This window comes from Camelus bactrianus, chromosome 7, assembly GCF_048773025.1.
Source record: "Camelus bactrianus isolate YW-2024 breed Bactrian camel chromosome 7, ASM4877302v1, whole genome shotgun sequence".
Classification (NCBI taxonomy): Eukaryota; Metazoa; Chordata; class Mammalia; order Artiodactyla; family Camelidae; genus Camelus; species Camelus bactrianus.
The window spans coordinates 46,446,120-47,599,552 of record NC_133545.1 but is presented as its reverse complement, the minus strand read 5'-3'; the positions used below and the strand labels follow the sequence as shown (position 1 = coordinate 47,599,552).

At 39.9% G+C, this 1,153,433-nt stretch overlaps 6 protein-coding genes, 2 long non-coding RNA genes, 2 other non-coding genes and 1 pseudogene across 29 annotated transcripts; 7 read left to right on the top strand and 4 right to left on the bottom strand.

Moving 5' to 3' along the window:
* Nucleotides 1-99,483: 99,483 nt before the first annotated feature.
* Nucleotides 99,484-159,844, top strand: SP4 (Sp4 transcription factor). Its single transcript, XM_010967186.3, has 6 exons — nucleotides 99,484-100,165; nucleotides 100,574-100,689; nucleotides 101,188-102,742; nucleotides 134,528-134,756; nucleotides 142,499-142,698; nucleotides 156,516-159,844. Exons 1-6 carry the CDS (start codon nucleotides 100,159-100,161, stop codon nucleotides 156,761-156,763), a joined length of 2,355 nt encoding a protein of 784 aa, XP_010965488.1. The 5' UTR covers nucleotides 99,484-100,158; the 3' UTR covers nucleotides 156,764-159,844.
* Nucleotides 159,845-170,966: 11,122 nt separating this feature from the next.
* Nucleotides 170,967-451,695, top strand: DNAH11 (dynein axonemal heavy chain 11). Of its 8 annotated transcripts, none has more exons than XM_074367350.1 (82): nucleotides 171,098-171,719; nucleotides 173,299-173,442; nucleotides 179,315-179,511; nucleotides 180,184-180,373; nucleotides 181,140-181,239; nucleotides 183,904-184,115; nucleotides 191,341-191,574; nucleotides 192,874-193,041; nucleotides 208,029-208,145; nucleotides 213,715-213,852; nucleotides 214,168-214,292; nucleotides 214,841-215,036; nucleotides 217,335-217,439; nucleotides 217,586-217,978; nucleotides 219,927-220,259; nucleotides 220,463-220,717; nucleotides 220,801-220,970; nucleotides 221,448-221,670; nucleotides 225,912-226,028; nucleotides 226,134-226,220; nucleotides 231,789-231,947; nucleotides 232,878-232,961; nucleotides 234,404-234,562; nucleotides 237,231-237,353; nucleotides 238,092-238,214; nucleotides 241,693-241,917; nucleotides 243,007-243,098; nucleotides 244,291-244,417; nucleotides 257,078-257,227; nucleotides 260,022-260,255; nucleotides 277,342-277,473; nucleotides 279,322-279,482; nucleotides 281,803-281,959; nucleotides 282,076-282,221; nucleotides 285,378-285,494; nucleotides 289,409-289,547; nucleotides 292,690-292,782; nucleotides 294,054-294,248; nucleotides 295,111-295,188; nucleotides 297,318-297,450; nucleotides 299,474-299,601; nucleotides 300,618-300,766; nucleotides 307,916-308,066; nucleotides 311,163-311,294; nucleotides 314,448-314,621; nucleotides 318,948-319,152; nucleotides 321,883-322,048; nucleotides 322,706-322,775; nucleotides 324,115-324,354; nucleotides 325,919-326,080; nucleotides 326,360-326,553; nucleotides 330,454-330,616; nucleotides 331,544-331,667; nucleotides 332,055-332,197; nucleotides 347,232-347,393; nucleotides 354,067-354,300; nucleotides 357,350-357,496; nucleotides 361,660-361,773; nucleotides 363,823-363,966; nucleotides 364,599-364,781; nucleotides 366,294-366,395; nucleotides 370,401-370,535; nucleotides 375,575-375,745; nucleotides 387,386-387,621; nucleotides 388,811-388,933; nucleotides 404,141-404,345; nucleotides 409,910-410,074; nucleotides 411,756-411,896; nucleotides 416,667-416,837; nucleotides 419,837-419,959; nucleotides 421,185-421,378; nucleotides 422,575-422,723; nucleotides 424,194-424,321; nucleotides 428,391-428,618; nucleotides 433,437-433,628; nucleotides 436,325-436,444; nucleotides 442,325-442,567; nucleotides 443,785-443,967; nucleotides 444,046-444,161; nucleotides 449,332-449,444; nucleotides 449,771-449,911; nucleotides 450,845-451,695. In XM_074367350.1, the coding sequence occupies exons 1-82, from the start codon at nucleotides 171,354-171,356 to the stop codon at nucleotides 451,090-451,092; spliced, it is 13,509 nt and encodes a 4,502-aa protein (XP_074223451.1). In that variant the 5' UTR covers nucleotides 171,098-171,353; the 3' UTR covers nucleotides 451,093-451,695. The 8 variants fall into 8 exon arrangements, with proteins under 8 accessions (XP_074223457.1, XP_074223455.1, XP_074223454.1 ...); XM_074367349.1 differs by having other exon boundaries at nucleotides 322,706-322,808; XM_074367353.1 differs by lacking the exon at nucleotides 416,667-416,837 and having other exon boundaries at nucleotides 171,097-171,719; nucleotides 322,706-322,808.
* Nucleotides 253,512-253,655, top strand: LOC123611911 (U4 spliceosomal RNA). The gene has a single exon (XR_006719010.1). It is a non-coding gene; the product is annotated as a U4 spliceosomal RNA (small nuclear RNA).
* LOC141578157 (uncharacterized) lies at nucleotides 371,213-385,620 on the bottom strand. 2 transcript variants are annotated; one of them, XR_012508174.1, is made up of 3 exons: nucleotides 385,421-385,620; nucleotides 385,028-385,185; nucleotides 371,213-376,481 (listed from the first exon to the last, which is right to left on the bottom strand). It is a non-coding gene; the product is annotated as an uncharacterized LOC141578157 (long non-coding RNA). The 2 variants fall into 2 exon arrangements; XR_012508175.1 differs by having other exon boundaries at nucleotides 371,213-372,158.
* Nucleotides 450,751-489,076, bottom strand: CDCA7L (cell division cycle associated 7 like). Of its 4 annotated transcripts, none has more exons than XM_074367365.1 (10): nucleotides 488,829-489,076; nucleotides 464,712-464,852; nucleotides 461,321-461,458; nucleotides 458,135-458,503; nucleotides 456,733-456,804; nucleotides 456,448-456,618; nucleotides 455,596-455,721; nucleotides 453,851-454,000; nucleotides 452,769-452,905; nucleotides 450,751-452,226 (listed from the first exon to the last, which is right to left on the bottom strand). In XM_074367365.1, the coding sequence occupies exons 1-10, from the start codon at nucleotides 488,850-488,852 to the stop codon at nucleotides 452,196-452,198; spliced, it is 1,359 nt and encodes a 452-aa protein (XP_074223466.1). In that variant the 5' UTR covers nucleotides 488,853-489,076; the 3' UTR covers nucleotides 450,751-452,195. The 4 variants fall into 4 exon arrangements, with proteins under 4 accessions (XP_074223466.1, XP_074223467.1, XP_010966908.1 ...); XM_074367366.1 differs by lacking the exon at nucleotides 488,829-489,076 and adding an exon at nucleotides 488,535-488,660; XM_010968606.3 differs by lacking the exon at nucleotides 488,829-489,076 and adding an exon at nucleotides 488,392-488,502.
* Nucleotides 489,077-617,856: 128,780 nt separating this feature from the next.
* RAPGEF5 (Rap guanine nucleotide exchange factor 5) lies at nucleotides 617,857-859,421 on the bottom strand. Of its 6 annotated transcripts, none has more exons than XM_074367361.1 (26): nucleotides 859,338-859,421; nucleotides 800,432-800,482; nucleotides 798,665-798,771; nucleotides 793,393-793,514; nucleotides 791,700-791,868; nucleotides 777,846-777,912; nucleotides 760,249-760,297; nucleotides 729,982-730,055; nucleotides 719,844-719,969; nucleotides 693,062-693,180; nucleotides 692,515-692,603; nucleotides 671,035-671,113; nucleotides 667,161-667,302; nucleotides 665,884-665,981; nucleotides 664,111-664,141; nucleotides 662,894-662,972; nucleotides 660,500-660,649; nucleotides 656,870-656,967; nucleotides 646,157-646,279; nucleotides 644,308-644,486; nucleotides 638,950-639,040; nucleotides 635,942-635,992; nucleotides 635,059-635,146; nucleotides 630,251-630,315; nucleotides 624,708-624,762; nucleotides 617,857-621,992 (listed from the first exon to the last, which is right to left on the bottom strand). In XM_074367361.1, the coding sequence occupies exons 1-26, from the start codon at nucleotides 859,392-859,394 to the stop codon at nucleotides 621,874-621,876; spliced, it is 2,478 nt and encodes an 825-aa protein (XP_074223462.1). In that variant the 5' UTR covers nucleotides 859,395-859,421; the 3' UTR covers nucleotides 617,857-621,873. The 6 variants fall into 6 exon arrangements, with proteins under 6 accessions (XP_074223462.1, XP_074223459.1, XP_074223461.1 ...); XM_074367358.1 differs by lacking the exon at nucleotides 859,338-859,421 and adding an exon at nucleotides 834,445-834,830; XM_074367360.1 differs by lacking the exon at nucleotides 859,338-859,421 and adding an exon at nucleotides 834,445-834,830 and having other exon boundaries at nucleotides 729,982-730,052.
* TOMM7 (translocase of outer mitochondrial membrane 7) lies at nucleotides 859,381-1,146,797 on the bottom strand. 4 transcript variants are annotated; one of them, XM_074367368.1, is made up of 4 exons: nucleotides 1,146,610-1,146,794; nucleotides 1,143,679-1,143,727; nucleotides 973,216-973,316; nucleotides 859,381-859,436 (listed from the first exon to the last, which is right to left on the bottom strand). In XM_074367368.1, the coding sequence occupies exons 1-4, from the start codon at nucleotides 1,146,710-1,146,712 to the stop codon at nucleotides 859,396-859,398; spliced, it is 294 nt and encodes a 97-aa protein (XP_074223469.1). In that variant the 5' UTR covers nucleotides 1,146,713-1,146,794; the 3' UTR covers nucleotides 859,381-859,395. The 4 variants fall into 4 exon arrangements, with proteins under 4 accessions (XP_074223469.1, XP_074223471.1, XP_074223470.1 ...); XM_074367370.1 differs by lacking the exon at nucleotides 859,381-859,436 and adding an exon at nucleotides 900,449-900,468 and having other exon boundaries at nucleotides 1,146,610-1,146,792; XM_074367369.1 differs by lacking the exon at nucleotides 859,381-859,436 and adding an exon at nucleotides 966,307-966,350.
* Nucleotides 893,732-894,821, top strand: LOC105079800 (Y-box-binding protein 1 pseudogene; annotated as a pseudogene).
* LOC141578158 (uncharacterized) lies at nucleotides 969,285-974,453 on the top strand. Its single transcript, XR_012508176.1, has 3 exons — nucleotides 969,285-969,911; nucleotides 972,394-972,492; nucleotides 973,979-974,453. It is a non-coding gene; the product is annotated as an uncharacterized LOC141578158 (long non-coding RNA).
* On the top strand, nucleotides 1,089,770-1,094,688 carry IL6 (interleukin 6). Its single transcript, XM_010968610.3, has 5 exons — nucleotides 1,089,770-1,090,203; nucleotides 1,090,370-1,090,557; nucleotides 1,091,618-1,091,731; nucleotides 1,092,669-1,092,815; nucleotides 1,094,087-1,094,688. The coding sequence occupies exons 1-5, from the start codon at nucleotides 1,090,098-1,090,100 to the stop codon at nucleotides 1,094,252-1,094,254; spliced, it is 723 nt and encodes a 240-aa protein (XP_010966912.3). The 5' UTR covers nucleotides 1,089,770-1,090,097; the 3' UTR covers nucleotides 1,094,255-1,094,688.
* Nucleotides 1,146,798-1,149,458: 2,661 nt separating the features above from the next.
* LOC123612410 (U6 spliceosomal RNA) lies at nucleotides 1,149,459-1,149,565 on the top strand. The gene has a single exon (XR_006719637.1). It is a non-coding gene; the product is annotated as a U6 spliceosomal RNA (small nuclear RNA).
* The last annotated feature ends 3,868 nt before the right edge of the window (nucleotides 1,149,566-1,153,433 follow it).

The window sequence follows — 1,153,433 nt, the reverse complement described above, 5'->3', positions numbered from 1 at the left end:
TAGACTCAAACAGTTAGAGCCATGGACATGGTGTGGAAAAGATTTTGGAGATCTTAGAAGAGAGAAGGGGGAGATTTTGGATTTGGGGATAGTTAGCATACGTCGGAGCTATTTAGAAAGAAAGAAACAGGGACAGAGGATTTTAAGAAGTTCTATACTGCATTAATAAAAGAAACTTCAGGAAAGATTTTAGTCGCTTTTAACTTTATCTCCCTGTTTATTTGCTTGCTTTCACCATTGTATCTTTGAATGTGACTCCTCATTGAGCCTGAAACCTGTGATGCCCCAGCTTGACACGAATTATACCTGCATATCTTTCTATTCAGAAATTCAGACCCAAGAGGAAAACCAGATTCCTTTGGCACCTGAGAAAGTGTTGAAGGTTCAATTAATGGATCAGTTATGACAGACCTTCTGGAAACTCAGTGGCTTAAATCTACAAATAGTTATTATTTGACATGATTCTGTGAGTTGAGTGGGAATTTATTCTAGTCTGGGTTAGCTTGGCTTGGCTGAGTTCGCATAAGCAGAACATTTCCCAACACCCTCTGCTTGAATTCTAGTTGCTCTTTCCCATTGGCCAAACCAAGTCACCTGGCCAAGCTCAGAGTTAATATGGGACAGAATCCCCCTGTTGATGGGAGTTGCTGCAAATCCCTTTGCAAAGGGTCCTAGATAGACAGAGGGGAATGATATGAGATTTGTGTAATCTGCCTTTTTTAGTGAGAGGATATGTTAGTAAGGCTATTTGAAAGTTTAGTAATTCAGAGATTTTCATACTTAAACTAAAAACCAGTTAACTGAAGAGCTAGAACTCCCAGCACTGCGTATGTGTAGAAAAACTGGTGACTCAGGAGATGAGGTTTAGGGAGGTACCCAACCAGAAAGTGGGGGATTTTTTTTCTGTAGGTCTTTGTTTTATCTCATTGTGGCAATAAACACCAATCACCTTTACGATCTGTGAAATGGAATTTAATAGGGCATATCTATTAATCTCCTAGTGTTTCTGGAACAAATGAGCACACATTTAGTGAGATAAAGCAACACAAATTTATTCTCTCACAGTTCTAGAGGTCAGAAGTCTAAATGAGTAGGCAGGTTTGTGTTCCTTCCGGAGGCTCCAGGGAGAATCAATTTCCTTGCCTTTTCTGGCTTCTGGATGCTGTCCATATTCCTCAGCTCCTGACCCCATGTCACTGGAATCTCTGCTTCTGTCCCATCTCCTTCTCTGACTCTAGTCTTTCTGCCTTGCTCTTGTCGGGTCTGTCAGATAATGCAGAATGATCTCCTCATCTCAAGATCCTTAACTTAATCACACTTGCCAAGTCCCTAAGGTAACAGTCACATGCTTGGAGATGAGAACGTGGACGTCTTTGGGGGGCCATAGTCCAATCTGCTACAGTGTATTTATTAAATTAACTGATTTTAAAGCCCCTCAGGGAATCAGATTGAGCCAGGCTAAGGAACCCTTGTCCTCAGGTATTTGTCTGAGAATAGCCACAATTTTCTGTGCTCAAATAATTTTTCCGCTCAGAAATTGATAGATGGCTGCAATTTTTCTAAGGAGTCCACTGGGAAATGATGCCACAGAGACATAGCCATTGCCATTGTTTGTTTCTGGGGAGTTTATTTCTTACCTCTTCATACATGACTATAATTATCTTTTCAGGTGTCCATACCTGTCTTCTCAGAAAATCTTCCCACAGCCTGTATATTATCAGGCCTTAATGTCCATCCATGTATTACCACAAGAACCTCCAGGAAGCTGCACACCTAGACAAATTATGTTTAAATTGGTCCTGATGGGGTTTTTCTTCTCCATTAAGGGGCTGATTGTGCTGTTTCTTTAGAGTAACTAGACTTGATTGAACTTGACCTTGTGAGGGAGACTGTATAGAAGCCAGACCATATCTGTGGATGGCCCACCTCCAGACAGCCGGGGATCTGGTAAAGAGAAATAAACTTCATGTTTGGTTCACTATTATTATCTAAGCACAGCTGCAGTTCCCTTCTGACTGACCAGTAGTACATCATGTAAGTTTTCCCACAAATAGTTGGTGGCACTCTTGTGTGCTTACCGGGTACATGGCAGTAGCCAAACCCTTTGTGTAGAGAAGTCTGAAGGTATTATATTCTGGAAATGTGGACTTTGGGATTTTAGTGGAACAAACATAAAGGCTAGCAATTCCAGAAATCAGTGGATGGCCTTGAAATTCCATTTTCCTGTTTCCAAGGCTGAGACAGATTCACGAACCACTATGAGTGCTCACCTCCTAAGGGGTAACCATGACCGTCCATGTCTGTCTCCTGCAGAAAGTACAAAATTTCAGACTGAGAAGGTGGAATTTTCCTGGTCTGCAATTCAAAACACTTTAATTGAAAAAAATTAAATCTATATAAATTATTCATAACTTAAACTGTGATGAAAATCAGCTTTAGTATTAGCACTTACTTCCACTGACTTTAAACATAACCTCTTTCTCTCAGGAAAAGGGATCTTTTCTTGTGTATTGTGATTGTATTTCTCTGGTTTCTAATGTTGGCAATGTTAATAAGATAATAATCAGGGAAAATACACCAGATCTGCTGATACTTCAATCTTGAACTTCCCAGCCTCCAGAACCATGAGAAATGTTTGTTATTTAAGCTACCCAGTTTATGGTATTTTGTTACAGCAGCCCAACCTGACTAAAACAATCCTCATAGTTCCTTAGAGACTTTGCTTTAGATGGTCACTCTGCCTAGAATCCCCTCTCTCTGATCTATGCATGACTGGGTCTTGCTCAATATTTAGATCTCTGTTTAAATATCACTTCCTGAGATAGGCCTTCATTGATATCATCCAATCTAGAGAAACTGTCAAGACACACTCTAACTGACACACTCTAACTTTCCCTAACTCAACTGTCTTCATATTACCTGTTACTTTTTGACACTTTCATTTCTCAGATGTATACATTTATTTTTGTTGTCTTTCATGCCCAATTATAATATAAATCCAAGAGAGCAAGGAGTGATTTTGTATATTTGGTTTACTACTATATCTGCAATGCCTAGAAAAATGCTCAGAACTTTTGAGCACTCTGGAATACTTTTTTAATAAATGAAGAAAGCCAGAATATCAAGCCAACATTCCAAGGTAGCCAGCTATTGTGTCCTCTTTTCCATTTTGGAACATCTTCTCTAAAGGTATAGGTTGAGGGCTTTTCAATAATCCATGGAAATCTGAAGTAGCAAGTGATCTCTTTTCTTCAACCTTGCATTCACTCTGGTACTAGGATTCTCAAGACTGCATGATTCAGATGTCCTCAAGCATTTGAATTACTGCCTGAATTTGACATCCCCACCTTATCTTTGCCTGTACAGCATCTAATATTGCCTCCCAAATGGCTTAATTGGTTCAGTGAAATATAGAGCAAAGTTTTGATACTAGGGTCCAAATCTTCCAACCAAAGACTTCCAGGAACAAAGCTCAAGTTAAACCAGTTGGGTCTGTGTTATTTGCAGTAGGGGAGAATGCTCACTGTAAGGACCTGGGAGGAATCTCAACCAGGCAGTGTTGGAAAGGACTTTGTATGGAACTTGAGCTGGTGTGGGGTGATTTGGGGGAGGGCTCAAGGAAGCAGGACTTTGCTCTGGATTGGATGCTGTCAAGAAGTGGGAGTAATTGTGTGATTGGGTGTCTTGAGTCGTAAGTAGAATAAGGGAAGACTAGATGAGGCTGAGGCTGTCACTGTCACAGAAGCAGCAGTCACTCATATTAGCTGGGAGAGGAGGCAGGTGATATTTTGTGGTTTATGCAGTAACCTTGTTTTTGTCTGTGCTTAGATCAGATTATGAGGTTTGTCTTGCTTTGTTTGGTATCATTTTATCACAAAGAGTGACCCTATCAGTTAGAATTCTGGGAGTTTCTGAGAACATCATGGCCTAACTCTGAATGCCGGGTCAGCTGCTAACCACACAGAGACCCAGCTGTTAGAGCCAGGCCAGTTCCCCAAGTCAGGGGCTGCTGTACTTGTTTGTACCAGCTCCCTTGGGGATGACTGCTCCCTTCCCCCAGCTCCCTGTGTCCAGCCCCCATATGGTTATGTTTAGCTTTTTTTGATTGCAGATCAATCACGTAGCATGGCAGCTTCTACCCCACAAATGCTGCACAAGCCAGTGTTAGCCCAGGAAGACCTAAGCCTCTCTCCCCCAGATGTGGCTGTAGGTATGGTGGTTCCTTGCGGTTTCCCGGACCCCTCCACACACAGGGACAGAGAAGGTTGAGGTTGCCCCAGGGCAGGAGGGTAAGAGCCTGAGCTAAGACAGTGAGAGTGTGGATGTGGAGAAACTGGGCTCAGAGAGTAACTTTCATAAGATCATCAGAGAGAGGAACCGAGGATAATACGGACATCGCATGCTTAGGAGACTGAGTGTTAGTGTTATTAACCAAAATGGAGCTTATAGGTCCACAGCAGGTTTCTGGGGAGGTGATTATTCATGTTGGGGACCTACCCAAATTGACCAAGGTAGAGATGGCCTGGAGGGAGTGGAGGGTAGGAAAGGGTTTAACGCTGGGACTCCTCAGCATGACGAAGGGAGGCGAGCACCTTGGATAACAAGGGAGAGAAGAGGTTGGGAAAGGAAGTGGCTCCAGAACAGACTCAAATAAGCAATGAGCAGAAAAGAGAAACAAAATATGAGGAGCTGATCCAAAGTCACAATCAAAGTTAAGAAAGGGCTAATAAATATGAGCATTTAAAAAAAATCAAAGGCATCTGGGAAATCAGAGACTATGAAGACCCAATCAATAGTGGCCATTTTCATTCATTCACTTATTCAAGAAATATTTACTTATCATTCAGTACCAAGGCCTGTTTAGACCCTGGAAGTAAAATAATGGAGGAAAAAAAGGAAACAGGCAAAAACCCCTCCCCTCATAGGGCTTACATTATAGTGGAGAAAACAAAAGATAAATAAAATAAGCAACTAAACAAAATGAGATTAGAAGGTAATAGGTATTTTGAAAAACAATAAGAGAAGGAGGTGTTTTGAGCTGGAGGTGTGGGAGGGAGGTTTTTCATTTTAGACAGAGTGTTCCTCGACAATGGAGTGGCCTTTGAAGAAAGATTTGAAGTAGATGAGGGATTGAGTGATACCGTTATCTGGTCAGATGATTCTGGACCGCAAGATAGTTCTCACTGCTGACGTTGCTAGACCAACAAGAGAACAGCCCTGCCTGTGCCTTACACATAGTAGGTACTGTGTGTAGACCCTCCATCAGTATATAAACATGACAATAGATTGATTTGGAAACAATGTTTAGCCAATTAGGAATACCTTTTTGGTAAAATAAAATACATACTTAAGGGTTGCAACTTAATAACTTTAAAGATCTTTGAGATATCTTCTGTTCGCTTTCTTTTTTCTGAGAGTAGGTATCAAAGAGATAACTCATGCAATAGATATTTGAAGGATTAGAATGTGAGTGCTTGGTTTAAGCAGTTTGGGTATTTTAGGGGGTAATATTTTGTTCTCTTTTGCTTCAGTCCATTGTTTCATTAAAAAAAACCTATATAAAGATTACAGTCTTAGTCTGATTGACAAACACACAAGGATTTCTTATGGCTGAAGTATCTAATATAAAACACATCTGTAATCTGTATACACATGTACATACACAGTTTATAACAAGACTGTGTTAAAAGTTAAATGTGCCTTGATTTTTGAGAACTGAAATACTTTTCTGCCAGTGCCATGGAGAGTTCATAAATGATGAAAGTACTTTGGCTTTCAGGGAGATGCTGTTTCTTTGCTATTCTACCTCTTTGGGGAACAAACATGAAAAATAAAACATGTCATTTTACATGATACAGAGTCTTTTTATTGTCACTTTCCTGGCTTTAAAAGTGAATGGGACAAATCATAAAAAGACATATTGTAGGTACAGGTTCTACCTTAAATTTAGATATTCTAATGGCATGTACAATTCAGTGAGTCTTTTCTGTGTCACTTATATTTCCCATTCCTTATCCATGGGCAGAGTGACCTGGTAATAAAGCACTGAACTGTGAATAGGATGATTTATTTTTGGCTGACAGTCTTTCTCAGCTTATAGCTCTTGGAGAGGATGATTTTTCCTAACAACTTACTCCGTAGGAGTGTGATTAAAATACATCAGATTGAGCCCTGGGAATTTAATAGAAGTGGATGAGTACACAGATGGCTCTAAGGACTATTTGCTAAGTTTTCAGAGATCAGAGTCATGGTGATCAATTTATTTAAACATATATATATATATATATATATATATATATATATATATATATATATATATGTGTATACATACACACACATACATTTAATTGATCTACATTTATTGCAGACTTAGAAACTGATACTTAAAAAGATTAATGGAACCACACTGGGATGACTACATACCAACTAGGATGGCTGTAGTAAAAAAGACAAACAATAACAAGTCTTGGTGAGAATGTGGAGAAATTGGAGCCCTTATAGATTGTAGCTGAGAATATAAAATGTTATCCTGTAATAAACAGTCTGACAGTTACTCAAAAAGTTAAACATAGTGTTACTGTTTGACCCAGCAATTCCATGCCAATGTATAAACCCAAAAGATCTGAGAACATACGTCTACACAAAACTCATACACAAATGTTCATAGCATTTATTCATTACTCAGCATCATTCATAATAGTCCAACAGTAGAAACCACTCAAATGTCTATCAACAGATGAGTGGATAAATAAAATGTGGTGTATCTATACAATGGGATAATATTCAACCACAAAAAGAAATGAAGTACTGATATATGTTATACCATGGATGAGCCTGGAAAACATGCTGAATGAAAGAAGACAGATAGAAAAGGCCAGATATTACATGATTTTATTTATATGAAATGTGCAGAATAAGGAATTCGTTAGAGATGAAAAATACATATTACTGTTTGCCTAGAACTAGGGAGTTTTGGGGTAAATGGGAAGTCACTGCTTATGGGTGTGGGATGTTCCTTTTAGGGGTGATAAAAATGTACTGAAATTATATGGTAGTGGTGATTGTACAACTCTGTAAATACACTAAAAAAGCATTGATTTTACATTTCAAAGGATAAATTTTATGGTATGTGAATTATACCCTGTTACTGGATTTTTATCACACAGACATGGGGGTCATGGACTCTAAATCGTAGATTAGTGCTTAACCTTGAGAAAATGACATAGCTGATGCAAGACTTAGTTTTCTGTGAAGCAGAGATTGTTATTAGGATTGAAAACTCCCAGGGCAATTATGAAAGTGAGTAGGCAATTGACAGATGGTAGATGGTAGTTGGTGGTGTTGGCGGACCAGGGAGTTGGAGGAGGCGGTGGTTAACTTTATTACACTGATTTAACACTTTTCTTTTCCAATTTTAGCATGAAATTAGGGTGCATCTATAAATCATATTTAGGATGCACATCATAGTTTAATTAGAAATATTTTCTTTCTTAGTCTACATAAAATAAAGAAGCAGCTTATACTCAAATAGCTACTTAGACTTTATGAAATAACAGTATTGAGTACTATTCCCACTGCTTTTACTGTAGAGACGTAGGTGGATTTGTTTTCTATCCTTTTAGCCAAATATTCCTTCTGATACAAAGAACAGCAATTTATTTCTTCTGTCTTCTCTCCTTTCCCCATTTCTAGTATCTTCTGGTCCTTTATCCTTCCTTGATTGGATAATTATAGTCAGTGTGACTAAAGGCAATGAATTTCTACTTCATAAAAGGTAAATATGTGAGGTGATAGATGTGTTAATTAACTTGGTGGGGGAATCCTCCTTTCACAATGTTCATATATACAAACGATCATGCTTTTGTACTTTAAATATCTTATTTCATTTGTCAATTATATCTCAATAAAGCTGGGAAGAAGTATGCTTAAAAACCGTAATAAATAAATATTAACTAAACTTAAAAAAATCTTTTAGCAAAGAGGCCATAACTTGAAAAATTGTTCTCAAAAATGACATTTATATAGGAAATTTTAAATGTGTAAGACAGTCTTTATTTTCAGAGAGAAAAGAAAGAAGGCAAGATATATAATTCACATAGAACCCTTCCACTTAAAAATAAAAACAAAAACAAAAACAAAACCCAACATATTCCATCTTGGAATCTGTAAAATGAGGATAAGACTAGTTCTACCAATACTAACAGTGTTCTGGGCACTGAGAATATAGCAGTTAACTATAGAGACAGAGTATTTACCCCCAGGGAGCTTACATTCTAGGGGAGTGGGCAATAAACTGATAAACATTTGCTATGTCAGGTAGTTAGTTATATGTGCTATAAAAATAATAAAGTTGAATTAAGGTGTTACAGTGTAGTGGGTTGCTTTTTTACATAGGGTGTTCAGGGAAGCCTTCTCTGGTTAGATGATATTTGAGTAAAAGTAGGAAGACAAATAATTATTATGAAAATGTGGTAGTCCTTTTTTCTCCAAGGAGTATAAGTTCCAAGACCCCCATGGATGCCCAAAACCTCAGATATTACTGAATCTTACACATACTATGTTTTTTCCTACACATACATACCTATAGTAAAGTTTAATTCATGAATTAGGGACAGTAAGAGATTAACAACAATAACTAATAATAAAATGGAATAATTATAAAAATTAGTGAATGTGGTCTCTATCTCTCAAAGTATCTTTTTATACAAATTTAATTTCTTTTCCACCTTAGCTAAGTACTTACCATACACTGAGGCCATAACTTTTGCAATCTGAGGTATGAAAGCAAAACTAGCATGAATTTCTTTTTCCTTTTTCACAATTTCATGGGTGAACTGGGTTAATTCTTACTGTTGCTCTTGCAACCTCAGCATATGATTTTTTTTTTCCTTTCCTTAAGTCAAGAACTTTCACCTTTTCACTTACAGGAAGCACTTTGTGGCTTCTCTTTGGCAGATCCAAATTGCCAGCATCTCTACTCTTGCACTTCGGGGCCATTGTTACCTAACATAAGGGTGACTTGACCACAAGCACTGTGGTACCTCCAGTTGATCTTATAACTAAGATGGCTGCTAAGTGACTAACAGCATATGCTGGACAAAGGGATGTTCACATCCTGGGTGGGATGGTGCAGGATTTCATAACACTGACTTAGAACGTTACACAATTTAAAACTTATGAATTGTTTATTTCTGGAGTTTTCTGCGTAATGATTTCAGACCTCGGATGACTGCAGGACTGAAACCACAGAAAGTGAAACCACAGCTTAGGGGAGGGACTACTGTACCCTGTAAACTATAAAGGTAGAGAAATGTTTTCTCTCATCATGCTATAAAATCACTGTGTTCTGCTTGAGGCCCGAAAGAAAAAGACTTAAGCCAATCTCTCTGTTGTTCTGAAGTTCATGGGCTTGTCTGAGAGGCAAGAAGAAACAAGAATCGCCATGTAGTGTACTAACTATGCATACAGAAAAATCTAACACTTCTGTGGGAGTATTTAGGAAGCAGGCCATAACAGGAGACTTTATGGGTGGAACACCACTTGAGTAGAATCTTTAAAAATATCTTCTTAATTAAAAATATGTTTTTAGAGAAAATTCACATAACACAGAAAAGCACACAGGAAAGAAAATACCTCCACCACAGATTGTTAGTTTTGTTTTTTCCTTTGACATGTGCAAATAAGAAATAAAGGTCCCTCCTTCCTTACTGCTAGAGTTTGGCTAACTATCTGTAAAGGGTGAGACAGTAAATATTTTAGACTTTGTGGGCCAAATGAACCCTGTCACAGTCACTCAACAGTGCCAGTATAGCACAAAAGCAGCCACAGACAATACACAAATGAATGAGAGTGTGGCTGCAGCCCAGTAAATTTTTATTCACAAAAATAGGCAGCCAGCTGGACTTGGCTATAGTTTGTCAACTCCTGCCTTATCCCAAACCCTAGAGATCTGTAATAAAAAGTGTGGTACATGTCCAATTTTTTTTTTCGACTTTCTATTTTAAAACTTAAGGATGAATAAGAATTTTTCAGAATGGCTCAAGGGAGGAATGGTACACTCAGGAAAGATTGCAAATCATATGCCAAGTTACAGTCATGAAAAAAAATTAACAAAAAATTCCTGACTATTCAGAGAACTGAGCCAACCATAATTAATATTGTTAGACTTGATATTTCGCAAGCTAAATCACACAGCTCCTGTGTAATAATAAATTAATTACATCTTAATTTTACTAGAGGGGAGATAGGATGAAAAGAAATGACTAGAGATTATCTCAATTTCAACTTTTCCCTTCACCATGCTTTTTGAGTCTGTTACCTGTGGGATGAAGAAGTACTTTTAGTTACAGTCATTTCTTAGTTAGATGTGAATAAAACAAATGTAAAGACTTTAACATCTTAATTTCCCTCTTGGCTCCAAGGACATTTCCAAAGATCTTTTCAGATCCTACCATAGGCTTTTAACTCCACCATATTTATTCATGAGTCTTAATACCCATTAGCTTTTCTGGCACCTGTTTTTTGTTTGTTTGTTTTACACTTGAGCAAAATGATCTGGAACCTTCTGAGTGACTCCTGTTGCCCTACATATGTGCTAAGACTTTCCTCCCAACCACCCCTAAATATCTCTTCTGTTCCCAGCATGGCAGATTATGTAAACAAAGCCAAGTAACGATATACACCACTTACTAAGAAAATCTCAGTAGGAAAATTAAATCAAGAAGCTAAGTGTTCCCAGGACCTTTTAGAACTGGCCTGATGTCTCCGGGCAGACGTGTGTATTATCTCTTGAAGCTCTGCCCCGATGTGGTGATAGTTCAGGCAGCAGAAACTGACATAGGTTTCAGTTCTAACCACTTAACAGCTGTGGTAAGTTGAGCAAATCACTACACTTCTTGGTGCCTCATCTGTAAAATTTAATTACTTCATAGGGTTGTGATACCAAAAAACAACTTGGGTGAAAGCTAGGACTGATAGCCAGCAGGTCAATATTAAGCTCTTTCATCCCATTCATATTTAATAAATATGTCATCTATTTGCAAGTTTAAATATAGCTTCACACATCAAAACATGGAAAATTAGTTTGCATCCACAAGTGTAGAATGATTTAATGCTGAAAGTAACTTAAATAGTTTGGGTTTTTGAAAGTTAAAATAGCATTTAAATCATCTTGAGAAAGAAAGAAGAAAAGGGGGAGAGGACGAAGGAGAAATTAAAATAACATTTCTACTCTAGCTTCTTTTGATTTAGTATTTCATTTTAAGTCTTAGCATGCTCATAATTTTTAGCAATATACTATTTATTCCTAGCCCAACTTTGTCCTCGTTTTTGTTTGTCTCTCTTCTTTCATTCTACCTTTAACTCATGTTACTTGTATTTTATGTTTATCTGTAAGCTCCTGGAAATCCTGTCTGGAACACAGTGGAGTATAAATAAAATAAAATATTATGCGTTGGAGGTAGCAACTTCAGAAAGCGAGCCCATGGAAATCAATAATGCTTAACAAGGACCAAAACATTATGATCCCAGCCCTTAACCTGGGGCCCATTGGGCAACAAAACTAGAAGTTTGCCCTTTCTGAACCTGTTTTACTAATTTAAAAAGTTAAAATTGTTAACGTTTGCCAAGCACTTAGTATGTGCTGAATATTGGTCCAAGAGATTTTACCTGTGTTTATTCATTCAATTTCTCTCACAATTCTAAGTGACAGGTACCACTTATTATCCCCAATGTACAACTGGGGAAATGGGTAACAAAGAAATTAAGTTTTTTAAGGTAGCAGACCTGCTAAGTGTCAAGCTAGGGTCCCACTGGACGTAACCCAATTTCAAACCCCTTGCCCTCAGCCACTATATAATATGACTCATAGAGGATTTATAAGGGCTTGAAAAGGACTTAGAAATCCTTTTTCAATTCCTTTCTTTATTTGGTTTAGTCTCATGGATATTTATAAATCATAGACCATTCTCTTATAAATCAATTTCTGCCCTTAAAGTTGTTTTTTCTTAAACCCTTCAATATATATATTTTTTAAATTCAGTATAGACATTTCACAGCTAAGAAAGAGAGAGAGAGAAAGAGTTGTGAAAACAGCCTGCCCTTTTAAATGGTCACATCAGTTCAACAAAATATTCCTAGAGACATCACTGTATCAGACACATACTGGATCCCAAGGTTGCCCGGTGCTGGGTTCTTTGGCTTCATGGTGTCTGGTCTAGTGGGGAATCCAAATGTGAAACATGAAGTGATAATATTGTAGGAGCAAGAAGATGGTGGTAGCACATGATGCTCTGAGAACATGGCTGTGAGTACCATTCCTAGATGAATCACTTAGGGAAGCCTTCCCCCAGAAAAACTGCCTCAGGTGAGGTCTTTTGAAAGATGAGATGAGGGGAGCAGTGGGAGTGTTCAGGGTCGGAACTGAACCGTAGACCAAGTGGCTGAAGCACCGGAAGTTTATTTTTCACAGTTCTGGAGGTGGAGAGGTCCAAGATCAAGTTGCTAGCCAACTTAGTTTCAGGTGAGAGCTTTCTTCCTCATGTGTAGACAGCTGCCTTCTTGCTGTGTTCCCACATAGGGGTGGGAACGGAGGGGGAAACAGAGAAAGGGGTGGGTCATCAGAAGCCCTCTGGTGTCTCTTCTTATAAGGACACTAATCCTATCAGATAAGAATCCCACTTGTATGACTTCATTTAACCTTAATTACCTCCTAAAATCCCTCTCCATATACAGTCACACTGGGGGTTGAAGCTTCAACATATGAATTTGTGAGGGGCCACAGACATTCAGTCCATAACATACAATTATGGGGAGAGGGAGAATTGAGTTTGAGCATGGAGAGTGTTTCAGGAAGACAAACGTAGAACTGCGAGCTGGTTGCTTCTCAGGATCTGAACATAATTCAATAATTAGGGTGTTTGGATACTAGAGATAGGGAGGGTACCAAGGGAAGCTGGCACCCTTTATCCAAAGAGCAATTAGCAGTGATAGACCCTTGAAAGACTTTCTCCACAGAAGAAATATGATGAGACTGAATTCTTGAAAGACCCTATTGTAGTAGGAAGAATACACTGAAGAGGAGCAGGACAGAAAGCTGACAATAGGGGAGACTATAGTTTTAGGGTAGTGACAATGAGGACAGAAAGGAGTGAAGAGATTAGAGAGAGATAATTAGGGGGTAGAAATAGCAGGATTTTGAGGTAGATTGAACTCTGTAGAAGAGGGATAGAGATGTCAAAGATGGTGCGCACATTGCTGGCTTGGGCTTCTCCGGCACTTGGCATTGGAGGAGACAGGAGCTGCTTGCAGGACACAAAGAGAGAACTGTCACTGTGCCCCAGGCAGGGCAATGAGAAAACTCTCCCCTTCTTGCTAACTGCCCCAAGCACAGATGGGGTCTCTGACCACCAGTGATTCCTGTCACTGAGCCTGCCTTTTAGAGCCACCTCTAAGCCTTAAAATTTAAAGGCTAGTAATACCTGACTGGTGTTTGTTTATCAGCTTTTACCAATTTCCACATAGGCTGGTGTTCTGAGTTTTTCCTTTAATCTTTGGTTCATTTTCTTAAGGTACATGGGGGTTCTACAGGTACGAGAAACAGACCTCTGTGATCTTGTCCATGTGTATAGATTGGCTGAGATATCTTGAAGCCAAAAGATCTTAGATTTCTTTTCTGAAAGATATCTAGATGAAGAAAAAGCAGTTAAATATTGTAATAACAGTAAGATTAATGTTATTGAGCATTACCAGGTGCCAAATACTGGGCTAAAACATAAATATGTATCAAATTTAATCCTAACAGCCACCCTCTGAGGTTGGTACTATTATCTCATCTTATATATAAAGGCACTGGGATTTGAGGTTTAAATGACTTGCTGGTAAACCACCGAGCTCAGAGGTCAGACAGACAGATTGGCTCATGATACTCCTTTCCTGATTTTGTCTCTCCAGTTTTCTCCATGATGGTATAACGACTGAGATGGAATTTTAAGCACTTTATTTCTCTGTTAAATTGTTAGAATTTGCACTGTGATTTAAAATAACTTTCTTGTTATTATAATAAGGTGCCTTATTGCAAGGAACTTGATAAATATAAAGAAAATAAAAATAATCCATAATCTTACCACCTGGCAATAACCATTATTACATTTTGATGAATTTCATGCCAGTGTTTTTCAGTATTTTTAATAGTTGAGATCAGTGTTTATACATTTTAATCATGATTCTTCCATTTAAATAATAAATATAACGCTGTCTCCATTCTCCATGCTATTAAACATGATTTACAAATGTTATTTTCAGTGACTGCAAAATATTTCATTATGTGGGCATATTATAATTGATGTAACCATTCAAGCATTTTTGAACACTTAGTTTTTTCTCATTTTTCACTATAAATAATACATTTGGTATTTCAAGTTATTTCCTTTAAAAATATCACCAGAGGTGTAATTATTGCTTTAAAAAGAATGGGCACGTTTTTAAGGCTCTTACTGCTTTCAAAAAGCAATGGAAGAATAGACATTTCTTTCCGAAGGAAATGAGAACCTCAGCCTCATCATACCCTTATCAGCACTGTGTATTATCACTTTATTGATAATTTAAATCTTTTAGTAATTTTATTTTAATTTCTATTTATTTGGTTACAAATAACATATAACATTGTTATACACCTTTGGGGTTGTTTATAGCTTTAATTTTTTTCTTTTCCTGTCCCTTAGTTCATTCATTTAACAAACATTTATTGAGCAATTATTACACACCAAACCCTGTGTGAAACTCTGAAATACAGCAGTAAACAATTTGGACAAGTCTGTGCTCTCATGGTGCTAATGGTCTAAGGAAAAGGCACACAATAAATGGGTTAAAAAATTAGAAAAGCATCTGGTGGTAAAGGGCTATGCATACTACTATTGAAAAGGAGTAAAATGATGAAGCAGAAGATCCAAGTTCTTAAAGTTTTTGGTCTCAGGAACCCTTTACATTCTTTTTTTTTTTTAAGCGTGTGATCCAGTGGTTTTTGATATATTCATGGGGCTGTGCAAACATCACCACTGTGGATTTTAGAACATTCTCATCACCTCAAAAAGAAACCCCAAGCCCCTTAACAGTCCCTCCCCAGACCCCGACCCCCACTGTCTACTTTCTGTCTCTGTACTCTGACTCCTCTAGGGACCTCCTCTGAGAGGAATCACACAGTTATTTGTCCTTCTGTGTCTGGCTTCTCTACTGAGCATCATGTTCTCTGTGGAATCCTTTACATTCTTAAAAATTAAGGATCCCAGTGTAGGTTATGTCTATTGATATTTAATGTATTAGAAATAAAAAATTAAAAATTTTAAAACACAGGAACACTCAAGCACACAATCCATTAGCAGCCATCAGAGAGATGTAATCACCCATCATGTAGCCCCTGGAAGACTCCACTGTACACTCCACTCGTAAGGGAATGAGAATGAAAAAAACGAAAGCATGATTTAGTATTATTATAAAACAGTTTTGACCTCATAGACCCCTTGCAAGATCTGGAGGACCCCTGGAATCCCCAGACCATACTTTGAGAACCACTCTGACGGAAAATGATATTTTGAATTGAGTGGGTAGAGGAAGTCTCTCTGAGGATTAGATTTAACTCAGGATACAAGAGATGAGAAAGAATAATACAGTAGTATGAGTGTCAAAGAAAGAGCATTCAGTTTGTGAAAATTTATCATCATGTATACATAGTTTATCCATATCCATATATACAACCATCCCTAAAAAAGGTGTGATTTTTTAAAAATTATGTGGACAGTAAAGACATCAAACCCAGTTAAAATTTCAGGATGTTTTTTTGATGCTTTCAGAAGCATTAGAAAATTCCAAAGTTAGTATTCCCATAAACAGGATCTCCATTTTGGTAAGAAGAAACAAATGGAAATTTATTCAAAACAATAATATAAATAATTGCTGATTCTGAATCCAGTTAATTTTAAAACAAAAAGTAAAAGAAAAATCTGACCGATTACAACCAATGGGACAAATTTCCACAAGGCATCTGAAATTTAATCTCCTTTACCTTTCCTTGTTTGCTTCCCCTCACTTTCCTCAGAAAGTCCTAATTTTAGTTGTCAGAAAAAAAAAAAAAGTGCTATGCAGCTATAGCAAATCAAATACTTTTTTATTGGAGACAGACTCTAGGGAGAATGGAGCTCACTAAAAAATTAGGTGAAATTTAATTTTTAATTCAGAAATGTATCCTTAACAGGAGTCCTTTAAATAGCAGATACCATTTTTTATTGTGAATGTGGATGTCACCTCCGGGAAGAGCTTTGCAATTCCTTCAGCAAGATAAAGCCTCCGTCTTCACAGCTGACCCACAGGGCATTTGCTGAGTTAAAAGAGTTGAGAAAGATACCAATTTTTATATCCTGTAGGGCCAGAGGGGCTACGGAGAGGGAAGAAGAATACAAATTATCTGGCTTTCTTCTTCTTTTTTTAAAATCTGTAATTGATTTAAATAGTTTAATATGCAGATGTAAGTAGAGTATTTCTTTTCAGACATATTGGTGTACCTTCATCTGGTGGTTAAGAGCCTCTGAAATAAGAAGAAAAGGTGACCAATTCTAAGGTTGAAAATGCCAGTATTATAAATCAGGTTTATGTTTATTTAGGTAGGAATTAGAAATTTCACTAAAACAGAGTAAAGTTTATCAAATTCTTTAATTCAGTTAGGGAGAGTAAGCACCTTCATGATTAAATCAATAATGTGGTTCTGAACCAATCTGAATATTTCATTCAATTTGCTTATATGATCTCCTAGATAAAAGGGAAAAAAAAGAGGAATCAGCAAAGGAACTGCCCTCTCTTCCTCTCTGCTTCCGACCTTTGAACAGTATGAGGTTGAATCACATTTCTAACCAACTTTTAGTTCCAGCAGTAGAAACTAGTAATTTCATATGGTTCAAGCTTCATGTTACTTTTTTCAAATCATGAAACTTCAGAATATCTGAACTAAGATGCTTTCCATAGTGTATATGGAAAATACCAGGTGTTTACATAACCAGGTGTCCCCTCTATGTAAAGACTATGATGTCAACTGGAATGTTTTAGGCTGTGGGCTTTGTGAAGAGCCATATATGCTCTTGGAAATATGTACGTGGAAATGTACTTCCAGTTAAAAGAACGTACCATTGTCTTGCTTTGCTGGTGCAACGACAAATCGCTGTAACATATGAATAAGTGAGGAGTCAAGTGACATATCAAGATACAAAATGATTCTCCACATTTCTTTTCAAATGCTTTCCTAAATATTCTGGCTTCTTATATGGCAGGCTGGAAGCAACAGGCAACCAGGGCTCAGTCTTGCCCTTTCTCACTTGTGTCTCCGTGAATCTTAGGGAATGTGCTTTTAGTCGTAGCATATCAAAGGGAAGGATCAAGCTCTGGTATCACTGTGAAATGTAATTTGCACACCACTTTATATGTTAGTAGAATATGACAGTGTGAAGTTCAACAATTTGAGCCTTCTCTGAGGAATGCTCTCAGGGAGATGCCAAGCCCTCACTTACACACAGATGTTTTCAGTTGTTAGTGATTTATTTTGCTGATCCTTTCCATTTGTCAACCATTTGAGAATAGACTCTCAGTCTTCAGGATTCTAATGCCAATCGCATGGCTAAAATTAGAGCTCCTAAACATATGCTAAATGCCTTTAATTTCTGTGACTCTAGAAAATAAAAGGAGTCCAGGAGTAATAGGAGGGAGGATAGAAACCTCCTTACTGATTAGATTGTCCCCACCTAATCTTTTAAGGTTTCTGCTTCTAGAAACTAGAATAGCCTGGTCATTTATTTATCCTCTGATTCTGCCACTTGGGTGGAAATCCAAGTCACTCTTAATTTGTCTTATTTTAGAAACATATAATCTGGCTAATTTGTTCCTCAAGAATTAAATTCCAAGTCAAACATCTCCCTTAAAGCATACGTTCATGTTATGTCCAAACATCCAGATAAGTTGGAGGAGGGCTAGAAAATCTATCAAATATCTGGATGATTTAGCTCAGAAAGCACAACATCTAAGCAGGGGGAAACAATGCATGAATCAGAAGCACTAATCTGCATACTCATGGACCATTTATCTGCATTTCATTTTCCTTGGGGAAAAAGTCTTTTGAGTGCAATATGCATATCTGTTAATATTTAAAGAAAAGAGCTGCACATATACAGGTATTCACATCCCTAAGCTGCATAATTCTTTTCTGTTTCAAAATAGAAAGCTGTCAGCTAAATGACTCACACAAGGTATTTCCAAACACTCATTTGATAAAGTGATTAATACACTACAAATATCTATTCAAGTCTTTTCATAAACTGATGGATTTTGCTAAACATTAAATGGCAGAAGGAATCCAAAAGTTCAAGTTGTATAAAATTCAGAGTTGCATTATTTCAAGGACATAAGTGGGCAAGCCTGCCTGCATAGCTGGTCCAGTTTTGCAGTGGTTCAGCTGCATGAATCAACATTGTTCTGGTCTCAGCTATAATTTTGTGCCATTAACTTGCTGGCAATGGTCTAATCTGGCTTCAATATCAATGGCAACAATTTTGGCTCCTGTGGCTGCCTGGGTCTTCCAGGACTCAAGCATCATTCCAAGGATCTCCCCCATCGGCTAACGCCTGTTCATTTGTATGATCAGGGAGATATGGCAAAAAAAATTTTGGGGGGTGAAAGGATCTCCTTTTTCCTGCCATTTCCCAAGGCTGAGTTGCCTGCATTATCTGTACCAATCTGACAATACAAGCTGGGCAGATAATGAAAGCCAGTCACCAATTGTGTGATACAGTAATTCACGTGGTCACAGAATTTTACTCTGTTATTATTAACAGTACTGTTTTACCAGCTTTTAAAGTCTTTGGGCATCAGACTTGTACTCAAAAGTACATCCTCACCTTCATGTCTTTTTTTTTTTTTTTGGTAGGCCAACAGCCACTCAACACCCAGTTTTAGAAAAATAGCTAACACATTTTGTTGTTTGGGTGGATTACTTCAATCCTATAAGATAGGTAGACTTGTTATTCCTACTTTAAAAGTTAGAAAATTGAGGCAGAGAGAGTAACTAAATTGATCAAGGTTGCTGTATCGGTTTCCTAGGTTTGCTGTACCACAGTACCACAAGCATGGTGGCTTAAGACAAGAAAAATGTATTGTCTTATAGTTCTGGAGGCTGAAAGACTGAAATCAGGGTTAGTAGGACCAGGCTTCGTCTGAAACCTGTAAGGGGATTCTTCCTTGTCATACACTAGCTCCTGGTAACCGCAGTGTTCCTTGCTTTGTAGATGCATGACTACAATCCTCTTTTCAACCCAGTATTGGCATGTAACCTTCTCCCTGTGTGTCTGTGTGTCTTCACATGGCTATCTTCTTTTAGGGATAATAGTCTTATTGGATTAGGAGCCCAGGCTACTCCAGCATGACCTTAACTAATTACATCTGCAATGACCATATTTCCAAGTTAGGTCATGTTTTGAGGAACTGAGAGTTAGGACTTTGAAGTATCTTTTTGGGGGGAACACAGTTCAGTCCATAACAGTCACATAACTAGCAAGTAGTATAGCAAGGGTTAGAATGCTTGCACTCTTAACAATAATGCTGCCTGAAATTTCAGGCTATGGCTGGGGTTAGGTATGGCAGAATGTTAAATCACAGCACATGCAATATTTGAAAGATTTTGAATGGTGCTTTTCTTGATTGAAAACCACTTGTTGAACAACCTTCCTCTGCCTTAATCTCTGAAAGCAAATACTTTATTGTTGGGTCAGTGACTTAGGTCAATTCCATAACATTCTAATGTATTTCTTTTTATACCTTTGAGAATAAGAAGGGACAATAACATAAAAATTACATAAGAGAAATGAAAAAAGCCATACAAATTAACACATGGAATGATAATAATGATCCTCCAAACACTAATGCATAATTTTGTTTTCTTACTTTAATGATAATAACTAATCTTTATCTAGTATTTACTGAATGCAGGCATTTTATTAAATACTCTAAAATCTTTGGACCATTTGGTCATCACAATAAACTCATGAGGCAGGAAACATTTTTGCTACCATTTTGTAGGTATAGACTCTGAGAGTTAGAGAAACCAGTTGACTTGCCCAAGTTCATAAAACTGGGTTCTAGACAGCCTCCAGAACCCAGACTCTTAAAGACCCTCATCCTTGCCTCTCTGTTCTCAAGGTTAAAAAACACTGGTGACAGTGTTAATCAGTATGCCCTAAATAGTTGGGAAAAAAAAGGATCCAGGAATCCAATACCCCAGCATTTCGTTGGAGTTGAAATGAAATCTCATTTTATCAAGATTTTAAAAATATTCGTCTAACTCACCCTAATAAAGTTACTCCCAGTAGAGAAGTTCTATGTACTGTCTTATCTAAGCTCTGTCTAATCACAAGAGTGATGAATTCTTTCATACAGACCCTTAAAGTTCTAATAAAATAATTTATAAGAACCTTGAATGAACCATGCACTGTTATACTACAGGCACGTGTAATATGGAAGGATAGTGAGGTTAGATTTAACTCCCTCCCCAACACATTGGCTCAGCTCTTAGCCATGAGTAAGAAATTCAGGTAACATTTATCCTAGTCTTAGTCTTTTCCCTTTTCCTATTGCACTGTCTTCCTCTGTATCATAATATGGCCTCCTCCTGATAGTCTAATTGATAATTTTCTTCTGTATCATTACTAAAATACTAGCAGCAACAAATATTTATTCTCTCTGCAGGTTTTCAAATTCCACTGATGAAATGTATGGACATTCTGCCTTAATTATGAGCTCATCTGTAGCTAGTAATCTTTCTTACCTATTTATAGCACTACTGCTGTTCCAGCTGCATTGATGATGTACATTCCCCTTTTGCCCTCTGTGCATTAAAATGTCCTCCAAAGATACTCTGTCCTTTTGATCATTACTATTAAAAGGAAAACTTTGATTTGGCCACATAACTACCGTGGCCAAATCCTACTCTTCTAAATGACTTAGTCTTCCAATTGTCCCAAGTTAATATGTGATAAAATATAAAAATTATATATAAAAATTTATATAAAATTAGTTTCATTGGTTCTTTGATCAATGCTTGATGAACTCAAATGGAATAGACCAAAATCCCATTATATACGAGCCCCATTTATAAACTTGATCAATTAAATTAGTTAAATATTTTAAACTGTATTGAACATTTTCTTTTTAAGTACAGCAAATATCTAAGACAAACTTAAAACTTACGGATATCTTCCTCTTCTAAATAAGTTAAATTTACAAAAAGATTTCAAGTTGTGTCAAACATTCTGATAATATTTATATCCTTAGTAAAATTCTCTTACACCTTTTTGCTTCAAGTGGGTAAGAGTTTTTAAACATCTTCAAATTGTAACAACCCAGATTCTTTTTACTTTAATACAAAGATGTCAGACTATATTCTATTTATACTTGTTTCTTTATCTTCCCTGTATGGAAGTTCATTTAATTAAGAAAACAGATTTGCCATAAACATGGAGAAGGTTAGTTATGATTACTCAGCAGGAAGAGATTTAAGACTGAAACATGGGATCAAGGATTCAATGTAGGGTGCTTTTATCTGAGTCACATGACTGCAGTGATCTTCTTTTAAAGGTCATTGCACCAACAGGAGAGTCCAAGTCTAGACCAGCTGAAATTGAGTTTAATAACCTATGCCTCCTGAATTTTTGCACCATTCATAATTCATTCATATCTATTAACAGAATTCTATACTTCCATTTAGTTTGCTGATGATTTCCTGCAGTCCTTATTTGGATTATATGATATTCTTCACTGCCTGATTGGAGTCTGTATTCTGATCATGCTATTTTTGTCCTGGATAGCTCTTGGCCACAACTCTGTGTTCATCCTTTTTATTTTTAACATCTTTATTGAGATATAATTTACATATCATAGAAGTCACACATTTTAAGTAAACAATTCAATGATTTTTAGTATGTTCCTAGAAATGTGCAGCTATCACCACAGCTTTTAAATATTTTCCCACCTCAAAAAAGAAACCCGTGTCCTTCAACTATCACTCCACACACCTCTCCATACTAACCCCCTCCCAACCCTAAGCAACATATATTTTATATGTCTTTAGGTTTCCCTATTCTGTACTTTCATATAAATGGAATCACATAATATCTTTTGTAACTGATTTGGTTGGGAAGAATGCAAAGTCACGAGCCTGGGGCAGGGAGCTTTTCTTCCAGAGAGGGGTGGACTTAATTTGGAGTGAAAGACAAAAGCATCATTTTCCAGCTAAAAGTGGTGGTATGGGATGTGAATGGACAGGGAAAACCCCACAACTTTACTAGACCAAGATTGCATTCCTAGCTGGGAAAACTAGGTCACAAAGGAAGTAAAATGTCCAATAAAAAATATTTGGTTAACATTTTGTTTAACATAAGGGAGTAAAGGAAGAACAGAGAAACAAAAAGTCATAAGATATATTAAACAGTAGTAAAATTGCAGGTATAAATCTGGCCACATCAAATAATTACATTAAATTTGAATGGGCTAAATATTTCAATCAAAAGGCAGAGATTGTAGATGGATTAAAAAGAGAGATTCAACTATGTGCTATTTATAAAAGACACTTCAGTAGATTGAAAAATACAAGTAGGTTGAAAATAAAAGAATGAAAAAACTTATACTATGCAAACAGTAATCATTAAAAAAAAACAGAAGTAGCTTTAATGTTATAAAAATAGACTTTAAGAGAAGTAATATGATTAGAGACAAAGAGGGACATTTCACAATGATAAACAGTTAATAATCTCAGAAAAATATAAAAATTATAAATGTAAATGAGCCCTAAAGTACATAAAGAAAAAATTTAAAAATTCGAAGGAGAGCTAGGTAATTTAACAACTGTAGTTGGAGATTTCAGTAGTCATCTCCAGTAATTGAGAGAACAACTAGAAATAAAATCAGTGAAAATATGAAAGACATAAATAACACTATCAAACAACTTAATTTACTGCTATGTATAGAACATGCCATGCAACAATACAATACACCTTCTTTTCAGGTACATTTGGAACATTGTCTAGGATAGATAGACCATGTGCCATGCTATTAAAAAAAAAGGCTCAATACTTTTAAAACAGTTGAAATCATACAAAGTATGCTATCCAGCCACAATGGAATTAAATTAGGAATCAGCAGCAGAACGACATTTCCATAATTGAAAATTAAACAATACACTTCTGAATAACTCATGGGTTAAAAAAGAAATCACAAGGGAAGTTAGAAAATATCTTAAACTAGATGAAAATAAAAACACAGAATGCCAAAATTTATGGACTACATCATTGGCAGTGGCTAATGACTCAGATGAATAGCCAGAGACCTAGAGAAAACACAAATGGAGAACTGGTGATAGGAATGATGGGCATAATATAAGAATATTTGTGTCACATGTGATTCTAGCTGCATAGAATATGGTCATTAATCAGATAATCAGGTAGATATGACTCACTCTATGATACCAACTTCTTTTCCTAGCAACCCTCTTCTTACAAAGAGTATTATTAAACAAATTTACCTGGTTGGATCAGTGGAGATAATCATGAGTTCATATTTATATATTCTTCTTCCCCCTCCCAATTAATTATTTGCTTTTAAGTTTACTTATGGCATCTTCTGATATGAAAGAGGTGTAAGATTTTATGTTGCTATATCATTAGTGTTTTCCTTTGGGGTTTCTTCCTTTGCACTTATGTTTATATAGCCTTTTCCACCCTCAAGTTCATGAAGATAATCAAATATTCACTTAATTTTACTTCAAATTTTATCATAGCTTCATCAAAAGATTACTTTATGCTTACCTTCAACTTTAAATATTGTGTCCTATGGTACTATTGGGTAAAACATAGTTTATTATTACATGGGCTCAAATAAGAACCCAGTCTTATTACCATGAAACTGTTATGCATAATTTTAAAGCTTAAATTAGAACAACTTGTCACGTCTTCTAATGTCAAAATTTTTTATAGCTTGTAATTTACCACAACATATTAGGTCACAATTGTTTTTACATTGCTCTTTTTTCACCTTTTCTTCATATACTTGTCATATGCCAGATTAACCCCTAAATAGTGTTTCTTCTGTATTTAATCTTTATACCTCATCATTGCTGATTTAGATAAGTACAAATAATTCACCAGACTGAAGACTTAGTCTACAATTCATATGTGCTTGAGAAACCTGTTCCTAAATGTATTTTGTGACTGTATTTCCACATATATATATCAGATTCTCCACATGTATATCAGATTTCTTCTGCCTACAGTCTGTCCCTATGATGAAAAAAAGTATCATCTCAGACAATGATCTGAGAGTTGTACTCTTCTCTAAGTATAGTACTCTCCCCCACCTCCCAATTTTTTTTTCTGGAAAATTCCAAAACATTCATCTAATATTTCTTAAATCTCAGAAAAAAGCAAAAATCTTCCACAGGCAGTTTGACATCTTTTGGAATTTCTAACAGCTTCAAATTCATGCTGATTTTATTTTGTATCCAGGTGCTATTGAGTATCTTTCCTTATTAAAGTTAAGGATTGTGGGGAAAAACAGAGATAAATGAGAATGTACTTTTTTTTTTAATCACTTGTGATTATATCTCAAGGGACCAAGAAAAGAGAAAATAGCTCCCAGAGTGCCACTTAATTGTTATGCAAATGTCTATTTTCAGACAGAAACTATAATTATATACAATATATGATAAGTATATACCGTATCTTCTACCATACATTACAGTGATAATTATGAAACTGCAGGACTTTTCTTTGCCAGATCTACAAGAAAAATATCTAGCTAATATACTGTTATCCTTTGAAGAAAACTTAGTCTTATGGAAGAATGAAATATAAGAAGAAACATGTATAAATATTGCCAGTATGTATATTTTCCTTTGCAGAAGCTTTCCTCTCACTCCATTTTCAGAGAAGAAAAATATTTACCTCTTATTTTTGGTAATGGCAATTGTCATGGTCCTCCTCCTCCTCACTGACCACAGACTTGCCTTTCTTGTAATCCTTCCATCATTAGGGAAACTTCTTCAGGATCCTTTACTAGCCAACGAGAAAGTGTGGCAGTATCAGTACCACCACTGACACAGACAAGAAAATCATTTAAAAGTTAGTTTCTCAGCCCACATACAATCAAATTTGAATTACCTGATTTATAATGGAAGAACTGACACTGTCTATAAACCTTCTTTTCTTCTGTTTTCTTTAATACTCTTTCCAGACACATTTTTGAGAATGGATGGATATATGTATTTCCTCATGTTCTTCAACTATAAATAGTTTTCATTCTAAATTGTAATCTATAAAGCAAGAACATTATCAGATCATTGGTAGAAAAAATCTGGTTATTCCCAAATTCCCAAATGAATTTACATAATTTTAAATTCTATTTTGCTTTTCCCAAAAGTTAAAATCATGTCTTTGGAGTTAGCTATACACATTGAAAATTGAAGTCTTCCACTGATAACATCTTCAAGATTTGTACTATAGGGAATGGTTTCTGAGAAATCAGACCAGTCAGTGACATACTTCTGTGATCTTTAATTGCGTGTCTGACAGTGTTTGCCAGTAAGACTTTATTGTAGTCTTGGCTTAATGATGTATTTTCCTATCCTACCTAACTTAGGGGCACATTGATAGGATGCATATGGAAACAGTGAAATTTGAATCAAAGTAATTACATTTTAAAGATTTGGGATCTTTATTACAATTACAAAAAGCCAATAATATAGTTTATTATTCTCCTATTTCAAGCCTTTGACTTGTAATCCTGTAGGTTGTGGTACTGATTTATTCCACAGATTGCTTTAAAAAGGGGAGCATCGGTAATATTCATTTACAAATTACTGCGTCTTGTTGTCAGTATCTTCTAAAATATTATTCTCAGCATATGTGATTCATGAAGACAGCCAGATGGTAAATTTCCCTTTGGCAAAATACATAAAACTCTTTCATTCTGTCATCCTTTTGCAAGTTCTTACTGTTATAAGCTCTTACTGTTAACAAATTGGGTGAGATAATGCTCTTAGGAGTCTGACACTTTGAAGAGAGAGGATAAATTTTTTTCTCTTGGTTGCAGTTCAGTTATGTTCACAGCAGTCATGTATCACTAAAATGTTAAAGGTCACATGAATACCAGCTTGTAGCCTATGCTCTCTTAATTTGTTCTACACAGCTACAGTTATGCATTTAGCTGGCAAGTTAAATCACGCCCTTTTCTGTTAGGTCACTAATAGCATTCCAAGGAAGAAAGCCCCTCTGAGTATCACCATTAGAAACCATTTCACAGACAACAGAACCAGAGACCAAAATCATCTGGGAGTCAAAACTAAATGATGGGAAGGCAGTATAGTCACCACATGAAAAGTTTTAGGAAATAAGCAGTATAAACCTTAACAATAAAAAGAAGCCTGAAAGCCCCACATTTCTCTTTAGAAATGTACTCGGAAACCAGTATTTCTTTGTTACATTCCTGATTTTATGTTGGCTAATGATATAGAAGGTTAAGAATGTACATCCTTATGAATTTTTATCACTTACTCTGTCTCAGAGCCCAGAAGCTTTCTCTGGTGACTCCCTAGACTTCATTCAGACTTCAACAAAACCAACATAGAAGGCTAAATGGCTTTCCATCGAAAGAAGATATGGGCTCCCAGCAGTCTTTGTTAATATTTCTGTTTGGTTCTAGATCAGTTTCCTTAAAGCCATTAACAGGTGACTGATTTACCAATATTAAGTTTGAAGAATTTTTCCAAATAATAATTAGTGAAAAATAGTTTCATAAGGATCCCTCATATTCCATCAGTAAGCCCCTCTGCCTCCCCTGTCTCTGCCCTATCTCCTTTTTCATTTCCCTTCAGTTTCCAGCTACTTTAAGAAGCTGGAGCAGAACAAAATGAACATCCCTCAAAAGCCAATTAGGAGTTTTGTACAGAAAGAACTACAGTTGTTATGACAATGAAGACCAGTCAGCTGAAACTAAATAATTAATGGAAACAAGTAAATTAGCTAACATGGCTTTCAGAGAATCAGATAGACTGCTTTCTCTGTGTTCTTATCAATCCTCATAGGATGCAGCTATGTGTTCAGGGACAGAACTGGGTGAAATCTGTACCTGATAGCAACTTTCAGTCACAGCCATGAGACAGAAGCTCCCCACAGACAGTACAATCAGCAAACACCCAGCAGTATCAGATGTTGACGAGATTTCATAGTGTGAGTAAAATGCAGTGAACCACACAGCCTGCAAACTAGAATCTTATGGCCAAGGGACCCCAGAAACAGGTGCACTGCCAAATGTGTAGCTCCAGCTCCTGCTGGGAAATTCCTCCTTGGGTCTAATCCTTCATTTTGTGTCTCTCCTTGTGTTATCTTTTTGGCATTTGTGCTTCTTGGTATGTAAAGTGCTCTCTCATGTGCTGTGTCTTCTAAGCCTCAGAAGAATCCTTTGAGTTAGGTGTTATGTTATCCCCAGAGGTGGAAGGGAAGCTCAGTCAAGTTTGGTGATGTGCTTGGTTTCAACACCCAGTGATTAACGGGCCAGGGACTTGAACGTAGATTTTTGAATCTATATCTTCTGTCATGTCGACCACATCACACCACCTATTACTTACATTGGTGGAGACACAAATAGATTAACCGCCATCCACTACGCAGTATCTACAAAGCATCAAGGAAACATCTGGTCAAATAAAGGGTGGAAAATGCTTTAAACTAACTTACTTTAGGACACTTGCTGTGTGTCATAGCTGATTTAAAGTTCTGAGGCACCCTGAAGAAAAGGAACTCTGTTTTGCCTTGCTTTTTCTAGCATTTCCCTCGGTTTTTAGTCTCTAGAACAATTTTTCCACTTAATATGCATCAACATTTCAGAGCTAAGTGTTCTATAAAAGACATCTCGGATAGCACTACCAAGTAAAATACACGTCTCTCTGCTGAATTTAAATTTCAGATTTAAAAAAAAATTAAGAGTTTAAATATGTCCCAAATACTGTGTGAGGCATACTTAAGCAGAACAATTATTTGGCTTTTTATCTGAAGTTTAGATTTAACTGGTGTTCTGTATTTTTATCTGCAAAATCTGGCAACCATACCCTTCGTCATTACTGGTTACTATCTTTCCTTTTCTGTAAGTACTCAATGAATAATAAACCATAAGAAGAGAATTTCTAAAGCATAAATTTTATATATTCTATTGTACCAGATAACTATTAACAGGAAATATGATTATTATGCAATAATGAGGAAAACAGATTATCCATAATATCAGAACCATAGGAAAATTAACTAAGCTTTTGAGATGTAAGTTGGAATTATAATAATGGCTTCTTTTCCCAAAAATATCCTTTGACCCTTTTGAATCCTATAATAGAGTTATGGAGCAGGCACACAGCAAAATCAAGCAAGCCAGCTAAAAAATGGGAAGCTGTGTGACTTGAGGCTATAACGTGTCCACGGCATCATCTTCAGTGCCTCCTGATTATTTACAGATGAATGATCTGCCAGCACCTCAGTCCTGCAGTTACTACGCTGTTAGTACCATCATTTAGAAACTGCTGCTGTTTGGGGCTCAGTTTTCTCCTTAACCCCACCTATTTAATCATTTTCTAAGTCTCCATCAATCCTACCTCCAAAATAACTTGTGTCTGTCCCCTCAGTGGTAAGGCCATCTATACTGCCTGTTTGCAGATCCTGTTTGCAAATCTTTTGCCTATGCCTCCAGTATCTCCTGATGGGTCTTCGTGCCTCCATTCCTCCCTTCTGTAATCCCTCCTTTATACTTTATACTACTGTCAGAGTTACCTTAAAATCATAGCAATATTATTAGTCTCTTAAAACAAAAGAAATAAAAGCAAAAATAAACGAATGGGACCTAATTAAACTTAAAAGCTTTTGCACAGCAAAAGGAACCAACAAAATGAAAAGAAAACTAGTGAATGAGAGAAAATATTTGGAAATGATATTACTGATATGACTGATAAGGGACTAATACCCATTATATATAACAGCTCAAATTACTCAACATCAAAAAAAAAAAAAATCCAACTGAATAATGGGTAGAAGAACTGAATAGACATTTTTCCAAAGAGGAAATGCAGATTACCAACAGGTGTTTGAAAAGGTGCTCAACATCACTAATCACCAGAGAAATGCACATCAAAACCACAATGAAATATTACATCATACCTGTCAGAATGGCTGTCATTAAAAAGAACACAAATAACAAATGTTGGCGAGGATGTGGAGAATAGAGAACTCATACACTGTTGGTGGGAATGTAAACTGGTGCAGCCACTGTGGAAAACAGTATGGAGGTTTCTCAAAAAACTGAAAGTAGAACTATTATATGACCCCAAAATTCTGCTGCTTGGTATAGATTCCAGGAAAACCAAAAACACTTAATTTGAAAAAACACGTGCACCCCAGTGTTCATAGTAGCATTATTTGCAATTGTCAAGATATGAAAGCAACCCAATTATTCATCACCAGTTGAATAGATTTAAAAAATGTACTAAATATACAGTAGAATACTACTCAGTCATAAAAAGGAATAAAATTTTTCCATTTGCAGCAACAAGGATGCATTTGAAGGGCATTATGCTGAGTGAAATAAGTCAGACAGAGAACAATACTATATGCTATCACTTATATGTGGAATCTAAAAAGTACAACAGATTAGTGAATATAACAAAAAAGAAGCAGACTCACAGATACAGAAAACAAACTAGTGGTTACTAGTGGGGAGAGGTAAGGGGGAGGGGCAACATAGGAGGAAGGGATTAAGGGATACAAACCATTAGGTATAAAATAAACTACAAAGATACATTGTACAACTCAGGAAATATAGCAAATATTTGTAATAACTCTAAATGGATATAACCTTTAAAACTTGTGAATCACTATATTGTATACCAAAACATACAATACTGTATAGCAACTATACTTCAATAAAAAATTTTAAAAAAATTCAGTTTAAAAATCCACAGTTTAAATGTCTCTATTCTGCTCAGAAACATACAGTGATTCCCACTGCCCATATTTGTTTGCTGATGTTTGCTGATGGCCTCTTGGCCAAAGCAAGTCAAGTGACAAAGCACAAATTCACATGTCAGAAAAATAGGCACCATCTATATTGGAAGGAGCTGCAAAAAGGACATTGCAATATGTGTGCGATATATATGCATATATAGAGACAGAAAGAATTTATGGCCATTTGTGCTATCTACCACATATAGACCCTTGTCTAAAAGGTATAGCTCGGACTTTGCCATTCAACTTTCACAGTTATCCCATCATGCTACAGTGCCACTTCAAGATGAAGCACCTCAAAATATTAATCATTTAAGTCCTTTATGAGGCCGCAAGAATACCACTAAGGTAGCTTTTGACATAGGCCTTTCATTCCTCATATCTTTCTCTCTTTGGTCTCTGCTGCTGTTCTGACTTCTGTTTTAGTCAGCACGTTGGTGTCTAGCTGTTACTTGGACTCTGGGACCTGCGTTTCCCTCAGCTACCTGTGAACTTATTGAAGGCCACAAGTTAAAATTTCATCCCCATAAAAATTGTTTTCTTAAAAAAATGCCACCAACACCCCAATTTATAAGTGTATAAAGAGCATAATTTGTGAAGAAGCTTCAACTAGTTAATATATGGAAAAATGTTCAATTTCACTAATAATTATAAAATTTAAATTAAATCAATGAGATACAGTTGCCCCCCCCCAACACCCTATTTTACTCTCAATGCTTTGGTTTGTTCCTTGGGGTTATTAATCAAGAAACTTGGTACTTCAAGGGGAGTGTAATTTAGAATATTTGTTTTAGAAGGCTTTTAGCTAATTTTAATCAAGAGATTCCACTAATTACTATTCTGTGAATCTCTCCTAAAAAAGAACCTAAATATGAAAAATAGCTACATGCACAAAGATGTTTGTTATTACAATTATTTATAGTGCCATAAATCTGAAAACAACCCAGTTTGGTAATAGTAGGGGAATAACTTAAACCATTGGATGCTAACTGAGCATATTATGCACTCATAAAATTTTATGAAATTGTATAAAAATAAAAAACAATATGCTTATAAAAGTAAAGGAAAGAAATAGCTCGTAGAATTCCCATGTACTTATTTCTACATATAAAAACAAAATAATTATAAACTACCTGTAGAATGAATACTGGAATGAAACATATACAGAGTTAACTGTAGCTGGCTCTGTACTTTCTGTATTATCATTATTAAACTGTTTCATTTTTAAATTATATAAGTTTTGAATTAACCTTATATAGTAAGATTTTCTCTTTATCTGTTCCCTTTTATTTTTAATACGAATACTCATATCTAACCTTTATCAGCTTTATAAATTACTTAATAAATATTGATCACATATTATATTTTTCCATGTTTGCTTTCCAAATTCAATCAGAAATTAGGAATCTAGATGGCTCTAGTTTTACAGTGATCTACTAATACCAGAATATTTAGAATTTAGAGTCTTCAGACTATTAAGTATCAATATCAACCCTGTAGTGTATATCCCAATTTATGTATAATTTCCCTTATAGGCAGTGCCGTGATTTATGATAAACAATATTAAACAATGCTATTTAAAGAGAATATTTTTGTGAGAAGGGATTTTTAAATTATGTTTTGATTTTGGAACCTGAAGGATATATTTGAATGTTTTGAATTTTTCTTTTCATGTAGGCACTTCCTTACCCTTTAGAGTTGGAGGATTTGAGTGTATATGTTTCACTGTCTCCAGTTTGTAGTAAAGTAATTGCTGCTTTTCTACAGAAGCATTTGTCTAAAAATGATTCTATCTTTAACCTTTAGTTCCCTGAACTATGTCCCTAATAATTGATTTCAGAGTAAAGTACAAAAATAATACCAAAACCTACGTACTTCACTCTGAAAGAGAGAAACACACTTCACTAAACTTGATGCCCAGATGTATATTAAGCTTATCACCTTGACAGTCTTGGTTATCCAATAATAGTTGTCAAGGTTCTGAATGGATAACAGGTTAGACCCAGGTGACATACTGAGTAATGGCAAGTGTAATGAACTAGATCTCAGTTGTGGATAACAGAATCCCTTCCCTTTTAGTTTCAATAACGGGATTTATTCTAACATATAGGTAGACTATAAAATCACTGGAGGAGTTCTAGAAAAAGACTAGAGATTCATGTTGAGGAATAATACCCAGAGCCACATCCCAAAACAAGCCTCCCTAAGATATGGCTGCCGCACTCAGGAAACCACTGAATCCAAATGATGAGCCACCATGGATGCCAGCTCAGGAGTTATGTTCCCTCTGCCAGTCTGTGCCAGCTAAATGGTTGTTTTGCCTGGTGCTACTTTCCCCACACATGCAAAAATTGTTTCTGGATCAATGTCCTGTGAGGCCATGTGAATCTAAATCACAAGGCTGTATTGGCACTTATTATTTATTCATAGAAACATTGATTTAAATTAGGAGTAAAGGGCTGAAATATACTCTTTGGTAGGAAAGATCATGACTTCACATTTACCTTGCTGTTTCTGAGTCTCCTCTCTCCCCAGAGATGTGAAGCAGGGTCCTTGGTCTTCTTGCATGTTGATTAAGACAGATTTGCATCTCTACTAAGAGTTACTTCTCTGTCTACCATAGTAGTGCTTTTTATTCTTGGCAGTCATCTCATTAAGTAGGCATATTTTACTTACTACCATTTCTCTATATTTATGTAAGTGAGAGATGAACATCAGTACTTCAGGTGACATTATCTCAGAAGCTAACTTGTGTTGGTTTTGTCCCTGTGACAGTGACAGCTTTGTGCAGACTATCATATGGTTGTTTGTATCATCTGTAATGCATCTCTACTGAAACTGTATTCCAAAGCTGGTGTGATCAGTTGTGTTTCTGTGTTCCTTTCCAAAGATCCCCATACACATTTGAGGACACATTTGTACTTCTTGATAACCTACAGAATAGGACGTCTGATTATTGTTGTTTAAGTCTTAAAGGGAAAAGTGACCTCTAAAGTCTGGAAAATCTGAAGTCACTTGGGGTTTCAATTTTTTGTTTGTTTGTTTGTTGTTTTGTTACAATTTTTAAAACAATTCAGGAGACATACACTACAGTTAATATAACTGGTTGTTATTAACATCCACGTAACTAACCTGGCTTTAGATATATCTTGTGCTGCATCCAGTGATAGTAACTTCCAAAACTGACTTTATTATCTCTGGGTGGAATGGGGCATGGAGTTAGTATTTTACCAGTAGCTTCAAAGGTACTTCAAATAGATGATACTCAGATGTTCAGTGCAGTAAGTTATAAATGAAATATGTAGTTCTATATAAGGCTGGGTTTAAAATCTGCAAATTGAAAAACTCTACAGCAATAGCGACACTGAAATTCTGTGGTTTAAGTTGTTTGTAGATTAGTATGTTGGTTGTAGATTAGCAATACTCAGATGATGCAGAAGAACTTTCCTTGCTACGGAAGCATTCACTCTCGACAGTTATCTGCCTTCTTGGCCAGTTCATTGAAGCATTCAGTCATGAATGACTAGTCTTATCTGCCAATTTAAGGCTGTTTTCAGAGGCTGGGTCAATTTCTACACAAATAGAAAATAGAAAAATACGATTTCAAAAAACCAAGAGATTTCAAAAAGAGTAGCATACCTTACACTCATGTTGGGATAGTCAAAAAGAGTCCAACTCTTAAAAAGGTTGAAAGATACTCCCTATAAAGGAAGACATTGTTTTATATTCTAAAACCTAATGATCTAAAAACTAATTATCTTTAATGGAACTAGTGCAGAACTTGGCCAATAGCAGATTTTCCTCATAAACTCCACCTTGAAATTATTGTGTTGAAATAGGCATTCTTACAAGGCTTATAGCATGAGATTCCAATGTGCATATGAAAGCCAGTGTTAATTCTGAAATATCTCTAAATAACTTAGAAAATGTTACATCCTGTGAATTCTCTTGTGTAATGCCATAATTTGTTTTGTTTTTTTTCTTTTGTAAATGAAAGATGACCTGTTTTCCATGCAGAGAATGAATTTAGAGCACCCTCTAAACAGACATATTTTTAAAAAATTAACCAACTCACTAGACTTTCAGTAATGGTGATGGTGGGAACATTCTCACATTAAAAAAATTTTTTTAACTGGATTTTTAAAAAATTACGATACTGGAAAGCATCCCAAAGCAGATAGAAGCCACCGAATAATTTATTTTTGAAAAATTGCTTTTGGGAAATATAACAGTTCTCAGTTTGTGGCTTTCTGGCCTGTAGGCACTTGCTAACCCCCAGAGCTATAATTGTGGAAACCAGAAGCAGTAGAAATTACAGTCATACCAGCTCACAGTGTCAGAGATCAAAGTTCAGAGCTAAAGAAAACAGGTGGAATTTTAAGGGAGAAATCCAAGCAGCAAGAGAACTACAAAAGGACAGAGGCCCAAATTCTGATTATGAACTGCCAAAATCCCTGGCTGACAGCTTAATTATGCATTATGAGAGTGTCTCAGGTGGCCTGGAGTGGGAGTGGGAGGGGTTGGGGGAGGAGAGTACAAAAATCAGAGATCAGAGAACTGACTTCTGCAAAAATAGATCCACACAGGTCTTTATCTGTAGAGTCTGCTGCTTTTTTTTTTCCAACTGAACAGAGCTCAGGCAGTAGAAAGCAGAAACCTTATAGAATTGAAGTATAGCCTCCAGACTTGAAGTGTCAGAGGACAGAACTCAAGACCAGAACAACAACTTGAAATTCTTTGCCTAGAAGCAAGGAAACCACAGTGAGAGTAAGCCCATCTTTGATCATTCTTGGCTGACTACCAAATTATGGAGACACAGGAAGAGGATCTATGCAGCCAGGCTGAAAAGGCAGTGGTGGAAAACCAAAAGGACAGGGTAGAGATATCACTTGCTATGTACCACAGAGGAGACAAGGCTTGCAATTTGTGTGTAGGCAAGTTAACTGCTTACTAAAGCAAAACACAACAGTCTTTAGAAAAATATGGGAGAATTAAGTGTTGCTACAACACATCATCTACAATGTCTACTTTTCAACCAAAAAATACCAGTCATGCAAACAGCAATGTAAGACCTATAGTTAAGAAAAAAGCAGTTAATAGAAAGTGACTTTAAGTAAGCCCAGGTGTTGAATTTAGCAGTTAAAGGTTTATAAGCAGTGTCTACATTTATATATTCAAAAAATTAAAGTATAATATGTTAAAAGAATTAAAGAAAAATATAATAGCAGTGAATAACAGATAGGAATTTTAACAGAATAAATTCTACAGCTGAAAATTATAACAAATGAAAAAAAATTTATTACCTGGGATCAATAGTATATTAAAAATTAAATACAGTAAAAAAGTAGATTAACAAAATATAGAATTCATTTACTGAAGTTAATAAAAATTATCTAATTTGAAGAAGAGAGAGAAAAGAAATCAAAGAAAACTGAACAAAGCCTTAGAACTTATGAAACAACAGCAAGTGCAGCAACATATGAGTTATTGGAATTACATAGGGAGAAGAAAGAAAAAATATTTGAAGAAATAATGGCTGAAAACTTCCCAAATTGGATAGAAAACAATAGAAAACACTAACTCATTAGTAAAAGAAGTTCAACCAGAGCATGAAAAACATAGAACCACTCCTAAAAACATTATAGTTAAACTTTCAAAAGCCAAGCATAAAAGAAAATCTTGAAAGAAGTCAGAGTAAAACAACATATTCCATCAGGGAAATAACAGATTAGATTCAGTTAGATAGATTAATGGCTCACATATCATCGGAAGCCATTTAAGACAGAAAACAGTAGAATGATATATTCAAAGTGCTGAAGGAAAATACTTTCCACTAAGAATTGTACATCCAGGAAAAAAAATCCTTCCATAATGAAGATATTGTCAGATAAACAGAAACTGAATTCATCACCAGGAGATCTGCATTTTAAAAATGCTAACGCAAATTTTCATGCTAAAGGGAAATGACACAGGATGGCCCCACATTAGGGAAGACAATCTACTACACTCAGTCTACTGATTTAAAAGATCCTCACAAAAACATCTGCCATAATATTTGACCAACTATTGTGCACCCCATGTTCCAGTCAAGTTGACATATAAAATTAATCAGCACAAGTCTGCCCCTTGTCAGTTTGGCACCCATATGCATTTCCTTAACCATACTTAATCTCCAAAAAAATACAGTGACAAGGTCATGCTTCTGCCTAACATGTTACAACTCTCCTGTATATAATCAAAAACATGCTAATGTCTTCCCCAGAAGAGGAGGCAAAGTCCCTGAATGATGTCTTCCCCATGATATCATGCAACTTAAATACCATGATGTAAATACAGTTAATCATATTTAAACACTATTATATGAAGTTAATACATCTTATGTTTCATGATAAAGGGGTAAGAGAAGGAAGAAATCAAATACACAAATATATTCATAACAAATAAGGAAGAAATACTCATGACAATCAGAGCCTTTGTTTCTGGTATCTGATCATGTGGTTGTAGCTGGTATTTATAATAGTCTTCTCTTACTACCTATTCTGTATTTCCTCTGCCTTCAGCAAGCATCTCAGCTATTTACAGTTCTTTACATAGTGGGGTGACCCAAACCTTTATTCCTGAAAGGTTGGGGCCATTAATAGTGCTGTCTAGATTGGATTGTTGCAGTTTTCTATGATTCTTTGTCAAAGGGCTTGGTAGTACTAAGAGAATCCCTAGAGAGAGATCTCTATATTCTAGACATACTTTTCTTTACCTCCATTGTGGAGTAGTAGTACAATTTCCCTCAGTAGTCAGGATCAGTTGCCCCTACCAGCATAGAAACTCTCTTAATTTCCTATTGATTTGCAGGGTTGAGGAACCCAAAGTGGCAGGATAGCAGTCTTAACTTCCAGTTCAATGGAATCATTATATGTGTCCTGGTGAAAACAATCTTCCCTTTAGAATTAAGACCTCTAGGCCAGCAGCACATGAGATCACAGGGACAGGAAACAAGTTTTGCTGCTGGGTCACTAGGAGTAATAGCTCATGCATCAGTGTCTAATTACATGCCTGGCCGTTTCTCCTTCCAAGCAAAGTGAACAACCAGGTGCACTACTTGAAGTTCTGGCCCATGGGCGGATTTCCTTTCACCACTGCCTTTCCAGGATGTCCCAGAAAGGGGCTGTGTTACTGCACCACTTCTAGATGATGCCTGCATATCATGCAGAGCCACTGTAAATGAGGACTGAATTTTCTCTTCCTCTGTCAACTGATTATAGGGAACTTCTCATGAGGCTATAGATGCAGGCTGGGAGAGAGAAGCTAATATAGCAGGAGTGGGGACCATGAGCATTTGGGCTACTTCTTCGTGTAACTTGTGCCTTCAGAGCCTGCTTGGGCTCAGTCACTTATATACCACTTCCATTTGATGATGGAATGTTGCTGTGCATAGCTAACTTTAGTGAGAGAAAGGGAAAGGAGGGAAGGGAGGGAGAGAAAGTTTGTGGAGAGTAGCAGGGCTTTTGTCCAAAATCCCACAAGTCTGTGCTGCAATTCACTTACAGGGCCTGCCTGCCCAAGACTCAAAACAGCATCCCTGCCTACCGTGGATGCTTCAGGCACCACTGGGTGTGCTGGATCCTGTGGCCCAAACAGTAACCTGGACCTTCTGCAGAGCCTTCTCTTGTTCTGGGCCACACTCAAAACTGGCAGCCTTTTGGGTTACTCAGTAAGTGTGGGCCACAGCAACACACCCAAATGAGGAATATGTTGCCTCTAAAATCCAAAGAATTGCACTAGGCATTGTGGCCCCAAGACCCCTTTCTTGATTGTAGGAGGGGCCAGATATAACAACTTATTCTTCACGTTAGAAGGGATGTCTCGACATGCCCCACACTGTATCAGTACAAATTTCACTGGGGTGGAAGGTTTTTGAATTTTAGTCAGATCTGTTTCCTACACTCTGGTACACAAATGTTTTACCAATATGTCTGGAGTGGTTGCTACTTCTTGCTCAGGAGGTCCAATGTGCATGTTACCAATGTGGTGAACCAATGTGATGCTCTGTGGAAGGGAAAGGCAACCAATATATCTGTGAACTAAATCGTGACATTTTCCTGCTGGACAGGAGGCTGGAGAGTCTCTGGGTATTGACTCCACTCTGTCCATGTGATCCTTTCAAAATCCTGGCTCCATCCCAGGGTCAGTTCACTTTGTCACTCCTCTCTCCTTCCCACTCCTACCAACTGAAAAATTCATGTTGTCTTCATGTAGCAAGGACCATAAAATAAGAACTCGACCTGCCATGTAGATTTTTGAACTTTTTAAAACATTTCACACCTTAACCTTGCTTTTGAAATTCAATAACTAAGAGTTTGATTACTTTTCTTCTTAGTTCCTCTGTGACAGCACACCATGAAGCAATGGGTCACCTCAAACAGAGCTCTCACTAGGGATGGTCACTCACCAAAATGACTAGAAAAATGACATCTGTTTGTAGACCAAAATAATATCTTACTAAAATAAGGAAACAAGCCAAAGTTAGAGTCCTGGGAAACATCAGTATTTAAATAAAGGTCTGGTGAAGAAGGGGTAGAGAAGGAATGAGAATGGGTTCTTGAACACCAGAGGGGGAATATTTTCAGGAACAAGATCAGCAGTGTCTGTTCCATAAAGAAGTAAGTATGACAAAGATTTTTGAATTCCCATTGGCCTTATGAAGTCCCTATCAAGATTTGTATCTGGACAGGCAGCACAGAATATGGAATCAGAGAGACATGAATTTCAGTCTTAGCTCTGCTCCCTTCCCAGTATATGTGTGACCTTGGATGAGTGACTCAGCCTCGTATCCACCAATTCCTCTCTATGATGATGTTTAAGATGCTTCAGTGATTGTCTAAGTGCAGTTTCAAGGACAGCAGTACCAGCATCACCAGGAAACCTATTAGAAATGCAAATTGTTGAGCCCTAGCCCAGATCTATGGAATCAGAAACTCTGGGGGTGGGCCCAGCAATCTGTCCTACCACGCCTCCCCAGGGGCTGTGGTAACACCACAGTTCCAAAAACATGGCTCTACCGAACTGGTGCAACGAGGAGAAGAGAGAAGAGATACAAATATAAAGAACTGAGGATGGTGCTGTTAACACATGGTGGATCTTGAGTAGATTGTGCTTGTCCTATTCCTTTATACTTTTGTACCTTCATTCCTACCTTCACTCGGGCCTTCCTGAGCTAACCTGCTAACCCTTTCCCTTGTTTCTCAGCAATCTTCTCCCTCCTTCTTGTCCCCACTCCATCACAAAGGAACACTCCAACAGACTTGCATAACTCTCCTGGGGCAATTACTGATAATGTGGTCCACATGGTGATGAAAGAGCCAATTAGTCCAAATGCATTTTCTTTTTCCTGAACAAAAAAAGAGCTAACTGGCTCTTTAAAGTCATGTAGGAACCTCCGCACACAAAGCCCAATTATTTGGCTGAATTTTTCACTTTCCAATTGCTTATATTGGTGCTGTGTAGACAAAACCTAAACTAATTACTCTGTAGGTTTCTGGCTTTAACAGTATCAACAGAATGTGGAAGTCACATATTTGAAGATTCAGCCAAATGGGGTTCCTGGGAAGAGGAAATAAGCAATGGCTTTTCCCTAAATTTGGGTCTGTATTTATTTCTAGTAAAAGCTCATAATGAAAATTGCTATGTGCACTTGCTGACAAACACACTGAAAGGAACAGGGCGTCATTACTTGGCACAGTACAGTTTTTGCTCCATGGTTCTTATTTGTACAGCATTTTCATCCTTTACCAGAACTTTGTTTTTCTAATCATTAAAATGATAGAAGTGAATGTGGAGTGTCAGGAAGAAAGAGAAAGCTTGAAAACAAATAGCCAAGTGTTGCATTTTTATCATTCCCATTGCTTAGTTGACAATCAGTTCATTTTCATTCAGTTTAATACCAGTTGTTGTGATTTAGCTGTGCAGAAGAAAGCTCTCCTTTTCAGCTACTCGAGGTACTAGAAATAACTTTAAACTGGCACCATTTAAACAGATTTTATCAGGCAGATTATGTCCAATCAAGTATCCATTCTATTTGGGCAATTGCCAAGGAGTCTCAAAAATATTGTCGGGAAAGTGTTGTACTGTGATACATGGAATAGTTTTATTCCTGTCAATGCCTCTCTGGTTTAAAATGTCTTTAGCAGTGATGGACTTATCCATCTTTGTGTCATTTCTCTTAGATCTGTCTTCCAACTCCTGTCAGTGGCACTGACTCCCCTCCCTGTAGGGTCGGTGACTGTATGCCCTCTGTCCTTCTTGACTCAAGGCTAAGAGGATTTAAACAGCCTTGCATCCCATTACTGATTTCTGGGCCCTTGTGGTTCTCTTGAATTAAATTCAAGCTATGGGGAAATAGGAGAGGCCTTTTCCTTAAATCTGGGCCCATATTTTTTAACTCAGGCCTTGGGCTCCTTATAAATTTGCTGCTTCTCCTCCATTTTCCTCTTATTGTTATTATTGTGACCATTGTACATTTAACAAAGGTTTGCAGTGTTTCAGGCACCACTGAGTAAATCCCCACCATGAGATTATAAGAGGGATCCCCAAAATTCAACCATATAAAATGCATGTTTCTTTATTATGAAGTTGATGAAATGATCTGAGTCAGCCTGCATCATAGCCAAGCGACTGGAGTTCCAGGGCCCAGGAGACAGTGCCAATTGCATTCCATCTGAAATTTGCATTATTATGGGGCTTACTTATAGTTTTACATACCTTGTCATCTCACTTAATTTTCACAAAACCCTATGGGAAAAATATGACTGTTATTCCCATATGACAGATGAAAATGTTGCAATTTAAAGAGGTTAGGTACTTTGCCCATGGGCACAGATCACTGTCATTTTTATCTCTAGCCCAGATGTGGCTCACTGAAGTACCCAGGCTTTTATCCACCCTGTTAAAATTTCCTGCCTTTGTCACTCGCCTTAAAGGCTGAAAGCCTTACCCTAAACCCCAGTCTCGTACAAAGTGAAGACAGCCTTTCCTGATAACACTGTTGGCCTAAAGACTCCAGAACACCGCCTGTCCCTCTACCCTACTGTCAGGGTCTGTCTACCTGGTTGAGACCACACAGCCACTCCCAGGAACAGCCTTCCCTCCCATGCTGAGTGTGGTTTGAGTCACACTGGGTGGTGCTGGCACTTAAACCATGAGACCTTAGCTGAGTAACTTGGCCTCTCTGACCTCAGCTTCCTCTTCTGCAAAATGGATATAGTGATAATGGTCATGCACTTTTGTCATGTAGATGATAGAGAATGTATGTGTAAAACCGCTGCCCTAGTACCTAGGTTCTCCATCAATAAATGGTACCATCCTTTCTCTTGCCAGTGTAGCTACCAGCTTCTTGTCCATGGTTCACTGGGCTTATCTGCCAGCTGTCAGTTGCCAAGTATCATGCCTGCCCTGAGCTTTTTCCTTGACTGTGTTTATTCTCTGCTACTAGGAAAAAACATCACCCAAGTTCCAAAACCCTGAGATACAATAGGAGGTCATTGTTAAGACTGGTTTTCATTCTCTATCATAAAATTAACTTTTAAAAATTATTCTGGTGGTTTTTTAGGGGGAGAGGGGAGGTGAAGATTTTATGAAAAACTTCTTGACAGCTTGAATGTGTGACATAAAATTTAGCAAATTCTTCAACTGTTGCACTGACAAGAAAGCCTTCTCTCTTCCCCTCCCACTTTACACACCTCTCTGGTTTCCTCTTTGTCTTTGTTGTTGTGGTATATCTGACTCAGTTTGGACTTCCCAGACTCAAATGGGGTAGGAAGATGCTAGGGAATCAATTCTCTCTCATGTCTGAAAAGGTCCATTTGATCCCCTATGGATCAAAGCCATGACTCTTTATTTCAAAGAGATGTAGTATTAAAGTTCTTTAATGGGTCTTAATCTTACAGAGATGCTAGTATAGTGATATGAATGAGCAGATGTTTCTCTGTAATTCCAAGGAGCCCCAGAAAGTCTTCACCTTCCAGAATGCATTTCTCCAAGCTCAGAAACAGAGAACTGACTGTCTGTAGAGAGCTGGCCCCAGTCTTCTGAGGGAGAGAACACTGGACTGGAAGTCGGGGGTCCTGGGATCCAATCTCAGCTCACTATCTACCTGCATCCCCCAGATTGAACCTCATTTTTCTCACTTGCATTGTGGAACATTTGAGACAGAATTTTTCTAAGATCCTCTAAATCCATCATAGTTTGTTATTCTATGACTTCAGTCCCTCTGGGGGAGGAGGGAAAAGAGGCTCAGGAAAAGGGAGTTGGGAGTCCAGAATCAGAGGAGTTGATACGGAGAGAGTACGTATACCTAGCAGTCAGTTATTGGAACATTGCCCCAAGGCAAGACCTGTGTCCTTAAAGCAAGGCAGTGTGGTGTATTAGAAAGAGGCTGTGAAGTCAGACAAACCCAAGTGAAATCCTATTTGTACCCGAAATTTGCTTTTAGCCTTGAGTAAGCTGCTTAGCCTATCTGACTTGGGATACTAGTGCTTACCTCCCAGGGCTGTTGTGAGAATCACAGGAGAAACTCATGTAAAATGTTTATCAGATGGACTTCTAGGGTTCAAAACACATGTAGCCCCTTCCTTTCCCTCACTCCTAGTCATAAGAAGTAAGTATAAGACAAATTGAAAGAGCATCCAGTGTCCAAAGCCGGAACAATTTTAGCAACAAGATGAATAACTAGAGCATTGGCTCATAACCCCTAGAATAAAACAAATACTCATAAGTCTGTCCCAACACGAATAAATAATTGGATGTATAAATAAAATTAATAATGGCAGCACTTCTTTACAGAAGCATTCCAATGAATAACATGGAATAATTGTTATGGATAAGATCCTCCAATGAGTACCAAAATTAGTAAGCAAAATTTAAGGAGTAACAAGATACTTGTGTGGTCATAAAATATCTCCTCCAAGAAATTTATTAATTATAGAGGGAAAAATAGTAACTTTATAGTGAAGGCGCCCAGCAGACACTACCTTAACCAAGTAATTAAGGAAAATGGCACCAGGATTAAGAAATATTAACATGATGTGCTCCCTGATGTGCACTGAGAAGGGACACCTTCTGTTGAATCCTTCCCCAAACAACAGAAGCCCAATCTAATCATGAGAAAACTCAGATAAACTCAAGTTGAGGGACATTCTACAAAATCACTGACCAGTAGTCTTTAAAAGTGTCCAGATTATAAAAAACAAAGAAATACTGAGAAACTATCATAGACTGGAGGAGATTGAGGAGACATGACAGTGAAATTCAATATGGGATCCTCAGGTGGATCCAGGACAGACAAAGAATGTTAAATGAAAAACCAGGAAAATTTAAATAAAGTCTGTAGTTTTCTTAATAGAATTAGAGCAATGTTAATTTCTTAGTTAATATTGTTCAAATGTCCATACTACCCAAAGCAATCTACAGATTCAATGCAATCTCTATCAAATTTCCAGTGGCATTTTTCACAGAACTAGAACAAATAATTCTGAAATTTGTATGGAGCCACAAAAGATCTCAAATAGCCAAAACAACCTTGAGAAAGAAGAACAAATCTGGGTGTATTACACAACCTGATTTCAAACTATATTACAAAGGTATGGTAATCAAAACAGAATGGTACTGGCACAAAAACAGGCACATAGCTCAGTGGAACATAATAGAGAGCCCAGAAAGAAATCCATGCTTATATGGTCAATTAATCTACAATAAAGGAGGCAAGACTACATGATGGGGAAGAGTCAGTCTTTTCGGTGTTGGGAAAACTGGACACCCATATATAAAAGAATAAAATTAGACTGTCTTACACCTAGATAAAAATAAACTCAAAATGGATTAAAGACCCAAATGCATGTAAGACCCAAAACCATAAAATTCCTAGAAGAAAACATAGGTGCTGAACTCCTTGACATCAGTCTTAGCAATGTTTTTGTGCATCTGACTCCAAAGGCAAGGAAAACAAAAGCAAAAAGAAACAAATGGGACTATGTCAAACTAAAAAGCTTCTGCATAGCAAAGGAAACCATTATTAAAGTGAAAAGACAGCCTACTGGATGGGAGAAGATATTTGCAAATCATGTATCTGATAAGGAATTAATATCCAAAATATATAAAGAACAGATACAACTTAACAACAACAAAAAACCCCAAACAACTCAGTTAAAAAATAGAGGATCTGAATAGACACCTTCCAAAGAAGACATGCAGATGAACAACAGGTATGTGAAAATGCTCAACATTACAAATCATTAGGGAAATGCAAATAAAAACCACAACAAGGTATTACCTCACAGTTATTGTAGTGGCTTTTATCAAGAGGACAAGAAGAACAAGTGTTGGCAAGGATGTGGAAAAAAGGAAACTTTTGTGCACTGTTGGTGAGAATGTAAATTGGTGCAGCCATGATGGATAACACTATGGAGATTCCTCAAAAAATGAAGAGCAAAGCTACCATATGACCCAGCAATTTCACTTCTGGATATTTATCCAAATAATACAAAAACAGTAATTCGAAAAGATATATAAACCCCTCTCACCACATTATTTACAATAGCCAAGATATGGAAGTAACCTAAGTGTCCATGGATAGTTGAATGGATAAAGATATGGTGTACACACACACACACACACACACACACAGAGGAATATTACTTGGCCTTAAAAATGAAATCTTGCCATTTGTGACAACATGAATAGACCTTGAAGGTATTACATTAATTGAAATAAATCAGAGAAGGGAAATACCCTGTGGTTTCACCCATATGTGGAATCTGAAAGCAAAACAAAATAAAACAAATGAACAAAACAAACTCATAGATACAGAGAACAGATAGGTGGTTACCAGAGGGGAAGGAGATTGAGGGGTGGGTGAAATGAGTGAAGGAGGTCAGTTGTGTGGGAGTGGATGGTAACTATAGACTTTTGGTGGTGATTACTTTTTAATGTATACAGATCTTAAATTATATTGTTATATATCTGAAACTTATATAATGTTATATACCAATTTTAGTTCAATAAAAAAACATTGGAGTCAAACCCAAATCTAGAACTGTTCATTTTGTTTTAAAAATCTTATTCTAGCACTTAATTCTTGACAAGATGTAACTATATTTCAACTCAGAATACAGCAGTCAAATTGGACTTTGAAAGTCCAGCTTCATCAGAACAGCACGTTTCTAGTTTTGAAAATACTTGTTCATTATTGAAGGGCAGTGATTCAGCTGTTGTATTCTTAGAAGTAACAATAAAATTTTATCATTGCTCTCCCCTCTTCCTCCTTTTTCTCCTCTTCCACCTTTGCTGTAGAAGTGCTGAAAGCGTATGACATGTAACATCAGTGTGAAATAGGAACTCTGCTCTCTGCTATAAAGAAATGCTGCTGTAAAGAAATGAAGCCAAGTATTGATTAATCCCACCAATCCAAATAGACCTCAGATTAGTTATACTGTAGAAGTTGAGATTCACCTGCATGTAACATTTTTCTTTCCCCTCTTCTTCTGGTGAAAGAACCTCTCTTTCCTATGGAGAACAGAGGAACAATCTCCCTGTCCAGGGATAAGAAGATCATCTAACTTTGGCCAATCAGAGTCATTCCTAGGACTTGTGCTGCGTCTTTTGTCTCTGAAATTGTAGGCCGTAAAGAATAATAATATATCCCTGGAGCGGTGTAGGATACTATCTATTTTGGCAGAAAAATAAATTTCCAGAGAATAAAGCTGACACAGGAAAAGGCAGATTTGAGACATGGAAAGAGAAAAGGTGGGGGGGGGGGAGGGGGGAGGGGGAAGAGAGAAGAGAGGAGAGGAGATTGGGTAGGCTGGGAGTAGATAAAGAATGAAAGAAGAGAGAAAGAGACAGTGAGGAAGAAAGAGAGCAGGACATAGAGGTCAAGGTTTCTGTGAACATTTGACATAAGAATCCTACATCTCTGAAGTCTGCACTCTTCTGTACTCTTCAGTTACGAGCCCAGAGATACTCCTATTTTTCTTCACCCAGATGAGGTTGTCATTCTGACACAGTGAAAAATGAGCATCTACTTTGTCAATTATACCTCAGTAAAGCTGGGGGAAATATGATTTAGAATTTTTAATAAGGAAATAAAAGAATAGCATTAGTGGTTAAAAAAAACTTTTTCAAATAAACATCTTGATGAGCATAATCACTTTATGTGTCTAATCACATAAAGGAAGCAACTAAGCTCTATGGTAACCTTCCTTGCCTTGATATTTCAACATGCCTTTGACCATGCAGTAGATCAGGTTGTGAAATCTAAATTGGAACTCAATCACAATCTGTCAACAAGGTTTCAGTATAGAGAATTCTAAAAAAGTAAAGTTGCCCTTTGATGTTTCTCTTCAGTGTTCCCCCAAACAGATTCTCATTCCTTTTATAGAAAGGAAAGAAAAATAATCTGATACATTTACTAATATTTAAAGATTAATGAACTTGTATTTCATTCCTCCTTGCAATATGACTGTATCACATAGGATTAACATCAGTGTTTAATATAAGGGAATGAATGGCTAATGGTGAAATTACAAGAGATGTAGTATGTGGATGAGGAAGATACTTTGTGTTAAGGAAATTATCCTCCTTTTTACATCAGGAGCTGTAAAAATGACATTTTAGATATCAGAAACTTGGGCATTTCTTTACATATTCAAAAGCCAGATGTGTGGTCACACGGGGGATTAATTCATCCTTTGTTTCTTAGAATAGAACAAGGCATATAATTTTGCAAAAATAATTTGCAAGTATTTATGCCAAGTTCCTTCAAAATCCAGACACATTAAAGTCCCAATTCCGCTTGACTTACTGCCCTAGGGGCCTTTTGCCCGCAGGTCATTCTTTACCATCTGGGTGCATGAGAGATCAGAAAATGAATGCTCAAGGCTTAAATCAGAACTGTTCTTAATTAAAATAAAATCATGTTTATGATTTCTGTTCATTCAAGTCACAAGATGTCCCAACAGGACACTAAATAAATGGTTGATTTGCACAATTAAATAATCAGAACATCTAGGAAAAATAAAAAGAGCATTGACTAGTCTGAATTTCTGGAGAAGATGAAGGATAATCCAGATATATTTTGGACACATTTCCATCATGCACTGTTCAGTGGAGCCTGCCTTTCAGATGCTCTCCCCTACTCTTGATCTCTCCCTTTTTTCTTCCTTCCCCTCCATTTTTCCTTCCTTTTCCTTCCATCCTCTCCCTGCTCCCCCTCTGTCAATCATTTTATTTGGTTAGTATTTACTGGGAGGTTAATCAGTTCCAGACACTGGGCTAACCACTGAGAATTAAACATGAAAAGGCAGAGAGCCTGCTGCAGTAATTTTCTACTGCTCAGTAACAAATTACCAGAAATTTAGTGGCTTAACCTAACACACATTTATTAACTCCCCACTCTGTATGTCAGAAGTCTAGCATGGCATGGCAGGAATCTCTGCCAAGGGTCTCACATCACCTAAATCAAGGTGTCAGCCGGGAAGGAATCTCAGGTATTGTTCTGAGGACCAGTCCATTTCCAAGTTCATTCATGTTGGGAGAATTTCGTTCTTTGCAGAATTTATAGAACTGAGGTCCCAGTTTCTTTCATGTCTGTCATCCAGGGCCTCTCTCAGCTCTTAAAGGCACCCATGTTTCTTTTCATATGACCCCTCCAACCTTTCGAGCCAGCGGCAGTGTGTTGAATACCCCTCATGCTTTGTCTCTCTGCCTTCCTCTTCAGTCACCAGCCGGAGCAAACTCTCTGTTTTGAATGGGCATCCCTGCTTATTCCAGATTAGTGTTCCTGTATAACAAACCATAATCTCAGAAGTGATAACCCATCATATTCACAGACCTCAGGGACTCAGGCAGGACATTTGTGGGGAGCCAATGTAGAAATTCTATCTACTGCATCTGCCATAAAGGTGCTCACAATCTAGTGGGAAGAGACAAATAATAGTGTTACAGTAACTAGAAAAGAATGAGCTAAACAAATGAGGTCTGTACATACAATGAACCACTATTCAGTCATAAAAAGGAAAAAATTTTTGATACATGCTACAACATGGATGAACCTTGAAGACATAATGAAAGTGGTGAAACAAAAGAACAAATATGATTCCACTTACATGAGGTACCTAGAATAGGCAAATTCATAAAGACAGAAAGTAGAATAGAGGTTACCAGGGGCTAAGGGAAGGGGGAAACAGGAGAGTATTGTTTAATGAGTTTCTGAATAGAATGATGAAAACATTCTGGAAATGCACATCATTGTTAATGTACTTAGTAGCACTGACTTGTACACTTAAAAATGGTTTTAATGATAAATTTCATGTTATGTGTATTATACCACAATAAAAGAAAATTAAAATGTTGAAAAAATAGAGTGGGGACATAGGGAAAAAACAGCATTAGCTGCCTCCTGAAAGATCAGAGTGTCAGATTGGACAGGGGATAAGATCACTAGAGTGTGGGTGAGGAGAAGGGTGTGGACTATGCGGTAGAGAGGGGTAGTATCATAATTTCAGTTCTCTTTTTGATCATCTCAGCTTAGAGTAACATGTTGTTTTTGTCCAGATATGGCCTTCCTTTCTCATACAGTGTCTGGAAAGCAAGCCTTACCTAGCAATCATTGATAGTCCGAGAACCTTGAGTGTTGGTGGTAGAGGTGTGAATTGAGTTAGCTGCTATTTGTTAAATGTCACTTTGTGACCCCACGTTTACCTTGTTTCTAGGAAATAAAGAATCAAACACTGAAGCTGAACACTACTTTAGGCTGGCCCCTGTGCTTCCTCACAGAGCATCAGTACCTCATAATAACTCTGCCAGTTGAGTACTATGATCCCCTGTTTTACCAGTAAAATAATTGAGGTTTTGAGAGTTAGACAATTTCCCCCATGTCTGGTGAAGCACCTTCCCATGTCAGGTTCTTGTAATATCTGGTTCCATCTACCTTGATTGTCTGTCTGCTTTCTCAGCACTTTTACAACCCTTCACCCCCATGCACATCATGCTTCATCTAATTCCTACCCATTATTAGACAGGACTACCATATTCAGCTTTATAGGTTGTACTCTGCAAAAGACCCAGGAGTACCATTCACATAGATTACAGTGTCAGAGATGTGCCGTGGTGTTGTACAGTTCTCAAGTTGCACAAACACACATGGCAAACCTCTCTTCAGGTTTTGGCTTTGACCTTATTCCCCAGGGACGGGAGGTGGTTCCCTGCTTATGTTGCACCTGTATGTTCCTTCAGAGCATTTCTTATAAGCCTACTACACTAGTTACTTATGTAATTAATGTTTGGTATCTGACTTGCCTGCTAAACTGTTAAGTTCATTAAAGGGGGGAATTTCATCTGCCTGAAATATTTTTGAACAAATATATGAGACAGAACTAGATTTATGTGAGTTCAAAGAGGCTCTTTTACTTGTAACTTAGGAGTGGTGCCTGTGACTGAAGCATGGAAGGATGTGGAACTCAAAGAGTCGTATTCCTGCTCTCTAAACCTTAACTCTTGCATGATTCTTTTTTTTTTTTTCTATAGCAGGTTAGATTAAGGACATTCTTGGCAATTTTACTATATATATTGATCATAACGCTTAATATGCCTATATTATCCACTGAAGGGCTACTCTTAGAGTCACATTTTGTACTAGATGACTGTACTGAATTGAATATTGTCTCCCCAAATATTCATATCCACCTGGAAACTCAGAATGTGACTTTATTTGGGAACAGGATCTTTTTAGGTATAATTAGTTAAGATGAGGTCATAGTGGATTAAAGTAGGCCCCCAAACTCAATAGCTGGTGTCTTTATAAGGGAAAGGGGAGAGAGATTCAGACACAGAGACAGAGTAGACATATGAGGACAGAAGCCATTGATAACAGAGGCAGAGATGATGGATGGCTGAGGATGGCTAACCACCTCCAGAAGTAGGAAGAGGTAAGGAAGGATTCTTCCCTAGAGTCTTTGGAAGCAGAATGGCCCTGCAGATCCCTGGATTTCAGACTTCTAGACTCCACAACTATCAGTGAATAAATTTCTCTTGTTTTAAACCATCCAGGTTATGGTGTTATGTTATGTGGCACTCTTAGGAAACTAATGTAATAACCTTTTCTATAATTACTTAGGGCAAGATAGTGCTAAGTGCTGTGACAACTAAACCTCAAAATTTTAGTAGCTCATTAATAGAAGTCTGAGACTCAGTAGTTGTAGTCTACTGCAGATGTTCCAGGTATATTGGTGGCTGTCCTCCACAGAGTGATTCAGTGACCTAGGCTCTTTTTATCTTGTGTCTCCACTATTGTCTGCAGAAAAGGAAAGAGTTTAGAACACATATATACTTTTTAATTGGCTTAAGTGACAGAAATTTCTGCTCACAATCCATTGGCAAGAACATGGCTGTACCAGATAAAAGAGTAAACATAGATGCTTTGAATGACAATTCTATGTTGTGGAAAGGAAGTACAGATTTTGCTGGACAGTTTGCCATGTTTGCTCCGTTGACCTCTCAACCTCAGTAGATGTGGCCAGTCCGAGCTGTGACCTCATACTTAGCATAAAACAATGAGCTTGATTAATTAGATTCTCATTCTTAGGAATTGTGGTTTAGACCACAGAAAGAATCAAGCACTTAGAAGAGGAGCTAATGCTGAAAGGATATACTCAGAAAGCTGTAGGTAGGGTCATGGCCATGAATAATTATGAGAAGCCCAAGTTATGAGGAAGCAGAGCTATGAATAATCAGGAACCTTGATGAATGTGCAATTCAGCAAGAAGAGGATAACTAACTAGCAGACATCCAAGAGTAGATAGGTCATGTTAATAGCAGAGCGAAAGAATGACTCTTTAAAATCCTTCTGCTAGGGCCCCTAAAGCAGCTGTGGATCAAGTGTTCACTCCTCTAAGACTCAACTTGACTATATTTCCTATTTCTGGAATCCTCTGACATTTCAGCTGCCATTTTTACTGATGTATGCTTACAATATCCTCCCCTATGCCATCCACCTCCTGGGACTTGGATAATTTGAGTAGTTGTTTCTTGCAGTCCAAAGAATATTACAAAAATAGTCTTCCTCTATTTATTTCTTATCAACTGCAAGAATTAGGGAGAAAGAAAGCAAATTAACTTGTGGAAGATTTATAGCAAGTACACAATATAACTGACTCAGCAGCCCATTTTTTGTTTGCTGGGCCATTCTGCTCCCATGGAAAAGCTCCATGGTCAGCTAGAGCTCATGCTATATCATTCAGAGTTCTCAGTTGCAGACAACAGGAATCATTCTAGCTACTATATGCAGGAAAAGATTTATTACAGGGTCTTGGGTAGTGAACAGAACTTTCCTCCAATATAGGAGAAAAACTACATTTGGTTGCAACCAGGAGAAATGGTCAACCACTCAGTAAGGCTGTTCTAGCAAAACCCATAGATGCTTAGCACCTATGTTGCTCGGCTGGAGAGAGAGCTGTTCACAGCAGTTGTCTCAGAAGAACCAAACTCCTCTGCCATAGTGCTTGTCTGAAGATCCAATTTCCGCCACAGGTGGCTTGCCTCCTCACATTGTTTGTTCTGCTTTCACGATTTATCTCAGCAGAAACTAAGATCACAAACAGAAACCTAGTTGCAAGGGAGTGTGAGAAATGAAGTTTTTAAGCCTTCCAATCTTTTTAGTACAGGTGGGCAATTGGAACTGTGTTTGAAAGCGTGTTGAATATGCCAATCTCTAATATACATACCAACTCCTTGAAACCGACCTGTGAGAAGAGAACTCTTATTATATACCCCCAGCCAGAGTGTGTAGTAGAAGTGCTGCTCCGTGTGGTTTGAGAGCACACACTCCATGCTTCCTTCCTCTATGAAGACAGTGACTGAGTGAAAGAACAGACCATGTCTCCTGAGCTTTGTGGAGCCACTGGTCTGAAGGACTTTGACAGTAATATCACTCTACTCACCATCCTTTACTATTAAGTGGAGGACAGTGGTTACCAGCACTGATTATCAGGTTTCTAGAAGTCATTGTAAAAGTTTTAAAATAACTTGATACTTAATTCCAGATGGCCTGTGAGTGTCAGGAAGCAGTATACAAAATCAAAGAATAGTCAGATACTCAACTCAAAACAATTTGCTCACTGATAATTCTAAGAATAAAAAAGGAGGGAGGGCAGGCATTAAAATGAAAGGAAACCTTATGAAATCTCTTAAGAACGAAAAATTGGAGTGATAAATGTGAATTGCTATTTATGAGTGGTATGGTCAACTCTGATTCTTTATAAAGCCTGGAGGAAGAGTGTTAAATTGGAAAACAAAAATAGCAGATAGTTACCTCAGGGCCTCCTCTAACATGTTCATCTCAAAGACAGAGGAATTCACCCTACATGCTGCTACCAAATTAATCTTCCTAACACTTTTCTTTAATTATCGCTCTCTAGTTCAGAAACCTCAGCCATTTTCCATTGTCTAAAAAATAGCAGAATTATAACAGTTGGTGCCCTCTACATCCTGGAACCAAGCTAGGCTTTCAGTTTACATAGATTTCCTATTTTGTGGTCAAGCTGGTCTCTTGCTTGTCCCCCAAAATGCATGGCAATTGCCCACCTGTGTATGTTTATTTGTGTTCCTTTCTCTGCTGAAATCATCTCTGACCCTCAAAGTTACACTTTTCCTTCAGGGTCCATACCAGGCTTCTCACCAACTTCTGCAAGCTTTCCTGCACCACCCTAGCCAGGACTAAGGTCTCCACCCTGACAACCTCAAAAGTTCTATTACAGCACTTACCACAGGCTCTCTTATGTTATAGTTTGGGGTGTATATGGTTTTTAGCTCTTGCTTCAGCCTTCTGCTAAGCTCTTGAGGCAAGAACTATATCTAAGTTATTTTTATACCCTGCAAATTTCCTTGTCAGTGAGTTACACATAGTAGGGATTTAATACATATTTGTTGTATGCATGCCCAAATGTATGAATGAATTAGGAAGCATTAAGGGTAGAGCATTATGGTGCCTCTACTTTGAATGTAAGTAATCAAATTGGCCACTCTCAACTGTAGTTTAAATTTAGTTATTTAGTTATTGATCGTGAGGTTTATACAGTGACATTTCTTCATTTGCAAAGAAATCACTCATCTGATCCTAATTTTCAATGTTTTGATGTTCTCTGCTTTCAAAAGTGTAAGAATATGTGATAGAGGAAGTGATGACTCTTTAGTTACTTGAAACTTACCTAGGATTTTGCACAATGGTTTGCCATTTGTCAATGCTAACATGCTCCTCAGCAAAAAAAGCCACATCAGATGAATTATGGTTTCCTTCTTGCCCTCAGAGCAGCAGTAACCCATGGCCGTATCTAGTTAGAACACAGAGTCGTTAACCACTGTTACAAGAGACTCAGCTGTGACGTGGAAACGCTGCCACAGCTCTTTGGAGGAGGGTTGAAATATCTGGGTTAGCCAATGTCAAATCCATTTTGTGCACTTCTGTGAGACCGCTTGAAGCAAAGTGAGGTTATTGGGGTCTTCAGGGTATAGTAAGTTGACTCCTAGAAAAAATCCAATGTCAGACAACTGGATATGTGTGCTATGAAATTTTTTAAATACATGTGTAGATATGGTTGTAAATCAAAATGTACTCTTAGCTAGACTGAAGTCTGCTCATAGATCTGCTCTTTTCCCCACAAAAGATATTGAGCTTTGTTTTACTCCCCTGAGGAGCAGGACCTTATGATGTCTCATAATTCCAGGAGAGATCAGAAAGTAATCTCCTCTTTTCCCTTGTGAGTTTCAGGAGCTTACCCCTAGGGGAAAGGGAAGAATTTTCTGATTTATCAGCTGCCTTGTTTAAACACTTCACAAGTGAATTATTGCAATCTGCATGCAGTGCTCAAAATAACTACCCTCTCTAAACACTAACCATCATTCAGTCACTGAAAAGGAGGACAGAGAAATATGACCAGAGAAAAATGGCAGTCCTTTTCTTGAAGTCAAGAAGAGATTCATAAAATCATTAAGTTCTGTGACAAGTTACTCTGTTGAAAGTGAAAAACTTGATCAAAGAAGGGACACAGTTAAATAGAAGCAACTGACTTGTATCTTTTGACCAGTAGGATTGAAAAATTTCAATAGGATTTGATGGTTGAAATGTCTTATAGTCAGGAGGTCTCTCTGAACAGGGAAAAGAAAATTTTCAGTTGTCATTCTTAGATAATTTTTGTCACTGCCTTTACATTTTATATTCAAGATGAACCTAAAGGACAGTTTAATTTAGTGGAACAAGACCAGTTGTCTATTATTTTATTCCAGGTAGAAGAAGTAAAATTTGCTCCTATCTGCCCAGTAGAAATAAACTGAAAATAAAAACGATAAAATCCAATCTACTTTTATTGCCACCAGAAGAAGGAAGAAGAAAAAAGATAGCGAAAGAACTGTAAAATGCACTCATGATTAAGTTGTCTTAGAAATATCACCTTGTACTCAGTGAAGAAAGATATGTGGAAAATGATTGATTCCTAGGAGAGAAAATAGTACATTCAAACAAGACAAGAATGAGTTTTGTAGTGATAATGGGGGTCTTTAGAGACTTCTAAAGGCAGCATGACTTATTGAGTATTACGTATATATCAAACACTCCCCTGGATGCTTTCTACAAATTATCACTAGTAATAACCAAATAAGAATATTACTATATTGCTATTTTCATTTTACAGAAGAAGAAACTGTTTCCCAGTGAAGATCAGAAATGAATCCACAGTATCACAGCTAGCGATTTGTGGTGCTAGCTTGAGGTCCAGATCTGTGATACTAAACCGTGTGATATCTCCTTCTTCTTTACAGTAATTCCCAACACACTGGTGCCTCAGCACCAGAGAAATAACCTAGAGTGTATCTTAGCTATATTGCACAGACCTAGATGGTGTGTGAAGGAAATTTCTGGATGTAGTCTCTAGCTTCATACAGAGTTCAGAGTTTAAGAACCACCCTGATATAAGTAAAATGAAAGACATCTTTGGGTAATTGACTTTATATACAAATTAAATTAATAAAAAGGCAAGTGTCACCAGTCAGAAGGCTTCCTGTCATTATACCACCCCCATGGAGACACAAACTTTTTCTTTTCAGAATGTCCTTTATTTTCCTATGTTAGCATTAATCTACTGGTTTGCAGTAGATCACAGATTCTCTCATTGCTGGTGTCCAGGTATCTGGGGCATAAATTATATGTATTCAATTTAAAAAGGTACAGTCTCACTTGACTGCCCTTCTTCTTGCAGCTTTACCCACCTCCCATTATTTTACATTTTATTCCTTTTTCTCTTCCTTTTGTCCACTGGTGACTCTGCTAACCCTGAAATTTGAGTAACTTTCAGAATTTCTCACAGAACCCTGGACCCATTCTATCATCTAAGCCAAAATGGTTTTCTTCTAAAATGTAGAGGCTCTGCATTTGAAGTCTTTTTGTCTTCCTGGATTACTTGGAGTTTTTTAAGCTATGTTCTCCCTTCCAGCTGACTTGTCCTTTGTTGGCAGATGAACACGTTTTTGGCTGCATTCTGTCTCGTCTAACCCTTACTCATATCACAATGCATTCTGGTTCCCTGATCTTGAAAATTATTATTGCATACCTCTCTCCACCATCTTGGTCTTCTTTTTTCTATGGACTCTCTATCCATCTATTCCATTATCTGCCTGCCCACATGTACTTCTATCTCTGCCAGACAGAAGTACCCTCATAGCTGCATCCAATTTGGAGAGAACGTTTTTTGCCATATTAATGTGGTACCATGAAGAAATTCCCAAGCAGCCCAATGAAAAGTCCACAGACTTCTTTTTTTTTTTTTTTTTTTAATCCAGAGCCTTTGCTAGAAGAATCCCTGGTGTTGAATCTGATGAAATATCACGACTCCACCAGCCACCACTTTGGCTTCGTGGCTGGGTGGCATTCTGTGTATCTGTCAGCTGAAGCATCCTCTTCCAACTACATCTAACCAAGTTGGCTTATTTCATTAAAAGGCCCCTGATAAGGATGAAAATCTAAGTGGTCTTCTCTCTCCTGCCACTTTCCTCCTCCCTCCTTTGCTTACGTTATATACACAATTTGTCTGATCCACAAAACATCTGACATTTACTCTGTTGCAGTATGTCTCATTTCATGTGTCATTTTTATATCTCAACTAGACTCAACTTCGTTAGGGAAGGAGCCTAGTTCTATAATCTTTACACCCCCAACAATACCTAGCATGATAAACAACAGATACTTGAAAACTATTCTTTCATTTCAATTTGCTCTGAAGGTAGACCTGAGTTATTTATAGCATTATTAGGTATTTTTGACCATTTGAAGATGAGGAGATTTTGCACAATGCTAAAAGCCTTTCTTCAGAGAATGGAATTTATTTTAAGGGGAAAAAAAAAAAAGCAAAGACATGTCTGAAAACTTTAGATCAGAGAAAATGGCATTTCAATTTCATCTGTTGGCCCCAGGATTGGCATCAAGTTAATATTTAGTTTCTGGAACATTTCACTTCCCTTGGGTTCCAATTACTCTCTCACCAAAAATATGGATTTCCTTGTAGGATCATGCAGAATAGACACTTAATATTTACTCTTTATTTTTCTAGTTGATTTCCCAAGCAAAAGTCACCATAGTTGAAAATTGTCATTTCCATGTCTTAGGAAACAAAGATCATATGGAACCAAAATTATATAAACATCAAAGTGACCACAAATGCAAATTTTATGTACATGCAATAGATTTAACGAATACTAAGGGCTTTGATCTAAATATTTATGTCCCCCTAAAATTCGTATGTGGGAATCCTTATGCCCACTGTGGTAGAGTTAAAAGGTGAGGCCCCTGGGAGGTGATTAGGTGGTGAGGGTGGTGCCCTCATGAAGGGAATTAGTGCTTTTATAAAAGAGATCCCAGAGAGCTCCCTAGCCCGCCCCCTTCTACCATGTGAGGAAGTGAGAGGTCTGCAGCCCTGAAAAGAATTGTCACCTGAAGGTGCTGGCACCTTGATCTCGGATTTCCAGCCTCCAGAAATGTGAGAGAGAAATTTCTGTTGTTTATAAGCCACCTGGTCTGTGGTATTTTGTTACAGTAGCCCGAATGGACTAAGAATAGACTTTGTTGTCAATATTAATCTCTGATGACCAGATTTAAACATACTCACCAAATAATTCACGCACCTCAACAATATAATCTCAAGATAACTAAAATCTATAAAATTAAACAGCTAGGTTTTATTTTGTATTTTTTAAAAATTTAAATGCATTCTCTTTAGTAATTTATTTTCACTAGCTATCCCACACTCTATTATTAAGAGTCAAGATTATTATAAAATTTCCATATTTACACCATGGAGTGTATGTCCCTTTGCACATAAAGGAAGGTAATATTCTTATACAGCCTTGAAATAATGGTTTTCAAAAACAAAAAACTTTCTTTCTCCCCTCTTCTGTCATACTTTGTTGCTCAACTCAACCAAAGATAATGGTTATAACATGGGAAACATCCTTGCAGTTTTCCTATACTCAGAAGTTTTCTATATTTAATGCCTCAAGAGCCCCTTTAAAATAGGTATATTGTGGGCTTATTTTCTGGAGATACAGATAGATATAAATAGGTAGGTAGATGGGTAGGTAGGTAGATAGATTGATAGGTTGATAGATAGATTGATAGATCCTGCATCAAGTATTCAGTTTGTTAACAACTTTTTTCTGACTTTTTCAACACAGATGGACCTTGCAATCAGTATTTAAAGCACATTATATCTAGCCTCTCTCAGTGTATTAATTTGGTCTGTAAAATTTCATATCTTAAATTCCAGTAAGTCTTCATTTTAAGTTCTTTAATACCTTTAGTTCACAGTATTGAGCAAGTTTTTCCCAGCATGTTTAATCCCAGTATTACACCCTGAGAATATTAGTTTCTTATAGATGAATGAATCCATCATACTAACTGATTAACATTCATCCCATTTGTTTACTCAGCTAATAATAACTGAGCACCACTATGGGCCAGGTACTGTGCTAGGTACTGAGCACAGAAAGGCTCAAAAAGACAAGAGGCAGACAGCAATCTGTTAAGTGCCACAAAAACAATAACCTCAGGCAGTAAATACAAATGGCGCCTTACCTAACCGTGGGGGATGGCGGAGGATGGGGAGGAGTAGGGTGTTGGTTAAGAGAACATTCCTAGAGGAAAGGAAAAAACAAAAAACAAAAAACAAAGCTGAAACCTGGAGATTGAACAGGAATTATCCTGGGAAGTGGAGGGAGGAGGTAATGGTAGTTAACACTGACAATGCCTCCTCTGGGTAGGTACTATTCTTTAAATATAGTAACTCATTTAATCCTCAAAATGCCCTGGATATGCAGGTCTATGAGAACATATAGACGAGGAAACTGTAGTACACTGAGGTTAAATAACTTGCTTTAGGTCACACAGCTGGTAAACACAGTCAGATATCAAGTCCAAGCATCTGAGCCCGGTTTGTGCTGTCTTTTCTAGCAGAGATAACACAGCCCTGGGGCAACAGTAAGCAGAACAGACCTTACATTTGGTGATCATTTAGCAAGTCCCCAGCATGGGTGACTTCATTTATCTCTCCTATTAGCCTATGATTAAGAGCTGTTATTTGCCTCCTCATTACAGATATCAATTCAGAGGCTTAAAAAAAATTTGAGTCAACACATGAGATACTACTTCACACCCACTAGGATAGCTATAACAAATTAAAAAAAAAAAAAAAAAAGAACATTCCAAGTGTTGGTGAGACTATGGAGAAACTGGAACCCTCCTACCTTGTTGGTAGCAAGGTAAAATGCTACAAGCACCATGGAAAACAGTTTGGTGGATCCTCAGTAAGTTAAACAGGATTACCATATGACCCAGCAGTTTTACTCTTGGGTACATGCCCGAAAGAACTGAAAACAAGTGTCCAAACAAAAACTTGCTGCACATGACTATTAATAACAGCACTATTCACAATAGCTAAAAGGTGAAACCCAAGTGTCTATCACCTGAACAGATAAATAAAATGTGGTACATTCATACAGCAGAACATTATTCAGCCATAAAAAGGAATGGAGTACTGATACGTGCTACAACATGGATGAACCCTGAAAACGTTATGCTAAGAGAAGCCAGCCACAGAAGGCCGCATGTTATATGATTCCATTTATGTGACATAGCCAGAGTTGGCAAATCTATAGAGACAGAAGGCATATTAGTGGTTGCCAGGGCCTTCAGGTAGGGCAAATGAGAAACAATTGCTTAATGGGTATGGAGGGGCTTTTTTTTGTGGTGATGAAAATGTCTGGAACTAGTGTGGGGATGGTTGTATAGCATTATGAATTAACTAAATATCACTAATGATAAATTTTGTTATGTGTATTTTACCAATATATTTTTTAAAAGGGAGAGAAAAGACGGTAGAAAAAGAAGGCTGAGTAACTTGCTTTGGGCCACATAGCACCTCATTGTTGGGGATGGTTTTGAAATCATGTAGGAAAGACACATTTCAGGAGCTCCAGGTTGTTTGATGTGAGTGCATTGGGTTGTATGTGTTGGGGAAGGGAAAGAAGGGCAAAGATTGAGGCCAGAGGAGGAATCAGTGTCCATTATGAAGATGCCTTGTAAGGTGATGGCAACGACCCTAGAGGCCCAGACACAGGAATGGGGGTGCTCAGGGAGGGGGAAGTGGTATCACTTTAATGGTATCGTCCCCCATTACGTGCCCCTCCCCAGGAAGAACTGTGTCCTCTGGGTTTCCGGATAGAGAAAGAATCTGTTAAAACAGAATAAACATAGCAAGCAGTCAGTTGATATCCATCCCCTACTCCAACCAAACAGTAAAACTAGAAATATTCATTTCTATACCTCAAATACCTTATCTGTAAAACAGAGAAAATAAAAGTGGTTCCCATTGACACGTTTGCCTAAGGATCAAATGAGTTCATACACACAAAAACCTAAGAATAGCACCCGGCATACACCATATAAATATTTGCTATTAGTACATTAATTGTTTCCATAAAGTGTCCCTCAGATCTTTCCATTTTTATTATATATGGTAAAGCCAGGTGCTAACGCATCTGAAATGTTTGCCCAAGCACAATACATTTTTAACCTGGGACTGATGATCAAAATGTGACCTCATGGGAAATAGAAATAGCATTATCTACCATTTCATTTGTGTTTTACAACTACAAGATAAATTTCCTTCCTGGTTACTTTGATAACAGAAAAAAAAAATGTTCTCCTCAGGTTAGCCTGTACTTGTCAACATATAATTTAGTGGCACTAATTAGGAAGACTCCCGAGAAATTTTAATATAATACAATAAAGTAATGAACTCCACCAGACAGTTCAGGTGGAAGATGATTTTTCAGAGTTCCAAGCAAAAACATTCTTTTTATCAATACACATTGCATAAACATTGTAATCCTTCATTCCGATTCACAATTAAAGAGGACAAAAGCAAGGAAATATTAAGCATTTTAGAGCCTGCAACTGTCCATCACACTTTAGAACTTTCTGCACACCATTCCCTAATCAGCTCTCTCTCACACAGCCTCATTATGTAAAATGTGTATCAGTAAAATGTGAAAATGAGCCCTCCTCACTGTAACTGGGCCCCAGGAAAGAAGAATTTTAAATCTTGATATTTGAGGCTGTTTATTAATGACAACAGTGTGATAAATAGTTCATTAATCGTATTTATCAGACTGTGAAATAAGCGAAAGTTGCCATTAACAAGAAACAATATAAATGGGCTTTTAAACACCAAGGAGGTGTTTACGATTCTTTAATCTAAACCCGAGGCTTAGACTTTTTCTGTAAAGGGCCAGATAGTAAACATCATAGCCCTTGCAGGCCACACAGTCTCCGTCACAACTACTCAACTCTGCCGCTGGAATGTGAATGTGGCTGTGGATCATATGTAAATAAGTGGGCCTGCCTGCCTTCCAGTAGAGCCTTATTTGCATGTGCTGCAATGTGGATGAAACGCGAAAACATTATGGTAAATTAGATAAGCTAGACACAAAAGAACAAATACTGTATGAGTCCACTGATATGAGGTGTCTAAGAATACGCAACTTCAGAGAGACAGAAGTAGGAGAGTGACTACCAGGGGCTCTGGGGAGGGAGAAACAGGAAATTTGGGCTTACTGGGTACAGAGTTTAAGTTTGGGTTGATGAGAAAGTTCTGGAAATGGATAGTGCTAATGACTGTACAACACTGTGCATGTATTTAATGCCACTGAATGGTACGTTTAAAAGTGGTTAAATGGCAAATTTTATGTACATTTTAACACGATTTAAAAAAACTTTATTTTACAAAAACGGGCAGGCATTTGGCCCTCGGGCCATAGTTCGCTGACCCTGCAGACCCCTGATCTAAACTCTCCTTTGTCCTGCTGACTGTGCTTTCTTTGCTTTATACATCTTTGCTCTTGTTTCCGCTGCTGCTGCAGCTGGTCTTTATTTCATTCCTTGACTCAGCTGTGCAGTCAAATGTTGTCTTATGTGCAAGGGAAAAGAAAACCATTTGCATTCATTAGGGATAGTTCTTTCTAGAGGTAGTCCATTCTGAAGCCCACAGCTTTAGTAGATGCAGATCTAAAACTATAAATATGAGTGTGCTGTTCTATGCATATGAAAATGACCATAGCAGCCCCCTAAACATTAGGGGGTAAACTTTGGCTGGTTTCCATTTTCACTGGTGGAATCTACGAATCTTTCACTTTCTTTTCCCTAGTTTCTCAGTGCCCAGCAGCATAGATTAGGATCCCAGTGTTAGGATACCCAGGCTATGACTGTCAGTAAAGCTATTCTTTAAATTAAGATTATTGGCTTGTGCACAAGTTGAACCGTTGGCCTTGACTTATCACACCTGTGGAACCAATTATGTCAATTGACCTTGAGTTAATCATTTTTGGAGAACGATGAGTCTTTACCCTCTGTGAACAAACCTGGTTCCTCAAAATAGAAACTCAGGCAAACAGAAAGCAAAGATTTTAAAAGGGAACCTATTTGAAAATATACATTATTATTGGAAGATAACTTTAAGTGGACGAACTCAGTCTGTTGAGAACTCTTAAGGATCAGAATCCCTAATTTACTTCAGAGTCTAGTCCAACAAAATTGATGACCCAAGAGTTGACCAAAGGGAAGCTTACCTTTCACAGAGCCACAACGGTAAGAATAATAAATTCTCTATCTTTAACTAATAAAATGAAAATTGTTTTACTGATCTGAGAGAAGTCTCTTGATTTCAAAAGGATTTTTATATAAAGAAAAGGAAAAATCATTACTTTTGTTATGTTACTAATCATGTTACATTTTTAAAGCACCCTTAGTATTTGCTTAAAAGACTAAAATCATGGGACTTGCACACTTCAATAATTCTTAGTGTTTTTAATTTTTCCCTAATTTCTGTAATGAATCTTTACATGTCAATATAGAAAAGACCTCGAATTTAGAAGTTTCAAAAATGCAGACACCAGATAATCTCAGTAGTATCATTTGATACCAAAATATATTATTTAAAAATTGTAATGCCATTTCACTTTTTTTTTTCAACACTTGGCCCTGCCAGAAATAAGACACTAATTGATTGAAAACAACTTACGAGACTTTGTAAGGATAAACATTGTTTGCAAATAAAAAAGAAATATATTTGTATTTTAAACTCCATTTCTTTAAATCCCTTAAATATGCATATAATAAAAATTGTGTTAAAGTATTTAATAAGATCAAAGCACAAAAGCATCACTTTTTGATAGTCTGCTGTAGCTGTAAACTTATACATTGTGCAGATTCTCAGATATAAGGGGGAAAACAGGGAGCAATAATGTCTGAAAATTTATAGTCACCAAAATGATTAGTTTACAACATTCATTTCTAAGCACATGAAGTATTTACAGATCATTTGAAAAATCACTCTTGTTTCTGGGGTGTTACCTATTGACCTCTGAAAGTGGAAGCAGGTGAATTTAGCCATCAGTATCCTTCTTTCATTTTGAAGTTTAATATAGAGTCATTGGTTCTCCAATATCCACAGTGCCAATTTCCTGCTGATGTCTTATATCTTGGGTTTCTTTTCCTCTCTTAGAAAAGCGTGGTGATGAAATAGGTGAGGGAACTTTGATCACAGAAAACCCAGGTAATTACATCGTGTTTCCAGCATAATCCACAATGTTCTGACGCTGGATATCAGTAGATAAGTAAGAGCAAGAAGCTTGTCAGGAAGTTTGGCAATGAGTGCAGCCCCAGGTAAAGTACAAGAGAGTTTCTAAGCAAAAGTGGTGCCTGTGAATCCTTGGAAATCAGAATGTAAATGTGGAGAACCAGTTGGCTTCTCCTGACCATTTCTAGATCTTTTTGTGAGCCTCATTTCTCTTTAAGACAGAATGTCCCATACATACAGTGAAATGTTTCTTTTCTGAGAAGAAACATTCATAGAAAAGGTTCTTTTCAGCCAAAATAGGATGTGGACAACTGTTAGCTTCTTCTTAAAAACTGACATAATTCTGCAATTTGATAAAATTTGACTGGCTCTACTAATTGGACTCACAAATCCACCTTCCAGTTTCCCTATTGAAAATTGAAGGCTACCTGTTGGTATTTTCCCTTCATAACAGTTACTCTCCTGGGTAATTTCCAGGTTTATTCCAGGTAATAAACGTTTGTTTGCTGAGCTTTTCCAAAGTACCTGTTTTTGTCCTTGTAAATTATTTGTCTCTGCATAAAATCAGTTAGAGCAAATACTTTTATATAAATTCTGGTGTTACCACCCTGCCTAACCTTTTTGCTTTGGTTTGTGTCTTGATTTTGAATTTCTTACCATGAGTGAGCTTGTGTTCTCCCTGGGTAGCTATTACAGCACACTCTCAAATCTGCTGGCAGTCACACCCAACAGTTCTAGCTCGTACGTGGATTGAGAGAACAAAAAAATCTTTCCATGTCTCTGGCATTCCTTAGCCATAGAGGCACCTCAGATCACAAATTACCACCACCCACCAAAAAAACTACTTAAACCAATCTGTAGGAGTTGAATCATAAAAATAACTATTCCTGTTGAGTATCAGATGCTGCCTTCTATACTTTAGATATATAGATACTTCATTTCTCCAAAAAGTGAAGCAGGTATGTATTATCATGTCCACTTCACAGGTATGGAGGGACGTTGAGAAACTTGTCTGAGGTCTTCCTGGCTAGTAAACACTGAAATCAGGATTTAACCTCTTTTCTAACACTAGATTCCATGTTCCCTCCATTACACAGCATCGAATGTCCGCAAAGCCTCTTGGTTCTGTCTTCTTGGTATATAAAATCTGCAAACATCATCTTAGTAAAAAGTTAAAATTTTGAAAGCAACATGTCAAAAAACACATGTACAGGATGTATGGTAGGTTGCTAGTTTAATTAATGCTTAAGATATATAAAAAGACTGAGAGCTAATACACCAAAATATTAGCAGTGGTTATCTTTTTGGCCAATCACTGGTAATGTTTATTTTTTTCTTATACTTTTCTTTATCTTACAAATTTTTATAATAAATATGACACTTTTAAATGTAATATTTATAAAAATGGTTAAAAAACATCACTGCTTAAATGCAAATGGTATAATGGACTGGGCTTTCAGAGTGACTTACACATTTGTCATGTTGTCATGTTCAGTTGACAGTTATCACTGGGCTTCGCATGTCAGTGAATATTTTAATGTCCAAGGGAGGGCTTTTATATGCAAAACCACTTAGAACTGTCTAAATATGCACTTTGTAATAGTAGTTAATTAAAAGACTGAATTTTTCTTAGACGTCTAAATTCAACTTGTAATTCCTGCTAGTTGATTTATGAATTAAATAATTTTATTAAAAATAAATACAATAACTTTTACTCATTGTTTGATTGATTTAAACAAACTAGTATATAGATGACCTCATACCATTATTAAAACCCACTCAAAAACTTATTTCACTAAATTCCCTTAAACATTTTAACTTTGCAGATTTAATTTTTTCTCAAGTACATGATATTCCTAATAAAACCAGCTTACAAACTAAAGCAATCTTTATAAGTTCTTAAGCAGCTTTTAAAAACACAACAAATTGAATTTATAACATTAGTAAGCATTCAAACACTGTTTATAACCTTTATTAATTGCATTCTGTAATGCATGTCAAATTTAAGTCACAAATATCAATCAGGTATTTCTAATTAAAAGAACAGGGCAGGTAATTAGATTCTCTAACATGTCAGACATTCTCTAACGTGGCATCCCTTGGACATTTCACAACTGCTTATAAGAAACAAATTATCATTCTGACTTAAAATCTAGTCCACATAAACTGACTATTGCAGTGTTAATACTTCCTATAGATTTATTACCTTTATGCTTATGTCTTCAACGTTCTAGGTTTGTCAAGTCATTTATCCAAGTAAAGAGTAGAAATTATCTCCAGCAGTGCCAGGTTCCTTGGGTAAAGATTCAAAACTAAGATACAGCTGCAGATCTGGGTAACTGATCTGAATTTAGGGACTAGAATGTGAGATAAGATCTATGCTTCTTTTTCCAATCCTGTGCTGCTTGCCATATCAGCAGGGAAACCCAAAAGCATGCTTTTAGCTGCCATGTGGTTTATAGCCCCTAAGACATATTCTCTGGTATGTCAAATTTCACCTTTAAGCAAATTTTTCCAACTTTTGACTGATTTAGGTGGAATTCTGCACCACTCACATGATCCCATTAATTGCCTTCTACTAGAGTTAATTTAAGTTTTGTACCCCTTTCATGGTTATACTACCTTTTTATGTGTCACTTATTATCTATCTCCTTGACCACTATTTGATAGTCATTCTATTAACAGTCGTTTACTTATTGATTATGTAGATGTATGCAAAAATGTCTATAAATTGCTTTAGATCTGAACTCCAACACAGGCAAACATTGTTTTGCTATTAATTTATTAAAATTATATTAGGTCACAGTTTAGGGGCAGTTAGTTTGTCTGGCCACCAACCCTTAAGACCAGCCATAGCCCACTTAAAATAATCATCCAATAACAATTTCTTCCACATAAGCATGAAGTATTACTCATAATAAATGTTGGATTTTGTAAACCCACTGCAGTGTATCAATTTAACCTTATTTTTATTTATTTCAGAAAGTCTAAGTTAGACACATAATAGAAATTATGATCAACCAAGTCTGCATAATAGTATTTAATTTACCATTGGCTATTACGATAACTGAAGTTGTTTCCAATTTTTAATATTATAAATAAAATCACAGTGCATGTGTATTTGATCATGAACATAGTTTTACTGTTCTGTTGGATTATTTCCTTAGAATAAATTCCCAATAGTAATATTACCCAGTAAGAAGATGGACTTAGTTTTAGATATTGAAGGTATTGTCTTTAATGTCTTCCAAAAAGCATGTTTAATTACAACTGTGTCAGTATTCTACTTATTTGTTTTGTTTGGATGTTCTTTAATTTGGGCAATTACATAGATGTTAAATGGTACTAAAATGTCACTTTGATTACTAGGAACAATAGATTTTTTAAATATTTGTGTGCTATTTGCATTTTTACTTGCGTGGTTTATCTGTTTATAGTCTTGTTCATTTACTACTAGGGCTTGATGTATATCTTGTAAATTCATATTAATTCTTTATAAATTATAATATTTACCTAGTGGTACTCATATTTTATACAACCTGTTTTCCTATTAAGTTTTATTTTCTGCTAATACTAAAATTATTTATTTTAACTTCTGTGGCAATGAATCTAGCAATCTTTGAATATTTCTCTAGCTTTCTTGTAAGAAATGGAGTCTATTTTAAAACACATGTTTGCTCTGTGAAGACAAAGACCATGCCTATTTTATTCACAGGAATTTTCATAATCTAACAAAAAGCCTGGCGCATAATGAGTACCCATAAATTTTTCTTTTTTTCTATTTAAATATGGAGCATTCCCCAAAGAGCTCGGCAATTAAAGAAATTTTGGAAACACTGAAAATTACAGTCCACTTCATGAGATTTACAGTGCACGTTAGCATATTAAAGGCTCTGAGTTGTCTGGTTACTTAAAAAAAACAAAAACAAAAACCGTTTAACTTTCTTTAACCCAAAAGTGTAATCAATTTATTTAACCATAGAAGGTTCATTGAGTAGCTTCACAGAACAAGCGTCCAATAGAATAGACTTCAGAAATTATGTACTTATGTCATGAAACATTCACGTACCCAATTTATTTATCAATAAAAATATATTCAACAAAGATATTCATATAGAAAGTACTGCAATGGACTCTAGTGGAGAAAAAAGCTTAATGAAACAGCTATGAGTGATGCTAGAGAGTTCTCTTATTATTATGAAGTATTTTTTACATACTTTCGTAATTTATATTGACAGTTTCTATTGGTATGTGATTTGCAGATATTTATTTGAAAACCAGACTAATACAGATAAAATACTATGATCAGATCAGTCAGATTATGGACAATAGAAACTATATTTGCTTCTAAAGTGTTATTTGGTAATATTTTTCATAGAAATCTTAAAAAATAATTATAATTAATAAATCTTTAGTTTTTTCTTTAGAAATACATCAAGAATTAAATTTATAGCACTCTTTAAAACTCAACACTTTTTATTGAAGTATAGTTGATTTACAAAGTTGTGTTAATTTTAGGTGTACAGCAAAGTGATTCAGTTATATATATATATATATGTATATACATATGTTATTTTGCAGATTCTTTTCCATTATAGGTTATTACAAGATATTGAATATAGTTCCCTGTGCTATACAGTAGGTCCTTGTTTATCTAATTTACATAAAAATAGATAACTTTATTATCTGTATGTATCTGTTAATCCCAAATTCCTAAGTTATTCCTCCCCACCTTTCCCCGTTGGTAACCATAAGTTCGTGAGTCTATTTATTTCTGTTTTGTAAATAAGTTCATTTGTATCATATTTTAGATTTCACATATAAGTGATACCATAAGATATTTGTCTTTCTCTTCCTGACTTACTTCACTTAGTTTGATAATGTCTAGGTCCATCCATATTGCTGCAAAAGGCATTATTTCATTCTCTTTTATGGCTGAGTAGTAAGTATTTCATTGTATATATATAGACCACATCTTCTTTATCCAGTCATCTGTCGATGGACATTTAGGTGGTTTCCATGTCTTAGCTATTATAAATAGTGCTGCTATGAACACTGGAGTGCATGTATCTATTCAAATTAGAGTTTTCATATTTTCCGTAGAGTTTTCATCTTTTCCATATATATGCCCTGGAGTGGGGTTGTTGGATCATACGATAAGTCTATTTTTAGTTTTTTAAGGAACCTCTGTAGTGTTCTCCATAGTTGCTGCACCAATTTACATTCCTACCAGCAACGTTGGAGGGTCCTCTTTTCTCCACACCCTCTCAAGCATTTATTATTTGTAGACATTTTGATGATGGCCATTCTGACCAGTATGAGGTGATATATACCTCATTGTAGTTTTGACATGCATTTCTCTAATAATTAGTGATGTCGAGCATCTGTTCACGTGCCTACTGGCCATCTGTATGTCTTCCTTGAGGAAATGCCTATTTAGGTATTCTGTCCATTTTTTGATTGGGCTGTTTGGTTTTTTGATATTGAGCTGTATGAGCTGTTTGTATATTTTGGAAATTAATCCCTTGTTGGTCATATGGTATGCAAATATTTTTTCCCATTCCATAGGTTGTCTTTTCATTTGTTATGGTTTCCTTTTGTTGAGGTTATTTGCGTCTATGTTCATCAGTGACATTGGCCTGTAATTTTCTTATTTTGTGATATCTTTGTCTGGTTTTGGTATCAGGGTGATACTGGCCTCACAGAATGAGTTTATAAGCATTCCTTCCTCTGTAATTTTTTGGCATAGTTTGAGAAGGATAGGTGTTAACTCTTTTCTAAATGTTTCTTAGAATTCACCTGGGAAGCCATCTGGTCCTAGACTTTCGTGTATTGGGAGTTTTGTTTTGTTCTGTTTTTAATTACTGATTTGGTTTCATTAGTAGTCATTGGTATGTTGGTATTTTCTATCTTCCTGGTTCAGTTTTGGGAGATTGTAAATTTTTAAGAATTTGTTCATTTCTTCTAGGTTGTCCCTTTTATTGGCATATAGTTATTCATAGTAGTCTCAAGATACATTATATTTCTGTGATATCAGTTATAACTTCTTTTTCATTTATGATTTTATCCATTGGGGCCTTCTCTTTTTCTTGATGAGTCTGGCTAAATTCTGTTTATCTTTTCAAAGAAGCTGCTCTTAGTTTCATTTACCTTTTCCTTTTTTTTTTTTTTTTTAGTCTCTATTTCATTTATTTCTACCCTGGTCTTAATGATTTCTTTCCTTCTACTAACTTTGGGTTTTCTGTGTTCTTTCTCTAGTTGCTTTGTGTGTAACGTTAGGTTGTTTGAGATTTTTCTTGTTTCTTGTATCACTATAAACTTTCCTCTTAACACTGCTTTTGCTGATTCCCATAGATTTTGGATTGTTGTGTTTTCATTTTCATTTGTCTCCAGGTATTTTTTATTTTCTCTTTGATTCCTTCAGTGATCTATTTGTTGTTTAGTAACATTGTTTAGCCTCCAAATGCTTGTATACTTTACAGTTTTTTTTCTTGTAGTTGATTTCTAATCTCGTAGCCTTGTCATAGGAAAAAATGTTTGATATCATTCTCATTTTCTTAAATTTACTGAGGCATGTTTTTGGCCTAGCATTTTATTTGTCCTGGAGAATGTTCCATGTGCACATGAAAAAAAACATGTATTCTGCCACTTTCAGATGGAATGCTCTATAAATTTCAATTAAGTACCCCTGGTCTAATGTTATTTAAGGCCTGTGTTTCCTTATTGATTTTCTGTCTGGATTATCTGTCATTGCTGTAAGTGGGGTGTTAAAGTACCTAGTATTATTGAGTTACTCTTGATTTTTGCTTTTATGTCTATTAAAAGTTGCCTTATACATTGAGGTGCTCCTACGTTGGGTGCATATATAAATAAGTGTAATTATTATATCTTCTTCTTGGATTGATCCCTTGATCATTATGTAGTGTCCTCTTTATCTCCTGTAACAGTCTTCATTTTAAAGTCTATTTTGTCTGATATAAGTATTGCTACTCTGGCTTTCTTTTGATTTCCACTGGTGTGAAATACCTTTGCCATCTCCTCATTTTCTGTCTGTGTGTATCTTTAGATCTAAAGTAAATACCTTGTAGGTTGCATATGGGGCGTAAAATTTTGAAGCGCACTATCATTTGGTGAAGTAGCCAGCTACAGTATTCAAAGTATTTAACTGATAAGGCACAGACACCAACCAATCAGAACAAATGCCTGCTGTAAGCAAATGGTATAGGACGACTGATGTGTGTTAGCTTCCATCCTGACAGATATTTTGCTTGTCATATGTGTAGAGTATCAGTTTTTGATAATTATCTGCTATGTATATGAAAATGTGCTTGAGAAATTTTTTGTTGTTGTTGTTTATCATTGAATGTCTTGGGTGTTCCATTCAGAATTTTTGGTCCAAGATTAGTCTGGACACTCTTCTCCTTATCAGGCCTAATTAACCAATAGCTAGGTAGGTGAATGATCCAGAATTTTAAGAGATAGACATTGTCAAAGGGTAGTTCAAAGTAACCTTTTTTCTACTCAAAATAATTTTAAGTTATTAGTCACTTTTTACCGACCTTGGCTTCTCAGCTGTCTGTTCTGAGTTCCCTTAATTTGGATTTTCATTTTCCTGGCAGTAGAGTTGCCCTTTCTTAGGAGGAGAAGACAGTATTTTGTATCAAGCTTCATGAACTTAATTAGATCATCTTCACTGAATTTAGTGACTTGCACCTCCCTCTTTTATATCTGAGATGATTAAAAAAGATGACAACAAATTACAACCATTACAAGTTTTTCTTTCTTATTAGGGGCACTGAGAGACAGTTTCTCTATGTTCTTTCATAGAAATACTACAAAGCATTTAGTATGAAAATTTCTCTTAATATAGAGAAAGTTATAAGCCTGAAGAACACCTCATACTTTTGTTCTATCCTCTTGTTGTAACATACATAAATTATCTCTTAGCAAGGAAATGACCCAACTCTTATGGTTCCTCCTTTTACTGGCAGGGTTTGTCAGGTTCATCTTGTTCCAGAAGAAAGGATTATTCAATGGATGGCAAGTGGTCATTGCAAGGCAGAAGTACCCAAAGACTCCCCAGATCATAATGCTATTGGGGACGAGATCTTTGTTTTGTTTCTTTGAAAACCATAATATGGACTGGAAAATGTATAACAGGCACCCATAACATGCAACAGGAAAGGACATCAGCACATAAATAGGGGTTTACCCAAGTACTAATCCCCAGTCTCCTTTATCAATAATGTGCAGAAGAGAGGTAAAAATATGTCTGCAGATCTTAATTCACAGTTAAAGAAAAATAGTGAAAATTATGAATGAGATCAAAGTTTAGCCTTTTTCAGCATGCTGATCATAGAGATGGGGAGCAAGTTCAAGGTTCTTCTTTTTCACATTTAAGTACAATAGCTTTCAAGGGGACGTGAGAGATGAGATAGTAACCTTTCCTCATGACTTGAAAAAACAAGTTATGCTCATTTCTGTGATTTTTAAAAATTTTGTTCAAGTAGTATGTCTCTGCAACTTACTCTCAAATTTTTCATCAGTAATATACATTTACTATTATTATAATTATTATTAATTAGAGAAAGACAGCATAGTAACATATTAACAATTGGTAAATCTAGGTGAAGGATAAATGGTCATCCATTGTACTTTACTTGTGACTTTCACATACTTTTTAATTTTTTAGATTAAAATGTTGAAGGAAAAGAACTTATGAGCCTAAAACAATTGGTATCCCTTAAACATCACTAATCAAAGTTCTGTGATGCTTTATCCTCTAATGTAATCATATTTCCATTGAGGGCAAATTGTATATTAGAACAGGCTCTTTTGGTGCACTTCGGGGTTGGGGCGTACTGTAGAATGGAGCAGGAGCCCCTTACAGTAGCCTGAATTTTATTTAAGAATAGATCCAGATTTTAACAAGAAATCCCAGTTGAGCTTATATTAGCACAAAAATTGTAGATAATTTTTACCGTTTTTTCAGAACACACAAAATTTCGAGTATAATGCACACAACTAAGTCAAATATGAGCAAATCCAGAAAAAAATACACGTAACTTTCTTATTGTGTAAATAAAAATCATCCAAATGTACAAAATAAAAATCATCCAAATGTACAAAAAATGTATAAATAGAATACCCATGGAAGGGTAAAAAGAAGTTGGTATTGGTGTTGCCTCTAGAGAGGGAAATTAAGTAGCTGTTACACACTCTCATCTCCTTGATACTTCTGTGTTATGTGAGTATAAGGAATTATACAAATAATTAAAAACAAAGGGAAAATAGTAGATCACCACTAGGTCAGAGGCCCACAAAATCATGCTAAACTAGAAGCAGCTTTTGTGAGGCTTACATAATTTGGGGAGAGGAGAGAGGCACTTCAAGAATAAGATTCCAGATTTAGGAATGAATGTGAGTATTTAGGATGAAAAATTATAAAATATTACAAATTTTGTGATCTAAAAGATAACACAGTATTTCTCAATCTGGAAGTATTATAATGTTTTAATTAAGTACTGGTCTTAGTCCATTTGGGCTTTTTCCATAACAAAAATATCAGAGACTGTGTACCATATAAACAACAGAAATCTATTTCTCATAGTTCTACAGGCTGGGAAGTCCAAGATCCAGATCCCAGCATGGTGGACTTCTGGTGAGAACCCTCTCACTGGTCCATAGATAGTGCTTTCTGGCTATGTCCTCACATGGTCGAAAGGGCTAGGGAACTCTGTAGGGTCTCTTTTATAAGAATACTAATCCATCCACCAGGGCTCCACCCTCATGACATACCTCTTAATACCATCACGCCGGGCATGAGGACTTCAACATATGAATTTAGAGGGGATGCAAATATTCAGACCATCACATTGCCTCATACATCTCTAACTAACCTAACTATACGTGGAAGTAATTGTCAACTTCCTAAATATGTAACCCATTAAAAACACCAAACTCAACTTCCTTTTAGCTGGTTCCCTAAAAATGCCCACGATCACTCCAAAAATACCCAATAAAACAGGAAGTGTGAAGGAGAGAACTCTGAACGGAAAGAGACAGACATATTTACCGATCATAATTAAAATAATTCCTAGAAATTTGTATAAATGGATTGTTTGGAGCAAGTGAATGCCAATGGTTATTTCAATGATAATTCATTCCCAAAGAGAATTCTTCAGTGGAAGTAGAGTGGAAATATGAATTCAAAGAGAATAAAGAACAATGTAAAATTTCTGGCTACTGAAGAAAATCTTGTTTGTGTATTTTAAATGGTAATAATGGTATCAAATCTATATAGTATTTAAAATATATTTTATACTTTTTAAATTTGCTGTAAAAGTTTCAATTTTACAGTGTCATAGTTAAAGTATGTCAAAAATTACATGCTTTTAATTCTTTATACTTCTCATGGAAATTTTTAGATATTAAATTCTAAATGTTCAAGGGGCATATAGTTTTTCAATGTTACTTTAGGGTGTATATGAACAAAAATTTCTAAAGACCAATGCCCTAGTTTCTCTAAGCTTTTTGCCTTTACAAAGCAATTCATTGGTAATCTGTCAACCTGTATGATAATAGTTCCCTAAAGAAATTTCATGGAACCAGAAGTTAATATTTTATGCACTTCATTACTGGGATTAAAATTTTAGTGGGATAAAATTGTCCTCCCTTGAAAAAAAAGACTTCTGATTGTCTTTTATTATGCCAGTCAAGATCCCTGTGGCATATATACCCCCCAAAGTACAAGGTAGGAAAGTTCATTCGTCTTGATACACAGGTATAATCCATAACACATCACAGGTCCATTTTCCATTGGATGCCCAAAAATGGAGAGTCAAATTTAGCACTGAATTTAAATAGTTTCCATTAGTCTAGGTTTCCTAGCACCTAGTTATTCCTTGGCCATCTCAGTTGTTACTTGCATTGCTCTTACTTGCCTTAATGGTTTTATGGTTTGATTATACCTATGAGTGAATGTGAGTGGATTGCTTTTTTTCTTTGAACTTTACTCACCCATTTGTTAAACAAATAATACATAAACTAGCTTGGATAAATTTAGTTAAACTAAACAAATCATCAATCTGAAATGAAGAGAATTAAAATATTCAGATTAGATTATGTTATTATTTGACGCCTGGATATGGTCATAAGAGTACCAAATTAGCAATATATTTATTAAATAGAAATTTAAATGACTAAAATTACTACATTTTCTTCTAATTTAGAATCCAAGTAATTTAATTTAGAATCCAAGTAATTATTCTTGTTTTGTGACCAGAAATTAAGGGGTTAGAATTGAGGCAAGTGGGAAAATTACAGATGTTATCAAAAAGAAAATAGTAGCCACTGATATTTGAATTTATGAATTTTTAAAAAACTTAATCCTACTACCACTAATAATAATAATAAGACAAAATTATAGTTAACAGCCCAGTTTTAGTAAATGCAAGAAATCACCCAGGAAGTAACTATATTACAAAATACCAAATGGTACTAAGTTCTAAATATTTTGCAGTTCGTTAAAATAATTAAATACAATCAATGTTATATTTACAAAACATTATGGAGGCTCTTTCAAATGAATACATTTGTGATAAGTCCTTTAAAGGTAATATTTCATATAATGAATTCATTTGCTTTATTTAAATTATTTTTAATATGTATGTGTGAGAGGAAAAGTGGCTCTATTGAAAAATTTAATAAAGGAAGAAAGTAAGTTGAGGGACTGTACTTGTGGCATACCTGTAATGATTTCACATAGAAATTATAGTCCCATCTTTAGTTTACTTGAGAACTTCAATAAGGTCTTATCGATTCTTTAAAACCACAATACAAACAACAAAACACCCCATTAGCTACTCTTGTATACCATCACTATGGCAGAATGCAGGTCAAAATCTTATTTTTCCTGGAAGATTTAATTTCATCTAGGTCTTAGGTAACTCTCAATCCAGTATGCCAGCTATTTTAAACAGATCAAGGCATTTCCTAACCTGCTGTAGGGAATGTCTCTCATCAGGAATGCTTATGAAAAGGTTCCTCTTCAAGATGATGAATATTCCATCTGCTCTTTTGTTTTTGACAAAGAACTGACTATGAAAAATGTTAAGCCTTCCTTATTCCCTTGCAAAAATAATTTAAAATGTATGTTGAAAGAGGAATTCCTCATACCTTATTTTAGACTATCTCTTTTTAAGTTTTTCTCCTATAATTTCAACATGTGTACCATGTCTCCCCTATAGCAGTGGTATGCCTTATTTTTCTCATCTATTGCTGGTAAAGTGCTTTCATAGGCAAACTTTCATACTCCAAAATCACTTGTCTTCCCATTGTCCTAGGTAGGTCAATGGAATCTTATTTCAAAATATGCTGCCACCCTCAATTAATTAGACCAGGACATTGTAAAACAAAGAATGTTGCCCACTGTCCAGTTCTACAAGGGTCAAGTCATTAGCTACTGCTATTGTTGACCTGCAATACACCCTGAAAGGAATTCAGAATAAAGAACAGGATGAGGTATTCTGTGCCTTGGGAAAACAGGAAAAACAGGCCATTAGATTACTATATCTATCTCAGGAAAAATCTTTATGATCCCAGATTCTTACATCTTACCATACTAAGCACTAAAATCATTAACTGAGATGTCTGTTTCTCACGACTAGCAGTAACCTTCTATTGAGATGTATGCTGGATTGCATGTACTGCTTAATAAAAATCACATACATGCTGAACTCACCTCCTACCTCTTCAGAGCAATTCCTCAGAGCTATCTGAGAGACTGTCTCTCAGGCTGTAGTCCTCAGTGAGGTCCCTAAATAAAATGAAACTTACAGCAATCACATTGTGTGTTTTTAAATCTCAGTTGACACTGTAATTACAGATTCTAGGGCCAAAGAATGAACAAAATTTATTTGATGTTTTGTTCTTGACCTCCTTGGTATAAATTCTTAATGATTGGAAAGTTTAATTAGAGTTTTTTTGATGACTTTATACCTGTCAAGTAAAGAAAAAGGGAAGTCTTCCTCCATAGTAATAGTTGAAGCTGAGCCCTTTACTCACTACCACTCAAGCCAGCACAATGCCTTTGTGAATGAGACATATTGCATAAGGTTGAGAGAAGAGAGGAATGCTCAGTACTCCAAGATCTAACCACTATTGTAGTTGACTTTCCTTTCTGAGGGGCTCCATGTATAATGCTTATATTCACAAATTCTCCTTGACTTGAAAACTAGAGATAGTTTTCTCATCAGGCTTACAACATGGACCAGAGATAATAAGTTCTTGATTCATTTTATGAATGGAGAGAGAGAAATGTGAAAGTGTTGTGGCTGTCATTTACTGTTAAATATCTTATCATCAAAGAAAACAGATACAAGATTATTTTTCCTTACTTTTTCACCTAATGTCTAAATGTTGACAGTTGACTCTATACAAACAGTTGAATTGATTTGTTCACTATGTGGGTATATAAGATTGAATTTTGGCAATTCATGAAAGGGTACTTTGAAAAGTCAAAATCAAGGGTAAATGCTATTACCAGTCTCAAATGAACCATCTGTAGCCACCAATTGGTTGTTGCAACGTTCTAAGGAGCTTAACTTTTTTATAATTTCTTCAGAATATAGTTAAGCATTTAACTATTATGAAGAGAAATATAAATATACAGTGACCCTCCCATGAATAATATGAATTTGAGTTGATTAAACAGTGGAATGTAAATTTGAGAGCTCTGTGGGGATATACAGTTTTTTTAATTATAAAGAATTCCATGTTAAACACCATCTTGGGTTATTCATTGTTAATGGTATATTAGGAAAATCATATTAATTTTATCCTAACAGTAAATCAGTGACCCCTCTGACATATTTTTGTTCTTCTTCACGCCTCTTGGCCACCATGGTCAAACTACTTAGATTTCTTTAAAAGTTTTTTAGTAGTAGTAGTAGTAAGTCTCAAAATATCGTGATGTAGTGGAGGAGAATTTGCCACCGTAAAATATGTCTCTTTGGCATAGTAATTATTTTAAGCTGATTGTTTTCTTAGAAGCAGAAGATTTGGGAAGGGCTCTGAAAACCAAGCAGGAGTTGGCCTTTTGTAAGAAACATTTACATTTGTAAGGGAAATCTCCATTTGTAGGTGTCTCCCTTTCTGAACCTGGAAGAGGAGAATGACCAAACTATAGAAATTCTTATCAATGGGGAAGATAATGACTTAAATCTGCATCACAATCACCCTTGTTTACTGTGCTTTTCCTGGTAACCACTCAGATCTGACTCTCCCTACCCACAACATTCTCTTTTGTCTTTAGCTGAGGATAGTATTTAAGGTGAGGGTTTTGACCATTTTGACAAGTTACTAGGTTTTCCTCTCTCCCATGTATGCATGTTATTAAAATTTTGTTTGATTTTCTCCTGGTGATCTTTCTCATGTCCAATTAATTTTTAGGCCAGACAGAAGAACCTAGACGGGTAGAGGAAAATTTATTTCTCCCAATATATGAAGACTATGAAAGTAATCTAGTTGTATTTTATGTACATAATTTAACCATTTTTAGTAAAAAGTTATCTTTGATTAGTAGCTGTGGTATTATAATTTATAATAAGAAATATATCATTCCTGGCACAGAGCTCCTGAAACCCATGGAACTTCTTCAGCAGTTAGAGCAATAGGAGCATCTTGTGTTTTAATATTTGGTCTTTTGTCCTTAAATAGCTCCAGTTCCTGAAATAGCTCCAGGTGAAAGTGAAAGGTGAAAGTGTCTTTTATTACTCTTAACAAGCCCCTTTCAACCACACCTAAGTTTATGTTAGTGAGGTAACTTTTGTTTCCAATTGAATTCTTTTTTTTTTTTTTTTTTATTTCTTACCTGATTGCTGTGGCTAGGACTCCCAAAACTATGTTGAATAAAAGTGGCAAGATTGTTCAGCCTTGTCTTGTTCCCTAATCTTAGAGGAAATGCTTTCAGCTTTTTACTGTTGAGTATGATATTAGCTGTGGGTTTGTCATATGTCACCTTTATTATGTTGAAGTATGTTCCCTCTGTGCCCACTTTCTGAAGAGTTTTTAATCATAAATGGATATTGAATTTTGTCAAAACTTTTTTTTTGTATCTATTGAGATGATCATATGACTTTTATTCAGTTTTTTAATGTGGTGTGTCACATTGATTGATTTGCAGATATTGAGAAATCCTTGTATCCCTGAGATAAATCTCACTTGATCACGTTGTATGATGCTTTTAATGTATTGTTGGATTTCGTTTGCTAATATTTTGTTGAGGATTTTTGCATCTATGTTTATCAGTGATACTGGCCTGTAATTTTCTTTTTTGTGATATCCTTGTCTGGTTTTGGTATTAGGGTGATAGTGGCCTCATAGAATAAGTTTGGAAACATTCCTTCTTTGCAATTTTTGGGATAGTTTGAGAAGAATAGGTGTTAACTCTTTTCTAAATGTTTCTTAGAATTCATTTGTGAAGCCAACCTGATTCTGAACTTTTGTTTATTGGGAGGTTGTTGTTGTTGTTGTTATTATTATTATTATATTACTGTCAGTTTCATTACTAGTAGTTGGTATGTTCATATTTTCTCTTTCTTCCTGGCTCAGTCTTGGGAGATTATACCTTCCTAAGAATTTGTCCATTTCTTCTCGGTTGTCCAATTTATTGGCATATAGTTGTTCATAGTAGTCTCTTATGATCTATTGCATTTCTGTGGTAGTGGTTGTAACTTCTTTTCATTTCTGGTTATATCGATTTGGGCCTTCTCTCTTTTTTTTCTTGATGAATCTGGCTAAGGGTTTATCAATTTTGTTTATCTTTTCAAAGAACCAGCTAAGTTTCATTGATCTTTTTCATTTTTTTTTTTTTTAGTCTCTATTTCATTTATTTCTGCTCTGGTCTTTATGATTTCTTTCCTCCTACTAACTTTGGTTTTGTGTGTTCTTCTTTCTCTAGCTGCTTTAGGTGTAAGGTTAGGTTTTTATTTGAGATTTTTCTTGTTTCTTGAGGTAAGCTTGTATTGCTATGAACCTCCCCTTCAGAACTGCCTGTGCCCCATAGATTTTAGATCATTGTTTTCATTTTCCTCCAGATATTTTTGATTTTTCTCTTTGATTTCTGCAGGGACCCACTGGTTGTTTAGTAGTGTATTGTTTAGCCTCTGTGTGTTTGTGTTTTTTGAAGTTTTTTTTTCTTGTAGTCTCAACACTGGTAGGAAAAAATGCTTGATACAATTTCAATTTTCTTAAATTTACTGAAGCTTGTTTTGTGGCCTAGCATGTCATCTATCCTGGAGAATGTTCCATGTGCACATGAAAAGAATGTGTATTCTCCTACTTTCTGACAGAATGTTCTGTTTATGTATTAAGCCCCCTATCTGGTCTAATGTATCATTTAAGGTCTGTTTTCTTACTGATTTTCCTGTCTGAATGGTCTGTCCATTGATGTAAATGGGGTGTTAAAGTCCCCTATTATTATTGTGTTACTGTGATTTTCTCCCTTTATATTCTGAAAGGCCTCTCAAACTCGCCTTTAGAACAGCAACTTCTCCTCCCTTGATACTGTCTCTAGGAAGCGTACTAAGAAAGTTGAAAAAAGTGTTGTGGGAAAGTCTCTTCAACATTAGGCCTTGTGCACCAAAACTTATACAAATGTTCCATTCTGGGAAACTAATATGTGTGGAAAACTTACTTCGTCTGCACTGTTGGGAACAGAGTTTCTGTGTTTGGGAAAGATGCCTATATCCATTAGTATTTGCCTTATATAGTTAGATGCTCCTATGTTGGGTACATATATATTTGTAATTAATATCTCTTCATCTTGGATTGATCCCTTGATCATTATTTAGTGTCCTTTTTCATCTCTTGTAACAGAAGTAAAACTGTCATTATTTGTAGTTGATGTGATTCTATACATAGAAAATTTTAAAGATGCCACCAGAAAATCACTAGAGCCCATCAATGAATTTGATAAAATTGCAGGATACGAAATTAATATATAGAAATCTGTTGCATTTCTATATACTAACAATGAACTATCAGAAAGAGAAATTAAGGAAATAATCCCATTTACCATCACATCAAAAAGAATAAAATACCTAGGAATAAACCTACCTAAGGAGGTAAAAGAGCTGTACTCCAAAAACTATAAGACAGTAATGAAAGAAATTGAAGAGGACACAAACAGATGGAAAGATATATCACATTCATGGATTGGAAGAATTAATTTTGTTAAAATGACCATAATACCCAAGATTCAGTGAAATCCCTATCAAAATACCAACAGTATTTTTCAAAGAATCAGAACAAAAATTTTTTTAATTTGTATGGAAACATAAAAAACTCTGAATAGTTAAAACAATCTTGAGAAAGAAGAACGGAGCTAGAGGAATCACACTTTCCTAACTTCAGACTATACTGTGAGGCTATAGTCATCAAAACAGTATGGTACTGGCACATAAACAGACATGTAGATCAATGGAATAGGATACAGATTCCAGAAATAAACCTATGCACTTATGATCAATTAATCTATGACAGAGGAGGCCAGAGTATACAATGGAGAAAAGACAGTCTCTTCAGTAAGTAATGCTGGGACAACTGGACAGCTATATGTAAAAGAATGAAATTAGAACATTTTCTAACATCACATACAAAAATAAACTCAAAGTGGATTAATGGATTAAAGACCTAAATGTAAGACCAGAAACCATAAAACTCTTAGAAGAAAACACAGGCAGCACACTCTTTGACATAAGTCATAGCAGTAATTTTTTGGATCTGTCTCCTAAAGCAAAGGAAATAAAAGCAAAAATAAACAGATGGAGCTTAATTAAACTGAAAAGCTTTTTTACAGGAAAGGAAATTATTTTAAAAAAGGATTATATTTGTCAGGAAAGTTTTTTTTTTTTTTAATGGGATAACTTTTGGAAATCCCCTTCTAAGGATGGGATATCATTGCCAGCAGAATCAACCATGTGATTAGGGGGCTGTATCCTTTAGCCCCACCCTCTCACCTTTGGGAGGCAGAAGATGAATTAATCTTCAATGGCCAAGATTTAACCTATCATGCCTTTGTAAAGAAACTTTCATAAAAATGCAGAAGGGATGCTGAACACATGGAAGGTGTTGGGAGGGTGGTATGCCTAGAGAGGCCATGGGAGCTCTGCAGTCTGTTAAAGAAACTCAGAGCCAGACAATAAGTTAAAGTAATAAGAAATTTTATTAAAAAAACTATTGTAGTAGGGGAAAAGAAACCCCAGTTTAGATCTGGGCCAAGTTCCACGTATAACCCAAACAAGTGAAGATTTATAACCAAGGAGCAAACTTAGAGGTCAAGCTTTGGTAGATGGAAAATTACTAAGGGAGATATCAATTCTGGGGGATTCTGTCTGAAATGGTCTAACAGGATTCTTGACAAAGGCAAGCCAGGGTGATCAGTAATCACTTGGCGGGGGGGATGGTAGGGAAGAAAAGTCTGATAGGGTGTTAAAGGTGGAGAATACTCATTAAACTTATTTAGCACTATTCTTGCTAAAACTGGATTCTACAAGGAAGTACAAGGATGGGCCTTTATGGAGACAGGATTTAGGGAAGCCTGACTAAAGTTTGGTCAGATAAAGAACTCTTTTCAATCCCTTCCCATATACTTTGCCCTACATATCTCTTGCAACAGAATGTTCATCTGATATCTTTTGTAAAAATAGGCAGTAGTAAGTAAAGTGTTTCACTGAGTTCTGTGAGCCATTCTAGGAAATAATTGAACCTGAGGAGGGGGTTGTGGAAAATAATTTATAGCCAGTCAGAAGTTCACAAGTTCAAATAACAACCTAGACTTGTGTTTGGCATCTGAAGTGGGATTAAAGAACAGTCTCATAGGGCTGAATCTATAATCTGTGTGATCTGATGCTAACTTTAGGTAGGTAATGTTAGAGTTAAACTGTAGGGCACCAAGCTTGGATCTGGAGAATCAGAGAATTGCTTGGTATAGTAGAAAAATCCCTACAGATTTGGTGACCAGAAGGGTCAGAAGTAAAGTATTCTGTGAATAAAGTGTTGTGTAGAGAGTAGAGAAGAAACACAGGAGTGTTTTCTTCCCTGTACAGGAACAATGTAGTCAGGACTTTTTAACAGTGTTAGAAACCCAAGTTAAACTAGCTCACTTAAAATAGAAATTTTTTGGCTGAAATAATTCTTAAAGACAAGGGTATTTCTGTTATCAGGCATACAATCCAGGTTCAAAGAATATTGTCAAGTTCCCTTCTCTTGCTTCTTTTTCTCTTTGTATGTTGGCATTGTCTTCATGTTGCAGAATTAATGGTTAATGGTGGCCCCAGATTTATACATTTCCACATTGTGCATCCATATGAAGGATAAAATTGCCCCATGAATTTTTGCTTGGGGTGGTTTTATTCCAGTCCCAAAGAATGACTAAGGGAATTACCCAATCATCAAGCTCTGTTGGCAGAAAAAATAAAACCAACTACTGAAGAAGAGGAAAGGAAGAAAAACTTCCTAGTCAGCGAAAAATGTTAGTATGAGAGGGACCAGAAAGCAAGTTATAATTATCATAAAACTTACTGAAATGGTTGTGAATTTAGAAGTGCATGTAATAGACCTGTAATGTTACAAAGGAATAACTGGGCAGAGGTGGGATGCTGAAAACATTACAAGGTCTGTTCTGCTTAGGAGAATTAAGTCAAAACAAAATCAACTGGACCAAGCATGTAATTAGTTAGGCTGCAGGATAACTCTATGGTCTAGACTGGGGAGTCAGCTGAGCCTCCAAGGGCCTGAAGCTTTCCTAGAAATTTAAAAAGTGCTGTCCCCTGAATTTTTCAAATATTCTCATCTGTGTCTAGAAGTCCAAACAATTTGTGAGATGTTTGGAGTTCCATGGATCTTCTGTGGAGCTCCAGTAGATTTGATGGCATTTGGCAGACGCATGAAATTTCCTGGATGCTGGCCAACTTAGAAATGTAGACTAGATATCCTCAATGAGCGTTACTGTGTACTAGAGCAATGGGTCTCAAAGTGTGGACCCCAACCAGCAGCATCAGAGACATCTGGAAACTTAATAGAAATGTAGACCCACTCCATGACTACTGAAGCTGAAACTCCCTGGGGTGGGTCCCAGCATCTGTGTTTTGAGAATCTCCTGGTAATTCTGATGCAACTAAAGTTTGACAACTACTAATCCAGAGCAGACTGGAAATAAAGTTCACTAGCCAGATTCTTGAAACACTCCTTATGATGGTCACATTATTGATAATCAGAAGAAAATGGAGTTTTTACTCAGAGTAACTCCCAAAAAAACTTTGGATAAGTCTCTACCAAGTTCATGAAGAATTATCATGGCTTTAATGTAGGTTACACTGTTAGCTGGTCATTTATTCCATAAATAAATAGACTGTATAATTACATGGAAAAAATGTTTGGGTGGACTTTTTTCTTTTTCATGTAGTCTATATAAATAGGCTGTTGTTATTATCCAAATTAATAGTTGTAATACATTCTGATTTAGGTAATGCAATGTAAAATTGCCATAATTACATTTTGTGAAAAACACAGCTTATATGGTAATGCTAAAATGACCAATATAATGTGACATCCGGTATAACAAATATAGGAATGCACCCAAAAGTTAGATCTTGGAAACTGTTAATCACAGTTTTAGATAACAGAATGTGCATTAAACAATACAATTGTGATTATATATTATTAGCAATAAAAACTTGAAAGTCAATTACACCCTTGCTCTGATATAGAAGTGAAGGAAAAAACACAGAGATGTTTAAGATGCAGATGAGGAAATACTGAGAAGCTACAGTTGGTGGTTTTTAACAACTAACATTTATAGAGCACTTATATGTGCCAGATATTGTGTTAGGAATTTTAACAAAAACTCATTGGAGCCTAAAAACTTTCCTGTCTAGCAGGTTGCTTTTACTAACTCACTCCACTTCAGAGAAGGGGAACAAGGCTTAGAAAAGTTAAGTACAATTTGCCTAAGGTTAGACATCTAGTGTGGCTGTATTTGGAGATAGGGCATTCAAGGATGTAACTAAGGTTAAATGAAGTCATAAGGGTGAGAACCTGAACCTACAGGATTAGTGTCCTTGTAAGAAGAGACCTGAAAACTACCCCACATCTTCCTCCCTCCCTTTCTCTGTCTCTCCCTTTCTCTCTCTCTGTCCCTCTCCTTCCCTTCCTCTATCCCTCCCTCCCTCTCTCTCCTCCCTCCTACCTCAGAAGGCCATGTGAATACAAAGCAGTAATATGCAAGGCAAGAGGAGAGCTCTAACCAGAAACTAAATCCTGCCAGAATATTGATCCTGCACTTTTCAGGCTCCAGACCTGTGAGAAAATTAATTTATATTGTTTAAGCCACCTAGTCTATGGTATTCTTTTATGGCAGCATAAGACTAATATACCACCCAGTAATAAAAAAAAAAGACAAATAATCCAATTTAAAAAATGAGCAAAGGATCTGAATTGACATTTTTCCAAAGAAAATACACAAATGGCCAACAAAGACATGAAAGAGATTCAGTGTCATTAGTCATCTGAGAAATCAAAACTACAGTGAGATACAACACCACGTATCCTAGAATGTCCAAAATCAAAAAGAGAAAATAAAGGTTGGCAAGGATGTAGAGAACTGGAACCCTCATACCCTACACTGTTGGTGAGAATTTAAGATGGGGCAGTCATTTTGACAGTCTGGCATTTCCTCAAACAATTAAATATAGAGTCACCATATAATCTAGCAATTCCACATTTAGGTATATACCCAAGAGAAATAAAAGATAAATCCACACAAAAACGTATACACAAATGTTCATAGCAGCATTAGGCACACTGACAAAGGGTAGAAACACTCAAATGTCTATCAACTGATGAATGGATTTAAAAATGCAAAGACAGTGATGGGGCAAATAGGAGGGTAGATCGTTTACAAAGTATAAAGAATGTTTGAAATAACCATAGTGACTGTAGCAGGATTGAGTGGACAGCAAAGGAACTGGTATTTTCCATGAATATGGGGACCAGCTAAACTAGGGGTAAATAAGTTAGAAAACTGCAAAGATAAGAGATTAGAATTTAAGAAAGAAATGTGCTATTTTATGATTTCAGAAGCAGATAGATCCCAGGTGATGATAAGATCAAGATCTAGCCATGGGACTGAGTGGGTAATAGGGAGAATGATGTGAAGGTAATTTTTACATTCAAATTGAGGGGGTCCATGAACTGAGAAGCCAATGAGTTGAATAGACCATCCAAGTATGCACTTAATTTCCCTAGTTGATGGCAAGTCTTACGGAGAAGATGACTGGAAGAAGGGCTAAAGTCTTCGCGGAATGATGGGGAGGAAGTAGAGTTATGAAGGTGATGGTTAGATGGAGAGGATGCTGTAACTGGATGACATGACCATTAAAGATGCAGAATTTCTTCTAAAGAATAGAAGATCATTCCAGAACCGATCACCCTGCTTCCATTGTCTATTCTTCCTACAGCTGTTGGGTTAATTTTTTTAAAATGTATATCTGATCATGTTATTCTATTCTGAACCACCCCATGGCTTCCCACCTCCCTCTGAGTGACTCCAGTATCTTTACCACAACCTTCACTATCTGGTCTGCCTACCTTTCCTCTCTGACTTCATCTCTTAACCACTTTCCTACCTGGTCCAGCAACACTGGCTACTTTGCTACCCACAGTATGATAAAACTTGTCCCCATTTCTGGGCCTTTGCTGTGCCTAGAAAGTTCTTTCTGCAGTGGCCAGCTCCTTTGTCTCCTTCAGATCTCTGCTTAACTGTCACCTGCTCAGCAAGGCTTTCTTCATCTTCTCCTGTGCCCATTCCTAGAAGAAGTTCCCAGTCTACCACTCTGCTTCATGTCCTACACTGCACTCATCGCCATCTAACTTTCCATATGTTTACTTTTTTTTCCCCTATCAACTCTCTCCCCAGAATATAAGCTACTTGAAGACAGAACTTTTGGTCACTGCTCACTGCTATATCCTGTAGGAGGCATAAAGAAATGTGTTGTTGCAGGAAGGCAGTAGCACTAGCAGTGAGTTAGGAGAAAGACCTTGGCCCTAACCATGTGAAGTTTGTGAGAGAACTGCAAGGAAAGACAGAGAGGGAAGAGCATAAGTGTGTTGGAAAGTTGTTGTCATGCAGTGACATTCCAGTGGAAACTCTGGGAAGTGTTGGTAGAGCTGTGGGTATAAGTCATTGATAAAAAGCCCAGAGTAGTATGGGGACACAAAGATAGCAAAAGAGGGTGATTGAAGGAGCTTACTTTTCAGGAAGTCTTTAATGTTTCCAAAAGACTGAGAGCCAGCATCCCTTGTATTATGTTTCTGGATTGATTAGACCTCTGAAGGAATCCGCATGAGAGACAATAGCAGTCACTGGGGTGTGGGAGAAACAGATTTGTTGGAAAGGGTTGCCCATGCTGTGGACGGATGTGTTATCAAAGTCTCCTCGGCAGGCAGAGCACAGGTGGGTCATTAGATATGGGTTAGTACTGGAGCACTTGACCAAGAGTACTCCATGGCAGCAGCCCTGAAGGGTGTGGGGCTGGCACTGAAGTAATGTCAGGTCCTGTCAGGCTTCATGTTTACTGTCCCCACCTCAAATGTGCTCTTCCAGAATTTTCTTGCCTCCACAACTAGGCTCACATGTTCTGTGTGGAACACTCTTCCCCTCCCCTAGAACTGTTCACATTTTTGTCATTCTTTAAGATCCAGCTGTATCAACGACAGTGTTTTCCTTTATAACCCCAGCTTGGAGGGACTGGTCCTTGCCTTGAATGATAGCAATACTAGAGCAATTATTGACTGTAGAATTCACTTAGCCATTAATCACCTACTGCCCTATTCAATGATTGCATTGAGCTCTTATTTATACCTTCTGGGTTGTATAACTTCGGTGTGTGTTGGTGCCTTGCTGTCTCTCTAGCTGCCCTGTAGGCTTCTTGAAGGCAGGGGCAGGCTTTGTTGCCTTTGGAGCCTCTGCACTACCTTACACAGAAAAGGTATTCAGAGCATAAAGACTGATATGGTTTAATTTATAAACCATTAATATTCCATGCTGACACCCAGATGGTAGTTCTGTTTACTTTCAAATGATTAACATAATGAGAATACTGTAATCTTTTTTCTTACCATAAACATATTGTGTACTTTCCCTTTTCCACACACAGATTCTTCCAAGCACTGATGCTGTTGGGTTCTCTGTTGAACAATTCCATCTTCATTTTTCAGCAGAGGCCAGAGAGGTTGGTGGGTAAAAGAACAGCTTCTGGAATTGGAAGTCCAGGTTTGAATACAAGCTCTGCCACTTCCTAGAAAGGTAAGCTATGTAATGTCTCCATACCTCAGTTTCTTCATCTGCAAAATGGGGGTTATAATAACATGCTTCTCATTGATTTGTTGTGGGGATTAAAGGAATTGTACCATGTGACATTCTTAGATCGGCATTTGGTACATGATAAAGCTCTTAATGCTTGCTAGCTGCTATTTCTGGGCGACTAGAAATTTCCAGATACAAAGTTTGAGGTTCTTTTAACTCTTTTCACCCTTCTTTTACCACTAAGGAACAGAGAGCAGGCAGGAAGCCTGTGGTGCTCTGGTCTTGGCTTCAGGAGTCCAGGCTGTAGCCTAATATTCTTCCACTTAAGTTTAGGTGTTATTTTAGGTAAGACACTCAACCTCTTTGGGGCGCTGGAAAGATCAGGGAGTAAATATCTATCAAGGTTCTTAGTCAATAGTGTGCTTGCTTTACCCAAAGCAAGGAACTGTGGTTGAGAACAGGAAACAAATGTAATTGGCTCTGGTTTGAAAATCTCACCCTTAGAAAATTCACTTCAGTAAAAGAGTAACTCTTTGTCTCACTTTGATTGGATTGTCCTGATGAGCTTATGTGGCCTTCATTTTTATTTTATTTATTTTTAACTCCTAGTGCTGCAGGAAGTCTTCCTTGAGCCCATGATGTGCTTGCTCCCTTTTCTCATTTGTAAATCTGGTTGGTCTACTAAACAAACAACTGCAGTCAGACACATCTTTGTGGCTTAGAATCTGTTGCTGTGCTTTGACAAAAGAAGCTCTGTAGGGATCGGTAATGCGATTAGGACAGTAACTGGCTGGGGGAGTGAGAACACCCAAACCAGACTCATACCCCACCCTCCAGGGTTCCCAAGAGAAATGTGTCAGAGACAAATTACAAGCAAGGTCTCTGGTGGGAGCTGCCTGAGTTCGAACCCCAGCTCTACCACTTATTTTCTGGGCAATCTTACATATTACTTAACCTCGGAGTGCTGCTGGTTCCACATCTGTAAAATGAGAATAGCTATAGTACCTACTCTATAGGATTACTGGGAGATTAAATGAGTTGATATGTGTAAAGTGCTTATATGTAGCATAGAGATTGCTAATTAAATACTTACTATTAGTATATGCATAGAGTCAGTGGCAGCAAAGGCACCACCTTCAGTACTAGAGAAGCCTTCCTAAATGCCATTGCACCCCTGGGAGGCTGTACTGGGACAGACGGAGGACTCGTCTTGGCTTGAGGTTTAGAAGTAATACAGATTTCTCCTCCTCCTTCCCCTTTTCTGTAAGGCCACAGTCAAGGCTAGGAAAAATAGATACAGAACACATCAGTTAGACAGAAGAAAATACAGAGTGAGTCCCAGCAGGAGTTGGGCCTGCCACCCAGGTCTTCCTAGTGCCAGAGGAGTCATTCCCATAGAATTTTCCCTCTGGTTTATTTTGCCTGCTGATAGAAGAGAGGGTGGGGAGGGGAGAAGGGAAAGGGGAGGGAGAGGGGAAGGAAAAGAAAAATGGGAAGGAAGGAAGTGGTTTAGAGAAACTGGGCCTCTCTCTGGAGTGGGAGCCAAGCCCTGGTCTTTTTTCTTCCACCTCTTAGAAAAAAATTGTAGTAGCCAGAGAAAGCTGGTTGAACCTTCTGCCAAGTTTAACTTGCCATCTCAAGTTGGAACTTGTCCTATCTCATGAGTTACCTGAAAGGAAAAGTATCCAAAGAATGAAAGATCAGTAAGTATCTGGTGGAATGGGCCTTCTCTCGAGGAAGAGCAGGGCCAACCCTCCACTCCTTCCTACGTTTCTAACCTCATAAAAGAAAGTGCTCTAGAGCCCAGAGGAGGGGACCTCAACGGCACAGTACCAGGTGGGAAAGCCAGTTACACTGTAGTCTGATCAGAATTTCTCAAGCTTTGCTGGGTCTCAAATGACCCAGTGATCTTGTTAAAATACAAGGGCAGGCCTGAGATTCTGCATTTCTAACAAGCTGATGTCATAGCTGCTGGCTGAGGACCTCTTCTAGAGTAGCAAGAGTCTTCTGGACGAGTAGTGACCTAGAGCTGTGAGACACACAACTGGTTCGGTTACTACCCTCTAGAAGATGTGGACCATCTGTGCATATTTGAACTTGGACAACCTATGTCTTGGAAATGGAGTGACAAGAAATGTCCCAGTCCTTGATTCTAACCTCAAGCTTTGAAAGAGTAAAGAGGGGTAAGGAGGACAAAGATGTTTTCTTGGTCATTCAGTTCTGTGAGTGATTTTTCTAATCTGTTCACAAGGTAGATTTGTCTGAAATAAGTCTAATGTGAATATTGCACCTTGGTGACATTTCATGAACTGTTGGCTTATGCCTTAAATTGAGGGATGTGGAAGAATGTCATTCATTATCTTTGGGGTGATCGATGATAACTCCAAATGCCTTTTTAAAAAAACTTATCCTTATGGCTACTCAAATCTTACTAGTCCTTCAATTTTGCTGTCTTTAATTACGCATCTTCTTTATACCAGTGCTTTATATACACAATTTAATTTAGTTTTTCCCAGACAATATTTCAAGATAGAGATCATCACCTCCATTTCATTGTTGAAGGAATTGAGGCTCAGAGAGTTTAAATAATTTGCCCAGGGCTACCCAGCTATGAAAACACAAATGCTGGCTATGAACCAGGTGAGTCTAATTTCACTTCTTCCCTCTTTCTACCCTCCATGCTGTCCCATTGATAACAGAATGATTATTTTAAAATTAGAAAAATTATTCATTATTTAAAAACAAATTCAAACCTCACATTTATTTCATATCAACTAACTCCCTTGACACGAATTTACAACAAAGCTAATGAAGCTTAAGTTTCGAGGATTGCTCACTTATAAAAGTGCCCTTCCAGAGGCGCTCTAATTTTTACTTAAAATTTTGTATCCTTTGTTCTTAAAAAGAGCTCCCCAAATCTGAAAACTCTGGGCTTCACAAAATCTGAATCTGCTTCTGTTGCTGTCAGATACACAAATCCTCTTTTACAACATCACCACTAAGAAGTAGTTCAGTCTGTGCTTGAAAATCTCCAATTAAGAGGAGCTCACCACCCCACAGGGAGTTTGTCTCATTTTGGATGGTTCTAATTCTCAGCAGTTCTTTTTATACTGTGCCAAAATCTACCTCCTGACAACATCCACTTACTGATCTTAGTTCAGCCCTCTGAAACTACATAAAGTAAACCTAATCCCTTTCCATCTAATAGATCTGAAAGTATTTGAAGGCTGTTACAGGACCCTTTCCCAAGTCATCCTCAGTGCTTACAGCCACTCCTCAGCTCTTACCTTGCTGGCCTGCCTTTTCCTCCAGTCGTTGATGTCCTTCTTAAAGAGCATTCCAGGTTTGGCTTGACTGATAGAGAGCAAAGCAACCTCCTCACTCTGTTTATTTGCTGAAGACTGATTTATTTATTTTTGCATTTATCACTGTGGAAAATTATCATCGCTATTATATTTGGCTCACTGTTGCAGCCTGCCCAAGTATGTTGTGCCCGTGGTTTGTTTCCTGCCCCAGACTTCAGTGTCCTGAGAGATGCTTCCTATTTTTCTCATGGTGATGTCTTTCACATCCTATGATCTGTCAGAAGTTGGATGTGGCAGGATTTAGCAAGAAGGCTTCCTGGCACGTTCCAGATGCATGCTATAGGAAGACAGTACACTTACAACTGTCCTTGTATATAATACCACCACGTCTATACCTCTCAGCGGGAGTTACCCCCTCCATGATCACTCTCTTAATCTAGGTTTATTCAAGCCACTTACCACACTTGGGGGAAAAAAACCTTTATAGGAAAGTCTCATTGAACAGAATAATTTTTTTTCCGTTTTTTGTCACATTTGCCATTTTCTTTTCTACACGATTTCCTCTTGCCTCTTTTGCCTTCTGGGTGGGTGGTGGGTTGGTTGGTTGGTTGGTTTTTAGTATCCCCTCTGTCCTATCTAGAAGCTCATCATCTTCTCTGGTGGTGTAGGGTTCAGAAGCTCCGCAAGCACAGGCATCTTCTACACTGAGTGAGCAACATCCTCCCTTGGAGGGAAGCCAGACAGCGTATTCCCTGCAGCTTTCAGCTATGTTACTCTCCGGCCTTACCTCTCCCTCTTCTCTCCTTCTGCATCGCCTTAAGTCTACCAGAGTCCCTCCCATCTCCTTTATGCCTTTTCCTTTGGTTGGATAAATTCCTCACCCAGTCTTTTAGGTAGAGACCTTAGTAAACTTCAGAGTTCAGATTCTTTTGGTGATAAGTGGAAACTTTTCTCCCCATTAAATTTTAATTAAATTGTTTTCTGTAATCTTAATAACAAATTGCTGTCAGAAATTGAGTACAGATGCCGAGACCCAAAAGGGCCACTGATGACTCCAGAAGCTATTATTTGCTCATGGAAAGCACCTTTCACTCACTTAGATTGCTCGCTCCCTTTAGAGCTAGGAGCACAGCAAAATGGAGATTTCATTTTCATGAAAGATAATAAAAACACGGCAAACCAGAGAGGAAAGAAATCCAAACTCATCATCATCACCTGCCGTGGCGATTACCTCCTGTAATCTTCCTACAAACCTATATGGTAGGAATTATTATGAAGATTTTACATAAAGATTAGGAAACTCAGAGCAATTAAGTAACTTGCCTGGGAGGTAAGATGGAAGTATTCGCTTGCCAGGCTCCGAAGCAGCCAACGCTCATCCTACCTGACCTGGCTCACTCTAGAAGGGCTCTCAGCTTAGCTGCATGAACTCTGTTACTGATGTTCTTCATAAATCTGCATTTTCAAAGCCCCACAAGAATCTGGGTAGACAGAAGGAGTAGTGGCTTGACAAGCAAGAAAACAGCCCTAAACAGTTAAAACAAATTCTGGGTTTCACATCCCTCCTCTCTTCTTTACACCGTATCTTTAAACTTTGAATTCACTCTTAGATAAACTGGCTTTTTGTTCCACTGGGACCTGTTTGGCCAATATGCTTAGACTAAGGATTTGGTGTTACCATAAAACAGAGTAGCCTTAGTAGATGATTGCTCCTGATATTAGAAAGAAGGACTACTGAAACTAAAATCTAAAACCTAAATCTTTGGCATTGATAGAAATTCTTAGATATCTACCTTTGTGTTGATTAATTTAGTTATCCTAGGGGGTGTTAGTGTGAATGCTTTAAATGTCCAAAGGAGCCTTTGAACTGTTTAGAACAATAAATTTATAGGTTTTTGGCATTTAAATTAACATTCAATTAAGTAAAGTCATTGTTTTTTCTCAAGCCTTCAAGTCCAATTTTCAGATCTTCTTGGTCAATTTTTAAGTGTAGAAGTATTTGCATGAAATAAGAAAATTACTTTAACCAGACCTTTAATGCTCAATTAATCTCAAAATACATAAAAATTTTTTAAATAATCTCATATAGGAAATTAATTTAAATTCATTAAATATTTCAAACCACATTCTTAAATTTAAAGTAATTAATTCTTCCAAACATTTTAAATGTGTGAAATGGCAAATTTACAGTCCTAACGTGCAAGTGGCATTTACAAAATAGCTGTTCATCTTTGGAGCTAGGAAGAGCTTTGTTTTCTCTGAGAAAGTGGCATTTTTTTTCCTTTCTGATAATGAGAACTGTAGTACTAGTGATGTTTCTTTATTTGCTCTGCCTGCTAGGAAGCTCAGAGTCAAAATTAAAGCTCAGATAAAACAATCTGTTGACACTACTGTTGGTCACATTTGTATTCTCTTTTCCATTGATCCTGACTTTTTATTTCAACTTAAATTTCAGTATTTTATTATACATGATTCAAGTCCTTGTGAAAAGAAAAACGTTACTAATTAAAATAAATGGGGAAATAGACCTGAGTATTATTACTAGCTGCCCTCAGGATAGTTGAGAGAATCCATAACTATCATTAAAAATCAATGCCAGTATACCAGAAATTAACACATGGTAAACTGACTATATTTAAAAAAAATATATTAATGCCTGCAGCTGCTAAGCAGGACAACTTCTTATCATATTGATGGTACTTCCTTGGGTATACAAGCTTCTACACACTCCTAGTGAATTTGACAGTCTAAATTTTAATTTAGATTGTCCCAAATATCTTCCAAATTAGATTTAAAAAATTATTCCAGCCATTTCACTGTGACAGGGTAACTTTATTTGTATAGATCATGTACTGAAACTTTAAAATTCATTGACTCAATAAATATGAATTCAGTGCTTACCATGGTCCAGGCACTCTTCTAGGCATTTAGGATTATGTGCGTAAGGGACAACAGAGAAGTTGGCGGTGGATGGGGAAGTAATAGTCTATTCCCATTCTAGTGGAGAAAACAATTCTACCTATATAGTGCAAAAGTTACCTTATTCCTGTATATAGCCATATTTTAATGAACTATGAAAAGCATTCATTCAGGTTGATATTATCCTTTCTGAAATAGGGTTCAGAGTATATTATACAGAATACATAGAAAAATACCAAAGATAATGGATTGGAAAAAATATATTAGCAATACAAATGACAAATGCTTAATATTATCCATTCAGCTCCTAGATTGATAAGAGAAAGACAAACAATACTACAGGAAATTAGAGGCAAGGGTAGCAGTGGACAATTTTCTGCAGTAGAAATAACATGGCCACTAAACATATGCAAAGAGGCTCAATCTAGCAGTCAGGTGAATACACTCTTCACCTGTCAAATCTGCAATAATTTACAAGGCCAGGAATAATCAGTGTTGGTGTAATTATAAGGAAATGAGCACTCTCATTCTTACCGGCAAATATGTGAAATAAAATACTTTTTTGTAAACTTACTGTATGTATTAAAATTTTAAATTTGCATGTATTGTGCGACAGCAATCCCATTGCTGGAAATCTTTCTACTAACATAAAAATACTAACATAAAATAATACCTTTGCAAGTACCAGTACAAGTAAGTTTATTGAAAATTATGGTAGGGTGAAACAGTAAAAACTTGAGTGGCTATTGATAGAGATATTTTTATTAAATAAAATATATTAATACAATGGAGGAGTAAATTCAGTGAAAATAGCACTTTTGATTTATATTTTTTGATCTGGAGATATGGCTGTTATATATTAATGTTAAAAAAAAGCAAGTTTGCATATATACATCCATATGTTAGAGTGTGTGCAAAATTTTGCCTTAAAAATCATACATGCATCATCTATATTTTATACTAAATGTGTATATATATATATATATATATATATATATATATATATATATATATATATAAATTTGTATAAGCCAGGTAACAGTGAGAAAGAATTCACCATTCAGTTATTATTAATGAATTTAGTGTTTGGAATAGAGGTGGGTAAAAAGAGAATTTTTACTTATTTATATACCTCTGGTTTGGCTTGTTGCAATTAATACATCTTAGTAATAATATTAATAATAATGATAAAAATCATAGGTAACATTTGAGAGTTTACCACGTGCCAGAGACTATCCTAAGAACTTTTAATCTCATTTGATTTTTGACACAGCCCTTTATAGATGAAGGAATGAGGTTCAGAGGGGTTAAAATCACTTGCCCAAAGATACACTTTTAGTAACAGGCAGACCAGAATTTAAATCCAAGTAGTTGGATTCCATTGCTTATATTCTTTAAATAAAAATCCAGTGAAAGGTTCCTTTATTAATAAAAAATATAATAAATTGGGCATATGGAATTGGCATACTTTGGAAAGTTACAGTTGCAAACACACCAGGCATTTGTGCTATATATAGAAATATGTTTCATTATGAATTTTATGTATTAAGAAAATTAATTTATCTATGTCTCAGCTTCCACACTAACCAGTGTGGAATGACAGTGAATGTCATTATCTTCCTTTACACATATAAATTGGTACAAAATGTTGAATAGATATTTATACTATGCCCCATTAACTGCCACTACCTATTAATTATGTTCTGTGAATTAACAATAAATGTAACTGGGTTAAAATCATAAAACTACATACATTAAAAATTGTGAATTAAATCTGAAGTTGTACTTGAACAATCCACGAAAGAGCTAAGTGCATATGCTGAACAGCAATGCCATCAACTCCTGCTGGAAAAACATAAGCAGTCTAACAATCTGTCTTTATTTACTATTTGACAGTGACAGGTACAAACATCATTTATAACTCTTAATAGGCCTACATGTGTACAGTTACCTCTTTTAACCTGTTTCTATATAAATACCTTATATCTGGGTCCCAATTACATTACAATTAAGTTTCTAAAACTTTCTCTACTTCTTAAAAACAATTATTGTTGGTACTTAAGGAATATTTTTTTAATGTAATTTTGTCAACTACCAGGGTTTTAATATGATAGGAACTATGCATGGTCTCCCAGATGTATAAATGAAACTACTGTTCTAAACAACAAATGCTCACTGAGCTTGCATCTAATTCCTGGTTGGCTATACTCGCAGTTAATACACTCCGGAGCAGAATTGGATTTTAAACTTTGACATTTTTCTGGTTTGTGGCCTCTCCATACCATTTGCTTTCTGATTCCAAAAGACAAAATGAAGCAGTTTAACAATTATTTCAACAAGTAGCTTTATCATGGAGACACCAAAATTGGTCCTTTTCTTTCTTTCAAGTCACAGGTCATGTCTAGACCTAGTTTCTTCTCCTGTAAAATTAAGTATCCTCTGGAGCTTCTTCTATCATATTCATCCATAAACATATTATTAAAGTCTTACTAAATGTATCTTTAGCATTGTGGGGGATTAAAAGCCCTAGACTTTGCCCTGAAGGAGCTAAAGGGTTGTACTGTGGGGAGGTTTGGTAGTTTTAGTATGATCACATGAGCTTTCAGGACTTGTTGATCAAATGAATGACTGGTCAATTGAAAATGCCAGGTCCTAGAAAGAGAGGACCAGCAGAGATTTTCTGCCTGAAAGAAATCTGTAAAAAATTCCAGCGGCATTTTTCCAGATGTAGACTGAGAGTTGATATAGGTATGCAGAGCAATGCACAGGAAATCTACTTAGATTCTAGACTTGTTCTACAGTGTGATTAGAAATATGAAATTTCTGCTCCACATAGGTGGGAGGGAGAAAAAAAAATCCCAAACTGAGTTGCTACTACAATTTTTTTTTTTTAAGGGAGTAAAGAGGGAAGAGTAAGAAGACCATTTATTCTTGAAGCTTTGTATCAATTAATATCATTGATTGATATTCAACTAATACATAGTGATATGACTCTAAAAGCTGTTACCCCTGGACAGATAATGTCTGAGTCCCCTCCCTACCTTCATCATTATTTCCTCACCTTCTGGAATTCTCCTCAGCATCTACAAAAGCAGAGTGGGGCAGAGGGCCCCTAGGATACTGTTGAAGCATCAAAGCAGAATTTGATCAGTGGTCACTTCTCAATGTTGTTAAATATTTTGAATAGAAATGCTCATTTCCTCTTGTGTGTATATATACATATCAGGTCATGATATAAAATATATTCCTGTGAATTATAATTTTTAAAAGTCTGAAGGGCACTGTTCTATGGCCAATATTAGTATAGGAAGGAATTCTCTGGGAAAAAACCATCCTAAGGCTGAGGATTTTGTTGAATTTATACTTACCTCTGTGGCAAATAATACTGGCTTTCTACTTACCATGGTGATATCAACTTCTTAAATTAATTACATTAAAAGTAAATTGGTTTAAAGAAAAACATTAAACCATAGTATAGATGGTATATAGCTTACATTAGGAAAGTGGGGTAAGAAAGACTGTAATTTTGGAATTACCTAGCTAAACCTTTTAATATGTAGGTAAAATGTTCCTGCCTGAGAAGTGATTAATTTAGGTCACCTGCTCCAGGTTTCTTCAACCAGGAAAGTAACTCTTATCACAGGGACTAGAAGTCTACATTTCCCACAAACTATTTTGCTATGGGCCCACTCATCTTTCCTAAAAATTATTTATTCTCCCCTAAGAGGTCTACATCCCCTCACCCCTTTCTCTACTCAGATAACATTTATGTCTGATTTCTAAGCCGCTTTGGGAAGTTATTCATTTTTCCCTGGGTATCTCACATGTATACTTGGGGCATACATGTTAAAAAAAATTGTTTGTTTTTCTCTTGTTAATTTGTGTTTTATTGGCGAGGGGTGTCCAGCTAAGAACTCAGAAGGATAGACGAAAAATTATTTTTCTTTCCCTACACTATGTGTTGTGAATTACCAGTATTAGCACTTACCTATAGGACACAATATTTAGGACACTTTGTAGATCCATTCTGAATGGATAAACATTCTTTCTTTAACCCATGGTTCAGAGCCAGTGACACTGCCCCTCTGAAGCAGGTTTTGTAAGGTAAGAAAAACTACAAAGAATGCCCCAATTCATAAGACTGCAAAAATGTCTTCCTTCATTCATCGTAGTGAATTGGGAGAAAAAAGACTGGGGGAGGGACAGTATCTATTTCAAAAGACGCACTTTTGGACTTCCTATATTGTATATGGTGGAGTAGAAAGGCGGCTTATTTAAGGATCTTAGGCTCATTTTTAAAGAAGGGGAAGATAATACTGTTTCATTCTTATTCGAATTGCTTTGTCTTGATGCACTGCTCGCCTTGTCATCAGCCCAATGTTGCAGTTACTTTAACAAGCAAAGGAAATGCCATTCAAGCGCAGCACCTGGGATTTCCTCACCCTTGCAACATGTCAGGCCTCAAGCAGGAGACAAAAAATGCTCAAGGCTGTGTGTGGAGCCCAGGTGAAAAAGGAGTTGGTGGCTGTGAACCTGGGTGTGTAACGGCACCTACTCCCCAGAGCCAATGTTTACATTAGCGATTGACTTCTACCTTTGGTACGTTTAATCAGGCGCTTATTATATTGCATGGCATCATCCTGATTTCAGGACTTAGCAGGAAAGCTGGGGTCAGGAGACTGCTCAAGTGCATTTGACAATTAAATGCTTTGTGCAGCCAGATGTGAATTCCACCTGCCCAGGAGCTTATTCTGTGACTAGGCCTGACCCAAATGAAGCTAGGCTTTCCTTCACCTCCAGAATCTTGTGAGCCCCAGAGAGTGAGAAATCCGACAACCACGCAGGCTATTCGGCAAAACCCCAACGCAACCTTTGAGGGCGGGTCACTGCTCTTCTCCAGCCAGCTAGAGACAACAAATAAAATGGAAGATCCTTCTCTGTGGGAAAGCAGGCCTCAGATTTGAAATGAGAGGCCTGAGGGAGGGAGGTGAGCAAAGAAAGGAAAGGTGAAGGCGCTGCTCCAAGAAGCCGGGTTCATTCAAACCCGGAGGACAGCAAACCCCGCCTCCACACGCCTCCGCCCGCTCAATCGCCGAGCGCTCCGGGTGTGAGCTCGCCCCGCGGGGAGCGGCTTGGAGCGGAGGAGGCGGTGGCAGAGGTGGTTTGGGCATCCCTGAGCGGCGGATAGGCCCAGGCAAACAACACCCATTCCCCCTCCCCCTCGCTCAGTTCAACTCCCACTCGGCCCCGGCCACGCCCTGAACGCCACCGCCCCCTCGGGCAGCTTTCCGCTCGGCAGCCGGGCCTCGGTCGGGGGCGGGAGGGAAGGCGTGCCTTGAAGAGGACGCCGCGGCCACCGGAAACTACAAGGGCCGACAGGCTTTGCGGCAGCGCCCCGCCTCCTTTCTCCCACCACTCAGCGCGCGTCACCCAGGGCCTCAACCAATAGGGAGCGAGCCAGGGAAAAAGGGCGCCCGGGTCCGGATGCGCCTCAGGAAAGCCATGCTCCCTGCGCGGGGCCAGCGGGCAGTTCACTGGGTGCGCCGAGTCGTCGGTAGCTCGCTCATCCTCTCGTCCGCTCCTCTCGCTTCCCTTCAACAATAGCCCTACATTTTTCTTTAGTGGCAGTTCTGAGGGATGTTGGAGCCGGCTTTTGAGGGGAGGGCTCTGGGAAATGAGTAGGGGGCGGGATATCCTGGGACAACAAGTTTGGCTGTATGGAGGGCCTACCGGCAGCGCGCCTGAGCTAGAACGCTGAGAGAAAGAGCGCCGGAGGAGCCACGGGAGGAAAAGAAAAGCTGCTGAAAGAATAACCCCGAGAAAGGGGGTGGAGAGGAGGCGGCCCCAGCGCCCCGGCCCCCGGCAGGTCGGCGGCCAATCCGCTGGGGGAAGGGGTGGAGAGTCGGCGGCTCCGACAGAGAGAGGCCGAGGGGGGTGGGGAGTCGGCCAAGCTCGCGCCGCCCTGGCCCCGCCCCCGGCCCGCGCCGCCGCCCTCGCCGCGCGCCGCCGCTGTCAATCAAGGGCGAGTCAGCAGGGCTCGGGCGGAGAGAGGAGCTGCTACGCCACAGCCCAGCGGCGGCCATTCGCGGAAAAAGAGGCAGAGCCTGTGCCAGCTACAGCCTCCTCCGAGCCACCGCGGGCGGGCGGGACCGGCCTCTCCTCCCGCCTCGCCCCCACCCCCACCCACCTCTATCCCAGTGTCTCCGTCTGAGGGTTTGTCCTGTTAATGCGGGATGAGCGGTACGTATTCTCCACCCCCCTTGGTCTCCTTCACCGCCTCCCTCCCTCCTCCCTCCCCAGACCCTGCTCGGTTCTACCCCCTCCCCCGGGGCCGCTGAGATGCTTTAAGGGGAGGAGGAGAGGGAGGGAGGGAACCAAGGGGAGGGAAGGAGGGTTGTGTTTTGTCTTAATGTCTGAGAGAGAACAACCTTCTGGGTGTTGCTCTGGAGCCGATGGGTCGGGTTTCAAACCACGTTTTGTGATATCCCCCTCCTCCCTTCGCTCCATCTCCCCCACCCCCTGCCGGTGTGCGTGGATCGCGGGTTTATGGAGATTAATGTTCTGGGGGAGGGAAGGAAGAGGAGAGGGTGAAGATGAATAATAATAATCCTAATAACCTGTTGTCGTGTGGTGGGGGGGTTGTTGCAGATCAGAAGAAGGAGGAGGAGGAGGAGGCGGCGGCGGCAGCGGCGATGGCTACAGAAGGAGGGAAAACCTCTGAGCCAGAGAATAACAATAAAAAACCCAAAACCTCAGGCTCCCAGGTAAAAGCAAACATATATATATATAATATAAAATTCATCGCGAAACGTTAGGGGAAAGAGGGAGTTATGCCCTTTAAATGCCCAGAAGTGAATAACAGGATAAAAATGTTTATCCACTCAAAGCATCTTTCTGAGAGTGAGGAAGTAAATTGTAAATTCATAAAGATTTCACATGTTTGGGATATCGTTGTTTAAAATTACACCAGGAACTCAGACTATAAGAAAAAGGTGTGTATTTTTCCAAGGGCGTTTTGAGTTTAGGAAAATAACACATCAGGAAAGTTTGTTAGAAATTACCTTTTATTGAAACTTTCTATTACAGGATCTGCTTCCTTATTCCTATATCTTGCTGCTTTTGTTAATATTTATTTTGATTTCTGCCACTTCCTGAGTAAGTTCTGAAATGATGTCTAAATAAACCCCTCCCAAGTACTGGCTTTCACTAAATCCACCCACTTTTTTTTCCCCCCCTCTCCTTTACCATCCCATTTTGGGTAGGACTCTCAGCCCTCTCCTCTGGCTTTACTGGCAGCTACTTGCAGCAAAATAGGGACTCCTGGAGAAAATCAAGCAACTGGACAACAACAAATTATTATAGATCCAAGCCAAGGATTGGTGCAACTTCAAAATCAACCACAACAGTTAGAACTGGTAACAACACAGCTTGCTGGAAACGCTTGGCAACTTGTTGCCTCCACTCCTCCTGCTTCAAAAGAAAATAACGTTTCTCAACCAGCTTCTAGTTCATCTAGTTCTTCCAGCAGTAATAACGGGAGTGCATCTCCCACAAAAACTAAATCAGGTAATTCTTCCTCCCCTGGTCAATTTCAAGTCATCCAAGTACAAAATCCAAGTGGTAGTGTACAATACCAAGTGATTCCACAACTTCAGACAGTGGAAGGCCAGCAAATTCAAATCAATCCAACTAATAGTTCATCTCTACAGGATTTGCAGGGTCAAATTCAGCTCATTTCTGCAGGTAATAATCAAGCTATACTCACGGCTGCTAACAGGACAGCTTCTGGGAATATTCTTGCTCAAAATCTGGCAAATCAAACAGTTCCAGTCCAAATTAGACCTGGTGTTTCAATACCACTGCAATTACAGACCCTTCCTGGTACTCAGGCTCAAGTTGTAACAACCCTACCAATTAACATTGGAGGAGTGACGTTAGCTTTGCCAGTGATAAACAATGTGGCTGCTGGAGGAGGGACTGGACAGGTTGGCCAGCCCGCTACTACTACTGAGAGTGGGACTTCCAATGGGAGTCAGTTAGTTTCCACACCCACCACCACCACTGCTTCTGTCAGTACAATGCCGGAATCTCCCTCCTCCTCCACTACCTGCACAACCACTGCTTCAACATCTCTGACCAGCAGTGACACATTAGTGAGCTCAGCAGATACGGGCCAGTACGCAAGCACATCAGCCAGTAGTTCTGAACGCACTATTGAAGAATCTCAAACACCTGCTGCTGCTGAGTCTGAAGCCCAGAGCTCCAGTCAGCTTCAGTCTAATGGAATACAGAACACACAGGAGCAATCAAATTCTCTTCAGCAGGTGCAGATTGTAGGCCAGCCTATCTTGCAACAGATCCAGATCCAACAGCCTCAGCAACAGATTATTCAGGCTATTCCACCACAGTCGTTTCAACTCCAGTCAGGGCAGACGATCCAGACCATCCAGCAGCAGCCTTTGCAGAATGTTCAACTTCAAGCAGTAAATCCGACTCAGGTGCTTATCAGGGCTCCAACTTTAACACCTTCAGGGCAAATCAGTTGGCAAACTGTACAGGTTCAGAATATTCAGAGTCTTTCAAATTTGCAAGTTCAGAATGCTGGGTTATCCCAACAATTAACCATCACCCCAGTGTCTTCAAGTGGTGGCACGACTCTTGCGCAGATTGCTCCTGTGGCTGTTGCTGGTGCCCCAATAACTTTGAATACTGCCCAGCTTGCATCAGTGCCTAACCTTCAGACAGTGAGTGTTGCCAACCTGGGTGCTGCGGGCGTTCAAGTGCAAGGAGTTCCAGTTACAATCACTAGTGTTGCAGGTAAGTCACTACAATCTTTTCTCTTTAAAGATCCTCTTACACAGGTTTTGATAACCATTGGTTATTGTTTTTCTTTGCTAACTCTTCGATTTGGCATAAACCTTTGAAGTAAACATAATCATAGGGAAGCTAAAATACACAGGAATATTATGCTAACTACCCTAACTCTATAATCATCAGTGTGACCATTCACAGTCATATTTTTTAGCATTAGGTTTCATATGTTAAATTTGTTATGGTTTTATCAGACTATTTTGTGAAGCAGAGCCTGATTAGAATCATAATTTTTTTTTGTAATTTGGAGATCATATTTGAGTATACTGGAACTTTTCCGAAAGAACACTGGTCAGAATGCTAGTTTATGTCTTCTTTAAGGGAAAGTAGGTTTAAAGTTGAAGTAGTGTACAGTTATGAGTCTGTTGAAGTTATAATTCGACTTGGTAATAAAGCTTTTTCTTAAATTGAGTTACTTCTCAACATTTCTGCATCTTGTTGCCCAAACTTCTGCATTTTACTCTACAGTGTTGTTTTAAACTAGCTATTGATGCAATTGAGAGTAATAATTTTACGTTGCAGACTGTTTCATTAATTTTTAAATCTGCTTTTCTGCTAACACCAGAATTTGCTCAAGGTTTTGAGTGAACAGTCCTTCACTTATAAAATTATATTTAAGTAAAATCTGTTGTGGTTATGGTATTTTTAGGTGTTTTTAGTGTGAAGTTGGTGGAAAGCAATGAAAAATGAAGACAGTAAAGTGTCACAAATTTGAATTCATTTTAAAACTAGTTTATATAGCAGTCATTTGTTATGTGGGAAAATAGATATTTCTGAAGTATTTGGAAATCTAGTCTTACTAAGTATTTTAATCTTTCTGGACCAGTCTTATTTTACCTAATGCCTTTTGTTTTCTAGTAATTAAACACTTTTCATTGATTATGATTTGGTGAAAACCTAGTTGTGGTTTTAGTGTCTTTGATGCTTTCAGACCTCTTTCATTAAATTATTGCTATTTTGATAATCTAAAATGAATAAGCATATCACTTTGGAACGATCTTTCTTGTAACAAGTTTCAGATAAATTATGCTAGGGTTCTTGTTTCACAGTTAATACCTAAAGGTGATGTATATATTTAAAATTGGAAGTTGCCAGATAGAGAGAGCTCTCTGATTCAGGAGAACAGATTATGTGTTTTATTTAGACACCCATTAACTCTAAACCAGAGCTGTCCAACAGAATTTTCTGTGATGATGGAAATGTTCTGTATGTGTTCTATCCAATATGATAACCACTAGCCATATGTGTTTATTGAGCACTTAAACTGTGGCCAGTGCAACTGAGGAACTGAATTTTTAATTAGACTTTATTTTATTTAAATTTAAACTAAATAGCCACATCTGTATTGACAGCATAGAAACCTAGTGAAAGTATTTCAAGTGTGGTACATCTTCCCATAAAACTGTTACAGCACAATTATATGTATGTTTTTCTGGATTACAATCCTTAGCTTGCTTTGTTCCTGCTCTTTCTAAACACTGACAATAAATTAAGTATTTTAGAAAAATGTCTATTTTGAGTGGGTTGAATGTATTTATATTGTCAAGACAAAAGTTATTTCACTTATATTTCATATTACTTATTAAGAATTAGTAAATTACGATTAATTAAGAGAACTGAATAATTTATAATTGAGGTTAGAAATAGTTCTGTTCTCTAATTGTTATCAGTTAAATCTCAGAGTTTTTCCTTTGCCTGTTGTGAGGGTAAGTTAATGTAACTAACTGAGAGTATGATCTTCTGACCGCCTTAGATGCATTTGAATGATAAATTACTATAACTGCAGGATCCAATTTCTGGAACTATAATTTTTTGGTATGTTTGCTTTTCAAACAAACTTTCCAGGTGGAGTGATTATAAATCTCATATAAGTTTGAGAACCAAGGGTGAAGTTGTAAGCAATGAACTAACTGTAAGGCAAAATATGGAAGGGATGGATTTTGAGCCTAGTTCATAAGTGCCTCAGAGAGTGGATTTCTATGCCAGGTACAATTTATAGTTTTTATTCTACAAACATATATTGACCAGCTTTGTGTTGAGCACTCCCAATAGGTGTGTTTAGTCTTGCATTTTCAGGGATAATTTTTTCATTTAAAGAGTTTATACAAGGGGAGGGTATAGCTCAGCGGTAGAGTGTGTGCTTAGCATACACGAGGTCCTGGGTTCCATCCCCAGTACCTCCATTTTAAAAAATAAATAATTAAATAAGTCTAAGTTACACCCTCCCCAACCGCAAAAAATTTTTTATATGATTTGGGGGACAGTTATGTGTGTGAGGAAATTTGAACTTGATGTAGTTGGATTTTTTCCTTCTGAAACCAAAGATTTAAAATTTTGTTGGTCTAATAGACATGTTCTATCATTTTAAGAAGATAGCTATGTTACAAAGACCAGAAATGTACCCTGATCTGAGTAGTTAATCTGGGCCTACTTGTTTGCAGATTTTACTTTATTTCCTAATTTCCTAGCATAGTTGGTGCTTGACAAATGTTTGCTGGATTAAGGTATAAATGGTGATGGAGAGGCACAGTTCAGAATTGGGAGCAGCACCCTGGAGTGGTCTTGATGAAGCTAATGATGGCTCTTTTCATTAATTTCTTTTGGCTTTGCACTTTTAAGACGTTAGGAGTGGTACACCAAGTACCTTCCTCTCTCTAGAAGGGAGAGAATGAGCAACAAGTGCCTATGTATTATCCCTTTTATAAATGTGCCCTGGAAGTTCAGATCTTTTACTCTGTGTCCTCATTCACTTTTTCGTGCTTTTTGATTGTTTCATTTCTGCCCCTCCCCCCCACAAATGGTATTGTTTAATTTATGGGAAATTTTTGGCTCTAAATATTCCAGCAACTATTTCCAGGGTTTGAAAACATTATTAATAGTTAGCTTTGTCAGAATGTAATGTCTAGCTCAAGAACAAGAGGCCAGAAGTTCTCTACCATCCAGCCTCATGTTACTCTTCAGAAAGTGTAGGAAGTATTCTGGAGGATATGGACAGAAAGAAAAAAATCATACAAAGTAAAGTGAATGAAACCAGTTTTTGAAGCTGGGAGCTTCATACTTGATTTTATGAAATGGGAATGTTAATGACAACCTAGGGGAACCTCTTTCCTTGATAATGTATTTAGCATAATGTGTTTCTGTGGTTTAGTCTCAACTCAAAATCCTGATAACAGGTTGAGCATCTAGCATTTAATTAGAATTGTAGTAGGAACTAAATGCAGGTACTCCCACTACATATTTATTGTTTGTTTTTTTTGTTGGGGTTCTGAGTTTGACTTTGAAGAAAAAGCAAAAATCCTATTTTCAGTTAAGAGCAAAGGTAACAGCTAATCATGCTGCTGGCTTAAGAACATCCTTTGTTTTAACTAAGTGAGGAAAGTGAATGATGTTTTCCTCAAAAACAACTACCTGTTTTCACAATGTATTCTAGTAGCCAGAGCCCTAGATAAAATGAACTTTAGGAATTGTTCCTCTTTAAAGAACTTAGAACATGTAGGGACTATTGGTTTCTAAATTTGTAATCAACTTGCACTGGTCAGCAATTTGGCTAATTTTTGGCCTTCATCACATACAGTAACAGATCATGCTTTTTGCTTGATGGATGGAATTTCTTTGTCAGTTTTAGCGGAAATGAACATTTGTATACAAATTCCTACACATAGGAAGTTCAGACTTGAGAATAAGATGTTGCTGCTGGCTCTTCAAGAACTAACTTTCTTACCTTTACTTCTTTGGGAATTTAAAGTATAAATCCTGGGGATTAGCAGAACCAGGACTAGGAGGGCTGGTTTTTCACTATTAGTGAAAATAGAGACTAAAGGAAATAAATGACACGTCTATTTAATTTGAAAACCTAACTTCACTCAGTAGAATCAACCTCTTATACCAGACTTTTTTCCAGAGCTACTAAAAGTAGAAAATTGACTTGAAATTTAATACAAATATGGTTTTCCTTTGCCATATGTTGTATTAATTTGGATTTCCCTATTAGGCATCTTAAGATAACATATACACATATGTTATACACATATACACACATATGTATGTGTACATATATAAATGTATACACATTTATCTATGTGTATACATATGCCTCTTGTGTTTGCTTATTTCTTTTTTTTCAGAGAAGTCAGTGTTTACTCCTGTAATTTTATTTCTCTTAACGTTTTCTAATACTGTTTGTTATAGGTTGGAATTCATTGTAATGAAGGAACTTAAATCTTATGTCCTATACAAGTGATTTGGGTTCTGAACTACCAAGTTGGTTTTACCCATTAGAAGATGTATAAGCATGATCTTTAAGATTTGTTGATGATGATGATATATCAATATCATTGCTTATTTTTAAGTTTTTCAGAGAAGATAAAGAAAGTACTCAGTGTAGACCCACATTAATTGTTTAATAGGGCATCGTTTGGGAGGTATTTCAGGATAGTGGAACAAGGGAAAATAGAGTGTTAATCATCAGCTTTTCATATCTGAATCAGAGAGTATATAACAAGTAATACTTAAGGAATATTGGAGCAGGCATAAAAGCAAGTTGAAGAGGAAGAAAGGACGCTTGATTGAGAAGAGAGGAAAAAGGTGCTATACATAGATCTTAGAGAAATAACACGAATTTACAGAATGATGGAATTTTAGTTTCAGGTCTTTGAGATTATTGCTCACCAATTGTAGCCTTTTGTTATTGCTGCTAAAGTTTATTTATAAAGGAATTTTGTGTTTTTACTATTATAAGTGAAAGCAGAAATATGTCAGGTTCTGCAGTATACTTGGGGATGGCATATTAAGGATTGACCATAAAGGGGGAACCTGGCCTGATATCAGAGTGTATATATATATATAGGCTCTGCTGTACTCTTCTGATCTAGGTATAGGGTAAGATTAAATGTTCATAATGCTTGTCATTTTGCTACCTAGTGAATGAGCAAATTGTGGCAAAGGAAACCTTTTAAACCAGATTGCTTATGTAAGTATGTATGGTGAGATAAAGGCTAAATGAAATTGTTGTTAACTAAGGTAACTTAAAAATAATTGAACATCTTTCCCCCTCCCTCATTCCTTAGTGGTATTTTAGAACTGAAGAAATTGAAGCCCAGAAAGCTTGAATGACTTTCTTGTACTTTGTGGCAAAATGAGGACTAGAATCTTGACTTCTGTCACGTTGTCTTTCTGCTGTATTTCTGCCTTTGTTATCCAAATCTTTTGCTAATTAATGAACTTGATAATCATCCTTAGCAAAGTCCTTGAATGAATTATGGAGTAGTGGACTCGCATTTAAAAGAATTTAGGGATCATTGGGAGCAAGTATGGGTTCCCTAAGAAACCAGGTTCATGTATTCTTTCTTTAGTGTTTCCAGATGAGGATAAAAGGAAATAACATTGGTGCAATGTATCTTGATTTCAGTGTTGATAATTGTGCTTTCTTTAAAAGCTTGTGCTGGTTTCTCTGTTAGGTGAAAAATGTTGACTATCTACCTCAATAGAGGCCTCTGATATTGTGGTGTATGGGTCTATCCTCAATGACAGTCCTGTTGAACATTTTTTTCAAATTTCACACTGAAGGATGGCCTATTTACTGAATTCAAAGATGAGGCAAAGTTGGAAGATACTGCTAATAATATAATAGGGCATGGAATTGAGATTCGGACTAATGTTAATAGGCTGGAAAGCAGGACCAGAATTAGCAACATAAATAAAACAGGTAAGATCCTCTATTTATGGGTGGGGGTAGGGATTGTATACCTGCAAGGTGAAAAACATGGCTTGGCAGCAGGACATGTAGAGATGATTTGGGATTTATTGGCTATATGTGAACTAAGAGTAAAGCTCCTGTACTTCGTGCTTGTCAGACCATTTCTGCAATATTGTGTACATTACGTGTGGCACATTTTAAATGGGACAGTGACAAACTGGCAAACATATCAGAAAGGATTCCCAGGATGAAGAGTGTGGAAAACATTTCATACTACAATAATCAAAGAGCTGGGGGGTTGTATTATTAAAAGAGAACAAAAGAAAGTGTGATAGCTTCTTTGGATATATGGAGAGCTGTTTTTTGTCCTTGTCTTTTAATTAATAAAGTTGTGGTATGTTTTGGTCCTGGGAAATCAGTAGAATAAGTGTATGTACACACAGATTGACCAGTGCTGTACAATAATAGATTGGCTTGTTTCATGAAGGAGTAATCTTCCTATTGTCAAAGTCTTCGTGTCTGTCTACTAGAGACACTAGAATGTGAAAGAATTTCTTGTATGGAAGGTTTGGTTAGATAATCTGTGAGTCTTCTAATTCTAAAATTTAGGACTCTATGAATATTTGAGTACATACTTCTATTCTGGGTACGTCCATCCATTTGATGAGTGTTCTGTGGAAGTCTTGTTAAACTTACATGCTTGACTAAGTACTCAGGGATTTGGTGGTGCACTGATAGGGGGTCACATGGTAACAGTAACAGAGTGGGAGAATGAGTAGTTTAAGATACGGATATTAGCTTGAGGTAAACATCAGAGTAAATGAGAGAGCTATATAAAAGGATTATCAGAAAGCTCTGGTGAAGTGCAGCTAAGGATCTGGGGAGAGGTATACCCACAGGTGGAAAAGAGGCGTTATGTTTCAGTGTGGTAAGAACCAAGTGACTGATGGGCAGTGTCTGTTTAGGCTGTGAAGGTACCTGTCTTGAAAGGATACTTCGATTGGGGAGATAAGGCTTACATAAATCAAACAATTATGTGGCAGCTGCATTTGCATGTGAGAGTTAATACTTAAGTAAGGGGTTTTGAGGTATGGAAAATGACTAGGAGAGCTCAGAGACTAGTGAGATCAGTGGTTTGCAGTAAACAGGGAAGGCTTTCTGTGGTGAAGGTTGGTTTGGGAAGTGGGCATTTGAAACTTTGAGGGTAGTGAGGTGAAGAGAGAGGATGTCTTGAGCCAAGCAGCTGAACTTGGAATGAAAAGCATAAAGCCCTCACATGGAAGCTTCCAGCTAACACAAGGAGTGGTGTTTTCTCTTTTCTGTGTTCCATAGAGGCATAGTGGTCTCACAGAGTAGCTCAGGATACGCCCAGTGGACTACCTGCCACCCCTGCTTCAGCCAGAGAACTTGTGTGTTTATTGGACTGTTTGCAAACATTTTGTTTTAAGGAGAGATTCTGCCAGAATAACAAAAATAGGTTTGCAAAATACAAATCTAGTGGATGGAAGGGATTGAATGGTAAGTTTTGCAAATGATATTATTGGAGCATTTCTCTGTAGATAAATGTACGGAGAAGTTAGAAATCAGAAGCCCAGTAAGAGTAATATTGTTGGAATAATTTAGCTTTGAATTCACAGTGGCCTTGAGAAAGCCTATGGTAGTGAAGTTGCTTAATACAAAAGACAGGTTGTTGAACTTCTCTTTAGTACACAGAATAGTGACATGAAATAAATGTTAAGGGATTTGGTAAAAATATTAGGTTTGCTGGTACCTTTCCTTTACTCTATATGAAGTATGGTAACAGGTATTGAGAAACTAAAGATAAAATGAGACACATTTGCCTGTCTCACAGAATATATTATCTATTGCAGAGATAAACAGTATTCCTTTACATCTAAGACATACTTTAAAAAAAATTGTTACATATTTGAAATTGGAATACACCTTATAATCAAAGGCATGTCATAGTCTAATTAGCAGAATTTTTCCTTATGATCACTTGCATCTTAACTCAGTGGAATATGATGAATATATAGTTAAAGTACAACGTGACATTTAGTTTATAAAGGCTATAAATGAGGCGTTATGAAAGCCCAGAGGAAAGAGAAACTAGTTCTGCTTGAAGAGTTCTGGGAATATTTTTGTGGAGAGGGTGATCCTGAGCCAGGCCTTAAAGGATGACTAAAAGTTTCCCAGGTAAGGATGAGGAGGGCCATTTCAAGTTATGTTGAATTTTCCATGCAGTTTGGAAATTCAGTTAAGGAATCTTCTGTAAACAATGCAAAATTCAGGCTTGGATCATGGAATGTCAGTATACTTTAAAGTTGAATTGTAAACCTCTGGTGGACAGGGGTTGAATCTTATATGTGTATTTTTTTTTTTTTCTGTTTCACACATCGATGAACATTGCTCAGTACATATAATCCTGATACTGAGTTAGGGGAAGGGACACAGGTGGAGAGCTTTGGTTTCGTAAGAGAATGGGATGGATAGATCCTTGGGGGTAGATTCAAGATGCGTACTTGAAAAGGAAAGAGAGTTTATGATTATAAAAGGAAAAGTGATTAATAAAATGAAATAAAAGGAACTTACATCTGATTGTTTCATATGTTTTGGGAGACAGTTGCAGGTGAGAATCTTAGCATTGAGGGGAGTTCTGAGGATAAATCAAAGATATTTAAAGTTTCTTGTCCCTCAGAAGTTATTATGTAGGTGCCTCGTAACATGGCCAGTCAGAGAGTGGTTAGTACAGTTCTGTAAATAATGAGTCAAGTCACCACAGCTTTTTGTTCACAGAAGCGGAGCTGCTTTTGCACAGGAGTATAGGAACCAGATAGTGATCTGTGCTGTGGTAAGTGGGTACCTGTGCGTGGGGTGGGGTTGGGGGAGCGGGTGGAAAATCCTTGATCAGTTGTAGTTGAGGTGTCTAGGCCAGGGACTTGAGGGAGAAGAGGGAAGAGGGAAAGATTAGATTCATATGATGACCAACACTATCTGTATTTATATACAATAAATAATTATACTTAAAGTGGTTTGTGCGTCCTACACACTTTCCTTTGTATTTAAATCTATATATGAACCAGTTTAAGACATTAGCATTTGACAGACATTTGTCATAAATACTACAAACTTTGACAGTATGCGTGTTGAAGCAGTCATTTGATCATTTGTGATTTTATTAATAGCTTTTATTTATAATGTTAAAGCACATTGCATTTTTATTTCTAGAATTTCTCTCACCTTTTGTCCTCTTTGATAGGATGTCAGTACCTATATTGATTTTAATGATAGAGCAGGTCAGTGGTTTTAGTAACCGCTTGATAGACTTTGATCCATTTCATGGACTCCCAGCTAGCAGACTGAATCCATAAATTCAGTCAGCAAGTAGGTTCTCAGAATCTGTATTGTGAGGCTTGATATCTTCCTTACGAGGTTGAATAACATGGGTCTGAACTCCCATTTCCGTAATTTTCTAATAGGGAAATAAATCATTATTTTTCATGAACGAAACAAGAAGTAAATGTGTTCTTGAGCCCTTAATGTTTGTTTTATATTATGGCTTACATTTACTGCATGTTTATATTATGCCATGTACTGTATGCAATACTTGATATACTAAACTCATTTACTCTTCAGAACACCCTATAAAGTTTAAGTATTGTCAGGTGCAAACACTAAGGCCTGGAGTAGTAAATACTTTGTTCAAGGTCACCTGGTCCAAACATTCTGTCTCTAGAACCCTGGCACTGTAAACATTACCACTTATGGTCTCTCACCACATTCTCCCTAAGTACTGCATTGTGTGCTTCCTGTGATCAGTTGTGGAAACAATTCATTGTCTGTCTCTCATATGTCAGACGCTGTGCTTTACCACTTTATATATATATTAACTCATTTAATTTTTGCAGTCTTATGAAGAAGGTAATGATGGTGACCTCAGCTTTTACAACAGGAAACCAAGGCTGTCAGTGATTAGTATCTTGGCCAAGGGCATACAGGTAGTATATTAGGCAGCTGGTAGGTGAAAATACTTTGTAAGGCTGGTGTAGCTGAAAAGTACTATCTTTACAACTAAGCAATGTGATTTTAAGTATCTTACTGTAATTATTGTAGTATAATCAATGCTTCCTATATCTTTAGTTGAGTGCTCTACTCTTCTATGTCCCTTTGGGTCACAGGGCATATATGCCACAGAGACAATTAGAATTTTAAAAAGTTTTATTACTTTGTGGTATTCTACATTGATAGGAAATTTGAGGCCAATGAGAATATTTCCTTTGTTAAATATGTCTCCCATAATCCAATTTTAAATTAATTTTAAAAACTAATTCTAAGAATATAAGCTATAGAGGAGTCATATATTTCATTTTCATTAATATTTATAAAATATTAATATTTAATTTAACTATATTAAGCTTTATTAAATATAAACAGCATATATTGATAATGTTATATTAATTTATACATACTGATACTCACATTAAGATTAATAAAATTATCAAGTATACCAAAAAAAGTGTGTACTTTATGAGGCCTGTATTTCATGACTTGCTTCTTGATCAGGATGTGACATGTCAGTATAGATATAAATTTACATACTTTCTGAAGGAAATATCATTAAGAAATGACTTCAAGAGAATCCAAAGATCATAAGAATTGTATGTATAGAATTTGTATTCTTCAGATAACCCTGCATGCCATTTTTTATGTAGCATTAACTTGCTTGATGGGGATGGTGCTGTAACTATTATTGCTGTCTAATGGATAAATAATAAACAAGATACATTTGAGTATCTGCCACTATATACCAGACATTGTTCTTAGTGCTGGGGAAACAAAAGAGACATGTTCTTTGCTCATGGGGCCTATATACTTTGCTCTAGGTGAGTTTTGTTTTATAACAACCTTTGATTATTGTTATTTTTAATACATGAGAAAAATCAAGGCTCAGAAATGTTAAATAATTTGCCCAGTGTTACAGAATTAATACATGGGGATGTTGGGGAAAAAACTCAGATTACGTCTAGCTTCAAAATTATTGTTGGCTGTTTCATCATGAGTCCTTGGGGCCAAGGAAGTACTTTCTATGAAAAGTTTTTAAAGTTTTTTTTCCCTCAATTTTTAAGTAACAAAATAACAAAGAAAATTGAAGACCAATTTCATTTTATAAGAATGATACATTGGAGTAAATTTATAATATATGAGAATGGAGTAAATTTAGTTTAGTCTATATTTTCAAAAAATGTGGTTGAGTTCATTTTGTCCATCTGTAAGTGTGTGTGTGTCTGTGTGTGTGTGTGTACATTTACACATGTAAACTTACACACCATAACATATTGAGTAGAAACTTGAGGGGATTGTATTCTGTATCTGTGGACCTATTTATATCACTTTCCTTGTGCTCCCAACCCTACCCTGTGATTAAGGATACCAGCCCATTTTGGAGTAATTCTAAAAAATTAGCACAACTTCTCACACTCCCACCCCCACCCCAAATCACAAAGAAAACTTCATTGTTTAAATCAAAGTATTCCGACAGCTCTCAGTGCTTTTAAAAGGATTCTCTGGCAGCTCTCTGAGCTGGCAGTGATAACTATGTATAATTTTCAGACTGGAAGGCAAACATGTTTCATTCCATAAGCAATTGATGATGAGCAGAGGTAACTATGACATATTTAAAAAAAGAGCTCTGTGCTGGGTAGTATGTTCTCTGCCATTAAATAGTTGTCTTACCTTTGGGAATGAAGGTCTTGGTTTTTTCCTGCAGCAAAATATTTGTATATGTTATATGTGTTTTGTAAAATGAAATATTTGAGATATTTTTGTTTGGTTAAAATTCTGTAATTTTGCACACAAACATGTGGAAACCAAATTGAGCTTCAATTTTATTTTGGTGAGCCAAGAGGAAAACTCAGGAAAAAATATCATTTAACAATATTTTTAGTTTTTAAATCAAATTGATTACTTTTTGGAGTAAAACTGAATGAAATGTATCAGTATTTCTAAAAATGTAGTATGTTTTGGCAAATCTTTGAAGCCAAATCTAATATTGAATCTAATGCTATTACCCTTTAAGGAAGGTCACTCATCTAGGTTTGAGTCATTACTAAGGATTCGCAGAATTTTTTAGATGATTCGCCACCATCTTTTTAAACTAGGCACATGCCCAGCCATCAGCAACAGTGAAGATGAAGGCCAGGAACCTAAACCCTTGGGAATTCACATCGCCATCTGGGACCTCATCTGACTAGTCAGAATACCCTTGCCATTGGATGTAGACATTGAGATGCCTGGTCAGAGACCAGCTGCACTTTAAGCCAGGGACTTAGGCTTGCTCAGGCCTGAGCTTCTCTTCCTAACAAGCAGCATCAATAGCCCTGTGAGAATAAATACTACCGCAGTGTCTTTGCAGAGAATTCTCTTACATGGTGTTACCTCCTAACCTTTCCAAAAGCTAGTTCCTTATCTTCAGACCAAAGATTTTACTGTAATCCTTGTGGCCTTCCTGCTTACCAGTTTTGCAGTAACCATCCCAATCCACCTAAGCACTTTATTACCTTAGTACTTAATGACTTAAACTTCTAGTCAGCCTGCCCCAGGGATGATGGTGTAAAATATACAAATTTAGAAGTAGAAGAGTTAAATAGATCTTTCTAGCTCAGTTTCAAAGGAGAAAATGTTTTACTTCTTATTCTAGAAGATGAGGAATATGACAGCTGATTTGTTGTCCAAAAAAGTCTCATAAAAGCAATAGTATTTTCATCTGCTGGAACTTTAGAATTTTCTGCTTGAGATATTAAAGCAGGGAGAACACCATTTTCAGCCTCACAACTGCTGGCACAAATGGAGTTTAATATAGATTCCAGCTGTACCTTGGGGAGGAAGTACTTTAAATTCTGGATTGCACTAAAGTCAAGAAGCATTTGTAGAATGACTTCTGTGAAGAAGTTTTTTAAATTAAATAATGATAAAACAATTTTTTTTAAACAAATGTGTTTCAAAAGTAATTTTAATATGATACTTACTTGGATTTCATTTGGTAGATTAAATTTATAGAAACACTTTTAAAAGTATGTATTTAATTACCCATGATAACTGAGAAACAAAAGAGTTGTTTTAGAAGTCATGTCTTAGAAAAGTTATGTATAGCACTCAACTAGTATACAAAAGTAAAACAAAAAGAAAACCACATAAAGAAACTTGTGCCTTCAAATGCCGCTTAAAAGCACCCCTAGTAAAGGACTTACTTTTTTTATGTTATTAAGAATTCTACATGCTTTTCAATATATTAACCCTCTTGTTACAGTAAAGGCCAGTGAGCAATCAATTCTTACTGGTTAGGAATAGCTAACTATTTCTTTCTACATAATAATACTATATAGATTTAACTTAAAATGAAGGAGACATTGTGGTGCTTGTGAAATAGAGATGGACCACATTGAGACCTGACTTCAGTTCCCTGGTCTGCCAGTTACTGTCTGTGATGTGGAGATGTCCTTTAGCTTTTTGAGCCTTAGTTGTAAAATGAAAATAACAAAATACTTACCGAACAGGTTTTTTTCCGAGGATTAAATGGAATAATATGTGAAAATGTTTTGTAAAAGCCAAAGCACTAAATGGATGTAAACTATTATTAATTACTATAAATTTACCCTTAATCCTTTCTTCTAAATTAATTACGTGTATGTGTTTAGCATTTTGCAGTCTCATTTTCTATTACATGGTCATTTTTGTATCTGCAGCATGTAGTACAATGCTGGTAATTTAGTAAACATTCAATAAATATCAAGCAAAAAGAAATGAGACTTTTCCATTACTTAGCTTAATTAAGTGTGTTAAGTACGAGTTTTGTTTTCTGTATTTGCTTTGACATCTGGACCCTTGCTGATCCTGGAGGGACTGCCCCTTTCAGGGTTAACAAGTTGCTAGAGATAGTGAACAACTCCACCTGGAGTGTGCTTTTCAAATACAAACCAATCCAGAGCCCGCAAGCACATCCTTTATGACCTTCTTACTTCAACCCACTATCTACCTGCTCTAATCAACCCAGGGCTGGGTACCAGACAACTGGGGTGCCGGTTATACCCCATAGCCCTTTGAAATTATTCAAACTGGCCAATCCTAAACCTGCTTCCCCTGCCTCGCCTTTTCCTTTCTGTGGAACAGCAATAAAGGCTTTTGCCCACAATTCCTCCCCCTCCCTCTGCCTTCTGACCTACCCAGGTTCTTCCCTTTGTGACCCCTGGTGGCATGGTGTGCCCCCTCCTCTTGGTAACTGAATAACAAACCTGTCTTTGGCAATGTTCTCATCTTACTATACCTCAGAATTTCTATGAATACATTGTATTTTAAAACAGTGGCCTACTGGTTTATTTTTTTAATTAATTTTTTTTCTCTTTTTTAAAAAAATTGAAGTGTAGTCAGTTTACAATGTTGTGTCAATTTCTGGTATACAGCACAATGTCCCAGTCATGCATATACATACATAGATTCCTTTTCATATTCTTTTTCATTATAGTTTACTATAAGATACTGAATATAGTTCCCTGTGCTATACAGTATGAACTTGTTTATCTATTTTACATATAGTAGTTAGCATCTGCAGACGTCAAACTCCCAATTTATCCCTTTCGCCCTGTTTCCCCCCTGGTAATCATAAGTTTGTTTTCTATGTCTGTGAGTCTGTTTCTGTTTTGTAAATAAGTTCATTTGTGTCTTGTTTTTAGATTCCCCATATGAATGATAATCATGTGGAGTTTTTCTTCCTCTTTCTGGCTTCATTTAGAATGCTGATCTCTGGGTCCATCCATGTTGCTGCAAATGGCATTATTTTATTCTATTTTATGGCTGAGTAGTATTCCATTGTTTAAATATACCATGACTTCTTTATCCAGTTGTCTGTCAGTTGACATTTGGGTTGTTTCCATGTCTTGGCTATTGTAAATAGTACTGCTGTGAATATTTTTTAATCCTTATGGCAAAGAGTCTTATTAAGAAATAGTAGTAAACATTGTTAATTTAAGGTTTCTTCAGAAGTAATTAGAGATTCACAATGCTGTTGAGATATGTATGTGTGTAGGTTCTTATGTTCATGTGTATGTGTGTGTACATATAGAAAAATTTTTTTAACCTCATTGGAAGATGACAAAAATTCTGATCTGCAAGGGTAGCTATTGGTTCAGCTATTTTTGTTTGTAAATGAAAAAACTAAGGCTCAAAGTGGATATGTAGTTTACCCAAATCACATCTTTAGTTGTTGGCAAAGTCAGGATAATCTAGGTCTAAGTCCCTGAGGCTTAAATAGACATGCAAGTGTCATAAGCTTTTTTATTAGGAAGCAAATAATAGGCAAATTTTTCTTGCTTCTTTCCTTTCTCAAAGGAATAAGGTCTGAAAGTTAATTTTGTTTTCACCTGTCCCAAGTGGCAGTGGTTTTGTTGCTAAGTAATTATTCCAATTGATACAGTTTTTTCATCTAGCAAAACTAAAATGTAGTTATTTAAATTTTATTTCTTAAACTATTTTTGACACTAGAATCCAGATATTTTGTGTCCAGAATTCACCCATTTTATATCTTGGCTCTTTTATTAATTTTTTTCTTAATTTTGTTTTTGGTGTTAGATTTACAAACTTAGGAACTTGTAGCAGCCTTTATGCTAGGTACTTTGTTGTAAACATTTTTCAATATTTATACCGTTATGATAAATTTAACTGGGCCAAATAATCAATTTGTGAACTGAGATAATATGGAGAGAAATTGTTGAGAGATTAGTTAAACTATAGTGAACGAAAACAATGAGTTTAGGAATTTTAGTGGGTTTTCCTAATGGGTTTTTTGGTTTGGTTTTTTATTTTTTGATAGACATAATTTTAAGAGGTAGACATATAGGTGAAATAGCATTCTGCAGTGTCTGTATCACTGTCTTTATATAAATATTGGCTCAAGTTTGGTGTTTCTACATTTGAAGAAATAGAAAGAACAGGTGGTTTTAACTTGATCCTCAATTCAGATGCTAGTGATAGTTCTCCATTTCCTCAGAAAACTGAACAAAATGTGGTGTAATTATGTTGGAGGAGAAATTTAGGTTAAATTAAAGCAATACATTCTTAATTGTGTAAGTAATTAAACAGGGCATAACTTATTGAGGGACGATGTTAAATCTCTGCCCTTGGAAATCTTTTATATACTAACTACCTCCTAGATTGTTCTAGAATTGCATGCCAGCTGCTCCTCAGGCATCTTCTAATTTTCTAAATATGAGAAATTATATTTTTTGATTATAGAATAAAGCACTTAGCAACTTCTTTATAGTGCAACCTTTAATCATGGAGGAATGATACTGAATAATGATCTGGTTTGTTTTAGAACTCATAGATTAAAAAAATTTTTTTACATTTCCTGCCAGGTTTCGCATTTGCCCTTTTCTTGCCAGGTCTTATTCCTGGTCTACTGGAGGCCCTGACGTGCTCTTATTGCCACAGAGTTCAGCTTTTGTAACTGAAAATAAACACTATAAATGGGAACTAAGTATTGGTCCACTATGCTACTTCTAATAGTAATCTGATTATCTTGGCTTCCTCCAGTGTGTGTAGACAATGCCTTGCATATAGTTGGTGCTTAATAAATATTTGACCTAGTAAATATAGCCCTATTGAAAAAAAATTTCGTATTTAATTGTTTGATTCCATTTTCCTTAAGTATATAGTCATTTCTCAAAACTTGTCAATTATTCCAAGGACTATAATAGTCATTTCAGCTGTAGTAATAATATGCATACAGAATGTTTGGATTTCCCTTTTTGCCTTTTTTATTAATTCAATAAAATATGATCATTTTATTAATCCTATAATAACATTAAAATCTCAGTATTTTGTATTATTATAAAATCTGATTTTATTTAATGACATATATCAGTTCTGTATTGTCTTTGTGTTTTGTAATGCTAATAAAAGTTAGATAAAACAAAAAAGTTTTTTCTTGTGTTTTAACATTATGTATAACATTCCTTAATTCCTTTTCATACTGAAATGTTACTCACTGGACAACTGTAAGTCCAGATAATGTAAATCTGGCCAAATTTCATACTTTTTTATTTAGGATTTTAAAATCATTCACAGTTCTTTACTAATTAAAACAAAAATTTTTATGTGATACGAATCTACTAGTGGCCTTTGGAAGTAATTAAGTTAGTAACTTTTTAGGCTTCCTTAGAAATAACTAAATGTAGTTTTGCTTTGTTTTCAAGCTCTGTATAGAGGATTTACTAGGTCTAGAAATAAGAACACTTGCATGTTGCTTTCCTTTTCAAAATCATCGAGGGTAAGCAGGAAAGAGTATTCTTTGATAATGACTAGATTGTTGTCTGCCCAAGCTGATAAAGCACATTGAATATTTCTGAGGGACAGCAAAATCAAAACAGAAAATAATAATTAAACTCCCTATTGTGACAGAGGGGAAAGGGATATGAATGTGATCCACTGTTTTTTTAATTAGCTCTTTTACTTTATATGATTTATTTCCCAGCTATTGCCATGTACCATGGTTAAATGTACATATGTGGAAGTAATCTTGAGATATCTTAGCTGTGAGCAATTAATGAAATAAACAACTAGTTTTTAAAATAGTTAATATAGGTGTATTGTAAATCCATGAATGGTCTTTTGAAGCTTTAGAGTGATGAAGAAATTAAAAGGATGGAACAGTTAAACTTAAGAGTTCTTAGGACTATTTTCAAGAGGAAATGTAGAGATCATTTGTTAAGAGTTAGGCTTTTATTATAATTTTACAGTGAAGTTCATTCATCACCTTGCCTGCACATATCTTTAAATTATTTAAGTTAGTCTTTTCTGTCAAATGTACAAACTTCTATCTGTCTGTCTTTTAAGGTTTATTTCTGTAAATGAGTTTTTTTTAATTAGTTAGACTCTGAACTCATGTATGTGAACAGAATCTTTACTTTGCCTGTGTTCTAATCTCCCCCATATGCCACATATTATTTCTGTTTAAGAAAGTCAATGTAATTTTAGATATAACTCCCCCTCCAAAAAAAAAAGATGTGTTCATACTCTTCTCATCTTGAATGAAAGTGAATAGAGATGACTAGAATTGAATTCCCAACAACTGAAGGTGGGTCTGGATTGCATGGTAGAGGGTGTAGGATAGTTCTTACATGAGTAGAATGATCCCCTCTGTGGTTTTAGAGAAAAATTTGTGGCTAGTTCATCTACACTTGAAAGTGGAAAGCTAGTATTTTCCTGGTCGCTCAATTTGCTGTTTAGAGGTGTAGCTTAAAATAGCCATCTATGGGGTTAGACTGATTTGTGACAGCCTAACAGTGTTGGCCCAACTTCCCTTGGCCCTGAACTGCACAACTATTTTAAGCTGTGACCCTAAGAACTGACAGGGCATACTGTACCTTCATAGCACTGAGTGCCAGTTCTGTGTTTCCAGGTCAGGTCAGTTGTAAACTTCTGTGCAGTTAAGGCTATCATTCTAATGTTTTAGGAATCCTCATACACACTGGCACAAACTAGGTTGCCATAATAAATCAGATTTCATTAAAATAAATGCCATTTTAGGGGAAGAAAAGAATTAAAACACAAACCCTATGTTTTACCTATTTAATTTGAACATTGTTTGTTTGGGTGAACTGCCTGTAAAACAGAAAAATCCCATCATTTGGTGATCATTGTTACAAGATTTTGCCCCTTTTGGATGCCAGTATACTAATGCCTGATTCTGTGATTGCCTTTGCCCATGTTCTCTGCTCTCATGTCAGATTGCTTTTTTCTCCTCTGTTATTTTGTATCGAGGTGTTAGTGTTCCTGGTTGCCAGTTTTCTCTTTTTCTTATTACTTACAACCTCTCAACTACATACCTTTTTTGTGTGTGATTATTCCTTAAGTTCCTACTAAGTGTAGGCACAGGGCTGAATTCCTAGAACATAAAGATGGTATTAGACATAGTCCTTGCCTTCAGAAAAGCTTCTGTTCTATGAGAAGACAGAATACTCATTAAAATTAAAGATAGTACATGGAAATAATACACAATGGCATATACTGAGAGCAAGCAAACTGAATGATAAAAGTAATATTGAAATTAAAAACAGGAAGATGCCACTTTTAACCAGGACAGAAATGAAACGCTTCCTGAAGCCTAGGAGGCTTGAACTGATTCTTGAAGGAAGGGAAAGCCTCTCCCCCAACCCCAAGAAAAAACAAACATTAACAAAGAAGGAAAACATTATTGGCCGAAGAAACAACAGATACAAAAGAGAGCTGGCATGTGCTTTACATATTTCAGAAAGAATTGGTACATCATTTAAGTTAATGGAGACTTTGAGAGAAATGGTAGAAGTTGGCTATAGACTGCAAGTGCGTATATTTTTGGAGGTATAGAGGAAGGGAAGTTTCATTTATAAAGTGGTGTTTTAGTTTTATTATATAGGAGAAACAGGAAAGCCAGTTTTAGGACTGTAGAGTTAATTCAGATATCAGTGATGGAAAATCTGAACTTGGGTGTAAAGTGTGTTTCAGGAAGATGTTAAGACGATAAGATTTGATACATGAATTTAGAAGGGAAAGAGTGACTTAAAGGTAATTCTTAAGAGTTTGAGCCCAGATGACCATGAGAATGATTGCACCATGAAAAGAAATGATATTGAGAAAACGAAAATGATGAACCTGAGTTCTGATACTTGTTAAGTTTGAGTTAATAATAAAACATTATTTTGGAGATGCCCCATTTGTATTTGGAGATTGGATCTGAGAAGAGGGATCAGAGTTGGCATTCTAGATTTGGAAGTCTTCTGCATAGAGATGATGGTTGGAATTATGGCAGTATGTGAGATTAATGAGGGAGACAGTTTTGAGTTTGAAGTGCAAAAGAATGAGAACTAGCTTTAGGGTTACACTCGAATCTTTGGGAGATGAAAGGAGAAAGTTGAGTCAAGAAAAATGAGAGGAAGTCAGAACGATAGAAAGAGAACTGGATTCAAAAGCTAAGAGAAATCTCAGTGTTGAATGTTGAAAAGATGACTTGGAGAGTGAATGCTGAGAGAAGTTTATTGGAGTTTGTGTTTGAGTCATTTGGTAAGACCTGAGAACTGTGCTGTTTAATATGAAAGCCACTAGCCACATGTGACTATTTACGGTAGAACTGATGAAAATTACAAATTTCCTCTGTTGGACTACGCACATTTCAGTAGCTGATAGCCACATGTGTCTAGAGGCTGCCATATTGGACAGCCCTAATACAGACTATTTTCATTATTGTGGAAAGTTCTGTAGGACGGTACTTTATAAAGCTTAGGGAATGCTACAGCCTAAACTGAAAACATTTAAATGGATGAGTGAGTAGTGAAAATATTGCCCTAGCAAATACAGGATATACTTTGCAAAAGTTGGATGGAAACAGGACACTGTCTTGGGGGCTAGTAGAGGAAGGCTTTTTTTAAGACTGATTATGTTCATTCTTTTAGTAAATATTTATTGAGGTCCTATTAGTTGCTAAGTACTGTGCTAGGTTCAGATACCACCATGCTAGAGAAGACATTTAAAAGTATATAAATATATAATTGGAGCAGGGATGTTGGGGATTAGAAATTAGTTATGATGTAGTGTGATAATGCTTTAAATAGAAGGACCCATCTTCTATGGGTACATGAAAGTACAGTTGTCCCGCCCTCCTTATCTGCATGTGTCACATCTGTGGGTTCAACCAAGTGCAGAACACAAACATAGCACACACAGACACTTCTGCAGTTGATTAAATCCACATTTGGTTGAATCTCTGGATGCAGAACCTAGGGATTTGGGGGGCCAACTGTGAAACTTGAGCATTGGCAGATTTTGGTAAACACAGCAGGTCCTGGAACCAATCCTCTGCCCATACTGTACTGTATAATCACATGAGGAAATTTGCAAAGAAGATTTCTCAAGGAGGTGTGATACAGGATAGCTCAGGTAGGATGACACAAATTAGCCAGGTTGGCAGAGAAAGAATATTCCAGGCAAAAGGTCAGAGTCACAAAATAGCATAATGTGATCAGAGAACTACAGATAGTTTCCTGAGTTCAGATCAGGAGTTTATGTGCTATAGTCATGGTGGCAATGCCAGGTCATAGAGATACGTCTCTTGCCATGACAAGGAATTTACGCAGTATCCTGAAGGCTATGGGGGCCCTTCGAGGGACCTTAAGAAGTGCAATATCATGGTCAGATTAACATTTTAGGTTGCATAATGTGGACATGGATGAGAGGGGGCTTGAAACTAGATTGTTTCAAGGAAAGTAGTTCAGTAGGAACATAGAATTAATGGAGAGGGAAAGACTGGAAAGAAAACTGAACATGTTTTCTGAGGCAGTAGCAGGAGATGAAATCAGATTCTTTTCTGAGGTGCTTCTGAGGAGAATTACCATTCGATGTGGCAGAAGTTCAGAGAGGCAGGGTATTAGTGAGGGATGCCAGACGAAGTCAGAAAAGATTGCTGTATTGAGAATGTGTCCAGTCAGATAACTGGAGAACAAGGTGAGGATGAGGACGAAGTTCAAGTTTTGGGAGTGAGAATGGCAGAAGGTTAAGTGACTGCTCAGAGAAGAGGCACATGGAGCTTGACTTCTTAGAGGTGGAGCAGTTCTGACTGATGACAGAGTTGGAGTTGGGATTCTGCTTGGAGGTGACATCTTGAGCATGGAACTGATTTTCCTTTCCAAACCTGCTTCTCTCCTGGGTTCCTTTAGTCCCAGTTAATGGGCTCATTCTCCTCCTTGTGACCCAGACCAGAATTCTTAGAGACTGACTTCATCTTCATAACAGTGATTTTAACCAGAGTTTGTAGTTTTATGCCTGGACCCTGATTCAGGTCTTGATTTTACCACTTAAATCTTTTATCAGGTGCTTCTCAAGATACGAGCATCCTCATCTGTAAAATGGCAATAGTCATGTTACTTTAGTGGCATAATATATATAAGGTGCTTTGCACAGTGCTTAGAACACAGAAGAGTTTTCACTAAGTTCTAGCAATCATTTTTTATTATAATTTTTTTTCTTATATTGAGTTCTTCCTTTCTGTTGTCATTGTTTGTTCCAGGGCCTCATCATCTAGAAGGTAAAATAGCTTCTTAGCTGGCTTCTCTGCCTCTAACTTTTCTGTCACATACTTGACATTCCAGTTTTCTTAAAACCCAGATTTGATTATGCACTCCTTTTCCCTTCCTCAGGGCCTTCCTTCATAGGTTTCCAACTGCAGACTTTTCAAGTTCAACTTTAAAGTTCAAGTAAAACTTTATTACATTTCATTTTCAAGAAGTATGAGAGCCTATTGTGGGATAAAGTTTGTGATTGCTATCCTGTCAGTTCAGGACTACCTATAGTGACTCTGTTTACCTCTGAAGAACTGAAACAAGCTTTAAATATTTAAAAACTATTAAAATGCTCTGTAGAAGTAGTCAGGTTTTACTTTTATTTTTTTTTCACCACCCTCTTAAAGTATGTATGGTTCAATTAAAAAATAAATGAAGGAAAATAAGAAGTTTTTGAAAAATAGTGCAATTCTGTTTAAAGGAAATACTCAGATCCTTCTGGGATCAATTGTTTGCCTACTGGGCAGGGGTGCTACAATGTAAACTTTTCCCTAGACAGACAGAGTTGAGAAGAGTTGCCCCTTAATCTGGATAAAGGCTAGAATAAATAGAAATAACTAGGAGCTGAAGAGAAATGTGTGTCTTTGTTTTGACTGAGCATTTTCCCCCAACTCCTTTATTCATTTGTGTATTCCTGACCCATGGGAGGCTCTCAATAAATGATTACTATGGTAAATAGAACTGAATATATGAACTGGAGCCACTCTGTACATTAGATTATTTGTCAGCCTTCTAAATTAGGAGGAGGAAAAATACATACAAATTGAGTCCTTTTATTTGTGTGCCAGTTATTAATTTGTAACCCTGAGAACTGCCTAATAATATTCTATAACCAAATAATTTTGGAGGAAAATGTGAACTTCTATTATAGACTAATAGGAGATACTTTCATCATTAGAAAGTCATTATTCCAGTGGTAGAGTGTAGGAACAGTACTTCTGCAAGTTAAGCATAAGAAAATAGACAAGCTTTTCAGCGGAACATGGGCTCTGGAAAATGAGTAGGACACACTTAAATACTTAAACTTATTTAAGAGCCAGTGCCATATTTTTTAAACTAAGCATTTGTGGAGATGTTAACTTTTTCATGACACTAGAATATTGCCAGTCTCTAGGGCATTAATTTGAAGGTCTCTACCAATGTTTTTCCAAAGTTCTTAACTACAGGCACATTTAATCATTATGATTCAATGTGTATTTTGTGTGTTTTTGCATAATTTGCAAACTATATTTGCTTATTAAGCTCTGAAAGTTGTCACCCTGCTTTTAAGTTTTATCAAATTATACTTAAGATTTATCAAATTATAACCACCTCAGACCATATCAATACAGTGGGTTTTGAGCAGACTTAGCTATGAGCTTTTAGCCATTTCCATGGCCAAACTTTGCCAGTGTGTGTAGGTGGGTTTTTGTTTGTTTTTTAATACTTCTGTGTTTATGTCTTACTCATGTTGTGCTGAAAGGCATTGATCTCCAAAACAGAAAGAAGAAAATGTTAGAGTTTATCTTTCTAATCAAACAATTTAAAATATCTACTTCTTTTGTATGTTTTATAATATATGCATTGGTATGCATTTATTTTGTATGTATAAATTATAAATATATTGGGTTGTGAAGTCAAGGTATTTTTACTGATAGGGTTATATAGTAAAGAAAATCAGTATTCTCTCAATTCTGCTTAGATGTCCCTCCTAAGAGTAGTCATTCTGTAGGAATGGGTTAGTTCTTCCTCACACTTTGTTGATTTTGGGTATTAGATCATTCATGAAGTTCAGGGTACATTTTTTTTAAATGTTGCCCAAATCTGCTCTTTATGGTAAACATTTGCTTTTCATGAATAATGACATCCCCTTTGGGACTTAAAGCAGAGGGAAAAACTTAATTCACCTACTATGCCTCATCAATAGCAGGTCCTAAGTGATTGGAGTTGCCTTTCCTTCCTAGTTCAAGGAGATTCAAAAGAGCAACACCTTTAAGCATCAGAACTGGTAGGTAGGCTTTACTTGTGTATACCGCTGAGATAGCTGCTTTTGAAATGCAGTCTAGTGCCTGCTAAGCATTGTGGAATTTCTGATCCATTTTAAGAGATGTTTAGCCTGTAAACCAAACTTGACCTAGTTGTGTGTGTATGTGTGTGTGTTTTGTTTTTAATAAATGGTAATGAAAACCCGAATTTTAAATTGATACATGGTTTTGGTCAAAGTAGTTTTCCGATCTAATCTGAGTAAAGGTCATGTTACAACACTGATAAAATCATGTTCGTAAGGTAATATGGAGGATAAAATGATGGACCTTCTCCAGGTCTTGTTTAGAAATTATGAATAGAACTTACACACTCAGTTCCATTGGTTGTTTGGCACTTTAGTATCTAAAATGTGACCTTAAACCCATTAATTTCCTGCTTAAAACCATTTATAACTCTGTTGCCTCCAAAGCCCAAATAACATTCCTGGTTCCCAGGGAGATACCATAGCTAGACTGGACAAGAGCACAGGGCTCTAGATTCAGGCTGAACTAGGTTCACATCTTGGCTTTATAGCTTGATAGCAGCTATGTAACACTGAGAGGGTATTAGTGTAAGTGTAAGTGCAAAGTAGTTGATTTTAGTTCTGGCCATTTAATAAATCCAGTAAATGTAGGTGATTATTATATGGAAGCTATTCTCTGGATTAGAGAAAGGAGAGATGGGCATGATTCTTTAACAAGGACCCATCCCTACCCCTACCCCTACCGCAGAAAGTCAGTTCTTTAAGGAATTGAATAAGGCTCTTCTTGACATATCCCTCCAACACTATCTTTAGCCCCTCACTTCCTTGAACTTTAATCTCCAGCAATAATCTGTCTCACATATGCCTTCAAATGTACCTGTCTCATTGCTTTCCTGTTTAGTGGTTTCATCTCCTCCATGAAACTTTCATTGTTTCTCCTTGACAGTAAGTCACTTTCCTCTGTACTACGTCAGCATTATGTATGTTTTTGTTGTTGCACATATTATAATTATTTGTCTGAACTTGTCTTCTCCACAGGTCAGACTTTTATTTATCTCTATTTCTCCAGAAGTGGTAAGCAGGTAGCAGGTACTCAGGAAATGTTTGTTGAATGAATAAGTCTCACTTGAACACTAGGTTCTCATCCAAAGATCTGAAACTTAAAGAAATCTGAATGACTGTTATTAAGTATTTGTACTTAGTAAATTATGCACTTTCAGATGTACTAGAGTTAACATTCCTCTTGAGTGTTTGTCATATTCCAGACATTGTGCTAAATGTTACGTGCATTATTTCAATTAATTCTTGCCACTCAGAGGAAAAAACTGTAGATTTAGAACTCAAAGACAGATCTGCCTGGCTCCAAAGATCTATTTAATCTATAGATACTACTAAACTATTTTATTGTGTCTACTCAGGAATTCAGCATAAGGTTATAGATTGTACATGACCCATGGTAGGCAAATAGTCCTGGAAATCATTGGCTAATATAGTTCACCCTAATTTAGTAAGTGCAGAGAGGACTCAGTTATTTCTTAATATTCTCAGGTTATAGTTTTGCAGAAAAACGCATAGTTAAAAGCTTGTGAATAAGATAAAGAAGTATTTTGTAATTTATAAGCATAATTTTCAAACTCAAGGTATTATTCTTTTTACTACCACTGTACTATGGAACTTAGCCAAGTCATGTATCTGTCAAAGCTGTCAAAGTCTATTCTCTAACGTATGTTACTCTCTTTATAAAGGCTTTAATTCAGAGTCATGTAGTGGTTTTTCTTTTTTGAGACACATGTGGTTTATAGTTTTTCCAGGTATACAAATGTACCATGTTTTAATATTTCATATATTTGATTTTGATTCTGGTTGTTTATACTGGTATGAATAAATGAGAGCCATGAAAACTAGTTATTTGAAAGCTCAGTTTAAGTAAGATTTCTTAACCTCAGAACTATTGACATTTTAGGCCAGATAACTCTTTGTTGTGGGGGCCTGTCCTGTGCACTGTAAGATGTTTAGCAGCATCCCTGGTCTCTGTCCACTAGATATGTGTACTATCTTCTAAGTTGTGACAACCAAAACTGTCTTCAGACATTGCTAAATATCCCCTGAAATGCAAAAATACCTCTAGTTGAGAACCATTAGTTCAAAGAGACTAAGAACCAACAAAAGTAGAATTTTTCTTTTCTAGCTAACTTTTTTTAAAAAATAGCTTTACTGAAGTGTGAGTCATTTACCATACAATACAGCCATTTAAAATTTACATTCAGTGGCTTTTAGTATATTTGCAGAATTGTACATCCATTACCATGATCTAATTTTAGGACATTTCATAACCTCATAAATCCCAGACACATTAGCAGTTGCTTCCCATTTCTTCTCACCTTCCCTCCAGCCCTAGACATATCTGATTATCTTTTTATGTTTAGGTATATACAGCCTTCTTGCCTGTTTTAAGTCAGATTATAAAGCAACCAAATCCTGTTTCAGAGTATAGTAATTGAAAATTACTTACAATGTAAGGAGACATATATTCTTTCCTGTGTATACCTTCAGAGGCCTTTATTTGTTTAGACAGATTCCATGTTTCATCTGTAGAAGAACTAAATAAACCTAAATAGGCTGATTTAAGAATCATTTTAATATTATTTAGAACAGTAAGAGGTCCCTCTAGCCCTCCATGGCAAGTTTTATGTTACAGAAATCAGCAGTTCTTGTTTTTCCTTACCAATTCTAGTAAATAACCTTATATCCTAGGCTGTATATAAAAAACACAATTATGAAACATATAACTAAAATAGTATTTTGAACCTGCTGCTTCACTATAGGTCATAATTTTTAGTGAATTGGTAGTTGGGTTGATTTTTTTAACAGATAAATAGTTGGTTTTGTTTTGTTTTTCAAATGTATGGGTCTGTTTTACTTACACAGTAATGTTACCTGTCACTCAGTATAGGAAAAAAAAAACTTGCAAATTATTGTTTTTCCATAAGAAGAAATAACAATTGGGGTATATTCTCTTATTTATTAAACAAAAATATTAACTGTCCTTACCTCAAAAAATTGGTGTGAAATCCTGAAAGAATCAAATCACTAACAGTCTAAGGGAATGGACGATAAGGTTGTATCTTCATCTTTTTTTTATTTCTGCTTTCCCCCTTGTGTTCCTGTTGTGTTTAAATGTTATGAAGGTGTCAGACTTTTTAAAAATGTCATTTATAGCTGAATTTACAGTTGACCAAGCCATATTTCCTTTGGTTATAAAATGTATGGTTAAAACTTACACATCATATAAAATATTTTAAAGAAGTCCTTAATAAATAGAGCTACACAAAAGAAAAGACCTGAGCTCCAGTAGATAAATGTTGAAGGACATGAACACACAATTCAGAAAGAGTATTCAAATAGCCCATATATATTTGAAAAACATGTTCAATTACATTAGGAATCAAATAAATGCAGATAAAAGCAATGATGAACTACCAGGTCTGTAAATTACCAGCATTTTTTTTTCTTTTAAAATTAGTCTTTAAAATGCTAGTAATACATGAAGACATTTTCCTTGTTAAAAAAAAATAGGTGCAGCTAGTACAAGTAAGGCTAAAGCTCCTGCTGACTACACTCCAATCTCAGACCCCCCTTTTAGAAGTAAGCACTCTTAATCAGTTTGCCATATGTCCTTTCAGACTTTTTTTCCCGATTTGTTACATGTGAATATCACTGTAGGAAATACATAGTGCCTGTAGTATATATCATAATGTAAACATCAGTAACTTTGTCTCATTCAACCATGTTTTAGAGGTTTATTTGGTTAGTAGATAAAGATTTCTTTTGTTGCTTTCAACTATTACAGAATAATCCTATTCTATAACTGTTATGCAGTTATGATTCTTCTGGGAACTATGTTAAGAATGAACTTATAGAGTAGGTCAGTGGTGGCAGGGAGACCAGTTAGGAAGGTATTGTAGTAATTAGGCAAAAGAAAGTGGTAACTTGGATTACCATTTTCGTGAGATGACCTGTGTGATTCCTGGACAAATCGCTTATGAAAAATCTTGGTGGAAATGTTCTCTGGCAGGTGACAAGAAGAGTATGGCACTCATAAGAGGTATTTGAGAATGTACAGATTTGGGAGATAACAGATAAATGTAGTAGTGGATGAGATAACCCGAGGAGCGAATGAGAAGTGAGAATTCTGGAGAGTAGCCTAAGGAAAGACATGTATGTGGGAGTGGTTAGAGGAGTAGGAGGAACAACAGTGGTGAGTAGCATCAGAGAAGCACAAGGAGGAGCGCGTTTCAAAAGCAGGATGGGATTGGCAGCTCCAGGTGCTCCAGAGAGGTGAAATAAGATCAAAGGGAAGAGTGTCTTTGGGTTTACCATCAACGAAATTGTTAGCTCTGTCATCATTTTAGCAGAGTGATGGGTTGGACACTTAATTTCAGTAGTTTAAGGAGAGAATGGGAAATGAGGAGTAAAGGCAACCAGTGTAAATAACTCTTTTAAGAACATGATGTCAGTTTAGAGTTAAGTGCTAATAGGGAAGCTAACAGAGGGGAAGGATTTCTAAGAATGTGGGGAATTAGCTCTGACAGTCAAGTTTTAAGGACAGAGTGGTCAGTGGTGTAACATGCAGCAGTATGGTCTCATTAATGTGCATTGAAAAAATGTACATTGTATTTGGCCATAAGGAGGAAATCTGTGAGTCAGGAGCTGAGTCCTTGTGGTGGAGTCCTCTGACTACTAGGCCTTGGTCAATGGGGAACAAATGAAATTATTGAACATGGAAGTGATATGATCAGAACAGTGTTTAAAAAAAATTTTTTTTTAATCTGGTAGCAGTTTGGAAGATAAGATAGAAGAGATAGGTCCCATTTAGGATAGTGTAGAGCACAAAGTAATGGACCTGGACCAGGGTGGTGGTCCTGGCAACAGAAAGATAAGGTAGATGCAAAAGCTACTATGCTATTATGTACCTTTTATGTAATCAAATAGCAATCAAATGGATTTAATTAATGGATAAAGGAGAAGTAACCTGAATGTTGATTTTTTTAAGGTTTTGAGTGTGGTAATAAGGAGAATGGTAGAATTTACTGAAACAGAAATACTAGTAGAAGCAAGATTTGAAAATGAATTCATTTTTAAACTTTCCTTTATTAAGCTTATGTTATGGAGTAGCTACCATGTGTTGGGCTCTGTTCCACATCTGGAAATACAGCAGTGAACATAACAGGCAAGATCTCTGTTCTCTTGGCACTTAACATTCAGAAGTGAGGCAAAGACAGAAATAATAAAAGAACAAGATAATTTAAGGCAAGTAAGACAAAACTTGGTGATAATACAGAAGCAAACTAAAGGGAACCATTTTAGATGATGTGGTCAGGAATGGCATTTCTGAAGAGGAGAGATTTGAACTGAGATCAGATTATTACTAAAGAGTCAGCTGTGCAAAGATCTGAGTGCACATGCATCGTCGCCCAGACTAGAGAGTGTGTGCAAAGATACTAAGATGGGAATGAGCTTGATTTGTTTGAGAGCCACAAAAACCCAGTGTGTTAGGAGCAGAGTGAGCAAGGGAGAGACTAATACATGATGAGGTAGGTCTGAGATAGGTGGAGTTAAACTTGAGCAGGGCATTGGAGGCCTTGGTAAGGAGTTTGGTGACTTGTACTTGATGGGTAGCAGTGGAAATGAAAGAAAAAGTAGTATTGAGCTATTGTTGAACTTTAACTGTCTGAGACATCTAGGTGAAGAAGTCAAGAGAGTTGTCAGGCTTAAATATGTAAGTTCAAATATGATTTGCTTTGTAGTATTCATTGAAATAACTTCTCAATTGTTTAGGTACTGAACAAATAAATGCACTCATGGAAGTTTGAGGAGCCTATCGAGGAAATGGTCAAGGGCTCTGAGGGTGAATGATCAGCCAGTGATCAGGGATCCCTCACAGTTCTTTGATACAATAAAGAATGTCTTAAATAAATATCATTGCAACCTGAAAGGAATAACCAACTGTTGTATAAAGAGTGGCTGGAAAAATTATGGCCAGAAATATTTCATGATTTCAGGGGATATAAAGAATACTTGCCAACTTAAAATCCCTGCATTTCCATAGGGACCGAGCTATAAAGACTTCGTGTAGGGCTGGTTTGGTTAGAACTCCCATTTCTAGAAATGCCTTTTTTTTGTTTGTTTTTTCCTCTGGTAAACAGGAAGTATGTATATCACTGTGTTTCTTCATATTCAAGTAGTTTGAATAGTTGCTTAGCCAAGGTCATCCTTAAGGAGTCTGGTTTTACTGAACATGTAAAACTTACGTGTGTTCAAAAGCTACATTGAGGCATAATAATTATATTTTACATATTGCTTTACAGTTTACAAAGCCTTTACCCATTAGGAAATCAACTTTCTTCATAAACAACTCTTAAAAGTAGATAAGGGACAGGAATTTTAGGGAGGTCTGCATTAGTAGAGGGAGGAAACTGAGGCTCTCCAAGTGCGTAGTCATTGAATGAGAAATGAATTCACAACTTGTGACTTTACTTGCATTTCTTTACCTATCATACCATGTTAAAAATTTTCAAATATTTAAACTTAAGTGGAAGAACTAAAATATGTATCCTTACTAAAGCAGTGACAAAATATATTTTTTATTTGTATTAAATTATTGGTGCTACCAAAGGTTTCAGAGTGGTGTGAATACACAGAGGAGGTTAAGATTAACTTTGGCTGGCAGAGTTAGAGGCTTAATTTTGTTTCAGACATATATGCTATATTCTCATTTGCTAATTTGTATTGTCTTTTCTTAGTTGCTCTGCATGTTTAAAGTGCTGCATATGCAGCTTTGAAATAAACCATTTTATTTTATATCTAGTACTCACATGTTTGTTTCTGTATCCATATTTTATTCTTGTATTGCCAACCAACTCAGTGGAGATGAGTATTAATAATAGCTAACATGCAGTGATCAATTCTGAGCCAGGTTCTGGGATAAGGAGTTGGTAAAAATTAGCTTACTTAATCCTAACATCAACTCTGAGGTGGGAGCATTCCTTCTTTTCTGTCCGTTCACATACTTACTATTTTGAAAGAAAGAAAAATTATAAGGCATATTTAGGGTCACTCAGGATCAATTTAAGCCATGTAAATAGACATTTCTTGTCATATTATGTATTTATCAGATTTTTTCCCTAAGTACAAAAGTTGTTGGTTTATGTTCTGACCTGAGAGGTGAAATCTAAGCTATATAATGTGAATTAATAAAGTAATATCCTAAATGTCTGTTTTATGATTTTAGTGATAGTGTGTAATAATCATGCATGGTTTTTCATTTTTAAAAACTATTTAACTCAATGTGTATACTTAAAAAATGACTCATTAATAAAGAGATGTTTGCTTAAAGTATTTAGGAATAAGAAATGTCCATAAAACTTAATCCTTTTACTTTTCATTCCTGTGTTTTCATGGAGTGAATGAGATATGTTGCTCACTGTGGAAATGGTAATAATAATGCTCTGCATTTATATAGTATCTTTTATCTGAGGATCTCAAAGTGCTTTTCAAATAATATTTCATGAATCCTTACAGCACTTCAGTGAGATAGGTAGGTAGGTGGCAAGGATTATTAATCTTCATTTTACGAATGGAGAAATTAAGCCACAAGAGGGTTAAATGATTTATGTATAGTCCCACCAACCACTTACAGAGGCAGCCTGAGCTACTAAATTGAGAATATATTTTAAGAGGATTGGCATACTACAAACTGTTAACCCATTTGCTTCTGTACTTTACACAGATTGTCTGTTAGAACAAATGTGGTAGCTTTAAAATGTCCATATGGAAATTTTTTAAAATTGTTTCTTCAGGTATAGAAAACATTGTAATACTCTTTTTTACCCCTGTCTCATTTTTAGGTCAGCAGCAAGGACAAGATGGAGTAAAAGTCCAACAAGCTACGATAGCTCCTGTAACGGTAGCAGTTGGAGGGATTGCTAATGCAACGATAGGTGCTGTTAGTCCTGACCAACTCACACAAGTGCATTTGCAGCAAGGCCAGCAGGCTTCTGATCAAGAGGTGCAGCCTGGCAAGAGGCTTCGAAGAGTTGCCTGTTCCTGTCCTAATTGTAGGGAAGGAGAAGGAAGGTAAATGCTCTGTTGCCATCCAACTCAGTGGAGACTAGTAGTAATAATGGCTATCATGTAATGAAGGCACATGGAATAGTAGTTAAAACCAAGCGATTGGCTGAGGACTTTGATCATTAGAACATCACTAGTAAGCCCAAAAGTTAAGATACACTGTTGTTATGAGGGAGGTTAAATCAACCTGTTCTAGGAATGGGATTTCAGTTGCCCTGTACCTTGAACCTTATACTTTCTTTTAATGTTTTTTTTTCATTATTATGTAAAATTTTAAAATAACTCTATTGTTATAAAACTCACATACCACACAGTTTACTCATTTAAAGTGCACATTTCAGTGGGTTTTTTTTTAAAATATAGTCACCATAGTCGTGCATCCATCACCACAGTCAATTTTAAAACATTTTTGTTCGCCCCAAAACAAACCTTGTATTTTTTAGCCATTACTCCCTCATCCCTCCCAGCTCTGGGCAGCCACTAAACTAATTTCTATCTATAGATTTGCCTATTCTGGATATTTCATATAAATGGAATCACACAATATGTGGTTTTTTTGGTGACTTTCATTCACTTAGCATAATATTTTCAAGGTTTATCCAATATTATAGCATGTGTCAATACTTCATTCTTTTTAATGAACAAAATAATATTCCATTGTATCAAGTAGTATTTTACTTACCCATTCATCAGTTGACGGACATTTGGAATTCTTCCACCTGTTGCTGCTGTAAATATTCTTATGCAAGTTTCTGTTTTTGATTTGCATCTCCTTGATGACTAATGATGTAGAGTATGTTTTCTAATGTGCTTATGGTTGGCCATTTGTATCTTCTTTAGAGAAATGTCTATTAAGATCTTTTACCCATTTTCATTAGATTATTTGTCTTTTATTATTGTATTATAATGCTGCTTTAAATATTCTAGATACAGGTCCCTTATCAGATACCTGATTTGAAATATTTTCTCCCAATCTGCAAGTTGTCTGTTCACTTTCTTAATAGTATCCTTTGAAGCACTAAAGTTTTTTATTTTGAAGTCCAGTCTTTTCTTTGGGTGCTTCTGCTTTTGGTGTCATTTCTAAGAATCCATTGCCAAATCTGAAGTCACAAAGATTGTCAGTTTTCTTGTTAGAGTTTTATGGTTTTTGCTCTCTTATGTCTTTGATCAACTTGGGGTTAATTTTTGTGTATGGTGTGAGGTAAGATTTTATTCAATACCTTTTGTTGAAAAGTCCATCCCTTCCCCATTCATTGAATGGTTTTGGCACCCTTTTCAAAAATCAGTTGATCATAGACACATAGGTTAATTTCTGGGCTCTCAGTTCTGATCAGTATGTCTGTCTCTATGCCAGTACCTTACTGTCTTGATTACTTTGGCTTTGTAACTTTTGATGTTGGGGAGTATGAGTCTTCTGACTCACTCTACATGAGTTTGTGTCAGATGCTTTTCTGAATCTGTTGAGATGATCATGTAGTTTTGTGTTTTATTCTATCAGTATGGTGCATTACACTAATTAATTGTCAGGTGTTAAAGAACTTTTGTGTTCCTGGGATAGATACCATTTGGTCGTGCTATGTAATTGCTGGATTTGGTTTTCTACTATTTTGTTGAGGATTTTTGCATCTATCTTCATGAGAGATATTGGTCTGTAGTTTTGTTTTGTTTTGCTTTGTTTTGTTTTTCTTACACTGTCTTTGTCTGCTTTTGGTAAGGGTAATACTGGCCTCATAGAATGAGTTGGAAAGTCTTCCTTCTAGTTTTTTGGTTTTTTTTTTTTTTTGAAAGAGTTTGTGAAGAACTGGTGTTAATTTTTTAAATGTTTTGTAAACTATGAAGCTATCTGGTCCTGGGCTTTTCTTGTGAGTATTTTTTTGACTACCAATTCAACCTCTTGTTTTGAGTTTTATATTGTTCTTGAGTCAGTTTTGGTACTTTGTATCTTTTTAGGAATTTGTTCATCTTATGTAAGTTATTTAACTCATTGGCATACAGTTATTCTGGGTATTCCTTTATAATCCTTTTATTTTCATATGGTTGGTAGTGATGTCCCCACTTTCATTTCTGATTCTAGTAATTTGAGCCTTCTCTTTTTTTCTTGGTTAGTCTACCTAAAGGCTTGTTAGTTTTGTTGTCCTTTTCAAAGAATCAGCTCTTTTTGTTTCACTGATTTTTCTCTATTGTTTTTGTGTTCTCTATTTGATTAGTTTCTGCTCTATATTATTTCTTCTGCTTGTTTTATTTTAGATTTAATTTTCTCTTTTTTTCATTGTCTTAAGATGGAAAGTTAGGTTATTGATTTAAGATCTTTTTTCTTCCAGTTTTATTGAGATGCAAATGATATAAATTCAAGGTGTACAGCATAATGATTTGACTTAACATACGTCATGAAATGATTATCACAAGTTTAGTGAACATCTATCATCTCATATGGATATAAAATTAAAGAAATAGAAAAAAATGTTTTCCTTGTGATGAGGACTCTTAGCATTAACTCTCCTAACAACTTTCATATTTAACATACTTCAGTGTTAATTATATTCATCATGTTGTACATTATATCCCTAGTACTTATTTATCCTGGAACTGGAATTTTGACTGCCTTTATTCATTTCTCCCTTCTCTGGTAACCACAGTCTGATCTCTTTTTGAGTTTGTTTATGAGGTATGATTGACCTATAGTACCACATGTTAGTTCCTGTTACACAGTATAGTGATTCAGTATTTCTATACATTTCAAAATGCTCATAGTAAGTCTAGTTATGATATGTCACTGTACAAAATTGTTACATGGTTATTGACTATATATATTCCCTATCCTGTACATTTCACTTCCTTGACTCATTTTTTAACTGGTAGTTTGTACCTCTCAGTCTTTCTCACCTAATTCTTCCCTCTGCCTACACCCCTCTCCTCTGACAACTACCTTTGCTCTCTCTATATATAACTTTTTCTTTTTTATGTTCATTTATTTTGTTTTTTAGATTCCATATATAAGTGAAATCATGGTGTTTGTCTTTCTCTTTCTATTTCACTTAGCATAATACCCTCTAGGTTTATCCATGTTGTCACAAATGGCAAGATTTCATTCTTTTTGTGGCTGAATAATATTCCATTTGTGTGTGTGTGTGTGTGTACGTACACGCGCGTGTGTGCATGTGTGCACTCCATCTATTGATAGGTATCTAGATTGCGTCCATATTTTGACTGTAGTAAATAATGATGCAGTGAGCATAAGGGTGCATGTATCTTTTCAAAATAGTATTTTCATTTTCTTTGGATAAATACCCAGGAGTAGATTCCTGGGTCTTACGGTAGTTCTATTTAGTTTTTTAAGGAACCTCCATACTGTTTCCCATAATGGCTGCATCAATTTACATTCCCACAGCAGTGTACGAAGGTTCCCTTTTCGTCACATCCTTACGAACATTTATTGTCTTTTGGATAATATCTATTCTGACAGGTTTTTAAGGTAAGATCTTTTGAAATACAGGTGTTTACAGCTTTAAGCTTTCCTCTAAGCATTGCTTTATGTGCATGTATGCGATGTTTTAGTATTGTTGATATGTTGTGTCTTTATTTTCATTCATCTCAGAGTTTTTTTCCAGTTCCCCTTTTGATTTCTTCTTTGGCCCACTGATTATTTAGGAGTATATTGTTTAATTTCTAGATATTTGTGAATTTCCCAGTTTCCTCCTACAACTGATTTCTAGTTTTATTCCATTGTGGTTAAAAAAAACTTTGTGTTATTTCTGTCATTTTAAATTTACTAATATTTGTTTCACGGCCTAGCATATGATCTGTCCTAGAGAACATTGCGTGTGCACTTGAGAAGATTGCTGTTGTTGGGTAGAGTGTTCTATGGATGTCTCTTAGGTCTAGTTCATCTATAGTGTTATTCAAGTCTTCTGCTTCTTTGTTGATCTTCTGCCTAGTTTTATGAGAATGCCACTGAAGATAGAGAATTTAAATCTCCAGCTATTATCATTGTATTGTCTATTTCTTTGATTCTGTTAGTTTTTACTTCTGTTTTGGTACTCTGTTACTCCTGTTTAAGTGCATTAATGTTTGTAATTATTATACCTTCCTGATGGATTGACCCATATATTCTTGTCAGATTTCCCTCTCCATTTCTAATAACATCATTTGTTTTAAAGTTTATTTTGTCTAATATTAGTATAGTCATTCCAGCTTTCTTGTGTTTGTTGTTTGCATGATACCTTCTTTCATCTTTTTATTTTCAATTTCTTTGTATTTTTGTATCTTTGAATATAAAATGTATCACCTATAGACAGAGTATAGTTGGATCTTGTTTCATTTTAAATCTAATCTGACAAAAGTCTACCTTTTGATTGGTTTGTATAATCCATTGTCATTTGATGTTATTATCAATATAGTTGAATTTATTTCTACCATTTTACTTTGTTTACTATGTCTCATGCTTCTTTTTGTTCCCCATCCTTTCCTACTGCTTTCTTTTGAATTAAGTCAATATATTATTTTAATTTGTCATGTAGCATTTTAATTTTGTTAATAATTTTTTTCACCTTATGGAGTTATTTCTTTAGTGGTTGCCGTAGGCCTTATCATATATATCTTAATTTATCATAATCAGTGTAAGACTTATAGTAACTTAATTCCAGTGAGTTATAGAAATGTTACCCCATATAGGTATGTTATCTTGTGCCCCTTTTAATGATATTATTGTTGAGTGTTATAAACCCAACAATACATTGTTATAATTATTACTTTATATGATTTTATGTCTTTTAAAGAAGTGAGAAAAGGTGAACAAGTATATATTAGCTTTTGCTATGTTAACTTTATCACTTACAGTTTTCTATATTTATTCCCATCGATTTGAATTCCCATCTAGGGTCATTTCCTTAGCTCCATACGGCTTTGCTCTTACCCACCTCCTATGTGCTGTTCTAGGCAAATAAATTACATATGTTGTACTTCTATAATGTTTAGGCTTAACAATACATTTTATACATATTGTTTTATAAAGTTGCTTTTTAAATTAGTTAAGAAGAAATATATACTTATGTTGTCCTTTATAATTAAAAAATTACTTTTGCTGGTGCTCTTGATTGTTTCTTTGTATGTGTTTGAATTACTTTCTGGTTTCACTTGCCCTCAGCTTAAAGAACTTCCTTTAGTATTTCTTACAAACCAAATCTAGTCTCCACACATTTTCTTAGTTTTTGTTTATCTGAGAATATCTTTATTTTATCTTCATTTTTGAAAGATAGCTTTGCTGGATATAGAATTCTTGTTTGAGTTTTTTCCTTTGAGTACTTTGAATATGTTTTCTCACTGCCTTCTGACCTCCATTGTTTATACTGAGAAGTCAGCATTTAATACTACTGGGGTTCTCTTGTAAGTGATGAGTCCTTTTTTTCTTGCTGCTTTCAAGATTTTGTCCTTGTCTTTGGGTTACAGGATTTTTAGTGTAAAGTGTCTATTTGTGGATCTCTATATTTATCCTACTTGGAGTTTGTTGAGCTTCCTGAAAGTATAGATTAATGTTTAATGTAATAAGTTTTCAGCTATTTTATCTTTGAATATTTCTTCTGCTTTGTCCCCCACCCCCTTTTCCTCCTGTCTCTTCTCCTCCTGGTTTTTTTTATTCATATGTTGGCATCCCATGTTTGTCTGACATTCTGTTTATTCTTCTTCGTTCTGTTTCTTGTCTGGTTTTTGGATTGCATAATCTCTATTGATCTACCTTCAGTTTCGCTTTCTTCTTTCACTTGAGTCCCTCGTGAATTTTTCACTTCAGTTGGACTTTTTATCTCAAGAATTTCCAATTGGTTCTTTTAAAAATTATTTCTAGCTCTTTATTGATATTCTGTTTGGTATGACATTGTCATTATACCTTGCTTACCTTTTTTAATCATGTTGTCCTTTAGTTCTTCGAATATATTTATAATGGCTACTTTGCAGTCTTGTTAAATTTGGTTGTTCTTACAGGCAGTTTCTCTTGCCTACTTTTTTCCTAATGTAAAGGTTATACTTTCTTTTATTGCTTGCTTGTTTTTTGCTTGTCTCATAATTTTTTGTTGAAAACTGGAGAATTGAAATAATACATTGTAGCAACTCTTAAGTTGTCCTCCTCCCACCTCTGGCTTGTTATTGTTGTTTGCTTGTTTATTTAGTGACTAGCTGGATTATTTTAGTGAGACTCTCTGCCCCCTCTCCCCCACCCCCATTGATGCATGTGGCTCCCCAGTGACCGTGGGATGGCAGTGGTTTTGGTAGGGATCTTTTTGGCTCTTTTCCCGACCACACCCAGCTGTTGAACTCCACTAATTGCCAACTGATTGCTCTATTGTTTTCAACAATTCCCTGAAGTGCATATTCCTCCACAGACTGATCCAATCAGGTTTTTAAAGGGCCAGGACTGGGAATTAGGTCTGTGATTGAGATTTATTCTGATTCTGTAGAGCTCCTGCCAGCTGCCTCTTTCCTCAGTTCTCTCTGGTATCCCAGCCAGTCAGTCTGCAGTTTAGTCTGTTACTGCAATGAGTGTGTTAGTCTCCTCCCAATTGCCTTTTACAGCAGTCTCCACTGTTTTCTAAGAGCAAACCTCTCCACACTCTGTTGCAAATGAAGTCAGTTTCTTTGGGGGAAGAGAACTGGAGCTTTCTGTTTTACAGTGTGCTCTCCCTCTGGCCAAAATCTCTGTACTATGGCTCTTGAACTGGGGGGTTGGGACAATGGCACATTTCTCCCTAGGCATTCCTGCTGTAGGAGCTGAGCACTTGTGGGGAATGGAGCAGCAGTAGCCTCAGGTTTTACTAGCTTGTCTCCCCAGGCTTGGAATCTCTGATTTATGAACTGCAAATGAGCTGGGTCATGGATAATCTGGACCCCAATGTTTTCATCATGCCTCATCCAAGGTAGAGCCTGTGTCTCAGGGATTGGGATTGGGTGGAAGAAAGGAGTTCCTAATCTGTCAGCCACACTTACCTGGAACTTAGTCTCAGCAACAGATAATTAAGGATAGATTGAGAAATGATGATGCCCTGCCCCTCCTGAGAAAATACCCTCCAACTGGAAGGTGAGAGAAAAGGGAACCCTGTTCTCCGTTGCACCAGTCTATAGTGTTTCTATGTCAGAGAGGTGGAAGGAGGAAGGAGAACGGGAGTGAGTCTTTCTTCAAATACCGTAGACTCTTCACTGTTTAGCAAGTTCTATTTGATTTTCATGAATAAATGTTTCTTTATTTGCTGTATACTCATAGGGCCATTTCCAGAGATTGTAAATGGTATTTGCTTTTTTGTTTTTTAATCATTTTTGCCGGTTTCACTGGGGAGTGTAGATCCATGAAGCTCCTCATGCTGTTTTTTCTGGAAGTGAAACTCTGAACCTTATTCTTTTAAATGAGGATTATCATCTTTTGGTATTTGAGAGAAGAATGTTCAAGTGCTTTGAAGAGGTTGAAGAGATGTTTCTCCCAAGGGAGGAGCCTACTAGGAAAGGAACATGAATCCCATGGCAGAACATAAACTCTCTAAGATTAAGGTGTTTTCATAGTACTTCTGAGTTTACTACACAGCTTGGGTTTTTAAAAACATTTTTAATTGAAATTTTTCTTATTTGTAACTACGGTTGTAGCATCATGATTTTAAAAACCCATTTAGAATAACATCATTTAATTACCTTGATTTCCTCTTATTTTTCCTTAATTATAAGCTTGATGTTTGGGAGTGTAATTAACATTTGGTTTTTGTTTTTGTTAGAGGCAGTAATGAACCAGGAAAAAAGAAACAACATATCTGTCATATTGAAGGATGTGGAAAAGTTTATGGCAAAACATCTCACCTACGAGCACATCTTCGCTGGCATACTGGAGAAAGACCTTTTATATGCAACTGGATGTTTTGTGGGAAAAGATTTACAAGGAGTGATGAGCTTCAGAGACATAGAAGAACCCATACAGGTTAGTTGGTTTATTTTAGGACCTGTATTTTTACTTCTTTTTTCATTGCTTAGATGAAAATTTTAGTGATAATTAGCTATCAAATTGGAAATACGCAAATTAAGGAGAATTCAGTGTCGTGATTATATGAAAGATGTTTAAGATCAAAATTTTTTACCTCATTTCTGAGATATATTTTATTCTACTTTTTATAAGCTTTATTGGCATAATTACATGACTTTGAATTTTTTCCATTTGCTTATCTTGTATTCTTAGCATGTTGAACTCACATACATTACTTTTTGTCAGTATTTAAATAGATGAAAAGAAAGTTGAATTATTTTATTGGTGACTATTACTAGTTTTTGTGTTTTCACAATCTGGACAATTGACTGAAGCATCAAGAGCATCAAATATATTCTTCTCATTGTCTTTTAAGGTTTTTGTTTTTGTTTTTTTTTTTGTTTTTTGTTTTTTTGTTTTTTTGTTTTTGGTAAGTTTGGTGTTTTATCAGTCTAGAATTTTTTTGATGATGGCCTGGAAGGAAATACAATTTTATTTTTCTTTCATGTGGAAAGCCATTTCTTGAGTAGCCCATTTCTTTCTCCACTGGTTTGTAATGAAACTTCTCTCATGTATTAATGTCTCCTTTAAGAATGGCTCAGTTTCTGGGTCCTCTGGTTTGAAGCTTTTATCTATTTGTCAGTTCCTACACCAATACTGTATACTATTGTAATTACCAGAGGCTTATATTAAGTCTTGATATCTGTTAGGGCAATGGGGCAGTTTTCTTTTCTTTTTTTTTTTTGCATGTAACACCGACTTTCTCTGTTTAGAACACTATATATATGTATATATATACACACACACATATATAGACACAATATTTAATTATTGAATAAATTAATAATTTTAGTAGATTTTTTAATTGGACATTAAACTTTTATCTTGTATCAAGGTACATGTAGGGCAAAATGGCAGCTAGAACTAACATTTATTGCTCAGCTACCATTTATCAGATGTTTCAAATATATTATCTCATTTGATTCTAACAGCAGCACTGTGAGCTAGAAATTGGCTCCATTTTACAGATTAGAAAGTAGTCTCAGGTAAGAAAAAGTGGTTGTTAAATCTATTTAAAGTGATAACTAAAAATTATTTAGTTTGATATGCATGTAGATTAGTAATACAGATGAGTCTTAGTATAATGGCTCAATCACTGAGTTAATATTTTGCTAAAACCAAGAATTTTAATGTAAAAGAAGTTTTAAAAACTTTGTGTATATTACCTGGGAGTTTCTAATGCCATCTCATCTTACATATTGGCAAATCTGTTGTGATTAAAAATTAAGCCCATAACAATATTGATGTCTGTTTTAGAAAAATACTGTGCTATTTATGTCAGTATGTAGTAATTCCACCCTACATTAGCAGTGGGACAGATTAGGGATGCCAAGAAAATTTGGAACCTCTCACATGGTTTCATCATTTTCTTTGAGAAATAATGAATTTCTAAGGTTAATTTCTATTGCACATCCACACTCATATAGATAATACAAATTTATTGAAGGATTTATATAAATACATGTTTCAAAACCAAAGGTTAATGATTTGAAAGCATAATTTCTTCCTTTTTAAATGGTCCACACCATTATCATCTTTTAATAACATGAATAATTCAGAATTTAACATACGTTAAGCTTACTTTCAGTGTTTCAAACATATTGAATACATCATATACATAATTGTTTAATTAAACATGGTATTCTGAAAAATGTTTAGCTTTTATATCAGCATATACTTTTAAAGACATAATATAGTAACTTCCAATGTTTATTAAAGTTGCTGAAAAGAATATGAAATAGTATCTTTTGAAATAAATAAGTATTGATTAAGCATTTAAAACCTTGGTTATTCATGGGAAGAACAATGTTTTATCTAATACCCAACCAATGCACTGCAGGAAAACTCAGTCAGCACCTTACTATGAATGAATAAATGAGTTATTTTTATTCACTGATGAAAATAGTGCAGATTTTTTTGCTTTTGGTAAAATAAATATTAAAAAAGTTTTCAGATGACACATGCATGTTGTATTTAAAAATCAAAATCATATTGAAGACCTTGGATTGTTAAGGAGACTCTTTGCCCTACCCCCTATTTTGCTCCCCAGAGAAAACCATATTTAATCTCTAAACTATTTTTACATTTGAATTCATCCTGTGATGGCTGCCATATATCTAAATAGTATGCTTATACTGTTATTTATTGATACATCAATATTAAACACTCTATTGACTTCTTGCATTGAGTTGAGAATTTACCTCACTTTGGGCATGCAGTTGGCCAACAGGAACCTGAAAAAGTGCTCAGCACTGCTAATCATTAGGGAAATGCAAATCAAAACCACAATGAGATATTGCCTCACACCTGTCAGAATGGCTGTCATCAAAAAGACCACAAATAACAAGTGTTGGGAAGGATGTGGAGAGAATGGAACCCTTGTGAATTGTTGGTGGGAATGTAAATTGGTGCAGCTGTTACGGAAACAGTATGGAGGTTTCTCAAAAAAACTAAAAATAGAACTGCCATATGACACAGCAATTCCACTCCTAGGTATATATCTGAAAAAAATGAAAACTAATTTGAAATGATTTAGGCACCCCAATGTTCATAGCAGCATTATATACAATTGCCAAGATACATAAGCAGCCTAAGTGTCCACCAGCAGATGAATGGGTAAAAAAGAAGTGGTAGATCAATACAGTGGAATACTACTCAGCCATAAAAAGAATGAATTTTTGCCATTGGCAGCAACTTGGAGGGTATTATGCTAAGTGAGATAAGTCAGACAGAGAAGGACAAATACTTCATGATACCACTGAAAAGTGGAATCTAAAAAATAAAACACACTAGTGAATATAACAAAAAAGGAACAGACTCACAGAGAGAACAAACTAGTGAGAGTTTCACCTCCCTATTTTTCTCTCCTGTGTGTTTTTTGTTTTTCTCCGAAGTTTCAAATTGCCTTCTTTCCCCTTGCGTTGATTAACTTTATCACCTCCTCTTGTTATTTTAACTTTTCAAGGAAAGTATCAGCTCCATCCAGTTTCTTCTTATTCCTAGAGATCTCCAGCTTTCTAATCAAACACTGATTGATTCCTCTCTAGGGCTACTGCGTTTGTAATATTGACTCTTTTTTTCCCCTGCTCTTTTGGTTTTGATCTAGTGTTCTCAAGATCTCACACCTTCAGTTTTCTGTTTATTTCCTTGGTTTCTGGAAAACATTCTGAAATGCTTCCTACAAAAAGGCATAGGGAAGTAACCTAATTTTGAAATGTCTTTGTTTTGCTTTTCCACTTACGTGATGGTTTGGTTAGTACAGAATCCTAAGTTGCAAATTATATTCATTCAAAATATTAATGGCTCTGCCCTATATTCTCCTTGCATCCGTTTTACTAATAAGAAGTTCATTGTTACTCTTTTCTTGTTTTGTGTAGATGACCTAATCTTTTCCTTTTAGCTTTTAAGAGCTTGTTAATTTTATTTATTTATAATTTCTTAAATTATGAAGTAATTTTAATTTACAGAAGAGTTATGAAATGAAGCTCTTTTATACTTTCGAAAGAGTTGCAAAGATAGTATAGAAAGTTCTCATAAACCCTTCACCCAGCTTCCTCTGTTGCAAACCTCTTTTATAACACAATGTTAAGAAATTAACATTGGTAGAATACTATTAATTAAACTATAGACTTTCCCACAGATAATCCTTTTTTCCATTCCAGAGTTCAGTCTAGAATACCACACTGCATTTATTTGTCATGGCTCTAGTCTTCTGCAGTCTGTGAAATTTCCTCATTCTTTCCTGGTCTTTTCTTACCTTCACACTGGAAGATTAGGTGCCCTATAGAATATCCCTCAATTTGGGTTTGTCTTTTTTTTTTTTCATGATTAGATTGAGGTTACAAATTGTTGCTGGGAAGAATATCACAGACATTATTGCTCTTCTGATTCTGTCTTATAAGACAGTACATAGATGAGAGTTTGGTTCTTCTCAACCCTTTCCTGGGTAGGCTCACAACCCTAAGCTTCCATATAGTCTTCTACATTACAAGGAGTATGTCAGAGCTTTTCAAAGCCCCTATGGATATTTGTATCTCCCAGCTTTTTATTTTAAGTTTTTTGTTTAGCCTTTTTATTGTTTGGCCCAAGTGTTGTTCATTGCCCTGGACATCCATGAAGTTTAAACACATGGCTATAATTGTTTTAGACAACACGTGCCATTTTCTACTTCCAGAGGAAGGTTTTTGCATTGGGCTACTTCCAAGGAAAGTGAAGTACAACAGTATTTTATGCGTCCTCCAAAGAAACAATGGTGATTCTTTGGGAAAAGAGTTTTGAAAGCTCCAGCTCTGTTCTGCTCCCTCTGGTGGCTGCCAGGCTGCTGGAGAGTAGAAAGTGGAACTAGGCAAATTAAAGCATCGCAAAACTTGCTGTTCTTACCAAGAAAGAGCTATTTTTTTAAAAAATTAAACAGCCCCTGAGTTACTGCAAGCCTTGATTAATTTCCAGAGTTTGAAAGGGTTGACTTGTTTTTTTCTCAATTTTCTGATTCCTTTCATAGAGCAGTGATTTTTTTTTTTGGTCACCATCTTTACTGACGTTACCTCTTTTGTGTTTTTTTGTTTTTTTCCCCTTTATTTCTGAAGAATTACAAGGATTAGAGAGTTGTTGAGTTCTGTTTGTGACGTGTTGAATGATGTGTTCTATGGCATGGTAGGAAAAGTCACATTCATAGTTGAGTTTAGAAATTGGGATCTTGACGTCACCGTCCATTTGTAGATGATAGTTAAAACCATTGCAGTAGATCAGAGATTGTCTTTTGAAAAAGAATAATAAAATGGCCAAAGGGCTTCTATATTTGAGTAGATAATTGCTAAAGGAAGAAGTGAAAAATTACTCAGTATACAAATTTATGTTCCTGCAAGTTCAGGGTCTCAAATCTCATCCAGTCTCTCAGAATATCCTATAAGTCTTACTCTTTTTTTTTTTTTAACTTCCTCATTACCTTAGTAATTATCTGAACCTTAAGTCTTATTTCCCTTTTGTCACTCCCACTTAACCTCCCCTTACTCTCAGTCTTCTACTTATAAGAAAATTTAAGCCACACGAGTTCTCTCAAATTATCATTCCTCCCCCTTTTAATTTACTTGTATCCACAGGTGATGATAGAGGAGAATTGAGTGTACTTATAAAAAGTTCAGATATTCCAGGCTGGGTAGGTAAGAAGCATTGTCCAGGAGGTTCTGATAGATTCCTCTTGATAGGCATTGTAGGGGTCCAGGGACTACAGATTTCTCAGTTTGAATAATTCGATTTCTTAGAACAAATCAAAATATGGTTTCTGTAATGTGAGTTATATATAAAAGTCTGGTAAGGAATTAAACATATGCTACAAATGGACATTTAGTGAAAGTTATTCAGTGAACAAAGTGTATGTTTTTTATTTGTGATTACAATGCCGGGCATTTTTAAATGTCCCTATAATGGGTTGAATTGCGTCTCCCAGAAAGATATGTTCAAGTCCTAATCCCCGTTATCTGTGAATGTGACCTTATTCGGAAATAGGTTCTTTGCATGTGAGATGAATTAGGATGAAGTCATACTGTGCTCAGTGCCTAGGATTTAGGACCTACTGGACCCTAAATCCAATGACTGGCATCTGTATAAGAAGGGGAGAAGACAAAGAGACACAGGGGAAAAGGCCTTGTGAAGACAGAGCTTGAAGAACTGCAGCTGTAAGCCAGCCAATGTCAGGATTATCAGAAGTGACCAGAAGCTAGGAGGAAGCAAGGAAGGCTCTTCTCTAGAGCCTTTGATGGGAGTTTTGTAGTACTGACACCTTGATTTTGGACATCTAGCCTCCATAACTGAGAGAACAAATACCTGCTGTTTTTATGCCAACCACTTTGTGGGTTTTTTTCTGTTTTTTGTTTTTTTTTTTAAACAGAAGCCCTAGAAAACTGATATAGTCCCTTAGTTCACTCCTGAAATTATTTTGGTTTATAAATATGGAGGTATGTGGTTTATAAATATGGAGGTATGTCATGTTATCAAATGATAAAATTAGAAATAATATTAATAATTCATAAAGTATGCTTTATACACTATTTTAGCTTAGGTTTGAAAATGAGATTATAGGCAGAACTATTGACAGCTAGGTAATTGGCCCTTGATGACTACTCTAGATAAACTTAAAAGGTCTGATTTGTTCCATATATCCTTTCAAATCTGATTCCATTTGAAAATCTCAGCAGATTTTTTTTCTGAGAGAAATTACCGTTAATATATTAGGAAATAATCTACTGTAGTTTCTAAATATGAATATTTTACTTAAATCCTTTAAAATACTACAGTATTTTAATAATCATGTAATAGAGCATGGCAATCTTGTTAATAGTTTGAGTAAAAGAAGCTTTTTTTCCCCTATACTCAGTTTATTAAACCAAAATCATTTTGGTTACATTCTTGAGATTTTCTTAGAGAGATAAAATTTATTCTTGACATGCTTTTGATACTTGTAATGAAGATGTTTCATAGATCCTGAACCATATAATCAGTAATAATTCATTTTTATTAGGCTTTAATTTTTTCAGGATTATGTCTTACGTAACTGGTTTTCTATTACTGCCACAACAGACTACCACAAAGTTAAGAGCTTAAAACAACGCACATTTTCTTAATACCACAGTTTCTTTAAGTAAAAAGTCATAGTAGGCTCAGCCTGGGTCCTCTGCTTAGCATCTCACAAAGTTGAAAACAAGGTGTTGGCTGGATAGTGTTCCTTACTAAAGGCTCTGGGGAAGAACCTGCTTCCAAACTCATTCACGCTGTTAGCCAAATTTCAGTGTTTCCTGTTGTAGGATGTAGGTTCCTGTTTTCCTGTTGGCTGTCAGCAGGGGGCTGGTGTTTGCTCCTGGAGAAGGCCCACATTCCTTCTCATACTTTGCATGCTCCAGCAACAGTAGATCAGGTCTCTCTTCTAATTTCTCTGATTTCTCCTGTTGCATCTGACTTCAGCTGAAAGAAAGTTCTGCGCTTTTAAGAACATGTGTGATTAGATTGGGCCACCTAGATAATCCAGAATAATCCCCCTGTGGTAACCTTTATAATCTTAGTTATGTCCCTTTTGCCATGTAATAAAACATATTTACAAGTTCCAGGGATTAGTGCTTGGATATCTTTGGTAGGGGAGGGGAAATTTTGCCTACCATAAGTGACTAATAATGAAGTTTTGGTAATTAGTTGCATTAATTATGAAAAACGTTAACTCTACTAAGGGTAATTGTAAAAATAATTAAAATAATTGTAAATATAAATACAAAAAATATAATTGCCATATACATAGTGTAAGAAATCTACCTCCTTGTATCTGTATATTATAAATTTTAATGATAATATTTGCTAAGAGAAGGAAATTCAAAAATTGTCTGACATCACAGAAAACACACTTCTGTGTGGAAAAGGTTATTAATAAACTGAAATGTCATTCCCCTAATGATAGTTTAATTGTACAACATAATTTTTTTTCAAATATCAGTTAACTATATTTGTGTCTATTTCTGGGCTCTCTATTCTGTTCCATGTACAACATAATTTGCTTATTTTGAGATTCTAGCCAGTTTTCATTGCTTGAAATTAATTGGACACCCACACCACTTAGGAGTAGACAAAGTCCGCACACAAACTGTGTGACCACCATTTCTCATTTATCTTACAGTTTGCTACTGAGTAGCTAGGGACTTAAATTTCTTTCTTAATTGCTGCTAGTAACTCTTTCTAACTCGTAAGGTGGTTGTAGATGACTATCTCAAGATAATGGAAGCTGCTTAAAGTCAGAGACTCTTAATTTGTTCATTTTTATATCACTAGTGCCTGGCACATTATAGATGTTCCATAAATATTTGTTGAAAAATGACTGAGTTTATGAACATCACAGCTAACAAATATTTATTAAACAGCCAGTGTGTACAGGCTGATGACCCAGTTGATTGTGTGCTTACTTTGCCTTCAGGCTGTCACCACCCGATTTCTTTGATTATTCTTGGCCATTGTTGCCATAAAAGAATAGACATCTCTAATTGCATCTGGTGATAAAGTATAGAAAGCCTAAACTAGAAATCAGGTGCCTTGAACCCCTGCTCTGATATCAGTAAGTTGTATGATTCCCAAGCAAATTAATTTTTGAGCCTCAACTTACTCATCTGTAAAATGAAAATGTAAAATAAGATCTTCAAGATTTCTTCCAGTTTTAAAATTCGTAAACTGAGAATTTTTATTTTGAAATAAAATGGGAAATTTGAGAGATAAAGAAGTTCAAGATTGGTCCTTAAACAGAAATCGTCACTTAATTGTTTTTCGCCCTTGTCTCAGTGTCAGCATTCATAAAAAGCAAGTCATTTTCCGTAAGACTTAACTGCCTTTATATTTAATTTCTCTGAGGATTTTGTCTAAAGCATTTATTTATCCTTTCGTTTCATTTTTCAACACTGAAAGAGAAACAAAATTTCAATTAGAAATTGCAGGTGCAATTTAAAAAAAATAAAAGCACACACATAAAGAGGGGCTAATATCTGATATGACAAGCTTGAACGTATGGATTTTCTATTGGTAAGTCAGAAGTGGGGCCAGGTAAAAGAAGTCAGCTAAACTGAATTTTCTTATTATCCAAATTCCACTATCCGACAGGAAAATATTACTTCTTTCCCTTAAGTAACACTTTTAAAGGGAAGGACTAAAGCTAAAGGGTGGTCCATTGTGAACATGATGATATATCAGTTAACCACATTTTTATGTCCACTATCCAGTATACAGTAAAACGAAATGACTTTTTTCTAAAATACGGGAGTAGTTAGTTCCAGTAGAACTGTCTTATCTTTTTTAAAAAACACACTTACTGTGATAATGGTTCCTGTACAGTGAACTACACAGATTTCAGATGTACAGTTTGATGAATTTTGATAGCTGTATACACCCATGAAACGACCACCACAATCAGGATAGCTAACATTTCCGTCACTTCCCAAAGGGTGCAATTTTTGAATTTCCAGTTTATCCCTTCCCACCCCCTTTACCCTCTGGAAACTATTAAGTTTGTTCTCTAAGCCTGGGAGTCTGTTTCCGGTTTGTAGATAAGTTCACTTGTGTTCTTTTTTTTTTTAGATTCCACATATAAGTGATATCATATGACATTTTTCTTTCTCTTTCTGGCTTACTTCACTTAGAATGACGATCTTCAAATCCATCCATGTTGCTGCAAATGGCATTATTTCATTCTTTTTATAGCTGAGTAGTATTCCATTGTGTGTGTGCCTGTGCGTGTGTGTATGTATGCATGGGCACACACACACACACACACACATACACATATCTTCCTTATCCAGTCATCTGTCGATGGACATTTGGGTTGTTTCCATGTCTTGGCTATTGTAAATAGTGCTGCTGTGAACACTAGGGTGCATCTGTCTTTTTGAATTATATTTTTCTCCATATATATGCCCAGAAATGCGATTGCTGGATCATATGTCTATGTTTAGTTTTTTAAGTAACCTCCATGCTGTCCTCCTTAGTGGCTGCACCAATTTACATTCCTACCAGCAGTGTAGGAAGGTTCCTTTTTCTCCACACCCTCTCCAGCATTTATTGTTTGTAGACTTTTTAATGATGGCCATTCTGACTGATGTGAAGTGATATCTCGTAGTTTTGATTTGCATTTCTCTGATAATTAATGATGTTGAGCATCTTTTCATGTGCTTGTTGGCCATTTGTATGTCATCTTTGGAGAGATGGCTGTTTAGGTCTTTGGCCCATTTTTTGATTGGGTTGATTGTTTTTTGATATTAAGGTGTATGAGCTGTTTGTATATTTTGGAAATCAGTCCCTTGTCAGTTGCATCATTTGCAAATATTTTCTCCCATTCTGTAGGCTGTCTTTTTATTTTGTTGATGGTATTCTTAGCAGTGCAAAAGCTTTTAAGTTTAATTAGATCCCATTTGTTTATTTTTGCTTTTATTTCCATTATTCTTGGAGCTGGTTTAAAAAATATATTGCCATGATTTGTGTCCAAAAGTATTCTGGCCTATGTTTTCCTCTAGGAGTTTTATAGTATCTGGTCTTACATTTAGGTCTTTAATCCATTTTGAGTTTATTTCTGTGTATGGTGTTAGAGAATGTTCTAATTTTGTTCTCTTACATATATCTGTCCAGTTTTCCCTTCACCATTTATTGAAGAGTCTGTCTTTTCTCCATTGTATAGTCTTATCTCCTTTGTCATAGATTGATGGACTGTAAGCGCATGGGTTTATTTCTGGACTTTCTATCGTGTTTCATTGATCTGTGTATCTGTTTTTGTGCCAATACCATACTGTTTTGATTACTGTAGTTTTATAGTATATTCTGAAGTCAAGGAGTGTGATTCTCTCAGCTCCATTCTTCTTTTTTAAGATTGTTTTGGCTATTGGGGTCTTTTGTGTTTCCATGCAAATTTTAACATTTTTTTGTTTCAGCTTTGTAAAAAATGTCATTGGGATAGCACTGAATCTGTATATTGCTTTGGGTAGTATGGCCATTTTAACAATATCGATCCTTCCAATCCAAGAACATGGTATATCTTTCCATTTGTTTACGTTGTCTTTAGTTTCTTTCATCAGTGTCTTATAGTTTTCAGAGTACGGGTCTTTTGTCTCTTTGGGTAGGTTTATTCCTAGATATTCTATTCTTTTTGGTGAGATGATAAATGGCATTGTTTCCTTAATTTCTTTTTTCTGCTATTTCATTGTTAGTGTATAGAAATGCAACTTATTTCTGTATATTGATTTTTGTACCCTGCTACTTTACCAAATTCATTGATGAGTTCTGGTAGTTTTCTGGTTACTTGTTTAGGGTTTTCTGTGTATGGTATCATGTCATCTGTAAACAGTGACAGTTTTACTTCTTTGTTTCCAGTTTGGATTCCTTTTATTTCTTTCTCTCCTCTGATTGCTATGGCCAGAACTTCCAAAACTATGTTGAATAAAAGTGGCAAGAGTGGGCATCCTTGTCTTGTTCCTGATCTTAGAGGAATGCTTTCAGCTTTTCCCCGCTAAGTATAATGTTAGCTGTGGGTTTGTCATATATGGCCTTTATTATGTTATGTCCCATCTATTCCCACTTTCTGGATAATTTTCATCATAAGTGGATGTTGCATTTTATCAAAAGCTTTCTCTGCATCCAGTGAGATGATCATATGGTTTTTATTCTTCAATTTGTTAATGTGGTGTATCACATTGATTGATTTGTGGATGTTGAAAAATCGTTGCATCTCTGGGATAAATCCCACTTGATCATGATGTATGATCATTTTAATGCATTGCTGGAGTTGATTTGCTAGTATTTTGTTGAGGATTTTCATATCTATAGTCATAAGTGATACTGACCTGTAATTTCCTTTTTTTTGTGATATCCTTGTCTGGCTTTGGTATAAGGGTGATTTGATGATAGCCTCATAGAATGAGTCCCTTTGAAAGTGTTTCTTCCTCTGCAGTTTTTTGGAATAGTTTCAGAAGGATAGGTGTTAACTCTTCCCTAAATGTTTGGTAGAATTCGCCTGTGAAGCCATCTGGCCCCAGACTTTTGTTTGTTGGGAGTTTTTAAATTGTTGGTTCAATTTCAGTACTGGTAATTGGTCTATTTATATTTTCTATTTCTTCTTGGTTCAGTCTTGGCAAATTGTACCTTTCTAGGAAACTGTCCATCTCTTCTAAGTTGTCCTTTTTGTTGGTGTATAAGTTGCTCATAGTAGCCTCTTATGATCCCTTGTATTTCTGTGGTGACAGTTGTAACTCCTTTTTCATTTCTGATTTTATTAATTGGGCCATCTCCCTTTTTTTTCTTGATGAGTCTGACTAAAAGTTTATCAGTTTTGTTTATTTATTTTTTCAAAGAACCAGCTTTTAGTTTCATTCATCTTTTCTGTTTTTTTAGTTTCTATTTCATGTATTTCTGCTCTAATCTTTATGATTCCTTTTCTTCTACTAATTTTGAGTTTTGTTTATTCTTATTTGTCTAGCTGCTTTAAGTGTAAGGTTAGGTTGTTTACTTGAGATTTTTCTTGTTTCCTGAGGTAGGCTTGTATCGCTATAAACTTCCCTCTTGGAACTGCTTTTGCTGTATCCCAGAGGTTTGGATCATTATGTTTTCATTTTCATTTGTCTCAAAGTATTTTTTTATTTCCTCTTTGATTTCTTCAGTGGTCCACTGGTTGTTTAGTAGTATATTGTTTAGCCTCCACATGTTTGCAGTTTTTTTCTTGTAGTTGATTCCTAACATCATAGTGTTGTGGTCGGAAAAGATGCGTGGTACAATTCCAGTTTTCTTAAATTTATTGAGGCTTGCTTTATGGGCCAACATGTAGTCGATTCTGGAGAATGTTCCATGTACACTTGAGGAGAATATGTATTCTGTTGCTTTTGGATGGAATGCTCTATAGATATCAGTTAAGTCCATCTGGTCTAATTTAGGGCCTTTATTTCCTTACCGATTTTCTTTCTGGCTGATATGTGCCTTCATGTAAGTGGGGTGTTAAAGTCCCTCATTATTATTGTGTTTTTTCCAATTTCTCCTTTATGTCTTTTAACAAGTTCCTTATACATTGAGGTGCTTGTATGTTGGGTAGGTATATATTTACAATTGTTATATCTTCTTGGATTGATCCCTTGAGCATTATGTTGTGTCCTTCTTTGTCTCTTGTAACAATATTTTAAAATATATTTTTTTCTGATATAAATATTGCTACTCCAGCTTTCTTTTGATTTCCATTTGTGTGGAATATCTTTTTCCATCCCGTTTCAGCCTGCATGTGTCTCTAGATGTGAAGTGGATCTCTTATAGACAGTGTATATATAGGTCTTGTTTTTGTATCCATTTAGCCAGTCTATGTCTTTTGGTTGGAGTGTTTAATCCATTTACATTTAAGGTAATTATCGATAGTGTGTTTTTATTGCCATTTTGTTAATTGTTTTGGGTTTGTTTTTGTAAGTCTTCTTTTTCTCTTTTCTTGTGGTTTGATAACTACAGAAGTTCCTTTAACATTTGTTGTAAAGCTGGTTTGGTGGTGCTGAATTCTTTTAGCTTGTGTTTGTGAAGCTTTTGAATTCTCCATCAAATCTGAACAAGAGCCTAGAATTGTCTTACATATTAGAAAGAGAATATATAAGGATCATTTTGTATATCAGAACCAAACAGTCTTATTCTTTAAGTCTTAAAAACTCTTTTAAATTTGAAGTTTAGTATTTGCCCAACTCTCATGTTTGCCTTGTAAGAAGCTCAATGCACTATTAAATTATTAACTGATTTTATTTGAAATAGTTCTAAGATATTTCATCCCTCTAGGCATTCTATCCAAAACCCAGACAGCAGTTTTTAAGGAAGAGTGGACGTGAGCTTTTAACATTATGTATTGTTATACCTGAAAGATTTTCTAGATCATTTTTAGAAACCCTCTTATTCCGTAAACGGAGAAATTAAGCCCCAGAACAGTTATTTTATTTACTTACTCCTGCCTTTATTTTCAGTAGTTAGCAGAATCAAGACTTTAACCCAGATCTTTTATTCCCAGTCACATGCTTTTTCTCCTGTACTGCACTGCTTGTTTGGTAGCATTTTAAAATAAAAATGTTAAGTGTTTTGCAACTAGTCAAAAGTTAAACAAAAGTATACAATGACCACAAGAGAAATTATTTTAAATTGTAACTTCATTTAAATAAAGTGAATTACTACTCATTTAATATTTTTCTGTTTAGGAGAAAAGAGATTTGAATGTCCAGAATGTTCTAAAAGGTTTATGCGGAGTGATCATCTCTCCAAACATGTCAAAACGCACCAGAATAAGAAAGGTGGTGGGACAGCTCTTGCCATTGTTACCTCCGGAGAACTGGACTCATCTGTTACAGAGGTGCTTGGCTCCCCAAGAATTGTCACAGTTGCAGCCATTTCTCAAGATTCAAACCCAGCAACTCCCAATGTTTCAACCAATATGGAAGAATTCTGAAAAGTTATTTATAACAGAGACCTCTAGTGCTGCACTTAAGTTTACACACCTTTGAAAATCTGGAAATGGGCTGGTCAAGTGGATTACAGAGTAGGAAATCATGTTTTCATTCTTGGCTTCTTTAAGTATTCTAAGATTCTGGGTCAGCACATGAAGTGTTGAAATTTTAGAAATACAAAAAGCAAACTGATATACTGGAAACAGAAAAGTATTTCCTCCATGTTATATGTTGTGGTTATTTGCAGATATATCACATAATCTTTAAATTGAATCCTCCCATCTCTTAACATCATGTGTTAACATGTTTAAAAAGACACACCTCAGTAGTTTGCAGGCTGGACCTTAATTGGACTTGTTTTTTTTGAAAGTACTTTGTTAAAAATTCAGTCAGTAATAATTTATGTGGATTTTTTTCCTCCAATAGCACAGAAAACAAATGGTTAACTGATGATAGAGTTAAAACTTCATTTCCTTAGCTTGATTTTTGGAAAATCAACTGAAAACCGTTTTGGCCATCTTTTCTGAATGATAGAAATTCTTCAACAGTTGAATTAGGTAAGTTCCAAAAAAGTAATCTGAGGTGCATCTCAGATCTTTATTACCACTACATTATAGTAGTGCGTATGCAGACAATCAGTGAAGTCCAATTACTTTCTCCATTTGGAGACACCAGAGGAACTTAGAGCTAAACCTTAGGTTAAATTTTAGATTGAAACCTTAGGAAAATCCTGGGGGGAAAATGGTTAAAACAAAACTCATAATAGCTTCAGAAAAATAAAATGAGGCAACTTAACATGTAAGGTTTTGAGGTTAGGATTGATTATATTCCTAACCTTAGGTTGAGCCACAAAGTTCATTTTAAATGTTTATATTGGAAATATTTGCATAGAATTTAAATTGTTCTGTAGTTTCATATTCTGTAAATATGAGTTATGTTGATGATGTGCAAAATTCTTTATGCTTTGACTTGGTAGCCAAAGAAAGAATTATCACACTTTTTTTAAGTCCAGCAGAAGATTATCTTTTAACTACATTACAATTTCTGTTTTCGTTTCTACTAAAAATTAGCCGATCTCATTTTATTTCTAGCACTGTGTTAGAAGGCTGATTAAGAATTTATAACACAGTAATGTCTTTATGTAACTGAATTTTCCCTAAGAATACAACCTAACAAATATATAACATATCTGATACTATGAAACAAAAACTATTTTTTAAAAATCAGAATAATTTCAGTTAAGTAAGTGACTAAAGAATAAAATGTATTTCATTGTTTATGCAAGGGTCTCACAGGAAAGATTATAATGGAATTGGAATTGACCATTTGAAAATGAAAGTTTTTAGCTGCTTGGTTTACTAACACCTTTAGTTTGGGGCCTGTTTTGAGTATAGGTTTATGTTTTCTTGTGCATTCTCTGTTATTTCAGGAAAAGTACTACTCATGCAAATTCTCTTCCAAAATTGTGATGTTTCTTGTATTTTTGATGAAGGAGAAATACTGTAATGATCACTGTTTACACTATGTACACTTTAGGCCAGCCCTTTGTAGCGTTATATAAAACTGAAGGTCTTTTGTGCTTTCAGTTTGTATAAAAAAGCTTTGAGATTAAAGGAAAAAAAATTTTTACACTGTGGTTATAAATTTCAAGTTTCTTAAAGCTTTTGTAGACTTGTAACAAAGTCTTTAAATTTTAGTTGGATTTTGTAAATTGTTTTGTATATTTTATTTAATGTACTCTAACAACTGATGTATCTGGCTTTAAAACATCAGAATCAGTTTGTTGTTTTGTTTGGTACAGAGGAGCATTTGGTAGTGTTAATTTTAATTTTATTATATAGGAGCTGAAACATCAAATATATATTTTATCTATCATTATGCTACACAATCAGTGCTATAAATTTTTTTATGCAAAGAAACTTTCCTAATGTTTGAATCATGTTTCCTCAGAGTGACACTTTCTGTTGTTGTTGATACCAAGTATGAGCTCTCTGCACCATTATTCCATGAACCAGTTCTAATGCATACCTATGTATGCTCATCAGAAATGAAATTTATTTTTGAATCAACAATGAGGCCTATTATAAATTTAACAAACTGAATCTGGATAGCTTTATAGCATATAAAACATATTAATTTGTGTTAGCAGGTGCACATTTCACCACTGAAATTAGAAATATTTTGACAGTCTGTTCTGCATACCATTCTGAATCCACTTTTCTGTCTTATAAGAATCGTAAATTTCAGTGTCCTTTATTTGACTCAGTGGGATATAGCTGTTATAAGTAATAGGGCACAGATGTGCAGTAGAGTCTTGTTTAATGGCATTTCACTGTTCATTCCCTTTGCCACTGTTATAAAACTTTTCTTTATTGTAATTATCAGTGCAAAGCTATGTATTTATCATGGTAGAACTCCAGTGTTAGAATAGTTTTTTCTTACAGTATACTTTCTTTGGTTAGGTTTGTGTATGTGTTGCTGATTACATTAGAACTTGATGTTAAGTCATTATTTATCACTCTCATGAGAGCAGTAATAAAAGTGTGTAATCTAGGAGAAAAAGTTAATTTGTCAAACTTAGATAAGCATGATGTTTAGGTCCTATTTTTCAATTTTATAACTGTTTTATTGCAACAATATTTGTATTTAAGTCTTCATTTTAATGCCTTGTGGTGTTTTTTTATGCATGTCACTAAGTTGTCATCCCACATAAATTGATGTGCAGCATAGGGTATTAAATCTACATAATGATTTTAAAACAGAAATAGTTGATGGTAAAATGTAAATGTTTTGCAAAAATTCCTTATAAAAACTTTTGTAGTAACATTTCACTTGTAAATTTTTTTTGTAAAAAAAAAAAGAAAATGGAAAAAAAAAAGATGAATTCAGAAAAAACCTGTTTCCCATATCCTAGAATTTAGACAATTATTCTGCCAGCAAAGCCTCTGGGGCTGTAATTGACATTTTTACAGTGCTGATTTGTATAAAATTTGTTTTTTGTGGATTTGGAAATAAAATCATGTATAAGTTGTTGCCTGCAATAACAATTGCAAGTAACCTATTAAAAATTCCCTCGAGTTTAACATGCTTCTTCGTTTAATTATGTATACTATAAAGCAGCAATAAATTGTTTGAACTATCAACCTTCTTATCACGATGAACACTGGAAAGTAAATGCTTCTCACTAGAAAACGTATTGGCAACTCTTCATAATTCCTGATATTAAGATCTGGTCACCATTTCTCTAAACATACTGCCAAAGAACACCAATTCAAATTTCATGTTAATTTGTAGCCGTTGCTCTAGACATTTATGGAAATTAAAATTTGATTTAGAGACTTTTTTACTTAAATATTTTAAGCAATAAATGTTAGGAAATTGTAGGAAGAGCCAAAAATGAAAACATAATTAAAATATTATTTAAACTCGCAGAAGGACTAAGAAGCAGTGTATGCCATGTAGATGCCACAAAGTCTGTAAGCAAAAGCTGTCTTTTCCTCCTGGGAGAGCCCTGCAAATCTCATGAAGAACCGTAACTGTCTTAACAAATACCTTACTCTGACAACTTCAGTTACCAGATTTCCAACCCAAGCCAGGTTAGATACAGCCAAGTGAGGGACAGGGGATGTTAAGCAGCAGGGAAGTACACTGGTCCACTGAGGGGAGACTGCAAAGATTCTTTTTAAATCTCTGGTAATCAGAACCTATGTAGTGTATGGATATATTATCGTGTGTATTAAAGCTCTAAGGCAAAGACATAGTTATGTTACAGCTTTGTGTAATAATATGTGTTCATAACAATGACTGAGTCAAGAAACAGTTAAATTTATCCTACTCTGCCAAACAAGACCTGTAAGGGATAAATTTTTGAAAAGATTTGTATCAAACTAAAAATGTTTATTTCAGTTACCTTAAAAATTCACATTTGGAAGCATCAGGATGATATTGTATAAGAAGGGTTAATGCAATTGGTAAATTAATTTTTTTTTTTTTTAATTTTTAATGTGGTAGTACCAGTTTGAGTCTTGGTCTTCTAGGAACTTCAACCACATAATCATGAACAGGACTGAATCAGAGAAAATGGCAAAAAAAAAAAAAAAGTAATGCTTTTTATTTTGTTGACATAAAACCATTGGTGTAATAAGTTAGGAAAGTTGAAGCAGTGCTCAGAGCAATACTGTAATGTAATATGATATGGTTTACAATGCTGTTCATGATAATTTCCAAGATACCAGGGAAAAAAAGTATAGCTTGTTTATTTTTATTTACATGTTCAGATGCTTAAAGAGTGCAATGACTTCAGGTATGTGCAAGAAATACAAAATACTTTATTCTTCAGTACATCTGAGTCACATATTACTGTATTTATTGTCCAAGCAATAATGTCTGGTACAACCAACTGGTAATTGTATATCAGGATTTTTAAGGCTTGTATTCCATTCTTCTCTAAGAGTTGCTAATTTGTGTAGGTCTTAGGCTGTGTTCTTCTTAGTTGCAGGTGGCAATGAAATTATTTTTGGATATCTGAGAGTGATCTCAAGTGCAAATAAAAAGAAAGAAGGGAAGGAGGAAGGAAGTTGTACAGACCTTTATTTTTGTCTAAGGTAATAGTTTCGCAAATGCTAGGACAATTTCTCATGGAAGAAAATGTTCCAACTAATAGGGTTACTAGATTTCAGAATGTTAATAATAATGAAGTTTTCATGTATAAAAAGAAAAAATCAGTGTGCTATTTATAATACTTTGGCCCAAAAAAGCAGTTTATGTATGCAAGTATATATATAACAGCTCTTTACAATAAGGATTTGATTTAGCAAATGAGTTGGCAAATTACATATATTGTATTAGACTGTACTGACATAAAATCTATTCTCTTTAAATAGAAAAGGTATTTTCATGATAGATCACTATGTTGCCCACAGCTAAATACAGATACTCAAGCTTTAAGTATACTATACATTCCCTAGTGAAGTCAACTGGGCAACTTGGGTGACAGTCAAGCAGAATTTTCACATGAGCTTATGATACTTGAAATGCTTCATAAAAACAAAATATTTTACCACAGAATTTTTTCAATGAAACAGTAGCTGTGTTTCCAATTAACAGTAATCCCTTTGCATAATTGTGTTACTGTTTAAACATTTGTTCAATGGAAACATAATCCTTAGGGTTTTTTGTTCCTTATATGTATTTTAACAAAATTAAGCACATGTATATAGATAATATATATGCCATGTGTAACATTTTAGATACATATCAATATAACATTTGGGTTGATTTAGGAAGTTCAAACTTCAACATAAAACTATTTTGTTTTTAAAGCTGCTTAAAGAAAAGCAAGAAACACAGGTAAGTCTGAATGTACTCACATGGCCTAAAATCTGTGTAAAAAATTTGTACCAATAGTTTCCATCAAACTACATTTTTACCTAGCCCTGCTACTTCTGGACTTTAATTTGCATCAGGATTTAATGACAGCAATGACTGATAAGCTTGTATTTTGAGTCTTCATTCATTGGACAAATACTGAGTGTCTGTTTTATACCAGGCACTAATCCAGTTTTCAGAGGTAGACCAAGAACAAGACAAAAGCCCCATCACCTGCCCTCAGAGTTCACACATACTTGAAAATGGTCAGTTGCATCATTTGCAAATATTTTCTCTCATTCTGTAGGTTGTCTTTTTGTTTTACTTATGGTTTCCTTTGCTGTGCAAAAGCTTACAAGTTTAATTAGGTCCCATTTGTCTATGTTTGCTATTATTTCTATTGCCTGGGTAGGCTGTCCTAGGAAACCATTGTTAAGATTTATGTCAGAGAATGTTTTGCCTGTGTTTTCTGCTAGGAAGCTTTATCATGTCTTGTCTTATATTTAAGTTTTTAAGCCATTGTGAGTTTATTTTTGTGTATGGTGTGAGGGAGTGTTCTATCTTCATTGATTTACATGCTGTGCTAGTTCTGTGAAAAATGTCCTGGGTAACGTGATAGGGATTGCATTAAATCTGTAGATTGCCTTGGGTAATATGGCCATTTTAACGATACTGATTCTTCCCAATCCAAGAGCATGGGATATCTTTCCATTTCTTTTAAGTCAAATTTAATTTCCTTAATCAGTGTTTTGTAGTTCTCCATGTATAAGTCTTTCACCTCCTTGGTCAGGTTTATTCCTAAGTATTTTTTATTGTTATTGGATGCAATTTTAAAAGGGATTGTTTCTTTACTTTCTTTTCCTGCTATTTCATTGTTAGTGTAAAGAAATGTAACTGATTTTTGTATGTTAATCTTATATCCTGCTACCATGCCGAATTCTTTTATCAGCTCTAACAGTTTTTGTGTGGAGCTTTTAGGGTTTTCTATATATAGTATCATGTCATCCACATATGATAATTTTACAGTTTTAACTTCCAGAATATATAAACAGCTCATACAACTTAACAACAACAAAAAACCCTGTCTAAAAATGGGCAAGAAGACCTAAACAAGCAATTCTCCAGTGAAGACATACAAATGGCCAATAGGCAGATGAAAAAATGCTCAATATCACTAATTCTCAGAGAAATGCAAATCAAAACTGCAATGAGGTATCACCTCACACCAGTCAGAATGGCCACCATGTATGTACTTTTTAAGTACACCAATGATAAATGCTGGAGAGGGTGTAGAAAAAAGGGAACCCTCCTACACGACTGGTGGGAATGTAGTTTGGTGCAACCATTATGGAAAACAGTATGGAGATTCCTCAAAAAATTAAAAACAGACTTACCCTATGATCCAGCAATCCCACTCCTGAGCACATATTGGAGGAAACTAATTTAAAAAGATACATGCACCCTAATGTTCATAGCAGCACTGTACACAATAGCCAAGACATGGAAGCAACCTAACCTAAATGTCTGTCAACAGATGACTGGAAAAAAGGTGTGGTATATTTATATAATGGAATACTACTCAGCCATAAAAAATAATGCCATTTGCAGCAACTTGGATGGACCTGGATATTGTCATTCTAAGTGAAATATGCCAGAAAGAGAAAGAAAAATACCATATATCACTCATATGTATGATCTTAAAAAAGAAGAAGAAAAGAAGAAGGAGGACACTAATGAACTCATCTACAAAACAGAAACAGATGCAGACCTAGTAAACAATCTCATGGTTACCAGCAGGAAAGCAGGTGGGAAGGGATAAATTGGGGAGTTTGAAATTAGCAAATGTTAGCCACTATATATAAAAATAGATTAAAAATTCTCTTCTCTATAGCACAGGGAACTATATTCAGTATCTTGTAATAACTTTTAATAAAAAAGAATATGAAAAGAAATAATAGTACATGCATGAATGGACATTGTGCTGTACACCAGAAATTGACACATTGTAACTGACTATACTTGGACTTAAAAAATAAATATACATTAAAAAAAATGGTAAGGAAAAGGGGCACCATTAGGCTAATGCTGAGGAGTGCTGGGGCTGCAATGGTAATTAGGGGAGTCAGGAAGCCTCCCTAGAGTAATGTCGGAGCAAAACTTGACATGAGGAAGCAAGCCTTGCTGATCAGTATCCCAGAGGAAGCTGGCAAAGGGGGATCCAGAGAAAGGGGTGAGCCCTCTGAATGGACCATGGCTGAAGCCCCATCATCTAAAGGGGCCAAAAATGAGCACAGCAGGAAAGAGGTAAGAGGTGGCATACAGCAGCATCCAGTGGGCCTGTGATCCTTGCCATTGGGGTCTAAAGGCCTGCTTACAATCAGAGGGTCGAGCACTCTGGTAAAAGCAGAGCTGTGTGACACAGTGGTCACCAACTGGGAGGCAGAGGAGTGTGGGCTTGATTCCTGGTTGGGCCACTAACTATACAACCTTGGCAAGTTATCTACCCTTTCTGCTACCTCTTTTCCTCATTTGCAGAAGAGGGTATACCTCAAGTATGTTAAGAGGATCGAATAAGAGAACTCTCAAGCCCCTGACATGATAGTATTCAACAGATAGAAGGTATTGTTGTTATAAGTTAACTCAAAAGGGGTGGGGTGAAGGGCGGGAGATGGAATAGTTCCCTTTTGGACCAATGTTTTGGGCTCCAATATGTTGAAAAGTTAATTCTCAATGTCTCATAAAGGAAAAAGGGAGAAATTTCAGTGAGAATTTCTTGATTTCAACTGTATATTTTTCTCAAACTATCTGCTTATGAGTTCTTTTGGTGTGCTCTGTCTCAGAATTATGTGATGATCATCTTTTCCCAGTGCTAAGCAAAAGTAAAGTGTCAAATCTTAGTTATTTTCTAATTTTGAAATATTAATTTCAATTACTTGCCCACCTAATTGGTGGCAGACAACCAAACGAGTGAAGAAGCAAGACAATTAGTGAAAAACCAAAATAGCTGCTCACGTCTTGTTCAATAACTTTTTTTTTGTAGACGTGCGTGAATAATTTTCTATATTTAAAATCATTCCATATGTTTAGATACATTTATTAAATAAACAAAATAAGCCTGAGCTTACAGGGCAAAAGCGCTGTGTTTTCAGCTCCCTATCAAATTGCAGCCATGAAAAGAAAATGTGCACTTTGGTGTCTGAAGGTTTTTTTTTTAACCTAGACAACTTCCTCTCAGACTTAGTTCAGAAAAGAATAGGATGCTCTACATTCATGAGCTCTAAGCTACTATCACTTACCTTTTTAGAGTCTTTGTGGAATAAGATAGGATATAAACAAATATAAATTGTCCAAGCAGGCTCAGAGGCTCCTCAATGAGCTCTGGCTCTCCACTTCCAGCACCTCACCAATTTAACTGTCTTGACTTCAGATCCTGTTCTTAACTCTGACTTGCCCCTTTCATTCCCAAGCTCACCTTTAGAGATGCTTTTTTCCAATCAGCCAGTACATTTATTGAGCACCTGTTGTGTGCTGGGTTCAGGCATAAGGGATGCTGCCGTTCCTCTTTTCTGTACTAACTCTTGCTTCCCTCCCTCAGCTACATGTCTAGAGCACCTCAAGATCCCTTTGCCCCATTCCTAGGGACGGGCTGGCCAGCACTTGCAGAGACGGAAGTGCAGTAAGCCCATATCTACAGGGAGGAGCCAAGGCTCAGATCACGTTGGACCAGGTTAAGGTGAACAGGTTTCAAGTCAGAGAACTATGAAGTCAGACCCCGGAGCTAAGATCAGACAAAAGCAAATTACAGGGAAGAGGAGGAAATTGAGCAGTTGGCTCACACACTCAATTGTCTTCTAATCATACCTTTCTAGATGGTTGGTTGGTTCAAATTGTGTTATTTATTATCCTGCTGTGAAATGTGGTTTAATAAATATTTTATTGATAGTAGTAGTATTTTTGAGATGTGGAAGCCATAATCGAGTTATATTTTTCTGCTAGTAAAGTCATTCCTAGCTTGTATAATTTTATGTTGGAATTAAATACATCAGTAATTCATGGTGCTATGTAAAGGGCATCATGGCTTCCAAGTGTTTGATCACATTAACAAGTTTGGAAAACCACTGTTCAGAATAGTGTAAAGGCAAAGAGGAAACTAACTGAAAAAAGATTCTAATTCAATTCAGTAAAATTGTAAGTGGGTGCCACTTTGATTTAACCATTTTAAGCTTTTGAAGCTCTTCTTTATGTTGGCTTATTCTTTGTATTTATTATTTATATATGTATATGTGAAATAAGTGTGCATGTGTGTTTGGTGAAGCATCATATATATATTTGAAATTGCAGTTCATAAGCTAGAATTTATAAGTCACTGTAGCTTCCTTCTTAGTTGTTCTCTTGGACTGTTGACTTGAGGAGAAGCCTGGGTTGTCGTAAGCAACCCTGTGGAGAGGCTCATGTGGAAAGGAACTAAGACCTCTGGAAAGTGGTCACCTAAGTGAGCTTGATGGGGATCGTCCAGCCCAGTAAAGCATTCAGAGGAGTGCAGCTCCAGCCACCATCTTAACTACAACCTCTCAAGAGACTGAGCCAGAACACCAGCTAAGCTCCTCCCAGATCCTTAACCAATGGAAACTGTAAGCTAATGTTTGCTCCGAGCTACTGTATTTGGGGGTAGTTTGTTAGGCAGCAACAGATAATTAACATACCAGGAGCCATCAGTTTCCAACCAATATCATTTGTGCCATTAAGAGTAAATATAATGCAGCATTTTGTAAAAGAATGCTCCACTGTTATTTCCAGGCATTTCTTCTATGCTGATATTACATTTTGCAAATCTTGTTGCAGATGAATGGGCAATAATAACAATGGCAGACATACCTCTTGGCTGATCACAAATGTAAGACAGACCCCAATTGCAGAGATGTTAAAATGTGAAAAAAGATGCATCATAGAATAATGAAATCACTATCAGGTATGTTCATTTCCTTTCTGCTTCCATCAATCCTGTCTCTGCCCTAAGACCTTGATCTTGCCAGTTGTGGTTTTGTTGACCATTTCAGAACCAAACTACTTGAGTTCACAGGGCGTTGCTGTATTTGCATCCTCTGTTTACACAGGGAGTGAAGAGTTTGGGGAGTGAAGAACTCTTGGTGTGCACTGAAAGAATGCTTATTCTAACCTTTCCCAGCCCAAGCAACCTAGCTTCACAACCTTGTGTGTCACAAAGAGTGCTGTCTTTTTAAAGGGCTGGAATTGCTGGGGAAGCGGTGGGGCTTCTTGGTGCTGGTGGAATTTGGGCATTACATTAAGGCATGCTAATCCTTGAAGATTAGGGAATATTACGGGTGCATGTGATACTCTATATACTGGAATAATTCACTACCAGCATAATAGGAATATAAACATATATTTAGGGAGAAAAGCAGGAATGCAAACAATGCCAACTGGTTTAGGAAGAACATTCAGCAGTGTTACAACGGATATATCGGCAGTGTTAATATAAAAGAAAAAGGAGACTTACCTGATACAAGCACACTGCCTTCCTCCTCAAATCTCTCTTCACTAAATAAGGTATCACCTGTGCAAGGCCTTTGTAAACTGTTGAGCAGCAGACAAATGTAAGACTTAATTACACATTTGCATGCTGCCTCCACACTAGGAGGGATCACTAATCCTCACTGAATTCCCACCTGGGCTCAACTCTGGGCACTTGAGCTTTTTCCTTGCTTCTGATTTCCAGGAAAGCTTTAACAAACAGGAATAGAAATAATAATGTGTTTTATTACAATTTAGGAGATACTCAGAAATGATTGTGCTTATACCCGTACAACTTAACTCCCTTTCATATTCTTGTGTTGAATGTATTTAACCTCTAAATCTTCTGCATCTCCAACTAGCACTCCTAACATAAAACTTCTTTCCTGTTCTGATCACCTGTAGTTGAATTAATCTCTTTTTACAGATTTCTTTTTCCCCTCTCCCGTCAGAAGTTTTAACTCTTTTCCTGACTCAAATGTCTTGGGTCACAGAAGTCCTCCCCTTTCTGGAATTTTTTTTTTTTTTTGAGTGCTTATTTCAATTCAACAAATATTTGAACTGTAGTATTGCTAGAGGGTCTATGCCAGATGCTGCATGGGATAAAAATAACTGAATAACTGAAGAAATAAATGGCATAGTCCCTGATAGTGTCTGCCTTCAAAGGGCTTAGTTACTAATAAGGAAAAATAAAAAAGCAGCCCAATGCCTGTAATGCAAGGTAGAGTGCAATCTATATAGGTCTAGGAAGAGATTAGATTGAGGGCTGGTGAGGATTTCCTCTCCTGAGTCTTGTGGTAGCTGGTTGCTTGCTTGCTTCTGTCAGCCATTTCCAGTGCACCTCAGAATTTTCTTCCTAAATGTTACACAATTATTCTTTCCTGCAAACCCTCTTTAACTCCTAAATTAATGCGTCTACTCTGCAAAGAGGCTGTAGGTGTTTTTATTAAAACCAGCAGTGCTAAGAAACTATAATTTGACTGTTGTTTTGTATCCACTTTGAATGGGTTTGACCTCCTGAATTGCCATTTCTGCCTGTGATCTGCATGTCTCCTCACTTGGTATTTGTAACCCTTTTCTGTCCCCACCCTTTACATGGCACATACCTGTTGGCAACAGCAGCTCCCCAGTATGTTTGTCCTTCACCCACTTGTTTCTGTCTTGATATCTCTGAAAATCCAGATAGTAAAATTCCTCAAACCACACAGTTTTCTCAGTTTTACCGTTTTTTCTTCTTCCAAAATCTCAAGTTGACCTTAGTCAAGGGCTTCTTCAAGAATAAAGTTCTTTTAATGTTTAGCCACACTTTAAAAAAAAAAAAAGTCTTCATAATTTTCGGAAATTGTGTTAGTGTAAAGTGATACTTCCCATGATATTATATGTATATGGGGCATCTGAGAAAAAAACACACATTCATATCCCTCTTGATTGACTAACAAATGGACTTTTGTTCCCCTTTTCTTCACTAGCAGAACCCAGATTTTGCTCAGGCTCCTCCTAGTGGACATACTCTTAAGAGGAGGCTGGGAATGGATATTGATCTAATTTCCCTTGATGAATGCAAGGTTTAGACACATGCATGAGATGTAATACTGGCCAATTAGATGAAAGGGAAAATCTTCTGGAGGGCTTTGGCAAGTTTTCTTTACTCAAAAATGAAGATGCTCTGTCTTCTTGCCTCTGGACATTGTCACCTACATGGAATGCTAGAAAGCATGGTTGCCAGTTAGCATCAGTGGTAGGAAAATCACTGACCCATTGGAGATCACAGGAAAGAAAGATGAACAACAGCCTAACCCCAGAGTCATTGTGGTAATCGACCCACGACTCCTCTACAACCAGACTTCTTGGGTGAGATGATAAATGTTCTTATTATATGCCACTATTACTTGTTTAACTGCAGGTTTTTGTTTCTTACACATGTAAATTATTTCTAAAACACAGAAGTTTCTTTTTTAAGACCCCAGAACAAAAGTCAAGATTGTATTGCCCTATAGGACATTAAGGAATGTTGTATCTAACCTAGCAACTTTATTTCTAGTCTTTCTCCTCTGCCTGTCAATCTTTCTCTAATTCTTCTGAAATCATCTTCATTTTGTTGATTTCCTCATTAATGAGTTGAATAAATCTTGGCATGTCTTCATTCTACATTTTGAGTTACATATATAACTTTTTAAAAATTGTACTTTAATATTAGCAGTATGATTTAATTTTTTCTGCTGAATTTGAAAATGGTTTTCCCTTTTAATTTAATTCCACTTATTTACAGAATTCCTGTTTCTCTGAGGTAGTGGATGCAAAGGTCAAATATAGGGGTGAGAGGAGAGACTAAGAAAGAAGCATTGTTAAGGTGCTTGCGGTGATATCTAGGCTGGTTTAGTAGCCACTGGGAGCCCCCAAAACTGCCCTGGACCATGCAGAGCAGCCTTGACAGCCTGAAGTCATCTTTCCAAATGCCTGTGGTCATTCAAAATTCTGATCCTATAACTAGAAAAACAGGTGGTTATCAGACACAACATCCTGAAAAGAAAAATTATTGAGGCTCCACATCTTTCTGGAAACAACCTATTTATCAATAATCAGTTATTATAATGGCTTATTGAGGGCAACACTCCTTCGTAGTTCTTATGAGGGACACGGGGTTTGAAGTTTTTATTTTGAAATTAACAGTTTACAAAGGGAAAGGACTAAAAATTTTAGTTCGAAGACTGTCCCCTCAAATTTCAGTCAACAGAATTGCCTTGAGTCTCAACAAATGTCATTAATAGACCACACTGAAATCCCATTTCAGTATCATAGAGACTGTTGTTAAACTGGAACTTTCCTCCCTAGCTCTTTTATTCCTGGACTGAATAATAATTCTACATATTTTTAGAGCAGTTTGGCGTTTACAAAGAGCGTTATGCATTCTTTCATTGGGTGTATTAAATTCAAGCAAGTGGCAGATGAGATTCGGAATCAGGATTTCAAATACTCAGATCTTGGTTTCACACAACTAGGAAAGTTGAATTGCAGAGTTGGTTCTTTCCTGGAAACATTTGGACAACTATGGGCAAGGTGAATAAAGCCCTCGGCGCGGGGTCCTGAATGCCGATTCCACCATCTCCTTGTTGCTTAGCCGCTTTGTGACTTAGTTTCCTTGCTTATAAAATAAACTGACCAGCTGGAGCCCTGCCTTTCTGGAGATTAAAGGAAATAAACAAGCTGAAGGATTTAGTGTGGAGCTTGGCACAAGACAGCACTGCTCAAACCACATACTCCCTCCCCGGGAGCCCCACAGAGATGTCCATCGCTCCAGAGAGCCGAGGGGCAGCGGAGGGGGCCAGCGAGCGACTCACACAGGCTGAGGGCCCGCCCCACTTGGTTCGGGGTCCAGAGCCCGAAGGCCGCTCCCCTCAGCGCTCACTCCGCCCCCAGCGGGCCGAGGCGGGGACACCGTTCCCCGGGAAACGGGACGCGCCGCTCAACCCCCGCCAGCGCCCTCGCCAGCTGAGCTCGCACGGCGCACGGCGCACGGACTCCGGCAGCCAAGTGGTAACAGGTGGGAGACGAGCGACCGCGCTCACGGTGATTGCGGGAGGAGGTGGGCTCCTCCCCCCGGCGTGCGTGCGGAGGGCAGCCTCGCCCGCGCGGGGCTGGGCGGGAGAGCGCGCGAGTAGCCGGCCCGAGCCCGCGTCTCCTCCGACGTGCCCCATGGCGGCCCCGGTGACCGCTCGCGAGGCCCCAGGCCTCCGGGAAGCCCCGAACCTTCGTCTAACCCCAGAGGCCGGCCTCGAGGCGGCGGGCATGGTGGAGCTGGAGGGAGAGGACGAAGAGGAGGAGGAGGAGGAGGAGGCGGTGGCGGCGGCCAGGAGAGCTCGGACTTTTGCCCAGGATACGCGGGTGCGCTTCGTCGGCGGCCGTGTGGAGCAGATGCTGGGACTCCGGGAGGAGAAATGGAGCCAGTATCTGGAAAGCGAGGGCGGCCGGCAAGTCCTGAGGGAGTTTCTGGAGAGCCCCAGCCCTGCCTGCCTTGTGTTCAGCGTCGCCGGCGCGGGGCGGCTCGCGGCCTCCCAGCAGGTAAGGGGCGAGGGGGCCCTGCCGCGCCTCATCGCGCGCCCCGCGGGATGGACACCCGGGCGGGACGGGCCAGTCGCACCTCCTTGGGTTCCCGCGGGGCACGCATTCGGGCGCTTTAAGACACTTCAATCAAGTTCCTGCCCGGGAGTCCGCAGAGTCCCCCACGTGCGCCCGCTCTGCTGTTAAGGGGCTGTTGGTTAGTTTTCTAGTAGGTCAGCCTTGAGCCTGCTCCACTCGGGTGAAGCAGGGAAAGCTGCGCGTCCTTTAGCTGTTTGGACGTTAGGCGCAAGGTGAGTGTGGGTTCTCTGTGCCAGATAACTTTCCTAAGTCGCTCTTGGGTCACTCTGGAGCCAAATATCATGTTTGGCAAAGCCCAAATAACTCGTCGTGGCTCAGTCTGTCTGTCAACCCTTCATCCCAGGGAATACTACTTAGTCCTTAAAAAAAAAAAAGATGACCCGGCAATCTGCGCTCACATGGTGCTTACCAGACTCTAGAGAGGCAGTCCTTTTTCTTCCTTCCTCCCATCCCTCCTTCTCTCCCTTCCTCCCTCCCTGTCTCTTTCCCTCCTTCTCTCTCCCTTCTTCCCCCCCTTTCTCTACCCTCCTCTCTCCCCTCCCCCCTTCTTCCCCCTCTCTCCCCTCCCTCTCCCCTCCCCCTTCCTCTCCCCTCCCTCCCTCCCTCTCCCCTCCCTCCCTCTCCCCTCCCTCCCTCCCTCTCCCCTCCCTCCCTCTCCCCTCCCTCTCCCCTCCCTCTCTCTCCCTTTTCTCTTAAAAAAAAAGTCCTCTTCAATTTAGACTGCTGGGCCACTTGAAGCTTAATGAGTACAAGGTTAACACCTGCAAGCACAGCATTTGTACTTGTAGTTTATTGAGTTTGGAGCAAGCTTCACAGTCTTTAAGGCCTCAGTGTAATGTATCTTCACTAAAAGTGGTCATTATAATGCGGGGAAGGAAGATCCCAGAGAAGAATGGGAATAACAGGAGTTTGCCTTTTGTGAGTTGTGAATTTTTTTGTTTTGCTACTCTCCTAATATAATTTTTAAAAGTTTGTCATAGTGGACAAGGAGACAGAAAACTTTAGTATACTGTTAAATAGTCATGATACCTGAAGAAATGACTCGATAGTTGTAGAAATGTTAGAATACCTTGATTAAACACTTATATGCTTGGAGGATGGAAATGCAATTCAAATGCCTAGTCTTTATTGCAGTTGGGCTTATTTCTAGACAAGAAGAGTTATACAAAAGAATAACCTTTGCTAAGACGGAAACATTCTAATTTCCCCTTGTATTTGTTTCTAATTATGAGATTTTGTGGTATATGATGATCTGGTATAACTGACATGCTTTTGAAAGATGATGTTCCACACCATTAATACTGTGAAATTAGCATTATAAAAGAACAAAGAAAACTGTATACTCTTTACAGAAGAGTAGTGGAACAATCTTATTTATAAAGGTAGGCAAGATGCCAAGTTTTATTTCTTCTGCTAGCAATCCAGCTAAAAGCTACAGCAAATCCTGCTTGTTAACATGGAAGCTATATAATGGACTTTAATTATATTGCTCTTATTTCAGATTCCAAGAGATGCAAAACACAAAATTGTTTATATTGCCAAGAAGATTACTGAAAGCATTGGAGTAAATGAGTTCCCTCAAACAGTTTTATTTGGAGAGTTACCTGCCTCATCTCTTGGACATGTAGCTGCTTTCCTAGATGAGGTACTGGTCTATCCTTAATATTTCAGTCTTTCATTTATGACACTTGGAGTTAATCAGGACAGCTCTGCCTATTAAAAAAAATGTAGAGGCCAGTGATCTCATTAGCCAGGTGGATGGAAAATGATAGCATCTAGACTGTTCCAGACATGAGCTGATAGTGATGCTAACATTCAACAGGTAGTAATTTGTAAGACCATCCTTTTCCTCTTTCTTTCTAAATAATGCAAGTAAATTAAAAAGCAGCTTGACTTGAATAGGCTCTTGTACTTAGCTATAGGTGTTAAGCTTCATGTTGATTAGAGATAAATTGACACTTTAGAAAGAGGTATTATTAGTTTTTCAGATTCCTGTTAGTTTCGAAGTGCACTCATGTCAGATAATGGGAGAACATAATGGAAATAGTGTTAGAAGTATTTGTCTTAAAATTCCTTTCTCTCCCCTTAAAGAAACAGTCTCTAAATATTCATGTTGCTGGCACACTAATGTGCATCAGAACCACTTGGGGATCTTGTTAAAGCAGACTGATGAAGTAGGTCTGGGGTGGGACCCATATTCTGCATTTCTAGCCTGGTATGGACGCTATTTTTTCACAGACAAGCTTTGAGGAACAAAGTTCCAAATGACTAGGTTTCAGAGAACCAAAGCAGGGGTTCTCAAACTTTGCTGAACATTAGAATCACCTGGGGAACTAACAGGTCTCTGCCCAGGTCACACCTCATACCAATTAAATCATGTTGAGGACTGGCACCAGTCTGCAGTAGTTAAAGATCCCCAGGTGATTCTAATATGCCCCAAACTTTGGGAGATGCTGGGTTAGTATTAGTGAAGCAGATCTCAGTAGTCAGGGCTGTCTTGCCAAGGCCAGTACTTAAGGTAGGAACTTGGAGTAGCCTGAAGATGGCATGAAAATACCTCTAAGTCAGTCCAGACTTTTTTCTTTGTCTCAGACTTTATATCCATTCTGTGAGGACATCATGCAAGTTCCACCTGCAAACCTAGCCAGAATCAGTTCCCGTCTCCCCTATGTTGCTGCCACCCCGGTCCAGTTCACCATTCTCTCACCTGCGTTAGGCATTAATTGTTCTCCATGCCTCTGTGGGGCTCCCATTTAGAACCTCTTCCCAACACAGCAGTTAGAGCAATCCTTGTTGAAACATGAGGAAAAAAAGATACTGCTTTCTGCCCAGACCCTGCACTCGTTCCCCTTTTACTCAGAATAAGAGCACAACAGCTTACAGCAGTTTAGACTTTGTGTTGTTGCCCTTGTGGGTCAGTAGTACCCGCATCAGCTGGAAACCTGCTCGAACGATGGAACCTCAGGCCCTGCCCCAGAGCTGCAGAGTCAGGCCCAGGAAGCACCGGTGATTCTTCCGCTCGTTAAAGGATGGCAGCAGTGATGCAGACTCGCTGCTCTGTCCTCCCCATGACCTCTCTAAACTCATCTCACTTGCCAAATCATGTCTTCTCGCGTGTTCCTTAATTGTCTCAGGCACACTGTTAACCCCAGGGCCTTTACTCTTGCTGTTTCTTCGTCTTCCCCAGAATCCGCTCAGCCAACTCCTTCATGTCCTTGAAGCGATTTTTCTCAAATATCTCTTCTTAGGGAAGACACCCTCCAGGATAGCAGGGATCTTTGAAGGGCAGGGACTTAGGGTCAGACAAGTGAGGCGCCCACTTCCAGAACAAAACTTACATGGGGAGGGGGGGAGAAACAAAAATAACCTGGTCGTCAAGATGAGTAATGTATTAATGCAGTATTTAAAAAATAGAAGTTAATGCGAAAAATCAACACTTCAAATAAAAAGATCACTAACAGTGCCGTGCCAAGTCATGTTGGAGCCTGAGGCAAAGAGTAATACTGATCCTGTCTTTATTAAAAAATGTTGATATTTTGTTCATCATGAAATTTGGGGGTTTATTCTTATTTTAAAATATTTTAAAATCTTACTCATCTTAATTATTGAGGGTTTTTTTTTTTTTTTTTTTTTTGGTGTCTACTTATATTTTGTTCTCAAAGTGAGTGCCTCACTGGCCTTACCCTAGTGCCGGCTCTTAATCTTTGTTTTGCTCTCTTATGAGTCCCAAACACCCACGACACTGGCTGACACATGGTAGGAACTCAAAGTCCTTGTTAATGAAGGTTAAATAAGGGCTAGTTGATAATTCTGTTCACATCAAAGACAGAACACTGAAGCTACAAGATACTTCTTTAGAGAAAAAGCGTTTGGTGTATGATCTCTGCTACCTCCATCTGAATTATTTGACATTGATGTAGAAAGGGCAGTTTGGAAATTGTATGCTAACAAGCCCACAGTTGCGTTTGTTCATTTTATTAATATTTATTGAATACCTACTTGGTGCCAGTGACTGGACACACTTGACAATTAGTGATGACATTTCTGCCCTCAGAAAGGATGCAATCTAATTAGAGAGGCAGACAGCTAAGCCAGCAGTGTTAGGACACGGTGCGCAGGGCTACTGCAGTGGTCTCAGCAGGATGCTGTGATAGCCTGGTAGCAGCATGCTGTGGCCTCTAGAGGGTTGGCAGGGAAGGAGGGGAGTCTTGAATAGGCTCATCAGAGAGGTCTTGGTTTGCTTGGGGCAGCTCCAGTTTCCACATGTTACAGATCAGTTAACATCTGCTAATCATTTTTATTGCTCATTTTTACTCTGAAAAGCATCCACAGTTGTATGTTAAATAATTTGGTCCCCATAGTGTTAAAGGACAAGGAGTGATAATGAGATGGAGGAAGAGAGAAGCCCTGCAAAGACACAGAGGTGAGGAAGTGCAGATAGCATTTTTAGAAATGGAGTAGATGAGTGTAGCTAGCATGGGGAAGGAGAGCTAGACGGTGCTGAGGAACAGGGCTGGAGAGGCTGATTAGAAAATACTCTTGTCACTTTTTCATTCAGATGGTTGCCACCAAAGCCAGTTGTCAAACCCAAAGCCATGTATTTATTGGAAGATAGTAATGGTGATGTATGTTCTATGAAGATTTTTCTCAGGGCTGACTTCATTGGAACGTTTTAAAGTCAGATGATCATCTATGACTTGCATTCCAGGCTAATCAGTGTCTACCTTTCTGGGTGCTTTGTACACTAAGAAGAACATTTAATGCAAGAATTGGTGAATTGGTGACTCCAGGAGCAAAGGAGGGACTGTGTTACTGAGGTAGTGATTGGATTGAAAATTATTGAGGACATTTTCTGGTGTTACAGTTTTTATTTTTTATAATTTTTATTTAGTTTAGCTTTTTGCTAAGTTTTTTTAGAGGGGTAGGTAATTAGGTTCACTTATTTATTTTTCAATGGAGGTGCTGGGGATAGAACCCAGGACCTCATGTGTACTAAGCTGAGCTATACTCTCCCCTCATCCAACGTTACAGTTTTTAGATGGGATAGAATAAGAAAAGGATGGACCAAAGTGTTTAAACAGAAGATGAAGAAGGTCATTTATGACTTCATGTTTCTTTCTTTCTCATTTAAATAATCTAATATACTCTCACTTATATTCAGTGTTGTTCAATCTTTGGAGTTTGATTCAGATATACGCTGATTAACAGTGATTTAGGCTGATGTGCTGGGGCCTGCCAGACTTCTCTCTCCAGCCTCCATCTCCCTCCTGGACTCCAAGCTTAGGCCTCCACCTCCATTCTGGCCATGGCACTTGTTGTGTAATGGACATCCAAAATCTAACGTGTCCAAAATTTTACTCCCGGTCTACTGCTCACCATTATTCTGTGTCCCCATGCGTTGTTATTTGTAATATACTATATTTAATTATACTTGCCCAAAGCATTTAAAATATCATGTAGTTACTTCTTTTAGTATTAGGTTGACCCACACCTTGAAACAAACAATAATTGTAAATGCTTATCAGGCCAGAGTGAAAGTATGATTTGGTTTTTGTAGTCAGTGTCTGGGCCCCATTCTTGGATATTCTGATTCAAGAAGTCTGGCAGGGGCCCAGGTTCCTGTATTTTGAAAGTGTCTCCCAGGTAATAGTCTCCACTGATTGAAGAACAGCTGTAAAAAGTAACACCCTAGTTTTTAAAAATGGATAATAGGAGGTAAGTAGAGGAAACCATAGTAAAGGCACCACAGCTCTTATGGGTGGTTGTATATCTCCTCAGTAAACATGTCCAAATTATTTTGGTTCAGAGAAAGTTTGGGGATTTTTCTTATATTTTCTATTTCTTATGTATTTAAACAAACAAACAAAAAAATTCCAGCTAGCATAGAGCTTGTTGATAACAAGATGTATTGTCATTAAAAAGCACATCCGAGGTCTGTTTGCTCTAAATGACGTCTGTAGAGATACCCTAGTTGTTTGCCTAATTGCTCTACAAAGCACGTGGCTCAGCATTTCCTGACATTTTCATCTACAGCTTGTGACACAAATATTTAATTTTGAAAGAAGTTGGTCTCATCACAGAATAGTAAAGTGTGAAAAGTTGAAAAGTACCCAATAAATTAGAAATGTCAGAGAACCGGAATTATCCTCGCCCCTGACTTTTAGGAAAAACTGTTGCTACTGGGAGTTGAATCTAGAAAGCAGTTTTCCCATGGGTCAGGGCGGCATGTTCAGCCCAACAAGCCTAACGTCTTTAGTCTGGTTTCCAGAACTGTTCAAGAACCTTCCCTGTCTTTCTCACAGCCACCGCTGTTAAGGAGGCTGGCTCTGCTTTGAGGCAGGCGAGACTAGAACTTTTCCAGAAGCACCATATTTCTGGAGCCCTCAGTGATTTTGCATATCAGTGTTCAGGTTTCTGCCTGCCCTGCTCCTTCATCTTACAGATGTAAAACTAATTAGCAGCTTTTCTGGCAAGCCTTCCCTAGTACGTCTTCAGCCAGAGACAGGTGTTTCTCCTGTGTTTCCACATGACCCGAAAATGTGCCTTCATGGCACTTCTGACATCAGGGGACCTAACCCACAGAGCTCAGAGAAGACAGAAGCCATTTCTTATTCATTTTCTATCTCCACATGTAGTAGGTCCTAAGCAGGAAAATGTAATAATAATACAACTTGGAAAGACTGCTTTCCCCATTGGAAAACAAAAGTGAATTTTCAGTTTTGTTTTCAGTTTACTCGAAGATGGTGTTGTCAAAATAAACTTTAAAAAGGTGGAATGACTATTTTCTAAGCACTTTTTAGCTAGTGGAAATTTTATGGTTAGTACTGATAATCTGGACAGATTTATATGAGAAAAATGTTTAAAATTGGTACCTGTTGGACAGGGGTGAGAAAGCAAGGAGGGACCAACTTCATTAACTCAGTAAACACTTATTAATTACTTAACATATGCTGCAGTATAGGAACACATACAATTTTGGAGAGTTTTTTACATACATAGTTTTGTTGATATTCCCCACTTAATGGTGAAAGGAGTTCTGGAAAAGGTCCATATGATTTAGTAAACATCTTTCTGACTATCAAACTTTAATCCACTGTGATGTTACCCAGGGCTGGAGAACATTAATTTACTCTTGCCTCCATGTGATTCAAGATTTTTTTCCATTGATATGGCTTCCAATGTGTTCAATTTGCATTAAGAAAAGGGTTTACTTAGTTGACATGATCTTGTGTATTTCATGCAGCGTTTGAGTTACTGGGAGACTCCATAAATGTTTGATAAATGGGTAAATGAATGAACAAGCAGTATAGTATTTCCACTTTGAAAGAATTTATGTCTAATTGATTAAGTCTAAATGGGTCAGTGACTTTGTCCTGTCTGTAGATTTGGTATTGTAGGAGGATATTTATGAAATTGAGCGGTTTTGTTGCTGATTCTGTGTGACAGGAAAATCTTTGAAGGAACACATTGTCTGTAAATTAATTTGACTACTTTTTTAAATGTTTCTCTTTCTCTAGATTTTAGTGCCCATTCTTTCCAATAAGAACAACCATAAATCCTGGTCCTATTTTATTTCACAAGACATGGAACGTCACATAGAAGTCATGAGAAGTAAAATGCATGTTTTTAGAGGCAAAATGTTGAGAAGAACTCTTCTACCAATTCCCACTATTGCAGGAAACATTGACCTGGATCAGAAATATTCAGAGACCAAGTACGTAATGATACGGTTTACACAGGATATCAAAATGGAGAGCCAATGTACCGATTTGATATCACACCTCCAGCAAACTTAGCAAAACAGCAAGATTTTTATAACTACAGCATATTTTCAAAATAATGTGCATCAATACCATGTATATGACTTCCTTTCAAAGTATATTTATTGACATATAGTACATTTATGTGTTAATTTCTGGTGTACAGCATAGTGATTCATTTCTACATATATAGACACATTCCTTTTCATATTTTTTCATTATAGGCCATTACAAGGTATTGAATATAGTTCCCTGTACTATACAGTAGGACCTTCTTGTTTATCTATTTTATATATAGTAGTTAGTATCTAAATTCCAAAAGCAGACTGTACAAAAAGCAAGCTGTAACAATTGCCATAATGTCAACAATATTCTTTAGTACAATGGTTTTGAGAACATGATGACTCTTTGTTTCACAGCTTTTTAAATATTAGAGACAAGCCAATGTCAGAGTAACAATATCACAACTCAAATTGAGGCTATGAAAATAATGGATCTGATTTTGAAGTAGTTATATTTAGAACTAGTTTATAGATTCATAAAATGCCTAATAAATCCAAGTCCTATCCTTATTTGAATGAAATGACTTGTTTTTAAGTTGTTATTAATAGTTTCAATGTTTGCAGGGTAGAGTCAAATGAACGGACAATTCTCCATGCAATTGAATCAGTGGTTATTAAATGGTCACATCAAATCCAAAAAATTGTAGAACAAGATTCAGTGCAGCCTTTGCTGAATTGTCTTCGCTCAGATCCTCAAACTGAACTGGATTTCTGGACGATGAGGAGAGAGAATCTGTCATGCATTTATGATCAAGTAAGTAGAGAGCCCTAGAAATTGCTTCTATGTAGAGTTACAAAGTCAATTGTAGAATGTAGTCTCCAGAGCAGTGATTTCCAGTGACTTTAACGGTTTAACATACTGTCTTTGAATGACTTAATTGTCTGCCCTCTTTTTTTATTCCAAACTTCTGTGTGGTATTCACTCTGAAAATTAATGGGGATTAAAAGTAATTTTGCCTTCTGAGAATATTTTGACAGCACTTGAGATAATTGGAAACACTTTGTGGCATAGAAAGAGAGTAGTTCCCCAGGGAAACCATGATGATCATAAGATTTAATTAATCTAGTTGATTTAATTGATTTGGGAAAGGAGTAGGGTCTTACTGAGTGGAGAGACATAACTTTGGAAGAACTAACTTTGGTTCCTCTGCGGGTGTTTTCCTTACAAGTTACTTGATGTTATGTTCTAAAAACGAAGATACTCGTTTACATGTTCACCTGTATCTTAAAGATTTTCTGAAACACAGCAAGAAATTTTTATGGAGAATTAAATATTTTACATATATATTTAAATATAAATTAACAGACTTTGAAAATTCAAATTAAGAACTATAAATGTAAAATAAAATACACTAAGAGAAAAATTTTATTTTAAATATTTTCAGCTTGAAACCAGGTATGTCTTTGAGCATGAAATACTGTGTGTATTGTGCATGAGTGGAATATAATTTAAATATTTCATTGCCAAATGCATTTATTTAGTCATTAATGTAGCTTGCATTTTTTTTTTTTCAACTTAGCTCCGGGCTCCCATCGTCCTCAAAATGGTTAAGATCCTGAAAAATAAGCAAAGCAGCTATTTTCCAACTGTGAAGGACATCTTTATGGCTGTGAAACATGGTGAGACTCTTACTCCTTGGCCTGGCATCAGCGGTCACTCATGACTTGACTCCTGCCTGTCTGCTCAGCCTCCTCTAACCTTCCACCCTTAGCATGTTCAGGAAATGATTACACTTGGCCCTCCTAATGATAAAACCATTTTAACCATCTGTACGTCATTCTCCAGCTATACTCAGCTATTTTTAGGGTTGAAGTAAGTACCTATGAAAGAGGCTGTAGATGGAACTTGCAGTGACAATGCAGGTGTAGAGGGGAAAGCCTTTGGTGTTTAGTGGGCCATCCCTGAAAGCCCAGCTTAGAGGTTTTCTAACCCATGGTTGGGCTATGATTAGTTACTCACCAGTAAAATCTCTGAATGTGCTTAACATCCACCACTGGTTTAGCTTGTAAGAGCTCTGAGTCACCATTGAAGTTTTGGTGAAGATTGAGGATGAGACACAACAAGAAAGGTTTGTTTGAATTTTGAACAGGTAATATATGTATCTTGTTAAAAACCAGAAATTGTAAGAAGGTATTTTTGATGTAAAAAAGGAAATTGTAAAAGTGAAGTCTCCTTATCTTCTCAGTATCCAGTGTCACCATCACCCAGGGGAACAACTCTCCCTAGTTTCCTGATTTTTGTTCGTGTTTCTTTAAGCATGTTTAAGCAAATGTGGATTGATCCATGATGCTGAAGTTTGACATGATAAAATACGGACAAAGATCTTGTTTTGGTTTGTTTCTAACATCAGATAATTACTTTAAAAAAAATTTCCTATGTAACATGTAGAAGGTTAGGAAGTTCTTAAAATCCACTTTGAAAATGTTTTGATAACTCTTCAGGGTTTTCTCCATGAACTCTGTTTGAAAAGAGTCCTTAAGGTAAGGGGGAATACATGGGCTAGGATTGAGGGGTTCTGTCAGATCTGGATTTCTGTCCCAGATCCACTCAGTACATCTTTAATTTGCTGAGTCTCTGGCTTTCGTTGACCAGGTTGGCATATTAACACTGTCCCTGCAGAATTGTTGTGGGAATTAGAGCACGATTTCTCAACCTTGTCACCACTGACATTTTGGGAAGGGGAATTCTTTGTTGGGGGAAGCGTCCTGTGCATGGCAGGATGTTTAGCAGCGTCCCTAGCCTCTGCCCACTGCCTGCAATTAAAAATGTCTCGAGACGTTGCCAAATGACCCCTGGGTGCAAAACCTCCCCTGGCTAAGAGCCACTCAATTGAAGATAGACAGTGTACAGAGTGCTAGGCTCACAGTAAGTTTGCCCTTAGTAAATCAGAGCTTCTCCCATTTTTTCTGCTAATAAGATTAACATTTTCTTTGGATAAAGCTTCTACAGGAATTCTAAGATCCTCAGAGCCTTGTAAGCATATGATCCAGAGATTCAGAAAAAAACACTTTCAACAGAACAAGTGGCGTAAAGCCATTGTCAGTTAGAGGTGGAAGGCCCTCCCAAAGGCCTCCTTGGGGCTCTGTAAAATCACCAGATGTGCTTATCACATTTTAAGGGCACTTAACCTTTAAGCTGCATTTATTTAATTTTGAAATTAGTGTCTTGAGTAATGTTAATTTCAAAACATGAGCGCATCTGGGGAAGAAAACAGTTCCTGGACCCTGGCTTCCTTCCCCGATCTTCAGTGTTCGATGGACAGATTGTGGTTACGTGTCGAGTAGAGTGACATGGGCAGGGGTACACCTAACTCTGGCAGCCATAAAAAGAAGTTTGGCAGGGTTTTTTGTTTTTTTCTAACAGGAGTCTTTTAGGTTAACACCAGAGAATAAAAATTCACTTTCCTTCATTTCCTACTTTCATAAATAAAGCCTATTTTCAGTTCTTCAAAGGTATATAGTCTCAGGAGTGAAATGGAATCTGATGGGGATCTGTTCAGGGTACATTAAAAGGACCAATTTTAATCAAGAGAAAATTTGGAATAGGTTAAGCAGTAATTAATAATAGTTGACTATTTAAGTGTTTTCCTCACATATAGTGTCTTTTAAAAGTAACCCCTTATTTTTACCATGCTTAACTGTTTTTTAAATTGAGGCAATACATAGCATAAAAATAACCATTTTAAAGTATACAGGTGAGTGGCATTTAATGTAGTCACAAAATCCTACAACGATAACCTCTATCTAGTTCCAAAATGTTTTTATCACCCATGCTTAACAACTTTCATAGTTATATTTTGAATAATAACATAATGGAAAGTGTCCCAGTCATTGTGTGAGTTAGTCTCTTAGGACCCTGGAATGAGACAGTTAACAGTTAAACTGTGCTAGGACCAAGTGCCTGGAGGGAATTAACATTCTGATAATGAAGCTTGTGATCCGAACTGGAAAGTGACAACAAGTTCGCAGAGATGTTTCACTCCCACAAGTTCCATTGGGTTCACTACATTTCTTTAGACTCTAAAGGTTCTTTCCCCTGAGTCTTGGGTCATGATTTACTTGTGCTGAGTGAGTAACTGTGCCCGGGTTCTCCTGAAGGGTTGTTACAGACAGACAGTGTGCCAAGCCTTCCTAACCCGTCCTGTGTCAACTGCAGGATAATTGACATGATAAGTGACACTTTCTTTTAAGTGCAGTCATATTGTTTTACATTGTTCTCCTGAACTTGTAAAGTGTATTGAGGCAAAACAGTGTATCATCACATTAACGGTGGTTTCCTTTCAGCTCTGCTCGAAGCCCGAGATGTGGAACTTCACCTGAGACCCCTGAGGAGACACATTCAGTGTCTCCAGGAGACTGAATTCCCACAGATCCGTGTATTAATTGCCCCATTATTTCATACCATCTGTCTGATCTGGAGCCATTCCAAGTTTTATAATACCCCTGCTCGGGTTATAGTTTTATTGCAAGAGTTTTGTAATCTCTTCATTGACCAGGTATGTAGCATTTAAAAAAATAGGAATGATAAGAATTACTGCCATGTGGTTGGTTTCATTAGGTCAGTGAAGAAGGAGTAAGTCTTGTCTACAGAACACCTTTTTCCTCTTTTTTCATAGAGGAGTTTTATGGTAACAAAGGCCTGGTGACTTGTTACTCAAAGTGGCAAAGGCTCTCTGGAAATAAGTCAGTTATATTCAAAGGACAGGTTGTTACTGGATTCTGTTTGTTTAATATCCTACCTTCCTTTGAAGAGAGTTAAGGCAGCTTCTCATAAAAGGCACATATGGGTAGCACTTTTCTTTGTATTTTCCCTTTGGTTACTGCAGGAACACTGGCTGCTGGAAGAGTTTGGGAAAGCTAAGTTAAGAGAATCTTGCAGGAAAAAAAAATCCTAAAAAAAATAGTAGCATTGTATTAAAAGAATTCTGATTTGCTGTTGATCTTAAAAAATTTCATTTATAATTGTTTCTCTTCACTTAACTTTCAAAATGTTAAAAAAAAATTGGACTGCTTCCTCACCCTGTGGGAACTTTTAATTCTTGTGTTTATCATATCAGAGAATATTACATAATTTGAGAGCTGAGAGATACTTGCTGGGCACATCATCTTGTGGTTGTTATTTAGGGATGGGCAGAGTGTCTCAGTCTGCGTGAATTGCCATAACAAGATACCACGGACTAGGTGGCTTTATTTTCAGAAACGATTGTCTCACTGTTTTGGAGGCTGTGAGCCCTGATCCAGGTGCCAGCGTGGTTGTGTTCTGGTGAGAGCTTGCTTTCTGTCTTGCAGATGGTTTCCCTCTCTCTGTCCTCACACGATGGAGGGGAAGAGATTTCTCTCTTTCTCTTCTTATAAAACCACAGTCCTATCAGATAAGGCTCCCACCCATACGACCTCATTTAACCTTAATTAACCTTCTAAAGACTCTGTCTCCAGATTGTCACATTGGTGGTTAGGGCTTCAACATACACATTTTTAATTTTTTTTTGTTTGGAGTGGGAGGAGGACACGATTCAGTCCAAGTTCAGGGTCTGTATCAGGGTGTGTGTCTGGACCCCTGACGAGTTTTTGTAGAACGGATGTCAGAGAATCAGAATCAGTTCATATGGCTTAGCCTTCATCGAGTTGTTAATGCTTCCTAAGAGAGTTGGACTGCTTCCAGCTGCAACTGGCAAACTGAAGCAGAAAAAGAGAAGTGTCTAAGTTCATGTGAACTGGAAAGTCTCAGAGTGCAAAAGCTGCAGGATCAGCTTGTTCCAGGGGACTCCGATGATCATTTCAAAGCTCCATTTTGCTCATTTGTTTGACTTGATTCTCAGGCTCTCACCACAAGAGGTGGTGAGAAAGTCAGGTGGATTTTGGTAGATGTTGATCCTTCTAGTAGAGGAACTTCCCTGGAAAGAGTTTTTAGTTCTGGATCAATTTTTTTATTGAAATATAGTTGATTTATAATGTATGTTAGTTTCTGGTACACAACATAGTAATTCAATTATACATATATAGAGTTTTTTTCATTATATATTATTACAAGCTATTGAATATAGTTCCTGGTGCTATACAGTAGGACCTTGTTGTTTATCTATTTTATGTGTAGTATTTTGTATCTGCAAATTCCAAACCTGTAATTTAACCGCCCTCCTCCTCTTCCCTTTGGTAACCATAAGTTTGCTTTTTATGTATATGAGTTTGTTTCTGTTTTGTAAATAAATTCATTTGTGTCATTTTTTAAGATTCCACATGTAAGTGATATCATGAAATATTTGTTTGATTTATTTCACTTAGTATGATAATTTCTAGGTCCCTCAATGTTGCTGCAAATGACATTTCATTCTTTTTTATGACTGAGTAATAGTCCATTGTGTGTATATATGTATATCTATACACACCACATCTTCTTTATTCAGTCTTCTGTCAATGGACATTGAGGTTCCTTCCATGTCTTGGCTACTGTAAATAGTGCTGTTGTGAATATGGACCATTTGGTTTTATTTCCATTCCTGGAACAATCCTGTGGCTGGGGAGTTGGGATACTTTGGACAGGCCTGGATCGCTTGCTAAGAGGAGGTGGACAGCTGAGATTGACCTAAATCTCTAATCTAGTCTAATGTTTCTCAGTGTTTTTCACCTCATGACTCACATAGAAAGTTCAAAATTTTTATTGCACAGTGGGGTCAATTGATATGTATTTGAAACCCTAAAATCTGCTCACAGACAAGGCAAACTGCATGGAGCTTCTGCTGCCCCAGGCCCTGGAACCTTGCTGTTCTAAGCAGTAAAGAGAACAATGTTGTGGGAGGAAATAGTTGGGGACTGTGTTCCTATCCAATCCCTGATACTTTGTCAGATGGATTAACTGAGACTTGAAAGATACCGTGTGTTCAGTTTTCCTGAGAATTTAGGGGGAAATTCAAATTAAAGTACAGTCTCCTGACTTGCAGTTTAGAGTTTCTGAAGTATGAGACTGAAGTAGGGGTGTGTGTGTGTGTGTGTGTGTGTTTTCCTCTCTGCTTCTGAAGAGGTAGAATGGTGTTGGAAAGGACTTTGGACCCAGGCCAATCAGCGTTCAAATCTAATTGAACCACTTAAGGAGAGTTCAGTTATATCTCTGGGCCTCAGTTTCCATACTTGTAAATGCCTAGTTCATGGGCTGTTGTAAGGACCAAAACAGAGAACATAAATGACATGCTCAGTGTGTCATTTAATAGAGACTCAATGAAAGTTGGTTCCGAACTGTTGACTGACTAACTGTAGCTATTGCTAGGAGATAACAGGTCAGTGTCTGCTGTTTTTGTGTCCTCTCCTCTGGCTTCATTCTATTTCTCTGCTGTGCAGACAAGTTTGCTCTGTTGCTAACCAAATGTACTGGATCCTAATGGCTCCATGTGAAAGACCTAAATCCCTACTGCAGGGTTAACAGCTGCAACCACCACTCCTCCCAAACCCCTTTTGAAGTCTCCTCATCTAATCTTGAGAAAGATCAAAACTTTTACTACAAAGCCTTGTTAGTGTAGAAACCCTGAAGGTTGTCATTCATTGCTGCAGGTGACTCAAAGGAGTCCTGGTTCCCTGTAAGCCTATAAACCTATTATTCCTGGAGCCTATTTTGTATTGAGGTCCAGAATTTGCCAAGCTTCTGAGGAAATAATGTCGTTTCCCTTGTTTCTTAGTTACCGTTCCTGGCTTATGTCCAAAAGTTCTGTTGACCTGATTTCTTAGATTCTCCAAGTGGACTTTGTAGTATATCTGCCCCAACACGTTAGGAATCAAAAATAGGCAGTGAGTCAACCTTCATACCTGGATTGTCTGAAGAGCTAAACTCTGCACCACCGCCCACTACCCTCAGTCATTTGCTAATTTATTTTTAATATTTATTGAACAAGCACTGTATAGTGCCTGTTACTTCCCAGGATTCTTCTAAGCCCTTTGCAAAAATCTACAAATTTAATCCTCTAGCAACACTATGATACAGGTACTATCAGATCCATTTTATAGTAAAAAAGACAAAAACCCTGAAGTCCACAGGGGATAAATAGTGTTTTCAAGATCACCCAGCTTGTAGCTTACAGAGTTCTTACTCATTATGCTGTGCTCCATATTTTAAAATAAGCTTTTATTTCTAATTACTATGATAATTATAAAATATTGACAAAATTTATAACCATGGAAATAGTCTTGAAGTTCTATCACCCTAAAATTCATCATTCAAAATTTTTTTTCTCCAAAACTTGCACATATTTATGCACTTGATACATAATTTTTTTTACTAGCTTCTTGAAAAATGATTTTGTTATTGTTGGATATTTAGTTTGCTTCCAGCCTCTTGTATTATAAACAACATATAGAAAACAACTTTATACAGAAATCTTTTTTCCTTAACTTGGTTAATTGGCCTAATATAAATTCCTGATGTTGGCCAAGGGTTACAGTCTTTTCACAGCTCCTGAACAATACTTGATATTTATAAATTCTTTTTAAAATACTACATTAATTACATTGCTGTTATTAATTACATTGCTGTTATTAATTACATTGTTATTATCAATGTATAAAAAGTTTTACTATAATTTATCAGCTTTGAGTATTACCATTTTAAAAAAATTGCAATGATTCATTGGGTATATAATTACCATATTGTTTCTTAATTTTGTACCTTGCACTATTTGTGTGGTTACACATTTTATATATATTTTAAATAATTTCCTCGTGTAGTTTTCCTGTACTTTGTTTCTAGGACTCTATTGACTTCAGTTGGTTTATGAAACATTTGGACCCTTGCTGTGTTATACATCAGAGGTCATAAGCTGGCATTCTGTCAGCTATGTCTGGCCAATAGACCAGTGCAGTGTTTTTATTTTGTGTAGTATTTTGAATTTTTTTTAAAGTTGCTAATGCTTAAATTGAATAGGTCTCATTTAAATTCCAGCATCCCAGCCTCCACTGAAAAGTCATATCTTGCTACATTGGCTCTGCCATCTCTGTTGTCACGATCAGTTGGCTAGAGCTTTGGGTACCCCTCTAGGTGGGTCACGTGCTATGCTATCCCGGTGACCACAGTCTCCACGGTTCCCTCTTGTTCCTGATCTGCTTCACCCATTTTCACTACCTGCCTGATCTTCCTAGGTGTTCCAGTCGTGGTCAGACACCCTTTGTTGCTTTTAGAAGCAAATGTGCTTCTCATTTGTTTTCTGACAGTGACAATGAACATAGTCATTTAGGCCAGACTTGACAAAAGGCAGCACCTGACCACCTTGGACGATGGCGCATTGAGCTTTGTTCATGGCCTATTTTTTTTTTTTTTAACATCTTGCTTCTCTTCTCTGGTGTCTGGACTCTGCTGCCTGTTCAAGGTGCGTCATTATCACTCTGGGCCCTCCACTCTGTCAGTTCTGTGCCTTGGTTCCCTCTCATGGATATTCTTATTCCTAAGACCGTGGGTAAGGAAGAGTTTAAGTCTGAGAAGTTGATCTGGGAGAAGAGGTGGTAGGATTGAGCAAAAGCAGAAACCCATAAACGTGCAAAAATAAAAGCAAAGCTGAGAGGCCTCAAACCAACATCCTGTCATTGATAAATTGCTTAATTGATAATTGATTCATTGGCTTCTTGATAAACTGGTTAGTGCTGTTTTACTTTATAAGGCCTCTGAAGTGGAACTAGTTTATCCTAAATCCAGTGGCTTTTTATTGGTTTGTGCTGATACACTTGAGTATGGGAGACTAGCAGGAGCTGGTGTGGTTGGGTGTGCTCCAGAGAGCTACTCTAGGAGGCAGGAAAGAATTCAGAGCGTAGGCGCTGAAAAGAATCTTGAGGTTCACTTAAGGCAACTGAGATCCTCTGAGACAACTTAGCTCATGTCGCAAATGCAGTTAGTGGCCCCTGACTGGGTCACAGCCAGGCCTCCTGTCCCTGCTGATGGTTTTTTCACTCACATAACCTGCTGCCCAGTGAAAGGATATAGACTGGGTGCTCTGATCTAGGGTACTCCGTTCTCTAACCTTGTTCTGGGAGGGCTTATTCATCAGTGAGCTCTAAGAGCAGAAGGTTGGTTACTGTGCTTGACGCATCAATGTGAGGGTGGGACAGGAAGCACAGATGTGAATAGAAGGAGGGCTTGCCCAGAGGAAGTTACTTCACACGTAGGTAGTTAGGTCATAGGGCGCTGCTAAGACAGACGGTAATGAAGTCATCTCTAAAGGTTTTCTAGCTTCCTAAGAGGACATGTTTATTAACAAGAATACATATAGACACAAAGGCCTATGGAATCTCTAGCCCATACCAATGTGTAAACTGTTATACAACTCACATTGCTAAGGGATTACTGGTAGGTCTCTTCCCTGTTCTGTGTGAGATGTTAGCAGCCTTCAGGTAGAGGTTAATTTCCCATCCAGCCTGAGTGAGAAATGGGAGCACAGGTTGTGAGTCTAGAGCTAGAACTTGAAGGAACTAATCGGTAGGGTTTTAGACACTAAAGGGATTTTTTTTTTGTTACTTTCCAAATTTATAGCACAGAGTCTTATTGCATGTAAAACTGTAGCCATTAATGGGAGAAGGGATATTATGTCTACACTGAGAAAACAGTTTCTTTCATCTGCTCAGTTGAACTCAAGTGGCTTTCCTGACTTTTCCACTGATTTGTAACAATTTTCCTTTTTTTTTTTTTAACATTTTTTATTGAGTTATAGTCAGTTTACAATGTTGTATCAATTTCCAGTGTAGAGCACAATTTTTTAGTTATACATGAACATACATATATTCATTGTCACATTCTTTTTCTCTGTGAGCTCCCACAAGATCTTGTATCTATTTCCCTGTGCTATACAGTATAATCTTGTTTATCTATTCTACATATGCCTGTCAGTATCTACAAATTTCAAACTCCCAGTCTGCCCTTCCCACCCCTTCTCTGTAACAATATTCTAAGAAACTGAAAAAGGCATTTAATTTAAACCTGTAATTTAGATGAGGTTAAGATGTATCAGGATTAGAACTTACAGGTTCTTGAGGTCCCTAAACAGGGAAGTTCTGAGAGTTCACAACAAATATGGAGAGGAAAGGACTGGAAGGAACCTCTGTGATGGTCCTGTGAAAGTGAGGCCAGTGCTACACAGATCTGCTGGGTTTTCTTTCAATAGTCTCTCCTTTGCATTTCCTCTGTTCATAACTAGTTCATAGGTTATATCTCAGCTAGATTTTATGTCTTATAATGAGCTTAAGCTCCCCAAAAAGAAATTTACTAGCCTGAAAGAATTGCCCGTGGCATATACTCACCTATTACAGCAGCTCTTTCTCACCTTTGCAAGCGGTCCTGTGCTGTCAGGTAAGGTGACCATATTTTTAAAATACATGGTGTGATAGATGTCCCCTTCTTTTTTATATGAAAAAACAGTTGTGCAGAATATTTGCTGCCAGGAATAGCCAATGCAAATTCTGATGACACAGTTGTTGTAACTATGAAGATTAGGAAAAATTTAGTCACGGCTAGAATGTATAATTGCAGAAATTGTAGCATCTCCTGTAGATTTCTCTAGTGTCTACAAGTATGTCATTGAAACCTCCATGCCTGAATTTGTAGAATTTGTTTTCTGTCTCACGGCACTGCTGGCCCAATTGTAGACATTGTTATTTGAAAATGGCTCGTTGAAAAAATAAATAAAATGATGCATTGAAACAGACTAAGAAACTGTGAAACATATTTTCTTATTGTTTCCTTCCATTAAATCCTAGGCAATAGCTTACCTTTCACCTGAAGAGCTTTTGAAAGGAGAAATTGAAGACTCTCTGGAAAAGGTGCAGGTGGCCGTGAACATCTTAAAGACTTTCAGAAATTCTTTTTTCAACTATAGAAAAGGATTGGCAAGCTATTTTGTGGGCAGTAAGGAGCTGAAACCATGGGATTTCCAGTCTCATCTGGTGTTTTGTAGATTTGACAAATTTCTTGACCGTGTCATGAAAATAGAGGTATTCATTCATTATTTGACTTGTTATTTATTCATACTCTAGGTTGATTCAGGAAAACTTGTAGCGTTTTGTATGAGTCAGGGGAACAATTTATTCTGTTTGGATGGGAGGTAGGACATCTCCTTTCTTGGTCATTCTCAGGCACTTAAAGGCCAGTGCTGTCAAGATACAGTACAAGCTTTCATTTGTTTAGTTTCAAAGCTTTGTTTGGTTTTAAAGCTTTGGCTTCTTTTTAAAAAATCATTTATTATTATTTTATTATACTGAGTGTAAGTGAACCTCTTTATGTACCCGGGACCCTTGATTTACAACTTACTAAGTTCCTGGAAGACAACTGTAAATCAGAAAGCTATAAAATAATCCCTTTTTAAAGGGATATATTAGCAAACACACACACAAAAAAATGGTTTGGAAAATTAAGTTCAGGAGCTTAATTAAAGCTTTAAAAAAAAAAAAAGTCGTTTTATTTCCTTTGACGTGTTTGATGTTTTTTATTGGGATTCCATACCTGAAAATCTATTTGATAATCCAAAATGTCACTTTACCTTTTAGTGTATAAATATATACACTATACTGTTAAAATAGTAAAATCATTCATGAAAATAGATGAAAAGAGCACAAAAACATGTGCTCTGTATCCATGTTTTAAATACCAGAAAACCAAACACTGAGTACACACACATAAACACACTGACACACCAATTTGTACAGAGTCAACTGGCTAAGGTTTTTTAGTTTGAACTGCCTTCTTTTCTTGATAAAACTCTTTCTGGCAACTTTGTGCTTTTTTGTTGCTAGATTTGTTGAATTTCATTCAAAATGAGAACTTTATGTTTTGAAAATTCCCATCACTTAAGCAACCTGAATGCCTCTTAAAATTTGGATGCTAACTGCCTAGCTCAGAGCAACTTACATAGCCGTTTCATAACCATCTCTTTCAATAAGCGTCTCCTTTTCAATACTGGAGCCTGGCAATGTTGGTGGCTGAAAATGAGTTTTGGATCTCACCTGGGCACCTGACTTATGATTAGAAGGGTATGAAATTAGGGAGTCAAGTGTTTAGCTATGGTAAGTTAGCTGTTTCCTGTTTGATAATTTTTAGGGCCTGTGAAATGGGAGTGTGACATTTAAAGTAGGCAGTTACTTTGGTTAAATCATTAATATTTCTTTTCTGTTGTGTAATGTCCATTGACTCCCTAGTTTTGAATGTTGGAGAAAGTTCTTTCTTTGAAACTTGAAAATACTCTTTTCCTGCTCAAGAGGGTGGAAAGATCTTTACTGTACTTTGTTTTTACATAGGATATATTTGTCACCATGTTGGAATTTGAGAAGCTGGACAGACTTGAATTTGGTGGTACCAAGGGAGCAATTTTAAATGGACAAATCCATGAGATGAGTGAAGAATTTATGGAACTCTGTAAACTTTTTAAACAGAGCGCCTATGACGCATGTGATGACAATAACATGGTAATATTGTATGTTTGCATTTTCATTTCATAGCATCTTATGGTTTTACAGCTGGGAGGGACAATATGTCACAGTGATACTAGGTACCCTCTGGACCAACCTCTCAAGGATAAAAAGGGTGAAATGACTTGCCTGGAGTCTCTCATCTACTTAGTGTGGTAAATAAGGGACCAGAAGTTAGGCCTTTGCGTTTTCAGTTTAGAATATTTATAACTTTTTCTAATAAAATAGTGGACCTCCAGCTGGATTTGTTTTTCGTTTATGTATATTGAAAAAGAACTTTCCTTATTAACTTACTTTGATCTGATCATTATGTAACTTGTGTTTTATTTTAGCCTTTTTTCAAAAATCACTAGGTAAATTTTTCATCTAACTGAGCATTTGGTTTCATCTTATTCATTACATGGATTATTAACATGTGTGTTGTCTCTTTTTTATTATTTAAAGCTATTTATAATTTCATATTTTCAATCTCAGTATAAGAGGGAAGCTTTCAGATTTAAGCTGCTTCTGTTTTCTGGCACTGCCAGCATGTTAGGAGCCAGGGAGTTACCTGTGAGCATCTCTGCAGATTGAGGATAAAGTCTTTCTTTTAGTGGTCTGCTGTGACACAGCCCAGGTACAAAAAGATGATGCGCTCTCATCCTCCTTGTTTTCTAGGGAATGTGAATTTATTCTCTATTATGTTTATAGTTGGCCAAATAGTCAACTCTTTAAAATGTGTAAGGACAGTATGTTAGCTTTGTAAGGACCAGGTCAGCAAACTTAGTCCCTGTAAGCTATTGTCAGCTTTGGGGAAATGGAATTAATGGTCAGAAAGACATGGCCATCGTGTGTCCTGCTGATTTGTGGAGGAGTAGGAGAAACCTAGATCTGTGGTGACGAATAGCCTGAGCTCATCCCCAGAGCCTGGTAAGATGTCTGGCACCTGGCGAGCATTCAGTGAACGTGGACCAAATGGGAATCTTCGTTGGAGCTTGGATTAGATTCTGAACAACTGAGTGGATCAGTGTGAGACCCAGCATGAATAGGACCCTTGAGTGCTGAGCGGATCAGTGTGAGACCCAGCATGAATAAGACCCTTGAGTGCATTTGAGTTACAGGAGAGTTTTGATATGCTGACGATTACAAATCCTGGCAGGTTGTCAGTGCCAGAGTCAGAGAGCATGGCCAGGTTTAGCTGATGCTGCTCCCCTGGCAATGCCAAAGATGCTGAATTTATCCCTGCGTCTGCCCCAAAGCTGCACAGTCACAAACATGGAATAACAAACTCATTTGCTCTAGATATACCTGTCTGCTTGGTATTTATGTTTAGTGTTTTGGAGCCTTGTTTATTTTGCAAATAAAATGGACAAGGCTTACTTCTGATCTCCAGGTCTGGGTGGGAGAAATCAATAACCTGCCCTTGAATTTCCCCTTCATCCTCCTATCTGATCGTGTTACCTTAGAGTATAATCTCGAAGCTCTTTGTCTGTTTTCTGAAATCAAAATGTGAATTAACTAAAAGTTCACTTTATTGATGTGCTTATGGCATGTTGCTCAAAATATTGCAATGATGATACTTTTTTTTTTTTTTTTGCTTTATAAGCTGTTCATTTGCGGGCCTTTGAGCTGAGTTCATTGTGTCCTGGTTTTTATGATGAGATCGGCTGGTAATTTTTAGGAGACATAATTTTAGCAAACTACTTCCAAACTTGTGTATTCATACAGGTGTATCCACATGATGCACACCCACTCCTGTGCCCTTGCCATCCCTCTGTGTACACCCTTGTGTGTCCCCAACCCCCCCTTGAAAGTGCTAGTAGTGACAGTTGTGTGTATCATGATCAGCCTTCCTGTACTTTGGTATAGGAATGGTTTAAATATGTTGCAGGCAATTAAAGAAGCAATGACTGATAATTTGCTTTTGGAAATGCTATTATTTATTTCTCTCTTTGTTAATCTCAAGCTTATCAATCAGGCTGTTAGCCTTTACTGGTGTGAGCCTTTACTGCCACTGTGGTCCAGTTACAGAAGGTATTGATTTTCGCAGGTGTGTCTATAAAAAAGTTCTTGGATTTCTCTGTTATTAATACTGAATAGAAAGATGACTTTAGGTACTTGATTTGACATCTTCCTGTGGGACTGTTTGAGATCTAGAAAATTGTGGGGAGAGACTTGCTTTCTTATTTATTTAATTGTAACATGTAACATTGCGCATATTTAAGGTGTACAACATGTTAAATTGACATGTTTATATATTTTAATAGCCACTGTGGTGATAATTAGCACCTCTGTCACATTGCATAGTTATCCTTTCTTTTTAGTGATTGGAATCATTAAGTTCTAGTCTCTTAGCAAGTTTGCCATAATGAATATAGACAACAGTGTTGGATGATAATACCGAACTTGGTAAGAGACTTGCTCTCTTCATTGTTTGTGTTTAACCGCTGGGCAGGCGATGTGAGGCTCAGCAGCTTGGCTTTTGCTGACATTTTGAGATGCTGCTTGGTTAAATGAAGTTCCCCAGACACCTGAGCAAGGATGGTGGCTATTCTCGAGAGTAACTCTTTGGCTCTACTTAGTCTCTGTTAATCAAGAGAGTCCATTATGTTTACTGAGCAAGCGCTGAGTACCAGGCATCGTGTCAAACCTTTATATGCATTCTTGCTTAATTCTTGGTATAACCCTGGGAGTGACTGCCCAGGCAAGTGAGGTTCAGTAAATTACCTGAGGTGACACAGTTCCCAGGGAGGAACAGCGATTCCAACCCAGAACTCTCAACCTAGCACTCTTGTCGCTTTTAAGTGTTTGTCTCCCTCCTTGCGTCCTCACTGAAATTAAGGGAGTAAGTTCATCGGGGGCGACTGGAGGAACTCACCTGAGGACCTGTGCCCTGAGGTCGCATGGTCCAAGGTGCTGTGTCTATTTTCCTTGTTGCTCCTAGTTTTCAGTAGGCAGGTTGATCCAGGCACTTAGCCTGCCATTACTCCAGGATTTAAAATTCATTTTCAAAGTAGTTATTTAGCCAGTCTATACTAGCTTATATTCCAGTTCCTACAATTAGTCCTCTGTTCTGTTGTAGTCTACTGAACTATTTATTAATTCTTTGGCTACTACTGTATGTAGCATTTTAAAATTTTAGCTATATAAATTTCTTATTAGTCATCTGCAGGATTTTTCATGTCTTCCCTGCTTATTTTTCAGGGTAAAATTTATTATTTAAAAACATTACTTTTTTATTCTTTTGGAAAGGTAACATACGCAAAAATGCAAAAATTTGGTCCCCTTCTCCTCACGCCACTGGTTTTTCCTAGTCTTCCATCTTCCCTCCTAAAAGGCATCTACCATTATGAGTTTCTTGTATAATGTTAGAGATGTTTGGCACATGTACTAGCACTTACATGTGTGTGTTCTGTTTTTGTACAGATTGCCTCCTCTACAGATTATTTAAATGTATTTTGGCAGTCATTGTCACTAAATATATTTTGGCAGTCATCTCTATCACTGCAATAGTAGTATCTACTTCTTAAAAAGAATTGTGTATTATTCCACTGAATTTATGTACTATTTATTTTAAAATGTTATTTAAAATAGTAGATATCATTGTTTAAGAATTTACTTAGGAACTTCTGCTTCTGGGAGGATGGAGTAGATGTATTTTTTCCTATTCCTCTCACTAAGTACAACTACAACACTGGTCACTATGTATAAAACAAATATAAGAAGACTCTGAGAGTTGTGAAAAGAAGACAGATCGGCTAGGGACCTTGAAACCCATGTGACCACATGGTGATGAGTTCTCTGGGTTTTCTTGTTGCTTGAAAGAGTCCAGACCTGGAGCTTGAAGACACTGGCAACCTAGAAACACCAGTGGACACAGATATTAAAAGCCCCAATTAAAGTCTGATCCCTCTCAAGAGAGGGACAGCCAAGTAAGACAGAAAGATAAACCATAATCTCTCTAGTCCAGCCGCACATCACAGAAGAAACTGTTCCCTAGCCCCACCCGTGCCAGCAGACTGTATGAGGAACTAGACTTCCATCCAGTCTGTAACAAGATGCCCCACCCAGTGCCCATACCCACGATGGCCAAGTAGGGAGTTGAGCTTTTCATCCTTGCTGGGCTGTCATGAGTTTATTCTCTGTGACGTTGGTGAAGAATACATTGGAACCCTGAATTTCTTCCCTCACCCAGCAGCATCCTTTACTCCCTAGGGTAGTGTCAGAAGAAGCGTAGTGGAAAGTCAGTACTTTCACCCTGGCCAGCTTGTGGCCAGGTCACCAGCACTGTGACATCTGTGGACACCACATGGAGAACTGGAACACCCAACCATAACAGAACTCTCTGCCCTTTGGTGTTAATGTATGTCTCCACCTGACATTAGTGAGACCAGAGCAGTGTCAGAGAAAACCAGCAAAAACTTATGGTTTGAATAAGATCCAAAGCGTCATAATATGAAACGTAATATGAAAATATCCATTTCAGTAGGAAATCATTTATACCAAGAACCAGGAAGATCTCAACTGAACAAAAAGAGATTACTAATAGATACCAACATTGGGATAACAGATGTTAGAATTACCTGAGAAAGGTTTTAAAGAGCTCTGTTAAAAATGCTTCAATAAGCAATTAGGAACATATTTTAAACAAGTGAAAAATAGCCTCAGTGAAGAAATAAGAATTCTCAGCAAGTAAATAAAAGATATAAAAAATAGGAATTTTAGGCCTGAGAAAAATAACAGTACAAAGCACAGTGATTGTGTTCAGTGGCAGAAGGGAGTGATACAGAAAAGAACTGGTGAACTGGAAGATGGGGCACTATAAAGCACTCATTCTGAACAACGGAGAACACAGACTGAAATAAAATGAACAGAGCCTCGGAGACTTTGAGACTGTAACAGATCTAGTGTTTGTGTCATCAAAGTTGCAGAACGAGAAGAGAAAGATCATGAAGCTGAAAGTCTCAAAGAAATAGCTGGAAACTTCCTAAATTTAGCAAGAGACATAAATCTACATATTCAAGAGGAAATTAGAAATCAGTAGCAGAAAACTAAGCCCAGAGGAATCTACGCCAAGACACAGTATAATTAAACTTCGGAAAACTGAAGGTAAAAAATCTTGAAAGTGGTGAGAGAGAAAGGACAACTTACCTAAGGAGAAAATGATTTGAATGACAGTGGATTTCTTATCAGAAATCATGAAGGCCAGAAAGAAATGACGAAATATTTTTCAAGTGTTGAAAGTGAAGAACTGTTAACTTGGAGTTCTTTACCCAGTGAAAAGTGCCTTTCAAGAATAAAGGGGAAATCAAATTCTCAGATGAAATATAACTAAGAGAATTTGTTGCCAGTAGACTGACCCTAAAAGAATGGCTAAAGGAAGTTCTCAGTACAGAAAGGAAATAATAAAAGAAGGAACCTTGAAGCACCATGAAGAATTTGGTAAGCAAAAATAGGTATAAATGCAATAGACTGCTTCTCCTCTTGAGTTCTCTAAATTGTTTGATGGTAGAAGCAAAAATTACAACATTGCAGTTCTAAATGTATGTACAGAAAATAGTTAAGGCCATTACATTATAAATGGAAGAGAGTAGAGGGGCCAAAGTGTAGGTAAGGTTTTTTTTCTTTTAAAAAAACTGTGATAAAATATATTTTACGTAAAATTTAGCATTTAAACCATTTGTAAGTGTACAGTTCAGTGGCATTAAGTATATTCACAATATTGCACAACCATCACTGTCCACTTCCAGAATTTTTTTATCATCCCAAACCAAAACACGGTGCCTATTGAATGATTACTCTCCCTCTCTCCAGTAACCTCTATTCTTCTTTCTCTCTGAATTTGTTTATTTTAGGTGCCTCATTTAAGTGGACTCAAGCAACATTTATCTTTTGTGTGTGGCTTACTTCATTTAGCATAATGTCTTTAAGGTTCATCCATACTGTAACATATGTCAGAATTTCATTCTTTTTTAAGGTTAAATAATCTAGTACATGTGTGTATACTGTGTTTTATTTATTCATTTATTGATGGATGCATGGGTTGTTTCCACCTTTTGGCTATTATGAATAATGATGCTGTGAATATCAATGTACAGATATCACTTTGAGTCCCTGCTGTCAATTTTTGGGGGTACATACCTAGGATTAGACTTGCTGGATCATATAGCAATTCTATGTTTAAGGAATAACAGAATTGCTAAACTGTTTTCCATAGTGGTTGAGGAATTTCTAAACTGTTTTCCATGGTGGTTGAACCATTTTGTCTTCCCCCAGCAACGAAGAACAATTCCCATGTCACCACACCCTCATTAACACTTGTTATTTTTCATTATTTTGAGTAACAGCCATACTAATGTCTGTGAAGTAATGTTTCATTGTGGTTTGATTTGCATTTCCCTAATGATTAGTGATGTTGATCATCTTTTCATGTGTTTATTGCCCATTTTTGTCTTTAGAGAAATGTCTGTTCGAGTCTTCTGGTCATTTTTTTTTTTTTTAACATTTTTTATTGATTTATAATCATTTTACAATGTGTCAAATTCCAGTGTTCAGCACAATTTTTCAGTCATTCATGGACATATACACACTCATTGTCACATTTTTTTCTCAGTGGGTTATCATAACATTTTGTGTGTATTTCCCTGTGCTATACAGTGTAATCTTGTTTATCTGTTCTACAATTTTGAAATCCCAGGCTATCCCTTCCCACCCTCCACCCCCCGGTAACCACAAGTCTGTATTCTCTGTCTGAGTCTATTTCTGTCCTGTATTTACGCTTTGTTTTTGTTTGTTTGTTTTTGTTTTTGTTTTTTAGATTCCACATATGAGCGATCTCATATGGTATTTTTCTTTCTCTTTCTGGCTTACTTCACTTAGAATGACATTCTCCAGGAGCATCCATGTTGCTGCAAATGGCATTATGTTGTTGGTTTTTTATGGCTGAGTAGTAGTCCATTGTATAAATATACCACATCTTCTTTATCCAGTCACCTGTTGATGGACATTTAGGCTGTTTCCATGTTTTGGCTATTGTAAATAGTGCTGCTATGAACATTGGGGTGCAGGTGTCATCCTGAAGTAGATTTCCTTCTGGATACAAGCCCAGGAGTGGGATTCCTGGGTCATATGGTAAGTCTATTCCTAGTCTTTTGAGGAATCTCCACACTGTTTTCCATAGTGGCTGCACCAAACTGCATTCCCACCAGCAGTGTAGGAGGGTTCCCCTTTCTCCACAGCCTCTCCAGCATTTGTCATTTGTGGATTTTTGAATGACGGCCATTCTGACTGGTGTGAGGTGATACCTCATTGTAGTTTTGATTTGCATTTCTCTGATAATTAGTGATATGGAGCATTTTTTCATGTGCTTTTTGATCATTTGTATGTCTTCCTTGGAGAATTGCTTGTTTAGGTCTTCTGCCCATTTTTGGATTGGGGTGTTTATTTTTTTCTTATTGAGTCGTATGAGCTGCTTATATATTCTGGAGATCAAGCCTTTGTCGGTTTCACTTGCAAAAATTTTCTCCCATGCCATAGGTTTTCTTCTTGTTTTACTTCTGGTTTCCTTTGCTGTGCAGAAGCTTGTAAGTTTCATTAGGTCCCATTTGTTTATTCTTGCTTTTATTTCTTCTAGGAGAAAATTTTTGAAATATATGTCAGATAATGTTTTGCCTATGTTTTCCTCTAGGAGGTTTATTGTATCTTGTCTTATGTTTAAGTCTTTAATCCATTTTGAGTTGATTTTTGTCTATGGTGTAAGGGAGTGTTCTAGCTTCATTGTTTTACATGCTGCTGTCCAGTTTTCCCAACACCGTGTGCTGAAGAGACTGTCTTTATTCCATTGTATATTCTTGCCTCCTTTGTTGAAGATGAGTTGACCAAAAGTTTGTGGGTTCATTTCTGGGCTCTCTATTCTGTTCCATTGGTCTATATGTCTGTTTTGGTACCAATACCATGCTGTCTTGATGACTGTAGCTCTATAGTATTGTCTGAAGTCTGGGAGAGTTATTCCTCCAGCCTCTTTCTTTCTCTTCAGTAATGCTTTGGCAATTCTAGGTCTTTGATGGTTCCATATGAATTTTATTATGATTTGTTCTAATTCTGTGAAATATGTCCTGGGTAATTGGATAGGGATTGCATTAAATCTGTAGATTGCCTTGGGCAGTGTGACCATTTTAACAATATTGATTCTTCCAATCCAAGAGCATGGAATATCTTTCCATTTTTTAAAGTCTTTACTTTCCTTCATCAATGGTTTATAGTTTTCTGTGTATAATTCTTTCACCTCCTTGGTTAGATTTATTCCCAGATATTTTATTACTTTGGGTGCTATTTTAAAGGGGATTGTTTCTTTACTTTCTTCTTCTGTTGATTTATCGTTAGTGTAAAGAAATGCAACTGATTTTTGAACGTTAATTTTGTAACCTGCTACCTTGCTGAATTCTTCAATCAGCTCTAGTAGCTTTTGTGTGGACCTTTTAGGGTTTTCTATATATAGTAACACGTCATCAGCATATAATGACACTTTTACCTCTTCTTTTCCAATTTGGATCCCTTTTATTTCTTTCTCTTGCCTGACTGCTGTGGCTAGGACTTCCAGGACTATGTTGAATAGGAGTGGTGATAGTGGGCATCCTTGTCTTGTCCCAGATTTTAGTGGGAAGCTTTTGAGTTTTTCACTGTTGAGTACTATGCTGGCTGTAGGTTTGTCATATACAGCTTTTATTATGTTGAGATATATTCCCTCTATACCCACTTTGGCGAGAGTTTTTATCATAAATGGGTGTTGAATTTTATCAAATGCTTTTTCTGCATCGATTGAGATGATCATGTGGTTTTTGTCCTTTCTCTTGTTGATGTGATGTATTACACTGATTGATTTGCGTATGTTGAACCAGCCTTGTATCCCTGGGATGAACCCCACTTGGTCATGATGTATAATCTTTTTTATGTGTTGTTGGATTCTGTTTGCTAAAATTTTGGTGAGGATTTTGGCGTCTATGTTCATCAGTGATATTGGCCTATAATTCTCTTTTTTTGTAGTGTCTTTGCCTGGTTTTGGTATCAGGGTGATGGTGGCTTCATAGAATGAGTTTGGGAGTATTCCCTCCTTTTCAATCGTCTGGAAGAGTTTGAGAAGGACTGGTATGAGTTCTTCTTTGTATGTTTGGTAGAATTCCCCGGTGAAGCCGTCCAGTCCTGGACTTTTATTTGTAGGGAGGTTTTTAATTGCTATTTCTATTTCCTTTCTAGTGATCGGATTGTTCAAGTGTTCAGATTCTTCTTGATTCAGTTTTGGTGGACAGTATGTTTCCAGAAACTTGTCCATCTCCTCTAGGTTATCCAGTTTGGTTCCATATAGTTTTTCATAATATTCTCGTATGATATTCTGTATTTCTATTTTGTTTGTTGTAATTTCTCCATTTTCCTTTCTTATTTTGCTAATTTGTGCTCTCTCTTTTTTCTTCTTTGTGAGTTTGGCCAGAGGTTTGTCGATTTTATTTACTTTTTTGAAAAACCATCTTTTGGTTTGGTTGATTTTTTCTATGGTCTTGTTAATCTCTATTGTATTTAATTCCCCTCTGATCTTTATTATTTCCTTCCTTCTGCTGCTTTTTGGGGCTTTTTGTTCTTTTTCTAATTCATTCAGGTGGTGGGCTAAATTGTTTATTTGAGATTGTTCTTTTTTGAGGAAGGTCTGTATCGCTATAAACTTCCCTCTTAGCACTGCCTTTGCTGTGTCCCATAGGTTTTGAGTGGTTGTGCTTTCATTATCATTTGTCTCAATGTATTTTTTAATTTCAGCTTTGATTTCCTCATTGATCCATTGTTTTTTCAATAACATATTGTTTAATCTCCATGCTTTCCTTTTTTTCTCCTTTGTTTCTCTGTTGTTGATTTCCAGTTTCATGGCATTGTGGTCAGTAAAGATGCTTGAGATAATTTCTATCTTCTTAAAATTGTTGAGGTTTCTTTTGTGCCCAAGTACACGATCGATCCTGGAAAATGTTCCATGTGCACTTGAAAAGAATGTATATCCTATTTTTTGGGGGTGTAATGCTCTGAAAATATCCACCAAATCTAGTTTTTCTATTGTAGTATTTAATTTCTCTGTTGCCTTGTTTATTTTCTGTCTGGAAGATCTGTCTAGTGATGTTAATGCAGTGTTAAAATCTCCAACTATGATTGTATTCCCATCAATATCCCCCTTTATCTGTGTTAGTAATTCTTGTATGTACTTAGGTGCTCCTATATTGGGTGCATATATATTCACGAGTGTAATATCCTCACCTTGTATCACTCCTTTAATCATTATAAAATGTCCTTCTTTATCTTTCTTTATGGCCTTTGTTTTAAAGTCTATTTTGTCTGAAATCAGTACTGCAACACCTGCTTTTTTGGCTTTTCCATTTGCATGGAATATCCTTTTCCATCCTTTCACTCTCAATCTATATGTGTCCTTCTCCTTAAAGTGGGTCTCTTGTATGCAGCATATTGAAGGTTCTTGCTTTATTATCCAGTCTGCCACTCTATGTCTTTTGACTGGAGCATTTAGTCCATTAACATTTACAGTAATTAATGATAGATGTGTGTTTATTGCCATTTTGAACTTATCTTTGCAGTTGAATTGGTATATCCTCTTTGTTCCTTTCTTCTTCCTTTTGTGGTTTGGTAATTTTCCTTTGTATTTTCATGGATTTTATTTATTCTGGTCATTTTTGAATTGAGTTCTTTTGTTATTGAGTTGTAGGAATTCCTTATATATTGTGGACATCAATTGCTTATCAGATATATGATTTGAAAATACCTTCTTCCATTCTGTGGGGTTTTTTTTTTTCTTCACTCTAGGGGTAGTGTCCTTTGATACCCAAAAGTTTCTAATTTTGAGGAACTCTTTACTTTTGTTGCCTGTACTTTCAGTGTCATGTCTAAGAAATGATTGCCAAATCCAGTGTCATGAAGATTTCTCCAGTATTTTCTTCTAAGAGTTTTTTTTTTTTTTAATACTTTTAACTCTTAGATTTAGGTCTTTCATACATTTTGAGTTAATTTTTGTTTATTTTGTAAGGTGAGGATCCAGTGTTTTTCTGATTTTTTTGCATGTTGATTTTGAGCCTGCAACTTTGACCTCTAATAATTTTTTCGTGCAGAATCTTTAGGGTTTTATATATATAAATCATGTCATCTATTAATAGAGATAATTTTACTTCTTCCTTTCCAATTTGGATGAGTTCTGTTTCTTTTTCTCATGTCATTAATCTGCCTGGTGCTTCCAACGTTGTGTTGAATAAAAGTGGTGACAGTGGGACATGCTTGTTTTTTTCCTGATCTTCGGGGAAGAATTTTAGTCTTTGACCATTGAGTATGATGCTAACTGTGGTTTTTTCATAGATGGCCTTTATCATGTTGAGGACGTTTCCTTCTATTCCTAGTTTATTGACTATTTTTTTTTTTTATCATTAAAGGGTGTTCAATTTTTTCCTTTTTTCCCTGCATCAGTTGAGATGATCACATGGTCTTTTTCCTTCATTCTATTAATGTAGTCTATTAGCTGTGCTTACATTCTGGGAATAAATCTACTTGGTCATGGGATATAATCTTTTTAATATACTGCTGGATTCTGTTTGCTAGTTTCTGTTGAGAGTGTTTATAAGGAATACTGGTCTGTGGTTTTCTTGTAATGCCTTTGTCTGGCTTTGCCTCATAGGATGTTAGGAAGTATTTTGTCTTCAATTTTTAGAAGAGTTTGAGAAGGGTTGGTGTTAATTCTTCTTTAAATGTTTGGTGGCATTCATCAGTAAGCCATCTGGTCTTAGGCTTTTTTGTTATTGTTAGAAGGTTTTTGACAACTTATTCAATCTCCTTGCTAGTTATAGGCCTATTCAGTTTTTCTGTTTCTTCATTATTCAGTCATGGTAGGTTGTGTGTTTCTACGAATTTGTCCATATCATCTGTGTTACACAGTTTGGTGCACTGTTGCTGATAGTACACTTTTATAATCCTTTTTATTTCTGTAAAATTGGTAGTAATGTCCCAGCTTTCATTTCAGGAATCTGAGTTTCTTTTTTCCTTAGTCAATCTAGCTAAATGTCAGTTTCTTTTTTTTTTTTTTCTTTTCAAAGAACAAACTTTTGGCTTGTTAATTTTCTCTTTTGTTTTCCTTTTGTCTCTTCTATATATCTCCACTCTAATCTTGATTTTTTTTTCCCATCCATCTGCTAGCTTTGGAATTTGTTTGCTCTTTTTCAACTCCTCTAGGGTGTCAAGTTAGGTTATTCATTTGAGATCCTTCCTTTTTTAATGCATGTGTTTACAGTGATAAATTTTCCCTCTCAATACGGCTTCCGTGGCATTTCTTAAGTTTGGATATGTTGAAGATTTTTCCAGTTGTCTCAAGTTATTCTTATTTTCTCAGGTAATTTCTTCCTTGACTCATTGGTTGTGGGAGGCAAAACTTTATACTTCTCTTGAACTGGTGAAAGATGGCAACATTAGACAGTGATAACTGATGTATATATAATGAAATAATATAATATCTAGAGCAATATAAATAAGTACATTAAATGTCATTCTTTTAAAAAGTTCACATAAAACTGTTTTTTTCTACTTCTATGAAAAATACAATTGGTATTTTGATAGGAATTGCATCGAATCTGTAGATCACCTTGGGTAGTATGGTCATCTTAATATTCTCCCAATCCATGAACACAAAACAAAAGATGGTTTATCTTTCCACCTGTTGTGTCATCTTCAGTTTCTTTCATCAGTGTCTTGAAGGTTTCCCAGAACTGGGTGATTGCATTTGCTCCTAAGTTGCTCCCTCTGCCATTGTCTTGGCTCTGTTAGGGTCTATTCTTCACACAGCAGCTTGTGTACCTTTTAGGAGCTAAGTTAAACCACAGCATTTATCTAGTTAAAACTGCAGTGCTTTCTTATGTCACTAATAAGGGCAATTTTACAGTTTTTAGTATGTTGAAAAACTTTAATGATTTATGTATAATACTAGTATATTATTTATTCTTCAGTAAAATTTATTGAAAATAGCTATGTTCTGGGAACCCCATTAAATGTTGCTTATGTCACTGTGGAAAAAAATAAACATAGGTATTAAACTCATAGGTCAAAATCCTGGGGAGAAAACAGGGAGGCATTTATACAGTGTGCTCAGTGCTAGGTTAGGAAAAGTACCGAGTGCTATGGGAGCATTTGTGTGAAGCCTCTTCTCAGAGTGCTGGAAAGGAAATTGAGAAAATAACTGAAAGATGAATAGAACTGAAAAGAGAATAGAAAGGAAGCAGGTGAAGAGTAGGCAAAAAGAAAGGAATTATCAAAAAATTGTATTGAGAGGGAAAAGGGAGAGGTAATGGTGATTCTGATCAGGGTGATACCTGGAGAGAAGGAAATCAGGTCATTAGAAGAAAAGATGGATAGCACTTGACCAAGAGAGGAAGAAGTAAGGAGATTACCATAGTTTCTGTTGGGTTTTAAGAAAGAGGAGTGGCTTTATAGAGAAGGTGGCTAGTCCAGATTTGTACACGATGAATTTGAGTTTCTGCAGGACTTCCTAGGGGAGAGGTACTGTCAGCAGCTTGGAATTCAGGTTGAGTGACAGAAAAGAGAGTTTGGTAGAGGTACAGTTATGGAAATTAGCCTTTGTTCCCTCTCTGGTTTGTTACTTACTTGCTAGTTGTTCAAACAGTGTTTGGGAATCTGAAGTTGTATGTTCTTTGTTGCCGCACTGGGAGGAGGGGTAAGCTAGGCTTGTTACAACTTGTTGGGAAGTTGTGTTTACTTTTAAAAGTCAGTAATCCTTGAATGAAGAGAATGTTTGGCTCTGATTCAGAAGCAGAGACTTTCTCTTGATAGTAATTAGGGCATTTCAGTATATAACAGAGTGCTCTAGAATTTCTGCCGTTATGCTCCATTTCTCATTTTGTGTTAAATCAGGATAAGGTGCATTCCTTCATCATAACATGGAAGCATCGTGGACACATACAAAATCGTGGTTGGAGTGTGACCTCTGGAGCCAAGTTACCGAGATTTAAATTCTGACCCTGCATTAACTAGGGGTATGACTGTGGGCATTAATTTGACTTCTCTGAGTTTATTTTGTCACCTACAAAATGGAAAAAAAAAAAAAAAAGTACCTACATCAAATGTTGTTAGAATTGAGTTGATGAGGTAAAGTATTTAGAACAGGATTGAATACATGTTAGCGGTTGTTATTGTTATTATTACTGCATTATGATTAATAGTTGGAGGCTCAGTTCATGGAGGTAACAAAGGGCTTCATTAGGTTATATGTGTGGCACATACTCCAGGGGCGGTATGACTGGGAAGCCCAAAGTGTTTGTGAATTTCTGGGACTTCTGTGTGTTGTAATGCTATGCAGATGACAGTTACTCTTTCACTGTTTCATTCTTTCTAATTATGGGAGTGGGTGGCTATGTATTTGGAGGAAACTGGGGGTTGTTAACTGTGTATTAATAAGAAACTGGGAAAATGTGAAGAGTAGTGTGTTTTGTCTGTATCGCTAATGATGCTTTAATACAGACCTGTGGGTTTTAGTTCGCACTTGTCTTCTGGTAGGTTTTCTGCTCCCTGAAAACCAAAACAAAAAACATCCTATTTAAACTGATAGAGATACTAAAGTTATAATAAGACTGGGTTATTTTTTCCCTTTTTCTTTTATGAAGAGGTTTGCTTTTTAATTTATAATCAAAGTAGAATGGAGAAGGATGGAGTGAGGCCAGAGTACTGATGTTGGAGTCTGAGGCAGGGAGACCTGTGGGAACACGAGTTGATGTGCTGATTATTCGGTGCTCCGGTAAGGCTGCCACTTGAACGGTCACTCAGGTACAGCTCTTTCTTGGTCTTTCCTGGAATCCTGCTTTGAAAAATAAGTTCACTCAGAGAGACAGAAAGAGGTGTCACACCTATGTGATTGATATTTTCGCTCCTGGATTCTGTCCCGTCAACTAATATTTTTACCTTGAATTTCATAGGAATTTGAAAGTGATTATGTCATCTTCAAGTCCAAAACTTTGGATTTTGACAGAAGGCTCGGGACAATTCTTTGTGAAGCTTTCGTTAACTGCAATGGTTTAGAAGCTGCATTTAAGGTTAGTTCTGAAGAAGCTGTCAGAAAAGTGTTCTACTAGTGAATGATTTAGACTGTGAGATGAGAGGAGTGAACACATTCCTTTCTGATCCAGGTGAACTATTAACTAGTCATATTCTCTTCATATCCAGCTCACTGAACCATAAACTTTGAATAGTGCACTACTGAGTAATGAAGTTTACTTTGGACAAGGTCAGTTTTAGGACATTGAACCATTGATCTTTTCTTGAATTCAGTGTTTTAGCTTTTGTTACCATTAGAGCAAGTTTGGCAGAGGCTGTGAAATGTTGATTCAAAATTAAACCACAATGAAAAGTGGAAAATATCTGTTAATTCAAGTGTATCTTTTCTTTGCCACTGTCTTCATATGTTGGGCTCACCTGCCCACTTTGACTCTGACTGAAACAAATAGGAATTAATACACTGTATTTCATCAAGCATGACACCATTGATTATCAGGCACACCACTGTTTATCAATAAAGGAAAATACTGCCCCCAAATTTACGACGCCATTGATTATATCACATACTTCCATTTCAGAGGTGTTAAGACATGAAAGAATGTTTGTCATAGAATTGATGAAATACAATGTGTCTGTATGAATAGTTGCATATAAGAAAAGCATCTTGACAGTCCTCCCACGTGGAAAACTGATAACGTGGGGAATTGACTTCCTTGTCAAAGAAGAGATTGCAAGTTGAGTGTAAACTTAGATGACATCCCCGAAGAGGAGAGAGCCCTTGGTTTCTGAAAAACACAGCTAGAGAATCACGGGCACTGAAGATGGCAGTGCAAAATAAAGACTTTATCCAAGATACTTGTTTGATTTTGACCTTAAAATTCAGATGAATTGATCAAATGGTGGTGAAGCCTCCAGTGTCTTCTGCCCCTGTCAAGGGTTTTTAGCACAAAGAAATCCCGAGGGTCAAATAGTTCTCTTTTAAGAATCTTGGGATGAAATCGAGTTGCTGCCAGCTGAGTTGGATAGCCTGTATACACCACCTGTAATCCCGTCTCTCGGAAATTGCTCTTGTATTTAATATTGCTGCTCCTTTTCTTTGACTGGATTTGCATGCGTATTTCTCTTTGAGGAAAATGACATATTCTGATCCTTGTCATTTTTTTGTAACCTTTTCGCATAGCAGTGAATCGTATTTTTCTGGTTTCTGTAACAGAATTCAGCAATGTTATTTTTAATGGCTACATAGTAGTCTGTCATATTCTCTGTTACTGGACCTACTTCCACGCTTTTAGAAATAACTGCAAGAATGAGTGTGGAGTGAAATCTCAGTTACAGGGGCCCTTTTCTAATTCAAATCTCCTTTCCCTCCTCATAGCCATTAATAGGGATTTGATACATGCCAGTTACTTTTTTCTAAACGGTTTTATCTTTTTATTGTTAACTATTTTTTTCCTTAACTTCCCACATATTTATACCTGGTCTGCTGAAAAATATAACAAGAGATGCAGCCCTTGTTAGTTCTCCAGAGGCAAGACATCATCTTAAGAGTCATCGTTATATTTAGATCACCTTCCACAGTGCCTTATATGAAACAGGCTCTTAATAACTGCTCGACATTAGGACTGACTGGTGGTCAACATACTGAGAGGACACACAGATGAAGAATAAATGCAGCAAGAATTGTGGCAGAAGGGAAAATTACTGGGTTGTGTATTTAGGGAAAAGATGATTTCTACCATAGGTATAGGATCATGAACTTTAACCATTTACTGTTGTGTCCCTGAGAATACGTACTTGCAGATGCTTCTTTGAAGACTGCAATTCAGTATCTGTTCTTGCAAAGACCTGACCAGGAAGGGCACTGGAACCCAACAGAGTAAAACTGTGCTTCCGATCCTAGAGGGTTGGCTCTTGATAAAATTTAAAGCAAAACAAAATACTAACGAATGGCTTTCTAAAATTTACCATGTCTCTACATGAAGGTAGACTGACGTGTGTAAGATAAACTTTTTGAAAAATCTTCAGATGATATAGTTGAAAATTATAAGATTGTTAATGTATGTGGTTAGGGTGGCAGCAGATGGAAACAGTCTTTGAAAGAGACAAACCTAGGAAGGATAAAAATACGTACTACTTTGAGCAGTGGCAACAGCATTTTGAGAAGCCCTATTATATAAGGAAACTGAGGCGTAGAAGACAATCAAGGTAAACCTTACAGATCTCAAACGGGATATTTAGGAAAGAAGCACATAGTGGGAGTCAGTGAAGGACAGTGCCTGATATGAAGGACAGTGTCTATACTCTTCATAAAATAGCTCTTAATTCCATTATGACAAGGAAACCAGAAGTTCAAATGACCTTTATTCTCATCCTGGAGGGTAATTTTATTTTTTTATATCTGTGATGTCAGAAAATTAGGGTAATGTATACTGCTTAAAAGGTTAAGACTTTTCTTACTACTACTTTCTGGCTTTACAGCCTCCACAAAGAATATTTTCTCTCTGTCTTTCCTCATTGACACTGGGGGTTCAGTCCCACTAAGCATATCAGGTAGGCAAGTTGAGATGGAACCAGGAAACTCCTGGTACCATTTCCGTTGTGGACAACGTGATAAGTGTGTGAAAGAGAATGTTGTGAAATGTGTTTCCCTACTGTAGTTGCAGGCCATGTCTTTGTGAAATCGATGAGGAAGTGTTTAGAATGTTAAAATCAAGTACAAACTTGACAAAACAGGGGCTGTAAGAAGAGAGTTAGCAATTTGCATTTCATTCGGCAGCAGCTAACCAAGCAGATCAAAAAACACTTAGTAGTTTCTGCGGTAGGTATAATGGGTGTTACCAGAAAAAAAGCCAGCATGTGTTTGTCTAAACTGGCCTCTAAGATAGGGTTAGATTTACATTTTAGTTTGTATGATTCTTTCACTGTGTTGATTTTTTTTTTCCCATTGAATGTGGTTTATGGAAATGCTGACAATGAAGCTGTTCTTTAAAGAACAAATTTGGGGGAACACCTTTGAGTTCCCTAAAAGAAGAGCAGAGCTCCATCTCTGCTGTGTCACACTGCTAACAAGGCACAAACCTGGGTGTGTGGTTTTCTGCCACCTTGGTGGTTGTTATTTTGAGGACATGCCTCCTTTTATTTCAAAGAAAATATAACAGTCCTAGTAACTCACTTTTTTTGGAGGCCCACACAGAGTAGGTAAATAACCAAGTAACAGTTTTAAGTGGCCCCTTGCCTGGTGAGAGTTCACACAGGGGGGCAGGGACTCGGGTGCCAGATTGCCCAGGGTCAAGGTCAAATGCCAACTCTGCCCCCAGCTGTGAAAACTGGCTCAAGTTATCCACTCCTCGTAACTGAGTTTCCTTATCTGAAGCATGTGAGAATGACAGCATTTTTAACGCCCTTAATATATAGTACCTGGCACCAGGCAGCACTCTGTATAAACTGCTTATACAAAATGTGTATTTTAATTACATTATTTTGCTTGCAAAGAAAGGCATCTCACACTGACCCACAGAAGAAATTCATCAGGAGGGCAGGAGACAGGACAGGAGGCTAGTAGAAATCCGAGGTTCGGCTCACCGGGCAGCTAAGCTTAGTGAGACTGAAATCTCGGGGTTCCCTGATCCAGCACGAGGGCTTGTGAACCTGGGTGCTCCTGCTTGCTGGTCACATGATCCTGCTTCAGGTCACATGTCTACTTTTTCTGTTCCCCTACTCGTTCACTTCCTCTGCTTGCTGGTACAGTTGACCCTTGAACAATGCAGGGGTTAGGGGCCCTAACCCCCTGTGTAGTTGAAAATCAGTATATGACTTTTGGTTCCCCAAAACTTCACTAGTAGCCTATTGTTACCCATCACTTAATTCATGTAACATACAAAATATGTGTTATGTAATGTCTTCTTAAGAGAAAAATAAGCCAGAGAAAAGGAAATTTTATTAGGAAAATCATAAGGAAGAGAAAATACACATTTACAGTACTGTCTTCTATTTATCAATCCTGTAAGTGTATGTCATCTGTTTACAGGATGAATCATCCGTCAGCACCTACAGTATTGTCTTACATTTAACATCTACAGTGGCCTGTATCATGTATTATGAACACGAGACATAAAATAATGAAAAGATACTGTGAAAAAGAAATTCATATTTATTTACAGGTGTAACGACTCATGCATTGATAAAAAGTAGCAGCAGTACAGTTGCTTCCCAGGAGCCTGTTGTAAGTGATATGATTGTTTCATGGCAGCCTAGCCTATCCACTAAGGAATGAATTATAAATATTTTTTGGCATATAGTATTACAATCATATTCATAACATAGTATTGGAAACAGTGTTACATCTTTTAAAAAACCACTTGCCTGTGACTATAGGCTGATATGCAGTTTCTCCAACTGAGACGTATACTGTATGGTAATGTAATTTTTTGAAAGCAAAGTTATAAAATAATAAAATGAAAACATTTTATATTAGATATCACTCACCTTGTGTCTATGTAAGGTCAGACTCATATGTACGTATATTTTAGGCGTTCATGACATACTTTTTCTCAAGTTTTTTGGTATTTCTAGGCTATGTGGGTCTTCTGAGAGTCTTTAAATTGTAGCAGGTCTCTGGGGGAGGGTATAGCTCAAATGGTAGAGAGCGTGCTTAGCATGCATGAGGTCCTGGGTTCAATCCCTAGTACCTCCCTTATCTAAGAATGAATGAATAAATAAATGTAATTAACTCCCCCAATAAAAAAAAAATTGGCTTTGAGACAACAAATTGTAGCAGATATCCAAAAAATTTTCCAATATATTTATTGAAAAAAAATTTATGTAAAAGTAGACCTGCAAAGTTCAAGCCCATGTTGTTGAAGGGCCAACTATTGTTTCTTTTCACTCATAATTTTACCAGCATAGGTTCAGCCTGCCCTGCCCTAATTCTTTTTCTGAGAATCTAATTATCTCAAGGCATTGGTTTCAACCAGGACTTTCACGTTAAAGGAGCTGTATGCCGGTGGAGTGACTGTCTTTGGTCAACAGGTCACCACTGCTGGCCCAACTGCTGTGTGTTGGGTGGGGGTGGTTGGGTCCTGTGGTACAAAACCTGGGTGGCCACGGACAGGACAGTCACAGTGGCTGATACTTCTGGTATAATTATTCATTTGTGACCTAGAGGTCTTCGATATGGATATTCTTATTCTAAAGAATGTATGTGTGGAGGGGAAAAACAAATAACAAGTACACAATCTTACTTCTTGATTCTGTTCTTATACCTGCAAAGAAAGCATCTTCTAAAACGTTTCCTGGTGCCCCACAGGAAGCAGTCGTGCTGGCTGTCATCAGGATTGTCGATAGACAGTGCCTCATTTCTGACTCTTTATTTTCTGCTGGGGAAGGGAAACTGCTTTACATGTAGAATTTGCTTTATTGGGTATATAGAAGTTTTAGCGACATGCTAAAGTATGTTTCAGATTTTGAGACATGGCAGGATACTTGCAGGGATCTAGATTTGGGCTCTTTGTCTAGGCAGGTAGGAGGTTTAATGGGGGAAATAGTGAACTGAGTATTTGTATTAAGAAGTCATAGTTGTTAACCTTTCTTTCACTTTGATTTTTATAGCTTTTAACCGTATTTGGGAATTTTCTTGAGAAACCAGTTGTCATGGAAATTTTCAGCCCACATTACAGCACACTCGTGCACATGCTCAATGCAGAGCTGGATGTGTGTAAGCAGTTGTATAATGAACACATGAAGCAGGTGAGTGGGGGATAAAGTCGAGCACATCCACAGTGTCGTGTTGTGGGTCAGAGTATCAAGTAGAACTACATTTAATGATACCTAAAGATCAGATGGAGGCACTGAAGTTTTTATGCTTTTCTTTAATTGGTTTCCTTCATGGGTCTGAGGAACCTACTTGAGGACCATAACTCTTCTACTAATCAAGCTAGTTAGCACATATGCTCTATGTATTCGTACTGTAAAAGTACCAAAATGAACAATTGCTTACAAGGTTGGAATACACTCTGATTAAATGTTCCCTTTCTTTCTCTTCATCACAATATCAATTTGCAGATTGAACAGGGAAATGTAGTTCTTAACAAGAATATGCCATTTATCTCAGGAAATATCAAATGGGCTGAAGAGGTCCTTGATCGACTTCACATGTTTTGGTCAAACTTTGCATCTCTCCGTTACCTGTAAGTAGTTAGGCTTTTATGCAGAAATTATCCCTGTGACACATGTAATTTTTATGTAGAGTAGTGAGCTGTTCATTTTAGTGTGTAAAGAGTCATTGTTCTTTTCATTGGCTGGGCTCATTGAGAGGGATTTATCCTGTCGTTTTGCAGTATGTTTAATAGGACTTGTAACTTCCTATATTTCCATGTCTTTTTTTTTCTTTTCACTTTTCCATTTCACTCACAATAGGTTTGTAGGTTTTTGTTACTGTTTTTCCTTTCTCTAGTAATTAGCACTCCTTTTATTTTAAAGACTTTTGTACCTTTGTTTTCTTTGTAAGAATTGATAACTTGTTGATGTTTGCATTGAACTGAATCTTTGGAGTTCCATTTATTTCATAACTATGTCTTTTAAGGCAAAGACTACTCGTAAGCATTATTTGGCTTTTATTGGTTTTTGTCCTATTTTATAGTGTATTTTGTTACATTTTCTATTGTGTACTATGGTAAAGCAATTAAGCTGAAATCTGTTGAATAAATAGGAAAGTAGCAAAACTGTATTCCTGCAGATTCTTGGAAAGTCCTGATGATGCCTTGGTTTATCAGAAATATGTTGAAATGACAACTTTACTAGACCAGTTTGAAAATCGCATCTATAACGAATGGAAAAGTAATGTGGATGAAATCTGTGAATTCAACTTAAATCAACCGTTAGTTAAATTCAGTGCCGTAAATGGTCTCCTCAGTGTCAACTTTGACCCAAAGGTAGGGGTTTGATGTTTATAAGATGTTTTATAGGTGCCCTTTGTATTATAAGGATATTCCTGATGCCTCCAGTCATTTATATTTTACTTTGGAAAAATGTCAGGGCTTTGAGGAATGAAACTAAAAACAACTTCAAATAGGGTTTGTTTTAACGAATTGTTTACCAGATTTTATATTATTATTATTTTGTCTGGTAATTATTTATTTGCCACTCCCACTTTACTGGATAATGAGTTACTTGGAAGTAGGGTTCATTTCGTCTTTGTGTTTTGTGTGTCTAGCATAGTGTCTGGCACCTGGCAATGCTACCTTAATACCTACCTGTCAGTTCAATTGAATAGAATCGTTAGTCTTTGGTCACATGTTTTCTGGCTTATGTCTTCTTGCCCTGTCTTACAGCAGTCCAGCTGTATGCCTAAGAAGTGGGCAAGTTAGCCTCACTGAGTTTAATGGTCACAGTCTCTACCCAAATTCTTGACTGTTTTCCTACAATATTACAAAGAATAGCATCACTTAATTTTTCTTATTAACCTCAGCACACACACACAAGTAAATGACCTTGAGAACTGAGGATTTGCTCTACCAATTGATTTCATAAAACCAATTTATGGAAACTGAATTCCTGAGATGTTTTAGGAAGAATCCCTATGATTCTACCAGAGGGGATTATACGCACAAAAAATATATTGTACTAGTTAGCCTATGGAGTGGCAACATAAAGTCAACTCGTTTACTTTTTAAGCATGTTATGTGGTCTTTTCCTCTGAACGTGTGATTTAGGGCTACAGTCAGTTCTGCTACAACATGACATACACATTCCTAAAAATTACTGGACTATGAAAGATTGCACAATAGAAAGTACAGGGCTTATGGGGAAAATGAGGGTTAGGATACAGCACTCAAAAACTTTGTCAGTGATACATTTAGAAAATGTCAGAGAGAGACAAATACTGTATGATGTCACTTATCTGTGGAATCTAAAAAATACAACAAAATGGTGAATATAACAAAAAGCAGACTCAAATATTAATTACTGTATATAAAAATAAATTAAAAAATTTCTTCTGTATAGCACAGGGAACTGTGTTTGGTATCTTGTAATAACCTTTAATAAAAAATAATATGAAAACAAATATATGTATATAATGCATAACTGGGACATTATGCTGTACACCAGAGATTGGCGCATAGTAACCGATGACACTTCAATTTAAAAAAAGAAGAAGAAAAAAGCATACTCACAGAGAACAAACCAGTGGTTACCAGTGGGCAGAGGGAAGGGTGGAGGGGCAATACAGGGGTGAGGGGGTAAGAGGTACAAACTATGAGGTATAAAATAAGCTATAAGGATATATTGTACAAAACAGGGGATATGGCCAGTATTTTGCAATAATGATAAGTGATTTGGAGTAAAACCTTTAAAAATTGTGAATCACTTTATTATACACCTGTAACTTATATGTTGTATAGTCACTACTAACAAAGTAACAATAAAAACAGGAGAAAAAAAAAGGAACCCAGGAAAAACAGGAGCATGGTTTACACATTTTAAATGGTTAAATGGTTATACATAAATACTACAATGAACATGACACTTTCCCTTGACAAAGTCCTAAATTTTGCGCATGGAGGTGGATGTTGGCGGGTTGGAGCTGGTGCATTAATGGGAAGTGGAGGAAAGGAGGGTTATCTGAAACCACACAAAAGGTTGTATCACTGGAAGTGGATGGGCATGGCGCATCACACCTGGGAGCGGAGGTACCTGGTGGATGTTCACGATGTGTGCATATGAGCATTTTGCTTATTTTTAAGCCTTTACGCTGAGTTGGGTGTGATTTTTAGTGTTTAGTGTTTCTTGCTGATGAAACTACAGATAAGCAAAGACAAAACTAGTGGTATGCTCAGATTGCTCCCTAGTACGTAATCAAGTTAGAACAAATTTGTTTTCAAAACAAGCTTTGTAATGGAGGTAACTGTTCTGGGCACTGGAAAAAGATGTAGGTCCATTTATAGCCTTCCATTTCCAATCTTGGTGTGCATATGTTGCTGTGTCTTGCTTGAATTATTCCGCTGACACTGAGCCACAGTCAATGATTTATGCCTTTATTATTTATATTTCTGTATCATATGGAATGTATGAGTGTTTTTAAAAAGTACATGAAACAGAAGCTCTTTACCTTGACAATTTGAAAATATGGTAATCTTTGGATGAAATATTAAGTGTTCTGATTTTAACTTGTGTTAAAAATAGAATGATATTCTTAAAATATGTAATAATCCTCACTTTTCTTTTAATAGTTAGTGGCTGTATTAAGAGATGTGAAATACCTTTTGATGTTGAAGAAATCAGACATACCGGATTCAGCCTTAGCCATCTTCGAAAAAAGAAACACTATTTTAAAGGTCTGTATTTTCAGATATTAGGGCATGTTATGAATAGAAATATTTTGAACTTTAATTATTATGTAGACCTATGATACTTTTATGCCTCTGAGATAGAAGCTTTAACATATTTGGCATTTTTTGTTTTGGGGTTTTCTTTCTCTCAGTACATTGGGAATCTTGAACTTCTTGTGCAAGGATACAATAAACTGAAGCAGACTCTTCTGGAAGTTGAATACCCCCTGATTGAAGATGAGCTGAGGGCAGTGGATGAGGAGCTGTGGGCAGCTGCCACATCGCTGACGTGGCAGGACGACTGCTGGGGAGACATCGAGAGGGTGAAGGTGTCCACCTCTGAGTTGGAACGGAGAGTGGAGCGTGCGCAGAGCAATGTTAAAGTGATTCAGCAGATGATGAGGGCGTGGGCCGAGTGCACGCTCCTTCCCAGGAGAGAGCACAGACGGGAGACGGCCTTTACTTGGGAAGACAAGGGTGATTTGTTTGCTAAAAAATACAAGCTGATCCAAGACGATGGCTGCAAGATACACAATTTGGTGGAGGTATTTGCTTTTAAGGTTTTGAAATTGATAGCAGATCCTATTATTTAGCTTAGAAAGGAGCAAACATATGTAACCTAATGATGTAAGACTCTTACTGGGCCTGAAAGAGCTTTGTATATGGTTTTGTTAAGAGTTGAAAGTGGAAGATTTCAAGCTTCTTTCCTTAACTTCCCTCACTGTTGTCATTTCTGAGAGAAGAGATAGGAATGTGAGATCTGTTGATGAAACAGAAAGGCTAGAGATGAGATCCTTTTGTTGGTCATAGTTATCTCCTATTTTGGATGCTGTCAGTAGCTACCACTGTTTGTTGAATGGCTCTGTGTGCATCCACTTTGTTTACGTCATCCCATATAACCCTCTCAGCCATCTCCTAAGGATGGCAACAATAGTTAATCTCTTTGTAACAAATATTTGAGTTTTTAAAACAATAATAGGCACCATTCCAGGGTTATCAATTGAAGAAAAGATAAGAAATGAAACAGCAACAAAAACAAAAAACAGAAGGCAGAGAAATAAAAGTGGAAAACAAAAAAGTCTCTTGGACCTTAAATCCTAGTCAGGGAAGACAGAAAGAGAAACACAAATATATAGTGTCTCAATTGGTCATGGGAGCAAAAAAGCAGAGATGGTGGGAAGAGAATCAGCGGGGTTGGGGTAGAGATTTTACATGAAGTGGATAGAAAGGCCTCTTTACTAAGGTAGTGTTTCTGCAGAGAACTGAAAGGGAATGAGCCATGTGGAAAGCGGAAGAAGGCCATTCTGCATCTCAAAGTACAAAAGCTTTGAGGTAAGAGCCTGGAAAGGTCTACTACCTAAGGATGAGTTAGAGAGCCAGGATGCCTGATGAGTTAGAGAGCCAGGATGCCTGAAGCAGAATTTGCAAGGGGAATGAATAGTCGTAGGGGATGAAGTTTGAAAGGGACTAAGGGCACATCGCATGGGACCAACAGGCCATTTTGAGAGCTTTGGGTTTTACCCTGAGGGGAAATAGCAGAAAGAGACTGGCTGCTCAAAGACTTTCCCTGTTGAGTGTAAACCACACAGAGAAACCATTAAGGGGTGTGTCTATAAACCAGGTGATGATGGCTTAGGTCTGGGTGGTAGTGATAAAAGCAGTTGTTTGCTGGATGTATTTTGAAGGCAGAGCCAAGAGGACTTGCTGTGATAAGTCAGAGGAGAGAGAAGTCAAGGATAACTTGGAGGTGTTTAGTCTGGGAAGCTGGAAGAATGGAGTTTCCCTTTACTGATGTGAGGAGGACTGTTGGGGCAGATTTTGTAAGGAAAAGACAGGATTTGTCTTCAGGAATGTTAGAGATGCCTGCTCAAGGGGAGATCCTGGGCTGGCATTGCAGTTGTGAGTCTGGAGTTCAGGGGAGAAATCCAGGCAAGTGACATAGAATTGAGTCAGAAGCATATATATCTATGGAAAGCCAGGGACTTAGGTGGCTTCATGCAGGGATTAATTATGGATAGAGAAGACGTCTAAGGATTGATCTTGAGGTTGTCCCCGAGGCCAGGGAGAAGAGGAGGACTGAGCACAGGATCCTGCAAAAGAAGCCAGTGAAGTAGGAGGAAAATCAAGGGAGGTGAAGTCCTGGGAACCAAGGCAAGAAGGGATTTCAAGAAGGAAGAAGTTTTCAACTCTGTCCTGATTTAGGTCCAGCACATGAGGACTGAGATGAAACATCCAGTGTGGCATACATCCAATATGGCAACATTTAAATATCCTTCAAAGAGTGACTCTTGAATGCATTTTATAAATAAACTAAATGTTACAAAGTCCTGCTTAGATCTTTACCATCTAGCCTGAGATTCTGCAACCTAGCCTTTGAATGTTCCTGTGTTGTGCCCCCAAATGCAGCCCTTTTCACAAACCATCTAAATGGACAGTTTCATTTTTATACTCACTATCATTTATACTCATCTATTACTACTTGTCTGTTTGTAGGAAAATAGGAAGCTCTTCAAAGCTGATCCTTCTCTGGACACCTGGAAGATTTATGTAGAATTCATTGATGACATCGTGGTGGAAGGCTTTTTTCAAGCTATAATGCATGACTTAGACTTCTTTCTGATGAACACGGAGAAACGATTGAAACCTGCGCCATTTTTTCAAGCACAAATGATCTTAATGCCCCCCGAGATTCTGTTTAAACCTTCTTTAGAAAGAGAGGCTGGGGATGGCTTCTATGATCTGGTGGAAGAAATGCTATGCAATAGTTTCAGAATGTCTGCCCAGATGAAGCGAGTTGCAGCACATCTGGAAATGGCAAATTATCAGGTATTTTATGTGCTAATGGGTAGTTGCTTTTATGTTAATGATTGACAAGTAAATTGTGGTGACAGGGAGCATGGGGAAAGGAGGAGAAGTTGGAAAAGGCAGCATGATTTTTGATTTGACCAACTCTTCTTTGAATAATTGCCTAAGATAATGTTATTTTGTTAGATTGGTTTTAATAACTGCTTGGCTTCCGTCTCATTTAGAATGATATGGACAACATGTTAGGCCTGACGGCAGGCAGGCAGGAAATAATGAAGAGAGTGGCAGATGTTATCAACAAAGTCTTGGACTTCAGAAACACCCTGGATGCATACGCTTACCTCTGGGTGGATGACCGAGCCGAATTCCTGAAGCACTTCCTCCTGTACGGCCACACTGCATCATCTGAGGATGGGGATCTGCATGCAGATGAAGATGGTCCTGAACAACCACCAACTCTTGAGCAGTTCAAAGAGCAGGCAAGGAAAACCTTTAGTGTTTAATGTAGTTACTGTCTTTGGATTGAGTTGTTCTGGTCATTATTATTTTTTTCTAATTATAGATTGACATTTATGAGGCTCTGTATGTTCAGATGAGCAAGTTTGATGACTTCCGAGTGTTTGACAGTTGGTTCAAGGTGGATATGAAACCTTTCAAAGTGACCTTGCTCAACATGATTCGGAAGTGGAGCTGGATGTTTCAGGAGCATCTTTTGAGATTTGTCATCGACAGGTGGGCTTTCATGCTTTGATATTTGGGATTACAACTTGTCACACTTGACTGCTTTCTAAAATGAGATGGTATTTTTTTTTTTAATTGAAGTGTAGTCAGTTACAGTGTGTCCATTTCTGGTGTACAGCACAACGTCCCAGTCGTGTGTATGTGTGTGTGTGTGGGTGTGTATATATATATATATATACACACCCACACACATACATATTCATTTTCATTAAGGGTTATTACAAGATATTGAATATAGTTCCGTGTGCTATACAGAAGACATTTTTTGAATCTATTTTTGTGTATAGTGGAGATAGTAATTGTAAGAACATTAAAATGATCAGTTTTATAATAAAGTAGTATTTAATCAGGTAAATAGTGAAAATAAGAGTCAGAAGCCTTATACTTGGAAATATTTTAATGAGCTTAATTTGTGTTAGTATGTGTGTATATATGTATGGCTACGTGTGTGTGTGTATGTTTTTATAGTCTGAATGAGCTACAAGAATTTATAAAGGAGACAGATGCTGGACTTCAGAGAGAATTAAGAGAAGGCGACCATGATGGTTTGGTTGATATCATGGGGCATCTTCTGGCTGTAAGAAGCCGACAGAGAGCTACTGATGAACTCTTTGAACCACTGAAAGAAACTATCACGCTGTTGGAAAGCTATGGCCGGAAGATGCCTGAGCAAGTCTATATGCAGCTAGAGGTCAGTGCACTGGTAAAATAATCATGATTGCCATAAATTGAACATCTCCTTTAGCAAAGTTCTTTCCATGCACACTCTAATGACATCCTCATAACAGCCTTTACTGTAGACATTTGTGTTTTCATTTTACTGCTTAGGAATCTGAAGCTTAAATGGTTTTAATAACTTCCTTAAGGTCACACAAGTAGTAAAGCCAGCCCACACAAATCGAGGGGTCTCATGCCAGTCCTCAGTCTTCACCACTGTGCTCCACTGCCTGCTTGTTAGCAGGTATTTAGGTAATAGAGAACCTCTCAGTTATTTTTTGAGTTGCACTTTTATCATCAGTTTCACACATGAAATAAATCCCAGCTCTCTCTCATCTAAAATTGCCTATCAGTTGAGGTGTGTCCTAGTCTTTGGAAACATGTTGTGAACGTGTTAATAAAGAATAAAGCTCAATTTGGATAGAGGAATCACTGATTTCTAAACGAGATTTCTATGTCATTCTCCTGTTCCCGTGCTCTGGAGTGACTTGAAGGCTGCTGTGTGCCAGACAATGAACGAAGTCTTTGTAATTATAACTGAAACCATGAATAAAAATCTCACAGTCCAGGCTCTATTCCCAGGCCCACGGTGAGCTTCTGTAGATAGTTTATATATTTACATCATCCACCAGCTTCCAGGATGGGCTTACATTTAGCGTCACAAATGTGGTCAGTGGATACATTAACTAAAAAATGTTACTGAATTCTATCTAGTTCAGTGACTAGAGCATGGAACTAAAACTGAGACTTGATTTCTGTGAGTCTGCCTCATCTGCTTGTTTCAGAGCATGCTTCCTCTTGAATAAAATACCCCTCGAGAGCCCACATTTAAAAAAAATTGAACTGTTTCCAGTTTTCTACTTCCGAATTGTGTGTTTTTTTAAATTCAGGTGAAATTCAGAGTTAAAACAGCATAGTAAGTTACTGTTTCCAAGTATGTGGCATTTTAGTACATTGACCGTGTTGTGTAACCATTCCCTCTATCTAGTTTCAAAACTCTCTCATCACCTCTGAAAAAACCTCCTTGTCCATGAGCTGTCATTCCCCCTGCTCCCTCCACCACCAATCTGTGGCTACCATCAATCTTTTCGTCTCAGTGGGTTTATTTATTCTAGATGCTTTATATAAATGGAATCATACAGCATGCAATCTTTTGTGTACATCTTTCACTGGGCATAATACTTCTGAGGTTCATGCATGTTGTAGCGTATATCACTATGTCATTCCCTTTTATGGCTGAATAATACTCAATTGTATATATATATACACACCACAGTTTGTTTAGCTTACCTGTTGACAGACATTTTGGCTGTTTCCATCTTTTGGCTATTGTGAATAAAGACGCTGTCAACATTGGTGCAGTATTTATGTACCTGTTTTCAGTTCCTTTTGGAGAACACTTAGGAGTGGAATTGCTGGGTCATGCAGTAATTCTAACTTTAACTTTTGGAGAAACCACCAAAATGTTTTTCACAGCAGCTGCTGCATTTTATATCCCTCATTTTGTTTTGTGAAGATTAAATGCAACAGTGTAATTGTAAGTCTTTCTTGACTGCAACAAATTACTATATCTGAGCTATTAAGTTTTATTTAAGTATAAAACTGTCCTTAGAACTGGAAATCCATATATCTGTGGAGTGAGAGCAGATATGGATAGATAGATACATAGCAAGAGTGAGAGATGAAATAGTTACAGTAGAACACACTACAAATGTTAGTTTTTGGAAAGATTTGGATATTCTTTGATCTCAGATCTCAAACGTTAAAATACATCATATAGAGAAACCAGTCAGAAGATAAGTGATTGATAGGGAGATTTTGGCCGTGGCCTCCAGAATTTGTATTATAGAAGTTGGGCTCATACATCACTAAAGCTAGGGCCCAGTAATTTTGTTTTCCATTTTTAAGACTGACAAATTCCTGATGCATAGAACACGTTATGTTGTGCATAGTTCACTAGTGAGCTAGTGAGGAGAGTGGAGGTGGAGACACGTTCCATCAGGTCACTTGGTTCTGACTCTTGTCTTAGCTTACCCGTTTATAAAAGCGGGGGGTCACGTCTATTTAATTTCTGTGCTGTGGTCAGGTGGGACATTTAAAAATCTTTAACGCGTTGTCTTAGTTTACACACTTTCTAATGGACTTGTACATTTCCAACATGAATCAAAAAGCAAATGTAGTATTGTGATTTTTTTTTTCTGTAAATATAAAATAAAAGTTTGGCTCACTACGTAAGGTTTGGCTGTATTGAAAATATTAGGCTTCCCAGGATTTCAAAAGTGGGCCACACTTCTAGTTGTGTATGTGTCTTGATACCAGTAATTCAGGGTGGCCAGGAGGAAAAACAAGGTTTATAGTCAGCATGAGTTGCTTGTGGAGGATAACAATGCCCCAGATCTGTTTTAATTACAGCAACTTGTGACAGTTACTGTTTCTCCATCATCCTGAGCAGTCATAATATTTCTCAAAACCTGCCTTAACTTTCTCTGATAAAAGCCCCTAATATGGCTGTGTCCTCACACCCAATCCACTGTACATTCTGAAGCTCCATGAAACTTCTGATCCACAGATTTTATCAAGTCCCTTCCCCACTAAGGAACCTTTATTGACTACCTGTAGCCTCGGAATCCTGTTCAGGTTCCAAAGAGCCCGCACTGTCGCTCCATCCTGGATGGTGATCTTACCTCAAGCATGCTGAGGAATCTCACCCTCATCTCTGCCAGTTGAAACCAGTGATTCCTTTGAGCCTCAGATTCACTGTTACCCCCTTGAGTGGATGAGTATCAGAGAGACTTTGGAGGCCATCTGATCTTTTGGTTTTCAATGAAAATTTATTCTTTATCAAGTGGAAGCTTCTTTGGAATTCCTGAATACAATGCAGGTAACAGCAGGTGCAGTGTAGGTAAAGGTTAAGGGGCTTGGGCCCACTGATGTGACCTCTCTGTGTCTTCCATCCCACAGCCCCGAAGGGACTCCGTGTGACATATGGGTTCCATAGGGTCACTTGGAAATGCAAGGGGAGGCTGCAGAGTTTTGATGAGAAGAAGAAGAGAAGCTGAAGGACAGGAAGCTTTAGAGTCCAGGTCCCGTGGTCGGTGGCCTGGTTGGGTATTCCTGTCATGATACCATGTTTCCTCCCAGGCATTTTAATTCTGTAATACATCACCCTTCTGATGGAAGTTAACACATCTGTCATGTCAAATAGTGATTTTGGGTGCCTCTCATTCACTCTTACAGATGATACAACAATTTTAAGTTGAAGAAGGTGATTTGTCTTTGCTGCCCTCTGCCACCACACAGATACAATTTCTACTTAGCACAGTGCACACTGCATAATTGGCAGTTAGTGAATCATTCATCAAATATTTATTGAGGGTTACAAAATACTCTTTGGAACCTTTGGTTTTTCTCCTTCCGTGGTGCAAGTAGGATTCCATCACTGTGGGTGGTTCTGTGTGACAGAACAACTTCGGTGTTCTGGGAGATGACCCAGAGAAACAGTGCTTTCATAGATAGTCTGGACACCAGGAATGCTTTTCAGCAGCAATTACACACAAGGGCTCTTCAAAGAAAGTTGCCGTTGTCCTGTTTGCATTGTAGTCAGGGACAGCCGTGTGCAGTTGCTACCTGAACAGTTCATTGCTGCTTGTGATCTACATCTAGTAGGAATTAGCCTTCCCTTAGCCTTGTCTTACTTCAGAAATCCATGAACCCAGATGTTCAAATTCTCCATCAAGACCGGATACACACACAGCTTTGGCAGCCAGATGGAAAACAAAGGATAAGATTGATTTACATTTTCATCTCTGCCCCACCAGATTCCAAGCATCTTTTTTCACTTGCTAAACATGACTCCATGTCTAGTTGTTCGATCGGCAAAGTCATTTCCGGAGCACTTTAATTTTGTTCTCTTAACAGCAGAACAATTTGGAAATTTGTGCTTCTTTTGAGAAGATTTTAGTTTGTTCTGAGGTAAATCTGACACTGAAGGACAACTCTGTTTTATGCTTGGAAGCTGTGACTACAGAGGTGCCAGTGGGTCAGCCTGGCTCTGAGCCTTTTAGTCACTTTAATCCTGGGGGGGATAAACTCTTCTTACACAAGAATGAAAGGCTGTCATGGGTTAGTATAAAGAGATTAGAGTAATTTAATCCTATGGAGTTGATTTGTTTCAGGGATTGAAATAATCTTCCATTTGCACCTTTGTTTTTGTAGGAATTACCTGAAAGATGGGAAACTACGAAAAAGATTGCAGCAACTGTCCGACATGAAGTTTCACCTCTCCAGAATGCAGAGGTCACTCTTATAAGGAAAAAATGTATTTTGTTCGATGTAAGCTAGCTAACAAGTTTTTGTTTTTATTTCTTTCTTAAAGGTTTTCTAAAGATAATTGAAGCTGTTTGAGATTAACATTTGGTTTTTTTCTGCCTTGATCAGGAGAAGCAGGCAGACTTCACAGAGAGATTCAGACTCTACGCTCCTCTTGGTTTTAATGCAGAAAGTCCATACACAGTGCTCGATAAGGTAACACTGATCTCAGTTATCGTGTGTGTTACAGTAGCAATTTTAGAACATAAATTTGGTTACAGAGATACTGCCATATTTTGCCTTAGTTTTACAATTAGTTATGAGTTGAGGATTAACTATTTAAAACCGACTTTACTGTATATGTCAAGAACTTTAAGCATATTGCCTATATTATTTCTTTCAGTTCTTGTATTATCCCTATGATGTAGTTTCTATTCTCCTTTTTTCAGATAAAGAGGCAATCATGTATAATGACTTGTTGGAGATTACACAATTAGTGACGGAACTAGTATTAAAGTTCCAGCTGTCTCTTTTTTGAAAATGATTATTAACCATTATACTATTTCCCAAAGACATTTTGTATGTGTAGTTATATATATTTTCTGGGGGGTGGGGTGGATAATTAGGTTTATTTATTTATTTTGATGGAGGTACTGGGGATTGAACCCAGGACCATATGCATGCTAAGCACAGATTCTACCACTGAGCTATACCCTCCCTCCATAACTTTTAATCGTGGTAAGGAAAGCCCATAACTTTTTTTTCCTCTCTGATTTATGTTTATTACCTCATCTATACTTTCTTACTCTGATTCCACACCCTCTCCCACACCCCTGACTACACATTGTATCTGCACCCTCCCAGTCCGCAAGTATGCGTTGTATGGTTTCCTGGAGGTGGAGAGTGTTTCAGGGAGTTTCAAATGAACGCTTATAACTTGTTCTTAATTCTATACACATGTATTCTTGAGTCCTTCAATCCTAGTTTATAATGAATTGCTTTTTTATAATTGACTATAAGAAAGAATATAATGAGCAAATAATCAAAAATGGTGAGTAATTCATGAGGCTTGAAAAAATGTTTTAACCTTTTATTAGAAAAATAATATCTTTGTTTGTCAAAGAATTCTTAACCTAGCAGCCAAAATGAAAAAATGACTTTGAAGTTGAGATTCAGGGGCTGGGAATATTTCTGAGCTCTTCATCTAAGCTGCCATCCCGCTTTTACTTCATGCTGGAGATAGTCCTTACTCCTTAGGATGCTGTAAAACTTGGAGCTGACATCATTTTCACTTCTCTTTCCGAATTTTGAGTTGAATTCAGTTTTAACTGCTTTAAACCATTCAGAAAACACCATTCTATAACATAAGGTCTTCTCTTTCATTTGGCTGAGGAAAAGTGGTTAATATATTCACTGGAAAGGGAGTAGTTTAGAATATGCTAATAGAGTGTGTGGGTTTTTTTTTTTTTTCCCCAAGATTATATCTAAATTGCAGGTGGCCTGAACAGATTGTAGATGGGAAGACATTTCTACTTGACTAACCAATGTGCTCTGTGTAAACATTTACTGCAGTTATCATTTATTGAATCCTATCATTGGCATCCTGGACTATAACACCAGACAGTTACATGTTTGAAAGTCAGATATTTATCTTTATACCTACAGAATGTGTTGGGGGATGTTTTGAATATAGTTGGACTAGGTTACCTTTATCTTAGTCATTTTCCTGTGTGTGTGTTCAGCAAGCATATCTAATGTTCATCTAACTTGCTGCAACCAAAGTCATGTATGTGCTTGTTTTGGGCTGGCACGGTAGGTCTTAGCATCAAGGCACCTCACTCCTCCAAGCATGAGGGGGAGTTTAATGGTGAATCTCTCCTTTTGTAACTGATTCCTTGGTAAAGTTATATTTTGTACTGTTGTTTCTTGATAGCCAAAGATACCATGAACAGTTGAATTAAATAAGTGGCTATATATTCCTAGGAATAATTGAATTAGTATAAATAATAGGGAAATAATTTAAAATAAATGAAAGGACTGTTGACTCTGGGGAGTATGGTAGACTAGTCCTTTTGAAAATCCCTCTTTTTTAAAACAGATGTGACACATGTTCACAAGTAGGTAATTTTAAATCGATTGCTGAGCTCCCTAGAGAACAAGAGAAATCTCTAAAGAGCAGGGAAATGGAGTAGCTGAACCCAGGATGGAAAGCAGGGCAGATATAGAAGTCTATTGCTGTCAGGGCAAATAAAAGTACCAGAAATCTAGAGCTTTGTGATTAACCCTTTTAGGGGGAAAGAGATGCCTCTAGAGGTTATACCCTTAGTAAAAGGGTTGATCTGCAGCCTGCAAAGGGAGCCTCTGGGAATATCTGTTAGTCCTTGATAAGGCTCTGTGTAAGGTGATAAAGGGAGAAAATGATCCTCCAGGGATTTGTATAAAGCCCATAATCACAAAGGTTATGGTTCAATTTTATACTAGCCCTGTGATTAAGGAATTTCCAGACCAGCAAATAGAAATGGTTCCAAGTAGCTCTTCTTAGCACCTAGTAGAAGCAAATCCAGATCTTCCCTGGGTAAAAGGTGCTCTTATTCTAGTCTCCTCAGGGGTCCAGCAGGTTAAATTCAGTCACATACGAGCTTACAATAAAACAGTAAACACACCATCATGCATAATGGCCAGCAGAAGGAGCAAACCGCAGATACAGACCCATATAAAACATCAGATATTAGAAGACATTAAGGAAACACAGATGAAAAATGAGCAAAATCTCAGTTTTGAAACTATCAAAAATGATCAGCTCAATTTGAAAAAGGGCCAGGAACTTACAGAAAAGAAAAATACAATTATTTTAACAAATACAACTCAGCAGATGAGTTAAAGAACTAGTTGAGCTGAAAAGAGGATTAGTGAAACACAAATGATATGGGAGGAAATCACTTAGAAGGTAGCACGTAGGTGAAAGGAGATGGAAAATACAGAAGAGATTAGGAGACAGAGTAAGAAGTTAGAATGATGTCTAACACTTCTACTCAGACTTCTTAGAAGAAAGAATAAACAGAATATTAGACAGACAGTAGTCAGAGATATAGTAGCTGAGATTTTTCTAGGACTGGTCAAAGTATGACTCAATGGAATGAAGAAATTCATTGAATCCCAACCAGGATAAATACAAAGTCAAGATCTAGACACATGACAGTGAAATATAGAAAAGAATTTACTGTGTACAAAGGCAAAATGAAGATCTGTAAAGCAACCAGACAGAAAAGACAGACCACCTGTTACGACATGATGACTGGGCTAGGAACATATTTGTCATCAGCAACAGTGGAAGCCAGAAAGTAGTGGATTCTCCTGTTTAAAATTATATTTCAATGACAAGAGTAAAATAAAGGTGTTTCAGATAAACAAAAAAAGAATGTGTTAACCACCATCAGTCATCAATGAAACAACTTCCAGTGTGTGTATTTCAAGAAAAGAGAGAACAAAGCCAAATTTGATTCTCAGAGAAGACTAATTAAATTGACAAATCTCTGGTAGAATAAACAAGGGAAAAAAGAAAAATCAACAGTCTTAGGAATAAATAGGGGATGATAGTACAGAAAGGGCAGAAATTCAAAAGACAATAGAATACAGTTAATAAGATACTTAAATTTTAAACAAAATGGGTATATATTTAGAAAAAATAAATCTACTAAAACTATGTAAGAATAAGTAAGATAAGTAAGATATAGCATACCCGAATACTCCTCTAACTATTAAAAATTAACCAGTAGGAAAATAAAAAGAAAAGGTTAACCAGCAGTTTTAAAAAATATCTTCCAGCTGAGAGAATAAAGGTCTTGACGGCATTACAGGTGATTTCCAAGAAGCTGTCAAGAAACAGATCTCATTCAAAAGATTCCAGACACCAGAATAAGAATGAACACTCAAAAATTATGACACGTCTTATTTTCAAAAAAAAAGGCAGTATGAGAAACGAAAAATTATAAGCCAGTCTTTATTTTGTACATATAGGTGCAAACAAGCTAAAAAAAAGCATAATCAAATAATACGAATTTATAAACAGGTTGGGTTCATTCCAGGAAAATGTTTAACATTGGGAAACTAATATAATTCATCATATTAACAGGTTAAGAATAGAAAAACCATATGATAATCTTAAGAAATGCCAGAAAATCTTTAGGTATCATTCAATATTTATTCATGACAGAAACTCATGGAAGACATTTTTAACCCATTAAAGAATAACAAAAACTCTATGTAAAACATTTATACCAGGGGGCATGTAAATTCCTAGTAGCATGAATGCTCAAATATAAATATAGGAAATACAGGGAAAATATAGGAAAATCCTAAGTGATCATTAGCGATAGAATAAATTCTAGTATATTCATACCAGGTAGTACTATACAGTAGTAGAATTGAATGAACTTCATACACATCCTCATGAATATGTAGGTGAACCTCAAAAAATATTAATTGAAATGTCTTAATATATAGTATAAAACTATTTATACAAATTTCAAAACATAAATCTCAACAGTTTAGCATTTAGCAGTACACACGTATGTAGTGAAAATATAAAATCAGGAATATTAAATAAAAATTCAATGGTTAAATTTACAGTGGGAAGGAGAGGGATAAAATTGGGAAGGTTGTTAAAAGCTATTAGTAACGTAGCATTTCCTAAGTTGGATGGTGTATGCTCACACCCATATCCTTTTATGTGTATGGAATTTTTAATAGTAAAACATTTGTGAAACCAAGAATTGCAGTTAATGTTTATAGTTAATGTATAACTTGTAAAAATGAAATATGCAACTTGTACAATGAAAGAATGTGAGTGCTAATATTATATAAAAGGAAACTAGGAGTTGATTAAATGTAAAATGATTAACTGGGTATTTAAAGTTAAATGAATCAAAAGGACTAAAGTAATATAATAGTTGCATAGTGAGAGGCGTTTGAGAGAAAATGTAAAGTGGAAAAACAAAGTTAAATCCTCCTTTTGCAAAGCTGCTGGCTGAGTGTAATGTCTACACTTGATAAATCAAGAAGCAGTGGCTTGTGCACAGAATTTCAGGTTAGAGAAACAGCCCCCAGAAGAATTAGAGAGCAAGCTTAGATTTCCAGCTTTTCCTGCATTACAAGCTCTTCTGTACTGCTTGCATTCGACCATATTTTAATGTATGACTATATTAATAAAAACTAAAATCGAGTCAGGCTTATCAAGAAGGAAAAAAATGTCAGCTGATATTTGATGTAAAATATGAACTGTTCTACATGGGTTGAAATGGTAGGGGAGCCTTGGTGGAATTTCTCATACTGTATTGGGTTTTGTGTACTGATCATCTCTAGAGTATTTTTTTAAATCTGAAAGTTCTTTTTTTAAAGAAGTGATTTGTTCTTAAGTGGAAGCTTTTAGCGCCTCATCTTTTGCTCCCCAGCAAAGTCCCCAGCTGTTCAATGAAAATCAAGAGAAAAAACTGTATTCATAGACATCTGATGCCAGAGCAAATTTTGCTGAAATGCATATAGGGAGGATACTGATAACGTTCCTGTGCTAATAGTCTACTCTTTGAGTAGCTGTAAGTTTCTTCATCTGAAGCCTTCTACAGTTTACCAGTGATCATACAGCAGATTTCTTTTTATTTTCTTTCTGAAATCAAAGCTGTGCATGTTGACATAGCCACAGTTACAGAACTGTGTGGCTTTTCTTTCTCAGGTGGTGCATTGGATGCAGCGTGTGTTCGTGTGCACGTGTGTGTGTTTTCTCCTCAGGCAAATCAAGAGCTGGAGGCATTAGAAGAAGAAATGTTTCAGATGCAGGAATCTACCCATCTTTTTGAAGTGGCTCCTCCAGACTGCAAACAAATGAAGCAGTGTCGCAAAGAGATGAAGTTGCTCAAGGGACTCTGGGATGTCATTATTTATGTTAGAGTAAGACACTGCTTTTTGAAGGCATGCTTTTTTCCCTTTAGTATTTGTTTTGTATAAATGTGCCATTTTTAGTGTCTATATCATTCTATTTAGGTTTTATAATGTCTTAAAATATGTGGACATGAGATTTTTTTTTTCCCCCAGAGTTTGAGTTCATCTATCTCTGTTGGTAGAAGATTCTTCTCTGAATTATCAGTGGTTTTTGTTTTCAGTTCTCAATGAAACTTTGTATAATGGGTTGACTGCTTCAAATCCTTTATCGGGTTATGTAGGATATAGATGAAAATTAATGTACATTCCACACATACAGTCACCTGTGGATACAAACTATTGTATACATCCATGCTTATACGTACATATATAAACGGGCCTGACTGAACATAAGGTTAATTTGTATATTGTTAATTAAGTTACAAACTTAAGTGTAAAAATAAGTCCTAGGGAACTTGGCGTATTGCAATATGCATTATATGTTATTTTTTTTGAAGTTAGTTGAAAGCTATATGAAATGTATTAAATAAGACATAGAATATGGTCAGGAAGTTAATGAGTTTTGTCTATAATGAATGAAAGTTGTCTTTTGAAAGTTTATCTTATATGTAGAATCATAAAAATACAGCATTTAATCATAATATTATTTATCAGTTCATTAAATATTCAGGATTAAATGACAATGATGGCATACGTATGGAATTTGTCATTGCTACTAGAAATTAATATATCACAATGTTTTAGCCTCAAGTTTGACATGTTCTGACGACCTTTTTGTTTCGGGGATAGGGAAGTTTTGACAGGCGCAGTTAATACTTAAATAATTGACTTTTCTGCTGGATGATAGAGTCACTGTGCATCATCAGTTTGTATATTTTGCTGCGGAGACTTGCTTTCACCAAATGTTGTTGACATCTTTATCTGCTTGTGCATTTCCAGAGAAGCATTGATAATTGGACTAAAACCCAGTGGAGACAGATTAATGTAGAACAGATGGATGTGGAACTCAGAAGGTTTGCCAAGGCAAGTTCCATAACTGTCTGTTACGACGATTTATCTTTCTCAGCACCACCTCCTTCCATCTTCCCTAACCTGGTATCTGCTGTGTTGGGCTGTGTATCCTTATATACTTCAAACAGAAGACTGGATTTTTTTTTTCCCCCACTCTCAGCCAGTTGCACTTCTCATCAAGCCTGCCTTTCTGGGAGTGAGTGGATAAAAGACACTAGGGCTAATAAATTGATGAGTAGCGACTCTAATTGGGAGCTTCCCTTGGTGTCTAGAATGGAGGAGGGAAGGTTGGAGCATCAGGGCTGAGGGATTAGGCTTACGAAAGCTTTTGAATTCTTTCCTTAGCCACCATAAGCATATTGTATCTTAAAAGGCACCTTTAGGTTGTGGAATTTGGGGCAATTAATTAGAGTTAACTTGTGGATTTATATGGAATAGTATGATCTTGTTATTGCCTCCTGTAATATCCCATGGGGGCTCAATATAACAGAATGGAGCTTTTTGGAATTTCCGGCTTTGATATCTAATCCCCACAGCCCAATGCTCTCTGAAGAGAGTGGAGCCTCTTTGGATAAAGGCAAATGCATAGCAGTGGAAGGTGGTTAAATGTGGCTGGGCCTTTTGCTCTCCCTAAAACATCCTTGCTCCGACTCAGTCCTGGGCTCTGCTCCTACCAGCTCTTCCCAGTTTTTTCCCCAATTTTATCCTGGTTCCAAGGACCCTAACTAAAACATGCCATCCTCCTTCTGGATGTCATTGGGTCACTGTGCCCCTTCCCTGTGCTCAGACCTGCTTCTCTCTCTTCCACCATTGGCCTATCTCACTTAAGAGTGACAGTTTGACCTCCACTCTTAGTTGAAGCTCTTTGTTTTCTTCCAAACAAGTAACACTGTCCTTGCCTTTGTGCTGAGATGGTTGTTTCATTATGGGTTTTCTCATTCACAATTGCTGATTTCATTCCCTGAGCCGAGAAGACAGCCAAGCCAGGGGCCCTATTTGACACATCTTAAAATCACAAAATACTTGAGTTCCAAGGAGCAAATACTCAAAGTTAACCAACACTTCAGGGCTGCCATTTAAACAACTCAAGTTTTCAGAGGAAGACTTGAATTTTCTGCTTATGTATGTTTCTAGAGGAAGCACTCTTCACTGCATATGTTCTGTAAACTCTGTTCCTTCCCTACATTTAGTGATCCATGGGTTTCCTCGTGGGACCTCCAGTTAGAGCCTGTCAGTAAGAAAACAATGTATCCAAGTGGCTTGTACGTAATGGACTTGCACTAAACGAATGAGTGGATACTTTTCTATTTTTCTGGTTTTAGTCCTCGACCTGGGGGCTTAAATGCTTCTTCTCTTTTCCTAATCCAGGGGAATGTACATTTATTCTTCCAAGGGTGGCAAATTATTAAATACTGCATCTGGGGAGGTGGTTAATTTTTTTCACTTCTCTCTAGGAAATCTGGTCACTAGATAAGGAAGTGCGTGTGTGGGAGGCTTACTCAGGCCTGGAAGGCACAGTGAAGGATACAGTGACCGCCCTGAGAGCCATTGCGGAGTTACAGAGCCCTGCCCTCAGAGACAGGCATTGGCACCAGCTGATGAAGGCTGTTGGGGTCAGTTTCCTGGATCTCACTGAGTGTTTTTGTGACTGTGAAGCGTTATTCTTGGGTTTACATTGTTCATCTGGGATGAGGTGGGATTTGGGGAAAGGGCTCTGGTTAGATGTGAAAGAGGTCAAGAGGTCTTTGAGACATGACCAAGGACTGGATGTGCAGAGATCCTAGTTTTAGCCCCTGCTATGGACTAAATGTGTCACCACCACCCCACCCCATGCCACCCACTGCCCCATTCATACGTTGATGCCTGAATCCGCAATGTGATGGTATTTGGAGATGGGGCCTTTGGGAGCTAATAAGATTGTGAGGGTAGAGCTCTCAGGAATGGGGTCAGTGCCCTTGTAGGGCGATGAAGACCCCAGAACTTTCTTCTCTCTGCCATATGAGGATACAGCAAGGAGACAGACATCTGTAAACCAAGAAGGGGGCCTTCACCAAGAATCTGGCTATACCCTGATCTTGGACTTCCAGCTTCTAGAACTGTGAGAGATAAATGTTTGTGGTTTCACCCCCCAGTCTTTGTGTTTTGTTATAGCATATCCACCAAAGTGACCAAGACACCCCCTTTCATCTCTTACTGGCTGTGGGACCTCAAACAAGACACTTAACGTTTCTATTTTGAATTTTGTTTTTTTTATTCATAAAACAAGAGGGATGCTCTCTGCTCTCATACAGCAGAAGAATCTTACAAGGATCCAGTGAGATACTGTGAAGGCATTTTATAGAGCATGATGTGGCTGCAAAGAATCTTAGATTTTGTGGAAAGGATCAGAAAGTGTAGAAGTGAGTTTGGGGGAGAGAGAATTCTGAAATATTGATTCCTTGCCCTCCCCCCCCCAGTTCATTTAATAATGATCTTTTTTGATGGTCTTTTGATGGTTTTGATTTTATTGCAAAATATAAAATCCTTTCTCTTGTGTCCAGGGACTTGGGGTTATATTTCCTTGCCTTTCTGCATCTACTTCAGAGCAGATATACCAAGCTTACACTGTATTTTTCAGCAAAGGTGACCTTCATGTCTTTAAAATACATAAAGGCAGCCTGATGTGCCTGTTTTCTGTTAGGCACGTGTTGTGAAGAAGGGCTTTAATGACTTGAAGACAAAGTTTGCACAGTGGGGAGACTGAGGAAAGGGACAGCCTGGTGAAGTGGGGACAGCCTAGGCTTTAGTGATCCAACCCTAACACTTAGTACCTCTGGGCTCTTTCACGAGTGACTTGCTCTCTTGGTTCTATAAAATACAGGTAATGCTATAATGCATTTGGTGAACAAACTGGAGATGAGGTTATATGTAGACCTAGCATGTAGCAAGCCTTCAAAAAGTGGTCCCTGAAGCTATTATGATTGTAATACTTTCCATAGAGTTTTTCAGACATTGCATATTTAGACTTTATAGTTGATTGATGACTTTATTTTTTCAGAAAATCTTATATTGAGTCTCCCAACATGGAAGGTAGACTGTGTGCCCCACTCCCTGCCCCCTCTTCACGTCTCCTCCAGTAGGTGTCTCCTCACCATAGTCTCTTGCCTGTATTATGCCTTTCTGCAAGCTAGAAAAAGATACCTTCTCTGGCAGACAGTCTAGAAAAGGCATCTTCCTCCAGGCTGTCCCAGGATATCAGAGCAGTGGCTAGACTGAACCTCCAGTTGTCCCTTGGGCTGGGTGTCCATATTCAGTGCACAAACTATGCGTCTTTCTGGGGGGCCCTGCTACACATACCTGCTCATTCCTTCCCTAAGACAGATCTGGGTCCCTGGCTCCCATCAGCTCTGAAGTAAGGTCAAAAGTGATGCAGATATAGGGTTTGCTCACCTGGTTTGCTCAGGACTTTCTAGGATTTAGCCTGGAAAAACCCCTGGTCCCGGGCGCACAGGGACATTGAGTCATCCTGTGCAGACAGGCAGATGGTGATGAGCAACTTTCTAGATTGGGGAGAGCCAGGGAGGACTGCAGCTCCTGAGAAGCAGGGACTGGGTATTCTTAGCCGGAGCAGGAAAGGAAATGGCTTTCTGACAACTGCAGTGGAGTCTGCTCTCCATCTGTGAGGGGCGTGGGCACCTAGGAGGGTTGGGCACTGAGGAAGAGCTGAGAGCTTCTTAGCAAATCCTGGGGTGGGGGAGGTGAGGAGTCAATAAGATAATGAGGATATGTGAATGATTTTGTCACATGGTAAATATGAGTAAAGATGGCATGAGTAAGAGTATTTTTTGTGCCAAGGAACTGAGATTAAATCAGCAATAAAACTAGGTTAAATCATGGAAGCAACTGGAATTCCTGTTCAGTGAATAGCATACTTAAGGAAGAGAAGACAAATGAGCTACTACCTGATTATTGGGATTTCAACTAGATTATAATAAATGAACAAGGTGGTTCTCTTTAAAAATGGGTTCTGTGAGCAAAGGAGATAAGAAATGAGCTGACAAGGGAGGGTTCAGGAACAAAAGAAAGTAGTGCTATGTGAACACAGTCTAAAGCTCAGCCCTTGCTGCCTCAGTAATTGGGAGTTGAAAAGCAATGTCTCTGATTGCCCCACGTTTCAGAACTACAGATGTACTCAGCAGCTGACTTGAGTATATTTAGCTGTGATTCATCCCTCTGGCCACTGGGTAGAAGGAACCATTCACATACGTGGAATATAAACTGCCTTTTTTTCTTCCTAATCAGGTCAAGTTTTCAATAAATGAAGCCACAACTATGGCAGATTTGTTAGCCTTGCAGTTACACCAAGTGGAAGATCATGTCCGAAGCATTGTGGACAAAGCAGTGAAAGAACTGGGGACTGAAAAGGTAGCATCCTGGAGCTATTTCTGTTTACACCAGGGGAATTCTGTGCCCTGGCATATGAGCAGACTCGGGGAGAAGTCCTCACACTATGGGTGGGAAGGGGCGTGAGTCCCAGTCTGTTCTCTGCTGCTTGTCAGTATGCACTTGGGCAGGAAAAGAATCCTTCCAAGTTGGAGTAAATGTGTAAAACAGGAGGGTTGGCCTCATTAATGAAGATGATGGCAAAAAACACTCCTGTATCATTGACTTTGTAGCAAGTGCTGCTCTCAGCACTTTATTTATATTAATTCATTTAATCTTCTAAGGTAGGTAATATTATCCCTATTTTACAGATGAGGAAACTGAGTTATAGAGGTAATTAACTTACCCAGGTTCAACAAGGGAGCTAGGATTCACATCCTGGCATTCAGAGCACTACCAATTGTGTGCTGGCTAATTTGAAAATAATATCTTTCAAACTGTTGAGGTAACCTTTTAAGTCCCTTCCTGCTTTAGTGTTCAGTGAAGGATGTGAAACTCAGATCCAGTAGAAATTTGATATTGGTGTGATGTTCCTTTCATGTGATGGAAAACCTCTGCACCATAGATAATGTGGAGGGAAAAAAATTGAGGCCAATAATATTTGAAGTCACTCTGTTTTTTGAAACTGTAGAAAAAAATTTTTTTAATTCCAGATGATAGCCTCAATATTAGCCCTAATTTAAACTTCTGTGCACATAACTTAGTACTGTTTATGTCTAGGTTATTACTGAGATCACTCAGACCTGGGCAACCATGGAGTTCTCTTATGAAGTTCACTATCGGACAGGCATTCCATTACTGAAGTCTGATGAACAATTGTTTGAAACTCTAGAGCATAACCAAGTAAGATGGATATATATGTATTACATATTTTTTCTTTTAAATTATGATTTTAGACTTTTCCCAAGTTCCAATACTCCGTGTTTATTCATTCATTCATTGGGCATCTACTTGTATGTCAGGCTGGCACAGTACCATTTGGGATCAAAAAGGATGAACACTTGTTCTCAAGGAACTTGCACTTGAATAGGAAGATAGACAGAAGGGCTCCAAAAGGTCAGAAAAGTCAGAGAGACTGATGGGGAGAGTAGAAGACTTGGGGAGAGTCTTAAAAGGCAGTGGTGCTTATACTGATCCTTGAAGGGTGGACTGGTATTCAACAAAGAATGGCAATAGTAAAGATGTTATAGGGAAAGGGGACGTGTTAGTAACATCTTGGAAAGCCAGAAAGTACTTGCCATTCAGAGATAATTTTAAGAGTCTGGTTTCCTCAGAATATAGATTTTCTTTGTAGGAGTAATAAAAAGAGAGACTGGAGAGACTGGACTGGAGAGACAGTCCAGAGCACAGCTATGTGGTTTTGAATTCTAAGGTTATGGCATCTCCTTGGACATGAGAGATAAGAAAAGTAAAAAGACCCAAACTATTCAGTAGAAATAATAACAGTGGTGTGTTTATTATTAGACATGAGATATTTTTGAAGGAACCCGGTCTAAAGATTGAGTCTGTATTATTTTTGGAGTATTTAAAATGAGGGACATTGATGTAAAGCTGAAAGTCAGACCCAGAGCTTGGCACAGAGGTTCAGTCAAGAACTGTAGGTTTGGAGGTCATTGCTGGTATCTTGAGAATTGATGAGCTTCATATGAAAGGTGAGTAAAATAAGCTAGCTGAAAATAAAGCTTTGGAAAAGACTGCAAATGGAGGAGACATAAAGGGAGAAAGTGGTCAGAGAAATCATGGGAAAAGATAATGCAATATCATAGCAACCACAGGAGAAATTTTCCCCCCAAAGAAGAGTCAGATGCCTATTGCAATGCCAATGCCAATGCCAATGTCCATTGATAAATTTTCCCCCCAAAGAAGAGTCAGATGCCTATTGCAATACCAATGCCAATGTCCATTGATAAATGATAAATAAAGAGAATGTGGTATATATACAATGGAATATTATTTAGTCATAAAAAAGAAGACCCTGCCACTAGTAACATGAATGGATCTTGAGGATACTATGCTAAGTGAGCTAATTCAGTCAGAAAAGGCAAATACTGTTATGTTTCTGCTTATATAAGGAATCTAAAAAAAGACACTATAAACCTCCTAGAAGAAAACAGAAGCAAAATGTTTTCTGACATAAATCTATCTCAGCAGTGTTCTCCTGGGGAAGTCTACCAAGGCAATAGAAATAAAAGCAAAAATAAACAAATGGGACCTGATTAAACTTATAAGCTTTTGTACAGCAAAGGAAACCATAAGCAAACAAAATGACAGCCTACAGAATGTTAGAAAATATTTGCAAATTATGTAACTGACAAGGGCTTAATTTCCAGAATATATAAACAACTCGTATAACTTAATAACAAAACAAACAAACAAAAAAACCCCAATCCAAAAATGGGCAGAAGGCCTAAACAAACAACTCTCCAATAAAGACATATAAATGGCCAATAGGCACATGAAAAAATGTTCAGTATTGCTAATTATCAGAGAAATGCTGATCAAAACTACAATGAGGTATCAACTCACACCAGTCAAAATGGCCATCATTCAAAAGTCCATGGATGATAAATGCTGGAAACGGTGCAGAGAAAAGGGAACCCTTCTACACTATTGGTGGGAATGAGTTTGGTGCAGCCATTATGGAAAACAGTATAGAGATTCCTCAAAAAAACTGAAAGTAGACTTACCATATGATCCAGCAATTTCACTCCTGGGCATATGTCCAGAGGGAACTCTTAATTCAAAAACATACATGCACCCCAGTGTTCATAGCAGTGCTATTTACAGCCAAGACGTGGAAACAAACTAAACGTACATCAACAGATGACTGGATAAAGTTGTGGTATATTTATACAATGGAATACTACTCAGACATAAAAAATGATAAAACAATGCCATTTGCAGCAACATGGATGGACTTGGAGATCGTCATTCTAAGTGAAGTAAGCCAGAAAGAAAGAAAAATACCACATGGTATCATTCATATGTGGAATCTAAAAAAAGGAAAAAGAAGACCCTAATAAACTCATATACAAAACAGAAATAAACTAACAGACATAGAAAACAAACTTATGCTTACCAGGGAGAAAGTGGGTGGGAAGGGATAAGCTAGGAGTTCAAAATTTGCAGATACTAACTACTATATATAAAATAGATAAACAATAAGTTTATACTGTATAGCACAGGGAACTCTTTGATATCTTGCAGTTACCTATATTGAATATGAAAAGGAATATATGTATATGTATGACTGAAACATTATGCTGTACACCAGGAATTGACATATTGTAAACTGACTGTACTTCAATTTTAAAAATTAATTAATTAATTAAAAAGCTGAACTTAAAGAAGCAGAGTAGAGTGATGGTTACCAGAGGCCGGGCCTTTGGGGAAGTGGAGAGAAATTGGTCAAAGGGTACAGACCTCCAGGTATCAGATGAATAAGTTCTGGGCATCTAATGTACACCACAGTGAGTGTATTATACTTGAAAGTTGTTAAGAGAGTAGATCTTAAATGTTATCAAGACACACACACACAACACAAAAGGTAATTATGTGGGAGGATGGAGGTGTTAACTTATGTTATTGTGGTAACCGTTTAACAATATATACATGTATCAGATCATCACATTGTACACTTTAAACTTAAACAACGTTACATGTCAATAATAGTTAAGGCTGGGGGAAGAAAAAGAAAGTCAAATGTATGAAATACTTAGAGGTGAAGAAGAATGAGAAGAGGGTGTTTTTTCAGTGACTTGCTGAGACTGTAGTCTCAGAGCTCAGTGAGAAGAACTGGCCAGACTGCATGGCATTACAGCAAGACTTGGTGTTAGGTGGGCTACAAAGTTTAGTAGTAAACTCAAAGGGGAGGAAAACAGAACGTTGAGGGCTTAGCAAGCTGGAGGGAAGTTAGTGTTATATCTTCAATATTAAAAAAGATCCATAACCTTGGAATGATTAATAGTGAGGGACCAGGGGGAGAGAGAGAGGATGAAAGACTAAAGTTTAATTCCCAAAGCTGTGCCCTGATGCATGATATTTTCTCCCTCCCTACAAAGAGATAATGTGGTCTTCTTGGAGAAGACCTATTACATGTAGTTACTTACATTTCTATTTCTCTTTTGGAAAAATATGTTAATATGAATATTTAATGCCATTAATTCGTTCATTTAGCAAGTGATTACTGAATCCCTGTTCCATGTATTGCAAGCTAGGTCCTAAGAATCCAGCAAGAAACAGAAGAGGTATGGTCCCTCCCTCACAGTGCTGCTAGTCTACCAATTTAGCCGTTACATCAAATTCTTTGCCTTTCTTTTAGGTTCAGTTACAGACTCTGCTTCAAAGCAAATATGTGGAATATTTCATTGAGCAAGTCATAAGCTGGCAAAATAAATTAAACACTGCAGACTCAGTCATCTTTACTTGGATGGAAGTCCAGCGCACTTGGTCTCACCTAGAAAGCATCTTTCTTTGTTCAGAAGATATTCGAATCCAACTTGTGAAAGATACTAGAAGATTTGATGGAGTAGATGCTGAATTTAAGGTTTGTGGTAGACAAGACTATTTTGCATCCTAGCAACCTTTCCCAAACAGTATGAACATCTTGTAAAGAAACATGACTTGGGGTACTGTATTTATGAGAAATATATATATACACACACACACACACATATATATATTTATTTGCATTTCAGGAGACAAGAGTCAGGAAACTTCTGTGAAGGGTCAGATAATCAATATTAGTCAATATTTTAGGCTTTGTGGTTGTGTGTGGCCTCTGTCACAACTACTCTGTGCTGCCACTGTAGTGTGAAAGAAAACAGACACTACATGAAGAAATGGGTGTGGCTGTGTCCCAATAAAACTTTATTTCTAGACACTGAAAATTGAATTTCATTTTTTTTCATGTGTCACAAAGTATTATGCTTCTTTTGATTTTTTTCCCAATTAGTTAAAAAATGTAAAAACCATTCTCAGCCTCTGGCCATACAAAAGCAGGCAGCAGGCCAGATGTTTCCTCCCCCTGCAGTGAGGCCTGGGAGACAGACTTGTTTTCAGTAAGTAACAGACTGAGAAGGGAAGCCAGTAACAAAGTAACACCACCGGTTATTTGTTTCATGAGGGCCACAGAGAACATGTGGAGATGTACACACAGTAATGATAAAAGATTTGAGAGACTTTAAGCAAAGGATAATGACTTTCCCTTTTTATATGGGGATGTAATATTTTCTTCTCCCTACCTAAAGCAGAACATCGAGAGGGATTCTGTCTTAAGGGGAAAGAACAGGTGGATGGTTTAGTATTCATCTCATTTTCACATGTGAAGGTACTCTTTAAATTCTGGTTCTCTGTCTCTTTATTTTTTTTGTTTGTTTGGTTTAGAAGAGAGAAATTCTGCATGGACCCACAGAGGTGAGAATGGCTGTCAAATTTACATGGGAATAAAAACTGATTACACTTTGTTTTGGATCTTTATCTAGAAGTTTAAAGGCAAAACAGGCATAGTGTTAGAAGTCTCTTTAACCTTGCATTCTCAGAGATTGATTGTTCTTCATTTTTCAGTTCCCCAAAGTGATGAAAAATTTAGAAAAGTAATTTCTAATGTCAGTGGCTCTGTTATGCTTTCACACAGGAGCTCATGTTCAAGACAGCTAAAATAAAAACTGTTTTGGAAGCAACATGCAGACCTAATCTCTATGAAAAACTTAAAGATTTACAGTACAGGTAAGAATAAAAACTAAAGTGATCAGTTTGTTATGATTTGAGATTTCTTTCAAGTAACTCATAGTATCTAACATCATGTTATTGTAGGTGATTTCTGCTGAATTATAATTTTGCTTATAGTTGTCTGTCTTATATGTGTTAGGTGGTACGTAGGTATTGTGGGTTAATTTAGCTAAATAGATTTTTGTTTTCCAAAAGGAGTATCATAATAGTAAAATCAGAATTTCTTATTATCAAGAGACTTGGTGCGGTAGATCAATTCTTTTATCAAACCAGCCTGCGAATATTTACTGAGCATCCACTGTGTGCTAGGATCTAGGGCTGTGCTCGTTCATTTTAAGTCATTTACTTTGTATATACTTTAATTATACTCGAGATCATCCTTACAGAGCATGTTAGTACTTTTGAAGTATTTGTCCTAAGGGGTACTTGTAATTTTCACATAAAATTCTACAACAGCTAGTGGTCTTGAGAACATGCTGGCTTTTAATGAGAAAATGGGCATATCAGTCACTGAAAGAAGAGCTTTGTGCAGAATTGTGATCCCTTCTTATTGCAAGGCTGAGGAGCCCTTCAGATGAAAGTATATACTACACAAAATTATTTCAAAGTCTGGGAGGTTTTTAGAGATACAGTTGGCCATCATTTTTAAAAGATGGGTTTCCACAAAGGTTGATTATTTCTTAGTCAGTGGTCTTTGGGTTTTGGGGCTCTGCCTCTGGGTCATCTCTGCTCTGCTAAGGACAGTAAAATGGAAATGATTCTAGATCTTATGACTTCTCTGAATACCAGAAAGAACTGAAGCCACTTATGTTTTGTAGACACTCGATGGGAAAAGGAAGACCTTAAACCAAGTACATGTTAACTGAAGCAATTTGTGCTCAGGGTGAACAGTGCCAAACCTAGTCTTCTCCCCTGCTGATTGGAAGTGTCATTAAGAAAAGTGACAAGTAACATCAGCTTCAGTCTCATCTATATTTAGTCTCAGCTCATGGTGTGTGTGTGTGTATCTCTTCCTACTTGGTGTGACTTGTACATGATCGAGGTGATGATGTCAAAGAGAAGGAAGTAGCCTAAATCTTAAACAGTGAGCTTATGGTGATGAATGGACAGATGATAGGATCTGGCTTTTGCTGACGTTTTAATAACTGAACGGGTGAGATATACCTAAAAAGATTTTTCATTCATACAGGCTTTCTGTTTGTGAAAAAGCTCTGGCTGAGTATCTGGAAACCAAACGTGTGGCTTTTCCGCGCTTCTATTTCATCTCTTCCACAGACCTACTTGACATTCTCTCAAAGGGAGCTCAGCCTACAAAGGTAATTTTCTTTTCTTTCTTTTTTTTTTTTTTCTTAAAGTCTCATATTATCCTAAGTTAGCAAAGGAATGTCACCATTCTCTATCGTTGTCAAGTGCCACCTCCCATGTCACGTGCAATAGAAACTAGAAAATACGGAATAAAAATTCTTAATGCAATGACAGCAGGCTGTCAGAGGTGGTGCTAAAGGAAGTAGGAAGGGTAACATCAGTTGTACAAGGCTTAGGGACCTGGAAGAAGTTAATGGAAGAAACATTGGCTCCAAACCCCCAGAATTCTTGGACAAGAACTAGAGCTCTGTTGCCTGGTTAGCAGATTTCTTGGGTCACTAGGAACAAGATCATGGCTGGTACCTTCTTACTACAACTTTGATTCCAGAGTAACCTTCATAATTACTAAACTGGACTAGTCTTCAGTGCTGTCAGAGGTGGGTTGGTATAATTTCAGGCTCATCCTCTACCTAACCCTCTAATTTTCTCTTGCCTATGCACAAATAATGTAGCACCCATGACAGTATGTAAAGCAAATAAAAGCAGCTTTTATCTTTTGTAGTCTGACAGCACAGATCAAAGACAAACTTTGTACAAATCCCAAAGCTAGCGCTCCTTCCTGTAAACATTTAGAGGCGGTTATCTTTCATTCTATCTGCTCAGTTGTTCGCATCCACTCGATCTTAGTCATTACAGCTGACATAGGCAGTCACTCCTAGACTTGACTGTATGTCACAGGTGATTTTGAACCCAGAGGTTGTGCTTCCTCATTGTGGATTTATCTGCGTGTTCTTTCCCTAGATATTTTGATGCCATTTTCTTTGGAATATATATCACCTCACACTACAGTTTCCTGAATTCTGCTGTTCTCTGGACACAGTATTTACCTCGATTATTTCTCTCTTGTTCATCATTTCTCTTTGAACCTGAATTCAGTTGGATGGCTGTTCGGCTGTGGATAATACAAATGTGGTCTTGCTATTACTCACAGAGTTGTTAGTCAGCTTTGGCAATGTTTTCAGGGTTGACACTCAGGTTTTGTTTTGCATATTTATGCTAACTCCCAGAGGCCTTTGTAAATAAAATCCTTCTAATTAGATGGACTAGAAACCCAGGATATCCATCTCTCATCTGTGTTAATGACATGTAAATTGAATGTTTTGAAGTTGAATTTTTTTTAAACTAGTTTTAAACATAGCAGTTGTAGGAATCTTCAGTAATCTCTTGAGAAATATCCTCACGACCAACAGCTGGACCCTCTGCCCACGGTGACTGATATGTGAAATAGAGTCTGTCATATTCTATACTGTTTCTAAACACTTGCAAATCTGAAATACTGGAATTCTGAATTCTCAATATGTAAATTAGATACATAAATCTGTAACTAGGATAACGGTCTTTTTCTTTTAATCCTATTCTTTAAACTTGAAAAGCATTCATGTGACTGGTTTATTGAAGTGTTAATTACACAGAATACAGACATGAAACTGTTTTATTTTTCTACCATTATTAATCCCAAATGTGCCTCACTGAATCTCTTTATACCAAGTAAGAGAGCCCTTTATAACATCTTGGGTAGGTATTATAATTCTCTGGTGCCTTTTTCTTATGAAAAAAGATGTAAACCCAAAGCAACTCATCAAGGTTCTAGATTAAAGTTCCCATCGTGCTTCTGTGTCAAGGCTAGGCTTTCACATAACGAACTTGGAGTTGGGGCTCTTTTCTTTTCCTTCCCTACCAGTTTACCATGGGGAGGGCATGGGGTGTCACCCGTCAGTCATTGCTCTTTCTTCATGCATATTCCTGCTCTGTTCAGCAGTGACTGTCGACCTTGATCCTCAACAGTCAGTACCCACCTGCTGGGTCTCTTGTGAAACAGGAGCAAGTCCTCCGGGGACAAAGGGGTCCCTCCCAGAGGGTATATATTGCAAAGCCCAGTCTATCTCAGCTCTTCCGGTTCTTGCCCTTGGCAGTGTAGTAAATCATTTGTTACGTCATCTTCCTTCTTCCTCCTTTTCTACCTAAACAGATGTCTGAACAAGGGGCACATCACAGATCCACTTCATGCAGGCTCCCAGAGGTTCCCGTGAATAATTCTCTAACTCTTCTCACTTGACGATCTAAGGGGTGGAGGTTGGGGAAAACAGTCTTCCTCCTTGAAGCCCTACAGGGAGTGAGAAAAGCCACAGCATCTCCCCCATGGGCTGATAGCTCACAGATGTGAGGATGGCCGCCTCTCCCCGCTCCTCCCGGCTGCCCTTTCCTAGAAGGAACCTACGGAGGCAGATGGTGGTCAGGTTTTGAAATGTGCCTTGCTAAGTCCTGGAGGGATGAACCTGTCCTAACCGCTGTTGGCTGTCTTCAGAGCCTACACATGCCTGATGCCCCTTTGTCCTGAATTGAAGTCCTAGGCTGGTGCTGGAAGAACAGATGACTCAACATGTACTTACCACCCATTCTCTTTATGTCCTTTCAAATCATCCAAAAAATGCTTCATGCCTTAGACAACATGTTGGCTCACAGATATATGCATCCCTGATGCCAACTTTTTAAAAAAAATTATCCTTCCTAAATTACAGGATAAGGTTTTGCTTTTTAGAATAAACCTAAAAGATGTACCTTTTAAACCATTTTTTTTATTTTCACATCAGTTCAGTATTTTAGAGTGCTATCTTTTATTATCAGTGCAACTTATTGTGGAAGTCTTTTTGTCAGCCTCATTCACAGTGTTTTAATCATCAGTTCTAAACCCCTGAATCTCAGTACCAGTACTAGAAGCACCCCTTCATGAGTGACTGGATAATGTAAGACATTAAGAAGATTTTTAATTTTAATGAAGCTGAATACGAAAATCACAGCACAGAGAGCTCCAAAATCACTCACAGCGGTGCTGATGAATGCCCGCAGCAGCGCTGTCTGTACCAGCAAAGGGAGGTGGGTGTGTCAGCTTACTGGCCAGAGGGGCCTGGCTGTGTGACTCTCCAGTGTAAATGTGGTTTACAGTTCTCCTGAGCTGCCAGCTTTGAAATGAAGCAGTTTTTGAAACATTTTTAAATTCTGAGATACATTCTTTCATTGTGCTGAAAATGTGATTTCATGGAGAGCTTTTTTGTTATACTCATTAAACTGAACAATTCAGTTTCGCCTTACATGCTATCACACTTTTACAAAAGGTGCGTGTGCCACCTGGGAGTGACTTGTTGGAGCAGAGAATTGAAAAAGAGCAGAGGGTGATTTGCGTCATCCAGAACCACAGTCAGCTTCTTTCCTTGCAGTGGTTCTGCAACATCAACGTGCATTCTGAACTCCTGGTCACTTACTGTGGAATTGTTCATGCTCTTGGCACTTAGACCCAATAACCTGGCCTGGCTATGCTTAGTTTCCTTTTAGTGTCAGAATCAGTTTCAGACCACCAGCCATAGCTTTTCCATCTCAGCCTTTTGTGCTGACCTGCCTGAATGTGCTCGCTGTGGTGTGACCAAGATAACATGGCAACTGGAGCTTGTGGAATAACAATGCAATTTCCCCAGAAAAGACAGCCGTTTGTGGGCAGATAACTCATGTTGACATCGTGTGAATGACTTGTTCTTCTGGCCCCCCTCCTCCACCCGCCACACTCAATTGAAGAGTGTTCGTCTAAGTGAGGGTTTCTGTAGTTAATTGTGGAATTTGATGAGCCTGAACACATCAGCCAGGGAGGTCTGATATTACTGCCTCTTGCATTCTATAGCAGAAATTCCCAGCTTGAAATACTTGAGTTGGATTGTCAGAGTGATGACATCAGTGTGTCTAGAATGCCGTCAGTGGTTATCTTAGCTGTTGGTAAGTTTGGTTAAGGTCAAGTTTTAAAGATTTTCTCCTCCCAGAAATCACCCTGACCTCCCAGTGGCCTGGATTACCTAAAGGACTGAGGATGAGGGTGTGCTGCTTAACTTCATTGATCAAAAATCTTTGATAGTTGCTTATGAAAGTGCAGACTGACGGGTCCATTTGCAGGACTGAGGGGCGTGGTGCCGTTATTATGGGCAGCTGGCGTGAAGTTGCACATGATTCACCATTAACACGCTGTGATTTCTCACCTCTCAGGAAAACATCCTTTTATATTTTTTAAGTGAAACAAGTATATTGGTTAAAGTCGGACCAACTGACATCAGTTGGCCCCTTTGTGTTACAGTGCCTTAAAACAGTTAGGTAACAACTTGTTTTTACCCAGTGATTCTTAATGACATGAAATGTCTTTTTGTCTTAGACAAATTGGCACATTTTCTCTTTTCTTGTCTCCTGTGATGATCAGTGAAAGCTGGGTCCCCATGATAGAGCTGTACTAAAGAAAGACATGCTTTCCATGTGATCAGCTGCGTTTGTGTTGTCTGATGGGTTAGTCATGGGTTTCCTGTGGCTATTGAGTGCTTGAAATATGGCCACTGAAGAACTTAATTTTTACCTTCAGTCCATTTTGGTTGATTTGAATTTAAAAATTGATCTTTGATTCAGTTAGTGGAAAACATAAATGTATTTGAAACAACTTGGCTGTGTGAATCTACTTTGGCAGCTGTGTATTTTTTAAAATCTAAAGACAGATCAAGTGTTCCTGATGAAAAATCCAAGTTGAGGTAAGCTGTAAATATAAAATATCCACCTGATTTCCAGGACTTATAACAAAGAAAAGAAAAAAAACTCATTAATAATTTTTCTATTAATTACACATTGAAGTGAAAATACCTTGGCTATATTAGGTCTAATAAAATATATCAAAATTAATTTCACCTATTTCTTGTTCCTTGTTTTAAGGTGGCTGCTAGAAAGCCACTGCTGTGGCAGTTGAGGCCACAGTGCATTCTCTAAAATGACGAGATCGGGAATATATATGCTCAGAAATGTTTAATGTTTGCATCAAAAATACCCTTCAATGGCATTGGACCAAATCCACTTAAGAAATCTGCCAACTTGTCTTTTGAGAAATCTCCCAAATTGCAGTATGAGACAGATGGCACTCAAATGATACCTTTAATTGACTGTAAGTATTGGCATTTGGACAGGTGTTTGTGAGAAATGGGCTTAATATTCGGTAAGAAAAGGAATTGCTGGGCTTAATATTCGGTAAGCAAAGGAACTGCTGGATCTTAAAGGGGCAAATACCTAAGGTCCCACATTGCCATAGCACAGTATGTGTCAACGTGGTGCTTCCACTTGGTTGTCTCCGTGATAGCGTGAAGGGGCCTCAGCACCTGAGTCTCAGGAACCAGGCCGATGCCGCTCAGTGGTCCCTCACAGTGTGTCACATCCTCGACAAGGATTAGTCCTCCTTGGACAGTTAAGAGGAAAAAGTCTCAAGATGCAAGTGGTTCGTTGGCCTCATGCAAGAGTGAACAAGTTTTAGTTAAAATAAAGCCAATCAAAAATCCCAACTTTGTTAGGGGAAGTAGAAGGTGGGAGTGCTCATAGGTGCCTAGAGTGGGGGTGGGGGGTTGCCCTTAGTTTAGGTTGGGGCTGAGGACAGAATAGAGAAAAGGCAAGGAGAGGAAACAGATACAGAAGATAGTCATGGTTTTGACCACCTTGCCATTGTCTCTACTTACCTTTAACTGAGCAGCAAGGAATAGAAGCTGCTCGTCTAGTATATTACAGAAATAGTCAATGAGAACAGCTCCACTTGGCATAACAGGAATATATTTTAGATGGTTGCCTTTGTGTACAGGCAACCTGATACCCAAAGGACATAGGTATTTAGTTGTGTGACAAGAAAATAGACAATCTAATTTTTAAATAAATATGCCGTAAATTATATATCCAGTAGAGATTATCCTTGCAAAATAGTTAATATATGTTGACCACAAATTATATAACAATGTATGTAATTTTTTTTCATCTTGCCAATGTGTTGCCACTGCTCAGAATTCTGTTGCAGCTCCTTTATTGAAATTCCTTCCACAGCCAATTTAGAAGTTACACAGCAAAATCAGAGTTATTACAATGTAGGATTAAAAGATTACTTTAATGTTATGAGATCAGAAAATTGCCTTATAAATATAGGGTCCTACCACCAAGGAGTGTTAGGTTTTGTTGTAGAATCTAAAACTCCTGGTCCGAGCCTTTGTTTGAAGTCACTTGATAAAGATTGTTCAGCTTAAGTTCAGTGGGCAGGGAGGGCTTCCAGCTGTAAAAGATTAGCTTTTAATAGAGTACTATTCCATCTGGGACCAACAAGAAAAGCTGGATAAAATAGTTAAGTAAGTCTGTTTAAATGCACTGAAGAGTAGTTAGCATCAAAAAAAAAAAAAATCAAGATTTCAAGGGCTGAGATAGGAGCAGAAGGAAACCAAGAGAGATTTGCCTGACATTTGATACTGCTTTTCTCTCTGAACTTTGACAGTAAGATGTGGCCAGGGGTGTCCAAAAGCTATCAGAGCTTTCATCAGTATCATGAAACATGAAAGAAGGAGAAAAAAATCTATAAAAACTGGAGTCAGGCCCTGCCAAGGAAGATATTAATCAGAGAATCAAAGAGCAATAGTGATTTGTGACAATAGGAACAAAAGCAGCGAGCTGTAGGATAGTCCCAGTTTGCTTCCTTGAGAGCGTTTCCAGTTGTGTCTTAGGGAGATGGGAACCGGGCTGAGTCTGGTGGACTTCCTGAGTTGAGGGTTCAGAGCTGAGAGTCCTGGGAGACCACGGTGGCGAGTTTGCAGAACAGAGTACCACAGAGAGAATCTGAGACCCATGGAGGGGCCTCCTAGAGCCTTTAGCCCTGAGAATAATTTGCCCTGGGTCACATCCTACTCTAGTTCTGCCAAACAAATTTTAAAAGCAAGATACTAAAGCATCAAACTGTTTCTGGTAATTTCACTGCACTCGAGAACTAAGCTCAGGAAAATAGGAATAAATATATATTGAGCACCAGGCAGGGTGAAGGTTGCAGTGACTGACACCTTGTTAAAGATTACTGGGCACGTGAAGAGGCAGAGACTATCTGACCCACTGTAAGAAGACAGTCAAAACTGACAGAGGTGTTGGAATCAGCAGATAAGGACATTAAAAGTTGTTTTAGCTGTATTCCATATGTTCAAAAAATTAAGGAGAGATGGGGAAAACTAAAGTTTCATATGTGTAACTGGGTGTCCCCAAGTAGGGGCCAGGAAGAGAGAAAGATATTTGCAGAAGAGCAGCCGAAGATTTCCAAATTGATGAAGTAGAAACCCATAGATCTGAGAAGCTCGGTGAACGCAACCACAGGAAACATGAAGAAAACTACACTGGTTTGCTGAAATTGGTGAAAACCAATGATAAATCTAAAAATCATCAAGTTACATTCTATACAAAGAAACAAACATGAGGATGATGAAAGGCTTCACAGTGTAACTGAGAAGATGGTGGAGCCACAACTTTAAAGTACTGAAGGAAAAAAACTCAACCTAGAATTCTTTACCAAATGAAAGTTTTTTTTTTAATGTGAAGACAAAATCAGTATGTTTTCAGACTTTCAAAAACTGAAAGAATTCATGACCAGTGAACTGGTCACACAGGAAGTGTTAAAGAAATGCTTCAGACAGAAGGAAAATGATACCAGACGAGAATTTGGATCTACAAAGAGAAACACGAGCATCGACGTGGTAACTGTGTGTGGAACTAGACCAAACAGGCACAGGAGCCATCCTTCAGAAGAAGGCAGGATGCTAGGGAAGAAGAGAGACTTGGATAGCACGCAGACATGAGTTCAAATCCCCGCTCTGTCGATTACTGGCTATGTTCTGCTTTACCGTTCTGAACCTCAGTTTCCTTATATACCAAGTGGGGACAGCAGTAAGCACCATCTCTCTGGTTTCTGAGCAGGCAGTGAAACAAGTCTGTAAAGAACTGAGAACAGTGCTTAGTATGTAAGTGTAAGTGGCCACAAGCTCTTCCACTCCCTTCATCCGAGACGTTTCAGCGTGATGCTGCAGTTTTCGTCAAGGAGTAGAGCTTATTTTCTCTATTTGGGTTGCCGTGTGACTTGTTTTGGCCAGTGTATCATTGGCAAGAGGCTTGAAAAGCACTCGTACCTGGGCCTTTCCCTTTTGTTGCTCTTTGGGAACCTAAGACCGCTTCATGGTGAGTACGCCAAGGCTGGCCTGCTGGATGAGGAGAAATGGGCTAAATGTCCCTTAAGAGTTGAGTGGATAAATACATCATGTTATATTCCTAAAAGAGAATACCACATAGCAATGAAGATGAAAACTAGTGCTATACATAATAACATGACTAAACCTCACTAACGTAATGTTGAGTGATAGATGGAATATACAAAAGAAATGCTGTATTAATCACTTTGGTAAAGGTAATACCCGTTTATGAGAGGAGGGACTAGTGACTGCCATGGGCCATGAGGAGTTTTGGGTGCAGGTATGTTCTTTTTATTAATTATCTCAGCAGTTACAAGAGTTTTGTTCACTTTGCTAAAGTTTATTAAGCTGTACACAGATAATTTTTTCACTTGTCTGTATTTAAATTTTTAAAAGGTTACTTAAAAACTCAGTTTCTGTTGTCAGCACATTTATATACATTTATATACACATGTGAAGAATGTTAAGGGAGAAATTCAGACTTGGCACAGATAATGTAGGTATGCCCAAGTTATATTAATAAGTGAAAAATCACATTGCAAAATATTAGGTATACTCTGATTTTATTTTGGGTAAAAGCAGACCAAGCAATACCTGATACCTGCTATAATGGTTTACAAAATTTAGAACAAACTCATTTAGTCTTTTCTTCAACATGTAATTACATGTTCACGATTGAAAGTTTGAAAAATATAGAAATATAGATAAAAGATCAGAGTAATATACTCCTAGGTGCTAGTTTTGAGTGAATATAGTTTTTTTTTAATGTGTTTGTGGTTGTGTAAGTCATAAAATACATGCTTAATCAAAATTGAAATATTCTTCTACAACATGATATTTAATGTCTGTAAAAAGTTCCATTATATGAGAGTACCGTAACAGATTTAACCAGCTTCTAGAAACTTGTTGTGTATTTGGACATGCAACATTGTTGAAAGTCTATTTCCCTGTACTGTCACCTATACTATTATTAAAAATATAAAACACACAGACACACAAAAACACAAGCTTTGTGCAGTGGCAGTATCGTAGCCAATAAGGCTTATCCAAGGCACAGTTATTGCTAATTGAAAATATATGTATATATAACAACAACAAACTATGCACCATTTGGACAGATAGTCTTAAGTTTTTGAACATGTAAAAATAATGGACTTACTTTTGTCTTATTCTGGAGGATAATATTCACAGTAGACACAACTGCCTACATTTTGGACCATTTGAGAGTTCTAGATATGCAGCCCAAGGATTTTAGTGAAAACAAAAGTATCAGTATAAATGTAAACAGTGGTTGTGACAGAAAGGATGAAGGTGTCCCAGAGAAAGTGACACTAGCAGAAAAACCAACAGAAAACCCCAAAACCAAAAATAAATTCATGTGAAAGAAACTCAGAAATTTCGGGACATGTTGAGCTCAAAGGATGAAATGTTGGCAGCTTTGAAAGCAAGATGGCAGTGATACGAAGCATAGAAAAGATGCTCCCTCTGTGTCTTTAGTTATGAGGGGAGAGGCAGAAGTCAAGCACTGCTCAGACTACTCTTGATAAGTTTCCTAAAAGAAATAAAACACTTAATTTTTTAATGTTTTTAGCATTTTACGTTAATATACTAAGTATTAATTTACAGTTTTTATTTCCCTGTACTTTCATAATCAAGAGTGAGAGGAATTTTAATCTTTTAAGAAAAATTTTTGCAAATCAGAACATAATCATGACAGAGCCCATTGATTGTGAAGCTGACTGGTCACTTCTATGATCCTGCACTACTGTGCAAAACGGGGACTGCCTGTGTATCCACACCCCCGTGGGTGGACGCACCTGATTTGCTGTGAACTAAGGGAACAATGTTGCAATTTTTGTTGCTCACCTTTTAGAAGCCTACCCAAGATATGATGAAATTACTGAATTTCATGATTTGAAGTGTTAAAATCCATCCCTTTTCTTTAGTGAGGTAAAAAGAATGGCCTCTGTGTGTTAGAGTCTATGTATTTTTTAAATTGTAAAATAAACGTTCTTTCCAAAGACCAAACTAGGAAGAAGGGATTAAATTTCATGTTAACAAGTACAAAGGGATCTCATTAGATATGGAACAAATCTGAGGGCAACAGCGTTCACGTTAGTTTAAAAAGTCCTGTTCTCGCAGAAGCTCTAAATGGAAGACAGAACCAGTCACGGTATAAGTCACGGGAGAATTGCAAGCCGTGGGGTTTGTGTGTCCTGGTCACCCACTGAGTGACTTCAGGACTCGAAGTTCTTTTGAAATGCTTTCCTCGCCAAAGCAGTGATGTGTGAGGGTGTCTGATGGTTAAGGTCTCATTTCTCCTGCAGCTTTGCACCTGAATGTTATTTAGGCCGACAGCACAGTAGAAGCCATTAAACATCTGTGCACCTCCTGGCCACTTCAGCTGTGACAGTGAACTGATAGATTATTGAAAGTACTTTCTGTGTATAAATGTCCTTTGAGTAATACACAAGGATGCAGGAGACCATGATGACCCAAGCAGTGATAATCAGCTATCTCTCTGTCTACCCTGAAAGTGAGCGTCTCAAAAACTCCTCTGTTTGAAGCTCGGAAGATTCCTTGCTGTGATTTTCTTTAATACTAAAACTGCGAGTACAGCAAAAATTTATGGCTAAAAGCTTCAAAGATGAAATCACCCACAAGGAGTTCCTTACCGATATTGTCACGTGGGAAATTTAGGCAGGTTGCTGTGGTTCCTAGAAGCTGCTATTGGGATAGTTATCAAGTCCTCTTAAACTGTATCTCCAGAAAACCTCATTACAGAGATGGTACCTCCCTGTTGGTAAATGTTCTATAGCTTTAAACCATCTTATGATTATTAGCATCTTTTATTATTTTCTTTTATTGAGGTGACATTCACGTAACATAAAATTAGCCATTTTAAAGTATATGAGTCAATGGACTTTAAACATTCACAGTGTTGTACGTCCATCACTTCTGTCTAGTTCCAAAATATTTTCACTACCCCAAAATAAAACCTCATACCTATTAAGAGTCACTCTACATTCCCTCCTCCCCCAGCCCCAGCAGCCCCCAATCTGCTTTCTGTCTCTATGAATTTGCCTATTCTGGCCATTTCATGTACAAGGTATCGTACTATATATGGTCTTTTGTATTGGACTTCTTTGAGTTTAGCATGGTGTTTTCAAGGCTCATCCACATTGTAGCACATTCCAGAACCTCATTCCTTTTCATGGCTGTACAATATTCCATTGTGTGGATAGACCACAATTTGTCCATCATCTATCAGTGTCATTTGAATTGGCCCCACCTTTTGGCTGTTGTGAATAATCCTGCTATGAACACTGGTGTACAGGTATTTGAATACTTGTTTTCTGTAACTTCGGGTATATACACCTAGCAGTGGAATTGCTGGGGCCTATGGCAATTCGTGTTTAACTTTTCGAGGAATCCCCAAACTCTTTTCCACTTAGCAGCTTTTACTTGTACCACATGTAAGGAGGGGGTGCGTCTTCCCACTCCTGACACTCCTCTGCTTCACTCTGCCCTTTATCCCGTCCACCCCAAGGGAGGTGGAGTGGCTTTCTTGACTGATACTCATTCTCTTCCTCCCCATGATTCCCAGCCAGAATGCCCATGTCCTCTCCTTCTCTCCATGCCGGTCCTTCTGGGTGGAGAGGCCTGTCCTGGTCTGTGCTGTTGGGACTGGATGGATAAGTATTGCTAAGTTTCATGTTCTGTTTGGAGGTCAATTAGACTTTCATCTGTGAATTGACCTCTAGCAGAGAAAATGCCGATCTTTGTCTTTTAACTTGATGTGTTTTCTTCAGGTAGCCTTGAACCTGCCCAGGGTTCAGCATGCTATTTATTGGGGATTCTTTTGGAGATCCTACATCTTAGGTTGTGATGGCTGATGAATTTGAGCTTTGTAGATGTGATCTGGATTTAGAGGTTTAAGATCTGCCCCTTGTTCTTAGCAATGTCAACTTGATGAGTTCACCTAATATTTTAGTCAGTGTCTTTATCAGTGAATCTGGGGGAATTCTGTTCACCTTTCTTATGTAATGTATATGCTATGGGGTTCATGTAAGTATCAAAGCAAGTGCACAATAACATAGGACCCAACACAGGAGCAAGAGTGTATCTAATGTACATTTTTGTTTCAGGTATTTTAATACAGCTTTTTTTTTTTTAGCAGTATAAGGTTTTTTAATGGTGTAAGTATAATAATATATCTGAATTTTAAAAACTTGGCCATGAAATTCCCAGCAGGATAATTGCTGCAGGAATATAGCACAGATAGAGAAGGTGGTTAAGGCTCCAATCTTTAAGTAGAAAAGAGGTAACTTAGCCTGATAAGTAAGCACTTACCTCCCAACACCTGATGACGTGATCAGAGCACCTGATCTCTGTCAAGGTTGTTAACAACTCTTGAAGTTAAAATTGATTTTATTTTGAAGAAAAACATTTTGAGACAACTCTGAAACTATAGAAAGACAGTTTTGTAAATTCACTTAGCAGCATCTCTAGATTACCCAAATATATCTCCAGTAAGAAACACTCTCATCTCTTCTCCTGATCTCATCTTAGGTAATGCATCATCTTTCCAAACTCTTCGACAGCATCGCAGATCTGCAGTTTGAAGACAGTCGGGATGTTTCCACGCACAGAGCAGTTGGAATGTACAGCAAAGAAAAGGAATTTGTTCCATTCCAAGCTGAGTGCGCATGCATAGGCCATGTAAGATTTGGTTAGGAGGTTTTCTCTGCTGGAGAATTTGGGGGATAATGTTTCAAAGTTGACTTGAACAAGGAAAAAATCAACTCATGTCAAATCAGGCTCAGGTTAGTTTCATGCTCAGAGAGTCCCGTTTATCTGTGTCCATTGTAACCAAGGGTTGCTCCGCCGGGCTTCTACCTGCTCACGTGGCTTCAGCAACCTGCAGGCTCGGAGATGCTAGCAGTCGAGCCAGACAGGAAGGAATGTACCAGATGTACGAGTGGACCCTAGAAGCAGTAGCAAATGCAACCCATGACTGTGTCTCCTACAGAGTGTATTGTTTTCACCATTGCTCTGAGGACAGGGAAGGGTTAAGGTGATGCGGTGCCATGGCTCAGGGGAGCACTTTTTAAAGAGGCTGCGGTTCAGGATTCTGACCTGGATGTTGTAAATGGCTGCTTGTAAATAAAGTTGAGTCCACTAAGTTGATGTCACCTAATTACCATGTGCACAGGCAGTTAAGGTAACATATTCTCTTCTCTCGCAGCCAGATACCTCAAGCATATTCTTAACAGTTACCTGTAAGAATGGCTTGTTATTATTTATCAAAGAGCTTTTGGTGTTTTTAGGTGATTTAGAGGAATTGCATCTTTTTATGACAATGCTTGTATAGCTTGAGTTAATCCACGGAGTAACGGAGACAGTAGCCTCTCTGATGGAACAGTATGGGTTGAGGCAGGGGCTTCTTTAAAGTGTCCCTTGCAGAAATGTGAAGGCAGCCTTTTTTTACAGGAATTTTCTTTATTCTTTGTTGCTTTTTAATACTGTAGCAAAAAAAAAAAAAATCCTGCCAAATGCAGGGGAAGCAGATGGTGGAATACTTTGATTAAAGTGTATTTTTGATCTCTTGGGCTCTTTAGGATATTATTACAGTGATTAGAAAAAGTCACCATAAACTATCTTGACAAAAGTGCGCTGCTGTCTGCCTCCTCCCCGGCAGACTGCTAGCTGACGGGCACAGTGCCCGGAAGGAGGATGGTCCACTTGACACATGTTGGGTGTCACCACAGGAACCTTTGCGACTGAGAATTTTCACAGTGCTCTTGATTTATGTTCTCCATATAGCAGCTTAGACTAGAAACTTTTGGTCGTGTACCACATTTACCCTCTAATGGCCTTTGTTTTATAAAAAGATGCTTTTACTTTAGGTCTTCCTGCCCCCACACTTCTATGGTTGGTTTCTCCCAATTGTGACTATTTGCATTTTATTCGGCAAGTGCTTACTGAATACCTACTATGTACCAGCTGCTGGGTTAGGCTTTTGGAGATAACAAAATAAATACGACATAGCTCCTGTCCTTGTGGAACTCTCGGGCTCATTGAAGAAATGGATATACACATAATTAGTGATAATGGGAAGTGATAATTCTTGTTGTAGAAGGTCAAGCAGAAGCTGCTGGAAGACCAGGAAGTGGGGGAATCAGGCAAGCACCTCAGCAGAGCTTAGTTTTTGTTTTGAGCTGAGTTGCCATTGTTGGTATCATCATCTGAACGTGGGAGGACATATCAACTTGTCTGTGTGTTTGGTCTTCCCAGATGGGCTGGAAAGTTTTCAAGAACAGGTGGCCATCTTGAGGACATGAATTCCAGAATAATGGGGAGATGCTCAAGTGATGTCTGATTTACTGAAGGAACTTGTTGCTTGGTGACGTTAAGAGTTGTACCGAGTGACTAGAGCAGTGATAGAATCACGTGCATTCAGGCACGTGAACAAAGCCCAGCCCAGAAGCCAGGGGAGAGGGCTCTTAGGATGTTGGGGCCATTGACAGGAGAGTGCTTCCTTTTTCTGCCAACAGGGCAGGCTGTCAGCTCATTGACCACAGATCATGCCTTCACAGTTCTCCAGAGAAAGAGGTTCTAGGAATGAACGTGGCTGTCATCTTCACAGAGGCAGGGAAAGAAATCGGGTGTTTAACCTTCAGGATTTCCTACAGTCCTTGAAATGTATTTATCATAGTCATTTTTATTGCTATGGTCAATTATTTGCAAATAGTATAGGTATCTTTTTTGTTACATAGTATCCCAAGGCAAGAGATCTATGGATAAATGTAACAAGGCATATTTGAATAGGGTGGAAAGCTGACTGAAATATATTTGTGGGAGCAAAATAAACTTCAAATGAATTTTTTTTAAAAAAAGATGAATTTTCACAAGTCAGCAGTTGTCCTCTTTCTCGTACTCTCCTGCTATCTAATTTCTGACAAGTGTGAAGATGCAAGCCAGTAGGGAATATAATTAAGATTCTTGCTGAAAACACTGTGTCTTAAGACCAGGATCTATGATGATTTTAGGGGAGGATCTTTAGTAGTTTTAAAATTTTTCAAAAGATACATTTTAAAAACCCATTTCCGATTATTTCCAAATCTCTAGAATTTTACGCTAGTATATTGACTGTGATGTGTGGTTTCTCAAAACACTGTGTGTTGCCAGAGGGTATCTTAGTCTAGAACCCTTTGGTCTTCAAATCTGAAAAATAAATAACTGAGGACACCTTGCCAATTGAGGGTGAGGAAATTTATCAGCCAGCTGGTGGGTGAAGTAAGACGTGCAGAGAAGACAAGATCGTGTAGGAGAGACTCCATGCATCAGTAGTTCACCCGCTCCTTGGAGTCATCCTTCTAGTTTTCTACAAGGGGTTTAGAATAAATGCACCTGAGCTCTCCCTCTCTGCGTGGCCGTTTAGCCCCTGAGAAGATGGAATCAGCCCTCTTCCATAGGTAAGCCTGTGTTACAACATTTCCATTTGCTCTCAAAGGTGGAAACGTGGCTTCTGCAGCTGGAACAGACCATGCAAGAAACAGTGCGATGTTCTATCATAGAAGCCATAGCAGCCTATGAGGACAAACCGAGGGAGCTGTGGATTTTTGATTTCCCGGCTCAAGTGGCACTAACTAGCTCGCAAATCTGGTGGACTACAGATGTGGGAATAGCCTTCAGCAGGCTGGAGGAAGGCTATGAAACGGCCCTAAAGGATTTCCACAAAAAACAGGTATTTTATAAATTCATGATTTCAAGACTTAAAGGGACTTGAAGAGGTAAACTTCATTCATTCATTTTTTTTAATTTAATTTTTTTGGGGGGAGAGGTAATTAGGTTTATTTATTTATTTAAATACAGGTACTGGGGGTTGAACCCAGACCTCATGCATGCTAAGCATGTGCTTTACCACTGAGCCTCCTCCCATTCATTCATTTTTGTTTATGGAGTGTCTTCTGTGTGCAAGGCGCAGTGCTAGGAAGAGGTTAGCAGTCAGTTGTTCAGCTTTCCATTCCCTACCTTGGTGTTACCCTTCTTGTTTCCTGTGTGGGTTTGAGAAACATCCATTATGTCCATTATCTCCCAAGGCTCTAGTCTGTCACACATACCTAGATACCGTACCTCTTTTTTCCTTCTGTGTTAGACTTTCCATCTAGGCTGATAAAATACGTACGTGATCTATTTGACTCGAAGAGAGAGAGGGCTGTTCAAAAAAGACAAACGTTTTCATGTATTTTGTTTTTCTGTTAACTATAAATCACAGATGAGCATCTTTGGAGGATAGTCTATTTTTAACTCCATTTTATCACCCCAGTTATGCTATGACCTCTCCTTAAGCCTCCCATCTTAAGATGTGCTCTGGACTGGGGAGCACTCACAGATGGAACCTTTCGCTTGGCTTATAGGTTAGGAGAATATTAGGCTTATCTTCTCAGGCCACACTACACAAAGTGTATTCCCTGTTCCAGCAGCAGTGACATCCCCAGGAAGCTGGTCAGAAATGCAGAATCTACCCAACACCTACTGAACCAGAACATTCTTTCTAACAAGATCCCAGGAGATTTGTATGCAGTCAAGTTTGAGAAGCGCTGTCCTGGTGTATTTGGGGAAGAACTATTCCAGTGTGGTTGTGTACAAGCATTATATATGAAAATAAATACTATGAGTTAATTTAGAAAAGAATATTAGGCTTGGAAAGGTGTTTAAGAATTAGTCTGTCTACCCTTCTTGTGTTCAATGGGTAAAACCTAAGCCTCAATCCAGATATTTTAAGTGACTTTCCCAGTGTCGCACATTTTGTAAGTGAAGTTGACGGGGCTGGCAGAATTCAAAACTCCTGTTACTTCTCCCCTTACCGGTACTTTGAACTCAGTACCTTAAAAAGCAAATAGATTCAGGTAGTGAAGGGTACTTGTGTTGACTATCCCTTCTAGTTTGGCTCTTGTAGTCTCAAGTAGAGACCATCTGACTTATTCATGTTACTGAAGAAGTTTTTGTCACTTACTTTTGGAGAAAAGTATATTCTTTTTGATTTTGCATCCCTAGGGAAATGGGATATTGGTTTTTGAAGCAGGCTTGAAGTCACAGGATTAGGTTGAAAGAAGTGACTGGTTTTCCCTAGAGTACTAGCTCTGCAGTTCTAGGCAATGCTCCTTGGATGAGAAAGTGAAGTAGTTAATTTTTTCCCCTCCAGGGGTGTAAATAACTGAGATAATTAATTTGTAATGAATTCTGTTGTGCTTATTAAAATAACTGACTGGTTAGTTGATTTATTGGTATCTGTGCTTTTATTATAACTATAGTATTTTTATTATATGTTTGAGTAAGGATATTTAAAAATACTTAAATATCCCTGCTTAAATTTTAGCTATTACCAGTCACCGCTCAAGCTTGAATCTTTCAAGAAACGTAGTTTTGCTTCCTCTGTTCTAATATTTTTTCCTCTTTTTATTTAACTATCCCTTGCCCCCAATTTATTATTTTTTGTGATAATTAGAATATTGCTTAAAACAGTAATTGATCTCTGGTGGATATTTCTTTTTTATATCATCTTTATTATCTTCAGTCTCATGACTTCTTTATTATATATTATTAAAGATGAAGAAGTAGAAAATCCAGAGACAGAAAGGGAAAAAAGGAAAATAATTTCTTAGAAAACACCCATAGATTCACTTCCCATAGATAATCGTTGACGATATTTTGGCGTACAAATGGCAGAAGTTTCCTCTGTATCTGCTGTCTCTTTTTTTATATATGAGTGTGTGTGTGTCTATGTGTGTATGTGTGTCAGCAGTATGTAGCTATATGTACATGTATGTGTAGTTATTTCTGTTGGCTATATGTATACAAATAAGAAAAATACCATTTTACAGTCCTTACATTTTGTTATTTTATATTTTCACTCAATATATTATCTACATTTTTCCTTTTCATAAATATGTATCAAATTCATGCCAAAAATGACCAAGTCTTACCCCTTTATATGGCTGTACTAGAGCCGACGTGCTCCCTGCTGCTGTCTCTGGGCGGATGCTGACAGTCTGACCGCCCGACAGGCCCTGTTCCAGGCTGTGTGGTTCCAGGAGTGACTTCCTGCCTTCGTGGTGCTTACAGCTGCTCCACTACTCATAGTTCTTACTTCTTCCTCCTAAGGACCTTAGAATCTTTTTTTTGGGTCTCTTCTTCCCATTTTACTTGCTGTTGTTTAACCTTATTTTATATTAATCACCATAAATTGTGTTGTTATTTTAAATCTTACATATTCTTAGCAACATGTTTAGCAGTAACTTTGCTCGGTATTGTTTGAACCCTGTTTCTTATTTCTGTGTCCAGTTCTCCTGTTAAAGTATATCTTATAGCAGTTTGCCCACTGATGGATAGTAAGTAGGGAGTTTTCTGATCCTTTGTCTTATTTTGACTTCCTTCTTGATACTTGAGATAGAGAATTCTGAATTGAGAATTATTTTCATTCAGAACTTCAAAATATGATTCCATCATTTTGTAGCCTTGATGGTGATTGTAAAGTTAAATTGAAATCAGACTGTTTTTCCTTCATAAGCAATCTGACTTTGCCTTCAGCTGATTTTAAGAATTTTTTTTTTACTTTTTCTGATTCTGATGTTTTATTATACTCTATATAGTTGTGGATTTTTTTTCATGCTTTTTAAATTTAGTTTGCTGAGGTCTGAGTGAACTTTGTGAATGTTCAGTTACATTTCTTCAATTCGGGAAAATTCTCTTCCCTTTTTCTCTTTGATACCTTTCTTCTGTTTGCTCTCATTTCTTCCTCTGAAATTTTATCAGCTGTATGTTGAATCATCTCATGCTATCCTCCCTGTCTTTTAATCTCTATATTTTTAAACGCTCCACTTTTTTGTGCTGCAATTCAGGTGACTTTTGGAATCTATCTTCTAGTTCACTAACTTTTTCCCCTTCAATGATTAAGAAAAAGGAGTCCAGGACCAGATTACACAAGTTCAAATCTCAGCTTTGCCATTCATTAGCTCCGTGACTTTGGGCAAGTTGCTTAACCACTCCGTGCCTCAGTTATGTGATCTGTAAAACAGGGATAATAATTGCACCTGCACCGTGGTATTGCTAGAAGGGGTAAATCAGTTAATATATGTAAAAAACTAAACAGTACTTGACAAAATTGCAGTACTATGTAAGTGTTAGCTACTGCTGATACTGTGAAAATAATGATACCAGTAACAGTGTTGTCTAATATGATGCATAATTTAAGGAGTTCTTCCTCAACAATTATCATACAATTTTTCAAACGTACAAAGCAATCAAAAGAATTGTACCACGGTGTGCATGCCTACCTCCTAGATTCTACAATTAACATTTTGTTTCATTTTCTCATTTCCTTATCACATTACTTGTGCTTGATCCAACCTTCTATCAAACCATCAACCTGTCTTAAATTTATGATTCATTTCAAAGGAAGCTGCAGATATCAGTAATCTTTGCCCCAAACACTTCAGTATACATACCCATTTCATTAGTTTGACTTCAGTCACTGTATCTCAATTTCCCAAAGTGTTTTTTTTTTGTTCTTTAAAAATCAGTTTTATGATGACTTATCTCTTCATTATGGTTTCTTCTATCTCAGTAATAGTCTTATTTAGATTGTTCTACTAACTCTTCAGAGGCTGGTTCTTCTTTTAATTTGAATTTGTTTTTTTCTGTGTTCATTTTTAGAGGTTATCTTTATCTAAGTTTGTTTTATTCTGGAGGAATTCTGTGTGTCCTACGCTAAGCAGATGTCCCTACAGCATGTTTTTCTCCTCGTTTCTTCCAAGTTTCTGCAGGTTTAATGAGTTCTGGATTAACGTTGTGGTTAATTACTCAGGCTTGGATTTCCAGATCATACTGGCAGGGGCAGTTTGGATGCCGTAGCTTCATGTGGCCTGGGATTTTGATTTATTTTAGGGGACTTTTTTTTCCTATCCAAAGCCCCAAGATGTTCCAAGCTTTCTTCTTGCTTCTCTGAACTGGTGGGTAGAGGTTTTCTAAAACATTTTATTGGACTGTGTTAAGACTCCGAGGATCTCAGCTTTATGTCAGCATCTCAATTCCAGTTCCCTGCCCTGCTCAGGGAGTGTCAGAGGAAGAGAACAGAAATATTCTGTTGCCATGTGGGCAATTTAACGTTCCGTCTCCGATCTTTGGGTCTCTACTCAGATCCTCCTCTAGGCTGCCGTGGCCTGAGCCTGCTAACCTCATTCTGCTGCTCTGGCTTTGATGCACATCCTTGGCCTTAGGGAACATCAGTCACCCAATCTCCCTCCACCCTTTCTCCTTCTTCCTTCCCACCTCTTTGCTGGGCCATGTACTTTGCATGTGGATGTGTTTTGTTTTATTTAAATGTCCTCTGTGTTAATAAAGGAATTGTTCATTCAGTTTAACCCAGTATGTTGCAAGACTGCCTAATGTTATTATCACTACTGCTTAATACTGGCTATTGAGGTTGTTTTTATTTTTGACTATCATTAATACTGCAGTAAACAGTCTTGTATTTACACACGTTGCACATATTTTCTTTATTTCTTCATGATAAATTTCCAGGTGTAAAATTGCTAAGTCAAAAAATATACCTTTTTTAAGCCTTTGAAACCTCTTGCCAAATGTACCTTTCACCTGTGTGTGAGATTTGTCCATTCCCTCCCCTGTCGTCAACGTTGGGTTGATTCTTTTTATTCTTATAGCTAAAGTTATTCATATGCCACTAGCTTTTGCTTTATTAAGCTAATTAACAAAATTTAGCTTTTTTTCTTCTTTCAAATAGTTTTAGACTTTTCCCTTTTGTTCCAGAGTTGTAATAAGGGTTCTTTTTCGTGTTAGATGAGAGGTAGACAAAGAGGATGATTTATGAAGAAGGCATCTACGTGTTTAATTATGAAACACTTCTGGCGTGACCTGAAATGTTTGACAGAGCAGCCAACAAATGCCTTCAGTACAGTATTTGAATTTTGCCCCTGCTACTGATATGCATATTAGAGAAGCTAACATTTGAATACTATTAAAGCTGTAGTTTGGTTCATGAGGGGGGTGTGCATATAAACTGAAACCCCCTTTAGGTTTTTGCTCTTTGAAAATGGATATAACCATCTGCTGGAGTTTCTTTTTAATTAAAATTACTCTTGCTAATACTGGGAGCAGTTTTTAAGATGACCTTTAGTCCTTTAAAATAGTTTAATTTCAAAACTGAAATCAGAGTAGGCTATAACAGATGATCTACCTGAACAAGTAGTTTTTCCTTATTTTCCAAATTGTGGTGAGATAAACTAAGATAATCATTTTAAACTCTCTTTTCCCCCAGACATATTGTGATTGTGTGTTATTGTATGTAATGTTGGGATTAAAGGCAAAAATACTGCATCTTGGATATATATCCCTGCCTTGTCAGAGTCTTTGAAAATAAAACAAGTAAAATAAATATAATTTCTCTAATTTGAGGGCTCCTTGGCAAAAATAGTTTGTTTTGTTAGGCTTGGGATCAACTAAGAAAGTTTTTCCACTCTTCGTTTATTATTGAGCTGTGTGAAAATCATCAAGAAAGAGATGGAAGCATTTTGGGCTTCAAAATACTAATTACTAGTGTGCTGGGACATTGCCTAGGGCACTTTTAATAAGAATCATAGTAACCAATATAAAACTTCTCTTATTAGCCATTCATCCTCCCCTGCCACAAATATTCAGAAATATTACATGTATAAGAAAGGGACTCTCGTTTTTCTCCTTAGGGTCAGTTTTGCCTTCATTTTTAATCATTGAGAAATTATTTCAATTAACAATTGGATGCAGCATTGATAATGTTCTTATCTTGTCCCAACCCTGGTGCCCACATAAGAAGGCTGTGGAGCCTGCAGTTACCCAGTGCATTTTGGACGTAAAGTTGTTTCTTGTTTGTTTGTTTGTTGTTGCCTTTATAGAAAATGTGCTCTGATGGGCTCACACTTCATAATCTAGCAGAAACCTACAAGATGATGAATAGAGCACATGTTCTCTCCCGTCCCTCTCATCTGTTAAAAGATAATTGGCTGATTTAGTCGGCTTTTACTCACTGGTTCATATAGCAGATGGAAAGGATCTCCAAAGAGTTGGATAAAGCAAGAGACTTTGCTAGACCCAACTGAACGGGAACAGGGAAATTCGGCCGGGCATTTGCTGATGAATTTAATTAGCATTACTTTCCTTAGCTTACAGGGAACCAAGGGAAGTCTTGGAGCTGCTCAGGGAACGTGGACTGAGCAGGCAAACACTGATTGGTTGACCGAAGCCTGCCTTTTCCGGGAGAGCCCAGCATAGAGACAGTTAAGTTTTGGTTTCCTGTTGTGGGGCTTAGCGTGAGCGACTCCAGCTTGAGCCCAGTCTGGTTACTTTAGCACATTAAAAATTATGTGGAAAGACAAGGCATACCAAAAAAATCATATTGTACCTGGAAATACTAGACAAGATAATTTGAGGAATGCCTAGAAGTTGACAACAGATGGAATCGAACAGATAGATGAGAAAGAGCAGAGAGAAGTCACGGTCAAACATACTAAAAAGAAGCTATTTCAATGATAAGTCTATTTTATCCCAATAAAATTCCAGAGAAATTATAAATTTAGATTCAATAAAAGTAAGAAACATGTAAGGCTCATGGTCAGTGGTCAGTGATAAGTATTAAATGCAGAAGAAATGGACAAATGGAACCAGTTCAGCCTCCCAGTCATCCCAAGACGTTGTCAGTGAGAGTGTTTGTCCCCAGGATACAGCCCTGGGAAATAACTTCATAAATGAAATGAGACATTTATTGCGACTTCTGCCATGACTGTGTCTTGACTCTAGAGATTGGTGGGGCCACTTTTTCTGTGCACGATAGAATACTAAATATTTAAGTCGTTATGGGCCATATAATCACTTTCACAACTCCTCGTCTCTGCTGCTGTAGTTGGAAAGAAGCCATTTGGGAATTTTTAAATGAATGGATGTGTCTGGCCTCCAATCAAACTTTATTTATAAAAGCAGGTGGAGGCCTGTGGTTTACCAATCCCTGTTCTAGACAAAGAAGCAGAACAGATCCTGAAGTAACTCAGGGTCCCCACAATGACAGAGGTGGGTAAGAGAAAAAAAGATCTGTTTCCCATTTAGGTCATGTGTCCAGTCTGACCCATTAACCCGAGAGTTGATTCTTTGTACAGATCGAACACTGACCAAGATTGGCAGTTCAGAGGAGAGGGCAAAAACAACAATAGGAATAGGGAAAAGAAACATAACCTCTATGAGAAGGAGATTTTAAAAAGACTACACAACACTGCATGTGACTTTATGCTAGTTTTTAAGCTGAAAACTTAAATTAAATGGATGGTTTTCTCTGAACACTCTAAGATGGATTCAAAATGAGGTGGAAAACTTGAATGGACCAGTAACCACAGATATAATAGAAATGGTAATCAAGTTAAAATTTAAAGTTAAAGTTATATACCCCATCAATAGAACCCTGTTCCAGTGGTTTGATCAGACACCTAAGAATAGGTAAATACCATGTTATATCAACTGTTCTAGAGTATAGAAAAAGATGGAGAGATTTTTCACTTTATAAAATAAGTTCTAAATAGACTTGATACAAAAAGCAGGCAGTTATGAAGTACTGGAGAAAATTCTGTTGGCCAGTCTGATGAATTAGCAAATCTTTTCTGATCTGGATTTTTTATTTAACACTGTAGGGAGACAGTCCTTTGTGGGTCTCAGATTTTGTACATCTTGTGAGCAGAGTAACTGAGTGCCTTTGTTTGAGACTATCTTTGCAAGAATGTTTGTATAGAAACATGTTTGCTATAGAAGATGTTTGGTTATAAGATTTCTTTATTTTGGGTCAAGTCCTTTGTCAAGACATGAATAGACTACTCTTTTTATTAACGGTATATTTTGTGAGCAGAATGTTTTAATTTTGATGTAGTTTAGTATGTCAAATTTTTCTTTTGTGATTGGTGCTTTTTATGTCATGTACAAGAATATTCTCCTGTTTCCTTCCAGCTTTTTTAGGGTTCTTGGTTTTTCATTTAGACATGTGATCCATACGTCTTTTCTTTTTCCTTTGAATTAACTTGGCACCTTGGTCAGAAGTCAAATGACTGTATGTATGTGGGCTTGTTTCCAGACTCTCCTGCTCTGTGGATCTGTTTTTTTGTCTTTATGCCACATCCGCACTGTATTAATTCCTGTAGCTTTAGAGTATATAGCCTTGAAGTCATGTTTATATATACTCTCCAATTTTGTTCTTTTTTTTTTTTTTTTGTCAAAATTATTGAGGCTATTGTAGATTATTTTCATTTCTAAATAAATTTTACTGTCATATTGTTTATTTTTAAAAGCCTAATTAATCTTTTAGCCTAATTTTTAACTGGGGTGACAATGAATATAAGAATGTTGGGAGGATGGATATCTCAATAATGATAATTCTTAAAACGCAAGAACATGCTATGTCTCTTAATATAGGTCTTCTTTAATTTCTCTCAACAGTGTTTTCTGTAGTTCTCAATGCAGAGATCTTGTATGTTGCTTGCTAGACTTATTTTTAAATAGTTGATATGTTTTGATACTATAAACATAGGCTAAATAATTTTTAAGTTTTATTTTCCAATGTTTGTGGCTGGTGTATAGAAATATATTGTTTTAATATTCACCTTGTGTCTTGGGACTTACCAAATTTGCCTAGTTTTAGTAGAATTTTTTTGAAAATTTCATAGGTTTTCTATGTGCGTAAATATATCATCTGTAAATAATGACAGTTTTTCTTCCAGTCATCCATTCTTTTTTGCCCTTTATTTATTTTTCTTGAGTTACTGAATTGACTAGGATTTCTGGTCCAGTGTTGAATAGAAGTAATCGGAGCAGACATTCTGGCTTCTGCCCAGCCTGAGGGAAGAACAGTGTTTCACCACTAAGTATGATAGTAGTTCTAGATTTTTGTAGATGCCCTTTCTCAAATAGAGAAAAATCCCTTCCATTACCACATAATGAGAATTTTTATCTTGAAATGTGGAACATTTTCAAATCTTTTGAGATACCCATGTGGTTTGTCTGTTTTATTCTGTTACCAAGGTGAATTTTTGAATGCTAAGCCAACTTTGCATTCCTGAAATAAACTCCACTTGGTTATGATGTGTTATCATTCATATGTGTGTATGTTTACTGCTGGATTCTATTTGCTAATATTTTGTCCGCAAATTGTGCATTTATGTTGTTGATAAGGGACATTTATCTGTAATTTTCTTCTATTGCAATAGCTTAGCCAGTTCGGGGATCAGGGTTATTTTCCTTAAAAGGAATTGGGAAGTACTGAGTTCTCAGGTATTTTGTGAAGGAGTTTGTGGTAGAAAACACTGGTGATGCCATCTGGGCCTGGTGTTTTCTTTGTGAAACCTTATTAAATTATAAATTGATTTCTTTTATGTACATGCTGCTGTGTAGCTTTTTTTTTTCTTGTGTCAGCTTTGGAAATTTGTATTTTTCAAAGTATTTACGCAGTTTATGTGAGTCTGGGTCTGGCAAATTACAGCCGCCTGGCCCGGTGCTTCTGTCTTGGGCAACTTTCACACTTCACTGGCTAAGTAAAAGCCACATAGCCCTCAATTCCCACAGCATTTACTGTCTGGCCCTTTGCAGGAAAAGTTTGTCCACCCCTGGTCTAAATTTGCAGACTTACTGACATGAGCTGGTCTTCCTGGCTCAGTATTATCCTTGGCACATCCGGAGAATCTGGTATCATGTCCCCCTTTCATTCCTGGTGTTGGTGATTTGTGTTTTCTGTTTTTTTTTCTTACTCAGGCTTTCTCTGTGTTTATCAACTTTAAATGTGTCAAGAACTAATGTTAGACTTTGTTGATTTCCTCTATTGTTTGCCTTATATTTCACTGATTTCTGCTTTATCTTAATTACTTCTTTTCATCTACTTACTTTGAGTGTAATTTACTCCTCTTTTTCAAGTTTCTTGAGGTGGGAGCTTAGATTATCTATTTCATACCTTTTAAACCTGTAGAGAAAATCATGCTTCCTAGTGAAACATTAGAAGCATTTCCATTACTGTCAGGAGTGAAGTAATTAATGCTTACTGTCTCTGACGTTCATTGTTCAATATTACACTGGCGTTTGCAGTATGATTGAAGAAGTAGGAAACGAAAAGTGGAAAGGAAGGCAGTAAACTGGGATTCCGCAACACTTGGCCTGACGGTGTCAGAGAGTAAGGGACCTGGTCTCTTTGGCAGTTTACTTTGTTCTAGATCAGAGGAAAATCCATTGTTTCTGATAATTTGCTAATGTTGAAACGTTGGTGAGTTTCAAGGTTCGAGATCCTTGTTGCTATTGCTAAGAAACACAAAGGGCATTACTTCCATGTATATCCAATTGGAAAGGGGTTGAGGGTTCTGGTAGCTGACCCCCAGAGTGCTGTTGTAGTTACCTTGTAATATTCACTGCAGTTTGCTGAGCTGAGGCCCATAAGCTCCAGATCTTAGCATTTCTACAGAAGGGCCCTTCCAGCGTGTTTGCCACTGTGGTTTGCGGTGCCTGGGTTGGGAATTCTGCCATGCCTTGATGTTGGTAAAATTGCAGCACTTCTGCTGCTACAAGGAAAATGTTCTTCCTGTGTTGCCTTGTTTAAATCTACAGTAATTAGGGACATAGGTCTTCAAGTTCACATATACTTGGCCTCTTTATACAGGAGCTTGGTTAGGGCAAAACTGAGAATCAGCCGCCACTGTGCATCAAGACCAGCCCTTCTCTCTGACTTGAGTCTGTTACTGTCTGTGCCTGACACCTTCCTTCATGGTGAGCTCACCATCGTCCCATCAAGCAAGCTGACCCTCTTTGAAAGAACACCGTGGCACCTTAGACATTTATAACATATAAACTTCAGTGATCAAGATTCATGTCTCTTTCCTGAGGTTTGTGTTCATGTTTATCCAAATCAGAGAATTCATGGGTGGGGGATACCTGGTTACCTCCTTCCATCCACCAAAATCATTAGAGGTCAGCTCTTGCCTGGCCAAGGTGCTCTGTTAATGAATATGTTTTCCACATGGATAAGTTTTGGGTTTATGAAATAATACAATAAATTCCTAGAATCACATAGTAAATCCTGGGTTCACCACTTGTAACTGTGTGATCTTGGGCAAATAACCTCATATTCTCATATATAAAATTGGAATAATAACAGTACTTTCTTCATAGGGTTATTGTGAGGATTAAATCAGACATACATATATATATACACACACACATATACACACAAATGTACTATACATATACACATGTGCACTCAACACTTGTTAGTTACGTTAGCTAGGAAGTGCTCAGTAAACGTTAGCTCTTGCTGATGCCAACAGAGAGGAATGACATCACTCATGATGGGGTTGATGCTCTGCCCTCTGCACCATCCTCTTGTTATCATGGAAGGATAGCCTCTGACTATGGGGAGCTATTTCTCCACCAGTCCTCTAAGTCTCTCCACATCTGGACTCACAGGATTTCCCTGACTACCTTTTGTGCTGTGTCCTCAGATTCACATGCTGGCTCATTCCCATCAGCAATTAAGCATCCCTACGTGTCTCTCACTGCTTAAAAACAGTACAGCCACCAAAGTTACTCCTTGAAGCCACACCTCCTTCCATTTCCTGCTGTACCCTGGAACTTTTATTACGATGAGGCTTCTCGATCTAAATATCTATACTTACTTGTTCCCCTTTCTCCTCCCCTTCATCATGAACCATTTCTACCACTTGACTGAGTCTGTTTCTTTCTTTGTTTTCATGTCAGAAATACTTCCTCCTTCTTCAAGTATTCTCTTTCCTTATATTTGTGTTTATTTGAATCCTACTTTTCCATCTACTTTTTGGGTTATTCTTCAATTTTCTTTCCTTTCTCCTCTTCCTCCTCCTGCCCCATAATTGTCTCCGTTCCGTATGGCTCTGACTTGGGTCCCTTTTTCTTTCCACCTCATCTCTTCTACTTGTGTGGCTGCTCAGGTTCTTTTATAATTTGCTGATGACTTTGAACTCCCGCTCAGACCTTTCTCCTAAAGCACAGTCAAAAGCATTTTGGACTTGGCCATTGGAAGTTTGACAGGCACATCCAGCTTAAAACATTCAAAATACATTGATGCCTTCTCAAAACCCATTTATCCAATGCTCCCAAGTTCATGAAAACACCAGCACTTTTCACCAGTTGCTCACACTAGAAGCCCATTTGACTCTTCTTTTACCTGATAGCTGGTCAACCACCAACTCTCTTCTGTTACCCTCAGTATATTTATTCTCACTCTTTCCTCTACCGCTTTGTGGATACCTGGTCACAGCCACTCTCTTTTCTCAGCAAGATAACTGTAGCATCCTCTTCTCTGGTCATTTTTCTCCAGTCTTGTTTCCCTCGAATTAATCATACTATAGGCGGAAGAATAGTTTAAAAGCACAAATTTGATTGTTCCCCCACCACCACCTCCTAAAACCCTTGAGTGGCATCTCACTCAAGCCCTTGGAGTGAAGCTGAGACTCCTCAGTAAGCTGGCCTAGCCCTGCGTCCCTCTCCGGCATTCCTGCCCACCTGCTCCACCTCTGCCTCCCCTCTCACCATCCAGACTTCTTTCTGTTCCCTCACATGGCCACCTGCCACATCCTGAGCTGCTTCTGGTGCCTTAAATGCAGACTCCCTGAGTGGGCAACCCCTAAATTCTCTACAACCTAAATTGTACTCATTCTTTGGGTCTTAGCATAAATACCCTTTCCTCCAAAATGTCTTTCCAAGCCCCAGATTAAGCAAGATCCTATTTCTATGTTCTGTCATAGTACTCAGTACTTGCCCTAGTAAGACAATTATAATGATTTTTTTCCCTTTTTTGTTGAAGTTTGGTTGATATACAATGTTCTGTTAGTTTCTGGTGTACGGCATAGTGATTTGGTTATACATATAGACACATATTCATTTTCATTATAGGTTACTACAAGCCATTGACTATAGTTCCCTGTGCTATACAGTAGGACCTTATTGTTTATTTTGTATATAGTAGTTTGTATCTGCTAATCCCAGACTCCTAATTTATCCCTCCCCCCTTACCCTTTGGTAACCATAAATTTATATTCTATGTCTGTGAGTCTATTTCTGTTTTGTAAATAAGTTCCTTTGTGTCTTTTTTTTTTAGACTCCACATATAAGTGACATCATATAATATTTGTCTTTCTTTGACTTCCTTCACTTTATATGATAATCTCTTGGTCCATCCATGTTGCTGTAAATGGCATTATTTCATTCTTTTTTTATGGCTAAGTAGTATTTCATTGTATATATATAGACCACATCTTCTTTACCAATTCATCTGTTGATGGACATTTAGATGGTTTTCATTTCTTGGCTACTGTAAATAGTGCTGCTGTGAACACTGGGGTGCATGTATCTTTTTGAATTAGAGTTTTCTCCAGATATATGCCCAGGAGTGGGATTGTTGGATCATAGGGTAAGTCTATTTTTAGCTTTTTGAGGACTCTCCATACTGTTTTCCATAGTGGTTGCACTAAACTACATTCCCACCAGCAGTGTAGCAGGATTCCCTTTTCTCCACACCATCTCCAGCATTTATTGTTTGTGGACTTTTTAATAATGGCCATACTGACCGGTATGAGGTGATATCTCATTGCAGTTTTGATTTGCATTTCTTGGAGGGCTGTTTTTGACTTGAGGCAAACATCCTTGATCCAGTAAAAAAAAAAAAAAAATCATGTGACCTTTCTTTGATCAAGGGCAAGAATACATGCTGATTATGTGAATAAAGTTTATATTTCTTTAAAGCTGCTGAGGAATGTTTTATACATGTCACAGGCCATAAACTTGTACGTGGTCACAATATAACTGTATAGTAATTGCTGCCTGATGCCATTGTCCAAATGATAGGCTTTTTATAACTAGTATTTGTGTGGGGGGTGGGTACAGAATTCTGTTACTTACAAAGGAGCATCATTGGGAAAGTTTAATCCTGGGAGACAATACAAGATCCCCAACATATGTTGCTGTCCAGATCATGTGAATGAGCTGTATTTTTAAAAAAAATTTTATTGTAGTGTAGTTGATTTACAATGTTAGTTTCAGGTGTACAGCAAAGCAATTCAGTTATGCATATACGTACATATTTTCTCTTCAAATTCTTTTCCATTATATATTACTAAAGAAATTGAACATAGTTCCCTGTGCTATACACTAGGCCCTTGTTTATCTATTTATAGTAATATGTCTGTTAATCCCTAACCCCTAATTTAGCCCTCCCTGCCCTTTCCTGTTTGGTAACCATAGTTTGTTTTCTATGTCGATGAGTCTGTTTTTGGTTTATAAATAGAATTTGTATCATTTTTTTTTAGATTCCACGTGTAAGTGATATCATATGATATTTGTCTTTGACTTAATTCACTCAATATGATAATCTCTAGGTCCATCTATGTTGCTGCAAATGGCATTATTTCATTCTTCTGTATGGCTGAGTAATATTCTATTGTATATATATATACACCACATCATCTTTATCCAGATAAGATTCTGTGTCGTTTAAATCACCTCTGTGTTCCTTTGACTATTTTCATTTTGAAGAAAGAGAAATGTTGGCCACCCCTTGTCTTTTCCATTCAAAGCTAAATTACTTTCTTTAATCATCTTTCGCTTGACTGAACTTTTGTATAAAAGGAATTGATAATGGAGAAATCACAGGTTTAGGAAGGCTCAGGCAAAACAGTGCTTGTGAAAGCACTTGAAATTATAAATGTCCTTAAGATACATATAGTATTATTTCTTTTGATACAGCCGACTCTTTGTAACCAAGTACTGGTACTGGTGTAAAATTTGAGACTCTAAAGACTGGGTATCTTGACACAGATGAGAAAATATCCAGTGCGAAAATATCTGTATTCTAACCAACATGCGTATACATTTTGTTGAGAAACTTACCTGTGCATAGACTATTACTGTACATTTATTCATCTACTCAGCCAACATTGAGCACCTGTTGTCCAGCTGCTAACTTCTTAGTGGCTCTGGGAACAAGGCACTCAACTGGACAGACACAGACCTTGCACTCCTGGAACGTAAAATCTAGAGTATGATCAACACTGAACATGGCATACGTGAAATAGTGATCGCCTCTGCTTTTGTTACCATGTAGCTACGTTTGATAAATGGAAGATGTTAAAAGTAGATTAATGCTGAAAGGCTGTGTATTCTGAATGCCTGAAATACCTGCTTTTATTCCTCTGAGCCAACTATTCATTTTCAGTCTTTCTGGAATGCTTTTTGCACAACTGCAATTTCTCCACCTGGAAAGTGGCAGGTGGACTGATCTTGTGGAGGCTGATAAAGGGAATCCATGTGATGTGATCAGGAAGAACTCAGGCTCTAAAGTCAGACTGTCAGGATTTGAATTCCCCCTCCCCTGTTTGGCAAATGTGGTTAATATGCCCGTGACTCTGTTTTTTTATATGCAAAGTTAGGATGATAGACTGTTGTGAAGATTAAGTGAGACAATACAGACAGGTAATTTTAGTTAGTGTCCAGTGCACTGCACACTCATTTAATGTGAACTGCGCATGTTACAGTTACTGTTTTCCTGCCCGCCTTCTCCATTCGCACTGTAGTTCTGTAACCTTCCCCAGTTCAGCTGCACAGCAATCTCAGGGAAACCTGCAGTCCTTGGCATTTTCTGGAATGTGGTAATAGTGCTATAGGGAATATGTTTTTGATAGTAGATACACAGGTTTGAGAGCCTTTAGTGGTATATGTTCACTTAAAGTCAATTCTGATAGGATCAAACTGTTTGTAATTGACTGTCCTTTGCAGAGCTAGAAAGGAAAGGGGACAGTATTGTTTTACAGTGTGCTACCCTGGAATAAGGCAAGAACTGTTTTTGTTAGTAAGGCTCGAATAGGACAGAAATGTTTTGCGTAAATAGACATGCTAACAAAATCACCACGTAAGAGAGTATCTTTTACACCTTTCTGACCACAATTAATGGTAATGAATATTTTATATCAGAGCAAGTTTACATGTGTGTATACACTCAGTATGAACCTGAAACAGTTTCACGGAACAATACATATTCTTACCACCATAATGCAACATTTTTATTCCTTTGTATTCCATGTCATTCCATTCCATTCCTTTGCATTCTATGAAAAGAGACCAGCAGTTTGAAAAATATTGATCTAAGAAATTGGTGGACTAAACAAGAATAGGGATGTGAATAAGAGAATTAAATGGGATAACCTTAAGCTGTATATTTTAAATATTTTTGAATTAATCATCCTATATCCTAAGCGAAAAAACAAACAAACAAACAAAAACCTCAAAAAACAAAACTCAAAACCAAACAAACAAAAAAGGACTTGGTAATTAGAACTTTGTATACTTTGACAGAAGTAGCTCAGTTTGACCTTTTAAAATTTGTAGTCATTTCTCTTCCAGCACAGTTGTGGACAGATTGTCATTGGATGGAGAGTCAGTTCATTGCAGCCAGGAAACTGCTTCCACTTCTGTCTTTGTCATTACCTGCAGGCTGACCTGTCTTCTCTGAGTCTCAGTTTGAGGGATGAGAGAGGAGTAATAATATTTATTTGATTTTAATTAATTTAATAACAGCCTCCCTCCTGCTGCTAGCCCTAGGGTTGTTTAAGGACTGGCTGGGACAATATTTTGAAATAGTTTTGTAAACTACAGCGCTCTTTACAAATATGAAGACCATTGGGCTGTAAGACTCTATATTTGTAACTTTTTTTTATCTCCTTTTAAAAAATTCCTTGTAGATTGCTCAGTTGAATACACTGATTGCACTTTTGCTGGGAGAACTTCTACCTGGAGACAGGCAGAAGATCATGACAATTTGTACCATAGATGTCCATGCCAGAGATGTGGTGGCAAAACTTATTTCTCAGAAGGCAAGTTGTTTGTGGAAATTTCATTTATTGTTTGCTCTTTCCTGAAAATGGTGTTTACTGTCAAGAATACTTCTAAGGAAGTCATTATTTTTTTAGATTTATGTGTTGTCATTACACCGAAGTAGCTAATTGTACTTTCCATATATTTCATTTGGGTTATAGCTCATAAATTATCCTTGCAAGAGTTAGCTCAAGTGATGTCCCAAAGGGTTTTGCCAAGACAGGAGCCTCTAGTTGAGACCATCCAAAAATTAACCCAGAAGGGAAGAACCACAAGAAGTCACTTGTTTATTTTCCCATCTTTTGACTTCTCTACACATATGCATCATGGACCATTGGCCTGTGATGATCACCTCTGTGGCTTATCCAGCCAGTAGCAGTTAAGATTCTGTGTCGTTTAAATCACCTCCGTGTGCCTTTGACTATTTTCCTCTTGAAGAAAGAGAAATGTTGAGCACCCTTTGTCTTTTCCATTCAAAGCTAAATTACTTTCTTTAAAGAAATTATTTTCTGGTCCTTTCAGTGTGTTATTAACCTTCGTTCCTTATCTCCTTAAAAAGTCCCTGTGTCTCTTAGATACAGGCAGTATTTAATGAGGAAGAAGAATTTCTCACCCTTACCCAGAATATTCGCCTATTTAAAATGTCGAAAGTGTGCTTGCTTGTCTGCAACAACATTGGCATATCATGCCCATCACTTATTCCAAATCCCTTTTGTTTTTCGAGGGTGGCAATTCCTTTCACCATTTGAATGCGTGTTTGTATTGTGAGATGTTTTCTGTTGCTTTTCTAGTGTTTCCTCAACTTATTAAAATCAAAGTGAGTTTTAATTCTCTCTACAAATTACAAGCAAATGCTTACTTTGTGTAAGCCATAAACTTAAAAAAAAATACTTCTTGATCCAGGTTCAGGACCATGACTGATGAAAATGCTGAATGAAAATGAGTGAATAATGTTTAATTACTAATCCGAAAGTGATCCTTGCAAAACACCACTTACCATGTATTCTCACTTGGATAATGAGCCATTGATAACCACTCTTTGAATACGACCTTGCATATTTTATTATGTCTTATCAGTGGTAATTTGCTTGCAGCAGGATAAATTACGATTTAAAATATGTCCTTTATTTTGTTCTTAAAGAGATAAAGGCTTTGTTTAATTCCTGATCATTTGGTATACATAAATATGCAGTGTTGAGACTTACATAGACATCAAATTAGTAGATAATAATTTTAGTAACTTCAAATGATTCCTATGAAATCCTAGGGTCCTATGGATCTTGAAAGAGACTGGAATTATTTTTTCAAACTGATAGAAGAATGGATAAGTTTGAGTAAGCTAGGAAAGAAAAGCAATGAAAAAAACAATGTCATTTGGTTTTACAAAAAATGAAGTGGGAAAGCTCTGTTAAAAGCAGACTGGTTTTAGAATGGACTCTATGGAAAGTATAGTTTGTTTTTATCTCAAACATGCAGAAATAATGGATTATGTGCTATTTTATTACAGAGTGTGTTTTTTCATCTAATTTTAGTGATATGAGTATAAAGTTACATAAGTGATCAAATCCCCTGGGGTGACTGATAAAAGGGGACAAAGCATTGCTTGAACAAATTGATTTTGCTTTACAGTAAAAGCCTTCTTAAAATGAAGACTTTTATTACACACATATTTCTGATTGAGTATCCAGCCATCTACATGTAACTATGATTTGCAGTAGCATGCAAGAGATTTCCTTATTGTGAGATTTTTAGAAATAAAATGTGAATCGATCGAGCTGATTAGATTAGTAGATTGTTGTCTCGAAACTCTCAGTGTCCTGTGTGCAGTGATCATGTGATGTTTTTAGGTCGTCAGTCCCCAAGCTTTTGCTTGGCTCTCTCAACTTCGTCACCAGTGGGAGGACACCCAGAAACATTGTCTTGTTAATATCTGTGATGCCCAGTTCCAGTACTTCTATGAGTATTTAGGAAACAGTCCTCGACTAGTGATCACTCCTCTAACTGACAGGTAACAATGATAAGTTTGAGTCAAATGGGAAAAACCAATGCCCCTCCAAAACTCCCCCAAAATGGGTAAGGATGTGTGAGCTTGACAATAAAGGAATGAGCGAAAATGATGAACAAACTGGGAATCTATTTGAAAGCAACATATAAATGAACTAATTTAGTGACATAGTGAATGTTGACTTTCTAGAGACAAGTTAACGAGAACCAAATTAGAAAAGCAAAATTACAGACACTGTGCAGTATTCACATCGTGAAATCATGAGCAGTTAATAAGGCTCAACACAGCATCTTTGATCACGGAATCCATTCTCTCTGGTGATTTCTGGCTAACATCCTGATACCAGGGTGTGTAACTACCTCTCCCACTGCATCCTTTTATTGGAAGTGTAAAAACTGGAATTGCCTCTGGTCAGATTCATGTTTGAAGGATTACATGCAGTGAAAGGAAAAAAAGAGGGAGACCATAAACAATTCCACAGTGATACTACTTCTGAAGTGCTGTGCTGAGGGCTGTCCCAAGATGATGCAAGCAGGGTCCCTGCTCTCAGAGAATGCAGTTTCTAGTGGAGTGTGGCATGTGAGTGGCTGGGAATGAAGAGGAAGAATAAACAAATCAACAAAGTTGGGTGAGGTAGTAATAGTTGCTATGACAAAAATCAAATGGAGTGACATGTTGGGAAGTATCTTGAAGGAGAGCCTGCTATAGATTTTGTGGGAGGACATTTGAGCTGAGACCCAAATGATAACAAGGAACCAGCTGTGCAAATGTCCTGGGGCAGAAAGTTATAGCAAATACAAAGTACTGAAGATAGAAAGGAGCTTGGCCAGTTCGTGGGATAGACAGAGAGCTCTCTTTGGCTCAGGTATGTCAGGTAGGAAAGGGGTTTCAAGTACTCTGTCAATCTGGGTTGTGGTGGGGGTCCTGGGAGGTCGGTGGAACTTCCTCGCTAGCTTTGTATTGGTTCTTCCACATACTAATCTGCTCATGATTTTGTCTGTGTTCAATTGTATGGCTCCTTTAATTCCATTTCTCTTGCTCAGTCCTCCATAATTGGACTCTAACTAAAAGTCACTGTTCACTATCTTAATTTATGTACTGCTTTCAGCACAAGAGTAGTCTGCAGTGTAGAGGCAGTCATATGTCTGATAAACCTTGGAACCACAAGAAAAGATTATTAGGGGACAGTCTGTACCATAAAAAGTGCTACAATTCCTAGTCCAGCTGTCTTGCTACTCCATATTCATTGTAAGATGCACTGAAACTTGATGGCTGTTAAAATACAGAAACACTTCCCATTTCTGTAAGTAATTGCTTCTGTTTGCATAGTACTTTGCATTCTTAAGGGCATTTACCTTTGGCTTTCTTAGCACTCTATTGCCTTAACCAGTTGGCCACATTGTAGGACTGGCTTTCTTAATACACCCCTACAATAAACCTCATTTTATGGCAGAGAAAACCGAGGCATGTTGATGTCAAAAACTTAATTTAAGATTAGTATCTGATGGTTGGCAGAGTAGACACTAGTTCCTGGTCTTCAGTATGTGTATCTTCACACTCGATCCACTGTCTGTATTGAGACAAAAATAATTCATGAATCAGCAGAAACCCCATTAGGTCCTTGCCATTTTGTAGTTTTCCCTTTTTTTTTTTTTTTAACAAGTATTAAGTTCTGTCTTTGCACCATTTTCCTCAGTCTAAGAACTGCTGAGTCTTTCCTGAAAAAATAAGTATTATAATATAAACTCATGCAGCACCACATTCAAAATGAGTTCCTGAATACACTTTAATGTAATAAATTGTGCCTGTTATATTTGCATTGTACAGTGAAATAGGTATATATTATTTGCATACTGTATTTATATATTTACGTATCTCAATGTAGTAAGTAGCAATTTAATGAAGTTAGTGTTTAATTCATTCATCATCTGAGATTTCTCTTCTAATTTTCTTTTAATTAAACAATAGTTGGAGATGTTGTCTGCCATTTTAACAGTATGTTTACCTAGAAATATCAGAAATTCAAGAGCATTGCAAATCAGGTGTCATTTGTATTCAAATACACAGCTCTTAGGAAATGAGACAAGCAAATAAAGCAATACGTTCTTCTCTCTTACTTTTAAACAGCCAACCTAAAATTAAATTTGCTATAATATTCTCCTGAGTCTTACCATAAACAAATCAGTAGTGTTTCAATATTTTATGTCACTACCACATTCTAGACCTGGAGTTCTTAAATTAAAAAAAAAAAATTAGATTGTCCCTGAAGTTTTCTAGAAATCTTGTATTAGACTGTAATATTTGGGTCTTCTGTTGCTTAAAGGTGTTACATCACTTTAACTCAGTCACTTCATCTAACCATGAGTGGGGCTCCAGCTGGCCCAGCTGGAACAGGAAAAACAGAAACTACCAAAGATCTCGGACGTGCCCTTGGGATGATGGTCTATGTATTCAACTGTTCAGAGCAAATGGACTACAAAGTGAGTTAGTTATAAAACGATATATTCTAACAATATTATTCCTGTTTGGAAATGATTCAGACTAACAGCTTAAAACTTGTTTCTTTGAATTCCTGACGCCTCACTCCATCATTAAGTCCATAGGAAATATCTACAAGGGATTGGTGCAGACAGGCGCTTGGGGCTGCTTTGATGAGTTCAATCGAATCTCTGTGGAAGTTTTGTCAGTGGTGGCGGTACAGGTGAAAATGATACACGAAGCCATCAGAAACAGGAAGACGAGGTGAGTGACGTGTGGCTTCCTCTTCCTGTTACAAGGAGAGAAACATGGAGCAACATGGTAAGCCTCATCTTCACAGTCTGCTGCCTCTCCCCACCCTGTGAAATGGGTACAATAAGAGAGACTTGTTCATGGTGAACAGTTCTTTTGAATAACCTCCCATGTTTTAGCAGTGTTTTTTAAATGTTGAATGTGATAAAGGTGTATCCCGTTACTTTCATCACTTAAATATACACCCTCTACAACACAACACTAAATCCAGTTTATCAGTTCTCAGTCCTGGTCTTACTTGACCTTCTGGCAGTTTTGACACAGTTGATCCCTCTCTTCTGTGTGACACACTTTCTTCATGTGGTTCCAGGCCCCCACCTCCTCCCAGTTTTCCCCCACCCTCAGGGCTGCTCCTTTGTTGATTTCTTCTTGTCTGTAAAATGGGGGAAAGTGTGGTACCCACCTGGTAGATTTCTGTGAGGATTAAATGTGGAGCCTGACACATAGTAAGACTCTATCAGTGTCAGCTATGACTTTTAATTATTTCCTGACTTATCAATGTTGAACGTCTCAGGCCTCAGTCTCTGGGCCTCTTCTTTTCTCTCTCTCTACCTGTTCCCTAGGTAATTTCTTGTAGTCACGTGGCTTCCAGTATCATATTTATGCTGCTGGCTACCAGCTGCCCAGGCTGCCTTTCTCTCAGATCTTAGACTTACACAGACAACATAAGCCATTGTCTTGAGGCATCAAAAGACTCCATTTGATGTCTCGTAGGCCTGTCATAGTTAATATATCCAAATCAAAATCCGAGTCTTTCCTTCAGACCCGCTTTGTTAGTTGTCCTGTCCCAGTAGAATACACTCTCCCATTCTCCCAGTTACTTGGGCCAAAAACCTTCCAAATACGTCCAAATAGCCCTAACCGCTTCTCAATGTGTTACCACTCTCTGAAAGACATAACATGACTGGCTCTTAGGGTTTGATGGCTTATTCTGAGAAATAAGCTTTGATAGTACACAGTTGCAGCTTTCTCTGTGATGTTTTTGCGTACAGTGAGTCTCATTTGTTTGGTCTATCTGTTTACTCCCATTTGTTAGGACATTCTGCTCAGCTAGCTTATCTTATCCACAAGGATGTGTCAAACTCCCAGTCAAGGAAAGATCACCTAGGCCCTTGGGACTGTGAGCCTGTTGTTTCCAGTTAGTATAGCTACATCTGGATGTTCCCACCTTCTAGGGAGCTTCTCAGTCCTTCTGCTGCAAGGCTTTAGGACACCAATTTGCTGTGACCAGATATCCGCTGCCTTCCCTATCCCTGCTCCCATGGCATGTTTGAGAAATTAGGTTCTTTCCTTTTGGTCCCCAAACATATTTGATTGAGCTTTCGGGCAAAATCTTATTATCTGACGTAACCCAGATGCGTTTGAGGCCATTCTTCCTTACAGAGATTTAGATAACTGATCCATGCAGGGATTCTCAAAAACTCCCAGCCTTGCTTCTTGGCAGTCCCCTTGGTCTCCGTATATGAACTGTAGCTGTTCTTCCTCATGCTGGCCCCTATTCAGTTGGTTAGGCTCCTTCACGATTTCATGAGTTTTATTAAATCCTTGTGACATGCAAGGATTTAAGAGATGGCCATGCCTCAGCCCCGAAGCCTTCCAGCATCTTGCTGGCTCTGCCCCCTGGACTCATGGCTGTCCCTGCTGCATGGAATGGAAGAGGACTCAGGTTCCTGCTACAGTAGCCTCCTCTCTTCCTGCAAGCAGCCCTGCCAGGCCTGTCTGCCTTCCTTAGCTGATACTCTGGGAATGGAGATTTTTTCCATTCTTACCCTAACTGTACACAATCCACCTTCTCGTCATTACCTAACATTTCAAAAGCTCAGTCCTAAAAATGTGGCTGTCTCTTTTCCCTCTCGGCTCAGTGATGTAGACTCAGCTCCTCAACCACTTCAGCAACCCCCACCTTCTCACCAAGAGAACACCTTCTACTTTGTCTCCTTGACCCCTGTTTGAAAGTTTCCTTCTCCTTGTCTTCAGTTTGGCTCCTACAGCCCTTTACCATCCCACTGCCCTGGTCAGCAGCAGCCTAACGGCCCTTCCAAAGCTTCTGAAAATCTTCCACTGCTTCTCCAGTGCCTTCAAGTGATGATGAGAGCAATGATCATAACACCTGTTGAGTATTTACCACGGTCTAGGCATTGTACTCTGGGCCATTTATATACACGATCCCTTTTAATCCTCATATCATCCAGTAAGGTGGGTAATATTATTATCCCCACTCTTTTTTTTTTTTTTAAGATCAACAACAACCTTCAACAGAATTTAATAACAGTTATTTCTATGTTACATTTCTTTTTACAATTACCTTCTAATATGGGCATCTGATACTGGGCTCATTTACTATTGTGTTACTAAGTGTCTTTTTTAGCAGGGGGAGGGGTGGAAGGGTGGAGAGAATTAGGTTTACTAATTTTTTTTTTAATTTTTGTTTTACTGGAGGTACTGGGGATAGAATCCAGGACCCCATGCATGCTAAGCACAGCTCTACCACTGAGCTACAGCCTCCTCCCATCCCCCTTGTTTTAATTAGTTAAGGGGATGGAACATGCCTGAAGTGATACAGCTAGTCTGTGTGCTCCCAGTCCGGGTCCAGAGCTCGCTGTCATAAGCCCCACTCTGTTCTATCCTCTCAGTGGTGATCAGTGATATTTGTTGAATAAATAGGAGGGAGGGAGACAGGGAGCAACCAAATAACCAAATAACGACTGAACAAGGAGCCCCTCTCTCCTCTTCGCACGGGCATTCTCCATCTGTACCATGTCCCATTCCAGGAACTGCAGCCCACGTTGAAGGCAAAAATAGCATCACCTTTCATTAACTGTTAAAGTAGTCAAGTCCTCATTTTTGATATTCTTGCCTACGGCAGCAGTGCTAAAATATAAAAGAACACTGGCCGTATTTGTAATTCCTTTGGGGGAAGGGAGTGTATTTTTAATAAACACGCTTCAGAACATATTCACAATATGTATGTGTTTGAATTTTGAAGAAAATTGCACAGAATAAACAGTTTCCTAATAATAATTTGCATTTTGCAGTGGTTTGCATTTGTCAATGTGCATTCATATTCAATGAACGAGTTTAACTCCATCAACATTCTTCTTCTGGTAGATTTGTATTTCTTGGGGAAGCTATCACGCTGAAGCCATCAGTTGGAATATTTATTACTATGAACCCAGGATATGCTGGTCGAACCGAATTACCAGAAAATCTCAAAGCTCTTTTCAGGCAAGTGTTGCACTTTGTGGTTTAGCATCTGGAGCACTCATGCCACCTAACGTTGCTGGTTTGCACTGTGAAATGATCTGTTTTTCCTTGAGAATTTCTGTGGAAAACCCCTTACTATTTCTTCAGGATCCCTTTATAGAGAGAACTTTCACCGTAATAAATTAACTCTTGAAGCATGAAACCAGACTCAAAATCATTATGTACAAGTTACATGGTACATTTGAACATTTAATACTAGCTCTTCTATAATGATATCTTTTATTATAAATACAATTTTCACGAATTACAGAATATTTGGAGAATACAGAAGTTAATAAAGAAAAAAATTGTAGCTTTACCACCCAGGAAGAGTGATTGTTACATTTTTTTCTAGTTCTCTTATAATTCATATGTATGGGATTAAGATATTAGGTTAGGCATGATTTTTCTTTAGTTCATATTTCATATGTGGCCATAAGTAGTTTTGTCCCATTATTGAAAATTCTTGGGAAATGCCATTTTATGTAGCTGAAAAATAGTCTCTGCCTTGGCTCATCCCGAATTCTCTTAACCATTCCTATTGTCTGCCATGAAGGGCTTGTGTTTTTCTCTTCAGTCTTTTATGATCATAGAGTTGCAGGCTGTAAACATCTCTCCATAGGAAGGATTATTCTTATTTCAGATTATTACCCAGGCTAGATTCCTATATGTAGAACTCCTTGGTTTCCAAGATAGTTGTACCATTTTTAACCCTCACCATCAGTGTATCACAATTTCAGCTTCTCTGCGTTCTTTTCACAACTTGGTATTATCGGTCTTGTTTGTCTTAGGCAATCTTTTAGGTAGTGGTATGTCTTTTGGGGTTGGCTTGCATTTCCACAATGGTGAATATTGTTGAACAGCTTTTCATGTAACTTACTGGCCCCTCCCACTTTGTGAAGTGTGGTAGTAAACATAGAATTCCTTTGTTTAATACACATATTGCAAATATTTTTCTTTGAACTTGTGGCTTGCCTTTCCATTTTCTTAATGGTGTCCATCAAAGATAGAAGTTTTAACTATGATGAAATGTAATTTATCAATTGATTTTCTGTTTTGTTTTTAGTGGAAGTACTGGGGATTGAACCCAGGACCTCATGCATGCTAAACATGCAGTCTACCACTGAGCTATACCCTACCTCACTGATTTTATGGTTTTTAAAAATAACCTAGTTAAGAACATTCGACTAGCCCCAGGTTGCAAAATTGTTTAACTGTATTTTCTTTCAGAAGTTTTTAAAGTAGTTTTCATATGGGTTCCTCCCCCTTTTTTTGTTAATATACTCAAATATATTGATTGATTATTCAAATGCTAAACACTTCCTCCATGTTGCACTCCTGGGATAAACTCTGCTTGGTCAGGAGATAGCATTTTCTAAGTATTGTTGGATTCAATATACTACTGTTTTGTTACAGATTTTAAAGTCAATGCTATCAGAGATATTGGTCTGTTGTGTCCTTTCTTGTCATGTCTTTGGTTTTGGCATCAGTGTAATGCTAACCTCATGAATGACTTAGCATGTGTTCCCTTCTCTGTTTTCTTCCAAATTTGTGTAGGACTGGTATTATTTACCCCTTAAATGTTTGATGAAATTAATCAGTGAACTCATTCACCCATTGGGGCTTAGATTTTTCTTTGTGGGAATCTTTTTAGTGATAAATTCAATTTCTTTAACAGATACCAATTTTTTTTCTTAAATTAATTTTGATAATATGCATCTTTTAAGGAATTTTCTCCATGTTATCTAGATTCTTGAATTTATTGGCATTAATTTATTCATAATATTCCCATATTATCTCTGGTGGTGTCCTGAAATCCATGTCTGATAAGGGTAATTTGTGTCTTCTCTCCCTTTGCTTCCTTGATGAGCTAAAGGCTTATCCAATTTATTTTTTAAGAGTTCTTTAGTGCTGTCAAGATGTGTCTTTATTTCCTGTCTGCTTTCAAAATAATATGCTACTTCACATACAATGTAAGAACCTCTGTAGTTTTTACTATGACTTCTTTCAATCCTTTTAAGCTTAATTTGCTTGCTCATCTATCTAGATATTTAAGACTATTTCATTTGTATTTTCTTTTAATTTTTATAGTGTGACTTTCTAAATGTACTTCGTCTGTTAGAAAACTTATTTTGGTAGATAACGTGAAATGAGTATTTAAACAGAATTATTTTACCTAATAGTCAATTGTTCTAGCACCCGCTATTGAATGTCTTCCTTTCCTCCTGTGATAGCTTTCTCTAGCATAGCAGCTTTATAAGGTCTACTTTTCTTGAAAAAAAAAAAATTCTAGAGAATAACTCTCCTGGAAATACGTATAATGATTACAGAATATTTTCATTTGAGAATTTCATTTGAAATTTTCACATTTGTATCCCAATTCATCTTGTACATATCTTCATTGGGATCTTAAAATCTGAAATTATTTTGTGAAGTTTCCGTAAATTCGGTGTAACAAAGCGCAGTATCTTGTGTGCTGGGGCGCTTGGCTCAGCAGAATCTGAAGGACAGTTGGGTGATGCAAGTAGTGTTGATGAGTGGAGATGGCATGCCTGAGCCATGAGAGTATTGGTGCCACCACGTGGCCTTGGCCATGAGCTTGTGCTGCTCGGAACCCTAGTCTGCACCTCAGTTCAGTATGCATAAGAATTGCAGCCATCTCAAAGAGTTGAGAGAACTAAGTGAGAGAGTGCATGAAAAGCTTTTAGCATCCCTTATGCTATGAAGAGTACTCATTGAATGTTAGTTGTCGGTATTGATATAAGTACCAGTTAAGTAAATTTGCTAGCCTTTTCCCTCCCCTGTTTGCTTGAAAAAATACAGGGCTGCTTTAGGTAGGAGTAGTTAGTAACATAGATCCAAAGAGACTTGGAACTGTTTAGGTTGAAAAATTAGATATGCGTGAAGTAGACTGTAATTATATTTACAAAAACAGATGGATAAAAATTATTGGAATATATGCTTAAAAATATCTGAAATGACAGGCTTATTTACTTATTTACTCTAGCGCCTTCTTTGCACTTGACTTCAGTTGAGTGGTATTTTTTCTAATGTTGCTTTTAATACACTTGTCTTGGGAGGACTTTTTGGAAGTTCCCCTCTAAAAGAAAGGGAATTTGAAAGTGATGTTTGGGTAAATTTTCATCCTGAAAGTCTAACCAAGCTGGCTGCAGGCAGCGTTGGAAATGGCTTGTATGAGCTTAAAAGAGCTGATGGTTAAGTTTTCATGAGTTTTGTGAGGTGGTTATGAAGCACAGGTACTAATAAAAAACTGAATCATATAAACTTTTGATTAAATCAGTCCTGTTAGAGACAACATTCAAACTCCTTACTTCCTAATTACTTTCTCCTATTTTATTAATACGTATGCTCCTGGGTTATTTATGTCTATTGCGTCTGTGTGGTGGTGTGCTATTGCACATCTGTTCCCACCTCCACGTTTAGTGATATCATGTTGGTAGACTGAAATCAGCCATGGCGGAAGTATCGATTCCATGGAAATCAGCAAATGCTGTTTTTTGGAGAGCCAGTTGTTAACAACTGACCAGCACAGCACTAGCCACAGGTAAAGGCTGGCCTCTAGCACAGAACATCACACATCTTTCTGTGGTGACAGCATAACAATGGAAGTTTACCAAATATACCCACAAATTTCCCTTAAACTCCTACAGCTGTGCTTCTGCCATTTTCAGATTTCCCACCTTTTTCTGTGTATCCAGTAACTAATGGGCATTTTTTTGTTGAAGTGGAGGGTCTTGTTAGCTGTGATTGACAGAGGTAATTGTGACCTGCTTGGGAATGGTTAGAATGTTGGTACAAACTAATCACTTGATTTCAGCAATTTATACTTATTACCTTAGCACGTTGTAAAACTAAATTTCATATTTACTTTGTAGACCCTGTGCCATGGTGGCCCCTGACATTGAGCTTATCTGTGAAATCATGTTGGTTGCTGAAGGTTTTGTGGACGCACGCTTATTAGCCCACAAGTTTATTACGTTGTATACACTCTGCAGGGAGCTCCTGTCCAAGCAGGTGAGGGGTCTTTGTTACTTTTTTGGGGTTTCTAAGCTCAATAAAAACAGCTTCTGAAATATGGATGTTGGGTTAATTACCACTCAAGTTACAGTTAGACATTTAGGAGTAATTGTATATTTTCCGTATGATTTTGAAAATTTGTATTTTAGAGTTCTTAATTTTTTTTGAAATTAAAAACTTGAGACATTTTAAATTGAATGTTTTATTTGTACTTAACACAGTTTGTATCAGTGGGCTATGGGATTTTCTTTAAACTTTATCAATGCTACAATGAGATACAAATTTTAATGCCTTCCTTTCTTGGTGAAAATATTATTTTACAGTGAGAGATGGTGGGAGTGTTCATAGAGCCAGTGAAAGCTGATGTTTTTGAAGAAGGCTCAAGAAATGTTAAATTAAATTTTTTCTCATTTTGTTGGTAATTCTTTATTTGAAAGTAGAGTTGGCTTTTTTTTGTTTTTATTTTTGCCCTACAATTCCCTAGTCTCTGAAATGGGTCAGATTAATACAGACTTTACCCTCCAGTCACTTGCTTTTTACTGTTTCATTGAAGTGGCTCATGGGCCACAAAAATGACCATTTATACCAGCATCACTATTTGTAAATGGAGCTTTGTGGTCCCTTTTGACTTCAGTCTTTTGGTGACCTTTTGTTAATTCCTGGTAACGTTATTTGCCAACTGTTCCAAGATGAAAGTATTAAAATACCACAGTTACAACCAGATGTGCTCATTTTAAATTACCTGCTGTTGGGGTGAAATTTGGAATCTAAGAAGCAAATTCGTGTCATTTTAACAACTGTGAATTTGCTTCCTAGGGTAAAACATACCAGATTTGATAGCAGGAAAAAATGCTTGTGACAATCTTATATGCAAAAAACAGCATACAAACTGTAGATGTGATCTACAATTTGCATGTATTTTATATTTTATATTATACTGCATGCTTTATAAATGTATGAAGTGACCGGAAAATACATTGTGATTTTAAACATTTGTTTCTGGTAATAAGATTGTGAGTATTTTGTATTTTTCTCCTTGTTCTTGTTGGTAATATCCTTTTTATTTTGTCAAAGAGTCTGTGTTAATTTTATAATGGGAAAAGAAGACAAAAGTGTCATTGGACCTGGGATACATGGAGTTGTAACCATATGCCACTCCCAGGACTAATATTTAGACATTTAATGAGCAATTACTGTGTGAATGTAATGTGTTTATTGCTGATGATCATGAAAGGGGTAAACACAGAACAAAAGAGACAAACAGATTTCTGACTTCAAAGAACTTATGTAGGAGATTCAATTTTCATGAAGTAAAAATTGTAAGAAATGGATCATGGAAAGATTATAGTTTCAAGGAAAAAAGGAGTCAATCAGTGTTAATTGAACAGGTACCATGTGTTATTTTTTTAATCTTGACAAAAACACTACAAATTTGATTTTATTAGTTCCATTTTACGGATGAGGAAACGGAGTGAATAACCTATTCAAAGTTCTCAACTAATAAGTGGCGGGAGCAAGATTCTATTTCAGCCCTTTCTAATCCTTTCAAGGATGCTTAGAGCCATTACAGGAGGAAGGTGTGGGCAGTAACGGTAGAACAGGCAAGGAAAGAGTTCTCCAACTCGGAGAAATGTCAGGGATGGAAGATAAGAAAGAAATTTGTCCAGGACAGAAAAGCTGAGTTAGGAGCACAATCCACTGAGCTATAGGAATGGATTTGAGAAGAATCAGTGGACATTTTTGACCAAAGGACTAGCATAATGAACATACTACAGATTATTTTAGCACTTGTTGGCAATGTTTAATGTTTAGGAGGGTCACCAAGTCTTAAGTCTGTGTCCAGAATTTTTTCTACATTCTATCCTTGAATCTTGTTACTGTGATGACTTAGCCTGCTCCCCAGTCTCCCCATCCTCCAAATACTGGTTCTTTCCCGTCTCCTGCCCTCCTCAAGCCCTAGTCTATTTCTATATCAGTGGCTTTTAAAAGGCTTTTTACCATGACACACAGTAAAAAAAAAAAAACAAAAAACTTTTAAGACTCAGTCCATACATACATACCTACCCCCCAACACACAAGCATGACTAAAGCCAAAATCTTCACCAAACACCTCTTACCCTCACTATTTGCAGTGCACTCTGGTGTTTTTCACCCCATTCTGTTCTATTTCATGTCCAACAAATATGATGATTAAGATGCACTGAGTTGATTTTGCTATCTACTAATGAATTGAAGGGCATATTTATACATGTACATGTTTTTTCACTGCTTGCAAAGCATTAACTCATTTTACCCCAGCAACCTTGTAGAGGGGTAGGTACTTTGATCCACCTTTTTATAGATGATGACAGTCAGGCTTGGAGAGATTGACTTTCCCACAGGCACAGCTGGGAGACATCTGGGAGAAGGGTTGTTACTGTGTAGGTTGTAGAGAGAGGGCAGAGGAGCGAAGGCTGGTTATATATAATCAATGTATTGATTCAGTGTACCTACCCTGTGCAGTGCTCTGTGCTAGGACCCAGAGACAAAAGTAAATCAACATGGGCTCTTTCCTCCAGGAGCTCGGAGCCTGTGAAAGGAATCCTCTCGAAATAAGGTGGAAGTCTCAAGGAAGTTGGACTTTATCACCGAACTTGAATAAACAGCTTTGACTGTATTAAATGCCACTGTTAGGGCTAGAGTGTCCAAGTGATGAAGAGGTAGAGTAATTAGGGAAATTAGAGGTCTAGGGCTGGGAGTGGGCAGACTAGCAGGGCTGCTGTGAACAGCCAGAGAGCTGTTCTTGTGGTTGGAGTGAAAACATGGAAGTAATGGAACCCCTGAATTAGCAAGTTTATTGAGAGAGAGGAGCAAGGCGGGGTAGGGTGGATGGAGCCTTGGGGTAAATAATGCATCTAAATGCTGTGGAGAGAAGAGGTTTGCTGACAGAGGCAGAGAATCAGGCAAAAGAAGCAGGACCCTGAAGGGATGTGGTTTTTACAATTTCAAAGACAGAGGATAGGGTGCGTGGGGATATTACTTTACCTCGTTAAGATGCATATTTATCTGAACTCTTGTATCTTCCAGCTTTTACTTCTGGAATGAGAATCTGATTGCCTCATAAAAGTTTTGAGAAAATGTACCTATGTTTTGATTTTAGGATCATTATGACTGGGGACTTCGAGCTATTAAATCTGTCTTGGTTGTAGCTGGCTCCCTGAAACGAGGAGATAAAAATAGGCCAGAAGATCAGGTACTGGAGTGCTAATATGATTTTGTTGAGTGAATAGCTAAACAGCTTCGTACAAATAAAAGTATATAGAGGGTGGACCATGTATAGCATGACTTCTAAAAAGTGTAACATCTATTTTTAATGTAGACTATTTTGAGGACTGTCATTCTTACATATAAACAACCACAAGTATCCTTGAGTAAAAAGATATAATACACGAAAGAAAGTGTGATTTTATAAATGCTTTTGAAATACCAGCCACAAAAAGTATTTTGGTGATCATAAACAATTCAGTAGTCACTGTTAGATTTCCTCACGTACCTTAGAGGAAATCAGATAGAGTTGGGATATTAGTCCTGGAAAAGTCAGGGAAGACATAATCTAATGGAAGAAAGTATGTTGTCTGTTCATGAGATGTAAGATGAGCATGAAGAAAGGAACAGGAAGGGTGCTCGCCTCACACCAGTGAAATACTTAGTTGGTCATCTAGACCTACTAGGGGAATGGCCCACCATCCTTCCTGGGGAAAACAGTAACACTCACACAGTGCATTTTTCTCCGTTAGATAAACAGAGTAATGGATATGCAGTCTGTGTGTATATGCAGTCTGTGTGTATATGCAGTATGGCTTCAGAATTTGGGGGGAAAAATAGGTTGATTCCTGTGAGTTTCTTTTCATGTTAAAGAATATTCATCGTGTGATTTTCTACTTTCCTTTTGCAATCTTTCTCTTCCTCTCAATCACAATTCATGATTGGGTCAAGATTTTCATGCATTTGTGTGTTCTCTTGTTCTATTATTGTTGGAACACTTAACCTCTTCCTGTAAAAGTCATCCCGATGTTCAAGTTACTGCTTTTAAAATCTAAAGCTCTCTGGTTTTCTGCCAGCATAGAACAAAAACCTAAACTAAAGATAGTTGAGTTCGTCATTCTGAGATTCTCACAGGATTTTGAACAAAACAATGTGATGGTCCTGGTTAATTTACACCCTAGAGTTTGAGGATTATGGAGAGAAGAGCCCCAGATCCTTCCTGCAGTTCAAAATGTTGTCCAGGAAGGAACAGGGCCTCTTTGCCGGCTTTAGTCTGGGTTGTCCATGGTACTGGCTGGCAGAGTGGTTTTTTGTTCTGGTATGTGACCTTAACCTCCCTATAGATAGAATGTCATTCTAATAGAGAACAGTATCTCATGATTTGAATATAAGAATTAAAAAGAACATCTTGAGCAGTTCAGGTGTTTGTTAGACATTGTATTGGCTTTTTCATGAAATGTTTTCTCTTCTTCTTTCTAGGTACTCATGAGAGCGTTAAGGGACTTCAATATGCCGAAAATAGTGACTGATGACATCCCTGTGTTTTTGGGCCTGATTGGTGACCTGTTTCCAGCCCTGGATGTGCCCCGGAGGAGAGCGCCACACTTTGAAGAAGTGGTCAGGCAGTCCACTGTGGAGCTCCACCTACAGCCCGAGGAAGCCTTCATCCTTAAAGTAAAAGGATCTTTGCTTGTCATGGCAGCACCTGGAATGTGCAGTGAGAATAACTGCTTAATTGATGTTGAACCAAAGAACCAACTTGTATATTACCCTGACCTTAAGACGATCTTACTATTTACTCTAAAGCATGCTCATATGGCAGTCTTTACTAAAGTAATTATGAATATAGTCCTCTTCCGTGAGAAGGTGAAAATAAGATGTGATTAAGTCATGGTTTTCCATGTCAGCATACTTCTCATTACTTTATAAAACTTCTTGGTTCTTCTTGGTGACACACACACCAAAAATTAATTTTACTCCCTTTTCTCTCCATCCTAGAGAAAGTTGCAAGTAGAATCATGAGCACATGCTTTTCATGGGGGAGAAATGTCTACATGAATGACCTCATGTGACTTATCAAAGGCTTGTGCATATACATGCTCATTTGGGGTGTAGTGAATGCATGGATGTTAAAATACATATAGCATATCTGTTTTAGATATTCCAGAGAATATAAGTCATTATTACTCAGTGTGGATGATGCTGGCCATATACTGTTTCTGTTCACACTTCATGAAGAGTAATTGACTTTGGAACTAACCCCTGCCATGTACTGAGTCCTTCTGTGCTTCACTTCTGCCTGTGCCAGTGATTCACCGAGTCATGCTTTTTCTTCATTTTCTCCCTCCATCTTCTACATTGGGAGATCCCGGAGAAACTATGCTTGGTATTTGTCATCTATTTTAATTTTCCCAGAATATAATGTTGTCAGCTGGGGCTGGCTTGAGTTATAAGAAAGAACTGTGCAAAAATGGGTAGATTTTGGAAAAACACAAACTTATTAAAGGAAACTAGTGTCTGGCTGTTGGATCTGCAGGTTGTCCAGCTTGAGGAGCTGTTGGCTGTGCGACACTCTGTCTTTGTTGTTGGAAATGCAGGCACAGGAAAGAGTAAGGTATAGTAAACTCCTGTCAGCTTTCAGCTGGGAATGAACAAAATTGGAGGTGGGGGGAGCTGCTTTGAAATCTATTTAAGAGTTCCCTTTGGTGAAGTTGCTCATAATTTGGGGTTAGAATTGGAGACTCTAATATTGCTCTTTGATCAGTTGACACTATTTTCCTTTATATTGGGGAAAGGGAGAGAGTAACTATAGAACATTGCAGTCAAATAAGAAATGTGAATTGAGAGAAGGTTGGGCTCTCCACGTGAGAGGGTTAGCACCCTATTCGCACATTTAGATGTATGCCATCCTGTTTTATCCATCTTTCCATCACGTACCTGAATTATTTTATCCAAAGTACCCATACCAAGAGACTCTAGAATAAGATACCTGGCTTGCAGGAATGGACTGGCCCTGCCCACACTGGTCAAAAGTATTTTCTTCTATTTTCCAAGTTATCCCAGATTCTCCTCCCTATATCAATAAGAAAAAAAACCAAATATTTTTCTTCAATACTCCCCTGGAAATATAGCCCTCTACGGGGCCAAAACAACACTTGAAAAGAAAAGGAGACAAAAACCATATTGTTGAGATGCCTGTTATGTGCTGTGCTAGGTGCATGATGTGTGATTTACTCTGCACAATGATGGTAGGCTGTGGGTATTATTATCCCCATTTTTAGTTCCCTGCTTGATTTTGTTTGGTTTTACTGACTGTCCTGGCAACATACTTGTTTTCTTGCTTGGCAGACAGTATATGCAGAACTGCATGCGTTTTCATTTAGGGTGCTTGCATATGAACGTATTTAGTAACCAGTGACTAAAAATAATGAGAGCAGGCATATGAGTCTTTAGAGCATGAGTGTACATAGAACTTGCCAATATTTAGATCAGAACCCAAAGTGGAACAACTGTAAAGGGAGGCCCTGTGTAGGGATTTTTCTACTGAAAAAAAAAAAGTAATAATTGAAATATTAAAGTGGATAACTGATAGACCTGTAATTATTTTGTTAGAGTAAGTTTCAGATGTGGGCCATGGTGCAAGGAAGGATAAAATTAAATTCTATAATTTTCAGTAGATTAATGGTTTCTAAAAATACAAGCTTAATATTCCTAAGACATTCAGTTTTTTCCATCTAGTCTTCACTGGTTCTGTTCTCTTTAGCCTTTACTTAAGCTGATAGAACCAGAACACCAAAGCTCAGGGCCATGTTATTTAGCAACTTATTATTTCAAGTATTTGGCAATTGTCTGTCAGTCCTGTAAACCCCTGTGAGTAGATCAGGATGATAATATCTGAAATAACAGTCATGGCTTTTCCAAGAAAGCAGAATAGTTGGGGCAGATATTTGGGTTAAGGTGTCAGGGAATTAAACAGATGTATACTAAGCACCTATCCTGTGAATTCTTATCCACAAGTCTTCTCTCCTTCAGTGTTCTAGACCCGGGTTTCTTAGCCTCAGCACTGTTGACCTGTGGACTGGGTAACTCTTTGTTGTGGGGCTGCCCTGTCATTGCGGGACGTTTAGCAGCATCCTGGCCTCTGCACACTAGATGCCCAGGAGCACGTCCACTTCCCCCGAGTCGAGATGATCTCCTGTTGAGAACTATTGCTCTAGGTCACAAGGTCTCAAAGTACTTCGAGACCAAGCATCCCAGGCACCAGCTCGGACCTTGTTAGAACTCAGATTATCTGCCCTTTCCTAGACCTACTGAATTAGAAACTCCGGGACTGGGCCCATTCATCTGTTTTAACACCCTCTGAGCGATCTGGATGGATGCAGGGTCAAGTTTAAGAACAATCTAATACAGGCAGAGTGAATTTTCATAGCATGAACAGAAACCCCTATTTACATACAGTCTTTCACTTTGCATACGTGGTTAAAAATCTCAAGTAATAGTGCCTGTAAGTAGTCTACGTTGTTCAAAGCATCAGGTGAACTGATCCTCAGGGATTGTAGGGTTAAATTTTTCAAAAAGAGAATGAAACTGTGCACTTGTAAATTTTTTCTCATTCTCAATCCTAGTACACACAGACTATCTAGGAGCATGTAATGCATAGGGAAAAACCTTGTGAAATCTTTTGCTTTCCATTTGGCTTACATGAGTATTAATTTTCTTAGCTTTTTCCCTTCCTTTTTTCAGATTTTGAGAACACTGAACCGAACATATGTTAACATGAAACAAAAACCCATTTGGAATGACTTAAACCCTAAAGCTGTGACAACAGATGAACTTTTCGGTTTCATACATCATGCCACCCGAGAATGGAGAGATGGCAAGTAGTATTTCCCCTTTCGAAGTGCGAAAATTTTCTCATTTTTTAATCCAGAAAATCATTTCTTAGTTCAAACCAATTTTAGTCACGGCCCTAGATTTACTGTTTATGTGTTGGCCTTATTGGAAATAGAGCAGCTCACAACAGCATTTATAACTATAAATTAAAACTAGGTTTGAATAAGTGGTCAATTAGCATTCAGCAGGTTCACGCGTATTTCATCCCACATCAATTATGTCAGAGCTCCCTGTAAACCAGGAGAGAATTCAACACTAATGCCTCAGGGAACATTTATAAAGTACCTGATACAAGACAGTGACTGAGTTTTAGGCAGCCTCTATTCTAGGTGCTGGGGACAAGTCAGTGGGACATGTTTCTTGCCCTGAAAGTTTTTGCAGACAAGCAGATTCCTTTGTTAAAATCAGTTTTAACATTTTCATTTCAGTAAATGTACTAACTTTGGCATCATCCTTGATTCCTTTGCCACATTCACACCATACATTCAACATCACAGCAAATCCTATAGGCTTTACCATACATATATAGTATACTATATATAATAGTATTATATAGTAATATATGTATTTATATATATAATAGTATTCTAGGGCTTTTCACCTTCTCTGCATCTCCCACATGAGTCCAAGCCACCATCACCCCTTGTCTGTACCGCTGCCTCCCTGTAGTTCATTTTCCATTCAGCAGACAGAGGGCGCTCTTCAAAATGTTAGTTCTCTGCCTGCAATTTCCAGTGTGTTTCATCGCTGTTAGAATCCAATCCTTATCTAAGGCTGGCAAGGTTCTGTGTAACTGGATCCCCCTTCTTCGTCTCTGACCTCATTTCCTGTGCTCTGCCCTTCACTTACTATAATCCGGGCACTCGGGCCTCCTTGCTCTTCCCTGAACACGCCAAGCATCTTCCCATCACGGGCCTTTGTACTTGGTGTTCCCACTGTCTGCAGCACTGGAGGTGCCTTCGTGGCTTGCTTTGTTATGTTACTAGATTGTCTGGTCAAATACCGCATCAGAGAAGACTTCCCTGGTGACTGTATCAAAGGACCAGGCCTCCATTCTAGTGTCATTTGCACACTGCTTCTTTCATTTGTGAGACAATCAAAATTTACTCTTGTAGGCTTTCTATCTTTGTTTTTTTTTTTTAAAGGACTATGGCAGGAAGAGAATAATATCAGTTTGTGCTGAAAAATTTGTGGGAGCCTTTCAAAGCATTGACCTTTAGAAAAGGTTGCTGGCTTTTTTATGAATTATGGTGGCAGATTTTACTATATACTGTCACTTATCTTTGCAAAAATACTTCACAGAGGAAACAGAGCTTTCCACATATATGTATCAAAACAGTTTTTTTTCACTGTAGTATTATATATTTGAGTTGTGAACAGTCAGCAACTATTAAATATGCCATATAACGCACATAATACTTAGATGCGTAGTAGTTAGCAAAAAAGGACTGTGGATTTAAAATGCTTTTATCTTTACATCTTGTGAGATAATGATAACTTACTACAATGCCAGTGACCAAATTTCTCAAAGAAATGTAGAGCACTTCTGAATACTCAAACTTTAGAATTATCGCCCTTGACTATTTTTACAGAAAAATGGAGAAAGGTGGAAGAAACTAATAATTTAGCCTAAAACAGGTACTAAATGTATGTGCATGAAAAAGGATAATATCTTCATTTAGTGTGAGTTTTGAGTTTCACGTACTCTGCCTTCTGTAAATCTCCACAGATGTTCTTAAAGGAGGGTACTGTCTTCTTTATTCGACATACAGGGATGCCCAGTCTGAGAGGGTCAGGAAACTTCTCACGGAAAGTGAAACTTGACCTTGGGTCTCAAGCCCAGGTAGAGCTTGTAAAGTATTACTCTTTGCCCACCAGAAAGAGGTGACAAATTGACAGCAAATTGACTTACTGAGTAAGAGAGCTTCCAGTGAAGATAGTACAAATTTATTTGAGAAAGAAACAGCACTCGTTATGTTTTAGGATGATTTACTCTTACCTTTTAGGTCTCTTCTCGTCCATTCTGCGAGAACAAGCAAATCTTACTCATGATGGACCGAAATGGATAGTCCTGGATGGCGATATTGATCCCATGTGGATTGAGTCACTAAATACTGTCATGGATGATAACAAGGTAACACCCCAGTGCTAAACCTTGAAGGAAACACCTGGAGTGCATGGAGTTCCATTTGCTTATTGATTTCATATCAGTTTCCATCCTTAACCTGATGTTCTTTACATTGTTACTTTTTGGATGAGTGACAGTTTCCTGATAATTCTCTTAAATTCCCTTGAAGAATTTAAGGGAATACTTTTTTCTTGCCTGTGTAAGTTTCACCACCTTTAAAGAGAGTTAGGTATGTATCCAAGAATTTAGTTTATGCACATCCTACCATTTTCTAAGAGCTAGGTATAAATTTTTATATCTTATCTTTAAGTATGGAACACTTGGGTAATAAAAGAATGTGTCCCCTATGTTAGTTGGCAAAATTTAGCTTTTGAAATTAAGTAGGTCCTATGGCTACAGATTTGAGTATGCATTCATAAGCATTTTGCCATGGTTAATCCAGAATTTCCAGCAAAAAATAAAGGCAAAGATACAGGTCTGTGAGACATTGTTAAAGCAGCACAAGGTCTCCTGTTAGGGTCAGGAGAAAGAAATCAGGCGTCATCATTACTGCAGGATATTGTTAGTAATTCCCTTAAGCTAACAGAAATTACTGCTTTCTGAACTAACATGTTTATCAGAAAATACAAGTCTGAGATCTTCATACTTGCATGAGTTTCTATAGGACAGTTGAAACTTGTGGTATTTTAGATTCTAAAGAAAGCTTATTTTTTGTGGTATTCTGGCCTTTTCATGTAATCAACTCTTAAAACAAACGTCTTCTATTTAGTAGTAGTTACCACGGCTTTTTAAAGGTTGGCATGAATGGGTCCAAGTTGGTGAGTTTGTTCCTCAGAGGTCAGTGAGCGCCCTGCAGGGGATGAACTGAGATCTTTATTCAGACCGTGTTTCTAACTTGGGCAGTGAGATCTTGGTCTTAGGCACGTGTGCGGGGGAAGTACTGTGTGTTGTTATGGTAGGTTAGTGGCATTGCCTTTGCTCCCTAATGATGGGCCACTTTTGTGCTGCACTGCTCTGTCCAGGTGCTGACCTTGGCCAGCAGTGAGCGCGTGGCCCTCACTCCCTCTATGAGGCTGCTCTTTGAGGTTCATCACTTAAGGACTGCAACCCCAGCTACTGTTTCCAGAGCTGGTATTCTCTATGTGAATCCACAAGATTTGGGCTGGAATCCGTGAGTATTGCTTTTTAAAAAAAAAAAAATAGTGGTAAAACATAATGCAAAATGTTCTGTTTTAACCATTTTAAGTGTACGGTTCAGTGACATTGAGTACATTTACATTTGTACAACCATCATTACCATCCATCTCCAGAACCTTTTTATCTTCCCAAACTGAAGCCCCATTAAACAGACTCCCCACTGCCCTTAGCTCCTTCCTACTTTTTCTCTCTATGAATTTGAGTACTCTAGGTACTTCTTATAAGTTGAATCATACAGCATGTGTCCTTTTGTGATGGGCTTATTTCACTTGGCATAATGTCTTATAGCACATGCCAGAATTTCCTTCCTTTTCAAGGCTGAGTGATATTCCATTGGGTGAATATATAGATTACATTTTGTTAATTCCATTCATCCTTCTGTAGACACTTGGACTGCTTCTACTTTTTGACTGTTGGAAATAATGCTTCTACGAACATGGGCATAATCTCTTTGAGTCCTAGCTTTCAATTATAATAGGTATATATGCACACGTGGAATGGCTAGATCATATGGTAATTCTATTTTGAATTTTTTGAGGAACTATCAAACTTTTCTCTAGTGGCTGCACCATTTTATATTCCCACCAGCTATGTACAAGAGTTCCAGTTTCTGCACAGCCCCACCAACACTTACTATTTTCTCAATTTTTTAAATAGCCATCCTAATGGATATGTAATAGTATCCCTTTCTAGTTTTGATTTACATTTCTCTCATGATTAATCATGTTGAGCATCTTTTCATGTGCTTATTGACCATTTGTATGCTTTCTTTGGAGAAATGCCTATTTCAGTTGTTTGCCTATTTGTTATTCTAGTCTGAGTTTTTTTGTTGTTTCGTGAATATTTCTTTTTTTAGTCTTAGGGTTTTATTTTAACAAAAAGCTAAAAATGTATATGATCATTTGAAGAAACTATTAGCAATTAAATTCAAAGCTAATTAATTAGGCTAATTTAAAGATAATTAAATTAGCACCTGTATGCATTTGTCGTTTTTAGTTGGACATGGCTTTGTTCACACCTTGTACATGTTAAGACATGTATTTGTTGAATAAGTGAATAAAAAATAATAGTTCCTATGGAGCACTTATATGTAAACATCATTTAGTGAGCATGTGTGTGTTTGTATATATACGTGTAATGTGCATACATTAACAGTGGTATTGCTTTGATTTAGAGCAAGCTTGTTGTGCCCACCTGGTTACTCTTCAGATGCTTACACTTTGCATAATTCACTCTGGTGGCCACTTGTCACCTCCTCTAGTATTCCCACTGTGAGCTGTGGAAACATCTGAACTCTGCACGTGAACACTGGTGTGGGTGTGCTGCTTGTATGAGATGTCTTCTCCTTACCCCTCCTCCGGGCTCTGTGCCCCCAGGGGCTGTCTTGTAGGAACCGCTTAATGGGCCTCTTGGCCTCTGGTTTGGCCAACGAGGAGCCCTGGCAGAAAATGAGAGGAGAGAGGAGAGTGAAGGCAGGCTATTTATTCCCCTCGTTCCCTCCCTGCAGGGTCACATCAAGATGACTGTGTCCTTCATCAGCAGGTCACTGCTCTTCCTAAATCTCTGCATGAGATTCTTTCATTCCGGGTTCTGGCAGTCCTTCATTCTGTTGTCTCTGCAGGCGCGGGTGCACTAACCATTCTTCTGTTATTACCTGTGACATGGCTCTCTCCTGCCCAGTTTCCCTGCTCCCTGCCCACCCCTTTGTCAATAGTCCTTTTATTGATCCTTCTCTGTTATCCTGATTTGAAGATGACAGCTGTTCCCTGCCAGACACCTGGCTCATGTCCTTCTCCAGACTGCTGTTACTGTTTTTTTTCTTGGTGGGGGGAGGTAATTAGACTGCTTGTCTATGTACTGATTTGCTCACTGAAAGTCTTATCCTTGAACTCTACCACAATGTAGAGCCATGCCCAGGATTCTGTGTTTAACAATCCTTCATTGGCCAGGGGATGGAGTGATTTTTAAAAGTCTAAATTGGAGAGTTGTTCTTGGACTAATAGCTCCTTTCACCAGCTAGGGTTTTGACTCTCTCCTAGGATAGAGTCAAAGACTCTTCTGGAGAGTCTCCTTCGCTGAAGGAGACTCTCCAGCACCCCCTTGACACCCTTATGGAGAGCAGAGATAGTCCTGGCAACCCGTTTCCTTCAGGGGACCCTTCACCTCCACCGGTGTGGTTCAATTTCAGGAGTGAATCTCATAGTTCCCAAGGTCTGTGTAATTCAGTCATAATAACATATGGAGATTAGTGCTAACAAAAGCTGTCTAAATCCCTATTTAAAGGAAGACTCTTATCTAGAAAGTCAAAGGTCATAGGCTGGCAGAAGAGTCACCCAGTTTGCATTCTTGAGAAAGTTAAGCTTCTCTTCACCATTAGATTCTATCTTTATGGAGGTTTTGTTGTATTTAAGATCAGTGGATAGGTATTAATTTTCATGTGTGAGACCAAAGGGTCCATCCAGGCAAAATAATGAGAATCTTCTGTAAAAGATATTTCTCTATTTTTACCACCTAGTGCCAGAAACTTTCAGTGAACTACAAAAAAAAAAAAAAAGTGGCTATTTCCAGTTTGGGGAGGGGGACTCCATATTTATTGGATTTTTTTTTAAATTTTGGATAGTTTTTTTTTAGCTCCATATTTATTGGAAAGTTCATTACCTTACTTGAATATCATAATATTAATAATGTGATAGCTTTACATGTATTGACTCCTTTAATCCCCAGTTACCTTCTGAGATCAATATAATAACCTTATTTTCTAGACCAATGTCTACACTCTTGATTTTCCCCAACTTTTTAATTTGTTCAATTATAGAAAAGTTGGAAAGGTGGTAGGCAGTACATTATACAGTCATGCTCTCTTTTCCTACAGTCATCAGTTGTTACCATTTTATCACATTTACTTTCTCTCTGGCTGTACATGCACTCCCTCTCACAGGCACAGAGACACATATATTTTCTACTTTTATTTATTTTTGCTAAATTATCTGAAAGTAAGTTGGAGACATTAAGGCAGTTCATCCCTGAGTACTTCAGCATCTGTCTCCTAAGAACGAGGATATTGTCCTATATGAATATGGTACAGTTAACATACCTAAAACATTTATCCTTGATGCAGTGCTATCTAAATAAACTGTAATTTTTCACAATTTCCCTGCTACCCCAGGAATTTCTCCTGTATCTTTAAAAAAAAAATCCAGCATCAAACAAGAACCATGCATTATACCCACTTATCTCTCTTTTCACCTTTAATCTCGAATATCCCCCCCACCTTTTTCTTTCATGACATTTACAGCTGTAAAGAGGACAAGCCAGACATTTCGAAGAAGGACCCATGGGTGGTTGCAAAATAGGTCAGTCGTTCTGTCTACATGTATTAGGGGACATTTTGGTAAAGAACTTCTCTTCTTCCCTTCTACTCCCCTTCTACCTCCCTTTCTCTCTGTCTCTTTTTCTCCCCCCTCCCCTTTTCTTTGCCTTTCTGAAAGTGTCATTTTCTATTCATGGCATCTTTTCTCTTAGTTCAATGGATTACAATTCATGACCAGCTTTATTCTTTTGGATGCTCACACTGTCCCAAATTTCACCAGCAGGAGCCCCTTCAAGCTGGCCCCTTCCATGTTCTTTTGTACTTGTCCTTCTAAGTCTTGGAGCACTTTGCTTTCTGGTTGAGCAAGATGTTTCTGGCTCATCTCAGACTGTCCTTAACCTATGCTCTGTTCAGCCATTTCGTGAAGGAGCCAGAAGGAAGTATTTTTGTGTAAGGGGTGGCATTTAGAATCCAAGATACGGATGCCAGGGGTGCTCATTGCCACTAGTATGTCATTAATTCTAGGCCCTTCAGTGAAGAGTTAGGAAATACATCTTCTTAATTCATGTTGTGGGAACTGACAAGATATTTGGAATAGAAAAGATTATAAAATACTGTGTTCATAGTGTCTCTCTGTAGGCTTCTATTTAAGGAGTGCTGTTACTACTTAACTTTCTTAGAATATTTTTGTCAAAAAGCTATTTCACTAAGCTATTTAAAAGCATAATTTTATGTCCATGCTTTACAGATACAGAGCAATATTAGGTCAAACAACATCCTTAAAATCACATCAGTACATGACTAGCTGTAGAAATCAAATACTATTTTATTTGAATTCTGATTCTAGGTAAAAATTTACTGGAAGAATCCTGGACAATTCCCATATGTCTACTGAGATCTTGAGAGACCCAGAAAGAGCAGGATTTAGAAGAAAATTTCTGAAAACTATGATCAGTGGGATATTTTTTTAGTAGAAAGGAATGAAATGCATAGAACGGGAAAAACTAACAGGCAATGAATTAAATTCATTTATAATTCTTTCAGTTATTAAAATTATTTAAAGTGAGCACAACTGAAAATGGAATCTACCAAACTGTGTGTTGTGTAGCTTGTACATCACGTAGGAAAAGGCAGGAGTATCTCTGGAATTTAGTCTGGTTCCTGGAAAATAACTTTCGGGAGCCTGGTTCCTGGAAAATAACTTTCGGGAGCCACAACTTTGGATCAGACTTCACCTTCTATTACTTGAGCTGAAAATACTCTTTTGCCTTTATCTCTCCCGTTCTCTCACATGCGTTGGACGAGCTTGTTGTCTCCTACCCCTGAAGTCCCGTCCTCTCACCTCTGCAGTCTGGTTATATTTGTAGACATATAGGCTGAGAAGACGTCAGTGCACACTGCAGAGCTGCAGGTCCATTTTTTGAGGCCGCCACGAATGATAGAAAACCCGACTCTTGCTGTGAGGGGCAAATTCTAGAGAGCTCTCGTGAATCCCTGCTATTCTGTATGACAGGATTCCCACCCCAGACTATTTGGGTAAAAAATAAAAAACGTCTTCGGAAGCCTGGAAACTTTGGCTACCTCTGTAGTTTCTAAACTACTGGGCGTTAGACTTCCTGTGATAGACCTAGAGCCCTCCTGGAGAAGGCCACGGCTGGTTACAGGGAACACATTTGCAAGCACTAAGAGCCAAAGATCCTGTGTTAGCGACCTAGACATTGTCAGTAAGAAGTTGCATTAAGGCGTCATCATGTAGCTGCTTCCTGAGGCAGGGGCAGCTATGTGGGTGATCCTTATGTAGATAAGGAGTAAATAAGTATGATGCTTTCAGCTGTATGTTGTATGAGAGCAGTATGTTTCACTGGGCCATGTCCAAATCGGTAGCATCTTTTAAAAATCATGAGAAACTTTGGTATGAAGTAAGGTGGAAAGAATTGCCAAAAATACAGTCTCTATCTTCAATTTTTGCCATTGCCAAAGATAAAAGAATCTCCTAAATTTGCTGTCTTTTAAGGTCTACTAAAATTTAGCAGTAGTTTATACATGGAACTTTAAACTGTCCATATTTAACAATATAGATTTTTAACTTCAATGCTGTATGAGGTGGTTGAATCCTAGCAGATGTAATTTTTGGTTTGTTTCTTTTTCTGGTCGGGATCAGCTGGTCTCCTGGTTTGATAGCAATCACTTCCTGATTTATGGAGGTAACTTGTACAATGGCATCATTTGCTCGTGGGCCTGGGGCGCCTTCCCTTTGAGACTGGCTACTGCCACTGTGGGTCAGTGAAGTAGCTGCTACCTGCCGCCTGAGGGCAAAGCCCACTTTCCCCTTCTGGGCGATGTAGAGGCTGCAGCTCCTGGTTATCCCCGCACAGCCTTCTGCTCCCACAGAGACCAAAGACGGGAGTAGTGGGTAAAGGTAGAATTGTTGAACCCATCAGAGCACCGCCGCCACCTCTCAGGCCCTGCAGGGCACTCCTGTCTTCAGCAGATGTAACAGAGCTAAAAATGGATGAAGATCCAGGCAATCTGACTTAAAGCTCCATCTCCCTGAACAATCGTCCCCGAGCCCCACAAGAAGCTCTGGACACTAAGATTCCACTTCTGCCAGCTTGTATACAGTAAAATGAGCAGCTAGCTGAGGGCTAGGTGTGGCCTTCCTGCCTTCATCCCTAGGAACTAACACTTGCATCCTATTGTTCCGTTGGAGCCCATGGGATGCAACCAGGCAGGTGGGGGGCACCGGGAGCGGTCTGTCCATTCTTCTTGGACCTGGAAAAGTTTTGACAGTTGATATTTTGTAAATCTAACATTACTGTATAGGTAGTTGAATATTTAATAAAACCCTATTGTGAAGCCTTGTGAATATTGAAGGGAGCCTTTTATAAGATAATCATTTCGGCATAATTTCTTGTGATATTAAAAACACGAAATCTGATGTGCTTAAAGCAAGGTCAAGCTGTAACTGGTCTGGTCATGCTGCTTCTCTGTAGGCAGCTACATATGTTTATTACTGCTTCCTATTTGATGAGAGCTTTTTGAGCAATTATTTTTCATGGCACATTGTATGGTTTCTCCTCAGAGACTGGGTGCTACTAAGTTATGTTCCATTTTATTGATAAATATTATTCTATTAATATAAATATACATTATTATACAAGTAATAAATATATTATTTTAATAATATAAATTAACATTAATAATTAGAGCTATTAATGTATCCAAAGTGGTAACATTTTATAAGCTTCAGATTAATACGCATGTACCCAAGCAGGCAATACCATTTTAGAGCCACTTATTGGAACCACATTATCAGCTATCAGATTTGAGTTACACTGAGTCCAGCGGACAAGGAGGGACTTGGAAATAGCCCCTATGGAATTTTCACCTTTTTATTTGTAACTGATTTCTCATTTCTAATAATCAATCCCAATTTTAATCAAGGAAAAATCCCAAGCTGTTTTCATAAATAAAGCCTACTCTCTGAAAATAGTTTCAGTCCTCCAGGAAATGACAAACTGTGCTTCCTTGTAAGTGCTCAGTAATGGCCTACTTATCCTCTATTATGTTGGATTTCTAAGTGCTGTTAGGAATTTCTTTTACATTCTTTTCATTAAGGTAAAAATGGCCATTAAAATAAGTTTTTAAAGGGTCATTTAAAAATATTTGCCATTTGAGAAATAGAATGAAGTCACTAAACCTTTCCCTGAAGTGTTGGACCAAGCTGTGTTGGAGGGGGCACACTTTTGAGTGGGTGGAATTCTGCTTTTCAAGCCCAGTGCTCAACAAAAGCTTTTCTGTGTTCTTTTTCAGCTATGTGGCCAGTTGGATAGACAGAAGGCAGCATCAGTCAGAAAAGGCCAATTTAACGATTCTTTTTGATAAATATGTTCCTGTGTGCTTGGATAAGCTGAGAACGAGCTTTAAAACCATCACTTCAATTCCAGAGAACAGCCTGGTGCAGGTTTGTCTTTGGTTATGCCATTGAACCCTCTAGTCCTGGAGTGGTAGTGTGGCTTGAGCAAAACAGAAGTTCTTGCTTTTTCAAAAAGATGAGACGATTTCTGGAATGATTAGGTTGCTCCCCCTTCCTCCCCCAGCCCCTGTGCTCCCCAGTGCTTTTTGCAAACCTCTATCACATGCCTGTATCCCACACTATTTTGTTTGAGTTTGTGGTCTGTTTCTTTCACAGGAATGTGAGCTAGAGGACTGAAGACACCTTTTATTCATTTTTATGTTTCCAGAGATTTCCATAATGCCTAGCACCTAGTAGATGCCAAATATGTCTTTATTGAATCATTGTGTCCCTCCTAGATATGTTTGTATAGAAGAAGAAAAGGGTTACAGCTGCCTCATTTATTTTTCTGTGTCCTAAGGAACTGGCCCAGAGAAGGTGTTCAGTATGTTTTCTGAATGCAGTAAATTCATGCAATTAAAAATGTTGGCCAGCGAGTAAGAGAAAGTTTCTGAAGTCCACCTCGTGGGTGCCACCCCCACAGACCTCCCACTCTCTCGTCCCTTTCTTTTCTCCCCCTCCCCATAATAGTCCTCAAGTCAGGTCAGTCTGGATGAAGAGTTCGTAACATTTCTGGAAGAGATTTTTTTTTTGATCCTCATTGTGAGACAGGTGGGGAGAGTGAAGAGTGTGTATGATGTGTTGTTATGGATGCGGATGAAAATAATGCACGACCCACAGAAATGAAGGTGGTGATCTTAATCTCAGCGGGAAGAAAAACTCTCCCCGGCCTTTACAAGAAGAAAATTTCACAAAAGGTTTACAATAAGAAGCCTTAATTTTTTTTCTCTTCAGGAGCAAAATTGGTTTTGAAGTACTTGGTGCCACACAAAGTTACTGTGTAGCACAATTTGTTGGAAGCTAAATTAGAAATAGTCCCAAGCATAAGAAGAAGAGAAAGTTCGGGTTTGGGGATAATTTGCACACCAATTAAGTAAACGATAGTCTTCAACAGTAATTATCTGCAGTATAATTTATTTCTGAAAGCAGGTCTGAATTTATTCATAATGAATTAATTATGTGGTTAGCCTAATTAGACTTCCTCTGGTGTAATACTTGCAAAAAGCAAGTATCGGGTTCTTTCTCACGTTGACTTGTATATTTGTGTTTCTCTGTGGTGTGAACTTCTTCATTCAAGAGCAGTGTGAAGATAGGTCAGTAGGAAGTAATGTGACTTTTGCTCTCACTTCCTCCTTCTGTAGTATTCAGAGGTGGCATTTTATCCTCAGCTCCTTTTGGGCTGCTGTTTTATAAAGTAGTCCCTTTGCTGTGACTACTTATAAAGACAGAATTTGAGACAAAAATGAGTATACAAGAGAATGGCTTTTTAAATGGCTACTTTAAGAAATTAAAGTGCTGTGTTTTCCAGTATTTGATACTTCTTTGCTGTACGTTTGGTAAGGTGCGTTAACTCTTTCAGAATACACAGCCTGGTATGAATTTATGAATTGCTGACATAGAGCTTCAAATGTTTTCCAAGTACTGTGTTTGGGAGAAAATGGTGAAATCATATGTTATTAGCATGTTCAGATCAATGGATAATGTCACGTTGAGACCTTGCAGTCTTTTTCGTTTTGATTTTAACACACCTTAGACCAACATGGCTTCTACTCAGAAATAGCAAAGCCTCAGGGTTTTTACATAGTTTTTCTTGATACCACATTGGTGAGTTCTGTTCAATTAGAAGATTATTTTACAATGGCAAACATGGCATAGTATAAAATGATAGAAATCAAGAGAGAGATTGAAACATGTAACAGGTGCTCAGCTATTTAAATTTTAAAAACACTTCCAGATTTTGTCCAGAACTCATTTTGCATGTTACCATGGATTTTCCCCATCTTTTGTGGTTGGGAGGGAAAGGCACACCCATGACTGACTTTGTTGGAACTTCCATTGCTGTGTGTATGATGGAGATAGAAGTCTACTGCTGCCTTCAAAAGCTGGGGGAGGGTTTCATGGATTGTGAGGGTCTGTGGCAGTGCTAATTCACGCAGCCATTTTTGTACTGTAGAAAACGAGCTCTGAAACATGTTCGTTATGGTTGTTGTTTCATATGAGAAAGACCTTGGTGACAGTCACGTCCTCCTCAGAACCGACCTGATTGCCCCATACCTGGAGTGTATTTCAGACCAATAGAGCACATAGCCATTTCACCTGGAGGGTATGAAGAACAGGTTCCTGAACAGCGTTTCTTCCAAGGCTAAATTTAGTCTCATGTCCCAAAAATGCCACAAGGCCAGGGCTGCCAGTCCGACTTGCTAAATTTATGACAACAGGCGGGGAAATAGCTGCCAAAGGACTAAGGGAAAGTGGGTTATCTAAATGTCCATCAGAGGGAAAGGGTTAATTAACACCTTTCCATCTAGTGTATGTATTCTCAGTGACATTGTAGGGCAACACTTACTGGAAAGGAAAGATGCCTTTAGTTTGTTTTATTTTTATTTATTTATTTACTTACTTACTTACTTACTTAAAATGGTGTACTTTAGTTCTTATTTATGTATTTGGGGGGTAGATAATTAGATTTACTTATTTATTTACTTATTTTTAGAGGAGGTGTACTGGGGATTGAACCTGGGACCTTCTATATTCTAAGCATGCGCTCTACCACTGAGCTACACCCTCTTCTGCCCTTTACTTTGTTTTAAAGTGAGAAAGTGGGCTGTGGAATACTCTGTAGTAGGCTCCCTGTTTATAAAAAAAAAAGAGAATAAATCTGTATAAATTTTTTTGATCATATGTATTTCTCTTTATTACAGTGATAATCAGTTGGAGAATTTAAAATACTAGTTTTTTTTTTTTTAATAGTTTGTTGTGACCTAGAAGATCAGTCTGGTTGAAAGTGGCCAAGGTTTTTCCACCACTGACTGAACAGCCCAGAGCACAGTCACTTTTGTGTCTCCCAAGGTAGCAGATCACAGAGCTGGGAAAACTCAGATTATCTCCCAAGGATACTGTAGATTTGTTAACAAGTCCTATCAATTACTTCACTATTGAAAAAAAAAAGTTGCCCCTGAAAAATGGCTGTTTCTTTTTCTTTAGACTATTTGTACTCTTCTGGAATGTTTGTTGACTCCTGAAAATGTACCTTCTGACAGCCCAAAGGAAGTTTATGAGGTCTATTTTGTCTTTGCTTGTATCTGGGCATTCGGAGGCACCCTGCTACAAGATCAGGTATGTGTAGAAATAGTTTACACAACTGGTTTTATTTGGGAGGAAATATTGTAACATGCGATCCGTATGTTTTGTTTTGTTTTTTTTAATGTTATCATAAATCTATGCTGCTTGTCCTGTTCTCTCCTAAGCTTGTGCATTGTTAGGCAAGTTCATTCAGGCTGGTGGTTCTAACCTCGACTGACAAGGCCAAAGCCATGGCTTCCTCCAGATCTCTCTTCTGAGCTCAGGGTTCTTTGTCTCCACCTGCCTCTGGGGCAGCACCAGCGGGGTGCTGTTCCACGGGCACATCCCACTCGGTGTGCCTGAGGCACACCCCACAGCTGGCTCTTTCTCTGTAGTCTTTCTTTTCCTCAGTGATACATTTCTCCCAGTTGCTCTACTTAAAAACCTTTTCCATGGACTATAAAACCAGGTAAAATCACAGGAGTGGGATGTTGATGGCTGAGACCTTTCTATTCCTGATCATAACAGCTCACCTTCCTCCCTGCTGATCCTCTTTTCATCTCTCCAAAGCTGGCAGCCTTCTGACCAGTTACCCTGCCTGCAGGCCAGAAGCTGGACATCACATGGTCACCTTTCTCTCCCAGACAGTCCTTAATAAATAGTCAACATCACCACCACCACCATCATCATATTTAAATTTTCAGAAGGGCTCTAACTACGAAGCATTCAAAAGAGAGGGTATGAAGTTGGAAATATGAATGAAACAGACCTAAGAAATAGTTCTAGGAGAGCCATTTAGTCAACAAATGTGAGTGTCTACTCTATGTCAGGGAATGTGCTTAGGGCTTTTAATAGGCTATCTCATTGAATTTTCAAAAAAATAAAACCTGTGTATGTAAGTACAACTATCCTTTTTGTTTTACAAAAAGGAACTGAAACTTAGACAAGTTAGCCTGCTTGAAGACACATGGCTAAATAATGTCTGAAGCAAGTTCAAACTCAACAGACGGACTCAGAACCCCTGTTTTTAACCCATGCCATTGCCAGCAACTTCCAAAACAGGTCTGGGTCAGCTCTCCTGGCGTCTCCTATAAATGGCCATTATTGTTTCTCACTTGGCTTCTGAAGTAACTTCCTCCCTGGTCTTTTTGCTTCTGTACTTGCCCTATAATCCATTATCCACTCAGCAGCCAAAGTGATTTTTTTTTCATATAAATTGAATTATATGATACACTCCAGAACTGAAAACACTTTAATGGATTCCTATTGCTTTTAAGGTAAAATTTAAAAACTTAATACTGTTTACAAGGCCTCTAGATCTATCTGGCCCTGTCCGCTTCTCTGCCTTTCTTTCTTCTCCACTGCCACTCCCTCCCCTCCCACCCCACCAGCTGCACTGGCCAGTTTCTGGAGCAAAGGCTCTTTCGTACTATGACATCTTTGTGTACACTGACCTCCTTCTGCTTCCTGGAGTGGCCTACTCCCTAATCTGTGCCTCTTCTCAAAGATGGTTTCCCTGAATATCCAGTTAAATTCACCCAATACTCTGACTTACAGCAAACTTTACTTTCAAGGCACCCGTTTATTTATTTCTGTTTTTGATCGGCTTAACCTCTGCTTCCGCCTTGCATCCCCATGTCTCCCTGCCCCCCACCAGCTCTGTGAGAGCAGAACCCCTGCCTGTGTTCTTCCCCGCTATAGGAAACATGCCTTTTAGTTGAGTGAATGAACAATTCCAAGATTTGTCCTCAGAATCACTTTGCTGATGGAGTGGTTAGGGAAAGCACATTTTTATAGAAAGTGAAAGTCGTGTGTATCCTGCCTACAGATAATAAGTAATACCTTCTGAACTAACTTGATGTAAGACCAACTTCTGTAGAATGATTAAAACAAAAAATCCTATGACACCAGTCTGAACATGACTTAAATGAACCTACACTCACTGGCACATGAGTGGTGGTAGCTCAGCTTGTTTGGAAGGCGGAGGGGTAAGATCTCCCTGCCAAGGCTGGTCACCCCTCTCAGCCCCGATCACACTCTCCTGTCCTCTAGCTGTCCTGCCCGTCTCTGCTCATGTGTGCATTCAGCCTAGTGCAGTAAGTGGGCCCCAGTCCTTGGACATAAGGACACCAGAGTTAAAGCAGACTTAAGCATGTCTCTGGAGGAAATGGGAGTTGAAGTCTCAGATAAGTATGAGCTTGCTGAATGCAGTGGACATGCACAGTGTTTTTAGAGATCACCGAAACTCACTTAGCTGGGTCATCCCATGAACGTGGGAGTCCCTAGGCCAGGTCATCCATAGACACAGAGGATTTGTTAGTTGCTGGTACACAGTTGCTGTTTCTCCTCCCCTGTTTTCCAAATCCAATCTTACACCAAAGGGCTTGTATCCATCATCAGATAAAAACAAGCACCTTCTAGCAATGAGATCCTGTCTCCTAACTATAAACTGGAAGCCAGGCATTTGTGACGTTTTCAGCTAGACCCCTCAGCTGTGCTAAGCTGGAAAACCAAGTCCAAGCCTGTCTCCAGCCCTTCATCCCTCATGACAGGGCTTCCCAGACGTAAACCTTCAAAGATCAACAAAATGTCAATAATGATTAAAAGGAATGGAATAGAAAAGCCAATAGTCAGCAACTCTAAGTCAGGGCATTTATTTAAAAGTGGCCACTTATTATCACCATGACTTTATAAAGGAAAGGATATCTTAACACCAAAAGTTGCACGAAGGCCATAAGCTCAAATACAGTATGGTATTTAGATCAGTAATGTTTCTGATTTTTTAGAGTGTTCCTTTGTTCTTGCTTTCCTCATTTTACCATCAGTTCATGGCAATATCGGTAAAAATGAACACCAGTGTTTGATAACCACTGTCTTACAGCATGGTAAGTTGCATGATAGCTTGTTGGTAAATCGAATACTCTAGGGGTGATTCATGGGTCACCTTACCTTCTTTTTAAGTTGGTAGTTATTCCAGAAAATTTGTACCTAATGGATAAATGGCAATGATAGCTCTCTGCCTCTGTGATATGGTCACTCATTATAACTTCCTTATGGGTATTTACTTTTCTTGGGTCATTTACTTAATCCCATTTGTAATTATGAGTCCATGCACTGCAAACAATGTCCCTGTGTGTTTGCAGGGGCTTCGTATGTGTTCAAAATTACCTTTAAGTTTGTACTAACAATTTCTCTTGTTCCCCATAGCTTTCTGGTTATCAAGCTGAATTCAGTTGGTGGTGGCATAAAGAGATGAAAGCAGTGAAGTTTCCATCCCAGGGAACCATTTTTGATTATTATCTGGACCACAAAACTAAGAAATTCATGCCTTGGGCCGATAAAATTCCGCAATTCATGATGGATTCAGATGCACCTCTGCAGGTAAGTGTGTGGAGCACGGTGATCTTCCAGCCACATGGGACTGGTTCAAGCCTTCTTTGTTTGTTTTCGAGCAGTCTTTCTTCTGTCCGATCAATAGATTACTGTTGGTATGGTCAGCATATAACATACTTTTTTGGAGAGAAGAGTCTCAAGGGAATGATTAGTGAGATGGTTATTGTATTTCTACAACTTTTTTTCATTTCCGCTTAATTCTGTAGTAACAGCTTTCTTTTGATTTTCCTAGAAATGTTCTATAAAAACTGGAGGCTTGTTTCCATTAGTTCAGTGATTCTTATGTCTTACCTTGCTGGTTCCTAAGCAGCCCTGTTCACTCTGCCTTCTCTCCTCTGCCCCCACAAGCCATAAAATGAGTGTTTGGTCTCCTTACTCATGTGTTTCATGTTCACAGGGCAGCTCAGAAATCTTAATTAATTTTTATCATTTGCTAATTGTTTCTCGTTCTAAATTGTCCTACATTTTTATGTATCAAGTTATTCTTTAACCATCTTCTTATTCTGCCTCAGTCTGCTTTCCTTTTCATTAGACTTCTTTCTCAAAATCAGGTCATATTGATTGATTTTGGAGCCTACTATTTCTGGCAGTGCCGTATGAAATGCATATGGGTGATTTCTATGCTAATTAGGAAGCCGTTAGTGTGAAATGAAAGAAAAGCCGAAGTATGGGTTTCTTGGAGCTGCAGTAACAAAGCACCACACACTAGGTGGCTTCAGCAGCGTAACTTACTGTCTCTCAGTTTTGGAGGCTAGAAGTTCCAGAAGTAGGTGTTAGCAGGTGTGGTTGCTTCTGGGGGCTCTAAGGGAGAATCTCTCCTAGCTGCTGGTGGTTGGCTCGCAGTCTTGGTGTTCCCTGCTTTGTGGCAGCGTTACTCAGACCTTCATTTGCCCCATGTGTATTCTCTGTATTCAGATTTCTCGTCTTATAAGGACACCAGTCATTCTGAGTTAGGGGCCTACTCTGTGTTAGTGTGCTAGGGACACCGTAACGAACTGCCATCGACTGAGTGGCTTACACATCAGGAATTAATTTTCTCATGGTCTGGGAGGCTAGAAGTCCAAGTTCAAAGTGTCAGCGGGTTTGGTTTCTCCTGAGGTCTCTGTGCTTGGCTTGCAGATGGGCCACCCTTGCTGTGTCCTCACATGGCCTTTTCTCTGGGTACACATCCCTGGACACTGTCGTAAAGTATGTCCAAACTTCTCACAAGAACACCAGGTTGAATCAGGTCCCACTCTGTCAGCCTCCTTTAGACTTAATCACCTCTTTACAGATTCTGTCTCTAAATAGACACAGTCTGAGATGCTGGGGTTAGGGCTTCAACATGAGAATTGGGGGGGGGGGTACAATTCAACCTGTAACACTTAACCATAAGGAAACTTTTAACGTTTTACAACCAAGAAATTCAGAGGTGGGAAGGCCCCAAGTCGAATGAGTTCTGTGATATGATTTTGTCACCAAGGATTCAGATTCCTGTCTTACCTTGGCTTCATTTGAAGACTGATTCCTCCTGATCTCAAGATGGCTCCAGGGGCGCCAAGTAGAAGAGTTAGAGGGAAAGAAGAGTTTCTCATATTTTTTTATTAAGAGTTAAGGACACCCTTCTCAGAAACCCCAGGGCAGACTGCCTCCTGCATCGAGTTCTCCAGGGGTCACATGGCACCCCCAACCCAGTCTCAGGTCAGGGTAATGGGATAGTTGGCCTTGATGAGTCATTACGTGGCTGCAGGAGCCGGGGGGAGCTTGGAAGCTGTGTGAAGGAGGGGCAGGGAGTTGAACCAAGTAGGGCTCTGACAGGAAGGGACAAGTAGACCAGTGGGTGCTGGGAGGCAACCAGCAGGGTCTGATCTACCTGCTTTATATATATTTTGAAATCTCTGTTTCAGCTTAGCCTATCTATGTTACCCCAAAAGGGGAAGGGAAAAGACTCCAGTTCTTGTCTTATCTGAAAGAGAAGAATTCAGATGGAAGATGGAAGCGTTGTATAGCAAGAGATTTTAAAGGTTTTATTAGCAAAGGGAAAGTACACCTGCAAGAACGGGAGGCGGGCTGATCCCAGTGTGGAGAGCAGTGGTCTTCGCTTGCCCCTTTCTCTTACACCCTCGCTTAGAGGCGGTCTCTTGGTTGATGGATAGCCCTTGCCCGTGGAGTGCTTAGTCATGCTGGTCTGCTTTTGCACATGTCCTTACCCTTGGTGTGCACAGAAGAACTCATGGTGGGGGCCTAAACCACAGTGCTTATGATACTACAGTGATCATTGGGTCATGTCCAGTTAGGTCCTTGTTGCTACCGTGCCGTTGCAGCTGACAGGTTCTAACTGGTTTCTTGCTGGCACTCATTTAGAGGAAGTAAAGCCCCTTTAGCTGAAAGCAGGCTTACTGCCATCTTCCTCTCCTACACCTTATCTGCCCGATGCCCCCACTTATCTAACTACCTAATATCTAGACCTCAGCCACCTAATAATATTGTTTAGCTGGTTGAAAGGTGAGGATTTATAACTGACCAAAAGAAACACACCTACACACACACACACAAAGACCAAATAACTGGTATTACAGGTTGGTGTGCTTTATCGGTGATATATTTGATTTAATAGATAACCTATCAGGACTCTGTAGTCTTACTTTATGTACAACTGCACTGGATGTGGTTATTTTATTAACAGCTTCTTAACATATTAAAGGAGAACCATGTTGGGCCAATAATAATAATAGCAAATACTATGTGTTGCTATGTGTCAGGCCATTGTCTAAGTGCTTTACATAGGTCAACTAATTTAATCATTACGACAACTTTCTAAGGCATGGACTGTTACTATCCTTTTTACATATGAAGAAAGAGAGGCCCCTCAAGAATAAGTCATGTGTGTACAGCTCTGCTCTGAAGAGTGTTCCACGTGGTAGGTAAGATAGGGCTCTGGCTCCGGACAGATTTGGGCTTGAATCCAAGTACCATGATGTATGCTTTTGTCCAAGTTATTAATGTTCTCTCAGCTTTAGTTTCATCATTTCTGAAATGAAAATAGTAAGAAAACTCTCTTCATAGGTTTGTTGTATTAGGGCATAATGCACGTAATGTGCTTTGCATGGTTCCTATCATATATTCAGCTCTCAGTAAGTATTAATTATTGGTAGTAATATGTGAAGAAAAGAGCCAAGAGCCAAATTAAAAAGTAAATGATAACATCTAGTAGCAAGAAAGGAAAAAATATTAGAAAATCAACTGTAATTTTTAAAAGTCGCCTAGGACTGTTCAGTGTAGCACAGACCAGTTTGTGCCTTTCAGCAGATCCAGAGAGTATCACTGAATTCAAATAAAGTTCTAGAGTAAATGTTCATAGTCATAAAGATGATCTTGAATGGTCTCTAAAATACTCAGTTGTGTTCAGTATATGCTAACCACGCAGGGAAGAACTTTATCCATTATAAAAATTTGTGTATTTTTCTTATGAGCAGTATGAATCCTGCATGTAGTTTTTTTAGCCCCTTTTTCATTTGACCACCAAGAAATGCAGGAAATTGTCAACTCTCTCTTAATCACCATGCAGGATTCTGTCTCCTACATATCTACATCTGCTACCCCTTTTCCTGATCTTACATATTAGTCTGCATTCTCTGACTTTCGTTTTTATTTATTTATGTTCATTTTATCGTATTCCTGGAAGCCACATCAAATTCTTTGTGAAACAATGTGGAATCAAAATAAATAGCCAGTTTTCAAAACAGAAACACTGTTATAAAAATTTTTAACAAAACAATGCACAATGAGTTTCAGCCATTCTTTGGATTTGTGATTATTTCACTTAAAGACACCATTTTCTCCAAACTGGTGTCTCTTTGCACTGAACCCCTTTAGTGTGGATGCGCCTCATCGTTCTGCCACTGAAGCTTACTGGGTCAAGGCATTGCTTCCAATTTTTGTTTGTACGTAGCTTGACTTTTCAAATGTTTTCTCAGTTCCTAAAGAGTAGTGGACAGTTTCTTGAGCTCCCACTGTGTTCCGTTGTATGACGAACACAAGACTGAGCAAAGTATGCCATGGTAGAGAGTCTTGGGTGCTGGCACTTACTTAGAAAATATAAATCAGCTGCTTTTGCTATAACACTTGGCTGTCACTGCCCAGTTGTCCTATTCAAGCCATGATGTCTGAACTGATCATTTGAAACAAAAAATTAGATAGGTTGTCTCCTACCGGGTGTTAACTAGAACTCAGAATTCATTTGGTCTCAATTCTAAAAGGGCTATGTTGATTCAGGTTTAAAATTTTGGAAAGCCTGTCTCTCTGACCTTTTTCTTATTCTGTTTTTCCTCCCAGAGAGTTGTGGTTCACACATCAGAGACAACTCGTCTGAGATATTTCATAGAGTTGTTACTTGAGAAGGGACAGCCACTAATGCTGGTGGGAAATGCTGGAGTGGGAAAAACAGTCTTTGTAGGTGACATGCTGGCCAGTCTCTCCGAGGATTACATAGTGTCCCGTGTGCCTTTCAACTACTACACCACATCTGCCGCTCTGCAGGGTAAGTGTTCGTCCTGTTTACACTCCAGAAACAAGAGATGAGAAACTGTCAAGGCCAGGACATGCAACCCAAAGGGATGGTTACTTTTTCTAAGCTTTAGACATTCCGCTTAGGAGTGTGTTTTTACTTCTACAATTCTTGGTAAATAAGCTTTGTTTAAATACGGTGCTTTTGGCTTTTTGTATCATGGCTTTATTTGGGTTATTGCTCTTTAGAGCAGGCAGCGTTTACATCAACAGTGTTCATTGCTTTGCCCCTAAACCATTTGGTTACCTGTAATTAATTTCATGGAGCCCCAGCTGCGTAAGAAAATACTCAGGGAAGAATTCTCTGGCTACGTTTTCAAGTAAGCTATTGATTTACGGCGAAATTCAGACGATATTGATGAAATGACAGGCCATGAGCTGTTAGTTAAATCTTAGGAGAACTCTAAGAATAATTTGTAATCGTTGAAGACATGTGTCAAGGTAATCAAAAGAACCACACGGATTTGGGGCATTCGAAATTCAGAAGGGCAAACGAAGTAGACATGGGAAAGAGAGAACTAGTATAAACTACCATATGATCATGGTAGGAGGTCTGTCCCTCTGTCCAGCAGAGCGATGGGGTTATGTTGTGTGGGGGCAGCCAAGCTCCCTGCTGTCCAGCAGTTTATTAAACCTGTTGAGCTGACCTGAATGTGGTTTCTGTGTTGCGTGAGTTGTAGCTGTTTCCTTAGCTACATTAGTAGAGACTGAGACCGAAGTTTCGTATTCCTGACATCAGGAACTAAGACAAGAATGTTTGTTCTCTAATCTCTTTCTTAATCGAGTTTGTCTTCCTCATCTTTGTGAATGGAACAGTTGAAAAGCTGACTCAGAAGTATTTCATTCATTTCTTTATCAGGGGTATATTATTTATCTACTTTTTCCCAGGCACTGTGTATAATACATGTTTTTCCTTCACAGACACAGAAGAAGGGATCACTTTATAAGTTGTCAGTGGAGGATAAGGGCTACAGTTCAGTAGTTGAACAAAGTTTATCTTGCTAATTCTTGTAAGGAATACAGGCATGAATAGATTTAGACATTGCCTATTAGCAGGAGGAATAGGAAGAGCTAGGTTACCTAAGAAAGTTAGAATTTCAAACCTTTGAGATGGGGTAGTAGGAGAGCAAAAGAGGGACTTAGGTTAGAAGAATCAGCTTAAGCAAACACATGAAAGAGGAAATGGTGGGACACATTCAATTAATTAAATCTCGAAGTGGACTGAAGCATAGTGCTCAAGTAGAAGACAGGGAAAAGTACAGAGTGGTGGGTTAGAACTATATTATAGAATGAAGTACCTGGTTGTCTAGTTTGCCAAAAACTGGAAAGGTTTATGAGATCTGGGACTTTTACTGCTAAAACTGGGATTGTCCCAGGCAACCTGGGATGATTGGTCACTGTAACTGTAGAGAGAGCTGAGATGCCAGTGGAAGGGAACATACTTTATATGATGGGAAATGGTGAGCCATTGATGGGGTGCAAGGAACCGATAAGATGCAAGCTCTCCTTTGGGAGGAGAAGCCTGTGGTGGGGAGACCAGCCTCCCTGAGCAGTGTACCAGCTGAATGAAATGTTGCCCTGGATGAAAGTTGTAGAGGGAGAGGCAAAAAGGAAGAGACATGAGGTACTATTTGCAGGCTGTGGTTGGGCAGATCAGGGACCAGGAGGGAAAGATGACATCAGGGCTTTGCCTCTGGCTGACTGGTTGAGTGTTGATCCCATAAACGAGCACAGAAGTCAAAAAGAAGAGACAGGTTGTGAGGGGGAAGAGGCATGCTAAATTGAGTTTGGGAATAGTCATATTTGATGTTGGCCAGACATCCAGGTACCAGTGCCTTTTAGGAACTGAGGTCCAGCAAGCATTTGGAACTACAGGTCTGCTGCTTGGAAGAGAGATTTCTTAACTTACTCATTCTGTCTTTCTTCATCCATTCATTTGTTCATTTAACAAGTTGCTTATTTGTTGGGGTTGCCATCAGGAACACGGAAATGGACATGATGTAGTTCCTGTCCTCAAGCTATTTATAGTCCATTTCAAGAACTGGCAAGTAATTAGATACTACATCTCAGATCTACACTGTTCACGATTTTCTACATTCATGATTTTCTCTCAAGTGTATCGACACCAAGTCAGATAGGCATGTGAAGAAATGTAACTTGATGTGCACACAGGATAATGTCTACGTAAAATATCCTCTTTCACTTCTGCACCCAATGACCCAAGAAGAGAGATGAGAGAAATTCTTAAGGTGTCCCTAGACTCTATTGCAAGTGTGATAAACAAGGTCTGATTGACCAGGCGCTGGCTGGACCAGCCATGGTTCGTGTATTACAGCAGGTCCAGGGGAGGACGATGCACAGATCAACAATGGTGTTGTCTCAGATGTGGTGGCCTGTGTGAGACCGTGGAGCTGATGTTGACTCTGGGAAAGGAGAGGCTGGGGGAGCTCTGGCGAAAGGGTAGAGGTTGGCAGGAGAGCATGACATGGAAGGAAGTGATCAGAGACACGTGTCTGGTACTAACCTGCAGAGAGGTGGTAGTGAACCCAGAGAGTGGATGAAATGGGCAGAGGGTGAGGAAAATTTTTTTCAAAAGAGTAAGATTATATTTTATATGTATATATAAATATATACATATTTATAGCATGTATAAAGAGAAGGTTACATTTTATCTGGTAGAAAAAATTATGTGTCTTGGTTTCAGGAGTTCTTGAGAAACCTCTAGAGAAAAAGGCTGGTCGTAACTATGGTCCAGGAGGAAATAAAAAATTGATTTATTTCATTGATGACATGAATATGCCTGCAGTGGACTTATATGGCACTGTTCAGCCCCACACGCTGATTCGACAGCATATTGATTATGGACACTGGTAAGCGATTCTTTGTATTTCATTTTCTACCAAAAGCTAATTATTATTACTATGGATAAGCTTTTTAAAATGGCATTACCCCAATTTCTTTCTCTTCTAAGGAGCATCTTCTATGACAATTTCGGGTTTCACTTTGCCATCCCCCTTTGCTCCTCTTAAATGGAATAGGTTTTCTTTGTATCTTGGGAAGAATTGGATTGAAAAAGTATTTTAGAAACATGAACTGCCCAGTTTAAGCACTAAACTCTTTGGTTTATTAACTCACGCTAAATTACTTAGCAGAAGCTTGACCTTATTGTGTGAGATGTAACTATCTGGTAATATCTGGGCATTGCAGTCTGCACCCCTGATGTTAGAGAGCCCCCAGTCTTGCAGTGGGCATTTCTAACCAGACTCACGTGAGAATCAGTGAGCAGTAATTGTAGGTATTGATTCAGCTCCATATGTTGATTCTGGCATCAAAGCAGCCATGCAGCCTTCAATTTTCTGAGCTTCAGTTATGACGCTCAGACAGGCCAGCAAGCTCCCCACCGCCATCACAGAGCAATTATAGAGATCAGAGGAGACAGTTTGTGCTGAAGTCCTTATGCAGTGGTGGGTTTTGTTGTGTTACCATCTTGAGTTTTGGGTTTTAAGGTTCTGTTTTCTTTCTTGCAGGTATGATAGACAGAAAGTGATGCTTAAAGAAATTCACAGCTGTCAGTATATTGCCTGCATGAATCCAAAGGTGGGCAGTTTCACTATCAACCCTAGACTACAGGTAGGGTGTGAGTACTGCTCTCCCCTCAATTCCCCCAAATATCCCCTGAATGTCATACACAAACATGCTAGCTCTTGATTCTTAGTGCTTTTGAGTAAAAATGAGGATGTATGGTTCTACTGGACATTTGGGTAAACATGTAAGCTTAGTTTAATTAATAGACTTTTTTAGAGCTGCTTTATGTTTACAGAAAAATGAGCTGAATGTACAGAGTTCCTATAACCTCCCTCTCACCCCGAACTCATTTATAAACACCTTGCGTTAGTGTGCTGCGTTAGTTACAATCGATGAACCAATATTGATAAGTTATTACTAACTAAGGTTCATTCTTCGTGTTATACATTCTGTGGCTTTTGGCAAATGTATAATTACAGGTATCCACCATTAAAGTATCTTACAGAGTAGTTTTATTGCCCTAAAAATCCCCTGGGCTCCGTCTGTTCAGCCCTCCCTGCTCCCTGAATCCCTGGTAACCACCGATCCTTTTCTTGTCTCTGTGGTGTTGCCTTTTCCAGAGTGTCGTAAACTGAGAATCGTACAGTATGTAGCCTCTTTAGACTAGCTTCAGTCTCTTAGCCTAAATATGCATTGACAATTCCTCCATGTCTTTTCGTGGCTTGATAGCTCATATCTTTTTATCACTGAAATAGTCCTCTTTGTCTGGATGTACTGCAGTTTGTTTACCCATTTACTTGTTCAAGGATTCCTTGGTTGTTTGCACATTTTGGCAGTTGTGAATAAAGCTGCTATAAACATATGCAGGTTTTGTGTGTGTGTGTAAGCTTTTACATAATAATTGCCCCCCCCCAGCATACATACAACAGCAGTGAATCACAGGCAGTGTTGCTTACTTGCTGATGTGCAGGTAGTTGGGACTTAGCTGGGTGACTCTGCTGATCTTAGCTGGGCTTATTCACATGTTTGGGAGCAACTGTCAGCTAGTGTAGGGTGACATCGGCTGGAGTGATTGGGGTTGGGACAACGTGGCTTTGCTTCCTATGTCTCTCATCTCCACCAGGCCTGTCAAACTCATGGCAAAGGTAGAGCCTTAAGAGAGCAAGTGGAAATACACAGGGCTCTGACAGTGACGGGCATCCTGTTACTTCCACCTCATTCTGTTGGCTTGATCAAGTCACATGGCCAGTCTGAGAGTCCAGCGAGGGGGGAGGCGACACCATGTTACATGGCAGTGGGCATGGATACAGGAAGGGATGAAAAAACCTCACCTCCTTTTTTTTTTTGGTCATCTACTGGTACCATTACATTTTCTATTTTATGCAACTCTAATATTTGCTTTTCTTTTCAGAGACATTTCACGGTGTTTGCCTTCAACTTTCCATCCTTGGATGCACTAAACACCATCTACAGCCAAATCCTGAGTTTCCATTTCCAGCAGCAAGCATTTGCATCCTCAGTTCTCAGGAGTGGTCCCACTTTGATACAGGCCACAATTGCATTCCATCAGATGATGACACGTAACTTTTTACCCACGGCCATTAAATTCCACTACCTCTTTAACCTGAGAGACCTGTCAAACATCTTCCAGGTACCTTGGTGGCTCTATGTTGTGTCTTGAATGGAGCATTGATTATAGTAATATGGATGGCGTTCATTCATAGAACTTAGTTTCAAACTTAGCTATGTACATGTGATAATGTATTCTTTCATTTTCCTCCATAAACTTCTTTGTGAAGTAAGTGTGGCAAGTTTATTCCCATTTTGTCAATGTGAGAAGTAATTCCTCTTAGGTTTCTAGAGACTTAGCAACAGAAGTGAAGGTGGAGGTCTAGACTCCCAATTTCATTGATTCTGTATAAATATCTGAGTGTTTCATTTTGTGCCAAGTAAGAGGGATTCTTTGTCACCTTTTTAATATTTATGTGATAAGATTTTGAAACATCCATCAAGAGAAACTACAGTTTCTTAAATTGCTGGATTATTTTGGCTTGGCGTTGACACTTAACTTGCTTACCTAGTAAAAGGACAGTGTTGATGTATTTGATTTAGAAAGGACATTCCAAAGAGGGAACTCAAAACTTGGGATTTTGAAAATATCCAAATTGTGTGGCCCCTTCAGTAGTGTAAAAGTAGTTGGAAAGTTATTCATGGTTTAAAGTTCTTTTGTGACAGAAGTAGTAAACTAGTTGCATATGAAAACTTCATGAGACTTCTTTATATTTGGTGACTTTTGTTTCTTTTTAACCTAACCCTCTTTTCTAAATCACTCCACAACTGCTTCCAAACTGTAATGCTGCATGAGGCAAAAGCTTCCTTCCTAAGGACATGGACCATTCCTTTTCATCTCTGTTTCTAGCACCTTCCTGAAAGGCCGTGCTCAACCAAGTGTTGTTTAAAAGCAAATTTTCAGTCTTAGGAGGAAGGCAGGCCTTGGGGTGAGAGGCCGAATTGTTCACCATTCATACCCAGTCTGGCAGCTACACCTGACATCACCCAATAATTAATTAGCCTTTGGCATCTGATTCTCTACCACCCCCTTGGTGTTCTCCTGTGAGTTCAGGGCAAAATGACTTTCTCCAGGAGGAGTGGCTCTATATGAATCCAGGATTCTGAAGGACAGTCTTGAGGGAAAGTGGGAGACCAAATGGGTTGCCTACCCACAAAGTGTGAATTCAGGCAGTGTACTTTTGGTCTCTTTTATTTCATCTGTGAAACTAAAGACTTAAGTTAAATGATAGAAGAGGATTTTAGAATAACAAATATTATGATCTTGTGATTTTCATGTTAGCTGTTTGTACATTGGTTTTGGAAACTGAACTCATGGAAGAATTAATAGTCACGAGTTCTGAGACTCAGTATTTAGGACCTGGGCTGGCTTTTGAAATATTGTCTTAGCTGCATTTCTTAAAATGGCTGTAATGATAGTTAATTTTTTTAATGCTGCTTATCAGAGAGTCCAACTATTGAGATATATATATATATATATATATATATATATATATATATATATATGACTTTTTATAGTACTTTTTGTCATTCAGTAAATTGCTAAATTCAGTATACAGTTAATGAAAATGTCTGTCTGAGGGAAATATTATCTTGGAATGGCATTAGCTCCTGAATTTTTAGCTTTTCCCACTCTTGCCTTGTAGGGGATTTTATTTGCTTCTCCTGAATGTTTAAAGGGTCCAAATGATTTAATACGCCTGTGGCTTCATGAATCTTCTCGTGTTTATGGAGACAAACTGATAGACACAAAGGACTGTGATTTGTTTCAGAAGAAAATGCTGGAAACTGCTAATAAATATTTTAAAGTAAGCATATGAACCATATGAACATCAGAGGTCACTGTGTGCTCTGGCACTAATTGGCATTGGGGCAGAAATTAGATAAGGACGTGAATGAATTGTACACCTGCTTACCTTGCTGAAAGAGCTGTGATTCCAGAATACACTTGGTCTGAACTTGGGAGCATTTCTCCCAACTGCTCATGGACTGATTTGCAAGCCTTTCCCTGGGTAGGTCACTCTCCCTCCAGATAAATCGTTTTCAGTGGTTGACGTGACCCTATTTTCCTCTTCCTCCTCCTGCAGGGAGTTGACAGCCGTGTGCTGCTTCAGCAACCCCTCATCTACTGCCACTTTGCTAATGGCAGGGAAGACCCCTGTTACATGCCAGTGAAGGACTGGGAGGTGCTGAAGACTTTTCTTACAGAAACACTGGAAAACTACAATGAACTCAATGCTGCCATGCACCTCGTTTTATTTGAAGACGCCATGCAACACGTGTGAGTTGACTGTCCTGATGCTTGTTCACAAAGTAAAAATGGCTGGGTGTCCACAATTGGTGTTGTGATTCAGCAGATCAGAGTAAGCACTCGGGACTATCAGTTCTTATCCGTCTGCCATACAGTGTAAAACTGTAAGTGTCTCCATGAAACTTACACCATGTTAACCAGTGTTGCCTCAAAAAAACCCAAAAAAACAAAAAGAAAAACTTGATTGAGAACACAAGAATAGATAGTATGCCACAAACCTTTCGAGTGACACAAATATGTCACACACCAGTAAATGCAGCCAGTCATCATGTCAAAAGCAGGAGACAGCTTGTAGAAAGCCTCCAGAACATTCATGTGTAGGAAGGAAATTGAATTCCACACTTAAGAAAGTACATTGATAATCTGAGCCGGATGAGAAAATCTTCTGCAAAAAATCATCCATATCTCCTTAGTTTATGTAACTAGAAATGTGTGGGCCTGATTCAGAGAAGGTCACTAAGAGCTTTTGTTGCTTACATTCATCCAACACGAGAAGGCCAAACATGATAATAGTTGTGTAATAGTAGATAATCTTTATAGAAATGAATAAACAAATGATAACGGGTTTAGGTATCATGGATCCTTTAAAAAAAAAAAACGATTAGTTGCCTCTATAAATTATGTCACCATTTTCATACTGTCTCGCAGAGGTATACTACTTGTTGAAGTTTCCTCAGAGCCGTAATTTGATTTGCTGTAACTCCATTAGGTAAGACTATTCAGAAAGAGAAAGGTCAGTGACTTGTTCAAAATGGGAAGGTTCCTAAGTGGCAGAGACAGGATGGACTCAAATTGATTTTCCTTGATTAAGTGTTTGTTGAGGCCCTGCTGAGTGCTAAAGAGGAATGTTGCCAGCCTATTCAGTACTCATGTGCAAATTAGGAAAAAAGGGGGCCATGTTTTCAGGGCAGAAAATTAGAAAAGGCCCCTCTCCTGGTGAAAAGCTTGGCTGACAAGGCTCTCCCTCACCTCCTAGACTTCACACCTTGTGCAGTGCACAGGTTATGTGACCGTCTGTGGCACCCCTGCTGTCAGACATGGCCCTACGTACTGGGGACACAGCAGCCAACAAGACAGTCTTCTCTAGTCAAGCTTATTTTTTAGTGATGCAGCTGGACATTTATAAGGCTGTGAACAAATAAGCAAGAAAAATGTCAGAAAATGATGTGTCCTACTGGGAAATAAAATTGGTTGGTTCTGAGAAATACACACGAGGATTCCTAAAGAGGGACTGTATAGTTATGTGAGGAGGTGACATTTAAGGTGAGGCAGAAATAGTAAGCAGGAGCTAGGCAGGGAAACATCTGGAGGAGGAACGTTCTAGGTGCAGACAGATTTCATGTGGCCCCAGAGTTGAGTGTTTTCAAAAGCAGAAAGAGGGTCACTGTGGCTGCAGTGGAGAAGCAGGGAGAGCAGTGCACAACAAGATAGGGAGGCAGGAGCCGGCCTCACTTACACAGGGTATTTCCTTGTGACCAAAGGAAAGGGGTTTATTTCGTTCTAAATGCTGTGAGAAGCTTTTGGTCAGGTTTTAGCTTGGGAGTGATGTGATTTTTTTGGAAGTCAATGGCATGTTTACTTCAACCCTGTTCTCCTGCACCATCATTTCTCATTGTCTAGAGCTGCTGTAACAAGACATGACAACCTGAGTGGTTTAGAAAAACAGGTACTCACTGTCTCAGTCGGGAGGTAGGAAGTCTGAATTCAAGGTGTTGGGAGGGACATGTTCCCTCTGAAGGTGCTGGGAAGGATCTGCTCCAGAATTCTCTCCTAGCTTCTGGTAGTTCTTGGCTTGTAGCAGCCTAACTCCAGTCTTCATATGACTTCTCCCTCTGTGTGCGTCTATGTCCAAATTTCTCCTTTTTATAAGGACACCAGTCATACTGGGTAAGGCGCTCACCTAGATATGACCTCATCCTAACCAGTTACTTCTTCAAAGGCTCTGTTTCCAGATAGGCTTATGTTCTGAGGGACGTGGGGGTAGGACTTCAGTATATGAATTCAGGGGTGGGGGACACCATTCAATTAATCACCACTGGTTTTTTCTAACAAGTGACATTTGGGCAGAGATTAAAAGAATGAAGTCGTGATTAAAATTAAGTCAAGAAAGAACGAAGCCTATGAGGAAGGAAATTCAAACAGACCAAAAAAATGTGGGGGATTCCGTTTTTAGAAGAGTTAGGCCAAATGTCTAAGAAAAATTTGGGAGGTCTCCCATCATCAGCTGTTATAAGCACGTTAAGTATTGATGTTTTATTGATCCCTCTACGGTTGTAATCCTTCGGTTACACACAGGACACTTCAGTTAGACTCTCTGACCTGTTATAAGGGAGTCATGAGTGACTGTTTCTGGTGGGGTTAGCGTAGACTAAGTGTGTGTGTCTGTCGTGGCTCAGGCAAAAGAGAGGTCCTTCAAGGTCTTTCAAAGCTGAGGGAAGAGTCTTCCCCTATAATCCTTCAACACAGCGTTCTCAGTGACCTAAAAGGCACGGCTGTTACTGTGATCAGGGGTGATGAATTAGAAACTGGCTTACTCAGTGTTAGAGATGATTTCAGGGTGTGTCCTTGAGTGTCGTAGAAAGGAACTTGGCCGCTGAGAGGCTCTGCTGAGTTATAGACCTCAAAGCATACGTTAAAATGAAATGGAAACCGTGCTTTGTAACTTGGGGTCTCACTCAGGGCAGTAATTTTACAGCTTTCCCCAAGGTGGTTTTGTCGTGTGGTCATGTAAAGTAAAATTTAATGGGACGGCTGAGCATGTAAAAATAACCTGTCTTTTCGGTTATTGAATGTTTTCAGGAAATGCTCACACATGTTGGCCCCAGTACAAGTGATCACAACTTCATTTTTACAAAATGTGCTCTTTTTTTTTTTTTAAATTGGAGTATAGTCAGTTTACCATGTTGTGTTAATTTCTGGTGTACAGCATAGTGATTCAGTTATACATATATATATATTTCTTTTCACATTCTTTTTCATTATAGGCTATTACAAGATATTGAAAAAAGGCTCTTTAAAAAATACCATCTCTGTGGTTAATTCAGGGCTTGAAGTTTAAATTCGTTTCAGGAAAGCAACCTAGAACAAATACAAGTGTCTATTTCTTTTGCATTTGGTTTTCCATATGCTTACATTTTGTTTTGTTGTTTTTCTTAATTCATAACATAATTATGACATATTTCTTCAACCAAACCTACATTTTGATTAAAGCCAGCTTATTCCTAACTATAAAATGCAGCAATGATATCAGTAGTTTACGCATTCAGAATCTCTTGGATAATACAGAACAAGGGACTCGTTGACCTTGCCAGAAATTTCACCCTGGGATTCTAACGGTTTCAGTAAATGTTTTAAACAAATTGAGATCCAGGGAAAGCTTTAGTGCAAAGGAGGTAAGGATCCAATAAAGAGGTGCGTGTGTCATCTGCGTGAAGTAAATCCCACATGAGATATTTGTTGGTCCAAACAAATCTGTTTTCTCCAAAGTAATTCCACAGCTCAGGCTTCTGACACAAAGACGTTCTCCCTCTGATGTCCTTGTACACGGATGCTGATGGGAGGTTGGGATCTTTCTTGCTGATCAGAAAACTGAGACGCTTCGGTGAAAGGCCTTGTGCCTGTGTTCTGTCTTATCCTGGAAGAGGGTAATACAGCGGTGAGAGTCCGCATGTCATTAGCCAGGACGATTTGTTAGGCAAGTGATGGGGGAGCAGATGCAGGCAGAATCTTTGACAGGGAAATGGGAACAAGGACTAAAAGTTTGCAATAAAAATTGAAATTTAGTGTCTAAATACTTATCAAAAAAGTGGAATGGAAGTAGTCCCCAGGCTCGTGGATGTCATCTGCTGGGGGTGCGCTTTCTCTTGCCAGGTGTCGCATCAGCCGGCTCCTGCGGACCCCTCAGGGTCACGCACTCTTGATTGGAGTGGGGGGCAGTGGCAAGCAGAGCTTGTCCCGCCTGGCCGCTTACATTTGCAGCCTTGAGGTCTTCCAGATCACTCTGACCGAAGGCTTTGGAGTCCAGGAATTCCAGGTGAGTAGTGACAGGCAGCCCTGCTCCCCTTCTGCCCAGTGGATAAAAGCGCTCGTCAGCCATGGGAGGTGGGGGTGGGGGAGACTCTTCAGGGGACTTGGTTGCCTTTGGCTGTTTCTCCTCCAGGGTCAAATGAGCAACAGTAAATTTCTACGAACATTTATAGGTCTATAAGCCTATAAGCCTGTAGACTTGGCTCAGAAAATATCTTATTAATATTTTATTAAATACTTCCTTACACAAACACGATGTTTTCTTTTGCATTGCCCATGCCTGATACTCAGAAGTATTCATAGTCCCGTGTGATTAAAGGAGGGGTGGCAAAGATACTTTCTCTGTAAACGCAAAGAGATTTCTTTCACTTTGGATACGATTATGAAAATAAAATGTGATGGAAATACAGTCAAGAAACTCCAATGTGTTTTTCAAATTTTGCTTTTTTAACCCCCATAGTCCTTATAAAATAGCAGTTAGAGTTTGTGGCAAGTGTTATTTTAAACCAAAAAATTTAAAAAGCCCACATGATTTCCATGTTACTAAATAAAACTTAACTGAATACATAACCAGACAATGAAGTGGACAGTTGTAATGAGCAGAAGCTTCCTTTTGCTGCATCACTTGACGAAGGCATTACCAAATTTGCTGTCACTTGATGAGAAGGGAGTTGTTCATCAGGACCTGTATTCGTCCCTGGGCTCCATTAAGCCACAGGCAGGACTCTCATCATTATAAGCCAGAAGTGGAGGTGATGCCCTGCTGTTTGCCCCCCATAAGAAGCAGTTCACAGAGGAAAGTCTGTAAACAGAGGGAAGGGACAACACAGTCTCCCGTTGTAGCTGCTCCGTTCTCCCCAGCACACACACGTGTGCTCCCAGGGCCACATCAGCCTTGTGACAGAACGTGAATGATGGCCCCCTTTCCTTACAGGTAGATCTTGCCAATTTGTACATCAGAGCTGGAGCCAAGAACATGCCCACTGTGTTCCTGTTGACAGATGCCCAGGTTCTAGATGAGAGCTTCCTCGTGCTGATTAATGACTTGCTGGCATCAGGTGATTAAACCAACACATTCCGTGAAAGTTCTTCCCCAAAGACAAATTATCTGTAGTTTCAGTGAACTTTAAATAGAGATAATTTGTCTTCGAGATGTTTGCCAGAGAAGTCTTTGGGGAGAAATCTATAAACCTAACTTGAAGTGTATTGCTTTCTTAGATGGCTTGCAGATCGGAGGTGTTACTCCTCCATGGACGAGTTTAGTGGGTGTGTTTGTCATTGCTGGTCCTCCTGTGTGGTGTGTCTCGTAAATTAAAAAAAAAATCGCATTTCTGGTTTCAAACTCTTTATCATTTAAGCTCAACTTCATATTACAAAGCATTTCAAGTCTTGTCTAATAAATTGTGGCACTCTTTTAATAATTCTCTTCATTCCTTTGGGGGCAGGAGAAATCCCTGATCTGTTCAGTGATGAAGATGTAGACAAGATAATTTCTGGAATTCGTAATGAAGTTCGTGGTCTGGGCATGATGGACTCCAGAGAAAACTGTTGGAAATTCTTTTTGTCCCGGGTGCAACTACAGCTCAAGGTAAGAAACACGTGCTTGACTTGCATATTATGTAAAAGGTGCTATTGCGGCTATGGTAGGGTTTTGTTTTAGGATTCATATTACGTGTTTGAGTTCCACTCCTTCATGTGGTAAGGACTTCTGCATTTTTCTGTGCCCGTGTTTGGGGTGCATCTTCTTCAGGGTCCCCATGATGCTGGGCTCCTAGAAGGCATTGGTCTGAGCAGATGGCAGGTCTCGAGTGAACTGGACATAGTCTCTATCCTTGAGGAACTTCCGCTGTTATAAGAGACAAGAGATGTGGCACGTAATTGTAGTTTGGGACCAATGCAAATAGGGCCTTGAGATGCCAGAGGGGTGCAGCATCCTTCCTAAGTGCAGCGGGTGCTCCTGGAGGAAGCGATGCTCTGTACGTCAAGTGTGCATTGGAGTCATGAGGAAGCGATGGTGTAGGGAGGAACTTTCAGGGAGAGGAAATGGCATTTATGTGAGAGTAAGGGTGGGCTGCGCAGGAGGTGAAACCCAAGCTAGCTGGAAAGTGAAGTTCCTGTCAGAAGAACCAGGTGAGTCAGTCTGGGAAGGTAAATGGGGGTGAGGTAGGGATTTTGTAAATCACAAACGGAGCAGTGAAGAGTTTGCATTAAGGAAGTGACTGTTGCGTTAGTACTTCAGGACAAGTAATTGGGGGACATCACTCAGATGATCTGAGGTTCAGCCTGGGGTTCCTGCATGGAGACCACTCCATGCTTCGGTGAAGCATCTAGGGATACAACATAACCCAGTAACCGCGGCTGTAAGGATGAAGAAACAGCTCCAGACTCAAGGCAGGAAGCCAATTTAAAATGCTGTTATGGAAAGTTCAGACTTCTAGAATAGGAATGTTTAAAAATAGTACTTTAAAGTTACTACTTCTAGTAGTGCACACCAGTCAAGTTAGTAACAGTCTTCACGGCTCCTACAAAGCCTGAAATACACAGGAAGGGATGGGGAGTAGCATTAGCTGTGAATATACCTCTGCATGGAGGTTAGGGAATAGAGTAACTGTAAGGTCCTCCTGCGCCCTCCTATTTCAAATGCCGCATTAATCTTACTGAGCAATTCTGGGCTGAGGTTAGAAATCAGAGTTTAAGGTTCGGTTGCCCAAAGTGTTTTCTGACCATCAAAAATGTTACTGAGCACATGTTTACCAGGTTGTAACAAGGCCCCGAGATTTCTTCCTGTCCCTTTGCAGTATATTTGGATCAAATTTTCCTTGCGAAATGGGAGACCAAGTACAATAATAGGGTTTGAGATAGTAATGGTATAAACCAGTGGCTGTCAGAGTCTGTTGTTGGGAGCAGCAGCAGAATCAGCATCACTTAGAAACTTTTCAAAAATGCAAATTCTAAAAATAATACCAAGTCTACAAAAGTTCCCCAGGAAATTGAGGAGGAGAGAATATTTTTAGTTAAAAACCTGTTCACAGAAGTTCATAGCAGCTTTATTTCTTAATAGCCCCAAACTGAAAACAACCCAAATGTCCATGGAGAAACAAATTAAGTTCTATGCATAAAATGGAATATTATTCAGCAGTTTAACTAGATATCCTACTGATTGGTGAAAAAATTTGGATGAACCTCAAAATAATAATGCTGGGTGAAAGAATCCGTACAAAAAGAGTTTGTTTACATAAAATTTCAGAGAATGTAAGCTAATCTTAATGGTTGCCAAGGAGTAGGGGAGGGGAAAGCCAGGAAGGGGAGAGGACAGAATGAAAATGGGGACATGAAGAAACTGGGGGCAGTGGTTACGTTCATTATATTAATTGTGATAATGATATTTATATATGTACATGGATGGCTAGATAGTTAAATACACATAAATATGTGTCAAGACATATCAAATTTTGTGCTTTACTATATGTTAGTTATACCATAATAAAACTGAAATGATTTTAATAAGTAGAATAATTCCTTGCTCTCAAAAAAAAAATTCAAAGTCTCCAGCCCCACCCCAGACCTCTTGAATCAGAAACTCTAGTTGGGACTCCACAGTCTATGTTTTAACGAACCCTCCAGGTGATTTCGAAGCATGCTGAAATTTGAGAACCATTGTTACAAACAATGCTAGAATGAGCATCCTTTACAAAGATCTTGTCAACACAACTTTGCTTGCGTTTGTAAGATAAATCCCTAGCAGGGGAATTGCTGAGTTCAATAGTTACAGTTTGTAGTGGTTTTAAATTATGCCTGCAAATTCTTTGATGCTCTTCTGACTCACAGGTGGGGTCTGGGTCCCCTCTCCTTGGATCTGGGTGGGCTTATGGCTGCTTCAGCTAGGAGAGGAGAGTGCAGGGGAGCAGAAGGGACGCTCAGTAACCTCCAAGGCTGAGTCATAAAGGACCCGCTTTTCCATTGAACTGTACGTGGTTTTTGTTGGTGAGTTCCGTGTACGTTAAGCAGTTAGGTTTATGTATGTGTGTCATAGTTCTCCTCTTCTATCATTTGTCTTTTAAATGTGTGTATGATATGCGTCTGTTTGTTTGTAACTCTGGAAAGTTTTTATACTAGATTAATCAGTGTTTTCCTTTATGGATTTGGGGCTTCTTACATATTTAGTATTTTTCTCTCCAAGATTATGAAATTCTTCACTAGAAGCAGTTGGGACTCAGTTGGGCTGCAAATGAAGAGAATACCCAAGAACAGTTCCTGAAAGCCTCCCACACCAGAGTCCAGGCTAGCTCAGGAATCCCCTTGGAGAGCCATGCTTTCCCGCCTTCCTCTCCCGCCTGCGCTCGTCCTGGTGCTTCTGCCTCGTGATCACACGATCACATGACGAGTGCAGTAGTGTCTATATTCCAGGCAGGAAGGAGGAACGGGGAGGAAGACTTGGGGCTCTCTGAGTCAGGAATCCAAAGCTTCCCCTAAAACCCGAAGCTGATGTCTTAGTGACCACAAGTGTGTCATCTGCCACCTCTACCTACCAGGGAGTTTGGAGAAGTGAATATTTGATCTTGTCACATGGCCTTTATGAATAAAATGGAAAATGAATTTGGGATAGCAGCAGTATCCACCATTCCAGGACCTGCACGCTTTCATGCTTCATGTTTAAAACTGCGACGTCTGGAGTATATTTATTGTTATATGTGACAAGGAGTGAGCTGAGAGGTTTCAGGTTACTTTTTCTCCAGATGGATGTGTTTTTATCTCAACACCACGTCTTTCTTCCTTACTAATTTAAAGTAACACTTTTATTATATGCCACATAGCTGTATTAATTGGGTCTATTTCCAAATCTTCTATTCAGTTTTCTTGATAAGTCTCTCTACTACGGATTCCAGCTTTGCACTGTATAAATTATGAAAGCTTTATTATACTTTTACATACCTAGTCTCTAATTGCTCTTTCTAATCTAGGTTTCCTTGGTTGTTCTCACATGTTTTCATGTTTGGATAAACATCAGAATCATGTTGTCAAATTCTAAGCACATTTCATTTAAATTTTGGTGGAAGTCATGCTGAAAGCTTATTTTAGGGAGATTTTCATCTTCATAATAAAAAGCCATTTATTGCTTTTGTAGAAGGACTGTCTCCCTCATGATGTTTCTAATGGTGTATTGTTTGCAGACAGGAGACTGTTGGTCTTTAATTGTGTAACCAGCTACCTCACTGCCTCGCTGATAGTTTTTGTTAGTTGGTTTATATATAGCCTTCAGGTGATGATCTTTTGTTTTTCCTCGTTCTTTTTATTTTTTTCTCCTCCCTCACTGTGTCGGTAAATGTACAAAAGAATATTAAATAATTATGGTGACAGTGGGAATTTTGTCTTGATTTTTACATTAATGAGGGTGTTTCTAATATTTCACTATCACATTTTACATTGGCTTTTGACTCAGGATGTATCTTGTCAAGAATGTATCTACTATTGCATTCCTTTGTAGCATCTCTTGAGATAGTTACATGATTTTTCTCCTGGAACTTACTAGTGTCCATATAGTCCAGAAGTTTCACACTTTCCTATTGTTAAATCCCTCAGTCCTTTCCCTCATGTGTTTCCTTTGATTCTGTGCTTCGGCAGGCCTTAGCAAACGTGAGATCCATTTTATGTTTACCTCTGTTGTTGTCTAAGCCTTTTTATAGTCGTATTTTTTAGTGTTTACCTTGGTACATGCTAGAATTTATTGTGGAGTTAGATATGAGTCGTTTTCCGCTATTGTCACAGGATTACTAATTGAATAATGTGTCTCTTCCCTGCTAAAATGAGTAGAAGAGTATTTTTGTGTTTTGTTTCTTTAATTCTAAGGTGTCCCCCTCAGATACTTCGGATCCTTCTTGTCTTTGTTTCTTAGTTTGCTGTATCATGAGACGTGTAGGTGGTCAGCACATCACCCTGAAAGAGAAATCATACAGTAAAGAAATGGGTCACCCGTTAGCTAGAAAATGGCAGCTTTTTCCCTCTTCATCCGTATGTATTACTCTCAAATCCTCAGAGTTGTTCTTAAAGAATAATGGATTGCTCTATATGAGCTTCACATATTGTGATATTCCCCAGCATGTGCTAGCAGCCCAGAATTCCTGATGAGCTGATATTTCCTTTGCATAGCTTTCAAGCTGGGCAACATGGGAAGCTTAATGTGTTACGAGGCTGGTGAGCACACCTGGCAGGTCAGGCTCAATGATGTGAAGTTGCCACCCCATTACCCATGCTCACCACCCAAAGTCAGTTCCTATTTGGAATGCAGGGGCAGTGAGAACCTTTTGGCATGTGAAATGTGACCTCTGAATCCCACAGTGCAGTGCCCATTAATGGTGATCGGTGATCGGATGTGTGTCCTTGGATTGCTTGGAAATAGACCAGTGAATAAATGCCACATGTCTCCTCACCCTCCTCTCCTTTACGTTTGTGGTTGCGCATCTTTTCCTGCAGAATTCTCATTTTGCACCAGGAATGTAGTACTCTCATCTTACCTCCTGCTAACTTTAGTTAACCTGAAAACGTCATTCTTGCCTTCCTTCCTGGCCATCGGATGCCCCAGGGAAAAGAACCCTTGATGTCTGTAGCAGCCCTTGATTCTTCCCCAAGATTTTAGATATCTGTCTGTCTGGTTTTGTATCTGTGTATCTATTTAGGGGTGTGTGTGTGTGTGTGTGTGTGTGTTGATTTTATTTGCTTCATAATGTTCTCCATTATAATATATACATTTACTATAAATACATATATTTATATTCATTTTTATTTAATATAAGTATAAATTTTAAAATACAGAATATTATAAAAAGTGCAATCCATTTCTGGTAACATAAGAAATACATGTTCATTGTAGAGAATTTAAAAATACAGAAAAAGACAAAAACTGTGCTTATTTATATGGTCTAGAGATAACTACTAAAAACATGTTGGTGTATTTTCCCCGGTTTTCTATGTGTACGTAAACACACAAAGTACGTACTCGGAACTAAGATGTTCTTTTCACATCTTTCACTATTTTCTTTGCCTTTTTGATTAGAAATCTCCCACAGAAAAAAATACCAAATGATTCTAAGAATTTGGTGTATGGAGTCAACAATTTAACTCAAATGTACTTTAAATAACTCTATAAACCTTTATTCATTTATACTCTTTGCCCAGTTTCTTATTGGTTTCTTAGAATATTTTGTTGATTTATAGGAGCTCTTTATATATCTGAGTGATAGTCATATGTGCATAATGTCCTTGTCTGTTTTATATGTTGCCAGTTTTTCTCAAAGTGCACCATAATTCTGCTAACTTTACAATGAAGTCTGTTTCACATTTATTATATATTAAATACGTCTCATTTTTCTTCATGACTTGTGTGTGTTAAGGCTTTTTAGGAAGAATTTCCATATTCCATGGCTATGAAAATATTATTCTGAATTGTCCTTAAATTAATTTACAATATTTTTTAATGTTTAGCCCTAGATTGCTTTGTGCAATATAAAGCAGCTTTTCTATTTTTTCTCCCCCTAAGTGTCCCAACACCGTTTTGTCATATTATCATTCCTTTCACTGATTTGAAATGCAACCTGAGTCATAGGTTAAATGCCAAAGAATGTGGGATTTTGTTTTGAACTTTCTAGTATGTTCTGTAAGTCTTTCCATCCGTGTCTGCATAAACACCACGTACTTTGTTTTTTGTAGCTTTATACTATATTCTGGAATCTAGTATAGCAGTATCTTTTCCTTTCCTACATTTATGGGAGGTACCTTTACTTTCCCAGATGAACTATGAAATCAGCCTAACATTAAAAACAAACAAAAATCCAGTGAAAATGTATAGACCAGTTTGTGAATGATGGATACGTTTATAATTTTGAATGTTTCCATTCATTTACTTACACTCTTTAGTTAACTTAAATACTTCCCTGATAGTATGAATTCTTAGTATCCTCTTTTTCCAAATGTCCTTTGATGTTCTTACCCTTTTTTATTCCATCTGAACTTTAGAATTACTTTGTGAAGATCCACAAATGCTTTTAGGAATCATACAAATTGCCTAAAACTTGATAATGAATATGGGAAGAATTAACAGCTTCATAATAATCAATCTCCTCCAGGAACGTGGCCCATCTCTTCATATTGTCAGAATGTCTTTATTGACCTTCAGTAAAGCAGCTGGCTGTCTTCATCTATGTCTCACACATATTTTATTAAGTTCTCTTCTTGATATATTATTTTTTTCTCTTGGCAAATTTTCTAACTGATCATTGTGGATATATAAGAAAGCCATTGGGTGGAGGGAGGGATGAATGAATAGATGTTTGTTTGTTTTACCAACCTGTTTGTTGACCACTCATTCATTCCAGTAGGTTTTGCATTTTGTTCTTTATGGTTTACTGGGTAGACACTTACATCACCTTGGAGTTTTTACTTTATTTTCTAGTAATTACCTTTTATTCTGTGTCTTAAGCTAGCCATACAGTTCTAAACAGCATTTAAAACTTTTAAGTGATGATATCTTGGTCTTTTATTTGCATGGGAATGCCTTTAGCTTTCCATCATTAAGCATTGGATGAAACGTTGGCATAAGATATTTTTAATATTTTTATGAAGAGGCGTAATGTATCATAAGTGTTCTATAAATCCCTTTGTTTTACTTTCTTTCTTCATCTTGACCTATTCTATTATTATACGTTTCTATAATTTTTTTTTCCTTCGAGCCTTTTGAGAGTGGGAAGCAAGTTTTTAGCCTTTTCTTCAGGTTCTTATATTAACTTCAGTGGGATCATCTTCCTTTAAATCTACTAAATGCTTTTTAATTTTTCTTGGTTTTATGGTATTTTTTCCTCAGGCCCCATTTAGGCTTTTCTTTTTCTTTCTCCTTGGGTAGAAAAGAGCAATCCATATCCTGGGTTTGGCAACACATAGTGTGGGTGATTTGTTCATGGCTTGTAATGCAACACGTCCAGGGAAGCTGACAGTCACAGCCAAGATGCTGAGCAGCACTCATATCTAAGCATCAGATGAACAGAGTAGCACACAGCGTAAGACGAAAGACTTGGTACTCATACAGGTAACCTCCATGATGTATCTTTGATCTTGTATAAAAAGCTCAAATACTCATCTGCCCAGGAGAAAATCAGATGTCATGAAACCTTACCCTTGCACAGCTTCAAAGTCAAGTCTCTTCAGATCTACATCCAGTTGCTGGGCAGAGCGCCCTGCTTCCTTTCCCTCATGTGATGACCCTATCTAGGTGGGCTCTTTCATTGAGAGGTTCCGTCTTCTCTGCCCTCCTGCCCCTCGTGCTGACACTTGGTTTGATGGAGAACAGCAAACACTTTAATGGCTAGCTTGCATAGGGCTGGTGCCAGGTTCTGTCAGTCTCTGCCCTGCCAATGGTTTTGCTTCCTAGGACCACATCTCTCTGAATACAGTGCCTTCATTCCTGCCCTCACAACTTCTGGTATTATTTCATGTAAGTAGGATGAAAAGAACTTCAGAGAGAGATGAAAGGTGCAACTTTGTATTCTGTATCTGTCCTGGAAATTCATAAAACTGCAAAACCGCAAAAAAAAAATGAGTATACATACATCAATATTTTATTTTACCTAGAAAAAAAATTGAAACTGCCATCTGCTTACTCATTTATCTATTCATCCAGCATTCAGAAAATATTTATTGTGTGCGTATGCTATGCTGGGCCCTCAGAATATGACAGTGAGTGAGCAAGAGATAGCACCTGGCCATCTGGAGCCCACCTGAGGTTGGGAAAACAAGCATCAACCCCAGCATTGCACAAACTACTGTGAAGTTACAACTATGTATGTGAGACAGAAGGGGTATATAAGATTACAGAAGATAGCATATTAAAGGGCTCATTGAGGGGAAGAAGATTAGGAAGTATCTCAGAGGGAGTAGAAGTCACTGCCCTTATTTTATGTTATGAAAGAAAATTTTAGCACCAGAAATGAAGGACTTTATCCTAGAAGCCTAGACTATCCTAGAATAAAGGACATCCCTTTACATGGAGTAAACTTTGCCTTTTGATGTTAACGTTTTTCACATTTTACTTATATTTGGATCTGGGGTTGACCAGCATGGATGGGGCTGGTTCTTACAACTGCACATGTGTAGAGTTACCACATAGTGTCAGCAAAAATGCTGACAGCTCTACTAGCAGAGCAGCACAGATCATAAACCAAAAGCTTTGCATGATATGATTCAAATATGGACTCATTCAGTAGCTATTCAAGCATCTGTTTTTCTGTTAAAACAAAAAAAGAAACATTATTATATGAGGTTTTGGAGCTGCAGACTGGCCTGGCAAGGAGTGTGTGGTCAGTGCCAGCCCTGCTGACAAGCAGGGCAACTGTGACGAGAGTATATAGGAAGGAAATACAGTGGGGAGTATAACTCCTTTTATTATTACTCCTCAGAGATGCACTTGCTCTTTGCTATCTATTGGGATTCCACGTAGTTTTTTTTTTTTAATTTAACGAATTGAAAAGTTTTCATTAAAATAAAACTCCTCAATGAAAAAAATTTTTAACGCTTGTAAAAATCTGTTCCAACTGATATTTACAAGTAAAAGGCCATGGGAATGATTTCATTGTGTGTTCCCTAAAAAGAAAATAAATGTGAATATGCATGGAATGTGTGTATGTTGAAGATCCTGTTGGATCTCATAAAAATAATTGAAAGTAAAAGGTTATTAAGTGGGGAGATGATACAGGAAAATATAAAGATGATAAAGTGACAGTAAAACAATCAAGAAACAGAGGAATCATTTCTATGCTGAACCTCCATTCCTATGAGGAATCTCAAGAATATTCAGATCTTCCCATTCTTGAAAAATACTGAGGCTTTTGAGGATAAGTTATGGGTAGAAGCTTCTGAAGTAAATGTGTAGGAGGGTTACCTCTATCTGAGAGTAAACTGTATCAACCGGAAAAAATACAGTGACAGTAGCAATTCAAATTTCCATTACAAGAGGAAATGGACTGAGTCGTGTTAGTGATATACAAATAAATATGTACTTACAATGGGATCGTATCTAGAAGAAATTGAAATGTATTACAAAATACAATGAAAAGAGGGTTATTGCAAATGAGTCATAACACCTGTGTAAGGGGGAGAAAAAGAATGGTATGGATTCTGAAAGTGAGTTCCTGACATCCAAATGTTAGAGCTGTAGAAAATACACAGGCGGTGATTTCGAGGTTTGCTTTTTACTTGTGAAAATTTGCTTTTTGCAAAGAGCACAGCTGTCCAAGGCATTTTTAACTTTATTTTCTTAGCTGACTTTTCTTTCCAATCCACCACTGGGTGCTCATTTAAGACAGTTTAGTCTTTTGGAATTATCAGGAACTGTTCGGAGGCATATTTCAGTGATGTCCAGTATTTAGAGGCAGATGACACCTTTTTGGGGGATGGGAACTCTTCTCCCCCAGTCTTCCAATTCAAGCTGTGCTTCAAAGAAGGAAGTCTCAGACTGAACTCTGCTCCACACAGAGTTTATATATATGTAGCACATAACTTAAAGCAAGTTTTAAAGTCTTAAAACCTGCTCCGTAAGCTTGTTGCAATCCCATCTCTGTCCTTTTGAGAACATAAAGTTTCTGAGTTTGAGTAGCCCTTATTGGAAAGCTCCTTTGAGGCGGCTGTAGCAATCTTTTCATGGTAGGATTCAGCTGATCTTCTTATTGGGATCACATAAAAATAGAGAAACTCTCCATGAGCTGTTTAACACAGGACTAGTCAAAATCCAAAGTCGAAAGGGCCAAAGGGATAATTACTGGCATCCTTCGATATCTAGATTTCCCTGTTTTGTTCATAAAACAGTGGATGTGCACTTACAATATTTGTTTTTCTAAGGTAGCTTGAATACTGCTCAATTTATCACTAAAAAAATCATACCCAGTATTTACAATGCTAACTAACCAACCATTTATGTTGATGAGAGAAGTTACCTAAGAGTTGAGGTAGCTGACTTTGCAGTGTGGGCGTCCATTAGAGTTTGTGAAATGCTGGTTAAACATCTCTAGCCGCTGTGTAGTCTCTGTTAGTGTACTTCAGATATTAACTGGATAATGGCCCCTAAGGTGTAAAATAAGATGAGTATTCACATGCATATTATACTAGACTGAAGTATTTCAAAGGTATATAATACAGGACCAGATAACTTCCTTGGTGAATTCTACCAAATACCCTTATAGCATAGCCAGACAAAGACACCACAAAAAAAGAAAATTGCAGGACAATATCCTTGATACATAGATGCAGAATATCCTCAACACAGTATTAGCAAGCAGAATTTAACAGCACATTAAAAGTCTATCTTATACCATGATCAAGTGGTATTTATTCCAGGAATGCAAGAATGGTTCAACATCCACAAATCAATCAATATGATACACCACATTAATAAAATGAAGGATAAAAAGTCATATCTCAGTTGAGGTAGAAAAAGCATTTGACAAAATACACACCCATTTATGATAGAGGTTCTCAACAAAGTAGAGATATAGAGGAAATGTACCTCAACATAATAAAGGTTATATATGATAAGCCCAAGGCTGACATCATACTCAAGATAAGAGTGTCTACTCTCACCATTACTATTCAACATGGTACTAGATGTCCCAGCCACACAATTAGGCAAGAAAAAGAAATAAAATTCATCCAAATCAGATCAGAAGAAGTAAAACTGTTTGCAGATGACAGCTGTTAGAACTAACAGGTTCTGTACTGTTGCAGGATACAAAATTAATACACAAAATGAACTATCAGCAATCTTTTAGAAATGTCATTTATAGTAACATCAAAAATAACAAAATACTTAGAAATCAGTTTAAGGAAGTGAAAGATATCTATACACTAGAAACTATTGGATGATGATAAAGGAAATTGAATAAAACACATAAATGGAAAGAGCCTTTGTTCATGGATTAAAGAATTAATATTCTTAAAATGTCCATACTACCCAAAATGATCTACAGATTTAATGGAATCCTACTGAAGACATGAAAAATGCTGGCAAGGATGTGGAGAAAAGGGAGCTTTTGTACACTGTCGGAATGTAAACTGGTATAGACACTATGAAAAACAATATGACAGTTCCTCAAGAAATTAAAAATAGTACTACCATATAATCTAGCAATCCCACTTGTGGTTTTATGTCCAGATGAAATAAAACCACTATGTTGAAGAGATGTCTACACTCTCGTATTCATAGCAGCATTATTTGTGGTAGCCAAGGTATGGAAACAACCTAAGTGTCCATAAGTGGATGAAGGGAAAACGTAAGATATACACCCATGTATATAAACACAAACACAATGGAATATTGTTCAGCCTTAACAAAAGAAGAAAATCCTGTCATTTGTGACAACATGGATGAACCCTGAGGGTGTGAGTTAAGTGAAATAAACCAGACAGAGGAAGACAAATGTTATATGCTGTCACTTATACATGGAAGCTAAAAAATAAAATGTAGAACTCGTAGAAACAGACCAGAACAGTAGTTGGTAGGAGGTAGAGGAAATAGGAACAGATTGGTAGAAGTGTAGATACTTCCAGTTAGAAGATAAATAAGGTCTGAGGCCCTAATGTATAGCATGGTGACTCTGGTTGATAATGCTGTATTATATAATTGAAATTTGCTAAGACAGTAGAACTTAAATGTTCTAACCAAAAAAAAAAAAAAAAAGGCAAATACAGGGGGTGATGTTTGTGTTAATTGGCTCTATGGGAGGAATCCTTTCACAATGTCCGTGTGTAAATCCATCATATTTGTACATGTTAAACATCTTATAATTTTATTTCTCAATTATATCTCAACAAAGCTGAAAAAGTAAATTGCAGACAATATCACTCTTTTTTTCCCCATTTTTTCAATCATTTATTTGTCTGTTTCTTCTAAATCCTTTGCTGTATTAATCTCTCATGAAATGAGGGAACTAGAATAGAATTGTAGAATGATTTTCCCCCACAGGAATGTTTTTTGAGGCAACAACTTGAGTTTACTCCAGGTTATCTATAAAGTTATGGAGACTGTTTTCTAAAAGAACAGGACAACAGACATTAGCGTGGGCTCTTAGAAAAATCTCACATAAGACTACTACCGAGGAAAGCCAGGTGGGGAGAAATTCTGTGCTAAGTTTCTAGCAAAGCTAGAAATTATTGAGCCAAGAATTCAAGTAGTAATTGAACTTCTCAGGTCTAGTGTAATACTGTCCTTGCTTTTCTTAAGAAAATACTAATGAACAAGCCTATTTCTCTAATTTAGTTAGAGGATCTATTTTAACTGATAGAATTTAGGTTATTAATGAGTATCTAATTTATTTAAAATTCTCTAAATTTTCCATTTCACTCTGTATGTAGATAGAGATTTCAATTCTGTGGGTATTCAAACAACTGTGAAAATGTTAAAAATGAAAATGTATTGTTCAGATATTCCCATAGAAAATTTAAGACTATTAGGTTATAGCTGTGGGTGTCAGAATCACCTGGAGGGCTTGTTGCAAGCACGGATTGCTAACCCCCATTCAGAGTTTCAGATTCCCTAGTTCTGGAGGGAGTCCAAGAATTTGCATTTCTAACCAGCTCTTAACCAATCTTTTGAGAACCACTGGTCTCTTGCCATCCACCCTCCATGTGAAATTTAGATGACCTTGTGAGCATCTTTATTTAAGCCACAATAAATAACACAGGGAAAATATCTTCAACTATAAAACCGTGGAAAGAGAAAATAAGTATTTAAATGCGTGCTGTATATTATCTTTCAATAAATGATTAAGGTTAATCATTACATTAACTCAGAAATTTTTTTTTCCCCTGAGGTTAATCTCATATGGTTCAGATACTTTGTTTTCTGACACATTCTTAAGACCTGATAGAATATTAAGTATAGAAATATATTAAATGTAGAAGTGATGGAAATATTTAGGACCTCTCATAAACAGGGCTTTTTCCTCTCTGTTTTTGCTACAACTATGTATAAATGGAGTTTCTAAAATTGTCATATATGAGAGATAAGTTGGGTGTGGAAAACCAACTTGTAGGACAGAAAGAAATATTCAAGCATGGGAAGAAAAGAAGGCTGGCAGGAAAAACCTAAGAACTGAGATTTAAGTGAGAATGATGCCTTGTCACTGAGGCTCGTTCACTTAACACGTGCAATATTAGAGCAATTCTTCAGTTTGTAACTAGACTTGAATGTAATGAGCAAATGATCAGTCAGCTTATGCATGGTTAAAAATCACTGGATCTTCGGATTTGTCTGGTTGAAGAGCCACAGTATATAAAGTTAACATCATAAAAAGACCTGTTAAATGAGAATATACGGTTTCACATATTGTTATGATGTAAAATTTTAAAATACTATAGGGGGAAAAAATCATACCCTTGAAAAATGATTTTTTTAGTTGTCCGATCTCCGAGCGTGAGAGACTTCCCTGAGAGAACTGCAGAGCTTTGTTTTATATCAAGTCCAAGCAGTGTCTAGAAGAGAGGAAACCAAGGCACATCCTTAGACCTTCCCCTAGCTGGCATTAGTGCCCCCAGTGCCCTCAAGTCCGCAGCGTCCTGGGAAAGAAGGTAGAGACAAAAGTCACGCTCCTTCAGTGAGTGCCTCCTGGTGCTAATATTTGACCGCACATCTCCTCTGACAAACCCAGAAAGGACACCCAGACCCACCTGAGCCCGAGGTCCTGCTTCTGTCACTGAGCTTCTGGGACACATGTGGCTGCCGAACTCAGGCCCTCCTGACAGAAAGCAGCCCTGTGTCCCTAAAGAGAATATGGAAACTTTCAGATTTAGATTAACTTCTTTTTTCTGGTGTACAGCATAATGTTTCAGTCATATATATATACATATATTCATTTTCATATTCTTTTTCATTACAGGTTACTACAAGATACTTAATATACTTCCCTGTGCTATACAGGAGAAACTTGTGGTTCATTTTATATATAGTAGTTAGTGTTTGCAAATCTTGAACTCCCAATTTATCCCTTCCCACCCCTTTAGATTAACTTTTAAATCCTTAAATCAAACTTTGGAAATGTAAATTTCTCATCAGGATCATGTATAATTTGAATTTTTTCCTCCTTTAAAAATGTGAAATGTGAACTCAAGAGGGTGTATTTTATTTTAAATGGGAACAAAGTAAACATTCAATGTGCTGAAACATTGTTTTTAAAGTACCTTACCCAATTTTTCATTTTTTTTCTTTTTTTGAGCCTGATGATTTACAGAATAGGAGATGAGATCAAGTATTGGTATTATCATAGTGAAATTTTTTTTATTTTTTATTGTTATAATGTGATGTGTCTAATAGAAAGGGAGGAATTTCCCAGTATTCATGGTGATCCTCAAAAATGTTTAAAAGGAGAGGGACTTGAAGGAAAGCATACAGCAGTGTTTCTGTATGTTGAACGGGGCAGGTTTATACTTTGATTAGCACGGGGGTAACGTTGCTTTCCACTCTGTGGTACTTTAGGCCAGTTTAATGTCATGGTTGGCTGCATGTCTTTCTTTCATTGTCTAGGATTGCGGTGTAATTCTTTGCTCACTCATCACCCTCCTGGTTCTGCCCTGCCCCCGTGTCTCCACAGATCATTTTGTGTTTCTCTCCGGTTGGTCACAGACTGAGAGCCAGAGCTTGCAAGTTCCCAGCCCTGGTTAACTGCACGGCTGTTGACTGGTTTCATGAGTGGCCGCGGGAGGCTCTGGTCACAGTCAGCAGGAGGTTCATTGATGAAGCCAACGGGATCGAGGTATGCCGGGTCAGCTCTGAGTCTCCCTGCTTCTCTCTCACATGCACACACACGCTCTCTCTCTCTGATCAAAGTCCTCCCTAAATAGACTAACACTAGCACCTCAGAGGAAGTCTACCGGGAATATTTTATCCTTTCAAACCTGGAAAACCATTCAATATGACCAATAATGATCCCAGTTATTAACACAGGTTTCTTCAGCTCTGCTGAATTCACTGCATTACTGAAATTATTCAGGGCATTATTTTGTCTTCTAATAATTGCAAGAAGGGTTCAGAATGCCAGTTTTCTAGAGGAAGAGAGCCAGTATGTATCATTTGGTAGCAAAATTCTGTTTTATGCAGTTCATTTTATCAGGCTGGTTTGGTAAAGAAAAGGACCAGTGCACTTTAAGTTCATTTTTGCTCTGGGAGGAAACCAGAGCTGTAGCATGGTTTAATTTTGTGTCCAGTTCAGTATTTAAGTCCCTTGCCTTTGCTGCTCCGGTGCCAGCTTTCACCTGTCAAAGTAGGTGCCACTTTGAAAACCTGCTACTACTGAAGGAGCTCTGATATGCCAGTGACCATTGACATCTGCTGGATGAGGGAGGACTTGCATTATTTTAGGTCCAGAGGGCTCCTGGCAGGTGGTGAGCTCTATTTGGTGGTATCATGATGCCTCCTATAGGACGCTGAGTGCCTAATAGGAACTGAAAAGCACTTTACCTTTTCTGTCCAGCTGAATTATGCCTGGAAACAAATTAGCCAGATGATTTCATTTCAGTGCAGTGTGCTTCACTTGCCCACCTTCCTAATTTGTTGCTCAGGAGCAATAATTATAATTCAGAGTGCAACGTGTCCATGTTCTTCTAAAATGGTGTGGTGCCTTTTCAGTAGAGGTCAAAAACAGCTTGTAAATGTTTTCAGTGAGCACTAATTTGATCACTTTCTTAGGTTTAATTTCTACCATTAAGACTGAGAGTTATCAGCATAATTTAGGCACGTCTTAATTATTGACCTCATCGGCTGAGTGTAAGGTCCTTACACACAGTGACTCCCCTTTAGCCACAGAGAAAGGATTCATTAAAGGCAAGCAGTTTTGTGTGTGTTGACATATAATTTTCAGTCAGTACACACTCAGCATCCAAGGGTGTGGGCTGACTGTGTCTGAGTAAATGTTTGTGCTACTTTTCTGTTACTTGGTTTTGAACTAAAATGGCAGCTACCAGAGTGACCAAAACTACTTTTTGACACCTAAGTATCACTGAGTATTTGTCTGAAGACTTCGTGTCCACATGCACTCCTTGCAGGAGATTTGGAAATGGGAGATGGAAAGACAGGGTGTTTGGACACCTCCAGGTGTCCCTGGAAATGGGATTGCAAATGATCATTGGGAGGAGGTCTCACTGAGAAGTATATGGGTCCCAGTTTGGAAAATTTAAGAAAAAAGGCGGGAGAAATGGGTGTTAAAAGATCAGTAGTACTAGTAGGTTTTCCAAGTTAAAGATGGATAATTGTGATACTTGGAAGCAGGGCTTGATGAAACGGGAAATTAATGAATGGAAATGAAAAGACAAGCTCTGTGAGGAGTGTGACTGGCTTTGGAAGGACTAGGGGAAGAAAAAACATCTGATTGAGATGGAGGCACCCATCCTTTTCAGGCATGTTGGCCAACTGGCGGGAGAAAATTTTCTGTCCTTTTGCTGGGACACAACTTCAGAATGGTTACACAAGCTCAGTGCCATCAGCTTCAGCAGTAAAATTGCTTCTTCCACATGTTGCCCCCTCCAGTCCAGAGCTTGTTGCAGGGTTTGGCAACATATGAATGGCATATTTGACTACCATCTTCCAAACCGACCATAAAAAATGTCCACTTATGGAGGAAAGTTCCTGTTCTGTTGCCTTTAATGCATTGATCGCCCACTGTGATCAGGTGCTCCTGAGGAAACACAACTGTCATCCAGATTTGGGTGCCATGGCTATCAGTGTGTTAAAGACTGATTTGGTGATTGGTGTCTAGGTTTCTTTTAAAATGTAAGGCAAAGCATGAAACATAGCAAACAATATTTTATTAGTGATAAGTGTGTTAGCTGTTTTTCTATGAATGATTTTTAGTGCAATTCTTTGAAACGTGAGGTTTATTCAATGTGAATTTAAAAAGTAGAAAGGTAACCTTGTGCAATAGAAATTCTCTGAGTTTGTGAAAAAGACCCTCTTTCTGAGGAATACTGAAGACATTTTAAAAGATCAAGACAAAAACAAATGCAACGAAATTTCTGTTGAATCTGCTAAATCTCATACTGGCTTAAGCCTATATTTACATCGATGATAAAAGGCCCAGGAGGTGGTTAATATACTGCCCATTCTTCAGCCCTCTTTTTCCTTCACATGTACACAGGCACATACTGTCCACCGTACATTTTTTTGCTCTGTGAGTGTTAATTAAATTTAGAATAGAATTGCAAAAAAAAAAAAAAAGCAGTAGAATGCTATTTTCTGGCATTTTTGTAGTGATGAAAACTTTAGGAATCTCTTCTACCTCAAAAGTAGGGTCCAATTTTACAGCAGCCCAGGAACTTGGACGTGCTGTTAAGTGGAATGCTTAACTAAATCAGATGGAAGCAACATTACCTCCTAGTTAAGCTTGGTGGTTCCTCTAGTGCCAGCCTCCCCAGAACCATCTCCTGCCTTGTCTGCTTTGCTTTAAGACGGGTAGCTGCTTTGTTTTCATGTTCTGTCAGTAAACCATTGAATATCTTTCAAGGATTGGAAACTCATCTGGAAGATGGCTAGCTTATGCTGGACTAAAACTTACCTTTGACCCGTCTTGGTCTCTACATTTAAAGACAAAAATAAAAAATAAAAACCATGAGCAAAATAACAATATAATACCTTTACCAAAGTAACAAGTGAAAAAAAAAAAAAAAACCCAGCATGTAATTTAGAAGTTCATTTGGCTCTGCATTTAACACTTGTGGCTGCCCGGTGGTGGTGGTGGTGGTAGTGGTGGTGGCGATGGTGGTGGTGGTGGTGATCCTCCTGAGACTACTATCACCAAGAGCAGAGTAACACCTGCCCTGCTTTTGTGTTGTTTACCACCTCTCATCACCAGCCTTCTCAGCAGGGACCGCTGGTTTCCCTGCCACACAGGTGAGGGGATGAAGGTCATAGCACAAGATCGTTCAGAGGACAAGGGGCCGGTCAGCACTTTCTTGCCTGAGCCTATATTCTTAAATCCTGCTCAGGACTATTGCACAAATGTTTGACTCTTCTAAAGGAAAGGAAGAAAAGAAACCAAAAATGTAGTAAGGAAATTCTCCCCTTTGATTTTGTGGGCAAAAGGAACTTCAGGGAATGCAACTTTACAGAACTGGAAATCTCACCCAGGTCCTAGGATTCAAGCCCCGCAGCTCTGGCTGCCTCCACAGTCTTTTACTGGGAGCCCATCAGCACACGAGGAGCTTAGGAGAGGTGCGCCAATGTAATACCACTCATTTTATGCATTATTATGTTTTCATTATTTAATAAACCAATCTTAAAACCACCATACCTAATTAATATAGTCTCTATTTTTACCAGCCCTCAAAGGAGCTAAAAATACAAATAATAGATTTGGAATTATTAAAAATTAATGTAGGTATTAAATATGTGCAATTATTATTATATATTAATTATTCTTCTGTAAAGCTGTAAAAACTTAACAGAAATAATTTCTGAGAAAAACTTTGAAGATGGACAGTAGGTGTATGACACTATATGTTACAAAATTATCCTAAGTTAAACTGAAGGAAAACTTCTTCCCCCATCTGCTCCCTTTGAATACAAGACTTTTGAAAGATTAAATTTTAAAGTCCAGGCATAGAGTTGTCTTTGCTGGTCTTGGGAAGGTGTAAAATCCTCTGTGACACCTCCAATGTTTGATTTTGTTTTGGCCTCCAGACATTGGTTTTCATTCAAATTTTGCTGTCATTTTCAACAATGGGGACATGCTGGGCATTTGCTTTAAGAGTCAGATGGCCAGGGCAGTTGGTGTGGCAGCAACTGAGAACCGTCACACCTCATAGGAGAGATTTGTTTGTGTTTTTGTGTTTACAGTGAGCTAACCAAGAGAGTAGAAATTAAACACTTTTTCTTTTTTTGTTGTTTTTTTTTTGTATATATGTATATATATTTTTATTGACATAGTCAGTTTACAATGTGTCAATTTCTGGTGTACAGCTTAATGTTTTAGTCATACATGAATATACATATATTCATTTTCATATTTTTCATTTTAAGTTATTGCAAGATATTGAATATAGTTCCCTGTGTTGTACAGTATGAACTTGTTGTTTATCTATTTTATATATATATTAGTATCTGCAAATCTCAAACTCCCAATTTATCCCTTCCCACCCCCTTTCCTCACAGGTAACCATAAGTTTGTTTTCTATGTCTTCTGTTTTGTAAATAAGTTCATTTGTCTTTGTTTTAGATTCCACGTAGAAGTGATATCATATGGCATTTTTCTTAGTGTAAGGAAAAAGCAGTTTTATCTTTGCATGTGATTATTCATTGGATACAGCATCATTCTCCAAAGCCTCTTTGTGGAGAAACCTGGGATTTATAACCATTGGATAGTGGCACTTGGCTTATTTTTAGTTTTGCCTTCACCCTGATTGGCTGTGAAATGACTACAAATGGGATCAACCGGTTTTCATTAAGGGACCCAATATAGCAGGAATGATATTCTTCACTCCTGTCTCTGAAAGCGAAAAACAGCATTGCACTGCGGTGGCTGCAGCCGCCCCAACACCAGCAGCCATCTCCTCCCACCCCCCAAAAGAAAACTAGAGATAAATGAATGGCAGAATAAATAATTTATGCTAATGAAATTACTGCAATTAGTAGTTCTACAATGACCCTTTTAAAAGCCACAGCTGTTAATGTCAGGAAGTGCTGTCACTACTGACCTTATCATAAGAGAAAGTGACAAATTGAGAATGCAGGGAAGACCAGTCATCAAAGAGGTCTGTTCTGGAACGATTAGAGTTTTCTGAAAAACAGTGTGAATTACAACCAGCTGCTCCCTGGCTCTGCAAGTCTCCCATGCTGTGCCATTTTGTTAAGCCCGGATAACAATAGTTATTTTGCCCCATTGAGACAAGTTGTCTGGGGCCACTTCCAGCTCTACCGGAAACCACTTCTTCCATCGCGGATTTACAAATGAAACTGTTGTTAAAGAGAGCCTTTCAGGGCAGCCGAGGAGCCTCCTCATAAGGATCATAGTTGGGCAGAGGCCAGGGTTTTTTTTTTTTTTCTTTCCTGTAAGGAGGTTGTGTTTGGCTGGGAACATATCTGTCTATATTGGAGAAAGATACGTGCTTGATTTTAGTCACGTTAAAACAAGACGGGACAGGAGTGAATTTCTGCCCATGTTTATACTGCAGTCAGCTTCTTTTAAAAATAAAACCCCCAGGGGGCTGTGATTTATGGGGTGTTACATAACTTCCTTGCAAATTTATATTCTGAATCCACTGTTTGGTTATATACATACGTCCGGGACCTAGTAGAAATAATAGTCAGGATTTGTATCTTCCGGTATTTAAATTTTGCTTTAAGTGCATTATTTTGGTTACTGGCGTGATGGATTTTTAATATGCAAAACAATCCAGGATTTACATGTTTTAAACCCACTCAGGCGTTCATCAGGAGGTTGCAAAGTGGTGTGTTTAGACGTTGTTTAGGAGCAGTTGTTCTTCCTCAGCAAGAACCAGCCTTTCTCTCCTTGCACCCCTGGTTGTGATATTAATGGTGCAGGTTTGAAACGTTTAACTGCATCACCAGCCACTTGGGTGCAATTTTCCCAAAGATGTCTGAGCATTATTGACAACCCTTTGGTAAATTATGTGTGACTTTCCTAAGAGTTGGTGTAGCTCATTTAATTCATATTAATTGATTTTTAGGCTTCCCTTGATTAATTGAACCTGGTTCATCTTGTACAGAATGCAATAAATAATCATTAAAATGAGGGAGATGTGACTCCACAAATTAAAAAGTTAACTACTTCAGAAGTCGTAGAGGACAAAACGGAAAGAACATCTGCTGGGGAGTTCTCCAGTGAATCTTCAAAGGAGAGTTGCTCGTTTTTTGTTGGTTTGTTTGTTTTCCAAATTAGAGTAGAAATAATCATGATATTTTTCTCCCAGAAACAGTGACTCATATGCCTTGCCATCCAGTTTGTTTTCTCATGATTCTTATAAAACCATGTATGGCTCAGCTTCAGCTTTTTTTTCCATGACTGCAGGGTTGTTGGTTTTCTTTGGCTAAAGTTTAGCTTGAAAGCAATGCCAAAAATACTTCTCTGAGTACCGTGTCTCATTTTCTCCATTTTCTCTTTCACACACTTGATAAAAATCAAGTTGTGAAAAGCAGGGCTTGTGTTGCATGTTGGCTTTTTTGACTTTTGGGTTTGGTATGTGGAGCACATATAAATCCTTTGCCCTACTTGGCAAGAAGAGATTACTTAGCCAGATGCTTTCTTGTCATTTTTCTCATCCTGTAGAGACCTCTTCAAGACTAAATAAGTTTTCCTAGATCTACTGTAACTAGTTCTGGCTTTTAGAAAATAAACACCATATAATTTTGCTGATTTTTCTTCTTTTTTTGTAAATTGCATTTTTTTCCCACATGAATTGCAATGTCTGTGTTTGCAGCCCCTGAACAAAGACGCTGTTAGCCTTTTTATGGCCCACGTTCACACCAGTGTCAGTGAAATGAGTACCAGGTATTACCAGAACGAGAGAAGATACAACTATACCACCCCAAAGAGTTTTCTAGAACAAGTGTCGTTGTTTAAAAGCCTGTTGAAGAAGAAACAAAAAGAGGTCTCCCAGAAGAAAGAGCACTTGGTGAACGGCATCCAGAAGCTAAAAACCACAGCCTCTCAGGTACGACCAGGGTGTTTTATGACTTAGTGAAATCTCTGCTCTTCAAATTAAAAAATGTATTTACTCTTGAAGCAGCATTTCAACCCATTTATGTAAGATGCCTGGTGCTAAAATGGACAGTTTAATGACCCAAGGAACACACTGTTTGTTCCTGCTTTCCTAAGCTCAGTCGCAGCTGGTTTGGAGAGCGCCCTCCTCTCACTGGCCTGACTCGGTGCAGTGCAGTGTGGAGATGGTGAGCCGAGCAGGCACAGCTGATTCCCGTCTCCTCTCCGATTGCTTCAGTGCTCTGGGCTTACCAAGAATTCTGTTACCAGAGAATGGAAGTAGGATCCCTTTTGGTCTCAGATTCTCAACCCCCAGTGATGGCATCGTTTCCTGGCTGATGATGTGATCAGAGTGGTTGTGATTAGGGTCCCTAAGTATAGCAGTTTTCTCTGACCTTGGTGTCTGATCTGCTCCTTTCAGCCACTGTCTCTCTTGGATGGAAGTATCCAGTGTTGCCTTCAACCTCAACCACTGGTCCTCCACTACCTTGAAGGACAGCACCTCTGACCTCCCAGAGTACATCAGGAAAGGGTTAGCATAGGATGTTAATTGCGAGTGGGTCTGTACACATAGCATCTGATTTTATTGTTAAAAACCAAACACGTTGGTGAAGTAGGTGTTGCTACTGTAATTTTATAGGAGGCTTCAAGAGTTTAAGGCCACAGAGACTATGAGGTTGGAGTTTGAGCCCAGATCTATGCAAAGTCCATGTGTTGCCCATAGTTCCAAGCTGCCTCTCTGTGACTGGCCGAATAAATCAGCATGAGAGGAGATGGAGACTTTGGAGAATGGCCCAGCCTCTCTCTGGGCCTACCAGGCTCTAGAGCTAAAGGGGAAAAAACATTCTCACCAGTGGTCACCTCAAGGCCAGAAACTCCAGTGGGCTTCTTCAGAGTACCATTATCAGGTTATCCTCCCATATGCTTTTCAAGAGATTGGGCCAGTTTACCCACCAAGAGTGCTGGGTGGTCCATCCGTGCCTAGACTGGAAATAAGCCAGAACCTGGTTGGGAGATTGTATGTTGGCATCTTTCACCCTGAAGGACTCTCTCGCCATGTCCTTCAAGCATTCTCAAGGCCAAAGCATCACTTGCCTCTTGGCCCCTTTGTTCATACCCGAGGAACGGCTCTTTGGTGAAACACTGTCATCTGTGCTGAGCAGTGAGTAGATGGACCACGTTTGGGAACCAGAGTGAGGAGGCTTCCAGGACAGTTTCCAGGACTGAGTGATGTAAAAACTAGTTGCTGGAAGACCCCCAAAGAATCTCTTACCTTTTTGCCTCTTTCTCTTTCATTTGTCTTCCCTCTCCCTGTTTCTCTGATTCCATCTCACGTGAATCAAGATCCTTTTCCCTAGTAAAGAAGGACTCTCCTAGGAGTCCTGTTGAGCTAAAAGTGAAGGAGATCTGTGTCCCAGAGCTTTTATGTCCCTTGGAATGATGTCACAAACTGAGCCTGTTGACTTTGCCCCGGGAGATGATAGTGTTGGCTAAACTGAACTGTCAGTACTGATGGGTCCTCTGCCACACTTAACAGAGAAAAAAGCGTGGCGGAGGAGGGGGTGGTGTCATCCTGATTCATCCCAGTGGTGGCAGCTCTCAGCCATAGGAGAGAGAGTCTGTGGTTTCCGAACAGTCGTCTCAGTGGTGTGTTGACGAGTTGAGGGGGTGGGGGAGAGGAGGAAAGGAAGGGACAGGAGATTCACGGTGTCTGCCAGATTCAGGGCTGTTGGGCGTCTCATTCCCCCTTGGCTAGAAGCAACAGGCAGAAATTATGAGAAGAAGATATCTGTAGTCTTGATGGAAGGACTACTGATTTCTTTTCGTTAGCTATTTGTGCATGTTGTGCTCTTAATAATTAGTAGAAGAGTGACTATAATATTGAACAGCACCTTAAGAGTTTTTAAAATTAATTTATTGTGAAGAGGAAGTATAGTTTCCTGTGTGGACACTGGGAGAACCTCGAAGTGTAAGATCATGTTGTGTGTGTGGAGCAAAAAGTCTTCATGTTGGAGCATGTGCCCCTGGAGCAGTCCCACAGAGCTGCTAGCCAGGCCATTTGAAATATGTCTAAACCTTAGTGCTGTTCATGCAGTGCAGCAAAGCCAAACCCCTTTTATAGCCACAGATCCCCACTGCAGATTTAGCCTCGGTCATAACAGAGAGCCCCAGTGACTTCTCTTCATGGATGAGGCCTCGTACCCAGGGCTTGAGTTGCTCTGGACGTTTCAGACCTAACGGCTTTCTTAGAAACTGAAATGTCAGGGCTTTCCTCTAGTCTCATGGGTGGTGCTTTTGATTAAGGCCTAACATAGGACTAGTTTCACCTGGCTAAAAAGAAGAGAGAAGCATATGTCACTGTGCAGTGCTACCCCGAGTTCACAGAGAGGTTAAAAAGTCAGCCTTAGCTGAAACGGTAGTAGCACAGGTAACAGGCCCAGTAGTGGTCATGCCTTTTAGGTGGAATGTAAATAAACCACGTTGAGGTGGCGGTTACAAGGGTCCTTGGATATAGGAGTGGAGTGTTGTCCCACAAGATGATGCCACTGGAGTGTTTTCAGCAAGTGAGTCAAAATAAATGGTTATGATTGTTCTTTGTTTTTATGATTGGGGGGAAAAAAGCAGTAATATTTATACCACACAGAACCAAAAAGGAGGGGGCGTGAGCAACAGGTGCTTGGGTGGGGACCGCTGTTGGTGCTTCCCTGACTGCCCAGAGTTGAGAAGATAAACGTCTAGTTGATGCTGAACATTAATGAACATCCATTAATGACGTGTTCCGCACAACCATTGGAAAGCATTATTCTGCCTCTTCCTGTATGGGGAAAAAGGGGGTGGGGGCTGCATTTTTGCACATGGAATGAAAGTCAAATCAGGGTGGAAACAGATGCAAGATAGAAACTGTTAAGCATCCCTGAATTCTTTAAAAAACAAAAATAAGCTATATCTGATATTCGTTGTTACTGACACGAGTTACTTTAACGTCATGACTCTTCCTTTAGGTGGGAGATCTGAAAGGGAGGCTCGCCTCTCAGGAAGCCGAGTTACAGCTAAGAAATCACGATGCTGAAGCTCTGATCACAAAGATCAGGCTTCAGACAGAGAAAGTGAGCCGGGAAAAGGCTATCGCAGACGCCGAGGAGCAAAAGGTCAGGCTAATTCCACTGCTTAGAGCGCTGAGCTATATTTAGCACAAAATAAACCTTGGTAGGTGAACAATTTTGAACAACTTCCTCTCCAGGGAGCATAAAATCTAAAGAATTATTATAGTTACACATGTAACAGCATTTCACACCATGATTACCACTTGACCTTTCTTTACATTATGCATTTTCCCAACCTTTTAGCTCTTTGAATGATATGAAAGAACAATAAATACTGAGCTCATTCAGGCATATAATGGCTGTGGATCTTGAACATCAGGCCTATTTGTAATACAGTAAAGGTCATGGAGTCACCTCGGAGGTTTCTAAAGGTTTTCCGTTTTTAGGCAAATTGAACAACTCAATTGTTAACAAAGCCCATTCCGTCACTTTGCAAGATGGTTTTCAGTGTTTGCATTTTAATAATGCAACTTGAGTTTCTTATATTCTAAGCTCAATTTGTTCTTTTTGATTCACTGGAGGCCCTGGCTTTCTGTATTAGGTTTCATTGTTGGAAACAATTACTTTCAGAATTATATAGATTCTGCTTTCTTTATACTTGGGTTTCCAGCAATTCTGAAATAAATGTAACTCATTTTGTCTTCTTTTTACCGAAACTTCAGCCACAAGGGGAAGGTATTTTATTTTTGTGTATTTCCCTGTCCCAAAAGAACTATCATAGTATACAGAATGATTACTAAATATTTATTTAAAAAATTGAATGAATCTATATGTACAAGGTAAGTTCTCTTATTTTAGACAAAAAAAGTATAATCCGTGCTTAGTTAATAAAAAATTAAAAATTATGAACCCTCTGATAGCTAGTGGATCAGGAGCCGTTATGCTGTTACCCTTGCATTTATGATACCAGAAAATATTTGAGTTTTTCCAGTGGTGCTGTCATTCATTCATAGACAATTGAGTTGTTTTTCTTTTTTCTAATGTGTATTAAGCATGTTTGCCATTAGCTTGCCCAACTAAAGACTTGAAAAATATATTGAAGAATCAAAGTAGTAAATAAATAATTTTTTTTCAAAACTTATTTTTGAAGCTAAATGATAAGGCACATTTGGTCCATAGGCATATAATTCCTAATTCTGGTTATGTTTCCATTGCGTTTCAGATAAGTGGAGGATATTCTTAAAAGTATGTTTTTATATTAAGTAATTAGTTATCACACGTGATGTGATTATCATAAGCTAATTCCACCCAGGGGATATTTTTCAGGCATTACACACATATGTGATGTTCTAATAATTACTATCTCATAACCCATCTCTACAGATCTTAAAATATAACAAGTCCTCTGGAGGTATTTTCACATTTTTGCACGTGAATTCCTAAGGCAAAAATTATCCTCACAAAGGGGGTAAAATATTTTAGCAAATTAGAGCTCACCTGACAGGTGGTTTCATAAAATTCTTTAAACGTGAAAGGCACATGCTATTTTTTATATCTAATCCATACCAAGAAATGAAGATAATACTAACAAATACTTTCATTTTGTCCTGAGTCTTAATTTGGTTATAAATACCAATGTTGACTGGCACCTATTTTTTGCCTAGCACTTTTCTAGGCTGTTGAGGATGTGTGATCCACAGAGTCTGCATGTGGCTTACATTGTAACAGAAAAGACTGACAGGAGACAGGTGACATGTAGATAGACAAGATATTCTGTGTCAGTGATAAGGACTGTAATGAAAGTCAAATAGATTCCATCGTGGAAGGGACTGTTTTAAATTGGTGGTCATGGAAGGAAGGTCTGTTTGTAATTCAACCATGTAGAGTCAAGAATTAATCAACACCCAGTATGTGCTGTGGGCTCACGTTTGTTGTATGTTCAGCGATGTGCTAGATTCTGTGTGGTTCTTCAAGAGGGGTGTATATGGACTCTGTGATTCTAGGAAATTGGAGTCTTCAAGATTTAATACATAAGAAGTAATTCAAAAGTAATCAAAAAGGACATGGCCATTTTTAATACGACTAAACAAACATTGGGGTTTAGAGACTGCCTTGCTGTGCATCTTGACAACCCATGTAGAGAAGCCAGTTGAAATTGTTGCTTCAAATTTATAAAATCATTGAGGGCCATTCAGACCACTGCACTGCCAGCAGTGACTGCAAGGAACATGAGCACCATGAAGCCTGTGAGAATTAGATCTTTGTTTCACTTAACAGCTCCAAATTCTAAGGATCCTTTGACCCCTTTCCAACTGCTTTCTTTGTTGAGTGAAAGGACCTTCCACATTGCAGGGCTCATATAATCTCTTCAAAACTTGGACATCTTCCTTGATTTTGATTGGTCTTCAGTTTCTTCATGTGTTTCTTTTCTGAAGGTGGGTGGGGCTGGATTTGGGAGGACCATCAGGAATTTGCTCTAGTCTGAAGACAGGTAAGAGCCATGTATTAGTTTCCGGGGACAGAGGAGATTGCACTGTGAGGCCCACCAAGTTGCTCAGATGCACAGCACTTTTCGCTACTCTAGTGTCCTTGCACCGTAGGGTGACAGGAGTTGTGAATGAGAAGTACATTGACCAACCTAGAGTATTTTTAATGTGCATTTGTGGGGTTTTATTTATTAAGTGTCCCAGATTGCTCTGTTGATCAAATTACCCAAAATAACACTCCATTCACAGGAAAAGAGTTAGAAGGAGAAGAGTCTACAACCCCTAGTTTCATAGAAGTAGCATGTAGAAAAAATACTCTCTGAGATTTCTAAGTATTAAAAATCTATGATCCTGAGTCCAGTTGAAAATGATGCTGTTATCGGTGGTCACAAACAGCATGTACAGATGTGTAACATCCTTACGGACAATAAATAAATCTGAGGTAATAACTCACTTACATACATTCTCAATTTCATCTATAGCAGTGTTCTCTAGCACAGTGAAAATGTAGTATTCTTAGAATTTTTATGGTCTATTCCTGGCAGTTTTGAGGATTGTGGTTTTGGAGCAGTTCTCAATAAGCAGGTGGAGTTTCCTTATTTATGTTAATAGTAGTGTGTAAGTATTGGCCGAAGACCACGTATCTACCCTGAACCAACTATGTTCATAAAAGGTGCAGTACAAAGCAAAATAATGGCTAATCAGAACAAGAGTAATTATTGCTAATAAAGCTGCCGTAAATAATGTAATTTGTTGTGAGCAGTGTTTAATTTTATGGTATAGTTAAACCTGCTTATTCCAAACACATCTGAAGAAATGTCCTTTTGTTCACACTTTACATTTCACAGTTACCATCACCGAGGAACCATCCTCTGTGGTGACTGGATCCTGGGGCTCAGGGCCACAGCTCTGAAACTCAGATTTCTGCTGAGAACCACAATTTTACCCTTCCTGGGCATTCAAGTTCTATAGGTGTCCTTAAAGGAGGAGGATAACTCCAAAGCGTCTCATTTTGGTTTGGTTCAAGTGTATCAGCATGGCTTCCCTGTACTGTATTACATGTGTTCCTGTCAGGACGCTGGTGCCGCACCCTCTTGGGCATGTGAAGAGCACTGCTGGACCCTCAGCTATAGAGTGGACAGCAGTGTCCTGGTCTCCTTGCCAAAGACTGGACCTGAATTGTTGCAGCTTTGGTTTCTTAGCCAGGTTCTCAGAGAAAACAATAATTACTCTTCATAGAAATTCTGTCTGTGGTGAAACATGCACAGAATAGAATGGTACCTTCTAGCGAGTTGAACAAAATAGCTTCACATTTATTCTTAAAGGGGAGTCAACATTGCCTTTGAGGTCATGGAAATGTAAGTAATTAGGTAATGTAGGTAAGGTAAATGTGAGCAAAAATTTGAGAATGAGCCAGTGTGGGTTTTCACTTGTCCAGGACTCTCTGAAAAAGCAAATTGATGAACAGAGGGATTGCTTCATCTTGCATTTATTATTTATTAATGACACTTTATCATTAAAATAGTCAAAGCCCTTCTTGGAGCATTTTGATACTTGAATCCACTTGTATTGAGATTTGTGTTGTGTGTGTTTTGTGCATGTGCAACGCTTTGTACATAGACTCTGCCTGAAAGGAAATTAGTCTTGAAGAGAAATTCTTCACCTGTTCCAAATACAGACGAATTACTGACCAGTGCATCTGCTCGGCCTGCGTTTTTCTGTAGAGATCTCTGAGGTGATCATTTGTGTCTGTGGGTTTGTGTGCTTCTCCTCTCTGGTTAGGTGACAGCCATTCAGACGGAAGTGTCCCAGAAACAGAGAGAGTGCGAGGCCGACTTACTGAAGGCTGAGCCAGCGCTGGTGGCTGCCACAGCTGCCCTCAATACACTCAACAGGGTAAGGAGGATTCCTTGGCTCGTGGGTTCCTCAGAGTAACCTTTGAAGGTTATTGGAGGTTGAATGACTGAGCTGAGAGTAAAGTCCATGCAACCAAAGAATTTTTAAGGAGGAAAGGAAGTCCCATCAAATGTTACGGCTGAAACAAACATTTGAGGTCATCACTATAGTTCAGCTTCCTTTTGCATCCTGGAGTCCATCCTACCTCACCCCAGCAAGCAGTCTCCTTTTGAATACTTCCAGCACCATGCAATGTGTACTCTAATGAAAGGCAGTTTTGTTAGCAATTTTATTTGGCACAAATCCAGTGGTTCATATTCTGTGTTGCTTAAAGAACCAAGTAGAGGATTCCTTATTTCCCCTGTAGACAAAAAGTTGCATTAATGAGAGACCCTCAGGAAAAGAACAACAGGCTGGAAACGGAGGTACTGAGGTACTGAGTGACCCGCACTGTTTTCCCTGGCTTCATGCTGTTAGCAAAATCTCATTGAGCGTTTCTGTTCCCATTAAGAGATACTCTGTGATGGTCAGAAGGGTATTGTAAGGAAAAATGGACTTATGGGCAAGGTTATTTAAGAGTCTGCAGCTTGTCTTGCCCTCAGGTTCTACTAGGCCTCTGGGGAGAATCCCAGGGCATTACTAGGCCTGAAGATTTTAAGATTCGACTTCAAGGAGTAAAGGATTCAGACTTTAACTGCTCTTCAAAGAAATATTCAATTCATTTATCTCAGTGTTTTTCTGAAGAAAATAATTTTAACTGTGAGCAAAGAATTGTGATCTTCATGAATATTTCTTACAGTATTACCGTAAGACTGAACAATTTAAAAGACCATAAATGTACCATGATGGAAGGTTATTCTACATTCACCTATCCTGCTGCCATTAAAACGATACTGTTGAATACTAGCTAGCAAGCTGAGAAAATGTTTGTGTTATATTAAGTGAATGAGTCAGATTATAAAATAGAATATACTATGACTTTTTTTTTGGCTAGAAATATGCTTGTGCATAGGAAAAAAGGGAGAAAGGGTGGTAGTAACTGATTATCTCTGAGTAATGGAGTTTCGTGTTTTCCTCTTTCTGAGCAGACAGTGTTTATTTTCTTCTTTGTGCTTTACATTTGCAACTTGTCTAACTATATTATTATCTACTCAAACTAATATTGCTTACATATCAAGCTCAGTGTATTTATAAATGGTGAAAGGATTTTGGTTATCCAGCTCTCAAATAGCATCAGCATATTTTAAGTTTTTGCTTTTACTCTTATTTTCACACCCTTTCTGTTCTTTGCAGTCATTTCCGCAACAAATAGGCAGTTTATGGTAATGGAGCAGAATCAGGGTCAGCATTTGATGAGGTTTTATAAGCAAGAGTGTGTCATATAGCTCATGAAATATCCCAGGAAATACTTTTTTAAAAAAAAGTATCACGAATCTACATATATTTCTTACAGGTACTGATTATTGCTCCACAGTATTTGCCCTGATCCTTGTAATTTTTCCCGTTAATACCATCTGTTAGGTATATCAAGATTCTGACCTGGAGTGGGGGGTGAAGGATGAGGGCAGAAAGGAGGTTCAGCCTCTGCAGGCATTGTCCTAATTGAGAGGCATTATAATAGAAGATACAACAGAAGAGGTTTCTTGTGCACGTAAAGCAGAAAACCAAGAGACTGTAAACTAAGAGATGATGTTTCTGGGAAGACCTGGTTAAAAGCCAAATGTATGACATAGGTGGGACAGACCCCAAAATACCTTAAAACCTGTGTTTATAAAATTCCCTGGGCTGTGTGTGCAGATGTCTGCAGGACTGGGCTATCGGATGGATAATTTTACTCGGAAGCCAAGAAAGGGCAGTGATGTTTCACTTAGAGAAGTGCTGGCAAGAACTGAACCTCCTGGGGTCCCAAGGTGGGATCCCTGGGTGGTCAGAAAAAGCTGGGGTGAAAGGAGAGGACGGAAAAGACCAGCCCCTGAAGACCGGCTTGATAGCCTAACAGCTCTTCTCCGGACCTCCCCTGATCTTGAGAGTGTGTGTGCTTTTCCTCAGGTCAATCTCATTGAGCTGAAAGTCTTTCCCAACCCTCCAAATGCCGTTACCAACGTTACTGCGGCCGTGATGGTCCTTCTGGCTCCCCGGGGCAGGGTGCCAAAAGACCGGAGTTGGAAAGCAGCTAAAGTCTTCATGGGAAAGGTATCAGACAACCCGGCAAATGAAAATCCTGACCATTTCTGTGTTCAGTACTGTGGATAGAGTATGCTTGACAGCAAAAGATGTTCAGATTGAAGGAAATTGTCCTTGTATTTGTTGAGTGTAACCTGCTATATGTTCTCCTGACTTACAATTTTTTGTTTGCCGAGCTGGAGATTAGTGTGGGATTTCAGCACACCTAAGTCAATACTAGCAGCCGTTGGCAGGTTGCTAATTATTTTCAAAATTATGAAAGCAGTTAAGTGTAGGAGGGAGAAAATTACATGGATTCTGTATGCTGGAAAAATGTTACTAATGTACAGGAAGGTGAAGCAGAGGGGTTTTGTGGTATGTGTTTTCCTTTTTCTTTCTTGCCTTTCTTTTCTTCAAAATGAGAATGCCTCCTGTGCAGGGACTGAATATTTTACCCTGGGATAGAAGAGATTTTTTTAAAAGTGTCCATTGCTAATTCTAACTTTATACTAGAAAGACTGAAAAAGTCAAACAGTGGGATAAATGCAGCTTGCCGGTTTTGCCTTTGTAATGTGAGTCCTAAAAGCTGATTTTAAATTTTGATCTTGGGATTTTCTCTGCAGCCCAAATGGTTCATGGCCGTAAGTCTTTTTGCTTTACAGGTTGATGATTTTTTGCAAGCGTTGATTAACTACGACAAAGAGCACATTCCAGAGAACTGTCTAAAAGTGGTGAATGAGCAGTATTTGAAAGACCCAGAGTTCAATCCAAACCTGATTCGGACCAAATCCTTTGCAGCAGCTGGTCTCTGTGCCTGGGTTATCAACATCATTAAATTCTATGAGGTATTCGTCATAATCAGATGGTTTACACTGTTAACTCAGAGAGGGCCATACATATATTAATTCCTAGGCCAGCAAAATATGTAAAATAATTTGATGTTTAACTGTCTGCGTAAGATAAAGTTCTGAGAATGAGACATGAAAGTGTCAGATAAAACAGAATTCTATGTTGGAGGATATTTAAAATGTTGGGAACTCTCTTTTTAGAGTAGAGTGAGTAGTGGCTTTAGATCAAACCGCAGCAATTAGTTTGATTTGATGAGCTAAAAACTTGTTGGGTAAATTAATTATATTTATTTACATTAAAATATTCATTTCAGTTGTTGACTTGAAACAACTGCAAGGCTGAATTCATGTTTAATTAAACTTAATCCCTTCTCTCAAAGCAAAAATTTACTCTAGTAGACTTAATGAGAGGAGGAATTAACCATTTGGGAGCTTTAGTATTTTCCTGACAAATGCGTTTTTGACTGTCTGTGGTCTCATCGAAAGTTTGTACTTTCAGGCAGTGTAGAGAGAGAGGATCATTTCATTCAGTTATTGATCTGTCAGATACTCATTGTCTGTCATCTATGAGCCAAGTACTCTGCGGAGTACTGGATGTAAAAGGGAACAGTGCATGACCCTCCACTGGAGAGAACTGTCTCACTTTTGTCTTGGAGTGTAGAGCATTATATTCAAAAGTGGAATTGCACAGGAAATGCCGATGTCCTTCCCAGAATGGTTTTCATAAAACTGGGTTCTATCCCTTACACTGGGGACCCACAGGAGTAGGACCTGTTGGTCTCTCCCTCGTTAGTGGAAGCCTGTATCGGGCAGGAGTGCAGGCAGGTGACGGCTGCTGGACGGCCTCTCTCCATCAGAACACGCCTGTCCGCAGGGCTCACCTCACACTGTGGGTGCAAAGAGGAGCATGGAGCTGGACAGCGGCTGTGTTCTGGGTCGTGTTGCTATGAAGTAGTAAAGAAAATTTAATTTCCTTCCTCTCTCCCCAAGAGGAGAAAACTGGTCTACCCAAATTCTCCAACTGCCCATTAAAATGACACTTCAGGTGGCTGGGAACTTAGAAAAGAAAGTGGAAGTGTGGTTGATACGGTGTAAGGCTATCTCCCTCACTCCTTTCTGGGTTCAGAGAATTTCTCCACACTGATTTTCTGCCTAAAAGGCAAGACCACCTTTAGCTGCAACTTTTGGTGATAGGAGGAACAGCTCCCAATTTTAGGAAAAAAATTTAGTATCTTAATGATGTTTGACCTGTGAAGCATTTTATGCAAGTCCTTGTAACTCTAGTGTCCAGAATAAATAAGTAGATAATGGACAGCCAGATAGAACTTGGAAGGCTTTTTGGATTTTGGTTCTGCCACTAGGTTCTGCCATTCCTAAGAATAAACAACAAATTTCTAGGTGAATTAGAGGTTTGAAGGATAAAGCTTCCAGCAAATAGAAGACTGGATGATTACTTGTTCTCCTTGCATCGTTATGAGCTTGTGAATTAACCCCCACGTGAATTTTCAGGTCTACTGTGACGTGGAGCCCAAACGCCAAGCCTTAGCCCAAGCCAACTTAGAATTGGCTGCAGCTACTGAAAAACTCGAGGCTATCAGGAAAAAGCTGGCGGTAAGTGCAGATCCCACCACTGAAGGCGTTCCCAAGGTGTGGCACCCCAAGGGATCCCACCTTCAGACAGGGCCACCGCTGAGCCCTGCCAAATAGAAAGGAGTTTGAGCTTTCATTAATGTATTCATTTATATTCTCCTTCAGTGAATGTTCCTTATGTATAGAAGACACTGAGCTGGAAAAGTAGGACCTTTTTGTGGTTTCTGCACTTAAACTGGTAGGAGGAGGCAGGTAGCAAGGGATTAAAAGTCAGGATTCTGGAGCCAAAGTGCCTGGGTTTACATCCTGGCTCTGGTTTTTATTGTTTCACCTGCACAGGTTAGTTAACCTCTCCGAGCCTCTTTTTTCTCATCTGTGAAATAGGTATTATAATAGCATCCACTTCTTTGGTAGGATTGCGAGGATTAAATGAAAGTAATTCATGTCAAGAATTTAGCATAGTACCTGGTGTGTGGTAAGTGCTTAGAAAATACTAACTGCAAATATTGTGGCCCTTACTAATTTTACAAATATATGACTGGTGATTGTAGCCCAGTGTTATAAATTGACAGATGACTATATAGAGAATGCAGTAGGAACACCACAAAAGAGCCCAGAGAAATTAGTGGAAGTTTCATAGTGAAGGTGTACTTGACATGGGCTTTGAGAATTACTTGGGAGTGACCAGGATAACTCGGTCAGGAAAGGGATGCCTGGTGAAGAATGAGGAGGGAAGATGCAGTGGGCACACTCGAAGAGTCTGAGGAGGCCAGAGCCCTCAGGTGAGTGTTTGGGAGAAGGTTAAGAATAGCAGGAAGTAGTGAAGGATGAACTTGGAAAAGGTGAGTGAAAGCCTTCTCTACCTTTCATGCTACAGAATTTAACTTTTATCTGGCCTGTGGTATTGAGCCTTTGAAAGATTTTAAGAGATTAATGATGTGATTAAATTCACGTTTCAGCAGCGGAAGGAAAGCTGGAGGAAGAGGAGAGTCTAGATGCAGAAAGACAAGCTATAAGCCCTGCAGTGAGACCTGTTAAGGCCTCACCTAAGGCAGGAGTGGCCACAATGGAGATGATGAGATGGAGTCAAGGATGCTGATGGGATGGGGAGGCACAGAGAGTAGAGTTGGTGACTCTGAGGTGCCTGAAAAGGCAGCATGGAGTAGTGCGAACAGAGTGAGCGTGGTGTGTAACCCTGGAAACTCAGGGAGATCCTCAGAGCTTCCGCTTCTTAACTGCACATAGTGATGACAACAGCTAACCCTCCAGGTGGGCGTTTCTGATTTTTGGCTACCCAGCCTCCAGTCTTCCTTCTTTGGATGATAACAACCTGATGGATCTTTGGGGAATTATCTATCCTCATTGGATACGCTCAGGTGGGACTTTGAGCAGAGGTGCCTTTTCCTTTCCCAGCTGAAGACTAGATATATGATCCAGGCTTTGCCGCTTTGAGCACCCCGCCATCTCTAGAATTGAAATCATTGGCAAAAGATTTTAAGCCTGAAAATGGAGTTCCTCCATTGTAGAGATAGTGTCCAGGTGAAATTCTGAAGAACTTCCTGCTCCCAAGACTGTCTGGAGCTCCTAAGGATGTGGTTCTCTGCCTTTCGTTTCCTTGGAAGAGCTCCCCCATTTTTAGGAAATTCCCTTCAGCTGAAATGAGCTGGAGGTGCTTTCTGTTGCTTCCCACCTATGAGTTCTGGTGTATTGAGATGCTGTTCAGTGTGCAGTTTGCTGTCAACGCTTCATGAATTTTTGTTCCCACTCTCTTTGTATAGAAAACCCATGTGTAGGTGATCAGGGGACAGAACCAGAGTTTGAAAGAGAAGCCTGGCTCAGGAATGTAGATTCGGGAATCACTGGTGTGCAGATCATGAGTGTAGTGTGTGAAGAATAAGGAACAGTGGGAGGATGTTCCCATCTTGGAGTGAATCCTGCTGTGGGTCTCTGAGCCCGTGAACTCGGCTATCACTGTGCCAGGACTCTGGTGCTCACAGGGGCCAGGCAGCCAAGTCCAGCTTCTTACGGAACAGGACTTGAACTTGGCCTGCTTGTATACAGGGCCACTACTTGTCATTCTGGCCAAAAGACAAAAAGGGTGGGGACACTTTCTAATACAGATTGCCTTCCAGACTTCAGGGCTGGTTCTCTAAAGAAGAGCAAGGTCATCTTCCCAGAGCAGAGCCCCAGGCACTGACTCCTTCCATATACCAGGAAGGGATTAAATTGTGCTCTCATTTTCCTATTCAATAATTATAAGTTATTTTTATGATTATTATTTTAATAAGATGGTTAATAACCACAAAAGTTTTCTCCTTAATACATGGAAAATTTCAGCACCTCTCATAATTCACACCCCATCTTTGAAGAGCACTTCCTCTGATAGACTGTTCTGACCGTCACTCCTCACCCCCTCCTAACTGTTCAATCTGCCTATTCCTACCACAGCATCAAGCATATACTATTCAAGAAATCCTAGTGAGCGTTGAAAGAAAAACTAGTCAACAGCAGCTGATTTAGACAAATTAAGGATTAAACAAATTGATTTTCTAAAAATTGTCTTCATTCTTTGGTCAAAACTCTGTCAGCTTGACTAAAACCTGAAGGAAAATGTTATTGTCTGTTGTTAATGGCTTTCTGTAAACATTAGAAGCAAGTTAATAATGTTTGTAGAAAAATGATGAGGATGCCCAGGACAGATATGTGTGATTCTACAAATCTCAAACTCCCAGTTTATCCCTTCCCACCCCCTCCCCCCGGCAACCACAAGTTTGTATTCTATGTCAAACCACAAGTACTTTTAATAAATTAAAATAGACCTCTACATATTTATTTTAATCTGATTTCTAACTAGTTTTGTATAATCTCCTCTAGGTCTCATCAATTTGATCTTATTTTGCATGTTAATTTTAACATATTTTCATTTTTAGAAGGTACTGTTTTAATGATATAAATTAATACTATAATAATTAGACAAATATAGGCACCTTTATATTATAAATGGGGTATGTTCTACACGTTTGCTTATTACAGTCTCTTGGAACTTTGCACGTATTTACAGGAGCAATGTTGTAATGTTATTTAGGGTGGTCAGGACTGGCAGGTAGCAAGATACTGCAGTACAAGGAGTCTCCCGAGTGTGTGGTAGCTTAGCCAAGGCTTTGTCGGCTGCATGTAAGAGAAACTCGCTCAGAAAACCTTGAGCCAGAAAGGAGACCAGAATGGCTTCTGGACCCTAAGGGGAGAAAAGCGTGACTAGGTCTCAGGAGGAAAGGGGTCCAGGAAACGAGAAGCTGCCGCAAACATGTTAGGACTCTGTAACTTCTCATCTTGCTTCCCTTTCAGTCTTTCTCGTTCTCCAGAATGGTTTCCCTTGCTTTCCTGTGCACCCGGGGGAATATGGTCCCTTTCTAAATGAAGCCCTCTGAAATTCACACATCCTCCCAGGTCTTTTGATGCTAAAGACAATGACATACCCCTGACTTTCAGTCTGCAGTTTCCAGAAGAGAAAATCTGGTTGGCTATGTGGAGTCAGGTTGCTGAGGTCTAAACGGGTCAGCTGTTAACACCCGTCTTGTTTGTCTGAGTTATGGACCAATGAGAGATGGAAGGAGGGTCTGTAGGTGGAGAACCAAAAGGTGTCCCTTATCATTAATGAAAGCGGTCCTGGAGGATGAAGCTTAGGCACGGGAGAGGGCACAGTGCACCCAGGGTGTGTTTGAGTCGGAAGGGCCTGTCCACTTGCCCCAGTCGCTGTCTGCGCTCTGCCCAGTGTAGGGAGAAGGCAAGAAGACTGCATGGTGACCCTGCCATCTGGGGTGACCTGGGTGTCTGGGGTGACCCTGATGCGTTTATTGTCAGCAGCTCTTCCCATCTTCCCTAACACAGGTATCCTAAAGGAGCAAAGGTCAAAGGAGGGAAAGAGGTCTGTTTCATTTACCTTAAGCTCATAGGTGTTTTAAAATGATGATAATGTTTCCATTTCATCTAAAAAGGACTCAAAAGTTAATTTTGACTCTTATTTAGGATTTGGATCGAAATCTGAGCAGACTCACAGCTTCATTTGAAAAAGCAATAGCCAAGAAAGTTCGGTGTCAAGAAGAGGTGAACCAAACCAACAAAACTGTCGAACTAGCTAACAGACTGGTCGCTGAGCTTGAGGCAAGTTAACCTTTACTTGCAAAGTTCTAACTGAAATATTCCGAATCAGTTTGGGGGGAGTTTGTCTCTATTTGTTGTCAATACTAACAAACTCACATGGAATCACCGACAAAGGGGAGTAATCATCATTCACACTGTAGTTCTGACTTACCAAAAGAAAGTAATTGATTCTGTGTATTTTTCAGTATGTAGCCATGGACTCAAGTGGTTTTCCTAAGATATGTCAGAAACTCAGGCCACTGTTAGGTAGCTGTGGTATTAAACTATTGTCTGGTTCTTTTAATACACATTTGCAATTGAGTTCTACCAACAGAACATTACCTCAAGCTAAGCCTGCTTGGCTTATGTTCTGTGACATCTTTTTACAGGTGACTGACATGCTAATGTGAATAGTTACTCCATTAAATAAAGATTTTTTTAAATAGTTCTTACCTTTCTCCTGTTTGAGCATGAGTGGTGGAAGAACATGTAGCCTTTTGACATCAGTGAGTCACATATTTAATTTGCTCTCTCGTGTGTAGTATATTCATACAATTGAATAGTATTTGATTATAAAAAAGACTGAAATACTGTTACATGCTACAGCACGAATGAACCTTGAAAATATCTTGCTAAGTGAAAGAAGACAGACACAAAAGTCCACATATTAACATAGAAAACAAACTTATATTTACCAAAGGGAAAGGCAGCAGGGAGAGGGATAAATTAGGAGCATGGGATTAACAAATACAACTAGTAAATATGAAATAAGTAAACAACAAGGATTTACTGTATAACACAGGCTACAATATTCAATATCTTGTAATAACCTGTAATGGAAAAGAATTTGAAATATGTATGTGTGTATGTATGTATGTATAACTTAATCACATTGCTGTATGTCTGAAACTAACATAATACTGTAAATCAACTATACTTCAATTAAAAAAAAATTTAAAAAACACCACACATTGTATAGTTCCATACATATGAAATGTCCGGAATGGGCAAATCTAGAGAGACAGTAGATTAGTGGTTGCCAGGGCTGAACAAGGGGGTGGGAGTTGGGGAGTGACTGCTAAAGGTATAGAGTTTCTCTCACGTGTGAGGAAACATTCTGAAATTACTGATGATGATGGCAGGAATCTGTGAATATATTCAAAACCACTCAGTTGTGTACTTCAAAGGGTGAATTTCATGATATATGAATTAAATCTTAATAAAATTTGTTTTTTTAATTTAGTTGCTACCTAAAAGTATGTAACTGCACTATTAGAACTGCATTTAGCTGAAGGTGATAGAAAAGTTGATTTACCGTGGCTTAAGCAGATAGCTTATTTTTGACATGTTAAAAAAATTCCAGGGGTGGACCATTATCAGTGTAGATTCAGGTAACTAGTGATCAGACCCCTAGTGTCTCTGCAGCCTTCCACTGCTCCGTACTTAATACATGGTCATTCGCCCTCACGGATTTCGCAGCAAGGTCACAGATGGGCACTGCACCTTCACATTAAGGAGAGAGAGAATAATCTGTAGCAGCTGAATTCTTCTCCTTTTATAAGAAAAACTGAAGTTTTTCTGGAAGCCTCTCTAGGACACTGCCTCTTCAGTTTCTCTAGCCAGAACTGGAGTAACCTTGTCTAGCTGCAAAGAAGGCAGAAAAAGTGGGAAATGGATTGATCACAATTGGCTTAGCCAATCTCCGTTTATCCCATGAGGCTGGACACATTAACACTCTTCTCAAAATCAGAGCTCTCTTGTCAAGAAAGGAGGGATACATGTATGTTAAGATGGGTTGAGCTGGGTGATAGCCTAATTTTTTATAAATATAGTAAATAGACTTTTAAAAATCTAATTTAAATTTACTACAAATTTAAATTCATCATCTCTCTGAAACTCTATAGTTTACTATACACAAACTCATAGTTCACTCTGCAAAATCCACTCACCCCACTCCATCTCCATAACAGCAAGTCTGTTCTTCTGGTTGTCATGGCCAAAGCTTTGGAATCACCCTTGACTTTTTGCTCTTTCTCATGACTCATATCTAATCCATCAATATATTGTAGTGACTCTACCTTCAGAGTCCATTCAGAATCCCAGTGTTCTCATTGCCTTAGCCTCACCTCACTGGTCTAGGCTATTACCATCTCTCCCCTGGGGTACCACCCACCCTCTACTACTACCCTACTCCCCAAGGTCCAGTTCCCCTAGTGCAGCTGAGTGATGTTGTAAGCAGTTAAGTCCATTCACGTCAGCACTCTCTCAGAATTCCCCCCTGACTAATTGTCTCATTCGAAGTACTGTCCAAAGGTTTTACCTGGCCTACAAGGTCCTCCATGATCTGGCTCCTGGAACCTCTGTCCTCGCTTCTGCCACCTTCCCTCTTGCTCTGTCTTCACTGGCCTCCTTGTCCTTCCTCACACTGCCAGTCACTCTCCTGCCTCATGGCCTTTGCCTGTTTCCTCCATGTCGCTTACACCTTCCCGGGTAATGACATCACAGGCTCCAGAACTTCCTTCGATGTCTGCGAAAAGTTCTCCTTATCACGTGATTTTCTCTGATCTCCCTACGAAAAAGAGCATGCGCCCTGCCCCCTACACACACCCACACACTCACCCCCACACACACTAACTCTATAGCTCTTTCCGTTTACTCCGCTTTATTATTTTTTCATAGTATTTGTCATCACTTGGCACACACACTTGTGTATGTATATATATGAATACATATTTTTTTGGTGATCTTTTTCTCCTAACTAGAGAATAAGCTCTCAAGAGCAGGATTTGTTTTCACTTGTTTTCTACAGTGCTAGATTCCAAGTGTGTAGAATAGTCCCTGGAACGTCATAGGCACCAATAGGATTTGTTGAATGAATGAATGGGTGAATTTGGGGAGCCCTTGTGTTTAAAAAAATTCTGGGGCCTTTTGAAGACTCTTGTCCTAGGTCAGTTGAGAAATTTCACAGCTACTAGTGGTGTTTATACCTGCTTCCATTTAAACTGGTAAGATTTAAGCAATCGGAAGTGTTTACCACTTAAGAGGGACCTGAGAAACAGAAAAAGTGTCATTTTATTAGACTTACTTGAAATAGTTACAGAATGTCTGAAAGTTTTATCAAGGGAAAAATAGGTTCTATGATGTATCTCTAATACCTAGCAGTGTCTTCCAAAGGCTTTATTTAGTCATGATAATTTAAAACAGGAGAGGGAAAAATAGTTGAATAATGTTAAATAACAAAAAATACATGTGTGTGTGTATATATATTTTTAAAGGATTAATGGAGGATGTCAGACCTTTTCCTTTGAGGATAAATTATTTCTGACTAGAACAGGAGACAGTTAACTTGGGAAAAGCGTCAAGAGTGATGATTTTGTCTATATAACATTGACCTGGAAGCTATAGTCTCAACCATTCAGACTAATAAATCAGGCAATTTATATTTAATCATTAACTAACTCCGGAGCTGAACAGCTGTTCAAAATTAGAAATGGGTCACCCTAGCCAGGATGACATTACAGGCAATCTATAATGCATTAGAATAAAATTATAGTGATTTTTAACTGTCTAGAAATTTATTACAGGACATGTTCCAACTCTTAAACCCTTGTTAGCCGGTGTCAGTAATGATTTATGTTGCATGGGTGGTATAGTGAAATTATTGATGATTTCAATCGCCGATAAGTCTATGTTTGGTAAATATTCAATTCCAAACCTGATTTGGAGAATGAGGTGGGTGCACTTTATTGTTTATCATTTACTAACCAAAGGCAACAAAGTTGGAGGGAAAGCAAATGAGAGATTCTTCTTCAAAATTAATGGGTTTATTATCTATAGCTGAAGAAGGAAAGTAATGAATTCTGTTAAGAGAGCAAGGGAGTTGTAGTTCCCTAGTGTTTAATTATAGCGCTAACTTGGAGTGATCTTTATCAAGCAAGCAAGGGAACTATCTTAAAGTAGCTTTCAGAACCATTTTCACCCACTAGTTTGGTTACTTCAGTGCTGTGGGTATTTTGATGGCTTGTGGTGAACTGGAATTTCAGTCTGTTCTGACATATTTTTGCTTTCTGTGATCTCTCTTCTTTCATGAGAAAAGCTAAATTCCACAGGGTTCTGTGCTTGTACTACAATTTCCTGGGTTTTTTTTTTTTTTCTAGTTACTGTTAATTTGCATGTTCTTAGAATGGAATGTGGTATTTAATTTTAGCATGTACTGAATCAAAGTGAATTAGTGAACTATCCTGCAGTTCAGTCAATCCATAGATATTTATTGCAGTTTTATTCAAATCCAATATTAAGGGCTCCACATACTTAACCTGGAAATCAGATCTTAAATGGCCATTCAACTGGATCTGAGGACTTGAACAGCATTCGCTGAGCATACTGTCTTCAAGGCTTCCTGCTTCCGTCTTTTCACATAGGCTATAAGTTCTCCCACTGTTTGAGTGATTATATTAGAAAAATGACCTGAAGTTAGTAACTGCCAGCACTATTTTTTAACTAATAGAATCCTGGCTAAGTGACTCTTTCAGCTTTATATTTTTATTAATTAATATACCTGCTGTCGCCATTTCCCTTTTTGTGTAATCAGCCGACACCCTGTACGTTTAGCACAGTGTTTGCCTAGGGCAGTACCACTAGGACCACTGCTGCTAAGTGGGAGGAGTGGAGCAGCCAAGCTGCCATTAAAAATCCTAACATCACTCTGTCTTGGCTGCAGCCCTTGATTCCACACTCCCAGAGGGACAGGAGGGTGACTGTGACTAAGAAGGACCTCAATCATAATTAAAGAGTTAGGGCATCCAACAGGAAGGAGATGTTAAAGATCTAATGTCATATTGTCATGAACTCCACTGAAAAGTGTTATACGAGCACCTTCGTAATGATGGGTCCACAGGTATGAATGGTTATCATAGTCGTGCCATCCAGTTGTGTTCCCGTTCCTTCCAAAGGCTGTGCAGAGCAACATAGACTTAAACCGCGTGTAGGGTAATTACTTTAAACGTTTGTTGAGTTGATGCTCACCCTGCAGTTTACATCAGAGTAATCTTATCTTGCAGTCAGAGAAGATTCGCTGGGGTCAGGCGATTAAATCCTTTGAAGCTCAAGAGAAGACACTCTGTGGAGATGTTCTCCTTACAGCAGCATTTGTGTCTTATGTTGGATGCTTTACAAGACAGTATCGCCAGGAACTGGTAGACTGCATGTGGGTTCCCTTTCTTCGACAAAAGGTAAGCTCGTTTCCTGGCAGTGGCCACATGTAGAAGCCTCACACTGAAATTTCAGTAGTAAAAACAGTGTATGTTCTGGGGTTTTTTGTACCTCTGTAGTATCACCTGCTTGGAAATTCTAGTATTGATGGAGACGTTTCTTACGTGTTGCCATTTCTCTTATTTTAGTGATTGCAATAGGGAGATGGAAAATGTAAGAATTATTTAGATAACCTAAAGAGATATAGTTGGAAAACTGCTTTTAACAAAACTGATAACTGAAATAAAATTTGGATCATTGTGTTAGCATATAGCATAAAACTGGTTACTATTATGAGTTATCTGTTGAAGATTTTTTTCACAACTACTTTCACGTGAAAAGTGTAACGTTTTGTATGTAAGTATAAAAAGAGCTCACCCTCAATTTGAAAATTCAACCTCATAAGCAAGATGAAATAGATTTGGGAGGTTTGAAATTGTCTAGTTTAAGATCATCCTTGTGCAAATGAGAAACCTGAGACATGGAAGTTTAAATGACTGGATAAGGTCATAAAGGAGAGGAAACCAGACCACTGACTTGCAGGCCACTCTTTTCTCGGCAGTGTTATCTCAATTGATTCAAGCCAGTTCTTCAGTTACAGATCCAGCCTTTGAGAAATGGTAGATCTCTCTGTATATTTGTGTTCTACGTTGGTAATTATGCTTCAGTTTTCACAATAGTTGTTTTCTTGACAAAAAATACATGCCCATGGAATTTCTGCAAGTTAAATGAAATTCATGTTTAGGGGAAAGCTCGTTATTAAAGGCATCCCATAATTAATAATCGTAAAAGAGAAATTCTCCGGTAACTAAATTATTTTAGTATATCTGTAGTATTAAGTCATATTCTTATACCAGATACTTTTTAGAAGAGGTTGTCTGTCTTACCGCCGAACGTCTAAGGTTTTCTTTATGTACTTCTGCTGTACACATGCCTTTTATGTGAGAGGATAAAGCATTCTGCTAATTTCGTCCACCTCCTACTGCACTGTGAGTGTCCAGTGTGTCCGCTGTCACATTCTTCTCTCACTGCTGTTTCTCAGCCGCATCTCCAAACTTTCATCCTCTGTATGGATGTTTTTGTCTGGATCAATCTGTGACGACTTCAGATGGACTATTGGCCTTTTTTGTGACCCTCTCTGCATTCTTTATCATGCATAAAGTTTTCTCATTCTTTCCAGAATGATAGGGAAATCCACTTACTTCCTGATGTCCAAACCATTGAACTTCACATTGTCTTAATGTTGTAATTGCTCTGCACTCTATGATCACGTCGTGGTCCTGATGGTGTGAAGTTGTGCTGCCTAGTCATTTTACATTCTTTAAAATTGAAAACTTGCCTTCTCTAATCTAAGTTTTAAAAATGGATTTTTAATTGCTGGCATAACATTATTTAGGGTATGTGTTTCTGGGAAGTTTCCCATCAATTGATTTGTATTTTCCTATTTACTTAAAATTCCAAGTATGGAGCTCCATAAAGATAAAATTTTGTTTTGGAGACTAAAATGAGATTGATTGTTCTGAACTAGAAAAGTAAAAACGAATTTTTTTTAATTAAAAAATTTAAAAAAATTGATTGACTAATCCAAACCGTATAAATATTCTAAACATATAGCCAAAGCAAAATGATAATTGTCTGATGCTGTATGCTAAACAAACATTTGTTTTAGCTGCATGCCTGTGTTTCACTATGGCTTAATAATTCTCAGGGCCCCTGTGTCTGTTTTCAGTTATCCCAACACTCTCTCCTTTTCTCTTGAGGACATAAGCACCATGTGAACTGAGAAACAGATCCTAAAACATGACCAGCCTTCTCTTGCTCATCTCTGGGCATAGCTGTACTAAAGGAAGAAGGACATTCCCAGTTGTATTAAGGACATCCTTTTGGAAGAGACCTTTCTGTCTCTAAGACCCCTGGCAGAAAGTGCTAAGGAAACCTGACAAATGTTTGTCCTGTGGAAGAGAGGTTTCCAGTTTCTGGACTACTTATCTTCCACTACTTCTAGATTCAGTCACAGCAAAGTAGAAAGACAGTCACATCTGTGTGAACATGTGCCACGGGCCAAGTGGAGCTGAAATTGCTTATTAGTGTTAATTTTTTGATTAATTGTCCTTCAGCAGTGTTCCCTTATCCTGCCCTTCCAAGAAGCAACTCCTCTTACTGCTCCATATCATGCAGGACATTTTCTAGAGCTCTGTGTTCTCCTAAGTGTCTCTGGCTGTCTGTTTGACTTGGCTGTCCTGTGGATTCTAACAGTTTGTAAATTAACCATTCAGCAAGTGACTGATTTGTGTCGTTTGTAAAATCTCTAAACTAAGCATGTCATTTATTAATGGCTGTTGACATATTTAAGGTCACCTTGGAGAGAAATTTTCTAAAGTAAGTCAGCAGTCCTTAACGTGTTCCTAGAAATGAAAACTTCATATTCTGAATGTATCAAAACTTCAAAATCTAGAAAGTAAACGTAACTCAGTTCAAGTCAAAATCTCAAGAATTGTATTTTTACTTGGCCTAGTAGTTGTAAAGTTTCCTGGAATATGTATATGTGTATATGTATTTTATTGAAGTATAGTTGATTTACAGTATTGTGTTAGTTTCTTGTGTACAGCATAGTGATTCAGTCATATATATATATATTCTTTTTCAGATTCTTTCCCTTAATAGATTATTAAAAAATACTGAATGTAGTTCCCTGTGCTATATAATAGATTTGTGTTGTTTGTTTATTTTGTATATAGTAGTAGATATCTGTTAATCCCAAATTCATAATTTATCCCTCCCCGCCTTTTTCCTTTGGTAACCATAAATTTGTTTTCTGTGTGTGTGAATCTGTTTCTGTTTTGTAAATAAGTTTAATTAGGTCCCATTTGTTTATTTTTGCTTTTATTTCTATTGCCCTGGGAGACTGACCTAGGAGAACATTGCTACGGTTTATGTCAGAAAATGTTATGCCTATGTTCTCTTCTAGGAAATGTATGGTGTCCTGTCTTAAATTGAAGTCTTTAAGCCATTCTGAGTTTGTATGTATGGAGTGAGGGAGTGTTCTAACTTCATTGATTTACATGCGGCTGTCCAGCTTTTCCAACTTCACTTGCCATAGAGGCTGTCTTTTCTCCATTGTATATTCTTGCCTCACTTGTCAAAGATTTGACTATAGGTCTGTGGGTTTACCTGTGGGCTCTCTATTCTGTTCCATTGATCCATATGTATGTTTTTGTCAATGCCATGCTGTTTTTTTTTCAATTTATTTATTTATTTATTTTTATTATTGAGTTATAGTCAGTTTACAATGTTGTGTCAATTTCCAGTGTAGAGCACAATTTTTCAGTTATACATGAACATACATATATTCATTGTCAACATTCTTTTTTACTGTGAGCTACCACAAGATCTTGTATATATTTCCCTGTGCTATACAGTATAGTCTTGTTTATCTATTCTATATATGCCTGTCAGTATCTACAAATTTCGAACTCCCAGTCTGTCCCTTCCCACTTCCCTTCCCCCTGGCAACCACAAGTTTGTATTCTATGTCTATATGTCTGTTTCTGTTTTGTATTTATGTTCATTTGTCTTTTTCTTTCTTTCCTTCTTTGTTCTTTTTCTTCTTCTTTTTTTTGTTTAATACCATGCTGTTTTGATTACTGTATCTTTGTAGTATTGTCTGAAGTCTTGGAGGGTTATGCCTCCAGCTTCATTCTTTTTCCTCAGTGTTGCTTTGGCAATTCTGGGTCTTGTGTGATTTCATATAAATTTTAAGATTAGTTATTCTAGTTCTGTGAAAAATGTCCTGGGTAATTTAATAGGGATCATATTAAATCCGTAGATTGCTTTGGGTCATGAGGCCATTTTGACATTAATTCTTCCAATTCAAACAGCATGGCATATCTTTCCATTTCTTTAAGTCATCTTTACTTTCCTTTTTCAGTGTTTTATAGTTCTCAGTATATGAGTCTTTCACCTCCTTGGTCAGATTTATTCCGAAGTAACTTTTTGGATATGATTTTAAAAGGGTCTGTTTTTTTTTTTTTTTTACTTTCCTTTTCTGATATTTCATTGTTAGTGTAAAGAAATGCAACAGATTCCTGTATGTTACTCTTGTATCCTGCTATGTTGCTAAATTCGTTTTGTAGCTCTAATAGTTCTTGTGTGGAGTCTTTAGGGTTTTCTATATATAGTGTCATGTTATTTGCATATAATAACAATTTTACCTCTTTCCTTCCAATTTTGTTCCCTTTTATTTCTTTTTCTTGTCTGATTGCTGTGGCTAGGACTTGCAGGACTATGTTGAATAGAAGTAGTGAGAGTGGACAGTCTTGTTCCAGATTTTAGCAGGAAAGCTTTCAACTTTTCATCTTGATGTCACTCTTCCTCTGAGATCCACATGCAGTCTGTCTAGGCTACACCTTAAACATGTATTTAGAATCTGACCATTTTCATTGCTCCCATCCTGGGCTAAGCCATTATCTTTCTCTTTGATTACTGCAAAAACCTCTTAACTGGTTTCCTGGCTTCTACATCTGTTATTTCTCTCCAAAAGCTTATCTCAGCATATCAGCCAATGTGACTTTAAAGATGCAAGTCAAATTAAGTGAACTGTCTTCTAAAATCCCTTTGATGACTCCCCAGATACTCAGAGCAGAAAGCTAGAAATCCTGCAAAGGCTTATAAAAATCCTGCAAAGGCTTATAAAAATCCTACATGATTTGGCCCCACTATCTCTCTTTATCTCTCTTGTTTTTACTTCTTTCCTTATTACTTTGCTCTAGTCACACTGGCCACCTTCCTTGATTATACCAGACATGCTCCAACCTCAGGCCCTTTGCACTAGCTGTTTCCTCTGTCTTGAAGTGTCTTCCCTCAAGTTACACATGTCCTTCTCCCTTCTATCAGTTAAGTCTTTGTTCAAACAACACCTTCAAATCCCTAGATATGATTACAGTCTCCATCCCTCAACATGCCTCATCCTACTTCATTTTTTTTCACCATGACATTGATCACTTTCTAATAGTACCACTTTCTAATACAATTTCATTTATAAGTTTGTTATGGTTACTATCTCTCCCCTCTCTCAGATAAAATGTAAGATCCATGGAAGCAAATATTTTGTGTTTTAGTCACTGCTCTATCCTAGAATGGTTCCTGAAACATTGTGAATGCTCAGTATTTGTTTTCATTGAGATATAATTTATATGCCATACAGTTCACCCAGTTAAAGTATACAGGTCAGTGATGTTTAGTGTATACACAGAGTTGTGCAACTACCATCGTAGTCAATTCTAGAACATTTTTACCACCTCCCCTCATATAAACCCTACATCCATTAGCTATAACCCCAATCACCCCATCCTTACTGGGCTTAGACAGCCACTAATCTATTTTATGTCTCTATAGATTTGCCTATTGTAAACGTTTCATATGAATGAACTCAGAAGATCTGTGGTATTTTGTGACTGACTTCTTTCACTTAGCATGTTTACAAGGTTGATCCATGATGTAACTTGTATCAATATTTCATTCCTTTTTATGACTAATATTCCTTACATGGATATCCCACATTTCATTTATCCATTCATAAATGTTGGATAAATGGGCAGTTGATGGGCGTTTGGGTTGTTTCTACTGTTTGATTAGTATTAATAATGCAGCTATGAACATTTGAATTATTCATGTACAAGTTTGTGTGGACATGTTTCATGTCTCTTTGGTAAATAAGCAAGAGTGGCATTTTCTGGGCTGGATGGTAACTCTATGTTTAATCTTTTGAGGAACTACCAGACTATTAATCTGTACTTTTAAATAAATGAATATATGCTTAAATGTACATTGCATATCCATGGGAGAAGTGATGGATTATTCAATAAATGGTGATAGAACAACTGATCAACCATTTGGGCAAAATACAGTTAGGACTCTCCTTCACGGCTTCATGGAAAATAAAAAGAGTTTCAACTGATTTAAGCATTAATAACTTAATAAGCATAAATTACTTAAAATGTAAATGAATGATTCATAATTATGAACTGGACAATATAGATGAACATTACAGAATTAGGGGCCATATTATAACCCTCATATAGTTAACTAAGAAAAGAAGTTGGAACTTTTTCCTAAGCACGAGGAGTTACTGAAGGATTTTAAGCACATCTGTGACGTGGTCAGAATTACTAATTTGAAAGCTCACGTTGGCCACAGAGGAAACAGTGACTTGCAGGGGAAGAGACAATTGTTGACAATTGAGGCTGTCTCTTAGAATGGTAATTCAGAAGACAATGAACTGAACAAGGTAATGACAGTGGACATGGAAGAGGGGTGACTCCAGAGGCGGCATGGAGGAAGAGTTGATGAAACAATGCAGTGGATTGATGGGGAGAAAGTATGGATATGATGGTGCTACTCCCTCTGATTAAAATAAGTTTGGGGAAAAAGATAACGGGTTTGGTTTTAGGAACACTGAGGTATCTCTGAAACATTCAGGTGTCAATAACCAGCAGAGAGCAGGATAAGAGCATTATTGGGTGGGAGTCAGATTTGGGAGGCATCAATGTGAGTGTAGGTCCTTGGAACTCTAGGATGTGGTGAGATCATCTCAGCAAGAGGTTTCGAGTGAAGTGACCTGAGTCAGTGCTGACATGTAAACAGGGAGTAGAGGAGGATGAGCAATGAGCAGAGATGGGAGAAACCCCAGGCTAGAGTGGTGTCATAGGAGGTAAGCATGTAAACAGGAACAGTCAGTCATGCCAAAGCCACAGAGTCAAGTGAGAAAAGAACTAACAACTGAAAGTGTCCTCAGATTTGGAAATGTGAAGGTCTCTTGTGACCACGAGGGTGTAATGAGCCAGAAGCCAGTTGTCCCCGAGTTACCTAGGAAGTGAGGAAGTAGGCAGAAAGGACAGATTGTTCTTGTAGGAATTGGCCTGTGAAGGGAAGGAGATAAACAGAAGTACTGAGTGAGGGACATGAAGCTAAGTGAAGGGTTTATTTTTTCAGTATGAATGAGACTAGAGCATGTTTCTATGCTTCTGGAGAAGAAATGGAAAAGGAAATGCTGATGATAAAAGGGTGAAGAGGTCGATCCATCAGGAACTGGGAAGAAGAGATGGGCTTCAGAATATGGAGGAAGGAAAATGGAATGAGCCTCAGATAGAAGAAGCAAGACTCCTCCAACGTAGGCGGGAGGGAAGGAGACACAGTGGACCCAGGCAGAGATGCAGATAGAAAGAAGGCTGACACAGTGGTCACTGTTGGGCTTTCTCCTCTCGGGGAAGCAGGAAGATGCAGTGCTACTTGGCCAAAGATAAGAAAATTGAGACTCGGAGAACATTTGTGAAGAGACTGGTAGAAACATCAGAAATACCCATTGAAGGCAGTCGGAGAGTAGATGTTAAGTGTTTCCAAGCAACTTTGAGAAATCAAGGATGAATTTGGAAAAATCTACATTTGTAGTCATAGTAATAAAGCTTTTGGCAGCAATAGTCACAGTCTGGCAGCAAAAAGAAAGGACAGAGAATGTCAAGTCCACCCAGGGTACAAGCTATACATGCAGGTGAGCCAGGAGGAAAAGGCAGGGAAGGTCATGTGACAGTCAGAAGAGCAGTTAAGGAATGGAAGACTCTATGTAGGTTGGATAGAGAAGTGGGAGTAGCTAGAAGTTAGTGATTCAAAGTATGGTAGGGTTTCTCAAAAAAATAAATGTAGAATTATCATATCACATCGTATCCTCATCCTACAGTTTCTCTTTCTGGAATCTACTACCCAAACGCAGGAAAAGCAGGGACTCAAACAGTTATTTGTATATTTGTTCATAGCAGCATTATTCACAATAGGTGAAGAAATCCAAATATCCATCAGCCGATGAATGGATAAAGAAAACATGGCATATACATACAGTGAAACGTTATTCAGTCTTAAAAAGGAAGGAAACTCTGACACAAGCTACAACATGGATGAACCTTGTAGATGCTATGCTAAGTGAAATAAGCCAGTCATAAAAGGACAGATATTTTATTTCATTCTACGTATATGAGGTATCTAGAATAGTCAGATTCATAGAACCGGAAAGTACAATGGTAGTTGCTGGGGGCGGGGCCAGGGAAATGAGGAATTACTGTATAACGGGTATGGAGTGTCAGTTTGGGAAGATGAAAAGATTCTGCAGATGGAAGGTGGTGATGATTGCACAACAACGTGAATGCACTTAACATCACTGAACTGTACACTTTTCGAAGATTAAAATGACAAGTTTTATGTGTGTTTTGCCACAATAAAAAATACATGGTGGGTAAAGGACTAGATGTCTTAATGCTGTTAGTAAGAGTGTTATGTTGAAAGGTATGAGAGAGGTAGAGAGAATCATGGTTAAAGAATTGGGTATTAAAAGTTTAGGTTTCACTAGTGAAATTCTTTCAGCTTATTACAGGGTCTGGGGCAGCATTTCTCATCTAAAGGAGGAGATAGTATAATATGCAACCAAGACATACCAACATCATTGTGGGTGGGGTGTGTGGCTGGTATGGGGCTGGTGTATAATCTTCCCAGCTGGTTCTGTTGTTTTCTCCCCTTCCACCTCTTCCCCCATAAGGCTAGGGTGGAAAGGAAATATAGTGCTTTGGCATGAAGGTTATCAGGGTTGGAGAGTGGATTCGTTGTCTCCATGAGCACTGAGGTTATCAGAGGTCAACAGCTAAACTTAGAAAGTGAGAGGATCAATAGCTAGTTAATATGAGGAGGACACATGGGAGATTGTATAGCTGGACTCCATGGGCCTCAAAGGTGGCATTTTTTCCTTAAGGTTGGAGGAGCTGTGGTCTTGGAATGATCTGCAGGGAAGTAAGAAGAATGACAGCTCTTTCCCACAGACTTTTTTTTTTTCAGTAATGAGAGTATTAAGAGAATGAACTGTCTACTTAAGAAAGCCCTCAAGTGAAATGAGACCCTAGGGCAGTGGTTCTTGGACTCCAGCTTCATGTTTAAATCTTGTGGGAGTGAAAACATATGATGCCAGTTGAAGTTGAATCATTAGAGTCCGGGTGGCAGCTTTGAAAGCTCTCCTGTGATTCTAATATACAGCTTGGGGTTGAGAGCCCCTGCCGTAGGGAAGAGCTGGGTTTTAGTTAGGACAAGCAGGCAGACGGAACAAGAGAATTTGGTCCCACCAGGACTAGGACACTGACGGGCATGTGGGAAGTGTTGTCAGAAAGCACAACAGTAGGGGCCGGAGTTTGGAGGATGGCAGGGGGAGAAACAGAGTAGCACGGTGGTACCTGAAAAGGACAGGGACGGTTGGGTATACGTGGTCTTGAGGGTCCAAGTAAAATTGTTGTCCAAAATTGTTTCCATCCAAAGTTATCGTCTCCTGAGCAGACCGATGAAGACGTGGGCAAGTTCAAGGAGGCATTTGTGCTCTGCTCATTAACCTCACCTAGCAGTTTAGAGACAGAACAAATACATAGAGTTATTAGGCATGTTGTTAACCTTTCAAAGCCTTAGTGTCCTAAGGGGGAAAGAGAGAGATACTTACTTTGCAGAACTCCTATGGGAGTTAAATGAGATAAGGAACAGAGTGAATGTTTATGAGTAAATTTTGTAAACACTTAAAGCCCTATCAATAGTGGCTGTTTTGTTACCATCATATTAGGAGAAACTGGGAGTCTTACCTCATCAGAAGTTCCCTTTTTTCCTTTGGAATGTGCCACTAGGTCAGGTCTCAGTGGATTCTGATGTACATTTGGTGTTAGGATGAGTCTGACTTGGCTCAGGGTATGTGTTTCCAGTCTGCTCTTTTCTCTTTCCTAAAAGCTTTGAGAAAACCAGCGGGGAGGCTCCTTCCTTTTTTGCCCCAGCTCCATCCTGACTGACGTGCTGACACTGCTTAAGCTGTGGGATGGATTCGTGCTGACTTGGGAGGCTGACTTTGGGTGTCAAGGGCTTCCTCTTTGCACTTGGTTTCCACACTCATGTTCTTTTCTGCAGACTCCTTCAAGGAGTTCTGCAAAGAAGAGTGGATTTTAAAGAAGATACATATGAATTGAGATTTATTTCCCCTAGTCTAAACCAAGGTTAAAATTTATTATAAAAGTGGTAACTGTACTGTAACCATCAAAATAATTTTTGATGAAAAAATTTCTGCATGTAGTCACACAACTACTTATTTGAATTTAATATGATAAAGAAAATACCCTAAACTTCACTTCTAAAAATTTAAGTCTCTAAGTATTTTACAATATTTATCATATTCTTTAATGTGAGTTGCCTGCTTTATTTCCCTGACTAAAGTGGCTGTTAACAAACGGGGACTTTGATCCCCTGTGCTCCACCCTGCACACAGTTGGTGCTCAAACAATTCACACTATTGAATTCAGACACAAGATCTACATGTGTACCTTCTGTTACTCCTTATAGAATCAGAAATTAAAGTTATTTTATCTCGTTATTTCAAGTTGCTTGTATTAAGTAGAAGCTAAGGAATTAAAGACACAGAGCTTTTGCTAATAAGAGGATGCATATTCTGAATAACTTGCTGGTTGAGTCAGATACCAGGGCTCCTTGTTCCTATCACTGGGAGGTAGAGTTTGATTCATTTGTACGATAACATTGCCAGGGACAGTAGGAATATTGTGCTGCGTCTCCTATATTAACATCAAATTGCATGCTGGCTTTACTGTCGGGCTTCTTCCAGCATTTTGTGTGCTGAAGCTCTGCGCCAACCAAGAAATCCAGCTGCTGCTATAGCTTCCCCTGCCTACTCCATCAGGTGTCCACGTTCCACCCCCTACACAGCCAGGGGACTAGCTCCTTATTCATCTTGCTGATCGTGGTATCTCCAGACAGCGTTTCATATGCAGGAGGTGCTCAATAAATGTATGATGATGGATGACAGATCGAATAAATTCCTTCATAAGTTCCTTTCTACAACCTTGAGGTTTTGTTTGTTTGTTTGTTTTTATTTGTTTTTTGCAAAATCAATCAATTTTGGTAAAGAACTGATCCTTATCTTTAAACTAGAGTTCTCCTTCTCTCTCTTTTAATGGAGACAACTCCCCACTTTGTAATGCTTCTCTCCGCCATCGCAGTGTAGACAGTTTCAGTTCACTCTGAAAGGAGAGGCTGTGATCTTAGTTCCTCGGGTGCGAGCTGATGGAGTTACAGGAGACTGAACGCATGCCATTAACCCCCGCCCCAGAAAACGTTATCTTTTTGTAGTGCTGACCTGTAGAAAAAGATGAAATGCTCACACAAGAGGGTGCATTTCATCATTGCTTATGTGGGGTAATTACTCCATCGGGCAAATAACACTTCTGTTGTCCTGTCATACTTCCTGGAGTCTAAATTCACTCTCACCTTGTTGGGGTGGTTGTAGGTATGTGGAGTCGCTTGAAGCTAGATGGATGCGGTAACAAACCAGATGTTGAATGCTGCAGCTGACAGAAATTCTGCGATGTAAATGCCAGGTTTATGGAGTCTCATCGTATTTCCTGATGAGAATTTTCTTTGGGTCTGGAGAGTTAGCGGAGAACTTGCATGTGGTCTCTTGCCCTTGGTCTCTTGTTTTCTCAGCTGTCGTGTTGAGTCTTCTGTTCCACCACACTGCCAGTTGATTGCCTTTGACTCTGATTTTAAAGGTCTACATCCCCATAACCGAAGGGCTGGACGTGATGACTATGCTGACAGATGATGCCACAGTCGCCGCCTGGAATAACAAAGGACTGCCCAGTGACAGAATGTCAACCGAGAACGCCGCGATCCTCACCCACTGCGAGCGCTGGCCCCTGATGATAGATCCTCAGCAGCAAGGAATTAAGTGGATCAAGAATAAGTATGGAACAGCCCTGAGAGTCACACGCTTGGGCCAGAAAGGGTACGTGAAATCTGAAGGGTTGACTTTCAGTTGAGCTGCTGGAAAGGGTTCTGATTTTTACCAAGTCCTGGCATTTCTTAGAACTCTCTGCTACTTTGAAATGTGACAGTTGAGTACAGCTTGTTTATCTGCCTGCTTACATTTCACATTAAGTATCTCTGTCAAAGGGCATATATGTCAGGCAGCATCCACTTACCTGAAGAAGTTAGAAGGAAGGTTAGAACAAACACTGAACATGAGAGGAAAAATTTCCTAAGGCAAAGAATGGAAACATGATGTATTATAACCCTCTGTAGGGCATTTGGCATATGGTAACACAAGAATTGTCACCTGCACCTACATGCTTAATGATGTTTACAGTCTTATTCCTAAATATGTATTTGGCCTACAGTAGGGTTTTAACATGGCTCAAGTCCCAGCGTTGAGTGTCTGAGATAATTCTTAGGCAGGCTTCACATGTCGCTTTTGAGAACCAAATCTGCTCTGAGATTTTTCTGTCACTGGGTCCACATGACAATGTTGGCTGGTAAGTGGAAAGCTGTCTCATATGTAGCTGGTCTTCAGTAAATGTTGAATAAATAATTTTAGACTTCCTGATATTTCATTTCAGCCCCTCATCGTCTTTTGATGTGTAAAATGAAATAAGAAATGTCTGCAGTTGTGCAGATAAATGATCTGCCTTGCTTATCTGAATGCTTGGAGAAAATTATTTTTGAAGGGGAGAGACTACTTTTGGAGAGGGAGAATGAAATAAAATGATAGTTTACTGCCTTAAATGATCGAATCTAAAAGTGAATCTAAAAATGAAAATTTGATTAAAAAACCACAAGGCATTTAGTAACATTTGAATTTTTTAACCAAAGAGGACCTATAGAATAAATTTATGATGTTTGGGCAAATTACATTTATTTCAACCATAATCATTGTCAAAAGTGAGTAAATTACACATAAACTTCTTAGTTCATACTATTGAATTTCACTTAGAAAATATAATTATGAAATTTATCTCAGAATCTAATCTTTAATTTCCATGTATTCTAGTCAAAGAATACTACTTTATAAAATAGTATTTCCTTAAGTTAGTTTGTACCATTTAAAGCATATTAAATTCAATATAATTTAATATAAGTAATTTTAAATATTTTCTCTGTGCTTCTTTATGTTATTTTTCTTCTGACTGAATTTTAAGGTTTTTGAATGACATTGAAACTGCTTTGGCCTTTGGAGATGTCGTCTTAATTGAAAACCTTGAGGAAACGATCGACCCAGTCCTTGAGCCATTGCTTGGCAGGAACACAATTAAAAAAGGAAAGTAAGTACCTTTTATGCTACATATGAGTTTGGTCATCAGCTTTTATTTCTCAGCCATATAATCAAGGGCAGTCTATGGGAATTTTCTTGGTGATATTTCTGAGTTTCTGTTCCAAGTCACTTACATTCCAAGACCAAAGCACTCTTGATGTGATCCAGACGTTCAGACCATTTGTTTGGTGGATTTAGATTCATGTTACCCAATTCCTGACTTAGAGACCCCAGAAATGCACTGTCACAAATCTGAAAGCAGTTACTTCTTCATTAGTTTATACCAGTGTTTTTCTGACTTTAGTACTTGGCAGAACACCTTTAGTATGTTTGCCTTAACTGCCTTTCACTTGTATCCTTATTTACGTAATATGTTTAAAAAACAATTTTAAATCCACTACTTTTTTTAACTCAGCCTCATCCCAAGTCATAACACCCACAAAACCATGGATTTGCTGTGCTAGTTCTGCTTTTCCACATGCACTTGAAATGCACGTAACCATTAGAAAAAAAAGAGTTGATTAGTGGACCCCTAAGCTCATCCCTGTACCAGCAGTGGTGGACTGGAACACCCCTGCTGAGCTCTGTGTGACCTTCCAAATGGCTGCCATCCCCCCAGACGCCAGCTCTCCAGGACATCCTCCCAGGGCCAAAGAAGCTGCCTCCGAAGGGTCATCATGTCACTTTCTACCTGTGTGTAAAAGGTCAAATGCAGTAGTTGTGACTCTAACCAAACCTGTGTGGGCTCAAGGGAGGTTGTGGCATTCCAGAAGCTCTCTGTGCCTCTTCACTAAGGAACCAACATTCACTAGTCTTACTGCACTGGATTTCCTTCTCTTTTTTGGTTCTTTTTTTCTCCACAAAGGTGTAATTTCAGAACTTCCCCCACACCCTTCTTCCTTGATATCCATTCTCTGCCTTTTCATCACGAGATTATTCCTGTCAATTTTAAGTGGAAATAGGCCTACTTAAGGGTGACTAACTTCTATTTTTTAAAAAGTCTCTACCCAGTTAGTGTGGTATTTATTATACGACTCACCAAGTAAATCCATTTACAGTGACTGACAACTTATAGTTGTTTAATAAACCAAAATTTACCCAGACGAGCATTTAGAACACTCTAATAAGACACTTGACAAACTGCAGCTCTAACATAAATATAATTGTAGCTGTGTCTGATGTGTTAAAAATATAGTGTAAAATCTTGAATGTCACTAAAGTGAAATCCTTGTTATTAAGATTCTGACTCTATTACGAAGGCCTAAAATTTTTTGTCAGCGAAATACATCTTCTCTAGCTTTAACTTGGACCTCCAGTAACACAGTTTAGATGTAAGAAATTTGGTGACTGTCTGTTTTTATATATGTATGTGTTTATTTTTTGATAATCTGAAATTTCTAGAGACTGATAAATTTGAGTCCTGATTTTTTTCTTGGTATGAATATAGTTAAGTATAAAAGAGAATCCCAGAAGTTTTTTTTTTTAATTTCAGAAACAAACTATTTTACATACAGCATCAATTCTTTGTCACAAAATATCAAACCAGAGCAATTTATTTCAAATTAATATTTCCTGAATATGTACTCTTTATTAGGCTTTGCAGAATTGACCATATCATTGTAGCATTATTAAAAGATAAAGAGAATTTAAAATATGTAAGAATATATCAGATGGTGTTTATTGCATGCATTTATTACTGTAGTAATTCTGGCTCCTATGTGCTTATGTGTGGAAACAGCCATTTCTATGAAGGTAAATTCAGGTCTATATCTCTAGTTTTTTTAAATGTGTTTTTAGAGTATCTTTATGCAGAAAATCTGAGTCCTTACATTTCTCAGTCACTGAACAAGCCTTCTCTGAACATGGCTAGACACCAGGCACTGTACTGGGCGCCGAAGATTCAGAGCATGATAAGGTACAGAGCCTGCCCTTAAGGAAGCTACGTTTCCTTAGCGGAAAGAGAGACCTGTAAAAGTAATACATGCCCTTGGTGTAATGATAGAAGTACTCATGATAGGGAGTCGTCATGGTAGTGGAGACTTGGGAAGGCTTTGTGGAAAAAATTGGATTTGATTACATGGACATTTAACATGAGTCTTGAAAGATGAGTGCCATTTGTCAGACAGACAAGTGGGAGAAGAGAATCCTGGAAGGAGAGAACTAATACCAAATAGCAGAATGCACAAGGCAGCCTAGCAGCCTTGGGGACCTGCAGTTAGGACTCGGATACATGGAGAGTCCCATTTTGGGGGGAAATAGAGGAGTATACACTGAGACAGATGAGACTGGAGATGTTGTCAGGACCCAGAAAGTGGACATCCTTGGACATCTAGGTTGGCCTTTTCCTATAGGGTGATCGATCTTTTCCTTGAGACACACTAAAGGGGTCCATTCCTATCAATAATGCTGGTTGACAACAGCAGTGGTTTTTGACCAAAGGACCTTGCCTTCCTGGAGTAACACATCTGGAGTTTCCATATTTTCACTTGAGAATCATGAGCATCTGTCAGTGGGGAAGGTGGTGAAGACTCTTAAGCCTGGTAGGAGTAATGTGATCAGATTTCTGTTGCTGGAAGGACACACTGTTGGTGCAGTGGGAAGTATTGATTAAAGACACATGGACCTAGATTCAGGGTCCCATTAGCAAACAATTGAAATAACCCAAGTGACACATAATATGAGCCTAAACTAAGCCAGCGACAGTAGAGGTAGAGAGGAGAAGGGCAAATCAGAATTCTTAAGGAGTTAATCTCATCAGTTCATGGTCATTAATGAGATTTTGTTAGTAGGAAAAAAGGAGGGTTCAAGGGTGATTTCCAGTCTTGTGCCAGATGAAATGATGGTGTGATTTATGGAGAGATGTGATACAGGAATAGGAGTCAGTGTAGGGAAAGAGGTAATGACTCCTCTTATTAGCTATTCAAAGATGGAGGTACTGCTTTAACACTAATTCTCAAAAAAGAGGTCTAAGAAGCCATTGGATATGTGGGTATGGAGCGTAATAAAGAGCTCTCAGCTGAATATGTAGGTTGAGGAACATCCCCCTAGAGAGCTAGTTAAGCATCTTAGATGTGATTGTCCACAGAGATGCTGTACAGTCAGGAGGGCGCAGGTGCAGTGACTTCACAGGTGGAAAAAATGGGGCCTGAAAGAGCTTAGTTAAACTCTCCTTGGATGCCTAAGACTATATGAAGTTTAATACATGGAAACCTAGTTTCTTAGCCAGATCTTCCATATAAATAGGCGCTGCCATCTTGCAGTAGAATTCCTATGAACGCTATTTTGCCAATCTAACTCTTCCTACTCTTACATTCTATTTTTCCTCGAAATTTTGCTTGTTTTCTTATCTGTGTTTTGTTTTCATATCTATGGTTTGCTATGTTCAGCCCTTTAATTTTTTTTTCATGCTGACTGAAGAAACCCCTTTATATCTTTCCTCTGCTTGCTTCTCTCCAGCTCAGAGTGGTTCAAATGATTTTTTTTTTTTTTACTATTACTGCTTCTACCATCACTCCCATTAAAAGTTTATTGTTTATTACTTTGAATTGAATTAAAGCTTTTCTATGAAACCCACGAAATGCTTTACCTGTATGATACTATTGAATTTCCTTTTACCAGCCTCATTTTTCATTACTTCACACAGAAAATCTCCCCTTTCCGTAAGGTGCTATTTTAGTTACCTTTTCTTTCTACAAATCCCAAATTCATTTAATTCAGAATTTAACTGCTATTTAATCAATTAAATGGGGACTTTTATTTTCTACATTTGATGCTTCCCATACATAGTGCATTCTATACTGTGTCACTGTGTCATCTTCCCTTGATGTCATTCTTACAATATGCTTAAATTTTGTTTCACTCTTACATACCCTTATTAGATTATGAGTTCTCCATGAATAAGAATCATACTACATTCCTTTAGAAAGGTGATTAACCAAAATAAAAACCAATAAAAACAGACTTTTATTTCTGGCACTATGGTGCCATTCAATATGTGAATACTGAAAAACAACTAAATATGTTAGTTAAATTATTAAAGACACCATTTGAAATATATCACTTAGTTGACCAAAAAAAAAAAAAGTGTGACCCAAAAGCAGGAATTAAAAAGACAAGGAACACCAAAGCTGGCTTTCTTCCTGAGGGTACCTGCTAAAACCTGATGCCTTGGGTTTCTATTTTGATGGATGTACAGAGCCTGGACCAAGTCTAGGGCCTGTTCAATGTGTGGAGTCTGCTAAGAGATTCCTGCAAAATGCTACAGCCTCAGCGTGCCATACCTGCAATTTAAGGGTAAATTTGTTAGAAGTTAAAGAAAAACAGTACTGCAGAAAGAAAACTTTCTTTTCTCTACCTTGGCCCTGGAATGAGATTGGAAAATATCCCCAGAGATTTCCTAAATAGATCCATCCCTCTTATGAATGTTTAAGACAAATTTGTATTACTTGTAATGCCCTAAAATACCTCAAACCAATAACTTATTTTAGGATAGCCTTGGGTTGGTCACATCCCGATGCACTTGGCTGAAGCAAAGATCCTCTTTGGAATAACATCCATAAATCCAGACTTTAGGGGATTATGAAAGATCTAATTCAAAAGGCATGAGTTCACAGGCAAAAATTAAAGAACACACAAGGAAACAAGGTATCATGAGCCAGAGCAAATAGAAACATCAAATAATAGAATCCTTATCTCATTGCTGCTTTATTTTGTATTTTATTGTTAATAAGGATATGTTTATTAGCCTTCCATGAATTGCCTATTGTTAACTTTTGCTAATTTTTCCATTAGGTTTCTCTCACTTTCTTGAATGCCTCAGTTATTTTGCTTCTACTTGTTGTATTCATTCTTATTTTCTAACATGATTTTGAATTCATTCTTTCTTTAAGCATGTATCATTCCCTCATTTCCATAGGATTTGGCCTGGGAAGGGAAGTAAATACAGTGCTCAACCCACTATCTTGAATTAGCTCCGGGTGTGTTTTCAAGAGAGACTTTTAAGACTATGAGGTGGGGCTTTATGCACTAGTATATTGTTGTTAGAAACTAATATCAGGATACAAGTAGGAAGGTGAAACTTGGGTCAGATCTTAATCTGCTACACTCTAGTTTGGTGATTTGGAGTTAAGTTTACATTTTCATGTCTGATGAGGGGAAAAAATACATAGCACACAGATAGTTAATATATATTATTTCCTTTGAATCTTTAACGAGTGATGTGGGTGATTGGGAGCATGGACCAGAGGCGAAGCCAGAGCTCTTGGAGTAAGACATTGGGAAGACTGGCAAGTGTGGATAAACCGTAAATGGAGCCATGAAACATATTAGCAAAAAGGAGGAGGGAAGAGGAAAGGAATCAGTCATAACTTTTGATGTTTTAAGTTGCCTCTCAAGAACCGAAGTGGGTTTTGGTTATTTAAATTTTATTATTTAATGACTGATATATATAAAATACATAGTGTATAAAAGTTATAAATCATCATAATAATTAAGACATGTATCTACCAGTCACATGATGAACTGAAAGATGGCCACTAATCTCCAATCTATCCGTGTGCCCCTCTTCCTTCTCATTCTGCCTCCTCTCCAAAGGTTGTCAGCATCCTAGGTTTCGTTATCACTTCATTACTTTATTAAAAATAGTTTTATCATATATATGCATTTTCTAAAATGATATATTGGGTTTTTTTGTCTGATTTGGGACTTTCTAAAATGCCATCATAGTGTATATAGTTTAAAGGGACTTGATTTTTTTTTTTTTACTCAGTATTTCTAAGGCTTGGCTATAGTGTAGATTTGAGCTCTAATTCTTTTCATGTAACTCTAATCTCAATTTTCATCACTATAATATTCAATGGTGTGGCTATTCCTCAATTTATTGAATGTTCTTATTGAAGGACATTGGGTTATTTTCACATGGTTTGCTATTACAAGACAGCATTTCTATGAATATTAGTGTATTGAATACTCATATATACATCTACAGGTGCACACAGCGAGGGGTTCCTCAGAGTTTCTATTCTGGAGTAAAATAGTTGAGTTGTTGAGTATGTGCACAACAGGCTTTAAAAGATAATGCCAAGTTGCTTTCCAGTGTTTGTACAAATTTATATGCTCACCAGTAGTGTGGAAGTGTTGTGAAGTCTTCAAGAGAACTAAGTTAGGAACCTTCTTTCTTCTGCTGTTTTTTTTTTTTTAATTGAATTATAGTCAGTTTACAATGTTGTGTCAGTTTCCAGTGTAGAGCACAATTTTTCAGTTATACGTGAACACACATATATTCATTGTCACATTCTTTTTCACTGTGAGCTACCACAAGATCTTGTATATATTTCCTTGCGCTATACAGTATAGTCTTGTTTATCTGTTCTACATATGCCTGTCAGTATCTACAAATTTCGAACTCCCAGTCTGTCCCTTCCCACCCCCCTCCCCTCTGGCAACCACAAGTTTGTATTCTATGTCTATGAGTCTATTTCTGTTTTGTATTTATGTTCATTTGTCTTTTTCTTTTTTTTTAGATTCCTCATATGAGCAATCTCATATGGTATTTTTCTTTCATTTTCTGGCTTACTTCACTTAGAATGACATTCTCCAGGGACATCCATGTTGCTGCAAATGGTATTATGTTGTCTTTTTTATGGCTGAGTAATATTCTGCTATATAAATATAACACATCTTCTTTATCCAGTCATCTGTCAGTGGACATTTAGGCTGTTTCCATGTCTTGGCTATTGTAAATAGTGCTGCTGTGAACATTGGGGTGCAGGTGTCTTTTTGAAGTAGACTTCCTTCTGGATATATGCCCAGGAGCAGGATTACTGGGTTATATGGTAAGTCTATTCCTAGTCTTTTGAGGAATCTCCATACTGTTTTCCACAGTGGCTGCACCAAACTGCATTCCCACCAGCAGTGTAGGAGGGTTCCCTTTTCTCCACAGCCTCTCTAGCATTTGTCATTTGTGGACCTTTGAATGATGGCCATTCTGACTGGTGTGAGGTGATACCTCATCGTAGTTTGATTTGCATTTCTCTGATAATTAGTGATGTTGAGCATTTTTTCATGTGTCTGTTATCATTTGTATTTCTTCTTTGGAGAATTGCTTGTTTAGGTCTTCTGCCCATTTTTGGATTGGGTTGTTTGTTTTTTTCTTATTGTCATATGACTGCTTATATATTCTGGAGATCAAGCCATTGTCAGTTTCATCTTTTGCAAAAATTTTCTCCCATTCCATAGGATGTCATTTTCTTTTGCTTATGGTTTTCTTTGCTGTGCAGAAGCTTGTAAGTTTAATTAGGTCCCATTTGTTTATTCTTGCTTTTATTTCTATTGCTTGGGTAGACTGCCCTAGGAGAACATTTTTGAGACGTATGTCAGATAATGTTTTGCTTATGTTTTCTTCTAGGAGGTTTATTGTATCTTGTCTTATGTTTAAGTCTTTGATCCATTTTGAGTTTATTTTTATGTATGGTGTAAGGGAATGTTCTACCCTCAATGATTTACATGCTGCTGTCCAGTTTTCCCAACACCGTGTGCTGAAGAAACTGTCTTTATTCCATTGTAGGTTCTTGCCTCCTTTGTCGAAGATGAGTTGACCAAAAGTTTGTGGGTTCATTTCTGGGCTCTCTATTCTGTTCCATTGGTCTATATGTCTGTTTTTGTACCAATACCATGCTGTCTTGATGACTGTAGCTCTATAGTATTGTCTGAAGTCTTGGAGAGGTATTCCTCCAGCCTCTTTCTTTTTCTTCAGTAATGCTTTGGCAGTTCTAGGTCTTCTGTGGTTCCATATAGATTTTATTATGATTTGTTCTAGTTCTGTGAAATATGTCCTGGGTAATTTGATAGGGATTGCATTAAATCTATAGATTGCCTTGGGCAGTATGACCATTTTAACAATATTGATTCTTCTGCTGTTTTTTTAATAATACAAAAGATACCTGTATTTAATACTGTTAGCCTCCCCTTCCTATGAGGAACTATTCCTACCACCTGTTTTTCCCACCTCTTTTTTTGAGACCCTTGAAATTTTGAGAACAGTTCCATTTCTAAAAGCTTTAAAAGTACTTTGGAATAAAATTTGGTATTTTAGTGATTGTATTGTTTTTGCCTGAGGAGAAGTAAGTTTAAACAAAGCAAATGGCTTCTTGTTCCTTCATGAAAGTCTTTAAAAGACAGAAAGAAAATTTTTTTTAAATGTATAAAAATATATATACATATGCAAGATAGAAGGGGATGTGAAAGAATAAAAAAGATGGGTAGAAATAGGAATTACTTTTCTTTTAAAGAAATAAATAAAAACTAGGAAAAGATAATGGAAAAGAAGACTGATGGGGAAATGTTGATTTGGCTTTGTTTAATCATTGAGATACCCCATGGCAATGTTAAATCAGGAACAGACAAATGATGACTTTATCTTGATCCCATCCCATACTAATCTACATGTTTGTAAATTTTCTACTAGATCTTTCTGTTCTGATCTCCAACAATGAACATTTTACTTGATTTTTTCTATCCCCTTCTGCCATTACATTTTCATGTTACTCTTTCAAATTACCTGTGTGGTTACAAATATGTTTCCCTTTGTATTGTAAAGACAAAATAGCATTAAAAACAGGAAAAAGAGGAGGAAGCAACCCACAGGGATTGCAGGCTGGTACATTCACCCAGAATGCCTTTACTGCATCATCTTCTCCAAGTGCTCTTGGAGTAAGACTTTGACACTCCTGAGAGAAAGCCACATCTCTGGGAAAGTTTTTGGCTATTACTGGTGGTTTTGTTTATTTTAGTTCTGTTTGTTTGCAGGGACTTTTTTTAAAAACCAGTATTAGTCTATTCTTCCTCATAATGAATGTCTGAGAAAATGCTTTTGATAGATATAGCAGAGTCCAAAAGTTGAAGTTAATTAATAATTGGAATGTTGTGGAGTATGAAGTAATGAATACTAATTACTCCTTTCATGTCTGACAGCTCCCTGTGGACCAATACATCAGCCCAGACTTTAATTTGGTTCTGGTAATGGTTTCATCAATAGCACATTAAATCTGTGAGAAGATATACAGTTGAATCTGACCCACATAGTAGATACCACTGTCATAAAATGGCCACAGGCTGACAACAGCTGGGTAATTACAAATAATTAAATCCTCCAAACTCCAGACAATCCTAATTTTAAGTAAAATATATCTTATGGTATCAATCGACAGAAAACACATCTGGGAAGATTTATCAACACATGCTTTTTCCAAAGCAAATTTACTGGCTTACATATTAGAGAAATTGCTGATCTGTGAAGCATCTTCATAAAATTATCTCTCTTTAATCTTTCAAATCTCCCCAAATATTATTGAAGTGTTTTTGAACTTTAATCTTAGCTGGAGTAACCTTACTGCAAGATGTATTTCAGCTTGTTTCTGAACATACAAATATTTTCAAGACAATTTATGCTTCATCCTATGTTTAATTCCATGTAATTATTCTTTTAGTAATAGTCTTTAAGTAACATTCCCTAGAAAGAAACTTAAAACTAATAGAAATACTAGTTATATGATACAAATTTCTGTTTTTATAGACATAATAAAATGAATGGGAGACAGTATTTTACAGAGAGTATTTATTTTATAATGACTGAGTTTCCTGAAAGTTGAACCAAAATTAATAAGAATCATTTCTGCTAGCAAGTTTCCAGTTTATTAGATATTATTATGTTGCTTTTCTTGGAGTTGATGCCATATGATTGTTCTGTCATTGATTATAGATGTATTAGAATGAGGTCTTGGTGGAATTTAAGATAGAATCATATTAAAGTAAATCCCACACTAATAGCTTGTGCTTTCTGGAGCTCAAAGCTTAAGATTTTTCAATAAACTCTGAAGTTAAGTACTTCTCTCATTATGTCCCTGTGTAAGAATATTTTTATTTTCAAGTTATTTCATACCCTCCTATACTAGAATTCAGCAGTCTAGTCTCTCCCAATTTCTGAAGCCAAAAAATAAAGTTTAATTGCAGAAAAGACCTCCAGCAACCTTTCTATTCCTAAGTTCAATCAAGATTTTTTTAATTTTTTAAAAAAATTTGGGGGGGGGGGTAATTAGATTTATTTATTTGTTTGTTTGTTTCAGTGGAGGTACTGGGGATTAAACCCAGGACCTCATGCCTGCTAAGCACATGCTCTATCGCTGAGCTATATCCTTCCACCAAGGTTTTTTTTTTTAAGAGTAACATTCAGGGTCTACAGATCCTGCCTCTTCTCAGTCAACTTGCTAACACTGTTTGACTTTATCTGAAAGTAAATACCAAGCAGGGCCACAGATTAAGAACCTTTAGATTCTTTTCTTCACAAAAGCAATTTTCTTAAAAGAAGAGAAAAAAAAATAAATGAAACCAGAACTTCTTTATTTTTCATGGTATCTGATAATGTTTAAATAAGGATGTATTGAAATACATACAATATGTATGTTTTATATGTGTGGTATATGTATGTGAATATATATATATCTCAAAAGGGAAATAATCTGCTGTGGTTGTCTTCAACTTTATTTTTCTGTTCAGTGGTACCTGGACTCTTGCAACTTCAATCTTTATTTAAAAATTCTAATTGAAGTTTGCTTTTGTCTTAGAAGAACGCGTTGGTTGTATAAAGCAGCATGACAGTTAACTCATTTCTATTCAGGACTTTCTTTCCTTCCTTTCCTTGAACGTCCTGCCAGCTGTGCAGCTTTCAGCTTTCTTCAGGAACCAGGTTTGACAACTCGCACAGGCCTTCCTGCCCAGGTGGCTAAGTAACACCTGCCCTCTGCCAGCTGCACCTGACCCTTGGGCTGTTCTCAGCCAGAGCTCCTGAGCTCACAAGTCTAATCAGGGAGCTTTTAATTTTAAACAGCAGGACCTGCAGTAAGGCTTTTAGATGTCCATTGAAAAGGATTTTTTTTCTTCTGAGTGTGTTTTGATTCTCCAACTCATGGGACTATCTTATTTACTTGTCTCAAAACCCACCTGCTATCTCTTTTCCTTGACAAATCTGCTCCGATGAGGCCGGGAGAATGGAACCCCTCATCTTCAGAGAACGTCTTAGCCCTCTGAATTGCCCATCCTAGAGTGCGAACCTGCAATATAGTCAGTCATACAGCCTCTTCAGAAATTTCTTGAAAAATAGCACTGTGAGAAAGGTTTTGCAAAAACAAAGATCTCCTGCAGCCACTCCTAGTAAAGGCTTTGATCTGCCACAGAAGGAGATCTTTATTCTCAATTGAAGGTGCTGCTTTTCCAGGTTTGGTTTTACATGGCAATAAAAAGGTATGAGGGTGTTTGTTCACGGACTTAGGGGTGTCTGACCACTAGAGAAATTTATTTAAGTTTTTATGATCCAAGACTGATGACATTTTCAACAGTAGCTACACTAAATCTTGGGAAGAGGGCCAAAGTAGAAAGACATTTCCTTAGTTTCCAGACATGTATCTTAGAAATAAGGAATCCAGACTGTAATCTCAGATTTCACTCTCTTCTTGGTTATGCTGAGATGATGCTGCCTCTCTCCATTTGCAGAGATTCTGGTTTTCAGGTAAGTCTGATAATCAGAAGAACTGTTTCCCCGTATATCAGAAATGCTGTGAACATTCGCCAAGAAATCATTTTCAAGTATTTTAATGTAATTTGCATATCAGTCCTCCACAATAGTAATGACGTTTCATGACTTAAAGAAATTGCAAATCTTTTCATCCCAGGATATCATCCCAGGATAACTTTTGGTAGGATTGTGAATAAACTTTGAAAGAGTTTTGAAATCCCCTCACGTACCTGATTTTTATGCAAACCTGACACATGGAAAACTAAATTGATCATTAATTTGTGGGTGAGCATCTTTATTATACAGTGATTCATTCAGCTAACTAATGTGCATTTTTGGCATACTTAAGTATTATATTTTCTTTTCCTGAAAGCCAGAAGATAGAAAACTTTTATGTAAATTGAGTAATTTATTTTTTAAAATTTTGTAAATTAAGTAATTCACTTTGTGAAAATAACTACCTGAAATCATAGCTCTTTGATTAGTGCTGAGTAATCCTCGATAATCAGTGTTACTCTCTTTCATAAACAGGACAGAATGTCTAACCACAGGTCACCAGGGCTTGTTCTCTGAGATGTGTCTTTATATTTTTTCTCTAGTGGCCATTGATTGTTACTGAGTCAGTCATATTCTCTCAACACTCTCTTGTGATCGATCGTTAGAAAGGTCGACAAAGGCTGGGGTTACCAGCTCTCACCATCCAAACGGCATATTAACCTGCAGTGTGGTGCAGTGAAATGAACTTTATACTAGGAGTCTGGAGACCCAGGTTCTAGTCCCAGCTCTGCCACTAAGCTACGTGACCTTGGACAAGTCGTAAACTCTTCAGGTCCATAAAAAGGAATCAGCTGAATGATCTCTAGGGTCCCTTCTGGCTCTAAAATGACAATACTGCTAGGTGAGGCAGAATGTTGACAGCTCACCCTGTGTCCTATCCAATTAAATCATGGTGTCTGTACTGGGAAAAAAAACGATTTTATTTCAGTTCTGAGTTCATACACTCAGTCTCTCATGTCCAAACCAGCAATTCTCAGCCAGTGAGAAGAGAGAGCAGGCGGAGCTCACTGCCTTGGAGGGATGAATGAAAACTCTCTGGGAGCAACTCCAGCCCAGATTCAGAGATCCCTGCCCCACTTGCTTCTCACTGTGATGCGATGTCAGGGGCCAGAGTCCTGCTCCTGGGAAGCAGGAGCTCCAGCCGCAGAACCACTGCTTTAAGAGAGTAGAGTTCCAAGTTTTAGTGCCCTTCACACCTGCTGCTGCCTCTCAAGCACTCGGAGCTGCCTGCTGTGTTCTGGAAGTTACAGCCTCTGGTCTCATGTCTTTTAGAGAAACAACACAGTGAGTGTTTGCTTTTCCCACCCCTCTGGTTAACTCCATTGTTTTTTGGATCCTTCAAATCAGGAGAGAGCACTAGCAATCCGTTTAATTTTCCCAGATCGGAGATTAACCAAAAATTAACCTAGCAGCGATGATAAAACCCACTGAGTCATTATGCAGTTTTTGCCTTTCATAGATCATAAACGCCCCAGTTGAGGATAATTTACTATCCCTGGGAAATGTCAACCTACAAAATAATGTTTCAGAGCAAAATATAAAACCAGCTTTATAAGCAGACATCCTTCTCTCTTCTGTCAGCGTAGGAAGTTCCACAATTAACTGTCTCTTCACAGAGAAAATCAGACCTGTCCCTCAAGCAGTTAGATTTCTGGTTTTCAAAAGTGGGGTATGAGAATACCTCACAGCATATGTAAGTGTGCAAGGAACGTTTAGAACCACTGAGCTGTCTCTGAGCCACCTTACAGAGTGAGGCTTAACTGAGGTGTTTGGTTAAATACGTATTTGACCAGTTAAAAGCTTTTACCACCTGCACCCAGAAGCAAGACTGTCAGAACCTCATGCTCCACGTTGGCCAATCTCCCACTGTTTTTTCTTGAAAACCTGGGAAAAGAAGCACAGTTCTGTGTAGTGGCTGAGTGGAAAAATTGGAACTCGGCATTCTGGGGAAGTCCAGTGGGATTAGCTGCTGTTGCTTTGAGAGGAAGTCACGCTGATACCGCTAGCCGGTGGATCCTCGAGAGGATCCTTGCAATGGGCAAGCAGGCTTTCTTTTCTTTTTCTTTTTTTAAATTGAAGTAGTCGGTTTACAATGTTGTGTTAATTTCTGCAATTAATTTTACAATTCTGTGTTAATAAGTGATTCAGTTATATATATAGACATTCCTTTTCATATTCTTTTTCATTATAGGCCATTACAAGGTATTGAATATAGTTCCCTGTGCTGTACAGTAGGACTTTGTTGTTTATTTTATATATAGTAGTGTGTATCTGCAAATCCTGAACTTCCAATTTATCCCTCCCCACCCTCTTTCCTGCCTGGTAGCCATAAGTTTGTTCTCTATGTCAGTGAGTGGCCCAAGAGCTGAGGATGGTTTTCAGTAGTTGTCAGCAACAAATAAGAATATATGGCAGAGCTGGATGTGGCAAACAAAGCCTGAAACACTTATACTCTGACCCTTTACAGATGGAGCTCTCCACCTCCTCTCCAGGGATCTCTTCCTGAGACCTGAACACCTATAACTTTCAAATATATTAGTCATCCTGCTAGGGGCTTGTTTTGATTCTACCCTACCCCCACAAACCTCAAAATTAAACTGACTTCTTACCTCAGTTCCTAACCCTGCCATAGTGAGCTGTCCCATTAGACAACAACAGTGAAAATTCTAGACTTGATTTAGTCAGTGTTCATTTAAATTTACATTTTTAAAGTGGAAAAGTGTTTAAATTCTCTTTTCATCTGGGGACATAGGCTAGTGATTAAAAATGGAAGTTTATGGGGCATGAATCCAAACCCGGTGAAAATGCATAAGCAAATGAGGGGAAATGCAACCTGATCATGGAAAGTCGTGACAGACCTGGCATTTCTCTGAGACACTACAGAAGGGAGGAATACATCCAAACTAAGATGGTGCAGTGCAGTGATCAGAAAAGAATGCTGCCCATGCATTCCACACAGCAGGCTTCCTCAACTTCCCTTTTGAGCCAGTGCCCAGAGTACTGGGAGGTAACTTGAAGTATATGTGCATTTTCCTATAGATAAATTTTAAGTGTGTGTGTATATATATAATATAACACACACACAGTGTATATATAATATAACACACACACACACATATATATATATATAAAATTACGCTTTCTATGGTTAACTTTATGTTAAACGTTGCTATTCTTTAAGGGTAAAATGAAATCTGTATGTATGTATCATGTGTACATACAGATGCATACATAACGTATTTCATTTTGCCCTTAAAGAAGCAATGTTTGATATAAGGTTAATCACAGAAGGCATAATAATAGAAGTTATTATGTATTGTTACAGGTTCTTTATACGATTTATTTATGTAATTGTTACAGTGACACTATGAAGTGAGTACTGCTGTTACCATTTTACATATAAGGAAATGTAACCATATACAGGTATAATTCTTATTCCTCTTATGCTTTAGGAAAATGGAGAGTTGCTGAAAAATCATGAACACCTGGTTTTACAGCCTGTATGTATTATCAGGATACAGGAATGAAATGACACCTTAATATCAGTGATGGTTCATGGGAATCTCCTGAATGTCTGTGTTTTATTCTCTTTAGGTATATCAAGATTGGAGATAAAGAATGTGAATTTAACCAGAACTTTCACCTTATCCTCCACACAAAACTGGCAAATCCTCACTATAAGCCAGAATTGCAAGCTCAGACAACCCTCCTCAATTTCACGGTCACAGAAGATGGTCTCGAAGCCCAGCTGCTAGCAGAGGTTGTCAGTATTGAAAGGCCAGATTTGGAGAAACTTAAGGTAAAAATGATGAAATCACCCCCAGCATTTGTTTGGTGGCTGCTGTGCACAACTTAGAGTGCCAGACACAGGCGCGTAAGATCAGAATCCTGCCCTCCAGGGTCTTGTAACCTAACTGAGAAAATGAGGATGTATGTGAACAGTTAAGGAGCAATTCAAGGATACTTCTGACAAAGGGAGGAGTACGATTGTGCCCCAGATAGGAGATGGGCTAGCCGTGGGTCTTGTTTGATGCAGGTGACGAGGACAAGCAAAGAGGCCCATCAGTCATGGAAAGCAGAGCTCGGGAAGCGGGAATGTGCCCTGGAAGGTGGGATGATAGCAGACCCATTTATTCAGGGCAAAAGCAGGAAAAAGAGGAGTAATGGAATAAGGTTGAGTAAAAAAGGGCTTGCAGCTGGTTAGACTAGCATTTAAAGACAAATGTATGACTTTAAGTACACTGAGAAAAAATACTGAAAATAATTAAGTGCAGTGTTGAATGCAGTAAACAAGAAAATAGCACAGTAAGCCTAAAGATGTAGGAAGCAGGCAATAGAAGAAGTGAGTAGTTGCAGCAGAGACTGTATGGACTGCCAAGCCAAAAATATTTGCTATCTGGCCCTTTATGGAAAAGGTTTGCCATTCTTAATATAACTCCGTGGTTCTCAAACGGTGGTTCCTGGAACAGCAGCATTAGCTGGGAACCTCCTAAAATACAAATCTCAGCCCAGATCCCGCTAAATGAAAGATTGTGGAGGTAGCCTCAGCAATCTGCTTTACCAAACCCTGCAAGGGATTCTCATGCATGTTCAGACTCAGTTTGAGACTGCCTTCACTTGGATTTACTTCTGCACCAGTCAATGAGCAGGGCAAAGACGGCCCTGGGAGCAAGGCAGAGTGGAGTGGGCACGGTTCTCCTTGCAGGTCTCCCTGTAGGCAGGCGTCGCATCATGCCAGGAGAGCGATCCACAGCCCAGGGTTCAAAGGACCACAGGTGTGTGCCTTGTACACGAACTACCAAGACAGAAAGGGACCATGTCCATATTCGAAATGCCATGTGACCATATAAGAAAGCAGTCTTGTCATGGTAACATACGTACATGTACCTTTTCTTTTTTTTCAAAAGACTTGACAGTTTGGTTAATTTGTCTTCAAACATATGACAGTAAATAGCTATAAATCTCCTTGTGATCATTATCCAGCTTCATAAATATCAATATTTTGCCTCTTTCCCCCTACATATTTAATTGAAGCAGTTTTTAAAAATGTTTTTCTGTTTTGGAATAATTTTAAGCTGATTTACAGAAAAGCTGCAAAGATATTACAGAGTTCCTGTATACCCCTAGCCTCGTTTCAGTTTCTCCTGATGTCATCATCATTCTTTTTTGCAGCATACAAATAAAATTTGTCTAAAATGTTGTTCTCCTTCAATAAAACATACACACTCGATGTGTCCATTAAGAAATAATAATATTTCTCCCCATTTTTATAAGTTTTTTGAGATATAATTCATATACTCGTTTTGAGTATATGATTCAGTGCTTTTTACGTTATTCATAGAGTATCAGTTTTACAACATTTTGGTCACCTCAGAAAGAAAACCCATACCATTAGCTGTTACTTCCCCTGTCCCTCCCAGCTAGCCCCTGCCAACCATTATTCTTTCTGTCTGTATAGATTTGCCTATTTGGACATTTATATAAATGGAATCATAAAATATATGGCCTCTGTGTCTGGCTTCTGTCACTTAATGCTTTCAAGGTTTATCCATTTTATAGCACAAGTCAGTTCATCATTTTTATGGCTGAATAATATTCCACTGTCTGGATAGACACACATTTTATTTATACTCTCATCAGTTGATGGATATTCAGGTTCTTACCACTTTTTGTGTATGATGTTAAATGTTGCTATAAACATTCTTGTGCAGGTTGTTGTGCAGACATATTTCTCAGTTTTCTTGGGTACATACCTAGGAGCAGAGCTGCTCGGTCATATGGTAACTCTGTGTTTACTATTTGAGGGACTGATGGATTGTTTTCAGAGTGGCTACACCATTTTACTTTTCTACCAGTTTTATATATATATATTTTTTATCTGCTTGCATTAGGTGTATATTGCTCTTCTTTCACTAGTTTCTTAAGGTAAAAGCTTAGGTAATTGATTTTAGATCTTTCACTTTTAATACATGTATTTAGTGCTATAAATTTCCCTCTAAGCACTGCTTTTGTTGCATCTCACACATTTTGATAAGTTACATTTTCATTTTTATTTCAGAATATTTTTAACTTCTCTCAAGACTCCTTTTGTGCTATTTAGAAGTATGTTGTTTACCAGACATTTTGGGAATTTTCTAGCTATCTTTCTGTTATCAATTCCTTACTTAATTTTGTTGCCTTCTAAAAGCATACTTTGTATCTCTATTCTTTTGAAGTTTTTCAGGTATGTTGTGTTGTATAGCTAAGTATTTGGTCTATCTTGTAAATATTCTATGTGAGCTTGAAAAAAATGTATATTCTGATGCTATTAGATGAAGTATTCCATAAATATCAATTATATCTAGTTGAATGATGGTGCTTTTTAATTCAACTATATCATTACTAATTTTCTCTGCCTGCCAGAGCTGTTAATTATGGATACAGGCTTTTGAGTTCTCCAGCAGTGGAGTAGATTTGTCTACTTCTTGCAGTTTAGTCAGTTTCTGCTTCATGTACTTTGACACTCTGTTGTCAGACACATGCAGATTAAGGATTCTTATGTTTTCTTAGAGAATTGACCCTTTCATCATCATGTAATGCCTTTCTTTGCTCTTAATAATTTTTCTTATTCTGATGTCTACTTTGTCTGAAATTAATGTAGCTGCACCAGCTTTCTTTTCCTTTGTGTTAATATGGTACATCTTTCTCCATCCCTCTACCTTTAATCTAGCTGTGTCTTATATTTAAAGTGAATTTTTTTTGTGGACAACAGGTGATTGGGTCTTTTTTTGTCCACTGTGTCCATCTCTCTTAATTGATGTATTTAGACAATTCACATTTAAAGATATTATTGATATAATGGGATTGATACCTACTGTATTTTTCATTGTTTTTTATTTACTGCATTTGTTCCTTGGCATTTTTTTCTTTTTGCCTTTTCTAATTTTAATTGAGCATTTTTTGATTCTAGTACCTGTCCTTTCTTAGCATATATATTATACTCCTTTTTTTTTTAATAGTGGTTTCCTTAGCATTTGCTACATGCATTTGTAGCTAATCTAAATCAACTTCTAAGCAACACTATACTGTCTCATGGATAGTGACGCCTTTTAACAGAATATTCTCATTTCCTCCCTCCCATCCCTAATAACATTGTTGTTGTTCATTTCATTTACCTCTGAGTTATAACCCCTGAATACATTGTTGGCTTTATTATCTTGAATAGTTATCTCAATTAGAGTGAGAAAAATAAAATATTTTAGCTTCATTTATTTCTTCTCTAACATTCTTCCTTTGTTTATATAGTTCCAGGTTTCTGATCTATATCATTTTTCTTCTCTGAGGAAATTTTTTTTAATTTCTTGCTAAGACAAGTTTACTTGTGATAGAATCTCTCAGGTTTTGTTTATCTGAAAAAGTATTTATCCTGCACTTTTGAAGGATAATTTGGCAGGATACAGAATTCTAGGCTGGTGGGGGGGGGGGTTCTTTCAGCAATTAAATATTTACTCTTTTCTTGTTTGCATGTTTTTTCAAGAGAAGTTTCATGTAAGTCTTACCCTTTTTTCTCCATAAATGAGGTTTCTTCCCCCGCCCCCGACCCATGGCTTCTTTCAAGATTTTTTCTTTGTTTTTGGTTTTCTGTCATTTGAACATGATATGCATAGGTGTCATGCTTTGTTATTTATCCTGCTTATTATGTTGTAAGCTTCTTCGATCTATAGTTTGGTGAGTGTCATTAATTTTGGAAAATTCCTTGACCAGTATTACCTCCAGTGTTTCTTCTCCATTTTTTTCTTTCTTCTCCTTCATGTATTCCCATTATGTGTCTGTTATGCTTCTTGTGATGGTCCCACAATTCTTGGATATTCTTTTCCCTTTTTTTCGTTCTTTTTCTCTCTGCTTTTCAGTTTGGAAAGTTTCTGTTGACATATCTTCGAGTTCACTGATTCTTTGACTGTGTCCAATCTGTTGATGAGCCCGTCAAAGTCATTCTCCATCTCTGTTAGTGTTTTTTATTTCTAGCATTTCCTTTTGATTATTTTGTAGAGTTTCCATCTCTCTACTTACATTGTCCGTGTGGTCTTGCGTGTTATCTACTTTCTGCATTAGAGCCCTTAGCATATTAAGCATAGTTATTTTTCACACCCAGTCTGATAATCCCAACATGCCTGCCATACCCAAGTCTTGTTCTGAGGTTTGCTTTGTCTCTTCTGACTGTTTTGGGGGCTTTTTGTTTGTTTTTGCCTTTTGGCATGCCTTATACTTTTTTGTGGAAAGCCAGACATGATGTACTGGATAGTTTGAACTGAGGTAACTAGAGCTTTCGTGTGAAGTTTTATGTTTATATGGCTGGGATTTAAATTGTGTGTCATGTTTGCTGTAGCTGTTTTGTGTCCTGGTCTTCAGTTTCCTCTCCTACCCTTGTGTTTGTCTCCCTTTGTCTTTAGATTTCCCTAGAAGCTCCTATTCTAGTAGAATCTGTGTCTGGCAGCTCTCACAGCCTGGTGATGTGGTAGTGAGGCATTGTGGATGGGAAGCATCCTATGAGCTTCTGGTTAAATCTCAGGGTTTCCTAGTAGGGCTGAGTCACTGGACTTTGACCTTCAGAAGAGTTTCTTGTCATTTGTTTTTATCTCCCCTGTGTGAGCTGTTTAGTCAACCCCTATTCCCTCCCATGTCAGATGAGGCTCTAATAAAGTAATTTCCCTTGAGGACAGGCTCTTGTTAAGTGAACAGAAAGTTCTTGACATATTTTAAATGGTTGATTTCCTTTGGACGTATTTCAAAATGGTTGCTTTTCCCTTTTCCCTGCCCAAAGCAGGAGTAGATTTTTTTTTATGATATTCACTGTGAGAACCTAATGGGTCTCCTGAAAGTAAACTCACAAAAGTTGGAAGGCTCCCTAAGACTGGTTCCCCTGGAGTTTAACTCTCAAGCTCTGCCTGCAGTTATTAGCCAGTGACTATGTTCCTGATAAGCTGTGATTGTCTGTGTTCACCCATCTCTGCAGTTTTCAAGGTGATATTTGCCCTGTGACCTCAGTTCTCTGACAGATGTAAGAAGAGTTGTTAATTAGCTTTTTTTTCCCCTGCTGTGAGTAGAATAATGACTTCTCATTTTTTAGATTTGAAGCAGAAACCAGAAGTTTCTTCCTACAGGTTCATGATATTAAATGATTATGAAACATGGTCATACTCTGGACCCTGGATTGCAACCAACTCTTAACATGCCTTCTGAATTTTTTAAAATTATGTGTATGGCTTTAATGCTAAGTGTGTTTTATTATGGATGATTTCCATGAAATGGATGAAGAATTCATCCATTCATGCTTAAAAATATGAATTAACCACCATTTCTGACACTTCTTTTTGTTTGTGTTAGTTGGTTTTGACGAAGCACCAAAATGACTTTAAGATAGAGCTAAAGCACCTGGAGGACGACCTTCTTCTGCGTCTTTCTGCGGCAGAGGGGAGCTTTCTAGATGACACCAAGCTGGTAGAGAGACTGGAGGCAACAAAGGTCACTGCGGCCGAGATAGAGCACAAGGTAGGAGAAGGCAAAGGCTCCCTGCAGGTCTCAGTGCTCTAATGGAATGAAGTGCTGGGGTGAAGGCGTAATCAAACTTGGCCCTTTCTCTAAGAGGACCGACTCTGTGGAATTCAGGTCTTTTAATAAACCGCCCTTAAAAAGTGCGGGGTTCTGAACGGAGACAGAGATGGTTAAATTTGTGCTTCTCCTAATTCAACAAAGATCCAGTCATTCAAAGTGGACTCTGTCAGGCTATTATTTTTTTCTGAGTGACTAAATTTGGAGAAAATTGAGCCCTGCTGTCGTATAGGGTCTAAAATCTAAAAAGGCTTAGCATCCAGCTCTGGCAGACTGACATCCTACAGTCTCACCACAGGTTTCCTGGTCTCTTGTACGTTGTAGAGAAATACTTAGAGCTAAAGTTTTGTTTACAGGCCTTAGTGCTGGGAGACTGAGCAAGGGGTGATCTGCTGCTGCGCTCAAATGCGTTATTCACTCTGAGAAAGTGACATTTCCTAAAAGCCAGAAAAGATTTCATTTAGTGGACTTCCTGCTGAACGTCCAACATGGGTCTCAGATGCCTTGTGCATGCACTTTGGACTTTCACAGGTGGCCGCTAATCCTTAAAATTCTGTTGTTTCAAAATGAGAGGAACCCTTTTTTGCTTTCTGGGATAGCCTCATTACTAAGTAATCTATTAATTACCCAGCCAGGGCTGTGTCACCACACATCCAATATATTTGTCTTAAGTTAAGCAAGGAAATGGAATCCCAAATTACTCTCTCCTTTTAAGTGAGTGAATTCTAGTGGCTCCTAAGATGGTAACGATTAGAGCAATTAAGTAAATTAGGTCTTAGCTTTGAAGTTAACTTCTAATTGTCTCTTAAGATGTCTCTTCCTATCTTCCTAATATATTGCCATGTAGGGACTTCCCTCTCTGCTGTACATTTTCTTTATTTCCTTTTATATACAAATAGGATGAATCAAGTTTATTTTTAAAAGGTTGAATAAATACTGTATCTTATAAAACTTTAAGACCAGCAGTAGTCCTAGAGAGAAGAAATAAATATTTCTGTCTTGAATTAAAATGAATATGTTGGTTGATGATGGTGTGTGTGTTTAATTACCTCTCTGAATGTACCCAGAGGCTAATGCAAAGATAAACTAAATGGAAATATATGAGCATATGGATGATCTGGTGCAAAGTCAGAATTAGACACTCATGAGAGTCTTCATATAGAAGGCTTTTTCGTAAGCACGGCTATTGGATATTTTATTGACCTTGGCTGCTTTTGTATACCTTGTTGACTAATAAAGTTGTTGGCACTGAATCGACCCAGCAGACTTTTAAGAGCTATCCCTGGGAGGTGATACAGCTGGGTTATTAACCCCTGAAAGAGAGAGGGGAGGCAGGAAGGTGACATTACTCAGAATAAATTCTGCAGAACCAAAAGCAATCAGGTTTGTTTACTTGGTAACCTTAATATAGCTCGAGTTATGTCCACTCTCATTTAAAACTCAGCTTGTAAAAAAAAATTATTTTAAAATAAGAATTTAATCCTCTTAGAAAGTCTCAAGCACATAGATGCCATATGTGTTATCTATTCTGATACAACTCATTTCTCATTTCAGATATGTCACTTCCATCATATAGAGAACATGAAGAGTAAGTTACCTATGTTGTTTGATCCCACTGTAGGTGACTGAAGCCAAAGAAAATGAGAGGAAAATCAACGCGGCCCGAGAATGTTACAGACCAGTGGCAGCAAGAGCATCTCTTCTCTATTTTGTTATTAATGACCTCAGGAAAATCAACCCCATCTATCAATTCTCTTTGGAGGTAATGGTGACTAAGCTAAGGAAAAATGTTAACATCAGGAATTTAGCTTGTTTCTGGAAGTTTAGAATTTATTTTTAAGCAGTTGGTGCATCCAGTAAAGAGTCATGAGGATCTGGCTAGCAAAAAACAAAACAAAAAACAAACAAGTAAACAATATCCTCACTTTCTCAATAATTTTCATTTATAATTTTCAATAAGGCTTTGAGATAATTAAATTTTGTGACATCATAATACGTAGTTGTTCTTAAACAGAGTGGTAAGGAGTTTATAAAAAATAAGGGAATTCTCCTTGAGGCTCCTGTACCTTATTTGTGACAGTGTGGGTGTCTTAGAAAAGGATTCCCCATTTTATTTTGATATAGAGAAAAGGTGAGAATAACTCTTGATTAAGCCCTTGTTATATGCAAGGCACTTTCATACTTTGGTTCATTCTTATGCCTGAAATATCTCAATGAAGTGTATTATTTTATCCCTATTTAAAAAACTAGTAGTTTGAGTTTTTAAATATATTGCTGAAGAACTCACGTTTTGTAATTGGAAGAGTCAAGATTTGAACCTATGACTGATTCCAAAGCCTCTGCTCTTCTCTTTGTAAGGTTCTGCCTCTGGGCAGTATTCATTCAGTCAGTCAGTTCTTAAATAGCTATTGCAGTCAATCATAGGGCCAGGTGCTGGACTGGTTACTGAATGCACCATTTGGAAAAACACAGATATGAGTGGGGATATATGGATGTGTGTGTGTGTAGAAGTGATTGTGTGTGTAGAAGTGATAAGTACCATAAGAGAGAATCATAGGGATGGAGGGGCTGTTTTACTGGGGGTTCAGGGAAGACCTCTCAGAGGAAGTGAGATTGTAGCTGATTCCTGAAGGCTAAGTAGCATTTAGCCATGAAAGGAGTGTTTGGGGTAATAAGGATGTATGAGACATGAAAAAGGTTTTGAGATTAGAGGTAGTGAATGAATCTATGTGACTGGAGGGTAATGAGTAAGGGAGAAGATGGCAACACGTGAGTCCTGAGAGGTAGGAGGGTCTAGATCATACGAGGTCTCACAGGCTGTGCCCAGAGTTTGGATTATAGCGTGTGTGCAGATAGAAGTCATTGAAAGGTTGTAGGCAGATGACTGAGGTGACGGCAAAAGACTCAGGGAGACAAGACTCAGAGAGACGTGGAACAGACTTAGGATTTGAAGCTCGAATAATTGGCTCTTGGAGGTGGATTGGATGTGGGCATAATAAAGAGAAAGGGTCAAGATGGAACAAGTGCAGAAATTCTGAGAAGCACAGTGGGGCTGGACTTTAGGACAGCCACAGTGTAGGAGGTGGATAATAAAGCAGCCCAGGACTGCACATGTACCAAAACTAGACTAAAGTATTTCAGGTAAACTACAGAGCAACTCCCATCATGAGCATTTTTAAAAACGACTAAACACGAGATTGACAAATTGAATCCAGCCCCATTTAAAAAGCACAATCTATTATGCCCAAGTGGAATTTATGCCAGGAATGCAAGTTAACATTAAAAATCATACAATGTAATTCTTCATATTAATAGAATAAAAGGCAAAAACCATATAACAATTTCAATGGGAGTGGACAAAGAACTTAACAAATTTTAACACCTAGTGTAGAAAACAATCCTGAGCAAACTAGAAATAGATGGTGACTTATCTATGTGATAAAGGGCATCTGTAAAAATTTCCAGCTAACATTATACTGAATGTTGAAAATTGAATGCTTTCCTCTAAGATCAGGAACAAAGCAAGGATGTCTTCTAGTCAACACTGCACTGGAGTTATAGCCAGTGCAATAATACAATAAAAGGCCCAGAAATTTACAAAGAAAGAAAATTGTTTTTTCCCACAGATCACCTGACCATGTATGTAGAAAATTATAAGAAATCTACCCAAAAAAGCTACTAGGACTAAGAAGTGAGTTTTTAGCATCATCGCAGGATATAAAGTCAGTATACAGAATTCATTGTGTTTCTGTATATGAGGAACAAACAGTTGGAAAATAAAATTAAAAAGTCAATACTATTTACAGTAACTTCTAAAATCATGAAACTCTTAGGGATAATTTTAACAAAACAAATACAAGATCTGTATACTAAAAGCTACAAAACATTGTTGAAAAAGATTAAAGAAGGTCTAACTAAGTGGAGAGAGAGACCATGTTTACGGTTTGGAACAATCCCTGTTATGAAGATACCAGTTCTCTCCAAATTAATCTATAGATTTAATTCAGCTTCAGTCAAAATCCTGGAAGATTTATTTGGCAGAAACTGGCAAACTGATTCTAAAATTTGTGTAGAAATGCGAAGGATTTAAAATAACTATATAATTTTGAAAAGAGAAACAAATTTTAAGACTTACAGTACATGATGTCAAGACTTACTACACTAATTTATCTAAAGAAAAATACATCAATCAATGGAACAGAATAGAGAGTCCACAAGTAGACCCACATATGTATGGTTGACTGATTTTGGGCAGTTTTCTTATACAGTTATACCTACACTTTACAAAATGATCCTAAATTTTCACCCTAGGTGTTTACCCAAGGGAAATGAAAACATATGTCCACTCAAAAACTTGTTCATATATGTTCATAGATATATTTTATTCATAATAGCCCAAATTTGGAAACAACCCAAAGGACTAAGACGTGAATGGACACACAGTTTGATTTCTGCATACAGTGGGATATTGCTCACAGTATAAAAGTAGGAACTACTGATGCACACAACATTGATATATCACAAAGTCATGTTGAGAAGAAGCCAGGCACCGACAAGTACACATTCTATGACGCTGAAATGAATCTACTGTGACAGACACAGTTCAGCAGTGGGCAGGAGTGGGGATGGATGTGGAAATGCACTGTGAAGAGGCACAGGAGAACTTTTGTGATGACTTGAATAGAAAGATTCTACATATTGATTGCACTCATTGTTACTAAAGTATATACATTTGTCAAAACTCATTGAACTGTATGCTAAGTGGGTATATTTTATCGTGTGTAAGTCAAAAACTGATTTTAATATGTAGACGTCAAATGAGTACTTTGTTAATACCTTCTTATAAATATTTACTCTGTCTTCTCATTTTAGGGTTTTACTTTCACTCAAATATACATAATTCAAAGCAAATCAGTCTGTGGTCTCTGGTCCCTGTCCATCAGTCAAAAAAATTCATATTTTATGTATGTCTATTTTAGATATATATTTATCTATAATACATAATCTATAATATTTTATAATATATATTTATATAATCTATTATATAGATATATATTTTTTACATATTATATATTAGGATATATTAGCTATATATTTAAACATATAGAGATATGTGTAAAAATACAGACCAATTATTACTAAGGTGTGGAATAGAGTAATAAACAAATATTAAGAGTGATTTTAAAAGTAAAGAGATAATCAAAGGGGATCACAAAGTGAAAAACAACAGCAAAAAAGAAAAAAAAAAAAACAAACCTCAAATAACCTGTTAGAAAATGGGCAGAGAACTCGACTGGACTTTTCTCCAAAGACGATATACAAACGACCAACCAGCGTTTGAAAAGATGCTCAACATCACTAATTCTTAGGAAAATGCAAATCAAATTCACAATGAGATACCATTTCACACCTGTTAGGATAGCTACACTACTGAAAAAAAAACAAACAGAAAATAATAAGTATTGGCAATGACAAGGAGAATTTGGAACTGTTGTGCACTGTTGGGAAGATTGTAAAATAGAACAGTTACTTAGAAAGACAATATGATAGTTCCTCAAAAAATTGCCATATCATTCAGCAGTTACCACTTTTGGACATTTACCCAAAAGAATTGAAATATGGTCTCAAAGAGATATTTGTACACCCATGTTCAAAGCAGCATTATTCACAATAAACAAAAGGTGGAAGCAACCCAAATGTCCATTAGTGGATGAACAGACAAACAAAATGTGCTATGTACATACAATGGAATATTATTTAGCCTTAAAAAAGAAGGAAATCCTGACACATGCTACAACATAGATGAACCTTGAGGACATTAAATTAAGTGAAACAAGCCAGTCACAATAAGACAAATACTGGGGAGGAGGGTATAGCTTAGCAGCGGGATGAGTGCTTAGCATGCACGAGGCCCTGAGTTCAATCCCCAGTTCCTCCATTAACAATAAATAAATGAATAAACCTAATTACCTCCCCCCTCCAAAAACAAAAAACTGAAAAAAAAAACCCCAGAATTAAAAAAGTAAGACAAATACTGTATAATTCCACTATATGAGGGATCTAGAGTAGTTGTCAAACTCATAGAAACAAAATGTAACATGATGATTGCCAAGGGTTGGGGGAGAGGAAATAGGAAGTTATTATGAAATGAGTTTTTTTAGTGAGTTGTTATTTAACAGTGTTTTTCAAGAAGAAAATATTTTGGAAAACATTTTGTGTGTTTTATGACAATTAAAAAATATGTATTTTAAAAGTGCATGAATAAGAAAGAGGACAATACAACTCAGTTGGCTAGGGAGGAAATGAGGTTAGATGTTATGAAATAATGTTAAAAATACTAATAATGGCGGCAAACTTTCGGTGAGCACTTACCATGTGCCAGGAGCTATTGTAAGAGCTCATGTAATTCTCGTAAAAACCCCGTCCTATTCTCTCTCCCCATGGATAAAGTGTAGCCCCGTGTGACTGGGACTAGCTGGACCTCCAGCCGTCAGTGTTCACCTTTTAACGTTAGGTGACTTCAATTCCCCAGGCTTTCAACATGCTGTTCCACAGAGCCATGGAGCAGGCTGACAAGGTGGACAACACGCAGGGGCGCATCTCAGTCCTGATGGAGAGCATAACTCACGCCGTCTTCCTCCACACCAGCCAGGCGCTGTTTGAGAAGGACAAACTCACCTTCCTGTCCCAGATGGCTTTTCAGGTGAGGAAATCAGTCACTCGAAAGCATCCCCAGGACCAAAGTCACACATCGCTGTTTATTATGTACTTCTGCTGAAGGGAAGTGCAGGCACCTTTTTTGGAAGCCCTTGGTGGCGTGAGGAGAGTTGGATTGTCCCAGAGCATATGATTATTTTCTAGTAAGGTCCTGGTGCAGCAGTTTGGGTGTGTTTGTCCTTTCAGCAACCACATCAGCTATCACTCTGAAAATCAGATCAATGAGACATTCTCCTCGCCTTCCTGGGTCCTGTTCAGACATCCCAGGTACTACTAGGGAGTTTCTTGGAAAGAATCTCAAGGTTAGGGTTCCAGATCTGAGGGGTCCTAGGAGGCTTTCAGAGCCCCTTTAAAAAACAGTGAACGGATGAAAAGAGCTCTAAGTTTCACAGTCCCACCTTCAGTGAGACCTACTACCCTTTTTCTCTTCTTGATGGGGAGTTCTGCAAGAGATTTTGTGTAATGTGCCCATGATAAGAAAAAAACATTGAGAGCCACATTCCTTGATGAAATAAGCATGTGGTCCTTTTATTATTTCACTTACTGTGTAACTTTTTCTGTTAGTTCGGATTGTGATGAAGGATGTCTCATTTATTTTGTGATCTCCGAAGTGACTTGCCCAAAGAAGGCATTTTAAAATACCTGCTGTTGGGGATAGGGGTGTAGCTCGGTGCATGCTTAGCACATATGAGGTCCTGGGTTCAGTCCTCAGTACCTCCATTAAAAAAGATAAATAATACTTATTTTTAATAACAATGTTTTAATTAATAATATTTTATTAGCAATAATTTTCCTTAAAAATAAATATAATAATAAAATAAATATAAATAAATAAATAAATACCTGCTATTAATAGTGATTAAACTATCACTTCTCTTTCAGTAGTTTTGATATTAAGAGATTCCTTTGTGTTAAAAATGAATATATGGGTGTAATCATTTTATAATGTATGTGATAAACAGAAGTAATGCATTACAAAATAAAATGTTTGTTTTTAATTTTTCCCAGTTTTATTGAGATGTAATTGACACATAACATTGTATTAGTCCGACGTGTTCAATGTAATGATTTTATGTATGTATATATTGTGAAATGATTACACAGTAAATGGAGTCAACATCCATCACCTCAGACAGTTTCAAATTTTTTTCTCATAGTAGGAACTTTAAAGATGTACCTTCTTAGCAACTTGCAAATATACGATACAGTGGTGTTAACTACAGTCACCCTGCTGTACATTACAGCCCCAGGACTTATTTTTCTTATAACTGGAATCTTATACCTTTTGACTACCTTCGGCCATTTTTCCACCCACCTCTGGCAACTACCAATTTGTTCTCTGTATCTATGAGTTCCTTTTTTTTTTAGATTCCACATAAAAGTGAGATCATGCAGTGTTTATCTATCTCTGTATAACTTATCTTCCTTAGCATAATGCTCTCAAGGTCCATCCTTGTTGTCACAAATGGCAAGATTTCCTTCTTTTCTATGGCTGAATAATCTTCCACTGTTTATATGTGTGTGTGTGTGTGTGTATACAGTATATACACGCACACATATATACCACATTTTCTTTACCCATTCATCCATAGATGGACACTTACGTGGTTTTTATGTCTTGGCTATTGTAAGTAATGCGTTGAATATGAGAGCATAGATACATTTTTGAAATAGTGGTTTCATTTCCTTTGGATATATACCCAGAAGTGACTTTGCTAGAGCCCATGATAGTTCTGTTTTGAATTTTTTGAGGAACATCCCTACCGTTTTCCATGGTGTCCATACCAGATGTAAAGTGCATTCCCAACAGCAGCACACAAGGGTTCCCTTTTCTCCACATCCTTGCCAGCATTTGTCATCTCATCTTTTTGGCTAACAGCTATCCTAACAGGTGTGAGGTGATATTTCACTGTGGCTTGGATCTGCCATTTCCCTGATGATTAGTGATGTTCAGCACCTTTTCATGTATCTGTCAGCCATTTGTATGTCTTCTCTGGAAGACTATCTATTCAATTCTCCTGCCCATTTTTAAATCAGATTGGTTTTGGTTTTTGCTGAAGTGTTTGTGTTCATACATGTTGTTCATAAACAGTCATGATAGCACGTGACTTGCAGACACATGCATGCACATCTATTTAAAGCTTCCTTTTAGAAGCTGTAGATAAATTATAATCTGTCTGAAATCTTGACAATCTACATAAATCAAAGCTTCATATATATGTGGAAGATTCCTTGTTTGTTGAAGTTGAATTAAGAAAAATTAATTATCCAATAAAATAATATTTTGATGCATGCATGCATTTTGAAAATATCTAGAACTTTTAAACAGTGTAAACTGCAAACATTTTACCAGCTTAACTTTATAACGTGTTACAGGTTTTGTGTGGAAATTAGGAATATTTGATTTGTGTCCCCCCAGAATGTTCTATGGACTTCTTATCAGTTCTGTAGCCAGAATGTCTAAAGTTTGTTTCAGTTCATGATATGTTTGTTTAGTTGTATCCGTAAAACAGTAACTTCCTGTTTTTCTCAATATAATCTCACATATAAGAAAAATCTCTCATGTATCTTAGTTTATTGAATGTAATGTCCATAGTGGGACTAGCTTGTAGTACTAGCTTCTGTTTAGTAGTTCAGTCCATTGTCATCTGAGGCTTTCTCAACTTGTATAACAAGCTTTAAGATGAGTTTGCTCTAACAGCAGAAGGCTAAATATGAACGCATATTTCAGATATGCTGCTAATAGGTGTAAGTATTAAAATTGGAATAAGCCAGCCTTCATAATTTGCTGTTAGATTTCTAATCAAGATTTTAAGGTTGTTAGCATCATCCACGGTTCTTTATTTCAACTATAGAACAGATATATATCTATAGGGATTCTCAGAAGACTTAGTTCTACCTGTTTAATCATCTGTTAAGTGGTGACTGCTTCCTTGATTTTTGATGTAAACCAAATGACGTTCTTCAATTTTGTGTCCTTTCAAGATTTTGTTGAAAAGAAAAGAGATAGATCCTCTTGAATTGGATTTCCTGCTTCGATTCACAGTGGAGCACACTTACCCAAGTCCGGTTGACTTCCTAACTACGCAGTCATGGAGTGCTATTAAGGTATGTGAGGAACGTGATTTTTCAGTTCCCAAATCTTATTTAACATCTCAGTTCTCTCAGATGTAGAAATGTAGTTTAAAAAAAAAAAGGTGATATTTCAGTTGTAGATATATGCTATTTTTAATTTCTTGAGGAACTTCCATGCTCTTTTCCATAGTGGCTGCACCAATTTACATTTTCACCAACAGTGTTCTAGTGTTCCCTTTTCTTATGTGGAAGTAAAGGAACTTTTGACCTATTTATGGGTGGGGAAATTGTTAATAAATATGTATAATCCACAGGACCTTTGGTTAAAGTCAAGAAATATAAATTTTTTTTTCAGTTGACCTGAATCTAATTTCTTTGTTTCGTTTTCCTTTTTATATTTCTCCACTTGTTTTGTTAATTTATACAACAGTATAGTAATTTATTATCATTGTAAAATGTGTAAGCAGAACAGAATGCTGTAGAGAAAAAAGTTAAAGCATTCTTCACCTCCAGTTATCCATCTTTATTTCATCTTTCTGTCAGAAAATCCTACTAAAAGGTTATTCTCTCAGGCTTTGGAATTCCTGGGATTCTCGTAATATGCTAAGCTTTGCCCTACTCTTTTTTCTAAGATGGAAACACCTCTGTGTATTGAAAATAACTGTTATTCCTTATTTTCATAGTATGTCTAGATCTTATTTTTCAAATGGAATTTTTAATTAGACTGTTACTTTAGAATTACAAATTCAAGTTCAATTTTTGTTATCAGTCAAGGTCTCAGCAGAAGACAAATGGCACAAAGTGTGATTTTTAAGAAGTTTAAAACAAAGAGTGTATTTTCATAGTATGGGAAGAAAGATGAGGGGTGGGGATGGGAAAGGAGTAGTTACAGAAACTACTTGAGAAGTGAAGCCAAGCGAGAGAGCCAACCCGTAGAAACTGTGGCATTGGTGAAGAAACAGCCACTGCCAAACTGTCACCACAGGAAAGACCTGGGGACGAACCAGCATGGTCTCTCTTCTCCACTCTCCAGTCTCTTGCCAGGGCTTCCTCTTGGTCAAACATAGTCAGGCAGCTTTGTTCAAGTCATCCTAAGAGATCACCCTCTTTGCAGGGCAGAAAAGGGTACAGAGTCAACCTGGAGAGGAAATGAAGGCTACCCAGCACCACTGTTTGCACAGGAGACAGCCACAGGTCTGTATCTCCAACTCTCAGCTATGGTACCCACTATTCCCATCTGTTCCCTACTGTATTACAGGCGGTAGCCCTCATGGAAGAATTTCGTGGCATAGACCGAGATGTGGAAGGATCTGCCAAGCTGTGGAGGAAGTGGGCAGAATCCGAGTGCCCAGAAAAAGAAAAGTTACCGCAAGAATGGAAGAAGAAAAGTTTAATCCAGAAGCTGATTATTTTGAGAGCAATGCGCCCTGACAGAATGACATACGCTCTCAGGTGGGGGACAGTTAGCATTTTCAGAAATGCAAGGTAACCTAGAGGAAACTTAGTCTTAGGGACTAGGAGTATCTGGAGGAGGCATTTACAGTCCATGTTAATGAAGTTATTCTGCACAAATTTTGATACTGTAATCAGTACTATTCGTAAAATTTGTAAAACATTAAACAGTGTGCTTGGCTCTAGGCAGACTTAGCACATCTTTCCTGCAGAGCTTAATTCTGCAGTCAGTAAGGGGAACAGGAAATCTATGGAAATGTTCTAGGAAGAGAGATGGGTGCCTTCAGAGGTCAGGGACATGCGTTATCCCAGCATATTTCCCATTGGCTTTATTTCGTGGTGGCATTTTGGCTCCGAAGATTTTGCCCATCAAACAAAAAATGGATTCCTTTCATGGAGAAACTCATAGTCCTATAACTTTATGACCAATGCAGTTTAAAAGCAGAAACCCCTGTCTGCATCTTGGTTTAAGAGTCCTTTTTCTTTGCCCTTTTGGCTTTTAAATGGTAATATGCTGTTTAAGTCACAGGAGTCGTGGTCTAATTTGAATTCACCAGCCAGAGAGTTCTCAACTTACTTCCCTATCGTTGCTTCTCTCAATAGTATTCATTTGCCTCAGGGGTTTTTTTTCTCCTTCGCTTTGTCTAATTCCGCCAATTTTCCCTTTGTAGAAGCCTCTGCCGCACCCTCCTTTACAAGTTAATTCTGCTTAGTAGTACTTGCTTTCTGCTAAATCTGATGCTGCTGGAAAATAATCCCTGCTTAACTGAGCTTCCCTGTGTTAGAAACACCCCAAAAAGCATTTGTATATTCATGAGAAGCCCAACAGGCTGGAAAATTGCACCGTGGCAAATCTAATGAACTGTTAATAAGTAATGGGCGCTGCGGCAGGGGATTTGGGGGATACAAAGCCATGTGCAGGCAGCTGATGGTACTCAGAGGGGGTTCTCAGTAGCCCCCCAAAATAGAATGTATTCTTCTGATTTTCAAGGCTTCTATAGCAAGGAGGAATTTCACTGACTCTACTGCATAAATCTAGCTGGATTCATATTGCCATTCTTACACAACATCCCATAGAAAAAACATAAGCATGGTTTACTTCCTTCCCGTGCCTGTGGTGTAAGCTGATTCAAGTTGTGTTGCTTTTCAAGGTCAAGGACACTGAACATGTCTTTGGCATTATTCTTTTTTCACAGGAATTTTGTGGAGGAAAAACTGGGTGCAAAGTATGTGGAAAGGACCAGACTGGACTTGGCTAAAGTATTTGAAGAAAGCAGCCCAGCCACCCCAGTGTTCTTCATCCTGTCTCCAGGGGTAGATGCCCTTAAAGACCTAGAGGTCCTTGGTGAGTGGCCAGGAGGCTGAGGCCGGCCATGCAGCCCTCCCCCTCACCCAATGCCAACCCCACCTTCCTTCCAGTTCACAGTTATCTTAGTGTTTTTCCTTTTCCTTTCTTTCTCATTTGTTGGAGAGTGAGTGTATGGGAAATGTAATAACACTCTAGTCTGAAGAAATGCTTAAATGGAACATTCCTCTGGTTGGCATAATGCATGCTTCTTTTGTACTGTTTTCTACCTTTTGACTAGATGGGGCCAGAGGGCAATTTTCTCCATGCTCTTGTAATCTTGTGCCCCCTGTGTGTAAATAATGGTCATTAGAGCAAGTCTATTCGATTGTGCCAGGCACTGTCGCTTTGTGCTTTGGATTAGTATTCCCTGCGGCCTGCACGGAGAATTCCAGGTTAATAGAGCTGTGACCTGACTGTGCTAGATTCAAGCACAGCCTCACAAGGTGAGAGGCTCCTGCGTTTCCCCAATGAGCCAATCCGGTCAAAAGCGGATGTGGTATCTACCACACGTTGCTCCTTTTTATGAGGGCAATGCTTTGCTACTCCTGCAAGAGTTTATGAAGCTCAACAACAATGCCTGCTGTCTGTCAAAATGGCAAAAGCTTTCTTACCATGAAACCAGAGGAACTGATTTCCACAGGCTTTGCTAATGCTTACAAGGAGGCAGCTGTTGAGAGCTTGAAATGGTGCTTGTTGAAACACCAGAGGTGTAGTTTGGATTCTTCGGGAAAGTGACCTAGAAGGTAGTGTAACCGAGTTGTTGACCAGACCCACGCCTGGGTCCTGGCCTCGGGTGAGACCCCTTGTCTCGGCCAGGGAGGTTTTTTTCCCAGTCGGATTTGTGCAGCTGATAAGGAAACCAGTGCTGAGACTGGAACAGCACAAGCTTTACTCAGTGGCCAAAGAATGGAGAAACGGGAACCTAGATTGCAAGTCAACTTCTCAATCCAATTTGGGAAGAGACACCAAGCATATAGGAGGATGGAGGTAAAAGGGAGGGATTTGGAAAGAGGGTAGGAATATTCATAAGTTATCTGAGAACAGGAGTGTGGTTTGAACCTGGAACTGATGCATCTCCCCTTTTCAGTCCTCATATGAGCTTTTCTGGTTGTTGTCATGGTGACTGTCAACTGCCATGGCTCTGGGGGCTGTGTCACTTACCATGCTAATGTACTACAGTGGGCGTATAGTGACACTCAAGATCCACTGGAAGTCAAATCTTCCACCATCTGGGACCTAGTTAGTTCTAACAAGTTCTTGTTTTTTTCTCTTTGCAGCTTCCTCCTGAAACTTAAATAAGAGTAACTGGTTTCTATCTGAGGGAAGGGTAGGGGTGTGATTCTGGGGCAAAAGCCTTGGTAAGAGTAGCAGCAGGAACCACAGACGGACATTGGACCACACAGTCCCAGACTCTTCTCACGTCTCCGTGACTCACTTTTCCTCTCACTGTGTTGTGTCCTCCCACAGGCAAAAGACTTGGGTTTACAAGTGACTCGGGAAAATTCCACAATGTGTCTCTAGGACAAGGCCAAGAGATGGTGGCAGAAATGGCACTGGAGAAAGCTTCCAAAGGAGGACACTGGGTCATACTCCAGGTGAGTATTGTGTTTTCATGGAAAACACTGGAAGTGAACATGGATGGGCAGTGCAGAGCTGCCCTGCCCAATGGAAATGATCCTTTCACGTAACACCTGGTGATCTGCAAAGTCCTGGGGGCTCTCCCAGCATCATGACACCTCCAAGGGTGACAAGAAGCTCTGCTGACAAGGATGGCTACCATCTTTTGAAGAATTTTCTAACCATTATGCTTTAAAATGTAAAACATTAGAGGGAACCCCATCATTCTCCTGTCTTACAGATATCTAGTGCTTGTGGACAAACAGGCTTGTATAGAATACCAGTGCCGCCATCATGGTATTTCTGATTTGTGTGTTGCTTTAAAGTTCCAAGAGTGTTTTTTCCTATCTCACTGTCTCCTGTAACTCTGATTGTGCCCCTGGCTAGTTGTGTAACATTCCCCTTGCTTATAAATTAAGAGTTGAGTATATAGTCCCTTTTCCCCTCCTAGGGGAACATTACACAGGTCTATGATTCTGCAACCCAGTGTCCTCCAGGATGGTTCCTTTGGCTGGAGATTCTAGTGTCCACTGGGGGAGGTGGGGGGATGCACAATGTGAAAGCTGTGGGTTCAGTTTTATTTGGGGCTTACTGAGGACTATAGCCTGGGAGACAGCCTCTCACGTAGCTCTGAGGAACTGCTCCAATGGGGGAGGGCAGTATAACTGTGATTTTGGTGAAGCAGGTACACGCAGTCAAGCACTCAGTAGAAGGTTGCTGCTAGTCATGAGGAGTAGATGTCTCCATTAATAATTTAAGTGCTTTTTTAGGTATGAGAAGATGCAAGAAATTGGGTTCATAAAATTTTGTCGTAAGAATACCTAACCATCTGAAAGCTTGTTCTGCCAGATTTTCCCAGAGCACAGAACAAATCATTCTTGATCTCGGCCCTGAACTCCTTTCAGGGTGTGTTGAAGGTCAGCAACTGCAGTGGTGAATGACTTCATTCTCATAGAGCCAGTTGGTGAGCAACATTCTTTAGTTTGCACTAGCAAGAACCCAGGAACCAGTGGCGCCCAAGCAAGCTTTAGGGGATACCTAGGAGCCGAGCTGACTCCTTCTACAGTAGGGCACACCAGCTCTCTCAGAAGTGGCCGTTTGATTTGCAGCACAGTGATCCCAAAGTTTCTCATTTGTTTGCCAGACTATCTACTAGGCAGTTTGTCTCTAATCATTACAGCAAAGCTGCAAGGGTAGGTATTGTTATCCCGTTATAGAGATGAGAAAACTGAGCCTCAGAGTGGTCTGGAGAGCCTCAAGGCCACACAGCGGGAAAGTGGCAGAGTCTGTTTGGCAGCAAGTGACATTCTTTCCACTGGCCCGTGCTGCCACCCTCATGCGGATAGGACGTTGGCCTTCCTTAGTGTCTCCAGTTTTCAAGGTTGATGAATGTTGTGTTTCTGCTTAAAATAAAACTGGGTTCACGAGGAACCTGCCCAGTGTCCAAGAAGAATATAGCCTTCTGGGAGAGAAAAAACTACTGCTTACATGAGACTTCAGTAAAGGGATGTGGGATGGCGTGTCCCCTTCTGAGCCTCGCAGAGTCAGAGGCAACAGTAGAGGGTTTGTTCTTTCAGAAACAGCAACTGTTGCATCAACAGTTGGGCAGACACTGAGCTCTTCCCACAAAAGAGAAACTTAGCAAGTTCGTATGCACCCAGCAGCTCAGGCTGTCAGGAGACTGGGAGGGGTGCAGTCCTCCTCAGGAGAATGCAGTATTCAAAGTAAAATGTTTCTGCTATTTTTATATCTATGCTGAGCTACTGGTTGGCCCCCACCCCCCAAATGCAAGTTGTAAGTTTTACCACTAAAAAAAAAATCTCAGAAGACCTTATTTTGTGAGGGATCTGCTTTTGGGTGTCTATTCTAGACCTTTGATTTTTACTCTTAGTGGTGAGCCAGTAACTTACTCTTCCTCTCCACATGTAGGATAATTGGAGAGGAGAGACCATCCCAGGCTTTTGGTTGTCCCAGTTTCTGGAGGTTTCTAGTATCCCTTTGATTGGCAGTTAAAAGAGAAACAGGACTTCAGAGAACGAGAAGACCACATAATGGGAATTTGCTGTTGTTTTATATCAGCGATCAGCGTAGGCGTATGACATGTATGCACATGTCAGTGAGTTCTTAACCAAACTCTACAGTGGTCAATTACTGTGAGCAGACGTGGCCCCTCTAGGGATATTTTACCACCATTTTATCGAAAGCCCACACTCCAGAGAAAACTACTACAAAGGTAGCAGGCCGGAGCTGTCTTTATCTCAGATGCACACCAGATGATTTGGGAACTAACATAATGGGTTAAAAAAATCGTTTTTCATGGGAAAAATGGGCAGTTTTTAAGATAGGTGGGTTGGCTAAAAATGTTGCACAAATATTGTTGCCCTTGGATAAATAGGCAAAAGAATCTCTCCAGTCCCCAAAACCAGTATCCTCCAGAATGGTTCCCAGGCTGGATTCCAAAATGTGCTGTGTTCAGTGGTGGCTCACTTGGAGGTTTCTCTGTTCCCTGACCCTAAAGTCACTGCCTAGAATATTTTTACATATGCTTCAAGGAAACTTCTCAAGTAAGATACTGTTGTTCATGAGACAGAGAATTAGAAGATATCTGAGCGTGCCCAGCAGGTTTTATTATTGCTTCTGTTCCTGCTTGCTTGTGTGTGCACGGTTAGGTGTGAGAAGCACTCTCCTTGTAGTCCAGTAGCCAGCGTGTGAGGGAGGAGCTACAGTGGCCAGGGCTGCCGCACCAGAGGGTCACAGACGGGGCAGTGCAAGCAGCAGAAGCTGAGTGCCTTCCAGTTCTGGGGGCTGAAAGTCTGAGCTCAGGGGCCAGCAGAGCTGGTTTCTTCTTAGGTCTCTTTCCTTGGCTCGTAGACGACTGTCTTCTCCCTGTGTCTTCACACGGTCTGGTGTGTGTATCTCGTGTGTCCCTTAATCTCTTCTTCTTTGAAGGACACTAGTCCTGTTGGGTTAAGGTCCACTTCAGCGACTGCATTTAGGCCTAATGTTCCTCTTTAAAGACCTTGTTCCAAACAAAGTCACATTCTGTGGCACTGAGGGTTAGGATTTCAACATATGGATGTGGAGGACACAGTTCAGCCCATGACACCTACCACTGTTCAACATTTGCCAAGGGAAAAAAAAAAACCTAATAATGTGAACTGGATCGGCGTAGTTCTTTTTACAACAGAACTCTTACAAAAAAGAAAGACGTCTACATTCCTATTCCCTTCCCTGTTGGCCTTCATTCTCTATTTTTTTGTAGCTGTATAATCTCAAATGTTTTCCTGTGTTGGAAATAATTACACATTCCTGGGGGTGAGGTTTCAGTCACTATATCGAGGACTTCTCCAAAGCCAGAGGGCATGGCCTTAATACTTCTCTCACGGCACCAACTACCAAGCTGAACACAGTGGGTATGAGAGGAGCAAGTTTCTAAGTTAGAAAACTGAAAACCGAAGAGTGATGGTGGTGACATTTGTTTCTTTCGTGATTTCTGACGGCCCTAGGGTTCAAGAAAAATAACACATTAGGAATACGCAGAGCATCTTAACAAAGAGTGGTTCCTTGCTTTTTCAGCCAGCCGTTCATCCCTCACATCCTTTTGAGGTCATATACTACGGGTAGGAGTTTGAGTGGAGGAGATTTCCAGCAGAAACAATGAAGTGGGTGATCAGGCACATTTCTAGCTTGTTGTTTTTATAATTGACCAGACTAACCCAGGTAAGTCTCAGTAACTGAGTTGGCACTGTAACAGAGAAAAGTATCAGAAACTCCATCGTGGGCGTGACTGGCAGGTGTTGGAAGTGGGTGAGCATGTTGGAAGGAGATTTTGGTTGCGGAGACAGCCTGTAGTGATTTGGAGCACTTCATGTGTTCAGTATTCACCTCTCTTTTGGTTTAATGTTTCCCTAATATGATAATAAAGGAAAATTTAAATCATCGTTCTCTGAGTTTTCAACACATTTATGTATAGAAAAATGTTGTAATCCTGTCATTTAAGTAATATTCTTCAGTTTCACAGGAATTCTAGGCCATACTATTTTTCAGAATGTCCATTTGGTAGCCAAGTGGCTGGGAACCTTGGAGAAACTCCTTGAAAGATTCAGCCAAGGAAGCCACAGAGATTACAGGGTCTTCATGAGCGCTGAGTCTGCGCCTACACCCGATGAGCATGTCATCCCTCAAGGACTGCTGGAAAATGCCATCAAGATGACCAACGAGCCCCCCACAGGAATGCTGGCCAACTTGCACGCTGCTCTCTGCAGCTTTGATCAGGTAAGAAAGCAGAAGAAGCCTAGTCTGACACTGAAGTCCGGGTCTTCTCACAAGACTTTGAGACCATCATCTGCTGATGCATCTCCTGCAGAGGGATGACGTGAAATCTTGACATACGTCCGTCTGTCCGTCTGTCCGTGTGTGTGTGTGTGTGTTTTACTCTTGAAAGGATTGCCCCTGTCATTTCCTATTCCAATGACTAGAAGTATATTTATGTTTCACCCTAGAATCACGTGTATAAAGAGAATCCACTGTGTACCTTTTTGAGGAACCTGCTTATTGAAGGCAAGCACGGCCGCCCAGCAGCTCTTAGTGCAGAAAGAGGAAACGCTGTCTTTCTTGTTGATGCTGGGGCGGGAGGGATGACAGTAAGGACTTGGCAAGAGTTTCAGTGTAATAGTTCATGTTGTAGATCTGGTTTTGACCCTAGGAAATTTAAAGCCCTTCATTTCAGATTATAGCCACACTGCCTTTATATTTTCACTTCCTTCCAAAATAAAACAGAAGTAAATTAAAACGTACATAAATTAATGGTACCTTCGTTACCATTAGTCCCCTTCTTCAAATCACCACGTCTGTCTGTGTCATAATCAAGTCTCCGTTTCCTCTACTGCTGTTTCTCTGAGATCCCATTCCTTTAATTTCTTGGAAATCCTTGGTAAATAGCATTTTTATTAAAAGTAGAATAAACCCTAAGGAGGAAATCCATATGATTTGGTGATAAATATTCAGCCTCCTTTTAGAAATGCTATTCTCTGTGAAGCATGTCCACGTGCTTAACTTTTTTTTTTAATCCACATGCTTAACTATTTCTCTAGTACCTTCTGGGCCCATACCTAAACCAACATTATGAGGGAATTATAATAATTGGCCACCTAAGAGTATAGTTTTGAAGAATACAGTTAATCACTTAATTAAATAATTTGTAGCCTGTTTACACAGTAGACTGTATGATCAAAAGTCACTCAGAAACTCCTGTTGAATCTGTTACATATTTGAAATATCCTTTTCTGTGAAAAGTTGGGCCTATATTTTATCATTCCTCAATTTATAATTTTTGGCCATTTATAACATTCTTGCACTCTCTCCCTAAGTACAAAAGAGGAGTTTGACATATTTAAATAGGATTTGTCCATATCCCCAGAACAATTGTCATTATTCCTGAGAAGTGAGCATTTCATGAACAAACAGGCTCCAGCGCAATTGTCCTTCAGCCTTTTTTGTAAGAACCCCTCTGATTATCTGATAAAAAGTGGGACACTTTCCCCAGGGTACTGCATACTAAAAAAATTTTGTTGCATGCAGTCATAAGGATGAACAGCTCTCCCAAAGCCTCAGCGTGAACTCCTTCCCCAGTTAAGAACATGTTCTAGTTTATTTATGACAGTATCGGGTCTTTTGACTGCTCTTTGGAAAATCACTTATATTAACTGAAGTTTACATTCATTGGAAAAATTCTTATGAACCTCAGGGGGAAATATTTTTTTATCTACTGGAAAGGATCCTGTGAAATAATAAGACTAAATTTGATCATAAGTAGCAAAAGTGAAGACAATCAATGTGATTCACCGAATAAACTTCCCATCAAACCTATTTTATACAAAACCTCCCAAAGATTATAAAGAAAACCTAGAATTTTTTAAGTCTTTTATGAATGTTGAACTGTCATTTTGTCAAAAAGATGTGGTTTTTATTCAGATTATATAAATCAAGTGTTTTAGCCTATGCTTCCTGGCTATCAGAATAGGTTCTTAGCACTCTTTTAATGTCAGAATTATGACTGGCTACTTATGAAAAAGTGTGAAACAACAGTGGCTTAAAAAGGGTTAAAAAGTGTTTCTGTCACTTGAGAATTCAGGAGATAGGTCATTCAGAGCTCGTATGTGTCCTACAAAGTTGTCAGCAACCTGGTTTTCTTAAAGTTCACCATTTCTAGGGTGGGTTTGCCATGGTCCCAGGTGGCAGTGAGCATTGGAGCCCTCACATCTGTGCTCCAGACAGTAGGTGGAAGAAGGAACAAAGATGACAGAGGGAGCATGTTTCCTTTCTTTTAAAGATGCTTTCTACGAGTTAATACACCAAACCTCTCCTTTCAACTCATGGGTCAGACTCAGTCGCATTGCACTACCTAGTTGCAAGAGAGTCTGAGAAAAGTGAATTTATCTTGGGCAGGGTATGCCCAGCTAGAAGTCAGCAGGAAGGCTTGTTAGGGCAGGCAGTGAGTGGTCTCCAACACAGACCTCCTGCCTCCCCAAGTCTCCTCCTGTCATCCTGAGTGTTCTGTGGTGCTGCCATGGCCCTATCTTGCTGAAAACTGTGGCATGGACGGAGGGTGATGAATGCCATCTACCTTGGTTCTCATGTGGGTTAGGTAAGTGAGTCCCCGTCACTCTTGTTGACCTGGCGCTCTTCTCCGATAAGAATAGCACCCCCGGAATCTAGACACGCTAACTGTTCCATTTGGGTGATTTTGTTTTCTATTAATTTTCAAATCAAATGAAGTCTGGATTTTTAATCCTCCCCTCAGATCAGAACTGATCACCAAATGTTGCCATGTGTTTTCATAATGAACAAATGTCACTTAAGATTGGTCCTTCATTACCCTGAGCATTCTGGAATATTTAAGTAAATAAGGCCATTAAGTGACTAACATGTAAAGAACCATTTCTTGTAGGAAGCTGCCTACTACCCCTCTTTCAGCTTAGTAGCATTTCCTCTTGAAGAAGATGTCATAAATGTTTGGGTTCCTCTCATCCTCAGATAATAAGATTTTTGAAGGAAGGATGTCAATTTCTTTTCCTGTAAGATTCGCAGCAGAAACAAATAATTGTAATGTGCATGTAGAATTGGCGTGTGTGTGTGTGGATGCCTCTTCTCTCCTCCCAGTGCTGTTTGTGTATTTTCTGATACTAATTTGTTTATCACTTGCTTTGTAAAACTACTTGACTTGGAACGTGGAACATTACTTAGACTCATACTTTTACTTAGGAAAGCCTGACTCATATTTCCTTCCAGTGTCATTTATATTATCAGAGCATAATGAAATGGGCATTGACTTGTGATTTTTTGGTAGCACTGAGGCTACAACCAGGCCAGTTATATGAAATATAGATGGAATTAATGTACTTACTGTATGTAGTACCTTGGGTTTTCTGTGTTCTGTGTGTAATTCAGGGAGGTACTAGGTAACTTGTTAGATTGTTATTCTTAAGTAAAATTTCAACAGTTGAATTTGGTCTCCTAGACATTTCTTACATTTAAAAGCAATGTAGTTTTATATTCTTCAAGATTAATTCCAATTATTATGGTTTCCCCTTTCTTCTTTCACACGCTTGCCTTTTATTTGATGTTTAGTTGTGGAAAAGTTATTAGCAATGATCATATATTTTCAAGCCCTATAAATTACATAGAAATGGCTGCGTCATTTAGAATAACCTAGTGACTGAGTTGGGTCTGTACTCTGTGCAGCCTGGTTGATTCCAGAACGATATTTGGTGGTAACCCTGGATTCTGATGATAGCGATACAAAAAGAAACTCCAAAGCTTTTGTGGTCCTGGACCAAGAGAACAAATCTGGGCTCGGTTTTGACTTTTACTGAAATGCTCCTAGGCCAGATCCGAACTCCTATCCCTGAAAACATGCTAAATGTACTTTGTAGATGGCCCACACCGTCAGATCCTCTTAAATGTAGACTCGATGTAATTTGACCATTTTAAAGGACAAGGCAGGAATTTGGCCTCATCTTATTCTGTTGCTCAACCTCAGCTAACAGAGTAGTCCTCAACGTTTCCTTGTTGGACTCACAGAACTACCAGATCTGAGAATGGGGGAAGTTCTACCTTTAAGCCATAGGTGGCTGTTTTTCACCTGTAAATTTTATGGGTTTTGGAGCCATATAACTATATCCATGCAGCATGTCAGGCTTCCCTCTGCATTTTCAAAAAAAATCTTACGGAGGTACTCTCCAGGTCATATGTTTTCCAATTGTCTGTGTGTTATTCTGTCATCCCAGCAATGAATTTTATTTTCAATTTATTGGAAGAAAGCCACTTGTCATGGTGATTATCTCAGTTAAGGTCTAGTACAAAATTAGTGTGATTTACACAAGATCATTGCTCTCACACATAATTGGCAGCTCTGTTCCATGTCAGCCACACACCCAAGCTGGTGGGTGTCTCCACCAGACCTAACCCATGGCTTCCATAGTCGTCCAGTCATCCTCACTTCTAGGCCACCGGAAAGGGAAGAGAATGACAACCAGGGCGAGCAGTTTCCTTTAAAGTGAATGAAGTGGAAGTTGCACACATCACTTCTGCTCAAAGTCTGTTGGCAAAAACTTGGTCACATGGCACATATCTGGCTTCAAGAGAGGCAGGGAAATTGTTCTCCGATGAGCGGCCAGGTGTCCAGATAATCCGTGTTACTACGGAACCAGGAGGAATGGAAAGCTGGAGTGAACTTGTACTCTGCTACCGTTGTGACACCAAGACGATGTCCTTTTGTCATAAAGGTTGGACAATAAAACTTTTGCAGAGGAAAATGATCTCAAGCAGTATTAGCCCTGGTTGAAATGAATTGTCTCATTTTCTAGTGAAACAGTCAGCAGAAGAATTGAAGCAGAAGAAAAGCATTCCTCTTAAATCCACAGACGGGCGAATGCCGCCAAGTCTCCTACTGCGCTCTCATAGCCTCAAACTGCCTGTTCCCTGGGTCCTAGATCTCCCTCAGAGTCTGCTGCAAGATTATTGAAAACTCAGACCCTTGCCCTCGGAAAGCATACAGGCAGCTAATCAGACTTTTTTTTTCTTTCCTACCAGGATACACTTGAAGTGTGCTCCAAGGAGCAGGAGTTTAAAAGCATCCTCTTTTCTCTGTGCTACTTCCATGCCTGCGTTGCTGGGAGACTGAGGTTCGGCCCCCAGGGCTGGAGCCGCAGCTACCCCTTCAGTCCCGGAGACCTCACTATCTGTGCCAGCATCCTCTACAACTACCTAGAGGCAAGCCCCCACGTAAGTGCCAGTGGTCAGGTGACCTCTTCTCAGGAGGGTACCGCATCTGCCAGCCTTGGGCACTATCAAAACGGACCATCATTTCTCCTTAGAAGTGATTATTAAAAGAGCTGACACTTATATGCATCTTCTGCCAAGTGTGAAAATAAACCAGATCAAAGGTTTGCCAGCAGTGGATGCTCGAACTTTATAAGATAGGTCAGACCAGTTCTACATCAGCAGCTTAGTGCAAAAAAAAAAAAAAAAAAAAAAATGTCCTTCATTATGTTAACGAAAACAGTGGTTTACATGTGCATATATGCCAGATTCATTAGGCAGGTAATGAAGCATTTGCACAAATGTAATTACATACAGCAATTCTGACAGTTCATAACACTGCATTAATAATCACTACAATTAGTTCTGATGATGGAAGCAATTTACAGCACGTCACATGTATAAATAATGGTGCATTTCCTGCATATGTCATTATTATGTATTAAGGATGCCACCTTGTTGTGACTTTCTCAGCAATGTTCCCCTTGATTCGAAGTTAAAGGTAGATGAATGATTTTATTTCGTGGATGAAATGTGTTCTACAGATGGGAGTGGGAGTGCTCCATCAAGAACATTTGTGTAAGCTCTTAGGAACTCAGTGATTAGATTTCAGAAAGTACAAACCATTTGTTAGGATTTTCTGGCTCAGTCCTCAGAAAGGGAACTTTTTTCCATGAAGTGAAATCTGTTAAAATTGAGATATATTTGTCAGAGCCAACCAGGTGTTGTGCTTTGGGCCACACTTTCTTGAAAGGGTCTATAAAACAATTCATCCATGTTTCTATGTATAAATGGTTATTTTTTTTCTTCTTTTGGTAACCATTGTTACGGTTTTTGTTATCAGAGTTTTATCAAGCTTTGAAGATGATTTGACTGAGATTAGAATAACATAATATGAATGTGTTCTCCTAATGAACATATTTTGAGTAAGTTGTATCCAAAATAAATGGCTTTCATGTGATGCTCACCATTCCAGATCTAGGATTTTTGAAATTTATGAAATTCACTTTGAGCATGTTTTGAGCGTTCTAATACATAATATTTTGTGTTGCTCTTAGCACATTCTGTTTAAAGTGTTGCAGGTAAAACTGATTATTAGGTCTGGGTAGTTCTGGGTAGCAAATGAAATAGACCACAGTACTTTTACTCAGGTCCTTCATTACTGTCCCAGGGAGCTGAGCCCAGGAATAGTGTCCTATTTCAGCCAGATTGTGTACACAGTTGAGGTTGGCATGGAGGGGTCACAAGAGAAGAGTTGACTCTGTTCAGTCCCACTCACATCCCGAGGCTTGGCCACACCAGTTGGCCAGTTGAGTCGTGCTATGTCCTGCTGCTTCTCCCATGGGTGTTCCAGGATCAGCACAGCTTTAGGTTTTAAACATGCTCTCTTGTCTCTCAGATGTCTTAACCCAAGTTGTTCACCACACATCACGAAACAAGCTACTAGGATTTGGGAATTAAGCTGACATGGACATATACTGTGGTGGTACAAGGTACCCCTTTCAAGAAGGTATATGTAAAAAACACAGAGCAAGATTTAGGGGCAGAGAATCAGTTATTGAGAAGACTAGATCGCTAGCTGATTAAAACCTCTAGGGAGCTATATATCAGCATAGTAGGCATTAATTAAAGGTAAGCAGAGAAATAAGATCAGGAGGTCTCCGTTTCCCACCCGTCTCTGCTCTGTGGAAGGTAGTCCCTAGGGCGGCTGAGAGAGCTCGGCGCAGGGTAGCCACGTTTACTTTTCATTCACATCACAGTGGCTTAAAAGAAAGACATAGTTGAGGCTCATTTATTCAAATTTAAATAAACTTGGAGCAAGCACATTGGAGTGGTAGACGCAATTTGACTTGTTCTGTCACATCATGAAACAAATGAAGGCTATAATTAAGTTTTTACTGGAACTGCTGGGAGGCAATATACTGCCCCCAAGGGTGTAAAGGTTTCTGTCTAGAAAGGCTCCATCACAAACTGGCATGTTTTGCAAACCCAGAGGAAGCTAAAGGGTAGCGAAGAGGGGCTTCAAACCCTGCAAAGCCAAATAAAGGGGAGCTACCATGATTCCGTGAATAAAACTTGGTCCAGTCATTCGTTACAGCTCTCAGAGCCGTCATGTCGCAGTCGTGGCATCAACTGAGCCCTCAAGTCCATCCATGGTGAACGGATTGGTTTGCCCAGACCTTTGGAGGTGATGGGATTCTAAATACACCCCACATTCAAATTGTATGGGTCTTCCATTTTTTTTTAACCCTGAGTCACAGCATAAAACCTTATATAAATCACATCATAAATATATGTTATCCCTCAAAGGCCCTGTGAAACAACACCGTCTTGCAATTTTTAGGTAAGGTTTTGAAGGTGTAAACTTTAATGCATAACATGTTCTAGGAATAACTCAGTTTGCTTTAAACCCTGCATTAAAAGCTCAGTGTTAATGAATTTTCACCGAATGCATTAGAACACATTGAAAAGAATTCTCTCATGAAACTCAATGCAGAAGCCCAGACAGTTTCAGGGAACCTCTTTTAAATGCTCCTGTTGGCAGGGGGTTGGGGAAGAATTGTGTGGGAGGGGCTTGCAGGGAGGCACTTGCTGCTGCTTGAACGCGCTGAGGCAGATGCCCTGGACCTGGAAGTGAACGTTGGTGTGATTTCCCCCAGGTCCCGTGGGAAGCCCTCCGTTATCTCTTTGGTGAGATCATGTATGGGGGCCACATCACAGATGACTGGGACCGTAAACTGTGCCGGGCGTACTTAGAAGAATTCATGAATCCCTCTTTGGTAAGTTGTTTTTTAAATCATTTCCCAGAGGAGCAAAAACACAGGATTTTTTAAATCAATTTCACTCTGTAAATCTTGAATGTTATGGAGGATTCTTGGCCTTTTGTGAATATATTCTGGCCCAGACTCAAAGGAGTTTGGGTATTTGTTAGAAATGCAGGGTCTCAGGCCCCACATCAGACCCATAGAATCAATCTGTATTTTAACCAGACCCCCCGCCCCATCCGACCCAGCTGACTTCTGGGCATGTTAGAGTGAGTTCACAGGAAGTACTGCCACATGCCCGGACTCACTGGATCTTTGGGGTAACCCTGTGAGGTATGCAGAACTGACATTGTCACCCCATTTTATAGACAAAAAGACTGAGGCACGGTGATTTACCCCACGTCACTCAGTTATCACGGGCAGGAGCTCCAGCCAGAAGATAGGTGTATTGATTTCAGTGCAGGGGTTCTGAAATAAGTGAAATCTGTAGTTTTTTCTGCTGTCACAGAAGCCATGGAATATTCTAAACTGTGATCACCAACCCCTAACTGTGTGCTCCAGGAAATGTACTGACATGAGAATGCAGTTCTTCCTTCTGTGAGAAAGGGGCGGAGCCTCCTGTATGGGAGTTTAAAGACACCAGATACCCTTTCCCCATTTCTCATCCTACCAGCCCTTTGTCTGTGTAGACCAAACACCCACGTGGTTTGTGACTGGGACTGTGTTTTCTGGAAAAAGTGCTCAGTCCTTGTTTTCCACACCAAAGCCGCTGAAAGTGGTGGCATACTTTTCTCATGCTCTCTCTTAAGGTCTCCAGATTCATGGCCATTGCCTGATTATTTCTTGGAAACCCTCTACCATACCATCTCTGCTCCCACTTGGACCAGACACTCACTGTGTTTAGAACAGTGCTATGTATTTTTAAAAATATTTTGAGCAACTGCCTGTTCATAATTTCTTGAGAACGTCATCTCATAAAAGCGTTACATAGTTTCAGTCACCTTCCTTGAGTCCATTTTGAGAAGCAGTATAATATATGTATTGAAAAATGTGGTGTATTGTAGTCTCATATAGAAAATTGGGGACATTAATTTCTGATACTTTTAAATAATGTTAAATGATTTGGAGATGATGCAGGAAAAAAAATACTTTCCTGCCATATGATTATTATTTATTTCTTTTGATTATGAGTCTCCTGGTCTTTCCTTAGTTCTAATGAGCAGGGTTTCACAGGTCAGAAAGGCACTTTCAATTTAACACAATTGGAAGTCACTCCTCAGAAGAGGTCTGGGAGCAGGTTACCATGGAGACAGGAAAGATAAACAGTGTCCAATGCGCCACCTTTACAAAGGCTGATTTCTTCGAAAGATGGTGGAGGTCAAGGGGCAGAGCCAGAAGGTCACTCTGCTGTTGCCTCTCTGTCTCTGCCCTGGAGAGAAGGAGCGAATTACTGTTACCAAACAAAGCAGTTCATTAACCTTCACAAGCCTGAACTCTCATTCACATAATTGTAAAATAAACATAGATGATGCAACCCAGGGGCATCACTGGTGTGTGTGTTAGCCCTTTAGAAATCAGGTACCCGCCCTTCCATGCAGAGGAACCTGGTGAGGTTTTCGGGATGGAGATGCTCATTTGCAGTCCTGCATCCTCACCAGACAGCGCTCCTTTTTCAACTCACAGAGGTTAGAGCACTGACTGACTGGGTGGCAGAGGCTGCAAAACCCCAGTTGTTTTGTTCTCATACAGATGTTTTCTGCTCCTGTGGCTTATGTTATTAGGAACTTAATCTAATACGTCAGCATCTGCAGGATGTCTTTTTGCCAGTTCTTATGTCGGTTAACCGATCTGGCAGTTAGTTTCTTTGGTTGCACTGGCACGTGATCAAAAAGCAACGCATTACTTGTGTGGGATTTCAGGTTCTGCTGGTCACAATGCTTTCAGTGACTTTGTCCTATTAAGAGGCTGGGTGAGTTTCTTGTTGGATAAATGAGGGGGCACTTAGGGTGCTGAACAAGTAATACAGTAAATTACTTTTGGAAAATAGGGTATCGGGTCGCCTGAAAGTTGTCATGTTAAAACTATTTTGGTGTTATAGACAGTGAACAAGTTGGGCTTTGAAATGAAACAAGACAAGACAAAAAACTCAGGTTGAAATTCAGTTCTTCCTTGTGTTTGCTGTGCAGTTTTAGATACATCACTGGACCTAAGTCTCTGCTTCATCATCTACAGAACAAGAATGGCCCAACTTGTGGGTTCATTGTCCGGTTTAAACATTGGTATAATATTAGAACAAAATGCTTAATAAATGGGAGATATTTTTATTATTATGAAGTATAAGTTTTCATAGTATGTATTTTATTCTTGACTGCACTGTAATCTGTGGTTATAACAGTGGAAACCGTTCATTAACTACCTTCTCTGTGTCAGGGGTCTGTCCTATGCAGTGTATTATTCTCACTGCAGTCCTGCAAAGGAGGTATTATTATCCCAGGTCATCACGAAAGAAACCTAGATTTAGAGAGGTCAGACAGTTGTGTAAGTAGCTAACCACGGTTTGAACTCACAGGCAGAGCCCAAATTCTCTGCAGCACACTGGCTGGGTGCTGATCGGTTGGTAGTAACTGGGCACAGGTCACTGAAACATGGACCCCCATCTCTACCGTGCATGGTGGTGGCACCAGGAATAACACTGGACGGTCCAGGAGACCTGACGGTCCAGGAGTAACAGTTCTGGTTCTGTTGTTACCTTGCTGTCCAGCTTTGTGCTGGACCTTGCCATGCCGCAGTTTATTCACTGGTAAAATGAAGGTGTTGCCTAGAAAGTCACTAAGGTACCCTTTAGCTCTAACAACACCATGATAACGTGATTCCCCCTTGAGTAATTTCTGAAAATCCCTCACAGCACTTTGGGGCCGTGGCATGTTTTAATCAAAAAAGCCAAGGGCATATGCACTTGTTTAGACTCATAGTGAACTGGGAGCTTCTTATCATAACCAAGTGACTACTTGGAGAGGCAGTGGAGGAGGCGAGTCTTTTATTAAGTAACAGGAGGGAGAATGTAAAAAGGCCAACAATCCGATGGAGTCAACGGAACGGCAGGACTCGCGTTCCCAATTTCTAACGGTTGTGCCTGGCAATGTGCCTGGCTCTGATGTCTGCAAAGATGACTTAAATTCTTGATGATTTTTTCATGATGTGGAGGTTCATAAGCATGATTCCATTGATTCTTTCCTTAAAAATATCATTATTGAGACAGAATGCACATCCCGTAAAATTTACCAACTTCAGTTGGACAATCCAAAGGTTTTCAGCATATTCACAGTTGTGCAACCATCACCACAATCTGTTTTAGATCATCTTCCATCACCTCCGAAAGAAACCTGGTACCCATTAGCAGTCACTCACCGTCTTTCCTCCTCAGCATCCCCCATTCCACTAATCTACTTTCTGTCTTTATAGATTTGCCTGTTTTGGACATTTTATGTAAATGGAATCAGATGATATCTCACCTTTTGTGTCTGACTTCACTTACCATGTTTTCAAGGTTCATCCAAGTTATAGCCTGTATCAGCACTTCGTTCTTTTTAAGGGTCAAATAATATCCCATTGTATGGATTAATTCCATTTTGTTTCTCTCTCCATCAGTTGATGGATATTGGGGTTGTCTCCACTTTTGGCTATTATGAATAATGGTGCTATGAATATTCATGTATGTGTTTGCACAGACATTTCAACTTTTAGGGGGTCTATACATAGAAATGAAGTTATTAGATCATGTGGTAACTCTTATGTTTAATGTTTTCTTAAGTGTCTGCACCATTTTATATTCTCACCAGCAATGTATAAGGGCTCCATTCTCTCCGCCTCCTCCCCAGCACTCCTCTTGTCCATGTTTGATTACAGCCATCCTGGTGCGTGTGAAGTGCTATCACACTGTACTTTTGTTTTGCATTTCTCTGGAGACTAATGATGCAGAGCATCTTTTCCTGTGCTTAATGGCCATTTGTGTGTCTTGCTTGGAGACGTGTCTGTGTAGAACCATGAATGATTCTTTGAGGTATAACAACAACCTTCTCAAACAGCCCTCCCCTGAAAGCAAGACAGGACTCCACTGTGCAGAGAGTTAGGCCCCATCAGCAGGAAGCAGCTTTTCATAAAAGCCCTTGAGTGAGATGGGAGGAGGCCTGGATTCAGAGTCAGGATTCCAGGAGCTCCTTGAGTGTATTGACCTCTTCACAGTTTTCTTTAAGGAGAACACACGTCTTTGTGTGAACCAAGCCTTGCTTATCAAGTGTCACTTGTTTGACATCATAGGAATTTGACAGGATATTCTCAGGTTTTGTTTTGCCTTCCAGAAAGTCAGAGCATACTTGAAATAGTCATGTCTGCTCATAGGGCACAGGAAAGACCAAACTAACCTCTGTAAGTCTGCGATGTGCCTAGCTATTTGCATACTTTGTCTCTAAATTCCCACAGCCACCATCATTAGATTGTTATTACAAGCCTCATTTTAATGAGACTGAAACTCAGATAAACTGTTATTTTTTAAGGCCACCAAATCATTCAGGGGTGGGAACTGAACCAGATCTTTCTGGCTATAAACCTAAGCCTTTCCCTTTGACTTTGCAATGGTTTCCTTTGCTTCGCTCACTGCCAGCATACAGAAGGCACTCTGCATATTTGTAAACAGACTGCCTCACTGTCTTTCCAGAAAGCCTGGACCATATACACTCCCACCAGCATTATATGAATATGCACTCAAACAAATGCCCTTTCCCTGTGGCATTTTGAAAGTTCCAGCTGGTTCCACTGTTTGGCTACTTTCTTTGCTTGAAACTGTTTAACTTTTGGCTGTATTGAAAATTAATTTAACTGTGGCTCTTAAAATTTCTTTGAGCACTAACAGGGAAGACCAAGTCCTTGTTTGTAGAGGACAATGTGCAGCTTGGATATATTTAGTCTAACTTTCGGTTTTAGTACACATATTTTGTGCCTGTATTTTTACTCTGGCTACTATGTTTATCTAATCATGGTGAGTTTAAATCTCCTTCACAGTTTTGTTGTGATCACGCTGAGTCAGGTGAAATTTAAATTTTGATTATTTTGATTATATAAATATGAAATGATAGAAAATGTGAATAAATGAGTAAAACAAAGCAAGCTAATGGATACCGGTGGTGAGACAGTCTGCATTGCCTATTCTCATATTTACTGGGTCAAGGGCTCTGTTTCTGGCTGTATGAAGGACTGGGTAATTTGATAATCCTGGTATAAAATAAAAATAGAAGTGATGCGCCAAATATTTAAAATGCCTTTTGGAATTGGTGGAGAACAGCTGGGCAACATCCGTAAGGACACAGGCTCTCTAGGCAATCTGGGATTGCAGGTTTCAGAAGGAACAAATTGCCATTACTCCAAGATGACATGATTGTATAGAAAATCGCACGCATTTTGTCCCCATTAGACTGTGAGTTCCTTAAGAACAAGTTTATATGAATCACTTCCAAGACTTATTGGAGAATACTAGGTGATCACTACCTATTATTGAATGAGTGAATGAATGTTTACTTTGCCTCCAGGTGATCATGAGGGGACCAGATGGCATAACAGGAAGAATTGTAGAGATAAACCCCATTTTCAGAAAATGATTTTAAAAGTCTTGGCATAAAATAGCTACACTAGGTGGCAGTTTTTAAAAATAGCTTCCCCTGCACACTTAAGAACAGTTAGACAGAATTTACAGCCCGAGAGGCTGGGGAAATTAAAACAGAGGTGTAATAGTCCCCTGGCAACTAAAGAACAATCAGGAAAAAAATCTGAGATTATACTGAGGAAGTGAAGATTGATGTCCACTTAGATCTGGAATAACTGACTTTTCCTTTGTGGTGGAAGATCGAAGATGAACTGATGCTGGCACCAGGATTTGCAGCCCCGCCGAATCTGGATTATTCAGGCTACCACCAGTACATAGAAGAGATGCTTCCTCCAGAAAGCCCAGCACTGTACGGCCTCCACCCCAATGCTGAAATAGAATTCCTGACGGTGACGTCCAATGCTCTCTTCAGAACTTTGCTGGAGATGCAGCCCAGGAATGCACTCAGCAGTGAGGAGCTGGGGCAATCCATAGAAGACAAGGTAGAGGGTCTTTCTTTTCTACTGAAGTATATTGCGTCTACAGTGGCATGCCCTAATCTTGAGTGCACAACTCAGTGAATTTTACCACATATAACCACCATCCACATCAAAATACAGAACATTTCCAGCATCCCTGAAGGGTACTCATGCCCCTTACTGATCAAGACTCTCTCCACCCCAGGCCAAAGATAACTACTCTCTGTACTTCTGTCATTGTAGATTAGCTTTCCCTGTATTTGAACTTCAAATACATGCAGTCGTACAGTATGTCCTAATTTATGTTTGACTTCTTTTGCTCCACGTTACATTTGTGGGATTCATTCATGTGATTGCATGGACCACTGGTTCATTTTTGTGTAGTTAGTTTATTATATGAAGATAAAATTCTTTTTGTATTCTTTCTGTGGGGGATGGATGTTGGGGTTGTTCCTAGCTTTTCACTGTTATGAATATCCCAGCCATGAATATTCTTGTCTTCTGTCAGCAAAGGTAACTCCCAAAGGCATCTGCTCATAGTACTCATCCTTCTACACCCCGAAGTGGAATTGCGAGGTCAGAGTTCAGTGTTCGGCTCTAGTAGATGCTCCCCAACAGTCTGTCCAAAGTGGCTGTACCTCCCCCAGCAGTGTGAGTCCCACTTGCTCTTGCTCCTTACATCTTCTTAGGGGCAATGATACTTCATTGTGGTTTTAACTCTGTATTCCTCAGTTAAAGAAGAATATTGAGCACTTTTTCATATGCTCATGGCCATGTGGATATACTTTCATGTGAAGTACCTGTTCCAGTTGCTCGCCCAATTTCTAATTGACTTGTCAGTCTTTTTCTTACTGATTTGGAAGAACTCTTTATTCTAGATGTGTGTCCTTTGCTAGATAGATGTATTGCAGGTATCTTCTCCAGATATGTGGCTTGCCTTTCACTCTGTGTTTTTGGCTGTAATTTTGTTAGAGTATCTCTTTCCACATTTTCTTGAGATATTGGCATTATTCTTCTTTTGAAGGTATTTATTGCTATAGAATGATGGGGATGAGAAGGGGGCATCAAGTACTTTTTTTTTCTTTTAGATTAAAATCTTGTTTCTCATTAATTTAAAATGCATTATTAGCAAGCATCTTTGGGAGTTGTATGCTTATATTCTTGGACTTAAAAAAAAAGGATTATACAGTCACTATGACCAAAAATGAAATAAAGAGCTAAATCTTTGTTAATGATTTAAGGTTAAGAATGTCTTGGATGACATTTTGGAGAAACTTCCTGAAGAGTTCAACATGGCAGAGATAATGCAAAAAAATCCAAATCGAGGCCCCTATGTTCTTGTTTGCTTCCAAGAATGTGAGAGGATGAATATTCTCCTGCGGGAAATCCGTGTGTCACTTCAACAATTAGACCTTGGACTGAAGGTAAGTTTAGGGGTGGGACTGGAGCAGCCTTCCCCACACTGAAAGAGGTTCACCATGTGGCCTTCTTCTCCACGCAAGGGGGAGCTGACGTTATCTCCCGACCTGGAAGCGCAGCAGTCTGCGCTGAGTTGTGATGCAGTACCAGACGCTTGGAGCAAACTGGCTTATCCATCTACTTACGGCCTGGCCCAGTGGTAAGCCGCCCCTGCCTGCTCCTGCTGGCCTTTGTGTGCTTTGGTTGCTGGTTTAGTGTTCTAAATTGTGCCTCATAAAAGCTATGAAAACTGTGCTTTGTGATCGTATTCAGGCAGAACTGTGCAAACTACCACCAGTTTCCCTTAAGTTTCCTTGGTGTGTTGCTTCAAAGACAAAACTCAATTTAAAGTCAGGGTCAGAAAAAGATTCGAATTCTCCTTCCCACTTACTAGCTCTCTGAACCTGGACAAAATACCTGAACTCTCTGTTTCAGTTTATCATCTGAAAAATGTAGATAATGAAATTCCCTCATTGAGCTGCTATGATTTAAATGGCTGTGGAAGGCACCTTGAGTTAACCCTCGCGCCATCTTATACCCTTATTTTCAAAGCCAGTGATAACTAATGCTATTTCATGGTAAATTTTTAAAATGGTATACTGTAGATCAGACTGCCTTCAACGTGTGGTATGATTACAGAGATGTGCCGCAAAGCCGGGGACGGAAGTTCACAGCTCCCCGAGGGCTGGTGTTGCCTCCAACCACAATCGGCCTTGGTAGTCAATACAGAAAGTTTCCCAAGGTTCTCTTTATTCTTGGCTTTTCTGTGTGGAGATTCTTTATCCTCACTTCCATGTACCAGAATGCAACTCTGATCCTTAAACTAGAAGGTCCCATTAGAATTCCAAATGACTGTACGCTGGAGCTGTCTCCCGGGCACCCAGGTGTTTGCCGTGTGGGACGTGCAAACACCACAAACGGCGGCAAGTCACTGCAGCAGGGAAGTGAGCAAAGCCTCTCGCTAGGTTTCGGTTAATGCTATGAATATCTAAAATCAGATTTTGTATTTCCAATAAAAAATAAAGGGTTTATATTTACTGTTAAGTTTTATAATAATGGTAACTTTAAATTTATTCCACCATCTTATTTTTACTTCCTAATTTCTATATCTTTCCTAGCTTCTTTTCCAACCTTTTCTGCCTTCTGTCGGTTTAGTAGTTTTCTTTATCCCATGTTTATCCGTGTACAGTTCCTACTGTTTTAGTGGGGACTCTTTACATTGTAGCAAGAATACTTTGGATTTTTCGAACCCCAAGTAAATAAGGTTAGCACTTTTGCCTTTAGACATTTGACCTCCATTTGGTCTGGAATTGTAGTTCAACTTTTTTTTTTTTCACTTTCATATTTTTTTTCATTAAAGGTTATTACAAGATATTGAACATAGTTCCCTGTACTATACAACAGAAACTTTTAAAGTCTGTTTTTATATATAGTGGCTAACATTTGTAAATCTCAAACTCCCGTATTTATCCCTTCCCACCCTCTTTCCCCAGTAACCATAAGATTGTTTACTATGTCTGCAAGTCTGTTTCTGTTATCATATGGTATTTTTCTTTCTGGCTTCACTTAGAATGACGATCTTTAGGTCCATCCATGTTGCAGCAAATGGCATTATTTTATTCTTTTTTATGGCTGAGTAGTATCCCATTGTATAAATATACCACAGCTTCTTTATCCAGTCATCTACTGATGGACATTTAGGTTGCTTCCATGTCTTGGCTACTGTATACAGTGCTGCTATGAACATTGGGGTGCATGTATCTTTTCAAATTAGAGTTCTCTCCAGATATATACTGAGAAGTGGGATTTGCTGGATCATATGGTAAGTCTATTTTTAGTTTTTTGAGGAATCTCCATACTGTTTTCCATAATGGCTGCACCAAACTACATTCTCACCAGCTATTTTAAAACACCAGGTATTTTTGTTTTGCAACTGAGACAGATTTCAGGTTTCTCTCAAGTCAATCCATGTATTAATACTTTTGTGTAAGTGATTTATAGATAAGTATTTTGTGTACGTGACAAATATAAGTAAAACCATTTAAGCTTTTGTCATAAGTCTATCATTTTGAGGCAAAAAGACCTTTCAGGAGTTGTTTTGGCTGTATAAAGATTCTCTTTGGAATCTTTTTAGGATGCTTTGTTAAGCTCATTTGCAAAGATGGCCTATGGTGAACTTGACATATGTTTGAGAAGATGTAGTTATAAAACTGTAGTAATATGGAATATAGATCATTCAGAAAAAGTGTTAGAAAGTATATAGCATTATGATATATTTCACTTGTCTCCGGTAGAAAGTTGTCACAGTTCAGTTACTGTGCACTTTCAAAAAAAATTTTTTTTCCCACCACAAAGAGCAAATTTAGAGACCACGTCATCAGTCACAGGCAAGGTAAGAACTGCCACAGTGGATTACAGCCATCAAAGGTATGCTTCCTGAGAGATTGTGTTTTCAAAACTTACCTATTTCAGTTATATCGTTCTTTTCATCCTCATCTTTTACTCTTTTGGCATAGAATCCTGTTTATTTTTATTTCTAAAATAAAAGAGCCCCTTTGTAGTTGGTATAAATTACGTATGTAGTGGTCACGCAGCCAGCACTGCAGAATGCAAAGAGGGACAGGAACTGGGTTTTTCTCTGAGCTGCGGCATCAGGTTTGACCCCAGGCATATTTCCTCTGGAACCTTCAGCTGCAGAAGGCGGAAGTTCCATTTGCTGTGGCTGAAGGAACTACGACCAGCAGCAGCAGCGTGACTGCTCAGGCATCGCACCCTGGGCTCCCTTGTCCCGAGTCCCCTTTGCATTTCGCTAGAGGGTAAGATACACAGCAGGCCTTTCTGTGCACATGGCGGGGAGTAGACAGGGTTGTGTCTGGATTCTCTTTACGTTCCTCGCTCTCAATGAGCAGTTTCCCTGCAGGCCGACTTCTAGATACAATGAGATGATTTTCCTGCAGAACACCGGTGTTCTAACTCGCTTGTCCTCGGGCGTCCATCATGACTGATGAGGCTGTTCATAAATATGCCTCTCACCCCTTCATAACTAACTCCTCCTCCCCGGGACGTGTGTAGGATCTTTCTCCTTACCCGATACCACAGAATTTTCCTGCTAAATGTAGTTAGGTGTGGGCTTCTACTTCTGCGAGTACAGCCTACCTGGCGCTGTGGGCTGTTGTAATGGGCGCCTGCTGTTGCTTCCACTCTGAAAACTCTTAGCCCTTCTTTCTCCAGGTACTGCCTTTGCCATTGTTATATTCGTCTGCCTGCACGCTCATACTCTCGGATTTTCAACCTGCATGTGTCTATTCTGGTTAATTTAGTCAGTTCTGAGTCATCTTCATTACATCTTCAGTTGTCTCCTCTTCCTCCCCTGAATGTTAAAATGTCACTGTCCAAAATCTATTTTTAGCTCCAGGTTGCTTATTTTGATGGGTGACCTACTCTCATAATTTTGCTTTTGCCTATTGTTTTTTTTTTTTCCTCAGGAGTTTAAACCTGTGTGTTAAGACTTTATTTCAGATTCTTCTTACTATTTGGGGGTTCTTTACCTGTCGATTGATGAGATTTACTGGAGGTTTATCACACCATGTAGTCGCTTGTCTTTGTACTCACATGACTGTTGGAATGGTTATTTACAAATTGTAGCCCATTCGCTGCTGGAGGGCTTTGTAGGCCTTGTTCTGTTCTCTGATAAATGCTGCTGTGGTGGTGTCGGAGGCGGACACAACTTTTTTCTTCATGTTATTTCCTGGATGTCCAGAGCATTCTTTGTCTTCACAGTCTATATTAAGATATATTGTACTATTGATTAATGTGTCACTTTTTCTTGAAACACATCCCTGACTACACAGATTCAAATGTGTAACTTAGGAAAACTCAAATTTTCTAGCCTTGTGTTAGCAGGACGTGTTCCTTTTCATTTCAGCGGTCATCTTATTTTCTGTCCAACTCTTAAACTCTTTACTTCCACTTTGTTTGCTTTTCTTACTATTCCACCTTATGCTGCTTAACTTTTTGCTTTCATTTCTGTAACTGTTTTCTATTTGAGACCTTCCAGCTTAATTCCCTTACTTTTTCCTACCTGTTCACTCTAAACCATAATCTTGTTTATACAACAACTCACTTTTTAGAAAAACTTGTTGCAAACTGGCTGCAGTGTTTGTCCTCTTGTGACAACCTTATGAGATAGTCTTTTCTATTGTTGCTTTTGCTATTCTTTGCCTTTCTTCTTCTGTGTGATCTATCTTTAAGTATGCTTTCCCTAATCCAGCTATTTGAAAGAACATGGCTCTGGGCCTTGCCCCATATTAAATTCTAAGCTGGCAGGAATTTTCCTTGCAGTGACTAAGGTTTGAATGTGAACGTTTGGAGCCTTTCCTCCTTCCCAGCCCAATCTCAGGCAGACGTTTCCTGCAAGTGGTGGTTTGTCAGGCTGACTCCTCATTCAGCCCTGTTTGCTCTGCAACTCCGAACCAAACTGGGTCCCTGCAGGGTCAGTGCGAGCCCCTGTGGGCCCCACCCTGGCTCTGACACTGGGCTAGCCTCCCTATGCTCAGTCTTAAACCCCTGCGCCATCCCCCGCTGCTTTTAGCAGCCCTTAAACCTACATTTCAAGGTTTCACGTATCTTCTGATTTTATGAAAGAAGTTCATTTTGCCTTAGCCTCTGTGAGCTGGCGTCCTTCTAGGTAAATTTTAGATGCTTCCTACCCTGCATGAATGTTGTGCCAACAAGGTTAGAGAACCTGCGTAAAAGCAAGCAGTCTCTCAGACCACGGGCATACAATGGCTAGGTCTCTGCTTCCCCTAAGAACCTTTCCTTTCCCGCTGTCAGGTCATTAGTGCACGTGGAGGCTGCTGTCACACGTCCTACTGCCTCTGCCTTTCCCGGTAACTCTGGTCTGATGACAGTCATCTCAGCCTCCCCTCCCCTCCCCTCCCCACCTCCAGACACACACGGGTGCCCCTTCCTGTGTGTTCCCGCACATAGCTCTGTGTGGGCACCTGTCAGCTCAGCTCACACACAGATCATCTGTGTAGAGTTACCGCCTATCGCTGGGAGGAGCTAAATAAAACAACGTTTGCATAAATGGAGGCGAATTTTCCACATCTCCCAATGTTTCCTGTCCCCAGTGGTAATAGCTGTAGGATACAAAATCTCAACAGGAAGTAATCTAGCCCTTTAAAGAGACTGTGTTCTGCAAATCATCAGGTAACGATTTTTACTGGTTATCGGTTGTAGACCTCTCTACCATGCCTTCCTTGGAATCTAATCTTACTGGAAAACTTTACTAAAAGCAAGTTTGTTTTTTCCTACCTTCTGTTCACCAGGCTTAATGACCTCCTCTTGCGATGCCGAGAACTCGATACCTGGACACAAGATCTTGCCCTTCCAGCTGTGGTATGGCTTTCCGGCTTCTTCAATCCTCAGTCCTTCTTAACTGGTAAGGGCTGGGGCCGGCAGCCCCTGACGCTGACAGAACCACGCCCCTAGCAGACGTGAGCCTAGCTCTACCTTTGTGGGACACCCCCTTAACCCCCCCTGCGCCCAGCTGACCAGTCCTTGTGCAGTAGCCACGACAGAAAAGGGGCAGGAGTGATGGTGCAACTCCAGGGAAAATAAATGCCAGCCACATGCAAATACCCAAGAACCAGAAACACCCTACTGGACCAGAGCTCACCTCAGGGAGATGCTCCCCGTACTGGTGGCTCCTGGGAACCTTACCTGTGACTTCATCCTACTCAATTCCCGTCCCTCCTCTTCCCAAAGCAATCATGCAGACCATGGCTCGGAAGAACGAGTGGCCACTGGATAAAATTTGCTTGACTGTTGATGTTACCAAAAAAACGAAGGAGGACTACGGGCACCCTCCCAGGGAAGGTGCATACCTCCACGGGCTCTTCATGGAAGGTAAGACACCCCCAGGAGCGCACGTAGGGTTATATTACGTTTAGGACTTCACTCACACCAGTGGTCATTTACCTCGTTTCCTACTGCCAGACAATGTAGGTGCGAGGCTAGGATGTGTGTCCAACGTGAGCCAAATTTCCAGGCGTTTAGGGTGATGGCTATCATTAAAGACCAACACCGAATTTTGCTTTTTAATCAATGGAAAATATTTTCATCATCTTTTAAAACTGTCAGTAACGTCACTCCTGTAGTAAAAGACTTCTCTAAGCCTTTAAGATGCCAATGCATATTGTCAATAGCTAGTGGGGCAGGGTGGGTAGGGTATGCAATAGTCTCCAAATTTGTTCAGCCATGCAGTTCTCTTGTAGAACCTTTGCTCTTATCTCTTACCCTAAAGGGCACCTTGAGAAATGCTGTCAAGTCTCTGCCAAGATGCTCCTTTTCCCTTTGAGGTGCGTGCCCCAAGTTCAGATGTTTAAAGGCAGGCTAGGTGATGTAAGAGAGTGACCTGAACTTGGCTTAAGAAAGGGTGCATACAGTGGGGAGGGAACGCGGCGACTTGGAGATGACTTACACGGTCCATAAGCATTCCGATTCATTTCTTTTTTTCAAAGGGAGCGCAAACCAGTTTGATTCATTGTGTCTGTCCGGATTCATAAAGAATCTGCTTTCATGAAATTTTACACCTTCTGAATTCAAATTATTTTGTTTACTGTTCATAGGAAAATTTAGGCGTTAGCACGGGAGCCACAGGGTGCGCAGGGCGGGGTGGCAGGTCTCTTAACCTCCCTCACGTCTCGGGTGTGGGCCAGGTCGGTAAGGAAGCCACTGACAAGCAGTCATGTGACAAAACCAGAAGAACTTTATTGCCTACAACAGCGAGAGGCTCGGCACCACCATGCTACAGTTGCCACCCTTGTGTTTCTGCTGTAGGTGCCCGATGGGACCCCCAGTCAGGAACCATTGCTGACGCCCGCCTCAAGGAGATAAGGTCAGCGATGCCAGTCATCTTTGCAAAAGCCATACCCGTGGACAGACAGGAAACCAAACACACCTACGAGTGTCCTGTGTACAAAACCAAAACGAGGGGCCCTGACTACGTCTGGACCTTCAGGTTGAAGAGCAAAGAGAAGACAGCCCGATGGATGCTCGCAGGTGTGGCTCTGCTGCTAGAGTCATAAAACCCTGGTGCCGGGATGCCCATTCCTCCAGCCTCCGCCGGAACACAGTGAGGATCTGTCATTGTCACCGCTGCTACGCATGGTCATTTATTCTACCAAGAGGCATATGATATATTCTGGCTTAGGTAACTTTTAAGTAAGTTAAATACGTGTTAATTTTTTTTAAACACCATCCTTGAAAAGTAGAGGAGGGGGGACAAAAAGCAAATGTAGAAAAAAATACAAGAAAACTACAGAATCTGTTCACTTTCAACTTTCCCCAGTACCTCCCCCATCCTGCAACACAAAAAAGTATAGTATTTCTTACATTTTTATCAAAGTTCCATTGAACATACATTCAACCTGAAAAACATGGTCGGAAGTCTCCCGGTCCGTATGTTTTAGTTCTTGCAGATATTAAACAAAATCTTTTTAAATTAAAAATTAACCCTTATATTCTTTTAATATAGAAGCAACTGACCTCAGGCAGCAGGTGAATCCTCAATGAAGAGGCAGCTGCTCCTGCCGGCCAGCAGCCCTCCAAGGCCTCCAGTGTCTGTCATGTGACAGTTCACTTTTGTTCAGGTTTTAATAGAAATAAAACTACTTCTGTGATCAATTGCACTTTGTAATTTAGGGGAACATTCTTCAATGTAAATTTCCAAGGACCCAGAGCAGGTTAAACTATGTGGTTTGAACCATGGTTGCTGGTGGTAAGGTGAACTAAAGGGGCTAGAACCCTGCAAACACTGGGCCCGAGTTACTGTTTGGGCGGTGAAAGCTCAAGGCCATGCTGATAGTTAAACTGTGTCGAAGGCAAGAGCCGCTTGCACAGTGTTCTCCCTGGAACTTACCTGCAATTTTAACTCCGTGTTAAACTGCTTTTTAATCATCTGCAGATGCTTAACAATTCAGTATACAAACAGGCCTGCATCTACATGGGAAGAGATTCCTCTGCTGTCTTCCTGAGAAATCTTTTTAAGTGTATAAACAAATCTTTAAAAAAATAGAATTTACATCTACGAAGAATTTCGGTATAAAAACAACAGTAAGAAATCTTAGGCACAAACGGTACGGCATGTCTTGTTGGAGTACTCCACGGTGAGTTGGCTGATTTTTCTCTCTCAATTGTCTTTTATCAGCTGCTTCTGTAAACTGAGAAAAAAAATGGGAAGTGTTAGTGTGACAAGCAGTTTAGTGGGATGGAAGTAAAACCCCGGCAGCATCCATGGCTAAGGAGGCTCAGCAACCCCCTAGGGCACCAAACCGGTTCTCCTGACGCAGTCAGTCCCCACTCCTCATGCTTCCACAGTAGCAGAGGCTGCTGGAGACCAGTGCCAAGGGGGCTTGCCTCACTCCCCTGTCCCGAAACTGCTGTCTCCTTGTCCCCAGGGCACATCGCCCAAACTGCCCCTCTCTGCCTAGCAAGGAGAGGCTGCCTTTGCAGCTTTCCCTCAACCTGCCTTGTATATTTTAGTACTGTTTGACAAAATGAGGGGAAAATTCTAGCAAAGGAGGGAATTCCCTAACAGGGAAAGTACCAGTTCTGAGCCTTTCCAGTACAAACAGATGTAGAATGGCTGGCAGAGGCAGTTTAAAAGAATCAGCCTGAAAGAAGGCAACTCCTTACCTGCCCCAAGGACCTCCCCTGCTAGACCCAAGGATGACGACCTCCGTTTCTGATGGGTGAGACATACCTCTCCAGATATTCCTTCACATTATTATAACCGTAAAACTTGGCCAGATGAATGAGGATCCCTGTGGCACAGCGGCCATCACGCTTCCGACAGTAACTACAGTTGCAGATCCCTCGGCAGGGAGGACACATCCAATCCTAGGAGAGGAGGGGCAGCAGAAATGCCCTGTCACCAAGAGGCTTCAGGAGGACAAGGTTCTGGTCAAGCCTGGCTCACTTGGCCTCCCCTCCTATCTTTAATCAGGTGGGATTCGTTAGCTAATCCTTCAAACTATAACATGTTTCAAAAAGGCCCAGAAAAGTTGATCACCCAGTATCATCCATGCAGAAACAGTAAAACATACTGCTTTTAAATAGGAGCAGGACCCCTTACAACTTCACGGGTCACCTACCCACGAAGTTGACCCTGCTTTTAAGAGTATAGGGTTTCTCAAATCATTTAACCTAAGTAGTTTACGTTCATCTGCTAACTGGGGACAGGAGATTTACTCCTAGGGACTGCTGCGGAAGAGAGCTCACAGGGCAATGGTTAAGAGAACAGACTCCAGCGCCAGACAGCCCAGGTTCAAGGGCGTATAAACTAACTCCCACACTCTGTATTATCTTATTTTACAGAGGGAACCAGCGTGTAGGGAAGTGACATACCTACTTTATAAGGCTAAATGAATTAACAACAACTGAAGTAAACTAAATTGCATTCACAGACGTGAAACCTTGGAGCAGTGTGGGGCACACAAAAGGCACCCTTCACCTCGACATACCTGGGCCTGGCCCAGGAAAACACATTACACTGCTGGAGGAAAGGCACACAGGTTCACCTGCACAACCAGAACTGTAAGAAAGCTTGGCTCTGACCCTGGAAAACCAAACAAAACATACTCTCCTCTGTCCTATCTGTTGTTCAGCTTGCTCTCTTTCCAGAAGGAAACCCTATTTTTCATTTCTGAGTCTGAGTCTTAAGAGGCAGAGAGAAGGTGGTGAGGGGTCTACAGAAACCAGAGCTGTGTGGCTACAGGTACCCTGATCGTCAGCCTGCTTCCCTGCGCCAGGACAGTCTGTGACCTGCACGGGCCCCGCTCCTACCGGGTCCAGCAGCGCCGCTCTCACGTCCTCCCCATAGCGGTTCCGCAGGCACGGCCCGCAGAACTGGCCCCGCACCCCGCCACAGCTCTGGTTCCGACACACCGTCTTGGTGTCAATGGTCTTCTGCCGACACTGGTGGCACGTGTTACCCTGGGGGAGAGAAGGGGAACGTGGGACTTACAGGCAGAGGCCCAGAGGCCATACAGACATTCGTAAGTACAACGAAGCACTGCTTCTCCCCTAGAATCAGTGCTGTTTCCCTGGTACAAAGCCTGGCACCCTGTGGTAGCCCGTAAGCACCTTTACTTGTGGGCCAGAGCAGCCTGCTGGGGCAGCTGAGACAGCAGGAGGCTGAGAGGGCAGGAAATGATCAGGTGTTAACAAACCGGGAGAGGCCAGATTCCCACGGTGGGTGACTGAGCAGTGACACTCCCCGGGAGACGCCATCGGTCTCCAACCTGGGCCCCAGAAATCTGGTTGCTTTCACCATCAAATCCCCTGGTTTTAAAAAGTGGGCAATTAAACTGAAAACCTTTAACTACTACAGACAGTGTCCCATCATCTAAAAAGGATGCCAAACAAGACAAAGTCATCCTCTAAACCTCCATTTAGAAGAAATTTTAACCCATTTCCTAATAATCAAAGCTAGTCTAGCAAACTTGTTTCTATATAAACCAAAAAGCACATTATTTTTTTCAGTGTTCAAAAAATTGAGCATTTAAAAGATAGTAATTAAAAATGTGCCCTCCCTCCCCGTAGGTAAGATGCGCCTCGCGGAGAGCCCTCTCCCTGGTCTGGTAAGCCGCCACCTCCTGCGCCGCCTCCCCCTGCCCCACGCACCTCTTCCTCCTCCTCCTCATCCAGATACACAGACAGACAGACAGACAGATATACAGAGACACTAGATTCTTCTTCCTCAAGACAGAAAGACAGAGACACCAGCCTCCTCCTGCATGAGAGAGAGATATACAAGCAGACTGACAAACTAGCCTCTTCCTCCTACTCCATTACATACATACATAGACAGACAGATACAGAAAGACATTAGTCTCTTCCTCCTCCTCTTCATTAGATATATAGATACATAGACAGACAGGCAGAAACACTAGCCGCTGCCTCCATTAGATACACAGACTGATAGATAAATACAGAAAGACACACTAGCCACCTCCTTATTAGATAGATACATACATACACACGCACGCACACACACACTACCCTTCTCCTCCTCCATTAGATAGACAGATACATACAGGGAGACACACTAGCTGCCTCCTCCTTGTCCTCCTCCATTACATATAGACAGACCCTAGCCTTCTCCTCCACCTTCATTAGAGAGAGAGAGGCAGAGACACGAGCCACCAAAGTCTCTGCCTCCCCCTCCTCAGCTGGATGGGGGGCAGGAGCAGAGAGAACTGGCTTACCTATCTAGCAAGCGCAGTTTACTGCCAGAGTCATCAGCTGGCTCGAAAGTGTCCTGGAAAATGTCTTGTTCCTAAATGTCTTGTTCCTCTTTGATTTGTAAGAAGGCAGCTCACTACCGTGTTAGATGCTTTCATCTAACAAGCGTTAATGAATACTGATAATGTACCTATCGCTGTGTACCAGTTCAGAGCCCACCCGGGGGAGACAGCACAAGGGTGTAAGCCAAGGTAATTTAAAACAACTCCGCATTTCATATACCAGTGCTGTGGACTGCTAGTATGAGTCACAGTTGTGCAAATTATTCATCAGAAATACTTTACCAGAACTTTATCATAGATTTTATCTCGAACAGTTATGGCCACATTCTCTAAGTCCTCTTCAGTGATATCCTCCACTGGCCGAAAAGAAGATATACGGTGACGTCTTCGATGCCCCTGGCATTTCCCCTGCAAAATGAGCCACAGCACTACTTGGCATTCATAGTTTCAGTGGTTTAAAAAATATATATATATATAAAAGTGTTAAACTCCTCAGAGCTCTAGCACCATTAAAGTTAAGAACTATGTCTCTCTTCTAGTTCCCTGAAATCACTCACTTGCTCAGCCATTTTCTGAACTCGTGCCCTATTGCCAGGCTTCCTCTATGGCCACGTGACACAGGATGATACCTGGGTAGCTCAGGGTGACCTGACCGATTAGTGGTCACCTGCTATAATCTTCGAGGACAGGGGACCGCACTGAACGGCCAAGCCCACAAAGGGGAAGGGTCCAGAGTTTCTTGCTCTGGACTAAAAGCTCTCGAAACTCCCCTTCCTAAAACAGAAAGACTAGGAGTCACTGTATTTCCACAACCAAAACCACAAAACACTTTGGAGCCATCATCAGGCCTTTACTGCCTCCATGGAGATCAAGCTGGGGTCCTAACCACTGAACTGCTCAGCTGCGAGAAGGGACCCTCTCCGGGGCCGACAGCTCAGACCTGGGGTTCTCCTCCGAGTGTCAGCCCAGGAGCACTGGCAGCAGCTGGGAACTTGGCTGAAATGCAGATGCTCAGCTGCTGCAAACCCAAGTCCGAACCTCAGCTCTTCTAACAAGCCTGGGGGGCACTAAGATGAACGCTCACATGAGAAGACTCCTGCTTAGACATAAAGTGGTCTTATGGTCAGAAAATACCCCACTAATTGTCTTCCTTCTCCTGAAACTGTAAAACTCTTCTGCGAACTTGGCAGCGGAGACGGTGAAGTTCTCCAGGGCGAACTTCTCAGGGGGCCGTGCGCTCCGGGCCGGGTTTGTGCGCCGTGTGAGCTGTCCCTCCGAGAAGGCCCGCCTCACTGTCTTCTTCTTCTGCAAACGAGAGCACACACAGACGCCACCAGGTGCTTTCTTGAATGAAAGCCTTCTGGCAATCAAGTGTCTACGTCAGTACCGGAGTACATAATTATACGGCGTTCCACTTACAGAAGCTGAGTTCGGGGTTCTGACTGGGAAGAAATCTGGCATGGAGTTCAATTCCGCCAATAACTGAGCAAGCTGAAATTCAGAACAACAACAAAGAAAGATCTTACATAAATACTGCAAAGTCTGCTTCATCTAACACCTCATCACAAGGCTTCCATTTTGCAGCCACGAGAAACTTAACTAAAGTCATTGACATAAGATCTCAACAGTTGTATTTTTAGCCTCACATGGAAAGATAATTACCTCCACAAGTGAGATTCTGACATCATCATAGGGTTAAAATCTAAGCCCGTTCCTAGTATCTAAGGACGTGACACGAGGAAACCGTCCCGGAAGGACCAAGGCCTAGAGCGTGAGGTTAGAATCATGACTGGGCCACTAATCAGCAGTGTAACCCTGGAACACGCCACCTCGCACACCTGAATCCAGTTTCATCTTGTTCAAAACAGAAAAGGCTCCGCTAGATCATTCTGACAGTCATCTTGAGCTCCAAAACCCTGGCTCTCTTAAGTTGGTTAACTTCTCATCAGTAAAAATAATTTATGAAAACATTCCCAAATACCCAAGAACACCAAATAACATGCCAATCAATTTAAATTAGGATCCGTTTTAGTTTTATATTTACACAAATGTTTATGGGTGTCACTAAAAACTCATGAAGAACATAGTTCTTATTTTAAATATTCAGACAGATATAATCCTAAAAATGTCTCTGTCTTTGGATAAATTTCACCCTAAAGTGGGCTTTATATTTTCTTAAGTAACTTATTAGCCCTGTAATAAAATTGCATATGCAGTATCATTAAGTTTTAAAAGAAGTATAAAAAACACTAAAATACTAAAAGTGATTACATGAGCGTTAGTTATTTTTTAAAATTATGAAGCAAATAGCAGTTACTGACCACACGTAGAAAAAGCAAGTAACACAAAGATTTCACCTTGTTCCATTAATTATTCTGGTGAAAACATTTTTAAGTGACTCAAAACTGCTCTTTTTTTTTTTAAATACCTGGACCCCTTTCATTCCCTTGAGCTGATGTCCTGAAACATAGCAGTTAGGTTACAAGACGCCTGTCTGACGTGCACAGTGTAACCCCTAAGTGGGCCTCATGACATCTAATTACATGCGGCTGCTTTCTGCGGGGAGCAGGCTCCCTCATCTCGGTTTAAACACCACTGCGTGTTTGAAACTCAATTTGATAAACGATAAGTGGCAATAGATCCTGGCACCGTGGAGGGAGCTAAAAGTGGTCCTGGAGAGTCTCTTTCTGTCCCCAAACCAGAGCTAATCAGGTGACAACGGCTTGGGGTCCAGGAAAAGAGAAAGATCCCACAACACCCAGAGCACACTTCCTGCCCGAAGCCGGAGCCCCGGCAGCAGGGCTGGGCTGTGCTCCCTCACCATGGCCTTGTTCTCCTTGATGTTCACAGTCCTCCTCAGCAGGGCGTCTGAGCTCTCCTGGCCGTCGTCCTCAGACTCAGAGGCAGAATCTCCCCTCTCCTTCCCCTGTCTGCAGCTTGTCTTTCTTCCAAGAGTTGCTTTTTTACTGTCCTGTAAGCATGAGCCAGAAAACAGCGGCTCAGGAGAATTGTTCTTATCAGAATTTTTGGCCAGTTTCTTGCTGGGGAATTGAAAGGCTACTCGAAGGCCAATACTGCTTCTCCGAGGCCTGCTTCTTCTAGGTGTAGCCTTTTCTTCTTCCTCATCTTCCTCGTCCTCACTCACGAAGGATGCTTTACCACCGCTGTCACTCAAATCTGACTCCACGAGCTAATAACACAGAGAGAGAAAAAAAGGCATTGCTTTATCAAGGACCTTCAGAAACACATATGCTTAAAACCACGCTGACTATTTTAGGGGAAAAACGAATAGCTGAAACTGTCTTATTAATAGTTTCTGCTGAATGGATCAGTTAAATGCTCAAGCAGTTTGCTGATGAACAAAATCAAAGAGCATGCTACTGTCCACTCTGGCCCTGCCACACCCTGTGTTCATTCCAAGCACCAGGCTGGAAGCAAAACGCTGACAAGGTGGGGCTCCCCACCCCCACCCTGCCCCAGCGGACCAGCCAAGCTGGCATATCTGGGAGTCAAATAATACAGAAACAGTCCAAGAAAAGAGTATCTTCAGATAAAAATGGGGGGAATCTTGCCTCACACAGCAGGAACAGAACTCAGGAGTAAAAGGAACAGGAGAGCTGACTTCACGTCAGCAAAGTGACCAAGGAGCAGGCAGATGACCTGCCGTCAGGTCCCTGGGGGAACCTTATCCCTAGGGCATGATGGGTCCTCTCTCAAGGGGAGCCCCTCCCTCCTCTGTAACCCGCAGTCACATGATGAAGTCAGGCAGGCAGCTCGGCTGGGGGCCACAGCCCCCATTCAGTCAGCTGTACCAACCATCAGCCCCCATTTTCAAACTCCACTTGGTGTAGGTCTCCAGCATTAAAACATGACTTGGTTTTTACACATGAGAACACAGTAAGAAGGGAAGGCAAGACATTAGGGTGACAACCCAGTGACGGTGGGGGACATCTCAGATGCAAGGGACTCTTAGCAACAGCAGAGATGGGTTTAAGTATTGAGATCAAAGTCATTGGCTGGGCGTCTTTCCTTGACCACAGGCTGGAAAGTTTAGGCTGGGAACCTCTATCAGGGGCTCCTGACAACGGCACTGCTGTGAGCATCATCAAGAACAGCACCAGGAGGGGCCCAGGATTCAGTAAATGATTCCGTTTCCTCAGTGACCACCAAATTAAAAGCTGTACTCAAAAATACGGTATAAGAAGAGGGGAAAAAAGCAGGTAATTTCCAAGCCTTCATGTCTGTTATCAATGCACAAAACAAATGAAGCAGAGAGTGAGATTATACTGTACTGATTTATCCATATGTCTTAATATCCTGAACTTTCCATGTTAGTAGCTTTGGAATTCAAAATGATGGGCTGCAGGGGAATCTGTAGTAGAAGACACTGCTAGAGAACCTCAGAAGTATCTCCCCTGATAGGCTTTCCTCATTTATCATAATCATCACCTAACCCACCTCTTTACCAAGGATGTGGAGTAGCTTACCACAAGGGATGAAGTAGGGAAAAGAGCAACTGTAAACCCCAGTGGAGCCTGCAGGAAAGAACCAGGGCCAGACCGCAGCTGTGGCTGTTTCACATCTGGCTAGACGACCACAAGACACCAACATACAGTCAAACCCTACAACCAAGACGGTGGGCTCACCACTTCTCACTAGGGTGGGCAGCAGGGTGGGTGGGCAGACAACGATGCTTGTTTCCTCACTGAATTTTACAATCAAATATGCAGATGGAAGGACCTGCCCTGAGCTAGAAGTTACATCAGAGTCAACATAACATTTTACAATTCATTCCCTAAACGTACAGACTCTGAGGGGTAAAAAAAAGACTGGGGGTCATTTACTTTCCTATGCTGGAAACAAATTCTTGGAAGATCGCAACATTACTGAGCTAAAGAGCAGCAGATAAATAAGTAAGAGTAGATGATACCCATTAGGGTTTGGAAGGATCTCAGTGTTCTCGCTGGCAAGAAACTGGAGACTTGCTGGCCAGAACATACGAATTGCCATGCAAATGGCTTCAGTAAAGAAAGCCTAGGGGGGTGGGGGGCAGTGCCTACAGGTTGGCACAGCTCCACACTGCTATTCACAGAACAAAAATCGCCATCAAGCAGGGCAGCCTGCCATTAGGGCTTTTGGGCCTTAACGGCCCCCCAGGATAAGGTGAGGGACAAAGCAGCCCTACTGCTTATGGCTCTACTTCACCCGTCTACACAAATTCCACGCCGGAAGTGGCTCCTCAGGAGCTCCTGAACATGAAGAGGCTCAACCTCTCTGCCCTTTATCTTGATACCGAAGGAGGAAGTGGTGAATTGATTTTGAGATAAATGTATGCTATTTTTCAGTTTGTAGAAAACAATTTTATGCCCTCTACTCACCCAAATCCAAAGGCTGTTCTTCACAGTTACCCTGGGATCCAAATCCTAGTGGGCAGTAAACTGGCCTAAACACACGGAGTAAATGGAACAGCTCAACCACCAGCTGTCCAGGTAGCACAGGGCTGAGGGCACCCTGCCCGCAGGAACCAGGCAGGCCCGGGCCGTCTGCATCACTACGCAACAGGTCAGCACAGAGAGCTCAGGTCTGCACCACAGCTACATTTCTGCCAAATTCACTTCAAACTGAAGAGCATGACTTTGCACCCAACAAGAACTGACTTTCAGGAACTTGTTACTCCCAGACAGACCCTCCTCTTTTCAGATAAAAGAGGTTCAAGAAAGTCTGAAATACAATCTTTGATAAGGACAATAAGGGACACCTGGGACACACTCCCTCAACTCCCAAGGCACCCAGGGAAGACAACTGGGCTTTCTCTAAGAGAATGATGGACTGGTGGACCAGGGATTCGCCTCAGAATAGCAATTTTTACATTTTTTGTTAACTGGCTTCTAAGTTGAACACATAAGAAAAAGTTAAAATATTTTCATCTGTCAAATGACTTCTTTCAAGTAAAAACACAGAACTAAAAATATTACAACCCACACTCCCTCATGTTGGTAATTATTACCATTACTTCTGGGTTACTATTAACATTCAGATCACTCTGCGTAAATCCTTCAAAATCTTCCGTCTCTGAGTCAGTGTCCTCTATAAAAATTCTTCTCAGCTCTTCTGTGAAGTATTTGGAATGGAAGCGCACATCCTGCTAAATTAAAAACACACACGTCAGGGGGAAGAGAGAAGCACAGAGGTTTCCCGGGGCTGGAGGCAAGGAGGGGGTTCCTGTGTAATGGGCACAGAGTCTCCGTGTGAGACGATACAAACATTGTGGAACTAGACACTAGTGACAGCCGCCAAGGCTTGTAAATGTACTTAACATCACTTAATGTTTCACAGGCAAGAAACTGGGGACTTACCTGCAAGTAAAAATGGTTAAAATGGTCAATTTTCTGTTATGTATATTTTACCACAGTAAAACACATTTATACATATTTTCTAAAGCTTATAGAAATTTAGACCCACAAATTGAACAATTTCAAAAAAATCAGAACGTCCACAGCGTCCATCAGCTTCTTGTGTGACCCCCAAGTGTTGATGGAACTGTTTCTCCTGCAGGGCAGCCCAGCAGGAACGTCTGCTCTCACACAGAACCAAACACACAGGGACGAAGACATGGGGAGAGGCCCCCCCACCGCCCCCACGTGCTGGCTCTCCCTCCTCACAGACATCCCAAGCCGTCTCCTCCAAGGGGAGCAATTCTCATGCACAGACAGCAAGCTTCCCTGGAGGAAAGGGCTGGAGACTTCCACTCCCTCCCCGCCCACTGCTGAGGAGACACAGTTGCTCCCCCGCTGGCTCCCACTGGATGGGATGGATGGAAAAGCTGCAGCCCTCCCACCCCCAGGAGTCCCCCCACAGGAGGCGAGAGGCCAGCCACCACCGCAGGGAGCGAGTGAGCCCAAGGAAAGAGATCATATGGCTGCTCTTAGATAGATACTTTCCAATAATGACTTTTTCTTTTGAACTAATAAAAATAAATGGCATACTTGGAAGAAAGGAGAGGAGAAAGCAAAAACTGTCCTACAGAAAGGAGAGCCACGAATCAGCCTCCTCCAAGCTGGCAGCCAGGCCTGGAGTCCGTGTTCACAGCTGCCGTTGACGTCTCTCCCTCCCACACCCGATATAGCAGTGACCCCTCATCACACCACATTTGGTTGGAGAATCTTTATCTCCCCCCGCCCTTGCCTTTCCCTGACTTTAATTATATCCTTCTTCGAGCTCCGATAATCTCTGGAGAAAAATAGATATAATAGACGAGTGGAAAAACTTCTAGGGGGATACAGAAAGAAATGTCTACATCCGGCATTTTTTTAAGCTTAGAAATGTCTCCTATGAATTATTATGGGTAATTGGAATGAGTGTGCTCAGAGCTAAATTACTTTGTTCCTTTGTTGATAGCTGTGGTGCAGCTGCTTAAAAAGAATACACAAAAGGGAAGTTTCTTTGAAGTGAAATTCAGATTGTGTTTCAGGGAGACCCAACGTCGGCACTGGCGCACACACTGTACAAGTTCACGCGGCTTCTCTCGGCTGGTTAAAATGGACCACGGGCGTGTGGGGTCAGGGAGGGGTGGGGGAGCAGCAGGCCAGGGTTTACTACGAGGGATGAATGGTGCACGGTTGGCTCCCAAGGAAACCCACCCTGAACCTGCTCCCTCCGAGGGCAGGAAACATCTGGCTCACAGAGCCCTGTGCCGGCCATGTGTGCATTTCATCCTCTCCCCAAGTCCCTGCTGGGGGCCCGACGAGAACAGAACATGTCTTGGAGTAGCAAGTTCCAAGCTGCCAGTCCTCTGGCTCTGCCTGTGCTTTGAGCTGGCCTCACAGGGCAGCAGTCAGCCTGGGAGAGATCAGCATCTTTGGTGGCTGGTTCTGATGGAGAAAAACAACTCAGCCACAGTCCTCAACCAAGGCCTGAGCTTTTATTCTCCTTATTTCACCTGGTGTAAAAATCATCTTTGATAGGGGCCTGTGCAAAGCAAATGCCGACTCCACAGCCTCCTGCATTCTGGGTTACAGCCCTCACACAGCTCTTTGCTCTCTGGAATCTGGCACTGCTCAGAACACTCCTCACGGTGGACCCAACAGGCTCTACTCCCCCTCACCCCTCACTGCCTGACCACACTCGCACGGAGGGACTGGTGATTTCTGAGTAAGGGAGGAAGGTGACCAGAACTCAGCTCTACAGCTGAGGTAAGGGCTGTGAGAACCATGGGAGCAGAAGAGAGGAGAGAAGGGAAGGGATGGAGGTAAGAATGGGGCAGAAGATTCATCAATTCCTGCCAGGGAGTTGAGGAGATGGGGAAGGAGCAGGAGGGGTCGAGAACTCCAAAGATGGAGCTAGCGATGGGGAAGCCAGACAACCAGGGGAGGCAACACGGTGAGTTTCAGATCTACCTCAAACAATCAGGACAGATCCACGTGGCCGTCAGAAGTACATCTGGGGCTGGAGAGACGAGCCAAGCCATACAGAACTAGGAGGGAATGGATGATACCACGCCAGTCATGGAGATCTTTACAGTGGAAAGGGCTGAAGACAAATCTTGGAGAACATCCATACATGGGGACAGGACGTAGACAGGATGACAAAGAACAAAACGTGTGAGAGAGAGAGAGAGGGGAGTGGGAGCAGGTGGCTGATGGGGTCAAACACTGCAGAAGCTCCAGTAAGGCGAGGACTCCATACACGGCCATCAGGCTGGCTCTTCACTCACATAATAACTACTTCTGTCCTCTCCTTGCGCAGTGTAAGGTGGGTGGGTTGAATTTACAGTTTTTAAGAGAGGCCGTGGTGCAGAGGGAATGAGGAATTCTGAGGGCCACAATGAACTCAGAGGAAAATGCCACGAAGGCTGGATATTCTGACTGGTCATGCTCTTGCCAAGGCACAACATAAACCTCCAGCAATCTACCTCTCAGAGGGCTGCAACTCATGTTTGCCACAGATCAAAGTAAGTAAAGACAGAATAACACTGTCCCCAGCAATTCCCAGAGTGCGGTGTGGGCAGAGCCAGGCTGCAGGAGCACAGAGGCGCAGTGTCTCAGGGTAACCATGCAGCCCCCCACGCTATCACCGCGGGGCCAGCCCTCCCCTGCCAGCTGCGTGAGAGCCTTGCTACAGCCTCACCCCCGAGGGGGCAGAAGAGAATGGATTTGATCATGTGAGGTCTTCTTTATGGGAAAAAAAAATTATCATACACAGAAAGGATTTAAATAGCAAAACTGAGCAAGGTACTCTCACTAGTTTCCTTGAAACATGATGACATAACATAACATTAATAAAATGCTCAGCAGTGAAATGACATCACCAATCACAGACCATGTTCCAATAAAAGGATACCCAAACCAAGATCCAGGATCCCAGATGGACCCGCCTTCCTTGAGAGAAGGTATCCATACCTGCTTCCCCGACTCCAGCGAGTCAAAACTATCACAGCTCTCCTCTGATGAGAGGGTTTCCATGGGAACATCGTCTCGGAATCCGACAAACTCTTCATCATCACTGGGGGCGTTAAAGATGTCAGCCACTTCTTTAGGGATCTGTTTTGGATTGAAAAAAGAATTATCAAACCAAGGGCCATTAGGATCGGTTAGGGAAATTTTCTAGAGGAGTAGGAATTACCATCCTATAAGTTTATCAGTTTGCCATGGTTGCCCAGAAGACCCCAAAAACCTTGAGCAAAGTGTACCTCAGCTGATACCTCAAGGGAAGGGGTGGAAGAGGACAGAACTCCTTTCTCAAATTCTAGGGATATATTCTATGTCACAGGGAATGTCAAGGCCATGCCTAGATAAAAGCCATTTTTGATCTCTTGGAAAAAAAAAAAAGAAAATAGACCATTGGTGTCTGAGAAATCAATGATCTAATTTTCTCCTATAGTGCATGTGTCTTTGAATGTCATCCATGTCAAAAAGATTCCTTAAGATAGTACTAAGCTCCTCTTTTAATTCCCACCTATAGTTCTTTATTCTTCTGTTCTTTGTTACATGAAAATTCACACAAAGAAATAGAGCTTTCCTTCTTTTCTATATCCTGAATCAATCGAAGCAGTTTAAAATTAATTCTATTAAATGCTATTACAGGCAATTATTCCCAGAGAGAATGTTGTCAGCACATTTAATATAACGAATATGTACCTATCTGCTGAGAACTCATTCTTGTATGCTGACAACATTTTTGCACCCAACTCTCTATTTTGAAAAAGTTCAAACACACAGAAAGTTGAAAGAATAGCATGAACATCTGTATATGCTTCATCTGGAACCCCCATTTGCTTTTTTTCCCCCTCTCTCTTTCAACAAATACTAGGTTGAACCTTAGGCATTGGCTGATACCTGAATGTTTCCAGCCTAGGAAAACAGCGACTTAATATGAGGCAACCTAATCCACATGTTTAATTTGCAGACATCATACAGTTCACCCTAAAATACTTCAGCGCACACCTCCCAAGAGTAAGGACATTGTCCTACAGAACCATGAAGCCATAATCATGGCTAAAATAACACTAATTCTATAATATCATTTGCTATGAGTCCATATTCAAATGTCTGCACTCTACCCAAAATGTCTTTCACAATTTTTAAGGGCAAAAGGGCTCTGTCCACTCAAGCATGGATCATGCACTGTGTTTGACTGTTTATGACACTGTTTTTTTGTCACTTTTCATAACGCTGACATTTTTTAGACGGCCGAAGACAAGTGCCTTGTAGAATGTCATCCATTCCGAGCTCATCTGATTGTTTTCTTGATACGGTCAAGTTAAATATTACTGGCAACAATTCTCTACAAATGACATGTACTTCTCAAGGCATCACATCAGGAGGCACAAATGTCAAGCTGCCCCCTATTAATTAGCAGTATTTTTAAATTTAATTATAAAAGTTTCAACTATATTCATAAGCAGATGGAACAGAACAGTATCATGAACACACATGTTGGCTCCTGAGCAATTATCTGTCCATGGCTAATCTTGTTTCATCTGTATCCCTCCCCAACTGCCCTACTTCCAAATTAATTAAAAGCAATTGTAGACATAGCATCACTTCACTTCATATTACCAGCAAATACAGTCTGTATCTACAGTTACTACCAACTCGTTTTTTTAAACTCATGGTTTATTTGGATTATGATCCAAATAAGGACCATACACAGGTCAGTAGGTCTCAAGTCCTTTCATGTGTCTCCTTCACGTTTCACTTCTTCTCGTGACTTATTTTTGAAGAAATTGGGTTATCTGACTGTAGAGTCTGCCAGAGTCTGGAAGGTTTTTTTGTCTTATGGTTTTTGCAGCCCCAAGACAGCATTTAACGGACTCCTCCATCCCTTTGGGTTTCTTGTAATTTGGTAGTTAAATCTAGAGTCTCAGTCAGATTGAAGTTTGCTTCTTTTTGACCAGACTTCCTCATGAGCAGTGCTGCATCCTTGCTCAGAAAGCCCACACGTCTGGTTGTCTTTTTAGTGGTGATGCTGTTTGATCACCAAGTTAATGTGGGACCTGCCAGATTTCTCCTTAGCAAAAACACCTTTACCCCTTTGTCCTTAACCAGTAATAATGAGGGTGATGCCTGAGGTTCTGCGAATATCCTTCTCCCTGCTAACTTTTCACTCAGTAGCTTCACTACCCACTGATAACTCTTTCCTGAATCAATTACCATTTTAGAGGTTGCAAATCAGTGATTTTCAAATACTAATCATCCTCACACATTAGGTGGCAATCTTCTGTAACACAGTATTGTCTTTCTGTCTCTCCCTCCCTCTTTCTTCCTCTCCTCTCCTTCACAGGTAGATTCTTGGCTTTTTGTGGGCTTTTTTTTTTTTTTAAGTGTTATAACCCATTACTGTGCCATTATTCTTTCTGATGCTCAAATTGGCCAAATTTGGCCACTCGGAGCTCCTTCAAGGCAGCTTCTGTGTCTTAATAGTCTTTGAGCACCTCCTTGCTCTGTGACACAGCAGGAGTGCCAGGCTGGCCCAGTACTTCACCTGCCCCAGATCTCGAATCAGCCACTTCTCCAAGGAGCCCTGGCATTTAGAAATCGAGATCTGAGACCTAGGAGTGCTCTTGGATAGGTAATTCTCATTGCTTTGACTGGACAGAGCGAGGGTGTTTTAAACACCTTACATCTAAACTCACAGTAACATCTTGAATTCAAACCCAACACAACAGGATTCTTCCTCATCTGCCTCAATCTCACATTAGTACTTCCCTTCCCCGACAGTGAAAACCCCGATTCCCAGTACTTCTCACGTACCTACCCATCTGCTTTATCCACAACACACACAAAACAATTTCACACCTGCCCCACTAACACCACTACCAGCATCACTGCCAATAACGAATCAAGTTCAAGATTTCATTGGGGTTCCTTCTACCCTCGGAATGCAGTCCTGCTACATACTAGACCTTTTCTCTGAGATAACCAGACTGTTGTACTTTATGTGCACTTCACGTTGCTTCATGTAGTGTATTAAAGAGATGCTCTTAAGGGTCGGGATTTTAATAAAACAATTTTTACTGCTACAATAAGACGTTCCCATGTGCAATGCATTTTCTTTTAAAACTGAGTGCACAGAAGTGAAGAACGCAATGACCACCAGGACAGTTTGGTGCCACTGCCTTGATTCATGCTAAGGACAAGCAGTTTTCTCTGCCTCTGCTTTGGCACCATCAGTGCAAATATCAACACGGCAAACAACATGGCAAAAAAGGGCAAATAATGTCTTAATATTAATATGACAATAACTGTCCTCTTGGAACCCTAAGTGTTTTGGGGTTCCCCAGACAATACTCTAAATAACCACCATACCAGCAGACACAGAGACGTGTATTCAAAAATTACTTGGATTCTTTGGAGTCTTTTTTCTGTGTACTGAATGAACTTTACAGTCATGTTCACTTGACAGATCGCTAATCCCTAATCTACTTATTTTTATCATGGTTTTAATGCTTCTTGTTTAAAAATGATTAGAAACTTAATGGTTCAACCAAAGAAAGTTTAACGTTTCTTTTTGAGACAACACAAATCCAGAAACTGAATACAAGATTAATGATGTCAGAGGGTTAATTACAAATCATCTAATGAAATCACTGCAAGAGACAAACAAGGAGACACAGAATTAGAGTTCCACTAACAACAGGAAAAAAAAAAACCTATAACATTTATGCTAAGCAGCAGCTCCTAAACAAAGCCTAACTCTGAGATGGTTCTTGGGAGAAAAATTTAAACTTTTCATAAGAAGGTAAATTTAACAGTATTTGGCACCCTGATCTTTTCAAAGTTATCTTTCGTTGTTGTTCAGCCAACAGAGCCAATACTCCAAGAAAATACGTGTACTAGAGAAACACATGATACTTACGAAAGTGTAAGTATGTTAAGACTTCATATAACAGCCAGCAAGTTCAGTCCCTGGAGCGGCACTTTCTGATTTATCACCATTCTGTGAATTAAAGACCCCGCTGGCCTGGACGCCTGTTTTAACCTAATGGGTTAAAGGAGGAGGAGCACCCAATGCAGTAACTTACTGGAAGCACCAGTAAGAAATGGAGAGGCTGCTGATACAAATAAATTGCTTCCAGGGGCAACTGCATTAGTCCCCGGGCTATTGTTGTGGCCCCAAGGCCTGCTTCTGCCCACTTCCTCCTTCTGACCTCTGCATCTGCTCCGGAGGGGCCAGTCAGGGGGCTGTAATTACTGCTTAGGGACAAAAGGAGAGAACACACTTTCGAAAAAGCAAAACCCACTACCCATCCTTGGGGAGTACAGGGCTCTGTTTCTTGCTGCCTAACTTCAAAAAGCATTAAGAGAAGAGTTTCAGACAGTCGCCAAGCCCCAGGATTTAGCAAATCTCTGAAATATTCAAGTGTCTTCAGCGCAACACACTGTTCAACACATGCAACAAAGATGGTAAGATCTGCCTGAGAGGGACCGGATAAAAGAGGACTGAGAGGGACACTTCTAATGTGTGACCGGTTCAACAACACAGCAATCTATTAGGCCCGAGGATTTGTCACTTTCCTGTTCCATTCAGCACTCATTTACTCAGTAGCTGCACAGTCTGGACAGAGCACAACAGACTTTTACCCCCAGAGCTTATGTTCCATCTGATTACATCACCAATCATATAAGACCCACCAGAGCAAACCCCCAAAAAGGCAAGTAACTGAAAATATAAAATATTCCCAACCAGGGGTTATGCTTATAGGAGTCCATCTTGCACAGTATTAGCATAGTGGCAATCTAGCTAACCAGAAAGAAATCAAAAAAATCCTCTTCTGAGAGTGAGAAGACTTTTATTATTCAAAATTATTTTTTTTAAATACACACATTTCTGCCATTGCTTTCCTACACACCATAGCATCTGTTCACTCCATCCTTGTTGGGATAATGTGAGTATCGTCAAAGGTCAAGTGGGGAACCAAGATTCAATTCTTCAACCAGGACACAGGCACAAGGATGGAGTCCCCGGCACCTCACGCAGGGGTAAATCCTTGCCTGCATCTGACCTAGCTGTCCTTTTCCTAGGGAAGGGGTAGCTCCCTACGAAAGGTGTGCTGGGTCAAAGCATACACTTTGTGACAATCCTATACAAGAGGAACTAAAGATTTTCACTCAGAATTCCAGGGCGTCTATATACAAAGCAGTCAGATTCACAGCACCTCTCTCAGAAAGGACTGTAGATCCCTGTGAACTACCTTGGGGCTCATCTCGGGAACAAAGAATGCAAACTCAACAGACCGTGGGGCCAAGCAGGTGGGTGAATAAGGCAGCAGCTCAGAGAAGGGCTACGTGGGACAATGCTGGCCTGAGTCTGGGAAGGGCAGCCACTCCTGCACCCCAGCAGACCCCTGCCTCACAGGAACAGGGTCCAGTACGCCCAACCTTCACCCTCCCCAGAGAAGCTAGGAACCTGAGTCTTGGTGACACATCTCCCAATTATAAAAACGTCGGCTTTTCTAATGTAAGGGCCAAATGCTTACTGGCTGGATCTCAAACTTGTCCAGGGAAGGCACACAGCAGAACTCACGGTGCTTTGTGGAACAGCAAGGAAATCTCAAATGCCAAAATTTCAAATATTACCAACAGTGTATCTATTACCGCCCAGTAGTAATAGCACTGCACACCAAAGTGTTAAGAAAATTAAAAGAAAAACTCTAAATTAAAAATAGCCCTTCCCTTTTTCACAGCAGCACTATTCCCAAAAGCCACAAAGTGGGGGCAACCCAAGGGTCCATCGACAGATGAACTGATAAACAAAAATTACTCACCCTTGAAAGGGAAGGAAATCCTACAAATTTTGAATCGTTACACTGTACATCTGAAACTCACATAACGTTACAGGTCAATCTCACTTCAACACAATTTTTTAAAAAAACAAAAAACCACGACAGAGTCTGAATCAGTCGGTCAGGGGTGAGGCCTGAGTTCTGTATTTCTAACAAGCTCCCCCTGCTCTAGTCTGCAGAGCACGCTTTGAATACAGAAGCTCCAGCCCATTTCCTGTTCCTTTCTTGTGGGATGTGACTTTTCCTACTTCATACTAGCTCTTTATGAACACGTCTCAACTTCTTTACTATAGGCAGTTGATTCTCAGAGCAGACTCTGCATCTCTTTGGCATCTGTCTCTCTCACCCTGTCCCTCCAGCACCAAGAACAGAAAAAATAGAGCCTCATACACTCAGAGGTCCTTACTAAATATGTGAGTCACTGATGAGCACCATCAATTAATTTTTAAAAAGTAAACTTAAAAATTAAGTATAATTTTTTTTATAATCAAGGCTTTTCTGTATTTCAAAGATATCTAAATTCATTCTTCCTGGATAAAAAAAAATACCACCTCTGAGCCAGGAGGAACATATTTCTCATCATTTAGTTTGTAAAGGAAACGAAACTGAGATTCTCTTTAAGGCCAATTGATTCAAGAGCTGATTTTGATAAAGCTTGAAGAAATGTTTCTTATTCCAGGAACACTAATGTGTATTTCACCTGGAAACAAGTTTCATTTTAAGCCCTCAGGAGCAGTACAAGAGAAATTCGTGCACACGATCGTGTTTTCCTTATTAAGCATTTTGAAAGCAATTTTGATAGCAAGGATGGCAGAATTTGCACAGTGCACTGTCTCGCATCTGTGGAAGGAGACCCTCTGCACAGAGGAAATCCTTCCTTCAACCCACCACAAAGGAGTTGTTTCATATTATTTTCTACCACAAAGAAGGTCAGTTCTTTAAGTCTCTAATGATTAAATTGGTTGGTCCATAAGAAACGCACATACCTTGCACCATTTACAAAAACTAATTCAAAATGGATCAGATCTAAATATAACACCTAAAACAAAAACACTTCTAGAAAAGAACAGAGAATAGGAGAAAATCTCTGTGGCCCTGGATTAGGCAAAGAATTCTTAGACACAACATCAAACAATACAGATTTTTAAAATGTACAATTTAGACAATTAAAATTAAGAACTCCTGCTCTTCAAAAAAACACTGTTAAGGGAATGAAAAGCCAACAGACTAGGAGAAAATATCTGCAAATCATTTATCTAAGACCTATACCAAGAATATACAAAGAACTCTCAAAAAGTCAATAATAAAAACAAATAACCCAATTTAAAAATGGGCAAAAGAGGTGAGCAGACACTTCATCAAAGATACATGTATGGCAAACAAACACCTGAAAAGATGTCCAACATCCACGGTCACTAGGGAAATGCAAAATAAAACTACAACGAGATACAACTACCTACCTAACAGAAGGTCTTTAAAAAAACATGACAATACCAAGTGCTGACAAGGACGTGGAACAACTGGCACATTCATAAACTGCTGGGAGAAATGCAAAATGGTAGGGCTACTTTGGAAAACAATTTGGCAGTTTCTTACAAAGGCTTTAATATCCACAAAACACAAAAATCTCTTACAATGCAAAAACAACAACAAAAAAACACTCAAAAAATGGGAAAAGGACTTGACAGACATTTCTCCAAAGACGATATACAAATGGACAACTACATAAAAGATATTCAATATCATTAGTAATTAGGGAAATACAAATCACCAGGTACCACATCACATCCTCTAGGATGGCTTTAATCCAATAACACAGGTTGGCGGGGGAAGTGCTGGCCAAGATATGGAGAAATTATAACACTTGTACATGGCTGTTGGGAATGTAAAATGGTTTAGCCGCTATGCCAAACAGTTTGGTGGTTCTTCAAAAAGTCAAACAGAATTACCATATGATATGACCCAGCACTTCCCCTCTTGGGTATATAACCGAAGAAATGAAAATAGGTCTTTCAAATACATGCACATGCATGTTCATAACAGCACTATTCACAGTAGCCATAAGGTGGAAATAACCCAACTTTCCAGCACAGACGAATGGATTAAAAAAAATGCAGTATACACAATATACAATAGAATATTACTCAGCCATAAAATATATATTACACAATGGAGTATTATTCAGCCATAAAAAGGAATGGAGTACCTATTCATGCTGCAATGCAGATAAATCTGGAAGACATGCTAAGTAATAAAAAAAGGTCACATATAATATGATTCCATTTAGGTGAAATATCCAGAAGCCAAAAGCAGATTAACAGTTGCCAGAGGCTGGAGGACAGAGAAATGGGGAGCAACCGCTAAACAGGCAAAAGGTTTCACTTTAGGGTAATTAAATGCTTTGGACTAGACAGAGGCTGTGGGTATACAACACTAAGAATGTACTTTAATGCCAATGAGTTGTTCACTTTTAAATGGTTAATTTGATGTTACGTGAATTTTTCCTAAATCTTTAAAATCTAAACTCATTATAATAAACTAAAGACTTGTTCTCTCACTATTCAAACATACTTACAATTATGTGAAAGTAGGCAAGTGGTTTACCATGTACTCTGAATCATATGCAGACTGCAGCTCCTTACCAGCACGGCAACTAGTCTGTCTTGTCTGCACGGAGCACAGTGCCAAGCACACAGTCAAGCTCCCCAGAGCTCCCTCTACAGGCCTGTCTCCGCACAGCAGCTGCGGGGCCTTCTGAATTAAGTTCCCACTCCCCTGCCCCCACAGGATTCCCCTCCTACACACACCACCGTCCCTCCAGGACCTCATGCCTTTCCACTCAGCCTGCTCAAATGCCCTCCAATCACAACAGTCCCTTTGTTATTTCTTGAAGGGACCAAGCACATTCCTGCCTCGAGGCCTCTGCCTGCTCTACAGACAGACAAAGCCAGTCTCTTTACCTTCAGGTCTTCCTGCTCAAGTGTCTCCTCAGTAAGGACTACCACCCCTGACCACTCTTCCTAAAGCAGTACCCCAAGAGCAGCTAGCCCTTTACTTGCCTTTATTTTTCTTCAGTCCATTTATGTTTATCTGACATTATATAATTAATATATATTATATATATATATATATTATGTAAAACACACTTCTTATTAGCATCCCCCACCAAAATTAAGCCATGAGGACAGAGACTCTGGTTTGCTCATCACTGTATCCAGAGCCTAAAACAGTGAGTAGCATATGGGAGGAACACAAATAATTGTTGAATAAATAAAATAGATACTTATTAAATGGCTTTTAAAAAGTACTATCATTTGTAGGCATTAAAACAATGAAAATGAACTGTAAGGTTACATATAATAATTTGAACAGTGATTATTTCTAGATAGTGAGATTATGAAAGTTAGCAGAGTAGTAAAGAGCTTTTTTCGTAAGTCAGACTGTTTTGTTACCATTCGTGGCTCTACCCAGAAGCTGAGTGACCACGGACAGGTCTCCTCGTTTGCAAATGCAGACAATAGTGGTCCTTATGGAATGACGATGAGGATTACATAAAATAATACATGTAAAGCGCTCTAGAGAATGCCTGGTACACAATAAGCACTCAGATCAATGCATGTTCTTAATGATCACTGTTAATTATTTCTTTGTATTTTTTTCTGCGTTTTACAAGCTTTTAGGAAATTCATCGAAATAGTAATCAGGAAGTGGTATGAGCCAAGAGACAACTAGAAAGCTCCAAGCCTTCATTCCCCCAAGGAGACATAAAAACAACTAGAAACTGGCTAAACTAATCTTACAGGTTCTGGGAAATAGTCAAAGGTCTACAGCAACCAAGAAAAAACCCAATCAAGAAAAAGTCACTTTCAAAATGATATGAAACTAGCATTTTTACTCGCCCTTGTGCCACCCCCTCCACAAGGCAATTTTTGTTCTGGAGTTCCCAGTTCCCCTGAACTTGAAGAGAGCAAAGCAGACACTGACTGCAACATTCTAACCAGTCAGGGGGCTGCCTGAAGGTCTCTGTCTCACCTCACTTGGTCTCAGGTGAGGAAAAGCTCCAGCCATTGCTCATGAAAGCTTCAAGGGACAACAGATCTGCAGGTGTCTGGGACAAAAGTTTATGCATGAGAAGCAGAACAGACTATCAAATCCCCACAGAGAAGCTTGGGTAAAACTCAGGGGACAACAAATCTGCAGGTGTCTGGGACAAGACTTTATGCATGTGAAACAGAACAGACTGTCAAATCCCCACAGAGATGCTTGGGTAAAACTCCTCGTGTATATGGGGAAACAGAGAAAGCCACAAAGTCCAGGCCAGACTCACACTCAGAAAAGATCTGAGACGACCTTAAGCCTTCAGGCTCAGAGCATGTCCAGCTAATCAAGGAATGACTTCCTCGGCACACAGCAAGAATGCAAGAAACTGGAAAAAGTGCCTATGTTTTCAAACATCCAACTTTCAACAAAGATCAAAGGCACACAAGGAAACAAAAACATGACCCATTCAACGGAACAAAATAAATTGGTAGAAACTATCCCCGAGGAAGCACAGACTGTGGACTTACTAGCCAAAGAACTGCCTTAAATGTGCTCATAGAGCAAAAGGAAAACACAAAGAGTTAAGGGAAACCAAAATGATACATAAGCAAAAGAACACTATCAATAAACAGAAATTATGGAAATAAAAAACCCAAATTCTGCAGCTGAAAAAATACAGTAACGAAACTGAACATTTCATTAGAGGGGTTCAAAACCAGACTGAGGAAGCATAAGAATCAGCGATCATTTGGCAAAATAATGGCTGAAAACTTCCCAAATTTGATGAGAGACATGAATAATAAAAATCCAAGAAGTTCAATGAATATCAACTAGGATAAACTCGAGAGATCCACATTGAGACACATTTTAATCAAACTGTTGAAAGACAGAGAGAATGTTGAAAGCAGCAAGAGAAAAAAAGCAATTCATCACATACAAGGTATCCTCAGTAAGAGTACAAGCTGATTGCTCAGCAAACTCTGGAGGCCAGAATGCAGGGGGCTGATGTACTTAAAGTGCTGCAAGTGAAAACTGTCAACCAAGAGCTCTGTTATCTGGCAAAACTGCCTTTCAAAAACGTGGAAGAAATAAGACACTACTAGATATACAAAAGCTGAAGGAGTTCATTACTAGGAAACGCGCCTATAAAAAAATCCTAAAGGGAGTCCTTCAGGTTGAAATGAAAGAACAGAGGTAACGCAAAGACATACATAAATATAAAGCTTTCAGGTAAAGGTAAATACATAAATATAAAACCCAGTATCACTGTAAATTTGGTTTGTAACTCCACTTTTTATTTTCTACAGGATTAAAAAAATGTATAAATCTCTTAGTGGATGCACAATGCATAGAGATGTAATTTGTAACATCCATAAGGAGGGGACAGAGCTATATAAAAGCAGAGCTTCTGTATGCCACTTAAGTTAAACTGGTATCTTTCAAATTAGATTTTTGAAATTTTAGATTATATGTAATTCCCATAACCACGAAGAAAATATCTGTAGAATACATCCAAAAGGAAGTAAGAAGGGAATCAAAACATTTTACTACAAAGAAATCAACAGAACACAAAGTTAGGCAGTAATGGAAGAAAGGAGAGTCAAAAAAAAAAAAAAAAAAAAAAAAAAAAAAAACCTAAGACATATAGAAAAAAAAGGTAAAAAAGTCCTTCCCTATCAGTAATCACTTTAAATGCAAATGGATTACATTCTTTAATCAAAAGACACAGATTGGCAGATGAATTAAAAAACAGCACCCCACTATATGCAATCTACAACAGACTCACTTCAGATCTAAAAACACAAACAGGTTCAAAGCAAAGAAATGGAAAAAGATGTTTAATGCAAGTAGTAACCCAAAAAGAGATAGATACTATTATTAGACAAAGTAGGTATTAAGTGAAAAAACTGTAAGAGTCAAAAAACATTACACATGGATAAAAGGATCAATTCACCAAGAAGATATTACAATTATTATTATGTATGAACCAAGCATCAAAGCTCCAAAATATATAAAATGAACAGTGACAGAACTGAAAGGAGAATAGTTTTACAATAATAGTTGGAGACTTCAATACTCCACTTTCAATAATGGATAGAACAACCAGAGAGAAGATCAATAAGGAAACAGAGGGAATGAACAAACACTGAACCAGTTAGAACTAATGGACATACACAGAACACTCCACCCAGTTAGAGGAGACTATACAATTTTCTTTGAAAGCACAAGAAAGATTCCCAGGACAGACCATGTGTTAGGCTACAAAATAAGAATCAATTTAAAAGATTAAAATCATACAAACTCTTTCCAGTCAAAAGGGAAGAAAACCAAAAATCAGTAACAGAAGAAAAACAAAAATTCACAGATAGATGGAAATTAAACAACACTCTTAAACCAGTGGGTCAAAGAAGAAATCACAAGGGAAATTAGAAAATACTTTCAAACAAATGAAAGCAAAAACAAAATGTACCAAAACTTAAGGGATGCAGAGAAAGCAATGCTAAGAGGGAAATTGATAGTAAACACTTATATTAAAAAAGAAACACTCAAGCCAAAAAACTAATTTTATACCATAAGAAACTAGAAAAAGTACAGTTAACTACACCCAAAGGTAGCAGAAGGAAGGAAATAATAAAGATCATAGCAGTGATAAATAAAGAGCATAAAACCAACAGAGAAAGAACAATAGAAAACCAAAAGTTAGTTCTTTGAAAATAGCAACAAAATTGACAAACTTTTAGCTAGATTGACTAAGGAAAAAAAGATCCAAATTAATGAAGTAAAGCAGAGACATTCCTATCAATTTTGCAGAAATTAAAATAATAAAAGATTACTAAAAACCCAACAAACTGGGTTACCTAGATGAAATGGGTAAACGCCTAGAAACACATAACCTGCCAAGACTGACTCCTGAAGAACAGAAAAGCTAGAGACCTCTAACTAGTAAGGATTTGAACCAATAATCAAAAACCTCTCAACAAGTAAATCCCACGACCAGAATTATATTTAACATTTCAAGAAGAATTAACACCAATCCTTCTCAACCTCTTCAAAAAAATTTAAGAGAAGAACATACTTCTTAACTGATTTTATGAGGCCAGTATTACCCTGACACCAAAGCCAAAGCCAAAGACTACAAGAAAAGTACAGGGAAATATTGCTTATGAATAATGATGCAAAAATCCTCAGCAAAATACTAGCAAACTGAGTTCAGCAGCACAGTAAAAGGATTATACAGGGCAACCAAGTGGGATATATTTCTGGAATGCAACATGGTTCAACAAGTGAAAATCAATCAATGTACTACACTACATTAACATAATGAAAGAATAAAACACCACACAATCATCTCAACCAATGCTGAAAGAGCATTTGACAAAATTCAGCATCTTTTCATGGTTAAAAACAAAAACTTGACAAAGAATGGAAGGAAACGTCACCAATCAAATAAAGGCCATATATGAGAAACCCACAGCTAACATCCTACTCAACGGTGAAAGACTGAAAGCTTTCCCCTAATAAGGAATAAGACAAGGATGCCCACTTTCACTACTTCTACTCAAAATAGTATTTGAAGCTCTAGCCAAAGCAATTATACAAGAAAATTAAATAAAAGGCATCCAAATTGGAAAGGAAGCAGTAAAATTATCTGTTTGCAGGTGACATGACTACATATGTAGAAAACCCTAAAGATTCTACAAAAACTGTTAGCACTAATTAATGAATTCAGTACAAATCAGTTGGATTTCCATACACTAAGAATGAAGAATCTGACAGGATATTAAGAAAACAATTCCATTTATCAAAGCTCATGCGCGCGCGCACACACACACACACCCACCCCTAGGAATTATCTTGAGCCACAAAGGTTAAAGACTTGTTCACTGAACACTATAAAACATCACTGAACAAAATGAATGAAGACATATATAAATGGAAAAATATATGTTCATGGATTGAAACATTTAACACTGTTAAGATAACAATACTGTCCAAAGCTATCTATACATCCAATGCAATCCCTATCGAAATCATAGCAACATTTTTTTGCAGAAATAGAAAAGCATTCCTTAAAATTCATATGGATTCTCAACATGCCCCAAATAACCAAAGCAATCTTGAAAATGAAGAATGGCATTGGAGGACTCACACTTACTGATTTTAGTGCTTACTACAAAGCTACAGTAATCTCAATAGTGTGGTCCTAGCATTAAGACAGACATAGAGACCAGTGCAACAGAATAGAGGGCCCAGAAATAAACCCTTGCACAGATGGTCAAGCGGTTTTTGACAAGGATGCACAGACTGTTCAATGGGGAAAGGACGGTCTTTTCAACATATGATGCTGAAAACACCGTATATCCACATGCAAAATAATAAAATTGGATCCTTAACTTACCTACAAAAAGCTCAAAATGCATTAAAGCCTATATGTAAGAGCTAAAACTATCAAACTCTTGGAAGAAAACAGAAAATTTCATGACGTTGGATTTACCAATGGTTTCTTGGGTATGGCACCAAACACACAAACAACAGTAGAAAAAAATAGATAAAATGGACTTGATCAAAATGAAAAACTTTTCTGTGCCAAAGGACACTATCTAGAGAATGAAAAAGGCAACCTACAGAATGGGAGAAAATATTTGCAAATCATGTATCTGATAAGAGATTAATATCCAGAATATATAGCTCAACAACAAAAAACAACCCAATTTAAAAATGAGCAAAGGACTTAAATAGACATTTCTCCAAAGATATGCAGATGGCCAATAAGCACGTGAAAAGTTCTTCAACATCACTCATTATTAGGGAAAGGCAAATCAAAACCATAATTAGATTCTACTTCATACCCATTAGATGGCTATTATCAAAAAAAAAAAAAAAAACAAAACCAAAACAACTGTTTGTATGTGGAGAAATTAGAACTTTTTTGAGTGTTGGTGGAAATGTAAAATGGTACAGCCACTGTAGCAAATATGGTGGTTCCCCCCAAAAATTACACACAAAATTACCACATGATTCAGTAATTCCACATTAGGCACATGTCCAAAAATACTGAAAGCAGGGACTCAAACAGATATTGTATACCAATGTTTACAGCAGCATTATTAACAATAACCAAAAGGCAGAAATAGCCTACATGTCCATGGATAGATGAATGGAGAAGTAAACCATGGTATATACATACAATGGATTATTATTCAGTCTTAAGAATGAAATTATGATATATGTTACAACACAGATGAACCCTGAAGTCAAACACAAAAGGACAAATATTGTGCGTTTCCACTTACAGGAGGTACCTGGAAGAGTCAAATTCATAGAGACAGAAAGTAGAATGAATGGTAGTTACCAGGGGCCAGGGGAAGAACGGATTGGGAGACAATGTTTAACGGGTACAGAGTTTCACTTTAGGATGAAGAAAAAGTTCTCAAGGTGGATAGTGGTGGTGGTCACACAACAATGTGGCTGTACTTAACGCCACTGAGCTATACACTTGAAAACGGTTATAACAGTCAAATTTACGTTATGTGTATTTACCACAAGAAAAAAAGGCAAAAGAAAAATAATCAATGCTATTTTTAAAAGAGAAAATGTAAGTGGCAGGAAATTTACAGACATGTATGTGTCTAGAGCTGAGGACAGCTATTCAGATGAGAAGCTGAAGAAGAAGCGTTTTGGCAGAAGTCCTGGGAGGGGAGGGAGCCAAACCACTTGGGAAGTGCTGGGTAATTTCCTTTACTAGAAAGGTCAGCAGATAGGAAATGTGAAGCCACTGTTAGGATTTCTCCTCTAAAAGACTGATTAGCAAACTGGACTAGACTGCTCTCAGTTCCAACAAGCTGCTACTGACATTCTGGTGGCTTCCTCCTGGACTCTTCTGGCTGCCACAGGGCACTTGCTATCCCTGAAGTCCGAATTAAATAACGGGCACATCCCTGCCCCACCCCACAAGAGCAAGCCAAAAGATGCCTACATATTTCTATTACCACCACCACCCCAGTTCACTAGATGAGAAGCACAGAGTGAATCCAAACTGAAATGTGCATGTCTCTGAGTGTCAGGACAGGATAAAGCCGCAGCAAATAACTCCGTATCTCAATGGCTTAAAACACAAAAGGTTTCTTCCTTGTTCATATGACATGTCCGTCCTAGGCCAGCCAGGTGAACCACTCCACACTCTACTGCACACTGTCCTCACACAGGACCCAGGCCAACAGAGCCACCACTGCCAGGAGTGCTGGCAGAGGCAGCAGCAGAGGGAGCGAGACCCAGTAAATAAATGATGCCCTGGCTTTAACAGAATCCCACCCAGAGAAACAACACTGCTGCTCACATTTCATCGGCCAGAACACACCAAATAGCCTGTTTCAAAGGCCAGGAGAATGCATTCCTCCCACTTACCCAGAAAGATAAGAATGACAACAGTACAAAGCCCTGACGGCTTCCCAGCTCTCACTGGAAAGCATTCCAGGCGCCTTCACTGTGACAGTGTTCATCATCAAAAGTTATTACAGAGTGTAATAGTACCAAAATGTGCTTGGCATCATGCTAAGGAATCCGATGAGCAATGAGCCACAGGCGGTGGGGTGACACAGACAACCTGTAGTCAGTTTCAATGTGGTGGGATAAATGCCAACAACAGGGAGGTCAGCCCAGGAGGGCACTGGACCCAGCCGTGGGGTGGTGGTCAGGAAGAATCCTAGGAGCCGCAAGGTCGGCCACAGCCACACAGGTGCGGGACAGTCAGCCTGGAAGAGGACATGCAGGAAATTCACAGGTGGAGTCTGGAGAACACTGAGGCAGGAGGTGCCTGTCTTTCTCTGTGCTCAGTCCAGACAAGCGCTGAAGAGATCTTCACACTGATGGGGGTGGGGGAAAGGCTCTTCATCCCTCAGCCCAGCCCTGGAAGCCTTTATACAGGGATCCTCTTGACACACTTCTGCCCTGCTAGCGGAAAATACACCCGACAATCCCCGGGCCGCTGGCCTGAGCAGGCTGCTGACACCACTTGGCTCCTGCCATTGTGCCGCGGTCCATGCACACACTCCCTGAGAGGGTGGCCTTGCTCAGCTCCCAATCACAAGCGGGAAGGCAGATCCACTTAGTATGATGAAGGTCACGAGGACAACTAGATGCTCTTTTCAGTGAGTTTTTGAATCTGGCAGTGAGGGAAAAGAGAATGAGGTGGGATTTGGTTTTGTTTTTGTTTTAAGTGAGAAAGGAGAGCCTTATGTAAGAGGCCACGTGCTTGTGTAAGTAAGGCTGGATGAGGGCCCACTGCCTTCCACTACTTTCATTAAAAACTCCCCAAATAAAAAATGCCCAGGGGTCAACCACTGGAACAAAGAGAGGGAATGAAGAACAAACAATGGTTTTTAAATGCACTTTTACTTTTCTTAACTTTCCATTTTAAACCAATGCTAATGGAGAATAAAACAAAGGGCACTATACATTTTGCATTAAAAAAACATCCTTTGGGATTTCAGTATCAAAGAAAGGTATTTAAATGCCCTCCAAGTCAGGGAGCTTTCAATAAAGAGAGATGGTGGGAAGGCGGAGTGGGGAAATACCCTTTCTATTTCAGGGTTTATTAAACGTATGATTTCTAAATTTTCTACCTGGCAGTTCCATGCTTCTTCAGCTGGGGAATTCAGTGACAGCCAGAGGGCTTTCAGGACCAAACGTGGGACAGGAGAGAGGAACTCTTCTCCCAGAAGAGTAGTTTAAAATAGCATTTTTGTATTAAAATAAACAAAACTGTATCATGGACTAGGTGTCACTTTTAAAGACAAGACCAGAGATTAATGAGGAATCTCCTGCACAGGCAGGGTGGGACTGCTACCCCTCCAGGCCTCTGCGACAGGCAGGAACTGGCCTCCACCACTAGTTAGTCCAACAGAAAACTGCCAGGAGCCCTGCTAAGGGATGCTGCAGCGTGTCCTAACTCATAGCTGCACTCACTACACACCGACAGCCCTAAGCCATCTCTCCAAAAGAGTCAACAAAAATTTAGCACCTACTATGTGCCAGGCCCTTCATACACTGGGATAACTATCATTTTGGCCTGCCACATGCTCTGGGGTGACTGGCCATCATCCTGGGGTAAATCCTGGGCCCTCCTAAAAGAGGAGGAGGTGGACCAGCAGGCAGCTGAGGGAAGGCCAGAACTCATTCACAAATGCAAGGCACTCGCCAGGTACACAGGACCCTCCTGGAGCAGAGCTTGAAAGATTGGGGAGCTGTCTGAACAGCTGTGCTGCTACTATGGAGGGTCTGGAGGAACAGCAGGATGTGGGGTCTGTGGGAAGGGATCCCTGCCCAGTCCTGAGGATACAGGTACACCTGGGAAGGTGTCACCACATACCTGACAGCCTGGGCTGTCTGGAAGCAAAGGCCTCAGGACTCACACTTCGGGATTCGATGTACTATTCTGTTTATGTATTAGTGCAACATGCAACCAGAAAACGCACAGATTTTAGGTGAACAGCTTGGTGAAGTTTGACAAACTGCACCCACATCAAGAAACATATGTATTTTTTAGCTCTCAGAAACCATTTTATAATAAGTGAACCTACTGTTTGAACTCTGGACATCCAAACTTGCATGAAAAACGCTTTTTCAGGACTGCCGTCTAGGAGATGACAAATAAACAACAAGATCCTACTTTGTAGCACAGGCAACTGTGGTCTAAACAGATTGTAATAACCTACATGCAAAAGAATATATATGTACAACTGACTCACTATGCTGTACACCATTGTAAATTAAGTATATGTCAATAAAAAATTTTACATACGAAAATCACTTGTCTAAAATTTTAAGCTGTTTTGAAATAAAAGTAAAAATGTATAGAAAAAAAAAAAAAGCGAGACCAAAGAAAGCCTAAGTTAGGGGCACTAAGTTCAAGAGCAAAACAGTCATTATTTTAAGCCAGTGATCAAGAGCCCTGGTTCTAACCTAAGCAAAAAACTGCTTTCTCTCAGCTAATACAGCAAAACAAAAGGGGAAGTGCCTTAGGAAAACGTGTCAGAGGTTTCCCATCCATTGAAAATCAGGCACATCCCTTCTACCAGATAGTAAGTACATGATAAAGACACAGCAATTTTAAAAACCGTGCTGACTCCAACACAGGGCATAAGGTCTGCACCATTCCCAAGACATTTATTGCGAAGTTTCTTAGATTTATTTATTTACTAATAAACATGTTTTCAACAGAAAATACATAAAAATATACATCTGAATCAAACATTACAGTTATTAAAAATGAAATCTCTAAAAACCTTCAAGCTACTCGGAAAAAATAGTAGCAATATCACTGAAGAAAGCAAAATTCAAACAGCAACCATACTGTAAAACTTACGCACAACTGGTGACCGAACACAGGCAAACACTGAACAGGAAACACCTAGAAAATGACGCCCAGGGAGTAGGGAGGTAGAGTAGTAGTTCCATTTTTGCTTCCTTTTCAGCTTCTATGAACATGGTACTACTTGGACAAGACAAAATCCATCTAAAAATCATTTCTCTGTAAAAACTTTGTGGATCTCATTCATATTCCCAAGCTGACTTTTACAGACAGCATCCAAGGAATCCCACTAAAAGCATAACCAGGACAGCTCTTTAAAAAGAACCAGACCAGCTGTTGTTAACACCCGAGCCCTTCTCCTTAAAGGGAGGAGCACAACGGTATCATGAGAATACCTCAAAGCGCTGACAACCCCTTCCATTTAAGTAGTCCGTTAAACTTGGCATGTCCTTGATCATCTCAATGGCACCGTAAATTGGGAGAGGATTTCTAGCCTCATAACATTTCAGTGAAAGCTGTGTAACCCACCAAGACCCCATGATTCTAGCAACAAGAGTCAGGCCCCAGCTCTAGGAACAGAATCCTGGCTCAGCTCCCTCCTGGCCAGGTTGCCCTGAGCAAATCACTCTATTAGCCTTATCTTTAAAATGCAGATAATACAACCTGCTTCACAGAACTAGAGGATTAAATCTGTTCATGTTAGTACCTAGCACAGCAGAACTTTTTTAAAAAAGTGATTGCTCCCCTTCCTTAGAGAGTAGGGGGTGGGAGGGGGTTGGGGAAGGATGACCCCTAAGAGTCATCTCCATTCCCCAAATCCAAGACCACCAAGGTCCCCACAGCACAGAGCGGGAGCCAGCTGAGCTCTGGCAAAGGCAGAAGAGGCAAGAGTTCCAGAGGGACCTTCTGATGGGGGGCTCTGGGGAAAGAACAGGGTTTTCTGTATCTTTGTTTCTTTCACCATCACTAACAATACCTAGCACACAGTAGGTGCTCAAAGAACATCTGACAAATGGACTAACCCATTTAAGGTCAGGGGAGCCTTCAGTCATCAGTGAATGATCATGAAGGAAAACAGGCAGGAAGCCATCAATTATTTGAACTAAAATTTTGGCCCTTTTCACTGTGAGACTCTACCACAACTTTTTGCACTACTCACAGGGCGCTACATGTTAACTTCAGGTGTATGCCACATACGCCTCTGAATGGTCCTATTTGAAAACACCAACCACTGCTTTTCAGAAAGAAAATAAAATGGTTCCACAAATATTTTCTTATCTCCATGCCTCCTCCACATAGCCTGTATCAATTCCACTTTGACACATAAAGCTATGTTCTTTATGAAACAAGACTGTATCTGGGAGGTAGCAATCCTAAACTATAGCTCAGTAATGGAGAACAGAGAATTCTCAAGAGCAATTTACAATTAGCATGCCTAACGCACCCCAGTGTTTACAGCAGCACTATTTACAATAGCCAAGACATGGAAACAACCTAAATGTTCATCAAAGGATGACTGGACAAAGAAGTTGTGGTATACTTATCCAACGGAATACTGCTCGGCCATAAAAAATAATAAAATAATGCCATCTGCAACAACATGGATGAACCTGGAAAATATCATTCTAAGTGAAGTAAGCCAGAAAGAGAAAGAAAAATACATTAGATCACTTATATGTGGAATCTAAAAAAAAAAAAAAAGACAAACTTACTTACAAAACAGAAACAGACTCACATAGAAAACAAACTTAGTTACCAAGCGGGAAGGGCTACGGTAGGAAGGGATAAATTGGGAGTTCAAGATCTGCAGATACTAATACATACAAAATAGATAAACAAGTTTATACTGTATAGCACAGGGAACCGTATTCAGTATTGTAGTAACCTATGGTGAAAAAGAATATGAGAACAAATGTATGTTCCTATGTGACTGAAGTATTGTGCTGTACACCAGAAATTGACACAACATTGTAAACTGACTGTACTTCAATAAAAATATAAACTGTAAAAAAAAATAAAATAAAATTAGCACGCCTAGACTATTCTATCTGAATGGCTTTATTGTTCTTCGTTAACTTACTGTAATATTCCTAAACTGTTTTAAGTCATGTAAGTTATCTTACGGTTTTCTGTCCTGCGTACCCGACCAGATCAGAACTGCTGTACTATCTGAGGTTTCTCCCGATCACTGAGAAATTCAGCTCTTCTATGAATGGGAGGTCAGCAGTGCATCACATGATGACCAAGCAGCCTTCTGAATATGGGATTATTAAAATGGCAAATCATCGTGCTGGCCTTCTAAGAAGTCACGAACAATGTGACTGTGTGACGAGCTTCTGAGGATCTGGGCACACATTTTAAGCCATAGGATCAGAAGGGTCCACTCTGGCTGTGAGGTCAGTATCAGAAAAATTCCTTTACTCCTCCAAACAGTATGCTCCATGTATATTCACGAGAACATTTAGCAGCATTTCCTTCTCTAGGTGTCCAACTTACACCCTAGCGCTAGAGGAGAATAAAAGGACCACAATGACATTCAAGACCTCCCGGTTTCTCTGCTCTGCTCGGAAGCTGAGGCAGTCCCATCCTCCAGCCTCTGGGAGCTTCACTGCTGAGTACTCTCAGTAAAGGACCATCCCCTTGCCTCTACTGGGCATCATTCCTGTCATTCATTACAAAAGCACAAAGACATGGTGGTCAGTCCAACAAGGACTAGAGCCCATGGGAGGTATGATCACTGTCAGAGGACATCAAATCTGACACACTGGTGAGGCCGCAGAAAAGCAGAGGCTAGAAAGGAGTTCAGAGTTTATATGAATGTCTCCTCTCTTCCTCCCTTCCTAGTTTCCTTTACTCTGAAGCCCCTTCCAGCTCTGCACTTTCCAAAGGATGGAAAGTACATCCGTTGTATGCATGAGATTAAAACCCACTGGGCACCGGCTAAGCCTTCCTTCAGTGTGCACCCATGCCCCTTCAGCCGGTCATCACAGTGCTTCATGCATAAGGCTGGGATACAGGGAGGAACCACACGAATTTAACATCTTGCTGCGCCTGCAGTGCTCATTCAGGGCTCTAATACAGTCACCTGCCCACCTCGCAAACCACTCTCCACTAATTTGAAGAAACGAATATGCTCAGTTAAATTATGATGAACAGGAACATTTCTACTGGAAAAATCATCACACATCTTAACTTGCATTGACAATTACGTCTTTTGACAAGAAAAAAAAAAAACCCTGATTATCTTACATAAAGTAGTTTGCCCTAATGAGTGCATAATGGGTCGGATATAATTTGTGGATTATCTCCACATATACATACTTTAACATTTTAGAGCTACCAAAAATTAGCCTTATTATCTGACAGTAAAATGTTCTTTTCTAACTACACATTCTGGGACATTTTAAATGTCCTAAGCAAGAACGATGTATACAAGTAGTGGATGGTGCAGCAGCAGAACAGAAAGTTTCAGTAATGACATATCATCAAGATACATTGGCTGATGAAATTCACAAGGGGCTCAAAGCTCCTTCCAGAAGGGTTTAAGTCTGGAGAGACCCGAACCTCCTAAAAGCATAGAATACTAATTATATGGTAAAGTCCAGTGGCAACAAAAAACAAAAACTAAGCCTGTCCCACCCTTCTTGAGTTAAGTTTGTTTTCCTTGCTTTTAAAACCTCCCTTCATTGGAGAAATGTGAAACACTTCCTCATAAACATCCACAACCGTAGATTTTTCTCAAGTGTCCACTTCGAGGAAGCCTTTCAGAAATCACTAAATGGTCAAAGCGACGGTCTTTAATGTGCCGCCAGCCTCAAGCAGGTGACAGCTGCATGCGCTCAGGCACCACTCTTAGGGAGACCCAGCACCCAGGTGGAGAAAAGAAGTACACACTAGCCAAAGGTAAGGTGGAAGTAGTGAGTCAGAGGCGCTCACAAAAGAAAAAAGCCCAACTCTCACACAAAGCATCTCTCGGACTCCCACAAGCTGCTTCCTTCCCTTTCTAAAAGTTTTATTTTTAGTTCGTTTGAAAAAGTTTTTCTGGCTTACGTCTTAATTAAATATGTATATTCATTACCAGAAAGTAGAGGAAAGTTCTCTTTAAAAAGTAAAAAAACTGAAGCCAAGTCGACATTCCCACCACCCACTGTAACATTTGGGTACTCTCAGGTGCTTGTTCACGAGATTTTTAAAACCTAGTTAAAACCATAACGGCTAATTTGAGTGGTGCTGTAGATACGATCTGAGATCCTGGGGCTTTTTGTTTTTTAACTTGGTCTAATGACGCTGCCAGTTCCTCCAAATAGTTACCAGTTCCTTGAAAACATTTCAAAAGTACTAGAACAAATACAACGGCAATTCCTTTTAACTCTATTATCTAAGTTGAACTGGTCTGATTTTCAACCTTTTTTTTCTAAAGAAAGTTGCTTTTAAACTTCCTTACCTCTGTGCCAAATTCCCGGAGAAATGGCGGGGTTGGGGGTGGCGACCAAAAAAGCTTCCCCCTCCCCCGACCCACAAGCGCCGCAAACGAAGTCGCTGCGCCCCGGCCGCCTTCCCGTTCGCACTACCCTCAAGTATCCACACCTGGGGCTCGCGGAAGCAGCGGCCCGGCCTGAGACCCCCGAGGCCCCACCCGGGACGGCGGCGGGCGCCAGGGTGCGGGGACGCCCGGCCTTTCTGGTCTGGGTGGCACAACCGTGACCCACCGCGCACACCTGCAGGGCGCGCCCTCTCCGGCGTCGGCGAGACTGGGCGCGCCCGATCCACAACGCGGCAGCGAAGGGCCACGTTTCCAGACCGAGGCGGACGCAGGGCCGGGCGCAAAAGGCAGGCAGGCCAGGAGTGCGTCGGGGATGCGGCGGGCGGCTGGACCCTTACCTGTGAGCGAGTCGCCAACTCCATTCTTCCCCGCGGGGCTCCGGCCTCCTCCCAGCTCGCGGCCACGGGAGCTTGTTGGCACGGGCCCGCTGCACGGAGAACGCCCGCGGCGGCGCAGCGCGCGCGCTCCACCCGGAGCTCCGGCGGGCCAGGGGAGGGGCTCACTCTGCACGGGACAGGGGGAGCGCGCCACACCGCCCACTCGGCGCCGCGGCGTCCGCCCACTACGCTCCACTTAGGGACCCAAACTTCGCGACCTGTGAACTTCACTTTGCGGACTGCGCGATAAGGGGCTGCAGCTGGGAGTTCCGCGAGGTGGCTGCCAGTCTGGGGGCGCCGGACTCCCCCCTGCAGCGGAGGGAGGGAGTGGAGCCGTCCGGCCGGTTTCGCGCGGGAGAAATGAGAGGGTGCAGTCCCGGCGCAGCCTCCAGCTGGCACGCCCGGCTACGCGCGCCAGCCGGATCTTTGCAGGGTTTATTCCAGGTAGTACCCTGGAGCGCAGAACCTCTGCTGCAATCGGTGTCTCTGATCCAGAAAAACCTTTCAGGGCTGCTTCTCAGCTTGTTTGGTCTTGTAGTTGTAAAGGGGCGGGGTTCCGCCGTCTCTTAAAACGATGGCTTCAGTGTTCTCTTTGCAAAATAGGCAACCTCGGTTTCTTTACCTAGGCCCCCGGGGTAGGAAACCGGAACCCCGCCCCTGGAATTTTAGACGGCCTGTTCCATACTATTATACGCATAGGCCTTCTAGCCCATCTAAACAGAGTTCAAGAAGTCAGGAAGACTGATTAACATATATTGGCTAAGCACCTATGGTGTGTCAGGCACTGTGTTAAGCTTAGGAACATATGAGTGAACAAAACAGGTCCCTGCTCTGTTGAAGTTTACAGTTTGGGAGCCAGCCACCGATGTGGTGTAAATGTAGTAATGACGTACATAAGTGTAATAGTAATATAATTAATTTAATTAATAATTAAACAATTCAGATAATACCATTAGTAAATAATGGTGATAATAAGTTCAAAAGTAATGATGCAAATAATGTAAATTTGGAGCTATGATAGAGGCCATGAAGGAAAAGGTAAGTAGTACTATGGGGGTGTCAAATAGGCGGACTTGGCACAGATCAGGAAAGACTTCTTAAAGTTCAGGTATGAAGAGTTAAGAATTAAGTGGGTGGAGATTTTGGAAGATTTGAACCAGGTGTTGGGGAGGGTGGCAGATGAAGTTGTCCTGCAACGAGCAGGTTTGCTGAAAGCCTATCTGGCACCTGGTTTCTTCTCCCCATGTGTTTCTTAAAATAATTATTTTTCCATTTAGGGCCACCTGTAGCAGATATTCCTGCATTCTTTCCAAGATCTTCCCTCCGACCCCCACCACCACACACACCTCATCTCGCTTTTCCAAAATCTCCACGTGGTCAAGACTTTAATGTGGCTAAATTGTCCCAGGTGGTTGCTCTCAGCATGATCTGATCACCATGTCTTTAACAGCTTTAAGTACTGACCCACTTATCATGGCTGGATTCTTTTACAGTTTTGAGTCCAAATGAGCTTCTGACCTTGCTAATGGGAGCCCAGCACTGGGAAATTTCTGACAGCATAAAATTCAAGGTCTAACCTTAAGATTACATAATGAAAGCAATAACCATAATAGCCAAGTTGGGCTCAGGAAAGAGTACAACAGGACTTGGGCTTTTCTCACCGTTACTTCCAAAGCCAATCATATCTGTCTATGAAATACGGACAAGAAGTCATCTACTCTGAAGGAGTGTTAAATATGGCTCATTACAGAATGTCATTTTGCAAGCAGAGCCTTACCACACTCTTCTTATAGACAGGGGATGGACTATATCAATCAGACACCTATCAAATATGCTGAAATATTATATCTTTGAGTTGTTTTGTTTTTTAAGAAAAGCAACATACCAGCTGCTCTCTTGCCTCTTTCTTTACAGCTCCCATTCCATTTTCCTCTCACTTTCATCCTGAACTCTCCCAACTTTCAAGCACTTTATATTCCAGAGCTTTCAGTTCTTCACAGAGCTTAGGAAAGGCAAAGAGGGTTTCTTATATATGGACACATCTTTTTTGCAGTTCCTTAGGAAAGCTGGGGATGTGATGGCCCAGACAGAATCTATTATACTTGAAGCTTGAAACATACTTCCCTCAGTGTCGGAAGAAAAGCAAAACAATCAAACAGAAACCAGGACAATAAGAATATGAGGAGTTCAACTTTTTAGAAACTGATCATGTTCTATCGACTATGAATGCCTGGGTAGGATGTACTCATAGACTAAAAACCATGTTCTGAGAAAAAGTAAAACAGTGTCCATGCTACAGCCAAAAAGTGAATTCAGTCACAAGGTTGAAACTGAAAGAAAAGTCAATGCAAGCAAACCATTTACTTGACATCATAAATTCATCTTTTGCTTTCTACTCCTCTTAAAAAAAATAAAAAAGGCAAACTACATAGCAACACTATTCACAATAGTCAAGACATGGAAACAACCTAAATATCCATTGACAGATGACTGGATAAAGAAGCTGTGGTATATTTATACAATGGAACACTACTCAACCATAAAAAATAATAAAATAATGCCATTGGCAGCAACATGGATGGATCTGGAGATTGAAATTCTAAGTGAAGTAAGCCAGAAAGAGAAAGAAAAATATCATATGGTATCACTTATATGTGGAATCTTAAAAAAAAAAAAAAGACAAATGGACTTATTTACAAAACAGAAACAGACTCACAGACATAGAAAACAAACATGGTTACCAGAAGGAAAGGGGTGGGAAGGGATAAATTGGGAGGACGAGATTTGCAGATACTAACTACTATATATAAAACAGATAAACAACAAGTTTCTACTGTATAGCACAGGGAACTCTATTCAGTATCTTATAGTAACCTATAGTGGAAAAAATATGAAAACGAATATATGTATGTATATGTATGACTGAAACATTATGCTGTACACCAGAAATTGACACAACATTGTAAACTGACTATACTTCAATTAAAAAAAAAAGGCAAACTAAATTATTGAAATAGATTAGTCAAAAATCACATGCTAAAATTAGCAGTTTTTGAAGTTTATTAACTTCTGGGTAAAACTTGAAAGTGCTTGTAAGTGTTTAAGTGTCTTTAATGCTCATGAGATCTTTTAACTGAAACCCTGGAACTGAGCAAAAACATTTGTGCTGACAGCTTCTGCTCCAGCATCTTGATCTCAAGTCTCTCTAGCCACACGGCTGTTGTGCAGCCTCATTGTTCCATATTTCAGCCGGCACTGAGTAGTCACTGGAGATCTCTAACACCTCCACCCCCGACTTAGTACTGCAAATAACATATCTTGTGGTCTGGTGACAAACAGCCCATCTTTAAGTAGATCATTTCTTTTGTCCTCTCTGGGGACACAAATAGGGTTGAAATACACCTCTAACTGTCATTTTTAGTTGAAATATTTACTGAGATCACTGTAGAATCACATTGATAGGGTTCAGGGCAAGCCATCCCAAAATATGCTACTTTGGTGTAGTGATTATTCTGAATTCAAGTTACTTGAGAAAGAGCCAGTCTGAGAACACTGACACTCCTTTGCTCTCCTGAGAGCAGGAAACAAAAGCTCCCATGGGGAGGTATCCTCCCCACTTGGAGGGTGGAGGGTGGAGGGTGGAGGGTGGAACTCATCCTTCCCTCTGGAGGTAGGGCTCCAGTAGAGGAATGCTGTATCAATAAACTGTTAAGTCTTCAGTAGTTTGCTAGTCTAAGCCCAAATCCCTTTGTTTCGTCAAATCTTCACAAATAATTGATTCTTTGTCTAAAAAGGTATATAAACAGTCTGCTTCAGTCACTTTTGAGGTGCCATACCTATGGGACCTATGTACATAAAAAATTAAATTTGGGATTTCCCCCCTGTTAATCTGTATTGTGTCTATTTAATTAGACCAGCCAAAAGAACCAAGAGGACTAGAAGGGAAATTTTCTCTTCTCCCACAAGAGGTAGTTGTAAGAAATAATACAGAAATTTTGAGTATCTTTTGCCCAGTTTCCCCTAATAGTAACACTCTGGGAAACTATAGTGCATTGTCCCATCCAGGATATTGACATTGATACAGTTCACCAATCCAATTCGGATTTCTCCAGTTTGACTTGCATGTATGTGTGTGTGTGTGTATTTAGTTCTATACAGTTTTATCACATGTGTAGATTTGTGTGTACACCAAGTCAAGATATGGAACACTTCCAACATCACAAAATCCATCCTGTTGCTCTTTTATAACCACAACCACCTCACTCCCACTTTTTCACTCCCTATACCCTGACTTCCTTAACCCCTGGTAACCACTAATCTAAATCTCCATTTCTAAACTTTAATAATTTAAAAAATGTTACATAACCTTTTGGAGAATAGTATGTCAGCTTTTGGAATTGGATTTTTAAACTCAGCATAATTCTCTAGGGATTCAGCCAAGTAGCTGTATCTATCAAATAGTCTGTTCCTTTTTATTCCTGAGTAGTAGCCCATGGTATGTATGTACCACAGGTTTTAACCATTCACCTGTGGAAGGACATCTGGGCTGATTCTAGTTTGAGGGTATCACAAAGAAGGCTGCTATGGACATTTGTGTGAATGCAGTTTTCATTTCTCTGGAATAAATTCCCAAGAGTGCACTTACTAGACCTTATGGTAGTTGCAAGTTCAGTTTCACATGAAACTGATGAATTTTTCCAGACCAGCATACCATTTCACATTCCCACCAACAATGTCTGAATGATCCAGTCTCCTCTCCAGGATCAAATATCCTGTCTCAAATATATCTTCTGCATTTGGTGTTGTCACTATTTATTTTACACATTCTGAGAGGTGTATAGCAGTATCTCAGTGTGGGTTTAATTTACATTTCCCTGATGGCTAGTGATATTGAACATATATGCTTGTGCTTATTTGTCTTATTTATTTATTTACTTACTTATTTATTTATTTATCTATTTATTTATCTATCTATCTATCTATCTATCTATCTATCTATCTATCTATCTATCTATCTATCTATTTATTTAACAGAGGAACTGGGGATTGAACCCAGGACCTCATGCATGCTAAACATGCACTCTACCACTGAGCTATACCCTGTCCCTTGTCATCTTTATAGCCTCTTTGATAAAAATGTTTGTGTCTTTTGCCCATTTTCTAATTGGATTGTTTGGTTTTTTTACTGTTGAGTTTTGAGATTTGTTTTATGTTCAAGCATTAGCCTTTTTTCAGATATGCAGTTTGCACTGCCAGTCTTTAGTTTGTCTTTTCATCCCCTTCACATGAGACCTTGCAGAACAGAAGTTTTTAATTTTGATATTCAATTTATCACTTTTTTTTCTAAAACAGTCATAGTTTTACATTTTACTTTTAAGGCCGTGATCCATTTTGCGTTCATTTTCTGTGTAAGGTGTGAGATTTAGGTCAAGGTTCATTTTATCCCCTTATATCCAATAGACTAAGCACCACTTGATGAAAAGGCTATACCTCCTCCATTGAATAGCTTTGGCACCTTTGTCAAAAGTCAGTTGAGCACTTCTGGGTTCTTTATTCTGTTCCATTGATACCTCTGTGCCAGTATCACAGTCTTCATTACTGCGGCTGAATAGTGCAGCTGTACTATGTGGTGTAAAGGCCTTCGTATCAGAGAGAGTGATTCCTCCCACTTTATCTTTATCAAGATTGTTTCAACAGCTCTAGGGTCTCTGCCTTTCCATAGATATTTAAGAATAAGCTTGCCTATATCTTCATAAAACCTTGCTGGAATTTTGACAGGAAATACATTAAGCCTATAGATTCATTGAGGGAGAATTGATATCTTTACAATATTGATTCTTCCAATCCATAATCAAGTCATATCTTTCCATCTATTTGTCTTATTTGATTTCTTCTATCAGCACTTTATAATTTTGAGCATTTAGATCTTGTACATGTTTTTAAGTGTATACCTAAGTAGTCATTTTCTGTGAAGCAATTGTAAATAGTATTTATAACAGTTTTTAATTTCAGCTGCCATGTGTTCACTGCTACTATGTAGAAATGCAATTGATTTTTGTACATTGTTCTTTTATTTCTGTTGTTCAAACTACCCAGTCTATCATATTTTGTTATGGCAACCTAAACTGACTCTAAGCACTGGATACGTGCAAGTGATATCCAAGGGAAAAAGGCCTCTACTACACACAGCCAGCCCACGCTACCATGAAAAATCACTGGAAGTGCATTTTGTTCTAAGCACAAAAGGAAGACAGCGAAGGAAGTGTGATGCAATTTTTTTATACTCAAGATCTCACTATCAGCAGTGGGGGAGGTTGCTAGGATTTCTACAGTATTCCATGACAAGAAAGTGAGACACTCTACCTTTGTTGGGGAACACCTCTCAATATGGAAGTAACGTGAAGCCTGGAAGAAAAGAGGACCACATAGACCCTCAAGCCCAGAGATACCCAGAGTAGTGATTCTCATGTTAGACCCACCTGAGGTGCTGGTTCAAAATGTAGATATCTGCCCTACCCTTTAAGATTTGGATTTACTAAATGTCCATTGACAGATGAATGAATAAAGAAGATGTAGTGTGTGTGTGTGTGTGTGTGTGTGTATGTGTGTGTGTGTGTGTGTGTGTGTGTGTGTGTGTGTGTGTGTGTATATATATATATATATTACTCAGCCATAAAAAAGAATAAAATAATGCCATTTGCAGCAACTTGGATGGACCTAGAGGTTATCACACTAAGTGAAGTAAGTCAGAGAAAGACAAATACCATATGATATCACTTGGAATCTAAAAAAAAGATACAAATTTTATTTACAAACTAGAAGTAGACTCATGGACACAGGAAACAAACCATGATTACCAAAGGGGAAAGGGGTAGGGAGGGATAAATAGGAGTTTGGGATTAACAGGCACACATAACTATATATGAAATAGACAAACAACAAGGATCTACTGTATAGCACAGGGAACTATATTCAACTTCTTATAATAAGCTATAAGGGAAAAGAATTTGAAAATGTATTTTCATATATATATAACTGAATTTCTTTGCTGTACATCTGAAATTAACATTATAAATCAACTACACTTCAATAAAAAATAAAATAAACAAAAGATTTGGATTCAGTAGGTTTGGCATTAGAGTGACCAACCATCCAACCACCCCAGTTTGCCCAGGACTGTCCTGGTTTTAACATTAAAATCGTGCTACTTGGGACACTTTTCAGTTTTCAGTCTGCCTATCTGTTGTGTAGTCCAGGAATCTGCACATTTAACAAGCATTGGAGTAGATCTGGTGCAAACAGTCCTCAGGCTATACTTTGAGAAATGCCAACCTAGAGAGTAGAGTTGACTTATAATTTTCACCAGGTAGAAGGAGAAAATATCATGAAAGTGAACCTATGAAAAGAACTTGGTGGATTTTAAGTGCAGTCACTTTGGAGCCTAAATCATGGGGAGCAAGACTGCAAGTTAAATATTTAAGTATACAAAATTTGTCAGACTTTAACACCTAATGTCCCCCTTCTTGCAGTGTTCACTCCCTCACATTCATGATTACTTTCACCTCTGAGTCACTGCCTTGGTCTTTACCCTTATTCCTGTCACCATTCTTGTTGACATCAACATCCAAGTATTCTGTTTCCTGACATCCTCACATCCTGTGTCAATCAGAGCCTAGTCAGGAAATGGGAACCATGCCAGTTATTTGAACAGAGAGAATTCAATATGAGGAATTGTTAGCTAGGTACAAAATTCTTAACAAGGTAACTGAAAAGGTGAAAAGAGACCACTAAGGTATCACAGAGACAGCAACTGCAGTAGGCAGCTACCATCCCTAGGGCTGGGATAGAGGGAAGGGTGGAGGCTAGGATTATAAGAAATAAGACCCTAAGAGGAGGGCCTGAAGAGTCAAAGCACACACCTCTGAAGAGCTGTGCTGCTTGGCTGATGCTGGTGTCTCTGAGATGGGCTCAATAAAGCTGGTTCTGCAAGTGTAGGAAGAACTCTAACTGAACACTGCTGCTGCTATGGGGAGGAACTGCTGCCTGGGTGAAGAAACATTTTGGGGGTAATCTAGATAGAAACAGGAAACAGACAGGAAGGAGCAAGCCCCTTCTTTCTCCTCCAGCTTTGCAGTCTCTTGCTAGACAGCTCTATCGGCAGAGAGTAACAGGGAGTTGTTTGGCAAAGCAAAAATGATCTGCAAAGTCCCAAGAGAAAGTATAGAGGGTGAGTTTGTAGCTAAGAGACAAACATAATAGCTGGGCATCTCCTATGACATTTTCTTTCACCTCACCTTAGTCACTCCTTCCCATGATTATACACGTGAGCTTGTCATCACTATTACCGGCATCACCTCTCAAATGGTCATTCTAAGCATCTCACACTCTGCCAACCACCTCCCATATCAATAGCTCACCTGCTCTACTACTCCTGTTTCAGCATCATTTCAACCTCTTTAAAACCTCCAATCCACTGACCCATGACAGGACATTCACCACCCATCTTTGTCTCGTGGCTTCACTTTCCTCCTTAAACAACTTGGATTCCATGTCATGTTAATCACCTTCTTACTTTAGCTCCCTAGATTTTTCTCCTTGTGTCCTACTTGCCCATCAAAATGTCATCCCTAATTAAACCCAAACATCCCAGCCTCTTCATGCCTGCACCAAAGCAGATGAACTTAATCTAGTTTCACTTGAATTCCATAACCATAAATTTCAGGCAGGTTCTCAATATTCCTCAGCAATTTGATCGTATCCCCCAGGTGTATTTACTTTCCTCCTTTCCCAAATACTATTTCACATTTACAACTTCTGTTTTTTCTGCAATCTCATTCACTCCATGCCCCCATCAATGCCAGCTAATGACCGTTTCTCAGATGTAATGGCAAACATATAAAGTTATATGGTAGCACCTTCAATTTCCTGTCACCAGACAGACCAACCTAGCTATATCTGAGCCTGTACTTTTTGCTTCCCCTCTTGCAAAGTGTGTAACATGTCTCTGATTCTATCAAAGAACAGACCCTCAGCTTGGGGCTCTGACTTTCATCTCGTCTTTTCTTCCCAAGGACTTTATTTCTTCAATTCCCTTTCCTTATCTTCTGTAATCAATTTCCATCTGTCTATTGGAATATTCCTTATGGCCTATGAACACTGAAACAGTCAAGAGAGAGAGAAAGAAAGAAAGAAGAACATCCCTTGATTCAACAGCCTCCAGCTACTAATCCGTATCTGTCCTTGACAACAAGACATTCTGAAAGAGTAGACTATTGCAGCTATCTTTATTTCCTTATGTCCTAGTCTCTCTAGAACTCAGATTAATTGGACTTCAGCCAGCATTAACAAAGACATCCATGTTGCCAATAAGATGGTCATTTACCTGTCTTTATCATTCATGACCTCTCAATAGCAACGAACTCAGATGGCCACACTGCTTCTCTCAGTTTCTGAGACAGTCTTCTCTGGTTCTTCTAACTGGCAACTCCTGCTCAGTCTCCCTTGCTGGCTTCACTTCTGTTTGACCTATAAATGTCAGGATGCCCAGAGACGGATCCTGGGACCACTTCCCTGATCTATTTAAGCTCTTTCTCTATTCAGCCCCATCCACTGACTCCCAGTTTATATATTCAATTGTCTGTTTTTTCATCTCCACTTGGATTTCTTTTCAAATTTCATTTCCCAATTGTTTGTTGCCGGTGTACAGAAATGTAAATGACTTTTGTATATTGACTCTGAAATCTTGCCAAATTCACTTATTAGTATAGGAATGTTTGTAAAATCTCATAAGCCTTTCTATCTATACAATCATGGCATCTATAAATAACCATACATTTGTTCTTTCTTACCAGTCTTTACAATATACCTCACAAATAATAACCAAAAGGAAGCTAGTATAGTATTATTATAAAAGATAAAAAGCACTGTGTTAGTTTGCTAGGGCTTTCATAACACAATACCATAGACTGGGTGACAAACAGCAGAAATTTTTTCCCCACAGTTCTGGAGAACAGAAGTCCAAGATAAGTTGTTCGCAAGTTTGGTTTCTCCTGAGCCCTCTCTCCTTGATTTTCAGATGGCTATCTTCCTACTGTGTCCTCCCACGGTCTTTTCTCTGTGCCAATATATGTCTGTGTCCTAAACTCATCCTCTATAAATTGGATTAGGGCCTGTTGGATTAGGGCCTACCCATATGACCTCATTTTATCTCAGTTAACTTTTTAAAGGCTCTACCTCCAAGTATAGCTATATTTTGAGGTACTGGGGGTTAGGATTTCAACAGATGGATTTGGGGAGGGCACTATTCAGTTCATAACAAGTACTATAGGGATTAAGAGAGATTATATAAAATAAATGGAAAAGAATTTATAATAATTATGTGCTTTTGTGTATTTGCCAAAATAATCTCAAATATCTAGAAAAGATTTTAAGAGTTACAAAGAGAAATTGACAAATCCATAATGCTAAGGTGAGAGATTTTAAACGTATCTATCTCGGGGAAATTTTTGACCAAGCTTACCAAATATCAGGAAGGATATAGAAGAGACACATGTACACTTATAGGATACATTAATCCTCAAACATATTCAAAAATTGACTACTATTAAGCAATAATGAAATATCAGTTATTTGCAGTCAAAATCGTATCTATCATGCTCTCTAATCTTAATGCAAAAATAAATTAGAAATCAACAGTAGAAAGACAAAAAAGCCAAAACCAGACAGGAATAAAAATTTACTTCTGACTAACTTGTGAGTTCAAAGGAAACAATATAAAATATGAAATAGGACTAAAATATGTTCAAAGCACTGCAAATCACAACTTGGGGGATACAGCTAAAAACAAATTTGGGGGGAAATATATAGCCTTAAATGCATTTATTAGAATTCAAGACATATTGGACATAAATGAAATAAGAATTCAGCTTAAGTTTCTCAAAAAAAAAAAAAAAGAAAAGAAAAGAAAAATGGCAGAATGAATTCAAAGAAAATAGGAGGGAAATAATAATGATAAAAATAACTACTAAAGTGAACAATAAAGGCAATATAGAAAAAACAAGCTGATTCTTAGAAAAGACACGTAACTTATATAAGCCTCTAGAAGACTGATGGCAACAAAGAGGGAAGAGGCACTAATAAACACTGCTTACAAAAAGGAAATGGACTTTCCTAAGCCCTGGGGAGCTGGAGGCAGATACTGATTCAGAATATCCAGGCACTGACTTTTTTTTTTCCTATGTGAAAACAAAGCCTTCCAGATGCTCAGCTTGGTTTAAGGTAGAGGAAAGCCCAACATTTAAAGCATTTCTTTAAATAGAAGTGGTAAGCAGTGAATCTGAACAAGTTCTTTCTGAAGAGCAATGTGAAAAGGTCAGCAGAGAAGCACAAAGTTAGGCTTCTCCGTTGCCCCAGACCACTCATTGTTGTCAGTGTCTCTGATCTCAAATCCTTAGAGGATTTCCAAGATTAGGGGAAGGTGCTCTAAGAATGACTGTAACTGCTTTTGTCCTATCTAGAGACATCCTTTCTGCTGGAATTTTGGGATATAAATTGGTAATTTATTCTCTGCGTGCGTGCGTGTGTGTTGGGTGTATGTTTCTCTTCAGTCTGCAGTCAGTAAGTGTTGCATTTGGTGTCGTAACTGGAATTGGTCTCACTCCCATCTGTCACCTCACCTTGGTTATATTTGGAAGGAGATCTGGAAGCCAAAGCAAAGAATTCTGAGGACCCCTGCATACAGACAGAATAGCCTTGGTGCCACTGAAGGAATGCTGTGTGACTGGAATTTACCCAGTTTTCTCCTAACTCTAACTCCCAACTGGCTCTGCCTGGTTGTTAGTTAAAGAGATATGAGCTGAGAACAAGGTGACCCCAGACATGGTTCCCTGGTTTCTCAGAACCATATAGCCTGGGTAACCAAGGATTTCTGAAGTCAGGGGAGGCCTAAAGTTTGTGTCATGGACCAGTTGTCTTCATCACTATCTGACACCTGGAACCACAATATTAGGAAAGGTTGAGGGACTGAGGATTTCTCAAACCCTCACCAGACTTCGGGTTGGAGACTTCTAGGCAGAAGTTGGATCATTGCTGATAACTTTTTATGTGGGAGGGAGTGAGAATGGACCTGAGAAATGTTTTAGTGGATGTGACTCTGTCTGCATACTTGATTTAAAAAAGAGGGGCAGATTACAAAGAAAGAATAAAAATTTTCTGTCTACTGTATTTTTTCTTAGAAAATAACTTACAGATATAATACATGAATATACTCTTACGAAACACTCAAACTGTATAGACATAAAAAGAGTAAAACCTTAACATTTTTTCTTTAGTCCTGTCACCCACAACACACAACTCCCAGAGAGGCTCTTGAGTCAATGGCCTGTGTCTGCCCAGTCTTTTTTAGTGTATTTACATATGTTTTACATGATTACTTTTCAGTAGAGTTCCTGTTTTAATATTTGTGAGTCAATCTTCCTGTTCTTTTCAGGTTAGAACCTCTAGCTTCAGGAAAAAATAAAATAAAAAAGAGTAGAGCCCTTGTTACTGTATGAGTTGGTGAAGCAAACTGAGGCTTATAAACAGAGTTCAGAGGACTGGGTCTCAGAAGCACTTTTCTGTTTAGAAGAGGGGCCTGCTTTCTAAGTGGAAAACTAAAAATTCAGTACTAGTTTTGCAACTTCCTGTGAGTCTATAATTACTTAAAATCACAAAAATAATAATAATTTTTTAAAAGCCAGCATGTGGTTCAACATACTTTCTTTTCCCTGGCTCTGCAGCTCTGGAAGCATGTGTGATGACAGAACTTCCAACAGCCTTGGTAACTGTGATGAGCAGAACCTCTTTGCCCACCCACAATAGATAAGTAGCATATGTGAAAAACATGTTTTCCTGGGTAAGCAAAATGCAACAAAAATAACAATGAACAAACAATAAAGAAAATAGACTGTGGCTTTCTTCATAGTCTCTCTTTTGGATCACTCTGGGGGAAGCCACCTGTCACTTTGTGATGACATTTGGGCAGCTAATGAAGAGGCACAGTGGTGAGGAACTGAAGTATTTGGCCAACAGCCAGTGTGGAACAGCAAGCAAAGGAGTGAGCTGACAACCAGGTCTTCCTGAGCTGAGCGTCCAGATGATGGCAACCTTAAGACAAAACTGGGGCCAGAGCACCCAAGCTAAGCCACTCCCAGCTTCCTGACCCTCAGAAACTGCATGAAGGAATACATGTTTGCTATTTAAGGCTGCCAAATATGACGGTAACTTGTTACACAGCAAAAACAAACAAACAAAAAAAAAAACAAAAAAAAAACAAAACACACTGGCAGGGCCCCATCATGACTTTTGACATTTTGGCACTTTTGCCTTTGAGGGGCCTTCCTCCATAATATTAAAAATTCTACTTATAACAGACACATAGATCAATGGAACAGGATAGAAAGTCCAGAAATAAATCCACACACACTTATCGTCAGTTAATCTACAACAAAGGAGGCAAGAATATACAATGGAGAAAAGACTGTCTCTTCAATAAGTGGTGCTGGGAAAACTGGACAGCTACATGTAAGAGAATGAAATTAGAATGTTCTCTAATACCATATATCAAAATAAACTCGAAATGGATTAAATACATAAATGTAAGACCAGAAACTATAAAACTCTTAGAGGAAAACATCAGCAGAACACTCTTTGAGATAAACTGCAGCAGTATTTTTTCAAACCAGCTCCTAGAGTGACAAAAATAAAAGCAGAAACAAACGGGACCTAATTAAACTTAAAAGCTTTTCCACAGCTAAGGATACCATCAACAAAATGAAAAGACAACCTACAGACTGCAAGAAATGGTTGCAAATGATGCAACAGACAAGGGACTAATTTCCAAAATATACAAACAGCTCATACAGCTTAGTATCCAAAAAAAAAAAAGCAACCCAATACAAAAATGGGCAGAAGATCTAAATAGACATTTCTCCAATGAAGACATACAAATGGCCAACAGACCAATAGGCAAAAATGCTTAATATCACTAACCATTAGAGAAATCAAATCAAAACTACAAAGAGGTTGCACTGCACTCCAGTCAGAATGGCCATCATTACAAAGTCTGCAAATGATAAATGCTGGAGAGGGTGTGGAGGAAAGGGAACCTTCCTACACTGTGGGGGTGGGGGGAATATAAATTGGTGCAGCCAGTATGGAAAACAGTATGGAGATTCCTTAAAAAACTAAAAATAGACTTACCATACAATCCAGCAATCCCACTTCTGGGCATATATCTGGAGAAAACTCTAACTCAAAAAAGATACATGCACCCCAATGTTCATAGCAGCACTATTTACAATAGCCAAGACATGAAAGCAACATAAATGTCCACTGACAGATGATTGAATAAAGAAGATGTGAGATACACACACACACACACACACACACAGAGGAATATTACTCAGCCATAAAAAAGAGTGGAATAATGCTATTTGCAGCAACATGGATGAACCTAGAGATTATCATATTAAGTGAAGTAAGTCAGACAGAGAAAGACTAATATCATATGATATCACTTTTATGTGGAATCTTAAAAAATGACACAAATGAACTTATTTACAAAACCAAAACAGACTCACAGACATAGAAAACAATCTATGGTTACCAAAAGGGAAAGGGAAGTGAAGGGAGGACACATTAGGGGTTTGGGATTAATAGATACAAATTACTACCCATAAGCAGATAAGCAATAAGGATTTACTATATAACACAAGTAACTATATTCAATATCTTGTAATAACCTATAATGGAAAGTAATCTGAAAAAATATATAGATATAACTGCATCACTTTGCTATACACCTGAAACCAACACAATACTGTAAATCAACCATACTTCAATTAAAAAAAGAAAAAAAGAGTAGTAAAGATAATTCTGTAAAAGAACAGAGGAGACATGCCTTACCAAATATTAAAACATATTATGAAGTTACAATAATTATTCTGGTACAGAAAAATAAAAGAATAGAAAGTTGAAAAGGAGGTCCTGTACATATAGAACTTCAGGTATGACAACATCTATATGTAAAATTAATGGAGAAAGGGAAGACTATCAGTAACTATTGTTGGTATAATTGGTGTATCTGTAGGAGGAAATTTTTTTATATTAAATTGACAAGTGTAACTACATCAAAATTTTTTTTTATTCTATGCAATAAATCACCATAGCAAAGCTAAAAGATAAGCAATCTTTCAGTTAAAAATGCTAGATTTTTATTTTTGAAATCTTTTGATCTTTCCTCCTTCTCAAGGCTATACTAAAATATGTATGAAGTCATAATTGAATATATAAACTCACAAGGGCAAAGAGACTGGAAGAGGAGGTATCAGTGGATGAAAGGTTTCCATCCATTTTCAGGAGATGCACAGCAAATAGATGACTGGTAACTGATTTAGAGGAGAAGAAGAATTTGAAGCCAAAATCCATAGGGGACTAGGGAAGAGAAGGATCCAACTTATCAAACTTGCTTCAACAACCTGGAGAGGCATAGGACTCAGAGTGGCTAAGTATGGCCGAGGGTAGGGTGAGATGTGACTCTGAAAACATGGAGATTGCTTCAGAGTCTGCATGGAGTGAGGTTGGATGGATCCCCAGATTCCTTCCCTCATTCCTTGTACAGTCAGGAATCCGACCTGCAGGCAGAAAACCAGCAGTTTCTTCTTCAGAGAGACTGGGCACAGCCCAGGAGGAAAACACCACATACTGACACCCGAAGGTCCCTAAGTGAAACGTTCAGTGCTCTGCTCTGTCCTAAAGTGAAGCCCACTGTCTGACAAGTCAGCTCCATGCCACCAGAGCTTCCAGTCAGCATTGTTTGGGCTCTCCTTGAATAGAAACAATAAAATGAGGAATGCCAGACATTTTCAGAAATGCTCCAACACAATCAGAGTTCAAATAAGCTAACAGGAAAAATAAACCTGTCAAAAAGGAGATAAATCATACACTGGAGAAAATATTTTTTAAATGTTTTGTATCCTCAAAGAGATACTAAAAGATACTATACTTGTATATAAGAACAGGATGCTGAGAGAGAGACAGAGACAGAGACAGAAATGAAGAGTACGAATATCCAGACTGAAGCATCCACTGAATAGCTAACATAAGAAATGCTAATCCATTCTCATCTTCATGAAACTCCAAATCATCACAAAAGTTCAGAACACTAGGTATGAAAAGATCCTAAAAGTTTACAGAAAGAACAGATCACAAGTATCAGAACAACATCAGATTTCTCAGGAAGTCTGGATCTAGAATAAGATGGAGAAATATTTCCAAAATACAGAGAGAACATGATTTGAAGCTACAATTAAATACCCAGCAAAACTCACAATTCAGTGTAAGTATAAAATGAAACCATTATTCTATTATTATTATATGTTATTATACAATCAAAGTATTCTTCTCAGATATTACAGGATGGACTCAGGCAAAACTAGGGAGTAAAATTAGAGCAGGATCGAGGGGAAATAGATCCAGGAAAGAGAATGTTAAGGGAAGAGCTGAACACTAACTATAAGGCAGGCTGAGAAGTTAAAAATATAATCATCAAAATAAAATATTCCATGAAAGGTTTTGAAGATAAGGTCCAGGAAATTTTCCAAAAAGTAAAGCAAAAAGAAAAAGAGAAAGTGATAGAGAGAAGCTAAGAGACGTATAGGACTGATGCAGGACTTCCAACATTTGATGAAGGGGAGCTTCAGAATGAGAAAGCAGAGAAAATAGAGGGAAAATGAAAGAGATGGAGGAGAGAGAGATTGGAACAGGACCAAGAGCTCAAAAGGGAAGGGCACTAGGAAAAAGAGGAAATTGAAAAGTATATGATCAGATGGAGCATCTGGGGAAAACAGACAATATGTTATACAAGGGAAGAGGCAATTTGAACTTCAACACAAATCTATATGGTAGAGAAACTGTAATTACAGTATATGTCCTGTGGCTCTCCAATATAAGCTATTTGTGGAATTATGACATCAATACTGGTTATTTGACTAAAAATAGTGATCAAAGTATATTGAGAAGGTGAAGGAAAAGAAGTAAATGTAATGCAAAAAGGAGGACATTTTTATCTGTCAAGAGAGAAACCATTAGATAGTATCTAAAATTTAAAACATCAAGAAGTAGCAATGTAAGCATATTATTTAGGAACATGAAAATTCCTAATAGAATCACAGCTAGGGAAAAAAACCCAAATATGGTGATTTTGGAGATCAGGAAGGAAGGAAAAGCAGTAGAAGGGATTTCTTGTTTTTACTATAATAAAATACTAAAAATACTACTGGGGCAGATCTTGGTTGTGTGGCACTTGAAACTCATGTAGTATGGTGAGGGTGTCCCCTATAAGCAACAGAATGAAACTTATAATTAAAAGTTAGTTATAAAAGTGAGTATTTACTTAGAATAAAAAATACCACAAAAATTATAAATTTAAGGAAACTGCAAATAGCACAGACATCATAAAATACAGAAAAAAATAATATTTTAATTCACTGCCTAATACAGCCCTATAATACATTTTCTGATATTTTTGGATACATATTTCTTGATTACCTCTTCATTTGTAATATGAAAATAATGTAATGGCACTTCCTTTAGTGGGAGGGAAAAGATCACTCAGTCTTTCTTTAGCAAGGGTGATTGAAATTGTTCCTTATTACTGACAGTTTGGAAAAGTTTCTTTAAGCTTCACGACTTGTTACTGATAATGTCATTTAAATTACTAGCACTTATGACAAATTTGGGAAAAGCTCTATTCACTTTCTTTAATACAGGAGCAGTAAAATGTCAAGGCATTTAAAATTTTCTTGTGCTGTGACTAATCTTAAATACTCTTTAAGTTGAAGATACTCATAAACCAATTTGTCATCAATTCTTTCTGTCACATCAGTTGTCACTACAGGTTTTGCAGTGATGTGTTATGTATTGATGTGGTGATTTATTATGACAAACAAGAACCTGGTCCTCTGTTTATAATTTACATGTCTGATCATTGGAAGGATTTCCCATAGACAAGTTTCTGACTCTATCAATTTCAAACCTTCTTTCTCCTTTCTTACACATTTCCAGTGCCAGGAAAATAGAGCACATTCATATTACAAGATGACCTCTGGCCCCAAACCTTCATGACATATTAGGTGAACCAGACAACAAACAGAAGTATTCCTGAAAATGACTCTGACACCTCAGCGGCCAACAATAACTTTACTGTCTGTGGAAGTGATTGCAAGCCATGTAAATACACCCCATGAAATCCAAAGCACCTCCCCTTAGTGAGATCCCAGTAATCCCAGCACCACCCAACAAGAAGGAAAGTGGGAGCCAAAAGAGACAGTGGTCTCAACAGATTGTCATCAACTTATCTTGTTTTTGTAAATTTTATGAAAACAGGTGACTATGTGACGACTTTACGCCTCTCCCAGGACTCAGGAAAGAACCCGTGCCAGTGAAGGCCCTGAAGTTCAAGCTTCAACAGTGTCAAGGGAAATCCACTTTTGGATGTAAAATTATTTTTTTTAACTATCTGCATGTATTATCTTGATAAAAACAGAAAAGGGAAAGAAAAAAGCACATTAAATAACTGGGAAAATAGTTGAATCATACATGACAAATAAAAGATTAATATCTAGACTGTATTTTTTAAACCTCATATACATTAAAAAAAGATAAATAAACCAATAGAAAAATGGTAAAAGTTACGGCACATGTTCCACAAATAAAAGGATATAAAAAGAGATACACAAGTGGCCAGAAAACAAAAGAAAAGAATGATTTTAGTAACCAGGGAAATGCTAATTTACAGTAAGAAACAGTAACCTGGAGATGTGTTAGTAAAAATCACATGATGGGATCTTGTACAATATAAATTACAAGCCTATGGAGGCAAAGCACTTATAGGCATAACATTTAAAACTGTAAGTCTCAAGAGTAAGACGGTTTGTTTTGTTTTGTTTTTTATGTTTGTTTTTATAGGGGGAGGTAATTAGGTTTATTTATATATTTATTTAACAGAGGTACTGGGAACTGAACCCAGGACCTCGTGCGTGCTAGGCATGCGCTCTATGACTGAGCTACACCCTCCCCCAAAGAGCAATTTTCTTTTAAAGAAGTAACTAAAATAAAACAAATTGATCCAGTAAAAAAATACTATCACAGTTTTAAGCATCTTAAATTCCTACTAAGAGTAAACAAAGGCCATGCCTGGGTAAGAGAAATGAAGTTTTCTTGGTGAAGTGGGTGTGGTAAGATGTAGCTTCTAAACCAGGGAGAAGGGGTGTGGTGAGTATCATCACGTTTGAAGACTAATGTTGTGACTTCAGAGGTAGATGACTCACTGTTCTTTCCATCTGGATTAAAAGGGAAATCTGCTTCTGTTGCTGTTTTTAATTTCCTTCTTTTGTAAAGAAGCAGCTTGTATGCCTCCAAATAAGACCAGATTCCAGGAAACACTAGTCTGCCGCACTTGGCTGTACAGTCCTTATTTTCAATCCATGTAAGTGTTTTTAACGCCACATGAAGCAGGGAAAACTGTGGTATGTTAAGCTCCCCTTCGTGCTAGGTTTGCAATCTTGTCTCTGAAGGTGAAACGCATATTCCTTTAGGCCTGCTGATCTTGGGGTTTCACATTCATTTTTCATCATTTCTTTCAAAGAGCATTATTTCAAGATCCTCCTCCAGAATTCAGGCTTTCTATTTTTAGTTGATCACTTGGGTTCTTAAAACCAGCAGGATAACTCATGTCTGGGATTCTGCATTAAACATTTTAAAAAACTTGTAATTTCAAAATGATCTAGACTAACAAGAAGTTGGGAAAGTAGTGGGCATACCTTCTCTCAGCTTCCCCCCACCCCACCTGCCGTGATAACGTCTTACATGACTATAGTCCCTTACCCAAAGCAGGAAACTGATGTTGTCTCATTCATTAAGCATTTTCACATTACACAAACTTGGGACAACAGTTTGATATAACCACGGAGAAAGTGAACTGGGATAAGAGAAAGATGAAGGTGTGTGTGTTTGTGTTTCTCTATGTTGCATATTTCTCCCCAAGTCACTGTTTTCAACTCGATGATGTCTGTAGTGTCATCTGGTGACACTAGCAAGAAGCACAGTCACCTTCTTATCCCTTCTTTTTTGTGGCAGAGATAACAAAGGCTCATCCGTAGGAGACACGGGAATCCTCTATCAGGTGACTTTGGCTGGAGGACCAACCTTTCCTGGGAACTGCACTGGAGTCTAAGACCCACAAACATCCTTCCTCCCCAGTCTTCCATTTGGGATTCAACCTGCATTGGGGTCTGATGATCCTCCCAGCCCCTCCTGGCTCACTCCCCGTGTTCTCTCACAGGTATTTCTCCTAATAAATTTCTTGCATGTATCATCCTTTCTTGGCATCTCTTCAGAGCATTATAACTAACACATACATCTTGGTGGTCATAATTCTAACAAATTCAAACATTGCAGTCACTGGCTCTAACAGAAGAGCCTATACCATTTCTACCCCCTTCATAATTTTTGTAAACCCAGACCTTATTTCTCCCTCATCTCCTCTGTCTTACAAATGAAGTCCTTATGGGCCATCTTGGCTCAGCCTTAAGCTGACATGGGCGCCCCACTGGGTTGTAGGATACCCATCTATGCTAAGCATAGCGTGAGTGTAGGGGTCTTATTGAATGTTTTGTGGGTCAGATGGTATGAAGTCCCACCATAGGGAGGCCATCTCTGCCATTTCAGTGGTCTCACCCCACGGCCTCCTTCCCTATACTGGTCTCCTTAGCTCTTGGCAGGTGATCTCCACGCACAAACTCCTGGAAAGTCTAGTCTAGCCTTATCCTTTCATCCTCATCCTGTCCCAGCCTGATGGGCTTCCCTAAAAATGGCAAAACCAAACACACAAATGAATAAATATATGAACACTGTACAAGAGTAGCATGTCTAAAAAAAGAAATGCCAGAAGTCAGAAGAACAGGAAGTCTGGTTATCATACCAATACACAGCCCTGTCTGCCCTCTCACCTCCCCATCCCATCCTCTCTACATCGAAGCTCTTCCCTCATGTCACAGATGGCACCTTCCAGAACTTAGAGAGGGAGGAAAAGAGAGCTCATATTGCCAAATTCCTCATATATGCTACTAGTGAGTTTTGATTGTTAGGTATTGTTAACTCTGTTTTACAGATGAGGAAACTGGGGCTCAGAGTGGGTGAGTTATTTGTCCAAGGTCACACAGCTAATAAGAGGTAGAGGCATGATGAGAATTCAGGTTTACTGGATCTCAAAGCCTTTATTTTTGCATCCCCACACTCCTTTTAAAACCAACTGTAATAGAACATAGGAAAAGAGGTACTAGAAACAGGGGTGAAGAAGAGGTTGTGGATGAGATGTGGGAGACACTGTCAGTGCCCACCCTGTATCCTCTCCATTTAATCCCAAGCTCATTGTCAGAGTTCCCCTACAAGCCAGTAGCTTCTTGTCTCTCTCAGCCAAGGGCATTTTCAGGCTCTGGGAAAGAGAGCTTGGACAACATGTGGGCAAGCTAAAATGCTGGGACATTCAAGTCCTGGGAACAGATCTTATTTTTTCCCTAAATATACACCTCCTCTTCTTTCCCCCTCTTTGAGTGGGACAATTCTGAGTCATGGGCCACTTGGTTCCCCCAGGGTGGGACTGAGGCCACAGCAGTAACCCTCTCCTTACATACCCTTCGTTGGTTTCCTCCCTCCCCCCGCCCCACCCCCATTCTCTCATTGTGCTTCCTGGGACCACCTCTCAAATAGACTACTTGCATTTAAGTCCTCCCTCCAAGCCTCTTTCAAGGGAATCCAAACAAAAACAATCCAATACAGCTCTTTGGCGAGGTGACATGAGCATAGTTCTCACTCTTTGGTAACTCACCTTGTCACCTGGGTATCCTCCAAGTTGCTTAGTCTGGTATTTGGGACCCCCTGTAATGTGACCACAACCTCACTTCTCACCATTTCTGTGCCCCGTCTTCTCCGGGGAACCTGTCCTCCAGCCACACCAGGTTACTCTCTTTTCAAACGTGCCCTGGCCATCCATTTGCTTAGGTGGTTCCATCCACAAGCAGTTCCCTTCTCTGTAGGTCTAAACACTGCCTGACATCCACACCTCAGCTCTGTGCCAGACCCTGTGCTAACTGTTTGACATGTGCTACTAGTCATGATATTACTCACTAGCTGCTTTAACCTGTAAACCTCAAATCTCAGTGGCTTACCACAATAGAAGTTTATTGCTCATGTGAAGTTTGATGAGTGTTTGGAAAGTTTCCTTGTATCTTGTGGTCCCATGATCTTCTAGAACCTTAGAACCATCTTCTAGTAAGAACCAGAAGGATTCTTGCAGGGGAAGATGCAGGAGGAAAGAGAGCCATAGAGAATCACATGACAGGTCTTTACAGGTCATGTGTTTTACATTAGTGTTTTCCTATTCACCATTGCCAGAACCCACTCACATGGCCTTACAACACTGCAAGGGATTCTGAGAAATACAGTCGAGCTTTGGTTCCCTGGGGAAAAAGAGAATCCATTCTGGTGAGTACATTTATTAATTATTTTCTGCCATGATGTATTAATTCATTTATGCCTCATAACAATTTTAGGGGAGGCACTATTATTAAGCCTTTTTTATAGATAGGTAAGCCGGGCACAGAACACTTTAGCAATTTGCTCAGAATTAAACAATAAGTACATGTCTGAGCCAGGATTTGAACCAGGTAGTCCGGCTCCAGCTTTTAACATCTGTACTAATGTTACCTCCTTAAACACCTCCTCCCCCAGGAAGTAGTATCATGAAATACATTAATAAACAAATCAGCTAAATCATTCTCTTTTTCAGAAATGCTGGTCCAAGCTTTCAAAACCGAGACTCAGACAGCTTCACTTGGAAAAGACGTCTTCAAAACTACCTGTCCCACCTATCAGCTTAGGGGTGAGGAAACTGAGAGAAGTGACTTGCCCTGCAGCACCAGCACTGGGAACACAGTCTCCTGATTTCTATTCTGCTGCTTTCCCGGCCACATCCTGCTTCCTCCCGAAGCCCTGTTTGTATTGTCAGCTTTCTTTAGCACCAATGGACAAGGTCATACTCAGTTAAGTACTAAAGCGGTGAGCTCTGCCCTTTTCTCTCTTGCTCCCTTGCAGTGAATTTTCCTGTCACTTTCCAAATCTCTTCTAAAAGCCACATACTTTAGTTCTGACAGCTCATGTACCTGCTGGCAACAAATATTTCTTATTTGTGGTGAAGTAAGTTCATAAAATGAAGGAGGAATTTCAGTCGAGCCCTAGGAGTGTTTGTGCATCAGCAAATTGCCAGTTTTTTCTGTCACTGTTAACAATTATTTTTATTTTGGGGCCCCACTTTCTAATAGGTGACTTTCTAGATTCCCTCTCTGAACCAGGGGTCATTTGGTTTGTGTGTGTCTCCGAGCTGACCAATCTGTGCTCAACAACCATGCCTGCAAAATCCTCTAATTTTGTCAGCTCACAAAGCTAGCACACAAGAAAATAATGGCTTTCTTTTGTCAGATCTATGCAAACAAAAGGCTGGCTGTAGGAAAAACAGTGAAAAACACCATTAAGAACATTTTTTTCTTGACCTTGAGATCTTGCTCTTTCTCAAGATGGTGAAGACTTAACAGAGCCTACAGTTAGTCCCAGGGGTTTTCATTTTTCATTGTATTTGGTTATATTCTTCCTAGTTCTACTATGGAGTCTACCTTTAAAGACTTTTTGCCGTCCTATTATTTGCTGTTAGAAAAATTTAAATGACAATAAACCCATCTCACCTGCAAAATGCTTTTTTTTTTTTTTTTTTTTTTTTGCAAAAATGCTTGGGAAATAGATTTTCTTTTTCTTTCTTAATATCAACATTTCACTACCTAGTCGTCATTTCTCCCTGGTCCATATTTTCTAATATTTAATACAGGATGAAAGGGATCTTGAAGAAATTTAGAAGTCAAGGCACAGCTTTTCAAGGAATTTGACAAATCTTAATTTGTTAAAATGAAATCTTAGTATCATAAAATGAAACATGTTTTCTCTATTCTCAGTATTTTGACCATTAACCAGGCTACACTGAATACCTATACATTCTTGTTTCCTTGCTCTTGGTCTCAGCAGAAGTCCGGCAGAGGCTATGGGTGTGCCCCCAGACCTTGCAGTGTTCCCTGGCTGACTTCAGTTGCTGGGATCTGCACCTCTGTTGAGGATTACTTTCCAGAACTGATATCAGATGGTCACCAATGATGACAATAGGGTCCTGCTCGGTTACACTACTATGTAACATAAGTGCATCCCAGAACAAGGGTCAAGAATATTTAAAAATTTTTTCAAAAACACCTGGAACCTAACGAAGTAAAGTCCATCATGCCTGCCATCAAATAAAAGAAATTACCAGGCATGCAAAGAATCAGGAAAACATGGCCCACAATGAAGAGAAAAGAATCTATTAACAGAAACTGACCCAGATATGACACTTATGATAGAATCAGCAGAAAGAGACATTCAAACATTATATTCAAGAAGGTAGACAAAAGTATGTGTATATTAAGCAGAGACCTGAAAGGTATTTTAGAAAAGATCCAAAAAGAACTAAAAACAAAATATACAATGTCTGAGATTAAAAACCATCACATGAATTCAACCCAACAGCCTGACTTGATTATTCTGAAGCGGCTAGAGACTGTATAATGAAATTACGTGGCTGGTACCACCATCAGTTCACATCCATGGACTAAATGTGCTTCATAGTTTTTCTACCGTGTCTACGGGCAGCCCTCTCCCATCCCCTCAGCAGTTTCTCCAAGCCTTCACCATTCACCATCGCCCCTCTCCTGACACTCATTAAATAATGTGGGGACTGCTCCACAGAGAAAATGGAAGCCATCTGACAGGGTGTCTGCATCAGTTCTTCCTTCTGGCCTCTGGATAGCACCTCCTGCCACCTTCCCCCAAACACACCTTTATGATCTCTGAGACTTTGATCCACCCATCATCCCCTTTCTCCTATATTTCAAGCTCTATTTCAATTCCAGCATTTTCCTCTTAGCTTATAAATACGGTATTTCTGTTTATCTCAAAATAATCCTCCCTTAGCTTTAGATTCTGCCTTCTTAAAGAACAGTGCATATGAAAGTATAAAACTCTTAGAAGAAAACACAGGGTGAAAACTTCATTACACTGGATAGGACAAGGATTTTCTGGATATCCTTGGACACCAAAAGCACAACCAGTTTGTAAAAATAAACCAATTGGACTACATCAAAATCAAAAAATTCTATGCCTCAAAGGACACACGCAACACAGTGAAAAGGCAACCTATGGAACAGGAGAAAATATTTACAAATTACATATGTGATACAGGATTAATACCCAGAATGTATAAAGAACTTTTACAACTCAGCAACAACAAAGTAGCCTGATTAAAAATGGATTCAAATAGACAGTTCTCCAAAGATGATATACAAATGGCGAACAAGCATATGAAAAGATGTTTAACATCACTAATCATTAGAAAAATCAAAATGACGTGAGCCAATACTTCATATCCATTAGGACAGCTACTATAAAGATGACAGAAAATAAAAAATTTCAGCAAGAATGTGGAGAAATTAGTTGTTTCTAATTTCTGTGGTACTGCCTCCAGCCTCCAGGGCAGAGGCTGGGAATGCACAATGGTGCAGCCACTATTGCGAATAGTAAGATGGTTCCTCAAAAAATTAAAAATAGAATCCCTATGACCCAGCAATCCCACTTCTGGGTATTTACCTAAAAGAACTGAGAGCAGAGTTTCAAAAAAAATAACTGCACATCCATGATCATAATATCACCATTCACAACAGCCCAAAGGTAGAAGCAACACAACTACCCACCGAAGGATGAGTGGATAAACAGCATGTGGTACAGGCACACAATGGACGACTATGCAGCCTTAAAAGGGAAGGGAATTATAATATATCCTACAACACAGATGAACCTTGAAGACTGTATTCCTGTGCCAGAGCTGCCCTACCAAAATACCACAGACGAGGTGGTTTCAATGACCGAAATGTACTGTCTCACAGTTCTGGAGACGGTTAAGTCCAAGATCAAGGTGTCAGTAGGTCTGGTTTCTCCCAAGGCCTCTCTCGTTGGCTTGCAGATGCAGGCTTTCATGCTTGTTCGTTTCTCTGCGTCCAAATGTTCTTTTCTTATAAGGACATCAGTCAGACTGGATGAGGGCCCAACCCAACAGCCCCATTTTAATATACTCACTTCTATAAAAGTCCTCTCTCGAAACATAGTCCCATCCTGAGGTGCTGGGGTTAGGGCTTCAGTACGTGAATGTGGGGGGTGGAGAGGAGGGGAGTACACAATTCAGCCCACGAAGGCCATTACGCTAAGTGAGATAAGCCAGTCACAAGAAGACAAATGCTGCATGATTCCACCTCTGTGAGGGATCTAGAGGAGTCACATTCATAGAAACAGAAAGTAGCAGTTGCCAGGGGTGGGAGGAGGCAGAAATGGGGAGTCGTTGTTTAGCGGGTCTAGAGTTGCAATTCTGCACGATGAAAAAGTTCTGCAGTTTGGATGCACAACAATGTGAATACACTTAACACTACTGAGTCACACTTAACACTATTGAGAATTATACTTGGAAATGGCTAGGATAACACATTTTGTTACGTGTTTTTTGCCACAATAAAAAATAATAATTAAAGAAAAAAGAAGAGAGGACTGCGATTGTGCTACCTTCCCATCTCCCATTCATGACGGCTTCGTCGTCACCTTCATTACGTCTTGGTGACATTTATCACTCTCTTCCCAAGAGTCCAAGCAAAAAACCGCACAGTCATCCTAACCTCCTCTGTTCTGCCCACACGCCTCCACTTCGTATCACTCAACGAGGCTATCTCTTCAATGTCTCTGAGTTCTGACCCTGTTTCCACTGCCACTGTCATGGTCACACCTCGTCCTGGTCTGGACAACTTAACACTGGTCTCTCTACCACCAGTTTTCTGCCCTGTGACCCACTCTTCTAATGCACTGTCTTCATTGACTCAAGCTGCTATAACAGAATTCCACAGGCCGGGTGGCTTATGAACAGAAATTTCTCCCCCACAGTTCTGGAGGTTGGGATCTCCACAACCAGGGTGTCCACAGATTTGGTGTGTGGTGTGGATCTACTTTCTGGTTCCCAGACGATCCTCTTTTTGCTGTAACCTCTTGTGGGGGAGGGGGCAAGGGGTCTTTCTGCGTCTCTTTTATAAGGGCTTGAATCCCCTTCATGAGGGCTCGGCCTTCATGACCTAAGCACCGACAAAAGGCCCTGCCTCCCAGTACCATCACACTGAGCATTAGGGTTCAGCATACAAATTTGGGGGAGGGGACACAAACACTCAGTCGATTGCATCTACCCTCTGAACTGCCACCAGAGAGCTCCAAATCACAAATCTGATCATTTGCCCCCTCTATTTAAATGTCTCCAAAGCTGCCCTGGGATAAACTGCAAATGAGACCACCCTGGGCCGACCCCTGCCTGACTCTGCAGTGGGGGCTCTCCCTCTCCCTGCTACACATCTTCTTTTCTGCAGCCCTGATGAAAGGGTTGAATCCAGCATGTGTTCGTTGCCTCCACATTCCAGGCACACTGCCCCTCAACTGTTTATCAGACTTGGCTTCTGCTTGTCCTGAATTCAGACCTTCATGCAGACAAGGCTTTGTCCCTTAGTGCACAGCACTTACCTCTTCCCACAGTAACGCCCTCTCTGGGCAGCAGGTACCTTCTTAGTTGTCTCCATGTCCCCTCAGATGCCGCATCATTGAGAGCAAAGACTGCACCCTTCCCTCATGCTACACAGATTACCGAGCTGATGCTTGCCGCACACCCCGGCGCTGGATCTTTCTGCCCTCATCACCAGTGTTTAGAAGAGTATCTGGCATGTAGTGGGAACCTGAGGAATGTTTGCTGAATTAAATGTTAAATCTTTAAGTTTAATTAGCATCAATTAATTATCTTCAAAGTGCCTGCGGAGGATGAGGCAAGATGCCACCACTCGGAGCTCTCAGTCCAATGAAGGGAAGAGAGAAAGTGAATGGTTCAAGTTTTCCAGCAACACCTCAGGGAAAGGAGATCAGCTGAGCAGGGGCCTTGGGGGAAGGGGAGCAGGAGCCACAGAGCCCCGAATGGGAATTCAAACAGCAAACTTGGGCTTTCGGCTCCCTTTGTCACTGGGAGATAAGTAGAAAATGCCGTCAGTGTAAGTGAGAGGTGAGTGGGAGTCTGCACCTCCTGCGTCCTCATCGTGTACCTGTTCCATGTTGTCATCATCTGTGAAACTGTCTTCAGTTGCTACCTCTCTCTGGGGACAAGCCTGAGTCCTCACAGTGTCTGGAAGAAAACTCACTGTTGCTCTTTAATCTCCCCGGCTGCGTTTCATCTTTTCCAAGTGTTGGCAGCTCTTCCCATCATGCAGTGCCCCAAACAAATGCTGGGTTATCTTCCTGGCCCTTTGCCAACTCAGAGAGTTCAGAAGAGTGGTGATTTTGTCATCTTTCCCTGAATGCGAAATTTCATTCCAGCAACCTCTGCCACAGGCAGCTCGGTCAGATCCGAACCTGTCATCTCTCCTCCCTCCTTTGGCGCCATACCCCAACTTTCCTATCAGTCAGGAATGCCAATATACACTCAGGCTCCCTCCTCCAAAAAAATGTATGACTTAAGTTATGCTACAGTTTTAATGCCAAAAACCTCAGTGGATCAACCCAACAAAACTTGCTCATTCTTGCTACATGCCTGCCTGGCACAGTGCAGCAGGGACACTTGCTCATGGTGGCCAGCAAACACATGCTGGATTCAACCCTTTCATCAGGGCTACAGAAAGGAAGGTGTGTAGCAGGGAGAGGGAGAGACTGGACTGCAGAGTTAGGCAGGGGTCGGTCCAGGGTGGTCTCATTTGCAATTTATCCTGGGGCGGCTTTGGAGGCATTTAAATAGAGGGGGGCGAATAATCAGATTTGTGATTTGGAGCCCTCTGGTGGCAGTTGAGAAGGTAGATGCTATGGGCTGAGTGTGTCGCACAACATTTCTGCACAAATTTCACCGGCCAAAGCAAGTCACTTATCCACATCTAATTTAGAGGGACAGAGAAATGCAGCCCCACCATATACCTGGAAGGAAAACTGAAATGTTTGTGAACAACCTCACTGACAACAGTCATCACTATGCACGCAGTAGGCATCCAACAAATATTTAGTAAGCAAATAAGATGCAGCAAACATTTAGATCAGAGGTTCTCAACCTTAACTGTGCAAGAGAATCACTTGAGAAGCTTTGAAAAAAATCCAGAAAACCAGGCTGCACTCCAGACTACTTAAATTTCCATCTCTGGAGATGAAACAAGGGCAGTAGGGTTTTGGTTAAACTCCCAGGTGGTTTCAATGTGCAGCCAAGTTGGAGAACCATTGGTTTAGACTCCACCACAAACATCATTCCACAGGCAAGCCTGGCTTAAGTACTTGCATATGCATGCTGAGGGCTGGCTACCTGTATTTTAATTATGTGATATCTTGATTCCCGAGTGGAATTGGTCAATAAAAGGAGTAAGTTTAAAAGCCCCAAACTAGTTATGTTTCCAGTAAGAACATGTTCTGTCGCATACCAGAATACTTGGCATTTAACTTTATTCTCTATTGCTTGTCAGTGCATCATGTTCATTCAAGAACTGCTTTCCCAGCTGGACAGGAAGGTCCTTGTGGTCAGAGACCATGCCTACCATTTTCAGACCCTCAGTGGGACACTGAGTTGACCCCAAGGTGGGTGCTCAGTGCCTGACAGACTTGCAGGTAGATGTCCTGGGCACTGTCCTGTTGCTTTCCTGATACAGTTCTCTCTGCCATGTGGCTTCACTCTAGAGAAAGACTCTAGGTTATCAGGGTAGAATGTTTGCTTCCATGTTTACATTTTGCCTTCTTCCAAAAGGATTCAAGGTAAGGGACAGAACTTTTCATACATTTTGCCAAAGGCCATTGCCCAATTTTAGGAGTAAATAATAAGCAGAATATAATGATAAAAATTAATTAAAACTGTGAAAAATAGGCAAAATAATTCTGAGTTCCTATGCATAAAATATGCAGTGTGCCTGAGATTCTGGAACTGAGAGACTTTATCACTAGTACTGGTGGGTCTTCACTCACTAATTCTACTTAGTATTTGTCCACTGTCCCCGTTTACTCTTTTTAAAGTAGCCTGTGCAGAAATGAGAATCTCCAAAGATAGTCACATACTTATTCCACTGTAACTTACTTCTCCAAGAGCATTCTTGAATGTCTGCTTCAGAGCCTTACTCCCCCTCCCTGGGAACTTATGCCATGATTTTAGTTAACCTATTATCTAATTATATGACCAATATGATCTAATAACAAATCATGTGAAGTATTCTCTAGCTCCGGGGGTCTGCAAGTTCAAATATGCTAGTTCAGAAAGTGCCAGGGCTTCTCGATATATCCCCAAGGCACTTGGAAACAAAGAAGCCCAAGCAGTCACTCATCTATGGAAAAGTGCGTGCACATAAGTCTCCCAAGTGCTGTTTTGGGGAATCCTCTTTTCCCTTTGATCTCAGTTGCTTTTTCTTGATCCCCTATTATTCTTCTCTTGGCCTTATTTTCATTAAGCCTTAACATGACCAGGTTTTATTTAGAGGGAGCATAATTTATTAACAGTACATGATCAAGTTTATTAGACACACACCCTACTGAAACTAGAACTTACCTGAAGTCATCTTTGTTTTTCCCTTCAGTCCTTTGAATAGTCTTACCCACAGCAAGTACTCAATAAATGTTGAAGAAATGAGTAAATGAATTATACTGTATGACTTGAAGCTCCTGGTATTTTCCAGCCAATTAGGCTTTTAATTACTCTTTAAAAGATCAAGATCTAGCAGCATTACTTGCAATAATCAAAAGGGAGAAGCAACCCAAGTGCACATTGACAGACAAGTGGATGAACAAGATGCAGTTTATACCTCCAGTGGACTATTATTCAGCCTTAAGAAGGAAGGAAATTCTGACACAGGCTGCAACATAGGTGGACCTTGAGAACATTGGGTCAAGTCAAACAAGCCAGTCACAAAATGGCAAGTACAATATGATTCCACATATACAAGGTACATAGAGGAGTCAAATATATAGAAACAGAAAGTGAAATGGTGGTTGCCAGGGGTTGGGGAGTTACTGTTTAATGGGTATAGAGTTTCAGTTTTGCAAGATGAAAAAATTCTGGAAATTGACTGCACAATAGTATGAATATACTTAATACTACTAAACCGTGCACTTAAAAATGATTAAGACAGTAAATTTTATGTTATGTATTTTTTACCACAATTAAATTTTCAAAAAATCAAAATCAACCTAATCCCCAAAGCCCACATTATTTGAAGTATTTGCCCAAAAAACCCTTGGAATTTAGTTTCTACTTTGTGTTTGGAGGAAGCACATGGGATGGTGCATGCCACACTTAAAAGAAGATTTAGACAAGACAAACTAGTCAGGTAAATAACACGGCATAGAGGCCTAGTGACAGGAATTGGAGATGGCTAGCCTAGAGAGAGATTTGGTTTAGAGGTTACCAATTTTCTCAAATAGCTGAATGGCTTAGCCATGTGAAGGCGGGCTGTCAGATTCGGCCCAGTTTCTTCCAAAAAATGGAATTCACACCGGGTGGAAGCTCCAGAGAGACAGACTTCAACTCAAACTTTTTATAAAAACTCTGTTTAGAGACAGAGAAGATGGCGGAGTAGAAGGACGCTCGCAGGTCACCCTCTCCCACAAATACACCAAGACCCACATCTACAGACCCACTCAGCCAACCAGAGCACCTGTGGAACTCCGACAGAACATCGCCCTCTTCAAAACATAAAGACGCCAAAAATCTGGTAGGAGAAAAGGAAAAAAGAAAGAACAAAAGGCAAAGCAGCTCGGGACGGGTCCCGTGGGGAGGGAGCGGCAAAGGAGGACTGGCGCTCGCTCGCTGGGTCTCCCCTCTCCAACTGAGAAGCCAGCGGACGGAGGGGGAGCCTCCGAGGCTCGGATCTGTACAGAGCAGCCCTTGACTAACAGAACTAAGTTAAACGGGCACAGAGCGTCCCCCTGACACCCAGCCTGAGGCGCGGGCCGGCAGCGGCGGGCAGGGCCAGGCTGCACAAGCCAGGCGGAGGACGGGGGCGGCTGCATGGAGGCAGCCCCGGGGGAACGCAAGGGGCTGCCCGCCGTGGCTGTGGGTGCACAGGGCAGAACAACCTGGGCCCTCCATAAAACAGCAAGGTTGATGTGCTCTCGGGGGAAGGGTGCACACCCCCATCTCTGAAAACCCGCGGAAAGTTTTCGGGGGAAGAGAGGTGGGGCTCAGGCACAGCCACCACATCCTCCGCGCTGACCACTCAGGCGGGGGCGGGAGCGAAGCCTGCATCCGCACCGAAGGGCTTACCAGCCTCAAAGGCCAGACTGAGACTGGCCTGCAGCCCGGGGCAGATAGGATCCTTCCATCCTGGTCCCTCAGAGAACTTGCTCCACAAAGACAAACAAGAAGCTGGGTTTTGGCTCGGAGCAGGGACAGGGCTGTCCCTCGGTCTTCCCCGAGCCCACCTACGGAGCGCCGAACACGGCGGAGCGCGCAGCCGCACAGAGAGCGGAACTACAGAACTACCCGCGGCGCAGGTAGAGGGAGAGCGCCCCCCCCCCCCCCCCGCCTTTCGGGCAGGAACACAGCCCCTGACCTAGGTGCTGGGAGGGGGCACGACCCGCCCTCCTACCCGGCCAGTCTGCAACATCTGACTGCGGCATCCGGAGGGGCAGCGACCCGCCCGCCCACAGCAGAGAGCTGCACCTCACCCAGTGTTAGGAGGAGGCGCGATCAGCTTGCCGACAGGTGCTGGGAGCAGCACAGAAGAGGGCGCCAACGGAGGGCCTCTGAAAACAGCAAGCTGAGCTTCCAAAACAGGACGAAGACAAAAAGACTTCACATTAAAAGCAGACAGACTCCAGGAGAACACCGACAACCCCCCCCTTTTTTTTTTAAATCTGTTTTTACCTGTTCTATTTTCTATTACTCTCTTAATCTTTACGTCTTAATTCATTTCTATTTCTCTTGGGTTTTGATGTCCTGCTATTGATTAGACACAGGTTTCAAATACATCTATTCATCTCCCCCCCCTTTTTTTGTAAAGGTTTCAAAAGGACGTCTCAACCCGATTAATACTCTGCTTCAACTCACTCTTCTATTATTCATTATACACTGTTTTCAAACCCTCTTTCTCCCTTCTTTTAAAATTCTTTCTCTCTCTCTCTCTTATTTTTTTTTTCCTAAGTTCTATTCCTAAATACGCATCAGATAGATAAAATCCTTAAGGACCAAAATAAACAACTGATACTCCATAAACCACAGTGCCAAAGACGTATGAGCAAGATGAAGAAGCAGAAAAACCTTTCCCAATTAAAAGAACAAGAGAAATCCCCTGAAAGAAAGATCAACGAAATAGACATCGATAGCCTACTAGCTCAAGATTTCAAAAAAGGAGTGATCGAATTGCTGAAGGAATTAAAAGAGATAGTGTTTAGAGATATAAAATATGTCAAAAATGAAATTGAAGCTATAAAGAAGAGCCAAGTAGAATGGGTAAACTCATTGACAGAGATGAGGAATGATCTAATAGCTGTGCAAAGCCGACTAGATAATGCAGAGGAACGAATTAGTGATCTAGAAGACAGGGCAATAGAAAGCACCCATTCAGAACTACAAGAGAAGCAAATAAAAAATAATGAAAATAGCATAAGGGATCTATGGGATAATATAAAGCGTCCCAATCTTCACATAATAGGGGTCCCAGAAGGAGAAGAAAGATCAAAGGGGATTGAAAAGGTTTTTGAAGAAATCATGACTGAAAACTTCCCAAACTTAAAGAAGGAATCAGATATCCAAGTACAGGAAGCTCAGAGGGTCCCAAACAGGAAGAACCCAAATAGACCCACACCAAGACATATCATAATCAAGATGGCCAGAGTCAAGGATAAAGAAAGGATTCTAAAGGCAGCAAGAGAAAAGCAAAGAGTAAGTTACAAGGGAACCCCCATAAGGCTCTCAGCTGATTTCTCTACACAAACACTACAGGCCAGAAGGGAGTGGCAAGATATATTCAAAGCCCTGAATGAAAAAAAGATGCAGCCTAGGATCCTTCATCCAGCAAGGCTATCCTTGAGGATAGAAGGAGAAATAAAGAGTTTCACAGACCAAAAAAAGCTGCAGGAGTTTAGCAACACTAAACCCATGCTAAAAGAAATACTGAAAGGGCTATTCTAAATAGAAAAGCAGCAGGATGCTACAGAAATGAGAAACACACAACTGGAAAGGTGATAACTCATGAATTACAAATAAAGTAAACATGAAATTATAAAAGAAGACATACAAATCACTGAGAGTGGGAGAGGGAGGCAGGGAAACATAGAATATTTTTTTCTTTCTTTTTAAAATTTTTTTAACAGTAGGATGGGTTTGAGATCATGTTACTATCAGTTTAATAAAAACAGTTATAGTAATGGGTTGACAGATTTACAAAAAAGGGTAACCACAAGCCAAAAATTTATAAAGGAGTCACAAAAATTAAATAAAATCCATGATAATACAAAGGAAAATTACCAAACCACAAAAGGAAGAAGAAAGGAACAAAGAGGATATACCAATTCAACTGCAAAGATAAGTTCAAAATGGCAATAAACACACATCTATCATTAATTACTGTAAATGTTAATGGACTAAATGCGCCAGTCAAAAGACACAGAGTGGCAGACTGGATAATAAAGCAAGAACCTTCAATATGCTGCATACAAGAGACCCACTTTAGGGAGAAGGACACATATAGATTGAGAGTGAAAGGATGGAAAAGGATATTCCATGCAAATGGAAAAGCCAAAAAAGCAGGTGTTGCAGTACTGATTTCAGACAAAATAGACTTTAAAACAAAGGCCATAAAGAAAGATAAAGAAGGACATTTTATAATGATTAAAGGAGTGATACAAGATGAGGATATTACACTCGTGAATATATATGCACCCAATATAGGAGCACCTAAGTACATACAAGAATTACTAACAGAGATAAAGGGGGATATTGATGGGAATACAATCATAGTTGGAGATTTTAACACTGCATTAACATCACTAGACAGATCTTCCAGACAGAAAATAAACAAGGCAACAGAGAAATTAAATACTACAATAGAAAAACTAGATTTGGTGGATATTTTCAGAGCATTACACCCCCAAAAAATAGGATATACATTCTTTTCAAGTGCACATGGAACATTTTCCAGGATCGATCGTGTACTTGGGCACAAAAGAAACCTCAACAATTTTAAGAAGACAGAAATTATCTCAAGCATCTTTACTGACCACAATGCCATGAAACTGGAAATAACAACAGAGAAACAAAGGAGAAAAAAAGGAAAGCATGGAGATTAAACAATATGTTATTGAAAAAACAATGGATCAATGAGGAAATCAAAGCTGAAATTAAAAAATACATTGAGACAAATGATAATGAAAGCACAACCACTCAAAACCTATGGGACACAGCAAAGGCAGTGCTAAGAGAGAAGTTTATAGCGATACAGGCCTTCCTCAAAAAAGAAGAACAATCTCAAATAAACAATTTAACCCACCACCTGAATGAATTAGAAAAAGAAGAACAAAAAGCCCCAAAAAGCAGCAGAAGGAAGGAAATAATAAAGATCAGAGAGGAATTAAATACAATAGAGATTAACAAGACCATAGAAAAAATCAACCAAACCAAAAGCTGGTTTTTTGAAAAAGTAAATAAAATCGACAAACCTCTGGCCAAACTCACAAAGCCAGACTTCAGACAATACTATAGAGCTACAGTCATCAAGACAGCATGGTATTGGTACCAAAACAGACATATAGACCAATGGAACAGAATAGAGAGCCCAGAAATGAACCCACAAACTTTTGGTCAACTCATCTTTGACAAAGGAGGCAAGAATATACATTGGAATAAAGACAGTCTCTTCAGCAAATGGTGTTGGGAAAACTGGACAGCAGCATGTAAAACAATGAAGCTAGAACACTCCCTTACACCATAGACAAAAATCAACTCAAAATGGATTAAAGACTTAAACATAAGACAAGATACAATAAACCTCCTAGAGGAAAACATAGGCAAAACATTATCTGACATACATTTCAAAAATTTTCTCCTAGAAGAAATAAAAGCAAGAATAAACAAATGGGACCTAATGAAACTTACAAGCTTCTGCACAGCAAAGGAAACCAGAAATAAAACAAGAAGAAAACCTACGGAATGGGAGAAAATTTTTGCAAGTGAAACCGACAAAGGCTTGATCTCCAGAATATATAAGCAGCTCATACGACTCAATAAGAAAAAAATAAACAACCCAATCCAAAAATGGGCAGAAGACCTAAACAAGCAATTCTCCAAGGAAGACATACAAATGATTAAAAAGCACATGAAAAAATGCTCCATATCACTAATTATCAGAGAAATGCAAATCAAAACTACAATGAGGTATCACCTCACACCAGTCAGAATGGCCGTCATTCAAAAATCCACAAATGACAAATGCTGGAGAGGCTGTGGAGAAAGGGGAACCCTCCTACACTGCTGGTGGGAATGCAGTTTGGTGCAGCCACTGTGGAAAACAGTGTGGAGATTCCTCAAAAGACTAGGAATAGACTTACCATATGACCCAGGAATCCCACTCCTGGGCTTGTATCCAGAAGGAAATCTACTTCAGGATGACACCTGCACCCCAATGTTCATAGCAGCACTATTTACAATAGCCAAAACATGGAAACAGCCTAAATGTCCATCAACAGGTGACTGGATAAAGAAGAAGTGGTATATTTATACAATGGAATACTACTCAGCCATAAAAACCGACAACATAATGCCATTTGCAGCAACATGGATGCTCCTGGAGAATGTCATTCTAAGTGAAGTAAGCCAGAAAGAGAAAGAAAAATACCATATGAGATCGCTCATATGTGGAATCTAAAAAACAAAAACAAAAACAAACAAACAAAAACAAAGCGTAAATACAGGACAGAAATAGACTCACAGACAGAGAATACAGACTTGTGGTTACCAGGGGGGTGGAGGGTGGGAAGGGATAGACTGGGATTTCAAAATTGTAGAATAGACTACACTGTATAGCACAGGGAAATATACACAAAATGTTATGATAACTCACAGAGGAAAAAATGTGACAATGAGTGTGTATATGTCCATGAATGACTGAAAAATTGTGCTGAACACTGGAATTTGACCCATCATTGTAAAATGATTATAAATCAATAAAAAATGTTAAAAAAAACAACTCTGTTTAAATGTGAAATGAGCTGTCCCAACATGGAGTTCCCCTCAAAAATAGATCTTCATAAGTAATCTGCAAAAAAATAAACAAATGGGACCAAACTAAAAGGGTTTTGCACAGCAAAGGAAACTGTGGACAAAACAAAAAGACAACCTACTGAATGGGAGACAATATTTGCAAATGATGTGACTGATAAGGGGTTAATATCCAAAATATATAAGCAGCTCATACAACTCAACATCAAGAAACACAAACAGCCAGATTAAAAAATGGGCAGAAGACCTGAATAGACATTTCTCCAAAGAGGACATGCAGATGGCCAACAGGCACATGAGAAGATGCTCAACATCGCTAATGGTCAGGGAAACGCAAATCAAAACCATACTGAGATATCACCTCGCACTTGTCAGAATGACTATCACCAAAAAGAACACAAATAACAAATGTTGGCGAGGATGTGGAGAAAAAGGAACCCTCATACAGTGTTAGTGGGAATGTAAACTGGTGCAGTCGCTCTGGAAAACAATATGGAGGTTTCTCAAAAAACTAAAACTAGAACTACCATATGACCCAGCAATTCCACTCCTGGGTATATACCCGGAAGAAATAAAAACACTAATTCAAAAAGATACATATACCCCAATGTTCATAGTAGCATTACGTACCATTACTAAGATGGGGAAGCAACCTAACGGTCCATCAACAGATGAATGGATAAAGATGTGTGTGAATGAATATATATGTGTATATATATAAATAAATGAAATGCTAATCAGCCATAAAAAATAAAATCCTGTGAAATCTCGCCAGTCGCAACAACATGGATGGACCTGGAGGGTATTACACTAAATGAAATAAGTCAGACAGGGAAAGACAAATACAGTATATCATTTATATATGGAATCTAAAAAATGCAACAAACTAGTGAATATAACAAAAAAGAAACAGACAGACAAACTAGTGGTTACCAGTGGGGACAGGGAAGGGGCCAGGGGCAATACAGGGGTAGGAGATGAAGAGGTACAAACTGTTATGTATTAAAATAAGCTACAGGGATATATTGTACCACACGGGGAACACAGCTGGTATTTTATAATATCTATAAATGGAGGATAACCTTTAAAATTGTGAATCACTGTACTGTACACCTGTAACTTGTATAATATTGTACATTAGCTATACTCCAATAAAAAAAAAAAAAGAATAGTCCACAAAGTTGCTTATCTGGGTGCTATAGAAAAGTACTGGCTTCCGGACAGCCCCAGACTCCCTTGCTTTTCTTTGAGATGTCCTGCATTAACGAAGGTTCTCCCTAATGCTGTCACCTAAATAAAGTCATCTCTTTAATTTTGCACTTGCCTGGCCCAGTTTTGGCTCTGTAAATTGGACGGGATGGGCCCTCATGTTCAGATCCCCATTAACTCCACCTAAGTAACGAGACCTGGTGAAGCCCTCTGCACTGTTCCTGATGGGTGGTGATTCGGGGACCCAGTGGTAAGTCCAGCTCCTGGGCTCCTACTGCAAACTCTTGCCCATGGGTAGGGCAGCAAAGATTTGACCTGGATTCTCTTTGAGTATTTGGTGCATTTCTGATGCCTGCCTCTCTTGGCTTTATGGTCTGACCTTTTGGTGATCTCTGTAAATGGAACGATGGTTCATAGAGATCATGTCTCTGTTGGGTGAAAGATGAGAGAAAATCTGGTTTGTTAGTTCTCCCTGTTAGTTTGTCCATTTACCTTCTTTGAGCTCAAATTGCTTAAGAAGTCATACTCATTGAAGAAAACAACTCTATTGATATAGTTCAGTGAGTTTTGTAATTCTGGGTTTATGCTTTATCCGTGGCTGAAAGTTTAGCATTGAAGCCAGAAGCTCTCTGCGTCTGTGTGTTCTTATGTAATTCAGAGAGACCTTTATCTCTCACTGTGTCCATGTGTAATATTTTCCTATGTCCAAATGGTATTACCAAATTACATTATTAAATCCTGGCCCCTCCCTTCTCTCTGAGACATTCCTTTTAATCAATATTCTTCTTACTGTAATAGCCTGAAATTTAAAATCACATGTGTAACACACCAATTCCAAGTACATTTCTGCCTCTTCAGCTTTTTATATAAAAATACTGTTTTAAGGTGCACAACCTCATGTTTGAGAGAGAGATATATATATGTATATATATACACAAGCATGTATATACACACACACACACACACATTGTAAAATAATTACCACAATCAAATTAATTAACACAGCCACCACTTCACACAGTTACCTTTTTTTATGTTTGGTGTGAACACTCAAGATCAACTCTCTTAGCCTATTTCAAGTATACAATAAAGTATTATTAACCATAGTCACTATGTTGTACATCAGATCCCCAGAATTTATTCCTCTTTTAAGTTTGTACCCTTTGACCAGTGGCTCCCCATTTTCCCCATGCCCCAGCGTCTGGAAACACCATTCTATTCTCTGGTTCTGCGAGTTCGACTTTTTTAGATTCCACATATAAGTAAGATCATATAGTGTTTACCAATTACTCCCCAATAAAGCTGGGGAACACTTATGACATGATTCTGCGCCCTCAAGAGTTTGTAAGGAAATTGCTCAGTAAGATACACGATACTCCTTGGAGCCAAACTTCATTTGAGGTTCGTTATCACTTTCCAACATTTATGAGTTTAAGCGAAGTCAGGTTGTATTTTTGCAAAGGGAACACAAATATTGAATTTTCCAAGGCTTCAGTTTCACATTGATAGTAATAAGACTTCAGAATATGGAATAGCTAGGAAGCATAACCTCTCAAGCAGTAAGCCTGTCATCTGCATTTTCAGCATTATTTAAGGAAACACAAGGCGGTGCTGTCACACGTGATTTAGGCAGCACGAGCAAGTGTACTGGAAAGCTGTGCCCTCATTCTCTGCTCACACTAACCTTACTGTTTTAAGAGGCATGAAAAGAGAAGTGCTGGATGTGGTGGAAGCTTGTTGTGGTAGGCTCGTAGTAAAATGAGTTCGGGTAAGTTTTACTAAAATTTTATCTTGAGTTTTCTCATGGAATCAGAGGTGAAAGCTCTACTGTGAAGAAGCCCTACTTTGAACTTTTGTTCAGTCAGCAGAGAGGGTGTTATCTGAGCTGCCTAAAACCCAGTGTAGGCATCTGAAGTAGAAGCAAATCCCTGTTGTCATAGATAGGCACGTAGGTAGGTAGGTAGGCAGGCAGACAGACAGACAGAGTCCGGATTTTCAGGAGGGTATGATTCATCCACTTAAGAACAATGAAATAGTCTTTTGGTGTAAAGTATATATAGCAATTTCATGTTTCTAGCAGCTTTTAATACTCTCATAATAGGTTAACATAAGATCAAGAAGGACAATTAATAAATTAAATTAAATACTGTAATGAACTTTATCATAGGAGCAGTATCAACTGACATAATTTCAATTGGTAATTTTCTGTAAGAAAGATCATTGAATAAACATGTGTTAACAAAAAAAGAATGTTTTTTACCGTGACACTATCATGCTATGCTCCACCAATATTTGTATTCATATTATCAGTTTAAAAAACTCAAACACTTTTGGGTTTATCTTTCCTATTAAACTTTATGATGGAATTTACAGTAACATGTGCAATACTATAAGTTCTTTGACAGAATGATCTTCCACTCAATGCTGAATCTACGAATTAGGTTAAAAAAACAAAACTGGCCAATTGTTGGAATTAAGTGGGTTTCTTTTTTAAAAATCACTGATATAAAAAGAGCATCATTTATTTATTTATTTGCAGAATTCCTCTTTTGGTAATGAAACCAACACATAAAGAGCTATTGCTTTATTTTTGAAAATGCACAAGAAAACCTGGAGTTGAAAATCAGTGAAATTAATTCAAAACAAGGGTGGGCAACTACAGATCATAGCTAAGAACTGTGTTTTATATTTTTAAGGGGTTCAAAACCTAATTGAAACCAAAACCAAAGAAGAATATGTGACAGAGACCACATGGGGGACTTCAAAATCTAAAACATTTACTATCTGGACTTCTATAGGAAAAGTTTGCAGACCCTTGATTTAGAACAACAATCTTGATCTCACTGAAAAGTCATGCTTTACAGAGTGGTATGTATGTGCACCTTGTGTCTTCTGCTTCTCATGCTCTCAGGGATATTGGTATGACCCCAATAGCAGATGGTAAATACTGATATTTTGGGGAGATTCCTGTGAATTGATATGGAGCAATTTCCAGGATATACTAAGTGTAAAAAACAAAGCCCAAACACCTATGCTATCTTTCACATGAGAAAGAAGGATATAAGCAAATATATGTGCATCTGCTTACTTGTGAAAGAGAAGCATAGGACTGATAAAACCAGAAATCAAACCCTGTAAGTTACTACAGAGAATGGGTGGGAATGAATTGGAAAAAAAAAATGGGAGAATGGGAAGGAGGTGGCAGGAATGGGGAGAAAGTGACTTCCCTCTGAGTATATATATATATATTTTTTATAGCTCTGACTCTTAGAATCCTAGCAATATTTCACATACCTCAAAACATAATTAAAATCAGTCAGAACATAGAGGGAACCCAAAATGGAATACAAACAGTAAAAAATGAACCTAACTGTATAACAAATGAATAATGTAACTATTTTGAAGGGGTGGGGAAAAAAGCAACTAATCTAGGTAAGTTTGGAAAACCTAATTTGGCCTCATACCATAAGGCTAAAAGCTAAAGATACTGTATACAGATGCCATAGCTAGTAAATTTGTTTTTAACAGGGATGTGGGCCAGCTATTCTGAAACTATTTTGTGTATATACTAGAATTAAACAAATAAGCACATCTAGATAAAGTGAGTCAGGTTTTTCACTGTCAGAAAGATGCTACCAATAAGGAAAGGGGAAAGACAATTTCAAAAAGAATGAACCCTTGGTATTGTATTAGTGTCAAAAGTATCAGTATAAACTCATTTGTGTGTGTGTGTATGAACGGATAAGTACAGAAATATAGAGATATGTAAGGATTAGTATACGGACACCAAGTTCCTTGTCTGTTGCAACAGCCTAGAAACAATGACATCCTAGTAGCCGTGAGCTCATCTAGTGCTCAGATCCTGTTTTCTAAATCTCATTCTTAAATAAAAGAACCATGGTACCTGGAGAAGTGGTTGATTCCAGGACCAGAGCAGGCAAAATACAAGGTGAGGCTGGAGCATCTTGGTATGCCAGAGAATACAGAAATGCACATGAAAGGAGGCGCCATGTCAAAGATACATGGCACCCGCCCCCCGAAAGAACTCCCAGTGGCCAAGCTGGAATAATTGTCAGCAAGAAAAGAAACAAAGGTAGCACTGGTTTATAATCTACAGAGTAAAATAAATATCAGTGAGGCTACACTGATATAAAGACATAATTTAGTAAATAAATGGAGTAGAAGAGACAACTCTTCTTTATAGAAGAAATCCAATTAATAAGTATAAAAGGAATGGGAGAAATAAGGAAAAAATCCACAGTAATAATATCTGTGTAGGTATTAACAGATGATAAAATTAGTGGGTGAAGGTTTAAGAAGTAACAGGATATTTACATCACCTTAAAATTTCTCCCCAAAGGTATTTATTAATTACAAATGGGAAAGTAGTAATTTTAGCATGGAGAAACTAGTAGATACCATGTTAATTGGTAATCAAGGTTAACATCTCCAGTAATAAGACATCGACATCACGCACTGCCTGATATGGTACACATGGAAGGATATAACATCACTTTCATAGTACTCCTGCTGAAGATGCCCAACCTCATTGAACCATGAGAAGATATCAGACAAACTCAAATCTGTAGAATGAGACACATTCCACAAAATAACTAGTTAGTATTCAAAAGTGACAAGGTCATGCTAGTCAAGGGAAGACTGAGAAACTCAGACTGGAGGAGATTCAAGAGATGCAGCAACTAAATCCAGTGTGGGACCCTAGATTGGGTCCTGAAACAGAAGACAATGTTAGTGAGAAGTCAAAGAAGCTTAGTAGATGCACTGTATAGGATTATACTAACGTTCAATTTCCTCACATAGCCTATCGTGGTTATGTAAGATGCTCACATCAGGGAGGCTGAGTGAAGGACAGACAGGAATTCTCTGCACAGCTCTGCCACTTTTCTACAAGTTTAACACTATTTCAAAAGGAAAAAAGGTTTTTGTAAACCCTGTTGAACCTGAGGTTCCTTATCAAAAAATGAGTGGTCTGCACGTTGTATTTTATAAGATCTATTGCGGATATGAAATTACCAATCACCAATCGCCACACTAGACAAACATCACCCCTCTTCCATCAGCACATGTACTGAAGCAATAAAGGTCATCCTGACTTACTAAAACAGTGTTGTTTCTGTTGAGGGTAGTACTCTAGTGTACATACATTACTTTGAAGTAGTTACTAGGGTCCATAATTCTTTAGAGAAATGAACCAGGTCCCTCCTAAAGGCTGGCCATTTTCTTACCTCAACTTAAGTCAATGCTGGAAGATTGAATAAGACCAGAGATTACTCACATCCTATGGCAACAACAGTGTCCATAACAACAGCCACCATTTATTGAGAATCTGCTCTGTGCAGGGCACATCAGCAGGCTGGGTATAAGGAGACCTCTAATCCCTTAGAGCCATGCAGTAGGAACTTGTTCCTGACTCCATTTCTTCCAGACCAGGAACACGGGGCTCAGAGGAATCAAGCAAGTGGAAAACCCAGGATGTGAACTCACTGGGGTAGAAAGCATATGATCTTTCCACCCTACAATTCTCGATCTCTAGGTATAAACATGCTGAGGAAAACAGTAACAGCAGCAACAAAAAAAGGGCTCAATTCCTCACTCCGCATCTTTATCTCAGAGTTGTAATACAGGGCAGAGAAGTAATAAAAATGCAGCTCAGGTTTCTCAACCCTCTTTTTTTAAACTAAAGGTTTGTTAAACTTGGGAGGAGGCACAGAGAGAAACAGAGAGAGAAAGAAAAAGAATGAGAGAAAGAGAGGAAGGAAAGGAGGGGAAAAGAGGGTTAACCTTGCAAGCTCCATTAACGCCATAGACAAAAGCTCAGGGTCCTCCGAATTATCAAATACACACATACTCAAATTAAACGACTTTCCCTTAGTGCCATCCATATTGTACCACAGAAGAAAATACTGTCTTCATTATTTGCCTTTCTCCTGTTTATCCACTGAGGAAGGGAAGGTTCTTCTAGAAAGAAAGCAAAAATCTTTCTTCAGTCCCTTAGCTCCAGTTCATGGGCTGTTTTTATACAACAGTGCCATCTACTGGAATGGCTCAGAAATACAAGATACCAGAAATTTTCTGCTTCACTTATTTTTAAAACGAGCTGAAAAAAAAAAGGTAAGATCTCCATTCTCAATTATTGTTATCAACGGCTCCATTTTATTAATAAATATGTTTGCATGGGGAAAAGACCTAGTCAAATCCTGGGTATACACCAAAACCACACAACAGCCTACAAAGTTGCTCACGGATTTCACACTGAAACAGAAACAGACACCCATCTGGGAGTCTGAGTTTCTTTTTCTCTTGAAATCGAAAAAAAATCATTGCCAAGAAATTGTTCTTTGTAAAAAGATAAGAACATTTAGAGAGGCCAAAGGGCTACGTAATCACCATAATTCTCCTGCTAAAAAATAGCTCTCCTTCAGATTTCTCTATGCTTTTATTATTTACAATTGTGGACTCATACTATATTGTACTATAAATGCTTTCTTCCATTAGTAATAATAATAATGTAGTTATTATTATATATAATCATCATAGTTTCAAATATTTCACTTATATACATACACACACACACACACATACATATATAATCACCACTGTTCTGCAAATGTTAATCCTCGTGGTTTAGGTCAATGCACATGACCATTTCATTTCACTTCAGCAAGGTCTCAGAACATCTCTAAGCAGGGACTTGGATCTCTCATGAGTGTTCATCTGCTCACTCAGCCCTAAAACACCTTCTATTAATAAGACAGCAGAGGAACAAGAAGCAAAATTATTTCCCAACTCTCTAGGTCCCCCCTGTTTCAGACTGTCCTTCATGTGGAAGAGGGGAAGGGAGGCTGAGTCTCAAAACAAAATAAACGAAAAGACCGGTTTCAAAAATCTTCTGAACCACAAGTCTTCAGTGGTCTCTTAAATATAAGACTAAACTGGGAAAGACTAACTCCAATTTGAAGAGGAACATGGAGGTCACTGGAATTATCTTGAATGCCTCTGCTTTTCACAGAGAAATGTGTAAGCCACAAGAAACTGCAAAATCTAAAAAAAAAAAAATGGTATTATTACAAACTAGGGGTTATTATAGCAAGGACCCTCAACTCCTATGGGTTCAGTTTGTAAGTGGTGGCCTTCCCTCTCTGTTTGCTTGATCTGGGCAGGGAGCATATGTGCCTATTTTGTAGAAGCTGGAAGACAATTGTATTTTTAAAGGCCTGATAAAGGTTTATGGGTGTTTTATATCTACTTCATTGACACGTTTTGGCTTATATTAATGATTTACTTGATTCTGAGGTCTTGTTTGGGCCTACAGCCCTCAATTAGAACATGATTCCTGTGGGAAAATACGCAACACTTAGCAATGATTTACTTCACAAAGTGGTTTCCAGGACAGCACTGGGGAAATAAAAAGTAGTTTGTCTGTACTTGATTTTGGCATTGCCAACTAAAAATTGTCACTTGCCGTCTGTTTCTACAAGAATGAAGTTACAAACCACTGCAGTCGCTGACCTTCAACACACCCTGAAAGGAGTTCAGGGCCAAGATCATAGTGCTCTGTGCTCTGGGAAAATCTGGGAGAACAGGCCTTTAGATAGATTATTTTCAGGAGAAGATTTTAAGAGCCCAATTTCTTGCATCTTCTCATGTTTAGAAAAGCACAAAAATCATTACTGAAGACATCTGCTCCTCATGACTAGCAAGTCTCTGCCAAAACGTGTGCGTGACTGCACATACCCTCTTCACCAGAATCACAGATATATGGACTTCCCCCTCTTCCTGTTTGGAGCAACTGCCCCAGAGCTGCCTCTGAGAGGCTGTCTCCAGGCTAAAGTCCTCACACCCCAAGTACAACTTCACTCACAACTCTCTTGTTGTGCATTTTTTTTTTCAGTCAACAGAATTCTGTAAAGACAAATGTGATTCCTCACATATTACAGAAGGGAAATGAAGTCTCAGAGCTTGAGGGACTGTGTCTCATAAGCAGCAGATCAGAGGCAACCCCTCAGTCTTCCTTACACAGTGTATTTTTCTTAGGTTATATTCTTGGCCTATCCTTGACCAGAGCAACAGTCAATTAAATGAATGAATGAATGAGTGAATAAATAAATAAATAAATAAATAAATATGCATTTCTGATCGTGATGTACCACAAGTTTCTTTTTAAACTATAGCTTGTTTTAAGATATGTCATTCTCTGAGTGTTTGTGTTTGAGTGGACCCAGTGCCAGATACTGTGACAGGCAGGGCCTGGAGAGTCAATGGCAAGCAAGACACAATCTCCAAGTTCAAGTTGCCCACAGGCTGGGGGGAAGGGGAGTCAGACCACAAAAGGAAACTGTAGTGCATAATGAGAATTGTTCCCAAGTAGTGCAGACCAAGATGCCATGGGAATGTATTACTTGGGAGTGGCACCAGCCCAGCCTTGTATGGCGTAAATAGTGGATGGAGGACATCAACAGTATTTCCTGGAGGAACTGAGAGATGAGCTAAGACCTTCCTTATCCCATCACCAGCTCACATCTGATCATTACCTGATCAGCATCCGGCATGCACCCAAGACCCGTTATCCCATTTAATCCTCACTATAATTCTCCAGGGGCAGTACTATTATTCCTATTTTGTAGATGAGAAAACTGATGCTTTAAGAAACCATGCAAGTTGTCTGATGTTACCTAGCTAGTAAGTGCTGTGCCTAGGATTTAAACTTGGTCCGTCCGACCAGTACATGCAGATCATTACCCACTACATCGGGCTGCCTCCACTCTTACATTGTTCCATTGTGTTTGGTGTAGATGAATCTGAATTGTGACTTCACCTTCATATGTATCTGTAGTTCGCTGTTTCACTTGTTTCAACAAGCATTATCCATAAACAATTTTTATTTAAAAAGGAATGTTCTTACTTTTAACTACTATGTTAATAGGCTGAAGCTAGCACATTGCCTTTTTCCACTGCTTACAAAGGTACATGGTTCTTGCACAGTTTCCCACATGCAGTTAACATCTGGTAAATGGGGAGGGACCCTTCAGTTTTGAATTGATTTGGTGGCTCCAGATCCCCTGTTTTCTATTCTAAACCCTGCTTGACAGATTTGCAGCTCTTTGGTTGGAAGGTTGTACAGGCAACACAAAGGTTATGAGAAAAGAGATTAGTCTAACCTTGGTCTGATTCCTTGACTAATCTGCAAGAGGAGGTAAGTGTCCTCTTATACCAGCATGAATCAAGGCCAGCCAGATGAACTGCTATCCAAAAAAGAGGACACTGGAATATTTAGCAGGATGTAATCAGCTGGAAGGTAGAATATGAACAAAGCATGATTAGTCCAACATTCAGGAAGCAGCAAACTGCTTTGGCCAAATTCTCTAATGGGGCACAACAGTGGGCATGGTCTGGCCCCTGACTTCCTTCCTTCTGTAACTTCCCCCCATCCGCCTTCCCTCCCCCATCTCTAAACCCCACCACCACTTGTGATGCAGCCACAACCAACATCCTGCAGCTCCCCCTACACAAGGCAGGCTCTTTCTGACCTCCCAGCTCTTGCAAATGTGTGTGCCTCTCTCTTTCCCTGCCAGCTCCTTCCCCTACATGCCCTTGACCTCTGACTTCTTACCCTTTCTTCAAGATTAATTCACACTCAGATCTTCTCCTGAGATTCCCTTGAGTCCTCATTCAGGAGTTTTCTCTCTGGGCTTCCCATGGAGTCCTCTGGAAAGCTTTACTCTTTTTCTGAAAACATTGCTCCAATTACCTGTTGCATGTCTGTTTCCCTGATATGCCATACAGACTGGAGGACAAGAATCATATTTTATTCATCTTGTATTCACTTCACTGTGAACAATACCTACTACAGGTTGGGTACTTAATAACTGAATGGATGGATGGGTGGATGAACGGTATTAACCAAGGACTCAGTGCACACACTCTATCAACTCAGAAAGGAAACCCCTCAGTCAAAACACCATCAATTACTCAAAACATAAGGATAGAGGAATTTCAGGCTTCATGAAGTAAACATTTAAGAAGGAACCTATAGTCATAGAACCCTCTGCCTGGTGATTTACCCTCAGATTAGGCCAGTTGTTATAGCCCATTGAACAAGACTAAAAATGGAAAAAAAAATTATGAGGTCTATTTAAATACCATTTACAGTAGGGGAGGATATAGCTCAATGGTAGAGCACATGCTTGGCTTGCAGGAGGTCCTGGGTTCAAATCCCCAGTACCTCAACTAAAAGAAAACAAATAAATAAACCTAATTACCTCCTCCCCCAAAAAAAACCCTAGTTACCCCCCCCAATAAATTAAATAAATAAATAACCATTTACAGATTTCCTAGAAGTAACAATGCCACCTTAAGTAGGCAAAACAAAACTTAAGAAAATGGCACATTCTCGAGATAAAAGAAGGTGGCAGGCTCTGGATATGGTAAAGGAAAAACAGATCATTCTACTCTCCTCTCGGCTTCAGAATTCTAGTCCTTCCCCTGACAGACAAGAGCTGAGAAGGCAAAGGGGTTTAGTGCTCTACATCCGCGTTGCTGATGAAAGTCCACAAGTGAGGAAAAAGAAAAGACACTGCTCTCCGGGCTGAAGGGAATGAAGCCCTTCAGCAAGACTGCACATAAGACCTGCAGGAGGGAAGTACTCTACTCTTGCTGTTTCCTTCCCATTTCAACGTTGTTCGTGAAACAGCACCCAGGCCATAGGAAAAACGGACCAGGAAGGTGTCTATCAGGCAGACTCCATTATAACTGCCCCCACTTGTAGCACCTCTTGTTAACACAGAGGGTTTTGTGTCTTTAAATTCTACAGGTCTCTGCTGGTGGTGCCTTTACTGCTTGCCTCTGGGGAAGTGATTATTGCAAATGTGCATGATTTTATCCACAATATACAGTATCGTGTGAAGCTTGCTTTCATTGCCTTCAGCCTTTTCTTTCTTACAATTTATTTTAATACATTTCGAATTATTATCCCAAACATTAGCCAGCTGGCCTGCTGGGGTTTCCTTTGCTGGATTCCGGGTCTCTCTTTTTCTAATCCTCTCTTCATGGATAATCCACTCTAATGCTTCTTGGCTGGTGAGGGGGTTTTGCTATTACTACCTGTTGATCAGAAATTCACTTTGTCCTGTGTAGGTGGTTCTAATTGTTCAGTAATGAACACCTTATTGAATCAGCTGAGGTCAGAGTTATATTCATGAGATTTTCTTTCTTCTTTCCAGATTTCTGGATGCGTACTTGTCTTTTCAATTTATTTTTTCTTCTGAGCTACAACTTGGCTGGTTTTTGAAAATAGCCTCTAGACCCCCTCCCTCCAATAAAAGGGGGGGGGGGGAGAACAGTAAGAAAAGAGAAGAAAGCTGTATAGTAAGACCTGAGAAAGAGAAACGCTTTTATTCCAGCTGGTCAGACACTAGGTATACATCGCTTTTGTCTTTGCCAACCCCTGGGCCCCCAGGGCCTTGCTTCGGGCTCCCTCCTGGTGAGAAGGTTGGAGAGTGCCTCTCAGACATTATAAGGGGAGTCCAAGAGAAGAACAGGTAGCAGGCAGTGTTTTCAGTCATCAGAGGCTGCTAGGATGCAAAGGAACAGGGGAACAAAGCAGGGTCCCAATGTCTTGCTGTCCTCCTGGAATTCCTGAAGTCCACTCACAGTCAGAAGCTGGTGTGAAACCACGTGGCGGGAGCACCAAAGCTAAGGGTTCCTGGTGGGAGTCTCGCCAGCAGCAGACTTTCTCCAGGATCCTCTGGGGAGAACCCAGAATGAATGATGCTTCCTAACACCTGTTTCAGGAAGAGGTGCCAGGGTCTCTAGTCGGTGCACTTCTGTAGAATCTGTAGTCTGTATTCGTCCTAAAGTGTCTGCAGTTTACAACAGGATAACCACTGGCTACATTTCACTTGAAAGTCCAGAGAGGTTTTTAAAATTCTCATTATATGTTTCAGAATAACACACTCTGCCCCCGTTCTTGATAGCACCACACCAGGAAAGGCGTCCATTTACTTGGTCAACAGCTACCTTTTGGAAGTTTTAAGGCTTGTGTGAATACTTCCTCAGGGGATTCTGTTATTTATATCTGGTGATTCTCTGAATCCGGCGTATTGCCTGGCACTTAAGAGGTAATTTTTAAAAAGAGGGAAGAAGACAAGGAGGGAGAGATAAAGAAGTAGGGGGAGAGGAAGGTGAAGGGGCGGGGGAGAGAAAGGGAGGGAAGGGAAGATTTATGCGCTCATTACAAAGACTTGGAAAACGTCAAAATATACAAAAAAGAAAACAAGAGTTACTCAAACTCCCACTGAGAAATACCCCTTGCTAATGGTTTCTTCTCTTTACCCTTCTGGCCATTTTCTGTGCTTATCTTTTTGTTTCACTGTTTAAAAAGCTCAGATCACACTGCATATGTGTTCAACTTTGTATCCTATCCTGTCCTTTCAGCTCACATTCTACTGCCAGTGTTTCCCCAAGTTCAAACTGTTGAAAGTAACATTTTCAATGGCTAGATAATACTTTACTCTGAATATACCATTGCTTCTTGACTCATTTTCCTACTGTCATTTGTGCTGCTTTCATATTATGTTTAAAATATTCTTCTCCTCTGAGGTGTGTTACACTTTCAGTGATTTTTCAAACATGTATGGAACAGATTTATTATTAGCCCTTGAAATTATATTTTATTTAGTATAAAATGTCACATTATTTACAGAACAGAATTGAGTTCAACATTCAAATACACCCATACAAATGAGGCTATTACTTGCCGTGGAAATAAAAACAAAAGTTTAACACATATTTTGAAAATAATAGGTTTTCTTTTTAAATACTTGATCTTCTATTGGTTATTGGTCATTTTGAGCCACATGGTTTCATTCTGCCTTCCCACTATATGCTATTTGTGAATATGATTATAATACGACTTTGACAAGACTTGTCCAAAATCAGTGTACTGATTGGCCGTAAATAACTATAATTTAAAAAATCTTTACTGATGCTATAGCTCTTCAAATACAGATCCCTTACCTTTAGCATTTCATAGTCAATTCTTTTTGATAGCTTTGCCAGCTAACTGCTTTGGGATATTTTCCACAGTTAAAAAGTTAAAATTAAAATAACTTTGAAGATCTTATATTTAATGTTGATTTTGCTGAGCTGCCTCCTCTTTTCTTAATGAAGTTTGTAAAAAATTAACAAATACCATGTACATATATTTAATAAAGGTAAGCAATATGATACACACAGCTAGTCCTAAAATTAATTAAGAAATTACATTTTTCTAAAAACAGCCAAGGTGATGGAGCTTTAAGACTTTTCTTAGGAAGCTGAGTAAGTGCACCTGCCCTCAAACAATGCTGGGCCAGGAGTTCAGAAGAAAGAGACACTGACCAGTTTGCCTGTATTTTAGTTCTAAATTTCTTGGCACCAGTGTGACATGTGATCATGTGTTTGATGAGGAACTGTCACCTTGACCTGCAGTCACTGTCTCTGCAAACATTCCTCTCTGGAGAGACTCATGGGAGTGTAACAGAGACCAGTCAGATAACAGCTGTGGAGAGAAGGTGCCGCTCTGAAAACCGCACTCCTTTGGGAACGGGCCAAGAATGGCTCCCATCCGTGGCTGTGCTTTACCTCCATGACTCCAGCTGTTGCATTTCATGGTGATTCTTTACCGATGGGAATGAGTGATTCTACTCTGAGGAACCCCTCCTGGGTTAAGACTCTACTGTTTTCATCACTGTGTCCACAGAGTCTAACAGAATGCCCAGCACACTGAGCGCTCCATTTTACTATCTGTTCTAAGAAGCAACAGGTGAACAAAGAGGACTCTAATTTAGCACCTTTTTTAAAAAGTTGTTTGAAAAAAATATTAAAGCACTTCCAAGATGTGAGTCATTTCAGGACAATCACTAAAAATGATTTGGTTGAAAATATTTTCAGTCTTTCTGGGGGCTTGTTAAAAGGATTGAAGCTGATGGACATGGTGGTCACGGTGAGAGGTAACGACACAAGTGAACAACAGGCTTCAAACACAGGCTTCTCAGATGCCTGAGTTTTTCCACAGGAAGCTCTAAATTGAAGTATCATTTGTTCCACAAGTTAATGATCTGATGAATTTTTTATATTTCATGTCCTGAATAATTCCTCCTTCTTTTGCACATAAGTATTGGGGGATTGAGCAAGTGTACTGAAAAATCTTTCTGAAGTATGTGATTTTGATTTCTTCCCAGTCTGGTCTCCCCTGCAGCCAGGATGCTGATATCTAAGGCATGAGAATTGCTGTTTTATCCATTTGTGTCTTTCACGGGGCTTGACTTGTCCAGAATAATGTGTTCAGTTCAAAAAGAATTGGGTTCAAATCTTAGGTTTGCCACTTTCTAGCTCTGTTACATTGGGCAAATTTTTAAACTCCCCATGCCTCGATTTACTTATTTAGAAAAAACAGAGATTACAGTACCTACTGCGCTGGGTTGTGAAGATTAACTGTACTCATCCTTCAATGTGCCTGACACATAATGACTGTTTGATAATGGTGGTCGCCATTGCTTTCCCCTTTTAACTTGTCCCTGTGTGTACTTCCCCGAGCACTTGGCATTCCATCTTCACCATTTTGTTTGACTGATTCCAGTACTGGCTGGACTTACTGTAGATGTTTCCAGCAGAAAGGCCCCCAATGAGATAAATGGAAGCAAATGGCCTGGAGAAGGCTTAATAGCTGTCCTCCAAGAGAGAAACTGATGATGGCACCCAAATATAGTTAAGACAGAGTTTTTCTTGCTGTAACAATGACCCAACTAAACAGTGATAGCTTTAACAGCATATTATTTTTTAACTATTTCTTAATATTATATTATTTCTTAATAATATATTTTTTATTTCTTAATAATAATTAACATCAAGTTAATTATTTCTCATGTAATCATTGAGAAGAAGAAGTTCATGATGCCATGCTGTTGGGGACCTGCGTTCCTGGATTCACCATCCTTCAGGCCATTTTCATCTCATTTTAGGTGGACAGTCTACCTGTGCCCCTTCCAGCAAGTGGGAAGGAGAAAGAGGACAAGACAGAGCACATGGACATGTTCTTTCCTTTTAAGGACACGACCTAGAAGTTGTATACATCACTTCCACTTATATATCTTTCACCAGAACTTAGTCATATGGCCACAAGGTAAAAGGAAGCTAGGAAATATGGTCTGTATTTCGTGAGGCCATGTAGCTAAAATTTGGGAGTTCTGTTACCCACAAAAGAAGGGAGAATCAATTTTAGGAAAGAAACACCAACCTCTGCTCTAGATATAGTCTGGCATCAGCTGCAAAAGTTCAGAGGAATCTAATCTTTTCAATGTCCCATAACTGATCATGTTCAGGGAAACTGACTCACACTGAAAAGCTCACAAGAGCCTGGTATATAGTCAGAATGCAAAAAAAAAAAAAAAATTACTATGACAAATATTATTTCCAAGGAGGGTAGGTGGCTGGGTTGCTATAAACACAACTGTTTCATGTAAGCTGCAGGTCCTTCAGGGGGTGAGGTGCAAATTATCAGAGGGCTGCTTGGTGAGCAAAGAATCAGAACCCCTGCGTGCACAATGGCATCTGGCTCTGCTAGTCTGCAGCTTCCATCCTCACGCTAGATGGGCTACTTAGGCTGGCTCCTCTCCCCAGCAGTTTCCAGGGGACCTGCCAGTTGTTACCTCTTGGACTCTCCAAAGGCCATGTCCTCTTTAGATACGTTAATAACTCACCAAGTGCAATCCCTTCAAAGTCAACCTGGGGGTCCTCTCTGCCTCTCCTTCTCTCTGCTCTGATCCATGTGTGTTGGTTTATGGTTTTGACCCCATCGACCTCTCCACTTCTATAATACTTCGAGCTTTTTGATATCATTTTATATATGTATTTATAGCTCCTTTAGGGCAAGACCCTCACCTCATATCCCCTGGCATGCAAGTTCTGCAGTAGTGTCCCAGCATGGCACTCCCCAGTGTGTGTGACGTTGGTGATGGCCACAGGATGACAGGTACCTCCGTTGGCACAGGTTCATGTAGTAGCCGTCACCTGAGCATGAGGTGGTTAAAAGCACCCTAACAAAAGTAAGGCTGGTACCAGCAATAAATGTTAATGAAAATTTAATGACACGGGATAGTCAATAAATTTAAATATAGAAGCTGTGGCTTTTGCACTTTGCAGTTAGAGTAGGAATAAAGAAAACATATATGATCAGAGAAATGCAAATCAAAACTACAATGAGGTATCACCTCACACCAGTCAGAATGGCCGTCATTCAAAAATCCACAAATGACAAATGCTGGAGAGGCTGTGGAGAAAGGGGAACCCTCCTACACTGCTGGTGGGAATGCAGTTTGGTGCAGCCACTGTGGAAAACAGTGTGGAGATTCCTCAAAAGACTAGGAATAGACTTACCATATGACCCAGGAATCCCACTCCTGGGCTTGTATCCAGAAGGAAATCTACTTCAGGATGACACCTGCACCCCAATGTTCATAGCAGCACTATTTACAATAGCCAAAACATGGAAACAGCCTAAATGTCCATCAACAGGTGACTGGATAAAGAAGAACTGGTATATTTATACAATGGAATACTACTCAGCCATAAAACCCGACAACATAATGCCATTTGCAGCAACATGGATGCTCCTGGAGAATGTCATTTTAAGTGAAGTAAGCCAGAAAGAGAAAGAAAAATACCATACGAGATCGCTCATATGTGGAATCTAAAAAACAAAAACAAAAACAAACAAACAAACAAAAACAAAGCGTAAATACAGGACAGAAATAGACTCACAGACAGAGAATACAGACTTGTGGTTACCAGGGGGGTGGAGGGTGGGAAGGGATAGACTGGGATTTCAAAATTGTAGAATAGATAAACAAGATTACACTGTATAGCACAGGGAAATATACACAAAATGTTATGATAACTCACAGAGGAAAAAATGTGACAATGAGTGTGTATATGTCCATGAATGACTGAAAAATTGTGATGAACACTGGAATTTGACACAACATTGTAAAATGATTATAAATCAATAAAAAATGTTAAAAAAACAAAACAAAACAAAAAAAAAGAAAACATATGTTTTCAGAAATGTTAAGGTGACCTTGCTACTTTCCTCCACACTGCATTAAGACTTCCAGTCTGAGATGGCTAGTTTCCCACAGTAGCTGTGTGTGTGAGCGCGCATATGTGCGTGTGTTCACACCCATGTACGCGTACTCTACTTCGGGCTTTAGTGAATGATGCGGGGATGCATGACTAGCTTGGTGAAATTGGGTACTTAGCAGTACTACGACCAGATGCCCAGTAAACAGAATGCCAAACAAAAATGTTGGCACTTCGTTCTTTTGGAGAGGTGACTGAATCTGATGATTCTGTGACAAGCTGGTTTGAGTCTGGATGAAGTCACAGTCCATAAGCCCTCTGAACCTAGCAGACCAGCAGAGCTATTAAATGTGAACAGTTAGAATTCGCAGCCCAGGCATCTCTGTGCCATGGAAACAGGAATGGAAGTTTTGATGAGGAGGAGAGATGGGGAACTTTTAAGCCATGGGCACTGGGAGTGGTAATGGGGTGAGGAAGAGGGAATGACCAAGGGCCAAGAGCAGATCTGTAAGGGGTGCCCCGGGGCTCAGACAAAGGGAGAAGCTGGGGAGAGCACACACTCAGAAGGAGGGTGACCCTGATAAGAAGAGGGAAACAGTAATTTGGGCCAGAGTCAGGATCCAGTCCCTTGGATCACAAGGGAATGGGACCATTTAGGGAAATTCATCAGGAAATGAAGAGAAATAGAAAGGCAGATGGGAGGAGCAGTCAGGTCAGGTGAACTTCCCCCCTCCTCCTTTGGCATCCAGCTTTGTGGGATGGGGGCCTTTTAGCAATATCACAATCCACATATGTGAAGAGAGGGGATCCATGCTACCATTAGAGGGGGGCCATGCTGAATATGAGAATGCACGATAAGTAGAAATTGCTGGTATAGGTCCATGAAGCGTGGGAAAGGGAATGCTTACTACACCCTGATGGCAGTAAAGACATAATGGAGAGACTCAGGAAGAGGGCCTCTTGGACACCTATGGGAAGTGGCCTCTTTTGGGCTGAAACGTTCAGTAGAGCAAGACGTACACCTTCCTGGGGATCTGGGTGCATACATACTTGACTACTGGTCGGGCGGGCCTGGCTTGTGACCGAATGAGTCTGCCCAGCTTTCAGAGGGTTGAGAAACCAAGTGGCAAAGTTACAGTACTTTTTGGTTTACCTAGCAGGTTGGTTGGTTTTTGTTGTTGTTGCTTTGTGGTTGTTTTGCAAATCAAAAAAAAAAATTTTTTTTTTTGGCAACATGTTTGGAGGCTACAAGAAAGTAGTGAGGAAAGAAAGAGCAGTTGAGAGGATATAGAAGATGCTCAGACGTGGATGGAAGGTCTCCCTGGAGCCAGACAGGGATGCGATTGAAGGCAGAGCATTAAGGGAAGTCTAGGTGCAGACAGATAGATATTGGGGTGGTCAGCCACTCCATAAATAGCTATTGAGTGCCTAGTAGGTGCTGGGTCTGTGCTTGACAATTATCGATAGAGGTCACCTTGGGTTAAGGGATTAAAGAACGGTAAAACATTTAAATAGCTTTGGGGGTTAGCTTTGACTTTTGACAAGCAACAAACCAAAGGATAGATAAGTGATCGCCTAGTGGAAACTGGACAGCAAGAATGTGTGGTGGGACTTTAATGTCTAGAGTTAGCTAGTCCATATTACGAAATGCAGAGAAACAAAAGACAAAGACAACACTAAACCCAGCAAGACTTTATAAAAATAGCAGGGTTTAGGAAAAAGTTCAAAGCACACAGAGAGACACAACATACTTCCAGGCTCCTTTTTGCCCTGGTGTTTCCCTGTTGTTGTTAATAAAAAATGCAATTTCTGAATTCCCAAGAGAAGTGGAAAAGAAAAGCCAAATTTGCAGTTGAGTGAAATCACAGTGTCCCAGTACAATACAGGGGCCTATTTCTAGCAATAAAGATGAGTATTAAATCATTCAGCCGGCCCCATTGTTTATAATTCTTGCTTACATTTGCTGTCATGCATTAGAGTTAAAATTTACACCCTTTTTTGAATGCAAGAAGTTATTTTTATTTATCCTTCTTTGTTAGCGGTTTCACTTCACAATAATTAATCAAATCACCAAAGCAGCATCAAATTGGGGAGTGATGATTTATTTGCATTATTTGGCTTTCCTAACAAGATATCTCAGAGGGTGAGGACTCCGCTATAACATGGCCCTCTTATTTGACGACAGGTTACAATTTTCTTGTAATGTTAGATGTGGTTCATCTTGATAATTATGCTAAATTAAGTAGTCCTACGCATTATAGAAATGTATGTGAAGATACATTAACCAACATTAAGAATTTTAATTAGGTTCTACATATTATGGAATACATATTAAACAAGAATTCAAATTTTCTCCTTTTTCTAGTCTGTTCTGTTCCACGTCTTTCTCTCTTGCTACTCAAGTTATCATAAACAGAAATGGGTCAGAAAAGCAACTTAACAGTTTCTATGAAATCTGAGCACAACACGCTGCAGGAGGAGCAGACATCAGTGGAGAGCCATGCCCTGGTGCTGGGAACTAGATCTGTCCCATCTGGTCAAACTGGGCTTTGTGTCCACATCAGCTCTGTGACCACAGCTCTCTCAGTGAGACTGGGGATCCTTATAACAGTGAAAGAGGGGGGCCTGGAGGACCACATCCTACTACTCACCAGGGGGTCCTAGTCCACCAGACACTGGATCAGGCTTGCTGAGGTTCAGGGGTTGTACTGGAGGGGCTGTGGATGCCCAAGACCTGATCTCCTCCCAGCAGGAGAGGACTGTTAGAAACTTGCACTTTGCCAAAGCAATATTGAAGAAAAAGAATGAAGCTGGAGGAATAACCCTCCCAGACTTCAGACAATACTACAGAGCTACAGTAATCAAAACAGCATGGTATTGGCATAAAAACAGATATATGGATCAATGGAACAAGATAGACAGCCCAGAAATAAACCCACAGACCTATGGTCAATTAATCTTCAACAAAGGAGGCAAGAATATACAATGGAGAAAAGATAGTCTCTTCACCAAGTGATGTTGGGAAAACTGAATAGCAACATGTAAATTAATGAAGTTAGAATACTCCCTCACATCTTACACAAAAATAAACTCAAAATGGCTTAAAGACTTAAATGTAAGACAAGACACAATAAATCTCCTAGAAGAAAACATAGGCAAAACATTCCCTGACATAAATCTTAGCAATGTTCTAGGGAAGTCTATCCAGGCAATAGAAATAAAAGCAAAAATAACAAATGGGACCTAATCAAACTTACAAGCTTTTGCACAGCAAAGGAAACCATAAGCAAAACAAAACAACCTATGGAATAGGAGAAAATATTTGCAAATGATGCGACTGACAAAAGCTTAATTTCCAGAATATATAAACGGCTCATACAACTTAATAACAAAAAAACCCAAACCACCCAATCCAAAAATGGGCAGAAGATCTAAATAATCAATTCTCCAATGAAGACATACAAATGGACAACAGGCACATGAAAAAATGCTCAGTATCACTAATTATCAGAGAAATGCAAATCAAAACTACAATGAGGTATCACCTCACACCAGTCAGAACGGCCATCATTCAAAAGTCCACGAATGATAAATGCTGGAGAGTGTGGAGAAAAGGGAACCCTTTTACACTGCTGGTGGTAATGCAGTTTGGTGCAGCCATTATGGAAAACAGTATGGAAATTCCTCAAAAAACTAAAAATAGAATTACCATATGATCCAGCAATCCCACTCCTGGGCATATATCCAGAGGAAACTCATTCGAAAAGATACACGCACCCCAATGTTCACAGCAGCACTACATACAATAGCCAAGACATGGAAGCAACCTAAATGTCCATCAACAGATGACTGGATAAAGAAGCTGTGGTATATTTATACACAGAATACTATTCCACCATAAAAAAGAATATAATAATGTCATTTGCAGCAACGTGGATGGACCTAGATGTTGTCATTCTAAGTGAAGTTAAGCCAGAAAGAGAAAGAAAAATACCATATGATATCACTCATATGTGGAATCTTAAAAAAAAAAAAAAGAAAAAAGAAAAAAAAGGACACTATGAACTCATTTACAAAACAGAAACAAAGTTGCAGACATAGTACACAATCTTATGGTAATCGGGGAAAGGGGGTGAGAAGGGATAAACTGGGGAGTTTGAGATTTGCAAATGTTAGCCACTATGTATAAAAAAATAGATTAAAAATAGTTTCTTCTGTACAGCACAGGAAACTATATTCAATATCTTGTAATAACCTTTAATGAAAAAGAATATGAAAACAAATATATGTATGTATATGCATGACTGGTACACTGTGCTGTATAATAGAAACTGACACATTGTAACTGACTGTACTTCAATAAATAAATAAAAGAAACCATGGTACTGAATTTAGAGGAAACACAACTTAAGCAAAATGATTACAAGGTCTGCAACATGCTGGACCTCTGGACTAGTTTTTTTGGTTTTGCTTTGTTTTGTTTTTTGCAAGCAGCTGAAACCAACTTTGACTACTTGCCATGGTCAAATTGTGTCCCTTCAAAATTCCTCTGTTGAAGTCTTAACCCCCAGTCCCTCAGAATGTGATTGTATTTGGATGCAGGGCCTTTAGAGAGGTCAGTAAGGTGAATGAGGTCATACAGGTGGACCCCAACGCAATGACTGGTCCCTTTATAAAGAGAGATTAAGACACAGAAACACTCAGAGGAAAGACCATGTAAAGATGAAGAAGGTACCCATCTATAAGTCAAGGAAAGATGCATTGGAAGAAACAACCTGCTGACACTTTGACCCTGAACTTCTAGCTTCCAGAACTGTAGGGGGATCCCCTTCTCCCAGGATTCTCAAACCTCAGCTACAGGACAATGTTTTTGGATTTTCTCCCTGGAGACCTGAAATTAATGAGATTTGACTCTAAACACTTCAGCTCCTAAGTGTCTCAGATGTTGCCCCCTTCCAGGCTCAGCTGTGGTCAGGTGCCCACTCCTCCACTGGTCAGCCGTGGCCAGGGGACATAGTGCAGACTGACAACAGGGCCCCCTCCTGTGTATCAGAGCTTCCCCTAGAAGGGGTGCCCACTGGAGCTGAGCACTCACCTCACTGACATCCCCATTCGCAGTCCCCTACCCTGCTTCCCACTCTCATCTCAAACTCTCCCTTGGCCCCAGGACTGTCCACGAGGCAGCTGGGGATGTGCCTCGCACCTCTCTTCTCCTCCACCTGTGCTGTTGTTGATTTGAAGACACATTTCGTGCTATTTGTCCTGGGTCTAAAATTGCTGTTACGGTGTTACCATCATTATCATGGAAATAAACATTCTCACTGTCTCTGGGAGCTACACTGGACCCTGATTCTTTGCTGCTTTGTCTTCTAAAATAAATATTAGTGCTTGACTATCTTTCTCCTCTGCTTCACTGGCTTCCTACTGCCTTCAGAATAAAATCCACACTTCTTCATAGGACTTAGAAGCCGCTTGTTGTCTGGCCATTTCCTTTGTATTGTCTTGCCTCTTACCAGAGCCCCACCTAGCACTGAGCTTCTCATTTCCTGAATTTGACTGCTACTTTACACCCCTCTGTCCTCCCACACATTATTTCCTCTGCCTGATCTTCTGTCTTTCCCCTTCCACCCAGGTGAATACTGGGCTTGCATTTTGCAAGGTTTGACATAAAAGTCTTCTCTTGTGGGAGACTCCCTTCACCTTCCACTGGTCCTTATCAATGACTTATTACTTACACACCTACGCAAACACTGGACAGCTGTTTTTAAAATCCATCTCCCCTGTGAGACTATGAACTCCCCAAAGGCGGTGGTTGTGTCTTTGTCACCTCTGATCTGTCATCTCAGACCTCGTGGGTGCTCATTCAGGTCTGTGCTGCTGGATGGGCATTGATGATGCTACATGCTACACAGAGCAGCTCATGTCTGCAAACCACACACATGGTAGGACTGGTCTCCCCTGGTACAGCTTAACTCTGCAAGTCCCACAACACGCCATCATGCAGTCTGTGGGTGAGAGGCTCCCTAACAGACAAATGGCAACACCCTGTGGTTTCGCTACATCTCACAGCATAAATTATGTAAATGTAGCTAGCATGACTCTAGCCAGATTCACATGCACAGAAATATCCCATGAGGTGTTTTTCCTAAGTTGACTTGATTTCTAAATCTGATCATCAGTCCTGCCAGCTGGGAAATTCAGCCTCTTTCTTTCATCCTCCTGAGGCCATGTATTTAAGTGCAATGTGGAAGTTACACAATTGGAAAGTATCTATCTTGACATAGACATAGATATAATTGCACACATATTTTTATAGCACTATATTTGAGGCCTCACAGAACTGAATCAGAGAAGGAAATGGGATGGGATGAAATGACATGGATGTATGTACATATACTTAACTGCAGAAAACTATGTCCTCTATCCTTTGTGATAAGACATGACAGCTCAGTGTTAAAATTTGTTTTAAGAAACTCCCAAGGGAACAAAGCTATAGGCTTTTTATTAACTGCTCTTTTAAAGGAATTTTTAGTTAAGAACATCATTTTTTCCCTTTCGCTCCTTAACAAGGGCTAGTCATTTTTCACTCTTACATTCTCATTCTTCCTGGTTCACCCTGGCCCAAACAGAGATGCCCAAAATACGGATCTGGAAATCATGCTGCTTTTAATGAGCTTTTAAATTGACTCTCTGTTTTCTTTAGATACAATTTAGAACCTATTAAATTAATAAACTTCAGAAACTATTGTATTGACTTTTTCTTTTCCTATGAGACTCACCTGGGCTTAAGGACAATTTTCAGCTGAATCTTAAGAAGAGATATTATCAGACAAAGGTGCATTATGGCAAATTTAAGACGTCTTTATCTTTTGCCAGCGGTTTTAGAATTATCAATCATATTGTCCTTTGTTTCTTATTAACTCTCTGAAATTCAGAAGAACTGTGATTGATACAAGGAAGGAGGAAAAATTTTAACTACCACCAGCATTTTATCCAAGGGAGGAATTTATTATGAAAATGAAAAAATAAGAACACAGTGTACTGGGAGAATTAAGAATGAGTTTTCAGGTCAGAGCTGATCAATAAGTCCTTTTTTTGTTTGTCTGTTCAATTCAATGATTTTCAACCAGGAACAATTTTTGTCAAATGCCCCCTGGAAGGTATGGGGAAAGGTCTAGAGACATATTTGTTGTGACTGAGAATGCGGTGCTCGTGACATCTAATGAGTAGAGACCAGGGATGTTGCTAAACACCCTACAATGCACAGGACACCCCACAACAAAGAACTATCCTGTCCCCAATGTCAACATTCTGAGGCTGAGAAACCCTGGTGTAACTCTACAAAACCTTTCCCTTTGGTTCAAGGTCTCCCCTATGATTTTATTCTTCAAGCGCATCCCGAGGGGGCCATCATGAAGGGGAGACCAGTGTTACTTTGGCACAATGGAGCCCCACCTTCTCATCCCCTTCACAGTTTGGTAGAAGAGACTTGAGGGACAAAATCACTTTCTGCAAAGCTATTTTTCACAAAATGTATTTATTGCAAACCATTTATCTTGCCCATCAGGTAAACTGCTTGCTTTGTTTCACTGAAAATGTTGCTGCTCCTTTAGTGGACTAATGTCCCCTGGGTACTTCAAAGGGCATTCCAGGGAGGTAATGTTTTCAATGGTGAAGTCTAAAGGTGGCAGCCCTACCTTTGCAGGAGTGCCCCTGGGGAAGGGAGGAATTTAGATTTTCCTGCTAGTTTAGCACAGTCTCTGTAAGATAAGCATGGCATTTTGTGATGATCTTGTGCTGGGGGTGGCAGCAAATAAAGAGATCAGGAGGAGAAGAGGGAGATGACGGGTGGGACACAGCTTGTTCCCGGAAGGAAAACCGTCAACTTCTCATTCTGTCCTTTATCATTATTTTTTCATGACTTAGAAAAGTTGCTTTCGATTAGACTTTATTTTGCAAAGGAAATATTAAAGAGTATTGGAAAGGATGCCAAAGTATAAGTCTTGCCTTAGGCACTGTTACGTGTTGAAGAGTATCCTCCAAAAATTCACATAGAGGAGTCCCCAGTACCTCCAAACAGACCTGATTAGGAAGGAGGTTTAGTGTAGATATAATTAGCTAAAGAAGGATGAGGCATGCTGGAGTAGGGAGGGCCCCTAATCTAATCTGACTGGTGTCCTGATAAAAAGGAGAAACTGCGACACAGACACTCAAACAGGAAGAACCCACATGAACATGAATATGGCCACTGACAAGCCAAGGAGAGAGGCCTGGAACAGATCCTACCCTCGAAGCTCTCAGCAAGAACTAACCCTCCCACTACCCTGATTTTGGACTTCCAGCCTCCAGAACTGCGAGACAATAAATTGTGTTGTTTAAGCCACCCAGTTTGTGGTAGTCTGTCAGAGCAGTCTTAGCTAACTCGTACAAGTACCCATGTATCTTGGTCCAGTCCTTGGTGAGTGTTCTCTGGATTCTCAGAACTTTGGGATTAACTAGAGCCTTGTTCCTCAAACTCCAATGTTCAATATGAACCATCTGGGGATCTTGCTGAAATGCGATTCTGACAGGGTGTGTCTGGATGAGACCTCAGATTCTGCAATTCTAACAAGCTCCTGAGTGATGCTGATGCTGCTGGTCCCCAGACCAGACTGAGTAGCAAGACTGTAGCATCCTTGAGCAGAGACAGTGGCTGCCTCTCAGCTCTTGCTTCACACAAGAACCACTGGGGATAATTTTGCAGTGAGAATATAAGAATCTCTGTGGATGGGGCCTGGGTATCAGTGTTTTTTAAAGGCTCTGCAGTGATTCCAATCTCCAGCTAGGTTTGAGAAACATCGAGCTAGGGTGTGATAAACTGGAGATTTATATTCCACCAGTAGGCTACTGGCTTGATGGAATCAGAAATGTGGAACAGAGGATATTCCTGTGTTAAACTTCTGGAAGAAAATATTTTAAATGGTGATTCTTTCCCCAAGTTTTATGTTTTTGTCTATAACAGCTCAGTGTAATCAACAGCTTCCTTCTCATCATAAGAAACCAGGAAACCTCTATTTAATAGGTCCTAACACACTAAATATAGTGCCCCCTGCACCCTTTCAGGCAGTTTTCAGACTCCTCTTCTTCCTTGGGAAGCTGGACCACAGACCCTCGTCCTCAGAACACAACTCTCTCTCCCTCCTGGTCTTCTCTTTGGTATTCTGGTTTTTCATGTCCCCTGCACATCTTTGGTTCTGGCCACTGATTTACTCCTTGGGTGGATGACATCCACAGCCCAAGTCCCTCCTCAGCTTAGCTCCAGAGAGCTCAGCCCAAAACAGAGCCCTGGGTCTCCAGTTCCAAAAGCAGGGGGGTCAGAACAGATAAATCAACCCACCCATCTACTCACCCCTCCATCTATTCACCCACCCCACCACCCATACATCCACTCACACCTTCGTCCAACTCTCCAAGCACCAGACAAATGCATCTACTATGATAGGTATTTGGGAATAAAATAGTGGACGTGACAGCCACAGTCCCTTCCGGCTCATCAAACCTGAAGTACATCAGTAAGGACAGTTACTGAACATTACACGTGGGAAGAGGATTACAAAGGAGGAAAGCAGTTCATTACGGGAGTTTATAAAAGGAGACATTAACCCCTCCATGAGAAAGCAATGAAGGCTCCTAGAAGAGTTGAATTTTAAGCTGAGACATGAAGAACAACTGGAGGTCGTTTATCAGTTAGTTTGACAAGAATAAATCCAACCAGAAAGAAAAGATCTAGTATCAGGAAAGAACACAGTACTTTTTGAGGAACTAAGATAAGCTCCGTATAACTAGAAGAGAGAGAGGAGGAGGAGGGAGCAATAAGGGGGGAGCCAATGATGCTGGCAGAAGCCACGTGGGGCACAGCCTGCAGCTGGGGCTCTACTCCAAGCATCCAGGAGTCTAACTCCACCAACTGGACTCGTAACATTCCTCAGGATTTTACTTTCCTTTTCTATACTCAATTCAAGGAATGTTTTTTGTGCAACCCTGCTATGTTATGCTCAGCACTGCACTAGGAGCTGTGGGGCCTGAGAAGAGATGCAAAAGCAAGGAAAGGTTTGGAGTCTGCCTTTGAGGAGCTTGTGGTCACAGGAGAGGGTAGTGCCTAACGCAGGATGACGGAACCAAGCGAGCTCCCAGGTGGGAAGCAGCATGGGGTGCAGAAGAGAAGGACTTGGATATAAAAGAATACTCATCCATCTATCCAGCCACATGCTCTCAACTATTTAGAGTATCTTATAAACATAAACAAAAAGTGCTTCGCTATAAAAAGTAGCCTCAAACTGAAGCTGAACTTTGTACGAAGTCGGCAGCTTTGATTTGGGGAGAAGCATTGGTTCTGACACGAGTCCTGAACAAGACATCCTTGTGTCCCTTTGCTCATGGTCTAGACCACCCTCTGCTTCAAACCACTTAGGACAGAAGAGCAACTCTTCACCTCTGTAATGGTCAGTTTTGCCAGAGTCAAGAATGAATGAACAATTCCTGTAGAAAATGAAATAATGGTATGTGAACAAATGTTTAGTACCCAGGGACTTCAGTCAAAGATAAAGGAACACTAGGGCTAAATTACAGGGGAGGCCTCAACTTTGCTTTTATTTATTCTGTTCCTGTCAGGCCCTATGAGTGAAAAAAAATTATTTTGTTTTTCATCCTTAAAATGTTAGTGTGCAAATTTAGACAGCTCTACAGGGGCACGACCACAGCGTGGAGGGGGGTTAATGCCGCACAATCTGGCTGAGCAGCAAGAACCAAGAGGCGGGTTATTGAACTTCATTCCCTGTGAGGCTTTTTCCTTAGTGGGATGACTCAGTCCCACAGAAACCCACAGTAGGGGGACCTACTTGGGACAATTACACTGAATCATGTGCTTTCCCCAAACAATTTACTCTGTGGGGAAGTCCCCAACTTGGGCCTGCCATCCTTTCACAGAAGCCTGATTTTATTTTCTTTGCCTCAGTGGGAGAGGAAATGGATGTGATCACTGTTGGACCCAGAAAGAGCAATACATACTAGACACATGCATCTTATAAACATCTTTTTAAGCAGGCTAAGGGATTTTTTTTTCCAAGTCAGAAGACCGCTTGGAACGTGTTTACTGCTACACTGGTGTCAAAAAGAAGCAAATACACTGAGATGAAGTAACTCAAGGAGAATCAACGGGGGCCAAACCTTCTTCCAGGGATGGGTGTAGAAGACAGAGACAGGAGGGCCAGGTGGGTAAGCACTGCCGCCAAGGTGAAGCCTTTGATGTACAACCAAAGTAGTACCGATCGTTGTATATCTTGTGACCAGAAATTAATGGATGTACATGCAACATTCATTTAATTTGCCTAATTACAATTTGTTCACACCCTCACCACAGGGCTTTGTTACAAATGATTGCCCAGCCCAGTCCACTGAGGGGAGGGCGGAATGGCACTCCACAGTGGTTTGTGGGGGAAATTTGCATAGAACATCTCCCCTCCCAAATTATTAATTGGCTCCTGGGGAGGCCCTGGTTTCTGAGGTTCCAGTTAATTACTGTTCATGTCAAGGTTAAACATCTGCCCATGGTAAGCACGGGGTACCTGCTAGCCCGTCAGCACGCACGGCGTCGGCATCCTTGTGTTTACATTCACAGCTAGGTAGCTCGTGTCAACACATCCTTTCCATGAAAACAACAGCGAATGTTGCTGTGACACTGTTTAGCTGATTGCTGAAGGTTGTGTGGGTAGAATGTAAACAAGAGGAGGGAGGAGGCACAAGGCAGTCTCGCCTGTGCAGGGCTCACAGACAGGGAAACCTGCTCAGCTGGGGACCGAGGCAGATCCCCTGCCTTCCCGTCCTTGCTGAAGGGCCAACGCCCCCGCCCAGTGTTGAAAAATATTCCTACTCATCTCCTGGTGTCTCCTAAAATTTGGGAAGCATGCTGGGTTTCTTGGAAATGAAACGATCCCTTCTCCCATCACTGCCATCCCACCAGATGACAAGATCCCGTTTAGGAACACGAGATTGTCCCGTCCTCATTTTAAATGTACTGATGGTTTAAAGACCAAGTTTTGAGGGCAGGAACAATCCTTGTCAAACTGCCTGCCAGTGTTGTAAGCATGTGGATGTCAGTGCTTTTGATATAACTTGCAGGATCTTTTCAGACACGCCTATGTCCTTTGGGACCTTATAGGTAATTTACCTGAATGGAAGAGTGAGGCCAGTTGGGCTAAGAAGCAACCCCACTTCTTGGCCTCCACGTCTCTCCAAGGCTGATCAGTACATATTACACGCACTAAGCTATCTTTGCAATTGGAAAACCACATTTCATTTTTCATAGCCCATGTCCCATTGGCTATTTTATCAGGTGGCTCCTGCTAGGGAGACACCAATTTTAATAGCAAGAAGAGATGGAAAGAAAGAAACTAACCTAAAAGTACAATTTTGAAATAAATCAAGAAGTGTTCTGGAACAGGGGTCAGCAAAATACAGAAAACAGGCCAAATCTCGCCGACTGCATGTTTTTGTAAATAAGGTTTTACTGGAATACTGTCATGGTCATTCGTTTATATATTGTCTGCTGTGGATTGAATTGTGTTTCCCCATCCTCACACCCTTCCCGCCCAAATCCTACACTGAAGCCCTGACCCCCAGTGTGACTGTATTGGAGATAGGGCTTTTAGGAGGTAATTAAGGTTAAATGAGGTCCTAAGAGTGGGGTCCTAATCTGGTAGGACTGATGGCCTTATATGAAGAGAAAGAGATCTCACACACTCCAGGAACACACACTGAGGAAGGCCATGTAAGGGCACAGGGAGAAGGCAGCTAGCTGCAAACAGAAAGGGAGGTCACACGAGAATGTGACTGTGCCAGCACCGTGATCTCAGATTACCAGCCTCCAAAACTGCGAGAAAATAAATGCCTGTTGTTCAAGCCTCCCAGTCTCTGGTATTTTGTTACGGAAGCCTGAGCAGACTCAGACCTCATCTGTGGCAGCTTTGGGGCTGTGGTAGAGTTGAATGGTTGGATGGAAACTATGTGATGTGCAAAGCCAACAAAATGTACCGTTTGGTCCATTACAGAGACAGTTTGCTGACCCTAATGTAGAACACTACCTTCTTAAACCATTCTTAGAGACTAAAACCATTATATAAGTAAAGAGGAGGAAAACTATCAGGACGTATTAAAGCAGGCAGCAATGTAGCACTTACACAAGTGAATATAGACAGTAATTAATATAAAGATACAGATTTGAAAAGATAACAGTTGATACATGGCAAAATGTAGACAAAAATCCATCACTGATAGTGGTGAATTGAGAGAAGTGAAAGAACACAAGAATGTGAAGTCTGAGGCAGAATTTTGTACCTATGGCTAATTAAAAAAAAATTATATAACCATATCTTTTTTTAAAATTGAAGTATAGTCGATTTACAATGTTGTGTTAATTTCTGGTGTACAGCATAGTGGTTCAGTTATACATATACATTCCTTTTCATATTCTTTTACATTGTAGACTATTTTAAGTTGATGGCTATTTTTAAATTGCTGCTTTCTAAAACCAAGGAGTGTTACAAATTTAAATGTCTACAGTAAACAGGTAGTATGTGGGCACCTCACTGAGAAGAGCTTGCCCTCTGCCAAAATGGGCAGATAGAGCTCAGCTCTAGCTGACTTTTGTCATTCCTAATTTTATTTAAAAAACTAAAACCAAAAACAAAACTCCCAATTCTTATATGAAATCTCCCAATTTTTAAAAATAAAGAACACTCAGTCCCACAGAGCAGTGTGACTAAAATCCTTGACCCATGAGCCCCTAGTTTGTAATCTTTTTGTTATAATGTCTATTATATAAAAGATGTTTTTAAGAAAAAGAGAAAGGAAAAAAAGAAAGAATAAAATATTTCCTTTGGTGATATTCTGAATAGTCCTTGGGGGCATATCTTCTAGAGATGCTTGGGTTTCATACAGGTTCAGGTGCAATATTTTGCCCATGTTTCCAAAGTTAGCCAATGAATTAACCATTGGGGTGACACTTAAGCCCCATTAGTCCCTCATTTCGGGCAGGTGTAATGTGGCGTGATGCATGAAGTGTTGACTGACAGGCTTTAAATGTACTTAATTGCTTTCACTGGAACAAACTATATATATACATATATATATTTATGTGTGTACATAAACGTGTATACACACACACACACACACACACATATGCACTTTTTAAAAAAAGTGAAACCAAGTAAGGCGGCGAGATCGTGTTCTAGGGAATCTTTAGCTCCCAACATCAATATGCCTGCAGAAAATCCTAAATGATGCTGAACGAGGACATCTGCAGTCTGGCTGGAGCAAGAGTTTGTAAAAATTTATTGCCTTGTTTGGTTAAAACAAAATTTTCACTGCCTCTGGCACATCAAAGTTTTTTTGGTTTTTTTTTAATGTGATTGAGTTGCTTTAAAATGATCAATTTTCAAGAGACATAACTGGAATAGAGGGTAGAAAAAAGTTGTCTGAGCCCAAACTGATAATGAAAGGCAGAGAGACAACCAGAGGACCCTCGGCTTTGTGAGGACCTGAGGTTAGGTTCTTTGTGGCCATTTTGCTTCTTTGGAAGCTCAAGCTCTAGATGGTATCTGACACAGATGTCATATGTACTAGAAACCATCTCATCAGAAGGATCAGGACCAGTATTGATTATTTAATCAAAAAAAGTCAAAGTGGGGAAACATTTTTAAAAAGATTCACACATAGCTTAAACATTTTAATGTAAAATTATAAATGAACATTACTTTGCCAATTCAGTTTTTTGATGGAGGGCCAAGACCTTGCTTTGAAAACGGATCCTTTGATTAGATTCCTCAATATCTTTCTTGCATTAACTACACACACAATCTCTCATGTACAGTTTCCAGCCTGCTTTCCTCAAAGTGAAGGGAAGAATTAATACAGCAGCAGAGCAATCGAATATGTGAGTAACTCCAGACTATGATTATTTCCCCTAATCTATCATACTTGGCTCATCACTAATTTGATGGCAATTTTTAGAGAATGCATTTTTATTAAGTATTTCCAAAGTTTCAGCTTTGTTTTCAAAGAAACTACAGTTTTATTCTCACATTCATATTTCATTGCTCTATGTAATACTGAATTAAATTCTGTAATTATTATAGCAACCACAACTGGGATATATAGGTTTGGGAACAAATATGACTATTGGTTGGGTATTCAACTCAACTGGTGGGAGAGGATGTGAGAGGTTATATTTGAAAGAAACCTACTACAGGCAGACCTCAGAGATACTGCAGCTTCAGATCCAGGCCACCACGATAAAGCGAACATCACAACAGAGTGAGTCAAACACATTCTGAGGTTTTCCAGTGCATAAAAAGTCATGTTTACACTCTACTGTGATCTATAAAGGGTTCAATAGCAGTATGTCTTTTAAAAACTGTACATATCTTACTTTAAAATATTTTATTGCTAAAAAATGTTAACCATCATCTGAGCTTTTGGCAAGTCATAATGTTTTTGCAAAAGTAACATCAAAGATCACTGATCACAGGTCACCATAACAAACATAGTAATAATGAACAAGGCTGAAATATTGCCAGAATTACCAAAACGTGACACAGAGACATGAAGTGGGCAAATGTTGGGAAAAAATGGCATCAACAGACTTGCTCGATGCAGGGCTGACACAAACCTTTATTTTGTAAAATAAACAAAGGCAGTATATCTGTGAAGGGTGGTGAAGTGAAGCACAATAAAACAAGGTGTGCCTGTCCCTGGAAGCATTCAGTGAGGTCAATGTTCATGATTTACAAGAAAAAATAGAGAGCTTTGCTTAATTTTGTACATCGTTGAAAGGGAGGTCAGCTAAGAGAACTGCTGTAGGGCATTGCTTAAAGAAGAAAACAGTACCCAAGGGGAAGAAAGCCCCATCCCAGCATATGATACCTGAGATGGTTAAATATGAGAGTAAGAATGACTCCTGGCCAGTCACACATAAATAAACTTGCACCTCTCCTTTGGGCCCTAGTCCAGCTTCTCAGCCCACACTTCCAGTGAGTAACATATGGACTCTTTAGATTCAACCACTCAACCCGCTCCCAGCTGCACATCTTATCCCCTCCCAAACCTGTTCCTCCTATGGCAGTCCCTGCTTGGGTGACTGACATCACCACCCACCCAGGACTTCCGCCAGCTAGGAGGAATCATCAGACAGCTAGCTCTCTTCTGCATCCCTTATACTCAACTGGACATTAAGCCATGTCCATTTTGCTTACACCTCTCTAATTTTGTCTTCTCCTCCCTATGCCTACTGCTTTGGCCCACAGACTTATTCCCCAGTCCTGCTCCCGTGTCTTCCACATTATCTGCCAGGATGATCTTTACAAACTGCGCTTCTGATGATCTCACTCCCCTGAAGAAATCCTTTGATGGCTGGCCATTGCCATCAGGATAACGTTCAAATTCTTCAGCCTGGCATTCACAATCCAGCCTCTGCCAATATTTTCAATGACACACCTAAACACACGCACGTACTTTACTCCAACCATACGGAACGACTCCCCAGACACATCAGGCTATTTCACACCCTCAGTTGTTCCGCTTCCTCTGTCTGTAACTCCTGTCTTCACCACGGCCCCCAGCTACCTCTGCTCATTCATTAGGACTCAGCTCATGGGTCCTTTCATTCTGTTTGAAAAGTGTGACCTGAGCCCTCCCAAGTGTGGGCCTGTCCTCTGTACCCCTTAGAATGCTATTAAACTATTTATTGAATTCAGTTATGGTTGTGGACTTTCTGGTCTGACTTTTCTATTAGACTGATGCTTCTCTAACCATAGAACATACTTTGTCATCCTCTGTGTCTCTTGCATGAGTATAAAGCCTGAAACTTGCTGAACTTGGTAGTAATTTGTTAAATGAATGAATGAATGGGAAAGGTCATAAAAAGAGATTATACTGCACCTTACTCACTAGAATACTCTTATTAGTAGTGAAGTGATATACAAGTGAGTAACATAATTAAAGGGCAATTGATTTTAAAGTACACAAGTTTTTAAAGTTTCTTAAAAGGTAGAGGAAGGAAAAACATGGGTACAGGGGATTTTTCCTGTATATTAAGCAAGAGCACTAAATTACTAACATATAATGATAAAATGATGTTGTGGTTTTTATTATGGGGAATCTGAGGTTTATATTTAATGTATGTATTAAACACACATAAACATATAAGAGTATTACAGAGAAAGATGCTGTGAAATGGTAGCTATAGTATAGTTATTAGTACCCCTTTTGAATTAATAACAAAGATTCTGCATAGATATATATAGAATAAATATATATGTGATTCTGTATATATAATAGTTATTGTATACAATTATATATATTCTATATATGCAGAAGAATTTCATATACAAACAGAATTATATATAATATATATAACTATATGTAGTATATATAGTCCTATATATAGAATTGATATTTTAAAGCCATCATTGTAAGACTGAATAATCTTGAGACATAAACATCAGGTATGACAAAAATGAACCTTTGGTTTATCTTTTTGTGAACAGTTTGTTGAAATGATGAAATTTATGAGAGAACACTGCAAGTAATCACATAGCTAATAATCTCAATGCAAACTGAGAATAATTTAAGAAATGGAACAAAAGTACCACTGTGACCAAAAGTTGCCATCTAATTATTTTCAAATTTTAATGTACATAGGAATCAAATGAAGATCTTGTTAAAATGCAGGTTCTGATTCAGGAGGTCTGGCATGGAGCCTGAGATTCTGCATGTTAACAAGAAACAAGGTGATGCCAATGCTGCCAGCCCACAGACCACATTTGAGTGGGAGCAGTGTACCCCAGTCATGACCAATCACAAGAACTCCCTGGGATGTTTATCAAGACATGGATTCCTAGACTCTCACCAACTGTAAACACATACAGGCACATACCTATATTTATGGAACAGAACTTTGAGGGGAGGGGACTGGGAAGGTTACTAATATGTAAATATATATTCAACGTATTTTCTATGGAAACTCTCTGATACTATGAATCCCTCAGTTTCTAGAGATTACTCAGAGGCTTCTTACAAATTTTAGATATCTGAATAGAATATCCAAACCAAAGTCCTTGGACAATTCTTGCTTTTCACTTTTGAGTTCTAGGTCTTTTTGTTAGCATTGTGCCATTCCTAATTATTTGATGAAACAGACTAATTCTTCAAGTTTAGAAGATTTCTAGATAAATCTCTGGTTAAAATTCTTTCTGTCTCAGAAATATTCAAAATTTTCTCTTTTTTTTATCCCAAACATTTATCTTGGATAGGAAGACAGGATCCAATGTAGTATGATTGTTTTGGTTTTATAAAAACTCTCTCCCCCTTTTTCAACTGTGTACCCAGTTAGTTGGATTCCTTCTTCCACCAACAATAATGATGACAGTGATGAAAACAGCAAATACTTATGCAGCACTTACCGGATGCCAGCCACTTTCTAAGTGTTTTACACCAATCCTTTCTACCAGTTGATGTGGGGAATATCATTATTTATCCCCATTTGACAGATAAGGAAACTGAGACACAGAAGTACTTTGCCTAAGATCACACAGTTCATGAACAATGGAGCCAGAATTTCATTTCAGACAATCTGACTCTGCAGTCTGAGCTCCTGACCATCATAATTTGTTGTCATCATCAATACTTGAGACTAAGATTTCTGGTGTCTGAACCCTCTTTATTTTACTGTCATCTTCAAGTGTCTACTTATATTCTAGCCCTCATTACCTTCACTGCGGTGCCCGTCCATATAAAGTTTGGCAGGACAACAATTTTTAATTATGTATATATGCTTTGCATGGCTCCAGGAGACATCATTCCTGTTAGTATTCCTGATAGAGTGGTGTAGTTATTAGAATTTTCTAGAAGATGGTAGTGAGGTGTCTTGAGGTGTCTTTTGCATAATCTGAATTTTGGCATCTTCAATTATATGGCTGTGGTAGACTGGAAAACATGGCCAGAATATTTTTTATATACTCCAGTCAAGAGAGATGGAGTCTATCTCTCCATCTCTTGAGTCTGGAATGCCTTGTGACTCGGTCTGACCAATAAAATGTGGTAGAAGTGATGTTGTCCATGTTCAGGAGTGTAGGTTTCAAGAGACCTTGCAGCTCCTGCCTTCATATTTTGGGGAGCCCTTCTATAAAGTAGTTCAGCTCAACCCCTGGAGGACAAGAGGCCATAAGAAGAACTGAGGTCTCCCCACTGACAGCTCCAGGAGACAGTCAGACATGGAGAGAATGGCCCTCCATCCTGTAATAGCCCCACAGCTCAGGTCCAAGCTGGCTCACCAGCTGAATGCAGCTGAACAACTGAGCTCAGATGGGCCTGGTAGACTAATTTCGCAGCCAACCTACAGAATTATGGGAATTAAGAAACTGTTTCAAGCTCCTAAATTTTGAGGTTGGTTGTTAGGCAGCAATATATACATTATATGATAGTTTAAAAGATAAATAAAATTTAAGGTTATCTAACCATCTTTCTTACTAATGATACTTGGAGAATTGTTCAACATAATAGGGCTTTTTGATTCAATAAAATAATTTTGTATAAAAGCTGACCACATTGGAGATTTAAAGGGACACATTTACTCTTCATGATTTCCAAAATCACCTGTTTTCATAACCAGCAGTAACAAAGACCATTAACTAAATGCATCACCACAAATTCTGAGTTATCATTGATTTTATAATCTGAGATATGCAGCCAGTGGACAGAAAAGTTATCTTTTATAGTAAATTTGATAGTGTGTTAAAAATAACATAAATCCCCTCTTTTAGAAAAGATAATATGATATCAGAAATATGAATCTCCATGTAAGAAGGGATTCAACTTCTAATTAAAGGGAAACTATATAGCAATCTCCATGGATCTAAAACCACTTTTTTTTTTTCCAGTTACTGTATTGTAAATCCCTTCTCTGTGTTGGTAAGGAAACTTGTCAAATTGTTTTACTACAGAGCTTGTCTTTTCCCACCTAAATTGTAGACCTTTATATTTTTATTGCTGTCAAAAGTTTGTAAAATACATTTCAGATAATTGTGGAAAATCATAAAACCTGCCTGGGGTGGGAAACCGCAATAGTTCACAAATTATACTCACTGTTAATCAGTCCAGACATAACTGAACTGCAAATGAACTTCCTTTTATTTTTTTTTCTGCCACAAGCTAAGCCCCATGTTCTCCCACACGCTGATTTCTTATAAAGGAACAACAGACTTTCTTTTGTCTTTCCTCTGCAGTGGTCACAAATATAAAAGCTTCTGACAATTTCAAAACCTTGACACGCAGCACAGCATTGCTGACTAGTCTGAGAGCAGTGGTAATCTAACACCACCTGCAAATAGACTGATACCTGCATGACGTGACCAGACATGATAACCATATGGAACTATAATGTTATAACAGTTACACAACTACTAGTAAGCCCATAGAAGAGCAAGACTGCTGGTGGGAAGGTCATGTGTCTCCTTTACTCTTGGTGGAAATTCCAAAGATATATGATAATTTATTATTTTGTGTGCTCTAGGTCCCATTGCAAAGTGTTAGTCATTTAGAAGTTTTCTTGACATCACAAATTTTAAAAGTAATTGACCTCATAAGCAGTCAGCTGTCCTTTTAGCTTCTATTATTGGCCTTTACTATGAACCATTAGTAATCTATCAAAAATTGGTAAAAGTTCATAGGAGTTCATTCAATTTTTTTCATTAGTTCCCAAGAGACTATTCATGCTAAATCTTTGGTTTGGATGTATAATCAGCTTTTTTTTAGTTACCATATATGTAAACATTTTAGTTAGGACTCTAAAGGATTTATAAGATCTTGTGAGGCTTCCATCAGATGTGCACACTAATTTGACCCATGCATTCATCCATATAAGGAACTTTCTCACGTACTACAAAAGCACTGAAGAATTCCAATGAGTCACTCTCAAACACTGCCTGGAATTTTAAGAAAAATGTTTGAACCCAGATGAATCTATTGTTTTATAGTCCTTAAGACTGTTAATAGTTCCTGCTTGTTATTCTTCTATGGTCAGTTTTCCTTGAGAAACCATCAATGAGGGTGTGAACAGTTTTTACATAGAAATGTAGGCCTCACCTCCGACCCCTGCCAGATGGTGTCACAAACACTTCTAGACAAAATGAGCTCAGCCACCCTCCCATCTATTTCCACATCTGGTGTGAATTCTGATGCCCTCCCCAAGATATCTAATTCTGGGGGGCTTACACCTTTATGGTTACCTCGAGCTCTCTGAGCTTCTTCTGTGACTTTAGTTGATTCTGAGAATGTTTTTACTCTCTTGAAACTGCTGTCCCTTTAATGATTTCAGCCTAGATGTGAAATTCAACTGCTTTCCTTGATCGCCAAACAAACAAACAAACAACTCTATTCCCAGAAAGCCCTTGAGTGAAGTCTTAACTTCAATGTTCGGAGAGATTTTAGGGAAGGATTTTTGGGATAGATTTTTACAAGACTGCGAAACATAGCAAACAATTTAAAATTATTTACTAGACATTCTTGGTTCTTTTGTTTAAAATTCAAACATTTTATTTTAAAAGATAATGCATGCCTTCAGCAATACATTCAAAATATGCAAAAGTCAAAAATGAAAAGTTCTTCCTTCCATCCCTTACCTCAGTTCCCCTCCCCAGAGGTAATCACTCTTATGAGTTTTTTGTGTATCCTTAAGAGCTAGAAAAAATATTAGACCACAATTTGCTTTTCTCACTAAGTACTGAATTTTTGAGATCACATATAATCATACAGAACTGCCTCAATGCATGCTAGTCACTGGATGTATGGTAATTTATTTAACCAGTCCCCTTTGATGAACATTTAGGTGGTTGCTAATCTTCTACTATATCTAGTATATGTATATCTTAATTGTTTAGGATTAAAAATAACATTGTTATTATTTTAATTTTAATTATTTGTAAAATTGGTTTGTAAATGTTTAGGTTTACTAGATTTTATGAATTTTTTCCTTTGTAAACAGTTCAGTTTTCTTATCCTATATTAAAATTGTGTGTGTGTGTAGTTTGTGTATTAAAGTTAAGATGTATATGTATTCTGCTTCTGGGCTATTTACAGTTTTATGACAATTCAGTTACTGTGTTTTTCTCTTCCCGATGTAGGCTCAGGATGAGCAGAATTAAATTTCTATAGCAGAACAACTATTAACACCCACTCCTCATATGCATATAGCTTTTTCTCTTTTTCCAATTTCTGGACTGCCTTAAAAATGAATTACAGTGGGAGCCAAGTTTCTCACTGTTGAAATGAGAACTTACAGATAAGCAAGAGGAAGAGAATAGGATGACCCATATGATAATAAAGAAGAGTTCATACTGATGTCTCCAACTCTAATCTAGCTTAACATGGATACAGATGGCTATATACAGAAAATACTTATAGGTATATGTCTATGTATAGTTTATTATACATGCATTTCCTTGCTCTGTCTGCTGAGAGGGTCCAGAAGCAACAACATCCAAGTAGCACTGAGCATACCTTGCACCCAGATCTTGGTTTTTAATACCATTAATCAATCAAAGTAACCAAGGCTCCTTTGAGAAATGGCTGATTCTAGGACCCAGGCGGAGAACATACATGGTGAGTCTGGAGCATCTGGTAGTACCAGAAAGTAAGGAAATGGTTTTTAAAATGAACAACGCAACACAATACAACATAACCATAGGAGCCAACTGAAAGTGTTTCCAATATGAAAGCTGGAAAAGTTTCAGTAACACAATAAATAAAGTAGTATTAGATTATAACCCAAAGTATAGAATAAATAAATATCTGTGAGTCTATACTGATATAAATACATTTTTGAAGAAATAAGTAAGTGGTGGAAAAGAAATAAATACCCCTTTTGCAGTTGAGGAGTTGGAACACAAAACACTACTTTTTAAGTGTGGGCTGTACATTGTGACTTCTTTCCAAAGAGTAAAGTATAGAAAGGAGGGGAAAAGGAGTAACTCTACAGTGGAGAAATGTGACAAACACTATCCTAAGGCAGGTGATCAAGGTCAGCATGGACAGTGATAAGTCATGTACCCTTTATATGATGTGATGGAAATGACACTTTGCTTCTTCCTCCCCAAAACACATAATCCTAGTCTAATCTTGGGAAAAACATCAGACAAATCTCAACAGAGGAACATTCTACAAAATACCTGACCAATACTCTCAAAACTCTCAAGGTCATCAAAAACAAGGAAAGTTTAAGAAACAATCAGCCAAGAAGAGCCTAAGGAAATACGATGACTAATTGTAATATAGCATCCTGGATGGGATCCTAGTGCAGAAAAAGAACATTAGGTAAAAACTAAACAAATCTGAATAAAGTACGTTCTTCAGTTTATAATACTTTATCAATATTAGTTCATCAATCAAATGTGCCATACTAATGTAAGATGTTAATAACTGAAGAAACTGGGTACATTTGGGTATATGAGAACTCTATTTTCTTCGTGATTTTCCTGTAAATCAAACTTCTAACAAATAAAATTTATTCTAAAAAATGCATTATAAAGTATTTATGAGATGGGTTAAAAATAAAACGAGATCATGTATCTACTTCCCCGCTCAAGAAATGATGCTGACCAATACAAATGAAGTCCCCTGTGTACCCCTTCTCATTTACATTTCCAACTCCCTTCTCCCAGAGGTAACCACTATCTTGGATTTGATATTTATCATTCCCGTGCATTTATTGATACTTCTAGGACATATTGTTTTGAATGTTTTAGATTTTTGCATAAATAGCATCATATGACACCTGTTTTTGCAAAGGTTTCGCTCAATATCAAGCTTACATGATTCATGTCCATTTATGTAGCTCTAATTCGCTTATTTTTTCTGCTATGGAGGCTTCCATTATATGAATATGCCCAAACATATTAGTCCCTCTGATGGACTCTTAGCGTGTTCCATCACTCCTGCTGCTGAAAGCCCTGCCATTCACCTTTCATTTGACACTAGGGATTTCTCATTGGCTGATCCATTCTACACAATACCCCACATCTCAATCCAGCTGTCCAACTCCTCTCTCCCCTGCTCACTTGCTTCCTCGACCCCTTCCTCTCAGATTGGCTTTTGGAACCTCCACAGTCTCTTCTCCTTATTATGCACAGCTGTGTAGCTCTTCTGCTACTTCTCCTAAACACAAATCTCAACCTGACTGTGTAGTTACAAACCATCCAAGACCTCAGTTTAACGAAAGGACCCTCTACTTCTTCCCTAGCACTCCCCTGTCCCACATAACACTATTAAAAAAAAACCAACCCATCATTAAAAAATTCCTCTGTTCAAATGTGTTTTAAAATAATCAAAATGAGAAATAACCATAGTTCTTTAATAAAAATATATTCAACGACCTTGGATATCTCAACCTATTAGTGAGGGCAGTGAAAATATCATTTTAAATATAATCTTAGGTAGTCTACAGAAAACAAATTTTGAATAAATGAAGTTTATATAAATAAAGCACATGGTTCTCCAGAACTTGGCAGAATCTGGAAAGAACGAACCAGTTGGGGGTCAGTTGGGTATCAAAGTAAGCTTGTCCTATGCAAAAAGGAACACATGCCAATTTTTTATGTAATTTCTATATCCTCTGAGCATATTTATGTCCCTCTTCTTTCCATTTAAAACCATTCATATGGATAAAAAATAAGTTTTCTCTTCAAAGGGACACAGAGAGAGTTAAGTGTGGACAACAGCATCTTTCAGATAAATGGAATTGGAGTTTGGAGATCCTTGAATTCTAAAGAGAGGAGTGACTGTTGAACCTATAGATAGCTCTCTCAGCTGCATTCCAAACTATAGAAAGTAATTCTCCTGGTATTAAGATACAAAAAAATTGTCACACTTAGATTTACATTGAGAGATAATATTTAATAAAATTACATAAAATCTACACTGTTCTCTCAATTAGGAACCTATTTTTAGCTGTTAAGAAATGCAAGTGGTGTTTTTGCCGTATTAACCTGACAACTGCACATCAGATGCATGAGAAGGTGAAGGTGTGTGTATGTATTTGTGGGGGAGCAGTCTTGGTGATGAGAACAGAACTGAGGCTAAAACAGTAATTTAAGTATAAAGATATGAATGGTTCGATTGGGGAGTGACAGTGAGGATGGAGGAAAATGGAAAAGACTTTTACAGTGAACTGACACCACCACTTGGCAAGACTGATTAGCTGATAGGGAAAAGGAGTGAGCAGAGTCAAGATAATTTCACACTTGCCAGTGTAGGGGACTGGATAAGAGTGGCACCACTGACAGGAATGGGAAAGCACAGAGCTGCACCACGTAGAGCACAAAGATGGCACTCAAAGCAAGCCAGCCCAGAGAGGACTGGGCACGTGAACACTAGATCTCCAAATGAGAGGCTGGGGCTGATTTGACAGCCAGGAGAGCAACAATCAAAGGAGACTGAAGGAAAAAAAAAAAAAAAAAAAAAAGAAACCAGTGAAGGGGATAGGACAAAAATTGAGTACCATAATATGGAAGCTAAAGAAAGAGAATATTCAATGGTCAAATACAGTCAATATGGGGCTTAGAGGAGGCTCTTGACTACAGTACATAGAATAGTTGTCTCTGTGTCTCTGTATCCCCAGCTCCTGCTCCCGATGTACACTGCTTAATTTCTTCAATGACATGATAGAACCTCTTTCTGTTGTCCTGCCTTAGTTCTCTGTGAGAAGGAGGAATGTAGTAGCCTCAGGGCATAGTCTACCCAGTGAGTGAGGACAAAAAGAGAAACAGAAGATGTCCCACCCCACATGTTTGATGAAGCCTTGTCCTGAAATGCCTCACTTTCAGATGCTTCTGAAGAGGATGGACATTTAGCTCAGCTGACTACATAACATCCTTGTTTCCTTCCTCCATCTCTCTATCCATCATTTCTTTCATTCATAAGGTAAGGCTACGCCTGAAAATTCTCTTCAATATCCTGTTGTATAAACCCCCTTTAACTCCACGTTTTCATACCTCCCTCGACAAAAGTTTACTGCTCACTAGAAACATTGACCCTATCCTTTCATAAGTGTATGATTTTACTAATCCCTCTGATGAACTGAGTTGAAATTCTTCACTGAGAATGAAGCAATAAATGCCCACAAAGCCACACCCCTCATCCATTTATTCAGACACTCATATACAGAGCACCTACAACGTTCCCGTCACCAATACAAGTGCTTGGGATACAGATTCCAGTAAGACACAGTCACCGTTGTCAAGGAATCTTCAGGACGAGATAGGTAAGTGAGTCAGTCTTTCTAAGCTTTCCCTAAAGAAAAGATTATCAGGAAATAGGGCTGCTCCCTCTCAGGATTGTTTTCTGTTTGTTTGTTTTTAATAGAGATACTGGGGATTGAACACAGGACCTTGTGCATGCTAAGCGTGCACTCCACCACTGAGCTAGACCTTTCCCCCAAGGACTGTTTTTATTTTATTGCTTCAAAGGGGTGTTCTTTGAAAGATCTAGATTTAATAAAGAGTTTTTCTGGTTGGTTGATGGTTTTAGAAAAATATAGTTAAATCTGGAGTCCGTTATAAATATCACACTCAACTTAGTTTCTAGGAGTTGGTTTATGTCTGGGTTGAGTTTAAAAATAGGTTAACTGTGAGATTTGGTAAATGATGAAAGACAAGAAAACTTTCACATGCAGATTTAGGAAGTTGTTGCTGGACTTACTAATGATGATGGAGATATTATCCTTGGTCTGGGTCTTTCGTGTCTTCTATTTAGAACCTGTAATTCCTTAGGAGCTTAATACAAGTGAAATAGCAACTAGAGTGTAATTCTTTTCAAATGCTCTTTTTGCATTGAGGTTTCTTTGCCATGTAGGAAAATTGGGCAGATTGGACAAAGAATCCTTAAAAAAAAAAAAAAAAGATGCCTTTATCTACTGCTTTGTTTTGTGGTGGAGAATCATATGGAAAGCAACATTCTAGCTTCCTTTATGCACCACTGAGGAAGCTGCTAGTCTGGCTTTCCCTAAGGGGAGGATGACCGGTCTGTGGCCATCACCCCCTCTCTCCCACCACTGCAGCAACCTCACTTTGTAATTCAAATCAGCCTCTCTTGAAAAACAAGTGAAGTAGCCTTAAATCTTCTAAGGCAGTTAAGCAAATTTTGCATTTTATGAGCGAGGATAATCCTTTCACATTTTCAGAAATAAGTTTAAAAGCCTGTGTGCCTGGTGAGCAACGGAAGCTGCGTGACAAATGGGGACACCAAGCGTCCTCCAGGCAATCTGGGTGACATGCGGTAAATCCTCCTGCTTTGGCAGGTCCGCAAGTGTGGGGAGAAAACAAGATCAGTTTCCTCTTGGCCTCACAAAGGATCCTTCACTCCTGATTGCCGTTCAGCCAGAGGAGAAGCTTAATGAAGGAGGTGCTGAAAGCTGACAGGAATATTGGAAATGAATATAGAGAAAATGAAAATACTATGCACCAAATTGGCAGAACAGAAGACCGAGTGACTACCAGTGGACACGAAAACAGAGCGTGGCTGAGTGTTTTCTCAGGCCAGCTGGTGACAGCAGAGCGTCTGCATGAGGAAGTAGTAAAATGAAAATCCGCACGTGGGACAGGGTGCTTGGAAATCCAAGTTATACCACGGAAGGCAGGGCATCAGTTGGAAACTGAGGCCTGCCAGCATTATGAAAAATAAGCACAGCTATGGTGAAAGGGAATCTGAGTATCTGATCTGGGGAGGAAGGAGAAAGCAGAAAGACAGTGTAATGAAAGGTAAACACCAAACAGGATCTGAAGCTGGAAAACCTTTCATCCCCTCTTTCTGGTTGTTTTTCTCCTCTGGCTCCTAATTTGTTGCTTGTTTGGTCTATAATTGGTCACTCTCTTCATGTTCTCTATTTTTTCTTTGATATTTTCCTTCTGTGAGTTTACAAATATGTCACCGAAAAATAACATTACAATTCTGGCAGAAAACTATTACAAAATGGGGAAACATTATGCTTGACAGTTTTAACTGGTGTTAGTCACAAGTATGTCCACAGAAATATGAGAGTCACAGGACAGGAAAATAAATGCACTGTTAACAATAAGCAGAAGAAAAGCAGCAAGGGTGTTAAACTACTCGCTTTCAAGGAAAGGAGGTCTGGTCATTTCAAAAAATAAACAAATACACCATTGAAAAGTACCTCCTCCTAGTGAGAGAGAACCTCTGTGTTTAGCTGAAGCAGCAAGACGACTGTCCACAGCTCCCTTGTCTAACACATCGCTGTCACCCCCACGCCAATCCCACAGAGAAGTACAGCAAGTACTCCCCTGGCCTGAGCTCAGGTCAGGATAGAGTAACAAGAGCGTGCTCCATTTCCGAAGAAATCTCCTGAGGGAATCTTTATTGCTCAGGGATAACCTGACTGAAACGAGTGAACTCCGATGACATTGTTCTATCAGAAAAGTAGAAAAGAATGAAGCCAGAATAAATCTATTAGGAATAAATCCTATAGGCTAGACTTGTTTAAACTAGAAAAGAGTGTCAGTGGACATAGATTTGGGCAGCTTTATCCATCATCACCTTGACTGACATAGCAGGGGATAATGGGAATATGATAAGCTATGTTACAGCTATCTAACCAGTAAATGATTTAGGTATTTTTACTATCACCCTGACTGACATCATGAGAGGTAACACGATGAGACTATGCTATGTGAGCTCTAGCCACTGGACCACCACCAAACGGGATGCTGGCAGTTGGTTTATAGAATGTCAGGGTTTCCTTGCCTGCCTCCAACAACAAACCCTCAAGTGAAGGCAGAATCTTTTTATTATCCTACCAACAGAATTTGGAGCTTTGGTTCCAAGTGGAATTCGATCTTTGCACGGGCAAGTATTTGTCTGGTTTTGAGACTGCTTTCCTGGAGGTGTATAGCTTTGTATCACAGAGTTTTGCTCTTTAATTTTCCCAAAGGTGAGTCTCAGGAGTCTGAGGTCCCGAGTGGAGGAGTCTATTCTTCCCCCACTGCCTAACACCTTCCCTCTGTTACCAGTTTCAAAGATGATGCGGAAGAACAGGGCAGAGAAACTAGCAGAAGGGACAAAGGGGGAGCATGGGGAGGCGAGCGAAACAAAATGGATTATGAATTTGAAAATTGCCAATTATCTTGTATCATCCAGCTCAGAGCCCTGGCACAATGATCAGCCACAATCCAGATTTTTCAGCTTAAATGGCTTTACATTCAAGCAAGCAAATTAACCATAAAATAGGGGGGGAAAAAAAACAAAATATCCCAAGAAAGAATAAACTGCAGATAATAAGCACCAATCTGGTGTTGAATGCAGCCCAAGATACCAATTGTTTTAAGTCACGACAAAGACAGCTGAAGGCTCATCTTGTGGATGCAGAGCGAGGATGATTGCCTGCCATGAGTATCTTCTCTCACAAATAACAGTTTTTTCGCTCTTAATTTTCTGCTAAATTGGAAGCTAACTGCTTCCCACATTGTCATCGGAACACCTGCAGCTGTGCTGGATTTCTGCACACCATTTCTTTTAGGTAAAACAGCACCCCACTTCCTTCAGCGCCTCATTATGCCGAGGTCTTCCTTTCACTGCGCCGCAGCACTAATGATTCAGGCAGGCTGGTCAGTCATTAAGTGACAAGCAAATGATACCGTGTGCAACGTGTGAGTAATTGGTCTGAACAAATGAAATCACAGACTTGCCTTTCCCATCATTCATTTCACAAACAGTAGCAATGTGCCGCACAGCAGGTAGTTCGGTTAAAACCAGGCTTGTAAAACAAATTTCCTGCAGCCGTTTAAGTCAGCGGCGATGGAAAGGATGCTTCAGTAAGGGGATTGCTTCAGTGAGGGGATCCGGTCATGCCCAGAGGAGTTAACTCAGAAAGGATGAGGTGGAGGGAGACAGGGAGGGAGGGGTAGCGGAGAGAGAGCTTCGCACATACATTAGAGTAATTAAGGGTTTCCTGTCTTATTGGTATGTTTTTCCTTTGTATGGATCTCAGAAATGACTGTGGGATTAGCAAACCCCAAACAGACAGCAGACACTCCTTGGTGCCTTGTCAGGAGGTAGCAGTTAAGAGGCTGAAGCAAAGTTCCCAAATAAATATTCTAAATTCAGAGTCACAAAGATGTCACAGTCCATCAGATGGACTGCTAGGAAGAGAGTGATGCAAATCACAGTGATTTAAAAAAAAAAAAATGACTTTTATTTTTGCAGTAGAAGCCCTTTTGATTCATCCGTTATTTTGTGAACAGTGCCACCGGCTTCTACTATCAGAAACCCAACTTGTTTCTAAAGCTTAAAACGGGTTCGAGTAGCCTGAAAAAAAAGAAAAAAAGAAAGAAAAAGAAAGAAAAGAAAAGATGTAAAAGAAAAGAAAAGAAAAGATGTAAAAGGATGACAAGAAAAGCCGTGTAGTCCGAGACTTTGTACCTTGGGCCCTCTGCCTACTAGGCCCCACACCCTGCCAGCTGGGATGGGAAAGGGTTGCTTTCTTGGTGGGACTGGAGGCATCACTCAGGTTTCACTCCCAGTGTCAATCCCACTGGCTTTCTTTGGACCGAGAGCCCTAGCAGATAAGGGGACCAATAGCGTTTGGTTTCAGGTGTCTTCTGAGTCTTTCGTAGCAACACTGTGGGGATGCAGGAGGACAGCCTGGTACTAGGAGTGCCCCACCAGCTCTCTCCTTCCCTTACCAGCAAGAACAAAGCTGAACAGGGGCTCATACCCAACACCTCTTTCTTCCCTCTCTCTGGTAATCCTGATTTGGGCTTCAAACTCAATTGTCATGCCCTGGTAGGCAGCTAGGAAAAGCTCCAGAAGAGGGTCTGTGTGGTCTGTGCACACAGAGAAGCTGTGCAAGGCGGGGAAGAGGAAGTCCACTGGCCCAGCTCTGGTACCAGCCCCCCAAGACTCCCACCCTGCCCAAGATTGGGGTTGTATTCGGCCTTCCTGGACACCCAGAGGAAATTTAGTGTCCACAGCCTCCCTCCAGCCCTGACATACTGCAGAATATAGAATGCGTTACAAGGAGTAAAAGGAACAACATTCCTCAGTCAAGAAAATTTGAACTCTGTGAAGTTCCCTTTGGGTAAGGCCAATGTTCTCAGTCTGGGAACCCTCTGCAAATGGCTCCAACAAGAAGATATAATTAACAAGGAGGAGATATAATAAACAAGAAAACAATATAATAACCCATTCTTGTCAATGGACGATAAGGCATCCACTGAAAAAGGCATCTTTGCCATAGGACAATATACTATCCCTTCAACACCCCCTCCAACTATGCCCAGCCATGAGTTTACCAAAATAAGACTGGTGCCAGGCTGTCTTTGAGTTACAGGAAGAGCGCACAGATTTTTTAAGTTTTCAGCAGAATGTTATTAAATTCGTGCATGCTTATTGTAGGTCAAACAGTTCAGAAGACTGTATAACACTCCTCTGTGTCCACCTTTGCCAAGAGTATAACCACTGTTATGAAGTACGCTGTGCACCATCTCAGACATTTTCTGTGCTTATACCAACACGGATGTAATCACACCCCACATCCTGTCCTGCACTGTGGGCACCTTTCCATGTCAGCATATGTAGATTTAGCTCATTCGTTCTAGCATCTGCAGAGTGCTTCAGACTGTGGGTGCATTTAAACTTATTTAAACCAATCTTCTACTGAAGGACAGTTACGTTATTTCCAATTCTTAATCTACTGAAAATGACGTGGCACTGAAAATTCTTGTACATACATATATCTTCATGCGTTTGTGTGAGTATAATTGCAGGGTAAATTCCTAAAAACAGAGTTATCAAACAGTATGATCTTTGCCAATCAGACAACTGATTCTTCTTCACATTCAATCTTATCTTACTAAATATGAGGTTGGCAAAAAACAGATTTACAGACAGAAAACAAACGATGGTTACCAAAGGGGAAAGAGTGAGGAGGGATAAATTAAGGGTTGCGGATTAACAGACACACATTACTATGTATAAAACAGATAAACAACAAGGGCCTACTGTATAGCACATAGAACTATATTCAATTTCTTGTAATAACATAATGGAAAAGTCAAAGAAAAATATATATGTATGTATATGCATAACTGAATCACTTTGCTGTACACCTGAAACTAACATTGTAAATAAACTATACTTCAATAAAAAGTTTAAAAAACACCCTAAAAGTAAATAAATATGAGATTGAGAATCATTTCACATTTCAAAAACATGTACAATTTTTTTTCTGTGGCTTGTTTATAAGCTCATTTTTTTATTGATTTATAAACACTTTAATGTATGTTCATGTAGCATGTGTTAAAAACACTTTGTCACTTTTGGCTTTTTTATAATGATTTTTGCCCTAAAGAAATATTTGGTATTTATGCAAATATAACAAATCTTATCTCTAATGACTTTGGGGGCATTCGTTATGTTTGAAAAGTCCTCTCCACTCTAGTATTATGAGAATACTCTTCTATTTTTCTAGAATGTTTATGGCTCAATTCATCTGGGATGAACTGTAGTTAAGAAGAGAGTGAGAGATCCAGCTTCATTTCATTTCCATGTGGCTAGCCATGGCCTAATACCCTTCATTTAGGGGCAATGTGACCCCTCCAGACTGTCCTCTCATAGAAAAGTATGTTCTAAGCCTGGCTGCTTTAATCACAGATCTAGGCACTAACATTCAAAGCTACATATTCATAAGTTCTGTCCTTACATGTCAACAATCTCAACTTAACATAAACAAGATGTTTTAAGCTTGTTTTTAAGATTCTGGGACTTTTCAGTTCTGCTGGTGCTGGTCTGCCTCTGGGTTCAAGATTGGAACACTGCCCACAATTTCCCATTCAGTGTGCTGAAATGCAAAAAGTTCTGGAAGCCCACAAGGTTTTGTTTTAATGTGCTTTTGAATTCGTAAAACCTAAACCTAACCATCATGAAGCTATTTATAGTCTCTATTCTCCTTAGGCTGAATATCTACCCCTTTTCCTTCAGATCTCAATATAGAGAATGCACAGTATGGTACTCTTTTAAAATGGAAAAGAGTATGAACTTCAAAAACTAAATTGGTCCTAAGCATTTCGGAAAGGGAACTGTGGTTCTGGTAAGAGTCATTCATTGTCTCCCATGAGAAAAATGTTTGCCAATAAAAAGAGAAGAACGGAGTGTTGTGAGAGTTAAAGGAAAGCAGGAAAGAGAGGGTAGAGATTGTGAGACCTGAGTTGAAAGGAGGAACTGCTTTCATGGACGACTCTTCCTGTTCACAGCTGCCCAATTACTATCAATCAGACCTTAAGCTCAGTGATATGGAGTCTGAGTTTTATTAGGTGAATAGCAGTCAGGAAATCACTCAGATCCATTGCAAACAAAACAAACCTGAAAGGCCTTAAGATTTTGAATAACTTCAATATGAAAAAAGAAGAGACTAATAAAATAACATTGTATTTCTGCCTTTCTTCAAGGCTCTCGCAGTACTTCCTGGTTCTCTGATGAGGTTTTGTTACTGTCAAAGGATGGGTCCTGGAGATAGACCCTCCCAGACACATGCTGCATAGGTTCTAGAGCTCCTTCAGCTATGGGTGTCTGATCTAAAGGACCAGGAATAAAGCAGGCAACTGGCCTTCTGTTAGCTGAAACCAAACAGAAGTAAACACAGTCGCCTCTCAGTATCTGCAGGGCACCCCCGCAGACACCAAAATCCAAGGATGCTCAAGTCTCTTATATAAAATGGTGTAGTGCAATGAATACAGTTGGAAGGAAAGACCTGAAAGTTCTCCACTGTGGTTGTACACTAGAGCCATCTAGAGTTATATTTTAAAAGGATGGACTGCAGAGACACTTCTCCCAAAACTTGACTATGATTAGAATCACCTGGAGGGCTTACTAAAATAAAGTGCTGGGCCCCACCCTCCGAGGGTGTGGTTCAGCAGGTCTGGGGTGGGGCGGACAATGGACAACTCTGACAAGTTCCCAGCTGACACTGGTGCCGAGACTTCACTTTATGGTCTTTATTTAATTAGTATGTGGAGCAACTAGGGTATTGTTCATTTTTCAGAGTTCCTAGGATGATTCAAACATGCATCCAGGCTGCAGAACCACTGAGCAAGGCAGGGAGCTTTCCCCATGCAACCCCGACCAATACAGCCCACATTTTTCTCCCCAACAGTAAGGAGACAGTCCTCTGTATCCTTCAAGTCATCAGTACCTTATCTGAGGTGCTAAGGTTCTCTCTACAGTTCTAGAGGAAGCAGCAAAGTTACTTTTTTGAGGAGAAATATTTTCCAAGTACCAGATCAGTGGGTGATATGATTGGGAATAGCTTCGGAAATATTAGGGAAAATCTAATTGAAAACATCCTTTTTTTTTTTTTTTTTTTTGCTTAGAAGCATAAATAAATTGGAAACATAAGAGAAAGTCAAGTTCCTCATAAAATGGATAAAGAAAATTTATAATGGGCTATTGCTTAAGAGCCCACTATAATTTGAAGCCTATCTCTGTGCAAAAGTAAATTTTGCTCAAAGTTGCAACGAAGGAGAAACTCCAGAGACTGCACAAATGATACCCTTAGAAAAGAAATGACGTAGTGATGATTGTCAGTTCATTTCTGGAAACCCAATAATCTACTCTTACGAAAAACCTTTTAATAGAATCGTAAAGATGAATGTCAAGAGTGAGTGAGGCACTGGCTTTGTTTGAAATTTCACGTTAACCCACGATTTTGTTTGTCTTATTCCTCATTGTTGGAAGAGGCAGGCGACATCCTGCAGCATGCTAATGCACTCCCTAGCAGTCTGTGACACTAGACTGGTTTGATTCTCTCTTATCTGTTGATTTTTTTTTTTTTAATAGTTTCTGGCAACATGGCTTGGCTCTGGGATAATAGTCACCTGGTACTGCCAGAAAGAAATCGGGAATTTTCTCATCTGCCTTTGTTTGTTTTCCAAACCCGCTTCAAGGACATGTGGAATTGATTCTGATGGACCATGAAGGCGTAAGGTAGAGAATACAGACTTCGCTGAATGAAACAGAAGAAAAGGAAAGAAGTCTCCAGAATGAATCAATACCGCAGGACTAGTTCATTTCTGTGCCAGCCTACTGATTTATATGCTATGGCAAGCCTTACCAAGTCTGCTATACATTATATTTCACTGCTCTGCAGTCTGCACTCAGGTGAAAATGCCAGCTCTCCCACACATTAGCAAGAAGACCAAGAACAACAACAAAGATTGATGTCTGGCTTTACAAGGAAAGACTGAATTTAACTTTAGTAGTAAGGGCAGGAGTGCCCCTTAATTCCTTCTCTAATGTAGCTATTATGCTCAAGACACTGGGGTTGACTCCATTCCTTCAGTTGGTTGATTTACAAGACAGTGTTTCACCAGCAAGTGAAAACAGGCTTATCAAGTAGTTTTATTTATTTGGACCTGAAATACCTAAAAACCTAAGAGACAGGGGAATTTGGTGTTTATCTGCTTTTCAGCCTTTAACTGCCTTCTTAGAGGATAACACACAGGTCCATGTACTGTGGGGCAGAAGATAGGGCCAGTATTGCTAACAGGTTATCCTAAGTCCCTCATTGGGTGGCTAGCCATCTATGCACAGGATTTCCTTTTACCTCCCTCCCCCTATATGAAGGTCATTTTGCCCCTCATACCAACTCTATTACATGGCTAGGAAGTGAAAGTGAAGAAGGTAAAATGCAAACTGTCAGGTTTGCAATTTGCTGGTTGGAGGCAGCATAAAGTAAAGCTTGACTGTAGGAAGTCAAATTACAGTGTGGTGACAGAGCAGAGCTCTGGTGTCCTACCCCTTCTGAGTTATCACATTCTATGGAACTTTCATTATCTTGACTCAAAGGTCCCCATAAAGCCCTAGGGGGTCTGATGGTGGGAAGATAGTGAGGTTTTCCTTCTCAAATCCCTTTGGTTTCTCTCCTTGCTACCCACCCATCTTGACATGCTGTGAACTGGGCTGAAAGTCAGGAATTAGGATGCTCCCTTCTCCGAGTCTTCAAAGCCATTAGAGGCCACCCTACTAGGGAGTCATCCTTCCCATCAGAGTCCACAGCACCTCCCATCTCTTACATTATCTTAGAAAGCCCTCTGCTCTGAACTTCTGTCAACTTCCAGGCTTCTCCTGGCTGAGTGGAATCCAACAGATTCCTAATTCTCTGTTTTGTGTATCTTCCCAGGCTTTCTCCCCAGTAGCTCAGGTTGTAACCCTCAAAGGGCTGCGACTTGCTTTACTATCATATTCACCTGGATATATATCATAATAGGTCTGCTTCTTCTTTTAGACAAAAATCTAGAGTCAACCCTGAATAATGTATCATTTGTGATAGCTAAAAATGATGCTTGCTGCTTAGTGTACAGAACCCAGAACTTCCAACTAAGATGGCTATTTGAGACATAATAACTGCCGAGGGAGGAGAATCGAGCATAAGGAGTGCATACAAATCAGCCAGGAAAAGACCAACAACCCAAAAGTAAAAGGGGCAGAAGGAGAGGAAAAGATCATTAAAAAAGAGAAAACTTGAAGTACCAATCAACATTTGAGGAAACTCAACCTCACTAGTAATCAGGGAAATCAAAATCAAACCACCATGAGATTAGCAACAATTAAAAAGTTTGATCCTCTAAAATATGGACAAGGATGGGGGATGGGGGGAAAGGAATACTCTCAGGTCCTGCATGTAAGCATGTAAACTGTCCGTCCACATGGAAGAGGAAACAGCAATGGACAGGGAAGGTGACAGTGCACTTGACTTATAGCCCAACATTTTCCCCCAAAGCATACATCCCAGAGAAGGTCTTGCAGATGCACCCAAGACATTGTTCACAAGGATGCTCATCAAAACACTATTTGTAATGGCAGAAAGGGAAACATTCTAAATGTTTATTAATAGGAAACAGAGAAATAAACCATAGTATATACTCACATAATGGAAGCATCCACAGCATTTAAAATGAATGATCCCGAGATTCATGTCTCAATAAGAATAATTCCTGAAAAAAACAATGGAATACAATGTATCTAGAGTTTAACAGCACACAAAGTAGCACAGAAATATGTGTACTATTTCTAAATACATGTCTATGTAGTCGAAGTATTAAAATACAGATGGAAAAGGGAAACACTAACATCAGTATTGATACTGTGGTTACCTCTAGAGAGACTGGGAGATGGAGACACCAAAGGCTGCAATGGAAGCTTCAACTACATCTAAAAGATTGTATTATTTTAAAAAACAAAGCAACATGGCAAGATGTTTATGTTTATTAAATATGGGTGGGCATAGATTTGGGTGCTTTACTGTGTATCTGAAATATTCCTCTTTTTAAATCATTATTATCATAGTAGCTTCCATTTAAGTCAAAAATGGATCTTTTAACCTCTTAATATGTTGGATGAAACTAACAACTAAATTGAGTTTCTTCTTCCCTTCTGGTTCTTGGGCCTCTTCTCTGCAGCTTTTCCATGAAGCACAGGATAAAACCCAAAGTCGTAAAATGGATAATCTGGACACGGAGGACTTGGGACCAGCAAACTTCTCCTCAGGCTGGGGCTACAAGTCAGGGCTGAGCTTCCAGAAAGCTCTTTTCGTTTCATTCTCCTTTAAATGCTACATAGGAAGAAACAAAAGGAGATGCCCCCCATAGCTTTAAGTCAAACCCTTAATTTTATTTGAATATAGTTTTTTTGTCATTTAATTACTGCCATTTTTTCTTTTCTCTCTTTTTTTTAAAAAAAGCTTCCCGATTGCTGTGTAATTTTTGCTTCTATGCAGATTAGACTGAAAGTCCAGGAAGACCCAGCCGCATAATTAAGGACAGGACAGAATTTCCCACTTTACACCCATCTTCCCCCATTTAAAAAATGACATTTTCTGTTTTCTAATCATACACTGTTGGCTTTCAGGTTTTCACTTTAGACAAATATTTTCTGCTCAAAACCTGCTGCAGTGAATTTGCAGCCTTTCAAGTAAACACGGATTTGAGTTGACCAATCATCTCCAGAACTCACTGGCATTTTCGTTGCAGGTCCAATTCTAGGAAGTAACAGTGGGGACCATACGAGAAATTTCTCCCTCATTTGGGGCCCTTCCTTGAGAGCTTTTGCAGGACTTCAAATTAGAACTTATAGATTTGGAAAGACCTTGCTGCACCTGGATGTCTTTTGTTGCCTCCCTGGCCTTAGAGGCTAAATTACTTTGAGATATAGATGCAACAACAATGGGTTATCAGTATCTAGAAAACAGGTGACACACCTAAATTTGGGAATTGAGGAAAGTTTGATACAGGGACTGTTTACAAAGATGCTATCAGGGTAAAGGAGACCATAAGACTAGTGACCTGGGGCTGTTACTACCCCCAGGCTTCAACAGGCAAGGCATGTGGGGATACTGGTCTAGCCAGAGAGGTGTCTGGAGAGGCTACTGGTAAGAGCTGTGTCAAAAGTGGTCTACAGGGAAAAGGTTGGGAAATAAATACCTCAAATCACTTTCTTCCCTCCCTCCATTCTCTTATAGGTGCTCCCCATTGGCCAAGCCCAACTGGAACCAAAAGGCAGAGCAGCTCATTGATTTCAGGTCAGCCTTCCAGAGCAGAGAGTAGAGCTAACAGGGAGAGTAGATTTCCAGCACACCAGCCTATACAGAAAAGGTCTATGAATGCACTTAGGTGTCTACATGCTTAACATTTCCCACAGACTAATATGCATTAGAAATTATCCCAAGGATAAGACATTCTCCATGTGGGTGGTTGAGGCAGTTAAGTTCCTCAGGAAATTTACGTATTATCGGGAGATGCTCTGATTCCCAAACTATTCCACTAGTGGGGCATAACAGTCAACCGCCTCAAATTATGCTTTGAGGGTATAAATAAAGATGCTTCATCACAGGAAGGGACAACACCTTTTGCACCGACTAGGAGTGTAATAAAACAAGAACAAATGCAAATGGCTATGATAATAGCTGCTTTCTGACATCAAGAAGACTTCTTTTTTTGTACTTTAATGTTTTGTCGAGCATTAATGGTGATATTTCTATTGACAGAGATGTCTGGATCATCAAAGAAAAAGTGTATTATGTTTTCTTCAATGCTAAGATTTAGTAAAACTTATAGGTATTAACTAGGGTACATTATTAAATTTGAAAAAAATTGACTGGCTGCAAAATATATTATTGCCATGTGAGAGCTATTACTAAAATGAGCAAAGGCACAATTCTTGTTCTCCAAGATAAAAACAAATGGTCCTATTCTGCTGACTAGGAAAGTTAATATTCTAGACACAGGTGGAGGCATAATCACAGCCACACTCTACGCACTATCTACACCCCGTGACTGGTCCTGCCTGAGCCCTTTCCCACTTAAACCTCCTCCTTCCTGCAGTTAAAGAACATAATACGCATGTTTCGTGCTTATCGGCATCCTGGCACATAGTGAGTGTTCGATAAATGCCAACAGTAGTAGTAGTAGTTGTAGTGGTAGTAGTAAAAAATTTTTTTAAATAATTACAAAGAAAGTTCATAGAGCATTCAGAAAAAGAAAGTTCAGTTTAGTTAGAAAACCCAGAAAATGTTTTATCAAGAAATTAACATTTGAGATGACCTTTAAAAATGAGCAGATTCTAACAACTGAAAAAGAGAGTGAAATTGGCACAGTACAGGGTCAAGGGAATGGCATTTGTGAAGTTAATAATCTGGGTCATAAATGAGATTCATGTACATTTGTCATATGCTTGGGCTAAAAGATTTTGGACTTAATTAGGTTAACACTGGAGATCTATTGAAGGAATTGGGAGGGGATGGCAATAATAATAATAATAACAAGCAGCTAACAATTACTGAGCACTTCTTATGTATCAGGCACTGTTCTAAGTCCTGTGCATGTGTTAATTCATTCATCCTTACAAACATCCTATGAAAGAGTTGATTTTAACGACTGCATTGGGTTAGGTGCTACAGGTGATTTCAAGATTATTGATAACCTCTGAATTCATTTCCATACTTGCATAGGCAGGGGCGGGGTTTTCTTAGAATTTTGGAATGTTAGAATTGGAAATTGCTTTAAAGTTATTAACTCATTTACTCTTCACAATTATCCCATGAGGTATATCCTATCATTATATCAACTTATAGACAAAGAAACTGTAGCAGAGGGAGTAACTTGCCTGCATTCACACAGCCAGCAAGTAGCAGTACCGACGTGCATGATTTCAGGTAGTTTAACTCCAGAGCCTTCACTGTGTACCACCACTATGCTGCTCTCTCACACTTAACAAACATCCCTTGTAAACCTGTTAGTTGGCCTTAACTGAGTTAAAAACTGGGGCTACAGAGATAGCTGAGGAGCAGCTCTTGTCTTCAAGGACTCCAAGGTTTCCTGGAAAGGAGTCATAGCCATAGACCATTAGAGTGATCATGATAAAAGCTACAGTGGAGGCACTCGACAGGGGTCTGGGGATTCAGAACTGGGAGTTCACTCTCTGGAGGGTTCAACATAGGTTTCCCATGAGAGGTGGCCAATAACTAGGTCAAGAAGACAGTGCACTGGTCTGACAAGGGTTGGAAGAACTCATCTGGCAGGAAAGCCACATCTGCAAAGATAAAGAGGCATGAAAGAACATGGTGGTGCAAGAAATGGCTGGGATTGGTTATGGAGATACCAACAGCTGAGAGAGTAGATTCAGAAGGTCTTAGGACTAGGTTGGCTGAGGAGTAAGAAAATGGGAGGATGGCAGGATTCTGGTCTGAGGCAGTGGAGTAGAAAGCAGGGTGAGCCACAAGGATAAGGATGGGAGACATAAAGGTTTAGAAGGAGGGAGTCTAGCAGGAAAGCCAACAATGTGAGTTCAGACACATTCATTTGAGGTAGGCGGAGGACTTCCTGGTGGAGGTGTATGCAGCAGGCAATTGGAAGTAAGGCTCTAAAGGCAAGAAAACTGGCGCTGATTGTGACTTCCAGGGTCTGCCATAGTTATCTGGAATATATCATATCATTTAATCATCATGAAAGTTAAACAATTCCACATCTAGAGGGCGGTTTTGGGGTGTCAGTGTAGAATGTAAGGGACAAAGCCCTTGGAACTTCATGATGACATTTTCTCAGAAACAAAACAAGAATTTTGGAATTTGATCTTTCGAGGAGGAATTTGTATTAGGGAAAAGTGAAGCAAATTACTCAGGCAAAAATATTTTAGTTTTTAAAAAAAGAAAGCAATTGTACCTCAAAAGGGAAGAAGACAGTGTCTTTAATTATGGTTTGGTGCTGGCTCTGAAAGCAATTTAGGAAGACTTCCCTAGTTTCCTTAAAGTGGTATCTGCTAAGTAGGATTGCAAAATGCGGTGGATGAGACGTAGGCTTAGGTGGAGAAGAGGGAAAATAGGTCAGTGGTTTCATTTCCAGCGTGATCAGGTGCAAGTTTCTGTGAGGAGAAATTGATTTGCAGGCCCGGGATAAGGGTGAGGCAACAAAGGCACCTAAGGACGCTGAGGGTAAGTGCCCCCTTCAGTTCTGTGCCCTAGATGCCTCCCTCACACCTACCTGGTCCTGGCCCCGGTGCTCTGATTAAGAATCCTGCAGCAGCGGATTAAGTGGTAGGTGGAATTTAGTCCAAGGGAGAAGAGAATGGGACAGAGTGATCAACCCCCAGGTATTCCTGCACCCCAGGTGTCAGATGATGAGGACAGAGCCAGTGTTCTCCACCCCACCTGAACACGGGAGCCATGTGGAGAACTTGTAAAGAAACCAAGGCCTGGATGTCCCACTCCAGAGGTTCTGATTTCACTGGGTCTAGAGTGCGACTCAGACAACAGGTATTTTTTAACTTTTAATATTCAGATAGGGTTTTGAAAGGCTCACCTCAAAATGATGATAACTACAGGCAGAGGGAAGAGGACAACATCAGGAGGAATTAATAAAAAGGCCACATTTAGGCTAACAGATTCTTACCTTTATGCTTGCCCTTGGAACGGTCAACAAACCTGGTTACTACTCACAGCTCCAGGCCCATTGTTAAAACTAAAGCTATTGATCTTCCTGTTCCTACTTTATTCCAGTAATCAAAAGCTATAATCATGCTTGGTCTCTGAGTTGATCTCCAGGGAGAAGGTCACAGAATTGTAACCTTACAGAGTAGGCTAAATACCAAGACCACACCTTGGGCGCTCACATAACAGAGGAACCTTTGTGAAGACTCTTGAAAATGAACTCTGTCAGCAATGGCTAGAACAGGACAAAGGGGTTAACATGATGTAAGTGTGGATAAAAGCAGGTTGAAAACTGCTTATTATAAACACGTAGGCAACATTCAAAAGATAATCCAGTTATTTCCATGAATACCAGATCTGGGCTGTAAACTACAGAACGCAGGAGAGAATACAATCATGAAGTAAGTACAGTTCAAAAGCAGAGAACTCCCAGCAAAAATAAAAAGGAGAAACCCACCCTCCTTTACTTTCCATCTTCATGGAAAGTTTTATGCTCTTTTTTTTGCCCCCTTCGTTCTCTCCTAGTCTCCTGACACCCTCTAATTAGCGCTCTCATCTCTGCCTCTGGCACCGTGCTTGCTGTAGGTGGCTGGCGTGACATCGGATGCCTGCCCCTGCAGTGCTATCAGGCACCCTGCGGCGCACAAACAAAAAACCCAGAAAGCCTGACCCAACTATTTTCCTATGAATAGAACGTGCTTTCTTTATCAAGATAAAAGGTGTTTGTGTGTCTATTTGCATAGAGATGTGCTATACATATAAGCATAAATATAGGGGACTTTGTGCATGTGGACTGCATGTGAGTTTCTTAGTCTATTTAAAAAGGTTCGGGGTCAGAAATATTTCAGTGTGTCCTCAAATAGGATTGGAAACTCCTGAAAGACTAAACATTTGTCCTCCATATTTGAAAGACTAGAAGAAAAGAGTGAAATTTTCTAAGAAGTAAGCCAGAGGTGAGTGAAACTTCCTTCATCCTGAGGTTAAAGAAGTGTGCCATAAACAGTTAACCCTCTCTTTCTTCCAGCTTCTTTAATGACATCTTAAGGTGGAACTTCTTCCTTTGCCTTGGAGACAGAAATCTGCACACATCCCTGCACTTCCTGTCCTCTTTCACCTCCAGTGTAGGATCCAATGAACTTATTTTCCATGACCAGATATCCAATTAGTATACATCGAGTGACTACCAAGGGCTGAACATCCCACATCATTGAGCAAAGGGCATGTCAGATCTCATTGAAGTTTATTGTCCAGAGAGCTGTATCACCATCTCACTGGGAGTGCAGAGACACTGAAAGATGATGATGGCAGATATACAAAAGAGATAAACAAAGTCCTACTGTATAGCACAGGGAACTATATTCAATAGCTTCTAATAACCTATAATGAAACAGAACATGAAAAAGAATATATATATATATAATATACATGCATAACTGAATCACTACACTGTACACCAGAAACTAACAACACTGTAAGTCAACTATACTTCAATTTAAAAAAAATTTTAAAAACATAATAAAATCCATTTCTAGCAAGAACTAAGTCAGTTTAAGTGAGAGTCTTCCATCCTCCATGTCTGATCACCCTCTGTATCCCAGCAGCTCCTCAGCCTCCACTTCCCCCCAGATGATGTCCCATCACCCTGGCCTATCTTCAGCAAGAATCCAGTTAGGTTCGTTTAGCCAAAAGTCCTCTTACTCTGGTATTTTCTCTTAGCAATTTCTATCCACGACAACCCCCTGCCAACCCTGCTCCTTAGCTATAAATTCCCACTGGCCCACACTATATTTGAAACTAAGCTTAGCTCTATACTGAGACTCCTTTTCCCCTATTGAAATAGCCCTGAATAAAATCTGTTTTTACCTCTATAACTACGGTCCAGCTCGGTTTTTCTTTAACAGGTACATGTGTATGCATGTGTTTATGTCTATATGTATACACAGAGCTACACTTAACTTATAATAACTGCCTCTCAGGGAGAAAGACCTTTGCCTTGTAAGCATTTTAAAATTACCATTCTGAACTAAAATGAGTGACTGAAGCCAATAAACTTCTCAACAAATTTAGCAAGGAATCATCTAGACACGAGAAATTTTCATCTCAATACTTAACTGCATTCACTGACTTCTGTAGTATAAAAAAAAGTCAGATATAACTCATTTTTGAAAAATCAATCTGAAAACTCCCCTTTCTGCTGAAAAAAAGGGACAGGGACTTTGAAAATATTATTGAAAAGTGGGAAAGTTTCTGAAATTTCCCAGGATGGATGGCAAAGTCTTTGTTTGCCTCACACCTCCCTCCTTTTCGACCTTCCCCACTGTGGAGCTTGACTGTATCCAAATGTTTAGACCATTTTATGAAAGAGCTGGAGGGGAGGCCTGGGTACAAAGGAAAACAGGGAGATCCCCTCTGGGACTAGGGAGACCACTCGAGTCAGTGGGAAGATTGAAGACTATTGACCGGGGCTGCGGAGTGCTTGCTACCTCCTAGGGAGAGACGCTTCTACTGATGCTGCAGTCTGAACTGTACCTATATTCTTAAATTTAAATAATTTAGAGGAAAAATACTTCCTGTTCATTCTCTCCTCTGAGTCCCCATCTGCAGGAATATTCTAACAGAAAAGTTGACCCCTCAAAACTTCAGAGAATCTGGGGGCTGAGGGGATATGGAGACAAGTCCAGCCTGTGTAAGCAACAATAAAAATAGTGACATTCATTCTCTCTCTCTCTTTCAAACGATGAACCAGCTGGGCCTGCTAACATTTTCCTGGACCCTATAGCTTTAAAGGACAAGCCCCAAAGCCCAGGCCTAAGATTAGGATAGAATCATAGGATACTTGCTTCTTTTTAAAATCTGCCAGGCCAAGGCAATGGTAATTGTCAGCATTCATAGGTAGGTCTCATCTATCACTGACTGGCTACATTAGGATGATTCTAGTTTTATTTTAAGTAGCAAATGGATAGAGATTTTCATGTGACTCAGAGAATGACACAATTGTTAGTTAATAACCCACATTGGAAGACAATTAAACACAATTTTCCAGACATGGCTCAAGATATACCTACCAATGGGTAAAGAAAACATGTCTGGGAGAAGGCTTGTGGTAAGTCAAGAAAGCAGATACAAAATTCGGTAAAACTATCCTGTTCACCAGAGTCTTCCAAGAAAAAGTGCCTGCCTGGCATGATGGCCTGGTACTTAGGTGCCACAAAAATTATTTACTAAACAAGTAAACAAGTGATTTAAGCTATAGAAAAATGAATTGGGAAAAAAATATTGGAAAGAAAATGCCTGTATGTTAATAGTGTTTTCCTGTCTCTTTTGACTTTTTTGTGCTCTTTGTACACATTTTCTACAATAAGCAAGTATTATTTTTATAATTTGAAAAAAAAGAATAACAAAAACAAACAAGGTCATTTTGTTTTCTAATTCCTCAGTTTGTCCCATCTGAAGCCTCTGAGGTCGTTTTCCCTCTAGCTGGAGATTAGTTTTATACTTTATCCTAAGAAGGAATATTTTTTTCCAATATTGAAAATACAACTGTAAGGGGAAAAGATTCTCTTTGGCTAGGAAAGCTTAAGACAAACCAAGCAAGTTAAAATAGAACTTAACAGAAAACTACAAACTGGGCTTGATAACAACCTACTAGGAGTAAATAAGTAAACTGAGAAAAATCTGTCCATAGAGTAGGAAATGACAATACTTCAGTAGGTTAGTGGTTCCCCTGCCATTTATGTTATTATCATTGCAGATTTGAAAACTGGAAGGGCTGATGAAACTTTGCAGGCTGTCTGAGATCTTCTGAGCGTTAATTTGCAGCCGTTCATTCCATCACTCCTGCATTGGCATCATCAGCTTGTCATTCACAGTGCCTCTGCCTGAGGCTGGTTGAGGTTCAGGTCAAACTTGTGGCAAATAAAAGACTCCTAAAGTTCCTCCAGTATTTAAAGACTTGGCAAATTGTCCTGACTTTTTCTTATGTGAAAGAATCTCATCAAGTCACAAAACATAAGGCATTCAACAGCAGAGCTCCCCACTGATCATCTGAAATGTCCTTGAGGGGACCATATAGGACAGCTTCAGCAGGTTCTGGAGAGCAAGGCCATCAAGAGGTACTGGGGAGGAGAATCTTTCATAATCTTTGCCTAATATGCGTTGTATTTACATTTGTCTATAAAATCTCTAAATCCTTTCACAGCATTAATCACCTCGACCTCCAGAACTACCCTTTCAAGTAAATTTGGTGGAGTGCATCACCCTCCTTTCACGGTTGGGTATTCTGAGGACCCCAGAGATGGAGTGACTTACCAACCTTTACCCTGTAAACTAGGAAGCTTGGAACTGTGTTTAGTTTCCTTTCAAAATGCCACACTGCCTTTCTATGTCCTGCAGGAATTTCAAGAGCTGAAACACTTACACCTATGGCACTGAGATACTCCAAACATCATTGGCATGAAGTGAATAGTCCCCAGTAACTGATCCAATTTGACGTGTACATGGGCAAGTAATTTTCTGTTCGACATCATCATCATTAGCATCCAGTAATTAAAGTTCTTGTCCCTTTAGCCCAGAAAAGCCAGTGGAGAAGCTGTTCAGGTAGTTCTGATCCAAATTTCACTGATCCAAGAGGCTTGGTTTTTCCATCTAAGGTTCAGTAAAGCATACATGTAATTGCCCATGGAGAGACACTGAATTGCTGGCCCTTCTGAGGTTTGCTGGCCACCATGGGTTGTCCTGTTCAGACCGTCATCTGGCGGCTGCAGCTTTCAAGCAATTACCCATGGCCACTTAGTGACAGTATTAGGAAAGTTAAGCTGGGATTGTTCCCAATTTGTAATTTACCTCTCGATAAAAACTGAAAGTTAGAAAGGAAGCTAGCTTGGCTGCAGCCTCTAAGTGTTTTTGAAAGACACAGCTGGGGCAGGTGGGTGTGAAGGAAGCCATCTGACTGAGAACTTGGATTAGCTGGAGATGCTGGGGGAGGATTTCGAGGCAGCCCCAGGAGCTGTTTTCAGAGGGCAAAGGAGCTACTAGTTTTAACAGGGGGAAGTGAACAATTTGTGCTAATCCAGAGGGTGCCTCTCTTTTATGGATGCTCAGACTAGACCCTGTGATCTCTGCCCTTTTCAAACATGTTTTCTTTACTCTCCTTTGATAGCGCACCTGAAACCTGGGGCCAACAAAGTAAACATTTAGGACTCTATTGTGTAATTCTTATTGCTGAGTGTGACCATTTCAGACACTCAAACTGAAAGAAAGTCAGCTCTATCTTAATTTTTAATCATGTCAGGTGCTTATTTGTTTTAAAAATTCTTTCTCATTCAAAGAACTTTATAATAACTGTAATAAAAAGAAAAGAAGGAAGTGAGGGGGAGAAACCATCCCCCCATGCTACTACCATCGCTTTCACTTTCCCTCCATTACATTCATTTCAGGGAATTTTTTTTTTAATTTTTCATTAAACTACAGTAAAAAAAAAAAAAAAACAAAAACCCAAAATGTTGAAAATTCAAAAAAGAAGAATTTTAATTATCAAATTGTACAAATTGCATTTAAATATGGAAAGAGTGTATATGTGTGTATAACTAAACCACCATGCTGTACACCAGAGACTCACACAACACTGTCAATCACCTATACTTCAATTTTAAAAAGATTAAAAAATACAGGGGCAAGGCACTACCATAAACCAAGAAATAAAATGTATTTTTAGAGCACTCTCAGAAAAAAAAAGTTTTCCAGGAAAGATGCTGAATTACTTCCTGGGACGGGGTTTCATCACTACAGTCATGATAAGGTGGCTGGCTTCTGGAAGGTGACAACTGTTTTGAACCTGAGTGAATTCCAGAAGGACCCCAGGAGTCCTCAGGGGGCGAATGTTGAGCCACTTCCCCACCCTATAGCACTGCATGTTTTCCCACCTCTTATGGCTCTTTTCCAAGAATTTCTGACATTGGAAATTAGCACAGTTCCTTATAATTTAAGCAAGACTTAATTTAAACAAATGGTTCCATTACCATCTGGGAAAGGCCTGACAGACAGCTGGAAAAACCCATGAAAATGTTTAGCCTGTTTGGCTCTACATTTCCCTAATGCTTTGCTGTGTGTCTCCTCCCAGCTGGCAGCTATCACTGGGCCTTCCTCGTCCTCCTTGCCCACTTTCACCTGCTCAGCTTGAGCTTCTGTACTTCTTCTCTGTCTCAGTTTCCCTCTCTCTCGATTTTTTTTCTTCCTTCCCTGTCTGATGGGCTCCTGGTGCAGTGTGCAGCATATCCTCATAGGCTTAATTTTTTCTTTCTTTCTTTCTTTTTTTTGGGGGGGGGCAGGTAATTAGGTTTATTTATTTATTCTTAGAGGAGGTACTGGGGATTGAACCCAGGACCTCATGCATGCTAAGCATTCACTCTACCACTTGAGCTATACCCTCCTCCTTCTCAGGCTTATTAAGAAAGGTTCCTGCAGGAGGTATTGTGTTCTTGTTCACCTTGAGCAGTAGAATTTTAATCCACAGGTAGGGGAGGGTCAAAAGTGATGACTTAGAAGAAGAAATGAAATCACAACCAATTACAAATTTTTAAAAGCTGTCAGACACCAAAAGCAAAGGCAACAGAAGTAAAAACAAACAAGTGGGGCTACATCAAACTAAAAAGCTTCTGCACAGAAAAGGAAATCATCAACAGAATGAAAAGGTAGCCTGCCGAATGGGAGAAAATATTGGCAAATCATGTATCTGCTAAGAGGTTAACAGCCAGAAGGCTATGTTAAGGACTCCTGCAACTGAATCACACAAAACCAAACAATTTGATTAAAAAATGGGAAGAGGGTCAGAACAGACATTTCTCCAAAGAAGACATGTAGATGGCCAACAGGTATATAAAAATGTGCTCAACATCATCAGGGAGATGCAGATCAAAACCATAATGAGGTCACCTCACACCTATTAAAATGGCTATCATCAAAAAGACAAGAAACAATCAGTGTTGAGGAGAATTTGGACAAAGGGGAATCCTTGTGCTCTGTTGGTGGGAATGTAATTTGGCGCAGCCACTGTGGAAAAGAGTATGGAGGTTAATCAAAACATAAAAAACTGAAGTACCATAGGATCCAGCAATTCCACTTCTGGGTATTTATCTAAAGAAAACAAAAACACTAACTGAAAAAGATACCTGCACCCACATGTTTATAGCAGCATACTGACAAAAGCCAAGACATGGAAACCACCTTAGTGCCCATAGATGGATGAATAGATTTTAAAAATGTGGTATATACATATATACAATGGAATATTATTCATCCATAAAAAGGGGAAATCTTGCCATTTGAAACAACACAGATAGACCTTAAGGGCATTATGCTAAATGAAATAAGTCAAACAGAGAAAGACAAATATATGATCTCACTTAGAGGTGGAATCTTAGAAAAGAAAAACAAACTCACAGATCCAGAGAAGAGATTGACGGTTGCCAGAGGTAGGGGTTGAGGGTGGGTAAAATAGGTGAAGGGGGTCAAAAGATACAAACTTCCAGTTACAAGATAAGTAAGTCCTGGGGACGTAGTGTACAACATGGTGACTATGGCTAGTAATACTGTGTTGTATATTTCAAAGACGCTGAGAAAGTAGACTTTAAAAGTTCTCATCACAAGAAAAAGAAATTCGTAACTATACATAGTGATGAATGTTAACTAGGCTTGTGGTGGGGGTCATTTTGCAATATGTACAAATATGAAATCACTATGTTGTACCCCCGAAACTAATATAATGTTACATGTCAATTATATCTCCATAAAAAAATTAAAAGCTGATAAACATCACAAACATGACAATCTAGAAACACAGCATTACATAATTATTAAAACAAGAAACATATATATATATAAACACACACACACACACACAGACACACACATAAATCTATTAGTTAACTGACCAATCCACCATTATTTTTTCCTACATTTTTGGTGGTGCACTTTCTAGGTAATAATGATTTTTGTAATATCAAATAGAAGCAACTCATTTACTCTTAATGCAATATAAATTTTTAGGATTGTTGTCAATTTAGGAAAACTTCTATTAAGTTTTGTTTCAAGAGTAAGTCTTAAGATTTTAAGGTAGTAATAATTTTAAATACTATAAATTGAAGACATTTACAAATCAGTTTGTCATAGATGTTCTTATTGTGGTGGCCCATTGTGATTTAAAAAAATTTTTTTTTGATCTCCGACAGGATAAAACCTCCACTTTGACCCAGCATCAATGAGAACGAAATCTTCTACTTATAATATTAAAGTTCTGATGATTGCACAAAGTTTATACAAACTAGCTTCTGGCTTTGTACATTTCAAATCTATTTCTCCTTCATTACATACATACTTTGGTATCAGGCATCTTTGTTTTACAATGCTGGGTGAGGAAACACGGTAGACCATAGGGATATTCATAAAAGCCTTCTCACACTGGGACAATTAGCATAACTGAGCATAACTTATTTCTACAGGAAAGAATTGGAACTAAATAAATACATCCCATGAAATCCAAATCAAACGTATGTGCAATTCAACTTCCCCTTAGCTGGATCCCCCAAATGACCGCTGCCACGTCTCATGTCACCACATGTAAAGTCACTGAAGAAGAAAAAGAGTGGTTTTAACTGGTTACAGTTAAAATAGCTTATTTTTTCCAGCTTTACAAGAACCTGTGACATGTGAACACATTCCCAGGTTACACCCAGGACCTTGGAAGAAGCCATATAAATGCAAACCTCTGCACCTGCAGCTTTACCCATTTCACTATGGTCTGCCTCTACTATAGGAAAAGTTCAACTTGGGTTTTTTTGGAAGTGGAAAAAAATTTTCAGAATGACAGAAAACTTATTCTATAGTGAGGACTCAATTCAGGTGCCTTTACGTATTTCTGCAGATAAAAATCCTAAGCTTTGTCCAGTGGCTGTCTGTACAGACGCAGCTGCTGAGTCAAGTTTCAGACCCACAGACCATGAGAGGCACACGTGACAGTGCAGGGAAGGGGGGCTCGCTGGACCAAGGACCTGGTGGAGCAGAGCAAGTGAGAATCACTTCAGTTCGACTCCAGACAACTCCAGCCCTGCTCTGGGGCCCCAACATTACCCAAGATGTCGAAATAATCACCATCTGATCTTCAGCCAGCAACTTCTTTCAAAAGCAAACAAAACCAACAAACAAAACAATGAAAACATCCACCTTTCTTGCACCTCCATCTCACCCCAAAAACCTCATCTTTTTCTTTGCCAAATCCTTAACACAGCCAACAGGAGAAAGGAGAGTTCTTCTTATTGTTTGCTGGATGGGAAGGCACCTCAACTTCCACTTCAGGGGTGCATGTTTATTAGCCATGCTCCTCTATAATGGGTCCTGATGTCTGTCTTCTGGGTCTTCACACTGAGAAACCAGTGAAAACTCGTCCATAGCAGGTTAGGGAACGTGGGCTGATCCAAGAGGGACCTTCACTGAATCACCCACAATGTGACTATGGAGAGTGGTGGAGCGTGATCTGTGTTCCTTTGCTCAACGTTTTTTTTTTTTTCCTTTCAGAAACTGCACTCTTTGTATGTTTTGACCCTCAAGAGTAAAAGGGAGAATCTCAAAAACTTACTGATGTGTAGAAGTGAACTGTAATGTTGCTGAGCTCTCTTCCCACAGCTATCTCCCACTCTAATTTCCCTTATGAAACAACATCCAAGAATCAAAAAAATACAGTTTATAAATTCATTCATAAAAATGCATTCACAAATACTTGTCAAATGCCAGCACTGAAGATTTAACAGTGTACAGGGCAAAGTTCCTGTCCTCCTGGTCATTACATTCTAATGAGGGAGGACCTAAATTGGGAATGAGAGAAGAAACAGCCTCGTAGGGAGTGGGGAATGGTGGAAGATGAGGTGGAAGTGGTACCCTGGTTCATAGCCACTAGAGTTTTGAGGGCCACAATGAGGGGTTTGGATTTTATTCTAAACCACTGGAAAATTGATGACATGATCTAGCAGCTGACATTTTAAAAGGCTCACTCTGGCTGCTGTACTGAGACTAGACTGCTGGGGGCGTACAGAAGCAGGGAGCCTTCTTTAAAGGCTGTTGGAATAAACACAAGCGAGAGCTGAAGACGGCTTGATCTAGGGAGGTCACTGGCAATTTGCTTTTGTGCATCAGAAAGAAGAACTGAGAACCCACTGGTACACAGCGATGACCAATGTTTGACCAAATCTGGACCCAAAACCCCTGCTGAGTTTGCAGTGGCCTCCAGGTTAATAAATCTGCAAGTTTTCTATGTCTAGCTCTAATCTGCAGAACTTGCAAATCAAATCAGGGGTTGGATTGATAGACCAAGTGTCCAGGCTTCCCTTATTTGTTTGTATAAACTTCAGAGGATAACAAAGCTTTGGGGGCTAGACAGACCCGGAGTGGAGTTGATACTCTGCTATGGATAACAGAGCAACTCCAGGCAAATTTTTTAACCTCAGAGTCTCAGTCTCCCAGGGTAGAAATGGAGAGACTGATGTCATTCAGCTATGGGAAGAACAAATGAGACAATTAATGTAAGTAAGGGTTTAGCAGAGTGGCAGGCATTTGGTAGAAATCAGATCTGAAAGATAGCCACATCAGTGTGAAAATGGCCACTTTCTGTCCTTTGGAGGTAAAACCACTTCTGCAATTCTCTAATTACCCGGTGAAACATCTTTTAAAATAGGACTCAGATTCCCAGTAAATCTCTAGAAAATTGATTTAATGCGACTGATTTTCATAATTAGCATATTTCTGAGTAGGGACTGCACCAATTGTGACACCAGAGGTGTTTTTAAAATGCAGATTCCTAGGCATTAGTTCCCATTAGTTCCAAATAAGAAACTCTAGGGTGAGGGCCAGGATCTGCATTTAAAATACCTCACCAGGCTGCCTTTCGAGAACCATCTGTCTGGGAGCTCCAGGTAGGTCCAGGGAGAAGGGGCCACAGGACCCCATCAGCCATAGAAGAGTTGGATCCAGGTCTCAGTCCTGCTTTGCAAGAAAAGGTGGCTGCAGGAGGCTCAGCCGCTGACGGGAACAATTTTTCATCTTGAGGAACATTTCAGTCCGTTTGGGAACTAGTTATTTACCTCTCGGTTTAGTGTCCCCTCTCCCAGGTACCCCACCCCCACTCACCCCATGTCAAGCCTGCGGAGCCCAACCTTCCTGCATCTTGCAGGCTCTCACTTTCCCGACTATAGTGACACCTGCTGAGGCAACACGGTATGTGCGATGTGGCGACTGCTGCTGGCGGAGCATCCTGACAGCTGCGCGGGGCCGGAGGACCTCACAGGGCAAGGGACGCAGGCTGTCGCCTGCCTGAGGATCGCCAGGGCCGCTGCACGAGCGGGCCCTGGGGGAATTTCAGAGTGGCGCTCCACTGGCCAGCGAGATCTAGCTGAAGGACCAGGTGTCTTAGAAAATCTAAGGAACAGCGCCCTCCAGCGCCCGCTAGGGAATTAGCGTTTCCCTTAGAATTAAATGAGCCTCCCAGAAAGGGACAGCTGTGATCCTATTGTCCAAGAGGGGAAAAAAAATGCTTCAAAATGGGGAAATTGGGGGACAGACAGGCACACACAGGGAGATTTCATGTTAAGAACAGGGTTATACTGCACTAGCCAGGGATCTCCCAGAAAATGAGAGAGAGACCTGAATAACTTCCCCTAGAACTGTGGAGGGAGCAGAGCTCCGCCCACACCTTGATTTTGAACTCTAGGTCTCCAGAACGGAGAGACAATCTCTTTCTTTTTAAGCCACTCCGCCTGTGGTCAACTAATTCAGGGGCATGTGGGATGAGACACATGGCACAGTACCAGCTACGAGTGGTTTCCCAATAAAAGTTATATTTTATTACTAAAAAAGAAGAAAAAAAAAGTGATTCTGTACACTGCCTCCTTAAGTAGGGATTAAATCTGAGGAGGGAAAGGAACAAAGCAGGGCATTCCACCCAGTGGACGGAGGCTGGGGTGGGCAGTCGTGGTGGTGTGTGCCAAGCCTCTTTGGCTCTGGCTGGAGGCTAAGAGACAGTGGACAGATGGTCACCATTCTTGGTCACTCCTGATCTGGACAAGAACCAAATGAGGGATCCAGAGGCAATGGTGTGTTCAGCTCTGATGTGGCTCTCCTCATCTCTAAAGCCCTCTGTGGGGGCCTCAGTTGCCTTCCATGAATTGTTGCAGCCCTTTCCAGTCATAAGCATCATTGCCCTGGAGACGAGAGTCCATTGACTCAGACCCCCCAGAACTGCCTCTGTGTATGTGTGTGTGTAAGGTTCACTGAATCACCTGAAATGAATATTAATGAAGCAGAATAGAAAGTTCCATCATCATTCTCAGAGCATAGTTATCTAGCTGCTGGTTAGATAGTACCACCTTGGAACAGGAGCCCCACCTCTGCAAGCCAGTAACTTCCTTCACTTCTATTTGTCTGCCAGAGAGAAGGAAGGAGCCAGATTGCTTCCAACTTCCTTCTGTGCATGTTACCTGAGCAACTGGGGATCCACTTCTTTCCTGCCAGCCCCATCATACGCTGTGCCTGCCCTGGGGATGGGAAGCCCGTTTGGTAAAAGTTTGTCCCAAGGCAGCTGGCAAGCCAGGTTTATCAAGGGAGTGGGGTATCATGCAATCTCCAAGGAGCTTCTCCATTTTAAAGCCAGCACTACTACATTCAGGTCACTGAGCAGGTAGAGATCACCTGAGGGATAGTTGTTCCGCAGCTGCAGCTGCTCAGTGCCAAATGGAATCATCCCAGTAGGCTGGGCTGACTTCCACTGCTGCCCGAGGACCTTGCAATTTCATGGCAAGTTGGGGGAGTTAATCGGGCTCCAGTTGGACCATGGCATTATAAGTGTGACCTCCCGCTAGCTGTTAGCTGACGTCAGTAGTTAACAGTGGGAGGCCTTTAGTTCCAGCAGGAAGCTGGCATTCCAACACACTGCACAGTTTAAACAAAAGCTCCCTACTGACATCCCACCCAGTTCTTGAATATCCTACTTTCCCTTCAGGCAGTAAGGGAAGTAAGGGGCACTAGTCTTAGGTTCACAAAAGACTCTGCTGTGTGAACTTGTGCAATGATGCAACCTCTCTGAACTTCAGGGCTTTGGTTTTTCTTCTTTAAAACAGACTTAATACCTCCTAGGCTTTTTGCAAGAAGTTGTGAATATTTGAGGAGAGCATGTATTCAAAGTGGTTTGTGAACAATAAAGAGTGATATGCGTGTAAATCCTCAGCAGGTGGGAAACTGATCACGTGTTATCAACATATTCTGTAGCTAGGGCGGGGCTTGTTGACCTTGGTATGATGGCTTTGCATACCTGTCTTTATAGAATGCAGGTGAAATTAAACAGGAAAAGTAGACTGAATAAGGGTAAAGTGAAATGGACTAATTGATGGGCAGGGATTTATTATACTTTATCTCATTTAATCCACTCAAAAATAAAGTGAAAGAGAATTAACCAAATGTTAAACGAGAGGTTCTCAAGCTGCCTCAGTTTAATGGTGTTCCTAGAATGTCAGTATCCTTAGGAAAGAAAATACCTAACACTGCTATTGATAATGTAGTCAGGTGCAAACAATTTAATCCATACTGATAGCTTAACAACCTTGCACCTGTTGGACCCTGCATAGCTCAGATTTTGGAATAAGACTGCCAGCTTCTTTCTTGTTCCTCATTGCCTTCCACACATTGCTAGTATTTTATCACAGCTGAAATTATCACTTGTCGTCAGTACGACATCATCAAAAGGAACGTAGCGATTTAATACCGAAACTGAACTATCTAAAGCTAGTGGTTCACAGTGTTGAACAGATTTTGCTATGTTTCTCAAGATACATAAAAATCTCCGAGAGATTCCTGTGTGAGTTCACTGGTACCCTAGGGTGCCTCAGGGCACCGTTTGGGGACTGAGGCAAGAAACCAACGCTCAAAGGTGTGAAGTAACTTCCAGGCGGAGCTTGTCAAATGTTAACACACACAAGCGTCCCCTGTGGGTCTTGTTACACTGTGGATTTTGATTCAGCGGGTCTGGAATGGGGCCCAACAGGCTGCTTTTCTAAGGAACTCGCGAGTTTGGAGGGTGCGGCTAGTTCATGGACCATGCTCTGAAGCGTGAGCCTTTAAGGGAGGCATCCAGGAGACATGAAGCAACGAGTGAACAGTCCGAGTCTCCACAACCCATGCTCTTCCCCACAACCAGACTGCTTCCTCCGTAATGACGACTGTAGGAACACTTAAAAATGGTGTTTGAGTTCCCGTTTCTAGCTCTGCCCGTAAGGAAGCTTCTCTCTCCCGTCCACACAGTAACAACAACAAAAAAAACCCCGAACAAATTGAAAAGTGACAACTTCTTAGATCCATCAGAGAATTGAGGTCACAGGCCCCCAAAATTGGAGAGACAAACAGACAGATACAGAGACTCACAACTTACCGGAGCAGAAATGTCCATGGAAACCAGTGTCAGGGGAGGAAAGGCCAAAGTGTAACTGACGAGTGGTGGGAGGCCCAGTGGGAACAAGTGTGAGCGTTAAAGTCCCAGGGAGGCCCCCACACTCCCGTGAGCGTGACCTCCAGGAGCCCTGCCCGGTTCTCACAGGGAACGTCAGAGAAAAATCCCCTCCTGCTTCCAAAGGGGGCGGGGAAAAGAGCCATCCTTAAATACACCCAGAGAATTCCACTCTTCTTAACAAGGCCCGCCCTCAAGAGAAACTAGTTTACCAGCGCCTAACCTGCTGGGGTTTTACCAGCTCCTAATCACCCTGGGGGATGGGAAAGGCCCAATTCAGCCCTCTCTAGCCCCTGTCTCACCTAAGAGGGAAAAACCAAAACAAAACTGAGAAACTTTCACTATTTACAATAGCCAAGACATGGAAGCAACCTAAATGTCCATCAACAGATGACTGGATAAATACAATTAAATTAATTCAAATACAAATACAATTAAATACTCCTCAGCCATAAAAAAAGAATAAAATAATGCCACTTGCAGCAACATGGATAGACCTGGAGATCATCATTCTAAGCGAAGTAAGCCAGAAAGAGAAAGAAAAATACTATATGATATCACTTACATGTGGAATCTAAAAAAAAAAGCCACAAACTTATTTACAAAACAGAAACAGACTCATAGACATAGAAAACAAACCTGTGGTTACCAGGGGGAAAACAGGGGTGGAGGGATTAAATTGGGAATTCAGAATTTGCAGATACTAACTAATATATATATAAAACAGATAAACAACAAGGTCCTTAAAAAAACAAACAAAAAACCTCCCCAAAAAACAAGGTCCTGCTGTATAACATAGGGAACTATATTCAATATTTTCTAATAGCCTATAATGAAAAAGAACATGAAAAGGAATATATATATATGTATGTACAGTGAATCACTACGCTGTACACCAGAAATTAACACAACATTGTAAACTGACTATACTTCAATTAAAAAAAAAAAACGAGGAGCTCTTGAAAAGGTCACAGCCCGGCCGGCTCACCAGAAGACTGTGGTGTCATGGTAGGACCACAGGAGCTTCCCTTCCACATCACCTTCATATCGCCGGGGCCCCTGTATAACAACAGGGGATGACAGCAGAGAGAGAAGATTTAAGAAGCCTCTGGGGAAACCCAGAGACAACAGGGGAGGCAAAAAACAAGAGATGCTGGAGGATAAGTTTAGCCTCGAACACTGACAGCTACAGCAAAGAGTAAACACACCCCAGTCCCAAGCCAGACAAACACAAAACCTCACACCAATGGCCTATCTCCCTCAGTTCCTTGTACCTAGTACTTCCTGTCAGGCTTGTAATAAAAGCAAATGCTGCCAGAAAAATGGTGCTGAGACTTGGCTTCAAGCCAAACACAATAAGCTGAGGTCTGCCTGGACTGTTCCTGGGACCACCTCCAGCTTGGCTGGCCTGTGGGAGCCCCTATGCTTTCTCAGGGGACACATGCCCTGGCCTTGAGTGCAAACCCTCTGCCCCGCCGGCAGGAGACAGAACCCCCAGTTCTGTGTGTGGTACCTGCCATGCTCCATCACACCGGGCAGGGCTGTCTACTCAAGGCAGAAGCATTTGGCTGTCTCTAGATACAAACAGTATGTAAGAAACTCTGTAAGTCACTTGCAGAAGCAATTCGACTAAGTGACACATTCATAAGATATTTACTTAAAGCAAGTCAAAGCTATTCAGTAGGACAAACAATAACACATGGGCAACATTATCTCACTGCAAAGAAGAGTTACCTCAACGTCACTGACAGACGCGTGTGGCAATGAGAACATAAGTAAAAACTCATCAAAGCCCTGGTCCCCGTGGTCCCCTGTCAGCCATCAGAATCTAGGCACAAACAGAGCCGCATGTTGGAACCAGTAGAGGGTCAACTGGAAAAGGGGGTCATCCGCAGTTGATGGTGAATGATGCAGCAGTGATGGTAACATAGGGAAATAAACTGCTATCTATCTACAATCACAAGTGCCTTTCTGAGGGTGGACCCAGCAAAATGAAAGGTGCTTCCATCCTGCTCAGTTCCTAAGTGGATTTGGATATGGAGAGTTTGGCCTGGAGCTGAAATGGAGGGTGTGGGAACAGAAAGGAGCTGAAATGGGAAGAATGTGGTTTTGCTGCTGAGGGGGAGGCAGGGGAGGAACTGAGTGGCAAGCTGGAGCCTGCATTATGGAAAAATGGCCAAGGGATTTTTTTTTTTTTTAAACAGGGATATCTTGAATTCAATGTTAAATTGTATGTGTTGCTATAGTAACGGGATGGTATGAGATGCTGACTGAGATCCATTTCTGACTCTGGCAGTTATAAAGTGGTGCTGTGGTGACAGCAGTATATAGGGCACTGTGGAGAACCAGGTCCCCAGATCCTCCAGGGCTACCAGCATGCATAGGGAATCTACGAAGATGACAAGTTAGACCTGCAGGGGTGACCAACGCCAGATATTAGCAGTCACATAAAGGGAGACCAGTGTGCAGTAAAGGGTACACCTTGCCCAAAGAAAGGTTTGATCCAGGCTAAGCTCCTGGGAGGTAACCTCTGAACCTGTGGAATATCTTGCTGGATAAGTGTCTTTGTTTACCTGGCTGCCTTGGACCACACCAATAGTCTATGCCAACAATGTGATTTATGATGGAGGCCCTGGGCCATATGGTATCAGCTCGGCTTCTAAGGGCGGAAGATTAAAGTCATTTGGGTGGTCAGCCATGCCTACATGCCTGACCCCCAATAAAAACCTTGTATACCAAGGTTTGGGTGAGCTTCCATGGCTCGCAATAATCTGGGCATGTTGTCACACATCATTGCCGGGAGAAGTAAGCACTGTTCCATGCCTCCCCTGGGAGAGGACCAATAGAAAAACCATGCCTGGTTGCTCTTTGGCTGTACCCCCCACACCTCTGCTCTGTGTTGCAATGTCATAATAGTGAGTATAATCACTTTCTTGAGTTCTGTGAGTCCTTCTAGAGAATCATGGAACTTGAGGGTGGTCTCGGGACCACCTGAATGGCAGCCTATCTCTTCTTCCCCTCACCAAGTGAAAAGAAAGGGTGGGGGCAGCAGAGCATCCCCATTCCCTCTAGGTACTGCAGGCTCGGATCCTGGTACCCTACCCTTCCCTGAAAGGGGAGATACTGACATGAGAGCGAAGGTTTAGAAATAAACAGGATGAAATTTTGCAAGCAGAAGTAGACCATTACAGTAACATAGTGAGTGGAAAGTAAGAGCCAGCCTGAGATGTGGAGGGAGCCCACCTGATGCTTTAACAGAGGCCAGTGGGAGGAGAGACTGAAGCAAAGGCTCATACTGATGCTGTACTATTTGAGATGCCTCAGTGAAGCTGACCTTCCCACAAATGTTCCTTCTGCACAGGGCAGTCCAGACTGCACTTTAGAATCACCCTAGGCCTTATCTCCAGAGATTCTGTTTTGATTAGGATGATCTGGAGGCTTGACATTACTATTTCTTAAAAAATTAACTTTATTGAGAAATAATTTACAAACAATAAAATTGCTGATTTAAAATGTACAATTTGTTGAGCTCTGAGAAATGTACATGCTAAAAACACTACCATAGTTATGATGAGGAATATTTTTACCTCTCCAAAATGTTTCTGTCTTAGTCTGTTTGGGCTGCGATAACAAAATACCACAGACTGGGAAACATGCAAAGAACGTACATTTATGTCTCGCAGTTCTGGAGGCTGGGAAGCCCAAGATCAAGGCACCACGGTCAAGTTCTGGTGGAGGCCTGCCTCCTGGTTTTTAGTTGGCACTCTCTCTCCACAACCTCACACAGTGGAAGGGGCTGGGGAGCTCTCTGGAGCCTCTTTCACACAGTGTGAATCCCATTCACGAGGGCTCTGCCCTTCAGATCTAATCACCTCCCAAAAGCCCACCTCCTAAGACCACCAGCTTGGGGGTTAGGATTCAACATATGAATCTGAACCAGAAACAGACTCACAGACATAGAAAACAAACTATAGTTACCAAAGGGGAAAGGGGGGAGGGAGGGATTGTGATTAACATACACATACTACTATACATAAAACAGATAAACAACAAGGACCTACTGTATAGCACAGGAAACTACATTCGGTATCTTGTGATAACCGACAATGGAAAATAATCTGAAAAATAATGTATAAATACGTATAACTGAATAACTTTGCTGTATACCTGAAACTAACACAACATTGTAAATAAGCTATGCTTCAATACAAAAAAAATTTAAAAACAAAACAAAAAACCCTATGAATCTTGGGTGGGGGGCACATTCAGACCACAGGCATGCCCTTATGCACCTGTACAGTCAGCACATTCCTCTAATCCCTGGCCCCTGACAGTGACCTAATTTCTGTCTCTATAATTGCGCTTTTTCTAGAATGCATATACACTGAATGACATAACATGCAGTCATTAGGTCTAGTTTCTTTCACTTAGCATTATGCTTTGAGATTCATCCACAGTGTGCTTATCAGCCATTTGTCACTTTTTATCACTGAATCATTTTCTAATCTATGTATATACTGTAATTTGTTTATCCACTTACCATTTGATAGCTATTTGGGTGGCTTCAGTTTTTGGCTCTTATGACTGAGTCAGCTACTTTAAGGACAAGTCTTTGTCTTGACATATCTTTTTATTTTTCTTAAGTAAATAAATATCTATGAGTGGCAATGCTGAATTGAAAGGTAAGAATCTGTTAAACTTTATGAGAAATCGCCAAACTGTTTTCCAGACCAGCTGTACCATGTTGCATTCCCACCAGCAATGTATGGGAGTTCCAAGTCCACATCCTTGCCAGCACTGGTTTTATCTTACAGATCCTCTTTTATCAGAGTCTGATGATTCTTTAGATTAAACTTTCCCTGTTTAACCCCCTGTGTGGGTTAAGCTCCAGGCTGGATGTAGGCAAACTGATAGAGATTTTCAACTATGAATTCAATTGCTTTAGTTGATAAAGGACTATCAGGTTATCTATTTCTTCTCAAGTAGCTTTGTTAGTTTGTGTTTTTAAAGATATCTGTTGGAGGGATCTATGTTTAATATCTTGTAAAAACCTTTAATAAAAAAATGAAAACGAATATATGTATGCACATGCATGACTGGGACATTGTGCTGTGCACCAGAAATCAACACATTGTAACTGACTGTACTTCAATAAAAAGTAAATATATATTTTCAAAAAGATATCTGTTGGAGAGTGATGTCATCAAAATGAAGGAACAGAAGTTTTCTACTGTCTTCTCCCCAAAGAACACCAATCTGAGAATCATCCAGAGATCACAGAGACTGTAGAAGTCTGGGAATCCAGTGGAGAAGTTTCAGCACATCATTGGAGCAAAAAAATCCAAGATTTTGTGAGCTGCACACATGGACAAACCTTTAGCTAGACTAACTAAGAAAAAAAAGAGAAGACTCAAATAAATAAAATCAGAAATGAAAGAGAAGACATTATAGCTAATACTATAGAAATACAAAGGATCATATGAGATTACAATGGACAGTTACATGCCAAAATTTGAGAACCTAGAAGAAACGGATATAAATTCCTAGAAATGTACAACCTACCAAGACTGAATTAGGAAGAAATAGAAAATATAAACAGACCAGTAATGAGTAAGGATATTAAATCAGTAATCAAAAACGTCCCAACAAAGAAAATTGCAGAAATAAATCATTACACTGGTGAATTCTACCAAATGTTTAAAGAAGAATACCAATCATTCGCAAACTCTTCCAAGAAATTAAAAAAGAGGGAGCACTCCCAGGCTCATTTTATGAGGCCAGCATTACTCTGATACCAAAGCCAGACAAGGACACTACAAGTTAAGAAAATTAAAGGCCAAAATCCCTGATGAATATGATGCAAAATTTTCAACAAGATATTAGTAAACCTAATTCAAAATCACAAAGGATCATACACCATGATCAAGTGGGATTTATCATTGGGATGCAAGGATGGTTCAACACAACAGTAAATGTGATATACCACAGTAGTAGATCATACACGAAAGCAATTGTCTATGTGTTATAGGAGCTTGCTGGAGTTGCAATGGAAATACACAAGATGGCACATGGCTCAAGTGGCCTGGGAGGGAGGGAGCAAGGGGAGAGGGCTCACAGCAGAAATGGATAGCCAGAGGAAGTGAAATCAAAGGAGAAATGGAAAGGATGGATACAGAATAGACAGATGAACAGAAATGGAAGAATCCTCTAGGAAGATAGTTCTCAAAATCCTAGTTGCATGTTATATATTTTTAAAAAATAATATACATAATTCTGAGGGCTGTGAATAAAGAATCTAGTCTAGGCCTCTCTCCTTGGTTTGCAGATGGCTGCCTTCTCCCTGTGTTTTCACATCATCTTCCCTCTATGAATTGAGAGAGATCCATAAAAAAATGAGATGAGATGAGAGACATCCAAATTTCCCCTTCCCACAAGGACATCAGGCATATTGGGGCCCCATCTGACTACAGTATGACCTCATCTTAACTAACCACAACTTCAATGACTTAATTTCCAAATAAGGTCATATCCTGAGGTACTGGAGGTTAGGACTTCAAAACATATGAATTTGTGGAGGACACAATTCAACCCACAAAAATGTATATAGCAGTGATAAGTAGGAAACACATTTTATAAAGACATGTCTTTAAGAAGAAAAGCTCCTGAATCCCAGCTTTGGGAAGCAGATGACATGACCCCAGTGGCTGCTGGCCAGTGTGACATGACATTCCCTACCACAGAATGCACAGCAGAGCCTCCTCTGAAGCCCTTCTCTGCCTTTCTCTGAAGATGTACCCACTCTGGTGACAAGTCAGACGGAGTGCTCAGCTAAGCGAGTCTCAAACTGCAGAACAGAACAGGCTACAGTGTGTGGCCAGCATGAAGTCATCTCACGTTGGCTACAAAGAAAGACTGGCCGCTTCCCAAGTGTGGGATAATTTTGCCTTGTACGTCTAGAAGGAGTCCCAATGGAAAAGAAAGCAAGAAATATTGAGTGAATACTGCAAAACTGAATTTTTTTCAGTATTCTAAAACTTGGTTTCTTCAACTGAAGTCCACTTATACTCCCTTCAATGTATTGCCTCAAGCACAAAAATGATGACCACTACTGCATTAAATAACCTGTAAGCTGAAAAGACTACACTGCTGGCTCTTCTCAGCTGATTTGGAGGCACTAGTGGGCTCTCTTTGTGCTCATGAGGTCTCGCTTTGGCTGCCTGCCAATCTGACAGCCTCCGAACCCAGCGCCCAGGGCATTCTGGAGCTGAGTCAAGCAGTAAGAGGGATGGGGTCTGATATGGGACGCCTGGGTGAAGGTTTTACAGATTAACTTTTTTCCGTGACTCGCACGCATATGAGCCACCAGATGGCGCTCCAAGCTCATACTGAACCTGCTGAAATTCAGCATCAACGGAGCCCGGCCTGCGTTCAGGGCTGGCTCACCATTTGGGCACCGCGCCTAAACCTACCATACCTTTAGGAATCCACGGAAGTATTTTAATTTCTTCTAAAATCATGAGAAGAAAGGAATATAATATTCAGGGATTATATTCGTCTTTGTAACAATGCAGTTGTAAAATATGCTTTCATATATATACATGCTTATTTATATATAAATATATGTGTATTTATTATTACTATTTCCAGTGGAGGAAGGGGCCCAGGAAGGCAAAGTGCCTAGGGCCTACGGAAGTCATAATACAGCCCCGATTGTTTCTCTGCATCACATCTGGAGTGTGGATCCAAAATGTTACTGAAATTAAATGCAGGTCCCAGAACACATCTCTCCCTGTGGGCATCTTTCAAGACGCATGCATTTATGTATTTGTTTAACTCAACAGATTAATTCTCATCACATGTCCTCTTGATTTTACCTCCTAAATCTCTTTCCAGTCTGTCACCTTCCCTGAACACCTATGCAGCCCCCTTAGTCTGGGCCACTGAGACCTTTCTCTTAGACTTTTACAACAGTCTCTACCAACCTCTCTGCTTCCAGTCCCTTCTCTAAGCATCTAAAAATTTCAAAAATCATTTTCCAAAAGTCAAATATGATCATGTCCTTTTTTTTTTTTTTTTTTTTTGCTTTAATCTAAAACTTGCCATGATTCTCCACCACCTAAAGTAGGGGTCTCTCAAATGGGGTGTGTGTTCTTGAGGAAGCAGGCAAGATAACTCCTTGGAGCACAGAAAGAAAACAGAACTTCTTTTTATATTCACCTATTATCTGCTTCTTTAAACATTTTTGCTGTATGCTTTACTTATTTACACAATACATGTGCATTATTTATCCGTAAGTATACATATATCAGGAAAGGTGTTAGTTTTCAACTTTTTTTTTACCAAAAGGATGCACCATTGAAAGTGTTAGGAAACTTTGAAAGTGATGTCTAAGCCTTTTCAGAACCACACTTAGGGCCTTTCTGGTACCAACCAAACCTACTTTTAGGATCTTCCCTGCTTAGTTCTAGCCACACTGAACATCCCTTAGGAGCTCTAAGCTGTTGAGCTTTCGTGCATTTACAAATAATGTCCAGCATCAGCTGAACCTTCCTAGTCATTACCCTCACCCGATCAAATCCACCCTTCTTTCAACACCCAGCCCCCAGGCTCCCGCTCTCTGCAGGCTCTCCTGCTCACCCATGTGCTGCCAGCTGTACCATATTTCTTTGTTTTTTCTTTCTCCTTTATCATGTTCTGAGGTGCGTGGATAGGTATGTGGGTGTGGGCCTGCAAGTGCACAGGTACCCACAGAAGGGTTGAGTTGATAAAGCAGCTCTTAGATGCGCAGCACTGTGCTAGGTCCTATCTATGTGCCATTTCAATTCATCTCTCATTTAGGTGACCAACTCCTCCTGGTTTGCCTGGATCTTTCAAGGTTTTAGCTCTGAGAGTCCTGTGTCCCAGGAAACTCCTGTCTCAGGCAAACCGGGATGGGTTCTCACCCTACACAATAACCCCATTCCACAAAAGAGAACGCTAAGAGTCAGAGAATTTATAAAAACTTAGCTAAGCTCACAGAGCTAATCAGCTTTGGGACCGTCCCTCGGAAAATCAGTACTTTTTACACCACAGCACATTGCCCATTTGTGGGCAGGCACCATGTCTTATTCAACTTTACATCTTCATGCCTGTCGTGATTCTTGCATATATTAAATATATGATGGATGAATGAATGAAAGAACTCTTTAACAGAGAATCAAAACAGTTGCTACACGGTGACCTAGTGACCTACCCAAGTCGTGCCTCCACCTTCTCTGTGATTGCGCATCACAGAATGTTAGAAAACTGGGCTCAGAGAGGATAAATGACTTGCTCAAGGTCACAGTTTGGGGAAGAAGGCAGATGGAGTATGGACCAAACTCAGGTTTCTTGACTCATACTCCAGGGATCTTCTTTCTCCTGGAATACCGAATGAAATAAACCAAAGGGCAGAGGAAAGAGTGGCAGAAACCTGGGCTACTTTTTACTATATAACTGAAAATGCTAAGCAGCTTGGCATCGCCAGGATTTTGTCCACTTTAAAAACTCTTTGACTGGAAACTTTTCTTAAAAGAAAAATAACACTGTTAAAAAAAAAATGTCTGTGTCGGGAGGGCTAAGTACCAGTACGTGAAATGCATTAAGTGCCACATCTGTCATCCAGAGACAGCCTTGTTTCTTGTCAATCCTCCCACTCCCACCCCGAAACAGTCAAGCCTTGGGGCCAAAACAACCTGACATCTCCAAAACAGACGAATTGTTTGGAGACCCAGTGGCCAGGCACTGCCAGCCAGAGAAGGGGCAACACCCCCCGCCCGCGGCCTGCACAGCTCTGAAATACCCATTTATCTCCATCTTAACGAGCATCTTTTGGCTTCCAGGCCATGTTTGTGCTTTGTCCCTCATTTTTATCGACCTCTTTGATTCTGAAGCGAAGCTCAGGCCGGGCAAATGGGGATTTCAATGCACAATGGAAAACAAGTTCCTCTAGGGCTGTTGGCTGATCCCAGCATCTTGACTCTGGCCTTTGCAGAGTTGTGGCCCCAACCCCGCCTGTGCCAAAGAACAAAAGGAGTCCAGCGGCAACTACTGGCGCCAGTATGGGTGACTGAGGGGACTTTCCCTTCTTCTCCTTCTGGATCTGCCCTCAAGGCTCTTTCATGGAAAAGAGGAGGAGGGGAGGAAAGGAAGCTTGGTCTTTCATTCTGTGTGCCCCCAAATCTGGCGGGCTGCACGCTGCCCACTGAGGACACATCTGGGAATGTTCCAGATGCTTATAAATGGCTGGGGCAGCAGGGCTGCTAGGCCATCGTTGAGAGTCGCGGAAATTCTTAGCCCTCATGAGCTCTGTGAATGGCCAAAATAATGAGCCCTGACAGGACGGGTGGAGAGACAATGCGGGGGTGGAAGGTGAGCAGAGGACGAGGGTTCTCAGTACCCCTAACCGGCGAGCGTGTCGTTTCTGAGCAAGGATCCGCTATGGCCTCCCATGGTCTCCTCTGAACTGTGGACCCTGTTCAGAGCCTCCAGGAAGAACGGGACAATGGTGGTCCCGAGACCCCGGACTGACTGCTTCTGGCACAGACCTCAGCCCTGGCTTACACCGGAACCTGCTCTGGTAAAGTGAATTTGGATTTACCTCAGCAATAAGCATTCTGTAAGGTGCTGAAACCACTACCAGCTCCTCGGATGGGCAGACCCCAGAACATGGGGAGGAGCCACAAGTGACCTCCCTCGCCTCACCCCAGCTCTGGGAGATGCTCACCACCTCAGGCTGGGTCACTGGGACCTGAAGCGGGCAGAGCTCGGCCCGCGACGCCAAGGGCACCGCAGAGCCTCCCGCTGGGCAGCACCGCTGTGCCATCAACTATGTCCTTTACCTGGGCCTGTGACGGTTACCTGAGGGGTAAACCTGGGGCATGAGAGGCACCCAGCGGAGGGGAATCCACGCAGGCCAGCTTCCCTGGGGGTGCTGAGACGGGGGCAGGAGGAGAGCCGCGGAGCGCAGAGCAGAGAGGAGCCGCAGGCGCGGGCGGCCTCATCCACTGCGCCGCCAGCTGCGTAAAGAGGGAACGTGCGTCTGGTTCCCGGATGTAACCGCGGGTTGAGCACAGCGCCTCCTAGTGGCTGGACGGCCCACTCGGGGATCCGTCGTTGGGAACAGCCCGAAGGCCTGGGAGCCCGAATGCCTGTAGGCTTGAGCGCGGCTGGAATGGAGCTGGCGGGCGTCTCTCGGCGAGTCGGGTAGGGATGCGGAGCTGTACCCAGAGGAGAGGCTGAGGAAGGAGGCAGGGGTCAGATCGGGAGGGGCCGTGGCAGCCTTGTCTGGGGCTTTTCACTTTCTCTAGAGGGTCAGTGGTGTGGACTAGGGTGTGAGGACCTGCCTGATCCACCCTTCTCTGGCCCTCACCCGCCTCAACCCCTTAGGAGACAGCAGATGACAGCATCTGCCTGATGCCTTCAAGCGTCAACATTCTCCAACTCGGCTCCTTTCTCATTCCCTTGATTCCTGTACTAAAAAAAAGACTGCATTGTAAGGGAAAAATAGAAAATACGAACCCACTGGACTGTGGCCCGGTAAGGCAGAGCAGCCAAGCCATTGCCTCTTATTCACCACAGAGCCTCACTGTGTCCTTTGATTTACCCCAGGGCCTCGAAGAACACGCATTGACAACGGACGTAGATGCTGCGCAGGATCGGCACATGCCCGCCAGGTGTCGCTAATGTCTCACGTTTTGGTCCTGACGGCGCACTGTGTGCTGAGCTGGGCATTTTGTAGATAAAAATTCCTCTCTCGCAGGAATGTTCTGAAGATAAAAGGTTATTTCTCATAAAGGATAACGTTTGTTTCTGACTGCATAATGGAAAATTTGAATCGAAAGTCTGGGACTGCCTTAAAGTTGGCTCCCCAGGATTTAGATATGTCGTCTTTCACCTTGGCTAACTGCAGCCTCCGGAATCTGTGTGGACAAAACTGCAACTCTTTTTTCTGCATTTCTTCTGGGAGGGAAAGCCTAAATCAGAAGGCAGCACCAACGAACCTGTGCAGTCGCAGTTGAGGTGTGGTTGACAGAGGAAGAACGTCAGGGGCCTTTGTGGGGGGCCCCACGAGATGACCTGATGCCCCACCAGGGGTGGGGGTGGGGGTATGTTTGGTGGGACTTGAAAAGGTTCTGTGCTCCAAAGTTATCTGCATGTCTGTGCCAGGAATGCTTAGAGCATGGACCTGGAGGTTTGAAGGATCATTATTTAAAGTCAACCAAGAGCATAGCCTCATCTGACAGTGCCCCAGCTTTCACCTTTGACTCTTAAAAAAATCCAAGAAATGGATGGTTGAAGGGCCAGAAGATCTAGCACAGAAGCCAGAGCTGTTGTAAAGAAACTCCTTTTGATTCCTGCCCGTGTCCAGTGGACATCTCCAACCCAATCCATCCCAAATTGGGTTCTTAAGAGTCTCCTTCAAACCTGCTACCTCTGAGGTCTTTCTCATTCGAGTCAGTTGTAACTCTATCATTCCGATTTCTCAAGCCCAAATCCTTAGGGTTAATCTTGACTCCTTTTCTCCACATGGCAGCAAAGTTTCTCAGACCTACCTTCTCTATACATCTAGAATCATCCTACATCATACCACCCCGTGCCACCGCCCAGCAGAATCACCATAGTGTCTTGCTTCGATTATTCTCAACATTTCCTAAGTCATTTCCCTGCTTCCGCCCTCTCCCCTCCTAGGTCAGTTGAAAACTCAAATCGCCAGAGCCATCTTGTGGTAACCCACGTCAGAGTATGTCACTCTCTGACTGAAACCTTCTGGTGACTTCTGGGAGTTAGAGGAAGCATCCAGGCTCTAAGTGGTCTGGCAGAGTTCTGTCTGGTCTGCTTCTCTCCCCTCACCCACTGGCTCCAGCCACTCCTGGCCCCTTGTCGGTCCTTGACCTCCAAGTGCACTTGCTCAGCTCTCTGCCAGCAAGGCTTCCCCCTCAGGTGTTCGTGTAGTTGGCTTCTCTCCTCCTTTCCAGTCTTCTAAGCAAGGCTGCATTCATTGTAGGGCTGCCCCATGACGGAGAACCACAACTGGGTGCTCAGACAACAGACATGTATTGTCTCACAGTTCTGGAGGCGTGAGTCTGAAAGTGAGGTGTTAGCATGGCTGGTTCCTTCTGAGGGCTCTGAGGGAAGGATCTGTTCCAGGCTTCTCCCTTGGCTTGTTGGTGGCTGTCTGCATGTTCAAAGAAGTTGCTCATTATCTTCTTTGACAATCAAAAGAACTGAGGATGGGAGAAGGTAAATCGCCCACAGCAGAGCAGAAGTGTGGGTGCAAACTTCCAGCATGCATCCAGGAGTCACTGTCAACATCATCACCACCATTGATAGTCATCATTTGAGTGTCTGCTAGGTACCAGGCTCTGCACCAAGAACTTCACGTGCATTTCCTCCTTTTATTTCTCATGCAGCCCTGTGAGAGAGGAAGCAAATAACTCCCATTGTATGAGGCGCAGAACAGCAGCTAAGATCAAAGTGGGAACTTTTGCCAGTTCTCCCAGCTCTAGATTTGAACCTGGCAGTCTGGCCTCAGAGGCTCCACCGTTAACCCTTTTCCTCACCCTTGAGGCAGCCCACGTTGGATGGGCGGAGAGACAGTGCAGGGTGGTTCCCCAAAGAGTCAATTCCCTGCTGCAAGATTCAGATGGGGATGAGGGGGTTCCGTGTGGGATGGGGTCATCCAGGAGAAGCCTTACTTAGGAGGTGGGGACAGATAAGCATGATGTGTTCTGGAGGGGAGAAGAGCCTGGCCAGACTTGGGTGCTGGGTCCGGGCTGGGTGCCTAGGAGGGAAGGCGGGGGTGGAGGGAGGGCCAGCTGGCAGGAACCTGGAATATAGTGACAGCTGAAAGGAGACGGTTCACCCATACTGTGGACCCTCCTTCCCCCTCGGGAAGTAGCGGCCGGCTTAGTACTCGGAAGCAGGCCATGCTGGTTGATCGCAGAGGCTTTATTTGGCTATTTACTGCAGGACTTCATCTCGGCTAGGACTGTGGAGTCAGCACCGGGCACAGGACCCGCAGGACCAGGAAGGGGAGAGGCGCCCCTTCCCTTCCCGCCGAGGCCCAGCCCAGGTCAACTGAATACAAAGGACCATGAACAGTTCTCGTTTCCCACATCAGCCGAGTCACTTCCTGAAACAAAACAAAATGAATTATCTCTAACAATCACCATCCTGCACCAGTTTTCTTAACAACCAGGGGCTGGAAGGGATCTTAAAGTTCTTCTCCCAGAGCCTGAATTGCCAGTTGGTTTTAGGTCTGTTTGCATATCTCTGAACAGGAAGAGCTCATGATCCCTTAGGGCAACTCTGGTGGCCTGTGCAAATCCCAGCCCCCTTCCAACCCCAGCTATCTGTGCATCCTTGTCAGTCTGACTTCAAGATTTAATGCCTTGAAAGTAGCAAATAAGTCTCACATAAATTTACTATTTAGCAAATGTTTGGTATATTTTTGTTAGCAGAAATCAATTACTCTCTCTGCACAGAATAGTAGTTTAAAGGGAGCCTCTAACCCTCTAACCACACATAGACAACTTGGGAACCTCTAACTTCCAAAAGGTAGAGGAGGGCTCAATACCACCTCCCAGGGTTGCATCTCAGGCCCGCAAGGCTCTATGGCTGGGATGGCCTTAAGGGTCTTCCTGGGAGAAGAGAAGTCCAGTCAGGGGAGCCTGGTGTTCCTGCCTCTGCACTTCCATGGTGGAAACCTGGTGATGTTGGGAACAGCCCCACCCTCGGGACCCCTTCCCTCTGCACGGGGTATCTGCCCTGCCGCTCATGAGCGTGCATTTCCTGTGCTGGGAAAGGGAGCGGGCGGCTTTTCTGTTAGGTAGGAGACATCGTGCTGCCTTCAGGAACAGGAATGCTTTACTGCTGAACACTAACAAGTCTAGACCTTTTTTATATATATATATATATATATATATATATATATATATATATATATATATATTTTTTTTTTTTTTTTTTTTTAATGGAGGTGCAGGACCTCATGCATGCTATAGCACTGAGCTATACCCTCCCCGAAGAATTTCACTTGTTGAAACTAGTAAATGGAAAACAAATACCCAAGTGGCTCACTGGAGATCCAGAAGACCTCAAAGAACTGGACCAGACCTGGAGTTCTCATTCTCTGAAATAGGATTTTGTAGCTAGTGCACCAGAGCCAAGACCAGAAACCATTTTGAGGTTGGCTAATGTGAACAAGAACCAGTTTCGGAGTCTGCAGGAGCCTTCATCTTCCCAGTACAGACAATCCCAGTGAAGAAAATCTCCAAGTGTGCTGAGCAATGGGCATTTCTCTGTCTTCTCCAGTTCCCGTCTGAAGCTGGAGTCTAGGCTTTCCGTTCTTTTCCTCTCCTGCCTTGCTCCAGATTCCAGGTGGGCGCCTATGGATGCAGTGATGAACAGGACAAAGGAGGAACGCTCAGTGGTCCTCCTCTCTCCGCTCCCCAGTGTCTGGGAGGCAATCCCCGCTCTGCTCTCTTCACATTTTCCCTCGTTTCACAGAAGTGCCACTTCCTGGTGATCAAGAACCCAAGAAAATCATCTGGCCTTCTTCACGTTTTCCCACATAAAGACCAGTTCTTTGCATGGATAGAGGGCAACAGATGGTTTCACCCATTAGGTACCATGAATACAAAGTCAATACTGTTGTCCACACGTGGGCTGAGTGAAAGGGCAGTTTATCAAGAAAGAAGTGTCCTGGAGACATATTAGCCTAGGTGAAATTTTGCCCAGGTCACCCCCCATCCCTACCCCACCATCCAATCGCAGTGGCTTCTAATGATGGCGTTTTATTTCTTGCTCAAGTTGCACATCCTTCATAAGCTGGAGACCCAGGCGGATGGAGACATCATTACCTGGAACATGGACGGTCTCAGAGCAGAGGAGAGATGGCAGCCACAGGCTACCTCAAAGCTTCAGTTTCGAAGCCACACAGGTCGCTTTTTTTCACTGGACAGAGGAAGACGCTTGCTGACTCCTGAGTTCAACATGGTGGCTACATAATCCTCTTGCAGGGAGGGGCTGCCACAATGCCAAAGTCTGAGCTTGACATCAATGGGCAGGAAGCAGAATCCTTCTGGAGGGAGGGGTAGAGAAGACTTTGAACAATAGTCTACCCGAATGTAGACAGGCCTCGCCTTCTCGTTCCTGCAGAGCATCGTTGCGACCCCTCTGCTTCATCCTCCCAGGGCTCTTGTGCTGCCTCTCGTCTGGCCTAGGGCATCACCACCAGGGCATGGAGCTTCCCAGCTTCCCTCAGTGTTGGGCTGCTGAAGAAGGGAGAGTACTTGGTCCTACTCGAGTGGGCTGAGGTGATGACAGGGGTTGCTGGGAGTCTCCCAATCCCAGAATATGACAATACTGATGGCAATTTCCAATGTGGGGTCTTTAGGTTCTGCAATAACTCAATGCCTGAGAATCTCTTCACCTCCTTGGAGCTCTCTCAGTGAGCAAATGATTTCTGAGTCCCAGACATGAGAGCATAATACGAGGCCAGAACACAGGCTGCTAAGCTCCCAAACATCAGACAAAGCAAGAAGCTATGAGGCATGAATGGCATCTTTAACATAATCTTATATTTGGAAAAGCGGTTTAAAAAAAAAACACTTGAAAATACAAGATAAGGTAACAGTGACTTATGTAAGTTTTCACCTTATATTGCTTGGCCATTTTTACATATAAATTATTGCTTACTAGCTTTGATAAATACACAGCACAGTCATATATACAGAAGCAGAAAGCATGAAATATGAGAGAAAATACTGTTAATGGCAATTCTGGTAATTCCACATGTGTTTCATATTTACCAGCTCTTCTAATGGTGGAAAACTACGCAGTGTAGTCCCTGAGAAGTTAAGACAGACACCCTTATGGTGGGTTTTCTATCTTCTAATTGTTAACGCAAGCTTACAGTGTCACAGCAGTCTTATTTAATGACGCATTAAAAGGCAAGAGTCCTTGTTTCAGGTCATCCATTTCATCCCAGTATTTAATAACAGTGTCATACGAATACAATAAATAGGCTATGCAAATAAATACTCTGCTAAAAAATGTTTAGTTTGTACAGCTTTGCTTTATACAGTAGTACACTTTCTAACTTTTTGGCAATTTTTAAAACCTTTTTCTTCCCCTACTGGTTTTAAGCACAATGGCCCACTCGTTACGAAGCAGGCTGAAATTTTAAGGACACGTCTTTGAAGCGTTTAAAAGAAACTCCATGTTAGACAACTGCAGTGGACCTGATCTTCCCTATTTTAATGTTTTGCCTAGTTTCTGAGCAGCCTGGATTAGCTGTGCCATTGGGGACACTAAGCTTGGGACTGTGGTGTATGATGCTTATGACAAAATGACGGGGCTGGGCTGGGGCAGCAGAGAAAACCCAGCCCCAGGGGTCAGAAGCTACTGGCAACCTCTCTTTTCATGCAACCGTTTCTCCCTGCTTGGAGGTGACTATGCATTAGCATTAACACCTCCCTACAAACTGGGAGGCGCGGGGTTTCACTTTATCCTCGTGCTTCTGAGTTTAATGTATGCTCCACCTGACTTGCTTGTGGATAGGGGTCTAGGAAAATGAGTTTATTATAAACAGACACTAGAATAAAGTAATGCAGGCCACAATATTTATCACTACAACCATTTGGCAACTGTATACATTATAACAATGAGTGAATTTAAAACACTGTAGTCTTTGGAGTATCTGTAAATGTTTACGGGAAAAATTTTTTAAATTTTGGAAAAGTTGTGATTTTGCCCATAGGAACCTGTCCTGTGCTGACTTCTAAGAGGGCTGGTTTGCTAGAATACTGACAAATCCAAAGACCCACAGGACTGTCTGAGAGTTGTGCTGTAGCAAGAAGAAACCTGCTTAGAAGTGCCCGTGCACCACTTGCTGGTGAAGGCGGCAGATTACAGGAGATTTTTCAGAGTGAATGGAGATTTCATGTGATCGTGAAAATCTAATAGAGCTGTAAAGGAGCTTAGATGTCTTCCAGCCCACCCTTCTGGCCAGAACAAAACCTATTCCAAAGAAGCCTTGGCAGATACTTGGAGAAGGAATATGACCCATCCCCATCAACAGGGACCCTGCCTCAGCCCCGTGCAGCCTGCTCACTTGTACAGCTCACATTCACCAGAAAGAGCTTCATGCTGTGCTAATTCTGGTTCCCACGATTCTGCTTTGAATTCTTTAAATTCCACATTTAAGTCTTCTCAGAGCTTCGGAAATTTCTGAGAGCTGCTGCCTGGGAAACCTCTCGAGACAGATGTTAAACTTCAGAACAATTTGGAGATACTGACTTTCAGAAGACAGGGGTGGAAAGCACATCTAGACTAAACAAAATCCTCCTTTCCTTTTGCTGCCCCGAGAGCCACAGGACCTCGGCTGCAGGAAACGCAGACAAGCGCCAGTTTCCCCCCCACCTGTTTCCACCCCTACCATGTGGGACACTCTGACTTCACCCTCACAATGCTTTTCAGCACGATGTAGGGTTCATTTGGCCATGGATGTATTTGAATTGAGGTCTAAGCAGCAGGTGCTGGGTTGAAACTGTTCTCCACTGGAGCAACTGAAATAGTTTTAGTTGGAGCAATGTAGATTGGATATGAATAACAATTTAAATTGTAAAACACAGAGACAAGATCACAATGGCCTCATGTGATGAGACTGGCCAAATGCTACTCCCTGGCATAGAGAAAAGGCCAGAAGACACACCGGGCTGTAAGGCCACACCATCTTCAGTAGCTCCCAAGGGAAGAGCTTTTCCAGTGTTTGATCAGCAGTAAAAGATGTTGCCTTTCCCTGGTTCTGATGGCTCTGATCTCCTCCAATGGGTCTCATTCCATTCCCAGCAGCCTGCAGCATTTCTCTGAGTGGACCAGCCCTGCATGGTGCCTTTCTATAAACCCTCATTACTTTTCAGGACTGAAGCATGACATGCTGGAACAGATTGAGTCTCTTTGAAAGTTCTACCCGAAATTTTCTCTGTGCAGTTCCTTCCAGTGATCTCTCAAGCTCAGTGTGGTTCCTGAGCCCAGGAAACAGCACTGTCATAAAGGCGTCAGAAAGCATCAGACACAGCCTCGTAATGAGGTGCTGATGAGACAAAAGCGAGCGGTTCTGTACAGGCACTGAGGAGATGGTCAGGCAGGAGCAGCGACGGGGGCACCAGGGGTGCCCGTGAGGGAAATGAATGGAGCTAGTATGTGAAGCAGGGCCCTTATGTTTTAGCGAAGGGACAAGGATCTAGCTGGCAGGGGTGGATTTCATTACTGCATCCCACAGGCTTTTCTGTTCATTTGAAGGTTGAGGGATATCCTCTAACCAGTTCCTGAGAACAGCAAGAGGTCTTAATTACTGTAGGAGCCCCAACCTGTAAAAATGGGAATAAATAGAGACTTAAAAGACTCTCAGACTTTGAGGGAAAAAAAGACAAATTATAGAAAGGCTCCCTGCCTTGGTTGGGAGGTGGACTACAGGACTTCTAAGTGTCCAACATAAATCAGACGTTTGGATATTTGGGGACTTTTTTCATTTGCTGAAAGACAGGCAATCATCACTATCCCTTGCTCTTCTCTAGAGGTTGCCAAGGGCTTCACACATCAAATCCCACTTAACCTCCCTGTGCTAGCTGTTCTCAATCTGCAGTCAGGGCATGAGGCTGCCAAAGGCATGCAAAACAGGAGGGCACCGCCAGGCACAAGAGGGAAGACCGCTACGATTCCGTCACTCAGAAAACAGTTTCAGAGTGCCTACAGTGTCTCAGGCATTGTGCTTTTCTTGAAAATCATATTGTATCCAAGGAGAGATGAGAGCCTGCTTGCATGTGTAAAGAAAATCCCCAGAAATTAAACAATGAGTTAATTTCTTAAAGATGACTATTTTTCCGTACTGGCAAAGCATCTTAGTCTAACTTGCCTACAGTTGTAAATCAGCTGTGCAGAAACGAATTTCACCTGCAAGCATACATCCATAAGTGACTGTGGATGGAAAGAAATGCATGCCTTGATATTTCTCTTCTGGAGATCAGAGCTGAGATGCCAGCACCAGTCCTCACCAACTCCCTAGACACAAGTGGCTTTTGGTGATGTCATAGTTCATATGGACAGAGACCACTCCTTCTCCCTGGAAATCTAGAGACGCCATCACTGTCTTCAGGGGTTCAAATGAGCTCTTTCCTGACAGCCTATCAACAGTAATCCCCTGCCAGGCTAAGTAAAACTCCTCCCTGTCTCATGCACACTCTAACTGAGATACTGGGTCACTGTGTGACAAGACACGTGCTCTCATCTTGACGCTGGCACATCTCAAAGTGAAAACTGGACTGGCTCAACAAAGTGATCAGAAGAAACCAGACTTCTCCATTTCAAGAAAGCTTCTGACTCTCTTTCTGCCTCCTCCTTCTGAGAGCAGCCTTTCCCCACCTCTGGATGCTGACATCACTTCCCCAGTATGCTGGGGCCGGCTTTCCTGTGTGTGTTCTGTGATATACTGATAAAACTCAGCAACTTCTGTTCTCGCAGGAAAGCAATGTGCTTGGCACTGCCATTCCCGGAGCTCCCGGGGCGGTGGGGCTCACACCCGCGGCTCGATCCGGTGCGAGAGCTCGAACAGGGACTGCTGGCTGTCAATGACGTAGAGGTGATTAACATAGGATTTCAACTCTTGGTGCTCTTTTGGAGACATGTCACCTCCTGTTTGGGGGAGGAGAAAAAGACAGTCAATCTCATGAGAGCAGAAATGCTGTTTCTAAATACCAGTAAAACCCCATATGAAGACTTACAGTAAACCCAGAAGGTAGACCCTCATTAGGCAGGATCCCAGAAGAGAGATCTTTATCCTAACAATGGAGATGCTTTTTCAGCTCAGACTAGATCCCTCAGGTCAGGTAATCAGACTGGCAAGATTATTTGTTTTACCAACATTGATACAGCATTTCCTCCTAACATTATGTGCTACTCCCTCCCATTACGTTATCATCCCCTCCACAGAACGGGATACAGCACAGACACAGCAAGTAAGTGGCAGAGCAAACTAGCACCTGGGCCATGAGGCTCCGAGTCTACGGTCTCGGCTCCACACCAAGGAGCCCATTACAGCGACTGTCCCTTTAATAGGCTCTTATATCGCAGACCAGGATTGTCAGAACTCACTGCTAATCTGGTGACTGCACAGACACAGTAGTTCTCTTTCTTTTAGATTTTGTACAATCTTTTGGTGCCCTTATTTTTTGGGGGAAAAAAGTTAAAGGATCAACTGAACGAACAGATATCACAGATGTGAACTGAAGGTATGATTAGTAGGCAAAGCAAGTTCAGAAACTATGTGGATATTTCGTGGGGAGGCTGGCGAAGTTACCCCACAGTGAGACCATGTAACCGTGGGTCTCCTGCTTCGTGGGACTTCAGATGGAGGGGAAGGTGTGAGGCTGGATGGAGTTCAGCTTGAGCAGGAGGGTGGGGCCCCTAGGAGGCCGAGCATTTTAATGCAGACATTTTTTCTCTTTGGTGAAAACCCATGTTTTCCTTCTCGATGACAAATACATTTTATGAAGAAATAATTAAGGTTTGTATGTCATGGATGGCTTGTAATTATTAGGTTTAATAGAAACAAGGCTTCCTGGTTTCAACAGGTTAAAGCACCAGGAGTTAAAGTTTTTACCATCTCCCTTGTTTGGTTTAGAAAACATGATGCTACCAATTTTTTTTTTTGCTACTGAGGCAATTTTGTTGTTAACTTTCCAGCCTTAAAATGATGGCAGGATTGGCAGGGAGCATATAGCTCAGTGGTAGAGCACGTACTTAGTATGCATGAGGTCCTGGGTTCAATCCCCAGTACCTCCATTAAAAAAAAAAAATAATAAACTAATTATAAAAAAAGGTGGCAGGATGAATGCTTCCAACCATGACAAGTGAGACTTGCATGGCACTTTGTAAGTGGCATGATTAAAATCGTATTATTTTATCCCAAATGCTGACTTTGGTTAACTCTGCCTAGACAAACCGTCAAAATAAATTTAGAAAATTCAGTCCCAAGTTACTTAAATCATTATTGTTAAATTTCTCCTTTGCTTTGTGCTATGCAGACTTACTCTCTGGTGATGGGAGGTTCACGGCAGGGTCAAGGCCAGCCACACCAGTAAACCTTCCTGCCTGCACTTGCAGTTTACATAGACCAAAATCCTTGGTAAGTGAGACTGAGGTCTTAGACTTCGCTGAGTGCCCATAAATACTTGGGAAGCAAAGCAGAATGGAAGAAACACAAACCCATTCCTCATCAGCATTGTTATACTCGAACATGTGAGTGAATCTCTGTGCCAGTGTTATTGCTATTTCTACTGCAACTGCTTTGCATGTGGGTAGTCAATGGAGAATTACATAAGCACAGATCAAATCATGTTAGTTGATGTGAACACTTAGAAAATTAGGTCCTGTATTTATGATTCTCTCTTTCAAACAACTTTGTAATCCACACAGAAGTTCAGTTGCTTTGTTGGAGGAAAATATTGCCACCCAAGACCAGCTTGGACAGAAAGAAAATTCTTAAGAATATGTACCAAATTGTTAGTAGTCTTTTCCTTAGGATGTGAGACATTGATTTTTCTACTTCATAGATACTACTGTGTTGTTGGAAAAAAATTGGTTTGCAATGAGGATGTATTATTTAACAAAGTAAATTTTAATTAGCGGTCACTTTTGATTGATTTATAATTATTAAAGCCTTAGTTTCCTGCTCTGCATCCACAGGGTGGGTAATCTCCCTTCACCAGTACTGGTGTCAGGATTCCACTGTCCATGTGACAGCTCCTTGAACTCAATACAGTTGATTTCCTTCCTTCTTCCTGCTATGTTTTAACACCATTTAAACATAGTGTAAATCATTCCTGAGATTTAAAAAGGAGCAAATATTCCTCCATACATTCATCTCAGTGTGGAATCTACAAATGGGCTCAGAAAAATACTCTTCCAGTGAAAGGCAGCTCCAGATAGGAAGTTTTTCTTGGAGAGGAGAAAAGATTCTGGAAGGCTGCTTTACGCACATTTACAAACTATATTCTTATTTCCAGGAAGGCTCCAAGCAAGGAGGTTAGGTCCAGGTCACTCCTGATAAAGCCAGGGGTCATTCTGAGCCAGTGGGCAAGCAAACACGACTTTCTGGGTCAAGGACAGAGTGGGAACTTCTGACTGTCTAAAGTCACTCTGTGCAGTGGACACTGGCTGCCAGGACAGGACCTAAAGCTGCCATTTCTTGTTTTACTCTGCATCCCAAATGTGCGGTGATGAAACAAAGAGAGAATACAGTATATGCATATGATGTGCATATTATATACTACAATCTGTTTAAATTTATTTCCACCAAATACCAACTTACAGTAAATGAACAGTCCACACCCCACTTCAATCACTCACCAAACTGGTTAGTCCTGCAGTGTCTCAGGGTTCGGACGGTGTCTGCAATCATATGCTGGAAGGCAGAAGAGGAAACACGTGAATGGAAGGGTGGTTTTGAGAGTTGCCAAGGGAGCAGTGCTGTGAGGACGGCTGGACTGTCTAACACCTTTGGGTGTAAAGAGAAGAGCTATATTTGGAGCTGAGCCTAACTTTAATTAATTATACTGAGTTTGGATGACAAAAGAATATTCAGACCTTGTCTACAGAAACAGGAGCTCTCAACCCCAGCTGCACAGATTCTAACTGAGCCACAGGAAAACCTGCTGTAAAGAAATGCAGCACAAGACAACCTACCAAATGGGAGACAATATATGCAAATGATATGACCAGTAAGAGGTTAATACCCAAAATATATAAGCAGCTCATACAACTCAACATCAGGAAAACAAACAACCTGATTAAAAAATGGGCAGAAGACCTGAATAGACGTTTTCCCAAAGAAGACATACAGATGACCAACAGGCACACGAAAAGACACTCAATGTCAATAATCATCAGAGAAATGCAAGTCAAAACCACAACGAGACATCACCTCACACCTGTCAGAATGGCCATCATCAAAAAGAGCACAAATTACAAATGTTGGAGAGAGTGTGGAGAAAAGGGAACCCTCGTACATTGTTGGTGGGAATATAAATTGGTACAGCCACTGTGGAAAATAGTATGGAGGTTTCTCAAAAAACTAAAAATAGAACTACTATATGACCCAGCAGTTCCACTCCTGGGTATATATCTGGGGAAAAAAAAAAGAAATAAAGAAAACACTAATTCGAAAAAGTATATATACTCCACTGTTCATAGCAGCATTATTTACGATTGCCAAGCTATGGAAGCAATCTAAGTGTCTATCAACATATGAATGGATAAAGAAGATGTGGGGTGTGTGTGTGTATGTATGTATGTGTATAAACAAACCAGGGAATATAACAAAATGAAACAGACCCACAGATACAGAGAACAAAGTAGTGGCTACCAGTGAGGAGAGGATGGGAGGAGGGGCAAAATAGGGGTATGGGATTAAGAGGTACAAACTATTATGTATAAAATAAGTAAGCTACAAGGATATAGTACAATACAAAGAATATAGCCAATGTTTTATAATAACTACATATAGAGTACAAACTTTAAAAATTAAGAATCACCATGCTGTACACTAGTAAATTATTTATAATGTACATCAAACATACCTCAATTAAAAGAAGAAAAAATTTTTCAAAAAGTATATAATAAAAAAAAAAATGCAGCAAGCCCACCCTCAACCTACCTGTCCACATTTGCTTGTACTTTTCACTTCAGGTGCAATTTCCCCTTCTCCCCATGAAGCCTTTCTGAGATGGCCCTTCCAGATGGGGGAGGCTCCATTCCCAGCCTTCCCAGTATTCCCTGTACAAGGCACGCTGGGTTTGTGCTGTGATTACTAGGGAACTTTCCTCCTCCTCCAGACCAGGTGCCACGGGAGGGCTGGGCGTGCCCAGCACCTACCAGGTGGCAACACACAGTCACACATACACGCTGAGTGGAGGCAGTAACTTTTGTGGAATCAAAGATGCAAGGAACTCAAATGGTGACAGGAAATGAGATATTTGTGAACGATGAATATTTTCTAAAACATGGATATCTATACAGAGGCCGTTTCCTGTTTATAATGGTCATTCCCTTTTACAGTCTTCACTTATCTACTTTCAAGTTCTCACTGATCTCCAGGCAGTTTCTTAAACTCACGGATCCCCTGGCCTCACACTTGTGTCTCTGTAACCGTCTTCCAGCTCTCGCTACCGTTTTCAGTTCTCCAGGGTAAAGGAAAGATAGCATTTAGGACAAGACCAATCTCCACTGCAGTTCCGCCTGCATCACTGTCTGAATAACCTCCAAACACGTCATCCTGTTCTGGTCCTCTGAAAGTCTACAGTGACGCCAAACATGGTCTCATACGAAACCCAAATATCATCCTGGTATTCAAGAATCAACGTTACCCATGATCTGGTCCTTCAAACCTTCCTAAATGAGCCATCTTTTTTTATTTCAATTGAAATATAGTTTACTTACAATATTATATTAGTTTCAGGTATACAACATAGTGATTCAAAATTTTTATAGATTATACACCAATCAAAGTTATTATAAAAGTCTGGCTGTACTGCCTGTGCTGTACAATATATCCTTGTATCTTACTTATTTCACACATGGAGTTTGTATCTTGGGCCACCATCTTTCATGTCCTGCCTACACACACCGAACTCAGAATTGTCCATGCACAGCAAATCATCAACGAAGTACATCTAAAATAATAGTGTTCATACTAAGAAAATTTTTTTAACTTCAAATCCAGCAGATCTACAGAAACATTCTTTGAATATGACCTCCTTACTAAATTGTTCTCATGGGAGGCGCGTCTATTGTATTTCTACTCAGTAGTGAAAAATTCAACAGGACGGTGATCACAGCAACAGCGTGAGTTGTGCTGGTGAAGGAAATGAAACCTGACGCACGTCTGTGAACTTATTGTCCAATTGCCTTCCCCGGATTTCACCGCTTCTCCCAGGACAGCCCCTCATGTCAAGCTGTGGCGTCACCCCGATTTCTATCACGTGCCATGAGCACAGCTGATGCAGGGAAGGCGGCTGGAGGGCGGCCTTGAAACCCGAGTCCTGATCCCATCTCTGGGTTTTCTGATGGGGGAGGGGGGCAGCTATGACAAAAGATGATGCTCTTCACATTGAGGGATAAAGAGGAGGGGAGAAAGCATTTGCTTCTTCATTATTTAACAGTGTGAGGCTGGAGCATTCAGAGGTGCAGAGGCAGCGAGGGGAACGATGGATATCTTGTCAGACCCAGTGAGCACTTCTAGGTCTCTGTGTCCTCTGACTTCATGTGTCGGCCTGGAGCAGCCAGATAAAGACAATACACTGAATTATCTGCTCACTGGCTCAAGCTAATATCCATCAGGAGGGACTGGCTTCCTACCAGTTAACTCAGTTAGGTGCTATTGGTTCATTATTGTGAAAGATGATCCTATTTTAGCTTAAGTGAAACCCTGTCTTCTGGTAAGAAATGTGCCTTGAAATGACTGACTCTATCAGGAAATTCAGCTTTTTTACTCTGGCATCCGAGTATAATAGGACCGTGTGTGATACAAAATGGAGTTTTGTCCTTCTGGAAAAAACTCTAACTTGATCCTGTCTTCTCTCTGTAAGGAGAGGGTCAGCACGAAGTGTGCTGTATCTTAACTGCCATCTGCTTTGAGGACCAGAAACCAGTGATACCAGAGTCTGCTCTCTTTAGAAATAACGTGCTAACAAACCCCAGGGGGAGGTGGAGGGACTAGTGCACCTGCCGTGCGCATGCACAGCTGCACTTAGATCCCAGTGGCCTTTTTAGTAAGAGTTCTCTTAAGGAATTTAAAATTTAAAATAAAAGTTTATTTATGCCGTTACTTCCTTGAGCTTTATTAAGGGATTAAGGGCACATACAAGTATTGACCCTAAGAAAAGTACTGTTAGACTTTGTTCCAATCCCTACAGTTAGTCTGAAGTCTTGGCACCTGGGCCAGCAAGACCTAGACTACATTCAGTGGCATTAAAAGGCTTCTGAACTGTTGGAGAAAGCAGGGGAACACTAGAGATGCTGGTCAGAATGGAAGAGAAAAGGGTGTAGGAAGCCTTCCACTGCTCTTTCCCACTCATGCCTGTATCAAATCGTTCTCTTGCTTTGGCAGCGCTGTCTCAGTGGAATGACGCAGTGAACTGCACCAATCACTGGTTCCTTTTGCAAAGGAGGTCAGCCCCCAGCCTGCCCCGAACAGTAGACAACAGTCAGCTTATAAAGAGTACACCTGTTCTCCCGTGCTCCCTCTGGCTTAGTCAGAGGGAAAGTTAGGCCTTTAGAGGGAATTCCACCTGGTGTGACACACCTCACCCCACATCTTCACACACTCTCTCCAAAGCTTACTTGGCACTCTCAAGCAGACGTGTGGCCAGGATTTGAAACAAATATTGACCAAAGGCTTCATTGTCCTGTAATCATTTCATCAACCAAACGCTGGTGATCACCCTGCCCACAGATTACCAGAATGCTAATGCCTACAGTCTTCAGTTGCAGACAGGTGCCCTGTGATCTATCAGAATATTACACAGTGACACAGACCAAACCTGTAAAGAGTAAGTACGAGAAAAGCTAATACTTTAAATATCCATTTCCAGCTGTGCTGGTTTGAGTGTAGTATCTAAAATAACTAAGCTTGATTCCAAAGCACTTAGCGCAGAGAGAGGCTTGAAAAGTTATAGTCACATCCACTTCAAAAATAACTAGCCAGAAAGTGATCATCTTCCAGTAATTACAATGGAGCTATGCAAGACATTCCGAGACGTCAGCCTTCCAGATGCCAGCTGCTCGTGTTTCCAGGTTGCACTGGCTCTGTGTCACCTCGTCTGGGGGTGACGCGTTAACCTCACAATTAGAACTGGGCACTTATGAGGCAAAGGTCAGAGTCCAAGCCTCGTCTGGACTCATCAGCTGGTACTCTGCATGGTCATGGGCTACGGCCCTTGGCCCATTCAACTTCTTCTCAAATGCCTGACCCAGGCTCTCAGGGAACCCGGAGCCTTCTCCCGAAAGAGTTCACACAAATCCATTAACATGACTGAAAAGGTCATTCAAAGGCCAGGGCCTATGGACAGGCATCACTGGTATCACCTTTAGCCGCGCACGCAGTCTAATCCACGACACTAAAGTTCACCTGTCAGACAAATCCATTCTACTTAGTAGCCAGCTAGGTCTCTGCAGCACTCCTGTTTTACAGCTGCTCAGCTCTCACAGGCAACTCCTCCTCTGCCCTCCGCTGCGCATGAGAAAGGCAAGGGGGTGCCCACTGCATGACAAAGCACCTGGGAATGTCCTGGAGATAATTCAGGAAGAGGCATTTCAGTAACCTGTAAGGAAGGACTGGCCAGGGACCCCTTCCTCAGGAGCAGGGAGGGCACTCTGCCCTGCGGCTTTCTCCACAGTGGTACCATTTGTCCACAGGCTGTTGGCGGGGATCCTTCCTCTCACATGCAGACCCTACAAGCCCCATCTTCATATCCAAGACGGACGTATCTCCCCAGAAGGAGAGCTTTCTCCTGGGCCTCAGAAGCAGAACATGCCAAGACACCGAGGGAAGCCTTTAAAGCAGTAAGGCTGAACCTCCTAAGTGGGAGATCCTGCCAACAGGACCCTTACATTTTGAATCCTTGTTCAAATACACTCAGCCACTAAAGTTAATCTAATGAAGTTTGTTCAAAAACAAAAAGCAGACTTTCACATTTGGCTCTCAAAACCTCTCCAGTACACTTATTTTTAATTGGAGTACATTTTATTGACAATTCACAACCTGCAGCAAATAAATCACACCCCCAACCCCGCCATTTAATTGAGAAAAGTGCTTAAGCCATTTGTTTCTTGGAGCAAGAAAAGCACAATTTCCCTTACAGTGGGAAAAAGGAGAAGTAGTGAAGTTTACATACCAGTTTTTCAAAATTGACAAGATTATCCAAAAACGTTTTATTTCCTTCATGAATAAATGTTACATCTGAAAATCAAAAGCAAAAAGATATATGTACCATTAGGAATGGATCATGACTCAGGGCTGAAGTGGTGTACATGCAATGTAGCTTACAAATTTTTCTTAAACATTATGGATTATTTCATGCATTTGACAAGGCAGCTTGAAACTGAATCTGCATAGTATTTGATATGAGAGGGCGTAAGTTATGTGTGTGGGGAGAAAACACTGTAACATTCCCACCAAGTATCTGTCTTGCACTCAACAATGAAGGCTTTGACTTCAACCCGCTTAATATAAGCTACCACTATCCTATAACTTGACTGGTTCATTATGTTTTTAGGCCAGAACACTGAGCAGAAAAGGACTGAATACCCGGAAACAAACAGGATTTTAATATTTACATGTTTGCTTTTTAACAATCCCTGGCAAAGTATATGGGACTTGCTTTACTTAAGACATTAAGGTTTAGATTTAGATGTTTAAATTTAGACTTTTGGTTCTCAAAGCAAGGGCCTGACTGGGTATTCAAAGGGAGTGAGAAGAGCAGGTTTGAAAATGGCAAGGTTTCTGGGCCCATTCAGCCACTGGAAGCAAGCATCACCGATGGAAACCACATAAAGGAAAGGAGGATGAAGGTACATTTTCAGAGGAAGGGAATGTTACATTTGATTTGAGCCTCACTGCATCTGAACTGACAGAAGATATTCAAATAAAAACCTTTTGGTTTTAAAAATCACAGGAGTGATAGGGATTTGGGAATTACTTTCAATAATGACGGCAGCTGAAGCTCTGGAAGAGGATGACATAAAAACACAAATCAGAGGGTCAAGGACTGAGCATGAGGGAATCCTCACAGACAGGAATCAAACTAAGAAATGCTCTACAATGTAAAGAACGTGCAAATAATCAGGTTACATCAGATATGGAGGGCAAACCAAATGAAAATAATTTTCAAAAATCTTGTTAAAATAGCAATATAAAAGAGGGAAATGAACAGCTTAATATTCCTATAAATAGAAAGGGAGAGCATTTGCATTTAATCAAGACTTTGATTCTGCTGCTCCCTATGGGGCAATTACGAGCTAGGTGCTTGGGAAAGCTGCCTCCAACACATCCAGCTGCTGAGCTTTGACTTCCCACCCGGGGGCGACACCAGTTACATAGTTACACGAGACACTGGTACAACCCTCTTCTCAAGGCATCCTTTCAACGGAACTTGCAGCCTGGCTAGACAGCAACCTCTTCCTAAGCTTTTTTCCTTTTTTACCTCCTTTCTTTTTTTAAACTGGTGTCCTAGCAGGAAAACAATTTGGAATTATGCAGTCATCTGACAAACTCCTTTTATTTTATTATCTTCCATGGTTTTGCTTTCAGAATAGAATTGCAAGCTCTCACTCTGAGACCCAATATTCAGAAAGAGTAGCCAACACAGGTTTTTTTTTTTTTTTTTGTACAGCAAGTAAAGCACTGTGTGCACTCTACCCACATTAAACACCACCCATAAGCCTAGTCTCTCCTCACTCCCGGAGGTTGTGGATTACATGAATGATGACAATAATACAGTTTATAATGACTAACAGTGTCAAATATGGCATTAATTCATTTAATCCTCAACTACAGACTGTAAGGTAGAGCCCTAGTAGGAAAGCATGTGAAGAAACTACGGTCCAAAGAACGAGCACAGCTGACCTAGGATCACAGCTCTAAGACTCAGAGCCAGGATCCAAGCTCGGGTAGCCTGTTTGCTCTCACCACCGTGCCTCTCTGGTACCTGGAAGGACTTGGACGTCTCTTACAACCTGTTATAGTCAACTTGCTGAATTCATGGGATGTGGGGTGCCTCTGCAACTTTTAAAAGTATTTCCTTTGTCTGTCGCCCCTCTTATCTCTTCCCTCTCCTCTAGCTGGGTGGTCTTGCTTAACCTCAACTCTCAAGGGCTTATCGAAGTCAGCAGATGAGGATGGTGGCTCTATTGAGGGTGGGGGTTGTTAGGATGATGCTGGCATGAAGATAAGGCAGGGAAGATGCAGCTGGCCAGGTGGGGAGGGAAGAGAGGCTGGAAGGGGCTGCTGCCCAGAAGGAGATCTAAATGGCTGAAGGTTTTGATGCAGATGAGTGGCAGGTGTGTGATGAGGAAGGCGTGAGAGAGATGAACCAGCAGGCAGCTGAGCTCAGAAACTGGGAACTCAGGACTTAAGTCGGGGGCTGTGGAGCAGTTCAGGATACCCACCGGGATCAGGGTTCTGGAAATGAGTACCTGCCAGACCCTTCTATCTGGAGACACCTGAACATGCTCCTAACACTTCGTATAATAGAAATGATGCCATCTGAAGAGATGGCAAATGAAAGAGAGGGAAGAAACATACAAGTGCCTTAACATCCCCCTAAACCTGCAATAGTAATCTCCACTCTGAGATACAGACACAGCCTCAGGTTTATCCTCAGACCTACCTGCTGATTATTTACTCTATTGGAGGGAATACCATCTCCAAAAACACCACACGATACAGACTATTCAATTGCTTTAGAACCTGAGCTCAGCTGGATCCTTTTGCCAACACTTACGTAGGGTTTCCCAGTCACTAATTTCTGAACTGGATTCCACAGTTGAGGGGGAAGTAAATCAAAAGGTAAGAAATTCACCGGGAAACAGAAAAGCTGATGGCTGAAAGCATTTTAAGTTTATGTGCTTACTTGATAATCTGCATGCTGTTGGGAATTGACCATCTCAAAAAAAGTGAAACAGGGGAGCCATAATCTTTCTTAACACCCACAGAGTTCAATTTGGTCTTTTTCTCTAACCAAAAGCAATCCAAAGTAGGAGGCACAAACAGATGTGTGGGAAGTTTTCATTAAAAAGTTAGTTGCTCTAATGTGGTTTACTGCGAATTTTAAAATAATTTTGTAGCTAACAAAAGCTAAGAATTAATGTCGCTTATGCTTTTCAAAATGTCTCATCTCAGATGTGATATATACACATTTAAAATTTTACATTTCCTTTTTTCCTGTGGAAATTATTTCAGACAAAAACGGTGGCTTTAAATGCAACACAGTACTAATGTTTATTTTTATAATGACGAAAAGATAAAGGAAAAATAAGTGCTTGTTTAAACTCTAGAGAGCTAATTTAAAAAGAAAAGAAAAAATGTTTTCTTTATTAGTGTGAATGAGAGAAGGTATCTTCAGTAGAAAAAAGAGAAATTTGTTTTGCTGCTAACAAAGAGGTGTAGGTAAGCTCAGTAGAGCAGAAAATTGCATCCAAGCTAAGATGTTTAAGTGTGAGACACCTGACCACATTAAATATTTTAGAGGAAAACCCACTAACATATAGCAGAAAGCTCGGCTCACATCTAATTAAGTTAAAGGGACACTGTTGACTATTTTCTCAATACCTGAAAAACATTTATTGTTTCAAAAATTTGTCTTCCTAAAATCAATTCCTTTCCTAGACCTGTCTTCGTTTCCTATTTTGCCTATTTGTGTCTAAATAATTCTGTTACTTCCCACGTGCCACCACCTCCACTCTCCAGTTGGTATTTTATTTTAAATAAAAATCAAAAGCCTGAATAAACTATCTCAGAAATAAATATGAAGAATAAAGTGAACATTTAAGTTTTACAATCTCTCCTTATTTCATCCATTTACATTTAGCAGAATCTTTTGAGCTTGAATGAAGCATTCTGTGTGCCTCTCAACTGTCCTAATATATTATTGCTTCACAGAAATTCTTGCTTTATACAAGATGAAGGTTAACTAAGCAGCTGCAGGGATGCAGAACAACTCAATAATTTTCCAAGGTCTGGTTGTTCTCGAGAGAAGCAGAAAAGGGAACATCAGCTTTATTGCTGGGGGGCTGGTGATGCGGGGTGGGTGGGGAGGAGGATGTCCAGGCCAACTAGCAATCTAATTTCTAGGTAATTCATTTCCAGAATCACCTTTATGGGTGTAGGCACTGGGGTCTGATCCAACAGAATTTACAAGCCTCTGAAGGGCAGAGGCAATAAAATTCCCTTGGTAGGAATCAAAATATGGCCAAGAAAGATGACCAAATCCCTTTTCTGCGGAAAGCACACAGGTAGGATATATACCAAATGTCAGGAGCATGGGCCAGATTACAAAGAACTTCCCTCTAATCAGTCCCTTTGGTTTGAATGAGCCCACTGAGCTCTCATTAGTAAATTTAACTAACATGTTTCATGATGAGTTATCTGGTGCTGTCCAGAAGTCAGTGGACTAACGTGGTTCAGTCACACACTTTCTCAACCAGATTCTTGAAAGAAGAAAGCACATTCTCTACCAGGATTTTTCAAACACTGTATTGCTTGTGTTGACCCAGGTATTTCTCACACAGCAGCAAGCCATGGGCTGGATCTCTGAAATTTAGATTGCAAACGGACAACATGACTGGTCACTGTTTGGGTTCTTAATGCCAGCCTTACTCTTGGTTGAATTAAGTGGACTGTAGTCTCAAAGGAAATAAGACAGCGCTTAGAAGGAGAATAAAAGAAAAACACAAAAGTGTCCAGGGCCAAGCTTTGTGAGTTGAGTGAAGAAGCTCTGAAGTCTGCTCAAGCACAGTGAAGCATTTTAGGTATCTCAGAGATAACTGAGCATTTGAAAAACAATTACAAGCCAACACAGTTAGGTCTGAATGTCAAAATTACTTTAAAGAAATAAACTCAGAGTCCTTTATTTGCCCTCTATAGTTAGAGCGATATGTTTCTGGAATATGGAATTACACAGCATAAAAGATAGAAAATCATTACCTTTAAGCAATAAGGGCATGAAAGGGATTTTGGGAGGCTTCATCTTTTTAAATGCATCTCGGTAGGCTTTGTGATTCAGGGAAGGATCCTGCCGAACCAAGCAGATGACAAAGAGAAAAAAATCAATGTGCTATAGAAACAATTCTAAATCCCACTTTTGCTATACAATTTGAACATGATTTAGATATAGCGTGGTCCTTCCTAAGAACAAAGTAGATAAAGGTTTCCTAGGAGAATAAACTCACTAAATTAAGGCAGGAAATCTAGGCAATGAATGAAAGTCAAGTTATTGGTTGACAATAATGGGAAATGACTGCAAAGGAGAGACACCTTTTGATTGCCCTATTATTTTCCCTCAAATAGGTTCTTTAAGCAGTTTCCTCTTCAGAATTTCCATCATGAGGTAACCCCAAAGTCTTTTGTTAGGCATGCTGCAACGAAAAACTGCCTTCATAATGCACAGATAACATAGAGGAAACTAGAGAACAGTTTTATTGTGTTCCAAAAAGAAGACTGTACATTTTATATCTAAACCTAAGAAATGGTAAAAAGGGAAAAAGTCGAAAAGAACAATGCAGGAGAAAGGCACACCGAATTTATGCTGATTAAATTCGAGGCTTTGAAATGGATTATGCTTAAAAATCTGTCTTCTGAAAATCAGACCAAAAGGACCATTCTCACTATCTTTTTCCACAGAGAGGAAGAAGCATTAACTATCAGCTTGCTTCACACCATAAAAAGCAAAGCTACATTTTCACACACAAGTGAACTAGGCTAAGCTACCAGCATGGGAGAGGGCGGATACCGACCACTGACATCCAGAAAGAAACTTGACACTGGCAATCAATTTGAAGAGTAAGTTCACTGTGGCTCAACTACTTACTGTTAAACTTTCAAGTTCAGAGAAAAGCTTCTTAAACTTTCCAGGGATTTTCTAAAAACAAACGAACAGAAAAGGGCAAAGAAGTCAGTTATTTTGAGAGGCACTAAGGGGAATGTTTGTTAAGCTCTGTTTACATACATCACATTTCTGAACCTAAATACCTCTATCACTTTGTTCTACCCTGACTGCTTCTCATTATGCAATTTTCATCATTCCTTAATGTGATGTTCCTTGGGAATGTTGCTAAAGACAGTGTAAAATAAAGAACAGCCACATGACTCAGGAATCTAGCTGGTTAGACATTCCACAAGCTGGGGAGGTTTTAATAAAAATCTGGATTTCAGTTCCATAGCTTACCTTTTGACAAATGCTCTCATCTTCTTAAACAGTCTAGCTGAGTGGGAAATAATCATGTTGGCTGGTGTTTTTTGTACATATGATATAATTATGCTTCACAGCAGAGGGCTGAATAGTGAAACACCATGAAAACCTTAAGTGATGATACCTGTACTTCAATGGGTAGAATCACTGAAGTGTACAGATCAACCACACCCACAGCTGGATGAAGAACGACCGAGGACAGAAACATATGCCATCCTCCCTAATGAAAATTCAGGCCTATGGAAGAAGGGTCTGGAATTTTCTAGCCTGCTTTTAATGTGGTTAAGTGAAAAGCTGGATGCCTTAGTAGTCAGTCTGAATTTGAATTCTGATTCCGCCCCTTTCTAGCTGTTTGTTTAGTTCGAGTCTCCAAGTTCTCCGAAAGATGTGGAGACAACTCATAAGAAGCAGGGCTGGTGCTCAACAAATTCCAGCTATTAACACTAGTGACAACGTTCTCGAAGATGTGTGGGATTTTCCATTTCCAAAACAAATCAAAATAATGAGGTAAACCCCACAATAATCAGACTTTTAAACTTTAGAAATAGACTTTCCAATTTGATAATGTTGAATCTGGACTCAGTTTATCACAGCAAACAGGTTGTTGGATATGTTTGGAAACTACTGTTACACATACCAGCACACATGTATTAATAAATGGAAGACAAATCAAATGAAAAAAGATAAAATGTCAATGGCTGCAACTGATTCCAGTGGTCCTTCTGAGCTGCATATCTTAGTCTGCTGGAAATTCCACACGAATGTCCCAGTGGCACCTCAAACTCAACATATCTAAAGACAAGCTGATCTACTCCAGGGGTTGGCCATGGGCCAAATCTGTTTGCTTTTATAAATAAAGTTTTATTGGAACACTGGCATGCTCATCATTTACAGAGAAAACACGTGGCTGCTCCTGCACTGCACTGGCAGAGCTGGGTCACTGCAGCAGAGACCAGATGACCTGCACGGCCTAAACACATTCAGAAACTGGCCTTTTACTCAAAATGTTTGCTGCCCTCTGTTCTAGTTCCTCAGACCTACTTCTTTTCCTGTATTGCCTATTAGGCAATATTTAGGGTAGTGTGATCACTTGCCAGGGCTGGAAATACTGAGGTCACCTCTGCCAGGGATGCCCACCCCCAGGGCTCCCAGCAACTCCAACTCCAACTCCACCTCCAAGGCCCGGCTGCAGGCTCAGCTGCCCTCAGACAGAACAATCCCTCCACTGCTCTGCTGTGGTCCGACCGGACCTCCTTCATCACAGCACGCTGTGTCCTAATCTGGCCCATTTTCCGTCTGCCACGGCGCTGGTGCAGTGCCCTGCACAGAGCAGGCAGTCAGTGGGCACACGAAAGGCACGCTGTTTGAATTGAATTGAATTGTTCTCTTCTACATGCCTGCTAATCAAAGCTTCTCTCTGGGTTTAATTTAAAATTCCACTCTCCTCCCTGACCCTTGCTAGCTGTCTGTCTTCCTCCTGCTCTGATCAATAGCCGCATTTCTTGTCCACCTCCTTTAATCTCTCGAAGTGCATGCGCATCGCGTCTGCTTAACCAGAGCTGCGGGCCTTTCGAGTCTTTTCTCTTGAATCCCTTTAAGGAGCACTGACCCTGACGCTCCGGTCACCATGGGGCATTCCATCAGAGTATGGCCCCTGACACAAAGAAAGTGAACCCAAAAGTTGCCCAGAGACCCACACTGAGATCTAATGTGAGAAAAACGGTGGTGGGCCTGTCAGCATCTCTCCTGTGGGAGTGTGAACTGGGAACCAGGAAAGGTATGGGGCAGGCCGTGCTGGGAGCTGAGTCTGAAGGACTGAGGAGAGGCCTTGATGGTTAGAGTAAGGATGAGGGGGGAACCAGTACCAGGAACAAGACAGGCAGTCAGGAGGGAATGGAGGGAGAGAGAACCCCAAGTCCAAAGAAAGAAGGTGATGGGGCTGTGGGGGAGGCAGAGGGCCCTGCATCTCTTTCTGGCTTAATTCAGGGACACCCCAGTTTCAGCTCTCCCCACATATACCCTCAGAGCCCAAGTTTCGGAAAGTGCGTTGACTTGAGCGGCCTCTCTGCATGAGCCCACAGCCTTCATCACCCTACAGGGACAGGCAGAGCCAGGACTGGGGAAGCCTGCCACCTACCACATTGTGCGGGCAGCTTTCTAAGAAAAAGAATACAAAATTACTTCATTTTTGCAAGTTTTACAAAGATACACTTCATCGACATGAATACACTGCCAGGAGCCCTGCGAGGGAGAGATCCAGGAGCTCACCATTCATCAGCTTCTCAGCAAATCTGCTTTCTGGACACACAGGTGAGCTTCTGAAAGGACCATGTGGAACTGTAACTAAGCCCTGAAGGGAGTAAAGCCAGGAACTAATTCTAGCTGGGGAGCATTTTATAATTTTTGTTTCTTTCATATATATAGAACAATTTTAAAGAACATTTGCTCAGAATAGTCCCTACTGACTTGAGACATTAATTTTTAACTCTTCTTTTTCTAGTAGTACTTATTTCGTTTAAACCATTTAAGTCAATTTATTTTAAATAAAGGCTTTTTAGGTGGAACATTTCCCATTGCATTTCATCTGTCTCCCAATCCCACCCTCCGTATGGACCCCCAAGGCTCACCTCCCAGGTCTGGGACAGCCGGCTGACGGAAGCAGTGTTGAGACCCATCACAATAGCAAAGAAAGAATTCAGGTTTCTCTGTGCTTTGCAGCTACGGGATAAAAGAAAGCAGAAGGCACTTTGAAGCCACATCCTTTCACCAGATGATCACAAAAGATAAAGCTGCAAAGACTCTCCTAGGCCACAGAATTCAACGTCTAGGGCAGGGCTGAACTCTGCTCGATGACCTCTGTACCCTTGACCTGTGGGACGGGTGTTACTCCCTCAACACAACTGATCACAAATGCTTCAGCAACTCCAGACCTTCAGGAAAAGATCTGTGCTCTTGATATTCTCTGGACACTCACAAGATTCCTCCTTTTAAAAAACCTATTTTCGATGCATTTACAATTTCAACTGAAAACTCTCAGAAGTTTATGTATCCCCTACCCTCATTATAACAGCTCTCTGGTCCTGTCTCTAATTCGGATCTGCCTTTCTTTTTTGACAAACAAGTCTCTCTCAGCTCACAGGTCTAAGCTCCCCCTCTCATTACATTTAGGTATATTTTCTTTGCTTTCAACAAAATAGCTACTATGATATGTATATATTTAAAGTATGGCATAGAGGGAGGATACAGCTCAGTGGCAGTGTGCTTAGCACGCACAAGGTCCTGGGTTCAATCCCCAGTACCTCCATTAAAAAAAAAACAAATAAGTAAATAAATCTAATTACCCCCCTCCAAAGAAAACAAAAACAAAACAATAAATAAAGTATGGCATATACTATGGGGATACTCTCCCACATTTCTCATTTAAGGAAATAAAATGCAAAATAAGACCATGTTGAGCTCCATTTACTGTGTCAGGTTATCTGCTCTACACAACGTCAATCGTGCCTTTCAACTTAATGAGTCAAAACTCCACTGATTTTCAAAGCCAGCTGAGGGGCTTGATACAGCAGAGGGAGGTTGGGCTTCCAGTCAGCTGGAACAGCCTGTGCATCCCAGACACTCCTCAATCTAGGATGTATTAGAAAACAATTTCTTTCAGATTCACAAATATATAGAGAACAAACTAGTGGTTATGGGTTGGGGGAGATACAGGGATGGGGAATTGGGAGGCACACACTATTAGGTGTAAGACAGGCTCAAGGATGTTATTAGACAGCAAGGGGAATATAACCAATATTTTGTAATAACTGTAAATGAAAAGTAACCTTTAAAAATTATATAAAAATAATTTTTAAAAATTTAAAAAAGGAGACAACTTCTTGGAGGCAAGTTTCTAAGCCTGCAAAATTATTCTAACTTTATAATTAAATATGAAAAAATATGAAAGTGCTTAGCAGCAAGTTGGGTGCATAAAAATTACTTGGGTACCCAGTGTGGGATGTCATCTCTTCCATAACAACTCCTTCAATGTCTTAAATAGAATTTGGGAATAGTGTATATATAACTCTGCCTCCTGCTTTATCAGTTACATAACGTGTTACCTATTATGGATTCTTCACTGTCATCATTAATGGCTATATAACACTTTATCAAAAACATATTTCATAATTTGTTTTCTTTTCCCTCATGGCTGACATTTAAATTATTTTCAATTAAATACAATTCAATACAGATTGAGACAATAAATATCTTTGTGTATAAAACTTTTTACTGTATTTATGGTTTTTTAAAATTAAGCTAGATTTCTAGTCAGAACCAGGAAACTGGTTTGGGCTCTTAAAGTGGTAATACGTAGAGCTGGTGGTGCCGGGCCGGTCCTGCCTGAGCAGCCTGCTCCCGGCCTGCACACTCCCAGGGCAGCTGTGCCTGGGCATCAAGGCAGTGGGGGAGTGGGGGTCACACCTGGGAGCATTTTGGAAATTCTATACCCATTAATAGGGGAACCTGGAAAGGCACTGTTGCCTCCATCCCTACTGTTCAAAGCATCTGGGTGAACACAGTCCTCAGGACCCCCACCGCTGAGTCTCCACGGGCCCCGGTCTGTCTGTCTCACAGTCTTCCTTCCAGTTTTAGACTCTGCCTCCAGTTCCCTGGTAGGCAAGAGGACCTGAAACTTAGCCTAACTGGCTCCTTCATTTGGTTTCTGCCAACTTTCTCCTGAGTAGACCCCACTTGGTATATTCCACGAATAAACAAACAAGACTCTTCCTAGTCTATGATTTAGAAATCCACCTATTTCTCAGAAACACTGGTGCCTAAAGGCGTCAATACTGCAACTCTTCTTTCCTTATGCCATCACTTCCCTCACTCCATCTTCCTATCTCATCACAACCTGGAAAGTTCACCCCAGCCAGAACAGACTTCAGTCAGCTCCATCTCTTGATGGGATGATTTGAAATGCCAGGCTCCTCTGTCAAGGTTTTTGTGATCAGTGAGAACTGCTGCACCCCTGTCTCACCTAGAAGCTCGCTCTCACTCCCACCTTACTGCATGATGGAAGCCCTGATGGCTCTGTCGTTTCTCATCACTCAAATGCCTAGTGTACAGCAAGCCCTTCAGACAGCATTTGTTGGAGCTAAAAACAAGACCTTTTTAGGGAAATAGTTTTATTATTATTCATTATAAAAAAGTTAAAAATTCTTCTTTGTATTTGGCATCATTTAACTATATGAAATCTTAGATACAATTCTCAATCCTTTTATCTTTCAGCTCCCCATAAACAGTTTTCCTGGTTCATATCTCTTTTTTGTCATATTTAAAATATGAATCTGTAAGAAGAACACCTGAATCTGTAAGAAGAAAAAAGAAATTAATATAGACACGATTTCTCCATAAGACAAGAATTTTTTTTGGTAGGGGAAGGTAATTTGGCTTATTTATTTACTCTTAAAGGAGGCACTGGGGATTGAACCCAGGATCTCATGCATGCTAAGCATGCACTCTACCACTTGAGCTATATCCTCCCCCTATAAGACAAGTTGATACAGTACAAATATGGACTACCATCCCCATCTGGAGCCCTCCTTTACCAAGCCTCATTCATTCCATCAGAAGAACAGACTGTCCGACACTAAAACATTCCAGTTCAGCGAACACTCCTTTGTGTGAAGAAATAAAGTCCACTCAATCCACAGAGGAGGGGGATGGGATTGGTGAGGAGGAAGGAAACATGAATATGCAAATAGGATGCCGTAGGCAGGGAAGACACTTCATGATCACAGAAATTACTGTTTTCCCTCGGCCATTCCTACTACTGTGATTGTGAAGAATTTAACTTTCTGTTTCTTTTGGCACTCTCTTCTACAGGCTAGGGATAGAGAGCAGTATAGCAAATAATTGAAGAGCATAGGGCCATATGGAGAAGGTACGAATATACGTATTTCATTTCCCTGAGGATAGACACAATCTTATACTGGGAACTAAGCTATGTGGTATCATTTTACTCGATGGGGTATTAATGCCCCATTTCACCAAGTAACTGGCATTTATAAGAAACCTTTTGACCCAAAAGAGCTTCAACTTTAAGGAGTTTCATAGGCTATTGTAGAATGTGATGGCCAAATTAAAAAAAAAAAAAAAGCAGCAGCATTCACCATAAAAGCAACCAAGATTTAGGCTTATCTGTAATCCATCTCTCCTTCCATTCCCAGTCACATCGAACAGCAGGTCAGGTACTTCCATTATCTCTCACCCAAGTAAACCAAATATTCTGCTTCTGGGGTCTCCTTGCCTAGAGTTCAGTCTCTGTGCTACTTTCAGATCAACCTTCCTGAGGGACAACTCAAATCATATCCAACTCCTGCACAAAAACTTTCAAAGAATCCCTAGTGTCGTCTCAGTTCAGTCCAAACTCTTCAATCTGAAAGTCAACGTCCTTTCCAATCTGGTCCCACCTTCCTTTCTGTATCAGTGTCTCACGGCTTCCTTACAAATACCTTCCACTCTGGCCAAACTGGACGAGGTTCATTTCTCTGACCACACTCTCTCTGCCTCCAATGCGCTCTTCTACGTCTTTCCTCTGGTGAGTTTGACCTCCATGGAGAGTGTGCTCTCTTGAATTCTTACCCAGAATTCAAATGTAGCTTCAGATGCTACTCTGTTCCAAATGTTGTTCTAATCTATCTTTCCCACGTCTTTGGCATAAAGCTTCCCTTCCTCTAAAGCCCCCAACAGAATTTCATCTCATAATAGAGCACCCTTCCCCTTGTTCTATTTTGCAAATTAACCATTTGAGTTATAGAAAGTATCCTCCCAGCAGACAGTAAAGTCCTGGAAAGCAGGGCTTTGAGTGTAGGCTTACTGTAATTTCCCCACAATATCCTCCATGGATGTGCATATATAATGAGTGATCAATACATATTTCCTGAATATATTACACTGACATGTACTCAAAACTGTTTGATATAAAAACTACTTTGACAAGTAAAGGAGGAAAAAAATGAGAAGACTAGGAGGTAAAAGGAACTGGAAAATATTTTGGTTCTGTTGGGAAGCTGTCCCAAGAGTAGTCTTAGGATGTTAATTTGGCATTTTAAGAGATGCTCCCGGGAAATTACTAAAATACCATTCTACCAGCATTTATTGAGTCACTGCTATTTACCAAGTTCAGTACCAGGCACCCCAGGCACAGTGATTGATTAGAAACGGTCCCCATCCTCTGGAAGCTAACACAGCCCAATGCAAGAATCCTATATAAAAAGGTAAGTTTAATCAGCATAATGAAGAAGTTTTAAAAAAGGGCAAAAAACATGTGTGCACCATGGTAGGGGGTGGTTGTGGTAGGGAGTAGTTGACCTTGCATTTGAAAGTCAGGGATGATTTCAAGAAGGAAACAATATTGGTCTTGAAAAATCACAACAATTTGCTGGGTGGAAGTGGCCATTCTAGGCAGAGCCAACAACACACGTCCGGGCTTCGATAACGGCATGCAAGGGAAAGGGACAGCCACTTAGAGTGACTGCAGCGTGGGGTGAGGCGCAGAGGTCGGGGAGACCAGATGGTGCAGAGCCTGCTAAGGAGTTTGCAAAGTTCATACTCTGGGCATGAACGAGCCAAGAGCAGAATCTTGGAACGCATCTGATTTTCAATGATTCTCATTCACTGCTACTTCCCCCATTTCCCTAACCTACTGTAGCTCACCTGGCCACTTTGTAATTTACTTGCATGATGGCCCCATCACACGTGCACTGCCTGCTTTTGTCTATAGCAAAGAGCAGAGTGCTTCAGCTTCAGTCTGGTATTCTGACATTTACTTTAAGATATACATACTTCAAAGGCAAAGACAGAAATATTCAGAAACAGACCTTTTCAATCACTTGGTCACTTAAGTCAATATTATACTTTTGCATCCCAACTCTTCTTATAATTGCAAGAAAAAAAGGCTCAGGAGAGGAGAGGAACTGCATTTTTTACCACTAGAAACTCACTGAGCGGCAATTTTGATGAATTTTTTCACCAGCTGCACTCGCTTGCCCAGCTGGCTGCAGAGCAGAATCTCCGTGGCCACCCAGAGCTGGACTTCATTGCATCTCTGCAGCAGAAAGCTGAGGTTCATTGTGTGCTCCCCGCCTCCTTGTCTGCTGAATGTGAAGTAGATCAGCTCTTGCTGAAAGAAAGTATATTTATGCCAGCAGCATTTATTTTTATAGCACAAAGTCAAGTTGATTCAAAATTCAGTCCATTTTTAAGAGCTATGGCAGGTAGCCACTCTCATACCATGATATGTTATGAGAACATAGCAAACAGCAATATATTAAATTCAAGACAATTTATCTTGACTTTAGAAATGCCCTATTGAATAATGTTCACATAGTGAACTTATATAAATATGTGAAATTTTTTAGAATGTAAGAATGATGTGTTTCATGAAAATCTAAGGCATTCTAAAGTTTAAGTCATAAAGTTAAGTCAAATCCAAGCTTCCCAAACTCGTTATATAGGCAACTTCAAATGAAAATGAGTATCACTAGCATTTGTTAAGATGCACATTAGACCCTCACATTTCAGTGTGAATCAGAATCACATGAAGGCCTGTTAATGCACAGACTGCTGCGCCCCAACCCCCAAATATTCTGAGTCAGTAGGTCTGTGGGCTGGCCTAAATCTGCATTTCTAACAAGTCCTCAGGTGTGCTGATGCTGGTCTGGGTACCCATTCTTTGAGAACCACTAATAGAAGACACTGTCAAACCATAATCCAAAAGAGAGTGCGATTAGGACAAGACACAAAATTTACAAAATTGAGTTAGACCAGTAACTATTGATATAGACTGGTCATATGCAAAGCAATGGAAGAAATTTGTTTCTAACTGGATGGGTAGGAGGTGTATGTGTGTGCAGGTGTGTGTTTTACAGGAGTAACTGACATTCTCCCACTGCATAAGCAGGGACACATCCTACTCTATTAACATTTCCAAAGTCACAAGTCATTTAGCTTGAATGAGTTCACTACTTGCTCCAATGTAGATCATCACGCTGGAATATTTCTGAGGAGAAAATATGAGGATATTTAAAAGACATTCCAAAATAAAAGTGAAGCTTGGGGTTCCCTAAGTTGGGCATGAGTTCCTTCTTCAGAAGGAAAGGCCTTTTATAATGAAATATTTCATGACACAGCAAAGCAACCTCAACACACTGTAGCACAGAAGCACCTCACTTCTCATCTCCTGATTCCTGTGAGGCTTTCCACCGGCCATGGTGATTCATTAATTGTCAATAGCATTTTGTACCTCACCCATTGTTTTATAAGTATTTAAGCTGTCCTCGGGGAGAGGGTGATGGACATGAAAATTTGAAATACACCTCAAAATTTTCAAGAAAGTACTTGAAGTCTTGCAGCATAGTCTAAATTTATGGAATGTTCTTAAGAATGGGTATGTATGTGTAAGTATATACAAAATGTGACTCATATAAGTACTGTAAAGGTCCTGGAAAAAATTAAAATATCATTATCAAAGGTCTCCAATGTACAATGTTTCTTCAACCCCATTAGAGCTTTATCTACATATAAATATATACAAATGCAAATGTTTTCAAACAAAAAAAATACAGCATATGTATACTACATCACACAAACATACAATTGTATTAGGTGCAAATGAAGTATGATCATGCCTTCTGATTTTCCTAGTTTGGGGTCAGTCTTTCAATGTATTTTTGGGCTGTAGTATCCTAGATTATGGATCTTTTTAAAACCTAGTCATGCACAAATATTCTTCAAAAAGAATTCACAGTTAAAATCGCACTAGCTTATTTTATTGTTCCATTCTTTACTTACCTCGTGAATTGAATTGAAGAGGCTCCAGTCAAAATTCATTAATTCCAGAGCAAGATCCCAGGTGTTCATTCCCAAAATCCTAACCGACCTTTGCTGTGATTCCTCATTGTCTGCAAATGGGTTCTAAACAGACAGAGGCAAAAGGGTCCTCAGTAAATTCCCAAACGTTTGGCACTGAATTGTCTGGCCACAGAAAGGCACCAGAGGCCCACTTAAAGAAGCAATCTTGTCTGAGTGCACTTACCATTTTCCCTGGTCTGTTCGCCTTCAGTGAGTTATAGTCAATTTAGGAAACGGACTTGGAAGCAGTAGAATGTGATCAATGATACTTCACTGAGCCGCCCCTCCCCCCGACATACACATACACATGCACGCACGCACACACACACACACACACACACATATGTGCACATACAAATCTGATTATAAAACACTGCCCCAGCAGACAGCATAATGAAAGCTAAAGCCCTGAAGTCACTGCGGCTTCTGGTAAGAATTAATGTGTCAGCAGGGTTAGTATAAAAACAAACAAAAGAAATGTCACGGTGCACTTCAATAAGGACAGACATGGCTTTTACAGAAAATATGTTTAACAAGTCTCATCCCAGACACACATTTACAAATTTGATTAAAATGCCCATGGAAAGCAAAAAAAAAAATTTTTTTTAAATAGAAAATAAAAAATAATAGTGACTTCATTTATACCCCATGGTGGATGATTATTTTAAAGTATCAATTACTTTCCCTGTACAAATAGCTATGAGTTTGCTAATAATAGTATGTCCTTAAAATCTGGCATAAAATTATTGAACGCTACCACAAATGTAAATCTATTGTCACCGTGAAATATATTAAAAATTATTTGCAGGAGGGGTGGGAATAGTTCAGTGGTAGAGCATGTGCTTAGAATGCATGAGGTCCTGGGTTCAATCCCCAGTACCTCCATTAAAAATTTTTTTAAAATAAAAATTATGTGGCATCTTTTTAAAATATTTGATATTTTCTAATAAAGATATAAATTCTCCCATTTGAAGGGTTGGACTTGAATAGTTTATGATGTTAAAACAGTTCTTGGCTTGGAAGAAAGAGAAAGGGACTGCAAAAATAAAGGCCATAGCAGGATGAAGGGAATACTGTAGATTCCAAATATTAACCTCTATTTCTTGAAGTGCTAAAAAAATTATTTGCTATAAGTTTCCACAAGAGATTCAATGTAGTTCCCTGTGCTATACAGTATAAATTCGTTGTTTATCTATTTATATATATTAGTTAGTATCTGCAAATCTCATGTATGACTGAAGCATTATACTGTGCACCAGAAATTGACACATTGTAAACTATACTTCAGTAAAAATATATATACAAAAAAGTGAAAATTAAGTATTCAGTATTGAATCCAAAAAAAAGAAGAAAAATAAATTATCCACATTTTCAAATTTTTATGTTTATGAAAAGGTTTCCTAATTTTAAAAAATGACAAGATTTTCACAAGCTTTTCCACAAGAGACTTGATTCTCTTCAGAGCAGGTCAAGGCATAAACCATCCCTGTGTCCCCAGAGTGGGATACAGGGTGGATCGAGCTCAGTAAGGTTGTAAAGAATGAATTCAGTGCAAACACTGAGGCGCTGAGGTGTGGGAAAGCCTCCCAGGTTCCTCAGAGATTGGTCTGGGTACACTGGGACCAGATGGACCCACGCTGCACCCCAGACATTCAAAAAGCCCTGAGTTGAAGTAGGGGAAGACGGCGGAGTAGAAGGACGATCGCAGGTCACCCTCTCCCACAAATACACCAAGACCCACATCTACAGACCCACTCAGCCAACCAGAGCACCTGTGGAACTCCGACAGAACATCGCCCTCTTCAAAACATAAAGACGCCAAAAATCTGGTAGGAGAAAAGGAAAAAAGAAAGAACAAAAGGCAAAGCAGCGCGGGACGGGTCCCGTGGGGAGGGAGCGGCAAAGGAGGACTGGTGCTCACTCGCTGGGTCTCCCCTCTCCAACTGAGAGGCCAGCAGGACGGAGGGGGAGCCTCTGAGGCTCGGATCTGTACAGAGCAGCCCTTGACTAACAGAACTAAGTTAAACGGGCACAGAGCGTCCCCCCGACACCCAGCCTGAGATGCGGGCCGGCAGCGGCGGGCAGGGCCAGGCTGCACAAGCCCGGCGGAGGACGGAAGTGGCTGCACGGAGGCAGCCCCGGGGGAACGCAAGGGGCTGCGCGCCGTGGCTGTGGGTGCACAGGGCAGAACAACCTGGGCCCTCCATAAAACAGCAAGGTTGATGTGCTCTTCGGGGAAGGGTGCACACCCCCATCTCTGAAAACCCGCGGAAAGTTTTCGGAGGAAGAGAGGTGGGGCTCAGGCACAGCCACCATATCCTCCGCGCTGAGCACTCAGACGGGGGCGGGGGCGAAACCTGCATCCACACCGAAGGGTTTACCAGCCTCAAAGGCCAGACTGAGACTGGCCTGCAGCCCGGGGCAGATAGGATCCTTCCATCCTGGTCCCTCAGAGAACTTGCTCCACAAAGACAAACAAGGAGCTGGGTTTTGGCTCGGAGCAGGGACAGGGCTGTCCCTCGGTCTTCCCGGAGCCCACCTACGGAGCGCCGAACAGGGCGGAGCGCGAAGCCGCACAGAGAGCGGAAATACGTTGGCACAGGTAGAGGGAGAGCGCCCCCTCCCCCCCCCCCACCCCCCACCCCCGCCTTTGGGCAGGAACACAGCCCCTGACCGAGGTGCTGGGAGGGGGCACGACCCGCCCTCCGACCCGGCCAGTCTGCAACATCTGACTGCGGCATCCGGAGGGGCAAGCGACCCGCCCGCCCACAGCAGAGAGCTGCACCTGACCCAGTGTTAGGAGGAGGCGCGATCTGCTTGCCGACAGGTGCTGGGAGCAGCACAGAAGAGGGCGCCAACGGAGGGCCTCTGAAAACAGCAAGCTGAGCTTCCAAAACAGGACGAAGACAAAAAGACTTCACATTAAAAGCACACAGACTCCAGGAGAACACCGACAACCCCCCCCCTTTTTTTTTAAATCTGTTTTTACCTGTTCTATTTTCTATTACTCTCTTAAATTTTACTTCTTAATTCATTTCTATTTCTCTTGGGTTTTGATGTCCTGCTATTGATTAGACACAGGTTTCAAATACATCTATTCATCTCCCCCCCCTTTTTTTGTAAAGGTTTCAAAAGGACGTCTCAACCCGATTAATACTCTGCTTCAACTCACTCTTCTATTATTCATTATACACTGTTTTCAAACCCTCTTTCTCCCTTCTTTTAAAATTCTTTCTCTCTCTTTTTTTTTTTTCTTTTTTCCCTAAGTTCTATTCCTAAATACGCATCAGATAGATAAAATCCTTAAGGACCAAAATAAACAACTGATACTCCATAAACCACAGTGCCAAAGACGTATGAGCAAGATGAAGAAGCAGAAAAACCTTTCCCAATTAAAAGAACAAGAGAAATCCCCTGAAAGAAAGATCAACGAAATAGACATCGGTAGCCTACTAGATCAAGATTTCAAAAAAGGAGTGATCGAATTGCTGAAGGAATTAAAAGAGATAGTGTTTAGAGATATAAAATATGTCAAAAATGAAATTGAAGCTATAAAGAAGAGCCAAGTAGAATGGGTAAACTCATTGACAGAGATGAGGAATGATCTAATAGCTGTGCAAAGCCGACTAGATAATGCAGAGGAACGAATTAGTGATCTAGAAGACAGGGCAATAGAAAGCACCCATTCAGAAGAACTACAAGAGAAGCAAATAAAAAATAATGAAAATAGCATAAGGGACCTATGGGATAATATAAAGCGTCCCAATCTTCACATAATAGGGGTCCCAGAAGGAGAAGAAAGATCAAAGGGGATTGAAAAGGTTTTTGAAGAAATCATGACTGAAAACTTCCCAAACTTAAAGAAGGAATCAGATATCCAAGTACAGGAAGCTCAGAGGGTCCCAAACAGGAAGAACCCAAATAGACCCACACCAAGACATATCATAATCAAGATGGCCAGAGTCAAGGATAAAGAAAGGATTCTAAAGGCAGCAAGAGAAAAGCAAAGAGTAAGTTACAAGGGAACCCCCATAAGGCTCTCAGCTGATTTCTCTACACAAACACTACAGGCCAGAAGGGAGTGGCAAGATATATTCAAAGCCCTGAATGAAAAAACGATGCAGCCTAGGATCCTTCATCCAGCAAGGCTATCCTTGAGGATAGAAGGAGAAATAAAGAGTTTCACAGACAAAAAAAAGCTGCAGGAGTTTAGCAACACTAAACCCATGCTAAAAGAAATATTGAAAGGGCTATTCTAAATAGAAAAGCAGCAGGATGCTACAGAAATGAGAAACACACAACTGGAAAGGTGATAACTCATGAATTACAAATAAAGTAAACATGAAATTATAAAAGAAGACATACAAATCACTGAGAGTGGGAGAGGGAGGCAGGGAAACATAGAATATTTTTTTCTTTCTTTTTAAAATTTTTTTAACAGTAGGATGGGTTTGAGATCATGTTACTATCAGTTTAATAAAAACAGTTATAGTAATGGGTTGACGGATTTACAAAAAAGGGTAACCACAAGCCAAAAATTTACAAAGGAGTCACAAAAATTAAATAAAATCCATGATAATACAAAGGAAAATTACCAAACCACAAAAGGAAGAAGAAAGGAACAAAGAGGATATACCAATTCAACTGCAAAGATAAGTTCAAAATGGCAATAAACACACATCTATCATTAATTACTGTAAATGTTAATGGACTAAATGCGCCAGTCAAAAGACACAGAGTGGCAGACTGGATAATAAAGCAAGAACCTTCAATATGCTGCATACAAGAGACCCACTTTAGGGAGAAGGACACATATAGATTGAGAGTGAAAGGATGGAAAAGGATATTCCATGCAAATGGAAAAGCCAAAAAAGCAGGTGTTGCAGTACTGATTTCAGACAAAATAGACTTTAAAACAAAGGCCATAAAGAAAGATAAAGAAGGACATTTAATAATGATTAAAGGAGTGATACAAGATGAGGATATTACACTCGTGAATATATATGCACCCAATATAGGAGCACCTAAGTACATACAAGAATTACTAACAGAGATAAAGGGGGATATTGATGGGAATACAATCATAGTTGGAGATTTTAACACTGCATTAACATCACTAGACAGATCTTCCAGACAGAAAATAAACAAGGCAACAGAGAAATTAAATACTACAATAGAAAAACTAGATTTGGTGGATATTTTCAGAGCATTACACCCCCAAAAAATAGGATATACATTCTTTTCAAGTGCACATGGAACATCTTCCAGGATCGATCGTGTACTTGGGCACAAAAGAAACCTCAACAATTTTAAGAAGATAGAAATTATCTCAAGCATCTTTACTGACCACGATGCCATAAAACTGGAAATCAACAACAGAGAAACAAAGGAGAAAAAAAGGAAAGCATGGAGATTAAACAATATGTTATTGAAAAAACAATGGATCAATGAGGAAATCAAAGCTGAAATTAAAAAATACCTTGAGACAAATGATAATGAAAGCACAACCACTCAAAACCTATGGGACACAGCAAAGGCAGTGCTAAGAGGGAAGTTTATAGCGATACAGGCCTTCCTCAAAAAAGAACAATCTCAAATAAACAATTTAACCCACCACCTGAATGAATTAGAAAAAGAAGAACAAAAAGCCCCAAAAAGCAGCAGAAGGAAGGGAATAATAAAGATCAGAGAGGAATTAAATACAATAGAGATTAACAACACCATAGAAAAAATCAACCAAACCAAAAGCTGGTTTTTTGAAAAAGTAAATAAAATCGACAAACCTCTGGCCAAACTCACAAAGAAGAAAAAAGAGAGAGCACAAATTAGCAAAATAAGAAAGGAAAATGGAGAAATTACAACAAACAAAATAGAAATACAGAATATCATACGAGAATATTATGAAAAACTATATGGAACCAAACTGGATAACCTAGAGGAGATGGATAAGTTTCTGGAAACATAGTGTCCACCAAAACTGAATCAAGAAGAATCTGAACACTTGAACAATCCGATCACTAGAAAGGAAATAGAAATAGCAATTAAAAACCTCCCTACAAATAAAAGTCCAGGACCGGACGGCTTCACCGGGGAATTCTACCAAACATACAAAGAAGAACTCATACCAGTCCTTCTCAAACTCTTCCAGACGATTGAAAAGGAGGGAATACTCCCAAACTCATTCTATGAAGCCACCATCACCCTGATACCAAAATCAGGCAAAGACACTACAAAAAAAGAGAATTACAGGCCAGTATCACTGATGAACATAGACGCCAAAATCCTCACCAAAATTTTAGCAAACAGAATCCAACAACATATAAAAAAGATTATACATCATGACCAAGTGGGGTTCCTCCCAGGGACACAAGGCTGGTTCAATATACGCAAATCAATCAGTGTAATACATCACATCAAGAAGAGAAAGGACAAAAACCACATGATCATCTCAATCGATGCAGAAAAAGCATTTGATAAAATTCAACACCCATTTATGATAAAAACTCTCGCCAAAGTGGGTATAGAGGGAACGTATCTCAACATAATAAAAGCTGTATATGACAAACCTATAGCCAGCATAGTACTCAAAGGTGAAAAACTCAAAAGCTTCCCACTAAAATCTGGGACAAGACAAGGATGCGCACTATCACCACTCCTATTCAACATAGTCCTGGAAGTCCTAGCCACAGCAGTCAGGCAAGAGAAAGAAATAAAAGGGATCCAAATTGGAAAAGAAGAGGTAAAAGTGTCATTATATGCTGATGACATGTTACTATATATAGAAAACCCTAAAAGGTCCACACAAAAGCTACTAGAGCTGATTGAAGAATTCAGCAAGGTAGCAGGTTACAAAATTAACGTTCAGAAATCAGTTGCATTTCTTTACACTAACGATAAATCAACAGAAGAAGAAAGTAAAGAAACAATCCCCTTTAAAATAGCACCCAAAGTAATAAAATATCTGGGAATAAATCTAACCAAGGAGGTGAAAGAATTATACACAGAAAACTATAAACCATTGATGAAGGAAATTAAAGAAGACTTTAAAAAATAGAAAGATATTCCATGCTCTTGGATTGGAAGAATCAATATTGTTAAAATGGTCACACTGCCCAAGGCAATCTACAGATTTAATGCAATCCCTATCCAATTACCCAGGACATATTTCACAGAACTAGAACAAATCATAATAAAATTCATATGGAACCATCAAAGACCTAGAATTGCCAAAGCATTACTGAAGAGAAAGAAAGAGGCTGGAGGAATAACTCTCCCAGACTTCAGACAATACTATAGAGCTACAGTCATCAAGACAGCATGGTATTGGTACCAAAACAGACATATAGACCAATGGAACAGAATAGAGAGCCCAGAAATGAACCCACAAACTTTTGGTCAACTCATCTTTGACAAAGGAGGCAAGAATATACATTGGAATAAAGACAGTCTCTTCAGCAAATGGTGTTGGGAAAACTGGACAGCACCATGTAAAACAATGAAGCTAGAACACTCCCTTACACCATAGACAAAAATCAACTCAAAATGGATTAAAGACTTAAACATAAGACAAGATACAATAAACCTCCTAGAGGAAAACATAGGCAAAACATTACCTGACATACATTTCAAAAATTTTCTCCTAGAAGAAATAAAAGCAAGAATAAACAAATGGGACCTAATGAAACTTAGAAGCTTCTGCACAGCAAAGGAAACCAGAAATAAAACAAGAAGAAAACCTACGGCATGGGAGAAAATTTTTGCAAGTGAAACCGACAAAGGCTTGATCTCCAGAATATATAAGCAGCTCATACGACTCAATAAGAAAAAAATAAACAACCCAATCCAAAAATGGGCAGAAGACCTAAACAAGCAATTCTCCAAGGAAGGCATACAAATGATCAAAAAGCACATGAAAAAAATGCTCCATATCACTAATTATCAGAGAAATGTAAATCAAAACTACAATGAGGTATCACCTCACACCAGTCAGAATGGCCATCATTCAAAAATCCACAAATGACAAATGCTGGAGAGGCTGTGGAGAAAGGGGAACCCTCCTACACTGCTGGTGGGAACGCAGTTTGGTGCAGCCACTGTGGAAAACAGTGTGGAGATTCCTCAAAAGACTAGGAATAGACTTACCATATGACCCAGGAATCCCACTCCTGGGCTTGTATCCAGAAGGAAATCTACTTCAGGATGACACCTGCACCCCAATGTTCATAGCAGCACTATTTACAATAGCCAAAACATGGAAACAGCCTAAATGTCCATCAACAGGTGACTGGATAAAGAAGAAGTGGTATATTTATACAATGGAATACTACTCAGCCATAAAAACTGACAACATAATGCCATTTGCAGCAACATGGATGCTCCTGGAGAATGTCATTCTAAGTGAAGTAAGCCAGAAAGAGAAAGAAAAATACCATATGAGATCGCTCATATGTGGAATCTAAAAAACAAAAACAAACAAACAAAAACAAAGCGTAAATACAGGACAGAAATAGACTCACAGACAGAGAATACAGACTTGTGGTTACCAGGGGGGTGGAGGGTGGGAAGGGATAGACTGGGATTTCAAAATTGTAGAATAGACTACACTGTATAGCACAGGGAAATATACACAAAATGTTATGATAACTCACAGAGAAAAAAATGTGACAATGAGTGTGTATATGTCCATGAATAACTGAAAAATTGTGCTGAACACTGGAATTTGACACAACATTGTAAAATGATTATAAATCAATAAAAAATGTTAAAAAAAAAAAAAGCCCCGAGTTGGGACATAACACTGACCTTCGCTTACTGATTTGGAGGTGAAGGATATTTTCACATGGCTCTTTACCCCTCCTACTTTCTCCCTTAATGCGCCCCTGCCCCTGGCACTGCCCTCTAGTTATTCAAGGCAGACCATCACCCTCTCCAAGAATCACTGTCTGTGTCTCTATTCTTTTCATACAGGGCCATGACTCCTAATTTCCAAGATGAATTTAGGCACAAGTATAGTGGATATGAGGGATTTCTCACATTACCCTTCCCTTATAATGTTCCATTTTGACTGAAATCTTTTGGAGATAAAATACATAAACTATAATTCCATCAGGGAAGTTTTAAGGGGTGTGTCAACCTGGTGGGGGGAACATTTGAGCACAGGGTGGCATCTGGCTCAACTCGAAACATTTCGGACATACTTCACAGCACCTATTCCTCCCGTTAAGACACTGCTGCTCGCCTGCCCTCCACTCTTGCGAGCCTGGCCCTGGACCGTGGTAGAAGAGCGCTCCGGGAATGCATGCAAGGGAGATGCAAGAGAAGTCTGTGTGGCCCCGGGGAGGGTGGGGAGACAATGCGGTCCCTCCATCACCACAGCAACCGCATATCAGATCCTCCTCCCTGGGGAGGGGTGCAGTCACATCACTCTCACTATTTACTCAAAGATGCTGTGCAGCACCCTGTCTGTCACCTTTCACTGCTGGAATTACATCATGTATAGACCCAAGTCCTGGGACCTGGGGAAGGACACTCAGAGCTGGGAAGGCCCACGTAAGACAAACAGCTTCCCTCTCCTTTTCTCGCCCGCGAGGTACAGATGAAAGGAATGTGCAGGAGCTCCAGAGTCAAATGTAACCAGACTGAAATCCTAACCCTCTCCCTGACTTGGCTGTGGGGAACTAGTTACTCAGCCTCTCTGAATGCCACATGGTGAGTGGGAACGTTAAATGAGATACTGCTTATGAATTAGTACATACGCGTCTGGTCATAATTGTGAAAATAATCGTGACTAATATTTTTATGGTAGCTTGATTATTGTGTAGATAACTTTACATAAAATGTTTTTATTATAAGCAGTTTTGGTTAACATGCATGGTATACAGATTCCTCAGTGATAACAGACCACAGGAGCCAGCTGGAAAGACCCCACCCTGTGAGGACTCCATGGAACAGACCAGGACCCCGAGTCTGGACGATACAATCACAGTCTGGTAAAGCCTGCTCTTTGTGGGTGACGGATCTGAGGCCTGGCCCTACCATTCAGAAAGCAACCATGGGACTGAGGTTTTGGGGATCAACAACAAATTATCTAGTGAGATGTAAAAGTTCTTAAATTTAGGACTGAAAATAATAACATACAGTGTGGGTTCTACATTTCTTCTCATGATTATTCTTCATTGGCATCTGATGCCCCCCCCCAATCATGAGCCCATTTTACACAAGGAAGGCTGATAATCCCCCCTTTCTTCAAGGGAACAGCACACTCAAAGTGCACCCAATGCACAGAAACTAAGGACAGAGTCTCTTTCCCCTTAAATCCACCCACGCAGGGGGCATTTCTCAGCCTAATAACCAAATACTCACCAAAAAAAGAAGAAATGGAACTAAGATTCCAGCGGAAAAGTCATATCTCTCAAATCCCTTGTTGCAGGGGCTCAGAGAGAAGCAGGATCTGACTTAGGAAGAGTTTAGAATTCCTAAAGATGGGCCTGCCTTTGATTTGCAAAAGTAGTGTTATTTGACAAGTGTATTATTGGCGACAGGAGGAAATAGTTGGACGTATTTTTCTAACTTTCACTTTAAAACATACAAATATATGTTCTCAGTCTGACATTTATGTCTCTGTGTTTCAAGTACAAGGCTAAAGGTCCTTACCAAAGTGTCAGCCAGGTCCTTCCGGTAGACAAATATCCGATCAGATGCATCAAGGGATTTGGAGATGTCCAAGTCATTTGGCTGGAGTTCATGCTTCTCTTTATTAAAAAAAAAAATAAGAGTAATTAGAAACACACGAATAGTAGTAGGCATTTATAGTACATCTAAAGAGTGAAACTTGCCAAAGAGTAAGATTTAAAAGTAAATAGAATGTGAAGTAGATTTAATTCAGTTCTGCAAATGCTATTCAACGACACCAGATAATCAAAGCTCATTATCCATAAAGTGGTACCCTCTTGGATTCTTTCTTATATTTAGTCATTCTTTAGGACACAGAACAGCTTAGGGAAGAAAGTAAAATTCACTCATAATCCCATCACTCTAAAGTAATCATGATAGTAATATTGGTAAAAATTGGGTATATTTTTGTCCTGATCTTTATGCAAATGTGTGTGTCTGCACACACACATAAAGTCACAATTATTATTCCTACATATGCATTAAAATCATTACAGATACATATGTGGATATATTTGTAATTATTTCCTTATGTGGTTTTATATGCTGATTTTCTTCCAAGTACTAACCCATTTGTCAAAATTATTTATATATGTCATGTGTAATTGGTTATATAACAGTCCATTATACTATCATTTAATCGTTCCTCTCTTGTTGAACATTCAATGGTTTCTTTTTTTTTTTTTGGTCATATAAATTAGATAGCAAAATACATACTAAATACTAGCACGGGGCCTGGCACATAACAGGGGTTTGATAAATGGGATCTATTATTACAGCAGCCATAATATATATTGCTGAAGTCAACATCCTTGTGCATAAATCTTTGGCTCTTAGAGATGAATTTCTTAACATAGATTCCCAGTAGTGAAATTATTGGTCAAAGGGAATGAATATTTTAAAGTTTCTGATACAGACTGCCAAATTGCTTTCCAATTCTTACACCCACCAACACTCATCATTACTTTTGATAAATTTGCTGTTTTGCTAAAATCAAAAATAGATTCTCAGTTTATTTTGTATTTCTTGACTGCTAACAGAGCTGAATATTTTTCATATATTGTTCTTCTACTTCCCTATTGTTCCTGTCCTTTGGCCATTTTTCTACCAAAGCTGGACTCCTACAGCACAATAGGCTTCCTCATAGAAAAGTGTCTTCCCCTGCCTACAAAATGCAGACAGGAATCGACTAAAGGGATATTCAAGTTTATTCCACTGTAACACAATCAGCTTCTCCTAAGGTAGCCCTTAAGTTATCCAGCAGGGATGGAAACACAGTACGCCACGTATCTTTCTCTAGATAATTTAATCAGTTCAAATGCCAGATTTTGTTTTGAACTTTTCTGCTTGATACAGAGTACACAAATGATAATCTAATATGTTCTTTACGGCCCAGAGTTACAAAGATCAATAGTACTATCCTGTCAGGCCGTTGATGTTTGTAGTAAATTGTCCCATGTGGCTGGGCTCTGAAGTTCTTCCACCTCCTCCCTCTTTGTTTAGCTGTAATTTCTTGCAACCTTCTGTGTGTCCATATAAGCCTTAATCTGAATTTATAAGAGCCATTCCGTACCTGCTATGGAATAAAATGCCACGGCTTTCTGACAGTAATTTTTCCATTCACTAAGAAATTTTTTTTTCTTATTTTCAAGTTTGTCACTATACTACAAAAGATTAAAGATGATAGAATTTTAAGCTCTGAATAACTGGGTAGGTTTCTGTTACTATATGCATATACCTACCCTGGGTACAAAATAGGCAGAAATCTACTGAAAGCTGTGAGGCTAAAAGTGCCAGTCCTCTTAGAAAGATTCACAAAATCTACCACATGGCCAACATCTTTAAACTTTTTTTGACAAAAAGAAAATAACAGTAGATCTCTTTGTCATTTCATTTTGAAGTAGCATTTAAAACATCATTTATTAAAAATTATGTAACTAGAGCAGAGAATACATTAAGCTCTGTGAGCTCTTTTTTCTCTTCATAAAAACATTATTGTTTGGGGATACGAAGCTGCAGGCAAAAAGGTTCTTAACAGACAGAACTACTAATTGGTGGAAAATGATGGCACATTTCCAAATCTGTGAGATAATTCAAGAGATAAGCTGATAGCTCTAGTGATGATTAACTCTGAGTCTAGCCGCATTACAACGCCAGATGAATCTAATTTAATAGGGTGTAAAAATGGTATTTCACAGTCATCAAATAGATATTGGCTAGTAAAAGAGCCACTCATTAATTTCAAGATTCACGTATGGCCCTGGGCCACCTCTGGGTCATCCTCCAAGGGGGTTGGGTCTCATCTGTGCCACCAGGTTCACCCAGAGTCCTTCCTTCCCCAGAACCTTCTGTCTGAATGGGGACCCGAGAATTACCCTCTGTCTTGAGAGGCAAATGCTGGTTTTGATGAAGCTTAGTACTGTTTTGAATCATTAACTATTTTTGGTCACTTAAAATTAATATGCAACTATCAGATTTATCTGCAATATTTTGTTAAACAGTCAACCACTTTTGGATTAAAATTCATGTAGTCCACATGTTTCTGAAATTTTTGCTCTTTTTCTTTTGATAATGTTTTGATGGAATGTACAATTAGGGCCGAGGGAGAGGAAGGAGAGACTCACTTACTAGGTCCGGGAAGAAGGGCTGTCTGTTTGCATATGTAATTGACTAAATTGTAGGACCATTTTACCTGCCTCTGAGTAACAAAGCAAAGAAGTAATATTCCGTCACATAATGCTTTAGTACGTTCTGATCTTCTCCTGACTGTAGAATGACAACAAAGGGTAAACAGGAATGCCCTTTATCTGCTCCCCCTCCCCCACCCACCCCATCACTGGTTCATTAGTTCACATAGTTACTCCCATTTTTCAACTACTGAGGCTAAGTTTCTTTCTTTGTATTTTTCTCAGGGTTAATGAGATATTAAGTAAAGACTGTAAGCCAAAAAAGGAGGCCAGAAACACTGAGACGCTAAGATCTGACAGGCTCCAGTGAAAACGCTGGGGTCTGTTCAGGTCACATAGATCAATAGTGTCAGCTCGTAATCTGTGTGATCTTATTCAAAACAGACAATAAACCGTTCTCTGAGGATAAATAAGGCCCAACAGAAGGAAAAGCTATCACCAGGCCTCACTCCCCATGTCCACCTGAAGGAACACTGCCTGTGAGCTTTCGGCTTATTGTACAGTTTTTATTTCCATCAATAGGAAGTCTTTAAGTCTTAAATTGTCAGCCAGCAAAATGACTAGTTCAAGGCTGTCTTTCTTTTTTCTTCCGAAAGTAATTTCATCCTTTAGCAATTTCCCAAGCTAATTTAAATATGAAAACAGAAGGCTTATCTAGAGTACAAAATATGTAAAGCCTTATAACACATTTCAAAACACTGGCGTGCCTCTCTATTCAGTTCTTGGGGAGGAAATTCAGTATCCAACAGTACCCAACTGTTGTCATGGAAACATCTCTGGTAGGCAGCTTCTTGTTGTTCCTGTGGTCATCCAGCTGCGGACCTGGGAGGGATGCACTGCACGATTATACCATAAAAATGTCAACTCTCTCCTTTTGGAGGTGATCCAGTGAAAGATTAATATTCAAGGACAGAAAATCACTTACCCCCAGAGAATGAGACGGTAACCAGAGCCAGATCCTCTTCCGCATGCTGGATCTTTTCTGCCACCACTTTCAGGATCTCCTGGGCTGTACTGGAAACTTTTGCCTTCACACTGACATAGGAGTGCTCCGTTACATAGACGTGGCAAAAAACTGCACGGGGCGAAAGAATTGTGAGTGAACAAAGAGGTGTGACCAGGAGATACAGACTTTTTCAAGTCAAGGCACCCACCCTCCTATTCTCTTTAGTACAGACCAGACACAGCTAGATTTACATATTTATGTATGCGCACAGGCCCTGAGGGTATATGCATAGAAGTGCGTGCCTGCACACACGGGAGATGCAGACACTATAACGCTGGGGGACAAGCTTGAGCAGTGCATAGGCGGCCCGAACTATAAGGAGAGACCCACACCATGGAGGCGGCCTGACCACAACACAGGTGCTGGAGTCTGGGCCACACGACAGGACTCCGGAGTCCCTTCTTTGAGAGCCACTGAGGTCTCCCAAAGCAGTCTATTACAATGTCTTAACTCACACATTTTAATTTTACACTCCTCTTCCAGACCGTCACAGTGGTGCAATCAAGAACTCTACATGTTGTTATTCGAATTCTCATAAGCTTATCTAAAAATCTGTCATTTGCCATGGTTTTTGGCTTCAGCCTTCTTGACCATTAAAGAATGATGTGCTCCCCCGCCTCCCCATCAAGGTGGTAGTGAGTTTGGCTTCCAAATGGAGGTCACATTTCCAGCCTTTTTAATTTCCTTTTTCTTGTCTGCGGTGCTGATCATTATTAATAGGACATTATCACTACCAGGGTGAACAGGGCCCTGGAAAAATGTTTATGATTTGATAGGAGAAGCTGTTTTAATAGCAATGGAAATAACTGACAACATTATTTGCCTCTTATATCAGCTACTCTGAATGTATAAAACACTAGCTTCTTTAGAAAAGACAGAGGGACAATAATACACTTAGTCTTCTAGACTAAAAAAAAAAAAAGAAAAAAGAAAAAAAGGAGTACAGCTACTAGAGAAATTCACATGCAATTTAACTGGCACCACAAAAATAAACCCAGGATTGTTTTCACAGATATGCCGATGAAGCAAAAGACAAATTCTGAGTTTACTAGTACAAACCTCAAAGTAAACACACCACCAGGAGGCACTGACTGCATTTTGGTTTTGGTCTGGTTGGGTGTCACTAAAACAATAGCATCTGACAAAGAGTTGTTTGATGTGTTGTCAAGACTGGTGAGAGGCTTTTTCCTTCCATAGAAAGATGGAATTTTTGAGCAAGGCAAAGATACGGCCTGCAAACCACTTGTGTACAGCTTGCTTAAAACAATGATGAACAAAAAGAGGCCGGCGGGGAGTGAGGGGGTGTCTTGAAATACTCAGATTCTTTGACTCTCAGCTTGGAAAATTATACAATTAATTGTAAGACAAATGGGAAAAGGGGGACCAGCAACTGAGAGATTAGGAGAAAGGTCATTTCATTTGCTCTCCACTTGGCACAGATGACACTTTGGACACAAGGAGGGCCTTCACGGGCTGCTTGTTTACACAAACAATGGAACAGAAGAGGTATCCTCGTGACACGCTGTTGTTCAAGAAGTTGAGCAAATATTCAACGTCCACACTTATGGGTCTCAGAAAGTCTCCAAGTTACAATAGTGTGAATATCTGCATGGCTGTAAGCGTTTTCCAGCTCTGCACTTGACTCACTTCACCCAAACAGGCGGAAACCATTTCCTGTTCCGTTATAAAACAGTACTGCCAGAAAGCACGTCAGCACCTCCAGAGTGCTGCAGAGCTGTTTCCCCTGTGCTGATGGAGCAGCCCTCTTCAGGGCAGGTCACGAGCCCCTTGGGCAGCAGCACGGACAGAGGACATACTGTACGCGTGGTGCTGCCCGGCACAGCCCTGCCTTGGAGGAGTTTTGAATGTACATCCTTCCTTTTGTTATTCCCGCCAAGATTTTCTTCTTGAAATCTCGGGGACTGACTCAGCCAAAGCCCTGCACGCCACCTTCAGTGGACTTTCCAGTGAGTCAAGACACTGCGCTGATGAAGCAGGGGAGAAGGCAGCCAAGAGGAAAAGGCTGCCTTTCCTGTCCATTCTGCACCTCTCCCGGAGAGCGCAGGGCACTCCCTGCAGTCTCCCTTCCTTACTTCTCAGATTACAAATGTCCTTGGTCCCTGGGGCAGTCTTCTGTGATGAAGAAAATTGTAACGCCCACAGCAAAAGAAGAAAAACTATCATTTTGGGTGCTTATCGGAGGGGTGGGGCCGCTGGCAGTGGTTTAAAAGCAGACTGATGTGTTACAGGTGGAGAATGACGGGGAGAAGCTGCTACCCACCCACCCCAAATCCTCGTGCAAATCACACTCACATTCCTCTGTTTCAGTCACAGTTCCTCTGTGCTGGAGCCAGTTCTCCTTCAGACTGAATTGGTGGAAAAGGGCTTTATTCTGTGAGATGGGAGAACAAGAACAATGAATGAATGTATTCCTGCCCTTTGGAAAACCACAGCTGTTTGCAACATGTTCCAAAAGAGTGTGCCAACTTTTTTTTTTGATATGAAACCCACCCATCCAGTCTTAAAGGAATAAACTGGGAGTTGCCTCAATTAATGCATGTGGAGGTGAAGAGTCAGAGCCACATGACAGATCTTGGCCAAGGCTAGTGGCAGGGAAAAAGCCCCTAAAATTATTCCCTGCAACATACTGGAGAGTATCAGTGTGATTTTTAACCTCTGGCTGCTACAAATATTCACAGACTCTTCTCCTGAGGAAAACATGGTTTCCCCATCCCAATATCAACTTTGCTTTTAGATAATGCAATTTTGAGACAGCTTCATACTTCTGCTGTAGTACAATAACTTGCTAAAGGGAAAAAGGTAAACTATGCAGTATGATTACCCACCTGATACATCAGCTCCTACAAAACTTGTGCCTGACACGTCATTTTGTGTTTCCCCCATCATGCCGAACAGGAAACATTCATTCTTGCAACCATCTCTCTCTCTCTTAGGTTGAAAAGTGGAAACCCTCTTCTGACAAGACTTTCTCACTTTTTTTTAAAATATATCTTTTATATATATTTTAGATTTTAGTTTTTTTTAATTTTGGGGAGGAGGTAATTAAGTTTTAAAAAAAACTCATCTTTAATGGAGGTACTGGGGATTGAACCCAGGACCTTGTGCATGCTAGGCGCACAATCTAGCACTGAGCTATACCCTCCCTCCCCACCCAAGTCTTCCTTACTCTTGCAGTCAAGATTCTTGTGTAGATTGTTTTCTGTTTTTACATCCATAGTTGACAATCGAATTTACATCATTCTGGGGACACTGGGGAAACTCTGAGACTCTAAAATGCACCATGGAAATGTGGAATATCAGAAAGTCAAGGGCACCTGCTGCAGTTGGATCTGGACCAGCCCAGGGAAACTGAAGTGAAGCAGGAAAGCTCAAGAGAGCTGCAGCCCTGCTTCCTGCCTGGCCCTGCTCCACAGGAGGTGGTGTTCCTTAACTATGAAGACGTGCCAGGTGAGGCCAGGTGAGGTCTCCAAACCCCATCAACCCACTGCAGAGAGAAGGGTCTGCCTTACCTTCCTTTGTGGTGAATATTCATCAACAGTACTGAAAGAAAAAGGACAAGAAGTCAGTCTTCGCCTCAAACCCAGAACAATGCAGTTATTGTCACAGAGACTACTTTGTGGGCACTGGACACAGGTTTTTGCTTTTTGAAAAGATAAAACACACAGTATTCATCAGTTTCCTATGTGTAACATACTTGACATTGGGCTCCAGATGTCAGGTGAACCAGGAAGAAAAGAAGCTATCTATTCAACAGGTATATTTTGCTTTCTATCCACAGAAAGTGAGCACCGAGTGAAGAGCTGGATTTATTCAGCCCACAGAATCTCTAAGTTTTCTCATATTTTGATAGCTTCTAGGTGAAATTATTGTTATTCGGAAAGCTAAATAAGTCAGCCACGGCAGATCTTTTCCAGAATGTTTCAGTTTGTGGTGGACTGGGGGACATTCTGCAGGGCCCCAGCTCAAATCTCATTCAAGAATCTAAAGATATTTCATAATCTTATACCAAGAATCACGTCTTAGATCATTTTCTTACTTAAATCTCATTTCTTACTTTACTTTCTTACTTAAATCTTATTTCTCATTTTAATGTGTGTTTTTCAAATGGAATGTATTAAGTTCCATTAATGTATTTAATGCATTTAAATGTGTATCAAACCAGAACTAAATCTGCCCAACTGTAACAAGGCCTGCCTTGTAGCAAGACCAAATTCCATGTAGGAGATTATTTTGATGTAAACATTTCTTCTTTTTTGTTGTTTCATTTGTTCATATTTTCATACTAGTCTTATGCTATGGAAATTTATTATAATGTAGACTGTGATAAAAGACGACCACCCAAATTCACAGTAGTTGTTTCTAATACCTTGTGCCTCATTTCTGAATTTTTAAATGTGTGATTTTCATGCTTGGGGATTAAGGCTTAGACATGATTTGTTTGCTCCCTAAAATTATTTACATAGCCATTTATTTGCCACAGGATCTCCATTTACTAAAATGAAGCCAGGCTTTAAATCTCAAATCAGTAGTCTGAAAGGCCTGAATTAACATTCTCTATAAGAAGTACATTTGTGACTGCTGAAATCTTAATAGAAGTTTTTCACACTTGCAAACAGATGCATTTTATGTTTATATTGTAAATCAGAAAACAATTTTTCCCTTCAGATGAACTTTGCAGCTATATCTGAAACGTGAATAATGACTTGTTGTCCTTTACCAAAATTAATAAGGAGAGTTAGTGTTAAAGTCAGGTATTGACAGCTTGAAAGACTAATGACAGATACCTCAGGGACACTTGGACATGACAAAAGGCATTGAGGAAACGCTGTTCTTTAATCTTTTTAAACTGATAAAGAAACCTCAGGGAATCCATAAAATTGAGCTTTTAAAATGCTCCATGACTTGCTGGGACCTATTTGTAAAACTTTTTTTCCTATTCCATGAGAGAGAGCTATGAGCCCTCCAAATGGCAAGTTAAATATTTACACTTTTACAATTAAATTATAACGTATCACATAATTGTTCTTATGCACCCACGTTGTCATGGCTCAGTTTGTTTCTATCATGTCAAACAGGGTTAAAAAACAGCCAATAAGCTTGATCTAGTGTTCATTCATTTTGAGCTAGAAAAACAAAACAGACATTTACTAGTAGAAAAGGAGGCATCAAGATGAATCTCAGAGTCAAAATGTTCAAAATGATCTTTAAGAGACATCCAAAGTTTTGTCACATTTACTGCTCCTTTCTTTCATTAACTGTGATAAGCAAAATTAAATACTCACTGCCGACGGTGCATTCCAAGTATCTTTTGAAATTCTTTCAGTTCTTTTTCAAGTATTGGATATTCATATACATCATCCAGTACATTCCTATAAATGGTCTGGGAGAAAAAGAAAACGGCAGCTTAATTGGTTTAATGCCTCTTTTGTAAGGACTAAGACTCATACAGTGGTTAACTTGCTCAGGGAAACAGGTGGGATTCAGGCCAACGCAGGGCATTAAACCAGTACCTATGAGATCCTGAGTGGGTTCCACCTCCTAGGCCCACACTCAGCTGGAGTGGCTCTCTGGAAGCTTTTAGGGGCTTCAGGTAAGGAACACTGGAAACTTAAGAGATTTCTGGCTAACTATACAAGATTTCCGTGCCTGTTCTGTATGTTTAGAAATAATATCCACATAATCATTTTGGAGGAAAAGACATCAATTGGATTAAATGACCCAGTTGTCTTTAATCAAAGAGTTGGTTTACACCAGTTTTCAACTGGATGTCTAAATGACACCTGAATTTTGAAATCAAAGTGATTTCTTTCATGAAAGGTAAAGTCAGTTTAGACACTGCCTATTCTGAAATAGAACTCTTCCTTGCTCGAATTCCCTTCTACCCCTCTCTATACTAACCTGCACAGCTAATATGGTTTTGGTGGCCAAAGGAATCTGACTGTTTACAAATCATTTCCAGAGAATCATCTGTGTTGAAAAGATACTGCAGCCTAATAATGACTAGTTTATTTGAAGTTTATCTAACTTCAAATGTGAATCTAGGTTAGTATCTTTGTTACAAGTTATTATTACTTCAATTTCTCAAAAAACACCATGTCCTGAAAAGGTTTCATAATGTATACCTTGTCAATATAGTTTTTAAATGATAAATATAGTTTTATCCCATTATTATAGCTATGGGGCTGGTTAGTTTAAACTTATAATACATGTCAACATACTAAATAGTATCAAGTTTTAAAAGTATGTTTTATTTTACCTTCCTTAGTTATTTCATTTGCAATCAAAATTCCCATGACTTATAAAATATATAACCTTAAATTAAAAGATTATTGTAAAATTTGCCTTTAACATTTATTCATATTGAATTATTTAAAGTTAAAAAATTTCTATCTATTGTAAGGAATATCAGGCTTCAGAAGTCAAAACAAATCAATACTTTGAATCATAACCTGAATATTACAAACAAGTTGGAGGATTGTAACCTATGAATAAGATTTTTGAAAAGCGTAACTGAAAATAGTATCAGTCATTTGGCATTAAACTAGAAGTTTCACATTACCTTTAAAAACATTTTTGAATGTTCATCTTCATGTAACCAGTCTTTGTACAGAGCAATCCACTGTGAAACAAGATGCAAGACCTTACGTTTCCGACAAGGAACATCTGAGTTTTCTTTGCCTTGAAACTTCTTAGCAGAATAGGTGCAGACGGTTAAGAAAGAATACTACGTTGTTGAAAATGAAAATATGAGGCAATCTGTTGACTCTTGTTTTCACAAAATATGCTAAAGCACTTTTTCCAAAAAAACTATGTGTATCCAAAGATGCAGGAAGAAAAGAATGTGCAGGGAGAGCAAAAGATGCTCACTGAAAAGAGCAAAAGTCAACACGAATGATTTACATAGACTTGGTGGCAGGCTGCGAGGATAAGGATTAGAGGATCACACTGACAGCTGACGACACAGTCCCCTGGGCAGCAGGGGTTAATGCCACCCCAAAGAGACGCCAGGCGGCCCATTCACATCAAGGGTGGTTCCAAGAGATCCGGCCTCGTTATATAGGTGGACACTGTTTCCATAAAAGTTAGATCAGAACTAGGCCAGATAAACTTTGATCCTCAGAAACCCACATTCCACGAAACCAGTTACTTCTAAAGTAGGCCCAAATGAGCACAGATTTCTGGAGTATCATTTGTGATGTGATTCAAATACCCACCCTTAGGAATCTACTTGAAAAAAATTTGGGTAAATGTGCAAACGTAAGTAAAAAAGAATTGTTAATTTTTATTTTCACCGGGACAAAAAGAATTAAATAGGGGTAACCTAAATGCTTCAGCCATTGAGAACAGTTAAATAAATTACTGCATATTCATTTAACAGGCTCTTCTAAAGCCATTAAAACCGATGGTCCAGCGGTACATTTACTGACACAGGACATTCACAATATGCTATTAAGTAGGAAAACAAGTAAGAAAAGAGTAAGTTAGGATGATCCATTTCTATTAACTATGCTTATTTATATGAATAATTTCATTACCTGGAAAGATATATACTGATAGTTAACAGTGGCTTCTTAAGTTAATGAGATTTCAGAGAATGTGAATTATTTTTATTGTATTTACAAGCATTTCCTCATTTGTATACAATGACTGCACATTAACTATGCTGTTAAAATTATATAAAAATAACAACCTCAAAGGCAACACACTTAAAGCCTTAGGAATGAGACAGAAGCTTGGTGTTTTCCAAACCAACCTAGTATTTTTGCTCCCCAAATTATCATTTCTGAGTATCCTGGATACACTGAAAAGTTAAGTAGGAATAGAAAATATTGTAATACCAAACACAGGTAGGCTTTGGGGTTGTTGGACAGGATTCTGTGTTCTTTAATGCTGATCTATAACTGCAAATTAGGAACACATTCTGTATCAGGCTTTGTAATTATTTTAAAACATAATTTAGTCACTGCCTCTTCAACCTGCAAAAATACATCAAGGTCATGTGATTTCTTTGATTTTCTACCTGTGAAATAAACTCAGGCAAACACATAAAGAATCTGTTAGAGTATCTTTCTTCTAGTGTTTCTCTTGAAAGGCAAAATATAAAGATTATCTTAAATTATTTCCACTGTCCTTTTCTTCTTTTCCTTTAACTATCATGGCTTGACTAATGATAAAGAAAAAACATCTGGAAAATTAACAAATACTAACAACTTCTTTCTTTTATGTCAGCATATGTAGGTGAAGAGATGAGCTTCTTACTGCGGCTGCATATCTGTTCTACAATCATGGACCAGCCAGATTAAGCAACTTCAAGGACTGAAACCTGAACTACTCTCCTCTACTCATAGTTACCACCGTGTAGTTACTTAATCTTGTTCTCTTCCCTACAAGATGTATTTTTAAAAATATTTACTGATTAAATTTACATTTGTACTTTCCTGGTTTTCTGTATCAGGGTCCATTCATTCTTGCACATTTTGCCCATGCTAGATTACACTGATGTACACGTTTAGCTGGGGGAGGGGACAGTGGGAAGGTATTAGGTGAGAGCTATACCTTTAGCATAATGCACTGAACGTTAGCCAACCGAGGGCTGTGAGCTTAAGTAATGCTTTTTTTTGATGATAAAAGTTGAAAAGCTTTAAATTTTATCACAGTAAAATATCCACGTGAGATATCCAAACACAGCACAAACGGCTCTAATCTGTAAGCAATGTTCAAAATCAACGAGGAAAAACAAACAAAAAAATAATTTAGACCTCTCCTTAGAAGGTGATAGCAGTAGAATATAAAAGATATCTTCACTAAGATGTACATAAATATATTTCAGATTAAATATGGATGCCATATTTTTGTAGTTTTTATTATTTCATAAAAGGCAGAGCCTGCAAATATACCGAAATAATCATGCAGGAAGACTCCTGGCTTAAAATGTCCTGTATTTCATGAGTTTTATAACTAGTAAAAAGCCTGCTAGGAACTGTAACTAAATATTCATATAAAATGTCCTGACCAACGACTCAAAACATGTTTATATCCAAGTAAAGTTCTAGAGATTCTTCAGGGGAATTCTATGAGGCATTAACCTATTTGATAATAATCACAAATAAAAATAGGATCATATTTAAAAACAATAGTTTGAAGGCATCTAATTTGCTGTAAAACAAACTATTATTTAACAGGTGGTAATTCTTTTGGAATTATGTTAACATTAAAATGTAGAAGAAATCAGCTCATAGGTAATTTTTCCAAAACACTTATAAAGAAGAACTTGACAACCTTGTAATTCTTGCTGAATTTCCTAGTAACACCCCTACTTGGAAGCTGTGGAAGAAGTCTGTTTTTGAAATTTTCCAAATTCACAACTAACAATGTTTCAAGATCAATTTTACGAACTGGTTCTAAAAAGTTTCAAAATACCTTTGTAGCTTTGTGTAGCCATGCAATACAGTCAAGCACTAAAAAGGAATGACTAGTTTTAGTTTATATATTTATTAAGAGGGATTTTACTTCGATTATGCCTTTATGGCGTTTTAAAGTATTCTCTTAAGTAGGAAAATGCTGTAAAGTGGGGAAGAAATGTAACAATTATTTATCAGGAGAAGATTATTACCAAGACCACTACCATCAAGGCTCAATCAAACTTAGGTATATGCAAAAACAAATAAACAAAAAAACCCTAACAACCCATCTTCCTAAAAATTTTCATGTGGGCTCAAGTGAAATCTTCAGTTTGGTTTAGTAAAAACCTGACAGTTAAAGAGGGCTACTGAAATACTTTTGCAGCATCTTCCTTAAACATTGTGAGGCAAGACACTCATTTGGAAACTTTGAATACATTCCCTTGGCTTGGCTTTCTGGCCTTTCATCTACTGCACCTGTTCTAGTTGGTGTATAAAATCCTAAAGCTTCCATCATCCTAAGAGAACATGCCTTGACAAAGCCCCGAAATGACAACTGACTTTGAGGGTAAGACCTCCGACGCGGGGAACCCTTGTCTCCCCTGGGGGCACCTGCCCAGAAACACACTATCACATACATATGTTTTCCCACCTGAGTGGTCTGGCACTAATTGGCTGATTGTTTCCTAAGTTCATGTATTGTCAGTCCTCTCAACCTCTTGACCCTAGGGTTTACCCAGTAGGCCAAGTTCATGTCCAGATTTCTAAAGCCTGGAGACAGAGGTTTGGAGAAAACATAATACGGGCAGTACAATTTACCCCTGACTTGGAATGTGGAAACAGCAGCTCTGCATTTCCAGTCCCCCTGCCTCTTCTGTCTCATTTCATCTTTCACCTTGGCGAGCACGACGTATTTGACATAGCTGTACTCTACTGAGGGGCTGAATAAATGAAGAAAGGCAGCTCATTCCTAAGGAGAGGCATCGGTGTGAGAGGAAGCCGCCGCAGCGTCCCGAGGTCAGTGAAGGATATTGCCTCAGCAGTGCCTGGCACAAGTCGTCAGTGGTCATGAAGACTGTGTACGTGAGAAGGAAGTCGTCAAGGAGGGTCTCTGCAAAGGAAGGAAAACAGACACAAAGTGAACAAATCGGTGATAAGAAGGGCAGCTGCTTACCCAGGCCGCAGAACAGTGTGCACAGCAGAAACATGATAAATGGTGGTGGCAGGAGGAGGGTGGAGGTCAGGAGCATTTCAGCCACAAAATATATTACATTATCCATTATTTTTACAAACTCCATATATAGAATGCCTCAAGCAATGAAAGTATTTTTTCTTTTTTATTGTAAGTCTCTCTAAACATACAATTTTGTCATTTTTTTTCCTAAAACATCATTTATATTTGTGGGTACAGAAACCAATGCATAAAAAATGTGCTTTTAAAAATAAATTTTATAAGATTTCTGAGGTAGGCACTCCAGACCTACAGGGAATGAAGCCTACATGTTCCAATAAGTAAAGGCTTTTTCTAAAGCCATTTACCAAGGTCTAGGGCAAGAACAATGGATAATAAAACCCAGAGGACACACATCAGGTTCCAAGGCCATTCACCTTTATCTCTGGAAAGCATCTGTAAGAAGTTGGGAAAATGATGAGTGATTTTCTTATTGCCATGAAGAGAAAGTTAAGCCCAGTTAAAAGTGGAGAGCAGGCATAATGTGTCATGACATACTCCTTCCTAATTTCTTTTTCCACCTCTTTAACCAACAAAAACAGGCTCCATTTTTATTGCCTCTTGGCTTATGATATGGAACTGCTAAACAGGAAAACTGACCTCCAATATAATTTCCAAAATGATAGAAAAGATTTATATTCAGAATGCAAAGTAGACTTTTTGCCATAGCACTCTTTATCTAATCTCCTTGCTTTAAAATGCATTTTATGATATTTAATTTTCGTATCTTCTACATTCTGGGTATCAAATTTTGAGCTATTTGAAATAGTAATAAATTGTTAAGAATCATGAGCTTGTCTACTCAATAGCACTGATGCTCTCTTACACCATAAATGTGTTAAGTACAAAGAACTGCCTGGTACAGAACTCTATATTGAAGACTGGAAAAATTCCAGAATTTTAGAAATAACCAGCAACATTTACTTTAAAAGTTATCAACGCAAAACAAGACCATGCTTATGAACACAAAACTCTGATAAAAAGAGGTTGTGAATGACATCTACATTCCTGTATCAGCTGCAGGGGTTAATTTATTTCTATGGTTTGTTAATGTTGCAAAATATCACAATAACCCTGATCCACACAGGTAAGTGGTTGCAATGGTAATGGTTGACAAAAAAGTTTGCTTTCAACTTTCAAGAGGCCCTTTAAATGAACCAGAGGTGTTAATGAAGAGTATTAGGAGAATTTCTTCAAAGATATTTATTTTAGATAAGTATTCCTTACTAAAAAAATAAATTTGACAAATGGCACCAAAACGTAAAGTAAGCCTAAATTTGTAAGGCTCTATCACACTGCAGTATGTGCACAGTCATTGGTCTCACTCACTATTACTCTGTGGCAAGAGCAAGTCCTCCAACAGATGTGCCTGGGCCTCGCTGGGCATAAAGAGACCCGTACTAGAAAACAGCGGGAACGTGGCTGACCGGACAACTGAATGTGAGTGGACATGCTCAGCCTGCATTCCCAGCAGAGCTGGGCGCTCTCTTCTGGGCCCCTGTTTACAAACAATTCAAATCTATGCACAGAAAGGCAGGAGAAGCTTTATTACAAGATCTACCCCAAACTAGTTAACCTGGCAGTGCAAGTTAACAGCTGGGCATTCTAGTGAAAAATCTGGACTATACATTGGAAACTTTGTGTCTCTTTCATTACAGTGTTTTAAATAGTTAAAGTTAAGACCCAACAATGGCATAATGTCTGAACTCCCAGGGTATTTTGGAATCCAACTTGAAAACTATCATTCTGGGATGCTACTGAACAGTAATGTTCACAAATGATAACATTTCTCTGCACTGAATATGGTTGATGAGAATCCTCAACTTCTCTGGTCTGAGTGGAAATGAACACCTTTTCCTTTTCTTTTTTTTTTTTTTTTGCATTCTTTGTTAGATACAGCCAGCAAGGACTACAGAGTAGCCCAGAATCTATTTTGGGGGTTTTCAGTGGGTCCCTAGAGATTGGAGCCAACAATACAGAGAAACCACTGGATGATAGCACTGAGAACCTCACACATGCAGCATATAAAATTCTTGGCGTGACATTCAGGTTCAGACTCTTTGGGATGGTCTTATACTTAGCTAATTTAATGAGGTTGGAAGTATTCTCTAATCAAGATTTACTCCATTAGCAGCTGAGAATACAAAGAAAAACCTTTGACATCACCAGTCATTCCATTCTGGAACAGTCTTAGATAATGAACTGAGTGACTATGAGAATCTGGTTGGATGGTGGCAAAACTGTCTGGCATTCAATTCAATTAATCAACTCACATATGATAATATTTTGTTAAGGGCTTTGACCTAGAAATGCTTATTTTCCCCTAAGCTATACCATATTTAATATTTAACAGCATGTACCTAATTACCTCTCTGCCATAGAAATATTAATTAAAACAATGAGGCTACATAAAAACAGCTCTAGTTAAAAACCTAATGAAAAGAATAACTAAAAATCCTAATGAATACAATGGATTCCCAGTACTCCTAACTTAAATCTTTCTCTATTAAACTACCATGATGTCCTGAAAACTTTCTGTATAAACAGCTTTCCTTTCTTCTTTTTCAGCATTGATACTCATTTCCTGCTCATGAAAGTAATTTATTGATATAATGAAAACAACACACTTCAAATAAAAGTGTATTTTATAATAACCATGCTTCAAAACAGGCTGTCCCATTGGTATTTAGAGATATTTTTAGAACCACAATGGCTATATAAATGATCCCCTTTAGACTACTAGCCACAATGGCCATTTAGAAAGACCAGCAAATCCATCGGCATCCCCATTAAAACACTATAATTATCTATTATATTATATAGTGCTTAATTAATGGTAATTTAAGACTAGGTAAAAAAGCACCTTTGTGTATAAAAAACATTTTTCATTTAAACACATTCAGAGTTGCCGTATAGACTAATTCTGAATAAAAAGATACACATTTTGATTTCTAGCTTAATGAATACCGAAGTATTAATATACAAAAAAACTTTTCTTTGAAATTCAATTCATTAAATTAATTACTAAATCAAATCCCAAGTTCTTGGCTCATCACTGACAAAAATATTCAGCCATCCTTTTGGGAATACCCCCATCTTCCCCAAAATAATATAGCATTTTGTAGTAGCTTTCTTAAATACAGTAATTACTGTTGCAGTATAGAAGCTACAGGCTTATAATAATCAAAACTGGAAGGCAAATACTATTATAGATTTAAGAAGTATGTAACTTGAAATAAAATATATCTATGTGCTGTCAAAATCTAAAGCCTTGATAGAAATGTCTTTAAAATTCATGCCTATAATTAGGCATAATGATGTTAATACAGAAATTTTCCCTATCATCTGCTACTGTTTTACTTTTAAGGCATAAGAAAAGAATTGTCTATTTTTATTTGATTTTACTTGACTGTATTTTTCTTTTATGCATAAATTATTTTCTATCACTTTAAGGGTATCAAGCATTAAAAATTTCCATTTTATTTCTGCAAAACACAAGTGTTTCTAGAACATGCCAGAGCTGTGTCAAAGTGGAATAGTAACTGTTTTGGTACAGATCCTTTTGATAGGGTTCTATTATGTAAATTTAATCAAATTAAAGGAAATGATCTAAATGTTTCCAAAAGGTCTAAGCTTAATGCTTTTTTTTTTTTTTTTGGAAAAGAAGAAAAAACAAAAACAAACCCTGAAATCTAGAAATTAAAATGAGTATAGGGTGACATAGGAACAATTACAGAAATTTACTTCAGTTATTTTTCAATACTGCAAAACACATTGCAAAAATGAAACTACTCATCCGTTAAAGTGAATTACCAAGAAAGCAAATGAAGAGAGTTTTGACAGACAACTGCCTATAGGAGCCATTTAATCTAAGTAAGGTAATGTGAATATTCAACATTTCTGTACTAACTCATACTCCCTAAAGTACTGTTAGCCGTTTTGTTTCTGCTTTCAGCTGCTGTAAAATTTAAGGTGCTATAAAATATGCTCTATTTAACCTTTATTCCAAGGAGCCAAGAAAGCTTTGTACTTGAAAAGGCCCATTTCTGGCCCTGGAATGTTAAACTTACCGTTATTTTTTGAGAAGCAATGCCAAAATGTACAATGTAATTTGATTAAACACAAACAAACAAAAATTAATGTTCACTTTTCAATCTTAAAGTGCTATGCCACTGATAAAAGCCATACTTGTTGCTCACTGTATTTTACGTTTCAGAAAGTAACACTAATGACCTCAAATGCAGCTGTTTGTCATAGTTTTTAAATTCACTCAACTCCTGCCTACTTTTACAATTCAACCAGAGTATTGCTTAGCCATTCAAAAACTGCCAAAACTTGGGATCTTGTTTTATTTTTAGGTATCAGTTGCACAAGAAACGCTTATTCATTTAATGCTGTTTCTACACCGTATCTTAAAAGTCATCCCTTTAATGACAGGAGCTTATTATAGAAAAGGATTGCATGGCCCTCCTTCAATAATGAAATCCGTTTTTATTTTAACTTGTAAAATTTGGTTTTGGAATCCCATCCCATTTCTTTAGGAAAAAACGATTTGAAGGTTTTATGTCCTTGCCTGTGTTTAATTCCACATGCTGCCCTTTAAAAATGTCACTAGGAGCACGGAGTATTAAAAGCAGCACTTTTATCTTCTCTACACAGAGAAAGGGTCATGGTGGCAGGTCACCCTGTCGTTACAGAAGGGAGAAGCCCCATGAGCTCTTGCTGTCCCTACCCCAATCAGCTGCTCTCAGTGTCCAGGCACAATTCATGTATCTGCCCAGTCTGCTGGGAAGCTCAGAAAACAGTATAAATCATGCAAAGGGAATCAGAGAGCTGGATTCCTACCTGCGTAGTAGCTAAACTCTCTGGGCCTTAGTTAAATCACCTATTAAGTGGATATCACATCCACGCCTAGCAGAGCTGTAGCAGCAATTAAACAGAACAGGATATCTAATGCATCCGGCAGAGAACCTGGCACACATCAGGCACTCAATAAATACTAACTGCTCTTTATTTTCCTAAAATAACATTATGTATGTCCTGTCCCAGTTCCCCAAGTGCCACCAGGCAACCAACACAAACTGTGTACTAAGGACGGACTAGATAGAGGCATTAGTTAAGGCGCTGGGGGTTGAGGGACAGGGAAGCACAACCCTGGTCCGTGGCTTCCAGCTCCTGATTAGAAAAGGAGCTGAGACATGTATCCCCATGAGATGAACCAAGTAAGGTAACACTGAAACTGAGCAGCACTAACCAAAAATGTCACATGAGATGAAGGAGACTTGGATATGCCAGGGAAGATTTCACCAAAAAGGTGGCATGTGAGATGACCACTGAACTTCTGGGAAGGATGGGTGGAGAAAGAGGTGGAGTGTGTGAGCAAAGGGGTGGATGGGTGTGTGTCTGTGGCTGAGTCACAAACCTGTGGCCTCTGAGGCTTATTTTGCCCTTAAAGATTTTTTGTTGTTATTGTTGGCTGACAATATTTGAAAATCAGAGATGTGGCACCACCAGGTCCACATCTCAGATGGCAACCATGGCTTAGAGCTGAGTTGTGCTCTGTCTGCAGGGTGTACTCCCTAGTTGCGCACAGTTCCACCCTGGCTGGCTTCACTCGTTCACATTAAGTATCTGTGGACATGTGAGTTTATAAGTCTTAGTCTACAGTAAAATTGTGAAACAGTAATGGAAGAGGTCATGTGGTGTAACTGAAAAGCTGGGTTAGAGCCAATTCCTGGAGGGTCTTTGAGCCCTAGACTAAGGAGCCTGGGGCTCGCTCTATAGGAAAAGAAAGGGAATTGAATGAAGATTGTCAAGGTGAGAAGTGACAGGAGGTGCAGTTTACACTTGTTGCATCCTGGAAGTCACACAGGATAAAGTAAGAATAAGGGGAGGGAGGATGAGTTCACTTTTAAACACGCTGAATGTTGGGTTCCCGAAATTACTTTAAGTGAAACTACTGAGCAAAAATATCAAACACCAGAGTTTGCTAAAAAAGGCTGGATGATTATGGGAGCTACTGTATAAAAAGGATGGCAGGGAACAACATGAATTCTCAGATTCAGTCCTAGGAAGATGCAAGCAGTGGTCCAAGGATGTTCATATTTGGGCAATGGTAGGAGAAAGGTAAGTTAAAGAAGAGAAAAGAAGAAACTGGAGAATTGGAAGACACAAATGTAATAGAAGCCAACAAGAAAGAAGGATTGGGAAAGAGAGTAGTTCATAAGTGTTAAAAGTTGCTGGAAGAAGGTTCATGAGACAAAACATTCGAAGGCCACTGGATTTGGTGTGTGGATGGTCCCTGGTCTGGTGGCTTTAGAGAGGCCCCTTGGTAAAGGTAGCAGCATACTCTAGTGAGACTGAAAGGAAATAAGGATATTCTGATAATCAGTTCTCACACCATCAACCACACAGTTTCTCCCCAAAGACTCTTCCTACAGTTGAATAGCTCATTGATCAGCAACAGCAGTTGCTCTCACAAATGAGCCAGGAGGACAAATTTCTTTATGATGATCAATGCAAGTATCATTTTACTTAACTATATGAATTAGAATGTGGAAACTGTCATGGGTATGAAGCTTTCAATACCACTCTGCCAGCATCTACCAAGAAAAAATATCACGTTGTCAGATTCACTCAGTCTAATGTAACTGACCTCTCTGAGTTGCTGCACCTTGTATGATTAACATAATATAATGCATTCCTAAGATACAAACTGTGTTCCTAAGCGCATGCCAATTAATGTCATGAAACAAAAATTAATTTAAACATTAAATCTTAAATTAGAAGTCTCAGGCATGATTATTTCAAGCAATAACTCTAATACTTGCATAAGCCTTTGAAAAAAAAGCATGATATTTTTATCTTCCTAGCTTTAAGAAGAATCTCTATAATCAGCTTTCTTTCAAAACTTGAAATACATCATCATTCTGAATATTAATTTTTCTGTTGGTTATTGTGAATCATTAGCATTGAATTTCAGACAAATAAAATTTTATTTATTCATTTATTTTTTGTTTCTGATTAACAGAAATTTTAGGGATACAAGAGAGAAGTTATTTTCAACAAAGTTTAGCAATGGATAATTAACTGCCTATTTTAAAGCTTAGAATTGGCATGATCACTAGATACATTCAAAATAAAAAAATATCCTGCAAACGTACTAATTTAAAATAAATACAACTTACATAACTAAGGCTCTTTCTAACCAATCTGGCATAAGACTGTATGCAAACTGAAAACTTCCAATACAAGAAAATTTACTTTAATGTACTGCCTGTTTGAAAACATTTCTAGAACAAGTATTTTAACCAGTGACTGACAGCAGACATGCCTTTGTGTCTGGTTTCCAGAAGAGTTATAGAGTTCTTTCCAGTATCATATAGTTGCTCTGTTTCTCATACAGGTGAAAGGGACACTTGTGGTTCAGGGGCACATAGAAAGGTTTAGTCGCAACAAATGACCAGACACCTATTACTTAGGGTTGATCACAATGCTCTCTGCGGTGGTGAAGACAAAATTGTAAGATAAAGTCTCAACTGTCACAAGGGTTTGGAATTTGACTGGTGAGATCATTAAAGGACCACACAGTGCAACCTACACGCTCTAACCTGATGAACAGTCCATCCATGCGAATGTCTGAGCAGACCTCTACACCCCACCCCTGCCCACCACCACCCAGCATACTTGTTTTAGCCCCAGAGACCCCCAAATTTGCTTTGAGCCACATCTATTCCTTACTGTGCCCCTGGAAGCCAGTGGTGGCTTTAGTGGGCAACGAGGAAATATTGGGAGGAAAGACAGTAGCTAGTCTATGTGAAAATAACCAAACCAGCCACCCTTTACGGACACATCCTGTAAGCTGTACCATGAGTTTCACTCCCATGATCTGTGCTCCTCATATCCACCCTAGAAGGTAGGTCCTATCTTCTCTTTTGTGGAATGATGACACTGAGACTGAGATAAGTAAGGAGAATAACCACCAACTTAATGCAAGCTACTGTCGGAAGGGGCCTAGGTCCCAAGGTGCCCCAGCTCTGGCTCTCACTGCACAATGCTCTCCTGAGGGTGTGGATCCAAACAGTCCACAGCAGGGGCAGGGGGAAAGGAAGTGCAGGAAAGCCATGGAATCCCGGGTTGGACACGGAGAAAACCACAGATGCAGGAACCTGCTTTTTATTGGCTTTAAATTGCCCAAGATGCCCCTAGGAAGTAGTTTTTTCATCTATCTGCCAGCATGTGGATTTCCTTTACTCCTACTCAAATGTCATTTTGTTGTGATTTTTTTAGTGAACAACTGGCAATAGCAAATAGCTATCAGAGATCAGCCATTTTGCTTTTCGAGAGGTAGAACTGACAATCACACAGAAGGATTAAGACAGTTCACACATTCATAATGCTTTTAAGATGTTTTCATGGCCAATTATACATATTTGTATTTAAAAAATTGAAACGTACAGGCAAAAACTAATAATTTTTTTAAAGGTCAAACCATAAAACTCCTCCTTTTTGTATACATAAACTTCTCCATATTAGACATTACAGACACTGAAAATCATTAGTCCCATTATATTTTGTTCACTCTTTCCCAAATCAAAAGAACTAACTTCCGTGTCAAAGTCTCGGCTGTCACTCACCTCAGTTATCACCTATCAACCCAACATACAGATAAACAGGCCATTAAACATATATCAACTATCTTTGGCCAAGATAGCTTTGCCTTTTGGCTAAAGGTGCTCATACAAACTCCTCGTCTCAAATGGTTCTAATAAATCAGTTTTGTTTTGTTTTAAAATAAACATACTACTCAAAACCTAAGAACATCCTTAGGCCTTTCTGTTTGCATGATTCATGGTGATTCAGGTAGGTAACAGGCACATATGAGTTCTGAAATATCACCCAGAATATAATAATATGATTATATAAAATTATACTGTAACCTGCTCTTATAAGAACAAATTTAATTTGTGCTATTGTTAAAAAAAAAACTTCTTCAAAGCCGTATGACATGAAATATTTCTCGGTATACGTAATTTATTTGTTGAAAAATATTTCTAACAACTAGTAGGGAGAATTTTGGAATAAAAGATGTAGAATTCTCAAGCATAAATTCAGTGGCTCAAATCACACATGAGAGAGGTACTTAGAGTTCAGTAAACCTTGAGAATTAAAAATACACGAGAATAGTGTCAATATTCACTTGTTGAGAAGAATATGAGTTAATCCAAACCATTTATAGGCTTTAAAAAAGTGATTATACAGTGCTTTAAATCACAATATGTTTATGTTACTTTGAAGAGACATATAATTATGGCCTTAGGTCTAAAGGATCAAAACTAACACAAGCTTTCATTTTAAAATTACATTTTCCTTTTCTTTAGGAATCACACTTTGATTTTTTTCTTGGGCATATTGTTCTCCAGCTATTTTATTTTATTTTGGTGGGGGGAGGTAATTAGGTTCATTTAATATTGTTATTTTTTATTTAACTAATGGACTGGGGATCAAACCCATGACCTCATGCATGCTAGGCATGTGCTCTGCCACTGAGCCATACCCTCTCTCTCGCTCTCCAGATACTTTAAAACCAAACCAAACAATACATTTCTCAGCTTCACATGTAGCTAGACGTGGCCACAACTAAGTTGCAGTCCATGAGATAGAAACAGAAGTCACGTGTGATGAACAGGTATGTCCTTGCCTGGTTCCATCATGCCTACCTGGACCTTGATACAAGCATCCATCTTGGTTCGTGAAATGCAGGTCAGATTCTAGGGACACTGGAACAAAGAGCTGTAAGGACTCCCAGTCCTGGCTGATTACAGAGTGGCCTTACCAGCTCTGGACTGTATTTCTCTATTTTTACATAAGAGTGAAGTATAATGTATACCTTGTTTAAGTCACCGTTTGAGTTTTTCTATCATATGCAGCCAAGCCTAATCATAAATAAGCTCTACACACAGAAAATTTTCAGGAACTCAAACACGTGATCAGTAATGTGGTCTGGTTCTCAAGTTTCTCAGTTACCACAAGCAGGAAAAGTACATTTAAGAGACAAGTATTGTGAATTTATCCTGATCTCGTTACTGTGGATTTCTAGAATGCGCTGCTGAAGACACCTTTGCCTTAAAGGTTTTTGATTACTTTTTTAAAAGAACAAACAATCTCTCAAGGAGATGGTAAAATAGTGTAAACTGTCATAGTAATTCTGAGATGTGCACTCGCATTATGTCAGTCAGCACGGGCAGAACTTGAACTTACTAAAATATTTCTACAAAAGTCCTCAGTGGTGAATGAAAATGGCTTTGTAATACCTTCAAATTCAAACCGAACCAAGACAAAAGATGTCACATTTTATATGTTCAACTCTTGAGAAACGATCCAAAATCAGGATGAAAATATCTTCACCCTCTTTTTCCCTCAGCAAAACAAGTGGCATTGGATTCATGATATCTGTAAGTCTGCTACACAGAAACAAAATATGTGATATCAAGCAAGACAGGAACAAAATTTTGGGGGAAAAAAACCTAACTTGCTCTAAGCACTATGTAAATCTTTCTTCATAACAAGTCTACTTAAGGCACACGGAAAGGGATGTAGTAAGAAGGAAAATACCAGATGCTCAACATTAGAACCACTACCTAGCATGAGCCATTCAACTAAATTTCTGTTCATTTCTAGCCTGAGGATTTAAGTAGAAATATCCAGCCAGGTATGCAACGGGCAATTTTAACTTGTGCTTTCCATCTTCACATTAAGTGAAGTTCATTTACCGAATCAAAAGATTCAAAAGTTGGAAGATTCACCAAGGACCCTATACGCTGAACAGACAAGAAATGCTGCTAAGTCTGCAGCAGGAACAGATACAGGATTGCTCTGAAAATAATTTTCTGCCACCATTTAGATTACAACAAGATATTCTGGGGATGACAACAAGATATTTTAGTTTCCCACACTTTCCGCTCACCCATACCTCACAATTCTGTCTCATTTCATATTTATTTCGGATTTGGGGGAAGGACTGCCAGCCAGATAGCAGCATGAAGAACGAGGCAAAAAGCTGCAAACAGAATGAAGGGAACGGTTTCAACTGTAGAGCAAGAAAGCCCCAAGGGCAGAAAATGAGGATAATGGGAAATGTGAGGGAAAGGTTATAATGAGAAAGACTGCAAAGAGAAATGAGGAAAAGCTCAATTATAGGTATGTTAAAGGAAAAATTCTCCACTCGAAGAATAGCCCTTCTAGACGTGTGCTTGTCAATTACAGCAATTCTGTGGTGCTGCACCCTTTACATGAAGCAGTAATTTGATTGAAACATACTGCGAAAGATAAACATGCAGTGATTATAATCAACAAACTGTCATCCACTAGCATTCCTTCCTCACACTATCTGAAGCACACACTCTCATACAGAAAAAAAATCACTATTTTTTTTCCATTTTCTGATAGGATGCTAAATTTTGCTTGAGGATTATCGATCTCACAGCATTTTAAAACACAGACAACATTTGATGATCTCCCTTTAAATCCTTCAGCTGAGGAGATGACACACAAGATTTCAGAGAGAGAAAGAGGCAGAAAGAGGAAAGAGAGTTTTCATCCTTTGACATTGTCTTAAAAGTCTCGAGTAATTTCATTTGCTGGTGTAACAGTAAAACGATGATTTTACTTCAATTACTCAATTGTCAAACTCACTTTTGACACAGTATACAGTCTCCATGAATTTCAGAACCTGCTACTCCTTTCAAATTGCTGCCTGCAAAATGCCAGACTTATATCACAAATTTAAACAAGTTTCTGGAACTACAGCTGGACACTGGCCAAATCACAAATATTTCTATCAAAGGATAGTATTAAATATGTCAACAGATCCCAAACTCACTGAGAAAATATGGTCATTTTTTAAAACTTTCAGATTTGGGAACAGCATTTTCTTCTTAAGGGAACAAAAATCCATTTTCCTTAAAAAAAAAAAAAAGAACAAAAAAATTTACAAGAACAAAACTCAGCACCAAGCTAACTGAGAAACTGCTATAAAGATGATAGACTATAGAACTATAGATAGAAAAACAGAAGTAGCAGCCTTTGTTCCCAAAGGGTATATATTAGGGAGGCAAAATATAAGGGAAAACTAAACAAAGCTATTATCTTTCTCAAACATATTTTTATGACAAAAACTAAAAGTTATACTGGATATGTGTTTCAAAAGCAATCTTAACCCTATGTCAAAGAGACTACACAGAGTTACGCCAGTATTTTACTCATATAATTATAAAACCGAAGACTACTGGGACCTCATAATTCTATGTGAACTTTGTGACTTACTAGACAGGGTTTCTATATTTTACATTTTAAAAGATTGTAATTTTACGTATTCTGATTCTTTGAAAGTGGATAATTTGTGTACATATTTATGGCAACTCTCAGTGTACCAGGGTATTTTATTATTTGCAATAATTTATTCACCAACCATTCTAGGTAATTATAACAACCACAATGAAAGAAATACCTAAGGTTCCTCACAGTTGTCTATCTAAAAAGATGAGTGTCAAACTGAATGTTTGAGGTGGAGGAAAAGCATTTCTGGGGAAGCAAACAAAACGTAAATAAAGCAAATAAAAGGTGCAAAGGTGAATAAAGGAGAAAGTCCATTCATTTCTAAGTCTTCCATTCTGGCCACAGTTTACACAGGGAAACCCTCATGGTTTGGGGGGCTGAGGACATCACCACCAGGACAGGCTTCACAGAAACAAGCAGTCACATGTGCATTTCATTTAGAACACAGTGTGAAGGAAACTTTCAAAGATCCTCTGTCTTACTTCCCGGCTGTAGGAACTCACTCTGGCCCATCAGAAAGTTGTTGATATTTTCCTTAAAAATATTCAAAGAAGAAAGTCTAAAACCTCTTGTTAGGATGCCGAAGATTTTCAAAATCCTTTGAGTCAGGAGACTAACAATCTAATTTCTAAGGTAATCCTTGTCCTTTGTGTATTTCATTTTCCATTTCCTATCTTCAGATCTTCTTGAATTTAACTCCTGACAGCTCTACAATATTTTAGTTTGTTTCCAGTGTGCTTGGGACTTGAACTTAAGTATTGGAAGAGATCATGTGCAGTAAATACAAAAATGATGCAACTAAAAAATGCATTCCAATGATCCCGTCTCATCCTAAATAGGGATTATTTCCCTGAAAAGTAGGCTGTACTCCTACTTACATCCTTATCCATTAAACATCTCCCTTTGCCCATTGGTTATCCTGTAATGAAAATGTCCACATTTCCATTATTAATCAGCGTATGTTAATGACCTTATGCCTCAGCTCTGTCTCACTTCATTTCACCTTGCTTCATTACCAACAAGAGTATTAATTAACCCACAATCTACTGGCAGTGTAACAGCATCAACTGCCTTGTTATCACACATAATATCACATGTTCAAAGGTGGTGTGAATAGATGAGTTCAGAAGATGAACACCGCAAATGAAATCCACAAAGACTGATTTTTAATCATTTCTCTTATGAGTGGTCTGATACAGCATCAGCTGAAACAAGGACCTCTTCCCCCACACGGCCCTTCTCTTGTAACCTTCTTGAAGCAGTTAGCTCAGCCAGTGGCCAGCCTGCTCACAGCTGGAAACCAAGAAGCAGGTCTTTGTGCTAGAGATTAGATCACTCTTTAGTGGCTACTGAAGCACTTGATGTGGGGTTGATAGCTAGAGCTGAATAGGTTTTTACTTCAAGTCTGCCTTTCATCCGTGATTCTAGTCAGTGGACAGAAAAAAATGGTATCTGGGATAAAGTTAGGAAAATAGGTGGGTTCATCTCCAGATTCAAATGATCGCTGTATCTCTGAAGCTGCTTAGTTAACTTCTTCCTTAGCATCTGTGTCCATCAGATGGAGATAATCATCCTGTACAAGCGTCCATCTAATGGAGAGGAAGTCTGCATGAATGGAGTGGTGGCAACTCCTGGCTGTCAAATCTGGAAGGGACCTCAGACATCATATGGTCTAAGTTCTTTGCTTTCACAAATGAGGCAACCGAGGAGGAAATTTTTACACAATTCTAACTATCTCATCACTTTATCACTCTTAACTTATAAAGTCTTCCAATGCTTCAACTACGGTAGGCAAAAACATTACATTCTCCCTATTAGCAATCAGGAGAGAAGCTAAGGGAACTGCCAAAAAACCAAAGCAAACCAAAAGCACAAAGATGATAGAGCAGAACAGAAACCATGTCCTAATATGAGCACTTTTACTCCTAGTTCTCGCTCTTGATGGCACTTTGGGGATTTTCACTGCCACTGTGGATCGCTGTTTCAAGCCTTCACTTTATCTGGAAAAACAAGCCTTCACTGAACAGTGGGGCTCTGTGTCGGCATCTGAGGCACACCCTGGGCAGCTGGAGGTGGTGCTAATGAATTTATTTAGTCTTTCATTGATTTTCTCATTAGCATGTGTCCAAACAAAATTAACCTAGTATTTAAAACTGACAGTTTCATAAAGCTGGAAAAGACCTCAAGTGGCAACCTAGTTCAGCTTTTTGTCTCTGAGAAAGCTATTTCCACAGGTCAAGATGGTATAAGGCTGATATCAAGCATTTCCACGGATGCAGGTTCTATGACTTGACTTCCTGCTGTAGCAAGTACCATCTGGGGATACCTATACCTACTTCAAATTCCTTTTTACTTCTTTTATTTACTTATTTTTTTTCATTGAAATCTATTTCCTTTGGTTCTGAACCCTGCCAAATAGGACGAGAAGTTTCATATCAATTCTCTGTAATACTTTAAAGACGTTAAAATATCCTGTAGCTTCCTTATTTTTAAAGACATGTGGATATAGTTATTCTAAACAAGTCCCTGTGATGAGATTGGTTATTTAACATCCGTTCATTTAACATTCATTATTTCCCTTTTTGTTTTTTGTCTGACTCCCTCCACTAAAATGTAAGCCCTGCGAAGGTAAGGAGTTTGTGTATTTTGTTTACAGATGTACCCTCACATCTAGAATAGTGCCTACACAACAGGTCAGAGATATCTGTGGAAGGAAGGAGTTAAATATTTCTAAGGTATTCATTCCTGTGCACTTAGAAATGCACTGTTACATTTTATTACAGAAACAATGTGTAAAGTTAAAGTAAAGGGATTACAGGGGACGGATAGTATAAGAGCTAGGATGTATTATATTTTATCACTGGAGGAAAACCGTCGCTTTTCTTCGGCAATAGACTGTTTCTGAATATCCCAAAACGGCTTGGTAATAAAACTCTCTGCAAATGGATTTTACTAGTAGGTGATAAATCGAAGCTATTCTATGGAAATGTTATAGCGTAATTTCTCAAAGGAACTTAAAAAGTTTCCCATTGGACAAGGTTATATACAAACATGCTTAAATCATCACCAGGTATGGCCACTGAGACTTGAATTCCAAGCTTGCTACCTCATCAACACTGTAACTGCTCTATGAGGCCAAAGAAACGCCAACAGTAATACAAGGTAACGTGAAGTCAGACCAAGTAGTCTAGGTCCATGTACCACGGCTAAGTGATGGTAATGCCAGCATAAAATGACCACAAGGTTCTGGAGGTCGTCTACCTGAATTCTAGGGTCTCCTCCAGATCTAGATACAACTCTATGGTTCTGTGATATACTTTGAAAGCAAAGGGACTGATATAAATCTCTTTGGATCAAAGCATTTTAGAGATGAAAGACACTTTAGAAAGCTTCTCAGGTACACCTTGCTCTCTCAGGCTGGTTTATTAATGGAGCCCAGATCTGGGACCCAAGACTGCAGAGTCTCATTTTGGTACCCTTTCTACTCTCCATGTGCATATTCTCCTTCCTTAACATGCCATTTCTTACAGAAGTAAGCACCCTTGGGCTGTGAGTCCTGAAGACCACCCAGAGATTTCTGAAGTGTGACAGAATCCTGACAAAATTCCAAGTGGGTTTTGCTCACTATATCATCACCTCCTCCTTCCAAGAATCAAGAGAGCGAACAGCTTTTGTGTCCAGTTTCTCTGTTTCCTCTGATTATTTCCCTTTTTTCAACCATTTCAGTGGATGGGTCAGCAATGCAGGCTTGTGAATTCTGAACGTCCCAGGCTGCAGAGGCTCCAGGGCAGGGACCAGTGGACAGGAGGCTGACGTAAAGCCCTGCAGAGGGACTGGGGAGGGGAGGTGGAGAGAAGGGGAAATGACGCCCCTAACTCTCAGAGGCAAATAGATAACTATTGGAAACTTGGAATATGTCTTTTAAAAAAGTGGGGAGACAGTCATCGTCCTAGTTCAATGGCTCTCACCCCCAGCTACACATTAGCAGCACCTGGGGAGCTTTTAAAGCTCGTAAGGCTTAAGCCCCAATTCAGGTCAAGTGAATCAGGGTCTCTGGGGTGGGACCTGGACAGTGGTTTTGAAAAAGGCCTCATGTGCTACTAATAGTGCAGCTGCGGATAAATCCACTGATTTATTTGTTACATGACACCACAAGAATAAAAAGATAAATCCAAGATAATTTTACATGCACGTTAGTGGCACAAAATCATGGAGAGCTTTACCACCATTTAAAAACTCCTGTGCCTACCCTCAGAAAGTTCTAGTCCTGCAGAAGCCATGGTGCTACAGGTCATCAAGGTCTTGCCACCTGCAAGAGAAGGCCTGGAACAGAAGCACCCAACATCTTTCCAGAAATCCTAAAACGTAGGGAAATCAAGGGAGAAGTTGTCTTCTCCCTAAATTGTCTTTCCAATGAACAGGGAAAAGGCATTCTTAATCTTCCTTCACCAGAAATAGGTATTGAGTATTTATGACAGGCTTGGTGCTGGCAGGAGGAAGAAGATAAAGTCACTGAAAACTGGGGTGCCTGTCCTGGCTTTACTCAAGGTTCCATCAGTATAATGTTCCAAAACAGCCATTAAGCTGGTGATGGAGAATAGCTTTTGGACTCTATCAATTGAGTGAGACACTCGTCTGATATAAATCAGGTACTTTCCCAGAGGTTGCTGCCTCGTTACAAAGGTAAGGGACTCACTTTCTCAATGACATCATCAGCCTATTAAGAGCTGTCGAAAGCACACCCCCTGCACTCAGGCATCCATGCCTGGTCAAAGCAGGCTGAACAGACATTTCCCCCAAGTACACAACATACTGAATGTTAACCTCATGAAGTAAAAACACCAGCCATACCTTGAAGAAAGCAGGTCAAGCCTCATAAGAACCAGCTGACAGGCTTTACCTGGTCCCACTACCCCATTCTCTGCTTGTTTCTCTTGAAAACCTGTAACCGTAAGCTCACCTGCTTCAAAAAGATGAATAAAAAACTAAAAAGTGGAAAAAAAGAGGGGAGTGAATAATATATTTCCTCCTGCATTTTCCCTAAGGTAGGTCCATCATGATGCTGATGTCGAAAGAAAAGTTAATAAGAAGGTTTTTCTCTGTATAATCCATCTGATACCATATTCCCACGCCCATCCCTGGACTGCAAAACAGAAATCGCCATTTCTAACAGAAGCATCTCTGGACAAAACAGACTTTATCCTTCCCAGGGCGGGGAAAGGGTTAAAGAGGGGCAGCAACCGCTGCAGACCCAGGCTGCCAGTGGGAAACTGCTCCTCCAGCTCTCCAGCAACTCTGCTCATATCAGACTGTTTTTCTTGCTTCTTGCCTCCCTTGTAATTCTCCTGGGCTGGGAATGCCCAGTGATGTCTGCCCTATTTCTGGGGAGATGAAAGATAAAACTGCTGGATTTTTCTCTAACATTCCAAATGCTTCAAGTCAGAACCTGAACCTTGAAAGAGAAGGAAATCTTTGAAAACAGCTTCAATCACTTTCCATGTTCACAAATAGATATCCAGTTACCAGACTCAAATAGTTTTTCAATTTTAAACAATGAAGAACTATTCATTCATTCATTCATTCATTCATTCCACAGATATTCACTGGATGACTTTTTATGCCTGTTCCTACCATGGAGGAAAGGTATGCACAGGGGATTATGAAAAGAAGCCTGGTTAAGTGTGGTGCGGATCACATCATTTAGGAAAATTGCTGGTAGGTTGCTTGTAAACATCTCAAGTATTATTTTTTGCTTTTAAACATCAGTTTGATATGGTGATAGACTACTATATGAATTGTTTTCTTTCTTTTTTATTGAAGTATAGTTGATCTACAGTGTTGTGTTAATTTCTGGGGTACAGCATAGTGATTCAGATTATATATACATATATGTATATATATTCCTTTTCATTATAGGCCATTACAAGGTATTGAATATAGTCCCCTGTGCTATACAGTTGGACCTTGTTGTTTATCTATTTTATACACAGTAGTTAGTATCCCAAACTCCCAATTTATCCTTCCTCACACCCTTTTCCCTCCTGGTAACCATAAGTTTGTCTTGTATGTCTTCAGTCTGTTTTGCAAATAAGTTCATGTGTGTCCTCTTTTCTGTTCTATTATTAATTCAGGTAACAACAAAAATACATTATCTCACAGGCCTGGCATTCTCCTTTCTATTCCATTCAGTTACGTAAACTTTTTTCCCATTTGCATGTTGCCATCAATTAGTTATCACTTCAACCTGTCCTTTGTGAGTGTAGGTCTCTTCTATTAGGCCTTGCACCTACATTTTCACAACTAAGTGACTTTTGCAGAGAAGAAATGGGAAATAACTTGCATCTCTTGTTTGGTTACCTTCCCCAGCCTCTGTTGGGTACAGGAATGTAAGAATCCAGAGGAGGCTCATCCCAGTCTTCAGGACCACTTATTTCCTCCCAGGTACCCTTTTCCCTCCTCATTGCCATCGGGGGCCATGTGGACAACCACCATATGGCTCCACCCGGCCCCATATGGTTCTGTCTCCCTAAAAGGGCGCTCAAGAACATAAAAACGCTGCTGTATACTTTTATTGCAGCCCTGTCTCATTTTCCTCCATCTGTCTTCCATATGTTTATGTGACTCTATTAGGCTCTTGCACACAGAGGCCTTTTATAATGAAGCTCACCAGCCTGACCAAGACAAAGAACTAGAATTCACCTCTGTCCATGAGGAGGGGCCTCAACTGCTTTAAACATGTGATTCATTTAGCATTCAAACTAGAACAAACTCACAACCACTTCTCTTCAATTCGCACACAAAATTGATTTCATATTTATACTTCTTTTCATTTTCACAACAAAAGCCACATGGTGGCTTTCCTGTTGTCTTTTCTCCAAGTGCTCTTAGCGAAGTTTTGAAGAAGTGCATGTGACTTCCACATCAATCACCCTCCAAAGTTGAGTTTTCATTTTCATAAAATTCTCCTTTGATCAGAGGAAAAGTTGTTACCATTTTTCCCCTCAAGTGTCTCTGCAAACATCTGAAGTTTCACATGTGTCCTCTGTAAACTCTAAGGCAATGAGCAGGGGTGAGGAGGGGCTGACCCCAACTGGGCTCTCCCTGTCCCATGAAGGTCATGCCACCAAGTCCTGGTCCTCTTTGCTGGGCTCAGCATGTGGCAAGAGTGACAGATTTGATCCCAGGGTTCATATAACTGAGAGGAAACTGGGGGATAACAGTCACCAGACCCCAGGTACAACACCATTTCCCAGCAGGAGACAACTTCCGGCATTACTGTCAGTAATGAGGGTGATTTCTCATTCCCAGTGTAGAACAGTGGGAACCTGTTAGTGGGCACCTAGGCCATCTTTCATGAAAAACTCATGACAATGAGAAAGAAAGAAAAGAGAAATCAAGTAGGCCTAGAAATAATGATTTCTACTCTTACTAATATGACCTAGACACAAAGTCTTGTCATATTCACTAGAACTGTGGTGCTGTTAAGAAGAAAGCATTCAAATGCCCAAACCACTCCCCATGTTTAAAGGTATCCTCTTTTAAGCAGATAATTTGCCTGTAATCTAGTCCAAACCACCGGTGTAAAGCAGTCTGGCAATCAGGACAAGGAAAATTATGGCCAGTTCCATGATGGTTATCTCTGATGAAGATAATCACAAATGCACAGAATATTAATCGACAGACATACAAAAACAACCCAGCAAATGCCGTGAAAATATGTTCTTTTAGCTTATTTGTGCATAAATGACAATTACTGATACTTTCCCTCCAACATACATACGCAAAATAAGGTACATTAGAATTTTGAGATCAAACAATAAATAACATGACTATAGGATGCATGACTGAGTCACTGGCCTTTTTTTCTTCCCCTCTGTGTACATATTTCACGTCTTTGTTTCTCTTAATGTCCTTTATAATGCATTACAGAGCCACACATCAATTAAGTTCAGACAAAACTACTGGGACCCAAGGAAACTCTAGTTCCCACCTAAGCTGTCATTTCACAATCCTGCCTGAATGAGAAAAACCTTGAGAGTTACTTTGGACTAATACAACCTAAAAATGCCCGTTATTGATGCAGTCGGTATGTTGCAAACTGTGGGCATCACAGGTGCTATGGTGGCAGCAAAAAGTGCCTTTTAGTCAGGGGCGCAAGTTACAGAGTTTAGGCTGTAGCCAGAGGCCTACTCACTGGAATAGCTGCTCCAGGCTGGAACAAGTGACAAATTCCGATTAAGAGAAGCAAGTTCTGTCCTTCTGTGATAAAGGAAGTAGGGTAGGTCATGCAACGGTCGCGTTTCCAGAATTGCAAGGGTGACAAAGCCAACTGGATATTTTGCTCCCAGATTAAGTAGAAAGGACAAGAAGTCTGATCAATAAGACTTAGGGAATTATCATTTCTGCTCTGAGAAGCTATGAGTATCATATTCTGCACAGCAGGGCTAGCTCTGAGCAGTTTGTAAACCACTTGGAAAAAAGGCAGAAGTTGATGCTAAGCTGATAGTTGCTGAGCAGTCGCGTTAATTGTTGACATTTCGGCCGGGAGGCTTACTACCCCCAGCTCAGTGCTTCCCGCAGGCCAGGTAAATGCTTGCTGGTAACCCCCACCCTTCAGATTCCTTCCCACTGAATAAATGCTATTGAATGCTGGCCTCTTGCCAACTGCCTTTAGGTGAGATCTGGTGAAAATTGCCAAAGAAACAAGAACATCTGCCTTCATACCATTTTCTTTGTACGGCTGCTTCCCAGGAGGCTGCTGGGATCTACATGCGTCCATTTACTGGATTGAAACAAAACAGCACGAGGCCAAGGGGGAGGCGCACAAAGCATATGCTAATTCAGCCCACCCTGGTTTCGCCTACCGCGGGAGACTTGCCCCTACGGGTGCTGAGCAGGGCAGCCACAGCTGTGAGTCTGGAAGCAGCAGATACCCGCTGCCTTACCTGTTTCTTTGTCCTGGACTTCTTCCAGGTGCAAGTCATTCAAAAGGTGCTCCAAAATCTTCTCCGGGGTCCCAGACACAACCACGTATCTGTCAGAGAGCAGAGAGTCCACCGAGTCATCCTCTGTGGAGGACTGTGAGCGGCTGCTCCATTCCTCATCCTCATCCTCCTCGTCAATATATTTGAAATAAGGCACATCGAAGGTAGGCAAGGGCAGCTCTCGGTCTGAAAGCGAGGCGGAATCCTTCCTCTCTAAGTGAGGGTCAGAGACCCTCAGCCGGGAGCTGCCCATTGTGCGCGGCTAGTAACAAAGGCATCCCCTAAACACTACAAGATCTTGCCATCTCTGTCCTTTCACAGGGAACCGAATCCATCTGGCTGCTAAGAGCTCCGCAGTCAGCTAGAACGCTCGCTCCGCTGGAGAGGCGGAGAAAAAAGGGAGGGAGGGAGGAAAGAGGAGGCAGAGCGAGCGAGTGAGATGGAGCGAGGGAAGGGGAGGCAGGCAGGGAGAAGGAGACAGGAGCGCGGGGCTTCAGTGGAAACTCACCTCCAATCACTCTCCACGCTCCCCGCCTGGGGGGCTGGGCGGCAGCTCTGCACTTTCTTCAGCACCAGGACATTCTGGTCCTGCTCCTTAACCTGAACGGTCGTCACTTCATCATCCTGCTTTCATTGCAGATGGGAGTGATGGATGGAAGAAGGAAAAAGGGAGAGAAAATTAAAGAGGGGGGGAAAAAAGAGAGCTACTAAAGCTGCGGCGTTTTCTCTAGTTGCTTTCCACTGTAATTTCTTTATGGATTCAGAACAAATTAGGAGAGTCTGGTCAAGAATTTCCCTCTAGTGATACAGTGACCAGACTCAAGTTCTCTGGACATATAAAGCATCAGAAAGACATCCATACTTTAAAGAAAATTGGAAAAAAATTAAACTGGGGATGAGACTCAGTTCATTTTTTAAACTACCTGAATGATCTGAATTAAGAAATTTAAAGTTTCAAAAAGACAACATACTAACTTCATGGGCACTATACTCTCTTTTACCTGGTTAATACTTCTTAAGCAGTCACTATATTAAAATTGGAAAATCATAACAAAACATCATTTAAACACGAAATAGTGAGCAAGCCATATTAAACAGTGGATACATAAGTCATATTTATTTACATCACAGCCTGACTTGAAAAGTGGGCAAAAAACCTACTCATTCTATCATTCAGTTCATTTATTTCCCCCACCCCACAAAACTGAGATGGCCTTCACATTTACCAGGTACTTGTTTTGTCAGAATACAAGCAAAAATGCATCTCTAGTTCAAATCTCATCTAGCCTGAAATTTGGATGTCACGGGTGAGTGCACTGACTTTCTTCACCTCGGTCCTTTTCAAAAAGGAGAGAAGGCTGAACAATCACTCATTTCTGCACACACAGCTCGCACAGCCCCGAGCCTGGAGTGGCCCGCTGACGTGGCTCTGTCGGGTCTGGCTCGCTGCTGACCCAGCAGTGTGGAGCCGGCCCTGAGTGATGAATGCTCCCAGGGTGTGGAGTGTGAAACCCTCCCGACCAGCGATGCCCAGCCAGAGGAAAGGAGCCGGGGAAAGCAGAGACACAGGTTACAAAACTAAGCTTCTGTGTTCCTGAGGGTCTGAGAAAAAGATGGAAGAGAAAAAAGTTGACAGCACATAGGCTTCACCTTAAAAACCACATTGCCTCTTGAGAAACGGAAACAAGTTCTAAGGCTCCTAGCCTGTTTCTGCTCCTGGCAGAAAATTCTACCTATAATTAGGTACAAATATACAAAAAGAACGTTTTCCCCCCAGTGGATAAAAAGTACTATTCCCTCATGCCTTGTTAATCAGGTCCACAGGTCTATCGGAGATACCAATGTATTTTATTCACCTTTCATAAGAATCAAAAGGCACTAGTCTTGTCATAATTGACAACCAAATAAACGAGAAAATTATGATTTCAACTCCCAGTGTCCTGATTCCTAAGAAAATGCAGCGGCCTAGTCATTTGAGTCCTCCAAGATCTTCTTAAAAACAACAAAATAATACTGGCCATTCTAAACAGCGATATAATTTCATGATCATTCTTTTTTAATCTTTTAGTCGCAAATAATTTTACTATGTAAAACTGATGTATTACATTTCAGCAAGGTCAGACGCGCAGTTACTGTGGCAATTAATGCTGGATATTCATTGTTAAACTCCCCGAGGACGGCAGTGTGACTCCTGTAACATGAATACCAATGTATAATTGCTATCTTTCATTTCTCCAAAGGGGTTCTTTTGTTATCCATGTGGCTGAAGTAAAATATGGTGGCTGGAGAGAGGGGCATTTATTGATTAACAACAACAACAAAAAAAGGGCAGAATTTGAGTCTGGGATACTGAGACGCCCAGAAACAAATAATTCAGTAAGCAGCAGTTCTGAAAGGACAAAAATCCTTCCCCCGTCTTCCTCTTGTTGTAAGCCAATACTCATTTCACATGAGCCTGCTGTCATTCGGAAGTACATTTTACATTCTCTGTGCATGTGATATATGGCATTATTAACTTCCACGGGCCCTGCACATACATATGGATGGGAAGGGCTTCTCTCATGTCTGTGTAACTAATATGTATTACAGGACTGTGCGTAGAGCAGCCACACTCTGCTGGGCAGGGGAACAGCTGAATCACACTGATGTACTATCAATAGCATCTTATGTCGTGGTGATACTTTCCATTTTGAAAACCTGTTAGAAAGTAAAGAAGTGAAAAAGCGGAAAGAAATCAATGCATAAAGGGAGACAAAAGACATCATAAAATTGCCATGAAACCATAAGAAGAAGGAAAGTTAAAATAATGCCTCCCAACTGACCCATGCGCCTTTACCTAACTGCTTTTCTTGAAAAAGAGCAGAAGTACCACAGTTGAGGTTCTGGGTATGAAACTTTACTCTGGTGCTTGCTTGGTAAAGAATAAAAGTATTTAGGGAACTAATGACAAAAAATATGTTGAATGACAAACAGCTTATGAAATGCAAGTAAAGCACTAAAATGCTTAATTTATAGTCAATCACTTGACTAATAGTGAGGGTCTCCTTTGGGTGAGGCACTGTGCTGGGTACTAAGTGGCAAGCAGAGCTGAGTAAGACAAATGCCCTGCCCTGAAATGACAAGGTAAGAGCCCCTCACAATGGAAGTCTAGTGAGCTCCCTAAGAGGGGGCCACACGCGAGGGGTAGAACCCATGGGATCGGCCAAGATGACTATAGAGGCAGAGAATGCAAATTGCATTAAACGGGACAAAAAACTGGTTCAGCTGAGACTGATGGATCTAGTTTTAGGCAACTGATGTTTCAGTCCTGATAATACATCACGCTGTAGATATTCAGCAAGCAGTTAGAAATAGAGAATCCGGCCTCTGGACAAAGGCCAAGGACACAGACAACTCTGTGAATTACTCAAGTTAGGGAGCAGATGAGACTGTTAAGGGGGCGCAGGAGAGAAAGGGGACTATGAAGATAGACAAAGGAAGAAAAAACATAGAAAGCAGGGGAAGAGGGTGGGGATCAGAGTAACGGAGGAAATCTACATATAGAGATTCTGAAGAGTAAACCACGATGAGCCTGGAGATGTGGGAGGGCACTGTCTCAGGAGATTCAAGGAGAAAACCTGTCTGATGTTGTCAAATTTACAAAGATGATGAGTCTATGAAAAAGTGATGACGGGACAACGTTTGGTCCAGAGGCGGGAAGAGGAGTATTAAGGCGTGATGGATGAGGAGGAAGGGCACACGCGGGGAAGATCACCTCCTGGGAATTTCACTACAAAGGGAAGGAGTCAGGCTGAAGAAGGTGCTTGGCCAGGAGACTCAGCAAGGTGAGGGGGCAGCTGAGAAGAGGTGACACATCATGAATACACACAGCGGGGTTAGGCTATGAAAGAACTGAGATCTCCTCCTTTCAGAGAGGATCCCAGGAAAGAAGATGGGTTAAGATTTAGGAGAAAAAAAAATTAAAGTAGGGAAAACAAGGAAGCCGAGGTAGAACAAATGGATGGTTTCTAGCTTCTTGATAGAGTGGGAATTGAGACCATCTTCCGGAAGGAGAGGGTTCAGGTGACGTTGGTGGCCTAAAGAGAAAATTGTTGGGAAAATGGCTTTGGTGGGGGGTGCAACAAGGAGTAAACAAGTTATGAATGAAAGGATTGCCAAATGGCTTCGTGATGCTGAGGGCAGAAAACACATGTTTTTGGTTTATATGGCCTTCTGCTGAAGTGCTCAGAAACCTGCAAGGGGAACAGTCAATGATGGGGCCCCCAGAGGAAGGGACTGGCAAAGGGGCGACAAGAAGGAGTGAGGAGAGGGGTTCTGGACCATCAGCACACATGCCAACAGCTCATCACTGCATGGTGTCTGTCTGGTCAAGGAAAGGAGTGACCAAGAGAGGAGCTGAGAGACGGGGGCACCATGGATGGGCTGAGGACAAGTCTCCACAGGAGGGCAGGGGGCAGGCAAGTGGCAGAGGAGGAAGGAGGTGGAGGTTTTGATCAAGAAGGTGAATCTCTGAAGTGGAGCAGTTCAGAGCAGTGAAGACAGAGAAAGAGAAGCAGCCCCTGACACCTAGGAGCTGGCCCGGTGCCTGGTCTGGGCCTCAAATTCTCCTGTTGAATGTCAATGATTTTGTGAAAAATCAACATCAGATAAGGCCACTCTGTGACCATGGTGGAACAAGACAAAAACACAGCCACCTGGAAACTATAGCTGAACACAGACAAAGCATACACATTGGCCATGTTAGAAAGTACAGGGAAGCCCAGCTAACGAGTGACTGCTGCTTCTTTTCCAATGACAGCGTTAGCTCTGCCGCCCTCCCTAGAGATATGATTTAAGATATCGGCCCAGAGGTACCCAGGTTCCTGATCTAGAGCAAAAGCCCTGCTACTTTAAGCCCTTCCCGAAGCCACCAAACACAAACCCAAGTCCTTTAAGTGCTTTCCTCTAGCACCTTCTTGTTCTGAGCTCTCCCATGGCTCCCACGGTGTGAGGTCTCCATCACTGCACCACGCAATAAACCCAACTTGCTCAGTTACAGGTGTGTTCCTGGTGGTCTCTGGCTAGAGGACACTGACCACTGATGAGCGTTCTAAGATGCTGCCCTGCCACTGGCACGGAGTGGCGTGGAGACGGTGGTTACTGGAGTCAAGGATAAGATGCGTTTCCTTGTCAGGGGGAAGAGAGAGTCATACCCAGGAATATTCCTGTAAGTGACTACAGGGAACAGGGCTCAGAAGATGGGTGACGTCGGAGAAAGAATGCCTGAGCAGGAGGCACAGACCTCAGGAGAACAGAGACTTCTGCAGGGGCAACACTGAAGAGGAAGGCGCAGTGGGGAGCGCGGCGTATTCCCAGAAGGCACTGTGCTCCCCCACGCCTTGGCCCGCGGCGCTCAGCCCTGGCTGGTACAGGCTGAGTGAGAATCCTCCCCTCTCCCTGATACACACCCAGCTCCCAGATCTGCAGAAACCAGGCCATTCCCATACTCTCCTGAAGGGATGGTGGGAAGAACAAGAAACTCCAACAACCAGGCCAGACAGATTCTTCACAACTTTGCCAGTAGGATGCAGTCTGGGATGAGCGGGGAGCTGGGGGAGGAGAGGAAGTGCAAGAGTAAGCAGGTGCCCTCCGCTGACAGCAGGGGAGGGTGAGTGGTAAGAGGGAAAGCCGCCTAATCACAGACTCACGTGACCTTGTGAACAGAGTCTACCAGAAATGTGAAGACAAAGGAGGGTTACCAAGTTTTCCCTGCTCATCCTCATTCCATTCTTCAGGTGACGAGCTCCGATTTCTTCTCTTTCTACGGCTGCACTGCTCTCCTGCCAGTGAATTCTGAATGAGTAATAGAACCAGTCCCATCGACTTACTTTAACTTTCATGATCTAGATCAGCTTTTAGACTTCTAAATCAAACTTTTCCTCATTCGTTTATTCACATGAAAGACATCTATTTTTAAGAGAAGAATACCTATCGAGTAATAAAAATATTGATTTTTTTTAAAAAAAGGAAGGTAAAGAATTGACATTCACAGTTTTGTCGGTCTAGGCTGTCCTGAACCAAGTTTCTGACTGCATTTCTATTTTCACTCATCACCAGTGCTAGCAAGAAAAAGTGATTACTAGGGGATTTCTCAGGCCTGCCGGAATTGCCACAACTGCTTGCTAGGGTCCATTATCTCTGATAATGGAAAATCTTCCTCTCCCAAGTGTTCACATAAAGCAACCACCGGCATGCCGCACAGCATCGTGTCCCTGCTGCTCTGTGAGCACCGACTCTTATAAGAGCGCTTAACTGCGGGTTCGTGGATGGGCTCTAGGGACTTTATACTTTTTCTGAAAGTATGTAAAATGTTTATGTGTAGGCACATTTTCCCAGGCAGAGTCCAGAACTCTCGGTGTCATGGACGTCTACGAACCCCAGAAGGTACTAACTGTTCCGTACAATGAAATTTCTACCTACCACCTCATCTAAGGAGCCTTCTTTGACAAATCTGCCAGTAACACTGCCTATCCAGTTGGGATGCCCCAAGAACCTTGTCATAACATCCCTCACACTGACCTTGGATTATCTGCTCCTTCTGGTTCTCCAGTACATGATGACATCTTGAGGGCAGGGACTGTGACTTCTATTTCTCTTCCTAACACACAGCTCAGGTCCTGGCATGTGATACTGACTTGATAACGGTTTGCTGAACGTGCAGGTCAATGGGTAGGAAGACAGTGGACGAGCAAGTGAGTGGCTTACCTTTACAAGGCAGAATTCTCTCTCACATGGCTTGGGCTCAATGGTCACCCTCCTCGGATACCTGCCTTACCTCTCCACTCAGCCACTTTTTTGTTACAATGCTCATCACACGAGATAACTGTGTTTTAAACTTGAGTGTTATACTTATTCAATCTGTCAGAATTCGATCAAACTAAGCTGACCCATAAGAGGCCACATAACTCATACAACGCTGGGAAGGCAGTCACTAAGTGGTACTGTCCCTCAGTTCAGGGCACATGGGAAAAAGGGTGTGGGTGTGAACAGGTCACACTCTGGGCTAACTCATGAACTGGGCAAGGGATGTATTTTGTGCCCTCTAAGCTCCCCTTCCTGCCCATTAGGCCCCAGCCAGGATCCTCAACATGACCTAGTGCTCCATCATCAGACTCATCTGAGACAGGCAGCACCAGGGAATCTTTCAGATGGAGAACACACAGAACCACCCAGCTTGACGCCATGGCATTCAAGAAGTTGCACAAGTAGCACCAGTTTTCCCTCAAGTCTATGAACAGTCACTTATTCACAAGAAGGCATTTGCTATGGACTAAATGTTTGCATTGCCCCTTCAAAAATTCTTCTGCTGAAACCTAATCCCCAATGTGATGGTGTCTGGACATCGGGCCTTTGGGAGGTGACTAGGTCATGAGGGCAGAGCCCTGTGAATGGGGCCAGTGCCCTTATGAAAGAGGCCCCAGAAAGAGCCATTGCCTCTTCTGCCATGTGAGGTCACAGAGTAATGACAGCATCTATGATCCAGAAAGTGGGCCCTTGTCATATACTGAATCTGCTGTCACCCTGATCTGGGACTTCTCAGCCACTAGAACAGTGCAAAATAAATTTCTACTGTTTACCCAGTCTGTGGTGTTTTGTCACAGCAGCATGCACAGACTAAGACAGCACTTAGAGCCAATAGCTTGTTATAACTCCTTCCATCTCACAGCATTCTTGGTCAAACTTTTACTCATCCTACAAAGTTCACTTCAAGAATCACCTCCTCCAGGAAACCCACCCCTCTTCACCTCCACACTGAAGGTGTGGCTGGCCCTTCTCTGTCCATGTGAATCCTGCTGACTCTGCAGATTCCGAGGGGCATATATGGATAAACCTCTCTGTCTCCCTTCTAAAGCATAAGCACATTTGTGGGCAGGCACCATATCTTCTTCAACTTTGAATTCCCAACAAATAGCCAGGTCTTAGCACTTCACAGATGCTCGAAGAAAATTAACTAAATGAATCACTGAACAAACAAAAAGAGGAATGGATAAATGTGTATTTCAGAGTAAAGGTTGAGACACCAACACATTCAGACTCAAAGGATACACTTTGGTGAATTCTGATGGTGCTGACATGGAGGACAGTCTGCTGAGAGGTGCTCTTCCTAAAGAAGGGTCACCCAGCTACTGAGGTGATGGGTAACACTGGCTGCCCTATCCTGCGCCTTGATCATCAGCTTAGCTGGGACACTCAAACAGATACAGGTAAACTGAAAAGAAGAGTTCTATGCTTGTCACACTGGACACTGATAAAGACAGACAAGGAGTTATGAGATCAAAATGATCTGCTTAGCGGGGAGGGAACAGCTCTGTGGCAGAGCACATGCTTAGCATGCACGAGGTCCTGGGTTCAATCCCCAGTACCTCCATTAAAAGGAAAAATGACCTGCTCTAATTCAGGCTCTTGGCCTGAGGGTGGTTAATGTGAAAATCACTAAGGCAGCCCCAGGACTTCGCCAAAATCCAAAAGAACACATGGTAAGTATTTTGTGGAGGGTAATGCTTCATGCAATCATCAGTTATTGGACCATTAAGAAAAGCTAATATAATTTCATCTCACGGGGTAAAGGTAACCACAGCTCAAGAACTAAAGAGACAGCAGTGCCACACCAACAAAGAGACCCACTGGGGTTGGGCAATGAGGGAGGGATCCAGCCCTGAGCAGGCAGATAAACCTACATTATTTAGTGAGGGTTTACCACATATCGGGCAAAGCTGAGAGTTGAATATCCATTATTTTATCTAATCATTACAGCAATTTCTATGAGCTAAATACTATTAAAACCCCATTTTGATAAAGTAACTTAGCCAAGCAAGATCACAGGGTGAGGGTGTGGTCAAGCTGAGACTGAGCTCGGACACACTCAACAACAGAGCTCTTAACGAAAAGCACAGACATCCCCTGAAGATGGTCACTAATACGCATTAGAGACTATCACAGGGGGCTTGGTCTACCCTGGTGCTGACTGCCAAAGCAGGCCAGTCTGCTCGGGGTGAGGCAGCAGGCTTGTCAAAGTCATGCCGAGTTCTCAGAGAAGAAGAGGGGTGACAAGGGCTGAGCACGGTGTCAGGGCCACAGCTAAACCAGCTCAGGCCAGGGCAGAGCTCAAGACCCAGCAAAGGGAGAATGAAGGGCTGGCAGAAACAGAGTTAAAAAAGGCAGGGATTAGAGGAGTCCGAGTCTGGTTCCCAAACAATTAGGGTACTCAGAGACATGCAGACTAAGGCTGGGGCTTCCGATGCATAAGCTGCCCTGGACCCAGTGGGCTCAAGCACTGGGCAGACGCTGAATTGTACACTTTAAAATGCTTAAGCTTATGCTATGTGACTCTTAACCTCCCATAAAACAAAACAGGGCTGTGATGAGCCTGTGGGCCCAGGCGTTTGCTGACTAAGGTACACGGGACTCTGCCCCAAACTGCTACAAGAGGGTCTGGGAAACATGTCTTTTGGGGTACAGTTCAGGTAGCTGGAATGTCTATTAAATAAAAAAAAAAAAGATTGGGAGAATGAAACCATAGTAGGAAAGTTTAACTCTCTGAGCTACCCTGCCCTGTGGGCAAGGTACTGCAGGATTACTCATGATGTTCCAGAAAGGTGACCTTCCATTAATGGGTGGCTAGTTAAAGGAAGCAGACTGAGGCTCAGTTTAAGGAGGTATTGATGATAGAAGCAGATGAGCTGTCTCTCAAACTGGAGCAGAACCTGTCAACGATATTACTGACAACTGATACGGTTCTTCAGTGAGTGAGGCTGGACAAGATGACTTCGGTATTTTTTCCAATATTGAGATGCTACAAAATTCAGTTGTCTTGACTCCACTTTTCTCAGAGAAACTCAAAGTGCCAGCTCTCCTAAGTAAGAAAGCTGCATGTCACTTGGTGGTCAGCTATCTCTCCTCATCCTGTACTACAGAAATTCACACACAGCTTAGCAAACCAAACCACCAATGCCCGCATCTTATTCTCTTCCTGTAAATGTGGGGACAGCAGAACTGGAATACTTATCAGGGGAAAAAAAATCTCCTCTGGCCAAGAATAATTTTCTCTGAGAACAACCTTCACAGAATTTGCTGACAATGTATCTCATGATTCTCTTTTCTCATGGAAAAAAAAGTAAACAGAGCTTTAAGAGAAGAAAAAAAAAGTCAAAAGGATATTGCTGGCAAAGATAGACCTGATTAAGAGAGCACACTAAGGGAAAGATTAAGCAGATGTGTGTCAAGGTGAGCGATGGTTTAGATTTACCAGACTGCCAAGTGCTGGCCTGACAAACATATCATTTGTGTGGGTGACTCTGGCAGAGAGTATTTAAATAATGATAATTAGTTCCCTTTTTAAATCCTACACATATTATGATTAATAACTTACATTAAAACCCAAATGGCACTAATAGGATTCATCATCCCCAAACTTACAAAATCTAGGTCAAGTCTGACTTTCATAGGATGAAAGCAAACACAAAGTTGTTATGGAACGCTCTGGACTAGGTTATGTTAGCATCACCCTCACTGACTTAATCTAATTCCTGCATACTTTATTGTCTAAATGCTCCTTCTGGTCTAATACCTACATCAACTTACTACAATTCAGATCCTACAATGTGCTTCATACTCAACACTCCCCATGTGACCCTTGGGAGTTATTAAATCACACAGGTGTTACTGGGGTTTTTTTTTAATCATAAAAGCTTACATTTTATTAAATCTTTGCCAGCAAGCCCTCTAGTTCCAGTATAAAAGTTCTTGGTTGATGACCAGATTTCTAGGTGGAGATGGAGGGGAGAAGAGAAAGGAAAAATGGCAAGACAAGGTCCACTCTGACAGGTGCTGCGTGAGAACAGGGGCTTGGTCTGTTTTGTTCTCTGTGCCGTCCCTCCACCCAGAACAGCAGTGCCTGTTAAATGAGTGAACGGCCTGGTGAATGATGGATGAGCAGGCAAATAATACACATCGAAATGCCCAAGATCAAGGACAGAGAGGTCAGCCAAGGCCAGGAGGAGGGGTTCAGCCACAAAGAGAGTCAGTCCAGGGAGCAGGCTAGGGTAGAATGGAGAAATTTCAAGAGTTAGTTAATGCCTTGTGAGGCCCTAGTTTTCGGGTGGGGAACCTGATTATCTGCAAGGAAGCAGTCAACATTCTTTAGCATCAGAAAGTCTAAAGTCTAAAATGCCAGCAGCAAAAACAAGGCATGCCGTCAGCCATGGTCATGGGTGAGGCTGCTGCCTGCTATTGCTTCTGATGTCCCCTGGTTGCAGATATGGTGCTTATTTCATTCTTCTGAGACTCAAGAGTTACATACACTTGCTCTGCTTAGTGGGCCCAGGGCACTGTGCAAAGGCTCAGCTGGGTTAGGAAATTACTAAGACTCACCCCTTGGCTTCTCAAGTTTCAAGAAGTCTAGGTCAAAGGGCAACTGAAGGCACTGCCTTGTGCATACGTGACCTGATAGAGGCCTACATGAAGGTAATTCAGAAGAAATAGGATGCCTTCAAATTCTAAATTAGATCATTAAGCATTTCCTAACATGACTGGGGTCACTGGAGAAAAACTTCATCTATCAATACTTTGAACATGTGCATTCCACCAATCCACAGCATCCAGGCAGACGGTTTGCACGGTATGTTCATGGCAGATTCTGTCACACTGGGATTTGCAGAAAGCTGGGATGACTTAGAGCTGGAACGGCCCTTATTTCTACTTCTCATTATTGATACAGCTTGACGGCCCTCAAAAGAGAATACATGTTAACCTGAGACTAAAAACAACCTAAAAATCTGAAATTTTGCTTCCTAGGAAATTTTACAGAAATGACAAATACAAATTTTACACAGAAATAGCTTCTAGTTCCCAAGAATTCTCAAATCATTGTGTGTGTATGTGTGCCATACATGTAAAGTTATTCTAAAGGGAAAAATATCAATATTGACACTTTCCCCAAGCAGCCCAAAGATGAGGTGAAAACCTATGGTAAATCATGACTCGGACAAAATTTCTACATGCTAGTTGCAGATATACTTATCACCTGGGATCCGAATAATTCACAGAAGCAGTTTTACAGAAGCCTTTAAAATCTGCATAACAAGAGGACACACGGAATTTTAGAGCAGCAATTGATGGCTTCTCCTGACTGGTTCCTATAGCTTTGGCTTCTCCTCCCAAATTCCTTTTGCATGAAATTCAGTTGTGTTTGGAAATTCCTCCTGATTAAGAAAAGATCTAATTTATAAACTGAAATTACTTGAAAAATCTAGCTCTTGACTCTGGACAGACCCAGTAGATGTATTCTTCAAATCTAAAAACTATTGGGATATGTGAAGTTTGCTTAAAGAGTAGATCTTCAGTGTTCTCACCACACCTGCAAACACAGACAGACAGACACACACCCCTCCCCTAATGTAATCATGTGAGGTATGGATATGTTAATTAGCTTGACTGCAGTAATCATTTTACAATATGCGTATATCAAAACAACACATTGTACACCTTAAAAACATACAATTTTGTCAACTGTACTTCAATAAAGCTGGAAAAAATTTTTAAAATAAGAAGTAAAGTATAAATTAATACACTTAGAAAATGGAAAAGCTTCAAGTCAGAACTCTGTAACTCTTTCCAAATCTCTTTTGTGTGTATGTAAATGCGCATTTACACATGTGTGCCTGTGGATACACTTGTGTGTACACGCACATGAATGCATGTGTAACTTCAGAGAGGGCAAGTTGGTAATAAAAAGGGCAGCCTCAGTCCTTATGGAAGTTATGGAATGAAAAATTCCTAGTTACCATAGCAACTGCTAGGTTACATGACACAGGAGCAAGGAGATACAAAGCATCTTAAGCAAACACTCTTGTTTTTTCATGCTTTGCACATTCCTTGGTGTTTTTAGAGTGGCACGCCTGAGGTCTCGGCAGTAACTGTCTCTGAAACCTCATTTCACAGTTTGAAACAAGACTGGGAGAAAGGTAAGACTATGTCACTCTTGGCTTGCTGCACAGCCAGAGAAAGCTGGTATTAAAACAAGTTAAGAGAATTTAAAATGCAATGAAATATTGCTAACTATCCGAGAGACAAACAAAAAGTAGGAGGTAAAAAGGAAGAGAAACAAATAAGACAAAAATAAATTTGGTTGCAGAACAGCAGGTATTTCTCTCTCTTTTTGGAGTGAAGGATGTGTGGGGAAGAGAAGAATGCCTGAAAAGAAACGGAAGTCTGTAAGTGGTAATACAGACCAAAAATTTTTCTACTTTCCTGAATATGAATATGCACTTAGGGCACGGCGCCAAGGAGGATTCAAATCCTCGTATACAAACCTCCTTGCTCCATAAACCATGACTCACTGAAGTTTGAAAGTTTGTGTCTACTCTTTACCAAGTATGTATTCTCCCAAAGGCTTGTCCACATTTATAAACTGATGAATCTCCCTGTCTTTTCTGCTTGTCATTTCCAGGTTAAATTCCCCACAGCACAAAACCTTTCATTTAAAACTTTAAATCTCCACTGTACTGGAATCCTGAGGCTGGTACAACTTTGGATTTGCACAGATATGGTTTGAGTGCTTGAACTTGGGAAACACTTCAAATCATCCACAACTGCCTTTGCTACTGAATTCAGGTCCACAGAAATTGACTGAAAGCCTAGCGCTAGACACTGGGGATAAAAGTTCACATAAAACACAGAGATTGCCCTTAAAGAGGAAATAGCCTTTCTAAGAGAGAGACATGGGAGAGAGATAAATTTGCATGTTTGAAAGTAGTGGTTTGGAGCTAGGCTGTGGGTAGTAGTTAGTTAATGAACTTATTAGCCAGTATAAATAAATAGACCCCTTTCTTGTTATTTCTAGGAGTTCAAGGCAGTAAGATCTAGGGTTTTGTTTTATTTTGGTTTTAGCTTGTCATTATTTGGAAGTATTATATCTCAATCCTCTTCAGGACATTCTGAACTCAGAAAAACAATTCCAAATATTTAATGACATGACTGGAAATATGGCTTTAACACCCTGATAGCAGGTATTTCTAGCTGGATGCTAGAGCCCCATTTGTCCCATATCAACAGCATTTCACAAAAAGTAAATTTTTAGAAATTCTAGCCATAGGAGTATTTTTAGAACATAAAAGAACAGAATGATTCTTGGCATTGATAGGCATAGTCAATCAGAGTAAAAAAAAAAGGCCACTCAAAGTCTCCTGAGTAATCAACTGATACCCACTTTAAAATGGTGACATCAGCCTCCAAAGTGTTCAACATGCAGAAGTATGGATGCTGCTGAATTTGAGGGGTGGTCTTCAATTTAAGGAAGGAATTTTAGAGCTAGAAGAAATCTTCGATCTCTAATCTCCTACCTTTATAGATGAGAAAATGGAAGCTCAGAGAGGTAATGTGGCTCATGAAATTTGTACTCAATACATTTAATTTGGGGGAAATTTATTTATAGGATTTCAATTTTCCAAGAATAAAATAGACTTTTTTATGCTGAAAACAAAACAGTAAAAACGTGAAAATAAGAAAAAATTTGCCTGTGATAATTAGTCAAGAAATCTTACTCTTTACATTACAAAAATAAATCTGAGCTGTATTAAAGGCCTGAGCAGAAAGTGCAACTCTAGAAGAGAGGAACATAAAATTGAGCATCTGGCCATTAGGGGAAGGACTCTCTAATTTTGAAGGCAATTTTTAATATTAAAAAACATGAGTCAACAGTTTTGCTCACATATGTGTAAAAATAGTAAGAAACAAACTGGGGACATGTTTGTTCATACATGTAACAAATATGACAAAGATTTATGCCCTTAATATAGAAAGAGCTTATTTAAGTCAGTGAGAAAAACGCCAATGGAAAAATGGACAAAGGAAGTAATTAGGTTATTTACAGAAGAAACACAAACGGATTGATATAAATTGCAAATATTCAACCTCATTAAGAAAGAAACGTAAATCTGAATAAGATAATATTTTCCCGTTATCAACCTGACAATACTTAGTTTTTCCTCCTAAGAATCATAATAATCAATGAGGGTGAGCGTATTGCAAAACAAGTATTTCATGTAGTGCTGATGAACATAAAAATTGGAACAAGCCTTATAGAAAGTAGTTGAGCAAAAAACATAAAAGAGATGAACACAGTTCATTCCTGTAGGTAGTAATGACTTAGCTAGGAATTTACCCTTAAGAAATAAAAGCTTAGGTAAAGATTTTGGTAGAGATGTACATCTCAGATCATTTATAACAGCAAAATTGAAGCCTATTAGCCCCTAGATGGGAACAGTAGTTAAGTGAACTATGTTATGGAAACATAAGGAAATTATCATAACATATACTTGGATATACCTGGGAAGGTGAGGGGAACAGTGATTAGTTCTCACTAAAGCTTTCTTCCTTGTAGCTTTCTATTATTTCTAAATTCTCTTTACAATTAGTAGAACAATTTTAAACAAAAAACTCTTTACCAGAAATGTGCTATAAATTCCAGCAAGCCGCCTGATGCCTTGTTCTCGTATGTTAACCCCCTAGAAACCTCTTCAGGAATGAAGCTTGTTTTCAAAAACAAATTCAATCAGTAAAACAGGTCAAGAACTATACAATATACTAATTTTAAAAATACGTTGTAGCTGGAAAATGGGGAAGTGGGGAATGGTCAACACCAACAATATGTAACTTCCCTTAGATTTGAGATTTATGCTCTTTGCCATTTATGATTTGGGTCTTTACCTGATCATAATCCAGGAAGTAAAAGAGATGATGTTTAATTTAGTAAATGCCTACAAGAAGGTGAAGAAATAATTTTCTAGCAATAAACACCTTATTCAAAGTACACCCCTTACCTTCTTCTCTCTGCTTGTCACCTTCTTTACTTTTTGTTTTCTCCTCCTTTTCCCTCACTAAACAGTGGGTGCCTGGGGGGCTCAAATCAGACCTTGCTCACTTATGTCTCTGTTCTATTGTGTGTGACGCCTGGTTCATTGGTGCTCAACAGATGCTTTTCTCCATGAACACAGGCAAGAGGAAATTAATCTACGCCAAATACTTGCTCAAAAATTTGCTCTGTATTTGAAAAGGAGGAACTTCTATTGAGATTAAAACTTATTTAGGCCCTCAACAAAGTCAACTTTGTGTGTTGTGGCTGAATGACCACTACTGGTAGCAGCAGGCTAAATAGCTATTCGGCTGTCTCCCAACCTCCCCCAACAGGATTCTTTCTAATCCTGTCTACAAGCTCAAGCATGGGAATCCGAAATGAACTGCTAAGAGTGAAGAAACTAAGTGTCTGATTGATGAGGGACCCTGGCCTCAGTCTGAAGACCTCAGTGCAGTTCAGTAAGTGATCAAATTCCCCCAAGTTGGTGGGTCACCACACTCAGCTAAGGAACGTGCATTTAATTCACTCAGGATCTTCCATAGGCTAGTGTTACTCAATTCTTCTTCTCTTTCTGGGGTCCCCCACACTAGGAAGTCTGCAGCCTGCCAGCCTCTAACACTCAGAAGGAAAAGACACCATTCCTGGCTTTTCTATTCTGGATTGAAGCAGTCTCAAAACTTAAGTCTGGAAACCAAACCAAACCAAACCAAACAAACAAAACCCCAAAAAACAAACCACAACTCTCACTCCATTCTTTCCCAAAGGTTGTGGTACATCAAAGTAGAAGTTGGAGCAAAGACGCAAAAATGGCAAATCAAAGACGGGGTGGGGGTGGGGCCCAGGGGAACAAGCAGCTGCAGATGTTGAACACACCTAGGGCCACTTGGATCTTTACTACTAAGAAGGATTTTCCCAGGGTGTGGTGAACTTTTCTCAGGTCTGTGCAGATCTCCTCCCTATGCCAAGATTATGAATAATACCAAAGGACAGGAATTTGAAATTTACTGACTTGGGACAGAAATGAGATCCACTTAAAATTGAGATACAGGTCAGATCTGATTGCCAAATTACAATGGAAATGGCATTTAACAGTTCAACATGTCATGAAAGGTCTCTGTCCACAAGCATCTGGCATTCAAGTGCAGTCTTCAAAAGACAGTCAGAATAAAACTGGCTCTCTGCTTTGTCCCAAGGGTTCTTCTCGTGGATTTTAAGGATTAGTTAGAATTCTGCCTTGTCCAAGCTCAAAAGCTTCCCTCTTCCACTTTGTTGGTGTACCCCTTAATCTCAAACTTGTAGGTATAAATCAGCACCAACGTGGGCCCTACGTGCTCTGGTCTCTGCCATCTTATATCCTGCAGTTCTATTCACTTACATCCTTCACAATTCCAGTCATACAAAGTCCAAGAGGAGAAAGTGCTATCTCCATGGTTTCCATCACCCTCTTGGTTCCCATGATTTTAGAGCTGTATCTGAGTAATGTTTCAATACAGAGATAATTTTTAGATTTGTGCTTCCCTATGAGTGTATGAGAAGCACGGAATGATCCCAGTTACTTTTTGCTGATAAAATTGCCTGTGCCTGCTTTCAGGAGGTGCTGTGTTACTTTTCTGATGTGATTACTGCTAATAAGTAGGGGAGAAGCAGTTCAACAGAGATGCTTTACTTGGGGCAAGGGTCATTTCAATCAGGCTAGCCTTCCTGTAGGGCCCCACGAAACCAAAACTTCAGAAACCCCAAGAAATAAAAGCACAGAGACTGAGTCATGCTTTTCTCTGACAAACCTGAAGGGTCTCTGATAATGACTATTTTCATTAATGATTTTTTGCTTCTGATAACAGAGGCTAAAAGGTATATATTTCACTAGAATATTATCAACAGAAATATTTTAACATCTTCCTGTCAATAATGAACTTCCAACAGAATTAATGGATCGTAAAGTACTTATTGCCCATTTCAGAGGATACTCTTTATAATCCTATTTAGCAGGTGCCGGTTTTTGAGGAAACTCTTATCCAATCAAGACACATCGTATCTAAAAAGTTCTTTCCAACGCTTACGACTCTCAGAGGAAAAATCCAGGATACTCAGGTTGATCGCAAAAAATAACACATCATCACAGTCCCCCAACTTGTCACAACAGTAAGTCCACTGAGCAGGGAGAAAGTGATAGTATCCATCAACCATAAAATTCAGTTTGGAATATTATTATGCATCCCATCCTGTGGGGGTCATTAGAACTCTTTATCCACGAGAGTATCAATACAAAGCTTGTTTCAGCTCTCTAAATCCTAGCCAAGGCAAGATCAAGAGAGGTGTTAATGAATCATCATCCCTATGAAGTACCCTTCTCATCCTCTTTCATCACACAGGGTTTAAGTCTTACCTGGAAACTTTCCACCCCACCTCCACCACTGAGGTCACTAAGATAGGTTTCTATGACTCACGAAGTTTTCATGAGCTTCCTGAGAAATCCCTACCCTCAAGCCACCTCCTGCCATCTTAACTGTCTTATTATCACTATTGTTATCCCCCTCTCTGTATTTCTTGGATCTTGAGGGGCCTCTAATCCTTCATTCTGACTCAGCTCACCTCAATCATGCCCAGTCATTCCTGGAACCTGAACATGTTTACAAGACTCTGTTAAAACTGTTGAGCCTTGTTCACTTAATTATGGACAGATGTACAATAAATGAACATACACGCCGTATCTTATTTCTCCATTTTTTTAAAAGTCAGGAGGGAGAGATGGGAAAAGGGATAAAAAAACACAAAAACCTATTCCAGGTAAACCTCAGTGCAACAGCATCAACTTCTATAGACCGTAACAACAAGCCTTTTTTTTTTTTTTTTTTTTTTGCTTCAGTAATGGAGTGGGTGATTTTTTAAAAATTAAAGGCAAATTTTTATGTAATGACAAATAAGAACAAGGCCATGTTTTAAGTAAAATATGGGTATTGAATGTGACTTATTAGAGAAATATGTACTGTACACTTGCCCACAGTCTGTTATGTTCTGTTATGATATTTTCAGCAATCTTCTATTTTTGCTATCTTAAAACAACATTTAGGGCTGCTGTATGCCAGATGGAATTTTTCCTTTCCACCCACTTCCCACTGCAAAAGGAAAAAAAGGTTCTTTGCATCCCACATGGAAATCTTTTATCTATTTCTTTTCCTCATCTTTATCAGCTGAAGTATCTGAATCACTCAGAAATCACCAAACTCTGGCTGAATCAATATGAGGCTAATATCATACAGCAGAGTAAGTACATCTCACGTGAACACACATGCCTGCAGGGGGTTTATTAAGAGAAAATATTTACGTTAGAGGCAAGCTCAAAATTCATTTCTGTAAAAACAGGACTGAAGCAAGGTCAACATTTTACAGAAAAATGATGTCGTGGTATATTTTAGGCTAAAGCTTATAAGTTAGGATTGAGCTATAACTGGACATTCTGTCTTTACAGCAAAGCTTGAACGTAAATTTACACTGGTTACTGCTTCATGCAACACCAAGAGAGGAAAGGACAGAGAGCTTCAAAAGGACTGAGTGTGACCCACTCTTTGCTTGCAAACCTGTTCCCACACTGTAGCAGAGGAATCTCAAAAATTCAAATCTAATCCTTTCTCTCTTTCCCTTTCTTCCTTCCTTCCTTCCTTTCCTCTTCTTTCCTTTTCTTTCTCTCTCTCTCCCTCTCTCCTGTTTAAATTCTTCCCAAGAGCTCAGTACCATTCTGAGCACATGAAGCCTTGCATCCTCTGGCCCCTGTGCCTCTCCTGCCCAGCCCTGCCTCCTCCCCCCACCCCTTGGCTCCAGACACTTGGTTCTGCTGGCAGAGTCGCAGCATCCTGTCTCTGCATGAGGCCCTGCCTGGCCTCCCACACGTTCTTCCCCCTGCCAGGAATGCCCGTCCTCCCTCACTTCTGATAACTCTTCTGACTCTTCAGATTCTGTCTCTTCCTCAGGGACACAAGCACATCTCCCAGGACCAGTTGTGCTCCCTGAGACAAGCTTCCGTAACAGCCTGGACCTGAGTGTACAGGTGACCATCAACTCAGCCTCTGAATTTCTTGCAGAGTGCTGTTACCTCCCCGAAGGCAGTGATGCATCAGGGCAGTCTTTGGGGAATCAAGGCACAATGGATGCTGGTACCTGTGTCTCCATAATCCTTGATGTCTCTTCACGTTTCACTTCTCCAGGACCCAGTGGTACACAGTAGTTATAAAGGACTGTCCATCCCCCTGTGAAGGCCTGTCCATCTGTCTGTGCCTCTTTTCTCTACCTTTTTGTCTGAAAGCATCTACCAGAAACTCAGATGAAACCCACTCACCAAAGATTTCTCCTGTTAACCTGATGAGACAACAATCTACAAGATATTAATATTGTTATATTAATGTAGATCAGACCTCGATAGGGGTAGAGGGAAAAAAGAATAAAAGGTAGCCGATATCTGGAGAAGAGCGAAAGCAAAGAAAAACAACCTATTTTCCAGTATTTCACCTTAATGATTCCTCAGACATACTAGAGATGATATGGCTACTTTAAGTTTACAGGTATAAGAACTTAATAAACCTGGGAGCAGCATCTCTACTGTAGGGAATCAAAGATCCTTGGAGAACATAAGTTTGACAAATCCAACTGAGTATCAATTTTCTTAATCGGGCCTTTTAAAAATAAACTTGAATATTTTCAGGAAAAAATATCAAATATCATAATTCCTCTCCCTTCAACAATACTGAAACTGATATTTTTAAAATGCTGAGACTTGCCATGGCCTCTAGTGAGAGCCTAAAAATCCAGCCAATGGGCAGATGGCTCCACCAGGCAGTGGGAGCACATCACTGACTCCCACCAGTGGCCAGGCTGCCATTTTTCTGGAAGGAACAAAACAAAATAAAACAAAAGCAGAATTTAAAGCAAACCAAATTTGTAAACCTTGCTTTTGAAAAAAGAGCTCCTTTTTGGATTGCTGCAACTGGGACTCGGTCTACCAGAGGTAGTTTCCTCTCTCTGAACACCTGAAATTATTTAAACGCTTCACTAAATACTGTCTTGAGAGGTTACTCATTTTCCATGCGTGACTTTTTTCTCCAGCTAAACTGTAAGGTTTTGGAAGGCAAGAACTACCTTTCACCACTTTTGTGGTTACTCGGTGACCATATTAATCCTGACTAAAAATGAACTAAAACGACTCACTCAAGGATGCCTGTTTCCTCTAAAAACGTATGTACTTTAGGACCAAACCAACACAAAGTTGGGATTCTGTCATTAAGAAAAATAACATGGTTTCTACAAAGGATTTCTCAGTTGTCGGCAACTTAACATATTATGAATTGCCTATTACATCTGAATTCTGGCTTTCAATACTAAGCAACAATGTTATAACATTCTATTTGTCTTCAAGTAGTTTCTTTCCTTTTTTTTTTTTTCAAGTAGTTTCTTGATTAAACAAAATTGCTGGTGAACTTTAAGTAAGCCCATGATTGCTCTCGATTTTACTTGCCTAGATGTATAATACGAGTTTGAATACAGAATGATAAAACCATTTCCTTTTAGCATTTCATACAGAGTTAAAAGAGAGCTTTCACTTTATATTAAGCTTTAAAAACAAACAAAGTAATAGACCAAATGAAAGCTGGGGAAATGCAGAGACCAAGTTTTAGTATGTGAAGTAAGAGTGGAAGTAGCCAGAAAAATTCAAACCACTTCTTCCCTATTAATCCATGAATAGTGAACCCTTTGACGCAGACAGGATTCCAGGATGAGGCTGCAGGAAACAGGGAAAAGGAAATTCCGGTTGAGGTTGAGTGATGGAGACCCTACCCTGGCAGCAGACCATGCCAAGATGCAGCTTCAGAATGTGCAAAATCCCCTTCCCACCCATATTTCACGAGTGAATTGGAGAAGGGGAAGGAAGTCGGGCGGGTCCCCAGACTTAACAAAGGAACTGAAGAAAGCAGGCTGGGGAGAGGTAGGGATACAGACAGGGTCCCGAGGGAAAGCACCGCTTAGCACGGCTTTCAGTGGCACTTTACAGACCTCCATTTCTGCAGTCTGGAAATTAGTATGTCAAGTTTAGGTGCTACTTGTTGGTATTTCTACTCTCCAAGTTAATACACTACAAAGCACCAACTACATTCCTGGAAAAACAGAGTTTCGGTTTTCTGGTAAACAGTGCAATGTTATTCCAGAAAACAGTACTCACATCTAGAGAAATATTTCAATCCAGCTATTACACAGACACTAAAATATGAATGGCTTTTACATTCTTAAAGTTTAAATTAGGACTCAAAATGAGCTAGCACCATAGCATCCCCCTTTCTCTTTTCCTTCCCACACCCACCACCACCATCCCTTCAATACACAATCGCTCCATCTCTTTCTTCCAGGACTGACCTCCTGGTTGCCCCCCTTTCTCGGGACATCATGATTCTCGTCATCCTGGCCTCATGCCCACCTGTCAGGCCTCCCTCGTGACCGCTGCTGAGAGAAGATGCCATCCAGGGCAAGCAGACTCAGTTCACGCTTAGCCCACCTTTGCTGAATCTTTCATCTGCCTTAGCTTTCTGATCTGTCATGCTGAAATCATGCCACTTACCTCACAGAAGGCTCCCTCATCCTCCTTGCTTATGACAACTAGTGAAACAAGTCAATAGCTCTTCATTATTTCTAGAATAAGGTGACACTTTTCAGCCCTCCGAAGCCTCCACAGTCTGGCCCAACCTCCTTTCTCACTAACTCTTCCTTCTCCTGCCCCCAGGTCACCATCTCCCTCACCCCCACTCTTGGTATTCTGGTGACAGAGAATGGTTTCCATTTCCAAAAAATACCTTGTATTTTGACATTTCGGTGCATTTTCTCATGCTACTCTTTCTGCTAGGAATGCTATTCTTCCATTTGAATTGCTTGAATCCAACCTAAAATCTACTTTAAGGTCCACATCAAACACTACCTCTGCCATGACAGAGAATCCCGTTTCTCCAGGAGTAAATCCTTCTTCTAACACCTCTGTATCTCTCTGGGATCATCACCATCTCCTTGTATCACAGTTACTTGTATCAATGTCTTTTCTCCACAATTGGACTATGTTCCTTCAGGGTAGGAACCACCATAGCTTCTCTAGATCCCTTACACCACCAGCTTTAATAAAGGTGTACTGAATGAGTAAATGACCAGGAGTATTCTAGAATAACAGTACAGTAACACCAACTCAGACAACATGGGTCACAGTTCTCTAGAAGGCACACACATCATCGCAGCCAGGGCCAAAGCTTTGGCCAAATAATCCAGCTCATTTTGAGGTTACCAGAAATTCTCCCTGCATTAGGTACTGTCAAAGCATTGGGATCTCTGAAGAAGTGTTCCCCATACTGTTAGCCAGAACCCACATCTAACAGTCTGTTAATGAGATAAACACCGTGGGCTTTAGCATACATCTCAGACCCCTGAAACACACTGCCGGCCAACAAAGCAAGAGAAATGCCTTATGCAGCTTTTTGGCAAACTGACCAACCATCCTGGTGATAAACAGCACTTTCTCGTGTCTATCACTATACTAGAAAACCTTGATAGAAAGTCAAAAATTGCTTAATATAAATTAGCACACACACCCCTCCATTACCAGTCATCAAATTCTGTTAATTTTACCATCTAAATGACTCAGTATCTGTGGCTTTCTCATTTCCCAGAGCACCACCCTGTTTCAGGCTTCCATCTCTCACCTGACTCAACACAATAGCTTCCTGAGGGTTCTCTCAACATCTTCCTCTTCCCCACTCAATTTTTCCTCTAAACCAATGCCAGAGAGATCGTACAAAGACCACATCTGATTATGCCACTTCCCTTCTTTGATGGCTTTCCTCTGCCTGAGAGGCAAGTCTAAACTCCTCAGAGTGGACTGCCAGGTCTTTCACAACCGAATTCTAGCCTCCCTCACAGCCCAGCCCACCCTGCTTCATCTCCCAAAAACTGCCCAGGGCTCAACTCATACATCTTCCTGCTGGTCCCTCCACCTTCAGTGCTCTTCCCTGCCCTGCCCTTCTATGACCATCAGTCAACCTTCAAGGTCAAGCTCCAAAGTCCCCATCTGGCAACACACGCCCCTTCCTCTATGGATATAACCATAGAATTAAGACTAGAAAATATGACGCCTACGTCAGAGGCAATTTCTTTAAAGAATTAATGTTATCTCATAATCATAATGTTTTGAAGAAACAGCCATTTATGTCTTCTCTCAAAGTTCTCACAAAATTTTCAACACTTAGGAATGAGTGCCAGCTAATTTGGCCTACCACTTGTTCACATAAAATGGGAAGACTGCCTTTTGAGAAACTCGTGATATTTGTACGTTTAACTTTTTATTGTTGTTTAATTTCAGAAACACCTTGGCAAAAGCCCACAGAGTGAAGGGTTTCTCTGAATACACTCATTTAGAAACATGGCATTTACCAGTTTAGGAAAATATTAGCTATGCCAACTCAGAAATCTCTAAGCCCCTTCACTTTGTAACAAGATGTACCAGCAACAAAAGCTTTGCTCTGTCAAGTTCACGTCTGTCCCTGTGCAGCAGCACCTCGAAGCCGCTTTCTCACGTTGGCACGTATGCACAAAGGGGACGCGGCATTCTAGGGCTGAAGAAGCAACACGGTTTAGTGAAAAAAAAAAAAAAAGACTCAGCAGGCAACTTGGATTCGAACTCAAATTTTATCACTGTCCGCTTGAATAACTTTGGCCCAGGAATGGTAGATGAGGCAGATGAAGCATTTTTAAATCACAAAAGAAAGGAAATCTGTATGTAACTCTAGGGTTTGGTCACTGTTATTGTTATAACAAGAATAGGAAACAGCAGACCTGAGTTTACATTAAGTAAACTGCAGTTTCCTCTGTGTACTCTGTGTGTTATAACTGAGTTTCCACGAGTAAGAACAGGCGACTGCTATTGAAAAGAAAGTGAGGGCAGGAAAAATGAAAATACCACATCCGTCTCTCGGACGCTGTGAGCTCAATGTGCCAGCAGAGGTATAGATAGATCAGGTGCTTATGACACAGAAGAATGAAATAATCTACCAGATGGTTTTTATTCCTAATAAATGATGGTAAAAAGTGGACGCATCTAGTGTCAAATAGCCCATTTGGTGGAGTGCTATGTAAGTATCAGCCTTGAGAGTTGATGAGTTCAGCTGGTGTCACCCTGCAGGAGGGCGAGCACAGAGTGGCTAAGTTCATATTTATTACTAAGGAAGAAAGATTCTTAATAGTCAGCTTTCCTGACTTGAAGCTTCTGTAGGAAAAGTCTACATCGACAGGGTCATAATTCCAATATTTATTTATCTATCATCTTTCCTCTCAGAAGCACACACACTTCAGAGCTGTTAATGCATCCGTATTTTGACATTCATGCAAGAGGTAAAAAAACCTTAGTGTTCTTTTTTTACAATCTGAAAATGAAGGTTTAAAGAGAATAACGAGTGCATGACCATAAGCAGAGCTGCAAACTTTCTACCACTACATTTACAATTCGTGTTAAGTCTTTCCAATTATCAGTACCAAGTTCAGATGTCTATTACTATATATATTTGGAGGATATTATATTCTCATTAGCTGTAACTATAATATTCTGGAAGAAACTAATAAGGCAAAACACAGGGACCTTTTTAATAAGCATGAAGCTGTTTGTGGGCTAAGGCTGATGATTTCTAACCATGGTGAAGTGGTACTTCACTGTTGGTTTGATTTTAAGATCTTGCCCCACCCTCCAGTTGTCACTGATCCACTGAATCAAATGTGCAATCCACTGTAAACCATGTTATCTATTTTAAGGATCACTAGGAAAGAAAAATGCTCCCAATTAAACTAGGACACGTTTAGGGGAAGGGTATAGCTCAGTGGTAGACCGCATGCTTAGCATACATGAGCTCCTGAGTTCAATCTCCAGTACCTCCATTAAAAAAAAAACTGGGACAAGTTTTCAAATCATCAACTGTTAAGACTCATCCTGACTTCAGAGATGCTAAAATGTGGGGGGAACGTGCATCTTGCCATCAATAAAATATAGCACATGAAAACTGCTGTTCTTCTAATTAAAATGGATCAAAAGGAATATTGTTTGAGAAACATAAGACATAAACTAGGATATTCAATATTCTAAAGATACAGCAGAGGTTAGGAATCAGTCTTCAATACAGTCAACCTTCAGGGTGTTTTTAACAACTCAAACAAGTCCCTTAACTTTTCAGTAGTTCCTATAAACTTTTCATTAGTACCTCTTGAGGTGAAGGTTCCTAAGACCTCCACGCGCACTTAAAGCCAATGGTCACCTCTGAAAAAACTGCAATCACAAGGCTTTCAAACTGCCTAATTATTCTCCCCCTTGAGACACCAATTGTAACGATTCGATGCTCACTGTTAGAGATGTGTTACGTTATTAAACTAAACGGCTTGCCATCCTTGAATATCTCACCCTCCTCGAATATCTCACCCTCCTCTCCTGCTCAGTAAACCCCTGACATTTGTATTGATGGCCCTAGAGCAGAAAAAGCAGGAAGTAATTTTTTCTCCCCTGGAAAGGGTTGAAAATAAAATCCCAAGGAAAAATTAAAGCTAAAGAAAGACATGTTCATAAGCACTGAGGAATTTTCCCCTTCATGAGCAATCTGGATAGTTCAGCACTGAGAGTGAAGCCTTACAAACAACAACAGAAAGTCAACAGACAACAACGTACAGCAGGAGAAAGTGGTCCCATTGTCTCCCCAGCGTGACGGCAGCGGTCTCGATTCTAAGGCTTAATCTGAATAACTGCTTTCAGGAGAACTGAGCAGAGCGTCCCTTTCCTCCAGTTCAACTACATGCAAACAATATGACTGTTGTTGGAACACAAAAGTTCATAAGATGCTGGGAAAACTCCCTTCTGACTCCCTGACTCCGCAGGAGCATCTATAATCTGTTCTTCGGCTCTTATCTATTTCTTGTGACTTGGGATACATTTGTTTGGTAACCAGATCCACCTCCTGTTCTACACACAAAAGTACACTGCAATGTCTTTTCAAAACTCATATTCCGAAAACTATCTAATGGGATGAAACCTCCAAGTCAAACCTGAAAGACACCAAAGAGACATGCATTCATATTTGCTCCCATGTGTTTATATTTCTGTATGATTTACTTCTGTGAAGAGTTCTCTCATAAATCCAGGGTCATAAACCACTGGCTTAGAAAGCTATAGTAGCTGTTTTCTTTTTTCTTTTTTTTTTAACTAAGAAGCATACTTTTGGAAGGAAAAAAAAAATCTCCAAACCTAAAGAACTTAAAATAAAATATTATTTTCTTCAAACATATAACCAGGCAGAAACACTGTCCATCCCTTCAAAACTGAATCCCCAAGAGGAAAAGGGCTTACGTGTTCGGATTTCTCCTGTTCTTTTTTGTCCGTCTGCAAACACTGACAGTTTTCTCTTGCCAGCTTCTGGACCAGTTCAATTCGCCCGATATCATCTTTCTCCTGAAGCTTGCACATCACCCCTGCCTTGAGAGTTGGAGAAAAAGCGAAGATATACTTAAATCCACAGTCCCAGGACATGACACCACCGCACAAGTTCACCTTTATAATAAGCTCATCTTCTCTGCCACCTGGATTAAATCATGTCTTGGTAAAATAATTTGCCTTTCCCAAACCGAAATTATATTAGCTTAACCTCGGAGAACGCCATACTGAAAGGCTTAAAGTGGAGATCATTTATCAGTCTACTTTAAGAGAGTGAAAGGCAGAGCCAACTACATCATTTGCTACTAAAGGGTGCTCCTGATCTGCCACTATTTGTTCCTGACAGCCTGTTTCCTGTTACATAAGCCCAGCAAGAGGTTAAAAACTCATGGGAAAGTTAGCCAGGAACTACTCCAGCAACAAGGGTGAACTGATACAGAGTACTAAAAATAACAGTACATGGCCTCCTAATCCTTGAGCTCCACCAGCTCATTCCATGTACAAACACACAGTTAACAAGAAGATCGTAAGATCATTTTTTCTTTCACAACTGGAAAGTTACTATGGGGCATTATTAGCAAAATACCTCCAATGTTGCATGAAATACAGTAGAAAAGGTTATTAAAAATAAACTGCAAAAACTTAAAATTTCATCAGGGTTTAGAAATGGTTCATAAAGCATCCTATGTTTTGTTAACTCCAAAGTACCAAACAAAAATAATATGGAGGGGAATCTAGGACTTTGATCAGAAAAAAAAAAAATATATATATATATATATATGATCATTACAACACACAAATTATGAACTGTTTCTGCTCAAATTCTTTCAAAAATGGTTCATCCTGACATATCAGAACATGATCTAATAAAGAAATCTGAAGTTCCTCTTGGCAGAAATAGCCTAAACCATAAATCTTAGTTTTACCCCATAAAACCTACAGGACTTGAGTGGATTGAGCAACATTACCCGATACAGAGAAGGGGCCAGCAAGTGATCACAGCTTCAAGTTCCTAATAGTTTGTACTAAAATATGCATTTTGTTGAGTGAGCATAAGCAAAATGAACCATCCATGCAAAGCAATGACTAAATATTTATTCCTAAGGGCAAGGACACCTCCTTATCTAGCAGTTTCTCCAACAAATAGAAAGGAGACAAACAAATCCACAAACAAACAAACAAACAAAAATCACTGAAGTGGCCCAAATCAGATTCCCATGGGATAGCAAGTGGAATACCTCCACCAAAGTCAGATTTATTTTTATAACATCCCTTCACAAGTAGTCTTCCAGCTTGGCCCCAATGTTTCCTTGGACAATGATTTCAGCTTATCTTAAGACAGCCTGTGCTCTGTTACAGAGCCAGAATCACTGGAAAGTCCCTGATCATGCTAGACAAAACTCTGCAACCACTGAACTTCAACCGTGAGCACTAGTATTGCCTTTTAAAGCAACTGAAACTATGTCTATTTTTTATCCAATGTGACAACCTTCCAAATATTTAAACGCCAATATTTATGACAGATTTCTTATTGCATTCCCCGTGTATGTTCCCCTAGCTCCCTATTTTACTCATTCATTCACTCACTCAGCTGGTTTTTCTTGAACAAGCACCACGTGCCAAGACCTATTACAGGTTCTAGGGACACAGTAGTGAGCAACAACAATAAAAACAAAGTGTCACATGTCATGGGGCTTAAACTCAACAAGGGATGTGGATTACGTAACACAGAGATATGGAATATTAGACGGTCATACATGACCAAAAGGGGAAAAAAGCAGGGTGAGGGACAGAGAAGTGTTATTAAAATAGGAATGTCAGGGCAGGATTCTTTGGTAAGATGTCATCTGAGTGAAGATCTAAAGGGAGTGAAGAATGTTCCAGGCAGAGGAGCAGAAGTGCATGGGCCCTGAGGCTTGGGTGTGTCTGTCATGTTCAAAGAAGAGCAAAGAGGACAGCAGGGCTGGAGCAGGGCTGGAGAGGGGGACACTGGTGGGGCCACTCAGACAGGGGATGCTGGACCAGATCGTGTAGTTTCCTCACAGGATATGAAAGGGCTTTAGATTCTTTTCCTGAACAAGATGGAAATACTCTGGAAAGTTTTGATCATGGGATGGGCATAATTTGACTTACACTTTCACAGGATCCTTCTGTCTTCTGGGTTGAGAAAATACTGTTAAGTGGGGAGAAGCAGTTGAAGCGAGAAGACCCATTGGGAGACTGGTCTTCAGACAAGAGAAGGCCTGGAATTGGTGGCTGCACTGGAGATGGTGAGAAGTAGTTATAACCGGGATATATTTCAAAGGTATGGCCAGCAGAATTTGCTGTCTCCAGGATATTTGGCCTGAGTGACTGGAAGGTTAGGGTTGTGATTTGTTGGGATTGGGAAGATGGCAGAGAAAGTCTAGGAAGGAAGATGACTATTAGATATCCAAGTGGAGCTGCCGGGTTGGCCGTCTGGAGGTCCAGAGAAGTCTAAGCTGGAGACAGGACTTTGGGAGTCATCATAGTGTGGATGGTATTTAAAACCAGAGGAAGGGGTGAGGTTACCAGTGGAGTGATGTAAACAGAGAAGAAATCCATGAACTGAGTCTAATATTTAGAAACTAGGAAGATGAGGAGTAATCTGAAAAGGAGAATGAGGAGAAGCTGGTGATTTGTGAAACAGGTATTTCAAGGAGGACGGAGTGAAAAAACAACCACTGCGGCTGAAATAGCAACTAAGAGGAGTTCAAAATAACTGACACTGAATTCAACAAGAGTAATTGGTGACTTTGAATGTAACTTCTTTCTGAGAAAAGGTGGTAGTGGGAAAAAGCTTTATTAGTGTGGGTTTAACAGAGAATGAGAGACAACTCTTGAGGAGTTGTATTACAAGAAATGGGGCCCTACTTAAAGGTGGATGTTGCAGGGAGTTTTGCTTGCTTGTTCAAGGTGAGGGAATATTCCTGCATATTTATCTTTATTAGAAATCATCCAGTAGAGAGAGAAATTTGATGATGAAGGCAGGAGAGAGGGCAATTTACGGAGCAATGTCTTTGAGTAGGAGAGAGAGCGTAAAGGCCTCCTCTCAGCCAGAAACACGAATGTGAGTATTTCATGCTCTGTACCAGGAGGGGAGGGGGCGTACGGGGGTGGCTGGTGTAACTGGTGGTGGGAACACGTAGAAATTCTTTTCTGAAGGCTTCTATTTCCCAGAGAAATAAGAAGTCAGGTTATTAAACAAGAGTAAAGACTGTGAGAAGACGCTGGAGATAAGAGAAAAGAAGGCATGCAACAGTCCTTTCAGTTCCAAAGGTTGGTAAACTTTTTTTTAAAAGTGTAAATATTTCTAGGCTTCACGGGCCATGTGGTCTCTGGTGCAACTACTCAATTGTGCAGTTTTAGCACAAAAGCAGCAAGAGAGTCTGTAAAGGAGTCAGTACGGCTGTGTTCCAGTAACACCTTATTTACAGAAACAGGCAGTAGGCTGTGGTTTCTCAACTCCTGACTTAAGAGAAGAGGAAATCGGACAAGGGAAGTAGAGTAAGATTGCCAAGCACTAGTAAGGATCCACTGTACTTTGTTTTTAGGTCTTTTTACCCTCACCATCCTCCTTAGGGCATACTGGTTTGTCAGGACTTCAGTGGAGCCCACAGCCGGAGCCAGCGCTAAATACACGGGCCAGTCTTGAAGATGCTCTTTTAACCAATACCAGTGAGTAAAAGAGGGTCAGTGGTGTTAAGGATCCTCAATTCACACTAAGAAGGCAAGGACATTATTCAGGGAAATTTCTACACAAAAATGATTAACATCCTTTAACTGTTTTGACACTTAAAGGAATATGTTTCTGTTATCTGGAAAATTCACTTATGTCGACCATCTAGGATTTCTTCCCTCTCCATCCATGTCATCCTCAGTGTTTAATACACTGCTGTGCTAGAGGAGAGAGGTGTTAATGACCCAGCCACCTCTGGACCTGCTCCGTGGTTGTTTATTCAGTGGTGTGATGAATTGGTCCTAATCTCTGTTTGCTCCCCAGGGTGGCACCCTGTGTAATAGAGGGCACGTGTGGGACTGGGGCCAGGCAGGGGTGGTCCACGGGAGGAAAGCACACAAATGAGCTAATTCATTTGGCAAGTGGGAATGAGCCTGTTACCTCTTCTCACCAGCACAGGCTCCAAAGCAACCGGGCTAAGCTTCAGCAGACTCCAATTTGGAGAGACAGCCTTTCCTTCTGTCTGTGGGTCCCATATATTTTTTAAAAAACAACTGATAACATATCATCAGCAATAAAAGGGTAGAGGAAATTTAAGATACTTTGTTTTTTTTGGTTTCTGTGTGAACATGAGTTGTTTCCTTAGGATAGAGACTTTTCTTTCTTGAGGAAATACGTTTTTATTAGAGACTTGGGTGCACAGATCATGTGTTTTAAACACAAAATGCTATTACTTTAAAAACTGGGTTTCAGATTGACTTAATTATTTTATACTTATAATTAAATCATCCTGTCATTAAAAAAGGAATATTGCTGTCTTGATTTTCTGGTTGCTGCATAATTTCTACATGCATTTTCACAAGATCATCAATTCTTTAGCACTCCTCACATGCAACTATCAAAAAAGGCTTTCAAGGAGGGTTATGAAAGCTTCTTCATTCCCCAGAGAACTTCAAGCCCAGAGAGATGCCCGTATATCCTGGTCTTATAAGGCTTATTTCCTCTTTGGAAATACCATGCTCAGCCAGATGTTCTCTGGGGGGTTCCTTTCACAGCTCTGTAATTTAGTGATTTAATTCAAAAAAGCCATGAATTTATTAATATATTTTGAGAGCTTTGTTATGGCGGGAGAAGCAAGATAGCTAACAGCCCTTGATCTAGACTTTCACATTCCTGGACTACTTAATTTATCTATGTGAAATTAATTATAAACAGTTTACCTAACACTGCTAGGCCAGGAAAAAAATAAAAAGATTAATGTGTAACCGTCAGAAGAGTTATTTAAGAGCCTTATTTCAAGGTCCTGCTTTGAAAAAAAAAATCTCTAATGCATAATTAAAGCTATTCATATGACTTCCAGCATTTGAGAAGAGAAATGTTAAGAATGTAAATGCAAAGTCTGTTTCCTTTACAAATGGAATCATAAAAATGTTCGGTCCATTCTGTCCACAGTAAAATGAAACTTGGACAGGATTCCCTTCAGAAAAGCGACAAGCATGATAAATGAGCAACGTTTACGACATGAGGTGAGAGAGCACAGTTCTGTGTCTGGAAGCATTTTCTGCACTATCGTGACCTTAAAAATCACCTTATCTAAACATTTACCAAAAAACCTCATGCAAAAACTGCTATCAAGGGGAGGAAAACCAGCATAAAAGAGTCCACCTCTCATGAAAGCACTTTTGTAATAACAGAATGCTTTTTAATGCAAATGCAGGGTATTCGGGGAAATTCTTATTGATTACTACATAGTTGATTCACTTCTTCAAAAATTAAATCCTGAATAGCAATTCATCAAGTTTTCTTTTTTTTTTTTTTTTTTTTGCTATTTTATACAGAAAGTCCAAATGACAGAATAAAACACTGATGGGCTGTGATGCTATATTATATTACTAAATTGTATGTGCCTGTTTCTAACACAGAAAACAGTAAGAATTCTTTCCAGGAAAATTCAGAAGACAATTAATAATAAAATAATAATAATGATAACGAAATAATTTCATTTTATTATTCATTTTCTCAAATTTCTTCAGAGCAAGAAAACTATGACAACTTTCTTACTGGTTGGAACAGAAAAATACACCCTTTGATAATTGGGGGAAGGATCAAGATGCACGCAGAGGGAAAAGTGCGTAAGACAGAAACTGAGACATAAAGGCAGGCTTACTAATGCCCAGGGCACCACTAGTACAGGCCTCAATCCCCATGCCGGAGCATCAGAGAGCCTCATTCAATGACTCCTAGTCCCTCACTGGACAGGAGAGGCGAAGCAAGTTCAGGGAGGTTCCTTCCTCTGCTTCTCCTCCCTTGTGGAATGACTTATGTTAATACACCACAGTGGTCAGGCAGACCTGTCCTAGGCAAACACTGTGTGATACCGTGTTCTGCTGGAGTATGGGAGGGAAGGAGGCAGAAACCACAGTTACGTGGAATGTTTATGTTACTTCCTGCACATACTTTCTTAATCATTATACTTACATGATTATTTCTTCAGGTGAAAATAAACACATTATATGTTTACACAATTGATGAAGTAAGGGGCTCATTTATCATATATTTGATTCTCTGAACGTTCAGACTAGAATACGGAGGTCACCAATATTGTACCATGGTTTGACCTGAAGGAAATTACAGCTCAGATCTGTATACAATACTGACCATTCTGCCAAGCAGGGCAGCAAAGTTGGCAATAATAAAGTAGTTTAAAAACAAAGAGAGAATAAGCGATTTTAATAAATTCTAACATAAAGGATTTAAAAGGATCACCTGTTTTGTATGATTGCTATCACAGACTTAAAAAAGAGCTTTCTTCAGTGTGTTTTTTGAAACTCACACTTTGGCTACTGATAAAATAATCGTAAAATAGTTGACAATCAATTTGTATAACAGTTATCATCACTTAATATCAAAATGATTGATTCCAATAGGAATGAAAATAATCACTGAATCCAGTGGTCAATAGCCACCTGAATGAAAGTGAGAATTTCCAAAGTTCAAAATGTTATAAATTGTTCATTGCACATCTCATTATAACCCTTAAACTAGAACCTGGCAAAAATTCTGCACATTTTGATAAAGATTCTTTAACCCTTTAGTCCTGTATAAAGGGTTCTAACAAGTGAAGGGTCTACAGTGTTTTATGTGAAGACACCATAACGGGAGACAGAGTAAAACTGCAGCCCAGTCATGTCAGATACCTTAACTATTCAGACCAAAAGCAACATGACAGACAGATGATCATGATGAGAAAGATAACGGCTCCTGGAGACTAACTTTTTTGGAGTACTTACTACGTGCCAGGCGCTGGTCTGACTGCTTCACAGATGCTCATTTCATCCTCAAAAGCACCCAGCAATGATTTCTACTTCACACATATTAGGAAGGCAGTTGAGCGGGGTGGTTAAAAGCAAGGATGTCAGAGCCAGACTACCTCGGTTGGATTTCTGTCCCCACCACTTATCAGCTCCTCTGTAAAGTGGTGGTAATTATATTATCTGATTCATAGGGTTTGTTGTGAGGTTTCAATATGTTAATAAAAACAAAGAGCTCAGAAGACTGCCTAAGGCGTTTGAAGTGCTGCCTAAGTGTTAACTCTCACAGCTCTGACAGAAAAGGAACACGGGGCACAGGAGAACAGGGTGACTTGCCTGAGGTGGCTGTGGTAGAGCCAAGAGAAGGAGTGGGTGGTCTGCCACAGGAGGCAGTCTCTCAACCTCAAGGAAATGCCTAACACTCAGCCAAAGTCTTTTATGTGCCAGGATGGCAGGCATTGTTTTATGTTCATTTCATGACACTTTACAGAGATGAAAATCAAGCAGGCCAGTCACTGGCTAACATGGTGGGGACACTTTGGTGACCAAGACATGGATGCCACCTGACAGGAACTTACAGGTTTAGAGGCACTGAAGAACCTGCCTACAGGCACCAGCTACAAGGAAGAAGGGCTGAGACACAAATCCCAGTCTCCATTCTTCACTCTGCCCACAAGTCCCTGCACTAAAACAGGAAGTTTCTTAGACAGAAAAGATATTCTTAGTGAGAAAAGGAAGAAAGGTACCAACGTATGAGAGGAGAACTAGAGCTTCCTGGTGGGTGGGAACCTGTGTACAACAAGGCCTAGCCTCTCTGGGGGTAGTGACTGTCTTAACCCTTTCTACAGCCAAGGTTTTCTGCAGCCCAGGGCACCCTCCCCACAGTGACTGACATACTCCATCATGTGCAGGGAAGGAATGAAAACCAACTTGCACTTAACTTGTTTAAAATATACTCTGGAATGAAGACTGCAATCATGTGAAATACTCACCACAGAGTCTGGCATATAGGAGCTCAATTAATTACATGCATATACATCAAATATCAGATTAATACACTGTTGTGTAACGTGCACACAGGTATACACCCACAAGCACACGCATGCATTTGTTTCTAGTTCTGCCTAGATACTGGACGGTGAAACTCTGAAAGTCTCCTTTCAGCTCACCTTGTATGACTTGAACCACTGGTGATCCTACCCCGAGCATTTGGACAGATGGACCTGCAGAATCCAACCAAGAAAAGTGGCACTTCTACTGGGAGGAGCAGATCAAGCTTTCTCAGACACATCAGAGGGAGTGACAGCTGTCTCAGCTGTAGCACTCATAATTATGCATCCCAGTGAACTTCACTCATGACTTTCCAACCTAAACAGAACCTTTTCCTGATCTAATTACTGACTCGCTGGCTTCAACTGGTTTCAGTTTTAGCCCTCGGTACATCCTGTAAATATGCAGTTATGTCACCGTTGCTGGAGAAAAACCACAAAATCTCCAAAAGCAAGGTCTGTGGATCCGACTGAGATACACAGAGGAGTAAAACTGCATTAAAGCCAACTCTTGTCCACAGAGTAAGTCCAAAACAAAGAAGAGCAATTTAAATTTAGAAACTAAATAATAAAGAAACTGTCCCAATAACAACCAAATGCTTTAAGAAGTCTTTGAGAAAGGAATCCCTGCCCAGGTTTCCTCGGATGTCTGCAGTGTAATTTCAGTATGAACTTGTGGGCTACCATATCCTGAATATTACTGCAGCAAAACAATTCCAATCAAGTCCTTATATGAACTTATTAGAACATGACAACCTGTGCAATCTTGACTGAAAAAGCTAATGTGATCACTCTGACCAGAATCAACAGATTTACAACTTTAAAGGTGAACTGCAATGGGTCAACCAAGCTAAGAGTCTTTTTTTCAGCTTTACCGAGATATGCTTAATATACAAAAAGTCACACACATTTAATGTATACATTTTGATGAGTTTGGACCTGCGTGACATCATGACACCATCACCATAATCCTGAAAGGCCATTTCCTCTGTAACGTCTAGTAGAACAGAGCAACACCCTGCAGGAAGTGAGGGCTCTAAAGGGCTTGTCTGCTTCCAGAATTTTCCACCCCTTTCTTCCTGAGAGTCAAGTCTGTCAGATTCTTCACCGGGGCAGTTCCATGAACCCCCTGCTCTGTACACACCATGACTGATTTCCCAGTAGTAGACTCCCCTGGACCCACTCCTTTCTTGTTCTCATGTATAATAAAGTCTCGTGGCTTATTTATTCAACATACTTCTCTTTTTAATCCTCATAAGTCTCCTATCAGGTAGGTTTAGAGATGAGTCATTTAAAACTCACAAGTGAAAAATTCACTACTTAATGTAGCCAGGTATTTAGCCATGTCACATAATGGGACAGCTGGGTGTCCAGGAGGTGGAATTCTGAGGAGTAGAGCTGAACTACTATGAAGTTGCAAAAGAATGTCTTCGTGCCCCCTGTTCTGCTTCTTTCCCTGCTTTCCCTGCTGTCTTGTCCGTACCGAGAATCTTTAAGGGCTCTGCTTTTACATAAAGCTAACAGTGGACAGCACTACTGCCCAAAGTTTATGCTGCCACAGTATTTGGAGGTCAGTTGCTACAGAAAGAACATCCATGCCAGGAGGTGACCCCTGGGGGTCAGCACAGAAACCGAGGCAGGCAAGACTCGCACTCATCTGGCCAAGCCCGGGCTGATTCTCCTCTGCTCCAGGGCATGGTCTGCCCCAGGGTGGTCTCTCCTGATTCTTCACTGACTTTGCTTGCTTTCTCTGGGAAGTGGAGTATTTTTCTGCATCTGTCCACCCTTCCATGAATCAAATCATAAATGTAGTGAGCAATTTTGGCCTCTCTTGTGAAATATCTCTTTATCAAAAATAAGTACTTTATTCCCACTACATGACTGCTTTGCAGAACACAAAAGGTAAAACCTCAATCATCTGCAAGCACCTGCCCTATCTCACCACTCTCGACACAGCAGAACGGCGCGATGAGGGGCTGTCACAGAACTTATCACACCTGGGGATCTGGAACACCTTCAGACTCTGTCACAGTTATGTGTTTGTCATTGTTGTCTTCATCTCGTTCAACTGCTTAAAGAAGAAAAGAAAAAGAACAACATTACACAAATGTCGCACCATACGAAAACTGTTTCGGGTCATTTTCTTTTCAGATGGCAATGTGACAAGAAAAAAATGTTAGGTATTCACAAAATGTAAATATCTGTATTTGTTTTTATTATTTAGATGAAAAGTTTAACTAATAGCACTGGGCACTTTTCACTGTATTTTCTCATTTATTAAATCAAAGGCATTGGAGAAATCTGATTGCAACTTTCCTCATCACCTCAACCCACTGAGACAACAACATGTCAGTACTGAGCTTTACCCAAGGGGAGCTGGGGTAGAGATGAAGGCTTCTATCAAATTCTTGTGAAAACACCTTTTTTTTAAAATGTTTTTTATTGAAATGTAGTTGATTTACAATGTTAGTTTCAGGTGTACAGCTAAGTGATTCAGTTATGTGTATATGTGTATATATACATTTACATTTTCACCAACATTGTAGGAGGAGAACATTCTTATTTTTAAGTGTGATTTTTTTGGCTAATAGTTTAGTGTTACATAATATATATATACACACACACACACATTTTTTTTCTTTTCAGATTCTTTTCCATTATATGTTATTACAAGAAATTGAATATAGTTCCCTGTGCTATAAAGTAGGTCCTTGTTGTTTATCTATTTTATATATAGTAATGTGTATTTATTAATCCCAAAACCCTAGTTTATCCCTCCCTGCCCTTTCCTCTTTGATAACCAGTTTGCTTTCTATATCTGAGTCTGTTTTTGGTTTGTAAATAGAATCTGTATCATTTCTTTTTAGATTCCACATATAAGTGGTATCATATGACATTTGTCTTTGTCTGACTTACTTTACTCAATATGATAATTGCTAGGTCCAACCATGTTACTGCAAATGGCATTATTTCATCTTTTAAGGTTGAGTAACACTCCACTGCATACACATACACCACATCTTCTTCATCCAGTCATTTGTTGATGGACATTTAGGTTGTTTCCAATGTTTCGGCTATTGTAAATAGTGCTGCTATGAACATTGGGGTGTATGTGTCTTTTCGAATTATAGTTTTCTCCACATATATGCCCAGGAGTGGGATTGCTGGATCATATGCTAAGTCCATTTTTAGTTTTTTAAGGAACCTTCATACTGTCGTCCATAGTGGCTGCAGCAATTTACATTCTCACCAACAGTGTAGGAGGAGAACATTCTTTTTTTTAAGTGTGATCTTTTTGGCTAATAGTTTACTGTTACATAATGAAGGAAGCACGATATTTTATATTTGGATTTCTTCATGCACTATTACCACCAAATTCCAAACTATGGGGTCTTTTTTTTTTAACTTTTTTTATTGATTTATAATCATTTTACAATGTTGTGTCAAATTCCAGTGTTCAGCACAATTTTTCAGTTATTCATGGACATATACACACTCATTGTCACATTTTTTTCTCTGTGAGTTATCATAACATTTTGTGTATATTTCCCTGTGCTATACAGTATAGTCTATTCTACAATTTTGAAATCCCAGTCTATCCCTTCCCACCCTCCACCCCCCTGGTAACCACAAGTCTGTATTCTCTGTCTGTGAGTCTATTTCTGTCCTGTATTTACGCTTTGTTTTTGTTTGTTTGTTTTTGTTTTTGTTTTTTAGATTCCACATATGAGCGATCTCATATGGTATTTTTCTTTCTCTTTCTGGCTTACTTCACTTAGAATGACATTCTCCAGGAGCATCCATGTTGCTGCAAATGGCATTATGTTGTCGGTTTTTATGGCTGAGTAGTATTCCATTGTATAAATATACCAGTTCTTCTTTATCCAGTCACCTGTTGATGGACATTTAGGCTGTTTCCATGTTTTGGCTATTGTAAATAGTGCTGCTATGAACATTGGGGTGCAGGTGTCATCCTGAAGTAGATTTCCTTCTGGATACAAGCCCAGGAGTGGGATTCCTGGGTCATATGGTAAGTCTATTCCTAGTCTTTTGAGGAATCTCCACACTGTTTTCCACAGTGGCTGCACCAAACTGCATTCCCACCAGCAGTGTAGGAGGGTTCCCCTTTCTCCACAGCCTCTCCAGCATTTGTCATTTGTGGATTTTTGAATGACGGCCATTCTGACTGGTGTGAGGTGATACCTCATTGTAGTTTTGATTTGCATTTCTCTGATAATTAGTGATACGGAGCATTTTTTCATGTGCTTTTTGATCATTTGTATGCCTTCCTTGGAGAATTGCTTGTTTAGGTCTTCTGCCCATTTTTGGATTGGGTTGTTTATTTTTTTCTTATTGAGTCGTATGAGCTGCTTATATATTCTGGAGATCAAGCCTTTGTCGGTTTCACTTGCAAAAATTTTCTCCCATGCCGTAGGTTTTCTTCTTGTTTTATTTCTGGTTTCCTTTGCTGTGCAGAAGCTTCTAAGTTTCATTAGGTCCCATTTGTTTATTCTTGCTTTTATTTCTTCTAGGAGAAAATTTTTGAAATGTATGTCAGGTAATGTTTTGCCTATGTTTTCCTCTAGGAGGTTTATTGTATCTTGTCTTATGTTTAAGTCTTTAATCCATTTTGAGTTGATTTTTGTCTATGGTGTAAGGGAGTGTTCTAGCTTCATTGTTTTACATGCTGCTGTCCAGTTTTCCCAACACCATTTGCTGAAGAGACTGTCTTTATTCCAATGTATATTCTTGCCTCCTTTGTCAAAGATGAGTTGACCAAAAGTTTGTGGGTTCATTTCTGGGCTCTCTATTCTGTTCCATTGGTCTATATGTCTGTTTTGGTACCAATACCATGCTGTCTTGATGACTGTAGCTCTATAGTATTGTCTGAAGTCTGGGAGAGTTATTCCTCCAGCCTCTTTCTTTCTCTTCAGTAATGCTTTGGCAATTCTAGGTCTTTGATGGTTCCATATGAATTTTATTATGATTTGTTCTAGTTCTGTGAAATATGTCCTGGGTAATTGGATAGGGATTGCATTAAATCTGTAGATTGCCTTGGGCAGTGTGACCATTTTAACAATATTGATTCTTCCAATCCAAGAGCATGGAATATCTTTCTATTTTTTAAAGTCTTCTTTAATTTCCTTCATCAATGGTTTATAGTTTTCTGTGTATAATTCTTTCACCTCCTTGGTTAGATTTATTCCCAGATATTTTATTACTTTGGGTGCTATTTTAAAGGGGATTGTTTCTTTACTTTCTTCTTCTGTTGATTTATCGTTAGTGTAAAGAAATGCAACTGATTTCTGAACGTTAATTTTGTAACCTGCTACCTTGCTGAATTCTTCAATCAGCTCTAGTAGCTTTTGTGTGGACCTTTTAGGGTTTTCTATATATAGTAACATGTCATCAGCATATAATGACACTTTTACCTCTTCTTTTCCAATTTGGATCCCTTTTATTTCTTTCTCTTGCCTGACTGCTGTGGCTAGGACTTCCAGGACTATGTTGAATAGGAGTGGTGATAGTGCGCATCCTTGTCTTGTCCCAGATTTTAGTGGGAAGCTTTTGAGTTTTTCACCTTTGAGTACTATGCTGGCTATAGGTTTGTCATATACAGCTTTTATTATGTTGAGATACGTTCCCTCTATACCCACTTTGGCGAGAGTTTTTATCATAAATGGGTGTTGAATTTTATCAAATGCTTTTTCTGCATCGATTGAGATGACCATGTGGTTTTTGTCCTTTCTCTTCTTGATGTGATGTATTACACTGATTGATTTGCGTATGTTGAACCAGCCTTGTGTCCCTGGGATGAACCCCACTTGGTCATGATGTATAATCTTTTTTATGTGTTGTTGGATTCTGTTTGCTAAAATTTTGGTGAGGATTTTGGCGTCTATGTTCATCAGTGATACTGGCCTGTAATTCTCTTTTTTTGTAGTGTCTTTGCCTGGTTTTGGTATCAGGGTGATGGTGGCTTCATAGAATGAGTTTGGGAGTATTCCCTCCTTTTCAATCGTCTGGAAGAGTTTGAGAAGGACTGGTATGAGTTCTTCTTTGTATGTTTGGTAGAATTCCCCGGTGAAGCCGTCCGGTCCTGGACTTTTATTTGTAGGGAGGTTTTTAATTGCTGTTTCTATTTCCTTTCTAGTGATCGGATTGTTCAAGTGTTCAGATTCTTCTTGATTCAGTTTTGGTGGACACTATGTTTCCAGAAACTTGTCCATCTCCTCTAGGTTATCCAGTTTGGTTCCATATAGTTTTTCATAATATTCTCGTATGATATTCTGTATTTCTATTTTGTTTGTTGTAATTTCTCCATTTTCCTTTCTTATTTTGCTAATTTGTGCTCTCTCTTTTTTCTTCTTTGTGAGTTTGGCCAGAGGTTTTTCGATTTTATTTACTTTTTCAAAAAACCAGCTTTTGGTTTGGTTGATTTTTTCTATGGTGTTGTTAATCTCTATTGTATTTAATTCCTCTCTGATCTTTATTATTTCCTTCCTTCTGCTGCTTTTTGGGGCTTTTTGTTCTTCTTTTTCTAATTCATTCAGGTGGTGGGTTAAATTGTTTATTTGAGATTGTTCTTTTTTGAGGAAGGCCTGTATCGCTATAAACTTCCCTCTTAGCACTGCCTTTGCTGTGTCCCATAGGTTTTGAGTGGTTGTGCTTTCATTATCATTTGTCTCAAGGTATTTTTTAATTTCAGCTTTGATTTCCTCATTGATCCATTGTTTTTTCAATAACATATTGTTTAATCTCCATGCTTTCCTTTTTTTCTCCTTTGTTTCTCTGTTGTTGATTTCCAGTTTTATGGCATCGTGGTCAGTAAAGGTGCTTGAGATAATTTCTATCTTCTTAAAATTGTTGAGGTTTCTTTTGTGCCCAAGTACACGATCGATCCTGGAAGATGTTCCATGTGCACTTGAAAAGAATGTATATCCTATTTTTTGGGGGTGTAATGCTCTGAAAATATCCACCAAATCTAGTTTTTCTATTGTAGTATTTAATTTCTCTGTTGCCTTGTTTATTTTCTGTCTGGAAGATCTGTCTAGTGATGTTAATGCAGTGTTAAAATCTCCAACTATGATTGTATTCCCATCAATATCCCCCTTTATCTCTGTTAGTAATTCTTGTATGTACTTAGGTGCTCCTATATTGGGTGCATATATATTCACGAGTGTAATATCCTCATCTTGTATCACTCCTTTAATCATTATTAAATGTCCTTCTTTATCTTTCTTTATGGCCTTTGTTTTAAAGTCTATTTTGTCTGAAATCAGTACTGCAACACCTGCTTTTTTGGCTTTTCCATTTGCATGGAATATCCTTTTCCATCCTTTCACTCTCAATCTATATGTGTCCTTCTCCCTAAAGTGGGTCTCTTGTATGCAGCATATTGAAGGTTCTTGCTTTATTATCCAGTCTGCCACTCTGTGTCTTTTGACTGGCGCATTTAGTCCATTAACATTTACAGTAATTAATGATAGATGTGTGTTTATTGCCATTTTGAACTTATCTTTGCAGTTGAATTGGTATATCCTCTTTGTTCCTTTCTTCTTCCTTTTGTGGTTTGGTAATTTTCCTTTGTATTATCATGGATTTTATTTAATTTTTGTGACTCCTTTGTAAATTTTTGGCTTGTGGTTACCCTTTTTTGTAAATCCGTCAACCCATTACTATAACTGTTTTTATTAAACTGATAGTAACATGATCTCAAACCCATCCTACTGTTAAAAAAATTTTAAAAAGAAAGAAAAAAATATTCTATGTTTCCCTGCCTCCCTCTCCCACTCTCAGTGATTTGTATGTCTTCTTTTATAATTTCATGTTTACTTTATTTGTAATTCATGAGTTATCACCTTTCCAGTTGTGTGTTTCTCATTTCTGTAGCATCCTGCTGCTTTTCTATTTAGAATAGCCCTTTCAATATTTCTTTTAGCATGGGTTTAGTGTTGCTAAACTCCTGCAGCTTTTTTTTGTCTGTGAAACTCTTTATTTCTCCTTCTATCCTCAAGGATAGCCTTGCTGGATGAAGGATCCTAGGCTGCATCGTTTTTTCATTCAGGGCTTTGAATATATCTTGCCACTCCCTTCTGGCCTGTAGTGTTTGTGTAGAGAAATCAGCTGAGAGCCTTATGGGGGTTCCCTTGTAACTTACTCTTTGCTTTTCTCTTGCTGCCTTTAGAATCCTTTCTTTATCCTTGACTCTGGCCATCTTGATTATGATATGTCTTGGTGTGGGTCTATTTGGGTTCTTCCTGTTTGGGACCCTCTGAGCTTCCTGTACTTGGATATCTGATTCCTTCTTTAAGTTTGGGAAGTTTTCAGTCATGATTTCTTCAAAAACCTTTTCAATCCCCTTTGATCTTTCTTCTCCTTCTGGGACCCCTATTATGTGAAGATTGGGACGCTTTATATTATCCCATAGGTCCCTTATGCTATTTTCATTATTTTTTATTTGCTTCTCTTGTAGTTCTTCTGAATGGGTGCTTTCTATTGCCCTGTCTTCTAGATCACTAATTCGTTCCTCTGCATTATCTAGTCGGCTTTGCACAGCTATTAGATCATTCCTCATCTCTGTCAATGAGTTTACCCATTCTACTTGGCTCTTCTTTATAGCTTCAATTTCATTTTTGACATATTTTATATCTCTAAACACTATCTCTTTTAATTCCTTCAGCAATTCGATCACTCCTTTTTTGAAATCTTGATCTAGTAGGCTACCGATGTCTATTTCGTTGATCTTTCTTTCAGGGGATTTCTCTTGTTCTTTTAATTGGGAAAGGTTTTTCTGCTTCTTCATCTTGCTCATACGTCTTTGGCACTGTGGTTTATGGAGTATCAGTTGTTTATTTTGGTCCTTAAGGATTTTATCTATCTGATGCGTATTTAGGAATAGAACTTAGGGAAAAAAGAAAAAAAAAAAAGAGAGAGAAAGAATTTTAAAAGAAGGGAGAAAGAGGGTTTGAAAACAGTGTATAATGAATAATAGAAGAGTGAGTTGAAGCAGAGTATTAATCGGGTTGAGACGTCCTTTTGAAACCTTTACAAAAAAAGGGGGGGGGAGATGAATAGATGTATTTGAAACCTGTGTCTAATCAATAGCAGGACATCAAAACCCAAGAGAAATAGAAATGAATTAAGAAGTAAAATTTAAGAGAGTAATAGAAAATAGAACAGGTAAAAACAGATTTAAAAAAAAAGGGGGGGGGGGTTGTCGGTGTTCTCCTGGAGTCTGTGTGCTTTTAATGTGAAGTCTTTTTGTCTTCGTCCTGTTTTGGAAGCTCAGCTTGCTGTTTTCAGAGGCCCTCCGTTGGCGCCCTCTTCTGTGCTGCTCCCAGCACCTGTCGGCAAGCTGATCGCGCCTCCTCCTAACACTGGGTCAGGTGCAGCTCTCTGCTGTGGGCGGGCGGGTCGCTTGCCCCTCTGGATGCCGCAGTCAGATGTTGCAGACTGGCCGGGTAGGAGGGCAGGTCGTGCCCCCTCCCAGCACCTCGGTCAGGGGCTGTGTTCCTGCCTGAAAGGCGGGGGGGAGGGGGGGGCGGGGGCGCTCTCCCTCTACCTGCGCTGCCGGTAGTTCTGTAGTTCCGCTCTCTGTGCGGCTTCGCGCTCCGCCCTGTTCGGCGCTCCGTAGGTGGGCTCCGGGAAGACCGAGGGACAGCCCTGTCCCTGCTCCGAGCCAAAACCCAGCTCCTTGTTTGTCTTTGTGGAGCAAGTTCTCTGAGGGACCAGGATGGAAGGATCCTATCTGCCCCGGGCTGCAGGCCAGTCTCAGTCTGGCCTTTGAGGCTGCTAAGCCCTTCGGTGTGGATGCAGGTTTCGCCCCCGCCCCCGCCCCCGCCTGAGTGCTCAGCGTGGAGGATATGGTGGCTGTGCCTGAGCCCCGCCTCTCTTCCCCCGAAAACTTTCCGTGGGTTTTCAGAGATGGGGGTGTGCACCCTTCCCCGAAGAGCACATCAACCTTGCTGTTTTATGGAGGGCCCAGGTTGTTCTGCCCTGTGCACCCACAGCCACGGTGCGCAGCCCCTTGCGTTCCCCCGGGGCTGCCTCCGTGCAGCCACTTCCGTCCTCCGCTGGGCTTGTGCAGCCTGGCCCTGCCCGCCGCTGCCGGCCCGCATCTCAGGCTGGGTGTCGGGGAGACGCTCTGTGCCCGTTTAACTTAGTTCTGTTAGTCAAGGGCTGCTCTGTACAGATCCGAGCCTCAGAGGCTCCCCCTCCGTCCCGCTGGCCTCTCAGTTGGAGAGGGGAGACCCAGCGAGCGAGCGCCAGTCCTCCTTTGCCGCTCCCTCCCCGCGGGACCAGTCCTGAGCTGCTTTGCCTTTTGTTCTTTCTTTTTTCCTTTTCTCCTACCAGATTTTTGGCGTCTTTATCTTTTGAAGAGGGTGATGTTCTGTCGGAGTTCCACAGGTGCTCTGGTTGGCTGAGTGGGTCTGTAGATGTGGGTCTTGTTGTATTTGTGGGAGAGGGTGACCTGCGAGTGTCCTTCTACTCCGCCATCTTCTCCCGGAGACTCCAAACTATGGGGTCTTAAATCCACCTCTTCTCCTATATCTCTCCAGCCTCTCCCTATCCAAGTCTGCGTCACTCTTTCTGCACTGGTGCTGTAATCTCCTACCACAAGGTCCCTGACCCCAGCTCCTCTCTAATACAGTCCAGCTTGGGCACAACTGCTAAATCATTAGTCTCAAAAAATACACCAACAAGTACCACGCTTTGACCTCTGTATCGTTATCAAGTCTGAACCCTCTGCTCATCACTGGAGGTCTTCCTTGAGCTCCCCAGCTTCCTCCTCAGCCTCAACTTCACACTGACATTCAACTTCAAAACATACTGTACCCAGCTCTGATCCAAACTTATTTCATTATTTTTCTCCTTGGACAGCTTGCTCTTCCATTTTTAACAAATATGTACTTAGCACCTATTACGTGCCTGGCACCAGGGTTATTACAGTCAACAAGACAGAGAAGCCCCTGATCTCGTGAAGTCCACACACGAGCTGGGGGACAGCTGATGGACAAGGACTACTGCTCCAACAAGTAACAGTAAGAAATAGTATGATAAGAGTTTTTTAAAATACGATGAAATTAAAGATCATGATAAATGGGGAAATGACAGAAAACAACTGAGGGAGGTCACTGTGGAGAGGAGGACAGGGATGGTGCTTCTTTTAGCAGTGATACTGGGGCTGAGACCTGAGGGTTAGACAGAGCCACCCGTGGCAGGTGAGGGGACACCAGACAAGTCTGGAGAGAGCACAGACCACAGTCAATTCATATTTTTGACTAAGAACATGGGGAAGCACTGAGGAATTTTAAATCAGGAACTGCATGGTTTGATGTCTATTTTCAAAAGTCCTTTTTGCCTGCTTAGTGGAGGATACTTAGGAGAAGCAGGAAACAGGGAGACCAGCTAGGCGGCCATTGCCATCGTCTGGGTTAGAGATGACAATGGCAATGAGCTAGAAACATGGGGGATATGAGTTGTGTTTTTAAGACAGAACAGACACAAGTTGCCAATGAAATGTATACGAGAGGCATGGGATTGTAGGGGCAGGGCAGGGAGATGAGGAAGAAGCAATTGAGGTGACTCCTAAGAAAGTTAAGTCATTGCTTGCACCCACCATTGCACCGTCCTCTCCATCAAAGGCAGGCCCCAAGCACACGAACCTCACTGACAGGGAGGCCACCCACTGTACTTTTTGGATTCAGTTTGTACTGTTTTGTATATTTTTAAATACTGTGCTCTCTGCTCTGTATTTTTAAAAATATCATTTCATGTACCTTTTGCTTTTAAATGCCTTTTATGCCCACTGTGAGGTGCTTACCAAAAATGCCATGCCTGCACTGTGAGCTCTGTAAAAATCAACTGAGATGAACAATGTCTTCCCAAGTGACCAAAATGGCACAACTTGACTACACCTATGTATATGAGCTATGTCTTTTATAACCATTTATGAAAAAAAGAGGGGAGGGAAATTCTTCTGTGAAACTTCATGGCTGAACTGGGATAACTCCTACCAGCTGAACACCTAAAGGCACGGAAGGAACAGAGGAAGTGGGCAGAAGCTTTTCTTCTATTTTCAGCAAGAAAGTTCTATTCACACTGGTTCAAAGGGAGTCCTCTGCTGTTACTGTTGCCCGATTAGGAGGAAACTTAAGAATAAAGAAAAAGCACTCATGTTTTCTCTGAAAGTCTAGAGGCAAAAATGCAAAGGGAAAATAAAATACAAAACAAACCCCAAAATTCCACTTAAAAATGCAATGAGCTGTGGTAGTAAGGGACTCCACTAGCCCACTGAAATAATATGAGAAGTCTTTCCTCATCCTGCAATGGAAAGAATTTTCCTAGAGGGCAATCTGATAATGTACCAGTGTGGAACAGCTTTGCCCACATGAAGTACCAATCATACCTTGGCACTTAATTTATGCTTTATTTTAATTTTTGCTCTTTAAATAAAGTCTTGGTTTTGAAGAAAATAAAGAAAATTAAATTGTGGAATACTGTTGCCAACTAAATTCATGTTTTTGTTTTTAAAACAACAATGTTTTGATGTCTAGGCATTTCTTTTTCTCACCTTATTATGCTGCAACAAAACACATACCGGACAATGAGTAAGAATCTCATGATTGAGAGTTAACACTATTTTTTGAGATTTAGACATAAGCTTAGTACATGTAAATAGAACCAAAAGAAGAGATTAGCCTAAAAGCACCCTTGGGATAAAAATTTTGTTCTATATTTCTAGCTTTTCCTCAACAACAATGCTACATTTCTTATCATATCTTTGAAGACCTCAAAATTGGTTGCCCAGAGTTACACTTTGCTTATCAGAGTGAGAATCAGAGACATAAGCGAGTTAAAGGGACGTGACAAAGGTAGCTCAGCACCAGGCATAACAAAGAGACACTCAAGTTCTCGTAGACTCTCACCCTCAGCACACTGGCAATGAAGGAAAGAGCGTGCTCTCCTACAACAGATAACATTATTTTCTTGGAAATCCTGAAAAAATATGATTCTAAGAATGCATTTTAGCCAGGGGTTCACTTGAGGGAAAAAAACTTTATTTATCCTGGACATCGGAGGGTTTATAGTCACCCCATGAAGTCGCATGACTGACACAGTTAGCCACCTAAAAGAGAATGCTTTACTGGCCCTTTAAAATGAAGATTAATGTCAAGGAATACATAAGGAAGCAACTTTTCATGCCTCCTCGTAGCACAGCTCCTGTGGTCAAACAAGGAGGAAGCAGTTATTCAGATTTCTGAGCTGAATTCTTTTATCTGATCAGAATAAGAATATGCTGGGGGAAATTTTCCTATGCAAATATTGATTCTGGGATAGTTCCCTCCAGGGGAACACAGACAGAGGAATGACAGCTTCTGGGACCAAGGGAGGCTCGAAGCCTCATTCTCTGCCAACACAAACCACCCCCTTATCTCTCAACACACAGAGTCCAAAAGCAAGAAAAGGCCCTTGAAAATAACTAACCACAACAAAAGTTACAGCACAAGATCTGAAGCATATACTTTGAAAAATAAACATGAGAGTCCACAGGAGAACAAAGACTATATGTGGATTAATTAGCACTAATTCACAAAAGGATACTTAGTTTAATTGTATCTATTTGTAAGTTAGCCAAGAGCAATTCAAGAAGAGTTACTGCTGACAGCCTCCAAGGGTTCCAGGGCTTGCCCAGATGTCACTTTCTTGCTGCCTTGAGGACAACAGGTTCTTTTTCCCTATGACTTACTGGGATGGTTGCTAAGAAAACTCTCCTAATAATTCTATTAATGTTATCATTTAAACACAAAGGGGATTCATGTTCTTTCAAAATGATGCTTTAATTTCTGATCAGTTCTGTAAAGGTGAAAGCCAAACCAACAGGTCATTAAATACAATGACTGTAATGCACTAGATGAGTATAGTCAAGAGTGTCTTCTTTAAAAATCAGCCAAACTATTTTTTTTTTAATTTACAAATCAACCAGAAATCTTACCACAGACAGAAATTTAGCATTTCAAGTCCCAAAGTGAGAAATCAGCAAACACAGTTAAGAAAAGTAATTTGTTGAGTTCTTTGCCAAGAATTAAAGTTTTGGCAATCATAATGTAATCTTTCACCTCCGCAGTATTTTCACAGAGTGAAAGCTATTTCACAAAAGGTCTCATCTGATGTTCGCACAACCTGAAGAGCTGGGCGTGAAAAATTTCATAGATGAGGTTAGGTCACCTGTCTCAGTCCTCCCCTGAAAAAAATGTATGTATCTGAGGCAGTTCAAGTTGCCCTCAGTCAAAGGCAGAGCAGGGCAGGCTGGTCCACCCGCACATCTGCAAATCCACTCCTTTGGCTCCTGACCAGTATTTATTTTCATTTCTTTTCTTTTTTAATGAAATAGAATCGAATACAGTAGAAAGAACAGGGGGAAAAAAACCAAACAAACCCTAAAGGTCAAAATGCATTCCAATTAGTAAAATTAAGTATTTTTTACAAATGTGAATTAGATATATACCTAGTCGGGCTCTTTTCTGTGTCCTGTGGGTTGTGGACATAAAAATGTTAGGAAAACACTGACGTATCTCCAGGCCACAGGATGCAGAACCCAGTTCCTCATTATCCAAATAACCAGCTTTTTTTGCTACCATTTCTGGACAAGGGTCATAATATTTACTTGAGGAGCCCCCTCAATGAGAGGCTACAACCACATTCAACAGGGAGTGCCTTCCCCACGAGAGGGCACGGGAATGAGCTTCCAGCAAGAAATGCTGACAGAGTATTTTCACTTTTAGTTACCAGCACATAATCACGGCTGCTTCCAAGTGCTCAAAATTTTCCTATCCTTTAAAAAGTAAGGGGAAAAGCAGTTGCAAGCTTCACACCTCATCACTGTGGTTTTTTAGTATTAAAATTTGAAAAATAATAGTCAGCAGTCACCACCAAGTGACGCTATATAGTAATTTTTTACTTTTTAATGTTTTATTTATTTTTCCAGTTTAATTGAAAATAACTGACACACATCACTATATAAGTTTAAGGGGTACAGCATGATGTTCTGATTTACAAATACTGTGAAATGATTATCACAACTGGTTCAGCTAACATTCATCTTCTCATACAGATACAGCAAAAAAAAAAAAGAAAGAAAAAAGGAAAATATTTCTCATGTGATGAGAACTGTTAGGATTTACTCTCTTAACAGCTTTCCTATATACCATACAGCAGCACGAGCTACAGTCATCACACTGTACATTACACCCTTAGTATTTATCTTCTAACTGGAAGTTTGCATCTCTTGTCCACTTTCTTTCACTTCCCCCTCCTCCCACACTCTGCCTCTGGTAACCTCAAGTCTGATCTCTTTTTCCATGAGTTTGGTTTTTTCCTTTACCCACTCATCCACTGATGAACGCTTAGGTTGCTTCCATGTCTTGGCTATTGTAAATAATGCTGCTGTGAACATAGGACATAGGTGGGTGTGCAGTTATCTTTCTGAGTTAGTGTTTTCATTTCTTTTAGATATGCTTCTAGAAGTGGAATTTCTGGATCACATGGCAGGTCTTTTTCTAATTTTTTAAGGATTTTCCAGACTGTTTCCCATAACGGCTGCACCAATTTATATTCCCACCACGCCACCATATTATCATCTGGCCCATCCAGTGCCATTTGAACTTCTCGTTGGAAGCTGACCAATGACCACTACATCTCTGTCCCAGTCTGTTCAGACTGTCAGCTGAACTTGAGACTGTTGTTTTAAAACTCTCTTTTCTGGGTTCTTATCATCTTGAAACCCTCTAAAAATGCAAGTTTCCTGCAGGCTCTCTTTTCTCTTTGTCTCCTTCCTCCATGATCTTATCTGTTCCTATGGTTTCAACTTTCACTGTTACGCGGGTTATTCCCAAATCTGTGTCTCCATCTCTGCCCTCCTCTCTGAGTTCCAGGCCACATCTCCAGTTACACGCTGAGCATATTCATTTCACAGGCCATCGTGTGTCTGCTCCATACGAGCTGCTGGGATAGGTGTGGTGGCACAGCCTCTGCCCTCAAAAACGAGTCATCAAATTAATAGGACACGAGGACACAAAGGTCTGAAATTGCATGCATCACACTCACTGTATTACACAAGCCTCTTCCTGTTCCTGGGGTCTGTATTTTCAGTTCATATCACCACCAGGCATCTTCATGCTCTTCCTTCCCTGCCATCCTCACATCCCTCTCTCACTAAATTCTGCCACTTCTTCCTCCCTGGCAGTGTCATAGCTCATGACCCCACCACCTCTCACTGGGGCCACTGCTCCAGCCTCTTAGCCAGCCTCTCCCTTGATTCAGCCTCCACCCAGCTGCCTGAGGTCCATTTCCAAAACATGAGTCTGATCATGCCATGCCTCACCACCCCTCCAGCCTTTTAGACTCCTGGCTCTAGCCACTTGGAGAACATGACAGTCACACAAGGAGCTCAATACCAATTCAGGCTCCACAGCCCCATCCCTGCATCCTGGATGCAGTAAGGCTCGGCCCAGGGATGTGCAGGCTTGAGAGCTTTGACACCTGTGCTCCCTCCTCTGCTAAACACTGGCCAACATCCAGGCTAAAGCCTCAACCTTGCCTTGAAGGCCAGGCATTTGGGTCTCACACTCTCCTAGGTGCACCTCCCACATTTCTTTGTTTCTCGCCCGGAATGCCCTTGTCTCCACCTTCACTCACCAGGTGAAGTTCTTACCCACCTTGCTCTCCAGCTCAAACACCTAGTGAGAACCCTTCTGAGTCCTCACCACCTGCACCCTTGTCCCTCGACAAAATGATGAATCCTTTCCACTTGGAAACAAAGCTCTTTTTCTACACAACTACTGTTTTTCATCTTGGTGTTTTACAACTACCAACACAAACATGTCTTTACTAATCTCCATCACAAGCTCCTCAAGTGGGAGAGAATAACTTCCAGAAGTAGTGCTGCTGAGTACTGGTCTCTTCAACTGAACGAAGGTGACCAATTCAGAAACCATTAAACAGATACAAACAGAATCAAGTATCACACCCCGTCTGAGGGAGAGGGTAAGATTACAAAAGAGACTTCGAGGGAAAGGGAGATTCTGACAGGTGAAAGAGGTGGAGAGGAAAGGCAGGCGAGGTGAGGTTCTGGCATAAACAGAGGTAACAGGGAGAAAAGCACAGGATCCGATGCAGGACCAGTGAACAGTAGACCGTTGGAGCAAACTGCAAAACAAGGCTGGAAGAGTGAGTTGGGCTTAGATGTTAGGCTGAGAAACCTGGAGGTCATTTAGTAGCAAGTGAGGTGAGGTGATGTAGGCAAGAGAAGTATCGCCGTCAGCAGGCTGGATATATACAGCTCCTGGGCTTTCCTGTGTTCTAGACACAGGCTCTTAATGCAGATTATCCCGCTCAGTCTTCCCCACATCCCTCTGGTAGAGGTGCAGGCAAGGCTGGACTGAAGTATGTGGCCACTGTGGGCAGGTTAATAATTTACTACCTGTTTATGCCGACATTTGTTAATTATCTGTGTAGTATTTTCTTAGCAGGGCTAGTGAGAAACAATTTCTCTTAATAAAAGGTGAGCATACTTCTTGGAACTCAGCAATTTACTTCTTCTGAACTGTCCCGTTTGGTCATTTTCTGACACTCTTAATTCTTTTTCCCACTTATTATTTTCCCAACACACTTAGTAAGGAAAGAGGTAAATTTTGTAAATGCATTAAAATCATGTTCCCCAAACCCAGCAAGACTCCATGCATGAAGCTAGCAAGTCTCCAGGTTGGTGGGCCGCCTTGGTTCGCCTTCGGCAACGTGTTGATGTTCACTGACAAAGAGACGTAAGCGATATTCAGACCCAGCAAAAAGCATTAACAAATTTCCAGTAGATATGACCAATTTCCTTGGCCAAAGCAGAATCCTCTTACATTTTAACAGTTATTCAATTCACTTCATGTAGAAATCTGAATTTAATGATAGCATATCTGTTACCCCAGTGATGTTATAGAGCAGGTATATGGTAGGCTTTCTCCTTAATCAGATTCCAAGTGCTGTTGTGATTATTCTCATTTCACAGATGACAAAACTGAGGCTGAGAGATGCTAAATAGCTTGCCCAGAATTACACAGGAAATCAGGGGAGGAGAGTCAAGCACCCAGGTATGACTCTTTATCTGCTCCAATATGCTATAAAAATTTGAATTGTTTAAAACACATTGAGCAGGAGTGAGACTGAGACACAGAAAACAGGAGTTTTACTGCAAACAGTCTAAGCAAGAATTGACTTCAATTTCCTACTAGGACTTCAGTCTCTTTGAAAATTAGAGACATAATAACATATTTATTTTTAAGCGCTGCTACACAGCCCCTCCCCACCAACTCTCAGCATGCCTCTCCATTCGCGGATTTATACAGAGCAGGTAATAAATGTTTGCTGCATGCAAGAAATGTATTACTTTTACCACCATCTGAATACAGGTGTGCTGATATTCTTGAAATTCACAGCACTCACACAACATACTAAATCTATAGTACGGAGGCCAAAATCAGAGGTAGTTGAAAAACTGCCATCTCCCCTATCAAATGTTCCACGCTCCGCACACTTGGCTGGAGGTGGCTCAAGCCACCCCTGGACACTGGGCTGCTTCCCTGCCACCTTACTGACTGCATGATTTATCCCTACCCTCAGGCACAGAGGATTCCATTTCAATTCTTATGCCTTTCTTTGCCTTGTAGTCCAGTGGACTCTTCAAACTTCCTTTCTTCCACTTCTTAATAGGTTTCTACCTATTAGGTATATTCTCTGGAGTCACATTTAATACATGTCCAGTCAATGGAAAAGTTATTCAACAGAGAAAAATGATGATGTCACCAGAGCAAAGTGTATCCTCTAATTAGAGCATAAACATTTGCTCCCCTGGGGACGGTAAAAAGGAGCTCACCAGTACTTGAGCCCAGTAGCCTGTCCGGTTGCCCTTCTTACGAGGAAATGTATCTAAAATAAACAAGTCTCCTTTTAATGCAAAGATGGCTTGTGCACAATCCAACTGAAATAACACCTCAATGAAACACAACTGAGTTAAACTTAGCAACAATTTTCTTCCAACATTCTTCTCAGGAGGCAGAAAGGCTTTCATTTTTCAAGTGCCCTTCAAGGATTGTGTTTCTGATGACAGGACAGGTTCAGATATGAGCAGCGATGATGTTCATTCATTAAAAACGATCCCAGCACACTCCACTACTCTTCCACGACAGTTTCGCTCACGAATTAAAAACTTAAAAGATTATCTCAGGGAGTAAGAGAAAAGTGATTTCTGAGCCTAACTATGTGCTGGTGGGAAGCTTCGTGCTTTGTGCCATCTAATTCCTTCTTACCCACAAGAGCCCCAGAAGCATGTGCCATTTGCTCCATTTCACAAAACGAGGAAACATGTGTCTGGAAGACACGATGCCACAGTAAGTGGCTAAGCAGAACCGAACCTGAGTCTCTTAACTGGCTTTTCAGAATTACAAAATTCTGCCTCAGGGACTGTAAACCAGAAAGCACAACAGGTCAACACTACATGGATACGCTTGTTAACTAAGGTTTTATAATAGATGAGGAATCTACATTTCAAAAATAACATTGACTACTACTTTCTGCTACTCATGTGATGCTCATTCTTTTTGTTGTTGTTGTTTCTGAATTGCCCACAACTCTATTGCCGAATCTTCCCACTGACATTACAGTGAAATTTTAAAACATTAGGAGAAACCACCAAGAATCCTTTAAAATCCTTCTGTTTGCAAATACAAGCAAAGACACCCAATAGTCCAATCAAAATCGATCAGTCAATGGCAAGGAGGTTGGGGGAGGGCAGAAAAGAAGATTTGAAAATTTTCCTTAACCTTCATCAAAAGCTATTCCTGCTAGAATTTAAAGAAGGTTTTAAAATTACACATTTGGGAAAAAAATAGGGCATCATTCCTACAATATTTCTAGTAAATGACCTTTTGTCAAGCTACATCAACTCACCAACCTTCAGCTTCTTTAACCATGACCCCACAGGGTGGGCGCGTGGAAGAAAGAATGGGTGTCAAGGGCTTTAATTAAGGGCAGCTACTTTATGCTGCAAAACATGCAATGGGATTTTTCTCTTGCATTTATTTTCATCTGTAAATGGGACCTTTTTTCTTAATTAGACCCATCTGTGCCTGAGGAAGAGTGGAAGATAAGGGGCAGAAAAACAAAGCCAGTGATATTTGTATTCTGACATTCAAGGTAGAATTTTGTAGCAAGACAATAGACTTGCAAAGGCAAAATCCATAGAGAATGTCCCCTTCCTTTGCACAAGAGCCAACTCTGAAAGTGTCAGATCTCAGCTCTCTCTCTCTCCTGAAATGGCTAAGCCACAGGTTTGTGCCTCTCAAGGTGGTCAGGAAGTCATGGGCTAGAAGAGCTCCAGGCTGCCCTCGTGTTGCTGCAAGGAGACTGCGGGGAGGAGCAGGGGAAAGAGGCAGAAAAGATGGAAGGTCAGAGCAGTGGGTCTGATTCCCCAAGCGGGTCTTGGGCTCTGCATCGGAGGTCGGTAGATGGTTGAGGGGACACTGAAGACAGGGCTGCTGGTTTACACACAGATGGGGCTATGACACATAGAGAAGACTGCTTTAAAGTCGACCCACAGCCCCACGCGGGAGCCGGCAAACTCACAGCGGATTCGCAGTGAGCACCGTAAGGTTGGGGCAGACAAGGGGCTGAGCATCTTTTTCTAAGTTGCTCTTCTTTCCCTGGCCGGGAAGTCTGCAAGGACTCAGAAGTTTCTTCATGCCCTGGAGAACAGACGCCTGCAATGGAGCTGGTCCTCACAAAGGGCCAGGGGCTGGATAGAGTACATAGCAGGGAAGCGGTGGGGTTACAGCTCCAGCAAGAGGCGATACGGGGCTGGATAGCCAGGAAGGTCCAGACACTGACTCAGCCAAATGGGCCCCTGACCGCCACTGCAAATCCCACAGGGCAGCAGCCATTGGCACAGGCACTTCTGCAGAGACCAGAGGAGGCCACAGGCACTGTGGGGCTCCAACGACCCTCACACGTCAAAAACTCAATGGTCTCAGAGCGGGGATTTAAACTAGGCCCAGGCAGGAGCAACATCCTGAACAAACCATTTATCACACACAAAAAAGGTTCAAATCAGAAACAGCTAAAATATTGCTCACTGCCAGTAGGTAGGACCAGAGCACAACTGTTGAAAATAAAGAACAAAGCATTTCCCATCTACAATTCAGTGTAGTGAATAATTCTGAGAATCTGTTACAATGCCATTTTTAAGTATAAGTGTACGTGCTCTAATGGCTCATAAAATAATCTCGTAAGATTATCAGTTAAGAAAACCAAGCCAAGATATATGTGGAAAGAAAAAAAGTTTTAAGAGAGCCCTGGCTATCAGCCCAAACTATTTTTCACAACCATGTCGAAGGCAGTGAGCCACATTTCCTCTCAAAGAAAAGTATATGTATTTTGACTTTTCATATAAAATTGATAAAACTACAGGTTATTTTATGTGTCTGACTTTTCTCTTGAAATACCAAGGTAATGAAAAACTACACTAAAATAGGTCTTAGGCTAAATTCTGTTAGAGGGGCCTGGACCACTGATATAAATGTAATCTTTTGATGAAACTGTCCACTTGGTTGTAAGACTAACCCTGAAATTAGTTGATTCATGTAGGCCTAACATTACCAGCAACATGAAGCAGGTTCAATAATTTGGATTTCGGTCCAAATGATAAGCGTGAATTCCACACCCACAGTTAGTTTCAGTGATGACTTGGAGAGGGCTGGAGGGTCTGAGGTGCCCAGACTCGAAGCCTACAGCCTAGGTGTGCTGCTCGAACACCATAAGACCAGATGATGGAGTCTGCTCCTTCCCAGACCAGACAAGGTAGACACTCCCTAGGGGCCTCAATCTCTGGGACAATGCCCTCCCCACCCACCTCCACTGTCAACAAAAGGGGTTCTCAGCCAGGGCCTACGGACAATCTCCAATCTTCCCTAATGTCCCCCCTTGCCCTCAAAGTTGGAAATCTGTTTTCTTACTAATATGTGATAAATTAGGGTTGGCTCTGTAAGGCCTCCCCTCAGACAGAGGAAAAGAACCTTTGCTTAGCTCTACCTTCAAAACTATGATATAGAATGGGCCTTTTAAAACACATGAAAACAAAACTAAAAATCAAAATGAAATAAATTGGAACATAAAAAACTAAGATAGTAGTTGTATCTCTCATGGTTTTCTCTCTGTTGCAGTTAGAGTGGAGGAAAATGGGCAGCATTTCTGAAAACTTCCATCTGTTCCTAAGGGTACAAAGATAACTTCAATTTCAAATTTCTCATAGTCATTTTTCTACCAGAAAACAATACCATGAGAAGATGTAAATTTCCTCCATTGATTTTAATGTCTTAAAGTGAATGCTTCGTTTTTATTAAACATTTGCATTTTTAATAGATAGAAGTTAGTCCCTTTTTGGCAAAAGAAGAACCAGACAATCCCCTCAGTTCTGCTGACTTGGGATCTGCCCATAACTTATAAAGACATGGCTTTGGTTCAGTTGCATTTATTTAAAACAAAGGTTAAACTCACTTCCCCCTTAAACCAGTGCAAACCACCACCCCTCAAAGTCTTCCTTATAAGTTTAGTATAGAAAATTCAGTGAGAATGTTTGCTTATTCCTGAGTCTGCCTACCAAATAAAGCTTGGTAATAATTCTCTTCACTTGCAAAGGTTTTATTGCTAATGCCATGAGAGCTTTTAATTCTGTTCCCGTTCTCATGACAAAATTTCACTCAGGTCGAGAAATACTGAAAAGTTGGGCAGCTGTCCAACAAATGAGTTAGTAGTAAAAGTATAAATAACATTTTGATTCCCTCTATCGTACTTGGTTCATTAGACCAACACCCTTCATAAAACACCAGCTCACTCTCTGAGACTGCAGATCACACAGACTTTGTAATGTGTCTGTCAAAGCATGGCATCTAAATCACCCGGGAGAGAAGGCTGGTTAAAAATTCAGATACCAGGGCCTCCATCCAAACTTAATTGGAGTGGGAGTGGGTGGCGGCAGGGCAGGAATTAGCACTACTGTTAACAAGTGCTGCAGGCCACTGCTAGGGGAGTACCAAACCAGATAATGGTAACGTGGACTTTAATAAAAGAGAAACGAGTTTGAACTCAAAAAAAAATTTTTAATTTGAGGACCCCTGCTTTAGAAAAACAAAATTTTTAGTTAAGGAGGAATTTTGATGCAGCTGTTTAGAAAGAAACACATAGGGTTTTGTTGTTGTTTTTTTTTAAGTTATCTATCTATCTCTGCTTCCTCATCTCCAACCAAAAAGACTTAGGTCCAAATGTATTGCCGAAGCTTAAGCTGTACCTTGTAAGCCTCCACTGACTCCAGGGTCAAAATTTCTGTCACCAATCTCATTCCAAAAACAGATCTCAATCACATCAGTAGTATTAAAATGCAGGATTTTTATAACCTATCTGCAAATTGCAAATAGTGAGAACCACAATTTATCTAGCCACTCACAAAGACAATGTCTGGTTTAGAAATTCTCAAATGTTAAGTATTGATGTGTTGTATAAATGGAAACAATAGTACATGAAGTAAATCTCACTTTTATCGCAACAGCATCTCTTTTTCTGGCAGAATTCAGCTGAATCAAATTGGGTGCTCTGCATTATGCACATCATTTAACTTATATTCACATGCACTGTGCCCATGTCATTTTCAGTTTTACCGAGGACTGCTCCATTTTCATGGCTGTTTACACAACCAGACTTTTAATGTGATGAATGATGGACAATAGCTGGGTCATGTGGCCGAGACAAAGATCTCCCTTGATAGCTTACTTGTCAACACAAATGACAGCAGAAAATGTTCCGAGTGGGAGGAGAAAGAGGGCCTTCTGTAGATCTTCACCAAGGAAAATGTCAAAAAATGAGAAAAAAGCTTGGAAAACAAATTAAATTACCAGCCATTATTATTCGTACATTCTTATTGAATAGACATCAACGTATACCAAGAGAAGTAATGTTGCCTAGTACCTAGTACTTAGGACACGAGCTGCAGGCCCAGCATGGCTCCCCCAGCATCAACCAAGCCCAACCTCTTCCTTTCATAAAAAAGAGAAACTGAGGCTGAGGGAAGCCTGCGACTGTCAGAGCCAACACTGGCCAGTGTAAGAGTCCAATTTCCTGACTACATGCTCAGGATTGCTGGGTTTTGGTAGCAGACTGTTTACCAGACTACAGAATTTCATAATTTCATAAAAATAGCATATAGCAAGGATTCTTCTTAAGGAATATTTTAGTTCATAAGAGATAACTTTAGCTATGAATACAGCTTTCCATTTAATTATCTAATTGTCTTTTTCTTTTACTATTTCCTTAACTAGTCTAATACTTAATATCTTAATACATCTATAAACTGCTTTTATTTTGTACCTTAGGGGTATACAGAAAAGCAGTTACAGTATTACAAATTGCAAAAATGGATTATAGGTCAACCCCCTTTCCTGCCCTCATCCAGGCTCCACCCCGACAAATGTAAACTATCATTCAAACACACAGAATTAGTCAGATGCAGGACTTTAAGTGGATGCACATCCTTTTGGGGCACTTTGTAATGAGCATACTAGCCTCTGGGGCTGGCCTCTGGATGCAGGATGGGATATATCATATGTTCCTCTGGGAAGCAGCTTCCAAACCCCAGAAGACCAGGAACAAAGGAGCTGGCAGGCTTGGGAGAAGCTACCCAGTCAACAGTGTATTAAAGACACCCATCAGTTGCTGCCATCAGCTAATTAGTTCAACTAACGCAAAACCTAAATCATTAAAGAAAGTGGCCCTGACGGCACTGTTGGGCTCGGACTTGATGTCACTAACTCAGCAGGGTGGGAACAGAGTGGTTCCATAGAAAACAAAAAGCTGTCCACACTGGGGAACTGGAATGGGCTGGGACTTAATGTTTTCTGCAAGTCGAGCCCTGTCAGGAAGTTTCGCACAGGGAGACCCCTGTGTTTATGCTTTGAAATTTAAGTCAATTTAAATATAAATTGCTCTCCTTCTTTTTGTCATTATGAGAAAGAAAAAAAATGTGGGTTTCAGATCTCTGGTGTGCAAATGGTCATTAACTTCCATTTGACCTTGGGTGTAGAACTAATATTGAATTTATGCACAGGATACACTCATTACACTCATCTAGTTTCCTCACAGAAAATATGTTCCCAGGAGCTGCAATGTTAGAAGCCTTTTTTTCAGCACTCAAATAGAAAACCTGAGTCTCCCTTTCATACCTCCCTCCTGCCTTGCACCCACCTCTCTGCTCCAAATCTCAGGAAACTGCTTCCCAAGGGTTGGCCACACTTATAAAACACAGGCAGTAAGGCAATAACATATTGTGATGACATAACTGAATATGCTATACATGAATGCTATGTATGCTGTAACTGAATGATGTAAAATCACTGTCCTGGACCACATGAGACTAGGGAGCATCAGTGCTCAGTTCTGCTTCCCAGTATCTGATTCCCTAAAACAGGCACAAGCTCCCATTTAGAGCGATAAATACCCTTGTCTACGGAGCCTTATAAACATTACATACCGCCACTGATGCACCCCTGCAGTGCGTTTTTTAAAACAAAAGCCTCTAAACCTTGCATTCTTGAATACACTCTGCTGTGGTTGTCATCATCACTCACCTCCTTGGCAAATCTGTTCCATTTACTCTCTTAATGGACATGACCACGTGAAAGGATGCCTTGCTTTCTGATTTCCTAAATTCTAAGCAATCCTCAGGGTTAAGGAGTCCAACTCCCTGTACTTGTTACTCTTCAGACCTCTTGCTGTTCAGGAGAAATCAGGGCAAAGGGCTATTTTCTTTTATTGTATGTCACTGAATGGTTATTTATCATTTCGACTTAATAGCTCTAATTACAAAAGACAGTGTCATAGGATTTTTTTTTTTAAAAGGCAATTTTCCTGGTATCCCAGTGGGAGAGTTAAGAAAAATTCACAAAGCATCTGCTTCGTGCATTTTTAATTGTTCCTGGGTTTTACCGATGCTATTATTTTCCTGATTGTACGATTTTTACATTTTCAAATGTCCTTTAACTTTGCACTGCGTTGAAAATTATGGTACCAAAACTCTTTTTATGGTTCTGTGCCCTTTAAAAAAAATAAAAGGAAGATACAACTGGCCACGGAACTGATCGCTGTTCAATAAGAACATGCACTGGTGGAGATGGGATGTGAATGTACAAAATCTGCCAGCAAGCAGGGACAGAAGAACAGTCTCTGGAAATGTCAGAACAAGGCATTATCACAGCACCAGAGAAGAGGAGAGATTTTACAAACTTCAACAATCAGCGTGGTGTTAGGAGAAGCTTGCTCTTCTCCGGAAAACATCCTAGGATCATCAATCACTCGGGAAGACCAGAATGTGGTGTTGATTATTTTAGGGGAAAACACATGCTACTTCTTTCCTCTTGGTTGACAAATGCTAAATAGCATGGTCAGTGGGGAAACAAGACAATCAGTGTGGGTCTGTGCTGACCACAAATGGGAGTGGTGGCCGCTGGCCAGAACACAGCATCCAGGAGGTGGCAAAGGAGAAGAAAAAGACAAAACACAAACTGTGTGGAAATATCACTTCTGAGGGAACAAGGCTCACCCTTTGAAGACAGGCTAGGAAAGAGTTGGGAAATTTTAAGTGGTTGAAAATACCACTAAAAATTAAGCATAATATCTTAATTACTTCAAATACAGCCAACAGGCTTCTGCCATTATGAACGAGTATTTTTTAGCTTGAACATTCATTGTTAGAGCACTCAGAGATTAGATGAAAAAAACATTCAAGAGGAGATTACCACAGCTTTTAGTTTAAAGAGCATTTAAATTTTTCAATAACAAGTTAATCACAGGAAAGCAGAAAGGTAGGAGGAGTTTGAGATAATCTGAGCAATAAATGTACCAGCATTTAAGTCTTAGTTGGCCCTTAATTTTATTATTTCTGTCTACTCTAAAATCTCATTTTTCATGTGTGCATTCTCCTATATATGAGCAATGTGTTCACAAAAGGATAAAAGTCAAACACTGTGCTACCTTAAAAAGGAATCTGTCAACTAAAAATAAAAAGTAAAAAGTTAGAGGACCATAATAGCTGGAGCAATTCCATAGGCTTAAAGGTTATTTTTTTCTTCTAAATGTGCAAAAGGAAAAGCTTTTCTCTACTGTTGAAAATAATCAGTCAATCTGTTTTATTTCTCATGACAAAGTGACAGGAATGTCTTTCCTTTGGAAAGCTTCTGCCCTAAAGGAGAATATGTCTCTCCAATTGTGTCAGACCTCAAACCTCACTGCAGAGCTTCCTGTCAGCACCGACTTGCCCCAGTCTCACAGACACATACTTAAGAAGGGGGCCTAAAACTGCTAGAGTTCATATAACCTGTTATTGGTGACCAGTGACTGTTACCAACAGTAGATCTTCTAAAGCTGGGAATTAGCCAGGCTCCCAGGGTGATAAAAGGCCCTCAGATTGTCTGATGGGTCCACCATGATAACCAGATCCGGGGCTTGCCTGCTTGAATGTTTTACACAAACACACACACACACACACACACACACACACAGTTCAATGTATGGCAAACAGTAGTAACCAGGTTGTTGAGATCACATACCCATTCAAAAGCCTATTTAAGTTTCAGTACAGGATTCAAAGATGATAAAACAACCAAGAGGATCTCTAAGGCTAGGAGAAATAATTTTATTCGAATGTAAAATGCCTTCCCTCTCATCCTTTCTGGCCTATCAAAACTAATAGTGGCTATAAAAAACGAAAACTAAATGCAATAGGTGAAATCATTTCATACAATTTTATGTTACACACACACACATATTAATACCCCCAAAGAAATAATAAAATATCTCAGTAGAAAAATAACATTTTAACCTGAATCCCTGGCTGATTTGTTTTAGAAAGAGGAAAAAATGCTGTTATTCTACTACTTGAAAAGTTTATGAGTTTTTACTCTATTCTTTCCCATTTCCAGGAATAATAATTCAAAAATGGGAATGCCATTTCTCAAACCACACCTTTACTCCCCATAATCCAGAAAAATCCTAACAAGGGAAGGGGCACAGTGTAGTTGGGGAAACCAGAGAATGGGTGTTGGGAAATCTGGGTTTGCATTCTGGTGGCAGACTTCTAGCCTGTGTGCTCTAGGGCACAACACCTCCTCTCTAAATCGTGAGACTGGGACAATACAAACAGTTCCTCCTGCGGTGAACACGTGGTGCTGGTGCTCCCCCAGCAGCTGTTCCCTCTTCCGTTGGTTTTCTCAGGGGAGCACACCTGCCCCAGGCTCAGTGCGAGGGTCTCATGGGGGGCTGACGGGACCACTCTATCCTCCCCTCCACCCATGCTTCCACTGCTCCAGAGATGCGCCATTCAGCCTTCTGGGGGGGTCCCCCTGTTGGATCTACCAAGAAATAAGTTCTCTCCTTCTGCTGAGACTGATTAATTTCATAGATTTCCGGAGCCAAGAAACTCCCTTTGTGATTTTCAGTTTGTTTTTCTCTCACTTGTACCTAAAAGAGTCCTGAATAAAATATCCTCAAGGTTGTGACTCCATTAAAGATAGTGAAGGAAATTAATGAAAATATTCATTGTTATAATTAAATACTGGAGCTGGGGGGAATCTCTGAGGTTACCTGATTCTACACCAACCCCCTCATGACACAAATGGGAATCACTTTACTAAAGTCACAAAGGCATTTAATAGCATAAACAGAGCCTTTCTTTTCCAAACATCAACATCCTAGATACTCAGTTTTAAAACATTTAAGTAGGTATGGGCTCAGCAGAGAGTGAAATATAAAAACTGCCAAGGAGGTTTACCAATAATGAGATTTCTGCCTTTCCAGAAATAGAAGTCCATCATGGCACAAATTTCATATGATCTAAAGATAATGAGAACTAAATGTGCTTTGGCTGTGGATTCCCTTGAAAAGGGGAAGAAACATATCTCCCAAGGCTCTAATTGGGTAAAAATTTACAGTAGAAGAAGCAGTCCAACAAAAAAGGAAGAAATGCAAGGATATCCGTGCTAATTTGTTAAGATCTTGTGAAGCCTTAAAGATGCTATTCACGTCCACTAAGGTTAGCATTTAGAGGTGAAAACTGTTTAAAGGCACATCCTAATGGCCTCTTAGAAAATTACAACAAAATTGATTTTTTCCTAAACTAGAGCCTTGAATCATTTATATAATGTATTGATTGGCAGTTACTTTTATTTCTGTTTGTATGGTGAGCTGAAGCCAAAAATTTTCTTTACACTAATTCTCGTTTTAATAACCCTTCGCAGTGAGACATAAATCTGGCATGACCACCTGAGCCCTAATTAACAGTTTTACTGCAAGACATAAGATATTAGGGTCATCAATTCCTTCTTTCAAGTTCCAGGTGTGCCAACCATCATTTTAATACTTTTTTCATTAGAATTATTTCTTTTTCTTCCTTTTTTAAAAAAAAGACTCAGTTTTTAAAAACAATACACAGAAATTACCATTCTGCAGCTAAAATTCTATTTAATTAAGGCTGTGCTTAATAGTTCTTCATTTTTTTATCGCCTCCTAACTACACAGTCATACAGTTTCCTTTTTCAGACAGCCACTGACTTATTAATGTCTTTTTTTTTTAATTTATGAGACATACATTGTGATTTAAGAACAGCAGAAACCATATTTGTTCTTGCTCACTCATTGTATCCTCACGGCTTACAGTGTAGCTGGTATACAGTTGGTGCTCAATTAGAATTTGGTAACGGAATGAATGAAGACAATACCTATGACTTAGGCTCTCGTCTACCTTTGCCACTGTTACTTTTCATCCACTCTCAATGCCAACTCAAGCAGCGGTAATGTAGGGTGAACCAGGTCTCTACATTTCTATATTTGGATTCTTCAAATATTATAATATCACCTTGTTGGTTATGTTTGCCCCTAGATTGTTTCCCAAATTTGTTGTGGTTTGAAGGATGTGGGACAGAAAGGTCTTTGTTTTTCCCTAAAACAGTCTTCTTCACTTATATTACTTTTCTAATCAGAAAACACCCTCTGTTTTGTCAGGGACAAAATGAGAATGCCAACTATCACTGATCTTTTTCAATTTATATTGCAGGACCCTAGCTATTGTGAAAGTATGAGAGAGAAAAAAAAGAAGTTAAATGGATTAGTAAGACAGAAACAAAACAGCCACAACTGACAGATGCTATATCTGCCCACATAGAAAATGCAGGGTAATTTTAAAACGAGCTATTGATATTCATTTGAGTTCAACACTTTTGCTAGACACAGAGTCAAGAAACTCATTCAGCAAAAAATAACCAATTAGAAAAGATAATAATAGACACAGATCTCAACAAACTGATTCTAATGTACATATGGGGTGGGAAAAGACCTAGAATAGTCCACACAATGTTGAAGGTGAGAAACAAAGCTGGAGGACTGACTCTACCCAACATCAGGACTCACTACAAAGCTATAGTAATCTGGACTCTGTGGTATTGGTGACAGAAAAACAAGTAGATCAATGGAACCCAATTAGAGAGCCCAGAAATAATCCCACGGAAATACAGCCAAGTGATCTCTGACAAAGGAGCAAAGACAATAAAACGGAACAGAGATAGTCAAGTCAACTTCACACCAACCTTTTACTTTGCACAAGCTAACCTGTGTGGGTCTTGCTTATGCTTCCTCATTTCCCTTCACCTCCAGAAATTCGAACTTCTTAGCCTGACAAAAAACTACTTTTCATCTTGTTCATGTGGCTCCAGTCACACTCACCTCCTTGCTGCTCTTCAAACACACTTTGCACACCTCTGCCCAAATGTTCTTGACTGGACATCCACAGGGCTTACCCCCTCACTGATCTCAAGTCTTTGCTCAAATGTGTGCTCTCAGGGGCCTTCTCATCCCACTCTGTGTAAATTAGCAACCCCCTTCTCCAGCCCATCTGTATCCCCTTGCTCTGTTTTTCTCCAGCAATGACATACTGTCAGTTTCCAGAACCAGCACCAGCTCTAGCACAATCTATTTCTAAGATCTGCCTTCTACAACCTTTATACTGATGTTCTCCCTCCATCTTTGCCTCCACCTGCGCAAATCTCCATCAGCTAATGCTGTTCTCTGAGGAGCCCTACTCACACTGCCTGGTCACTATTCAATACCCTGTGGGTTAAGATCGCTGTTCCCTGCATCCTCCTCTCCACACTTACAGCATCTAGTCTCTTTGTCCTCAACATCAGCCAAATCAACAAAAATACGGTATAAATGTAACAAGCTAATTCATACTAAGGTGTGTTGGATTCCAAAAGTAACTGAGAGAAAAGCAAGTGTCTAGAGTTTCTAGCTAGAAAAGGAAAGATGTAAAATGTGTGATTTCTGTTCTTAGGACATTTCCATTCCATTTATTTCTTCAAACTTTGGCAACTGTTTGATTGTGTCAGAGTGTTGCACCTGAAAAGTCTTACTCTAGTTTGACATTATCCAAGAAGTATTTGTCATTCTACTTAGCACTGACTTCCTGCCTCTGAACAGCACAGGATGCCTCCTCCTAATACTCCTCTGTTCAAAGCAAGTTCTTTCTACCTCACTGAGTCTCTATTTCATATTGAATTCCAGCAGAGCATGGCCTTCTCTCTTCAAAATGTATTCAAAAGCTCCGTTTTCCTTCCTACATATCACAACCACAGATTGCTTCTGACAGGTATTAGGAATGAGAGCCATACAATCAGCCCTACAAAAAAATGCCTGCTGTTATATGTTATTAGACAATTAATTATTTTAGAAGAAACTACTTTGAGATGAAAAATATAACTTAAAAAAAGACCATATTTATGTTATTTATTTCACTCTGAATTGATAGCTAATGCAATGTGGTTTGCTTTCTTTTGTTGGGTTCCTAGACTTTTTCCATGCTTGCAGTGGACTACAACCATATTTTTAATTCTTAATTTCATTTTCCTTGAAGTATGAAATATAGCAAGACAGTGACATTTTAAAGAACTATTTATATATCCTGTGCTATTTTGATGGTAGAATAAATGCTTTTTAAAACAAATGGAGGTACCTTTCTGCATTCTACACCAAAGCTTCCTGAGAGACATTCAACTGCTCACAACCACATGAAATGTGAAATATTCCCAAAGAATTAGAACCTTCCTCCAGCCCCATGAAAGACTACTCACCAGACTTCCTCGCTTTCAAAGCAATAACTGCTGCTAGTTCTCTCTGCACCTAATAAAATATTAGGGGGAAAATCAAATTAGAATAAGAAAAATGCAGCTATCAAAAGCAGTACTTTGTTTTTAGATATGCAACCAAAGTTAAGCGCTATTGCAGTAAGAGCTGAGTTTCCTGCCATGAACCTCTGCATAGGAATTTTAGACCCCAAATCTGGAAGAATCTGATCGACTTACGTTAGAAAATTAGGCAGTTGCCAGAATGGATATACTGGAAAACACTGGTACATATACCGTGATGATGGGCAGGACCTCAAAATTACTATGTAACATACAAAAATAATGCAAATAAATTATTAGAACAGGCATAATACTGAGGCATAGATATTAAATATTCCTTAACCCTCAAAGATTCTAATTTATACAGAAATTCTAGAAAAATTGAGGTAGGTGATGCTAGTTTAATTGGACCTCTGTCCAAATACAATGAACATTCACTTGAGGCCTGACAAGTTTACAGCAACTATTTTGGACAATATGCTGCATAAAACCAAGTGCTATCAACACACAGGCAGGTAAAATGGGAATAGACAAGATGACCTTCAAAATCCTGAAATTCCACTTATTTGTCCAGATTTTTGCTTGCTCACTCTCTCTCTCTTTCCCAACACACACTCCGAATGTTTAAATCCTTTCTCAAAAACATTCTCAAAGAGACAAAAGACAGATACCAAAAGAGATAACCACAGTCACTTTAAAGATAACATGGGGGGAGGGGGAGACAAGAGAGATAACATGAGGCTTATCTTTGGGAAATCTATGTTTGGTGGCAACCACAGTTGCGTGGTAAGCTCATTCCTCTTCAGGAAACTTTAAAGCTTAGGGGAGAGAAAGTGTGTGTGTATTTGTGTTTGGAGTGGTGGTGGTAGTGAATTTGGAAGGGTCCTGCAGCTTAATATATTATACTAATTACATTTTAAAGGGAGAGCATGAAAGTTCAAGGTTAAAGAAGCTTTGCTATTGAAATTAATATAATTTACATTCATTTACTTGAAGGCAAAAGTAGCCCAGGGAGACACTAGGACTGTGCTTAGGACCTATTTCACAATGGTCAGGGTATCGTCACCCCTGAAAAAGGCAGCCTCCCCCCATACTGCTTTATTGCCCTGCTTTCCCTAGCGGGCCATTCAAAAGGGTATACTCCTGATTTAGCTGATTCTCTGATACCTTACGACTTTCTAGGACAATTATACTGTAATGAGAAAGTAATCAGTCCCTCTCTAACCGTGGGAATCTGAGATCTGAAAATGCTCACGGGTAGAAAAATTTAGTTAAAGAGCTTATTGGGAAAAAGAGAGCTAGAGGAGATAGAAGTGATGATTAATCAGAGTAAAATCTTCATAAAACTTTGTGTGTAGTAATAAAACAGCAACAAAATAAAATATAAATTAGTGCATAATTTATTTGAAATTGTTTATAAGTTTTATCGTAGTACCACCATCTCTTTTCAGGAGTCTCCTTGGTCACAGTGTTACAAATATTTAGAGGTGGACAAAGATGCAGATTATAAACACTCACTGGGACCCTGTTAATGCCTTTTCAATTTTATGTGCTCCCTCGGAAGACTCCACTGCGGTTCAGACAGGAAGAAAGCAGAGATGGAAAACGATGCATAAGGTGGATCACTTAATTTGCTTACAGGGGACCAAAAACTGTCTTCTCCACTCTCCTCTTTTCAGTTCTCCACACCTGAAATTCTCTTCATGAGCTCTTCAGTTTTTCCTCCTCAAATTAAAAACAGGCTCAAAATAGAAATAGCTCAGAAAAGGAAAGTGTCCTATTCCCAACACTGTATAAAACTACATCTTTACAAAGATTTGGTGGAGAAAGAAAGGGAGAGAAGGGATGAGCAAGAAACCAACAGAGCATTTTTGGGGAGCCAAGAAGATGAGGGATGGGCAGTGAGGAAGACAAGAACTTCAAAGTTAAATTTAGAAGGAACCTAAGCTTTTTCTGTTTTTTTCCTCTTTTCTTTCTTTTTCACGTACAGTACACGAGATTACTCTACTGTACTACACTACATCCCTTGAACATCTGCAGTCAGGGAGGGTGGACAGGTTATATAATGGGGTGGGGTACAGAATAGCTTCCATGTCTCTGCCCCAGGAGGGAAAAGGTTTTTGACAAAAACCCCAAGGGTAGTCAAAACACAAAGGGGAAAGCACTTATCAAGCAAAACACAAACTGGGTAAGATCCCACTGTAGGCTTCTATAGCATCTTCCCAGCACTTTTTTCCCCCAACATGCTAGCAATCATTTAACTCATCATTTTCAATTGTGAATAACGCCTGTGTTCTGGACAGAAGCTCCATTGAGGTGGCCGTCTTTTCATCACATTATCCAGCCATCAACACTCATTCACTGACCCACAGGAGGCAGATGCAGAGGCAACCTTCAGAGAATACAGACAGAACCCAGGGGAGAGAAAAAGCTGCCGGAGGGAGGAGAGTGAAAATCCAAAGAGAAGGTATTTCCCCGCTAATAAGCGACTCCCAGCAGAAATCTTCAGAACAAATCAGAACTCAAAGCATCCCTTAGCAAATAATTGTTAGGTTTATACTGTAAACTAAAACTCTGAAAAACTGCAGAAACAGAGACTAGAATGTTCTTTAAGCACTAATAAGGGACCTGTTGGCACTGATAAGGAAATATAACACTCAGGCACCAGTCAAGTCTTCAGATGTCTGAAATCCTGGCCCACATTTTGGTAACAACTTCCTGTGGACCCTGAGCAAAACCCATCTAGCTAAGATGCTCCTGAATTCTTAACAGTCGAGAACCATTTAAGGTAATAAATGTATTGTTTCAAACCATCAAGTTTGGAGGTACTTTGTTTTGCTGAAAAGTCTTTTACAGATGATTATTTTCCTACTCTATCTGTGTTGCTGGTTAACGTAAGTTTCTCTCACCATGACAAAAATGGAACCCTCTTCTCAAAGCAGGCTCAAAAAACGTATACAGAAGGAGCCAAGAGCCATGTTCTGATATTTGCCATTATTTGTATTTAATGCGGGTGCTAAACCACTGCCTGGGTAATCAGAAGAGACGCATTGTTATGAACCTGACAGGAAGTACATTATCACATTGGCCTTCCCTTTTACAAGCCTTCCCTCCAATGATCTGAAACCCCTGAAACAAGGTGTATTCCAGGATTCACTGTTTTAGACAGTTCAGAAAGGCACCCTATCTATATCATACCCTAGTGAGGTCTAGGGCAGTAACTTGTAATCAGAAATCAGACACATTAATACTTCTGCAATGAAATGTATAATCATTCATATCAAATGAGATAAAGACAGACCAGGAAAAGCCTCAGGATTTCCCACTAAATATGTTCAGTTTAGGTTAGATTTTGTCACCAGGTTAAGTTATGAAAAACTTCTGTTTCTCAGAGCTTTTGTATTTCAGAGCTGTGAATATCGGATTGTAAACCTCTACCAATTTTACGCTAAAAGTTTCTCTCCATCTTTTTCTCATGCTTCCTCTTATCAAATAGCTATGCAGCCACTATGTTTTGTCTACTAAGAAATGCTTTCTTTGTACAGCTTGGATTTTCATCTATTTTGAACCTGACTGTACACTAGAACCACCCGGGCAGCTTTAAAAGAAAAAAAACTACTGCCACTCAGGCCCCAGCTAAATCAGAATCTCCGGGGGGAGAGGTCCAGCCATCAGTATTTGCTGCTGTTGTTTCAAAGTTCCCTAAGCGATTCTATTGTATCCAGGGCTGAGAATCACTGCTCTATTTAATAAGACATCGTAGTATTCCCAAGGCTCAACCTTGTAATCTTGTAATCATTTCAACTCACAATCCATCTTTACTTTTTGCTTTGTTCTCCTCCAGTTTAATTTCTTTGTAAAGTAACATGGCCTTCACTGTGTTTTAGGCATTAAAACTATGCTATAATCCAATCAAATGATAAGATTCAGTTATCACATCAGCAGTTTGACAGACACGATCTACTCAAGCACAAGGAAAATTGAAAGGGAGCTTTTTAAGAAGCTTAAACTTAAAAACATAGTTTGCTCAATATAAAAAGAACTATACAATGCAAAACATGTCTGTAGCTTAGGGTATATTTGCTCTTTTGACTATCTAAATAGAGGGTAATTAAGAGACTGATAAAACATATCTCAAATTTTTCCCTCTCCCCTGGGTACCCACCAGAAATTTTGAAATGTATTAAAACATTAAAATGTTTTGGCTTTCTTTCTTCAATAACCAGCAGGGTTGTGCACAAAACAGCCCTGAAATTCAACAAGAATCAGAGCCAGTCTTATTTCCAGCATTCTGTATTTTTTCTCTGACACTTTAATAGTGCCTTTGGCCTCATACTCTGAACATTCACCAAGCTGTTTTGCATCAACGAGGCAACAGAAAGTGCTAAATGCAAACCCTGTGTGCCAGGGATCACGTCTGTGGGACAGATTAACTGAGAAGACATGGCAGGCTTCCTGGAGGAAGAGGCCCTTGAAAACCAAGTGTGAAGCTAGACATGAAATTAAAGTCATTTGGGGAGGATCAACCAATAGTGGCAAACTCTCAGCTAACCAAGAGGTCATCCTTACAAACCAGTTTTAAATAGAATCATGAATTCAGATTTCCTACAGGTTTTTAGTAAATCTACTAATGTTAGAAACACTTAAATTTTGATATCAGTAGAAATGTTTTTAAAACAAAAAACCCATTTCTCAATTTCATAAATTAAATGTAAGAAGAAACATAATCCAATACTCTTCCCTGTTTTATTCCCAAACATACTCGCTTTTAAACCACTGTAAGATCTTAAGCTAGTATGAACTTTTAAGAATTCTAGAAAAATAAATACATATGCTTCTTAAAGTCAGTAGCATACTTTTAGACAAGATACATACTGAGCAGTGATGCTGGCTGGACTTCTGCCCTATGAAGAAATACCTATGGACTAAGTAACAATTTTCTTTGTTCCTCAGAGGCCTGTCTTCCTATTTCCAAGTTCACTGTTTTGTTCTCAAGAGATAAAATTGCCACAAGTCTGACACATGGATAATATTGTGATTACCTGTTAATGTCAACCAATAATTTGAAAATTTACAAAGTTACTTACCTGTCTAGACCCTACTGTTGTCCACCTAATAGTTTATTTAACAAATAGTTAGTTGTCTTCCCAGTAATTGCTCTCACCACATCAAAGATGCATTTGCTAAGCATGTGGGGATGATTAAATAAGCTTATGCTCACTCATCTATTTCAAGGCTATTAGGGGTATTTTAAAAATCTCATATAGACTTTGTTGAATACATACAAATATGCCTATTAATTTTATTATAACTTAGATAATAGCTGACCATTCAAAGACTAATACATATATAGAAGTGGCCTGAACTACAAGATAAAGTGGAATAAAATCCTACACTTAGGTTTTTAATGTCTGTTATTTAAGTCTGTTACACATGTATAATCTACTATTATAGAGGTCCACACTAAAAAGATGTGATTATTTTTAGCTGATTATTGTAAGTATGGTATAAGTTAATAATGAAAATGAAGTTAGAATGCATAACAATGTTTTTAGGAATATCACTAGAATAACATTCAGGTCACCAAAAAATGATGGACTCCAGTGAGATCAACATCTGATTTATATCCGGTTTGAAGTACCATTTGTTTTGGTTCATGAAGAATCAAGAGTATCCACAAGAGGACCACCAGAGGGTAGTCACCTCCCTGCAGTAAATGCAATGGATGGAGCAGTCTTCATTTACCTCATCTCTGCAGGGCTTGGCATGTTACCCATTCTCTTCTTCTTAACCACTGGGATTCCATGACACCATATGCTCCAGGCTTTTCCCTTTTCTCTCTGGCTGCTACTTCTCTTCTCCCAAGGCTCCCCTTTCCTCTACCTTTAAGTTTTGATGATCCTCAGTAATCTATCCTCAGCCCTCTAGACCTTCCTCTCTTTCTGTTCATACTCTCTGGGCAATCTCATTTACTTACAGGGCTTCAATTACATCTGTATCTTCAGGGCCCTAAAGCCCCCTATCCATCCATCTCCAGGACCTATATGTCCCACTAGTAGCTCAAACTCAACATTTCCAAAAAGTAAAGTCACTATCTTCCCATCTCTCTCCACCCCATAACTCTGCTCCTTGTCCCATCTACCCAGTCAGAGAATGGTACCACCATGTACCCGAGGTCTCAAGCCAAAAAGTGGGGTATCCTTGACTTAGCTCACTCACCATCTTCTCCCAACTCAGACTGCTGTCTCAAATTTCTCTCTCTTTATACTACATCATTCTTTAACCAACAAAAAAATACACATCTTAAGATATCCCAACTCTTGCTAAAAAAAACTCTGCAGACTTTCCACGACACCATAACAGAGTACAATGTCTAATATTGCCCACAAAGTGCTCTTTTCATCTGGTCTTTGGTATCATCTATTTCCATATCTCATCTTAAAATCCATGTTTAAAAAAAAAATCCATGCTCCAGCCTTTAAAATAAAAAACTTGCAATTTTCTGAATGGGCCATGACCTTTTCTTTGCTCTGAGACTTTGACATGCTCTGTTGTCTGGAATATGCCTCTCCACCTCCCGTTTGTGTGGTTGTCACTTACATGTCCCTCAGGTCCCAATCTAGTTGCCACCTTCTCTCGAGTGCCCCCACTTCCCCAACCAAGCAAAGTCCTCCCTGTTTATACTCCAATAGCTTCTATACTTACCTCAATTATGGCATTATCACATGCTAGTGAAATCTCTTCTTTAGCTGGGGGTCTCCAATAGTAGATTATAAGCCCACTGAAATGGACTCCTTTATTCATCATTCTACCCTGACTCCTGGTACCACTCCTGGTACACATATTTGTGATCAAGAATGCAAGTGAATTGTTTGCAGTTGCTGCTGAGAAGAGAAGACTTAGCGGGGGAGTGTGATTATTACCTTCAAGTATTTGAAAGGTTGAGGGTAAAATTCAGACCAATAGAGAGAAGTTGCAAAAAGGCCCATCTGAGCTCTATGAACTTTCAAATAATCAGAGCTACCCACAGTGGACATGGTCTACCATGTGAGGTTCAGTAGAAGATGCTTTATATGGGAAGGTAAATATCAGAAGCAACCAGATCAAGGATTAGTTCTGAAGATTTGTTTTATGAATGCCTCCTTTCCAAATCATCCACTATCAAAAGAGAACAAGTGTGAGCCTCCCAGGGGAGGCAATACCTGTCAGCCTGCAGCTGAACAGCTGGTGATGTTAGAGCCATCTAATCTACCCAGCAGAGCCAGGGGTAGTGCAAATCTTAACAAACAGATGAAAAATAACTGTTGGAGGCCGTTTCTTATTGTGGGAATCTCATAAATTTCATGGCACAAAGAACAGAAGCAGCTACAAGTGTACTGTCCGAATGAAATCTGAAAAGAGCAGGCAAATGACACTGACATCTTTTCAAAAGAGCAGGTGTACCTGCTCCTTCAGTCTTCAAAGCTGCTCTTATAACTCTTGATCTAGTGATTTCCCCAAAGCCCTAACTGCTGATCAATCAACATGAATTTCTTGACAAATAAAAAGTTCATATATATGAAATGCATTTTAAAGAAATGACTATATATTGGACATTCTGAGTTTTGCTATAATGATGAAATAAAACATTGGTTATATTTACATCATTTTAAAAAATTTTTTTATGTCTCAAGTTATTTTTTCCATGTTCTGTTAAGACCAGAGTATTTTCACTCTATGCCATATTTAAATGATTCTTCAAGATTTATATGATACAGTTTACTTAACAAAATATCTTTAAAGGCATAATATAATTTATAAACTCATGTCTTAGTACATTTTTTATTTCACATTACATGTCATTCCTTATACGCCTTTTCTCAATCACTGAGCTTTCTGGAGGTAAAGTTCTGAACTGCAGCAACAGTATATAGACGTGCTAGAAATCTTCTATGGTAAGGAGCTCCTATCTGTAGGGTCAGTTCCCACTGAGCCTTGTAGGGATGGTACATGAGGAACTCTTGCATTAGGATGAACCCCAGATCAACTAAGACCCTTTTCAACTAGAAAGTCTATCTACAAGAACAGCTAACATGGGAGGCTTCCTGGAAGAATGAGATTCAGAACCCAAGATCTAATAAAAGCCTAAGACGGGAATAGGAAACCTCCACTTATTTTATGCCAACCTTGAGCGAAACTCTCGGATTCTGGTTGTTGGGGTGGAGTCACTGCTCCCCGCTCCACAGCATGGGACTGTGATGAGAATTAAATGAGTTAGTACCTATAAAGTGTCTGGAATGGTCCCTGAAACAGTAAGTGCTGTCTGAGTGTTAGCTATCATCACCGTCATCACATTATTGTAAGTAATACAGTCAAGCTTAACAGTAAGTTATAACAGAAGGACAGTCTAATCCTTAGCTACTTTTGCATTTCATATGTTTGAGCCCCTTCTTCCCACCTAATCATAAACTCCTTGACCACTAGTATTGATTCTGCTTATAATATTCTACCTACATGGCTCCTGTGTTGCAACTAGCACAGAAGGGACTGATATGTTTCATGGAGAAGTTGGGAACAGTGCCCACAGTGCTTCTATTTCCAGAGTTTACTTTAAAAATAAGCTTTTCGATTTCCACAGAATTCCAAAGCTTTTACAGATGTAGGAAAGACAGACTTTAGTTTTAGAAATTCACTTTGAAATGTCAGAAGGATCAATCAACTAGCTGTGGCCTGGCAGCTTTTGACATCTGAGAGGTAACTGCTGTTTAAAGAGTCAAGGGATTGTGAGTTTGTATTCAACAAGAAATGTGTATTAATTTTCTATTTCTGCCATAGCAAATTACTACCAACTTAGTGGCTTAAAAGGACATTCATTTATCATCTCACATCTCCCTAAGTCCAGGGACAACATGGCTCGACTGGATTCTCTGCTTAGAGACTCACGAGGCAAAAATCAAGGTATGGGCAGGTCTGTGTTCCAAATGGAGGCTTTGGGGGACAACATGCTTCCAAGTGCCCCCAGGCTGTTGGCAGAATCTGATTCTTGCATCTGTAGGACTGGGGTAATCATTTCCTTGCTCGTTTTCCCCTGGAACCTGCCCTTAGCTCCTAGAGGCCTCTCTCTGGTCCTTGCACGTGGGCTCCTACTGCTCAGAGCCAGCGACACCATGCTGAATCCTTCTCACGCTTGGAATACTTCCTTATCCTCTCCTCTGCCATTTCTCCTTGTCCCCCACCAGAGCAAAGTCTTTGTTTTAAAGCTCATAGTGTTAGACTGGGTCCAGGCCTACAATACAGGTCTGTAGTCTTAGTTTTATCTGCAAAGTACCTTTTACTATGACTGTAACGTTCACAGGTGCCAAGTAGTGCATTCACCTTTGGGGCCATTCTACCTACCACAGAATGGTAACACAGCTCCTCAGAGCCTTCCGGAAAAACTAGCCCTCAACACCTTTTTAGGGTTTCATAGTAATGTGCTAATAGAGTCTAGTCCTGGAACATGATTCACCTGCTATAAAATCGTTACCAGAACATCTCTGAGTTCACACAATGGAAACGAAAGGCTTGAGAAACAGTCTGAATAAATTTCTAAATTGCTAAACCACGTAGCCATGTTCACAGTATTAAAGATTCCTAACAGGTTAAAAATCAAAAAGCTGTTTAACAAAACTTCATAGGTCTCATTTTGTAAAATTTCTTCAAATAAGAAAGGAATTCTACAGCCAAATCCCAAACCCCATCTATTCAGTAACTATGAAGTACTTTAAGAGAAAACAATGTAGAAAATTGCTTTTTGAACCCTAAATTGTTATTTTCAATGAATGTGGACTCAATTAATACTTCCTGTCTCAAATGCTTCACCTCTACTACAAATGACAATACACTATGCTCTGTGAGGCTGAAATGTGATAGTGCGTGAAACACTTGCACAAGGTAAGAACTCAACAAACAGCTGCCATTCTTAGCCTTTCACCCATATCTCACTTGGTCTTCTTAATTCAACAAAAGGCTAATAAATTAACATCTGCAAGCAAGTTCCCTCAACAATTTCCCCCCACAGAAGTTCATCGCTGTGCTGTTTATCTAGCAAAAGATTGAAAATAACTACAACATTCAAAAATAAGGGGATGATAAATCCATGGAATGGGGTACTACAGAACCACTATGAATACCATAGGAGGTACTGTAGTCACTGAAAGTATATTAAGTGAAAAGTACATACCGCAAAATAAAAAGGTCATTTTTAAACATATTTTACAAAAAAATATACACACAGGAAAAATAACCTAGAAAGTAATAAACACTTAAGTGTTAATACTGACTTATTTCTAAGTGGTTTCATTATGGGTATCTTTTTTATTCTGGAATTTTTTAAATTATAAAGCTTTATGTTCAAGTTAAACAATCCAAGTGTCAGATAAATTTTTAAAAATATCAAAGTATAATCCATGGTAATGACAACTCACTACCAGATTCACCATCATTTTGACACTTAACAAATATAAGAATAGAGTTTACCTTATTTCTACCCAGTATCCACATAACATTTCCTTATATTCTGATTTTTACAGTAATATAAAATAACAAACTAATTTAAAATCTACTTTATTCCATCACCACCAAAAACTCAAGTAATTTTCACTTTTTTATATGCCTCCTGGGCCTGTTTCACATATGGACATACTATTTAAAGCTGTAACATTGAGTTAAGTACGCAACATTACATTTCATCTAAGCAGCTATAAGTTCTATTTTAAATAAATGCACAAAGAAATAATCCAATGTGAAATGTTCACGGACCATCCTTTCAAAGCTCCTTCCACTTCCCTCAGATAGGATTTCACAGTAACACTTCCCAGGCCCATCATTGTTAATATACAAATTGACAGCTAAATGGTATATTTCTATTCCTTATCAATTAAAAATGTCTGTTTTGTATTGTATTATCATCATCTTGGGAACAGACACCCAAATACCATAATGTACTTGTAAATGTACATACACACACATACACACACACACACACACACACACACACTTACATTTATTCCCCTATTGACAAGGGATTCATTAAGATATGTTTTATCCTTGAATGGGTTCTATGTATGCACTGACATCTTTCCAAACTGATGCTTTTAAATAAATGTCCTCACACTGGGCTCATTTTAGTAGGCAAAACACCACGTATTATGCTGTTCACCAAAACCGACTTCACAAGGCTAGAGTTAAATCAGGATACCACGTGACTTGGGCATGTGCACATGGTTTCTTTGGCTATAGAGACAATAACTTAATTTTTAAAAGTTGTGTGTGTGCACATCTGTACCTTTTGGTATTTAGGGATCTATTCCCAGGATGAAGAAAATCACTTTGATATGTAATTGACACAGAACATATAAAACATTTTTTTTAATTGACAAAGGATAGAAAAATACCATTCGGCCATCTGTTCACGTATTCACAGTCATGGGCCTGTGACTTGTCTCTGTGAGACCCTACCTCAGGGAAATGGAACGAGCTTTCACCAGCTCTCCTGGTAGGTCCTGGCTGGAGACCTACAAATCCACAGCCAGGGCCTCCCTAAACACCCTGGCAGCTGTTGAGGGCAGCTCTAAAGCACAATGAGGTAGGCACCAACAAGCCCCAGGGCTCCTATAAACAACCAGCACAAGGGCAGCCACCCCAGAAATGGGCTACAGAACCTCTGCTGCCTTCCTAATGCTCCTTGACACCAGATCTGTCTTCTAGGGCCTCACTTGACACTTCCTCTCGAAACCTAATCTACCTGGCCTTTCTCCAAATCACAGAGTAGCTCTTAAGCCACTGGAAGAGCTGGAGGCAGGCTAAGGATTCCAAGTAGGAATTTTACGTTCCTTTCAGATAAGAACTATAAGGTAACAAGATGTTCATGATCTTGGTGCAGCCAGACAGAGGGTTAGTCACTCCCTGAGGGAGTAACTTACTTTTATTCTCTGAACAAACATGCCCATTCAGGTCTGTGGTGGACTTAGAAAAGGGAGACTAACAATACCCTGCTTCTCCGTTCCCCAGAAAGGAAGAGGCAGATAGCCAGCAAAAAGGGTGAATGGAAGTATTTTAGCGTTTTAGAAAAACATATTTCTAAATGTGATAAAAAAGCATCACTGAAGTGTCTCATCATGTACTCACTGTGGCAGATTCTCCCTACTTTCATCACCTTAAGATCATTTATGGACCTTACTAACTTGACAAATAGTCTCTGGATAAGTCTCCAAAATAATAACTTTTTAAAGACTGGTCAAATCCTATGCTATTTCTGCTTCCTGAACCAGTACCAATGGGAATGTTTACAATCAAAAAAGCTGTCACCTTATCTTCAGATACTACTGCTCAAAAAGGAGTTTCTGCAATGTATCCCACCCAACTTGTGGATTCATCAAGAAGGACCAACTAAAGGAATCCCAGCCACTTTATATGTTTCCTGACCCAGAAAGGGTGTAGACAGAGTCCTGAGGAAGACACACCTTCAGGAAAATGGCTCAAGTTTCAAGTGCACGATTACATATGGCAAAGGAGAGGAGTTTTAAACGAGTGGAAGCAAAATATGAGAACAGGTAACATGAGAGGAATGAGAGAGCTGACAAGACAGAGAATCTTGTAAAGTTTGGGTCTTTGAGTTTCCTAGTGTCATGCTTTTGGTGACACAAGACAAAGGGTTATTCATGAAGACCCAGTTCCTTATGCCTCTGTCAGAAGTATTTCCCAAGAGAACTCTATCTAAGGAAAAGATGACATGGGAGAAGAATCAGAGGCCCAAGTTAAGAACAGGCCTTAGTTAATGAGAATAAAATCAGATCCTGTAAAGCAGGATCCCAAACAGGGAAAAAGTGAGACGACGACTTTCACTAGAAAGAATGCTAGAACACACAAGAGGATGAGCTCACAGCTGATGTGAAAACTGGTGGAGTCACGTCACAATTTCTGGTCACTGAGCAGGGAAAAACGTTTTTGTGAAGCTGACAACCTGCTGCAATTAGTTATAATCACCTCTTTTTCCCTAGAGAGGTGCAAAAGGGAGTTCCATAGCAGATTTCTTTTCCTCTAACATTTTCACCAAATGTTATATATCCTAATGTGGCTGTCTGCTTCTTGGGGCTGGTCCTGCTTCAAGATCTTCAAGAACTTACGGCAGTCACCTTCGTGTATAATTTGGGTTTGATTTTTTTAAGCTCAGTGGTATTTCTCAGAGTCTCTTAAGACTCCATGAGAAGGAATTTAAAAAATAACACTCAGAAGCATCCAACACAGAGGTTCCTCATTGAAGTTGGATGAACTGAAGAAAATGAGCAACTGGGAGAAAAGAAGCTGTAACAGAGAAATTTGGACTGATGAAAATTAACTATATCAGCACTGATAAAGAATATGAGGGTGTAAGAGTGTCTAGTTAAATAGTCCCAGACTTAAATTAGACTCTGTTCTCATCCTCACTGACCTCTCTTCCTAAATTCTGTACACTTGATTTGTCATTTGAATTCATCTCTCAAGACATGTCCACTAACTCTTCGCCACTACCACCACCAGGGTACTGATTTATTGCCAACACTCAACACTGTTCTCTTTTACCATCTGAGTGATGGTTGATTTCCCTGGGCCAGGCAGCACAGAGGACCACACCACATGCCCCTTCTGTCCTTTTATAAACACCACCCATGTAACCATGCTATCAAACAGGCATCTAATATGTAAAATTCACAACTTAGCCTAACTCACAACACCGCAGTGGTTTAACAGCTAAACTGTGTGACTAAAAATCACAAACTTCACTCAGATGTTTGTGTTTTCTTATCTCTATGACCTTCATCATGAAAAGTTAGCCTGAAGTAACAGAAATAGCCTAACATGGTTTGTTTAGGATGTTGATTGTAAGTAAGCATGAGACAGAAGTCCGGAACCAGTTTTCACCTCCTATTTTAGAATGTCCGTATTTCCACTTCCTGTCTTTGGATGCTTCCCAAGTACTTTCTCAGTTCTTTAAAATGCATCAAAGTTTAGCTTATTTCCTAAATTTACTTCCTAAGAACTATGACTTTGAAAGCAGTACTTCATTCGCTGTCAACTCTTCCCAATGCCTAGTTTACCCTGGATTGTAATACAAATACATAAAAGCCATGTCATTGATACTGAACACTTTTTGTCATGTACACTGGAAAAATTCGTATTTAAAACTAAAAAAAAGACTCAGAACTTCAAGGACAGGAACTCGTAGACTATGTCATTCAAGGGCCCTTCTTAGCCTGCTGGCTTCATCAGACTAACAGAAACTCACAGGGAATGAAGAAGAGGTTTCCAAGGCAGCAAGCTGTGTAAGGTAAGAAGATACTAGAAAAGCAGCTAAGATGTTAAGGTAGAAACTACACGGACAACAGAGAAAGCCAGACTGTTTGCAGATAATGATGCCAGTGTTTCTGTAGACTTTACATAATGGAAGGGGTCTACTATAGCCATGTCCTTTCTGCTTAAGCTGAAAACTTCCTAGAGTTTTACTGTTTAGGTTTTGGGATGTTGTCAGGCACTTAGGAGGGAGGCTCCTACCTGAAACTCACCAGAAACGTAGCTAGAACATTTTTATTGTTCGTGTTTGTGTAAACTTAACAACTGTAAATCTGACTGAATTATCAAGGCATTTTTATTTCTGTACATATACTATCTTCTCATGTTCCTTTAATATGAAAACTCACTGTGTTTTCCCCCGAATAGAACTTTAAGTATTATTTTTTAGATGACAGGACCTTTCTCTTTATGAACCTAAGCTGAGACTAAGAAATAAACTATTTAAAAATGGCAAAACCTCCAAGTTTGAGTAAAAAGAGGTGAATGCACAGGACAGTGAACTCTGTTGTGGGAAACTGCTGCCCCGCCGCCAGCGCCCCGTAGTTACACAAGCCTTTGAAGAGCACTTTCACAACTCTGCGTCACAGCTGCCACTTCTGCTTTCCTCTAATGCATTTAAGGGTCATGGTAGATAGCAACGTTACTTGAATGATATATGCAAACATCTCCCTTCCTGCATGATGTCAACACCTGGACAACAAAGTTTCTCTACCACTGCCGACAGGATTAACTACATTGTGAAGAGGTGAAGCACAACAGTTCCTTCAAAAATGCTTATGCAATGAACAGAGAAATTTTACAACTTAGTCTAGACCACCACTCAATTTGGCCAAGGTCATACTGTTGCAAGAATTAAGAACCAAGGTCCCCATCCTCAGTTCAAAGATACCCTCACTACTCTGGGCCAATCAACCATCAATTGAGGAAATGAAATTTTCTCCTCTGCCCTTTATTTTCTTTCCTACTCCAGCACCTTCCCTCAATTTATTCAGTCTTTTAGTGTGGAAACTTTTCCAGTGAGATTACCTCAACCAGTATATAGCAAACACTGCTGTTCGTCCCTTCTTTTTAGAGGCTCTCTTGAATTTGACTCTTACGGTACAAACCATTCAGGATTTCCACTTCCTCGCACTGTCCTCTAATCTCCCGGCTGCCCTCTGGCTGTGGGTGCTCCCCAAGACTCCCACTTCCATTCTACTCTTCCACTGACAACCTGGAACTTGTTCCCATAACTTTAGCCCTGATCTTTCTGAGTTCCAGATTCTTATCTCCAGGTGTTTCCCAAATATTTTTACATTCTTATCTCCTCAAACTCAGTATGTCCAAAAATACATCCTCTCTTCTTCCACATATTTTCTCAACTTCCTAAGAGTATCATCACTTTTCCATCCATGCAAGTTCAGAACTTCGATGATCTGACTCCTCCACCTCTACCTAGTCCTATTGATATTTTTAAAAATTCTTTGTGCTCCTTTTGAACTCATTTTTCTTTTGGTTCCCACAAAAACCACCATAAACTAGGTTTCCATCAGCCTCTCAATCAGTCTCCCCATCTCCAACTCACCTTCTTCATTCTTAAACATCTGCATCGCCATGTTAATCTGCTGTTCCAAAAGTCTTTCACTTTTCTTGATTAGGCCCTTCCTCTCTAACCAGGTGGGTCTACTCACTGTTTTCCCACTGTTACTCTCCCGTTCCTCTGCCTGCACACAATAAACCCCACAGCTAGAGCGCACCTTCCCCTGACTGTCACTTGTTCACATCCTGACTGCCTTCGGTGCTGGTTCAAGTTCAGCCTCTTCAGTGCAGCTTTCTGTCACTGTTCTTGGATTTACTATCTATACATCACTATTTGGGGTGCTTAACTGCCAGTCATTTTATATGTTAATTTTTTGATGTGCTTGTCTTCCTGGTATGGCTGTAGGAGCCACATCTTACGTGTCTTTGCCGTTTCTGAAACTTACCTGATAACTATCACATTATAAAAAAAAAAATGAGGCACAGTAGTTAAGAGAACATGATTATGAAGTAGAAAATTCTGAGTTTAGATCCTGGCTTTGTTCCTTTCTCAACAGGTGGCCTTGGGAAAGTTTCTTAACCTGTATAAGGTTTCATATGTATAAAACAGATAACATGCCTATTTCACAGGGTTGTTGAAAAGTTTAATGTGTATGTCTGTATATACACACACACTCACACACACACAATGTTTAACATAGTATTTGGTCTTTAGTGAGTATTTTTTAAACAGATGGCTATTACGATTTTGCACAAAATAGGCATTCCTCTTTGGTCAATATTTTAAGCTGCAAAGGTCACGTTAAGTATTATTTCATAACATGTTGTCAAGACTGCACTTCATGTGAAGTTTTATACCACTGATCCCTATATTTAGCCAAAAATGACTTTTCTAAGTTACATTCCAGAAGAGTAGGAAACACAACTTTTAACTTTCAAGCTATGCCCAGATGCCAGGACTTGGTGTATGAAACTATATAAGATTGGTTTCATTCCACATACATATGCCAATCCAGCGTGATTTTCAGCAACGGTCATTTTTTAAATGCAGTTAAATAAGAACTAAACAATCTTTGGGAAGGCTAAAAAATTTCCAGAAAGCCCAGCCAATGGATAAAGATTTTATGAGATAGGATTGCTAGAGCCTGTCAAAAACCAGAGCTCAATAATTAGCAACTATGGCCAGCTTTTTCTATGAAGAAGAGTGTAAGTCTTCTGTAACAAATCAATTACCAACTCTAACTAATGGCTTTAAAAAACATAATTAGAATGTTGCAATCCAGTACATTAAAAACTAAAGGCCTGATCTTTGTTGGCTGAGGTAATATTTTTTCCCTAATGAAACATACAGTCTTTTCTCCTTCGTGCAGCAGGTCACAACTTTCCCTAGGTTAAGTCATTCCATATTAAAAAAAACAAAAAAAAAAACAGATATCATGCCTCTGCTAAGGTTCCAGGAACTTTCCACCCAGAATCTCTATGATCTTGCAGGAGAGGTTGCATCAGAGTAGAGCAAATTAATGCCATTGTCTTCTTTTGCCTTGATTTGGGCCTCCCACAATGATAAGCACGCGCAGGGCAAGTGTCTCTCTACACCATCACCCAAACTGCCTCCCTGCAAAGACCCCAGCCTCATTATTTCTGCACCCCTGGGCAGAGCAACTGCATGGCCTTACCGCAGACGTCAGACGAGCGAGAATTTCATCGCTGCTTTCTTCTGAGTCTTCCATTTTCTGATGAGACCTTTGTAAAACAAAGAACAAAGTCCTCTTCAGTTCTGGTTACTCAAGTATATCTACCAAGTTATGGGGAATACATGGCAAATAACTGCATTATCGTTTAACACATTAGTGAAAGTATTTATGCAAATAACAAGGTGATAATAATGCCACAGGAAGACAACTCTGTTGCACCCCAACTGTTCCTTCAAAATCAATTAACAAGAACCTCTTCACCACACATCAATTAAATCTTGAGGACTGAGTACTGCTCTCCAAATGACATTACAGAATAATCCTGCTACACCAGATTTACAAATACAGGCATGCACCAAGCATAAGTAGATGGCGACTGTCAGGTGGTTAAGTAATGAAATTTCCTCTAAGTCAAAGTGAAATCCAGATTCTGAAAATATGAAGCATGAATTTTCCACTACATTTGAGTTTCAGCCAAAACAGATTTATTATGAAATGGTCTATTATAGGCCTAATATGGTGATAGAAATTATGTGGAATCCAACGGCAAAAACACTTTGCTCCTTTTTATGAGACCATAGCCCAGATGAGAAAATTATGCCTATAGTATATAACTAAAAAGATATACAACATATTTCACAGTACAAGATCAGTTTGTTTAGGAAAATCGCCTTTCTAATGTAATTCATGAAAAAACTGTCACCACACAAATGTATATGCTAACATATAAAAAATCTACTTAAATCTTATAAAATTCCTTTTTTTCCCCTTGACTTGGTCAAAGGGAAAAAACAGTTCATTAATGCCCACTGAGTATATGTAATTGTCTCCCAGATCTATTTCCATAAGCAATTCCTTTCAACACCTTCCGTGGACTTGCAGGAATTGGTGGTAATTGCCCTGCAGAGCAATGATTGATTGCAATCTCAGAACCTGCAGTGGACCAGCTGGAGCGTTGGCCTTGCAGGGCAGGAGGGCTTCTCCTGGCTCATGGGAGAGCTCAGAAGATGCTCCTTATGAAAGGAAAAGCCAGTCCGATCAATTCTGACATTGGCTTCCTTTTTCTGTAAATGTTATCAAACTCTTTCAAAGGAAAAAAGTCCCACTCTTCAAATCAGAGCAATGAATTACAAATTATTGCCTTTATAAGAATTGTATGATACAAGTATGAAGCAGTGCATATGCTGTCAAATAATCATTTTGCAGCAAAGCATCTGAAACGTTACCTTGCTAGTAAACATTTCAAACAACGAATTTTATTATTAAAATGAGGTATTCACAAGGTTTCCATAATACATGAAGTTATACTGAGAAGAGATTTGCAACCCTTTATAACCAAAGCCACCAAATCAGGTATATATGGTTAAGCTGAGGCGATGGAACAGATCTGAGAGGAAATTAGGAGCTAAGGGCATTAGACCAAGAGCACCAAACAAGGGCCTCAATGTTTCGTTGTGTCTGGAGTGGAGCACGGGCTGTCTCATCCTCTCGGGTTTCTTAGACCCCAGCAGGTACCCGGAAGATTAGTTAACGTGCATGAGGCATTTCACACTAGCACCGATTGTCAAGAATGTGTCTTCAGCAAACTGCTGAAAGGAACTCAAAACTCCAAGGGAAGCTCTTGAGTATGACTGATAATGGTTATTTGATGAGTAATGGCCAAGCCGTTGCCAGGTTAGTAACAAATAATTTCGTCTCTGTGGCAAGAGAAACTTTCATCATTCTTCCAGCACAAAACATACCTTGGCAGAAAAGTTTCTTAAGGAAATATGCATAAGAAAGACGGAGTGAGGATCTCTGGAAAGCTATCCCACAGCCCACATCTCATTTTATAACCTCAATCACCACAATTTGTACCGAGAACTCCCAAGTCTTTCTCTAGTCCCTCAATCTCCCCTGAGCTCACTTTTTGTTTCCGTCTGCCTTCAAAGTGGCTCTAGGTGGCAATTCCAGGAACTTTATTTTCACCCACGTGGGGATCTCATAGGCTCCTTAAATTCAATATAACTTGAACTCCTCTTGTCTCCTGTCCTCACTGGTTCTACCTCTTGTCTCTCTGCCTCTCACAACTCAGCTTCACAGTCACCTGCATTCCCCACCTTCCCAGCCACCAGGTCCTCTCAGGCTCTGCTTTCCTACGATCCCTCCCCGTAAGCCTCACTGACAGACCCTCACCTCTGCAACTTGTTTTAACCACCTTCTAACCCACTTGTCTCTGGTTCTCCTTCTGTTCCTGATCTTCTCTACAGGCCAGGATTCTCCTTCCACAACTTGGAGCTGGTCCCGCTCTTCTCCAGAACCTGCAGGAGAGCTCTAGAGTCCAGAAACTCTTTCTGCTGGTGAGTCCCAGGCCCCCCGCCCCAGCTGGCACCCGCACAGCACCTGGCATACTGGAGGGTCTCGGGAGCAGGACTCAGGGGGACAGGCAAACAGTGGGAGAGCTTGAAGGGGGAGGGAAGAGAGAAGGGCAACACTCGACCACCTTGCTTCCTTCCTCACTGCTGTGGCCTCTCTTCAGCTCGATACAGAAAGGCCCAGAAAAACCAGACTCTCCTCAGTAAATGTATTTTTACAAAAGAGGTAAATTCTGATTATTTTATGATGTAAATACACATCAGTGCAACCCAGTCAGACAAAGTTCCCATGTATCAGGTCAATATAGATAATGAAACAGATGGAGCAAGAGAGAATAAAGAAAAGAATCAGCTGTATTAGGTAGGATGCTGTTTTATACAAGGGACTCAAGCATCCATGGATTTTTGGTATCCATGGAGGTCCTGGAACCAACAGATACTGGTTATGATGGTACTTGCATATTTCCCTATTATTACTAAAGGGGGCCGTGCTGCTCAGTGAATAAGAGGGGAAGATAGAAGCTCTGGTTAGAGAAGGGAAACAAAGAAACCCTGGCTGGACTCAGCAGGCAATGGCAGTGACAAGTTGACATAAGGAAGAGAAGACCCCAGGAAGTGACCCCAGGAAGGAAGACCCATCCCTGAGGGTTTGTGCCAGCAAGAAGCTCTGACCCAACAGGCGCCCCCTTATGAATTCTCATAGCTGCTTCTCAAGATCTCTGCTTGCCCATGCCTGACCCAGGAACTCCCCAAGGCAAATGTCGAGTCCTGGTGCCATCTAGGGCAGATGTCTTTATAAGTTTGAGAGGTCTGCAATATCTAAGGGTACCCCTGTGAGGACACAGGGATGGCAAAAGCCTGCGGTCCTCTGCCCCGTCCCTCTAGCCATCAAATAAGACACATCATCATTCTATCAAGCCCACCAAAACAAAGCAAACAACTGCCCTCCCTACAGTCTTCCCCCACTTAATGAATGGCAACTCCACCCTTCCAGTTGGAAATCATTCTTGACCTCCCTCCTCCTTATACTCTACACCGTATCCACCCCCAAATCCCATTAGCTCTCCTTCAAGGGCTATCTCCCATTGGACCATTTTTCACCACCTCTACTCCTACCAGTGTTACCAGAGGCACAAAATCTCTTATCTGGACCCAGGGGCCAGAGAGGTCTTATTAATGTGTAAGTTACATCATGTCCCCCTTCTGCTCAAAATCCTCAACTGACTCCCCATCTCCCTCCGTATAAAGCCAAAGCCTCTACAGGGGCTGACATTCCTGGCTCTCTTTACTCCAATCCAGTCACTCTTGCTTGCCCCTTAATGCTCTTGTCCTGCACTATCCCCTTAACCTAGAACACTGCCCTCACACAGCCACACTGCTTCTTCCCTCATGTCCTTCACGTCTGTCAGCCTCTTGGAGAGGCCTTTACTGACTCATTGCTGTATCACTCATTTCCTACTTTATTTATCTTCATAAGTTTTCCACTGTTAACCAACAGAAATCTGCTTATTTATGAAACCATCTGTCCTTCCCTTAGACTACAGGCTCCACGGGAGTAGAGATTTCTGTCTTCTTTGTTCATGGTTATGTTCACAACACTTAGAACACAACCTCACTATTGAATGCTTCAGCAGGAAACATTCAATAAATATTTTTTGAATAAATTAACTGAGTGCTTTAAACTTCAACGAATGCTCTGTTACAAACCATCACCCCTAACTACCGCTTTACAGATGTTAGCTTCTTCTCTGTGGTCAGTTCAACTGAAGGACCCTGCTTATACTCAAAAACTATTTCCCTCAGCTCTTCCATCATCCTCCCAGCTCCCTGCAGAAGTCCCTCCTTTCCATGAGTTTCTTGTCATTAAAATCCAACATGAATGACTTTCTTATATCAAATACCAAAGAGTGGGTAACTTTCAAAATATCTTAAATAAAATAAGAGCAACTAATGACCACCCCCACCTTTCCCCTCATCTGTTTTCCCTAAGAAATAATTAGTGCAGACTTGGTGACAGTTCCCAGCCTGGCCAATTCTTTGACAATCACTTACACAATTCATACTGCAAACAGAGAAGAAGTAGGAAGTTCCCCACCCAAAAAGGTCTCCCAACACAAACTCTCAGCTCTGAGAGGGCAAAATAGTGTGTTGAATTCCAATAAAAGCCTTAGGAAGTGGCACATAAGAGCCATTTTCCGGGCAGTGGAATCTATTTTATACCAATCAGGTCCAGTATAATTTCGAGACACTTGGATTTAACTGATATCCCTGCCAAGGGGTTCCCGGAATTCTCTTAGTGAAAATGCCTTCATGAGAATCAGTATAATGGATTTGAGATTATTCTAATGAAGTTTCTAAAAATGAAGCTTACCATAAATCTCCTACACAAAAGAGAAAATCCCCACTCCTTAATCTGGTTTTGACCAACACATCTGTACCTCAAGATTCAAAAGCACCAATACCATCATAAAGTTGGAAAACCCTACTTGCTTTTCAGTAGTGGAAGGGGTTTCCTGGGATTTCATGATGGAAAGCTGGAAGCATTTCTTACAGAAATATCATCTCAATAATATCACTTTACGGTGTATGTTGATGAAACTTTAAAAATGCCCAAGTTCTCTATCTGTCTCAATACTGAACAGCATATTCACTTAGCTGCCAAGTGCTACCCCTACACACACAAAATGGTTCCTACAGGAAAATGTTCAGTGCACCCAACAGCTGTAAAACAGACAAACATTTGCAGTCTGGTGGTTGGAGGGGAGCAGACTGTGCATAACTGGCACATGCTAATCCAGCCGAGGTGTCGCACACGAACCTCTAGGCACACCGAGCCAGCGCTACACTGGGCACATGCACGTGACAGAGGAAGCTAGCAATATGAGATGTGTCCTCAGTCAGTTTTCATAGAAGTTGCTATTACTGCCATCCCAGGGGCTGTCATTTATTTGTTTCTGAGTGCTTCTTACATGCACATTACACATCAACCTTTGCATTAAACAGAGATATTCTTGATCAGGACTTTATGAGGGTGGGGAACACACCTGTATCCCAATCAGAATTCTGATGGGAAGAGGATGTTCTTGGGGAACTGGGGGCAGGCCTGTCCACCACCTCCCACCTCAAGCTAGGCTGACGCTCCCTGTCCTCCCCTGCCCTGTTTGGTTTGGAGGGATCTGAGAAAAACACAACTTTTTGGATGGACCTCAGACTACTCCCACTAGAGCCTGGTGAAATTCTAGGGTATGGAATAAACCAGAACCAAGACAAACTATTCAGGAATCTTTCAAACATGATCCCCCAACAAATAGGAGATACACAGCACACACATATGGGGAAAAAAAACACATAATATTTAGTGGGCTGAACAAAATCCATCTTTAAGATACTTTGCCAACACAAGTAATTCAGAGGTGTTTTGGGAGAAGTGGAATCCAAGGTGAGGTTCTGATGGAAAAGGAGAGGCCCTGGAACTCAGCAGGATTACCAGCAAAAGGAAGTAGGAAATGGCAAGAGATAAAGGGCCAAGGCCAGACCAATCAGGGCCTGTCTGCTACTGCTGAAGAGTTTTGGTTTTATGCTGAGGTCCGTGAACTCTGGCTGTAAAGCAAATGAGATGGATGGAGAAATAACTAGGAGAACATACAAAATCAAAGGTAGGTTTGGTTTCTTGCCATTATGATTGAGAAAACCATTTGCTTGCAGAAAAAGGACAGCCAGCAGAGAGTGAGGAACTGAGAAAGCAGGAAGGGGAAGTCTCCAAGGAGGGGAGGACCCACAGCAGAAAGAAAAATAAGTCCTGAGCAGAAGGAGACACTCTTCCTCCACCAAGCTGAGAAGAAATGATGTCAAGTCAGTGGACAACACCAGAATTCACATTCTCCTTGGATAACCCAGAGTTCACTCTATACTTGTGGAATGTCAGGCAAGGAAAAGTATCAGAGACATTCTCTCTCAGAAATATTTCCTGGGCCAGATTTAAAAATATTTTTCCTAAGAAATTATGGCCAGCAAGTCACAGGCACCACAAAAGAGAATGTTCCTCAAGGGGCACAGACTCAATGTCTATCATATCCAACACCTACTGAACCCAAGAGGATAAAATGGTGTCGTATCTGACACTCAAGTACTGTCCCACATACATCTTCCCATGGCATTTATAATCTGGACAGGTCTGTTTTGCTTATCAAAGAAAACTCCTGTGACAAAGAATGAGAACTGAATTTTTCTTGGGATCACTGATACGAATACAAAAACCTGTTCAACCCTCTCAAGAGAGGATAATTTTTCACAGCATTAGGCTATTAGCTATGCTTATAGAGGAAATTTACCAAACAGTAGTAAATTGTGAATGTGACAGGTTTTATTAAGGGTCCAGGGTATATAGTTACATATTCATCCAAAATTGAATAAAATTAGTTATTACTGATCTTTTTTTCACATTTTATATTGAGGATTTGAGGATAATGTTTAATATTTAATTAAATAGCTACATTTCAAATGTTTGTACAACCAAGCCTAAAAGTTCAATTTTTGTTGAAATTCTTGTACTATTCCTATATTGATGTAATCTGATAAAGATAAACCATCTGTTCCCACACCTGGAATAAGCCTTGTCCATAAACAATGGAAATTTTGGAGGACTGAGTGCTTCCTGGGGAAAGAGAATGATGAGTAATAACAAAGACTAAGACCAGCTGATTTCACAGCACTTTTTAGACAAATAATTTAAAGTGATAAATGGAAATTTTCTTCACCTATGATACTAATGCAAAACTTACGCCAAGTTCCATCCTGAAAAATTCTTTGAGAAAAACTAAAGGCGTGTTTGTTTACTCATCCAGTATTTCCTCCTCTCCAAAAATCATAAAATGAGAATCTAATTAGGAAAAGTCAGGGAAGCAAAGGGTAGGTTGGGGACATAGGAATGGCAGACTTGAAGTTGCTCTCCCCAGGTAGAAGATGTTAATCTAGCACCATCTCACAGATATTCAAAGATGCCAATGGATTTCTTCTACTGCTTATGTACGTAAGGTAAAAGACAAGTTAGGTGAGATACGGAGAATAAAGGGAGCAGGGGTGACAGGGTAGTGGGAGTGGTAGTGTTATTGTACATAGGGTGCTACGGGGAAACAGGGACCTGAATTTTGGGAGCCATCACTGTGGAGTTGATATTAAACACATGACTGGGTGAGGGAATGACATCGGAGTGAGAGTAGAAAACAAAATCTGAAGACTGAGCTCCAGGACACTCCCTGTTTAGAGGTCAATATGTGTAAATTTATGTTTTATTATAATGCAGGTATGGTGAGGCCAACAGACCAGGAGATAACTGCCACTGAAGAGATAGTTCAAGTTGGGGAGAATTAACATCTTAATAATATTGAGTCTTTCAATCCATAAACATGGATAGACCCTCAACTTTTTTAAATCTGATTTTTAAAATGAAATGTTTGACATACAACTATTGCACACACTTTCTTAGATACCTAAGTATTTCTCAGTGTTTTTTGTGCCAGTGCATAGAAATATAATTTTGTATGTTGCCCTTGTAGCCCGTGATCTTGCTAAATCCACTGATTAGTTCTAGTATGTTTTTCATAGACTCCTTGGGATTTTCTACAAATATAACTATGTCATCTGCAAAGAGAGGTGGCTTTATTTTCTCCTTCTAGTTTGTCTACCTTTTCTTTCTTTTTCTTTTCCGCCTTATTGCACTGGCTAGTATTGAAGAGAAGTGATAAGTTAAGGCAATGTATTAGCCTTGGTCCAAACCTTAGCGGAAAAGCATTTGGTCTTTCACTGTTAAGCATAATGCAAGCTATATATTTTACGTAAGGTTTTATCAGATTAAAGAAATTCCCTTATATTTCTAGTTTTCTGAGAATTTTTATCATGAATGCATGTTGAATTTTTTCAAATGCTTTTTCTGCATCTATGGAGTTTATCAGGTTTTTCTTTTTTAGACTGAATCTGATGAATTACATTGATTGGTTGAACCATCCTTGTATTTCTGGGATAAAAACCGTTTCATGATGTACTATCATTTTTATATATTGCCAGGTCCCATTTAGTAACATTTGTTAAGAAAGACCTTTGTGTTTACATTCATTTTCTCTTTCTGAACTTTGTTATAATAACACTGGACTCATAAAAGCTTTAGATTACTTACATACAGTCATGTCTCTTACAAGGCCAAATACAGTACTTTATACAACCTGTTAGTAAATGCCTATTAAGTAAGTCACTCAGCAGAGTATTTGTGACAAGTGGTTATCTTTTCCGAGACCCTCTATTTCCTGCACCTTTTCCTTACCTAAAAATTAAGAAGAGTAAATTCAATTACCTAGGAAATTCCCTCCAGATATAAATGGTTTTGAAGCCAAATTTATGGAATTTAAGAAGTGCCAGCCAAATGGTGACAGGTTCATGCTCAATAAAATCTTAAAGTCCTGATAAAATTAATCTGGCTTCTTTAAGTAGGTTTGGAGGCTTTGATTTAATTAACTGTCACATTTCCTATCCTTTTACAAAGCCCTTTCTGTAGACTACTTTCATAGAACAGTAGATTCCAACCTTGGTGTGCATTAGCCTCACCTTTAGAACTTTACAAAAACTACTGATACCTATATCTCACCTCTCCATCTCAATCCTAATTCAGTAGATTTCAGATTACACCTCTTTATTTTTTCAAGTATCGTGGTTGGAAACCACTGCCATAGAGATCATTTCCAAGTTTGCTTTTTGCCTTTAATTCACACTGCTGCCACCAAGTAGAGAGGCCTGTCTCTTTGGCAAATTATGTCACCTTTCCTGCTTGAGCTTCCTCACCTGTAAAATCGTAACAACAACAGTAACCCAAACTACTGTTTGTATACATCAAATGAGTCACATATAAAATGCTCAGAATAGTGTTCTCCATGTGGTAAGTATACCTAAGTATTAACTATTACTGCTATTTTTTTTATTATTGTCACTGCCAGGGCATCTTAGGCCAAGTGACCAAGCCATTTGTTCCTCATCTTTTATTAACTGGGGACCCCTTAACATAGAAACAGGTAACAGATCCATATAGCCTCTGTATCTGCTTATTGAGCAAATGTGACAAAAATGTTACTGTCAATTCCAGTAAACTATTTTACTTGTTTTTGCATCATCTATATACAGTCAAGTCATTCTCTTTATTCAGTATAAAGATGATGCCTGGCTTCCCTATAAATTTACAGACGCCTGCAATCAATCTGAGCCTCGCTCCCTCTGGCCCAAGGTCTGAGTTCTGCTGGTTGTGACCCACTACTCCAACCACATCGAGCTGCCTTGTACTGTCTCAAGATGCCACCAATCTTCCTCACTTCATGCCCTACACACAGTCCCATCTACCTCAAGAGCCCTTCTGCTTCTCTGTCTCGGGCATGGGGTCATGATTAAGAAATTCATCTTCATCCTCTGGACTGAGCTTTCCCTAGAGTGGGTCAGTGAGGAACTGAAGGTGAGCCACACCATCCAGTTGAGTACACTGCTTGTTAACAGTAACAGCAATGAACAGGGATGGTTGTTTTAAATAGGCTAGAGTCAGTGAAGTCAGGTTGGGATGCAGTGAGAGGGAGCCGTTTCAGCAGAGGTCGGGGAACTGAACAGGATGTCTGTGGAAGCCACAGCCAGACCTCAGGAGCATCAGCAATGCCAGCAGGTATCCAGGAGGGCACACCCACCAGGCAGGACCACCAGGCACTGATCAAGCCGAGAGAGACAGAGCCAGCTTACATCAGCCCCAGGCTCTGTAGTAACAGCGCCCCCCAGTTTCACTTCAGGGGTCACCAGGGAACTGGCTGCCCACCCACCGGGCAAGATCAGTGGGGATGGGAAAGGGACCACCCTGACGGCAGAGCCTGGTCTGCGAGGGTCAGGGCCTACACCACTCACCATATACCCAGGGGCTGTCCTGCTGAGCAGCAAGGAGAGGGCGCAGGGAGACTGACATTTTTAACCAAAATATGCTATACAGCTAACTAAAGAAACTCTTAAAATTACTTTGAATAATTTTACTAGATTAAGCTAAAATTTGGGGGCTTCTCTTTTTCTTCCTTCTGGCTCTCTGGCAGGATGGAGGCCAACAAACAATAGAACACTTAGAGAAAAACAAAGACACTACATTTTTCTTTACAGGTCTGAGTATAGCGTGAGTGAAATTTTAGCAATCCTCTACAACTCTTTTAACTGTAGCATAATGTTAAGTGCCCTGTAATTGGTAGAACATGGTTTTATGTACCAGGTTCACAGACTCCAACTAGTCAGAGCACTCCCAGTCCCACCCCTGGCAAGCCGGGAGCTGCTGTAACATAGGCAGCAGAATTTTAAAACAGCCAAGCCTCCTCACAGCCTAAATTCTCAAACAAGTGTGTTAGAAACATGTCTTACTAGCCCTAAGGGAACTGTTAGGTTGCGTTTCCCTACCATCCCAATAAAATTCCCAACCACCCCAATAAAAAAAGAGTTAGGAAAAAAGTACATTCTGGATGACTTGATTCGGCTTTCAGTTTGAATAAGATACCATGACTGTTACTTTTTCCCCTGGGGATAGTACCCTTGACAACGGATTCACTCACTTCTCTCAAATGATCTACTCGGCTTGGATATAAAAGTTATTTTGTATAGAACAGGAATTTTGTTTCTTCAAAGTAGCCTAGAAACTTGCAATGGCTCCATTTCTCCTCTTGCTATAAACATTTTATTTTATATGGGAAAAAATCTGTTTCTTTTTTCTTTTTAAAAAATGTACTTTTAAAGAACAGGAATGTTTTTATACAGAGACATTAAGTAGTTTCCTCACATAATTTTAAAGAGATTTAGAGAGAAGACAGCAAATTAGAGAGACCTAATGTAGAGCTGAATTGACAGACCTTAATAGCCTTCAAATATCAAAAAGTTATTAAAAGAACCACAGGACTGGGTGTTCAGCTCGTGAATGGACCATGTAAGTTAATGACTCAAGATGACTTTAGACGGCATTTCAGTAAAATGGGTAAAAATGAATGGATAACACAGTAGAATGGATAATGTAGGACCAAGAATGACATAAAAGAATGGATTTTTTTTTTGATGCAAACAGCAAAAGAAGTAAGTTACTAAAAGTTAAAGCTGACATAGACTGCAGATATCATGGAAGTTTTGTGTTCAAAGTAGGACTTGGGCTCCCCCTTGAGGGGTGGGTAGAACTTGACCAGACAAGCAAAAAGCAGAATGTCACGAGGACATGAGGGGATAAACAGATGTGGGATGGGGGCTAGAATGAATGGAGATCGCCAGGTTAGAGCCAAAGTTACAATGGGACTGAATGCACTGAACTGTAGGAAGGGCTATGACCACACAGCTGGAAGAGGACAATGTCCCTGGGCATCTTGTCTCTGATCATAGTTCATTCAAAGTCCGGATACCTAAACTTTGGCTTTCTAAGACTGGCCCAAAACATTTTACCACAGCTTAAACGTTGGTTGATAACTCTAAGTATAGAAAACATACATATGTTCTCTTGCTCCAGAAGAGACTTGCAGTGGTTCGGGAATTTTATCTTTTTATAGTCAGTACTTACACTATGGGAGCAGACAGGCCTACAGCTTCCCGATGCCAGGTTTCCCAGAGAAACTGCCACTCCCAAACGTACATGTTCACACCAAAGGAAAAAGGACATACTGCTAAGGCATGGTACAGTGACCATCAACTCCAGAGGCATGACGCTGTGCTCAGTGACCGGTGTGACAAAAGACTGCAAGCAATCTGGAATTAATATTAGGAACCAAAGTTTTAAAATATTTTCATTTTGAGAACCTAGCATTGACTCAGGGTTTCCCTATAACAAGGTCATCTCACTCCCTGGCATTTCAATCTGCTTCTTTCAGTGAGGGGAAAAGGAGTGGGGCTAAACCCATGGGGACTGCTTGTGAGTTTATCTCAGATGCCCTTCTGCCCCCATAGATCTGGGTATGCCCCGCCGGGACTGCGCACACTTCCATCTTGCATCCAGGATGGGAAATGGTTAAGAGCTGCCAGAGAATGACAGTCCCAGAGTCAAAGTAAGTCACAGCCACCACTAGCTTAAGAAGCATTCCACTCCTTAGAAAGCGTGTTACAATTTAGTGAAATGCTCCTTGACTTTTCCTGGGAAACTTCTGACCTATATTAAGAGTACATTACACTAAGAACATTTTCCATAGTTAAACAATCGAGTGATTCATTATATCTGAATTTTGCTTTACCACTGCAAGGTCCTCTATAAACAGCAGTGGTTCCAGCGGCACTGAATTCATAATCATTTCAGAGTCAGTCTAACATTTTTATAGCTTCTGATTGTAACGTCTCAGAAAGGGAAGCTAGAATGACCCTCATAATTTCTGGGCACAAACTCCAGCAGGTGTTAAAAGCATAGGCGTTAGAGCCAGACAGACAAGGATTCAAACCTTAACATTCCACACATCACTTGTGTGACCTTGGACAGGTTAGTTGACTTCTGTGCCTCACTTTCCTCACTTTAAAATAGTAATAACTGCCTTATAAAATTCATCTGAAGATGAAATAACAAACATAAGGCATTTAGAATAGCTCCTGCATAAAATGCATTCTCTATAATCAACCTATTAATGTCTCATTAATATTCTGACACTTACATCTTTTCTAAAAGCCTGATTTAACTGTTCAGTATTAATTGTCCTTTTTAAAACAAGAGTAACTCATCTTTGTTATGGTTGTAGGTGTTTCTCCCTGACCTATTTTCTTACCCATGAGATGAGGGTAACACCACTTGCCCTGCTAATCTCACAGAACTGCAAGAGTCATCAGCATGGCAACGGATTCTAAAAATTGAGTATGTAAAAGTTATTAACTGAATTTTTTAATCTGCAGTTCATTACACTGAAATAAGCTTGCCACTGATGATGTAGATAAACACAGGCATGTCAGAATCACCATATCATGACTTGAGTCCTGTTCCCAAACTTCCTCTAACAGATTAATTTTAATTCATTTTAATCATATAGTGATTCAGCATCTTCATGTGATAATGATTCACATGTTTTAATTTGTCAAATGTTGCTTCTAGATTATTTTCAGAAATGTCTGTTGAGCTCTTTCTTAGGAAAGTCACGACTTGGATAGAGGATAAGATGTCAGTTATTATTTTATTCCAACTTAAGCTAAATCATGTTTATTCCTAATTTAGATCATGTACTCATATAGTGATGACTAAATTAGAAGCAGCATGGTGTAGCTGGCGGGGCATGGACTTCGGGGATGTGAATACCAGTTCAGCCATGTATTCGCTGGATTGAATTTTTAGCCTTACCTTTCTGAACTTGCATCTGAGAAATGGGAACAGAACAATTACTTCTTATAGGAGATGACATTAAAGAGCAGAGCACTGTCCCCAGCCAAGGGGAACGTTCTCTAGGTGAGAATAATGTGACAATAGAACAAAACAGCATGTACTTACAGTTCACAGATGCCAGCTCTACTGGGAATGAGAGGCACAAGCTGCAGTAACAGTTTGACACCATTTTGCCATTCCTCTTCTCTTTCAAATTCACAGTACAAGTAGCTACACTCATCAGATGAAAACTGGTAGAAAACATAGGTATCTTGAAAGTGTAAGTGCTGGTCCACTGTTGAAAACAATAAAGGTGTGGATTAGTTTTTTAAGGTATATCATTTAGAGAGTCATAAGCCAAATAATAAATTGAAAGGCCTCCTAATTATTAGGGAGAAGCCAGGGGTAGAACTATAATTAAGTTCATTCACATTCACAATCCCATTGAGTTAAAAAAAGACTTAATGACCAACCTATTCTTTTTACTTGAAGCTCTGGCCAGAACACTCACATGCATTTTATAACTTTTCTGCTGCAGGGACAGGTGAAATCAACAGCAATTCAAAGAGACTAAAAGAAAAAAATTTTTAGCATCCCAAAGCAATGCATTTATTTTTCGTGGTACACAAATATAACATTATGGCAAGTTTTAGATTAGTGGTTCTCAACCAGGGACAACTGTTCCCCCAGGGGGTCATCTGGCAATCTCTGGTGACATTGTGGGTTGTCACAACCAGGGGGTGCTACTGGCATTGGGTGGGTAGAAGAAAGGGAGGCTGCTAAACATCCTGTCATGTCCAAGACAGCTCTACATAATTGAGAATTATCTAACACAAAATGTCAACACTCCCAAGGTGGGGAAGCCCTATTTTAAAAAGAAATCAAGAACTGGAGACATTTCCAAAAAAACATTAACACAAAATGTTTTGCTGACCAGAAACCTGAACCTCCCAAGCAAGCTGCTAATTATATTCCTCAAAGGCAGTGAACTGACTTTCTGAACAAGAGCATCAGGTGCTAGGTGTTACTAACGTTACACCCGCATCCCCCCTCACACCACTCTTTCACAGTGGGACGTGGGGTGTGCCTTTCTGAACCTTATTATGTTCTCTGACCCTCAATACTTATTACCTATAGACATAAAGGGCTCCCAGTGACCAACCAACACCTGCATGACAAAGCTAAGTAAGGAATCCAAGTTGCTTGATTTGTAATTCTTCCACTCCCTGGGCTTAACTAAGAAAAGAGACATCCACCATCTATTTTAGTTTCCCGTTAACATCCATTTTCTTTTTCCTTTTTTTTTTTTAACATTTTTTATTGATTTATAATCATTTTACAATGTTGTGTCAAATTCCAACATCCATTTTCTGTTCTGTTTAAACAGCTAATTTTCATCGGTCGTATTTCTGACTGTTGATGATTACTTAGTTAATTAAAGTGGCATACACATTCTACTCATAAAATCAGTTTCTGATGATTATTCTAAGTACAGCAAGACAAATCACACGTTTAGAGCAACGAAGGATGTCACTGATTTTTAAAAAAAAAATTGTGAGCAGAATTTTGAGTAGAGAAGGTAGGGGTAGGGGAAAGCCTCTTATAGGTAGTTTATGAATCAGCAGGTACCTAACGATTTTTATAAAGGGTGTGAGAAGTAATGAAAGATGACTTATCATTTTTATTTATAAGATAATGCAAATTTTTACCTGCAAAAACAGTTTCCATCTAGATTATAATATCATGTAGAAAATCAAACACATTTTGGTCAATAGCCTAATAACAACGATTCTGTGCCTTCAAAACATGTAATACTAACCTGATGACATGATTCCCATGTCCAGTAGGAGCTGCCAAACCCCTATGGCCATAGATCTGCACTGGACAAAAGGACAGTGTTCCAGAAGCCAGTCTACCAATTCTGATCCAACACAGCTTTTCCTGGACAAAATCAAAGCCATTCACAGTAAGACACTGTTGCCAATCATTAGCCAAAAAAATGGTATTTAATACCATCCCTTTCGTGTGCTTGCCTTTTTAAATGGACAACTCAAATGACATATAGTTCGTATTCATCTTTCAAATTTCAGCTCAAATATCACTTCCTTGCAGAAGTTTAGAATCGTATCTTCTTATACTTTTTCTTCAAATCACCTAACATTTATTAATTACACATCTTTGCAAATGAATATTATCCACTTCCCTCCCTTGAGAATAATTCAGGAGAACAGGGACTAATGTATATATAGCTCATGATTAAACCCCCAAAATTTGAACAGTCCAGGTACACAGTAAGTTCTCTAAATAACTATATTTGAATAAATAAAGGAATAAATGTAGCAGTCCTTTAGAGATAATGCTTCTGCCTTGGCAAGACAAGAACCTCAAGCTGGTGGTGATAAACTCTGGTTCAACCATTTACACATTTTTATCTAGTCTCTTCGAGAACAAAATAGCTCCAAGGTTAAAAAAAATTGGGACCATGGTGAGTGGTAAAGAGTAACAAAACTCTGTATCACTTTTTTTTTTTGTATAGGGTTTTGTTTGCGACTCTTCAACCAGAGATTGAACCCTAATATTTGTCTCAAAGAACAATAAATTTGACTGCTAATCTTTTTAACATAGTCTAAGCAATTCAGACAAGCAGCCTAGATCATAAACCCATAAACCTAGATTGTCTGATGGATTCTGCTAAACATATACAAAAAACAATCAAACAAACTTTATGCATCCATCTTAAAACACACAAGTGTATTCAAAGAATGCCCCAATCTGGGCATTACCAGTAGTATTTTCACATCTACTTCTCCATCTTTATCAGCCTCAGATGAAACACCAAATGAAGAAAACTTTCTGAAATAAGATTTTTCATTTGCAGATATTTCATTGAAACCCACTCTCTCCTACGAAAAAAAGTCACCAAAATGTTTTTCTAAAAAGACGTATCATGGAAATGGCTATCTTTTTTCCTATATTTGTTATTTAAGGACTCAAAGATGCCAACATTTACTTGTATTCCTAAAACAGAAAAGTATTCCCTATCTTTTGCAATTGGCATAGTCATAAATACCTAGAAATCACACAGCACCAACAGTATGAAGAAATGCCATGACATGCTACGTTTTCTCAGGTGATGTAAAAATAAGGTAGTAAACATTGCTGCTGAGGTATCTGAACAAATATTCTAGCTTTTGATAAAGCATCACTTCTTTGGGTAAAGATGTGAAAGATACTCTGAGGCCACTCAGGCAATTTCAGATGTACTCAGTTGCATAATAGCATGAAGACATTAGAAAGATTAACAATCAAATAAATGCATGTTTTTTGAAACAAAACAGATTGCAGCTAAACAGGCAATTAGACCAAACCGTCAATATGAACTTCTAATTCTATAGGACAGCTTTCATGTTTAAAGGCTTAAAGTGTTAATTCCTCAACACGTCTGTCAATAAGTCAGCATCTTTGGGCTTGTAAAGCACTTTTATCATCTTAATCCTTATTCTGAGAACAATACATTCAGCTCCTCAGCCTGCTCTGTGTCTGACACCACCTGGAATATGGCAGAATGCAGTAAAACACTTACTCAAACTAAACCGTCAAGTTGCAAACAGTGACTAGACAGATGCGTTGGCTTGTTTGTTCACAGGTGATGGAGAAGTTTCTCAGACCAGGGCTTCTCAACTTTGTGTTTAGTAGGAGTCGCCTGGGGCATCTTGCTAACGTGCCTATTATGACGCAGTACGGCTGGGTGCCACCTAGGAGCCCTCATTTCTAACTGGCTCCGAGGCTGATGCACCAAGTCCCAGTCCCCCAGCCCTACCTTCTCCCTGGGGAGTTCTCACCCTGTTTCGGGGGGCGGGGCTGAGTCAATAGGCTTCAACACAGGAGCACCATGACTGCTTTCGCGAGTCATCATTAGTTAATAACTGGGCTCCTGCTCTCAGAGCAAGCTACTGTTTCAGTTGCAAATTATCTCTTTCTACCCTACCTCCAATTTATCAAGTTATGTTTCGAATCGCTTTCAACAGTCCATCTGCACCAGGCAAAACATCAGCAGGGTGAGGTAAGCCCTGCCACTAATGTCACCAAAGCAAACAAAATGAGGTGAGCTGCCGCTGCAGTTAACTCACACTCCTTGACTTGCTGACCTGGGCAGCAACAATCCTTTTAAAATACCTAAACCTACAGGGCCGAGGGGAAGGCGGCGGGGAAGACGACTGGAAGGGAGGAATGTGAACACCCACAGCAGCTCTTACTCCCCGCGTATTTTCAGTCTTGTATCGAGTCCAGAAACTGTTCCAAGTACATGTAGATCTGACGACCGCTGCAATACCCGACAGGAACACTGTGATATGGAGGTGACTGGCTACAAGGCCAATGTGACTGCCATAAGAAAACATTAATTTTACTAATCTCTGGAGTTGAAGATTTGGTTTCTCTTGGCCTCCCTCTGTCTCCGGTTACATTTTTAGCAATTAATTCAGAGTAGTGCAGACAGAACCCTCATTTCCAATGTAAATGGAATGGTGGTATTCAGAGACTTATTTGAAGGCTCAGAAACTAGGGTGACTTTTCCTATAGTGCAGAATGAAGGGACAACATTTCAGTTTTGAAAGTAATTGTCATGTGGTACATAGGGAACACTTTGCCTCAATTTACTATCAGACAAATGAAAACGACCCAGCCTAAGCAGTCATATTAGTACCCTGTCTTTAAACCCAGAGCACTAATCGGACCTTAGATTATAGAAGAAAGGAGGTTCTAGCCTGACCCATCAGGAATCTGCAATAGCACAACCCACGCTCTCTGCACGTTCTACTCCTGCAAACCCTAAGTTTTTTTTTTTACTTGGGTGGATGGTGCTTTCCCACGAACCTGACTAATGCACACACATCTCCCGATTCTTTTTTCAATCTATACCCATGGAGGCCACAAAGAAACAAGAGTGAGAACAAGGACAGATCCTACACGTAGCCTTATGTGGTAGCTAAAATAAATCCTATGAGCCTGCTCACAACTAGACCCAAAGACTTATACAGACATACCTCGTTTTACCGCACCTTGCTTTATTGTGCTTTACAGATACCGTATTTTTCACAAATTGAAGGTTTGTGGCAACACTGTGTCTAGCAAGTCTGTCAGTGCCATTCTTCCAACAGCATTTGCTCACTTTGTGTCTCTGTGTCACATTTTGTTAATTTTCACAATATTTCAAATGCTTTGCCAACAAGATTATGACTTGCTGAAGGCTCAAGTGATGCTTAGCATTTTTTAGCAATAAAGTATTTTTTAAATTAAGCTATGTATATTGTTTTTAGACATAATATTATATCACACTTAATAGACTACAGTGTAAACATAACTTTTATATGCTCTGGGAAGCCAAAAAATCCATGTGATGTGCTTGAATGCGGCAGTCTGGAACCAAACCCACAATATCTCTGAGATATGCCTGTACGTGCAGCTTTAGGTTTTTTAAAAAAGGGGGAAGAAATCAGACTTGCATAAAGTTGATACCATCAAATATTAAAAAAAAAAAAAAAAAAGGCTTCATGTGAAGTAATCCAGCTGTCAGCACAGCCCCTCCACCAGCCTGTTGTGTCTGTTTGGCCTGGCTCTAAACTAGTGGTTCTCAGACCTTGGGCTATGAATTCCTTATGGAGGAAGAAGGTTGGGGGTGATCTTGGAGCTTTTTCGAGAGGTTCATGATTCCATATACACAAAAGCATTGTTCGTCAACTGAAGAAATCATGTCTAACCTATATGAAATATCAAAACCCTATATAAATACTAATGCAATAAATTAAATATGGGATATAAAAGTGTTAATTTCATTGTAGTTCTCCCATCTCCACCACAAAGTTGCTCAATGGTGTCTAAGAGTACAGATTCTGCCAAGTTTTTAATTAGAAACAAGTTGGCGGCGTGGGATAGTTACTGATGGGGAAGGGACATGAAAAAATTATCTAGGGTGTGAAAATCCTCTAGATCGTGATGTGGATAGTTACATAGGTGCGGGCAGTAATGGAAAATTCATCAAGCTGTACCCTTAAGATTTGTGCACTTTACTGTATGTCAACTGTGCCTCAATAAAAAGGGGGTATTCTTACACAAATAGGTTGGGAACCACTATCCCCAAAATCCAGGCCATGATGTAATTTTCCCCATCTGTGGCAAACGGAAAAAGAGAAAATATTATCATGAGTTTGTGACAAAGCTAAATTTAGTTAACCTAAAGAAACGTCTTCATCTGAGAATCTTCCCTGTTTTTTGGTGTCGTTTATTCTGAGTACTCTTCCTAGTCTTTACAGTATTGTAATTTCGTTTCTGTAAGAAAAAATAATGGTAAGAAATAATAGTGGTTCTTTCTCTTTTCATTTTTGTAGTTTCATTTTGGTATTGTCAGGTGTGGTTTAATACCTTTACTTGGCAAAAAGCTGGTGATTCACTTGTTTTTTCTTTCAATGGCTCCATGCACTGAAAACATGTGTTCCAAATTTTCTAAGTGGCCATTCTGTTGGTCCAGCTGTACTTTAAAACTGACCATATACCTATCCATTTACTCTCATGCCTCTGCCCTTACTCACTAGCCAAGACAGAGAAGTGCCATCCCAATGCCAACCCGCCCCTCCCCCTATTTGCAGAACCCAAGGGGGCAGCTCATTCTCACCTGGAGAATGAGATTAGAAGCTCTCTTCCCATGGGCCTCCAAAGGGTCCTCACAGAGCCCTGACAAGGTCCCTGAAGACGGGACCTATATTTAGTGAAGTCCCAGTGCAGCACACACTCAGTAAAAACATGATAAAACATCTCGTCTCAGAGGAAGCAGAGCAGAGACCGTCAGGAGCCCCTCCATACATGCAGCCGAGGATTCCACACCCAATCTTCAGACTCGGAGTCAGACTGCCAAACACTTGGCGAAGTTTAATGAAGAGAAGTCACCACCAGTATCCCAAATGGACACTTCAAACAGACAAGCCCTCCTCCTATTGAGAGAGCCTCTCTCTCTGTGATCAAGGTTATGACTTTAACACGTTTTTGGTTTTTTTCTCTAGAAGAATTTTCGACAAGGTGTGAGGAAACTGTGTTACCTGTAAAACCCCTTGAGGTTCACTCTGTCCTTTATCAGGTCAGCTGCCTGAACAATAATAATATTCCTCAATGCTCTTCCTGCACAGGAACAATTCTCTCCATAAATCTAAATGGAAAAGATAAAGATTCACTGTGAATTCAGAACAATAACGTGACAATTTGTGAGCTGCCAATGCATACCATATAGAAAAAATTACGGCCAAGTCCCCAAGCTTACAACACTTATATCTCAGCCTACATAGCTACAGACCTAAAACTACCTATTTATTTTTGCTATCAGACCATTCATGCTATTACGCTATAATCACAATTTTCCAAATGCTAAACTGCTTTAACTATAAATAATCTGCTTTTACACAAATTTTCAGGGTAAAATATCTCTCTTTTAAAATACAATGTTTCCATCAAAACAGCAAATTGAGGAATATTTATATATTAACTCTGCCATATTGATAATGCACTCATGTGAAGGTATTAGAAGGTAGGAAAGTGCTTTTTTCCTATCCAGTGAGCATCTCACACCATGATACAATTTGATAGCAGGCTGCTGTCTGCTTTGCTTTTAAGCTTCTCTCAATTGCATAGTTCAGTTAATTCCAAGCATCCTGGTTTCATCTACTTCAGATTCCATCTAGCAGATAAAAATTTCATTTAGCTTCTTTTTTTAATCTTTCAATTTGCCCATATGCATCTCTGATTCTGGGAGGATGAAGGAGGATAGTCCTCAGATCTGGAGAGGTCTATGTCCTACTTTATATACTACCTCTTTTCTCTATAACTGGTGCCTTCCTCCACAGGGCAACTTTGCTTCACAAAGGAAGCTAAGTGAAAATAAACTGTCTTCCTAAGTAAAGGCACATGAAAATGAATATGTATTGGGTGGTACGTGCTTGCATCTGTTTACTTGTTTCTTGCTTAACTCTTTTTGCACCCACAAAATTTTGTACCGACAAAATATTTTCTATCTTCTCCCAAAGCCCCCTTAAGTTTCCTGTTATCACCTCCTAAGCACAGCCTGGTAAGAAAGGGAGAAGGGCAGGACATGATTTATTTTGAACATGTTAAAACTATTTTTTGTTTAAAAAAACTTGAACAAGTCAGATAACAGAAAATATGACTATAAAAGAGGAATGAGTCACTGATACTTGACTAGTCCCGACACGGTACCGATGTTTATTCACTCAGTCATTCAAAACACATTGAATGAGCAGCTGTCAGGCCGCGTTCTAGATACTGGGGATGCAGTAGTGAACAAGGCCAAAAAGGACCTGCCCTCAACAAAGCTTGGAGTCTTGTTATTCTAAAAAAACACAACTCTTATCAGCTGATTTTTTAACATAACACAATGAAGGTATGCCCATCTTTTATCAGCGGGCATACAGGATGTTTTACTATTAGACAACTATAAATATAAATAATCCCCTTTTACACAAAGTTTTCAGTGTAAAATATTCACTATTTTTAAAACACAGCATTTCTATCACACAGAAAATTGAAAATATTTATACTATATTGAACACTGCCACTTGGATAATGCATTCATAGAAGGGACTTGGATAATGGGAAAATCTGTTTTTTCCTACCCAGTGAGTTTCTTGCTCCATCACACAATTATCAGAGCAGCTCAGACACCTTCAGCTGTGTCATCCCAGGTGAAGGAGACAGTGTGATGGGGAGCAAAGGGAGTACCTACAGCTAGAGAACTCTACACCAGGATGTGTGAATCATTGTTTCAGAAAATGCTGTAAGAGACAAAAGAATCTTACCTGGGAAGGAGTATGTTCAAGGTATGGATTGGAAATTCTTCTCGATAGAGTCTATTTGAAAAGAAAGAAAAGGGGGAAAATTAGAACCAAATGGAAATCTCTGTGCAATCAGGACACAATATATGCAACTGCGACAGGCCCAGCAGTTGTCCAAGCCAAAAACGTGCTGAAATCTCAAGTCATGGGCCTTGGAGGATTAACATCCTTATTCTCAGTCAATGCAAGTGGTCAACATACATTCCAGTGAGATAGGACGTTCCATGCGAACGGCTCCCAGTCTAGAGAGTACAGCTTTAAAAAGTGTAATAGAAAGACTGGGATGTTTGTGTATTTGTCTCTTTATTCACAAAGCAATTTTGATTCCACTTCTCCTTTCCCTTCCATTTCCACTTTCACCCACCTAAGTCCAGCTCTCATCACTGCACACGTGGACTGCTGTGTCAGCTTCTCAGCAGATTTTCCCCACGCTCTAGTCACGCCCTCTATCCTGCAAACATCAACCAACCAAAGTCCCTTTATCGCCCCCTCAACTGACAGTGGGTCTATTCTTGCATATGTGCATCAATCCAAACCTGCAACGCACCCTTCTGGGCCCCCAAAGTCTGCCTCTAATAGATTTCTAGTATTCCTTCTACCTGCCTATGTGGCTTCTTTGATTCAACCAGATCTACTCATCAGAAGAAGCTGCAACTCATACCTGCCTCTGCTCACACCATTCTCCACATTAGGAAGTCCTCCATCTTCCCTGAACCCCACTGAAGTCCAGGTCTGTACAGTTACCTCCTGGGTGAAGCTCTGTCCATCTGCCCCAGTCCACTGTGGTTTGTCCCTCTTTGGAGCTCTTTGGTTTTTGACTATTTATGTGGTAGCTCCAGGGTGCTCCACATTGTTGGCTGTCCTTCTACGCATGCATTCGCCCCAACTAATCCAGAAGCTCCTGGAGGGAGTGCTGCCAGCTTGGCCTGTTTGCTTTCACAGCCTCTAGTACACAACCTTCTAGTCATCTATTTATAGATATTTATATCTCTGTATCAACTGAGTATTTGCTGAATGATTTGAATTGTAGGAGCTAAATTTTCCTACCTAATAATCCAGTAAGCAGCACCATCACCCACACATGTTTAAGCACAATAGAAAACTATTATCACTTTCCAGTGTGTTTAGGAAAAAGAACAGAGAAACTAACATTTACTGAGCTTCCAACCTACGTTTAAAAGGTCTTTACATCTCTATTCCAAAGATTGCTATCTTTTGAGATCCAGCATTTCTTAGTCTGCTCTCTCCACTTCTTAGAATCTCTTACAAAAACATAGCCTGCCACTCACTGTCTTCCAACATCTGAACCTTCTACCAAACTTTAAGACAGAATTCCCCTTCCAGCTCTTCCCCACTCCATACAGCTCCCATACTAATCTAATTAAACTGAAATGTGTGGATTCTTTATCCAGAAATGCCACTGGGTACAGTCTGCTAAAAAATATGCAATGGCTTCCAGAAAAAAACCATATAAGGTAGACAGGACATTTTTAATTGTCATGTATTAAAATAAAACACCCACCTGCCCCTTCTGGTCTAGTCTATACAGTCCCGATCCGCCCTTCCTAGGTCTTCTGTCGTCCGAGCTGAAGGTATTGTATTCACTTACTGAAACACTGAACAATGTAAAATCTGCATATGCACCAGATTTGTAATATGAAGATGAATCGTCATGAGAAGCAATTTTCTCCCCCTAAACAGACTTTCAAAAATTAATATGGCAGGTCAGAACTGACCATCTTTATTACTCACCTAATTGCCTGAATCAGCTCAGAAAAGCAACCACTTCACGTGATCTAGTTAAAAAGAAAGCTTTTAGGTAGACACAAGTTCTAAAGAACTAGGTGGGGGCACTTTCACAAAAGACAGCAAACTGCTTCCTTTTTCTCTGCTGCCAGCCCAAATCTGGCTTCCTCAACACTAGTGTTACACTCGCACAATTCCCCTTCACAGAAACTTCCCCTGTTGGATGGCTCGTTTCAAAAGACTGGTAAGGTGAGTCAAGAAAGCCATGGGATCCTTCTATGCCGACCAGATAACAGTGTTAGATCAGCTACTAGCCCGCAGGGAGTCGACCAGAGCAACACAACAAGAACTGCCTTTAACAGGACACAATACCTAGATTTGTTGTCAGAGACTCCTGAGAAGCCGGCTCTTAACCGGTCCCAAGGGAGCTCTGTTTCATGAACGCGCTAGGACAGCAGCTCTCAAGCTCAGCTAAGTGTGGGGAAGCTAGGTGCTCTCTGCAGAGCTCCCGAAGGGACAGATTTGCTCAACTGAAAATAACCACAACTCTGTACTTTTTTGAGACCACTTTATGTCAGTTGTTGGTACTGACTAAAGATAGCAAGTGCCAGAGACTTAAAGAAAAAAGAACATGGAGGAATGAATGGTCCATGCATTACCTAACTGTTAATAGATATTGTGAAAGAACTGTTATGTAATTTAAAAAATAATTTTAATTGAAGAGCAATTGATTTACAATGTTAGTTTCAGGTGTGCAGCAAAGTGATTCAGTTATATGTATACATACATACATACTTTTTCTTTTCAAAATCTTTTCCATTATATGTTATTACAAGATATTGAATATAGTTCCCTGTGGATACCAGTAGGCCCTTGTTGTTTATTTTATACATAGTAATGTGTGTCTGTTAATCCCCAAACCCTAATTTATCCCTCCCCATCCTTTCCCCTTTGGTAGCCGTAGTTTGTTTTCTATGTCTATGAGTCTGTTTTTGGTTTGTAAATAGAATCTGTATCATTTTTTTTAGATTCCACATACAAGTGATATCATATGATATTTGTTACATAATATCATATGGTATATTTGATCAGGGGGCTGCCATGGGCCAACTTACAGAAATACGAAAATCACTGCTCTAAATCACCATACAAACCGCTCTCTTCCAGCATTTACCTGAAAGAGGAGCATAGTAGCATCCTTGAAGATGCTCCACACTCCATTCAACAGTCTTTCCCTGCTATACCATGACCTAGCTCTTTTCATCCCATCTTTGGCTCCCCTGGTTTTGCTTTCTCTCTTAGCATCCCAGGGCTTCATCTCATAACTCCTGTGGCAACTAAATTCCATTCATTCCACTTACGAAGCACCTACTGAGCTCCTTGCCAGGCACAGTGGGAGCTTCCAAAAATACAGGAACAAGATACCTTCCCCTAATTAGAAACCCATTTACCATTAGACACAGGATCTAAAGAACACTTTAAACCCATAAATTCTCTCTGTTGTTCCAGACTTCCTATGAATTTACTCTATAATCTTGGATGGCTGGTCCAATTGACGCAGGTCTTTTAAATGGCTCTCACCATGTTATCTCAAATACAATGCCCAGACGAGATGATTCTTTTTCCCCTTTTATTTCCAATTTCCTAGAATTACTTAAGCTAGATGCAATGATTCTTTCATGAAAGACTTATACATACCATACAGAGAAGACGAGTAACAATACAAATGAAATTAGATTTTAATTCAAATTTATTTCTTCTCCTTTCCAATTTAATGACACACAGAAGACAATTCCCTAAATGATTCCATGCAAATCTCATATTTTAAACATGTGTTAGAAAATTGCAACTCTTTAATATTCACAAATGAACTTCCAGGAAAAAAATAATGGCATAACTCAGAAGGATAACTGGTTAGCAATCATATATCACCTTTGTTTTTTAAAAAGTTAAATGTCCACTAAAGCTAAACTATAATTGTCTCTGAGGCTAGGTCTGAACCAAGCATGGAGCTCATTCCAGTGTCCCTGGAAATATCGTGTTAAACTCCATGGTAGGCTTAAGGATCGTTTTGTTAATCAGCTCTTAAAGGATATGCCTGAATGCTCTCCTTGGATTGCATTAAAATGCTTAGGCTACAAGGGGAAAGAGAAATGGAAAAGACTGAATATTACTTCAATCAGCACAGAAGAATGACCTGCTCTATTACAAATAGGAACCAACAAGATCTACCCAATTTGTCGATAACTTGAGAATTCAGTTCACAACACAACTTTCTGTCATCTTCAGCCATGGTCCTTTACCCATTCTGGGTGACCAAGGAGAAAGGAAGGTGTTAAAGTGGAATAAGTATACTTAGATTTCTTACAATTCTAGGACGCCAAAAGCTCCCTAAGTAACTAGAGGACACGTGTGTTAAGAGATCATAGACTAAAACAATGAAGGCTGTGACCCAGATGGCCATGCAGCAGAGCTCTAAGATGGGGGTCCTTTTAAGCCCCGGCACACACACACGTCTCAATCAAAGTTCGGTCCAGGTTCAGAGGACAGGATCCCACCCAGCCAGTGTGTCGGCCTGAGAAGGACATGGGCATCACAAGTCAGGTATAATGCAAACTGGAGACACGAGCCAGTGGCTGATACGGAAGCACAGGGCAGGGCACCACGACTCCTGCAAACTCTGGTCACAGTTCAGGCCCAGCTGTTCCTCAGGGCCCTGAAGGACATGCTCACAACAGGCCACTTGTAACAATATCTTCTCAACATAGCCTGGCCAAACCAAAGTGATGTTCTCAAAATGATATTTTTCTGCTGCCCTGTGACGTGTTAAGAAAACAGAATGAACGGGAAGGTGCTAGAAACGCTTACTGAGTACCCTCTTTGTCTTAAGCACTTGCCCATATTAGGAACTGCACCCCTCTATTCCTATTTTTACCCTTAAGCGTCAGAGAAGTTAAGAAATTTACTTACGGCCCCAGAGCTGGAAAGCTACAGAGCCAGGATTGGAACAAAATTTTGATTGATTTCAAAGTCACCACACTACTGTAACATGCTGCATGTTATTAAACAAGACTCTTTACTATACGCTAGACATTGTACTAAATATTTTGCATGCAACAGATTGCTTAATTTTTGAAAAACTATTACGGTATTACTAATCCCATTTTGCAGATGACAAAACTAGACTTAAAGAAGTTAAGAAATTCATCCTGGTTTGCAACCCAAACCTGTCTTTAGTTACTGCCCCATACATTTATCCTGTAACACAGAATGTGATGTGCATGTAACTGCATGAGGAAGTCACGAATGGTCTTCTCTGCTAGATCCAGCGGTTCTCAGCCCTGGATGTAAATTAGAACTGTCTGGGAAACTGAAGAAAAAAACACACAGGAGCTCAGGTCTCACCCCAGACACAGAATTAGAACCTATAGGAGAGAGACCTGGGCAAGTTTTTTCCAAGCTCCCCAAGGTAGTTTTAATGTGCATCCTGGCTTGAGAAAAACTGTAAAAATCAGAGGTTGAAACTGGCCATTTGACCTTCTCATCATGTACTTGTACTGTGAAGCTTGGTGCACTCCCCAGACATCACCTCCCTCACACACCCGGCCGAGTTCCAAACACTGCAGCGGTACAAATCATTTGAACAACAGCCCTGGGATCTGTCTCTGAGCTTCTGAGTCTGACTTGTGTAGAACAAAGAGCCAGTGTCTCGGTGAATCCCACCTTGCACCTGTGCACATGGTATGTGTTTTCTATCTATCCCATCCCAGACATAGCCCTAAGCCAAGGTACCTCCTGTCTGCAGAGCAGTGCTGTACATATGTAACTTCTGAAAGGACATACACTTTTAATGGCAGCCATAGCATCAGACTTCATTTTTACTTCCCATTATTAAAGGACTCTCTTCTAGTATCAACATGTTTGCCCCACTTAAAAGCTAAAGTAGAAAATTAAAGTGGGGCCTAGGAATACTTATAAATATTTCACAATCTTGCCTGCCTAGGGAGATAAATCAGCAAGAATCAGCAGCTTCTGGGAAATACATACAAAATAAGTACAAAAGAAACAAATCCCAAAGCATCATCAATTTGACTTTATTCATTCCTTGGGAAAATATCTTCCTTCTCACTGTGTTTACAAACAAGATAATAATTTTGCCTAACAGGGTGGGCTTCCTTGGTTAATGTCATCACAGAAAAGCCTTTACAATTTAGGAATCAAGTCGCTAAAGACTTTGGGCCAACAATTCAATAAGCAGCTTAGTTACCTTCACTTGTCACTGAATTCTCTACTTGGAGTCACATCAACCTACCTAGCCACACGTGGATTCCAAGATGAACCCATTCCACAGCAGCCAACGTTAAGACATTCCCACTGGCCAACTCTGAGACCATTTGACATCAAAACAATTAAAGTATTGTATTATAATCCATGGCATAAATATCCATGAGTCCATACTGATATAAATAACTGAATAAACAAACATGGGGTTGGGGGGAGGTGGGAGATGTAGGGGTGGGGAGACAGCTCTTCCTTACAGAATGACTTCAACTACTATATGCAATGAAAGGGGAACACACAATATTACCATTAGGCAAAGACCACAGTACTAAATGTTGCAAGCAAGAATCATCCCATGGATGCCAAAATTAGGGAACAAAAGTATAACAAGATACAGGATATCTGCATAGTGTCAAAATGTCTCTCCCAAAGATATTAAAGAGTACAGAGGAAAAAATAGTAACTTTGCAGTGGGGATTAGCAGACACTACCTTAACTAAATGACAGAAGTTATCACCAATCATGAGACTTACTGACATCACTTGCCTGCTGATATGATACACGGAGAAAGGCACTTTTATGGTATTTTTGTCAAAATGCATACCTGAATTAAATAAGAAACAATCAGACAACTCCAAACTGAGAGGCATTCTTCAACATAACTAGCTTGCACTCTGCAAAAATTATCAAGGTTATGACAGACCAAAGAAAACTAAGGGTTTATGCCAGATTGGAGGAGATCAAACGAAACGGACAAGGAAAGGCGGTGCGACCCTGAACTAGGATAAGGACCTTAGTAGGACAGCTGGCAGACTGTGAATAAGGGCTGTTATTTGAGTTACTCAAGGCTATCAGTGCTGGTTTTGCCAAGTGCACTGTGGTTACATAAAACAACATTTGGGGAAGCTGGGTGATGGTCACAAGGCAACTCTCTTTGTACTATTTGTACCTTTATGTCTGAAACTATTTCAAAATGAAAAGTTTTTAAAAAAAAAGTAGTGGCCTGTTTCCTTCCCACAAATAGTCTCAAAAAGAAACCAATCAAATATTATTTCAAAATAAGGCACTGGCACTTATTCTTTACTAAAAGCTGCTCTCAGCATAACGTTATCATCTGAGGTTGCACAACAGGATGACCCGACTTGCCTCCTTGATCACTCTGGCCTCTAGCAGCTCCACACAAATCAGATCAATCTCCCTAAAAAGTCTCCTACCGATCATCTTGTTACTTAAAAATAAATTTTATTTTAAAACAAACAGTTCCCTACATGCTCAGAGACAATGCCCCAAGTCTTTACCCGAGTGGCCAATCTCCACAATGTCTACATAACCCCAGATGCACATCTAGCCATGCAGCCTGTCCGACCTTCACCATGCCAACTGTGTGCATTCTCACCTCTGTGCCTGAGCCCTCGCCAGGCCCTCTGCTCCCCGTATGTCTCTGCATTTCCACATCCTGCCCTTCCTTTGATCCACCCAAATGCTGCATTGCACTTACCCAAGCCTTGAGCCTCCTGTGACCCATCTCTTCCCCAAAATGCTCCACACTTGTCTGTTTATTTTCCACTAATATAACACTGCCGTGCTCCATTTGCACGTGTACGCAATTTCACCCCAACCAGACTGGTAACCCCCCAGAGGGACTTCTATCAATCTAGGACCTTCTACAGGGTGTGATGGGCTGAATATCCAATGGCAACTTCTTTCCAGTGTCCCACTGCCCAGTGACCCAGACTCTTGAGGCCAAGTGGTAAGGCCTGAAATCACCACCTCACAATCTATGAAACCCATCGCCCCCTCCGCAACCCTCCCCTTCCTTTCTTGCATTTCTCAAGTCTGTCTTAAGTGGTCACTCATGAAGCAAGAGTATATATAGAGTATATTTTTATACACTGAATAATTTATGTGCTTGTTTTAAAACTTGAAGGTCCACTTGAATACCAATTATTTCTTTGTAGTGAAGTCCACTTCAAAAAGTCATTTTGTGTGGGGTCTTCGAGAGGAAATAACATTCACTTTTCCTCTCCTATGTGCAAAAGAAACATACCGTGGAGTAGGCACCTTTCTTCCCTTTGCTGGCTCTGGAAATAAATTAGTCTCTTAGGTGTTGCTTATCAATTTGTACATAAATTTTTGAAAGCTGCAGAACAATTAAGGTGAAAATACAGAGCCTTCTGGAAGAAGGAAAACTTAAAAACTAGTTCTCATTTTTATTTCTCAGTTACACGACTAAGACATGCAGAGACCCTCAGAAAGGCAGCACCAGAAAGGACACCCCGAGGCAACCTGGCCCATTCCACAGCCTTCATCTAAGCGATGTGTGTCAGGCAGGAATCTAGATGGGGGGCCACGGTCCAAACCCAGCTGCTGCCTGGCTTTCATGGTGTTACTGGAACACAGCTGTGCCTGTGTTTTTACATATGGCCTCTGGCTATTTTCCTGACAAAAATATTTACTCTCTGGCCTTTTACAGAAAAAATTCACAAATCCTGGTCCAGATTATCAAATTTTACAGAGAAGGAGGAGCTCTGGAATCTCCCTAGCAATATATTCCAGTGTGTAACAGTTATTGACCAGAATTTTTTTCATTTTGAACCAAATGATCTCTTGAAGCCATTTAAGATTTCCTCCAAAATTGTTTAAGGAACATTTCCATCTTCACTGACAAGTTATATAAAAGCAAGAAATAGGTCGAAACAATTTTGGGCTCCCAAGATTAAAACAAACAAACAAGGAGCAATTAGTTTCACTAACTCCTTTCAAATTAGGAATTTCCTACCTATACCATAACGTAGACTAGTAAATTCAAGAATGTCAGTTATTTCAAACATCTGAATCTTGTACACAGTATTCTCCTTGCCAGGAATGCCTTTCTCCTCATACATTTAAGGTTTCATATAGTTTATGTTAAAATGTATTCATATGCTCAAGACCCCCCACCCCGATTAGAGTTTCTTAGTACTTCCAAAGCAGTTAGATTCCAGACACTTATTTACATTGGATCTTCCCTAACTCATTATAAGAATCTTAAAGATAGGGTCTATATTCCACTCATATTCATAAATGTCCACAGTGTGGAACATGATTTATTGCATACAATTCATTCTCATTCAATGCCTGTAAAGGGAAAACAAAACAAACAAAAAAAAAAAAACCCAGCTCTTAATACCTTAATTCTTATTACCTTCCGGAGTTTACGGCTCCTTGCTCTGTGCATTGCACCTTATTCTCCTGGGAGGCAGCCTTGCCTGGTGGTTAACAGCAGAGCTCTAAATTTGCATTGCTTAGATTCAAAGCCCATCTGCACCACTTAAAAGTTATGCATCAGTGGACAAATTGTTTAACTTCTTTGTGCCTCTGTTTCCATCGCTTCAAATGGAGGAAATAAAATATGCTCATAGGGCTGTTGTAAGGATTAAATGATGTAAAACCGTGGTTCTCAAATCACTTGCATCAGAATCACCTGGCGGGCTTATTACACCAGATTGCTGGGCCCCCTCCCAGAGGTTTTGGGTGCAGTAGGTCCGGGGTGAGGCTGTGAATCTGCATTTTAACAGGTTCCCAGAGGATGCTGGTGCTGGTGGACTACACTTTGAAAACCACTAACTTAAAATATGAAGGCGCTGACAACAGTGCTCACTGTATAATACGTGTCCAGGGAGCTCTGACTATTGTTTCGGGCGCTCAGCAAACTTTACTACCATTATGCACATGAACGTGGATCCTGCTGAGAGCCTCTCCAGGGACAGGACTGTAGCTTCTCCACCCACGACCCTAGGACATGGCAGAGTGCCCGTGACAGAGCAAGGCCAGTGGCTCCTCACTCAAGGTTCCTCCTGGTCAGAAGAGAAAACAGAATTTGTGGGGGAAAAAACTCTCCTCTGGGCCACATCCCCAGGGTTTTCACAGCAAGCATCTTGCAGACATAGGCTGTTTTATTCACCCATTTGACCTCTGGGGGTGAGGTCCGTTTCCCATACTTGGGAGTCTAGAAAAGCTAACTCAGAATCTATCAGTTTTCATAAGGTTCTTGGGACCATGGTCCCTTCCCAAAAGAGCACAGAACTTCTATGGGCTTCTGTCAATGATAACAACCTGCCACCACCACTGTTTATAAAAGAACTGAATTTACCTAGAGTTTTAAAGACAAGTTTTATCTGGCACTGCCAGGTGGCAGTCCTGAAGTTCATTTTAAACTTACCCTGTCTTCTGGTCACTATTGCTCCTCCTTAGTGCCCCCACACCCTTCAGCTAACAAGTCATTCTAGAACTTGCAAGGATCAATATTAACCTTAGCAGCTTACAATTTCACATATACAACTTATAAACTTCATGACACCGGCAGTGATAACAGGGCTACGACACAGAGCCTCCACAATTTGGCAAATAATCCTAACAGCACTGCTGTGATCTCACGTGCAGACTTTTCCGTATCATGGAAGGTTATTTTGCAGCTCCCCCCGAAGTCATTTAAAGCAGGTGGGAACTCCATTGCTGCCTCTCTTGTGCGATTCCACTTTGAACAATCATTCTCTTGATGGAGATTATTCAAGAACAGAGACATCTCATCTCGCCATCTGCCACGGGGAGCAGGCCGACGTCTTCCTTCTCTTCTTGCTCTGATCACAGAGAGTCATGAGCTTGGTCGGCCCTCACTCACTTCACAAGGCCTCAGTTACTGGCACTGACGTCTTACAGGCTGGTGAAACTTTATTTGTCCTGGGTCACATGTCCCCCTTCTTCTCGTGTACTTGTCTTCTTTCAACCTGAGTCCACTGAAAGCTCACAGTGGAGCCACACGAGTTCCCTCCCCTTCTACTCCTCTGATTCACTCTAACAGCCCTGCCATGGAATCAGACTTCACTCACATCTTGTGCATATTCCTTTTTAGTGTTTCCAGTGATGACACCCTATTACTTCTCCCACTTTGTTGACATCAGATTTCACCAAGTGCAGGATTCAAAACAGACTCATTTCCCCCCAGGTTCCCTCTCTGTGATGAAGTCATTTAAAGCAGTTGGGAACTCCACGACCGCCTAACTTGCGCGATTCCGGCTTGCACTGTGATGCACCCGTGCTGATGAGTGTCTCGCCCTGACTGCATGCTTACACTTTCAGTCCCTTGACATCAATTTAGATCTTCGCCCTCCACTGAATCACCTTCTTTCTTGTCTTCCCGCCAAGTTATTTCTTCTAACTGCTCTAGATATCCTTTCTTTGCTCTAGTAAGTAATCACAGAGTCTTTGAAGAAACGCTTTCCCCCAACTGCCTCCCAACTTTCTACTCTGGTACAAAGACCCACGACAGCCCAGCAAACACAACCAGTGATCCCTTCAGCCAGAATGAGAAATAGAGCCCATACCCGGCAGGTCACCCAACAGTGGTCAGACGTTCTGGAATTCAAGGGGATCTCTAGTTCTCGGTCCCCTCTGGAAATCCCCCTTTTACCAGAACAGGCATCAGCAGCTTCCAGTCAGTGCTCCCAGCTCCCAGCTCCCAGCTCTCCTGGAATGCTACTAAAACCACCTGGCAAGGATTCATCTTCCTCTGGCCCCATCTCAGCCGCTAGTGATCAACAGTCAACTACACTCCTTCTCCAGCAGCAGCGGCAGCATCACCTGAGCCTTCTGGGAAAGGCAGAGTCTCAGGTGCCACCCTAGACCAACTCAATCCGAAGACGAAGCTCAGGAAGATCCTAGGTGAATCCTGTCACAGTACAGCTTGAAAAGCATTCTTGTCTGCTACCTAGATACGAAACCCTGCTTCTGCTGCAGATGCTTCAAAATCAAGGCATCAATAAAGGTTGTCCAAAGAAAAGGTTATGGAGGCAAAGTGAGTTTTGGGGATGTTGCTTACTCTACTCTCCCTCCTTTAAGCTGAAAAACGCACCTAAGCAAATTAAAGATGTTAAAGAACTCCTGCAGCAGATACACCTCTTCAATCCAACATTTCTCAAACATGTCTGACCAAGGAGTTCCAAAAGTTTATTTATCTGTTTTTATGAACATCTGTTACTGTCCCAAAGAATATTTATTGGTGTTAACAGAAAAGAGTAAATTAAGAAGCCTGTCTCAGAGCACAAGCAGTCCATTCAACAAAGTATTGCATTTGCTTCTCCAAACCTCTCCTGCTGGCCTGTTTATCAAGGACTTTTAAGTACATGCGTTAATCAAATGTAGATGTGATGTTGCCGCCTACCCTCTTGCTTGGGGAGGTCAAGCGGAGACCAGCCTTGGCCCCCAGGAAGGACATCATACAGCCAAGGTGAACAAGGGGAAGAGGCCAAACACCAGAGCTACCTCACTCTCTAATTAAAGCAACCTGTGATTGTCCCAAACTTTCTGGACATATTTTGCCTCCTCTCTTTACTACTTTTTCATCATCTCCGAGGAAGACATTCACAGTCTGATTTACACATACTCTGCTATATATAAGATCTAAAAGCAACTTCAAGTTTTTGGGTTCACCTCTCCTCTTGAAGCAGAATTACTGTAAGAGGTACTTCATAAGGGATTCCATTTTTAGAACTTCCTCAATTTTTAGTTTTAATCAGACTTCATTTAAACACTTACCACTGCACTCTTTCTCCTTTCTACCTGCATGAAATTAGGTAACAAACTTAATACCTTCTCCAACTCTACTCAATCACAGCCCTGATGTTTTAAGAGGCTCCTCTCAAAGTATGTTAACATTGATAATCTGTTTCTAAATGAAAGTTCCAAAGAGAATAAAGTGTCCTACATCCCAAAAGTAGGTGACTGAGGAGTTAGCCGACACAATGCATATGAATGACAGAGGAAGAGACATTTTGTTAGGGCACTTTTCACCACTTATAAAGGGATTTACAATCCTTGGTTACCTAAAAACACTCCCCGCTCTGTTACTCCTCTACCCCCACTCCTTTCCTCCTCCCAGTCCAGGTATCTCACCAAATGTAATGCGGCCATTACAAATATTTTAAAGAACCTGTAAAACATGGCAGAATTTTGGTGAAAAAAAAAATTTTTTAAGTAAGTAAAGCTAAAGAGACAGTATAAGGTAAACTACACTTGAAAAACAAACAGAAAAGAATATATCAAAATGCTAATAGTGATGGTCTTTGTGTGATTACCAGTGGCTTTGTTTCTCTTTTCAAACTTCCAATTTTTCTACATTAAATAAATTCCTTTTATAACCAGAAAAAAGATAAAACCTCCACTCACAGCACGATCCTCTACCTCCAATCCTCCAACAGAAAGGCAAGGCTGCAGAGATGAAAATGGTAATCCTTTATGCACAGAGGGTTAAGAACAACATGTCTACATCTACAGTCAGAAAAGAATCCAGATTTAAATTGGCTCTAATGGAAGTGTATTTATGGGTTTGGAGAGGGAGATAAACCTCTAGGTAAGGAGCCAAGAAGACAGGGCAAGTTGAAGATTCTGCTAGGAGAGATGCTGTCACTTGTTCCCCTCTTGGCTCCATGGAGTCCAGTTTGCACTCTCCCTGCCTGCCCTAGACAGAGAGGGGTGTGGGCGAGACCCAAGGATAGAAAGAGGGCGACAGAAGATGATGAGAGGCTGCAGTGGAGACATGGGGCAGCCCTGCCATTTCTCAGTGACCCTTGGTGGGTAAAGGATATAGAGCTCCGCCCAAGGTTCCTATAGTACTAACCTCAGTGCTCAGTGTCTGTTTTGTGGCCAGTTTGCTGAAGTGTTTAGGATCCCCTTCTGTTGTCACTGACCTCTGAATACTCAGAGCTAACATCATCTAAAGAAAGCAATTCAGGAAGTAAATATCCCAAAGTCAAATACCAATAATTTGAGGGTTCGCCGTGATGGAATTCAATGGTGTGTACACAGCCAGGTTAGATATCAGCCTCCAAGGGAAGAACGTGAGGTACACTAAATGGATTGTGATGTGACAGTTACATTAGTACATGACGTGAAGCCACGTGGTCAACGCAGCTTCTAATCAAATCTAACTCCCTCCTCTGTCCCAGAGAATAGGTACTGCATTCACCACTCTCGGATATGCAAACTGCACATCAATTTTTTAATAAATTGTGATCCTCATGTAGAGGACACTGGCTTCATCAGAGCCACTTGCAAGAATTTAAGTTTTGATCCTGGCCTCATGGCCTTCATTGTCCATCACATTCCTTCCTGAGTCCTGAGGGATGACTCTCCAGTTCCAGACAAGAGCATGTCAGTACTCAGATCTCAGCTTGCAGATTAGGACCAAGTCCTTGACACATAGGAGGGAAAGGAATCCTAAAAAGGCTTTAAGCACATTTCAATTAACTACTTTTCCATGCAGGCCTTTCCCTGAAGGTAAGATTAAATCACCAACAGAGCTGTTTTTAAAGCAGTTCCTAAGCTAGAATGAAAACTTTTGTAAAACTCATACATGGATGGAACATAAAACTGAATTAGACCAAAATCTTTGCAAAAGAATACTAAGAGATTGTTAAAATCCTAGGGTAAAAGCATGCTTATAAAAGCATACTTAGAATAAAAGCATACTTTTATACCCTTCTGGCTTTAAACCCACATACACTTCTGGAGATTAGATGCATAACAATGTGAGTGTGCCTAACACTATTGAACTGCATGCTTAAAAATGGTTAAGATGGTAAATGTTATATGTATTTTACCACAATTAAAATTTTTAAAAAATTTTAAACCATATTTGACAGGTTCTGAAATTCCAAATTTACTTAAAAGTGATAATCTCCAAAACGAAATAAATAAACACATGACTAAAGCCATGCTGTCCAGCTGAAGGCTCTTCGAGGGCACTCTAACTTCACACAAAGAACCGTGCCAGGCAGAGGTTCAATACCTTGTCAAACCTACTTCATTTCAATGAGGTTTTAAATGGCAACGTTAGAATGTAATCACGAGCAAATGACGCTCCAGGAGTTAATTAACACAATTGTGTACCTGTGTTTTCTCCTTATAAATATATTTAAATGCATCACAAGAGTCATTCGTCTATATAAAGCCTTAAATCTGAAGGTGAAAAGGAGACTGTTTCCCCTGCAAAGAACAGAACTCTGTGCTCTCCTGGCAAAGCACCTACTCCCCCCACTCCCACCCACATTTCTGCAGTCAAGTTCAACGCTAACAAAAGGTTTCCAAAAGTCGACCCCTATTTCTTATTACTGACTATATTGAACACACAGAGGGAAACTTAGCTTTGAAAGCCTTCCAATTATAAATTCATTCTATGACTCATGGCAGGCAACTCCTTTCACGTAACTCTCATTTAAGTCCTGTGTATCTCAAGTTGGACAACAAACACTTCGCCACAATCCCAGCCCTATTACCCACTGGGTAAAGCATTAAATTTTAAATCACCTCCTCTCTGGCTCTCTCACACTCTTCAATGCCTGAGGGAGAAACCCACGACAAGGTGAGCAGACACACAATTGGAATAAACTGTGGATGTTCAAAAAAAAAAAAATTGCCTTTTAAATGCTTTTGACTATGACCCACAGTAAGGAGTATACTGTATATGATGACCCAGGTCACACAAACATATGGATAGCCATATATAACTGAAACAAAACACTTTTAATCATCCTCTTACACAGCCTGCTAAATGAGATAAAACCTGAGCCCATCAAGTTATTTTATATACACTCATATTAAATAATAACATTTCATTATAGTGATTGTACAATTCTTGTGTTAGTCAACGAAAAAACATTTTTTAGCTACTTGAATCTTTAAAATATTCAACAGATACATATTTAAGTATTTACACATTTACATATTCAAAATCTGTCTGAATTGCATGACCACGTACTCAGACATTACGTGTGTGTCTGTGTGGAGAGAGAGAGTGTAACTAACCCTGGGATCCAAAACAGCATATTCAACACATGGGCTACAGCTAGTCATTGTTTATTTTTTTTAAAGTAAAGCTTCTCTACAAATGGACTATGCCCTGGTTTGCCAGAAAATCAACACTCTTAATAATCTGACTTAAGGGAAAGACTATTTCAATGAACCAAATTGAAGAGGGAAAAGTATATGTATTGTGAAAATCTCTTGTTCTTTTAAAAATATTAATTATTAATAATAATTAAATAACATTAATAAACAATAGTATGAATTATTAAATATTAATATGCTTAAATATTAATGCTATATTTAAAAAGAGATGGGCTCTTAAAAACCTTCACAGAGGTAGGGTGATTCATCTTCTATTATTTTGGCTATCTCTCTTTGAACAAAATAACAGGAGGAAAGAGCAAAGGGGATGTTAATAATGATCATGAAAACACAGTATCAAAAAAAAAAGTGTTAAGTGGCAGAAGAAAGCTGACTGTACTCTCACGGAGGCAGAGTAGAACTAGAGCCTCAAATGTACAGACTGATCTTTATGTGCTTCTGTTGTTAACCATGTCCTGGAATTGGTGTATGAGGGAACCACGAAGAACTGAAACAAAGCCCTTGAACACAGGCTGGCAATTGTGAACAGACAAAAGCTGGTTCCAGGAAAGATGAGGTTGTGGGCATAGAAGCAAAGTCTGCAGCCCAGAGAGCAACCTAGTATTATATTTAGCAGCTAAAAGTCAAAATATATGTATATGTACACACAACCTCAACTAGAAATGCATATTCACCAAACACTGCGATACTGCTTATTATTCACAAGTCACTCTTTCAAGCACTTTTTACAAATATTAATGCATTTCTCCCTCATAACATTTCTCCTTGGAGGCACAGAATGGCTAAGTAACTTGCCCACAGTCGTTCAGCTGGTGAGTGGCAGAGAAACTCAGGCTAGCTGTTTCCAGTATTTGTGCCCTTAATCCTTACATTCTGTGGCTTCTTCTCTGGAAGCATCCATGGTTTCTGCCCCTTTTGAAGCCTACCTCTCCAGTCTTCAAATAATTCTGCAGGCCGACCTCCAACATCCTTCTAGTAATTTCAGGGTTGGTTTCCCTTGTTTGCCATCAAGACCCCTAAATGATTCAGTCCCAAATCCAATTAGAGAGACAAGCTCAGGTGAACACAAAAGCCTCCCCTGAACTCTGGCCCAGTAACAAGTCAATTACCTGAGGGCCCTGGGAAGAGGGAGGCAGGCAAGGGCGAGCACACAGTTGTCCTGTAAATGAGCCAAATCCTCATCCTACCAGGGTAGGAGGCAAGAACTTTCAGGAAATTTATGAAAGCAAGAAACAGTGGTGTTTGTTATTCTCTACGACAAGCAGAAGGCAGGTGGATTTGCATGCTCAGCCTCAAAAAAGTTCACAATTTTCTACCCGAGTCTACTGTGACAAGCAGCTACGAACATCTTTAGGCCATAGTTCCCTGGACTTCCCACACAGAGAACTTTAAGAACTGGAAAAAGTCAGGCACGATTAAAGGCAATACTCTCCTTTCTATCCAATCAGCTGCCCCCTCTCATGTGGGCTGTCTTCTACCTTATCTTCCTCTGCCTGACCCAAGGCTGGTACGGGGGCAGCTGGCACGATGCTCATCTGGCACCAAAGGTAGGAGACCTGGCACTGAGCAGATGCAGCCTGAGGACAAGGTGTTGGGAGAGAGGGTTCGGGGAGAGCATCTCTGGGCAAATCAAAGTACTGTCTATGCAAACTTTGTTGCCTAATAACTAACCTTGATTGTTATTTTACACCTAGCTTTGTTCTTTTCATACTGTAACAGGAAGTTTAGCTTTTAAGATCAAAGAACTGTCAGTGGCATAACTGCTCAGCAGAAGCAGTGTTTGCAAGTCTTCGTTAGAAGGATACTGTATGTTGCATCTCATGGGAACTGGCAGATCTGTTCTATTGCTGACAGGCTACTTTCATTTCTTTCGTGAAGCCTTAAAAAAAAGATAAGCCTGTTTCTTAGGGCTATATCCCAAATGATTTGCTTAGATGTGATGCAGCACATAAAACAAGACCATATATCACCCTTATCAAGGTAACATGGACCTAAACCTGCAAACGACAAAGCCCAGCCCTTATGCCACCTCCACTCAAGAGTTTTCCCCTCATCTCCAGCCCAGGGACATAGGTTCTCCCCATCTGTGCTCCCTGGGCATTTTCTGTTCTATCACAGTCATTACCACGCTATGTATTTTGTAACTGGTACAGTTTTGCAAGACTATACTATGGAACAATGAACATGCATATCTCCCCAGCTGGACTTAAAAGACTGAGATTATGCCTTTATTCATATCTGAATTCTCAGCTTCTGGAGCCTGAGGCAGACATCCCTAACATTCCTAATATTTGTGCCTCATTTCTCCTTCGAAGCTCTTGAGAAGAGGACACTTCCCCGGTGCCTTGAAATGAGTGAGGTAATATGACTTGCTCTGGACAATGAGATGTGCGCAGAAGTCACTTCAGGCAGGAGCAATTAAATGCCCTTGTGAAATTTTCCCTTCTTTCTTGACATTTCACAGGCATCATGGGAGATGATGACATAGAAATGTCAAATGACGGGAGAAAAGCCACCGCATGGAGGACAGCCACCCCGCAAGCACCCAGACAAAAAAACGGTCCTCCTATGAGCAAGAAATAATCTTCTGTTGTGTTAAGCCATAAAGATTTTGGCATAATTTTGTTACTGTAGCAAAACCTAGACTATCCTGACAAATAAGAACAGTAGGTGCATTATACAGATTTTTAGAAAGAAGAAAAGATACCAGGGAATGCAAGAGTAAGGATGACTCACTGGATCGCAGTCTGGGATGTGAGGGGTGGGTCACAAGAAGCTGCCTGCAGTGAAAGAATGATTTAAAAAAATCATTAATCCACTTTACTTTGTCTTCTGTTTAGCCTTGTACTCCCAAAGCTAATTGCTTAAATGAAGCTTCACTTATTATGGTCATTAAGAAGTGATAACTGATTTTGAATTTCACAAGCTTACCTCTCACCAGAGCACTACCTTCTTGTATATATCCTTTGACAGAAGACTCTATTTAAAGGAGGTAGTTTTGAAAATGTAATGCTAATCAGAAATCAATATATTTGTAAGCTGTGCATCCCCCAATGCAGACCAGTTTGACAGTAGTTTTTCAAGCCCTTGCAAAAGTTCCTCTCCTTTTGGGGTGTTAAGGGAGGGAGGAGGAGAGGCTGACAGAAATGCTGCAAGAGCTTAAATCATCTTTTAAAAGAAAAAATTAAGGGAGGTTGGACGAGGGCCTTCCTGAGAGTCTTAACTTGATGATCTTTAACATGAAAAAGCGGGCTTAAATCACTCAAACTTTTAAAAAGAGCATCTAGCATCTTCTTCCATAGGAAACAGCCCTCAGCTGGGGCCAAGTAAATGGTAAAGGGGTGAAGAAATAGGAGGGCTGCGCGGGGAAACAAGGAGGGCAAACAATCAGATGAGCTGATTCAGAGGAGATGGGAAAACAGCCCACGAGAAAAGCCTTAGGGAACAAAGCTTGGGGGAGGAGGAGGAGGAGGAAAAAACAGGAACGACAGAGCCAAACGAAACCAAGCCCAAAATGAAGAAGGATAGCTCATTCCAAGGGAAATGAGTAAGGAGATGATGAGTCCTCAAAAAACCAGGAGAAAGGCTCACAGAGATTCCGTGGGGCCAAACCAGAGATGGAGCTACGGAGCAGAGAAGGGCTCCTTCCCCAGGTAGGGCATAGGGAGGACTTCTCTTCTCGAGAGGAGGTGGGAACAAGGTAGATCAGCAAGAACTGTCCTCACTCCAGGTCTGGGACTGGAAAAGAAGCCTCTGACCAGGGCCCGGCCCTGCCCACTCCTCCACTCTGAGCTCCTCTTTGTTCCCTGGACAAGACCAGACTCTCTCAGGATCATGTGCACTGGACCCTCTCTAATTTCCTCTGGTTGGTTTCCACTAACAGGTGATGCTCACACAGCACCTCTTCTAGGCAGCCTCCCCCTAGGAAGGCACCATCCTCTTCCCGGCAGATCAGTCTTCTCTTCCTCTGTGGCTTCCTTCTCTGGGTGCCCAGCCACCAAGCACAACTGGATATATGACCAGAAAGGAGGGAAAACTGAGCAAAAACAAAGGACTCATAAGCCTTAAGTCTGTGCCACAGTGAGTAACATGAGGTGACTCATCACGATTGGCCTCAACTGCGTGAGGTCACACCCGGACTCCCTCATGTAGCCATGTTTTCCGCCACATAAATACATGAAAGCCCAGAAACAGGGGAAAAAATCCAGAGTTACTTCTTCCTCACAGAGAACTTTCCTTCTTCCTAAAGAACTGTAACAACAGAAAATTTGAGCTGTTTTGTCTTTAAACATTCATTTACTAACACAAGGTATTAAGACAACCTTTACTGCCCACCCCCCAAAATCTATAAAAGCTGTGAAATAGTTTCACCTGGGGCATAACATTTCAATATAAAATAAGTGACAAACACACAGGATTGGTACGAGTTGGTGCTGTGGTCGCTTCGTGGTGAGGTTACGGGAGATGATGTGGCTGAGCGCCAAAACCTTGAATCTTGTTTTCATCCTATTGACACACCCATCACTGGAACCCACGGGCAAAGGAACCAAAGGTGTAATTATTCTATTCAACTACTTGTTACTTTGTGAATGTAGTTTTGGCAGGCATTTCAGAACATGCTCAATACACTGTGACAAAATTTAGCAAGATCAAAGTACAACATAAAGATCTAATAACTCCTGTGTATAGACTAGCAATGCTAAGGTGTCTGGGAAAAAGGCAGGGGCAGGGGAAAAAAAGCACTGTCAGGCAATTGTAGAAAAGGAATGCAAAGTCCTCATATAAAAGCTTCTCGGACTCTGAACCCCAGCCATCCAAGTTTATGTTCAGGAATAATGCAAGAATGGCACTCAGGTCACATTCTAGCAGTTACAGCTTCTTATCAGGGACCTCTCGGGACCGTCTGGGGCTAACTCAGCATTGCTTTAGAGGCCAGGCCCCTTCCCTGCACTCCTCACCCTCCATCCCTTACCTACACATCAAGGGCTGGGCCAGCTTCCTTGCGTCCATCACTGCCAATGCTCCCCTCCACTCAGGAGGTTCTCCTCACCCACGGCTACACCTTCTACTGCCACTCTTCCCAGCACTGCTCTTCCTTGAGCCCCTGTATCAATCAAGGGTCCTCTCAGAAGAAAGCCTACAAAGATGTGTGGGCAAGGTTCCAAGACCCAGCAGGAGAGGCAGAACACAGGGGCTAGTAATGACAAGCCGTGAACAGCCACTGGCGGGAGGGAGTGAGGGAAAACAGCTTTACTGGAGGCTGGAGAGAGCTGAAGTGGTGGAGCGGGGACTGCCCTGGGATAGCTAGTTATATGGTCACAGCCACTGCCAGCACTACACTGAAAAGGAGAGGGACAGCTAACTATCCCTGACTTCTCCCCTCTCTTGGCCTCGCAAACCAAAGCCACATGGTGAGAGCCCCAGTGATGAATATCCAGAAGACAGCCTCCATGGTGGGGACTAGAACCAAAAGAGACAGTGCATGGGATGGACAGACAGAATAATTCGCCCAGCTGCCATGGACCCTGCATGTTTCAAAGGCTCATCACTTCTTTTCCAACTGCCAATCACTTTGTGGAAACCAATAAGGGGGAGTTTCCAACATTATTAATTCAATAAAGTTCCTATAGCTATGCTCTTCCATCTCGATTTGTCCTTCCATCATGGAGGTGGCAAACAGAAAACCAGGTGGACTCCAGGCCTCAGTAATTCTCTGATGTTGAAGGACACCAAACTTTTGAGACCCTTCAGACAGTGCTACTCAGTGTGGTCCATGTACGAGCAGCATGAGCATCACCTGGAACTTGACAGAAATGCAGACGCTTGAGCCCCATCCATAAGCTACTAAATCCAAGTCTCTAAGATTAGGGTCTGGGGATCTGTTTTTTAACAGGCCCTTAGGGGTTCCCGTGGACGTGTACACTGCAGTTTGAGAAGTCCTCCTTTAGACCCCATCTTGGACAGCTTTAGGGAGACAGACCATAGTTATCCTATCACAGACCCTTGGACTAAATGGAGTCCAGCCTAAGAAGCCCTTGACTCTTAACTCTTCTATTATGACCTTTAGCAAGATACCAGTGTTTGAGCCTCATTCTTCTTACTTAATTGCTTTCAATATAACCAATAAGATCTCCTTCAGCTTTTGAAGGGGCTTAACCTTGAAATCCCTCAGATCTGTCATTTCAGGCGATGATGATGGTGGTGGTGGCAGTGACAAGAGCAGCAGCTCACACTAAGCCTTCCCTACACACTAGCTCTGTCTGAAAAGTGCTACGCATATCCATTCATTTAGTCTCCCTCCCTATGAGGTGGGCACTACTTTGCTTCCAGACAGTGAGGTTGTGCCCTGCAGAAAAGCCCAGTAACTTGTTTTTGTCTATATGAGAAAAGAATGCCTATTCCAGAGCTATGAATATAGTAACATAAGGATGTGAAAGCACTTTGTAAATGTAAAGTCTTATATAAATGACAGCAGAGAGAACAGCCAACAACGGATGAACTGAATGTGCTGAGTTTCTTAAACTCTCACTTCATGAGATATTCAAGGTTGATCAGAATATGACTAGGCGGATATATACACATATATTTAAAGAAGTTATTATGTGCCAAGAAGAGTAGGAAATGTGAATATTTCAATGGATGCTATTTGACAATTTTTCATAAATTTGAAACAGTAGAGGAAAATAAATATTGATGCAAATTTGAGGCTAAGAAATAGCAACAAACCTCTTATCTAAAGAAAGGTAAAACCACCTGGTAAGAGCTCCCCAGACACAAAGGGCTGCTCTCGAAAGTTCTCTCCTGACACCTCCCCCAGAACTGTTTGCGGTCAAACAAATGATTTAATCTCCTAGAAACAGATTTATAGATGTGTTCTTTCTACTCTTTGACAGGACAGATTCTTAATTCAATCAGATGCTCTTTCTACTAAAGCATTATCTTCCACTTCTCCAACTCAAGAGATGTGGTGAATATTAAAGCTCCATCTTTCCCTCTGTCTAAGATATGCCCCCAAAGTGTTCCGGGGGTTGTGTTGGCTTCTCAGTGGAGAAAGACCACTGCTCTGACCTCGATCAGATAAGGACCAAGAAATGAAAACGATCCCCTCTCCCACCATCAATTCTCACGATAGATACTGGTATTCCATCTTAGACACAGAGACTCCAAATTTGACTTATTTCAAGTCACACAGCCATTAAATGACAAACACACAGGAAAATGTTCTCTCTACTACACTACAGCCAAATTCTATTTTAGTGGATTAAAACAGGCATCATATTTCCCCTAATTTCTAAGGTATCATCACATATCTACCTTACCTTTTTTTCCCTACAAAAGATTTCATATCTATAAAAATTCACAGCACAATATGATGAAATGAACCACTTGTAGTGTTTGTTCATGATAGTCAACATTTAGAGTGTTAGACCAACCAGAAGTGATAAGCTGTTCACTTCCCTCAATAGTAGCAGGAGGGAGTAAAACAAATTTACAGTCAGCACCAAAGGCAAAGTGTTGGGCAATCACAAGTATTTGCATGTACGCTTCGTAACAGCTGCAGGTAAATGATTTGACAAGGTCAAGTTCGACTGAACAACAAAACCACCAATGGGACTGAAGCTTAAGTTGCTAGACCAGTTAGAAAAAAAAAATACAGGAAGACAACCAGATAGCTTGCAGAAGCCTTGGTATTTAGGACTCTTTAATTTTAGGAAAAGTTTGTCTTGTCTTTATTAGAAACACTGAATTATGTTTTTTTCTACAGATAACACAAATGGTGCAAAATGAAAAGAAAAGCATTTTACAAGGGAGAAGCCAATGCCTCATGAACAAAGCAGATAAGAAACAAAAAAGATTAACTGAGTCACAGAAACATCTGCCAACTCCCCACAAAAAGTACAGTGACTCAAAGGCCAAGTCTAAATCTGTTGTCATTTGGGTATATTTATGGTTCTTAGTTTCTAAAAATTAGAAATGTATATGGGAAGTTTCACTTTTAAATTTTACTTTAAAAAAAATCTGGAGAAAACCAATATAATTTCACCTTCAACATTACTTGAAGGATATTCATACTTTGGTAGGAAAAATTCAAATGTATTCTCCTCTGACATTTAAATCATGACCTAAACAATTATCAGTGTTCAGATAAGCTGTTAATACAATCTTAATTCACATTTTTCACACTTCATAAACAGCTACGGATTTTGTTTGTATGCACCACTTTAAAGCTGTGATTTACTTTGATACTTCTACAGATAAACTACGCAGTTACATTTAAAAACTAACATACAGCTTACTATAGTTGTCTTATTCTAAGACACCAAAATTTTAAGATATACTATCAATTTAATAATTGCTTTACAAGGAAAAAAAGTTACATCGCATTAAATGATCACATCAATTATAACATATAGCCCTATTTTAAAAGTATTAAAATGAAAAAGAGGGAGAGAGAGACTGTACATTAATTTATTCAGGGAGAGGATACAGCAGAATAGGTAGACCCTGTAATACGGAGTCAGACTTTCTGGGTTCAGATCTTGGCCCCTCCACTTAGCAGGTGATCTCAGACAACTTACCTTGCCTCGCTGTACCTCATTTTTCACTTCAGGAAGAAAGAAGACAATGAGGGTATCTGCCACATAAGGCTGCTATGAGGACTAAATGAGTTTATTTTCTTGAAGTACCTCAAACAACCCCGACATGATAAATGTCACAGAAGAATTTGTTAAATACTAACAGTTATCATCACCACCTACCAGGGCTCACTGAGGCTTTTGCTACACTCAGAGATGAACAATTTCCAATTCAACATGCTGATAAAATAATTTAATTCAGGGAAACAGTTACTGACAACTGAATGAGTGTTTGACACTATGCTAGACTTTTAGAGGGAAAAAGAAAAAGAATTACAGAACCAAGGTGGTACTTCCAGAAAAAGGGTCTTTTAACTGGGGGTCTGTGGTGATCAGGCTTTAGAACATCCACAAGACCCCTGAAATGAGATGCAAAATTAGGTCTGCACGTGCATTTTTATGGGGTGCTCTCCTTTGATTCTTGAAAAGGCCTGGGATCCAAAATGAAGAAAAATTAAGAGCCATTTGCTTCCGGTAATCACATCACATTAAAAGGTAAATATAGCAAAGTTTAATTGTATTAATAGATACTTGTGCATGTTCCATGACTTTTATTCCATTGTAAATGGATTCATTTACTTTGACAGGTGTGCACACTTCCCACTTTCTGATCTGAAGCTTCTTAAATATCAAAGAAGTCACCATCAGAAATGTAAATCCTGAGTTACAAGAAACTCATTCTAGCTCTTCCTCTAGTCTTCCTGGAAAGGAACCTACCTGATTTATAGGTCTCCAAGCACATTTGTAACGTGGAGCTAGTCAGCTTCCAAACCTTCTGAGAAAACAATGGCTTCTGGAATGAGTCATGGCAAACCTTCCTGCTTCTTATACAATGGCTGATATTGCTGGGCAATGACAGCTGCTGCGGAAGCCATCGCCAGATCTTGTGAGTAATTAACGACTAACCATGGAAGCCATTACTGAAGACACTGGAAAGAAAATAAGCTGTGCTTTACACTAAATCTGAAACGTCTAGGGCACCCATTGTCTCAATGCACCACATGTTATAATTACGTCAGTGTCTTAGACAACATGGGTTGGAGGACAGGCCACAGATTTTGGAATCAGACAGTCCTGGGCTCCATTCTGCCTCACGATTCCCTAGCTGAGTGACCATGGGAAGGTGAGTTAACCTCCCTGGACTGTAGTTTCCTTATAGGTAAAAATGCCTCCTCCCTTCAGGGGACTACTGGAGTTTCAATCTGATAAAGGCATGCCAGTATCCACAATAGTGTCCGTGGACTTTCCCTTTTCCATATCCATTTACAAATGATTTATCATTATAATAAGTAACCACAGGAAAAAAAAGTCACTGATTTTAACTATTTCGCCTTCCCATAAAACTTGTAACCTCTCACAAATTACTTCCAGATAACATAGCAATACTGGAATGATTAGTATTCCTAACAAGGGTTGTTATGCAATACTGGGGTAAAAAAAAAATCACAAGTACTCAAAGTCATCCCCAGTGACTTATCTCCCACCTTTCCATCTATTTTTAGCTACACAAGTTACCAACTACTGCCAAGTCAATTTAAGAAACAATACAAGTGTGAAATACAGACTATGTTGTTATGGTACCAGTATTTAGACACTACCTAAAATATTCACTATATGTTAGGACATCACGTTTTTTAAAAACATGGAAACTGACATTGCATATGAAAGCAAAAAATTTTTTGTGCCTAGATTTCCATAAATATGTCTATGAAAGTCCGTTTGCCTAGAATAAGCATCCAGCTGGAGAAGGAAAAATTTAAGCTCCAATGTGCCCAAAATTTTCCATACATTGTCTCTATTCTCAGAGAAACCTGACCCATCACAGTGTATCTCATTACAGGGGAAGAAACTGAGACTTAGAGAGCTCAGAGAATAACTTATACAAGATACAGAGTGATGGCACTGAGATTCAAAGCCCGTTTCTGAAGCCATGGCCCACGCTCTTTTCCTCTGACCTAATTATGCAACCAAGTCTGTGTGAGAGGGTCGGAGGGGAGAGAAAGAGAGAAAATACAGCATTAACTAGCTCTTGAGTTCCTTTGCTGGAATTACAAGAAATTAAGATAGAATAAATGAATCTCATTTCTTTTCCTTCTCCCCAAATATTTTTAGAGGTGGCATCCATGGAGTTTTACTTTTTTGGAGCTGTGGTCAACATAGTTGTATCAAAAGTTCAAGCTGGTAGAAAGTCAACGTTTCTCAAATAAGACCAACAACATGCCCTCATATCTGATCTGACTCACCTTTCCTAGAAGATGCATGCCTCCCTTACTGGCCTTTATCTTCTAACTGTCTACCAGAAGCAGATAAGAAAAAGTAAGCAGGGCGAATTCACAAGCTTTTTGGACCAATCAAAGTGGGCCTGGGTGTTTTTTGCTTAGGATACACTGAATGCAACTTTGAATTTTAGTAAGTATTAGTTACTATATACCTATAACCATAATACTTCCCTCCCCTCCCACCCCTCTCCCCCAACCCTCCCACCCCATACCCAATAGTCCATTACAAGCCTCTGTGGGCTCAAATGAAAGAAAGTCAGCGTCTGGCATTATCAACAGCATGCACTGACCACTCTGAGAGCAGCAAGGTCATAGCAGCAGGTACTATACAGCCACCACGGAAGTTTAGAATAAATAGACCCTTTGCCCTCAGAGCATTTGAGAGAGTCAATTCAGAGCATGGACGATGGAACCAGACTGGCTGGTTTAAACCTCCCTGCCCCCGCCCACTCTGTGATCTTGGGCAAGGTACCTCTGTTTCAGTTTCCTCATGTGTAGAATGCAAATAAAAGCATCTAACACATAGGTTCATTGTGAGGGTTAAAGCTTATATCAGAACATGCAAGGCACATAATGAAGTGTTATAAAGTGTTAGCCACTGATTTTAATTTAAACACAAAGAACAAATCAATGCTTTGCCTATGAGCTATGTGTATAGAATGACTATAAATTGGCTATCCTGGTCTAGCTCAGAGCACTCTTGTTTCTCAGCCAACAAAGTCTCATTTCTGGCAGTTAAGTCACACCTAAAACGCTCCAGCTCAGACACAGGAAATGGGCTACCTTGTTTTTCTCTGAGAGGGAGTCACCTGGGTACAGATTGTAAATGAAGAAGCAAGAACTTCATGCAGAAAGCCAGCAGCCGCTCTTGCAGTTTCTCAAGTCTGAAGAGCACCTGTCATGCCATCGGGACCCTGACAGAGTGAAGGGTGGCTAAAGGGAAGAGATCAGGGGAGAGAAGACTAATCCAAAGGCTGAGAATCACTGGAGGGCTTTGGTGAACAAACCAGTGCAACTGGTGAATCATTCTGGCTGCTGTAAATGAAACAGATTTCAAGGAGATGAAGAAAGTGGTAGAACACTGCAGAAAATATCACAGCAGCCAAAGCCCAAAATAAGCCAGTCCCAGCACTTTGGCAGTATATATATAGAAAAAAGGAATGGTAGTTACCAGCTCTTTCATTAGAGGGAGAAAATGACAGTCTCAGAAACAGCCTGATGGGAAGAATTTTAAAAGAAACAAAAACTTAAGATGAAAGGCTTAAAATTAAAAAAAAAAAATGCAACCACAACGAGAGGCAAAAGTTGGGAAAAATAAACGGTTTTCAGTAAAATGAACGAGTGCTCCTTGGGTAAATGGCTGATTTCAGGTGTAGAGCAGGGAATAGCCAAGATAAGCTTAGAATACCTGGTGCTGGAAAGCAAAAATGGTATCAGACTTCTGGGCCTCATAAAAACTATACAAGAGATAAGCATAAATTGAGCATCAAAAGGAATATTGACTTCAATGGATTGAAACAAATACATTAACAACCATAAGTTCTTACTGATACTTAAAAAAGAAAAATTCATCGATCATCATAAGAGGTTAGGGCACTAAATCATTATTCAGAAAATTGATTAAAGGAAAAAAGTAAGCTTTTCCCTTGTCTTTCCTATACAATCTGAATTTCAGGAGCCCCAGGTAGTTCATGAGGGTAAATTCTTTACAGATAGAATTCCAATTGATAAATAGAAGAGGAATGACAGATTTAGGTCATCATTTTGCAACCCCTAATGAAATGGATCTATGCTACAACCATCAACAGTGCTAAAATCATTCAGTGAAAGGTAAAAAGGTAAGGCAACTGTATCTGAACCCAATAATCAATCTTGATGTCTCAAAGAGGGGAGCATCCAGACATCGCACGTCTTGTGATGTGATGCAACAGACTTTACACAGTACCACCTACCAAGGATGTCTGCCTTTAAATTTGAATCTAATCCAGCCTCTACACTCACGGCCAGCTTATAGGAAACATGGAGAATAAAGGGATAAATCAGACAGTAACAGAAGTAAGAAATCAGCCCAGAAGTGGGACATTCTACTGGACAAATGGCCTACTCTTTCCATCAAATCAAAGGCATGAAAAAAGAAGGGGGAGGGGTGCTGTTATAAAATAAAATAGATTTGAAAACCTAACAACTAAATGCAATGTGTGGACCTGGTTTAGTACCTGGCTCCAACAAATCATCGGTTAAAAGACATCTTTGAGAAAATTAAAACATGGGAATTATATTAAGGAATTACTGTTAATATTTTTATGTGTGAGAAAGGCATAAAATTTATGGGCTTTTTTTAAAGTCCTTATCAGAGATGTAAACTGAAACACTTATGAGTGAGATGACATAATATTTAGGATTTTGCTTTAAAATACACCAGCCTTCACAATAAAAGTGGGGAAAGGAGAAATGAAACAAGATCAGCAAAATGTTAATGGCTGCTGAACATTAGATGGTAACTATACTATTCTCTCGTAATCTCCATAACGCAAATTAAAAAAAAAAAAGATTAAATGGTTTTGGTGGAAATTCAATCCGTGCCTTATTTTACCACTGATTTTTTTTAGGAGGTAGCTAGGGTCCTCCCACAAAGCAAAAGAGGTGCAAAGAGCCTTTTTGCATTTTGAATTCTATATGATTAGTAGTGACTGAACCAAGGAACCAAGAGTTCTATATTAACAACCAAATGTCAGCTTAATTCTTTCCAGGAAGAGTTAGCCTACAAGGTACCTGGGTTGGGCAAAACAAACCACAAATAGCTTACTTGGTGGTATCTGACATCACAGTGTCAAGATTTGTGGGAGCGCAAGGCAGCACGGACAAGAGCCAAAAGTATTCCTATATCAGATCTTGGTCAATACAGAAGTTGCAAACTTTCTTACCAACTTGTGTAATGTACAGTCTTGCTTTCTTACCAGTAGTAATGAAGTTGTGTTAACTTGTCCCCATAATCACTCTTCTGTAATCTGGATGTGTGGCCCATGAGATACAAAACTAAAGGCCTGTAAAAAATCTAAGCCATAATTTATCTGCATTAGTATCACTAAACCAAGGAGCTAACCACATGACCCCATGTGCTTGCAAGTCACTGACTGGTTTGGTACATATTTCTCATAATTTCTCTTTCCTTCAAACCCTTTCTATTATGCACTGAATGTTTATGTCGCCCCCAACAAATTCATATGTTGAAGCCACAAGCCCCAAGGTGATGGCATTTGTAGGGTCTCTGGGAGGTATTCAGGGTAAGATTAGGTCATGCGGGTGGTGTCTCCGTGACAGAATTAGTTGCCTTATAAGAAAAGGGAGAGAGATCACACAACTAGAACAAATAATTTTAAAATTCCTACAGAAATACAAAAGACCCTGAATAGTCAAAGCAATCTTGAGAAAGGGAACAAAGATAGAAGTATCACATGCCCTGACTTCAAACTACATTACAGAGCTATAGTAATCAACACAGTACGGTACTGACACGAAAACAGACACAGACCAATGGAACAGAATAGAGAGCCCAGAAATAAACCCACACACATATGGTCAATCAATCTACAAACAAAAGAAGCAAGAATACACAATGGAGGAAAGACAGCCTCTTCAAAAAATGGTGTTGGGAAAACTGGGCAGCTACAGGCAAAATAATCAAACTGGACCACTTTCTCACACCTTATACAAAAATACATTTAAATCTTTAATTCATTTTGAATTTAAGACCTTAAACCATAAAACTCCTAGAAGAAAACATAGTACAATCTGACATCAGTCTTAGCAATATTCTTCTGTCTCCTCAGGTAAGGGAAACAAAAGAAAGAATAAATAAATGGTACCATATCAAACTAAAAGCCTTTTTCACAGTGAAAGAAACCATCAACAAAACAAAAAGGCAGCTTACTGAATGAAAGAAGATATGCACAAATGATACATCCAACAAAGGGTTAACATCCAAAATATACAAAGAACTCATATAACATTAAAAAAAAAAAATCACATTTAAAAAAATGGGCAGAGGACCTGAAGAGACATTTTTCCAAAAAAGACATGCAGGCGGCCAACATGCACGTGAAAAGACACTCAGCATCACTAATCACTGGGGAAATGCAAATCAAAACCACAATGAGATATCACCTCACAACTGTTAGAATGACTATCATCAGGAAGACAACCAATAACAAGTGTTAGCAGGGATAAAGAGAAAAGGGAACCTTCCTGCAGTAATGGTAAGATTATAAACCGGTGTAGCCACTGTGGAAAACAGTATGAAAGTCTCTCAAAATATTAAAAATAAAACTACCATATGATCCAGCGATTTCACATCTGGATATTAACCCAAAGAAAACAAAAGCACTAATTAGAAAAGAAATATGCAGCCCTATGTTCACAGCAGTATTATTTATAATAATCAAGCAACCTATGGGTCCGTTGACAGATGAAAGGATAAAGAAGATGTGTGTGTATGTATATATATACATACACATACAATGAAAGATTACTCAGGCATTAAAAAAATGAAATCTTGTCATTTGTGACAACATGGAGGGATCTAGAGGGTATCATGCTAAGTGAAATAAGTTAGAGAAAGACATACTGTATGATCTCACATACATGGGATCTAAAAAGCAAAACAAACAAAATGAAAACAGACTCATAGATACAGAGAACAAACAGGTGGCTGCCAGAGGGGGGTGGGGTGCAGAATAGGTAAAGGGGATTAAGAGATACAAACCTCTAGTTATAAAATAAATAAGCCCTGGGGGTGTCCTATATAGCATGAGGAATATGGTCAATAATATTGTAATAACTTTGTATGGGAACAGATGGTAACTAGACTTACTGTGGTGATCGTTTAGTAATGTATGCAAATATCAAATCACTATATAGTACACCTGAAATTAACATAATATTGTATGTCAACCAGATTTCAATTAAAAAGAAAAGAAAAGAAAAGTGAGAACTCTCTTTCTCCACATGCACTAAGGAATGGTCATGTCAGGACACAGCAGAAGGTGGCTGGCTGTCTGCAGGCCAGGAAGACAGTTCTCACCAGATGTCGAATCTGCTGGCACCCTGATCTTGGACTTAGCCTCCAAAACTATGAGAAAACAAGTTTCTGTTGTTACAGCCACCCAGTCTATGGTATTTTGTTATGGCAGCCTGAACAGACTAATATGGGTACATATTCCACCTGTTTTTCTCTTTCTTTCAAACTCTTTCCTACTCCTTTGATGGGAAGGTTCCAAAATCAAAAAAGCGGTTCCAAAGACAAAAGAGGGGAAAATAGTTGAAAATTATGGGTTTCCAACACTGGAAAATGTGATAGTCTTCCCCCAATAAAAAACTGGCCATGCACTTATGAAATGTGTTTGGAATGTCCCAAAGAGAAGTAATCCAGTATTAGAACCAAAGAAAGGCTAATAAAATATACATTATTTGAAGTAACCACATTCGGAATCATTAAGAAGACTAAACGTGTATATTGGCAAGGCACACGACATCATTTCAGGCAGGGAGAAACACACGCCTCTATGCAGATGAACACTACAGATCTATTTATACAAAAACCCTCGGCAATTCTCTTCACAGATTGCCTGGTTACTCTCATGTCTTCAGTATTCGGTGCCATGAAAAAGTAGCTGTCAAGGATAATAGGAACATGATTTGACCTACTTTTCCCTAGATTCCTGCAAAGTCTATAACTCCAGTTCTTGTGTTTATTTAGCTATCACATCTTGGGGACACATTTCCTCACTTACTTTGCAGGCAATTCTGTATGCCACACGTTAAGGTCACTTGTGGGTAAGTCCTAAATTCCCCTGGTCATGGGCTTATAGATGTCCTGTTACACCTAGCTAATCCTCAAAACATCCTTCTGAGGTAGATCACATTCAGTCATCTCTATGCGGAAAGAAAAATGCTTAGGAAAGGAGGAACACAGCCTAGAGAGGCTGAAGACTTACATCAGTTCAGACTCTTCCCTGCCCAAAGGAAGCCATATCCAAACAATTGTTTCTCCCTAACTCTCAAGTTTCCACAAACCTTTCCTGCAAAACCTGAAAGTCCCCCGGTAAAGCCTTTTTTTAAGACAAATAAGACTTCTTTTTGTTTTAATTACAGCCCAAAAAACTACATTGTGGCAGCTTCTTCCGAAAGCCTGTATAATGATGACAAATTTTTAAAGTTAAATAGAACCCACCAAATGTGCCCAAGGCCCTGGTGAGCAGAGGGATACCTGGCTAAGTTAGTCCCGTGGCAGGAGGCCTGGGCAGGGCCTGCTGGGTGACTAGTGAAGGATCCCGGGTCATCCCGCTTATTTTAACATGCAAAACACGTCTGACCTGCTCAGGCCATCAGGTGCACTTAGAACCCAGCAAGCGACACTCCTCCACCAGGAAATCCTATCGGGATTTACCATCAGGAAGTCAATATTTAAGATTCTCTGGGACGTGCACCCTCCCTCTCAAGGGGGCGTCGCCTAGTACTAAATGCTGGAGACTCGGGGACCCAGGAGCTAAAGCTTGTCTGGTAACTTCCAATTCAAGGTCTCTCCCTCCGCTGTGGCGGCGGCCAGAGCCAGTCCCGATGCCCAAAGCTTGTAACGAGGCGCCCAAAGCTTATAACGAGGCGTCCAAAACACGCGCACATGTCTCATGCCTCCTGCAAAAAAAAGGATCCCATTCAGGGGGCCTGAGGCTCGCTGTCGGGACAGGGATGGCCGACTCTTAGGCACCTGACACCTGCAGCTCCCCCTCTAGGGAGAGGCAAACGGCCCTCCTTCCGGCGATGCCCACAGTCCCGCAGCCGGAATCCAGGTGTCTTGCGTTAAGTCAGGTGCATCTAAGGGGAAGAGGAAACCGTCGCTCTCCCGGGGAGAGGGGGACACCCCACGACCCCGCCGTCCCGGCACCCTCTTCTGCCTAGTCGGGCCCAAGGGCGCCCCTTCTCGCAACTCCCCAACTTCCAGACGCCCCCCTCAGCCGTCCAGGAGGGTGGGCACGAGCTCCACGTGTGCGCCGCCCACGCCCACTCCCACTCGGGCCTGGAGGACCGGGCCACTCACCCGGCCCCCGGCGGCGCTGCGCTTCCTCCGCAATGTGAGCCCGCTCCGCAGCAGTGCCGGCAGGTCCCGCAGCCGGGGTCGCGGCGGCGCGGGCAGCTGCTCACGCTCCGGCTCGCGGGCGCTAGGGCTGCGGCGCAGGGCGCCGTCCGCCGCCGCCGCCGCGGCTGCCACCGCAGCCAGGGCCGGGCTCTCGCACGGCGTCTGCATCTTGACGGAGCCCACGGCCATCCTCATGCCCTGACAGCGACTGTGGCGCCGGCGGCTCTTCTTCACCGCGCTCGCCTCCGCGCGCCGTCCGCGCCTTCGCCAGGCAGCGAGAGGGCGCGACTGCGGCTCGGGCGCGGGGCGCGCTGCCAGCCGCTGCCCACTGGCGCGCGCCGAAGCCCCAGCCAGGCTCAGCCCCGCGCACCTCCCCCTCCCCGCCCAGGTGCGCCGGGCCCCGCCCCACCCCGCCCCGCCCTCTCCAGCAGCACACCTCCGCCTGCGGACCCGGCCTCCCGCCGCCACTCCCGGGACCTTGGGCACTGTCTCTTCCACAGGTGCGAGCTTCCCAGAATCCTCCACCAAACCACTCTACTGCCCGCCCCCTCCCCTCATTCCCTTTAGGCTGAAAAGTCCCGCTTCAGTCCCTTTTCCTATCAGCCGAGGTTGACTTGAACTTCGACCAAGAGAGCTGGGTAGTCTGGAACACCACCGCCAACCGGTGCGCTTGCCTTTTTTTTTTTTTTTTTTTTTTTTTTTTTTTTGCACAGCCTAGCCCCAAATCGTAATCGCTATTCCCTGAAACGGTTTTTGCCAAAGAACTTCAGAATAGACTGTATTCTGCTGCAAGTCAAACACCATTGAGATAGAATTACCCCCACGCTGTCCCCTTTTTGGCACATTCATCATTAAAAGATAAGGGGAGAAAACTTTTTATGGTTATGATAGGTGTTTAGCAAAATAGGTACGAGTCTGGTGACCTGGAGGTGAATCTCTGTTGACAAGTTGGAACCTGACGTTCCCTGAAAGCCTGATGCATATGACGAATGTGCTTGGTGAAGTGTAAAAGCCTGCCATGGTGTGAATCATTGTTTACACCATTCCAGGAGGTAGGAATAGTGGAGCACTGGGAGGGAAACTATTCCAGCAGAGTCTTAAAGTCCAGATGGCTGTGAACCTTCACGTCCCAGGCCGATCTGTCTTCAACAAGGGCCAGCTAGGGCTTTTTACTCCTTATCAGTAGGACACTGGGGTCACTATCTTTGCCTAAAACTTGTAAGAATTGAATAAGCTTACTAACATTAGAAAAAATAAAATTGACAAATGAGGATTACAGGAGATCAGGGCCCCTAGTGGGTTTACCACTGTATCCTCAGCCCTCACATGGTGGATGCTTGGCAAATACATATGGAAATACGGCCACGTAAGGAAAAAAGAAGAATGACCCATGAACTCTGCCCTCAAGGAACTTAAGACTTAGCCCAGGACAAGATAAACATTAAAAAAAAATGATACTGCCTTGTACTCTTGGTAATTGCCAAGTGAGTGTGAGTAATGAGCATTCTGGGCCACAGGAGCGGGAAATGCTTCTGGCCTGGGATGGGCAAAGAAAAGTCGATGGAGGGAGTTTGAGCTCTGCCTTCAAGCAGATTGCAGAGGATTCAATCTGGCAGAAAGGACGCTGAGGATCCTTCAAGTAAGAAGGAAAAACATGAGAAAAACACCAAGGTAGTAAGACACAGAACCTTGTGGGCACTGACTGTATCAGACCAGCAAGAGAGAGAGAGAACGTGATGGAGAAGAAAGAAAAAATATCTAAGTGGATGCTGGTGACACAGTAGAGAAAGCCTTCAATCCTGTCACCTAAAGCTGTGTGTGCTTACTGGAAAGGGCCCTGCAATGAACTCTATAGTCCATTACAGTTTCCAAATACCTATCGCATACATTTAATCAAGGCTGAAATCCCACCTGTATGCACCATATAAGAATGTACCATGTATATAATATTGAAATACTTCCACTCCAGTTGGTAATCAAGCATTGCTTTGGGCCCCAGTTATCACCCCATATTCCAAACTTCCTCCTGAAACACCAAGTGTCCAGTAGAAGCCCTCCAGGACACTTGTGGTCAACAATCACTCTGATTAGTGGGTGCTTGTGCCATATCACACTTGATAATACCCTTTGAATCACACCATGAACCTACTCTGCTCCACTGTAGGACACATGTGTTCTGTCTTCTAGTCTACTCTTTCACAGAGCTTCTCAATGCGAGAATCCCATATAGCCACGGTATAAGAAAGACAATAGGGAATAGTAGGGATGTGTAAGCAGAAGAGCCATGCCACTCTTTAGCGCAAATCAAGTGATGCCCCCATCCCAGGACCTTTGCACTTGCTATACGCTCTGCATGGAATACTCTTCCTCTGAAATGCTGTCCAACAGAACTTTCTGTAATGGTGGAAATGTATCTGTTTTGTAGCAACCAGTTATATGTGGCTTTTGAGCACGTGAAGTGTGGCTATTGTGCCTAACAAACTGAATTTTTAATGTATTTTATTCAATTAGATAATTAATTTTATTAATTTAGATAGCCATAGATGGCTATGGGCTACTTTATTGGAAAGCAAAATTCTAGGATTCCAGGTTACCCTTCCTTTACTCCTTCAGTTTTTTTAACTGAAATGTCTCTGTTTCAGTGAGGCCATCCAGGACCATGTAATTTTAAATTGTAGCCCTTCCCATCCACTCCTTTCCCTAGCTCCTTCCTAGCCTTCCACAGAGTTTGTTGCCAACCTACATTCAATGTATTTTTCCTTATATATTTTGTCTATTGTCTGCCTCCCCATAACAAGAATGTAAGTTTCACAAGGGCCTGAATATCTTTTTCCTCTTGTTCAGTATCTAGAACGTGTAAGTTGAAGAATTGAATTTTTCCATATATGAGAACCCAGTTTTTCGAAAGGAGCTTAATCTGGATTTTGCAATGTTGGAAGGTAAAAAAAAAAAAAGTAAATTCTATATATGTCAACATCACACAGGTCAAATAAAACCACTAAGGTACCAGAGCTGATTTTTACTTAGGAGAAGGACAGCATCAAAGCTAAAGTTTACGGAAATACTTGTAGTAAGAAAACACAAATTTTATTGGCTATTTGCAGTGAGGGGAAATGGGAGGCTGGGAAGATAACTCTTGACCTTTAATGAGCTACAGAGAGATGAAGGTCTGATTTAGTAGGGTCAATGGAAACGGGGGGGTTAGATGTCAGATATTACAGAAGAAGGTTCCCTCAGGCCTTGGACATTTTTTAGGAGAAGTAGACAAGTATTTCAGGTGGTGTTATTGATTGTATTTTACAAAGATGACCAAAACAGTATCTCCTCCTATCCTCAAAGGTCTTCTGCAATACAATCTTGCCACTCCCCTATGAAGAAAACAGGATTCATTTCTCCATCCCCTTGAATCTGGGCTGGCCCCATGACTACTTTGGTCAATAGGACCCAGCAGAGGTAACAGTGCCAGTTCTGCAAGGAGCCCTTAATTGACCTGGTAGCTTTCACTTCCTGCTCTCTTGGGATGCTCCCAGAGTCCAACTTCCTGTGAGAAGCCCAAGCCACCTGGAGAGTCTATGCAGAGATCCTCTGGCAGCTGAGCTCCCATCCAACAACTAGCATCAATTGACAACCATTTGTAAGCCATTTTGAAACTCCAGCCCAGCCAAGCCTTCAAAGGACCCCTATAATAGCCAATGTCTGACTGCAACAACAGTGAGAAGCCAAAGCAAGAACTACCCAGCTGAGCCCAATCAACCCACTGGACTATGAGAGTTTGCAATAAAGTGTTTCAAGCCACTCACTTTAGAGGTGTTTGTTACATACCAATAGATGACCAGAACACACAGTTTAGAAAAGTGTGAAGAACATACTGCCTTATGAATTCCCAAAAAAGGAAACACATTTATATTTGTATGTGTGGGAAGAAACTTTAAATTTCTTGCAAGTGGTTGGAATTGGCTACATGAGGAAAGGAAAGAAGGGAGATTTCTCAAATATAACTTTTTATATGTCTTGTTTATAAAAAAAAAAAAAAAAAGGTAAACGTATTACCTAATCCCAAAAAAACTTTTTTAATGGCTACAGATTTAGAAAAGTCAGGAGGAAGGTGAAGCTAGGTTTGAGGGTCTTAGTTTTATGTTGTAGTTTAACTGACTAAACTAGAAGTCACCCCAGTGAAAATGTGACCAGCAAAAGCAGAGGGTGAGCTGGAGCTCAAGAGAAAGGACTGGAGAGATAGCTATGCCAGGTCCAAAAATCTGATAGTGAAGGGTGGAACTGGACTGGGGTGCTGAGAGGACAGAGGGGGAGAGAGACAGTCCACCCCTTCCTATGCTGGGCCCTTGGAGAACACACAACAGCACGTGACTCTCCTTGCTGTAGGACATTTGACATTTGGAACAGCGACTCCCATGGCTTTTCCTCCTTTAACGTTTGTGGTCCCATATGATTACCAAGAATACCAAGGAAAGCATCTATTAGCTGGGCTTTCCTTTGTGTTTTCCCCTCCCTGTGTACCTACTTATCTCCTAATAAATGTACACAATGCATGTCATGCTAATGAGTCTCCTAACACCATAGCTATTAGGACTTTGATGAGCCCTCTTTGGTGTCCATCCTTTCCCAACATCTCCTGTTTTTTAATTTTTCCTCCATTTTAATATGCTTTGCATTGCTTTACCAGCTCTCCAAAATAGAAAACCTAAATACAATTTTGCCTCTCTATTCAAGCCTGCCAATACTTGAATACGTAATGATCAAAATGGATTAAATATGATCTTCCAAAGGGCTAAGGCTGAGCAGTGGGAGATCAGAGGCAGATCTTGCACTCAAAACCCAATACTGCCTATACTGAGACTGCCATATATAACTGTTCGTGTACTTGATACTAACACTCTTTTTATGTTTTCTTATGGAATGAATATGCAATTGAGAGAAATGTAGCAAAATAATGAAACATGTTTCAAACCTAAAAATGTTAAGGCTTACTCATTTTATTTTAGTTTTCAAGAATCATAAATAGAAGTATGTGCCACCAGACTGTACATGACAAACCTGGGTGATACTGTGTTATTATTTGTGTAATATATCATGCGCTCTGCATCATGCAAATATTCCCCTCAGGGATGATACATATTTCTTACACTATTTGCACTGGTGGCTCTAGCCAGAGATTGGCTGATAAAGATGAGTACCCTTCCTTATAAGTTTGTCTCCTGTTTATTATACTCATAATCTTGAAACAAAATCTGTCTTTTCATGCCTTTCTGTAGGCTATTTACTGTTATCCTGGAAATTTATTTTTTAAAGTCAGGTGTGCAAATTTACCAGGTCCTTGGGTATTTAGGACACTGATGCAAAAGAAAAAAGAAGAAAAAATTCCTAAATGTTCACTGTGACAGATGACTGGGTAAAGAAGCTGTGATGTATTTATATAGTGGAACACTACTTAGCTATAAAAAAAAAAAAAACAATAAAATAATGTTATTTGCAGCAACATGGATGAATCTGGAATTGTCATTCTACATGAAGTAAGCCAGAAAGAGACAGAAAAATGCCATATGATATCACTCATATATGGAATCTAAAAAAAAAAGACACTAATGAACTTATCTACAAAACAGAAACAGACTCACAGACATAGTAAAAAAAAAAAACATGGTTATAGGGAGGAAAAGGGGTGGGAAGGGATAAATTGGGAGTTCAAGATTTGCAAATACGACACAGGCAAATTTTGGAAGTGATGGATATCCTCATCATCTTGTTTGAGATAACAAATCTACGGGCATCAAAACTTATCAAATTTTATATTTAAATATGATTGCTCTATTGTATGTCAATTCTGTATCAATAAACCTCTTTAAACTGGGGGGAAGATTTGCAAATACTAAGTACTATGTATAAAATAGATAAAAAACCAAATTTCTTCTGTATAGCACAGGGAAACATATTCAATATTTTGTAGTAACCTTTAATGAAAAAGAATATGAAAACGAATATATGTATATGTATGACAGAAACATTATTCTGTACAGCAGAAATTGACATATTATAACAGACTATACTTCAATTAAAAAAAATTCTTTATGGTCCAATGCCCAAGAAGACAGAGGAAGAAGGCAATAAGAGAACTAACTTGACCAACAGACAGAAAGACATCCAAGCCAATCTTGTCCCATTCTCCCTGCCCTGCTTATGGAAATTTACTTGTCCTTTCACAGATCAAACAAGACCTCCTCCTAGACACCTCCTCTACTCTGCCTATTGGGATTAATCCTTCCTCAGGTAAACTTCAGTGTTTGCCCACATCTATGAATCTATTTTCACCATCTCTCTTATCACAGCCTGTCTTGAATTAAATGGTTGTGAATAAGACCTAGATGAGGTTATAAATCCTAGGGGGGCAGAAATTATTCATTTTTGTATTCCCTTTTAGTATCTCTAGCAAGTAGATGCTAAGTTAATAAATGCATGCATGAACACATGCTGGATGGATGAACAAATGAATGAACAAAACCATGATTAGCCAAACACTGGCATCCTAGGTTGAGGAAAGCAAGACAGAGGTCTTTGCAGATGCACAGTCTCAAAGGTCACAGGAAAATACATTATCCCAAGGGTGATAGGAGGCTATAAATGGACTCCAGATGGTGGCACGTTCAGATCAGCAGGGAAGGAAGATGATTTTAGCATCAGTATGTAGAGTGCTTTAAAATAGGGAGACACTGCAAGCTGGGCAGCCAGCAAAGCAGTTTACAGAATCCCAGGCATGAAGTATTAAAATGGTAATCCATAAAATCGGGTTAATGGAAACGTCTGTGTTTTCCTTATACTACTTGTATTAGTGCATTCTGTGCACAGAGTTTACATGCTAATTAAATGAAGTTTATAAAGCTGTTTGCAAACTTTAAAGCGCTGCACCTACAGCACTGCCTTTCTGTAGGGGGTCAAAGGGAAGGGACAGATGAAATGATGCCTTGGGGAAAGCAGAGCCTGGACAAGGATGGCAGAAGAGAGTGGGAAAGGAAACAGGGTATCAAAGATCGTGCTCCAAAAGAAGACAGAGACCTTTAACAGTATGTTTCTTCCTGTTTATGAATGTGTAGTATTTGTAGCATTAGCCTGAGCCAAATGCAGAGTAAGCCATGAGAAAATCTGCCTTAGAGCATTCTGGAAACATTGTATGAGTTCAAACTGGCATTTGAAGATCTTGGTAAGAAGATACAGATGAGAGGCTAGAGAACAGTCAGAGCAGGAAGGTCTCCTAAATTCTGAAATATAAAGAAGGTCCTTGGCTTGGAGAAGATGACAGCACCCAAGGGGCAGCAAGGTCATTGTTTTCACTTATCTTGAACACATGGAAGAGGAATCGGATTCATCCTACACAAAGTTAAGACTGAAGATGGAAACCACAAAGAAAAGATTCTTCTCAACATAATAAACAGTTTTCTGTCTATTTAAAGTCCTTTTTGAACCTAAAATCATCCTTACTCTTGCAAAATGTGTGGCTTACACCAGACTTCATGGAGCATTGTTTTATCAGATGCATGATTGGATTCAGTGACCTGTAATGTCCCTTCCACCCCCAAAGATTTTTTTTTTTCCACTGGCCCTAGTGAGTACTAAAGTGGGCAGCAATTCTCAAATGTGGTCCTGGGACGTCTTGGGTTCCTGAAGACCCTTTCAGGGGTCCCATTAGGTCAAAATTATTTTCTTAATAATGCTGAAATGTTATTTATCCTTTTTGTTCACATTTTCTCATGAGGATACATTGGTGTTTTCTAGAGGCGGCAGACACGTGACATTGCAACAGACGGAACACAGGAACAGATAACAGAATCCGGCTGCTTCTATTAAGCCAAACATTAAAGAAGTTAACAAAAATACAAACGATGCCATTCTTTTCACTAAATTTTGTTTTGTTTTAGAAAACAGTGATTTTTCATAGAACGTATTTCTATTAACATACAATCAGTTTATTCTTCAATGAATGAATAAATAAATATTTTAAAGGTTTGCCATTCTTCATTTTATTATAGTAAGAATCCATAGACAGAATCCACAGAAAACAAAACCTCTTTGAGGTCCTCAATAATTCAAAAGTGTAAAGGGGTCCTAAGACCAAAAAACCTTGAAAACTGCTATCACAGGGCATGATCAGAAAAAAAATTTTCTCTGATAATAAGGAAGGAGGGAGATGTGAACAAACTGAAAAAGCTTTCTGCCTTGCCAACTTCCCAGCTACCTTCAACGAGTTACTGCCACTTTCATCTCGACACAGAACTAGTGATTTCCACAAAGGAGGCAACTATGGGGACCTGGGTAGTGAAATGGAGAGCCCCGTGCTTGGGAATCAGATGCGCCTGAGTTCAAATCCAGATTCTTCCACCTTCCAGTTAAGGGGCCTTAAATTACCCAGCCTCTCGGAGTCTCCGCGACCTGTTCTGTGTAATACTTATACTACCAGGTTGTTGAGAAGATTAGACAAGATCTACATACAGAATCTAACCCAATGAGGGACCTCTTAAATGACAGCTCTCTGTGTGGCCACTGTTAATCAGTTCTGGGTGAGGCCCAGGGAAGCTGCACAACCTGGTGAACAAGGATGGTCCAGTGTGAATTTCACCAACTTTCCCCACACAGTCCCCTCTCTAAGCAATCTTTAGACAGGTTTTTCCTGAAGCTCCTTCTCTACAGCCAACCATCAAAACATAACTTCCTCATCCTTTCTATCCTGAATACAGTTGTGGGGTAAGTAGAACTAACATTGAACATGGAATCAAAAAACCTAGGTCATGTCCCAGCTTTATTGATTTATTAGCTCTATGACCTTTGCCAAGCACTTTACCTCTTTGAGCCTGCTTCCTCATCTATAAAACAAGGTTAATAGAACTTAATCTGCGAGGTGGTTATAAAGGCTAGGTAAATATTGCTTTTAAAAACATCTCACAAACAGTAATGTGTGTGTGTGTGTGTGTGTGTGTGTGTGTGTGTGTGAGTTGTCATTAATAAATCTCATCTATTCTATGTTCAAAATTGGTCTACCCTACAAAAAAAAAAATGCCACAATGAGGACTTAATCAAAATTATCTCCACACAAATACACACCTCCCCACATGTGAGTACATGCTGACTGGATAGTAACATGAAACTTGCACATATTTTTATAAACACACAAACTTTGTGAATCAGGTCTGGGCAACCCCCCCAAAATAAGTTTTTCTAATCTAAAGCTTTATATCAACCCCAGATAAAAAGAAATACTATGACTTATCAATCTTTATTTCTAAATAAACCTACTCAAAAGAGGTAATATTGGTAAGAGCAGTAATGAAGAGCTTTCTTAGCAAATTAAAATGTGATACTCATCTGATCCTCTCCCTATGACCTGGTCCCTTGGGAGGGAAAAGAGGGCTTAAGGAAGAGATACTTGAAAGGGTATTAGTTCGTAACTGCTATTAGCAGAGCTGCTAATCTTTTATCTGCAGGTGCTCTTTTATGTCTATTGATTTAGAAGTAGGAAGAGCTATTAGTCATAAAGTTTCTGTTTATTCCTGATGAAATGTTAAAACCTGCACCATCAAGGCTGAGAGAATCTGACTCTGTTCTCCAGTTGATTCAGGACAAGCCAGTGTTGATCATGGTCCATTGACTTGTGTACACATTTGTTATCCTTGGCTCCTCTTTGGCTGTGAACCTTCTGAGGAATGATGTCATTCCTTCTGAATATTGTGTAAATTCGCCATTACTTACAGCATTGTTCTCTGCATAGTGGGTCTTATACAGAACTGGAATTTTATGATTCCAAATCAAAACTGATATTGTTTCATTTTTCAAATATGTAGATTTGAAACATACTCTTAGATACCATTCACAATAAACAGAATTTCATATTTATTGATAAAAGAGACTCAGAGGATCAATGCACCTAATGTTTCCAAAGTTTTCATAGTTTTTCTCAAGGTGTATGGGCAAGACACTTTTTAGGTCTCTATTTAGGGTGTAGACATTCGAAAAATGGATGAAATGAAGTCAAGAGTCCATGAAATCATAGGAGAGACTTGGAAGCACTGTGTGTTTTATCTTAATAACTCACTTTTCATCACCTTTCCTTATGGTTTCTAATCCAGGAATCCTAAGTGAGCAGCACTGTAGTATGGTGGTCTCTAAGGCTGGACCAGCTGGATTCAAATCCTCTACTACCTTTTAGTTATCCTGAAAAGTTGAATGGGCTCCACCTTTGGCCTGAGTTCCCGCATTTGCAAAAGGAGGATAATCACAGGGCCTACCTCACTAGATTACTGTAGGTAATAAATGAGATATTATGTGTAAAGTAGCTCCAATCATGCAGGCACAATCAGAACAGATGTGTTAGACAGCATGTTTCTTGCTCTTTTCAATTTGAACTACAAAGATTTTAGAAGGGCTGAGAACTTCCTTAAATATATGAAAAATGCCTGATGAAAGAGACATAGGCTTCATTACCTCTCGAAGTAGGTAATCTAATAACAAAAACTTCTAAGATCCACAGCACTTGGGTTGAACCTAATTTCATAAATGTGAGCATGTATTAGACAGATCAAAAATGAAGACATAGGTAAACTGCCCTGTTTATCCTTGAGGCGCTAATTATGAATTCCACTACAACTTAAAGAATTGCGCCTTCTCTCAATGGACCCCTAGCTAGTACAGTGGATCTCCCCCCAGCACCCCCCCCACCACACGATACACACCTACAACACTCCACACTGGTATGTGAAAGGTGGGCCAATACCTGCGAGCAAAGAGGTTTTTGGAGGGATTACAGGCAGTCTGGGAAGGGACAAAACAAGTGGAAATCCAAACTTACCCCAGAGAAGTGACAATTATCACATTATGAGAGGTAAAGCACTAGAGAAGACACCAAAAGCAGGCATTTGCCAGAGGCCACTTTACTTTCTGTTTCAATTTTGCATTTGTCTTTCTAAGGCAACACTGATCTCCATAAGAAGAAAAAGACAGATGGGATGACAGAATTTTGCGGCTGTTTTCTGGAGCATTTACTGGAGAATTTATGACTCTTCATAGTTACCATTGGATCTGTATTTAGAATCATCTTCTGCTATGACAACAGGTACTCCTTGTAAAATTTCAATCTCTAACAAGAGGGCAGAGATTTTGCTTTTCTAGCTTTTCTGCCTTTTAGTTTGCATATTAATAACCTTGCATTGCTACTCTGTTCTAAATAATTGAAGCTGGCTTGCTTGACATCTGCTTTATTATTGTTGGTGAAAAATGATTAATTCTTTCTTCTCTCTGGATATTTTGGACAACTTCCTGGAATGGGCCTTACTACTTGAAGATTACAACCCTTTGGTTCATGTTAGATCATCTCTGGAATCAAACTAGAGATGCACCTGATTTTGCCTTAAGAAGCGTATCAACATTTGCTGTTCTTTTTTCTTTCTGGTTTAATTATCAATCATGCCCAGGAATCAAACAGTCAATACTTATAAAACATCAATCCGGTGCTCAGTACCATGCAAGCTCCATTCCCTCAAGGAGCTCAGAAAAGAGTCAGGAGAGTTAAAACAATCATATTTGAAAAAAGAGAAAACGATTCGATAGTGACCAAGCCCTACCGTGTTCTGCTGTCGAGATGGAAAGATGAATAAGTGGGGGTTTGTGCCCTCTGTAGCAGGGGAGTTCTTATTAGGAATTGTTTTGCGGGTAAGAGCTTATAAGACTTGCAAAACTTCAAAGGAAGAGGAGAACAATGAGAGTGGGCACAGTTAAGGAAGACATCATGGCTAAGATATGCTTTGAAGGGTGAGGACTTAGGCAGACAAGCAATGGGAGGAAAGAAAACCAGGGAAGTAGACTGACCAGCACTATGTGATGCACAACACCAGGGGCTGCACACAAGCTGCACAACCATATCCATTGACCCTGCGCATAATCACGACTCGTTCATGGTTAAGTGGAAAAAGCAAAACATGGAAAATGAGAGCATGCTGGGATGTGCGGGACAGGCTGGATTGCGGAGATCCTCAAAAGTCAGGAGGAGGATGTTGGAAGCTGTTGGTAAGCCACAGGGAGCATGATATGTTTCTTAGTTGGGGAGGACATGGTAGAAGCATGTTAGGGGATAGTTAGCCAAGAAATAGGAGGCAGATTTGCCTGGAATACCTAGAATTAAGGTCAAGGGGGCTGGCTTGGCGGTATCACAGTGACGCTGGGTGAGGTGAGGACGTCTTAAGCTACCAAATAATCTAAGCAAAAATGGAAAGGAAAGGAAGAGTTGAACATATTGATGCAAAACCCAGCAAGATGATGACATGGGAGATGGAAGCTGAGAGAGAGAATTCAGATGGAGATAACGCCTGCTTTGGATGAGCTGTCCAACACAGTTTGAATGCTCAACGCCTTTATCTAGGATAATAAGATAATGTCAAATCTTCAGTCTAACAAACTCTTGCCATTATCCAAACAAAAGAAAAAACAGAAAATATTTTTAAATTTTAGGAAACAAATTCTTGGAAACCAAACAAGGGATTTTGTGCTTTGCAGTTTAATGCTAACTCCGTTTGCATCGGGGCCAAACTAATAACCCAACAGGTTGCTAGGAGAAATTATCTTGCAAAACATGTTTAAACGAAAGACAAAATTAAGGCCCTTGTCATTTTACAGAATGACCTACTTCAGAGGAAGTCCATTTAAATGTAATAGGTGGATTTACACGAGTTAGTAGATTTATCCAGAGCCTGTTTGAAATCTTCCTCCATATAATACTTTAATCAATTCACAGGGGAGGCTTTTCTAAATAATTAGATGGAAAATAATAGAGTACCACACGCTTTTATTATTTACTTCTTACCGGTAATTGAGCAGAAGATAAATAAGTCGGCTGAGATGCACGGAGTGAGGCAGCCACAGCCCTTTAATACTGTGGTTCTGGTCTTTAGCCATGTGCCGTGATTAAACACTATGATGGTGGACCCCTGAACGTTTCATGTAAATCTTTTAAGCCATCAATACTTCTTAGGATTAATGCACTAATAGAAAAAGATTCACAAAAGATGCAACAAAGAAATTGCTTCTGTAACAGAACCTTTCCTATTGGGGCAAAGGTAAGTAATCTTTTTAAAAATTTTAATACAATTTTTAAATGTTACACTCCATTTACAGTTATTACAAAATATTGGTTCTATGCCCTATGTTGTACAGTACATCCTTGTAGCCATATTACCCCCAGCAGTTTGTATCTCTCATCCTCTATCCCTATATTGCCTTTTCCCCACTGGTAACCACTAGTTTGTTCTCTATATCTGTGGGCCTGTAGCTTTTTTGTAGTATTTTTTAGATTCCATATATAAGTGACATCATACAGCATTGGTCTTTCTCTGACTTATTTCACTTAGCATAATGCCCTCAGAGTCCATCCTTGTTAGCTGCAAATGGCAAAATTTGTTCTTTTCTATGGCTGAGTAGTATTCTATTATATATATATGCATATAATATAATATAATATATAAATATATATATACCACAAAAGATAAGTGATCTTGCCAGCAAAACACCTGAAGAAGTTACTTGCATAGTCAGGTGAGGCTTTGCTAACATGTTCTTCCAAAGCCTTGTCCCAGAGCCATCATTCCAGAAATATGCACCTGGTTGTAAATAGTTTGCAGAGGGTTAAGGGAGTCTGGAAGACTGAAAGTTACTTAATATGGAGTGTCCTTAGCATTGTTTTGAGGAGTCACTGAGAACACCTCAGCCTCTGACATGCACTCCACCAGCCTGAGTAAAGAGAACAGACTTAAGGTCAGTGGTCCTTAGTGGAGGCTTTCTGCACACACAGGGCAGCTTGCATGGTTCCCAAGAAGTTTGTTTCTATTACGGTTTCTTGGACTCCTAGTCAGAATCAACCCCTCTCCACACCCTGACAGGTAAACAAAACTTCACAGCAATTCTTATGGTAGCCCCATAAGGAAATGTTTGCCTCAGGCACAAGACAATTTATTAAAATCATAATAAGCTGATACAAACATACCTACCCAACATGTAGACATGATGCAAGAGCACAGGCTAATCAAAACCAATAAGCATTGAAAGAATTCGGCTTTTGTGTTCATGGAAGAAAAAATGCAGAGTGGTGTTCTGGTTTTTTTTCAATTTGTTTGTTTTATTTAAGTATAGCTGATTTACAATGTTGTGTTAGTTTCTGGTGGACAGCATAGGGATTCAGTTGTATATGCATATATTCTTTTTCATATTCTTTTCTATTATGGTTAACTACAGGATACTGAATATAGTTCCCTGTCCTATACAGTAGGACCTTGTTGTTTATTTTATATACAGTAGTTTGTAACTGCAAATCTCAAACTCCTAATTTATCCCTCCCTACCCTCTTTCCCCTTTGATAACCAAAAGTTTGTTTTCTATGTCTGAGTCTGTTTCTGTTTTGTAAATAAGTTCATTTGTGTCCTCTTTTAGATTCCACACATGAGTGATATCGTGTGGTATTTGTCTTTGTCTGTCTGACTTACTTAGTAGTGATAATCTCTAGGTCAATTCGTGTTGCTAAAAAAGGCATTATTTCATTCATTACAGTTGACAAGAAACATACACATGGAACTCCACTGCCTTAATTTGGAGGAGACCTTTTACGAATTCCTCAGGATCTCAATTCATGATGTAAGGACCAGCTGCCATGGGACCCCCTGCTGTTTAGTCAGTCCAGGTTCTACTGTATTAAATCCCAAGTGCAATTTGTGAAAGCCGTGATAACAATAAGAAATGACCGCTATTGAGTACTTTTTATGCATCAGGTGCTGTGTGCTAAGCAATCTATACCTATTAAGTGATTCCTGGAGGTTAGGTAATTATTCCCATTTAAGTCATGAAAACAGGCTTAAAGAGGCAAAGTAACTATATTTTTAATTCTTTATTAAAGCCACTGAAACTGTCTGATAATTAATAAGGATACAAAGACAAGCCTCACCTGTACTGCAATTTTAATATTTAATTCAGTAAATATTTGAAAGGTAAACTTATTAAGCACTGAGATCAGGCCTGGGGGAAGATGGGAAGAGTGGGATAATTAGTAAGACTTTGGACTTGTCCCAAGAGGCTCACTATGTAATTGGGAGAGAACAGAAACATACTAGGTAGAACGGAGACAGAAAAAATCAACTGCAGTACAAAGCCTGCAGGAAAGTGAAGGTGCAGTAGGTACCTGAGCTGAATAAATTGGGGTATGGGGCACGGAAATGGGCAGGTCCATCTAATCTTTTTCCATTCTCATAAAACTGAGCAGAGAATTCGAGCTCAGCATCCGGGAGCACTTCCTTACAGAAGGTCAATATTTGAGAGCAAATACATTGCAATGGAGACACTGTATTGTGGAGCCAGTGCAGTAGAGGTGGGAGATGGCAGCGTATAGGCTCAGCATAGGCTGCAAGTGTGTGCTGTTGGCATGCAAAATGCCTTTATAAAATGGATGTCAACATTTAAAAACTGGGAGATATCTTGCTGAACTCCAGCTTTTTGGCCACTCTGGACAAATCAAAGAACTGGCGCCCTGAACTTCACGCCTGCCTGATGAGAGTAGCAGCTCCCCTTGGCTAGGCTACACTTTATTTGTTACAGCCTCATCATTCCCTGTTATTTTGCACCCGCTGACCTCACTTCTTTAAGTTGCCTGCCAGGACCCTGTAGCAGCTGGGATTATGTCACTTGGCTGAGTACCATGGTGATTCAGAGGACTAAAAGTCAACAGGATCTGTGCTTAAATCTGGTCTCTCCTATTTTACTACCTGTTACCTCAGTTTCCTCATCCATTAAGTGGGCATAATAGTGTGCTCAGATCTATAGCAACCACTTAGTATGTATGATTTGCTTAGCACAGCATCTGACCCATAGAAAGCTTTAAATACAAGTCAGCTCTTATTATTGTTACTGGTGTCCCAAGTTTGTCTTTGAATAATTACCTACATTAGAGAAAAATGCCAAAGTCTTCTTTGGGGCATATGCAGGGCAGTTAGTTTTGCATTGTTCCAAAAGCAGTTCTGCAACCCCAGCTCAGCCTGGGCATCTCATACACGTGTCTTTGTTCAAAAAAGGCATCAGGAAAATCATCTAGAAAAACACTTCACTGACAAAGGGGTTGGTGGTATCTCTTTCGTAGACTAGGTACAAATATTTCTCTTAAAAAAAAAAACAACCTCTAGTCTCTATTGTACTAAAGATTTACACCCTGTGGACATTAAATCCAAACAAACAAAACTCTATTCTTTCTGAGAGATTAGGTTGTAGACGTCAAAATGCCCCTTCATGATAACACTTTAGACAAGATTAAGGGCAAGAAAAGGGTATTAATACATTTACATACATGAATTATATATATATTCGTAATTATTTCTCAGCTAATAATAACCTGATTTAATATTCCCTGAACAGACAAGGACTGATTGCATGATCAGAGGAGGGCTGTAAGGTGTGAGCTGCCAGATTAAACCATGAGGCATTTTTAGTTTGTCCTGAGTAAATCCTACCTGGATGACGGAGACTTGTCTCCCTTGAGAAACCGCATAATCACAAAGAAGCCGGACTCAGGATGGTACCTACTCTATTCCTTTCCCTGCTATAGCATAGAGATTGGAAACAGGGACCAGACTTCCTGGCTTCAAATTCTACCCCTGAGCAAGTCACTTAATATACCAAACCTCAGTCTCCCCACATAAATGAGGTATTCAACTAATATCTCTCCCCCAGGGTTGTTATAAGGATAAAATACACCTAAAGTGCTTAGTACAGCCTAACATAAATATTCAATAATGAATAATGTTAGGCACTTTTATTACTATTATTAATTAAATAGTCTCTTGACCCTTTAAACAAGATGCCCAGAATGTTCACCAGAAGTAGAAAGAATATTGTGTCTCTCTCTTTCTCTCTCGAGTTCACTGTCATCTTTGTGCCTGGAAAGGAGGCACGCTTTTTTTTCCTCCTCCAGGAAAGTGATGCAGATGCATGAAAGTGAAGAGGCTACGTAGCTGGTGGGCCTGGAAGGTTCAGACACAGAAGCATGGCAAAAAAGAAGACAGAATCGTAGAGCTGAGCAAACAATGCAACGTTTGACTTCATGTGAGTGAGCTAAGATGAACATTTTTGCATCATTTTGAATGACTGAGATAATATTTATTTATCGGGAAGCACATAGTCAGGTTAGTAGTTCCAAAGCTTATCCAACAGTGAATTTTCAAATCGGGTGCCATACTGAGGGCAATTTTTTCTCAGAAAAATTGACATGAACTTCCTTCACGAACAAGTTCCAATAATTCAGTATTTCTGGACTTATAACCAGACATGGGAATGACAGGTCTATGGAGTCTTTGACTATTAATTTTTCTCCCTAAGTTTGCTTGGAGAATTTCCTTCCTGTCATAGTCAGGATGTACAGACGCTGGAGTGAAACCCCCGCAGAAGAGCACACTTAGCTAATGATTCTTCTCACCTCTCTCTTGACGTGTGGACTCCTGGGAAATTCTGGGGGTGAATTTTATCACTGATGCTAATTTATACAGGCTTTAAAAGAGTCCTTTTCTGCCTTACAGCCTCTCCCTGGGAGAGTAAAGTGTAGGAGCTGTAGCAAGAAAGCACAGTAAAGTGCAAGGGAGGGGTGCCTGGGGAACTCTAACTTGGAACAAACGGATCATCATGGATAAGCACACTGTTACAGGACTGAATGAAGATGTCAGTCACATCAGGGTACAGGCTGTCCTTCTAGTGCCGGAGGAAACTGTCCCTCTGCTGGGAAACAGCCAGGGTCTCAGTAATGAGAGACAGGCTGAGACACTTACGAGACAAACAAGACCGGGGAGGGGGACAGTGCCTCGAGAGACAGTAATTAGCAACTAGATGCCACTGGACCAGGGCGGAGGTGACAGGCAATCCAGCTTCTAGATTTTGTTTTCCTTTTCCTGCTGACATCTGAAAATCATCGTGCTGATGATCATCATGCTTGACTCTACAATGCTTGATTGGCCTATTCATGTAGAAATGATCATTTTGAAGGCTTTATGCTTTTGTGTTACGTTCCCTTCATCTGAGCTGAAGGCATGGATTTAGCTATTGCTTAGACAGCCTCCTGTCCAGTGTTGGGGTGCTTGGAGGGAGCAGCCCTAGGACTGAAGCCAAGACGTTTGAGAAAGGTGGAGAGGGAGTGCTTGACACATTTCCGCTGGGAGACACAGAATGTAAATTCTCGCCACTTGCTACAAACTCTGAAAAGCTCTTGAGCATTTGCGTTTGCTTATGAAACACGCTCGACTTGATCAAATGAAAAACGATGTGAACCCTGCCCATGGGTTATTTATCCTAGCAGCGAATGCTCAGAGTGTCTGAGATTCTATTATCATGGAAGCCCCTGTGGACCTCAGATTCTTTTTCTCTGAATTTAAATGAGCGTGGTGCCTTTGTATTTGTCCTCATAGGTCATATTTTTGACTGACAGAATCATCTTAGAGGCTCTGCTCTGGGCCGTCCAGAAGAGGGGGGGTCCACACCATTTAAAGAGGTCCAGCTCCCAGGCCAAGGGTCAGCCAGCTACAGCCCATGGGCCACAAGCAGCCTGCCTCTTGTTTTTTAAATAAGGTTTTACTAGAAAACAGTCACACACATTTATTATGGATTGTCTGTGACTGCTTTCAAACCACAGCAACCAAGTTGAGTAGCTGTGAGACTGTCTGGCCTGCATGGTCTAGACTATTTTCTAGATGGTTCTCTATAGGAAAAGTTCACTGACCCCTGCCCTATGGCATGGCCCCTTCTGCAGACTTCATGGAATGACTGGTAGATGGCAGGATGGAGGGGGAAACAGGACCCAAGTAGGTTCCCTTTACCCACCTTCTGCCCAGGGACCAGGTATATCTCTCCTCCCTCCTACCATGGGAATCTCTGACCCTCAGGTTCACAGAGGTGAGTTATAATCTTCAGTCCACAGCCCAGCATCATGGGTCCAAGCAAGTTCCTTGCTTGCCAGTAACCCTTCATTTCCAGTCCCTCCCTTAAGTCCCCAATTCCTCCTTCCCATAGTCACATCACTCTGAAGTGTTTGGTATGCATGTACCCTTACAAAATGTTGATTGTGTGTTTGTGTTTTTAAGGTACATAAATGACACTGTGCTACAAATCTCATTTCATTTTTTTCACTGAAAACCATTTTCATTCAACACCATGTTCTTAAGATTCATCTATACTTTTCATGCACATTTAGTTCACTGTCTCTAATTAGACCTCAAAGCTTTTAGGGGAAAAGACAGGTAGATTTTTTTTCTGAAAAAAGGGGGAACCTCTGGTGTATTGAGTTCTTGTAACGCTTGTGACATAGTATACAAAGTATATAATTTTTTTATTTAAAAAAATTGGGGGGGTAATTAAGTATTTATTTATTTATTTGTAACAGAGGTACTGGGGATTGAACCCAGGACTTCATGCATACTAAGCATGCACTCTACCACTGAGCTATACCCTCCCCCTTTAAAAATTTTTTTCAACAAAAGATACAATTTTTTAAAAAAGAGTTTGCCACACATAAAACACAATAGGGTTCACATCAACCAGTAAGGTCCCTGAATTCTTTATAAACCCCAGTGTCTAACAGTTCTGAGGCCATATTTCTTACAAGCATCCAGCATATTCTCTGCTAATGTCCTCCCAGTAAATGACTACAAGTTCATTTGTGGCCAGCCACTTCCAATCATTCATTGTCTGTATTGCGTTCTGAGTGAAGACCCAATGTTTGGGGTTTCTGAGGTGATAGAAACTCAGGTGGGCCTATCCCTAAAGAACCAGGATGGTGTTAGTCCCTAGCAGCTGCTGGATAGCTCCACTATACCCCAAGAAAAGAACAACCTAACAGTACCATAGCTCCCTCCTCCATTCCCATATCATACGCTCCGTGAGGAAGCTGTTTGGTTCACAAGCCTTCCCAACCCATAGGCTCCCAGTCTCTCAGGAGTTGGAGAGCTGGCTGAGCAGACAGTTCTGGCAATTTGCCAGATAAATGGTGCTCGAGCCATGATTTTGTGTTAAACTCAAGGGAAGAGTTTTCAACTTTTACCAATCATTATTTCCACAAAATACTATAAATTGTAGTATATAATCTGGCCAAAGATTTTATTCTTTCCTATCATGAGAATTCATACTTTTCATGTTGCTTTTTATTGTTAGAAAAAAAAAGAACTATGTCTTTTGATATTTGAGACTTTCCTAATATGAAAGTAGGCAATAAATGATAGACCAAAACCAAGGATTTGCATGTTTATTTGTAATGATATCTGAATTATAATGATATTAATGTGGTCAGACTCCTAACAGAGAGCCAGCCAGCTTTTGCAGAGTATTTAAGGTCCCATTCAAATTACGATGATTTGCTCCCCACCCATTCCCCAAATCTTAAGAGCAGTCCTAATTTATATTTAGGGCAGTATATTGACAAGGGGGTGTGGTGAATTGACAAGGGGGCTGATGTGCTGCAGAATGTGATGGAATAATCTTTTTTACTGGCCCATAGGGTTGAGATTCTCCAGTGGATGGTGGCAACTGACTGGAGCCCAGGGGTTCAGCATGGACACCACTTTCTCCTAAATTGCCCCTGTGAGTCCAGACCATTGCCAACGGCAATTCTGCTAATTAAAGAAGGGTTCTTGATACCACCTTCAACTCAATTTCCTAAGCTTGCAAATGAATTGGATGACCGGTAGTTCGGCTCCTGGCTGATTTTTTTTTTTTTTTATCTGAACTATGTTCACTCACCAAAAAGCATGCAGGCACAAAATCAAGCTTGTCAGAATAAGATAGCTCAGGCCAACTCTCTGCCTTTCTCTTGATGAATCTGACTTCTTCTACCCACACACATCTCAGCATTGCAGACAGACAAGCAATCTTTCTGATATGCAATTAACAAAGGTGAAGAAAACCTCTCTGAAATCTAATCTTGGAAGAGCTCTACTTCTAAGTTTATAGCTAAAGATGTTGTACACTAATTAAACTGAAATGCCCATCAGGATTAAAGCAAGAAGTTCTACAAGAGGAAACGTCTAGAATGCATCCATGAGGAAAGCATGAAACATAATACAGTTCATTCAAAAATATGTTTTAGGAGAAACAGTTACACAGGAGATGACTATTTTATTAAACCTAATTAGGTATCTTTTTTTTTTAAACTTGGAACAAGAGACTGCTTCAATGCCACTGCAGAATCCAAGCCCTCGGTAAGCACAGCAGCGTGAGCCATGAGTTCTTCTGCCCAGCAGCTGCTCTGCTAAGAAATCTTCCTCCTCTTTCCCGCCCTCCTATCAGCACACATTCCCAAGTTTCGTCACCTTCTCTGACAGTGCTTCATGATGTATGTTCCGCTATTTGTCATCTTCCCACCCACATTCAAAAGTCACAAAATGTCAGCTATCATTTTTTTTAGAAAACCAAGAAAATTATAACTTCTCATGTCAGCTGGGCCTAATGAACAGCAGCTTTTTTAAAACTTAGGTGATGAATGTTAACCACTATATATAAAAATAGATAAAAACCAAATTTCTGTATAGCACAGGGAACTGTATTCAGTATCTTATAATAACCTTTAATGAAAAGGAATATGAAAACAAATATATGTATGTATACGCATGCTGGGACATTATGCCGTACACCAGAAATCAACACACTGTAACTGACTATACGTCAATTAAAAAAAAAAAAAAAGAACTTAGGTGATGGGCACAAAGGAAGTACCAAATCGCATTTTCCTATATGAAAAAGCTACACACAGAATGTGCAGAATATCTTTAAGGTTAAAAGGTACAGAGAATCTACACTTAACTCAAAATAACAATTTTTATTTAAAAAAAAAGTCCTAATCTACAAGTCAGAACTTTTCATAAATTATAAGCTCAACATATTTCACATTTGCTTTTTAAAATGTACTCACTGAATCCATTCATGTCTTCACTGTAACACATTTTCTAAAGTAAATTATAAGCCACGCTACTTCCCCCTTACCTTACACTTTCAGATTTTGAGTCGCAGAGTCTCTGAAAATTTTCAAGGCTGATTTTGTTTCAAAAGGATTGGCCTAGATTGGACGATGTCATGAGAGACAAAACATTTGTCTTTGTGCCTGTGGACACTGCTTAGGATACGAGCCACTAGGCTATTCAGTCACCCTCCCCCTTTCCTCCCTGTTCTGCCTTGCTTCCCCTCTGAATCCTTTGTTTTTCTATCATTACTGAGCTCTGGTCAGGAAAATAAAATGTATGGCTGAAATTCACGGGCAGTGAATGGCAGTATAATGTTTGGAGAGGGGTCAGGGAGGAGAGGTTGCTTTAGCATTGACTGCCATGAAGGAAATACTTCCCTGACTGATTTAACCTCAAATTTAACCACGGCTGGTAGCTGGTAGATTCTATCAGAATCTCAGCTGTCCTATCTGAGAGCTGACCTATCAAAGGTCAGGAGAATTCAGAACCCAGACTGAGTTTAAGAGATTATTTCCTTTTAACATCTCTTACACAGATTATTTGCCAGCAGACATGGTCACGGAAAGGCCGTGGTTAGAAACCAGCTCCACATCAGGATACTTAGTGGATTCCACCTTCCTTAGAAATCAACATATTTAATACCACTAATATCTGGATAGTAAATTACCTTCAAAGTTGCTAGAATGTAAGCTTCTAGAGGGCACAGATTCTTATGTTTGTTTGCTAACATATCCCAAGAGACCAGACTAGTGCTTGTACATGTTAAAGTGCTTAATAAGTATTTGTTGATTGAATGAATGAAGTTAGAAGATAAGGTTCAGTTGGTGGGGGGAGCAATAAATTAGGAGTTTGGGATTAACAAACTACTATACACACTACTATATATAAAACAGATAAACAACAAGGACCCGGTGTATAGCTCAGGGAACTATATTCAATATCTTATAATAATGGGAAAGTATCTGAAAAAGAATATATTATATGTAATTTATAACTGAATCATTTTGCTGTACACCTGAAACTAGCACAACATTGTAAATCAACTATACTTCAATAAAAATTAAAAAAGAAGATAAGGTTTAGCTATGTGTATTTAAGGAGTCTGTGTTTGGGAAGTGGGAGTAATGAGGCGGTTAGAATCAGCTGTGAAAAGAGATGCCATTAGCTCCTAATAGACATCAATCTCTTGAGAAGGTCTGCTTTTCCAGAAGGTTAGATTTGCCTTGTAAGGGTTAGATGTGCAAGAAATGCTGGCTGGTAAAGAAGCGATTACAGAAACAAAAGCAGGAACATTTTAATCTTCATGTCTGAACTTTTCTAATTCTAATACACCTAACAGTGGTCTTTTCCTGGGCAAAATGTTTTTCGCAGAATATAAAGTTAGTGAATACTGTATTTCGAACTTTGAATTTTCCTTCAAAAACTTTTTATTACACATTGTTATTACCAACTACAACTTGCATATGTGAAACACTAGCATGTGAAGGCTTGCTTTTTTTTGTTTTTTGTTTTTCTACGGTGCTTAGCCTAGGTCAGTGTGACACCCAGGTTCCACCACCTAAACATGCCTAAGAGCCACCTTAGAGCCACCTCTGCACAGTCATGATAACCAGCAGCCCAGAGATGAGGGTCCTGGGATATACTGCCATTCAGCCACTAGCAAACTGTGATCTTTGAAAAGTAAAGATGTGTCTCAATTTCGCCATCTATAAAGTAAGTTAAATCCATCATCCACCTATTTGAATTGAAATAGTTATATGAAAATCTTCTACAAATTATAAGGTAAACAAGAAATATAACCAAGAAATGCATGGTTCACTTGAAACTATATACTGACATGATACTTTATTCTCATTCCTGTCCTAAAAACAACTGAGGGAACAGAATTTTCTGACCATGTCTTCTGGAAAATTCATGTATATAATCACCTGCCTTTTGTAACTCAGATGGAACCCAAAGAACTGCAGAGTGTGGAGAAGGCAGCTTTGGTTTAATATCAGACTGTTGATTATTAACTACTCCCCAAATTAGTTAATCTCTCAGTTCCAATTTCTCCACCTGTTACATGGGAATAACAGAGCTGCTATAAAGCAAGTGAGAACAATGTGCAAGTGACTTGTAACAGGATTAATAGCGATATGTATTTGCACATTCATTTTTCTGCAGGTATGAAATTCAAACTCAAGTCTCCTAACTTCAGATATGGTCCCTTTCTCTTTATTCCAGAGTTAGACTTGTGCCTAAGTAAATTTCACATTTATCCTATGTGTATGGAGAAAATATCTGTGATATTTTGGCATATTAAGTGGTATGTGCCTCATTAAAATATCATCCTGAAGTCCTCACCCCTGAAACAAATTGTAATTGAAGAAACCATTTGCAGAATTCTTTGTATACTCGGGTCACTGCCTCCTTCTCAGTGCAAATTTTGCATGTAGCAACCAGCGTTCGAGCCAATACTGTTGGCCAGGTCACTACAGATAACATATGAAAATGTAGTTCCTAATCAAATGTACAGGTCTCCACGAAGAAAAGCACCAGACCTCCCCCTTAAAAAGACCTGGTGACAGTCTCATCATAGCACTTCTATTACCTGCCCTTCCTTCTCTGCCTCTCTTTTTGGGCTGCCCTAATTCCTGGCAGAAAAAGTCTCCACATTGCCAGCTTCCTGGTGCTCACCTTCCTACTTAGAACTTGTCTGTACACTCAAAGGCACTAATTAAAGAAGAAGAGGAAGAGGAGGAGGAAGGAGGAGGAAAAGATGACTTTTTTGGAGGAAGAAGTTAAATACAGTTGACCCCTTGAACAGTATACTGGGTGAGGGTGGACCGGGGCACCCACCTCCTGCACAATGAAAATCTGAGAGAGCATCACAGTGGGATGTCTGTGGTTCCCCATCCTAGAATTCAGTCAACTGCTGAGCATGTAGTGCTGTAGTACCTGTTTATTGAAAAAAAATTCCTCGTCAATGTGGCAGGAGAGAGGAGAGTGGATCATATATTTTAATCCTGTACACTGATGCTAAACTACTCCTCCAAACAGACTTTCATATCTTCACTTATGGGTAAAGGTGCAAAGTCTACCTATTACTTTTTTTTCACTGTGGTAAAAATACACATAATATAAAATTTACAGTGGTGGCCATTCTTTGAGTATAGTTCAGAGGAATTAAGTACATTCATGTTTTTGTGCGACCATCACCACTACCCATCTCCAGAACTTCTTCATCTTCTCAAATTCTGTACTTATTAAGCAACAACTTTCCATTACTTTCCATTCCCCCAATGCTCCCAGTCCCCGGTAACCTACAATCTACTCTCTGTCTCTATGAATCTGACTACTCTAGATATCTAAGTGGATAATACAGTAATATTTGCACTTTCATGTCTGGCTTATTTTGCTTAGCACAATGTCTTCAAAGTTCATCCCTGTTGTAACATATATCAGAATCCCATTTGCTTTTAAGGCTGAATAATATTCCATTCTATGTATATACTACATTTTGTTTATCCATCCATGAACATTTGGGTTGTTTCTACCTCTTAGCTATTGTGAATTGATGCTGCAATGAACATTGGTATACAAACATCTGTTCAAGTCTACTTCCAATTCTTTTGGGAATACACCCAGTAGTGGAAACGCTGGATCATATGAAAATTCTGTCAACTTTTTAAAGGATAAGACATACTGTTTTCCACAGTGGCTGCACCATTTTACATTTCCACCAGCAATGCACAGAGTTTCCAATTTCTCCACATCTTCACTGACAGTTGATATTTTCTGCTTTTCTCAGTGAGACATCCTAGTGGATGAATATGGCTTCTCCAAATGGTGTGATGTGGTGGTATCTCACTGTGGTTTAATTTTTATTTCCCTAGGGATTAGTGATATTGTGCATATTGTTCCTTTTTGAATCAACTAAAACTCAATGGCTGTGAGACAGGAGGCAAGGGGGCAGGGCACAACCCATAAAAAAATAACACAGCAATCAGCACCAAGATAGAGGAAGATTCACCTTCCACAGACTTGAGCTTCATTATATGTTCACTGTAATACATTAGCATGCTAAATGGCACACCCACAGGTGCCATGACAGTTTCAATGTCAAAAAGTGGGTGATGGCCCAATTCCTGGGAATCCCTGCCCCTTCCCCAGAGTAGTTGGAATAATCCTCCCACTTGTTAGCATATGAAGTTACTGAGCCCGTGAAAACTAACAGCCCCGCACCTCGTCGTTGCTCTCTCTTGCCTTCTGAGACAGCCCACACTCTGTCGGAGTGTGTATCTGCTTTTACTTTACCCACTCCCACACCTCCTGGCCATCTCACTTTTCTAGATGATCCCGTGCTCCAAGACTGCCTCTCGCCTCTTGAGATGGCCTGCAGTCTACCTATGGAATGTGTATCTCTTAGGCTGGTTGCTGTCTCTCACCTTTAGAGACGGCCCATACTCTATGGAGTGTCTATCGACTTTTAACTTAAACTAAACACCCCCACACCCCGTGGCCTCTCTGGCCTTCTCAGTCAGCCTGCACTCTGTCTATGGAGTATGTATCTCTCTGAATAATTCTACTTTCACTCTACTATGGCTCTCTCTTGAATTCTTTCCTGCTCGAAGTCAAGGACCCTCCCTTGGCAGGGTGTGTCCCAGGGACTCGAAGGCGACCTGGGACACGTCCATCGCTTTGCACCCCGTTTTCCAGTATCAGCTGGATAGTTCAGGCCCCTTAGCAATGCCTCACATCCTATATGAGCCAGTCCACTCTCCACTCATCTTCCCCTCTCCAATATTCTGCTGGTGCCCCTCTCCTGGCCACCCCTTAGCTCAACCCAGCAGAAGCCAGAGTGCAGGGGGACTTTCGATGTAGTATAGATCAGCCATCCAGGATGCAGAGCAGAATAGGGTCAGGAGGAGATGGTATGTGGAGGGGCAAATGGAAACTATCTAGCATTCTGTTATTTTAATGACTCCTTTAGGTTCATCACAAGATCTAGGACAATGATGGGCTCATGGTAGATAATAAATGCTTACAAACTTGAAATATTTTTTGCCTGGTATCTGAATGCAGAAATTGAGATCAAACTTGCAAAATGCCTATTTTACCTACAGCTTCAAATAGCTAATATGCATAATTAGCCAGAGACCCACCCCTGCTGTGAGAGACTGTTTTGCCTTTCCAGCTGTCACAAGGGCCACAGCATCATACCCTCCTCTCACCATCCGTGCACAGGGCCAGTAAATGGGTAACTGTTGAAGCTGGATGACGGGTACATACAGTCTCCTTACATTTGTGTGTATTTGTAATTTTCTCTAATAAAAAGTTGATTCAAATAAAGATACCAGGCTTCACTATTGACCATGTGAAGGAAGAGACCACGCACAGTCTTATATACCCATCTGTTTTTTGCATTGGGTTATTAACTTGGAATTTATGGATAATCATTGGATTTGTTTTTTAAACTGATACAATTAATTCTGCAAAGACTAATGCTTAAGGCATTTATGTTTATGACAGATACATAAATTATATTTAGGTCATCTGGTATGGTCAATCTAAGCTGCACCTCTTATCTGATGAGTAGACAAACATTTAGATAGCATTTAAATACCTCCTATAATTACACCGAATAATCTTTCCCAGAGTTACTGAAATCGGTTGCAAATTTTGCTTCCAGATACATAACGTACTAGAAAAGTAGCCAAAAAAGAGACACGGACTCAACGCACTGCCAAAAATAATAATAGAACTTTAAAGGTTAAACCATTTTTTAAAAAGCTCTTCTCTGGAATGAAATGCACTTACTCAAGTTGTTTTTCCCTCCATCCTCCTGCTTCTTGTTATAGAGATGCCTTTCCAGTCAACTTCCTGATCAGTTGGTGGGCCTCGTCCTACTGAGTCAGCCGGCCACAGCTGTTTGGTGAGGAGGTGGGGCTGGTGGAGGGCAATATAGAAGAGTAGAATGGGGACTGAGCACTTTAAGACATTAAAATTTGGGGGGGTGGAGAGGTAATTAGGTTTACTTATTTATTATTATTTTTAATTTTTTTATTTAATGGATTTATTATTTATCTTTTTTTTTTTTTAATGGGGATCGAACCCATGACCTCAGGCATGCTAAGCATGCGCTCTACCACTGAGCTATACCCTACCCCCATTTAAGACATTTTAAATAGAAAACACATTGAGAAGTACTGAGTTGTCATCCTAAGGGCAAGTTTATTGCCCTTCCTGTCTCCATTGACACCATGAAAGGTACTTGATGACTGAGGCCAAAATTGGCCTATTTGCTTTGTTTCTTTGGTGAAAAACAAAGATCAAGGACTGTCCTCTGGTTGGCATCAGGCTCCTCTATGCACAAGCTATTCTCTGTTACAAATGGCAGGTCACACAAGGGGTAATGGGCAAGAGTTCATTCCTTTGTCATCACTTTGAAAAGTGTATCAGGACATTTCATTCCAAGCTATATCCAAGTCTGGTTGTCTCTTTTCATGTCATTAAAGGAAAACCAGCAAGAGAACCAAGACCCAGCATTGGGTGTAATCATCTCCCTGGTCTAACCAGTTCAGCCTGGACCCTTGCGCTCCTCCCCTGGTGTGGACCACTTTGTACAGAGGGCCAGCACTTTCCTTTAGGGAAGTGTCCTGAAGTCAAGTCCAGATTTCAATCATTTCCCCCAATTTTAGGAAGAGACATTTAATGCCACAATTTCCAAGCAGTCAATACAGTTCTTGCTTTTGAAACTTTAATAATAAAAAAATTAAGCGATACCATGTATACAAAGCCCACAGCACAGTGCCGTACGTGCTGCTAAAGTCAAAACATGTTAGCTCTGCTGATGATCACCCTCACCACGAACATGGCAAACTTTGTTCTGAATTACTCACTCATTCACTTAGCAAGCAATTATCAAGCACATACTGTGTATCAAGCACTACTTTTGGTCAGTAAGGATACAGCAGTGTAGAAGTAAGGCGAGGTCCCTGCTCTCATCAAATGAACATGCTTTGGGTGGGAAGACAGATATATCATTACACTACGTAATTTCATTTACTGATTGCCGTGCGTAAAATAAAGCAAGACCATGGGGATAGAGAATGACTGAGGGGAATGGGATAGGGGAGGAAATCGATTCTAGATAGAGTGACCAAGAGAAGTTTCTTCAAGGGTAAGACTTGGATGGTAAGGTGGGACCTGTCGTGTGAAGATTCAGAGGTGGAGCATCACGGGCAGACGGAGCAGCAGGAGCAACGGCCCTGGGCTGGACCCCATCTCAACACTGTGCTGCATTACCATATGTGGCAGACACACAGCTATACTCCTCCTTGCTGTCATGTTAACAGTTTCTATTTTCAAGGCATCCAAGTACTTGACCCACCATCAGAATAAACTGTCACCAGGAGAGTTGTGGTACTTTGGTGAGAACTAACCCATTTATACAAATAGTGTAGAAATTTTAGTTGAGCCAATGAGAACCATCTCCTTGAATCAGCATTGCTTGATGTCACTGTTGCACATTTCAGTGGGAGAACCCACCTTTGATTTTGGGACCCATGACTCATTGCTACTCAAATTTACAGATCTAAGAACCAGAGAATGAGATGGGATGGCTACTGGTCTGCAGTGACTGCTGTAAGCTCTAGAACAGGTCGTTTAGATTTGCTCTGACTTAGCCTGTTCATCTGTACAACAAGAGGAATGGGTTAGACCAGTACATCTAAAACTTTAATGTGTCTTTCAGTCTCTTGGGGATTTTGTTACATACAGACCCATCTAGTAGGTTTGGGGTGGGACTCAAGGTTCTGCATTTCTAATTGGTTCCTGTGATACTGATGCTGCCAGTCCTTGGACCACATGTTTGAGTAGCAGGAATTTAGATTATCTCTAAAGCACCTTCCAGCTCTAAACCTAGGACTCTGTGTTCTAGGCTTACTATGACTTGAACTTCAAGTCCCTGATATAATCTTAATCACCTAAAGACCTGTGATAATCAAGACATAAGTGATCTTCCTGCAATACCCAACCCGTGCTTCCTTCTGGTTGTCTAGCCGTTTCAAGGTCACAGACTTATATCAGCTACCTCCTACCGTAGCACCTCTGCATTTTAGGGCAGAGACCGCTGAAACTCCTTATCAATTATCAAATTCAATATGATAAAATGAGGAAGCTTCGATTTCATAAGTGTGCCAACACTCAGGCTGGAATGGAATGTTTTCCCAGAGGAAGCAGTAACAAAGGAGCATAATATCTTTATTTACATTATTTAATTAATGAATGCAATCTTTGGATAAGATGTTTTTAAAATTACACAAAGTTCTGGAAGTTCAATGAAGGATGTTATCACTGATTTTAACTTCATTACCTCTGCTGGGTTTCACCTTGAGGGGGTTATTAGGCAGATAAAAAAACCAAGATTCTTACAATTTAAAGATCCCTCGACTCTTCTCAGCAAGACCAGTAGCCATTGGCTTTTTACGTCCGTCCGAAAGGGGGCTGAAGCAGACCTCTTGTCAGATCCCTAACAGGTAATGCGAAGGGAAAGCATGAAGATACCTCAGGGAATGACGAGTCCTGGTTAAAGAGACTGCTGCACGATTTAAAGGAGGGAAGGAAGAGAGCACAATGGGGCATTCTGCAGTAGTGATAATGATGCCTTACATCTGAATGTAGCCTCAAAATTTTCAAAGTGTTTTTAGGAAATGACTATGGTCATCAACATTTTATGACCAAGGAGACTGAAGGTTTAAGAGAGCTACATACTGATAACCGGTGGAACCAGGTTTGAACGCAGGTCTTCTATCCAGTGTAATTTCCAGTACATAAATAATGTTGCAATTGCAGGACATTAACCTAGTCTTTGCAAACTTTCCCAAGTTCACAGAGCATGGAACGTAGAGGAAGAACAAGAATCTGTCCAGGTCTGTTGGCTCTCAGACTGACAGCCTCCATTGCCAAGCCCAGAGCTTGTGATTTGTTGGCTTATTCGGAGCACACGATCCGTATTTCCCACCAAACGTGCTCCCCGGTAGAAAGTCCCCTAGGGATAGACTGAGCCCAGACAGAATGTCAGTAAATGCAGAATGGAATTAACTGGCATTTCATCCAACCTTCAGCCTTTCTTCTACCAGACATTAGTTCAAGGGATCACAATGTCATGGGGCAGGTCCATCAGAGGGGAAGAAACAAGTGAAATGTGACTTATTCTCCCCAATTCTTCTCAGGCTATGCAGGGAACTCCCTGGTGTATGGCTGGCCATTTCAGAAAAGATACTATAGATACTGGTTAGCTGGTACATACATATAGTTACAAAGGTATATTCTCTATCTGAAGTAGATGAGCTTACTTTTCCAAACAGATGCTATCACCAAGCACTACTCATGGAGAAACCAATTCTTTTAGAATTAGTAGAAAACAAATAGCAAATGACACAGGACATGCCTCTTGGCCAAGAATTGAAATCAGGTCAGGGCAACAACAAGAAAGAGAGGTCTTTGTGTAACCGTGATTTCTGCCTACTGTGGGCTCCTTGTTTGGTTCATGGGAGCCACAACCAATAGTTAGAAATGCTCATAATACATTGATAGGCAACAATATTAATAGAAAAGCCTGCTTTTGTTGACTTCCCAGACACAACAGGCACTTGTAACTTACAATTACGTCAAGAGGTAGGAGTCTATGTTGACGCTATCATACAAGAGATTTTAAAAATTAATTTCAACCCAAATAAACCAGACCAAATCATCAGCCAATATCCAGCATGATATAGGGTGGAATAGCCCAGTTCCAGATACACTGGAAAGCCAAACATCAAAAGAAACATCCAGGGTTTATTTCGGGTTTTTTAGTTTTTCTTCTCATTTTTAACCAATACTTTGTTCTCAGTAAGATAACACTGGCTTTTACAGTGGTCATGCTAAATTGAACTGAGGTCCTGGCAAGGATTCAACTGGCCACACCCACCTACCCACTCTCCCCTCTCCATCCCCGTGGTCCTGGCCTTAGCCGAGAAAAACAGCGACCATGCAGAGCTTCCTGATGGTGGAGGGGATTCTCCAAGGAATCCTAGCCTCAAGCTGCCAGTGGGTCAACCCTGCCACACCTGGACTTGGGTAAGATGAGAAGCAACACTTGGGGCAGCTTTAGATGGTATAGTCGGAGCCAACTTCCCTCCTTTTTTGCTGACGCAGAACCTGATGGTGATGGCAACCTCAAATGTTTACTTCTGCGTTTGGGAAAGGAAGGACAAAATGTCATTTCCAACTAAGTTCCATTTCAATAAACATTCATTGAGCACCTACCTACGAAATCCCAGGCACGACCATCAGAGATAAGACAGGAATGAGAGAGAAACACTCTCTGTTCCCAGCCTAGGAACAGAGCGTTATAAGATGTAACCCCAGATTCCTGTATTATCTTCTAACAAGTAATCAATGTTCTTTCACAAAATGGGGAGAAGAAAGCAGGGGTCTGAGCTGTGGAACAGAGAGCCTGGCTCAGGAGCAAATTGAGGGAGGTGTGAGTGCCCAGGCCAACCCCAATCAGGTACCCCAGTCCATAATAAGCAAGTACTTAGGATTCATAAGCAAAAGCTTCTGCCTTGTGGGGTTTACATACTGGGGGAGGAAAATTCCCATAGAATTTATTATCATAAATAATAGTCATAAGATGAAGAAAATTATATGGTGTGTTAGAAGATGCATGTGTGGAAATAAAAAAGAGCAGGGCAAGGGGATCAGAGTTACAGCAGTTCACAAATAGGGTTGGTCTCTTTGAGAAGGTGGCATCTGAGCAAGGACTAGAAGCCAACAAGGTCCACTCGAGGAACAGATGTACTGGAGCAGCATCCTCGGCCTGCTTTGATTAGGGCCCCTTCCCCGGCTGACCAAGGCCTGCTACCACTGCATTTGGGCATTGATGGTGCACCGTGAATATAAGAGCGAACAATGAAAAAGACCTTAAAAATAATTTCCTCTCTTCCTACTCTTGGATGGCAACCCCTGCATAGTTGCAAGTGGGATGATGTTCCCCAAACCTAATCAACCAAGAGACAAAATTGGAAACTGTTTTCTGCCCTAATATAGTTATGTAATCTGACCAGAAGTCCAGGTCTTTATAATAATTCAGCATAAGCATCTCTGGCTCCTCCCTGTATCAGGTCCATCTCACATGCCTCCTTACACGCACTCGGCCTCACCTGGGTCCCAGACCTGCAGCCACTTGCCCTGCTGCAACAGCCGTCGCTGAGACAGAATCTGCAGGGGCAGCAGGCCTGTTGGCCTTGCCACCAAGGCCCTCCTGCGGAGACAGATGCCCAGAGTCTCTGGCCTCTCTGGAGGCCATGAGACTGGGGCCACGGGCCCACGATCTGCATCACACTCTGACTGGGTGTTACAAAGGGAAGTTCAGGAGACCGGAAGGGAGTGAGCAGATTGTTACTCTCTGGTCCTCCCTCTCCTGGCCTGTTCCAAGAACGGAGAACACACAGCAGATAAAGGAAAATAGTAAGCATTTGGCTTGTTCCCCTGGACATGGGTGCCACCCCCTGCAATGTATTTCAGATGTCTTTGCTCTATGCATAAAAGGTAGCCATAAAAACTCAAGGTTAAGTCCAACCCAGAAGACTCGATGCTTCAACTTTTTCTACAATAACAAACACAAAGGACTCAGGTTCCTCCCAGGGACAAAGACCATATGATTTCTTTCATTTCTGGAGTCTGTTTTAAAATTCACACTTCTCACAGTATAGCACAGGGAACTGTATTCAATTTCTTGTAATAACATATAATGGAAAAGAATCTGAAAAGAAAAAATATATGTATGTATATGTATAACTGAATCACTATGCTGTACACCTGAAACTAAAATTGTAAATCAACTATACGTCAATAAAAAATTTAAAATTTTTTAACATCTCAAAAAAATAAAATAAGATTCATACCTCTCACTGGCCCTCCACTCCCCTCTCCCTGTAGGAAAAGATCAATAAATGATCCCACTCTGGCTTAGAGGTACTATCTGACAGAAAGATACACCATGAAGACACACATTGTCCCTGCATGTGTGTGCCTGTGTGTGCCCCAACCTGCAATTTCCCGACTTGCAAAAGCCCACTAATGCTTTTAAGCTCTGCTTTGAAATGTTTTTTAACTCAGATAATTTTCCAGGATTTTATTCAGCTGAACTCATCACATGCACTGTTTTTTCCATCATGGATCAGCAAAGGCAATTTTCCAAACGACTCTGGAGGCATTATTTCTCTAATGTGTTTCTTCCCTGAGATCTGTTTGGCTCCTCGGGAGCTGAGTCTGACTTTCTTCGACTCATGATGGAGGCTGACTACCCAGTCTTCTTCACAACAAAATAATAGGAAATCACAATATGTTCCCTTTACTCGGTGTAGACTCCTGGTTCACATGTTTAAATTGGACACGGAGTGATTTTTCATGAAGTTTCAATGCCTCCAGGCTTACCAGCGCACTCCAGTGGGTCTGGCCTAGACTCAATAAACATTTCTTCGTAGAGGAGAAGAGAAGGAAATAACTCTCGGCTCTGAGAGCATATACTTTTGCAGGCCTCTGGGGACCGATTAAGAAGTTCTGTTATAGGATCGTTGCCTCCTAGGCCTCATTCTGGGCAAGCTGGTTTATGAAGAGGATCTAAGGATAAAAGCTGTGTGGAGAGGCTTTCAGAGAGGGATTCTGCACTCACTCTCAGCACACAGGACTCCGTGACACTCCCCTCTCAACCAGCTTTAGGGGTATCTCCTTTGCACAAAGAATAACTTCCAAACTCCTTAGACTGACATCCAAGATACTTTGCAGAGTAGCTTCACCTGGAATTCCCTCCCCAAGCCACACTCCTCATGAGAAGTGCACCTGACCCAGAGCAGACTCCAAATCTACCATCCCCAACCCGCCTTCTGCTTGCCCAGCTTTCCCAGGCCCAAATTAGGCAGCATCTCCTCCAAGAGGCTTTCTCAGACATCCCATTCCAGTTGGAATTCATTTTCTTCTCTGCTCCCTCCGCAAAGCGCCTCTGTTTCATGGGACTTTTTAGACATTTGGGGGCAATTAGGAGAAACTGGGGCAAATTACAGATGGGCATTTTGAATTTCGCTCCCCTTTCTGTTAAAAGGGAAGTGAGATGCTTGTGTGACTGAAAAACTGATGGAAGCAAGGCAGGAAAGGCTCGTGGGTTTGAAGGGGACAGAGCGTTTGGGATATTCCAAGCAAACTTAGGGATGAGATCTCCATGGGAGAGCCAAAGAATGGGATCGAGGTTGTAAAAACCAAGGTATGGAACGAAAGTTGCAATTTGATCTGCATTCTTGTTGATGGTGATGCTTCATGAATAAGTATGGAGAGAAGTTGCCTTATGCAGGAAGTGTCCAAATTCCCTGTGTCTCTGCGGTCTCTGGGGTCAAGACCAATAGATTGGGGTGGCAAGAGTTAACAGGGCTAGAACACTTATCACAGATAGCATGATGGCTCTTGTCTCTGCACTTGTCTGGTTCACTTGACATTGAGCATCTTTAGGGCAGGGGTCAAGCCTTACTTGTCTTGACACATCCTACATGCTGGCACTTGGTAAATAATGGTTGCAGAATTGAACTGAATTAAATTGAATGAGCCCTGGTAAAGGTTTCTATCCTAATGGTCTCTTAATAGCATCCATAAGAAAACTAGACTCAATTTTAAATCGCTTTAAAAACTCTTACTTAGCCTGAATCAGCTTCCAGGAGGAAAATGCTTCCTTCAAACAGATATGTGTGTCTGGAAATATAAAACCACCCAGGAAAAAGGGCTTTCATCTGAAACATTATCTGAATCCTAAGCAATTCAGTCTAGCTTTGCTCCAGTAGTGTGAGGTGTCTTCTCTGTACTCTTCGCTTTGAAATGTAGAATCTTTTCACATGTCAAAAAAATTCAGATACAGCAAATTCATGTCTATTTTATAACTCAGGGAAAATAAAAGTATACACACACAAAAGGAAGATAAAATTATTCATGTCACCTGAAGATAAATGCTTTGTCAGTATCTTGGTACATGACTTTCCACCCCTCCCCCTAATATCTCTGGACCTTGCCTTGGGTCCAACAACTACAGGTACCCTGAGTCCTACTCTGGGGCCATGGCCGCATCCTTTCTGTTTGGTCACTGCCTGAGTCTGACCTTGGATATCACCCTCCTTTCTCTTTCTGGGACTCATTTTATGCTTTCTTTTCTTTCCCTGTCTGTTAAAACCTGCTCTCAGGAGACGCTCTAACTCGCACAGAGTATAAATGACAGATAAGACTTTCTGTGCTACCCATTCCAGCAATATCTGCATTTAATTCAAGGGCCTTCAGTGAAAGAATTGCATCCCTAATTCTAAGCCACAGAATTGGTACCCTAATAAAGAACTTCCTGATGTGTCACCTCCAGAGGCATACTCAGGTTTTGTCGTCTTAAAGGACACTGACATTGAGGACGCTCCTTATTCTTTTCTTTTCTTAAGGACCCTTCTTAAGAAGCTCTGGTAGATTCAAAATTATGAATACAAAATTAGATATCAAAGAATATTTATTTAGAGGAAATCCATGCAAGTGAAGTACTCTAACGTTTGATCTTCAGCAGCTTGGCGATAAACTCACTTGTGATTTTTTTCATTGATCCTTGCCATCCAGTGAAATTGGCAAGGTAAGTACCATTAGCCCCACTTAACAGATATGGAAACTGAGACCCAGAGAAGTCACACAGTCAAAAGAGAATCATGTTGCGGTAGACACTGGAGGTACCCACCCTAATGAACTGGAGGCAAGAAGACTTAAATGATGTGTTGTAGAAAATAAAACATTTGTAGGTGAGATCCAGACCCGTATCTCAGGGCTCCAAGCCTGCTGTTCTCTCTAGTACCTGTGCTACCTCACTGAACGGAGGCTAGAACTCACCACTGCTGAACCTCTCTGTCCAGTATTTTCCCCTCCTAGCCACAATTTAGTCTGACTTCTTAAAAAAAAAAAAAAAAGGTACTATTGTTGCAGATCAGCCTTTTCATATATACAAATATGGTGAAAAAAAACGAACTAAAGAGTATCATCTTAATACTTAAGGAGTCCTGAGAGAAACATGGATGTGTCATGTGTCACATGATAGGAGTACCCAAAAAATGTCCTTGCCAAATTTCTATGAAGTCAATTACACAGTAAATAGGGAACTTTCTATTTCAAGGAACTCTATAATTAAACCTTCTTTTAAAAATTGAAAGAATTCTTGTCAATCAAAGAATGACAGCCTAATTGCTCCTTTGACAGTTTGAGTGTTCATACCCAGGGCTTTCTTAAGGGAAAGCACAATTACACATACTAGGGAAAAATGCTAAAATTTGGACAGGGTGGTGAGGTGGACAGGAAGAACCCTGAGACATGGTGTAGATTCATTCAACAATAAGAACAGGCTGCAAGACTGTGAAACTATATGTCAGTCTTGCTAGTTTGTGATCAGTTCAACCATGTGAATGACACTGTCAATATGGTTTCCTGTCCGGTCTTTAAAGACAATAATTCTGCCTACCCTCTTACAAACCATGCTGGATTGTCTGCAGTAAGGGCCCAAGTGGCCATGCCTCCCTGGATCTGCACCGCTTGCAGTGTTACTTTGCACCTGTCTCATTAGCAAGTGGAATCTGTTTCCCCACTTCTTGAATATGGGCTGGTCTTGTGACTTGCTTAGGCCAATGGAATGTGCTGGAAGTGTCCCAGTGCCAGTTCCGAGTCGAGGTCCAAGAGGCCTTTAGGGCTTCCAGTCACAATGTCGGCCTCTTGAGACTGCACTGTAAACAACCCCAGGCTGGCCTGCTGGAGAATAAGAGCCATGAGATCCAGAATCCTATTCCCCATCCACCACTGCCTGAGCTGACAGCCATCCAACCGCCAGATGTGTAAGGCTATGCTAGACCACCCAGCCCTGACAGACCTACCAGCCGACTGCAGAGCATGAGCAAGCCCAGGCTGTATTGTTTGAGTCTGGTCTAGAGTCTGGTCTAGATTAAAAGAAACACTCAGGCAATCCACAGACTCTCAAGCTATATAAATATTGTTTTAAGGCATTAAGTTTTAGGGCAGCCTGTTTTCTTAAGTGATAACAGAAAACTACTGTAATACATTCCTACAAAGAATGAGCTACTTTGAAAGCATTTTCTGCTTTAAAAATGACTAAAAATTAATTTAGCACTGGTGGTTAATATTCCATCTGCTTTAATATCTTGGAGAGATGGGTGAACCATGCAGTCTGAGCTTAAATCATTCCACACTAAGAATATATTCACATGGAGTCACCAACACATACGTCTGGCAAGAACTTTGTTCTCACAGTTATTAAAATGCAGGAAAAGCAGAATTTTCAGAACTTAGTGACCTTTTTTTGATGACTAGATCTGACTTTATACTCACTCTGAAAGATTCAGTAATTTCTCTTGACATCTCATCAAATAATAATGTTTAGATATGCTGCAATCATGCAGTAGGATTATCATGAATAAACCCCTTTTGTGCATAGAATACCCCCTACAGGCTGTTTGGCAGGCTAGCCACCTATTTTTGTAAATAAAGTTTTATTTGAACACGGTCACATTCATTCATTTATATAATGTCTATGGCTGCTTTTGTGTGACAACTGCAGAGTTGAGAGGTCAAAACAGATACCCTATGGTTCACAAATCCTAAAAAATTTACTCTATGACCTTAAGAAGAGTTTTCCAACCCTTGCAGCACACTACCAACATTTTAAAAGTAACTCTATTAACATAGACAATACTAAGATATTCTAAAATTACAGGCTCTGGCTTGACAAAAACCTAACCAATTGCATTGCAGGGGAGATAGTAAGAAAGGGAGGTGGGGGTATGGGTGTGTAATGTCACAAAACAATGTAAAAATGCAATCCCACTGGATCTGTTGGATAGATTTCCTTCAGTTAAGCTACAGTCAGGTTATATAAATAGGTGAGCCAGGAGTCATAAAGAATTTCCACAAAGTGACGCTCCAGTGAGCTTTGCCCATCTGTCTTTCTGTAGCCCCATTTATTAATCTTGTCCCTAAGGAATCACCTGATTCCTTTCCCAGACTTGTCATGACATTTCAGGGACATTAGAACTCACATCCAAGGCAGACAGACAGCTGGGCTTGACATTCACCTCCCTAAGCTGTGGTTTCCTTGTGTATAAAATGACCACTGGGTGGTCTCTGAGGTCCCTCCCAGGTTGGACACTGTGATTCAGAGCTGGTGCTAATGCTAATGGTGGTGGTGCCACTGGTGGGAGCAGTTGCGGCAACCAGAGGTGCAGCTTCACCAAAGCAGTCCACTTGCTGCATAGGTTTTCTTGGGTCCTACAGATCTGCTGACCCCAGCTCAGCTCTATAGATGGGGCCCCTGAGCCTCAAGTTCTGGCAAACCCACATTACTGAAAGAACAAATACCTTCACACATGAGCAGATGACCAAATGGTGGTGCCACCAGCTTATCCAAAAAGGAGACTGGATGTGTATCTAACTGGCAGGAAGTGATTGTCCACAAACCCAAGTGTTAGCTGTACAACTTTGGGTGTTAAAAATGCCAGTGCTTGTTAATTTTCTTCTTTTTACTGATGTGCATTTTTACAATGGTGCATGTGGTATAAAAAGAAACAAACAATAAAAAGTGTTCAAAGGACCTCAGTCCCATCACTAAGGCTACAGGGATGACTGAGGCAGACAGATGATCAGACCCTTCGCAGATACACATTTCCCATTCTGACCCATGACCACTTCTGTCCCCTTTCATATCTAGAGTTGATGCTTGCTATTAAATACACTTTCTGTGCACGTAACGGGCGATGTGTCTTGGGCTCCCTTTCTTCATCCCAGGCCAGCTCTAACCTGTCCCTGTGCTTGGGAAAATTTTGATTGTGCTACGGCAGGGACTCCAAAAGCTGCCTGGCCATTAGAAACACCTGACGAAAGTTACTGTAAGATATTATTTCTGGGGGCCCAGACTGGTTTAGTAGCTAGGAGCAGGTCTTGAATAGCTGCCTTTTTTTAAGCTCCCCAGGTGGTTTCAACAATCAGCTCAGTTTGGGACCCAGAGCCCTGTGGAACCACAGCCAGTCTGGGAAAAGTAACCCCAGTCTCATTCTGGGCCTTACAGAAGTCAAGGAGAGGAATACAGCAAAGGGATTAATGGGTTTCCTCTTGTCAACTGTATTTTCCCTTCCAAAACCTCTTTATTTTTATTTTCTTTATTGGTGAAAAGCCCACACTCTGAAACCTCCACTACTCAGTTTTGTCACTATCTAGTTGTATGACTTTGGGCAATTCTCTTAAACCTCTCTGTGCCTCAAGCTTCCTCATCTGTAAAATAAAGATAATGGTTGTATCTAATGGAATACTACTCGGCCAGAAAATGAATGAAATAATGCCATTTGCAGCAACATGGATGGACGCAGAGATCATACTAAAGGAAGTAAGTCAAAGACAAGTATCACGTGATACTTATATATATTCACTCATTATACGTGAATCTAAAAAAGTGATACACATGAACCTATTTATAAAATAGAAACAGACTCACAGACATAGAAAGCAAATATATGGCTACCAAAGGGGAAGGGGATTGGGAGGGCTAAACTGGGGATTTGGGATTAGCAGATACAAACTACTCTATAGAGAATAAAGAAACAACAAAGACCTACTGTATAGCACAGGGAACTATATTCAATAGCCTGTAATAATCTATAATGAAAAATTATATATATATATATATATGTATAACTGAATCACTGTGCTGTACACTAGAAACTAACATAACTTGTAAATCAAGTTTTTAAAAAAAGATAATGGTACTTACCTGCTTCAGAGTGCTGTGGAGAAAACGATACAAACTGACATATAAAGTACCTAGGAGTAGCTGGCAGGTGGCAAATCTCATTAATGGTGGATATTTTTTAAAATCATTGTTTGATTATTTCTTCCTGTCTGGCACGCGACCCTAGGCACATTTGCCTTGGCCTCCTTTCTAGGCGAGCACAGTTTTCTTGGGGGCACTGGAGGACGTGCTCAGTCAGAGAGGAAGGTTTGGGATGGGCCTGTCAGAATTTATGCAGTTACAACCTCAAGCACAGCATTAGGTCGTGAGGGGTATATTGTGCAAGCGAACACTTCCCGGAGGTGCAGGACAGATGTGGAGCCACCAGGTTCCAGCAGTGGGTCTCCTGGGGACCAGGGACAAAGCAGCTTCACGTCAAGGCAAATATAAGTAGGGTTACCCACTTCGGGGCATGCTCTTCTTTCTCATCACTATGGTGGGCCATTTGGAAAATCTCCCATATTTTAAGATGTAATTATCAAAACAATAGACTCTAAACAATTGGACAAGGTGAGAAATTTCAGCACTTGCCAAGTTGCATGTTAAAATTGTGGAGTTTTTAGTTTAGTGAATTCCTCACTCCTGTTCATGCTGTGGGTTAATAAACAACCACAGCCACGGCTGATCACAGACTGAGGGAGAAAAAAGCTTTCCTCCAACCTGTCAACTCCATACCTGGAGCAATCTGGGATGGCAGAGCTCCAGAAACTGCAAAAAGCGGCCATTAACAATGTAACTGTAGTCTTTTACACGTACAGGAGCTGTGCTAGTTAGTGGCTGCTCTTTTGGAAGCTACATATATTAGCAACCAGCAGTGACTCAGTGTTTTATTTTTAAGCACCATGTATGATCTTTTCGACTCCCAGGATGGCATTCGATAGTTCACCTGATGAGTTAACGAGCAGACCCCATAAAAATAGCACAATTATCTAATATTTACAACCCAGACATTTCTAGTGTCACCTTATGTTTGGTGGTGGTGGTAGCATTTACTAGATGCCCTGGAGGATAAATAAATGCTAACTGGTGTAGAGAATACCCCTCCAGGCACTTACAGTAGTCATTAATGGGGTAAAAAAAGCACAGGAATTCAAAAATTAAAAAAAAAAAGAAAGAAAGAAAAAGAAAAAGCACAGGAGACCACCTGAGTGAGGCTCAGCTCCAAATTTTGTGTCTGTTTAGGTACATTTCTTAATCGTTCTGAGATTCCTTCCTGAACCAGGAACAACAGCCACCTTAGGGAATGTGGCAAAGAAATGAAGCTTACACGAATTCCTTTGGCTCCCCTACATTTCCCAAACACTTTGCAGCTAGGCAGGGTCATGTTACCAGTGCTAGCCAGTAAAGGATGGGCAGAAATGACATTAAAGCAGTGAAAAACCCATGTGTGATGATCCCAACTCTCTCTTCTCTGGTCCACGGGATTGAAAAGATCACATATTTTTTTCAAATGATGGAGTTTACAAGATGGCAAAATCTCTTTCAGCCTGGGTCTCTGAGTGACTTTGTGGAGCAGAGAATTCACTTCCCCTGCTCCCCACCTCCATCCCCTCATGGACCCTTAATGAATAGACAGTTTGCATCAGAAATAATCTTGGGTAATATGGTAGCATGGAGATTTTTGAGTTCTTAAGGGATTTCTGTTGAGAGATTTCCAGGTTACTTCCTCCATCCCCAGTATAACACAGCCCATCCTCCCTAAGAGCCAAGGTCACAGCAGTAAGATGTAGTAGTAAAGAGAGTTCAGCAGCCACAATGCCTTGATTTGAAACTGAGCTCCATCACTATGAGCTTTGTGATTAATCTGGGCCTCAGCTTTCTCATGAAACATGGAGGTAATTCTTCAGAGGATTGTTATAAATATGTCAATAGATGTAAAATTTTGAAAACAGTGTCTTACACTCAAAGCACTCAAAGATAGCAGCCACTACTAGGTACATCGTCTAGCACATAGAAGATAATTCAGCAAATACTAGTTTCCTTGATCCACCACCTTCTTCTTTTCCTGGGATCAGGGATTCTCACTCTGGCTGCACATTAAAATAACTTAGGGAGATTTGAAAAAGGACTGAGCCTGGGCCCCACCCAGAGTTTCTCATTTAATTGGCCAGGGTGGGTCCCAGCACTGACAGTTTTAAAAGCTCCTCAGTATGCATCAAATGTGTGCAGCCAGGGTTCAGAACCACCCTTTCTCACTTGGCAGCAAATTACCATTCGTCTGCTTGATACTAGCAAGTTTTCTCAAACATGCTAAGTAACAACAACAAAATGTAGGGTTTCCTGTGAGCTGATAGCCTTTCCCAACTCCAGAAGTGTGACATTCAAACCACAAAGGAAAAACCAAGCTTGTGTTATGCTGATTTGGCAGTCTGACTGACAGTGCATCTTTCCCTCGAGACGGGGTACAAAGCAGCTGGTGGGCGCAGCATTGAATAGATCTGTGGGGGAGGGCGATCAGAAAAGAATAAGGTTCATTACCCAAGACACCAGAACTGCAGTTGCCCCCTGGTCTGGTTAACCAGTCCGGGTTCAAGAAACAGAAGCCCACTGTGCTGGCTCGAGGAAAGAGGATGGGACGGGAAGATATGAGAGGGAAGATCACGAATACCAGAGGGCCAGAAGCTGATCTTGGCACGACGCCGGGAGACCAGCCCTGGGCTGTCAGCACCTAAGAAGACACAGGACCACCCTCACCTCTGCTCCGTTGTCTCTCAGCTGGCACTTGCTCTCACTTGCTTCCTTCAACACGGCTTCTGGTCCTGACTTTACATTCTTGGCTTGAATTCTACCACAAATTGAAGGCAGTGTGTTACTTTGTTCAAATCTGCTCATTCAAAGCTGATCATTCTTACTTATTTGCAGTGGAACACCCAAACCCCCTTCGGTCAGCAATTCACTCCTGGTTTCCTCAGCTGTGGATGAGGAAGCAAGACCATAATACAGAACGTAACGTTAAACTGGAACTTTTGGCTGGGACACCAAGATATTATCTATACTGGATTTCAACCTTGAAAAGTTGGGAAATGGACAGCCATGCAGATATGTCAAACAAGTAGTTAACAACCAGCTTGATGACTCTCAGACTCTCATTGAGGAGCATCACGTCAAGAGAGGATTTTTAATAATCATTTCTTTGGGACGAGCCAACCTCCCTGCCTACCCCATAACCCTGGCTTTAACAATCCCTACTCAGAAAGACATGAGTAGGGACCATGTGTTTCCTGGAGGGTTCCAGAAACCTGGTACCTGACCACACCTGAATAAGCTGATGTTGCCTGTGACAACAGAGTGGACAACTGCAGCTTGGAAGTAACTTTCTATCAGCAGGTCAGAAGTGTGTGAGTCCAGGGGTCAGATGTGGGAACTGCGGTGGGAACGTCAGCCTGTGGATCCTACCCACATTGGCAGGGATCCAGAGTAAGAGGTTAGGGATTATAATACCAGGGGCAAAAGCTGAAGGGAGGTCAAGAAGACCAGCCAGAGGAGAGGTGCTGCCTGAGCCAGGGAAGCTGTATTAGAAGGGCAAAGTAGGGCTCTCAGAAGACCCCAGGGGGCCCCCCTGCAAGAGAAGGAGTGCTCTGCCATTGTATGACACCACCAGTCCAGTATGAACATTCCAAGCCCCCACCTTCCTGCTGCGTTAACCCTGAAGGTCCAGAAAAGACCTTCTTTCCTGTTTTGGCCAGTAATTTCCAAGAGCAGTCAGTTATGCTGAAAAGGCCTGTGCAACCTCCCAACAATTCAACCGTTGGGCCAAGCTCCTCCCTAACATGGAGTGCCACCATATGTCTGATGGGATCATGAGAAGATGGGGCCAGTGAGTGGCCACGTCACATTTCATTTCCATGTTTACCAATTAAACAAAACCAACAAAATTATCTTCTACTACAGTCCTGGCAATAGGGTCCCCACTGCAGACCATACAAATATAAGACAATCTCCAGCCATAATGTATCTGACTTACAATAAAGAAGGCAAGACAAGTACGGAAATAATCATAATGTACCTCAAGAGATGGATAAATAAAGTCTCTGAGAGTTTATAAATGAAGACCACCCTGTTATAAGAGGGAGGAAAGGCGCGGGGTGTAGAGCAACGATGGGACTGGGACTCTCTGGTGAGCTGCAGCATTTGAGCTGATCTTGAATGGGCACATTTCAAAAGAAGAGACAATGAAGGGAGAGGGAAAGGAAGGCCATTCTAAGTCCAGGGGAATTGCCACAGCTGCCTGGTCTACCACAGGATTTCCCTCCATGTCAGGATAGGAGAGGTAAAAAATTTTCATCTCCTGTGCAAACTCTGGTCTATTTATGGGTTGCCTGTACTGCTTTGTCAGTGGAAGTGGGTAAGTACAAGGAGTGTGTCTTTTAAGTCACCTCGGGCGGCTATAACAAAATACTTAGATTGGATGGCTTAAACAGTAGACATTTCTCACAGTTCTGGAGGCTAGGTAGTCCAAGATCAAGGTGCTGGCCAGTCAGGCTCCTAGTGAGGGCCCACTTCCTAGCTGGCAGGCAGCCACCTTCTTGCTGTAATTTCACATGGCATAGAGAGAGAGTGAGGAGAGAGAGTGAGAGCGCACACTCTGATGTCCCTTCTTATACGGATACCTGTCCCTTCATGACGGCCTCACCCTCAAGACCTCATCTCAACCTAATCATCTCCCAAAGGCCCCACCTCCAAATACCATCACATTGGTGGTTAGGACTTCAACATATAAATTTGGAGGGAGACACATCTAATCTATAACATAGTGTTCTGGACAGTTAGTAAGGAGATAAATGGGTATGGGCATCTAGTGAGAATCTAAAGGGACTACAATACACCTGGAGGAGAAGGCAGGTTTTCCACAATGGGATGGGGAGAATTATGAGTCTCAGCAAGAAAGAGGGCAGAGAAAGGAGATGGAAGGAATGAGAGGCACGGGAGCAGGGTGGGATGCTGGTGCAGTGGGGCTCTGAGCATGAGCCCGCAATAGAAGCTAGAGACGGAGAAGATGCTGCTTGTGGGTGGGGCTGGCTCAGCAGGAGACAGGTGGGCTTGGAGGAGTCAAGGGAATCCAGGCCCAGTTACTGAATTCTCAACTGGTGCCAACTTTCTGCCCCGGTGAGTTGTGTGGCTCTGGACCCTGCTCAAGCTCGGGTTCACCTCCGTCCTGTCAGCCAGCCCTGTCCTAGACCTGTGGTCCATCTCAGGAACCCTCCCTGATGTCTGGTCCCTGCAGTCTGAGACAGACTTCCCAGATACAGCTGCCTGCCAAGGACTTCGACATGTCACTGAGATGAAGTGACATTGGAGCAGAGACCTGAGGAGGGAGGGGGTAAGCTACGTGGACATGTGGGGAAAGGGCCTTCCAAACAAAGTGAACAGCAAGTGCAACAGCCCTGGGGCAAACATGCACTTGGCACATCCAAGGAACAAATAGAATGGAATGATCTGAGGAATGGGGCAAGTTATGTGGTGGGAGAGGTGACAGAGGTGATACCACCCTCGTCTCTCACTTTACCCACCACCATGTGCTCCCTGTGTTGAAGGCTTAGGTTCCTGTTCTATTTTCAAGCCTAGTAACTCTGACTTCATTTGGTGGCAAGGAACCCTGATGTGATTTGTAAAACGCACACTGGCCAGGTCTACATATCTTTACCCACCTCCCCACACTCATCCCATACTCTCCAGTGATTGGAGAATTCATCTGGGCCAGAGACAGGTGACACAGTTGTGGCCAGTTATGGGTTTTAGTAGGTCATTATATTCTAGTTACAACTATTACAGCCCAAAGAATAATCTGTGAGCAAACCTCTGTACAGTATGTCTCTCCATGGAGTTAAAAGACAGCTTTGAAAATGATAGAGATTTAATCTATCTCTGTATCGATCGATCTATCTACCTACCTACGACCTACCTACCTATTGATCTTATCTGTCTGCATCTCCAATAGAAAAATGGATAAAGGACACAAAAGCAACTAACAAAAGAGATATAAATGACTGAACACTTTGAAAACCTCAATCTTTCTAAAACTCAAAGAAATGTATATTAAAACACTGAGAGTAGCCAGGGAACATGGTCAGTAGCCAATGTTATTTAGAAAAAGGGGAAACAGACTTTGCCAAGCATTACTAATGGTGATGTTAAATTGACATGACCTTTCTGGAGGGCAATCTAGAAATAGGTAGGAAAAATGTAAATAGGTATACCATTATACAGCAGTTTTGCTTGTAGGAATTTATTCTTAGGAAGTAATTGGACAACTCCACAAGGACATATGTACAAGGATTTCCAGGGAAAATGGCCTAAACCTCCACAGTAGCAAATTGGTTAAATAAATCATGCTACATGCATACCATGGAATAGTCTTTAGCTCCCAGAAATGATGTAAAGGAGTATTTATTGACATGGAAAGGAGTCCACAATATAATAAGTACAAAAGCTAGATTACAAAAGTGTGCAGTGTATGTTACAATTTTTTTGGAAGATTCTGTGTTATGTATTAAAAGTCTAGAAAAAGTAAATACATATATCAAAGATAAATCATTTTTGGCTACCTCTGGATTATGGGATTCGTTTGATTTTTTATTTTTTCATGTGTTTCTGCATTCTCTGAATTTTAAGTAATAAACATGTATAACTTTTGAAATCAGATCAAATCAGTAATGCTGAAATGCTCTGAAAAGTGAAATGAAATGCTTGGTCAATAGATCTCTGTCGAAAGATCACCTTTCTCCTCTGCTCCCACTTGAAGCCAATCCATCGTGGGATTATGCTTTGACTCTCTCAGACAGATGAGTATCTATCCTATTTTTAAAAGCTCCCAGAGAAAGGCTTCAAAATTTCCCTTGACAATCCATTCCAGGGTTTATCGAATCCATCTGAAAAAGAAATTTCCCCTTCTATCTAATCTGAAACACCTGTTCTGTTACTTAAGCCACTGCTTTTCTCCTTCAACTTGCAGTGAAAATAGGAACTGGTGACTGCCATTTGTCCTCATCAGGACCAATTATTTTCCAGAATATCTAAAATTATATAAATCCTACAGGTTAAACACATATGCATACACACACACTTTCAGGACTCTCTAAACTGGCATTATCACATAAGCAAACATTACATTCAAAGAAGCTATTTGGAAAGCCCTGCCCCATCCTAGGCTGCTTAGAAGGACGGAATTTCAGCCCCAGATTTTTTGTTTGTCTTTTCAGCAGTGGCACTGTGGGGAGAGTAACCTTGAGCAGGGATGAGAACGGGAGATGCAGGAAGCTATCTCAGACTTGTTCTGGTTGGTAAGAAAGAATGTCATTCCTAAACCTTGAGAAAAGCAAAGAGAAGAGCAGATTGCTAATGCCGACAGTCCATGTGAATGATACATTGTGACAAGAGCTTTCTCTCTCTCTGTTCTTTAATTCCTCCTCCATCCTGCTCTCTCCCTCCATCATCTCCTGCCCAATCTGTTGACTTCAACCCCATCATGGCAGATATTTATTGTCCGTTTACCATGCGTCACACATTGTTCCAGGAAATCTACATGTACTCACTTAACTCCCACAACCACCCTAGGAAATGGATTCCACTACCCCTATTTAAAGCGGTTTCATTCAAGAGCTCTCTCCTCTACTTGCTGGGCACCAGATGGTCTCCAGATGCAGCCCTTTGGAGCCACAGGGGGTTCCCCTGACCCCAGAGGGGGCTCTGGGGCAGTAGGGAGGTGTGCACAGGAGCTACCATGCCTCAGTGACCCAGAGAGCTAAGTGGGGTAGAGTGGTGGAGACCTCAGGCTTCGGAGCCTGGAGCAAATGCTGTCATTGACAGTCATGCTTTCCAGGATGACTTCCAATCACCAGGCTCTGCTTCTCTGTGCCTGAGGGCTTTTGTTCCCCAAACCACAGGAGGCCACCCTGCCCCTGGGAGTAGCCCTCACACGTAGGTGTTGGTGTATAAATACTCTGGCTCCCTCAGCCCCTGAACTGGATAATTCTGGGTCACGAATTTTGTATTTTTTTCTCCATGGGATTAAAGTGCCGTTACCATAGTAGTAACTGATACAACAGTCATCCTTCATGAGCTGCCTTCCTTCTCCTGAATCACTTCCCACTGCCCAATATACTATTCATACTTGAATCCTTGTCTCCTTCGTGGGAAAACCTAAGGCCGAGTCTATGAGAGGCCTGGTTTGAACTCCAGCTCCCAGCCTTTCATCCTATATGACCTTTGATGAGCTTTAACTGAAAAAGGGGCGAGGTGCTGCAGGGGTTAGAACTTTCTATATAGGAAGTTCTGCACACAGACACTGAAGAAAAGGCCATACCTACTGTTGTTGGAAAGAGGGTAATGTTATGTGGTCACTGTTTCTATTCCTAAACAATAAGAAAATACCTCTTCCTTCCTCACTAACACTGCTGGAAACTTTAATCCTAAGGCTTGCAGCTGACTGCTCTCTAGCCTTGGACCAGAAAAGCTAACAACAAATTAGACCTGTTGTGAAGACCTGATATCAGACATAGTTCCTTAGAGCTCAATTTCTATTTCAAAGAAATAATTGCAAGTAATTTTCCAGGAATGAGTTTTCTACCCATCTGCCAATTTAGAGATGCTAATTCCTTCCTTGGGCAGAGTGCTTTAATGTTGACAGAACATTTCCATCCAACTTCTATAATTGCATTTGAGTCTCACGTCTGATCCTTGTGTCAGGATAGGATAGCTTGCACCCCGTAATGAACCCCTCGATCTCAGTGCATTCACACAACAAGTGTGTATTCCTTGCTCGCTCTCTCATGAGTCAGCTGGGTGATCTACCCTATGCCATCGTCTCTGCAGCATCCACAGATGGACCATCATCATCTGGAATATGGCTGCTCACTGTGGCCGAGGGAAAAAGAGCACTCGGGAGCATTCTGTTCTAGCAATTACATGCTGTACTCAAAAGGAACACTCTCATTCCCTCTCAGAATTCACTGGCAGGATTGGGTTCTGCCACTAACCTGGCAAGAAGCTGATCCTACCACTAACCTGGAAGGCAGGCAACTGGAAACTGCTGATATATAGAGTAATGACTACCAGCGTATCATTCCACCCACTTTATTACGGGAAACGTGAGAAATGGTGAGTTTAAGCACTTTCTTAAAGTCACCCAGGGAGTCGGGGCAAAGCAGGGTGTAGGATCCCAGTGTGGTTCTTTCTCCCTGAGATGCCTGGAGACTACACTGGCAGACAAGGTCCCACCTCTCTCCTCTATCTCCAAACTCAGCAAACCTTAACCATCTTTGTAAGCCTCCGCAGTGGCAATCTCAAGGTCAAGGACTGAATAGTGAATGGTCAAAGAAACTAACTTTCTGAAGTACCTTGGGGGTCAGGTGATAAGGGGAATTTTTTTTTTTAAGCAGTAGGATGTGGAAAGGAAAGCGGCCCCTCCCTCTTGCTTGAGAGAGAGAACCACCCTGTTCTCAGAACCAGGGAGGACTCTCCAAACAGTAGGATTTGAAAGCACTCAGACCAGACCACCACTACCTCAAGCTTCAACGCGGTGGTGCCCCAGAGTCTGCGCACATCAGCCTGTGAGAACCAAGTGTGCATCTTTTCCCCGCTCCACCTGCAGCATAGTGGTGGCTTGAAGTTGGCCGTGGTAGGAATATTTATACCACAGAAATTGGAAAAGCTATAAATCCAGGGTTTTTATCCTCCCAGACTGCTGGTTGTTAAACATGTACCAGTGCACTACTGTTCCTACTGTCAGTTTCTCATGCACGACTGGCTTTTCCTTCATGCTCCTGCATGCCTCGTGGGCGCCTGTGGAACCCTGAGGACTAGAAAGCTTCTCTGAGGAGAAGGGCTCTGCCTTTTCCCTTTTTAGAGTTCTTCCCTTCCCTGGCACACACTTACATGGCCTTTACTGTTTGCCAGGATCATTCTAATCACTACAAGTATAAAGCCTCTAATCCCTATGAGGAAGGTGCTATTATTTTACAGATGAAGAAACTGAGGCACAGAGAGAGTAGGTAACTTGGCTTGGGTCACACAGCAAGTAAGAGGCACAGGCAGGATTTGAACCAGGGTAAATCCAACTCTAGCATCTCTGCTGGTAATAACCACACTCTATTGACTCTCAGAGCACATAACAGAAGAATAGGAAGATTTTAATTAGTTAAAAAAAATGTTAAATACTATTTTTCTGAATATCCAGTATGAATTATATCTGGCAACCACATTGTTAAAGTGGATTTTTTTTCACTTGTTAAATATTCATTTATTGAACACTGGCTGTACGCAAGCTCTATGCTAAGTGATGAAAAGGACACCAGGATGTGGGCAATATGAGTTGCCATTTATTGAGCTCAAACTAAACAGGCACACGGCAGGTGCTGACGGGGCTACAAAGATGACCTGGATGAGTGATGATGGTGATAGCAGTGAGAGTTACTGTTATTTGAATGCTTAATACATGCCACACACTGTGATGAGTGTCATTATATTTTAATTTTGTGACATCTTGTGAGACAAATATTTTACATTGTGTGCCCATTTTACAGTTGAGGAAACTGAGGCCCAGAGAGGTGTTGGAAGCCATAAAGCATGTCAAAGAGCTCACCATCTGGGTAGCTCTGACTACACTCTGTCTGCAAGGCAAGAGAGTTACACTCTGGGGTTTCTCTCCATCACCCTCTGACCACAGTTAAGCAGTTCCATCCATGTTCCAATCAACTCTGAAAGCTGACAGTTTGGCCTTCAGGAGATCTTTGGCATTGTCAATCCAACACTCTTCGAATACAGATATAGTGAGAGGAAGCCCATAAATCAAAAGGAAAAAGATTTTTCCAAGCACTTTTGTAAGAAACATGAATTATTAACATTCTGAAAAAGCCTAAACAAGCATAGATGTGTTTGATACTCATTGAGTTCAACACACAGTGTCAACGAGACCAGAAATTCATTACATGCTCAGTAGGGAGCTTAAAAAACCAAAGCAAGGACCTCTTCTTCCAATATACACCCGGCTTTAGAACCTCCTATGGGAACACTTTCAGTATGAATAAAACTTTGAACTTGAAATTATCAAAGTTAACTTTGAAATGAAATGTTACTATAAAAAGCAGGATAAAATTTTTAACAAATATGCTAAAACTTGTACAACTCCTTGAATGTTTTTGTCTTTAAAGATGTTTCTGTAGAAGGTTAGCCTCTTGTTCAACTAATAGTGTTATCCCTTAAAAGTATTGGTAGCACTATTTTTAGAGTTGTTTTCTGGTTTAATCTGGGAAGCACACACAAAAAGCAACCCTCTGTGTGTATGTCTATGTGTGTGCATGTATATGTTGTGCACATGTGCATGTGTGTAGAGGAGGTATTACTTTGGAGTCCAATTTTGGATTCAATATGTATGTATATGTATGACTGAAATACTATGCTGTACACCAAAAATGGATGCAACATTGTAAACTGACCATACTTAAAAGAATTTTTTAAAAATTAAACCTGTATTTCTGGTTTAATTCAGTCCTTTTTCTTACTATGTTTAGTTCCAAATGACTTTATGCTCTTTCTAAAAATAAGCTTCACCTGCCACAAACATTGTAACCACCAAGGAGAGACAAAACAATATGTCACAGTCTCTGCAGGGCAATTCTTAAAGACTAGTTCTCCAAAATGACTGGGAAGGTAACTTCTTTAGAATACTCAAGGTGAGTGCTTTGAGAAGAAACATACTTATTTGCATGATTTTTTAAAGTATTTTTATCCCATCACTTTCAAAAAGACCTGAAGCATTTGTTGATCATTTAAATTGTCACATTAGTTTATGCTAGCATTTCATATGACCAAATTCCTGGGAAATGCTTGTTTTTGTTTGAACGAGAAGGAAAAAAGATAAAGTTTTACATTGAAAGGTGTGAAAAGGAGATACTGGGAGAGAACAAGATCATTAAAATACTTCATTTAAATATGAGTTTAATATACTAAATTCATATATAAAAAGACATGATCAACAAACAAGATAAGGGGGAATTATTTTAAATCCTTACCTTACATTATAGAACAAGACAAAATAGAGACAAGAGAAGGAGTGAAGTATAGACTATAATTACAATGACTGATGTTGGAGAAATGGGAACATTGCTGATGAGAATATAAAGTGGTGCAGCCACTTTGGAAAACAATTGGGTGTCTCCTAAAAAGTTAAGAATAAATTTACTGCATCACCCAGTCATTCCACTCATAGGTATCTACTCAAGAGAAATAAACATATATGTCCACACAAAGAATTGCATATGAATGCTCATAAAAGATTTTTCCTTATAGTCAAAAAGTAGAAACAACCCAAATGTCCATCAACAGATGAGTGGATAAACAAAATGCAGTATATCCATCAGTGGACTATTATTCAACCACAAAAAGAAATGAAATACTGGTATATGTTACAAAATACCTAACCTTGAAAACATACTAAGTCAAAGGAGCCAGTCACAGAAGACCGTATAGCATATGATTCCATTCATATGAAATGTCTGGAACAGGAAAATCCACATAGGCAGAAAGATTGTGTTTGCCCAGGACCAGGGGTAGGAACGACTGCAAATGAGCATGAAATTTCTTTTAGGTGATAGAAATGGTCCAGATTTAGACTGCAGTGAGGTTTGTACAACTCTGTAAATTTGCTGAAAGTCATTGAATTGCATACTTAAAATAGATGAATTTATGGTATGTAAATTATACCTCAGTGACACTCATAAAAATAAACACTATAATTAATGACTTTACCTTCTATCTACTTCTGGTTCCCAAGCTTAAATTCAGTATAAAAAGTAAGAAAGGGGTGGTAAACATGATTACGTAAAAATGTAGAGGTTTTATACATCAAAACACAAAACAAAAATAAAATGCAAAGAATAAATCGATAACATTCACCACACATAAGACAAATTTTTTAATTAGTATATAAAAATTTCATACAAATCTATGAAAAAAACTAGTGAGATCCCAACATTTAAATGGGTAAGGGCATGAACAGACTAGTTCATCTCCTGCTTTGAAAAATGACTAATAAATGTATGAAAAATATATCCAACTCTAAGAATAACCAGAAAAATATAAATTTTAAAAGCTATAATTTTCATCAATTGATGTATCAGTTTTAAAAAAATGTAATATTCCACACTGGCCTAGGTATGGTGAGGCAAATCTTGTGTCCTGTTGGATTAAATACAAGTAAGGATGTCCTTTTAGGAAAACAATTTAGCCATTTGTTTCAGAAGTCTGAAAAATATCTGTCACCTTTGGTTAAATAATACTACTATGATTATATGAGAAAATAATTTAAGATATAGGAAAAAACTTCATATACAGACATGTTCAACTGAATAGCATTTATAACAATAGATAATAAGAAACAGCCCAACTGTCCAAAATAGGAGAATATTTTAGTAAACTATTCTGCATTCAATGGAATACTATGTACCACTAAAAGTATTTCCAGAGAATTGATAACATGGGAAAAACTTGAGTCACCATGTTCAGTGGAAAAGAAACCCATCAGTATACAAATTATTAAGTGAAGAAAAATCACATCAGGATAGAGCATCATCTCAATTAGTATGAAATGTGTGAAAAGACGATTGGATGGAAATATACTAAAGTATTAGCTGTCACTACCTCTGGGTAGGTGGGATTTCCAAATATGCATTATAATTATACCCTCATAGTTAGAAAACATAACTTTCTGCTGTTTTTGAAAAGGAAATCTTCAAAGCCAAAGACCAAAGCACGTACCCCAGGACAGCTCATTGCCTGAGTTTTGAAGGTCATCATACCTTATCTATCAACAATTGGTACTGGATTAACTGATGCAATGATTTGATGTGATATATTAAAATTTAATTCACTGGATAGAATACCATACTCTTTATTATTCACATGCTTTTTAAACCAACTAACTGCTTGGTTGGCAGCAGTAAATTATTTTGTAAGGAAAAATTTAGCAAGCTGTCTACCAACTGGGGCTGGCCACCATTATTCACAGCCTATTTGTTGCCTTCGATCATGGCTCAGCAGAGCAATCACTGTCTACCATATACGAACAGCTACCATGCAATTAAGGCAATTCAGGCCCGAAGTCAGTCAATTCAATGAGACAAATAAGGTTCTTCAAAAAAAAAAAGTCTTTTGGCATCACATGAAGCAAAATTGATTGACTGACTGAACATCTCAGTTTTCAGCTGATTTGCATAGTATTCTGAGCATTTCAACCTGCAGCCATTTTGTTTGAGGTACAGCCTGTTTCCAGCTACACTATCTAACCAGAGCCAATGAACATTTTTTTAAAATCTGCTATAATTATCAAGGTGCCAATGTTTCATTTTCATTCTGACTGACAACCACCCTAGGTGCCGCCAAAATGAACTGCAGGCACTAAAGGGAGACGGTCTCCAGCCTCACCCCAGAGCAGAAATTCTGAGGAATTCGGATCTGATTTCTAAAGAAAAAGAAAAAGAAAAAGAAAAAGAGCAGCTTCTCACAAAAGTGACGGTGCTGAAATTAGCCGCAATTCCCAGAGCTACTTCCCGTTACATATTTACCAGTGGCTGTCGCAGCCCTTCAGTGCTGATTACACTTTCCTTAGAACATGAGACTGTTGTGAATGTTTTTCTTCCTGTCTTGTCTGCCTATAGACACTCACTGGGCTAGAAATATCTGTTCTATTAGACCCTCTAAAGAAAATAGGGCACAGCCCCAGCCCAACGTTGAAGTAAAGTACTTCCCTGGGGGTGCAGAATCCTAGAGTCTGGTCGTTGCAATTTCATTTACAGTAAGACTTTGGGCAAGTCATTCCATGAGGCTGCTGTGCAAGGCATGAAAAATAGAAAGTTTGAAGCATTCCAGATTCAAAAGTACGTAAGACAGATCAACTAAAATGCGAAATAAACAAACAATTGGTTGAAATGCACAGCTAAGCTCATAAGAAAGTAAGGGAAATCCTCAGAGGACCAAAGGAAAAAAAAGAAGAAGGAGGAGGGAAAGGGGGGGAGGAGGAGGAAGGAGAAAACGGAGAAGGAGAAGAAGGAAAAGAAAGAGCAAGAACTCAGAATTTTTTTAAATGGTAGAGAAGATAAGAGTCCCAGAGACAGTAGAGGGCCAGATGACAGAGCACCTTGTGGGCCAAATGGTGACTTGGAATTTATTCTAAAAAGCTGTAAAGACAGAGAAGGGTGAGTTAACTTGTAGAAGGCTCTCTTGGAGTACCTTGTGGAGAACAAACCATAGGGAAGCAAGTCTAGAAGCCAGAGCACCAGTTAACACAACTGGCCAAGCAAGAGGTAATGATGGCCTGGACAACCTGATGCCATGGTCTGAATGTGTGTGTCCCCCAGAATTCACATGTTGAAATCCTGACCCCCAAAGATGATGGTGACCAAAGGTGAGACCTTTGGGAGGTACTTAGGTCATGAGGTACTTCATGAGTGGAATTAGTGTTCTTATCAGAGACACCCCACAAAGGTCCCCAGCCCCTTCTACCATGTGAGGATGCAGCCAGAAGATGCCAGCTATGGACCCAGAAGAGGACTGGTTCACCAGAAAGCAACCATGCTGCACCTTGATCGCGGACTTTAGCTCTCAGAACTGTTGGAAACAAATTTCTGTTGTCTATAAGCCACGGAGTCTGTGGCATTTTGTTGTAGCAGCCTGAAAAGTCTAAGACACTTGGTGCAATGAAGATGGGGAAACAGCCAGACCCTGGAAAGGCCAGAAGGACTTCTAGATTGATTGAAAGTGGGTTGCAAGAGAAAGAGAAGAAAAGAAGAAACATGACTTTTGAGAATTGTGGCTTAACTGGAGGATAGAGTCGGCTGTTCTGAGACAGGAAGGGGTAGAGGAGGAATAGTAGAGGAATCAACAAAGATCACTGGTTTGTGTATGGACATACTCTGTTTGACACCATATTAGACCAGCCACTAAAGATACAGGTATTATGCTAATAACTTTTGACAAAATCAGCAAGTTCCAAAAAGTAAAACTTTCCAACCTGACTCAAGAATAGAAAACTTGACTCAGAACTTTAAATTGTCAGTGGTAGTGTGTCTTGTCTTCCCACAAAGAAAGCATCAGTAAATTCTAACAAACATTCAGAGATCAGAAAATTTCCCGACTTAATTACACAACCTCTTAAGAGCAGAAGGAAAAAGAGGAAGACAGGAAGAGGGAGAGAGATGAGGAGGACAGGGAGGAGGAAAGATGGACCATCCCAATAACTTAAGGAAGCTAACATATCAGAATGAGACAAGAATCAGGCCAAAAAAAAAAAAAAAACTATTCAACAATCTCATTCTCAAACACAAGGGCAACAATTCTAAATAAAGTATTGGCAAACCAAATGTGCCACTCTAGAAAAAGTAAAATACATAAAATCAAAGTAAGTTTAATACTAGAAAGTATTTTCATGTAACTTACCTCAGTATAAATCTATGAATAGTTTTCACCACAAAGGAATCAAAAATGGTGAGTAAACATGCGAAAGATGTTCAAACTCATTACTACGCTGGAGAAACATTATTTAAACATACTAAGTTGACAAAAAGAATTTTTAAATCTGATAATACCAATGGTAAGCAATCACCAACTCAACAGCAATAAGTAACCATTAACAATAAGCAAATAGCAATCCCTAGCACCTAGACTGTTACTTTAAATACCGTTTCCCAGAATTCTGGAGAAATGGCTGATTCCGGGTCTGTGACATAAAATGTATAAAAAGAATCTGGCACTTCCTGTCACACCAGAAAATCAGAAGCCACAGTATTACCAATGGGGCAAAAGGACTTACGCAGGCTCCCCGGCTGGAGATGCAACAACTGAACATCCATAACCTAATAGCTATAATGGATTGAAATAGCAAATGTATTTTAAATGTGTAGGTAATAACTTTCAAAATTCACTGGTTATATCTAGAGGATGAGGAGAACCAATTTGTCATTGTGAAAACTGGTAAAAAAAAAAAAAAAAGGCAAAATCAAGCAAATGGAATCTGTTTACAAACTGTATCTTGGGATACCAAATAGTTGAGGAGGAGAAGGATTTTTTTAATAGAAGTATTCCAGCTAATAAATGAAGTGAGAGTGATAGAATTTTAATATTTTAATGCCATGATTAAATAATGAGTCTTGGCAATAATCATTAATGACTGTTAATATCATCTAAAAAAACCCAGTTAACTGGATATTGTATGCTTCCTGATGGATGGAAGTACAACACATTATCTGATTTACTCTTGTCAAAAAATTGAAGCCAAAACTGAGCAGTTCTCTAGATCCACCAATTTACAGGAAATAGAGGGTCTGTGAAACATGTTGAATGACACACTGGAATGCAATCAGCAAAACCCAGACTGTGGAAACTATACACAATAAATGACCTGGTTTCTTCAACAAAGAAACTGTCAAAAACAAAATAGAGATGAACAAGAAACCTGTATAGCAAGAAAGACTTCAGAGTTACAGCAAGCAATTGTAATCTATGAGTCTCATTTGAATACTGATTTGAAACAAATAAAATCATAATTTCTGACATACTCAGAAAAAAATGTTTTTAATGTGACAGTACCAAGGGTAAGCAAGACTGTGGGGTAACAGATACCCTTACACAGTGCCTGTGGGAGTGTAAACCTTCCCAACCACTTTGGTAAACAACTAGTCATCATCCAGGGCATGCGATGCTGTGCATGACCTGCAGATCAGCCACTCCACTCCTAGGTTTATACTCTGGAGAAACTCTTGCCCGTGGACACCAAAAGACGGTATGGCAGCATACATAGAGGCAAAGGTTGAATAGTAAAACTCTTACCCAAAAGTCCAACAATTACAGCAGCAAAAATAAAATGTGGTGTATTCATAAAAAGAGCTATCACAGTTCAGTGAAAAATGAGTGAACAGAGTTGTCTGTATCAATATGCATAAATCTCATATCACATTGCATATTTTTGAAGGATACATACAGAACGATACCATTGATGTAAAAGTCAAAAGCTTATAAATGTAAACAATATATTAAGGTTATAAGTGTGTGTGATGGGCTTAAAAAAAAGCTTAACAAAGGTTGAGTAGATCTGTAGGTAGTAAAACCACACGAATGACAGAAAACAAATATGGTTACAAAAGGGGAAAGGGAGGGAAGGGATAAATTGGGATTTTGGGATTTGCAGATACAATCTACTATATGTAAAACAGATAAACAACAAAGTCCTACAGCATGGCATAGGGCAATATATCCAATATCTTGTAATAGCCTACACTGGAAAAGAATATATAGCCCACCGCCACTGCCGGCCTAGTTACCATCACACCCCGGGAGGAGCCGCAGCGGGCCCCGGTCACCAACACCGCAACCATGAGCAGCGAGGCCGAGACCCAGCAGCCGCCCGCCGCCCCCGCCCTCAGAGCTGCCGACACCAAGCCTGGCACAACAGGCAGCGACGCAGGGAGTGGCGGCCCGTGTGGCCTTACACTGGCGGCACCTGCCAGTGGGGACAAGAAGGTCATCGCAACAAAGGTTTTGGGAACAGTAAAATGGTTCAATGTAAGAAACAGATACGGCTTCAACAGGAAGATGCATTTGTACACCAGACTGCCATACAGAAGAGTAACCCCAGGAAGTACCTTCACAGTGTAAGAGATGGGAAGACTGGAGTTTGACGTTGTTGAAGGAGAAAAGGGTGCAGAGGCAGCAAGTGTTACAGGCCCTGATGGAGTTCCAGTGTGAGGCAGCAAATACGTAGCAGACTGTAACCATTATAGATGCTATCCACGTCGCAGGGGTCCTCCAAGCAATTACCAGCAGAATTACCAGAATAGTGAGAGTGGGGAAAAGAATAAGGGATGGGAGAGTGCTCCCCAAGGCCAGGCCCAGTAGCGCCGCCCCTTCTGCGGGCGGAGGGTCCCACCTTACTACGTGCGGAGACCCTATGGGCGTCGACCACAGCATCCCACCCCTCCTTTACAGGGAGAAGTGATGGAGGGAGCTGACAGCCAGGGTGCAGGAGAACAAGGTAGACCAGTGAGGCAGAGTATGTGTCGGGGTTATAGACCATGATTCCGCAGGGGCCCTCCTCGCCAAAGACAGCCCAGAGAGGATGGCAATGAAGAAGATAAGGAAAATCAAGGAGATGAGACCCAAGGTCAGCAGCCACCTCAACGTCAGTATCGCCGCAACTTCAAGCACCGACGCAATGTCTGGAAAACCCTAAACCACAAGATGGCAAAGAGACAAAAGCAGCCAATCCACCAGCTGAGAATTCGTCGGCTCCTGAGCCTGAGCAGGGCGGGGCTGAGTAAATGCCAGCTTACCATTCTACCATCAACCGGTTTAGTCATCCAATAAGAAGAAATGAATATGAAATTCCAGCAATAAGAAATGAACAAAAGATTGGAGCTGAGACCTTAAGTGCTTGCTTTTTGCCTGTTGACCAGATAACTAGAACTATCTGCATTATCTATGCAACATGGGGTTTTTATTATTTTTACCTAGAGACGTCTCTTTTTGGTAACAACAAACATTTAAAAAAAAAAAGCCTGGTTTTTCTCAATACACCTTTAAAGGTTTTTAAATTGTTTCATATCTGGTCAAATTGAGATTTTTAAGAACCTCATTTTTAATTTGTAATAAAAGTTTACAGCTTGATTTTTTCAAAAAAAAAAGTCAACAAACTGCAAGCACCTGTTAATAAAGGTCTTAAATAAAAAATAAAAAAGAATATATATATAACTAAATTACCATGCTATACAATCAGAAACGAACACAACATTGTACATCAGCTATACTTCAATTAAAAAAAATACGAATGATAAAAACAAAATTCAGCCCAGGATTTACTACAAGGACAGAGGGTGTGAGGAACTGGATTAGAGAGTGACTTCACCACCACTATTTCTCAAACTGGCTGAGGACACAGGCATTTGTACATTATTCTTTATAATATATACATATATATTCTTTTATGTATATACCATATTACCAATTTTTATAAAGAGGGTGAACCAGATGTCTAAAATCCTTCCTATTACTTAAAATTCAACCCCTGTGACTTCTCATTTCCTTCACCTTCCTCTTGGGAAAAATAATAGTAATTTTCTTAAAGGATGTGGTGAAGATTAAATAAGTTAGTGCACATTAAGTGCTTGGATTAAAAGCATAGGAAGAGAAAAGAAAGGAAAGATATAGGACTAGTGATGAATATACAAATGTCCCATTCCCTATAAAGAAAGAGTGACTCTAAAATTCATAAATCTGAATAAAGTATGCATAAATCTGCCAGACATGTTCTAAGAAATGATCTGTGTACACAAGTGCCATGAGAATTTAGTATACTAATAATAAGATTCAATTATGTCCAATTAGATCCTATTATCGCTTTATTTTCACAATTAAATAAATAAATAAATAAATAATAAAGTGCTTGGCTTAAAGCCAGACATACAATAAGACACATGAAGTGCTCAATAAATATAACCCGAACTACGACCATCATCTTCCTATTTACCACCAGCACTGCCAGGGGAGTACATCTTTAATCAGATGATGAAGGTGAAGAATTAGGAAAATCCCTAACAAAGCAAGTAATCGCATTGTTTCTCTCAGCAGAGCCAGGGCCAGTGTTGGGGGGAGACACCCTCCTTCCCCTCCCTCCCCACGGCTGGCCTGGTTCTGACGGAAACTACCAGCTGGGTCCCAAAGCTGACACTCTGAAGAGTCATGACAGATTAACACTGAGAACGCGGAACCATGGTGTTGCCTCAATAGCCAAGTGTTCTCAAGGAACATGGAGAGAGTCATGTCCTGATGCTTGAAGAATGTGATGACCTCATTCCAAACCATCAGTCCACCCTGCCCCAGGCCTTTCAAGCCAGTCAGACAGACACACTCACCACCATGACTAGTCCTTCCCCGAGTGCTCTTGACCTGCATCTTCCCCAGTCTTCCCTACACCCATATGGAACTCTTGCCTCCATGGTTCCAGCCTCCACCTCTCCCAGGGCACTGTGGACCTGACTCTCTTCTTCGCCTCCTTATCATTTACATTACTGTCACTCCTATCAAACTGTAGCGTGTCTCACCCTGTGGTGCTCCTCCTTCTGGGATGTACTGAATAGGAAAATGTTTTCTGCATCCAGACCCTATCCGGAGGCTTTGGTCAAATGCTTTTGGTTGCAAGTAACAGAAACCCAAACTCACATTGACATAAACAATTAAAAGATGATATTGGCTCAGTAATTAAAAACTACAATCATGGGGTGAGTTTCAGTGTCCCAATGATGGCACAAAGACACAACTTATTTTCATCTTCTCTCCTCTGGTACCTGCTTCACCCTTAAAATTGACTCCCTGCATGTTGCATAATGGCTGGAAGTAGCTTTAGGGGCTGCAAATTTCCTTGTTTACGTCTTACAGGAAGGAGAAAAAATCTCTCTCCCAGTAGCTCTCATAGAAGTAAGACATCTTTTCCAAAAGTCTCTGGGAAAAAATTGGGGGGCTGTTCATTGGCCTGAATTGGATCCTGAACTGTGGCCAGGGGGATGAATCTTCTGGTTAGAGAATAGATGATCAGAGCCCAAGGCTGTTTTTGCAGCAGAATCTCCTCTCCTCTGGCACGTGGGCTAGTGGAAGAGGCACAAGGCCTGTGCCCTCTTTCACCCTCACCTGCAGATCCACTTTCTGCTCTGTTCTATGCCCTCAGCAGCAGACTCTTCAGAATGCATCACCCCAGCTGCCTTGCTCTCTGGCTTCTAGTTGGATTTGATCCTGGGAACACCAACTGATGATCAGAAGGTGGAAGGAGAACAAGGCAGGGGTAACTGTCTCCCCAGCTCACCCCTTACCTTGCTATGGTCCTAACAGGCTGTGTTTCTCTAGAGGGACAACTCGTGTGGGGCAGGCTCCAACCGTTCCAACTCCAGCTGTAGCCAGGCTCTGGTCCCAACACTCCCTCCCTCACCCCATCAGGCCCAGGGGTAGTAATGGCTCCCTGCTGTTGGCTGTCCCTTAGTGCTGTACCTTCCTTTGTTGGTCCCTGTCCCATCCACATCTGTGTAACTGGCCCCTTTGTTAAACCCTGTGATTGTACCGTCTGTTTCCTTCCCGGACGTTGACTCCCACAGTATCTGGGTGAAGACTGGACAATGTTCCCAAGAGGAAGAGAATGGATACCAATGGGAAACAAGTAACTGTCCCTTCATGGTTTCTAATAAGCAGTTTACTATTCTACCTTATTATTCTGTTATGGATTACACATGTGAACAATATTTAAATACACACACACACACACACACACACACACAACAGCAGTCTTGTCTCTTTCTGGAGAAATGCTCTCGTCATTCTGTGAGAGCAAAGGACTTCCACTTGCTTCATGAGCTCAGGCAAAAAAGTGCTCAGATCTTCAGACCTGCTGCTCCTGCCAATAACCCTGCCTGATTGCTCATTGCATATTTCAATAATCAACTGGAGGATGGAAGACAGAAAAACAGGGGAGAGAGTGAATAGACAGGGGATCTCAGAATGGAATAAGACCTAAATGAGTTATTCCACAAGAAACACACACTTCACCGGTCTCCTGGTTATTTGACTGGACTTCCCCAGTGGCCGCCAGGGTTCCCCTCAGTACCATCAACCCCTCCTCCCCTCCACACGTGACTCACTGGAACCCTGGGAGAGGTGAGCGCGTGCCCACAGCAGCACAGTTTAGGGCCAAACCAGTTTGGGGGAGGGGGGATTTGTATGGGGAAGAGGGCACAAGTTATGGGATTTGGGGGCCTGCTACACAGGAGAATTCTTATTGAGTAGAAAATATTTCAAGGAGTCCACGTACAATAGGGAAGAGTACAGCAAAAGATGTGAAAAGATGGGCTTAGGACTCTGGAAAAATCTCATTCGAAAAAGTCGCCCACCCCGTATCCCTTTGGGAAAGAAGGAACCCCTCAGAACTGGTCTAACTGGTTGTCAACTAAGAGGAACAGAAGAGGAAAATTTTCTCGGCTTTCTCATGATTAATGTGCATGTATTCCGGGTGTGTGTGTCTGTGTGTGTGAGAGAGAGACAGAGACAGAGAGAGAGAGAGGGGAGAGAAATTGATTCCCCACCACTGATAAAGCTCCCTTCTCCTCTCATCTCCTTTGTAGCTCTGTGAATGTGCTTTACTGGGGGAGCCCACCTACATCCATTGGCCCCCATCCTGACAGCTGGGGAAAGACACACACCCACACAGGGGCCTGCACCTGGCATCCCGCCTCACCACAGCTGTTCCAACCACGTAAGAAACATGGGGGTCACCGGTCATTCTCCATGAGAACAAAGAGCCAAGGATGCAGAGATAATTGTGTCAAAGGGATTTGACTTCCTGGATGACCTCACTGCAAAGATCTGCAGAGCACAGATAAGCATCACGGGGCTCTGGCTGAGGGCCCCTCCAGGGAAAGAGAAGCCATGGAAAGCTGACTTTCCATATTCCGTACTGCTCTTTCTTGACAGAGGGACAGACACCTGTGGTCATCAAAAGTCATGATGTCCCAAACTAGCTCTTGCCAATTCCACAAGGAAGACAAACAGGGGTCACGTCACCCCCAGTGTAAGTCCTCCACTGACTCCATGGGGGTCCCCTGGGGAGCTTTTCCTTCTGTATCCCCCACCATAGATTTCTCATATTTTCAGTCAAATGAATTTGTATGTCATTCTTGAACTTTTTCTTTCATGTTCTCAGAATATACAGCATTAAAAATAGTACAAATAGGTAACCAAAAAAAGTTACCTCAGAGATTTGTGAGCCTAATAGCTATAGTTAGCAACAGAGAAAATTAAATGTTCCAAAGCATTTATTTATTCATTCTCCAACTATTTTTTCTGAGCCCTTTCTGTATCAGACACAAATTCAAGCATGGGAAACAAAGATAAAACACGTTCCCTATTCTGGAAGAGCTCACAGACTTGTTGGAAGTCACAGACACTTAAAACAAATGGCTATGTAAGTGCTACAAAGTAATTTTATCCCTAAGAATTCTGCTGATATTATGTTAAATAAAAAATAAACCCAGAATAAGAATCAGAGATCAAGGCTTTGTTTTATAGTGCTCAGTTTTGGCCCTGGAATTTGTTCTTTTGTCCAATACTCTTATTCCAACTCAGTTGCCTCATTCCAATAGAACTTTATGCAATGATGAAATGGTTCTAAATTTGTGCTAACAGGGTAGCTGCTAGTCATCTGTGGCCATTAAGTATTTGACTAGTGTGACTGAGGAACAGAAATTTAAATTTTACTGAGCTTTAATTACTTTAAATAGTCCCATGTGGCCAGTGGTTACCATTTTGCATAGCACAGTTCCAGAGTTTTAGTCCTGTGTACATCTGGCCAGATTTCCCGAAACCAGTGAAAGTTAATCAATGGAGATTAAAATCAAGTAACACACCAACAGCCACGATCAACGAGGCATTAACAAGTCAACTGCCTGCCCACCTGGACTCACTGGACCTTGAATGTATGGAAGAAAATAAACCTGTTACTCAGATGGGGCAGAATGGGAGGCAGGAAGTGTGACCATAATGCGAGGCTAAGCGGCTAAAATGGAAACTGCCGGCACGAACAAACCAAAGAGCAAATCTGAGGAAGGCAGCACCAAGCTGGGGAGTGTCAAAAGCAGAATTAAACAGGTTCAAACTCAAGTCAAATTTCCAAAACTTTGAGATATCAGAGAAATCAATAGACTGCAATCCAAAACCCATTTACTGACAGCCCTCCTTCCATCAGAAATGTCTTTCTGAACACTGTGTGCTCAGCACCAAGGGGGAGTTAAGAAATCTATAGTAACATCAATCTCTGCCTTAAAGAAGCTGAGTTTTGCTTGAAAAGACCAAACGCACACACACAGAACAATGAGAAAATGATACAAGACAGTATCCAGCAAAGCACTGAATGGTATTTAACTCAGCCATAGCTAAAACTCACCTGTGAATAGTAAGCACCATGGGTGGAGAAGAAGGGTGGGGGCGAGTGAAGGCTGCAATCACAGGAAGGTCTTCATGGAGAAGAGGGTTTTGATACGGGCGTTCTGCAACTCTCAGAACTCAATTCAAGTTAGCCTGGTGTAGGGAAAACGGAGTCAGTCAGGCTCCCTCGCCAGGAGCCCGGTGCCCAGTGACGCAGCAATATTACCCCGCATGCGCAGTACCCCTGTATTGTTATGTAACAGATGACTCGCGCTGCACAGGCGCAATGGTTAGCCCACGTAGTTCACGTGGTTGGCTAGGTGCCGGCTTTGTTTCCCTCGCTACATAAGGCAGGCGGGACTTTCCGCCGCCGGCGGCATTGATGTCTGTGTACTGCGCTCTGTAGTAAAGGCATGTCAGAGATACCTACGGCTCCGCAAGCGTTCTTCCATCTGTCCGAATCCGTGAACCTACCCGGCCTGGAGCACCTCGAGCGCCTGCATTACACCTGGCATCCCAGGTCTCGTCACAGCCTGGTCTCCACCTGCCTTCAGCAGTGTCCTCATCAGACTCACCCCACCCCTGTTTTTGCCAACAGTTTCCCAATTTGCACGTCATCTCTTGCGCTGAGCCATTGTATAGAAAGAATATTGGTGAGCCCTCCAGGGACACCCAGCACTGGAGTCACAGACCTCTGCTTGCATCCCAGCCTTGCCAAGTCATAGCTGAAGGACCTCAACCAAATTCCTTAACCTCTCTAAGCCTTCGTTTCCCCATATGTAAAATCAGAGTAAGATTACCCACCCGTAGGGTTTTTGTGATAATTAAATTAGATAAATAATGGGCTTACAAACAATAACAACAACAAAAACCCTGCTTTTCATACTTTACCTGACAATTTCCAACCTATCTTTTAAGGTTCTTCTCAGGTATTCTCTGACCGCCCTTGCTGTTGAGTGCTTTTCGCAAAGAAAGGCTGTGCTTACCTCACTCATAGCCAATGAGATAAAGTGTCTCAGTTCACTTGGAATAGTCCCAGTTTATGCCTGGCGCCTGTGTAGCTTTTAGCATTTGTCCTAGATGTTTTATTTTTCTATAAAGTACTGTTAGTGGTGATTGCATTAAAATGTGTTAAGAGGTGAGTTTGGTAGATGTCCACTTTGTACTTCCAACTTCCTGCAAGTATGTAAGATTTATGGGCAGTAAACAGGGTTCTCACTTTAATACATGCTTAAATCTGAAAAGTGACCAACTATACTGTTTCTTTTCCTGAGCTTTTCTAGCTGAAAACAGGAATAGGTGATAACTAACATCTCCCTATAAATCTCAGCATGTAGGGCACTTACTGCTGATAAAATGAAATATATACGTAAATCTTTCTGGTCTTGGAAGGTGGGAGGAGACACGTTTGGCACCGCTATTCCTGCTGGTCATTTGGTGTACCAGCCAGGCATGTGCTGGCCAGTGCCAGGGCCTGAAAGATGCACAAAGCCACCAGGACTTCAGCGTAGTCTTTGGAAAATAAGAGAAATTATATATGTTAGGCACCTGTGTGAAATAAGCAGGAGTTAGAGACTGAGCAGTCTCATGGTAAAGGGTATAATGAGTAGTCTGAATACTCTTGCTATAAAGGAATTTTCCTTTATAATATGGCATAAAATTACAACTGTTTATTTTACTATTTGGTAACACTTTAAAATTTGGCAATACATGTTTTCAGCAGGAATTGAACAAAAATGTGCAAGTTAAATTTAAAACCAAGTACTGAATTTTCATGTATCAAGAAAATTGATGAATATGTAACTTGTACAAAATCTTTTTAATGATATTTACCACCTACCACTGGGTCCCCGTTAAAATCAGACACAAACCTATTGAGGAAGTTCCATCCTCTATTTCAGAAGTTAGAACTATTTTAAGAAGACTGTGCTCCCCAAACGATAATTTTACATGTGCAGCTGCAAAGGCGTGTTTACCTGTGAAGCATGACTTTTCATTTAGACCAAACTATTCTTTTCAATTAATTTTGCCCATTTTTATTACAAGTCTGTACATACAAAAAAATGAACTGAGAGCTATGTGTGTGTTGGTGACATTAGTAAGAGAAGAGTTGCCAGTTGTATGAAATCCCTTTTATATTAGACTCTTCATATATTTCAAATAGAAAATCAGTTAATTCCAATGATGGTGTGATTTTTTTTCCCCATACAATTCATGAAATCAAAGTAAAACTGTTGGAAGTTTATTTTCAGGGAAAATATCTGACATTATTGGGAATACCGTTATAAATTCAGCTCAGAAGTTCAACATTGAGGATAAGATGTGTTTTTGTAGTAATAATAGGAATACAAATTTAGGGAAAAGCTTAGGTTCATGGAAAAATAATGTTTTCACCAAATTAAGAAACCTGCAGAGCAGAGTATACTTGGAAAACCATGGAGCACCTAATTCATGATTGCCTCCAAAGAACTGTAATATTCCACCAAAGGAAATAGAAACTGTCATTGTCAAAAATTACAAATGTTTTTTATATATAAGCAAAGTAACTAAAGTACAAAATTCTTGTGATAGAGCTTTTACTAAGTATCCATCACCCCTCTCAAAACAAACAAACCCCACGCATCAACAACAACAACTTTCGCCTGGCAGTGCACACTTTCTTGCTTTCTCTGCTGCTTGTCAGCAATCTGGTTTTAGAAATGCTTGAGCTTTTGAATAACTACTTTGTAAATCAACCTATGTGCCCTGGAATACTGTTGAATTATTTTGGTGTGATTCCTTAAATGTTGGTTGCCTTTTAATGAAAATCAGTTGGAATATTTTAATAAATTAATAAATGGAGCACAAAAAATTCAGGTTGTGATGCCTTTTATGAATTGTAATTTTCTAAAACAAGCTTAACCAGGGACACATTGAAATTGTCTCCACCAAAGCAAGGAAGGAAATGAAGAAATTAAACTGTGGAGCACAGAGACATGCAATACCTTGACTTGTGGAAGGATCTTTTGATCAAGCTTCTATTTTTAATTGGATCAATTTCTATCAATCTCTATTCTGTACTGAAATGGAATACAGTTGAGAAGACCTGCAATTTTACAACATCTAACTTTAGTGAAACATTCAAAAGAGTCATAAATAGTGAGAAATTACTTGAAAATTTGTGCCTGGTAAAAATATTCATTGAATAAAGAGGCTCTGAGTGGGGGCAAAAAAAAAAATTATTTTGTGAAGTTATTTGGGCTGAAATATTAACACAGTCCAATTAAAAAGTATTAGAATCAAGAATACCCTTCATTTAGCTGTATTTGCTCTGAGCTTACTAAATAATTCAGCACCTCTAGAGTATTTTCTCAATTAAAAATATTTGGTCCACAGAGAAGGGTCAATTTCAAGTTTATTAATCATAATGCAACTGAAAATGATATGACAGTTGATTTTATTTTAAAAATTAAAAATAAAAAGACTGAAGTAAATACATTCTTCAGAAGTGTCAGGAACTTACTGCAGTATAAACAGATATGACTGAAAAACTGATTAAAGTATATGTCAATGCATTTATGTACAATATTTACAGGCATACCTCAGAGATACTGCAGGCTCAGTTCCAGACCACCTCACTAAGGTGAATATCGAAGTAAAGCGAACCATACTAAATTTTTGGTCTCCCAGTACATATAAAAGTTAAGTTTACCCACTCCTTAAGCATGCAATAGCATTATAGCTAAAAAATAATGTACATACTTCAATTCAAAAAGACTTTATTGCTAAAAAATGCTAACCATCACCTAAATCTTTAGCAAGTAATAATCTTTTTGCTGGAGGAGGGTCTTGCCTCGATGTTGACGGCTGCTGACTGATCAGAGTGGTGGTTGCTGAAGGCTGGGGTGGTTGTGACAGTTTCTTAAAATAAGACAACAATGAAGTTTGCTGCATTGATTGACTCTTCCTTTCATGAACAATTCTCTATAGCACACAATGCTGTCTGATAACATTTTACCCACAATAGAACTTCTTTCAAAATTGGAATTGATTCTCTCAAACCCTGCAGCTGCTTTATCACCTAAGTTTATGTAATATTCTAAGTCCTTTGTTGTCATTTCAACAATCTTCATAGCATCTTCACCAGGAGTAGATTCCATCTCAAGAAACCACTTTTTTTCCTTATCCATAAGAAGCCACTCCTCATCCATCAGAGTTTTATCATAAGATTACAGCAAGTCAGTCACATCTTCAGGCTTTTTTTTTCTAGTTCTCTTGCTACTTCCACCACATCTGCTGTTACTTCCTTCCCTGAAGTCTTAAATGTCTCCAAGTCATCCACGAGGGTTGGAATCAACTTCCTCCAAATGCCTGTTAATATTGATATTTTGAACTCTTTCCATGAATCATGAATGTTCTTAATGGCACCTAAAATGGTAAATCCTTTCCAGGATGTTTTCAATCGACTTTGCCCAGATCCATTGGTGGAATCATTATCTAAGAAGCTACAGTCTTATGAAATGTATTTCTTAAATAATAAGACTTGAAAGTTGAAATTACTCCTTGACCCATGGGCTGCAAAATGGATATCTTGTTAGCAGGTATGAAAACATTAATCTGGTTGTCCATCTTCATCAGAGCTCTTGGGTGACCAGGTGTATTGTCAATGAGCAGTAATATTTTGAAAAGAACCTTTTTTTCTGAGCAGTAGGTCTCAATAGTGGCCTTCAAATATTCAGGAAACCATGTTGTAAATAGATGTGTCATCATCCAAGCTTTGTTGTTCCACTTACAGAGCATAGGCAGAGTAGATTTAGAATAATTTGTATTTTGCTTATATTTTCTTAATCAGTATAAAATTGTTTATTTGAAAAATTTGGCTTTTATACATGAACAATGTTATTTCCTATTATTTAAAAAGAATTTTATTTTTATAATTATTTTTGAAGAAAACTGTTTATTGTTTACCACTATGCTGAAACTTCTTTGTTATTTGATATTTATTATTTGACAAATAATTTCAAAAATGATGTAATTTTCATCATGCTAATATCCCCTGCTTCTCAAAAACTATCCCAGACTAGGTAAGTTCTAAGTTGACCCCAGCCAGAGCTCATATCAGCCTTTGTCATGACTGTTTAAGCACCACTCCTTCCCCCTCTGCCAGAACTTCCTTAAGAGCAAGGATTTAATGTTACCTACTCAGTATCATTTTAATTACCTTATCATGTTTCCTGTTTACTAAACACTATTTACTATTTTAATTCTCGTTAACCTCTGAGGTAAGCTTTCTAATTAGCCACCTTTTCAGATGAGAAGACTGAGGTGGGGAGAGGTTAAGTACCTTGACTATGGTCCCACATCCTAGACAGTGATTGAGCTGGGATTTGAGTACCTGCCCCTAACTGCAAACTCATTTGACTCTGTCTCATTAAATGTCCGTGGAATGAATAAAAAAATTAATGAACGAATGAATGAATGCATGAAGAAATTAACAGGAAGAAGACAATGGCAACCATTGTAACTATGATGGGTAAAAAGATCACAGTGAGAGGAATTGCCCAACAAGCCACTTCATAATCACAACACAGCTGAAAGATTTGGAGTTAGAACCAGCACTTTGCAAGGGAAAGCAACTTACCTTAAGGAAACAGGGTTGTTTCCTCAGCCCACCAACAGCCAGGATGCAAGGACTCAAGAAAACAAACGTGCTTTTCCCCCTGCTGATAACAGAGACCTCCTCACTTCAGTTGTTTACTCAGGCGCTGAGAACCAGACACTCTGGCTAAAACAAGGATGCTGTGTTCCCTGTCCTGTCAGACCCTGGGCTTCTGATCAGCCCCACAGGACGCAGGCCTGGCCTGCAGTGAGTGCCTGCAGGGCAGGAGTAGAGTCTGGGGGAGCTCTTTCTCAAACAGCTGGGGTTGGAGGTGATGGATGGTAGGGTGTCAAGAGGCATCAGAGAAGAACCGAGGGTGAGGGTGAAGAGGAATGTTGTGTTTTCATCTGCAGGAACTGGCAGTGCCCTTGAAAGAGTTGGAATCTTAGGAAAGAAAATTGTCATGGAAAGGAATACACTCCAGGGAGTTTTGAGCTTATTGAGTTTGAGTCATTTGGAAATTGGTTGGAGAGAGGGACTGAAGCCACTGCGTCCTGAGTCGCCTCACCTCCCAAGGAGAACTCCAAGGTGTTAGAGAGAAAGAAGGTGTAGAGGTGATGGAGACACAGGGCCCCCACTGGAGGAAACACAGGGTGAGAGGATATTGCCTGGAGAAGGAAAAGCAATAACCCCTGTCACGCCTGGATGATCTCTACACCTTCCCCTGACAGCATGGAGGGGCGGCACTCAGACCCCGCTTTACGAGAGAACCCGCAATTAACCGACTGGCCTCCAGACGAGGGGAGCCATTGTGCTTTGCAGCCCTGCTTGCTCCCCCCTTTCTTTTATCAGGGTCGGATTGCAGGGCGGTCTTCCTCACCCAACCCTGCTTCGTCCTATTTTATTTTTCACAGATGTTTCCCCCCCAATAAGTCTACATGTTTAATTTGATTCCAGTGTCTGCTTCTTGTAGGACCTGAACTGACACACCTCCCAAATCTTTGAAAGTAACATTCCTCTTTTAAGACCCAGAGAAAATCTAAGTGTCATGTTCTTTGGTTATCTTCAGGAATCTAGGACCCGATATTAGTGGTTCATGGATTCACTTATTAAATTAATTATTCATTTAATCAGTGGCTTGAACAGGTATGAATTAAGCACCCACCATATGCCAGGAACCATAGGATCCCAGGGATACAACAGTAAACAAGGAAGACAATCTTGCCCAGGCAACTTGCAGATTGAAAGGCCATAAGGAATCCAGGAAGGAGAAGCTCATTCTGAGTGTGGCTGAAACCTAAAGCGTTATTTCCTACCTGATGAAAAAATGTACAAAATGATCATCTCACCAGACTGAAAAGATCTTCAGTCCCATGCAACGTAATTTCCGCGGTGGCTGCGCCCTTTCCACACTGTGCATGGTCGTTCAGTTACCACCACCCGCAAGCACTGGAGAAGGGCCCTGGCACATTTGGAGTGACAGGGCACAGCGTCACTGACTCCTGCAGAGGCCTAGGGGTTGGCACTGGCCGGCTGCCTTTTCTGCTTGCAGTTCCCTTTCCAGCCCCAACTTGCCTCGCTCAAGAGTCAGGCAAAATACTTCCACTGGCTGGAGCCACCATGAATTTGGTTACACAAAGTGCCCCCAAAGTCACCCCAGGTGAGCAAGCTCCAGGCCAGAGAAGTAGCGGACTGGGTGTCAGGAGGAAGGTGGAAGGGTGCGTGGCCACCTGCGGGAACCAGACAAGGGAGGCCTCGCAGAGCCCTGGGCCAGCCTGCGAGGCTGTCCCTAGAACTGACTATCAGGGGATGCTGAGCAAGTCCCGCTTCCTAGACATCCTCTCCCATCTGTGAGGTGCAAGGAAGCCAGAGTCCCCTGCAGCCTGAGGAGCTCCCGGAGAGGACCGGCCCCAGAGCCTGTGTGACAAGCAGAACTGCACTTAGGGCTGGGCCCTTGGGGAGGGAGTAGTTGGAATGCCAACCCTGCCAGCCCCATCCTGTGACAACCAGCAAGTCCTTTAGCTTTGCTGGGCCTCGGTTTCTCTGCGATAAAGGAGGGAGAGGAGCTGCATCTGCCTCGTTGGGTTATTGTGAGGATTAAATGGATCATGTCCAGAAAGCGCCCAGCGCTGTGCAGGCAACAGGCAATGCCTCCTAACAGTTGATTATTCTCATTCTTTGTGCCTGGTTCTAGCCATTATGTTGACTTCAGTCGCCTCTAACTCTGTTATTCCACTCTTATCTACTTCCTCCTAAAAAAGGAAAACTAAAATACAAATCCCCTTCCACTTTCAGGAGGAATTTTGGAAATTACATCCATTGTGAGGCTTCCAGGCTTCTGGTCTCTCTTCAGAGACATACTAGTCAAGCTCCTGAGAAAACCGCCCATGAATCCCCTATTCTGCTGCAAAGGGGCCTCTGCTCCATCCATCCGCTCACAGCCACCCGGTGGGGAGCCAGGGCCTTGAGACAGAACAATAGGACAGCGTGTGCCTCCCACAGGAATCCCACCTGTGGTTCTGAGTGACAGGTTTTGATCTTGGGCTCACTGCCAGTTAGGAAACGAAACTTTCCAGAACACTTGCTGTTTTGTTGGTTTTCCCCTGGTGATCTAACGATTCACCTCAAAACTGCGCTGAAGAGCCATGTACAGAGGGCACCCCTGTGAAAACTGACAAGCCATTTCACAGGCTCCCTAATCCTCTTCCATGAGAGTGGGGACACTGTGGCCCCTCCCCCTAACCCCAAAGTGTGCATGTCCTGTTGCCTGAGCCAGCTCTAGGTGGTCCGCCTGGCACGAGGTAGCCACCCTGACAGTGGTGTGACATCTGTTTTCTTCTGGAGCCCAAAGGCCTAAACTGGGGATGCGAAAGAAAAAAGAGCCTTGTTTCTGTCAACAGATCTGTGTGAAGAATCTGGAAAGGAGAGCTGACTCCAGTTTGAGCACCTCTGGGCCAGGTTGGCATTGGGAGCAGGGGCTGTGGGAGCACCCCACACCTTCTGGCACCTATTATTAGCCAAAGCGATGACAAGCCAGTTCTGCAGGGACCTCCCAGTGGTGGGCTTCTCTTGGGCAAACAGCTTATTTTGGAGCCATGTTAGAACAATGGGTAATCTTTTCCCATGAACTTCCTTTCCCCCTCCTTTGAAATTCCATTGTATTTGTAACTTCAAATAAGGGGGACTAATTTCTGTAACTCTTCAGGGAGGACAGCTGGGCCACCTCCACCCCAGCCTTCCAATCTTTCCGTGTCTTGTCAGCCGGTGGCGCTGGGGTCCTCAGGCGGGAACCAGCCAGCAGAGGCAGCTATAAATACTCCTCTGGGCATGGGCTTCTTCCGGAGCACACAGCTGAGGGGCAGGCCCGGGGAAGCACCTGCATGTCTTCAGGGCACATCCGCCTGGAGCCCACAGCCCTTCAGTGACACTTTCCGTGGACATTCTCCATCTCTGAGGAAGCCAAGCTCCAAATGGCCATCCTCCTTTAAACTCAAGAGTCTGAGCCTCATTTTCACTAGGGCTGATGAAACTGAATAGCTGAGGGAAAAGGAGGAGGGAGCAAGGAAGAAAGGAAAGGAGGCTCTTCAAAGGATGCTTTTCTCGTCCCAACTTCACTTGTGGAGAAGCATGAAACAACTCCTCACCAGTCAGGCCTCTTTCCCCCTGATGAGTCCAACACTTCACAACTGAGAGTTTAAAAAGAAAATAGTGGGTATTTTCTTTCTGTGTTTTTATTTAAAAAGCGTGACTGAGAGATCTCTTAAGGGCATTTTAAGTAACCAGAAGCAAGTCACAACAACTGCTAATGGTCAGTTGTAAATGGAGGTCTGCTGTGCGACTGTCACTCAGAATGAGATGGAATTTAAATGCCAACTTGTATATGACATGAGGTCAAGTTTAAAAATCCATTGGATGACAGTTTTCACATTTCAGTGAACTGAAGAATGGCCTGGAACACTTGTTTAAAAGACAGAGCCCTGGTGCCCACCCCCTGAGACTTACCCTGTATGTCTGGGCCTGAGCCCAGGAATCTGCATTTGAGTCCATAAGTAATTCTGACTAAAACGCTCTGAGTGGGAGCTACACTTTGAGATATAATGCCCTGAGACAGTAGTTCACAAACTGGAGAGCCCCAACCAGCAAGAGTACCAGGAAATTTGCTTAAAATGCAAATTCTGAGACCAACTCCAGACTTAAAGGATCAGAAATTCTGGGAACAGGGCCCAGCAATCTGTTTGAACAAACCTCCAGGTGATTCTGAAGGTTGAGAAATACTGCTTTAAGAGATCTCCGAGGAGCCAGGAGTGCAAACCCTGGAACAGTGGTGATTCTAACTCACAGCCAAGATTGGGAACTGCTGCTCTAGGTCTATGGGAATCTAGATGCAGATCCTCAGTCCCTGTTTGCTGAGTAACCACCTTTTTAAGCCAGAGTCAGTGTCAGTGGCATGAAGGGGAAAGAACGTGGGCTTTGTTTCAGATAGACAAGGATGCAAATCTCAGTCCCAAACTTAACCTCCCTGGACCTCAGTGTTTTCACCTGTGAAATGGAAAGAAGGACCCTACCCCCAGCGATGCTGTGAGAAGTAAGGAGACAAGATCTGGCCCTGAGCACTGAGCCAGCATCAGGCACATCATAAGAACTGGATTTTCCTCTCTGACTCTCTGCAGTCATCACTTCCCTTAGTTTAACTGGGGTTTGGAATAAGACTCGTAATCTTTACAGAAGTATGACTTGAGGGTTTACTCTCTGGAGAGCATCAAAAAACTCATTTAAAATTTCATCTTATTAGCATAAATGTATGAAGAACTCAGTGAGCAATCCTGATTTTAAAGACTAGTGACAAGAGGGTAGAAGCAGCTCTGAAGCCGTGTAACCGATTCGACTCTGCCACCATAGTCACGTTCCTTTATTCATAAATGTTTCAGTAACAGGCAAGCTCTTTTGGTTTTATTATTAGGTGCTTTCCACAAGTATTTTAATTTCTCATTTGATCTCCACTGTTGATAAAATGCCAGGTGAACTACCGCCAGTTTGGTGACAGAGATCTATCATCAACTAGTGTAAAGAAATCACTTCGTGAGTGTATGTGTGTGTGTGTGCGTATGCATGATGGTGGGCTTGCAATTCAGTCACCTGGAACATCAGCCAGTACTGTACAGTTACAAGAGAGCAGATTCAGTAACCACTCCGGCATGAAGCTATGGTGCCTGAGTTTTACATTTTATATAATACATAATGGTTTTATTAACCCTAAAGAACTACTTGACAATGACCACTTCAATAGCTTCTAAAGATGAAATAGCTGCCAATGAGTCTCCCCTGAGGCTAGGACTGAAACATGTACTCTTTGTAGCAGGAAGCTTACACAGACTACAGGAATGAAGTGGGAGCACGTCCATGTGTGACCATCACATGTTCCACAGACTTGCCTAGGGATGGAAGGTCCCCAACGTGCTAAAGACCTTGGGGCGTGTGCAGCCCAGGACGGCCAGCTAGTGTAGTTCGCGGTAGAGTAACTGGCAGCCCTTAGGGCAGAAAGAGGTAGATATACCACGGTTCATTGCCAACTAACATTTCAGCTTTAGCTTCAACAAACATTTACTGAGGGCCTGCCATGTGCAAAGCACATTTACATGCATGATTTCCACTAAGGCTCACGGTTATCACCATCCACTTTTTTTACATATGAGGAAACTGAAGTGCAGGGACATGAAGGCATTTGATAAATGTTGTACAACCACTTACTAGCAAAACCAATACATCCACCCGGGGCTTCTGTCTCCAAAACAGTGTTGTTCTACTAAGCCACAGGTGTTTCCCTCCAAAGGGTAAAGTGAATATTCCAACTGGTCACTGATTTGGAATTTCTAAACCCATTGTACAGATGACAAAATAAAGACAAGACACAGGGCTTTAAGGAAATGCATTATAAGCCATTCATTCAGCCATGGGTCATTCTAAAATAAAGACAAAGTAGAGACTTGGGCTGACCTGGCTCCTGATCTGGGACCCAGTATCAAGGGCACATTGGTTCTTGCCATTTTCTATATGCATGTCTCTCCAAGCGGAGGAGCTGTGAAACCGAACCTGGGCAGAGAGAGAGGGAATGTTGTTCTTATTTATCCCAGGAGGGATTTCTCTCTTTCCGTTGTTGATTCACTTATTCATTCACCCAGTCAGTTTTCATTCATTCCTGCTTGATTATAAGTGAGGCAAATGTTTACACTCAAGTATAGTGTAAAGAATAGTTGTAAAGAATGTAATTCTGGAACGTAGTCAATTTTTACAATTTAAAACAAAAAGTTGTTGCATGCTTTTATGTGTACCCAAAGAACTATTGATACCAATTTTATATTTTTATACTTATAATCATCCAAAATTTTAAAATATGTGAGTGACCTTTTAATAGTAAGAACTTCTAGTGTTCTTTTCCCTCCCTGAATTCATATTTCCATTCCATTTCCCCAATTTTACCCTATTGTAATGTATTTCAAGCTTGAAAATCTCTTACTAATCATCCGAGCATTATTCTATGTATACTCTAATAATATAATCTAAATCAAAATGATTTCTTAATTTCCTGTAATCTTAAAGCTTTAGATGTTAAAATGTTTCTTCTGAATTGAGTTATTGTTAAAATTATTAGAACAAAATAATCAAAACAGCATAAATATATACAATTCTAGACAATTCACTATAAACTCAGGGAGAAAGAAGAGGTATGCCTTTTTTAAGTGCAAGGTGAGCTGGGAAAGAAGAGCCTTTCCCACGGGATCTCCCTTGCAGGCATGTTCTCAGGCTGATCTTATTAGGAAAGAGTGGAAGTCTAGGATCTGGAAATTAATTCCCTGAAATATATACAACATAATATATTCCAGCTGGAAGGCTGCTTCCCTCGGAGCTAAGAGCACAGAGGCTTCATAAAGAGTCTAAGGAGGCATATACAAGCAGCATTGCACAAGTCAGATGTGTCAAGTGTATCTGTTAGGGAACAGTCAAGAGAAAAGCCCCATTAGTAATCTGAGCAGGAGGCACTTAGCGTAACGAATTATTAACTAGGCAAAATATGACTCACAACTAAAAAGGATGGAAGAGAACTGTAAGGTGTAACAGAGGTAGAAACTCAGAAGGCAGCTACCATCCCTAAGGCTGAGGGAAAAGTAAATGAGGAAATCAGAAATTTAGAGGAGGCTCCCACAAGGCTGAGATGCAGACCCTCGTGGAGAGTACATGGCTGTGGTACTAAAGAAGAAACATGGTGCTGGAGATGTTCACAGCAGGACCCGAGCGCCATCATCACTGCGATGGACACTTGCTGGGACGCGATTTCCCAGCAACTGCACGGGAAGTAGGTCATGGAACAAAAGCATCCCGTTCTTTCCCTGCCGCCTCGCAGCGCCCTCTATTGGTAGAGTGTAAAATTGAGCCGGCTGTCGAAAGAGAAACAAAAGAGTCCAGCTGTAGCCCAACAAAGCAGGACAGAAAAAGACTGGGTTTGGAGCTGAAAGGCGGTTAATTAACAACTGGCACCAGTGTCAAGAGAAAATTGCAGTTAAAGGACTACATGAGTCCAGAGAAAGGGGAAGTGACTTTTAATCTCCTTTCTCCTCAAATCAATACTTGGTTAGACTCTACACTGGATCAGGAGCTAACAACTTTGGTCTCAGTATATTTGCAGTTTTTAAAGGAGAGCAACCAGAAGCTAGATGACTCCCTTGTAGTGACGCCCAGGGCTGAGAATCTTACCCCAAGCTCACAAAATCTTGACTTCGCTTCTGCCTGCATTCGAAACAAACTGGTTCTCTCACACATGCAGGAAGCACAACCAAGATTCTCCAGGGGCAAATTTTGTATCTGTCTTTGTGGCAGTTGCTCAATCTGACACCAGCCCTTGGAGATGGCTTTTACTGCTAAGCTTTTTCTTCTTTGATTCCTGCCCAGGAAGAGTAGCAAGTCAGGGAGCTGGGGATCATCTGTTTTGATGTCTCATATTTCTGCTCTCTGTTTTGAAGTGAAATGATTTCATACAGCCCCCAAATTGGCACCAAGTTCTCCTTTGCACCAACTCCCCTATAGTCTTTATCACTGCAGTCAAGAAGACGTAAAAAAAATCATGTCAGTGCCAACCAGCTGTGACAGGACTTTATTTCAGAATCATGTTCTGTTGCTTTACTTGCATGAAACTCTCTGCCACATTCTAGAAAACACCCCATTACTCAACTCAAACATCTTTAGAAAGAAACCCTCTGAAATGCCTCTTGGTGGGCAGGGGGTACACTGGTTGAGAATAGAAGGCTGAAGTATTCCCATTTCCACCACCAACTGGCCGTGTGCATGAGAAAGTCACTTCATTTCTCATCAACCCCCTCAGCTTCACCCCTGAACACTGCAAAGTTTGGGGCCATATTAACAGTCATCAGCCTCAGGAGATGACTGGAAAACACCACATTCATGTTGTTGAGCGTTGTTGAGGTGGATGCATCCAAGGGAATGCACTAGGGAAGATCTTGTCTACACAGCTCGACACCCACAGCCCTTTTTCTTGCTGTCTCTTTAGGATAAATATTAATGGCTATAGAATCATGGTGACACGCTTTTATTATTGGGATAAAGCAAATTAATCTTCTGGAGTTGGCCTTTGCAACTGTGTGGGAAGAAAAAGATATATTTTAAAAAATCCTCCAGGCCAGCAATCATCCACAGTAGGCCCAGACACCACCCAACAGCAGGCCAGCAACAGCCCCAGGACCCCTCAGGTCATGCAGTCAGCCATGCTGGGACCCAGGTCCACCCACCAGAGCCAGCAGCCACTGCACGAGGCAGGGTCTGGCAGCCAGCCAGGCCAGGGGTCAGCTCCGCCTACCAGCACACCCATAGTGGTCAGCCCCCACCACAGTAGAAGGGCCCACACAGCCCACATGGGGGGGTGCTCCTAGAGCATATAGCTCTAGTAACCAGAGGGAGTGTGCTGTGGGGTCCCTTAGGATGGCTCCGACATAAGGCTTCTTCTCCAAAATTGGGAAACATAACTGGTCTACTTAATACACAGAAATAAACTCAGAGAATTGGGCAAAATAAGGAGAAAGAGGAATAAGTTTCAAACTAAGGGACAAGATAAAACCTCAGAAAAAGAACAAAATGCAGTGGAGATAAGCAACTTGTCCAATAAAGAGTTCAAGATAATAATCATAAAGATGCTTAAGGAACTTGGGAGAAGAATAGATGAACACAGTGATAATTTCAAATATATAACAATATATTTCAAATATAAACAAATATATATTTTCTTATATTTATAGAAAATATAAAGAGGAACCAAACAGAGATGAAGAATACAATAAGTGAAATAATACACTAGGAGGAATGAACAGTCAATTAGATCATAAGGAGGAGTGGATCAGCGAACTGGGAGACAAAGTAGTGGAAATCACCCAAGCTGAACGGAAAAAACTTGAAAAAATAGGATAGGTTAAGAGACCTCTGGGACAACATCAGGTATACTAACCTTTGCATTATAGTGGTCCCAGAAGGAAGAGAGAGAGAAAGGCAGAGAACTTCTTTGAAGAAATCCTAGCTGAAAACTTCCCTAACCTAGGAAAGGAAACAGACATCCAGGTCCAGGAAGCAGGAAGAGTCCCAGACAAGATGAACCCAAAGAGGTCCACACCAAGACACATTATAATTTAAAATGGCAAAAATTAAAAATAAAGAGAAAATATTGAAAGCAGGAAGAGAAAAGCAACTAGTTACATCCAAGGGAACTCTCATAAGACTATCAGCTGACTTTTCAGCAGAAACTTTGCACAACATAAGGAAGTACCATGATATATTTAAAACGATGAAAGGAAAAAACCTACAACCATAAAGAATACTTTACCTGGCAAGGCTATCATTCAGATTAGAAGGAGAGATAAAGAGCTTTACAGACAAGCAAAAGCTTAAAGATTTCAGCAAAGAACTACAAAACAGCCAGAAAACAAGTAACAAAGTGGAATTAAGTACATACCTATCAATAATTACTTTAGCTGTAAATGAACTAAATGCTCCAATCAAAAGACACAGAGTGGCTGAATGGATTTAAAAAAAAAAAAAGCCCAAGACCTATTTAAATGCTGCCTATAAGAGATTCACTTCAGATCTAAAGACATACAGACTGAAAGTAGGGAGATGGAGAAAGCTATTCCATGCAAATGAAAATGCAAAAAGCAGCATTTTAGTGGATATATCTCCTCAAGCAAAGGAAACAAGAATGAAACTGAGCAAATGGTACTACATCAAACTAAAAAAGCACTTGGACAGCAAAGGAAATTATCAACAAAGCAAAAAGGCAGCCTACTGAATGAGAGAAGGTATTTGCAAATGGTATACCCAATAAGGAGTTAATATGCAAAATATACAAACAACTCATAGAACTCAACATTAAAAAAACAAACATGATTGAAAAATGGTCAGAGGACCTAAATTTTTCCAAAGAAGACATACTTATGGCCAACAGATATATGAAAAGATGCTCAATATCATTAATCATCAGGAAAATGCAAATCAAAACCACCACAATGAAATATCACCGTGCACCTGTCAGAATGGCTATCATCAAAAAAACAACAAATGATAAGTGTTGGCAAGGATATGCAGAAAAGGGAACCCTTGTGTACTATTTGTGGGAAGGTAAATTGGTGCAACCACTATGGAAAAACCATATGAAGGTTTCTCAAAAAAAATAAAAAATAGAACTACCACATAATCCAGCAGTTTCATATCTAGGTAATTACACAAAGAAAACAAAAACATTAATTCAATAAGGTATATGCACCCCAATGTTTGTTGCAGCATTATTTACAATAGCCAAGATATGGAAGAAACCTAAGTGTTCATCAAGAGATAAATGGATAAAGAAGATGTGAGATACATATACACACACAATGAAATATTACTCAACCACAAAAAATGAACTCTTGCCATTTGCAACAACATAAATTGAGAATTGAGATAGAGGGTATTATGTTTAGGGAAGTAAGTCAGGCAGAGAAAAGACAAATAACACATTATCTCATTTATATTAGGATTCTAAAAAACAAAACATAGACAAACAAAACAAAATGAAAACAGACTTATAGAGAGAACAAACAGGTGGTTATCAGAAGGAAGGGTGATGAAGGGTTGGGTGAAATAGGTGAAGGTGATAAAGAGATATAAACCTCCGGTTATATAGTACATAAGTCATGAGGATGTCATGAACAGCGTAAGGAATATGGTCAATAATATTGCAATAACTTTATTGGGGCAGATGGTAACTAGATTTATTGTGGTGATGATCATTTCATAATGTACATAAATGTCAAGTCACTCTGTACTACACCTGAAACTAACATAACATAACATTATAAGTCAACTATAATTCAAGAAAAAAGTTACCTCAGTACGAAATATATATATCTTAGCCCATTTAAAATAATTGTTCTCCTTTCCCTCTGCCAGTTCAGTTGTTGAAGTCAAAGATTTCTAAAGCTGAGGAAAAGATTGAGGGTTTGAATTTATTATTGAATGCTTCTGTGAAATCATTCAGATTGTCATCCTCAATTTCCTAGCAAGACATCCTGTGTAAAAATCAACAGCAGGGCAGTGCCACTTCTAAGCAATCCAGTGGCACCCACCCTTCCCCGCCACGGTGCTTTACACTTAAGTGCTTGGCTCTCTGTTTTCTTTCTCAACGATCAGTTCCTTGAAAGCAGGAATCAAACATTCTTATTCATCTGTAAAAGCCTAGGGCTAGCCCAGGAACTGGTGTGCCCTCTGCACTCAAGAAGCATTCCTGGAATGCCTTGATTGAATTACAGTGATACTCTATTCCAGATATGGGATAAAATACACACTGGGTTCTTATGTCCACATATAATCCATGTGGGGGCTGATGGTAGCTAATAAGGGGAAAGATGGGAACCTGGAAAAAATGTCCTGATTCTTTGAGGCATGAAAAATGGGAAATTGGAAGCTCCAGACCAAGCCTCTGGAGATGGAAATTAATGAGAGAAGAGGGAAAAAGAGTCTGGTTTAGACCAAGAAGGGATCGGAAAGATCTAACGATACAGTGCCAGAGGGATGGCTGGGAGAGACCGAGCAAAGTGTAGGAGCCAGTCGGGAACCCCTTTGCAGAGCTTTACCAACTCCGGCTGTGTGTTAGACCCACCCGAGGAGATTTAAATAATACCCATGCCCCTACCCCACCGCCAAGGAGGTGATTTAGAGTGAGGGTGGAGCAGGCATCTGTAGTTTTATAAAAGGTATCCTAGATGATTCTGATACGTGGTGAAGGCTGAGAACACCTGCTCCAGAGCAAAGTGAGGCTGGAGGGCTTCTCTCCAACCTTGATCCTGAGGTCTGTGTTAAGAAAAGCCTGAATCATACAAATTTCTGTGGGAAAATCCAGAGGATCCACTATTTAGAGGTCTGGGTGCTGGAAAGTGAGATCTGAGGGGTAGACTTAGGCTTTCTGTATTGAGGGCTTTACTTTTGTTCATTTTTGTTAGAGAAAAGCAATAAAAGAGCGATCTGACTTTGAACTTGGGGTAGAAAACACAAGATGAACTAGGAGGCAGAAAAGGTGACCATCCTAAGTCAAAGCCACAATTAGGCGATGGTATCCCTTTTTGCTACAATTGCTGCAATGAACCAACTGCATCCCTTGTGTACCCTGATGGTGCCACACTCTGTGGTAAAGTCATTTGAGCACTTAAAAGGTTGAGTCCAAAACATGGAGGGCCTTGAATGCCAAGGTAAGGAGAGTGGATGCCTTACAGCAGGTGGTGCCCACCAGGCCCAACTCTGTAGGCTAGGGAAATGGTTCCTGGGGTAAGTGGCCTCACTAGCGAGTCAGCCTCAACTCTGAAAGCCTGCAGTTCTATGATATACATTATTGGCAAGATGCAAAGTAAGGACTAGTTATTTTTGAATCTGGGTTTTCTTCACATATATCTTGCTAATGCCAGCTTGCATTAGTAACTCACATTTTCCACGTGAGTGTGACTGGCAGTTGCTAGTAGGGCTTAGGTCAAGTACAGAGAATGAGCAAACTGATGGGAAAGTTCTAAGCCTTGTAAATCTGAGGTTTAGAAAGAAAGTGCAAAGTCAACTGTGAAGTCCCGCCTGCCTATATAATGATATGGTTTTTAGGAAAAGAAAGTGCATGAGGTTAGAAGGCGCTGTAATTAGTGGTGTTGCCCTACACTGAAATCTGGGGGTTCTGTGGCACAAAGAACCAGCTGGAGAAACCAGCTCTCCAGCCATTTCCCTTCCTGACCAAACTCTCACCCAGCCAACCTTCACAGCTCATGTCTAACAAGTCTAGATGATCCATTCCAATAGGTTGTTTGGACAGGACTCACCACTAAGAACATTAGGCTATATAATCCAGCTGAAGGAGAAAAAAAAAAAAAAGCCATCATTTTGGCAAGGGAGAGCTACACTTACTCATTGAATAGACATGAATCAGGTGCTATGCTAGGTGCCAAAGACACAGAGGGAAAAAATGTGATCCCTGTCTTCATGGAGCTCAGTCTGAAGAAGAAACAGATGCAGAAACAGAAAATTATGTCAGTGGACTAAAGGGCAGTGACAGAGAAATAAAAAAAGGTCACAAAAGCAGCCAGCAAGTTGTAATCAGGGAAGGCTTCTTGGAGGAGTTGCTCTCTGAGCAGATAGGTAGAGTTGAGGGTTGGCTGAAGCCACTCACCCTGGCTTGCAAAAGCTAATTATATCCATTTCTTCCTAATTCTGCATTTAGTGACCAGGATGGTAACTTGAAATCAGCTATGGCACAAGTGTTCACACCTTAGAAATCAGCAAGATCCACAAGTCAAGCTTTTTCCTTCTGGAGAGATGGTTGTTAAACATTTCCTAACACACCACTGGGTAGGACATAGTCCCGATGGAGGAAAGGGCATTTCAGGCAAAGTATATACCATATAGGCAAAGTCATGGAGACCAGAAAAAAACATAGCAGTGGGGAATAAAGGACTTTATTTTGTTCTAGACTATGAAGTGCACGCCTTTAATGGCAGGAGATAAAACAAAAAGGGAGGCAAAGGCTAGATTATGGAGGGCATGTGAGTCATGCTAAGGAGTTTCTGTTTTATCCAGCAGGAGATGGGTAGACAAAGGAATTTTAAGGTAGGGTATAATATGCTAATATTTTGAAACATCCTATTTACAACCCCTGAAGCTTCTCCTTGATAATAACTGACATCTTATGCAACCTGAATTCAGATTAGATTGAAGAAAATTTGCTTCTGAAACAACTCAAAGCCCAAAATGAAAGAAAAAGCAAAATAAATTTAGAAAAATGCAAAACCTTTGTGTCAGCACTCAGATTTCCCACCACAATAGCACAGTATGGTTAAGCTAGGTGGTCCGTGGCAGGTGTAGCAGGTTAGGTCTAATCGGAAGAAAGAAACCACACAGTGGATCAGTGAATTAAATGAGGAGGGGAGGTTTAATGTAAAGAATTAAATATGGCAATAGACTGCAAGCTACAAGGAAACTATATGGAACCCTAGGACTGAGGGAGAGTACCCAAGAAAGGACAAACTTGGAAGGAGTTCACTAGTTAGAGAAGGTGGGTTCAACACACCACACAGCAGAGAATTTTGCTGTGGAGCTGGTCTGAGTTGCTGGGCACATCATTGGCTCCTCTCTGGGGTGCAGAGTTGGGGGGACCCGACCATCAGGGCTAGCAGCTAGGGCAGGCAATGGGTGTCCAAGTGCTGGCGGGGTCAGTGGGGAGGGAGGTGGTTCATAGAAACAGCTGCAGAAAAGTTACTATCAGGTTGAGGTTGCAAAGTTGCGGAGGGACTGGGTTCTAGGCCTGAGGCTGGGACAGGTTCAATGGGATGAACTCACCCATCACCAATCCCTGGCCCACCCCAGAAATCACAGGAGAGCCCTTCCTTCTGCAGGATCCCTGCAGTGCCCTCCACTGAGCAAATGTTACGCTTTAAGGTCACTTATTTTTAAATTGTTACTTTACTATATATGTGTGTGTGTGTGTATAATACAAATATAATTTTACTTATTTTATTGCTCACTTTAAAGGAATCTCACTGTTTATCATAGAGCCTGTTGAAGGGTGTGTTTTGGGGCTGAGAGGCAGTAAACTGAGAGGTGTCACAGAAGGGCAAACATTCCAGTGGGAACTGAAAAATGTGGTCATCCTCCTGGCTCTTTTAGCTCCATGACACTAAGTAGCTAGCTGTGCTGGATTTTTTAGGCAGCCCTAGACCCTGCTCATTCTAGGTATCACCCTGGGGTACTCGGCTAAGGAGCAGCTCTAAAGTGGCTCAGCTAAGTCTCCATGGTGATTGCCTTCCGGCCACTGCACACACCCTCTGGGCAGTTCTACACTGGAGCATTTGACTACCTCCCCTGGCTGACTCCCTGACAACTGTCTGGGATGCTCGCATTTCCCACAGTTCCAGACCATTGGGTTATACCACATGCTCCACTTCCCACCATCTCTCTTTGGAGAGAAAAAAAAAATCAGGCTCTACTGTGGATGCTTAATTATCTCGATGGTGCAAACAAGCTCCTGTCATGAGATACCATGGTTAAGAGCCCAGGTTCCAGAATCAGACATACCCCAGTTCCAATGTTTAGTTAAGTTATGCATTAAGTCTTGAAATGTCGGTTTTCTCACCTGTAAAATGGGGATAAAGAGCACCTGTTCCTGTGGCTGTTAGAAGCATTAAATGAGATCATCTGTACAAAGCACACAGAAAGTACCCACAGCACAGTAAACATTTGGTAATAGTTACAGTTATTATGCTGTGCAGATGGCGAAAACTCAGCTCTCTGAGAAATGTCCAAAAATGCCTTGTCTTCCTCAAAATGCTAAAAATTTAATGGTCATTTAAAGGTATTATGATTTTGAGCATCATCATTACCCAGCTAAAAAAGAAATGTGTTTTGTTGGAATGTTTTTTACTGTCCCCTGGACTCGCTTCCAGAGTGGAGAATTTGCAAGGATTTGCCTACGATTTTTTTTCTCCTTTTAATTCAGCTGATGGTATTGTTCATTATCCACTTGCGGTGGTATTAGAATAAATTAATATTAAAATATTTAAATTTAGAACAATGTGTTTGAAATGCCATTAGGAAGATTTATCACCTGCAATGAGAAATCAGCGCTGCATTAGCTTACAATCCCCTCTCCAGTCAGTTTGGAGATCTCGGGCTCAGATCATTACCCAGCACCTCTCTCTCCCTCTCTGTCCCTTAATGCTGTGTAGATGGCTGTTCTTGAATTTACTGAGGATTTCTTCTACTGATTTGCTTTGCACCTCTGACCCCTTCATCCAACTGGGCGCTCTTAAAACCATCTGCCTTGATGCTAAACTGAGGTTAATTAACTATATAAGAGAAGGCAAAACTCATTTGCTCCACCAATTCTTGAAAATAGTACAAAATGTGCCCCAGGAAAGCAAAATAACTGACAGCTACATTTCAACTCAGAGACTAGAGCTGCAAGAGGGAATTCCACCAAATCTGTGAGGCTGGACAGTGTGGTTGTTAAAGGCCCAGACTCTGGAGCCAAACTACCTAGGTTTGGGTCCCAGTCCTGCCACTTGCTGGCCAGGAGATCTTGAACGGGTTACGTTACCTCTCTGTGACTCAGTCTCCTTATCTGAAAAATGGGGGTGATAACTACACCTGCCACGTAGAGTTGTCATAAGGATTTTGTGAGTTAATAAATATAAATGGCTTCAAACATCTAGCACATAGTTAACAACACTATGGAGGTATTTGCTGTTATTATCTGGTCTTTGAAAAAGACTTAAGAGGAAATATAATTACAGGTTCTTCCAATCAATTTAACACCTGCCAGCATTCCAGAAGACCCCTTATTTAAAGATCCCTTTGTTTGGCTTGGACTTGTCTCCCTTTGCCAATTTTATTCAAAAGAATAATGACCTACTTTTAAGTAGAAACCCCTGAGGCAGTAACTTCTAGAGGAAACTTCTCAGATAATTCCCAAGTAATCTGCTAGGGAAAAAATAGCAGTATCTTAAATCTGCTTAAAAGCCAGTCAGCCCCAGCCTCCTGTGTTACAAGTCAGGATAGTGGGTTAGTAACGTGCTGTTCCTTGATCTGATGCCATGTCCCTGGGTGTTTACTGTGTGAGAGTGGACCTGGATGTGCACTTGTGTTTTATTTGCTTTTTTTAAAATGTATATTCAACTTCAATACAAATTTTACTTAAAACAAATACCCTATCAGAGATATAGTTCAAAATCACCCAAGAACCTTTGAATCCCTTCTACATCTTCTTGGATATTTGAAAATTCCTTTGGCAAAGAGCTCTGATCCTTTTGGACCTAAATTGAGGCCTGAGAATAGGTAGCCTCCAAATGGGGCCCTTAAAACATTAGATAAAGGGTTTTTAGTATAAAAATGTCTCATGGAATATTAGGGACATGTTTATACAAAAAAAAAATGTTTACCTGAAATTGAAATTTAAATAGACATTCTATATTTTTGTTTGCTAAATTCAAATTTTGGATAAATTATGTTTTAGTGTTTCTCAAATATTATGTGGAATGTATTTTTATACTAAAAATTTGTATCTGAAATTCAAATTTAAATTGGATGTCCTATGTTTTATCTGACAACCCTATTCTGAATGCTTTATACATATTGATTTGTTTAACTTTTATACAACTAAATAAGGGAGGTACTGTTATTACCTTTATTTTACAGATAAGGAAACTGAGGAAAAAAGGCTAAGTGGATTGCCTAAAAAATCTGGCAATACCAAGTGCTAGCAAAGATACAGAGCAATTGGAATGCTCATATACTGCTGGTGGAAATGCAAAATGGTAAGTCAGTTTGGAAATTCATTTGGCAGCTTCCTAAAAGTTAATATACACTTTCCATATGACCCTGCCTACCGTATCACCTAACCAAAACATTTTGGAAGAGTTTTGAATACTGTGAGGCTAAATTAAAAAAAAAATTGCACACACACTGGACTTTAGTTGGTTAATCTGTTTCTCACAGGAGCAAGCATTAGGAATTTCAAAACTATGTGTATACTACAGAGGAAAAGCTAAGTAAATATACTGCAAATAATTACAGCCAATTTCTCACTATTGGAAAAAGAAGTTACAAATAAGAAAAGGAAGAAGGTTAGAACAAACCCTATAGTTCTGGATTGGAGTCAGAGGTATCAATATTGGCTTGTGTCTTAAAAGATACATCCACAAAGATAAACTGATACAGAAATAAAAGTAGAGATGTGTAAATGCATGAGTTACTATACATGTATTTATGGATTACCTAATTTTATCTCCTAAGACAGATAAAAAGTGACAAAATCCCAGGAGCAAATTAGTATATCCACTGCCTAGATCTTGGTTTCTAATACATTCTCCAATGAAAGGAACCAAGGCTTCCTGGAGAACTAGTTGATTCCAGAATTGGAGCAGAAAAGATTAAGCCTGGAGTATCTAATGGTGCCAGAAAGCAAGGAAGAACTAAAAATTATATTAAAAGATGGGGCATGTCAAAGGGGTACAAAAACCACCTGAAAGAGCTCTCAAGGACCACGGTTGGAATCATTTGAGCAACAAAATAAATGAGAGCATTGGATCATAACCCGAAGAATAAGAAATATCTATGACTTTAAATTGCTATAAGTAAGTAACTGAATAAATAAATGAGGGGGGATGGACAAGTCTTCTTTCACAGAAGAATTCCAATCAACAAATAAAGGAGGAATGAGGGAAGTAGAATAATCACTGTTAGACCCCCCACAGTAATGATGGCTGAAAGTGAGAGCCTCCGCAAGATGCTAAAATCAGGGGGTGAGAGTTGTAAGAGAAACAGGATACTTGCAGAGTCTCCAAGCATCTCTCCTCAAGTGTTTAATAATTACAAGAGGAAAATAGTCAGTTTATGGATGAGAATCCTGACAAATACACTGTAGCCAAGTGCCTGAAGTTAACATCACCGGTAACACGTATCAAAATCACGTATCCCGGATATGATCACTGAGAAGGGCAGCCTTCTGTTAGATCTGTCTTCAAACTGCATCACCTTAATCTCATCACGAGGAAACATCAGATGAACCCCAATTGAGGGAGATTCTATAAAATAATTGACCAGTGCTCTTCAAAAGCATCAAGTTCACTACAAATGAGAAACTGGGAAATTGTCACAGATGGGGGAAGGCTAAGTGAAATGTGGGATCCTGGAAGAGAAAAGTGAACAGTAGTAGAAAAAGTGGTGAAGTTCAAATAAACTCTCTAGGAGGGAGGGTATAGCTCAGTGGTAGAGCGCATGCTTAGCACGCACAATGTCCTGGTTCAATCCCCAGTACTTCTATTAAACAAAATAAAAATTTTAAATAACCTTAATTACCCCCCCCAAAAAACCAAATAGACTAAGTTTAATACATTTTACCCAGGTTCATTCCCCCGAAACCATAAAACCCTCGTTTTCTCCACATAATCCCTGACTAGCAACAGAAAAAAAAAAATGATTAAAGAGCCAGTTTTGGTGGCAAGAATAGGGTCAGGCTACCCCATTTTAGTCTATGAGGTGATTCCCCTGGTCCTCCTTTCATCTATAAGTTGAGTCAGGAATCCTAGAGTCTTTTTTTCCCTTCTTCTTCAAACTTGTAAATCAGCCTTTCCTCCTCAATGCACACAGTTGGAGCTCTCTGTCCCCGACACAGCTCCACGCCTGACAGAGGACAGGGCCCAGTGGGTGGGCTGCGCCCAGTCTCAGCCTCTGCTATGCTTACGTTTTCTAAGTGCAGGCCAGGGAAATGGGTTCCCCAGAGGTACTACATGCTGTTAAAATGTCTGAAAACCCTCCTAGAATTTTTGTGAGAAAAGCACCGCAGAGGAATCTCACCCAAAGCTGGAGTTGTGAGGCCTGGTCTTAAGAATCCCCAGTTGCCTCATTTTTTGAGGAAAATCACTCCCATCTCTGAATGTATAAATAAACTATTAGTGGGTAACGAAGTAAAAACCATCTGCTGCCATCAGAAGATACTGCCAAGCAATGACATTTTATAGGGCCGTCTACAACTTCTATCTTTTCACGGAGCAGAGTTTTTAAAAAGTTGTGTTTTTTTTAAACCTGAAGGCAGATGTTTTATGTCATTAAGGTGTTAGCTGTTGCAGGAGACTGGTCCCCGACTTTTCAGTTAGCTGACTAGTAAACACCAATTTTGATTAATATAAAACATTTGCATATTGATCCTGTGAATCATTGGAAATAACCATTTTAAAAGAATGTTTCCTATATTCAATACCTTGTAATGGCATACAATGAAAAGGAATATAAAAAGGAACATATACGTATGTGTAATGAATCACTGTGCTGTACTGTACACCAGAAATTAACTCAACACTGTAAATCGACTATACTTCAATTTATAAAAAGTGAGAAAATAAAACAAACAAGGTCCTATTATAGCACAGGGAACTATATTCAATACCTTGTAATGGCCTATAATGAAAAATATAAAAAGGAATATATATGTGTGTAAATGAATCACTATGCTGTACACCAGAAATTAACACAACATTGTAAATTGACTATACTTCAATTTAAAAAATAAAAATTCTGCTCCACTGCTAAACCCATTGGTCACCAGTGAATGATTTGTTTTACTACTAAAGCTCAAAAGGGTAGTATGAACAGATATGGGATTCTAAATTCACTGCTTATCACTTTTAAGGGAGACTATCTAGCTTAGCTAGCTACCTACCTACCAACCTGTTTGTCTATACACACACACACACAACATATATCTGTAGATATAGATAGACCTGTGTGTGTGTGTGTGTGTGTATCCCTTCAAAGACTATATACATACACATATATATTTGCACATTCAAATATATATGATGTCCAGGGACCAATTTCAGGCCTACATGCTAGAGATGATATAGAAAAGACCCTTTACTTCAGTAGTTCTCACCTTTGGCTGTGCTTGGAATCACCTGGGGAGTATTAAAAAAAATACTACTGATGCCTGGCTCCCATCCCCAGAGATTCTGATGTTACTCACCTAATACAGTTTTACAGAAGATTTGTGGGCTTTGTGTCACTTGTAGCATCTGGGCGTCCCTCAGCCTGATTGGGCAGCTCTGAATGCCTCCGCCCAAAAGCTTACCATTTCAGTGGCGAGTGTAAGTCCCAGACAAGTGGTTGTCTGAACTTTTGCCCTAGGAGATGACAGTGAGCTTATAATTATGGTTCTGAGTCCAGATTATTGCTCAACAACTAGTCACATATGCTTTGAATGAACTATCAATTTTGGAAGTAAGATCGACTCCCTGGTATCTGTCTCTGATCATCCAGCAAGCCTCTGAGTACCCTCATCGCTCATGGGAGGAGGAGATAATGTATACCCGAGCCCCTCTTGGCTTGAAGGCAGGGCTGCATGTGCATCAACTCATTTCATCCCACCACTACCCTAAGAAGTGGCTTCCTGTCCTGGCTTTAGTGCTTTGGCTGCCAGAGGGCACCTGGCCATCTCTGTCAGCCAGTGGGTAGGTCATGGTCAGGACATCAGCAGCAACTGCCTTTTAAACAGCATGGTTTAAAGAGTCATATCTGCCTGGAGCGAGGGAGAGCAGCCCCACTGCGTGCATCTGTGGGCGGCCAGGCTGGGCTACCAGGCTGCATACCACAGGGGCCTTGAGTAGCTGCATCTCTATGCCCCTGTCCAGGCAGCTGGTGGGAGTCTCCCCTAAACCTCAGTGTATCAGTCTTCTGTTGCTGCATAACAAGTCACCACAAACTCAGGGCAACACCCATTTGTCACCTCTCAGCTTCTGTGGGTCAGGAGTCTGGCTTGGCTGGGTCTTCTGTTCAGGGTCTGGAGACTACAAAATCAAGCTGTTGGCCACTTGTCTGGGACTTACACTCTCCACTGAGATGGTGAGCTCTTGGGCAGAGGCATTCAGAGCTGTCCAGTCAGGTTGAGGGTATGGTTGGGCTGCATTCTCCTCTAGAGACTTGACTAGAAGAATCTGCTTCCAAGCCTGCTGAAGTTGTAAGCAGAATCTATCTCCTTGTGGCTGTAGGACTCAGGGCTCTGGCTTTCTTCTGGGGGCCACGCTCTGCTCTTGGGGTCAGCCACAGTTCCCTGCCATGTGGTCATCTCACAATGTGGCGGCTCACTGTTTCAAAGCTGTGGAAGGAGAATCTCCTTCTCCAGTCTGCCAAAGTACCTAATCAAGACAGTAATTCCATCCCCTTCACCACTTAATATAACCCAACCAAGGGAGAGATGTCAATAGTCTTTGCCATCTTCTATTGGTCAGAAGTAAGTCAAGGGCTCTACCCACACTCAATAGGAGGGGATGTACAAGGTTTGACACATTGAGGGCCACCTTAGGGCATGCCTGCCACACTCAGCCACTTGCTTTGTTTGGTATTTGACACAGACTATAGGATTCAATTGCCTCTTTGATCCTTCTTGCTGAGCCTGAATTTAGCCTAGATTTTCACTGATCCCTAACTGCTTCCCACTAACTCCACCGCTCTCTCCCTCTAGATGGTCTTGAATGATGTAGTTGAATGTGTTGGTGGCAATCAGCCTTGACGCCATCTATCCTCTGAGGAAATTGAATGAGAAAGGTTAAGTGTCTTGTCCAGGGTCACACAGATTTTAGGACGGGTGAAATCTGAACCTGTATCTGCTTAATTCCAAATCCCATGAACTTCTAGTCTGCTTAGCCTACACGGTAGTTGAGAATAATCTCACCCATCTCCAGGACCAATAATGAAACAATGCATGGAATTGTACTTTGTAAATTGAAGAGTACTGTGCAAATATTAAGAGTTTTACTCATGAAAAATCATGGATTTGGGGCTTAGTAAAATAGATCCCCACTTGCATGTGCCTTTTGCAAACTTCACATTTAGACAAAAATTTGTTTGTATAGATTTGTGGCCCAGTAACAGGAGTTAAGTCTTTTTAAATGTTTCCAGTATAATCCAGTGTGTAGTCTGCAAAGCATAACTGGGGGGAAATTAATCAAAGAAAAAAACCTTTAATTTCCTCTTCTTAGTCTTCCTTTGTTCTTTTCTGCTTTCTCTCAGTAGGTTTCCTATTTAGACCTGTGGTTTCCATGAATGAGCCACTGATCTTGGGAGAAGCAGGCTGTCTGTTCAAAATCCCTCTGATATCCAGCAGGATAGGGAAAAGCACAGAGGCCTCCCTCCCACCCCACCTGGGGTCCTGTGCTGCCCATCTGAGCCCAGAGCTCTAGTTTCAATCAGCAAGACCCAGGGGCTGCGGCTGCTGGGAGGGCTTGGGTTGGGGCTCAAGGGAGGATGCTGAATGGAGACTCAGGCCTAGGCAGGTCCTTAATGTAGCACCAAACTGGTGAGACCTGAATCTGGTCACAATCAGGCTTCCATTTGCTGCATCACTGATGCTGTTCTTGAAAGCCGAGAGGCGAACAATCACACCATTGTTTGAGAAGTCTGGGCTTTATCTTCGGTTATTTCAGGCAACGAGGACAGACCACAGTTCCCCACATCTCTCTGGCATGGGGACTCGCAGCTAACAACACAGAAATGCCTGCTGTCACACACGGCCTACCTCTTGGAGATAAATGGTCGTTCCTCCAGTTATTAAACACCATCTATCTGTTCCGATCACAATATCCACACAGGATATTCTGAACGTTTGTCTTTAGCACAGGCTTAAGCCAACCGCGCACTGTAACAAAGGGGAGGAGCTTCTTATGCTCGGAGGTAATAGATGATCAAAAGTCAGAGATTCCTAGATTGAAAACCCAACTCAGTCATGGAGCACCCAGTTAACCTTAAGCTTCTCTGGGCTTTTGTTCCTCCCATCTAAACTGAGAATATTACTACTACTTAACTCACTGGTATGCTGTCAAAACAAAACGGGGTAATGCACATAAAATCTTACCGTAGGGCTTGGTCTAGACCAGCACTGACCAACAGAACTTGCTGCCCTGATGGAAATGTTCTCGATCTATGTCGTCCAATACAGTAGTACTAGCGCCTAAAATGTGGCTAGTTTGGGTTTTGTTCTCTGAATGTTTTTGTTCCTCAGTTCTAAGAGGGAGGTCAAGCCATCATGTTCCCTTACTTTAGGAGAACCAAGACCACTTCCCTTTCACTCTGTGGTTTCTGGAAACCCGAGCTCACTGAGGGGTCACCCTGGGCAGACAGCAGACGCAGTGGTAGAACGGAGCTCGCTGTCAGCTCTGGGATTCCTGCCCAGGTCCCCGGGCTGCACCCCGGGAGTGGCAGGACCTCAGAGGAGAAGGGCTCGGAGTGGCACCCAAGGGACCTCCTCTTAGACTGTCTGCCAAAATACTGACATTCAATTCCCAACCAGCTTGGCAATTTGATTTTTAAAAAAATAAAAACATTTCTTCACACCCAGGAGGACTAAGAGTCATTCATGCTACATTATTATCATCATCATTTCCCCCAGGAAGTAAGCAATTCCCAGAGCTTCCCTGGGTGGGATCGAATCACTGGGGTGGAGAATGGGGAGCAGGTAGATGGGGGAAACAAAAGAGGGGACAAACACGATACTTCTGCTGAATGAAGGTGGTCCAGTTGCCCGCACCAACAATTCTCTCTGCCTTCCCTTAATAGAGTCACATTACAGTGCATAGTGTTTTACAATTTACAGCCTTGTTCATTAAGAGCCTCTGAACTATAACGACTAATTCTGCCAGGCAAGTAAAAGACATTTTATTCATTACATTATCATCCACGGAAAGTAGCCCCCCATCGAGGGAGTGAGCAAGTAAGGGAAATCACTTGCCGGCTGGCCAATATTTTAGATTTAATGTGCTGACTTCAGACTCTCCCAATATTCCATGTGCAAACTAAGCCTCCTGCGGCTCTGATGCACAAAGTTTTTTCTCTCTCTAGAACCAGCTTATGCAGCCTATTAACATTTTTTAAGTGACCATCCACACAGATGAATGGATAAAAAAGATGTCACACACACACACACACACACACACACACAATGGAATATCATTCTGCCATAAAAAGAATGAAATTTTGCCATTTGCAACAACATGGGTTGACATAGAAGGTACTGTGCTTAGTGAAATAAGTCAGACAGAGAAAAACAAATACTGTATGTTATCGCTTATATGTGGAATCTAAACAGTAAAAGAAATGAATGAAAAAATAAAACAGAAACAGACTCACAGGTACAGAGAACAAACTAGTGGTTACCCATGAGGAGAGGGAAGTAGGAGGGACACATAGGGGTAGAGGATTAAGATGCACAAACTACTACGTATAAAATAAAAGCCACAAGGATATACTGCATAGCACATGAAAATATAGACTTTTAAAAAAATAACTTTAAATAGAGTATAATCTAAAAAAATAGTGAACCCACTATGTTGTACACTTGAAACTCATATAATATTGTAAACCAACTACACTTCAATAAAAAATAGATTTAAAAAATTTAAAAATAAAAGTGGAATTAATTGAGATTAAAAATTCTGCCCTCGGTCACACAAAAGCCACATTTCGATCGCTTAGGAAGCACCCTGGGCTCTGGTCTGCCTACTGCACAGGGCAGATGCAGAACATTTCACACTGCAGTGCCTTCTATCGCCCCACCCTCTTGAAGGGGGATTATTGAACGCACGTCTAGAAAAGGGTTTTAAATAACCATTCCTTGGCTGTTTACACTTAAAAAATGAGAACTAAACTTCCCCCTCTCCCACATCTTAAAGAAACATAATCTAGAGTCATCATTTTTATGTCGCACACACAGCTAAAAATAAAAGGTGAAGTTTGGGAACATACGCAGCACTTTTCTTTCTTTTGGAAGGTTTACACGTTTGCGTCTTGGGGACCAGTGATATCCCGACGATCTCATCAGTGTCCGAGAGCGGCAGTGCCTTTTGTGTCCCGAGACCCAGTTACTCCATAGCGGTGATAAGAACAAGAGGACTCGTGTTCAGGGTGGTCACAGGCAATGCCCTGATGCCGGGATGTATTAAATTTATGGCAATTTATGGCTCACCCCAGGGAGAGACAGTCCATAAAAGCCAAGTGATGGGGAGTTGACACAAGGATGAAGGTAATGAAGGCATTAAGCTATCAACTCTATTGAGGCAAAAAGGGCTCGGGGCTGATTGCCTGGTGCACTGTCTACAGTACCTGATTTCCCCACTGTAGTTTGATGTTCCCTTTCATTTTCCCAGTGATGGCATGCCTGTAGGTGGCACAGGGATTGCGGCTGCTACATTTGCACGTTGGAGTATAATGCCGCCTCCCCTTAGAACACTTTAGCCTTTTTTAATAGGTGCCAGCTGCAGCATGCCTACACAGATTTCTAGAAGTAGCAGGACAAGAATGTCATCATTTAAGTTCCATCCTAAAGAAACAGAAGCTGCCGTGAGACAGTGAGTAGGTCCAGCTGCTTGCCGGTGTGACTACAGCAAGTCTTTCTCAGTACATTGCTTTGGTTACACAAGGACAACTGTCTGAGGTTACATCAGTTAATAGCGGTTACTAGTTATTAGGGTTTACTCTGGCGGGCTCAGTGCTAAGCACTTAATAGACATTATGCCCTGGAAACCTCCCGTAGCTCTGTGAGGGTCACTGGATGCACAGGGTACTTTTGTGGTCCAAGGAGGGGTAATACTTTGCTTTTGTCAGGATTGTTCCTGGCCTTCTACCAGACGTCCACACCTAGAATAAATTGAGAGCAGAGGAAAGGCCAGAGCGCCCAGGTTCTCTTGGTATCATGAGAGAAACATATCAGTGGGTCCTGCAGGCTGGGGAACTGGGAGAGACTTGCTCTTTTGCCTTTTGTAAAGAAAAAACTGTGGAGGGAAAAAAAAACACATCAAACTCTTCCTCTCACTGAGGAGAAAGGGAAAAAGTGAATCCTGTTCATTCTGACACTTGAGAGCCATGTGACAATTTAGAAGTAATCACTACAGTTCTGTTTTGCCATGTTTTATTCTATCCAAGGGTAAGGGGTACATACTCACTTACCCCCCAATTTATAAAATCAGAAATGTGGGAAAGCGTCTTGTGGTATTATTTGGGAGGCAATGAGAGGCTCTTTTTTACCTCAATGCATTTCTTAACATTATTTACTGATACCCGAAATTCCACCATTAGAGATTTATTCCTTTAAGTCAGTAGTTCTCAGTGAATGATGATTCTTCCCATCACTAGAATAGATTCTTCAGTCCCATCCCTAGAGCTTGATTCAAAAGAATCCATCAAGTTCCCCAGGGATGTTAATGCTGCTGGCTCAGGCACCCCGCCTGCAGACCCACCGGGGACAAGGCCTGAATGAGATATTGCACGGACACAGCTATTAGGATGATGTCTGACATATACAAGCCCACCATGCTCAGTGGTACCCAGACTTCACTGTACATTAGAGTCTCCTGAAGAGCTTATAAATATCCCAGTGCTCTGCCTGCACCCAGACCAGATGAGAACCTCTGGAAATGAATCCCAGATACCACTGTGTTTTGAAGCTCCCCAGTGATTCCTCTGTGCAGCGGTGGTTCAGATACACCTCAGTAAGGGTAGAGAGGGTCACTTGCATTCACAGAATACTCTGATTTCTAATAGCCACTGAGTGAAAGCTCAGGTGTACCAGCACCACCGTGGGCCAGTTCTGCTGCTGGAAGGACACACTGGGCCTGGGTGAGCAGGCCCTGCCTTTCCTGAGAGGACCAGGCCAGGGGAGACCAGCAGTTCAAGTGATTCCAAACTAGGCCCTGAGACCTTTGCTCCTATCCTGACACTGACCTCTCCACTCCTCTGAATGGGTGTGGCTCTGTCACCTCCACCTCCCACCCCTCCCAAACTTCTGGGTAAAGCCCCAGGGGTCCCTTCTCTAGTACTCACCCGCTCAGCTCTCTGCATGGTCTACAGCCCCATCCCTCTTCCTACTGCACTGCTCTTCTTAGAAAAGCCCCTCCCAGGCATGGCCCTAGCCGGCAGCTCACCAGGCATCCGTACCTGGTGCCCAGTCTTCCCCATTCCCTTGATACCAAGGTCGTGAGGCCACATCTTTTCTATCCCCATGTGCTCCATGTTCAGATCCTCACTGGTCCTCATCTAATGTCTCAGTTCCTCCTTCGCTGGTCACCCCACCCCAACCTTGAGAAATCATCACTTCCCTTCCCAACCACCCTCCACTCTGCCAAGCAGCGGTCCTGATAAAACACGCAGCCACTGCTCACGTTCCCTCTCAGGCACACCTTCCCGCCAGGTCCGCCCTTTCTTTCACAGGAGCATCTGTACCAGCAGCTTCTCCTCTCTGGGCCTTCACACAGGCTGCCCCCAGACTAGGGCACCCTTGCACCCTCTGACTCCTGCCCAGCCCTCCCAGGAAGAGGTCCCTGAAGCTGCGCTCCCCTCGCTCAAGGCCAGTAATGAGAAAGACTGTTACTCCAAGTATTAAGAGTCATCACTATTGTTTCTGTCTCCAACTAGGGAGGGGAAGAGGGGAAATTGTCATTGACCACAAGAACTACTATTTATCTATCGTTGCCCATTATTTGTTTTCCAGCCTTGCAGTTACAGATATGAGATGACCTCCGCTTTTAGGAATCTACATCTGATTGATCTGAGCTTCCAAAAAATCTCACCATGATCTCAGCTTTAAGTCTAACTAAAAATCAGAACTAATTGTTTGATAAAGATTTCTTTCAGTTATATGCCTATTTGTTTGAAAACTCTTTAAAAAATTTTAAAAATTAAAGCACATTTTTTTTAGACATTTACCATGCTGCCTTTCCAAAGCAAGAAAAACAATACAGGCAAAGAAATGTAGGTTGAGCAAATCATACTAATGCCTGTATCTGAGTAATTGGGATCAGGGCTGTCCCAGAACCAACCCCACTTCCCCCATCAAGTGGTTCCAGTCACTGTGACCCATCTTTCAGGTGGGGAATCCATGAAAGGGGACTGCTCCACTCCACAGGTCACCACAGAGATGCTGTTGCCGCATAAACCTCTGGCCACCTCTGAAAGAGGTGGCCGCGCACTGTCTCTGACCTCCTCTTCCCTCCTCTCCTGGCTCTCCCTCCACTCCTCTCTCAGGAGCAGCTGCCCATCCACGTGGCCTCAGGCCCCTGCAGCTCCCCTAGGCTGCAGGTGTTTCCTCCTCTTCCCCGGCCCCACCTATCCTTCCCACAGGGCACGATTCCCTCTGCAGGTTTCCTGTGGAGCCCTGGATTTTGTGTGTTGGGTTGGGGTGGGAGGGGTGGGTAAAGAGAAAGGAAGAGCTTTATTATCTGAGACACCATCTTCAGGAACAAACCTCCCTGCCATCTGTTATCCTACAAGCCGGAACAAAGGAGAGTGCCTCTGAATGACCTGGTCACCCAGTGGGCTCCGTGCCCTTGGACAGTGGGAATCAGGGTGTTTGAATAAGAGGACCCCACACCTTCATCCTCCTCACCCCTCCTGTTCTGCTCTATACCCTTCTTCCAAAATATTAAATTCAACCTTGAAATGGAGACCCAGTGAGGGATATAAAATAACACCCCCTTAGCTCTGACAAAAGAAGATGGGAACTGATGTTCACAGTTGGCCCCACCATGCTTCATAGGAGACCATCACAGATGACAATCCCAACAGCCCCTTGAGAGGAAGCACTGCTGACTGCTGCCCAGAGGTCACACTGTCACAAGAACACGAAGACCTGACCTGCACAGGCCTCACCCCTAACTTTCAAAGCGCAGGGTCTTCAGCCTGCTGTCCCCTGAGCTGGTGCATGCAAAGGTGGAAACTGAGTGGAATCCTAGAGGAGTTTCACATTTTGCTAAGGATCCATTTGGGGAAATGGATCAGAGGGTTGAGTGAACAAGAAAATGGCAGCAGTTGCAAAGACTGGGGTCCCAGTAGCCTCAGCTACATTTTTCTCATTCAATGAATATATGTATTGCTGGTTTTTTGACCCAAGGCTTTTTGAGAAGGAACATTCACAGAGCAGGCAACAGCGACACCTGCTGTTCAGAACAGATGCCTGGTAAAAGGAAACCCCTGGCTTCCTCCAAAGAAACCAAGATCCAGGGGTCTGTCACTGTCTTTTATGGGTTGTTTGGGGATTTCTGATTTATGTGGTACAGTTATGGAAGCTATTGTTGTCGTTAGTAGCATATTTTGATCAGTAGTTTTCACAACATTTTTAGAGAGGTTTTCAGGTAACACGATGTAGCCAAAGCACAATATTCATACAATATCAAACTCTTCCTTGCACTGTAAATTGACTCTTCCTAGCACTAGAAAGGCTTCAACCCTCAATAAATACAAGTGATATGACTGATAGGAGGGCACTGTGATGGGTTTAATTGTGTCCTCCAAAAAGATGCTGCAGTCCTAACCCCGGTACCTGTGAATGTGAGCCTTAAGTGGGAAATACGGTCTTGGCAGATCATCAAATTAATCAGATTAATGAGGTCCTTAGGATGGGCCCTAACCCAACAGGACTAGTGTCCTTATAAGAAGAACACAGACAGACATACACACAGGGAGAGTGTATATGAAAATGAAAACAGAGATCGAGGTGATGCTTCCACAAGCCAAAAAATGTCAAAGATTGCCAGCAAATCACCAGAAGCCAGGAGGGAGGCCTGAAACAGATTCCTTCTAGAAGAAACCCACCGGCTGCCACCTGATCTCAGACTTCTCACCTCCAGAACTGAGACAAATTTTCATCATCCTAAGCTGTCCAGTGTGGGGGACTTTGTTACGGCAGCTCCAGCAAACTGATAGAAGCACTAATGATAATTGGAAGAGTCTGCTTATATTGTAGCCGCAACTGGACAGAGCATTTGTGATATAACCAAAGAACTCAGGTGGGTTCCAATCCCACTTACCAGTTTGTGTGGCTTTAAAGCTCAAACTTACTCTATTGCCTTGTCTCTGGGATGGGACCATCAAACTCCTCAGAGTTGACATGTATCCTTGATGAGCTCATGCATATGAACATGGTCTGTAATTTGGAAAGGGTGACGATGATACATGGTTATCACAAGAAGAGTTACTTTTCCTTCATCTGACCCTGGCCAGCCCTGCTCAGAATGGGGCCATTTATGTGCTCCCACAACCACCTTGCTCCCTGCTCAATGCCTCTGGAGGTTGACCCATAGGCAATGCATTAATGGCCCCCTTCTCTTTTACTATCAGTTGGGATTGGCCAACGGGTGTCACCAGCAGATGATCAGATGGTGAGAGAACAGAGATATTAAGGTTTTTGTCCTCCTGGTGCCCTCCCCATTGGGTCGACTAAAGCTGACTGTATCATGTACAGACGGCTTCAGCTACTGTCAGGCAACTATCTCTGTACAGCTACCTTCTCAGGGTTCCAGAAATTCTGGCCTCCCCTGGTCCCTTCAGGCTTAGGAAGCAACAGATTCCTGCCAGGGCTAACTCCAGGATGCTGTACTAAACATGACTGACTACATCTCAGTAAGTAATCCCTTTAGTAAAGGCTCTTCCAGTATCCAGTTTGAGCATGCTATCTTTGGCTGGTCAGCACCCTAACTGAATAGAGAATTAGTTTAGGAAGTGGTCTTAGGAAACAGACCCTCCAAGTGCAATTGTGGGAATGTTTTGCTCATGTATCTGAGGCCTTCATGGATAAACTCCTTTGTTGAGGGAAATGAAACACAGGTAATTCACAATATGTGGTAGCATCAAATCACCCAAGGTATTCACCAGTGGTTGCATGGGATGAAGTGTGGGCAGAATGCAAGACATGGAGAAGTCAAGTGATTGTGGTCCTTCTTTGCTACAATGAAAATAGTGATTGTAGAAGAGATAAACTCGTGCACACACAGAGGCACAGAAATACTATTCAGGCACACAAAAAAGGATATCCTGCTTTGTAACAACATGGATGGGCCTTGAGGGTATTATGCTAAATGAAGTAAGTCAGACAAAAACAAACACTGTATGACAGCTCTTATACGTGGACTCTGAAAAAAAAATTCACAGAAACAGATAAGATTTATTGCTACCAGAGGTGGGCAAATTGAGTGAAGAGGATCAAAAAGTACAAACTTCCAATTAAAAGGTAAGTAAGTCCTAAGGAGCAAATGTGTAGTATTGTGACTATGATTAATAATACTGTATTGTATACTTGAAACTTGCTAAGAGAGAATATCTTTAAAGTTTTCAGCCCTAGGAAAAAAATTAACTTGACTTACTGTGGGAATTATTTTGCAATATCAAATCATTACATTGTATGCCTTAAACTGATGTTACGTGTAAATTCTATCTCAAAAAGAACTGGGAAAAATGGACACAGTGATTTGCAGTTCCTCTTACTGAAAGGTAGACTTTCTCTCTCCAACTTGACTCTGGCCTTAGCCACCTTTTGCTTTGGCTGCTGGGATATTAACAAAGGTGACGCGCGCAGAACTGCGGAGGTTCCTGCGCATGTGTGCTTGCCCTTCTCTCTCTGCTCTTGGTGGCCTCGGGCTACCATGTGAGGACACCTGGGCTGCCCTCCTAGAGGATGAGGCCACATGAAGAAAGGCCTTGGCCATCCCGGGAATCTCCAACATCCCAGCCGAGCCCCAGATGTGCCATTCTAGACCACCCAGCACCAGTCAGCAGCTCAGATCCAAAAGGAGTGACCAGCTGACCCACAGAATTGTGAGCAAATAATAGCTTTCTTAAGCCATTCTGTTTGAGAGGGTTTGTCACACTTCAAAGGCTAACTAAAATAGTAATTATGGAGACTATCGGGTCCACTGTCTTTTTCTAATGGAACTAGAGAGAATGCAGAGAAAAAGGAGACACTGAAGGCCATGAACGTCCAACTGAGACCAGAACTAGCAAGTCAGCAGCCTGTCGGGCAGCTCTGAAGGAATCCCGCATCTCCTAAACCTAGGGAGATGTGACTGGGGGCCAAAACCAACACTCAGTGGTCAGGGTCACAAAATTGCAACAACAAACAAATATTCAAACCCACCAGGTCTCTCAATCTAATACCATTGCAAAGTGTAGTTCCCACACTAGCAGCAACAGTGTCAGCTGGAGACTTATTAGAAATGCTAATTCCAGAATCCACCCAAGGCCTAAGGAATCAGACACTCTGCGGATGGTGCACAGCAGTTGAGTTTTAGCAGGTCCTCCAGGTGATTCTGCTACAGGCTAGTTTGAGAACTACTGCACCAAAGTAAGGCTCTGATGGGAGAGGACTGGGACTCTGAGCTGGAGACAGTTGGGCAGACATAGATGAAGCTGAGAATTCTCAACCCCTCCAATCCCCTTAAATAGGCCTAGTCCTCACTGGTATCCCTCTCCCAACAAAGCATACTACCTGCACCTGCATAAAACCTTTCAATGACTACCAGGATGTGCCTCCAGGCATACAAGAAGATTTAGATCTCAGCATAGCCCAGGTAAGCACTAGGACTGCTCTGACGTCCTCAGTTTTAGTGGCAGGAGTTGGGAGCTTGCAGAAGGAGGAAATCTAAGGGTGATAGATGGAAGAGAATGAAACACAAGTAGTGGTGTGCGAGAGCTGGCTTGAATTGGCTTGAGAGAACCAATGATTAAATTTAAGAATTTTATTTTATATTTGTTAGACATAGCCCTTATTAAAACTTAAATCACATGAACTTACAGTTAGGTATATTAAAAATAAAGGTAATACTCAAAGCTCATCGCTTCTGTCTATCTTTGCTACACTGTACGATTATCTATGCTTGTGAGATTTTTTGCCTCTACCATAACTGTGTCATGGAAACACGACAGAATGCTGGGCTGCTCTGCATCTCTTCCCGAATCTGTGTTCAGTACAAGATATTTATAGCATGAAGTGAGCAATGATGAAAATGTTTACAATTGGAAATTGACAAACGCTGTAAGTCAGGATTTTTCCCCCTGGATTGCTGGCTGTTAAACATTTACCAGCATACCACTAACTTGATAAGGCTAAATTTACTTTTCTGGGTATACGTGCCTGAGATTCAGGATGTAGTGTGTCGGCTCTAGGACCGGGGAGTGACATCAAGTTGATACTAGGATTCAATGGTAGCTGTATTTGTTTCCTTTTGCTACTCTGAAAAATTACCACACTTAGTGGCTGAAAAATAACATCAACAATATAAAGTATTACCTGGAACTTTTTAAACTTGGGAGTCAGAAGTCCATTAGTCTAAAATCATTCCTTTTTGGAGGCTTAGGGGGAGAATCTGTTTTCTTACCCCTTCCCATGGCCCCGCCTCCCTTGGCTTGAGTTCCCTCCCTCCATCTTCAAAGCCAACAACGACAGGTCGCATCCTACTCACACCGCCGTCTTTCCCACACTGACTCTTCTCCTTCCCTCGTCTCCAGTTAAGGTCCTTTGTGATCACATTGGGACAAGCTAGAAGAGCTGGGATCCTCTAGTCAAGGCCAGCTGATTAGCACCTGGATTCCATCTGCAACTCTTCTGCCTTCCACAGCAGCCTATAGTCAGAGTGAATCTCTAGAACTTCCCAGCAAAGTCTCGGGGAGATGGGAACATCAGAGAGAATCTATGCAGAGACCTCATTTTATTGCATTTTGCTTTATTGTGCTTCACAGATAATGTGTTTTTTACAAATTGAAAGTTTGTGGCAACCTTGCACTGAGCAGATCTATCAGCATCATTTTTCCCAACGGCATTTGCTCACTTTGGGTCTCTGTGTCACATTTTGGTAATTCTCCCAATAGTTCTAATTTTTTCACTCTTATTATATTTGCTAGGGTGATCTGTGATCAGTGATCCTTGCTGTTACTACTGCAGAAAGATTATGACTCTCTGAAGGCTCAAATGAGGGTTAGCATTTTGGGGCAATATTTTTTAATTAAGGTGTGTACTTTTTTAAAACATAATGCTATTGCATATTTAATAGACTACAGTACAGTATAAACATAACTTTTATATGCTCTGGGAAACCAAAAGAAAAAACTCACATGACTTGCTTTATGATGATACTCCCTTTGTTGAGGCGGTCTGGAACTGAACCTGCAATATCGCCAAGGTCGGCCTGTACTGCACATGTGCACACTGCTCCCACCACCACCCCCGACCCCACTCCCACCACTACACATACCCCTAATCGTACCCCTGGATGGATCCTGGACCACTCTCCACATACAAAAGCATTGCAAAGCATGCTGGGGATGAGGCAACTGCACCCAGCTCTTTGAAAGCTCTGTGGTGGCTGTCCTTTGTGGGCAGGAGCCGACCTGAGGGTGCTGCATGGAATTAGGGTCCCTGATCTCAAGGAGAACAACACAATTCCAGTGTGGTGGAGCCCAGGGAGCACTACTAACCCAGCAGATGAGCTGGGTGTAATTACCACAGTAAACCAGCAATGAGAGCAGAACGGTACCAGGGATTTGTGGTTATGGCCAGGATGGTGTCCTCAGAAATGAAACCAATATCTAGCCAACTCAGATGCTGCTTGACATATATAGGCAGAAAAAAAAAAAAAGGGATGAGGGGCAGAAGCCTAATTCAAACTATCCTAGGGGTATATATGACCTCTTTCCCAGTTCCAGACCTGGAGTCCTAGGATAAACATCTAAGCATAGAGTATAATGCAGCCACAGAGAATAATAAGAATTTTCTTCCAAAGCTTTCCCAGAACAAATTGGGGTCATTTACCCTGGTAACTGGGACTGGAGATAGGGAAATATACAAATCTTCCACGAGTTGTTAGACACTGGCTCTGCACTGACATGAATCCCCAGAGACTAGAAATACCACCATGGGCCACCACTCAGAATGGGAGCTCATGGAGGTCAGGTGATGGGCTGTGTTTCCTGGCCTAAGTCCCTCTCACAGTAGGTCCAACATGGATACTTACTGTGGTTATTTCCTCAATCCCATGGTATATGAAAGGTAAGGACAAATTTGGCAACTGGCAGAACGCTCACATTGGCTCCTGGTCTGTGGAGTAGAGGGCATTGTGGCTGGAAGGGCCAGATGGAATCCTCTGGAATCCTGGAGAATTGTTGTTTAGTGCTGAGATCAGTTACTTGAAAGATGCAGGGGTGGTGATTTCTACTGCATCCTCATCCTGCTTGGCTGGTGCCAATTCTAGACAGGTCATGGAGTATTACTGTATTTTCACTAATAAGGTATTTTTGGAACTTTTAATATGAATTCTTGGTTTCCTTGGGGAAAGAAAAGTTCTACAAAGGAAGACCTAAACTCCAGAATCGATAAAGACAAAGATGGATCAATTTGCCTATATGAAGGTTAAAGTTTTCTGTATGAGAGAATTAGGTGAAAATATTCAAGGAAAAAACTAGGAAACTAGGGGGGAAAACTAGATAACAAAGATATATGCCACACAGATAACAAAGGACTATTTATTAAACATATAAAGAAGAAAATATAAAGAACACTTGCAAATTACTAAGGCTAACCTACAATCTAACAGAAAACTGGGAAAGAAGCAGAAATAGAACAAGAAATCCAAATGACTGATAATTAAATAAATGGAATTATGACAACGAGAAACCACTCTTCTCTACCTTGCACATTGGCAAAATATTTAAAAGTTCAAAAAAAATTTAAATACAAGATGTTAGCAAGGATGTGGGAAATGCACACTTTAACATATTGTAAAAATTGTAACAGCCTTTAAAAAATTTAATTTGGCAAGACTGCATCAGATGTAAAATGCACATCATCTTTGATATGACAGTTCCACTTGGAAGAATCTATCCTCTACAGTAATTGCATATGTGTAGAAAGATCCATTGGAGCAATGACTGGTTAGACCAGGGCTGGAAGCACTCCAAATGCCCATTATTGAGAGTACTGAGTAAAGAGGAATATTGAAAGCCCAAAAACTTGGATTCTGTCTTAGTTAAAATTGTAGTTTGAAACTGTGGACCACAAGTTTCCAGGGTATTATGAAAGCTTTGAACAAAGATGTTGATGTAAGTGTCTTTGATAAGTGAAGCAAGTGGTTAGCTGTGACCTTTTGCTTAAAAAGATACGGAAAAGTTAGAGAGCCTCATTATTGCAACATTAAAAATGTCAGTACTTATTTTGTATCTTGTGAAAATGAAGATGAGTTTCTGTCCAAGTCAGTTTACTAAAAAGAGCAAAAATCTTTCCTGACATTTAGAGGTTTGTTTTCACAGTTATCTATCAGGACCGGTTGACCTGTAAATTTAAAACCATGTGTTTGTTATTGGACACTGCACATGTACGCCTATTTTACAGGATTGTGTTTGTTCTCTTAAAAACTATGTTTGCATAACAAATTTAACTGCTTATCAACCTGTGGAACTTAACCACTCACTATGACCTCATGGGTCTTGCAATAATAAACAAAACCACATGAAAACTGTGAAGTTTCTCTTGGAGTTAAGAATGTAGCTTCATTTTGGCTTTATCCTTTCATTGTTTTATGAGAGTAAAACAATCTTTAAATGGTGTTAATATCAGATTTATTATTTAAAATACAATTCAAAATAGTTTATCTTTTAAAATTAGCTAAATAAATTATGGCACGCCAGAACAATGGAGTAAAAAGTAGAGCAAAAACCTCAGTGGTTCTCAAATCCGAACATAGAGGGCTTGTTAAACATTCACCATCAAGCCCCAGCCAGGAGTTCCTGATTCACTTGGTCTGGAATGGGGCCTAAGAATGTGCATTACTAAGAAGTTCCCTGATGATGCTGGTATAGCTGCCTGGGAACCACACTTACAGAAACACTGCTTCAAAGTCATGAAGTAGCTCTCTATACACTGATGTAGAAAGATTCCCCAAGACATGACAGATTAAAAGAACAAACAAAAGGCAGATAGGTATGTCTCATTCACTTATGTAGACAAACCGACTTATCTATGCTTGGTTTGAAATGGCTGGAAAGAAATAAGAGGTTGGGGATGGTTTCTGCCCGGCAGTGGACAAGGGTTGGAGAGACTCACCTACATTGCACATCCTTATACTGCTTCGGGTTACCACATGCGTGTGTTAGATTAAAAAAAAAATTAAAATAATAATTTTTTCTAAAAACCAAAATCAGTGAAAGAGACCTTTTGAGTCTGGCGCTGGCCGAGTCTATCGAGCGCACCGTACCCCCTCTTGTGGCGATCGGGGGCTAAGCAGGGCATCCCGGGCTCACACCATCTGATGGTCGGGTTCCTTTCCCAGATGGTGCCTTGGCTGGGTGTAGGGATGAACCTACAGGAAAATATGCACGCCTGTAACTGGTTCATTGCTCATCCTGGAGAACTATAAAAAGTGGACAGGAACTAGCCAAAGGGGCGGCGGGCGATGATGGAGTTGACTCGCCTTGTTCCGGGCGGGCGGGGCTCTGCAAGCCTGCCCAGGAGAGGGGACAGAATAGCTGCCAACTTCCCCCAAGCTGCGTAAGGAAAAGAAACGGTCGCCGGCCTCGGGGTGGGGGAAGGAAAGGGGCAATGCTGCTGCCACAGCGGGGAAGTCGCTGGGGCTGTGGAGCGGGGTGGGGGGTGGTATTGCGGGAGGGAGGAAGTTGCGGGGTGAGGGAGTAGGGGCGATAAAGCCGGTGCAAAAGCCTCTGGTTGCCGCCAGTTTACCTTCAGGCCCCGACCCTCGGGCGAGAACGAGGAGGGAGCGCATCTGAGGCACCTGCGCAGTGCGAAGCGGTGCTTGGCACCTGAGCAGAGAGGTGCAGCACTCAGCAAGACACCAAGTGGCAGACGGGAGGAGGGAGACCTTCACCCCACAGACCACCAAGGCCCCAGTGCGAATCCAGCAGAAGCGGGCCCCTCACCCTGGCCTGTTTCCCAGTAGGTGCGGCCTGGTGCTGCCGCTGTGGAGAAATGGCAGTGACACAGGTGGCAGCTTCCTTTACTTAGCCGGCTTTGAAATTCAGCCATGTCCTTGTGTGTCTCATACCTTGCTCCTTTCTATTGCTGGTAGCTGTCCTTGGGGTGGGGACGCACGATTCATTTATTCATTCACTACTTGGTGGAGCTTTGGGTTGTTGGGGATTTTGTGAATAAAGCTGCTATGAACGACATTGTACACATTTTTATGAGCACTGGTTTTTCTTTCTCTTTGGTAAATACCTAAGGAACAGAGATGTTGGGGCAAATGGTAAATATCTGTTAACTTTGAGGACTGCCAAGCTGGTTTCCAGTGGGTTCCAGTATTTCACATTCCAGTTTCACCACTTCCTCACCAACGCTTGACACTGTCAAGCTTTTTAACTTTAGCATTGTTGTGGGTACGTCTGCCCATCAGTTTTGATTTTTACCCCATGAAGTCCTGGGGACCTGAAGACACAGCAATTTCCAGGTGCTCCCACCACAGTGCTCTGACAGTATTGCTCTGAAAGGCTGCTGAGGAACCTGGGAGCCCAAGAAGGCCAGGTTCTGTGGGCTGTAAATGTTTTGTTTCACGCCTCCTGAGTCTTTTGAGCATGAGCAGCCTTTGTAAAGCAAAGTCCCAATACACAGATTCGAGGAGATGTCCTCATGTGGAGAAGTGGGGAATGAACACCAGCTCTACCCCAACGGCTTCTGAATGCACAGGATATTTTTGTGGTCCAAGGAAGGTTGTCAATTGACAATAACTTTGGCCTTGCCGAGACGCATATGAAAGTGCCTTATTTGGAATTGATAAAACTCAGAATTACTTATATCCTGCCAAACCCATAATTTTATACAAGGGGTGTTTATCTTATTTGCTCCTTTCTGTGTTCCAGCCTCCCTTGCAGTTAGGTTGGGGCCATGTGATTAAGTTATGGTCAATGAGAGATGAGCAGAGAAGTTCCAGGCCAGGCTCTTCCAAATATTCCCTGGGACCCTCCATCTCTCCGTTCCCCTGCCAAGGTGACTTTATAGGACACATGCCCCAGAAAGAGAAACTTCCAAGATGGAGAAGCAATGTCTGATTCCACTAGATTTTAGGTTACTAAGAAATACATCTTCTGTGTTAAGTAACTAGGGTTTTTTTTTGGGGGGGGCTTACTACAGCACAAAGAAGTTACTACAGCCTAGACTATCCTAATTCATACATTTAGCCAATTCCCTAACTCTTCCAATGTCCACAGAAGGGCAATTTGAACATGTTGCCAAGACCTCATTTTGAGAGTGGCAAAAATCACTATCATGGAAAAGAGGATATTGAGAGGGTGAGCCTCTCATTCCTCCAGATGAACCACAGAACACTCATCACTCCCTTCATCCTTCTCTCCTGTCCTAATCGATTTTGTAATTAGAACAACAGCATCAATTCTGACCTTTTTGAGAGGAGGAAAAATGAGAAATTGTCCCTGTAATACCTTGATTCTGTACCACCAGCACTCATGGCAAATTGAAATGCATAAACAACCTCGCACATGTCATTTTGGTGATAGTTTCCACAGTCCTCACGAGGTTTCCTTGTCCACGTTGCAGACACAGGGATACATGAATGTATCTCCAGTTTCACCCTTTTCCTTTTCCTCTTCTCTGACACACAGGGTGGCGGGCAATAAAGAAGAGTGATCAGGTTCTTTGGTCACAGCAATGAACTCATGTGCTTTAATTCATTTCTTCCAGGATTCCCCGTAGGCATACACAATCAAATTTAGTAGGAAAACCCCTGCTCTTAGTTATTATCTTAGAACAGAATATTAGGAAGTCCCATGATGGTCAAGGCAAAGGACTGAAGACTAGGATGGTAGGACACCTCTCACCTGAAGGCAGGTAGAGAGAAGAGGAGGCATCTTGCAGCCCCTGGACTGTGTTACCACTTGTGCTGGGTCACGTTTAGGAAGCTGGAGACTGAACCTCACAATGTGCTAAACTGGATGCTGGGAAGTCAGGAAAAGCTAGCAGTGGACTTTCTTTGCTCAGGAAGGGGTGGGGGGAGTATTTTCAGGAACAAATATTTTCTTTTGTTTTTTCATATTTCTAGCAATAGTTGGCTCATTGTCAGAAACTCACATAGTTCTAAGAAGCTCCAGGAGAAGCTTCAGAACATATTTCCCTCTGATCTGATCATTGACCGCTTTGGGCATCATCTCTTCATCCCTGCCACTCCGGGAGTCTGTGCCCATCAGTCATGAGCAGGGAGCCTAGGACAGCTCCGACCTTTGATAAAGGCAGGACAAGGTGAACTCAATGTCTCCTGCCCCGTTTATGTCTCATGCATCTGCTCTGCATCCCACGCCGCAGCTCTTACCCACCCTAGAGGCCTGGGGAGGCAGGTATATGATTCTGGCAACCTTTGTCAACTGTGCGGCAAGAGCCCCTCACATACTCTGACCACAAAAGCCACGGCGCTCCTGGGAACCCAGGCGATGCTCAAGGTGGTTTGCCCTGAAGCCAGGGCCCAGCCTGTGTCTTGTTCTGCCAGGATTGCTTCATGTTGATCTGCATCAGCTTACACATGATTAGTTTCATCACCGAAGGACCTGTTGCTTTAGCATTGTATTATTTTTATTGTACTTTATTTTACTTGTTCTTCCAAATGAGGAGCTAACAGATAATAATGAATGGTGAGAATGATTTTAAAAAATTAAGCTTTTTGATATTAAATCCTTGCTAAATTTACTCTCTTACAGTTTATGTCACTTGATATTTGTTATGCTACTTAAATGGTATTAAGCTTTCAGCATAAATCTACAGTAGTTTCATTGTGGGATAAACCACTGGATGATAATTAATAATTTTCCATTAATAATCCACGAAGTGTCCCAAAGATATTTTCTAGGGATTATTATATAATGATCCACTAGTTACGTCACAGCAATTTTTTTTACGGAAATTACATCAGTACAAACATTAACCTTTATTAATAAATCTTTATTAATATGGACATATTAAGATACTACAAATACCACGATAAAACACCAACCACTTATATTCTTTTCCCCTAGATGTCAGATACACTTTAAAAATTAGATAACAAAACAGATCATGAAAACCAATTAAGGAAGAAAAAGATAGACAATTATTTGGATCCTTGAATATATTTTTGGAAAAAATGTAAGAAATGCCCAGAGGGACAGGAAAGGAACTTGAGAGGTCCTTCTTTTAAGTATGTGACAGGCATTAAGTCATAGATGGGCACCCTCTCCTCTGTGTCAGTCACACTGAAGAATAATAAGAAAGATGGGAAGAGATAAAATTCCTATGAAACCATCACCCTGAATATACTTTCTTTATTCCAGGTACATGATTATGTAATTTGAGTATAACACAACGAAACACTCTTATTGAAAATTATTCACCTCTGGAAAGTAATTTCCACTTTTTAAGGATCATATAGGCAGGAAGTTTTGAGAAAATTATTACACTCAAATTTTTCCAAGCAGTGAAGAGAAATCACTAGATTCTTTTTTTTTTTTTAATTCTTTTTACCTTGAAATAGACTGCTTTGTCTCTATTATAAACTCTGTGGATAAATTAAAAAAAACCTGAAGCATGAGGATGTGTGAAAGACTGGCAGGAAGCAGCACAGATTCCCAGTAAATACAAGGAAAATAAAATACACACCAATGATTGGACTGCATATTTAAAAGCGAAGTCTTACTTAAAAATGTGTAACTAACTGTCAGTGCTGTAGAACAATTACACATAAAAATCAGAAAATAGATCAGGGAGCGTCTGTTGAACCCATAACAGGCAAAATTCAATTTGAAGAAATATCTAGCCATCAGAAAACCATCCACTATACTGCACGGCTGTGATCATGTGCATTGTCTTCATTTGGCAGAAACCACAGCACACATTGCGAATATTGTGGCAATCCATGCAGAATATAAACATCAACTCCAATAATACTTCTCTTTATTTAGGAGACAAAACACAGAACTGAAGACTTTTTTTTAAATAACAGATGTGATGAATTAAGTCATTTTGAATAAGAGAAGAAATGTTTTCTTTAAAAAACATTCAGTTATATTGGAAACAAGTCCTGATCCAAACTTTGAAAAACAGATTATAATTATTGTTAGGTTGTTCATTTCTCAATGCAATGATTTCCCTTTTTACACACTTGACCTCTGAAATATTGTCTAATAGAAGAGAGGCTATTGCATGTTTTCAGTAGACCACTTATAAAAAAGTACATCTAAACAAAATATCATTTGAAGCCCAAGAATACCACAATACTGCCAATAAATGTAGAAAACAATGAAGCACAACAGAGAATCCTCGAAAATACTTCTAGGACATTCCGTATTTCTTACTCTGCATTCACTTGATAGTGAATAATGAAGCAAAAAATCTCTTTTGGCACTTTGAGTTTTTAAAATATTACCCAAGACCTTTACAGCTACATGAAATATACAATTGCATTTAAAAAACATATTCAACAAAGTGGGGAGGGTATAGCTGAAGTGGTAGAGCACGTGCTTAGCATATAGAAGGTCCTGGGTTCAGTCCCCAGTATCTCCTTCAAAAATAGATAAATAAGTAAACCTAAACACTCCTCCTCCCAACCCCCCAAAAAACATATTCAACAAACTAAATCTGAGGACATTTTCAAAGGCAGGCAAAATGGAAAGGTTGAGTTAAAAGAGCAATATGCAACGCTCATTTAAAAGTTGTTGATGATTTTATTGATAAAGAGTTTAGAATGTGAGCCAACGGTACACTTCAGAAAATGTCAACTTTAGATTCTATTTCTTTAGTACTAATTTTAGATGATATATTAAGTAAAATCAATGATTTTACTTATCAATAATACAAGAACCAAACTCAATGTGCGTAACACTCTTGACAGAATCAAAGGAATTAAGAAACTCTTCGAAGAAATTCATCAAGCATCTGTTAGTGATGCTAAACAAACTGCAGAATCTCTTGATTTTAATACTAACTTCTCAACAATTTTCTTTTTAAAGCATAAAAAGGAGGAGGAAGATCTTCAACTGAAAAACTCATGATCAGGTCTTCCATGACCCCAAACCAGATTTTAAAATCAATTTCCTTTCTCTACAATAATTTTATTAATTTCATTATTAAAAGAAAGGTTTATAATACTGAAAGAATATCACAGACATCCCAGTTTTCTGGAAGACATATAATTGGAAAAATTAAGGTAGAGATAAACTACTTTAATTATATACCACTTCTTTGAAATGTCAAATTTGCAATTGAAATTAACTTATAAACATAGTAAGAGGTGTGATATTGACAGATCACCATGTCCAGGGAACTGAAAACTTCAAATTGCTTTCTAAATTCTAATATGAGTCTTTTTTAGGCATTGCAGTATATTTACAGCAATAATTTACCAGGAATTTCCAAATACTTTTGGAATTCTCAAAACACAGTTAACTTGGCCAGGTAGGGAATATAGTCAGGGGAAAATATAGTCTCTCAAAATTTAATTTTATTTTTAAAAAGCTACCTAAGCTTAAACTGTATCTAAGGATCATAATATCACAGAAATCTTGTCAAATATAGCAATTATCTATACAGAAAATGAGATACTGGAGCAAGTAAGCACTGAAATTGCCAAAAGATACTGTTTCTGTGAAAGTAAGACAAGTAACTATTTTGAAATATCAAGGATTACATCTTAGTGATATTGAAATCCTAGTTATTCTGATGAAAATTTCAGGCTTCCTATTGTTGGATCATTAGTAATTTGATTTGTTTAATTTATAAAGAATATAAATTTATGTTTATTGTAGTATTGTTGAAAAAATTTTATCATTGAAAACTTTTAAATATGCTAATTCTTTAAGACCATTATTTTACTTGAGTAAAGTCACTTTTTCTCTAACCTAGACAAGCCACTTATCAGGACACAAGTATTCGAAAACCCACCGAGTCTAACTATGACATAGATCCCTAAACCAGGGCACATACAACACCATACTTGAAAAGGATGGACCATTCCTTTTCTCTACCCCGTTCCTCTCCTCCCACTCCTAATCTCCACAGAATTTGGAACAAGTTCCCATACCACGTGGTCTATGAACTCTCCTGAGGTGGTTGTAAATGTGCATGTGTACCTTTTCCCCTAGGGTAACCTCCCACGTCTCTAAGAGATCAGGAACCATTATTTTAGGCAGCAGCATTGGTCCCTACACTTCATCATGCATTAGAATCACCTGGAGGGTTTATTAAACCATAGATAACTGGACCCACCCTCAGAGTTTCTAATTCAGTAGATCTGGAGTAGAGCCCAAGGGTTTGCATTTCTAACAAGTACCCAGGAGATGCTGTTGCTGCTGTTCTAGGGACCACATTTGAGAACCCTGTGTATAAACTGCACGCATCTCTACCAGCAGGGCAAGCCCGCATTTGTTCCAACATGTGTCATTAGCATCTTCTATCACTAGGTGGCAGCATGAGCACACAAATATCTACATACAGGTAAATTAAAAAACCCAATCACAAAAGCAAGAGAAGAAAGTCTAGTGAGCAGCGTTTTTCTACAAATTGGATGTTAGCCTAATTCTGATAAATGGTCAAAATTTTTATCTGTTAATATTCGTGCAAATAACGCTTCAGGTACAAGTAAAACAGACTGTTTGACAGAGAGGAAAAGAAGCTGGACTCTGTGACTTCTGGCATCTAGGCTGACACTCCTGCATGGGGTTTTGTACTTCTCTGTCTGGTGATAGGAAAATGTCCCTCTGTGGAAAGTCCTGGGCTTGATGCTGCAAAATTTCCCTAGGAGCTCATAAAAAATGCAGAGCCCTCTTCCCCCACCCCACCCCGCTCCCATTCTAATTAAGCTGATCTACTGTTAGGCACGGGCTGACATATTTTTAAATGGTGTCCCAGGTGATTCTGAAGTACAGCCATGTTTTGGTGATCTACATCTGAATGTTTGAGAAACATAAACCAATGCAAATGTACGCATGTTTGGATATTTCTGCCTTTCATAAAGTGGTTCTTTCTAGGTTCAGACCTTGCAAAAATTCCTAATGCAGGGGAGCTCCACTCTCCAAAACAGCAGTCACCTGCCACATACGGCTACTGGGCACCTGGAATACAGCTTGTCTTAACTGAGAAGTGCTGCAGTGTTGAATGACACCAGATTTCAAAGACTTGAAGGGATAAAAACAGTGTAAGATTTTTTAAAGTCACTACTAGAAAAATTAAATTATATATATGGCTCACAAAATCTATTTCTTTTGGACAGCACTAGTTAAAGGATATAAATAACTTTGACAAGAATTGGGGGTGGGGTTGGGGGAGCATGAGGATGTGGAAAGCAGAGAGACAGCATAGCAGGCTCAAGGGAAGAAGTCTTGACCGCCTAGCTTTCTAACAGCTTTCCTGGACCAAGGCCTCACACCCTGGCAGCTTGGCCTGGGAAAAAAAGTCTGCAGCACTACATGCCTATTCATGAATGAGTCCACAGCTTGAGCCCAGCCCAACTGCAAACACTCTGGAAGCACCCATTTCCCAAATAGGTTGAATCTGAAACAGACTTGCCTGAACTCAGAGGGCAGTTTTACACAGAAAAAAGGGTGGTTACTACAAATGATTGTTGGTGTGTGGCCCAGCCCACCCAGGCCTCTTTAACCTGTACAATAGCTACAAAAACTCTGTTCTTGCAACAGGGAAAAACTCAACCCCTGTTAATGAAACAAACCTGGGTTTGTGTGTTGTCTACTTATTTATCAGCGTAAGAAAGCGTGTGCTCAGGTAGCCTGTCTGCAATGCTAGTACTGTGCACCGAGGAAGAAAGTCAGTTTTATCCTTAGCGACGGTCCTCCAGGACAGTCCTCTGGGCCCACAGCGCCAGCATCATATGGGAACTTGATAGAAACGCAGTTTCAGGCTTCACCCCAGACCCAGCGAATCAGAAACCCTGGAGGTGGGGCCCAGCCGTCCAGGTGATGGCGAGGGTGCACCCTGGAAGGCAGAGACCCACTGAGCTAGAGAAAGAGGAGGCCACGTAAAGGGAAGCCCCCGGGGCACTGAAACAAGTCCGTGGAAGTGCTGTCTGTTGCATCTGCCGTCACTGGAAACGTGTGCAGTGAGAGCCCACATTTTGGAGTCGGCACTACCTGGATTCACGGATGAGCTCTGTTTCCTACTGTGTGGCCTCGAGTAGTTACTAAGCTTTTCTGAGCCTGTTATTGCCATCTGAACAATGAGGAAAATAATACAGCCTAGGTACGACTGCTAATGTGTGGGGAAAGCTGCTTGTGGTTCATGGTACAGAGCAGGGGATTATCATTAGTTACATGACTGCAAGACAACAACACAGCTAGAAAAACACCCTGAGAGCTTCTGTGGTCTTGCCCTATCCATTGTTAGTATCTTATCTGTGCCCACATCACCCTTGCTCTTTTGATGGAAATTACTTATTTTCCATGATTAGTCAGTGAATCTACGATGATTTTATCTAATCGAATTCTTGCTTAATTGACTCAAAGTTTTATCCCCTCAGTTTCATTGACTCAGGTTTGACTCCAGTGAACTCACCATGTGCTTTTCAAGGGTTCCTACTTTCTTTACCTTCTGACAATATGACTTCAGAGGCTAGTATGATTGAGTGAAATCAATTTGCTGGTATTTATGTGCTGGGACCTCGATGCTGGCTCCTGGGTTTTCTGCTTTCCTGTCTATCTCATCAAATGCTTTGATAGCACAGACATCTGCTGAAGCGACTGTGACACGGGGATATGGAAGGGTCTGCTCAGGGTTTAGAAGCAGCAGGCTTTGCTCATAGTTTGTTTGTTTTTCCCCTGAGTCTTTGAAGAGAAGCATGGCCGGGAAGAGGTCACGTATCGAGAGGTATCATTTTCAAGGGACCTGAGATGGGCTGAGTCATCAGCAAACGTGCACCACGGTGGCTTTCCCCAACATGAACTACCAATCTGGGCAGCATCCCAGATTTGTCTAACAGACAGCAGAGATCAGGCCAAATTAGGAATCTGAAATCAAGAATCCCCTGGCTCCCACCTCCCACTAGTTTCCACTCTCAGGTAGTGAGTGCTTCTTTATCATTAATGATCTACTTTCAGTACCTTGTGCATAGGGGTGGATATCAGTGGTGCTAAGACTTTTTCACCTGTGGGGATCTCAAGTGAGCAGTAAAACCCGGATTTCACCTTTGGAAGGGATAGAAAATACACTTCCCACTTCCTCACTGCCAGCTCCGACTGCCACAGGGCTGCAGTTGGAGGAGGAAGCTGAGGACCCAGTTCCCTTCCTGTCTTCCTAGAGTGTAGAGTTCAGGTGAGCAAGGGAAGAAAGGTGGCAACTGCCGCAGGGGATGTGTATGTGGGGTGGGGGAGGAGGGAGGGGTGAGCTCCCTCTTCCTGGGAAGTTCCTGGCCATGAGAAGGACCCAAACCTTGTGATTTCAGCAAGCTGGGCTGCTCAAAGCTGCATCCACTCTTTCCTGGGGCGTGGCAGTGGAGAAGGCCTATTCATGAGCATTGAGAAGAGAATCAAGGACTTTCCCACTTCTTCCTAAATGTGTTTTTGACTGAGGGCCTTCTTCTATGGCTATGTCTAAGCTGCCAGTGAGGCTTACTGACTCTTCTTGATTTTCACTCCTGGGAGCTGTCTTTGAGTGAAATCCCTCCATCTCATTCAAAAAGGTGTCAACACACAAGCTCTCAGAAGTGCCTCTCTTGGCCTCCTGCTTAGGATGATAGCAGTAAAGAGATTACATCTCACAGCAAACTGCCGTGAATTAGTAATTGGCCTGAATCTCTAAGTCTGAAGCCATCCCGGCTGGAGCGGAAGTTGGGTGGGGACTGATTCTCCATGTCTGCTCAGGCAAAATGTGATGGAAGACAGCCTGATTACTGGATGTTTGCAGTCTCTCTTCTAGAGCAAAAATTCTTCAGCTTCTCGGCCTCTGCCCCAGAAGCTTCCTTTGGACCGCTTACGCACACCTTGCTACAAGACAAAATAATGATAACCATTGCCGTACAGTGAGTCCCTGCTCACTGTGAGTCACTCATGCAAGTACTGTCCCCGCATCACCTGCGATCTTCACGACAGCTTCTCAAGGAACAAACATATCGTAATGCCCCCTCTGGAGGACACTGCTGAGCCCCAGGGAGGGGAAGCAACGCTCAAAATAACACTGGCCAAGGCCAGGATTTGAGCCCATGCTAGCCTGACTTAACAGTTGGTGCTGTTTCCTCCATCCTAAACCGTCTCCTATCTGGACCTCTTATTCCTAGGTTATGTCTGGTTTCATCAATGTAATAAAATAAACGTTGTTCATTCGTGAATGAAACAAAGTGCATGAGACATGGGAGTCATTCAGCCGAAGAGTGTTGACTGGATGAGTGGACTGGGCCTGTATCAGGGCCCTCTCCTCCCACAGGCTCAGCCACAGGGGCGTCTGAAGCCCAGGCCTGGAGTTTATGACTCGGGGTGACTCCAGGCTCCACTCTCCAAACCACCTCGCCGGCTGCCTGACCTCCGAGGACCTTATAGAATTAAGGCTTTGGGTGGTTCATGTTTCCTGCTAATGTTTCCCCAGAACGCAGACTGGTTTCCTTTTGTCTCGAGCCCATGTTGTGATGTAGCCAAATCTGGCTCCTTCGGGATCTAGTCCAAACCAGAGAGTGTGGACGGGATGCATGAGAGAGTACTGAAACCATTTAAAGAATGGACCTTTTTATTTTATTTATTTGTCTTAATGGAGGCACTGGGGAGTGAACTCAGGACCTCGTGCATGCTAAGCATGCATTCTACCATTGAGCTATACCCCCACCTCCCCATCAGGAATGGTCCGGTTTAAGTCATGAATACTGTAGAAACAGCTCAGGGGCACTAAGGACTACAGATGGCTAGAAAATACATTTTGGAGGTGAAAAAGGTGAAGATGTTGGTGAACACAAGGAGAACTTTGGTTTTCATTTCAAATGTGTTCATTGAGGCCCCCATTGATATATATATATACAGATATATATGTGTACACACACACACACACATACATATTTCCCTATAAAATTAGGAAGATGAAAATAAAAGACCTCTAGGGGTACACTATCACTTGACCTAATATGTCAAAAATGATTTTTAGATTCAAGGAATGGGGAAAATGGAGACCATAATTGTTTTGTTAAAGAAATTCCATCCTGGTTAGAAACCGCATATACAGAGCAAATGAAGAAGTGGGTTAATGACTAATTGATGTTGCTAAAATTGCCTTCATTCATCACTGAACTCAGATGGGTCCTTCTCCCAGGGCCCTATTATGCAAATTACTTAAACAGTCTTTTTAATCCTTGTGGCAGGAAAAGAGAGCTGTTTCTCTCCCTTAAAACTGTTTGCCTGACTAACTCCTGATTCCTAGACCCTGAGTAAGGCGCAGACATGACTTTCACTTGGGGTGTGGCTGTCCCTGTAGACAAGCAGACAGACCAGGATGCTCCAAGATGCTTGTGCTTTGCTGGCCTCCAAGACCCTGCATGCTTTCTACCTCCTACCACATGGCGGTTCCTTCTGTCTCCTTGGCTGCCTCTCCCCATCCTCCTGCTACTCAATTCTGGGTCCTCTTCTCTTTCCCTCACTCCTTTAGTGATTTCGTCAGTCTGGTGGCCTTCCATAGCACCTGTATGCTGAGGACTCCCAAACTGGCACCCCAGCCCACACCTCTCTCCTGCACCCCAGCTTCCCCCTCCACCTTGATGCCTCACAGCCTCCCCAAAAAGAGAATGCCTTGTCTTCCCCCCAACAATTCCACAGAGAGTCTTCCCAACACAGTTCAGGGCATCTGCACCCTCCCAGATGCTCCAGCTGAAGACCACAGTGTGGTCCTTGATGCTTTTCCTTCTCTGATACCCAGCCTACCATCTATCAGAACACCTGCTGACTTCAAAATATATCCAGAATCAAGCTCTTTTTCAATGCCTCCATTACACTGTCCTTCCCATTTCACCCAAAGGAAAAGCCAAGGTCTTCACAGCTGTCAACGGGGCCCTCTCACGACTTTTCTCTCTGACCTCACCTCCTGCTCCTCACCAGCCACACTGGCTGCCTTGCTGTTCTCAAAGCACACAGGGCACCTCCCACCTTAGAACCTTGGCACTGGCTATTTCCACCTCCTCAGGACTCTGTCCCATTGTCATCAGCTCAAGGAGGCCTGCCTGGCCACCCTCCAGGTCCCATGCCCACACTCCCAATTCCCTACTGGCGATATTTTTCACAGGTCTTGTCTTATGCTTCTTGTTTGTCACCTGTCTCACCCACAAGAACGTACACTCCTTGACAGCAAGGGTATTTTTCTGTGCCTAGAACAGTTTCTAGGCATGTGGTAAGTGCTTAATAAATGTCTATGGAATGAGTGAATGACCATGACACACACACCTGACATTGAATCTTAATAAAGGAAATAACCATCTCAGGATTCTTAGTACGCTGGGCTGACCTTCCAAACACAACCAAAGCCATTCTCCCGTGTAACCCTGAGCTCCGATGTTGCGGAAACGGCCGCATATATCTGCAGTGAAGCTGAGAGAAAGTGTGACAATTTCATTCTGCCTCTTGAATACCCAGCTCTCCACATTCTAGCAACTCTCCTAACCTAGCTTTGCCAAGAGACACATGCCGACTTGAGGACCACATACACGACTTGAACACTTGGACAGGTATGTTTGATCATTGATTTCCCTTGGCCCAAATGATCATGGACTGACCTCAATACTCAAGAATTTCAGGGGGAAGGTATAGCTCAGTGGTAGAGTGTGTGTTTAACATGCATGAGGTCCTGGGTTCAATCCCCAGTACCTCTGTTTAAACAAACAAACAAACCTAATTACCACCTCCCCAACAAAGGAAAAAAAAAGATAACCAAAAATTTTTTGAAAGAATAATTTGACTGCATTACAAACATACTTTCATTGCACTGGCTTCCCTCAAGTATGCATAGTATTTACACTGACTGTTTTTGAATCTTGACTCCAGTAAGATTGTTTCTTAATCTCTTTCAGTTTCCTCATGTGTAAAATGAAGATTATGATAATGGTACCTACGTGTCACTTGTGGTGAGGACTGATTGAGTGAATAGATACGAAGTGCTTAGAACAGCGCAGGGCACACAGCTCATGCTCAGTAAACATTAGCCAATATTATCAGCATTGTTACTCTTGTTAGTAACATGAAACACAGTATCTTATTTGGCTTTTTAGTCTCAGCACCTAGTACAGTGCCTGGGACACGGGATGTGCTTAGGAAAAGTTTTCTGAATAGATGAATGAATGAATGAATGTAAGAGGATGAGCTTTTTCAGTGCAGAGGCAGTAAGTTTTCACTCCATTTAGCACAAACCCAGCACCTAAGAATTCTCTGGAAAGGCTGAGTTGGATTTTAAATGGATGGCACACAGGAAGATTTCTGCAGATACTTTGTACAGTGAAGAAAATTTTCAAAGAGCACAAAACAAAACTATTGAAAGCATTAAGGGAGTTGGCACTTAAGTGAGAGAGGGAGATGAATAGAGTCCAAACGTCTAGAGAACAAAGAATACAGTCCATGACTTTGGTCAAATCTTTTGAACTTTTCTGGGTCTCAGTGTTCTTCAGTACCAACTGGGGTTGAATAGTTCCTGTGTGCTGAGAAAACTACACCAGACAATGCCTGCAAAAAACACAATTCAGGGCCTGGTGCCTGGTGATGCTCATTCAATAAATGCTGACTTAAAAAAGAGAATGTCTGGCACGTGCACTCCTGCACATGAGGCCCAGGGGCTCCAAGGGAGGGCAGAGAGCCCGGATTCATGAGATAAGAGCTAAGTCTCCAGGGAGCCAAATCTCTAGCCCCAGGTCTCTTCATGTTTGTGTATATAGATACCTTCACCGAAGTTGCCTCTTTTTTGTTCCCTCCAGCTCGTGACCCCAGGGGTCATCTAGATAAGCTCCCACTTCTATAACCAGAACTTCTCCATTTGTCATGTGTGAGGTATTTCTCCAAAACTTTTCAAACAAGTCCAGACGAGTCTTGGCCCTTCAGGAAACTTGAGTACAAAAACTGGGCCTTTTGCACTGGTTTCCTCTCCCCCATTTCCACTCCTGGACCCTCACCAAGTCTACGCAAGCAAGTGGATGGCAGAAAGGAGAGCTGGAGCTGACAAATCAAACACTAAATCACAGGTAGTATTCATCTTTGTGCTTGTCCAATATGGGACCAACTCCTGCCTTAGCTGGTTTCAGTCTGCCCAGCAGTTTATAACTGATTATCTCTGACTACTCTGTGAGGTCTGTGTGATTCCTCTTTCTTTTTTTTTTTAATGCCATATAATATTTTGAACTGACTGACTTCTCAGAAAACTTATGGTTGTTATTTGAGAGAAAAAAATAGAAAGTTTTCTTGCCCTTGGAAAATTTCTGCCTCAGTGCTTTGGAGTAACTGAATAAGGAGAATTGGGAGAAGGATGGCGGCCATGGCTTATCTCTCTGCCTTTCAAAATTCAAGTTGAAAGAAAAAAAAAAAAAAAAAGTCAAGTTGAAAGCCATTATTACCGCTTTAAGGAGTTAGAAGAATACCAAACCAAGCACCTAAGTTTTTTCTCCCATGAATTTTGAAAAGCAAACTTAAAAGTTCTCATGCTTAAAATTTGAGAGAGGAAAACATCAAAAACAAAAGTGTAAAATGATGGAGGAGATAATTTCTGCAGTTTAGAAAATGTTCCTGTATTTTTTTCCATTTCATCTGATAAATGAAAAAGCCGTCAAAGGAAAATAATACAATTGTACAGAGCTCACCACCTCAGTGATCACTGAGTATCTTTATTCTCTAGTATCTCCATTTTGATTATGATAAATCAATTAGAAGTCTATATCAGGGATTATGATAAATCAATTAGAAGTCTATATCAGGGACTTTAGTGATATATTGGCCATGTATATACACATAAAGGTATGAGTATGTGTATAGACATATATTTGGTGACTCACTCTTTAAGAATCAACTTTTAAAATATTACTTGGAGCAGGAGTTGTTGGGGAGGATGGTAGGAAAATAAGAAGGACTCAGTCAGTCTTGTTTCCTACCAAATCTCAACACTGAGAAGTACATTCAGCAAATGTTTGTTGACTATATGGATAAATGAAATCATGCATTTAACCAGGATTGCATATTTAAATATGGTGGTAGTGTGTACCAGATTTAAGGAAGGAAATTCAAGCAACCAGGAGGAGGCTTCTGCAATGATGTGGGACACCCTGGTATTGCCATTCTGTAGCAGTTGTTGATGTTTTGACATTCATACTAGTTTTTAATTCTTCAAAAACAAACCATTGAACTTTCAACTTCTTTTTATTACCATGAAATCTGTGCACTAGACACCCTCACCTCATCCCTTGGCCACACCCCCACCACATTAGCCTTTCCCAGTTCCTAACTCACAGCCCATCCCTTGACCTTCACCTCATCCCTCCTTAGACCGTCCCACATCCTCTACCCTACCTTCCAGGTGCCCCCAAATCAAAATATCCTTGGTGTTCAAATAGCATCACCCAGTGTCTACACTCAGACCACCAATGGCCTGGCCAAGGGCGCTGGCTGTGGACATAGAAGGAAAGGCAGAGTGAGAGGAAATCAGAAGGAACAATCCACGAGACTTGGCAACAAAGTAGCTGTAGCAGAAGAGATGCAGAGCATGGCTAAGGAGGGCTCTCTGGTCAGCATGTGATGGGGAGGGTGGAGACAGAGGGGCAGTGCGGAGCAGGAGGGGTGTGAGAGCAAGAGAGGATGAGTTGGCTTGGGGCGTCCCAAGGTCAGTAGCAACGTCAAAGCCTGAGTGGCTTCATGCTGTTGCTGATTAGAAACAGCACAGATAGTACAAGATGTGTGGAACCCACACGCGTGGGGTCAGATTCTGGCAGCACTGAGGAGCAGAGCATCCCTGAGAAGGGGTCTCCAAATGAGGGCTGTGTTGAGGCTGCAGGGGCCTGGCTTCCAGAAGTGCCAGGCCACACTCCCCAGTTCCTACTGCTGAGGGCACCCAACACTTCCTTCCAACTATCTATTATCAATGCCCCTGTCAGTCTGCAGGCAGAGGAAGAGGCCAGTCTCATAAGCCATGTGTGGCTGAGGGAATTGTCAGAGCTTCATCTGAGGGAAAATCTTTATTCTTCTAAATCTCACTAATTCAAATGAAGAATTCTCCTAGGAGAAAGTTCTCTCCCCAGAGAGAAAGTGCAGCTGTGACTTGGAGACCTGTAGGCAAGTGTGCCGGGGCTGCTGTAGGAGACCACCCACAAACGGGGTGACGGAAGCAACAGGTATTGATTTTCTCACATTGCTGGAGGTGAGAATTCTGACATCAAGGTCGGTTCCTCCTGAGGGCAGGATCTGTTCCAGGCCTATCTCCTTGGCTTATAGATGTCTGTGTTTATATTCACCTGCCTTCTTCCTTCATCTTTACATTGTCTTCCCTCCATACATATCTCTGTGCCCAAACTTCCCCTTTTTATAAGGACACCTGTCATATTGGGCTTGCATCCACTCTTACGCCCTCACTTTAACTTGATTCCCTCTGTAAAGACCCCATCTCCAAACAAGGTCACATCCTGAGGTCCTGGGGATTAGGGTGTCAACATATGAATTGTGGGGGGGACACATCAATCCACAGCAGCAAGTCAGAGGGAAAGAACAAGTGCATGGGGACGTACCCGGACCAGGAGGGCTCCGTCCAAGCGGGCAGCACTAACGGTCATCGCCTTGGCCTCAGACCTTCGGAAATCCCCTGCATCTTGTTTTCCCAGTTCTCGTAATCTCATCCCACCAAAAAAGACATTTAAGTACATTCCATGCATTTCTGGGGAGAATCTCACTCTGCTGCACTCTGTACAACGTGCTAACTGGGTTTTAACTGAAGTTGTTTCAGTGGTTTGGTTAAACTAAAGATCTCTAAGGCAATTCACCCATTCCTTAAGTCTAAACAAATCTGAGCCTGGTGTTTAAGACAGGGCACAGTGCTAGACCACCTAAAGCTCCATCTCCTTGGGGCAAATTAGGGTGGTGATGAAAGTAGTTGGTGACCTTTTCCATTCTTGTCACTGCAGAGAAACCCTATGTTGCGTCTCTCCAAACTGGTGAAAGCCACTGCCAGTGAGGCAAAGGGTTTGCACTCAGGACAAGTAAATACAGGCTTGGGCACCAGTTCTGGCGGGGCCCCAGCAGTGGGCCAGGTACCGTGCTCAGCTGGAGGATTCACCTGTGAGTGGAGAGCTTGCTGGGAGGGAAAGGGAATTCTCACTTTCCCACAGGGAGGTGGAATTTACAGTGGGCAGGACTGGATGCTCAGAGACAGGAGACCAAACCCGCTGCTTTCAACCACAGTGCATGTTTACTGGTTGTACGAATGTTTTGATTGGTAGGTTTTCACGCCATACCAGTCGCTAAATACGTTTTTTTTTTTAATCCCTGGGCATGAGCATATGGTTGGAGGGAAATTGGGAAGGGGGTGGAAGTGGTAACAATAGGCTTTAGATGGTTACAGAGGTTAGAGAATTCGCTTGAGGAAAATGATCCAGATTCAGCACTTCTCAAACATCTTAGTACCGCTGTAAAACTTTTCCACTCTAAAAACAATGCAGTTTATATCTACACGTTAAAATTAAAATCAAAGAATATTTATAACAGGTGTTCATTCATTGAATATAATAACTAACACTTTACATGTTAACATAAATAGCATATTTTTCATGAAAATTAACTATATTTCCTCCCCCCAAAATGTAGCAAGAAGACTGTCATGGGTTTTGTTTTTGAAAGTTTATTTAATGTCTGGACTCAAAGAAGACAGCTAGAATCTCATATCTACTTCTGCAATCAATCTTTTTGTTATATGTTTTAGCTGAAGTATGTTATGCTGTTTTAGCTGAAGTATTTGAAGAAAATCCAGCCTTACACATATATGTCATTGGAAAAGGCAGGATTTTCTAGATCTCTTGAAAAGAACCCAGGATTTTCCATGGGTCCTCTCATCTCACTTCGAGAACCACAGAACTAATGGTCGTATAATCTTTTTACACCCTGCAGTTAGAAGACCTTCTCTTCTAAGTACACTGTAATGAGGAGATTTCAAACTTCAGGATTTTAATCCACAATATACATTAAAAAATTAAATTTGTCAGCATCATGTGCATACCCATAAAGTCTCAACTCTTTCTACCTTCACACTGGAGGCATCACCTTTGTGCTACAAGTCACTGTCTTTTACATTGTTTGCAATAAGTCAGTTTAAAAAATTGATTAGAAACAATTACCAGATACCTATATTTAATTACGAGACATAGCTTCATTTTACGCTTCCAACTCAGAAGACCCAGACACTCTTAACTATGCACTTACAAATAATATCAAAATATGTATGCATAAACCGTAAGCAATGGGAAGTATTTTGTGAATTTTGTAATACCTTCTCTTTTTCTTGGCCTTTCGAGGAACTATGTCATGTGAATCATGGTGACCACTGATAACGCAAAGGAAGATAAAGGAAACTGGGTTCATTGCCCAACTGTTTCAAGCCCAACCCTAATTAGCAAATTGTGGCTCTCTTTGCTGACCAAGGGGGCTTGACCTTAGCAAGACTCTGGGTGTAGCCACAGGAGACTGACCCACAAAATCTTAGTAAGGTAGAGACAGTCTTACCTTGAAAGCAGCCCACAAGTTGCTTTTCTGAGCCAGCGGTTTGTAGAATATCATGTGCTACGTAATACGGTTAACAAGGGTGACTGAGTTAGAAGAGACCTGGCCACAGACGCCAAAACGTTTAAAGAAGCCCACCACAAAGTTAAGTCTTGGTAACAATAGTTCTAGCCCGAGTCTCAGCCCCAGTGCACAGAAGGAAGGAGGAAGTGGAGGGAGAGAAGCACTCCCTCAACCTTTTCCAGAAAACAACGCTGACCTGAGACCATACCAAGCATGAAAGGCCCACTTCCACCAACCTTTTGCACCCTCTGCCACCTCGGAAGGTCCCTCTTCCTGAATGCCCAGTGCAGACCACTGCCCTTGTCCTGTCACTCAGGCTATGATCTCTCCAGTGCTATCCCCCTAGCTCAGTTGCCCTTCCTTTCAGCCTCAGTATCCAAACTCTGGTCCCTCACCTGGGAGTCCCAACAAGATCGATGTCCCTTGTATGTTTAACCTTCAAGTTTTCAGTACACCTCTCCTGAGCCCTGCCTTGTCCTGTTCTCTGTGCTCAGCCCTGAGACGCAATCAGTGTTCCTGCCACCCTATCCCCTTTACCAGGGCCATTTGCATCTTTAGAAGTCAGTTTAATTGATGGTCCTTCAGTAGAGCAGCACAAAGAGAAGTGAAAACACTCACGTGCTGTGAGGGAAATGTTGGGGACCGCAGAGAGGTCACGAGGACATCTTGCACTGTCACCCCCAAAGTTACCTAAGCTATTCCTGTCAAGAGAAAAGGGTCATGCCCCAGGCAATTTGAGTCTCTGATTTGGTGTGAATTCCCCTACTCCCCTTACTAGAAAAGTAAGTGAAGTTTTTTTTCTAGATTTATTTGAAGAAAAGCCAATAGCAGTTCTTTTAGCTTTAAATGAGGATTTTTAATGCATGGCCTATGATATCTGACATTGTTACCCCAGGTCTGCTGATGGGGTCTAAAGAAAAAGCCAAGAGACCCTAGAAAGGTGTTGCCAACTGAGTGTCAATCAATGTGTCTTTCCCACAATGACGAGGTGTTTTTGTACTTGTAAAATACAAAAGGGAAAGGATACCTTTCTTTCTGCCCCATTGCAAATCATCGAGTTCACGGCAGTGTCTGGCAGGCTGAACTTTTCTGACACCACACTCTCCTTTCCTTTGTGGTTTGCTTTTTCTTGGTAGTGATTCTGTTCCATAGTTTTCTTTCTCGGTCTGTTCCTCTCTCGGATGTTATGTAGCAATCCAAAGTCAAGTATGACTCTCCACTAAATCGTAATAAAGATGGCACTGATCCGCATCTTGATTGTATCCATCAGGAGACTGATGTCCAGACAGATTTCATATGGAGAAGAACTAGCTGTCTGGGTTTCCTGGGATCACAGATTGATTTGGGCTCATGGAAGGTTTTATAACCCCAGCTAGGTCCTGGAGAAGGTCTCATGTGCCAGTCAAAGGCTGCAGGAGACATTTCTTTCTCAATTCTATTGTCCCATGAAGAAGGTTAGGCAGACACAAAGGGAAAAAGCAGCATGTTTACTCTTAAAGAAATATTAAAGCAATTATAATTATTGGATTGCATACAGAGATTAAGGACATACAGGAATAGGAATAATAGAGATAATGTGGTTTATTTTAAAGTGTAAACACATATATACTCATGTTTTGTGGAGCAATAGAGGAAAATTTCTTCTGAAAGAGAAAATAAGCTTAGGAAAGCCAGACTCATGAATTCATGCACATTCCTGGCTTTATGACCCCAGGGTTTTATTCAGTTAATGGTAACTTTCCACACTAGGCTACCAAAATAAGTTTCCATTCTGAAGTTGTTACTGCAAAGTAAGTAGCTTAAGTTTTGCTCTCACACCTCACCGGATATTAATCTTTCAGAGTTTTTGCCCTCCCTTTTGCAATGTTCCTAATTTTCATGCTTCTTATTGAGAAATGGCTGCACAACTGAGGATATCCTGCTTGGTCAGCAGTATTACTTGTTCTGAATGGCAATTCTCAGGAGATGTGCCTCCGCTGTGACTGCTGCTTTGGGGAACAAGCCATGTGCCCTAGCAGTTCTGAGGTTTGTTGCATTCAGTTCTATTTCTTTGACTAATCATGGTCTTAAATAGCAGTGGTCATTCAGTGTTTGTTCTCTGATAGAATTGTCATTTCTTATTTAGAAGCACTGGACATTTTTAGAGGTGGTTCCCTCGTATATGTACTTTTACATCAAGTGATGGAAGAAAACACATTTTAGGAGCCCCAGATATTCAATGAAGCACCATCACATTGAGTAGAAACCATTGTATGGGGGGGAGGTGATTTGAATGAATAGTGGTCCCAGCAGGATTTGTTTTTGGACTATGACTTCTCACAGGACTTTGTGGATTATTTTGTTAGTGCCAAGAAATCAGATCAGGGACAAACATGAGCAATTTTTCTGAGGTTCATACCATTGAAGGTTATTTCTTTATTTAAAGGGGAGAGTTCGTTCCAAATTGGGGAAAATTAAAAAATAGCTTGGAGGACTTAAGTCCTAACTCCATTGCTATCTATTACTATGGAACAAATCACCCTAAAATTTAGTGCCTTCAAACAATAGCCAAGTTATTATTCATAATCCTGGGGTCAGGAAGTCAGACCCAGCTCAGTGGGATGGTTCACCTCTGTTCCATATGGTGTTATTTGAGGCAGATCAGCTGGGGCTGGAAGATGAGAGATGCTTCTGTGCTTAGGGTACTGCTGCTAGCTGAGGGCTGGGATCACTCCTTTTTCCTCCAAGAGTCTCTGTCTCCCCATGTGGTCTCTCATCATTCAGTGTTCATAGTTACATTGAGGTAGCTGGAAGTAGCTGGAAGTCTTCTTACAGCCCAGAAGTCATGCAGGGTCATGTCTCCCATATTCTACTGATCAAAGTAAATCACAGGGTCAACCTAGATTCCAGTGGAAAACAGACTCCACTTTCTGGCTGGAAGGAATTATTGATGGCCATTTGTTTGCTGAAAAGCTGCTACAGTGGCTGGCTCCCAACAAGGTGCTTCATATTCCTTCACTTAACAAATTAATATTGAACAATTGTCTCAAAAAATAGGGTTACCTTATTTTATTGACTCTTAAATATTACCAGTTGTAATACGCACATTGTTTTATATACCCTTTAAAAAGAAAAAGGCCACCAAGTAAACCATGACATGGCATAAATTGTGATGCATCTCAAATTCAGAGATATTAAAGGTGGGGAAAATGTACGTGTTAGAGTCAGTGAAAAATGGCAAATATCTGATATAGAACAGAGTTCTGAAATGAATGGATAAAAATCCAACATTTAGAAACTAGTCATTATTTTTATCTCTGGCTCCATTAAGTGAGTATCAACTCTCATAGTTCTCATTCTGACTAAGGCACTCATCCCAGCCATGGCCTGATAGAACAGGGCCTTAAGGGATCATTATCTACCCCTTAACCTCCTCATCAAACTGGGGAAAGACAACCCATAGGAATCAGGTGAATAATTGAGTATTTACAGCTCAAAGAACAAAGTTACACTATGTTGGGAAGCTGATCCCTACTTCTCGTTGCTTTGCACCACTCAGCTCAATCAATACACCTAGTCCTTCTACTGCCTGTTTGGTTTTCTTTTAGTTCACTACTTTCACAATGGCTTCATAGATGCCATATACTAAGTCATAAAAGCAGTTATTACTGTATTTCCAAATTTAATCAATGTTTATTGGATCCCTACCTTGTGCCACACAGTGTGCTAGATGCTACAAAGGTCAAAAAGACAGACACGCAGCCTTCCATCTCATAACTACTGTCTGAAGAGGGAGACAGGCAGTGGAAAGTGCAATAAACATCTTACATCATGAGGGATCCTGTAAGTACTATGAGGGAAATAAAGAAGGTGAAGAGGGGAAATAGGAGGAAACTCTTTCATACAGAGATCATCATGGAAGAACATTCTGACAAAGGGATGTTTAAGCAGAGACCTGTGAAAAGAACAGCCATGTCAAAAGCCAAGGGAAGGTGGTCCAGACCAGACAGAAGACATAGCAAGTACAAAGGTGCTGAGGTGGCAACGAGCTTGGCATGTTCTTGGAACTGGAAGTACACTGGTATAATTGGAGTACAGGAGCAAATTTCTCTAAAAATCATAAAACACATCCAAAATGCATGTTCAAATTTTTTCTATGTTCTACACAGGCAAAACAAACCAAAAGTCTTTAAAAAAACAAAAAACAACAAAAAGCAACTGGACATATAAACATCTCTGGGAGGGAAAAATGGACCCTGAGTTTTGTTCTTTTACTTCTTAGACTAAGATGAGACTGTTATTTTTGGATTTATACGCACCTATTCACTAAGTCAGTGTTTCTTAAATATGAATAATGAAGCATCTCATTTGAGGAAAAATATTTTAAATTGTCAGTGTTCACTTAAATCATTTTAATTATAATGATTCTTTAAGATGAATGAAGTGTAAATGCCTTATGCTCACAGCTCTTATGCAAATTTAAAACTAAATCAAGTTCACAAATTAAATAGCAACTAAGCTACAAAACCAATAAAATACAAATTACTGACATGAATTGAGAGTAATGGATGGTGTTATTTGCTGCCACTGAATTGCTGATGCTTGATTACTAGTGTTCTGTATCACTTGTTGCAAACTAGGACCATCATTTGAACCATTATTGTTATCATCCTCATTGCTTATCTTTTTCAAAAATAAGCTTCCTTTTAACAACAGATCCATTATCTTGAAAGGTCATTGAGCACACTCCAAAATACAATATTAAAATTAAAAAATACTATTTAACCAAAAAATTCTTTGTTTTTTACTACTACATTTATATCTAACCATTGCTAATTTGTGTTAGCTATTGACTTTGTGAATATGTACGACTGGTCAGCTCTGGGGTCTTTATGGTCTCACATGCCAATGATACAAGCCATCCCATTCTCCCACCACCTTTCTCTATGGAATGACTTGTGAAAGCTTAGAGTGTATGATGTAAGGTAATTTGGCTTCACTTGGTATTAACATGACCAAATGTTCAGAGCAAGTGCCCTTATGAAATTGCATGGAGTCCTTCGACAAGAGGAGCAGTCTGAGAGTTCCAGAATATGCTATTACTTTAAGATGGCCATAAAAATGAAAATCCAAAAATGTTTAATTCCTATAGATTTTGTGGACTCAGGAAATATGCCAGAAGAGTCCAGGCTGAGAAATAGTACACATACTAATAGTGGGGTCAAATGGAAGAATAGGTCATCCAAACTGTTTTACAGCATCAGGAACAATCAACCCAATATGGTTATAACCAGACTAATGCATGCCACAGGGACACAGCATGGGATACTTCGGCAGCTTAGAAAGAATGTGAATAAGGAAGCATTAGAAAATGTACTAACTAATAAAAATGATTAACACTTACTATGTGTCTACAGTATCAGGCATTGTGTTAAGTAACTAATAAATATTAATGATGGTTTTTATTAGCTACCACAGACATATCCAACAGAATCATATGGTTCTGATTAGGTAACTTTAAAAAAAAGGTAGGAGGGTAATTTGTTTCTAATTTACCAATATCAGGTCTAAGAGTCTAAAGATCTCTGAAGAGAACTTTCCTGTCCAATTTCCACAGACCCAGTATTTCCCTGAATTTCAGACTTGAGTATCAGTACACATCTCAGACTTAGGGCATCAGTGATAGATGGTGTCCCAAGATGGCTGCCAACAGCTCTTTCCTTCCCTGTACATGGATACTGCTCCTTGCACCAAGAAGTGAAGTCCTACTCCTCTTCCCTTGAATACAGGCTGGGCTGACCAGTAAAATACAGCAGAGATAACAGTTCAGAACTTGTAAAGCTAGATCATAAGAATCCATTTGAAACTTCTGCCTGGCTCTCTTGGAATGCAACTACCTGGGATACTTGCTCTTGGAAGCCAGCTGCCCTACTGTAAGAAGGTCAAGCAACATGCATTGGCACTGCCATTGACAGCTCCAGCTGAGCTCCCAACAAATGGCCAGCATCAACTGGCCTTTCTCCATTCCCTAACATGGCATTAGTTTTCTTCATCTTATTCCTGTCATCCACCTTTGCTTACAGTCTATTTGGCCCCACTCAAAGGGAAACTCCATGAGGACAAGGATTTTATCTGTCTTGTTCACTGATATATCGAGTGCCTAGAATAATGCTTGACAGATAGTAGGGCCTCAGTAAATATTTTTTGAATGAATGAATGATCCCTGGACCTGTCTCGGAAAGGGTCAATACGTACTGATGTGCATCTGCCTTCCTGACATTTAAGCTAACGTTTCCCCTACTTCCTGCAGGTCTGAACATCAACACGCAAGGCTTTTCCAGACTGACATGGGGTAGAAAGGAGCCCACCTCATTCCCATGTATTTCACACTACTTATATTTGGCCTCAATACCATCTGGGTGTTAAATTCACAGTAAGTGACCACAAATCCTTCTCCCAATCCTAACTTCCTGGAGCTCAGGTTCAGACTGGACTTTGTAGAAGAGCCCATGCAGGTCCAGGTGGCCGATCCTGGTCATTCACCTATTTAATTAATGTCAGTAGATCCCCTACTGTGTCTCAGGCCCTGTACAGAGGGCTGGTGATATGTTAGGGAATAAGACAGACTGGGCTCCATCACTCAAAGCTAGCATTTTAAGGGATACCTGAAAGATAAGGTAACTGTGGAATAATGGTCAAAGACACCAAGGAGGCCACCTTGAAGCACAGCCTTGGGGTGTGAAATGGAGCTCACAGCCCTCCTACTTCAGTTCAGACTGGGCTCTGTGGGGTACCCCAGAGCACCCTTGGATCCTCAAAGGTCCTGCAGCCTTTCATCAACCTGAGACTATACCAGCTTTCCTACTGTAACTGCCCCTTGTAGATAATAAAACCTCACATTTGTATGGTACTCTGAGGAATGATAACAGCCAGCATCTATTGGTCCCTAGCACCACGAAGAGCACAGAACAGCATCCCATTCTCATGTGCTTCACAATTAACTTGGGAGGTGGGGGCCATCTTCGTATTTACAGGTAAAAAACCAGAAGCTCACAGAGGCCCAATGATCTGTCACACAGCTAACATAGAGCATTCAGAATTCAGATCTGCCTGACTCCAAAACTCAAGGCTTTTTCCTTAACACCACATTGCTGTCTATTAAAAATTATAGTAAAATGCCTTGGTGTCAATACTTTTAAAATTTCATGTCTATTATCTCTTCTTGCCATTATGTATCCTTCTAAGTCAGCAAAGCCAAGGGTTGCTATCCCCATTTTAGAGAAGAGAAAATTCAGTCCAATGAGACAAGTATAATAGAAGTCATTTATGACTACCAGGCAGGACTGTGTACTCAAAAGTACAGCACTCCCCCGCCAAAAAGAAGTACGGCCCACATCAGCTGCCATTGCACCCAGCATACATAAAGATTTAATTCTTTGGTTAATGATCTGTTTAAGTCTCCAACTGCTTCTTATTAAAATATTAAGAGGGCTTATACTCCAAGCAAATTGTCACGTACCATCTTATCAGGGTCTGTCTGAGAGTCAGCAGAGAAGGTTATTTCTTCTAATGTAAGGCATCCATAGAGTAGAGTTCTAGGCACAAACTCCTTTTTCAGAAAACTACTTAGACTGGGCCCTAACTGGAGACACTCCTTTATTGGCAGCGGTTACCTGACTACATTAACAAGTGAGCCAGCCAGACCCAGAACCCCTGGCCTCCTGACCCCAGAACTTTTTGTGTCTGTACGACTCATCTACTGCCTTGAGCTCACTCTAGTTTGAATTCATTATCTTGGCACTCCGAGGGGACCCATGCAGTACCTGAGGATCTACAGCTAACCAGGACAGACCCAGAGAAACAGCAAGAGGGCTCTCAAACTCTGTCTGGTGCAAGGATTCATGTTCTTTTGAATTCGTTCTTACTCTGTAAATATTTTGACTTCAAGGGTGTGTTACTGCGATGGAATCATTTGCAGTAAATAGAAGGCCAGCAACAGAACCTTCTTACATCTCCCTGCTGGAAGATGGAAGCACCACGCCAGTGGGCTCCGAATCCCCAGGACAGATACATGCGTGGCTTGGGGGTCCTTCCTCGATAGTCTTCTCGAGGTGACATTGGCTGTCGCCAGCACACTTGTGGAGCGCCACATAACCAAGATGCTTTGCCCACACACTGCGAGGGCCCTGGGAAACCCTGTGTCAGAGCCAAACAGCTGTAACCCTTCAGGCCTTTCAAAGCATTTCTAAAGCCCGGAAGAGCAGTGTTTTATCTGTATTTACCCAGGACCTCAACAGCAAAACCACACTCATGAAAATTTTCAGCAACTGGGGCTGTCAGAAGAGCAAGACACGTGACTAAATACACCTAGGCCAGTTTCCCTGCACTCCTATGCAGGGCTTGTTTTTGCTTTGCTTTGTTTTTAAATCTTCTTACCTTCAAAAAGCAATCAGATTGAAGGAAGTAAGCACTATAATAATAATAAACATCCTTCCTCCATCATGAGTTATTATGGAAATTTTTCCTGTATTTATTTTCTCTAGAATTCCTAAATTACTATGGTACACATTCCCAGAAAAACTTTCAACTGAAGATTCCATGATGGGGGTCACTGCCTCACAGAAGAAAATAGATGCAATTGCCCAGAACCATTGAAGTCCTCTTCTTACTTCTTAGGTTTGCTAGCTAATCAGTCTCTCTAGACAAACTCAGATCTGTGATTTTCTTTTTCGAAAAGAATAAGAGACATTTAACTAAGGTATCTCAGGGACAAATTGCATATAACAGTGTCTAGCAGATATTACATGCTCAGTGTGTTAAGTGCTTTATGTGCATCATCTCAGTGAATTCTCACAACAACCTTGTCAGGTAAACACTATCACTGCCATCAGCATCGTCATTACCTCCTCTTACAGATGAGGACACAAAAGACACAGCATGTGTTAGGAATCAGCCCCAGGTCATGAAGAATGGGGGTTCAAACCGGAATCCATCTGCCTGCAGAGCCAGCAAAGGTAACCACTGTGCTCTTTCGGTTTGATTCAGAGGTTGACACCACAGTAGGCACAGCATCCATTAGCAAATAAGGGCAGTTCCCAACTTCCGGTGATCCAATTTACTAACAGTACACATATTTGGACTCCCAGTTGCAGAACCTCCCTACACCCTTAGTCCCCCTGCTATTGACACTTCTGCGAAGGGAGCCCCCTCCTTCCTTCCACCAGGGGACTCCCCGCCCTTCCCTGATTCCCCTCCTCCGCCGCTGTGCTTTCTGTAGGGGTGGGTGAGGGAGCTGCTGCTGTGTTACCAGCACTGCAATTGACTTTATCAAAAATTTCGTTGATGTCCCTGCAATCTGCTCTCCAACAGTATGATTTCCATAGGAAAACAATATGTTAGTTTCAAACAATCAACCTACAAATGAGCCCTATCCATTCAAACTGCCTGTTTAAGATCTTGTTATAGTGAAAATTCCTATCTAACCTTATCTCTCCAATCCTAACAGTGAAAACTGTAATGTCAGGATGAAGTTAAGTCATAGTTTCCTGTTTCACTTTTTACTGTACTTATGTAAAGCCATCATTAGTGCAGTTTCCCAACACCAGAAATTATTAGTCATTTCAGAGTTTAATGGCACATTTTGCGAAATCCTCTCCAATGCAAAACCACACAGCATCTGGGTTATCTGTTCTGTTTCCTACCAGCCCTTCACCATTTTGAAATTATTTGGTACTTACTTTTCTGTCCATGTATTGAAAATGAAGCATTTTGATTCTTCACACTTTTCTTCTCTTTATATTCTTTTAGGCTTGTCCTTGAGATGTTCAATCTTAGTTCACTGAAATGAAAATTAAAAAAAAGAGAAAAACCAAAATTTCTTGTAATCTCTTTTAAGTTGTGAAAGTAGTACATGTAACTCATTAAAATTAGTTTCTTTTAACCAATAAAAAATCATCTTTTGGACTTCAATCTAATGAATCAATCAGAAAAGAAAATTGCATTGGTTGTTCTGAAAATGACTTTCTTGCATAAAATATACCTTTAGTGGTAATAAAGCTATCTACAAACTTGAGCACACATCAGAATTACCTGGAAGGCTTGTAAAAACACACATTGCTGGGCCCCACCCTTAGAGTTTCTGATTTAATAGATCTAGGGTGGGGCCTGGGACCAGCATTTCTGACAAGTCTCCAGGTGAAGTTGCTGCTGTTGGTGGGAAGACGACACTTCTGTAACCAAGCAGGACCCTATGGGGCTGTCCTGGAACAGACCGCCCCACCTCCCACCAAGTCCTCTGCCTGACTTCTGTCTGTGGACAAACTTTAGTGTACTAGGCTTCCCCGAGTTCCAAAGAGTATATTTAATCAGAGAAGTGAGAAAATGAAGGGAAAAAAAGGAAAACAGTCATGCAAGACAAAATAGTAATAGTTTAACCATTAAACAAAGTCAAGGACCTTAATTCCTCTGCAAGGGCTGTAGATAATATTCTGTTGTTTTGAGCTGTTTTGCAGATACTGAAACTCCCATCAAGTGGAAGAAGCTAACTGTATGCTGATTACTGGCACACAGACCCCAGACTCGTTGGAACCAGAAGGTTGATGATGTTAACTCCTGGTTACCTCACCACCAACCAATCAGAAGAATGTCCATGAACTGAGCACACAGTCTACAACCCCCCTCCCTCCCCTGTCTCCAAAAACCTTTCTCTAGAAGCCTTTGAGGAGTTCGGGTCTTTTGAGCACTAGATGCCTAGACTCCTTGCTGGGCGCCCCGCAATAAACGCTGCACTTCTCTCTACCACAACCCAGTGTCAGTAGATTGGCTTTACTGTGCATGAGCAAGCAGACCCAAGTTTGGTTCGGTAACACTTTGAGAACCATTGGTGTAATATTAGAGCTCAGAAAAGCCTTTAAGTTCATTTCTGCCATATTTAAAGCTCTATTGGTTGCAATTTACAAAATCCTACTCCAGCTGGCCTGAGTGCAGAAAAAAGTTTATTGGAAGCAGCTGGTATGTTCCCCAGGCTCCAAGATAAAATTAATCAGGCCAAAGAGCAGGCAGATTGAGGGGCACAATCTCTAAGGATACCTCCTCTGTGAATGTGTGCCTCTTTCCTTCCCCAAATACAAGCTCCAATTGATCTGGACAAATAATCAAGGGAGAGATCTGATTGGCCAGTGGCCAGCTAATGAATTGCATCCCATAGGGTCAGTGTTCACCCTGATTTAATCAGCTCAGATCACAGATGCATAGTCTCTTAATCCAAGTAGGGCGCCATGAGAGAGAAAGGTGCAGTTCTCAGACAAGAGTGGTGTGGGCTTGGTAGAGATTTTAAATGGCATCCATCACATCATCTGAACTCTTATTTTTCAAAAGAGAGAACTACCTTTGGAAAAAGTAAAGCCCTTGCCAAGGGGCACACAGCAAAGCGGAAGCCAATTTTTTGTTTGTTTGTTTGGAGGGGAGTTGCATGAGGACCCAAAGCTGGCCTGGAAGTGTCAAGTAGAGATTTGTCTCTTTGTCAGTGGCAGGCTGGAGCTGCTGGTACCAGCGCCAGAGAGCTGAGTGTTAAATATTCAGAAATTTGGCAAGCAGGTCAACCACTGGTAGCTGGAAATGTGCCAAAGTCAGAGTATTTACACCATGAAAATTAACTTTACAAACCAGCTCTTCTTTTTCATTTTTCAAAGAGCCAGTTTATCAGCGCGACATTGCCTAGCTCTGTGTGGGGAGAATTTACAATCAATGTAGATGTCATATTTCAGATGAGAACAACCTCAGTTTGCAATGTTTTCCAATGGTTGCCATTTCCAGCGCCACCATTAGCTGATTGCCTTGGGGCTGCCAGCTAGAACCCACTTTGCATATCCAGTCCCTCAAACCTCTCTCCCACGGTGACTGGTGCTCTCTCTCGCTCTCTGTCATTCATGCACAAAATGAGCCCACTGTCTTGTTGACCTTGTGCTGCCCTTGTTTCCAGATTCAAAGCCTGCTCCTTCCTAACTGTTGAATGGTAGCACTTCAGTATTATAAGAATGACGAATCTGAGCAAGTGCATATGAGACCAGAAGAAGTGTCTTTAAGAGATTGCTTAAAAAAAAAAAGACTAATAAGGCAGCCAATAAGCAAATGCCCCCAGGGATACTGACGGATGGTGTAATTATTTAAAGAAGGAAACGCATGTGCAAATTGCCCAAGTAGTCTTGCTCCAGGCTCCTGCTCTGTGGCTTGGCTGCCCACTCTCTCATTCCCATCAGGGGACAAAAGCCAAAAGAAAAAGAAACCTCGGTGACTGTAAGTGATTCCCCAGGCTCCTGGCCTCTGCCACCTGTCGCCAAGCCTCTGACGCACCTCCACTGTCACGTTGGCAGTGCTCCGTGCAGTCTCCTGCCCCACATTTCTTAAGAGGCCCAAAATGCATTTACTTCACTGACCACAAGACAGCACTGGGAGCTGGGGTGGGGATATGCAGTGTTTCCATCCAATCATGCTTCCTGGGCCAGAGAGCCTAAAACAACACAACACAAAGCTCCAGCCTTCCAGACAAATGTGGGGGGAGCTGCTGCTGCTGCTGTAACTTCAGCAAGATTTCCTGGAACGTGGGAGATCGCCCATCCGTCTCTCCATGGCAGCCCTGGAGTTACCGGTTAGAATACTGAAAAAATACAAGGATGCCAAGACAAAACTAAGTCCTGGCACTTAACTAATATCTATGGAAACAGAAGCATTTTACACCTTTTAATACTCTAGTTCCTTCCTTTTCCTTTCTTCTTCCTTCTTCTTCTTCCTCATTCTCATCTCCTCTACTGAAATTCTGGCCCCTGCCCCATTTTATAGTCATTGAACTTCCACGGTGAGCTTCCACCAATATACTAAAGTAGGTATTTTGAGAAACATTAAAATTATGTGTTGAGGTAAAAACAATGCAGCGCATAGATTCAGCCACCTCCCTCGCTAAGACCAACCTGCCTTGTCTTACTCATTGTTTCCTCAACAATCTATGATGAACACAGTTTTCTTAGTGATGCTGGGTACAGCCTGCTTCCTGCTCCCACAGTCTCCTGTGGAGGCAGATACCTGACAAAGTAATGAGAACCTGGGGAAATACCTGGTACAAAGTGGTGCATAAAAAGGGCTAAAGTCATTCATACAATGGAATACTACTCAGCCATAAGAACCAACAACATAACGCCATTTGCAGCAACATGGATGCTCCTGGAGAATGTCATTCTAAGTGAAGTAAGCCAGAAAGAGAAAGAAAAATACCATATGAAATTGCTCATATGTGGAATCTAAAAAGAAAACCAAACAAACAAAGCATAAATACAAAACAGAAACAGACTCATAGACATAGAATACAAACCTGTGGTTGCCAAGGGTGCGGAGGGTGGGGAGGGATAGGCGGGATTTCAAAATTGTAGACTAGATAAACAAGATTATACTGTATAGCACAGGGAAATATACACAAGATCTTATAGTAGCTCACAGAGAAAAACATGTGACAATGAATATATATATGTTCACGTATAACTGTAAAATTGTGCTCTACACTGGAATTTGACACAACATTGTAAAATGATTATAAATCAAGAAAAATGTTATATTGTTGTTCAAAAAAAAAAGGGCTAAAGTCACTGCATTTAGTTTTATTGAATTGCCAAAAAATGCACTGGATTAGTGCATAATGTAATGTAATCTTTGCAACAACCCTATAAGGTAGGCAGGGGAACAGTGTTGTTAATTTTTTGGTCCATCTGTCCTTCCTGGACTGGGAACTCCCTGGGAGAGGGACCTTGTTGTAGAGCCAGAGGGTCTTATAGTTGAAGGAACTATAGAAGAAAGCCATTCAGCCTGGCACTTCATACAGATGAGGAAACTGAGATAGGAAGGCAGCATAACGTAGTGGCAAAAGCAGGGGCTTCTACTTGTCACCTGGGTTCCTGTCCCAGCTCTCAAGCATATGCTAGACATATTATGTGGCATGTGACCTCTTTATGCTTTGATATCCTCTTCTGTCAAATGGAATCAACACTGTTTTCTCTGCCCATCTTATTGGGCTGTTACGAATATTATAGAGGTAATGGATGTGGAAACACTTTGTGAAACATTAAACGCTTATTACAAACACGATAACTCTTTGTCCCTATCTCTCTAACTATGTTAACACTTAGTTTAAATGTGGTTGTGTGGGGACCAGAGTGTGAGCTCTTTAGGGATAGGGGACAAGTTGTACTGATATTCGTGTCACCAGCACTTAACACCGTGTCTGCTAAAACATTGCTTTAGACATATTTGTCAGACAGTGATTACTGGATAGCTAGTTAAATCATAAATATAACTCGCCCAACAGCAGTTCTGAATGTCTCCAGAGGTATTTCAGGGATAACTCATGAATATGCCCTCTGAGGAATTTCTCTTCCATCTCTAGTTCAGTTCCTATGGGAGAACTACAATAGGGCAAGATACTTACTATGATCCCACTACACCAGAAAGATCTCGCATGTTTCCCACCATAGCATTAGGGAGGGTGAGACTGAAGACTCGCCACTCTGAGATCTCACTCTCAAGAGGGTGTTTGCCATTTTCCTTTTGTAAACTCCATTCCAATTATGTTTAGGTTTGGCCAAAGACCTTAGGCTGGTGTCCCTTTGCAATCCTGCTGGAATGGAATGACAGTCATGAGAATGGAGCCATGAAGTCTCTAAGGTGCAGCAGAGCGACTGGGATAGTCTGCTCCAGGTTATGGATCCACTGCTGGGCACACATCCCTGCTCACTTCCAGATGCAGATTCTGCCAGCACACACTCCCTGGAAATGATGTGCTCATTCTCATCAGCTACCTGATTAATTAATTCAAAGATGTTTGCCTGTGGAGCACCTGCTCTATCCTGTGCTTGAATCACTAATGGAGAAGTTGTTCTCAGAGGTGAGAGTAGAAGTCATGAGAGTGAGTGCCTTCAGAGAGGGCATGTGAGGAGACTGGGGGCAAGGAAGAGAACTAGAAGAGGGGAGAGAGAGAAAGTGAGAGAAGGAAAGTCAGGGAGTGACACGGAGAAAGTGAAATGTCATGGAAGCCAAAAAACTAAAAGAGAAAAAGAGGAAGAGATGAAATAACAGTGTCCTATCCAGTGGAGTCATCAAAAGGAGGTCTGATGAAAAGAGCGTTAGATGTGGCAATAGAGAAGTCATTAGTGAGACGTGGGAGAAAAGGCTCAGCTGGGTGGTGAGTCAGAAGAAGAAAGCAAGGAGAGATGTAGCTGCCCAGGAAGGTGATGCTGTGGTGACAGCTCACATATTCAAGGATTTGGATAGGAAAGGATTGTTAACCTATAGTGAGAAGAAGTACCAGGATCAAATAAAGATATTTTCAGTTTGGGCAAGTTTCAGCACACCCGGTGATAGGAAGAAAAGAGTCAGAAGGGAGGATGTGAAATAAATTTTTTAAATATATATATATATTTGTCTCTGTCCCTGGTTCCTGGCACAGAACTCCTAAAATCCTTGGAATTTCCTAAGTGATAAGAAACTAGGAACATCTTTTGTTCTAATATTTGGTCTTTGACTCCAGTTCTTGGAACAGAGCTCCTCAATCCCTTGGAATTTCCTGGGTGATAGAAGTGTCTTTTGTTCTCTTAGTGGGCTCCTTGGTGAGCTCCCCATAGCTTCAGGATGGGGGTTGGTCACCAGAAGGGCCATGCTATGACGAGAGGCTTGGAAATGTCTACCCCATTCCCTATCTTCCAGGATGGGGAGAGGGATTGAAGATCAGGTTAATGATTGATCATGCCTATGTGATGAAGCTTCCACAAAAATCCCAGAAGTATGGGCTTCAGAGAGCTTCCAGGTTGGTGGAAACTCTTGGAGAGTGGCTTGCCTCTTCCTACACACCTTGCCTATGTACCTCTTTATCTGGCTGTGCATTTGTATCCTTTGTCATGTCCTTGATAATAAACTGGTAAACATAAGTGTTCCCTGAATTCTGTGATCCATTCTAGTAAATTACTGAATCCAAGTAGGAGGTTGTGGGAATCCTGATTTGTAGCCTGTCAGTTAGAAGTACAGGTGATCGCCTGGACTTGTGATTGGTCTCTGATGTGGGGGAAGTCTTGTGGAATTGAGCTTTTAACTTGTGGGTCTGATGCTAGCTGCAGGTAGATAGTGTCAGAATTGAATTGAATTATAGGACACCCAGCTGGTGTTGCAGGGAATTGCTTGATGTGTGGAAAACTCACATGTCTGGTGTCAGAAGTATTGTGAGTGTGTGAGTAAAGGAACAAAAGGGTGGTTCTCCTAGAAATAGGGGAAGGTTCCAAAGAAGAGAATGACTCAGGGATCTAGATTTGTAGGACAGGATGGGTTTCACACGGCTGAGGTCAGGATGCTCTTCCTCCTAGCCTACAGGAGTCAAACGATGAAGATAAAGGGTCAGTGAAATTACATTATCAAAAGCCAAGTCCCCTGAAGACCATAGAAAAACCTGTTAAGCAACGCCAAGGGGAAAATATTTATACAGGGGTTTTATACAGGGTTTTGGGGTCTGAGTTCAAGTGGCTTAAGGCAGTTCTAAGGGAGGATCTGATTGGGACTGAGCAAAATTCATGACATGATAGTTTAGTATTGGTGGAGGCAACAAGATGCAGGTCAAGTCTTGGGTAAATAAACAGTTGTTTGACAAGTGAACCATTTGCCAAGGTAAGCAGTCTATTGTCCTGAGAAGAGAGCTATTTGAACAGATGAGCAAACTATTTGCCCAGACAAAAGCAAATAGGAAAGTTATTTATCAGTTTACAGCTTTTTCTTCCTCGAGAAGAACTTCCTGGGAAGAGTAGTTGCCGTGTTGACAGAGATAGTCTTAGGCTCAGTCCTGACTCAGGCTCTGTTGATGCAGGTGGACTTTATGCTCAACACTGAGGTCCTCTTTAGGAGTGAGCATGGACCAGAAACACTACAGCAGTGATTCCAAACTTTGCTGAGCACTGAAATCTTCTGACGATCTTCAAAAAATATTGATGCCTGGTTTCTATCCCAACATATTGATTTAGTTGGTTTGAGGGAACAAGGACAGTTAAATGTACACCCACCCTCAACCAGGTGATTCTAAAACACACATTTAGGAATCACTCTAGAGTTAAAGGAGAAAGTAGGGATGAAATAAACATTTGGGTGATGCCCTGGGGATATAAGAAAAGAAGAATAAAAAGATTGCTAAGCCACAATTAATGTACTATGGAGCTTTGATTCTGAGTGTATAATTGAGCTTTGGGATTTTTGTTAAACAAATAGGTGAAAAGAATATCTTAGAGGAGTTTTAATTTATGTTTCTCTGCAAATGAGCGTATCTTCATATGTTTAAAAGTCATTTGTAGTTCCTTTTCTATCAACCATCCCTTTATAACATTTAATGCATCTTCATTAAAGGTTCAAATACCAAGCTTCTTGTAGGTAAATCCTTTTTCTTCTTTTAAAAAATGAAATGGTTTTACTGCTATTTCTGATTATAAAAATGATTATGCTTACATTCTCATGGTAGCAAAATGTGAAGAAAATGTAAAGGAAAAAAGTATTACTCACAAACTTGTTGCCAAGAATACCTACTTTTTTAAACATTTGGGTGTCTGTTTTTTCAGGCCATTTTCCAGGCATTTGTATATAGACATGTTTTTAGAAAAACATGATTCATTCAACAAATATTTATTATGTTATGAGTATTACAAGGGTCATACTATATATACCATTTTGTAACTTGCTTTTTTTCACTTAAGGATGGATCATGGAAATTTTGTTCTTAGTCCGTAAGTGCAGACAATTGAGTCAACAAAGTAAAAAATATAATTCAACAGGAAGTAATTCAGTTTCTCTCATCCTCTCTGGACTGCTGTATCTGCTCATTCTAATAGAAATGATCTGGTGACATGGATTGACAGAGTAGTGCTACAAAGCTGGATGGACCCTTGTTCAGCTAGAGAGATAGAGTCATTTGTTCAACATTATTGATGAACTACTGTGTATCAGCTGGGAATCAATTCTAGATGCTGGGACTGTAACAGGGAAAGTTCCCTGACTTCATGTAGCCCGATGAATGAGACATAACAGACAAGAGAATCTCAGAGTGGGATATGTGTTATGAAGAATATAAAACCAAGTGATGTGACAGAGATTGATGGGGGAGCTTCTTTAGATTGAATAGACAGAGAAGGTCCAGTAAGGAAGAGACACATGAGTCAAGGTCTAATTGACAAAAAGGACCCAGGCTGGTAAAGGTCTGGGGAAGAGAATTCCAGGCAAAGAAAATAGCAGATCCAATGGACTTGACTGGATCAAGGAGCAGGAAGAGGGCCAGCTTGATGAGCAGAGTGAGAGAACGGCATGGCCAAGGCCAGAGAGGTAGTCAGTCTATGAAAGCTTTGGCAGGGAATTTTGCCTTTATTTAGAAAGCAATAGGACATCATTAGGGGATTGATGTGATCAGATCTACATTTTTAAAGAGATGATTCTATTTAGGATTGCCAGAAAACATACAGTATACCCAGTTAAATGTGAATTTCAGGTCAACAATGAATAATTTTTTAGTAAAAAATAATTGAAAATACTATTTTACATAATTGAAAAGAAATCGTTGTTAATCTGAAATTCACATTTAACTGGGTGTCCTATATTTTTATTTGCTAAATCTAGCAACCTTGTTCTGACTGTAGTGGAGAATTTTGTGGGAGCTGGGAGGTAGGAGCAGAGCAATTCTTCAGAGGCTTTTTGAAAAGTCCAGGAAGCTGGAGTGGTGGCCCTAGACATGAGAGATAGTGGACAGATACAGATCTGTCTTGAAGATAGAGCCAAAAGGTCTTCCTGACAGATTGCTGTGGGGCAAGAAGGAAGGAGAAGCATCAAGTTTGACTTCTAGATTTCCAACACCTGGGTGAATAATTGCAAAGTAATTGTGATTTTCTCTGTTTGTTCTATGATGTCTGCAGATGTGTGACTACTGAGTAAATAATAATACAGCAAAATAAGAAGAAAGTGGTTTAAAGCAAGTGTAAGGAACCTCTTTCTTATTGAGAACCAATAACCCTCCATCTCTATGTCCTCAAATCAACAGAGATCAGTATACTTAAAGCCAGTTCATGTATTTCTGTTTCTTAGAAAGACAACTTTAAAATTTTTACTTGGATTAAGAAAAAGAGGGGACATAAAATGTTACTGAATATTCAGAAAAAGCATTAATTATATGTTGGCATCATCCAACAGGTAGTTCTCATTACACACAAGGAGTAAATGATAGTGAGGAGATGGGAGGGTGGAGAGAAGAAAGAACAAGGCAGAATGGGAGAGATGCTAAAAGGATCAAGAAGGCAGGAGAACATAAGAGACACTGAATGGGTTTGACCTCTAAACTGCCTGATGGAACATCCTCTTATTCTGTCAGTGAATCCCAAGGCATTTAAGATAATGGCTTATTTTGGCTAACAACAGCAGCTTACAAGTCTGAGGAGTGGGATGAGAATCTTGAGCCCCTCCTGGATACCAAGTACTTAACGTACATTTTCTCATTTCTCACAACATGTATTATAAGTAATTTATTCCTGTTTTCCAAATGTTAGTGACTTGCCCAAGGACACAGAGTAAATGGTTATTAGACTTGGATTTGAATGTAGGTCTGTCATTTGCCTGAACCCCAAGCATGTAGTTTTTCCATGATACCATCTTCCTTCACCTGGCTTAAAGAGTTTGAATAATATTTGTAATGAATTTCTTTGTTGGCTCTTCTCTCCTTCACAGAATATCTAATTTCAGAGGTAGCCAATCTTCCCCCCCCCAACCCCAATTCCACTGAATATAAATAAGGATGTTGTAAGCAGCAGAGAAGTAAGTATTTCAGAACGGTTTCGTCTGGGGAACAAAAATCTGCCTACAGATTGTCGCTGTTGCTAGGTGGGTGTGGTTGATTAAGTTTTACAGGAAAATACCTCATTTTTTAAGGAAGACTTTAAAGGAATTTTTGGTTGTCTAAGATAAAGCCTAGACTAATTTGAAATGAGGAACAGTTTAAAAAAGAAAAAAAGGAGGTGAATTTCATCTTAATAAAGTAAAAAGGAGTCTTTCTTAAGCACAGAGTTGTGGATTGGGTTTCTGGAGAAGTATTAGGGTTTTTTAGTTGCCTTAATTAATGGATTTTCGTTTTCCTCTGCAGAGTTTGGGTGCTGGGGATTGAGGGGAAAGAGCAAAGATGTAAATGAAACAATGAGTTCCAGCAACTAGCCAGAACCCAAGAAGGAAAGAAAAAGGACTCATAAAATGGAATAGCTGAAGAGGACTGTGATATCTGAGAGCTTTATATTTTTCTTTTGCACTTTGTAATTCTCTTTGTTATCTTCATCTTTAAGAAACTGATTAACCCCTGCAATTTAGGTTGTGTTGGCAGCGCTTTAGGAAATGAAGGAAGAATATTCTGAAAGAGAATGGATTTCCTGCTGTGGTACAGGATGAAGTTTGAGTAATTTAATTTGATTATTAAAGGAAGGCTGAGAGATTTGGGGGAAGGTGTCAGATTATATGTCTGGGAAAATCTCTTAGCACTGTGTGTAAGGCAGGAAATTAGTTAAACGATGAAATCCAAGCAGGTCCTGTGGTTGGGTTTCTCCCACAGAAGGAGGAGAAAAATCCCTGTGTCCCTAGTTATGTAAATAATATTCAAATTAGGGTAATTACATGTTTACTTAGAAAATTTCAGTTACCTCATTTTGGCTTCAAGAGGAGTTGGGACACCAAAAGGGAACATTTATCAACAGTCCAGAGCTGTTAGATTTCTTCCAGGGGGAACAAAAGGGTAAATTTCTTATCAAATTCAAATACCAGAGTGTTAAATGAGCTTTTCAAATGCCTTAATTGCCTCCCTTCCTCAAAGCATACCAGAGAATAATTATGAAATCATCAAAATGTGATCCATTAGATAAAAAAGAGCACATGCAGAAAATTCTTTTCTCCTAGTCATTTTACCACAGGGTACTTTTTCTCTTTTCTTTTTGGCTCAACAACATGAAGGAAGGGCTTGGATTTTTCCCTGCAGATGATTTTTACTATCACTTGTAGCCATTTCTCTAAATCAGGGCTTCGAATCTATCACTTGGGCAGAATACCTGTCTGATAGGGTGACATGTGAGGCTGAGAGCATCAAATGAACCAGCTGCTTCCATAGCTGCATCTGCGACACATCCAGTGGTGCCCAGGCAGCACAGCAGAGACCCACCTGGGATGGCTGTTGGCAACAAAAGGTGGATGTTGCTCCCCTGAGGGGCTAGGGAGGGAGTCAGGGAATTGCTGTCTCTCTGAGGACAATTTCTAAAATTGAGCAAAATCTGTCTTGAGTTGAATTAAAAATCTTTTCTGAACATTAGCTGACCTGATTAGGAGTTAGGCATCTCTCCTTCTCTCAGAGAAGATAGTGGAATACGTCTCCTAGCAACAGGTACGGTTTACCATTTTATAGTAGGACTGTCTCATCAAGGACATTTGTTCTGCTGCCCACAGTTCTGCCAATAAGTACCAGAAGAGGGTCATAGTCAGAACAAACTTAGCCACTGGCCTCCAGTTTCAGTACATGGTCCTACTGAGGTGATGATTCCAAGACCTGGATTAACTAAACTGACGTAACCAGGTTTTCCATTTCCCCATTTCTGTTAAAGGTATCACTATTGGTTGTACCAGCTGCTGGCTTCAAAACCTCAGTATCATCTGTATTTTTCTTCCCTCTCCTCTATCCTCTATGTCTGTTTGTCTGTCTGTCTGTCTCTCTCTCTCCAACTTCTCTCCTTTCCTTCATTGTTTCCCTGAGTACTAGTTCTTTTTCAACATCTGTCTTTCGAAATTTCTCCTTCCCTTCTTCATTCCTACCCTTGCAATCATCCCCGATAAAGTGCTATCAGTTCAACTCCTGCAGTCTCTCAAATCTTTCCTCTCCCTCCACCCCTAACCCTCGTTCAAGGTCCAGGTAGTTCATCACCCTTCCTGTAAGACAACCAAGCCGGTCTTGGCTTCTAGTCGTCTCAAAACATTTTATTCTACATGTAGCTGCCAAATTATGTTGTCTGTAACAACAATCTAACCATAACATTTCCTTGCTCAGAAACTTTCAAAGGCCCCCCATATCCTATGAAGCAAAGTACAAAGTTCTAAACCTGATATTCTGGGCCCATCGTGGTCTGGTCCTGCCCATCTTTGCAGCCATAGCTCTGCCTGTCTTCCTTCAAGCACATGCTGCTTCTATCAGAATGCCTCGTACCCATCTGGGCCTTTTTCTCAAGCTACTTCCTCTCTTGAAGCACCCCCACCCCCCGACCCCTTGCAGTTCCTCCATTTTTACACATCCAAAGTCACCAGGCCTAGTGCAAGCTTGACCTGGTCTGTGTAGCCTTCCCTAATATCTCTAGCTAATCTTCTGAACCCCTTATCCACACAATGAGGTCACCCTAACAGCAATAAAACAGGTGCTGCTTGTTCTGTGCCTCATGCTTATGTGGACCTCAGCCCCCCTTTTAAGTTTCATTCTACTAGTGTTTCTAGATGTTCCCAGAGTGCTTCCCATGTACTCACTGGACAAGGACACTTCTTTCAAGCCATCGAATTGTCCCAACATCTCCCCCCATTGGCTAGGCAACACTCCTCCTGCCACAGCTAGGGCCTGGGAGTCCCTGCCACATCAAAGGTGAACACTATTCTGTGGTAGGTTGTAGAAAGAACATGTGATTTCTCCTCATTGAGGACTTGGAAGCCACTCTATTAAAGAGATCCCAAAAGAATGCTGTTAATGCCCTAATTGTCTTTGAGGTCCCTGTGAAACAATTCTTTCTGCTTCCCTCTCCCCTACCCCAGTGTTTCCTCTGAAGCCACAGGATTCAGGTATTAGGTCGACGTAGACAGGACATTGTGCTGTACTTGGAATTGACATTCCTGCTCAAACTACAGCAATTCTCACTGGGTTAAGTATCTTATACCTGCACCATTTTGTCATAAGAGCTCTAACAGCCCCTGATACAAGTGAATGAGGGGGTGACTTGCTCATATATTTTCCAGGAAATGTAGCCTTAATGAATCACTATTATTGTTGGGAATGTAGCATATCCTCAGGAATATTAGGGGCAGAAAAATGGTTAAGACAAAATGAATTACATGAATTGCACTGTCCAATATGGGCCTACTGGCCACATGCAACTACTGAGCTCTTGAAATGTGGTTGGTCCCAGTTGATTGCTTTGAGTCCAAAATACACATCAGATTCTGAAGACTTAATTCCCCTCTCAAAAGTAAAATAAGTCATTAATAATTATAATATTGATTACATGTTGAAATTATAAGATTTTGGATCTAGTAGGCCAAATCACATGAGATTAAAACTGATTTTGCTTGTTTCTTTTTACTTTTTTAATATGGAGTCTAGAAAACTTAAAATTACACCTGTGGCTTGCATTTGTGGCTGGCATTAAATTTCTGTTGCATTGTGCCACCCTAGAGCAATAATTCTCTAAAACAGCAGCAGTAGCACCTGGGAACTTGTTAGAAATGCAAATCCTGGGGCCCCACCTCAGACCTACTGAGTCAGAAAGCCAGGTAGGACCCAGCAATCTGTGTTTAGCAAACTTTCCAGGTGATCCTTATTCACATAGAAGTTTGAGCGGCACTGCTGGGGAAGGTAAGTACCAAGAGATGGACAAGGAGATCTGGAACGTAATAGGATCTTCATAAATTTTGTTTAATTTAATTTAATCTCAGTGGTCCCTTTTAAGCTCAATTCTTCTGTAAGTCTGTCAGTCAGTTAGTGAGCAATAAAGTAAAGAATAATGTTTGCTCTCAACTATGGAGGAAGACCTTGCTGATAATTTCAAAAGTTGCCACTACTGGTCAGAAAGAGTTGCAAGTCATTACCAGGACTCGTTAAAAATTCTCACCAGAAATGTAATAAATACAATGAACATTGCCAGAAGAAAGAGAGAGTCAGACATGAAGTCAGTAAAGAGAAAAATAAAACCACAGTGACTAAATTATAACATGAAACAGCTTTGGGTGCCATGCTGGAGTGACTGGCCAAGAAACTTTGCAGTGGAGTAACTCCTGCACTGGACACCTGCCTCCCCTCATGCCTGTGCCCTGTTGGACAAAGATGGCCACAGACTTACTCTCCTGCACACCCACCAAAAGGCCTTCATCAGCTGGGGTTCTCTGATACAGTCCTTAAGAGCCGGCAATCCCTGCATATTTCAACTTGACACCTTAGGGCATCCTGAAATTCACAAGGTTTCCTTCCTTGTATTACATGTACCCCATGAAGATTCATTAGTTATGACCATGCTTGAAGAACAGTACCACAAAAATATGCCAGGCACATGACAAAGCATCTTATTGAAGTGTGGGTGATGAGTAGTGGGGAGCAGAAGGGAAATTGTTATAGCAGGCTTGCTTTGGACACCCCCTAAGTGAAATAATGTTCAACTGGCAGTCTCTCAGGAACTGATACCATGTTTAACATATCCAGTGGTTTTAAAAGTATCATTCATGTACTTATTAAATATACCCATTGTAAAAAAAAAAAATTAAGCAATACAGAAGTGGATAAAGTAGAATGCAGAAGTTTTCTTCCTTGATTCAGTTCCATCCCTGGACTGTTTTGGATTTTTAAATACAAATATCAATATAGATACATCAAGTAGATATTTTTTCTTTAAATGAGATCATATGTTCATCTGATTTTGTAACTTGCCCTTTTTCATTCTATCAGTATGTCATGGACAACTTTCAGTGCCATATATGTAGGTTTACCTTTTTTCTTTTTAATAGTTACACAGTTTCTGTTGTACAAATAGTTTATTTAATTATGGTATATTCCAACAACAGTGCCTAAAACATAAAGCTCTAAACAAGTACCTGCTATAATTATTTATAGAAATACAAATATTTCTGTATTTCCTTATTTATAATGTCTCATTCCTAAAACTTAAAAATTTTCTCTTCTTAGTTTAATATAAAAATTTCTAAAACTATGTGTATTTAAAAGAATAAACTCTAGCTTTTATTTATCAAGTCAACATTTGTTTTATTTTTATCTTTATTACTATGTTCTGGTTTTTTTTGTTTTATGTTCTGGAGGGGTTAATTTCACTGCTCTTCTTCTAGCTTCTAGAAATTAAATATGTACTTTTTTAAATCCTATTTTTCTAAAAAGGTATTTTAAAGCTATCTAAGAAAGCATTTTAATGTGGCTTTGGCTGCAACTCCAGCGTTTTCATATATAGTAATCTCACTATCAGTTCGTTTAAATAAATCTTAACTTCAGTTTTCAGTTCCTCTTGATCCAAGAATTATTTAGAGTTAATGTTTTTCCATTTCTAAACATAAATAGTTGTGTTGTTATTGCTAAGTTTGAGTGTGAATGCATTGTTTGAGGAATATGGCCCATATGTTTTCTATGTTTAAGAAACCATTGAGTTTTTCTTTGTCAGAATGGGCATTTCTCCCACCACATGTGTTCTCATTGTGCTGATAAGACAACCCATTAATCAGAGAACATGATGCAGTACATGGATTGCTGTTGTTTATAATGAGTTTGCCATCTGGAAGAGGCTCTGCACATACAGGAAATGAACTGTTGCTTGCTCCGTGCTGGACTGCACACCTACTTTGTACGGCGAGCTGCTCAGCGAGAATCACAATCTCATGTTTACTGTTAATGTTTGCAAACTGATACCAGCAGACTGCAAGGTCAATATCAGAGATAATACCTGTGACTGAGAAGTTCCTACTGTGTAGAATGAAGGTCAAATGAGAACATGCTATGCTTTTGTGGTTTATCTAGAATTGATTCTGGGATGAGGGAAAGAGGGACAAAAGAAGGGTAAAGGTAAAGCCAATACATAGATGCCTTTTTTTTTTTTTAACCACCTTTAAAGGTACCTGATGGTCAATCTCACAAGCCCTTCTCCATAGATTTATGAAATGTGTCTCAAGATCACCCATCCAGGGGATAAAAGCGGATACAAGCATTTATCCATCAGCTTTTCTTGCCCTGGTCAAAATTTATCCTTAAATGTTTCCCATGGCTCTGGGTTACATAGGCATGAATGTCAGAAAGATTCCCTCAAGTGTTCCCAGTCACGAAGCAAAGAAGCCCTAGTGTAGGAGGGTCCCAAGGCAAGGCATCATCAAGTTAAACCTATGGGAAGCAGGCTGACTGCTGCTTAGAGCTCATGAAAGCAGTGGCTGGAGTAAAAAGTGGAGCCAAGATTTGAAGTGACATATAAGAGATGTCCAGCACAGTCCCCCTCCATATATTAACTTATCTCCTCATGTCCCCTCATAGTCACACTTCTTGGAAGATTTGTGTACATATGTTACCTCTGCCTTTCACCTCCTACTCACAATTAATTCTGCTGTAAACTGGCTTTGTCTCCTCCTTTCTCCCCCAAACTGTTTTTCTCAAGATCATTAACAACCTCCCTGTTGCCGGATTCAATGGACATCTTGAAACCTTATTTTACTTAATATCTCAGCATCACTAACACAATTAGCAATCACTTTCTTCCCCAAACATTATCCTCTCTTGATTTTAATGCCGCCACCTTTCTGGGATTTTCTCCTAGCCTCTCCTTCTCTTCCTTGGCTTTTCCTTTTCTAACACTGGATGTGTTAGATGTGTGGATGAGGCCTCTTCTCACTCTACTCACCCACCTAATTCATGAATTGTAATCAGTTTTACTCTATTTTCTGTTCTTTATACTCCCATATTTATTTATCCGACCTTGATTGCTCTTTCAACCCTAGACCCATGTAACCAACTGTACACAGGAATCTTTACATGTCCAGAATGGAACTGCTGATCTTCTCTTGAAAATGTGATTTTCTGCCAACTTGTCCTACTCAGTAAATGGTACCAACATCTACCTAATTGCTCAAGCCAGAAACCTAGAAGTTTTCCTAGATTTCACCTTTCTCTCATTATTATGTCTAATGTAACACCAAGTTCTATTTATTCTACCATTAGAATATCTCTCAAATCCACCCACTTCTCTCCATCTCCACTACTATACTTCTCTCACCTGAACTCCTGAAAAACCTCCAAATGGTTCTTCCTGCATCCATTCTTGCTCCTATTCCCTTTCTCCTTATAGCAAAGACATGGTCTTATAATGTTAATCAAATCATGTTACTCCTCAGCTCAAAACCGTTCAACAGACACTGGTGGTCTGGGGGCTAATGTCTAAGATTAGTAACAAGACCTAGAGGGTGCAGAATGGCCTGGCCTCCACATGTTTCTCCAGCCCCATCTTGTACCCCAGCCCCCTTCCTCACATGTGCACCCGTAGATGTCCTTCCATTTTCTCATAGAGACCAGGCCCTTTTTCTCTTTGGGTCTCCTGCACACACTACTCCTGCAGACCCAAATTGTCTTCTCCCAGCTTCTGAAGAGATATCGTTCTTTAGGTCTCAACTCAAATATCACTTTGTCAAAAGGTCTACCCTGGTCTGCCTCTTTGTAATTTAGCAACTTGTATTTTTCCTTCAAGGAACTCACCATAGTTTTTACCCATATCTTTATTCATGTGGTTATTTGTTCTTGTCTGTCTCCCCACTCCAACCAGGGGAGAAACAACATCTAAGCTGTTCTTTACAGGATGCTTGGTGCCTAGCACAGTGACTGATATTAAAAAAAACATAAAGTGAATGAATGGACGGAAGGAAAGAGGGAAGAAGGAAGAAATTAATTATTAAAGTCTTGTGAGGAAATTAAGTTTTATTGCAAGTCTGAAATACTCTAGCTTCAACCCCATATTTCCCACTGAAATAACTGTGTACTGAACACAGCCCTCACAGTGTAGGCACCTAATCTGTCCCTTTGAACCTCTGTGTCAGTCATATTTTGCCTTCCCATTATCCAACAAGGGATGCTCGGATTGCCTCCAGCTTTCCCATCATCATAAACAGTTGTCAGCACTTAAAATGATACTTTTGAAATGTCTCAATATGTTCTTAATAACCTTGAGTTTTAGTGAGTCATAAACTACCAGAGAGTTTTGAAGGATATCTTTCATAATAACTTAAGTACCTAAATTCGGTATTTCCTGCAATCTCCAAAATATGAGATTTACAGGCCTTTAGGCAAAATACAAACATTTTAAAAAGCAATAATATTTCTAGTGTGCTGGATGACAAAAGAAATAGGTTAAATTTGTAGGCTGAGTTAGGAACTTGACCAACTGAAGAAAAAGTGTTAACCAGGATTGCCCCTTCTAGTTGGATAATCTACACTCAAAGAGAAGTAAAGGAGACAGTGTAGACAGTCATACAAAACATTTACCTAATTTCTCATGCCAGAAACCTAGGAATTATCCTTGATTCATACATGATATTATTATTTCATCATCTGGGGCAAATCCTAGTCATTTAACATTTCTCTTTTGACGTTATTACCACTTTGTCCACACAACCTCTGAACTATGATGACTGGCAGGTTCAAAATGAAAATAGCCATAAAATTATCAGAGAATTTTGACTTTCTGCCAATTCTACGGATATGCAGATGTTTCACAATAGTTACTTCCAGATTTCACTCAATGTATTCTTCACTTTGCCCATATCCTCTCAAATCCCTTCCAATTCATTCTCCACACAGCAGCCAGAATGCTCATTTTAAAACTTGAATTTGATCCTGTTACATTATTGCTTAAAAAGCCCTTGATGGCTTCTCAACAAAATCTGTAATGTGTTCACGAGGGCTGGCCCAGCCTGCTGTTCCATCTGCCTCATACCCTACTCCTCATCCATCTATGCTCTCCCATTTTACATTAGGTTCCCAGTTCCTCAAATGCACCAGAGCCCACGCACACCCTGCTCTCTCTGCCTGGAAGGCTTTTCTTGATTTCTCCTCCCTGACACTCCCACTCCTAGCCTCTGATCTCAGAGTAAGCATCAGTTCCTCAGAGAAAGACTCCCCTGGCCTCCCATTAACTGTGTTCAAAGAACTTCGGACCTTTTCTTTATACTTAAAAACAGTTGTAAATTACATGCAGCTAAGTGAGGCTCTTTAGTTCCTGATCCTCCTTGCTAGACCAGAGGATCCAAGATCTGAGATTTGCCTAATGTTGCTCATCACTGTGGTCATGGCCCCTAGTAGAAACCGGCACAAAATCAGTACTCAGAAAATATTTTAAGTAGATAAATACATGAATTATTAGTCAATTCATATTTTAAAGTAAACTGTTTAATTTACTGTGGCCAAAGCCTAATTCCAGTTGAAAAGTCATCATGAGTTATTTGTAATTATCCCCTGAGCTTTATGTTTTCTGATTTATTGGGTTCTTTTATTTCTTACACACAGATCTGGGCTTGTGTGATCATTACTGGTTGCGTAGTATGCGGTGAGGATAGAGACAGATTGGTGATAACAGCCAGGCTAGAGGACAGGGCAGGAGACTGTCATCTTGGTGAGAGTGAATCCCACTGAACAGTGGATGTTAGAGAGAAGATGAAAATTTCAGACACTACTATGGTTCATCTGAGTGGGTCTGTTGTCCAAAAGTCAGAAAAACAGGACTGAATTGATATTTCAGGGCACAGATATTTGGGTTTCTGCCTAGTTTATGAACACTGGGAACAGTGCAATAGAGGTGGGCAGATTAAAAGGGGTCTTGCCCACACATGGTGACTCGGCATTTCTATCCAGAGCTGACTGATCCACGGTTAAACTCTCCCCCCCAGGAATTTGAAAGAAAGAATAGAGAAACAAAGAGACTGGGAATCCTAGTATTAAGTTCATGTACTAGCAGTGGACCCTAGAGCCATTTCTTCTTCATGATTGTTTAACTCCTGATTCTGTAAGATGTCTCTATAACCTTCTAACACATTTCCCCTCCTTTCTTCGCAATCAGTCAAAGCTGTTTTCTGTTATTAGGCACTCAGCGAGCCCCCTAACTGCAAATATAGAGAAGATACCTCTGTGCAGGTGGTGGCTGAAACTACCAATGTGGGGAGATCATTTTAGAAATTACAGGAGTGAGAACAAGAGGGGCAGAGGGAGGCTGAGTATGAGAGAGCGAGAGCGAAAGAAAAAAATAGGGAGAAAGTGTGAGTAAGAAAGAGAGTAGGGGTGAGGGCAAGACGAGAGCCCAAGCCAGAGAGTGAGAAGTGTGGCAGCAAGGGAGAGCCAGAGCCAGAGCAAGAAGGGAGTGGGGGCGTACTGGAAGATCAGAATCTGGAGAAAGAGACTGCGATCTGGGGATCCCAGTAGCAAGGGTGTAGACTGAAAACTGAAGTTCTATTGGAGCTAAAGTCACAAAAGGCCCTAACTTAGGAAATGAGTCAGGGTAGATGGATGAATGATAGAAAAACAGATAGATAATCAATGATAAATGACTGACAGATAGATGATAGATAGGTAGATAGATAGATAGAATCAAATATTTAGTAGGGGAAAAAAATCAGATTAAAAATGGAGGGAAAAGTCAGCTTGCAATTGTTCCAGCAGAGCTATCAACCACACTCAGGAATTATGAATGGGAAAACAGCATGTGCTTCCAGAGCAGGTTAGGATTTATTTTTTCTAATAGGGTTTTATGTTTTTTTCCACTTTGGCTTAACCTAGTTTATAATAGGATAGGATAGAAGGAAAAAAAAAAAAAAAAAAACAGATAAGGAGGAATCACCTTTGTGACCACAGAGCAGAATAAATCTGTTTAAAGACTAGGACGACAGAGACTTCATACATCCTGAGAAGCAGGATGCAGGCACACAAAGGCTCATTTACTCATTTTCAGACAGAGACCATGTCTGGTCTAGTGATTTCCTCCCTGGAAAATCCACTGCCTTTATAGGAAGAGATGGCTTTGGTGAAGTTTATAATGTAACTCTAGTGGGCCACTTTTGACCTTCCAAGGCAGATTAAATGTTGTTATAAAAAGAATAAAGTTTTAATTATTTTATTACTCATCATATATAAGAGAATTTCATGGGTAGTGCATAAAGAGCCTTCCTGGTTACTGAGGCTGACTCCATTGGCAACACCTTGCAAGTGTGAGAAACGGATGGGAATGAGCAGTGCAAGGTAGCAGTGCAGGGCTTACCGACGACGGCTGTCCTCATTCCTGCTAGGCGCTGCTCGCCTGTCCTGCCTCTTCTTGAACCTGCTCCCATCACAGTCTGAGTTCCCACCACACTGGGGTTCTTCCATCTCCCTTAGAAAATGTGTCACCTGTTCCCTGTTCCTGGAATGTTGTGTCTCAGACCTCCATCCCCTCCTTCCTTAACTTCCCTTATTACTAGTTTCCACATGGTGGGGAGGGGGGAGGGGGGCATTCATTTCCTTCACGGGACTCCCCCCAGGTTATAGCACACGTTCCCTGGTGTGATTCCTGTGACTGATGCTGTCTTTAAAGCATCCAAACTAAAGGTTCTGTGAGGGCAAAGACTCTGTCCTTTTTCACTAAACATTGTGTCCCCAGGATCTAGCAAAATGCCTGGCACATAGTAGATGTTCAATGAATACTTGTGAAGGAGTGGCTAAAGCTAAGTAATAAAGTGCTGCTCCCTTTTAACCTTTGTACGCCATTTCTAAAAGGACCAAACAGGCATTTCTTTATTCTGGCCAAGAACACTCAGGAGGGTGACGTCCTCAGAGTGGTCGCTGGCTCTTCCCCTTAACTTCCTGCTGCATCTACTCAGGATCCAAATCCTGTCAATGTTGCTTTGTCACATTTTTCACATCCCCTCTCAGGGTCACTGTCCCAGTAACGCCATCACGCGGATGACTGCAAAACCTGTTTACTTGTCGTCTTGGTCCCCCTTTGAAACCCACCTCCATGGAGTTACTCTGCTTAAATACAGCCTGGGTTTCCAGTTTGAGATGTGGCCCACTAGCTCCATCTGTAGCTTCTTCCAAACACTGGTTAAAACAGTGGTTCTCCACTTAATATACCCTAGAATCCCCCATGGAGCTTTGTGGGTTATATTAGTTATAATCCAGACACAGGTGGATTGAGACTAGCAGTCTATCCTGTTTTTACCCCAATTGACTTCATCTGTCTGAACAAAAAGAACAGGAGGGTACTTCAAATCTGTCCCTCTTGATAGGTCACTGACTCAGAGGGCCACCATGTACCCACAAGGAAGCACATCAGCCATTCCCTGGCCCACTGCTGTCACTCTCTGGAGTGGCTATGGTTCCTCAGTCCATGTCACCATCTGGCAGACATGAAAAACCCCCAAAAACAACTAGACCAGAAGTAAAGTGGGAGGTGTGCTCCACAGTTAGTACATAGCTTCCTAAGAAAGGAGGTCCCCACCAGACAAGGTATATGATGGTGAAAAACAACATGGTAAGAATGATGCTGGAAAAAGTTTTTAAAAGTACACTGTGGCTCTTTGGAGTATGGCAGGGCCGGGCAAGTAGAGGTGCAAGATGTTCCCTCATGAAGCAGAACAACGTGAAGAGAAAAACTCCTTAACTGGTGGGACTGGACTGGGAGATGGGACTGCTTACAACTATATTACAGAGGGGGATTTGAGAAATTAATCATCTATCATCCATATTAACCAAGAGTGGGCCAATGAGATCGGTTTTGCCTTATTTGAAAAGAGAAAAAAGAAGAAAGAATGTTCAACCAAAACCACAGTAACAACAAAAATAGGAGTCTGACAAAAACAAACAAACAAACAAACAAACAAACAAACAAACAAACTAAGGGAAAAAGGGAAAGGGAGCCTCTCTGGAGGTACAGAAGAAAAGCAAGCCTCCAAAAATGATCTCCTGCAAAATACAAAAGAAAATTTCAGAAAACTATTTTGTAAGAAGTGAAATGCCTCACCTGCATAGTGAAAGAGGGGAAATCTATAAGATCATCTGGCATAAAGGGACTACAAAACCAGGTAAAGGGGGAGACAACAGGTAGGAAAGGGTTACCAAAAAATCTAAAAATGTAAAAGCAAAATTCTAACCCACACTGACAGCAGCAAGAAACAAGATCAACACTGTTGGGAACTGGCAGTGTAGTTGGCAAGCTTGAAAACTGTTCACAAAGGAGAAAAAGTGTATCAATGTCCCACTCCCTAAAACTGGGGTTTAATTGACCCAGGGTGGAGCCCAAGCATATTTTTCACTGCTGTTGCTTTATTTTGTTTTTAATACTGATATCCAGGTCACGTCTAAGATCAATTAAATCACAATCTGGGGATGGGACCCAGGCAACAGTATTTTTAAAGCTCCCAGGAGATGACAATGTGCAGTCAAGACTGAGAACAACTGCTCTAGAAGTTTGGGAGCAAAAATTTATAGCCTGAGGATTTCAAAGTTATTTTTCATACATGAAGATAGTAAGAGACATAGTCAGTCAAGCAAGTACCTATAAAATACCAGTGTATCTTCGAGAAGAAATAACTTGAAGGCATCCTTCAACTGACCAAAACATGAAGCGAAAAAGGAACTAAAAACTGGTGAAGTCATGGTACAAAAGATGTGGTTCTAGTTTAGAATGTTAATATTGTTCTTGAAAAAGAATAATATAATTTAAAAACATAATTTAAAAAATCAATGCCCATTTTATATTAATAATGACTGAAAAGTGAGGGTAGAGTAAAAAATGTATATTATATACATACATATACATATGTACATAATGTACATTTATAATTGTGCATCTATATATATACATGGAAAAGACAATTTAAGCAAAAGAAAATTATTAAGGCATTCTTAAAACTTCCTCATATTCAAAATCCTACAGCTCTGGATCAATTTTGTACCCAAGCTCCCAAGGCCATGCTACGTATTTGCTCAGAGCCTCTACAATTGAGAGCTTACGTCTGGGTAACCAATGTAACCTTCTACCTTCTGGAATCCAAGTAATATAGGCAGGCTACGGCCCTTTTTAATTGTTGAAGTTGTAACCATATTGGATCAGGGGACTTCTGTTCCCACATAAAAAGTAGTAGGTCATGGCAGACTAGAATTCCCATAATAACAACTAGAAAGAGCCAGCTAGATCACAAAATTTACATTTTCAAGGTTCTCAGGAAATGAAGCAGCAATGAGGGCTACATAAACTATGGTTGTTTTCGTCTTTGGGGACATTCAACAATTCTGGGCGTGGACTAAGAATCAGACCTGCCTTGTAAAGAATTTTCTTGAGAAAAGAGAAACCAGAGAGGTTTTTAGTAGACACATGGGGCTGGTAAGAGAAACAAAAAACTTAAGAACAGTGCTAAACACAGCTGGTTTTCCCCATGGGACATCTTCTGAGTTCACGGGCTATGCAAAGAAGGCTGGGAAGTTTTTCCGAGGGCTTCCGAAAGGCATGATACAGTCTCCTCCAGTTTCACAGTGCTAAGGAGAAAAGTCTAACCAGAGAAAGGGTTGCTACCATTCAAACACATAGCCAGGCACCCCTTAGGACATCTTCCAGATTTTGAAGTTGGGATGGGACAAGGAATGAAAGGTAGGGAGCTAAGTTCAACACCTCAAAATACAGCACTAAATTTCCCAGTCTTTCAAGACTGAGAAGACAGAGATCCTGTAGGCTTTAATCAAAAGCCCAGAAGGGCTACATCTGAGAAACAGGGAAAATCCAGAATTGGATCAAGGCTTATGAAAGCTGTGATGTAACTCCTACCCCCCTCAAATATAAGCCCCTCATTCTATTACCTAAAAGGGAAAATGGAAACCTTGTCTGTGTAAGGCATCATCTAGACCCTCTGCAGTGCTTTTACATACAATGTCTGTCAAAAAATAGAAAATCGCTAGACGTGCAAAGAAGCAGGAAAATATGACTAATAATCATAATCAAGAGGAAAGATAGACAACAGAACAAGACCTACAGACAGTTCAGATAGTGAAGCTAGCAGATAAGGATTTTAATGGATTAATGTATTACAGGAAATAGAAGAAAGGGGGAAATAGATGAAAAGATAAGGAGTATCAACAGAGATATGAAATCTACATAAAAATCAGCTGGACATGCTCTAAAAAAATAAAATACTGAAGTTGAGAACACAGTGGATGCATTTAATGGCAGACTCAACAGAGAAGACAAGGTTATTAGACCCTAAGATAGAACAATAGAAATACACAAATTCAAGCACAGATAAAAAGAATGTACAAAAATAAAACCAGAGATATTACTCAACCATAAAAAAGAATGAAATAATGTCATTTACAGTAACATGGATGGTCCTAGAAATTATTATACTAAGTGAACAAAGTCAGAGAAAGACACATATCATATGATAGCACTTATATGTGGAATCTTAAAAAATGGCACAAATGAACTTATTTACAAAACAGAAACTGACTCACAGACATAGAAAACAAACTTATGGTTACCAAGGGGAAAAGGAGAGGGAGGGATAAATTGGGAGTTTGGGATTTGCAGATACTAACTACTATATACAAAGTAGATAAACAACAAGATCCTACTGTATAACACAGGGAACTATATTCAGTATCTTGTAATAAGCTGTAATGATAAAGAATATGAAAAAGAATATTTATATTTGTAAAACTGAATCAATATGTTGTACACCAGAAACTAATACATTGTACATCAACTATACTTCAGTAAAAACAAATGAACAAACCATACATAGACATACTTTTGCCAAACTTCTAATAACCAAGGATTGAGAGAAAATCTTAGAAGCAGCCAGAGAAAACAGATACATTAGCTTCAAAGGAGCAACAATAAAACTAATGGTTGACTTTTCAACATAAGTTATGGAAGCCAGAAGATGGTGGAATAACATTTTCAAGTGCAAAAATAAAGATTTAGAATTCTATATTGATCTAAAATATCATTTAAAAATGAAGGCAAAATACAGAAAATTTCAGAAAAATAAAAATGAGAGAAGTTTTCACCAGTGGACCTACACTACCAAAACAATGAGAGGAAATGTCATATGAAAGCATGGAACTGAAAAAAAGGAATAAAGAGCATCAGGAAGTGTAAACATATAGGTAAACAGAAAGTATTATTGACTGTTCACGTAACAATTAATAATAATGTCTCGTGGGATTTATAACATATAAATAAAATATGACAATAACAGCACAAAGGTTAGGATGAACTGTGTTAAATCAAGAATGCATATCATAATCTCTACAGAAATGCTAGAAGAAATATAAAATAATTTATAACTATTAATGGAGTACAGAAATGTCCTCCCTAATGTGGCTGCTCCCCATCCAACCGACAACCTGATGGAACAAAAAGGCTAACCCTTTCCCAAATAAGAGAGAATTCCTCCAGTCTGGCTGCCTTTAAATCAAAACATCAGCACTTGCTGAGTCATGGGAGCTGCTGGCCTTCTGACTGGGATGACACCATCTGTTCTCCTGGGTCTCCAGCTTGCTGACTTACCCTGCAGATCTTGGGACTTATCAGCCTTCATAACCATGTGAGCCCATCGCTCATGGAGATTTATTGTTAAGGAATTTGTGCATTGGAGGCTGATAAGACTTAGTTTCAGGATGGGGGTGGGCGGGTGGCTATGAAGGAAACAAGGTGATCTGATGGAGTTTTATGACTATGTGCACTTACTTAATGCTGCTGGCGTGGGAATGAGGAGTCAATAGGCAGAGCTAAAAGTGGAGCCAGCTCAGAGGATGGAGAGCAGAGGGAGGGATCCTGGGGACAACGGCTAAGCCCTCCATTAGGCTGCTGCTCAAGATCCCCTGAACCTTTCAACTTTTCAGTATGTATCAGCCAATACTTTCCTTGTCTCTTTTGATGATATAGTTGGGTTTTCTGTCTCAGAATCAAAGAATGTTTTCCTACAAATAATGAATGCTGGAGAGGGTGTGGAGAAAAAGGAACCCTCCTACACTGTTGTAGGAATGTAAATTGGTGCAGCCACTATGGAGGCTCCTTAAAAAACTAAAAATAGATTTATCATATGATCCAGCAATCCCACTCCTGGGAATATATCAGGAAGGAGCTCTAACTCAAAAACATACATGCACCCCAATGTTCATAGCAGCTTTATTTACAGTAGCCAAGACATGGAAGCAACCTAAATGTCCATCAACAGATTACTGGATAAAGAGGATGTGTGTGTGTGTGTGTATACACACACAATGGAATATTACTCAGCCATAAAAAAGAATAAAATAATGCCATTTGCAGCAATATGGACAGACCTAGAGATTATCATACCAAGTGAAGTAAGTCAAACAGAGAAAGACAAATATATCACTTATATGTGGAATCTTTTAAAAAATGATACAAATTCCAGTTACAAACCAAAAACAGACTCACAGGCATAGAAAATAAACTATGGTTACCAAAGGGGAAAGGGCAGGGGAGGGATAAATTTGAAGTTTGGGATTAGCAGATACACATTACTATATATAAAATAGATAAACAACAAGGACCTACTGTATAGCACAGGGAACTATATTCAATTTCTTGTAATAACATATAATGGAAAAGAATCTGAAAAGAAAAAATATGTATGTATGTATATGTATAACTGAATTGCTTTGCTGTACACCTGAAACTAACATTGTAAATCAACTGCACTTCAATAAAAATTTTTTTTAAAATAAGAATGTTTTCCTAAATGAACACACACACACACTTGTTTTTTTCTCTTTATTTTTGTTGAGTCTGATTAAAGTCTGCTCTACTTAAAAATGAAAACATTTTCTTTTCTTCTTTTAGACAAACATTGGCCAGTAAAACTTTCTGTGGGGATGGAAAGTTTTATATCTGCCCTGTCCAATAAAGCCCCCAGACTGGAGACAATGGTTTAGGAAGAGAATTTGGACAGAGATGAGAGGGCCAAGAACAGGGACTGGTGGGGGAGGAAGGGCTAGCAGATAAATGGCCAGTAGAGTAGGAAGAGCCCAGATGGATGTTTAACACAGAAGCCTAGGGGAAAATCATGCCTGGCTCAAGAAGGAGGGAGCTGATTAGCCATGTCAAGCACAGTTGAGAACTCAAATGAACTGCAGATAGAGAATTATTGGTCCTAATAAGAGCCCATTCAGTGGTGTGGTGGAGAGGAAAGCCCACTGGAGTAGGCTGAGGAGAGAATGAGAGATGAAGAAACATAGATCATGAAGCTGGCTAACACCATCAAATTTTGTTCAGTGAAGGGAAATAGGACATAGTAGTTGCTAAAGGGGATATGGAATCACTTTTTTTAAAAAAGAGAGGTGATATTAAGTCATTCTTATGTGCTGGTGGGAAAGAGCCAGTAGAGAGGGGGAGGTCAACGATACCCAAGATGAAGGAGACAGCTGCAGGGTGGACAGCCTTGAGAAGGTGAGAGGAGACGGGATCCAGAACGTATATGTACTGCTCTGCAAGTAAGAACCTTTGTATTCAATACAGAACTGACCAGTAAATAAGTAGGGACAGAAAGCACTGTTGTTCTTTCCCACCACCATCCCATGAAACTAGTTCTCTCAGCTTGTACTTTCCTGCTCCTGGATGAAACCTCCAGAACATCTCACGGCCTTTCCAGTTGTTCGCAGATGACGACGACGACAACAAAAATCCATTGACTGTGTTTAGCATCTAGTACATTATCAAAAATCCAAAATTTATTTAATTTTAAGTTTCTCCCACCTGCCAGCTCTGGCCTACCCCGCACCAGGAAATTATCAGTGAGAGAAGGGGAAGGACAGGTTGTTTCTCCCTTCTTGTTTGTTCTACTTCATCTGCTTGTCTAACCTGAGAGTATTTTGGCCTTTCCGGGGTTGGAGCCTGGTAGGGAGGAAAGGAAAGGGGAAGAAAGGCCTTATTTGATTGGTGAGTTATAATTTGGCATCAATGCCCTTTCAGGGTACAGAATTTAAATGCCAATTCTCTCTTCTGAAGCATTTGTATGAATTCCTCAAAGACTTCCCATAGGTAAGAATCTCCCAAAGACAGTAGGTGGACTTCTGCCTTGTAGTTTTTGATAAGTCACCCCCATTTACCAGTGAGTCCATTACAAAATGACCCAGTCTGGTCCAAGGGACCCTCATTTAACCAAGGGGAAACACCCTTGCCCCACCAAACTCTGGAAGAACAGCTCAAGACCAGCCAAAATCTACTCCATGGCTCCTGACCAGCCAGCTAGAGACAGTCTCTCCTCTTCAGACATTTGAGGTGTTCCCTCACACTCCAGGTGACACCTGACAACTTCTCCGTGTCTCTTAAAGACTCCCTTAGTTGGTCTGAAATGTCAGAAACTCTCTTCCCTCCCCCATTGCCCCTACCCCATCCTCCCCACAACTCTCTCCAAAGATATTCTCAATCCTGGCATCATTTATCCCTTTTATTCTGTCACTTGGAAGTGATCCATGGACTCATGCCAGCAGAACAGAAGTCAGTCTCTAACCATATTGTTGCACAGGTGGCCCAATAGCATCCTGGAGTATTTGGTTCTCAGACTTGGGTCTTTTGCCAAAACTCTGACAGCAAAAGAGTCCCATTTTAGCATTTTATAGGAAATGCATAAAAAGAAGCATGAGTGCATAGAGAGTCAGTACAGCTGTGTGGCCAGACTCAGCCGACATTGCATTAGACTCCCATAAATTATTCCTTGCTGCACCACACACATCCTTCTTCCTAACCATTCATCTTTCTTATACTTTAGAGCAAGAGAAGTAGGAGGAAGCAGGGTGACCCCAGAGTATCACAAAGCTATTCACTGCACAAAGGCACCAGGCTGATGGTCACATCGTGAGTGAAATGTAGCCCACAGTCCACTATGGCTCCCAGCTGGGGGCTGCGTTACCCCTCCAAGGCACTTGTTTTATTTAATTTGCAGAAAGGTTCCTTGTAGTTTAGCAGAGGCCCTGGAAGAAGCTACAAAAGGACACTAGTACAGAAGAATTACATTGACTCCAGGGTAGAAGAGAGGGCACTATCATAGCAGTATGATTTTTACCTTTATTCAACATGATAACAGGACCTAGTAGAGAAAACCCAGAAGCAACCCTGACTGGGGAGAAGGGGCGAGCAAATACAGGGTCAAATAAGAAGGAATGAGCAATATTTGAACTGAGTTAAAATGTTAATTAGTTGCAGTGAATTTAAATGGAGATGATGAGCCATCTAAAATTTTCTCTCATTTTGAAATATTACTTTGCCTTAGTCTATTTTTAAAAAAAAAATTTAAATATGAGACATTGTAGGGAGGGTTTAGCTCAGTGGTAGAGCTCATGCTTAGCATGCATGAGGTCATGGGCTTGATCCCCACTACCTCTATTAAATAAAAAGAAAATAAGTAAATAAATTAAGTAATAATAAGTAAAAATAAATTAAAAAAATAAGTAAAATAAATTAAATAAAAAGTAAACCTAGTTACCTCCCCCAACCCGCCTCCTCCCAAAAAATACAAGACAGAAATGCTTCCAAGCTCTTTGGCATTCACAGGATTCCAGGGCCTGCCCGTGGGTTTAGCAATGCCGTCTGAGTACAACCTCCCTCCTTCTCCTTTGCCTGGAATGTTTGTTTCATTCTCTGGCCTCAGCCAAAGACTTGGCTCAGAAGGTGGCTCAGCTGTGACTGACATCTGTGTCTATGTGAATGGTGGATAATGGTTGTTTGCATCTCCCTTAGATTAATACTCAGAAAATAATATAAACCTAGGACGGGGGCTTCTGGTTGTAGTAATGGTATACTACTGCGATTATATGTTTTCTAAGTGTGCCTGGACTGGTGAAAGAGAGACAGGGAAAAGAGGGAGGTGGGGTAGGAGGAAAGGAGGAAGTGAGGGGAGGAGAGAAAGATGAGTATGGGAGAGGAAATAAAAAGGAGAGAAAGGGAGGGAGGAGGAGGGGGAGAGAAGAGTGGAGGGGAGGGGAGGGGAGTTGTTACAGCATTTAGTCGCCTGAAAATTCTTAGCCATAGTGTTGTGGTGTCTTCTCTTGGATATAACACAAAACAAGTTATTATCCCAAGTGAACATAGTTTTTTTTTTAGTTCTCATTTTAGATTTTTTAAATTGAGATACGACATATAACGTTGTGTATGTAGAAGTGTACAATGTGTTGATTTGATACATTTATATATTGCCATATGATTACCATCCTAGTATTAGCTAACACCTCTATCACCAACATAGAATTTTTAAAATTCTATGAACAAAGTAAAATAAGCATAAGAGGGCAAAAGAAAACACTAAGGTTAGTTACCTTATTTATTAAAGAGTAAAAGTAGCCAGAGGCTACGTACATTCTCCCCCAGCTGGCAAGGCATTTAGCATTTCATATGGACCATTATTTACAAAATTCCCAGTGATATCTCGCCAAGAACCATTGCTAGGAATTGCCAAATTTACTCAGAGCCACTCCCCTGTCAGCAGATGCAGAGAGGTGCTACCTCAATTCCAGCATACAGGGAATGTGTTTTCCCACTCTAAATTTCATTCTATTCCATGTCCAAGTGGGATCCTAACAACTGAGGATAAAACCAGACAGCCAGCCTCTGAGCAGATTCACTCTTGATGAGCTTGTTCCTAAAAAGTCAGGCCAGTCCCAAGTCAGCTGTGATAGGGGGAGGGAGCCACCTCAAAACCAGAAAACAAATGTCCACGGAGACACAGATTCCTGGCACTGCAGGGACAACAAACACGAAGGGGCTGAGCTCCTTGCCTGATGTGAGAGTTCCTCTGCAACATCCTGATCAAGTTCTGCTTATTGGTAGAAGGAGAATTGTTGGGTAGAAAGGAAAGTGCATTGTTACTTTTGAGCAATATTATAAAATTTCCTACTAAAAAGGTTATGAGAATTAATACTCCCACCAATGGCACTGTTTTCTCCCACTCTTACCAACATCAGACATCCACATTGTCAGATGGTTTAATTTTTGCCAAATCTGATTTGGGGAAAAAAAAAGTGTATTTGTGTATCTATATCCAGACAGATAAAATTGGTGTTTTAATTTATATATTTTTAAGTCTTAGCAGGTTTCTTGTTTACTAGTGTTTCTTCTCTAGTTAGGTTTTTCTTTTTTCTTATTTTTCTGTATATTAGAAATATCAACCCTTTGGTCTACTATATATGCTGCACATTTTCTCTCCTTCTTTCACTTGTCCTTTCATTTCATTCAGGGTGAATATTTTGCCATGTAGACATTTTAAATTTTCATGCAGATCTGTCGCTCTTTTTTTTTTTAGGACTTCTTGGTTTTATGTTATGCTTAGAAAGGCCTTTCTTATCGCATCATGATAAAAAATACTCACCCTGCTGGGTTTTTATTGTTGACTTTGTGTAAATCTTTCTTTCACCCAGAATTTATTTACCACAATAAAGAGTGACTATTGGGATCTAACGTCTTCCTTTTCAAATATTTGAAAAGAGCTCTTATTATCCCTTCTCCAACCTAAATCACTGAATGAATGACTGAATGAATGAATAAATGAAGAATAGGATTGGCAGTTTGTCAAATGGTCTCTTATTTTTTACCTCTGCTCTGGATCCAGGGCAAAGAAGGGATTGAGAAAGGATTGCATAGGTTATACCACCACCCTGTCCCTCCTATTTTTGTCATACCTTCCCCGAGTCCAAATAATAATTAGCTAGCAAAACAGCCAAATTAGAAAAATCGCATCTCTCAGAGACCTACAATACTTTCTCAAGTGTGTACTGATTAAGATCTTATCGTAATTTTCTTAAGAAGCAACTCTCTTCCCATTCTGGATTCCAGATGGATGATTGGGTCTTTGGCAATCTGCTCTGGAAGAAAAAAGTAGCATTCCATTCCTGGCTGTGTTGGTTGAGTATCTGTCGAGTGAGGGTGTATTTGGGGCAGCATGAAAGAGGGTAAAGCCGTAATAAGAATTAATACTGGTTTTAAAGATGGACACATTTCAATTGCTGCAGATTCCTGGTACTTTTTTAAGGTAGCTGCAACATCACAGAAATATTTTGTCCACATGCCCCCAAACTCTCTATCTGACTGTAGCCCTCTTGGATTTACACATACCAAAGTGTTCAAGGGTCATTTCCTGAATTTCTGCCAAATGTTCCAGTAAGCTTCAACTGGATTAATTCAAATTCCAAAGAGAACACTGGTGTGATTTGTGAAAAGCAAAAGAGGTGTCTGAACTAAAAACATAGTCAATAGTAATTTACAAACCGAAGATGATTTTATGTCAATACTCAGTTTGGGAAAAGCAACTCTCATAGGAATTTCCCTTCTCTCTCCCCAAGATACAAATAGCCAGCCTGTTCATATGGACTGCGCCGCTTACTGTAAACGGAAGACCTTGCATTTCACTTCTAAAAATAGGTAAGATATTCTGTGAAAAGAAATAAATCTCACACCAAACAGTCCCTTTTACTTATTAAAACAGGTATTTTTTACACTTTACCATGTAGACATTAATTATTCATGAGGTTTAAAAAAAGATGCATGCACCACTGAACTCGGTTGGAACTGACCTGGAGTTAGACCTTACACTGAAAACTCCAAAATTCTAATCTATTTGGAAAATGTCAGCACATCAAATCAGCTTTTCCTTTGAAAGGACATTATTTTGTTTTTCACCGTGGTGAAAAATTAAAGGTCCTTTGTTCTTTTTTTTTTCCTCCTTTGTTATTTTACTCACAGAAAGAAATGACTGCTTCAGAACATCATGGCAAATCCACACACTTCAACAGAGTCTATCAGGCATGGGTCTTTCACCCAAGATTGTATATGCTTTTAAAATTCTCAGTCTTATTTCATCCAAACAGTTAAATTCTTAATGAACTTTGTGCCCCAAATTTTCAAAAAAGATAAATACAAAACGACAGTTTATGATAGGAGTTGGAGTTGGGGGGAGCAGGTTAAAGCTTAGAATTTGGAAAGAGCAATTCTGGTAAGACAAGCAAAAGTAAAAAACCTTTTAAAGTTACCAAGCTACTGCAACAGGGGGATTGTGGTGCTGAATGAAAAGGCCTGTTTGGGCTATAACTTTACCAATCAGCTAGACTTGTCACCATCTGAAATTAGATTCCAAGCAAAAGAACAAAACCCCTTTTTCTGGAGTTCATGTCTATCCCAAACATTAGTTGGGTGAGGCAGAATAACGGCTCTCCAGAGATGTCCCGGTCCAAAAGCTCCCTGGAGCTTGGGACTGTGTTACTTTCCACGGCAAAAGGAACTTTCAAGATATGATTAAGGTGAGATGTTCAAGAATATCTGGATTATCTTGATGAGCCCAGTGTAATCACAAGGGTCCTTATAAGAGGGAGGCAGGAGGGACCAAGGGAGAGAAGAAAATGTGGTGACAGAGCAGAAAGCAAGAGTCAGAGGAAACCTGCAGATGTTACAACTGGCTTTGAAGATGGAGGAAGGGCTGTAAGCCAAGGAATGCAGGCGGCCTCAAAAGCTGGAAAAGGCAAGGGAATGGATTTTCCCCTGGAGCCTCCGGAGGGACACAATCCTGCCAACACCTTGAGTTTAGCTCAGTAAAACCAGGTTTGGACTTCTGACCCCCAGTATGATAAGATAATAAATCTGGATTGTTTTAAGCCACTAAATTTGTGATAATTTGTTACAGCAGCAATATGAAACTAAGACATTAGTCTACCTCAAACCAAGTGTGAAACACATGAATTTTCATTCATTTAAAAAGGAGAGTCCCATGTGGGCCTCTCCTCTCTAGGTGAGGAGCTTTGGGAAACAGTATTCTGGACAGGGTAACGCAGTATTCCAGTAGCCTGGAGTAAGTACACAGGGGGAAAGAGCTGGGGAGGAACTGATGGGCATGAGGGACCATATTTGCAATCAAAAAGACCCCAGGGAAGGGAGTGGGGGTCCCTGGTGGGGATACCAGCTCCTCCTGCAATGAAGGTTTCAACGTAAAGAAGACCAACTCCAGCAGACAGCTTGGTGGGGACTCTAATCCCTGACATTCATTTTATAGTTGTTTTTTCTTTCTTGACCAGCTCAGGGTAAAAAAAATAAACAGATTTGCCCCACTTAACAAATGTCCCTGGAAATATGTACAGCATGATTTAAAAATGTGCCTGGGGATGGTTTGGGGGGTGGGGTGGATAAGACAAGGAGAATTAGTCTTCCTGCCATTTCCCAGTGAGATGACTTGTGGTGGGTCCCCAAGGGAGGTCTATTGTCCTTGGAAGTTATGTAACAAACATTTAGTACCACCCCAGCCCAGACAGGACCCAGGGCCATTAGATGGCAGCTGCCTGTGGCTTTGGGAAAACAGATGGCTTGCGCTCCTGTGCCCTCATCAAGCTGTCCCGGAGTGCAAGAATAAAGGGCCACCTGAAGCCTGCTCTTGCCTCCACATACCCATTGAAGTCACACCAGCCTCTGGGTGGCAACTCCTGGCATCCCAGGCTCAGCCCTGTGTAGGATCCACAGAAATAGCTCCTCTGCTCAGGTGCACAGGGTGCCACAGTCCCACTCCCTTTCTCCCGCGACTGGTCCTTCCCGAAATACTCGTTTGCACACAGAATGTGGTAAAATTTATTTTAGTGAAACTGTGCTAGTTAGACAACTAAGGAGATTTCCAAGGCACGAATAGGAGTGGTTCTGAAAAGGGGCTGGTGCCAGGCTGCTCGGCCTCAACTTCTTGCCCTGTGACCTTGAGCAAACTTCCGATTATCCCAGAGCCTCACCTTCCTCATCAGTAAATGAAGACCAACACCTGTTACTATCAGCATCCAATTCAATCTAATTCATATGACTATTGTGAGGCTCTCAGCCTGGAACACAAGGGCTCAATTTATTTTAGCTACTATCATTATTGTCATTGTTACTGTTGGTACAGCTTTCCTGGGCTTGACTTTATCCATTCAGCACAAATGTAGTGAATGCTCACTTATGCACAGGCACCAAGAACACATAGGTGAGTATGTTCCCTTTGCATCCCAAGAAGAACTCAGATTTGGAAGGAGAGACATACGCAAATACACAATGATGATAGGCTGGCCATACCCCCAACACAGAAGCACAGAAAAGGAAGACTAACCTGCAAGTACTTAGAGTTCTTTTACCCAGCCTCAAAGGTCCCAATTGTGAACTAGAACCCACTGACATATTATGTGCAGTCTACTCATTCTCAGTGGCTTTAAAAAAAATTACTTATTATAAAATGTTTCAAAACTACAGAAAAACAAAAAGAATAGTACAATAAACACACATATACTCAGTATCTAGATTAAATCATTGTTAACCTTTTACTCTGTGTGTGTGTACATGCACAGGGGGTAAGGGAAGAAGGGAAAGAAGGGAATTTTAAGACATTACTACACTTCATGCCTAAATATCTCAACAACTATCTCTAAAAATTTTAAGGATTTTCCTTATATAATCATGCCCAAATAAGTTAACTCTGAATATCACCTAATATCCAGGTCATACTTAAATTTCCCCAACTGTCCCCAAGAGGGACTTTTTTTCCTCCCAAACCAGGCTCCAAAGACAATCAGCATTTGGTTGCTAGGTCTGGTAAATCTCTCTAATCTTTCTTATCTGCAACAGTCCCCCAGCCCTTGTCTTTTTCTTTTCTTTCTTTTTTTCTTTCTTTTTTTTTTAATGACTGACTTATTGAAGGAACTAGGATGGGGTGTCTTATAGGACAACTCATATTCTGGGCATGACTGCTTGTTTCCTTGCAACATGCTCAAGGATTTTTTTTTTTTAATATGTTTTTGAATTAGTAACCTACATTTAGAACTTGGTCAGTTTTGTATAAAATTCTGGATTTCTGGCTTCTTTTGAATAACATCAAAAGATCTTATGGTCCTAGACCTGTGCTGCTGGCCAGTCACACTTTGTGGCACCATGTATGAGCTGCTGCCTTTGAGCGGGTACCCATGCTGTCTTCCAGTAAACCCCAGCACACCTCAGGCATCTGTATGGTCCTTAGGGCACCTGAGCTTATGATTGTATTAGTTAAGGTTTCCAGAGAAACAGAATTGGTAGGATACATATGAAGAGATTTGTTTGAAGGAATTGGCTCATGGCATTGTGGGATCTGGCAAGTCTGAAATCCATCATTCAAGTAGGATTTCGTTGTGGCAGTCTTTCAGAATCCCTTCTCTGGGAAACCTCAGGTTTTGCTCTTATGGCCTTCCTGATAAGGCCCACCCACATTATGGAGGATAATCTCCTTTGCCTAAAGGCAATTGATTGCAAATGTTCATCTCATCTACAACATACCTTTGCAGCACAATCTAGACTAGGGTTTGACCAAACAACTGGGCACCATAGTCTAGCCAACAACTTTGCTCCAAAACCAAACATAGGAGTGCTGGTTTCACGTAGCTTTCTTGTCTCAAAGGCCTTCTCCTCCTCCATATTAGTTTTGCATCGCTATGTGGAATGGAAAGCTTAAGCCACAAACTTTGTGGCTGAAACCAACACAAATGCATAATCTCACAACTTCTGAAGGTCAGACGTCTGAACGTGGTGTGCCTACATTCTCTTCTCAGGGTCTCACCTGACTGAAATCAAGGTGTCAGGTGGGGCTGCATTCTCCTCTAGAGCTCTGGGCCCTTTCCCAAGCTCCCTGCTTTTCGGCAGAATTCATTTCCTTGCAGTTGGAGGGCTGAGGTTCTGTCAGCTGGGAACCACACTCAGCTCTTCAAGGTCGCCTGCATACCTTATCTTGCGGCCCCCTCCATTTTCAGGTCAGCAACAGCATATCAGATTTGTCTCCTGTGTCCGATCTCTGCCTGCTGCTTCCATGACCAGTGGAGAAAATGCTCTGCTTTTAAAAGGCTCGTGTGATTAGGTGAGGCCCATCAGATAATTTCCCTTAAAGTCAATGTGCCATATAACATAACATAATCACAGGAGGAAAATCCATCATATTCATGGTCTTTCATACTCAATGTGCACAGTGCCTGCATGGAACAGAGAGGTGCTGAATCTCGGGGCCCATCTTAGAATTCTGCCTACCATATGCTTCTTCAAGTTACTTGCAAAATTTATCATCCTCCATATTCAGGGAAAGAACAGAATTGCAGTGAGATGCTGGAAAATCAACCAGTGAGCACAAAAAATTTCCTAATGAGTACGAGAAGGTAGCTAGTGGCCGAGCCAGTCCCTTCCACAGAGGATCAGGAGAACTTTTAAATGGAGCCTTGCTAAATTATGTGTTCTCATAAAGTGCAAAGGGGATCTCCTTTTCTTCCTTTCTACAAAACCTGCCTTCAGAGTAAGAGTTTACTCATCTTTTCCCATTCTGGGCTTTATTGGTGGCTTCTTGTAAAACCAGCCTCAGCTGTACCCAGCAAAGCACACGTAAGAGACTGTGAAAGCAAAACCAAAGAGCTATCCAGAGTCTTTTCGCATCACATTTTTTAAATGATCACAAAAGGGGAAAGACGGAGAAAATCCCAAACAGGGCCCTCTCACACATGCATTGGTTTCAAAGAAACTTGAGGTGGCAATCCAAGTTTCGTACAAGTTTCTCGTATATTGCTATTTGGTATATAGGAGAAGCGGCTGAAAAGTGAAAAAGACAACCTTGATGAATGGATGCAAAAACAAAATTCCAAACCAACAAAAATGTTGACTGGACCACAAAATGGGTTGTCAAACTTACGGGCGTTATCTTTTTGTAATTCGTGTGTGTGTGTGTGTGTTCAGATCACTCTATAAGGAGAAGCTATGCACTTGTCTGCCAAAAAATATAGATGCTGCAGCAGCGGCAATACAAATTTATCGAATTTTCGTTATACATAGATCTCAGCACCAGTTACACTGACAGTCCTCAACCCGAATATTTTCCTGAAAACCTTTACAGGAAAGTTAAAAAAGAGAGAAAGAGATACTTTAATTCCCTTATTTGATTTTTCTTTTACTGGAAAACCTAGAAAAAGAACTCAGGCATGACTGGGTAAGAAGCACTCATTTTCCTGTAGACCGACTTTATAATTCTACGCAACAGAGAGGAATTTAAACCTTAAAAAACATTTCATGAGTATTGCTACCATATGTATTTCAGCCTGTTTTACAATGCGTTGCCCTTGACCATAAACTCAGAGATCTTCTAAAATGAACTGTTGGAAGTACCCCTCATAAGAACTTTTCCTCAGAGAGGAATGAATGAATAAATAAATGGTATCTCACTGGAAGTAACTGTGATTAGAAGAGTTTACAAGGAATTGAAATATTCTCATGAATTTTAATGTTTAATTTAAGCATTTCTTCCCCAAATGAAATCTAAACAGAAACTTTGCCAAATATATCTAGTAGCCAGGAGACTTCATAACGCAATCTTCTGCCAAGTGTTTGGAGAGGTTGAGAATAATGGTGTCCATCTCAAGAGAGTCTTTAGGTCATGGATTTTCACTCCAATCCCAACTTTTTAGGGAGCTTCCTATTTCGTATGTCTAGGATATTTCCTATTATACTTATTTAATGATGGAGAGGAGAGGAAAGGGTGACAAAGGAGTAACGACTCAGTTTTCTTGCATGTTGTAACCTAAAGAGAAAGCCAGATGTAACACGATGAAGAACATTGGGAACCCCAGCCAAGACAGAGGCTAGGAGGAGTCACCAAAACCCTTTAGCCATTCATCATCCCTATTCGCAGACAACCCCGAGTAGGGGTCTGGAAAGAGAGCCTGGGACATTTTTGGATGCCAGAGCTCAGAGCCCACGGAACCAATTTTCTTGCCTCATGTATCAATTAAAGCCACTTTCATCACACAGGCTTTATTTCAAAGGAAGGTAAGAATGAGGATATTATAAACACAAATCTTCTTGACGACATAAATTATAGTTCCTAGAAGTTTCCTTCCTGTGACCAGTGTTATCATTACCACTATTTACCAGAATCACAAGCAATTCCCTCAGGGATGTCTAGAAGATAAGCTATTTAAATCAATACCTCCTACAAAGCAAATAACTTCTCTGCTCTCAGTCTTCATCCATCCAACAGTTTCTTCTTTATTGTACTCTCTCCTCCCCCTCTTGACTAAGGAAAATTAAGTTCTTCCCTCTGACTTCACACCAGTTTTACATGAGAGCTCATTTCCTTTTCTTCTCCCATGACAGCTCTTTGTCTGATAGAATTCCTTTTAAGAGGGAAATTCTCATTGACTGAAAGATGAAAGTGTTTATTCAGTGTCTAGTACGTGTCTATGGTATTAAGTCAGTAGCACCCCCTCCCCCAATGCGACAACCAAAAATATCTCCAAATGCTATTAAATGTCCCCTGGAAAATAAAACTTTTCCCAGTTGAGAACCACTCGACTAAGGGAATTACAAGAGAAATATGACAGAATTCCTTTCCTTGAGGAGTTTAAAATCTTGTGGAGACATAAAATGTGACATAAAAGAATCCTTAGAAATTATCTTGATCATCTTCTCTCTCTCTTTTTTTTTTTTTTTAGTGAATAAACTGAATGAGGTATAGAGACATTAAATCACTTTCTTAGTCAGTTGTACAACACAAATAGTCCAGGAAAAAGACAGCAAATAATCAAGCCTATATTATATTTGTATAGGCTGCAGGTGTCATGAAAACCAAAAGAAGAGAGAGAATAATGTTGGCTAGTAGTGGCATGAAGAGAGTCGGACTGAGTCTCAAAGGATTCACACTTGAAGGATGAGACAGGCAGAAAGAAGAGGGAAGGAGATGCTCTGATGGCCACACCACAAGCAGAGGCTTACAGGTAAGAGTGGAGCATGGAACATTAGAGGAAAGAGGCGGAGACTAACTTAGAATGGCAAGTGGTTGGACAGATTGAGTGGGTCTAAATTCTGGAGTTCCTTCCTAGATGAAGTCCTAGCTCTGATTCAGAGCCCTCCAAAGAAAAAAGACTTCTGTTGTCCATATCCTCTTGGGGAAGGCAGAAAAATGGAAACACACAAAATGGGAGTTAAGAGATCTGGGTTCTAGTCTTAGCAATCCCCTGACAGTTATATGACTTGGACAAGCCCTTGCATTTCCCTAAGTCTCAGTTCCTGCATCTGTAAAATGAAAGGCTAGACTGGATGATCCCCAAGGTCCTTTCCAGCTCTGACACTGTATGGTTCAGTGAACTCTCACCCCTAAAATCCCCCATGAAATAAGACACCCCTGATCTCCCTTACACTACTGGCCAAAGAATTGTTTGTCACTGGTCCTCACATGTCTCAACAGGTTCCCTCAGGGATCACAAGGTAAGGGGGGTATAATTATGGCCCAACCACATAACAGGATATCCATATGCAAAGAGCCTCATTGAAAGGAAATGTGCTGAAGTCCCAAGTGTTCCTGATTAGCTACAGTGTTTTCTTTTACAGAATAAGGCCTGCCACTTCCGGCCCTGACTTTGCAAACACATGATTGCACAGTTGACTGGGTTCAGAAAAAAAATAATGTACAACAGCTGAAGGGTAAGAGAACAAATCATCGAACATGACATTGTCATATCATTAAGTAAACTCCAGCAAAGTCATTATAAGTGGTTAGTGTAGTTTGGCATGAATAAGGGCAAACAAGGGAAAAATGAAACAAATTAAAAACTTCTGTTCAACAAGGGACACTATGGACAAGGTTCAGAGACAGCTGAAAAAATGGGGAAAGATACTGCAATATCCAAAATCAATGAGGGGTTAATAAGTAGAATATATACTGAATTTCTGAAGGTCAGTAAGAAAAAGAAAGGAGGCCCAATAGGAAAATCAACAAAGGCTGTGAACAGGCAATTTCCAAAAGAGAAAACTCAAAAAGCTAATAAGCGTACCATGAGATACACAGAAAAAGGGGTAACCAGAAAAATGGAAAATTAAAGGAATGATAAGATATTGCTTTATATCTATTAGGCAAGTTCAAATTAAGAAGCTGTACACCTGAAACTAACATGGTAAATTGACTACATATCAATAAAAAATAAGAATAAAATTAGGAAGCTGGATAATGCCAAGTGTTGGCAGAAATGTAGGCGCTTCTATTTACTGTTGGTACAAGTATAAACTGGTGTAGCCAGTATAGAAAGAAATGGCAGATAATTAGTCAAACAAAATACACTCATACCTATGACCTTCCCTGAGTAAACATCTATATCAATTTCTCACAGCTGTGTTAGCACAGTACCACAACTTGGTAGCTTTAAACAACAAAAAAATTTTATTCTCTCATAGTTCTGGAGGTTGTAAGTTTGAAATCAAGAGTATCAGCAGGGTCTCATTCCCTCCAAAGACTCTGGGGGAGGATCCTTCCTTGTCTCTTTCAGATTCTGTTGGCTCCAGCTGTTCCTTGGATGCATTAATTATAATGTCTGCTTTTGTCTTCACATGGGCTTCTCTTGTTTTGTGTCTTCTCCTCTTCTGTCTCTTTTAAAGAAACCAGTTATAGGCTTTAAAGGCCACTCTTATCCAGTATGACCTCATCTTAATTTGATTATATTTGCAAAGATTCTATTTCCAAATATTTTTACATTCACATGTTCCAGATAGATATGATTGGGGGGTGGCATTATTCAACCCCATACAGTTAACCCTCTGTTTCCCCTCAAATTTATGTCTTTCACTCATGCAAAATATATTCACCCAGGCCCAACTTCCCCTCAAATTTTAACCTGTTCCAGTATCAACTGTAAGTTCAAAATCTCGTCTAAGTGTCATCAACTCATAAAGTTCCGAATCTCATCATATAAATCATTTAAATCAGGTATGGATAACACATGACCCATCATGGGGCAAAATTTCTCTCCATCTGTGGATCTGTGAAACTAGAAAACAGATTGTTTGCTTCCAAAATACAATGGTGGGACAGTTATATGATAGATATTTCCATTTCAAAAGGGGGAAAAATGGAAGGAATAATGGAGGCACTGGTCCCAAGAAAGTCAAAACCTAATAGGGAATATTTTACTAGGTTTCAGAGCCTGAGGATAATCCTCTGGGCATGGCAGCTCTGCCCCTTGGCCGGCAGTGGTCCCACCCTCTAGGCCCACAGAGACCCTATCCTTTGGGCCTACCTCAGAGTCATTCTTCCTTTTTCTTGAAGGGCAGCAAATGTTTGCAGTTGAGTAGCTCAATCAGCTATTTCCTGTCTGTAGAATTTTGGAAGTCTGATAGCTTTCTCTCATTTTACCCTGTCTCTGTCCTTTTCAGTACAAGCTGGCAGTGCTTCTCAGAAAATTTGTGGGTCTTCTGTATATGTCACAGGGGTTCATGCTATGAACACAGATTTTTCTTGCATAGCCCTACTTATATTCTTAGCTTCTGTTGAGATGGTTGAGTGGATCCATGTGTCATATGCCTAATTTCTTCAGCAAAATGTTGTCCAGCTACACTCTCAGGCTTCTCTCTAGAGGATGCTTCCCAACGGTAAATTTTCTAATTTTAGCATCCTTTGTAATATGGGTAGACTGAGAATCTCCCCAATAAAAGTGCTGGTTTCTTTTTATTTAACAGTACTTTCCTCAATTTATCTTTCCTCTTTCATTTTTCTGTAAGTAGCAAGGAGAAACCAGGCTGCATCTTCAACATGTTGCTTAGATAACTCCACAGCTAAGTATCCAAGCTTATAGTTTACAAATTCTGCTTTCCACACAACAAAGAAAACACAATTCGGCCAAGTTTCCTACTACTATATAACAAGGATGACCTTTCCTCTACTTTCCAATAACCTGTTTCTCGTTTTCTTCTGAGATTTTGCCAGAAGCACCTTTCATGTATATTTTTAATGGTATTCTACACATGGCAGTATACATAGTCTCTAAGATCACAGACACTTTCTCCACTGAGCTCCTCACTTCCTTATGAGTTCTCACCAGAATCTAGGCTTTTTCTGTAATGAGCCTCAAAATTCTTCTAGCCTCTGCCCATTACTGAATTCCACAGCCATTCCCACAGTTTCAGATATCCATTATGGATGCACACTATTTCCGGGTAGCAAAATCTGTTTCAGTATCCCAGGGCTGCCTTAACAAAGTAATGCAAAACTGATGACTTAAACAATGAAATTGATCCTCTCACAATTCTGGAGGACAGAAGTCTGAGATCAAGTCTGTGCTCCTCTGAAGTCTCTAGGGGAGAATCCTTCCTCGCTTCTTCCTCGTCTCAGAACTTCTAGTGGTTCCAGATATTCCCTGGCTGTGGCTGGATAACTCCAATCCCTGCCTCCATTTTCACATGGCCTTCTCTCTGCTCCTCTTCTGTCTCTCATAGGGACACTAGTTACTGGATTTAGAGCTCACCTGTATAATCCAGAATGATCTCATCTTGAGATCTTTACTAATTACATCTGCAAAGACTCTTTTTACCAAATAAGGTCACATTCACAGGTTCTAGGGCTTATGATGTGAACATATCTTTTGAGACGTCACCATTTGACACACTACATCTTCTCAGAAAAATCCTACCTAGGCTTCCTTATCTAGTGTATAAGTCAAAGATCCACTGCAGCCTTGTTGGCGGTGGTTGGGAGTTGGATGCCCACCACTTACACAGTATGTGGGTAAAATATGGTGGATGCTCATTGTATCAGACATATTTACAGCTCACTGACTACCCATGTGTGCCCTATATTTCCCAGCCACTGCACAGTTGATCAGGTCCATATAACAGTTTTGGTCAATGTGCTGTGAGTGCCATGGCATGTGTTACTTCAGGTGTGAAGAATGTGAGAGCAAGTATGAATTCTCCAGGCTCTCTCTCCTTCTTTGTCTCAGCAACCCTGAAAGTCATATGTTCCCAGTGGCATAGCTATGAAATACAAGTGGCAAGGATCCCTGAATCACAGCTTAGAAAGGAGCTTCGCTGAAGAATCGCCAGACCTACAGAGGATTCTGCATGAATGAGAAATAAACTTGTGTGTTAAGCCACTGTGATTTGGGGGTTGTTTGTTATTTCAGCACACATAACCCAGCCCATCTTGAGTAATGTGTCCATCATGAAATACTGCTATTTGTTAGGAGCAACAGATTAGTAATACACACCTCCATAGATAGTCCTTAAAAGCACAATGCTTAATGAAAAATCAGGAAAGAGACTGGGATATAGAACATAATATCATTCATACTCAGATAAACGCACAGAAATAAAAATACACATTCTATAAGAACACATCCAAATAAAAACTACATGGGGGCAGGAGAGAAATAAAAAGGGGAGATGAAAGGATACCAGTTCTTCTATCAAGTGAGAGACTTACCAGTTCTAATTAAATAATGTGCCAGGACCTGTGGGAGATGATTAACCAAACACTGCTCCTCAGGGTCAAAAGGGAAGCTGCAGTAAACTGGCTTAGGGTGACACCCCTGGAAGAGACAGAAGAGAAGCTTGGGGTCAGCTGACCATTAAGAGGTGAGGAGGAGATGGTTAGGAAGACTTTATGTCACCTCTTCCCACAGGCACACCAAAATGACAATTATTTTCAGAGCAACTATCTACCAGAACAACCTGAGGACTAGCAGAAAGGATTTTCCACAACCAAAGATGTAAAGAAGAAAGCACGAGACAGTTAGGAGGTGCACAATAGCCAAGAACCCACACCCCTGGGTAGGCAACACACAAATGGGAGGATAATCACAACTGCAGAGATTCTCCCCAAGAAACAAGGGGTCTGACCCACATATCATGCACCCCAGCCCAGGGGTCCTGCACCAGAAGGATGAGCCCCCAGAACATCTGCCTTTGAAGGCCAGCAGACTTGTGTACAAGAGAGCCAGAGGGCTGCAGGAAATAGACACCACTCTCAAAAGGCACACACAAAATCTCACATGCTCCAAATCCCAAAACAGAGGCAGTAATTTGAAAGGAGACTGGGTCAGATACACTTACTTATCTTGGAGAGACTCCTAGACTAGCAGGAGGCAATTGGGACTCCCTCTGGGGACAGAGATGCTGGCAGCAGCCATTTGGGGAAGATTGTTCTACCACGAGGACACTGGTGCTGGCAAGCACCATTTTGGAATTCTCCCTCTAGCCTATTAGCACTGGGGGCTTCCCTGTCCATTAGCAGGACAGGGACCCTCTGGGCTACACAGCCATCCACAGTGGGACTGTCCCTGCCCACCAGTGGGATAGCACCAGCTCCAGTGTCCTCAGGCCCCACAGCAATGACACTGGGATCCAGCCTGCCCACCAGTGGGCTGGTAGCCAACTGGGCCAGGGGCCAAACCCACCTACAAGTGCACCCACAGTAGCTGGAACCTGCCACAACAGAACAGCCACACAGTACACACAGGGGGAACCCCTAGAACATATAGCTCATATAGCTTTGGTGACCAGAGGGGAGCACACCGCTATGTCCCATAGGACATCTCTTACACAAGGCAACTTCTTTACTATTGGGAAATATAACCACCCTACCTAATACATAGAAATAAATGCAGAGGATTAGGCAAAATGAAGAGACACAGGAATACGTTCCAAACCAAGGAACAAGACAAAACCTCAGAAAAAGAACTAAATGAAGTGGAAACAAGCAATCTACCCCATAAAGAGTTCAAGGTAATTAAAATTAAGAAGCTCAATTGATTTGGGAGAAGAATGAATGAACACAGTAAGAATTTTAACAAAGAGTTAGAAAAAAAAAACATAAATACAAAACAGAAACAGACTCATAGACATAGAATACAAACTTGTGGTTGCCAAGGGGGTGGGGGGTGGGAAGGGACAGACTGGGATTTCAAAATGTAGAATAGATGGACAAGATCATACTGTATAGCACAGGGAAATATATACAAGATCTTGTGGTAGCTCACAGCGAAAAAGAATGTGACAATGAATATATGTATGTTCATGTATAACTGAAAAATTGTGCTCTACACAGGAATTTGACACACATTGTAAAATGACTATAACTCAATAAAAAAAAAGAAAAGAAAAGATTTAGAAAAATGTAAATAACAGCCAAACAGAACTCAAGAATATAATAAATGAAATTTTAAAATATGCTGGAAAGGAATCAACAGTAGATTGGATGATACAGAGATGATCAGTGAACTGGAAAACAGAGTAGCAGAAATCACCCAAATTGAAAAGGAAAAGGAAAACAAATTGTTTTTTAAATGAGGATAGTTTAAGAGCCCTCTGGGACAACACCAAGCATACTAACACTCGCATTTTAGGGGTCCCAGAAGGAGAATAGAGAGTCAGAGAAATATAAAGAAATAATTGCTAAAAACTTTCCTAACCTGGGAAAGGAAACAGACATCATGTCCAGTAAGCACTGAGAGTCCTGAATAAGATGAAATCAAAGAGGCCCACACCAAGAAACATCATAGTTAAAAATGGCAAAATTAATTAAAAATAAAGAGACATTCTTTAAAACAGCAAAAGAAAAGCAACTGTGTACAAGGGAACTCCCGTAAGACTATCAGCTGACTTTTCAGCAGAAACTTTGCAGGCCAGAAGGCTGTGTAACAGTATATTCAAAGTGATGAAAGGGAAAAGCTACAACCAAAAACACTCTACGTGGCAAGGCTATCATTTAGATTTGAAGGAGAGACAAAGAGTTTTACAGACAAGCCAAAGTTAAAGGGCCTAGCACCACTAAACCAGCTTCACAAGAAATATTAAAGGAACTTCTCTAAATGGAGAAGAAAAGGCCACAACTAGACATATGAAAATCACAGAAGGAAAAAATCTCATTGGTAAAAGCAAACATATAGTAATGATAGTTGATCAATCACTTATGAATTCAGCAGTAAAGTTAAAAGACAAAAGTAGTAAAACCATCTATATCCACAAACGCTTAAGAGATACACAAAACAAAAATATGTAAACCATAATGTCAGAAACATTAAACGTTGGGGGGTAGTCAAAATGCAGGGTTGTTAGAATGTGTTAAAACTTAAGATATCATCAACTTAAAATAATCATATATAGAGAGAGAGGTTGTTATATATGAATCTTATAGTAACCACAAACCAAAAACCTGTAATAGATACACACAAAGAGAAAGGTCCAAACATAACAATGAAGACAGTCATCAAATCACAAGCGAAGAGAGCAAAAGAAAGAAACAAACAAAAACTATAAAAACACCATAAAGCAATTTTTTAATGGCAATAAGTTCATAGCTATAAATAATTACTTTAACTATAAGTGGACTAAATGTCCCAATCAAAAGACATAGATTGGCTGAATGGATTTAAAAAAAAAAAGCCCATATATATGCTGCCTACAAGAGATTCACTTCATGTCTAAATACATACACAGACTACAAGTAAGGGGATGGAAAAAGTATTCCAAGAAAATGGAAATGGAAAAACCAATATTTTTTTTGGACTTGTCTCCTCAAGCAAGGGAAATAAAACTAAAAACAAACAAATTGGACTCCATGAAATGAAAAAGCTTTTGAACAGTGAAGGAAACTGCCAACAACTGCAGCCTATGAATGGGAGAAGAACAAAAACAGACCCATAGATATAGAGAACAAACCAGCGTTTGCCTGAAGAGAGGGTTATGGTGGGGTGTGGGGTAGGTGAAATAGGTGAAGGGGACTAAGGTACAAACCCCCAGTTATATAACAAATAAGTCACGGGTATGCAATATGCAGCATAAGGAATATGGTCAATAATATAATAACTTTGTATGAAGACCAATGGTACTTGACTTATTGTGGTGATTGTTTCATAACATATGCAAACATCAAACCATTACGCAGTACATCTGAAACTAACATAATTTTGTACATCAAGTAGATTACAATTAAAAATTAATTAATTAATTGACAGAATAAAGAGGGTGGGAGGAGGTAAGGAAGAGAAAGAGAAGAACCAGCTAAGGAGTCTGAGGAGCAGGAAGAGTTAGAAAACCCCAGAAGGTAAATAGACCTGGTGAACTGTAACAGGATCTTGACAAAGAATGTAGCTAGAGGAGTGTAAAGAAAGGTGTGGATAAAGAGGTGGACTAAATAAAACACAATTGAATCCAATAGATCTTTTCAAACAGCCTCAAGACCCCGAGACTTGCAGTTCTCTTTGTCTTGAACAATCATCCCCCATTTTTCCATGGCCCTTCTCATCATTCAAGTAGACCCCAAAGGCCCTGAAAGGCCCTCTCTGACCACACTTCCTAGAATAGCTTCCCCATCACTCTCTCTCCCATTTCCTTCCTTTCTTCATAGCACTTCTCACTATCTGAAAGTAATGCCTTTATTGTCTGTTATCTCTCCCCATGAGACTACATGCTCCAGGACAGCACAGCTTGTCTGGCTTATTCACCACTGTATATACACTGGCTGGAACAATGGGTGGCCCATAGTAGGTGCTCAATAAATCTTTACTCCATGAATGGCTTGTGAGGAAAACTAAGTGAGTCTGAAATGTTGGCCCAAGTGATGGGGAGTATAGAGTTGCTGTTGATGAAGATAAGAGTGGTAAGAAAAGAAGAACGTTTTGAGAAGTAGATAATGAGTTCAGTTTTGTATATGCTGATTTCTGAGGGAGCCCATGAGATAGCCAAGTGGTGATTTCAAATAGGTCATGAGTCAAAAATAGGGAGAGACCTGTAGATCTGAGAGATGCTTTAAATTTGCTTGAGTGGAAAAACTTTTTCCTTTACCCTTGAAGATTCATTGACTGGGGCCCTGCAAATTAGACTGACAAAAGACAGATTTACAAGAGAAAAGGCATACAAATTTTATTTGATGTTAGTTTTTATGTGACACAAGGGACTTGCTAGAAAAAAGTGAAACCCAAAGAAGTGGATTGGCCTGAGAGCTTACATATCAGTTATAACAAAGAATGATAAATCATAGAGATGTAACAAGACAGAGGAGAGGGGCTTTTAGGCTTCAAGCAGCTGTAAACTCTGAGAAAGTAAATATATGAGGAAAATTAATGGAAGATGAGGGTAATCTTAGCAAAGTTTGTTTGTGCAGCTCCACCTTGGTGCCAAATCTCCATCTTCACAGCCATAAAACTTCCCCAGCAGATAAGATTTGTGGCAGTCCTTATTTCTCAGGAGTTTCTGCTTTTAGGCAGATGAAGGATGCTCTGAGAAGGCTTCTTTCCATTTCTGTTGAATCTCACATATCTTTAGGTCAAAATAATCCTTATGCCAAATTGGCATGTTTTGGGGTGGCATATTCTGTCCCCTTCAAAACCATAAGTAGAGATAAGATAGTAGACAGAGAACATCACCACTTGAATGAGGTCATGGTATGCAATGTTGAGCCCCACTGTGGAGCCTAATCTAGGGTCCCTAAGATCTGGCTCTAAATCCCGCTCCCAAGCCAAAAAATACAACAGCCAGATTCCAGCACATTTGTCTGGCAAATTGGCAAACTGAAACACACACCATCTGTACCATCCAGAGAGCTTATGCTGAGCTAAAACATTCCATGTAAGCTGAAGGTAGAGGAAGCACTGCTAGGTCCCTGGAACACCAGCTTGAATTCCCTGCTGCCTAAAACCCCTGGTTCTGCCTTGGAGCCACCCAACAGAGCCATCAGTCACCTGGGGCTGTGAGGCTGAAACATTGCAGGAGCCTAGGGACACATCACTTTTTGAACAGAAGGTTAATGTAACAGTTCTGTCCGGATCAAGATGGCCTTTAAATAATCTATATCCACCACAGGTTTTTTTACCGAGAAGTTCTAGACTCAGGGTAAATTGCCCACAGTCACACTGAAAGAAGAGGGGGAATGCTGAGTCTAAGTGCTAAACCAGTTCTCATCCCTGGTTGCATATTAGAATCATCTGGGAAACTTAAAAAAAAACTTACATACTCTGCTTGAGTCCCACTCCAAATGCATCGAATCAGAGCTTCTGGGGATGGAATTGGATATCAGTATTTTCCTAAAATTCTACAGGTAATTCAAACATACAGGATGAAAAAAAAATGGTTTCAAACTATAGAAATGCGTCTCTAGAAAATTTTCCTTTCTCCTTCCCCTTCTCTGTTTCCTGGAAATTAATAGAAGATATAGGAAGAATCTCAGCACGTATGCCTCACTCATGGTCAGACTTTGGCCATCAGCTCCTCTTGGAGCTCTTCCCAAGAATGGCAACTAAATGAATCAGTCACCTCCCAGTTCCCAAGGAGATAAATGGGGGAGAAAAAACATGTCCACTTGAGAAACCAGAGGGAAGGAGGGAGAGTAGATCAGACTCCAGGGATAGCAGGACAGCTTTGCGGCAGCTGACTCGTCCAGTTGGTATTTCCCTTTCTTCCTCCTTTGCCATTAAGTATGGTCTGGGTACAGCCACTAAGAAGGAAGGTCGAGAATTAATTTTCAGACTTTTTTAGGACATACATGCGTTAAAATCCCAGGAGCAGGAAATATGCTGACTGTTAACACGGTGTTGAATGAGAATTGAATAAAAACATGTAGCACAATCCACCACTGCATCCTTTTTAAACCCATCTTTCTGGTGATAGGACACATTCCTGGTTGTTCACCTACTCTTCTAAGGAATGACCCTTTCTCCATTGTCTTTACTTTTTCTCTTCCTCCTCACACTTTTCCTGGGGGTCCCTGAGGTAACTCTGTAGAGCTATAGCACTCAGGACAGCTGGAAAAATGATCTAAGCCCTACTCCCCCATTTTACAGAACTGGAAGTTGAGGTCCAAAGAAAGTGAATGATCTGCCCAAAGTCCTGGGACTAATTAGTGATGAAGTAAGGATTAGGACCCAGGTTTCCAGACCTCCAGCTGCATTCACTGCTCAACACACCTTACTATTGACTTGGACGCAGGAGGGAAAATACCAACAGGTGTTGATCTCTATGCAGCTATTTCTTTCTAGTCTTTTAGATCCTTGCTCTTCAAAATATAGACCATGGACCAGCAGTGTAGGCATCACCTAGGAACTTGTTAAAAAGGCAGGATCTCAGGTCCCTCCTAGACCTACTAAATGAATCAGAATCTGCATTTTAACAAGATCCTTAGGCGGTTCTAATTCACACTGAAAAGAACTTGTTTCAATTCTTTTAAAAATTTTAGAAATAATGGCAAATTAAGGTATTTAGATAGCACTGATACATGCAGATATGATAGCCTGATTTCCATATCAAAATAATTTCAGTAGTAATGTTATTATAATTCAAGATAAAAATTAGAATCTAAATACCCATCATCCTGGTATCAAGTACATATGTCAATTTCCAATGTTCCCATACCACGCTTCACTGCTATCCAAAGCCTTTGCCTGAATCAAAACCACTGCAACGTAGGGTTGACTGCATTCAAGCCAAGGACTGAGCACCAGTTCCATCCCATTATTGTAAAACTCCTGGCATAGACAACTTTACTGCCTTAGTCATTGTTGCACCCTTCCCAATTTCCTTGATTTTCTTGGTATTGTCAAAAACTCATTTCTGGTATGGATTTTAGCAGCCCAAAGAACACCTGATGTCTGCCAACTTTCCTTCCCCCTTCTCTTATTAACATTGAGTTTCACATCAAGAGCTTGGCCTTTCCTTGTTTCTTGGCAACAGAGCTTCCAGAGGAAGTACAAAGGCAATGGCGTACACATAGCCTGTAAGAGGACAAAGGCAAAGTGGATCAGCACATACACAGTGAAACACAAAACCTGCAAGTGTGAGAACAATGGGCCCTTTGGTAAAAGGAGTATTTATCAAGCCCCAGGCATCACAGCTCCTCTGCTCTCTGCCCTAGTACTGTCTTTGTGTGCTCAAATAACAGAGTCTAATTGACTGCTGATTTTAAATGAGTCCTAACTCATCGAAATGAAAGCCTTTAGAATAAATATACTTGAGGAGAAAAGCAATACATGCTTAAAGCAGTGATGTCAATGCAAGCCAGGATGTGACCGAGTAACCAAATGAGGGACAAAGATGAAATGTGTAACAGATGCTCAAGGAGGCAAGGAGAAAATTGTCCTTCTCTCTTGGCAGACTGGGATTTTTGCTGTTTGTTGCTTATCCATTTTCATGATGGGCAGAAGACGGCCACTTCACAACTCCCAAGTTTACACATTACAGATGGAACTACAGACAATGCCTGTCTCTGCTGGTCACAACTATAAATTCCCAAGAGAAAACAACTAGTCTGGTTTGGATCAGGTGTCTGCCCCTGCACCAATCAGCCATGGCCAGGATCTGTTCAGCAATCCCTGACTGCCCATGGACCATATCCACCATACAGACAAGAGGGATCAATTCCTAGAACAGGGGATGTACTGGCTTGTGAGTTGGACAGATATCCCAAAAGGTGTTTGTTCACCTGTGAGGTAGAGAGATGCAGTGACAAACCCAAGTGTCAGCCAGAAGTAGCACCAAGTCCAGGATTGACTGCCTGAGCAGAATGGAACCTCACTGTCAGAGTTGTCTACAGGAGATCCCTCAGGGAATCTTCTAGTACTACCATGTCCTGAGATTATCGTCCATGGAAAACTGCAACAACCCAATCTAGGTAGGACGATGAATGGCCCAGACTCTTCGGGACTGAAAGATTGGGTCACCTACCAGGTAAAGAACCACAACCAGCTGAGGTGCTTGCTAAAGGCAAAGGGACTACAGGGTAGGTGGTGGAAGAAGGGAGTTACAAATACTAGCTATGACCATGTGACTAGTTACAGAAACAAGGACTGTAATTGTCATGAGCATTTCCTCCACATTTGGCTATGAGTATGTGTGTATATGTATCTTGCTCCCTTTCCTCTCATTATCAAAATAAGATGAATTGACTTTATATTATATAACAGTATTTAAGTACTGTTAATTTTACATCACAGTATTTTTTTTCTTTTTAAAAAAAATTTGGGGAGTGGATTATTAGGTTTATTTATTTATTTGTTTGTTTGTTTAAATGGAGGTACTGCGGATTGAACCCAGGACCTCATGCATGGTAAACATGTACTCTAGCCACTGAGCTATACCCTCCCTCCTTACATTATAGTATTTAAGTTATGGAATATAAAGAAACATCAATCAAGGACTTTACCTCCTCTTCTGGGGAAGGGGTTAGTGCATTTTTGGTTGTTTGCAGGATAGTTTTTATGTAAAGCCGAATGCTAACCTTGTCATTGTCTTTGGAGATTAAATATGGTTTAAGGAGATGCATATGGGTGCCAGCCTGAAAAGGGGTGGTTAATTTTTTGTGTTAACATGACTGGATCACAGGATGCCCAGACATGTGACTAAATATTATTGCTGGGTGTGTCTGTGAAGGTTTTCCCTGATGAAGGTGGTATTTGAATCAGTGGACTCAGTGAGGTAGTCTGCCCTCCCCAGCATGGTGGGCATCATCCCATCCACTGAGGGCCTGAATAGAACAAAAAGGTGAAGGAAGAAAGAATCCAGCCCTTTCTGTCTGATTGCTTGAGCTGGAACGTTGATCTCCTCCTGCCTTCTGCACTCCTGGTTCTCAGACCTTGAAACCTTGACCAGAATCTACATCAATGATCCCCTGGCTCTCAGGCCTTTGACTCAGATTGAATTATGTCACTGGCTTCCCTGGGTCTCTAGATTATAGGTGACAATTTGAAGGACTTTTCAGCCTCCATAACTGCGGGAGCCAGCTCCTTATATTAAATCTCTTTCCGTGTGTATTTCCTAATGGTCTGATACTCTAGGGAACCCTGACTAATACAGCTTATTGGCTGGCTCCCTTCATGACCCCAAGATGGCTGCCACAGTCCTAGCAGTCAAGTAGGCAACATCCAGAGAATAGTTCTTCAGGAGAATTTTTTTTTATCAATGAGGAAAATATCCAGAAGCCTCCAGCAGACTTCCCCTTATCTTACTGGCCAAGACTGTATCATGTGTCCATGCTTAAATAAATCACAGGCAAGAGGAAAAAGACAACCATGATTGGCTTTGGCCAATTAGAATTCACTCCCAGGCCTGAGGAGGGATCTGTCTCCTGGGAAGTATCCAACCCTGATAACCCCAAATTTGGAGTTCTATTAGCAAGAGCTCTGGTAGGGAATCAGTGGTGTCTATCATAGTACCCATGACCAGAAAGGCATTTCCAGCACTAAAAAGAAGATGCCTCCCTTATCAAACAAAGATAGTGCCAGGACTTAAAAGCTGCCTTCATGCAGCCAGTTTTCCCACTCCAGCTATGTGGACAACCCAGCTGTGCTGAGCTGTGTAATAATAATAAAAGCAATGACAGCAACAATTCTGAGCACTCACCATATACCAGGCCCTGGTTTAAGTGTGTTACACACTATAAGGGGTGCTGTGCAGAGTCAGGACTAGGGTGAGGTGAGGCAGGCAAGGCTCAAGATTTAAGGAGCCACTCACTCTTAGGGTTGTGCAGGTGGGCACTTGAGAGCCAGTGCCTCCCTAAATTTTGTGCCTTGAGGACCTCACTTGCCTTACCTCATCTAGTTTCAGCCCTATCGCGGGGCTGTGCCCCACCCAAGACCTGCCACTCCATTCAGAAAAAAGGCACCTATTCTCCCAGATGCTGGGACTGGGGGTGGCTGGGAACTCTCAGCTAAGTCTCTCTCAAGGAACTGCCCTCAGCTGAAGAGAGCTGCCTTGCCCAAAGTCTCATCCCTTCCTGGGGGCAGCCCATGTAATAACTGGGACTGGGACTTGCAGGGGTATGAAGGGCCAGCACTTTTGCATCAACTCAGGTAAACTCTGCAGGGTCATCACACATCCAAAGCAGCCCATGGGACTGACTGAGCTCACGGGATTGTAACTGCACTGCAGTTCAGCTTCTCCTCCTGTCCCATCTTATTTCCTTCACTCATAAGAGAGTCCCCAGTGACCTTGCAGCATACAAATCTCCAGCTCAGAGCCTGTTTCTTGGTGGACCTGCCTGGTAACCATTGCCTGAAAAAAGGGCAGGAGTTGTGTGAAAAAGCAGACATTAAAACAGACTACAATGAGGTCCTCACCTCAGTGGTAAAATGAAGCACTGATAGGCCCTCATATGTATTAGCAGTGCAATTATTAAGCCTTTCCCAAGAGTGAACTAGGGTGGTAAACAGAAGAGAATACACTGGCAAGTGCAATGCATCAAGCATTTGAAAGATGGGGTAAATACTGTTTATAAGGAGTATGAGATTAGATGGCGATTATTGGGAGAAGAGACGCATTGGAGAAAACAATGAAAGACTGAGTGTAGTTAATCATTAATTAAATCTAAATGTTAGCACCAGAAGGCTTCCTTGGAAGCACATAAAGAAACTCTCATATCCTGCAGCCAGAGGGCAGAAAAAACTGAACATCAGACCCAGGACTTAATTGTAGGAATAGCAGAGCCCTAGAAGAGATTTGCATCCTCAACCCACAAGTTGTTCCACATGAGAATCCAGTCTCTGATTAGGAAGGGGCAAGACTCTGACACTTGACATGGGGACACCTAAGTTGATGTATTCAAAAATCTCAAATCCCCAGATTTCCCTGAATGCTCTGGGTCTGCAGAATTGGCTCACTACTTCTATCAAAGGCTAGTGTGCAACCCTTACCTAAAGATAATGACTAGTCTCCTTCTTGCAGAACAAGACATACTGCTCTGTGGTTGGCAGCTCCAAAGATGGTTCCAGTTTTCTGGTATTCCTACTCTTATGTAGTCCCTGTTTACTTTGAGTGGGGCTGACTTTGTAACCAATAGGATATTGTAGAAATGACCAAGTGTGACTTCTGAGGCTAGGTCATAAAAGACACTATGGCTTCCCTTTTGTTCTTTTTTGGATCACTCTGCTATGTTGTGAGGATACTTAACCAGCATTATGGAGAGAATCACGTGGCAAGGAACTGAGGCTGCCTGCCAATATCAAGCAAATAGCTAAGACCTTCTGCCAATAGCCAAGTTATGAGCCATTGCACAAGCAGATCCTCCATCTCCAGTCAAGCCTTCAAATGACTGTAGCCCCAGCCGACATTTTGACTGCAACCTCATGGGAGATCTTAAGCCAGAAATGCAGAACTAAGCCATGCTCAAATTCCTGACCCACGGAAATTGTGAGATAATAAATTTTATTGTTTTAAGCTCTTAGATTTGGGGATAATCTGTTACACAATACGTAACTAATACACCCTCTCAGGATCTACTCCCACTCCCTTTGTCTTGGCCATCAAATCAATAACTAGGGTTAAAGTAGAACATAACCTAACTGAGGGAGTACTGGACTGTCTAATAAAAGAAAAAATGTATGCTCCTCAAATAAACTGCAGGAGCTAGCTAGCACATGCCAGCGGGAACTAGGATTTAACACCCCAGAAGACAGTGCTAAGACACATCTAGGATGGATCTTGGAAGTTTGGAGAAAGTGGTGAGGTAGGAATGCCAGAACTGCCATGACAGACAGTGGAAAAAGGAATCAAAGGACTCCACGGAGTAAGCATCCCAAAGTAGATACACGAAACACGACGAGGAAATGCACCAGACGACCTCGTTCATGAGAGGGCACAGAAGGCACTCTGTTTATCAAAGTGACAAGGAATGCTGTGGTGAGAAGGGCACCAGCATCACTGGGAAGTTTAATAGTGGCCATCGTCTGTAGGGCCAGTCTGACAATAGTAGATGTTGTTATAGAACTGGATTCCTTGATAGCAATGGGGGTGGGAGGATTCTGAAAAGAAGCCTGCTAGTATCCTTACTTAACCACCAGAAGCTAGTAGGTCACCATGACCATAATCCATGGAGATGGTTAATAGAACACAGGACTTCTAGGGCAAGACATAAGGGTAATATTCAACATACCAAAAAAAAAAAAAATCAAGGATGGGTGATCAAGAGACTAGGGGTAAGCCAATGAAAAGTCATGATTCCTAGCTCAATTTCTGGATCTGAGTCAGTGCTTCTTTCTGGAAAATTGACTGAAAGAGACAAGGTCCCTAGGAGGGAGGACTCTATAACACCATGCTGAGTATATATAGTAATGATTACCTCACTACTTCCCTACAGGCATCTAATGGTCATTTACCCAGGTAATAGTATACTTGGAAAGGGGAAATCCTGAACATTCTGAGGACGGTTAGGCATAGGACATAGGTTTGCACTAAAAACCAGGGATCCAAAGCAACACTGTGCCCAACCTCCCTTAGCGTGGGGATTTATGAGGTCCAGTTAATAAATGGGACCCTGTCTCACAGTGGATATGCTGGTTCCTCTGACCCATCTGATAGTCATTTTCCCTGTCCCTGAATATGTAACTAGAATGGACAGACTCGGTTGTTGGCAGGGCCCCAACACATCACAGTGGGAAAGCCAAGTGGAAGCCTCTGAAACTGCCCTTCCTCACTCCAATCAAGACAGTAAAAATTGAAAGCAGTATCCAATCCTGTGGGGAATGGCGAATCTAGAAGACACAGGAGTGGTGATCCCTGCCACGTTGCCATTTAATTCACCAGGCTGGACTCTACAAAAGCCAAGTGGGTCATGGAGAGTGACTCGTGCAAACTCAGTGAAGCACTAGCCCCAGCTGCAGCACCTAAGCCAGATGTGATATCTTGGCTAGAGCAGATTAACACCGCCTCAGGTACATAGTTTGCAGTCTTGGATGGAAAAAATGCATTCTTTCCCACCTCTATCAGAAAGGAAGATCAGAAAAAGTTCTCCTTCACTTGAGACAGACAACAGTACACTTACAGCCTTGCCCCAGGGTGTGTTAACTCCCCCACCCTCTGTCAAAACATAGTCCAAAGAAACCTGGCCCTCTAGACATCCTGCAGAACATATAAATCCACTCTACTGGTGACAACATGCTATTCGGATCAGAGAAGCAAGAAGTGGCAAGTGTGTCGGAGGCCTTAGTAATACATGTTCCTTTCTGATGGAAGGATAAAAATGCTACAGAGATTGAGTGGCTCACAGCATGGTTGTTGACACAGTAAGTTTCCCATTAAAGGATAAGGTGTGGCTGCCACCCAGTTACGTCATGTTTCTCTTGCCAAGAGAACAGCAGACAGAGCAAGAAGTCAACATTCTGGCAGACATAATTGACCCTGAAAATCCAGAAGTGATGGGGCTGCTTTTACAACTGGGGAGCAAGGAAGACCTAGTTGGGCACCCAGGTAATCCTCTTGGGTGTCTCTGTTGTTGTTGTTGTCCAAGGTTTACTGAAAATATTACTGCACAGTCTTGGGTCTCTCTTAGTGGAAAATGGGTAAGTAGAGCAACCACAGCCCACTTGGCACTGAGTAAGCCACTTGGACCCAATTAGGGTAAGGAGAAGCCCGAATGGGTAATAAAGAAGGAAGACGATGAGGATCAGGTGCAGCCTCCAGAGCGGCTGCTGTGGTGAAGTCTGTAGTTTATTCCTCTTTCAAGGTTCTCCAGGAAAAGATGCTCCTCGAATCTGGGAAGAGCTGTTTGCAGAACTTACTTAAGAAGCAAGAGAAGCAGCAGCACCAAGACCAGGCTGTGGTGCATCTGTGGCATGTCCCCCAGATTTACCACCCTCTTCAGGGCTCAAGCTCTCACTCTCTCACCTGCTAAGAGTAAAGGCAGCTGCCAGCCAGCTGCTGAGTCCCCCTCAGGCACTACCCTCTGCCGAAGAGTTCCTTTGCCTACGGTCACACCCCCTTCCCAGGGACAGCACATCCAGTGACTGGTCAGTGTGAGGATGTAACACCCACACTTTTGTATCAGTTTAGGGTAACTCTGAAGGGCTGTTGCTGCTGCATGGCCACCGCAAGACTTGGGGGCCTTCCTTAAACTGCACCACAGTTCACATTCTCCCTCACTCAACAATACTACCTTTGCTTTCCCAAAGGTACTGATCCCAAGCTTCGCAAATAACCTTCCTGCAGGCAAACCTCCATCTCATAATCTGTGTCCCAAGGAACCCAAGCTGCAACACATTCATTGTCTTGTTCGCTCCTCACCACTCCTGGGGCTGGATCCGTTTGACTCCCGTCTTTACTATGATCCTCATTTTACAGAGAAAACTCAAGCTCCAAGAGCTTTAGTAAACTTGCACCCTCCCTTGTTCTAGGCCTATGCTCCTAACAAAGTGGATAGGCACACTCTAATCCCTGTCCCGGGATCAGGCAAATAGCCCCCTGGGTTAATAGACTCTGGGTGCAGCCAGTCAAGCACTAACTCTTAGAATGTCTCCATCGTGTGTTTCTGGGACCTACCTGAACGTGGCAGAGGAAGGAGGGAGGGAACTTCTGTAACCCAGCTCCCCTCTCCAGGCCCCATAAGGGGACTCCTGATTCTAAATTCAGTAGAATCTCCTGCTTCTACTGCTGTGGGCTCCAGGGGATGTCTCTCCTGAGTTCGGAGCTCTCTCTTGTGCTGTGATGCTGTGCAGAGGAGTCTCCCTGGCATGACCAGCTGCCACCCCTTGCCCCTGGGGGTCCCATATTTCAAGGTAACTGGAGTGACCCACATGCACAGTGATATTGGGCCTATGAATTCAGTGGTGTAAGTGATATGTGCCTGGAAAGTTACATAACTGCAGAAATCATCTAGGTCTGTTTCAGGTCTCTTCCCTTCCTGCCCCCAAGCTCTCAGTCCCTCCCTTGAGTAAGGCTCAGTCACCCAGTCTCCACCACGTTCCAAGGCGGCAGTGTTAGATAGAGGAGATTCTTAATGGGAATGCGGCTAAAATTGTCTCCAATATGACAGACGGACAGACTGTCATCACCTGCTGCAACTTGATTCTCATTTTCTTCTCTGAGCAGACTCTTGGACAACATTTAGACTCCCGTCAACTTCCCATCAGCGTGGCACGTATGCAGCGTTTATAAGTAACCAGGCAGGGCGATGGAGCGTGTTTAGTCACTTTGCATAAGAACTTCCCTTGCACAACTCCTATATATAACTCATTTGGCAACCCCCTTTTCTACCAATTAAGGCACCAGTGCAGAACATGTTCTTAAGGGAGCTCACAGTCCTTCTGCCATGGGTTCCCCAAGGCAACAGAAAGAAAATTCCAGGTATTGCTTTTCCCCTACCCCTTATACCTACATTCCCAACACCCCCTAGACTTGTCTGTCATAATTCTCAACCACGGTTCTTCTGCCTAGGAAGGTCTGTCTCCTTCTCCCGACCCACACATTCAGTTTATTCCTGCCCTTGCCCTCCACTCGTGTCATTTTCCACCTCCTTCCCCACAGGAGGCTCTCCTTGGCCCTGACAGTAATCCACATGCACTGCATCCTCCCCCCAGATGCCATCACCGAGGAGCCTCTTTCCACTCTGACCATTCATGAAGCCTCATCAGCATGTAATCGTACAGGAACTAGACTACAATTGCCAATTTTCAATGGACTCTGACACAATCTTAGAGCCGGAATACTGTGTTTAAGTTCAGACTCTGTCATTTACTGGAATGTGATCCTGGGAGGTCCCTTAACTTCTCCAAACTTCCATCTTCTCATTTGTAAAATGGAGAGAGCAAAGCCTATGCAGTGTGTTTGTGGAGAGAACGAATGAGGTGAAGTAATGAGACATGACCTTTAAGTTTTCAAGTATTACACCAGTGTTATTGTATCATTATTGTGTTGTTTCTCCCCAGTGCTCTGTGAGGTCACAAATTTTTACTTCCTAACTCTCCCCTGGGTTACGAACAGTGCCAGTAACACCACAGGCTAATATGAGATGCAGAGTTAAGAATGAATAAAAGAAAACCACTTGCCCTACAGAATGAAGGCAAACCAGTAACTGTATTAAATCTTATTGTAGACATTATTCCACAGAGTGAATATAAAACTTTCTCCACAAGGAAACACCTTGAAAGGGGCTGAAAATTTATTTGAGCCTGCCTTGCAAATCTATGCTGAGAGGAAGAGGTATAGCACCAAAACACACACATCCCTCATTCTAACATGCGATCAACATTGGTTACAAGGGACAAATTGGCCTCTGGAACCCTTATTAGCTTCTCCCAAAAAGACTGCTACCTTTAAGTGACCAGCTTTTATTTTTAATCTCCCTTAAAAAGAGATCATTTTTATCTCCATGGTGTGATCAGTTCCTCTTCAATATCTGATGCAACCCTTAGTGTTTTCCATTGCTTTCTAGCTGTGTCAGATTTCCCTAGAAGACAGAAATGAAAGTGATGACTAAGAAGATTGCACTTAAAATTCAAATTTTTGACCTACACATTGATTCCCCCACCCACCCCTCCCATTCCTGTCTCCTTGCCTTCCGAAGGGGGAAATTACCATTTTCACGTAGTGTAAAACCTTCAACGTGCACAATTACATGTAGACTTGCAATTTTTAAGCACAGATTTAGTTCATTTCCTTGAAACTATACAAAGCAGAACCTACTCAGAGAATTCAGACTTTTTTTCCCCTATGTCCCTGACAAGCTTCTAAAGAGACAGAAAAAGCTACATGTCAGAAGTGTACCACTTACAGTCTGTTTCCCCTCTGTCACTTAGAAACAATTAGGCATTTACTTATCCCCTCCATATTGGCCCATATTCTATATTCCCATCTTGCCTCCAAGTCAAATTATTTAAAGCACCCCATCTGGAATAGAGACAGACATCAGAAAAAAGAAAAGAAAAGAAAAAACCCACGAAGTAGGAGCGCATAATAATATAGAGTCTTTCTTCAGGCTATCTCAACAGATGCTCACAGAACATTTCTCTCACAGAAACAGGATGAGATTTCTCAATTGGTTTTTTTTTTTTTTCAATGACCCAAACTTGAGTAATACAGTCAGTACTTTGATGGCTACCTCAGATAATTAAATGGTTATGGTGACGTATTAATGTGGCTCATTTTCCAGTGCAGTCTGTTCCAAATATGCTCACTCTTAAATCAAAATCACCTACAGCTTAGCAGACATTTTAGCCCCATTCTTACCCTAAAGGCAAATTCTCTTGTCTGTCACACTACCAAAAGTTGATCATTAGCTGGCCCAAACTGTCACTGAAGGGTCTTTTGCACAAAGGAATGGTACCCCTGGTGTAGTTCAGAGCATCCTGCAGGAACTCTACACTTCCTCAATATATTTATTGAAATCCAGGCACTGGAACTACAAAACTGATCAAAACCACCCCTAAGCAGAAGTTCATGGTCTCAGACTGACCCATTAGCATGTAATTATAATACAAGTCAGGTGATGACAGATATACATGGCCAGGGGCTGGGGGTGAGGTAGGGGTACAGGGAAGAAGTTGCCTGACCATGTCTTAAGGAATAGGCAGGAACTAGACAGGAAATGGGAAAGAAAAGGGTCAATTCAGGCAAGGAGAATGGCATAACCAAAGAATCGGAAGACTCAGCAAACACTTTTATCCCATGTGAGTTTATTATGTGCAGTTACCATTTTGCAGAGTTGGGCCTGCCCTTTCGTTCCTCTCTTGTTCTGGAGCCCCCAGGAGAGGCCGGCCAGTGAAGCCCATCTCTGACACTCACAGTGCAGCCTCCAGGCCACTGCCTTGATGGCCCTCCATCACCACTCCCAGGGAACTCAGAGGCACCAGTACTCTCCAGTCATCTAGGGTCAGCTGAGGAAGAAGGCTCTCCCCCTTATGGAGGCTTGCTGTGATGGAGGGGGTCCCCACTCAGGGCTCAACGTCTTCCAGAGTATTCAAAGAAACAGCACTTGCAAGCTTTACCTCTGCCCACTGGGTTCTCTCCAAACCTAAGGCTCAGAAATGACTCCATGGGGGAATCTGCCACGGGAGCTGAGAACATCACCTCCACCTCCTCAGAAACCCCTTGCCCCCGTTAACTAAGCCGACAGGCTTGATGTGGGGCCGGCTCCTGCTCCCGTGGGCACTCACCTCTCCCTGAGAGTTCCTCACTTCGCCCGCCCTCTGACTGCTGGCTGGCTGCCCTGCAAGTGTGCCAGATGGTCCAGAGGCAGCTCAGTCCTGCCAGGGCACACAGCTGAGGCTAGGACTGGGGCCCCTACTACATTGTTTCCCTCTACTTTAATCACATATGAGAAAGTAAATCTCCAAAACCATTTTCAACACCAGAAACTATTCACAGCAGATGCCTCCAGAGAGAGGAACAGAGTAGCTGGGGTATAGGCTGGAGGGAGACTGACATTTTTATACGTTCCTTGTAGTTGTAAGTGTTATACTGTGCTTATGGATTGCCTAATCAAGGAGTGTAATTTTCTAGAAAATTACTTTAGAAAGAAAAGTAATTTTTTTGAAACCCAGAGTTTTTGAATATTTTCTAGAATGCAATACTGAGGCCTTTCCTTTGTACTCAAATGGCTTAATAATCTTACAGGTAAAAAGTTAGTAGGTTAAAAAAATGGTGATTAAGAAGACAAATGCCAGACACTAAACCCACTGCAAGGCCTTAATTAGATGTTTTTAACCTCCTGTGCCTCAGTGACCACATCTGTAAACTGGGTATAATTATAATACCTTTCTCACAGACTATTGTGAGATGAAATGAACTAATGTAAATGAAGCACTTGGTGTCTGGCAGATAGGAAATGCTGTATAATCGATTGCTAACAATCATTATCCTGATAGATTGCTGCTCACCTCTGTCACCTTCTGCTATGGTGCATGGTAAGAAGAAAAGTTCCAGGGAAGTAAAACCTGACTCTGAGAAGGATGGCACATAGATTGAATATCTAAAGTGAAATCTGAGTGCTTTCAAAACCCCTGTCACACTTCGCTATGTGGCTCTGGCCAGCTGGAGAAACATTTCCTTTCATGTGAGCACCTGTGGTACACAGTGCAGGACCTGAGTCAGGCACCTGGGTTCTAGACATTGTTCCTCCACTAACCTGCCATGTGACTCTTGGGCAGACTGCAAGCTCTCTGGGCTTAGTTTCTTCATGGGAGTGTCACGGGGCTAAGCAATCTAGTGTATGTGAAAGGGCTTTGTACCCACCAAAACCCTGCAAATGAGGAGCAATTATTTAGAAAATGCACAACTGATGGCCTATTAAATAGAACAGCTGAGTTAAATAGAATGGGTGTCCAGAAGGAACCACCCAGAAGTTTCTACACTGCCATGAGGAGAGTTTTCTTTCTGGTAAAACTCTGCATGGTTAAATCAACTGCTGAAGAAATAACCCCCTCCAAGAATGCTCTCCTGGTAGGGTTGCCAGTAACACCTTGGCCACCAGCCTCCCAGGGTAGAAAAGCCCTGAGACTCTGAGAGGTTCCCTTTCTCTTCTAAACGTTTCCTCTGGGTCCACACTCTGGATCCTTTCACTTCTCTGTAAATAACGAATTCCCTTCCAAACCAAGGCACCAAAACATGCTGCAGGTTCCTACAGTTCAATCCACAACATCTTTTAATCAGTTCAAAAAAATCTCAGAGACCCAAGTTCACCAGTTCTGTCACTTTAAAGCAAATCAGTTAATCTCTCCAGGCCACAGCTTCCTTACCAGGAAAATGATATTTCAGATTCTAAGAGCATAAGGGTATACTTAGTTTTCACTGTTTCTTATCCCTCTATCCCTTCTGGTTCATTCCAAAAACTTTCACCCCTAGACCCAGGCTGAAATCCACCTCACTCTCAGCTCCCTCCAGTTTTACAGAAGGTGGGTCCTGACTTGGTTGAGTTCTCAGGCACCAAAGATTGCTCTCCTCCCAGCCTGGCTCACCTGGCTGGGGTTCTCACGCAGCTTTTGTTTAGTAAATTCTTGCTTAGTGGAGAGACAAAGGAAAGTATGCACGGTCAGGAGGATTAGCTTGTTCACTCACTCAACAAATATTTACTGAGTGTCTATGATAGACGACAGAGAACCAGACCCACCTGTTAGGTGGAGGTGGGGGTAGAGGGGATAGGGAGGTGCCCCTGAGGAAGTGAAGTTTGGCTAGGATTTGAAGGAAGAGTGGGAGATAACTGTACTAGGAACATTCAGGAGACCAAAGGTCCTGCAGTTGGAAAGAAGGAAGATGAGTGGATGAATGAGTGAGTGAGCAAAGGAAGGACTAACAAACCAATGAATGGGCAGCCTGGCCTACTCCTTGGTAACTGGCACTCTACCTCTCACTGGGTTTCTTTTCATTTAGCTGCCAGACACATGTGGTTACATTTCATCAGTCCACAAAGCAGGTGTGAGTCCTGGACACCTACCACTGTGGTTAGAAAAGAATTTTGCAGTATTTATATAACCATTTCCTCGGTTACTATGGTGTGGAAAGCAGTCGTTATCCAAATGGAGGGCTGAGAAAGTTCAGACTTTCACTACTTCATAGGATTCACTCCTTTCAACTCTTCGCTAATGCACAAATTTCCCCCAGTTTATACCTTCCATTTCAGCCCTTTTCATTATTAGCATAATTGAAACACCTCCCCAAATTGGCGATAGCAATTTACATATTTTTCTTTTGCAATAAGATCCAGTAAATCTAGTCTAGAATTTAACCATGTTTTTCTTTCACAAGGTGAAAATCCTCAAGGGAGATAAGTTTACTAAGTAGACAGAAGAAAAACTTTTGTCATTCTTGAGAAGGAGGGAGGAAGGGGGGAAAAAAACCCTGTAAATGTCACTACTGACTAATCCCATCTATTTTTGGAAGGCCCTGGGGGGTTTTAGGGCTTTCCAAGCGGTAAATTAAACAGTGACATTCCTCTGAAAAAGGAATGTGCTGCCTGTGCTCCCTGGAGCACTCACCTGCAGCAGCTGGAATTCAGAGTCTTAAAGGTGAGTGGGAATTTCAGAGGTGCAAGAGCAAGTTTTCAGCCGCACCTGCACCTGCGCCAGGGTACTACGGTTCACTGGCCTTTTTAAAGCCCATGAATCAAGAATGTCTCTCATCTGATAGCTTTCTCCAGGTCACTGTGGACTTCTGATGGTGCCTTTTTAGCACTTGCCTATCCTGCTGGGTCTATTACTATTGACTCCATGCATACCTGACTTAGGACAGTGGACCAGGTCAGATGCCCAGATCTGTTCCCATGAGCCTGCCCTGAGCTTTATCAAATCAATGTGAGTCCTAAGGAAGATGTCACTGTCAAAAGTTCAGAAACTGTTTTCATCGTTTTAAAATGGCATTTATATTACGCTGGTGTTCGTTGGAGAAGGAGTAACCTGAGTAACCCAGGAAACATGTCCTTGCTATGGTTTTTAGGTTCCGCTATGTTTGTAAGGACTTCCTATATTTGCCACTTTGTATTTTCCTAAATGAGGCTGAAGGCATTAGATTACAAATAAATTTTTGCAATGATGCCTCAATATGTGAGTCTCTCTACTTTTGTGTATGCTTGAAATTTTCCATAATAAATGGTAACAAAAAAGAACTCTAAGTAAGAAGAGCATTTCCCATGCTGTAGGAGCCTTGCTGCTTTACTTTCTCCTCTCCAGCCCCACCAAAGACATCCACAACCAGGGAAGCTCTGAATGCTGGGCTTCGCACTGTGTGAGTCAGCCCTGAATCCCATTTTGCTCAGTTGCCTAGAAGTGGAGCTCGATTTTTTTGCATCTTACATTCTAGCAATGCTTCCATAAAGAAACTGTCTCACCATGATCAAAATTAAAGATTCACTTCTTCTGCAAAGGAAATTACATATTAACAGGCATTCTGATGTTATTCTTACCTTTTACTTAAAAGGTAAATGTTTTAAGGACATTAATAATTGCTATACTATTATAGGGAGTAAATTTTATTCCTATGTCTAGAAAACATATTAGCAAATGATGATGTCACAGTAGTTAAATTTTGCAATACAACAATTGAGGATTTTACCTTAAGTCTAAATCACAACACAGATAAGTAAAACACTGAAAATGAATTCTATAAACGCCACTGACACAACTTTTTAAAAATCCATTGAACATTTACAAGGTTAATAATAATGCATAGCATGCTTGCATATAATCATGAGGGTGAAAATGTGCTGGCTTCTTAGGAACTGTTATAAAAACTCCACATTCCACCTACACAGCTTCTGGGTCACAAGCATTCTACTCCCAGTTGAAAACCATTCTCTCAGCAGATGCTTTTAAATATACTCAAGGCCACAACAAGTCAGTGTTCCATTTCCTCCCGCCCTGTAGATGGAGACTGGTGGACACACGAAGGAGATGGGGCAGAGAGCTGAGGACTTGATGCCAACTTTGACCAGAGCGCTGGTCCCGCCCCGCCGCACAATAACCCAACCTGGCCCTGACGTCAAACCAGCTTCCTGGGCTCTAGATGATAACAGGAAACAAATTCCTCATGCTCCATTAAAGCGTCCACGTGTATTTCAGAAGAAAAACTTAGAATCTGCTTGATAACATGGGTCATTTTGAACTAACAAGATGACAGCCAGGCTGAATTAGTGAAAACCTCCTTTATGCTTTAATGTGATTAACAGGGCAATTTTTAAAAGTAGTTTTATTACTTTCAAAACTATGATGTAAGGCAGGTTAACAAAGGACCGTTTTCTGGGTATCTCTTGCTTGGTGACTAGATAAGAAAGGCATTTCAATGTAGTCATGCATTAAGTTCCAAAATGTCCAAAAAGAGCTTGGAAGCCATTTGTTCTTTCAGTTTTTGTTTGTCCATTTTAAAGCTTTTTTTTTTTTTTTTAATAAAATTCTATTCCCATTCCAAAAGCAATGGCTTTTGCCCAGTTGAATTGTCAGATTTACTATTGTCCACTCTATCTTAATTAAGTTATGTTAGAGCACTGGTTGCATGCAAGATTTTAAGAAGGAAAAGCTGCACCACCCAAGCCTTCTTAAGAAACCCTACTCCAGAGCAAGGGAGCAACTGGTAAACTGTATGAGGAATTGCAGAGTAAAGCATAAAACAAGGGTCTTAACACAGCTTCCCAGAGGTGCAAAGCAGTGCCAGGGGCCACACGCTGAAGATGAGCATGTGCTCTGTGAGTTCGACATACACATCAGTTTGCATCCCGCCACATCCACGGTGCCTACACACGCATAGCACTCACGCTTACTCCTCACATCAGTCTCCTTTCTCTCGCCCATAGCTGTCCTGCAGAAGTTGGTATATGGACCCATATTCCAGAATCCTGAGGGAGCCTAGCTCAACACCCAAGTACTCTCACTCTTATATTAAACATGTCCTTTCAGATTAAACAAGACTTAAAGGAGTAAGTTTCCACGTAAACAATTAAACAAGTTCAGGGAGAAGACATGACTTAGCCAGAGAAGGAAAGAATAAATATAAAGGTGGAACTTCAAGTTCCACTTAAAGAACTAAATATTTGTGTTCCTTCCCACCGCGCCTAAGCCCATTAAAATGGCATTATAAAAAAAGTTGTTAAGGAAAAGAAAAGAACCCTAAGCAGCCAAGGGAGTCTGCCTACAGGACTTCAGCCACAGGTGCAGGCAGAATTAAACGCCAACAGAAACGGGGGGATAAGTGAAAAGGTTACACTGGATGATGAGGCACCCATGCAGGCACACATGCACACAATCCCCGACATTACCGCTTTTGCCAACATTTTCAGGGCTCAGCTATCAGAACACTTGCAAGGTAGGTTTACATCCTCCAGGCAAGAGATTGGACAACTCCCCTCTGGGGAAACTGAAATCCTAAGAGAAACCTGTTTCCACTCCCTACTATACTGATAACTGATATTTAAAGGTCTTCCAATGGAAAAATTGTGAGCCCTGACAGATCTCTCTTCAGAAAGGCCCACCGATAAGCCCCATCTACATAAAACTTCCAGTCAACATTTCAGTGCCTTTCCGTGCCTAAAAATAAGTAACCAAGACATTTGAGAATAGCCACACCCTTGGGGAAAAAACAGACCAAAACAAACAGAAATTCAGGAGAAACAAAAATATAAGGAGTAGAAAAAAATAGTGTAAGCTAATATTAATTTCCTCTGAGATAAAATATCATATTCATGCAACAAGACACTTTTTTTTTCAAGAGAGGCCTTGGGAATTCTAAATTTAATAGCAGAGATGAAAATCTCCACGGAAGGGTTAAATAAAAAAGCTGAGGAAATCTCCCAAAAAGAATAGGAAAAAGAGAAAGAGATTGAAAAGAGGGGGGAGAGAGAGGGGAAAAAAAAAAAAGATTTTCTTTAAAGAAATAGAGGATCCATCCAAAAGGGCCAACATCCAGAAAGAGGATAAAGAAAAGCTGGAGGAGAGGGATAAAGGGAAGGAAGGAGGAATAAAGAAACAACCTCAGCATGCAATGCAGCTCTTATGTAGTCAGGACTGAAGTGATTTAAGGACATCATAGAATGCTGAGGTCTAAACCAACCATGGCAAACACTGGTATATGGACCCATATTCCAGAACCAATGAAATTTACAGTGCAGAGTCCTCAAAAGACTCAGGAACTGGCAGTCCCAGAGACCTCAGAAACTGGGGGTTAAAGGTGAAGCAATCAAACCTAAGGCCATCTGAGAAGCCATGAGAGCCTTCTGTCCTCTCCCTGCTCTACACCACTGGGTCTACACCCTGCTCTCCCTCTCGCCCATGGAAGATAGCAGGTTTACTCTTTGAAGAAACACTTTCTGGATTGGAGGTCGACTGGCCCAGTCATTAGTCTGGGAACAGTACCACAAACTAGGGCACTTTCCTAAAATTCTGAGACTTCCAGTCCTCCTTCCCCAGCCCTGTTTTCCTAGTTGGGTACCAGAACACCAGAAGCATACTTGTAACCTCGACAGGAGATAAGAAGTTTCTTTCTGGAGAATGTGACCAGCCCAAGAAAAAAGTCCAGAAAAAACTGAATCAGAGGTTTTCTAAAAGAAACAGTGCTTCCAGATCACATTGCAGTGAATCTCAGTCAACAAGCCACATCTATCAATTCAGAGTTTCCAATTAGCTTTTTAGTCATCTACTCTAATTCTGAGCAGATATCCAAGGGTTACCAGATATCTAAGGAAGGCTTAAAACAAGAAAACTAGAGAACAAAACAGATAAAACAACTTGGAGGAAACAAAATACACAGGAACTAAAACAAATTTAAAAGTATCATTAATACTCTCAGGGAAATAAGAGACAATGTTATACCCTTAAAACAAGAATAGGAGACTATAAAAAGGAACATTCAGTTTATCAAAGAAAAAAGGCAGTAGAAATTAATGAACATGATGGGAATAATAAAAAAAACTCAAAAGAAGGATCAGAAAATTAAGTATTTTCCTGAAAAGGAGAGTAAGACACAGGGAAAAACAGAAAAGAAAAAATGAGAAATTAGAGAACCAAACCAGGAATTCCTATATCTAATTAACAAGTGGTTTAGAAAGACGGAACAGAAAACCAAGGGGAGTGAATCATCAATAAAATAATTTAAATCCCGCCTATCCCTTCAAACAAGATTATACTGTACAGCACAGGGAAATATACACAAGATTTTATGGTAGCTCACAGAGAAAAAAATGTGACAATGTATATATGTATGTTCATGTATAACTGAAAAATTGTGCTGTACATTGGAATTTGACACAACATTGTAAAATGATTATAAATCAATAAAAAATGTTAAAAATAAAATAAAATAAAATAATTTAAACAAATTTCTCAGAAGGGAAAAACATGTACTTCCAGATTTCCTGAAAGGACCACTGAAAGCCCAGGATAACAGATGAAAATAGGTTTATGCCCAGGAACATTACAGTGAAATTTCAAAACACTGGGGACAAAGGGAAGATACTTTTTTGCCTTGACTACTAGAGGATGCTCTCCATCAAAACAAAAGAGTAAACCAAGAAAGAGGAAGAGCTGAGGAATCCAACTAAGGAGAAAAATATAGGGAATTCCAAGGTGAATAGCGAAGGGAAACCCCCAGATGACAACTCTGTAACAGTGTGGAGAGCAATCAACCCAGATAGGATAAGGTTGGAGAGGTGGGAGACTGAAGAGAAAAAAAGACACTGGCAGACTACCTAACATTAGTTGACCTTGTGTCTATTAGAAGGTCAGTACAAAGGAAATCACACAAATGGGAGGAAAGGCAACAGTTAATCTCAGGAAAAATAAGAAGAAAAGAAACAACCATAGTCCACAATGCTCACTGTGAATTGTGTTTGCATAAAACAAGTTACACAAGCACTGAAGTTGATTTAGGTAAAGTGTATTATCTTGAGAGCAGGGAGTACAGGAACAGAAGGGAATGTGGTGTAAGAGAGATTGATGCTTATCTACCATAACAGGTGATAGGAAATGTCTAAAAGTCACAATTTAACAGTATAATCTAGGCATATTATTTGGAAGTGCCAAGATGTATACTCCAGAAAAAAATGGCCAAAATAATAGTTGCCTCTGGAAAGAGACACTGAAGGAATGTGAGGAATGATGCAGGGAACCATTGTGTTTTGTCATAGAGTTTTCAACACTATTTAACTTTCTAAGTGTATGTGTATGTATATAAAACAATTGATCTTTTTAACATATACTTTTTTTGAAAAAGGAAAAAATAAAACAAATGGAAAAGACTTTAGTTCCTAATTAACTCAATGAATCAACAAGATAAGGGACTGTTGATCCTTCAGATGAGGGGCTGGTCTTACTCTCTTCATTCCCAGCATCTAGCCCAGAGTTGGAACTCCATAAATATTTGTTGTTTGATTGATTGTTCTATTAATGGGTGTCTTGGGCTACATTAAGAGAACAAATCTAGGGGAAAAGTTAATAGCTAACATTCATAGAACACCTACTTTATGTCAGTCTTTGTGTTACGTGCTGGGCATAGATCACATTGTTTAATTTTCACAACCCCATGAGGAAGATGCTGATATTGTCTCCATTTTATAGAACAGGAAACTGAGGGACAGAGGAAGTTATATAACTCACTCTAAGTCATACAGCTAGGAGATGTCAAAGCTGGCTCTAAACCCAGACTTGTGGGCTTTGGGGGGGTCTCTGCTCTTAACTACTAAGCTTTACAGCCAAGAAAGAGGTGTTTTGTGGTCAGGCCACAATTGGAATATTCTTCTGAACACACACACACACACACACACACACACACACACACACACTCTCTCTCTCTCTTTAGAGGTGGAATATAATCACAGGAAGTTGAACAGGATGTGAGAAGACCAAAAACCATGCAAGTGGGTGTGGGAAAGAGAGAGAGTTTGTCAAGGATGACAGTCTAATAATCATGTTTCAAGGGGCCTGATAAAGAAGAAGTATTGGACTTGTTTGTGCCTCAAGTAGTGAAACTAGATCCAACAGTAGAGATTATCTGAAGTCACTGTTCAGCTTAGGGAAGAACTTTTCCACAGTTCAATGGGAAATCAACCACTTTGAAAAATAGATGCTCCTATTGCTGAAAATCATTAGCTCATCAAACTCCAGGTTTGGAAGAACATCTAAAGGAATTTCATCAAATCAACCTCAGGATACTTGGATCACCTTTACATCACCCTCCTAAAAGGTATTCTCAAGCATTTCAGAGATCAAGAACACCCAAACAAAGGCAGCACATTAAAAAAAAAATTTTTTTTTAAATCAAAGTTACACATGCACACAATTTAAGGAGTTCTACAAGACTCATTAAGGAAAATAGAAGCTCCTCACTGGAGGTATCCACTTTCAATTTTTTAAAGGTAATTCTTTTAGAAAATTTTACCTCTGTATCTCTAAATAACCTCCTTATATTGTTACATCTTGATTGCTCAGTAGGAGACATTCTCCATAACTTCCCACAGTTTAGATGATTCTGTTCTCCTTCATTCCTCACCCATAACACACACACATACCTTTTCCTTCTTTTTATTATTCCATAACACTTTATGTAGTGATCGTGATTAGATCAGCATTTAGTGTTTACATTATTGTAACTAAACGCTATTCAGAGCTGAGGCATGATATAAACCATGATTATTTTTCTTTTCTTACACATTTCTGTATTTCCTCTGGAATGAATAAAAAGTCTTACTTTTTAGGGGAGGAGGGTATAGCTCAGTGGCAGAGTTCATGCCTAGCATGCAGGAGGTCCTGGGTTCAATACCCAGTACCTCCACTAAAAAAAAAGTAAATAAACCTAATTACCCCCCCCAAAATTTAAAAAATAACACTATATATTTAAAAATTAATAAATAAACAAATAAAAAGTCTCTCTTTTTGCCTTTGATTAATTTTTATGTACTTATCTGTATTTGAGAAAACCCTCAATTTTCCATCAAATGTCTGAATTTCCTCTTAAGACATTCATACACATGCATAGTTACACATGTGCTATCTGGGAACTTCCTTTACCATCACCTGGAGAGTCCCTGAACCTTTCTCCTATTTCCTATACCTCCCGTCCCTCCCTTATCTAGTTTTCTCCATTGTTTTATTTGTGCTCATTCTGCAGTGGCTTCTTGAGAAAGATTGTGTGGGAGGTAAAATTTCTGACTGTTTCAAGACTAAATATACCTTTATTCTACTACCTCACACTTGATTCTAAATTGTATTCTAGTGTTGCTATGGAGAAGTGTAGAGTCATTCTGATAGCTGTTCTTTGTATGTGACCTGTTTTGTCTCCCTTAAAGCTTTTAAGATCATCTTCTTGTCTTGAGAGATTGACATTGAGAAATTCCACAGTGCTGTGCCTTGGAAGTGGGTCTGTTTTCTTGCATTGTGCTGGGCTCTCAACAGACATTTTCAGTCAGGAAACACATCTTTCAGTTCTGGGAAATGTGTTTGAATTACTTTGTTGATGATTTCCTCCCCTTAGTTTGTTCTGTTCCCTCTTTTGGACATTCTTATTCAGGAAAATGCACTTCCTGGACTGATCCTCTAATTATCTTATCTTTACGTTTCTCACTTGCTTTCTAGCTCATTTCTTTGTTTTCTGATTTCTGAGATGTTTCCTCAACATTTTCTTCCAACCCTTCTAGTGAAATATTCTTTTTTGATGTCATTTTATCAATTTCTAAGAGCTTTTTGTGTTCTATTTGCTTTTTTCTAGCATCCTATTTTTATTTTATGGTTAATTTTTTTTATATCTCTAAAAATATTCATAATAGTTTTAGGGTTTTTTTTTTTTTCTTAATGTTTTCTTCTTGAATAATCTCTTTTTTCTCCCCTCTGAGTTAGTTTTTTCCAGTTGTTTGTTTGACTTTTTGGTCTCTATCTTTCCTTTAAGGCTGTTCTCAGAGGTCTGGTATTCCTTGGTTGTCAGCTCAAATTAAATAGGAATTTAAACCTAACTGGAAGCAGTGGCCTTTGAATGGGGTTTGTCCAGTTTTGGTTTCACTTTAATGTAATCTAGCTGGGCTGTTTGTTGGGGGAACTCCAAAATTAGAAACATCAGATATTTCTTCTTGGGCTGATCAGATATGCCAGAGTATACTTTTCTGTTCTTCTGTTGGGAACTTAGAGTCCCGACTACAAAATTCTAAGGGTTTAGGGGCATTTTTGGACAGTATCTCTACCACTACCCTCAACTATGCTTGAGTCCTCAGTCCGAAGATTGCTTTATCAACTTCAAAGGAAAAAAAAAAAAAAAAACCTTACTAAGGTTGGAGTGGGGATGGATCTAGCATCACTGAATTGTTGGAAAGGTCCAGGACTCTATTTTTCAACATCAGTCAGCTAATTTTAGGCTTTTCCCTTTGCTCTAGTTCCATAGATACCTGGTTCTGCCAATTCCAAGGTCTTTGGAGGATTCTGAAGTATTAAATCAGGGAATTCTCAAATTTCCCTACTACCAGCCTAGGATTCACATTTCTCAGTTCTGCTAAGTTATTTACCACTTGTCTATATGCTTTCTGCCTTTAAAACACTTTTGTTTGGCCTCCTCTCTAATTCCTCCATGCTTTTACCTTAAAAAAAAAATCTTTATTTTAGTTTTAGTGGTTTGGGGAGGAAGAAAGAGTGGAAATGTGGGTTCAACTTGCCATCTTTGCCCAGAAATCTTCCCATTTCATTTTTGGGCAGTTCTGACAAAACACTCCCCACTATTGATATGACTTCTTTGGAGGAAAACTGGTCATTCTACCCAAATTTTAAATGTAAATAACCTTTAGTCTAGCAATTCTATTGCCGAGAGTTATTTAAAAGATATATTCATAAAAATGGGCAAAGAAATGTAGATGCCTATTACAGCATATTTTTCATTCAAATACATAAATAAATGAACAATCAGGAAACAATCTGACTATTGGTAGGAATATGGATACATAAATTACAGTTTAATCCATGTAATGTGAGACCTTCCAGCTGTTTTAAAGAATGAGGTAGGTCTGTGTAGAGGCAGACAAGCAAAGTGATTAGGAACATGAACTCTGAAGCCAGGGTTCATATTACCAGCTTTGCCACTGCATGACCTCAGGCAAGTTACTTAGCTCTTCTGTGCCTCTGTTTCTTAATCTGTAAAATGGGGTTGGATTAGTTTCCTATGCTCTGTAACAAATTATCACAAATATAGAGGCTTAATACAATACACACTTATTATCACACAGTATTCATGGATCAGGAGTCCAGGTGCAACTTAGCTGGGCCTTCTACTCAGGCCCATACAATTGCAATCAAGGTGTCAACTAGGCTGTGTTCTCATCAGGAAGCTTAACTGGGGAAGGATTTGATTTCAAGCTCACTCAAATTGTTTGCAGAATTCATTTTCTTATGTCTGTAGAACTGAGCATCCCTGCTTCTTACTGGTTGCCAGCTGGAGTCCACCCTCAGATCCTAGAGGTTGTCCTTAGCTTCTAGAAGGCAGCTTCAGTTCAATGCAGTATAAATGGTTACTTCATCAAGTCCCCAAAGAGTTGCCAAAGCAAGATAGAGCCTTACATAATGCAATCATGAGCGCTGCATCCATTGCCTTTGCTATGTTCTATTGATTAGAAGCAAATCACAGATCTTACTCACACTCAAGAGAAGAGGATTATACAATGGTATGGACACCAAGAGCCCTAGATCATGGTGGTGGGGAGCACTCTGGGGTTAATAATAGTACCTATCTCAAAGGGTTGTTGTATTAAGTGATTTATATAAACAATTAGGCAGTGCTTGGTTTAGAGTAAGCATTAAATAAATGTTAACAAATATTATTATTAATCATCATTATTATTATTACTATACCTGATAATATGAAAATATATCCAAGGAATATTATAAAGTGAAAACACAAGCTGCAGAAAAATGGACAATATGTCTCTTTTGTTTAAAAATTTAAAAACATGCAAATGTATATATGCATACATATTATATAAAAATTGTTAACTGTTAATATTTATTGGGGTAAAAATCAGAATACAAGAAGAAAAAGAGAAAGGCCTTTTATATTGAATTGAGATTTGTCTCATAAAAATTATTCATTGGTCATCATTGCTTGGTTACTTTTCTTTGAAAGAGCTCCAATTTTAAAGTATTTGTCAAAGGGACAACCACTGACATTTGAAACGGGACAGTTTTTCTACTTTCCTGTGCTTTGAGATAACTTAGAATCCATGGCCACTACCCACTATGTACCTTAGGTGCCCCTAACTCATGTGACAACCTAAAATTCCCCAACACCCCCAACCACATTTCCAAATACCTCCAAGGGAAATGCAGAAGTTTACTGTTGAAAACTACCATGACCCTTTAAAAAGATGGTACCCAGAACTGCTGTACAAGTGGAAAGGTGGGGTGTCCCATAATCTTTAAGGGCCCTTCTAACCCTGAGATTCTAAAAAAGCACTAATCCAGTCCAACTGCACCCTGGCTGATCTCAGTCCAGTGGTGCCTGGAAGAACTAGACACTTTCTCCTAAACTCACAGTTCTAGGCTAGATCTTGCTTCCCATATCTGTTCAGTTGAATTCAGCAACAATTTACTAAGACTATGTACAAAGCATTGAGTTTGATGCTGTGGAGAATAAAAGAGCATTAGAAGATGTGGTCTCTGCCCTCAGAGAGTTCCCAGTACAGTGGGAGTGGATAAGATGGACCCAACAGAAACAGTAGGAAACAACAAAAAGCAGGGTATGATTAGGGGGGAAATTCTGCTACTACTGATACCACTTGGTAATGTTTCTTTATAACTGCTCCTATGGCTCCTTCACAGTTTTCCTTCTTGGAAGGCAGTCGCCTAAGGTTAACAAGCACAACCACTCCACAATGCGGCAAAGAGGGAGACTTACCCTGATTGACTTAGACCCATCAGGTTGCAGTCTATGGTCAGGAGTGGATCTATCCAGTCAAGTGTTGACAGTGTCTCCTCCAGTCATTGTGACAATCAAGAATGTCCCCCAACATATACCTCCAGGGAATAACTACCCAAAGTTGAGAACTACTCTGATTCTCTTTTTTAAAAGGTAGCTGTTATACAACAGAGAAGGAGCAGAATAGAATTCGGATCAATAACTACAATATCCAGTATGGTATTATCATCTCTGTTGTAAAGGTGAGAAAACTCAGGCTCAGAAATTTTAAGTAACTTGTCCAAAGTTACTCAAGGCGAGTCACTTAACTTCTCTGATGCTCAACTACTTCTATTTTTTTTTTTTTTAAGTGGAGGTACTGGGGATTGAACCCAGGACCTCATACATGTTAAGCACACACTCTACCACTGAGCTACTACCCCCCACCCTCTAATTCTTCTATTATAGGAAGCTAATAGTGCCATCAGAAAGTTTACAAATTTTGTGCTTTATACAAGCTGAACACACACATGCATGAACATGTGTGCTCACCTACACATTAACTTGCCTTCGCTACAGAAGGGAATGAAAATCTTAGAGATGACATCAAATAACCTCTCCAAAATTATCTCAAATATTATGATCTCACATTTTTTTCTCAGTCGAAATACTATGAGTTTGTGAAAAAGTGAGTTTGTGTATGTTTATATATGTGGGTGGGCAGAGAAAAGCTTTTCCTGACTTAGTATCTGTCCTCAGTGGCCCTAGGGAAAGGGCAGTACTCAGTTAGTTGACAATTATGATAGATTAACCCTTACGATGGGCAGATGAATCAGATGGGAGCCCCAAGGGTGGACAATCCGAGCACACTTGAAAGGAACTAGATCCAAGCAATCTGGACTCTGCCTCTTAGTCAATGCCCCGTAAATTATCTCACCATCCCTTTGCTTATCTCACTCCTGTGCCGCCCACCCTGCCACTGCTTAGGCAAATCTGAGTGTCTTCCTGGCAACATTCTACTCATGAACAGGAGCCTCTTCCAAAAACACACCCAGTGCCTGGAATACACTTACCCACCCTCTAAACAGTCTCCCTCACTACCACCCCAGCCCCAGGTCCTAAAGTCACAGCTTCCCCAACTGCCAAGACACCACTAATTAATCAGAAAAAGAAGGTAATTTCCTAGAGTATCTCTCCCATCACACACTTAAAATGTCCCTTAACCTATTGTTCAAAACCCCAAGATAAGTATTTTCCAACGAATAGCCATTTATTGCTTCATCTTTTACCTTTCCAGTCTTCATCATTTTTTCCACAGATAAGTCTAAAGAGGGAAGAAGTGGTGTCCAATGTATTTGCAAAGTACCCAGCACAACGCTCTGCTCTTCATTCATTCACTCATTTGTTCATTCATCTAGCAAATGGTAGTGAGAATTATCTCTGTGCAAAGCTGAATGTGAGACTAGACACTCTAGGAACTTGGAGATGAGTAGGAGATAGAGAATGAAGACAATTACAATACAGGAAGATGGCTGCCTCCATGGAGCTGCTTTCAAAGTCACTCAAGTTGTTTGCAGAATTCATTTCCTTGTGCCTGTAGGACTGAGGACCCTATGCTTAAGGGATAGAGAATTAGGGGAGACATCACAAACTGGGTAGCATCGAGGATGCCCTACTCTTCCCAGATGACCAAGAGGAAGAGGGCATTTCAGGAAAAGTGAACAGCAGTCCAAAGGCACAGCATAGAGTAGATTCAAGGAATGTCTAATAGTTCAGCATTACTGAAGCTCAAAGTGTAAAGGGAGAGTTGCAATGTGGTAAGTCTGGACAAGTAGCCAGGGGCCAGACCACCAAAGGCTTGCATGACAAATTAAGAAGTTGAAATGGGAAGTCATTGAAGCATTTTGAATCAAAGTGATATGATTAGATGTTGTGTCAGAAAGATTCCCTCTGGCAGTAGAAGCAGAATAGGTGAAGGGGAACAGAACAGGAAGCTTTTCAGACAAGATCTGGCAGAAGTTGGCAGGCCTTAAACTAGGGCAGTGACAATGCAAGTGGAAGGGGAGGGAAGGTGCAGGAGAATTTGATGAGTCAGAAGTCCTAGGTGAGGGTATAGGGAGGCTCACCTCATCAATACATAGAGTACAGGAGTGAGCAGATTTGGAGAAGAGGGTCTGAATCCAATTAGGGACTTACTGGCTTGCAGATGTCTTTGAAACATGCATGTGGAGATATCCAGGAAGGGTGAACTAAGATCAAGGTCTCAATCCAAGCTTGGGTTGAGATGAACATATGTGGGAGTCACACCCACAGAGATGATGGCTGGAGCCACAGCAGATGATGATGAAATTCCCCAGGAAGAGTATGTGGAGGGAGGAAAAAAGAGGCCCCAGGATGGATTTCTGGGAACACATAAAAAGTCATCTGGAGACTGCAAAGAGATTGAGACAAACAGTTAATATGGTTGACTCCTTTGGATCCTGACACTGTATCTGCTCTTTCATACAGTGTAAGTCCTGGACAAATTGAAATAGTAATACCTTTTTCATTATTATATTGGAAGGCTTAAAGGAATATGCACTATCAAAATTACAGCAAACTGTGTTCCCTTCTCTGCTCAAATCAAGGTATTAACATGCTTGACCTACAGCTTCGGGGTCCTGTTTACAAAGAAGCTTGGCTCCCCAAAAGCTTCTTTTGTTCCCAACTAAAGGTGTCTTTGCTTGGGCTCAGTTGCATTCCTCTATGTGTAAGAGTAGACTCACAGAAAGACACAGAAGGACCATTTCCCTTTTCTAGAGTTGGATCTGGAGATGAGACCTGATAATCAAGACTCTGAGCTAAAAGACACAAGATACCAAGAGTGGTAGTCTCCAGCGACAGATGACTAAGGAAAGGACAAAAACTTGGTAACATACAAGGAAAAAGATTTTTTCTCTTTATTGTAATAGCCATATGTGTGTGTATGTGTGTGTCTGAAGCTAACGGAACACATGTAAAACTGCAATTACTACCATGTGGTAACCAGTAACCATTTAAATCTTGATTTCTATGAAGCAGAGACTTTTCCACTTATAGGAAGCTCAAGAATAGATAAAACTGGTTTCTGCTGATTACAAGTCATGACGTGGTTACATATGGAGAGTGGTTATTAACTGGAAAGGAGCCAGACAGAATTCTGTGGGGTAATGGAAACCTTCTATATTTTGATTTGAGTGGTGGTTACATAGGTGATACATACATAAAAGTTCACCAGGCTAGACATTGAAGACTTGTGCATTTTACTGCATATAACATACTACATGTAAATTCTCAATCAGTAATAATACATAACCTGAAACAGGAAGAGATGTAGCGTACATTCCTACACACACACACACACACACACACCCCAGATGGATATACAATAAAGTCCTTGATGCCCAGGAAAGAAAGTGATATCAAAAGAGGACTAGTCCAAAAAAAAAAAAAAAAAAGGCAAAAGAGGACTAGTCCACTTGAAGGGCCCCAGGAGATCTAAGAGCAGACATAATGAAAAAGGGAGTGACAGGGTTGGGAGATCAGCAGCCATTATTGGTGGGGAGCGCTGTCCTTTAAGACCTCACAGGTGAAGCAGCCCTTCTGGATGGCAAAATCTAAAGTGAGGCCAATGGTATGAAAAGCTGAAATGGAAAAGAAGTGAAGATCACTGGAACTGAGGAGGTCTCCAAGAGAAGGAACGTTAGAAGGATCAACATGTGCTCACTAATGCTTCCCAAAGGCAACAGCAGTCAGTCATAGGAATTCCAGGTGACAAAGACCTCAAAGTGTTTGAGGAAGTGGCCAAGGAGATGAATAGAAAACAGCTGGAGAGGACAGCAAACCACTAAGTGATTCATTAACATTTTTTTATTATGACAGTAAAGGGGAAAGAATAAGTAACCAGTTTAGGTCAAGGTACTCTTTGAGAAATAGGGTTTTAAGTGAAAAAGAAAAGTTGAGAGTAAGTGTTGTGTTCTCCGGAGGAAGGAAGAATTGTTGGTGTTAGGTCACCTTTTCTTTGCTCCAATAGCCCTCTATGCGACTCAGTCCTAACAAACCAGCTAAGACTCTTCCCTAAAACTACCTCCATCCCAACTAAAAGTTCCTTAAGGACAATGACTGTCAAATGTCAGGGCACTATGACTGTTTAGTGAATGAAAGGAAGAAAGGAAACAAAGGAGGGAAGAAAGGAAGGAAGAAAACCTGAGAGGATCTAAATTCTAAAGAAAACCTTAGGTTACAATCTTTTTAAGGGCAATAAACTACACTATAATGGAATAAGCAGGGTTCAAAAGTTTTAATGCTGTAAATTGCAGTTATGATCCTGAAAGGTTATTGAAGAAAATATTTCAAAGTGTTTTAATTTTTTAAAAATTTAAAAACATTTGGATTTACTCAATGTATAGGCAACTGACTAAAGAACTGATCAAGTATCAAAGGATCAGAAGAAAGTCACTCCCTAGCCCCTCCCCCAAAGGTAAGTACTAGAATGAGCCCATCCCCCAAGAAGCAGGATTGAAAGGAGAGTGGGAGCCCATTGGCAATCACATTAATATTCGATGGCACGTCCTCCTGGGTGGAGTGTCCTCAAGTTTCACTGTATCCGTATATGACCCCAAAAGCAGCAGCAGCAGCAGCAGTGCACTTGCTCTCTTTGCAAAGACTATTCCTCAAAGTTCCCAAGTGAGCCCAGGTGGAAATCAGAATCCACACATGCTCAAGAAGGAAGCAGAAAGTTAACCAGCCTATAAGGATTTTTTTTCTATGATTTCAGAGACCCGCTCAGAAATACCCATCTGGTTCAGGGGACACAGAATGGCAGAGTCAAGTAAGCAAGCGGAGCAGACAGCAGTTTCCAAGAGGCTGGCTGGCAGAAACTAGCCAGGGCCTAGCATGGTCTGCTACTTTTTCCAGGCTCTGTCCCCTCTTCCGCTCTTCATCTTACCTTGCCTTTTTCTCCAGTGATCTCAGCAGGGCAGAAATCATTCTGATAAATCAACGAATTCGAGACTAATTAAACCATCTCCCCAGGGAATTGTGAAAAGAGGACTCTCTAATAAGGAAGAGTTATGCCTAATGGTGAATTTTAGACTCCAAGGCACCCAGACTCAAGAGTTATTTGGGAACCTGGAATTGTACCATGTAGGCATCTACCTGTTAGAGTATCTGCATCAATTCATCAGTACCCAAGAGTCTTATAAAGAGCTCAGTCTCAGTTGTTCCAGCCCCTCAACAGCTGGGAACTGTGCAAGGGGTTAATTTCACTGCCTCCTTTTCTACCAGGTACATCCTGTCTTCCAACTTGTGTGAATTAAGATACACTGTGCTCAGAGATTTTTTAAAAAATAAGATGTCCTTTGAAGTAAATGCTTTCACAAAGCACCACTAACGTGATACTTCTTCTTAGGGCTGCTTTCTAAAAACTATAATAAAATTAGTTTCCACCCATAAACTTAGAAAGTGCAAGAGCTTTTATTTAATGTTTGAAAATATGGAATATGTATGGGGAAGATAAACCTGACTTAACATGTATGTAAGATCGATTCTCTAACAGGAAAATTATAATCCAAAACAGCACAGGTAAGATTAAATAATTATTAAGTAGTTAATAACTTCACATGTACGTGGTCTGTTTGTTTAATGCCACTAGAGTAAAAGTGCCCTAGATGTAAAGGCATAGCATTTCTTTCTGATTAAACTGAAGATACAGTGGTTAATCTTTATAATATAGTCCAATAATGAAAAATTAGTTTCTTTAAAAGCTCCCAAATTTATAGGCTTAAACCATGTGTAAAAGAGAGAATTCCAGATAAGAACCTGATTGAAATGGCAATAGACAAAGAACAAACACGTTACAGAAACTTCTCAATTACTTTTGGGTAAAATGATGGTCCTAGCAAAGGATTTTTAAAAAATCATTCCCTCAATGTGATAGAAACTATCAGAAAATCTTATTCAGTAAAATAATTACTTTGCACACAACTGAGCCAGAACACTGGTTTCTTCTTCCTTGACTTAAGCAAACTAAACAGATGGGCTGATGGATCTAGCAGGGCTGCACTGTGTAAGCACAGAACCTGAGAACAGCTGTCGGGGGAGCCTTGTTATATTAGCTCCCGCCAGAATTTCTATCTCCCAAATAGTTGTGAGATACAACTGACTGATGTAATATCCCTAGTTATACATTAAGATGTTGTTTCTTCAAGGGGGGATTTTGTGAACCTCTTTCAAAACTATAGAAACCTGGGGCGCAGCCCAGCCCAATCCCTAGGAATTAGAATTTCTGAAAGTACGGCCCAAGAATCCATAATTCTAAAGGCACTCCAGGTGATTCTTATGAATATTAAAATTTGAGGGCTATGAAGTTAAGAATATATATATATATATATATATTTCTTGGTATTCCTTTTGGATTTCACAGAGTAATGAAATTTGTAACTTCCAGCATTTCCATCACTTTGTAAAACACCGGGGGGGAAGAAAAAAGAATTAGCTCAAATACATGTTGTCATGCGGTGGCTGTGTGACTGAGGAGTAAGCAACTCATGTATTCGCCTGAATTTTGGCATCCTTATCTGAAAATAGGGATAACGATATCTCTTCATAGGTCTGTTAGGAGAATTAAACCATATAATACAGGCAGATTAAGTCATTTTAGATACAAAATGATAAACAGTTCCACCCTTGAGTGATCATAACCACAAGGGATGTTGAATGGTTTTATCACAAATGTGATAGGCCTTTGTGACTTTGCTCAGTAGAAAGTCGTCTGTTCTTAGGTTATAAGCCCAAACATGGCATTTTTAGCTCCAATCAATAGCCAATAATCCCAGTAAAAAGAGGAGTGAGATAAGAATGCTCAGAAAGTACAGCAAGCATTTAATATTCTAGAATTTGGGCTCCTAATGACACTAGACAAAAATAAGTGTAAGTGTCACAAAGAAGCCACAAAAATATTATTTAAATGATGTGATTACTAGTAAAAATCATTTCAAGATACAACACCTGTTAGTATAAATAGGTCAGTTTGGTAAGACAACCACTTACAAAATTTATGAAGACTTTATTACTCCATATATGATGCAAATTATAATAACAGCAAGTTTTATATATAATGGAAAAATATTCTATTCCCAAAGCACAACAGAAACATAAAATACACAGGAATTAATCTAAAAGGAAATATATAGGACCTATATATTTAAAAAAAAATTTATGTGTTTCTTCCACAATATTTTTTAAAATCAGGCTTGATGAAAGAACAAAACAAAATTTTACTGGAATATGTAAAATGTTTGCTAAATAGACATAAATTAGCTTATTGAATGAAAAAAGTTAGCTCTGTGATGATGTCAATTCATTCCACAATATTTTATATGTTTAATTATCCCAAAGTTAATGAGATGTGTTGGCTAAGAAAATAAAGAGGAGAGATAATAAAGGAGGTAACTTCACTGCCAGAAAATAAGATAACATTTAAAGCTACAATAATTTGAGCAATGTGGCATTGGTAATAGAAGAGATAGTGAGCTCAGTGAAATGGAATAGAAAGTCTAGAAACTAGTAAGTATACAGGAGTAATCACCATATATGATGATTCATCATATAGGTGGTGTTTCAAATAAATAGGAAGATAAGAGATTATTCAATAAATGTATCAGGATATTAAGAAGCAAGAATATTAGTATCTTACCTCACTCTATTTACCAGAATTAATTCCATTCAGGTTACATAATTTTTAATTTTTAAATAAAATAAACAAATGAGAAAGCAAACAAAACCCTGGATGAAAATATGGTAATATTTATATAATCTTGGAATAAGAAAGGATTTGCTATGCATTATACCATGTGTAGAAGCTATAAAGGAAAAAAACTGATAAATTTGACTTATAGAATGTCACAGGTAAAAAGCCATATACAAAATTTTTTAAAATAGGGGAAATTCTTTCCAACATATATAATAAAGGGTCAATATTCTTACAATATAGAGAATATCTTTAGTATTTATAATAAATTAACTTATTCAGCAAATACTATGTGCTAGACAGTGTTTTAAGTGCTTTCCATATATCAATTTATTTAATCCTCACAACAACCATCTGAGGTGGGCATGATTCTTCATTTTACAGATGACAAAACTGATGCACAGAGAGGCTAAGTAACTCATCCAGGGCTGCACAGCTAGTGAGAGGTAGAATGGGATTTAGGCCCAGGCAGTCTGGCTCCGGACTAATAACCACTTTGCCATATTGCCATGGAGTTAGTGGAGTTTATCATCACAAAGACATAATAGAAAGATGAACAAAACAAAAGACCAAAGACCTAAAGAAGCAAATCACAAAAAAAGTACATCTGACCACAAAACACATGTAAATATATTCAGACTCATAATCAAAGAAATGCCATATTAAACACTGAGATACCATTTATACTTATCAAACTGAAAAAGATTACAAAGTTAAGTGCCTGCTGTTGACCACAGCCTTGAGCAATAAACATTTCCATATACTGCTGGTCAGAGAGCAAACTGGTACCACCTTTATGAAGGGCAACATGGCAATATTTATCAAAAGCCTTAAAGTGTACATGCCTTTTGATGCTACAATTTCACTTCTAGGATTTTATTCTGAAGAAAATGTCAAGTGAGTGCAAAGAGGTCTGTGCAGTAATGTGCATGGTGACATTATATGTGATAGAAAAATGGAAATAATCTATGTCCATAAAATAGAACTCATAAAATCCATTAATAAAAAATGTTGTAAAGTGTTTTTGATGTGAATAATGTGGCAAGATGAATATAACACACTGCCAAATTCTAAGATGTTATAAAACAGGAAGCCCAGTATGATAGTTATTTTGTAATATAAAGTACATATGTACATGTATGTACATATATTCTAAAGTATTAATAGTGATGACTCTGGATAGTAAACCTATGAATCGTTTTTCCCTTGTGCTTTTTGGTGTTTTCCAAATTTTCTCTATTGAACATGTCCTGTAAATAGGAGAGACAACACTCTTTCTTAAGAAAAAGTGGGGGGAAAGCAGGAAGTAATTTTTCCACACCAGGGGAGTGGACAGAATGCAATGTCATCACCAGAGGAAAAGAGAACAGAGCAGAATAAGGCCATCTATAAAGGGAGAAGGAGAAGTTATTTCTCAGTAGTGACAAGCAATAGGCTTACCACATGCTCCTCTAATGGCTGGCAGAAACTGTAGAAAGTACTTTGAAAGAGCACAAAAACAGAGGATGAGAATGAAATTCTTCATTCAAGATCTTGGCCACCCCCACCCTGACTAGCATAGCACAAGAACACAGACAGAGATCTAAGCCAGAATGGAAGGAAGGTATTCCCCATAACCATCATCAGATAAGAACTGGGTTCACCAATGCCTTAAGACAGGAGGAAGGAGACATGGGAATTAGTACCCTACTGCAAATCGTTGATAATGTGTTGTACATAATTATACTGTAGTTAACTGCATAGTAAATTATAACAAGCTCTAATTCTGTGGTATATGCTCCTTCAATCTCAATAGAATTTTTGTCTGTCTTAGGAGGTTAGAGATAGAGGTTCCTCTGTGTGCCTGGATGAGCTCTACTAGACTTCACTCCAAAATTCTGGTGACTAAATTGGCAGACCTTCACGGAATGCTGATGTAACAATTAATTATTCTAGTTAGAAGTGTTCTATAAGAATAAACCTGCTGGCACAATGCCAGAACTCATAAGTTTTGTTGAATTTATATTGTAAGCCCTGGAAACAGGTTGTTACTACTGGTGGCTGGAGCTGAAGTTTGGAGGACGGACGCCAGAGAGAAAAAGATGAAGTCTTTCAGCAATGGCAAAACAACACCATCACTTTCAATTCCCACTACCAGTTAATGTTAAAATAATTAAATGCCTGGCTGCAAATTTCAACACTAAAGGAGAAAAATTTTGGCATCATATGGAGAGATAAGTTAGAAAGGAGCTTTGAAATTACTCAAGAATACAGAGGGGGGAAAATGTATCACAGAGGAGGAATCTTTTAGTTTTAAGAAGCCAAGAGAGAAGTGATATAAGAAGACTGCTTCTTAGGTTATCAGATTATGAATAGTGGTCCGGTCTCTTTGCATATCCGTAAGAAGAGGAAATGATCTCATTCTGACTTACAGGAGGGTTTGACACTCACATGGTTTTCTGAGCCTGGTCATGGACTGCCCCCCACCCCGAGAGACGTTAAAGAGCAGAAGGATGCAAACCCACATCTGGGGTTACTGAGGAGAAATCTCCCTAGTGATAAAGACATGTACTCTCTGACGTTATCTGGGGCTTTTGGTCCTGTTTCTATAAACAGTGGAGAGAGACTTATTTTTAGATTCCAAGCTATTACCTCTCTGTGTTGATGTGCACCCTACATACCTCCATCACATACCTCTCCACCCTCAACACATTTTTCTTCTTTATTTTTATGCAAATATTTTAATATTAAATTGGAGGGAAAGAAAAGTTATTTAGTTAAATTATCACTAGCTGCTGCTATACCAGAAACAACTCTTTCTCTGCTAGAGTGATGACGACTATTAACACTTGTATGCATCCTTCTACTTTAACTCAATAGATCATGCATATCTCCAGGGGTGGGAACCCTGTCTTCACAGCAGCCTCTGCTCTTGAGGGCTGTCTGCTGGGGAATAAAGGCACAGAATAATGTGGAGGGGAAAAACCTTTTCATATATTATTTTTTAAAGCTTGGTATGTGTATAAATATTTCAGACTGAATGACACAATACTTATATAAGGTTAGGGTTGAAGACAAATAATGGAAACTTAAAATGAAGTTAAACAAAGGAGTCAGGAAGGAGGTAGCACAGATCTTAATAAAAGCCAATCTTTTTCTTGCCACAAAATTACTTTCTTATCTTTTCTTATCCTAACAATTGACCACAATTTTAGCAGCATTGGTTGCTTGTTTTTGTTTCTGGGACACATGTGGTTCTATTTATTTAAGTGACTTTTTTTTTTTTTTTTGGCCAAATATGAAACGTCATCAGCAGAAATATTCCCACCTATTCCCTCATTAGATACTTCTGGATTGGTCTTCCTTTAGGAAAACAAACATCTTTCCTATCTACAACAGCCCTCAGTATCCATCCAGAAAGGATCTATCCACTTTTACAAATCATGTAGAAAAAGACAGGAACCCAAAACAAAAATGAGCAAAGGACATAGATTAAGGACACTGGTCAATAAAACATACACACAATGCTCAACATCATGAATAACAACAAAAGAAAGAGGGCTTTAAAAATTTGATAATTTCCATTTTGATTGAAGTGTGAAGAAGCTAGTATGGCCAATGGGAGTATAAACTAGTATTATTTCCCAGAAAAGTGTTTTGATAGTTCTATCAAAACTTTAAATGCACATACCCTTTGCCCCAGAAGCCTACTTTCGGGTATTTATCTTGCAGATATAATGTGGCAACGATCTATGTTTAGAGATATTCATTAAAGTGATATTTGATACACCAGAAATTGATATAACATTGTAAACTGACTATATTTTAATGAAAATATATTTTAAAAAGTGGTAATTGAAATAACAAAAAAAAAAAAGAGAGAGAGAGAGAGATTGAGAATCTAATAGCAACTTAAGTGTCCATAAAAAAGAGAGACTAATTATAGCAATTATACTAACTTCATAGAGTGGGCTATTCTGCAATTTTTAAAAGATCAGATAAACCTATATGGACTAACAGGAAAACTGTCCAAATAGATACATATTTAATTAAGTTGTATTTAATAGTCATATATTCACTCATTTTAAAAAACCAAATGATTTTTTAAAAGGCTTAGAACAAAATACAGTAATTCCCTGATCCACACCTTACAGTTATTCCCTGTTCCACACCTTCCCAGTCCCTCAGTTCCTTCCCCAGAGATGATCACTTCTCACTATCTTAGCTGTTTCTTCTGGCATTTACACATCCCCTTACTTCTAAATCAGTGCTGCCCACCAGAAATATAATGCAGGCTACATAGGTAATTTTAAATTCCCTAGTAGCCACATTTTTAAAAAGGTAAAAAAATAAGTGAAATTAGTTTTAATAGTATCTTTTATTTAACTCAACACTTTCAAAAATATTATCATTGCAACATGTAATCAATACAAAAATCCTTAATGAGATATTTTACATTCTTTTTTTTTGTACTAAGTATTCAGAATTCCGTGTGTAGCTCACACTAGCAGCGTATCTCATTTTGGGTCAATCACATTTCCAGTGCTCAACAGCCACATGTGACTAGTGACCATTATATTGGATGGCACAGCTCTATACCAAAAAAGAATACTGGTGTCTTTTGATCCATTATTGACTTCCTATTATGGGCAAATGAAGGTCTAGCTCTCCTAACACTGTGCTTTCTCTCTCACAACTTCACGTAGATCATATTTTTTGATTAATTAAATATTCAGTATTTACATTTGTACGCACATGCAAGTATAAATCACAGCTAAGCACTGTAATGTGCTGTGGTAATGCTTCCCTTCTTGTCTTTTTTGTTTCTCCTTAATTTAATAATCACCTTGTATTTTATTAGCTTGAATATCTTTATAACTATTATACTAACACTTTCAACACTGTCCAATGGCCTTTCAGTACAATGTTCTACTGGTCAATCCCATCAGATAATTTATCAGTTCCCATTGGTCTCCCATCTTCCACTTTTTTTCTTTATACCTCATTTTGTTCAAACTCATCTTCTAGTAGTTTTATACAGATTAAAAAAAAAAAAATAGTACAATGTTTAGACTACCCAAAGCTATCTACAGATTCAGTCCAATCCCTATCAAATTCCAGCAGCATTTTTTGCAAAAATAGAAAAATTCATCCTAAAATTCGTATGGAATCTCAAGGGATCCTGAATAGCCAAAATAATTTGTAAAAAAGAAGAACAAATTTGGAGGACTCACATTTTCTAATTTCCAAACATATGATAAGTTACAGTAATCAAAACAATATGGCGCTGGTATGAAGAGAGACATATAGATAGAAAGCCCAGAAATTTCGTTATATGATCAAATGATCTTCAACAATAGTGCCAGGACCACTTAATGAGGAAAGGACAGTTTCTTCCACAAATGATGCTGGGAAAACTGGATATCCACATGCAAAAGAGTGACGTTGGATCCGTATGTGTTTACCACATACATGGCAAAGGACATGAATAGACACTTTCCAAAGATGATACAAAAATGGCCAACATGAAGAGATGTTCAACATCACTAATCACCAGGGAAATGCAAACAAAACCACAATGAGATATCACCTAATAACCATTAGGATGGCTACTATAAAAAAAAAATTTTTTTTTATTTGAAGGACAATGATCTAGTATAAGTCTATACACTCATGAGTCTTTTCTCGCCAGCCCAATGTAATGAGAAAAAAAATGTGAAAATAAATGAATGACTATGACCGTAGAAGAAGAAGGAAGGAAGGAAGGAAGGAAGGAAGGAAGGAAGGAAGGAAGGAAGGAAACAACAAGTGTTAACAAGGATATGAAGAAATTAGAACCCTTGTGCACTATTTTTTTTAAACTTTTTGTTTCTCTCTTTTTTTTTTTTTTTTTTTTTTTTGGAAGGGGGTGGTAATTAGGTTTCTTTCTTTTTTTAACGGAGGTCCTGGGGATTGAACTCAGGACTTCCTCATGCTAGGCATGCACTCTACCACTGAGCTATACCCCCCTCCATTTTTTGGCCTTATTTTTGATATTATATAAAGTACTTAAATTTTTAATGATAAATTTATATGCCAGGGAACTTTAGGTTGAATATAGCCTAGACTTGAAGACCCAGAAAACTACACTTGAAATGATTCTTCACCTTTTTTCATAGGAATGAGAACTTTTTAAAAAAAAACTTGTTTATTTAGTTAGTTAGTGTTTGGGTTTTTTGCTTGTTTTTGTTTGAGGGGAAAGTAATGAGGTTTGTTTGTTTATTTTGATGGAGGTTGTGGAGATTGAACCCAGGAACTTGTGCATGCTGAGTTCACACTCTACCACTGAGCTATAACCCCCCTACCCCTCGATCCTTGTGCATTATTGATGGGATTGTAAAATGGGATTGAAAATAATGTGGCGCTTCCTCAAAAAATTAAAAATCTAGAACTACTATATGACCCAGCAGTCCCACTTCTGAGCATGTATCCCAAAGAACTGAAAACAGTCTCAAAGAGATATTTGTATTTCAGTGTTTATAGCAACATTATTCATAATAGTCAAGAAATGGAAGCAGCCCAAAATGTCCATCAGTGGATGAATGAATAAACCAAACATGGTATATACATACAGTAGCATATTATTCAGCCTTAAAAAAGAAGGAAATCTTGTCACACACTAGAACATGGGTGAATGTTGAGGACATTATGCTAAGTAACCAAAGCCAGTCACAAAAGACAAATTCTGTATGATTCCATTTATATGAGGTCTCTAAAGTAGTTGAATTCATAGGAACAGACAGTAGAATGGTGGAGGAAGGGAAGTTGTTTACCAGGTATGGAGTCTCAGTTTTGTAAGATGAAAACATTCTGGAGCTCTATTTCACAACAGTGTGAAATACCTAACATTACTGATCCGTACATTTTAAAATGGTCAATATGGTAAATTTTATCTTACATGTATTTTACCACAATAATAATACATTTTTTTAAAAGGACTGGTCCAATGCAGAAGACTTGGTGATGACAGCTCTCATCCCACCTCCTGAGTCATGCTGTTCCAATCTGAACTGATTGCCCTCTACATCTGATGCATAATTGCCCTACTGGGATCCCCCTTTACCGCTCTCCAGGAGATTCCCTTCCCTGATGTGCCACCATGGATCATCTGTGTCCCATGTCTTCTTTTTCTTGGCTAATTTACTCATCCATATGTAGTGTAACCTCAAGGAGCTTCTTGAGAAGAGAGACTTTTTGCAGTTTTTCAACATTTGCCTGTCAGAGTATCCTTTTTATACCTTCTCACTTGACTCATAATTTGGCTTGCTATAGAAATCTAGGTTGGAAATATAAATGTCCTTCATATTTTTGAAAGTACTGCCAATGGTCTTCTAGCTTCCAGTGCTGCTCTTGAGAAATTCAAAGCCTTTTGATTTCTGGTCACTTGTATGTGGCCTGGTTTTTGTTTTTGTTTTTGTTTTCATTTTCCCCTCTCTGGGAGTTTGTAGAATCATCCGTATTTTCAAGGTAATGAAATTTCACGATTTTGCTGGAGGTATTTTTTTCATCCATTGCATTGAGCAATCATTGGGCCCCTTTAATCTCAAAATTCCTGTCCTTTAGTTCTGAAAGATGTTCTCCTCTCCATGATCTCTGCTCTCTCTTTCTTTCTGGGACTTTTATTCTTGGATTGTTGGATCTCCCAAACTCACCCTCTAATTTTCCTCTCTTTGTTCTATTTTCAACTCTTTCCTTCTTGCTCTGCTTTCTAGAAGTTTCAACTTTTTATCCAATGCTTCTTTCTGAGCTTTTTCACTTTTGATATGCTTCCAGTATCCAAGAATTATTTTTGTTTCCAAACATTACTTTTTATAGTATCCCATTCTTTTATGGAAGGGATATTTTCCCTGAGGCTATTAATGACAGGTTTTGTTCTAACTGCACAATCTGTTTCTTCCAAGTTGCTTTGCTGTTTATTTTGGACATTCTCATGTTAGGTGCTGTCCTCACATAGGTGGTTGTCTACTCATGTTTAAAAGAAGAGGGAAACAGCAATCCCACTCTGGGGCATATATTCAGAGGGAACCTTAATTCAAAAAGACACCTGCACCCCAGTATTCACAGCAGCACTATTTACAATAGCCAAGACATGGAAACAACCCAAATGTCCATCGACAGATGACTGGATAAAGAAGTTGTATATTTATACCATGGGATACTACTCAGCTATAAAAAAAGAATAAAATAATGCCATTTGCAGCAACATGAATGACCCTGGGGAATGTCATTCTAAGTGAAGTAAGCCAGAAAGAGAAAGAAAAATACCATATGATATCACTCATATGTGGAATCTAAAAAAAAAAAAAGACAAATGAAATTATTTATAAAACAGAGACAGACTCACAGACATAGTAAACAAACTTATGGTTACTGGGGGGGAAGGGGGTGGGAAGGGATAAATTGGGAGTTTGAGATTTGCAGATACTGACTGGTATATATAAAATAGATAAACAAGTTTATACTGTATAGCACAGGGAACTATATTTGATATCTTGTAGTAGCTTACAGTGAAAAAGAATATGAAAATGAATATATGTATATTCATGTATGACTGAAGCATTGCACTGTACACCAGAAATTGACACAGCATTCTAAACTGACTATACTTCAATTTTAAAAAAGTAAAAAAAAATAAAAGAAGGGGGAGAAAGAGCTGATTGGAAGCTTTAGGCTTGAGGCTGGGGCTTACTGACTTTGAACTTCAATGCAGAGTGATCTGGGCAATATAATGTCCATATCTTTATCTTTCTGCTTGCACAGATATGATTCCCTTTGGTGTAGTCTCCCAGCCTCTACCTGGAGGTTGAAGGCCTGACTGCTGAGCACAAGGAGCCAAGTGGAAAAAACATCTTCAATAGGCATATGCATTATTATGTGTATAATTCCCGTTTTCAGTAGAGTCTGTGCCTTCCCCTGTGCCTTGCATTCCCAGGCCAGACACCCTAATCCCCACATCCCTTACTCCCTACTCCTCACCACCCCAGTACTCATGGTTCCATCTGTTAGCTGCTGAGCCTTTGGGCATCCTGAGTTAGAGCAAGTGGCTCTCAGTTTTCTCCAAGGCCAGTTTAGGGTTCAGCTTTCCTGGGTCTATAACATCAGATGCCAGTCTTCCACCTGCTTTCTGCTTCCAAAATGTTAAGAGCTTTTGATTCCTCTTGTGTTTGCTCCATCTTTATAAATTTTTGCCTTAAGAGGAAATCCCTTTCCATAGTTTTGGTGGAGTTTTGGAAGGCAGAAAAATTATGTGTTCAATCTACCATATTAATCCAAATGTCTCCAAAATAAATCTACCTTTAAAAAGAAAAAAAAAATGGAACACATAATATAGTACATTCCCATTTATGTGAGAGGGGGAAAAAAAAAGATGAGACTATATGCAGGCTGATAGATACACAAAGGACTTCTGGATGAAGATACTCTTACTTTCCATGTTGTGCCCTTCAGTGCCAGGTGATTTGATCTTTGAACCCATAAGCATAGGGGGAGGGTACAGCTGAGTGGTAGAGTGTGTGCTTAACATGCATGAGGTCCTGGGTTCAATCTCCAGTACCACTACTTAAAGATAAACAAACAAGCAGACAAACAAACAAACAAATCTTAATTACCTCCCCCCACAAATATATAAATAAAATAAACCCAGAAGCATAAATGATTTGTAAAGAACTTGCTTAAAATTACATTTTAAAGACCTAGCTTAAAAAAAAATATAGCCATCTATAAGAAAGAGAGCATATCACTGGCTAGCATGAACCTCCCTGAACCTCGTTACCTGCTCTAGCTTGTCACTGGTATTGGAGAGGGTTAGGACAGGTTATGCAACTAGAATGCACCTAAACTCTGTGTTTGGCTTCTGGAAACTTGGAAAATACTCCCACTTAGGTCATTTTGCTTCCAAGTACAGAAACAACCTAGATCTTGACCTCCAATCCAGAATAGGAGGAGTATTATGAAACAGACCAGGACAGACACTCTTGACTCCCAAAGTACTGCTCAGACTTGCCTACTCCACTTCCCACGTCCTCACCACACTCCCTTCCCCGCCCCTCCCCGCCCAGCTCAGGGATGCACTGTAACTAGGCCTTCCCAGCTAACTGAAACCCAAACCTGTCTGTCTGAGTGACTTATACATCACATAGCCAAAGCTGCTCCAAGTCTACTCCCATGGAGCCTCCCTTCTTTTTACATTCATTTGTGGCAGAAGATTTTAATGATGAATTTATCTAGACTTGATCTGGTTCTAGTCTCTATTTACTATTTGGACTCTACTATCAACTAGTAAACTATGCACCTCTCTGTGCCACAGCTTCCTCATTTATAAAATGGGGATGATAATGACATCTGCCTTCTAGGCTCCCAGCAGGACGAGATGAACTTGTAAATGGTTATTGAGCACATACACTCTGCTAGAGATGGTTCTAGGTCCTGTGGATACAGACAAAAGTCATCAAAATAGAGATTCCTGCTCTCACAGAGTTTAGGGTCTAGTAGGAATGACACAATTCCATCTAAAGAAAAAAGAAAAGAAGACACAAATAACAAATAATAACACGTGATGTGAGGCATAAAGAAAAATGAAAAGTGTATTACAATAGGGGACCTGTCTCATGACTAATGCTCCTAGCTCAGGCAGGAATTCAGTGGTTACACAACAAAAGGTACCCAGAAAAAGCTTCCTCTGCCAACACTTGAAGCACGTTATAGATTCTCCTATTTAGAATTACATTTTAAAAGAAACATCCCAGTTTTTAGTGGGGGAGGGTATAGCTCAGTGGTAGAGCACATGCTCAGCATGCATGAGGTCCTGGGTTCAATCCCCAGTATCTTCTCCATTCAAATAAATAAATAAGTAAATAATCTAATTACCCCCCAAATAATATAAAATAAATAAAAATTTTAAAAAAGAAAAGAAAAAGGGCAGGAAATCTCTGGTTCATCCAGCTGTCAACACTTAAAAAAAATCTACTAAATAAACCTAAATACCTCCCCCTTTCAAAAAAAAAAAAAAAAGAAAAAAAAGAAATGGCCCAGTTTTTAAAAGTGTGACAGACCATTGGAGTTTCTTAAGTAGACAGATTTGAAAGTAGACAGATTCAAAAGTACCCGTGCCTTGGAGGAAAAAAGAGCTATGCATGTTATTTCTTCTCCCAACTAAAGAATAAGTGTCTATTTCTTCTCTACAGTAATAAAAGAACGGCTAACACTTACTATGCACTAAGGGCAAAGGTACTGCCTGCCTTACCTCAGATAGTCCCTAGCTTCACAATGCCAACTTTCCGGTTCTTGCAGACACTCCCAGATGCCCCAGGGAAGATCTCAGAACCTCCCACCCCATCTTGCCTCAGGCCAATAGTTTGCTTGACCTCTTGAACATACATTTGACAAGGCGCCCTGCACTGCGGAACCCAACCCTCTACTAATCTTAGATCCTGTCTAGGTGTAAGTTACAGTTTAAAGTAATTTGCAGTCATGATTTGTAATAGTCTAAAATTCTTGAGATGGCCAATCAGAAAGTCTCAGAGAGCAGCTTAGTACTATTATTCCCACAGATAAAGGAATCAATGAACTATGAATAGCTACAGATTTCTATCTTCTTTTCCTGAGTTATTTAGGCTTCAAGCCTTAGTGCAAACCGTGATAGTCTGTGGCCTCCAGTCTGACTCTGTCCCTGGCTTTCATGGTCAAAGGGACTTCCCCAGCAGCTCAGTAAAAGAGAGAGAGGAAGGGTAATTTACAAAGCAGTTCCCTTCCCTTCCCTACAGTCACGAGGTCCTTGCTATTTCCTATCTGAGATACTCAGATCACAAAGTATCAATGAAATAGCCTAGTCTAAATGTAGAAGTTACCTTATGATAAGAGAAGATAACAGACACACATGTATATACGTGTGCCCAGTGAAATATGAATATATGGAAGACAGGCCTTGGGTGATTGAAGCCAGATGTGACAAATCAAGAGAAATTTTAAGGAAGAGTTGAACATAAGTTTCATTCATTCATTCATTAAACAGATTTTTATTGAGGACCTACTATGTGCCAGGCATTGTGCTGGACACTGGGAGAGCAACAGTGAACAAAATCAGTCATTTTACTGGCTCTCATGGAACATACAGTAAGGTGGGAAAGGCTGAAATTAATCAAGTAATTATACAAATGAGTGTATGAATTACAGACTGTGATGAACATACGTACAAGGGAGGGGAGATGGTTCTAGGATTGCCTATAACAGGAACCCAACAAACTGGAAGCAATTGGGAAAGGTTTTCTTGGGAAAGCGACTCGAGCTAAGATCCAAATAGTGAGTAGGAGTTGACTGGGCAAAAGAAGAAGAGATTAAAATAAAGTGTCCTAGGTAAAAGAGCAGCATGTGCAAAGGCCCTATAGCAGGGGAGAGCCAGCACATATTGGAAACTGGAAGGAGCACAGAGAGGAGAATGGGACAAGGTAAGTCTGAAAAGCCAGAGCTTGCAGGGCACTAGAGGTCATGTCATGTTGTACCTCCAACCTAACAGCCCTAGGGAGTTATAGAAGGTTTCTAACCAGGTGGTAGAGAGAGAACAGGATCACATTATGAAAAGTTCAGTCTGAAACTGGACAGAAAGTTATGGTCCAGGTGAAAGGTGATAGGACTAGGGTGGTAGCAGTAGAGAGAGAAGTAGATAAATCTGAAAGTTATTTACAAGGAGAAACTGACAGGACTTCCAAAAGATTACACAGAAGATGAGGGAAGGGAAGGTACCTGCAATGAATCAATCCTAGGTTTTTACCTGGAGCTTGGAAAAGGGAGTAGCATTGGGAAAAGCTGGGAGGAAAGAGAAGCAGGTAAGGTGGTGCAACTTGGAGCTGAATTGGTGGGTCTGTCTAGGGTCTGCCTTTCTGAAGAGGAACATTTGAGCTGCTTTATGGTAGGAGACAACATTAGAGGATCCCTCCCCTATCCCCTCACCCTCCAGTTGGCCACTGCTTTTATAGACAAAATGCTGGGCCAGGAATCAGGAAACTCTTAATGAATTTTGGAATTCGCCACTGATTAGTTATATGATCTTAAGCAAGGCACCCTACTTCTCCAGACTTCAGTTCCCTGAAAGGTCCTAACCCCTTCCTCCCATATTAGAATCTCTTGAAGTGCTTATTAAAATGCATATTTATAGACATTTTTCTCAGTTAGACTATGAGCAAGCACACAGCAAAAGAGTGCCCTAAGGTTGTACAGGTAATAAGAGCCAGAATGAAAGCTCAAATCACATATGATTCACCCTAAAACTGTAAGAGATGAATAATAGATGAGAGAACAGAGAAGGTCCCAAACGCTCCCCTAGTATCACTAGTGGTATGTCATGATGGAAATGGACCAAGTTTGGGTAAAAGCTGTAGCTGTCCTTTCATGCTCTGGTGGGACAGTGCTACAGTTAAGTTTCATTATTTCACCATTTCCTCTGTTGACCCAGGGCAGGCACTACTGTACCTTCAGCCAGAGATATACACAAGACTCTGGCATTTTTACAAAATAATCCTTGAAAGAAGCCTAAAATTCCCCTTTGAAACCCACTGGAAGAACAAAATCTACCTCAACTGTACCCTGTAGCAAATTTTCAACCAAGATACCAATAACATTTTTTAAAAAGAATTTCAGGCTGTTGACGCTATAGAAACCACTCAAACATGTAAATGAATCATTGAAAAATGAGGTTGTCATAGCAACCTGTCATATGACTTATGAGACGTTTTCAAGAAAGTCATGTGAAATTAAAGAGAGTTCTTTCAAAGCATAGACTCCCCAAAATAAATTACTTTGTTGGGACTGATTTTTAAAAATTATTTATATAAATTTTCCACATAAAAAATCTCCAAAGTAGATCTGAGTTTCTAGGGCACTTGGAGCTTTTGAAGGTCTTCATTATTTCCTGATGGTTTCCAAAGGGCTTATAATGTTTTCCCAAATAGTCTGGAATAAAGTCTAGTACTTTCTTTTGCATTTCCTTCAGTGCCTAGTACATGCTAAACATTTAGCATTGTACCATATTATGTGTAGCATAGCACATAATGATTGTATTGAGAATAAGCATTTTTTTAGAACACAATACGTATGTCTTTTTAATTTGATTTTCTTTGCTTATTGGTATATCACAAACATCTTTCCTTACTACTACATATAGACCAAACTCAAGGTTTTAAAAATAGCTTCATAGTGTTTCATAGAATGCTTATACTGTCATTTACTCAATCATTCTCCTATTTACAGATATTTTGACAGATACTTTGACAGATATTTCCAATATAAGAATAACCATTTATTGAATACAAAATACTTTACATCTACTTTACATATATGATCTGATTTGATCTTCACTACAACCCATATGAATGCGGAAACTGAGATCACACAGTTAATAAATGGCAGAGCTGAAATTCCCATCCAGGTCTATATGATTCCCGACCTCTACAAAACTATCCCCCACATTACACACTACACTTAATAAATGACTCATCTCCTCCCTTCCTGTTTCTTTCTTTCTCCCAGATGTTCTCTTTCATGCTCTCTTAATCACCAGCATAGTTATAAACCCATAATCTTAAGGGGAAACTGACTTTCATATCACTAGATCAGACTAAAAAGTGCTAGAGCCTTTTTAGACTATCTTAAATGCACACACCAGTTGTTGTGCAATCCCCTTGCTAGAGATATAGCTAAAGGATATGCTCACACAAATATGAAAGAAAACCAAAACTATATATAGTAATGTTCACAACAGCATTATTTATACAGAAAATGACTGGAAATGACCTAAACAACCTTCAGCTGGAGACTGGCCAAATAAACCATGTTAGTTTTTGTGGAATATTACATAGCTTTTCAAAAAGAATAAGGTAGATGTGTGTGAATGTGGAAAGATCTTCAAGAAATATTAAATTGAAACAAAAGAGGGAACAGAATATGTGGTATGACCTCAAATTTGATTAGTTAAACTAAATTAAAGAAATACACATGTTAACAGGATGTCATTTTTGAAGTATTTCCCAATGTATATATGTTCCCTCATCAACAAACTTCTTTCTCTCCCTGAACTCTGCACTTAGCATCTAGACTAAGGCATAGCCCTTGAGTTGGAATAGCAGAGGACATGCCATCGGAGAAGTCCCTAGCAGACAGTAAGCAGACATAAAATAAAAGCCCAACCTTCAGGCTCATGGGGCTGTGGGAAGAAGAGAGGAGAGGCAGAGGGTCAGACTTGTGAGTTATGAAAAACCTGCTTCCCCAGCCAAAATCCCAGATGGTGGGACGGTGTGAAACACTTCTGGTGGTGGAAAATTGAATTAACCCCCTTTCCATTCATACTCTATTTCTGCATAAAAAATTAAAATAGTACTTTGCTGAAAAACCAATAATTTCTTCAATTTTATTGATCACTGATGAGCTCTCCAAACCAAAAAGGACTCAAACTCTTTAAGAGTTTAAATCCCACTGAAACAATAGTATCAGATTACTCTTACATCACACATATTACAAACAATTCACTAAATGAGAGGCTTATAATTATAAAAGATTCTTCTGATTAATTCATTCAATAAATATCTTTTTGAGAATGGTTATGTATTGAATACTTTTACAGAGACTGGGATACATTGATAAATAAAACAAAGTCCCGGCCTCCCAGAAGCTTTCATTCTAGTGGGAGAGATGGACAGTGACTATGCACACAAAAAGATAAATTATAAAAACTAGTGCTAAATGCTAAATTTATAAATTTCTTTATTTTTTAAATGATAAAAATGAATCAGGGATACGCTGATGAAAAGACATCGAGGGAACTTAAATGCATATTACTAAGTGAAAGGAGCCCATCTGAAAATGCTAAATATCATCTGATTCCAATAACGTGACATTCTGGAAAAGACAAACCTGTGGAAACAGTAAGAGGATCAGTGGTTTCCAGACACTGGGGGAAGAAAGGAATGAATAGGTGGAGCCCAGAGGATTTTTAGGGCAGTGCAACTACTCTGTGCACTATAATGGCAGGTACATGTCATTCACTTGTCAAAAACCAGAGAATGTATAATACCAAAAGTGAACCCTGATGTGAACTATGGATTTGGGGTGATAATAATGTGTAGGTTCATTGATTGTAACAGATGTACCACTCTGGTGCAGGATGTTGATAAAGGGAATGGTTGCATGTGAGGTTGCATATGGGAAATGTCTGTAACTTCCACGAATTTTGCTGTAAACCAAAAACTGCTCTAAAAACTCAAGTCTTTTTTTTTTTTTAAGTTAAAAAATATCAGGGTAAGGGAAAACTGTGAAAAGGGGTGGGGATTATTTTGAACTGAATTCTCATTGGACTCTTAGCAAATCATTTTTATTTAAAAATGTTTTCAGAAGGTAAAATTACTCCACTTCCAATACTTTGTCTTTTCATGTTTTTTAACAACACCAAATAGCAATATAGAAGGAATGCAAGCATAGCAGTCCAGTAGAAGATTAACAAGTAGTACAAGTTACGGGAGCACAAGGAAAGTTAGGTGTGATGGTTAAATTTGTGTCAACTTGACGGGGCCACAGGGTGCCCAGATATTTGGTTAAACATTATTCTGGGTGTGTCTGAGAAAGTGTTTCTGAATGAGACTAACACTTGAATAAGTAGATTTAATAAAACAGATTGTCCTCTCCAGTGTGGTGGGCCTCATCCAACACGCTGAAGGCCTGAATACAACAAAAAGTCTGAGTGAGGCAGAATTCACTCTTCCTTTCGGCCTGAAGGCTTGAGCTGGAACACTGGTCTTTTCCTGCCCTCAGACTGCCACCTAGGCCTTCCTGGTTCTCAGGCCTGTGGACTGTGGAACTACATCACTGTCTTTCCTGGGTCTCTAGCTTGTCAACTGCAAATCTTGGGATTCCTCGGCCTCCACAGTCACGTGATTCCTTATTTTACAGGTAGATAGATAGATAGGCAGATATTCCTATTAGTTCTGTTTCTCTGAAGAACTCTGATATAGTGGGGTACTTACCCAAAGTTCTATTGGAATTTTGAATCCATGAAGCACAAAGTTAGCACTTTGTGGTCTACATGAAGTCATTACGAGAATGAGTATTCTTAGTCAGTGTTATTTAATAAGATCAGGAAAGGGATGCACAGATATCCAGTGATGGGGTGGAAATGTGGCAGAGCGAAGGCTCACACTTAATTTCATATTTCAATTCTTCAGCACTCTGTAGCCACACAAGTTGTATGAAAGTAAGGGTTCTTTTTAAATTCAAATACATTAAGTGAGGATAGAGGAATGTTCTGATAGTGACCTAAATGTCCTTTGATTTGGCTGGGGACTGGTTTTTCTAGTGTTGTTTCGGTTGTTTTGTTTTAAGTATGTACCTGAGAGATCCTGGGTCATAAAGGGATGCTTAATTTTTCAACACTGGCTCCCAGAACACAAAGAAGAGGTAGATGCACCCCTGGACATCACAGACTTGGTGTGATAAGTCTCTTAGAAGTCCGTGTTAGAGTCTGGGTAGAGGCTATTAGAATTCTTGTATCTCCAAGATTAAATTCACTCCCCCTAGGTGAACTACTAATTGTCCCAAATCAGACCTGGGAATCTTAACTACTAGAACCTTTTCTAAAAGCATTAGTTTTAGAATCTGACAGACTTGGGTTTGAATCTAGCTTTGCTACCACCTAGCTGTGTGATCATAGGTAAGTTAATTGACCACTCTGAACTTTATTGTCCCATCTATAAAATGTAGATTATTGATTTGTATGAATGGATTTGTTCAGCAAATGCTTCTTGGCCATTTCCTATGTGCCAGACATTGTGCTAGATGCTGGGGATACAAAGATGAACAAGATAAAGTCCTCTACTCTACAGAAGTGCCCACTCTAGTGGGGGAGATATACGTAAGCCATCATCCTAATACCACATAATAATTCCAGTACACATATAGAGGGTGGTGACATCTCACCTGTAGTAGAGTTTTCTAGTGCTCACCTATGTCAAATTCTCCTTCCTTCCAGTCCCATGAGAGGATTACATGTATGCTCCCTTGTAGCTAGGCAGGGCTGTGTAACAGGGCTGGCCAGTAGGCTGAGAATGGAAGTAACATGGCCACATCTCATTCAATACATTTAAATGCCAACATGATGTTGTCAGTACTCTGTTCTTCTGCCCCATCAACCAGAAAAGCCAAGTGTTCTGGATGGTACAATCATAGGATGGTGGAGCCTCCATCAGCAGGTCACTGAGGGGAGCTTCCCAAGAGAATGGCACAGACCTGAAGCAAACTTTGACTGATCAAACAGTAAACTTGTGTTAAGCCATGGAGACTGTGGATGATAAGTCACTACAGTCTGATATAGCTTCACTAATTCATAAACCAACCTGCAAAACACATTCTGAAAGAGCCAGAAACCGAGGGCTAATTGATGAGTGAGAGAAGGGCCAGGGGAAGAGGGGAGGAAGAACTGTCAGAACAGAGAGGAAGGTAGAGCAAAGGCCTGGAGGGCTGCAGTGGCCTGGCAAGGTGGGTATCTGCAAAGAGTCCGAGGGTGCTGGAATGCTAGGCAAGAAGGGAGCAAGAGACAGACTGAGGAGGTAGACAATACCATAGTGTGGAGGGCCTTGTGGGCCACGTTAGTCGCTTGGTCTTAACCTAGAGGAGATGGGAACCATGCAGGGCTTCCTAGCAAAGTGGTGACATGCTCATCTGTGGTTACACAGAGGAGGGATTGGGGCAGGAACAAGATGAAACTAAACAACTTATGGAAAGTACCTACTGTACTACCTGCCAGACAGAAGTACATCACTTCCCTTTTCCCTTCCTCTGCTCATGCATTAATGCTGTTTTAGAAACTAGCCAAACCTGTGGCTTAGCAATCTTACTTTTGGGACTCTTTAGAAATAAATGCTTCATAATGTAATAACGTATATATAAGGATGTCTCCTGCAGCCTTGCCTATAGAGATAGAAAATTGAAAACAACCCAGATGTTCACCAAGAGGAAACTGGTTGAATAAATTATGGAACATACTATAGCACATTTTGAAAAAAAAATGGGGGAGTAGCAAGGTAATTAGGTTTGTTTGTTTGTTTATTTATTTATTTATTTTAAATGGAGGTACTGGGGATTGAACCCAGGACCTCATGCATGCTAAGCATGCATTCTACCACTGAGCTATATCCTCCCGCCTATAGTACATACTATTAAAAAGAATAAAAGCTATGTTAACTAACGTGGATGGAGTGTTCATGACACAGAGTTAAGTGAGAATAACAAATTACAAGGTAATATGCATTGTATGATTTCATTACTTTAAAAAATAAACGAATATATAACTCAACCTTATACATGTAATTTGGGTGCCTTGTTTGTGTCCATTCATGTGAGCCCATGGCAGGGTGTGGGAGGTGAGACAGCTCGTAACAGTGATCACCTCAAGGGTGACCACTTGCCATGGTTACAATTAACACTGTAATTTTTATAACTTTTTAAAACTTATCTTTTAATTAATAGAGAAATGAAGAGAAAAATACTATCCTAGAGAACTGGAACTGTAGTGGTTGTTATCAATTGCAAAGGCAGAAAAACCAAAAATTTTCAGCCAGAAAACCAAGACAACCTCTTCTGGTTGAAGTTTCCTCTTCCTACTGGAATGTAATTGTTCTTAAATTGAATGTCATACCTTGAGCTCTCTGTGATTACTAATTCCAGTAGACTGGACCCAGACCCTCAGGGGATTTAATCGGATCTGAATCTTCAATGCTAATTACTCAATGAGAGGAAGCCCTCTTCACTTTTAGGAAATGAACGAGGCTTCCCATCAGGATAAGCAAATTACTTTGGGCTGTGGGGAAAAGGCGACCAATCTTCCAAAAGATTTATTGGCCTTAAGAAACCAAGAACATGCAAATCAAGCTGAATCACTGAAATTTTTTTGAGGGCTGAGGCCAAGGACCTGGTGGGTGCTGATGAATTGAATCTAAATTAAAGCAAACTACCAACTTCAGATATAGAATACCTGAGTTCAGGTCCCTCACGTTCTCATTTGCCAGCCTTTTCCACCAGGCACTATGAAAAATAACATCTCCATCTTTCCAGATGCCCAGTCTTAGAGATGCTGACATGCTGAATTTAAGGTGTGTGTGGGAGCTGTAACTGAAAATGTCCACTGAACACTGAAAATATGTAGCCTGTCTGTCTAGAATGCAGAAGATTGAAGCCATGGACATAAACTTGGGAGTCATCTGTTTAAAAGAGAAAGGATAAGTAACACCACACAAGGATGAGCTGGTCCACAGAAGGCGCAGAGAAGAGTACCTTGGGCCAGTTTAGTGTGTGCATCAGAGACACAGTTTAGAACAAAGAGTCCCTGGGTCCCAGTCTTGGCTCTACCCTTTTTCTAGCTGGGCTCGCTTTGATTTGCTACTTCACTTTTCTAATTCTTCATTTTCTGGTCTGAAAAATATAGTTGATAATCATAGTTCTCTTAGAAAACTGTGAAGAGGACTAAAGGAGACAATATATGCAAAGTACTTAGAGTACCTGGTGCACAGGGAGCCCTCCCAAATGTTACCAATCTTGGGGATCAACTTGGCCAACTGACTGAGAAGCAACCACAAGAAAGGAGTGAGGAACAGTGGAGAGAGAGGTGGCAATAAGACCAAGTAGGAAGGCATGGCAAGGAGATTCAGATACGCCAATGGGAGAGTAAGATTAGAACTAAAGTGCTTCCATTGCATTTAGTGACAAGGAAGTCACCTGATGGGGCCAAAGCTGTCAGGGGGGAAGCCAGACAGACTGTTTCCAAAGCAAAGCGGGCAGCATCACTAGCATTTTGAAAGATGTGGAGACCAAGGGGTATCTTAAATGAAGTTTAAAGGAGGTAAAAGTAAATTGTCATTTAAGTAATATCTTTTTGACTATCAAAGCAATACATGGTCAATGCATAAAACCTGGAAAACAAAGTACAAAGACGGGGGGAAAAGTACCACTTATTTTACCTTCCAGAGAGACCTACAATTTTCCTGTGTATTTGTATTTACACATCAGGGTGTGGACAAGAAGAGTTCATCTTGTCATGTGACAAGCATAGTCTGTGTTGGCTCAATACTTTGAAAACTTATTATTTAAAGATATTTGAGAAAAATTTAGAAGAATATTCTTATGAAATCAGCTTACACTAAACCTTGTTAAGCATGTCACAAAATTCAGAAGCTATGAAAGAAAGGATATAAAGTTTGCTTTATATAAATCTAAATTTTCTACCTGGCAAGAAAAAGCACTATAAACAAATAGAAAGATGAATGATAAACTACAAATACACATGAAGAGGGGGGGAGGGCACAGCTCAACTGGTAGAGTGCATGTTTAGCATGTACAAGGTCCAGTGTTCAATCCCCAGTACCTCCTATAAATAAACAAATAAATAAATAAATAAGTAAACCTAATTGCCTCCCCCCTAAAATTTTTTTTAATATTAAAAAAAATACACATGAAGAACAAAAGTGTACCTGTTGGAGTATATAGCAAGAGCTCCTTCAAATCAATATGAAAATGATAAAAAAAAATCAATGGAAAATCAAACAAAGGATATGAACATAGAGTTCTTGGAAAATGAAGTAAAGATGGTTCTCAAATATCTTGCCTGATGGTCCATCTTATAATAAGAGAGATGCAAATGAAAACTACACTGATGTGTTTTTCCCTCAACAGCCTGGCAAAGATCAAGACTGACAGCATCATCGCTGACAAGAGTATGAGAAACAGGTGTTTCCACACCTTGCTGGAGAGAGTGTTAAATGAGTACAAGCTCCATCTGTTTCTATCAAAACTGCCCATATCCTTTGAGTAACCATCTCTATTTCTAGGAAACTATCCCACTGATACACTCACATGTGTGAAATCACACATGCACAAAATTATTCACTGTAGTTTTATTTGTAATAACAAAAGATTGGAAACAACCTAAAATTCCATCAATGGGGAACTGGCTAATAAATGGAATACAAGGGTTAAGAGGAAGGAGGCAGCCCTGTATCTCCTGCAAAGGAATGTTTGCTAAAACACATTCAATAAAGAAAGCAAGGTATGAAACACTGTAATCAGTGCACTACCACTCATGCAGAAGAATAAAATTAAATCATGGGCAATATAAACATTTTGTTTATCAGTGTATGGAGTATTTCTAGAAGGAATCACAAGAGAAAAAATAAAAATAAAATAGTAGAAGTAGTTGTCCCCAAAGAGTAAACTAGTTGGCTCAGGTGGTGTGGAAGTGACTTCTTTTTTACTGAGTACCCTTTGGTAACTTTTGAATTTCATGCTATGGCTACACACACACACACACAAAAAGCAAAAATATAATATTTTAAAACAAAATGAAATATGTAAACGACTTTGTCTTTATTTTCCAGTGGCCTGATTTTGGATTTTTTCACTTTCTTCTTCATGTTTTGTCTACCTTCCTCCTTTTCTCTCTATTCCCTTTCTCTTCCCTTCTTTCCCTTACCCCACCTCTGTTTAATACAACTTAAAAAAAAATTAGCATCTGATGACAATTGAGTATATACCAAAAACTGTGCTTTATGGGTGTGATTTCATTTAATTCTTACAACCACCCCCAGAGGAGTTGTTTCGCTGCATTTCACAAATGAGGAAACTCAGGCAAAGGGGACTGCAGAATTTAGCCTAAGCCATATGAACAGCAAATGTTGGGGCTGGGATTTAAACCAAGTCTGTCTGAAATCCATGCTTCTTTTAGTAAACCGTACTGCCTACAATAAGGAATAAATATATATCCATATATATTTTTAACTTGTTGGATAAAGTAAAGTCGTTTCTAATTTAAAAGTCAAGAGAGTTTAATATTTTAAATGACTTTTAAAAAGCACACATATAAAGAAAATTTTGTGAATTAAACTATTTTTTATTTCTAAATTCTCGGTGATTATTTTCAACAAATCAGTTGAAAGGAAATGTCACCTTTCATTCACTGATCAGCCCTGAGCACCTAATGCTTAAAGCTGTGCTATTCATTGACATTGAAAGATGGTGTCCTCAAGAAATTCTCAGTCAATAGCAGAGGGAGCAATATTACTGTTTACTGGGCTCCTCCAATGTGCCAGGCAGGGTGCTAAGCATTTTACATTGGTTCCAACAACTGTATGACATAAGGTACAATTACCATCCTCAACTTTACAAATTAGGAAAAAAATGAAGCCTGACAGTTCAATTACTTCCCAGTTGACCACAGCTTGTAGATTCCAGAACAGGAATTTGAACCCAGGCAGTTTGGCTCCAGAGCCTGTGCCACTAGGACACTGCCTGGAAACTGATTAGTACAGCACACGACACCTCAGGAGAACTCAGAGGAGAACCTCATTGTTCCTGGAAATGGGTCAGCAAAGGCTTCCTGGAGGATCCAGTCAGAGTCTGAGTCTCATGGAGTTCAGAACAGAGAGACGTCATGGCATCCGCAAGATGTCATTCTACCCTGCATTGGAACTGTTAGGAAAAAAAAGACTTACATCCTTTGGAGAGGGGAAAAAAAATACTGTAGCGCAGAGCCTAATGTGGTCTGCCTGGGAGCTGTGCCATGTAATGGAACCAAGTTTCTGTCAGGGAATTTTATGTTTTACTCAATGTTCTGAAGTTTGGCTGACATAGTCAAGTATCAACAGGTTCCTGTCATCAGGCGGGTTCTATTAGAGGGAGGCAGGGGTTGGATTTAATGGCACTGTTTGTTTTCCTAACACAATGTCCTAGAAATATGCAACAGAACTAGCGGAGATGAATCAAAAGGATGTAGTACAATAAGATGTAATGCCAAAAATAACAGTAGGAGAAGTGATTCCTTGTGATTCTGGTAGCTCAGAGCAAAGCTTATGACCCAAGCAGCAATCTTCAGGGACCCTAAGAATGCTTCAGGGCTTTCCTCATCCTGTCCACTAAGTGCCCCAAAGCTGCACTATTGATTCATCAGCTCTGGTTGCTTTGGGACAGTGACAAAGCAGAAATTCCTAAGCCCATGGACTGCTGCTTTGCTGTGTCTAATTCTCTCACTGTATCCAGTGCTAGGGGAAATGAGCCACACAAGGCGAGAAGAGATGGTGACGCTATCGCCTGTGACAACTCCCCGTGCACCCTGACACCAAGAGCAATGAATTACCAATGCCCTATGCAAGAACCAGCTGAGCTGGGCTATGTCAGGTTACTAGAACCAGCTGAAAAAGCAAGTGTCAGTTGTACTGCAAATTTCACTTTCACGATGCCAAACAATCAGCAAGACTTACTGATTTAGAGATTGCGCTACTCCACAAACAAGAGATGAGTTAAACCCCTGGGAAACTCAGTGAATGTCTTAAATGCATCTTATCCCCGTTAAGATATGAACTCTTTCTCCAGTGCCTTGTGCAGTGAATAGTGTGCAGCAGTCATCAGTAAACCTCACTGGATATTTTCCTTCTCGGCTCAGACTTGTTGGTAGAGCTATAGCCATGATTTATATCATCTCTACTCAGAGAATTACCCAGAACGTTCATTATGCATACAAAGCAGTATAAAGAAAGAAAAGCAGGTTATAAAACACTACATATGGTATTTTTCTATTTCCCATACATTTATAGATGTATCGTTACATAGAAAAATGTCAAGAATGATTACAGCATAATGACAGCACTGATTAACACTGAATGATAAGATTATTTTGCAATTTTTTCCGCTTATCTCTATTTTCTTCATTGAACATGTATTACTCATGCAATTCTTTTTTTAAGTTAAAAACAATTAAAATTTTGAACACTGATCTGTTTCTACTTGTATGATAACTAAGAAATCTGCTACCTCCTTGCATTGATATGTCTGGGCTTTGGCATCTTCCACATCAGTTTAGTCTGCCTGAGGCCACCAAGATCCAGGGTGTGTCAAAATGGGCAGCACCCCAACTAGCTACAGCAGGTCTTTGGGTGTGAACTAGAAGACAGCATCAGACTTTCTGGATATTCAAGAACTATTTCTTAGAGTCTCCCACTCCTACAGTTCCATTAAGAGTAGGCTCTAGATTATTATGAATTCAGAATTGTTGCTAATGAAAGACCCACAGAATCACAGAATGCTGGAGTGAGGAGCGAACTTAGAAAACATCTCCCTAATGGAACCTCTGAGATAGAAGACTGCTTTGCCCCAAATCCTCCAGTTGGCCAGAAGATTTTTGCTGGCAGCAAAAAGCCCTAACCTCCTTCTGAATCCTGCAATCTAAGACAAGAAGGCTGGAGGGGTCTTTACAAGCCTTACCAACAGAGTGGCCCCACAATATCAGATGGAAAAAAACACAGAACCTAAATCTTCTCTGATACCTAACCTGCCCCAGACTCCATACTTGATGTCGTCCAGGGCCACAGTGAACGAACTTAACATGGAGAAAGGAGTATGTATCATAGCCTCTCTGTTGATTGTCCTAGGACAAGAGAATCTGAGGCAGCAAGCAGCAATTGCTTAAGCACCAAGGCTCCAAACAAACCTTTGGGAATGCTGTCTCTCCTTCTAAAAGTTCATCACCTCCCAAGAAAAGTATCACCAAAAGACAATTTCAAATGCCAGAGTGGAGAACACCATTTCCACACAACCCGATCACTTGCCAAGCAAACTAATATAGTAGATCATACTTTTCCTCCTGTCACTATCTCTCACCCACAAAAAGGAGCACATAAGAAACATGGCCTCCAGAGTGGAGCTATAGGGCCATTAACCCACAGAGCCCTTGGGGGACATAACACTTCTGCTCAGACACAGACCACTGTGGACGTCCCATAGCACAGTGGGAGCTACAGGCCTGGCAGACCAAAGTGACAGCAGACCACCAGCCCAGCTTCCTGGGTACCCGGGCCTCTGAAGCCACCTTACACAGAGAAGGCAGCACCCTTGGAGCTGTGGCAGTGGCCTGTAGGTCAAGGACTGCACTACATATACCCACACCCATACAAAAGTTCATAGAACTAATAGCTTGAAGAAATTACCTATGATTCTTCGATCTGCTTACCTGGATCTGAATTCTTCTGCAATATTTTTAATCAAGCCAGGTGGGACTTCCTTCAGGGATAATAAACCCCAATGCCTCAGTTACAGAGCGCTCAACATGTCCAAGGCATATCATGGAAATTATTCCACCATGAAGACCAGAGAGACCTTCCCTACCTTCATGGACTCAGCTTCCTAATGAGAACACACATGAGGCATAGTTCAGACAGACAAAAGCATTCTCTTCTTAGCAACTAAGTAGCCAAAAGGGCAGGGAAGAGAGGTAAAATACATCATAGCCAGGCCAGCAGAATCCCCCGGTCTTAATCATTACGTATGATGCTTTCAAAAGGGTTATTAGTACCTTAATTTTGAGGCAAAAGAGTGGAAGGAACCAGCCAATGCTTTTGCATGCTTAGTTTCTGCCTATGACACCGAACTCAAGAGAACTGAGACCTTTAGAGAAACCAAACATGTTCAAATGACTTGTGAGAATAAATTAACTCAGTGCTTCTCACTGAGGAGTTGAAGTTTCTTAATTGTAAAGCAGAACCAGCAGCCACCAACATAGAAGGCCTACCCCACAGATGGAAAAGAGATAAAGCATTGAAACAGCTTAAGGGACCTCTCCAGCCCTGGGGGCAGTGGGGCTACTTCAGGATCAGCAAAGCAAGATCTCATCACCAAACCAGCTTCAGTGTAGCTGGCTTATTAACATCTGGAGATCTGGGCACTCTCTTCCAGGCCTGGAGACCAGAGGAAAAGGGACGCGGGGAGAGGGGTGATCCCCAAGGCAGGGGGAGTCTACATTGTTGCCCCTGGAGAGGCCGCTTCCCTCCCAAGATGCCTGGGATTTTCCAGTTCAGCAGGGGAAGGTAACTCAGCACATAGCAAAACAACGAGGGCACAGAACAGATGACCTCCCTGCATAGTTTTGGATCAGAAACCCAGCAGGGCAGAAGTGCCCCTTCCCTAACAGAGGGAGAGCTAGACCCAGCCCCAGCACAGCTTTGCCCTCTGAAAAGCTGAGACCAGACCATGAAGTCTCTAGGGGCTGCAACAGGACATCAGAGCTGAGGTTGTGAGGGCCAGGACAGAGACTGGATCAGGCTGGGGACTGCCCAGAGTGTTCGTCTCAGGCCTGGCTGCCCCCCAGACCAGCCAGCCCTTTCCAAGTAGACATACCACGTGTCTCTAGTGGTCTCTCTCCAAGTAATACCACCACTTTTCCCCAAGCAAAGACATTTCCCAGAGCCTTACAGGCCTAGTATCTGCTCAGTGGGACTCAACCACGGAAGAAGCTGTTAAATAACCCACTGTTTCAGTTTACAGACTTCTTATAACTTAGTGACAAGTGAAACTACATTCTGACAGCAACTGCAAGTTCCCTAGCACCCGGTGACTTCTCTTTTTCTTGGGACACTCCCTCCCGCTAAATCAAAGAACCAACCTAACCCTCTACCCACCGGAATAAAGACAGAGTGCAGCACCACATTTTAACCTTTGAGATGTGGACGACACCTTTTCTCCTGAGGGCTTAGGACCAAATGGAAGTAACTTTTTCCCCATCACCTCAAATGTACTGATGGACTTTCTGAACTGGACTCCACCAACATGTAGGAGAGAAATCATGGGCAGTAATTCTAAGGGGCACAGACGGGACTGGCCAGCCCTAGATAAGGGTAAAGGAAGCAAAGCTACCTTGGTTTCCCTTCTTTCTCCCCAGATATTCCCATTTGTCAGTCCTCTCGGTCTCAGCTGGCAGTCACTTCAAATCACTGATGGTGCAATCCAGCAGGTGAGGTTATTAGTTAATAAATGCTGACAGCATGGCCTTTCCTGGTCATTTGTACATGTTAAAATATGAGGGATGAACTCTCCAAGAGGAAAATCCGTTAAGATCCAAAAGAAGAAAGCTATCATGGTGGAGTTACAGATGTTGCATTAATGCTTTTGAGCAAAGAAGAGACCTTTTCTCTCATAAATGCCAGCCCAAGACCATGATACTAAACTAATAAAGACTCTAGAAGCTAGCAACATGCAACGGGGCAGACAGCGGCCTCCAACCTCCCCACATGCATGCATTCCCACCCCTACACAGTTTGCCCTTTTTTGGCAGCCAGAAGCACAAGACCTGGGATTGTCTCAGGTCCCCTCACCCTCAAGGGCCACTTTAAAGATTGTGAATAATGATGATGACCATGGACAGGGAAGGCTGCAAGCTTCTGTCATAAAAACACTTAGCAGAAAGTCTTGAGAACAGTGTAGGAACAAGACAAGCTGGGCTCATTATCTAAACTGACAGACCAGGTTTGGGGATTTTAAGGTTCTCCAAAAGAAAGGGAATGACCTTTTTTTCTTCATCTCCCACTTACTTTCAACAAACCACAGAGTCTCATTTCTTCAGAGTGAAAATGCCTGGAAGACCACCTGACCACTGCCCCAGTGGTCTGGCTCATGCAGAGCTCCCTTATAGGCAAGACACCACGTGGACTTACTGACAGCTGAGCTGGAAGAGTTCTTCAAGGCAGAGACCCTGAGCCAAGGAATGTTACAAGAAGCAAGTGTTAATTGCAGGATTACTATGCTCCAGGGATTTTTTCACACTTCATCTCCTTTGTTCTTCACCACAGTGATCGGGGAAGAACTGTTATTATCTCAATTTTATAGATGAGCAACCAACAGCACAGATCCTTGAGGTAACTTAGCCAGGGTCAAACAGCAAGTGGCAGAGCTGGGCTCTAAACCCAAGCTGTGTGAACACAAGAGCCTGTGCTCTCCCATGTGCCTGCCCATAGAGAATTGCCTAGATGGCATCCAGACAATGGGAAATTATATTGTATGGCTATTTGCATATGAGTGTGTGTATATGTACAAAATATACAAACCAATAATGTAAATACAGAGGTGAGTACCCAGGTAGCCAAGAAAGCCTTACAATAAAATCTTACCCAGATTAGGGTAGCAGAGGATTTAGCTAAAAACCCTGTGGATCAGGGGCTACTTCTGGGGAGAGGAGCTAGAAAGTGAGGAGACCGACTTTTTTTCCTTTTTTTGGGGGGGGGGGGAGTAATCAGGTTTTTTAAATTTTTATTTATCTTTAATGGAGGTACTAGGGATTGAACCCAGGACATGGTGTATGCTAGGCATGCACTCTACCACTGAGCTACACTCTCCCCCTGGAAGGAGACTTACGTTTCCCTATATGCCCTGATGTTCTGTTTGAACTTTTTTTTTTCGTGCACATGTACTTCCTATTTTAAAAACTTTTAATTAAAAAGAAAAATCTGTATGTTGTTGTGTCACTAAGTATTTGAAATTTACTGAGTCATATTTTCTAAAAAATAGAAATGTGAGAAGAAGCAGTCCAACGTTACAAAGTCCTATCGCAATCATCGCAGGGGAGCCAAGCAAGGTGGCTTCATTCAGTGCAGGAGACTTGGCTAGGAGTATCTGAGTTGCTCGAGAACCAAGAGCACCTAAAAGTGAAACCATTCAGCCACTCTCTCCCATTTTCCGTTTTCAAACTCAAAACCCCCACTACCACTCTACCACCGCAGGACCTGCCTTTCTGTTTAGAAAGTCAGTGAAAGAATGGATGACCTCACTTTCCCCAACAGGCGGGTCTGAAATGTTGTGCGCAAAACAAAACTTGAGTAAATCGATTCATATTTTAAATACTCCAGCAGAGGTCTTTGTTTTAGCAATCCTGACAAGATCCTCTTTGCAAAGCAAAGAAGCTGATTGTGATGTTAACACTGTGTTTTGTAAATAAAAACAATCTTGGGTTTTTTTTTTCTTTTGGTAACCTACAAGGGTCCTAGTTTCAGCCTGGAACCAATCTTCTGAGCTTTCTGGGTGTTCTGGGAGACTGGTGGGGCAGCCTGGTATAGAGCCCATTTGCATGAAACCAAGGACCCTCCTGCAAGTGATATCATTGTAAGAGCCTAGCGAGACTGTACAAGCTCAACCCAGTAAGGAAGCTGGGGCATTGGAGGGGAAGCGTGATTCTGAACCTAGAGCCCTGTTCTATCAGTATATTCCTTCTCAGCTGCCTCTGGACTCAAATCAAGTCGTACAGCAGGAGTGAGCTATGAACACAAGCTCTAGGAAATGCCACAAGGTCCTCCTTTGACATCCCACCAAAGAGGTGAGTAGTATTCTCCCCACTTCTGCCCTGAACCCAGTGTGTGGCAGTAAATTGAGGGCTCCCACAGACCCAGAACCTGCCCAAGGTCCTCAGGGCTCCCCAGTGGGAGCAGGATCACCACATTGCCAGTGGTGAGGACAGCACCAGCAACACAAGACAACCCCTTTGGCACAGAGATCAAAGTCTTCACCGGGATGATGAAGGCCACAAGGGAGTGAGCAGGGCTGTCACTGACCTGGGCAAAGTGGGCTGAAGCAGATGAGGAGGAAACTGGCAGATGCCACGTGGTGGCACAAAGGAGTCATTTATGTGTGTACTCACTCTGCACCTGGAGACTCCTAGAGATAACTGCACAAGCTGTGGGGGCAGACAGGCGGTTCTGCAACAGCTGGTCACCACCAGAGCCAGAAAAGTACTGCGGATGGCTCCTAGTATCTTATTTGGAACCCCAGGCTGGTGGGCTGTGGGGCAGTCTGAGGAAACTCAGGTCAGAACATCTTGGGTTTTTTACAAATATGAGTAAACTGGAATACTAAATCCTAGCTTGCTAATCTGGTAATTAAAGGGTTTTTTAAATCATATCAGCCTTAGCTTTTCCCCACCCTCTACCCCTGTAAAACTTCGTGCATGATTTCAGCTTTACTCTCCTCAAGACATGCCAGTGTGCTGAGTCACTAAAAAAAAAAAAAAAAAAAAAAAAAAAAAAAAAAAAGGAAAAAGGAAAAAAAAGAGAGAGAGAGAGGGGAAAAAAAGAAAAAACAGAAAGTAAAGGAAGAGTGATCCCGCTTCTGAGGGCTATAGCCTTGGTAATGACCTAAGCGGCCCTTTTCCCCCTGGTTGTGATTCCTGTGATGCTAAAGGACGTCACATTGCACAATCTTAATAAGGTTTCCAATCAGCCCCACCCGCTCTGGCCCCACCCCCACCCTCCAACAAAGATTTATCAAATGTGGGATTTTCCCATGAGTCTCAATATTAGAATCTCAACCCCCAATAAATATGAGACTGGGGATGCCTGAGGCTCAGTCTGCCCTCGAGCCCACCAGGAACGAAAGAGAGCTCCATCTGCCCTCCAGGAACTCAGCTATGAACTCGCTCTCCACAAGTAAGTGAAGGAAATCCCTAGCCCTGGAACTGCCTAGCAGCCGAGCCTGAGCGAGGGAGGGGGTGTGTATCCGCTGCGAGGGCTGGCGGGCGGCCAGCAGCCAGAAGCACAGCTCCCCCAGCGGTGCAGTCTGCTCACTGGCTGCTCTCCCTTCCCTCCGGCACAGGCGCCTTCAGTCCAGTTGCCTTCTCCCTGGGGCTGCTCCTGGTGATGGCTACTGCTTTCCCTACCCCGGTACCCCTGGGAGAAGATTTCAAAGATGGTACCACCTCAAACAGACCATTCACCTCTCCAGACAAATCTGAAGAACTCATTAAGTACATCCTCGGCAGAATCTCTGCAATGAGAAAGGAGGTGGGTAGGCTCGCCTGAGGGTGATGTAGGGCCAGCTTGGGTGTTCATCTCCTTGCCTTGGCTGTGGACAGGGAAGCTTCTGCATTGGGAGGGCTTTGCTGGGTTCTGGGGCAGTTTAGATTTGAAGCCAAAGGGGCAGGCTGTGTTCTATAATTTCTTATCTGCTGCTGGTCTCAGGTGGTTCCTTTCCCTCCTGGAAAATATACAGTGGGGCTGGAATCCATACCCCTGGCCCATTCTCAGTTCCGTACTTGGCATGAGCTGGGGGGTCAGGATTTCCTTTTCCTCAATCAAAAAATAAGGTCTGTCAATCTTCTTTGTGTTCCTTGGACTTTGGGAGGATTAAAAAGTGCCACCTGAAATTACTGTTCAGCTTCTCAGGACACAGTACTTTTAGGTTACATAAGCTCAGTGGTTAGGGACTCCCCAAAGTCATTCCGGCATATAAGGTGCATACCTGCTAGCCCACCGAAATGGCAAAGTCGTAAGCAGCTCCTTAAATGTAAGATAGTTTGGCTCTGTTAGCTAGAAAGGAAAGAATACAGGAGAACGTATTAGAAGCCCCAAATCTAGTTCTGGCTTTGCTAAACCAGCTTTGTGCTCTTGGGCAAATTCCCTACCACCTCTGGTCTTCACCTGTATAATTATGAAATTGAACCAGATGATTTGCAAGCTGGGCCATTCTATGGCTCAAATTATATTCACCCAATTATCATCAAAATTGCTATAATTTATTAAGTACCTACTATGTGTCAGGCACATTATATAAATTATGTCTTATCTTCACAATAAATTTACAAGGGAAGTGTCTCCTTATCCTCAATTTAGAGACACAGGACTTTGAGACTCAGAATAGGCAACAAGCCTGAAGTCACAGGTGAGGCTAGAATTGAACCCAAATTTGCCCATCTCCACTAGACCTTGCTTGCCTGGATGCTAGTGGGTTGTGGCTTCACTTTTCTTAGAGAACTTCCCGGTTATGACAGACCATGAATCAGCCCTCTAGTGGTGTTGGTCTTAGGGGCACTTATATGATAACAGTTCTGATATTCTTTCCCAGATGTGTGAAAAGTATGACAAGTGTGAAAACAGCAAGGAGGCACTGTCAGAAAACAACTTGAACCTTCCGAAAATGACAGAAAAAGACGGATGCTTCCAATCTGGGTTCAATCAGGTACAAATGCATCACATTCACTTCTAGCTACTCCCTAGTCAAAAGTTCTGCCTCTTGCATGCAGCGTCTGTACACATATAGACCAGGCAGGCAACAAAGAGGGGGATAAATGTAAAGAACATCATGTAAATTTTCATGAGGAGGCCAACTTAAGTGTTATTAAAGGCAACTTATTATTTTTTTTATTGAAGTATAGTCAATTTACAATGTTGTGTTAGTTTCTGGTTTACAGCAGAGTGATTCAGCTATACATATATATGTACATATGTATTCCTTTTCATATTTTTCCTTATAGGCTTTTAAAAGATATTAGATATAGTCCCCTGTGCTACACAGTAGGACCTTGTTGTTTATCTATTTTATATACAGTAGTTAGTAAAGGCAACTTCTTTTTGAATGACATGGTCAGAGATAGTCCCTCTGTGTTGGGATTTTCACAACTGTCAGATGTTAGGAAACGTCACAGTTCATCCTGGGTAATGTGGTCCAGGGTCCTTTCTCCTCCTTCACTGCCCTTAGCAGGATCCACTCCTATCCTTCCTGCTGAGGTCATTCTTTACATCCTTCTCCTTCCCGACAGTGAGATAACCTGCACTGACTTCTGATTATTTCATAAAAGGAGGTTTCAGCCCAACATTGACAAGGGCAGGAGAGCAGCCAGAAGGAAGAGCATTAAAGAGGGGATCAGAGGAAGACCCCTTGCCCCGATCTAGCATTTGTTGGGCTTTGGATAAAATTAAGTGATGTCTCTGATTGTCCGGATATTTAAAATGGGATAGCAGATGCTGTCTGATGTCTCGAAACATGATGCCTAAGAAGTTCTTGAAGTTCCCTGGAGAAGCAGTGGGAGAAGTTATTGAATTATAGCAATTTTAACTTTTAAAACTGATTATGTCTTCCTAGCAGTAACCAATTTTCCCATGATCTTTCCTCTTAGGAGACCTGCCTGATGAGAATCACCATTGGTCTTCTGGAGTTTCAGATATACCTGGACTACCTCCAGAACTATTATGAGGGTGATAAGGGAAACACTGAGGCTGTGCAAATCAGTACCAAAGCACTGATCCAGCTCCTGAGGCAAAAAGTGAGTGTCTCCTCGTCCTCTCATTAGGCTCAAAGAAGGCAGCCTAGACAACACAGGAGTGCAAAGCCAATTCAGAAGAGATGGCCGCATGCAAAGGAAAGGATCTGAGAAATGTTTCCTGACATTTAAAACTATTTTTTTTCTTCATCTCTTCTGCAAGACATCAACTATATTTAAAACTCTTTTAAACGAAGTGGATTTTTAACATCAACTTCTAAAAACTTAAGAAATAAGAAAAAAAATGTATCTGTACAGGCAGAAGGAAGCCATTCCAATCCTGCTCTGTGATCCATAATAACAAAAAACAGAGACCACAAAAATTATTTTAATATTGCCAAATGACATGCTTGTTATTATGGTAATTTCAGCTTCTTTCCCTTACTCTTTTGCTGGAAGAGTTAATGCAGAGAAATGGCTAAAGCCTGGAAGAGCAGGTACCAAGGGCTCTGGTCACTACCAGCTAGTCATTCAAATGCCACGTGATGGAGGCTTGATGGCACAGTGTGTGGATGAGCCGAAGAGCAAAGAGAAGGGCCCTGGATGGAGAAGCAAGCACATGGGTGCTAATCCTGCCCCTGCCTTTCCTAGCTGTTTGCCTTAAACCAGGGCTTCTTCCATTTAACGTGCACAGGAGTTCCCCTGAGGGATCCTGTTACAGTGTGGAGTCTGATTCAGCAGGTCTGGGGTGAGACCTGAGACCCACATTTCTAACAAGCTCCCAGTGATGCGGAGGCGGTACTGCTGCAGGATCACACGGAGGTGCAAGGCCTTTCACAATTACTTAGCCCCATGTCAGCGGGTCTATAGAAAGATGTTTCCCAGTCCTCCTTACACCATCAGAGCAGAGGATTCTTAATAGATACACAATGGATGGGTGAGAGTGAAACCAGAGAAAAGTATTAGGGTTAGAGAGCCCTGAAGAACCCATTAGAATGCCTCTAACTAAAACTTCTTCATTTATCGATTGAATTCCAACTATGTGCCAGGCATAACAGAAGACAAGTAAGATACTATGGCTGCCCATGAGATGCTTATGGTTTAACAGAGACAGACAGCAAAGGAATGATTAGAGCTCGGTTGCTGTGAGAGGGCTCCATGTTGGGTGGGCTCAGAGGAGAGGCACCTGGCCCTGTCTGGGGGAGTCACAGCAGGTGGCCCCAATTCACTCCTTCACCCCCAGTTTGAACATCTCCCTGCAGACCAGAGCATCCTTCCACTTCAAAGGATTTGTCTGATAGTTAAAAAATTATTTTTGTTTTCTTTTCCTCCAGGTAAAGCAACCAGAAGAAGTAAGCACCCCTAACCCAATCACAGGCTCCAGCCTGCTGAATAAACTGCAGACCGAGAACCAGTGGATGAAGAATACAAAAATGATCCTCATCCTGCGAAGCCTCGAGGATTTCCTGCAATTCAGCCTGAGGGCTGTTCGGATAATGTAGCCAGGACACCTAAGATCATTGCAGTTCATGGGCGTTCCCTTCTCTGGTCAGAAACCTGTCCACTGGGCACATAACTTATGTTGTTCTCTGTGAAGAACTAAAAGTATGAGCATTAGGACACTATTTTAATTATTTTTAATTTATTGATATTTAAATATGTGATATTGAGTTAATTTATATACGTGATATTTATATTTTTATGAAGTACCACTTGAAATATTTTATGTATTTGTTTTGAAAAAGTAACATAAAATGGCTACACGGCTTGAATGTCCTTGGCTCAGAGCTGGATCATTTCTTTGAATGTGTAGGCTTACCTCAAATAAATTGCTAACTTATATGTATTTTTAAAAGAAATATTTATATTGTATTTATATAATGTTTAAGTTGTTTTTATATCAATAAACGCCTTTTTAAAAAAAATTAGCAACTAAGCATCCGTGTGTATCCTGTGAAGTTTCATATAAACGAGTTTCCAACACCATCACCACCACCAAAAAACGAGCTGCGATCACTTGGAGAAAGATATAACTGAGCACCTATTGCATGCCAGGCACCAAGCTAAATGTGTTGCATCCATCACATTTCATCCTGGAGCTTACACACTTTTTACTGGATGTGGGAGAGTACATGATTCCCTAATTCACCCAGCCGGAAGGTAAGGTACCTTCCAGATTTGAAGTCCAGGTCTACCTGCCTCTAGAGCCCCTACTCTTCTTAACTTTTATGTCCCATTGCCTCCCAGGGAACTGAGAGATGATGTAGAAAATCCCAAGACAATATAAGGAATACACCTAAAGATGCAATCAAAACCACCTGTAGAAGACAGCGATATGCAAGCTTCCAAAAAATAACTAGTTCTCCCCGTCCTAGGTTCCTCAAACACTGCACATGCCTGTCTGTCACAACACAGACCACATTGCATCACATCTTAAAATTGATGGATTTTTCTTTCCAGCTAACATGTAGGTCCCTCAAGAAGGCAGAATCTGTTGTATTCATCTTTGCAAGCTGAGCCCACAGCCCAGAACCTGAACATAGGAGGCCCCAGTAAACAACTGCTGAATGAAGAAACCATACGTAGATGATCAAACCTAAGACCCCTCAGTTCTTAAGGACATACACTGTTGGTCAAAGAGTAGGGGGGAAAACACTGTGCACTTCTGTATCTTCATCCTACAGAAAAAATAGCGAGATTTAGGAAGAAACATTCTAAGAACTTCTACAGGAGGCAGTGAGGAGTCAGTGCATGTATATCCGCCTCCACTTCCTTTCCCATCAGCACTGTTCTTCATCTGCCCTCTCCCTCAACCTGGTTGAGACTGGTGGTGAGAGAGGCAGTCTGGGTAAGTGCACATGGCCCCTCCATCCCACTGCAACACTACACTGGGAATTTGGTAAAGATTCCCCTTTACACCCCCAGCCATACAAAAGTTCTGTCTTCTAATAACGCTCTCCCCACCCTAACCACCACAGACGTCTTCCTCTAGGGAGGAGTTCTGTTGAGCAAGGGAAAGTCCACAGGGGTCAAGAACTGACAGGAGTCAAGCAAGAGAAGAGCCACCATGCATCACAAACCAGCTTCCCAAAATCAGCCAGATCAAAGAATGAAGAGAAATAGCAGTCAACCAACACATCCATTCTTCAAACGAAAATGTGTTGAGCACCATATAAGTCAGGTAGTGCTTAGGATGCAAAGGTGAACAAGCTAAACATGTTTGTTCATGTGGTTTACACTGTGGCATGGAAGACAGGTGCAGAACAAAGAATGTAAGTGTGATTAGGCACCAATAGCAGGCGGACTGAACTGAACCAGGGGAGGGCAGTCATGGAGGCTTAATTGAGGAAGAGAGGTTTGGGCTGAGTTATAAAATATATGTAGGAGTTTGCCAGGTCAAGATGGGTGGGAAGAGTATTCCAGCCAGAGGGAACAGCATGTGTAAAAGTTTGAATCAACAAAGAGCACTCTATGGTTGAGACAGTGAAATGTACATTATGTCCAGTGCATAAAGAAGGAGAAGGAGGGTAGTTGAGAGTGGGTGCAGAGGGAGGCTGGGACCAGATCTCTGACAGCATCAGAAGCCATATCAATATAAAGTCATGTTAATATAAAAATATAATTTAAAAAAGCCATATAAATTTGGAATTTATCCCATTTGTGGTGAGAAGACATTGACAGATTTTAAGCAGTAGAATGACATATGTGATTTACATTTTGATATGATCACTCAAGTTGCAGTGTGGGGAATGGATGGGCAAGAGGCTGGAAGAGAATGTTGGAGGAACAATCCAGAGGCCTTCGTTGTACTGCAGGGAGGAGATGAATTAGGATGGTGATAATGGTGAGAGAAGAGAAGGCAGTAGCAGTCATCAGCAAAAGACATCTAGGAGCTACAATCCGGTGATTGCTGACCAAGATACAGGAATTCTAGAGGACACAGGTTTTGAGAGGGGGAAGAAGCAGGAGTTGAATGGAGGGGTAAATCACAGAGAATTTGGATTTGAGAGTTTTCATTTATTCAAATATTCTCTGCACATCTGCAATGTGCCAGATTCTCTGTTGCGCCCTGGGGATCTAATGGTGAATAAAACAGACTAGGTCTCTGCTCTCAGGGAGTTTACAATCTAAGGAAAACAATTTAAAGAAATATTTACTATGCTGTAAGCTAAGTATGTGGGCTACAGTTATGAGTTGAATCGTGCCCCCTAAAAAGACATGTTGAAATCCTAACCCTTGGTACCTGTGAATGTGACCTTACTTGGACATAAGATCTTTGCAGATGTAATCAAGATAATCAAGAGGTCATTTGGGGGGGGTGTCTAATAAGAATAAAAAAGACAGAAAGAGACACACAGGGGAGAAGTCCACATGAAGAGGGAGGCAGATATTGGGGAGATGCATCTACAAACAAAGGATCACCAAGGGACAACCATCAGAAGGTAGGAAGAGGCAGGAAAAGATCCTCCCCTAGAGTCTTCAGGAAGAGCACAGCCTTGCTCATACCTTGATTTCAGGTATCTAGCCTCCAGACCTGTGAGAGAATACATTCTTGTGGTTTTAAGCCACACAGCTTGTGGTAATTATTTATAGCAGCCCTAGGAAACAAAAGACAGCTACTATGCCAGCACACAGTGGAAGGATTGAATCTAAAGTTCAAGAGAGGCTGCCCAAAAGAAATTACAATCATGCTTATATTAAAAGAAGGTATAGGATTCAGCCAGTTGGAGAGGCAGGAAATGTGTTGCAAGTGGTGAGCGCAGCATGTGCAAAGGCTCAGAGGTAGGAGAGAACATGTTGGAGGAACTGAAGGAACCTAAATAGCTGAAGCACCAAGAGGGAAGTAGTAAAACTGAAGCTGAAGCAGTAGGGTCTAAGTTACGAAAGAGCAGAAAGGATGGGTTAAATAAAAACACTAGTATAACAGAAAGATGAAGAGCAACTTTCTTAGAGTTTTTGATTTGGGACTTTCGTTGGTTGGTTTGGTTTGGTTTTTTAAATGTTTAGGGATTTTCAGCATTTTCTGGTGGTGTGGGGTAAGGAGGTTTGGATCCAGGCTATGATAGAGAAGGTCTAGAAGACATCTAGCTTTCTGTAGTGGGTTCCAGCAACAGGGCAGATGACACGAGGGAGGTGAGAGGCAAAAAGGAGAAGATGATGAGGAGTACTCACAAGGTATGACTTAAGAACTTCAAACACTGTGGTGTCTAGTATCCAATTTTCATTCATCTTCGCCCTTACTCTTAAAACTTCCATGAACTTTATTCATCAACATAAAATAAATTTATGGCAGCCTTGTGCTAGCCCAGCTCTGAAGAATAAAGGGAGGTTCATGTTCACCTTTTTGAGCAAAATGGACAATGGAAGGTTGAAAAACGCAGGAAGAATCAAAGAAGAGATTAAGGAGAAACCAGAGGTCAAGGCAAGAAGTGACAGGCAACAATCAGGACTCATAAGACCCTACCAAGAAAATAAAGAATAATAATTTTTACAAAGAAACTCAAGAATACTCAGGAAAGTTTGGGAGAAGTTTGACTTTCCTGTAGTCAGCTTGGGATAAGGGTACTGGTTATAATAATTTGGAAGCTAGAGGAAAGGATGATCTCCAAAGGCTAGGGGCTTGAGGACACACAGGTTATACTATGAAAATGGCCTTAAAATCTGTAAGAGAGAAAGCTGATAGGAAGACTGCAGTCCAGACTCCACCCTAATAAAATTCTGAGTTTCCAGTGGGTTAAGAATAGAAAGGAAGAGATAAACCGACCCATATGAATAGAATAATAAGACTAAGAATAGACTGATAATAATGGTGATAATAAATGATCTGTTATTGAGCACTTACTGTGTACCAAGCATGATTCAATGTATGTATTATTTTAGAGGCACATGTATTAACCAAAGGAACAGAGAGTCTAAGCAACTTGTGCAAAGTCATAGTGTGTAAATTCCACAGCAGACTGCTAGTTATCCTTTCAAATCCCTCCACCTCATCCACAGTAATGGTGTTTGAATTAGCCATGTGGCTACCATCTGGAGGCTACATTTCCCATTCTCCTTTGCAAATAGGTGTGGCTACGCTGAAAAAAGAACATAGCAAGCCCAAGGCTTTAGAATAAAGTTTTTAGAGAAGTCTGCTTACAAGCATAGCCCTTGGCTGGCATCTGGGAACTTGACTGGTAAACATTTCCCTACACTGATATAAACCTTCCTCCAAATGATCAGAGTCCCTAAACTGTTTGTACAAACCATATGGTTTATACAAGCCACCTGTTTCCTTCAGAAAATCTGAAATTTTAATATGTACTAAGCAGAGGGTACCCCAATAAAAACTTTGGGCACTGAGTTGCAATGAACGTCCCTGGTAGACACATGCCACAACTCACTGCTGGAAGAATTGAGCGTATTCCATGCAACTCCACTGGAAGAGGATAATCAGAAGCTCATGCTTAATTTCTCTGAAATCCACCCCTTGTGTCTTTTCCCTTTGCTGAGTTTGCTTTGTATCCTTTTGCTATAATAAATCATAGCCATGAGTATGAGTTCTATGATTCATATACACTGAGAGTCCTGGGAGCCCTCCTAGTAAATCACTGAACCTGAGGGTGGTGTTTGGAACCCCCAACACAGTGGCTGAGTTTTCACCAATAAAACGTGAGTAAAATTGATGTTGTAATTTTACTTTCACTTGCCTAAAAAGATATTACTTGCCCTCCATTGTCTTTCACTTTCTGTGCTTTAGGGGTGGGGATGGGGGGGAATGCTGTAGTGAATCAGCTTTAATCATGCAGAACAGAGCAATATGTCCATAGCTGCAATATCCAATATGGTACACAGTAGTCACTTGTATGAATTTATTTTTAAATTGAAATTCATTTGAATTATATAAAATTAAAAAGTTCCCCAATTTCACACATGCTAGTGACTATCATATTGGGCAGTGCAGATACAATACATATTCATCACTGCAGAAATTTCTACTGGACAGCCCTGCCCTAGAGGTTAGTAGGGCAAAGAGATGACTGGAACCTTGATCACTAAATGACCTTATGGAGCTGAATAGACTCATCATTCTGGACCACCAACAATCAATGGATTGTTAGATGACAGATACTTCTATCTTATTCATCTATTTTTGGCAATATCTTTGTTACAGAAGCTAATCCTATACTCTAAATAATGTAGCTCCCAATTTATTCTTAACCAAGGATAAAAAACCACACATGAAGCAAAGTAATCAAGCAGGAAAAGAACAGATTCAGAATATCTAAGGAGAATAGCTACCTTTGATGACCAGGTCTTTAATCAGAAAACATGTCAGTTGGTGACATTGTTCACATGGAGTAGGGTTTCCCAAGATCTCAAAGGCTCAATTATTGCTCAACCATTGCCCTTTTGTATCATCATTCAGGAAGAACTTACACAAACAATCTATATACTTCCTTTTAATGTAAGTATTAATGCTATAAATTTCCCTCTCAGCACTGCTTTAGCTTTGTCCCACAAAGTTTCATATACTGCATTTTCATTTTCATTCAGTTCAATGAATTTTTTTTATTTCTCTTGAGACTTCTTTGACTCATGGATTATTTGGAAGTATGTTGTTTGGTTTCCCAGTGTTTGGAGATGTATCTGTTATCTTTCTGATATCCATTTCTAGTTTGATACTATTGTGGTCAGAGAACATATGATTTCAATTCTTTTAAATTTCTTGAGGTTTGTTTTATGACCCAGAATATGGTCTATCTTGGTATATGTTCCATGGGTTCTTGAAAAGAATGTTTTCTATTGTTGTTAGGTGAAGTGTTTTATATGTCAGTTAGATTCGCTTGGTACCAACCAATAGGTGCTATTGGGCTTTTCTATATCCTTGATGATTTTCTCTCTAGTTGTTCTATTTGTTGTTGAAAGAGGAGTTTTGAAGTTGCCAACTAGAATTACAGATTTATCTATTTTTCCTTTCACTTCCATTATGTTTGCTTCATATATTTTGCAGTTCTGTCATGGTGAAGACACACTTGGGATTACTATGTTTTCTTGGTGGATTGACCCTTTTATCATTATATAATGTTCCTCTCTGTCCTTGGTAATTTTCTTTGCTCCAAGTCTATCTGATATTAATACAGCCAATCTGCTTTTGTTTAAGGTTTGCATAGCTTATACTTTTCCATCCTTTTATTTTTTAACCTACATATATCATTTAAACTATTTAAAATGAGTTTTTTGTACAACATATAGCTGGGTAACTTTTTTGAATCCACTGTGCCAATCTCCATCTTTTAATTAGTATGTTTAAGTGATTTACATTTAATATAATTGTTGATATATTAAGCCTTAATCCTGCCATTCTGTTATTTCACTTTATGTTTAATCTCTCTGTAGTTTTGTTTCTCTGTTTTCTATTCCCTGTCTTCTGGTGGGTTACTTAAACATTTCTTCAAATTTCATTTTGATTTACCTATAGAGTTTATAGAGTTTTTGAGTGTTTCTCTTTGTAGAACTCTTTCAGTGTTTCTTCCATGAATTCATTATGTAATATATACATAACTTATCAGAGTCCACTGGTATCAACATTTTACCAGTTCAAGTGAAGTTTAGAAAGTTTATCTCTCTTTATATTCCATTACACTCTTCCCCCATTTATAATATAATTGTCTTAATTATTTTCTCTCCATATATTCAGAACACTAAAGTTATAATTTTTGCTTCCACAATCAAATGTAACTTAGAAAACTCAACAGTAGAAGGAAAGTCTATTGTATTCACCTTTTTTTTTTTTTTGCTCTTGTCATGTTTTTTCTTCCTTCCTGATGTTCCACAATTCCTTGTTTTACCATTTCTGTTTTGTTTGGATAACTTCCTTTAGACATTCTTTTATGATAGGTGTACTGTCAACAAATTTTCTTAGTTTTCCATCATCTGAGAATGTCTTGATTTCCTCTTAATTCCTGAAGGATATTTTCACTGGATATAGAGTTTTGGGTTGACAGTTCTTTTCCTTCAGCACTTGAAAAATGTGTCAATCCCTTCTATTGTCTACAGTTTCTGATGAGAATTCTGCTTGTCATTCAAATTGTTTTTCCCCATAGGTAATAGACAATATGTCATTTCTCTCTAGCTGTTTTCAAGAATTTGTCTTTATCTTTAGTTTCATTTTACATGAAGTAGTTTTATTTTAGACAAAGTAATAAAGTGGGAAAAGAAGTCCAGGTCCTCTGCTGTCCTTGGTTGACACCCAGGGTGGGAGGTGCCTCTTGTTACTACTAGGTAGGTGTGGGAGTCCAGGGTCTCCACTAGGTCTCCATAGATACCATGCTGGCTGGAGAGGAGTGCCTCATTACTGCTTCCCATTTGGCCATCACTGATATGGTGAGGAATAGAGATGGCCTTGTTACCTCTGAGTGTTGGTGAAAGTTCTGGTTCTCCATTAGGCCCCCTCTGACATCATCTTAGTGGGGAAGAGAAAATCCACTTCCTTTCATCAGGTAGGAGTGGAAGTCCAGGCTCTCCATATGGTTCACTGACACCACAAGGGCTAGGGTAGTGAGAGAGGGCAGGTCATTACTGCCTGGCAGACATGGAAGTCTCAGATCTCCACTTAGCTTTCTGTGACACTACTCCAGTAGGGGTGTTGGGGTGCCTCATTATAGTCTCATGAGGGTGGTTGTTGAAGTTCCTCACTTGGTCTCTGCTGGAGGAGGGGTTTGGGGATGCCATGTTTTTCTGTGACATTTGACTACAGTCTAGTGACTATTATCTAAAAATTTTCTGCCTTGCAAGACTGTCCTTTCCCTAGTCCTTTGGCTAGAGAGATCAAGCTTTTCTTGGGACTTTTTTTTATCTGTACCCATTGGCATTTTCTGGGTTGTTGTCTTCCCCAGTATTGAGTCTGAAATATATGAGGCGAAAAAAAAAAAAAAAAAAAAACAAGGAACTCACCACTGTGTCATTCCTCATGTCCTCAGGTCCCTGGATGGTCTGCCTCTTCTCTCTACAGTCTTCTTATGTTCATTTACACATAATATCCAGGGTCTTAATTATATTTAGTAGGACGAATAGGGGGAAGTGTGTTTATTTCATCTCCCTGGAAGCAGAATATGTGTACTAATACCAGGTGCTCTCAGTTCCGAACCTTAAATCAAATTTGCACATCACGCAGAGGCTGTGCTACCCAGCCATTGCTCACTACCCCTGGCTTTCCACTTCCCCACAGGGACATGTAGAAATAATATTCATATATGAAAAATAGAATATCAAACTAAAATTAAGAATCTAGAATGCATAACAGATATTAATTATATATACCAAGTTCCAATGTAATTTTTGTGGTTAATATTTTCATATATTAAACTGGTGTTCATTTCATTTCTAACCATTCCCTTTTGCCCCATGACCCTTCGCCTACTCAAACTGAACATTAAGGCATCTACTACCTCCAAAAAGGAATGCTTCTGTAGAAAAGCAGACCATTGTTTCAGTCATAATAGCCTGATCTTTTGAGCATATGGCAAAAAAGTATATATTACCAAATAGATTGGAGAAAATGCATGATTATATATAAAAAACCCAGTTGTTCCTACCCTAGAGGAAATGCAGATTCCCTTAGCTATGGAAGATGGGGAGTTAAAAAATGGAAAAACAAGAGAATTATTTGTTGACAAATATCTCTAAGGAAGGCATCTGAATGCTGTATGTGTCCAAAGGTCACAAGTAAGAACAGCCTGGAGAGACCTCAGGACAGGATAGGTCAGACATAAGAGCAATGTTGTATCTGATGAAAAGAGACCTGATTTATATTTGATAACTTGGAAACAGGTGACAACCAGGGGAGGGAAGACAGCTTATCCCCACAGAAACCCATCCCCTAGGAATTCTTGGCACTCCTGGGACTGACTCTCAGTTCTGAAGGTATGTGGGCGGTAGGGGAAGCAAAGAGCCTGAATTGACTGAATTGGCTGAGGTTAAACTTTTACAAAATGAGGGCTTGACATAGAACTCACATTCAATTTTTTTAAATGACATGGTTTACATACCTCTGTTGAGAGCCTAAGATTCATGGACACTACAGAAATAATGAAATAATGAAGAGATGCTGGCAAGAGACCAGAAATATTCAAATAAGAGAGCTTGGTTTTCCAGTAGAGTTGGTAGACTAAGTATATTTTGACAAATAAGTTAATTAAACTTTTGTTTAACAGATCCACAAATTTTTAAATTTTTTAATGAAGTTCTATTGCAGTATGATAATAATTAACTACAGAATGCCATAAAGGCCAAGAGCTAATAATAGGTAGTTCCGTATGTGGCAGACAATTCAGGGCTTAGAAATCTCCACCCTTTGAAAAAGAGCCACAGCGGAAAATGAAAATTGAGAGTTTCTTGCAAGAGTCAAATATTTTGTTTAGAAAGCAATAACAATTGTCAAGGACCCATGACACAATTCATTTTTATGCTTAAAGGCTTTGAGTCATTTTAATTAGATAGTAGTTGGGCCGCTGAAGATATAGAGGCCACAGGAACTTCTGTATCCCTTTGAAATGTAGCAGAACTAGAAATGGAACTACATATGCATCTTGATATGTGAATTTGCCACATTACAGTCATGCACTGGCTTTCCTTCCCCTACATTCCCCAGCCAGCATTTCCCAGAGTGGGTCCTCATGAATGGTGCTCAGGAATCTACTTTTTCTCAAATTCCTAGGTGATTCTGAGATTCAAAAGATAGACAACAAGGGAGTACTCTAAACAGACTGTGAATCAGGTTCAATTAAATTAGATCACTAGCCACAGCCTGTGGCGTTTCCAAAAATGCTTCCTTTACCTCTCCCTCTCTCTAACTCACCCCATCCTGTGTCACAGCCTCTCTTTCCTCGGAAGTCTCTGGGGCCAAAGCAAACTTCTCAACTTGTAAAAGTCCAACTAACTTTGAGTTCATTTCCTCAAAGACTACTGTGCCTGGGGGGCTTCTGGATAATGACCACGAAGTAATACATTCTACTTCATTGCCTTTCCTCAAAGTTTTATGAAAACCTTTTTCTGAAAATAAAAACTTGAGGGGAAAAAGAAAAACAATGATATCACTAGTGAAATAAGGAAATAAGCACAGCTCCAGTCCACAAGTGCATGGCCCCAACCTGGGGAGTCTGGATGGAGATGTGGGAGGAATGCACAGAACATACATACTTCCCCTAAAGGAATTGCCAGTGCACTGAAAGGTCCACCCAAGGATCTTTGCTTAGATAAACAAGCCCCAGGGAGGAAACGGCCCACAGAAGTGAGGGGTTCAGTCTGTTCAGATATAAGATGTATTTCTTTAATGAGAAACAATTCAAATGCAATTGGTAATTAGGGGGATGATACAGTATAATTCAGAACTTGTATAAGTTCATAAATGAACTTTCCCAGTCCTTGTGAAGCTACCAGAGAGCAAGACCTCACACAATTAAAGAGAAAGCCTTAACAGTATATGAAATCCTTAAAAAAAAAAGTTTACTCCAGTATGGTCTGGTTTCATGGTTTTCTGACTTCAAGAATCTCTACATTTTCTACATTAACCATTTGAGGGATCTGAGAGTCCTGGTGTTGGAACTGCAAAGGCATTTTCTCTGTGTTTAAAAAAAAAAAAAATCAAGGAAGAGACACTTACATCCAGGTCAGATCAGATTTTTTATTTTGATACTAATCTCTGTTAGAAGCAAATGCTCTTAATAACCTATACTTCAGTTTAAGGCTGCAAAGGATCTACTGAATGATGCTGGATGCAAATGAACATGGAAATGTAATTGTGCTATTGTCTTTCCTATCAGAATTATAACTGGTTTTGCATTGCACTGATTACAAAAGTATAAAATTTTGAGTAGTGTTCCCCTAAACCTATTTTTCCCAGAAGCCTTATTTTTAGAGCATGGTTTTTGTAGACCGCAAGGTTTTTCAGAGTTCTAAACGGTATCACAGCTGAAACGCCTTTAGACCTATGGAGAGACCCAATTCAACTCCACTGAATGTCAGAGAAGAAAGGGCTAAAGGAGAACTCATGTGCATTGTTGACCCAGACGTCTCAGCCAAGGGATCTGGGGGTGAGGGGGATCTCCAAATAAGGAAGAGAGGGTGAACAAGTTCTGAGAAGCTGAATTGTAAGTCCCCTAGCCCTCATGCCCCACTCAGTTTCCAGAATACCGGGAGCCAGGCAGGATACTGGAAGAGTCATCTCCGGGAATTGATAAAAGAGTAAGGATGTAAAAATACTAATATTAGGAGCACTCCAATGAATAGTCCACTCATTATTTTGTGACATTCAAGAATGACAAGCCCTACACACACACACATGTTTTAAACTTCCAGTTAGCTTTTTAGCTTTTAACACTTTAATATGAGCAAATAACCAAGTCATACTTCTAAGGAAATTTCTGTTGATCTGAAACATATGGACAGCCAGAAATTTTTCCAACAAAGATGGATTTCTTTGAGATTAGCAGAGAACTGAGATTCGAGATCTGCAACCATGGCAAGCCACGTGTAAGTCCCCACAACATAAGGGAAGGAGAAGGCTTTCATAGAGAGAAAAAAGTAGTTGAGAGGGCTATAGCAAACAAAGAGGCCATGGCTCTTCATTGGTTGAGCCCTTTTGAGGAAAGAAGAGACTTTCTTCTTTCTGTTGGACTCGGCTATTATTGCAGGGCATGAGAGCTCCCCCTTCTGGTCTCCTGAGTCTATTCAACTGACGTTTGTTAATCAACTTTTCTAAACCTCTAATGTAGAAGATAGAGACACCCCCAACCCCACCAAAAATAAGCAATTTCCAGGAAAAAGATACTCTGCAGTTAAGAAAACTTCAAAAGTATCATGCATATCCTCAGATAGGAAAGGACATTGCATCCATGAAACAAGAATGGGAGGCTATCAAAAAGGGAACAGTCCAAGGACAAAGAGCTAAAACATGAAAAATTTAAATGGCAACCAACTTAAGAGATACAAACCAAAACAAACAAATAAACAGGAATTACAGAAAGGGAGGACAGAGAAAATGGAGAGATGGAAGTCAATAAAATAATTCAAGAACATTTCCCAGGATGAAAAAATGTACATTTCTAGACTGAAAGGGTCACAACACAGTTAATTTTTTAAATTCCTCACATCAAAAACAAACAAACAAACAAAACATGCATCAAGGCATATTCTTGTAAAATTCCAGAGCTCTGGGGACAGACAGAAGATTTTGCATGCTTCAGAGAGGAAAAATCAGGTCATAAAAAAAAAAAAAAAAACAAACCCAGGAATCAGATGGCTGTAGACTTCTGAGCAGCAACACTAGAAGCAAGAAGACCGAAGGATAAGAAGCAAAAGAGCAATGTCTTCAACATTCCTCTAAATTCAGCCAAACAATTAATTAAGCATGAAAAATGAATAAAGACACTTTTAGAAAAAATTCCAGGACTACAAAAATTTACATCCCATTCACTCTTTTGGAAGGAGCTATTGAATGCTGAGCTTTACCAAAGCAAGAGAGTATATCTAGAAAGAGAGAAAAAAGAAGGAAAAGAAAAGACATGGGGTAGAGGAAAGAGGAGAGAATTGAAGGTAATCTCGAGGTGGAACAATAAAGGAAGAATCTGGGTTAATAGCTGTGCACCAATTTCAGAAGACAATAGTCCAAGCTGATGCAATGTCACCAAAAGGCAGCCATGTTTGAGGGCCGTCATCCCTCGGATACCTGTTCCCTGGACTGAGAACTAGGAATTGCGAACAAGTTCCCAGATGATACTGATGCTGTTAGCCTAGGAACCATACTTTGAGAACCACTGCTTTTTACCTACTTTTTAGTCCTGGGGTTGGTCATGGTGAGCTGAGAAGCAATAAACAATGCTTCTCAGCTCTCTTCACCCATCTTTCCTCTGGATAGCCCTGGCCCACACTCCTGGCCCACCAGATGTTTCAACTTTCCCAGGATGCATTATTCAAGCCTTTGCCCAAAGACTTCTCTAGAAGGGTCTCTTGTAAACCATGTCCAAGAGACCATTCAGTGTATTTTCTCTGGAGAGACTTCTAACAATGGCAATATGGTTCTTTCCCCATTCAGCTAAGTTTGTACTGACTGATTATGTTTTTATGTATGCTTAGGCATACATATGCATATACACAGGTGATTTTAAAAGTTTATTTTAAGTGAGAAAATTATGAACACAAAAGTCAGCAAATGATTACCACCAGGGGAGGAATGGTGTCATCAGGGCAGGACACACAGAGGATTTCTAAGACACTTGGAATGTTCTATTTATATACCAAAATTCTTTTTATGATTTGTCTTTAAAAGACTAATAAGACATATATCTTATTTATTCTTTTGTATGACTTATCCTGTTCATAATTTTTTAAAAAGAGGAAATAATACCTTCTTATTGAACAGTCTCTCTCAAATAAAAGATCAGAGGGGAGAGAAGACAAGTGAGTTGAAAACACTCCTCTGGGACAAAGGCAATAACAGATTAGATGAGAAGATGTTTGAGACGATAAACCCAAGCTGTGGTTCAGATTGCTCCAGTTTACTACCCTACCCACTCCCTTCAGATGATGGCCAGCTCATTCAAAGATGAGTAATAATCAGATGGCAATCAGTGTGGAACTATACATAAAAATTGCAAAAACAGTGAGAAAGGAAAAAAGAAATGTAAGCAAAAAAAGTGAAGAACAGATATCACCAGAGGAAATACCCAAAGACTGCTGTTACTGGATCTACTAAGTAGAACTGCTGACACTCACAGAACTTCTCAAAAATCACTAATCAAATGTCCAGGAATAGGGGCAGAAATTCATTTAACTTCCCTGAACAAAAAGTAGAATAAAAAGTTCACCAAGGTTTTTAAGGGCAGGATGAAAAAGAAAGTAGTCAAAGGTAAAACACTCTGCAGTAGATACCCCCTCCCTTCTCCAGGAGCTTCCAGGGTCATGTGAGTTGAGCACTCAGCTGCACTGTCTGGACTAGAAGACCCTGCCACTGGCCATCACTTATTGGTCCAAGGATAAACTCAGATAAAGGCTCAAGTCAAACCAATCCAATTCTCTGGAAATTAAACTGAGACTAGGGAGAAGAGATATTGATAGCAGAGTTCTACAAACTCCTGCTACTGAACCCTCAGTTCCTGTTCTTCCCAAGATTTAGCTAGTCAGTGATTTCTTAAATGAATAAGATAATTCTGTGTCCATCCAATACATTTCATTTTTGCTTAAGCTAGCCAGAGTCTATTTCTGTTAGTTATAAACCAAAGAATTTTAATTCACATAGCCTTGTAATTATTTTCAGGAGAAACCTCCCAGAGCCTGACTTCCAAATACTTGTGTTAATTTATTTTTTAAACCTATTCGAAGCCAAATAGTCAAGATTCCTGAAAGCCGTATGACACACTGTTCTCCTTATAATGAATTCATTTTCTCCTGAAGAGAGAGCAAGTCAGCTGGACAGCAGGCTTCATGGGTAAATGCCTGATAACCCAGCTTGAACAGCCTCGCTAATGTCTGACCACCTGAATCACTCAGAAGCCCATGGAGATTGGCATTCAAACAGTTGTCCTCATTTACACAGGAAAAATAATTCTCAGAAAGTTGGTGAACCACTCAATCCAATTTGATTGTTTTTATCAATTTTATCTTTATTATTATTATTTTATTTTCATTATAGGAATACAATAGGTTAAATAACATACAGTAGTGTTCATGATTAGTGGAATAACTCAGTTGTCAGATATCATACTGTATTAATATGTTCATATAACTCACAAGTTAACCATATCTGAATAAGAAGCAGCAATTCAGTAATTGATAGAGTAGTCCTCAATAATTCAACATTTGAGCAGTTTAGATGTCCTGATGTAAGAAATACTCTCTTCAAACCCTGAAGTCCCCAGTCTTCATTAACCAGGGATTAAGAGATTAGTGTATATTAACCCTTCCCTCCCAACAAACACACACATCTTTCCTACTAGAATTTGAGGGCATTTCAAATGTAGATCTGGCTTAGAAACGAAACATAACTGGAAAAAATTTTTTCACACACAAAGACCACCTTAGCAGCTCACTCTTCTTAGTGTTACACCTCTCAAAACAGTAGCCCATATAAGGAAGTTGAAGACAATTTGGCTCCAACAGTGATATTGGTGATGTTTCCTGAGTGTTCTAACTTAATTTTATTTTTCATAAGTTGACATTTTATAAATGTGACAGTGAATTTACTTTCCTAATATGTCTTAGAATAATAATAAATTTAGAGAACAAAATTGATGCCAGGACTTTTTATAGGATCACAGATAAAATCAACTCAAGTGTATTTAGAAAATGCATCATCAAAAGAGACTACTTACCCATTCAGAACTGAGTTGTCACAGCAAATAGCTGGGAAGAAGGTGTAGTAAGTACATATAATTTAAGTGCTTAGGTGTTGTGTAGCTATTTGGAAATTTTAGATGAGACAGCACACTGGACTGGGGGTCTTAAGTCCCTCCTGCCACTTCCTGGCTATGGGAGATTTGACAGCAGAATAATAATAGTACTCATCTTGAGTTACACTGACAAGAAAATAGTGCATGTGACAATGCTTGTAGGCTGTAATGCAGGATTCAAATGAGAGCTATTACTTGTCTACTGTGTTCTGTATATCTTAGTTCCCATCAGCTCAATGCTACTCAAAGTGCGGATTATGAACTGACACTGGCCCATTAACTCCTTGTCATACTGATTGGCAGTAAGATCAATACCAGTTGATTGAGTAAACCTTTGGAAACAGCGATTTGATATTGCTGCATCATCCAAACATGTGATCAGTGGCTCCTGTGACCAAGGTTTAGACCAGTCATTATTAGTGAACTCATGAGATGAGATGCATGTGAGCTGCATATAGCTCAGGAGCAGTAGGACCATTTATTTTAAGGTCACTTTGTCAACTGAAACCCCAAGATATATTAAAACCTGAAAAATGTAAGCATTTTTAAAAACATTTTAACCATTTTAAACACTACAACTCAGTGGCATTTGGGACATTCAAAATATTGTGCAACCATCACCATCATCAACTTCCAGAAAATTTTTAGCACCCCCCAAAAGAAACTTAATACCCATTTCACTCCCTACCTCTTCCAGCCCCTGGTGAACACTAATCAGCTTTCTGTATCTATGGTTTTCCTATTCTTGAAATTTCATATAAATGGAATCATATGATATGTGACCTTTTGGGGCTGGCTTCTTTCACTTAACATAATGTTTTCAAGGTTCATCCACATGGTAGCCTGTATCAGTACTTCCCTCCATTTTATGACCAAATAATATTCCATCATGAGGAAGTACCACATTTGGTTTATCCATTCAACAGGGACTGCACCATTTTATTTTCCCACTAGCAATGTATCAGGGTTTTGATTTCTTCACATCCTCCCTATCACATGCTATTTTCCATTAAAAAAATTTTTTTATGACCACTATAGTGGGTATAAAGTATTTTCTCATTGTGGGTTTTTTTTTTTTTAACATTTTAAATCAACTGTACTTCAATTAAAAAGCAAACACAGACCATTTAAAATATAGGCAGAAGAACTGAACATTTTTCCAAAAGAAGAAATGGAGATGGCCAATAGGAACATGAAAAACTGCTAAGCGTCACCAATATCAGGAAAATGCAAACCAGAATCACAATGAGACACCATCTCACACCTGTCAGAATAGCCACAGAAAAAAGAACACAAATAACAAATGTTAGCAAGGATGTGGAGAAAAGGGAACCCTTGCACACTGGTGGTGGGAATGTAAATTGGTGCAGCCACCATGGAAAATAATATGGAGATTTCTTAAAAACCCAAATCAGAACCATCACATGGCCCAGCAATTCTACTCCTGAGCATATACCCCAAAAAAACCAAAAACATTAATTCAAAAATATACATGTATCCCACTATTAACAGCAGCACTATTTACAATCACTAAGACATGGAAGCACCCTAAGTGTACATCAATAGATGAATGGATAAAGAAGATGTAGCACATATATGTGATGAAATACAATTCACCCATAAAAAAGAAGGTATGTTGCCATTTGCAGCCCTTTATTCTTTTTATTTATTTATTTATTTATTTATTTATTTATTTAGCACTTCAAAAACCAGAATTTTATAACTGGCATAAACATTTCCACTGCATCAAAAATAACAAAATACCTAGGAATAAACCTAACCAAGGAGGTTACCTATACTCTGAAAACTGTAAAACATTAATGAAGGAAACTGAATATGATATAAAGAAATGGAAAGATATCTTGTGCTCTTGGATTGGAAGAATCAACATTATCAAAATGGCCACACTACCCAAAGCAGTCTACAGATCTAATGCAACCCCTGTCAAAATACCCACAATACTTTTCACAGAACTAGAATAAACAATTCCAAAATTTATGTGGAATCATAAAGACCCCGAATTGCCAAAGCAATCTTTTGTAGGTCTTTTTTTTTCTCTTTCTTCTTTTTGTTCCCTTTTCTTGTGGTTTGATGACAAAATGTAAGCATTTTTAATAACACTTTTACAATTAATTTGAATGTTAGTCAAGCCTTTTAAAAAATCTGATTGCTAAATAAGCTTCACAGAACATTTTTGCAAACAAAACAAAACAAAACTTTGAATGTAGCAATAGTAGTTAACCAAATGGTAACAAGGGGAGTGATTACAAAGAAAGAAAGGTTAAGTTTGTACCTGTTTTATTCAGAATATGATCCCTTGGTTTTGTAGCCATAAGTGATGGTCAAATGTTAAACCACAGTGTGTTATTTGTAGAAACATACAGCTAATGAAGCAATGAGGGTACCTAAACTCCTAAATTTACATCATATTTGCATTAAAAGAAAGTTCAAAACACACACAAAAAATTCATGGAAGAAAACTGGATTAAAAAGCCAACACAGACAAACATTCAATATTTCATTCACAAACATCTGTGCTTTGAGAGCTTATAAAAGAGCACTTCAGGTTGCTAAAACTAACAAACCACATACAGGTGACATTAGTCAAGGAAATTAGTGAAAGACTGAATCAGAGATATTTTCTTCAAATTGATGAATATACAGCAAAAGATGTAGCTCAGGTACCACTTTCTCTAGTGATACTATAGATTGATGTTTTCAGAAACTGGCTAATGATAGGAAAGACTAACTTAATGAGTAAGTTAATCTAGCAAAGTATTCTTCATTGCAAATTGATGAATTCTCAGATGTAGCTAACATGTAAAATTATTAAAACAAAACACAGACTCAACTTAGATATATGTTATCTCTTGTAAATAATATTATGAGCAATCAACCCAGATTTGTCAATTAAAATCTTTAATGCCAATAAACATGTGTACATTCAAAGTGTTCACACAGGCATTTATATAGGAATCATTATTTCCCTCTTAATGTCTAGTTATTATTGCAGAAGACAAAAAGCTGAGTGTATAGCAATTTCTGTATTAATCACTTATATGTACACCCTCAGTGTGTACAGTTTTTGTATCTCTTTTTTCCTTTATGATGTCATATATATTTCTCAGGAAGTAAACCACCGTGTGGAGACTGGATGAAAAAAAGAAACAGCTAAGAATGACTTCCAAATTTCTGGCTTAAATAAATAAAAAGGTAGTAGAGGCATTTACTGACTTTTGAAGAAATAGGACTTAACGGGGAAAAATAAGTTTCACTTTTGACATGTTTTTAAGATATACTTGTGAGATATTAAAATAAAGATACTCAAAATGGCTATGATCTTCTTATTCAGAAAAGTAATGGAAATTTGAGAAGTGTTCAGAATTTCAATGTTTCATAGCCCACTGCTAAATTAGTTTTATGTAGTGGAAAGAGCTGGAATTCACATATCCCGTATTTCACTACCAAATATGCTGCAAACTAGTTGTGTAAGTAGAGATATCACCCAACCTTTCTTAGCTTCTGTTTCCTCATGGAGATAGAAATCCTACCTCATTCATAGAGTAGGTCATTCAACATGAGCATTTTGAAAATGGAAAAGGCAAACTAATGTCTAGAGTTACTACTGTCTCTTATGCTTTTGAATAACAGAACAAGCAAGCCATTTATTTTCTTTGTTTCCATAAGAATACCATTCCTAAAACTGAAGGAGTCGAGTTTGGAAGAATATTTTATTTAAAAAATTTTTTAAATAAAAAAATTACAAAGTTTTAAAAGAGCAGTTTTATTGCAATCATCTTTAAAGAACCCAGTATCAACTTTAGAAGTCCAGCAAATCACAGAATTTAAGGAAAAGAACAAACACTTATGAATTCTTGTTTTATTAACGCTTTTTAAGGTTCAAGAATTAAACCACTCACACAGATTTTCTGTTACTATTTTGCAAGATGTTGGAAGTTATTAAATATATAAAAGCTGTCTTCATTAGAGAAAATAATTTGTAATCCCAAAACAAGAGTAGCATTAGAATTACTGCATATGCTTTTAAGTCAGGGTGTGTGTGTTGTAATTTTGTCTCCATTTATTGCTAACTGAACTTAGACAACATTATTTAAAAATTCTGAACTCTAGTTTCCAATCTGTAAAATGTAAATATTAATAGCATCCTAAGGGAATGCTTAGGAGGATTAAATGAGATGATATATGTAAAGCACTTAGCACTTGTAAAAAGACTTGAGAGTAATTAGATAGAAGTCTCATGAAATCAGAATTTTAAAATGGATAGAATATATATGGAAAACTGATCAGCTTCAATAGTAATCTAATTAATAGAGAGTTTTTGTCTTATTTTGTTGTTAATTGCATTTAGTGCTGGCAAGAACATAAAGGGGATGATTCTGTTGTTACTAATAGAATATTAAATGGATAGAGGAAGATGGCCAAGATGGGGGAGAAGGAGGACTCTGAATCCACCTCCTCCCACAGACACACAAAAATTACAACTATTTATAGAGCAACTATCTCTGAGAATGACCTGAAGACTGGAAGAAAGGATTTTCTACAACAAAAGGCAAAATAAAGACGCCACAATGAGAAAGGTAGGAGGGATGACAACACAGTATAGTCAGGACTCACACCCCCAGGATGGAAATTCACAAAAAGGAGAAATACTGCAATTGTAGAGGTGTTCCCCAAGGAGGCCAAGAGGGCTGCACCAGGAAGACAAGCCCCTAGAATGTGTTTTTGAAATCCAGCAAGGTTTTCTATGTCTTGTGGTTGCCAAGGGGGCAGGGGGTGGGAAGGGACAGATTGGGATTTCAAAATGTAGAATAGATAAACAAGATTATACTGTATAGCACAGGGAAATATATACAAGATCTTATGGTAGCTCACAGAGAAAAAAATGTGACAATGAATATACATATGTTCATGTGTAACTGAAAAATTGTGCTCTTCACTGGAATTTGACACAACATTGTAAAATGATTATAACTCAATAAAAAATGTAGAAAGGAAGGAAGGAAGGAAAGAAAGGGGAGGGGAGAGAGGGGAGGGAGGGAAGGGGAGAGGACGGGAGGGGAGAAATCCAGCAAGGTTTATATTCTAGAAAGCCAGAGAGCTATAGGAAACAGAAATTCTGCACATGAAAGGCACACACAAAGTCTCACATGCTCTGAGTCCCAGCAGAGGGGCAATAGTTTTTTTGTTTGTTTTGTTTTGGGTTTTTTTTTTGGTAGGGGGAGGTAGTTAGGTTTATTTATTTACTCATTTATTTTAATGTAGGTACTGGGGATTGAACCTAGGACCTCATGCATGCTAAGCACATAGTCTACCACTGAGCTACACCCTCCCCACCAGAGGTTGTAGTTAGAAAGGGGCCTGTATCACTCCATTTGCTGAGCTTGGGGAGCCTCCTGGAGAGGCAGGAGGAAACTGAGTCTCCCCCTGGTGATGAAGACACTGGTGACAGCCATTTTGGGGAGCTCATTCTACTGCAGTACAACATCAGTGCTGACAAGTGCCATTTTGAAACCCTCCCTCTAGCCTATTAGAACCAGAGACCCAGCCCCACCCACCAGCAGACCAGAACCAATCCAAGCAACTGGGCTGTGCAGCCAACTACACAGAGCCTACCCCCTCCTCCAATGGGTCTGCAGCCACCACACAAGGCAAAGCCTCGCAGCCAACTGAGCCAGGGGCCAGCCTCACCTACCAGTGCACCCACCATAGTTGGTCCCCACCACAATAGAAGGGCCCACACAGCCCACACAGTGGACACCCCTAGAGCACATAGCACTTAAATCAATGGACACATCATCAGCTATACATAAACGGCTTATAAATGATGGTACATCACCTTCTGAACTGATGCACTGAGAAAGACAGAACATCACTTCTGTGGTATTCTTACCCAAAATGCATAACCTGAATTTAACCGTGAGAAAAATATCAGATAAACACAAATTGAAACATATTCTACAAAATAAGTCAGGATAATGAAAGGCAAAGAAAGATGGAAGGACTATCCCATAATGGAGGAGACACTACAACTAAATGCAATGCATTATCCTGGACATTTGCAAGACAACTGGTGAAATTTGGATAAGGTCTAGAGATTAGTTATTAGTATTGTATCATAGTTAATTTTCTGGTTTTGACCATTGTATATAATTCTGTAAGATGTTAACATTAACAAAAACTTGGTGAAAGATAGACTGAAAATCTTTGTACTATTATTATAACTTTTGGTATTTCAAAATGGAAAGTTTAAAAATTAAAAATTAAATAATGGAACATTCACATAGTAATTATGCAGCCATTAAATATGTTTACAAATAATCTTAATAACATTGGAAAATGCTTACCATATAGCATTGTGAAAGAAAAAACAAAAACCAAATTATGGATTTGATTATAAAGTACAAATTCAACTACATAAATTATGCATATGTGCATTGAAAACTAAAGCCCAGAAAGAATCCACTAAAATATTAAGTGATCATCTCTAAGTAGAAGATTACAGTGATAGTTTCTTTATTTTTTGTTCTTTTATGTTTCCATATTTTTTTCAGTTAGCATCTATTTTTTAAATTAGAAAAATATGTAATTTTTAAAAACACACCATAAATTTTGTATCACAAAAATTCTTTTATGTTTATTTCTTCAGCTTTATTTTATTAAAAACTATTTTTCAACTTCAATTTTTTTAAACTATGATTTTGATAAGATAATAATGATGCCTTGGCTCATGTTAGTTTCTTAACTTAGTATCAGTATTTAACCAATAATTCTTAATGGTTTCATCAGCTATTTGGAGATAAGTCCATGGCACTATGCCCCCCTGAATCTTACGGAACTTATGTGTTGAAACAGTTGCTTATTTCCACTAAATAACTGGAACCATTTCCCAGGTCATCAGAAAAGCTCAAACCTATGCCTGAATCCAGATCAAGAATAGAAGGAATAGGAACCTAGTCATTTCTCCTTAGCCTGTCACAATTTAGGAGAAGAATGCACTTGTACCAGACACTGGGAAATAAAAAAGAAAACAGATCTTTCTGAGAGACAATTCAAATTGGCCACCAGGCGTCTTGGATGCTTCCTGCTTCATATGACAGCCTTCTGAGTAACAGGATATTTAGCAATGTACAGTTGAAGGGATATAAAGCATGGCTCCCTATCCCAAAATACCTCCTCTATGAGATAATAAGATAATGGATATGACTGCTATGCATATATGCCTGCTCCCTCCATCCAGGACCTCTCATTCCATAAATATTCCATAATATTCTTCTAAATATGTTCCATAAATATTCCCCCATCCCTACCCTGACAAGCTTAAGACTAGGCCCTGATTCATGTCTCCAGATTCCCCACTCCCTACCTCACAGCCAACTCCAGCCACAATTCTTAGCTTGGTTTACCTTTGCATCTTTACCCAGCTAGTCTTAATTTTCAGTCATAACTGCATCCCTACCATCTCTGTTCCAACCTAATCTCTGCAAGTCAAATCTTATCTACTAAGGTCTCAAAGCATGTAGTACCTGCCAATTGCTTAACCATTTAGCCCATTGGTACCCTCCTCGACCCCCATGGCTTCATCAGCCTGTCTCCACACTTCAGTACAGGTCCCCTGCCCCATCTCCACCATCAGCTTTCTACACTCTGCCTTCTGGGGGGAGCCAGTCTTTCCATGTGTAACATGATAGGAAATGACTGATTTATAATGTCTCCTATTTTTGGTTTTTATTTATTTGTGACTATCCTTATTCCAGGAAGGATTTAATATAACATATACTCTGATTCTACCATGTTTTGTCAGACAGGATTCTTTTTTAAATTTATTATTTTTATTGAAATATAGTTGATGTACAATATGCTAGTTTCTGGTGTACAACATAGATTTGATATTTGTATACATTATGAAATGATTACCATAGTAACTCTGGTAACCATCTGTCCCCACACAAAGTTATAACAATATTTTTGACCATATTCCTTATGCAGTATATTACATCACTGTGACCTATTTGTTATATAACTGGAGGTTTGTACCTTTTAATCTCCTTCACCTATTTCACTTAGTCTACCAACTCCCCTGCCTTCTGGCAACCACCTGTTTTTCTCTGTATCTATAAGTCTTTCCATTTTGTTTTGTTTTGTTTAATTTCATATATAAGTGAGAGCATGAGGTATTTGTCTTTTTCTTCTGACTTATTTCACTTAGCATAATACCCTGTAGATCCAACCATAGTGTCCCATGTGGCAAAATTTCATGTTCTTAATGGCTGAGTAATTTTTTATTGTGTACACACACACACACACACACACACACACACACACACACACGGCATCTTTATCTATTCATCTATGGACACTTCAGTTGCTTCCATATCTTGCCTATTGCAAATAATGCTTCAGTGAACATTTATGTGAATTAGTGCTTTTGTTTTCTTTGGGTAAATTCCCAGAAGTGCAATTGCTAGATAACATAGCAGTTCTAGGTATAATTTTTTTGAGGAACCTCCATATTGTCTTCCATAGTGGCTGCACCTATTTACAATTCTACACAACAGTGCATGAGGGTTCCCTTTTCTCCCCATCCTTGCTAACACTTGTTCTTTGTTGTCTTTTTGATTATAGTCATTCTGACAGGTGTGAGGTGATATCTTACTGAGTTTTTGATTTGCATTTCCCAGGCAACTAGTGATCTGAACATCTTTTTATGTGTCTGTTGACCATCTGGATGTCTTCTTTAGAAAAATGTCTACTTGGGTCCAATTTTTAAATCTATTTGCTTGTTTTTATGTATGAGTTCTTTGTATATTTTGGATATTAACCCCTTATCAGATATATTGTTTGAAAATATCTTCTCCCATTCAGTAGGCTGCCTTTTTGTCTTGTTGATAGTTTCCTTCCCTGCATGAAAGCTTTTTAGTTTGATGTAGTCCTATTTGTTTATTCTGGGGTTTGTTTCTGAGAAGACAGATTTTTTAAAAAAAATATTGCTAAGGCCAATTTCAAAGAGTGTACTGCCTGTGTTTTCTTCTACGTGCTCTGTGGGTTCAGGTCTTACAATTAAATCTTTAATCCACTTTGAGTTTATTTTTATATGGTTTGAGAAGTGGTACAGTTTGATTTTTTTGCATGTAGCTGCCCAGTTTTCCCAACACAATTTGTTGAAGAGGCTGTCTTGTCTCCATTGTATATTCTTGCCTCCTTTGTCATAGATTAAGTACCATATAAGTGTGGGTTTATTTCTGGGCTCTTGATTCTGCTTTATTCATCTATGTGTCTGTTTTTGTGCCAGTACTGTACTGTTTTGATTACTGTAGCTTGTAGTATAGTTTAAAATCAGGGAGCATGATACATCCAGCTTTGTCCTTCGTTCTCAGTATTGCTTTGGCTATTCAGGGTCTTTGGTGTTTCCACAGAAATTTTAGAATTATTTGTTTTAGTTATGTGAAATATGTCATTCGGTAAAAAATTGGCATTTCATTGAATCTGAAGATTGCCTTGGGTAATATCATTTTAACAATTAATATTCTTTCAATCCATAAGCATGCTATATCTTTCCATTTTTTTTTTGGTGTTATCTTCAATTTCTTTCATCAATGTCTTATAGTTTACAGAGTACAAGTCTTATACCAGCTTGCTTAGGTTTACTCATAGGTTTCTTTTCTTTTTGCTGCACCTGTAAATGGGACTGATTTCTTAATTTCTCTTTCTGACAGTTCATGATTACTGTATAGAAATGAAATGGATTCATGTATACTTATTCTGTACCTTGCAACTTTACTGAATTCATTTATTACTTCTAATAGTTTTGGGCATTCTTGTCTTGCTCCTGATGTTAGAGGAAATGCTTTCAGTTTTTCCTCATTAAGTATAATGTTGGCTGAAGGGTCATATATGTCCTTTATTATGTTGAGATATGGTCCCTCCATACCTACTTTGTTGAGAGTTTCTATCATAAATGGATGTTGATTTTTTCAAAAGCTTTTTCTGCATCTACTGAGATGATCATATTATTTTTATTCTTCAGTTGTTAATGTGATCATGTTGATTGATTTGTGGCTATTGAATCATCCTTGCATCCCTGGGATAAATTCCACTTAATAGTGATCTGTTTAATGTATTGTTGAATTCAGCTTGTCAATATTTTATTGAAGATTTTTGCACTTATGTTTATCAGTGATGTTGGCTTGTATTTGTGTGTGTGTGTGTGTGTGTGCGTGCACGCGTGTGCTGTCTTTGTCTGGTTTTCATATCACGGTGATGCAGGTTTCCTATGATAGAATGAAAGTATTTCTTCCTCTTCAATTTTTTGGAATAGTTTGAGAAGGATAGGTGTTAATACTTCCCTAAAAGTTTAGTAAAATTCACCTGCGAAGACATCTGGTCCTGGACATTTGTTTGTTGGGAGCTTTCATTACTGGTAATTGATCTGTTCATATTTTCTATTTCTTTCTGACTTGGTATTAAAAAATCATCCACAGGATCTTGTGGTGGCTCACAGCGAAAGAGAATGTGACAATGAATGTATGTATGTTCATGTATAACTAAAAAATTGTGCTCTACACTGGAATTTGACACAACATTGTAAAATGACTATAAATCAATAAAAAAAAGTTTTTAAGAAATCATCCATTTCCAGGAATATATCCAACTACTTCTTATGGCTGTAAGATGATTTTACTAGTTTTGTCATTAATGTTCCTACTAACTTTATTAGTGATTGATCTACCACCTTTACTGTATGTTTGCCTTTACCAGTGAGATTTTTCCTTTTGTAAGTTTCATATTTCTAGTTGTGGTCTTTTCTCTTCCACTTAAAAAAGTCCCTTTAACATTTCTTGTAAAGCTGGTTTAGTGGATGTGAACTCTTTTAACGTCTGCTTGTCTGTAAAACTCTTTATCTCTCCTTCAAATCTGGATAATAGCCTTACTGGATAGAGTATTCTTGGTTGTAGAACATATTATACCACTTCCTTCTGGCCTGCAAAGTTTCCGCTGAAAAGTCAGCTAGCTATCTTATGGAAATTCCCTTACACATATCTAGTTGCTTTTCTCTTGTTGCTTTCAGGAGTCTCTCTTTAAGTTTAATTGAAGTATAGTTGATGTACAATGTTGTGTTAGTTTCTGGTGTACCACATATTGATTCGGTTTTATATTATATTCTTTATCATTATAGGTTATTACAATATATTGAATATAGTTTCCTGTGCTAAACAGTAAGATCATGTTGTTTACCTATTTTATATATAGTAGTTAGTATCTGCAAATCCCAGAATCCTAACTTGTCACTCCCTCTCCTTTTCCCCCTGGTAACCATAAGTTGTTTTCTATGCCTGTGAGTCTGTTTCTATTTTGTAAACAAGTTTATTTGTGCATTTTTTTTAAGATTCCACATATAAGTGATATCATATGATGTTTGTCTCTTTCTGACTTACTTCACTTGGAATGACAATCTCCAGATCATTTGTTGCTACAAATGACATTATTTCATTCTTTTTTGTGGCTCCATTGTATATGTGTATGTGTGTGTGTGTTTATATATATATATAAAATCTCATATCTTTATCCAATCATCTGCTGATGAACATTTAGGCTGCTTCTATGTCTTGGCTACTGTAAATAGTGCTGCCATGAATGCTGAGGTGTATTTATCTTTATGAATTAGTTTCATCCAGATGTATGCCCAGGAGTAGGACTGCTGGATTTTATGGTAACTATTTTTTAGTTTTTTGAGGAATCTCCATACTGTTTTCCATAGTGACTACACCAAATTACATTCCCACCAATTGCACAGGAGTGTTCCCTTTTCTCCACATGCTCTCCAGCATTTAACATCTGTGGACATTTGAATGATGGCCATGCTGACTGGTGTGAGGTGATACCTCATTGTAGTTTTGATTTGCATTTCTCTGATAATTAGTGATCCTGAGCATTTTTCCATGTGCCTCTTGGCCATCTATATGTCTTTTTTGAGAAATGTTTGTTTAGGTCTTCTGCCCACTTTTTGATTGTTGTTACTGTTGTTGTTACTGAGTTCTATGAGCTGTTTGTATATTCTTGAAATTAAGCCTTTGTCAGTCACATCATTTGCAAACAGTTTCTCCCATTCCATAGGTTGTCTTTTTGTTATGTTTATGGTATCCTTTGCTGTGGAAAAGCTTATAAGTTTAATTAGGTTCTAGTTGTTTATTCTTGCTTTTATTTTTATTGCTTTGGTAGACTGACCTAGGAGAATATTGTTATGATTTATGTCAGAGAATATTTTGCCTATGTTTTCTTCAAGGAGATTCATGGTGTCTTTTCTCATGTTTAAATCTTTAAGTCATTTTGGGTATACTATGTGCGTGGTGTGAGGGAGTGTTCTAAATTCATTGATTTACATGCAGTTGTCCGGGTTTCCCAACACCACTTGCCAAAGAGACTGTCTTTACATTTTGTCATTTTAATTATGATGTATCTTGTTGTGACCCTCTTTGGATTCATCTTGTTCAGGACCCTGTGCTTACTGGAACTGGATGTCTTTCTCCTCTCCCAGGTTAGAGAAGTTTTCAGCTTTTATTACTTCAAACAAATTCTCTACTCCCTTTTCTCTCTCTTTTCCTTCTGTGAAACTTATAGTACGAATGTTAGTCACTTAATGTTGTCCAAGAGGTTTCTTAAACTATCCTCATTTTTTAAAATTCTTTATTCTTTTTTTCTGTTCTGCTTGGATGACTTCCACTACTCTGTCTTCTAGTTCCATTCCTCTGTATCAAATAATCTAATGTTTATTCCTTCTAGTTTTTTATTTCAATTATTGTATTCTCCATTTCTGTTTGGTTCTTCATATTTTCTAACTCTTTGTTAAAATTCTCACTGTGTTCATCCATTCTTCTCCTGAGTTCACTGAGCACCTTTATGATCATTACCTTGAACTCCTTACTGGGTAGATTGCTTATCTCCACTTTGTTTCATTCTGTTTCTGAGGCTTTTGTCTTTTGCCTTCATTTGAAATATATTCCTTTCTCTTTTCATTTTGCCTAATTCTCTGTGTTTATTTCTATGTATTAGGTATGTCATCACATTTCTTAGTCTTGGAGAATTGGCATTACATTGGAGATGTTCTATGGGACCCAGTAGCACACTCTCTCTGGTCACCAGAGTTATATGTTCCAGAGGTGTCCCATATGTGGGCTGTGTGAGCCCTTTTGCTGTGGGTGTGCTGGTAGGCAAGGCTGGCCCCAGGCCCTGTTGGCTGCCAGGCTCTACCTCATGTGGTGGCTGCTGGCCCGCTAGTGGGTGATGTCAAGTCCCAGTATGGCTGCACTGCCCAGGGTGTCCTAGGCTGTTGCTGATCCACTGTTGGGCAGGTAAGCCCCCTGCACTAATAGGCTAGAGGAAAAACTCCAGAATGGCCCTCCCAGCACTAGTGTTCTTGTGAATGAGCTCCAAAATATGGCTATTGCTAATGTCTATGTCTCCAGAGAGAATCCCAGTTGTCTCTTGACTTTCTGAGAGGCTCTCCAGGATCAGCAATTTGGCCTGACAGAGGCTTCTTTCAAATTACTGGCTCTGTGTTGGGACTTGGAGTGGGTAAGATTTTGCACACACCCTTTAAGAGTAAAGTGTCTTTCCCACAACCCTCTGGCTCTCCCATACACAACTCCTGCTGGCCTTCAAAGCTGGACATTCTAAGGGCCTGTCTTCCCAGTACAAGAATCCCAGGCTGGGGACCTGATGTTGGGCTCCAACCCTTCACTTTGTGGCGGAGAACCTCTGTAATTGTGATCCTCCCGCCCCCTCATTTGTGGGTCACCTACCACCTGTTGACGGTGTGGGTCTTGAGTATATTTCATCTCTGCCCTTCCTATCCATCTCATTGTGGTTCCCTTTTTATATCTTTAGTTATGGAAAATCTTTTCTGCTAGTCTTCAGATCATTCTCATAGATAGTTGCTCTGTAAATAGTTGTAATTTTGGTGTACCTATGGAAGGAAGTGAGATCAGAGTCTTGCCACTCTGTGATCTTGGCCACTCCTTCTAAGATGGTATCCCTAACCCATGTGGCTTTTCATAGGGCTTCTACCTGCCCTATGAAGTATAATGGGGTCCAAAAGCAGTGTTCCTCTATGACATCAATTCCTGTCCCTTCTAAGACAGGCCAACCATAGTGTCAGAGGTAATTCTTTTCCCAAAAGGAAAACAAAGGCAAGACACTGAACTAAACAAAGTTCAAGACACTTGAACTACAAGCTAGAAACCAAGTAAAATACCAAGAAAGCAAAGGCTACAACAGCAATCTTGTATTGTGTGGGACTCAGACCTTCTTACCAGCCAAAGACTGCTCTCCCACTCCCTCTGCTGGAAATCTATGTCCTACTGCAACTCTTCCAAAGTCCACAGCCTATTTATGTCTCAGTCTGACACCCATCTATGCCTCAAAATGTATAGACTAAATATTAAAGAGAAGCTACACTTGCTAATCACCTTCCAAAAGTTTTAATGCCATACCAGAGAAACAGGGTACCCTTCAGTGGGAAAAGGCATAAACCATTTGTCAGGCAGGCTGGTGTCTTAGTCCCCATTCTTTTACTTTCTAGTTATGTGATATTAGGAAAGTTATTCTGAGTTTCCCTGAGCTTCAGCTTCCTCATCTATAGAATATGATGATAGTATCCACCCCGTATAGTTGCTGTAAGGATCATATTAGATAGTACTTGCAACAGTGTCTGGTCCCTGGCAAGCATCCAGTTGTTTTGTCTCTCCAGTGCTCTCCACATGACACCTAACCTCTTGGCACACTAGGGACTTTATCTATGAAATGGTCATAATTCCTGTGCAGTTCACTTGTGAGCGTTGACTGGGCCAAATGAAAGAACAGATGTGTGTCAAAGCCCTTGGTAAACCACGAAGTGCTATGCTAATTAACTGACCAGTGACAACAAAACTGCCTGGCACTTTGAAGAGGCAATGATGACAATGCTAGTTTCGATCCTTGCAAAATTTTATAAATTTGTGGATGAAATAAACCTTCATGAGAATAACTATCCCTCAAACCAGAGGCTGTATCATATTTAGTTTTACAGAAAAGGAATAATAGGATCAAAGAGGAAAGAAAAACTGATTTTAGTCTGAGGCGGAGGGTGGAACAAGAATCACAGATGGCTTTGTGAATGTGTTCACACCAGGCCAGATTCTAGAAACAAGTGAGATTTGGGAAACCCAAAATGAGGAGAAGGCCTCCTAGACAGAGTAAAGAATGAGAGCAAAGATGCAGAGGAATAGAGGGTTCTGGAGACACTAAGAACTCCAGTTTGGCTACAGCATGGGATGAGTGGAGAACGGGGTTAGAAAGATAGGTTGAGACATGACAGTGTTCTTCTATTGGATGGAACTTTATAGCCAGGCAATGATGAGCCATCTGAGGTTTGTGAGCTGCAGGTCTGAGGAATTTTACTGAAGAAAATGTGAAGGATGGCAGGTAACAGGAAGAGTGAAGCTGAATACAGGAAAGAATCATAACTGCCCAAAGAGAGATGGCCTGAAATGATTCAGGAAGGGCAGGGGGAGACGAAAGGATTTAAAGGAAAGGGGAAATATAAATGGAAGGCATTACAATCATAGTACTGAAGACAGAGGGCCACATGCTATCAGTCAGTTTAACCAAAGAAAAAATATCAGAAAGATGTCACGAACTCAAATTGGTCCTGTTCTTGAGCAATCTGCAAAAAGACAGAAGCAGTGAGATAAAGTTTCAAAGCGCTTCTTTTACAGACGTCTAGAATTAATAGGGCACAAGTACAGGGTGTGGTAGAATTACTTAGCATCCGAGTAGATGAGTTTCAGAAATAAATTTCAGCAGTGTGCATTCAGTCAATATATACTTTGATATCTGCTTTTCACTAAAAATTCAATATAGAAAATAAGAAAAAAGAAATAGCAAGCATCATCTAATGTACCATGATCAATATGCATTTACCATTAATTTTGGGTATAATTTCTTCTAGTCTTTTTCTGTGCTCTTTAAAGAAGCATGTTAAGATTTATATGTATCTATATAAAATCCTGCTTTTTTTATCTTGCTTATCATTATAACAAGTATTTTTCCATCGTTAAAACCGAGAGTCTACTCAGAATCCATATTGTTTTAAGAAGACAACCTGAAAAGTTAATGTATATTGATTTAGAAGCACAATGGAGATTTCCAATTTGCAATCCAACATTTAAAAGCTTAGAGGTCATCACATCTGTCCTCACAAGAAAAAAGCTGAACAAACTAATCATCAACAACCCTTCCTAGATCCATCAGAGAACTGAGGTACTGGAAAACCCCAGACCCCCAAATTGGAAAGAGAAACAAATACAGAGAATCACAGCTTACCAGGAACAGAAGCCCAGGAGCAGAAAGCCCACTGCTGGAGCCAGTACCAGTAGGAACAGGTAAACTATAATTGATGATGGGGTCTGTGTAAACAAACTTGAAAGTTAAAAACTTTGAGGATCCTAGTCTAGGGAAGCTCCCATACTTTCATGAGTTTTACTTCCAAAAGCCCCACTAGGTTCTTAGGGTGAAGATGAGAGGAAAATTCCCTAGTGCTTCCAGCAGGGGGAGGGGAAATGTAATCATTTTGAAATATAAACAGAGAATTTTGTACTCCTTAACAAAAGCCCGCCTTCAAGGGAAACTATTTGACCTGAGCCTAACAAATTTGAGTTTTACAAGAGCCAAAACAAACTGGGGGAAGGGAAACACCCAATTCCAGTCTTCTCTAGCCTTCCTGTCTCACCTGGGCACAGGGAGGCAGGAGAGAAAGCTGAGAAGCACTCATGAAGGTCACAGCCCAGAGGCACAGACTCACTAAAAGGCTGATACCTAACCATAGGACTGTAGAACACTTCTCTTTCCCACCCCCTCACCTTACCACCCCAAAATAGGGCTCCTGTATAACAGGGGATTACAGCTGAAAGAACTGCCAGTCTCAGACCCTGTTTGAGAGGGAATCTCTGAGGAAACCAAAAGACAAGGAAGACAAAGACAAGGACACTAGAGGAAATTTTAGCCTCTGACGTAGCTACAGCAAACAGTAAACACAGCCTAACTCCCAGCCAGATAAATGTAAAATCTCACACTAAAATCCTATTAACCTCAGTTTCCTTTATCCAATACATCATGTCCAACTCTGAACAAATAACTACAAAACATGCTAAAAGGCAAAAAATACAGTCTGAAACAACAAAGCAAACATCAGGATCAGACTTAGATATGACAGAGATTTTTTAATTATAAGACAGGAAATTTTAACTATGATTATATGCTAAGGGCTCTAATGGAAAAAAATGGACAATATATGAAAACAGATGGGTAATGTAATCAGTGATATGAAAACTCTTAAGACAGAAGCTATAAATCAAAAACACTGTAAGAGAAATAAAGCCTTTGATGAGCTCATCAGTAGCCTGGGCATGGCTGAGGAAAGAATCACTGAGCTTGAAGAATCACATCAACAGAAACCTCTCAGAGTGAAAGTCAAAGAGAAAAATGAATGGAAAAAAAAAAAAAAAAAAGGAACAGATTGTCTAAGGACTGTGGGACAGTTACAAAAGGGGTAACATACTTGTAATGGGAATATCAGGAGAAGAAAGAGAGGGCAGATGAAATATGTGAATTAATAATGGCTGAGATATTTTTCAAAATTAACAAGACATCAAACTCCAGACCCAAGAAGCGCAGAGAACAGGATAAATGCCAAAAGCCCTACACCAAGGTATATCACATCTAAATTACAGAAAATCAAACACAAAGTGAAAATCTTGAAAGAAGCCAGAGAAAAAGAATACTTTACCTGTGGAGAAAAATAAGAACTACTTTTTCAGTAATTCCCTTCAGAAACCAGCAAGCAAGAAGAGAGTGAAGTGAAATATTTAAATTGTTGAAAGGAATGTAATGGAGAAGTGTTTGGGGGTCCCTAAGACCATCCTAATGTTCCATGACTCACAGAACTCAGAAAAGCTACAATACTCATGGTTATGATTTATTACAGTGAAAGTATACAGATTAAAATCAGCAAAGGGAAAGTAGGGCAGAGTCCAAAAGAAACCAGAAACAAGCTTCCAGTTTCCCTCCCCAGTGAAGTTACACAGAGTGCTTAATTCTCTCAGAAATGATGTGTGATGTGTGAATTGTTGTCTACTAGGGAGACTTGTCCAAGGTTTGATACCCAGGGTTTTTATAGAGTACCCATATGACTGACTTTAGCTACTCAGTCTCCAGTCCTCCTCAGAGGTCAAGCTGATACCCTATGGCCCAGGGTCCCAAGTAAACAAAATCAGAAACTCACTATAAATCAAATTGTTAGTATAAACTATCTGGCATGGCCCAAGATCCCAGGTATACAAACACACTCTTAACAGGCAGGAGGTTCCAAGGGCTTAGAGTTATCACTTAGGCAATGGTCAAGGACCAGTCCCAAGGACCTTTAGGATGTATGGGATTTGGACAACGCAGGCCTGATGAGTTAACCCTTTACTACACAGGAAGCCATCAAGGACACAGTTGCTTAGGTAAGAAAAAGCTCACCAGATGGTAATGGAATCAAATTCAGATTCCTTGGTTCTGTGTGCCTCTTTCCCACACAGGCATTTTGCCCTCAGTAGAACATACAGTAGAACACAGCCAGTCAAGCAGGAAAGGCATCAGTGTTCTATGATCCTTGCTGGAGATTCTATCAGTGGGAAGACAACTTTGTAGAAACTTCAAAGCACAAATAAAGGGCTGGATAATATAACTGCCATAGGAAGGCAGTGTGATATAGAGATGAATTAAAGGCTCAGGATGAGGACATCTAATCATAACTATGACTTTTGTCTAACTGGCTTCAGGGTCCTCATCTGTAATATTTTTCCTGCTTAAAGCTGAAGGCATCATTGCACAGTAGTTAAGAGTGCCAGCCAGGCAGGCTTAGTGGGCAAGCAACCTGTGTGGACACACAGAGCCCTACACTGAAAAGAGCCAAGAACTTGGTTTCATGCTCTGCTATTACTATCTTGAAATTCCTAACAATTTTTTAAACAAGCAGCCCCACATTTTTGTTTTTCACAAGGCCACACAAATTATGGAGCCTGTCATGGTATCAGGTCTGGAGTGGGCCTATGGGCTCAAATTCTCCCTTGCCACTTTTTAGAAGTATGACCTAGGACATATCCATATAATATATGGAAATAAACAGCATTGTACTACACATAAATAGTCCTTAACAGGTAACTATTATTTGTTCTCAACAATGACAAAATGAGTACATTAGCTGCTCTCATTTTATCGAGAGTTTATAGAGACTATACCTATATAACAAATTACCCCAAAACTCAGTGGCTTAAAACAACATTTATTGCCTCACAGTTTCTATGGGTCAGAAATCTAGGTGCAACTTAACTAGTTCCTCTGGCTCAGTCTCTCACCAGATTGTAGTCAAATTATCAGCCAAGGCTGCAGTCATCTCAAGACTAAAGTGAAAAAGAATCTGCTTCCAATATCACTCATGTGGCCATTGGCAGGATTCAGTTCCCTCTGGGTTGATGGACACAGGGCCTCAGTTCCTTGCTGGCTGCTAGCTGTAAGACACCCTCTGTTCCTTGCTAAGTGGGCCTCTCTCCACAGGGCAACTCCCAACATGGCTACTTGCTTCCATTAAAACAAGCAAGAAAAACCAGAGAGAGAGAGATTGAGCAAGACAGAAGTCAGAGCTTTTTGTAGCCTAGTATCAAAAGTGACATATCATTTTTGCCATATTTGAATCATTAGAAGCAAGTCACTAGGTCCATCTCACAGTCAAGGGAAAGGGATTACACAAAGGCATTGTTATGAACTGGAGTCACCCTAAAATTCATGTGCTGAAGTCCTAACCCCCAGTACCTTAGAATGTGGTTGTATAAGGAGTTAGGACATTTAAAGAGGTAATACGTTGTTGAATAAGGTCATGTGGGGGTGGCACTAATCCAATATGACTGGTATCATTGTGAGAAGAGGAAGAGAGAGCCAGGTCACAGAGGCAAGGAAAGGCTCCATGAAAACACAGTAAGAATACAGCTATCTACAAGGCAAGGAGAAAGGCCTACAAGAGGTACCAAACCTATCTATACCTGATCTTGGCCCTCCAGCCTTCAAAACTGTCAAAAGATATATTTGTGTTTAAGGCGTGCTGTCTGTGGAATTTTGTTATGGCAGCCCTAAGCAAACTAACACAGGCATGAATACCAGGAGGCTGGGAATCACTGGAAGCCATTTTAGAAGCTGCCACAGAGGATGTTGGACTAATTTGCTGTCAAGGCCCTTTTATGCAATAATCTTTTAAGAGGAGCCTCTGCTTTTGCAAAAAAGGACACATTTATCACTCTCTACTGTGCAAAAGTAGCCTGATAGCCATTAAATAATCTTAAATCTGTACTCAGGAAATTTTAAGCTCTAGTGATTTCCACTGTCACATGTAAAGATGTCAGTTGCTAGAATTAACATTTTTAAACATTCAAAATTTAAGTAATCTCAGAGTGCAAACATTAGACTTTTAGATTCACCCCCATGCATCCTAATTTGTTTATTTCAAAAAAAAAAATTTGTTTTATTTGAGATTAGACCTATTTCATTTGGCATCATTTTTAGATCTATGCATACCCTGAGCTTTCTCTGATCTAATCAGAAAGCAAAAACCACAGCAATATACTTTTGCCAACTGAGTCCTTAAAAAAGGATTGACATGTGCTGAATTTCCTGCAGCTACAGCCTTTCAGAGAGGAATCTTGCTCTTTAAGAAAAAGAAAGTAAACTAATAGTTCTATGGAGACTTTTTCTATGTAAAATAACTCATGGGCGTTCTCTTCAGAGCATTTGAAAATTCTAATAATCTAGCCACCCACCCACATCAACACTGTTTATTAGAGCCTCTTTTCACTTAAAAGGAAGTATAACAAAAAAATCAAAAGAAAAATAAGATTAAGCCCAGCATATATGCCAACTCCACCTCTCACTGACAATTTAAAGAATCTTTCATTCAATAAAAAATTAAAATTAAAAAATAAATCTGTTTAAGACTTTCAGGTCCAGCCATGACAGAATAGCTGATACTAGATTTAGCCTTCCTGTCATAGACTGGACAAAATATATAAAATAACAATTTTCAGGATTGGACAGCAATCAAAACACAGCTGAGACTTGAAAAAATGAAAGTGAAAGGAGCTTCACACTTACCCTTCTTGGGAAGTTGAATCCAAAAAGTTGCATTTCAAAGGACAGAGGAAATAGACTGGAGTTTGAGGTTGCCATGGTGGCTGGGATTTGGAGGTCAGAGGCTGGAGCGGAGGGAATTGCACAGGAGAGAAGAAACTCCTGAAATTGTATAGAAATTCTTCTCATATCCTCGACCCCAAGTTGTATGAGCACAGAGTGAGTCTCCCGGAGTCCTAGCAGAGAATAGCTGCTTGGAGACTGGAAAGCTGAGAAGAAATTTCAGAGACTGTATAGTGCTGGAAAGATGGTGGCGTTCAAACTCAGACAGAGTAGAGGGATACTGTACCTTCAGCTGAGTTGCAGAAAAAGATCATGTTCTAGGAGTAAGGACTACACCCTGGGAGAAAGGTCAAAACTGAAATAAACCTACCATGACAGTCTAAATCCAATCGTCATAAGAATTAAGGTGATCTACCAGTAATTTAACTGGCAGCTAGAACAAAATTCAACACTTATTAGAGGAAGATAGCATAATTCAGAGTTTCTACAAAGTATTATCCACAAAATCTAGCATGTGTTGACCCTAAAAACATAAAACAACAGTTAATTTACCAGCAAATGAGTTTATTCAATAGCAGAGGAATTGCAGTTTGAGACAATAAAAACTAGGGCCAGTCTGAGAAGGCAAAGGGAAGGTCAGCTTTTATTAGGTTTTTAGCAGCAAACTGGGCAGGCTGTGGTGGTTCCTTGTTGGCTATCCGCAGCTTGTTGTTAGTGGGTCAGAAGGAAATCTTTCTTCTGGTGGGGTCTGTAAGTTGTGGTGAGTGATATGTGTACAAGACCTCCCCTTTCAGGGCTTCCTGACTTCATTTTATTTTTTAAACTTTATCTTTTTATTTATTGTTGTTGTTGTTGTTGGGGTGAAGGTAAGTCAGTTTATTTATTAGTTTTTTTTTTTTAAATGGAGGTACTGAGGATTAAACCCAGGACTTTGTGCATGCTAGGCATGCACTCTACTGCCAAGTTATACCTCCCCACACCAATTCCATTTTAAATGAGGTTTCCTTTATTTATTTTCACACATGAAATAAAAATTTACCAGGTGAGAAGAATCAGGGTAAAGTGACTAACAGCCAAGAGTTAGAAGCAGGTATAGCGATGATCCAATATATTGGAGTTAGCAGAGAAAACTTCAAAATAACTAAATACGTTAAATAAAATAGGAGTAGATTGACAGTGAGGATAACAAGAGGGAGCATATCAACAGAGAATGAGAATATTTACTTTTTTAAAGAAATCAGGTAAACATCCAATAATTGCAAAATTCAATATCAGAAATTAAGAATTTATCAGATGGGTTAGCAGCATAACCCATAAAACGCAGCACACTCAATAAAAGATACCTGCATTTTAGCACGGAAAGAGAAAAACACAATAGAAAAAAAAAGTTATCCTAAATCCATTTCTGGAGAGATACTCTCTTATTTACCTCTTTTTCCTTCTTTCTCCCAAACAAGTAATTTTTCTAATAAGAGAAAAAGCAGAGTGGGAGTGGGATTACCTAGTGAGAAACAGCTACGTAACAAAGATGGTCCTCTTAAGTCAAACGTAATGATGGTTGGACTTAATTTTTTGACTTTACAATGATGTAAAAGCAAGACGCAATCAGTAGAAACCATATGAAGAATTTTTATCTTTTCCTGGGCTAGCGATATGTGGTACAATGCTCTCTCATGATGCTGGGCAGCCTGCCCCAGCCCCCGGTCAACCATACGATCATGAAGTAAACAACCAAGATGCATCTGTTTTTCACTTTCATTACTGTATTCAACAAACTACATGAGCTATTCAATACTTTATTATAAAATAAGGTTTTATGTTATATGACTTTGCCCAACGGTAGGCTAATGTAAGTGTTCTGAGCACGTTTAAGGTAAGCTAGGCTAAGCTCCTATGTTTGGTAGGTTAGGTTATTAAACATGTTTACTTATTTTTGACTTATGATGGGTTTACTAGGGTGTTGAGAAGAGTCTGTAATTAAGAATTAAGTTTGCTAATTACCTCTCCCCAATAATTAATTAATTAAAAAATTTAAAAAAGAATTAAGTTTGGCCACAAAAATCAAGCAGAAAGGATGTTTGGACAGTTCAAAACTCCTCCTTTCAAGGCCCCTACCATTTCCATATCCAGAGTCCAGAAGGCAAACCACTGCGCTCCTCAACAGGTTCAGAGCCTCTACTGGGCTGCCTGCTCTCCCAAAATTGGGTCTCAGACCCTCCACTGCAAAGGTGCTCATCCTGTATCCCATTCCCTCAAGCTTTGGGTAGTGAGCAAATGGATATGCTAATTAACATAATGCCATTCATCTGTTAGACCTTATAGACTATCATTTAACATGTCAATCCTGGAAATACATGATGCAGAAGAGTAAATTATTGAGGTTGAAATCTAGAACTCTATAACATGCCAGTGAAGGATGGCAGTACTTTAGAATAGAGAAACTTTAAATAATAGTAATGAAGTGAAGGATAATAAAAGTGACAATAATACCGCCACTATTCACTCTAATTCCATATAAACTCTTGATCTACATGGCATTTAAACAACTCATTAATATCAGGAAAAAAGTGTAAATGGAAATAATCTTAGGTGTTTTATTTACCTTCCTCCAATCTATTACTCGAAAGACCTAAAAATTAGAAGAAAAAAATTAAATTTTGGAGAACAGTCCTGTTAAAGATATCTAATATTAATATGTATCACAGAGGAGGGAGTTTTTCAAGACAGTAAGTACATACTGTTAATAGAATTTATAAACATAAACTTGTTGAGCAAAGTATTTCATAAAGTTTTATTCTAGTTCTGATAAAATATACTTGTAGCTCTCCTTTAAAGTTTAGTTTTCAGCTAAATAAAAATAGCTCTCCATTGTCCATCAGAAGACATCCAAGCTCTTTCTTCTAACATTGGAGACTCCCTATTACCTGCTTCCATCTAACTTATCCACATCTCTCTAAATACAGTCCCCATATACAGTTCTCCTCACATGAGAGCAGTACCTGTTCCTTGCATACACCTCTCACTAAAAATGCATCCAATTATGAATCTTTATAGAAACTTCTCAGATCCTTGTTTCTGTGCTGCATGAGCACAGAGCGAGGGAGACTCCAGGAAAGCCAGCACAGAACAGTTGCTGGGAGATTGGAGAACAAGGCTGAGCAAAACTTTCACAGGTTGCACAAAAACAGATTTTTAGTAGGCAACTAACAATCTATGCCATGCCTACTTCTATGCTTACCAGATAATGAGACCCTACTATGTGCCCTGCACTATTCTAGGTGCTGGGATATAGCAGTGAACAAATTGACTAGGTCCTTTCCCTTATGGTAAAAAAGCCAGATATATGGGAAGTCTTGGGGGAGGGAGCAGGAATAGTGAGGCAAAGTTAATGGGCATTTGTTGAGGCCCAAAGGCAAGAGAGGGTATAACTCCCTCAAAAATTTAATGTGATCCTTTTGGAATCTATTACTAAAACCCCTTATTTTACTTCACTCACACCTTCTCTAATTGATCCTGTCTATTTCTAAATGAGATCTATTTGATCTTATCTCCTGCCTGGATCGTGAAGTCAGGGTAGTAAATAAGATTAAAAGGAGTTGTTGCAAAGTAAAATGAGACGCTGCCTTAGTTTATAAATGGAAAAAAATATAAAAATGTAAACTAACACATACCAAAGGAAAAGTTGGGAAAATATTTTTTTCCATCTCAAGAGAGAAAAAATGATTTTGTAAATACGATACAAAATTCCAGATTCATTTTTAAAAGTCAATAATTTAATTAATAAAATTCAAGAACTCCTATGTGGCAAGAATGGTCACAAGCAAAGTCAAACGACAAATGAAAAATTGGGGAAAATTTACAACAAATACTACAGATAAAATTTCCCTAAAATATAAGTTCCTAGAAATCAATATGGAAAATATCAATGCTCCAACAGAAAAATGGGCTAAAGAAAACACAAAGATTTTTTAAAAAGATGAATGATGCTCTACCTCACTCATAAGAAAAACATTGTTTAAGCTACAAAACACCATATTTTATCTGTTTGGAAAGACCACAAAATTTGGTAACACACCAGCCAGTGAAGGTGTGAGCAAATTGGCTTCTATTAGTCTTCAGAGACCTAGACTAACGGCACACCACTCTACCATTCCTAGGGCATGCACTTATCCTCATGGTCCAGAACAGCTATGACCCAGTCATCTTATGTCCAAGAAACAGACTTCCCTTTCGGGGAGACTTCCCAGAAGTACCACACAACACTTCTACTTATTTCAACTATCAAATTATTAGTCATAGAGCCATACCTAACTGCCAAGGAGTCTGGGAGCCTCTTAGTTTGATTGCAATGTCTCAGGTCTCATCTAGATATTGCATCCTGATCAAAGTTCAGGAATCTGGGGAAATGTGCACCTCCCATCTGGACTAGATGGCTCCCCAGGGTCCAGCAATCTAAGAACTTAAAGATAACTTAACCACCCCAAACTTACCCAATATACAAATGTGGAGCAGGAGCAAGATAACATTAAAACTGCCATTCAGAAAAGGGGAGAGAGAAAACCCTGCAGTGGTCACTGGTCTATAGCAATATGCAATTCCATGAGGCAGAAACAGAGACCTCCTTTCCAGGCATTACCTAAGGCCTTCAGTTCTGCTTTCTAGGAAACTCTTTCTGGGGCCTCTAGATTTATTCTCTAGGAGGTTCTTTCTTGTCCGTGGCCTCATTCTCAGTAGGCATGAGGGAACACCAGGGAGTTGCTGACATTTCATAGCTCACTTCTTACTAGTGGTAGTTTTCTACAGTGGTACAGTTTTCTTCGGAAAAACATTTACTTCTCCATCTGTCTTTAAGCCCTTTCCCTTACTTCCTCTTCTGGATTGTCAATGTAACAGGAAAGACAGTGCTTGCAGTACCTCTCTTTTTCATCATCCCAGTTTTGAGTAAAAGTCTAAGATTGTTATTATTTAACTTTTAATATCCTTGCTTCTTACAGGAAAGAAAGAGAACATCAGTTCAAACTTCCCTATACAGTCCATAAACGTCAAGCTCAAAAAATTTATGTTTAATTCAAAAGCATCTGTTGAGCACCTGCCATGTGTGATACACTAAGGATTCCAGGTTTGAGGAGATCCTGGTCACCATCATGGCATGGTGGGTATAAGGTATACACAACTGGGAGCACTCATCAAACTGTATACTTAAGATCTGCTCATTTTACTGTATGTAAAATATACCTCCATAGAAACATAGGCTAATCATGGAAAGATAACAAAAAGAAATGTTTAGAGTTTACTGTAGCTGGCATAATAATTTCAAGTAAGTTAAATTTACAGTGTGAATTTGACTCTGCTATTGTGTATATGGCCCTGGATATTGGACTAAGTAGATGAGCCCTCTCTATGGAACTTGAAATGTTAACATTCTGTAGTTGTTGTAATTGTCTACTATACCATCTTAACAGTTGTATAAATTTTAAATGTGGCACTTATCACTAATAAGATCTTAAGCTTCTAGTTAGCAGGCATGGGTTTAAATTCAAGCTTTCTCTGAAATTTGGGGAAAATGACACAAGCCTGTTTCATCTGCAAAATGGAGAAAATATCCAACTTCACGGCATTGCTGTGCTGACTAAATGAGAAAAGCGCCAAGTCAGAGTAAACATTCCCTTTCCCATATCATCTCCTCCCAACATCTTTTGATGTCATCTTTTGGCCACAATCTATTATTACCAATTATGACTAATGTGGAGAATACTGGCCCTTTACAATGATGAGTTTCCAGTTCTCAAAACATTTTACACTTCACACATACTATCTTATCATTCATTCATCCTATTGAACATCTACTATATGTACGACCTGTGCTAGCTTCTAAAAATACAGTCCTATGTTTATGGAGCTTACGTTCTAGAGGTGAGAGATAAGATTATTTATTTATATCCATATATGTAATCAGGCAGGTAAAAGTTCTTTGAAGAAAATAAGATGAGGTTAAAGGAGAGAATGAAGGAGACAAGACTAGTGTAGGGTTTGCTATCTGACATACCTCTCTAGCAAGATGGCATTTGGGCAGAGAATAGAATAAAGCCACACATGTGGGTATCTGGGAAAAGAGTTCCAGCAGAGAGAATAGCTAACTCAGACTCCAAAGTGAGAACGTGCCCGGCCTTTCTGAAGGACTAGATATCGAAACAGCAAGAGTGCAAGTGAACATGGAGAAAGAATCCTAAGCAATGAAGAGATCAAAGGCACATAAAACCAGGTTACATCCTTTTGTAGGTCATGGAAAATAAGCATCTGGGAATTTTTCCCGTGAGATAGGAAGCCACTGGGAAGTTTTGATCATGGTGTGATGTGATCTTACTTTTAAAAGGATCACTCTGGATAGGATGTGAAAAGATTTTAATGTATATGGGGAAAGGGGCTATTCCAAGTCTAGGACAGTATTCTGAAATCTAAGTTGTATCAGTCACCTATAGAGCTTTTTAAAACACAGAGTGATCACATAAAAAGATGTTCACAATGTTCATAGCAGCTTTATGCATAACAGCTAAAAACTGGGAACAACTCAAATCCCTCCAGGGGTTAGGGACAGAAATGAGGTGTGAGGGAGGAAGGTTGGCTATTAAAAGGGCAACATGACAGATCCTTTTGGTGATGGAAATGTTCTGAAATGTTACCAATGTCAACATACTGACATTGTACTATAGCCTTCACAAGATGTTACCACTAGGGAAACTATGTAAAAGGTACAGGGATCTTCCTCTATTTTTTCTTACATTACATGCAACTCTACAATTATCTCAAAACAAGTTTAATTTAAAACAATGACTGAAGTAATCAAAAACACACAAATTGGGCTTCCTCCCGTTTCTGATTCAGGAAGACCTCAAAACGTGTATTGCTAACAAGTGTCCAGTGGGATCAGCTATGACAACCACTGATTTAGGGAACAACACATTGGGGCAAGTATTATTATTATTATTTTGTGAAGAACCTCAAGTCTAAAGATTAAGTTACTTCTCTGTCAAGGGCAGCAGGAACTAAGTGGCAAGGCCAGGACTCAAATCAGGTCCTATCAGCTCGGTGTTTGCCTAAGCAAAATCAAGGTCAGAAATAATTTAAAGGACTCTAGTGTCTACCACAGAACAGAGACCAGTGCTTGCTGAACTAGACTGTAATGCCCTAAACACAAAAATTCAATAAAATACAGGAGCTTAGCGATAAACATTTCACAAACCTTCAGAGATACACAAGACGGTAAAGTGTACACCTGTCTCAGCTCTTATCTTGTGCCTTGAATAAATGCTTCAACTCTTGTTCCTTGGTTTCCTTAGGTATGAGTACAAGGAACTGACCCTTTCCTACTTAATTCTGGATTTCGCACTTTAAAGTCTTCTGGGGTTTTATAAACAGCTACAACTCCTAAAATAACAAAAACAGTTATGTTTACTATACATGGCAGTATTTTATCAAAATGGACACTTTCTATAGCTTTCTCAATTTCTGGAAACCCTGAGTGAAAAGGGAAAGAAAAATATGCACCAAAACACCAACAACACATTCAGCAGAAGGGATAAGGGTCCGGGGGGGGGGGGGAGGAGGCCACAATCTTAAGCAATTCTATGGGGATTTAAAACTGCTCAGACTGTTTAGCAAAATCATACATGCCTAGATTCATGAAGAGGTTACAGAAACTACATCATACCCAAAATGGTTTCCCTGCAGTCAGCTCTCAAGAATTCCACTTTAAAATCCCCTTATGCAATAAGCCTCCATAATAGAGTTCTATATCTCCATGGCAAAGGTAATAAAACGTAAGGAGATAGGCTTAAATAGCTAAGAGGGTTTTACATCAGAAATAAGGAAGGAACTTCTGGTAATGATAGCTCAAGTAACCTGAGATTACATTCATGATCATTCCCTATTTAACACTGTATGTTTAAAACATTCAATCCAGTAGGCTCCTCCCAAACTGTGTCATATCTTGTTTCAGGCCTACTTTCCTATTTAATTATAATTCCCAAAACTAAGTAAATAGATCTATTTAGTTAGAATTACAGAAAAGGCTAAATTTTAAAAAGGGAGGTGGGGGCTTCAAATACAGGTAAAGGTCCCAGGAAACCAAGACTTAGAACTGAAAACTAGTTTCCATTAATTAAATGCCTTTTCTTCTATTAGAAAACAGTAAGTGCTACTATTCTATGTAGCTCTCCCTGGGCTCCTGCCCAGCTGCCTATAGTTCCTAACACTGAGGGAAATCTTAGACTCACATTTAACTTACAAATAAGACACACAACTCCCCAGCGCCATTCCCATCCCCTACCAAGAGACAAAAAACTCTGTTTCTTTTAATCAGAGCATTACTCCAATGCAGTACAGAAAGTAAGGGCCCAGTTCGTTAGAGTTCGTCTCTACTTTTACTACCTCAGACCATCTCAGAGGGAGTTATTAATTCACTGCAAAGGGAAACTGGAATCCATTTGTTAAATGAATGGACAGGAATTAACTTGAAGATTTTCTTGTTTTTTAAAGTAGCATCTAGGCACATACATAGATTCCCTGTGTTGAAAAAGTATGAAAAGGCTAAATTTTTACCTAATAGTCCTATCACGTTCAATTCAAAAAGGACTCAAGACATAACATTGTTAAAAACATTTATTTTGATACAGTCTATCATAAATAAGTCAGTAGAGGTTCACTCTGTCACAGACGCATCTGAGAAGAGCCCTATGCCATCCAAGTGATGAACGTCTGAACGATGTCCCATCTTTTATCCCAGCCAGAGTGCACACTTTCCATGTTGTTCCTCTGCATTGACTGCTTCCAAAACCAGATGACCAAATAGTCTTTTATCCCCAAAGTAAGCTAAAATGTTTGTGAAGAGGAGACATAAATTAAACCCCAAAGTAAAAACTTCTTAAACAGAGATTAAGAACTAGAGGATTTGATACATTTATGTTTGTGTTTACTCATCAGTCAAATTCAGAGTTAGCAGAAGGATCAATCTCACTGAGCAAAAAAAATCAAACACAGAGACCTAGTTAAAGAAATAATTTTGTAACTTTTTATTATAGGTACCTATTATAAACAAAAAGAAAAACATAAATTGAAGTCAATCAAAACATAGACATAAAGGATTGATGAACCCAGAAAATAAAGCTGTATCATTTTTAGATCCGGGAAGGAGAAAAGAAATGTCTTACTTCTAAGTCCTGCTGATTAAAAATGTGGTTTGTAGTAGGATGTCAACTTAAATAAAACTACATTACAAAATGCCAATTTGAGCATTCTGTTAAGTTTATTTTTAGGAAATATTTTCCCTTTGCGTGTGAAACAGACCAACATGCATCTATTTCCAACTTTCCTAAGTATTAAAATCTCCCATAAAACCCCAACTATTTTTGCATACAGTTAAGATTTAAAAATAAAATACCCATTTATCAAGGTCTCTTCCTCACTGGTAATGAGCATCCAAGATAAAGAGAAGAATATCTCCCTTGGCCTTAAACTGATAAGGAGTCAATGATTCTCTGTTACTTAGTATTCATATATTTTGCCTAAATGTTTTACTAAGGTATTATTCTTTATTCATTAAGTACTGCATTTTGAATAAGGCATTCACAGCAAGCCACATTTGCTGCCCATGTACAATATACCACCCTGGGTAAAAGAGGACACTAAGACAAATGCAGACCTAATCCCAAGGAATCCAACAAAAAGGGAAGTAGACCAGCAAATCATGCACCATGTTATTTACATAAGTATTATGCAAATAAATTTATATATAAACAATAAACTTTATATATTCGAACAATAAATTTTATATTAATAAAACATTTACATTAATAAAAACCCTGACAGATACAATTCTACTCCTATCAGTGTACAGACTAGGCAACCCAGGAAGACCTCCCCAGTCAGTCTCCCCAGTGCAAGCAGCACAGCATACGAAATTCTGTTAAGAGGATAACCCTTCTCAGGCACTCAGTTCTTTCCTAAATCACAAATTACCCTGAAAGGAAACCAGAAAATCCCTCTAACGACAGAAAAGAATGATCAATGATCGTTAGCACCAGAAAGGAGAGCAGCACTGAGACAACAATGAGGTGAAGAAATGAAAAAAACAGGGAGGTAGCTGCTTCATCTAGTCTGCAGCTTTGAAGGGTCAACTCTTGGTGGGATAACTGAAGCCAATACAGCAGAAGGGCACATTCTATCCCCACCCCTGGATCCCAGATCACCTAGGGCACAAAAAATGCTATTTCTCAGCATGCAGGTCCAGTCTAAAAACTGTACCACAAGATGCAATGTCATATCCACTCTTGTCTCAAGACCACCAATAAGTGGTTAAGATCATTTAATTAAGTTAATTGAACATTCAAAAAGTGTTGCCAAAGTAGCTGGCAGCTACTTTAGGTACTTACAGGAAAAAGTGTAATGTAAATAAGCAACAAGCATAATACTAGGCAGAGAATGACAGACATGAAAAAACACAGTTTATTCTGGGACAAGTATGCAGTATCATGTAGCCAGAGCATAGTTCTCACAGGAGAAAGAAGTGGGGCAAAGGAGATGACATAGGAAAGATTAAAAATTATTATTAATAGTTTATTGCTCAAACATTACTTGCCAAGCACTGTTAATACTTTATATACAATATTCTTATTCAATCCTCATGGCAATCTTATAAAGCAGATATTATACCCAACTTATAAAAGAGGAATCTTCATCTTAGAAAGGTTAATGGTCTCTTGGGGAAAGGTTATCTGATGATAATTTCCACTGCTTGGAAAATGTTCACACAGCTTGACCAGGTAGTCCCATTTCTGACAGTGTTCCCTAAGGTAATGTTTCCCTAAGGAAATAACTGGTCTAAGGTCGACGGGCTACTCAGCAGCAGATACATTACCTCAAGTCCCCATTTTACAGAAAAGGAAATTGACAGTTCAGAGTAAGGCTTAAAAAAAAAAAAGGAATTTATCAGGGATCTCTGAAAGCAGTTTTAAGAAGCCATAACATAAAGGGTTAAAGAAAGAAAGGGACGTGAAGAAAGGAAGCAGTGAGTGAAGGTCATTTATTGAAGAACTTTATCAGGGAAAAGAGTAACTGCAGAAATGGACATGCTGAAGGTACATATGGCAGTAATTCTTAAGAAGAAAAACCTCTTGCTTTGAGAAAGGAGAGGCTGGCAAGGCAGAGAATGTGGAGCAAATTCATACACAATGGCACTGTGCTAAGAGGTCAGATTATCTGAGGGAGGCCACGTGACCCAGTGGACAGTGTGTAGGCCTTGGAGACAGCCACACTCCACCACTTACCAACTGTGTGATCCAATGTGAAGGACTGAAGTGAGATACTGTATGTAAAGTGCTTAAAACAGTGACTGTTAGTAATATTACTATTATTATTTCTGCCCATTCTAGAAAAAAGTGGCTTAGATTGAGTCTGAAGAAACTGAGACCTAATACAACCAGCTAAAAGTCTGTTAGGACAATTCACAAGAAATGTCTTTAAGACAGAGGGTCAAACTGAAATCCCACAGCTCCTGTGCAGGGGTCTAGTCATCACAGTGAAACAAATACCAGTCCTTCCTACACAGCAATCCTGCCTGTTCCAGATTCTGCCTTTATATATGTATATGTATATATCTATATATATACAGATATATACACATGTATACATATAATTTTCACAAGTTATTTATATATACACATACATGTAAGTATATGAATATACTCTGTATCTGTGTGTGTGTATGTAGCAGTTTTCACAAGTGCTTATCCAACACTGGCAAGGTTATTTCTGAGAAAGGAATTTGACAATGCATTGTCAGAGCCACTTATGTTCATACACTTTGACCTATTAAGCTCACAAGAATTTATTACAAGGAAATAAATCAAAACCTATAAAATCTATGCACATAAAAATGTTTATCATTTTTAAACTGTATAGTTTAAACACATAATATTTTAAATATATAGTATATATGACATATGCATAGTATATATGATGTATGATATATAAAAATTAGGAAGAGTAGAGACAGTAGTTACCTAATAACATAAATCAGACTGGTCTGCAAACTCCTGGCTTTCCAACAGCCCAAAACGACACTGACTGGTAAAGCTCTGTTACAGTGCCTACCACTACTTCCCTTATACTTTCCATGATTCAGTACTAATATATGAACATTTCCCTGCAATGCTTATTTGTAAGAGCAGTACCTCAAAATGGTTGGTTCAGGCATTCCAGGATCTGCACCCCTCTTAAATCCTGGGGGGAGAGGGGAAGGGAGGAGAGAGAGAATAAATACTAATTAAAACCCTAGCAGACAAAAAATTTACAATCGAGACTTTCTAAATCAACCCAGGGTAGCTAGAATGGTATCTAGATCTACCAGCACTATCTAGATTTACCTGTGCGACAGAACTGTCTCGAATCCTCACTAGAATATGAGACTATGTACAGGACTAAGCAGTAGAGAGGACAAACTATCTTAGTCCTATTATACACACAACTGCACAGTAGCCCTCAGCATGCACTACCTTTCATTATTAGTCATTACCCACAAAAAAGACATCACAACTACCAAATCATACTGGATGAAAGACTACAAAGAGCACAAAGATTTTTTTTTAAACTATACTTTTTAAAAAAAAATTGAGGATATCTTATTTTATCCCCTATGAACCTCTTTTTATAAATCGACCAAAGATTGGTGATAGAGTTCAAAAACATTCAAGTTATTGTTTAACAACCTAGTTAAGTCAATGCTCTTACTGCAAATATGCTTTTAAGTAAAGCTTTTACCTTTTAAAGTATATTTATTAACTGGATGATATATATACTAATTTGCTGAAATAACTGATTAAAATTAAGAGTTGGCAATAAGAACTGTAGAGTATGAAATTTTACCCATTTTCAAGACAAGAAAGTAGCCTGCCAGTTTCACAGATGCTGGCAGAAGACACAAGATTCCAAGTCAGAAACAAGGACAATGTATTACTCCCAGCAACAGCTGTAATCAGAGTATCATCACTTAGGAGATGAACGCCGAGTTTAAGAAACAGAAACTTTTATAATGAGCAGTGAGCATGTCTCCCCTTTGCTCTGGAGAGAGGTACTATTTTCCAAAGCTGTTCACCCTACAAACATACTAAAAAGAGATATTATGAAACAAAGGGTGATCAGAGCCCCTGCTCACAAAATTTGAAGAAATTCAACACACCATGGAGAATTGTCTTCCAACAGGTAACTCATTAAAATCCTTTTGCTGGTAAATGTTCAAACTGATTCTTTATCATCACATCACTGTCTATCCTATATTATAGCACTATATTCCCACTATACTCCCTGAAGCCCTAAAAGGTATGTTTGAACCAAAATTACACAAGAAATTCAATCTGCAGTTGCAGGTTTTAGTGAGAGCTGAGGTGGACAAGTAAAAGAAACAACATGGGAACCAGGTTAGACATATTAAATTTAGATACAGTGTAAGGATAAAGAGAATGATTAACAACGACTAAGTACTGAAAAGATAGTCTTAACATTAACCTCAACCTGAGTTGGACACTAGAGTAAAAAAAAAAAAAAAATCACCATAATGGTAGTCCTACTAAATAAAGAGAATATAGCTGGTGTGCACAAAAAAGAAAAGAAACTCTAGGGTAGAAAAGGAAAGCATTATCTACTCTTCAGACCAAAAACCCTCATACACAGATTATAACAACCAGCTACAGCTTTCTGGCAGCAGAAAAGGAATCTCAGAAAGGGGAGAAGGAGGGAAAGGTACATGAGAAGACTTACACAGCAGCAAAGAAACCACAGGGACAAAGAAAGCAAGAGTGGACTAAAACAGGACCCACATACACAAGAATGCAAAAAGAGAAAAAATCAACTCCATACCTTCCTTAGCTAAAAAGAGAGCTTGTCTCAGTGTTCGACTAGCCAAATTGGACCCTTCTACCATCAACTGAAAGCTGGGGGGGGGGGGGGCAGTTTGGGAGAAAAAGAACAACACAACTTGTAAGAGTATCATAATTACTTGCTCTAATCCTTGATACCTACACAAAGTCACTAAAATCTGGGAAAATAATGCTTTTTCTAAAAATTGCATTCAAAATAAGGGAGGAAAAAGATGTTTTTAAAGTCCTGTATACTGAACTATCTCCAGATTATCAGCTGGCTTGCAATTCATGGGGAAATGGGAGCCGCAGCTCCCCAGAGAACGTCCAGCATTATCAAAGTTCTGTCAAGACTCAGTGAATGTTCTTTATCTTACACAGTGCATGACACCTAAAACAAACAAACAAAAAACCAAGAAGCAGCAGCTTGTTAAAATCACAGAATTGTGGAGCATGAAACTGAGTTTTAGAAAATGTCAAACTTTATGCTCTGACAGAGTTGAGACTCTTTCCTTTCTACCATATCGCCTGAATAGAGTAATAAAGATTAAAAATAAAGGGGGGGGGGACTACCCAAGGCTAGAAATACAATAAAGTCCCCATGTGCAGCCCTAGCTGAAAATATTTGCCTGAGCACTTAACAAATCTTCGAAATATAGCAAAGTAGTTAAGCGTATGGGCCTTGATGCCCTATTGCTTGAGTTCACAGCTCCCCCATTTAACAGCTGTGTGGCCTTCAACAAGGGACAAAACTTTTCTATGACTCGGTTTCCTCACATGTAAGTCCTTTATATTGGTGACAAAGCAGAGGCATCAAACACCTATTGTCTTAATCATGCCTCAAAACAGTGGTATATCCACGAGGTCTATAGGCCTCTTTTTACTCAGGCCCACCTGGAGAAGTGAAGACAAACCCCTGAAAAACCACCTAGTGCCAAAGAATTAATTAGTCGCTTTCACATATATTTGGTCGTCCAATTCTCCCAATAATCCTAAAAACTAGGTCACCTCTACTTTAGAGATGCAAGAACAGAACACGAAGAGATTACGTGACTAGTTAAAGATGACAGAAACAGTAAAGGATAGAACAGGAACTCGAACTCAGATTAAACCGACCCCACTTGACCAGACAGCCTCAAAGAACGTGCGCGGCCTGGCCGCGCTTCTCTCTCCCGCCTCAGGCCAAAAATGGAGCCTCAGCCTCCGCGAGCCCTTCCCTCCAGTTTCCTCCCAAGTTATTCTCCCACTGACCCAGGTAAATCACGAGAGGTATAAAGCCCCAGCGGATGGCAAACTGGCCTCCCTTGAATAACTGCTGCAGCCTCTGCTTGGCCTCTTTGCTCAGCTTCACCATAGTGACGGCCCGGGTAGCACACTTGAGGCGAACAGCAGCAACCGCGTCAGGAATCCGAAAGAGAGGAGGTGCGCACGCGCCGCACACGGCCTTTACGGCAGGAGTCGTGAGCGTCGCCAGCGGAGGTCGTAATTCATCGCGTTTAACCTACCTCATCCTTCAGCGGCCCCGGCGAGGGGAAAGCGCATGCGTGGTTGATTCTTCTAACTCCGAAGTCCGACTGCTGTCTTTCTCATTTTTAAGGACTCGCTTGGATGCTTGAGGCACTGCTCTTGGGATTCCGTCAGCCCAAGTCGCCTTCTCTCTTCCCACAGCCTTACCCATTTTTGAAAATATATCTCCAAGTGCCCTTCCTTTGCCTAACATAGAAGGAGCGTAAATTTAAAAGGACTGGCTTTTAGTCCCGACTCATTTTGTCTTGGCCTGTAGTCCTGGACAAGTTATTTAACCTCCCTCGGTATCAGTGTTTCTTCAAGCTGAAGCTTGAACTGCAAGGAAGGTTACAAACTGACTGACACCCAAGCAGAGCCCCTACCATGTTTCCTTTGATTCCTGAAGTATTTGGTTGTGCGGGTTTGTGTTTTGCTTTGTTTTTTTTTTTAACATGTTAAACTACTTGACAATATTTCAAAGTCTGGTAAAGTTTACATGAAAACCTGGACTTTTTCAGAGAAGTTGGCGAATCCTATTGCACCAATCAACAGGATTAAATGGGAAATGACACTCTTGTTACCCATCTTGCCCTCATTGGTTTAGAACTGCTGTGGTTCCCTCCTCTGGCTGCACAATAGAATCCAATCATGTGAGGAGATTTAAAGGCCTACTCCCTCTAGGGACCTACTAGGGATTCTGATTAGTCTAGGGGTGGAGCCAGGCCTTTGGTTTACCTTTGAAGTTCTCAACTTTTGATTCAGTAACTGCCTGGCCTGCTGTTGGTATTTGAGTTTTTGACCCCAGGTCTAGGACTTCTTGATTTCTAAGGCTTTAAGAGATTTCTAAGGCTTTGGCCTTGGAGCCTTTCGTAGTTCATCCTCAGGATACATGATGACATTTTCTGTTAACTTTTAAGGTGTCTAATGGCACCTAAAAATTTCACCTGGCTTTGGGTTATTCCTGTGCTTGGATCATCGTCATGATAATAAGTCTACTCTGCCTGAGACTCTAAGTGTTTCAAATACAAAGTTAGTTTTAATCCTTTAAAGAATTTAAGGTTGCCCTGCATTAAACCTTATTTTACTAATTCCATATATAGTATAGGCCTCATTTTACCAATAAGGAAACAGTTTCTTTCTCATCTTTTTATCCAAATGCCTGATACTAGTAAGGATGCATTTTTGTCAGTTGAGCTGAACAATGCCAACAATCACTTGCCTTCCTTGAACATTCATGGAGCCTTACTATATGCCAGGCACTAGAGATAAAATTTTTTTTAAAGCACTGACTAAGAATTTCACATTTGGGTGGAAAAGACCTGAGTAAACAGATGATTCCAGTGCGGTGTAAAGTTCCATGATAAAGTTACACACACAATATGAAAGGAAAGCAGATGGAGGACACCTCACACTGCCTAGAGGAGTCAAGAAACTATTGAAGAAGGTAATGTGGTCAAAGTGGAAAAGAGGAAATAAATTTAAGACTCATTAAGGAGGTAAAATGATCAGGACTTGTTGGCCAAATGAATGTGAAGGGCAAAGTTGAAAGAGGTGGTCAAAGATGACTGCCCAGTTTTGAACTTGTGCAGCTTACTAAGTAGTCTCACTCCTCGGTCTCCACAAACTCTAAATTATATAGATTCACCTTCACAGTGACTCCTGCACATTGCATTGTGGATTCAGGCAACACTGTAATGACTGGAAGATGCTGCAAGACTTTGGTACTGAATTATTTAAAAATATATAAAAAGCACACACAAGAGATTCCTCTCCTTTATAATAATAATCACCATGTATTTGTTACTATGTGCCTAGAAAGAAATATAGAGAAATATACTTCAAACTCTTTGTAGTAGTAATTATCTCAGGGGATGATAGAAGGAATTATTAGAAATCTTCACTTTCTATGTATATATCTCTGTAATGTGTTGTTTTTCATAATGAGCATATATGACTTTTATCAAAAAAAGGCAGATTTTAAACAAAATGAAATCCTTTAAGGACTCCCCATTGCCTTTAGGATAAAAGATTGAAGATTTATTGCACAACCTACATCATCCTTGAAGGCTCCATACTGTCTCTCGTCTCTGCTATTACCTCTGCCAGAAATTCTTTCCCACACTTTTTGTAAGGTCCATTCAAATGTCTTCTCCAGAATACAATCTCCCCTGATCTGCTCTTACCCCTGTCCAGAGTAAGTTGAACACTTCTTCTGCGAGGCCCCTACTCTCAAGTTAATTTATCATTATTTACATGACTATCTCCCCAAGTAGACTGCAGGCAGAGATGCTCACAAATCTTACATCCCCAATTACTGTATGTATAACACTTGTCGAATTGCTGAATGAATTTCATCAGGAACTAACATTCTTAGTTAATCGTGCCATCTCACTAGACCAGAACAGATATCTAAAATGCTTATTTGTAAATTTATAATTAGAAATATCCTTAGCAAAAGAACTGCCATTCTCCTTCCTGGTGAGCAAGAGTGTAAGCTCATCAAGGAATAGAGCTTATACTTTGTCTCCATTAAATCTTGAATACAATGCTGCACCACGAGGGAACCTAACGTATTTCCATTGCTAGAAAGAGAAGTGCTCACTTCGGCAGCACATATACAAAAATTGGACCAACACAGAGAAGATTAGCATGGCCCCTGCACAAGAATGACATGCAAATTTGTGAAGCGTTCCATATTTTTTTGACACAACATTGTAAACTGACTATACTTCAATTTTTAAAAATTAAATAAAAAATAAAAGGAAATCCAACCAAAAAGAGAGAGAGAGAGAACAGGCTTAGAAGTCTCATGGAACTGAGAGCAGACTTGCCAAGGTTTGACTCCAACTCTGCCATTTACTCAAAACAAGAACCTCAAGAACTAGTTGACAACATATCAGAAAAGTTAATTAATTCACCATGGTTACCAGGAAAACAGGGCCTATTTCCCAAAATGTAGCCCAATATACATGCCAAAATGACAAACAGGGAAAAATTTTATCATGCATTTTGTTTTCCAGAAATGGTATATTTAAAAATACATGAATATTCAAACACCATGTGCTTTTTTGAGTTTTAATTCTTACTTTGTCCTCATTTTTTTTTTTCTGCTAGGGTGTTTTTGGGTGGATAAATAATTTCTTATTGCCATGATACAGTTTGGGATTCTTAAGTACATCAGGCGAGCATATGCATGGAACACAATTTCCACAAAGAAATTAGTCAAAAAGCATCACTGGGACATCAACCAAGTGTAAGGTTCTGCCAGGAAAAGGGAGTTTCAGAAAAAATGTGAGGGCAGACAATATATTGTTACAGGAACTTGGATGAGAGAGAAGTCCCAGAGGGCTGAATTGCTCAGGGAAGACTTCAGAGAAGTGAGCCTGAGCTGGTTCCTAATGACTGGCAAAGAGGGAGAGACAATAAAGAAATGCCAGAACATGCATGATTATGAGGAGACAGTAAAACGCTTTAGGTGGAAGAGAAAGCTTCAGGCAGGAAATAATGATACCAAGTTATAAAAAGAACCTAAATGTCATGTTAAGAAAGTTGGATTTTAGCCAAAGAGTAGCTTGAAAGCTGCTGAATATTTTAGAGTAAAAAAAAAATATACAAGGTGAAAGCAATGCATTTTTAGGGTTTAATTTTTTCAGTGTTCTTAATTTTGTTGAAAAGGAAATAAATTCACATGGTCTGAATTTAAAAGGTACAAAAGGGTATATAGTGAAAGCTCTCTCTTCATTTGTGTCCCCAGCTGCCTACTTTTATCCCTGGAGGCAAACCAGAGTTACCGGTTTCCTATATATTGCTTCCAGAAGAAAAGACACACATTTCTCCCCACCCATGTTTTATAAATGGGATGCAGTCACATTTCTGTACTTTTAAAATGTAACTTAGAGATTATTTTGTATGACTACATAAAAAGATTGCTCATTACTTTTTAAAAAAAATTAGATGGATTGGTACAAAAGAGCATAAGTTCAAATTTTCTCTACTTCTTTTACTCTTTGCTTCCCCAGTTTTCTTCTTTTAGGCAACTCAATGTGTCTATTTTGTGTACATCCTTCCACAGATATTCTAGGCTCATGAAAGCACATAATCACAAACTTACATATCCTCCCCACCTCTTAAACAAACAGGGTACATACTATGTACAGTATCTCACCTTTCTTCTTCATTTTAAAGTATTTCTGAGAAATCCAAATAAAGCCTTTATTTGAATTAATAGTATTGTACCAAATCTCAATTTCCTGGTTTTAACCATGGATCATGGTTATGTATAACACTATAATTGGGGGAAGCTGGGTGGCATTCCAATTTTTGGAACTTCTTGTAAGTCTTAATGTATGTCAAAATAAAAAGTATTAAGAATATTTCAGGGACACCGGGATTGGGGGGGTAGAGATATTTCATAGTGATTATTCCATATCAGTACATAAGTAGCTTCCCTTTTAATAGATGCATGGTAGTACTTTTAATAAATAAAATATTTAACTTGTCCCCTATAAAGGTAGATATTTCAGATTTCCTTTAAATTCCTGAAAATTAAAAACAATGTCTGTGTGTGCTCTGTATTTGACACCATGGTTAAGAGTGGTCTATGCACCAAACTATGTAACCAAGATAAAGACTCTAGCGGGAAGTCAGTGGCCAGGGAGTCAGGGGCACCGAGTTCACATTCTAGTCTTCTGCTTAAGAGTTGTTTGACATGGAGCAGGTCATTTAAGCCTCCTGTCTTGGCTCTCTCATTTGCAACACTGGGATGACCTGTGTGGTTATCTTTCAATTATCTTGAGGTTTAGATAAAATGATAGATGGAACACTACTTACTTAGGTTGAGTCTACTGTAAAAATAAAAATATTTGGCGACTGTGACAGCCACCTATAGCAGAATACTCTATCTACAGTTAGAAATAGGAATTATCTCATGGCAGTTTCAATCTCAAGGTTTAAGAAGTATAAAAAGAGCTGTGTCCTAATTCACATTATTTTTCATTTAAAATAAAATTATCTCCTGGGTCCTTCTGTTTTCTAATCTAGTCACTAATTACTGTTAGAAGAGGTGCCACACAGTAGTAACAGTAAATGAAACATCTGCATTTAATAGCCAGTCTGCCTCACTTAAATGGAGTTTAATAACCCATTCAACATTTACATTTTGATAATAGTACATTTTCCAGGTAAGTTATCCTGTTGGACACATCAAGAAGCAATTTTAATTAAAAATCAGACATTCTAAAGGAGTTTCATTCAAGGGTGATACTGAAAATACTGGTTTCCACCAATCAGAGTGGCACCAAAAAGCATATGCACACTGGTGCACCTGGGCTGGAAAGCATGGTGCAGGTTTTGTTTTGGCTTTTGTTTTCCCCAAAAGGAAAATTCATGTTGAATTTCTCCAAGAAGAAGACAACTGCTTAGTCAATACCTGCCTTAAAACTTTTTCAAGCCAAACATTTTCTCTTCAGTATTTTATGGTGCAGAACTTGAACAGATTCAAAACCTTTTTTCTAAGGAAACATGTGGCTTCTCCTGTAGAGTTGCTTGCTGCACATGGCTTGCTCAAAGTGGGTGCCTGCTATTCCAGCGGGAATACCAGCTTATTTTAATCTTCATAGCCTGCTGTTCACTGGGGTGCATTGGTGGTATTAACCAAGAGGTTATGCCCTTGAATCCAGGAGCTCTACTTCTCAGAATTTACCCTAAGGAAAGGATGGGCATTTTAACGGAGGTGTCAGCTCACCCTGATCATCGTAGCTGCCCTTCTCACCTACAGGGATGGGTCCCCAGCAGCTCTATCCAGTGAGACCTACCACCGGCCCAGTTGATTGGACAAAGCATAGATTCCCAACTCAAAAAGAGTCAGTCACACAAAAACAGACACGTAGATTAATGGAACAGAATACAGAGTCCAGAAATAAACCTGTACCTGAAAAGATGCTCCACATTGCTAATTATTAGAAGAATTATTAGAAGAAATGCAAATCAAAACCACTATGAGTTTATCACCTAACAAATCATAATGGCCATCATCAAAAAGTTACAAATAATAATGCTAGAGAGGTTGTGGAGAAAAGGGAACTCTCCTACATTTGACTAGTGGGAATGTAAATTGGTGAACTCACTTTGGAAACATTATGGAGGTTCCTTAAAAAACTGAAAATAGAGCTACCATGTGATCCAGCAATTCCACTCCTGGGCATATATCTGGAAAAGACAAAAATTCTAATTTGAAAAGACAGTTGCACCCATTGTTTTATAGCAGCACTATTTACAATAGCCAAGATATGGAAGCAACCTAATTGTCCATCAACAGACGAATGAATAAAGATGATATGTATACAGTGGCATATTTCTCAGACATAAAGAGAGTGAACTATTGCCATTTGCAGCAACATGGATGGACCTAGAGGTTATCATACTAAGAGAAGTCAGACAGAGAAAGACAAATATTATATGGTATCACTTATATGTAGAACCTAAAAAATAATACAAATGAATCTATTTACAAAACAGAAACAGACTCACAGACCTAGAAAACAAACTTACAGTAACCAAAGGGGAAAGGG

What these genes read in the sequence shown, in the direction of transcription:
- SP4 (XM_010967186.3), top strand. An exon ending in CCAAAACCTCAGGCTCCCAG is followed by an intron (nt 100,690 to 101,187) that starts GTAAAAGCAAAC and finishes CATTTTGGGTAG; the next exon opens with GACTCTCAGCCCTCTCCTCT. An exon ending in TACAATCACTAGTGTTGCAG is followed by an intron (nt 102,743 to 134,527) that starts GTAAGTCACTAC and finishes TCTCATTTTTAG; the next exon opens with GTCAGCAGCAAGGACAAGAT.
- DNAH11 (XM_074367349.1), top strand. Translation starts at nt 171,354, where the DNA reads ATGGCGGCCCCGGTGACCGCTCGCGAGGCCCCAGGCCTCCGGGAAGCC. An exon ending in CAGAGAACAGCCTGGTGCAG is followed by an intron (nt 308,067 to 311,162) that starts GTTTGTCTTTGG and finishes CTTTTTCTTTAG; the next exon opens with ACTATTTGTACTCTTCTGGA. An exon ending in ACCTGTCAAACATCTTCCAG is followed by an intron (nt 324,355 to 325,918) that starts GTACCTTGGTGG and finishes CTTGCCTTGTAG; the next exon opens with GGGATTTTATTTGCTTCTCC.
- CDCA7L (XM_074367365.1), bottom strand. Translation starts at nt 488,852, where the DNA reads ATGGAGTTGGCGACTCGCTCACAG. An exon ending in AAATCTATGATAAAGTTCTG is followed by an intron (nt 454,001 to 455,595) that starts GTAAAGTATTTC and finishes TCTCTCCCCCAG; the next exon opens with GGTAACACGTGCCACCAGTG. An exon ending in GTGAAGGAATATCTGGAGAG is followed by an intron (nt 452,227 to 452,768) that starts GTATGTCTCACC and finishes TTTTTTTCTCAG; the next exon opens with TTTACAGAAGCAGCTGATAA.
- RAPGEF5 (XM_074367358.1), bottom strand. Translation starts at nt 834,678, where the DNA reads ATGAGGATGGCCGTGGGCTCCGTCAAGATGCAGACGCCGTGCGAGAGC. An exon ending in AGCGTGGAGAGTGATTGGAG is followed by an intron (nt 692,604 to 693,061) that starts GTGAGTTTCCAC and finishes GCTCTCTGACAG; the next exon opens with ATACGTGGTTGTGTCTGGGA. An exon ending in TACCGTCTCATTCTCTGGGG is followed by an intron (nt 656,968 to 660,499) that starts GTAAGTGATTTT and finishes TTTTTAATAAAG; the next exon opens with AGAAGCATGAACTCCAGCCA.
- IL6 (XM_010968610.3), top strand. Translation starts at nt 1,090,098, where the DNA reads ATGAGACTGGGGATGCCTGAGGCTCAGTCTGCCCTCGAGCCCACCAGG. An exon ending in TATGAACTCGCTCTCCACAA is followed by an intron (nt 1,090,204 to 1,090,369) that starts GTAAGTGAAGGA and finishes CCTCCGGCACAG; the next exon opens with GCGCCTTCAGTCCAGTTGCC. An exon ending in TCCAATCTGGGTTCAATCAG is followed by an intron (nt 1,091,732 to 1,092,668) that starts GTACAAATGCAT and finishes CTTTCCTCTTAG; the next exon opens with GAGACCTGCCTGATGAGAAT.
- TOMM7 (XM_074367367.1), bottom strand. Translation starts at nt 1,146,712, where the DNA reads ATGGTGAAGCTGAGCAAAGAGGCCAAGCAGAGGCTGCAGCAGTTATTC. An exon ending in CCTGAACCAACCATTTTGAG is followed by an intron (nt 973,317 to 1,143,678) that starts GTACTGCTCTTA and finishes TTTTCATTTCAG; the next exon opens with TGAACTAAGATTGAACATCT. An exon ending in TTCAATACATGGACAGAAAA is followed by an intron (nt 969,274 to 973,215) that starts GTAAGTACCAAA and finishes TTTACTGGTCAG; the next exon opens with CCCAGCCTGTATTCAAGGGA.